General features: G+C 37.1%; 2 protein-coding genes, 1 long non-coding RNA gene, 1 other non-coding gene and 7 pseudogenes across 25 annotated transcripts; 5 read left to right on the top strand and 6 right to left on the bottom strand.

The window, feature by feature from the left end:
- The first annotated feature begins 177,835 nt into the window (after positions 1-177,835).
- Positions 177,836-181,100, top strand: LOC143682541 (suppressor of cytokine signaling 6-like; annotated as a pseudogene).
- A 292-nt stretch (positions 181,101-181,392) lies between these two features.
- LOC143682530 (suppressor of cytokine signaling 6-like) lies at positions 181,393-182,831 on the top strand (annotated as a pseudogene).
- Positions 182,832-253,599: 70,768 nt separating this feature from the next.
- Positions 253,600-754,243, top strand: DIP2C (disco interacting protein 2 homolog C). Of its 5 annotated transcripts, none has more exons than XM_077151684.1 (39): positions 253,600-253,997; positions 515,251-515,322; positions 517,040-517,207; positions 526,000-526,110; positions 557,591-557,716; positions 568,114-568,323; positions 591,621-591,755; positions 594,454-594,573; positions 595,735-595,932; positions 599,113-599,204; positions 610,851-610,961; positions 618,484-618,607; positions 619,019-619,128; positions 619,328-619,430; positions 621,856-621,920; positions 624,598-624,691; positions 624,882-625,001; positions 626,497-626,611; positions 645,322-645,461; positions 648,532-648,668; positions 654,185-654,393; positions 655,553-655,667; positions 656,190-656,391; positions 661,771-661,880; positions 663,324-663,404; positions 672,523-672,646; positions 673,227-673,348; positions 674,408-674,519; positions 674,640-674,749; positions 676,127-676,257; positions 693,057-693,225; positions 694,860-695,030; positions 711,509-711,538; positions 713,024-713,085; positions 737,330-737,387; positions 739,302-739,376; positions 742,967-743,141; positions 746,272-746,395; positions 750,988-754,243. In XM_077151684.1, the coding sequence occupies exons 1-39, from the start codon at positions 253,913-253,915 to the stop codon at positions 751,238-751,240; spliced, it is 4,869 nt and encodes a 1,622-aa protein (XP_077007799.1). In that variant the 5' UTR covers positions 253,600-253,912; the 3' UTR covers positions 751,241-754,243. The 5 variants fall into 5 exon arrangements, with proteins under 5 accessions (XP_077007799.1, XP_077007801.1, XP_077007800.1 ...); XM_077151688.1 differs by lacking the exon at positions 253,600-253,997 and adding an exon at positions 428,274-433,921; XM_077151686.1 differs by lacking the exon at positions 517,040-517,207.
- LOC143679841 (PDCD10 and GCKIII kinases-associated protein 1 pseudogene) lies at positions 355,863-356,800 on the bottom strand (annotated as a pseudogene).
- Positions 518,076-518,485, bottom strand: LOC143675470 (ATP synthase F(0) complex subunit C2, mitochondrial pseudogene; annotated as a pseudogene).
- On the bottom strand, positions 531,412-545,819 carry LOC143679835 (GTP-binding protein 10 pseudogene; annotated as a pseudogene).
- On the bottom strand, positions 571,026-572,281 carry LOC143679829 (AP-2 complex subunit mu pseudogene; annotated as a pseudogene).
- LOC143653710 (small nucleolar RNA SNORA2/SNORA34 family) lies at positions 645,537-645,672 on the top strand. Its single transcript, XR_013161491.1, has one exon. It is a non-coding gene; the product is annotated as a small nucleolar RNA SNORA2/SNORA34 family (small nucleolar RNA).
- Positions 754,244-763,604: 9,361 nt separating the features above from the next.
- On the bottom strand, positions 763,605-917,475 carry ZMYND11 (zinc finger MYND-type containing 11). Of its 17 annotated transcripts, none has more exons than XM_077151668.1 (18): positions 891,771-895,673; positions 891,139-891,424; positions 874,281-874,368; positions 864,192-864,326; positions 822,431-822,590; positions 815,448-815,492; positions 812,626-812,787; positions 796,162-796,239; positions 795,567-795,659; positions 793,605-793,692; positions 792,437-792,492; positions 791,169-791,246; positions 790,132-790,250; positions 785,120-785,327; positions 784,618-784,686; positions 783,571-783,843; positions 783,067-783,252; positions 763,605-765,907 (listed from the first exon to the last, which is right to left on the bottom strand). In XM_077151668.1, exons 4-18 carry the CDS (start codon positions 864,305-864,307, stop codon positions 765,785-765,787), a joined length of 1,854 nt encoding a protein of 617 aa, XP_077007783.1. In that variant the 5' UTR covers positions 864,308-864,326; positions 874,281-874,368; positions 891,139-891,424; positions 891,771-895,673; the 3' UTR covers positions 763,605-765,784. The 17 variants fall into 17 exon arrangements, with proteins under 17 accessions (XP_077007783.1, XP_077007784.1, XP_077007785.1 ...); XM_077151669.1 differs by having other exon boundaries at positions 891,139-891,258; XM_077151670.1 differs by lacking the exons at positions 891,139-891,424; positions 891,771-895,673 and adding an exon at positions 917,238-917,475.
- Positions 891,908-915,453, top strand: LOC143675397 (uncharacterized). Of its 2 annotated transcripts, XR_013171632.1 has the most exons (6): positions 891,908-891,949; positions 892,104-892,281; positions 895,067-895,113; positions 910,019-910,140; positions 913,958-914,058; positions 915,076-915,453. It is a non-coding gene; the product is annotated as an uncharacterized LOC143675397 (long non-coding RNA). The 2 variants fall into 2 exon arrangements; XR_013171626.1 differs by having other exon boundaries at positions 891,914-892,281.
- Positions 917,476-991,210: 73,735 nt separating the features above from the next.
- On the bottom strand, positions 991,211-993,366 carry LOC143682520 (protein DBF4 homolog A-like; annotated as a pseudogene).
- Positions 993,367-1,082,507: the final 89,141 nt, after the last annotated feature.

Here is a 1,082,507-nt window from a genome sequence, read left to right as displayed (position 1 = left end):
CATAGGCCATCTATATAAAGTCATTTGAATTTGATGTTGGGTTATCATGGTTTCAGATCATGCGTGAATGTTGTTAGGAGGAAGTCTCAAAAACTAATTGATTTCTATGTAAATAGTAGTGATGGCAACACTAGTAAAAGCTAAAATCGGGGGATAATTTAGTGGGTGAGCAGTCTGGTTGATTTACTTAATTTTCTTTTATGAATTCTCTATTCATATCCTTTCCCACCATTCTACTGAGTTTTCTTTTCCTTATTGAATTGTTATTCTTTATGTATTCTGGCTACTAACCCTTTGTTATGTATGCTACAAATATTTTCTCCCAATTTTCCAGTTGTGCCTTTTTATAAAATAGTTTGTTGTAGTTTAATTATTATATAGGTAAATTTATCACTCTTTCATGGTGTGAGCTACTTGGTTTTGTTTAAAGAAGTCTTTCCCTACTACAGAGTCATAAACATAATTGTATATGTATATATCTTTAATACATCAGGAACTGATTGATTCGTGTGTGGGTGTTTTAGTTTGCAAGCTGCCAGAATGTGATATACCAGAACTGGAATGACTTTTAAAGGGGGGAATTTAATAAGTTGTAAGTTTACTGTTCTAAGGCCATGGAAATGTCCAAATTAAGGTACCAACTAGAAGTTATCACTCAAGAAAGGATAGTGAAGTTATGGGGTTTCTCTTTCAGCTGGGGGAGCACATGGCAACGTCTGCTAGCTTTCTCTCCCAGCTTCTTGTTTCATGATGTTCCCCGGGTGCATTTTCCTTCATCTCCAAAGGTCTCTGGCTATGTGGACTCAGTTGATTCTGGTGGCTCTGGTGGCTCTAAAGCTTTTTCCAAAATGGTTTCCTCTTAAAGGGCTCCAGTAAGCAACCCCACCGTGAGTGGGTGGAGACATCTCTATGGAAACCAGCTAATCAAAAGTTACCATCCACAATTGCCTGAATCATCTCCATGAAAACAATAAAAAAGATCCCACTCAGCAATACTGAATGAAGATTAAAGGACATGGCTTTTCTGGGTACATAATAGCTTCAAGGCACAGTGGGTAAGGTCTGAGGTAGGAAACAATTCTACTTACTGCCATATGGAAAGTTTCCTTTTCCAATGTCACATTATTTCTCCACTCATTTCTAAGGCTACTTTTATTTACAAAGTTCTTATATATGCATGGATCTTTAGGATCTGTATGTCTCTACTGATACTGTGGCATTTAATTCTGAGTAGCTAAAATTTCCTCTGTTAACTTCATCAAAATTGTAATCAAATATGGTCCATAAGAAAAGGCATTATGTCCATCTTGATCACCATTATATTCCCTGTTCTTAGTACAGTGTTTCATAATAGATGCTCAAAAATATTTGTTGAATTTAGCCATACTGAATATGTATTTTCTGTGCATAGCACTGGTCTAGGAAATTTAGGAAGAAATAGGCTGATGCAGTGTTTGCTATTTCTGCATAGCATACCACCCCAAATCTAAGTGGCTTAAATTTATAGTCATTTACTATTTTTCATATCTACAGATTGACTGGCTTGGTTAAATGTCTATCCTGGCTTGGCTACATGTCTATCCTGGCTTGGCTTGCTCACAGATCTGTGTGTCAGCAAGAGGTTGGTTAATTTAGACCAGGTTAAGCCATATGTTTTAATAAATTTTCATGTATCTCATATTGGGCCAGTAAGCTAACCAAGGTGTTTTCATTACTGTGGGAGAGGTACAAGAACGAAACTCTAAATGTTTAGATCTTTCTCTCTACCACACAACACCCCCCCCCAAAAGTTTGAATTTGTTGCACTCCATTCCTTGGTATATCCATATGTTTTAATAAATTTTACAGTTCAATATATGGCAAATTGCCAGGAATAACAAACCATTTCTGATTTAAGTAAAATACTAGTCTACCTAGATAAGGATTTAAATGGTTTTTCCTTTCTTTAACAATTTACTTCTAGGCCACCATGGAGAGGTGGGAGAGGAGTTGAGGCACTGAATTAAGAAAGAATTTAAGTGACTTATAAAGAGACCTCATCATTCATTTTCCAAGTATTTCTATGTTTTCTACTCCAGCATATTCAGTTAGGTGCCAGAGATACCACACAATGTAATGTCTTCTTATCCTTTGAAGTGTTTTCAACAGGAAAAGATGTTGAATTTTGTCAAATGCCTTTTCTGCATCGAGATGATCATGTGGCTTTTCTGCTTTGATTTGTTGATATGGTGTACTGCATTAATTGATTTTCTTATGTTGAACCATCCTTGCATACCTGGGATGAATCCTACTTGGCCATAATGTATAGTTCTTTTAATGTGTTGCTGGATTTTGATTTGCTAGAATTTTGTTGAGGATTTTTGCATCTATATTCATTAGAGAGATTGGTCTGTAGTTTCTTTTTTTGTAATATCTTTGTCTGGCTTTGATATGAAGGTGATGTTGGCTTTGTAGAATGAATTAGGTAGCTTTCCCTCCTCTTCAATTTTTTTGAAAGAGTTTGAGCAGGATTGGTACTAATTCTTTCTTGAATGTTTAGTAGAACTCACATGTGAAGCCATCTGATCCTGGACTTTTCTTTTTGGGGAGCTTCTTAATGACTAATTCAATTTCTTTACTTGTGATTGGTTTGTTGAGGTCATCTATTTCTTCTTGAGTCAAAGTCGTTTGTTCATGTCTTTCTAAGAAGTTGTCCATTTCATCTACATTGTTGTATTTATTAGCATAAACTTGTTCATAGTGTGCTGTCATTACTTCCTTTATTTCTGTGGGATCGGTGGTTATGTCTCCTCTTCCATTTCTGATCTTATTTATTTGCAGCCTCTCTCTTCCTCTTTTTGTCAATCTTGCTAAGGGTCCATCAATCTTAGATTTTCTCATAGAACCAGCTTCTGGTTTTATTGATTTTCTCAATTGTTTCATGTTCTCAATTTCATTTATTTCTGCTCTAATCTTTGTTATTTCTTTCCTTTTGCTTGCTTTGGGGTTAGTTTGCTGTTCTTTCTCTGGTTCCTCCACGTGGACAGTTAATTCCTTGATTTTTGCCCTTTTTTCTTTTTTGATATAAGCATTTAGGGCAATAAATTTCCCTCTTATCACTGCCTTTGCTGCATCCCATAAGTTTTGATATGTTGTGTTTTCATTTTCATTTGCCTTGAAATATTTACTGATTTCTCTTGTAACTTCTTCCTTGACCCACTGGTTGTTTGAGAGTGTGTTGTTGAGCCTCCACATATTTGTGGATTTTCTGGCACTCTGCCTATTATTGATTTCCAACTTCATTTATGATCTGAGAAAGTGTTTTGTATGATTTCAATCTTTCTAAATTTACTGAGACTTGCTTTGTGACTCAGCATATGATCTGTCTTTGAGAATGATCCATGAGCACTTGAGAAAAAGGTGTATCCTGCTGTTGTGGGGTGTAATGTTCTATAAATGTCTGTTAAGTCTAGCTCATTTACTGTATTATTCATATTCTCTGTTTTTTTATTGATCCTCTGTCTAAATGTTCTGTCCATTGATGAGAGTGGAGAATTGAAGTCTCCAACTATTTGGTAGATGTGTCTATTTCTCTTTTCAGTGTTTTCAATGTTTGCCCATGTATTTTGGAGCATTCTGGTTCAGTGCATAAATATTTATGATTTGTTATGTCTTCGTGCTGAATTGTTCCTTTTATTGTTACATAGTGTCCTTCTTTGTTTCTTTTAACTGTTTTACATTTGAAGTCTAATTTGTTGGATATTAGTATAGCTACTCCTGCTCTTTTCTGTTATTTGCATGAACTATCTTTTCCCAACCTTTCACTTTCAACCTATGTTTATCTTTGGTTCTAAGATGTGTTTCCTGTAGACGGCATATAGATTAGTCCTGTTTTTTAATCGATTCTGCCAGTTTATGTCTTTTGATTGGGGAGTTTAATCCATTAACATTTAGTGTTATTACTATACAGGTAGTACTTTCTTCTACCATTTTGCCTTTTGGATTTAATATTGCATATCTAGTTTTTCTTCTTTTTACCTTTACTCATAGTCTTCCTTTCTACACTCTTCTCCATACCTCTCTCTTCTGTCTTTTCATATCTGTCTCTAGTGCTCCCTTTAGTACTTCTTGCAGAGCTGTTCTCTTGGTCGCAAATTCTCTCTGTGATTTTTTGTCTGAAAATATTTTAATTTCTCCCTCATTTTTAAAGGACAATTTTGCTGGGTATAGAATTCTTGGTTGGCAGTTTTTCTCTTTTACTAATTTAAATATATCATCTCACTGTCTTCTGGCCTCCATTGTTTCTGCTGAGAAATCTAATCATAGTCTTATTGGACTTCCCTTGCATGTGATGGATTGCTTTTCTCTTGCTGCTTTCAAGATTCTCTCTCTTTCTCTTTGGCCTCTGACATTCTGATTAGTAAATGTCTTGGAGTACATCTGTTTGGATCTATTCTTTTTGGGGTACGCTGCACTTCTTGGATCTGTAATTTTAAGTCTTTCATGAGAGTTGGAAAATTTTCAGTGATAATTTCCTCCATTAATTTTTCTCCTCCTTTTCCCTTCTCTTCTCCTTCTGGGACACCCACAACACGTATATTCGTGTGCTTCATATTATCATTCAATTCCCTGAGTCCCTGCTCATATTTTTCCATTTTTTTCCCTATAGTTTCTGTTTCTTGTCGGATTTCAGATGTTCCGTCCTCCAGTTCAGAAATCCTATGTTCTGCCTCTCGAAATCTACCATTGTAGGTTTCCATTGTTTTTTTTTTATCTCTTCTACTGTGCCTTTCATTCCCATAAGTTCTGTGATTTGTTTTTTTCAGACTTTCAATTTCTTCTTTTTGTTCATTCCTTGTCTTTATATCCTCCCTCAATTCATTGATTTGGTTTTTGATGAGGTTTACCATGTCTGCTCCTATATTCTGAATTAATTGTTTCAGCTCCTATATCTAATTTGAATTGTTGGTTTGTTCTTTTGACTGGACCATATCTTCAGTTTTCCGAGTGTGATTTGTTATTTTTTGCTGGCATCTAGACATTTAATTACCTTAATTAGTTTATTCTGAAAATTACTTTCACTTCTTTTACTTGGGGTTTTCTTGCTGGATGAATTTGTTGTCTATCTGTTCTTTGACATTCAGTTCAGCTTTTTCTGGACCTCTAGCTTAGGTTTTGTTTAACAGAGGAGAATTTTTCAGTTCTGGTTTTCTTGTTTCTTGCCCTGCTTATATGGTGCCATTTCCCCCCCACCCTTAGGAGGGTCTACGGAGGTATTATAGACTCCAGCCAGATTTTCCCAGACCAAACTGGCCTCCTATCAGGAGGAAAGAGTCACCTGCATAGGTTTTCCCTGAGGGTGAGACCCAGCAGGTTGAAAGACTTTCCTGTGAAGTCTCTGGACTCTGTTTTTCTTATACTGCCCAGTGTGTGGGGCTTGTCTGCCTAAAGGTCCCAGCGTAAGATGGTGTGGTACCTTTAATTTTGGTAGACTCTCCCTGCTGGGGGCGTGGTGGAGACAGAGGAGAGGTTGTAGGCTAGTTTTAATGGCTTCATATTACTAAGCCCTGGTGTCTGAATTCCTTAAGGAATTCCACCTGAATTGGGCTTCACCCCTCCCCTGGGGAAGGCACAGGCTCCAGACAAGCCCTAAAACGAGCTTGTTTCTGCCTGTGTCTGGGGCAGTTGCAGCCTGGGAAGTCCTGTCACTGTATCCAAAGGCAGTCAAGCCTTTGTAGAAACACAGCCACAAAAACCTCTGTTTCTTTTCTTTTTTTCTTTTTCCATCAGCCCTGCCCCCTTGGCTCCGGGGCAAAAATGAGCAACCTCCACTTTGGCCAGGTTCACCTGAGCTGGGGGCCTATTTTTAGTAGTCAAAATTTGTTAATTAGTGCCACAATTGGCATTTGATTGGCCTCAGCCCCTGCTGCTGGTAAAGTCTCTTTCCTTTCCCCCCTAGGAAGCAGCCTGTGGGGGATGGGCACCGGCTGTTGTGACTTGGGGAACTCACAGTTCTGGGGAGGCTCGCAGCTGGTCCGGCTGGTCCAGACTGGGGTACGCTGTGTGTCCAGTCACTGACATGGCTACAGGAGCCATTCTGTACTGTTTCTGGTTATTTAGTAGTTGTTCTGGAGGATAAACTAAAACACACACATTGCTAAGCCGCCATCTTGGCCAAGTTCACAGTGTAATGTCTTAACACTTTAGGTGCTCAGAATGAATGCCTGAATAGTAAAAGCCCCATCCTCAAGGAGCTTACAGTTTGCTACCCACATATATGTAAAATTACAACTATGATACTGTCAGAAGTCCCTGTCACTTAGGCTAGAAAATCTGGGTAGTCTTTATTTTCACTGAAGCATGATGAGTGAGAGGAATCATGGACAAGATATTATGGAGTCACAGCAGAAAGAATGGTCAACTGGTCAACAGGCTTGAGCTAGTTTTACAAAGATCTGTTAGATGGATCTTGAAGAATGAGTAAGAGTTTGCAGAACAGACTGAGCTAAGCATTTTCCATGACGAAGATAAAAATGAACACTGTTCCCAGGAACTGATGACTTGAGTATTCCAAGAGATAACCTATGACACTGAAAGTGAGTTTCCCTCTGCATGGGCAGGGGTCCCCAAACATTCAGTTTCATCCCAAACCAGGATTTACTTTGAGCCATAGGAGCTACCTTGCATAACTTAAACTTATTTATTTATTGAATGTTGCATGCCTGTGTGTGCTAGATTAATATATTCAGTCCATGAGAAACTCTCAATATTCAAATTCTGTCCAAAAGCGTGGGGCATTTAAACATAACACAGGTAAACTGAGGGCTGCTTGTAGTCAGTAATGTGGAGAAGTATTTCCCAACTTATTCCATCCTAAGAGATAATTTGTACTTGTCCCATGGTCAAAAGAAGATTACTTTTTAAAAACAAATTTCTGGCACCAGATTTACTAAATGAGGATTTCCAGCTTAGGGACCCAGAAATCTGTTTTAAAGGCGTCCCAAAAGATTATTATGACTGGATAAGTTTGGGATAGATTAAAGTGATGATGGGCTAGATTATCATAGGTCAGTCATGATACCTAAAGAATTTTTAAAATGGTTTTGACTTGGAACTGACCTCAGCTAATCCATAGTTTGCCAATGACCTATGATGTATTCTGGCACCAAAAGATTGAGTTTACCATGTCTTATTCTAAGAAATTGAATTGTGAAACATTGAGCAAAGGAGGTGGCTATGTAGAAGATTTCATGAGAAAATGGCCAATCAAGAGAACAGCCAATCCTGCTGCTTTCTCTTCTTTATACACATGCACATATCCTTAGGATAAATCTTTTGTTTCTAAGGGCCAGAGAGAATCTTTATTTCTGTGTTCTTGGCAGGGATTAGAACCTGGCTAAACATCAAGAAAACAAAAACAAAAAAAGCATGAATATATACTACAAAAACAGGAATGTGGGGTATTTAGAATTGGCTATTAAGGCCTTAGATACTGGTGAGAATGCCTCTGCGTTCCCTGGATAGATGGCTCTTATCCCAGGGTATTCAGGGGCAGGGCAGCCAATTAGGCTATCAATTGTCTCTCCTTAGACCCAGAGGGTGTACCCACCAGAAATCTGGCTGTTAAGAGACATAGTAGCAACTGCTCTGGAACATTTTAAAAGAAATGAAGACTATAAGTATGATAGAGTTGGAAGGTACTTTTTCAGCAGTAAGCAGTTAGAAATGGAAAACAAAAATTGGCCAGGTTGCCCATTGAACAGCGGATGAAGAAGCATAAGCAACCATAAAACTCTATTGCAGAAGGCCTTTTTGGTATGGCCAGTTCTCCAAGACAACTGAAAATCAAACCAAGAAAAACGTTATATGTTCAGGACAAGATTCTGAATTCAACATGGGACCAATTTGAAAAAATTCAGTAGACTTTTTTCCTATGTATCCACTCTCTTACCATTAATGGGTTATGAGGTGCTGACCCATGTTGCTACTAAGCAACAGAATCCCTGTAGAGGTGAATACCCAGCACAATTACATTTGTTGAAAATTAGTAATCAAGAGGATATGGCAATATGAGAGCAGCAAGAGATGATTTTGGTTTATAAGCAATGGAGTCACCAGAGGGAAAAAATTACAAGCAACCCACCAAAATTCTATGGTATTATCACAAAAACTCCAGGTCTAATGCCTGAATCAAATGAGCACAACTGGAAGTCACTGATTTTTTTTTTATCTCTTCTGCTTGTGTTAGGTTTATTTTTATCTTTTTTATAGCCTTTTAAAAATGTAAGCATTTAGTGCTATACATTTCCCTCAGCACTGCTTTAACTGCATCCCACATATTTTGATAAGTTGTGTTTTCATTTTCATTCAGTTCTATGTATTTTAAAATTTCCTCTTTGACCCATGGATTATTTAGAAGTGCTTTTTAATTTCCAAGTGTTTGGAGATTTTCCTGTTGGCTTTTTGTTACTGATTTCTAGTTTGATTGCATTATAGTCAGAAAGCATTCACTGAATGACTTCAATCTCTTAAAATTAAGGTTTCTTTCATGACCTGGATATGGTCTACCTTGGTGAGCGTTGCATGGATGCTTGAAAAGAATATGTATTCTGTTGTATTCTAGAGATGTCAAGTGGACCTTGTTGACTGATGGTCTTCATTCCTCTGTATCCTTGCTGATTCTCTATCTCTTAGTTCTATTACTTGCTCAGTGGGGTGTTATCCTTTCCAGTCCCATGTATAATTGTAGATTTCTTGATTTATCTTTACAGCACAATTAGTGGTTTTGTTTTGTTTGGGAGGGGGGTGGCCTTTTAAAAACTTTATTTTGGAATTATTTCAAACTTACAGGACAGTTAAAAAATAATACAAAACTTATATACAGAGAACTCTAATATACCCCCATCCAGATATCCAGATTTACTAACTTTTAACATTGTTGTCACATTTGTTGTATCATTCTATTTTCTAAACATTTGAGTAGGTAGCATCTTTCATGCTCCTTGAATATTTAATAATGCCAGATGTATTTCCTAAGAACAAGGATATTGCTTAGGTAACCATCTTAAGTACAGTTGTTAAGTTCAAGAAATCTAAGATTTGTATAAAGCTTATGGTCTATATCCCAATTTTTTTCATATGTCCCAATGTGCTGGTTTGAATTTGTGGACCCCAGAAAATCCATGTCCTTTAATACTCATTTAATATTGCTGGGTGGGAGTTTTTTGACTATCCACAGAGATGTGACCCACCCAATCGTGGGTGGTAACTTTTGATTAGATGATTTCCATGGATGTGTGTCTCCACCCATTCAAAGTGGGGTTGCTTACTGGAGCTGTTTAAGAGAGAACCATTTTGGGAAGAGCCACAGAGCCCGCACAGTCAGAAACCTTTGGAGACAAAGAAGGAAAAGGCCCCTGGGGGCTCTTCATAAAACAAGAAACCTGGAGAGAAAGCTAGCAGATGTCACCATATTTGCCATGTGCCTTTCCAGTTGAGAAAGAATCCCTGCACATCATTGGCTATTTGAACCAAGGTATCTTTTACTTGATGCCCTAGGTTGGACATTCCTATAGCCTGGCTTTAATTTGGACATTTTTGCAGCCTTAGAACTGTAAATTTGCAACTTATTCAATTCTTCTTTTTAAAATCTGTTCTGTTCCTGTATATTGCATTCCAGCAGCTAACAAACTAGAACAATGTACATTGGAATATTATCTGGCCATAAAAAGGAATGAAGTTCTATAACATGTTACTACATGGATGAACCTTGAGGATATCATACTAAGTAAAATAACTCAGACACAAAGGAGCAGATACTGTATGATTCCAATTATACGAAATAACTAGAATATGTAAATTCATTCTAGTGAATGAGAGGTGGTAGCTCATTGTGGTTTTGAATTTCATTTTTCTCAAATGGCTAAATGTTGAGCATCTTTTCATGTGTTTATTAACCATTTCCATATCATCTTTAGATTAATATGTATTCAAGTCCTTTACCCATTTTTTAATTGGACTGTCTTTTTATTGTTAAGTTGTAGGTGTTCTTTATTTCTCAAGACATTAAGTCCTTACCAGAAATATGTTTTCCAAATATTTTCTCCTAATCTGTTGGTTGTCTTTTTACTTTCTTGATAATGTCCTCTGATATACAAAAGTTTTTCATTTTGATGGAGCCTTATTTACCTATTTTTTCCTTTGTTGCTCATGCTTTTTGTATAAAGTGTAAGAATCCATTGCCTAATGTAAGGTCCTGAGGATATTTTCTTCTGAGAGGGTTTTGTTTTCTTGTAAGAGTTTTATGGGGTTAGCTCTTATTTTTAGGTCATAGATCTATTTTAAGTTAATTTTTGTATATGTTACAAGGTAGGGGTCATTTTTTCCTTTATATATTCTGAAACTTTGCTTGCCACATACACATTTAAGATTGCTATGTTTTCTTGGAGGATTGATCCTTTCGTTGTTATGTAATCCTCCTCTTGGTCCTTGTGCTGGTTTGAAACTGTTATGTACCCCAGAAAAGGCATGTTTTTTTTTTTTAAACTGTTTTCCATTTATGTTTTAATCCAATCTTGTTGGGGAAGGCCTAATGACAAGGTGAGATCATTTGATTAAGTTATTTCCATGGAGATATGACTCACCCAATTGTGAGTGTGACCTTTTGATTAGATGGAGATATGATCCTGCCCATTCAAGGTGGGTCTTAATTAGTTTACTGGAGTCCATAAAAGAACTGACACAGAGAGCAAAGAATTCACATGATTGGAGAGCCAACATAGATACAGATATTTGGAGATGTTTAGGGAGTCGATACAAAGAGCAGATGCCTACACATAGACTTTTGGAGATATTAAGCTAAGAGATGAAATCCAGAGTGCCCCTGAGAAGCTAAGAGAGGGCCCACTGAAGCTCAGAGAGGAGGCCTCTCGAACCAGGAGTTGAAAGCAATGAAACACCGGAACAAAGGGCCAGCTGAGATTGCCACATGACTTTCCATGTGACAGAGAAATTCTGGAAATGATTAGCCTTTCTTGAGTGAAGGTATACTCTTGTTGATGCTTTAGTTTGGACATGTGCATGGCTTTAGAACTATAAATTAATAACTTAATGAATCCTCTTTGTAAGAGCCATTCCATTTCTGGTATATTGCATTCCAGCAGCTTTAGCAAACCAAAACAGTTGCTAATAATTTTCTTTGCTCTGAAGCTTTTTATACTTTATTTTATATTACTATACCCACTCCACTTTATTTATTTATTTATTGGCTTTTGAAAAGGGGAATTTATTAAGTTGCTAGTTTACAGTTCTAAGGCCATGAAAATGTCCAAATTAAAGCAAGGCTATAGAAATGTCCAATCTAAGGCATCCCGGGAAATATACCTTGGTTCAAGACAGCCAATGACATTCAGGGTTTTTCTCTCTCAACTAGAAAGGCACATGGCAAATGTGGCAAAGTCTGCTAGCTTTCTCTCCGGGCTTCTTGTTTCATGAAAATCCCCTGAGGGCATTTTCCTTCTTCATCTCCAAAGGTCTCTGGCTGTGTGGGCTCTCATGGCTTTCTCCACTTTATTTTACCATTATCATATGGGATTGCATGGCCCAGAAATCGAACCCTGGTCTCCCACATGGAAGGTGAGCATTCTACCACTGAACCACCCATGTACCCTTCTTTATTTTAATTAATGTTTGTGTGATATATCATTTTTCATCTTTTTATTTTAACTGACTTATGCTATATTTGAAATGAATTTCTTGTAGGCAGCATGGGTTCTGTTTTTTCTGCCAATTTCTATCTTTTAATTGGTATATTTAGACCATTTACATTTAAAGTAGTTATTGATATGTTAGGGCTGTGTCTGCCATTTTTAAATTTTGTTTCCCATTTTTTCCACCTGTTTCTCTTTTTTTCTTGCCTTCCTGTAGGTTACAAGTCACTGATTCTTTTTTCCAAGGCCAAGAATTCTTAAAAAGATAATTTTCCATACCTGGTATATTACATTTGTCAGATTGGGCTCTACAAGAGTATAGCCTCTCTTCTAACTCATAGTACTGAACAAAATTATTTAATCTTTGTAAGCCTGTTTCCTTATTTTTTAAATGGGGTTTTAACAATGCCTACCTTATATAGTTTATACAGAGGCATAGTGAACAGTTGTAAGTGGTTTTCCCAGTGCCTTACTTCATGATCCAACCAATAGTTTTGATGTTTTTTGACAAATTACCTCTTTACCCTTTTCTGCTAGGCAGTTTGGGTGGTTTGATCCCATTCTCAAGTACAGGGATGTCCCCTTGTTGGTTAAAACCAATAATGGTATTCCATTCCCCTGGCCTCTATGATTGGTTTAGGAGTGAATCCATGACAAAATTCAAGTCATTGAGATACAAGGAGACTTGTGGAAGCTTCTGAGAAAGATTCTTTTTTCTCCTATGATATGTACCCAAAAATATCCTCTCTCTTCTTCTGAATGGTATAGAATAGGATGTGAAAACTGGAAAAAGAATGGCAGAAGCCATTCTTGCTATAATGAGGGGAGCTATTTGAAGATAAAGTCATGCACAACGTAGGATGGAGACTAGAGAATCACAAGAGCTAAAATCCTGATGACAAAATGGAATCAAACCAGAGCTAAAAACAGAACTACTCTGGGAGTTTTCAGGAATGTATCCTGATAGGTCTCTTTTTTTGGCTTAAGCCAATTTATGTTGGCTTGCTGTTGATTACAGCTAATACCTGTTTTTTTGTTTTGTTTTGTTTTGTTTTTTTTGGTAAGCTGTGCATTGGGGGTCACATTTCATTCTTTTCCATGTGAATATCCCATTATTGAGCGCTATTTGTTTATATTTTCTTTTTTGGAGTGTATGGGCCAGGAATCAAACCTGGGTCTCCCACATGGCAGACAAGAATTCTACCACTGAACTACCCATGCACCCCCACAACTAATAGCTTTTAAATGATGCAGAAGCATTCATTAGACAATGCACATAAAATATTTGGCACAGCACCTGTTATATAAGTGCCCAATAAATTCTGACTATCACAATTATTAAGAATCTGGCAACAACAAAAGGTAGAACGCATTTTACATAACAATTCCAACGCTTGGCACACTTAAGGCCTTTTTTAAATGAAATTGCTCTCACTCTTAACCTCATGAGGGTACAGACATAAGTTTTGACATCTTGCCCAAGGGCAGCCAATCTATAGATTCTCCAGCAACCTATGACATACACCTGTTTGAACAGATGAACTGGATGAGCCATATCATCTGTCTTGGAATTTGAACTGGAAAGCATGGAGAGAATCATGTCTTAATAGGTGAATTTTCTGGAGCTAAAGGAGCAGGCATTTCCTGACAGCTTTCCATTTTTAGCTATAGTTCACAAGTGGCCATCATTTTTCTTAAGGCATCTTTCAAGTCTATTACCTGCATCCAGAGGAAGTAAGGCAAAACATAAGGACATTAATTTAGGGGCTGTCACAACATCCAAGTGAATAGCAAAGAAGGTTTGAACTAAGGGGAAGGGATGTAGAAATGTCAAATGAAACCAAAACATTTCTGTCTTCATGTTACTTGTAACCTACTTTGCACAGTTCATCCTTTCATGCTTTCTGAAAACTTTTTTCAGGTTTCCATTGGTTTTCCTCCTACCACACTAGCCATTCAGTCTTAGTCTCCATTGCTGACTTTTCTCCTTCTCCCCGACTTTTCATGGTTGGAGTCCCCCAGGTCCTCTTTTCTATAACTACTTTCTCATCCATTATCAAAATACTGATAATTCCATACCAGCTAACATGCTTTCAACCTAAACACACACACAGAAATCCAAGCTTATACCTGGATAAACAACAAAAAAGAATGTATGATCTCACTGAAGAAGAAGTACAGAGGCAAGTTGATTTAATGATTTATCAGGGACTCCTTCTTTTTCCATTTTGCTGTTCTGTTATGATCAGAGTCAGTTTCATCCTCAGGCTGGTAGAAAGCATGCTGTAGCACTTCAAAGCATCATAGGTAGACATGATAACCTCCAAGAGAACAGAATGTCTTTTTTGTGTGGCTTTTAGGAATAAAGATAAAGCTGCCAGGAAATTTAACATCTCAGTGGCCAGAGTTGGACACATTTCTATTCTTTAACCAATCCCTGGCAGGGCTTTTCAGACTCCAGGTCTACCCCTGGAATTCTGGGATTGGGCCAACTACCACTGAGGCCCATGCCTACATGAAGAGGAGAGGATCATTGAACAAAATTGAGACTCTCTTAAGGATGAAGAAGGAGCAACTAATAGGTCCACTACTGACTCTCAAGACATATTTTCAAACCTACTCTGCCCCTTAGTCTCCAGGTCTATGTATCTAACCCTTCACTTAACATCACCACTTGAATTTAGTATATTTCTCAGACTTAATAAGTCCAAAATAGGGCCCTTGATTCCTCCTACCCCCAACAAAAACACCAACTCAACTGATACTCCTACATACCCAGTTACTCAAGTTAAAAATCTGAAGAATCCTTGATTCTCCTTAATCTCTCCCCATATTTAATCCATCAGCAAATTCTGACAATAATACCTCCATGAAACATCCCCAAACTGTCCATTTTATCCCTTGTTCTGGCCACAGTTATCTCCTGCCATTGTTTTCGTTTTGTTTTGTTTTTTCCTCTCTTTTTGGGGAGGAGGGGGAGAAAAGTGTAACTCTTTATTGAAAGATTTAAAGAGTCACATTTCCAACATAAGAGCAGCTTGTATAGTTCCATCTTGCCTACTTTTCAAATCTAAGTTGGCCTTCACCTGATTCTGGCATTTTAACAGGCCCCAGATTTGTTACAATCTCCCCCTTGATGTCTGGACCATGTCCATGTTTACCCCGTCTCTGGCTGAGTCAGTTCGTAGAGTTCATCTTCCAGGTCAGGTCCTTGGGATGCATGTGCTCTTTCAAGTTCTATTTCCTGACCAGGTGGAATATCATGGCTTTCAGTTGATGCCTCATCATGTTCAGGTTGTTCATCACTGGGCTGCGTGGCACTTGGCTTCTCAGAGTCTTGAATATCCCCTCTTTCTTCAGATTTGGGTACAGATATGAATTGCTGACTCATATTTCACACTGCTGAATCTCAGTCTGGTGAAAAAAAAAACCCTGATGGTAGAAACTCTAGCTCCTACTGTTTTGCTCTCCCATTGTCTCTTAATTGGTCTCCCCAAGTACACTCTGGCAGCCTGCAAGCTGTGCTTCACACAGCAGCCAAAGGAATCTTTTATTGTAAAATAAACTGTATTGTGTCATTCCCTTTGTTAAAGTCCTCCAATCATTTCCCACACTACAGAATAAAATCCAAACACTTAGTATGACCTAAGGTCCTTCACTATACAAGTTATCCTTTTAAAGCCTTAGTTTGCCGGGGCTGCTATAACAAATACCACACAATGGGTAGGCTTAAACAATTGGAATCTCTTGTCTCCCAGTTTGGAGTCTAGAAGTCCAAAATCAAGGTTTCAAGAGGCCATGCTTTCTCCTGGAGTCTGTAGCATACTGGTGCTGCTTGCCACAATCCTGGGGGTTCCTGACTTGCATCTCTGCCTCCATCACATGGATTCTGCTTGTAGCTTCTACTTCTGTTCAGTCTGTATGTACATCTAGATTCCCTCAGCTTGTGAGGACTTCAGCCGTGTTGGATCATAGCCACCCCACATCCACCCCTGCCAATTCAATTTGGCCTCATCTAAATAGGATTGTAAAAGATCTTATTGACAAATTAGTCTACTCCTTAACTAATAATAGCATCTTCTAAGTTCTATTTACAAATGGGTTCCCATCCACAGGAACATGGGTTATGACTTGAACATGTCTTTTGTGGGGGACAGGGTGAGTTGTTCCTTACTCATGTCGGGTGTCATCTCTGACCACTCACCTTCCCACTCTGCTCCATCCACACTGCCTTCTTTCTCTTCCTCCGAACACAACAAAACTTGTTTCATCTCAAAGCCTCGGATTAGCTTGGACTACTCTCTTTTTGGCTTGATCAGTCCCTTCCTGTTATTCAGATTTCAGTTTAAATGTCGACTCTTCAGAGAGTCTGTCCATGACCACCCTCTCTTCCTGCCCATCCCAGGTCACGATCACAATCCCTATGTTATCTCATTTGTAGCACATATCACTATTTGAAATTATCTTGTTTACTTGACTTTGGCCTGCATTCCACAGACCTTGCCTGACAGCCCTATTTAATTCTACCCACCCTTCCTTGCCAGAAATTCCTAACTCCTTTTCCTGCTTTATTTTGACTCCTTGTACTAATCATCATCTAATAGACGATATCATTTACTTATTTCATTTATTGTCTGTTGACCTTCGCTAGAATACAAACTTTAGTAGGGCAGAGGTTTTTTTGTTTTGCTTTATTTATTTTGTTTAATGCTATCTCCCCAATGACTAGAACTGTATGAAAAATCTTTAATAATATTTTTTTAATAAATGTTGACTGAAGCAACTTATGTTTTAAGCAGATCATTCTTACTGCTTTGTGGGAAAAGGAGAGGTCAAGAGTTAATGGGAAGAGGGTAGGCCATGGTGGCTCAGCAGGCAGAGTTCTTGCCTGCCATGCCAGAGACCTGGGTTCGATTCCTGGTGCCTGTCCATGTAAAATAAATTTCCTGATTTAAAAAAAAAAAAAAAAAGTGAATGGGAAGCAACGGTGATCGGTATTTAAGTGAGATGGGTAGAAGGGATAAGGAGGATGAAGAGATGCCGTTGGATGCTTACTGTGGTTTAAAGAGAGAGCTTATAGGACTGGTGAATAATAAGGAACTAGAGTACAGGTTTCCAGAGTTAAGGGGAGGGAGGAACAGGAGGTTATTGTTTAAAGGCCCCAGAATTTCTGTTTGGGATGATGACAAAGTTTTAGAAGTGGGAAGTTGTAGAACATTTGTGAATGTGATTAATGACACTGAATTGTACACTTAAAAATGGTTAAAATGGCAATTTTTATGTTGTGTATATTTTACCTCCAAATTCTTTTGAAAAGATGACTTTTATTACAGAGGAACTGATCAGCTTATAGAAGAGTGCAGATGGAGGATAAAGTCTCTGAGCTGAGAAATTTAAACATGTAGACATTAAGCAGAGAAGAAAAATCCAGGAAAAAAGAAAAAAGGCTGAGAAGGATAAGCCAGTGAAGTGAAGGGAGAGCCAGGAGTGAGTGAGGTACAGAGGCCAGGAGAGAGGAGTGTTTCCAGAAGGAAGAGGGAAGACTGTGTGGAGTATCATAAGAGACTATAAGAGACTAGCAGAGATGTGCCTGCCAGATTTGGCAACGCTGAGGTCTATGGTATCTTGGATAAGAGCAGTTTTAAACATGATCACTTTTTTTCCAAGTAAAGAAAATCATGGAGGTTTAGGAAAGGGTTAGAATCTCAGTGACTAAGCCAGGTTTGGGTTTCTGAAATCCCGATATCCTCACATGTAAAATTGTGCTGTTCTGACCCTGAAGTGATGGATTCATTTCACTCAAGGTTGAATATATCACTTAGTAAACCACTTGAAATCATAGAAATGGTCTTTTCATGGCATTTTCACTGAAAAGGGAAAATATTTTTATTTTACCTTTCCTTTTAAAAATTCTTGTGAGCACCTTTCCCCCATAACAGCTAGTGTCCTTCAGGATAGAATACCATATTTGCTGTCCATTTCTTTGCCCAGCTGAGAGACCTACACTCAGGGGTGGTGATTCGATTTTCCTCACAATTCTCAGAATTATTTTTAACATGACATCAAGACCAGAAAGCATACTGTTGATTGCCAACTGCTGCTGGAAAAAGCAGTGTGGGGCATTTAAGTATCATCTTTTGATTCAAGTACCAATGCCTTTCCTTCTGTACACATAACTGGGGCTTTGTCAGCTTTGGTTGCAAAGCACCTTTTCCAATCTACATACATTACAGCTCACAAAATGGTCATTTACACAAAACAAGCAAGAGCAAAACAAAAATCCTCTTGTACATGGATTTTCAATGATAAAAGAATACATTATCAAGAGCATTTTCCCCAGGTAAATGCGCCAGGAGTTGACTGGTCCACCGAACATCCAATATGTGTGTATGTTAATATACTTGTAATAGTTATAGCATCCACATTGTTTACCAATGAAATTGTGACTTACAGTGATGTCATTTGGAAAAGGAATTTTCCAATCACTTGTTCTGCTTTCTTTTCAAACATGATGTTTGTCATTTTCTTTGTGCATTGTTTTACAAGCTTCTTGTACTTGTTTTTGCCTTGGGAGACAACTCGAAATAATGCCTTAGAAGTTTTAGCTTCTCTTTCACCTTTAGTGAAAACCCATGAATATCATCCTGCAAAGCTGTGTTTTGTTCTTGATCTGGAAAAACTCAATTCCTTCTTTCAGAAAGATCACTTATTTTTTTTGCTAGAAAACAACATGAAGGTATATGGTGTCATGTCTCAACTCGATGAGGTTTCAAAGAAAAACAAACATTAGCTAAATAGATCACAAAGTTAATAAAGTCCACTTTTCAGGTATTCGATTTCATTGTTTTTATTCATACCCTGCCTTTTTTCAGCTGCTTGTGCAGAAAAATTATGCCCACAGATCTCCTTTTCCCTTTGCATGTAGAGCCACATGCTTAACTCCTGTTCGCTATTTATGCATACATTATTTGGAGTTGTTATTTTGTTAAACCACATGAAATTGCCATTTTTTAGGTCAAAATGACTGAATATCAGTGATTTTACATAGTTCAATCTTATTTCATATAGTTCAATAGTATTTGTATTATGTTTTCCTATTTTAATGCTTTGGTGAGCTACTTTTATGCCACTTACCCACCTTGGTAGATTAGGGACATACCGCAATCTAATGGTAACAATTAAAATTTCAAACATACATGTAAAAAATAGCATAATTGACATGAAAATATATTAGCTGAAATAACTCAAAGGAAATAAACAACTCAGTTATTTTGTAATATATGCACACTCTTTAAGAAGGTAAAATTCTTTAAGATATCTCTCTGTGAAAATCACAAATTTTACATTTCAAATTTATTAAATGTACTTCAACTACATTGTTTCATTGCTTTTTTTGTCTTCCTAAACTACAAACTTCCATCAGACCACCTGATAAATCCTTCCAGGGTTCACTACAGGTCCTATACTGAGAAGCACTAATCCAAACGGGTCTCAATCCTTGTCCACAAGGGAATGTGATCATTAGGTCAAGGACATAAAGCCCATTCTTCCTCCTCTGTGACATAGGGCTCTGATCCTTTCAGTAGAGTACTGTTCAAATATTCAGGGAGTATAATGCATATTTAGTTCTAAACAAATATCCTGAGAGGGGGCAGAAAATGAAGATACCCCACCCACCCACCTAAGGCTGTTGACAAGTTTTAACAGCACCCTTATTGAATACTATTGGACAAAGTAAGGCATCACCCCACACCCACTTTTGGCCATTCCCATCTCCAAAGAGTTAGACACACAATCGTTTACAAGTCTTGAAATTTACATTCAACCAAATTTACTGTCTATAAGGAATTGGGTATCGAAGATCTTTCTTGAAATCTCCATACCCCGGGAATGAGGAACCTGGTATGGAATTAAGGGAAAAAGGAGCTTAAGGAAAATCGAGCCAATGTCTCCTAATTCAAAACCAGTCAGTCAAGCACATTTTCCCCATTGCTACAAAAAGCGTTAAAGCAATGGTTAGTCAAATAAGAGTCTCTGGGCTGGAATGATGTCTGTTAGGGGAGAAAAAATTGTGGGTGTCTTTTCCTCCAAAACATGTCCTGGCTGAAAGAAAAGCAAGGTAGTGTTGGGGAGAGTAGAAGGAATTTTAAGTAGGGCTAAAATAGATGAATCCTTCCCAGCAAAAAAGGAAAAATCTAGGCGGCCATTAACAATGTCGGCACATTGAGCTCTTCCTTGATTTCTCTTCATTTGGCCATTTCTTTAGTTGTTCATGAGAAGCAATCTTTTAATTTCCTAAGATAAAATTGGTCCTCACCCCACAGTGTCAATTTCCCAGCCCTCCCCTACTCCTTCAGATTTCTATCCTGTGGTTCAGCAGAAAAGAAAACATTTCTAGCCCTTCCTCAGGATACCATCAAGGACAGTCAACTGGACCACGGATTCAGGAAAGCTATGGCTATGGGGGTTGGAACCCGGCATGTGGGGGGTGGGGGTGGGCACCCTGGGTTGAGTGTGAAGAGGGTACGTGCTGTTTAGTATACTGTTGTGTTCTAGTTTGCTAGCTGCCGGAATGCAACACACCAGAGATGGATTGGCTTTTAATAAAAGGGAATTTATTTAGTTAAAAGTGTACAGTTCTTCAGAGGAAAGGCAGCTAACTTTCAACTTAGGTTCTTTCTTACATGGGAAGGCACAGGATGGTCTCTGCTGGCCTTCTTTCTAGGCCTCTGGGTTCCAACGACTTTCCCCAGGGCGATTTCTTTCTGCATCTCCAAACGCCTGGACTGAGCTGCGAGTGCTGAGATGAGGTATGCTGAGCTGCTTGGGCTGTGCTGCTATATTGAGCTTTCTCATTTAAGCACCAGCCAATTAAATCAAACATCATTCATTGCAGCAGGCACGCCTCCTAGCTGACTGCAGATGTAATCAGCAACAGATGAGGTTCACATGCCATCGGCTCAGGTCCACAGCAATAGAACTAGGCACTTTCACCTGGCCAAGTTGACACCTGAACTAACTACTACATGGTGGTTCTGCGGTGTCTTCTCTGTCACACATTCCTTCCAACTGCCCAAATTGCAAATTCCTTTGACAAATGCAGATGTAATAGAAAACTGTACAAAGCCTCAAAGATGCACCATCCAGAGGTTGGAAACATCAGGACCAGCTATAGTTCCAGGATGCTATAGCTAGCTCCAGGGAAGAGCACATCCCTAAAGTGTTTAATATGTGCCTTAGAAAATAGTTGAAGATAGCCTATCTTGGGTGGACCGATTCCCACGCAGGCTCTGGTGAGGCTTTCCCACAAACTGTCAGGAAGCTAGGTCGCAAGTACATTATTGGCAGCCCAAGTATGTGTGTGTGTGTATGTGCGTGATTGAGAGAGAAAGAGCGTGCATGCCCTTCTTGCTCCCTCCTTTGTTCCAGCTGCAACTACCTTGGTCATTTTGGTCAGGTTTCATGTCTTAGCCAAAATGTTAAGAACCCTCAGAGGATTTTTTCCCCCCCAATAAACCCAGCCAGTATTTTTCAGTCTAAATCAGCACTGGCCAATGAAAATATAATGCGAACCACTTATGTAATTTTGAACTTTCTAGTAGCCAGACAAAAACCTATAAAGAAAGAAGTGAAATTAATGTTAATGTAATTTATGTATCCAATATATCTAAAATATGGTAATTTCAACATGCAATCAATATTTTTAAAAAGTATGAATGAGATCATTTACATTCTTTTTTTTCATACTAGGTCTTTGAAACCTGGCATGTATCTTTCATTTTTTGGCACATCTCAATTCAGACTAGTCACATGTGGCTAGTAGCTACCTTATTGGATAGTGCAGGTCTAAAAAGCATTAGAATGCCACATGGTACTTGGCCCCAAATTTTACTTCTTCCATATGGGAATTCTGTTCACCTGGGGGTTTCTTCTAAGAGCTGGCAAAAAAGTGCCATGCCCTTCGAGGTTTGTGATTCTTACTTAGACATCTTAACTCTGAATGTGCCCCTTTTCCTGTGTAGCATTAGAATATCTCAAACACCTGAATTTTAGGGACTTGTGGCCAGGTCTGCTCAAACCTTGAATTAGTTCCATGTAGTTTTCCAAGCCAGGTAGGGTATGAACTGTGTTCTTTTTCCCCCCACTATTTGTGGGGGGAAAATAATGTACTTGGGGACATTGTAACTTTGCTTTGACCCTACCTCCTCTATAGACTAAAAAGAGCTCTGAGATACTGTATTGTGACATTATGAGGGTTTTCATTTTAACATTTACTTTTTAAATAGCTAACGTCTCCCTGCTTAGTCAGGATCATCCTTGTCTGTTGTGCTCTTGGAACATAATGGTAGAGTTCCTCCTGGCAGTGCCTGCGCCCTGAGTGCACTCAGCTGGATTGGGTACTCCCAAAATGGTCTTAATTTTTAAAGTATCAACGTAACTGATTTTGCAATTTAAAACTAACTGAACCTCTAGCTTCAGGGCAGCAGGGGGAGCTCTCCCATCGATTTTAAGTAATCATAATGCCTTTCCTTTGTTTATAGTGATGGAAGAGGTTGAATGTCCTCTTTTTGTTATTGTTTAATAAGAAAAGAAATACTCATCAGGTTTCTAAAACATTTTTTATTGCATTTTCTGTGGAAAGTTTCACTTTTTTTTTTTTTTGCCAGCGATCTTTGTGCTCTTTGAGAGGATTTTCCATAAGGGTCACTTTAGAAGCTTCTTGGATTTCTGATCTGTTTCGCTATGAGAACTCACCCAATTTATCTCATTGTGACAAAACTTTAATTGCTTTTTTACTTCTTTTCCCCCACCCTCCCCCACCCCCCATTATTAAAAAGTTCATTGTAAATGAAAATGCTGCACCACATTCATTTATATAGTAATCCCAGTTATCTTTCACTGGGCCAACCCATTTTAAAACTTGATCCTTAGCAATGCTAGTGTCTGTTTTGAGGATTAAATGGGATCATTTTAAAATGAACACGCACACAACCTGAACAATAATACTTATTTCCTGATTATTTTATTCAACAAATATTCAGTAAGCATATCACCTGGAAGCTTGATTTTAAAGTCAATGGTTGGAAATGCCTTATTGGAAATTCTTCCTTCATTCTCCCACAGACTGTGATAACGCTTCAGACAAAGCATCAAAATTGGGTATGCTGTAATTTTTTGTAGGGAGGATGTTTCGTCTTATTTGATCTATGGTCAACCAGAACCTCACTATGCTCAAAGGGACACAGACTATGACTGCCACTGGGGCAGGTCATAAATGCTATACCACGCTCTGTACACTTCTGGGATTCCATCCAGGAAAAGCTACCAGAAGAACATCCCAGGACCAAGAGATGGATTTCATTTCATGGATGACTTCCCAACATCAGTCATCTATGTGATAGAGCCCAGAACAAACCATGGCCTCATTCGACTCAAAAGCCCAGTTCTTCAGTAATTCCCTCTCCCCGGGAAGGTTTGAGGAGACTGCACTTAGTAGCATATGGATAGCAGAGAGAAGGGAAAAGAGCATTCCTGTTGAGGCAGGTTGGAAATCTCAATTCATTCTCTAAACAATTATGCTGGGAAGCCACATGATGGAATTGGTGTTAGGAGAAGCTTAATCCAGTGGCCAAATGTAAGTGGACAGGAGTGGGAAGAAGTGGAAGTACTATGTGCCTTGGAACCAGTCAACTGGGTTCGGATCCCCTTTACTGTGGGCTATAGCTGGTTAAGATGTTAGGCAAATTTCAAACTCTGTGTCTCTGAATCTCTCAACTTTTCTGAAACATAACTGATTTCCAATAAACTCCACATGTTTAAAATATACAATTTAATGAGTGTTGACATATGTATACACCCAAGAAACTATCACCACAAACAAGACAATGATCACATTCCGCATCCCTATAGGTTTTCTCATGCGCCTTTATATAACCATCCTCTCTCAAACAGCTTTAACAGGAACCACTGATCTGCTTTCTGTCACTATAGATTAGGTGATATTTTCTAGAATCATTCCGTTTGTACCTCTTTTTTGTCTGTCTTTTTATTAAACTAACGCATTTTATTCTTAGTAAGCAAAATACTGCTCCTTTTAAAAGCATATAAAACGTCACATTAAGTTAATGCTACAGGTTAGAAGTTTATCCTCTGACACATCATTCAATAAAGTCTTTTGCTTCTCAGCTGGAGTCCACTCAACCTGACATTTAAATAGCAAAATCTTTGATTTCCCTTTATTGTCTTTCTTCTCTGATTGCTTCATCTTTGCAGCCTCCAGCCTTGTGGTTTTGCTTCCAATCTTTTCCTTTGGTATATTTTTGCCTCCAGCAAATGCCAAGTAGAGAATTAACGTTTTTGCTTCCAACAGGGGCAATGTGCAAGAACTTTCCAGTTCATGAACATTTGGGTAGTTTTCAGTTTGGGTTATGAATAATAAAGCTGCTATAAACATTTGTGGACAAGTCTATACGGACATATGTTTTCATTTTCCTTGGGTAAATCTTGAGAAGTGGAATGTCTGTGTCATATGATAGGTGTATTTTTAACTCTTTAAGAAATTGTCAAACTCTATCATTTTCCACACTACAGATAATTCGACTTCTTCCTCAGTCTCAACCCAAATGTTCATCAACTCTTGATATGGTAAGTCTTTTTAAATGTTGTTTTTAAATGTTGGCCATTCTAGTGAGTGTGAAATGGCATCTCATTGTATTTTTAATTTGCCTTTCCCTCATGACTAATATTGTTTAATACTTTTTTTGTTTGTTTGTTTATTTGCCATCCATAAATCTTCTTTAGTGAAGCTCCTTTATAATATTTTACCAATTTTTTCACTCTGGATTGTTTGCCTTCTTTTTATTGAGTTGTAGGGGTTCTTTATTAAGATACCAGTGTTTTCATGAAAAGATGCTCAACTGCCCTGGCTATTGGGGAAACACAAATCCAAACCACAATGAGATATCATCTCACATGCACCAAAATGGCCATTATCAAAAAAACAGAAAATGACAAGTGCTGGGGAGGATGTGGAGAAAGAGGCACACTTATCTACTGTTGCTAGGAATGTAAAATGGTACAATCACAGTGGAAGGCAGTTTGGCAGTTCCTCAGGAAACTAAGTATAGAATTGCCATATGATCCAGCAATACCATTGCTAGGTATCTATTCAGAAGACATGAGGGCAAGGACACAAGCAGACATTTGCACACCAATGTTTATAGCAGCATTATTTACAATTGCCAATAGGTGGAATCAACCCAAATGTTCATCAATAGATGAGTGGCTAAACAAGCTGTGGTATACACATACGATGGAATATTACACAGCTATAAGACAGAATAAAGTCATGAAGCATGTAACAACATGGATGGACCGTGAGGACAGTATGCTGAGTGAGATTAGCCAGAAACAAAAGGACAAATACTGTATGGTCTCACTGATATGAACTGACATTAATGAGTGAACTTGGAGAATTTCAGTTAAGAACAGAGACCATCAGGAGATAGAAATAGGGTAGATATTGGGTAATTGGAGCTGAAGGGATACAGATTGTGCAACAGGGATGATTGTAAAAATTCAGAAATAGATAGCACAATACTACCTGATTGTAGCACAATAATGTAAGCACACTGAATGAAGCTGAATGTGAGAATGATAGAGGGAGAAGGGCTGGGGGCACATATGAAACCAGAAGGAAAGATAGTTGATAAAGACTGAGATGGGATAATCTCAGAATGCCTAGAGTTTACAATGATAGTGACTAAATGTACAAACTAAAAAATGTTTTTGGGTGGTGCAATGGTGCTCAGTGGCAGAATTCTCACCTGCCATGCCAGAGACCCAGGTTTGATTCCTGGAGTCTGCCCATGCCAAAAAAAAAAAAATGTTTTTGCATGAGGAAGAACAAAGAAATGTCAATATTCCAGTGTTGAAAATAGATGGTCATTCATATTTTAAAACTTCAACTTCTGTGTGGGACGAAAGCAAGAAATGTTTATTTGGTTAAAAAAATTATATTTTGAGTAGTACATTTCCTAATTTAACTTATATGGACAGTTTAATTGAACACCATAAGTACATAGGACCTCAAATAGGGCATGAGAATTTGTAGGTCTGTCCAGGTTAGTGTGATGCCCCGGTAAATCCCAGAGTGATTTGAACAGTGAATAAAGAAGTATTTGCAAAGTCCCCTTGGGGGTATGATGAGTCCCCTTGGGGGTATGGTGAAAATTCAACTTCCCCATTTGGAGAATTCCTGATGTTCTCAAAAGCAATGGGGACAACCAATCAAAAGGATGAGCCCTTAATCTTGGGTTTTGTTCCCATGAAACTTATCCCTGCAAAGGATGGGCTAAACTTATTTAAAATTAGGCCTAAGAGTCACCTCCAGAAAGAACCTCTTTTGTTGCTCAGACGTGGTCTCTCTCTCTCCCAGCCAACATAGCAGGCGAACTCACTGACTTCCCCCTCTCTACATGGGACATAACTTCCAGAGGTATAAATCTCCCTAGCAACTTGGGACAGAAATCCTAGAATGAGCTGAGTCTCAGTATCAAGGGATTGAGGAAACCTTCTCAACCAGAAGTGGGAAGAGAGAAATAAGGCAAAATAAAGTTTCACTGGCTGAGAGATTTCAAACAGAGTCAAGAGGTTATCCTGGAGGTTATTCTTATGCATTACATAGATGTCCCCTTTTTAGTTTTTGGTGTATTAGTGTGCTTAGAGGAAAGTGCCTGAAACTGTAGAACTGTGTTCCAGTAGCCATATTTCTTGAAGATGATTGTATAATGATATTGCTTTTGCAATGTGACTGTGAAAATCTTGTGTCTGATGCCCCTTTTATCTATGGTATGGACAGATGAGTAAAAAATATGTATAAAAATAAATGAATAATGGGGGGGAAGGTTAAAATAAATTGAGTAGATTGAAATACTAGTGGTCAATGAAAGGGAGTAGTAAGGGGTATGGCATGTATGAGTTTTTTCTTTCTTTTGCTGGAGAGATGCAAATGTTCAAAAAAGCTGTCATGGTGAGCCATTGATTGTAACTATGTCAAGAATGTCTGTATGTCAAGAATGGTTGTATGTCTGTTCATTGTTTATAATAAAAATATTTTTAAAAAAGATACCAGTGCTTTGTTGACTATATGATTTGCAAATATTTTCTCTCAGTCTGTCCCTTGACTTTTCATTTTTGTAACTGTCTTTTGAAGAGAAAAGTCTTTTAATTCTGAAGTCCAATTTAGTGATCTTTTCTATAACAGTTCATGCTGTTAGTTTTAAAGCTTTGCTAGGCACAAGGTCACTATTTTCTTCCTTTTTTTTTTTATACTTTCAGCACGTACATTTAAGTTGATAATCCATTCTGAGTTCACTTTTGTATGTATATGGTGTAAGGTAAGCATAGAGGACTATTTTTTATGTTCTCAGGTTTATTTTTTCTTTATACACCATTTTTACAATGGCCTCCCTTTATTTTTTTAAAGAAATTTAAAAACACAACTTTACAATGATAGAAATATTCCACTGAAACATTTCCACAGGGTCAAAAACTCTTATTCCAGGACTGGGAACTGCAAAGAGATGCAGTTTCCCAAAATGCATTGCATACTAAGTACAGATTAATTACTAGCTAACCACTGACATTTTGAGTTAATATTTACTACCTTGCATTTCTCAAAAACATAAATTACAAAGCCCTTTATATATCAGTTTGATAAGCTCCATTTTAAATGCCGCTTAAATTGGTATAACTAAAATAGGCAGTTTCTATGTATCTGTCTTAAATTAGGCTAAGTGCAATTTTAAATTTGGGTGTGGGTAGAGGTCAGGTGCAACACAATGGGAAACCAAGGCCGCAATACATGAGAAGAGACAATTGGTTACTCATAGGTTCCAGGGGAAGAGGGTGCCATGAGGGGTTACGGAAAGTGCAGTTGGCTTGGGTGACTCCAGCAGCAGGTGGGGAGCACATGGGTAGAGCAAGAGGGACACAGGGCTTGTGCCTTTTTTTGTGGTCCAGAGGAGGAAGTTAGAGTTCCCCCAAAAGTTAAGGATTAGTTACGTTGGGTTTGAGATGACGTGTGCTGATGTGGGTTTAGGCCCTTGGAAGGAGGTTTATGCCCCAGGACTGGAAAGCTGGTAATTAACTAGGCCAAAGACCAGTGTTGAAGCAAGTGGATGCCCCTTACTTATTTTTAACTCTTTATTTTGAAATACATTCAAATGTACAGAACCATTTAAAAAATAATACAAACTCCATGCAGAGAATTTCAACATACCCCTATCCCATCCCTCATCCCAAATACCCTATCCATCAATTTCAACTTTTTGCCACATCATTCTATCCATCTATCCATCTATCAACCCATTGTCTGGATACTTAAGTGTAGGTTCTATCCAACGTACTCCTTAAACACTTAATACCGCCATGCACATTTCCTAAGACCAAGGATATTCACTCATATAGCCACCTTAAGTGCAGTTATTAAGTTCAAGCAATTTAATATTGATATAAAACTTATGGTCTATATTCTAATTTTTTCATATGTCCCAATAATGTCCTTTTGAGCCTTTTCTCCTCCCTTGCTAGATTCCATCCAGGATCATATGTTGTGTTTAATTTTCTTTGTTTTCTTGACTGCTGTTTTTTAATTGTGGGAACAATATATAATACTGTGTTGGTTTGAAATTATTGTGTAGCCCAGAAAAGTCATGTTCTTCAATCCTCATTCAGTATTGCCGAGTGGGATCTTTTAATGTTCCGTGGAGATGTGACCCACCCAATTGTGGGTGGTAACTTCCGATTAGATGGTTTCCATGGAGATGTGTGGTTCAAGGTTGGGTAGCTTACTGGAGTCCTTTATGAGGGAACCTTTTTGGAAAAACTTTAGAGCCAATAGAACACACACAGCCAGAGACCTTTGGATATATAGAAGGAAACTGCCCCTGGTGAAGTCTTATGAAATGAGAAGAGAATGGTATCAGATGTGGTCATCTGCCTTCCCATCTGACAGAGGTATTCTGGACCATTGGCCTTTCTTGAATCAAGGTATCTTTCCCTGGATTCCTTAGTTTGGGCATTTTCATGGCCTTAGAACTGTGAACTTGCAACTTAATAAATTCCCATTTTCAGAAGCCATTTTGTTTATAGTATGTTGCATTCTGGCAGCTTTCACAATCTAAAAGATTTTGGTACCCTAAAAGTGGGGTGCTCCTGAGGTTTGCAAATGCCAAACATGTTGGAATGGCTTTTTAAATGGTTAAGGGGATGATTCTGGAAGAGCTTGATAGAGGAGGCCTAGAATGTTTTGCAGAGACTGTTGGTAGAAATGTGGACTCTAAAGATACCTCTGATAAGGCCTTAAACAAAAAATGTGTTATTGCAACCTGGAAGGAAGAGGATCCTTGTTTTAAAGTGGCAGATAATTTAGCAAAATTAACTACTGATTCTGGATGGAAGGCAGATTTTAAAAGCCATGAACTTGGATATTTAACAGAAGAGATTTTCAAATTAAATGTGGAAAGTGTGGCCTGGTTTCTCCTTACAGCTTATAGTGAAATGCAACAGGAAAGAGATAAGCTGAGAACTGAACTCTCAGGTACAAAGAAGTCAGAAACTGATGGTCTGGAAAATTTGGGGCTTCCAGAAGCGGCAATCCCAGAAAATAGTGCCTCACGTGAGGATCTGACCAAACATTGAAGCAGTCAGCCATTACAGGACAAGTGAAGATTTGAGATGGAGTTATCCAGGAAGGATGTGTGGGAAGTCCTTTGGTCTGATGGACATGATCCCAGCATAGAAAACCAACAAGAGTGTTAGTGTTGCGAGATCTGTAAAAATGGAACCACTCTCAGTCTGGACTAAAAGGCATAGAAAAGGGACAGACTGAAGGAAAAATAACTTCAGAGGCAGAACCATGGAAGCTAAGGTCTGTAGCAAAGAAACCTAGGGCCAGGAGAGCAGATCCCCCCAAGCACTTAGAGAGGGGGAGTTTGCCCCAGGAGCAGAGGGTGGGCCTTCCACCTCAATATTCTGAAAGAGTTGTGCCCCAGGCATCCAAGATGGTGGAGCACATTCCTTGGGGATTGGGGGTAGCTTGGCTGCCACCCTATTGTTCTGGGGGGTGGTTAGTGTGTGCCCCAGAAATAGCAGAGATCCTGGGTGCTGCCCCAATGTATGGAGAGGCTGGAGCCAAGAAAAAGGTGGTCCCCCCAGTGTCCCCCAAGGTTGCATTTGGAGAGAGCCCAGCCACTGCTGTGTCGGACCTTGGAAAAATGGGACTGCCACTTTCTAAAGTCCTGAGAATAAATGATTTCAGACTTTGAGTTTGCTCTGCTAGTTTTAGGAACTATGGGGAACTTTGACTTCTGTGTTCCTTCTAATTTTTCCCTATGGAAATGGAAATATGTATCCTATAACTTCCTCCTTTGTTGTCGGCAGTAGATAACTTATTCGGAGTTTTACAGGCCCACAGCTAGAGGAGAGTTTTGCCTTAGGACAGACAATGTCTGTGGCTGACTTTGTTGAGATTGTGTACTGTTTTTGACTTTGTATTGTATTTGTGTTTTTACTGAAATGATTTAAGACTTTGTGATAGAATAAATGTATTTTGCATTTGGAAAGAGCATGCCTGTTTGTTCCAAAGGGTGGAATGTGCCGGTTTTGAAACTGTCATATAGCCCAGAAAAGCCATATTCTTTAATCCTCATTCAATATTGCTAGGTACGATCTTTTTGATTGTTTCAGTGGAGATATGTCTCCACCCATTCAAGATGGGGTTGCTTACTGGAGCCTTTTAAGAAGGAACCATTTTGGAAAAGGCTTAGAGTCAACAGAGCCCACACAGCCAGAGACCTTTGGAGATGTAGAAAGAAAATGCCCCCAGGGAAGCTCTATGAAATGAGGAGAGAAAGCTAGCAGATGTCACCATGTGCCATCTCAGTTGAGAGAGAAACCCCAAACTTCATCAGCCCTTTCTTTGGAATTAAGGTGTCTTTCTCTGGACGCCTTAGTTTGGACATTTCTGTGGCCTTAGAACTGTAAACTTGCAATTTAATAAATTTCTTTTTTTAAAGCCATTCTATTTCTTACGTATTGCATTCCAACAGTTTACAAACCATAACACATATAAACTTTTCCATCTCAACCACTCCCAAGTATACCATTCAATGGGATTAATCACATTCACAATGTTACATTACCTTCACCACCTTCCATTACCAAACATTACCATCTCCCCAAACAGAAACCTATACTCATCATGCATTAACTTCCCATTTCACCTGCACTCTGCCTCTAGTAATCTGCACTCTAATTTCTGTCTCTATGAGTTTGTATATTCTCCCATATTTTCTTTGTACTTTCCATGGGGCTTAAACTTATCATCCTAAATCTATACCATTCTTGTTTGCTTTGATCCAAATTAACGTCTAACTATGTTCCTATTTCCCTCCCTCCCCTCACCTTTATGTTGTTCTTGTTTCTAATTACATGTTCATATGGTATGAGTCCAAAACCACTTGTTTATCATTTTATGCAATTGCCCTTTAGATCCTGCAGAAAGTAAAAAGTGGCCAAAATACAATGATACTAGCATTTATATTTACCCAGGTCTTTACCCTTACGAGCTTTGATCTATTGACTATTGTGCTTTCCTTTCAAACTGCAGAACTTGCTTTAGCATCACTTTTAAGATTGATCCAGTGGCGATGAACTCCCTCAGCTTTCATTTATCTGGAAATATCTTCATCTTTCCTTCATTTTTAAAAGACAGTTTTGCCAGATATAGAATTTGGGGGTGGCAATGTTTTGGTTTCAGCACTTTAAATATGTGCCCCCACTGCTTTCTTATCTCCATGGCTTCCAATGAGAAATTGGCACTTAATCTTTTGAGGTTTGCTGTAGTGACACATTGCTTCTCTCTTGTGGCTCTCAGAATTCTCTATCTTTGGCATTTGGCAGCCTGATTATAATGTGCTGTGGCATGAGTCTATTTGGGTTTATCCTATTTGGAGTTCGTTGAATGTCTTAGATGTGTATATTCATGCCTTTTGTTAAATTTGGCAAGTTTTCAGCCATTATTTTTGTTCTAGTTTGAAAGCTGCTAGAATGCAATATACCAGAAATGAAACAGCTTTTATAAAGGGGAATTTAATACAGTTCTAAACCACTTCTAAGTGAAGGTATCCAACTTAAGGCACCAACAAAAGGTTACCTTCACTCGGAAAGGCCGAAGAGTCAAGAACACCTCTGTCAGCTGTGTAGTCATGTGGCTGGCATCCCTTGCTCCTGAGCTCTGCTGCTTTCAGCCTCTGTTCCTGTGGGGGTTTCTCACTATACTTCTCCAGGACTGGCTTTCATCTCTTGGCTTCCCTTGGTTTTCTCCAGGTTCTGGCTTACTTAACATCTCATGGCAACGGCTGCTGAGCTCCAAGCCTCTCCAAATATCCATATCTCTGTTCTCCATGTGTCCACATCTGTGTCAGCTCTGCTGTGAAGTTTCTGTCAGCCCTAAGCCTTCTGTCATTTCTTGCTCTCTCCAAAATGTTTCCTCTTTTCAAGGATTCCAGTAAACTAATCAAGACCCACCTGGAATGGGTGGAGTCACATCTCCATCTAATCAAAAGATCACACCCATAATTGTGTGTGTCACATCTCCATGGAGATAATCTAACTGAAAGTTTCCAACTTTCAGTATTGAATCAGGATTAAAAGAAACGGCTGCTCCCACAAGATTGGATCAGGATTAAAACATGGTTTTTTTTAGGATACATAATACTCTCAAACTGGCACAATTTCCTTAAATATTCTCTCTGCTCCTTTCTCTCTTTCTTCTCCCTTTGGGATTTCCACTTTGTGTACATTGTTATGCTTGATGATGTCCCACAGGTTTCTTGGGACCAGATGATTTCAATTGACAATCTTCAAGTCCACTGGTTCTTTCTTCTGCCTGCTCTAGTCTGCTGTTGAACCCTTCTAGGGAATTTTTTTTTTTAATTTTATTAATTAAAAAAAATCACAAGAAACAAACATTCCCAACACATACACTCAGCAATTCACAATATCATCACATAGTTGCATATTCATCATCATGATCATTTCCCAGAACATTAGCATCAATTCAGACCTTCTAGGGAATTTTTAATTTCTATAACTGGTCTTCTATTCTGTTTGGCTCCTTTTCTTAATTTATTGATACTTTATCTGTGTTTAGCTGTTGTTTTCCTGATTTCTTTTAGTTCTTTGTCCATATTTTCCTTTAGCTAGTTGAGCATATCTAGGACCATTTCTTTAAAGTCCTAGATCTGATTCTCCTCATTGGTGGTTTCTAATGGCTTAGTCTTTTCCTTTGCCTGGGATATTGCTTCCCGTTTCTTTGCATCTTGATATTTTAATGTATTATTGCTGTAATTTAGATGTCATGGCATATATTCCTTAAGCTTCTATCCAGCTAGTATTATGTACAAAAGTTTTCCTTGAATACCAGGAACTAACAAAAAAAAAAAAAAAAAGGAAAAACAGAAAACTTTCCCCATCTTGGCAGATTGATCTACTGGAGTGCTGTCCTTTGGGGCTTATCCATACAATGAGTTTAGTGAATAGCTCCAGGCCAGAGTTGAAAGTCTTCCTGTCTGGAACATGTGTGCGTGATCCTAGGCTTTCCCTATTTCCACACTTTCCTAGTTTGTCAGCTGTTGGAATGCAACATATCAAAACTAGGACAGCTTTTTTTTTTTTTAAACTTTTTAAAATGGTATATTATAACATTTATATGAAGCAAAGAAAGGAAAAAGCAATAATTTTCAGAGCACTCTTCAACAAGTGGTAGGAAATAATTTTTTTGTTCTGCACTATATGTCCTGCAGCCAGCAATCCCTTGCCCCAGGCAGCCACGACTCTCCATGGTGCTCTCTTGAGAACCCTTTGAGCCGCCTTCTATGTGCAGGGCAAGTTCTGGGACAACGAATCCCTCAGGCCACCACACAAATTGGGCCAGAAATATGTGCTCACAGCATGTACACAAAGGCATTCTGCTCCCTCTGGAACCAGGACCAAGGACCCAAACTGGGAACCGGCTGGCTCCTAATTGAGCAGGTGAGGCATGAGGGAAGGGCCAGCCAAGGTGCTACTTTTAAGCAGCTTTTTTCTTGATTAGGTGCTCACCCTGTTACTGCAGTCCTTTAACTGCTTTCTGGAGTTCTGAGAAAGATGTTTCTTCCAGTTATTGCTGATTTGTTCAAAGCTTCCATAGGGGTACAGAGCCCTGAAGTATCGCTGAGATTTTTTCATCCCCCCTAGAGCTCTTCCATTGATCCAGCACCATTGTTAAAAAAATATTATCTCCCCATTGGATTTCTTTGTTGAAAATCTACTGATCGTATTCTGTTGTTCTATATTTCTATCTCCATGACAATACCATGTGTCTTGGCATGTGTATATGTGTCCAAATCAGAGAGCCTTAGTCCTCCTATTTTTTCTTCTTTTTTACAGGCTGTTTTTGGCTCTTCTAGGTCCTTTGATTTCCATGTAAATTGTAGAGCCATTTTATTGATTTCTACAAAACAGGCAGCTGGGTTTTTGATCAAAATTGTATTGAGTCTACTGATCAATTTGGGAACGACTGGCATTTTAATAATATTGAATCTTCTGATCCTTTATTTAGATCAGTTTTTCTCAGCAAGGTTTTATAGTTTTTAGTGTACAGGTCTTGCATGTGCTTTTTGTAAAAATATTTTTACTGACAAATCTTCACACATATACAAGTCCATATATGGTATACAATCAATGGCTCAAAATATCATCACATAGTTGTGTATTCATTACCATGATCATTTTTAGAATATTTGCATCATTCCAAAAGAAGAAATAAAAAGAAAAACTCATACAGACCACACGCTTTACCCCTCTTTCTCATTGATCACTAGTATTTCTATCTTCCAATTTATTTTATCCTTTCTCTCCCTAGTATTTATTTATATTTTATCCATATTTTGTTTTGGCATAATTCCTTTGTTACATTCAGTGGAAGCATATTATAATGTTATTGTTGACTATAGGCCCTAGCTTGCATGGATCGTTCTTTTTCCTGTATACCATCCATTTTCAACACCTCGCAATGTTGACATTCATTTGTTCTTCCTCATGCAAAAATATATATTTTTTATTTGTACATTTAATCACTGTGCCGGTTTGAAAGTATTATGTTTTAATCATGATCCAATCTTGTGGGAGCAGCCATTTCTTTTCATCTTAATTCAAGGTTAGAAACTTTCATTTAGATTATCTCCATGGAGAGATGATACCCCCCAATAGTGGGTGTTAACCTTCAATTAGATGGAGATATGACTCCATCCATTCCAGATTACTGGAATCCTTTAAAAGAGGAAACATTTTGGAAAGAGTCAGAACTGATAGATGCCTCAGAGCCCACAGAAACTTCAGAGCAGAGCTGACACAGATGCTGACACTTGGAGAACAGAGATATGGGTATTTGGAGATGCTTGGACCCAGCTACATCACCATGAGATATTAAGCGAGCCAGAATCTGGAGAGAGCCAAGGGAAGCCAAGAGATGAAAGCCAGCCCCAGAGAAGCAAAGTGAGGAACCTCCCCAGGAACAGAGACTGAAAGCATTGGAGCCCAGCAGCAAGGGAGCAGCAGATGTCAGTCACGTCACTACCCAGCTGACAAAGCTGTTCCTGACCCACCAGCCTTTCTAAAGTGAAGGCAACCTCTTGTTGGTGCCTTTAATTTGGACACTTTCACTTCCTTAGAACTGTAAACTTGTAGCTTATTAAATTCCCCTTTTGTAAAATTCATTCCAGTTCTTGTATTTCGCATTCCAGCAGTTAGCAAACTAACACAGATTTGGTACTGGAGAAGTGGGGTGCTGCTGCAGTTTCCAATACAAGACATGTTGGAATGGTTGGGTTTTTTGGGGATAAAGGTTGTTTTTATTTTTTGATGGACAAAGGGAGGATTTTGGAGGAACAGTGAGGAGCTTGGTGGAGAAGGTCTAGAGTGCTTTGAAGAGACTGTTGGTATAAATGGAACCACTGCCGGTCAGGATAAAGGGGGACAGAAAAGGGACAAACTGGAGTTCTCAGAGTGAAAACCATGGAAGCTAAGGTCTGAAGCCAAGAAACCTCGGGCTAGGAGAGTGAGCTTACCCCATATATGTGGAGAGGGTGAGTTTGCCTCAGGAGCAGAGGGTGGACCTTCTGCTTGGTGGCTCAGGAGGAGTTGTGTCACTCCAGGCATTGAAGAGGATGGAGGGAATAAAATGGGGATTGAGGGGAGCCTGGCTGCCAGCCCACTGTTCTGGAGGGGTTGAGTGTTTGCCCCAGAGATGGCAGAGATCCCGGGTGCTGCTCCGAAGCTTGGAGAGGGTGGGGCCAAGAAAAAGATGGTCTCCCCAATGCCCCCCAAGCTTGCAACTACCCCAGTGTTTGGAGAGAGCAAAGCCACTATGTAGGCCCTTGGAAAGTGTTGGACTGCTGTGTTCTAAAACCCTGAAGATAAATGACTTTCACACTTTGAAATCCAATGGAGTCTGCCCTGCAGGTTTTCAGAACTGTTTAGGTCTGGGGACTCTTATGTTCCTTTCAATTTCTTCCTATGGCAATGACAACATGTATGCTATAACTCTCCCTCCCTTGTATATTGGCAGCAGATAACTTGTTTTGAGTTTTACAGGTCCAGAGCCAGAAGAGAATTTTTGCTTTATAATAGACCATGCTTTTAGCTGACTTTAATGAGATTTGTACTATTTTTGAGTTAGTATTTTATTTGTATTGTAACTGAAATGATTTGGGGCTTTTGTGATACTATGATGAAGTGAATGTATTTTATTAAGTATGCTTTAAGGTGGTGTATATAGTTCCCAGGTTGACAAGAGGTGGGCATGTGGTAGTTAGTTATGTGGTCACTTGGCCAGGTGATGGTGCCTAGTTCTGTTGTTGTGGACTTGACTCATTAGCACGTAAAATTCATCTATGGCTGATTACATCTGCAGTTGGCTAAGGGGAGTCCCTTCTGCAATGAGTGATGTTTAATTTAATTAACTGGGAGCTTAAAAGAGAGAGGTCAGAAGTGCACTCAAAGCAGCACAGCCCAAGCAGCTCAGCATACCTCATCTCAGCACTTGCAGCTCAGCCCAGATGTTTGGAGATGAAGAAAGAGATCACCCCAGGGAAGGCTGCTGGAACCCAGATGCCAGGAGAGAAGGTCAGCCACCTCACCATGTGCCTTCTCATGTAACAGAGAACCTCAGATAAAAGTCAACTGCCTGCCACAGTGGTCAAAACAGCATGGTATTGGCATAAAGATAGATATATCGACCAATGGAATCAAATAGAGTGCTCAGATATAGACCCTCTCATCTATGGACATTTGATCTTTGATAAGGCAGTCAAGCCAACTTACCTGGGACAGAACAGTCTCTTCAATAAATGGTGCCTAGAGAACTGGATATCCATATGCAAAAGAATGAAAGAAGACCCATATCTCACACCCTATACAAAAGTTAACTCAAAATGGATCAAAGATCTAAACATTAGGTCTAAGACCATAAAACAGTTAGAGGAAAATGTAGGGAGATATCTTATGAAACTTACAATTGGAGGCAGTTTTATGGACCTTAAACCTAAAGCAAGAGCACTGAAGAAAGAAATAAATAAATGGGAGCTCCTCAAAATTAAACACTTTTGTGCATCAAAGAACTTCATCAAGAAAGTAGAAAGACAGCCTACACAATGGGAGACAATATTTGGAAATGACATATCAGATAAAGGTCTAGTATCCAGAATTTATAAAGAGATTGTTCAACTCAACAACAAAAAGACAGCCAACCCAATTACAAAATGGGAAAAAGACTTGAACAGACACCTCTCAGAAGAGGAAATACAAATGGCCAAAAGGCACATGAAGAGATGCTCAATGTCCCTGGCCGTTAGAGAAATGCAAATCAAAACCACAATGAGATATCATCTCACACCCACCAGAATGGCCATTATCAACAAAACCAAAAATGGCAAGTGCTGGAGAGGATGTGGAGAAAGAGGCACACTTATCCACTGTTGGTGGGAATGTCAAATGGTGCAACCACTGTGGAAGGCAGTTTGGCGGTTCCTCAAAACACTGAATATAGAATTGCCATACGACCCAGCAATACCATTGCTAGGTATCTACTCAGAGGACTTAAGGGCAAAGACACAAACGGACATTTGCACACCAATGTTTATCCAGCATTATTTACAATTGCAAAGAGATGGAAACAGCCAAAATGTCCATCAACAGACGAGTGGCTAAACAAACTGTGGTATATACATACGATGGAATATTATGCAGCTTTAAGACAGAATAAACTTATGAAGCATGTAATAACATAGATGGACCTAGAGAACATTATGCTGAGTGAGACTAGCCAAAAACTAAAGGACAAATACTGTATGGTCCCACTGATGTGAACCGACATTAGAGAATAAACTTGGAATATGTCACTGGTAACAGAGACCATCAGGAGTTAAAAACAGGGTAAAATAATGGGTAATTGGAGCTGAAGGGATACAGACTGTGCAACAGGACCAGACACAAAAACTCAAAAATGGACAGCACAATACTACCTAATTGTAATGTAATTATGTTAAAACACTGAATGAAGCTGCATCTGAGCTATAGTTTTTGTTTGTTTGTTTGTTTGGTTTTTTATATATATTTTTTGTATTTTTATTTTTATTTTTTCTCCATATTATCTTTTTATTTCTTTTTCTGTTATCTTGCTATTTCTTTTTCTAAATCGATGCAAACGTACTAAGAAATGATGATCATACATCTATGTGATGATATTAAGAATTACTGATTGCATATGTAGAATGGAATGATTTCTAAATGTTGTGTTAGTTAATTTTTTTAATTAATAAAAAATAAATAAATAAAAATTTAAAAATACTAAAAAAAAAAAAGTCAACTGCTTTTCCTCTGAAGAACTATACATTTTAACAAATAAATCCACTTTTAATAAGAGCCAATCCATCTCTGATGTGTTGCTTTCTGGCAATGTAGCAGAATTAAACAATCCCCATCATTGTCCACTCTAGGCATTCCTAAGTTATACCATTTCAGTCTTTATCCTCTATCTTTCCTTCCGGTTTCGTATGTGCCCCCAGTCCTTCTCCCTCAATCATATTCACATTCAGCTTCATTCGGTTTACTTATATTATTGTACTACAATCAGATACTATTGTCCTATCCATTTCTGAATTTTTACAATCAGTCCTGATGCACAATCTGAATTCCCTCAGCACTAAATGCCCAATCTCTACCCTAGTTTTATTCCTGATAACCTGTGTTCTTAACTTTAACTCTCAAAGTTCCTCATTAATTTTAGTACATATTAGTGAGACCATACAGAATTTGTCCTTTTGTTTCTGGCTAATTTCACTCAGCATAATGTCCTCAAGGTTCATTCATGTTTTTTACATGCTTCATGACTTTATTCTGCCTTACAGATGCATAATATTCCATTGTAGTATATACCATAGCTTATTTAGCTACTCATCCCTTGATGGACATTTGGGCTGTTACCATTTCTTGGCAATTGCAAATAATGCTGCTATAAACATTGGTGTGCAAATATCCATTTCTGTCTTTACCTTCAATTCCTCTGAATATGTACTGAGTAATATGGCAATTCTATACAAAGATTCCTGAGGAACTGCCAAACTGACTTCTGGAGAGGTTGTACCATCTTACATTCCCACCAACAGTGAATAAGTATGTCTTTTTCTCCATGTCCTCTCCAGCACTTGTTGTTTACTGTTTTTTGATAACGGCCATGCTGGTGGGTGTCAGATGATACCTCATTATAGTTTTGATTTGCATTTCCCTAATAGCCTGTGAAGTTGAGCATCTTTTCATGTGGCTTTTAGCCATTTGTATTTCCTCTCTGAGAAGTGTCTGTTCATATCTTTTGCCCATTTTTATATAGGGTTGTTTGTCTTTTTGTTGTTGAGTTGAAGAATCTCTTTATATGTTCTGGATACTAACCCTAATCTGATAAATGGTTTCCAAATATTGTCTCTCCTTGCATAGGCTGCCTTTTTACTATCTTGACAAAATACTTTAATGTGTAAAAGTGTTTAATTTTGAGGAGATCCTGTTTATCTATTTCTGTTTTCAATGCTCTTGCTTCAGGGGTAAGGCTAGGAAACTGCCTCCCACTACAAGATTTATAAGATAATTTCCTACATTTTCTTCTAGAAGTTTTATGGTCTTAGCTCTTATGCCTAGGTCTTTGATGCATTTGGATTTAATTTTTGTATAGGGTGTGACATCTGGATCCTCTTTCATTTTTTTTGCATATGGATATCCAGTTCTCCAAGCACCAATTATCAAAGAGGCTGCTCTGTCCCAGGTGGGTTGACTTGACCACCTTATGAAAGATCTACTGTGCACAGATGAGAGGGTCTATTTCTGAACACTAAATTAAATTCCATTGGTGAGTATATCTATCTTTATACTAGTACCATGCTGTTTTGACCACTGTAACTTTGTAATATGTTTTCAAGTCATATAGTGTGAGACCTCCCACTTCATTTTTCTTTCTCAAGATATTTTTAGCTATTCAGGGCATACTGCCCTTCCAAATAAATTTGGTTATTGGTTTTTCTATTTCTGCAAAGAAAATTATTGTGATTTTTTAAAACTGGTATTACATTGAATCTATAAATCCATTTGGGTGGAATTGACATCTTAACTATATTTAGACTTCCAATCCATGAACACAGTATGCCCTTCATTTATTTAGGTCTCTCATGATTTCTTTTAGCAATGTCTTGTAGTTTTCTGTGTATGTCTTTCGTATCCTTAGTCAAATTTATTCCTAAATATTTGATTCTTTTGTTTGTTACTGTAAATGAAATTTTTTCTTGATTTCCTCCTCAGATTGCTAATCACTAATGTATAAAACCCCTACTGATTTAGGAGTATTGATCTTGTAACCTGCCACTTTACTGTACTCATTTATTAGCTCAAGCAGCTGTGCTGTAGATTTGGGGGGATTTTGGAAATATAGTATCATGCCATCTGCAAACAGAGTTTTACTTCTTCCTTTTCAATTTGGATGAGTTTTATTTCTTTTTCTTGTCTAATTGCTTTGGCTAGTATTTCCAGGTCAATGCTGAATGACAACAGTGATGGTGGGCATACTTGTCTTCTTTCTGATCTTAGTGGGAAAGTTTCAGTCTTTCTGCATTGAGGATGATGTTAGCTGTGGGTTTTCATATATTCCCTTTATAATGTTGAGGAAGTTCCCTTGTATTCTTATCCTTTTAAGTGTTTTCACCAAGAAAGGATGTTGAATTTTGTCAAATGCCTTTTCTGCATCAATCGAGATGATCATGTGGTTTTTCTGCTTTGGTTTATTGATATGGTGTATTTCATTAATTGATTTTCTTGTGTTGAATCAGACTTGCATACCTGGAATAAATCCCACTTGGTCATGGTGTCTAATTCTTTTGGTGTGCTGCTGGATTTGATTTGCAAATATTTTTTATTTTGTTGAGGATTTTTGCATCTATATTCATTAGATAGATTGGTCTGTGATTTTCTTTCGTTGTAGTATCTTTGCCTGGCTTTGGTATGAGGGTGATATTGGCTTCATAGAATGAGTTAAGTAGTTTTCCCTCCCCTTCTATTGTTTTGAAGAGTTTCAGCAGGATTGGTACTAATTCTTTCTGGAATGCTTGGTAGAATTCACATGTGAAGCTATCTGGTCCTGGTCTTTTGTTTTTGGGGAGCTTTTTGATGACTGATTCAGTCTCTTTACTTGTGATTGCTTTGTTGAGGTCGTCTATTTCTTCTCGAGTCAATGTTGGTTGTTCACGCCTTTCTAGGAAGTTGTCCAATTCATCTACATTGTCTAGTTTATTAGAATAAAGTTTTTCATAGTATTCTCGCATTACCTCCTTTATTTCTGTGGAGTCATTGGTTATGTCTCCTCTTCCATTTCTGATTTTATTTATTTGCATCCTCTCTCTTCTTTTTGTCAACCTTGCTAAGAGTCCATCAATTTTATTGAATTTCTCATAGAACCAACTTCTGGCTTTGTTGATTTTCTCAATGGCTTTCATGTTCTCAATTTCATTAATTTCTGCTCTAATCTTTGTTATTTCTTTCCTTTTGCTTGATTTGGGGTTAGCTTGCTCTTCTTTTTTCTAGTTCTTCCAGGTGAACAGTTAGTTAATTCCTTGCTTTTTGCTCTTTCGTCTTTTTTTGACATAGGCATTTAGGGCAATAAATTTCCCTCTTAGCACTGCCTGTTCTGCATCCCATAAATTTTGATATGTTCTGTTTTCATTTTCATTTGCCTCGAGATATTTACTGATTTCTCTTGTCATTTCTTCCTTGACTCACTGGCTGTTTAAGAGTGTGTTGTTAAGTGCCTGCCTTTATTTGTGAATTTTCTGGCCCTCTGCCTATTATTGATTTCTAACTTTATTCCTTTATGATCTGAGAAAGTGTTTTGTATGATTTCAATCTTTTTAGATGTATTGAGACTTGCTTTGTGACCCATAATATGGTCTATCAGTGAGAATGATCCATGAGCACTTGAGAAAAAGGTGTATCCTGCTGTTGTGGGGTGCACTATTCTATAAATGTCTGTTAAGTCTAATTCATTTATTGTATTATTCAAATTCCCTGTTTCTTTGTCTAGATGTTCTATCCATTGATGAGAGCGGGAAATTGAAGTCTCCAATATTATAGTAGATGTGTCTATTTCTCTTTTCAGTGTTTGCATCATGTATTTTGGAGCACTCTGGCTTGGGTGCACAAGTATTTATGATTGTTATGTTTCCTTGTTGAATTGTTCCTTTTATTAATTATAGTGTCTTTCTTTGTCTCTTTTGTTTTACATTTGAAGTATAATTTGTTGGACATTAGTATAGCTACTCCTGCTCTTTTCTGATTGTTGTTTGCATGAAATATCTTTTCCAAACCTTTCACTTTCAACCTATTTTTGTCCTTGTGTCTAAAATGAGTCTCCTGTAGACACCATTTGGATATGTCCTGTTTATTAATCCATTCTGTCAGTCTATGTCTTTTGATTGGGGAATTTAATCCATTAACATTTAATGTTATTACTGTAAAGGCAGTACTTTCTCCTGCCATTTTTTCTTTTGGATTTTGTATATCTTATTTTTTCTCTCTTTTTATCTTTACTGATAGTCTTCATTTCTACACTCTTCTCCAGACATCTCTCCTGCCTTTTCCTATCTTTCTGTAGTACTCTCTTCAGTATTTCTTGTGGACCAGTCTCTTAGTCACAAATTCTCTCAGTGATTGTCTGAAAATATTTTAATCTCCCCCTCATTTCTGAAGGACAATTTTGCTGGGAATAGAATTCCTGGTTGACAGTTTTTCTCTTTTAGTATCTTAAATATATCATACCACTGCCTTCTCACCTCCATGAGAGCTGAGGAATGCACACATAGGCTTACTGGGCTTCCCTTGTATGTGATGGATTGCTCTTCTCTTGCTGCTTTCAAAATTTTCTCTTTGTTTTTGACATTTGACAATCTGATTAGTACATGTCTCAGAGTATGTCTATTTGGATCTATTCTGTTTGGGGTACACTGCACTTCTTGGATCTGTAATTTTATGTCTTTGATAAGAAATGGGAAATTCTCAGTGATTATTTCCTCCATCAGTCCTTTTCCTCCTTTTCCATTCTCTTTTCCTTTTAGGACACCCACAACGTGTATATTCATGTGCTTCACGTTGTCATTCAGTTCCCTGAGACCCTGATAATATTTTTCCATTCTTTTTCCTATATTTTCTTTTATATGTCATATTTCAGGTGTCCAGTCATCTAGTTCACTAATCCATTCTTCAAATCTATTGTTGAGGGTGGGCCATGGTAGCTCAGCAGGTAAGAATGCTTGCCTGCCATGCCCGAGGACCCAGGTTCGATCCCCGGTGCCTGCCCATGTAAAAAAAAAAACCTATTGTTGAAGGTTTCCATTGTTTTCTTTTTCATCTCTTCTATTGTGCCTTTCATCCCCATAAGTCCTATGATTTGTTTTTTCAAACTTTTGAGTTCTTCTTTAAGTTTGCCCAATGTCTCCTTTATATCTTCCCTCAACTCATTGATTTGATTTATTTTTACATTTTTTATTGTGAAAAATAACATGTATACAAATAAGCAATACATTTCAAAGCACACTGCAACAATCTTGTGGAACAGATTCAGAGTTTGGTATGGATTATAATTCCACAATTTTAGGTTTTTTCTTCTACCTGCTCCAAGATACTGGAGACTAAAAGAAATATCAATATAATGATTCAGCAATCATACCATTTGTTAAATCCTATCTTCTCTGTTTTAACTCTACCTTCTCCCTTTTTTTTATATCCTCCCTCAATTCATTGATTTGGTTTTTGATGAGGTTTTCCATGTCTGTTCGTACATTCTGAATTAATTGTTTCAGCTCCTGTATGTCATTTGAATTGTTGGTTTGTTCCTTTGACTGGGCCATATCTTCAATTTTCCTGGTGTGATTTGTTATTTTTTGCTGGAGTCTAGGCATTTAATTACTTTAATTAATTTATTCTGGAGATTGCTTTCACTTCTTTTATCTAGGGTTTTCTTGCTGGATGAATTTGTTGTCTATCTGTTCTTTGACATTCCGTTCAGCTTTATCTGGACCTTTAGCTTAAGTTTTGTTTAACAGAGGAGAATTTTTCAGTTCTTGTTTTCTTGTTTCTTTCCCTGCTTGTGTGGTGCTTCCCGCCCCCCACCCCCCGCCACACTTAGGAGGGTCTACTTAGATATTATATACCCCAGCCAGATTTTCCCAGACCAAACTGGCCTCCTATCAGGAGGAAAGAGTCACCTGCGTCGGTTTTCCCTGAGGGTGAGACCCAGCAGGTTGAAAGACTTTCCTGTGAAGTCTCTGGACTCTGTTTTTCTTATCCTGCCCTGTGTGTGGTGTTTGTCTGACTGCAGGTCCCACCAGCATAAGATGATGCAGTACCTTTAACTTTGGCAGACTCTCCCTGCTGTGGGCATGGTGGAGACAGAGGAGAGGTTGTAGACTGGTTTTAATGGCTTCAAATTACTAAGCCCTGGTGTCTGAATTCCTTGATGGAGGGATTCCACCTGAGTTGGGCTTCACCCCTTCCCTGGGGAAGGCACAAGCTCCAGATAAGCCCCCAAAAGAGCTCACTTCTGCCTATGCCTGGGGCAGTTGCAGCCTGAAAAGTCCTGCTGCTGTATCCAGAGGCAGTCAAGCCTTTGTAGACACACAGCCACAAAAACCTCTGTTTCCTTCTTTTTTTTTCTCCCCCCCTTTTTCCGTCAGTCCTGCCCGCTTGGTACCGGGGCAAAATGAGCAACCTCCACTTTGATCAGGTTTACCTAAGCTGGGGGCCTATTTTTAGTAGTCAGAAGTTGTTAATTAGTTCCACAATTGGCGTTTGATTGTGCCCAGTCCATGTTGCTGGTAAAGTCCTTTCCTTTCCCCTCTGGGAAGCGGCCTGTGGGGGAGGGGCACTGGCCACCACAGCTTTGGGAACTCACGGTTTTGGGGGGTGCTCGTAGCCAGTCCAGCTGGTCCAGACTGGGGTACACTGTGTGTCTGGTCACTGACATGGCCCCAGGAGCTGTTCTGTACTGTTGCTGGTTATTTAGTAGTTGTTCTGGAGGACGAACTAAAACACGCACGTTGTTAAGCCGCCATCTTGATCCAGCTCTCCCCTTCTCCCTTTTTAATAACTTTTTTATTGTATATATAACATATATACAAATCCAAAGAAATAAAAAAGCAATAATTTTCAAAGTATTCTTAAACAAGTAGTTACAGGACAGATCCCAGAGTTTATCATGGGCTACTATATGATCCTCTCAGATCTTTCCTTCCTAGCTGCTCCAGAATATAGGAGGCTAGAAGGCTTAAATATTGTTTTATCACCACAATAAACTTTTTTCTTTCTTTTCTGTGAAAAATAACATATATACAAAAAAAGCAATACATTTCAAAGCACAGCACCACAATTAGTTGTAAGACATATTTCAGAGTTTGACATGGGTTACAACTCCACAATTTTAGTTTTTCACTTCTAGCTGTTCTAAGATACTGGAGGCTAAAAGAGATATCAATTTAATAATTCAGCAATCATATGCATTTGTTAAATCCTATTTTCTCTGTATAACTCCAGCATCACCTTTGATCTTTCTATCCCTTTCTTTAGGGGTGTTTGGGCTATGACCATTCTAACTTTGTTATGTTGGAAGGGTCTGTCACTAATATAGAGTAGAGAGATGAAACTATCTGATGTTCTGGAGGGGCTTGGCCCTCTAAGTTTCAGAATTATCTGGTCCAGGGGCCCATCTGGAGGTTGTAGGCTTCTGGACAGCTACACTAGTGCATGGAACCCTTGTGGAATCTTACATATTGCCCTAGGTGTTCTTTAGGATTGTCTGGAATGGTCCTGGTTGGGGTTTGGCAGGTTATGATAGGTAGCAATGTCTAACTGAAACTTGCAAAAGAGCAACCCCAGAGTAGCCTCTCAATTCTATTTGAACTCTCTCTGCCACTGATACTTTATTAGTTACACTTCTTTTCCCCCTTTTGGTCAGGATGGAATTGTTGATCCCGTAGTGCCAGGGCCAGATTCATCTTTGGGAGCCAGCTTCCATGCCACCAGGTAAGTGTACTTTTTAAAAGGATAGACTTACAACTTTTTTTAAGCTTGCACAGTAGAATATGATTGTGCACATGATTAATCACCTCAGTGTCTAATTGGTGCAAGGCACTTCTGCAAAGATCTTGATGGAAATGAGAAACCCCCTCAGTCCTTAAAACACAAATAGCAACAACAACAAAAAATACACATTTTCTTTGAGAGTCTAAAGACTCAAGGAACATGTAATTAGTTATTTGGCATGAGATTTCTCCTCTCAAATCCAGAATTTTGTCAGCATGATTTCACTGGGCTTCCAGTGTCAAACTTTCTCTTCTTTGGAGTCCATGGTGTCTTTGTATAGCCAATATTGTTAGCAGTTAGATTCAAAGTGGTTCAAGAAGGCTGATAGCATTCAGGGTTTCTCTCTCAGCTGGGAAGGCACATGGCAAGATATGCTAGGTTTCTCTTCAATGGCTTTCCTGGGGCTTTGTCCATTCTGTTGGCTCTTTCATTTCTGGCCTTGTCGCTTCATTTTTAAATGAGATTTTCCATGTCTGTTCTAGCGTCATGAATTAATTGTTTCACCTCTCGTATCTCACTTGAAGTTTTGGTTTGTTTCTTTGACTGAGTCATGTCTTTTATTACTTTAATATGACTTGTTATTTTTTGCTGGTGCATAGGTACTTGGTTTCCTTCAATAGTTTATGCTCTAGGTTGTGTCCACTCTTTTACCTAGGGTTTTCTCACTGGATGGCTTTGTCCTCTATCTGTTCTTTGACATTCAGTTCAACTTATTCTAGACCTCGAGCATAGGTTTTGTTTAAATGATCAGAATTTTTCAATTGTTTTTCTACTTCTTGCCCTGCTAAATGGGGCCTTTCTGTTTTTTGAGGAGAGTCTCCTCAGATATAATAGACCCCAATCAGATTTTATGAGACCAGACATGCCCATAGAGAGTAGAGATTAGTCAACATCAGTTTTCCCTGAGGGTGAGGCCCAGCAGGTTGTTAGACTTTCCTATGTAGCCTTCAGACTCTGTGCTTTTCCTGTCCTTCTCAGCATGTGGCACTTGTTTGACTGCAGCTTCCCACCATCTTAAAGCGATACAATGTCTTTAAATTCAGCAGACTCTTCCTGCCAGGATCATGGTTGAGACAGAAGGAAGGTTGTAGGATGACTTTATTTGCTTCAGTTTTCCAGTCTCTGGGGCCTGAATTCCTTGAAGGAGGGATTCCACTTGAGCTGCACTCCATCCCCCTTTTCTTGGGGATGGCAAGCCCTGTAGGGAATTCATCACTTTCACCTGACTAGTTACTTTGTCTCTCAGACAAGCTTAATTCCGCCCTTGTCTCGGGCAGTTCTGGACCCTGAAAGTGTTCCCAGTTTTAACTAATGAGCTGTTTAAGAAGTGTAAAAAAAAAAAAAAATCTTTCCAGAGCTGGACCTCTGCTCCTCGAGTTTGTCAATCGAGAGTTTGAGTTGGTGCTTGGCTCTGTGTATCCCCAGGGCCTATTTTTGTTGTTGTTCTACCCTTTTCCAGTATTTTGTGCTGTGCAACTCAAAAAGTCTGTTGTTGTTGTTGTTTTTCCATCAGCCCTGCTCCCTCTCTGCCAGGCAAAAACTCCTAGCTCCTTTAGTGCTTATTCCAGGTTTATCTGTGCTGGGGGCCTATTTTTGGTGGTCAGAATTTGTTAGTTAATTCTACAGTTGGAGATTGGTTGAACTAAGCCCTTACTGCTAGTAAAGTCTGTTTCCTTTCCCCTTGGAGAACCAGCCCGCCATGCCTGCGGGGGAGGGGCACCATCATCTGTAACTTGGGGGACTTACAGTTCTGTGTGGGGTCTCAGTGGTTCCACCTGGTCCAGACTGGTATGTGCTGTGTGTCTGGTCACTGATGTTCCCCCAGCAATTGTTCTGCATCATTCCTGGCTATATAGTAGCTACTCTGGAAAATGAACTAAATTCCACACCATGCCGCCATCTTGCCCCTCTAAATCTTGCATGTGCTTTTAAAATCTATCCCTAATATTTCATATTTTTGAGCTATTGTAAATGGTATTTTTTGCAATTCTGATTATTCATTGCTCACACCTGGAAAAACAATTGGTTTTTGCATATTGACCGTATTTCCTGCAACGAGGCAGACCTGGTTTCAAATCCCAGCTCTCTACCTTCCTGTGGACCAGTGCTGGTTAACATTAGGGCCAAGTCTTTAACCGCTCTGATGCTTTGTCGTATAAATAAGCAGCTCTCCTTTAAAATGTTCTTCAGCAGCTCATCCCAACTCATTTTGCAGAAGAATGAGTTTCAAACGGGCCCCTTGAAAAACGATAAATACTCTCTGGAGGTAATTTGTTAAACCGACCATACAAATAGCCATTGATCCTGTTGTCACTCTCCACCATGACCAGTAGTAAAAGGCCTCTGAGTGCCAGCACTGTGAACAGCCAGCATCTTTATCCCTGTCGCTATGGCAGCTTGTCTTCTTCCCTTTGTGAGCATCCTCAACCGCCCTTCCTCCTTCCAGAGGCCTGAAGGCAAGTCTATGGGGCTGGTTTTAAAATATTCAAAAAACCCCAAGGTCTGGATAATGTAGCTTGAACCATTTTTCCCCCCTAGATTCATTTGCTTTCAGAGAAAACTCTAAACGTAGAAACATTTTAGTTCATTGCCGAACACCTATTACTCAATGTCAGAGTGACCCCATTTCTCTTTGGTTTCCAGTTCCATCTATATATTTATTTCTAGCTCCACCCAATTTATAGATGTCTTTGGAGACTGATGTGCCAAAAATAATAGACAGTCATGATCCAATAATGCTGATTTAATTTGACAGTGTGAAATCAGCAACAGGGACCTAGAATTTGGTTCTCTTCGAATATAAGCATGAAAAGAAACACCACATGCCAAAGAGGTCACATGGGTGCCAAGTGGGCGGCATAAGCCTCAAATGCCTGCCATAGCCACACCCACCTTCCAAGCCAGGCTGCCAGGCCCATGGTTTGTGTTCCTGGGCAGCTATGTTTAACACCAAATAGGATCCCAAAAGCCATGGCTGATTGTACTGGGTGTGGGCATTTGGCCTATAAGTGGTTCAAGCTGGCAAGCAAACTCCAACCTTTTGCTTACAACGAAATGAATAAAGGGACCACTCAGATTCTCTCTCTCATAAATTTTATTAGGTGAATACCAAGAGATTGATACCAAGCCAGTTACTAGTGGTAGTCAGTGCCAAGAGGTCACAAGACAGAAAAGGATTGTAGAGGCCCAGGCCACGTGTGAACTGGGAGAGAAAAGAGGTCAGAGCCTGCAGTGGTCACACTGATGGTGAAGAACTGGAGCCCTGAACCCAAAAAATCACTCTGCACTTGCCCTGGTGCCTTGCAGTTGAGCAAAATGACTCAGGACAAGCTGTTTCAACTGTTTGAATAGGATTAACTAGCTCTCAGAGTTGCTCTGCATAGTGTTGTTAGTTGATAAAATTTATGGTGGTAAAATATATAACATAACAGCCATTTTAGCCATTTTTAAGTATACAATTCAGTGGTATTGATTACCTTCACAATGTTGTATAACCATCACCACTACTTCCAAAATGTATTTATCACCCCAAACAGAAACTGTGCACACTAAGCAATAACATTTTCCTTTCCCTCCAGCCCCTGGTTACCTCTAAAATGCTTTCTGTTTCTAGGAATTTGCCTACCTAGATATTTTATATATGGGGAATCATACAATATCTGTCCTTTTGTGTCTGACTTATTTTACTTGGCATAATGTTTTCAAAATCCACCCATGTTACAACATGCATCAGAACTCTCATTCCTTTTCATGGCTGAATAATATTCCACTGTATGGATAGACCACATCTGGTTTATCTATTTTTCATTGCTGGATGTTTGAGCTGTTTCCACCTTTTGGCTATTGTGAATAATACTCCGCAAACACTGCTCTGAACACTTCTGTTTAGACTCCTGTTTTCAATTCTTTTGCTGGTGTTTCTCTATTCCAATGGCCTCAAACTTGAGTAGGCATCAGAATCACCTGGTAGTCTTGTTAACAGATTTCTGGTTTCCAACCCTAGATTTCTGATTAAGAATTAACTTTGAGAACAACTACTCCACTCAAAGACAGTAATTTAATTTTATTGCTGTTTATTCTTGTCTAGTGTATGTACAATCCACCCAAGTCTGTCTATAACAGTCAAAGTGCCTGCATGCATGTGTACACACACATGCGTACACGGACACAAACAGAGGAACTGGCTGGGGAGTGGGCACACAACTCTGGTGGATCTGACTTCCTTTGAATTATGTGTAATTATCATCTTACAAGCCATTATTCATGGCCTATCTACTTACACCAGAACTTGGCCCTAGGAGCAAGAAGGTCAATTCCATGCTTACTCAATGGCGTTTCCTAATTCCAAGTCCCAATTTGCCTTTAGCTCAATGGTTCTCAAGCCTGGCTGCACTTCAGAATCACCTAGTCACTGTGTTTTATCCCACTCCAAAGGAATCTCATTTAATTGGTTTGGGATGGGGCCAGACTTGGGCATTTTTCAAAAGCTCTGCAGGTGATTCTACTTGTGCTCCTTCTTTTTGGTGTGCTCAAAATGCAGCCCCCACACCAGCAAAACCTGGGAGCTTGTTAGACATGCACATTCTCAGGCCCCAGTCCAGACCTCATTTGGAAACACTAGGCTTGTTAAATCTGTGCTTTAACAAGGTCTTCAGGTGATTCTGAGGCAGCTGAAATTTGAGAACCACTGTGCTAGTAAATAATGTATATTAAAGATTCAGAAGACAAACGCACTCGTGATTTAGTTAGCTAATGGATTATGACTCTCAGGTAACAATTCTTTAACCTGCCTTCAAAGGATTCCAAGGGATACTGGTTTCCAACCTCCATTAGCATCATTTGTTTGTAATCAAATTTAAGCAAATGTATATTGATGATGACAGATAAAGAGCCATATTTGGGCAAATAACAATTTTGAGGACTTCTTGAATCACAACACCTGGGAGGCTCTCTTTTGGGCCAGCCCCAGCCATAATCACTAAGCACTCCCCATAGAGTGGACTGGCCTCCAGGGTACAGGCTGGAAGGGGTGGGTGTGATCCCCAAGGCTCCTTGAGGAGGTCATTTCACTGGTATAGGCTCCTGAGACCAGGTCTCACCAGAACTGGTTGGAGATAGTCCTAGTTTGCCAGGGCTGCTCTAACAACAAAAGTCCCATAGAATAGTTGGTTTAAACAACAGAAGAGTACTGTCTCTCACAGTTCTGGAAGCTAGAAGCCTGAAATCAAGGTGTTAGCAGGGCCATGCCTCCTCTTAAAAGGGGGAGAGTGTTCCAGGCCTCTCCCCTGGCTTCTGGTGAGTGGCTGGGAATCCATGGCTTTCCTTGGCTAGTGGCAGCATAATGCAACTTCTACCTCTGTCATGTGGCACGTCTGTGTTCCCCCACCCCCCACCCCATCTGTGTCTAAATTTCCTCTCCTTCTAAGGACACCAGTTGTATTGAATTAGGGGCCACTCTAATCCAGTTTGGTTCATCTAAACTAATAACATCTTCAAAGATCTGTCTTAACAAAAGATTCACATCCAGAGGCCAGGGGTTAGGACTTGAACATGTCTTTTGGGGGGACCCAGTCCAACCCATATTAGAGGGTTGCATAATTAGCCTAGATAGGAGAAAAATAAAGAGGGAAAAGTCAAAGAAATTTGTTTCACATTTAAAGATTACCATGAGAACAAGGGGGATTTGCTTTGTGCTGTAATAGAAAGCTGATATTGCTCACAATAAGAAAAAACGCCTATCTGCATAGAGCTGTCCATCCACGAGATGTGTAGTTTCGAGGACTCTTTACTGACTTGCATCTACCTAGAATGGCCCCATGTCAAGGATGTTTTGTGATTTTTACATTTGGTAGAGGTTGAACTGAATGATTTTAAAGGTATACACGCACTCAAAGACCCAAAGATTATCTAGTTATTTCAAAGGTAGTGATTTTTAATTATGCTCCATGGGCTTTTGAGTAAGTTTCCTTTGGCTTATAGATCTGCAGCTGTTAAAACTGTTTGGAAGCCATAAGTGCTATTGGGAGTGAGCAGTTTGTTGAGGACCTAGGTTGGAAGGGAAGATATCCAGAAGACACGGGGCTAGGGGTGGGGTAGGAGTCCTGTCAAGGTTTCAGTGTCTGGGAAAGGGAAGGCAGAACAGTTGGGTAGAAGGGAGTCCAAGGAGGTTGGTCAAAACTATCTGTCCCTATTCTATCATTTCCAGTCCAAGAGTCATGACTTCAAACACTCAGGCTGAATATTTCCATCCTCCACCATATGGACTAATCAATATTTGGTCATGTGCTATCCTGAATAATGGATGATGCTGAAAAAAATCTGGCCTTGCCTTCTCTTTCCAGGTGCTTGTCTGTAGAATTGTTCTTCACTGTTCCCCTTCCTGCGACATTATGCCAGCAGTAAACTCGGTATCTCAAAGCACCTGCTGGGTTGATGCTAGGGGATTGTGGATGCTTAAAAAACAGAATGATTTATGTGATCATTTAAAACACATGTTAGGTCATAAATAGGAGGGCCCATCAGGCAGTCGACTACAAATAGGTCAGTAGACTCCCACTAGGTGGTGAGATGACAACCAGGTGGTTGCTGTTTTGTCTCTAAAAGGTACATAAGGTGTATTTTCCTCTTCCTTCCTCTTCTAGTCTCCTCTTCCTCTCTGTTCACCTTCTCATCCCCACATATTCCTTTGCGATAAAATTCTGGAAAAATTATACAAGAAGACTTTCCAGGAAAGTCTCTGGTAGCATATATTGCAAGAATCAAAGAAGGGAGCAAAGCTCAATGCTCAGAGCTACAGAAAACGCAAATAGGACTCAGTTCTCTCCCCCAACGTGAGCGGAGTGCGCCATGGCTTCCGATTTGTACAAGTGAACAACTGAACGAGGTACGTCAGTGATCCCTTGTCCCTGGAGCTGGTAACCCTCAGTCCTGGGGCCTGCCCACTCTGGGTGCAGTAGAGAGTTCTGAGGAATGGCTAGAAGAAAAAATTCTGTACATACGCAGTATTAGTCACAAACCCATAATTCACCGAGACTCAGTGTAGATGTTTGATATCAAGTGGATGAGGCATCATTACAGAGAAAGGTTCTAGACACCAGAGTTATTTCTCTGTCCTGTGAATGGCCCATAACAACTATCTTTTATTGGCCCAGTTACAACAGATCCTCTTCAATGATTAACACTGCACCACAAAAGTTTCCTTTAGTTATGAAGTACAATGTGTAGCCAGTTTGTGACACAGGTTGAAAGAGGGAAGGACTAATCAGCTAACTCAGAGGTGACCTTTTTATAATTCTTTGACCCTGCCATCAAGATGCTGCTCTTTAACACTCCCTTTTATTATACCCCAAAACCCCACAGAATTCCTCCATAAGAAAATAAGAAATATTCATATACCAAAGCTCCCTGCTTAATATCACCATCCAAACAAACAACAATCAGTCAACAAAATGTAAGCAGAAGGACTGAGAACAAACCAGGAAAAGTTTGACATGGACCTTCAGCCCTTCTGAGTTCAGGTACTTCCTATAATTGCTAATATACTTGAGAAATTAGTTGTGTCTCATTTCTAATTTGTGATTGATTGCTGCCTTATCACAATAAGAATATACTTTTTTTAGGAATGCATTACAGAATTCCTCACAACAAAGAAATCTTCATGTCCTGCAGTATCTATTATAGAGACATTTCATTTATATTGGCACAGAAGAGTCCTATTTAGCCTCAAAAAAGAGGTCCTAGTTAAAGACCTTTGTCTCTCAGAGCAGGGACGGATGGATTCTGGTTATCTGTTTGACTATAACAGTGCACTCTAATTTAAACACCTTTTTTTTTTCTCATGGGCAGGCACCAGGAGTTGAACCCGGGTCTCCGACATGGCAGGCGAGAATCCTGCCTACTAAGCCACCGTCATACCTCCCACTCTAATCTAATTTTAAATTAAATTAAATCCTTTGCAAAATTGTGTTTTCATTCTAATGATAGTGTAAAAAATCTTAGTATCCTCATGTACTGGGTGAGCTGTATGTCTACTGTATAACCGAGCTCTGGTGCTATCACTGTGTACCTGACCTTGTTTTGTGGATGCAAATCATACTATTTTGATTCTTAGTCTAATAAGATAAGATGAAAGACACTGATAAGTCAATAATTCTTTTGAGATTAGGAAAGGCCAAATGGCATCATCGCATGCTGGACAAGTACCGCCTTTGCAATAATTCAAACAGAGAAAAGGATGGGATAACTGAGTCGTCACTTAGCACATGGAAGTAAGGGCATGACGAGCTCCAAAAAACCTAAGCCTGAAGAGCCAGTACCATATTCACACTGAAAGCAGCCATTTAGTTTCAGCCAAACAGCATCATCCATCACATTTTATTAATGCTAATTTTAAATTATTTTGCTTGTGATTATTTGGCTTTATGAGTACATACAAGTAGGAGTTTATGCCTACTTTTATAACTATATATATATATATATATGTATATCTGTTTGTGTGTTTAAAGTAACAGTTCAATAAAACAGTCCTGGGAATTTACAAGAATTTTTTTTTTCCCTTAAAGGAGGTCAGTGAGCTAGACCTGCATGGCCCACTGTAGCAGCCACTTGCCACGTGGTTGTTGAACACTTAAAGTGAGGGTAATTTGAATTGAGATGAGCAATAAGTGTAAAATGCACACCAAATTACAGTGACTTAGAAAAAATAATATAAAATATCTCACTAAAATTTTTCTTTATATTGATTACATGTTGATATGACAACATATTAGATATATTTGGTTCAATAACATGTTTCATTAAAATTTATTTTCTCTGTCTCATTTTACTTTTTTTTCCTGTGGCTACTAGAAAATTAAAAATTACAGGTGACTCCCATTATATTTCTACTGCATAGTGCTAGAAACCTAGGTGATTCCTAGGTGGACGATTTCTATGGTCTTCCTCATTTGGTCTCCTGTCACCCTTCAGGGCCAAGGGCTACATTAATACGGGTTTTGATGCTCAGGGTGAGAAATGTGGAGTTAGAACTGCCCATCCCCAGCCTTCCAGCGCCAGGTCATTTTTCACTCCATAAAAGGTCAAGAACATCGCCCTAAGTTTGTGCCCTACTTCCCCACTAGGGGGCAGCAGAAAGTCTGCGAAGGCTGCAGTCTTCGCATCCAATTTATCTCAGAAGACGGAGCTTTGTCCTTAAAAGACCCTCGGCAGCAGTTCCGCCCCAGCCTCCAGGCCAGCGGAGGGAGCTGCAGCCGGTTTTCTGTCTGTAGCATGAATGGTTCAGGTGGTCTCGAAGCAGCTGCAAAGGCGGCACCCCTTGGGTGCAGAGCGGAGCCCCCCACCTCTGGGCAGCTGCTGCGCGTTTGCAGCTGCTGCCTGTGATGCTGGGGTCAGAGGGGTCGTTGAGGGCAGGGCCAGGCGAGCACTTTATGGCTTTCAAGGCCGACTTCTGGAATGTATTTGGTTCTCTAACCAAAAAGGTAAGGAGGAACCCATCAGGTCTCCAGGGCGATTTCCTACAGAGGAGGGGGCAGCGGGGAATGAGTGATCCAGACATAACCCTATGGAAGCCTGGGCAGCCCAAAGGAGGCTGTATTCTGGAAGGTTCTGGTGGGCCAGTATTTTGGGGAGTCTTCTCTTTTTGTTCCCTTCACTGTCATCAGCGTAGTCCAAATTAGTGGTTTGCAAAGTTAGGGAATTTTTATTTCCTCTTGATCTTTTCACTTCTGAAACTGGGTCTCTTTCAGGGCTTTTTCCTTATAACCAACAAAGATTGGGCCATTCACAAACTTCAGCAGATGCCCTCCTCTTCTTTTTCTCCTAGTACAAGTGAAAATGTCATCTGGAACGCAACCCAGAGGAAAGAAACTTGGAGTGAGCAAATGAAAAGAAACTCCCAAGGCTTAGCTCCAAGTTTTCTCCCAGGGCTCCCGTGGTTTAGTCCCTGGGAATTCTCCATTTTCCGTCGCAGCCTGGTAACCAGGGAGTGGTTTGGCTGGGTCTGGACCCTACCAGGTATGGGGGGGTGGGTTATGGGGTGAAGCGAGTGTGTGGGAATGCATGTGCCCTTTAGGAAAAGCAGGGAACGATCAGAGCCAACACGGGGCTTCAAGGTTTCCTCTGTGCTGGGGACCCACCAAAATAGCCCCAATGCTGAAGTGAGGCACACGGCCAGCTTCCTCAGTCCCACCTTCCCTCCCTTCTCCAGCATTTGAGGAGCAAGACTGGGGAGTGTACTTCCCTTGACCTTTCATCCACTTGACCTAAAACAAGGTTGGGTGTGTACATATGTGTATGAGTGTGTGTGTGTGTGTGTGTGTGTGTGTGAGTGCGTGCATGTGTGTTACTCCCTCGTCACGCAGCTCTCTCCCCATTGGCAGTGCCCAGGGAGATTTGGTTGAGTGGTGTCAAAAAAAAGACAAGTTGCTACCCAGGGACTCGGGCTCAGGTTCAATGCATTGAAAGCTTTTGTTCAGTCTGAATTTTGACTTATCAGAGAGTGTCTAGATTTCATGTTCAAAAGCAGAAGATTCTAGAGATGAGATTAAACCAATTATTGGAATTTAAAAAGCATCAGCAGATGATGCCATCAAGTTTTCATAATATTCAATTCTCAAAAGTACTAGTTAGCTTCCCACCAAAAATTATATCTATAATTTTAAAGATATAGGCTGCAGCACTGTCCTATCTGTAACATTTGTGCTATGAGTCGTAATCATTCATCTTTGCTTCCTACAGAGCATTTCTTTTGTTCCAGATGCTATGCTATTCTCCAGAGATCTAAAAATAATACACAGCTCCTAGCCTGCCACGTCTCCCAGACTAGTGAGTAGCCAGGTGAACCAATCCCAACGACAGAATGCAATGTGTATGATAATCGAGGCAAATACAAGGTGCTATGGGAACAAGAGGAAGGAGGACTTATTTCTGCAGGAATCAGAGGTGATCGCATTAAAGTAGTGAACTTTTAAGTCGAACCTTGGGAGATGTATAGGAATTGGCCACATGAGAGAAGAAATCAGTCCAGGGGAAAATGGAGCAAGTGCACAGGTTGGAGGCATCAAAGAGCTTGATGAACTCAACTAATGATAAAGTGAGCTGTGGGAGAGGTAGAAGATGAGTTGCATTGGTTGAAGCCAATATGGAAGGAATTTGGACTTGATCCTATAGGCAATGGTCAGCCACTGGAGATTTTTAAGCATGTTAGTGGCATCATGACTTACATTTAAAGGAGTTTATTAGAAGTTGCAAGATGGATGGATTGGAAATGCACGAGATTTTTAAACGGTTGGAAGCACCCCAAGTGCAGGTTCTCCGGGGTGCCATGGTCTCCAGCAGTGTCCTGGGCAAATGGGCTTGGAGGTCTAGACTCCCTCATTCCCCACTATGGTGCGCCCGAGTCCGTAACGGTTCGCCACTGAGATTTCCATCAGCCCACAAGACGTGGCTTGGCAGACTTTCCCTTTAGCAGCTTCCTCGTGGCCACCCACGACTGCCATCAGTGCTGTGCGGGTTCCACCTTCAGAAACAGCTTCTGCAGAGGTGCCAGGTACTCTGGGGAAGCTATCCTCACCACTCTGGTCTCCCCCAGAGCTGACCAGGTTCTTTGGGAAGCTCACGCTCTCATTCTTGGCCCCTGTGTTGGCATTCCCCGAGCCCTTGGAATCTCCCCAGGCCTCCAGCAGCATGATCACCTGTGACCTGATGAGGACGCTGCCCCAGTGCCAACACCAGACCCTCCTGAGGGCTGGGCCCACCCCACTGACTAGGGGAGCACATCATAAAAGCAAAATGCCGAAAGGGAGCGGAGAGACCCCCACTCTACTCTCCAAGACTTGGGCAAGCTTCCTTGACACCTGCCACCATTTGCCTGGAGGCAGTCTTGTTGGGGAGAATGAAAAAGGTTGCAAGTGATGAAAACAGTGCAGAGAAACAAAGCTTGGATCTCATTGTGAATGGAGAGAAAGAAAGGGCTGTTAAGGATGCTCCTATTTTATAGTTTGGCCTACTAGGAGATGAAAGTAGCACAACTGTTCTCTACAGAATAGCGGAGGAGGAGCTGGTTGGAGGGGAAGAGTTCAGTTGGTTGTTAGGTATGGTGAGTTTGGGATACCTGTGGAAGATTTGGAAGAATCAGAGATATGAGATTGGAGCTCAGAAGAGAGGCCTTGAGATGTAGGTATTAGCAGCATCTGGGTATAATTAAATATATGGGATTATATGAAAGCCCCAGGAAGTCTAGAATGGATGGATGCCAGGGGGAAACCAACATGCAGCCAGGTCCTTGGGGACTGATGGCTATGCAACAATTTATCATCACTGCAGACGAAAAGTAACAAAAACTGAAGCAAAGCTTCCTAGCCAAGGAACCTATCACGGTATGTGCCCGAGAGTGAATTGCCTTCATCCAGGAAGAGAAGTCCTCTGTCCCGTGCAAGTCTATGCTTGGGGGTAGGGGGTGTGGGTGGGGTGTGAAAACACTGCCACTTCTAAACCTAGGTTTGTTTTAATCACTTTGGGGAGATGGAAGAAGATCCAAAAAGAGAGCCCAAAAAGTATTCAGGCGAATAGACATAAAAGAACAATTTGAATGTTAATCAAATCCTGCCCCTTGGAGAAGAGTGAGTGAACTTCCACCTGAAAGAAAAGAAAACATCGTCCTGTCTGAGAGGAGGAACCTTCTTAACAAGGAGTCAGCAGAGCCCCAAGACAGTGGTTGCCTTTGGGGAGGGGGACAGGGCAGCTAGAGGACAGGGGTGAGAGGGAGATTTGCTTTTCCCAGACACTTTGGCATCCTTTGTCCCATGTACAAGTTTTGCCTATAAAAATTAAATTAATTGCAGTTCATTAAAAAAAAAGTCTGAGCTTGAGAATGTTATCCTGTGACAAGAATTGAGTTTTTACACTGTAAGAATTTTAAACTGAACTTTGGATTCAAAAGCATTTTAAATATCACCTTCTGTTGGCTAGTAGAAATGTTTCCCTCAGTCTGCCATCAACACCACCAGCTCTGAGCTAAATTTCTACTCAAGTGTGTACAGCTGGAGGCGTTAGATAGGCACTTTTCCCAAATCCTCATTCTGTCCTGTTCTGACCTCAATAACAAGATGCACAAGACCTGGAACCCAGGCACTTGTTTCCCCTCACCCTGCCACTGCTGGTTTCCGTCTGGGGTTTTCAGACAGTTGCTGGGGGACTTTTCCCTATGTTGGTCTGAGACTGTTATGTGCCCCAGAAAAGTCATGTTCTTCTAATCCACCCTTGTGGGTACAGACCTACTGTGGGCACAGACCTACTGTGGGCACAGACCTACTGTGGGCAGGTTGTTTCCATGAAGATGAGACCCACCCAATTCAAAGTGGGTCATCATCCGCTTACTGGAGTCTTTTATGAGAGGATAGAAAGACAATAAAAGCTGAGAGAGCCCAGAGATGTTTAGAGAGAGAAAAGAAATGCCAAGAGACATTTGGGAGAGAGCCAATACAGAGCCCAGAGAGAGCAAAGAAAGGCCCTGGAAATGCTAAGAGTGGACCTGCAGGACACAGAGAGCTCAGGGAGTGTCCCCTGAGGAATAAGCAAGGACCCATAGAAGCTCAGCGAGAAAGCCCTGGGATCAGAAGCTGAAAGCATCGCAACCCAGGAGCGAAGGACCAGCAGATGCCGGCCACGTGCCTTCCTATGTTACAGAGAAACCCAGATGCCATCGGCCTTTCTTCAGAATCAAGGTATCTGTCTCTGCATGTCTTAATTTTGGACATTTTCATGACCTTAGAACTATAAATTTGTAAACTTACTGAATCCCCTTCGTAAAAGCCAGTCCATTTCTGTTTATTGCATTCTCACAGCTTTAACAAGCTGAAACATCTCCCTTTCTCCCAGTTTCCCTCATGAATGAAGCTTGTTGCATTTAAATCTGGATTCAGCTCTATGGGGTATTTTCTTACTTGAGGATCCCACTTCATGGTTTAATATTTGTGTTTTGCTATAAAATATCACATTATCTTCTTGCTAAACCACTCAAAGTTGATACTAATGTTTTGCATTCTAGTTTTGGAATGGAGTCCTTTGTGATGACAAACTCCCCAATTTCACTTCTTTTTTTCTTTTCAGGTCTCCTGTTTATTCCTCCCTTCCTTGGTTGTTCATATAACTGGTAATAAGCACCAGCTGAAAGGGTCCTAATCTACAGAGTGGCACTTCGCTAAATGGGTATTCAGAGCAGATAAATTTTTTTTTTTTTTTTTTTTTTAATTTTCAAAGCACTCTTCAACAGGTAGTTACAAGACAGGTCCCAGTGTTTGTCATGGGCCACCATACCATCATCTCAGATTTTTCCTTCAGATCAGTTAAATTTTTATCTTCTAAATCAGAGACCCTGCAATGCCTCAGGCAGCCAATCAAATGTAGTCTTCTGCTTTCCTACATACATATGGGTGGTCGGCTCACCAGTATTTCCAGTTCTCCTCATCTTATGAGTAACAGGGAGATTGCACTTTTGAAGATGGGTATGGCCATATGTCTTGCTTTGGCCAATAAAACTAAGCAGAAGTGGCATATGTCCGTTCAGGGTGGAAGCATTTAAGAGTTGGTACTTTATTCTCCACGTTCTTTCTCCCCTGCTGCCATGGCAATGGTGAAAGTACATTCAATATGGACTTTCCATGATCCTGAACTAGCCTGGAATGCTGGGACAGTAAGTGCAGGTCACCCTTGAGAGCTGACCACACCTTCTACAGCAAACCTTGTTTGAGTGAAAGACAGACTTGTGTTTGTTAAGCCCCTGAGTTTTGTGGGCATTTTGTTATAGTGGAATTGGTTTCCTAAGGCTGCCAAACTGGGTGGCTTACAACCACAGTTCTGGAGACTATAGAAGTCCAAAAATCAAGGTAGCAGCAGGCTGTGGTCCCTTGGAAACCTGTAGTGGGGTATCCTCCCTGGCCTCTTCCAGCTTCTGGTGTCTGCTGGCATCCTTGCTGCTCCTCGGCTTGTGGATGTGTCACTCTCCCCCCATCGTCACATGGCCTTCTCCCTGCTGTGTCCTGGGTCCAGTTCTCCCCTTTATGTAAAGCCACTAATCACACTGGCTTAGGGGCCCCCTGCCTCCAGTTTGGCCTCACCTTAACTATACACCTATTCAATGGTCCTGCTTCCAAATCAGGTCATGTTCAGCAGGACCAGGGATTAGGACTTGAGCCTATCTTTTATGGCAATACAATTCAACCCATTACCTACTGCATAATTTAGTCTCTCCCGGCAGAGTGCACATAACTTCCTCCTTCTGAAGAGCCAAAGAGCTGGGTTCCACTTCACTTGCTTCCTAATAATGCCATCTTTCTTATAAGTGATGCTTGTGACAAAGAGAAGGAGGTAGGGGAAGAGGCTGGAGGAGTGGAAATAGCGCATCATTCTTAATATGACATGCGACGTGTGCCCCGAAGATCAGAGCTATGGATGCAACTGGGGATTGTGCTCAGAGCCATTCTGAGATGGTTTTCAGATGGGCTCTGTCAGACCAATTCTGACAATCAGAGATGATGACCTGGACGGTTGCTGCTGCGGACAGAAGCAAACATGCCTCTGCTCTAGAGCAGGTGTTTCCAGTGCATTTGGAGCCAGGAGCTGGGCCCTGGATTTCTATAATTGGAAGAAAGCAGAAGCTGAGAGGGAAAAAAAAACACTGCTGCTTCCCCCTGCTGTGCTAGATCTGAAGTGAGTACTGCACATCGCATACGTCTTCTTCATTCAGTTCCGTTTAGGTGGCTCTGTATGCTTGGAAGTTGTCAGGTGCATTTCCTGGAGGTAGGCCACCTGAATGCAATCTTTTTCAAGTGCTAACAATATCTTTTTCTCCTGTTTGTGGGGCTATGAATTCCTCTAGTGTTTTGCCAAGTTACTCTCCAGGTGCTCATTAAAGCTAATCAGCTGAGTAAATAATATAGAAAGCGGAAAAACGAGATCAGCAGTGAAATACTAAAAAATAAAACTGCTTTTGGTGCACTGTTATAATTAAGTTGTTCTCCGCATTCAAACACACACATTAACTTTGGGGAAGAAAGCGCTCTACTCTAAAAAGCCAAAGAACAAATTGCAAACTTTAAATGATTCGGGATTGATTTCCAAAAGACTGAAAGAAACACAGTGTCTGTAAAGCTTTGTATAGGGAGCAGAGGAGTTGCAAGAACAGTAATGGATACAAATGCAACTCAATTTCACTCCCACTGGCTCTGCAGCAGTAATTGACAAAATGAAAACCCTTCCCTCTGTATTACTCAGAAATCTTCGGTGATTCAGGAAGCTTAGAGGGAGGATGCAGCATTCAGTAAAGTGATAAACAGCATAAAGAGGAAACGACCATGAAAATAGCTTACATTAAGTTAATATAGGACTGTAAACATATCTGCAGGGGCAGAGAGAAGAGCATGGCTTCTCAGTCATTTGCCACAGAAAACAGTGGACTTTGCACAGGGTTCAGATGGTGTGGGAAACACAGGGGTTGGAGGACACTGAAGGGTTTGTTTCCAGCCTCCTTTTGCAGTGAAAGCCCTTTTTGCTGTGCCATGGTACGCTGGAGATGGGTGACTAATAGGGGCGATGCAGAGCTGTGAGAGTTGAAAGAGACGAAGAAGGGGAATGAATCAGCTCCACTTCCTGCCCTGCCTCTGGCCGCTGGAGGCAGTTTTCAGCATCATTAGGTGCGACCCAGACTTGCCCTCCAGGAGGGGGGACCAGGCTCTGTGGCTGTGCTTGGCTCCGTGAGGTGAGATGGCAGTAGCTGAGAGATGCCGCTTGGTGCCACGGCCGCCTCCACCACCCGCCCAGCTCCCCGGGGGGCGACCGAGTCCCCGGGCAACATCCAGCCTGAAGCCCAGACACAGGAGTGTCGTAGGTGGCTGAAGAGGTAGGCTCGAGAAGATTCTCAGAAACGGAATAGCCCTCTCTTACCTGCGCTGCCCTTCCTTTCACTTGCTCCTCAGGTATCCGGTCATGACTTTCTCTCCTCGTGAACTGGGGAGGGGACAGGAAGTCACTGTTGTATTTCATCCGTGGGAACTCCTGGCTGGTGGGGCACAGCGTCTAAGTGCTGCTAAGGCTCCTTTCGGCTTCAGCGGCTGTGATTCTCTTGTTCTCATCTCAGCAATCAGTGATGAACTCCCCCGTGACTGATCCCCCTGAGACTATACAGGGGAGTCAATAGCAAAAAGCTGCACTTCACATTTCCCTACGGAGACAGGAGTTCCAGGGCCTGTGGTGGAGCTCACTCCGGGGGAGGTGAGGTCTCCGGGCCCCGCTGGGCGGGAGGCAGGGAAAGCCCCTGGGCTCAAGTTTGTTTGTTTTTAATTGTGAAAAATAGCATATATACAAAAAAGCAGTAAATTTCAAAGCATACCCCAATAATTAGATATAGAACAGGTTTCAGAGTTTGGGGTGGGTTACAGTTCTACAATTTTAGATTTTTTTCCTTCTAGCTGCCCCAAGACACTGGAGGGTAAAAGAAATAAAAAAGATTCAGCAGTCATGGGTGGGCCACCGTGGCTCAGCAGGCAAGAATGCTTGCCTGCCATGCCAGAGGACCGGGTTTGATTCCTGGTGCCTGTATGTTAAAAAAAAAAAAAAGATTCAGCAGTCATACATGTATTTGTTAAATCCTATCTTCTTTGTTATACTCCTCCTTCTCCTTTGATCTTTCTCCTAATCCTTAGGGGTATCTGGACTAGGCCCGTTCTAGCTTTTTCATGATAATCGGGGACGGGGGTTGGAACTAGCTGATGTTCGGGAGAGGCTGGCCCCTCTGGGTTTCAGGACTTACCTGGCCTAGGAGCCCATCTGGAGGCTGTAGGTTTTGGGAAAGTAATCTTAGTGTGTGAAACTTTTGTAGAATCTCAGATAGAGTCCTAGGTGTTTAGGGTGGGCAGGAATGGTGTTGGTTGGGGCTTGACAAACCATAATGAGTAGCAATATCTAGCGGAAGCAGGGGCGGCACATTAAACAGAGGATTATTATGCTAGTGGGTTGAGCAGCGGGTGGTCAGATGTCCGTTGAGCAATGAGTGAGCCGATGTTTGCTGCATAAAGACCTTGGTTATGAGAATTCACCTCCCATTCGGAAGTAACTTCATGAGTCCAGCCATAGAGCCCTCCCTTATTCCCCGGACCTAACAAATGAGTAGCAATATCTAGCTGAAGCTGGCATAAGAAAAGCCTCGCCACTCCATTGGAACTCTCTCAGCCTCTGATACTGGGCCCAAGTGTTAATCATGCCCTCGTCAGCCGCTGCCTCTCCTCTCTGACCGTCTGTGCCCAACTCAGCAGGCCGGAGAAGATCCCGGCAAAGGTGCTGCTGTCCTCTTCTCCTGTCCCTCCTGCTTCCTGACACAAATGCACCCCAACTCCAAGGCCAGACCCCCACCTCCAGCACCACCCCCTATTTTGAAAAATCCCAGTCTTTTTGTGGCGAGGAGCAATTTGTATTTCCCCAAAGTGTAGGCTAGTGCTATCCAAGAGAAATAAGATGAGCGCCACATAGCTAATTAAAATTTTTCTAAACCATATTTTAAAAAAAAGTAAAAAGAAACAAGCTAAATTAATTTTAGTATTTTTTTAACCCAAGGCACCCCAAATGCTTCTTCAATATGCAATGAATATCAAAAGTTATTAGTGTGATATTTTACAATCTTTTCCTCAGACTAAGACTTAGGAAGCTGGAGTGTATTTTACACCCCTGCACCCCTCTATCCAGACCGGCTCAGTGGCCCCACGTGGCTGTGTCCTGGACGGGGTTAGCCATTGTACTAAAGAAAGTCAGCTTTACCCTCCCTGGCACCACAGTGGGAATTTCTGGGTGCGGAAGGGGGAGGGGGATGTGTCCAATTCTGGCTGGACACCCTCCACTACCCAGAACTCCAGAAAAATGAAATGGAGTTAAGAGATGGAGAGGGGCATGCAGGGGCCACGGCCATTTCTGGGCATTGCTCAGGCAGAATTCTCGCCCTGAAAGGTCAGGCAGCTTCACTGTTCTCTGCTTGGTGCTTGCTCTGGGGTCAGAAAACAACCATCCCCACCCCCACCCCAACCCCGCACCCCCGCCTTATTCCGACTTTGTTTTTAAATGTCCTCTTGTGGTTGCAGAGGACACTTTGCTTGTTTTGTACAACGAAGTAGGCTATAAAGAAAGTAATTTTTAGAAAGATAAAAGAAAGGACAGATGGTTGCCGAGTCACCCCACGGATGTTGAAGCCAAGTGGGCAGGCCATTTCTGTCTTGGGACAAACTCGCCGCGCTGCCACCAACCTTGGTGCCTCTCCCCTGAAAATACAGAACTAGTCATCTTCCAGGTTTGATTGTAAACAGCCTGTCACCTGGCTCCATCTACAGGGAGATCTTGGGAGCTGTAGGCTGCTCTGAATTGCCTGGATGAAGGGAGTCAGAGACTGGTTGGTGGGCTGGGGGCAGGTTGAGAGGATTTCCTCATCGGAGGGATCCCTTTAGGTTTTATTCGTTTTGTAGGAGAATTTCTTCCACTAGATCCCTGCTCTCCTTTCTTCCGCTTGGCTTCTGTGTGCCTCTTCTCCGCTCCCCTGCTTTCATCTCTTCTGCTCACAGCCCCCTCTCTGTCTTTTTGTCCCTGACCCCACCTTCCCCTGACTGCAGGGAAAGGAATATTGGCTGTGAGGCCTTCACCTCACAGGGTCAGCATGAAATCTGATTCAAATCAACTGTAAATGAAAATTATTACCAGCTGTTGCCTTTCACAGTGCAGGGAAATACAGTTTTATTGTGGCCCTCTGGGTTTTAAATGACAAAAGAGATCATCATATTCAATTATTAGCCTTTGTTGGGTCCTAGGATAAAAAGCCTAAGGCCAGGGAGTAACAGAATCTGGTGAGAGAAGACGCCTAAAGCAATGGGATGCACTCAGGTGGATGAAATAATCCTAAGGGACCTAAATGTACTTCCAATATCATCTGTTTTAGATTTAAGTATCTTATTTCTTACTGCTTTTCTCAATTGTTCTCTTTCTCCTCCCAGGGCTCCAGACCGGGATTCGTAGACTTACAAGTAGTAGGAAAAGAAGAATCAGAGATGCAGTGAGAAGTAGTCCACACGTTGTTATCAGGTTACTTGTTCAAAATCCCAGAAGCCTGCGTACCTGGGCCCAGTCTTTGTTAAACATTTAGTGCAGTGGACTGCACATGGGACGCAGGTTTAATCTCAGCTCTATTTTCTCCTATCTGTGGGTTATGAACATTCTCCACTGGCCCTTCCAAGTCCAGCCTGTTCTCTGTCTGGGAAGCTGACCATGGGGACAGCATCAGTGGGCTTCCTGGCCCTGCGGTCCCAGCTGTGTTGGGCCAATGAGAAGCACCTGTGGGTGGATGAGGGCGAAGGAGAAGGTTGGGACAGTTATTATTCTCCAACGTCCTCCCCAGGGTGTCTCTGAGGGTTGGTTGAGTGCCTCCCCTGAAGGCCTGGCTCCTATCAGATGGACCACTCCATAGGGTACTCACTCTAGGTTTCTGGAACCCTCTCCCTTCCCTCACCCCTTCTGGCCCAGGTGTGCTAAAGGCTGCTCACTGTAGCTAGCCCTGGGGTACTGCACTATCTCTTGCCACTTTCCCTAAAACCCTACCACCTCTTCACACAAAGGTCCTTTGCTAAACACTCTTCCATTAGCCAGGTTGAGTATGCCTTCTGTTTACTGTTGGGACATGACAAACTCTGGGTGACTTAGACAACTGTCTTAAACTCCAAGAACCTCAATGTCTGTATTTTTGATATGACAATAATAATACCCACCTCTGGATTTGCCAGGGGGTAACGTGAAGGCACGTAATGCTGGGTCTGGCAGTGGTGTGTGCTGAATAAATGCAGCCAGGTGAATCCTAGCATCATGTTCAGTGCTGTCTAAGGAAAGCATCAATTATAGTGTTGAAAACTAGAATTTCTGGGGAAAGGAATAAAGCGATGAGTTGGTCTCATTGGTAGAAAAGAAGGCAGGCAGAGAATATCTATCAAGAACAGGATAAGAGACAATAAAGGAAGGTTAAGATTAGAATATCAATTAATTTCCTTAAGAGAAGCCTGCGAGACTCTGGTGTATGCTACCCAAGGATGGTGTTGTAAGCACCTGCTCAAGATGCCAAGGAAGGGGGTAGACAACTACCCCTTGTGCAAAATATAGCTTATGATCAAGTCATTTCAGCTGCCTCCAAACTCAGGTTTGCAAAGTCATTGCTTGGGTCCAGAAAATTGCAGCCAATGACCTTGGCATTTAAGTCTTGAATCCATGTCACTCCAGTGATGTGAATGACTATGCAATTTCCTCTGTGATCTGAGTCACACCAGCCCAGCCCCCACTCTCAACGGAATGGACCTCAGGTGGGAAATAATGCCCATAGCAGGACAGGGAAAATCCCACAAAGTTCCCTGAGGTCCAGTGATGCCAAAGGATAACAAACGGTCCTTAATTGGCTAATAACATGAACATATTCCCAATAAAGCAAATGAACTAAGGGTAGTGTGTAACACAGAAGCCATCTGCGGCCCTCTGCCCCTGAAGCAGTTCTGGTTAGACTTGCCTTGAACCTCCAATATCACGCCCTTGTGATTCCAGAGTGCCCTCCCACAACATGTACATGTACGCACAGACACCCTGAATTTTTGTGATCTCCTGGTGGCTCCCCTCTCTCTCCAGTCTCCTGTGTCCTGTGATTTGCATGCCACCTCATTTCAGCCCCACGTATCTGTTGAAGAAGCCCCAGCCTCTTCCCCGGCTTCTAGCCTCCTTCAAGGTGAGTACAGCTGCTGAAGACCTGTGAAGTCACCTGAGAAGTACAGTTACCGAGAGAGCTGCGGCCCGCCCCTGTCCTGGCTGCCCCCCAACCCCCAGCTCTGCTTCCTCTCCCTTTTCATCCCCTCCCTAGAGAATCCAGAGAATTCTCCCCTTTCATTTGCATAACAGTTCTCTCCACACTTATGCCTCTCTCCATCTTTGCTTCTACCCCAAGCAGGCTTTTTGAGGATTTCCTTTCAAGTAAATACAGTGTGCTGCTGAAAGCTGTGGTGAGCACAGTTTTCTCCATCTCATTACACTAGCATTTACGCACTCTTTTTATAGGCATTTCATGTATATCATCACATGTAGTCCTCACGGTTCCCTTAGGGGTATATTGTTCTCCATCTTCTCTACATAAGGGTATAGGCATGGGGTGGGACGTGCTCAGGGGGAAGGGGCTGGTTTCACTCACCTGGCATGGTGTGCTCGTCAGGCTAGGAACCTATGTCAGGGTCCAGAGCCTTTGGGTCCAGGTTCTTGGAGTTAACGACACTGCAGTAACAAATCGCCCCCAAATATATGCTGGTTCATACACAAGAGAGTTTATTTTCCACCCATGTAATGGTCTAAGGTGGTCACTGCTGGTGAGCAGGGAGGTCTTCTCCTGCAGTGGTTCACGGCCCCAGGTGCCTTTTGCACTGTGGCTCCGTCATCTCTCAGGGTCTCACTGTCACCCCCCTTCAGCCAATGGAAGGGGAAAAAGAGCACAGGGAGGCACATGGGCACCCATCATTTCTGCTAATATTCCAAAATGAAAACTAGTCCCATGGTTACACTTAGCTGCAAGAGACCTGGGGAAGGCAGACCCTGGTGAAGTGGCCATTTCCCAGGGACGCTGCGATGCTGTAGAACAGGAAAAAGAATTTTGGTGAACAGTGGCTGAGTTGGCTTCGCTGAGACCATGTTGCTTCTCAACCAATGGGCTGAATTGGAACCTTCTCCCCTGAAGAGGTTTGGGAATTTTCACTCCCATGCCTAGAGGTAGGAAGAGCCTAAGTGGTGACATAGGAGAAACTCAGACCTTTATGGCACTGAGTGGGGTGGACAGCTCAATTCCATGCGTGCAACACGCATCAACAACACGCGTCCCCTGTGCTAGCATGACATGTTAGCTTTTCCAGCTCACAGTGCCCTATCTTCTAAAATAATCTCCTAAAATAGGAGTAAAGGAGCAGAAAGTCTGGGCTTTACTCTTTCACTTTGGCCACTTTTAACAAGTCATTAAGTTTCTAAAACAGGCATACAATAGCAAGTGGGGCCCAGCCCGGACCTCCAGGAACTGCCAGTCAGAGTCAGCGTCCATGTAGAACTTTAGAGTGATGTGAAGTCATGGGCGCTGGGCTCCTGGTCTCCCAGTTTGATGTAACCAGAGCCAGTTCTGCATTCACCAGTTTTAGCCATTGAGATTCCATGTGGGATTTTATTTTGGGGGGAAAAGAACAGATCTTCTCCCTAAAATGGTTAAAACCATAGACCTTTGGTGTGTCCAGACAAGGATAAAGAGTATGGTGCCTAACAGCCTGTACCTCCCTCCCAAGAGCAGGAAGGGCTGATGTAAGCAGGAAAAAGGGAAGATGAATTGAAGCTTGCCCCCCCCTCCCCTTCTCCGTGCCCACCCCCACCAGTAGCAAGCAGACAGCTGCACCTTTAATTTAACATTCTCCCTGACAAGAACAAGCCTAGTTCTGCTTAGAAAGAGCCAAGAAGGAAGTAAAAATCAACCGTGTAGAGAAGATGGGGTGATATTATAGACAAAAATGATTTTCTCTATAGGGAAAACAATGTGTGTGTGTGTGTGCGTGTGCAAGAGAGATGAAATGTGAGATCTACATTGACGGGACTTTCTATTTATTTCTTGGTTAAAGTATTTTTGAGAAAAGGAGCTGCACTGAGTGCAAGCTACTATGGAAAAAGAGTAAGCTAGATTTACTATTATCTTCTTAAGGGAGGCCGTTGTAAATTTTGTATTTTAATAAGCTCTGTTTTTGCTTTATCTGGGGAATAAGATATTCTTTGCTTCTCTGCACTTTAATACCAAATGCCTCTGCACACACGCCACGGATTTACCAGAAAACGCACACCTCTGCGCACAGGCTCAGGAAGATGTGGCATTTCCTGAAAGGAGGGGGACACAGAACAGCCTGGAGGCTCGGAAACAAAGGCCCTGAGTTGGACCTGTGACCTTCTCCTTGGTCAGTAAATGGCACGGAAAGCTTGTGAATGCCTGGGATTGACCACCACCGATCCAACAACTGACAAAGTGAGGAAAATCCTTCAAACGATTGCCTGGCTTTGGTGGCATTGGAGTGGGGGTGACACTGTTTTTAAATTAGGGGGTACTGGACTCTGAGGGGCCTGCTCAGCTCTGAGGGGGCTAACGCTGTGTGCAGCACATCCCAAGCTCTCCTGGGAGGCTGAGTGCTAGAACAGGCAGCTTTGGAATGAATTGGACCTAAGTTCAAATTCAGACACTGCCATTTAATAGCTGTGTGAGTATGGGTCTGTTATTTAATCTCTCTGAGCCTCAGTTTACTCATGTGAAAAATGGGAGATGTAGAACCTACCTGTTGTATCTTTGGAAAGGATTTAAGGAGATAATGTAAAAAAAAAAAAAATGCTAGGACCTAGGAGATATTCAATAAAGCATTAGTGAATAATATTATTCCCCTTACCCTTCTTAATGAGTGTGAGTTGGCATAGAAGTCCTCTTCTCACCTGGAACCCAGAGAGGGATTCACACAAGCACTAGGAGCAAAGAGCCAGAAGATGCCTGAGTTGTTTTCCCCTCTCAGCTTCAGACAAGCAGTTATGGCTCCCAGTGACCCACCTCCAGGCAGCCAGGCCATTGTGCAATTCCTCCCTCTAGAGCATTGCCTGGACCTGGTAACTGTCTTCTCACAATTAGGACACAAATATGGCAATATCACTTCCAAGATGAGGTTATGAAGAGGTGATAACTTCCGTCTCGCTTGCCCTCACACTCTGCCGCCCAGGGCCCTTGCTCTGAGAAACATCAGTGGCCATGTTTTGAGCTGCCCTCTGGAGAGGCCCATGTGGCCAGGAACTGAGGATTCCTGCCAACACCCTGCAAGTGAGCTTGGAGTGGATCCTTCCCCAGTTGAGCCTGGAGATAACGGCAGATCAAGCCGATACCTTGACTGTAGGCTTTGAGAGCCTTGTTCAGATTCCTGACCCACAGAAACTGAAAAAAATAGTAATTCTTTATTATTATTCAGAAATAATAAATACTCATTGTTTTGAGCTCCTAGGTGCTGGGGTGCTTTGTTACACAGCAATAGCTGACTGATACAGTTATTATCTGTTTATATTCCTTGCCTAGATGAGACTTCTGAATGCCAACTTCAGTAACATAATTAGACTTCAAACCTTGATTTTGTCCTTAACTTTATTCTCAGGATTCATGGTAAGTACTTTATCTGCTCAGCCTTTGGCTGACACACTCCCAAAGTAGTAAGTGAGAGAACAAAGACACACAGTCCTTTTTCCCTGGTGACAGAACTGTGCTAGCCAGAGAGATTCCCAGTGTGTAGTCATTTGCACCCCACAAGCCTAGGGGATGCATGAACCAGGAAAGGTAGGCAGAGAGGATGTTGGGGGATCAAAAATGAACAAAGAGCACCTCTCTGGGTTGTTCAAAATCTGTATTACAGGAGCAGGCAATACTCAAATCCCAGGCCATTCTACAAGAGAGACCAGTGTTCAAACCACTACCCTGTCATACAGCGCATTGCAGGACACCCTGTTCTCATACCCTTTAACGCCCTGTAGCATAAATCACTCATTCAGTCTATGCACAGCAGTGTTTTTATTTTCTGATTGTGGCAACAGGAGTTCTGCACATCAATGGCAGCATCCAGTTTGCCACTAGGAACTCAGTGGCTCTTGAAAAATGAATGGATGAAATCTCTTTACGCTCTCAGCTTCTCTGATGCTCCAATTCTATGCCATCTAACAAACTGAGTCATCCTGGGTGTGTGTGGGGTGGGGGGCGGGGTCACAAAGGCTGGTGCAAGACAGTGTGTGCATGTCACTCCAGTATTTATACAGAGTTGAAATCAGACTTGAATAAATAGCGAGGGCAGCCTTGAAAGGAAAAGAATGAAAATGTGGAGGAACAGTTCTATTTCATCTGCCTCAGTAATGGGGAATGTGTTTGTCTTTTTTAAGGCTTGTATTTTGGGGACCACCTAAGGGACCCCCAACTTTTCTCCAACAGATTGCCTGAAGAGTCACTGGTCAACCAGCACCAATACGAAAAATCCCCCCTCATTGGGATTGAATTGTGTCCCTCCGCTCCCAAAAAATACAGACATGCTCAAGTCCTAGCTCCCAGTCCTGAGAAAGTAACCCATCCGGAAACAGGATCTTTGAAGAGTTATTAGTTAAAGCCCAGCTGGAGAAGGGTGGGCCCTGATCCAATATGACACTGTCCTTAGAAGGGGAACATTGTACACAGAGAAGAAAGGGGAAAGGGCCCTGTGACAATTGAGGCCGAGTCCAGTGGATTGCTGGCAAGCCACGGCTAGCAGCCAGGAGAGAGGCAGGGAACGGATTCTTCCTTACATACTTCCCAGGGAGCTGGGCCCTGCTGACATCCTGATTTTGGATGGCCAGAGTCCAGAACTGTGAGACAATGAATTTCTGTTGTTTTAAGCCACCCAGTTTGTGGTTCTTTGTTGTGACAGCCCCACAAAACCAAGACAGTCAACATTCGTAACTGCTTATCACCCAGCCTGCCCTGAAACTTTACTGTAAGGGGGTCTCTCTAATTCATGAAATACTGCTCACAGTCCCAGTGTTGAATAACAGTCACCCTGAGGAAAAATGCTGCCCTTCATTTTTTTTGGTGGGGGGGTGCATGGTCCGGGAATCGAACCCGGGTCTCCCGCATGGAAGGCGGGCATTCTAACCACTAAAGTACCCGTGCACCCCTTGCCTATCATTTTTGACAGGATAAATGTCTAAGCCTAAATGTTAATTTGAGTTTTGTTCTCTTATTGCCAGGTGTGTTAGTTTGCTAACACTGTGAGAATGCAATATACCAGAAATGGAACGGCTTTTATAAAGGGAATTTATTAGACTACAAGTTTACAGTTCTAAGGCCATAGAAATGTCCAAACTAAGGCATCCAGATGAAAATACCTTAAGTCCAAAGAAAGGCTGATATCTGTCACATGGGAAGGCATGTGGCTGATGTCTGCTGGTCCTTATTCCTGTTTCTATTGCTCCCAGCTTCTGATGACAGTGGCTTCCTTTCTAAGTGTCTGTGGGCCTTCAGGACACAACTCTGGGTTCTTGCTTGCTTAGCATCTCATGGGAAGGCACATAGTGACGTCTGCTGGGCTCTGCCCATGTCAAGGCATCTGCTGTCTCTGATGGCACTCCAAGCATCTTCAAACTTCTCTGTCAGCTCTGAAGCAACTCTTTACCAAGCATCTGCATCTGAGCTTTCTCCAAAAGCGTTTCCCTTTAAAAGGACTCTAGTAAACTAATCAAGATCCACCCTAAATGGGAAAAGTCATATCACCATCTAATCAAAAGGCCACACCCACAATTGGGTATGTCACATTTCTATAGAAAGGATCCAATCAAAGTTTCCCACCCTAAACGATGGGTCTGGCCCCACAAGATTGGATCAGGATTAAAACATGGCTTTTCTGGGGTACATAATAGTTTCCAGTTGGCACACACCAGATGAGCCTGGGAGAAATGAAAAGTTGTTGCCCTCTGTCCTGGCTATGGCACGAGGTCACACAATATTTATCGTTTTGTGCCTGACTTATTTCACTCAAGTAATGTCCTCAGGGTTCATCCATGTTGTTATATATGCATCAGGACTTCATTCATTCATAAAGGTGAATAATATTCCACGGTATGTCTATACCACATTTTGTTTATGCATTCATTGGTTGATGGACACTTGGGTTGCTTCCATCTTTTGGCAATTGTGAATAATGCCATTATGAAAATTAGTGCGAAAATGTCTATTGTGTTCCTGATTTCAGTTCTTCTGGGTATATACCTGGTAATGGGATTGCTGGATCATAGGGTGATTCTACACTAGCTGCCTGGGGAACTACCAAACTGTCTTCCACAGCAGCTGCACCATTTTACATTCTTATCAGCAGTGAATGAGGGTTCCTATTTCTCTACATCCTCTCCAACACTTGTAAGTTTTCTTTCTTTTTTTTTTTTTTCAGTGGTGGCCATTTTGGCAGGTGTGAAATGATATCTCATTAAGGTCTTGATGTACATTTCTCTAATAGCTAGTGATATTGAGCATCTTTTCATTTGCTTTTTAGCCATTCTTATCTCTTTTTGAAAATTGTCTATTCAAGTTTTTTGCCCGTTTTTAATTGGCTTCTCTTTTTATTGTTGAGTTGTAGGATTTCTTTATATATTCTGGATATTAAATCCTTATCAGATATGTGGTTTATAAATATCTTCTCCTATTGAGTAGGTTCCTTTTTAATTTTCTTAATAAAGTCCTTTGATGCACAAAAGTTTTTGATTTTGAGGAAGTCCCATTTACCTATTTCTTCTTTTATTGCTTATGCTTTGGGTGTCAAGTCAAAGAATCTATTGCCTATCACAATATCTTAAAGATGCTTCCTTACATTTTCTTCTAAGAGTCTTGTGGTCCTTCTTGTTGTTATATTTAGGTCTTTGTATTAGTTTGTTAAGCTGTAGGAAATGCAGCATACAAGAAATGAAAGAGCTTTTAAAAAGAGAATTTAATAGATTGCAAGTTTATAGTTCTAAGCCAATGAAAATGTCCAAACTGAGGCATCCAGGGAAAGAAACCTTAATTCAGGAAAGGCTGATGGATCTAGAACACATCTGTCAGCTAGGAAGGCATGTAGCAGGTATCTGCTGGTCCCTTTCTCCTGGGCTCCATTGCTTTCATCCAACCTGTGGGGGTTCCTCACTTTGCTTCTCCAGGGCTGGCTTTCATCTCCTGGCATCCCGTTGGCTCTTTTCAGGTTCTGGCTTGCTTAACATCTCATGGCAGCATCTGCTGGGCTCCAAGCATCTCCAAACATCTGTGTCTCTGTTCTGAGTGCTCTCCAAAATGTTTCTTCTTTTAAAGGACTCCAGTAAATGAATCAAGACCCACCTGGAATGGGTGGAGTCACATCTCCATTACATCAAAAGGTCACATCCACAACTAGGTGTGTCATACCTCCACAGAGATAATCTAATAAAAAATTTTTCCCCTATGATATTGAATCAGGATTAAAAGAAATGGCTGCCCCCACAAGATTGAATCAGGATTAAAACATGGCTTTTCTGGTGTATATAATATTTTCAAACCAGCACAATATTTGATCCATTTTGAGTTAATTTTTGTATAGAGTGTGAGATAGCGGTTCTTTTTCATTCTTTTGTATATGTGGGTTGGTTTGAAACTGTGTATACCTTAGAAAAACCACGTTCTTTAATCCTGATTCAGAATGGTTGGGTGGGTTCTTTTTTATTTAGTTGATTCCATGGAGATGTGACCTACCCAGTTGTGGGTGGAACCTTTTGATTGGTGGTTTCCATGGAGATGTGTCTCTACCCACTCAAGGTAGTTGCTTACTGGAGTCCTTTAAGAGGGAACCATTTTGGAAAACACTTCAGTGCTGACATAGGCAAAAGGCCTTTACAGATGCAGAAGAAAAGTGCCCCTGGAAAAGACTTGTGAAAGGGCAAGCCAGAAGAGAAAGCTAGCAGACATTGCCAGGTGCCTTCCCAGCCGACAGAGGTGTTCTGGACTCATTAGCCTTTCTTGAGTCAAGGTATCTTTAACTGAATGCCTTAGTTCAGACATTTTTATGGCCTTCGAACTGTAAACTTGCAGTGTAATAAATTTCCCTTTTATTTATTTATTTATTTATTTTAGTGCATTGTCTGGAAATCGAACCCAGGTCTCCTGTATGCAAGGTGAGCGTTCTACCACTGAAATAAATTCCCTTTTAAAAAGCCATTCCATTTCTGGCATATTGCATTCTGGCAGCTTTAAGAAACCAATAAAATATGAATATCCAGTTCTCCCAGCCCATTTGTTGAAGAGACTATTCTGTGCCAGTTAAGTAGACTTGGCAGCATGTTGAATATGAACTGGCAATAGATGTGAGGGTCTATTTCTGAACTCTCAATTCTATTCCATTGGTCAATATTTCTTTCTTTATCCAGTACCATGTTGTTTTGACCACTATATCTTTGTAATATATTCACAGCCAGAAAGTGTCAGTCTTCCATATTCATTCTTATTTTTCAAGATGTTTTTGGCTATTTTGAGTTCTCTACCCTTCCAAAAATTGAGAAGTCACTTTTCCATTTCTGCGAAGTAGGCTGTTGGAATTTTGGTTGGGATTGTAATGAATCTGTGAATCAATTTGGACAGAATTGACATCGTAATGAAATTTAATCTTTCAATCCATGAACACAGAATGCCTCTCAGTTTGTTTAGGTCCTTTATTTCTTTAAGCAATTCTGCTGGTTTGAAAGTATTGTGTACCCCAGAAAAGCCATGTCCTTTAATCCTGATCAAATCTTGTGGGGGCAGCTGTTTCTTTTTTTTTTTTAACATGGGCAGGCACTGGGAATCGAACCTGGGTCCTCTGGCATGGCAGGCAAGCATTCTTGCCTGCTGAGCCACCATGGCCAGCCAAAGGAATTACAGATTTTTTTTTTTTTTCACATGGGCAGGCTCCGGGAATCGAACCTGGGTCCTCGGGCATGGCAGGCAAGCATTCTTACCTGCTGAGCCACCGTGGCCCACGCAACTGTTTCTTTTAATCCTGATTTAATATTGTTAAGGGTAGAACCATTTGATCAGATTATCTCCACAGACACGTGACAAATCCAACTGGGCATGTGGCCTTTTGATTAGATGGAGATGTGACCCCACCCATTCAAAGTGGTTCTTGATTAGTGTACTAAGGTCCTTTAAAAGAGGAAACATTTTAGAGAAACCTCAGATACAAATACTTGGGGGACAGTTGCTTCAGAGCTGACAAAGACATGGATATTTAGAGATGCTTGGAGTGCCAACAGAGAGAGCAGATGCCTAGACATGGACAGTGCCCAGGAGATGTCACCTTGTGCCTTCCCATGAGATGCTAAGCAAACCAGAACCCAGAGTTGTGTCCTAGAGGAACTAAGTGAAGGCACACTGATGCTTAGAGAAGGAACCACTAGCATCAGAAGCTGGAAGCAACAGAACCGGGAACAAGTACCAGCAGATGCTAGCTATGTGCTATGTGCCTTTCCAGCTGATAGAAGTGTTCTGGATGACATCAGCCTTTCTTAAGTGAAGGTAACCTCTTGTTGGTGCCTTAATTTGGACATTTTCATGGCCTTAAAACTGTAAACTTGTAAGTATTAAATTCCCTTTTTAAAAGGCATTCCATTTCCTGTATATTGCCTTCTGACAGCTTAACAAACAAATACAGTAATGTTTTATAATTTTCTATGTACAAGTCCTTTACATCTTTGGTTAAGTTTCTTCCCAAATATGTGATTCTTTTAATTGCTTTTGTGAATGGGTTTTTAAAAATTTCCTCCTCAGATTGCTCATTACTAGTGTATAGAAACACTACCAATTTTTGCGTGTTGGTCTTGTCTCCCTCCATTTTGCTGAACTCATTTATTAGCTTTAGTAACTTTGTTGTAGATTTTCAGGACCTTTTATATATAGGTTCATATTATCTGCAAATAGTGAAAGTTTTACTTCTTCCTTTACAATTTGGATATCTTTTATTTATTTTTCTTGCATAAATTCACTAGCTAGAATTTCTAGCACAATGTTGAATAACAGTGGTGACAGTGAGCATTCTTGTCTTGTTCTAGATCTTAGAAGCCAAGCTTTCTGTCTTTCACCATTGAGTACGATGTTAGAGATGGGCATTTCATATATGCCCTTTATCTTACTGAGTAAGTTTCCTTCTATTACTATCTTCCTAAGTGTTTTTTATCAAGAAAGGATTCTGGGTTTTGTCAAACGCCTCTGCATCCATCCAGATGATCCATGTGTTTTTTTCCCCTTCAATTTGTAAATGTGGTTTACAATAACTGATTTTCATGGTTTCATGATTTGCATATCTAGGATAAAACTCACTTGATCATGGTGTATAATTCTTTTAATGTGCTGTTAGATGCAATTTGCAAGTATTTTGTTAAAGATTTTTGCAAGTATATTCATTATCTGGCTTTGATATTAGGGTAATGTTCATTTCATAGAATGAGTTATGTAGTATTTCCTCTACTTCAGTTTTTTTTGAAGAGTTTGAGCAGAATCGGTACTAATTCCTCTTGGAATGGTTGGTAGAATTCACCTGTGAAACCATCTGTGGACTTTTCTTTCTTGGAAGGTTTCTGATGACTGATTCAAAATCTTTAATTGTAATTGATCTATTGGGGTCTTCTATTTCTTCTAGAGTCAACATACGTTCTTCATGTGTTTCCAGGTGTTTGTTTATTTCATATAGGTTGTCTAGTTTGTTAGCATGCAGTTCATAGTATCCTCTTATGATCCTTTTTATTTTTGTGGGGTCAGTAGTAATGCCCCCCTCTTATCTTTGATTTTATTTATTTGCATCTTCTCTCTAGTTTCCATTGTCAGTCTAGCTAAGGGCTTATCACTTTTATTGATCTTTTCAAGAGCCAACTTTTGGTTTTGTTAATTCTCTCTACTTTTTTTTTTATTCTTAATTTTATCTATGTCTGCTCTCATCTTTTTCATTTATTTCTTTATGCTTCCTTTGGAATTAATTTGCTGTTACTTTTTCTGTTTCCTTCAGGTGTGCAGTTAGGACTTTGATTTTTCATTCTTTCCTCTTTTTTAGTGTAGATGTATAGGGCTATAAATATCCTTTCAGCACTGCCTTCACTACATCCCATAAGTTTTAATATGTTGTGTTCTTGTTTACATGTTTCAAGATATTCTCTTGCAATTTCTTCTTTGAGTCACTCATTGTTTAAGAGTGTGTTCTTTAGTCTCCATATATTTGTGAATTTTTCCAGTTCTCTGCCTGCTATTGAGTTTCACCTTTATTCTATTATGGTGCGAGAAAGTGATCTGTATAATTTCAGTTTTTTTAACATTACTGAGACTTGCTTTGTGACCTAACATGTGATCTATCCTGGAGAATGATCCATGCACACTTGAGAAGAAATTATATGCTGCTGTTTTGGGGTGGAATGTTCTAGAAATGTCTTTTAGGTCTAGTTCATTTATCCTATTACTCAAGTTCTCTGTTTCCTAATTGATCTTCTGTCTAGATGCTCTATCTCTTCATGAAAGTGGTTTATTGATGTCTCCAACTATTAGTGCAGCAATATCTATTTCTCCCTTAAGTTTTGTCAGTGTTTGCCTTATGCATTTTAAGGCACTCTAGTTAGATGCATAAATCTCTCTCTCTCTCTTTTTTTTTTTTTTTTACATGGGCAGGTACCAGGAATCGAACCCAGGTCCTTGGGCATGGCAGGCAAGCATTCTTACCTGCTGAGCCATCGTGGCCCGCCCCAGATGCATGAATTTTTATGATTGTTATTTCTTCCTTGTGCATTGTGTCTTTCATTAATGTATAGTGTCTTTATTTGTCTCATATAACAGTTTTGCATTTAAAGTCTATTTTGTGTGATATCTTGTATGATAACCAGCTCTTTTCTGGTTACAATTTGCATGGAATACCCTTTTCCAACCTTTCACTTTTACCCTACTTATGTTCTTGTGTCTAAGGTGAGTCTATAGACAGCATATAGATGAATCATACTTTCTTATCCATTCAGCCAATTTGTCTTTTGATTGGGGTATTTAATCCATTGACACTCAATGTTGTTGTTGTTGTAAAGGCAGTACTTACTTCAACCATTTTTATCCTCTGTTTTTTATATGTTGCTTTAGTTTGCTAAAGCTTCCAGGATGCAATACCAGAAATGGAACAGCTTTTATAAAGGGAATTTATTAAGTTACAAATTTACAGTTCTAAGGCCATGAAAATGTCCAAATTAAGGCACCAATAAGAGGTTACCTTCACTCAAGAAAGGCTGATACCATCCAGAACACTTCTGTCTGCTGGGAAAGGCAAATGGCTGGCTTCTGCTTCTCCCTGGCTTCTGGGTTCTTTTGCTTTTAGCCTCTGTTTCTTGTGGGATTCCTCACTTGGCTTCTCTGGGAGTGGGTTTCATCTCTTGGCTTCCCTTGGCTCTCTCCAGTTTCTGGCTTGCTTAGCATCTCATGGGAAGGCGCATGGCAACATCTACTGGACTCTTCCTATGTCTAAGCATCTGCAAACATCTGTGTCTCCACAGCATCTCCAAGCATCTCCAAACATCTGTGTCTCTGTCAGCTCTGAAGCAACTGTTTTCCAAGCATGTGCATCTGAGATTTTTTCCAAAGTGTTTCCCCTTGTAAAGGTCTCTAGTAAGCTAATCAAGACCCACCTGGAATAGAGTCACATCTCCATCTAATCAAAAGATGTGACAATTGGGTGTGTCACATCTCCATGGAAAGAATCCAATCCAAGTTTCCCAACCCAAACAATAGGTGTGGCCACAGAAGATTGGATCAGGATTAAAACATGGCCCTTCTGGGGAACATAATAATTTCAAGCCAGCACATATATCATGTCTTATTTTTTCTTGTCTCTCTTTTTTGTAACCCTTTTAATTATCCTTATTGATAATCTTCATTTCTATACTCTTTTCCAGGCCTTTCTTTCCTGTCTTTTATTTTCAGCCTGCATAACTCCCTTTAGTATTTCTTACAGGGATGCCTTCTTGTTGATGATCTCTCTCAGTATTTCTGTTTATCTGTGAATATTTAAAACTCTCCTTCAATTTTGAAGGACAGTTTGGACAAATAAAGAATTCTTTTCTGGAAGTTCTTCTCTTTCAACATCTTAATACCACATCTCATACCATGCAACATTTCATACCACTGCCTTCTTGCCCCCAGGGTATATGATGAGAAATTGGCACTTAATCTTATTGCAGTTCCCATGTATGTAACAAATAACTTTTCTCTTGCTGCTTTCAGAATTTTCTCTTTATCTTTGGCATTTGACATTCTGATGAGTATGTGTCTCAGAATAGGTTTATTAGTTTTTTTTCTGTTTGGATTATTTTGTGCTTATTGGATATGTTTATCTGTGCCTTTCATAAGAATTGGAAAATTTTGGTCAATATTTTTTCAAATACTCTTTCTGTCCTCTTTCCCTTTTCTTCTCCTTCTGGGACATCAGGGATGGTTATGTGTGTGTGCTTTGTGCTGTAATTCAATTCCTTGAGACCCTGTCCAATTTTTTTCATTCTTTTCTCTATCTGTTCTTCTGACTATTAGAAATTGATTATCCTATCTTCTAATTTGCTGATCTTTTCTTCTGCCCATAGAAATCTGCTGTTGTATGCCTCTAGTGTATTTTAATCTCTTCTATTGTGCTGTTCATCCTCATAATTTATGCTAATGTTTCTTTTCATATTTTCCATTTTTTCTTTATAGTTACCCAGTTCCTTCTTAATATTCTTTATATCTTTAGTCATATTTTCCTTCATCTCCCTGAATTTATTTGTTTGAATATCCTTGATTAGGTGTTTCTTTGACTGGGCCCTATCTTTCTGTTTCTTAGTATGACTTGTAAGTTTTAGCTGGTATGTAGGTATTTGATTATGTTGGTGAGTTTACTCTGAAGGTCAGTTTCTCTCTCTCTTGCCTAGGGTTTTATTGTTGACTGGTTTGTGTTAAGGCTCTTCTTTGACACTTGGTTGAACTTATTCTAGACCTTTAGAATTGCCTGTGATTAACTGATCAAACTTTTTCAGCTCTTCTTCATCTGATTCTTACTCTGGGTACGTGGCACAATTTTTAAGATTGCATTATTTGTGCAATTGTTTCATCCCCAAGGAAAAGCTTCCTTTCCTCTATTCCTTCTCTGGGAATCTTAATCTGTTCTGTTTGTTTTTATTGTGTCTCTATAGTTTTTTGTTGTTGTTTTGGGTTTTTTGTTTTGTTTTGTTTTACCCTTCTTTCATTGTCTCTAGCTGCTTTTGCCTCATGGGCAAAATCTGGGAGCAGGGTTGTTCTAGTTTGCTGCCTGCTAGAATGCAATATACCAAAAACAAAATGGCTTTTAAAAAAGGGGACTTTAATGAGTTGCTAGTTTACAGTTCTAAGGCCAAGAAAATGTCCCAATTAAAACAAGTCTATAGAAATGTCCAATTTAAGGCATCCGGGGAAAGATACCTTTGTTCAAGAAGGTCAATGAAGTTCAGGGTTTCTCTCTCAAGTGGAAGGGCACATGGCGAACACAGTCAGGGTTCCTCTCTCATCTAGAAGGGCACATAAGCTCCCCTGGCTTCCAGAGCTCCAAAACAGTTGTTTCAGACAGTTTCTGCCTGTCCACTAGCTGTTTTTGGAGAAGGATGGAGTGCTGCAGCTTTCTACTCTGCCATATTCCCTGGAAGAGCTTCAGAGAGTTGTTGAGGGCACTAAGTGGATTAAAGTATGTATTGGATGTCATCATTCAGTCATCACCCTCTAATGTAGACCATGAACTGTCTTGTAGTGTTCACGTAGAAAACCCTGTACTTCTCTGATGTCAGGCACAGTCTCCTCATCATTCTCCCCTTTCCCCAGACCTCTCTCCTTTAGGCCTGTCCTTCCAAGGCTGTGCATCAGAATCACCTGGAAGCACATACTGGAAATTGTGACTCAGAAGGTCTGGTATGTGGCCTGGGAATCTGCATCTAAATAGCTTCACAGAGACTCCTTTTGGAACTGCTGATCCAAATGGTATAACCCAGTCTGTCCACTTCTTCCTCATGTGACTTGGTTTCCAGAACTTTCACCCTCAGGGTCAATTTTTTTTCTAGCAATGTCTCTAATTAGGGTGACCAGCTCATCCCGGTTTGCCCTGCTTAGCAATGGAAGTCCCATGCCCTGGGAAATACCTAAGTCCTGAGCAAATTGGGACTGTTGGTCCCACCAGCTCTGATATTAATTAGCTATCACCTTGCTTGTGACCCACAAAGTATTTGGTACACAGAAGGTGCTTAATGAATGTCACTGAAAGGATGGTGGGCTGCTTATCTCCTGTGGGATGATGGGGCTCTTAAAAGCCTTGGACTCCAAAAAAGCTTCTTCTTTAGCCTGACTTAAGAGTTCAAAAGTCTAACCATTAGAGAATTTAAAACACTATCCATGGAAAGCAGGGTCCCAGGACAGGAACAGGTACAGTCAGGTGCAGTTGATGACCAGGGCCCACGCAGCACCTTTGTGACCCCAGGGGGTGGCACATTATAAAAGCCTTTGGCCTGCATTTGCTCAACCTCTCCTCCTCCTGACCGGTTAGCCCCGCTGTGTTTCCAGTACCTGCTCTGGACTCTGTACCTTCTTGGATCACAGACTAAACCCACCCCAGGCTTATATTTCTAGCAGAAACCTTGCTTTTTTGCCATGCCCCATCCTGTAGCTTGCAGAGTGCCCTGGTTAGTAGCATTGGCAAGCTAAGATCCTAACTTGTTATTGGTCTGTGCTTTTTAGACTCTACTCAAAGCAAATTTGCACTCCTCTGTCCCTTACTCCTACCCCCACACCCACTCTGCACCTTCTCCTCCCTCCAGCTCTTGAGAGCATTCTCTCCAAACTCCAGGGAGAGCTGCACCCATAGGAGGTGCTTGCGTGGGAGGCGCAGTCATCATCGCCGTGGTCTGCACCCTCCACATTTCTGCCTGGTAGGAAATAACGCTTCTGCAAAATCTATTTCAATAGCGGAAATTCTGATTCACTGGCACTGAACCTTCAGTGATGCTTCTAAAAATGGCATTTCAGCACACTGACTCAGTGGTTAACGAAGGCACTCGGTTACACGTACATCACTTGCTGTGGAGGAAGGAAGGAGTAAGCCTCCCTCTTCCCCCTACACTGGGATTTGAAAAGGTCCTTTGACACTCACCCAGGGATCAGATGCAAATCACGGCTGGTACTGATCTCAGGTGGTCCAGGAGAGAGAGAGAATTTCCCTCAGCAAATTTGATTGCTAGACAGGAATCTGTCCCCTTTTGTAATTGCCTGTGAGCCCTGCATCCCTGAGGTGGGAATTGATTTACTTCCTCTTTCTCAAGTTAGGAGTAAGTGCCTCCCCCATTAGCCAAGGACAAGGGAAGTGAAGACAGCAGCATCTAAGCCGCATGCCCAGGCCATCAGCAGGAAATACTCCTTCCGAGGCCATTAGCATGAAACCTACCCACTCTCACCTGCCCCTCGCGGACTGAGCCAGCTTCTCTGAGGATCAATACTGCTTAAAGTGCAGCGCCTCTCCTCCAGATTGTCCCCAGTCGATCAAAAGGTCAAAGCAAAGGGGATCTCCTCTGCCCTGAGAAAAAAATATGCTTACAGTTTCATGAATGCTCTGACTCACTTCCATTCTCATTTACCCTCTTGTCATTTTCTCCTGGATGGCATCCAAACAAGACTCATTAGCTCTCTTGAGAAAAGTTGCATTAAGATGAAGACCTGCCCACTCCCATATAATTTAGCCAACTTATTGATCTCTAATAAGCTCTTGCACTCTCATCACTGCCCTAAAATGACTGCAAGTGTTTCCCTGCCTTCATCTCATCCAGCCAGTGTTCAGGAGTCCAGGCTTTGAGGAGCATCACAAAGAGCTCCCAGGGCCCTTTCTTCTGTCGCTGTGTCTTTAAGAGGATGCCTGAGGTTGGGGGTTGGGGGCTCCCCCCAGAAGATGAGCTTAAAGGTTAGAATTTGGGTGCAAATAGTCGATTTGGGAAGTGGTCCCAGGAAGAACCAGCAAAAGAGCTGTGGGAAGGCAAGCAAGCACTTGAATGGTATCAAACTGTCCACCACTGAGGGCAATTAGGGTTTAGTTCTGCTGGAGACCTGCAGGAGACAGTAAAAAATGTCTGGGTGGCTGCCCCCCACCCCAGAGGAACCTGGGGTACTTATCCACCAATTCCTGCTTGTCCTGTGGGTGAGTCCCTGACACTTCCAGCCTGCCCTGTCCATAGGACAGCACACTTCTATAGCCCAGAAAAGCCCTTAGGCAGGGTCACTGGGGACTCAAACAAGAGACTGGGCTGGGGAAATGTGTCTGTTATGAAGAGTCCAGTCAACCCTATCCAGCCATCTCAATAGCCTTCATTTGAGACCTTTGATTTATTTCCCATCCTGGCAACAAGAAAAGGGTGTGTGTTAAAAACAATCTTCACAGCAGAGATGTCACAATTGACTTAGACAATGCCAGGGCCCAATTACTGTAAGAATAAATAAAGGAACCCAAAGTTGGGAGGGCTAGTGAATGGAAAGAAGAGTGTATAATTAAGGATTTCCTATTGAAAACATTCACACATCACAGATTTGCAAAGCACACATGCAGATGCTGGCATAGCCCGGTTCTAAAGAGCATAGTGTATGCAACCTGAAAACTGCCTTTCCGAAAAGAGAAAGATTTTACCAGCTTCTAACTTCTGATACAGCCAACGACGGATGGGCAAAATGGGGCTCTGAGTGCATCCCTGGCTGCATGCCAGGCCTTGCATGACAACTAAGAATTGCACTTAAAAGAGCTGCTGATGGTTTAGTTTGGTTGAATAGAACCTAATGTGTAAATAATTCAATAGATGTGAGTAGTTTCTCCCAGGGCTGGAATTGTGGTGAGCCTCATCCAAGGAAGAGCAGAGTAAAGCTCAGCACAGTTGGTTTGTCTGCTTTGATCTCTCAAAGAATAGGACCACCTTTCCTAAGTTTTAAGGATACCTGTAAGATCTCATGTCCACGATCTGGAGTTGAGCTGACTAACAATGCTGTCTTGTAATTAATTCTTAGGTGGAAAGCTAAATCTAGACCCATGGTTCTCAAACTTGACTGAGCATTAAAATCCCCAGGAGAACTTGTTAAAATGCAAGTTCCTGGGTCACTTCCAGGAAACCTAACTCTGTGATCCAAGAGTCGGCATGTTAACAAATACCCCAAGGAAATCTAACGTTGTGGTCCACAGATCCTACTCTGAAAAGCAAGGTATGATTGATACCTTTCAAAACTTATGAAGCATAGAAAATCATAAACAGGGTCTGCATTTAGAAATGATGGCTCTTGGTGAAAAAGTGAAAGATGTGTCATTTGTCTCTGGCCCCTCCTCTGGGTAGAAGGCTGGTCCCTCTGGGGGCATCTTTTGCTGATGCAAGGTCTTCCCATTGCAGCTGCCCCAGGCCAGGCCCCAGCCTTTATTCAACTAGAGGTTAATCCACAGTTTGTCAAATTCTGATAAATAGGTTTACGTCAAGGTGTTAAAGGCAGCTAACAGTTCAGCGGGCCAGTCCAGGAATGTTTTCTATTTCGACAGAGAATGATTTATCTGAGGCCAAAAGGGGAACCAAGGCCAAGGGGCCAGTCCTTTAAAATTCTAGAAGGGGAGGTATAGGAATTTGAACCTGGGCTTTCACAAAGGCCAGTGTCTGCAGAGCAGCTATTTGAACTAATTGCTTCTGGGTCCAGCTTCCCCCTGGCTTGCCTTGTCTTAACCTTTGGCTCACATCCCAGCTTTCAGCTTTCCCCACTTGTTTTCTCTTGGATTTGACATTCTGGCTTCCTCCCTGGCTCCCCATCCTCTGTTGGCTTGGCCTCTTCTGAGTCCATGATTCATCTGACATTTATTGGGAACCTTCTCTGAGCCAGGCAGACACCATTCTAGGCCCTTTTCCAAAGATTATCTAGGGCCAGTGAAATAGACGGTGCCAACCCCTGTTAGAGATGGGCTTAAATGGTTACTTTGCCCAGTCACAGAATGCTGGAGTGAAAATTCAAACCTCAGTCAGGGCCTCTAAATCTAAAGCACAATAATGACCAACCCCTTATGTTGAATAATGGAATTTTGAGGTTGAGAATTAGAGACACAAGGGAAATGTGGTCCACAAAACGTTCTTAGGTAAAGGTTCTTCCTTCAACTTTTTATATCTCATCCCATAAGAAGCTCCGTCCACTCTCTGAGGGTGACCCTGATGTTGTCTTAGTTTTCCGGGGCTGCTGTACCAAAGTCCCACAAACTGGGTGGCTTAAAACAACAGAAATTTGTCTCACGGTTCTGGAGGCCACAAGTCTGAAATCGAGGTGTCAGCAGGTGTCTTCGTTTGCTAAGCTGCTGAAATGCTGGTTCCATGAAATGGGTCAGCTTTTAACAATGGGAATGCATTAACTGTAAGTTAATAAATGTATTTATTTATTTATTAACTTGTTTCGAGGCTGAGAAAAATGTCCAACTCAAGGCATCATCAGGAGATGCTTCTTGCCTGGTGATCCTGGATTCCTCTGACACATGGCAAGGCAGATGGCAGCTTCTGCTGGTCTCTCCCTTCTCTTTGCAGTTTCATTGCCTTCAGCTTCTTGCTTCTGTGGCTTTCTTTCTCTCTTTGTTTGAATTCCATGCTCTTACAAAGGACTCCAGTAAGATGATTAAGACCCACCCTGGCCAGGTCCTAAATCAAAAGCCCCCTTAACAAAAGTAACCTAATCAAAAAGTCCTACCCACAATAGTTTTAAACTCACAGGAACGGATTAACTTTAAGAGCATAATTTTCTGGGGTACGTATAGTCTAAAATTACCACAGCAGTGCCAAGTTTCTTCTGATGTCTTTAGGGAAAAATCTGTTCCATGCCTTTCTCCTGGCTTCTGGTGGTTTGCTGGCATGGCTTGGGTTTCTATCCCTACCTTAGTTGTCACATGACCATCTTCTCTTTGTCTATGTCCAGATTTTCCCCTTCTTACTAAGACACAAGCCATATTAGATTAAGGGCCTACCTTTCTCCAGGATGACCTCATTTTAACTCACTTAATGCCCTACTTCCAAATTACATCACATTCCGTGGTACTGGGCATTAGGACCTCATCATATCTTTTGGGGGGAGGGGAACACAATTCAACCCATAACAACTGCCTCTGGTAAAAAGATGTGATAGAAATTAGACTTTAAAATGAGACCACTTGTTGCTTTAGAAAATTTCACCCATTTCCGTTTTGCAGGTAGAAATGATGGGAGTACAGGAGAAAGTTAGCTTCTGGTGAATGCCATAGCCTTTACAGAGCAGCTGTTAGCTGTCATCAAGCATTTGGCACTGACTTGAACCATGAGCCCCACTCTCCTGGGGATGCCAGCACACTGACTGCCCATAAGCCAGTAGTCTCTTAAGTAGTGACAGCCTACCATGTGAATGGAAATGGGCATCTCATATATGTGCTTCTTTAAACAAAGTGATCATGGGCTATTTTTAAAACATGAAATTGCTTAGGGGGCTCACTGCTCTTTGGTTGGCATTGCAAGGCTCAGGAGGGCACTATTTATATTTTTTACATTTTCAGATGCTCCTTGTCACTAAAGGCCCTACAGTAGCTAAGATCTAACATTGAACATTAGTCTACTTTCCTCGACTTGAAATCTATCCTCCACCCCCACGCCTCCCAGCCTCTGCCCACTGAAGCCAGAAGGACCTTTACAAACATGCTGTCTCCCTATTTAATATCCTCCCTATACTCTTAGGGTAAAGACTAAACTCTTTATCCTTCCTACACAGCTTCATCTCAAACCACAATTTCCTTGCTCTTTGCTGTCTGTGTTCTAGGCTCATTGACTTTCTTTCCTTCCTGAGTACTTACTATAATCTCTCTGACTACAGGACATTTGAACCTGCTGTTCCCTTACTTGGAACACTCTTGCCTCCCTCTTTGCTGGTTTCAGATTTCACCTCAAGTATCATTTCTTTGGGGGAAGGCTTTCCTTACTTCTCTGATTATCCCGCTGTTTTATAAGCATAGAGAGCCATCTTCCTCTCTTTCACTTAATTAGCACAATTACAATTTTGTATTTGTTTGTAGAACTATTTAATTTTTGTTCATCTCCGCCATCAGGCTTGTTTTGGTTATCCATTGCCTGCATAACATCCAAAACTTAAGTGGTATAAAATATAACCATTCTGGGTGTCCAGGTGGTTCAGTGGTAGGATGCTCGCCTTCCACAAGGGAGGCCTGTGTTCGATTCCTGGACCATGCACCACCACCCCAAAATACACAGATATATAACCATTCTATTATGCTAATTATTTATGGGCCAGGAATTTGTCTAGGGCTTCAGCTAGAGTAACTCAAACTATGGGAGCTGGCTGGAATGGCTCTGACTGGGGCCATATGTCTGGGCCCCTCAGTTCTGGCTGTTGCCTGGTGTCCTTCATTCTTTTCCACATATCTGATGTGTCCAAGATGGCTTCTTCACTCATATGTCTAACTCCTGGGCTGGGATGGCCAGAAGAGCTGGGGTTGACCAGGTATCTCTCTTTTTCCACACTGACTCTTCAGTAACTAGCTTGGGCTTCCTCACAGCATGGTAGTTTTGGGTTACTAAAACTTGTAATACAGTAGCTGGCTTCACCCAGAGTGAGATTTCTAAAACAACAAGAGGAAGCTGCAAGTCTTCTGACCTACCTGGGAAGTCAATGGCCTCATTCCCACTGCATTCCATTGCTTACAAGTGACTCACAGGGCCAGCCAGGATTTAAGTGGAGGAAACCCCATAAGGGTATAAATACCAGAAGGCAAGTTCATTAGGGGACATCTTTGGAGACTAGTTACCACAAGACTAAAAGCCAACAATGAGGGAAGGGACCATGTCTGTTTTTATATACTACTGTATTCCAAGAACCTCGCTCAGTGTTGATACATAGAAGGCATTATATGTAGATAGATAGATAGATAGATAGATAGATAGATAGATAGATAGATAGATAGATAGATAGATAGAGATAGATAGGTAGGTAGGTAGATAGATAGATAGATAGATAGATAGATAGATAGATAGATAGATAGATAGATAGATAGAACACATGAAGAAATGAGTGGAAAGTTAGATGATTGTCAATACTAGAAAAATTATGAGAAAAGGGAAAATTTTTCATTAGATAGGAGTAAGGTCCAAGCACAAAAGCAGTATAATGATACATATTAATATGCTGAGTAAAGCAGAAGGATCTCTATTTCATTTAGAAATCCTGATGTGGTCCCACCCAACTAACAGGGTGGAGTTTTTTTGTTTGTTTGTTTGTTGGGTGGTTTTGATTGAAGATCTATTTTGTAAATGTTTTTTGTTTGTTTGTTTGAAAATGTGTCTGTTCCCTACCCATCCCCCCATACTCTGCATTTGGGGGCGATATTATTTTTGTGCATGTGTTATAGGAAAAATTTATGAAAATAATAATAAAAAAAACAAATGATGAGACTGCATTGAAAGGATAAAGCATCAGCTATACCTTCAAGTTGTTAAAAAAAAATTAGATGATTGTCATAGACTAACATTGGGGAATTTGCCAAGACTACAGATTCCTAGAGCGAAGGAAAAATAAATGTTTATTATTAGTAGCACCACCTGAAGTTTTACTCATTCTTCTAAACTGTAGAATTGATTAAATGGAGACAGCTCATTTTATAGTTTTAAACTTCAGCACTCAGGTATTCCTATATGGTTGAGAGAGTAGCACTTACTGGAAATATATGATATTGCACCTTGGCTCCAGAAACCATTTTTAAATACCCAAGGGTATTGAGTTTAAAGAAGGATAACTTAGAAATTAGGAATTCCTACTAACAAACACTATCTAATGGAAAGCAGCAGCGGGCAAGAGGTCAAAGATAGAAAGAAGATCCTGGAATTGTAAAAGTATCCAGCAATTCTGAAAGAGAAGCAGAAAGGTTCCTTTACTACACCTTTACAACATCTCCTATGATAAGCTCTTTCTTGACATTTTCAACTTGTACTTATTTGGAGAATATTTTTATTATGGACACATTTAATTTTGAAGTTAAAGTCAATTAGAAATGTGGGCTTTCCATTACACAAATATTTTAAAGTCATGCCATTTATTAGAGAACAAGTGGTTTCATGTAGGGATGGAAGATGTTATAAATACTAGAATTGTAGGGAAAATGGGACTGTAATTACTTGGTCAAATGAGAGACAGAACTGAGCCTGCAGTTCCTTCTATGGATAAAAGTTTTAATGACTTTGAGCTATAGTGGAGGTTATGACCTTCTCTGATTTAGGGAACCTCAACAGGTAATGTCTCCTAGGTGAAGGTCATGGCTTGGTTTCTGTTGATTCCTTTATGAGTTGAAAAAAATCAAAAGACTGAACTGGTTGTTGTCTATGAAATTTTTCTTATGGTGACTATTTCAATTTGCTAAAGCTGCTGGAATGCAATATACCAAAACTGGGTGGGTTTTTACCCTTCCCCTCCCCTCCCCCCCCCCCTCTCTCTCCTGCAGAAATAGGTTTCTCATGTGGCTGGCCTTGCCTTCCATAAACAAGAGCTACTTGGATAATATTTATTCTTCCATTTCTAACGACAGCGCCAATCTTTTTTTTTTTTGACCCTCCTTTAATGCTTTGTATTTCAAATACAAACGCTGTCCAACAATCCCTGTTCTGTGTTCAAAAATGAGTAATTTAGCCCTGGAGGAAAACACATCTTCTGAAATTAAGGGATGACAGATGGGATTTTGTCCACTGAACAGCACCCTCCCAAATCACAGGGACATCCCCTCCTCCCCCAACACACACCCTCTAGCCATTCTGAATTCTGACAAATCCTCCCCTGCTTCAGTAAGCCGTAGGAATAATGATACATCAATTTCTGGCACTTCTATTGCCCTCTTCATCTTCAAAGCACTCTGCAAACACACGAATGAACTTTCTAACCCATTACAGGCCACTAGTCAACACCTAATCCAGAATCCTTTAAAGTACAAACTCAAAACTGCCTGGCTGTGGAAATGTATTTCTGCTCTTAGACTGTAACCCAACTTTATTTCATCTAAACCTCCTTTGATTTGTCACTTCTCTTTAGTCACCTCTTCCTGGGGAGACTGGAGAAGAATAGAGGATCCTAAGATACTCATGACCTCCAAATACAGAAAAATTCCTCCTATGCTCTTGGAGAAGCCAATTAGGTCCTCATTTGAGGACTTTAATTTGGCACCCAACTCTGATTAGCATTAGATCTTACTGCGACAGGCAGAATTTAAAGACAGTCTCTAAGAGTCCCACTTCCTAGTGTGTATACCCTGGATAAGTCCCTCTCCTTGAGTGTGGAAAGAATCTGTGAATATGATGGGATAGCATCCCCCTCATGATTAAGTACCAATCAATTGTCTTTAGTTCATCAAAATGGAGATTATCCAGGTGGGCTTGACCTAATCAGGAAATCTTATTAAATGCAACAGGCCTGTGTCTAGTCAGAGAGATTGGAAGTACTGTTACCCCTTCTGCATTGCAACTTTCCAGATCATGGTTTCAATATATCATGGACTGGGCATGATATATTAAATGGGAGTTTTCAAGGATTTTTGCGAAAGCTGCAAATGACACATAAAGACCAGCAGATGACACAGAAAAAGTTTAGAAATTTAGAAATGCATAAAATGTATGTATAAAAATATGCAATGTAAAAGTAATGGGAGAGGCAGCATCTGCCAATCAAGAGGCAGCTAGGGAGTTTCCTCAAACCCTAAAATAAATATTTTATGTGGATTTTCCAGATTGTGGGGGCACTGTACCCCTAACCTTCACGATGTGAAAGGGATAACTGTATGGGAGGGTACGAGGTGGAGCCAAATGGCAAGGACCTGAGAGAGGCCTGAAGTAGCCGAGCGCGGTCCCCGGCTGACAGCTGGCTAGTCAACAGACACCTCAGACCTTCAACTGCAAGGAAAGGAATTCTGCTGACAATCCCAGGAAGCTCAGCAGTGGATCTCTCCTTAGTCAAGCCTCCTGACCAGGATACAGCTGGCTGATACCTTAATTTTAGCCTTATGAGACCCAAAGCAAAGGAACCAGCCATGCCTTGCCTGGATGTTAAGGGTTGAATTGTATCCCCCTAAAAGATATGTGTAAGTTCTTGTGCTGGTTTGAAAGGATGTATGTTCCCTAGAAAAGCCATGTTTAAATCTAAATCCCATTTTGTAAAGGCAGAATAATCCCTATTCAATACCGTATGTTTGAAACTGTAATCAGATCATCTCCCTGGATGATGTGATTTAGTCAAGAGTGGTTGTTAAGCTGGATTAGGTGTCTCCACCCATTTGGGTGGGTTTTGATAAGTTTCTGGAGTCCTATAAAAGAGAGAATATTTTGGAGAATGAGTGTGATTCGGAGAAAGCAGAGAATGCTGCAGCACCACGAAGCAGAGAGTCCATGAGCCAGTGACCTTTAGAGATGAAAAAGGAAAATGTCTCCTGGGGAGCTTCATGAAACTGGAAGCCAGGAGAAGCTAGCAGATGACACCATGACTGCTATGTGTCCTTCCAGATGAGAGAGGAACCCTGACCATGTTCACCATGTGCCTTTCCAGATGCAAGAGAAGCCCTAACTGTGTTCACCATGTGCCTTCTCACTTGAGAGAGAAACCCTGAACTTCATCAGCCTTCTTGAACCATGGTATCTTTCCCTGGATGCCTTTGATTGGACATTGCTATAGATTTATTGTAATTGGGACATTTTCTTGGCCTTAGAACTGTAAACCAGCAACTTACTAAATTCCCCTTTTTAAAAGCCATTCCATTTCTGGTATATTGCATTCCGGCAGCTAGCAAACTAGAACAGTCCCCAGTACCTCAGTGTGTGACTTTATTTGGAAATAGGGTTTTTGCAGATGAAATCAGCTAAATTAAAGTGAGGTCAGAACAGAGTCAGGTGGGCCCCTCATCCAATATACCCGATGTCCTTATAAAAAGAGCAGAAGAGACAGACACAAGAAGATGACAGAGATTGAAACTGTGAAGACAGAGACAGGCATTGGAGTTAAGTTGCCACAAGACAGGAAAGGCCAAGGATACTGGCACACCCCTAGAAGCTGGAAGACACAATGAAGGACTCTCCCGTGGAGTTTCACAGGAAGCATAACCCTGCTGACACCTTGACTTCAGATTTCAAGCCACCAGAACGGTGGAACCATACATTTCTGCTGTTTTAAGCCACCCAGGTGGTAGTAGTTTGTCATGGCAGTCCTAGGAAACTAAGACATCAAACTTTTAACCTATAGAACTGTGAGTTGTTGTTGTAGGTTGCTGAGATTGTGGCAACTTATTCTGCAGCAATAGAAAACTAATACACTTACTTAAGTAGGCACCACAAGCATTGCCCATGGACACCAAAGAGACAATGAACCCAAGGTCCAGCAGAGCCAGTCCAGGAAAATTTATGACTGCATTTTTCCTGGTGCCACTGTACATCTTCTTTTAGCCTCCGTTCTTCTCTCCACAGAAACATAATTTCAGAGTTGGGTAGAGCCATGGAAGGTCAGCTCAGATAATCAACTCTCTGACTATCAAGCTCTGTCTCTCATGAACCCACAGAGCAGCTGCCCAGGCTATGCCCAAAACCTCACCTTGATCCATTCACCACTCCCGAGGAGAGCCTTCCATGCTGAGCAGCTGAAAGACAGAACCACTGAACATCACAGAACAAGTCCATTCCCTCCTCCTTGTGGGAGTCTTTTGATTCCCACCATGAACTTTTCTTCCCTCATCTCAACATCCTTAGTTCCTTATATCCTTTCAAGTTCCTTCACCAACCTGTCCCCTCTCCTTTAAACCCGTTCCTGCTTGCCTATATTCTAAATACTCTAGCCTACTGTAATATACCCGAACTGATCTGCCAGAACAGAATTCAAAGGGATTCGCATCTTTCCCCTATGGCTTTACCTTTTTTTAAAGAGAACTCAGAGGGGTGCAAGGGTATTTCCGTGGTAGAATTCTCACCTGCCATGCGGGAGACCCAGGTTCAATTCCCGGCCCATACACTTCCCCAAGCAAACAAACAAACAAAAAATTTCAACAAATGGTGCTGCAATAATGGGATATTCACATGGAAAAAAGAATTAAATGTGACCCCACCATATAGCATACAAAAAAAACCCAGGAGTACTTAGAAAGGTTTTATGACATAAAATATGTTTACAGCTGACCTATGGTGACAAAATTACTCAGGTTGCCCTCCACTAAGATTGAATTCACAGAAAACATTGAAAAATTCATAGAAAAATATCTATATCTAGATATCTACCTATATAGATATATAATACCTATGCATAAATAGAAATTTCTACATGTGCACACATACATGCATATACTTTTAGGTTAGGTCTATACATAATACCTATATCTATTTCTATCCACTGGGAACACAAAAATTACCTCCCCAAATAAGACATTTTTGAGAGTAAATCATAGTAACAGTAAATTACTATGTATGTTACTAATATGTTACATTAACGGTAATAATAGAACTGGCATAAACGGTATAATCTGGGCCTGTTTTAAGTAAATTTCAATCTGTAGTTGCTCTAGTGATGTCCGTATACATGTATATAGCCATACCTGTAACCATCTGTGCCAGTTTGAAAGGATTTATGTACCCCAGAAAAGCCATGTTGTAATCCTACTTAATCTTGTGGGAGCAACCGTTTCTTCTAATCCCTCTTCAGTACTATAGGGTGGAAACTTGATTAGGTTATCTCCACAGAGATGTGGCTCAATCAGTTGTGGGTATTAAACTTGAATAGAAGGAGTCGTGTCTCCACCCACTCTATGTGGGTCTTGATGAGTTTACTGGGATTCTATAAGAGAGGAGGCATTTTGGAGAACGTGCCTTTCGAGAATGAGGAGAGAGCCACAGAACCACGACAAAAGGACACGAGAACCACAGAGTCCACCTGCCAGTGACCTTTGGAGATGAAGAAGGAAAATGCCTCCCAGGGAGCTTCATGAAGCAAGAGGCCTGGAGAGAAAGCCAGCAGACGCCGCCATGTTCTGCCATGTGCCCTTCCAGCTGAGAGAGAAATGCTGAATATCATTCCGCCTTCTTGAACCAAGGTATCTTTCCCTGGATGCCTTAGATTAGACATACATTGTTTTAATTTGGACAACTTCACAGGCTTAGAAGTGTAAACTAGCAACTTAGTAAATTCCCCTTTTTAAAAGCCGTTCCGTTTCTGGTATATTGCATTCCGGCAACTAGCAAACTAGAACACCATCTATATCTATATTTTCATCTGCATCATCTGTTAACTTTTTATTTATATTCACTTTCAGCTGTATTTCTATATTTATCAAACTATCTGTGGATAGTCTTCTTTATTTAAATTCTCTCTGTACTGATCCTCATATGTCTCTTTAACTGCATCATTTCAATCTTCCTCTTCCTCATCTTTGGTGTCTGCTTATTCTGTTTCCCCACTTTTCCCCTTTTTCTGTGACCACATCCACTCTCGTTTCCATTTCTCCTTCCTTACTTCTGTATCTCTGATCTTAGATGTCTCAATCAAATGAATACATTACTATTATTTTGATGCTATCATGTTCAAAACTGAAAGTTCATTCTGCCACACAATTGCATCCACACATCTGCTTATCGATACCTTGTATTATTTTTTTGCATTTTTTTAATTGTATCAATACAAGGCTTTTTTCCCCACAATATCATCATAGAAATAGAGCTGTGCATTTATGATCACAATCGACTTTTTTTCTTTTTTGGGGAAAAATAACATATATACAAAAAAACCAATAAGTTTCAAAGCACATTGCAACAATTAGTTGTGTTATAGATTTCAGAGTTCGGTATGGATTGCAATTCCACAGTTTTAGGTTTTTATTTCTAGCTGCTGTAAGACACTGGAGACTAAAAGAAATATCAATATAATGATTCAGCATTCATACTCATTGGTTAAACCCTACCTTCCCTGTATAACTCCACCATCACCTTTAGTCTTTCTCCCACTCTTTAGGGATATTTGGACTATGCGCATTCTAACTTTCTCATGTTGGAAGGTGCTATTGATAATATGGGATGGGGAGATGGAACTAACTGATGTTCTGGAGAGGCTGGCTCCTCAGCATTTCAGGATTTATCTGGTCCAGGGACCCATCTGGAGGTTGTAGACTTCTGGAAAGTTACCCTAGTGCATGGGACTTTTGTAGAATTTTACGTAATGCCCTAGGTGTTCTTTAGGATTGGCAGGAACGGTTTTGGTTGGGGTTGGCAAGTTATGATAGGTAGCAATGTCTACCTGAAGTTGGCTTTACTTGTAAATATAGCCTGAATTCAGTCACTTCTTACCATCCCCTCTGACTTGTCCCTAGTCCAAGACACCCTTGTCTCTCACCAGCTTCCTGCTTCAAATCTCCCTCCCTATAGCCTATCAGCCCCATAATAGTCAGAAACCTTAATCACTCCCCTGCTCAAAACCCTCCAGTACTTGCCATAATAATTTGAACAAAACCCAAAGTTCTCAATATGTTCTAGAAAGTCCTAGATGATCTGGCCCCTGGCACCTCTCTGATCTCTGACCTCATCTTTGACCACTGTCCTTCTTATTAACTCAGCTCTGGTTATAAACCAAGCTCACTACTGCCACAGGTCCTGAAGGCTCTTATTCCCCTTAAATACCTCTGACCACCTCATTTCAAGTACCCGTCCCATAGTTCCCGAGCTCTGTACTGTGTGTTATTTTCCTTATTACCATATTACATTTGCTGTGTGTCTGTTTGTTTACTAGGAGGCAGGGACTCTGCTCACCCCTGTATCCCCAGGCACAAGATGGGCATGCTGCAATTATTTGTTGAATGAGTATGAATAAATGTGATATTTCAGTTACTGCCAAAAGTAACTGGACTATAGGTTCCAAGGTATCTTCCCTTCAAATAGTAAGAGCCCCCAAAGGTTTTTAATTGTCTCTGTGGAGCTACCTTTTTCTCATCCCATACTTGTGCACTCTGGGGTTAACAGAGTACAGAAACATACATGTATTTCCATGAAATTAAATCCTATCAGATCTATTACTTGTCAAGATTTTTTAAGAGACTGTCAATCAAAGCAGTTTTGATTCCATCTCAGTTTCTACCATCCACAAACATGGTGAGGATGTTCTTACCTCATTCAAGTCGGCTCCAGTCGAAAATATATGTGTAGAACTGGGACAGGGCCATGGACTGTCACTTTTAATAGCCAGTCACCTGTTAATCTGCATATCTGTCCTTTCATCTGGCCTAGCACTGTACAACAGAAATATAATACAAGCCACTTACGTAATTTTATGTTTTCTAGTAGCCGCATTTAAAAATTAAAAAGCAACAGGTAAAATTAATTCTAATAAAATATTTTATTTTAGCCACTATTTCTATCACATTTCAACATATAATCAACCCAAAAGTTATTAATGAGGTGTTTTATATATTTTTTATATACTTTTTTCATACATATCTGGTGTGTATTTTACACTTATGGCACATCTCAGTTCAGCCCAACCCTATTTCAAGTCCTCAATAACCCCTAGTTGCTAGTGCATTGCACAATACAGGTCCAGTCCACTTATCCATTTTATCCTTGTCTCTTTTTAGCCCTCATCCCCCAAGTGTCCTGGTCCAAGAGTCTGCCATTTCCTAGGATCTCTATCCATACTATGGACTTCCTCTCCTCTCCCCCGTTCCCCATTGCCTTAGGAATGATGACCATTTTCTCCTGGTGATTCTGACTTGTGCTTAGGGTTTTACAACTGCCATATGCCCTTTAGGGCACAGTTTCCCAGTAGGTCTTCCTAACCTATTCATGTGAATGAGTAATAGGCATGCCTTAGTTTGCTAGGGTTGCTGTGACAAATACCACACAATGGGTTGGCTTAGACAACAAAAATTGTCTCGTGGTTTTGGAAGATAGAAGTCCCACAGGAAGGTATTAGCAGGGCTTGCTTTCTCTGGAGTCTGTAGCATTCTGGCAAGCCTCCATCACATGGCTAGCTTTCTCTCTCTCCTTGTGTCTGCTCCTCTCTTTCCGCTGACTTCTGGCTTCTACTTCCATGTCCAGTTTTATTGCCTCATAAGGACTTTAGCCATAGTGGATTGAGGCCCACCTTCATTCAGAGGGGCCACACCTTAACCAATAATGACATCACCGGAGGTCCTATTTACAAATGGGTCACACCCACAGGACAGGGGATTAGAATTTAAACAGCTTTGTGAGGGACATGATTCAATTCCCAACAAAGTGTAACCCTAGATATTTATTCCTTCAGCCCCTAGGGCAGTCAGGCAGGTGAGGACTGCCAGAGCTTCCAGCCAGATGCCTCAAGTCCCAGCTGCCCCCAACAGGGGCTCTTTTGACTTCAGCCTGAGAAAGGTAGGGTCTAATGGTGGCCCCCATCTCAGCAGGCAGTAAGCAGACGAGTGACACCCAGGTTTTGTCACCTCCACCTCATCCATGCAGCACAGTCAAGAAGGGGCTCTTCACATGGGTGTTTAGTTTAGCAGCAGCCACAGGGCATGCCCCTGCCCATCGTGGACAAGGGACCCATGGAGCTGTCAGAAGAGTTCATGTGCCCAAGGAACAAGGTGCAGCAGGTCAGTGGGGAGAGGGGTAGGGAGGCCAGCTAAGGGCTTCTGGAGCCCCAGAGGGTAGTCCTGAGTCTCCATTTTCTATCTTCACATATACATACCAGCTGCTTCCTTCCACTCGCAACTGATGGGCCCTTTCAATAGCACCCAAACCAGCTGCAAAATGTCTGTGTTAAAAATGCATATGCATATTGCAAATTATGACTCCATCATTATTTTGAAATACTTGCTAAGAGAAACTTTGATTAGCTTTAAAATCCATTCAAATTATTATACAAAATGTCAACATTGCAAGGGAAGGAAAGGTGTTGTTCAAATCTTAACTGAGACTCCAGCTTTTAACTTCTAAATGGTTGTAAAAATGGTTTTAAATTCCTTTACCTCATTGCTAGTGAATTTGAAGAATTGAAAGAGCTCCTCATTAGAAAGTCTTGATAAGGAATTACGGGTAAGCATTTCAAAGATAAAGCCTGATGAAAAAATCATGTTCTAAAACAAGTTTCTCAATAAAAGTTTTTGAAAAGATTTCATTTGCAAGTTTTATGCAAATTCAATATTTTCTTATAATATCTATATAATTATAAAGAAAAGGTAAGGTAATTTTTTCTCAGCCCCACATGGATGCCACCAAAGCCCCCCTAGTTTACTACTGTGCGCCGCATGAATTGTGCCATTTTCTGCATGTGTCACGATGTGAAGAATCTGGGAGGTGGGAAATACTGCGCTGGCACCTGGCCTCACCACTACCAAATCATGCACCTGCTCCTGAGTTTTTTTTTAATGTGCCTTTGACAGTCAATTCACCACTTTTGTAAATGAATATATTTTTTTAAAAAATCAAAATTTCAACTCCCATCTCCTAAATCTTGTAAGTAGAAATAGGCAGTTGGCTTCTTAAATAGGGGTCTTTGCAACTGGGGAAATCTTTAGAGACATATCCAATCAAGGCTTTCTCTGTTCCCTCCTCTATTTGTACTTTCCAAAGCAGTCTGCAAAATTATGAGTCCATGGAAATTCCGGGGCAGACTTATCATTTGCCTTCCAAATGGAACTGCCTCTTATTTCTCTCCCGTGTGAAGAGCTGCAGCAAATGTGGAGTGACTCTTCCCCAGCCCACCTGGGGCAGCCTGCTTTATGGAACCAGCTTAGGCAACTTGTTCCATACGGAACAAGCCAGATCCTTGGGGTTGTGCCACTGTGAAGAGGCCACCATATAGGTGGTGTGACAATTCACAGTCCACCTTCTCTCTCGTGGCAAGACAAATAAGAATCATTTTAATTTCTTTGGTGCTTGTGATTGATTGAACTGTGTACCCCTGTTTGGACATCTTCTTGATCTTGGTTTGCATTCTGGCGGATGAGGACTCATTATAAATAAAGATTTCTTCAAATGTGACTTCAGTTAAGGTGTGGCTAAGCTGAATCAGGTTGAGCTGATTCAGATTACTGGAGTCCTTTATAAGCAAAGAAGGCTGGACACAGAAAGAGAATGCACAGGAAGCAGCCAGAAGCTGGGAGTCAGCGGAACTAGGAAGAGAAAGGAGAGGACATTACCATGTGCCTGACTATGTGATGGAAAAGTCAAGGAACCCCAAAGGTTGCCAGCCAGACATAACATACTGACCCAGGAGGAAGCAAGCCTTATAGCCTCTGAAACCATGAGCCAATAAATTCCTATTGTTAAGCCAACCCAGTGTATGGTATTTGTTTTAGCACCTAGGAAACTAAAACAGTGGATTTATGAATTTTGGAGGTGCTAAACATTTCCCTTCTAATTCTGTCTTGTTCAGGTGGTTCCTAAAATGAGATGATGTTCTTTGAGTCTTGCCAGAGAAAGATTGGTACTGGGTATAATGTGTGGGATCGGAGTGGCAGGAAGAAGACAGTGGTGATTTGGGGAGGTTAATTCAAGGAAACAATACTGGAATTTACTGAAGTTGAAGTTTCAGATTTTTGTCCAGTATCCCATTAAAAATATTATAGACATTTGCTGTTACAATGTGAAAGTTAGAATATGTAAAGATTAAAAGAGAACAAATTAAAGTAAAAGTGAATTTCTGAGTATAAAATAGGTAAAATGTTAAAGTTAGGATATTCTCTATAGGCCACCATGTTCATTTTATTATAGAATCTATAATATTGTTAGCTGTAATTTTAAAAGCAAATGATACAAATAGATTTTTAACATTATCTACATTGTACACAAAATAATTTCCCTTTCACAATATATTTTGGAAGGAATACCATTTAAATCGTTCCTGAGAAGAAGCTTCTGGTGTGGTTCCAGATACCCAGGGCAAACAGCTGCCTCAAATCCTTTTTTGGAATGAGGCAGAGGATTGATGTATAAACTATAGGACACATATATTGCACAGGACTCAATAAAAGGAGCCCTGGCAGTTATTTTAGCTCAGCTCTCAACGAATAGAAACCTTTGCTTAGAATCTACATATTTTCATAGAAGCATCATAAAGTCTTGATTATACTTCGTTTCGTTTGAACACTTACCAGAGGAAAGGGTGCTACAGCACAGGTGTTTTTCTTAGAACCTTGTATGTTAGGCAAGCAATGCAAGGCCTTGCTGTTACCCCATGTTATGAGTTGAGTTGGTCCCCCTAAAAAGATATATTGAAGTCATAATCCCAGTCCTGGGAATGTGACCTTATTTGGAAATAGGGTCTTTGATGATATGATTAGTTAAAATGAAAGCACACTGGATTAGGTAGACCCTTGTCCAGTATGACCCGTGCCTTTATAAGAAGGAGGGAATTTGAACAAAGACATACACCTGGGAGTGTGACATGTGACATGAGGGGCCATGTGACCGTGATGGGGGCAGAGATTGCAGTGATACATCTACAAGCCAAGCTATGCCAAGGATTGCTGGCAAATACCAAACCTAGACAGGCAAGGAAGAGCTCTCCCTAGAGGTTTCGCAGGGCTCACCGCCCTGCTGACACCTTGATTGCAGATTTGTAGCCTCCAGAACTGCGAGAGCATATGTTCCCCTGTTTTATGCCAGCCAGTTGGTGGTACTTGTTACAGCGGCTCTAGGAAAGTCAGTCACTGTCTACTGAGGATTTTTGGCAGGGAAGCCTCAAGGCTGGGTTGCTCACAGCTCTCTTTCTGGGTGGCTGTTCTTTCCGAGGTTTCCCTGCTCCTTATCACACGGCGTAGGGCCCCCACTCCCACCCCAGCCAAACCCACCCAGCCCGGGGCGGGGCTCCGGCTGGAAGACTGCAGCCCGCGGTGTCTGGGGCCTGGAAGGCGGCCTGGAATGAGACAGAGAGGCTGTAGAGAAGTAGGCAGCAGGCAAAAAACTCAGAGACTCGGGGAAGAGAAGCTGAAAGCGAAAGTCACCAGCGGTAGAAGCCAAGAGGAAGCTGCAACCATGCGCAGGAGGAAGCGGGTGGTGGATGCAAGAGCAATAAAAGTGGATTAACCATAATGCTAGAGTAAAGGGCATCGGACACCTGTTGGCCATGGGACAAATCTGTCCAGCATGGTCCTACCCCTTAAAAGGTGCCCTAGTCTCCACCAGGCCTGCTGGGCAGGGTCACGAGTCTCGTGGATTAGTTACAACATTCACTGAGCTTGAACCCAGACCGGGGTATTGAGTACACAAGGGTGTGCAGTCAGCGAGGCAGGGCCGGCTTCTAGCACCAGCGACCCATGCACCCTGTCACCGTCACCCCCTTCAAAAGGGCTTGCACCTGGGTTTAGTGTTTTGCAGTCACCATCTTTAAGTTCTTGAATCTATTTTTGAGATTGGGTTTTTTAAGTGAAACATGCACACTGGAGCATGTGCAGGGGGCTTGGGGCCTGGGGTTCTGGGTTGCCTCCTCCCACCCACCCACCCCTACCCGCCTTAGGTCCCTCTCCCAACCCTAGAACCACAACTGCTGCTGTCTCCTGCGCCCGGCAGAGACCTGCGTAGGGGTCGGGGAAAGACCGGGAGTCGGGTGCACATACCCCATGGCACCAGGAAGGAGAGCCCACTCTAGGCTGTCAAAACCTTGATGTGTCCGGTGGGCTCTGGCTGGAGGCGGAGTCTTGACAGGTGGGCCTTGCACCTCACCCCTCACGCCCCCACTCACCCCCAGCAGCCATCCAGATATCGACTGCTTCCCAGCACGCAGCTCGAAGGATCCTCGAGGCCCACCTGTCCGCTGTGGTGCGGAGTGGCAGAACAGTGCGCATGGGGGAGGCTTGGCTCCACTTCTGGGATCGTCCCGCTGCCCCGCCCGGTGGGCAGCGCGTACCAGGCAGGAGCGGGATCCGCAGCCTTCAGGCCCCCGCGAGAGCGCGTGGGGCCCCCAGCGTGGGGCCGGCTCCCGGTGCTCACCGGGGGGGAGGGGCACCCACGTCCCTGAGAGCCCGAGCCCGAGCCCTCCCTCAAGCGGGCCTCGTGCGCGGGGGTACGCTTCCCCCTTCCAACCCTACTGAATCTGGCTCGTGTTGTCACTCCGGGGCGGCTGGAGGCGCCCGCGGGTATCAGCCACAGAATGGAATTGCGGCACTTTTCCGTTTACTGCGGCGCTAAGGATCAGGAGCAGCAAAGGGTCTCACGACACCCCGACACCCTGCCTGAGGCGGTGCAGGGCTCCTGCCTGGGAGCCAACGCAAGCGCCGGAAGCTTTTGGAGACGGTGGAACTGCAGATCAGCTTGAAGAACTATGACCTCAGAAGGACAAGACTTTCCCGGGAACCGTCAGGGTTAAGTCAACTCCCCGCCCCCAGTTCGCTGTGTGTGTGTGTCTGGGGGGACCAGCAGCGTGGCGAGGCCTACTGTGCTGAGGCCAAGGCTGTGGGTATGCAAGCTCCGAAGGAACTAAAAGAGAAGAAGAAGCTGGTGAAGAAATGAGCCAAAAGTCTGATGCCTTTTTGGCCTCTGAGTCTCTGCTCAAGCAGATCCTGGGCCCAGGCCTGAATAAGGCTGACAAGTTCCCTTTCCTGCTGACCCACAATGGTAAACATGGTGGCCAAAGTTGGAGAGGTGAAGTCCACAGTCACCAGCTGTGATGGTGACAACTTCTTCCAGATGAAGAAGGTGCTGTGTCTAGCTGTGGCTGTTGGCCATGTGAAGACAATGCACTTGTGCACAACATCCGCCGGGCTGTCAACCTCCTAGTATCACTGCTCAAAAAGAATTGGCACAATGTATAAAATTCCACAGGGGTTTCATGCACTAGTGTAACTTTCCAGAAACCTACAACTTCCAGATGGGTCCCTAGACCAGATAAATCCTGAAAGCTAGAGGGCTCAGCCTCTCCAGAACATCGGCTAGTTCCATCTCCCTACCCCATATTACTGACAACCCCTTCCAACATGAAAAAGTTAGAATGGCCATAGCCCAAATACCCCTAAGGAGTGGGATAGAAAGATCAAAGGTGATGGTGGAGTTACGCAGAGAAGGTAGGGCATAACAAAGGAATATAATTGCTGAATCATTAAATTGGCATGTCTTTTAGTCTCCAGTATCTTACTAAAAATCTAAAATGGTGGAATTGTAACCCATACCAAACTCTGAAATATGTTCTACAACTAATTGTGGTGCTGTGCTTTGAAATGTATTGCTTTTTTTATGCATATGTTATTTTTCACAAAAAGAAAGGAAAAAAAGTCGATTGTACTGATAAAAAAAATATTTAGCCTTCTAGCCTCCTGTATTTTGGAGCAGCTAGAAGGAGAAATCTGAAAGGATCATGTGGTGGCCATGACAAACTCTGGGATCTGTCCTGTAACTTCTTGTTGAGGACTGCTATGGAAACTATTGATTTTTAATTTTTTTTGCTTTGTTCATGTGTTATATTATACAGTAAAAAAGTTATATAAAAAAAGAATTGGCAGAATGCCCAAGTTTTATGTATCAAGAGCACCACGGGCAAGCCCCATGCCTGTACGAAGGGACAGTTCAATAAACCCTAGTGCCACCAAAAAACAACGAATTGTATATTTCAGTGAATCCACACCCCAGTTAAATGCTCTGTTATTTGCATTTAAAACTGGCATGACACAATATAAAGACAAATGGTAACATTTGTGCTAGTCATTGAAAATTCCATTTTTTTAAAAAAGTACATAAATAGCAAAGGGGAAATACATGACTTAGTGGAAACTGCAGAATGAAGGAAAAGCATTGAATGAGCCTTTAACCGTACTTTCCCCCCACTGCTTTTAGGACAGGAGGCCCTGCGTTTTCATTTTGCTCTAAGCCTCTTTGATCGAATATATAACATCTAGTTCTGACCTTATGTCTAATGGAGCAAGGATGGACAAAATCCACTCATGTACACGCATAAAAAGACCCAAGGGCACATTTCCAGAGCTACATATTAATGAGTGCAGATTCATTTAGAGAACTTCGTACAGGATAAATTCTCCGAGGACATCACCTCAAAATTCCCAGCACCTAGCTCAGAACCTAATGCATATCGGAAGCTCAGCATATGCTTGTTGAACTGGACTGTGCTTCCAAGAGAAGATAACCTTTATGTATTTTTTCAGAATGGGAATATTAGTTTTTAAAATAGTAAAAATGAAAATTAAAAAAAAAAAAGCACTGAACTCCAAGTGGAGAGATTGCAGGGGGCTAAGAATTGGCAGGAAGAGGCCACCCAAATACATCTACTGCCAGGTTTCATTAAATTCCTGAAAATTAGCGGACAATGCAGGACCTTCTAGAACCAAGGTCTTAACAGAAGCAGTAGCAGCTGATCCCAGCACCGCCTTTCTTGGTCTGGAATCACAAGCAGCACGATGGGAGCTGCTGTAGAAATCCTCCCTGCAAGGTAGGATCTCAAAGGACCATACACTCAGCCCTTTTCTTCCCAGGGCTCACATCACCATTCAGAAAGAAATCACACAATCTCTGCACTTGTCTTTCAGGGGTGTTTAAACACACTGGTCTGTGCTGCTATTCTCATCCATTCCCTCACCCAGGAGGAAAAAGCGCACGGTGCCCCATGACCTGGAAAAAAAAAATCTGTCTTTGCCTTTCAGCTTTTCAGCATTATACAATGACTCTTTCCTTACAGCCACTTTTTTAAAAAGATGGTAGCTTTGAGAGGACTTTGAAATGACGAAGAGTCATGGATCTTTGGAGAATAGGTGAGGAGAGCCACTACTAAGGCAAACATAATTTAGCCACACCATGAGGTATTCTTCTGAAGCAGCCTGATTCCTACATTCTGGAAAATCATCTGCTTTTGGTCCACCACTCCACAGAGCATATAGCATATCCATAGGAACTGCTTTTGTATTTTTGTGTGCTCTGTTTTTATTTATTTATTTTTTTTAGAGGCAGCTGCTTTAGGTTTTAGCATGCTGCACCTTCGCAGCTCTCCCAAGCACCTTGCCTTTATTCCCAAATAGTGGTTTTCCTGATGCTCAGCGGCATTTTAGAAAGCTGTGAAATTTATGTGCTGCGTCTCCATGCGGTTGGGAATGGTTTAATTGAATGAAGACATATGCATAGTTAAAGAATCCCTCTACCAGCATTCATGAGCTCAGCAAAGCAGAAACTACAGAGGCTGATTCCAGCAGAGTGGAGAGTGCACACGTTTGCTTGGAAGAAGCCACAACAGAATTTTGATGCATGGTATTTCTTCTCTTTACCCTTTACCCTTTCAGGAAGGAGATGTACTTTTCACTGATTAATATAAACAGACATTTTGGCACTTGGGTCATGAGACTGAGGGACACTGTCAGAATGCAGGATGATCAAGGGTACAGGAAAAGTGGACCCAGTTCTCTGACTACAAAAGCAGCATCCCGAGCTTGAGGCAGACACCAGGCTAGGAGACAGAAAATCCGAGTTCTGGCCCCACACTGCCATGGACTCTAGCTTCCCTCATCCACTGAAGTGCCTCATTTCCAAAGTGAGGCTGGGGGACTAGGGGTTCCCTGTGGCCTCTCGAGTTCTTAAAGGGTCTCTCGTCTTTCACTATAAATATAGTTCATTTCAATAGTGAAATTTAGAGTATTCACTGATAGTTCATATTCGTAAGTTGTAGGTACTGATAAGATGTGAAAGGTAAAGAAAGAAAAGGAACAGTTTAGCATTAGTTTGAGTTCTTCAGTTCATGCCAGGGATTTATTGGGGGAAATGCCTATGAGGAAAGAAAAGAGGGAACCAAAAGAGGCAAGGAGAGTTGTCAGCTTGTGTCGTTCTGACACCTGTGAAGGAGAGGGAAGGAAGGAAGGATGGACAGGCAGAGTCTGAGACTGCAGCAGAGTTTGAAGAAAAGTGCAGGCCAGTGAAGGGTCATCTTCAAACCAATCTCCCAACAGAGGACACCTATATGTGTGGAAATGGGCGTGCCTTTGTTTCCCTGCCACGCTCAGTGTTTGGCTGGGAAGAGTGATGGGAAGTGCGGTCTTGGTGCACGTCAGCGATGGACTGGGAGAACAGCAGCTGGAGCTGCCCAGCAATTCTCAACCTGTAGTAGGAGCGCTAAGCAGCCCATTTTCATGGCCTCCACAAAGTCTGAATCCATAAGGTATATCTAGTTTACTTTTTTCTTTTGCTTAATTTTTCATTATAAAAGCATTTTCAAATATACATAAGGATAGAGTGAATAGTCGCATAAATTGCAATATGCTCAACCCCCAGATTTAACAAATGTTGAGATTTTGCTGTGCTTCAAATATTCCTTTCTTTCCTTCATGTCTTCCTTTCCTTTTACTTTTTAATTTTCTTCCTTCCCCTCTTTCTGTCTTCATTCCTTCCTGGCAAAGTATTTTAAAGGGTATCCCAGACATCATATCATTTCATGTCTACTTTCAAAAATTCTGGATAGTTTCTTATGAAACCCAATGTCATTTTCACAACAGTAAAATTAAAACAATGTCATTGGTATGACTGAATGTGGTAGTTATGTTCAGGTGTCAACTTGACCAGGTGAAGGCACCTAGTTCTATTGCTGTGGACATGAGCCAATGGTACGTGAACCTCATCTGTTGCTCATTACATCTCAGTCGGCTAGGAGGCGTGCCCGCTATAATGAATGATGTTTGATTTAATTGGCTGGTGCTTAAATGAGAGACTCAATGTAGCACAGCAAAAGCGGCTCAGCATACCTTGTCTCAGCACTAAGCAGCTCAGCCCAGGCCTTTGGAGATGCAGAAAGAAATCACCCCAGGGAAAGTTGTTAGAACCCAGAGGCCTGGAGAGAAGGCCAGCAGAGATCACCCTGCGCCTTCCTGCCTAAGAAAGAACCTCAGTTGAAAGTTAGCTGTCTTTCCTTTGAAGAACTAACTAAATAAATCCCCTTTTATTAAAGGCCAATCCATCTCACCTGCAGCTAGCAAACTAAAACACTAAACATCAAGTCCATAAAGATAGTTCTCAAGTTTTCTCAAAAATATATTTTTATAATTGGTGTTTCAAATCAAGAGCCAATCAAGAGCTACATATAATACATGGGTGTTTTGTTTTTTAAGTCTCTCTTTTTTACCCCTTACTATTGATTTGAAGAAATGGGTCAGTTTTCCTGTGGAATGTTCCCCCTTCTGGATTTATCTATTGATATGGTCTGTGATATTATTTATCATTATTATTTTTTTTGCATGGGCAGGCACTGGGAATTGAACTGGGGTCTCCAGCATGACAGGCTAGAATTTTGCCACTGAACCACCATCACGCCACCCTGTAATATTTTTTAAGCAAATATTCTATTTCCTCTGTCTCAAGTTCCATAGAAGTATGTTTTATGCCCCAATGTTGTTGGGTTTGCCCATATGACTTGCTTTGGCCAATAGACTATGGGCAGAACTGACAGGTGGGGCAACTTCAGAGGCTTCTGAGGCACATGAGTGTCCACTTGCATCTCCAAGATCTACTGGACCTCTGCTATGAAAAGAGCCCCTCTAGGTAGCCAGTGCCCCTTCAAGCCTTAGCTCCATAGTGATACAACCCTGTGGAGTGTGAGAATATATTATTATTGTTTTAAGTTCCTGCATTTTAGGGTAATTTGTAATGCAGCACTATTGTGGCAATAACTAACTGATACAGTAACTTCTTTCTAATATTGTTTAACTTGTTCCTCCTTTCCCCTTATTTCTGCTAAACTAGAAGTTAGCTACAAAGATTTGATTAGACTCACATGCAACAGATTTTGGCAGGAATATTTTGCAAGCAATGCTGTATACTTCACATTGAATTGCATCAGCTTGTACCCAATGTCTGGTTAACCCTTCCAGTGATTCTAAGACTAGTCAGTGAGTTCAGGGGATGACAGCCTGACTCTGCTATTGACAGAGTTCCTTATCAAACTTACAGCTTATGATTTCATCCCTGATGATGTTTGGTGGATCAAATTTTTCTTTAGGAGTTGCTAACAGGGGAGTTTCTAATTCTTTCATTCTTTCTACACTTACTAGCTGGAATTCCTTTGGAAGAAAAGAGAACTTTCCCTTAATATTTCTTCAAAATATGATAGTTCAGGAAAGGTTAGTTGAACAATCCCAACACACTTGTGACCAGTTCCCCATGGAATTAAAAGGATTCCTTTTAATTGCCAATTTTTAGAGTAAGAAATTGGTCTATAGAACTTCGAAAACATTGTGCTCAGTGAAAGGCACATTAAGAACAAATATTGTATTATATCACTTAGATGACAGAAATTGCAAATTTGCAGAGATGATTTAGTTTAGGGGGTGGTACAATGGTAGCTCCATGGCAGAATTCTCACCTGCCATGCCGAAGACCCGGGGTTCAATTTCTGGTGCCTGCCCATGTTAAAAAAAAAAAAAAAAAAAAAGCAGATTAGAATTGAATAGGAGGTGAGGAGAAAGGGAAAGTGGGAGTGTGATGGTTAGGTTCTGGGTGTTAACTTGGCCAAGTGATGATGCCCAGTTGTCTGGTCAGGCAAGCACTGGTCTGACCATTGCTGCAAGGATGTTTCATGGTTGGTTGATAAACAGAAATTGGTTTATTAAATCATCAGTCAGTTTATTGCATCTGTGGCTGATTACATCTACAATCAACTAAGGTGTGTTCCCCACCAAGGAGATAATTCACTCAGTTGAAGGCTTTTAAGGAAGAAGAAAGACCTTCACTGCTTCTTTAGCCAGCAAGCCTCTCCTGTGGAGTTCGTCCAGAACTTTCATCAGAGCCACCTGCGTCACAGCCTGCCCTGCAGATTTTTGACTCTTCCATTCCCATGGTTGCATGAGACACCTTTAAATCTCATATTTACAGATATTTCCTGTTGGTTCTGTTCCTCTAGAGAACCCTGACTAATATGGGGAGTGTTTGTAAAAACTAAAGATTTAGATTTTAGAACTTTTTAAATAAAAGGAAGTAGACTATAGGTGACCAGGGGTGGATGAGGTAGGGTGGGGGAAGGAGATTGGGGGGTTAATGCATAATGGGTACAAAATTTTTGTTTGGAGTTATGGAGAGAAAAAGGAAATTGTTGCCCTAGTTACTTCCAATGGGGACTAATGAGGTGTTTTATTATTTGTTTTTATTGTTTTGCTTCCTATTTTTAAACTAATATTATGAACTCATGGGCTTTATTAGATTCAATGTGTGTCAATAAATACAGTAATTGTTCTTTTTTATATTTGTGATCTATCTTTGACAATGAGACCCCCTTCATGTGGGCTCCTATGTTCTTATTAATATTGATCTTAACAAGCTCCTTTGAGTTCCAGGATAAAAAAGGGTTTGGGGCTTATCTTGTAAATATTCTACCCTAGATCTGGAATCATCCATTCTTCCAAAGAGCCCTAGCTCCCTTTCACAGAGATGGTATTTGGCAGCGGGTATTTGGGTGTTAATCTATCATTGCTACAAGTTTGTCATCATTTCTAGGTCTTTTCAGTGGCCAGGGTTAGAAAACATAAATTTTCTTAAAGAAAAGTCATAAGTTTATACTAACATCCCCAAATCAAATTTAACTTTATAGGGTTTTTTACTTAACCTTAAAACTTATCTAGATATAGGATAGATATTTTTTTCTCTTACTCTGAAACTCTTAGGTCTTTGTATGGTTTACCTTAACTAACTACTTTCCCAATTCGCTGAATATTGCATAATTTACTTAATCTGGGATGTAGATATCAGTCTACAGATATGTATATTCTGCTTTAATACATAGTATTTTATATTGTGTTTGGAGTCATCAGCACATATAGAGCCACACTGTAATCTGGCACACACTGAAGGGGCAGTGTTTTCACTAGAGAAAGATTTCAAACCCTATTCAAGGGAGGGAACACTGTAGATTGGTTGGGGTAAAAATAAGTATTTCTTTATGTCCTCATTATTGTAAAGGATGTGCAATTGATTGTAGAAAAATTAGATGGCAAATTATTACACAGAAAACAAAGGTAAGTTTTTAAAAAATGCCTGCAATCCTACAACTGAGACATTAACCATTGATAAATAGCTTTGAGCAATCAACAGAACCACTGGGGAATCAGGTAGCAAGACCCAATACCCTACACAAAATGCGAGGCTACCCTGGCCTTTGGGATAAGTGTGCACCAGCATCTGGTCAGGAACCAGAGCTCATACCAGAGATCAGTGGAGGGAATTTCACATGGGGAACTGGTCACAAGTATGTTGGGATGGATGAAAAGCCAACGAGGGCACAGTGAGGGAACCCAGTGATTAGCGCCAGCAGGAAACTGCTACCGCTTTAGGACTGGAGGAGCCCTGAAAAGAGGAAGGACTGCCCAGCAAGAATTGAGGCCAAGGAGGGAGGGATTCTTAGACAGGAGCCGAAGCCACAGAGGAGACCACCCACTAAGAGAGGTGGACCCCCAAAAAACAGGAGTAGGGAGAAACACTCTGGCTCTTAGTTTCTGCCCACATGTCTGTGTCCTGCAGGTGCCCCTTATTGACTGAAGGTAGCTGGAAGGCAGTTAGTTGGTAAGGAAGCATGAGGAATGCAGTTTGCAGGGCTCAAGGGCTCAGACCTCTTTAAGATAGAGCAGACTGAGGGCGAGACAAAGAATGAATCTGAGAACAAATAGGCAGTGAGGGTGCAGGTCTTTTCTTAGATGCAGGAAGGAGTATAATATGGGAATACAAATTCTGTAAGGATCCTGGACTGGAGTCAGGAGACCTGAGTTCTATTACCCTGAGGACTCACTACGCGACCTTGAACTTGCCCTTGTAAGACTTTGTTTTAAATTTTAAATACAATATACTTTTAAGGGACATTATGGAAGGAGGGAGGAAGGGAGGGAAAGGGGAAAACTGCATTATTTTAAAACCAGTACTTTTAGTTTTGCGTTAGTTTATATGCAGACACCTTTTTCATGAACTTTTAATCACAGTGTGTACAATTTTCTAGTCTCAGCTCTATATTATAAATATTTTTAATGTTTTTACATTCTTCATAATTGTTCCATTTAATGATTCCATTGAGTGTACAGTGATTTATTAATCATTCTCCTGTCTTTTAACCTTAAGGCTATACTGATTTTTAAAATAATTTAGATAATGCTGCAAAGAATATATTATGTATATACATTTATTCTTGTATTGGATTATATCATTGGATGACTACTTCAAAATATGTGTTGCCAGACCCTGTAGTGATTTAAAAAACCAGCAACAATCTATTGATGTGTCATTTGCATCACAAGATTATTAATATTTGCATTTCCTTTTGAATTATTTGTTATGTAATAAATGTGTACCTGTGCCTTAAGAATCCTTGTATTTTTACTTCTTGGATAAATAATTTAAGTGTTTATTATTTTTACTTTCTCATATGAAATACTTGTTCACAGTTTTTCCCTATTTAACTATCGGGATCTTATTGTTTTTCTTACGAATGTAAATGTCTTAGCCTTCTCGCCAGGCTAGAATGACGAACCATCCTGGATTGCCCAGAACTGGCATGCAATTGAGGGGTTGAGACTTAGTTCTAGAATCAGGAGCATCCCAGGAAAACTGGGACCAGGTGGCCACTTTAGCTGTACTTCAAACACTGTCAAGGGACGTCCCACTGAAGAGCCTTTGCAACTTGCTGCTCCCGGTGCCTGGGATCCTCTCCTTTCAGTCCTTTGTGTGGTTGGCTCCTCCTTCTCATCTGGGTCGTGGCTCAGGTGAGTCCTTTGTGTGGTTGGCTTCTTCTTATCATCTGCGTCGTGGCTCAGGTGTTGTTGCCTCCTTACAAATTACATCCTTCCACCAGAACATCGCTTGCCTGATTTTCTTTGCTGCACCTTTCACAATCTGAAATCATCCTTTTATTTTACTCCTTACTATTTGCTTCCCTCCTTCAGAATGTAAGCAACATGAAAGTTGCAACATGCCATTTGGTTCCTGCACATGCCAGGTCATACTTTTCCTCCAAAAGCTGCCTCAGGAGTTTAATTGTGTTAGGATAATTCAAGCCATGTGTGTCCAATAGGAAACTTTCATCTGCTCATAATAGAAAACTCTGTCTCAACTGGCTAGAGCAGAGTTTCTTGGAATATGCTGTGTAATAACCATTCTGTATGTGTAACACATAGTACTGTGTCATTCTTTGCTTTGATGAAAGCAACAATAATGAAAACTAACATCTATTAAGTGTAACAATGCCAGGCACTTCTAAGTGCTTTAAACATGGAACCTCACTTAATTTATCCCCAAACGCTGAGATAGGTGCATCATACAGATATAGGAAAATGAGGCATGGGAAAGTTAAATAACTTTCTAAGTTCCATTGCCATAAGTGGCACAGTCCAAATTTGAATCTAGGTGCGCATCTCTGGAGCTCCCGCTCTAATAGTTCTACTGTTGTGCTACTGGTGTGTGCACAGGAAGACATTTCCAATTCTGCCCAAGGTAGAGCAAAGGGCTTATAAGAAATTGAGAAGTCTATAAAATAGCCAAGATTTTGAGGCTCTTTTCCTTTTGTGCTTTTGTTCGGGGGTACATGTAAGTGTGTGTGTGTGTGTGTGTGTGTGTGTGTGTGTGTGTGTGCATAGGTGGGGGTCTGCACGCACATATATGTTTTCCTTTTAATATGTATGTTAACCACTATTAATCTTTTGACAAATTGCCTGACAGTTTTTATCAAGATTCATTTCAGTTTTTTACAATGCATTTTACTTATTTGAGTTTACTCCATGCTGACAATTATTTATCATGCTTTTCGTTTCTCTTTTTTATTACACCCCACCCCCAGTTACCCTTCCCTATATGCCATTTTCCTTATTTGTGGTTATGCAAATCTACTTCAGTTAAGAATTTTCACTTTCTGAGGTGGGACAAAATGGTGCAATAGTGAGGTATGGAATTTAGTTCGTCTTCCAGAGCAGCTAGTAAATAGCCAGGAACATTACACAACAACTTCTGGGGGAACACCAGTGACAGGACATGCAGTATACATCAGTCTAAACCAGGTGGAATGGCTGAGATACCACACAGAGCTGTAAGTCCCCAAGCAACGAAAGCTGGCGCCCCTCCCCCACAGGCACTGAAAGCTGGTTCCCGGAGAGGTAAGGCAACATACTTTATTAGTAGCAAGGTTTAGCTCATCCAAGCTCCAATTATGGAATTAACAAATTCTGACTACTGAAAACAGGCCCTCAGCACAGAAAAACCTGGAGTAAGCATTAAAAGAACTAGGAGTTTTTGTCCCAGCAGAGAGGTGGAAGAGCTTGTAGAAAAAAAAAACAAGAGGCTTTTTGAGTTCACAGTACAAAATAGTGGAAAATTGTTGGACTCCAAGAAAACAGGACATATAGAGCCTGGAGATACATAGAGCCACATAACAACTCGAGCTCTTGATTAGCAAACCTGAGGAGCAGGGGTCTGGCTCTGAATAGTCTTTTATGCATTTTTTTTTTTCAACTTCTTAAATAGCTCAGTAGATGGAACTGGAAGCACTTTCAACCTTCAGCACTGCTCCAGGCAAGGACGGAACTAAAGCATCTGTGAGAGACAAAGTATCTAGTCAGGTGAAAGTGGTTAATTCCTTAAACGTTGTATCTTCCCCAAGAGAAGGGGGGAAGGACCAGCTCAAGTAGAATCGTCCTTCAAAGAATTCAGGCCCTAAAGAAAGGAAATACAAGCAATCAAAGATCACTTACTATTGCAGCTTCTCTCTCAACCATGCCCCTGGCATGGAGAGTCTGCTGAAACTGAAGACATCACATCATTTTATACTGGTTAGAAGCTGCAGGCAGACAAGCGCCACATGCTGGGCAGAATAGGAAAAGCACAGAGTCCAGCAGTGTTTGACAATGCGCTGGGTCTCACCCTCAGGGAAAACTGATGCTGGGTACTCTCTGCTCCTGAGATGTGGGCCTGTGTGGTCTTGGAAAATCTGACTGGGGTCAATGAGGAGACCCTCCTCGAAAAAAAAAAAAAAAGGCAAGGACTTCCGGAGAAGATGGCGGCTTAGTAAGACACGCGGATCTTAGTTCCTCCTCCAGAACAGCTACTAGGGGAGTAGAAACGATACAGAATAGCTCCCGGAGCCATGACAGAGATCAAAAAGACAGCGTACCCCATCCTGGAAGGGCTGAATGGCTAAGAGAACCCGCTCCGGTGAGATCGCCGAGGGGTGTGGGCTTCCCTGGGCCGGGGCGGCAAGCGGCCGGAGTCCCTCCCTTCCTCCTTGCTGGGACAATTGGACAGGCGGTCCCCTCAAGCCACGGCAGCTGGCGCGCCCCCCATGCATAGCCCCCCGGACCAACTGGGAGAATTGGATCAGAGATCCCCAGGCCGCGGAGAACGGTGACCGGGGTCCCTTCCAAACACGTGGCTTCCCGGTCAGGCTGGGAACGGTGCACTCTCCCGGGCCGTGGCGGCTGGCGCCCTCCTGCCACTCTTGGCGCCCCGGGCCGACTAGGAGATTCGGACGGGTGCTCTCCCGGGCTGTGGCGGCCGGCAACCCTCCCCGCGTTCCGATCCCCGGGCCAGCTGGCACTCTTCCAAGCCGCTTCAGCTGGCGAACCTCCCCCAGGGCAAGAGTTTTCCAAAGTTAAAGGACACACAGCACCTTTTACTGGTGGGACCTGCAGACAAACGTGTGCCACGAGCGCCACCTACTGGGCAGGATAAGAAAAACAGAACCCAGAGATTTCACAGAAAAATCTTTCAACCTGTTGGGTCCAACACCCAGGGAAATCTGACTAAATGCCCAGACGCCAGCAGAAGATAACGGATCACGCTCAGAAAATTGAAAATATGGCCCAGTCAAAAGAACAAACCAATAGTTCAAATGAGATACAGGAGCTGAGACAACTAATGCTGAATATACAAACAGAAATGGAAAACCTCTTCAAAAATGAAATCAATAAATTGAGGGAGGACATGAAGAAGACATGGGCTGAACAAAAAGAAGAAATAGAAAAACTGAAAAAACAAATCACAGAACTTATAGAAGTGAAGGATAAAGTATAAAAGATGGAAAAAACAATGGATACATACAATGATAGATTTAAAGAGACAGAAGATAGAATTAGTGATTTGGAGGATGGAACATCTGAATTCCAAAAAGAAACAGAAAATATAGGGAAAAGAATGGAAAAAATTGAACAGGGGATCAGGGAACTGAAGGACAATTTAAACCACACAAATATACGTGTCATGGGTGTCCCAGAAGGAGAAGAGAAGGGAAAAGGAGTAGAAAAACTAATGGAAGAAATTATCACTGAAAATTCCCCAACTCTTATGAAAGACCTAAAATTACAGAGGCAAGAAGTGCAGCGCACCCCAAAGAGAATAGGCCAATAGGCGTTCTCCAAGACACTTACTAGTTAGAATGTCAGAGGTCAAAGAGAAAGAGAGGATCTTGAAAGCAGCAAGAGAAAAACAATCCATCACATACAAGGGAAACCCAATAAGACTATGTGTAGATTTCTCAGCAGAAACCATGAAAGCTAGAAGACAGTGGGATGATATATTTAAATTACTAAAAGAGAAAAACTGCCAACCAAGACTCCTATATCCAGCAAAATTATCCTTCAAAAATGAGGGAGAAATTAAAACATTCTCAGACAAAAAGTCACTGAGAGAATTTGTGACCAAGAGACCAGCTCTGCAAGAAATACTAAAGGGAGCACTAGAGTCAGATACGAAAAGACAGAAGAGAGAGGTATGGAGAAGAGTATAGAAAGAAAGAAAGTCAGATATGATATATATAATACAAAAGGCAAAATGGTAGAGGAAAATCTTATCCAAACAGTAATAACACTAAATGTTAATGGACTGAATTCCCCAATCAAAAGACATAGACTGGCAGAATGGATTAAAAAACAGGATCCTTCTATATGCTGTCTACAGGAAACACATCTTAGACCCAAAGATAAACATAGGTTGAAAGTGAAAGGTTGGGAAAAGATATTTCATGCAAATAACAACCAGAAAAGAGCAGGAGTGGCTATACCGATATCCAACAAATTAGACTTCAAATGTAAAACAGTTAAAAGAGACAAAGAAGGACACTATCTACTAATAAAAGGAACAATTAAACAAGAAGACATAACAATCATAAATATTTATACACTGAACCAGAATGCCCCAAAATACGTGAGGAATACACTGCAAACACTGAAAAGGGAAATAGACTCATATACCATAATAGTTGGAGACTTCAATTCACCACTCTCATCAATGGACAGAACATCTAGACAGAGGATCAATAAAGAAATAGAGAATCTGAATATTACTATAAATGAGCTAGACTTAACAGACATCTATAGGACATTACATCCCACAACAGCAGGATACACCTTTTTTTCAAGTGCTCATGGATCATTCTCAAAGATAGACCATATGCTGGGTCACAAAGCAAGTCTTTACAAATTTAAAAAGATTGAAATCATACACAACACTTTCTCGGATCATAAAGAAATGAAGTTGGAAATCAATAATAGGCGGAGTGCCAGAAAATTCACAAATACGTGGAGGCTCAACAACACACTCTTAAACAACGAGTGGGTCAAAGAAGAAATTGCAAGAGAAATTAGTAAATACCTCGAGGTGAATGAAAACGAAAACACAACATATCAAAACTTATGGGACGCAGCAAAGGCAGTGCTAAGAGGGAAATTTATTGCCCTAAATGCCTATATCAGAAAAGAAGAAAAGGCAAAAATGCAGGAATTAACTGTCCACTTGGAAGAACTGGAGAAAGAACAGCAAACGAATCCCAAAGCAAGCAAAAGGAAAGAAATAACAAAGATTAGAGCAGAAATAAATGAAATTGAAAACATGAAAACAATAGAGAAAATCAATAAGACCAGAAGTTGGTTCTATGAGAAAATCAACAAAATTGATGGGCCCTTAGCTGGGTTAACAAAAAGAAAGAGAGAGGATGCAAATAAATAAAATCAGAAATGGAAGAGACATAATCACTGACCATGCAGAATTAAAGGAGGTAATGAGAAGATATTATGAGCAACTATATGCTAATTAACAAGACAATGTAAATGGAATGGACAATTTCCTAGAAAGGCATGAACAACCAATTGACTCAAGAAGAAATAGATGATCTGAACAACCAAACACAAGTAAAGAGATTTAATCAGTCATCAAGAAGTTCCCAAAAAGGAAAAGTCCAGGACTAGATGGCTTCACATGTGAATTCTAGCAAGTGTTCAAGAAAGAATTAGTACCAATCCTGCTCAAACTCTTCACAAAAAATTGAAGAATAGGGAAAGCTACCTAACTCATTCTATGAAGCCAACATCACCCTAATACCAAAGCCAGACAAAATACTACAAGAAAAGAAAATTACAGACCAATCTCTCTAATGAACACAGATGCAAAAATCCTCAATAAAATACTTGCATATCAAATCCAGCAGCACCTTAAAAGAATTATATACCAGAGGCTTCTGGGAAGATGGCCAAATAGAATAGCTTGAGATTAGCCCTGCTCTGTGGAAAAGTTAGGAAAGGGACAGGAGGATGACTGAGGTGGTGATTCCAGACTGCAGCTGACCTGGGAGAGCCTTCTGTACCACATGGGGCAGCCCTGGTTGCAGAGGCCAAGGAACTGAGAGGCAGAGGGCTGGAGCCTGGCACGGAGGAATAGAGCCTGCAGGAGTATGCATATGGGAACCAGAGACTAGGAAGTAAGCCAGGCCGTGTTCCTTGGGCATGCTACCCTCACCAGCACAGTCTTGTGACCGGCAACTCATCCCATACCCCACCTATCTGAACCCCATCATCTGCTCCCATTCCCTGTGCTCCAGGCACCCCCCACCCCACCAGCCTCTAGAACATGTACCTGCCCCACACCCCCACCCCAAGTGCAGCCCAACCCATCTCTCCTGTACCCCTCCTGAACACTACCTCCCCCTCCCTGTTCCATGCAGGCTGTTGCCAGCACATAAAAGCTGTGGACATTAACCTCCTTACCTAGGCTACCCCCACCCCCCCTGCCCATAGTGTCACACAGCCTCACCCCACATCCCCTGAGCTCTGCACATCAGTTTATGGCAATCCTAGGCCCATGCATGTGCACAGGCCCCAAATCACATCATTCAGTTCTAGGAGCTGCACTTTACAGCAGTCCTAGAACCATGCATGCACATGGCACTCAGCCACACTTCCCAGCTCTGAGAAAGGGCTGACCTGCTCAGCCAGGTCACATCTCCCCCCAATCCACAAAGGCATAATGCTAACCTGCTGCCACAGCTACACACATGTGCACAAAGGGCCCTGTGCCTTAGACCAGTGCACACCAGGGTTGCGCAAACCAAGGATATGCCCCCGGCCCATGCACCAACACAGTAACATCCTCCCTGGCCGCTGGGTGCCCACATCAATAAGCATCAGTATAATATCCCCAAACTGCACTTATACCTGCCCTAAAACAAATCACCACACCGAGTGCCCCACCCTGTACCCTGCTTCCTGCTGTGCAACCATCCACAAACACAAGGCTTTAGACTACTGAAAGAAATCAACTCCCAAAGTAAATCAATCAAGATATTTACATGCCACAGCAGAAGATCACTAAGCATATCACAATGCAGACAAATACAGCCCTGCCTAATGACCAAATTAAAATACCAGAGGAGACACAGACGTTGGTACAACTAATCAAAGATCATTTATACAACTCTACTCAATAAAATAAGTGGGATAGCAAATGATGTAAAAGACATCAAGAAGGCAGTAGAAGAGCATAAAGAGGAATTTGAAAGAATAAATAGAAAAATAGCAAATATCACAGAGATTAAAGATTCTGTTGACCAAATAAAAAATATGCTAGAGGCATACAACACCAGATTTGAAGAGACAGAAGAAAGAGTCAGTGATATAGAGGACAGGATAATTGACTTCAAGGACTCAAACAGCAAATGGCAAAAAAGATGGAAAAAATTTAATTGGATCTCAGAGAAATGATAGACAAAACAAAGCATGCAAATATTAGAATTATTGGTGTCCCAGAAGAGAGGAGTAAAGGGCTAGGAAGAGTAATTGAGGATATAATGGGGGGAAAACTTCCCAACTCTCATAAAGGACATAAATATGCAAGTCAAAGAAACCCAATGAACTCCAAACAGAATAAATCCAAATCACCAAGGCACATACTAACCAATCTGTCAAATGTTGAAGAGAAGCAGAAAATCCTGAAAGCAGCAAGAGAGAAACAATCTACTATATAGAAAGGAAATCAAATAAAACTGAGTTCAGACTGCTCAGCTAGCACCCTGGAGGCAAGAAGGCAATGGTATGATAAATTCAAGATCCTGAAAGAGAGAGACTTCCAGCCAAGAATCCTGTACCCAGCCAAATTGTCCTTCAGAATTGAGGGAGAGATTAAAGTTTTCACAAAGAAGTCCTGAAAGAATTTGTCAACAAGAGACTGGCCCTACAAGAAATAAAGAAGTTAAATAACTTGATAAATGAATTTATCTAACAGATATATATAGATCATTGCACCCCAAAGCACGAGGATATACATTCTTCTCTAGTGCTCATGGAAAATTCCCCAGGATAGAACATATGCTGGGGCACAAAACAGGTCTTTATGAATAAAAAAATATTGAAATTATTCAAAGCACTTTCTCTGATCACAATGGAATGATGCTGGATCTCAATAGCCACCAAAGAACGAGAACATTCACAAATATATTGGAGATTAAATAACACAGTCTTAAACAACCAGCGGTTCAAAGAAGACATTGCTAGAGAAATCAGTAGCTATCTGGAGATGAATGAAAATGAGAATACAACTTATCAGAACTTATGAGATGTGGCAAAGGCTGGGCTGTGAGGGAAATTTATTGCCCTAAATGCCTATAAAAACAAGAAAGAGCAAAAATTGGAGACTTAACAGAGCATCTGGAGGAACTTGAAAAAGAACAACAAACTAACTTCAAAACAAACAGAAGAAGAGAACTATCAAAGATTAAGGCAGAGATAAATGAATGAGAGAGCAAAAGAACAATAGAAAGAAAAAATAAAACCAAAAGTTGGCTCTTTGAGAAAATCAATAAAACTGATAGGCCACTAGCAAGACTGACAAAGAAAAAGAGAGGATGCAAATAAACAAAATCAGAAATGACAAGGGGTGCATTACCACAGACCCTGAAGAAATAAAAGAGACCATAAGAGAATAGTATGAACAACTATACATCAACAAACTACACCACTTGGATGAACTGGAGACACATAAACAAGGTACAATGACTCAGGAAGAAATAGAAGATCTCAACAAACTAATCATAAGTAAAGAGATTCTATCAGTCATCAAAAATTTTCCTACAAAGAAAAGCCCAGGGTCAGATTGCTTCATAGGGAAATTTTAACAAACATTGTATAAAGAAGTAACACCAATTCTCTTCAAACTTTTCTAAAAATCTGAGTAAAAAGGAACTCTACCAAACTCATTTTATGAAGCTAATATCATTTTAACACCAAAACTGGGTAAAGTTGCTATAAGAAAGAAAAACTACAGGCCAATCTCCCTAATGAACATAGATGCAAAAAATCTCAATAAAATATTAGCAAATTGGGGCGGGCCACAGTGGCTCAGCAGGTAAGAATGCTTGCCTGCCATGCCCGAGGACCCGGGTTTGATTCCCAGTGCCTGCCCATGTTAAAAAAAAAAAAAATTAGCAAATTGAATCCAACAGCACATTAAAAGAATTACACACCATGACTAAGTGGGGTTTATATCAGGAATGCAAGGATGGTTCAACACAAGAAAATCAATTAATGTAATTCAGCACATTAACAAATTGAAAGGGAAAAATCACACGATCATCTTGATTGATGCTGAAAAAGCATTTGACAAAATTCAGTATCCTTTTCTGTTAAAAGCACTCCAAAAGATAGGAGTCAAAGTTAACCACCAAAGAACAAGAACATTCTCAAAAATCTGGAGATTAAATAATACACTCTTATACAACCAGTGGGTCAAAGAAGACATTGCTAGAGAAATCAGTAGCTATCTGGAGATGAATGAAAATGAGAATACAACATATCAGAACTTATGGGATACAACAAAGGCTGTGAAAATTTCTTGCCCTAAAATCCCTATATTAAAAAAAAAAAAAACAAGAAAGAGCAAAACTCGAGGACTTAACAGCAAACCTGGAGGAACTTGAGAAAGTACAGCAAACTAACCCCAAAGCAAATAGGAGAAGAGAAATAACAAAGATTAAAGCAGAGATAAATGAATGGGAAAATAAAAAACAATAGAAAGAATCAATAAAACCAAAAGTTGGCTCTTCGAGAAAAATCAATAAATTTGATGGGCCACTAGCAAGACTGACAAAGAAAAAAAGAGGATGCAAATAAAATCAGAAATGAGAAGGCATGCATTACCACACACCCTGAAGAATTAAATCATAAGAGGATACTATGAACAACTATGTGCCAACAAACTAGACAACTTAGATGAAATGGACAAATTCCTGTAGACACATAAACAAGCTACAGTGACTCAGGAAGAAATAGAAGATCTCAACACACCAATCCCAAGTAAAGAGACTCAATCAGTCATCAAAAATCTTCCTACAAGGAAAAGCCCAGGGCCAGGTGGCTTCACAGTGGAATTATATCAAACATTTCAAAGAGAACTAACACCAATCATGCTCAAACTTTTCCCAAAAAAATGAGGAAAAAACAACTCTACCTAACTCATTTTATGAAGCTGATATCATTTATAAAGATGCTATAGAAAGGAAAACTATAGGCCAATCTCCTTAATGAACATGATGCAAAAATTCTCAGTAAAATATTAGCAAATCGAATTCAACAGCACATTAAAAGAATTATACTCCATGACCAAGTGGGGTTTATACCAGGAATGCGAGGATGGTTTAACATAAGAAAATCAATCAATGTAATAAGCACATTAACAAATTGAAAGAGAAAAATCACATGATCATCTGAATTGATGCTTAAAAAGCATTTGGCAAAATTCACCATCCTTTTCTGATAAAAACACTCCAAAAGAAAGGAATCAAAGGTAAACTAATTCAATATGATAAAGGGAATATATGAAAAACTGATAGCCAGCATCTCAATGGAGATTTAGCAGAAAAAAAAAATCTATAGAGTTAATAAGAACTGGGGCTGATCAGAGATCGACACATAAAAGTGATTGCTGCGCTTTCCCACCTGTGAAATATATAGGGTATGAAATTCTAATACCGTAACTGGTTGAGTCATTTAAACTGGCACAGATGCTTGATAGTATAGCTACAAACAGTACTCTAATTAAATTTGGTTAATTCTATTTCCTGGTAGACAATAATAGGCACTAAGGCTCTGTCTAATATGTACTCTAGTACTTAGTGAGAAAATCACAATATTATTGGGGAAACAATAATATCCAATAATGGGGGCCTAAGATGAATATTTAACTGTGTGTAAAATATGAAGCAAAAAAAGTGCAAAACAATATGTATTGGGACTGACTGCTAATAATACAGGGATCCTTTTGGAGGTGATGGAAATGTCCTAGAATAGATAATGGTGATTGGTGCACATGAGTGAATATACTAAATCTCAATTAAAAATTAAAATTTAAAAATAAGCAATATGCAGTATAGTAAAACAATATATTATTGAGCATGGTGATGAACACACAACTATGGTATGATACTGTGAACCACCAATTGTATACTGTGGATGGATTGATTACATGGTATGTAAATAAATCTCAATAAAATTGCATTAAAGAGAGAGAAAAAAAAAGAATTATACACCATGACCAAATGAAATTTATTCCAGGTAGGCAAAGATGGTTCAACATAAGGAAGTCAATTAATGAAATACACCATTATCAACAAATCAAAGCAGAAAAATCACATGATCATCTCATTTGATGCAGAAAAGGCATTTGATAAAATTCAACATCAATTCTTGATGAAAGCACTTCAAAGAGTAGGAATAGAACAGAACTTCCTCAACATAATAAAGGGATACACGAAAAACCCACAGCTAACATCATTTTCACTGGGGAAAGAATGAAAGCTTTTCCTCTAAGATCAGGTACAAGACCAGGATTCCCCTGTCACAATTGTCATTCAACATTGTGCTGGAAGTTCTAGCCAGAGTAATTAGACAAGAATAAGAAATAAAAGGCATACAAATTGGAAAGGAAGAAGTAAAACTCTCCACTGTTTGCAGATGATATACTATATCTAGAAAAATCTATAGCAAAGCTATTAGAGCTAATTAATGAGTACAGCACAGTGATAGGGTACAAGGTCAACACCCAAAAATCAATAGTGTTTCTATACAGTAGTAATGAACAATCTGAGGAGGATATCAAGAGAAAGATTCCATTTACTATAGCAACCAAAAGAATAAAATATTTAGAAGCAAATTTAACAAACTATACAAAAGATCTATACTCAGAAAATTACAAAAATATTTCTAAAAGAAATCATTGGAAATAAATGGAAGCACACATCATGATCATGGATTAGAAAACTAAATATAGTTAAAATGTCAATTTTATCCAAATTGATTTGTAGATTCAATGTACTACCAGTTAAAATCTCAAAAACTTACTTTGCATAAATAGAAAAACCAATGACCAAATTTATTTGGAAGGGCAGGGTACCCCAAGTAGCTAAAAAATATCTTGAGAAAGAAAAATGAAGTGGGAGGTCTCACACTACCTGACTTTAAAGCATATTACATAGTCAAACAGCATAGTACTGGCATAAAGACAGATAGACTAATGCATAGAATTAAATAGAGTGTTCAGAAATAAACTCCCATCTATGGACAATTGATCATTGATAAAGTGGTCAAGTCAACCCACCTGGGACAGAGCAGACTTCTCAATATATGGTGCTTGGAGAATTGGATACCCGTATGCAAAAGAATGAAAGAGGATCTAAATCTCACAACTTATACAAAAATTAACACAAAATGGATCCAAGACCTAAACATTAGAGCTAAGAACATGAAACTTTTAAAAGAAAATGTAGGGAAACATCTTATAAAGGTTATAATAGGAGGCAGTTTCCTAGATCTTACACACAAAGCATGATCATTGAAAAAAGAAATAGATAAATGGGACCTCCTCAAAATTAAATACTTTTGTGCATCAAAGAACTTTGTCAAGAAACTTAAAAGGCAGCCAATGCAATGGGAGACAACATTTGGAAACCCACATATCATGTAAGTGTTTAGTATCCAGAATATATAGAGACTCTTCAATTCAACAACAAAAAGACAACCCAATTAAAAGTGGGCAAAACATAAACAGACACTTCTCAAAAGAGGATATACAAATGGCTAAAATGCACATGAAAAGATGTTCAACTTCCCTGGTTATCAAGGAAATGCAAAGCAAAACCACAATGAGATATCACCTGACACCACAACAATGCTCATTATAAAAAGAAAAACAACAATAACTACCACAGAAATAGAAACGACACGTGCTGAAGAGGATGTGGAGAAAAAGGCACACTTATCCACTGTTGGTGGGAATGTAAAATGGTACAACCACTCTGGAAGTTAGTTTACAGTTACTCAGGAAGCTAAATATAGAATTGAGATATGATCCAGCAATCCTATTACTAGGTATATATTCAGAGGACCTGAGGGCAAGGACACAAATGGGCATTTGCACACCAATGTTTATAGCAGCATTATTTATGAATGCCAAGAGATGGAAACATCCCAAATGTTCATCAGCAGATGAGTGACTAAGCAAGCTGTAGTATACACATACTATGTTGTAAGACAGTATACATGAAGCATGTAACAACATGGATGAAACCTGACATTGTGCTGAGTGAAATTAGTGAGAAACAAGATGGTATATGCTGTATGGTCTCACTAATATGAACTAACAATAATGAATGAATTTGAGAACTGAAGATAAGAACACAGGTCAGCAGGAGAGAGAAATAGGGGAGAGATTGGGCATTTGGTGCTGAAGGAATACAGATTGTGCAACAGGACTGACTGTAAAAATTCAGAAATGGATAACACAATACTACCTGATTGTAACACAATAATATAAGAGCAATGAGTGAGACTGAATGCGAGTATGATTGAAGGAGAAGGGCTGGGGTATGTATCAAATCAGAGGGAAAGATAGAGGATAGACTGAGACAGTGTACTTTAGGAATGCATAGAGTGGACAGTGATGGTGTTTAAATGTACAAATAAAAAAGCATTTTTTTGCATGAGAGAGAACAAATGAATGTCAACATTGCAAGGTATTGAAAATGATTGGTATACATGAACAACTATAATCAATACAAGCTAGGATCTATAGTCCACAGTAACACTGTAATATGCTTCCACTGAATATAACAAAGGCATTATGCCAAAACTAAATATCAACAGGAGGCAGGCATAGGGAAGGGGTATGGATTTTGTTGTGGAAGAGAAGGAAACATCTTCATATAGATTATGGCTGCAAAGGCATGTCTATACGCTTAGGTTGGATTGTATGATGTATGAATAAAACTCTGTAAAAGTGAACAGAGAGAAACAAGTGCTAGAAAAAATGTGGAGAAAGAGATGTACCCATCCACATTTGGTAGGGAAACTGAGAAGTCTAGTCCCTTGGAGCGCAGTGTGGTGGTTCCACAGAAGACTAGGGGTGGGGTTCCCATATGATCCTGCAACCCTGTTGCTCAGTTATTCCTGAGGAACTGAGTGTGAGGACCCCAATGGACATTTGCACATTGGTGCTTATGACAGCAATGTTGGAGATTCACTATGAAAGGAGGTGGCCTAAGTGTACAACTAAGGAATGGAGGTGGGAACTATGGTGTATACATACAATGGACTACTAAGTGACCACAAGAAGGAATGAAGTTGTGAGGCATGCAATTAGGTCTATGAATCATAAAGACTGTGTATTGAATGAAATGTCTGGAACAAAAAGACAAATATTATCATGCCTCACTCATATGAACAAACTATAATATAAAAACTCAGTGAACTGAAGTTCAGAGCATGGGTTATCAGATTGGGGACAATTATAAAGGTCCTAGATTGTAAGCTCTTACAGTAGTTACATATATTCAGAAGTTGTAACTGTTATTTCTAAATTCTGAAATACTGAGAATATAATCTGGTCATTCCCAGAAATTTTCATATTTATGTGATACCTGAGACTCAGAGTTAGAGATCTAAGGCGATGAAAGTCAGCATTACCCCATTCAGGAACTGTTTAAAAATTGAAAAAGTGATCAGACTTCAAGTAGAGATATGAAGGAAGCTGATCTAGATAGGACTAATGTAGAGCAGAATACAGGGTAAAGGAAGATACTGTCATATTTTGGATAGTATATTTCCTAATTTAACTTGTATGGTTAATTGAATTGAACACCATAAGTACAGGGAATCTTGAATAGGGCATGAGATCTTATTGGTTTGTCCAGGTTTGTGTGATACCCAAATACATCCCAGAGTAATTTGGGCAATGAAGAAAGAAGTATTTGCAAATTCCCCTTGGGGGGACTGAGGGGAAAGGAGGAACTATTCAACTTCTCCATTTGGAGCATTTTTGATATGCTCAAAGTTAGTGGGTACAAATAAATCAATAGACTGAGCCCTAGGTCTTATTTTTTGCCCCTCTGAAACATTTCTGCAAATGATAACCTAAGCTTACTTAAAACTATGGCTAAGAGTCACCTCCAGAGAGAGAACCTCTTTTGTTGCTCAGATGTGGCCTCACTCTCTAAGCCAACTCAGCAGGTGGACTCACTGCCCTCCCTCTTACATGGAACATGCCTCCCAGGACGAGCCAGAACCTGGCATAAAGGAATTGTGAAAACCTTCTTAACCAAAAGGGGGAAGAGAGAAATGAGGCAAAATGGTTTCAGTGGCTGAAAGATTTCAAACAGAGTTGAGCAGTTTTCCTGGAGGTTATTATGCATTATATACATATCTCTTTTTCAGTTTATGGTGTATTGGAGTGGCTAGAGGAAAGTATCTGAAGCTGGTAAGCTATGTTCCAGTACCCTTGATTCTTGAAGCAATTGTATCATGATATAGCTTTTACCATGTGGGTGTGTGATTTTGAAAACCTTGTGTCTGATGTTCCTTTTAGTCAGGGTATGGACAGATGATTTTAAAAAATGGATACAAAAATAAATAAATAATAGTGGGAATAAGGGGTAAAATTTTTTAAAAAGGAAATTTAATAAGTTACAAATTTACAATTCTAAGGAAGTGAAAGTGCACAAATTAAGGCAACAACAAGAGGTTACCTTCACTCAAGAAAGGGTGATGGCATTTCTGAACACCTTTGTCAGCAGGGAAGGCACATGGATGGCATCTGCTGGTCCCTTACTCCTTGGCTCGGCTGCTTACACCCTCTGTTCCTATGGGGCATCCTCCCTTTGCTTTTCCAGGGCTGGCTTTCCTCTCTTAGCATCCTTGGCTCTCACGGATTCTGGTTTACTTAAAATCTCACGGGAAACCACATGGCAATATCTGCTGGGCTTCAGGCATCTCCAAACATCCGTTTCTCTGTTCTCCAAGTGTTGACATCTGTGTCAGCTCTGTTCTGAGCTCTCTCCAAAATGTTTCCTCTTTTAAAGGACTCAAGTAAAATAATCAAGATCTGCCTGGAATGGGTGGGGTCATATCTCCATCAAATCAAATCAAATGATCACACTCACAATTGGGCACGCCTCGTCTCTGTGGAGATAATCTAATCAAAAGTTTCCACCTACAATACTGAATCAAGACAAAGGAAACTTCTGCTCCCACAAGATAGGATCAGGATTAAAATATGGCTCTTCTGGGGTACATTATAGCTTCAAACTGGTATAGCATATTTTTTAAAAAAATTTTTAAGTCCTTGGCTAGAAAGTCTCAAGTCTGATCTTTCTCACTGATGGTTTCTAATGCTTTAATCTTCTCTTTTGCCTAGGCCTTTGCATCCATTTCTTTGCATATTTTGTAATCTTTTGTTATAACCTGGACATTTTGATATTTAAATGTGTTATTGCTGGAATTTAGATTCTGAGGGGTGTGTTTCTTTCTTTTAAACTTTTTAATTGTGTAGTATAACAAATATACAAAGCAAAGAAATAAAAAAGCAATAGTTTTCAAAGCACTGTTCAACAAGTAGTTACAGGACAGATCCCAGAGTTTGTCATGGACTACCATATGATCCCTTAAGATTTTTCCTTCTAGCTGCTCCAGAATATAGGAAGCTAGAAGGCTTACATATTTTTTTATCACCACAATTGACTTTTTCCTTTTTTTTTTGGAAAGTTACATATATACAAAAAAGCAATAAATTTCAAAGAACAGCACCACAATTAGTTGTTGAACATATTTCAGAGTTTGACATGGGTTATACAATTCCACAATTTTAGGTTTTTACTTCTAGCTGCTCTAAGATACTGGAGTCAAAAAGAGATATCAATTTAATGAGTCAGCAATCATATTCATTTGTTAAATCCTATCTTCTCTGTATAACTCCACTATCACCTTTGATCTTTCCATCCCTCTCTTTAGAGGTGTTGAGGCTATGGCCATTCTAACTTTTTCATGTTGGAAGGGTTTGTCACTAATATGGGGTAGGGAAATGGAACTATTTGATATTCTGGAGAGGCTGGGCCCTCTGGGTTTCAGGAGTTATCTGGTCCAGGGACCTATCTGGAGGTTGTAGGTTTCTGGAAAATTACATTGGTGCATGAAACACTTGTGGAATTTTATATATTGCCCTAGGTGTTCCCCAGGATTGGCTGGAATGGTCCTGGTTAGGTTTGGTAGGTTATGATAGGTAGCAGTGTCTAACTGAAGCTTGTGTAACAGCAACCTCCAGAGCAGCCTTTTGACTCTATTTGAACTCTCTCTGCCACTGATACTTTATTAGTTATACTTCTTTTGGTCAGGATGGAGTTGTTGATCCCATGGTGCCAGGGCCAGATTCATCCCTGGGAGTCATCTCCCACATTGCCAGAGAGACTTTCACCCCTAGTGTCATGTGCCACATAGGGATGAGGGTAATGATTTCACTTGCAAAGTTGGGCTTAGAGAGAGAGAGAGGCCACATCTGAGCAACAAAAGAGGTCCTCCAGAAGTAACTCTTAGGCGTACCTATAGGTAGGCTAAGCTTCTCTGCTATGTACATAATCTTCACAAGAAAAAGCCTCAAGATCAAGGGCATGACCTATTGACTTGGGGGTCTTTATAGTTGACACTGTATCAGGTGAATGAGGGGTCTGTTTCTTAAGCTCATATACAGCTAGTTTTATGACAGCACTTTCTTTGAATTTCGGGAGATAATAAATAAATATATACATAATGGAAAATACCTTTTCTTGTTTTTGCAGATTGACCTGTGCAAGCGCTTTCCTTCAAAATGTCTCCATTCAATGAATTTAGAGAATAATGCTAGGCCAAAGTGCATGGGCATCCCTGGTCCTTTCTGTGCATGTGTCTTGTCTTGGGCATGTACATATGGCCCTAGGACTTACCATTTTTAGACAGTTTTGAATGCCCCTTCTTCCCTAGGAAAACCATTTCCTCATGATCCTGGGCACTGCACAGTATGACCTACAACCAGCATTCCTTGTCCCAGGAACCCACTTGACTGTTTTCCTACAGTGTACTGTAGGAAAGCTACGTGAGCCACCTCCTACACAAAGAGTGAGTCCTTCAGGCCATCACCAAAGAGTTTGGGCCTGTTTGTATGTGCATGTGGTAGACTGAATTGCATAACCCAATTTGGACTTTTCTTGGTCTTGGTCTGCATCTGGATATGGACCCATTGTAAATAATACCTCTTTAAGATGTTACTTCAGTTAAGGTGTAACTCAGATGAATCAAGATGGGCTTTAATTCAGATTACTGAAATTGTTTATAGGCAGGGTGAAAGTCAGAGAGATAGAAGCCATAGAGAGCAGCTAGAAGATGGAAGTCACTGGAACCTGGAAGAGAAAGAAGACACCATCACGGGCATGGCCATATGATGGAAAAGCCAAGGAACTCCAAAGATTGCCAGTCAGCCAGAAGATGCCCACCCCAGGAGGCAGCAAGCGTTCTAGTCTCTGAAACAATGAGCCAAAAAATTCCTGTTGTTAAGCTAACACATTAAATGGCATTTTCTTTAGCAGCCAGAAAACTAAAACAGTGGACAGGGGTTACTCTGTTCCCTCTGGAACTGGGATCAGGAATCCAAACTGGGAGCACGGGCCAACACTGTGCTAACCAGTGAGGGTGACGTGGGAGGGGCCAGCCAGGGCACCACAAGGTCTTTCCATTTTTATGTATCCTTTTTGTTAATTTGGTGCCTGCTCTGTTACCACAACCCTCTGTCTCCTGGAGCTTTGGGAAAGATTATTTTGCCAGTTCTTGCTGGTTGTTCAAAGCTTCTGTGAGGGTACAGAGCCCTGAAGAATTGTCACTCCACCATCTCTATCAAAAGCAAGACTTTTGCACGTGTATGTGTGTGTGTGTGTGTGTATATATATATATATATATATATATACATATAATTTTATTATATATGTATTTAAATATATATATTATATTTATATTTATTTTTTATATTTATATTTAAATTTATATTTAAATTTAAATTTTATATTTATATTTATTATTTAAAAATATATATATATAATTATATATATAATTTTTTCCTTCTAAAGCTTTCTTCATATTCTTTATATATCTATCAACTAGAACTTTTCTTCTTAGAGAAAATTTGTAATGGCAAAGATAGCAATATGCTTTTAATTTATCTTAATAATATGTGAAGAATTACCCAATAGTATTTTTTTCTCAAAAATCCCATGGTCTAAATGAAATAAGTAACTGAAAATTGAATACAGGTTTTAAAGACTATTTTGTTTAATGTATGTGAGCTGGTATGCCGAACAGTTCTATGAAGTTTAGAATAATTATATACTTTAATTCCTATTATTCTATTTGTATATTACATAAACTTTTAAGAACATTTCCAGGTCAAATTGATGTAATGTTTTTTTCTAAATGTATCTAGCTAATTAACTTAATATTTATATTAACTTGCAATCTTTTCAAGTTATTGTAACTATTTGGAATCTCATAATCATTGATTTTGAACTTATGATTAACTGTTTTCAAAATAATCAATTATTGCAGTTTTACTACTGTAATAATAAATACACAGTTATACTACAATCAACATTTCAACATGTAAAACATCCAAGAATTTTTCCACTAAGTTAGGTCTAGAATGTTCACCTAAATCTGTAAATAAATATTTAGATAGTAGCAATAAAATCTAACATATTTTTGTATGCTTATGTTTTATGTTGATTAGTTATTGTGGTTATCCATTCAATTATATGAATATGCACAAGTTCAGGGATAACAAAAATGATATTATAATAGATATTTGGCCTTCCCACATTCAAAGCCATGGATAAATAGCAGCTTTTTTTCAAATACAGGGGTTGAAGGTGAATTTCACTGCTGGATAATAGATAACCTTTCTTAATTTCATTACAGATGGCAGTTTTTATAAATTAAATCTTCTATATATGGTTAGTACATAAAAATGCAATTGACTTTTGCATATTGAATTTACATCTAGCAATACTGTCATGCTATCAGATTTTCTCTTTAATTTATTTACTTTGTGTATTGGGGGAGTTTTATGAAAACCATCATTTTAGTTTGCTAAAACTGATGAAATGCAAAATACCAGACATGGACTGGCTTATAGAGTGGGGATTTATTAGCTTACAATTTTACAGTTCTAAGATTGTGAAAATGTCCAAATCAAGGCATCGACAGAATGATATCTTCTTCTGAAGAAATGCCGCTGGCAATCTGGGACTTCTCTGTCACGTGTGTGAAGGCACATAGTGGCACCCATTGGTCCTTCTCTCCTGGGCTTTACTGCTTTCAGCTTCTGGCTGCTCCATCTGTGGATTTCTCTCTGAGCTGTGTGTTTCCCTCTTTTACTTCTGTCTATCTTAGATTCTCTCTAAGGCTTTTTTCTGTATCTTCTCTGTCTTATCCTGTTATAAAGGATTCTAGTAGGAGGATTAAGATCCACCCTGAATGAGGTGGGTCACATTTCAATTTAAGTTAAGAGCCTACTCAGCAAATGATCCTACTTACAATGAGCCCACAACCACAGGAATGGATTAGCTTTAAGAACATAATCTTTTCTGGGCTACATAGAGCTTCAAACCATGATAACAACTGTGAATAATGGCAATTTGTCTTTTCCCTTCCAATATTATTTTATTGTTGTGCTGTTATATTTATTTCAAAAAAAAGTTTTATTGAGTTATATTCACATACAATAGAATGCATCCAAAGTGTGTAATCAATGGCTTTTAGGTTATTTACAGTTTTGCCTTCATGAATACACAATTTTAGAACATTTTCATTACTCCAAAAAGAAAATACCATATACCCCTTAGCAGTCACCTCTCAATTTCTCTATCCTTCCCCAACCTTACATAACTACAAATCTATTTCTGTCTCTATGGATTTATTTATATTTACATTTTATATAAATGGAATGAATCAATACATATTACTTTGCATCTGTCTTCTTTCACTTAGCATAATGTTTCATCAGAAAAATATTATTTATTTAATGAAAAAAGTGGCAGGTTTACTGAAAAGTCATGTAAAAATAAAATGTTCCCATATACTCTCCTGTTACTGACACTTTACATTGGTATTATACCTTTGTTACAATTGATGAAAGGATATTAAAATAGTACTGTTAATTATAGTCCATTGTTTACATTAGGTGTGTTTCTCCCCCACCACCCTATTATGAACCCTTGTAATAGTGTCATACACTTGTCATACATAATTCATGAAAGAACATTCTTATATTTGTACTATTAACCATGGTCTATTGGACACAACAGGGTTCACTGTGTTACATAATCCATTTTTCATTTTCTGCCTTTCATTCTAGTAACATATATGACCCAAAACTTCCCTTTTCAACCACATCCACAAACATAAAGTGCCATTAATTACACTCACAATAATGTGCTATGCCATCATCACCATCCATTTCCAAACCTTTACAGTCAACCTAAATAGAAATTCTGTACAAATCAACATCAGTTCCCCATTCTCTAACCCATATCTATACCCTACCAACCTGTATTCTAGGTTCCAACTCTATGAGCTTGCTTATTAAAACTGGTTAGTATCAGTGACATCATTACAATATTTGTTCTTTTTAGTTTGGCTTATTTCACTCAGCATAATTTCCTCAAGTTTCATCCATGTTGTTATATGTATCAGGACTTCATTTCTTTTTACAGCTGAACAGTATTCCATCATATGTTTCACATTTTGTTTATTCATTCTTCACTTGATGGGCACTTGGGTTGCTTCCATCTTTCAGCAATTGTGAATATGCTTCTATGAACATCAGAGTGCAAATGTCAGTTCCAATCCTGTTTTCAATTCCTCTGAGTATATACTTATCAGCAGGATTGCTGAATCACATGGCAGTTCTATACTCAGTTTCTTGAAGAACTGCCAAACAGGCTTCAATATTGGCTGCACCATTTTACATTCCCACCAACAATTCATGAATGTTCCTACTTCACCGCATCCACTCCAGCACTTGTTACTTTCTGCTTTTTAAAATAAGATCATTCTAATAAGTATGAAATGATAATCTCATTGTGATTTTGATTTGTATTTCCCTAATAATAAGTGAGGTTGAGCATCTTTCATGTGCCTTTTAGTCATCTGGATTTCCTCTATGGAAAATGTCTATTCAAGTCTTTTAGGCCATTTTAAAATTGGGTTGTTTATTTTTTAACTGTTGAGTTGTAGTATTTCTTTATAAATTCCAGATATTAAACTTTTATCAGATATGTGGTGTGCTGGTTTGAAAGGATAAATGTGGCTAGAAAAGCCACATTTTAATCAAAATCTCATTTCATAAAGGTAGAATAATCCCTATTCAATACTGTATGTTTGAAACTGTAATCAGATCATCTCCCTGGATGATGTGATTTAGTCAAGAGTGGTTGTTAAATGGATTAGGTGATGCCATGTCTCTACCCATAGCCACAATAAGCAGACATAGCCACAAGAAGCAGAGAGTCCACCAGCCAGTGACCTATGGAGATGAAGAAGGAAAACACCCACCAGGGAGCTTCATGAAACAGGAAGCTGGGAGAGAAAGCTAGCAGATGACACCATGTTCACCATGTGTCTTTCTAGATGAGAGAGAAACCCTGAACTTCATTGGCCCTCTTGAATCAAGGTCTCTTTCCCTGGATGCATTAGATTGGACATTTCTATAGACTTGTTTTAATTTGGTCAATTTCATGGCCTTAGAACTGTAACTTGTAACTTATTAAATTCCCCTTTTTATAGAAACTCTCCATTTCTAGTATATCACATTCCAGCAGCTAGCAAACTAGAACAGATTTTTGGTACTGGAGAACTGAGGTGCTGCTGTGGCTTGCAAATACCAAACATGTTGGAAGAGCTTTTTACATGGATAACTAGAACACTTACCTACATTTTCTTCTAGGTGTTTTGTGTTCCTGGTTCTTTATATTTAGGTCTTTGATCCTTTTTTTTTTTTTTGGTCTACCTTCTTTTTTTATGTCTCTCTCTGTATATATATATATATATATATATATATACACACACATACGTACATTCACACCAGACAGATGCATGATATGTATATCATAGAGAATTTTGTTTGTGACACGTTTTTGGTGTGGGGAGACAAAGGTTGCATGAGCCAGGAATTGAACCTGGTTCTCTGGCATGGCAGGCAAGAATTCTACACTGAGCTACATTCTTTGATCCATTTGGAGTTATACTTTTTTGTATATGGTGTGAGATAGAGGTTCTCTTTCATTCTTTTGGATATAGATATTCAGTTCTCTCAGTAGCATTTGCCGAAGATATGATTCTGCCCCAGCTATGTGCACTTGGCAGCCTTGTCAAATATCAATTAGTCATAGATGTGAGGGTTTATTTCTGAATTCTCAGTTCAATTCCATTGGTCAATATATCTATCTTTATGCCAGTACCATGCCATTTTGACTATGTTGCTTCGTAATATGCTTTAAGGTCCTATAACTTTATTCTTCATTTCCTAGATGTTTTTTGGCTATTTGGGGGCCCCTTACCCTTCCAAATAATTTGATAATTGGTTTTTCCATTTCTCCAAAGTAGGCTGTTGGAATTTTCATTGCCCAGTCTCTGACCATTTTCTATCTCATGATAACCTGTGCTCTCAAATTTGATTCTCAGTGTTTGCTCATTTTAGTTAATTTATATTAGTGAGACCATACAATAATTGTCCATTCATTTTGAGCTTATTTGGCTTAACATAACATCCTCAAGGTTCACTCACCTCATTCCATGACTTGCAACTTCATTCCTTTCTGCAGATGCACAATATTCCAGTGAATGTATACATCACAATTCACCCTTCCACTCATCAGTCAATGTGCATTTGGGCTACCCCCATCCATTGGCAATCCTGAATAATGCTACCATATACACTGGGATACAAATGTCCATTCATGACCCTGCTTTCAATTCTTCCAAGGACATATCTAGTAACATAATTGCTAGATAATATGGCAATTCTAGACTTAGCTTCCTGAGGAACAACCACACTGTGCTCCAGAGGGTCTACACAATTCTACTTCTCTACCAACAGTAAATAGATATATGTCGTTCACCACATCTTTTCCAGCACTTGTGGTTTCCTGTTTATTTTTTTAAACAGTTTTATGTATATACCATATAATCCATCCTAAGTGTACAATTAATGGCTCCTGGTATAATCACCATCGGTGATTATGCACTCATCACTATGGTCTATGTAAGAACATTCCTATTCCTGCTGGGAGGTGTTTGATGCCTGATCAATCTCTTTATTTGTAACTTGTCTGCTATGGTCTTCTGTTTCTTCTAGAGTCAGTGTATGTTGTTCATGCATTGTAGGAATTTGTCCATTTCATCTAAGTTATCTAATTTGTTGACATACAATTGTTCATAGTATCCTATCATGACCCTTTTTATTTCTGTGGGATTAATAGGGAAAAGGAGGAGAAAACCCTAGGTAAGAGAAGTGAAAGCAATCTCCAGAATAAACTAAAAATGCCTCCTCTCATTTTTTTATTTTACTTATTTGCATCTTCTCTTTTTTTCATTATCAGTCTGGCTAAGTGTATCAGCTAGGGTCTCTAGAGACAGAGAATCAGTGGGAGATATCCGTAGACATAAAATGTATAAAAGTGTCTCACTAACCATGGGAATGTAGAGTCCAAGGTCTGTAGGGCAAGCCACAAGTTGGTAAGTCTAATGGAGGTCCTCAATGAACTCTCAGGAGAGGCTGACTGGATAATCACGGGAATGGAAGAGTCCAAAATCCATAGGGCAGGCTCTGAAGCTAACAACTCCAATGAAAGTTCTGGATGAACTCTATGAGAGAGGCTTTTACTGCCTGAAGCAGGAAGAAGTGATTGTCTCTTCTGAATCTTCCTTAAAAGCCTTCCAGTGATTAGATTAAGTGTCACTCAGTGCAGAAGGCACACTCCTTAGGTGATTACAAACACAATCAGCTGTGGATGAAGCCAACATAATCATGATTTAAGTCCATGAAATGTCCTCATAGGAACAAGCCAGCACTTGCCCGACCAGACAACCAGGCACCACCACCTGGCCAAGTTGACACATGAACACGACCATGACACTAAGGGTTTGTCAATTTTATTGATCTGCTCATTATTAACTAATGTTGGGTTTGCTAATTTTATTGTTTTTTATTCTGAATTTTATTTGTTTCTTCTCTAATCTTCATTAATTCTTTCCTTCTCCTTGTTTTGTGATTAAGTCACTGCTATTTTTCTGGTTCTTCAAGGTTTGCAATTATATCTTTGATTTCAGCTCTTTATTCTTTTCTAATTTAAGCTTTTAGGGCTAGAAATTTCCCTCACACCACTGCCTTTACTGTATCTATATGTTTTGATGTATTGTATCCTTGTTTTCATTCATCTGAAGAAATTTATTTATTTCTCTTGCTCTTTCTTCTTTGATCCACTTATTTTTTTAACGTTTTTTATTGTGAAATATAACAAATATATAAGAAAAGCAATAAATTTCCAAGTACATTTTGACAATTAGTTATAGAACAAATTTTAAGTTTGGTATGGGTTACAGTTCCATGATTTTTTGTTTTTCCTTCTGGCTGCCCCAAGACACTGGAGACCAAAAGAAATTTCAATATAATGATTCAGCAGTCATACTCATTTGTTAAGTCCTATCTTCTCTATTATACTCCTCCTTTTCTTCAAATAACATATATACATAAAAACAATAACTTTCAAAGTACATCACAACAATTAGTTGTAGAACACATTTCAGAGTTCGGTATTGGTTACAATTCCACAGTTTTAGATTTTTATTTCTGGCTGTTCTTAAGTACTGGAGGCTAAAAGAAATATCAGTATAATGATTCAGCATTCATCCTCATTTGTTAAACCCGACATTCTCTGTATAACTCCACCATCACCTTTGATCTTTCACCCACTCTTTAGGGGTATTTGGGCTATTCCCATTCTAACTTTTTCACGTTGGAAGGTGCTGTCAATAATATGGAATGGGGGAGGGGCCAAGATGGTGGCTTAACAAGGTGTGTGTTTTAGTTCGTCCTCCAGAACAACTATTAAATAACCAGAAACAGTACAGAACAGCTCCTGGAGCCACAACAGTGACCAGACACACAGCGTACCCCAGTCTGGACCAGCTGGACCAGCTGTAAGTCTCCCCAGAACCGTGAGTTCCCCAAGCCATGGCGGCCGGCGCCCCTACCCCACAGGCGGCTTCCCAGAGGGAAAGGAAAGACACTCTAACAGTAGCAGGGACTGAGTCCAACCAAACACCAATTGTGGCATTAATTAACAAATTCTGACTACTAAAAATAGGCTGCCAATCAGGCAAACCTGTTCAAGGCGGAGGTTGCTTATTGGGCTAACCGAAAAAGAGGAAAAGGGATGAAACGGAGGTTTTTCTGGCTGTCTCTATGGAGGCTTGGTTGCCTCTGGATTCAGTGGTGGGACTACTCGGGCTGCAACTGCCCCAGGCATAGGCAGTAGCAGACTCCTTTCAGGGCTGTCTCCCACCTGTGCCTTCCCCAGGGGAGGGGTGAAGCCCAACTCAGGTGGAATCTCTCTCTCAAGGAATTCAGAACCCAGGGCTCAGCAATTTGAAGCCATTAAAACCAGCCTACAACCTCTCCTCTGTCTCCACCACGCCCCCAGCAGGGAGAGCCTTCCAAACTTAAATGTGCCACAACATCTTTTGCTGGTGGGACCCGCAGGCAAACAAGCACCACATACTGGGCAGGATAAGAAAAACAGAGCACAGAGACTTCACAGGAAAGTCTTTAAACCTGCTGGATCTCACCCTCAGGGAAAACTGATGCAGGTGACTCCTTCCCCCTGATAGGAGTCCAGTTTAGTCCAGGAAAACCTGGCTGGAGTCTATATTACCTATGTAGACCCTCCTAAGGGTGGGGAGGGAAAAGGCACCTTACAAGCAGGGCAAGAAACAAGAAAACAAGAACTGAAAAATTATCTTCTGTTAAACAAAACCTAAGCTAGAGGTCCAGAAAAAGCTGAACTGAAGGTCAATGAACAGAGAGACAACACACTCATCTTGCAAGAAAACCCTAGGTAAGAGAAGTGAAAGCAATCTCCAGAATAAACTAATTAAGGTAATTAAATGTCTACACACCAGCAAAAAATAACAAATCACACCAAGAAAATTGAAGATATGGCCCAGTCAAAGGAATAAACCAACAATTCAAATTAGATACAGGAGCTGAAACAATTCATTCAGAATATATGAACAGACATGGAAAACCTCATCAAAAACCAAATCAATGAATTGAGGGAGGATATGAAGAAGGCAAGGAATGAACAAAAAGAAGAAATGGAAAGTCTGAAAAACAAATCACAGAACTTATGGTAATGAAAGATACAGTAGAAGAGATGAAAAAGACAATGAAAACCTACAATTCTAGATTTCAAGAGACAGAGGTTAGGATTAGTGAACTGGAGGATGGAACGTCTAAAATCCAAAAAGAAACAGAAACTATAGGGAAAAGAATGGAAAAATATGAGCAGGGACTCAAGGAATTGAATGATAATATGAGGCACACAAATATATGTGTTGTGGGTGTCCTGGAAGGAGAAGAGAAGGGAAAAGGAGGAGAAAAACTAATGGAAGAAATTATCACTGAAAATTTCTCAACTCTTATGAAAGAACTAAAATTACAGATCCAAGAAGTGCAGCACACCCCAAAGAGAATAGATCCAAATAGAAGTTCTCTAAGATACTTACTAGTCAGAATGTCAGAGGTCAAAGAGAAAGAGAGGATCTTGAAAGCAGCAAGAGAAAAGCAATCCATCACATACAAGGGAAACCAAATAAGACTATGTGTAGATTTCTCAGCAGAAACCATGGAGGTGAGAAGACAGTGGGATGATGCATTTAAATTACTAAAAGAGAAAAACTGCCAACCAAGAATTCTATACCCAGAAAAATTGTCCTTCAAAAATGAGGGAGAAATTAAAACATTTTCAAACAAATATCACTGAGAGAATTTGTGACCAAGAGACCAACTCTGCAAGAAATACTAAAGGGAGCACTAGAGACAGGTATGAAAAAAACAGAAGAGAGAGGTGTGGAGAAGAGTGTAGAAAGAAGGAAAATTAGATATGACATATAAAATACAAAGGCAAAATGGTAGAAGAAAGTACTACCCATACAGTAATAACACTAAATGTTGATAGATTGAACTCCCCAATCAAAAGACATAGACTGGCAGAATGGATTAAAAAACAGGATCCTTCTTTATGCTGTCTACAGGAAACACATCTTAGACCCAAAGATAAACATAGGTTGAAAGTGAAAGGTTGGGAAAAGATATTCCATGCAAATAACAACCAGAAAAGAGCAGGAGTAGCTATACTAATATCCAACAAATTAGACTTCAAATGTAAAACCGTTAAAAGAGACAAAGAAGGACACTATGTACTAATAAAAGGAACAATTCAATATGAAGACATAACAATCATAAATATTTATGCACTGAACCAGAATGCCCCAAAATATGTGAGGCAAACATTGCAAACACTGAAAAGGGAAATAGACACATCTATCATAGTAGTTGGAGACTTCAATTCCCCACTCTCATCAATGGACAGAACATCTAGACAGAGGATCAATAAAGAAACAGAGAATTTGAATATTATAATAAATGAGCTAGACTTAACAGACATTTATAGGACATTACACCCCACAACAGCAGGATACACCTTTTTCTCAAGTGCTCATGGATCATTCTCAAAGATAGACCATATGCTGGTTCACAAAGTAAGTCTCAACAATTTAAAAAGATTGAAATCATACACAACACTTTCTCAGATTATGAAGGAATGAAGTTGGAAATCAATAATAGGCAGAGCACCAGAAAATTCACAAATACGTGGAGGCTCAACAACACACTCTTAAACAACCAGTGGGTCAAGGGAGAAATCAGTAAATATCTCGAGGCAAATGAAAATGAAAACACAACATATCAAAACTTATGGGATGCAGCAAAGGCAGTGCTAAGAGGGAAATTTATTGCCCTAAATGCCTATATCAAAAAAGAAGAAAGGGCAAAAATTCAGGAATTAACTGTCCATTTGGAAGAACTGGAGAAAGAGCAGCAAACTAACCCCAAAGCAAGCAAAAGGAAAGAACAAAGATTAGAGCAGAAATAAATGAGATTGAGAACTGAAAACAATTGAGAAAATCAATAAAACCAGAAGTTGGTTCTATGAGAAAATCAATAAGATTGATGGGCCCTTAGCAAGATTGACAAAAAGAAGAAGAGAGAGGATGCAAATAAATAAGATCAGAAATGGAAGAGGAGACATAACCACTGACCCCACAGAAATAAAGGAGGTAATAACAGGATACTATGAATACTTTATGCTAATAAATACAACAATGTAGATGGAATGGACAACTTCCTAGAAAGGCATGAGCAACCAACTTTGACTCAAGAAGAAATAGACGACCTCAACAAACCAATCACAAGTAAAGAAATTGAATCAGTCATTAAAAAGAATGACTTTTTTCTTTTCCAAAAAGAAAAGTCCAGGACCAGACGGCTTCACATGTGAATTCTACCAAACATTCCAGAAAGAATTGGTACCAACCCTGCTCAAACTCTTCAAAAAAATTGAAGTGGAGGGAAAGCTACCTAATTCATTCTATGAAGCCAACATCACCCTCATGCCAAAACCAAGCAAAGATATTACAAAAAAAGAAAACTACAGACCAATCTCTCTAATGAATATAGATGTAAAAATCCTCAACAAAATTCTAGCAAATTGAATCCAGCAACACATTAAAAGAATTATACATCATGACTAAGTAGGATTCATCGCAGGTATGCAAGGATGGTTCAACATAAGAAAATCAATGAATGTAATACACCATATCAACAAATCAAAGCAGAAAAATCACACGATCATCTCAATTGATGCAGAGAAGGCATTTGACAAGATTCAACATCCTTTCCTGTTGAAAACACTTCAGAGGATAGGAATACAAGGGAACTTCCTTAAAATGATAAAGGGAATATATAAAAAACCCACAGCTAATATCATCCTCAATGGGGAAAAACTGAAAACTTTCCCCCTAAGATCAGGAACAAGACAAGGATGTCCACTATCACCACTCTTATTCAACATTGTGTTGGAAGTTCTAGCCAGAGCAATTAGACAAGAAAAAGAAATACAAGGCATCAAAATTGGAAAGGAAGGAGTAAAACTATCACTGTTTGCAGATGATATGATACTATATGTCAAAAACCCTGAAAAACCCACAGCAAAACTACTAGAGCTAATAAACGAGTACAGCAAAGTGGCAGGTTACAAGAACAACATTCAAAAATCTGTAGTGTTTCTATACACTAGTAATGAACAATCTGAGGGGGAATCAAGAAACGAATTCCATTTACAATTGCAACTAAAAGAATAAAATACTTAGGAATAAATTTAACTGAAGAGACAAAAGACCTATGCAAAGAAAACTACAAAAAACTGTTAAAAGAAATCACAGAAGACCTAAATAGATGGAAGGGCATACCGTGTTCATGGATTGGAAGACTAAATATAGTTAAGATGTCAATTCTACCTAAATTGATTTACAGATTCAATGCAATACCAATCAAAATCTCAACAACTTACTTTTCAGAAATAGAAAAACCAATAAGCAAATTTATCTGTAAGGGCAGGGTGCCCCAAATTGCTAAAAGTATCTTGAAAAAAAGCAAAGCTGGAGGTCTCACGCTGCCTGGCTTTAAGGCATATTATGAAGCCATAGTGGTCAAAACAGCATGGTACTGGCATAAAGATAGATATATTGACCAATGGAATCGAATAGAGTGCTCAGATATAGACCCTCTCATCTATGGACATTTGATCTTTGATAAGGCAGTCAAGCCAACTCACCCAACAGAACAGTCTCTTCAATAAATGGTGCCTAGAGAACTGGATATCCATATGCAAAAGAATGAAAGAGGACCCGTATCTCACACCCTATACAAAAATTAACTCAAAATGGATCAAAGATCTAAACATTAGGTCTAAGACCATATAACAGTTAGAGGAAAATGTAGGGAGATATCTTATAAATCTTATAATTGGAGGCGGTTTTATAGACCTTACACCTAAAGCAAAAGCACTGAAGAAAGAAATAAATAAATGGGAGCTCCTCAAAATTAAACACTTTTGTGCATCAAAGAACTTCATCAAGAAAGTAAAAAGACAACCTACACAATGGGAGGCAATATTTGGAAACCACATATCAGGTAAAGGTCTAGTATCCAGAATTTATAAAGAGATTGTTCAACTCAACAACAAAAAGACAGCCAATCCAATTACAAAATGGGAAAGATACTTGAACAGACACTTCTCAGAAGAGGAAATACAAATGGCCAAAAGGCACATGAAGAGATGCTCAATGTCCCTGGCCATTAGAGAAATGCAAATCAAAACCACAATGAGATATCATCTCACACCCACCAGAATGGTCATTATCAACAAAACAGAAAATGACAAGTGCTGGAGAGAATGTGGAGAAAGAGGCACATTTATTCACTGTTGGTGGGAATGTCAAATGGTGCAACTGCTGTGGAAGGCAGTTTGGCGGTTCCTTCAAAAGCTGAATTTAGAATTGCCATATGACCCAGCAATACCACTGCTAGGTATCTACTCAGAGGACTTAAGGGCAAAGACACAAACAGACACTTGTACACCAATGTTTATAGTAGCATTATTTACAATTGCAAAGAGATGGAAACAGCCAAAATGTCCATCAACAGACAAGTGGCTAAACAAACTGTGGTATATACATACGATGGAATATTATGCAGCTTTAAAACAGAATAAACTTATGAAGTATGTAACAACATGAATGGACCTAGAGAACATTATGCTGAGTGAGACTAGCCAAAAACTAAAGGACAAACACTGTATGGTCTCACTGATATGAACTGACATTAGTGAATAAACTTGGAATATGTCGTTGGTAACAGAGATCATCAGGAGATAGAAATAGGGTAAGATATTGGGTAACTGGAGCTGAAGGGATACAGACTGTACAACAGGACTGGAACAAAAACTCAGAAATGGACAGCACAATACTACCTAACTGTAATATAATTATGTTAAAACACTGAATGAAGCTCATGTGAGAATGATAGATGGAGGAGGGCTGGGGACATAAATGAAATCAGAAAGAAAGATAGATGCTAAAGATTGAGATGGTATAATCTAGGAATGCCTAGAGTGTATAACAATAGTGAAAGGTACAATGTGCAAATTTTAAAAATGTTTTTACATGAGGAAGAATAAAGGAATGTCATTATTGTAGGGTGCTGAAAATAGATGGTAATTAATATTTTAAAATTTCACCTTATGTGTGAGACTAAAGCAAAAAATGTTTATTTGTTACAAAATTTATATTTTGACTAGAGCATTTCCTAATATAACTTATGTAGATAGTTTGATTGAACATCATAAGTACTTGGAATCCCAGGTAGGACATGAGATTTTGTTGGTTTGTCCAGAGTGATGCCCCAATGAATCCCAGAGTGATTTGATCAGTGAGTGGAAAAGTATTTGCAAGCCCCCTTTGGGGAATGGTGAGAGCGGGGAGAAATTCAACCCCCTCAAGTTGAATTTTTGATATTCTCACAAGCAGTGTGGACAACCAAAAGCTACAGGCTGAACCCCCAGTCTTGGGGTTTGTTCATATGGAATTAACCCCACAAAGGATAGGTCAAGTCTACACCCCTGGGAGTCATGTCCCATGCAGAGAGGGGGAGGGTGGTGAGACTGCTCGTCATGTTGGCTGGAGGGAGAGGCCACATCTGAGCAACAAAAGAGGCTCTCTTGGGGATGACTCTTAAAATTTAGGCCTAAGAGTCAGTCTCACCACCCTCCCCCTCTCTGCATGGGACATGACTCCCAGGGGTGTGGACCTTCCTGGCAATGTGGGACAGAGATCCTGGAATGAGCTGAGACTCAGCATTAAGGGACTGAGAAAAACCCTAGAATGAGCTGAGAATTAACATGAAGGGATTGAGAGAACCTTCTCAACCAAAAGGGGGAAGAGTGAAATGAGACTAAGTGTCAATGGCTGAGAGATTCCAAACAGAGTCAAGAGGTTATCCTGAAGGTTATTCTTATGCATTATGTAGATATCACCTTCTTGTTCAAGATGTAGTGGAGAGGCTGGAGGGAACTGCCTGAAAATGTAGAGCTGTGTTCCAATAGCCATGTTTCTTGATGATGATTGAACAATGATATAGCTTTCACAATGTGACTCTGTGAATGTGAAAACCTTGTGTCTGATGCTCCTTTTATCTACCATATCACCAAAAAAGTAGAACATATGGAATAAAAATAAATAATGGGGGAACAAATGTTAAAATAAATTTAGTTTGAAATGCTAGTGGTAAATGAAAGCGAGGGGTAAGGTGTATGGTATGTATAACTTTTTTTTCTCTATTATCATTTTCTTTCTTTTTCTGTTGTCTTTTTATTTCTTTTTCTAAATCGATGCAAATGTTCTAAGAAATGATGAATATGCAACTATGTGATGATATTAAGAATTACTGATTATATATGTAGAATGGAATGATATCTTATTGTTTTGTTTGTTTGTTATAAAAATAATATGGAATAGGGGAGTCGAACTAGATGATGTTCTGGAAAGGCTAGCCCTTCTGCGTTTCAGGACTTAATTGGTCCAGGAAATCATCTGGAGGTTGTAAGTTTTGGAGAGTTACCCTAGTGCACAGAATCTTTGTAGAATCTTATATAATGCCCTTGGTATTCTTTAGGATTGGCCGGAATGGTTTTGATTGGGGTTTGGCAAGCTATGATAAGTAACAATGTCTAATTGAAACTTGCATAAGAATGACCTCCAGTGTAGCTTCTCAACTCTATTTAAACTCTCTCAGCCACTGATAACTTATTTGCTATACTTCTTTTCCCCCTTTTGGTTAGGATCGCATTGTTTACCCTACAGTGCCAGGGACAGGCTCATCCCTGGTATTGCTGTGGTACTGTTGATGTTTTCCTGTTAAACACAGCCCATAGCATGCAACAGCAGTTTCCCCCCTATACCCTGAAATAATGCACTCTTTGTACAAGATTCGTACCTTCGCAGTAGTTCCTGCAAGAATTTATTTATATTTGTAGTGTTAATTGGTGGTCACATGAGTTGATACAACCCCTTTCAATCATGTTTACCTTCAATAAGGTAAAATTACTTGTAGACCTGCTAGTGAACTGCCTTCATATCTGTCTATTCCCTTACGATTAAGTTCAACCTCATTAGCACACTGTTTACCTATCTCAAGCTTATATGTATCTCTAGGTCCTCTATATTCTGTGTTGTAAGCCTCTGGTTTTACCTTTACCATAGTCATAAATGTGGAATCATACAGTGTCTGTCGTTTTATGTCTGGCTTATTTCAGTCAGTATTGCATCTTCAAGGCTCATCCATCTTTTCATGTGGTTCAGAACGTCATTTCATCTTACTGCTGCATAATATTCCATCACATGTATATACCACATTTTAGTAATCCACTCAACTGTTGATGGGCACTTGGATTGTGTCCATCTTTTGGCAATTGTGAATAATGCTGCTATTAACATCGGTGTGCAAATCTCTGTGTCAATGCTTTAAGCTCTTCTGGGTATATTCCAAGTAGTGGTATTGCTGGGTCATAGGGCAACTTGATATTTAGTTTTCTGAGGAACTGCCAGACTTGTCTTCCATAGCAGTTATACCATTATACATTCCCATCAGCAGTGCATAAGTGTCCCAATTTCTCCACATCCTCCCCAATATTTGTAGTTTCCTGTTTTTTTAATAACAGCCATTCTTATAGTTGTGAGGAGGTATCTCATTGTAGTCTTGATCTGCATTTCCCTTATAACTAATGAGAATGAGCATCTTTTCATGTGCATTTTAGCCATCTATATTTGTTCTTCAGAACAATGTCTATTCATATCTTTAGCCCATTTTATAATTGGGTTGTTTGTTCTTTTATTGTTGAGTTGTATGATTTCTTTATGTATACAAGATACCAAACCTTTGTCCAATATGTGATTTCCAAATATTTTCTCCCATTGCATTGGCTGCCTAGTCACGCTTTTGACAAAGTCTTTTGAGGTACAAAAGCATTTGATTTTAAGAGTTCCCATTTATCTATTTTTTCTTTTGTTACTTGTGCTTTGTGTGTAAAGTTTAGGAATTGTGAATAGTGCTGCTAGGTCTTGTTACTAGGTCTTGAAGATGTTTCCCTACATTTTCTTCTAGGAGCTCTATGGTACTGGTTCTTATGTTTAGATTTTTGATCCAATTTGAGTCAATTTTTGTATAGGGTGTAAGGTAAGTGTCCTCTTTCATTCTTCTGGCTATTGATATCCAGTTCATCCATGCCTGTTGTAGTTTGCTAGCTGCCAGAACGCAACAAACCAGAGATGGATTGGCTTTTAATAAAAGGAGATTTATTTTGTTAGTTCTTCAGAGGAAAGGCATCTAACTTTCAGCTGAGTTTCTTTCTTACATGGGAAGGCACAGCATGGTCTCTGCTGGCCTTCTCTCCAGGCCTCTGGGTTCCAACAACTTTCCCCAGGGTGATTTCTTTCTGCATCTCCAAAGGCCTGGGCTGAGCTGCGAGTGCTGAGATGAGGTATGCTGAGCTGCTTGGGCTGTGCTACATTGACCTCTCATTTAAGCACCAGCCAATTATGTCAAACATCATTCATTGCAGCAGGCACACCTCCTAGCTGACTGCACATGTAATCAGCAACAGATGAGGTTCATGTACCATTGGCTCATGTCCACAGCAACAGAACTAGGTGCCTTCACCTGGCCAAGTTGACAACTGAATCTCACTACCACAATGCCCATTTAATGAAAAGACTATTCAGTGGATTTGGGGGCCTTGTCAAAGATCAGTTGACCATAGATTTGGGAGTCTATTTCTCCACTCTCAATTTTATTCCATTGGTCAATATTTCTGTCTTTGTTCCAGTGCCATGCTGTTTTGACCACTGTGGCTTTATAAGGATCTGTTGGGTTTTTTTTAAGAGTGTATTATTTTGACTTCCATTTATTTGTGAATTTTCCAGTTCTTTGCCTGTTATTGATTTCCAGCTTCATTCCACTGTGGTCAAAGTGCTACATAAAATTTTAATTTTCTAATTTTCTTGAGACTTGTTTTGAGATCCAAGATGTGGTCTATCCTGGAGAATGATCCTTTAATCTTTGAGAAGAATGTATATCCTTCTCTTTTGGGGTGCAGTATTCTATAAATGTCTTTTAGGTCTAGTTCATTTACTATATTATGCAAGTTTTCTGTTTCCTTATTGATCCTCTGTCTAGATGTTCCTCTGCAATCTATCTATTGATGAGAGTGATGTATGAAAGTTTCCAACTATTATTGTAGAAACATCTATTTCTTCCTCCCATTTTGCCAAAGTTTGCTTCATATACTTTGGAATACCCTGATTAGGCATATATTTATATTTGCTATTTTTTCTTGGCAGATTGCCATTTTATTAATATACATCAGGTCCCAGCTCAAGGTTTGATCATTCTGGCCTGGTAGGGAATTGAAAGAAAGCATGAGAAGCCATCAGTAAAGTGGTCAGGCTTTAATCATTCCCCTCTGTGCTGCATAGATGGGGTTTTATACCATTTTTACACAAAGGTGGCAACATACCAAAAGGTTATATAATATCTGCTGAATCATGGTTATATAACAAATGCTGAATCATTCTCTCTTAGAAGTTTAGATCCAGAAGTTCTTTAGGCAGGCATTTTAACAGGCTGCTTACATTGTCAAATACCCTGGGCCCCACAATATATAATATCCTTTTTGTTTCTTATAGATGTTTCACATTTAAAGTCTATTTAGTCCAACATTAGTAGTTACCTCAGCTCATTTTTTGTTACATTTTGCATGGAATATCATTTTCCAACCTTTCATTTTTAACTTATTTGTGTGTTGAGGTCCAATTTGAATGTCTTGCAGACAGCATTTAGTTGGATTGTACTTTTTTTTTTTTTTTTTGGATTGTACTTTTTTATACATTGACCAATCTGTGTCTTTTATTTGGAGTGGTTAACCCCTTAGCATTCAATGTTACTGCTGTTAAAGCAGTATTTAATTCAGCCATTTTGTCATTTAGGTTTCATATGTCATATTTTTTATGCCACTCTTTTAACCCTTTTAGTTATCCTTACTGATAATCTTCTTTACTATGATCTCTTTTCAAAGCCTCTCTTTCCTATCTTTCCTTTCCCTTTCAGCCTACAGAACTCCCTTTAATATTTCTTATAGAGCTGTCTCTTGTTGATGAATTCTCTCAGTTTCTGTTTATTTGTAAATATATTAAACTTTCCCTCATTTTTGAAGAACAGTTTTGTTAAATAAAGAATTCTTTTCTGGTAGTTCTTTTCTTTCAGTACCTTAAATATGGCATACCACTACCTTCTTTCCTCCATGGTTTCTGATGAGAAATTGGTACTTAGTCTTACTGCAGTTCCCTTATATGTGATAAATCGTTTTTCCTATTGCTTTCAGAATTTTCTCTTTATCTTTGGCATTTGATATTCTGATTAGTTTGTATTAGAGTAGGTCTATTAGGATATATTGTTTGGAGTATATTGCTTTTCTTGGATATGTATGTTTAAGTCTTTCATTAGAACTGGGAACTTTTCAGCTATTATTTCCACAGATATTCTTTTTTCCTCTTTTTCCTTCTCTTCTCCTTCTGGGACACCCATGACATATATCTCGTGTGATTCATGCTGCCATTCAGATTGCTGAGACCTCATTCATTTCTTCCCATTCTTTTCTCTATTTGTTCTTCTGTCTATAAGACTTTGAGTGTTCTGTCATCTAGTTTGATGATTCTTTGTTCTGCATGTTCAAATTTGCTGTTGTAGGGCCACAGTGGCTCAGCAGGCAAGAACGCTTGCCTGCCATGCCAGAGGACCCGGGTTCGGTTTCCGGTGCCTGCCCATGTAAAAAAATAAAAATAAAAATATTTGTCTTTGTAGGTCTCTAGTGTATTTTGAATCTCATCTATTGTGCTTTTCATTCCTATAAGTTCTGTTTCTTTTTATTCTTTTAAATTGTCTTTTATGCACATCCAGTATCTTCTTAATATCCTTTATCTTTTAGCCATATTTTCTCTCATCTTCTTTAATTGATTTAGGAGATTTGGTTGAATATCTTTGATTTTTTTTTGTTCAAATTTCTGTCTTCTCCAAAGTTTTAATTTGTTCCTGCAACTGGGTCATATTTCTTGCTTCTTAGTGTAGCTTGTAATTTTTTGTTGATGTCTAAACATATGGTTATTTTGATGAGTTTATTCTGGAGGTCAGCTTCTCTCTCTTACCTAACATTTGTATTGTTAATTAGCTTTGCGTTAAGGCTTTTCTGTGACATGTGGCTCAACTTATTCTACTACTTCAGAATTGCCTGTGTTTAACTGATCAGGCTTTTTCAGCTCTTCTTAATCTGATTCTTGCCTTTGGTATGTGGTACAGTTTTTAAGATTGCACTATTTGTGCAGCTGCTTCACCCCCAGGAAAAATCTTCCTTTCCTTTATCCCTTTTCTGGGAATTTTGACCTGTTCTGTTTGTTTTCACTTTGCCTCTATAGTTTTGTTTTATTTGATACTCTTTTCATTGTCATTAACTGCTTTTGCTTGGAGGGCAACTTCTGGGAGGATGGTCACTCTGGAGAGGACATTCCCATGTCAGTATTTCCCAGCCAAAACAGAGCAAGGAACTCATGAAGGAGGTACAGACTGGCTCCAAATTGACCTGGGGAGAGGGTCAGGAAAGATGCCCAAAAGCCTTTTTCTGGTTCCCACGTGCTGCGCTTCCCTGACCTACCCAGCAGATGACACCTTTCAGTAAACTATTCCCCATACCCCTAAGGAGGCACTGTGTCATTAAATCTCCAAGGTCTCCCCCAACCCCATACCCCCTTGGGGATGGGATTTGAACATTGGCTGCTTCTATTTTTGTCCAAGGTGGGGTGAAACAATACTCAGAACCTAAACTCAGAGATCTGAATAAGCTAATCAAAAGCCTGATCTGTGCTTGGACACTCCTCCCTGGCTCCTTTTTTGGAGAAGAGGAGTTTTATATTCCTTTCTGACAGCAATAGCTGGCCAAAAATGGGATTCCAAGGCAGCTCACCTCTAGAGTGGGTAATAGGTGCCCGCAGCCACCATGTGGAGAGACCTACTCACAGTACTTTATCACAGTTTATCAGTCTCTTCCTCTTGCTCTTCCCTGGATGCTGTACAGAGATTTTCTAAGCTTCCAGAGGCCCAGAAAATTTGTTTAAGACAGTTCCTGTCTACATATTAGCTTTTAAAGAGAAAGGTGTGAGTCTGGAGTGCCCTATTCCATCATTTTCCCTAGAAGTTCCTCCTCCACTGGTTTTTTCCTTGTCTTAGTGCCATGGCAAGGGCCTCAACAATGTTGAATAGAAGCAAAACTATCAGACAAGCTTCTCTTGTTTTTTATTTTGAAAGGGAGTGTTTTCAGCATTGCTTCAATTTTTATGAAGTTTGCTGAGTTTTGGACAGACACCATGGAAATAGAAAATTGTAAAATCCTTATTCTTTAATTTAACAAGTCCTGTATTCAGCAAGTCTCATATTCACCAAGTCCAGTATATTTTTTGAGCCTAGCCTTAGAAAAAACAAGTAGATGCCAGAGACTTAGGGCGTCCTATTAGGATATTTTAGCGAGGATCTCAGGAAGGTGGGGATTGTTCACTCAGGTAGGCTAAGAAATTGAGGATAAAGCTTGAATGTGTGTGAAACATTTGAAGAGGCAAAGAATGTAAATTTTAACACAAGTTGGGATCAAGGCCCTTTCATGTCAAGATTTACACCTGTTATAGACCTTATAAAAGTAACTTGGAGAATTTATTCTAAATTTCTAGTGTTACCTATATTTCAATACTTAATATTTTCTCCTGTGGAATATAACAATCTTTAGGTCATATGCACTAATTGCTTGTCTTGAGAAACTGCATTTTCTGAAATCTCACTTGCATGTAAGGGGATTTGCAGCCTTTTTGGAAATGAGGAAGTTTCAAGACCATTTGTCTGACTTTCTCACTTCAAGCATGATTGTGGTAATGCTCACAATTCAGCTCTTAAAAGCACACATGAAAAATTTCTATTTATACTCTCAGAAGTTCCCTTCTGTTCTAAACATTTTTTGTCATGAATGAATATTGAACTTCATCAAATGCTTTCTTTGCCTTTGTTGAGATAATCATCTTAAATTTCTCTAATTTAATCTATAAAGGTGCATAATTGCAATTATTATTTATGAAAACCAATTTACAATCTTATGATAAATTTAACTTGTCCATGATGGAATCCCTTTCTTTTATAGTGCTGGATTATGTTGCTACTATTTTGTTTTTAATTTTGCCTTTATGTTCATAAGTGATGAAGTAGCTAGTCTTCGAAGATGGCTCCCAGTGGATCTTGTCTCCTAGTGTTCATGTCCTTGTGTAGTCCTTTTGTTTTTTGAATCTGTTCTGATCCTGTGACTCAGCTTAACTAATAGAATGCAATAGAATTAATGTTGTGCTGGTTCTGTGCCTAGGACTTACAAAAGCCTAGTAGCTTCAGCTTTGGTATAAGAAGGTCTGGGGAATCTTCAGCTGTTGTGTAAGCAGTCTTGCTAACCCTCTAAAGAAATCACATCAAGATGCCAAACAGAGCAGATGAGAGAGAGAGCCAGTCATCACAGCATCCAAAGTGAACCTAACCTTCTATCTGTCACCACTAAGGCATCACATATGTAACTGAGCCATCTTGGACATTTCTGCTTTCTTGAGCTCCAAGATGACTCCAGCCCTAACTAGTATCACATGTAGTGAAAGAACTACCCAGTAGAGTCCCACAGAATACTGATAAATAATAAAACATTTATTGTTTTATGCCCCTACATTCTGGAGTAGTTTGTTATGCATCAATATACAACCAAACACTGTTCTTGTTTGGTATTATATTAAAATTAAATCAGCTTCATAAAATAAGTTTTGGAATGTTCCCCTTCTTTTCTATTTCCTGGAAGAGTTTATGGAAGATTGGGACTGACTGTTCCTTGTATGTTTAGTGGAAGAACTTGCCTATAAAACTGTCTGGCTCTGGTGTTTTCTTTGTGGGAATAAATTTTAACAGTTGGTTCTGTTTTATTATTGATTAAACCTGTGTTTTCTAAACTCAGACCCAAGGCTCCTCAGCATGTTGCAGTGCACTCATAGGATGTGGCAGGATTTTAGAGGGACATCTTAGAAGGAAATACAGCAAAACCCAATATCTGTTGGATGCTGCATAAACTACTAACTCAAGGTGTTTTGTGGCTACATTAGATCACACTACATTCCTTTCAATGACATACTTTGCAGAGCTAGTTTTGAGATGAATGCTCTGAGAAAAAGTAGCTCCATGCTAAAATCCATATGGAATAGGATATGAAGTTGGTGGTCTTCATTCTGACATCAAGATTTGAGAAGTTGTCAAGTGCTCAATGGACACATACATAAGTATTTATGCATAAGATAGGATAAAATATTATTTTATTTTCAATTTCTGTGCATTTTTCTTTAAATGGCCAATAAATTGCTTAGGCATATTTTTTGCTTTTCCTCTTTTATCTCTGCCCATATTGCTAGAGGTTTATGAATTTTATTGATCTTTTCAAAGAACTATCTTTTGATTTGATTGATGTTCTGTAATGATTTTTCAGTTTTCAGTTTATTAATTTTTCTCATATCTTTATATTTACTTCCTTCTTCCATTAAGTCTATTTGTTCTTCTTTTTCCTAGCTTCTTATCATGTAAACTTTTATTATTGATTTGAGGCTTTTCTTCTTTTCTAATATGCTGTATTTCTAATATGCTGTATCTAATATGTAAAATGCTGTATTTTTCCCTTTAAGATTTGCTTCAGCTGCATCCTACACATTTTGACATGTTGTATTTTTATTTTCACTCAGTTCAAAATATTTCCTAATTTCCCTTGAGACTTCCTCCTCGACCAATTGATTGCTTTGAAGGATGTTATTCAGTTTCCAAGTGTTTGGAGATTTTCCTGTTATAGTTTATTTTTTACGCCTAGTCTAATTCCATTATGGACAGAGAACATACTTTGAATTATTTCAATCCTTCTAAATTTCAGTTTGTTTTATGACCCAGGTTATGTTCTCTCTTGGTGAATGTTCCATGTGCACTTGTAAGGAATATGTATTCTTCTGTTTTGGGGAGTGGAGTGTTCTATAATTACCAATTAAATCAAACTACTTAATGATTTTTCTCCTTTTTCTATATCCTTGCTGTTCTATTAATATGACTGACTGATGTTTTGGCTTTCTAAAGCTGCTGGAATGCAGTATAACAGAAATTGAATGGCTTTTAAAAAGGGAATTTATTAAGTTGCAAGTTTACAGTCCTAGACTATAAAAATGTCCAAATTATGGCATCTAGGGAAAGATACTATGACTCAAGAAAGGCTGATGGGTTCATAATACTTCTATCAGCTGGGAAGGAAAGTGGCTGTTGTTTGCTGGGGTCTTTGACTTCTTGTTTCAAACAGCTTCCCTGGTGGCACTTTCCTTCTGCATCTCCAAACGTATGGGCCTCATGTTGACTCTGAAGCTTTTTCCACAGTGGTTTCCTCTTACAGCAACCCCATCTTGAATGTGTGGAGACCACCTAATCAAAAGGTCCCACTCACAATTGGATGGTTCACATCTCCATGGAAACAACTTAATCAAAAGATCCCACCCAGCAATATTGAGTGAGGATTAAAGATCAAGGTTTTCCTGGAGTGCACAACAGTTTTAAACTGACACAACTAATAGAAGGGACTGCTTAAATTTCCAACTACAGCTGCAGATATGTCTATTTCCCCTTTCAGTTATGTTAGTTTATGCTTCATAAAAATTTATTATTTATTTATTTATTTATTTACCTTCATAGATTTTGAAGCTCTGTTGTTAGGGCTATACACATTTAGGATTGCTATGTCTCCTTGGTTAGTTGAGCCTTTTATCAATTAGGTAATGTTCTTCTTTGCCCCTGATAATTTTCTTTACTCTGAAGTCTACTTTGTTTGACATTAAGAAAAATATTTCCAGCTTTCTTTTGATTAGTGTTTGCATGGTACATCTTTTACTATCTGTTCTGGTTTGCTGGTTGCCAGAAGGCAATATACAAGAAACGGAATGGCTTTTAAAACGGGGAATTTATTAAGTTGCACGTTTGCTGTTCCAAGATCATGAAAATGTCCCAATTAAAGAAAGTCTATAAAAATGTCCAAATTAAGGCACCAACAAGAGGCTACCTTCACTCAAGAAAGGCTGATGAAGTTCAGGGTTCCTCTCTCAATTGGAAAGGCACATGGCGAACATGGCGATGTCTGCTAGCTTTCTTTCCAGGTTTCTTATTTCATGATGCTCCCCCAGGGGCATTTTCCTTCCTCATCTCCAAAGCCCTCTGGCTATGTGGACTCTGATAGTTCCGTCCTGGCTCTGCTGTCTCAGAATCTCAAGACTCTTCCAAAATGCTTCCTTTTTAAAAGGATTCCAGTAAACTAATCAAGACCCACCTGGAATGGGTGGAGTCACATCTCCCTCTAATCCAAGGTTACTACCCACAATTGGGCGAGTCATATCTCTGTGGAGATAATCTCATCAAGTTCCAGCCCATAGTACTGAACAGGGATTAAAAGAAGCTGCGTCCACAAGATCGGATCAGGATCAAACATGGCTTTTCTAGAGCATGTAATCCTTTAAACCAGCACCTTCTACCCTCTGGGCCAAAAAAGACATATTTTTCCCATCTACAAAATTCATTCATTTTATCACAATAACAGAAAAGCCTTAAGGCATTTCAGTAACAATACAAATCAGAAATAATACAAAGTCTCAAAGTCAGCTACAAGCATGGTCTGTCGTAAGGCAAAATTCTCCTTTGGCTCTGACCTGTAAAATTCAGAACAAGTTATTTTCTGCCAATATAGAAAGGAGGGACAGTCATAGGATAAATACTCCCATTTCCATAGGGAGAAATTGAAAGGAACACAGGGGGTCACCAGACCCAAGCAGTTTCAAAAACCTGCAGAGCAAAATCCACTAGATTTCAAAGTCTGAGACTCATTTATCTTTGGAGGTTTAGAAGGTGGCAGTCCCACCCTTTTCAAGCGCCTACACAGTGCCCCACCTCTCTCCAAATGCAACCTTGGGGGACACTGGAGAGACCACCTTTTTCTCAGCCCCACCTTCTCCAAGTATTGGGGCTGTACCTGGGCTCTCCCATCTTTAGGGCACATGCTCAACCCCTTCATGTGGTGGCAATCAGGCTCTCCCCAATCTCCAAGGTCTGTGCTCCACCTTCCCCAAGGCCTGAGGCAGCACCATTCTTTCACTGCAATGAGGTGTGTATTAGTTAGAGTTCTCTAGAGAAACAGAATCAACAGGGAACACTCGCAAATATAAAATTTATAAAAGTGTCTCACATAACCGCAGAAATGCAGAGTCCAAAATCCACAGAGTAGGCTGTGAAGCCGACGATTCTGATGGAGGGTCTGGACGAACTCCACAGGAGAGGTTCACCAGCCGAAACAGGAAAAACCTGTCTCTTCTGAATCCTCCTTATAAGGCTTTCAGTGATTAGATTAAGCATCACTCATTGTAGAAGACATGCCCCTTTGGCTGATTACAAATGGAATCAGTTGTGGATGCAGCTGACGTGATCCTGATTTAATTCTATGAAATGTCCTCATCGCAACAGACAAGCCAGCACTTGCCCAACCACCACTTGGCCAAGTTGACACATGAACCTGACCATGACAAGGTGTAAGGTCCACCCTCTGCATTTAAGGGCAGACTCACCCTTTCTAAATGCTTGGGCAGGTCCACTCTACTGGTCCAAGGTTTCTTGACTCTAGACTTTAGCTCCCGTGGTGCTGCCTCTGAAGTAATTTTCCTCCAATGTGTCCCTTTTCTGTCCTTCTCAGTCCAGACTGGCAGTGGTTCTGTTTATACAGATCCTGCAACACTCTTGTTGGCTTTCTATGTAGTAAACTCAGATCGTGTTCATCAGACATAAGGAGTTTCCACAAATCCTTCCTGGATAACTCCATCTCCAATCCTGGCTTTCTCTGAAATTGCTGACTGGTTACACATTTGGCCAAATCCTCACATGGTACCATTCTCTGGAGTCTCCCTTCCTAGAAGCCCAGAATTTTCCAGAACATCAATTTCTGGTTTCTTTCTGTCAAAGAGTTCAGTTTTCAGCTTATCTCTTTCCTGTCACATTTCACTATAAGCTGCGATGAGAAACCAGGCTTCACTTTCAACATTTAATTTGGAAATCTCTTCTGCTAAATATCTAAGTACAAGGCTTTTAAAATCTGCCTTCCAGGCAAAGTCACTAGTCAATTTTACCAGATTATCTACCATATTAAAATAAGAATCACCTTCCTTCCAGTTTGCAATAACACACACTCATTTCTGTCTAGTGTCTGGCCAGAGGCATCCCTAGAGCCCATGTTTGTACCAACAGTCTCTTCAAAACATTCTAGTCCTTCTCTATCAAGCTCCTCACAACTCCTCCAGTGTCTTCCCCTTATCCATTTAAAAAGCCATTCCAACATGTTTGGTATTTGCAAACTGCAGTAACACTCTACTTCTCCGGTACCAAAATCTGTTCTAGTTTGCTAGCTGCCAGATTACAATATACCAGAGGCAGAATGGCTTTTAAAAAGGGGAATTTAATAAGTTGTAAGTTTACAATTCTAAGGCCATGAAAATGTTCCAATTAAAGCAAGTCTATAAAAATGTCCAAAATAAGGCACTCATGAAAGGCCAGTGAAGTTCAGGGTTTCTCTCTCAACTGGAAAGGCACATGGCAAACATGGCAATGCCTGCTACCTTTCTCTCAGCTTTCTTTTTTCATGAGGCTCCCCTAGGCACGTTTCCCTTCTGCAGTTCCAAAGGTCTGTGACTGCATGGGCTTTTGTGGTTCCCATGGTTCTCGGGACTCTCTCATGGCTCTGCCTCTCTCTCCAAAATGCTTCTTCTTTTAAAGGATTCCAGTAAACTAATCAAGTGGGTCTCCTCCTGTTCTAGTTTGCTAGCTGCCAGAATGCAATATACCAGAAATGGAATGGCTTTTTAAAAAGGGGAATTTAATAAGCTGCTAGTTAAAGTTCTAAGGCCATAGAAACGTCCAAAATTAAAGCAAGACTATAGAAAGGTCCAATATAAGGCATCCAGAGAAAGATACCTTTGTTCAAGAAGGCCTGTGAGGCTCAGGGTTTCTCTCTCCACTGGAAATGCACATGGCAAACATGGCAATGTCTGCTAACTTTCTCTCCAGGCTTCTTGTTTCATGAAGCTCTCCCAGAGGCATATTCCTTCTTCATCTCCAAAGGCGTCTGGTTGCATGGGCTCTGGCTTTCATCATTCTTGTGACTCACTCTTTTGTTCTCCTGTCATTCTCAAGCTTTCTCCAAAATGCTTCCAGTTTTAAAAGATTCTGGTAAAGTAATCAAGACCTACCTGGAATGGATGGAGCCACAACTCCCTCTATTCAAAAGTAATACCCACAATTAGGTGAGTCATATCTCCATAGAAATAACCTAATCAAGTTTCCAACCTATAGTACTGAAAAGGGATTAGAAAAAGCAGTTGCTCCCACAAGATTGATTAGGATAAAACATGGCTTTTCTAGGGTGCATAAATCCTTTCAAACTGGCATACCCTCTAATTAATACCTAGAATTCAGAGATCCCCTACATCTCCCTGGAGATAATCCAATCAAGTTTTCCAACCTACAGTGCTGAATAGGGTTTAAAGGAAACTGCAGCTCCAAAAGATTGGATTAGGATTAAGGCATGATTTCCCTGGGCACATAATCCTTTCAAATTGACACACTATCCTTTTGCCATTAAACTAACTATATTACTATAATTGAAGTTAATTTCTTATAGATAGCATATAGTTGGTTCACTGCATTTTAAAAAATGCATTTCAGTAATCCCTTTCTTTTAACTGGTGTGCTTAGATGATTTATATTTAATGTAATTATTGATGTGTTTGGATTTAGATTCACTATTTTTTTAGTACTTTTGTTTGTTCCCTCTGTTTTTCATTCCTCTTTCCCATTTCCTATTTTTTTATTATTAGAACATTTTTAATATTCCATTTGAATTCATGTATTGCATTAACTATAGCTCTGTATAGTTTTTGTTCTAGGGATTACAATATAAATATGTAACTTTTCACAGTCAATTTATAAACTGCTACTTTATACTTCAAATGAAATATAGAAATCTCTCCCCTTTATGTTGTAAATGTTTTATATGTTACATTGACATATATCAAAAAATCAATCAGATGATGCTATATTTTTTCTTCCAACTGCAAAATATATTTTAAAAACTCAAGAGGAGATATGATAGTCTAGTCTATATTAGATACAATAAAAATGCCATCTATTATATTTACCCAGATGTTTCAAGTTTGTTTCTGGTATCATTTCCCGCCTGTCTGGAGAACCATCTTTATCACTCTTTTGGAGCTGATTTGCATGCAAAGAATTCCCTTAGTTTTGCTTCATCAGAGATTGTCTTTATTTTCTCTTTATTCCTGAAGGATGTTTTTCACTGGATATAGAATTATGGCTTGACAGTTATTTACTTTCATCACTTTATAAATGGTATTCCACTTCCTTCTGTCCTCTAAGGTTCCTCTTGAGAAGTTCACAGCCATTTGAATCCTTATTCCTCTCTAAGTATTGTGCTATTTTACTCTGGTTGCTTTTTTCTTTGCCTTTAGTTTTCAGCTATTTGATAATGGTGTGTCTAAGGTTTATCACATTTGGAGTTCACTGAGTTTCTTAAACTTCAAAAGACTCTGAGGTCATATTTGTCTTATGTGGGAATTTTCCAACTGTTATTTCTCCAAATACTTTTTCTGCACCATATTCTTCTTTCCTTCTGAGTTTCTGGTGGCATTAATAATAGACCCACATGTTCCTGAAAATCTGTAATGCTTTTAAAATCTTTTTTCCCTTTATGGCTCATACAGGGTAATTTCTATTGATCTGTCTCCAAGTATGCTGTCTCCATTTTGCTATTGACACAATCCACTGAATTTTTAAAATTTTCATGCCTGTGTTTTTCAGTTCTAAAATTTCCATTTGGCTGTTATTTATATCTTCTATTTCTTTCTGTCTTTCCATTAATTTTGAGTGTTCACCCTTACTTCTTGGAGCATTTTTACAATAGCTAATTTAAAGTCTTTGTCAGTTTAAGCTTCTGTATCATCTCAGCATTGTTGTCTGTTGATTTTTTTCCCATGCAAATTGAGATTTTACTGGTTCTTCTTATGCCAAGTAATTTTGGGTTGTATCTTGGGCATTTTGAATATTATATTCTGAGATTCTAAGTCTTGTTTAAACCCTTTGGAGAATGTTTAGATTAGATATATAGTTAGATAGATAGATTTATGTCTGTCTGCCTGTCTATCTATCTAAATATGTATTTTAGGTTTAGTTTAGGCCACAGATTCAACCAGCTTCCTATAAGTGGTAGTTTCAATATCAGTTTCATTTTTGAAGACTTTGCAGTGCTATTCAAATGTGTCTTATATGTTGCCAGTCTGGGTCTTGGGCAGTGGTCTGCCCTCCAGTTCAGTTCTCACAGTCTGTTATATTGTTGAAGGTTATATCCATGCATGCAGTTTAGGGGTGATCACAGAAGTTCATAAACAACTTTAGGGATTCTTTTCCTGAGCTCCTCCTTCACCACAACTTTCATGAAACTTTTTTAGTTCCTTGGGAATCCACTTTTCAGTCATCTAGTCTAAATACTGGAGCTTTATTTATCCTACTCTGCAGTACACTTCACTCAACACCTTCTGTATCTAGAGCCAAGCAACTGGAAAAAAGCAATACAAGCAATGGAATTTCCCTCCCTCTTGGTATCATGGCTCCTCTGACTGGAGAGAAAGGCTATAGTTCCTCAGACTTTTAAGCTTCTACAGGTTGGCCCCAATTGCTGCTGTTGCTACTGCTGCTGACATAGAATTGCTTAAGGGCTAGAATGCTAGTGAATAGATAAAAGAAAAAAAAAAGAGCTTTTCAGTGTTAGGGAGACTCCTTTCCCACTATTCAAACCAGAGCTAGAGTGATTATTCTGGAGCCCTCTCAATGTGCCCACTTCAGGGTTTCAGGCTGGGCAACACCAAAGGAAAATAAAATAGTTAACTAATTACTAGTTTAGTGATAGTTCAAATTCTGGTCTTCTTCTCCAATCTGACTGCTATTATTTATTCTTCAGAGAACTCAAACAGCTGTTTCATGCATTGTATTAAAAAGAAATTATAGCTGCATCTAGTGGGAGAGACAAGAGGAAGTGTGTTTACTCCATGTATTAGTTAGGTTTCTCTAGAGAAACAGAATCAACAGGGAACACTTGCAAATATAAAATTTATGAAAGTGTCTCATGTGACCATAGGAACACTGAGTCCAAAATCCACAGGGCAGGCTGCGAAGCTGATGACTCCAATGGATGGCCTGGATGAACTCCACAGGAGAGGCTCACCAGCCAAAGCAGGAATGGAAACTGTCTCCTCTGAGTCCTCCTTAAAAGGCTTCCCATGATTGCATTTAGCATCACTAATTGCAGAAGACACTCCCCTTTGGCTGATTACAAATGGAATCAGCTGTGAATGTAGCTGACGTGATCATGACCTAATCCTATGAAATGTCCTCATTGCAACAGACAGGCCAGCACTTGCCCAATCAGATGAACAGGTACCACAACTTGGCCAAGTTGACACCTGCCCCTAACCATGACACTCCATTAGAACACAAGCTTGTATTCTACTTTCTTAACTTTTTAGTATAATTGCAATTACTATTTTCATACTTCACATAAAACATAAGAACTTTGCAGTTTTATAGTTCTATATTTTCCCCATCCCATAACCTTTAATAAGATAGATATTTTTATCTGCATGTGTTCCCCACAAGGTCATGTTACAGCATCTGCTTTTTACAACCATATGTAATATAGTTAATTAAAGGCAAATAAAGCAAAAATCAATGTTTTTGTGTTTATCCAACTACTTACTATTTCTTATGATCTTCTTTCATTTCTGAGAGACTCAGTTTCCATGTGATATTTCCTTTCGTTATGAAGAAATTCTTTTAGCATTGTTTGTAGTGTGAGATTGCCAGTAAAATTTCTTTTCTTTCATATGAAAATGTCTTTATTTCATCTTCCTTCTTGAAAGATATTTTCACTATATAGAGAATTTTGTGTTGACAGTCTTTTTTCTTTCAGTACTTTAAAGATGTTATTCTACTCTCTTCTTGCCTCTATCATATCTAATGAAAATCAGTCAATAAATGAACTGCTGTTCCCTGTAGGTAATCAGGCTTTTTCTCTTGCTGCTTTGAGGATTGACTCTTCTTGCTTGACTTTCAACAGTTTGACTATTTTGTGCCTCAGAATAGCCTTCTTTGTATTTGCCCAACTTTGTGTTTATTGAGCATATTGAATTTGTAAACTTATGCTTTCATGAGATTCTGGGAAAATTTCAGCCATTATTTCTCCAAATACTTCTCTGTGGCACTCTTTCTCTTCTCTATCTATGACTCCAATTATACATCTGTTAGATCATCCCTGAGGCTTTGATCTTTTTCTTTAATACTCATGCTGTCTACTCTCATTATGTGATTTCTAGTTATCAATCTTTAAGTTCACATACTCTTTCTTCTGTTATCTCCATTTGTCTGTTCAGTCCATCTATGAATCTTTTATTTCAGGTGTTGTATTTTTTTCAGTTCTAGAAATTTTCTTTTGGTTCTTTTTGTTATTTCTCTTTGAATATGTTTTGCTTTACTTTGTTAAGGATAGTTTTGATAGCCACTTTAAAATATTTACCTAAATTACAACCTCTGGATCATCTCAGGTTTTGTATCACTTTATTTTCTTTTCTCTTGAGGATGGGTTCTGTTTTTCTGTTTTTCTTTTTTGTTTGTTTGTTTATTTGCTTGTTTTCATTTGTACTTTTGGATTATATCCTGGGCATTATAAATGTTAAGCTGTGAAGATTCAGCATTCTGTTAATTTTCATGATGAATGTTTTTTGTTTTAGCAGGCAATTATCTTGTTTGGGTGGCAGCACCAATCTCAGTTCAGATCTTTTCTCTTCAGCAGAAATTACGTATGTGTAATTCAAGAGACTAGCTTGACAGAATTTGGGATCTTCTCTCTGGCTATGTTTCTTCCAGGATTCTCTTCCTCTCAGAAATCACAGTTTCCTTAGATCTTGTTTTCTAATTCTCTAAGCCATAAAGGATGCATCTATCCCACCATTCTGTGACCCACACTTAACTATGTTTTGTCCTTGTCTAAAAACAACAGAAACAAGCACTCACTCCATGCTATTATCCTTCTCTGAATGTGGACTTCCCACCATATTCTACCTACTTCTTACTCTCTAGTATATTCAAGTAGCTGGGGTTATTTTGTATTATGTTTGAATTTTATAGCTGTTTCCTGCAGGAGTATAGGTTCGGTAGAGATATTACTTAATCATTATTAAGAATGGAAGGCCTCTTTTATCCCACAAAAAATGATTTGCAGTTTCTGTCACATAGGTTATTCACTTTTATCTTTAAATTTTTCAAAGACATTTTGTATTTTTTACATCCTGTCAAGAATGATAATATGCATGTCCATGTGCAACTTTCTCTCTCTCTCAACATAATTTCTAATTAGTCACTGCAGTATACAGATGTGCTACTGAATTTTTTAAAATTATCTTACATGCTGCCACTTTCCTAAAAAAAAAAATTGTTTTAATTCTTTAAGTTCATTGCCTTTTTATATCTAGAGGGGAATTTGTAGCTCCTATAAATAATGATTAAATCTTTTATTATTTTTGTTTTTCCCATTTTATTAAAATATCCTGTCTTTTTACCTTTATTTTTTCACTGAAAATCCCATTGCTTTGTTCCTAGCCCCATATACCTCTTCTGGGACTATGCTACGGCCTCCCTAAATTTGAGATGAATGATTTGAAAGAGGTCATCTAGAGTGGAGCTGAATTGAGAGTCATTGTTTTCTTCTCCAAATTGATTAGATTCATCAGTCAGAATGACCCAAAAGAATCGGCCCAAACACAAAGCCTTGGGAAGAATTTTTAGATTAAAAAAAAAAACAACCCCACAGTAGTCAGAAAGGCTTTGTTAGAAACACCTACTGAAAATAGAAGAGGTGGAATTAATTTTGAGTGTAAAACTTTGGTTTTGTTAAGGACAAATTGAGCAATGTTTTATTTAAAAATTCTTCAGTAAAAGTACAGTGAAAATAATCTGTCTTTTCTTGGCTGAATTCACCTGCAAAGTGAAACAGAGAATTAAAGGAATTACAAAAATAATTCATGTCAAAATGTGCCCTCGGAATATCCAGATACTTGAATACAAAATGAGGATTTTATTCACTTGGATGACCTGTGATATTGCTTAATCTCCCATTTCAACTTTATGAATAAAACAGCAGTTTAGTGGAGGACAATTGAGTCCCCCCTTATTTGAAAATATATATATATATCTTTTAAAAAGAAGGCAATAGCAAAACAGGAAAGGTATCTGAAGAGGCAATTCACAGAAGAAATAGGACTAGCCAATATTCATTTGGAAAAAAGATATACCTCACAAATAGTCCAGGAAATACAAATTACAGCAAAATTGATATGACTTTTTTTTTGCCTATAAAAATAACAATATTTTTAAAATTTAGTAATATCCAATATTGATTGACCTGTGGTGAAATAAATGTTCTTATATATTATTAGAGAGACTGCAAATTAGTTTACACTATTTGGAAGGTGGGGTAGGCAGCACAAATGCCCTCATTTCTTTTTCCCTCCCTATAGCAACCCCTTTGCATCATAACTTCATGGCACTCTTCCACTCTGACAGGGCTTTGCCATGTGACTTACTACAGCCAATGGAATGGTAGCAAAGTGCAAGCAGGAACTTAAAAAGTGTTCGTGTGATTGGACTTGCCCTCTCTCTTCACATCTCTGTCAGTACTGGGAGACATGCCCAGGCGGACAACATACATATACTGCAGAGCAGTGACCCCAGGCATCCCAGCCAACGCCGTTCTAGGTCACCTGACACCCAGTCAACCTCCTGACGCATAGGCAAAGCCTAGCCAAGATCAGCAGGGGTACCTGGTGATTCACAGAGACATAAGCACAGTATATTTCCTCGGCCCTACCTCAGCATCATAAATGTCATCTCCTCATAGACATAGAGACTTTCTCAGCTGCTTTACCTTAAGAGCTTCCCCACCTTGACTCTTCATCTGTTTACACTGCTCTGTTTATCACCATCATACTCATCACGACCTACTTGCTTCTGAACTGTAGGTGCTGTTTCCTCCATGAGGGCAGAGATTTTGTCCTGTTCACTCCTACATCCCCAGAACCTAGAATTGTGCCTAGTACACACCCTCTATAAATACTTTTGGAATGTTGTATAAATGAACAAAATGCTGCTTATCACAAGCATCTCAAAATGACTCTGGTAATTTATTATTTGTAAATTAAACAATCCAAATAATAATGCCAATTGTATGGTTAGTGGCAAAATTAAAACCCTGTAGTATCGGGGGGGGGGGGGGTTAAAAAGCTTAATTTAAATTATTACCTTAAAACATATGGTTCATGGAAAGGTTCCAGGAAGATGGCCGAATAGGGTAGCTCGAGTTCAGCCCTGCTCCACTGAAAAATCAGAGAAGGGATGGGAGGGTGACTGAGATGGCGATTCAGGAGTGCAACTGACCTGGGAGAGCCTTCTGCATCATATAGTGTAACTCTGGTTGTAGAGGCTGAGGAACTAAAAAGCAGAAAGCAGGAGCCTGGCACAGAGGCACGGAGCCTGTGGGAGTACATAGGCAGGGAAAAGGGGACTATGAAGTAAGCCAGGCTGCATTCCTTGAACGTACTACCCTCATCAGTGCAGCACCATGACCTGCAAATCACCCAACACCCATGCACCTGAACCCCACCACCTGCCCCCACTCCCTACATAACACCAAACCCCAGCGAGCATAACTGCCCCACACCCTCACCCTAAATGTAGCCCAACCCATCTATCTCTCTTGCACCTCTCCCAAGCACTACCTCCCCCTCCCTGTACCCTGTAGGCTGTTGTCAGTGCATAAAGGCTGTGGGCACTAACCTCCATACCCAGGCTACACTGGCCCCCATAGTGTCACACAGCCTTACTCCACCACCCTTTAAGCTCTGCACACTGGTTTACAGCACTCTTAGACCCATGCATACACACACATCTAATCACATCCTTCAGTTCTGAGAACATCAGTTTACAGCACTCCTAGACCCTCACATACACACAGACCTTCAGCTCTGGGAACATCAGTTTACAGCTGTCCTAGATCTGCACATATGCATGGCCCTCAATCACGCTTCCCAATTCTGAGAAAACATTGACTTGTGCAGCTGGGTCACATCTGCCCCCAACCCTCAAAGGCATAACACTGACCTGCTGCCACAACTCTATACATGTGCACAAAGGGCTCCATGCCTTAGACCAATGGACACCAGGGTTACAACCCCCAGACCTGTGCCCCACACAGCTACATCCTCCCTGGCCACTGGGTGCCCACATTCACAAGCATCAGCCTAACATCCCCAATGTGCACCTATACCTGTCCTTCAAATAATCATCGCATTGTTGTGCCCCACCCCATACCCTGTACCCTGCTGCACATCCATTCCACAAACACAAGGGCTGAGACTACTGAAAGAAATAAACTCCCAAAGTAAATTAATCAAGATATTTACATATAGTGAAAACAACAGAAAAACACTAAGCATATCATAATGCAGACAGATATAGCCATGCCTAATGACCAAATTAAAACACCAGAGGAACGCAGACATTGGAAAAACTAATCAAAATGTTTATACAATGCTATTTAATAAAATCAATGGGATTGTAAATGACATAAAGGAGATCAGGAAGATAGAGAGCATAAAGAAGAATTTGAAAGAATAAATGGAAAAATAGCAGATATCACGGAGATTAAAGACTGTTGACCAAATGAAAAACACACTAGAGGCAAACAACAGCAGATGTGAAGAGACAGAAGAAAGAATAAGTGATAGAAAGGATAAGATAACTGACTTCAAACACTCAAAACAGCAAACGGCAAAAAAGGTGGAAAAACTTGAATTGGATCTCTGGGAAATGATAGACAAAACAAAGCATGCAAATATCAGAATCATTGGTGTTACAGAAGGAGAAGAAAGGAGTAAAGGGCTAGGAAGAGTAATTGAGGATATAATGGGGGAAAACTTCCCAACATTTATAAAGGACATAAATATACAAGCCAAAGAAGCCCAAAGAACTCCAAAAAGAATAAATCCAAATAGTCTTTCCCCAAGACACATACTAATCAGTCTGTCAAATGTTGAAGAAAAGCAGAAAATCCTGAAAGTGGCAAGAGAAAACCATCTACTACATACAAAGGAAACCACATAAGACTGAATTCAGTCTACTCAATTAGCATCATGGAGGTGAGAAGGCAGTGGTATGATATATTTAAGACCCTGAAAGAGAAAGACTTTCAGCCAAGAATTCTGTACCCAGCCAAATCGTCCTTCAAAACTGATGGAAAGATTAAAGTTTTCACAGACAAACAAGTCCTGAAAGAATTTGTCAACAAGAGACCACCCTTACTAAAGAAATACTAAAGGGAGTTCTGCCAGCTGAAAAAGAAAGACAGGAGAGGGAAGTCTGGAAGACAGCACAGAACTAAAGAGTATCAGTTAGGGTAACTTAAAGGATAAAAAGAGAAAGAGGGAAAAGATATATATTTCCGACAAAAATGATAAGATGGAGGATTCAAGAAATGCCTTTTCAGTAATAACTTTGAATGTTAACAGACTAAATTTACCAATTAAAAGATACAGATTGGCAGAAGGGATTAAGAAATATAATCCAGCTATATGCTGCTTGCAAGAGACTCATCTTAGACACAAGGATATAAATAGATTGAAAGTGAAAGGATGGAAAGAGATGCTCCATGCAAGTTTTAACCAAAAGAAAGAGGAGTAACTATACTAATATAGGACAAAATAGACTTTAAATGCAAAGGCAACATAAGAGACAAAGAAGGACACTACATAGTAATAAAAGGAACAATTCACCAAGAAGAAATAGCAATCATAAATGTTTGTGCTCCCAATCAAGAAGCTCCAAAGTACATGAGACAGACATAGACAAAACTGATGGAGGCAATAGAAGTTTAAGCATAATAGAAGGAGACTTCAATACACCACTCTCCTCTATAGATAGAACAGCCAGACAGAAAATCAACAAGAAAATAGAGAAGTTAAACAACTTGATAAATGAATTAAACTTAACAGACGTATATAGGTCATTATGCCTCAAAACACCAGGATATACATTCTTCTCTAGTGTTCATGGGACATTCTCCAGGATAAATCATATATACTGGGGCACAAAACAGGTCTTATAAAATTTTAAAACATTGAAATTATTCGAAGCACTTTCTCTGATCACAATGGAATGAAGTTGGATATCAATAACCACCAAAGAACGAAACTTTCACAAATATATGGAGATTAAATAACACATAAACAACCAGTGGGTCAAAGAAGAAATTGCTAGAGAAGTCAGTAGCTATCTGGAGATGAATGAAAATGAGTATACAACATATCAGAACTTACAGAATGCAGCAAAGGCTGTGCTGAGAGGGAAATTTATTGCCCTAAATCCCTATATTAATAAACAAGAAAGAGCAAAAATCAAGGACTTAACAGCAAACCTAGAGGAACTTGAGAAAGTACAGCAAACTAACCCCAAAGCAAATAGAATAAGAGAGATAACAAAGATGAAGGCAGAGTTAAATGAATGGGGAAACAAAAGAACAATAGAATCAATAAAACCAAAAGTTGGTGCTTTGAGAAAATCAATAAAACTGATGGGCCACTAGCAAGAATGACAAAGGAAAAAAGAAAGAGGATGCAAATAAACAAAATCAGAAAAGAGAATGGGTGCATTACCCCAGACCCTGAAGAAATAAAAGAAGTCATAAGAAGATACAATGAGCAAATATATGCCAACAAATTAGACAACTTAGATGAAATGCATAAATTCCTGGACACAAACAAACAAGCTACACTGACTAAGGAAGAATAGAAGATCTTTACAAACCAATCACAAGTAAAGAAATTCAGTCAGTCATCAAATATCTTCCTAAAATGAAAACACAGGGCCAAATGGCTTCAAAGGAGAATTTTATCAAACATTCCAAAAAGAACTAACCTCTCAAACTTTTCCCAAAAAATGAGGAAAAAGGAACTCTACCTAATTCATTTTATGAACCTAATATCATTTTCATACCAAACCAGGTAAAGATGTTATAAGAAAGGAAAACTACAATCTTCCTAATGAACATAGATGCAAAAATTCTCAACAAAATACTAGCAAATCGAATCAACAGCACATTAAAAGAATTATGCACCACGACCAAGTGGGGTTTATACCACAAATGCAAAGATGGTTCAATGCAAGAAAATCAATGTAATACAGCACATTAACAAATTGAAAGGGAAAAAAAAATCACATGATCATCTCGACTGATGCTGAAAAAACATTCGACAAAATTCAATATCCTTTTCTGATTAAAAAAAGAAACTTCAAAAGATAGGAATCAAAGGTAACTTCCTCATTATGATAAAGGGCACATATCCAAAACCCATAGCCAACATTGTACTCAAATGATAGAGACTGAAAGCTTTTCCCCTAAGAATGATACAAAGATGCAAAACATGGTCACCCCTTTTATTCAACATTGTACTAGAAGTTCAAGCTAGAGCAATTAGGCAGGAAAAAGAATTAAAAGCATGCAGGTTGGAAAAGAAGAAGTAAAACTTTCATTATTTGCAGATGACATGATACTATGTTTGGAAAATCCTGAGAAATCTACAGCAGAGTTACTTGAGCTAATGAACAATTTCATCATGGTGGTGGGATATAAAATTAATGTGCAAACATCAGTAATGTTTCTATACACAAGCAATGACCTAATTGAGGGGAGAGTTAAGGAAAAAGATCCATTCAAAATAGCAACTAAAAGAATCAAGTACTTAGGAATGAACTTAACTAGTGACATAAAGGACTTGTACACAGATAACATGCTAAAAGAAATCAAAGAAGATCTAAATAGGTGGAAAGACATTTCCTCCTCATGGATAGGAAGGTTAAATGTAGTTAAATTTAAAAAATTGTAGAAACGTCAATTCTACCCAAATTGATCTACAGATTTGACACAGCACCAGTCAAAATTCCAACAACCTACTTTGAAGAATTGGAAAACCTAGTTACCAAATTCATCTGGAAGGGAAAGAGACCCCGAATAGCTAAAAGCATCCTAAAATAGAAGAATGAAGTAGGAGGACTAATACTTCCTGACTTTAAAACTTATTATAAAGCCACAGTGTTCAAAACAGCATGGTACTGTGGGTGCATGAGTAGTTCAGTGGTTACAATGCCTGCCTTCCATGCGGGAGACCCTGGTTCGATTCTTGGACAACGCACCCCCCACCCCCCCAAAAAAAACCAGCATGGCAACAGCACAAAGATAGAAATATTGACCAATGTAATAAAATCATGAGTGCAAAATTAGACCCCCAAATCTATGGTCAACTGATTTTTGGCAAGGCCTCCAAATCCACTGAACTAGGACAAAATAGTCTTTTTAATAAATGGGCATGGATGAACTGGATATCAATAGCCAAAAGAATGAAGGGGGTCACTTACCTTATTAACTCAAATTGGATCAAACACCTAAATATAAGAGTTAGCACCATAAAGCTCCTAGAAGAAAATGTAGGGAAACATCTTCAAGACCTAGTAATAGGAGGTAGCTTCCTAAACTTGACATCCAAAGCACAAGCACAAAAGAAAAAATAGATAAATGGGAACTCCTCAAAAGCAAATGCTTCTGCACCTCAAAAGACTTTGTCAAAAAGGTGAAGAGGCAGCCAACTCAATGGGAAAAAATATTTGGAAATCATGTATTGGACAAAGGTTTGATATCCCATATACACAAAGAAATCATACAACTCAACAACAAAAGAACAAACAACCCAATTGTAAAATGGGCTAAAGATATAAATAGGCATTTATCTAAAGAGCAAATATAAGGGCTCAAAAACACATGAAGAGATGCTCATTTTCATTAGCTATAAGGGAAATGCAGATCAAGACTACAATGAGATACCACCTCACACCTATAAGAATGGTTGCTATTAAACAAACAGGAAACTACAAATGTTGGAGAGGATGTAGAAGAATTGGGACACTTACTCATGCTGGTGGGAATGTATAGTGGTATAGCCACTATGGAAGACAGTTTGGCGGTTTCTTAGGAAACTAAATATAAAGTTTCCCTATCACCTGGCAATAGCACTACTTGGTATATACCCAGAAGAGCTGAAAGCAGTGACACAAACAGACATTTGCACACTGATGTTCATAGCAGCTGTTCTAGTTTGCTAGCTGCCAGAATGCAATATACCAGAAATGAATAGCTTTTAAACAGTGGAGTTTAGTAAGTTACTAGTTTACAGTTCTAAGGCTGAGAAAATGTCCCAATTAAACAAGTCTATACAAATGTCCAATTACAGGCATCCAGGGAAAGATACCTTGATTCAAGAAGGCTGATGAAGTTCCAGGTTTCTCTCTCAAGTGAGAAGGCACATGGTGAACACAGTCAGGGCTTCTCTCTCAGCTGAAAGGGCACATGGGAACACGGCATCATCTGCTAGCTTTCTCTCCTGGCTTCCTGTTTCATGAAGCTCCCGGGGAGGCATTTTCCTTCTTCATCTCCAACGGTTGCTGGCTGGTGGACTGTGCTTCATGGTGCTACAGCATTCTCTGCTCTCTCTCTGAAAATCTCTTTCATTCTCCAAAGTGTTTCCTCTTTTATAGGACTCCAGAAACTAACCAAGACCCACCCAAATGGGTGGAGACATACCTCCACTTAATCCAGTTTAACAACCACTCTTGATCAAATCACATATCCAGGGAGATGATCTAATTACAGTTTCAAACATACAGTACTGAATAGGGATTAGAAGAAACAGCTGCTTTTACAAAATGAGATTAGGATTAAAACATGGTTTTTCTAGGGTACATACAACATTTCAAATGAGCACAGCAGCATTATTCACGGTTGTCAAAAATGGAAACAATCCAAATGCCCATCAACACACAAGTGGATTAACAAAATGTGGCATATACATACGATGGAATATTATGCAGCAGTAAGACAAATGATGTCCTGAAGCACATGACAAGATGGATGAGCCTTGAGGACATAATGCTGAGTAAAATATGCCAGACACAAAGGGATAAATGCTGTATGACTCCACTTTTATGACCAGGGCAAAGGTGTGCAGTCTGGGAAGCGAACCCAGGTCTCGCATATGAAAGGCGAGCATTCTACCACTGAACCACTCACACACCCAGTAATTTTACTTAAGAAATGAGATGCAAAATACAGATGATACTCACAGACATAATATTGAGCAAAAGAAACTGACACAAAAGAGTACATATTGTTTCTCCATTCAAATGAAGTTCCAGAAGAGAAAAATTGTGATAGAAGTTGGAACAATGGTTAATTTGCAGGGGAGGGTATGTACTCTGGAAGGGAACAGAAGGAAGACTACTGAGTTTGGGAAATATTCTGTCTTTTGATAATGATAAGTATAAAAACCACATACCCAAGGATATTCCAGGACCTTGTCGACTGCCCTTGATTAAAAATTAATTACACGGCGGCCCACAGAACTCAGCAGGCAGAGTTCTCGCCTGCCATGCCGGAGACCAGGGTTCGATTCCTGGTGCCTGCCCGTGCAAAAAAAAAAAAAATTAATTACAACCCCAACCATATAAATATGTAAAGTTTGAGTTATAAAAGAAAAGTTATCACCCACAACTGGGTGGGTCACATCTTCATGGAAACAAAAAAGATCTCACCCAGCAATATTGAATGAGAATTAAAAGACATGACTTTTCTGGGATACGTAATAGCTTCAAACTGGCACACCTGAATAAGCCTAGGACACCAGTTTGTTACGTGTAATATTGAGCCACCCAATATTATTCCCCAAATATTTTCAGAACCCAATAGTGCACATCAGCTGTACTGGCTTGGGGAGACCCAGGACTGGGGCTCCCCCTCCATATTAAGAGGAAGGTGGTGCCTGTAACCACCTGGGCAGAAATTAAATGTCCACAGACTTCCTCAGGGAGGAAAAGAATGTATAGATGGTATCATAAACCACTTATCTTGTAAAGCATTGAAATTCTTCTCCCCTAATATTTTCATAACAAATCTCAAAACCCCTGTGTCATGAGGCCCTAACGAAACTGTTCTCACACCCTGTGGAACGTCCTTGTCCTAAACCCTTACAAGCTGCCCCTTGCGCCTCGGCCTTTGCAGAGCGCTATTTCCATTCTCCAGATCACTGCCTCTGGAGAGACACCAAACTCTCTCCTGTTTGTAACTATTAATAAAATTCATGTCTGACTGTGTGCCTACAATGTTCTTTGGTCTGGCAGCTGCTGCCACCCAAGCCCTCCAAGAGCTGCGTTAGAACATGGCTATTCTCCATCAAGAGCCACTTGCAATCCTCTGCACTGCCCACTGAATGCTCTGACCACTTTCCAGTGTGAACTACACCAGCCAGCATCTTTGACTTCTGTTTCTGGTTTGGGCTCTGCCAGTCGGGAGTGCGGGCAGGAGATCAACTGTGTCAGGAAAGTGAGAGAAGGGCATTCATTCTTTCGGCAGTGCTGTGTCCCTCTATTGAAGAGACTGCCCTTGCAGGAGGAGCCCTCTCTGAAAGCTACAGCTCCTTCTTTTCAGCTCTCTGGCTCCTTCCTCCTCCCTCTGCAGGTGCAAGATGACTCTGGATCCCTTAACATTGCCCCCAGGGGTTCACCATTCCTGTGTGATTCTCTTCGCCCTGCCCCCACTTCGCTAAATCATCCCTTCAGTAAACTCTCCCCTGTTACCTCCTGTGTTTCTTACCAGCATCCTGAAAACCAAACCACTTGTAAATGGAAGGTGGATTAAATTGCATTAGGCATATCCATGGTAGGTCCATTGAAGACACTGCAATCTGCCTGCAGTTGTTTATTGGAGAGTACCTTCAGGAATAACACCCATAAGGGAATGAGGGAAGCAGGGTTAGGGCAGAGGAGAAGTTGAACTTGATACAGGTGCAAAAGCCGCCTCCCCTGCTCTTAAGAGTAACTCTGCAGCTGGGTTAAGTTTTCAGAGTTGTTCAGACTTGCATCTAAGGGGCTGGGTCCTAATAGCCCTGCCCCTTGGGCAGGCTAGCTGTCCAGCTCTCTTGGGCTCAGCCGGGAACCATCAGCATCCAACACTCCAGCAGCTGGGGAAATAAGGGGGGCTGAGCAGTGTACAGTGTACATGCTCGCATCACGTGACAGCTTAATTTTCAAAGACTGGTTTCTGTGTTTGGGATCAATAACCTAAAGTCCATTTACAATATTATTTCTATGAGCAAATGCCTATTCCCACCAACTTATTAGGGAACTTTGGGATACAACTCATTTGCAAGTTAGTAACTGATTGCATTGCTACTTTGACAGATATAGAAGATAATTTTCTAAATATTATTCCCACCCACAAGTTTTGCCTATGTTAAGAAAAACTCCCACTGCGCCTGTTTTCTTCTCAGTTCTGACAATAGAGGCTGACTCAAATATAACTAATGTTACTGGAGTATAACTGATGACACACCAACCCTGAAGAGATGGTCAGAATACTGCCAGATAAAAGCCTCAAAATTGTTTGAAAACTGCTATTTTCTTTTGAGAAGAAGGATCATCATCATGTGGGCTAAAACCTACCACTCTGGTCTCCAAGCCCTCTAGCATTTGGGGGTTTTTATTGTGCAATTATTTCACAGTTACTGAAAGCCAACAGCAGGCTAAACTGTGCACAGGTCTAGGATTAGAACAATTCTGCCCAGCAAATTTTATAATCCAATATAAATTATTTACTTATTACTCATTCTCTCTTGCCCCAAGACAAACGTCTGTTCTTTCTTTAAAAAAGGTGATTAATTTTTTCCCATGTGAATTTAATGTCTGGTATTTCATAATTGACTTGATATATCAGATTCTTAGAGGCTCTCGCTTTCTCTATCATTTCTAGGTGGTGGCTTCTCAGGGAGAAAACAGGAATATTTAACCATCTGTTGGTGTCAGATGTCTGCAGCCCAGCAGCAGCATGGAAGTTGGCTTATTAGCTGTGCCCAGAGCTGCAGAAGACAGATCAAGGAATGGGGGAAATCTATCCCCTTAACCAGAATTAGGATGTCACTGGAAGAGTTAAGTGAGGACTTCAGAGAGGGTTTCTGTCACTTGGCCTAAATCTAAGCTTGTGCATCCTTCAAAAAGGATATACCTGTGCTTTCCTTCCTTTCCTTGAATTTTCTTTATAGGATTTTCCCTTTGTTGTGACTCTGTTCAATTGTATAACTGAAAAACAATTGAAACAGAAAAGGTTTTATTGAAATAACTTCCTGTGTCATTTTATTTCAACTCAGCTCACAGCAGGAACACTCAACAGAGGGTTGTAGGTTGGTTGGTTGCTTGGTTTTTACTCTGGTTGTTTGATAATGGTGTGATAACCTTGTTTATTTGAATTAACCAATCAGACTTCTGTGATGGTTTAACTTTCTTTGTTTTAGGGCATCTTGCCTCATCCAGAAAGTTGTCCTCCATGCCACACCTCTGAGCACAGACATTAGGATACCTTAGCTTGTTTACCAGCCTCCAAAAAGAAAGGTCGGTAACTGCTTCCAGGGTGTGTCACAATCAGTTTATTTAGACTCAATGTTACCGAGCATGTGCTTCCAACCTGACACTGGGGATTCAGAATGAATGATGTCGCTGCTCTCCAGGAGCTCACAGTTCTCTGTGGAATCCTGGTAAACTAATTCAGTTGTGATTGTGCAATTACAAAATGCAGACAGCATAAGGTGCACAAGTAGGCCAGGCAAGCAGCATGTTGCACACCTGTGTGTGATGGGGGAGGGATGTAGGATGTCACGGTGGCAGTGAAAATGAAGATGGTTTCAGCGGGACAAGGCAGAAAGGGAATTCCAGACTAAGGCAAGTAAATGTGTGTCTAAACACACTCTGGAAGAAAGGAGTTTGGAAGGCAATTTTTATTTGTGAGTTGTCTTCCTTAACTACCCCCAACACCTCCTGAATCTACTTTTGATCTAGAAGTGTTATGGAAATATTTTTATGATTACTGATCCTTGGGTAAGAAGATCACAGAGGAAGAAGTTATTCATAGTAGTTGCTATGCATAGTGGCAAAGAGAACTAGCTTAGAATTATAAGTTAAAAGAGAACCAAAATGATATCTTATTGTTTTGTCCAGGTTAGTGTGATGCCGTGATATATCCCAAAGGCATTTGGGCAGTGAATAAAGAAGTATTTGCAAAGTCCCCTTGGGGAACTGGTAAGAAAGGAGGAAATATTCAACCTCCCCATTTGGAGAATTCCTGATATTTTCGCAGGCAGGGGGACAACCGAATCAATAGGCTGAGCCCTCAATCTTGGGATTTATTCCTATGAAATGTATTCCTGCAAAAGATAGGCTAAGCCTACTTATAATTATGCCTAAGAGTTACCCCCAGAGAACCTCTTTTGTTGCTCAGAAGTGGCTTCTCTCTCTAGGCCAACTTGGCAGATGAACTCTCTGCCCTCCCCACTATGTGGGACACAGCTCACAGGGTATAAATCTCCCTGGCAACATGGGACAGAACTCCTGGGATGAGCTGGGACCCAGCATCATAAGATTGAGAAAGCCTTCTTGACCAAAATGGGGAAGAGAGAAATGAGACAAAATAAAGTTTCAGTGGCTGAGAGACTTCAGAGTGGAGAGGTTATCCTGGAGGCTATTCTTATGTGTTATATAGATTTCCCTTTTTAGTTTATGGTGTATTGGAGTGGCTGGAGGGAAGTACCTGAAACTGTTGAATGTGTTCCAGTAGCCTTGATTGTTGAAGATGATTATATAACTATACAGCTTTTACAATTTGTGTGATTGTGTCTGATGCTCCTTTTATCCAGGGTATGGACAGATGAGTTAAAAAATATGGAAAATACATAAATATTAGGCAGAAGAAGGGGTAAAATCAATTGGATTAGTGGAAATACTAGTGGTCAATGAGAAGGAGGTATAAGGGGTTTGAGATGTATGAAGTTTTTTTCTTTTAATTTCTTTTTCTGGTGTGATGCAAATGTTCTAAAAATGATCATGGTGATGAATTCACAACTATGTGATGATATCATGAGCCACTGACTGTACACCATGTATGGACTGTGTGTGTGTGGAGATTTATCAATAAAGATATTTTAAAAAGAAAGAGAGAGAGAGGAGCCAAAGGAAAATTATCTGTACCGTTAAATAAGATCTAACAGTGCAGCAACCCAGAGATTAAGGAAGATGGGTATGGTAATTCCACAGTCAATTAGGGAGGTTAAGATCCCAATGAGCAAATGGGCTGGCAGCTCAGGCCAAGTGCCCAAATTTCTAACCACACCCAATTGGTTGGTTAAAAGCTTCTGGAAAACCACCTCAAGGTGGGGCAGCTCCAAAAAACTTTTACCGGGAAACTCTGCCAGAAATGGCACAATCTGAACCACCTCCTTTACTACCTCGCAGGACTCCCTTTCTCTCCAAAACCAGAAAGTCCATCACCAAATGGCCATTTGTCTTGTAGAGAAGTCCTAATATCTGGCACAACTGAACAAGCAGGTGGTTAAAGTTGAGGCTCATAAAGCACATCACATAAAATTTACAATTTCTGTTTTTTTTTAATGGAATAATAATTTACAGCACTGGCAAAGCTATCTGAAGGCAGAAGGCAGAGTCCTCAGTCACTCACCATTGTCTAGTTCAGGAATTGTCAGTTAGTTTTTTTTTTTTCTGTAAAAGACCAGATAGTAAATATATTTGGCTTTGCTGGCCTTATGGTTTCTGTTGCATTTGCTCAACAATGCCCTTGCAGTGCAAAAGCAGCCACAGATGAAACATAAAGCAACAGCATGGCTATGTTCCGAAAAAACTTTGTTTACAAGGATAGGAGGCAGTTGTGCCTGCGGAGTGGCGCTCAGGGGTTCACCCACCCTGCTCTGCCTTGGCTCCCAGTTCCTGCTGAGGCCCCATTGCAGCCCACCTGGCCGGGGAGTTAGGGGAGGGGAGGGAGAGGAGTGGGTGGAGAAGGGGAGGACAGGGAGGGGGAGGAGGGGGGGGAGGGGGAGGAAGAAGGCAGCAGGAGGAATTGCCCAGAGGAGGGAGGAGCAGAGGCAGGACGAAAAAGCAGAGTGGCCTCCGCCCTGTGAAAACTGCTCCAAAGGTTAAATGGAGCTGGAAGAATACATAGATGCAGCATTACAGCCTCTCCAGATATTTGGGGATAACACTCCACAGAGAAATTGATTCCTCTGGTTTAGGTAACTAGTCATAATGAAGAAAATGAAACCTTCCGTAAATCTTTTAACTGGAATAAAAGTACAGGTGAAAGTGATTTCATGATAGGTCAACAATTATCACTAGCCAGTGTTTTGGGACAAGCTGATCCTTATTGGGTAGCTGCTACGGTGAAGACATGGCCAGCTGGGATATCAACAGTGAAGATGAAAGAGGTGGACGAAAACAGATCAGAAACTGAAAAGTCCGTGGGGACTTACGAAGTGGGAAGGTAGGGGCAGCTCATCCTCCGGGGGCTCTGCCAACCAGGACCCCTTCTCTTCCTCCTGGACACTAATCTCTCTAAAGGCCCTTCGGTCAACTTCCCTCAGACCTTACAACAGTCCTACCTGTGGCCTCTCCGATCGCCAATCTCGGGGAAGACATGCATCAAAATGAAGTGAGGGTCAAAGCCTTGGTTCCTTCTTCCAAGCCACGTCCAGCACTGAGTGGTGATGGAGAGATTTCCACGCTCCTCAGTCTGAAGCCCTGTGCCAGGAACCGAGTAAGTCCTTAAAGAGTTTGGAGTCTCAGATTGGAGGTTTGCATCTTCACTTTGACTGACACGTGCCTGAAGTTATTGGACTTTGGTCTCAGGACTACACTCAGGAAGCTGTGCCTTTAGATGAGGAATGTCTCCTTTCGAGGATCATGTAGTTATTGTCTGAACAGTTTTACCTCTGAACCGAGAAATCAGGTCTTAAGAGATTATTTTGATTACTGAACCATTATATAGATGTTTCTTTTTGGTTTCTGGTACACTAGAGCAGACAGAGGGAAATTCCCAAAATCTCTGAATTGTCATCCAGCTGCCTTGATCTCTGATAATGATTTATAGCCTTTCTCTTCTGCCCCTGTGATTGTGAAAACCTTGTGACTAACCTTCATTTGTACCTAGTTATCTAGGTTTTCAACTTTAGAGTCTCGAAATCGCTAAAGACAGTCCCTAATGTTATTAATGAAGATCTTGAGTCCGTTCAGAACTAACCCACCTCAAGTCCAAAGTTATCTTGATGATCAAGACTGGATCTAACTAAAGTGGGCCCACCTGACCTGTGCAGTCACTTAGACTTTAACCTACAGTCACCTATACCTCATTCCACCATTTTCTTATTACATTTTGTGACTAAGCATGTAATCAATCTGTGCATGCTGAATAATCAGACCACCTCTAATTACATCATCTGGGTCCTCTGTGCTCATTATCCTAAATGCTGCCCATCTTTTTCTCTAATAAAACTATCAGAATTACTGCAGTTTGGGGAGACAGATGTTGGTCCGCTAGGCCATCTGCTCTCCTACTACACACCTAGTAATAAACTCTTTCTCTCTTTGAAACTCCAGTGTCTCAGGAATTGGTCAATGAGTGCATCAGGCGAAAGAATCCTTGGCCTTTGTGCAGTAACACTCCTGTGTAAGTTTCTGCAGTTCCTTCTCAAGTGGGAGGGAACTCTTTCCCACAGATACCTCTGTGGACCAGCCAATGATGCTTTTGGATTGACACTGCAGGTGGCACGTTGCAGACCCTGAGAGTGACTCACAATGACATCCCTCTATTCTCACCAGTGCTACCTCCAGTGCAGAATAATCAAATCCAAAGAAACCTCAGTGAACTCAACGGCACAGATGTCCATGTGTCTGAAAGTGTGTGGAGTCATCTGAATTTTTATCTTAACTTTGCTCTTAGGGTTGCAAGAGTTTAGGATTCTGTGCAAAGTACTGGTCCTATGTGTGACAAGCCTTACAGAGGAGTTAAAAAATCTTGCAAAACCAGAGTGGTCCTGGGGACCAATCACATGCTGGGAGGCAGCAGGGAAGCTAGCAAATGCGCCAGATGGTTCTTTTCCTGTTTGGCATAAATCTAATGACCATTTTCTTTTACATTTGAGCCTTCACTTGCCTGGCAAAACACCTTTACGCTGGAAGATGACACTCAAATTGTAGGAGTAGCTTTCATGAACAGCCAGATGTGGAAGGACATTCTTCTACAGTTGATCTAATGGAACATTCAATCAGGGACTCTGAAAAGGGGGATATTTGTTGTGAAAGGTCTCTGTTACCTGGACCTGCCACTTACCTGACTGACCAGTCTAGTTTCACGGTTCATGCAGGTATGTTTTTTGCAGAACCTGTATTGTTTTGTTATACATCAATATACCAGCATCAATTTAATTCAAAAACTGTCTCTGCCAGGGGTACACAGATGGTTTGGTGGTAGAATACTCACCTTTATGCGGGATACCTGCATTCTATTCCTGGACCATGCACCCCCCCAAAAAAAACAAAAACAAAAACCTGCCTCTGCCAAACAAAATGAAGGCTTGTGTACAGGAGAAGCACTACTCAAAGGTTATGAGAATCCTGTGTTCTGTACTTTGGGAACAATAGAAAAAAGATTGAAATACAAGTTACAAACTTTCATTACTATCAAAATCTTTTGTTGCTATAACTATTTCAATTTTATATGTAAAAAAGTAATCAATTTGTTTGGGCATGGGGAAGTGTCAGCAAGGTGTCTTGGAATTATTTTGGTTCTTTAAAAAGGATATTTTGAGGTTTCAGAAGTGTGAATTATCTTTCATCAATGTGCAAAATAATAATTATGTGAATTATCAGATTTTCTCTTAATCCTCCCCAAGTCTTTTGCTGCTATCCACTGAGATTTTTATGCATTAAAAGCACATTTCAAAAGACAAAACAAAACAAACAGCACATTTCATGTGTTTCCAACTCCAAGTAAAACTGAATGAAACTCGGTAGAATGAAAATATGTCTCTTTAAATGGCCCATTTTCAGATCTGTTTTGGTTTGCAAAAGCTGCCAGAATGCAATATACCCAAAGAGGAATGGCTCTTATAAAGGAAATTTAATAAGTTACAAATTTACAGTTTTAAGCCTATAAAAACGTCCAAACTAAAGCATCCAGTAAAAGATACCTTAATTCAAGGACAGTCCATATGTCAGGACCCCCTCCATCAGCTGGGTAGTTACATGGTTGGCTTCTTCTGGTCTCTTGTTCCTGGGCTCCATGCTTTTAGCCACTGTTCCTGTGGGGATTCCTCACTTTGCTTCTCCCAGGCAGGCTTTTATCTCTTGGCTTCCCTTGGCTTTCTCCAGGTTCTGGCTTGCTTAACATCTCAGGGTGATGTCTGCTGGGTTCCAAGCATCTCCAAACATCTGTGTCTCTGTTCTCCAAGTGTCAGCATCTATTGCAGCTCTGCTCTGAATTTTCTGTCAGCTGTCATTTCTAACTCTCTCCAAAATATTTTCCTTTTAAAAAACTCTAGTAAACTAAAGTATCAGTGGCAGAGAAAGTTCAAATAGAGTTGAGAGGCTACTCTGGAGGTTGCTCTTAACAAACTTCAGGTAGACCTTGCTACCTATCATAATCTGCCAACCCCCAACCAGGACTGTGCTGGTTTGAAAGGAAGTGTGCCCCCTAAGAAAAGTCATGTTTTAATATAAATCCCATTTCGTAAAGGTAGAATAATCTCTATTCAATATTGTATATTTGAAACTGTAATGAGATCATCTCCCTGGTTGATGTGATTTAGTTAAGAATGGTTGTAAACTGGATTAGGGGATGACATGTCTCCACCCATTTGAGTGGGTCTTGATTAGTTTCTGAAGTCCTATAAAAGAGGAAACATTTTGGAGAATGAGATATTCAGAGAGAGCAACACTACAAAGCAGAGAGTCCACCAGCCAGCAACCTTTAGAGATGAAGAAGGAAGACGCCTCCCGGGGAACTTCATGAAACAGGAAGCCAGGAGAGAAAGCTAGCAGATGATGCCGTGTTCGCCATGTGCCCTTCCAGCTGAGAGAGAAGCCCTGACTATGTTCGCCATGTGCCTTCTCACTTGAGAGAGAAACCCTGAGCTTCATCGGCCTTCTTGAACCAAGGTATCTTTCCCTAGATGCCTTTGATTGGACATTTCTAATTGGAACATTTTCTCGGCCTTAGAACTGTAAACTAGCAACTCATTAAATCACCCCTTTTAAAAGCCATTCCATTTCTGGTATATTGCATTCCGGCAGCTAGCAAACTAGAACAAGGACCATTTCAGCCAATCCTAAAGAATACCTAGGGCAATTTATAAGATTCCACAAGGGTTCCATGCACTAGAGTAGCTTGCCAGAAACCTACAACCTCCAGATGGGTCCCTGGTCCAGATAAGTCCTGAAACCTAACCCAGCCTCTCCAGAACATCAGATAGTTCCATTTCCCTACCCCATATTAGTGAGAGACCCCATCCAATATCAAAAATTTAGAATTGCTGTAGCCCAAACAACCCCAATGAGAAGTATGGAAAGATCAAAGGTGAAATTGAAATTAATCAGAGAAGATAGGACTTAAGAAATGAATATGAATGCTGAATTATTAAATTGATATCTCTTTTAATCTCCAGTATTTTAGAGCAGCTAGAAGTAAAATTCTAAAATTGTGAAGTCGTAACCTATGTCAAAGTCTGAAATACGTTCTACAACTAATTGTGGTGCTGTGCTTGGAAATTTATAGCTTTTTTGTACATATCTTATTGTTCACAAAAAAAAGAAGGAAAAGAAAGTCAATTGTGATAATTAAAAAGTTTAAGCCCTCTAGCCTCCTATATTCTGGAGCAGCTAGAAGGAAAAATACGAGAGGTTCGTATGGTAGTCCGTGACAAACTCTGGGATCTATCCTGTAACCACTTTTTGAAGAGTGCTTTGAAAACTATCGCTTTTTTATTTCTTTGCTTTGTATATATGTTATACTATACAATAAACAAACAAACAAACAAAAACTCTAGTAAACTAATCAAGACCCCACCTGGAATGGGTGGAGCCTCATCTCCATCTAATCAAACGATCACAACTGCAATTTGGTGTATCACATCTCTATGGAGATAATATGATCAAAAGTTTCCAAATAACATTATTGAATCAGGATTAAAAGAAATGGCTGCCCCCACAAGATTGATTCGGATTAAAACGTGGCTTTTCTGGTATACGTAATATTTTCATACTGGCACAGATCATGTTGAAGAAACATACCTGTGTGATAAAAGACAGAACTTGAATATACACTGAAAGTGATTTTTTACTCTCATACTTTATAAAGATTTATTTATAATTATGAATTGACAATTTTAGTAAATGAAAAACAGATCTGCAACATACTTTTGCAACAATCCTTTTCTAAACTATTTTTTAAGATTCTTGTAATTTTTTCATTGTGAAAAGTTGCATTTTTCTGTTACCTTCATTTTTCATCTTGCAGTTTGTCTATTTTTTAATGGCCTTGTGTTCTAGTTTGCTAGCTGCTGGAATGTGATATACCAGAAACTGAATGGCTTTTAAAAAGGGGAATTTAATAAGTTGCTAAGGCCGAGATAATGTCCCAATTAAAGCAAGTCTATAGAAATGTCCAATCAAAGGCATCCATGGTTGATACCTTGGTTCAAGAAGGCTGATGAAGTTCAGGGTTTTTCTCTCAAGTAAGAAGGACATGGCAAACACAGTCAGGGCTTCTCTCTCTCTCAGCTGGAAGGGCACATGTGAACACGGCGTCATCTGCTAGCTTTCTCTCCTGGCTTCCGGCTTCATGAAGCTCCCAGGGAGGCATTTTCCTTTTTCATCTCCAAAGCACTGGCTGGTGGACTCTTTTTTTCGTGGTGCTGCAGCATTCTCTGCTCTCTCTGAATCTAATTCTCTAAAATGTCTCCTCTTTTATAGGACTCCAGAAACTAATCAAGACCCACCCAAATGGGTGGAGACACGCCTCCACCTAACCCAGTTTAACAACCACTCTTGATTAAATCAAATCTCCAAGGAGATGATCTAATTACAGTTTCAAACATACAATGCTGAATAGGGATTAGAAGAAACAGCTGCCTTTACAAAATGGGATTAGGATTAAAACATGGCTTTTCTAGGGTACATACATCATTTCAAACCAGCACACCTTGTATTAAAAAATATTAAAGAAATGTATACCACCAGTTTAGAAGTTGTTACTTTTTCTGTCATTAAACTCTAATACAAATTGGCATAACATATAAAGATTTATAGAACTAGAACTAATATTGAAGAAATATTAGGTGATCATAGTTTCCTGGGATACTAATTTTTTTATCTCTACTTTTACTTTTTGTAGAAGTATCTGTGATTTCTTTATCTGTGTTTCCTGGAATATAAATTTTGAATTGATTTCGATAAAAAGAAGACGTTGTTTTGAAATTGGAGTTTATTTTTCTTTTCTAATAGTCCCTATTAAAATGTGCTCAGTTGGATCCCTCTTATTCCCCCCCAATTTTCCCTGAAAATGATTCTAGTTGAAAAAGTCTGGGAAAATGATTCTTGTTGAAAAAGTTTTGGAGCATTATGGAAGAATAGTAAAACTGTATCAGATGTAAGTCTTATTGCCTACCATATATACTTGCCATTTAAAATAGATTTTTGTTTGTTTCTCTTTTTTTACTCTGCATAAATAATAATAAAGTATCATATATAAAATGATAATCCACAAATCATTACAAAGTCCCAAGTCACGCATAAAACAGAAAAAGTGATAGACAATGCTGATATAAAAATATGGAACTATATACAAAAATATTCTAATATCTAATGCAGATTAACATTTACCATTAAAAAATCCAACAAAATTGCAACCATGATTCAACCTGACTCTAACAAGTTTGGGCTTTGATAATTTTATCAATAGATGTTCTAATTATGTCAGAAAGGGAATTGCTGAGTTAAAGCATCTCTTCCAAGTATGAGGAAATGTCTAATATTTTAAGTTTAATTTATAGACTCAGTCAAATTCTACCAGTTAGTGTGGGTTGTTTTGTTTTGTTTTTTTACTGAAAATCGACAACACATTAATTGAACAGACAATGTAGTAGCAAAGACAAAAAAAATCTAAGATATCCCTTAATAGACAAAAGATGGTGGATTGGTTCTACTTCCAGTACGTAGATTATTTTTGCATGTTTGTTTCTTTTTAATTTAGCTAAGTCTCATGTAATTTGGGATCACTGTTTATCATTTTATCTCTTTGAATCAGTTGTCAGGGGGGGCTGGAGAGATGTAAGTGGGGTTATTGCCAATACTTTTCAGTTATTTTTAACTGCAGAGTGTTTATTCATTGCACAATACTCACATGTAGTATTTTGGAATGCCCTGTGCAGAAAGTGATTCCAATTACACAATTTTAAAAGAATATGTTTCCATCTCAGATGAGACATGCATTTGCAGATGTTTTCTCTTTCTTTGTTGGTCACTTCTCTTGTCTCTGCCCTCATTTAAACTAAAAAATAAACATCTTAGGTAAAGCTAATGGCTTTGTCATTCACACATATTTATAGCCCCATTTGTTTCTCTATTTGCTTTTTAGGGTCAGAACTTAGATTATTACCAAGAAAGGCACATGTCATAACTATCATGATGTCCTGATTCTTAAAGGAGAAAAGGTACTTAATTTTAGTGGAATGTTGATTGAACCTTGCTAGGAAGACAAAGTGTACAGTAAATGCTTCCTCTTTCATTTTCTGATATGTCTTCACCTAATAAAATGGAACATGAAAAATACTGTAATAATTTAAGTGTTCACTATAAGCTATTTGGATTAAAAGCTATTACAGAGTTGTAAACTTATCAAATTAATGCAAGACTTTTAAACTATTTTTTTTGCAAAACTATTTTTAAACAATTTAAAATATATCTAGAGTGAGTTGAAAGTTCCTGTGTATCTCTATTAGATGGCAGTTTTCATTGTGGAGTCACTGTGTATTAATAATAAATGTTGAGATGATTTCTCTGTGTTTCTAGAAGCATTTACTGTACACTTTGTGAAATCTTGTTTCACAAAGGTCTTTGGGCCACCCTGAATCCTGCTTTATCATGTAGACATAGCCTGTGCCCCCTGTTTTCCTACGATGCTATGTGTTTAAGATCTAGCCAATTAGTGTCAAGTGAACATTATTCTAATTTTCACTTAAAATTATTTAAACTTGTATTTTGTAGGATTTTTTAGGACAAACTTCATATTGTTCGAATCAAGAAAGCCAATTTTTGATGTGCTTTTGTATACCCATAACATAAAATACTTTAAAATTGTATGCTCTGTTACGATCTAATTTGGAATTACTAGGTTCTGATAGTCTTGATGGAAATCAAAGTATCTTCCAAAAAATTAAGTTAAACAGAAAGGAAAGGGGTTTTTCAATGTTTTTTGTTTTCGTATAGAGATTGCCATTTGGCATAGATAGCATGGCATAATAGGAAAGACTGGTTTTATACACTAGTGAAACAGTTTGGTTTAAAGTGTAAGGGAAAAAGGAAGATAAATATTCCTCCTGTAATTTGGCCTAGATAGAATTTAATTAAATTTTTGGATCCTATTGAATAATGGCTTAGATCACATATGTGGACAAAAGCTGTAGTGACTTTTAAATATATGCTCCTAAAAATCTGTGCTTAGAGCAAGAAAGAGAAGAAAACAGGAAAGCTGTACCCATTTACCATAATAAATGAATCAGAGTTTTAGGGTTGTTTTTCTTTTAAGTCAAATGTTTCATCACAACACATACTGGAGGCCAGAAACTATTTCCAGGCTTACTAGGACACTACTACGCATTTTTACAAATCATAAGAAAGTGATGGAAAGTATTTGAAAAATCTCTCATTCTTTCTTTTTCTGACTAAAGAAAACTGTTCTCTTTCTACTTGGTGCAATAAGCTGAAAATTTAGATTTAGAAGGTCAAAAATACTTATCACAGGAAATGACCATAGAACTAAAAACAGTTTTTAAGGAAATCAGGTACACAGGGCAAGTACCTTGCTCTTGAAGAAATTCACGGTGAAGAAGCTAAATCATTGGCATATCGGAAATAAAATGTAATGTATACATCATAATTTCTGAGCCAGTATTATTGAAACAGGATAAAAGTTACTAAAAATCTTAAACAAGTTATATACCATGCCTCTTGATAGTGCTACAAGTCTCAATATTTTTCTTAATGCTTTCAGAAATGCCAATTTTAATTATACATGTCACACTATGAGGAGAGATATTGCTTTACGAATGATTAAAAATAATATATTTCCATTTAAATCTTAATTGCCTTTCATCAAATGTGAATTCTTAATTTGAAAGTGAAATCACACTACCAGTAATAGACAGTTTGGTTAAATGCTCTATTAAGGAGCAATCACCAGTTCCATAAATAACTTTAAGATTCTAAAATAAAATATTGGTATGTTAGTAATCACAAATTTGGTTTCTTTTTAAAAAATTTTAATCCTGTAAAGAAGGTTTTTTATAAGCAGCTTTTTTATTGCACAATCATAACATGGCAAAACATGTAGTTTCTATTTCTGAAAAGTGTTCTAAACTCTACATCTAAAGTCTTAAAGAATTTTGTAATTTTTTTAGGTTTAAAAATTTTTATAGTTATGTTGGAGTGCCATGAAATTAATACTTATAATCCAGATTGCTGTAGATTACACGTTTTCTCTATATTTTGAATTAGGTATATACCATTGTATGAGAACATGATAGAATGAATCATCCAAAATCCATCGATAATATGTGTTTTGGTTTTAAACAAATTATGATAATTTCTTGCACATTTTTGGTAATTGTATAAGAATTTATCTGCTTCCAGACTCAGTGTGAAAATAAAAATTTTGTTCACACATGCACCAAAACACAGGTTGCAGGCCAGATTTGGCTCATGAGCCATAGTTTGCTGCTCTCTGGTCTAATCCACTAGTAATTTAACAGATATTGCTTCCAGCCACTTGGCCTTTATCCAGTCTTTCTAAAGCATTTAACTAAATTTCAAAGAAACAACAATTCCATTCTTCCAGAAAATTACAATTCTATTCTTTTAGTTGCTTAAGTCAAAAAACCTTAATGTCTCTTTCTCTTATACCCCATATCAATCTATCAGCAAATTCTGTCGACTCTACACTGGCCATGAATCCAGAAACCGACCACTTCACAGCTGCTCCGTTCTTGCCATTCTGTTCTGAGTTACTATTCTTTCCTGGTTGACTGCAATAGCCTTCTAACTGGTCTACTGCTTCCGGTTTGCTCTATTCTGCAACCAGAGTGATCCTTTTAAAATGTGAGTCAGATAATGTCACTATTAAGTAACAACCTTCCAGTGACTCCACATCTTACAAGCCACAGCCTTGCCATGGCCCACAAGACCCTGTATGGTCAACCACCACCCCCAGCACCAACCTGCTGCTTTCCCTCCCATCGTGCTATCCTGTTTATGTTGTTGTACTTGTGATGGTAGTCATGTCATTTAACTAAATATTGACACAAGCAGAAGAACTATGTTTTGCTATGGCATTCCTCCCGATTCTTCTGAGATATGAGGACAAGGGAATGGTGGGGGGAGTCAAATGTGACCTGTTTGCAGGCATGGCCAGTGATACTTTTCACTTCTCCCACTTATGTGGAAGTGTTATCAGTTATTTTCTAAGTGCCGTCAAGGGATATGAATTGCAGCAAGAACGTGCCAAAGTGTAAAGTTTTAAATAGAAAATACTTGTCTGGGTTTTTTTGATTGTTTCTTTTTGGAGGGAGTGTAAAAAAAGTAGGTATTGTGGTAGGAAATTAAATAGTTGATATACTTTTAAATCTTTATTAATGGACAAATAAATATAATTACTTAAATCATGATACTTTATTACTATTTAAATGTTAAAAATTAAGTATTAAATTAATCACATGTCAATCAGTCTGGTATTAATGGAGAAAATAATAAGGAAGAGGGAAGGGTGTTCAAAACGCATATTTTGCATGCACTAATTAATCTTGGTGTCAGACAATAACTTGACCTTTACCAAATAAGATCATTGCTTTTGCCTGCTGGAAAGATTATCTTGTGTTCAGCCATGTTCAGTCATTATTTGAGGTTCCACCTACGCTTTGGTGGCAGAAGTAACTTCATCTCTAAGAAGTGATTCCTCTAATGACATTTTCCCCTGTCTAAATAAATTTTGGAAATTCTGCTTTTTATTTGCCTCTCTCAAGTTTTCTCATTTCACATTAGTATATTAAAATATGAGAAATTCTTCAGTTATAAAAAAGTTACTTAATTTTTTCAAGCCATCTTAAGCAAATTTAGTTGAATTTAGAACCATTTTTTTAAATACATCTATTAATATTCTTCTTGAGAAGAACTCCTTTAAGCTCTTCCTATAATAGCAATATATTAGGGTATAGTATAGAGATCTTTGGAATTATATCTAGGTATTAATCAGCTGTACTTAATCTCCTTTGGTCTCAGTTTTTCCCTTTGTAATATGGGAATGACATTATATCCTTCATTGATTGTGTAAGGATAAGTGAAATATATGTTTATATATATATATATATATATATATAACATATATATATATGAATAGATGTGAGTGTGAATATATATGGACTATCCACGACTACACATGTATATAATGGTAAACATTGTGCCTGACATATGAAGCATGAAAGTTCAATAAATTCTGATTCTCTGACCAACATTCCTTTTTTTCCAGGCTCTTTTTCTCAATACCCATTTCCCAGCCCCTGTACATCCTGAGCTTTAAGTTTTAGAAACTTTCATTGTGTAGAGACGTACTTCCCAATGACCTATATCTAACTCTGCACGTGTTTTTTCATCTGCAAATTTGCAGGGAATGTAATTGGTGGTCCTGTGTCTCCTTTCAAACTTAGTACTTTGATTCCAGTCATTGGGCTGTAAAATTATAACCTCATCTAGGCTGAGCTTGGACCAAAAAGTCACCTTGTACAGTTTCTGTGCCCAGGACTAATTTTTTATTGCAGAAGCCAAGAATGTTTGATGAAACATGGTATAATTTAGACTCTGTGGAAAGGGTAATTTAGAATCACGATGAAAACACTGAATGAAGATCAAAGAGACTCTGCCTTGATCTGCCAAATAATACGTAGACTGAGTGGTAAAGTACCTTTAAAAAAGAGTTTCTAGCCTTTGCACTGACCCACCGAATGTGAGGTTTCACCTAGCAACAGGAATATATGTCTACGGTGCATTCACATTCTTTTTTTTTTTTTTTTTTGCAACAGTTTACTCTATAGTACTTGAGTTTTATTTATGCCCTGAAGTATTTCTGCTGCTTATTTTTGCAAAAGCAATTTTATCTTAATTTTAACTATCAGCTTAATAAATACTTAAGCTGATGAAAAAGTCGAAATATAAAAATTTGGAAGTAATTTCTGGGTAGTCAAGGAAGGAGAGAGTGAAATTACAATGTTAATTTTACCACAAATGAGGCACATTTAAAAATAGAAGCCAACTTGTGACTTTAACTTTGACATATAGTCCTCATAATGGTATAAGCTGAGCTATCCACAGGGGGATGCTCTCCATAGGAAATCATACAATCTGGCCTCCAATCGTTTATGCCAGTGAAATCAGATTAAAATAAACATGAAAGGCAGATTTGAGGGTGCAAAGGGTAAAAAATTCACAAAAGGGAAGCTCGGTACTGAAGTGTACATATATGTATGTTTTTTGGAACCCACAAGTTCTACTTGGTGATGGGGTGGGTACCCATGAACCATTCCTTTTGGCCACCATTAGGCAGTGCTATCTTCTTTGCTTGTCTATTATTGATATTCTCCCATTTTAGCACCTATAAAGCCCTAGGAAAGCATGGGGTTTAGTGTGATCTGATACAATAGACCTCTAGTACAATTTCCTCATTGCATAATAAAATTAACAAAATAAACTTTTAAATCCAACAATATCTATATGGCTTTGAAGATGTAATTGATTATGGTATCTGTTCCTGAAAAGACAAATGTCTAACACAAAAAACATCTGTTTGGGAGGAAGAATCACCCATATGGCCATATTGATCATTCAGTCCAGTATTTCTCAAACCTGGATGCATATTAGAAACATCTAATGAGCCTTAAAACATATCCAGGAACAACTCCAGACCAATTAAATTACGATCTCTGTGGATGGGGCCAAACATTGGTATTTTTTGAAGAGCTCTCTAAGTGATTGTAGTGTGCATTCCAGGTTGCTAACAAATGAAGGAACCCAACTCTATTTTATAAATACAAATGAGAAAACTGAAGCCTAAAGAAACAAAACAACTTACCCAAGGCCACTAAGCCAGTAAACTGATCTATAAGAAATGGCTGAATCTTGAATTTTTACTTACAAAAGGAGAATTTCGCATGATTCAATGTGAGAGAGTGACACAATTAGAATAAGAACTCAACACAAGCATTCTTTTTACCAAGCTAAATATTTTTAGACAATGGTTTGTCAATGCATATATAGAATCCATTCCACAATTTACCATTGGAATATATTGTCAAAATGCATAGGCATATCTCGGATGCTAACTCTTTGGAAACTCCTATCCAAATCTGGATGCTCCAGATTTGCTTGGAAATGGTTTAAATTTTCTCAAGCCTTGCTTTTAACCTTAAAGCCTATTGTCTAGAGCTGATGGTCCTAAACTTCTGAGGTATTCTGCCTGATTCCATGATGCCCCTGAAGTTTTACACTTTTTGTGGAGAGAACACAAACTATTCCTGGCCTTGTGTGAGCTCCAGAGATTGTTCCCTCACTCCTTTTATGTGGTTCTTTCCCAGGTCTTCAGTAGTTTGTTCACATGCATGTACCAATTAGTCCTCAGCAGAAGACCCAAGAGTAACTCCTTGTAATCTCCAGAGTTCTCTCTCTTCATTCCTTCTTCTCTGGTTCTCTACAAACTTTAGCCTCCTTTCATCCCTGTGTTGAATTCAAACTATTATGAACCCCCAAAAAGCAATTTTCTTCTAATTCAATCTTGTGGGGGCAGGCCTATTGTTGGGAAAGACCTTTTGATTAGGTTGTTTCCATGGAGATGTAATCCTGCCCATTCAAGATAGGTCTTCATCCTTTCCTGGAGCTGAGAGAGCCTTTTGAACCCAGAAGCCAGGAGAGAAGGACAGCAGACATCTGCATGTGCCTTCCCATGTGACAGAGACCCCAAATGTGATCAGTGTTTCTTGAGAGAAGGTACCCTCTTGCTGATGCCTTAATTTGAACATTTTCACAGCCTTAGAGTTATAACTTGTAACTTAATAAGTCCCCTTTGTAAAAGCCAATCCATTTCTGGTATATTGCATTCTGGCAGCATTAGCAAACCTGAAAAAAATCCCTGAACCTCCAGCTCCATCTCCTCAATTCAGGGAGACCACAGGACTCTGCTAGGGAGCCCTCTCACTGTGGTACAATCTGGAAACGTGCTATGGCACATCTCATTTGTTTCTCTTCTCTCAGAGATCACTGACCTGCAGTGCCTGATGTCCTGTGTCTGAAAACCTTTGTTTCATATATATCGTCCATCTTTTTTAGCTGTTAAACTAAAGTCTGAATCTGGTCTTTGCTACTACATCATGACTGGAAGCAGAAGTCTGGTAGACAAAGTTTTAATCTGGGCAGGAGCATGAAGAGACTTGTCAACAAAGGGTTTTAACAGAAAACAAGGTTTGCCATGCTGTTAGTACCATTCAATAAGTGTTCCAACCTCAACAGTGGCCCACAAAGCAGATTTATGTCCCCTTAGACACACCAGAAGTTTAAAGATATTTAAGTATACAGTATGATATCCATTTTTAAAATAAATAAGTAGAACTAAAATATATAGATGTATGTATATAGGCACAGAAAAAATAATTGGAAGGACAAGCAATTGTAAGTAAATTTGATTTCACTTTTTATGGTTTTGTATTTTAAAAATTTCTCCATAACATGCATTCCTTTCAATCAGAGAAAAAAACATGTTTTTTAAAAAAGTTTATCGATGATACTCACCTTAGTGATGTGTGAAATAAGGACTCAGTTAAAGTAAGCTCTAATAACCTCTGTAGCCCTATAGTACTAAGGCTAGGGACAACCCTTCAAATATCTTTAATTTCCCAGGATGCCCGAATATAGACCTATTTGTGTTATATTTAATTAAGTTCTTCTTCAATCTGTGCTCAAATTTCATAATTTTTATATGGGTCCATGTAAAAAGGGTGACTTTTGGTGGATTTTCCTTCCCCTTTTTCTTTTCTTTTCTTACTCTTAAATTTGTCTGACCTGGAAATAAAATAGTAAACAGTTTTGTTCTAAAGTGATACTCAAAAAAGGGCATATGGGCAGGAAAGTGCCAGAGGATTTCATATATCGGGTAAAGAATTATGGTTGTCTAAAAAAAAAAAACTGAATGTCTTCATTTTTCAAATGAAAAATTATTTGAAGAACAAGGCCCCTTAATCTCATTAAATCATCTCAAGGTCACGGATCTGATTCTCACCAAACCAGTAACACATATCACAAGGGGTAATTTTAGTCTCAATGGCACATTAATGCAGATATTTGACAGATCCTAGACCTGAACCAAATTTATTCCTTGCTTGTTACCATTGAATGAAAGAGAGAGAGAAAAGAACTGATGTTAAGGCTGCCACTCCTTCTCTTCTATTTAATGACAGAGACGTATACTTTATCTAAGAGTTTCATTTCACTTAGCTTCAGAAAAGAAGAACATTCAAATCCAGCTTTGAACACAGTTTATCTGCCAAGTTTCTCAGGATTGAGTATAGAGTGAGACCAGTCAGTAGTATTCCAGGGCAGTGTGCTCTGATGTGGATATAAACACAGGTTTTAATCAAAAGGTAGAGAGAAGGGGCCTCCAGGATCTTTTGCATTTGATAAGCATGAGATTACTTATGAAGAACAGAAAGGAGAAAGTAATACAGAGAATGGTGCTCTTCTGTGAAGGAAAATTAGTTTCTACTATTCCTTCCTTATACAATACATAGAAAGTTCCTTAGAAAGAATACATCTCAGTTACTTATTTAAGGTGTTCAGATGTTCTAATCTCCTGGTAAGGCACAGTGTTACATATACATAGTCTAACAGGCCCTCTACCAACTCAACTAGATGGCTCCTTCTTTAAGGCTGTCATATAGTCACTTGCTATGATCAACAATCATTTCAGATGTTAGTTCTGTCTTCTCAGACAAATGGAGAGCTTTTTCTGTATGTGGACCATATATTCTGCTGTAGCATAGCACTTGGCCAGTGTTGGGTATGTAGGAGGTGGTCAGCAATGTTAACGCAGTCAGAAATCACCATAAACAGTCTTATACCTAGTCTACAAGTTTCTAATTCAGTGTGCCTGAGTTTCCTACGCTGCTCAAGCAAATGCTGTCAAGTGGGTTGGGTTAAACAATGGGAATTTATTTGCTCATGGTTTAAGACAGGGAAAAAGTTCAAATCAAGACATCAAGATGATGCTTTCTTCCTGAAGGATGTGGTGCAATGGGGCTGGCAGCTGGTAATTCTTGGTCCTTAACTTGTCACTTGACAAGGCACATGGTGGCATCTCCTGGTCTTTCCCTTCTCTTCCAAATTCCATTGATGTTCAGCTTCTGACTGCTTCCTCTGTGGCTTTCTCTCCAAGTTTCATACTTCTTATAAAAGACTCCAGGAACAGGATTAAGACCTATCCACACCTTAACTGAAGGTAACTGAATTGACTTCATCAAAAAGTTCTATTTACAATGGATTGTCACCCACAGGAGTGAATTAAGTTTAAAAGCATGTTTTTCTGGGGTACATTCAGCTTCAAACCACCACACAGAGGTTCTCAAACTATGTTCCACAAAAACTCTTTGGAGCTGTTCTTAGGAGGTCTACCAAGGTACACGTGAGCTCTTCAACCAGAGTAAATGTTAGCAGGGTCAGCCCAAATGGTTGTGCAGCTTGGGTGCTTCACAATCCCAGAGATGCCAGTCACAAATAGATATTACAGGTTTATGTATATTTTATGATGATTTCCCAGAAAATTACAGGAAAGTATATTGTTTTAATAAAAGCAGGCTCTTGCAGCACTTCTCTGAGAAATGGAAGTAGTGTCTTGTGGAAGATGTTCTGTGGTCCAGTAATGGTTCCTGATGAATCACGCCTACCTATTCCGTGCTTTTTGGAATCCTCTCCCACACTGACTCTGGGTAAAGAGACGATAGCAAATGTTAATGCTAGCAGAGTTCTTCAAGACATCTCCTTTCTATCTTGGTAATTTTGGAATACAGACTCTGTGTTAAGAAGCCCCGGCCAGACTTCTGGAAACAAGGGGCCCATCTGATGCCAGTACCTACTTCTGACATATAAATGAGGCCATCTTGACCATCCAGCAACCCTTGAGCCTCCTGAGGTGTCTGGAGGGTCATAATTAACATTAGGTAAAACCAGAGGATCTGCCCAGTAATTAGGATAAATCCAAATTACTGATTCACAGAATCATGAGCAAATAAATTGGCTGTTTTTAAGCCACTTAATTTGGGATAGTTCATTATGCAGCAGTAGATACAGATCCAGGAATCTTCTTAGGTACTAAATGGGCTAGCAATAGCCATGTATATAAAGCTGCCACTTAAGAGTCCTTTGCATGGACCTAGAGAACATTATGTTGAGTGAGACTAACCAAAAACTAAAGGACAAATACTGTATGGTCCCACTGATGTGAACCGACATTAGAGAATAAACTTGGAATATGTCATTGGTAACAGAGACCATCAGGAGATAGAAATAGGGTAAGATAATGGTTAATTGGAGCTGAAGGGATACAGACTGTGCAACAAGACTGGATACAAAAACTCAGAAATGGACAGCACGATACCACCTAATTGTAATGTAATTAGGTTAAAACACTGAATGAAGCTGCATCTGAGGTATAGTTTTTTTTTATTTTTTATTTTTTTATTTTTTCTCTCTATTATCATTTTATTTCTTTTTCTGTTGTCTTTCTATTTCTTTTTCTAAATCGATGCAAATGTACTAAGAAACGATGAATATGCATCTATGTAATGATATTAAGAATTACTGATTGTATATGTAGAATGGAATGATTTCTAAATGTTGTGTTAGTTAATTTTTTTAATTAATAATAAAAAATAAAAAATAAATAATAATAAAAATAATAAAAAAAAAAGAGTCCTTTGCAGCTAAAATAAATGTTTGGAAAAACTTTTCTACTCCAATATTTTGCTTAACTGAAAATTTCCAGCCAAAAAAAAAAAAATGACTGATTCTAAAAAAAATTTAGAATATTTGAATATAGTAAAATATCAAATGCAGATATCACATTAAAGCATTTTTTGGCTCTATATGGTATTTCAGGAAAGATTACTTGGTATAATCTTCTAGTTCACTAATTGGCTCTTTGGATTTTTTTTCATTCTATACTGAACACCTTTTTTTCCCAACCATTAAGTATCCCTCCCTGCCCCAACATTAAATATTTCAAATCTACCTGCTCTTGTTTCATGGCTGAACATGAAACATGTGTTTTTCCCTCTGAGGATGTTATTTTCTACTTCAATTCTTATAGTATCTCTAATGCCTCAGGTGAAAGTTTTTCTCCTTATTTAGTTTCTTGTTTCCCTTTAATAGTATTAGAATTCTTCAAATGTTTGGTGATTCTTGATTGTGCACCCAGATTTATGGTTGACATTCCCTAACTGACTGCTACTTCTCTTAGGGACAGCAGTTGTGGGGAGTGGGAGCTGTTGCTGGGGCTTTCAGTGAGAGCAGGCACCCTCCTGCTTCTGGCTTCCACCTCCTCTGGGCAGGAACCCTCATGTCTCTGCTTCCCCATAGTGGAATTCTCCCAGATGGAGCCTTAGCAACAGCTCCCTTCTTCAATTCCATCTTTCTTTATTATTATTATTACTATTTTTTTTACTGTTCATCACCATGATCATTTCTTAGAACATTTGCATCACTCCAGAAAAAGAAACAAAAAGAAAGAAAAAAGCTCACACATACCATACCCCTTACCCCTCGCTCTCATTGACCACTAGTATTTCCATCTACTCAATATATTTTGACCTTTGTTCCCCCTATTTTTTTCTGTACCCCTTACCACTTCCTTTCATTGACCACTAATATTTTAATCTACTCAATTTATTTTAGAATTTGTTCCCCCTATTATTTATTTCTAATCCATATGTTTTACTCATCCGTCCATACCATAGATAAAAGGCGCATCAGACACAAGTTTTTCACAATCACACAGTCACATTGCAAAAGCACTGTCATTATACAATCATCCTAAAGAAACTTGGTTACTGGAACACAGCTCTACAGTTTCAGTTACTTCCCTCTAGCCTCTCCAATACACCCTAAACTAAAAAGGAGATAGCTACATAACGTGTAAAAATAACCTCCAGGATAACCTCTCAATTCTGCTTGAAATCTCTCAGCCACTGACACTTTATTTTGTCTCATTTCTCTCTTCCCCTTTTCGGTCAGGAAGTTTTTCTCAATCAGTTAATGCTGAGTCCCAGATTATTCTAGGATTGCTGTCCAATCTTGCCAGGGAAGTTTACACCCCCGAGAGTCAGGTCCCACATAGAGAGGGGTAGGGTAGTGAGTTTGCTTGCTGTGTTGTCTAGGAGAGAGATAGGCCACATCTGAGCAACAGAAGAGGTTCTCTGGGGGTGACTCTTAGGCCTAATTTTAAGTAGGCTTAGCCTCTCCTTCATGGGAATAAGTTCCATAGGAGCAAACCCCAAGACTGAGGACTCAGCCTATTGATTTGTTTCTTAAATGGAGTCCATACTATGTCTGAGTTCTCTTTCTTGTTTTTGAGTACAACTCAAAACAATATAAAAATAAAAGTAATAAAATGAAACAATTTGAAATTGCAATAACGTGTCTATCATTTCTGTAGATCTAATGTGAGAGGAATAAACACAAAAGTATGCTCAGCAATATCTTAAATCTAGAAAGTGCATCCATCTTTAATGATTCTGAAGGCAAGTATCTTTTAGTTCAGGATCTTTGTGAGAGTTAATTATCCCTGGCTCATTCAAACATTTATAAGGGACTGTTATGTGCTGAGTGCTGTGCTAGACACTAGTAGGAAGACAGTGGTGAATGAGACAAAGATGCTCCCTACCCTTGTGGAGCATCTCAGCCTCTTTCTATGTGTGTCCTTCTTAACTCAGGAATAACCTCTAGGAAGTCTTCTACGACCTTCTCTCAACCCAGGCTGGATTAGGTGACCCTCTTCGTGCTTGCATCGTACCTTTGCATATGTTTAACACTGCAGTTTCACTTTGTTTTATAATTATCTGCGTAAGTGTATGGCTCACAAAGCTGTATGTTTTTGTGAGAGTCATAACCTTGTCTTAATCATTTTGTGTCCCTAGCATCTAGTGGTGACATGTAGCTTATTCAATAAATATTTATTGAATGAATGAATAAGTGAATGAATAAGTGTTTGAATGAATATAGAAGAACATTCTCAGAGGCTTCTGAGTCAGAGAGGATAGTCATAGTTATAATGCAGGACAGAGACTCATTTAAAAGTTAAGTGACATCAGAGTTGGAAAGATCACAGGCAGTACGATCCAGGAGATTTATCAGCATCTGTAATATAGTTTTTGTGAAGTATTGATGGCTTGGATCTTCCCCAGACACTAAAGTTTGGGTATGCCTCGTCTGTGTGCTCTCAAAAGCACAAGATCTTGGCAGAAAAGTAGGAAAGATGCATTAGCTATTTCATCCTTTTCATTGGAACTCTCATGATTATATTTCCATACTTACATTAGTATTGACCAGGCATAATGTTCTCCTGTATACCGTTACTTTTTTATTCAATGTCAGTTAAAATATGCCATTTTTACAAGCTCAAATGCAGTCACTATTTTCACTGTGGCAAGAAGAGGAACGAGATAAAAGGTAAAGGTCATATAGCAAAGCCGGGAAGATAAAATGCTAGGAAAGTCAGGGGAAACAGTGTGGGAAAGCTGGGAATATAAGGAAGGGGTAGGCTAGAGGGGTAGGCTGGGCATGGTGAGAAAGCATGGCCGGAAGAGCCTTTTCTTGTACTACTTTGTCGGTGTGCCCAAGATTGAGTTGGCCATTATCCAGACCAAGGTTGAGTTGGCAGATATACATTGTTCTTCAAATCTCATAACTGGAATTTTATTCCTCTTTAATACGCAATCAAGAACATTCTGTTAACATGCAAATATACCCTGAAGGCCATTAATGCTTTCTCAGGAATCTGCATCCACAATATTTGTTCCCCCAATTGACACCTGATTGAGACAGAATGGGACATAGACCCTGGTTGGTTGGGAGGGTCTGAGCCCTCTATGAAAGTTTGCTTTCATGGACACAGGAAGGACCAGACTTCATATGGTTCCTGTGACCATAATACTAGTACAAAGTTATTAAATACCTGGGACCAGGAGCCCAGAGGAGATAGAGACCACAAAGCGTGATGGAATGGTAGAGTGAGTACTGCACAATATGACCAGTGTCAGCAATGGTTATTGAAAAAAAATAGATTGGGGGATGCATCAAGAAGGGTTTGCTTCATTGACATATATCCCATGGAAACATTTATTTGATTGTACCCATAATCTGTCCGTGATAATGTGCTCACATCCCAACCGCCAACTGTTCTCATGTTGTAGGGGTTTCCCAAAGAGTGACTTATATTCCTTCTAATGGTAATGTAGATTTCTATATACAGGGGAGATATGTACCAGCATATTTCTCTTCAAGCTTCTAAGCTTAAAGAAATCTGAAAATTTCTAACTATTCTTTAACTTATTTGTTCTTTAAAATCTGAAAGCCCAGATTTTAAAAAACCATAAGTTAAAGAATAATTATTCTCTTTGCTTACAAGCTTTCAGCAAGATAGTTTCATTTACAAATTTTTTATTTGCCTAGCATTTTGAAAATAACTCTTCTATCATAAAGACTCAATACAAATTGGACAAATTCTCCTGGGTAAATGAGCGATGACTGTTTTTACTAATAATAACTCAATAGGTTTGAAAGTGGATTAATTATTACTCTAGCTGTATCCAGAGTCTCTAGATTGGGCTCTGTTAAATTTAAGTGTTATCGTCATTTGTATAGGTAGGTTTTATGGAAAATATTTGTAAACATTCATCACAGAAAAGAGGAAATCAAGAAGAGCATCTCTGGGGTAGTATTTTAGTTTCCTAGGGCTATTGTAAAAAAGTAATCATAAACTAGGAGACTTAAAACAACAAATTTATTGTATCGCAGTTCTAGAAATATGAAATCAAGGTGTAGGCAGGGCCAGGCATCTTCTGGACTTGTAAAGGAGAATCCTTCCTTACCACCTCTAGCTTTTGGGGTGGCCCAGCAATCTCTAGCATTCCTTGGCTTGTAAAGGCATCACTCGAAACTATCACATGGTCATCTCCCCTCTGTCTGTCTGTCTGCCTCTGTGTAAAAAGCCCTTCCTCTTGTAAGAACACCAGTTATATTGAATTAGGGTCCTTCTTAATCCAGTTTGACCTCACCTTAATTAATTATATCTGTAAAGACCCTATTTCCGAAAAAAAAGGTCATAGTCAAGGGACTGGAGATTAGATTTCATAGAAGTCATCAAGATCACAGTCTGCCAAGTGGTGCAAACTTGTTTCAATAATATTCTCTCAGATTTTATTCTGTAAAACATAAAGCAGTAACAGAAGTAAAAAATTTCAGTTAAGAGATTTGAAGTAAAATATATACATAGATCTTACTTTAAACATATATATTTATATTTTACTTCAAATCTCCTAACTAGAATTTTTTGTATATGCTTATGTATATATGTTTGTATATATTTGAACAGTTAATGCTATTTGCAAAACACTTATCCATTAGAAAGCATTACATTTAAATTTCAACGTGTGAGAAACACTTAAGAACCATTTGATGGTGAGGGGAGGAAGATGGTGGAATAGGGAGTTCCAAGACTCAGTCCTCCCACCAAAAGAATTATTAAGCAATTAGGAACTGTTTGAAACAACTATTTTGAAACCCCAGAGGCCAAAAGAATACTGTACAGCATCCAGGGAAGAGTGGGAAGAAGAAGCCGATAAATTACAGTAAAGAACCATAAATTTTCTGTCACCAGCAGCTAGCCAGGAACTGGACTCTGAGGCAACCTACTACAAGAGTGGGAGATGGGCCATCCATAAAATGAGGGGGAGGGCAGTATGATGGTGGCTCAGTGGCAGAATTCTTGCCTGCCATACCAGAGACCCAGTTTGATTCTGGTACCTGCCCATGCAAAAAATATATATACACATTTTTTTGTGTGTGTATATATATATATACAAAAAAAGTGAGGGGGAGTTTAAAATGTTTTCAGACAAACAATCACTGAGAGAATTTGGGTACAAGAGACTGCCTCTGCAAGAAATACAAAAGGGAGCACTGTGGGAACATAGAAAAAGATAAGAGAGAGAGGCCTGAGAAGAACGTAGAAATGAAGACTATCAGTAAAAGTAAAATGGGAAAAAATTAAATATGACATTTAAATCCAAAAGACAAAATGGTAAAAGAAAGCACTGCCTTTAGAGTAATAACATTAAATGTTAATGGATTAAACTTCCCAATCAAAAGACATAGACTGGCAGGATGGATTAAAAAACAGGACACTTCTATATGCTGTCTATAGGAGACTTATTTTACACCTAAGGACAAAAATAGGTTGAAAGTGAAATGTTGGGAAAAGATATTTCATGCAAACAGCAAGTAGAAAAGAGCAGGAGTAGCTATACTAATATCTGAAAAATTAGACTTCAAAAGTATAGTAATTATAAGAGACAAAGAAGACAACTATGTATTAATAAAAGGAACAATTCAATAAAAGACTTAGCAGTCATAAATATTTATAAACAGAGCCAGAGTTCTCCAAAATACATGAGGTAAACACTGATGACACAGAAGGGAGAAGAAAACACATTTCCATAATAGTTGGAGACTTCAATTCCCTGCTCTCATCAATGAATAGAACATCTAGACAGAGGATCAATAGGAAAACAAAGATTTTGAATAATACAATAAATAAACTAGATTTAACAGACATTTATAGAATGTCACACCCCACAACAGAAGGATATACATTTTTCTCAAGTTTTCATGGCTCATTCTCAAGGATAGACCATATACTGGGTCAGAAAACAGGTCTCAATAATTTTTAAAAGATTAGAATCATACAAAACACTTTCCCATATCATAATGGAATGAAGTTAGAAATCAATAACAGGCAGAGGGGAAAATATTCATATATAGAGAAAGGCTAAACAAAGCACTTTTAAGCAACAAGTGGGTCAAGGAAGAAATTGCAAGAGGTATCAAGAAATATCTCAAGGCAAATGAAAATGAAAGCACAGCCTATCAAAATTTATGGGATGCAGGAAAGGCAGTGCTAAAAGGGAAATTTGTTGCATTAAAGGCCTATTTTATCAAAGAAGAAAGAGTAAAAAAGGAGAAATTTACTTGGGAGAACTAGAGAAAGCATAGCAAACAAAAGGAAAGAAATAATGAAGATTAGAGCAGAAGTAAATGAAATTGAGAATATGAAAACAATAGAGAAAATCAACAAAACCAGAAGTTGGTTGATTGACAAAATCAGTAAAATTGATAGACAGTTAGGTTGACACACAAAAGAGAGAGAAAGAGTATGCAAATAAATAAAATCAGAAATGAAAGAGGAAACATCACCACTGATGCTATAGAAATAAAGGAGGTAATGAGAGGATACTATGAGTAACGATATGCTAATAAACTAGGCAATGTAGATGAAATGGACATCATCCTAGAAAGGCATGAACAACCAACATTGACTCAAGAAGAAACAGACAACCTCAACAAACCAATCAAGCAGAGAGACTGAATCAGTCATCAAGAAGCTCCCAAAAAAGAAAAGTCCAGGACCGGGTGGCTTCACATGTGAATTCTAGCAAGCATTCAAGAAAGAATTAGTACCAATCCTGCTCAAACTCTTCAAAAAAAATTGAAGAGTAGGGAAGGTTACCTAAGTCATTCTATGAAGCCAACATTACCCTAATGCCAAAGCCAGACAAAGATACAACCAAAAAAGACAATTACAGACTGTCTCTTCAATGAATATAAATGCAAAATCCTCAACAAAATAGTTTCATATCAAATCCAGCAGCGCATTAAAAGAATTATACACCATAACCAAGTGGGATTTATTCCAGATATGAAAGGCTGGGTCAACATAAGAAATAAATTAATGCAATACACCACATCAACAAATCAAAGCAGAAAAAAACACATGCTCTTCTCAATTGATGCAGAAAATGCTTATGACAAAATTTGCCATTCATCATTGATGAGAACACTTCAAAGGATAGGAAGAAAAGAGAACTTCCTCTACATGATAAAGGGAATATATGAAAAACCCACAGCTAACTTCATTCTGAATGGGGAAAAACTAGAAACTTTCCCTCTAAGATCAGGAACAAGACAAGACAAGGATGCCCACTGTCACCATTGTTATTCAACATTGTGCTGGAAGTTCTAGCCAGAGCAACTAGACAAGAAAAAGATATAAAAGGCATCCAAATTTGAAAGGAAGAATTAAAACTCTCACTCTTTGCCAGTGATATGATACCATATGTTGAAAATCCTGAAAAATCTATAGCAAAGCTACTAGAGCTAATAAATGAGTACAGCAAAGTGTCAGGGTACAAGATCAACACCCCCAAATCAGTAGTGTACATACACAAGTGATGAGCAATCTGAGGAGGAAATCAAGAAAAAAAATTCCATTTACAATGGCAACCAGAAAAATTAAATATTTAAGAATAAATTTAACTAAGGATACAAAAGACTTATACACTGAAAAAAAATGCAGTAAGTTGCTAAAAGAAATCATGGAAGACCTAAATAAATGGAAGGATATACTAAGCTCATGGATTAGTAGACTAAATATAGTTAAGATGTCAATTCTACCCAAATTGAATTATAGATTCATTATAATACCAATTAAAATCCCAAAAACTTACTTTGCAGAAATACAGAAAAACAGTAAGAAAATTAATTTGGAAGGCCAGGGTTCCCTGGATAGCTTAAAATATCTTGTGAAAGACAAATAAAGAGGGAAGCCTCACACTCCCTGACTTTAAAGCCTATTATGAAGCTATAGTGGCCAAAACAACATGGTACTGGCATAAAGATAGATAGACTGATTGATGGAATCAAATTGAGTGTTCAGAAATAGATCTCCTCATCTCTGAACAAATTATCTTTGATAAGGTGGTTAAATCAACCCAATAGGAAAGAGCAACCTCTTCAATAACTGGTCTTCGGAGAACTGGATATCCATATGCAAAAAAAATGAAAGGGGATCCGTATCTCACACCATATTCAAAAATGAACTAAAAACAGATCAAAGACTTAGACATTAGAGCTAAGACCATAAAACTTTACAAGAAAATGTAGGGAAATACCTTACAAGTCTTCTAATAGAGGCAGTTTCCTAGACCTTACACCCGAAGCAAGAGCACTGAGAAAAGAAATAGATAAATGAGAACTCCTCAAAATTGAACACTTTTGTGCATCAAAAAGGCAGCCTATGCAATGGGAGACAATATTGGGAAACTACATATCAGATAACGGTTTAGAATCCAGAATATATAAAGAGATTCTTCAATTAAACAACAAAAAGACAAACAACCCAATTAAAAAATGGGCAAATGACATGAACAGACACTTCTCACAAGAGGAAATATAAATGGCTAAAAGACACTAGAAAGGTTGCTCAACTTTTTGATTCCCAGAGCCCGCCCATGCCAAAAATAAAATAAAATAAAGGTGATCAACTTTACTGGCTATTATGGAAATGCAAATCAAAACCGCAATGAGATATCATCTGACACCCACTAGAATGGCCATAATCAAAAAAACAGAAAACGGCAAGTGCTGGAGAGGATGTGGAAAAAGAGGCACACTTATTTACTGTTGGTGGGAATGTAAAAGGTACAACTGCTCTGGAAGGCAATTTGGCGGTTCCACAGGAACTCATTATTAGATATATATTCAGAGAAACTGAAGGCAAGGACACAAACAGACATTTACACATTGATATTTATAGAAGCATTATTTATGATTGTCAAGAGATGGAAACATCCCAAATGTCCAACAACAGATGAGTGCCTAAGCAAGCTGTGGTATATACATAAGATGGACTATTGTGCAGTTTTAAGACATGTAACAACATAGATAAGCCTTGAAGACATTATACTGAGTGAAATTAGCCAGAAACAAAAGGACAGATAATATATGGTCTTGCTAATATGAACTAACATTAATGAGTGAACTTTGAGAATTGAAATTAAGAACACAGGTTATCAGGAGATAGAAATAGTGTAGAGACTGGGAATTTAGTGCTGAAGGAATACAGATTGTGTAACAGGACTGATTGAAAAATTCAGAAATGGATAGCACAGTATTACCTGACTGTAGCACAATAATATAAGTACACTGAATGAAGCTGAATATGATTATGATTGAATAAAAGGGTTGGGGGTAAATACAAAACCAAAAGGAAAAATAGAGGATAAAGACTGAAATGATATAACTTAGGAATGCCTAGAGAAGACCATGACAATAATTATATGTACAAATAAAAAATGTTTTTGCATGAAGGAGAACAAATGAATGTCAACATTGCAAGGTGTTGAAAATGGGGATATATAGGAAAAAATACAGTCAATGCAAATTAGCACCTATAGTCAACAGTTACATTGTAATATGCTTCCACTGAATGTGTCAAAGGTATTGTGCCAAAACTGAATGTCAACAGGCAGGGGCATGGGGGAGGGGTATGTATTATTTGTGGAAGAAAAAGTAATGTCTTCATATAGATAATGGTGGCAAAGGCATAGCTATTTACGTGGGTCGGATCGTATGATGTGCAAATAAAAATAAACAGAGAGAAACAAGTGCAAGAGAAAAAATTCAGAGAAAGAGATGCACATATTCACTGTCACTAGGGAAACTGAGAGGTGCAGCCCTTTGGAGGACAGTGAGGTGGTTCCACAGGAGGCTAGGGGTGGGGTTGCCATATGATCCTTCAAACCCATTGCCCGGTGTATACTTAGAGGAACCGAATGTTGGAACACAAGTGGACATTTACATGCTGGTGTTTATGGTAGCAGTGTACGTGATTCACAATGGATGGAGGCGACCTAAGGGTACAGTGACTGAAGAATGGAAGGGGGAAACTGTGTTGTATACATGCAGCAGACTAGAGCTCCCACAGGAAGGAATGAAGTTGTGAGGCATGCAACTAGGTGGATGAACCTTCAGGACTGTATGATGAGGGAAATGTCAGAAACAAAAAGACAAATATCATGCCGCACTCACAAAGACTAACTACAATATAAAAACTCAGTGAACTGAAGTTGAGAGCATGGGTTATCAGGTTGGGGCCTATTATAAAGGGTCCTAGATTGTAAGCTTTTACAGCAGTCACATATATTCAGGAGATGAAACTGTTATTTTTAAATTCTGAGATATTGAGCTGTTTGTATTTAATCTGATTGTTTCCAGAAACTTCAGGTGTTTATGTGACGCCTGAGACTCAGAGGTAGAGCTCTGAAGCTATGAAAATTAGCTTTATCCCATACAGGAACTGTTTAAAAGATTGAAAAAGAAATCAGACTTCAACTAGATATATGAAGGAAGCTGATCTGGATAGGACCAAGGTAGATCAGAATACAGAGTAAAGGATGATATCGCCCATATTTTAAAACTTTAACTTCTGTGTGAGACCAAAGGGAGAGATGTTTATTTGGCAAAAAATATATATTTTGGGTAGTGCATTACCTAATTCAACTTGTATGGTCAGTTTAATTGAATACCGTAAGTACATGAAATCTCAAATAGGGCATGAAATCCTGTTCATTTATCCAGATTAGTGTGATGCCCTGATATATCCCACAGTAATTTGGGCAGTGAATATAGAAGAATTTGCAAAGTCCCCTTAGAGAACTGGGGAGAAAGGAGGAAATAATTTCCCCATTTGGAGAATTTCTGATATTCTCGCAAGCAGTGGGGACAATCAAATCAATAGGCTGAAGATCTTGGGGTCTGCAGCTATGAAATTTATTCCAGCAAAGAATAGGCTAAGCCTACTTATAATTATGCATAAGAGTCACCCTCAGAGAACCTCTTTTGTTGCTCAGATGCCAACTCAGCAGGTGAACTTACTGCCCTCCCCCCTATGTGAGATATGACTATCAGAGATGTAAATTTCCCTGGCAATTTGGGATGGAGATCCTGGTATGACCCAGGATCCAGCATCAAGGGATTGAGAAAGCCTTCTTTACCAAAAGGGTGAAGAGAGAAATAAGATAAAAAGTTTCAGTGCCTCAGAGATTTCACACAGAGTCGAGAGGTTATACTGGATGTTATTCTTCTGCATTATGTAATTATCCCTTTTTAGTTTATGGTATTTTGGAGTGACTGGAGGGAAGTACCTGAAACTATTGAGCTGTGTCCAGTGGCCTTGATTCTTGAAGATGATTGTATCATGATATAGCTTTTATAATGTGACTGTGTGATTATGAAAACCTTGCATCTGATGTTTCTTTTATCCAGGGTATGGACACATGGGTGAAAAAATATGGATAAAAAAAAATAATAGAGGGAATAAAAAATTTTCTAAAAATGAAATTTTTCTAAATGAAAATCATTTAGAAAATGAATACACAACTATGTGATGATATTGCGAGCCATTGATTATTCACAATGTATGGACCGTATGTGTATGTAAAGATTTGTCATTGAAAATATTTTTTAAAAAATTGAAAACAAGGACCTAAATGTATTTTGTACATCAATGTACATGGCATCATTATTCACAATAGTCAAAAGGTAGAGACACCTAAATGTCCATCAGGTGATTAGTGGATAAACAAAATGTGGTATATACATGCAGTGGAATATTATTCATCCATAAAAAGGAATAGAGTTCTAATACATGCCATAACATGGATGAATCTTGAGGACATGTTAAGTGAAATCAGCCAGACATGAAAGAACAAATATTGTATGGTTCCACTGAAATGAAATAATTAAAGTAAGCAAATACAATCAGAAAGGGCTGGGAGGGACTACCAAGGGCTGGGAGGGCAGAGAGTTGAATGGAGTTATTGCTTAATAAGTACAGAGTTTCTGTTTGGGGTGATTAAAGTTCTGGTAATCGATGGGGGGCGATGGTAGCACAAACTTGTGAATGTAATGAACACTGAAATACACACATGAAAGTGGTTAAAATGGGAAATTTTGTGTTGTATGTAAAAAATTTGCATGCAATTTAAAATTTTTTTTAAAATATAGCCAATTTATGTCTTGAGGTTTAATAAATGATTCACTTTCTGAAATACTGTGTCCCATAATATTTAAATTCTTAACATTTGCAAGTTATCTTTTTCCTGGACAACTCTTACCTCAAACTTATTTATAATTAGCATCCACCAAATGGTGTAATGCTTTCTATAAATGTCACCTTGGTGAAGTATTCTCCAATATAATAATCTGTATATGAAATAGATTATATGCCCAGAGAATATGCATGGCCATCTAATCCACACCAATGTATGATAGGAATGGGTTTTAATTTCTAGAGCCACTGTATAGTATTTAAAGAATCCCTTTCCTGAGACTAATATTATTCAGGTAATAATAACTTTGGAGACACAGTGAAGAAAGTCTGCATTCTTTTATATATACATTCTTTTATAATGGAAAAAAGAAAAATATCTTAGTGTTACTAAATATGCACAGGGTTCCTGCAGCAAAATGGAACAAAAATTCAGAAGCATCATCAAATTGTTTTTCTTTATTCAAAGAGCATTGAAAATTCCAAATATTACAGCCAGTAAACCCCAGAAATTGAAAAGAGAGAAAATTTACTCGCACACTGATGAAAGCAGAAGTATGTGGAGATTTTCTTCCCCCTTCTAAATATATTTGCACATATACAATCATAGATTTTGCAGGTGCTTCTGATTTATTCAACAGTATTTCTGACTCCTATTCTATTACTCTTAGAAGAACATCTTGAAAGAATTTATTGTAAGACTGTTCCTAGGATCAGACATGAAAAACTAAACCTTCAGTTTTTATTCATTTAAAAAAGGACATGAAGACATTTGCTAACTCAAAAAAAAAAGTAAATATTAGGTTTTATTTCTTTGTTTATAGCAGTTGCCCATTTGATTGTAATTTGTGATTGATTATGAATGGATTGCTGATGAAATTCTTTAGAGTAAAAAAAGTAAAGTTAACATACCACCCTTTGACCTGTCACAGAGATTTAAAATTTTGGCTTGATTTTAGTAGACATAGCTGTATTTCAGAGTGTGAGTATGACATGATCAACAATTATGGTTAATGCTTTTGGTATCTGGTAATGTAGTTAGACTAACTGTTCCTCTGGAAAACAATGAAAAGTCTCCATTTAGGAGAAATAAAACACCTTAAAAATTCTAAATATCTGAAAAGACAGTCGAGAACTCTGATCTCAATTACTGGATGAAAACAGGAAGGAAAGAGGGATGTCAGTGCAACGCAGCCACATATGTCCTGCACATACTTGAGTTGAGTTCTGCGGTGATGCAGAGCTAGAGAAATCTGTGTGTGTTGGGGAGGCAGAGAGGGTGGGCCTGCCCTGAATGGGAAGTATTGTGGGAGAATCTTCCCACATTAGGACTGAATCCCAGATCTACACCCACCCCCTCCATTGTCAAACTTCCGGGAATTTCCAAGTGAGATAAAAAGAAGAAAAAATCAAGGAAAAGGAAAAGAGTTTCTTTCTGAGAGATTGTGGCCAGGGACCCATCATGAAATGGATTTTCACCAGTTAGGCAGGTTGTGATTTTTGTGAGTGCTGTGAAACCTTTAAGAGATAACTAACATCAATCTGACATAAATTATTTCAAAGACTTGAAAAGGAAGAAAGTTATCCCAACTTGTATGTCAAGTTGTGTAAGACTAGCATAACCTTGATTCCCAAACGGGTCATAGGCATAACAGGAAAGGAAAATTACAGGCTAATCTCTTTTATGAACATGGATGCAGAAATCCTAAGCAAAATATTAGCAAATTGAAATAAGTAATAGAATAAGGAAAAAACCTCATTACCCCATCAAGATGTATTTCAGGAATAGTTTAGCATTAGAAAATCAACATAGTTTATCACCTTGACACATCAAAGGAGAAAAATCATATTATGCCTTCAGTAGATTTATAAAAAGCATTTGATGAAGTTCGGCATCCATTCATACCATTGAGACCACTTTTTAAACTTTTTTTATTGTGAAATACAACATATACAAAAAAGCAATAAATTTCCAAGTATATTTTAACAAGTAAAGAACAGATTTTAAAGTTTGGTATGGGTTACAGTTCCATAATTTTTTCATTTTTTCTTCTAGCTGCCCCAAGACACTGGGGACCAAAAGAAATATCAGTATAATGATTCAGCAATCATACCCATTTGTTAGATCCTATCTTCCCTGTTATGCTCCTCCTCTCTTTTTTTGTGTGTATATGAAAAATAACATATATATGAAAATGCAATAAATTTCAAAGCACATTGCAACAGTTAGTTGTAGAACAGATTTCAGAATTTGACATGGGTTATAATTCCACAATTTTAGATTTTTACTTCTAGCTACACTAAGGTCCTGGAGACTAAAAAATATATATCAATATAAAATTCAGCACTCATACTCATTTGTTAAACACTGCCTTCTCTGTATAACTACACCATCATCTTTGATCTTTTGCTCACTCTTTAGGAGTATTTGGGCTATGCCATTCTAACTTTTTCATGTTGGAAGGGCTGTCAATAGTAAGGGGTAGAGAGATGGAACTAGCTGATATTCTTGAAAGGCTGGCCCCTCCAGGTTTCAGGACTTATCTGGTCCAGGGACCCATCTGGAGATTAAAGGTTTCTGGAAAGTTACCCCAGTAAATGGAAATTTATGGAAATTTATATACTGCCCTACGTGTTCTTTAGGATTGGCAGAAATGGTTTTGGTTGGGGATTGCAAAGTTATAATAGGTAGCAATGTATAATTGAACCTCGTGTAAGAGTGGCCTGCAGAGTAGCCTCTCAACTCTATTTGAACTCTTTCAGCCACTGATACCTTATTTGTTACAGTTCTTTTCCCACTTTTGGTCATGATGGCATTGTTGATCCCAGGATGCCAGGGCCAGACTCATGACTGGGAGTCATGGCCCATGCCTCCAGGAAGAGTTTCACCCCTGTATGTCATGTCCTGTATTAGTTAAGGTTCTCTAGAGAAACAGAATCAACAGGAAACACTTGCAAATATAAAATTTATGAAAGTGTCTCACATAACTGTGGGAACACAGAGTCCAAAATCTGCAGGGCAGGCTGTGAAGCTGACAATTCTGATGGAGGGTCTGGACAAACTCCACAGGAGAGGCTCACTGGCTGAAGCAGGAAGAGAACCTGTCTCTTCTGAATCCTCCTTAAAAGGCTTCTAGTGATTAGATTAAGCATCACTCATTGCAGAAGACACTCCCCTAGGCTGATTACAAATGGAATCAGTTGTGGATGCAGTTGATGTGATCATGATTTAATTCTATGAAATGTCCTCATCACAACAGACAGGCCAGCACTTCCCCAACCAGACAAACAGGTACCACCATTTGACCAAGTTGACACATGAACCTGACCATGACATGTCCCGTGAAGGGGTGAAGGGCAATGATTTCACTTGCAGATTTGGGCTTAGAGAGAGAGAGAGAGACCACATCTGAGCAACAAAAGCGGTCCTCTGGAGGTGACTCTTATGCAGGCTAAGCTTCTCCTCTACATACATAAGTTACACTAAAGCAAGACTCAAGATCAAGGGCTTGGCCTATTGTTTTGGTGTCACTAATGTTCAGTGCAGTATCAGGGATTTCCCTAGTGGTAAAGTTTAATAGTTTCATATTTTTCTCCCATCCTTCAAGGGACTTTGCCAATACTTTTTGATTATCTGCTTAATATACTGTGGGATGTATTCAGGCATCACATTAAGCTATACAGTATTAAAGGCTCTCATTCTTATTTTGGGCTCCCTGTATTTGGGTTGTTTAAATGATCTATCTAGACAGGTTGAGTTAGATTGTGTGAAAATTTAAGTTCTGGACCAAATACACTTTGTACCTTTGGTCTCAAAGAGTAAGTGAAGGGATCCAAGATGGCGTCTTAGTAAGGTACATGCGTCTTAGTTCCTCTGACTCCAAATCAACTAATAGGTGAACAGAAACAGTACAAAACAACTCCCGGGGCTACAGCAGGGAATGGACACACAGCGTAACCAAGTCTGGGCTGGCTAGTCTGCCTGCGAAACTCAGCTGCGGTGAGTGAGATCCCCGAGCGGCGGGCGATTTCCCGAGCGGCCGCAGCTGCGGCGGTCCGAGCTAATCCCTCCCTCCTTCCGGGGCTGGCTGAGAGACTCGGAGAGACAAGCTTCCCAGCCAAGGCGGCCGGCGCCACACTTTTGTGGGCGGCTTCGAGTCCACGACTACAAGTCTCGGATCAGAGGGCTATCCAAAGTCTGGGCTGGCAAGTCTGATTCCGAGTCTTGGCTGCGGCGAGACCCCCGAGCGGCCGCAGCTGCGGCGGTCCGAGCTAATCCCTCCCTCCTTCCCGGGCCGGCTGAGAGTATCGGAGAAGTAAGTTCCCCAAGCCGAGGCAGGCGGCGCCCTTCTTTTGCGGGCGGCTTCGAGTCTCGGCTTTAAGTCCACGGCTACGAGTCCCGGATCAGAGGGCTATCCAAAGTCTGGGCTGGCTAGACTGACTGCGAGACTCGGCTGCAGTGAGACCCCCGAGCGGCGTGCGATCTCCCGATCAGTGGCAGCTGCGGTGGTCCGAGCTACTCCCTCCCCCTTTTCTGGGCCGGCTGAGAGTATTGGAGAAGCAAGTTTCCCAAGCCGAGGCAGGTGGCACCCCTCTTTTGCGGGCGGCTTCGAGTCTCTGCTTTGAGTCCGCGGATACGAGTCTCAGATAGGAGGGCTATCCAAGCCGCGGAAGCCCCCCCCGCCACGGGAGGCTTCCTGGTCCGGTGGGGAATCCCCCAGGCCCGCTGCGGCCCGCAACCAGCCACAGGGTCCCCTCAAGCCGCGGCAGCTGACGCCCCCACCACGCGCGGCCCCTGAACCAACGGAGAGATTTGGATCCGAAAGCCCCAGGCCACGGAGATCGGTGACTGGGGGAGACCCATTCCAAACACTTGAGACAAACGTGTGCCACGTGCGCCACATACTGGGCAAGATAAGAAAAACAGATCCCAGAGATTTCACAGAAAAATCTTACAATCTTGCTGGGTCCAACACCCAGAGAAATCTGAATAAATGCCCAGACGCCAGCAGCAGAAGATAACTGTCCACGCTCAAAAGATTGAGAATATGGCCCAGTCAAAGGAACAAACCAATAGCTCAAATGAGACACAAGAGCTGAGACAACTAATCCTGAATATACGAACAGAAATGGAAAACCTCTTCAAAAATGAAATCGATAAATTGAGGGAGGACATGAAGAGGACATGGGCTGAACATAAAGAAGAAATAGAAAAACTGAAAAAACAAATCGCAGAACTTATGGAAGTGAAGGATAAAGTAGCAAACATAGAAAAAATAATGGATAGTTACAATGATAGATTTAAAGAGACAGAAGATAGAATTAGTGATTTGGAGGATGGAACATCTGAATTCCAAAAAGAAACAGAAACTATAGGGAAAAGAATGGAGAAATTTGAACAGGGTATCAGGGAACTCAAGGACAATATGAACCGCACAAATATACATGTTGTGGGTGTCCCAGAAGGAGAAGAGAAGGGAAAAGGAGGAGAAAAACTAATGGAAGAAATTTTCACTGAAAATTTCCCAACTCTTATGAAAGACCTAAAATTACAGATACAAGAAGTGCAGCGCACCCCAAAGAGATTAGACCCAAATAGGCGTTCTCCAAGACACTTACTAGTTAGAATGTCAGAGGTCAATGAGAAAGAGAGGATCTTGAAAGCAGCAAGAGAAAAAAAATCCATCACATACAAGGGAAACCCAATAAGACTATGTGTAGATTTCTCAGCAGAAACCATGGAAGCTAGAAGACAGTGGGATGATATATTTAAAATACTAAAAGAGAAAAACTGCCAACCAAGACTCCTATATCCAGCAAAATTATCCTTCAAAAATGAGGGAGAAATTAAAACATTCTCAGACAAAAAGTCACTGAAAGAATTCGTGACCAAGAGACCAGCTCTGCAAGAAATACTAAAGGGAGCATTAGAGTCAGATACAAAAAGACAGAAGAGAGAGATATGGAAAAGAGTGTAGAAAGAAGGAAAATCAGATATGATATATATAATACAAAAGGCAAAATGTTAGAGGAAAATGTTATCCAAACAGTAATAACACTAAATGTCAATGGACTGAATTCCCCAATCAAAAGACATAGATTGGCAGAATGGATTAAAAAACAGGATCCTTCGATATGCTGTCTACAGGAAACACATCTTAGACCCAAAGATAAACATAGGTTGAAAGTGAAAGGTTGGGAAAAGATATTTCATGCAAATAACAACCAGAAAAGAGCAGGAGTGGCTATACTAATATCCAACAAATTAGACTTCAAATGTAAAGCAGTTAAAAGAGACAAAGAAGGACACTATATACTAATAAAAGGAACAATTAAACATGAAGACATAACAATCATAAATATTTATGCACCGAATCAGAATGCCCCAAAATACGTGAGGAATACACTGCAAACACTGAAAAGGGAAATAGACTCATATACTATAATAGTTGGAGACTTCAACTCACCACTCTCATCAAGGGACAGAACATCTAGACAGAAGATCAACAAAGAAATAGAGAATCTGAATATTACTATAAATGAACTAGACTTAATAGACATTTATAGGACATTACATCCCACAACAGCAGGATACACCTTTTTCTCAAGTGCTCATGGATCATTCTCAAAAATAGACCATATGCTGGGTCACAAAGCAAGTCTTAACAAATTTAAAAAGATTGAAATCTTACACAACACTTTCTCGGACCATAAAGGAATGATGTTGGAAATCAATAATAGGCAGAGTGCCAGAAAATTCACAAATACGTGGAGGCTCAACAACACACTCCTAAACAACGACTGGGTCAAAGAAGAAATTGCTAGAGAAATTAGCAAATACCTCGAGGCGAATGAAAATGAAAACACAACATATCAAAACTTATGGGACGCAGCAAAGGCAGTGCTAAGAGGGAAATTTATTGCTCTAAATGCCTATATCAGAAAAGAAGAAAAGGCAAAAATTCAGGAATTAACTATCCATTTGGAAGAACTGGAGAAAGAACAGCAAGCTAACCCCAAAGCAAGCAAAAGGAAAGAAATAACAAAGATTAGAGCACAAATAAATGAAATTGAAAACAATAGAGAAAATCAATAAGGCCAGAAGTTGGTTCTATGAGAAAATCAATAAGATTGATGGGCCCTTAGCAAGATTGACAAAAAGAAGAAGAGAGAGGATGCAAATAAATAAGATCAGAAATGAAAGAGGAGACATAACTACTGACCTCACAGAAATAAAGGAGGTAATAACAGGATACTATGAACAACTTTACGCTAATAAATACAACAATTTAGAGGAAATGGACGGGTTCCTGGAAAGACATGAACAACCAACTTTGACTCAAGAAGAGATAGATGATCTCAACAAACCAATCACAAGTAAAGAAATCGAAGCAGTCATTCAAAAGCTTCCTAAAAAGAAAAGTCCAGGACCAGACGGCTTCACATGTGAATTCTATCAAACATTCCAGAAAGAATTAGTACCAACTCTCCTCAAACTCTTCAAAAAAATCGAAGTGGAGGGAAAACTACCTAACTCATTCTATGAAGCCAACATTACCCTCATACCAAAACCAGGCAAAGATATTACAAGAAAAGAAAACTACAGGCCGATCTCTCTAATGAATACAGATGCAAAAATCCTCAATAAAATTCTAGCAAATCGTATCCAACAACACATTAAAAGAATTATTCATCATGACCAAGTAGGATTCATCCCAGGTATGCAAGGATGGTTCAACATAAGAAAATCAATTAATGTAATACACCATATCAACAAATTAAAGCAGAAAAATCACATGATCATCTCAATTGATGCAGAGAAGGCATTTGACAAGATTCAACATCCTTTCCTGTTGAAAACACTTCAAAGGATAGGAATACAAGGGAACTTCCTTAAAATGATAGAGGGAATATATGAAAAACCCACAGCTAATATCATCCTTAATGGGGAAAAATTGAAAACGTTCCCCCTAAGATCAGGAACAAGACAAGGATGTCCACTATCACCACTATTATTCAACCTTGTGTTGGAGGTTCTAGCCAGAGCAATTAGACAAGAAAAAGAAATACAAGGCATCAAAATTGGAAAGGAAGAAGTAAAACTATCACTGTTTGCAGACGATATGATACTATACGTCGAAAACCCGGAAAAATCCACAACAAAACTACTAGAACTAATAAATGAGTACAGCAAAGTAGCAGGTTACAAGATCAACATTCAAAAATCTGTAGCATTTCTATACACTAGCAATGAACAAGCGGAGGGGGAAATCAAGAAACGAATCCCATTTACAATTGCAACTAAAAGAATAAAATACCTAGGAATAAATTTAACTAAAGAGACAAAAGACCTATACGAAGAAAACTACAAAAAACTGCTAAAAGAAATACAGAAGACCTAAACAGATGGAAGGGCATACCGTGTTCATGGATTGGAAGACTAAATATAGTTAAGATGTCAATCCTACCTAAATTGATTTACAGATTCAATGCAATACCAATCAAAATCCCAACAACTTATTTTTCAGAAATAGAAAAACCAATAAGCAAATTTATCTGGAAAGGCAGGGTGCCCCGAATTGCTAAAAACATCTTGAGGAAAAAAAACGAAGCTGGAGGTCTTGCACTGCCAGACTTTAAGGCATATTATGAAGCCACAGTGGTCAAAACAGCATGGTATTGGCATAAAGATAGATATATCGACCAATGGAATCGAATAGAGTGCTCAGATATAGACCCTCTCATCTATGGTCATTTGATCTTTGATAAGGGAGTCAAGCCAACTCACCTGGGACAGAACAGTCTCTTCAATAAATGGTGCCTAGAGAACTGGATATCCATATACAAAAGAATGAAAGAAGACCCATATCTCACACCCTATACAAAAGTTAACTCAAAATGGATCAAAGATCTAAACATTAGGTCTAAGACCATAGAACAGTTAGAGGAAAATGTAGGGAGATATCTTATGAATCTTACAATTGGAGGCGGTTTTATGGACCTTACACCTAAAGCAAGAGCACTGAAGAAGGAAATAAATAAATGGGAACTCCTCAAAATTAAACACTTTTGTGCATCAAAGAACTTCATCAAGAAAGTAGAAAGACAGCCTACACAATGGGAATCAATATTTGGAAACGACATATCAGATAAAGGTCTAGTATCCAGAATTTATAATGAGATTGTTCAACTCAACAACAAAAAGATAGCCAACCCAATTACAAAATGGGAAAAAGACTTGAATAGACACCTCTCAGAGGAGGAAATACAAATGGCCAAAAGACACATGAAGAGATGCTCAATGTCCCTGGCCATTAGAGAAATGCAAATCAAAACCACAATGAGATATCATCTCACACCCACCAGAATGGCCATTATCAACAAAACAGAAAATGACAAGTGCTGGAGAGGATGCGGAGAAAGAGGCACACTTATCCACTGTTGGTGGGAATGTCAAATGGTGCAACCACTGTGGAAAGCAGTTTGGCGGTTCCTCAAAAAGCTGAATATAGAATTGCCATACGATCCAGCAATACCATTGCTGGGAATCTACTCAAAGGAATTAAGGGCAAAAACTCAAACAGACATTTGCACACCAATGTTTATAGCAGCGTTATTTACAATTGCAAAGAGATGGAAACAGCCAAAATGTCCATCAACAGACGAGTGGCTAAACAAACTGTGGTATATACGTACGATGGAATATTATGCAGCGTTAAGACAGGATAAACTTATGAAGCATGTAATAACATGGATGGACCTAGAAAACATTATGCTGAGTGAGTCTAGCCAAAAGCTAAAAGACAAATACTGTATGGTCCCAATGATGTGAATCGACACTCGAGAATAAACTTGGAATATGTCATTGGTAACAGAGTTCAGCAGGAGTTAGAAACAGGGTAAGATAATGGGTAATCGGAGCTGATGGAATACAGACGGTGCAATAGGACTAGATACAAAAACTCAAAAATGGACAGTACAATAATACCTAATTGTAAAGTAATCATGTTAAAATACTGAACGAAGCTGCATCCGAGCTATAGGTTTTTGTTTTGTTTTGTTTTGTTTGTTTTGTTCTTATTATTATTACTTTTATTTTTTTTCTCTATATTAACATTCTATATCTTTTTCTGTTATAATACTAGTTCTTCTAAACCGATGCAAATGTACTAAGAAACGATGATCATGCATCTATGTGATGATGTTAAGAATTACTGATTGCATATGTAGAATGGTATGACGTCTAAAAAAAAAAAAAAAAAATGGTCAGCACAATACTGCCTAATTGTAATGTAATTATCTTGGAACGCTGAATGAAGCTGCATCTGATCTATAGTTTTTTTTTTGTTTGTTTTGTTTTTTTTTCTCTTATATATTTTTGTACTTTTTATTTTTATTTGTTTTCTCTCTGTGTTATCACTTTATTTCTTTTTCTGTTGTAGTGCTATTTCTTTCTCTAAATCGATGCATATGTACTGAGAAATGATGACCATACACCTATGTGATGATATTAAGAATTACTGATTGCATATGTAGAATGGATTGATTTCTATTGTTGTGTTAGTTAATTTTTTTAATTAATAAAAAAAAAAGAGTAAGTGAAGTTCTAAAATATAGACAATGTCTTCTATATTCTGAATTGCCTTAATCCTGACCCTGTCAACTTTGTTCTTATCTCTAAATACCAGCCCCCAGTTTCCTTATAGGTATTTTATAAACAAGATCATACAATATTTGCTCTTTTGTTTCTGGTTCATTTTGCCTCACCAAATGTCATCACTGCATGCCACACAACTTCATTCCTTTTTGTGGCAGCATTATGTGTTCAATCTTATATATATATACACACCATCATTTGCCAATCTACTTCTCAGTCAGTGCATCTTTCAGCCATCTCCATCTACTTGGCCTCATGCATAACATGAAAAGTCAACAGTCCATCAACACTCTAAATTTTAGATAATTTCATTGTTCACAAGAGAAGGAAACTCAATAAACACACTGCGGTGGTTTGAATCTTGTATACCCAGAAGAGCCATGTTCTTTAATCCTCATTCAGCACTGCTGGGTGGAATCTTTTTACTGTTTCCATGAAGATGTGACCTACCCAATTGTGGGTGGTAACTTTTCATTGGTTGGTTTCTATTGAGATGTGTCTCCACCCATTCAAGGTAGGGTTGCTTACTGGAACCCTTTAAGGGGTAACCATTTTTGGAAAAAGCTTTAGAGCCCACACAGCCAGAGACCTTTGGAGATGAAGAAGGAAAATGTTCCTAGAGGAGCTTCATGAAACAAGAAGTTAGGAATGAAAGCTAGCAGACTTTGCCATGTGCCCTTCCAGCTAAGAGAGAAATCTCAAACTTTGTCAGTATTTTTTGAGTGAAGATAACCTCTTCTTGGTGCCTTAGTTTGGACATTTTCATAGCCTTGCCTTAATTTGGACATTTTGATGTCCTTAGAACTGTAAATGTTCAACTTAATGAATTCCCCTGTTTTAAAAGCTGTTCCATTTCTGATATATTGCATTCTGGCAGCTTGCAAACTAGAACACACACCCTCACCAAATAGAAAATACAAACCTCCCCCTAATTCTTGACCCTCCCCCGACTACATACCCCTGGTATTGTTGTGGTGCTGTTGATGTTTTCTTGTTAAACATAGCTCATAGCATGCAATAGCAGTTTTCTCCTTATCCCCCTAAATTATACACTCTTTGTACAAGATTCATATCTTTGAAGTAGTTCATGCAAGAACTTATTTATATTTATAGTGTTAATTGGTGGGACACATGAGCCTATACAACCCATTTCAATCATGTTCACCTTCAATATGGTGATATTATTTATAGACCCACTAGTGAACCACCTTCACTTCTGTCTATTCCCTTAAACTAAGTTCAACCTCATTAGCTAACTGTTCACCCATCTCAAGCTTCAGTGTATCTGTAGGTCCCCTATATTCTGTATTATAAGCCTCTGATTTTACCTTTACCATGGTCTAAAAGTGGAATCCTACAATATTTATCCTTCAGTGTTTGGCTTATTTCACTCAGCATTATGCCTTCAAGGCTCATCCATCTTGTCATGTGCTTCAGGACATCACTTTGTCTTACTGCTTTATAATATTCCATCGTATGTATATATATATCACATTTTGTTAATCCAATTATCTGTTGAGGGGCACTTGGATTGTTTCCGTCTTTAGGTGATCATGGATAAGCTGCTACAAACATCAGTGTGCAAATGTCTGTTTGTGTCACTGCTTTCAGCTCTTCTGGGTATATTCCAAGTAGTGGTATTGCCATGTCATAGGGCAACTTGATATTTAGTTTTCTGAGGAACTGCCAGACTGTCTCCCATAGCAGCTGTACCATTATACATTCCCACCAGCATTACATAAGCATCCTAATTTCTCCACATCCTCTCCAACATTTGTAGTTTCTATAATAGCAACCATTCTTAAAGGTGTGAGGTGGTATCTCATTGTAGTCTTGATCTGCATTTCCCTTATAACTATAACTAGTGGGGATGAGCATCTCTTCATGTGTTTTTTAGCCATCTGTATTTGCTCTTCAGTAAAATGTCCATTCATATCTTTAGCCCATTTTATAATTGGGTTGGTTGTTCTTTTATTGTTGAGTTGTATGATTTCCTTATGTATAAAGGATATCAAACTTTTATCCGATGTGTGATTTCCAAATATTTTCTCCCATTGAGTTGGCTGTCTCTTCACCTTTTTGACAAAGTCTTTTAAGCGAAAGAAATGTTTGATTTTAAGGAGTTCCCATTTATCTATTTTTTCTTTTGTTGCTTTGGGTGTAAAGTTTAGGAAGGTACTTCCTATTACTGGTCTTGAAGGTGTTTACCTACTTATTCATCTAGGGGCTTTATGGTACTGGTTCTAAAATTTAGGTATTAGATCCACTCTGAGCTAATTTTTATATAGGGTATAAGGTAAGGATTCTCTTTCATTCCTCTGGCTATTGATATACAATTCTCCCATGCTCATTTATTGAAAAGACTATTTTGTCCCAGTACAGTGGATTTGGGGGGGGCTTGTCAAAGGTCAGTTTGCCATAGATTTGGGGGTCCATTTCTCTGCTCTCGATTTGAATCCATTGGTCAATATTTCTATCTTTGTGTCAGTACCATGCTCTTTTGACCACTGTGGCTTTATAATAAGTTTTAAAATCAGGGAGTGTTACTCCTTCCACCTCATTCTTCTTTTTTCAGGATGCTCTTAGCTAAGCAAAGTCTCTTTCCCTTCCAGATTAATTTGGTAACTAGCTTTTCCAAGTCTTCAAAGTAGGTTGTTGGAATTTTGATTGCTACTGTGTTGAATATGTGGAACAATTTGGGTAGAACTGACATCTTATCTACATTTAACCTTCTTATCCATGAGCAGGGAATATCTTTCCATCTATTTAGATGTTCTTTGATTTCTTCTTGCAATGTTATGTAGTTCTTTGTGTACAATTCCTTTACATCCATAGTTAAGTTCACTCCTACATACTTGATTCTTTTAGTTGCTATTTTGAATGGAATTTTTTCCTTAATTGACTCCTCAGTTATGTCATTGCTTGTGTATAGAAACATTACTGATTTTTGCACATTAATTTTATAACCTGTCACCTTGCTGAATGTGTTTATTAGCTTAAGTAGCTTTGTTGTAAATTCCTCAGGATATTATAGTTTTCCAAGTATAGTATCATGTCATCTGCAAATAATGAAAGTTTTACTGCTTCCTTTCCAATTTGGATGCCTTTTATTTCTTTTGCCAGCTGGATTGCTCTATCTAGAACTTCTAACAGAATGCTGAAAAATCATGGTAACAGAGAGCATCCTTGTCTCATTCCCCCTCTTAGGGGGAAAGCTTTCAGTCTCTCACCATTGAGTATGCTACTGGCTATGGGTTTTTCATATATGTCCTTTATTATACTGAGGAAGTTACCTTTGATTCCTGTCTTTTAAAGTGTTTTTATCAGAAAAGGATGTTGAATTTTGTCAAATGCTTTTTCAGCATCAATCAAGATGATCATGTAATATTTCCCTTTTGGGTTTTTAATGCGCTGTATCACATTAACTGATTTTCCTTGCATTCCTGAATAAACCCCACTTGGTTGTGGAGCATAATTCTTTTAATGTGCTGTTGGATTAGATTTTCTAATATTTTACTGATAATTTTTTTTTATTTTTTGTATGGGCCGGTACCAGGAAACAAACCTTGGTCTCTGGCATGGCAGGCAAGGACTCTGCCTGCTGAACTACCAGGGCCTTTGTTGAGAATTTTTGGATCTATGTTCATTAAGGAAATTGGTCTGTAGTTTTCCTATCCTGTAGCATCTTTACCCAGTTTTGGTATTAAAGTGATGTCAGCTTCATAAAATAAGTTAGGTAGTGTTCCTCTTTCCACATTTTTTTTTTTTTTTGGAAAAATTTGAGCAGGCTTGGTGTTATTTCTTTTTTGGATGTTTGATAAAATTCTCCTGTGACACCTTCTGGCCCTGGGCTTTTCTTTTTAGGAAGATTTTTGATAACTAATTGAATCTCTGTACTTGAGATTGGTTTGTTGAGACCTTCTATTTCTTCTTGAGTCTGTGTGGCCTGTTTGAATGTTTTCAGAAATTTGTCCATTTCATCTAAGTTGTATCGTTTGTTGCCGTATGTTCATAGTATCCTCTTATGATTTTTTCATTTGTTTCTTCAGGGTCTATGACCACTTTTATTCAACTCTGTACTGCATGTCTTAGCCAAAGAAGTAAGAGAAAAAAAGAAATACAAGTTATAAAGATTATAAAGGAATAGACGAAACAGTGATTATACACATATTGGGGATATAGAAAAACAAAATGAATCATAGATAAATTATTATAATTGATAACTGAGTTTGCAAAGTTGTTAGATACATTTTGAATAGTGAAAATTGCTTTTCTGTATTCAAGAAAGATATGAAAACAAACATTTAAAATATATACTTTTCAAGATATCAAAAATGTCACGCACCCATAAATAAATCTAACAAAAGATCTGTGCAGAGAAAATTGCAAGTCTTTGTAATAGTCAAGTTCATGTGTCAACTTACCCAGGTGGTAGTGCCCGGTTGTCTGGTTGGGCAAGCACTGGCCTTTCTGTTGCTGTGAGGACATTTCATGGACTTAAATCATGACCATGTTGGCTACATTCTCAGCTGAGTGCATTTGCAGTTGGCTGAGGGGAGTGTCTTCTGCAGTGAGTGACTGACACTTAATCTAATCACCAGAATTCAATTTTAAGGAAATCAAAAGAAACAATCACTCTTCCTGCTTCTGTCTGTCCTGAGAATTCATTGAGGACCATCATTGGAGCTGCCAGCTCATGGCCTGCCCTACAAATCTTGGACTTTAACATCTCCCATGGGTACATGAGATCTTTTATAAATTTTATATTTACAGATATCTCCTGCTGATTCTGTTTCTCTAGAGAACCCTAGCTAATACAGGCTTCATTGTGAGATGCTTTAAAAAAAAAAAAAGAGATAGAGATTTAAGGAAAGTTCATGAATTTGAATTCAGTGTTGTAATATACATTCCTTATTCTCACAAGCAATGGGGACAACCAAAGCGATAGGCTGAGCCCCCAATTTGGGGTTTCTTCATATGAAACTTAACCCCACAAAGGATAGGTCAAGCCTACTTAAAATTAGGCCTAAGAGTCACCCCCAAGAGAACCTCTTTTGTTGCTCAGATGTGGCCTCTCTCTCCAGCCAACACAACAAGCAAACTCACTACTGTCCCCCTGTCTACGTGGGACATGACTCCCAGGGGTCATGTGATGATATTGTGAATTACTTATTATATATGTAGAATGTAATGATCATATGTTAAGAATGCTTTTGTTTATTGTTATATATTTTTTTTAATTAATTAAAAAATAAAAAAAAAATTCTTTCCAAACTGATTCAGTGATTCAAAGTAGTCTCAATAAAACTGCCAACAGGTTTTTTTGTTTTGTTTTGTTGCTGTCTGTTTGTGGAAATTTATAGGCTACATCTAAAATGTGAATTGCTAAATGCCATGAATAGCTAAAATATTCTTGAATAAGGGGAGAAAATTTGCTGTATCAAAAATCAAATCATATTGTAAAGTTATGTAATTTAAGCAATGTGGTACTGGCAGACAATGAAGTCATTTGAGTACAATAAAAAACCTAGAAACAGATTCACACATATATGTTCACATGATTTATGACAAAAATTCCATTTCAGATCAGTAGGTTAAGGATGAACTTTTTAAATAAACAGTTTAGGGACAACTGGCTAACAAAACAGTAAAAAAATGAAAATATTCCCTAACCTAATACATAAAAAAATTAATAAATATATTAAAGATCTAAAGTAAATTCCAACATCTGGAATCAAATTTGAGTTGAACTCAATTGATTTTCTTTTTTCTTGAAACTGTTGTGTTTTCTTGGCTCTTCATATGTTGGGTAATGTTGGATTGTATCCTGGTCATTATGAAAATTAAGTTGTGGAGTTCTGGATTTTGTTACTTTTTTTCTTGATGAGTATTGTTTCCTTTGTTTTAGTAGGTAGTTTTCTTGGCTGTTGTGGTGGCTTGGAGAAAAACCACTACTTAAACTTAATCCATTCTTCTGAGCATAAATTCTTTTAAATAGGACCTTTTGATGAGGCTACTTCAGTAAGGATGTATCCTGGCTAAATCAAGATGGATCTAAATCCCATCACTGAAGGCCTTATAAAGAAGGTCATAGAGAGAGAAACTCAAAGGGAGCATACCAAAACTGAAAGTCGGCAGAACCTGGAAGAGAAAGCTGTTGCCACATGCACTGCCGTGTGATAGAAAAGCCAAGGAACAAGAATCAGCAACAGCCATTCTCATAATACCAGTCTTCATGGAGAAAGTATCACCTTGATGACACCTTGATTTTGGACTTCTAGCCTAAAAAATGTGAGCCAATAAACTCCTAATGTTTAAGCCAGCCCATTAGATGGTAATTCTTTTAGCAACCAGAAAACTGAAACAGCTGTGCTTAAACAGCAAGTTCTGTTTCTTGAACAGAAACTCAGGCTATTTGGATCTTTTGTTTTCAGCAGTATTACTTTGAGTCCCTTACACGCATGTGTGGTTCAGGGGTCAGTCATGTGAGAAGGCAGAATTCAGAGATCCCTTGTTTTGCCCTTTCACTTATGGGATTTCCTTACTCTCTTCAGCATTCCTACCACATTTATGGCTTCTCATTTCTGGTTCTTCACACCCCCCAAAATGACCACATTTTATTTTCAGAAGAGTTCTCTCCCTACCCACCATTCTGCTTACTTATGTGGATTGTGCTTAGTCCCAAACTAAAAGCCCCAAACTAGGAACTCACTTACTGTTCTAGTTTGCTAGCTGCTGGAATGCAATATACCAGAAACAGAATGACTTTTAAAAAGGGGAATTTAATAAGTTGCTAGTTTATAGTTCTAAGGCCGAGATAATGTCCCAATTAGAACAAATCTATGGAAATGTCCAATCTAAGGCATCCAGGGAGATATCTTGGTTCAAGAAGGCCAATGAAGTTCACAGTTTCTTTCTCAAGTGGAACAGCACATGACAAACACAGAGTTTGCCTCTCATCTGGAAAGGCACATGGTGAACATGGTCAGGGTTCCTCTCTCATCTGGAAGGGCACATGGGGACACAGCATCATCTGCTAGCTTCTTCTCCTGGCTTCCTGTTTCGTGAAGCTCCCCAGGAGCCATTTTCCTTTTTCATCTCCAAAGGTTGCTGGCTGGTGGACTCTGCTTCTCGTGGCTATGTTGTTCTGCTCTGCTCTACCTGAATCTCTCATTCTCCAAAATGTTTCCTCTTTTGTAGGACTCAAGAAACTTATCCAGATGTACCCAAATGGGTGGAGACATGTCATCACCTAATCAAGTTTAACAACCACTCTTCATTAAATCACATCTCCAGGGAGATGATCTAATTACAGTTTCAAACATACAGTATTGAATAGGGATTATTCTGCCTTTATGAAATAGGATTTAAATTAAAACATGTCTTTTCTAGGGGACACACATCTTTTCAAACCAGCACACTTAATGAGCTCCATATTCACCTCTCCTCCCAAGAGCATGAACTACCCCATCAAAGATGGTATGCTTCTCTTTACTTTCCAGTTCCTTCAAGTAGTTGTTTTTTGTGTTGTTTCCAGGTTTATAATTGTTTTCTGGGAGGTGGGAGGGGCTTAGAAGAGATTCTTAGTCCATGATTTTCAGAAGTGAAAAGTTTAAAGACTGAAATGTGAAAGTAAATGCTTTTAGAGGGGACTGATGCAGAATATTTTCATGATGTTAGGATACAGAAAGATTTCTTAAACAAAATATAGTTAACACCAACCACAAAGGAAAAGATTAATAAATTTAACATATTAAAATTAAGAACTCTGTTCACCAAAGCACAAAATTAAAAAACAAAAAGATAAGTTAAACTGTGTGAGAAAATATTCAACAAATCCAGAAAATATAAATACTTCTACAAATCAGTGAGAAAAACCAGAATAACCAGTAGAAAAATGGACAAAAAAACTAGAACCAGGATCTCATAAGAAAGTTATCCAAAAGGTCAATAAACATGAAAATATGCTCAATCTCATTATCATTTAGGAAATAAAAAATAAAGCCACAAAACATTATGTCTGGTGCTACTTTAATCCAGGGTATGGGCTGATGAGTAAAAAAAAAAAAAAGGATAAAAATAAATAATTAATTACAGGGCTAAGGGTTAAAATAAGTTGGGTAGACAGAAATACCAGTGGTCAATAAGAGTAAGGAGTAAGGGGTTTGGGATATATGAATTTTTTCTTTATTATTCTTATTTCTTTATCTGGAATGATGCAAATGTTCTAAAAATGATCAGGTGTTGAATATACACTATGTGATGATATTGTGAGTCATCGACTGTACACAATACGACTGTATGTGTGTAAGATTTGTCAATAAAAATATTAAAAATAAAAAATAAAGCTACAGAAATGGCATAGAGATATTACTACATTGCCATCATGCCAGTAAAAATTAAAGTTTGACACTATCAAATGTTGACAAGGATGTAGAGCTCATAGAATGCTGAAGGCATATTGTAAATTGGAGCAATCACTTCAGAACAGCTTAGTACTACCTAGTAAAATTGAAGGTAATTATACCCTATTGCTCAGTAGTTCTACTCCTGGGAATATACCTCAAAGAAGTGCATGGTCATGTATATAAAGATATATGTGCAATATGTTCAAAGCAGGATTATTCGTAATGGCCCCTAACTGGAAACAGCCCAGATGTCCATCAAGAGTAGAATGGATAAAGAAATTGAAATATATTTGTTCATTGAGGTTATATAAAACAATGCAAATAAATAAAGGCCCTACAACAGATAAGATGGATGAATCTTACAAACATGATGTTGAGTGAAAAATAGTAAATCTCAAAACAATATTATAGTATGATTCATTTTACATAAAATCCAAAAAGGGACAAAACTGAACTGTATATTTTAGGGAGGCATACACGGTTTGTAAAACTATTTTTAAAAACTGAGGAAATGATCACAAAAAATGTCAGACACCCCTTAGGGGATGTAGGGTTTTGTGGCTGGGAAGGAATAAATGGGGATTTATAATGTTTTCATTCTTGTTTTAGATGGTGGTTACAAGGTGTTAGATTTGCAATCATTGGTTAAACTGCACATTAAAGCCTTCTGTACATATTTGTAAATTTCACCATTAAAAATATTAAAATAAAGATATATAATTTTGTTCTAGTGTTAAAATCAACAATAGCATAAGTATTAAGCATTTTAATTTGGAAGTAATAACACAAGAAAAATACTGGTGGGCAGAAACTAGGGATTGGCCATTAAAATGACATTTGTACAGACTCTCCTCCCTGTTTTCCTCTGTTAGAGAACCTGGAAAACTGCAATGTCTCAGTTGCCTTTGCAGCAAAGAGTAACCAAATGACACAGTTCTGGCCATTCAGATGTAGGTGGATGTCCCTGACAGAGGCTTTACTTCCCAAAGGCAAAGTTAAATGTCAAGTTCCTTCTCCCCTTCATACTTGATTCTTTCACCCTTTTCCTCTTTTTCCAGCCACAAATGTGAACCTAAAATGAGGCCTGAAGTTGCAATAGACATTTTGCTACCATAGGATGACATGAGGGGGGTGCTCACGTGCTGAGGATGACAGAATGGAAAGATGGAAAGATCTAGCTCCTACTGTTATGGTATGAAGTACCATACCATCCATTGTGTGTCTCCCTGTGGACTTTTGTCGGATTGTACATTTAACACTGTTGTTTGTTGTTGTTGAGCTGTTGAGTTTTTCTCTTAGTAATAGTTAATATACTAGTTGAAGATCTGCAATTTAACAATTGCAGATTTAACATTGGGCAAATCACTTAAATATGATAATTCTTACATTCTTTTTTGGTCAATTGATGGTGGGTTCAGAAAGTTTCTAAGGGTCGTTCCCGCTTAAGAGTCTCTGATTGTATAGCAGTGTTACTTTTCCAAATTACTTTAAAAAGTGCTATGCACAACGTTCAGTGCCTTAAGAGCCGATTTCAGGGTAATCAGAGGTAGGAGAAATGGAATGTAAACCTCCTATCTATGGCTTTACATCTCTCTTGTAAACTCTAGAGATATGTCTGTAACGGTTCCTTGATAATGCTCATCAAATATCCCATAGCCACTTTATTCTCAACTTTTATTTTCCCTTAGCTAACCTTGCTTTCTTCACCCCATTTCTTCTCTCATTGTGGCAGAAATTGGTACTTTTCTCCAGTACCTACTGTCTCCTAAAATAGAATCCCCAATTGAGCTGGGCAAATGGCTGCCCTAAATAACATCTACTTTTTCAGTTTTCTTTGTTTATTCTTTTTAATAAGATGTGAGTAAAAGAGTTAGGCACAGCTTCTGGAAACCCTCCTTAAATGACAGCTACTGAAAGCATCCTTCCTTCTTTATCTACTTCTTCCTTCCTGCTATATATATACCAAGGAGCTGGTATAGCAACCTTGCATGGGGGATCAGCAAGATGAAAGTTGCTTTGGTCTCAGACATGGTGGAGCATTATAGCTGTCCTGAATTGCCTGGCTCTGGACTTCTACTTGAGAAAGAAATAAACCTCTATGTTACCAAAATTAAAACAAAAAATAAAGAAGAGTATCATACAGCAGCTCAGGAAATTTAGTGAGAAGCAATTCAGTGAACATGCTGTCTAAACTTCTATTATCCTAATTCCATGAACTATTTAAAAATAGAGCAATAAAAATTAACTAGGATCTTGAGGCCTATAAAACAATACTCTTCACTTTTTTAACAGCATTTATTCAAGGAGAAGAATATACTTTAATAGCTGTTGAACTGGATTCTCACAGAGCTCAAGCTATTCTCCTGGCAATATGTTAGTCATTTTTAGAAACTGCATTAACTCCTTTAGCACATAATCTAGAGAAAACTGAAGTAGCAACTTAGAGCATTTGCATTATTGGTTATATTTTTTTCACAACTTTTCACCTGGCCACCCATTTTAGCTCATTCTTGGATCACTGTTCTTCTCCTTCTGTATGATCTAGCAAAGCAACTTCTTCTGTATGATCTAGCAAAGCAACTTCATCCTTACCCAAGGTTTCAGCTACCACTGATATACTAATTATTCCTAAAACATTATTTCTAGTCCTAAGCGTCCTTCTGAGTTCTGGATTTATGAATTAACGAACTCTTGAAACTCTTGTTACCTCAAACTCTGCATGCTTCAAATTTAACTTCTCCTTCATAAACCTATTTCTTCTCTCTTTCATATCTTGTTGATTAGCACTAGCAATTGTCAGGGCCAAGAAGGTCATGTTGATTGGCACCAGAGCTTTAATTTTAGTTTGAAAACTAACCAAGGAAATAAGGATAATAAAGAGCCAGAAAGTGAGTTAAAATCACTGAGAGTCTTCAGTGTTAATCCAGGAGAAATAAGTCTTCCCATCAAATCTTGTATACAGAGGTTGGGCTGCAATTGGTAGATGAAGCCAAGAATGAATTCATTAGTCAGGAGGAAATGACTCTAATAGGGCAAAGGACAAGAGTGAAGTAAGAAGGGTCTTTACTTTACTGGAGGGTCTGCAGCTTGCTTCTATCAGCTATTGCCTACATGGGGATAAGCCATTCTGCATTTCCTCCCTGAAGATGTCATACTCTCTCCATCCTCTATGTTTTTGCTGTTTCCTCTGATTGAAGTACCCACATTCTTTTCTTTGACTGGGGAAATTTCTTCCAATCATTCAAGACTCAGCTCAATCATCTCCTTGTCTGTGGAATTTTACCTAACACTCCACACAGCTACTCACATTCCCCACTATATATCCATCTCATACACAGCAATTTTTCTACATTCTTCACGTTTCGATAGTTTATGTTTCTTTTCTTTTACTTAATTTTTATTTTAATAAAAGTAATACACAAAAAATAGTCCAAAGTTAAATAGTGCCTTCTGGTTTCCAGAAACAGCGGACTGGAGTAGTCAGATTAGATTCCTAGCGAAAAAAAATAAAAAAATGTCATTTAACATGTTTTTACATATTGTAAAAATGAAAAGATGAGATCCAAATAATTGGATGGACAACTGTAATGACAGTTTTAAGCAGAATATCTAATCATCAATGGTGCTTATGCCCTTAGAACATATATAATATCCACACTGACTGGGGTTTCAGTTCTAAAGCCATATAGAGCAAGAGGGACAGAAATCAAAGTCCAGTATCTAATCAAGATCTTAGAAGAGATACTGCTAACATATAGGGAATCACATGCAGGGTAAGGGTGAATCATATCTAAACACACCCTCTACTCCAACCTAAGGAAGTTTTAAAAAACTGCCTTGGGAATGAATACAGCAAAGGAACAAAAATAAAAGAAAGAGATTTCAGAGAAGTTTGGGCCACAACCCAGCCGTTGCATAGATTTTCACTGAGGTATAATGATCAAGAACTCAGAGATCAAGGAATATCAAACTATGAAATTGGTTTGAGGTGTGGTAACTAGTAATAGTGCTAACATTCTTAGAAGGAAACATAATTGTCACTGAAGGAGGACATGGTTACCTTAGTCCTTGGAAACCAAAGAAAGTAATGTTTCAAAGACAATGAAAAGCAGTGAGCCAGAGCTAACCAGACACTCAAAGCAAGGGGACAGGGGTTCACGGGTGGTGCAGTGGTAGAATGGTTGCCTGCCATGCTGGAGACCCAGTTTGATTCCTGGTCGGTGTACCTTCCCACCCCACCCCAACCTCCCCAAAAAAGCAAGGGAACAACATGAATGAGAATCAGGAAAAATAAAAATAATAGAAACAGAACTGTACACATTTCAAAAAATGGAACTTTCAGATAACATTTTGAAGCATCTATACTTAGCATGTTTAAAGAAATAAAATTGAAACTTGAAAATATATGCAGAGAAACATGAAACTATAAAAAGTGATATAATCCATTTGAGAAAGAGAACTAGAGATAAATATAATACCCCAAATCTAAAATTCAATGGCTGTATCATAGGACAAAGAGGAAATCTTAAAATCAACCAAAGAAAACAGGCAGATCATCTTCAAAGTATTGATAAATACACACAGCTATCTTCTCAACAGCTATATTCAAAGGCAGAAAACAGTACATTGATATTTTCAAAATGATGGGAGGAAATAACTGCCAACTTATAATTTTATATCCAGTGAAAATATATTTATTGAATGAGAGTGAAATAAAGACATTTTCAAACTAATAAAAGCTGAAGATTTCGTTACCCACCAACTCTTACTAAAGGGAATTCTAAAGGAGATGCTTAGGCAGAAGATAAGTGATCCCAGATGCAATCTTTGAAAAACAGAAAAGAATTAAAATCAAAGAAAGAGGTAAATATACAAGTAAATGTAAATGAACATTGACTGAATGCAAATTAATAATACTATTTAATGTAGCTTGAAAATAGAGATAAAGGCCCACTTTCAAGAAGGTGGAGCAACATGCTACTAGACATTGTTTCCTCACAGAAGTACTGAACGGTTAAAGTAATGCAGTAACAGGGCAATTCCAGAATGATGAGAAAGGATATTTAGAAGTGGTAGGATTAAACAACACACTACTTAACAATAAATGGGTCAAAGAAGAAATCACAAGGGAAATTAGGAAATATCTTGAGATGAATGAAAATGAAAACACGAAATACCAAGCCTTACCAAGTGCAGCAAAGGCAGTGCTTAGAGGAAAATTGATAGCTCTAAATTCAAAAAAGAAGAAACATTACAAATCATTATCCAAACTTTACACTTGAGAAACTGCAACAAAAAGAACAAACTAAACTCAAAGTTAGTAGAAGGAAGGAAATAGTAAAGATTAGAGCAGAGATAAATGAAACAGAGAATAGAAAGAGGATAGAATCAACAACAACAAAAGCTGGTATTTTGAGAAGATCAATAAAATTGACATAACTTTAGCCAGACTGGCAAAGACAAAGAGAGAGAGAACATTCAACTAAAATTGGGAATGAAAGTGGGGACATTACTACCGACTTTACAGAAATAAAAAAATATTACAAGAGAATAAATACTATGCCAACAAATTAGAAAACCTAGATGAAATAGACAAACTCCCAGAAATCTACCAATTACCTAATCTGATGCGAGAAGAAATAGAACATTTCAACACACCTATAACAAGAAAAGAGATTGAATCAGAAATTAAAGGCTTCCTAACAGGATGGTGCAGGGTGGCTTAGCAGGCAGAATTCTGGCCTGCTGTGCCAGAGACCTGGGTTTGATTCCTGGAGACTTCCTATGCAAGTAAACAAACAGACAAAAACAAAAACAAAAAACTTCCCAACGAAGAAAAGTCAAGAAGTGGATGGTTTCACTGCTGACTTCTATCAAATGTTTAAAGAAGATTTAACACCAATCCTTCTCAAACACTTTTAAAAATGGGAGAGGAGGAATTACATCTTAGTTCATTCTATGGGACCAGAATTACCCTGATACCAAAGCCAGATAAAGACAACAAAGAAAAGAAAATGACAGACTAGTATCCCTTATGCATACAGATGGAAAATCTGCAATAAAATACTGGCAAACTGACTCCAACACTATATTAGAAGGTTATACACCATGACCAAGTGGGGTTTATTCCAGGAATGTAATAATGGTTCAACATAAGAAAATCAGTGTAATATACCATATTAATAGAATGAAGGACAAAAAACAAACAAAAACCTACATGATTATTCTAGTTGATGCAGAAAAGGCATTTGACAAAATCCAGTATCATTTCATGATAAAAATACCAAGAGAACTAGGAGTGAAAGGGAGCTTTCTCAACATGATAAAGGGCATTTATGAAAAACCCACATCAAAGAAGACTGAACACTTTCGCCTTAAGATCAGGAAGAAGACAGGGATGTCCACCGTCATCACTATTATTTAACATTGTACTGGAAGTTCTAGCTTAAGCAATCAGGTAAAAAGAAGAAATAAAAGGTGTCCAAATAGGAAAAGAAGAAGAAGTCACATATACACTCCGCCCCAGAAAACATGAAATATCTTTTTTGTTGTTGTTGCAGGGGCAGGCACCAGGAATGAAACCCGGGTCCCCGGCATAGCATGAAGTATCTTTTTTGATTGATGAGTGTTATGAGATCAATTGTGTTCCTCAAAAATATATGTTAGAACCCTAATCACCAATACCTCAGAATGTGACTTTATTTGGAATTCGGGTTGCTGCAAAAGTAATTAGTTAAGATGAGGTCACACTGGAGTTGGGTAGCCCTTTAATCCAAAATGACTGGTGTTCTTATAAGAACAAGAGAAGAGACACAAAGAGAAGAATGCCAAATGAAGATGGAAAAACACGAGGAAAAGGTGGTCATGTGAGGACGGAAGTCGAGACTGGAATTATGCTGCCACAATCGAAGGAGCACCTGGAGCCACAGGAAGCTAGGAAGAAACAAGGCAGAGTTCTTCCCTGGAGTCTTTGGAAGGAGTTTGGCCCTGTTGATACCTTGATTTTGGACTTCTAGGCTTCAGCACTGTGAGAAAATAAATTTCTGTTGTTTTAAGCCACACAGTTTATAGTATTTTGTTTTATAGCAGTCCTTGGACATTAATGCAGTGAGTTTGGAAGAAGAAATTGAGCGTGAATAACCTGGATGCGGCTTCTTTTCTTCATCTTGGTAGTGAACTGTCTCCAGAGAACACACGTTCAGAAGTGTTTGCCATGGGTAACTCTTCTATGCAAGGGGGAGGCTTGTCCCAGTCCAAGATTGCCTATGATAGTAAATTTTACTGTTCAGTATAAGGAAGTCCACTTACCAGCAGATATAATACACATTCACTTAACACAGTTCTGTTATAATGACAGTTAATATTTCTGTCACTTAAAACATCATAGAATCAGGGCAGTGCAATGGTGGCTCAGTGGCAGAATTCTTGCCTGCTACACTGGAGACCTGGGTTCGATTACCAGAGCCTGCCCATACCAAAAAAAAAAAAAAAAAAAAAAAAAAAAAAAACTGAATACAAATTATAGAAGAGACACTTTCTATCAGAGTAGATGTCCAACTACTGATGCAGTTAAAACTTTTGATAATAAAATGAAAATATCTTAGGCGACAAAGAAAGATATCTTAGCAGTTAATCAGTGAGCAATTGAGAATGAGCAATTGAGAACTATCCATGTGCTTGGCAGAATACATGAAAAATTAGCATGGATTGGTTAGTCATTTCCTTGCAGAGGGCAAGACCCTAGGAATTGAATATTCTAGGGTGGGGAGAGAATTGGGAAACCTCTGACAAAATGCACCATCTGGGGAGGCAGTTACAATGATTTCCTACCTTAATTGACTTTTTTTCTTAAAAAATAGTTATCAAGTTCAGAACTTTAATATTGATTAAATTTAATGCAGATTAAAGTCTGTATTCCAACTTTTTTCATAAGTTCCAATAATCGTAACTGACTTTTTAAATTAACTGAATAACTATAAGTTTCACGGAATCAATAGGAATTTGTTTAATATAGTAATTCCTCCTGTGCCATCTCTATTTGTCCTTTGAAAAATGGGTACCTACTTCTCATGTTCTAGAAATAAAAATAATCTCTTTCATCATTGTCTTTTCATTGTATTTGGCTTTGTTTAGTTAATTTTTGTTACTCAAAAATTTAAAATTTGCATATAATGCATTACTAATTTCTTCTATCTCTTCATGAGAGCTCCATAATTTTGGTTTGTTTGTCCTATAATTTGCTTTTTTAATAGTTAGCACTTTGGCCAATTTATAATTTCTCAATGTTTAGGGTGTGTTTATCTAAATTTGTCTTTTTTCTATGTTAATAATATTTAATTTCCATAGCAGCATTTTAAAATAACATTTAAAATAGTGTTTTGTATCCTATCTTAGAAATCATTAGTTTGGAATGATTATATATGCATATATATGGTGCATATATATATATATGCATATATATGGTGTGTGTGTGTGTGTGTGTGTGTGTGTGGTCAGTTTCATTAGTATTTTTTTTAAAAAAATTGATCTGAACAGTTTCTTCAAGTGTGGGGTTTTTTTAATTAATTTTTAAATTTTTTTAAAATACAAAAAAACACCAAACGCAAACTTTCTTAACTTTTGATCATTCTGTTGTACATATATAATCAGTAATTCACAGTATGATCACATAGTTGCATATTCATCATCATGATCATTTCTTAGAACATTTGCATCAATTCAGAAAAAGAAATAAAAAGATAACAGAAAGAAATTCATACATACCATACCCCTTACCCCTCCCTTTCATTGATCACTAGCCTTTCAATCTAAATTTATTTTAACATTTGTTCCCCTATTATTTATTTTATTCCATAAGTTTTATTCGTCTGTTGATAAGGTAGATAAAAGGAGCATCAGACACAAGGTTTTCACAATCACACAGCACATTGTGAAAGCTATATCATTATACAATCATCTTCAAGAAACATGGCTACTGGAACATAGCTCCACATTTTCAGGCAGTTCCCTCCAGCCTCTCCATTGCATCTTGACTAACAAGATGATATCTATTTAATGCATAAAAAAACCTCCAGGATAACCTCTCGACTCTTTGGAATCTCTCAGCCATTGACATTTTATTTTGTCTCATTTCACTCTTCCCCCTTTTGGTCGAGAAGGTTTTCTCGATCCCTTGATGCTGAGTCTCAGCTCATTCTAGGATTTCTGTCCCACGTTGCCAGGAAGGTCCACACCCCTGGGAATCATGTCCCACATAGACAGGGGGAGGGCAGTGAGTTTGCTTGTTGTGTTGACTGGAGAGAGAGGCCACATCTGAGCAACAAAAGAGGTTCTCTTGGGGGTGGCTCTTATGCCTAATTTTAAGTAGGCTTAACCTATCCTTTGTGGGGTTAAGTTTCATATGAACAAACCCCAAGATTGTGGGCTCAGCATATAGCTTTGATTGTCTGCACTGCTTGTGAGAATATCAAGAATTCAACTTGGGGGACAGAGCAGTCTCTTCAATAAATGGTGCCTAGAGAACTGGATATCCATATGCAAAAGAATGAAAGAAGACCCATCTCTCACACCCTATACAAAAGTTAACTCAAAATGGATCAAAGATCTAAACATTAGGTCTAAGACCATAAAACAGTTAGAGGAAAATGTTGGGAGATATCTTATGGATCTTACAACTGGAGGCAGTTTTATGGACCTTAAACCTAAAGCAAGAGCACTGAAGAAGGAAATAAATAAATGGGAACTCCTCAAAATTAAACACTTTTGTGCATCAAAGAACTTCATCAAGAAAGTAGAAAGACAGCCTTCACAATGGGAGACAATATTTGGAAATGATATATCAGATAAAGGTCTAGTATCCAGAATTTATAAAGAGATTGTTCATCTCAACAACAAAAAGACAGCCAACCCAATTACAAAATGGGAAAAAGACTTGAACAGACACCTCTCAGAAGAGGAAATACGGATGGCCAAGAGGCACATGAAGAGATGCTCAATGTCCCTGGCCATTAGAGAAATGCAAATCAAAACCACAATGAGATATCATCTCACACCCACCAGAATGGCCATTATCAACAAAACAGAAAATGACAAGTGCTGGAGAGGATGCGGAGAAAGAGGCACACTTATCCACTCTTGGTGGGAATGTCAAAGGGTGCAACCACTGTGGAAGGCAGTTTGGCGGTTCCTCAAAAAGCTGAATATAGAACTGCCATACGACCCAGCAATACCATTGCTAGGTATCTACTCAAAGGACTTAAGGGCAAAGACACAAACGGACATTTGCACACCAATGTTTATAGCAGCATTATTTACAATTGCAAAGAGATGGAAACAGCCAAAATCTCCATCAACAGAAGAGTGGCTAAACAAACTGTGGTATATACATACGATGGAATATTATGCAGCTTTAAGACAAGATAAACTTATGAACCATGTAATAACATGGATGGACCTAGAGAATATTATGCTGAGTGAATCCAGCCAAAAACTAAAGGACAAATACTGTATGGTCCCACTGATGTGAACGGACATTCGAGAATAAACTTGAAATATGTCATTGGTAACAGAGTTCAGCAGGAGTTAGAAACAGGGTAAGACAATGGGTAATTGAAGCTGAAGGGATACAGACTGTGCAACAGGACTAGATACAAAAACTCAAAAATGGACAGCACAATAATACCTAATTGTAAAGTAATCATGTTAAAACACTGAATGAAGCTGCATCTGAGCTATAGGTTTTTGTTTTGTTTTGTGTTGTTTTGTTTTGATTTTACTATTATTACTTTTATTTTTTTCTCTATATTAACATTCTATATCTTTTTCGGTTATGTTGCTAGTTCTTCTAAACCAATGCAAATGTACTAAGAAATGATGATCATGCATCTATGTGATGATGTTAAGAATTAATGATTGCATGTGTAGAATGGTATGATCTCTAAATGTTGGGTTAATTTCTTTTTTTCCGTTAATTAAAAAAAAAAAAAAAAAGAGAAGGGATAATTGGAGATGAAGGGATACAGACTGTACAACGGGACTGGATATAAAAACTCAGAAATGGACAGCACAATACTACCCAATTGTAATGCAATTATGTTAAAACACTGAATGAAGCTGCATGTGAGGTATAGGTTTTTTGTTTTTGTTTTTTTTGTTTTTTTTCTTTCTATTATTGTTTTAATTCTTATTCTGTTGTCTTTTTATTTCTTTTTCTAAATCGATGCAAATGTACTAAGAAATGATGAATATGCAACTATGTGATGTTATTAAGAATTACTGATTGTACATGTAGATTGGAATGATTTCTAATTGTTTTGTTAATTCTTTTTTTAATTAATAAAAAAAAAAAAGATTACAAAAAAAAAAAAGAATTCAACTTGGGGAAGTTGAATTTTCCCCCTTTCTCACCATTTCCCAAAGGGGACTTTGCAAATACTTTTTTATTCACTGTTCAAATCACTCTGGGATTTATCAGGGCATCACTCTGGACAAACCAACAAAATCTCATGTCCTACTCAAGGTTCCATGTACTTATGGTGTTCAATTAAGCTATCTACATAAGTTATATTAGGAAATGCACTAGTCAAAATATAAATTTTGTACCAAATAAACATTTTTTGCTTTAGTCTCACACAGAAGTTGACATTTAAAAATATTAATTACCATCTATTTTCAGCACCCTGCAGTAATGACATTCCTTTGTTCTTCCTCATGCAAAAACATTTTTTAAATTTGTACATTTAGGCACTATCATTATATACTATAGGCATTCCTAGATTATACCATCTCAGTCTTTATCGTCTATCTTTCTTTCGGATTTCATTTGTGCCCCCAGCCCTCCTCCCTCTATCATTCTGACATTCAGCTTCATTCAGTGCTTTCACATAATTATATTACAGCTAGGTAGTATTGTGCAGCCCATTTCTAAGTTTTTACATTTTTTTTAACAAGTGTGTGTTTTGTATTATGTTTTTAAGATTGAAATATCAGTTCTCAACTCTCACAGTTCCCTCTTTTCTCCTATATATTCCTTGATATTATTGTCTGCTTATTTTTAAGTATAAAATTTAACATATTCTAAACTTATATCAGATTCCTCATTTAGGGATTTTATGTACTATTGTATTGAATATGAACAACAACTAGGGAAATACTATCAATTTTATACTTACTTATACTATATGTATAGCAGGATAATTTTATTAAATTTGTTCAACTCCTGTGTAATTTTTGTGATTAAAGTTAAAACTTTAAGGTTGTCTATATGGTAATCTTTAGTTCTTTTAGTTTTCAAGTAATAAATGTTCAAGGAAAAAGAAACTAGAAAAAATATATGCCAAAATATTAATAGTGGTTATCTCTGGAGATTGGTATTATAGGTGGTTCTAATTTTATTCCTTCTCTTTTATGTATTTTGCTGGCTTGAAACTGTTATGTGCCCCAGAAAAGCCATATTCTTTTAATCCTAATCCAATTTTAGGGGCAGACAAGAGAAGCTCTGGGCACTGCTGTTGTTGTTTCTTGAACTTGGTGATAGTTACATAGCTGTGTGCACTTTGTGAAAATGTATCAACCTGTACACTTATGATTTTTGTGTTTTTCTCCCTCAATACATATTATACATTAAGGAAACATTTTCTAAGAAATAAAAAGTATAGCACTTTCTATATGCTTAAATAATGCTTAGGAAGTCTGCAATTACCAATTACATGTTGGTCTGAATGCTCAGTTGAGATCAGGGCATTTTAATGAAAAAAAAAGAATAAGGAAATGGTAAAACAAATCATTTTAAAGAGTTTTTTAAAAAGAGAGCATTGACGTTGACTTCATATTTGTTGGAATTAGGTTATATTCTATTACGATATTCTAATAGAAATGAGTCTCCTGAATAACCACAAAATGATATCACAAAGGCCTGCCAAAGGCTTTATAAGGATGTCTTAGTTGGGGTAGGCAAAGGTCAGGTGTCTTTTTGATGCATCTTCAGTTTAGAAGTTTTTTGTTTTGTTTTGTTTGGCATGGGCGGGCTCCAGGAATTGAACATGGGTCTCCGGCATGGCAGGAGAGAATTCTGCCACTGAGCCATCGTTGCACGGCCCTAGAAGTTTTTTATAACACAATTTCTCAAACTCTTCCCTGGATCACCGTTCTTCTCCACACTGGGCCATGTCTATAAGGATACCTACAGCAATCTGCTCCTATTACAGAAAATAATGTTAAGTAATTTGCCTAAAATCTTGCAGTTAATAAATGGTAGAGCTTTAATTCTAATCCAGGCAGTCTGGCTCCAGAATTTATGCTGTCAACAATCCACCTCATGGGACTTTTGTGATGTTTGAAGGTCATAGTCCAAATAAAGCATATATCGTAGTACCTGGCCAAAAGTAAGTGCTCAATACAAGGTCCTTCAGTTTTCTTTGGCCAGAACAATGTCTGTTCAGTTTGCTAGAATCAGAATGGCTTTTAAAAAAGGGGAATTTAATAAGTTGCTAGTTTACAGTTCTAAGGCCGAGAAATTGTCCCAATTAAAACAAGTCTATAGAAATATCCAATCAAAGGCACCCAGGGAAAGATACCTTGGTTCAAGAAGGCCGATGACATTCAGGGTTTCTCTCTCATCTGGAAAGGCACTTGGCAAACACAGTCACAGTTTCTCCCTCGGCTGGAAGGGCACATGTTGAGCAATGCATCATCTGCTACTTTCTCTCCTGGCTTCCTGTTTCATGAAGCTCCCTGGGAAGCGTTTTCCTTTTTCATCTCCAAAGGTCACTGGCTTGTGGGCTCTCTGCTTCTCATGGCTATGTTGTTCTTCTCTGCTCTCTCTGAATCTTCTTTCTCCAAAATGTTTCCTCTTTTATAGGACTCCAGAAACTTATCAAGACCCATCCAAATGGGTGGAGACATGTCGTCACCTAATCCAGTTTAACAACCACTCTTGACTAAATCACATCATCCAGGGAGATGATCTGATAACAGTTTCAAACATACAGTTTTGAATAGGGATTATTCTACCTTTATGAAATGGGATTTTGATTAAAACATGCTTTTCTAGGATCCGTACATCCTTTCAAACCAGCACAATGTCCAAAGAGCTCACTAGAGGACAGTGGCATGAATCCTTCAGGGACTTCCAAAGAAACGGTGTCTCCACAAATCCGACAACGACCATCAGCATATCTCCAGAAGATGCTCAGAAACATAACACCTCATTCACTCACTCTAGCTTGATTGTTTCCTCCCTCTCCCTTCCTCCTTTCCTACCTTCCTTCCCTCCTTCCCCCCTCTCTCCTTCCCTTCCCTTTCCTTCCTTCCTTTTCCCCTTTCTCTCTTCTACTGCTCTTCCTCCCTTCTTTCCCCTTTCTCTACCTCTTCCTCTTGTCTTTCATCGTTCATTCTCTTTCCATATTTCATTCTTTCTTTTTCTCGTGCTTCAGAGTATTTTCATTTAACGTTTTGTAGAGGATCAATGGTCAGAGGGAAAAGACAGTAAGTAGTACATCTGAATGAAAGAAATAAACTAGGTTCCAATGAGAACACAGCTAGGAATGTTGATTAGAGATCAAGGCAATAGCTTAAAGATTTAGTGGATCTTCTAAATTAACATCCTAATCATTATCTTCTGCAGAAACTGCTCGTACGGCATTTATTAAATACTGCTTTGTTCTACTATGATTTGTGTGCATATCTTTTTCTTCCAGAGGTCTTAAACCATTGGGAAATTTTGTGAAGCCCTTGATGCATCTTCCTACTTTGAAAAAGAAGATACTAAGTGGATTATGATGTGAGAGATGGCATTATATGAGCCTCCAGGGACTGTGACGAGCTGCTTAGAGACAATGACATGGGTAAAATTAGTCTGCTCAGTCCCTGTTCCTAATTCATTTGAGTACTTGGTCACTGTATGTTCTAGTCAATGTGAATTGTATGCATGATCATTTTTTTTTTTTCACGACTCAGGTCAGATTCTCAAGAACACTGTGTCATTGACTTTAGTTTTGTGTCAAAGGCTGAAATGGTAAGAGTTCCCCTAATCATACCTCTAGAAATGGAATACCTAGCTGGGGGAGATAATCCAGAGGCTCTAAGGTACACTGGATTGTCTCCAAGCTAGGGATGGGATTGGGAGTCTAAGAACTAAGAGCCAGACATCTCACAGGAGCCTATCTAAAGAGTGTAATACTGTAGAGTTGGTTCTCTCCTTGGCCCGTGATTTTTAAGAAAATAAAACCCATAATTCTTATCAGGGTCTTCCCACGCCCACACCCAAGATCTTACTATGAGAGAAAAAAACACCAGCTGGAGAACATCTGGGAAAGGCAAAGATAGAACAGCTGAGTCTTCCGCTGGCCAGGGAAAAACCCACATTTTACACTTCAAAGGCTGAGTAACATGAGGTATAAATGGTAAAGGGAACTTTTTGAATCAGATCTTTTGGACAGTATATGAACTCTTAGAAGCTAACTGTTCATCAGGTATGTCTATAACAAATGCCAGACTAAAAAGGCCTGTCTCTAGGCCTTCCCTGAGGCTTTCACCCTACTTTTATTTGCTTTTGTACCTCTTCCTTGGGCTACATGCCCTAAATGACTGTAAATTCTTGGAGAGTACAGACAGCATTTTATGTAGCATCTAGCACAGGGCTTTTTACCAATTGCTTCTTTTAAAACATTTTTTATTGTGAAATATAACATATATTCAAAAAATAAAAGAAAGCAATAATTTTTAAAGCACACTTCAACAAGTAGATACAGAACAGATTTCAGAGTCTGCTATGGGTTACCATTCCATTATTTCAGATTCTTCCTTCTAGGTGCTCCAAAATACGGAGGCTAAAAGAAATATCAATATAGTGATTCAGAAGTCATACTTATTTGTTAAATCCTATTTTCTCTGTTACAACTCCTCCTTCTCCCTTGATCCTTCTCCCAGTCTATAGGGATCTTTAGGCAATGCCCATTCTAACTCTTTTGTGTTGAGAAGGGGTGTCCACACTAAAGGATGGGGGGATGTAATTAGTTGATAATCTTGGAGAGGCTGGTCCCTTTGGGTTTCAGGATTTATCTGGCATAGGAACCCTCTGGAAATTATAGGTTCTAGAAAAGCAAACTTAGTTCATGAAACTTTTATAGAGCCCTAGGTGATTAAGAGTTAACAGGAGCAATGTTGGTTGGGGTTTAACAAATCATGACAATTAGCACTATCTAACTGAAGCCTGTATAAGAGTAGCCTCCAGAATAGCCTCTTGACTCTATTTGATCTCTCTTAGCCACTGATGTCTTATTCTATCACACTTCTTTTCCTCCTTTTGGTCAGGAAGGCACTGTCAATCCCACTGTGCCAGGACCAGACTCATCCCTGGGAAACCTGTCTCATGTTGTCAGGGAGACTTTCACCCTTGAATGCCATGTCCCACATAGAGGGAAGGGTACTGTTTTCCTTGTAGAGTTTCCACCAATTGCTTTTTTATTTTTTATCTTATTTATTAACTGTACCAACATACAAACACAAATATTCTTACCATATGATCATTCCATTCTACATATAGAATCAGTAATTCACAATATCATCATAGAGCTGTATATTCATTATCATGATCATTTCTTAGAACATTTGCATCAATTCAGAAAAAGAAATAATAAGAAAACAGAAAATAAAATCATACATACCATACCTCTTACCTCTCCCTTTCATTGATCACTAACATTTAATCTACTAAATTTATTTTAACATTTGTTCCCCTATTACTTATTTATTTTTAATCCATATGTTTTACTCATCTGTCCATAAATCCACCAATTGCTTTTTTAACATTTTGCCTGATTGACTGTGCATGATCTAGAATCCTTCATGAGTTCATGTAAAACAAAATCAGTAATTTCAAATAATCTTTGGCTAGGTAAAAAATTAAAATAAAATAAACCAAAATAAGAACAACAACATGCAAAATAATCCAAGAAACAATCATGTAAATCAATTTTCCCCTCTGACGGTAGGCAGGTTCCTACTTTCTCATGATAATATTTATCCAGACAAATTTTAAGATGAATGGATAGTGTAGCAAAATAAGGGGTGACCCGAGTTCCTGCCCTTTTCTCCAAGCTATTTGAAATCATGCCCTGCTTAGACCTTATGTAAGGTTGGACATATCTATCCCTTAGCTACTGGAAGTGGTGGCTTGCAATAGTTCCCAATAATCCCCCTTTCCTGATGGGACCCAACTGATGGGTAGGTTACCGTGTCCACAGCCAATGATTGACATAGTGGTACTCAGGCTGGCCTTTCTGTGGTTCCACTTAGGCTGTGGATCCATCCTCTCTGCCATCTATGTATCAGGTTTCACTTTACATGAGACCACATCTAGCTCTGCTCCTTCCCCTCCTTTACTCTGATTTACTCACTGACTTACAGGTTGTTTCTGTAAGAACATTCCCTCAATAAATAACATGCCCCTGAATCCCTGTCTCAGCCTCTGTATCTTGGGAATCCAACCTATGACATTACCTTGCCCGTCAGCACGACTATAAGGCAAAATTCTGAGTCTTATTAAAGTTAAGACTTCCATAATAACAGGCCACATAATAACTGAAATTTGGATATCCTTTGATTGTCCATTATCTCATGTTATCAGAGCCCAGTCCCTAATCTCAAAGGTGGGGAGAGGGGAGTGCTGCACAAAATTCTATCATTTGCTTGGGGGGTGGGTGGGCGATGGTAATGGTCTTGCAATCATTTGGGACTTCCTCAGATCAGTGTTTCCTCGGTTGTATACAGTGCAAATTTCAGTATCTTATTTTTATTTACTTTTGTTGAGTGTGTGATAGTACAGGCTGCCTAGAAAGCACCGCTTTTAATTAACCACACATTAACACAATCCTGCATTTTAAACAATTGAATTCTTTAGATTTCATTGATAGGCAGTGTGGGGGAGAGGTGTACCGATATAGTAAAATCCTTTAATGAGTCATGCTTGATTTAACTTATATGTATTTTCTTGCCATTTTGAAGGAATAACGTCAATGAAAATTTTTTCCTATATGATGTTGTTCTACTTGTGCATTTTTGGTGACAAAACTTTAGTTCCCAAACACTCTTTTTTCTTCTACTTAAGAAGCTTACGTGGGTGGTGCGATGGTGGCTCAGTGGTGGAATTCTCGCCTGCCAAACTGGAGATCCGGGTTGAATTCCCGGTGCCTGCCCATGTGAAAAAAACACAAAAACAAAACCAAAAAGCTTATGTGTTACCTGTCTCTACTATTAGTTAATATGAGTTTTAGGAGTGACAATTAATTTTAACAATTGCTTGATTAAGCCAGACATTAATCAATCATAATTGGCAAAGGAAATTTGTTTCAAAACTATGATGCAATTTAAGGGCAAACAGGAATACTTTTTGGATAATCTATTGTTGTGTGCTTGCTATGTCACCACTTAATCGCATAAGTGATGGGACCCAACTGATGGGTAGGTTACCGTGTCCTTAATCACATAAGTGATTAAGAATTCAGAAAAATTTTTCAAATAATCAAAAATAATTACATTATTGATAATTGCATATTGATCTATAATAAAGCCTATAAGAAAAGACTTAGGCTGTTTGTCCAAAATTTCACTCATTTGTTCTTCCATCAAGACTTCTTTGACTCACAGTTGAATTTTTGGTATTTTTTCAGCAATGGTATGGAAAAGTAATTACTGAAAAAATATCCCATGAAATTATTTCTTTTTCTCCTCTTTTTCCAGTTTACTTGTTCTTAGATAAATGGATTTTATAGTTCTTTACTTTCAGGGGAAGACAGTGACCTTAACAGAAAAGCAAATGTACATGTGGTTCACTGAACTTAGTCACATTTACATTATTTAATTGATTCTATAATGATGTAAAAAAAAATCATGTCACAAAAATGTTAATGATCTCATATGTATAGAGTAGTTTCATTTAAGGATCTCAAACTTTTTTTTAAGTACTAATTAATTATACATAAATTTCTTTGTCCGATGGTTATTCACTTTTGTTTTTTCTTTAAACTCAATAATCTACCTAAATTGAATTTCTGATAAAATGGTAGGACAAAAGTAAGATATAACCAAAAACATAACTTACAAATCATAGTACAGTAGGAAAATTGCAGCTTAGAAAGACTGTATTACAACAGAATTCTAAACCCCGCAAAATAGGATTTATAATGTGAGTACTTGTAGAATTCTGACTACAGTATTTTTAAACCAATTCTTCCTAGTCACTGTGGAAAAGATAAAAAATTCACAAAATTCAGATACATAATAGAGAACACAGCATGAATAAATTCTACCTTAATGTGATAAGGAATAAAATAATCAACTCCTATCAGCAGTAAGACTTAAGAAATAAAGGTGCAACTCTGAGATATTTTTCTGTGAGGGGAGTAATTACCTCAAGAGCTTTGTTTTTCCTTCTCTTTAGTTATCTCATTAATAAATAAACCCCCTCTGCCTTGTACTGATACCTTTAGCATACTCTAAATCAGCGTATTTCTTTACTACTGTCTTCCACCCCAACCAGATTTTCTGAAATCTTCTAGAGCTCCTTTACATGTATGTAATATAATTTTTCATGCATTAGAATTGACTTGGAATTCAGCGAAACAAAAAATAGAGGTGAAGTCCTGGAAGGTAGTGGCAACAAATTACCTACCAGAAGACAAAGTTAAGAAATAGTTGCTCACTTAAATACTAGTTGGCATGATGATTAATGAAATACCTCTCTGCCAAGCTCCAAGTGCTGTTTCAGGACTTATCTAAGGAAAACTGTAAAATAACAGATAGTTTACAATATCACTTTTTAGTGTCTCTTCAATCAGCTAGGCTCTTACTTCCTACCTCCTAGGAGGCCAGGGACCACACTGGGGAGCCTTATTCAGTTCCTCTTTTTTTTTCCCCCTTATTCCCTCTTTCCTCCTGCCCACCTAAATGTTCTGTACTTGTGTCTCAGACCCTCTGGACTTTGTTGTGTAATGGATGACTTATTTGATAAATTAAACCATGCTATTGTGCTAATAGTTATTAATGATTGTGTAACCACCTCTGAAATACCAGTCATGGATTTTTACAGTGACTTTCTGAAAATATGTAACAATAGTTCAAAGATGTAACTGCAATGATAGAAATTTCAGGGCTTTTGGCAGAGCTTTTTAAGGAAATTGCCCTTAGAACCAATTCAATACATTCTAATAAACATCTATTGGGCAAGTTTTGCTCACCTTAATGTATATTTGAACTTGGCTTATATATCTATCACATATAAGTATAGCAGGATTTTCAACCATCATACTTTCCTTGAGGCTCGTTATGAATGGAGCAGAATGAGATGAAAAGAAAGAGTCGGAGCAGAATGAAATGAAGAGGAAGAGTCTTATTTTCCTTTGTTCCAATGCTGGACTGCACTTTGAGAAATAATATGTTGTTTATTGTGTCATTCAACACAGTGGGAGAATTATATATATAAACCAGGTGCCAGATAAGACACACATATAAATTACTAAATCCTGGTAGAACATGGTAAGTACAGATAAAGGGGTGTGCAATTCCAGAGGAGGGAGAGAAATTTTCTAACCAGATTAGGGATGGTTTCATGAAAGAAGTACTTTTGAAGTCTGCCTTGAATGGGTAAACTCAGGTTGAGGAATAGGAGTGGAAGGAGATGACAAAAAGAGGGAAATATCAGTAAAAACATAAATACAAGAATGTGTAGACTGTCTATGGACAGTTGAGTGTTCTTCCATAGAGGGTAGATGCATGCAGGAGAGAAGTGCAACAGAAATTAGGAAAGGAAAATTTATGTCAGGGCCGGTGAAACTTCAATGTCAAATTAAGAAGTTTTTTAGTTTGTGGGAGAAAATTTTTGTAGATTTCAGAGACAGGGTTCACTACATCTACATCAAAGTGGTGTTTTAGGAGGAGTGATCTGTTAGCTGTGATAGGAAGAATAGAAAGGACAAACCTGTGTAGGAGCTCCTAAGGCCTGAATTGGGGCAGTAGAAGTCTGGAAAGGAGGAGGATGGATTAAAAAAATGTTGTAAACAGAAATGATTGAAACTTGATAATGGGTATGACTGGAAGTATAGATAACTATGATTCTATTATCAGGAATAATTAACAGAGGTCAAGCACTGGTAGGTAAGATGAGTTTAATTTCAGATCTAATGAGTTTTGAGGAGATGGTAGGATTTCCAGATGACGATGTCTATCAGAGACAATTGGAAACATCAGTCTAAAGCCAAAAACACATCTCTGTCTTTTTTGTAGCCACACAGAGACCTAAAGAAGGATCATCAGCTCAAAATCTAAGGACTTTACTGATGCATTTAATGCACAATAGAGATCTTCTGTGAAACCAAGATCAGTTATGACATTATACTTAAATGACCAAGATCTATCTATCCACTAAAAAGGAAAGACATTTAAAGAAAAAATTCTGATTTGACACTGTGGTAAACGGATGATATACCATTGTTTGGCATGTGCAGTGTGTCTTTACTATAATGAAATGAACCCAGGGCTCTGCTTTGCAGATCCAAATCTGCTGCATTTTATTTTCCTCAGCTCCTTCCTTTATAAGATGAAAGGGCTGGACTAGATAATCTCTAGGGCTTTCTAAAATCAGTGGTCTGTTTATCAGGAGGTAGTATTTGAAAAGTGGGGCTTTAGACTGCTTGTGACAACCAGCACCCAATGGATTTGGATATAGTCTTGGTCTAAGGACAAAACTAACTGACTTATACCAGGTTGTAGCACATGGAACAAAAGGCAGAAGGAATTTAGGGTTCGTCTTTTTCAAGCTAACCATTGTCAGTTGCCTACTTCTCTCACAATTTCCCCCTGAATAACAGATTTATAAGAGAAATGGTGACAACTCTCTAAACAAATTAGTGGGATGTACGAAGTTAAATAAAGCTTGATCTTTGTCTTCAAAGATCTTACACTCAGGCTAACGAGGAAAATCCAAATAAACCAAAGGTCAAATATGATAAAGGCAGTAAGTGGTAGGAGCATAATAAGGGAGGAGGGAGAGTTTTTTTTTTTTTTCTGGAATGGGAGTGGGGAGCTAATTGATGTTATGGAAGATTGTAGAACGATTTTGACAGAAAAGCTGAAAGGCACTGCAGGATAAGAACAAAGATGTTAAGACATTAGCAGCACAGGCCTTCAGAAATACAGAATTTGTTTCTCTGCTTCTGAAGGGTGCCTGTAGGAGATAAGGTTGGGCATGCAACGCAGGCTGGGAATGCAGGTTGGAGCCAGTGGGGGAGGGTCTTTAGGGCCAGGCAGAGAAGTTCAACTCTACTGAGCAGAAAACGCAGTACTATGGCCTGCTTTTGAACTGGGGAGTGAACGGTACTCTGGCAGCAGTGTCAAATGGACAGTGGTGTGGCAACAGGCTAGGCAGTTGTTAGAATGTTCCAGGCACAAGGCAGTGTCTGAAAGTAGGAATGGTGATTATAGGAATGAAAATGAGATCACGGATGAGCAAGACCTTTTGTGTGACAGACATTAGAGGACTAGGAAGCAGATGATGTGTGAAGACTGAGGAAGATAGGGAAGTCAAAGGTGACTCTTCCAACCTGGTTAACTAAGAAAATGGTGGATGGTACTGGAAGTAAGTAGTTATTAAAAGGCAGAAGGAGATAACTTCATTTGGGGTTGGAGTCTGGGATGTTAGGGGGCCATCCAGGTGAGGCTTTTAGTGGACAGTTGGGAATGTGAGATGTCCTCCTAAAGAGGTCAGGAGTAGAGATACAGATTTGGGAATCACTCATGCAAAAGAGACGGTTATTGCTTTGGAGCTGAAAACCCAACAAGGGGAAAGACTATGGACAGTTCAAGAAAGGACTCGGAATCATGAGCAATTAGGGTCAGAGAATAGGTAAAGAAAGCAGGCCTACTGAGAAAGACTTGGGAAGAGCTGGATACCTGGAATACTGAATGACAGAGATATAGACTTCCAGGGCTGAAGTGGAATGTATAGAATAGGTGATTAACTCCTCCCATCTTCATTTCACACAAGGGGAAACACAAGCCCAGGCCAAAAACCTGCTTAGCTCAAGGTCACACTGCTAGTCAGAATTAGAAACTTTTAACCTAGCACATTTTCCTCAAGACCATGCTTTCTTTTTATCTACCCTCCCCCCCACTCTAAGTCCTCATTTAAAAAAAAATCAGCTTTGGAAGACAGAACAACACTTTTAAGTTTTAACATTCTAGTGATGCTGGGAATTCATTCAGGAGGGATCTTTTATATTGAGGCAGGGGAGAATGAGGTGGGTTGGGGGATGGGCAGGGATGCCATCGCCTGGATGGGGTGGGCTGCAGTTGTGCCCGATGCCCTCTGGCCGGAGCGGTCGCGCGGTCCGCCGTACCAGCCCGCGGGCGTGCCGGGCCAGCCTCGGGAGGTGACCCCAGGCGGCCTCCACAGCAGCGCGGCCCGCCGCGGGCTCACGCGCACCCCCTAGGGAGCGCGCGCGCCGCTGCACCCAGTTGCGGACGCACGCCCAAATCACACCGCACACTCGGCCGCTCGCCTCACACCGGGGCGCGCGCACACACGCAGGCACACACGCACACTCGCGCCCACACACTCCATCACGTGAGCGTGACAGCGGCGCTCTTGCCGTGGCAGGGGCGGCAGCCCGAGCAGCAGCAGCGGTCACCGCCGCCGCCGCCGCCGCGGCCGCCGCAGCTCGAGGAGCCGGCGAGCCCCACAGAGCAGGCGGCGGCCGCGCGAGCCCCGGAGCCGGCCGGGCGCGCGTGGGGGCAGGGCCGGGCGCGGCTGTGAGCCGAGGCCCGGAGGCCGCCCGCGTCGGGAGGCGCGCAGAGACGGCAAGCGAGGCCGCCATGGCGGGGCTGCACTGAAGGAAGCGCCGAGGGAGGAGGGGAGGGGGGAGAGAAGAAGAAAAAATCCCTGCATTTCCTCCTCCTGCTCCTCCTGCTCCTCCACACCATCCCTGCCTCCGCGACTCCTCGGCCTGCTGCTCTCGCGCCGTCCTTCTCCTGCTCCATGCATTTCTGAACCGGCGCAAGGACTGACTGCATAAAAAAAAAATTCTCTAGCAAACAAAGAGAAAGAGGGAGCGAGCGAGGGTGGGGGGTGGAAAGCTGCTAGGCGAGCATGGCGGACCGCAGCCTGGAAGGCATGTCTTTGCCTCTGGAGGTGAGAGCCCGGTTGGCGGAGCTGGAGCTGGAACTATCGGAAGGTAACCACGCGCCCCCAGTCCCCTGTTTTCCTACTTCTCCCCATTTTGCTTGGAAAAATGACACCCCGTCCCCGTGCCTCCCCATCCCCCGCGCGCTCGGAGCGACCCGAGCCCGTGCAGCGCGTGGGGACCGGCAGCGGCTGGAAAGTGGCATTTTCCTGGGGAGGGGGCAGGGCCGGGGTTTCCCCCCGGGGGCAGTTTGCGCTCTGGGCAGCGGCGCGGGTCTCTGGGCCGCCGGCTGGATTTCTGCTCCCGCAGTTGTGTGCTGCGCGGGGCCGTCGTGCGCGGTCTGGGGAGCTGTCAGAGCCGGAGCCGGGAGTCGAGATTCCCGGTGCCGCGTTCCCTTCGCGCGGCGGAGCGGGTCCGCTCCATCGCTCGTAACCGACGTTTCGCTCCTCCGAGTAGTGGGCTTTTGGGGGTCCTTGGGTGGGGAGGGGAAGGTGAAGTGTGTTTTCAGTTTGGGGTGGTGTGTGGCGCCTCTGCTGTCCCCTCCCCTCACACAACACCTTTCCTGGGTCTGTTTTTTTTGTTGTTGTTCTGCAATTCCCACCTCTGTTCGCTGCTGCTGCTGCCGCCGCCGCCGCCTCGGCGCTGGCGCGGAGCGGGGGAGCGGCTTCGCCAGCAGCCTGGCTCCTTCGGCGCTGCAGGGCTTTATTATGGAAGATGGAAAAACCTTTAGGGTTGGGCTCGCAGGCACCTCTGCCCAGCCAAGGAAACCATATTTTAGGGAAATGTGTGCTACGCCCTGATGGGAAAGCCGTCTGGTGTTCTAAATGCAGAAGTCTGTGCATTGTGCAGCCTACGTTAAATTGTTTTGAAGATTTTCAGAATCTGGGGAACGGCTGGACCATGCCAACGTGCCTTTTGTTTTTTTTTTAAATGTAAAACTTGTGATCCGACTTTAGAATTTGATCTCTTCTGATGTTTCCGGGCTTCCTGGTTTTGAAACAGTTCTGTCACAGTTAGAGGAATATAGTACTACGATTGTGTTTGTGTGTGTGTGTGTTGTAATACAACGGAGAGGGTAAAATTGTAAAACCTCTCCCCTCAGGCCAGGTTTTTTGCGTGACACTCATCGTATTTTCTTTAGGATTTGTGGTTGATTTGCTAAAACAATTTCATAGTGTTATATACGGTCCTTTATTTGCTCTTAATGGATCATGTGCTCAACTGCCCTAAGTTTTAGATCGGGTTTTGCTTTGTCTTTAAAAAATATTAAAGTTCCAAAATTAAATGTTTAATATGTAGTTGGTTCCCGGCTCAGCGTGGAAAGGCCATTATGATGGTGGCGGCGGGGAGGGGTTGGGGTAGGCCGACTTGTCTCGAATTTATATTTGGAGTAGTTGAGCATGGTGAACTTTTTTTTTGTAACGGTTTTGTGAGGGCCGGCAGCCAGAAAGTAAATTCAGTTGTGCCAATTTTCATCAGCAGGGAGGAGCTGATGTTGACTTTGAATTTTCCTTTTTAACACTTTGAGAGCGAAGAAGGGAATACATGTGGGGAGGGGTGTGTGTGGTGTGGTGGTGTTTAACTGCCTTTGCATGTTTCCATGGGCTATTTTTATTTTTTCTATTTCAAGTTTAGAGTTCTCTAGTGAATTTTAAGCAGTCCAGTAGAAGGAGAAAGAAATTGTTTTCTGGATTCTGTGTCCTTAGTGTCCTTAGCAATTCTGACCAGTTGAAGAGGAACAGGGCATTGCCAGTACCCAAGAAAACCTAAAGGAAAAAACAGTGTATTGTTCAACTGGGGACAACTTTAAATGTTCAACTGGTAGATAATGTGCATAATGTGGATAGACCATTGTAGGGATAATGAATCTTTTAGAAAACATTTACCCTAGTTTGATTTTGTCGACATACAGATACAGATTTTCTTTCTCACTCTACGAACTCCTCTTAGCTCTCTTTTCTCTTCTGCACAGCTACCATATTATTTACAGCCTCCATCATTCATGCATTACCTCAAAACCAGTACTTCTGTTATGTTTGCATTATACTACTTTTAAATGTAGATACCTCATCTGTGTCAGCAAAGCATGAAACTATGTATATGATTGTGTCCTGTCTGCAGGGTCCACATGCCCCTCTCAGTCTGGAAATAAGCTCAGATTTGCTTCTCATGTCTGGGATGCTCCTTGCATGGTGGTGATTCTCCCTGCTGGTCTGTTGAAAGTAGTTGCTTTATTGAACATGGACTTAGCTGACACTCACCTGTTATCTCACACCTGCTTTGAAAGATAATGTGTTCTTGCTGCCATGTCCAAAAGGTTGCCCAGAGAATGGCAAAACCACTTTAGACTAAGGGGTTCTCAACCTAATTCCCTGTGACTACCTTGTGTCTACAAAGATTTTTAAAAAGGACTTAATGAGTCTTTTATAGAATCACTTCATAAAGGGGTGGGTGTGTGTTTGCATGGAGGAAATGGTATTTTTAAAAATTTCTATATAAACCTCGCTTAAACCTGATCTAAAAATTTAAGAATAAAAAAATCAGAAAGCTGTCCCTTTGGTCTGTTCAGCCTCAGCCACTCCCTCTCCACCTGTGCACCCACCTCTCCATGCTGCCCCTGTCCTTTAGCCATGTCATCTTTGAATTTATTATGAGTGTGACTTTGGACGTTAAGTTTATGGAGTTGTTCTTTAAAGGTCATTGGAATTTTATTTCTTTTAACCACATGGAATGTTTTCCTGGCTTAAATTAGGTGAATCAACTTGTTTTCCCCTGTTGCTGAATAGACACCAAAGAATTGAAGGATCAAAAATCTCCATGTCTCTTTACATTAAAAATTCTCCAACATATCCATTTTCAAAGTGAAAAGTTAAAACAGCTTTTAATGGTGAATTATTTAAATGGATTGCTTTCACGTTTTATCTTGAATCAGAATTCATGTGGAGAGAATTCTTTAAATTGGTTTTCATCATTGTATTAAAATATCAGAGAATATTGTAGAAACATATGTGGAATTTCCAGTGCCCAGTTTCTACAGAGAATGATTGACAAAACAAAAAAATTCCATTTAAGCACATAACATTGAAAAGAAAGACCGGTAGAATATAAGCTCAAAGGATATGGGCTGCCTGCCTTGAGTGAATTGTGTCTTATCTAAGTATCTAGGCAGTGGTCCGGTTTTGGTTTGCACGGTCTGTCCACAGTGACATACACTGATAAATTGTTTTTTTTTCCCCGCATGGGCCGGAACCGGGAAACGAACCCGGGTCTCCGGCGTGGCGGGTAAGAACTCGGCCACTGAGCCACCGAACCAACTTTGACCGCCCTGCTGTTTTTATTTTATTGGATCATTGTTTGATAAAGAGTTGCAGACTAACTTCTTGTTGGCAGAATTCAGAGTTTGACTTTCCTCTCCTGTTTGCTGTCTCTTTTTTTTTTTTTGCTACTCAATGTTACTATACGGCGTTCCCTGCTTCCTTCTCCTCTCACACAGAACAACGCTGTCAGCAAAATACAAGAGCTTTCTGTGGGGAGTTGTGGCTGGCAGGCTCTCCTATGGGTACTAAAAGCCTCAGATCTACATGTCCGGATACATTTGTTGGTGTGGGGCCTGGGATTGTCGTTCTGCTGAAGTCTGGGGGACTGAATGTGAGATGGCATGAGGAAACCACACCAGCCAGCTGGCCTGCTTGGAGAATGTCAGGTGGAGTAGAGAAGTTTCATTTCCCAAACTCCTTTCCCTAGGTTAGTTCTTCCTTTTCTTACCTGTATTTTTGCTTTTTTGGAATTGTGCATTTTTCTTTTTGACTTTAAAAGGTCCCCCAAATACTTCATGAATATGTGAATAAATATTTGACTTAAGGAAACACTTTTAAGTGGAAACACTAAGCAAATGGAGAGAGGAAACAGAAAGCTTCCCAGTAAAGACAAAGCAAATCTTATTAAAAAAAAAAAAACTCACAAATTTAGTTGTTGATCGAAACTAATCAACAATCTGGAGGTTGTTACTTATATCACTTGCTTCCTGGCTGTGTACATACTTCAGACATTGAACGCAGAGCTGTGTAAGCTTGTGTACTTCAAACACTGAACTTGGATCCTTTTCCCACTCTTTCAGGAGTGGTTGAATTCTTATTTTCCTAGGATTTAGGAAAACTGCCTTGTGGTATAGCCTGTGAAAATTGTTTGGTTTTTCCAAAAGAGAAGTCTTTTTAAAAAAATACACTATGTTTTAACTCTGGACTTTTTAACTGTTAATATTTCACATGCCTACTAATCTCCTGACATCTGCTTATGGACCTGTTCAACTCATTCTCTCCTCTGGTAATTAATTTACCAGGTTGCTCTACATCTTATTAGTTAGGCTACATAGTTGAGTCCAACTTAATATTTTCTCTGTAACTGTGAGAACTGCTTGAGGAAGGAGGTGAAAGCTTACTTAAGTGTCAGTTCTGTGTTGGCGAAGGATTCAATAAATAACTTTTTGAGCAGTTGCCATACTGTTATTCTCACATAAAGAGATGACCCACTGGAACGTTTGTAGAGTTTGAGATGGTATTTTAGGGTTATTTAGCACAAGATAAATTTGCCTATGAACTCAAGCTGTGGTTCTTCCCCATCTCTCCAGTCCTGGCTTTTCTTGGAGGTCCCAGATGCCATCCAGTGAGGAAGAGACATCTCTGCTAAAGCTTAAACCTTAGGACCGCCTCTGAAAGTAATAATAGGAGAACCAGGTGTCTCTTAATGCCAATTATAAGTCTTATTCCCAAGTTCTTTTCTTTGAAAGGGAGTTGTATACTCTAGAAAACAAATGTGTGAAAAAAACCATTTTCTTCCAGAGTCCTATTGATAATTTTTTGTAATTGGGGATGGAGGAAGGGAAGGGGTCAGTAGAATCAGGAAAATAATAATTGTGATGCCACATCAAGCTACTTTGCCAGGAGTCACACGTCAAATTTGTTATAGAAATTTATTTACCTTCTTACATTCATCTGAAAGCTGTCACAGGGAACTGTAAGTATTATGGTGAATTAAATGGAATACTTGGCATGATAAATTTAAAATATTTACAAAATGGCAGCATTGATATGTGTGGGATTTGAAATGTGTGGAATTGAAGAGTTCTTCAGAGTTATAAAAATAGTTGAATTTGAATGTTCTTCAGGAATGATTATAGATGTCAAATTGAATCAGAAAGCTAGAATAGTAAGCACACACACACATGCACATATTAAAAAGGCACGGCTCTTGAAATGCTAGTAAGGGACCTGTAATGGAACAGTCAAGCTTAATCTGAGCTTTATGAGGTTAAAGCTAGAACATCTCCGTTTTGTTTTTTATTGAGCCTACTAGTTTTATTTTCTTGTTATGGTTTTTAGGTATGAGTTTTTGGATGGCAATGTTACTTTTTCCCTTTTTCCTAGTCTTTTTCAAATGGGTTATCTTTTTTTTTTTAGAATTGTTTTTTTTTTCTCTTTAAAGCAGTGATTTATGGGGTGAGTTGCAGCATTCTTCTGAATTGTAAAGGGAATGTTTTGGGTAATCTTAGCTTTGATGTCATTTAATATTGACTGACTCTCCAGTTGAAGTCATAGCCATATTGTTAACATCATTTTTAGTTCTTTTCTTAATTACTCAGGTACCTTAAAAAGAGTGAACTCTTGGTTGTGGTTATTAGACCTAGTCAATATTTACCCTGGGAATAGGGAGCATTTCATCTTACATAATGTGGAAGGCACCTTTAGGACAGTATGATCAGTTTCTGCCCACTTTTTATTAGATTGGTGCTCTTCTCACTCTCCAGTTAGTTTCTTTCTGTACACCTTGACTTTTCAGGGTTGCCAACTTTAATTTTCCTTCTATTATGGTTTTTTTTTTTTTTTTTTTTTTGCATACCCTACAAAGATTAGCTACTATTGTTGCCGGTGCTTTGTTCTTCTCTCCTAAGAGGGTCAAAAACATGCTGTGTCTCAAAAGAAGTCATTTCATTCATTTGTTCATGATAATAATAACTAGAGCCTCAAAGAGGAGACTCTAATTGGGAATTCCAGCTGGTGTGGAGTAAGACTAAAGGAGACAGAATGCCAGGAGTGAGTATTCATATTCCTCCTAGAATACACATACTGTACTTCTTTCTTTAGTGCGCAAGTGGTACATCAATTTTTAATAAGTTCTTGAGACAAGGCAGTAAGATTTTAGTTATGGTAAAATTAAATGGAAAAATTTCAACAAATAGTCTGTTTTGGGGGGGTTGTTGCTGTTTAGTTGCTTTGTTGTTGGATATTTTAGATAGTAAAAATGAGTCTCTGCTTTGTGAATTAGGAATTCAGATCGTTCTTTCCTAAGGTGCTTTGTACAATAGGCATGAAAAATCAGATAAGAAGGAAACTATTCAAGATAGTGAGGTATGGAGGAATTCAGTGATTGATAGTGGGTTGAGTAATCCTTTTCTTCTGGGTTTTTTGTTTTAAATCACTTTTTTGCTCTTTGGGTTGGAATACTGTTTCTGTATCCTATTTAAAAGACTTGATGGTCACGTTCCTTTGCTCTGTGGGCCAGACCAAAACCAGTTCCATTGGCATTAGAGAGAGGGTTTTCTGTAATTTGGCTCATAATGTACATACAGTTTATGATTCTTAGCTTGGAGAGGATCACATCTTGCCCCTCTTCCTGAAATTGTTGTGCACATTTGTGTATATTAAATCACAATGAAAATGAATTGATTTTGAGAATGGTGTTGCTTCCCTTGGGTTAATTGGTGTTGGAAAATTGGGGTGACCATCTCAATTAGAGACAGCCATTAGTTTCTTCTGTTCAAGGTACTAAGCGTATTGTTGGAGGTAGTAGGAGGGAAATCTGAGCCTTTGTCCTCTTGGGGTGAAATCTCTCTCTGTGAAGTGCCTGTTGCTAGACATGTGCACTCCAAGGCTCATAATCAATAAATTGGTAAAGATGAGATTAGATGCCTTTCTTTTATTATTTATTCACTTAAACATTTATTGGCTGTCTACCTAGTACAAAGAACTGTGTTCTGCAAGCAGAGACTTTGCTTCTTTGTTGTATTCTTAGCTCTTGGTAGGTACTTGGAAACTATTGGTGAAGCAACCAAGAAACACTTGATAAACAAGGGCTACTTAAAATCCATCAGTCTCAGGTTTTAAGTCTCTGTATGAGGAAGTAGGTGTTAATGGGTCTGACTTCTTTTCTGGATACTTAGCTTTGTTCAAAGAGAAACTTTATCCCACAGTCCTAGGGTGACTTATTCTATTCATGTTCCAGCCAGACATCTTAATGTAGCTTGTCATTATTTCATGAGTTTGCAAAACAAATGCAACTTTAGAGAGCAAAAAAGGTTCACATTTCCCACTTTCCTTTAGTCAGTACATTTAAATCATCTGACACTCCAGGCTTTAAATCTTACAGTTTATGAATTTTTTTTTGGTTGTCCATTTGCATTGACATAGGGCCATATTTATTTTTTGTCACTCCCAGAAAAAACATGAGCATCTATTTTTGTCCCTTATTTTATTCCCCATTCTCTGTTCTCACTGAGCTGGAACTTACTTCCGTTAGAGGGAAGATGAAAATGTCATAGATTTAACCCTTTGACAGTTTTTTTAAGGAAATATCAAGAGAGGTAAAATGACTTGTATGCCAGTTTGCATGAAATGAAAATGGAAATTATGTTACTATACTTTATTGGAAGAGTCTGGGTCTTTCTTAACTAGTAAAATAATACGAAACAGAGATTGTTTATTATAAGGCAAATAGAGCATGAGTCATTGGCCATATGCTGACAAAATATAGTTTGTAAATTCTCTTATAAAGATGTCAGAAGTATTTAAGAACAGTTGCAAACCATGATCTTGTCAGAAGAAAGTAATGGGAAATCTTTTAGTTGGCCAAATGCTTTAAAGAGGACAGGGTCACTGAAGAACCATTAATTGATATATCAAGGTGCACACGGAGACTTTAAAGCACAAAATTCAATTTTTTAACTTGTGGATGACTTTCTTTGCTTCTTGAATCTTAAGTGGGTCTTTTTCTAAATCGTATTTCCAGGAATTTGTAATAGTATCTGTTCTAGTTTACTAGCTGCCGAAATGCAATATACCAGAAACAGAATGGCTTTTAAAATGTGGAATTTAATAAGTTGCTAATTTATAGCTGTAAGGCCGAGAAAATGCCCCAATTAAACACGTCTATAGAAATGTCCAATCACAGGCATCCAGGGAAAGATACCTTGATTCAAGAATGCCGATGAAGTTCAGGGTTTCTCTTTGAGGTTAGAAGGCACATGGCGAACACAGTCAGGGTTTCTCTCTCAGCTGCAAGGGCACGCGGTGAACACAGCCCCATCTGCTTGCTTTCTCTCCTGGCTTCCTGTTTCATGAAGCTCCCCGGGAGGTGTTTTCCTTCTTCATCTCCAAAGATCGCTGGCTGGTGGACTCTGCTTCGTGGTGCTCTCTGCTCTCTCCGAATCTCTCATTCTCCAAAATGTTTCCTCTTTTATACAACTCCAGAAACTAATCAAGACCCACCCAAATGGGTGGAGACACGTCTTCACCTAATCCAGTTTAACAACCACTCTTGATTTGGTTACATCTCGAAGGAGATGATCTAATTACATACAGTATTGAACAGGGCTTATTCTGACTTTGCGAAATGGGATTTTGATTAAAACATGGCTTTTCTAGGGGACATACATCCTTTCAACCAGCACAGTATCTAAATATTTACCTGGGCTGAACATATTGGTCTGCCCATTTAGGAATCTTCTTTGTGATTATAGTATATGCAGATAGTATGTCCAGGACACTCCTAAATCTGTCACTGACGGCATCATCCTTGGAAACTGGTTAGTCCCTCTCAGCCTCAGTTTCCTCAGCTGTCAAATGGGCTTAATCAAACGTATCTTCAGGATTAATAAACAGTGCCTGATTAGTAAATATCCACTTCCTTCTTTTTGTCTCCAAGGAATAGAGCTCCTTATGCTTCTATTCCTACTTTTCCCTTTTACCCCAATTTATCTAGATGATTAGAGGTTACAGTGAATGTCAAGAGCAGCCTTAAAGGAGAAAAGAAGTGGGAAAAAGGTAGTGCAGGATTAGGCACGAATTATGGAAACCATTTTTATGTTCTGCTTTAAGGGTATACTTCTTAAACAAATATTGCCTGAGAGCTTACTATGTATTAGGATAATTTCACAGCCTCAGTGCCTTCATTTTTTTTTTTTTTTTTTTAATATAGAACTCCTTCCTTCTGTCTGGCTCTCTCAAGTTGTTGCTCACTTTTGGCCTCCTTTTCAGGGCCTAGTCTGGGTATATTTGGGGAAGGACAACCTGTTGTCTTGGGTCTAGTCTGGGCATTTGGACCTTCATTTTGAGTCATTCCTAAACCCTCTTGAAGGGTTGCCTAAATGCCATGCTAGAGCTTTCGCCTCGTCTCTGTAATCTTGTCCTCTGGCTAAGTGGCGTGGAGCATAGACCCACACCCCAACATTAGTACAGGGGCCTCCTTCCAGCTGGAAGCTCACTCCATGGCCCCGTCCAGTGTCCTGTCAACAGTAGGTGTGTGTGGTGAGAGGCTGAACCCGATACCCCTTCTGTACGGAGAACTGGCTCCCGTCTCTGGTGAAGTGTGAACATCCACCATCGGTTGACAGGCTGTCATGGCTGGGGAATGCATGCGGGAGCCCCAGGAGCATATCTGAGGGGCAAGCCAGGGCTAGCTCCTGAGATTCGGAGCCTGTTTTTTTCTGACCCAGCCACTGCCTTTCAGTGGGTGAGGGCATGTGCTTGCTGCGGGTCTGAGCCCTTCTTCTTCGCTTACCGGACAATTGTGTCAGGTTACGGATCTTTATATTTTATGATCATCTGTGGCAGCTTTATGCTTTGAAACTCTATTTTGATTTATGTGAACATATGTTTTCCTTGACTATTCTGATAAGCCTTGTCTTTTAAAATAAAAAAAAAAAAACACCAGAGACAGAGTTTGCAAATCTTTCCCCCAGCCCATTTCTGAACTTAATTGGTATCAAAGAAGCTGTGGCTTCAATTATGTGTAATAACTACCTATTTTTAAAGTCTTATAAAGCTCCAAGGTGATATTTCATGCTAGATTCTTAAATGAGCATTATCAGATTTTGAAAACATTTTTTGTTCTTATTTACCTTGGAGATTATGATGGATGCTTAAAAGCTGCTGAGATTTAGTATTATAAAGTAGTCTTTACGTATCTTTTACAGTAAGGGGGAAATTTCATTAGAAATAAGTAATTAAAATATACCCGTTTAAAACTGAGGAAATGGTGATGTCAATTGTGCTGGAGTTGAAACTTTGGTATTAATGTAATTATCATGCCCATATGTTACAATTCCAGTGCTGTATCATATATGAAAATACCCTAGATATAAGATTTGATAATAATAATAATGTGTGTATGTTTTGTTGTTGTTGTTTTGTGTTGCTTTTGGTTCAAGTAATCATCGTTTTATATTCAACTGTCTTGGTTTCCACCACTGTTTCCACAGCGTTGATATATTGTTTTGGCCCAGTGAGAAATAGTACTTGGGATACATTTATTGCTGATACTAGAATCCAGTCTTTAAGAATTTCTCATTTGGTTACACGTAAATCTCTTTCAGTTAGCTAAAGCCGCTGGAATGCAGTATACCAGAAATGGACTGGCTTTTATAAAGTGGATTTTTTTAAGGTACAAGTTACAATTCTAAGGCCATGAAAATGTCCAAATGAAGGTACTAGGAAGAGGATGCCTTCTTGGAGGAAGGGCAGCATCCGTTTCCTCTGTCATGTGGGAAAGCATATGGCGACGTCTGCTGGCCCTCCTGGGTTGGCTTCAGAATGGTTCTGTCAGCTCCTGCGGGTCCTTCTGGCTTCTGCCTGGGGTGCTTTCCTTCTGCATCTCCAAACGTCTGTGTATAGGCATCTGTTCTCTATTCAAATTAGTGCACAAAGGAGCTAGAATTCTTGTTTTTCCCCTTTAGATGGTAATGAATTATTATTATTATTATTATTATTATTTTTTTTTTTTTTTAAAGGAAAGACAGAGAGAAGGAAGGAAGGATAGAAGGAAGAAAGGGAAACATTTTTAAACATTTTCTTGTTTTATTGTATTCTGTTTCTCCGTTTTTGTTACATGGGCTGGGGCCGGGAATCGAACCGAGGTCCTCCGGCATAGCAGGCAAGCACTTTGCCCGCTGAGCCACCGCGGCCCGCCCTGAATTATTATTTTGATTCCATATTAGTAAAGGGATTTATTAATTGCCTTTGGGTAGTTTGGAATTTTTCCCCCATTATTAGGAAGAAAAAATGTCTAATGGATTTTCTGGAATCATCCAGCCATAGTTTGAATATCTCAAAAGTTTCCTTTACGTGTCTCATTTTCTTTATTCTTTCCTAGTAATCTGTTTAAATCTGGCCTTGGAGATGTAGCAGCAAATAGCTTTGATTTTTTTCGCTTGTTTCCTTGATGATTTGCTGAGTTTAAGTGTTTGACACAAATAGGATTCTGGATGAAATCTGTCCTTTGTGGAAAATGTGTAAATACAAAAGGGGTATTCTCAAAGTGTTGTATAGTAGTTCTGTCTTCTGTGAATACAGAAAGAGCCTTGGGGAAGGAGTATGAGCAGATGACGACAAGGGCAGGAGAATTCTTGAACGGGTGGCATTATTCAGCTGGTGTTGGAAGTAAAGAAAATCTCACAGGATTGATAATGTTGGGAATAATATTGGCAATTTTGGTAATGATGATTTACTCTTGAAAGATAACGTGAAATAGAGTGGTATTTAAAACATGGACTTTCCTGAAACTAACACTTAAATAAACCATATAATTGTCTGTTGCTTTGTAGTTTTTGCCATCATTATTGATTTGTTTTTATTAAAGAATGTATAGGTTAATAGAAGAATCATGCATAAGATACAGATTTCCCCCATACCACCCTAGTATTAACACCTTGCATTAGTGTGGTACATTTCTTATGTTGATGAAGGATTGTTTTTTGCATGGGCAGGCACCAGGAATTGAACCCGGTGTCTGGCATGGCAGGTGAGAATTCTGCCTGCTGAGCCACCATCGCACCACCCATGAAAGAACTTTTTATAATTTTACTATTAACTATAGACCATGATTGACATTAGGATTTGCGGTTTATGTTGTTAAGTCGTATGGATTTTTAAAAATTTTTATTCTAGTAACATATATACAAGCTAACATTTCCCTTTTAGCCACACATTCAAATATATAATTCCTTGCTGCTTAAGAGACAATGACAAATAAATGCTGTATATGATCCTGGATGAAATCTAGCAGGGGACGAAAAAGAGCTCAAAGAGACATTTTTGGGACATTGGAGAAAATTGGGATATAGACTGTAATCCTTATATCAATGTTAAATTTCCTGACATTGATAACTGCACTTAAGGTGGTTACATGAGTGAATGTAGTTTTTTGTAGGAAATGTATGTGGCAGTGTTAAGTGTTCAAGAAGCATGATGTGTACAGCCTATACTCAAGTGTTCAGAAAATGGATTAGTAGATATTTGGATAGATTGATAAATATGGCAAAATATTAAAATTGGTGGATCTGGGTATCTTGGAAGATAGGGGAATGCTAGAGTTCTCTGTGTGGAGTTTGTATTATTTTTCTAACTGTCTTATAACTTTAAAAGTATTTAGAAACAAAAAGTTTTTTAAAAAATCTAATTTCTGATTTAAGTGGTAGATACTTGAGTGTTCACTGTATAATTTCCTAAAATTTTTTTGAATGCTTGAAAATTTTGTATGTCCATCATGGAAGACAAACACTAAAAAATGCAATCCCTCAGCGCTAACTTTTCTGTATAGCAGTCTTTAGAATTGGGGCTGGATATGGTATGGGCTTGAGGCAGTCAGTTTTTAATTCTTTTGTGTATAAAGTGCTTTTCTTCGAAGCTAAGTACTTGTTCTGATTAATTGTGATCTTTTCCAGTTCTTCCTGGCGTTAGTGCCACGTTTAATAGATGTGAACCATGTCATCTCTGACCCCTCAGAGAACTGAACTTTTAGTAAATTGGAATGTCCACTGCATAACGTGGACATTTAAATCAGATGTTCTGAAAAAGCAATTTTTTTTGGTTTGAACAAAGCATATTATCTCTGTCCATGGTAGAGAAGACATATATTTCTAGCCACCGCTTATTGAGGCACTATATTTTATGTCTTACATGTATCATCTCATTTAATACTTATAACCTGGCATTTTATTTGTGTTACAAATAAGGGAACATGTTGAGAGAACTGAAGTAGCTTGCGCTGAGTCACAGAACTGAGATTTAGGTCTCAGTTGTGTGATTGCTACGTCCCTTCTCTTTCCCTAAAGCTGCACCACCTCCTCATTTTCACATGGAGCCCTGCATTTCCCTTCTTGAAGCCCAAGCTCAAGTGTTAAATCCAGCCAATCTGAATTAGGAAATAGATTTTTTAATACCAAGTTTCATGGTATATGTGCTCATTTTTCTTCTTAATGTGTTTACTTACATATATCCTAAATGATATATTTTTTCTACCTGATGTAACAACTTAATTACCTGCCATTAGTGGTATAACATTCTGTGAAGATATTTTAAGAATTTGTTGTCTCAGAAAGATTATTTTCATAGCTATAATCTGCTTAATAAAGTTGTCAGGATTGTGGCCTTCTATCGTTTATCTTTTTAAATTTTTAGATCTTGAAGAGTAAGCTTTGTAGTGATTACTCATAATTGTGAAAAGAATTTGATTAGAACAACTTGTTAAAAACATAACATCTTATGATCTTATTTTCCTTTATCTAAATAAAAAATTCTTAATCCAAGTAAATGTTAACAATAATGATCAAGTTTAAAATGGAAAAGATTTTTGGGTGATGTGTGGTCATTCTGAGATGATTCAAAAAATATTCTAGAACATTCATCTTTATTCTCACTTGTTTAAACCCTACTCTGTTCTGTATATTTCTGTTAGTTCCAGAACTTTGAATCCATGTATCAGAGATGGTGATTATACATATATGTGTATGGATGGATATGTGTGTGTGTGTGTGTGTGTGTGTGTGTGAATATGAATCTAATGCCTTTTCAAATCATATGAGCTGTTTGCCTTATTGTATATTGAAGAAATATTGTTACAAGGCAATGACAGCTTCCCATTTCCCCAGTCAGAAAATGTGTAACTCTTATTAATAATGATCGATATTTATAATCAGGAAACCCTGAAGATATTTTCTATTATAGTAATAAATAAATTCCAGAACAAAGATGGTTTTGTGTACTGTACATTTGCATTGTACTGTCTTATAAAAAGTGATTGAATATTTCCTCACATATTGGAAATCAAATGAATTGCTTAAACATAAAACATGGGTTATTAATTTGATCTTCAGATCGATTTTGTGTGTTCATGATTGCACTGGTATATAGCTGTGAAAAACTCACTCTCGTCCTACTTGGTGTATGGTTATCAGAGTTAAGGTAAACAAGATCATTTGTCTGTTTAAGTATTTTAAGTCTAAAGCTGTACCTTATTTGCTGATAACCCTATCTCAAAGAAAGTTACAATTTGACTTTTAGCTGATCATGTTAATTTGATTATCACGGTCAGATCATTACACTGTATTGTAGGTTAATTTTATTTTTCAATTTATCTTAATTACAGTGGGTCTGGAATATTGACTGTAGGAACAGGAAAAAGTGTCAATGTTGTTACTAGTATCTTAGATGAACTCTTGGAAGCTATAAGCTGATAAACATTGATTCAGATATTTAACTTCCATTTATTGCTTTGTTCTAAGTCATAAGTTTCTTCTTTGGCCATTTTTCCCCCTTATTTTTACCCTTCCTCTTGCCTCCATCTTTTCCTGTCTATTGCTTTCTGACTCAAAGGCTTTCCATATATGGTGTGTGTGTTTGTGTATCATCTGTGATCTTTGATAATCTGGGAAATACCTTTTCTTTTCAGCAAGACACGTCTAAACAAACCTACAGTTGCCTAAGTATCATCTATTTTGTGGATTATTTCTAAGAACATTTTAATCCTTTTTCCTAAGAGTTTTTATGCTGATCTTTCTCTGTCCCATCGTTTTCTCTCATTCATCCCCAGTTCGTGTGTGCTTAAGCTCTGCAGCCCTGTTTCAACACTGGCTTATATGCAAAATAATTAAAATAGATCTCTATAAATACCAAATCACATGCTGCCTTCTGAAGCCTAGTAGCCACTGCAGGAGTGTTTGAGAGCTGATGGTATTTTGTTTCTATTAGTGATTCTGAGGATCCTAGCTTTAGTTTGCTAGCACTCCTCACTGAAGTGGTTGTGAAATGTAAAATTGGTGATAATATTAGTATAACTCATGATTTGTACAGATGATGAAGATGCTTTAATCTGAATAGCAACTAAACATTGAGACATGCTATCAATTCTAAATGTTAGGTGGCCTTTTTGAAAGCAACTAGCTTTTGTTATACCTTGCAGGCTTTGCTTATATATTTTTCCATTTTATGCTTAGAATTATTACATTTTCCTTAAGGAGATATTTGTTTATTTTAAAGTGGTAATTGCTTTAACAATAAAAATGTTCTCTGGAGGTTTAAATTGAATAGGTTTGTTATATTATTTGTGAATTTTCAAGTAACTGGACATAGTCATCTGCTCCTTCGCTCTCTTCCACCCTAGTCCCTTCTCTCTGGTTAGTATATATTTGTTTGGAACAAAGTGTATGTATGTGTGTGTATGTGTATATATATATATGTACATACAGATACACACATGTATAATATGTGTTAGTACAATTACATTTGATTCCAAAATTAGGTAGAGATTACTTTTGCCATACGGGAACTTTTGGAAATAAAAAAAGCATTTATTTCATTAAGCATTATTGAGTAATGCTCTGTATTAGGCACTGTGGGAGTGGTGAGAACCTTTTATATAATCCAGGAGATAAGACATAAGCTATGTGGGGGAAATTCAATATTGATATAAAAAATAATTAAGACCTACCACAAGCCCGTGTGTAATTAGTGCTACATGAGTGTGTAAACGAGAAGTGTGTTGAGCTCAGAGGCAGGAGCAGACCTCCTCTGGGATGACAGGGCTGGGCTCTGGGAAGCCTTGACAGCTAGATGGAGACCACTGTTCTCTGGGGGCCACTGTGGCCGCAGAGTCCCCTTGGTATAGAGTGAACGGGGGCCCTGAGATCTGTGGGTTTTCTCTTTCCTGGGCTGTCTCTGTTGTGTTCCCCAGTTCTTCTGGGGAGATGGGCCCAGTATCCAGGATGTCTAGTCTGAATGAACAGCGGCATCTGGGCAAGGTAAGTCTGGGTGTTAATGGTTTTCCAGGGCACACCTAAGTGATACAGTTTTTTTGGGATTATATTTATGTCCTCTCCAATAGAGTGGCTGTATCAGAATTGACACTGTAATTTTGTGTAGAAAATTAAATTCTCTGAATATTGTATTTGGCCCTTGGAGATCACCTTTTTTTTTTTTTGGAACTTTCCATTTTCTGAAAAAGGTAATGAAAGCCCAGGAAGGTTTAAGGACTTGCCGAAGATCACGGCTAAGCACTGGGCAGAAGCCAGGCAGGAACATGGATCACCACTCCCAATCCGATTTGCTTGTCTGCACCCCCAATGCAGACTTTGCTTCCTTACAGGCTCTGTGAATACGGGTAGGTAGTAAATCATTAACAAAAAATCTAATAGCCCCCACACTTCAGTTTTCAGAATGTGTGTAGGTTTGTGTGTATGTGTATCAAATTATCGCTCTTCAGCACATCGTGTGTTTATGATCATTGAAAGTGCAGTCCTCCTGACTAATCAGGAAATGGTCAGCAGATAGTTTGGCGTGACTCGTCCAACCATTTGAGGCTCTTCCAGCCCACAGATGTTTGTGCCCTAAATTCTAAATTCAGCATTTATCACCCACTTTGCGTTCTGTCTCTTTGTTAGTCCTCATAGATTTCATGTAGCTTTTAGGTATACTTTCCCTTTTCAGTTTTTTTTTTTTTTTTTTTTTAATTTATAAAGGGCCTTTCTTCTTTCTCTTCTATCGTATAGCACCAAAGCGCACATTGAATTTAGGGAGTAGTTTAAATGTTCTCCCCAAAATTGCACACTCATAACTCTGTCAAGACTTTATTTCTTGATTCCTGATTGTGTGAGGGACAGAAGTGGATTTTAGTGAACGGAGGCAGGGCATTTAATTTTAGAGAAAATCTGGGTCATATATGAGGGGAAAACAGCCAGCTAGGCAGGGCTTCTCTCTTAAGGAAATGAAATCAAAGGAGTAGCCCTTTCAAGGACAGGAATCCCATTTGGAACTCCCCTGTGTGCAAATCAGATTTCCTTTCCTACTTCCTAGATCAAATGCATGCTCTCTGTACTTCCCAACTCTCTTTCCCCCCTTCTTACTCCTAGGCAGTAGGTAATTTCTATTACTTTATTGAATGTTTAAACCTTCAATTAACTATGCTGTGGAATAAAGCCTGTCTATTCTTTAAGATTAGAGAAAATCTCCTTTTGTTTGTCTCCTTTCAATTAGAATGTGTTTATTTTACATTTTAAATTCCCCTTTTTCTGGGTCAGAATGTAGTGTTTCTTTTTCTTAGCATTGCTGTTAATTTACTGTATTATTAAAAGATTGAGTGCTGTGTTAGGTTATCCATTTGTCAGCAGCCTTCTCACTGAAGCCAAGGTCTGAATTTCAGATAAAGGGTGGCATTTGGGCAGTGCACAGTGGTATTGTGCGAGATAATGAGAGGGTGGCAGTGTGGCAGTCTTAGGACTCAGCTAGTGGGGAGTGATTTGAAGGGTTTTTAATTCTGGCTCTGCCAGGTTTTTTTTTGGGGGGGGGACCTTGGATAAGGCATTCAGCTTAGTTATATTTGATACGTTTTTAACAATCTGTAAAATAAAAAAAGAATAGGGAATTGCTTTGCTCTCTTCCTTGTTCCTAGAGTCTAAAAGGATGAGTGAGCACTTAAAGCAGAACTTCACAAACGTGTGCCTGCATACCTTTGCTGTCCAGCAATGGATCTTTCCCTCCCTCTGTCCTCATGTCCGGTCTCTGCAGCCACACTGATACTTCTTATCTCCAAGCCTTTCCTGGCTCCTCTTTCCACCCCCATGCCCTCTGGCTCAGCTTATCTATTGCCATCATTCCATCTTTCAGGCCCCTGTTGAAGTCCCATCTCTTCCTGTTGTTGGGAATCTCACCCTTTCCAACAAGACTAGTTAAAATAGATCCCAATGCAAAGTCTAATGTCAGGCACCTGCTGCATACAACCAGGATCTTATTTTGTTAAATATATCACTTTATTAATAATCAGATAGAATTCTTTTTGAGAAACTTGCCTATTGTAAAATGCTATAGATATTATAATTCTATTTTTGTAAAATACAGGTTTGAATTATGCATAAAAGCTGTTACTAGGAGTTGCCTTTTGGAGAGTCATATTAATGGTAGGGCATTTTCAGTTTCCCCTTGACACATTTCCATATTTTATATTTCTTTTTTTTTTTAACAAAGAATTTGTATTACAGGACAATAAAAATTAGAGTATCAGTAAACTTCTGAAATAATGAATCAAAATCATGCCAGATACAACGAATAGAAACTAAAAGAATAGTTGGTCAACACAAACGAATTAAAATTTATACTCATATTGAAATGGACTCCCTGTTCTTTTTTGTGGCAAAGGCCTGGGGCTTAGATTTCATGAAGGCCAGTGTCTGCTCCTTCCCACCTGCTCTTCCTTCTTTGGGATCCTTTCTTGGGCTCTTAGCCCCTCTGGCTGCATTGGTTTGGGAGGGTGCTCAGCATCTCCTCAGGGAGTGGCATGCTGAGGGTCAGCCCTGTGGCAGTTCTTGGGGAGCAGGTCCACCTTTCTTCCATCTGTACCCCCAGTCCCATTTCCTGGCTGAGGGATTGCTCTCGAGGTCCCCTGGTACACTTGGCCAGCGTTCTGGGCTGCAACCTGCAAGAAACCTGTTCAGTGCTGCCATCAGTACTATTGAAACTTTCAATTCATGTGTGCCCCTTCCATACATGGGTCACTGCACTTTCCTCACTGGAAACCACTGGTTTTTTTCTTACCAGGCTGATTATTGTAATTAACTGGAAGACTGATAAAAAAATACCATCTTCCAAGCTCTGTCCTAGGCCTTCAGAATCTCAGACTCTGGTGTGGGGTTGTGGGTGTACGTGCCCCATGTGACTCCAGTGGAGCTGGTATGGGCTGGCTGACATCTGGGAACCAGTCATTTCTAACACTCATTTAAGTTAATCAAATATTTCTTCATACTATTGTATCATAGTGGAAAAAGAAGTAGGAGGCTGGAGAATTCTGTTTTAGTCTCGACTGCTACCAGCTAGTTCTGTGAACTTGGGTGAGCCATTTGAGCTCTTTCTTTTAGTTGTTGAACTGTACAATACAATTGTTATTCGTAGAAAGCAACTTAAAGAAACTAAAATTCAGAATTATGTTAGGTGAACTTTTATTATCTTAAATAAATGGACACCCCTCCCCCCTTCACTAATACAGAGGGAAAGGATTCTAATGGCCGTATTTCCTTTCTTCCTTCTTCCTTCTTCCTTATATGTGTGAATTGGTGTGAAGAACAGTAATAATCCTGCTTCTCCAGGTGTTCTGTCAGCCTTAGTTGGTAATTGTGAGTATTTAGAAGTTAAAGTACTGTATAAATGCCAAGGTAAAGACTCCTCATCTGTGGAGGGAAGACTTTTTGAATGGTTTCCATCTGATTATTTACCTTGTATCAGCATATTGTGTTCAGGGATGAATGCATTCAATTTAAGATTTATGGAGTGTTCCTGACATTAGATCCTATAAGAAATAAGTTCGGCTCTTATTTTTACTTTGATCCCATTTATTTCAGTTGAGTTCACTTTGATGTTTTTTGGGGGAAAGCTCTCAAAGAAGGAATGTAATATGATGTCTTTGCTTAAGGTTTTGCCATGTTTTAAGAATCTGACACTGTAGTTTCCACAACTTAGCATTTCTTATGTGAAGGGTGAACAAGAAAAATCCTAATCATTTTATGCTTTACTTTTTCATGTGTTGGGGAAAGCATAGACTCTACAAAACTTTTCCTAGAGAAAATTCATACTCTTCCAAACAACTATGTGTGTTTTTCTTTTGAAAATATTTAGGTCATGCTTATGTCTTATTTAGTGTTCCCTATGTTAAGCTTTCTGGAACTTAAAAAAAATAGAATTTTCCCTACTAGATGATATCATTACTGCACTTGCACAGGTAAAACTCTTGCTTTGTGTTGCATAATTATTTATTTTCCCCTCCCTCCTTTTTTCTTTTGGTTAAAAAAGGATCCAGAACAATATGGTGTTGCCTGCCTGAATTTAGTTATGGAATGTTGAAGTTAATAATGAAATAAAGGTCACATATTTTTAGCATTAAAGCACAGCTAAAATATATATGTATATTTTAAAAGGCATCTTACATGTGTACTTTACTTATATGTATAAGTAAAAAAGGAAAAAATAAAGATTGAGAGGACCCTCTGGTACAGAAGTGTTACGATGATTTTCAGTAACCTCCAGGAAATCTAAATCTTCAAAGCTCTTTGTTCTCTTTTTTAAGGTTACCTCTAACATAGTTTATTTATTCTTCACTAGCCCCAGAGTAAATAATATATATATAGGTCCTAGATAGATGATGGGGTTTGTTGGTCATAACTGAGCAGATATTTTCTTATTAGTTGACAATAATGAAAATATTTTTACAGTTACAGTCGTTTTTAATCTACTTTATTTGAGTTTTATTACTGTGCTTTCCTTCAGGAGTGTGTGAGAACTGTCTAATTTTTCTGTGTTATGAATTATAATGAATTGAATTAATGGTTGTCATTCCTTCTGCCCTAATATTTATCAAAACTGTATATTTTAGATGTGTATTTGATGCAGTTTAAAATGCTTGATACATAATGTTTTAAAAAGACATTTTACAGTATAAATTTATTTTTTTAATTAAAGAAGTAACAGTATAAAAAAAAATCTAAGGGTGGACCTAGAGAACATCATGTTGGGTGAAATAAGCTAGACAAAGTATAATAGATATTGTATGAATTCACTATATGAAATTATTAGAATGTGCAGATTCATAGAGTCAGAAATTGAAATGCAGATTACTGAGGGCAGAAGTTTCTGTTTGGGTAATGGAAGAATGTTGTGGATGGGGTAATGCTAGCACAGCCTTGCGACTGAATTTAACACCATTGAATTCTGTTCTTGAAAGTGGTGTAATGATTAATTTTGGGTTATATGTATGTTCTCAGAATAGAACTCTAGAATACAAAGAGTAAACCATAATATAAATTATGGACTATAATTAATAGTAATATTATAATGTTTCATCATTATAACAAAGGTATATGTATAACAAAGGTATCACATTAATGCAAAATGTTAATATTAGTTCAAAATAAAATGTGTGTGGGTGGGTGGGTGGTGGTGTGTGGGACTTTTACTTTCTGCACTATCTGATTAAAAACAAAACAAAAATAAACAAACCAACATAGGGAAATAGAGTTTTTAAATGTCTTACTATTCTGAAATAGTACTACTACATTTATTTCTTCAGAGAACTTTAAAGTTGGTTAACCCAGAATGATAATATTTGTTTTAAAAAACAACAAAACAATGTTAGTGCCATCTAGTTTATAACATGGTTTTACATATATCATTTCATTTGATTATCAGCTAACTGCATAAAAACAGGCAGTGCTAGAAAGCAAATAAGAGAGGTTCAAGGTTAAATGTCTTGTTTGGGTCTTACTTCTAGCGTGGGTAAAGCTGGGAGCCAAACCCAGGACTTCTGTCTCCAGGAATAGCAGAGTTGATACTCTGGTCAAGAGCTCACAGAATTTCAGTGGTTCTTCCCAAACCTTTCCTGCCTTTCAGAGAAAAAAACTGTTGAGTCCACAAATTGTGTCTCATCAGGGTTTGTACTATTATTCCAAAAGCTACCATACTTTGCAAAAAGGATAAAAGAAAGTTTACATGTTAAAATGCCTTTGTGTTTAACTGTGTTTCAAATATGTAATAAGTTAATCCTTTAGATCAGGATTTCTTAACCTCGTCATTACTGACATTTTTTTAAAAACATTTTTTACTGTGAAATATAACTTACATACAAAAAAGCAGTAAATTTCAAAGTACATTTAACAAGTAGTTTTAGAATAAATTTCACAGAATGGTACAGGTTACAGTTTTACCTTTTCAGGTATCTCCTTCTAACTTCTCTAAGATACTGGAGACTAAAAAGAAATATCAATATAATGATTCAGTAGTCATACTCGTTTGTTAAATCCTATCTTCTGTGTTATAACATTTCTTTTTCCTTTGATCCTTCTGCCACTCTTTAGGGTTATTTGGGCAATGGCTATTCTAATGATGTTGCAAAGGTGTGTGATATTATGGGGTAGGGGATATAACTGGTTGAGTCTCTTGCAGAGACTGGTAACTCTGGGTTTCAGGGCTTATCTGGCCTAGAAACTATCTGGAGTTTTGGGATTCTGAAAAATAAACTTAGCAAGTGAAGTTTTTATAGAGTCTCAGAGCCCTGGATATTGTTTAGGGTTTATAGGAATAGTGTTGGTTGGGGCTTGGCATACCATGGCAATTAACAATATCTAGCTGAAGCTTGTATAAGAGTAACTTCCAGAATAGCCTCATAGTAGTCACTGTTGACATTTTGGACTGAATAATTCTTTGTTGTGGGGGGGCTGTCTGTTCTATGCATTATAGGAAGTTTAATAGGATTACTGCCCTTTATTCATTAGATTCCAGTAGAATCCCTTCCTCCCACCTGTGACAACTAGCAGTCTCTCCAGACATTTTCAGATCCCTCCCCCACCCCCCGTTGAGAACCATTAACTTTAGGTAGTATTGTGAGACTTGGAAGTTTGTATTAATTAACTAATTTTTGAAAATCTAATTGTGATGTCTGTGAAACGCAGTTGAATATCACTCTTTGTATAGACAAACTTCCATAGTTATGTCTGGAATATACATTCCCAAGCTATTCTAGTCTAAATTTGTGCACAGGTTTCTTTTTTCATAAATAACAGCCTTTTTGATGCTTGAGTCCTGAATTATTTGTGTAGCTATGCTTCATATCTTCTGCGATCTGTGTACTTAGAAAGCACAATACTATTCTGGCTGCCCATCACCAGGACTTGGAAATTGTTTGCTATGTTCCATAAAGAGCTAAGAATTCTAATGTAACAAAATAAGATTACAGTGGCTAAGAAAGTTCAAATAGTGTGGAGAGGCTGTTCTGGAGGCTACTCTTAAGCAAGCTTTAGTTGGATATTGCTAATTGCCACAGTTTCCCAAACCCCAACCAACATCATTCTTGTTAACCTTAAAAATACATATGACTCTGAGAGTCTACAAAATTTTCATGCACTAAGTTTACTTTTCAGAAACCTATAATCTCCAGATTGTTCCTAGGTCAGATAAGACCTGAAACCCAGAGGAGACACCTCTCCAAGAACATCAACTAGTTCCAGCCCCGCATCCAATATTGTCAATACCCTCTTTCAACATGAAAAAGTTAGAATGGGCATAGCCCAAATATCCCTGAAGATTGGGAGAAGAATTCAAGAAGAAGGAGTAATAACAAAGAAGATAGGATTTAACAAATGAGTACGACTACTGAATCGTTATATTGACATTCCTTTTAGTCTCTAGTATCTTGGAGCAGCTAGAAGGAAACACCTGAAATAGTGGAGCTGTAACCCTTACCAAACTCTGAAATCTCTTCTGTGATTACTTGTTAAAATGTACTTGGGGGGGGGGGGCGGTGCAAGGGTAGTTCAAGGGTAGAATTCTCGCCTAGGAAACCTGGGTTCCATTCCCGGCCCATGTACTTTCCCAAAACAAAAACAAGCAAGCAAAGAAAGAAAGGAAAAACAAACAAACAAAAATTCAACAAATGGTCCTGCCATAATGGAATACTCACATGGAAAAAGAATGAAATGTGACCCCTGGCGTATAGCATACAAAAAAATTTATCGCTTTTTTGTATATGTATTTTACAATAAAAAACATTAAAGAAAGTAAAAGAGAATCCTAGGGAAGGAAGATCTAAGATCTTCCTGTGTAGACTCTTTAGACCCACCCCAAAACCTTCTGGTTAGGGAAGTGCTTTCTGTTGTAATTTTTGCCCGCATCCTTTTGTATTTTTCTCCACGGGGGGGGGGGGAGGATGACTGATGCTTACCCCTGTATCAGAGCCCTGAAAGCAGTTATTAAGTTCCCTCTTGGCCTTTACTTTTCCAAACCAATTCTGGTCTGTTAAACCTTTTAGGTCTTTCTATTCATTTAGCCAGTTTAGTTGCTTTCTTCTACCACATCCAAATTTTCCACTGTTGATTTGTGCCTGGGATTTAAAAGCTGGACATAAAATTGGAATAAAAACACAACTCTTGCTGAATACAATGAGAGGATTTCCTTAAAGTTATCTATTTCTCCATACCATGCTTGTTTTTTTGGGAGAGCAGTATTGCTTATTCTTTTTTCCTATCTCTCCTATAGGGTTAAAAAAAAAAAACAAAACACCAAAATTAAAAAAATCTTGCCTAGACCCTAGAAACCATTTTGTCTGATGTGATGAGAATTGCTAGGTTCAGTTAATTGAAGATATCAAGCCAGGAATAAAAAGTGACACATATATAGTTTACCTCAACGCATAGAAATGTCCATTCACCAATCTTTGGATGTTGGGCTGAAGCAGTTTCTGCTGATTGGTGTGCTAAAACATCTTCCTTGTCTAAACTACAACCATAATGTATTGCCTATTATTACTAGTTTTTATTTATCTAAAAGAGAATAAGCAGTCACTTGAGAAACGGTGTAAGTTTAGATTCTTAAATTTTCACTATGTTTATTGTTTCTCTTAATATTTTATAATAATAAAATATTATTATTTTATTATAATATTAGGTCCACACCTAATTTGGAGACAAAAGAAATTAAAAATAATTTTTCCTCTCTCATCTCTTTCTCAAACATTCATAGGATCAGTTACTCTTATTTTTGGATTCAAGTTTAATTGGTTTAAATTGTATTTTAATAAGTAGAACAAGCATAAACAGATTTAGGAATAAACCACAACTGTATCATAATCAACACAGTGCTCAGCTGGTGAGATTACAATAGCACAGGGTAACCAGCTGTGAGAATTCTGGTTGCTGTGGCATCTGTGAGTGTTGTATGGAAGCAATGGAGATGTTTGTTAATTAAGCGAGCGGCTGGTTATGGTTACAGGACGACTTGGCAAGATGACTTCCACTCTACTTACTTAGTTCTTAGTTTTAAGTTCTAAATTCTTGTATAGCTGTTCGATTTTTCTGACAGTGTCACAAAATTATCAAGGTATTTTTTTTAAAAGAATGTATACTCACTTAATGTTTAAAAGAATACAAGGATTCCATGTAGCACTTTTAGGTGGAATTAGGGATCTAGGAATGAGTGCCAGTATGATGCTTACAATCTCTTTGGGGAGATAAAATATGTATGTACATATCTGAGGCCAGAAAGTTAGATGGGGTCAGAATGTGGAGGATCTTAACTTAGATTATTAGGGAGTCATTGAAGATTTTTGGAGAGAATCATGAAGTGATCAAGGCTGTACTTCTGACTTAGAAGCATGCTTTGAGTGCGAAGAGACTGTAGAGCCAAGAGATGAGTTCAGAAGCCATTGTACCATCAAGGCACAGGAAGCTGCTAAAGACCTGAACCAGGGTATACGAATGATAGAAGGAGAAAGAAGCATGTAATGATGAGATGAACAGGAGGACAGATGTGGACAAGGCGGACAAGGTGGAGAGAACTGAAGTTTTGAGTTTGGGTGAACTGAGTTGACGGTGGTATTGATATTTGTTGGGAATAAGGAGAAGGAACAAGTCTGAGAAGATGCTTATGCACTTTGCTTTGGACATGATAACTTTGCATTGCTTGTGGACACCAATGTGAGCTATCAGTTTGGAAACGTGGGATGATGTCTGGGGAAAAAATCCTGGACTGGAGTAAATTGAGGGGCCTTGTACAGTGCAGTGAAAACTGCAGAACGGATGAGGCCTTTGCATGTATGAAGAGAAGAAGGGCAAAGGTACAATTTTGAGGAAAGTCCACATTTAGAAATTTAGGAAGGAGAGCCAGAAGACCTATAAAAGGCTCTATGTTAGAGTTAAGAGAACTGGATAGTGCAATTCATTAAAATTCAGGTAAGAGAAGTTTTTCCAGAAATGTTTGAAACATAGCAGTAAACTAGGAGAGTAAGAACTTGGAAAAGAGCATTTGATTAGAAGGTTGTGAGGTTATTGGTACCTAAGAAGAGCAGTTTCAGACTCTCAGGGATTAAGGTTGAGGGGATGCTGGGGCTGTAGGGAGCTGGTGTAGATGATACTTCGTGGAAGGAAACATAGCATGGAGCAGAGATAATTTAATAGAGAGGCCTGACCGTATTTCCAGACAGAGGAAGGAACAGTGGAAAAGAAAAGACTTAGAATGCATTAAAGAAAGGGGATAATTAATGGAATAAGGTCCCCAAGAGTGGATACAATCTTTTTCTTGTCTTTATTGATGAATTGGTTGTTACTCTAAGTTCACAAGGTAGTACCACTTCATAGTGGTCAAGAAATTTCCAAATGGCCTGTAAAGCCTGGGTATGCCTTGTGCTTTTCAGAACAGTGTGCACTTTGATTTTTGTTTATTATTGTTGACATTCTTAGCATGTCTTTTGTTGAAGTCTGCAGAACAGCCTCTAGCAGCACTGTATTTCCAGCAGTGTCTCCTAAAAGCACAAGCCTGATCACTGTGGTTGTGCTGTTTCAAAGTACATGTCAGTTAAAATTCTTAGTTTTAGTTTGAAATGTGTAATTCATAAGTTGTTGAATTCCATTTCTCATATATTTTGCAGATTATTATAGATTGTTTTGATTTGGTGCCTACAGAAGGAATTACATTTATGGGACTGAACCAAGCAAATGAAATGGTGTGGTTGTGCTGTTTCAAAATAGGATGTGTCAGTTAAAATGCTTAGCTTTAGTTTGAAATGAGTAATTCATAAGTTGTTGAATTCCATTTCTTATATATTTTTGTGGATTATTTTGATTTGATACCTACAGAAGAAATTACATTTATGGGACTGAACCAAGAAAATGAAATGGTGAACAAAATGTACCACACTGTTTGCATTTTCCATATTTGCTGTGCATGATGACGTTTCAACATCAGTTGTAAAGAATATGAAAACTTCTGCCTTTCTTTAGTCCCTATAGATTTACCTACTCATCTCTGCAGGTAATAAATGATAAATGTAAGTTATCAGTGAAAATTTACAAAGTAGTCTCAAACTTACACACATAGTGCTTAAAAAAAAAAAAAAGAGTAGCAGGAGATACAGACCAAATCATTTTTTGTAGGAGAGTTGATCCTCTCATCAAGGATAAACATCAGCCTTTTGAAGGGATACAAAAGAGTTCCTTTGCTGGGAGTAGGATAGCAAAAGGGTGGCCAGTGTAGAAGTTTTGCAGTGCAGAAGGTATATTCTCCTGGAAGGAACATCTTGGAATTCATGCCAAAGTGTTTAATTATTGCAATTGTAGTTGTCGCCACCATCATCGTCACTATTTGGGGCTGTCACAGGAAAATGGTGAGTGTATTTGAAGAAAGAGAAAAGGAAGGTTTCAGAAGGACTTTAGAAATATGGCTTCTGTTCTTCTGATTTTGCCTGAAATTCCACTTTTATTTTTGGTGAGGTGATTTTTAGCACTTGTGTTACAGCGTTTTGGAACACTGTATTTTTGTGATATGTTAGCTGTGAAGATGTTTAAAATTAGATTCCTAGAAACTGGGTTTTGGGAGCCCTTGGCCACACTGCCTAGGCTGTTTTGAACACCTTGTAGTGGAAACTTTTTCCGGTGGCTGTTAGTACTTGTAGGACACGTGATTCTTGATTCTATAAGAATGTTATCTGTTTTCTTAGTTGTTTTTCCTTCTCTGCAGTCTATACAGTCTTTGATGTGCTTTGAACTCACTGTACCTTTTAAAGCATTTAAAAAATTGTCCTAATTTTTGTTTTCTGTAGTCTGCTGACTCTTTGTTCCATGTTGCTTCACTGCAACTCTATGAAACAGAAACAAAGGAAATAAAATCTTCCTTTTTTTTTTTTTTTTAATAAAGAGAACTGAACTAGGCTGAATAGTATATTCTTATTACATGTTTGAGTTTCTGACTCGAGACTGAGAGTGAACGCAGGTCTCTTGTCTTAGTTTTGTGTATTTCCAAAAGAACACCCCTCTTCCCCCACTCTTTGGTTCATTCTCCTCTGCATCTCTTAAGGTTGTTTCTTTGCCTTCAGTTTTGACAACTGTGATTTAGTTTCCAAGATGATGAAAGGGTAGTGAAAAGGGTATGGAAAGAAAAAGCAGGAAGGGAAGGAATTATCTCATTATTTTATTTAGAAGGGAATCACTCAGACAGAAAAAATATTATAAGTGGGTCCAATCCCAAGATGTTACAGCGAGTAAAGTGGCACCCTGTTACACAGCCCTTTTTTACATTGGTATTGTTACCAAGGGTAACTGAAAGACAGGTTTTGTTTGATCTGAGCTCAAAACATAGATCTTTGCTGACTCTAATTGGCAGAATTTGTTCATTTCATGTTTGGGAGCGCTGTTAGAGAAGAGGCCTCCGTGAGCCCTAGGTTATTTGAAATGAAGAAGCATGCAGTAAAGTAGGCTCATTAATTTCAAGATGCATAATAAAGGTACATTGGGGGACATACCACATTTTATGGAATTGAATGATTGGGTTGCTTCTGAGGGTGAGTATGTGCATATTTGATTTGTAAAGTCTTCTCTGGGCTGGGCTGTATTCCTGAATATTCCCTGCCTTTGACCTACCAGTTTTTCTTTCAGGGAGGACAGGAGTTGTAAAAGCCATATCCATCAGGTAAAAGTGCCTATCTGTGTACAAAGCGGGAATTAAATACATTTTGAACAGGAGCAAAGGTGTACAAGCATTGTAATAGAAATAATATTAATGCTTCCTGGTTAAAAGCTTTGTGAACTGTTTCCTGGACATATGATTTAATATGCTATACAAAAATACAAACAGGACTGTTTTAAACAGGTTACTGATGATATTTACCAGGGAGTTCTGGTTAAGGATTACTAATTTTAATAACAAACATTGTGTTTGATCTTTCATAAGATTTAGAGAAGTGACAAATGTACACAATGCCAGTTTAATGTTGCCAGTGTTTCAGTTCTCCTTCTCTTGTTGATTTTGACTGGAGTTGGGACAGCTGCTCTCAGATCCATTTTACTTTTTTTCCTATAAAAGCTGGATGCATGTTAAGTCTTTAAAGACCAGTGGGAGATCAATCATCCATGAATCCGTGTGAAAAAATACCCTTCCCCCTCCCTTTTTTGTTTTAAAGCCATAGTGAGCAGAGCTTATTGGTGTTTGTCCCTTGGTCTCTTTAGGGTAGGTTTTAGCCTTTGCTTTAAAAAAGTCTATGCTGTTTATGATAAATTGACTCTCTGCCTTTCTGTCCGAGGTTGGACTTGGTGAACAGTCCTCAGCTGTGCCAGAGCATTTGAAACTGTTTCAATTCTGTCTTTACAGAGTCTACTTTGTCCTTGTTGATCTACAATACACTACAATAATCGGATTATATTCCCAACTTTCATTCAACATTGGGAGGCCAGTATATGCGCGGTGATGAGCCTGTATTGCTACTGGTTTTCGTGGATCTTATTGGGGGTCTTAATCTGTTTTTCACCTGGAAACCAAACACTGCAAAAGCCTTTTGAGAAAGCCCGTAGGTGCCGTGTTGTAAGAAATGGTTATGTGAAAATAGAAAATGGCATTGATTATATTAAAACGTGCATTTGTACGGGGCATAATAAAATGTCATATTTGAATACTGTACTAGATAAGAGCTTAGGAAATAGATAATTATGGTAGTATACCTGCCTGTGCTTTAGTATATAGTATAGGCGGCTCACTGGCCTTCTTCTGTTTACTGTGAGATTCAGGGCTGAGAAATATGAGGATAGGAAAGTCCTCCTCACCTCCAAGCTTTAGGGCTGTCCATTTACTTCTTAGGATTCATTTGGTTGGTAGCATTCTATATAGTAGTCTGTGTGTTCTATGTAGTATTAAAGATGCTTTATGTAACCTGGCACAAGTCAAGTGGTCAGTGAATATTAGATATTGTTAATATTCTGATTACTCATATTAAGTATCCTCTCTCATTGAAGAAAAGGCACACTATTAATACTATATGATGCATAAGATGAGAACCTTTGCATTAACTGGGATTTTATTTTAACAAAAATAGAAATTAATTTGGGAAACCCCACTAGTATTCAGATGCCAGGGTCCTCGGGACATTGTGTACTGTAAATGGTTTTCTTTCCAACTGGCTGTTAAAAAGAACTTCCGATTTTTCTGTCTCTTCTCCCCCGCTTTCATCTGGCAACCTTTTCAGAAAAACCCTGACTTAGTTGTCGTCGGAAAAGTGCCTATTAGCATGAGCTCTAGACTGCAGCTGTGAAGAATGAAAGCACTAGTGAGAACTCGCCCTGGATAACATTTGATAAGGAGACAAGCTCTGTTTTATGTTTGCTGTTGAAGGTTTGTGAAGCAGGATGCTTCCGAACACCAGTGATGAGTGGGGTTGCTTCTATAACTGCATTTGTCACTGACCCTCTCTCCTTGGCTGTCTCTGAGCACGTTGTCAGGGGATTTCATTTCTTTTAGTTGACTTTGTTTAGAGCCTTCTTTTTTTTTTTTTAGGGGAGTGAGTGGTATCGTTAACATTAGAAGATCAGAGAAGGTGTGTCTGACTTTGGAGTTGGCCATCTATATCCCTGTCTGGACAGATTTGTTTTCAGGTTATCTGTTAATCCAGCAAAGATTAGCAAAGCATGTCCCTTCCAGTCAAAATAACTGGAACATCTCTTCCAAGGTATTTTTAGTTTTATCCTTTCTGAAATCCTTTATGAAGAGAATTTTGGTTTCTAAAGCTCTAAGAATTAAAGTCAAAGAATAATTTCAAGTGTTTGTTTTGATTTGTTATAGCCTTGCTCTATACAATTTGTTGAGACATTGACCTTTAAGGAGCCAAAGCACAATTGACAGCCTTATAGTCACCATCCTGGTGAAAGGTTATTTTGTTGTCCAAAGAAATATATTTTGTTAGCAATTCTGAATCAGGAACTTTTAGTGCTAGAATCATGACTTTTGCTATAATTTATAATAGATGACTACTCTAATACAGGTAAGATAAAATGTTCATTGTAAGCACTTAAAAAGTTATCTGTCCTTTGCTGCAAGCAGAAGAGCACAAGTCTTCACCGACTGGGGGTGGTATGTACTTTGCTTGTCAAAATTGCATGTGTCCTGTAAGTTCTACCTTCTTCATAAAACTTTCTCTGGTGCAGACACTCCAGGTTATTGATATTCTTAAGTTTTGGTTGCATTTTTAATTGTCATTATGCAATTTAAATCTTGATGTGCACCCATGATTTGGAACTCCTAAAAGACAGGAATTGCAGCGCTTTCTATTTTGTCAGCCCAGGAAGGTTCTAGGCAAATCAAAATATGCTTGCTGATTTTTAAATTTCTTTAGTATTTCGTGGCCGCCTCTTTATCCCGACTCCAATGCAGCTGTCTTTGTTTATTACTCTGCTACTGGTTTTTGCTTGGGGTCTTAATGAGGAAGGAATCAGGAGAGGGTGTGTGACTGAGGCTACTTGGAATTTCTACAAAGCCTTTGGTCTTAAAGAGGTTCTTTAATCAGGAACCCATCATCTCAAGTTAAATTTTTTCCCAGATTAAAATAATTGTTTCTTGTAGTTTGTTTCCTCTTGATGTGTGCTCTAACATATTTTAAATGTTATCCCTGCCTTTTCCTTGGCCCCCAAACTATTAATTAACTACTTAGTAGAGAGATTTCTATTGAGTAGGGAGACTGAAGTGCGTGATAATGTAAGTTTCTCAGATCACATTTCTTGGAAAACAGCCACTATGGTACATTTGAAAAAGTCTGTCTTCCTTGTAGCACCTACTAACCTGTGGAAGTAATAGGCCATCTGTGTGGTGGGAAATCAGGAGCTGGGCTAAGGGGTAGCACTGATATCTTAGAACATCGAAGGTTATTAATAAATCTTTAAAGTGATTATTGCCAAATATATATATATTAACCATTTGGACTTTTTAGAATTTTAATTGCTGTTAAGAATATTGATGCTTGTTTCCTCCCATTTACCCAGTCAGCGTATTTGTTGGCAACCTCCTATGTATTTATAGTTGATAAACGGCATTCCAGTCACATAAATTCTTATTATTGTCTCATTCTCCACAAAACCAGACCAAACTTCTGAAAGCCTGATTCTCTCCCTTCCTTCAGGGCTTTTCTGCTTCTTTCTCCTGTGCCAGTGCTGCTGTTCCTGGGATGCTCTGGAAACGATGTTAGTTCTATAGGAAGAATCCATTCCAGTTCCAGGCAGCTTACTTAGAAAGGAACTTTTGGAGCGCAGCCCATACGAACGTCCGGGGTTGCCTGAAATGGCCTGGAATAGGAAACTTCGTTCTTAGACTAAGGGGAGATAGTCTGTCTCTGCCTGGGCTCCTTTCATAGCACTGAAGAGCTGAAAAAGACCTTGGGGTCATGTGGTGAGACTTCCTAAATCAGCGTCCCTGTTCCCCTCAACGTCTTTTCATTTTAGTAAACAAGGCCCAGGGAAGCAGTGTGCTTAAAACTGCACAGCCAGTATGAGTTGAGATGAGCGTTCAGGCCTCCTGACTTGCATGTTTTCTTAACACTGTGATGCCTTTCTCGGTCCATGTCTTTCGTCTTTCTTTTTTATCCTGTCCTCACAGGCCTACCCAGCCCCCACTTGTCAGTAAATAAAGGTACAGAATGGCTGGCACAGTCGTGGCTGAGCTGTTGAGGATTAAGTTGGAGAAATTACAATGCTATATCAAAGACTGTTTCAAAATATATTCATCCAGTTTTTTTATGAAATGACATGGGTCATGCACATTGCTTAGTGGCCAGTATGGTATTGTTATTTCATATCTGAACATTTTTCTTGGGAATATGTTACTCTCTAGACACCCCGATGTTGCCTTTTAACCATAAATGAGTGTTTATAAATATGAGGAAACATGAATGATGCCATAACATGCACCCAAGGAATTACATCCCAAGTCTGGGAGTACTTAGTATTGAACAAAAATGCAAAAGCCATATTCCCAACTTATTGGCGGAAGACATCCTGACAGAATGGAATTGAAGTTTCATGGAAATGGTTTTTGGTTGTCCAGCTCATAGGCAGAAGAGGAGGATAGAATTATAATTTCTATTAGAAGAAAAAAAATTGCATCACTACGACATATGAATGATTGATTATGAGTACAGCTGAAAAGCCCTTATCTCTGGGTTGTTATTGGCCCATAAATCAATCTTAAGTAGGTCTTCTAGTCTGGAGGTTAAAAGTAGAGATGGCTTAGGCAGTTTTCTTTATGTCCCCCACATTGGCAGAGATGGAGAGATGAGCCTTTTCCCTTGTTGACTCCATTTGCCTGTTGTCCACAAGACACGAAGTGATACATGAAGGCAGCTAAAGTGGGCAAGGAGTGGCATTTGTTAGGATAAGTGACTGCTGTTCATATAAATAATGATCTGATTCCCTTGAAGATTTTTTTCTCTTTGCTGTGGTTGTTTTGAATATAGCACGAAATATCTGTGCCCCACCCCCCATCCTTTCTTTCCTGATTAAGAAAATACACTCACCACCACCACTTTTCATTTGTTTAGGGGTAGCTTTACGGGACAGAAAATTCTGCGGATTATCCTGGGCTTGGTCTATGAGCGATGTTAGTGGCCATTTGCTTTTTTTTTTTTAAGAAAGGAAAGTTTTCCATAGGTTCTCTTGATGGTACAATGCCAAGGCATTTCTTTTTAAATAACATCTTTGCCATATCCTCTCAGAATTCTTTCAAGAATTTGAAGCACCAACAAGGAATAGTCACTGTTTTAATAATGACAGAAATTGCAGCATAATCATACAGTCCATATAATGGATTACTAGAGAGCTGTTATAAAAAGAAAACAGTATCTATTTATATTGGCATGGAAAAATGTCCAAGATCTATTTAAGTGAAAAAATAAAACCAAAAAAGTATGGATGTATGATCTTATTTCTGGTAAAAAATAAATAAATAAATAAAGATGTACTCTGTGTGTGTGTGTGTGTGTGTGTGTGTGTGTGTGTGTGTGGTCGGTCATGTGCTTGTGTAAGCATAGAAAATATCCAGAAAGATGTGCAATGTTTTTTTAATAGTGGTTGCCATTGAGAAGTGGGATGAGGGAGTAGGAGTGGTTGGAAAAGGGTACTTTTAACTTTATTATTTATTGTGCTGTTTAGAAGTTTTGTTTGTTCTTTTTAAATCATGAACATGCACTATTTTTAAATTTTATTTTTTAAAGCAAAGTTAAATTAGAGTGCTAGGTGAGGCTAAGGCTGTAGTAACAATTAGATCCTAATCTGTGATTGCTTGAAATAGTGAAAGTGTTTTCCTTTATCACATAGTAACACAGGTGGTTCTGCTCTACCAGTTGGTGGCAGATTGGCCATCTTCAACAAGCGACTTTCAAAGCTGGGCTAGTCTCAGCCTGATGGGGAAAAGAGGATGGAGGAGTGTTGGGAGGTATTTATGAACCAGGCCAGTGACTAAAACTGGGTCCCCTGACCCCGACTACTGCAGAGGAGGTTGGAAAGTAGAGTGTAGGTGTTTGTCCAGGAAGAAGAAGGAAATGGAATTTGATCAATAGTTAGAAGTAGTCTTTATTACCACAGTTTGATAACTGATACTTATTGAACTCTAGGCACTGATTTTTTTTTTCTTTTATGCTGTATGGCGGGGATCACATTTCATTCTTTATCCATTGAGTAACCCGTTATTGCAGTACCATTTGTTGAATTTTTTTGTTTGTTTTCTTCTTTTTGTTAGCTTGTTTTGTTTGTATGCGTGGGCTGGGGATTGAACCCAGGTCTCCCACAAGGCAGGAGATAATTCTACCACTGACCTACCCTTGCATCCCCGGTATTATTTTATTTTTTGAATTTTGTTAATTTTATTTACCGTGCCAGCTATTAGAAGACATGGAAATTCCAAGTTGGAATGAGCATGAATTGTGTATTTCACTAGTGTTAATGTAATATGCCTCAGTAATGTACTAATGTTTTCCTTTTACTTCATTTAATTCTTTACCTCAAGAATTTTAAGCTTCTTATATAGCTAGTTTTATATATATGTATATATTTATTTTTTCATGGTTGCTCTTCACGTGTCCTTTTTTGTTATGCTCTTGCTGACTATGATTAAGAATTATTTGTGGGTGGTCATTGGTTATAAAGTCTGTCTTGTCTAGCAGTGTACATTCTTCAATGCTGCTTTGGATAGAGAGGGTTTTTTCAGTGCTGAGGAGGATACTTGGAAAAGTCCAGATTTTAGGATAGAAAAAGCTCTGAGGATGTAAATTCATTTAAATGTCCAAAGTTGCTTTCAAAAGCTTATGTTCTTACATTATAAAAGATGCACCTTTTGGGGAAAATATTTTAATTAAAAAAATGTTTTTTATTGGAAAAGCATTGACAGACACAGTGTTCTAGTTTGCTAGCTGCCAGAATGCAATACACCAGAAATGGAATGGCTTTTAAAAAAGGGAATTTAATAAGTTGCAGGTTTACAGTTTTTAGGCTGTGGAAATGTCCCAGTTAAGGCAAGTCTATAGAAATGTCCGATCTAAGGCATCCAGGGAAAGATACCTTGGTTCGAGAAGGTTCAGCATCTCTCTCTCAGCTGGAAATGGGATTAGTATTAAAACATGGCTTTTCTGAGGTACATAAATCCTTTCAAACCAGCACACACAGTTAAATAAAATTTTAAAACATTTTCTACATGGACATTTGTTATATAATCATAAGTTTGTCATATACATTCTACTTATCTTTTCTATTATTTTCATATAACATTTATTATTCAGTTGATTAGTCAAAGTTTTTTTTAACACTTTATTATGAAATATAAAATATATACAAAAAAGCAATAATTTTTATAGTATATTTTAACAAGTAGTTATATAACAGATTTCAACAGTTGGTATGGGTTATAGTTCCACAGTGTCAGGTATCTCCTTCTAGCTCTTCTAATACGTTAGAGAATAATGAGAAATATCAATATAGTGATTCAGTAGTTACAACAATTTGTTAATCCTTTTCTTCTCTGTTACAACTCCTCCTTCTCATTTGATCCTTTCCCAATCTTCAGGGATATTTAGGCAATGGCTGTTCCAACTTCTTCATGTTGAAAAGGGATGTCAGCTTTTTGGGATAGGGGGATGCAACTAGTTGATATTTTTGGAGATACTGGTGCCTCTAGGTTTCAGGGTTTGTCTGCCATAGGATGAATCTGGAAGTTTTTTAAGTTTCTGAAAAATAAACTTAGTGAGTGAAACTTCAATAGAGCCTCTGTTAGAGCTCTAGGTATTTTTTTTCATAGGGTTTTCAGCAATACTATCAGTTGGGACTTGACATACTGTGGCAATTAGCAGTGTCTAGCTGAGACTTGCATCCAGAAGAGACTCTTGACTGTATTTTAGGTCTGTTAGCCACTGATACCTTATTTTGTTACGTTTTTGTACCCCTTTTGTCAGGTAGTCAGGGCCAGGCTCATCCCTGGAAGTCATGTTCCACATTGCCAGGGATACTTAACATCCCTGGAACCATGCCCCATGTAGGGGGATGGGCAGGTTAAGAATTTACTTTCAGAGTTGGGCTTAGAAAGAGAAAGACCACATCTGAGCAACAAAAGAGGTTCTCTGGAAGTGACTCTTAGCTATAATTATAGGTAGGCTTACTTTCCCCATTACAGAAATAAGTTTCTTCTGTGGCAGGTCTCTTGTTAACAAATTCTCCCAGCATTTGTTTGTGAAAATTTAATTTCTCCCTCACTTTTCAGGGACAACTTTGTTGGATAAACAGTTCTTGGCTGGAAGCCCTTCTCTTTCAGAACTGTAAATTTATCATACTACTGCCTTCTCACCTCCGTGGTGCCTGTTTATAGTCTGAATTTAGGCCTATGTGACTTCCCTTGTGTATGGTAAATCACTTTTCTCTTGCTTTCAGGACTTTCTTCTTCTCTTCAGCATTTGACAGAGTGATTAGTATGTGTCTTAAAGTGAACTCATTTGGATTTATTCTATTTGGGGTTTATTCTCTTTGGGCATCTTTAATTTACATATATTTGTCTTTTATAAGGTTTGGGAAATTCCCCCCATTATCTCCTCAGCTACTCTTGCTAGTCTTTTACTCTTTTGTTCTCCTTCTGGGACACTGATGATTCTTATATTTGTGCGCTTCATGGTGTCCATCATTTCTCTGAGATTCAGTTCCAATTTTATCCCTTTTTTTGGCTGTTTGTTCTGTTGTGCATTCAAATTCAGTCCTCCTGTCCTCCAGTTTGCTTATTCTTTCTTCTGTCTCTTCACACCTGCTGTTGTGTTTCTCTAGTGTATTTTTAATTTGACCTACAGTATTTTTCATCTCTGTGAGATATCTTTCTATTTATTCTTTCAAATTCTTTTTGCTCTTCTCCTATCTTCTTGATATCCTTTACGTCATTACCCAATGCATTGGATTTGTTTAGGAGATTTGTATGAAGTCTTTGATTGGTTGTTACAAATTCATTGTCTCTCCTGATGTTTTAATTTGGTAATTTGGCTGGGCCATATCTGCCTGTTTCTTCATGTACTTTGTGATTTTCTGTTGGCTTTAAGGCATTTGATTATCTTGATAAGGTTGTTTTGAAAGTCTAAGGTTTTGTATTTGCTTGGGTTTGTGTTGAAGATCTCCTTTTGTTCTTGGTTCATCAGTAATTCTTGCCAAACCAAGATTATCATCTCTGTTTGAAGATCTGTTGAAAGCTAGGCAGACAGGCAGTTTACCAGCCTGCACTTTCTGTGTCTTCCCAGCAGATGGCACTCTTGGGTCACCTCTTCCCCTCAGGCCCACCTCTTCTTGACTGTCGTAGCCTGTTGAACTGGATGGAGACCTGATGCAATTCTAGCCAAGGCCACTGGTCTCCGTGCATGCTGGAGGCCGCCAAACCCGGGGCTGGGGAGTGGGCAGGTGCACCTTAGCAGAGAATCTGCTATGGGTCTGATGGGTCTGGTGGTCTCCAGGTTCCTGCTTGGGATGACCTTGGGCTGCGGGACTGAGTATTTCAACTGCCCATGCCCTCAGCCAATCCAGAAAAGCCTGTGGTGCTGTGAATCTTGGCTCATTTCCTCGGCCCTGCCTCTCTGCCTGTGCCCACCTGAGGGTTTCGGGTCTCAGAGGGGAAAGGGATGCAGTAATGCAGCTCAAGGAGTCCCTTTCACTGGCCATTTGTCAGACCGGCTCCACTCTTCCTCTCTACCTCCTCCCAAAAGGAGGGCTCCCCAGTCTCTACCAAAACCAGGTGCCCACAGTGGCCTGTCTCAGGGGTCGGAGGCAGGCACTGTGCACTGGCTGGATGGTCTCTGTGTGCAGACAAACCAAGTCTGCTGGCTTCAGGGTTCCCCATGGGAACTCCTGATGGTGGAGACAAGAGGGGAGATCTCTTGAGCTAGCTGCAGAGGCAGGCAGGAGTGCAGAAGCGCCCTGCTCCTTCGGGAGCCGCTCCTTCATGCATTCTGCCACTTGCCCCAGGTGGAGTCATGACCGAGCACGCTCACACCATTCTTTTCATCCCAATTTCTCTGCTTTTTTATCCAGGACCTCGCTGTATAGTGTAGAGACCCTCTCTGGTCACTCACACTCTGAAACTGCTGTCCTGGTTGTTTTTCTATTACTTCACTCTTTTTTTAGTGGTAAACTTGGCCTGTCCTGTTTCGCCATCTTCTTGGAAGTCCTGGAAGTGAGTTTTTAAGGAGATGACGTTAGGAGCAGTGGGGAAATGTCAACAATGCTGAGACCCCAGTAACAGAGAACCCAGTTTAGGAAGCTCTGTTTGAGACCACTCATTCCGTAAAGTGTTATGGTGCTTTTCCTTGGACCCAGGTCCAGTGCTGCATGCTGGGGACACAGAGGTAGGTATGATACAGTCCCTGTCTTGAAGGATCCTATAATGTAGGGAGAAGGGACAGATCAGTGTCAGAAAACCAGTGTGGTCTGGTCATAAATTATATGATACAGGTAGTGAAAGGGGGCCCTAGAACTGCATTGGCGGGGGCTTAGTCCAGAACCTGGGCGGAGTAGAGGTGAAGGACCAGGGAAGACTCTTGGTGTATGTACTGGGTATTGAAGGAATGGAAAGAGTAGCCAAGACATGAGGGGAAAGGGTGGCATGTGACCGCATAGTAGATTCCTGGAAGGTAGCTGTCAGGCAGTAGAATCAAAAAGTCCTCGTTCATGTGTTTACATTTCTTAGTGAAGAAAACGGAAATTTGTGCACTAACACCTGGGGGAAGGGAAGAGAAGAGACAAGAACAGTGGAGAGAATAGCTTGGTGTTTGTCCTCAGCCCACGCACTTACTTGGGTTGATCTTGAGACTTCTGTAGACAAGCGTTAGAATCAAAAACCATAGTAGATTTGTTCACAAGCATACGTGGGACTTTCCCTGGTGATTCCAAGAAATTTTAGAGGGGATTTTACATTGTGTTGAAGGCTTTCATGAATAAGTAGAAGCCAAAGTAGAAAACGTGAGCTGGAACCAGTTATAACGATAGGCTGGTGGGTCCTGTGGTATGAATTGGTGAGAACCATGTTTACAAACTGCAGAAAACAACCAAAGTTAGTTTATGCCGAAGAGAATCAAAAAGAGGAAATTAGTGTAAGGATAGCAGGTTATTCCAGAGCACCTGGCTTCAAGATCCAGGGACCTAAGAACTGGCAGGCCTTCTGGAATCTGTTTCTCTTCTCTCTAATGCCTTGCGTATCTGCCTCATCCTTCTCTCTCTGCAGATTGGCAGAGATAGAAGAATAAGATAGGGACTGCTCGGGCACCATTAAGTAATAACGATGGTAATGCCAATTATATACAAAGATGCAAATCATGAGCCTTGCCTGTTTTTTTCTAGGATAGCAAATAAGTTGCTGGTCTTGCCATGTAGGGCTGTCCCTGGGGTTGTAACTAGTTACCTGGGCTCCACGTTTGTAACTAGTTTTCTGGGGCAGACCATGGTCTACAACCATAGAAAAGAGTGATGTCGTTGCTTTTAGCGTTGAGTGCTGACTACTGAGGTGTTCCTCTGCTCGCCTGCCGAGTAATTGCCTTGAGGTTACTACTACCTAAAAGAGAGAAAGCGTAGAACAGATTTCCCTCCTTGAGTGGTTCCTCCTTGGACTCTCAACTGGTTGTGCTTTCCTGTTTTAATGTTCTGAAGAGCATTTCTCTCCTGGGGTGGTTATAATATAGCCATGAAAGGGGCTCTCGGGTGGCATGTGGGGGCCTTGGGTTCTTGTCTGTCCTTGAGCTTTGTTGCTAGCATCCTCCCAGGTGTAGAAAGGAAGCCTCAAATGTACTCTTCCTAATAAGGAAATGGTAAGCCTTGCTAGACAATGTGAGTTGACATGAACTCTGGACAGCAAATACTATCTAAATGTTTTTTTTCATTCTGATGTGTTAATAGTGTGTTACAATGCAGTGAAGCACTTGGATATTGGTGACAAATGATCACCAACAAGGGAACCATGAGCTTGTTTGCTCCGGGAAGTACAATTGCTTCTCTTACTGCAAAGAAGTGAAATGATTTGCTGCCAGAAAGAATTTGTGCTTTATTTAAAATAAATAGGGGATCGTATGGCAAGTGATTTGGGATTTTGGTTTAAACTAAAAATAAATTAATTTCATTTTATAGCACTCTGAACATGATTTATGAATTAATTATTCATTGAGAATTTGAGTAACATTTACATACTATTTCTGATTACTCTCTGATTTGTGGCATTTGCTGTATAACATGACAAAACTCTAAATCTTAGAATTAATGGGTAATGTAAGAAAAGGAGAAGTTGATTCTCTGGTTTTTTGCTTTAGGGAGTTATTTTATATTTATTTAATTTTCTCCTTGTCCAATAAGAATTTTTTTTCTCGCTTTACAGGATATGGACTTATTGAAAATTAATAAAAATAAAGGTGACATACTCTGAATTGCATATATCTTAATGAAAAAGTATTAAATAGCCATAGGAAAGTTTTAATATTTATTCAGCTGTTTTTTCAATTTTTCCTCTTTCTTTTCCCACCCCTGCCACTAATGCCCATGTTCAAGTTTGCTCATGAAAAGGAAGAAATTTTATTTTTCATAAGGTTTAATGCAGTGGTTTTTGACCTGAGGGAAAGGAAATTAATTCCAGCAATGGCACTTCTCAACCAAGTGGGTCTGTATGAAGTTTGGGAGAAAAATTTAAACTTCTCCCCTGTATGTGTGCCCCTGGCTCAAGAATCACAGATTTAAATAGCTTAATTTTGAGTTTAAAATAATTTTACAGACTAAAAAAACAATTACAATCCTACAAAATTCTGCATGGGTTTTGTTTTTGTTTTTGTTTCCAGTTGCTTCATTTAATATATTAGATTTATACACCATGAGTTAGTTTAGTAATTGTTCTAAAAATTAATAGGTTATAACCAGTATTAGGATATTAGTTTAGCACCAAACGGAAAATGAAATTGTATCTATTTCTTTTATAACTAGTGCTGAGTTGTTTTTTTTTAAACATCTGCCTGTACTTACCCTTTTTGGTGATACAACACATGGATCTGATCTCTGTAATACCCTGCAGGATTTGAGTTAGGAAGTCCCTAACGGTGTGGTTGCCACCCATTGCCAGGTGGCTGCACCATGTTTTAAGGTTTAGCTGAGGAAGTCAGCAACAACAACAGCCAAAATAAAAACAAAGAAAAAAAAAATAAGAGGAAAGAGAGCTGGGGAGTGGGAAAGTAGAAATCAGTGTGAGGTGCAAGAAAGGTCAGTAGCTTGAGTCCACAGATTGGCTTACGTGGAGATTTGACACTTTCATAGTTTGGTGGTCACTTTTAAGGCAAGCAAAGAAAGGAGTGAACCGTGAGTAGAATCTTCAGCTTTGTTCTGAGGTTCCAGTTGGGGATTGGAAGGCGAGAATGGGAAGGTGTTGAATGCAAGCTAATTTCTCCTGAATGGAGAATCTCAGATGGATGTCAACCCACCTTGGGCCAGTGTTTTCTAGAGGTTTCCCCTTATCTTGAAGCATGCTGGTAGTTTTCTCAAAACAAAAGTGTATGTTAATTTTATGCATCACCTTTCCAAAAAATATTTGAGGCCGCATGATTGTTAATTACTTGCACTTAAAAACTAAATATACTGGTGTGCTACTTTTTAGGAAAAAAATAACAGTTGACTAAAAAAAAAGTCAGAGTGATAAAGTGGGATAATATCTTGAAGGGAGACAGGGTTTATATCAGCTTGTGCACTAGTGTTTGGCATCCTGAATTATTGAAAAATTTGTTTCATTTTTGCAGAAGAAATATAGTAATAAATAGAGGAAAAAAGGAAAAACAGTCCTTCCTTCAGAGATTAACATTATTAGCATAGTGATATACTTCCAGTGTTTTTGTGTTTCACTTGTATCATATGATTATGATCATATGATAGATATGTAGTTGTTTATGGTGACTTAAAAAGCACTTTTATTGTTGAACATAATATGTGTTCATTGTAGAAAATTGGGACGATACTTTTTAAAAGAAGTTACCCATTATCCCACCGGCAAGTCATTAATATATTTATGAATTTTCATGGTCTTTTTATGCACTTGAAATATGAATTTTTATAAATAATTTTATAAATAAAGATCTCCTACTATTGGGAATGGAGCAGACAGGAGGAAAAAGAGATATGGAAGAGAGAAGCCAAGTTTTACTCCTGGGTTAAAGTCTATCTGAAAATGTTACCAAGCTTAATTCCTAAATTTGTGGTTCAAACTGAAGAAGGGAAGATTATAAATTATTTTTTACCATACCTCCTGATGTTTGAAGTTCCTAACTTTCATTTCTATTTTGATTAAAGTACATAACTTAGTAAATTTTTCAAAAGAAGAGTACTTGGATGATTTAGTTCCAGAACTCTCATATATCTGAGGCAGTCTTTCTGCTGCTTTCAAATATGATGACATCTTGATTATGTGTATGAGAAATTTTCCTTTAAAATATCATGGATATTGCTTCATTATCTTTTGGAATTTAGTATTGCAGAGGAGATATCCGAGGCTAGCTTGATTTTTGTTTCGTTGTAGAACACACATTTTTTCTCTTGAATGGGTTCAGGCTTTTTTCCCTATTTGTAATCATACTAAAAAATATAACAGCAACCAAAAACCCTGTTTGGCTATATATTGATGGAATTCTATTTTTTTCATTGTTTTGCTGGAATATTATAAGTCCTTCCCATGTGCATGCTTATTTAGGTCTTCAGTTCCATACTTAGTTTCCTTGCAATCTATCCCTATCTCATCTGTCTCCATTTTAATTTTATTCTCTTTTAAAACTATGCTTGTCTTTCCCTGTGATTATTTGGGTTCCTGTTTCATAGAGGTCCTGGTTTATATCTCTTAGATGATGCCAGAGTTTTCTGAAAGTTTTTTGGTTCTTGTACTACATCATTTTCAGAAGTCTGCTCTTCCTATAAGTCATCAACTTTCTTCTTTAATTTTCTTTTGGTGGTGTCCCCCCCTCACCAACCATGTACCGTCCCCCGCCCCCATATATTCATACTTAGATTGGATACTTCTGTCTAGATGTGGTGCTTTTGAATCTTTTCTTCGAACTACAGCTGGGTGGTGGGTTGATGTGTAGTTGTTAGTTCAGTTTCCGGTGCTTAAGAAACATTTGCTTCTGAACTGAAACAGAATAGTCTTCATCCCCTTCTCTGTGGGTTTTTTTGTTTTGTTTTGTTTTTTTGTCCTTTAGTTTGTTCTTTCATGCTGTGAATCACTAGTTGATGAAACAAAATACTCTTCTTAATGAGTAGTATTTATTGAGTATTTGTTGTATGCCATGTATTGTTCTGAGTGTTTTACACATGTGAATTTACTCAATTGTTGCAGTAAGCCTAGAAAGTAAGTGCCATCATTGTCTCCATTTTACAGATGAGGAAACTGAGGCACAAAGAAGTTAAATGAGTAACTTGCCCACATCTAGTAAGTGGGAGAGGTGGGATTTGAATTCCTGCAGTTCACCTCTAAGAGACCTGACTCTAAACCCTGTCCCTGTGGGTGAAGGTCCCAAACTAGACTGATTAAACCAGAATTTTCAGGGATTGGGTCCAAGCTTGGGTACTTCTTAGGAAGCTTTGCTCTGAGGCTCTTTCTTAATTCCAGCGCTTTGCCTGGGAGGATTACACCTCCTAACCTGGAATGCTGTTGGATAACTGTTCGTCTGTTGAACATGGCCTTGTTTTGGAGAGTCCAGAGGTAGGAAGAAGAAATTAGGATGGGGATAGATGGCTAGCACCTGTAGTTGGATCATCTGGGAAAATACCGGCTGTGTAGTGTAGGGTTGTAAGGCTAGGCTCCAGCTCTCAGTTTGGGATCAAGCATATGTGTCTAAACCTGCTTTCCTGTATTTAGGTTGAGGCAACTTGTTATTACATTCCCATTTCCATCTCCTTATGATGTCTAGATTCTAACCATAGATTGACTATACGTCTGAGTTTTTAGTGATAGTGCTTTGTTTGTTTCTATTACAGAAGTTGTGGGTTTATAGAACAACCATGCATAAAACATAGGATTCCTCTATACCACCTATTAACAGTTTGCATGGGTGCGGTAAATTGGTTAATACTGATGACAGCACATTTTTGTAATTGTACTATTAACTATAGTTCATGGCTTAACTTAGGGTTCACTGTTGGTGTAGTGTTATTTCCATGGATTTTTTTTTTAATAGTGTTTTTTCTCTGTATCTGTATTTTTAGTTTATGTCAGTGATTGCCAGTTAGATGGTATTTTAAACTGCTCCCCCCCACCCCCGACACCCACCTTGCCTCGGGTTCCCAAACTCTTTAAAGTAAGGGAAAGTACAGGTGGAAATCTTTGTAACTCTCTGAGATGGGTTATGTTGTTGACAGAACAAGAAGCCAGAGACCTCATTTATCCTGCAAAGGAAGTTGGTCTGTGGAGTATGGATAACTTTGGGGTTGCAATGAGGATTTTTTCCTTCTCTAAAACATATCTTGAATACTATCCAGAGGGTTGCAGTTTGTTCACCAGAAGACAATGAACTTATTGAAACAGAAGAGCTGTAAGTGTCTGATTTGTAAGGAATTTTTGGGAAAAAAAAACGATGAAATGAATACCTCTTAGAAACACTTTTATAGTATTCTTTCCCTCTTTCAGTATAGCTCGAAACTATATTGCCTTTGTCTTCCGTATATAGCGCTTTCTTTGTTCTCCTAGCTTTTTTTCAAAATAGTGTTGGCAGTTTATGTGTAACTCCCCAGTCTTTTCTCTTATTAAATAATGAATACGCTTACAGCATCCTGATTGTTTAAGTTGTTTTATCTTTTTAAAACAGCCATACTTTCTTAAGCCATGTTATGCTTCTAAACTATGGAAATAACTTGTCATTTTTCACTGCTGAATGAGTATAATTGAATTACTTACTTAGATGGTGGTGAAAAGAAAGAGCTAAGTTATTTCCATTCTCTCACCTCTTCTTTATATGTGTTTAAGTGTGCCACTTGTGCTTCTATGCATTTCTTTCTGTAACCTTACTACACCCTCAAGTGGAACATCCTACTTCTCTTATTTTCTCTCCTACTTAAATGCATATAGTAAGAGCTAATAAAACAAATCCATCAAATGAGAGTTCTTTTTAAAACTGTGATGGGAGAGAAGTGCAAAACATCCAGAATTAAAATATATATTATTTTATTTATTATATAATATATATATATTTCTTATGTACCGATGGATAGCTATTGGATGGTTAAAAGGAATTCCCTAAGCTTCACTGATACATAATACATATTTATTGAATACAAATAGATAAATAGATTTAATGAAAGGGTAGAGATGAAACCCTAGGTTCTTTCCAATTCTACTTGTTCTGTGATTAGAATAATAAACTATGTTTAAATATTGGGACTTTTAAAGTTTTGGTAAGTTGGGTTAAGGAGTCTTTTGGGATCAGCAGTTTCTTTGTGACACATAGTGTAGCAAATATGGACTGGTGCAGTAATTTATTCCAGGGACTCATATATTTGATTTTTAATTTTTTTTCATGTCTCTTTCATTCTGTCTTCCCCCTGGAGAACCGTGTAGTGTGTATAGGGGGAGTGGAATTCACATATATTTCTATTACATTCCTTTCTTAAATTAGTCTCTCTTGAACACCAGCTGTAGTATAGATAGAAAAGAAAAGGGCTAAATGATTGTCATGTTTAAGTAAGTGAAAGACTGCAGGAGGCTGTCTATATAATTTCAGATATAGAGGTGTGTAATTTGTTGTATGATCATGGCAGGGGCAGTGGGTATACGTGTAAGAACATCAAACAGTGTTGTGGATTCTTGAGTTCCGATTTCTCAAAATTATAGTGAGCAAGAGGTCTAAAAGAAGGATGATATTTATAGATAGTTGTGTTGGTCAACATATCATTTGGACTATAAATTTATCCAGCTTAACCTGCTCAGTTATTTTAATATGTAAGTTGGCAACTGATTAGATAGTATTTGAACATTTGTTCTTTTAGATGTGCTCTCCCAGTGGTACCAGGACTAGCAGGGTAAGCTTCACCTGGAAACTTATTAGAAATGCAAATTCTCTGGCCCCACCCTGAGACCTACCAAATCAGAAACTCTGAAGGTGAGGCCCAGCAATCTGGGCCCTCCATTTATTGATCATGACTTCCAGGTGGTTCTGAGAAAGCTAAGGTTTCAGAATCACTGATGTCCTGGCATGTCAATAAATCAGGCTTGGTGTATTCCCAACACAAAGAGGCCAAGTTCTGAAATAACAAGTTACAATATTGTTCAGAAGAAAAATAGTCATGTTTTCTTGAAATGGGCATAGGAAGGAAAGTGTTTTCCTTTTTCATATTTGGAAAGGATTTGAAATTGGTATGTATTATTTGGGATGATTAGTGAGTTCCAATATTTCTTGTCTTCCCTTGTTGGAGCAGGGACATAAAGCCATTTACCCTAGCCAGTGTAAATACACGTTTTTGTTTTTCACAACTCATCTAATGGTATTATACACCAATGATGCTAGCTAGCAATAATTTTATTTGTTTTTTTTTTTGACTTGGGCAGGCTCCTGGAATCGAACTGGGTCTCTGACATGGCAGGTGAGAATTCTATCACTGAACCACTGTTGCACCACCTGCTAGCAATAATTTTGGTTGACTAGTAGAAAATCTCTTTAAAACTTGGAACTCTTTTACCCCTTGACTAATTGAAATTTTGTCAGCATTATTTGGATTGCCATCCTAATGTGAGCTGGTAGGCAGGGATATAATCTTTAGGTAATTAGGGTCTAAATTATGAAAAAATCAGAAATACAGTAATAATAATGAGAATTCCAGACTCAGACATTGGCAGTCCAAGTTTACAGTGTCTTATCTTCTTAGGGTATGTTGTGAGTGCCTGGTAAACTGGCACTGATGGTGCTGCTTTGTATGTAGGAAAAGATTAATAACTTAGCCAAGGTTACAGAGCACCCTGTCAAAACCTGGAATACACAACAGATATTACCTATTCTTGGCTTATAGACTGTTCTTTATGAATACTCTGCAATCCCATGGAACCCAATAAAGTAAGTGATTGTATAGCATTTCCATTACTATCTAGAACAATGAGATACTTTCTTGAGATCCTTTAAGCTTATAATCAGCTTTTCTAGCACTAACAATAATTTGTCATGAATAATCTTAGACCTGGTTTTCCCCTTTTTTGATAGTATGTGAGAAAGAATACACAGGTTATGGTGGTTTGAACTGTATTTACTTCAGGATATCATGTTCTTAAAAACTAATCCATTCCTGTGGGTGTAAACCTCTTGTAAATAGAACCTTTTGATGAGGTTACTAAAACAGATTTTGGTGCCAGGAGAGTGGGGTACTGCTATTGCAAATACTAAAAATGTGAAAATGGCTTTGGAATTGGGTAATGGATAGTGGCTGAAAGAATTGTGAGGTGCTTGATAAAAATGCCTAGATTGCTTTGAAGAACTGTTGGTAGAAATATGTACGCTAAAACCTGAGACATAAAGGATGAATGCATTATTACAAACTGAAAGAAAGGCAGAGAACTTGGGAAAATTGAGTTCTGATGTCAAATAGAAAGCAGAATTTGAAAGTGATGTGCTTGGATATTTAGCTGAGGAGATTTCCAAACTAAATATGGAAAGTGCAGCTTGGTTTCTCTTTGCAGCTTATAGTAAAATGTGAGAGGAAAGGGATAAGCTGAGAACTGAACTCCTGGGCCCAAAGAAGCTAGAAATCGATGGTTTGGAATATTCTGAGTTTCCAGGGAGTAAGTCCCCAGAGAATAGTGCTCCAGGTGAGGGTTTAATTGAGCGTAGATCCAGTCAGCCATTTCACTGCAAGTCAGTTATCCAAAAAGGATTTGTGGAAAATTCCTTTGTCTGATGGTTTGGACCCCTGCATACTACATGCAAAAACAAGTTGTTTTGTGAGATCTGTATGAATGGAACCACTGCCTGCCTGGGCTTAAAGGGACAGATTGAAGAAATGATTTCAAAGGCAGAACCATGGAAGCTGAGGTCTGGATCAAAGACCTTGGGCCAGGAGAGCAGACCCACCCATGCATGGGAAAAGGGTGATGGTGCTGTGGCACTTGGAGAGGGCAAGCCTTCTGCCCTCTTGTTCAGGAAGAATGTTACCACCCTAGTTTTCTAGGGATTGCCTGGGGGATTGCGGAGATCCTGGCTGCTACCCCAGGGTCTGATGAGGGTGGAGCCTAGAGCCTGGCCACCATCTTTTTTTGCTTGATGAGGATGGAACCTTCACCCCAGTATTTGGGGGAGCATGACTGCTGGATGATCACTTGGAAAGGGTGGGGCTGCTGCTTCATCAGGCCTTCCAAAGACTCAGACTTTGGAATTTAATGGAGTATGCCCTGCTGGGTTTTGGAATTGTTTTGGACCCATGACCTCTGTTTTCATTCCAGTTTTTCCCTATGGGAATGGGAATGTTTATCCTATGCTTGTCCCTCCTTTGTATTTTAGAAGGAGATAACATGTTCTCTAGGTTCTATAGGTTCAGAGGCAGAGGGAAATTGTGGCCCAGGACAGACCACACCCATAACTGATTTTGATGAGACTTTGTACTTAGTACTGGTACTGAAATGACTTAAGGCTTTGGGGTATTGTGATGAAATGAATGTATTTTGCATATAGAAAGAACATGTCTTATGGGGGTCCAGAGGGTGGAGTGTGATGGTTTGGCTGTGTGGATTCTTAGAGGAATATGGAAACACACACAAATATGCATGTGGAAAGAAGAAAGCTTCAGGGTTACTCAGCAGATGCGGCATAATTTACTAAAGCAGATGTAAACGAGTCAGACAGAAAAATATTTTGTAGACACATTTTGGAAGTAGGACTTTTAAGCAGCATAGCTGGATAATTGCAGAGCCAGCTTCCTCTCTGACATCAGAAGTGAATTCTAGGAATGTCATGTATTTGCTGTGAGTTTAACCTTATTTTTCCTCATTTCCTTGTGACAAATAGAATCATTAACCAAGATATAACAAAGTTACTTGGTTGCCTTTAGCTTGTTTCTATTTTAACATTTTTATGTATTATAGGGCTTTCTCAGATTTGACTCTAGGAAAGACTGAAGCTTGAGGAAACAAATAATTTATAAAACTCCTTTGTAACATTAGCTGTCATAGAAAAGTTATTTATTTTATAACATAAAGGAGATAGGTAGATGTGTTAGGCTCCATATTTTTTTAAGTAAAGGAGCTTTTCTCATTTAGGGATGAGGCTTCCCTAGAGATGCACATTAAACTGAACTCAGAGAAGAGAATTTAGAATAAGTCAAATGGGCTTCATGTGTTATTTTCTCTGAGACGTTCCAAGAGAAGAGTGCCAGAGATCTTCTGTTTGCTTCTTCCTGGTAGTTGTGGGTCTGCACTGAGGACATTTTGCAGAAATAACTGCACAGTAAAAGACGCTGAGTTAATCTGTACTACTTCCACCAAGCAAATGCTCATGTAATTTAAAATATATGTATCCTGGAGACCTCTGACTTTCCAATTTCCTGGGTGAGTAAATGCTAAATATACCATTTAGTGTCTATAAACACTAAACAATCGTTTCATTGTTGAAATTGGGATGTAATGGGAGAGAGGAAGCAAATTCTTGACCTGGAATGGTTCTCTTCTTTTAACTCAATAATCAAACTTCTCCATGATGATTTTCTTTTCTTTGTATTGCTTAAAGTGATGTATGTATTTGAGTTAATGTCTTGTTTTGGAAGTACTGTGCTTCCAGAATTTAAATATTTAGGCTAAATTGTCATACACAGTTGAATTGACACCATAATTCTACTGGTTGTAATGCCTTTTGGTTTCCTATTAGAATTATTTACCTTTTTTTAAAGTTAACTGAAGCAGGATCTGCTGTCACTATGCAGAAGCAGCTGCATACTTAGGATGTCAAATTAAGTAGAATTTTCCTAAAGTGCATGGTCGTCTCATAAATTTTTAAAGTTCATCTATTTATTTTCATTAACATACATGAATGGTTACTGTACTGGTTGTCTAGTCAATGCACATATATATATATCTTCATTCTAGTTCTGACATAAGAGTACATTTAGAATTCAGCTTAGAGGTAATTAAACAAGATGCCTTTTCACAACAGTTATGTTTTCATTTTTACCAGAATTTTTTTTTCTCAGACTTGGTACACAGGTGCTAATGTACATGTCTTTCTTCCAAATCATCCAGAGGGCTATGCCCCGGGATTTCGCCGACTGAAGGGAGGCTTGTTAGATACCTGGCCCTTTGAAATTTCTGCTAAGGAGGGATTAATCTTTAGGTAAGAGTTTTCATATTTGTTACAGATCAGTTTCTATCTCTTTTAGTTAAACTCCCTTGTCAGGTCTTTGGAAAAGAGAAATATAATGGATTGGGTCAGTAATTTTGGCCCGCAGAATGGTGAAAACAGGAAAAACCAGGAATTTATAGTCAGTGGTTATACAAACAAGGAACTAGAGCAAGTCTTCCATAAGAGGAGGCACATGCAGATAAGTGCTGATTTGGGAAGACTGTATGGATTTACGCCTCTGATGTGCCCTTTCTTTTTCACTCAGTTATAAGACAACATGTGCTTTTAGAAGCACAAGCGCTCTTCCTTTGGTTTCTTTTCTATCACTTCTTGTTCAAATATCAAGGAGGAATATTTTCTCCCCCCTATGGGAAGCTGATACAGTTCTCGCATCTACCATCAGATATATACCATCGTGATTTGACCGTGCTCTTGCCCTGTCTTTGACATTTGATTAGATGAACATCACATGACTTCATAAAGCAAATTTAAGGTACTATTGTTTATTAGATATATAGAAGTATTTTTTTAACCAGATTATACATTTATAAAACAGCCCCTCAAAATCAAGAAATAACAATTTATATAGAAGTATTTTGAGAAATAAAACATGGATAAAATATGTGACAGTAGTTATTGAGGTATACTGAAATATACCTTTCAGTACATATAAGTAGAATGGTGGAAGGAGATCTTGCAAATGTCTGTGAAATAAATACCTTGTGGAAGATGAAAACATGCTAACATATTGCTTGTTTCTTTAATGTCAGCATTAGTAGTAAAGCATAGTGTAAACACCTAGTGAAGGTGCTATTATGAGCTTGATTTGCAGCAAATATGTGAATTGTACATTCTTCCAGGAAAGTTTTTTAAAGTAAGAAGGGAATATTTACCAAGCACTTCAGATAAATGCCTTCTCAAAAGGAATTCAGCATGTTAGTAATATAGGAAATGGGACTGGAAAAAATAGCTGTAAATCCTTGAAAAAGCAAACTAAGATTCTGTAAGTATTCTTGTAATATGTAAAGTCTTAAAACTAAAGAAATCTGCAAATCTTACAAAGTAATAATGTAATAAACACTTTATTACATACTAGATTTCAAAGCAGTATTTACACAATTGAAGAAATAAACATCTGTGAGCCTGTATATGATACTTTAACAGTCTTTTTGTACCTGTAGAAGATAAGTTTGCAGCTATATTTTCTTTATATTAACAGCCTATATGTAAACAGCTGGGAAATTGGGAAATTGAGTTACACGTGTTCATTGGTGGATAGATTTAATATTTTTCCCCCAAATCTCTTTTTATTACATTGAATCAGGGAGAACCAATGAGTATTTAGTTATTTCTTTAGCTTTAAAGAATATAAAAATGAGTCAAGGTCTCCCTCCATTTACCTTAGCTAGAAACAAGTTGGGGTATGTCACAAGAGTTTGTGAAGTCCTCTGTTTGTATCTCGTATAACAACTAGGGATTATTATCAAGGTTAATGCTTTCATTAAGATGATCAAGGTTAATTCCTAAAACTAGATACAGAGAAACTGACAAATTTGCTCTACTGTTGCTGATTTCATGATTGTTCCTGGAAACCACTGTCTCATTTAAAAAAAAAAAAATTTATTGATAAATCTTCATACACATACATTTCATACCTGGTGTGCAATCAGTGGCTCTCAATATCATCCCATAGTTATGTATTCATCACTGTGATCGTTTTTAGAACATTTGCATCACTCCAGAAAAAGGAAAAAGATGTGTGATTCCCGGAGCCTGCCCATGCCAAAAAAAAACACGGAAAAACCTCATTCGTACCATACCCCTCCCTCTCATTGACCACTAGGATTTATTTTACCCTTTGTCTCCCTATGTGCTGGTTTGAAAGGAAGTATGTCCTCTAAGAAAAGCCATGTTTTAATATAAGTCTCATTTCTTAAAGGTAGAATAATCCCTATTCAATATTGTATATTTGAAACTGTAATGAGATCATCTCCCTGGTTGATGTGATTTAGTTAAGAATGGTTGTTAAACTGGATTAGGGGATGACATGTCTCCACCCATCTGAGTGGGTCTTGATTAGTTTCTGAAGTCCTATAAAAGAGGAAACATTTTGGAGATTCAGAGAGAGCAACACTACAAAGCAGAGAGTCCACCAGCCAGTGACCTTTGGAGATAAAGAAGGAAGACACTCCCGGGGAGCTTCATGAAATAGGAAGCCAGGAGAGAAAGCTAGCAGATGACGCCGTGTTCGCCATGTGCCCTTCCAGCTGAGAGAGAAGCCCTGACTGTGTGTGCCATGTGCCTTCTCACTTGAGAGAGAAACCCTGAACTTCATCGGCCTTCTTGAACCAAGGTATCTTTCCCTAGATGCCTTTGATTGGACATTTCTTTAGACTTGTTTTAATTGGGACATTTTCTCGGCCTTAGAACTGTAAACTAGCAACTCATTAAATTCCCCTTTTTAAAAGCCATTCCGTTTCTGGTATATTGCATTCCAGCAGCTAGCACACTAGAACACCCTATTATTTATTTATTTTTTATCCACATTATTTACTCATCTATCCATACCCTGTGATAAAAGGAGCAACAGACACAAGGTTTTCACAATCTCACAGTCACATTGTAAAAGTTGTATCTTTTTACTATCGTCTTCAAGAATCGAGGCTACTGGAACACAGCTCAACAGTTACAAGGACTTTGCTCCAGCCATTCCAATACACCATAAACTAAAAAAGAGATATCTGTATACTGCATAAGAATAACTTCCAGGATAACCTCTTGATTCTGTTTGAAATCTCAGCCACTGAAACTTCCTGAAGAATTTGAGGCCAAAGTGAGATAGGTTTAAATTTGTAGGTTGTTGAAGACATAATTTTGGTCTAATTTGCTTTATATTATGTGAATGCTGTGTGCTAATTTTCTATTTTATAATATGAAATAATTTTACGCTACCCTTAAGAAGAATTTAGGATGTGACAGAATTAGGATATTCTTGTCTTATGTCATGGCAAGTTTTTTGGTGGTTCATTGTTTGTACTTGAATATTAAATAGTGCCAGCAGTTGAATTAACACAGGTTCAGTACCCATAGCCTCAATCACTAAAGAAACTTCCTTGATATCTCTTTTAAAAAGGAGGGAGAAACATTTCTAATGGAAAGCTTATTCTCCAGTGTCACTGTGAACTTTACTGGGCTCATGATGGCTATAGAAGAGATTGCCCCAAGCTCACAGTTTGGTACAGCTGTTTCATAATGGCAGGTTAAAAATAACAAAACATCATAAACTCAAACTAATAATGTTCGGAAAAACTAGGAAAACCAAGATGAGATGAAGCCTTTTTTTCTGTTTGTTTGTGTGAGGTCTGAATATCTAAAAGACAACACTTATATAAAGCCTAATTTGTAATTAGTTTCCCCTAATAAAATGCTATAAATGTAGCTGCTAAAAACATTATGGTCCAGATTTGAAGGCCTAATGTTCCTTCTGGTTAGGGTTTTTAAATATAAATAACCATCTGTTCTAGCCCAGCTCTTGGAGGACTTGGGTCGGAGCAGCCTGAAGACCAAAGAACACATTAGGTGCAGAGTTAGATGTAAATTTATTGAGACTTACAAACACAAGAAGGTTCTTTCCCCATGGCGGCTGTTTGGGAAATGGAAGTTAATGTTCCACAAAGGGGCCTGGGAGAGGTGGGGGAGAAGTACAAAGGCTTTTAAGGGTTTAAGACAGTAGTATAAGAACAGAGTTTCAGCAGGGTCGTGTGACATAGGGGTTTGGAGTTTTGTCATCAACAGTGATAAGGGAAGGTCTTTTTTTTTTTTTTCCCCCCCACATGGGCAAGCACCAGGAATCCAACCTGGGTTGGGAGGGTTATTTTAATGCTTTGTTTACAATACCTTCTGTATATTGTTTCCACCACCATCCCCTCACACCTCTACCCGTCAGATCTTTAATTTCTGTTCTGGTCATTGCAGGCGGCTATGTGAATATGGAGGAGGGGCTTGGGCCCTGGGTCTCCAGTCCATCCCCACGCAGCAGATGATGTTGGCCATAGGACAGACATTGCATTTATATTCCACAACAGTGTAAGAGACAACTAGGAGTCCCCCTCCCCACAACAGAGTTAACAACTCCACAAATGGATACTGTCATGTCAAGTAAGGGAGTTAAACCATTTCCCAGTTACTAGGAATATGAGGTAAAGAGTCATAGAAAGTAGCAGAACATAGGGCTGTCCCCATGTACAACATCCTGTAAATGAGAGGATTCTTTCTCCGATTTTCTGATGCACTGAATTCTGCCAGGCCAGCAGGCTATTCCAGGAAGTCCAGTTTGCAGGGGTCACAGTCTAATGAAGGTCAGTAGCACCTGAAGATGGCAAGACCGTGCAGACACAACATTGGATTTGATTGTGGGTGTGAGTTACCACTGAAGTCCACTGTAGGAAGGTATTTGCTAGGGCACTAAGGGTAAAAAGAAAGATGCTTATGGAGAACAGTGAAGAGTAATTCCTGTTGTTTTAAAAATATACGTGTGCTAGAGTTCCATTGGTTGACAACAAGGTACCGAGCAGAAGAACATTAATGGGAGGTTTTAAATAACAGATACTCTTCTCCTGCAAATTTTGAGTCCTCCACTGTGACATTAATCATAAGAAGGGTCTACATAATTATACATAAGGTTCCTGTGGAAATAGAAGGCCCCAGACTGGTGGTAGCAATTTTAACAGGCATTTTTTTATGTCTGATTACAATATTTTTGGTGACTCCTATTCCCTATGGGCTTAAGATTCCCAACCAGCACAGCTGCATAGACCAGAACTAAGGCTGAAGGACCTCATTTTCCCCTGTTTATGTGATCTGAGGCATAGGCAACAACAAATTACTATTATCCCCCCTTTTAGGCTGTTAAGCACTTGGCCCTTTAATTTGTATTTTCAGGGCCTGCATCAGTCCTGCTGTTAGCATTTAAATAGGAGCTGGGGCTGCAACTTGCGGCGTTGCATTCAAGTGAATTAAGGCTTGATAGACTTTCTTAGACCACTGTTGCAAGGACCTCTTATCATCTTTTAGCTGTTCCTTTCATAAGCCATTCATTCATTCAATAAGGCCTACACCTATGAAATTGTAGGGCAGATGGAACATCCACATGATGTTCTGATTTATGGCCCAGGATTGGGTTATCTGTCCCGTAAAAGGGGTTCCCCCATCATTGTCTGTGTAGGCACTCCATGCAGAGGGCTCACTTTCTCTAAACATCTGATGATGGCCTATTGGTTCACCTTAGCCACTGGGAACACCAACAGTCCTGTAGCCATGTCCAAGGCAGTAAAAGCATGCCTCACACCCTCCAAGAGTGGAAGGAGACTGATGTAAATTACTTGCCACTGGGTCCCCGGGATTTGTGACCAGCTGATGTGTTTCATCTGGTGTGGGAGCTTACATGGTCAATGCAGGGAGCGCAAAGGGCAATCTCTAGTGATGTCCACTGGCTTCTGGCGTGTCATTGGCAGATGGATCTTTCATCAGTGTCCCAGATGTCTTTCCATAATTCCTGTCTCCAGAGGGGGCAACTTAAGACTGTGCATTGTTCCTGCTTCAGGGTTGCTCTCCAGGACATAAGCCTTTGTTAACAGCTCAGCTGTCAGTACAGATAGTTAGCACCTCTCCTAGCTTCATGCACTATTACTGTCTGTAGTGCTCTTAACTCAGCCCATTGACTGCTTTGCATGGTGCCAGTCTCCCACCATATAGTATCAGTACTGGGTTGTACTGCTGTCCATGCAGAAGGTTGCCTGCTAGCAGACCCATTGATATACCAAGCCAACTCAGGAATGGTACCTGTGCCTTCTGAAGATGGCACTAACAGCTATTTTAGGTGGTGCGACTTTAGCTGTTCAGTCTTCTATATAAGACACTGGTCTGAAAATCTTGTGCATTTCTGTACTCAGAGGTCTGGTATTAAAGGTGCTGTGCTGTAACAGGTAGGCTTTCCATTTCACCTGCTCAGGTGAGCATTTCTTGTGTTCAGTTGGGCACTGCCAGAGCAGGGTTTAGAAGCCATGTTTGTTATCCACCCCTGAATAGGGATGACTGTTTTCAAGGTGACTGGGTGTCTTTGCAAAAGTCCCTCCACTTGCAGTAAGGCATTATATGCAGTACACAATTGCTTTTCCAGGTGCTGTTATCTCAGTTTTGCTCCTTTCCACAATTGTGCCCAAAAGACAAGGGGCATTCCTTTAGAATGTTGCCTCTGCCACAGACCCCACATGAAGCCAATATCAGTGCTGGCTACTTTCAATTCACAGGGTGGGTCTGTATCCACACCCCCCAGTGCCGTGGCTGTGCCATTGCCCTTTGTGGTTTTACAAAAGCAGCCTGCTGGGGGGTCCTCCCAATTCCAAGTACAGCCTTTTCTAATTATTCAAAGGTTTTAACATTTGGGCTAAGTGAGGAACAAAAGTTTCCCAGTACCCCCAATAACTGAAAGAAAGACATTAGTTGTTTGTCCTGTGCGGCACAGGAAAACATTGCACCTTATCAGTTATTGCAGAAGGAATAATTTTTGTCTTACCCAATGATAGAACACCTAAGAATTTGACAGGGTAGCCAAGGCATTGCGGTTTGTCATGATTAATTGCCCATCACAGATTCTCAAGGTGAGATAACAGTGAGCCTGAGGCTTCTTTTAATTCTGAAAGAGTTACTGGTTAACATGACATCATCAATAGAGTGAAGTAGACTTTTCTACTTAGCCAAATCCTTTGCCACGAGGCTGTAGCGGATGGTTGGGCTATGTAATTAGCCTTGTGAGAGCACAGTGAAAGTCCTTTGTTCTCTTTCCCAGGTGAAGGTGAAAGCAGGTTGACTGGCCTTATTTTAAGGGAATGCTTAAGAAATTTATAGAGATAATGACATAATTGAGTGCTAATTCATCCTAGTGAAGAGGCAACTTCTGGAACCTCTGCTTATCCTTTGCTTCCCAAACCTCCTCTAAGCAGCACACAGTGGCTTTGCTGCTTGTTCTGCCTTGGTAGCCATCCACAAGCCTCCTCACAGGGGCCATGCAATGGCTGCCACTATTTGGCGGTATCCTTTCTCCTTACTCAAATTTAATTGTCCTGCTGTCTGTTGCAAAACAGTTAGCAACCCGCAGGAGTTTTCAGGACATCCCTGTGTTCCTATTCATCTGGGGGGCAGCCACCCCTCCTCACATGGATGATAGAAGACAATGTGGGATTTCCCCCACAGATTCTGCTATGCCTGCTATGACTGGTGGCTCCTTGGTCTCCTCCCTCTCTTGCCAGTTATTACAACCTGGCTCTTGGAGGGCTTGGGTTGGAGCAGCCTGAAGACGAAAGAATGTATAGGCATGGAGTTAGATGTAAATTTTATTGGGATTTATGAACAGGAAAAGATTCTTTCCTGATGGCAGCCATTCGGGAAATGGAAATTAATGCTCCCCAGAGGGGGTGGGGAGAGTGCTAGGGTTTATAAGGGTTTAGGACAAGGGTGTGAGAATAATTTCAGCAGGGTCTCCTTGTCAGGGGAGTTTGGAGTTTTGTCATCAACAGTGATCAAAGAAGGGGAGTTTTAATGCTTTGTTTATGATATCATCTATTCATTCTTCCACCATCAGTCCCAACCCACGCCCAACCCAAGGAGATTTGATGACCTTTAATTTCTGTCCTGGCCATTGTAGGCAGCTCTGTGAATATGGAAGAGGGGCTTGGATCCTGGGCCTCCACACCCTCAATAGCAAAACTTAGGCAAGGTTAACATGAAAGATTTTAAGTTGTTAGAGAGTATCTGAGAAAGTTTTCTGCAGGGAGGCCAGACCACTGGAAATTTGTAAAAGATTTGTCCCTTAAAATATATGAAGCAATGACCAGTTGAGAGAATTTTTCTATTTTTTTAAGAGACTCACTCTTTTAAAGAAAAATAATATTTCTTTCTGTATTTTGGAAATTAATTTACTGTTTCGTATTTATTCAAAGATATTCTCTGCCAGTTACCTTGCTACATGGTAGTGATCCCACAACAAGTAAGTCACAGTAAAATGCCTCTTGGACAATTGCATGGAAACTGTATATTTTTTGGTGCCTCAGTGTGTATGGTGAATTTTTCTTCTTAATTTTCTTAGGTCAGTTTTCTTTATCTACCTTATTACCATTACGCATTCTTGAGTTCAGCATTTTCCAAAGGAAAAATCTCTATTTTGTGTGGAAGATGATCCGCTGTGGGGGCTTTGTGTTCCTTGGAGACCCCTTTGAAGTGGTCCTGTGATGATTGGGGCACTGGCCTGGGCTTCAGATCACAGGTCCTGCTGCCTCCTGGCTCTGTGGCTGGGCATGTGACTCGGCAAAACTGAACCCCAGTGTCCTTCATTGAATGGGAGATATATATTCAGCACCCACCTTAGATGGATATTGCGAGGTTTCTAAATAGGATAGTATATATAAGGTGTTTAGTACTTTACAAGTTAGCTTAAAATGAAAACAATGCATAGCCAGATTCCGTTTGTGTTTCCTGGTATTTGTGAACTGTCTTGCCCAGCAGTGTCATCACTAGTGCCATGTGATGGGGTGCTTTCTCATCTAGTGCCACTTGGTGCCTGGCACCTGTATCTGAGAGGGCCAAGAGCGGCCTTCTTCTCACTTTAAGGCTTTACTGCTCTGTAGAATCACAGTTTTGGTGTAGAGGACCCAGCCCTTGTGCATGGGTTCCATCCTCTTTCTCAGGCTGTTTCGCCACACACTCCTTCACCTTCTCTTGCATCAGCAACATCTCTCTTCATCCATCTGGGTCTGTTCTTGTATGTGATGCTTCTGAGCAGTGTCAACAGTGGTGCCATCTTTTTCCCTAGGCCCCAGTTTTAAGCTGTTACCATTAAGAAGAAACAGCTGGGAATGAACAAGGTGGGCAGGCAGCAGCAGCTTGTTCTATACTTTAATCCTTAACCAACTATCAGCTTTCGTGTATGGAAAAATGAGGTTGTCATCTTAGCAAGAAAAAAAAAAAACCCTTGGTTTTGATAGTTTCATAAATGAGAGCGGCCTTAAGAAAGGTGGTTTGTAATGCAAATCCTTTAGATACTAGGGCTGTTGGAGCCAAATTCAAGATATATATATGCATAGTAAAAATCAGAATATGTTGTTTTAGCCCAAGTAGCTCAGAATCAGACAAATGAGATCCTGTTGAAATGGGTTAAATATTATCTCTGTTGTCTGCTATCAGTTCAGTTCTTAGTAAAAAGAGATTCATGCTGATGGAGAAAAAAAGGAAGAAATGCTTGTCTTTACTCTTGCCAGAATGAGAACAGTGATTAAGCAGATATGAAGTAGCACAGGCCGTGGAGTTACAGCCTCTGGTTCTCAGCCCTGGGTGCACATTGAAGTCTCCTGGGGATCAGTTTGAGTCATTTCTGAAGATGACTGCAGGATAGGCAGTTTAAAAAGTTCCTTACGGGGTTCTAATGCGCACTTCGCGTTAAAGAAGCTCTGTACAGACAGAAAAGTATTTTGGTAAAAATTGCTTCACCATCTCTTGGCTTGGTGTTGTTTTTCATCAAGCTATCAATATCCAAATGCATCTAACCCTGCTTCATTTACTAGCCATCAGGATATTTATCTTAACCTTTAAGTAATTTTGCAATACCAAGATTGGAAACACAGTGAAAAGAGGGATTTATAGGCAGTAATTCTGCGTTATGATGGAGTAACATCTGTTCCACTTGCACGGGCTTCTGTTTTTGGAGCTGTAAGTCAAATTCCTTTAATAGATGGGTGCCCATCCTTTAAAAAACCACTTCATCGAGCATGGGATCGCCAGTGCATTGCTGAATGGCTAACTCCCACCTCTCCCTTCAAGGTCACCTCTTTAACTGGATGGTGTGTGGTGAATGACCTTCCCTTTGGTTTCTGAGAGTAGACTTTCTGAGAAGCACATTCCAAGTACCAGTGACCTAGTGGTGCATTTCAAAGCAGAGCTGATCTTAGGTAAACCAGTAATGATAAAGAGGTGAAAATCAGGGCATCCCACGTTAGTTGTGCTGAAGGTGTTTGGTAAGAAAGGATTCAGAATCAGTGATTAAAAGATCAGCTACAATATATTTGAGATTAATGTCCATAAACTAGTTTATGAATGTCTCATGTCCTTGTTGAGTTTGTAGATGCAGGAGGGAAAGAAAGGAATGGAGCCAGTAGTGAGCACCCATTGTTAGCCAGCCTCTGTGCCAGTTGGTGCGTCATCTCCTTTAAGCTTAACCACAGCTTTATGAGATAAATGGTTTTGCTCTGGTTCTTCTGCTTAATGTTTAGATCCGTGAGTACATAGGTGAACTTATGTTTTATTTGTAAAAGGGTAACAGAACAGTAAACTAGTCGATAGTGCTTAAGCTTTGAACCAGTATGAAGGAATGTGTAGTGGCTACTTAAAACCAAGTGAAGTGCTGAGGATTTTAGAAGAATTGGTTTCCTAAAAAAATGAAGTCATTTATAAAATGGCTACAGAAATTTCTACAGAAATGGAAGGATTGTGTAGTATTCCTCTTTAAGTTATTTCTGTGCAGAAGTGATCTTGACTTAGTTGAAATGATGGGATTCTACTTATGGTTTGAGCAGCCCATAGGGGATGGATGAAGGATGAACAAGTACATGGAAATCACTCAGAATCTGAATTTAGAGCCTTTTACTACATTTTTTCAAGTTACTGTGCTGATTATTACTTTCTGGGAAGATCAGAAGAAGAAATAAGTTTATCTCTTATCATCCTCTTCCATACCTAACCTCACTGTGACCCACTACATAGTCTGAGTTTTAATAGTTTATCTCGTCAGAGACTTGGATAGAAAAAGTAATGCTAAGTGTTTTTATGATCCAAGGCTTCCTTTTCAAAAATCATTTCTATGTTGTTTTACATAATTACATTATCTCTTATGAATTTTGTTATTCTTTAATTAAATTATTGTACTTTTAAATGCTTCAATCTCCATTCTATTCCCTGATACAGGTCTCTTTCTAGCTCAAGAATGAAAAAGTAGTTTTTGATCATACTAAGTAGTTTCTAAAGGTTTAATGAGTTCATGGGGATACTGGTTACTGAATATTGGTGGTTTACTTGATGGAAAATTACATTTTAAATAGAGTATTAGAAAGAAAATGATGCTTTGACTTTATTAATGAATCAGTATGAAAATATAATTAAAATGGCTTTACTGAACGTCAAGCTTGTATAATATGAAAATATTAAGACTTAGACCCTACTCCTACTACTACCTAGGAATGCATTACTAAAGCGTAAATATGAAAGTGTTAATTCCTTCTTTAAAGTTTAAATATTTTAAAAATATCTAATGGATTGGCTAGAGAGGAGGTATTTACATTGAGTGAATATTTGATAAAGATTTGTCCTAATATAAAAATATAGTTTTAGATACCTTATAGTTTTCTCTGAGGGTCCATCTATTAAAGAATGCTCTTGTAGAAATGTTTTAAGAACTTTAACACTAGAGGTACTGTTGTGTAGTTATTAGTTGTCACAATGTGACACATTTAAAAAGAATTAATATTATAGCTAAGTATATATCAAATATGATCTCAGATGTCACTGTTACTGAAGCACAATTGAGTTCCTGCAGATGACATCTTTTTATGCAGATGTAATTAAAATAGAGATTGCTATAAAACTATAAATGCCAAGACACGGTTAAAAACCTGAGAAACTAAGAGACTCCAGAATTGTTCTTTGCTATAATTTGATAAAAGGAATCTTGTTTTTCCTCTAAAGATGGAAAATGCAATAACTAGAAAGTACCAAAAAAATGACCATAGTTATTTTGAATTAATGAAACTGCCAGTTAATAATGGTAGTTTGAGTCGATTTGAAGGGTTTGACAGAATATGTTATTTTTTTTTCCAACCAGGTCCTCTATTGCTTTTCATTTTAGATATCCCCACCCATCACTTTCCCCCAGGATTTACCTGAAATTTACTTCACAGAGAAATCAGGAAGATCTTGCTGAGAAAACTAACTTTCGATATTATTTCCTAGCAGTGTTAATTTATTCTGTTATGCACACTGCAGAATTCTGAAAGCTTGTGTCCCACAGCAAAATCTTGGATCTGAGGCTGCTTATCTACTAACAGTTTTTCCAGCCCACTTGGCTGAAGGTATCTGAGAGCAGCTCGCTGGGAGGCAAGGCTAGGGCACTAGGCTTTGGGTCAAGTTTCTCGTTTCTTCAAGAATCGTGGCATAGATTCTATTGATGGTTATTTTATTGTCTTGTGGTTTGCCACCCTAACAAAACATAATGTTCTTTGAGAATAGGAACCATTTTTTCTGCTTCCTTTATATCACCACAGTGTCTGTTTCTTGAAGACTTTCATTATAATGTGATAATTCTATGCCGTAATCGAAGCAGATGTAAGAGAAAGGGGATCATAGAACATTTTGCTACAAATATGTCATCTTTTCTATATGGCAAAGTATATTAGCCGCCACTCCTCACTTTTTGTATGTATATGTGAGTATGAAAAAAATTTGAAAATTTTCATCTTTATTTTTAAGGCAGAGTTAAATGCTTATTATGGACTCTTGCATTTGGCTAGCAGATATTTGATTTATTTAATAAGATTGTCCCCATACCAAAGGGTAACAAGAGAGTTGAAATCCTATTAAACTGCATCCCTGGTCTGAGCCAAATCAAGGAGGTCTTATTAATTATTCATTATGACATTTATATGTTGTCTTACTTTGTATAATTACCAGAGTCTGTATAATTAACCTTTCATTTTGTTAGACTAAAGTACTTAACATTAAGTAGGGATATAATTACCACTATTAAAAAAGTACATTGCAAGACTTTAGAAATCTTTAATCAGAAAGAGAACATTTTTTTCAATTCCATAGTGGAATGTCTCCTTGTCAACAAGTATCTTCAGTTGTTTGAACAAAAGAAGAAAAATGAACCAAAAAGAAATCAGTAATATTCTCAGGGGTGATGGTTATTTAGTTTCATTAGCCTCATTTTATATCTTGGATTAGAGTATTTTTGATTTTATAACATAAATTCTCAGAGCTAGAAGTAGTCAAGGTCATTTAGTTAAGCATTGTTGTTTCATGGATGAAAAAGAAAATTATTCGCAGAAACATGGGTATAACTATAGCCTCCTTGGGGTTTTTTAAAAAAATATTTTTATTGAGAAGTCTTCATAAATATATAGTCCAACCATATTATACAATCAGTAGCTCATGATATCATCACATAGTTGTGTATTCATCACCATGGTCATTTTTACAACATTTGCATTACTCCAGAAAAAGAAAAAAAAAAAGAAAAAAAAACTCATACATCCCGTACCCCTTACATCTCCCTCTCACTGACTACCAGTATTTCAATCTACCCAATTTTTTACCCTTTACTCCCCCTTATTTATTTATTTATTTTTCATCTGTCCATACCCTGGATAAAAGGAACATCAGACACAAAGTTTTCATAATCACATGGTCACCTTTTAAAAGCTATATGCTTATACAATCATCTTCAAGAATCAAGGCTGCTGGAACACAGTTCAACAGTTTAAGGTACTTCCCTCTAGCCACTCCAATACCCCATAAACTAAAAAGAGATATCTATATAATGCTTAAGAATAATTTCCAGGATAACCTCTCGACTCTGAAATCTCTCAGACACTGAAACTTTATTTTGTCTCATTTCTCTCTTTCCCCTTTTGGTCATGAAGGCCTTCTCAGTCCCATGCATGATGCTGGGTCTTCGCTCATCTTGGGGGTTGTTTTGAGGAATGAAATTGATCATCTCTGTTAAGTAATTTGCCTGTGATTAGTCCTAGTTAGTAGTGGACTTGGAACAAAAACCAAGGTGTCTTTTCTTCTTTGTTTAGGACTCTTTCTACTATATCATAAATTGGAAAGTATTCAGTCCTAATTTAGTTGGAATGGTCAGGATTGGACAGCAACATATAAATGAATGGTTAGCTTTCCAAAAACTATTATCTGTCTTAGGTAAGATGTTTCTTTCTGAACTCATTGCGATGCCTTTATGTACAATCAATTGTCCTGCCTTTCTCTGTTGTCACCTCTATTTCAGGACATGCCCTAGTCTTTCTTTAACATCATTGCCATCGTCACTCATATTTTGGTGACCTTCAGGATGTATTTCAGTAATGAGATTAATGCTGAAGGATAATGTAGTACCTGTTTAATGTGGTTGATTTCATGGAAATGATGTGCCTGTTTTCCACATTTTGGATTATGAGCTATATCCTTTGAAGCATAAGTTAAACTACTGCTGTTTGATCTTTAAAATATGATGCATTTCAGATCCTGGCTGTAGCTATGGTGGGACAGAAACCTTCGATCTGGTCTATAGAGGACAAAGAGGAAAAGCGCTGAGGATGTTTAAACCTAAGTTTCCTCTTTTCATTCTCGGGTGTTGGAGAAGGAGTCTGCATTCGGGTCAGGCCCTGACTGCTGCAAGAGTGAAGACCACAAGGTCTGGTGGTGAGGATGCTAGGAGTTCAGTAAACCTCTCTTGGTTCTACCAGTTTTGGCTGTGTGCCCCAGACAGGTCACTTAATCTTTCTGAATCAGTTCCTTCCTCAATAAAATGGGGATGATACATAGCCATTTCTTAGGTTATTATGAAGAATTAATAAGTTATGTAAAACTACTAACAGAATACCTGGTACATAGTAAAATCTGTGGGCAGTCTGAGGCCCCTCTGTTCTCTGTGTCTCATGACAAATTTCTTCATTCTGTTTCCACTGTTGTCCTTGTATTTCAAGCCTTTAGGTCTTTTCCTTGGGCTAAAACAATGAGAATCCAACCGATCTTGTCAACGTCTTCTCTAATTTGTCCTGTGTGCTGTTGCACACATCTTTATCAAATATTCACTCAATGTGAATACCTCCTCTCCAGCCAATCCATTAGACATTTTTTAAATATTTAAACTTTAAGGAAGGAATTTTAACACTTTCTTATTTATGCTTTAGCAATATATTCTTAGGCAGTAGCTGAGGAGTAGGGCTTAAGTCTTAATATTTTCATATAGCTTGAAGTTCAGTAAAGCCATTTTAATTATATTTTCATACTGATGCATTAATAAAGTCAAAGCATCATTTTCCTTCTGATACTCTATTTAAAATGTAATTTTCCATCTAGTAAACCACCAATATTCAGTAACCAATATTAAAATATGCAAAATTGTGCTGTTGTCAGATTAATTCTCCAAAGCAAAATCCTGATCAAGGTATCGCCTGACAAAAAAAGCTTCCTTATTCTGCATATACTCCCCAAATCCACAAAAACAGAAAGCAAACTTCTTATTAAGCCCTCCAAGCCCCACTTGTCACAAATCTGCCTTATTCCACAAATCAGCCTTGCTCATCTTTTGCTTTGGCTCAATGGTTCTCAACTGGGGACATTTTGACTTTCAGGGGATGGAGATATTTGGCAGTGTTGGAGATAAATTTGATTGTCAGGACTGGGACATGGGAGGTGCTGCTAAGTGCCCTCGGTTGCTCAGGACAGCCCCCCACAACAAATGACTAAAATGCCGATAGTGCCAAGGTTGAGGAGCCCTACAAGTTTGGCTAAAGAAAATTGGTCATGGTTTTCTGAAGGTTTGCTGTTCTTTGCTACCTCTGTGTCTTTAATTATGCTCTTTGTTTTCTCTTACAGGGTCTCCTCTTCTCCCATTTTTGCTAGTAAACAGTTTTTCCATCCTTTAGGACTCAAAAGCAATGCAACCCCTACAGTTTGTGGTCCCCTTTTCCACATGTCCTCTCTTCCCTTTTTGTTGCCCTGTAGTTCTTTGTCCCAGCCCTTGTACTTAAGAGTTGCACTGGTTCTTATAGTGCAAACTGCTTATCCCTCATTAGAGAGTAAGTACTTGGAAGGAAGGAGTGTTTCTCATTTGTATCTCCATTATAACTTCTCTGGACCTGGCAGGGTGCTTGTTACCTAACAGAGGACTTTTGGTTTGTCAGCCCTTTGGGCACAATGCCCTCTAGCATTTAATGGGATTCTTGAACTCTAGCTTTAAACATAAACTTAAGGTCGTAACTCTGTGAGCATCCTAGGAAATATGGAGAGAGGTTGAATCTTGGTTGGTTTCTCTTGGCTCTTATTTGGCTTGTCAGTGCCTAAAACACTCAGAACTCGTTCAGTGGAACTATATTAGCTATACTAAATATAGGCCTTCACATTTTCCCTGTCATATTTTATCTTGTTAATTTTGGATATTGTTTTAGCCTGAAGAGAGAGATTAGCATGTGGTTAAGATCATTGGCTTGAATCCCAGCTTTGCTACTTAATGGTTGTCTACTTTGGTGCAGTTACTAAAACTTACTGTGCCTCAGTTTCCTCATCTACTAAATAGGAATAATAATATTGCCTACTTCATAGAGAGGTTGCAAGAACTATCCTGAATTATTTAAAGTGCTTAGAACCTGGAAAGTTGTTGTTGTTAGTGATATTAATAAACTTTAACAATTCACATTTTGCTAATTTTATTTTAGTTTGGGTAAATAAAAAAATTATTAAGAAAAAAGAAAATTGAATAAAGTCAGGACTGATGATGTAAGATGGGTGGCACAATGAGTCCTGTTTGAAATACTAATGTGATAATTAGACATCTAGTATACTTAAAGCTGAATTAAGTGTACTTAGTGATAGGAATTTACTCACAAAGTGTTACCAAGGAGATAATTTGTTGCGAAAGTTTTTAAATGAGCAGAGCTCATTCTTTTAACCTCATCAATTGTGACATAAAAATACTGCCGGGCGGGCCGCGGTGGCTCAGCGGGCAAGAGTGCTTGCCTGCCATGCCGGAGGACCCCGGTTCGATTCCCGGCCCCAGCCCATGTAAAAAACAAACAAACAAACAAAATATAATAAAACAAGAAAATGTTTAAAGATGTTTCCCTTTCTTCCTTCCATCCTTCCTTCCTTCTCTGTCTTTCCTTCCTTTCCTCCCTCTCTCTTAAAAAAAAAAAAATACTGCCTTGTTTGCAATTACATAGATAGTGCAGAGTTTTGACTAGAATAAGTAGAACATTTTAAATTGGTAGTTTTCATTCACACAATTCACAAGCACTAAAGCCTTTCTAAACAGTTTGTACTTTAAAGTAGGCTAAATATTTTCCTTAACTATTTAAAGTATTATTTGCTTAGCAAATCCATTTTTCTTAGGCATTGTAAAAGTGGTAAAGTCAGTGATGCCATGTCAAATTATAAAGATTACCACACTTTCTACATAGTGAAATTCAGTTGAAGATATTACCATACTAATAGCAGACTCCTCAGTAGTAACTACTCTAGTATGGTGGGAATCAGTATGTGGAACATTGCTGGTTATGGAGAAGATACCCATTTTTTTCCTTTCATTAACATACTTTTAATGTGTCCCACTTCTTTGCTTTTGTTTTTGTTGGTGAAGCAATGGACCTAAAAAGCTGAAAAACTCATTTCTCTTGCACCTAGGGATGACTTGGGTGACGCCGTTGTAGCTAATGAGATGTTGATAAAATTCCTGGACAGGGTGTCTGTCCCTTTCTGGATATAAAAGCATCAAACCCTTGGCCCTTACCCTTTCTTCTTGCCTGGGATGTGGAAATGATGGCTGGTAGTGAAGCAGCCCTTTTGCTGATTGTGAGGCTGAAAACCACATGGAAGACTGCGGAGCAGCCGGTGGAAGGAGCAAGGGTCCAGGAGTGGAATTATACGCTGCAGCCCCAGATGGACTGTCCACTTCTGGACTTTCCTTGTCCATTAGGCAAATGGACTCTATACTTAAGCCACGTTTGGTTTTTTCCTCCCAGCTGTAAGATATCCTGGTACAATGAAGAATTAGATCTATCCAAAACGACAGGAGGATAGAGCCACAAGGAAAGAGAGGAGTTTTTCCTTTAACAAATAAGGCTTTTTAATCTTGTTGGTTATGAGTAATTCATAGGTGAATGGTATCGATCAGTAAGAAGACTGTCAACAAAGAATACATATGAAGGGTTCTTGGTGGTAATTAACAGATTTGCTTATGAATGTTTCAAAATGAAAGTCCTAGGGAAAAGGACAATTCAGAGACAGAAGACTTGGGTTTTAATATTGACGTTACTATCTGTGTGACCTTAGGCTGTTCTGTCCTTTTTGGGCATCAGTATCTTCCCAAAGTTGGGGCCAGACGAAATGGTTTGGAGGGCCTTTTCAGCTTTGACATTTCCTCCCATGTTATGTATCTTATGCTGAATGGGTCACAATATATTTTATTGCAGTACTGAGCCTCTAGTAGAGTCATTTGATGGGCTCAAAGTACAGAAAAGTAAACATGAAATATAAGAAAGGAGAAAGGAAGATAAAAAAGGAACATGAGAAGGAGAGAGAAGAAAGAATAAACTTTTCTTCAGGTGTTATTGAATGGGATAGGTGCCTTTCACCCCAATTCCCAGTCTATGGATGGTACCTGATTGTGGGGTGAATTGAAAAGAAATCTTTTTGTGAGGAGCAGTTTGATGTAATAGAGGATGAATCCTGATTGCTTGGGTTTATGTCCTGGCATGGCAGTTCCATTTATCGCATAGGTTTCACTAGCTCTATTGACCTTGGGTGAGTTCCTTGACTTTTCCTTGTGTCTGTTTTTTCATCTCTAAAATGGAAATAATTGTAGCTCACTCATAGGGTACTTGCGAAGATTCCATGTCAAACCTTTAAAACAATACCTGGCACATTGTAAGCACTCAAATGTTAGCAATTATTAATACTTTATTGTGCAGTGTTGGAGGGTTAAGCATACTTGAAATTTGGAAGGAGCATCTCACAGAAATCATGGATCTTTTTTTATTATCTTATTTAGACATAGCTTATCAGTTTGCTTATTTAAAAAAAATAATTTTAGAATAGTTCCATATTTTGGAATGCATTAACTGGTTTATCATACATATATTTTATTAGATGTAATTCTTTTTAATTTTCCAGTTTATGAGAATCTTTCTACATATCATTTAGGGGATAAGAAACTTGGTACCCTTTTTCAAGGGTCTTCAGTGATAACCTTCACAGTTTTATTCTGTTACCTTGTAATGTGATAGCCTTCAGGATATAATTCTTTTAAATTTTATTTTTTAAATAAATAAATTTTTAAAACAAACTTTATTATATACAGTGTCAGGTTAGTTTTCCCTTTTTTTTTTGTATTTTAGTCAACTCTTCACCGTTTCTAAGTAGTCAGAAAGATTCAATATGATATTAAAAGGTCGTCTTTGTATTTATTTGGGAGTTTTAAGAGACTGCAACTGCCATCAGCCTAATTGAATTGGGTGTATATACGACAAGTATAGAGCCTTGCACAACTTGATATCTTTTGCAAATTTTGAAATCTTTTTTTTCTGTTCTTCCCCACACCTTCTCATCCTTGTTCTACCCCTACTCCAGTATTTGGAGATTGTGTCACATGACATCTGGCAATATTAGATTGTCTTTCCATCTGGGGCTAGCAGCTGAGACCACTGAACAAGTTCAGCAGTGGCGTAGTCCCCAGAGGGACATGGCAGAAGCGTAGCACATAACACCCTTCAGAATCTAGTAGAAAGTGTAAACCAGACCTGCACTAGCTAAGAAAGCCCTCTGGACAATGTTTACTCTAGTAATCATTGTCTACCAACTGCCATTTTTAAAATGTATTTATGTTTTTAAATGTCTCCCCCCTCCCACCCCAAGCCAGCTTAGTCATTGTCACGGGACTTAATGTTAATTTGACTGGAACTGGCAGATGTAGGAATGCTGCTTAGAGTCCTCGCCAGAAAAAATTGTAGGAGGCTGGTTGGAGAATGGATAATAATAAAGTGTTTGTTGTCTGTCAGTTACAGTTGCAGTTCAAGTTGTTTTGTAATTGTTAGTGTAAATATTGACCAACTGAAGAAACTGCTGTAATTGAAATTGACATTTTTGTTTTCATAGTTGACACCAGGTAGCTGAATCTGAAGTGCAGTTAACTATCTAGCACAAGTGTGATACAAGATAATGTTTTCTTTGCATCTGCTATAAGAGGGTAATGGATTTTTTTCCGATCTCTAATTGTGCTCTTAAAAATCTCTAGGCAGAAAGAAGTCAGGGGGTTTTCCAGTAAGCCTGCCAGGGATGCGGGTGGATTCCTGAGTATTTCCAGGATTCCAGAGGGCATGAAGGGTTTCATTTGCTCATTGGGATCTAGTTCTCACTGTCCAAATGTATTTCTTTTCTTCTCTGTGTTTTCATGACTCCATATGCATAATTACCTCTATAATAGCACATAAACATTATTTTCTGATTTTCTCATCTGTCCCTCACTAGAATGAATGCCTGGGTAGAGTTTGCATTTTAGTCAATTCTCTTCAACTGTACCTGGTACATAGTTCAGTAAATGCTTTTTGAATGAATACGTTACTTACTTCTATGTCTTATATATTTAAAATATTAATTTAGAATCTGTCAAGGCGGAGAAAGGTGGTGTCTTCTCCTTGCTTTATGGTTAACTTTAGGAAAAAGTCCTGATCATAATGAGAGAGCTGTGAAAATATGTTTGGTATTCATTTCTTTGTTTTGTTTTGTTTTTGGCTGGCAGGAATGGCAGGCTTGGTTTTTAGTTGGAGTGAAGTCCGTGTTACTCAAGGACACACTCCTGCATTCGTACAGTTTGAAAATTCAATTATATTAAAATTTAATACACCAGTTTTTCTTGTCTCTGGAATGTGTGATACATTGTAAGTGGGGAAAAAGCTGAGTTTCCAAATGGACTTGAAGAGCCAAATCAATACCTCTCAGACCTTTTAAAAAAAGCAGTCATAGCATTGTATTTAGTGCTTTGAAGTTTTCAGGCACTCATTCATATATATTATTTCATTTGCTTTTTACCAATCACTGAAGTACGTAGGACAGATGTTATCTCCATTTTACAGATATGAAGCTGTGACTCAGAGAATATAACATACTCACGTTTTTGGATTCAAAATATGTTCTTTTTTATTGTATACCACTGACTGGATTAATGAGAACTTAGGTAAACAATAAAATCAGTATTATCAACAAGTTTTAACAAAACATATTTTTCCCCTGTTAATTGAAAAATATTTGGCTAAAACACAAGTAAATCCACCACCAGAAATAACCACTATTAATTTTTAAACATATAGCCTTCAGGGTTTTTTTTTTCTTTCAGTATCCATCCATCCAAAAACTTTTTGAAAGTGCTTTCATTGTGAAATACAACTTTATCTCTTGCTGTTTTCTCCACTAACATATCATGAACATTTTCCATGTTAATAAATGTTCTGCCAAAATATCATTTTAAAAATCAATTTAAATGCTATGTAGGATGTAGTGAATTCCTAAATTATGAAAGAGAGGGTCTATTTTAGACTGTGGGTGGAGAACTTGTTGATGAAAATCATGGGAGAGCATCATCACAGGAATGCAATTTATGCAGAGTTGAGTAGGTACAAGCAAGAATGGAAAAGGAGCTGAATTAGAACCTTGACACGTTCTTTAATGTAATGGTGCCAAGTGAGGGAATACTCTGTGTAGGGCAGCGATTCACTGGTCCTTGGATCAGCAGCATCAGCATCATTGTGGAATATTTTAGAAATGCAAATTATTGGGCATACCAGGCCTACTGAATCAGAAACTCAGGGTGTGTATCAGTAGTCTGTGTTTTAAGGAAGGCTTCGCATGCTTACAAAGATTCTCTATTCCTAGACCAGTTAGATTCAAACCCACCTGAGAAAACAGTCTTGAGGTAGAATGTTATAATTCCACAAATAGTGATTGGGCATCTTGCTGAATTTGCAAAAAGGTGCTTTCTGGAATGCAAAGCGGTACTTGACTTTGTTTCACATATCTAGCAGTCTAGTTAGAAAGATTAGGCATAAACCCAGGAAAGGTAGATTACTATAGAGAGTGATACTGTGAGAGCTGTTCTAGTGCTAGAAGTAAATAAAATTTCCTATGTGCTTTGAGGTCAGATCTGTTCAGCCATCCAAGCAACCTAACCAGGATAGAATTACTGCCTACTGGTTAGCATGCATTGTCCCGGAGATTTGAACTAAAGCAAATATAATGAATGGATTTTAAGGATTTGATAACTAAAGAGCAATGTATCATCTTTAAACTATTTGCTTATCTGGAAGTATTTCAACAACTGTTTTTAAATACTATGATGTCAACAAGTAATATGAGAGATTTGCCCTTTTTTTGGAGTGGTTGCAGCCTTTCACTCAACACAGGCAGCCAAACCCTTGAACTGGGGGTTTCAAACTTGGAGTCAGTCCGGGGTTTTGTTTGGTGAGCAAACGAAGTTTTAAATTTGTGTCCTAGAGAGCCCCTTGGTTTAAACCACTTAGTACCTGTTTCTGAGCCTGAGTTATATGTACAGTAACCTATTAAGTGCTCAAGGATAGAGTTACTGAAGAACTAAGAGTTATGCTATCAATTGGTGTGTTTAATTGTATTTTATAGTTTTTCCTTTATGATTTTGGTTACGGCATATGGAATGAAAGCTTTAGATATGAATTTCTGAGGCCTTTTTCAATCAAATGATTCTAGGATTCTAAAATTAAAAAAAAATTGCTTTTATTTGTTTACTTCTTCTTAATTTAGAGAGGACTTTTATGTACTTTCCTCCCTTGCTTTTCAGTATGGTCTGCTGCTGAGCAGAATTGGCATAACCTAGAAGCTGGTGATCCTCACAATGTGCTTGAAAGAGAGGGCCAGTACTTGGACTTCTTTTTTATACCTAAGCCAAGTCGAACTCCAGGGATTAGGTCGTATGCACAAATTAACAAAAGTGGCGAGTAGAGCAACAGAGGTGTAGGGATTTGAACATAATTCTTTTGGCTTTCTTCTAGATCTTTTCTTTAAATAATGTCTTGCAGTAGTAGACAAAATCAAAGCTCAGGCTCTCTTAATGGTTTTATAACTTATTAATTTAGAATACATTTACCATGGACGCAAAATCATATTTTGTCTTTAGGTCTACTACTTTTATTTATTTGAGCTTTTTTTTTTTTTTTTACCATTGAAGTTGATTTTGGCAATATTAAGAAGGGGTACAGGAGAAATTACAAAAATATCTGACTACAACCAAAACATGACCTATGACTTTTAATGCCTTTCATGTATCTGGCTTCCTCTTTCTGTGGTTGATAAAGTCTATGTTGTCTCCTGATCTGCAGTCACTCCAGCCTTAAAGTATCCCCAGGTTAACTCTGATTTTACCATCTCTGGTTACTATGTCTTGGAATTCTTTCTTGGAATCCTCTTTCTCTGTCAGTGTCTATAGAATATTCCAATGATTAGTAAATATTTTTGCTTTGAAATTTAGAAGTGCAATAAAGTATATAAATGCATTTTAATATTGTAGTCATCGGACCGAAGTTGGGGAATTATCTTAAACACTTTTAGAAAATTAAATTACGAAATTTACCGTGAGAATATTTAAGCTTCTTGAGGTCTAATTCAGAGTTGTTGTGTCCCACTGTACCCAGTGTCTAACACAGTTTCTGATGTCGTAGTTTCTTACTAAGTGTTTGTTTAATTGAGCTAAACTGTGCTTAATGTCTCTACCCTGTATTAGAAAGCTAATCATTGAGCAAATGTCACTTACAGCATTTTAAATTTTATCCTAATATGCTAATGCTACTTAAAAGTATTCTAAACATAATCATTCCAAGTCAATATTGAGTATTTCATCAAATGGACCTCAAATACAGAATCATCATTTTTGCATGACTAGTGGAAAGTACTAACTGGTTCTTTTTGGCTGGGACTGGAAGAAGGAGAGGAGGAAGAGGAGAGACACTTCAGGAATCCGCATGCCTGGTCTTGGCAGATTCCGTAGAGCCAGAATTAACGGCAGCTGTCTTATTAGTCCTTGGGCAGGTGCCTGAGGAAGGCATTACTAACAGATCCTAAGACAACATTTTTTAAAAAAGTATAATAATGAAGGTTGGATGGCACAAAGAATCAAAATAGGATATTTGCACTTACATAGGTTTTTATTTTTTAAATTCATTGGACTTTTTTTTTAATTGAACAAAAGTATACATTACTAAAATTCTCCGAATGTTCAGATTAGTTGTGATTGTTTCATATCCTGTGCATCATTTTCAATTATGTGTTCAAACTAAAGAGGTTTTAATCTTGTTTTGTAGAGACTGTAGTTGTTTCTTTTCATGGTTCAGTAATCTCTAAGTCTTACCCCCGAATTTACTCAAATGGTCTTTTCTTAAAGTAAATATAAAGATGCTATAACCTAGTGCCCCTCTCACCATATAATACAATCTACTCAAGAGGGCTCCTGTAAAGAGACTGTTGGAAATTGAGACCTTTTATACGTATATAAGTTCAATATAACTTTTGATATAGAGTTGAAGGAAACAGGCCTCTTGTTTACTTGTCATTTTACTACTCATTTGTGAAGTGTTTAATGATAAAGCTCATTTACCAACTAATTTTATAAATTTATAGTTGTAGCTTGAAGTGTAGCTAAGTTATGAAAGAAATATTCCCATGAAGTCAATGGAGAAATAGCCATAAAAGTTAATAAGACACAAATAAAAATATTTTGTATTATAAAAATATGCAATAGAAAATACGTTGTCTAGATAAAATTTAGCATGCTCCTGTTAAATATGTTTATCCACATGTGAGCTGATAATAAAGAACACTGATACATAATTTTGATTCAAAATATTTTTAGCGGAGCTACCCCCAGATTGTTCAAGCAAATATATTTAATTGGGCATAATTAAAGTGATTTATTTAAAGCAGTAGTATCTAAGCTGCAGTGCAAATGGAAAGTACAGATTAATATTTTTAGCAATTGTGTTATTCTTGGGGTACCTCATCAATTCATTCTGTTTAAAGTACAATGAAGCCATTAGTTATTAGATGACACTACTGATACGAAAATGGCACTTTGCATTCACTGAATGTAGTCTTGCTGTTGCAAAGCCTGGTCCAGGCAGGCTTGGTTGACTCAACTGGAACTTAGCTCGAGTGAGTTCTGCTATCCATATGGTGAGCCCTTCGGGCAGTTGGTTAGGCCACAAGCAACGGATCCTTGTAGGTGGCTTGCACACAATAAACACTCATTATTTGTTAGCAGGTAATTTATCCTCAGAGTCATTTCCAGGTCAGTGCTACTGCAGGATCAAATCCTATAGTTTGGAGCACCTATTGCACAGGTGAAATCTATTTAAAATCCAACTCAATTTAGAAGTTGGGGGAAGACAATGTATCTGAAAAAGGAGCAAGAAGTGAGAAATAATTGGGAAGTGAGTTAGAGATATTAGCATCAGATTAGCACCTGGTGCAAAGCCCAGCCTCCCCTGGCATTTGTTTTTACTGAGTATTGGGGCAAGGGAGAGGAAATGGTGGCATTTGCTCTGTTCTTTTCCTTGCTATCTCTAAATGTCAAGGAATAGCTCCAGCTTTCTTTGTCTGTCGGGGGAAACAATGCCCACAATTTGCTGTAGGAAAGAGTTTCAGAGATTCCACAGCAAAGTTTATTAATTTGAGGACTGCTTTTGACTTTTTGTCCAGCCACCACTGTGCTTCTACCACTTTCAGCCTTGATTTTTGTTCTCATACCCTGTCAAGCACTCTGTTGGTTTTCATTATGAAAAGTCTCCTATATTTGTCAATTTCACAATTCCAGGAAGGGGTATCTTTTCTGGTTGCAGATTTTTGTTTTGCCAGTAGCGATTGAGATAATCTCGATCATAAGGGATTTTTGGATGTGGTTTCACATACATATATATGTACATCCATGTGTACAGATGTATATAGCCACATAGATATATGTGTGTGTATGTAAATAGATATACATATTTTCACACACATTTATGTTCACTCCTAGTCTGATTCCTTTTCTCCTTTTGTAGGTAACAAGGGGTCACCCAGTAGTCCTACCTCTTTTACAGCTGAAGTGATATGCAATCACGGATGACACATTTTAGTTTGTTATATACTAAGACAAGCTCTTAGCACTTTGAAAGTGGTATCTTTTGGGATTTTTGTTACTAACTCTGATTGGGAGAATAATGTGTGCTGGGTTGGGTGGGGTGGGGAGGGAGGAGGGGGCGTGTCTCTATGCAAATCCCAGGAACCTGTGAATATGTTAGGTTACCTGTAAAAGAGCAGTCAAGGTTGCAGATGAATTTAAGGTTGCTAATTAGTTGATCTGACCTAAAGATGACCCTTGTACATTCAGTTTCAGTGTTTCACAAGGGTCTTTAAAAGTGGAAGAGGGGGCTACGGAGGCTCAGCAGGTAAGAATGCTTGCCTGCCAAGCCCAAGGACCCAAGTTCGATTCCTAGTGCCTGCCCATGTAAAAAATAAAAATAAAAATAAAAGTGGAAGAGGGAGGCTGAAGTGAGTCAGAGGAAGGAGTGGAAGAAGGTTGAGTGATTTAACCTGAGAAGGATTGGACCTGTCCTTGACCTTGAAGGTGGAAGAAGGATGCTGCCAGCCAAGGATTGCTGGTGGCTTCTAAAACGTGGAACAGACAAGCTTGAGGATTCTCCCCTAGATTCTCCAAAGAGAAGGTAGCCCTTCTGAATACTTAATTTTAGCCTAGGGGGCTCCATTTCTGACTTTTGACTTCTTTAAGTAAGAAAATACAATTTTCTTACTTAATAAAGTGAGTTCACCATGGCTTTTGATAGAGCACGAGGTTTGCCACGAAGGCAGAGGAGGCAGGCACTGGAGTTCAAATTTTCCTTGAGTCTGACTTTATTCCTGTCCTTTCTTTAAAAAAAAAAAGGGGGGGGCCATGGTGAGAACATGGTTAAGGCTATGAAATTATGAATTCTGAATTAGAAAAAAATTGAAAAATTTGTGATGTTATTATTATTCTAACATACACCCATCTCTTCGGGATTTATGTCTGGGAAAAATGAAAAGCGAAGGCAAACTGGTAGGAAGGGGGAAAAAAAACCTCAAAACTTCCGAGCAGTGGTATAGCTTTAGCTTTGTACGCAATTATGCAGACAATTTCGGGGCTCTGTGCCCAGCTGAGAGCTTCACATGTTATAGGTTTATGCATATAGTTTTGTATTCAGGGAAACTGCTAGGTAATAATTATCTACGAGAAGTTTTATTCCCCAAATCATGAGTTATTCCATGGTTTTGGAGCCTGAAACTGATTAGTAGTCTTTTAACTTGGTTGTAAAAATGCAAAACATGTAATAATAGTTTAAATTATTATTTGATAGTAATGCCTATAAAATACATATCGCACAGTTATGGCTATAATATAAATTGTATCGCATCTTAAATCCATTGTAGTACCTGCAACTTGAACTGATGAATATATTTTAAAATATTACGGTGGGAGCCCATGTGTACAGTCACTGAATATCTTAGTACTGTAATTGAAAAATGAGCAGCAGTTGTGCACAGTGCATCTAAGAACTGTGGCAAGGTCAGCTGATTTAGCCAGGGGCTGATTTGTGATTGTGTAGAGGATGTGTGACAAGGCCTCATTAGTGGTAAGGAATTTGGATTTTGACTCAGCAAATGTATCGTCTGCCTGTACAACACCTAGATGTCTGCCAGAGCCCATTTCAAAGGTTTCACTGGTCATTTAATGCCAGAAAAAACATTTCTCAAAGAGATACTTGTAATTTATATAAATGAACGAACACTTGAATATCTAGAATATATTTAAGAAAATACTATAAAAATACATAAACCTTTCTGTTTGCAAACTTAAAACCTACATTATTGAATTAAATACTTGGAGGCATCTGGTTTGCTTGTAAGCCTTTACATTTGTGCACAAAACAAATGTCTTCAGCATTTTAAAGTGTTTTGGATTTTTTTTAAAAACTTAGAATCATAGAGGCAGACATTGTGCTAAGTTCTGAGTATACATTGGTGAGTGAAGTAGATTTATTTCTTGCCTCAGTGGAACTTTGCAATCTAGAGGGTCCATTTATTTCTTAAATTATAGTATGTGCTGTGCTTGAAAACAAAGAGATTTTTCTTCAAAAACAGTATTAGTACATGAAGGAAGAACACGTGAGCTGACTTGGGGAGCGAAGGATTCGGGGCAGCTTCCTAGAAAGGGTAGTTTCTGAGCTACTACTCTTTTTTAAGATGACTGAATTGAAAGGGTGTTTCTATAGAGAATGTTGGGGTTGGGTGATAGAAGCAAAACACCAAAGCAAGAGAAGAGAGTTTAGGTAGCTCAGCTAATATTTCGTTGGTTTTGGAATGTCGCGTGTGGGAATGGAGGAGAGATATTTGTGGTAGGGTGGCCAGTGTCTGGGGGTCAGTTTGGGGGCATGTTGTGGCACAAGGTGACGTGGGGTATGACAGAGGGTGGGTTTTGAAGTACAGTGTTCTTTACCTAGCACCTTGGGTTTTATTTTGATGGCAGTAGGGAATTGCTGGTAGATTTCAATTAGAGAATGATCAGATTTGAACTTGAGTTCTTAGCACACCTAGACACTGTAATATGGCTGTACTTTTAATCTTCATGGCAACCCTATGAGGTAGGTTCAATTTGGGTAATAACTCAACCTGTTTTCAAGTTCGTTGATCCCCCCTCTTCACCCTTCACCTGGTCCAAAGCTACTATTGAGTCCCTTGAAGGCATTCTTCATTTGTTGTTTTGTTTCTAGCATTTTGCTTTCGACTTTTTCCCCCTTTCTAGTTTCTGCCTCTCTGCTGAAATTCCTTATCTTTTCATGTATGCAGTTGATCACCTTTTTCATTGGAGCCTTCAACATATTAAATGCATTTGAAAACACTCCTTGTCTGATAGTGCTTACATCCGAGTCTGGTTCTGTTGATTGCTTTGTCCATTGATAGTGGTCTTTTTTATTTTCTTTTTGTGTTTCATAAATTTTGATCGAATACTTGACATCAGTATAGGAGCGTAGAGAGTATTTATGCTTGAAAATGGTCCAGCTCTTCCGCTAGGTCATTAGTGTGGGAAGTTGAGTCAATCTAGCCTGGTGAGTTGGGTTTGGATTTTGATGTTGGTCTGGTTACTGTTAGTGCACTACTGGCCTCACATTCTTCTAGCCTTACTTTGTGCTTAGGCTGGAGGATTGCCAGAGTTTTTACTAGTGCTCCTGACCCAGCCACACTTTTTTGATCTGCCCTGTGCAACTGTGCCTCCGTAGGGGTTTCTCTCCATGCTCTTGTTCCACCCCCAGCAGTAGACCGCAGCTGCTTGCTGGTCATTATGTCATTATGGGGGAAAGTGGAAGAGTTTCCTGGGCTGTTCCAACCTCAGGTTCTAGATCTAGGGTAAGATGGTGCCTTTTTGTTGATTGTAGCCCTTTTCCCATGGCATCCAAACTCTGCCTTGTAATATGGTGGTTATTTTATAGGAGACAGTTTCTCCTAATGGTAGGGATTCCTCTAATCGTTTGGGTCCAGGACAGTTTTCTGCCCTTACCTCTATCTCAGGGATAGAGGTTTCTTTTTCTTTTGTCCTTCCCCTTTGTCCAGTGAGTCTTCACCTGTGCTCTGGGGGGTGCTATGGTCTGCTGCCTTCCCCCAGAGGGTGAAAGCTGTTATTCTGTTGGGAAGAGGGTTTGCCCTCTCCTCTCTACCTTTTCTGTGGGAATGTCCATTTCTCTGGGAGGCCTTTTCCTGTCCCCCACCCTGCCCCCAATCTTGAGTGCCCAAGAGAGGCCTGTAAAGAGTCTGTGGATGTTTCTGCAGGGTTCTGTACTCTTAGGCTAGGCGACACTTTGACAGTTAACAATTTATTACACATTTTCGCTACAGTCGTCTTACTGCTTTGAATGGCACTGTGCCTTTTTTCCTCCCCTTGGTCTCTCCGTATAGGGCTTCAGATTTGTGAAGGGCCTTAGAGAGGTACACTGTAGTCATCTCCCTCTCCCCCAGCCTGTCCATCCCCAACTGTACATAGTCTAATACATGAATCGATCAGTGTCCTTTCACAGTGTAAAAATGAGTTAACCAAACCTTGGCTGGCCTGAGACTAAGGCTGCCTTTTACAAGAGGCTTGGAACTCAGGTGTGGTTCTCAAACTTTGATATTTATAATATTTCTAGGTAACCTCTCCCTCTGGCCTCCCCACCCCCCACCCCAGTCCATCTCCTGTGCCCAATTAGAATGGCAGCAAAGAGCCTGAATGTATTTGAGAAGAAGCTACATGAGTGATCCTGATGAGTCCCCTGGGAAAACCACTAAGTTTTTAAAGAAAGGAATTCATTTCACATTTGTTGACTCGTTTGTATGATAGACACAGTATTAAGCCCTCAACATCATGACAAGTACCATGAGAGGTACCTGTGAGGTACCTATGCTTGTGAGGAAACCGAGACCAGGTGAGATTGTTCCTTTGCCTAGGAAATTGATTCCTAGGTCTGTCCCTTAGTCTAGTGTACTTTTCATGTGCTAAACCGCTGCATTTAGTGGGCTTGCCAAAGGACTGCTTGGAGGATTCTTGGTGTGTGCAGTCATGTGAGAAGGTAGTGACACGGATACTCAGGAGAAATAAAGATTTGTGAGATTTTTTCTAAGGTCGTTGATTTTTTTAAAAATTCATACTAGAAAAACTCATAAGGAAAGCAAATGAATTTCCATTCGACAGAAGGCACTCTCATTGCTTGAATAATTGGTTTGTTTATGAAATTGGTGCCGTGAACAATATATACAGATTAATTGACGTTTTTATCTTGTGCTAGTCTGTAATATAAACAAGAGCTATTATTGCAGCCTAAATTAGCTTTAAGTTTTGCCTCTGCTTGTGGCCCAAATTATAAACTGCTGCTTGGTAACTTAATGAAATTGTTGTGTGTGCCTTGGAGCCCAAAGCAAAGAGAATCGAGTCACTTCAGTTTCACAGAGCCATTAAGTTGGGATGGCTGGGAGGGGTGAGCCAGAGTTGCTGTACTGCAGCAAGAGTGACCCTACTCTTATTTTTCAGCAGTCTTTAGGATAAAACGGGAAGAAAGGGATGCTAAATGTAGAAGAGTTCCACCGTAAGTCCCCTCCCCACTCTGAACTTGTCATATTGTCATAAAACATGACTAAGCTGAATCAATGTCACCTGTATTCCCTCTCCTCTAAACCTGTCGTATTGTCATAAAACATGACTAAGCTGAATCAATGTCACCTACCTGCAGACAAAAAGTAATTAGTGTAGAAGTACAGTAGTTAGTGGTGATTGGTTCTTAGGTAGTGTTTCGTTTCTAAGGGCCCTTTAGGGGTGATGTGACGTGAGTCACTTCCTGTTGTTTGTGGATAGTGGAACCTGACTCATAAGACAGATTTTAAATACCCAAACTAAACTAGTTGCAAATAGCTCACTTCCCAGTGGGTTTGTGGGTTTGCTCACTTGAGGCATGTACTGAGAAAATTTGTCAGCGAAGTGTACTGCTGAGTCAAAGTTCTAGTGAACCTATCTCTTAACTTTTTCATAAAGCAAATTTTACTCATCAGAATGACTTCAAAGAAAGAACTAAGGACACACTGTTTTTAAGCTGTCTTTTCTAGTGTCCCAAGTAACTTAATTCTTTATAAACATTCTGTAAATTTAATAGGGAATATGTCTTAGAGAATTGAAATTTGGTGATATGTCTTTACCTCTTTTCTTTAATTGTAGATAAGTGACTGCAAATGATTTTGTTTCCTCAGTGGTGGAAGTTAAATGTACTTACTGTATCCGAGGAGACAGAACCCTTAACACAGTAACTTGTTTTCCCATTATATACAATATAACCTGTATGAATAAAATCTGTTTTTTTCTTTCCAGAAAAGTAGCCAGAGTAGTACTTGATAATTAGAAGGCCAGCACAGAACTTCTGATGTTTCTGTTTAACAACTGTGCAGATGATTTCTCCTGAAAGGAGACAGCAAACGGAATGCCTAAGATTTCTACCTAAATATTGGCAGAAGTATCAGCAGTAGCATGTTAGAACCCACCTATAGCTGCTCAGGTCCTCAAGTTTCACTTACATTTCGTTGAGTAACATAAGATGTGTCATAGAAGTCGCTTCTGCATTTCTCTTGTGAGGTCTAGGAACAGGTGGTCTTCTGCCTATCTTGCAAAGGATAGAGAATTGATTATCTCTGGCCAGGCCTGGTGCTAAATGCTGTGATTATGTCGTCTCTTATCCTGCTCTTTCTCCAGGTAGGTATTGGCACTAGTTATAGCTGAGGAAACAGAGTTGGGAAGTTACATAAGTGTCAGAATTTGGGATTGTAAAGGAGGTCTGTCTGACTCCAGAAAGCAAGTTCTTCTCATTGCACCATATGGTCTCATGCTTCTAAAGTGATGATTTTCTTTATGATAAGCTATTTTGAAGAACCTGAAGATCTAGGCTTCTACTTCTTTCCATAGTTTGCAGAGCCTTAATATCTAATATGGTAGCCAGTAGTCACGGACTACTTAAATTTAAAAGTAAATTAATTAAAATAGAAAAATGGTCTAAGTAAAAAATACAGTCCTTCGGTCACACTAGCATGTTTCACATGTTCTAATTGGCTTCTGTATTGGGCAGGGCGGGTAAAAAAGCATTTCCGTCATCACTGGAGGTTGTATTGAAGAGCACTGCCCCAGAGTAAGGAGGCTTTGACAGAAGAACTGTGCATGGAGTTCTATTTTTGTTGTCTCTAAAAGGATTCCTAGTGCTAATGGAATAGACTGGTAGAGTTGATGTATTTTAGCTATTTGCCTACACTTCAAAGCGTATACAGTTAAAGATTGTTTTGTACTGCAAGCGAACCTGGCATTGTTACAGTTTTAATGTTGTATGTTCATATCAGGGTGATGTTCTGAGGCCAAGTAGAAGGATAGGGGGCAGCTCTGATTGTACTTTGTGGACCAGGCTCCTATTTCAGTAAGTCTCCATTTGTATTTTGGCAAGGGATGCATTAGCTCCCACCTTCCATCCTTTGCACTAAAGTAAACTGCCTGATTAATTGGCCAGCCAGCTTCTTTGTCGTATTTGATCATGGATTATGAACAGAAAGTGTGATTCAGCTTTTGACTCCTAGCCAGCTGTAGAAGCTAAATAGTTTTCCGTATAATATGTATGGCAAAAGGAATGTGTTACTAATTTGAATGGAGATACATGTTCACATTAAAATGAAAATGCTGTGATTGTACACTAATTTTGTTTTCCTTTTAGTGACTATAAAAGCCCTGTAGGCTTGATGGTTCAAGATGCAATTATTGAATTTTTGGATAGTCCAGGCGTTCTGATGATTTATGGGAGGACAGGATCCATGGCTATCTTAGGCTGGATGAAAGCAGGGCAGGATAACATATTTGGTTGGGGGGGGGGGGTGAAGGCCAGAAGTTCAGATGCCACGCTTATTCCAATTAGCAAAAGTAATTGGGCCCGTTTTCTTGGGTTCTGTGCTGTTTTCTCTTTTCCCTCTCTTCTTTGCAAGGGGACTGGGGACATGAAAGGGTGATTATCTGGCGGTGCTCTGTTTCCTTGGCTTTGCTGAGGACCCTTTTGGACTATATTTCCAGGCAACATTTCCTGGTATAACGTCCACTCTTAAGAGGAATTTGTACCATTGTAAATTGTGCAATTGCTCTAATTAACTACTGTTAAGTACCCATTCCAATGATCATGATTTAGAAACAGTGATAATTATTAAAACCAGTGAGAAATCAGAGATACCCAGGGTGGAAACTAATGCAGTTGTTTGCCTGGTCAAGCCTTGCCAAGTATGTAAAACCAGTGAAACCAATTTTAGGTATGGTGAATTTCCTCCTAATCAGATTCCTTGGATAGTTGTGTTACTTCAGCTGCTTCAGTTTTTCCTGTGTTTGGAGGTTGCATTCCAGGCATTCATGTTTCAATTTGGATGCAGGGATATATGTTTATTATTTATAGAAAACACCACCACGTTATTTTGTTTCCTTTAACAATGCAGTGATTTCATCAGAACGTTGCCATTTCAAAATAAAAGGAAAAAGACTTTAGTAATTTCAGTGCTCCATTTAAAAAATTTCTTAAGGCTTAGCTGAAGTAAGGATTGAGTTTGCATTTTAGCAAAATTTTCCCCCCAAACTTTTTGTCCTTTTTATTTATTTATTTTTATACTCTATTGGTCTCTAATTTTTTTTTCTCCAAATTTTGGGCTCTATAATGGTTACAGAAATGCCTGCCGCTTCTGATACCAATTGCAAGCACTTCAGTAACTCAGTTCAATTTAATTCTGTGCATAGTACCTGGAGTCCGGCCAGTCACCACAAGTTAAGGGCTGTTCTCCACGAGATTATCCTTCAGGCACCAGTTGCAAGGTCTGGGGCCCAGGCCACCCACACTTTGAAAACTGGCTACAAATTCAGGGTTTCGCACCACCTCCTCCAGTTCAGTAATAAATCACTGGAATGACACTAGCAGAACTGCTGAAAGTGCTATAGTTTCGATTATGGCTTTATTAGAGTAAAAGGATACAAATAAAAAGCCAAAAAGAAGAGATGTGTTGGGTGAGGTCCGGGAGGGTCACAGATGCAAGCTTTTGCATCCTCTCCATGTGGAGTTAGAACCTCTCCCCTTGCGGTGATATCTTAACATGGAAGTTCACTTGACCTTTAAGTGCCCCTTATGTGGGAGTTTGTTATGCAGGTGTGCCTGATAGAATCAATGCCCACGTGATTGACCTGCATCTCCAGTCCCTCTCCCTTCTTCAGAGATTGAGGAAGGTGGGCTGGCATGATGAGGCTGAAAGCCCTACCCCCTAATCACCTGATTGGTTTCTGGCCTGGTCAGCCCCCCACCCCAATAGTACAGGGATGGCCGTCCCACCCTGTCATCTCCTTAGCCTATGGATCATTAGGCTGGACTTGGGCACACTGTGAATGAGGAAATACTCCTCTCCTGCGATCCCAGGCTGCAGAAGTTGCCTCTCAGAAGCTGAAACAAAGGCTAGACCTACTCTTTTGATGCCAAATTCCTTACAATGCAGGATCCTTAATTACTTTCTGCCTACTCAGTGAAGGCTATAATTACACAAACTATATGTGGAATCATGCTTGTGTCACAGCCGAAGGGCCAAACCTTTGTTTCCATTAAATAGGGATCTTGTATATAATACACGATAACAACAACATAAGTCTATGAAAATAGCCTGATCTATAGAGGGAATTTTACTTTTTTTAGCCATTTGATTGTTCAGATGTTTGAAAGTAATGCTGCTTGTTTGGTGGCATGGACGAGTTGAAATAGGGGTCACAGGTAAGGGTTTGTGGGTTGGAGTCCAGCCTAGGAAGCGTCTGCAAAGAGCTAGCTTGGTTGTGAGGCCCAGTGTCAGCTGGCTGCTTTCAGAATGTGACTTGAATCCTAGCAAGGATATGGTGTAGCAACTAGGAACTGACCCAGAAGGTGCTCTGAAGATTGGCTGCTGAGCATTTGTAGTAAAAAGGAGCACGATGTACTCAGACACCCTAGAAAGGCATGTAACAGAAAGCAGGACTGATTCTGGACCTTGCTTGCCTTGCGTTTGATTAGTGGAGGCCTGGGATGGGGATGTGGCTCTTGTGAAGAGCCACGAGCTTTGGAACAAGAACATCTGATTCTTCTTGCCATGTTTTCTTTGGGTCCTTAGCCAGGCATTTCTTCTTTTTAACCCTTGGTTTCTTTAGTTGTAATAGGATAGTAATAATAGGTTGATGTTTAAATGGGATAAATATAGGTAAAGTATCTAGCCATATAATAGAGCGTCACTGAAGTGCAGCTATTAAAGATATTGTCAGGCCTTTCTTGTTAGCTCCCCGTTCTGGGTAGACATGGGATTGTAGGTTAAAAGACTTTATTCTCTATATCTGGCAAGGGAGGAATGGGACAAAGAGTGAAAGTTCCATGTAATTCTTAGCTTCTATGAAATGATAATGTCCTGTTTTTGTTTGAACCTGTGTTGATGTGCTCTTCTCTTAAAACAGCTGTGGTTATGTGCGTCTTATGTTCTTTATGACAAAGCTTATGACTCACTGCTTTGTCACATAATTTGCTAGTTAAAAAAATACTGTTCTTAGATTTTTAGTTTAATTTGTCCCCCAGAAGGATTGAATAGAATATTGCAAGCAAATAGACATAGTTCAAATTCCATACCCAGGCTGTGTTTACATCTGGGAACCAAATGTATTCTGGAGGAAGGCAATATGGTTTTTAAGGCACTAACTTCAGTTTTTTTCAATGTTTCAACAAACTTTTTTTTTCATAAGTCTTCCTTTATACTCTGACTAAAGAGATTTCTAACTAATTGGCCTAACTGTCATTGCCATTTGGGTAACAAAGTAATCATATCAAGATGCCTGAGTGTTTCTTTTTTCATTCTCTTTCATGGTAGGCAATACAGATGACCAATGAAAAGTTGGGGAGAGAAAAAGAGAATTAAGTACATGTGTCTTACAGCTTTATTCATTCATTCCCTGAATTCCATTACAGTAAAGTATTACTGCTGATAAATATTCTCTCATCTTATAGGAGTTTGGGCACAGAGGCTAATCACCAGTGCACAGAAACAAGACTTCCTGTTAATTTGTTGATTCCTGTTAATTTGCCCCATCACCAAATATTGATTAAACCCCTTTTGTGTGCTAGATTAACTGCGCTAGGGGTTGCCAAATCAAAGGAATATATTTAAAAATACTTTTTAAAAAGAAATTTATGATCTCTGGAAGGCAAAATATTTCAGAACTAGGAGAACGAGATCGGAGTGTAAAATGAAGGCTAGAACTTTACCCGTCCTTTCCTGAACTCCACCAAAAAGCAGGGAAAAGCAGTTTTCTGAGCAGTCAAAATAGCTATTATTGAGGTATTAGTTTTTTATAACATTTTCAGGAGAAGCTCTCCCTAAGAATGTCAGTGCCACTTTTCTTATAATTCTCACTGGTTTGACTGCCTTTTTTTTTTAATTAAAAAAATTTTAGTAGAGAAGTTGTAGGTTTACAGAAAATAGAGTTCATGTATTACCCCCTCACCTCCACATGGGCACGTGCACATACATATAATTTTCCTTATTAGTGACACCTTGTATTAATGTGGTACATTTGTTAGAATTGAAGGAACAATATTATATAATTATACTATTAACTATAGTCCATAGTTGACTGGTTTTTTTTTTTTTCAGTCTGTGGCAAACCAGAAGCAAGGAGTGGCTGCTATACAATGTCATATTTATAGCAGTAAAAAGTCCGAGTTTGTAGGAAACGTGAAGGCAGAAACTAAGAAAAGGCGCAGGAAACTTAAAGTAGAAAACATTTATGGGAGACGCAAAACACCTTTGTACCTCAGTAACACCTTAGGACACCCGTTTACTAGATTACAATGGAAATTCCTAACAATGAATGACCCATGCCTTATTTTTTTAAACAGGTTAAATTGTGTTAGACATCTTGCTGTTCAGAGTGCAGAGAAGTATGTTTTGGAAAGACTGATATCCAAATGGGAGTGGGGTAGGTAGGAAATAATGTGCCAAAAGCAGGGATCTACAGCCATCTTACACAACATCCTTTTAGTAGTTTTTAAATGTGTGTTTGTTTAAGAATCCCCTGTGCTGCTTCTTATTCAGTGGGCCTCCAGTGAGGCCAGTAACTAATTTAACAGACTATCATTGTTAGGGAGCCACAGGTTGAAAAGCAGAATTTGGTTTCAGAACCAATCCGTTCCACTGTACTGAGGAACATCCCAGGAATTCTGCCCCTCATCAGTTTCAGCCTTCAGGGTGTTGTTGGTTGTTGCCACCAGCATTGAGTGTGTGGGCAAAGGCTTCTAAATTCTCTGCGAAGGTTGGAACAGGAATTGTCCTGCCCTAAACACCAGCAACGTCCCTGTTTGATAAACATTTTGAAATAGTTTGAGATTTAAAGCCGTACTGCCTAGGTTTGGATGAGCCACTTAATCTTTCTATGTCAGTCACTCTTCAGTCAAATGAGAGTAGACATACCTACCTCTCAAGAGTTTTTAGGAGAGGTCACTTGTGTGAAAAGCTTAAACCCATACTAAACATTCAACACATAAGGAATTCTGAATTAACATTCTCATAACCTATGAAATTTCTTCCAGCTCCAGAGATGTTATCTATTTGAACTGATGTGCTGCAGGTGTGGAATCTGAGACCTAGAGAAGTTATAGCATAGGTTGTTTTGAATCTCGGCTTAATGCGAGTGGCAGACTTTCACAGCACTGGAATGGCACAGGTCCTTATGGAAATACACAAAATTTATAGAGACGGTCCGTTCTCTAACCCCCTCATTCAGGTAAGAAGAGCCAGGAATCCCTGCACTGTCTAATCTCGGGTACCTTGCAGCCAGAAGAGAAGAATGACATTTCTTATTCCTACCAAGACCCTGGTTTGCCTCTTTGGCTTGTGTAGCTGATGTGAAAATGTGGAAGGGACTGAGGCAGTCATAATAAAACCACACCCCTGTGTTTGGTATTCAGACTTTGATGGGTAATCTGAGTGCTTGAGAATATACGTTAAGTGAGTCATTTTGCAAGGGACATAGTTTAGGTTTTCTTAGTTATACCGTGACTTGGGAGAGGTGCAGTGATAGAACTGATGTTACAGGAGTTGTGCTTAACTTGTTAAGTAAATTAAAATTTCTTACCAGTTTTTCTAGCAGATCCCATAGAGGATATTCTGGTAATGGTAATCCATTTCATGGCCCAACTTGAGCAGAACTTGAGGTATTTAAAAGGTCTGTTTTCTCAGTATTAGCTTCTGGGAATCCATAGACCAATGCTTCTCAATTTCAAAACTTTAAGGTTAAGAATTACCTGGAGAACTTGTCAAAATACAAATTCCTGGGCCTCTACCCTGGAATTCTTATCCTGTAGGTGTAGAAAAGGGCCTGAGAACTGAATATTTAACAAGCACCCAGGTGATGTTAATGCCACTGAACCACCTTTTAAGTAGTTTTTCCCAGACCATCCTCTTGTATTAATTGTAATGGACGTGTGTGTATTTTCCTGTATATCTGTTCTTTTAAAATTCATATGGAACAAAACCAGAACTCTGGGAACTCTCAAATTTCTATTGTTATGAACTTTCTTTCAGACTATTTTCTACATAAAATGAGAGTTAATGTTGTAGATGAGACGAACAGCATGTAAATCTACTTTTAACCATTCTGAGCTATAGACCATGCACCTGTTCTCTCACCCATTTCACACCTGTGAATGTTTTGTTTTAACCAAGACCAGGGAAAGTGTATGGTATAAAATTTATCTCTGTTGCAAAATACCTACAGTATATCAGCCAATGCGAAGCACATACCCTCTGAGAAAGGGTTACAAATTTATGATTTTAAAACTACTAAGTGTTAAACCAACAAGTAAGCAAGTATTTTAAGCAACTAAACTGTCTCAGGTGAAACTGACATTATGGGGGAGAATCTCTCCTTCAACATGAGGGAGAGAGTGAAGAGTAACCTTGGTTCTGCAGAACAGGAACTTTTTGTTTCTGCCTTGCGATTTTGAATATGTTCAAAGCAATGAGCAAATATACATAAATTATGACCCTTTCTGTAGAGGGAATATGGAAATCTCTCTGAAATAGCTCTAGTTGAATAAGAAAGAAGACTCTGAAAGTTGCTTCCCTTCCCTGCCAGAGCCATTGAGCTCATTGTACCTCTTATGTTCTTGTTTCTACATTTTTTTCGAGAGGCATAGAGGAATATAAGGTTCAGATTGGAGAATTTATTTCAGGTGTGTATGCATTTTGAAATAAAAATTCAACGAAGAGAATTTGCCTTGATTTTTGTCCATGGGGTTCCCTCCTGCCCTGGATTATCTAATAACTGAGCACTTCTCTGCTCCTCCAGTCCTTGTAGAATGTATTATCATTTTCATATCCTTTTTTAACAATATGGTTAAATTCAATGTATTGGATTTTAAAAATACCTTTCCATATTTTTGTCTTTTAACTGATATTTGATATTTTATTTGCGAAGCTTATGAATCTGCTTATTCGTGGTTGTGACTGATTAGATTAAATAAATCCCTTAACAGAATAAAGTAGATCACACAGAGAAGCTGTCTGAAAAATCCTGAGATCAAGAGAATCCTTTGGATAAGGATTAGGACACCAGTTTAAAATAGTCCCACTACAAATTATGGTAATGTGAGCTCCTTGACCCTTTAGATCTAGGACGTTTGTAGTCACAGAGGTGTTTGCATTTTACCCTGTAGAAATAATATTAATTCAACTATTTGAGTGCCAGTGGGCCAGACATTGTCCTAGGGTATGGGGATTCAGTAATGAATCAAGCAAAAATCCCTGCCCTCGTAGAGCTTACTTTTTTCTTGGTTTAGATCTTTGAAAAATTAAAAAGCATAAAATGTCTTGTAATTGAGAGTAAGTGAAGTGAAGGGATATGCTCAGTTTCTCTATTGGTAAATCAAAGATGCCTTCATGGAAGCAAAATTTTAGAAATTGCTAATGAGAGAAAGGATTCCTGGCAGTGAGGAATTTCAGAGTTATGTGGCTTCCTTGGAAGATTTTAAGGGGTGAATAAAGTGGATGGATCCAGTTTGAAAGGGGAAAAGAGGCTAGCTTGGGAACAGCCTCAACAATTCTGGCAGAGAGCTTTATATTTGTTGGATAGAAAAATAAACTGCCTGTCTTTGGGCCTTTTCTTTCCAACTACACTTGCATCTCAACTAATTCTAAAATTGGTTTTATATTCAGGAAATATTAGCCACTTTAATACTAGCACATGCTAAATTCACTCATGGTCTCAAAAGGAATGCCAAATTCATTGTCCAAACTACTTCCCACTAATTCAAATAATTAGGAGTTAGCTAAAAATGACCAGTCTGATTTCTGTCTTTAATTTCTATAGCAGTCAGATTAGGCCAAGTAGAGGTCCTGGTGAAAATTAAACATTGCTTCATGTGAGACCCAGATTTGCAGTTGAGTTTTTAATTTCCTTATATTATGCTTTTGGCTCTTGCCAAACAATGGAATTATCATGTAGTGGCTTTTTTTTTTTTTTTTTTTGTAACTTTTTATTGTAGCGACATACTCAACTCAGTTTTTCATTTTAACCACATTAAAAGTGGTTTTAATTAGTCACAATATTGTCCTCCACCACCATTCATGACCCAGTATCAGGGAGTGTTTTTGATATCTGAGAATGACGTGTAATAAAGGAAGAAAGTGGTTGAAGGCTTTCAGGCACTTTTCATTGCAAAATGTCATTCAGGTGGAAGGATATTCACTTACAACCCAAGAAACAGAATATAAGCAGACTTAATATCAGCAGCATATTCTGTCAACGTCAATTTTTTTTTTTTTTTTAAAGAAACTGATCTTGATCTTAACATACTGAAGTACCTATAGCATCTTTTTCAAAACCACTATTACAAGGCAAAATAAATTCTCAGTGGCTGATAGAGTTTAGAGTTGAGAGGTTATTCTGGAGGTTCTTCTTTTGCATTATATAGATATCCCGTTTTAGTTCATGGGATATTGGAGTGGCTGGAGGGAAGTACATGTAACTGTTGAACTGTGTTCCAGTAGCCTTGATTCTTGAAGATAATTGTATAACAGTACAGCTTTTACAATGTGACTGTGTGATTGTGAAAACCTTGTGTCTGATGCTCTTTTAATTCAGGGTATGGACAGATGAGTTAAAAAAAAAAGATTAAACAGGTAATAGAGGGGCAATAAATGGTAAAAACTGGGTAGATTGAAATACTGTGGATCAGTGAGAGGGAGGGGTAAGGGACATGGGATGTAAGAGTTATTGATTTATTTTTAATTTCTTTTTCTGGAGTGATGTAAATGTTCTAAAAATGATCATGGTTAAGAATACAGAACTATGTGATGATATTGTGAGCCATTGATTGTATAATATGGTTGTACTGTAAGTGTATGGATATTTCTCAACAAAAATATTAAAAACAAACCACTACTACATGAATTGAATTAAATTTCCAAACTTTCCAAAAGTAAACTATAAAATAATTAATATAATTATATAAAAAGTAATGACAGTTGAATACTGGCTTGAAATTAGGCCGAGATTAGAAAGTTTTAACAATCATATTTGTCTCTATTTTTAGCAATTCTACATTGAATTTAGAGCAGTGAGTCATAAGCTAAATGTGTTCTTGCCATTTGCTTTGGTGATGCAACACTGCTTTTGTTTATATGACTAGCAGTAAAGAATGATAAAAGAATCATATTTTTGATAGGGGGATTGTTTTTGTTTTGAATGTTAGTATTTTTAAGGGTAAAGCTAACTGTTCTTTTATTTTAACAGATGTTTTATTTTAACATTTACCAATGCACAGTACATTGGTAACTAACACATGAGTAACACTACTGTAATGATTACCTTATCAAAATACTATGTTTTAATATCTTCTGTATATCAAAATTATTTGTGTTATAAAGTCTTTCAACATACAATGTGAATACATAGAGGGTTGGGAGACATTTATCTCTAGAAAGTCTATTCTGATTGGCTAGAGCTGAATGCATGCACTAATAGATTTTTGAGATGATCTTTTAGTGTGTGATATGTTCTTTCTTAGGTAATGAGATTTTTCCTGGTCATGGGAGAGAGATATAGCAAACGTTTTATCGGATTTGTTGATAAACATCTAATGAAGAGGTCATGTAATTTGATGTTTGCTCCTGTAACCAGTACTCAGCTGACTTGTAATACCACTCAATTCTTGGGTGAGAATGGTTTGTTAAAATGTTTAGTACTGTGCACTTGTTCATCGTTGGATTCATTTATCTTAGTGAAAATGGTGTGAATGGTGCAGTAAACCTATTTTGGTTTTGTCTCAACCTGTAGAACATTGAGAATTTAATTCTAGACTCTTTATTTTCCCTCATTCATTTGGGGATTATAAATTGGTTCTTGTCAGAAGTTCCCTTGGTCTCTCTTAGTGGAAACAGTGGTCATAATGTTATTCATAGAAGTGGAGACAGACCTTTGTGAAATTATGGAAGAATATAATTCTCTAAAGTAACTAAGTATGGAAGGGGATCAGTGTAAACAGGCCCTGGAACACATGTTTACAGACCCCTGCCTTTTGGATGCAGCCTTGCAGAAATCCCTTACGTGTTTTTATCTTAGTTCAGTGAATTGTTAATTGCTAAGGGTAAAATGAACAGGTTGAAGGTGGAGTATTCCTATATTAAAATTGTTTTGCATATGTTAAAAGATGTGTTTAAGAAGTAGGTCGATTCTTACTATCATGTCTTTAATAATTTAGACCCTTGGAATGAACAGGAAGGAGTTGAGGATGAAGTTCTAGAGCTTTAAAAAACAAAACAGAACTTAAATCTCAGGCATTCCACCCTTGGAAAGGAGTATGAGTGTGTGATTGGATGTAAATAGGATGTTGTATTGAGCCCTCCCTGTGCTGCTGGTTCTGCACTGGGTGTAACAAAGGGCTCAGCCAACATGCATTTTCATCTTCTAATTCAGAGCTCTCCCGCTCGCTCTCTCTGTCTCTGTCTATCTTGGAGAGTAGTGTAGTAATTTTGGCACTTAACGAATATGGGAACTGTTTTTTTGTTTGGTTTGGTTTTTGTTTTTCCTTAACCTGGCTGCCTGTCAAATAACTGTTTGGAAAACACCTGCTGCTTCTTCAGACTTTTCAGTCTGAGTCATCAGTGAAGGTCTTTCAGCTTTACAAACCAAAATCTGAGGAAAGCATGATTAGGTCTGTTAGTGACTTTATAATGTGTCTGTGTACTATAAATTTTAGTACAGGTCTCTTGCACCATGTAGTTTTTTTGTTTTTAATTTTTAAAATTTTTAAAAAAGTTTGACAAGGAAGAAACACAAACATTCTTCACATATGATCATTCCGTTCTGCGTGTATAATCAGTAATTTACAATATCATCACATAGTTGCGTATTCATCATCATCATCATTTCTTAGAACATTTGCGTGTAGTATTTTTTAAGGTTATAGAAAGATTATTCTTTTAAGGGTTCTTAACATTTTTTTTGCAGGAGCTGCTGGATAGGAAGGAGTCCTTGCTTAGGGGGGATACGCTTCTTGATTAGAATTCCAAATTGCAGAGATAGATATGGCAGGAGGCAGAGCACTGATTTTTGTAGTGAGCGATGGTGAGTGCAGCTGGAGCTCTTGTTGCCACTTCCTGAGGCCCCAAAAGGAGCCTATTGGGAAGTCTGAATGGTGTTTTGTTTATAGTGGATTGAGCCTTGTTAACTGATGAGTGGTTCTTTATGCTGTATTTAATATCTTCAACATTGTAAGGTTGTAATAGGGAGGGTTTAACATGGCATTTCTTTCTGTATGTTTACACAAGATTCATTTGGAAGAAATTTAGAATCTGCAAGAGGAACAAAGAGGTTGGACTTGTTGGTTTATATATATTCACTCAGCACTTCTTGGTGCTTCATATTGTCAGAAACTATGTCCGATTCTGAGGGATCTTGTGGGAGAAGACATTGGTGTTTAAATATAATGTTGCAGGATGCAGCTGTATCCATGATTTGAAGAAAGTGTTGTGGAAGCATGGAAGTGTGATTAATGTTTCATGAGGAGAACTGGTGGGGAAAGTTTTACAAATGAGAGAACCTTTGAGATAGGGCCAGAAAGATGAGTAAATAGAAATGGCACGTCTCTAAAGCGGGTGCTGTAATGTATAGGACTTAGGAGACTTTATAAAAAGCAATTTTGTATTTCCTGTTTCATTTCTATTAAATGAGTATCTTATAGGTCTTTTTTTTTTTTAATTGGGCCTTATTTAGCTTTCTAAGCTTCCTTGTTTTAGTGTGATAGTATTTACTATGATAAAAATTCCTAGGAAGGCATTTTTATTGTGCTAGCACTGTTGTTTCTGTGACTGGATAAATGACTTGCAGATATTGATGAATTATCAAGTTAGTTCTTTTGAGAGAGATCAATATCTAAACAGAGGCAGAAAATGAAGTGGAACATGTGCATATTTTTAAAATGTTGATTCTGAGTACTAGCAACTTGATTTGGTAATAATCTTCACATTCAAACCAAAAAGGGGATAACGAAATCTCTTGGTTTCTAGTTTCATCTGAGAATTTACAAGGACAATCTTGCATAAATAACAGCTTATATGCTTAGATTGGTGTTTAAGGGAAGACATCAGTTGCCCTTATCTGTATGCTTATGTTGTTTTTTTTTTTGGTAAGGAATTTAGACTTTATTAGATTTGCCAAGGGAATGCTGAGTGGCAAATTGAATGGTTTGGGAAATTCCGTCTTCCTGGACTCTCTCTAAAACTAGGGTATTTGGAGTCTTGTGATTTCCTAACACTCCCCAAACTCAGAATTTGAGTTATTTGTATAAATTGAGTTGTGCTGCCCCAAATCCCCATTTTCAAAGAAGAAAACATCACTTTTGGAACTAAAATCTTTGATGTTTATGCCTTGAAGACTGAGGTTATTGGACTTATCAACCAGCTGTTGCAAAGGGAGAAAGTTGTCATTTTCTGGAAACATTACGGCTAGGAGTGTTCTCATGCGATATAAACAGTTATGAGAGTTTACCCTCCTAGCAAGGCAGGTGGTGATGATTCTAACAGTTTTTTATAAACTGCAAGAGTACAGCAATCTTTTCCTTTGATGCTTAAATCTTTGTACTTTCTAAAACAATTTTATCTGTGGCTTTTGATTTACTTGTACTTTCCAAGCTTTTCAAACACGGATGGCCTTTTTTCAACATCATTGAATTCTTATTTTTTGTAAGAGACTTGTATTGAAAACCAACAATTTGACAGAGAAAACCGGATATGTGTGGATTGGCTGTAAGTGAAAATTTGTTTTTCCTTTTCCCTAAATCTTGGTATGGCTGGAGCAAATCATGCTTGGACGATGTGCTGGTTTGAAAGGATATATGCCCCCTAAGAAAAGCCATGTTTTAATATAAATCCCATTTCTTAAAGGTAGAATAGTCTCTATTCAATGCTGTGTATTTGGGACTGTGATGGGATCATCTCCCTGGTTGATGAGATTTAGTTAAGAACGGTTGTTAAACTGGATTAGGGGATGACATGTCTCCACCCATCTGAGTGGGTCTTGATTAGTTTCTGAAGTCCTATAAAAGAGGAAACATTTTGGAGAATGAGAGATTCAGAGAGAGCAGAGAATGCTGCAGCACCACGAAGCAGAGAGTCCACCAGCCAGCGACCTTTGGAGATGAAGAAGGAAAACGCCTCCCGGGGAGCTTCACGAAATAGGAAGCCAGGAGAGAAAGCTAGCAGATGATGCCGTATTTGCCATGCGCCCTTCCAGCCGAGAGAGGAGCCCTGACCGTGTTCACCATGTGCCGTTCCAGATGAGAGAGAAACCCTGAACTTCATCGGCCTTCTTGAACCAAGGTATCTTTCCCTGGATGCCTTTGATTGGACTTTTCTATAGACTTGTTTTAATTCTCGGCCTTAGATCTGTAAACTAGCAACTCATTAAATTCCCTTTGTTAAAAGCCATTCTGTTTCTAGTATATTGCATTCCAGCAGCTAGCAAACTAGAACAGACGAGACACAGGTAACCCCCCTAAATTAAGTGAATGTATCTTATTTTTTTCCTAAATATACTTTTTTTTTAACTTCAAGTGGGACAATAGAATTTAAAAATGCATTTTTATGGAGGCAATAAATATCTGTAATCATAGAGAATTTTTGTTACCTAAGAAGGAAAGACAAGCTATAAATATTTATGTAATCGAGGCCATTTTATGATAACTAAATTGCATTTAAGTATTAAAGTTGAAAGCTCTGTATTTGATTTTAAACTTTAGAAGGTATGGTGAGGATGAGTTTGAATATATTTGTAATCTCAACAAATGCATATATGAAAACATGCGAGGCCCTCAGTACTTTATTGTTGTTTTTCCTTTTTAAGTCTTGTTACTTCAAATCTATAGCACTTAGTATTAGTGATTAATATAATTGTCAAGTGATGTAACACTTGACTCCTAAATTTTAAAGTTAAAAGCTACCATTGGGTGGGTGGGTGGGGGGGTGCAGGGAAGCTACCACAGACATTCTATTCTGAGTAATTTTTATTTGCCAGCCTTTGTGGTAGGCAGAATCTGCCCCAAGATGTCCATGTCCTAATCCCAGAACCTATAAATGTATATGTTACCTTACATGGCAAAAGGGATTTTGCAGATGTGGTTAAATTAAGGATCTTGAGATGGGAAAAGATTTGCCTGGATTATCTGGGTGGGCCAAGATAACTAGATGGGTCCTTAGGAGAGAGATAGGGTAGTGTTGGTCAGAGAGGGAGACGTCACAGAAACAGAGGTTCAGGGTGTTGCAGGGCCATAAGCCAAAGAATGGGGGTGGCTTCTAGAACCAGAAAAAGACAAGGAAGCAGATTACACACTGGAGCTGTCAGAAGAAATAGGGTCCTTCTGACACCTTGATTTTTAGTTCAGTGAGACTTTTCTGACCTCCAGAACTATAATAGAGTTGTGTTGTTTTAAGCCACTAAATTTGTAATAATTTACTATGGCAGCGATAGGAAACTAATACATTTCTTTTATCTGTATTTTTAAAATGACTCTATTTTATCAACCTTTTGTGCACCCTAAATTGAGATGATTTCTAGGGGAGCACAGATATTTAAACTATAGTAGAAAAGAAAACTGGACAGAAATAGAATATCTGCTCTGGGTTTATTTGCTAATCCTTACTCCTTTTTCTTTTTTTAAAATTGTATTTCAGGCACATTTTGATTTATACATTGTGAGTAAAGCAGAATTTGTTAAATATTGTATTCAAAAACACTGTCACACTTTGCTGGTGAAATAGTTTTTCAGGAATAATCAGAGAAAGAAATTCTGATTTAGCATTAATGTTTGAGTTTCAGGATATATATCTGTCCATTTTAACTATTTGAAAATAGTAAAATTGCATAATTTGCTTTATTTGACTATTTTATGTATTTTGTAATAAAGTTCACGTTTCATACTGACATGTAAGAATTTGATGTGAAAATCAAGTATACATTTTCTTCAAGTATCTCCTACAAATAATTGTTATTTATCTGATTGTAAATTCTTCTCTTTTACTGGTAGAATTGTTTCCTCATTCATCACATTACTCTTATCATTGAAAAGATTATCAAGAGGCAATTTAGATAACATTTTGAAGCTGAATGTGATAGAAAGAATGACTGTGCAGAAAGAATTTCTAGTTGATCATGATATTGTGACAGGATGGAGATTAAACCAAAAAGGTTTCTGGTAGTGTGCTCAGCCATCTTGAGCCTGTGTCCCTGACAGCTCATCATTTTGGACGCACCAGGATGGGATGGTTGGTCACCCTACTTCCAGGTCTGTAGCCTAGAAGGTTTCTTCTTACAATCTCCTTTGAAAGTTACAGGCAGCTAGTTGGTTTTATTTTCAATAAACCCCAAATGAAGTGACATCGTCGTTTTGTTTTTTGTTTTTTGTTTTTAGGAAATATTCTTTAAAATATGCCTTTGTGTGTTAGAGGGCAGTCTGATAAAGTAGACATTTTAGTTTGAAGAAAGTGTGGCTGTCATCTAAGGAATAGTGAGCTAGAGAAACAAAGACTCTCGTATTTAGTGAAATACTTTTTCTTTCAGTTGAAGTCAGTAAAATAACTTTCTTGTTAGCTTCTGTACCTGCCCCCACCCCGAGGCATTTTAAATCACGAATTAAACTTTATAGAAGTGTATCCATATGTGTTACTCAAATTTTTCTGGACCTTCATTGACTTATCTGTGAAATTGATTTTAGTTTAACTGTCTGAAAGCAAGAGGTTGTTTTGGATAATCTCTTGATGTCTTATTCAGTTAAAAAAAAAAAGTCAATTTTGTGATGTCGTCATAGCTATTTCTTTATGTACTCTATGTGTTCAAGCAAATTGGTGATAGAATTCCTAGGGGTGGTTTTTATATTATTTTGTTATGTTGTGTAGGGTATAGAATAGGTTCTTGCCTAATTGCTATTTAGCCAACAACCTTTAAACATCTATGTTCTAAGCACTGTTAATTTTATCAAACCTGTTTCATAGGTCTCGTCACTGCCACTGACAGTTTAGAGGCAAGAAAAATGAGTCTTAGAAATAGACGTGGCATAGCTGCCATCTGAGCTTGAATTGCCAGACTTTTAGCCAGTGCTTTTCTACCGTAACCTCAGTAATGAGTCAGAACTGGCTCTACGTAGCTGTCTTTGCTGAACTTCCTTTCCACTCTCCAGGGAATTCCATTTGCTTCGTTGTAGGGCCTTGTTTGAGTGCTCCGGCCTACTGAGAAGTAGTGGTTAGGTGCGCAGTGTTATTGTGCCATGGTGTTAGGGCTATTATAATTTTGTTACTGTTGTAGAATCACACCCTTCTCTTTTGTACTTGCTTATAAAAGAAAAATCATCTTGTATGAGTTCCTGCACTAAATCCTTTCTGGGAGTTTTAGCAGGAAGAATTTAACACCAGGGCTTGAGTGCTTATAAAAGCCTTGAAAGGATGGAAGGAATGTATTCTACACCATATTAGCCAAAATGTTGCTCTCACAAAACAACTAAAATGGTTAGGAATATGTGTTCTCTTCCACAATTCTGTATTCCAAATTCTGTTAGAGTGTATTGAGAATCCTAGCTCCACGTAGATCTGGAAAATGTATTTTGTTTTCTAGCTTCAGGTGGAATTGAAATTAAGTCAGGTCCCAGCATCATTTGTAATTATAAACAGCTCCTAGCCTTTACCATAAACTACTGTAGTTCTAAAAGTGGTGGTTTCTCTGAAAGATTACGAAAAACGGAGCATTTCTATATTTCTCATATGCATTTGATATGGAAATGATGACTTTTGAGGTATGGGAATTTGTAAAAGCTATTGTAGCGTGTTATGGTCGTTTATGCAGCTTTGGTTTTTTGTTTGTTTTAAAATATTTTAATCAAAACCAGACATTTAATGGCTTTCAAGTGCTTCATATATCACTTCTCAATTCTAAACTTCATGGACTTAAGACCCAAAAATGACACAAACGGTTTTAAGAATGATTTTGGCAGGCCCCCTCAACCCCAAAGAGATTAAAAGGTAATAGTGTTTAAAAAAAAAAAAAAAAGGTTAAGGTCAGGATGTCTTAGTATCACAGCTAATGACCAACCATTTGTTTACCAGTGACTTCTGCATTCTTAAAGCTGATGAACTTAACTTGCTGTCAAACAAATGGTTAGTTCTTAGTTCCCTGGGTGATTGAACCTGAAGATAAGCCATGCTCTGGCTGCACATTAGGTACTTTCATTAGGGTAGTTAACTTCTCCAGGTAGGGTTCAAGATTTGGCTTCCAAAAACAAGATAAGACATTTACTGTCAGACAGAAGACTCTGCTGGTCTGTGCCCTTGGGAGTAATTGTGATTTCTGAGCAGTCTCATGAACATCTTTTCCAGATGTTCTGGGGAGCCTGGAGGGTTTGGTAAGGACATTGTTTAGTTTCTGGATTTGGTGAGGACATGGGTGCGTGGCTCACTCTGATGTTCTATTGTAGTGTCTTGAATACAGCCCCTCTAAACAGTGTGCACCAACTGTTTAAGAAGTAGTATGGCACAGGTACTGACAAAAGAGACTCTGGATGTAGACACTGGTCAGGCTGCCTGGGTACAAGCTGGTAGAATATCGGCCTTGGGTCTAAGAAGCAAACACATCCCTGTGTACTCAACTATGTCCATATAGTACCTTACTTGCCTGCACAAATCCCCTCCTAATATACCTTATTGATCTCTTTCTTGCTGTAACAGCTTCGCAGCTCCTAAAGCTACAAGGGCTTCTGCCACTGCTGTGTCCTTCTTTCCATTCTAGTCTCCATGAAAGCCATGGGCAGCCTTCTGCCTGTTTCTTATATCAACCACAGGCACAGCATGAGCAGGACCCATCTTCTTAAAGTAGACACTTAAAACCTCTTATGTCTTGGTTTCATTTAGTGAATCCCAGCTTCGCTACCCTTCATGGAGAAAGGAATATTCAAATCATGCTCCCCTGCCTGGGGTGAATTCTCTCCCGGGGTTCATCTTCAGTGTGGTTCTGGAAAAGAAAATCCCTTTCTTCATGAGCATTGTTGTCTACCAAGCCCCAGAGCTGACGGTAAGATGGGGCTGGTATCTGTATGTTACGGTTTTGCACTTCCAAGGCACAGCTCTCCTGTTTGGAAGGAGCCCTGAAGCTTTCATTTTGGATGACTGAGGTCTCTTCTGATGCACAATCCTGTTCCTTGGCATCCCCACCCTCAAGGGAGGGTTGAATTGGGTGAATGTTGTTTGCAGTACTGGTCAGGGGAACCCACCTGTTGGGGCCTGGGATTCCTGGTGGGCTGTGAAGCAGCAGCAGGGTCAGTGCCATTGATGGCATCATCAGTTTTCTCCATGCAGGCTCCCCCCTCCACCCCGCCCTGGTCCCCTGACAGACACCTCCTCGGGGAAGTCAGCAGGGTACCTGCAGACTAGCTGTCCTGCTTCTGCTCTTGGCTCTCTTCAAACCCTCCTTCTGAAGGTTGTTTTATGCAACAGGACATCACTGTTCTGCTTGCCTTTCAGTTTAACAGTGGCATCATCATCTAACTTGAAGCTGTTTACTTTGTTGACAGAGCCAGGGGAGGGTACTTGAACTGGATCAAAGAGATAGCTTTGAATCATTTACAGCACCTGCACCCCATCTGGATTATTGTTTGTTACCATCTGTTGTGGAGATTGTCCATTAGGTTTCTCTTTAAGTTTAACTTTTCCTCTTTACGGGGCTTTTGACCTCATCATACATCCATTGGAGCTTTTCTGTCTAGCTTTGTTTTTTTGCTTTTGCCTAATTATCTGAAAATGTACTGAATCTCTGGAGTGGTGATGGCACTAGTTTATAATTGCATGACTTTTTTATATGAAGCAATCAGTGTTATTTTTAACAGTGAAGTAGATAATTGGCTAAAAGAAAGCCGACTTTTTGGTTGTCTTCTAACCAAACAAGTAAATGAGTATAGACTACAGTGAATTCATCTCAGAGTACATCAGAATACTTGGATGAATAGTCTTCTAGCAGTGCACAGTTTTTCATGTTAATATATAACATGCTATGCGTTCTGGCAAAGCTGGCTATCAATATGTGTTTCATCACAGACGAAAGTCACACTTGGACGAGAGTTTTTTGAGCCTTGGAAAAAACATTTGTCAGTTTAATTTAATTATCCAACTTTATTACAGAAAGGGCTTTGACTAGGAGAAGTCCAAAGACTTAGATTGTATTGTAATCTTGATTTAGTTATAAAGTTGCTTTTATTGTACACAGATCATGGTGTTTTATTATTGTCAGCATGTAAAATGGGGATAAAAATACTCTTCTGACTTCACCAATTACTTGTGAGACTAAAATGAGATTGTACGTGAAAGACCCTTAATGTAGAAAGAGCTGTACAAATGCTAAAGAATATGATGATGATGATAATCAGTGCTATCCTTTTTATCCTGAGTCATCTTCATTTTCTTCTGCCAGGCTACAGACCATTTCTCTTATTAGCAGCACTTTGCCAGCATTGGAAAGGAAGAGGGGAAGGAGGAGATGATGCTAAATCTCAGCTAAAAAGGATTTTCCTTACTGTTCTGCTGAACACTTAGTTGAAGAAGGTAGAAAAGAATGACCCCACGTGGAGTTTTTGTAGTAAATGAGCATTCTTGGCATGAGAGGTGCTACAGTAGCCAGCGCTGTGAAGGCCACTGGAGGCGCCCATTCAGCTGGAGCAGATGGCCTCCCTACAGAGAGGTCTTGGCAGAAGGCTCGGGGCTCCAGGCTTCCGTCCAGGGAGATCTGCCTCCTGATGGCTTCTGAAAAGGCAGGGATTGACTGTGGTGATCTTTGCTCCAGTCTGCTCCCTCAGGTGACCTCACAGTCAAAATCCGTTCTTCCCTAAAAACTGCCAGTATTTCAAACAGAAATTCGTTGCTTTAATGGTTTTTAATCGCTGATATTCCTTTCTTTGTTTTACTTTCTCATATCCATGGTTTCTGGGGCAAAAAGAATCTGAAGTCTTCCTCGAATCCTGGAGAGAAGCTCCGTGGACCTGCGGGATGATAGACAGGGAGACAGCTGAAGTAGAGCGGAGAACCTTCTAGCAGTGGGAGTGAGGAGTGGAAGTAAAGACAAAATGATGGAAGCTCCGAGTCTGTCTAACCAGACAACCTTTGAATTGCTAATTGCATGTGCTCCAAACATGATGAAGATAATACACTTCTGTTAAAATTACTTCACTAAAAAAAAAATTCATGATCTTGATCCTTACTATAGCCCTCTGAAATACAGTGGGCTGATATTTTATCCCCTTTTTATAGACAAATAAACCTACTTTAGAAAATTTGACTGGAACTAGATCTGTGTCCAATACAGTAGCTAGTAGCCACATGTGTTTTAAATTTATATGAGTTTGAATTTACATTTAATTCCTCAAGTACAATAACCACTTTTAAAATGCTCGGTAGCTGCTTGTGCCATATTGGATAGCACAGGTATTTCCCCCATTGCAGAAAGCACTGCTGGGCAGCGCTGGGCTAGATTTGTTCAAGTTCACATAATTCGTATGAAGTACGGCCAAGACTTGAATTGAGGTCTTCTAACTACTATCCAAAGCTCTTCCCATTTATTTCAGTTGCCCTTGGGCATATATATGCAGGATTCTGAAACTTTTGAGAAATTATGGCCTGAGCTACCTCCCAACTTCTTACCACCCCATGTCTTTGAATAGTTAACACTGTTCAATGACCTAAAATGACGTACTTTGTCACTTATTAAAAATCTGGGAGTCATTCTTGGTTTCTGTCATTACTTATCCCCATACATCCTGATAGATAAATTCTCTCTCAGTGTCTTTCACTGCCTTTCATTATCGGAACACTCTCCCAAATAGTCTTATTGCCTACAGTCACACTTCTGTCTTCCACACTGCTGGCAGGAATGGTATCTCTTAAAAATGATTTCATCATAATAGCTCTACCTAAAATTCTTAAATGTTTAATACTCTTGCATGTTACCAAATTGCAATGTTCTGATCACTATATAACTACATAACTCTATGGTAAGCTGTTTTACTTAGGAACTAAAAGTACCAGAGTAAAAATTATGACCAAAGCTATAAAGTTGATATCAGCTATCTAGACCTTCTGTGCCAAAGCTTGCACTGATTTGTGGTCACACTCAATGGGTGTTACTTTTAGGATATACTCCAGATCTTCCTCTGTATGTCACCCCCCATTCTCCATCCTCAGTCAAGTAATTCAAAATTCTCATTGGGTCACACGATTGAGGTTTGTCCTTCTCTAGAGTACTACTTTGCTCTTAAATAAAGCATTCTGTTCCTTGGCTCTTCCCTATCTCTGACCTCACAAAACATTGTCTTTAGTACATTTCGCCTTCTCACACCTTGCGATGAAGCATGTGTGAGAACTCGACAAGCAAGCTTTAGGCAAGCCGTGGACTTGAAACGACCTTAAAGAACTCAATGCAGCTGTTCTGATACATACAGTCCATAGCTAAAAGCCTGTGGTATGCCAGGCACTCTGCTACTCTCTCTGCTTTTTATTTCATATCACCCTAACAACCTTATTAGCATTATTGCAATTTGAATACGGCAACTAAGGCTCAAAAAGATGAAGTGACTTAAGGAAGCATATATAGCTACTAAACAGCAGAATTCAGGATCCAGTCTTTATTTGGACTCCATAGCTGATTTGCTTAGTTATATAACTATCCTGCCTCTGTCTGATACTCATGTAAGAGAGATTCAGTAGGTAGTTTTTCTTCTGCTCTGGAGCTTAACATTTCTAAATAAGTAACATTCAGTAGTCAGTAATTCTGTTAATCATTTTGAATCAAATTGTTTAATTTCTACTAATTGCTTCTAGTTCTACATCTTGTGCTAAAAGGTCACTGCTTGCCCATAACATGCCATTGTGTAATTGAGATAAAAGTGTGCACCCTTTCTGGGGTACCCCTGCCTACGAGCCAGTAGCCAGATGAGTGAAACACAGACTGTGTTTTAGCTACTCTTGCCTCTTTGGCTGGAAACCCCACCAGCTCAAATGTACATGGTGGTACTGCTGCACAATACTAGAACAAGTCTTATTAAAGTACCTTTCCTGGGTACTGTTTCTTGGTTAATGTACCCTATTGAGGGGTCAGCTGTGGCCGTGAGCTTCCTGCTCTATTCCTGGCACTGGTCAGGGATGCAGCTAAGGCATGTCACACTGGATGGGATGGTAGAAAGTAAGTCAGTAGCACTATTCTATATGAAGTATTGCTATTCTTGAATGAGGGAAAATAAAGTTTAATTATGTTTTTTAAAAAGTTCCTCTCTTTTGAGAGCTAGATAGTAAATTCACATCTGGGGTTCTAAAAAAAAAGGCTTAATTCTTTGGAGTGGAGACTTCAGGTAATATGCATATATTTGTGTGTGTATCTTTTTAATCTTGTGAAAATTTTACATTCTGGAAAAGTTATTTAAAAACTTTGTGTGATTAACTGACATTATGGATTTTATATCTTTAAAAATTGTGTGTGTGGGGAACAGAATAATCGTTAATGATAAAAGTCACTTATTTCGGTTATAGTCCCACACCTGAATTTTAAAAATACACAGAACACTTTAAAGGTGTAGAGCTCTTCCGACTTATTTCAATAGAATCAGAGTAGATAGGTTGAAATTTGCTTTACAGATTTTAAGCAATAGTAATGAATAAGTAATTAAAAAACAAAAATAAAAAAACAAACAAACCCCACACAACTATTTAAGGAATACTCATTCTCCCCCCACCCCCATCCTTTTTTTGGACACCAGGCATTTATTTGGCATCTTCTGGATAATGACAGGAACAGACTATTCAAAGCTCTGTATGAGGGTTTCTTTTCCCTTTTCTGTTTAAAATATGTTTTCTGTGGATTCTAGGAACATTGATCAAGTGCTTCTTGACATTTTCTTGTCTGTACACAAATATTATTAAACAAAAACTGTTGTAGAATCATAAAGCTGAATACCCTTTTACAAGCAGAAAGATGAAAAGAATGTAGTGTTTTGTGGGAGGATTATTAACAATGATTTTAATCTTTTTCTCTGAAATGAAAGAACTGCTTATTGGATTATTCAAATATTGTGTTTACTCTGCCAGGTACAGATAGGGAAATGATATGTATAAGGATCCATTTCTATACATTCAGGAACTTAATAACTAGTGATTGCTTATGAATAGGTAATTTCATTAATTTTCTTTTTTAATTTTTTAGTTTCCATTTCATGCTAGGAATCAGTGCATTGTTTTTAACATAATGCTTTCTATTTCTTTAGCATTCATAAACTATCTGATATGAAAAGAAAAATGGATGTCAGGTAGGGTAGGAGTTAGGACAACTGGATTAGCGTCCTTGGTTTGTTCTTAGTTAACATTGAAGTCTGGGCAAGTTAAGACTGTGGGCCCACAAATTATTTTATCTTTCAAATGAGGGAGTTGTATTAGATTATCCTTTAGTCTCTAAAATTTTTCTGTTTTCATATCACCGTTGCCTTAACTGCACCCCTTTTGACTCCATCGACTCTTCCTATTTAACAGCTTTGTTTGGTTGGCTGCTGTGGAATGACCAGTAGAATCACTACTACTTCCGTTAATTATAAAGCAGGTGATATGATTACACTTTAATAGAATTTGACTTGTTTTGCTTTTTAAGGGTTCTTCATCTCCAAAGGTCGCTGGCTGGTGGACTCTGCTTCTCATGGCTATGTCGTTCTACTCTGCTCTCTCTCTGAATCTCCTATTCTCCAAAATGTTTTCTCGTTTACAGGACTCGAGAAATTTATCAAGGCCCACCCAAATGGGTGGAGACATGTTGTCACCTAATCCGGCTTTAACAACCACTCTTGATTAAATCATCATCCAAGGAGATGATCTGATTACAGTTTCAAACATACAGTATTGAATAGGAATTATTCTGCCTTTATGAAATGGGATTTAGATTAAAACATGTCTTTTCTAGGGGACATACATCTTTTCAAACCAGCACACAGCCAGTGTCATAATTTTACTTTTTGTTATAGCCAAATAATATTCATTGTGTGTAAATACCATACTTTGTTTATCCATTCATTTGTTGATGGAAATTTCAGTTGTTATAGTGAATAATGCTTCTAGTAAACATTGGTTTGCAAATACTTGTTTCTGACCCTCTTTGGTATATTCCTAGAAGCTAAAAAATTGTATTTAACTTTTTTTGAAGAGCTGTCCTGTTGCTTTCCACAGGGACTGTGCCATTTTACACGCCCACCAACAATGCACTAGAGTTCCAGTTTGTCCGCATCCTCTCCAACATTTGTTATCTTTCTTTTTTTAAAGTCATCCTTGTGTATGTGAAATAAAATCTCATTTTGGTTTTGTTTTGCATTTCCATAATGGCTAATGATGTTGAGCATCTTTTCATGTGCTTATTTATCATTTGTATATTTTCTTTGGGGAAATGTCTATTCAAGTCTTTTTTCCCCATTAAAAAAAAAATTTTATTTGGAATATTTGTCTTTTTGTTGAGTTGTAAGAGTGTTTCAATTTGCTAAAGTTGCTGGAATGCAACATACTAGAGATGGGTAGGCTTTTACAATGGGGATTTATTAGTTTACAAATGTACAGTTCTAAGGCCATGAAAATGTCCAAATTAAGGCATCAAGAGGGTGATACCTGGCTTCTGAAGAAAGGCTGCCAGCATCTGGGATACCTTTGTCACATGGGAAGGCGCATGGCTGGTGTCTGTGGGTCTCTGCCTCAATCCTGTGGGGTTTCTCTGCCTCAGTTCTCTCTAAACTTCTCTGGGTGTTTCTCTCTCAGCTCTCTGGGCTTTTTCTGTCCTTAGTCCTTTTTTACTGGAGTCGTTTGTGAGAGGATAAAGACCCACCTTGCATTGGGTGGGTCACATCTCAATTGAAATAACTTAACCAAAGGTCCCATCCACAACAGATCTGTACCCACAGGAATGGATTAGAAGAGCATGGCCTTTTCTGGAGTACCTAACAGCTTCAAACCAGCCCAAGGAGTTCTTTATATGTTCTAGATATATATGGTTTGATATATGGTTTGAAACTATTTTCTTATTTGATATATGGTTTGGAACTGTTTCTTCCATTCTGTGGGTTGTCTTTACTTTCTTGATAATTTCCTTCAATGTACAAAAGTTTTAAATTTTGATGAAGTCAGATTTATCTATTCTTTTGTTGCTTGTGCTGTTAGTTTTATATCTAAAAATGTATTGCCAAATACTAGGTCATGAAGATTTTCCCCTATAGTAATCTTAGTTTTATCATTCTTGCCAGTATATTTAGGTCCTTGATCCATTTTCTTTTGATTTCTGTATATTCTGTGAGGTGGCGAGTTAACTTCATTTTCTGCATGTGGATATCTGTTTTTTCTCCAATACCATTTGTTGAAGAGACTCTTCTTTACCCATTGCATGTACTTAGCACCTCTGTCAAAAATTAATTGGCTATAGCTATATTGATCTGTTTCTGGACTTTAATTCTGTCCCACTCATCTATTTGCCTGTCATTTTGCCAGAACTACACTGTTTTGGTTATTACCGTTTTGTAATACAGTTTTGAATTAGCAAGTAGGAAGAACCCTGCTCTTCATTTTCAAGATTGTTTTGGCTATTTGGGGTTTCGTATAAATTTGAAAATCAGATTTTGCTATTTCTGCAAAAATGGTGCCAGAATTTTAATTCTGTATCTCTTGAAATAATTATGTGGTATCCCCCCACCTTCATTCTATTTATGTAGTTTTATTTCTTTTGGGGGGGGGGGGTATGTCAAGCCAACCTTGTGTTCCTGAGATGAATTCCATTTGATCATGGTGTAGAATCTCTCTTTTTTTTATTTACTAATTAAAAAAAAATTTAACAAACGAACAAAAGCATTCTTAATATATATGATCATTCCATTCTACATATGTAATCAGTAATTCACAATATCATCACATAGTTGCATATTCATCATCATGATCATTTCTTAGAACATTTGCATCAATTCAGAAAAAGAAATAAAAAGACAACAGAAAAAAAAAATTATACATACCATCCCCCTGATCCCTCCCTTTCACTGATCACTAGCATTTCAAACTAAATTTGTTTTAACATTTGTTCCCCCTACTATTTATTTTTATTCCATATGTTCTACTCCTTTGTTGACAAGGTAGATAAAAGGAGCACCAGACACAAGGTTTTCGTAATCACACAGTCACATTTTGAAAGCTGTATCATTATTCAATCATCATCAAAAAACAGGGCTACTGGAACACAGCTCTACATTTTCAGGCAGTTCCCTCCAGCCTCTCCATTGCATCTTGACTAACAAGGTGATATCTATTTAATGCATAAGAATAACCTCCAGGATAACCTCTCGACTCTGTTTGGAATATCTCAGTCATTGACATTTTATTTTGTCTCATTTCACTCTTCCTCCTTTCGGTCGAGAAGGTTTTCTCAATTCCTTGATGCTGAGTCTCAGCTCATTCTAGGATTTCTGTCCCACGTTGCCAGGTAGGTCCACACCCCTGGGAGTCATGCCCCATGTAGACAGGGGGAAGGTGGTGAGTTTGCTTGTTGTGTTGGCTGGAGAGAGAGGCCACATCTGAGCAATGAAAGAGGCTCCCTTGGAGGTGACTCTTAGGCCTAAATTTTAAGTAGGCTTAACCTATCCTTTGTGGGGTTAAGCTTCATATGAACAACCCCAAGACTAGGGGCTCAGCCTATAGCTTTGGTTGTCCACACTGCTTGTGAGAATATCAGGAATTCAACTTGGGGAAGTTGAGTTTTCCCCCCTTTCTCACCGTTCTCCGAAGGGGACTTTGCAGATACTTTTCCACTCACCCATCAAATCACTCTGGGATTCATTGGGGCATCACTCTGGACAAACCAACAAAATTTCATGTCCTACCCAAGGTTCCATGTACTTATGGTGTTCAACCAAGCTATCTACATAAGTTATATTAGGAAATGCACTAGTCAAAATATAAATTTTGTACCAAATTAACATTTTTTGCTTTAGTCTCACACAGAAGGTGACATTTTAAAATATTAATTACCATCTATTTTCAGCACCCTGCAGTAATGACATCCCTTTATCCTTCCGCATGAAAAACATTTTTAAAATTTGTACATGTAGTCACTGTTATTATACACTCTAGGCATTCCTATATTATACCATCGTAGTCTTTATCGTCTATCTTTCTTTCTGATTTCATTTATGCCCCCAGCCCTCCTCCCTCTATCATTCTCACATTCAGCATCATTCAGTGTTTTAACATAATTGTATTACAGTTAGGTAGTTTGTGCTGTCCATTTCTGAGTTTTTATATTCAGTCCTGTTGCACAGTCTATATCCCTTTAGCTCCAATTACCCAATATCTTACCCTATTTCTATCTCCCGATGGTCTCTGTTATCAACTAAATATTCCAAGTTTATTCACTAATGTCAGTTCATATTAGTGAGACCAGACAGTATTTGTCCTTTTGTTTTTGGCTAATCTCACTCAGCATAATGTCCTTAAGATCCATCCATGTTGTTACATACTTCATAAGTTTATCTATTTTATAGCTGTATAATATTCCATTGTATGTATATACCGCAGTTTGTTTAGAATCTCTTTAATATGCTATGGCATTCAGTTTGCTAGTAATTTAAGGATTTTTGCATTTATATTCATAGAGGAAATTGGCCTTTTTGTGATGTCTTTATCAGGCCTTGGTATCAGGGAAATGCTGATCTCATAGAATGAAGTTGGACCAGTGTTTGGTAGAAATTACCAGTGAAGCTATCTGTTCCTGGATTTATCTTTGGAAGGTTTTTGATTATTAATGTGATCTCTATACTTGAATTGGGGTATTTCTTCTTGAGTCAATTTGGTTAATTGGTTTATTTCTAGGAACTTTTTCATTATCTAGTTTGGTGTAATAATTTTCTCTTATTCCTTATTTCTGTAAGGTCAGAAGTGATGTCACCATTTCCCTTTTGATTTTAGTTATTTGCATCTTTTCCCTTTCTCAGTCTAACTAAAGATTTGTCAATTTTTAAAAACTTTTCCCAAAGAACCAGCTTTTGCTTTTGTTCTCTCAATAGTTTTCTATTCTCTCTTTCATTTAGCCGTGCTCTAATCTTATTTCTTTTCTTCTAACTTTGGGTTTATTTTCCTCCTGCTTTTCTGGTTTCTCAAGACATAAAGTTAGGCTACTAATTTTAGATCTCTTTTAATATAGGCATTTGTAGTTACAAATTTTCCACTGAGTATTGTCTCTGAGCACTGCCTTTGCTTACAAAACAAAAGTTTTGATATGTTATATCTTTTTCTTTTGTCTGTAAGTGTTTTCTAACTTTCCTTGTACTTTCTTCTTTAGCCCATTGCTTGCTTAACAGTGTTCTATTTACTTTCCACGTATTTGCACATTTTCCTGTTTTACTTCTTTTTTATTTCTAGCTTCATTCCATAGTGCAGGGAAGTTACCTTTTAATGATTTCAACATTTTAATCTTTAGACTTTTCTTGTGCCTTAATACATGGTCTATCTTAGAGAATGATCCATGTACATTTGAAAAGAATGTGTATTCTGCTATTCTTGGGTGAAGTGTTCTACAGACGTTGGTTAGATCTGGTTGGTTTATGTACCTGTCATTCAGGTCCTATTTCTTTATCTTCTATTTAGATGTTCTGTCTAGTGTTGCAAGTGGTGTATTGACTTTTATCTGTTGGTGGAGAATGGATTCTCCTTCAATTCTGTCTGTGTTTGCTTCATCTATTTTTGGTGCTCTGCTGTGTGGTGCCTATGTTTATAATTGTTAAATCTTCTTGTTGAGTTCACCCTTTTTATTGATGTCCTTCTCTGTCTTTTGTAACGCTTTTTTGATTTAGTCTGTTTTGTCAGATATTAACCCACCCTTGCTCTCTTTTGACTATTTGCATGAAATATTTTTTCCATCCTTTCACTTTCAAATTGTTTGTTTGTATGGAACTAAGATGGATCTCAAACAGCATATAGCTGGGTCATGTTTATTCAATCAGTCAGTCCCAAGGCAAGATTTACTTCTCTTTCTTTGCTTTTTTAAATAAACTTTTTTGACCCCCCCCCCCCCCCCAGCCCCTTTCTTCATTACTGGTTTCCTCTTTCTTTAGATCTTTTCTAATAAGTCATTGGGAATCACTTATCCTTTTCTTTTGTGTACATGAAAAAATATATTTTATTTGTGGCAACCGTGGGGATTAAATTTAGCATACTAAATCCATTACAGTTTGTATACCATAGGGATTACATTTAGCATTCTAAATCCATTACAGTTTAGTATGCACTGAGTCCAACTTTAATAGCCTACACTTACACAGTATCTAGGGCCCTCCATTCCTCCCTTTTTTGTTGTTCATGTCACGAATTATCCCTTTTTGCATTGTGTGCCCAGGACCAAAGATTTACACTTATATTTTTTGTGTTTTCGGATTTCCAGCATTTTGAGAAATAAGACAGCATTACAAATGAAATAATACTGGCATGTTTGCCATATTGTTATTTATACCAGAGAGCTTTATTTTCTCATTCAGCATCGAGATACTGCCCAGTGTGTTTTCCTTTCAAGATAGAGGACTGCAAGACAATTCTAATGGTATCAAACTCAGTTTTTGTTTGTCTGGAAATGTGTTCATTTCTCTGTCATTCTAGGTGTGTTATTTTGGGGTAATGATTTTTTCTTTCAGCACTTTGTCCTCCCACTGCCTCAACTTCCATTGAAAACTCAGATGTTACTCCTGATAAGGATTCCTTATATGTGACGTGTTGCTTCTCTCTTGCTGTTTTTAAGATTCTGCCTTTGTCCTTGACATTGGACAGTTTGATCATGATGTGTCTTGATGTAGATCTGTTTCGGTTCATCGTGCTTGGCATTGTTGAGCATCTTGTACTTATATATTCATAGTTAGTATCTTCCAAGTTTCAGAGGTTTTCTGCCATTATTTCTTCAAATACTGTTTTCTGGCCCCTTGTCTCTTCCTCCTTTGGAACTCCTATGATGCATATTTTGGTAAACTTGATGTCTGTGAGATCCTCAGGTTCTATTTAGTTTTGGTTTTGTTTGTTTTTTTTTTTCATTTTCCTTTCTGTTACTCAACCTGAACTATTTTAATTGTTTTATCTTTTTCTGCATCTTCTCCTCTCTTCCTGAGCCCCTTTATTGGACTTTTTCACTTCTGTTATTGTACTTTTGAGTTCCAATGTTTCTGTTTAGTGTTCTTTATAATTGCTCTCTCATTTTGTTCATATATTGTTTTATTGATTTCCTTTAGTTGTTGTTTTTTGTTAGCTCATTGATTCTATTTGAGAGTTTTAACATCTTTAATTAGTAATTCCAGAGACTCTGCTTCCTTCAGAATATTTTCTATCAAATTCTTTATTTCCTGAGACTGGAATGTACTTTCCTTCCTCCTTCTATGTTTTTAAGTTTTGTTGTTGTTTTTGTTGTTGAGCTGGTCACTCTGATTATTATGTTATGGTCACCTTGAAAATCGAGTTCTCCCTCTTCAGTTCGGCAGAGTAAGAAGAGGAGGAGGAGAGGAAAGGAAAGGGGAGACTATAAGCAGGCAAAACGCCCCCACAAAAAATGAGGAATATGTAATGAAGTATACTGCTTCTCTAAGACACTTATGTGCTGGTGGGAAGCCAGAAACTTGCTGCTTTTGAGGCCAGAATGTACAACCAGTATCTCTGGTTGTCCCTCAGGGATAATCTGCCAGACCCCCCAAAATAAAAACAGAAATCAAGGAACTGAAAAGGGAAAGAGGTGCACTGGCTCTTTATGTCCTTATAGATGCTTCGTAAGGCCAGAAGACCCTGATTGTGAGAGAAATCAAGGCTGATGTATGCATTGATCCCTCTGGGCCCTTCCAGACTAAACAAAACAAAGAAAGAAGAAACTCAACCAAAGAAGAAGTGCCTGGGATCTTTATATCTTGACAGATGCTTATGAGAGGCCAGAAATCCTGCTGCAGAAGGGGTTGAAACCAAGGCCAGAATCTATGCTATGCCCACAGGGCTCTACCAGACCAGGAAATGCCCATACTCAGGAGAAAAACAAAACACTAGCTCCTGATGTCCAGGAGAGATGCTGGTGGGAGACTGAAAGTGCTGCTGGCCAGAGGGCTGAAGATGAACCCACCTTTTGAGCTGGTCCCTCAAGGATTCCCCTGGCTAACTTTGACCCTCAACACTCAACCTCAGGTTTTTGAGGAATTGGTTTCAGCCCCGGCCCTAATAGACTGCACCTAGAGTCTGGGTGCATTGTGGTAGCTGTGAGCTGGTCACTGGTTCTTACTTTCACTTACAAAATCTGAACTCTCGGCAGCCTCTCGTTTCTGCTGGCACTCCTGCGGTTCTTCTAAATATCCATTCTGGTTACAGGATCACCACCTAGTCAATTTCAGTCTCTCTCTTCAGCTCTTTCATTTTTCTAGTGTGTGTGTTGGGGAGTGATTTGTAAAACTCCCTACTCTGCCATTTTGTGCCTGTACTCTCCCTTCTCATTCTTTTATTTAATGCCTGAACCAAAAGGTCTGTTCTCAATTTAAGAGCCTTTCCAGTAAGGTAAAAAAAGTGTGTTCATAGATGCCCTTAAGAGATAAGGAAGCTTAAGTAAGACCCTGTGGGGTTCAACATTTACATCCTTGAATAGATGCTGCTTTAATATTTCCCTCTCCCTACTTCCTTTGCACATATGAATAAAACACTTAACTCTTAAATTGGTTCCCCTTGGCACCTTTTGTTCCTTCTGGGTAAGAACATAATGGCACTATTCATTATGGAATGGGATCTGTATTAAGGCTGTCCAAGGAAATTTGATTATCAAATCAGATTTATCTATATAAAAGTGTCCTGTGGCATTGACTTGGCTGTAGGTTCTAACATCAAATGATAACATCTACCTTAAATTCTTCAGTAATAACGTAAAGCACAACATTTAATTATAGTGCTTTAGTCAGTTAGTGAACCATTTCAAATTGTTTTCTGTTGTAGTGCAAGCCAAGGGAGAGGGGAAGGAGGAGGTAACACGTGATTGCTAAAAGAAGATTATATGTAGTTGAAGAAAATGTGTATGGCCTAGAAACAGAAGCAATCCTCCAGGCACCTTTGAAATTAAAGGACAGATGGTATCTACTTCTGTATTAGTAAGAGGGGGACAGTTTCATACTCAGTCTTTATTTCAACTTCTAGTTTCTTCCAAACATTTATATATAGAAGGGAAAGAAATTGGGGTCAGTCAGTAAGTTTGGGTATAAATTATTTTCTGATGTAGTTGCAGCTGTTGTCAGTATAATTTATATTCTTCTAACCTTTGGCTTATTCAGTATTAAAATATGAACAGACAGAAATAGTTCAAGGGCATTTTCATCCGTATATAAATATTAATAAGTAGGCCTAGTTGTATATGAGCAAATCATAGAACAAACTGATTTAAGTTGTTTGAAAAAGAGCAAAACAAACTTAAATTTTGTGACAAGCAACAGTTGGCTTAGTGAAAATACTTAATAGTCCTTCCTCTACAGGAAAATCATTCTAACAAAAAATACCTAAATGAATGTTGGTCAGATAAACCATGACACAATTTTTAGAGGAAGACTTGAGTGACTGATAAGAAACCAGGACAGAATTGAATTAAGATGGATTGAACTCTTTGGCAAGTTAAAATTTTTCAGAAGTTCTTTTGTTACGATCGCTTTACTTTTATGAGTGAGGCATTTGGGTAACTGTTGTATTGTGTACACTGAGTGTGTGCTGACGTTGAGACCAGTTAGATATTTCAATGGGAAAAGGCATTTCAAATGAGGCATTTGTTGTGAACAGGGTTTTAGAAGGACAGAACAGTTCTTCCCAATTCCTTCTTCCCTTCTACCTATTACTGTAGCACCTGGAATCACTGTCCTCACTTTCCCATCCTCCTTTCTCATTAGGAGTGATCATGATGATGCAGTTCTGGCCAAATGGTCCACCCTCCCATCCCAACACTTCATTTAATTGCCTGTTTACTAACTTCGCCTTCATACCTCTTTTTTTTAATCATGCCATTACTTAGATGGTACAAGAGTTGCTGTAACTTTGAGAATTGTATTGTACTGGAAAGTTCACTTAAGAGGTGGCTGGTTATAATTGAGAGAATATATAAATACTTATTGTGTGTACCAAATTGTATACTCTGATAGGATGAACTGCTTATCTTCTTGGCAGAATAGGATGATAATATTGATGAATGCTAGCTGTTGGGGCAGATTCTCCATCATGAATTACTGGAGCTTGTTTCACTTCCATGAAGCAGAAATTATCGTAGACTTTATATGCCAGCTCCCCTTTTCTAAGCAGTTTTCCTTTTAAATGAATGCCATTTATCTGTTTCCTCTTCGCTTAGGCTCTGCTGACCCTGATGCATGCACTTCCATTTATCAATTTCTTGTTTAATAAATGACTGTTGTGTGCCAGAATTATGTGAGTAGCTGAAGGGTGAGGGGGCATAGGGTGTTAGAATCTTACGACTAGAAGGAAACTTAAAGATGACTTTTAAAGGTGACTTTTATTGAAGGAGGTACTTTATGTGAAAACATTTTAAAGTTTTTCTTCAGGATTTTGTTTTTGGTCTCTGCATATGGTTGTGTTCTTACTCTGTCCTCTCTCCTATTTGTAAATTTGTCAGTTGTGGTTCTTAGGTATCTTTATCAACTGCTGGTAATGATCACTGACAAGAGTTACTGTTCTGATAGAAGAGCTGGCATAGATATACCAAATTAAATCTCTATTAGAATTCCTTATGTGTTGATATGCTTCCGAATGTTATTTCTTTTCATCCAGGGTTTAATCTTCCTTTAAAGAGAAACTGTCTTATTCCTCGTTATATATCCTAGAGGGATATTTCTTAATCCATTCAATGAATATTTATAGAGTAAATGAGTGAGTAAATATTCTTGTAAGGAGGTAAATTTAAACCAGCTATTATATGATTATAATAGACTTGATAAACACTCATGCTGATAGAATGGGTTCATTAAAATGAATCTGACTTTTTCACATTCCAAAACCTTTATTGCTTGAATCCTTACAAAATATTCTCCAGTCATTGAAGGTACTTTGTATCTCAGTTTCCCTGTCAGACCTTAAGTTATAACTCCAAGCGCAACAGGTAATTGATGACTAGCTTGTACCTTTCCCATAATAACAGATTTCACTCTTTTGTTGTCATTTCAAATACAAACTTCCCCAGCCCCTTCTAACTAAAATATAGTCAATTAATATAAGATGTAAAAATGTTTGCTTTCAGACTTACTACAACATCCTGCCTTGTTCTAAAAAGGATCTGGGGTAGATGCTAAATAATTATTATTTTAATTTTCTTGACAGAATGTTGACTTTTATTCTTTTTAGTGCCTAAAATCATGGTGAATAAAGATGAGCTAGTGCTTCAATAAGAAATTATTAATCTACATACAAGTATATATTGCAATATCAGCCTTTATCATTTGGTTTCATAAAGGTTCTTGATCACTTTTTATTTGGACAATATGAAATTGCCAACAACTGTTTTTGACCTGCAAAATAGCAATTTCATATACTTAACCTTGTGTGATACTAGGGGCGAAAGGCTGCTTTCTAAGTGGGGGAAATAGGAATTGATGAAGTTCAAGTATTTTTGTAATGACAGTCTAAGACGCAGAAATCTGTGTAAGAGAGGAATCAATTATACGGTATTTTCCTATTGTTTTAGAACTGCTGGGCAAAAAAAGACCAGAGTATTTCAGTTGAACAGATATTTTTTTCTTCTGTTTTCTACTAATGTCAGAGTTGACTCTCCTCTAATGTGATAGACTCTGAATAGGAACTACTTTTAGGGAAGTTGTTTGTCTGAGCTACTGTGATGTGTAACAGGATGGTGACTATAAAATGCAGTAGGTTCAGAATCCTCCGATAAAGTTTCTTTTCTTTTGCTTGAACCTTCATAGAATCATCTGAAATGAAAAATTAGCTTGCATCATGGAATGAACTTATATATGCTTGAAGTTATATATATTTGGTGATTCACTAATAGCCTTTGGGGAAGCAGCAGCATCATGTGATGGTCATATATATGGATTTGGGAGTCAAATGGAAGAGAAGGTGGTTCACTGTGGATTTGAATAATGTAAAATGAACACATATTGATTTTATTTAAGTCATAAGGAGACTGTTACAAGTGGTTCAGAGGCGAAGTCAAAGAAGCACGAATTTATATGGAATGAAGGAATGTTGAAATAAGCATGCAGATGGACAGAAAAGTCTTCCAGAGGGGAGGTGGGTTGTTCCTCCACTGGACAGAATTTACTTGGGGGTAGGCAACAGTGATTTTACATTGCTGTCAGTTATCCTATCTCCCATAGGCTCAGATTCAGATCACCCTTCTAAAGGGTGTTCTCTGCGTAGATAGCAGCTCTGCCTCTAGTTAGGGTTTAGACAGTACATGCTGCACTAGGTATTTGTTGTGATTCCTAGTAAAGCTAGGTAAAGCTTTAGGGATTATAAAATGGCAAAAATTAGCATCATTTCCAGTTGGCTTTGTAGCATGTTAGTATTCTCATGTGATATTGTAGGTGAAGATAAAATGACAGAGCACAGGACCACTCTGGAGTGCCATTGATTTAATTCAGGAAGATCTGAATCAAAATTAAAAGAAAATATGTACCTTTCCTAAGGTCTGCTAGCTGACCAGACGATACCTATCTTCCTCAGGACATGCCTCACTCACCTTTGGCTTCCTCCCAATTCTGTGCTAGGAGAGGGTACAGATTAATGCAGTGCTTTCACCATAAGAGGCTGGGTTTTCAAGACTCTCCCAGTGTGCTTTCCTTGCTATAGATAAGGGATCAGCAATTTGGTGCCGTGCCTCTTTGTTGATAAAGTTTTATTGGCACACAGACGTGGTCATTCATGTACGTATAATTTTATTTTTGAATGAAAAACAGAGTTGAATAGCAGCAAAAAAACTGAATGGACTCCAAGGCTGAGAGATAATTTACTATCTGGTCCTTTATAAAAAAGGCCTGTTAACCCATGCTGTGAACAATGCGTGGGTTTCCATTGGCACATAGACTTTTCCCTATCAAAGTGAATAGAGTAAAGAAAGAACATTTTGAGTTTTTGTTTCTTTGCATGCGGCTCAAAGTTTAGCCCTTAAAAAACTTTTATACCTTCACCCAGAGCTTCCCAGTGCTATGGTTCAAGCCCTTGCCTGCCCCTATTTTCTGTTATATGAATCTATATGACATAGTTAACACAGTACTTTTCACTAGAAAGTATTCTGAGATGCACTCCTATAAAATGCTTTTTGTAACTTCACTTGCTTTGTTGGGAGAATCCTCTTGATTTCTGTGGTTTTAGGTTGGAAAATAAACATCATCAGAATGATATCTGGAAGATACACTGTTGTTCCTCAAAGGTTTTTCCTGCCCTACTGATATCTGTTCCCATTAGTGTGTATTTAAAAAGATTTATGTGCATGTGAGCCTTCCCTGGCTTTTTGTTGATCATTTATTGCGTGATTTCCAATATATACATAGATACATGAATATAGAATAGGAGTGTAGACGTTCAGGCTGACAAGATATAGGTATAGTGGCATTTTTTTCCCCTCTGAGAAATAGGGCCCTGGAGGGAGTAGGAAATGGAAGATTATACTTAAATAAACCAACGTTTTCTCAGAGAAATGAATGAAAATGAAAAACAGTTATAAAAAGAAGAGATTCAGCTTTGTTTTTAAGCTCACCATCTACTTTTGCTTGGGTCTGTATTTAATTTCTTTAGACTGGTTTTTGCAGTCCCTCTTGAAAAAGATATCTTTAATGATTGTGGATGTATGGAGCCAAAGAGGTTTAATGAAATCCGTTTGACGGTGGCAGATTCTGTCACAAATGTGGTCATATTTTCAAGTATAACATGTCATCCTCAGATGGTAATTGTGTTAGTTAGATTCAGTTGTCAACTTGGCCAGGTGAGCATACCTAGTCCTGTTGCTGCAGACATAAGCCAACAGTACGTGAACCTCATCTGTTGCTAATTACATCTGCAGTCAGCTAGGAGGCGTGTCTGCTGTAATGAGTGACATTTGACTTAATCGGCTGGTGCTTAAATGGGAGATCGCAACGTAGCACAGCTAAGCAGCTCGGCATTCCTCATCTCAGCACTAGCAGCTCAGCCCAGGCCTTTGGAGATGCAGAAAGAAGTCACCCTGGGGAAAGTTGTTGGAACCCAGGGGCCTGGAGAGAAGACCAGTAAAGACCATCTTGTGTCTTCCACGTAAGAAAGAACCTCAGTGGAAAGTTAGCTGCCTTTCCTCTGAAGAACCAACAAAATAAATCCCCTTTTATTAAAAGCCAATCCGTCTCTGGTGTGTTGAATTCCAGCAGCTAGCAAACTAGAACAGTAATTAATTCTCTCACCGCTGCCTTTCAACTCTCTTGTCTTTGGACAGTTTCAAAAGTCGGTACAAAGATTTTGATTCTAGGTTTTGGTTCAGAGGGTTGATTTTTGTCTTCAGCGTCTGAGATCATGGTATCTTTTCCTCAGTTATGTGTATGACAATGCATTTGATAATAAAAAAGAAGCCTAAGAGTTTGCAAATGATTTCTTTAAATTAAAATTTACAGTAGTTTTAAAGTCAGTTCTATAATGATATCACTCTCAGAGCCTTCCACTATGTATTCTTAATTGAGAAGGAAAAAGTTGGGATAATAGCTGGCTGAGGATTCTCTGTAGGTAAGTCTCTTTGCATGTCAACATTTGTCCTGTGCGTTTTCATGTGTATTGAAGCCGAGAAAAGTAGGAGAACTATGGGCTTTTAAGGACAAATCTTTGCTGCCTTTATATATACTGTTTCTTTACATTGTGCTTTAAAGAGCTCTGTATCTTTGTGGGCATTTAACTTTTTGTTGTCTTTAATATTACTGTCATTTCCCCATATACCCATGCATCAAATCTCTAATATGCTTATTGGATGCTAGAACTTAAGTAAAGCAAGAAATGCCTGGGTCCAAATCATTATGCTCACATTGCTTGCTTGCTTTGCAGACAATTTGTTAGCTGAGTTAGTATTTCAGGTTGCTTCTTTGTATTTAGGATTGAGGCTGAGTTCCTTAACCTCCTCTGTATTAGGAGAAGCTGCTGAAATTTTAGAGGAGATTATCAGTTTCTTCTTTCAACCTCCCTACCCCTACTTTTGGTGAAGAGAAGAAATGCTAGGTTATGCTATTTAACAAATAGGCTCCCACACCTCACAGCTTAATATAAAAAATACTTATTTCTTACTCATGCCATCTCTGGATCAGTTCTTTTCCATGCAGTGACTCAGACAGAGTACCAGGCTGCTTCAGTCTCAGGATGTATCTTCTTTGTGAGGTTTCCACAAAGATGAAGGCTCATGACTGGCTAATAAGTGCCTTAGCGTGGAAGTGGCACTTGTTCTTTCCACTCAGTCTCTTGGTCAGATGTTGTCACTAGTTGCAGCTAACTGCGAGGGATCTGGGAAATGGGAAGGGCAGACAGATACTTAGTGAGTAGTATGTATCTCCTCATCTCCCATTTCCCACCTACCCAACCTTTGCTGGAAAGTGCAGTTCCCTTTTTAACTCTTATAACTAAAGCACTTGGGAGGCTAGTAATTCTAAATAAGTCTATGTGGTAGTGGAGGCAAATGCCTGTATGTGTTAGTGAAGGGCAGTGCGAGATGCTGGGTGTGAGTGACAATATGATCACAAGGGGTAGGGAGACACTATATTATTTGTAAAAATGAGTCATTGTCACCTGTATTTATGAAAGCTCTAATTGCATGATGTGTGTCTAATTATTAAGTAGTTCAGTTTCCTGGTACTGTGGCCTGGCTCCAGCTTGCATTGTCAGTTGTTTTATTATGCTACGTTCTCTCTCTGCCTCTCAGCGCCTCTCAATCTTGGCTAGTCTGTGTGAAATTAATCCTGGGTAGTAAAATTAGTGAGTACTTTTGACAAAATCTGAGTTTTCAAAAAAGTGTTTGAGAAAGCTAACAGAATGTTCCATGCTGTTCATATGCTGCAGTAACATTCATCATTTTAAATGATAAACTTTCCGTTTTTAAGAAGCCATAGAGACACACTGACAAAATTCCAAACTGCTATTTGGTGTTGGTTTCCATAAAAGATTTCCCTGGATTTTATGAACACAGCCCAGCCTTTGCTGTTTCTCAAGTTTTTTCCTTTTGTGTCTGGTACTTCTCCTGGGCTTTGTTTTCTGGTGTCAGTGCCAAGAAGAAAATAAGGTGGTATTGTTTAGCCATTGCTTTTCCAGGTCTACACAATACTGTCTTATTTCCTTCTTGGCGCTGACATTAGAAGAGTCCTGGACTTTATCATTGCTCTGCCAGTCAATAGTAGTATGATTTTTTTCCTTTCTTTTTTTTTAAAAAAAAATTAAGGTTTTTAACCTAGTTTTCCTATCTATAAAATAAAGGAATTAAATTATAGATTCCCTAAGGTCTGGCCAAATAGGAAAGCAGGAGCTACTTTACTTTTATATTGCAATCAGTTTTGCTGTGCTTTGTAGCTCAGAAACAAAGGGCTCTGCGATAGTACAAAAGTAATGGGGCCTTGGTAGCACATTAAAAAAATTTAGGTAGCAACAGGAAGCTCATGATATCTCCACCTGCCTTTGTGGATGAAGGCCCAGAAATCATGACCTGTAATAATTCTTGATGGGTGTAATTAAAATGTGTATCTAATTTATTAGCTTTGAAACATCAGTCTTCCACCCCAAAATGTAGGCCTTTCTCTATTCCAAGGAACCCAGGTGGGTTTTGGCATCTCCTGAGACTAAGGGGAGGGAGAAAGCTAAGGACATGCTGCATTTCCCTCTCCCAGAGTAAGATGCATTTGAACATGCATCCATCACTGCCTTTTTGAGAGATCCATTATGCTGCGGTTTTGAAAGGCACATTTATGTTGGCACAGATTGCAGTACCTAGTGCCTCCTTGAGATGTTCTGCAGAAAGTCTTCATTACTGCCAGACATTGTGGGACCTGGAAGACCTAAAGGAAGAGCTGCCTATGCTTCAGGTTTCCTTGCTGGATTTTATAGGTTATTAAGACTGTGAAAACTATTTTACAATGAGCTTATTATTCACAGCCCCATTATTTTTGATGTGCACCCAGTTTCTGTCATGAATAAAAGCACTTCATAGGAAGTTCACATATTCGGATCAGAGCATACTGAAAAGAACAGTTGTAGTTTGTGTGTTGCTGGTGATAAGAAATTGCTTTGAGATTAAAAAGTTATTGTTTTATGGAAGAGATTTCAGGGTTTCCAGTTTTTTTTTTCCTGTTAAGTTCCGTTTTGATTTTTGAGTAATATTATATTAACTTATTACTCTCCAATAGCCTATTCACTGTGAAAAGTTGTAGTAGTTTTAAAAAAGTGAGTTCTGGGCTCTGTTCCACTAGACGATGGACAGTACTAATAAAAGTCTGAATGGTTCTGAATTTAAAATATATTAGTATCATGGCATTAGGACCTTCTTTGGTTCCAAGGAATTTTAAAACCATATAAAGAATTAGTTTGCAGAGGTAAAGGAAGAAATGAGAGTTGCGGTTTAGTGCCACATAGTAAAAGAACTAGAGAATGCCAGTTTTTGTTTTGGTTTTTTCTTTTTTCGTCAGTTGTCAGTGCTGGAAGGAATCTAGCTGTGAACCGCATTTTAGTGTCTAGTATCCATTGGGTCAAAGCCAAAGTCCCCTTTAACTGCCTAGGATTGCTGTGCAGAGGTGTGGGCCAAGACACATGCTCCGCCCAAGGCTCATCTCTTTTGTGGCCTTGGGTAAATTGAATATTGAGGGAGGAACTGATAGCTCTTGGGTCCAGACTCGGTATCTGCTGTGTGTTTCTACTGGCCATTGGCTCAGATGCTCTGGGCAGCAGGGTCTAGGTGTTGCTGCTGCAGCGAGCTCACATCCAGCTCCACTCATGAGCCATTTTAGGAACAAGCTATGAGAGCCTTCTGTCTGTTCAGACTTTTTTTTTTTTTTGGTGAAAATGTAGACTTTCTTGGATTCCTGTCTCATCCTGTATGCATGCTGGTACTTGGCATGGATAATTATAAAACATCAGTCTTAAAATTGCAGAGGATTCAGTAAAACTTACTATCCTTTCACTCAAATGATTTCTCCAAAGACGGAAGAAGTATTACTGTGAGCTGTTCATTCAACCCAGCCTCTAGTTTTCTGATTTCCTTATTTCTGTTGGATAGTGGAGGTGGGGTCAGGTGCCTTGCTCCTCATTTCGTTAATGCACCCTTGTATGGGAGACACAGTTGTTTGGGTCAGGTTGGAGAAAATGAACAACCTTTTCCTGTTCCTGCCTTATCCATCAATTACATCTCTTCTGAGAGGAAGCCCTTCAAAACAACTACAACTCACCCACAGTACACAGTACAAGAGCCATAGATATTCTCGCTACCTGACCAGGGTCATCAACATGCCTCTTTCTCTTACAGTTCCTGCAATAGCAGGTTGCAAGAGCTAGTACCTGGTAGAGCCCTGGGTCCCATTCACTAAGAAGGCATTGATTACCACCTCCTCAGCACCTTTCACCAGGCCCCTAGACATCTCTCCATGATAACCAGGCCTGTGAGTTTTCCTTCAAGTATTAGATTCTCACGAAGCACAAACAGTTGGCAGTTTAATAATCTTTTTGAACTTCAGCTTTCTTAACTCTTAAGTGGGGACAATATTGTTTGCCTTTCACTAATGAGGTGAAGATGAATTGGGAAATGCCATGTAAAAGAGCACTTAACACACATTAAGTACTCAGCAGTAATACCATTTGCCTTCCAATTTTCTTAAGTTTAGAAAAAATTTTACTCAAATAGGCCATAACAGACCATTCTGGGGGTGGGGAAGTGAATATAAAATGGGAGGTTACACACTGAGTTGTACAATCCATTAGCTCCCCTCCCCCATGTAAATGTTTTGAATGCAATAATTTTATAAAATTTGTTTATATAAGGAAGGGCTGTTAGTGGGAAGAAAATGTTACTTATAAAAAGTTTACATGATATATAATCTTTATGCTTTTCATTATATATATTTCTGATATAATCTCTTACACAATGCATCAAAAGGTTTTGTTTTTTTAAGTTACATTACTATATGTTATCAGCTCTTCTAGTTATCTGTAACTATACATATGCTTTTATGGACTTAAATAAGGCTACTTTGTTAAAATGAGTTGTGATAATTGAACTATAGAAAAATCAATTGGCAAATCCTTAAGTTGGTTGGCAATGATTCCTGAGACCATTATTTTGCTGTGATTCTATTTATTAATAAAGTATGTTGACCTTCTACGGAAAATCTTGAATTTCAGAGCTCCTTTAACTTTGCAAGAGAAAGACTCCGTGTATATTTTTTTCAGAAGACATTGGCCATGTCCTTTAGTCCTTTTTTTTTTTGGAGGGGCGAAGTCTTTTTTATGTGCCAGCATTATGCTTGATGCTGGGAATTTAAAGATGAGTGATGGGATTCCGTCTCTCAGTGAGTTTACAATTTAGTGGCATGCTTCATCTAGTGGGATGAGTTCGCAGTTTAGTTTAGAACTTTGTACATCAAGGTCATTCCTGAAAAGAATTTGGGCATAGAGTTCTCTGGTCAGGGGTGGAGGGTGATTGTGGGGAAGGAGGTGTGGTTGGGAGATCTGAGCTGCTTGTAGCCATTTTCCGCAACATTAAATTTAATTTCCATTCTGCCCTATCCTTTAATTCAAGCACCCATCATCATCCCAAATCAGCATCACCTGGGAGATTGTTAGAAATGCAGAATCTCAGGTCCCCTCCTATACCCAGTGGAACAGAATCTTCTTTTAACATGGTCCTTTAGTTCATATACACTATAAGCCTGAGAAACATTTTATAGTGTTTTAAACTCTAACAGAGATTCCCAGTTATATATTCCAACCTTATCTTAAATAAAAGTAGGTGGGCGTTCTCATGAAGAAAGCTTGAAGTAGAAAGGGGAGATTTTCCTAAAAAGTTGGTGAGGGATTAGGCAGAATTCAATTGCACATAACTGATCAATGAGTATTTATTTGACATGTTAAAGAGAGTTAAGATCAGTGATTTTTTTTTATAGAATTGAGTCTTTTTGTGTTTTTTGTAAAATACACAGATTTTATGCTGGTAATCATAATAGTTAACAGTGCTTATTATATTCCCTTTGGTGGGCTCAGTGTTTATATAGCTATTATTGTGGGTTTTTTTGTTGTTTTGGTTTTTGCATGGGCAGGCACTGGGAATCGAATCCTGGGCATGGCAGGCGAGAGCTCTGCCTGCTGAGCTACTGTGGCCCACCCTATTATTGTGTTTTTATCCCCATTGTAACCCCATGAAGGTAGTTACTGTCATCCCGGTTTTACTGATAAGGAAATGAAAGCCTAGAAAGTTTAGGTAAATTGCCTAGAGTTGCACTGTCAGTAGAGACCCAGGCAGTTTGGCTGTAGAATTTTTAACTATTCCCGTACCCTATGAATGGTTGTTTTTGCTTTTTTCCCTACTTCTTGGCAGCATTTTATAGCTTCTATGATAAGGACCTAGACTTATTTTTTTGGCATGGGCAGGCTTCGGGAATCGAACCCAGGTCTCCTGCATGGCAGGGAAGAATTCTGCCACTGAGCCACTGTTGCACCACCCCCAGCTTCTTTTAATGGATGAGATCTTATTTTTCTTTCGAGATCCGTAATGTTCTATGTAATTGGTACGGCTGGAATGTCAAAAGGTTAGCTAAAATATTTTACTGAATATGTGTTTGGTATTTGATCAGGACTCCTGAAAATCATGTTTTCCATACATTAGCAGAGATGTGCTTACAAAATACTACGTAAGCAGGAGCAGATTTTCTGGGTTTTATTTTATTTTTCTTTAAAGCCACCAAAGTAAATCAAGTGCAAATTTTAGAGCTTGGCCTATCCTACTTCAACACAAGTGAGTGAATTGATGAATGAGATTGGTTTTATTTATTGGAATTTGCTTGGACAGAGTTCAGCATAAAGTGCCGTTCACAGTAAAGTTGGTCTGTCTTGGGCCTCACTTACTGTGATTTACTTCTTTCGTAGTGGAGGGACATTGTTTATGAGGGTCATTGATCCATAAGATCGCCCTCCAGCAAGAGCCTCAGTGCAGGATGCAGAAGCACGTCTTTGCAGGTTCTGAAACAGCCCATTCTGAATAAAGAGCTCATTATCACGAATACAACTTAATTTTTTAAAGCCTTGGTTTCACGGGTCTCATAAATGCTGTTATTCTACTTTCATGTCAGTTACTGTCAATCTGTAAGACAATCCAGAGATGTAACTGTATAATATAGTAACCAGGTTCCTAGTCTCAGCTTTTACAGATACTTACGTTCTTTGCTTTTTATTTTCTGTACCTGCTGAAAGAGGTTTAACAATCTACTTTTTTTCTCTTCTAGAGACATTTTGAGAATTAAGAAAAAAAAACTTAGAAAACATGGGAGAGACCCCATGTGAGTGTAGAATTCTGTGGTGGACCTTGTTGTACTCTCACAGATGTGCTTATTAACTGTGAGCCTTTATTGAAGTAATAGGGCCATTTCTATCGTGATTTAATTATTTTTATCTTATTAGCCACACTGTGTTTTGAGAGCGTCATTTCATTGAGCCTTTTTAGGACACTTGGAGATGCTCTCTTCTGTTGGCTGAGCACGTTGCCTTTCTCTTTTACTTGGCAGTTAGAAATATTCATTGGAAAACAAACATATAGCTACCCCACCCACATCTCCCAGTGTTTCAGTGTGGTGGTTAGGTGGACTTAAGTGTAAATTTCATTCTTTAAGGGCTCAGGTCTTTATTCTAATTGGATCTTGCAGGTAGTGCATTGATAATTAAAATACTCTGACAAACTTATTATGCTGTATTTTTTAGTTTTAAATATTCTTTTCAGGTTGTACTTTGGTGAGGCCTTTGATAAACTATAAGAACATTAGGGTGTTGCTGATTTAGAGGTTTCTAGTTTAGTCTTGATGAATCTGTGTAAATTAAATCCAGGGTTCAATTTTACTGGTTCAATTTTAGTAAATTGCCAGATCTTGATAAATTTTCAGAGCTACGATCATGACACCTAAACTATGGTTTCTGGAGCAAAATAAGATTGTGAATCTTGGTTTTATTCACTCAGTGACTATTGGTGGGAGACGGGGCGAGAATAAAAGCACTTGACAGGTATTTGAATGCTATTTACTGAATGTAATTGTCCAATCTGTAGGTGTTTATCTACTAAAATGAGGCATACCTCACTATATTTTGTGCATGTTATTTAGTCAAGCTTATATCCAGATTGGAAGTTTCTTTAGGCTAGGATTTACTTATCTTGTCCTAAATTCTGATAATGGTCTGCAGTCATAAGAGGTAATTGTTCATTTTCTGCCCGGTTCAAGTTCTCTATACTCTGTGAAGTGTTTATGAAGCCATTAATATCTGAGGTAGAGGTGACAGGTCTGTATATCTGTAGAATTTATTATATTTGTGCATATGCTCTACATCTTCATTGGGTAAGCCAGTGGGGACTGCTCATCCATGTTTGTTCATCTTGATACTCTGCGAGAATGGAAACTCTTAAATGCTTGTGAAAGGATTGCAGTAATGACCATCCAACCTCTAAAGGTTAGAATAAGGCATATCAGAGATACCGGTGTCCTGTAAAAATACAGTTTAACAGGTTCGTGTGGTTATTCCGCTGCCTCCATGATACAAGCAAAATTTTTTAAAAATTGGGGCTTTTCTTTCTCTTAGCCATATCAGGCAATACTATAGGTGAAGCTCACTTGGATAGATAAAGAATAGGGCTGGAGATGTCATCCTTACTCTTTGCTTTTGAATAGTTGCTAGGTGACCCACATAAATTGTGTCTTTTTGTAATGTGTGTCTTTCTCCTCCTAGTTCACCATATCTTATTCTAAACTGACAAATAACACCAGCTAGAAGGGAAGGAAGCATTTGATTCAGACTCTCTTCTCCTTGGCTGTTTGAGCATTTTCTAACCTAGCCAATTATAGAAATAACCTTTTGTATATTGCAAATCACCCTCCTCCCACTAAGAGCTGCATTGCTTTTAGAGGCTTGGAAATATAACTTAACTCATCTTCAATTTAAAGAGTATTATTAAATTTTAATGTTTAAATTGGATGTATTTTATGACCTTTATTTGATTTCTCTCTTGACTGATTTTTACCCCCTTCCCAAGAGACCACGGGTTTTGAATGAGAAAGCTAGACACAGCCCCCATTCCTGAGATTCTAAAGTGATTTCTAAAAGCTCCTCATCTGGGCAATAAAATAATCAGGGAACCATTTTTATAGTATGCCTGTCAACATAAGGCATTTCTCCCAGAACAGAAAAAATCAGCCCTAGGCGGGGGGAAGTAAAGTCTTAATGCTGTTTCTGCTTACTCTTTACCGAGAAACTGGAAACTTAAAGGAATTACATTTGTGAATCATTTTCCAAAAGCCCTCTTGCCCTGTTTTTCTTTCTCTTCCCATCCATCTGGCTTCTTCAGTCCCTTAGAAAGAGGTTGTTCTTGGTCCCTTTTCATTTAATGCCTATCTAAATCCTAAAGGATTCGCGGCACATCCTACTGTGGTCTTACGCTCTCCTAATCACTAGCCCTGCATTCTAAGGGCTGAGCAACACCCTCTGCCCCGCCCCCTTTCCTTTGTATTCCCAGACCAAACAGAAAGCTTAAGCACTTGAAGTGTGTATGGGGGAGGAGGTAGGGGGGGATGGCCTCTCTAAATGCTTGTTGAATGACCCAGTCTTCCAGGGGGGCCTTACTCAGTAGCTGATTCAGATGGAAATAAACTGAGAATTGTCTGGAGCCCGTATAGCCTATAGCTGGGTCCTATAACCTCAAGAGCTGTTTTGAGTGATTCCAAAGCTGTCTAGGTCACAACTGTCATGTACCATCAGATGTTTTTATTTTCAACCCCTCATAACCCCACAGGTATTTAGCAAATTTACCAAAACTTAAAAAAATTCTTGGTGTCAGCCATTTCCTCCTCTGTGAAAGTTGGACAGAAGATTATACCTGGAGTGAATAGAAAATAGTAGGCAGCCAGGAGCCTGAACCCTGATCTTGAGTATCGAGTGCTCCAGGAATTAGGAATCTTGGCCAAGACGTTAGACTCCTTGCCGTGGAAGTAGAAGTGTGCCCACGGCATCTCCCCAGAACGCGAGAGCAGAAGGGCTGCTGTTGACACTTGGGTTCTGTTACCTTAATTTCCCTTCCTTGGCCTTGTTTGGTGTTTGCTACCTAGTATTTTAGTTTAACCAACCCAAAGCTTTGTGGCTTAAAAAAAAAAAAAAACACTATGTTTTTAAAAAATCTTATGCTTCTATATTCTGTGGGTCAAGAATTTGTACAGTGAACAGTGGGGATGATATGTTTTCTCCTTGATAGATGGGCCCTCAGCTGAAAGACTTGAACATTTAGGGGTGACGTGAACTGCTGGGGACTGGATTTATCTAGAGGCTTCCTCCCTCACAGTGTCGTCACCTGGGCTGGGCTGATTTGAAGGCTGGCCTCAGCTGGGATGGTTGACTGGCATGCCTCTATATAGCGTCTCATTGGTTTCCCCATAATATAGCAACTTCAGGAAATTTGGACTACTTATGTTCCATCTCAGGGCTTGAAGAGAGACGGTGTTTTCACTAACAATGTGGAAGGTGTGTGGTCTGTTATGGCCTAGCCTTCAAAGATACTTAGGGTTACATTATTGTTTTCATTTAGCACCAGCCTGGCATGACTCAAAAGGCAAATAAATGCAGTGCCCAAGAAACTGAGGCTATTTAAAACTGTCCCACTCGACCTTGTATTTTCATTTAATAGAGTATATTTCTGATTTAAAAATTAAAAGGACAGAACTAGTTAAAATTTGGGTATTTATTGAAATATATTTCTTATTGCTTATGTTAAAAGTTTCCAGAATCTGGAAAAAGAAGGCAGAGTACCTTTCGATGTCATATCAGAGCATTGTCTCACAGGCCCATTCAGCATTTTTTTTTTTTTAGTTACCTAGTATGATGTACTTTTTGTTTGAATCACTGTTCACTACTGAATATAGGCCTGTATTTTGTGGTTACATGTTAAATTATAGTTTTTTTCTAGTAAAGATGCAAATGATTTCTATTCATGGAGAAGATAATCTCAAAGTAGAAGATTTTGTGGTCACAAAAGATGCCAACCAGTTTTGTATCTAACCTAGCAATCTTATGTGACTACTTTTTCAAATGCCTATAAATAATTCCTCAAATGTTCCTTGAGCCGTTTTAACATCCTGTTGGTTTCCTCATTAAGTTGAATACATTTGACATGTTTTCATCCGCTTTTATGGGGGGTTGCATTTTTAACTTTAAAAAAATTAATACTTTTGCAAGAGGAATGCATATGTATTTTGAAACTGGCTTTTCTATTTACATTTCTCTTGAATTAGGCTCTGCTTTTTCTGATGTTTGATAGATCAAACGCAAACATTAAAGGATTTGCTGTGAAGTGAAGTCTGGAAGAAGCAGATGAGTATTTAATTTCATTTCTGTCTGATCATTTTTAGGCATAGCTGCTTCCACCATACCTTATGGCCTGTAGGTTTTCAGCCTTGTCATTGGTAGCTTCAGTTGGTCTCAAATTGCAGGTGATACAGGTACGGATGTAAAGCCTAGGAAAAAGTTAGTGTGCGGTGGGTATCAGGTGAGATACTGTCAGAGCTTTGAAAACAAAATTATAAGTGTAAATTACTATTCAGAACAAACCACATGCTTCATAGTACACATCCTAAATTCTTATGTGTGAATGGGTAACAGGTTGGGTATTCAACAGTCTTTTATAACCTAATTCAGAAACTATGTATTTCAACTGTTTTAATTAATCCCTAATTATATTAACTACTGTTTGTAAGGAATAGTGTTAGGTGCTAACAAGATGGAAATAAGTAGAGAGCCCTCAACAGACTTTACCAGACTGTCTTAGAGAATAAGATGTCTATATATATGCAAAAAGTTTTTTTTTGGTCTGCTGCAGGGTGGGATCACATTTCATTTCCCATGTGATTATCCCGTTATAACTGCACCGTTTGTTGAATTTTTGTTTGTTGGTTGTTTTTTTGTTTGTTTCGCTTGTTTGTTTTTTGGGAGGTGCATGGACCGGGAATCAAACCTGAATTTCCTGCATCGCAGGTGAGGATTCTACCACTAAACTACCCTTGCACCCTCTACATACAATTTTTATAACAATGAAATGGGATATTACAAGGCAATGTTTACCTAATGAGTGGAATTGACGCAGTTAAAGGTTTCATAAATCCCTATAAACAGTGGTTGGAAAAAGGGTCATCCCTATGATATTTGAGCTAGACCACATAGGAAGCCTAGGATTTAGCTGTGCTAGTTAAAATTTACATTTTAAAACAACTAGGCTACCCTATATGAGGGGTATTTGAAGAAATTGTGTTTCTATTCCTTATTTAGAAAGTAAGTTGGACACGATAAATAGGCTGTTTTTAATAAAAGTTTTAAAATAGTATAGTGAAATAAAAAAGGCACTAAGAGTTAAGTTTTTATTTTGTAAGAAGTGTCTTCCTGCTTGTTCTAGTTTGCTAGCTGCCGAAATGCAATAATACCAGACACTGAATGGCTTTTAAAAGGGGAATTTAATAAGTTGCTAGTTTACAATTCTAAGGCCGAGAAAATGTCCCAATTAAAGCAAGTCTATAGACATGTCCAATTTAAGGCATCGGGGGAAAGATACCTTGGTTCAAGAAGGCCAACGACGTTCAATGTTTCTCTCTCAGCTGGAAGGGTACATGGTGAACATGGTGGCATCTGCTGGCTTTCACGTGGCTCTATCAAAAGGGACTCTCTCCAAAATGTTTCCTCTTTTAAAGGATTCCAGCAGGCAATTCCACCTTCAGTGGGTGGAGATACACTTCCATGGAAATCATCTAATCAAAATTTACCACCCACAATTGGGTGGGTCACATCTTCATGGAAACAATCAAAATGCTCCCACCCAGCAATATTGAATGAGGATCAAAGGGCATGGCTTTTCTGGGGTCCACCACAGATTCAGACCACCACACTGCTCTAACAGAGATGGGTCTTGGTGTACATGTTTTGTAGGAAGAGCTAAAGCATTTGTACATGGTCTGATAGCTGCAGATGATAGAGAAGTTCCTTTCCCAGAACCTTTGAAATGTACTCATTTCTTCAGCTTATGTTAAAACTGTACAGCTAAAAGGGAAGGAAATAAATGCTGTGTTGATGTGAGATGCTTAACTGACGTATTAAAGGAAAATGTAGAGGCTGCTAATGATCTATCTTCATGGTTTCTGAACAAAGGTATCCCTTAGAGGTGTGATTAGTGGTTTCCAGGTACTACTTTTGGTTTCTGACATCACTTGGGTCACATTTAGAATGATTGGATTCATGTAGTTCATTCAGAAAACACAATTTGTTGGTGTGGATTATGTCCCTAAGACATGCTAAAGTGGCTCAAGCCAATCTAGCGAGTAATTACTTGCTACAGAGTGCAGCTTTATGCCAGACCGGTAGTAAAGAACCCCTGTCTAATTTGTTTTATAGCTTCAGTACTTTTACGAGAATGGTAATCCTCTCCTAGTTTTGCTCATTTTTTTTGTGTGCTGTTAACTAAGCTATACTAGAGTAAGGTTTATATCCTTTATAATCAAAGCAAAACAAATCCTGCTTTGTGCTATATTAATTTTATTTGGAATTGATTAAAATATCTTAGAAAGTAGAAGAAAACAGCTGTCACTGCTGTTCCTTCTGCCTTTTCTTTCCAAATTGAGGCAGTATTAGCAGTCATAATTAGAAGTTGTTCTCACCAGGGAATAAAAAATAATGAAAAGGCAGAATAGAGCAGCTTTTATTTTTTTATCCTTTCAATAATGTTTATTGAACTATAATCTACTTGCAGGAAAGTGTGCATATCATACATGAGCAGCTTGCTGAATTTCCACTGACTTCTTTTTAGAAATAAGAAGAAGTCAAAGCGAGAAGTAGAAAACAGGATGGGAGAGACTGTTCAGCTCTGTCACTTTCTAGTGACAAGAGGCTGCGAAGCTCCAGTAGAGCAACTTTTAAGGCCTGTGATCCATTGCTTGGGATTGATGGTGGTGAATTTGGATCATGGATGGGATCAGAGTCCTGGCTTTGCCTCCTGTGCTGGTTTGAAAGGATGTATACCCCCTAGAAAAGCCATGTTTTAATCAAAATCCCATTTCGTAAAGGTAGAATAATCCCTATTCAATACTCTGTGTTTGAAACTGTAATCAGATCATCTCCTTGGATGATGTGATTTAGTCAAGAGTGGTTAAACAGGATTAGGTGACTACGTGTCTCCACCCATTTGGGTGGGTCTTGATTGGTTTACTGGAGTCTTATAAAAGAGGAGACATTTTGGAGAATAGGAGATTCAGAGAGAGATTCGTAGAGCAGAGAACGACATAGCCACGAGAAGCAGAGTCCACCAGCCAGCAACCTTTGGAGATGAAGAAGGAGAAAGCCCCCCCCCCCCAGGAGCTTCATGAAAAAGGAAGCCAGGAGAAGAAGCTAGCAGATGATGCCGTGTTCACCATCTGTCCTTCCAGATGAGAGAGGAACCCTGACTGTGTTCACCCTGTGCCTTTCCAGATGAAAGAGAAACTCTGTGTTCACCATGTGCCTTCTCACTTGAGAGAGAAACCCTGAACTTCATCTGCCTTCTTGAGCCAAGGTATCTTTCCCTGGATGCCTTTGATTGAATATTTCTATGGACTTGTTTAACTGGGACATTTTCTCGGCCTTAGAATTGTAAGCTAGCATCTTATTAATTTCCCTTTTTAGAAGCTGTTTTGTTTCTGGTATATTGCATTCCGGCAGCTGGCAAACTAGAACACCTCCTAACTTGTAGGAAAGCCTCAGTTTACTCAAAGGTAAATGGAGAGGCGATAATGGTTCTCAGAACGTCTGTGATGACGATTACATGAGACAATGCCTATAGAATGCTTAAATTTGTTCTAGTCACATAGTAAATACTCAGTATTCGCATTGCCTTGTTCACCATCACCATCATCCCTGGCAGATGTGAGATTTTATTATTTAGTACTAGAAAAGATAGTTTCCAAATGACAAATATTTCTGCTTAAGGACTCTAGTGTCTAACTCTGTGGTAGATCAAGGTGAAGGTGCCAATAAATAAATACTGTAAATTCTATTATTTGAAATAGCCCTCATGGATATTTAGTTCCAGAAAGACTTAAAAAAAATTCTCAGAACATTCTTAAACTCTGCATTTTATGTGTTTGTTTTAACAGGAACTGTTTCTTTGTCTCTTCTACTCTATGAAAAGAAGATGAAAGATGACCCTGATGGAGTGCTCTTATTTATGAGAAAGAAGAAATAACACACTTATTTTTGTTTTCTTCAGATAGTTTGTATCCCCCCCCACCCCCCAGCTTAAAATGTAGCTCATTAAAACTGGTATGTTTCTGAGAATTACTTTGTTTAAATTACCCCGGTAAAAAACTTGATGGTTAAATTTTATCCAGTGTGTACTTGTGTCCAAAACAAACTTTGGTGTTGTATTTGGGCCTACTTATCATTATTCTTAAATAAAGAAAATCTGTTGTATTAGCTGAGGATTTCAGCTGTTGGATTAGCAAAGAGTATTTCAAGATTATATTTAGTGAAGAGTTTATGGACTTAAGTGTGGGTAGGTTTCTTAGAAATGTGTATGTTAATGCTATGTTACTGGTATGTGAAGTAGCCAGGGTTCCTTGGTTGGCTTTTGTAGATACCAGAGGAAAGGAGTAGGTAACGGCACCTTGGCAGAGGTTTGTCCCTGAGGTTAGGAAGTTAGGAGAAGGTAGACAGGAAGGAGCAGCAGCAGTAAAATTCCTAGATGATGAGTACTGTGGGTTTTCTGAAGGACAGACAGAACGTCTCCACTAGCTAAATCCACTGAGAACAAGAATGGCTTTGAGGGACCTCAGGGAATTTTAGGTGTTGAGAGTAAAGATCAGTGGCGCTGTTTTATTTCTAGGGGGTACAGAATCTGGGACATGTTAGTTTAAGCCAAGGAAGCGCTGAACCAGCTTGGCCATGAAACTGGTCCCTGCTAACCCCCTTCCCCCCACCTTCAGTATGGAGGACATGAAATTGGTATTCCACTGAGGCCTGGCAGCGGGGCTCAAATGAGCATTCTTATGTTTCTTATGCTATTTTTGCCTTTAACAACTCTGCTTTTGGTTAACTGATGGGCACCAATGGATGGACCCAACCAGAACTGCTTAGATGTCCATTTCTGTGGTACCAAATAATCTAGTCTGTAGTGATAACTTTATTCCTAGGCCACGGAAGCAAATCCACATTTCTCCCCCCGTTAGAAAAAACAACAAAAGTTTTATAGTAGTGCATGTTATCAGCATTTTTGCTGAAATTCTTATGGTAAAGGCGTGGTACATACACTAAATATAAATATAAAAGATTAAGTCTAGTGATTCTTACTGGAATAGATTAAAAACAGTTCATACAAATTTTTAAGCAGATAGATTCACAAAGTGTGCAGGTGCCCAAGTTCCAACATACTCATTTATCTTGAGGATGCATTCTCCCCCCCTCCTCAAATAATGGAACAGATTGGAAGTGATCTGTATTTTAACCACACATCTAGCAATTTGCTCACTTTGTGGGAAGCTAAACTATCAGTTTATGAGTATTATTTTGATTCGTCTCATTCTTTAAACTTATCTGTTAGCGTCTTGTTTTGATTGACTTTGTGCTTTGCTATTTCCTTTCCTACACATGCCTTTTAATAGAACAGTATGATGAATTTGACTTGGCATACTTCTGAAGATGGAAAAATATATCTGGAAGCTCTTCTATTGCAAAATGAAATCTTTCTCTTTCTTAATCCAAGAGGAGGTCATTTTTTTTCCCCTAAAGTACAATTGATACAGGAAAATTCTCTTATTCTGTTGTCGCTTTCCTCTTTGAAAACTTACAGGGTTCTATCCATGATCTTTTCCTGTCAGAATTGTTTATTACAAAGCAACAGAAGCTTGTATTCAAGATTGGTGTTTTTCTAAATAGTATACCTTGGAGAACAGCCTTCAGTAAACTTTAGCCAAAATCAAAATTATAAGTCCCAATTAAAATAAGTGCAGAATTATAAATCCCAATTAAAATAATCTCCAGAGACTGTTTTCCCCATTATAGGAAGAAGACTTACTCATTGTGCTAAGGTGTGTAGTTAATGGCTTAAACTTAATATTTGAGGCTATTCTGTATAATTCATGAAGTGTATGGGGTCAGTAATGGTTTATGATGACAGCTCCTCTGGTTGATATCCTTTTATTTATTTATTAAAAAAAAATTTAACAACAAACGAACAAAAACATTCTTAACGTATGATCATTCCGTTCTATCTATATAATCAGTAATTCACAGTATCATCACATAGTTGCATATTCATCATCATGATCATTTCTTAGAACATTTGCATCAATTCAGAAAAAAATAAAAAGACAACAGAAAAAGAAATAAAATGAAAACAGAAAAAAAAAAAGATTATACATACCATACTCCTTACCCCTCCCTTTCATTGGTCACTAGCATTTCAAACTAAATTTATTTTAACATTTGTTCCCCCATTATTTATTTTCATTCCATATGTTCTACTCATCTGTTGACAAGGTAGATAAAAGGAGCATCAGACACAAGGTTTTCAGAATCACACAGTCACATTGTGAAAGCTATATCATTATTTGATATCCTTTAGAGGATTTTTTCCCCAGTTCTATTCTTCAGAGTAAAAGTTCATTTGTGATAGATATTTTGGTGATTCATTTAAATGTGAACTTACTTTATTTCATGGCTCAATTTTTTCATTAATCATTTAATACCATAGAATTAATTCTGAAGGCAGATTTTGGCAGTCTTTCTAATTTTTTGATACAGGATAATCAAGAAGATTATTGGTAATCCACTGAAGTAAAACCAAGTCGCTGGTTAATGATGGCTCCATTGTGAGGTGGACTGGGTTCAAATCTTGACTTTCCCTTTGGTGTCTTACTGTAACTTCGTGAATCTTGGTTGTCTCATCTATAAGATGTGGATGCTAACATTCATCTCATAGGGTTTATAAATTTAATGATTTATTGCATATATTGGTCATCAATATTGCACATTGCATAGATGGGAGCTTTAAAGACACGCAAACTGCTGATGACCGATTTTGTGTTAATTTTATCTAGAAGTTAAGGTTTCAACTGGCATACTCATCCAGGGGTCTGTTGCTGGCCTTACCAAAACAGACTGTTACATTTCAGGCATTGCAGATCTTAAGGGTAACTCTCATTCGATCATCTGAGGAAATCTGTGTTGACTGGTTGTTGCTTGTGATTTCTATCCATGGGGTCATTTGACATGTCAAATGGAGGTGAAATATTTGTATTGTTAGGTGAATAAAAAAAATTTCTCCTCTTGATATCAAGATATTTTACCTCCTAGAAATGGCAAACCAATGTTGTTGTTTTTCTTCTTCATTGGCTTTTACCTTTAGATACCTAGGTGGCATTTTATGGAATTAAGAGAAACACTGCATGTATCCTAAGCAACCTTCCATGTTTTCTTTTCTGGGGTGGAGTTTGAGACCTTGTAATTTTGTGAATTGGCCAGCCTGTGGAATTATTAGCTCAGTGTGAAATCTTTTCCAGTTCTTAGTCCAATTTACAGTGAGGGAATGAGATGGTTTATAGTTTGGTTAGATTGATGAATACTTATGTGAAATCTGACCTGTAATTGCATTTTGATTTAATAAGACCTAAAGCTTTCCTATATGTTAAGTGTTATAAAAACTGAGGATTTTTCTTTACAATAATGTGATGAGAGAAGGGAAAAAAGTGAAAAGTGCATGGCTTTAGACTTTGCAGTTTGCAAATTGTACTGTGTGTGTGTATGTGAGACAGACCATTTGACAAGTTTTAAAAGGAATTTCAGCAGCGATTAGTAGTAACTCTTCCTCTGATTTATAAAACCATTTACTATTGGGTGTTTGTTATTGGTGGATTTTCTTTTTTAGTTTCTACCTGATGCACAGTCTCAGTGGTCCCCACTCCTGCCTCTAGGCCCTGCTACCCTGGCTTCTCCACAGTTTGTTTTCTTGATTCTGAAAGAAATCTGGAATCAGGACTCCAAAGGCAGTTATTATGGACTTGGAGAATTGGATAAAGGGTTGTCTGCCTCCTCTAGAGGTTAGTGGAAAGAGGATGCTCATGTGGATTCAGTGGTTGTGGGGATGGTAGGAGTTGAGCAATAGAAAACTAATTTTCTCAAGATGATTCCCTTGGGAGTGTGTTTTGCCCCAACATCAGAAAATGTCTAATAACTGTAGAACAGAGTCTGAGCTCATGATGCATTAATTTGCCTCCCTTTATTGTCGTATTCTGTTTCTCCCCTCCGTTTCTGCTTCCTTCCTTCCCATTTTCTTTTGGGTTGGACTGTGTAAAGCAGAAGACATACTTTCCTCTCCAACTTCTTATTTGCCAACTCCCCCACATAGCAGGGTAATCCAAGTCCACTGACAGCTGGCTCATAAAGGGGTAGAGGCTGCATCCCGACAATGGATTGGGATCATTCCCGTGAGTAGGAGGGCACATTTGAGAAGTGTCAGAGTGGGTCTGAAACAAAGTACAGACTTTCTTCTTTCTAGACCTACTGTTTTTCGAAAGATTCTTTTATATCCTGGTCTTGACATTCTTTTTCCTAAAGGACATTTGAAATTCAGTTTTTCTTTAAGCAACTATGCCTGTGTACAATTCGTTTATTTGCTATTTAAGTATTCTTCAAATGGTGGTAATACTACTGAGGTTGTTATATTTCAGGAAAGATCTTCCTCCAAATGTATTTAATGAATGATTAAGAAAGGTATTGTATAAACTGTGATTTCTGCTTTTAGCTAACTGACAGTTCAATGGTAGATGGCTAGTCGTGTTGCAAAAGGAATGATAAAGTATAGAATGATATGGAACGTAAAGGTGGCTTTGACAAGATCAGTGGAAAAATTTTTAAACATGGACTTAATTATTCTTTGGGCTTATAACAGTCAAATTTTTGTATTGTTGAGAGAAAACTAATCTTATTTCTTACTCTCTGAATAGTTTCAAGATTTTTTCCACTGGAAAGGGTAGTATGTTTGAATAAGGAGCTGGTTGCAGGCTTTGCAATTTTAAAAAATCTGTCAACTAGTTAAAAAACAAACAGACAAAAAACTAGAGATGTTTTCAGTCATCTAAAACACTGCAAAAAGACATGTTAAATTGTTTTTTTTTTAAGAGATTATCATAACTTTCCTGTTGCTTTATAAATAAGATACGTGATTAGTAGGGCAAGGCTCATACGTTTTCTTTTCCTGTCTGAATACTTGATTTAAAAATATATATATATTTATGTGGATGTGTAGTTGATCGAAGATTTTAAGAACAAAACCTAACACCAGTAAAATCTAGTGCAGTGGTAAGGTCCTCTTCAGGAAAGACCAAAGAGTCAGCGCCAAAGGACTTAGAGGCCCATATTCCTGTTCCTTATTTTTCAGGAAGGACACCAAGGATCAGAGAGGGTTTTAGTGAGGTCTCAGAGAGGACCAGCACCTGGTATTCACCTTCCCAGTTCCTTTGCATTTCTTCGTCTTTGCTCTGCTCTTCCTTCATATCTTAAGGGATAATGTTAAAGACCATACTTGGCTCTTGCGGTAGTGTCTGACTATGATCATCAATATGACTTAGGGGCTTACTGATAATATTGGTTCAGGCCAATATTTTTCAAGGTTTCTTTTTAGGCGGGGGAGAAAGGGAGAGGTCATAAATAGGGTAGGATTTGGTTTTTCTGCTCCTCATATTATATACTTCTGTTTCTATAGCAGGTTATATAATTATTAGCAGTTTTTTCTAATAATTATAATAAGGATGATGAGAATAAGAATTGCTTCCATTTATTGAGTTTAGCATATGGAGCTAAGCATTTTATGTACATTTAAACTCAGTCTTCAGAGTAACCTAGTAAATTAAGTAATGTTGTCCCCATTTTATATAGACTGTGAGGCTTGGAGAAGAATGAAATTTGTTCAAGGTCATCCATGCAAGCAATGGTGGAGCTGAGTGTTAATATACACTTTTAGCCTTTAAGCTGCAGTCTTTCCTAACATTACCAAATTATGTATAAATTAAAATTTGAGTATTTCAAATTCACTAGGGGAACTTTCCATTTAAAGGGATTTTCCTGTAAAATATTTGTAAAGTGAAGAATCTCTATGTAGAGCAGTTAATTAAACAAGCTCTTTGGGGGATAATTCATTCCATATAAACTCTTCCTTTATGTTGTTCCCAAATAAGTGTCCAGTAAAATTCATATTTCTTGCTAAGTGCGAGGCATACTGTGGTTTCTGTATGCTTTTAGTGGTATGCTACTACAGTGACCATGCAAAACTTTGATACAAGGGATCTGGGTGCGAATATTGTTGAAATCAAGCTTTATTACTTGGCACTGAAGTTTAATGCATGTGCTCACATTTCAGTGGAGTCTTTTGCTCACTTGTAGTAAAAGACATAAAATAAGTTATTTAATATAAAAATTAACAAAATTCCTCTGAAGTTCCTTTCTTCCTCTAAAGGTTTTTTTTTAATTGCATTATTCTTCAACCTAAAGTGATAGACATAGTTTGTTGGGTCATTGAGTGTCTCTATTAAAAGATAGCCATGGATTTTCCCCTACCTTTCTGCTGTTATAGAATACTTCTTAATACTTTGAATGTTTGTTTATATTAGCAATATGTAATATGCTGTTTTCTATAAATATTATGATAAAAATGAAAGTATAATTACTGGGCTGGAATATGAGCTGGTTTTCAAGAGTCTTGCTACAAATATCAAAATATTCTCTAAAGAAGTGGTGTATCATTGTCACTCTCTGCCTCTGCGTTCCACGTGTGATTAAAGAATCCCATGTTGCCCTTAGCATTATCAGTGGAAACTGGATATGTAGAGGAATCTCTAGAAGAGTAGAAAAGGCATTGGAAAAAGTGTATGCTTTTAATGTTTTTGCATTTCCAGAAGCAAAAACGTGTTTGCAAACACACTTAATATAACTGCCTTTTTCTTGTTAGTATGTTTATAGTCATTGAGTTTTCCTTTGGAGAAAACATAATCATGGAAGTGTAGGATAACAGATATCTCTAGTTAGGATTGGTCATGTACTATGATTTGAAGGGCTTGTTTATCTCTGTTAGAGAATCAACTCTGAATTTCTCTCCTTGAGGTTCTCATATCACTACAGTTTAATAACCTTATGTCTGCTGAGATGTTAGATTTTTCCAGTCTCAGGCTGGACTTGGAACTGCTAAATAGGAGAGGATTGAATAAATAATAAAAGTGGGAGACCGAGAGATTCTAAAGGAAAGTTTTTATCTCTAGTACAGTGGAACATGAGAATAGAATTGACTTAAAACATAATAACAGTTGGTTCAACTGTTTATATCCTGTATATACAGCTTTATACTCCCTTGGTTGTTAGTTGGAATCAAAGCTTCTAATAAATAATACTGGAGTCTCTTACTTAAAGGGTACAATTTAACTTTATCAGTAAAGGCATTAATTTTGCATAAATCTTCCAGATAGTTGTATTTCCCTTCCCACTTTTTTCTATAGGTGTCTAATTATTACAATTAAAGAAAAATTTCTATGTATATTTGAAAGTTTGATTAATAGCTTTCCTTTGGTAACTTTCCTTGAGTATTGCATTTCTAGACACTTGTTTATATTTCCAGAAGACTTTGTGCCTTTATTTTTCCAGCTGTGGTCACTGGCCTTTGCTTTTTAGTAGACGTTATATTTATAGTGTACTGTTGACATAATAGCAGTCTCTTGTTTAGAAAGTTGAGCTTTAGATAGCTTTATTAAAAAGTCACTTTTTCTAAAAAAAACAAAAACAAAAACAAAAAAACTGTTATTCCCTTTCAGTTAATTAATTCAAGAAGAAAGAAAATATAAATAGAATAGCAAAAATATTATACCTGAAAGCTTATATTTGGTAACCAGCTGGGTGGTAGGTACATATTTTGTAGTAGAGAACTTTACTTTGGCATTTGGTTGCATTCCATTTGATATGGCTGTTGGAAACGTTGACTTGAGGATTGAAGTTGCTTTCTTCTGAGGGCATTTATGTATTTCACTAGAAAATGAAAAATAATCTGACATAATGTCTTGAATCATGGGATTGAATTGGAACTTTATTAAATAAGAGTCTTTGTCTCGAAGGTCAAATCATGAGTACAAGTTTCTTCTCTAAGTTTTTAAAGAACACTTCATTGTTAATCAGCCTTTCATATAAAATACATTAGGAAATAACTGAACTGTTATTGTCTAGCCAGACCTGTAAAGGAAAATGGTTTTAGTTTATTTCCTGTGTTTCTGTCACTAACTCTTCTTTCACTGTCTTTTAACTTTCATTAAAAGATAACAAAATACCCTGTCTGAATCCATGTTCGAAAAAATGGACTTCATGTAGAACTTGGAGACCTTTGGCATGTTGAAGGTGGGTGTTTCTCAGAGCTCTTTGAGGGTATCGATATATTTCGTGCCAGGAATAGGGCTCTAGTGAAACATCGTCTGGGCTTAGCCCTCCAGAGTACAGAGCAAAAAGAGATGTTTTCTACATAGTTGATGAAATGTGGCAAGATATGAATTTCTTTGACAAACATTCATTGAATTCTTAGTATGTGCCAAGCATGGTGTTAGCTGCCAAGGGTTCACATATGAATACAAGGCTCTCACCGCACAGAGAGCAGACTGACAACTTAATGTAATGAAGTATAAACAAGGGGTGTGCAAACTGTTATGGACACAGAGGAAATGGGGTAGGTTTGAATATGATTTTCTTATATTTGCTTTTTTGAATGTAGTTTCATTGAGATATGTTCACATATCATACAAACCATTCGAAGTATCCAATCACTGGCTCTAGTATTATCACATAGTTGTGCATATGTCCCTATGATCAATTTTAGAACATTTTTATTACTCCAGAAAAAAGTAAAAAAGAAAACCCAATCATCCCATGCCCTTTATCCCTCATTTTTCCCCCCTATTGTTGACCCATAGTATGGGTTATTAACCCCAGTAACGTTTGTTACTGTGGTGAAAGAATATTAAAATATTTCTAACTGTAGTCCATAGTTTGCAATAGGTACTATTTTCCCCATATACCCCCCTGTTATTTATACTGTTTTTTTTTTTGTTGTTGTTGTTGTTTTTGCATGGAAGGCACCGGGAATCGAACCTGGGTCTCCAGCATGGCAGGTGAGAACTCTGCCACTGAGCCACCAGGCCCACCCATACTCTATTATTAATTCCTTGTAATAGTGTCATAAATTTGTTCTAGTTCATGAAAGAACTTTTTAATATTTGTACAGAGAATCACGGATGTTGTCCACCACAAGATTCACTTACACCTTCCCGTGTTTTAGCTTTCCTTCATGGTGACATACATGACTCTAAACTTCCCCTTTCCACAACATTCACACACCATTCAGTACCTGACTGCTAATCATCCTTACAGTGATGTGCTACCTTCATCGCTGTCCATTTTGTAATGTTTAACTAGATTGAACTTAAATATTCTGCACATATTAAGCAACCACTCTCAATTCTTGAGCCTCATTCTATACCTTGGTAACCTATATTGTTCTAATTTGAAAGCTGCCAGGCTGCCAGGATGCAATCTACCAGAAATGGAACGGTTTTTAAAAAGGAAAATTTAATAAGTTGCAAGTTTATGGTTCTAAAGCTGTGAAAAATGTCTAAATTAAAGCAATAGAAATGTCCAATCTACGGCATCCAGGAAAAGATACCTTGGTTCAAGAAGGCCGATGTTCAGGGTTTTTCTCTCAATTGAAAAGGCACATGGCAAACATGTGGTTGTCTCCTAGCTTTCTCTCCAGGAATCTTGTTTCATGAAGTTCCCCCAGGGGCATTTTCTTTCTTCATCTCCAAAGTTGTCTGGCTTTGTGGGTTCTTGTGGCTCTGAAGCTTTTCCCAAAATGGTTCCCTCTTAAAGAGCTCCAGTAAGCAACCCCACCTTGAATGGGTGGAGATACATCTTCATGGACACCATGTAATCAGAAGTTACCACCTATGTTTGGGTGGGTCACATCTCCATGGATAATCAGAAAGCTCTCACCCAGCAATACTGAGCAATACTGAATGAGGATTAAAGGACATGGCTTTTCTGGGGTGTACCACAGATCCAAACCAGCATACCAATATTCTGCAATTTATGTCTGAGTTTACATATTATAATTAGTTCATATCAGTGAGCTCATACAATATTTGTCCTTTTGTGTCTGATTTATTTCACTTAACATAATGCTGTCAGGATTCACCCATATTGTCACATGCTTCTGGACTTCCTTCCTTCTTGCTGCTGAATAATCTTCCATCCTATGTATATACCACACTTTGTTTACCCATTTGTCGATTGACCACTTGGGTTGTTTCCATCTGTTGGGAAGTATGAATAATACCGCTATGAACACTGGTGTGCAAATGTCTGTTTGTGTCCCTGCTTTCCTATCTTCTGGGTATATCCTTCGTAGCAGGATTGCTGGGTTGAAAGGTACCTCTGTGCTTAGCTTCCTGGGAAACTGCCAAACCATTCTCCACAGTGGCTATACCGTTTTATATTCCCCGCAGCAGTGAATAAGTGTTCCAGTTTCTCTACATCCTCTCCAACACTTATAGTTACCTGTTTGTTGGTTGGTCATTCTAGTACCGTCATTCTAGTAGGTGTGAGATATCTCACTGCAGTTTTTTTTTTCTTTTTTTTTTGCATGGCAGGCCCTGGCAATCGAACCTGGGTCCCTGGCATTGCAGGCGAGAACTCTGCCTGCTGAGCCCCGTGACCTTCCCTCACTGCAGTTTTGATTTGAATTTCCCTAACAGGTAGTGAAGCTGAGCATCTTTTGATGTGCTTTTTGCCATCTATATTTCCTCTTTGGAAAAATATCTATTCATGTCTTCTGCCCATTTTTAAATTGAGTTGTTTGTCTTTTATAGTTGTAGGATTTCTTTATATATGCTAGGTAGCAAACCCTTATCAGATATGTGGTTTCTTAAATTTAACTTTACCTTTACTAATTCCTAGTTACAATCCCAATTTCTTTTCTTTAAAAAAATCCTTGTTAAACATTGGTTAATTGGTAAAATTGTATTTGTGTTCTAAATATGTTGATTTATTCATTTAGCTGGAAGTAATTTTCCTTGTTATATACCATCAATCTATCAAAAGATGGTTAAATTTTGCACTGTCAAAGGACTGTTAAATTCTACAGAGTGCATTCTTGCTGGAATTTGCTCATTTGTGAAACGTAATCATATTTTCTTTTGCTACTAGGCATACTTGAGGTGCAAGAGTGCTCAAAATGTTTAAATTAGAACTGTGTCAGAAACATACTTAAGACTGTAACGAATGATCACACACATCAAACCCCACCTAATGAATTTTCTGTCTTCGTAAGTGAAATGTGAGCATTAACTGGTGATCAAACTCTATTAGTGACATCCTGTTCTATCATTATTTAATCCCAACAGCATCTGGCATTATTAACCTGGAGGAATGGAAAGTAGAGTGAAATGAACACTTATCTAGTGTTCTACTGCATGCCAAGCCATGTGTTGTGCCATTTACATCCTGTCTTATTTAATTCTTATAGCAACATTGAGATGGGTATGATTACTGAAGAAACTGCTGGAGAGAAAACAGGATTAGAGAGGTTAAAAATTTGTGGGCAGTCACAGGGCCAACCAGTGGTACTTTACACTTTGAACCTGGGCCTGGGTCACTGGTTTGTCTGGTACACAGAATCACTTCACACTACTTTTAAACCCACAAATAAGCAGCTGTTAAGTCAGTTAAATTGCTGGATACTAAAATGTGATTTAATCAGCAGTGGATAAGAATTTACTTTAAAACCTTGCCATGGTCATGATCATAATTATGAACAAAAGTTCAATTATATAGCTATGTGGAAGTGCTAGAAAGAGTGTCTATTTCAGCAAACACTTACTGGATATTTTGCAAGTGTTTAACAATATGCTAGGTACTAAAATATTTGAAATAGACTGGCATAGGTAGCTAGAATCTTGGGAGAACAAATGTGCACAGTACTTTCAAAAATCTAACTTTTTAAATTACACAAATGTGAATTCTTAAGTCATACTTGATGACAACAAGGTAGAAGCCCTGTGAATAGTGTTAGAAATAAGCGCTGTCAGCTTCCAGAAACAGCATCCTTGTTAGGGAGCAGGGTTATTTGGCATATTAAAAATGGAACAGTGTTAAAATTCCATGTCTAAAGTGCAGCTGATTAAAAACACTAACTAATCTGTTACTGGGATGGAGAAGAGGAATGGGTAAAAGAAGGTTATTTTCATAGTGCCATTTTCAGAAATGTGACAGTGCACTAGAAACAGATGCATTTGTGACTCTAAATTGAGTTCCCTCCAGCACAGAGAACCTGCTGGATGCCACATGTCTTATTCATTCATTATCGGGTTAGAGGGGGAAGTGTGCTCTGTAGTTCCTCCCCTGAGTCCTCCTGTCTCCTGGAGAGCATATCACCTTTATGTGACAGTTGCTTACAGGTATGAAATAAGCATACCTACTTACTTAGGTGTGCTGACAATTGCTCTGTTTTTTTCCCCCTGTGGATTTTCCTTTGTGCATTTTTCCTCCAGGAGTGGTTTTCCTATTCAAGCTTGGACTTTTCTTTCTTTCTCTGTCTTAGATTACATGTCTGGAAAGCATGTGCTGTTTTCTAAATTTTAATGAGACTGAGTTATATTATTGTAGGGACAGGTCTGCCCAGAGATAGGGAGCATTGACTTATTGAAACCCATTGCTTCTTTAAAATCTGAGTCTAGATTTTAGATTCAGATTTAGATTTAGAGAGAAAGAGAGAGATGCTGTTTCCAACTCTTTTTACCCCCACCTTATTTTGTTTTATTTTTTAACTAGGCTACCTTGAGAAGGCAAAAATAAAATAAAATAAAATAAAAATGTTTCCACAGTTAGTTAATGCTGATTATTGATATTTGAAAATGTCGGTTAATGTTTGTACCACAAGTAAGTCTTATTTTTCATAAAAATGAACACAAAGTTTTTGATAATGAAGTTTCTAATATATATTAATTGTACTCATAATAAATTTTCATAAGATGTAGTCTTGTAAGTAATTCTTTGAGTTTAAATTAGTATTTGTAATATTATATTCCAGGATTTTTAGTGACTAGGTAAAGTTAAAAATATTACATTAGATGGAGAGAGTGCATTTTGTTTTTTTCTGGTTTCTAGTTCTCCTTAAGACAAGGCTAGCAAACTGAGAACATCAATTTCTAAGCAGCAAACATCAAAGTAGTTCTTTCCTGGGTCTTCCCTTCTTTGCCCCATGTATGAAACCCAGTCAAGTCTGGATGGTGAATACAAAGACTTGGCATGTTTACATAAATCTCCTAATTCTCTTTTACAAGTTGAATCATATTAAGCCAAATATGTTCATAGCAGCCTCTACATATATGAATACAGAAAGATGTAATTGAGCAGTGATGCTTCTGCTTTGCCTAAATGAAATCTTGGAAATCGTGACAATTTTAAGATGTTATATGTATCTTTTGAGTAATTGAAAAAATTGTTCATATATTCCTTGATTTTTGAGAACCCTCATAAAAATCTCTGTAGTTATGCCAAGTCATTCTTTCTGTTTATGAACAAGAGCTTAATGATAGTATTGGGGGAGATTTAAAAAAAAAATTAGCATCTCTTAAAAAGAGTATCTGTTACTTTTCCCATCAAGAAGACCAAACAAATGTTAGCTGCTTTTTCCTGAATTGTAGCCTGTTAGGATGACTCAGTATAGTTACTAAAGCATTTCCCCCTCTGTTTCTCAGATAGCAAGATTGGATGTGCATCAGGATATTTTAGTTTGTCATGTGTCATGTGAAGCTGTCACCTGAGGAATTGATGTCTGTTTCACTGAGACCATTATTTGAAACATTTTCCATAACATAGTCTACTGAACTCTTCCTTTGTATGATGTATATTTAACATAATAGAAGAGTTACTTTTAATAAACAGTATATAATTCCTATTTACTCTTGGTTACTTGGTTGTGGAAGTATAATGGTAGAGTTTACCTTGCTAAAATCTGTGCTAGGAATCTGTTAGAATCTTAATATGTAAAATGACCAGTTTATTAGCCTAAATTATAAATGTTTGCATATAAAAGAGAAATTTTTATTGCTAGGAGCAATTCTTTATTGATGCTAGTAAAGGTTTAAACTTAATGTCACATATCTATTCAGTAAAATACAGTGTAATAGTCAGTATGAGAAAGGATCAGCTTTTTAAATTGGCCATGCAATTTTTGTAGAATTTTCATGAGATTCTAGAATTATTCTAGAATACTCTGCAAGATATTTGATTTTTGGCATTGGTTTTTGCCCAATTTGAAGTGGAGATGAAACTTAAAAAAAAAAGAAAAGAGAGAGAGAGAATAGAATGTCCCCATTGAGGGTAATTATTATTTGTCAGGGAGAGCCATTCATAATGAATCAAAAATCCAAAGCCTAGAATAATTCTCTAGAACTAGCGTCTTGTTACTTTCAAGTCTTTGTAGTAGTCCCTTTATGTCAATGGTATTTAAGTGAACTACTTTCATGAATAAGAGTCAATATTTTATTCTTAGTCTTTCAGTTGTGCATTTTGAGGTGCTTTAAAAAATTTTTTCTTTTTCCTACAGAATTGCTTTGCCTAGATGGATGAAATTTGAATGTCTACAAGACTCAAAAATACTTTTTTTTAAAAAAAAAAAAATTCATTTGTAGGCGGATTGCCCAGCTGCTCTATTAGTCTAAACTAGTCTAAATTTAATTATGTTTTAGTCTTTTATTAATCTTGAAATTTCTCTCATTAATCATCCCAATTTTTTCTTTATGTTGTTGCTTAAAGTCTGGAACAAAATGACGTTGAATAGATTCCTTATTTGATTGCTTCAACTTGGAATTATTTTCCATTTTCCTAGATATGCGTTATATAATGTTGACTTCCAAGATTGATATGCTACATTTGATAGTAGATGCAGTACGACCCAGTGAGTTCACTAATATTAAATTTATGTGCTTTTCAGTACCTTTCATGTATGGATTGATTGTATTGTTTTCTGAAACCCATCCAATTGTATTGTATTGTTTTCTGAACTCTTACTACCCTATTGTGTAGTAGGGTATTATGTCCTGTTATTAGTTGAAAATTCAGGGAGAAGGGACATTGTGACTAAGTGCTTTCTCTGGGAAATCTTAATCTTTTTAGCTATTATTGATCTTGATATTGGAAAAATGAATAATGTGACAATATGAGAAAAGGATCTAGATTTTTTTTTTTTAACCTGTCGTGAAATTTTCATTTAACACCCAGTTCCTTGAGCACTGATGCTTGGACTTTTATCTGTTGGGGCAGTGAGTGATCCATTTTCTCCTTTGGTCATCCACACATTTAGATGTTGCTTAAATATCTTTTAGATGTTTATGAGGGTAAAATCAAATCTGTGGCTATTGAACAGCTGGAAGTTATGCTAAAACAAATGCTTGTTGTTTTGTCTTGGGATTTACTGGGGAATTTTATCCTTGGCAATATATAAATCCACTGTATTTTGAAGGTTGGTCTACCAAGTATTTACTGCTTTAGAGTATATGTGCTATATTAAACCTTCAGCCTTCACAAATTTGTACTTTAAAAAGTGCCAAATAATGTAAGTTTTTTTCTTAAAAAATTTTTCAGGAAGAGCTGTTTTGGGGGGTGGGAGGGGGGAGGACATGAGAGAAATATTAGTGTTGCCAATACAGGACTTGTCAAACTGTAGCAATAGTGACCTGTTACATTAACAAAGGCATATAAAAGTATCAAAAGGATTTTGTCTCCTTTGTCAAACCATTGGATGAGAAAATAAAAAGCAATTCTTTCTTGCCTGTATGGTGGTATTATTGTGTCATTTTATGATTGTCCTCACTGGAAGGTATAATTTAATAAAAAGAACTTATCCAAGACAGTGTACGAGTGCCCCGTCTAGCTGGAATGGAAATACCATGATGAAGAGGCATCCCTTTTCTGAAGGAGGTAGTTCTTGTGGAAGATAGGATGTGTAGTTAACTATATTATAAAGGCAGAGCAAGATATGCTTGACTGAAAGAAGAGAAATGAACACAAAATGAAGAAATTTTTGCAGTAAAGCTGTTGCAACTTTATGGTGACCCGGGTTAAAAATCCTTGATCCCAAGTAAAAGAAAGGGGGAAAAAGTGGGAAACAAAATCAGAAGAGAATTGGAAGGCATGAGGCATGTTTAAAAAAAAAAAAAAGGAAGATACAAAAAAGAGATTAAAATGAGAGAAGAAAGGAACAAGAGAGGGGACAGTATTTATATTGGGAAATGATAAAAGCTAATTAACAACTATTAACAGATTCATCAGCCATATGAGACTCCACCCTTACAGTTAGAAGCTAGCTTAAGGTGACAAGCTTTTAGGGAGGTGAAAGGACAGTGCTGATTGTAATATCTCATTCGTCAAATGGCTGACTGTTACAGATACTCAACATATATAAATCTGTTACACTGAAGAGATGATTGTTATTACAGGTGCCGTTCATTGTCAGGTTGGAAAGAAAACACACCTCCCTTGGGATCCTTTTTATTTTATATTCCTCATAGTTTAGTTGAGCGGTTTCTCCATGGAAATTTTAGGACTTAATAAATCTCTGTAAATTACTTTAGAATCATCAGACAGTTTCAAATTCTTTAGTTGTTTGTGGAAAAAAAAATCTATGTTTTGGGAGGCTAATGCAGGTCTAGTTTAGCAACATTAGAACCTTGTGGCGGAAGTATGATTGTGTGATGGCTCTGTTGTGCAGGAATATTGATGTATTTTGTACTGCAAAAATAAGTCTCATCAATTACAGCTAAACAGGGAGTACTGTATTTTTACTATAATGTAGTGAACTTAATCTTAAATTACTACTGAAATTTAATTTTTAATCAGTAATGAAACCCATGTGCCCTTTTTTTTTTTAATGGAAGTATTTTGTTGTTATTAAATCAACCGTTAATTGACTGCTAGTTTGTGCAAAGCAGTGTTCTCGGAAGTATATGATTTAATGTACTTAATCCCTATTAAGTCCTATCCTACAAAAACTTTAATCAACTGGATAATACAATCCAAGAACACAGAGAATACATGTAATAAAGAAACTACAAACTCATGATGTGTGTAGTTATAGGTGAGAAGCTTCACTTGTTAGTGATATTAGAGAAATGTTTTGGATGAAGTAGAGTTTAATCTGGGCATTGAAAGATGGTTTGAATAGGTAGCAAAGGGCTATCTTTCAAGGTTGTGGGAAACAGGTGAGGAATGGAAATGAGGAAATTCAAATCGGTTATAAGGATATGGGCTCTGCTTGTAGAGTAGTGGAAGGTAAGACTGGAAAGGTAACACGTGCAGTGGCTCCTTTGGAGGCCCTGGGTCAGAAATGGCCTTTGTAATTCCAGCTGCAGGCTTACTAATTGTGACTGGGAAAGTTTACTTAACCTCTTTAAGGCTCAGTTTCCTTTTATATTAAAATATAAATATTTTAATATAAAATATTAAAACTCACTGTAGCATTTTTGCAACAATTATATGGGAGGATATCTGTAAAGTGTTAGTACTTCCCCCTTACACGACCCTCCCACCCCCTTCTTGGCACATAGTAAACGACAGTATTTATTAGGATGGATGGGACTTAATGAGACCTTGCGGTACCATATTAAACAGTATGAATCACATTTGGTACAACAGGGCGTCTCTGGATGTCTTTGATCATAGGAGTTAAAAGCATCCAAGTGGCATTTAATATACTTCTGTGTGCCAGATCAGTTGGATCTGGGAGAGGCAAGGAGTTTGAGACTGGTTAAGAGGCTACTGAAATAATCCAGGTTGGGCAGGCTACAGTGGCTCAGCAGGTAGAGTTCTTGCCTGCTCTGCTGGAGACCTGGGTTCGATTCCTGGTGCCTGCCCACTGCCCATGCAAAAAAAAAAGAAAGAAATAATCCAGGCATTAACTGACCTGATACTAACACAAAGGTTTGGCTGAAGAAATGCAAAGAACGGTATAGTGTCAAGCGCTATAGATTTCTGGTTACTTAGACCTGTTGACTTTCAGATATGAAGATGAAGAAACTGGGCGATAGGTACATTGCTTCAAAATTTTAAGTCTAGAAGAATGGTGTAGTAGTAAATATTTAAATAAGTAAATGTTACCTTGAAGGCCCCCCCTCCCCATTTATTCTCTCCTCCCAAGGGGAGGATCTCTTGTTTTGTATATGCATCTCGAGTTACCTGCCTGGTTCCATCCTAGGAGGCCTTGATAAGGAGCAGCTTTGTACATCAGAGAAGTTATTTCACAATTATGATGGTTTGATCTTAGTTACAGCCTTGAAAAAGAAGTCCCTCCATTTTGTTTTTTGGTGACACCCAAATAAATTTGAGGAGTAGTTGTAAATTTTTTCCTTTTCTTTTTTTAATCATAATGCAAACTTAGTATCTATTGTTTAACTGTTATTCCCAATTTTAACTATTTACTTTGAGGGGCCAGAACATGCTGTTTTTTTTTTTTCATTTGATGTTTGCACTGGTTTACTTATATCTGGGAAAATCAGATCGTTATTCTGTTGTCGCACATCATGTTGTATCTCACATGATATTACTCCCTAGCTAAGTTAACTCCCTTGTTTTGACTTTCACAAAAATCGAATCTACTTTAAGTACATAATGGTGAATCTCCATTAAATTTGTTCAAAATAGTATACTATGGCACCGACTATTCCTGGCATGTTAGTTTTAAAAAGCCAGTCACATTATTTTATGACAATCCTATGTGGCTAAAACTAGAGCTGGAGCCAGCATACATTTTCTACAAAGAGTCAGATAATTATTTGATGTTATTTGTCCCGTATTTGAGGGCCACATAAATTGCTGCGTATTTTTCTTCTTCATTTTCTTTTTTAAATATCTCTTTAAAACTGTAAGAATCATTTTTAGCTCACTGGATGTAACCCAGGGGCCATAGTTTATAGATCCTTAACTGCTAGAGCATTTTACCCAAAAGTTTGAAATTTTATTAAACCATGAATGAGGTCCCATTACATTACTTCATCTAAGAACCAGTGATCTTAATGCTGAAATATACTTAAGTCTTAAAAAGAAAACAAAATTTCTTCCCTTTCTGCATGGCTTAGAGTTACTCAGCAAATACAGTTGATGCTCCTGCTAATCTTTATACTATTGCAGGCCAAATAAACGTATATTTTAAATTAATTCTCTAGAGAATAGTTCTTTGTCATTGGTTTTATATTTGGCCTATATTTGCAGAAAAAATTCTGATGGATGGCTGTGTTTTATCCACAACCATTTCTGGATTTAGAAAAGAACTTTTCTTCCTAAAAGCATGTCACTAAGATTTAATTTCTAATCTCTTTCTATCTGCTAGTTTTGTATAAATTTATCTTTTGCTCTCATCTGAATCTATTAAACTCGTTGAAAAATATATTCCCCATCCAAGTTAGAACTTTAGCTCTGATTTCACAAGGGAATTTTTCTTGCTCTTCTTTAGAGAATTTCCTAAAAAATACAACAACAAAAAACAACCACCACACAAAACAGGTACTTGTGTTGTTTTCCTCTCTCTTCCTGCCTTCCTCCACACCCAAATGTGGAAAAGTTATTTAAAGTGCACTCTGTTGACACTACTACCTCCCAGTGAACTCTTGAATTTATTCCCAAGGGTGTATGTTGTACTTTCCCTCTTGGGTAACAGGCAGTTTTAGTTTTCCTTCTGCTTACACATGTGCTTCCTCTTCCCCTTCACTTCAAAGGCAAAAAAAAACATGGTCATAAAATGTTAGCTGAACTCATACAGTGGTCACTTTACAGTGCACAGTGTACTGTTACTAGTATTTGTTCATTACTGTACCATGAGGAGTAACATTGTCAAGTCAGAAGATTGCTGTACTCCCAAGACTACCCTTAGTAAAGCTAAGACTAGAACCAAGCTCTGAGCTTCCATCAAAGACCCTTCTCCGACTCAGGCTATTGCCTGATTAAGACTTACATGCCAAGCTGAACGTAACTTATCTGAGATATTCTGATTTAGGAAGGCTTTTCTGATGAAGAGAAACAACTCCCTGGTTAATTATTTACCATGTTTGAACACAGTCACCTGGATAGCTTGTTGCAACAGATCAATATTGATATCCCCAGCCCCACTCCCCCACATTGCCCCCCCCCCCCCCCCCAGGTTCTGATTTCCTAGGCCTGGAATGGAGCCTGAAAATCTTCATTTCTTACAAATTCCCAGGTGATGCTGAGACCCACTAATCAGGCTCTGTGCAGCCCAGCGTGTGTTCAAGTTTAGCTGCTTGTTTCTGTGTGCTTAGTATTTTCTTATTTTAAACAGGACAGTTTCGTCCTATGTAAAAAGGTTAAACAATTGGAACTTCAGTTCTGGGGCAGCTTGGTTATCATTTAATGGTTGGTAACATAGGGCTTCTCTAATCTGCATCTTGATTCAGAAACAGTATTTGATGTAGAAGGGGATCTCTGACCAGGGGCACTTGTGATGTGAAGCGGCCCAGCTTGCTTTCTCCTGTTGGACTTGGGTAGGATAGAAACTGTTTTTGCTAAAGAAATCACAACTACCACATGAAGGTCCAAGATTGCCTGTTAAACTGGCATTTCTTTAGATGAAGGATGAAAAACTATAGGCTGTAGCTACACTGCGTCCGTTTGAGATGCAGGCGGTTTCTTTAAAAGCATTGCCTCTGTAATGAGATATTCATGGGTCTAAGTGAAGGAGCTGTTTCCTGGGTGTCCTCGGTAGTTACTGATGACTCACGATTGTCACTGCAGACCACCTACAGCTGGACGACAGCATGAGCACTGGTGCTGACACCTGACAATCTCAACCTTGGTTTTCTTGTTTGCTTTCTGAATGTGTAAACTTCACAGTCTAAATGAACTGTCAAAGAGCAACTGGGCCCGACTGTTAGTACTGTTTATTTTGGGTCTGCCATTGAAAAGACAATATAAAAGTAAAGGGTTTGGATATGTCTCCTGTTGAGACATGGATCATCTGAGCAGATAAATAATTGGACAGACTTTTAAAGAAAAACTTACATGTTTATCTGTAAACAGATTAAATGAAAGAGTGTATTTGTAAGATTTCCAATAAGTAGGCTTTTAATAAATTGTAGTTATGATTACAGCTTTAATATGGGCAAAAAATGGCATCATAGCTCTTCAGGTAAGCTGAAATGTAAAATAATAACTCTTTTTTTTTTTTTCGCATGGGCAGGCCCCGAGAACGAAACCTGGGTCTCTGGCTTGGCAGGACAGAACTCTGCCACCGAACCACCATTGCCCTCCCAGTAATACCTCTTTTTGACTAAGAATTTTAATACAAGAAAGTCCTAAAAGAAGGTGCTGATTTAAAAACTTTTAAACTTTAAAATTTGTTTTAGTTTTGAAATGTTTTTCTGATGTGGGTTAGAATCTGTCCTTGTTCCAGTTTGAGACTGTCTTGTACCCCAGAAAAGCCATTTTCTTTAATCCTTGTTCAGTATTGTTTGGTGGGATCCTTTTGATAGTTTCCATGGAGATGCGCCTCACCCAATTGTGGGTGGTACCCTTTGATTAGCTATGGAGTTGTGTCTCTGCCCACTCAAGGTGGGGTTGCTTACTAGAGTCCTTTAAGAGGGAACCACTTTGGAAAAAGCTTTAGAGCCAACAGAGCCCACACAGCCAGAGACCTTTGGAGATGCAGAAGGAAATTGCCCCCAGGGAAGTCCTTTGAAACAAGAAGCCAGAGATCCCAGCAGGTGCCAGCCACATACCTTCCTAGCTGATAGAGGTGTTAGACCCATTTGCCTTTCTTGAATGAAGATATCTCTCTCTGGATGCCTTAGTTTGGACATTTTTATAGCCTTAGAACTGTAAGCTTGTAACTTATAAATTCCCTTTTTAAAAGATGTTCCATTTCTCATATATTCTGGCAGCTTTTACAAACCAAAACAACCCCCGTTCTATATCATAAAGTTCTTAAGGCATCAGAATGCAGGTCTTCATACACAAGTAGTGCAAGACAGTACATCAAAGCTGGAAACAATAGGAGATTGCAGTAATATGTATTTATGAAAGCATACAGAACAAAGATATGGCTCTTATTAAATTTGCATTCTAGTTTCCTACTTGTGTAATAAATAATGATGAATAGCTTCTTTCCTCATTCAGATTCAGCAATATTTTTATTATTAAGTTACTGAACTATCAAATACTTTAAGCAATTTGCCAAGTTGGCTTGAGTATAATTCATAATTAAGTTTCCTTTGTTATTTTTTGTTTCATTTATACCACTTTATTTATAACCATGCTTCTAGTCTCTTAGTGTATGAATGTCTCCACAGGTTTAAAGTTTGTCTGCTGATATACAATTAGAAACCAAACTTTCATTTAGCAAATGGCAAGAAATACAATTTTATATCTTAATATTTGAGCACGTGTGATTTCTGTGGTTCTGAAGTCAAGGGGTAATTGGGATAGTAGCCGATGGAAACTGGCTTCTTCTAAAATGGAGAAACTCAGTCATCATATTCATTGTGTAAAAGCAGGACCAAGATGGAAACTAAATCTTGGGTTGATTTAGTTGAAGACAGTTTCACTTCACTGAAACTCAGATACTGTTTTGTATTTCTAGGTTGACATGTTGTCTCCTCACTAAATTAAAATTTTTGAAAGGGAAATACTGTTTTTTTATAATTAGAGATCTGTGTATGTTGTCACCCAATGCGTTCGACAAATAAGATAGATGTTCAGTGACTGTGCGTGGTTTAGTGTTAGGCCCGACGTTCTTCCACTTGTCTGTATTTTACTTGGGGTGGTGGTACTGCCCACTGGATTGGCTCCAGAGTTGAGCATGGTTTAGCTGTTCAAGAATGAGGACTTTAATTCAGTGTCCCCCAACTTATGCTTCTCTCTTTGGAATGGTGATTGGGTTTTGGTACATGTCCCTGTCCATGTTACAACTAGTTGCTTTCTCTTTTGAACCGAAAAAAGGAAATTTATGACAGGTAAAGAGACCAAAAAAGTTTTTTTTCCCTCTTCATTTCATCCTTAAAAAGATTGTCCTTGCCAAGTTTTACAGTAGAAAATTGAAAGTACTGAGTTGTAATGCTGTTTTGCTTGCATATATATATATATAAAAGAAAAGTATCACTTTTATTGTTGTCCAGTCTTCCAGGAAGTCAGGTTGGGAAAATACTTTTCCAAGTATTTTCTGGTTTCTGTACCTATATTTGTGCAGTCTTTATGGGAAAGACGTCAAAAGCAAATGAGTGAGTATAGCCCTATTTTGCTCCAAATACTAGCTGTTCTTTTACTTAGCGCCTGTTGTGTCAGGCAGTGTTCTAAATGCTTAAGTAATGCTGACTCATTTAGTCTTTACAGAAAACCTGCCAGGTTAGTACTGTTATCTCTATTTTATAGTGAGGAAACTGGGGCTGGAAAAGATTGTCACTTGTTCAAGATGACAAAACTAAGTGGCAGAGTTGGGATTTGAACACAAAATCGAGTCATGTTCTTAACCGTGCTGCCGCTGTGTGGTACTTTAATGTGCTACCTTGGGCTTCAGCCTCCAGCCAGGTGGAGTAACAGGGACTGGATTTACCTTGTTCCTGAAACAACAATAAAAACTGGGCAAAATGCATGAAAGGCTGGTTTTCAAGACATTGGGCATCAGGCAGTGAAGGACAGTGATCCTTAAGAGATGAGAAACAAATGAGGAGTGCTCTGAGGTGGCTCACCCAGTCCTACCTGAAGAGAGTTTCCAGGCCCTGGTGTGGGGAGAGGCACCCAGGCAGAGTCCAGTGGACTTTGGGATTGAGGAGATGGGGAGACCAAGGCATATCACTACCAAGTTGTTCAACGTGGATAGTAACGTAAAAAAATCTTATAAGAAGCCAGAGGAAAAACCACACTTAAAATATAGAGCCTGAGGATAATGACAAATTTCTTTGTCAGAGGCAATGCAGATAAGATGCCAGTAGGGCAGTATCTTTAAAGTATTAAAACAAAGTGTTGTGTCAAATTCATAAATAAGAGGAAGAACTCATGCAGTGAGTGAAAACTTAATGTAGCTTTTTATTTGCTATTCTTAGAATATGAGAACTTGAAAAAATCTTTTCGAGGTTTTTAAGTGATATCAGAAAGTGATTATTTGCCGTTATCTATTATTTTGGGTAAATATTATGTATCAGTGTTTTGTTTTGAAAGTCAGTAGTACATATGATTTGGTAACTCTTTGAAAGCAAAAATTCAGATTGTCCTGTTAAACACATTGGCAATGCATAAAACTTGTTACACATTGGCAATCCATAAAACTTTCTGTAAATATCTAAATAGTAAAGTGTTTAGTCTTTATAGGAAAAGAGGCAAAAGCAAGATTATTATGTCAGTATTTATATAATGAGAGAAAAGAAATTTCCAAAATTCCATTGATGAACTTAAAAATCAGCACTCTTTTTATAATACAGATCTACTAATGAGTAAAAGGAGTTTTTTAGAGGTGGTGGTAATGTCTTTACTGAACTGGGGTTCATGGTTTTCTCTTTCATTAGAATTGATTGCAAATGTTTCTGTCAATGGTAATCTACAATGACATTTTACATACTTCATCCTTGAAAATGTCTTTCCCACAGATTGGTGTTAGAAAATTAGGATTTCAATCAAAATCATATCATTTGAATTGAGCATGTTCATCATTTGGAGGGTAACTGTAGGAATAATTGTTCTTCTCTTGATATTTGCCTTTTAATATGTTGTTGCATTGGAAATTAATCACTATCAATTAAAGATTAGGTTGAGGCTCCTCAGGTGAACAGTTAAATGGATTTTGAACATGGAAATTCCCTGCGCTTGTATTGAGGTCCATGCAGAAACTATAGTTTTAGGTCAGAAAATGTATGAATATATTTGTAAATTCGTATGGGAATGGAGGTCATCTTGTTTTAACTTTGACAGCATGAGAAGTACCTTATTTGATGTTACTTGTAAGTCAAACAGTGTTAGTTGTCAAAATGATTTTATTGCTGTATATATGTTTCTCATAAGTGCATTTAAGACTTGAAATTTTAGGTTGAAATCTTTAAGGAACATTTTCAAATGTGCTCAGAAGTGAATTTCCAAAGCCATTCATTTCCAATAGCAGTGGTTGGATATAGTTCTTATTCAGAAAAATTTCAGTCTTAGGCCCTGAGTAAAACAAATTGCAATAAGGATTTACTACTGTTAGACTACTGAACTGCTGTTAGGATGTTCAGCTCCTATTTCTGACATACATTCATAGAACTGAAGATAGTTAAATCCATAAAAACCAATGATGTTGTCCATTGATGCTACTGCTTCAGTAACATGATAAATGGAAGTATTTCCCACAAAAATATCTATTGGTAAGTAATACCAGTGAATATCCCTACACCTTACTTGACATTTTCATAAGGTTTGTCACTTGGTTCAATTAAGCCTTTTTCTGCTCTATGCATGTACTTATCATGCTCAGTTATGTCATCAGTTATGTCACATCTTAGGAGATTCCACTTCAGGTTCTACGGAATTAGTATTTTCTCAACTTCTTTGAAAACATTCTCCCCTTTTGGAATTGTCCCACCCAGTCCCACCCAGACTCTTCCCACAGGCTAATTCTTCACTAAGTTCAACCTCAGCATTTAATTCCTTGAATCAACAATAACTGAGCAGACTTAGCTAGACTTAGTTAGAACCAAAGAAAGCCACTCAAAATGATTAGTCTTGTTTCTTAATTAACTATTGGTGTTGCCCAATGTTCTGAACTCTTCAAGCTATTATTCTCATTGGTAGGCTAATCATCTTTAAAATGTTTATTTTTTCCTCTGAACTCTGCTGCAATCAAATATAGTTTAATTAACTCAACATTGATGAATGACTTTTCTTGCTTGACTAACAAATGAACCCCAGAAACTTGCTTTGGTTGCAGTCTCGTTTTCATTTTAATTTTTAGTGAAATTCTGAGATATTAGCTTCTAATTATTCTGATTTTTATGACTCTTGTTTTCCTGTGAGTTGGGAATATTGTGGTGAGTTCAGTTCAGTAGCATTTCATATATTGTATTTTAGCATAGCTGTGGTGTCACGGAAATGCTTTGCTCTCTAATTTAGTAAATAATCACGTTTCACTGTCTTAAAAGTGGGACATTTGAAGTCACTTGTTTCCTTTTCTTGTTTTGATATAAGTATTAAAATATTGTGCTATGGCAATATGCCTGGCACTCAAAGGGCTGATGAGTTATAACTGCACCAAGTAGCTGTGTGAAGTGATCAGGCATATACAGTCTCTGTTGCAACTATTCAGCTCTTACTGTTTATCATCAAAGCAGCAATATACTTAAACATAAACAGAAATGAATGAGTGTGGCTGGGTTACAATAGAACTTTGTTTATATACACTAAAGTTTGAATTTTAGATAATTTTCACATTATGAAATATTCTTTTGATTCTTCCTTCTAGCCATTTAAAAACATGAAAACTATCTTTAGCTCATGGGGTCACTTCAGAAACAGGCAGTAGACTGGATTTGGGCCACAGGACATAATTTGCTGACCCCTGACTCAAATTAATTTGAGAAAGTCAGTTTTAACACTTGGCACTGTCGTTTTTCTCCTGAAGGTTGATTTCACCTTATTTGCTGTATTAGTCAGGGTTCTCTAGAGAAACAGAACCAATAGGATATATCTATAAATATGAGATTTATGAAAGCGTCACATGCAACTGTGGGGATGTACGAGTCCAAAATCCATAGGGAAGGCCACGAGCTGACAGCTCCAATGATGGTCCTCAACAAACTCTCAGGAGAGGCTGGCTGGCTGAAATGGGAAGTAAGATTGTCTCCTCTGAATCCTCCTTAAAAGTCTTTGGGTGACTAGCTTGTGTCACACATTGCAGAAGACACTCCTGTTAGCTGACTGCAGTGTAATCAGCGATGGATGCAGCGAACGTTCTCGTGATTTAAGTCCATGAAATGTCCTCATAGCCAGTACTTGCTTGACCAGAAAACCGGGTGCTATCATGTGGCCACGTTGACACATGAACCTGAACATCACACTTGGTAAATTCTTTTGTATTAGCTTTTGTGTGTCTGTGTGAAACACAACTGCTATTGGGAGGAGAGGTTTTGTTTTGTTTTTTTATGTTTCAATTATTACAATTAAGGAATAAATATAAATATGTCTGGCTTTCAGTTTTTCTGAATACTTAATTGTTCGTCTGTGACAGGGAAAAAATAACTCCACAACAGACCATAAAAACGTAAGGAGGAACAAAGCCTGACTGTATTGTGTTACAAGAACAAGCCTTGCTTGTCATTGACCTGTGAACTCTGAAAGACGGTGTGCACTGAATTATAATAAGGTGTTTGACTCTATCTTCTATTCCTAGATACAATTATAATGGCGGCAATAGTGCATGTGATTGCTCCAGTTGGGACCGAGAAGCCTAATAGGACTAGCATGTGGGATATGCGAGGAAAACCTTCATCGGAGACTCTTGTAGTTTGGTTAGGAGAATCTGCAAGGTAGTAGATTTTTTAAAGGTCTTATGTAAATCAACATTTATGGATGAGTCTTAAATTTCTGCTAAGCAGATGAGGTTTTTTTTTTTCAATATATATCACTTAAATGAACCCTTCTTTCTTACTGCTAATCCTACTCAGTTGTTGGATTCCTTTTGGATAGGCTGTGATGAGAATATTCACATTTCGTACTTATTTCTCAGTGTCTAGAATATTTCAGAATGGGCTACTTATTGATAAAAGTATGACAAGCTGATAGAAGAAAGAGAAATTGGTTTGAAATACATTTGTTTTCAGTGAAGATACAATCTGTAAAACTGTTCATACAGACCCTGTCATAAATGTTCAACAGAGTTCTCTGGTAATACAGTTAAAATTATTAAACATTTTAATTTAGAAATTCTGTGGGAATGTCAGTTTAAAATTATGGCCATGAGGGTCTGTATATACATATGAGTGAAAATTGCTAAAAAAACAAATTTACTCATTAGAGACCTTGTCACATATCAGATAGGCGTCTATTGCTTCATGATTCAGATATATGCAACTGAAATTATTAAAAAAAATGATAAAGCACATGGTTTTCTTTATCAAAAATGCTTTTAGATAGTGAGCTCTTTTTTGAAAAAGATTTTTTATTAGAGGAATTGTATGCATAAATTACAGGATTCCCATTCACTGCCACACCGCCAACACCTTGCACTGATGTGGAACATATTTTACAATTGATGATAGCACTTCTGTATGCACGGTATGCTATATATGTTCTTAATAGTAGTAGCTAGAATTTATGAAGAGATTCCATGTTCTAGGCACTGAATGAAGCAATATTCATGGATTACCTAATTTAAAACACCCAATACACAGGCCTGTGAAATATCCTATTTTCTAAGTTGAGAATTTGTAGGTTTTCAGAAAAATCATTTATAAAAATAGAGCGTTCCCATATATCCCCCTGTTGTTGACACTTTGCATTAGTGTAGTACCCTCCTTGGAGAGACAGCACTGGCGATCCTAACAGTGTGTTGAGGGCAGGGTTGTCTTTGGTACTTTGGGAGCACAGAAGAGGGTCCCAACCCATCTGTTTTGGTTTGCTAAAGCTGCTGGAATGCAATGTACCAGAAGTGGGTTGGCTTTTATAGTGGGGATTTATTACAGTTCTCAGGCTGTGAAAATGTCCCAATTAAGGCATCAACAGGACATACCTTTTCTGAAGAAAGACCAATCACACCTGGTTTCCTCTGTCACATGGGAAGGCACATGGCCAGCGTCTGTTGATCCATTTTGTTTCTGAGTTCTCTCAAATGTCTCTGGGTGTTCTCTCTCTCTGACATTGTCTTTTATCCTCATAAAGGACTCCAGTAAAGGATTAAGACCTACCTTGGAATGGGATGGGTCACACAGTAACCTAACCCAAAAGTCCCATCCACAGTAAGTCTGTACCCACAGAATGAATTAAAAGATCACGGCCTTTTCTGGATACATCACAGCTCTAAATAACCACAGCATCCTTCACAGTGTAGGTGACTTCTCAGTTCTAAAAGATTACTGGGAGATTGGTGGTGGAAGGGGGAGAAAAGGACATTCTAAGTTGAGAGAATAACTTGCACAAGAGTTTGCATTGCTAAAAGCCTTGTATTTACCCTGACAAATTGGGACTTAATTTGAATACAGTGGTGTGCTATATTTATATTTATAATAATGTAGATACCAAAGGATAAAGTAGAAAACAAATACCTAAAAACTAGATGTCCAAAGATAATTATTAGCATTTTGATATATATATCAAATATATATACACCTCTCCATATTGGAACACGTGGTATATTTGCATCCTACCTTTTTTTTCTGCTCTTATTACATGGTGATCATTTTCTTATGTCTTTAGGTGGAAAAAACTAAAAAGATTCTGAGACCCTTTCAGGTATTGAGAGTTATGAAATGTTGCTGGTGAATAGAGAGCTAGATGAGTGATTTCTGTATGAGATCGGAATCAGAGACCAGATTGTTGAAGGTCCAGGAGCCTGTGTATATTAGTTATATATTGTTGCATAACAAAACTTAGTGACTCAAAACAACAAACATTTATCTCACAGTTTCTGTGGGTCACAAATTCAGGAATCATTTTTCGGGGGGTTCTTGTTGAGAATCTCTGAGTTGCAGTCAAGTTGCTGGGGGTTAGAAAAAGGGGAGCTGTATTCATCTGAAGGCTTGATGGGAACTGGAGGGTCTGCTTGCAACGTGGCTCATTCCTGTGGCTGTTGGCAGGAGGCCTCGGGTCCTCGCCACCTGGGCCTCTCCATAGGGCTATTGGACCTGTCCTCACCACATGGCAGCTGGCTTTCCCTAGAGCAAGAAATGTTAAGAGAGTTAATCTTTAATATCATCATTTTAGAAATTACATACCATCGTTCCTGGCATTTTCTATTAGTCACATAAACCAACCCGATATAATATGAGAAGGAACAATAGAAGGATGTGATCACCAGGAGGGCAGGTATCATTGGAGCCATCTTGGAGCTTAAATTCATAACATTTAAGAATTCTGTACTCTGAAAATTGTGTAACCCTGAAAGGGTTTTAAGCAGAAAAGTGAATAATCTGGTTGCATTGTGGAGAATGAATTGGAAGGGAGGCAAAATTGGTTGTGGGTTTTGATGACAACTATAGAAGTCAGGATGATGGTTATTTATGAGAAGAGGAAAGGGGTTGAGATTGGGATGGGAATACAATGGGCCTCTGAATTTGTTGCCATGGTTGTGTTTCTTAACTGGGGTGGGGATGTTCACTTTTAAATAGTTTACTAAGCATGTATTTGTTTCGGGTAGTTTTCTGTGTTCTGTTTTACTTTGCAATAAAAAGATTTTCTTTTTGAAGTGGGTGTTGGTACATTAGTTCGGAGACTATTGCAGTGATCCTGGCAAGAGATGGTGATATCCTCAAATGGAATAGTGGTAATAGAGAGGGAGGGGGGTGGATTTGAGAGAGGCAATATAATGGACAGATTTGACGTCTTATGGAATGGGGGGAAAAGGAAAAGTTAAGAATATGCTCAGGTTTATCTTGAGCAGCGAGATAGATGGTGATATCCTTTACTGAGGTGGTAAACCCCCATTGGAGCAACAAGTCTTGTGGAGTCCAGTTTCAGATATGTCCAGTTTGTTGAAATACCTTTGCAGTTTCCAAATGGCAGTATTTGGTAGCTGATTGGTTCTATGAATTGTCTTCTTGATTGGAGGAAGAGGATTTTGCTGCATGGAGGTGAATGTGAAGTCAGTGGGGTACATACCTCAATAGAGTGAGAAGCAAAAAGGGTCCAAGCTAGAGAGGCCTGAGAAATAAAGAATGGGCAGAAGGGGAATTGGCTGAGAAAATGGGGACATTCTTTCCTTTCCAAGGTTAATATTTTCGTCTCTTCATGGTAAACCACAGATGTGGAGAATGGTAAGGGAAGCATAATATCTTAGAAACCAAGTAATGAGAGTAATTGTTCTTTTTTTTTTAGGAGGAGGAGGGAGAGGTCAAAAGTATCACCTGCTTTGGAGAAATCAAAAAAGTGACTGCAAGGGCCGATTAGATTAACGACATTTTACTTCTGCATTTTTTATTTGATTAAAAAAAAGGGTTAGAAAATAAAGTAATTGCAACTGAGTAAAAATAAGAATGGGAAAGGATATGGGATGAGTGCAATAAAAGATGAAAATCAATTAGTTTAGAAGGGAAGTTATAGGTGCTGAAATTTTGTTAGAAGTATGTAGCAGTGATGTTAAAGGAACAATGGCATTAAATGAGACTCATTCCTAAAGTTCAGTTTGCAAGCATACTCAAAATAGCAAAAACTCTGAATTTGACCATAGGTATGATATGTCTCTCTGAAGCTATCCTATTATCCTAATAGATTAGTGTATGTTGCAGAATTTCCTGTTTCGTACATAGTCATTGTGTTTTCATTTCCAGGAACAAGGTAGAAGGAGAAAGGCATTTGCCAAATTGCCTTTTTTTTTTTCTTTGATATTCTACCGTACACTTTCAAGGGCTTCTGAGGCTTTAATTTTGATTATTGCTTCCTATGATTGAGGTTACTTTAGTTTGTCGTCTCTTCCAGCTTATACAGGATGATTATACTGTAAGCAGCATTTTAATTGTTTAGTAGTTTTCAGGTATAACAGCAATCCACAATTTTAATGAAAAGCAATATTAGGATACCAGAGAAGTGCTTTCAATTAGCTTTGTGAAGAAAGAAATAGAGATTGAAACAGTAAACGTTTAAAAAGAAAATGTTGAATATGAGGTTAATTGTCCTCAAGTTAGACTGTGAAATTAGTCTGAGAAGAATTTGGGAAATCAGAGAGACTGAAGATCGTAGGGAGAAAATAAGGGAAGAAGGATACCCTTAGCTTATTAAATATTCTTATAATCTTATATCATTTCTTTTATGTAACTGCACCTACTTTTTGTTCTGTGAAGGAAATGTTAAAGCTGTCATTCTCATGCTGATAATGGATATTGATTTTCCTCTGCACGTTAATTTTCTGACTTGAACTTTACTTGGACGTGTACGTACTATCTTCTTTGTTCAATTTCTAAGTTCCTTGAATTCAGTTCCCATGTATTTCTCTACAATACCCAGCAGAGGATTTTCGAATGGTATGGCCTCAATCTTGATTCTGTAGCCATAGGAATTCTGAGGTCTGCTCCTTGATTGCTGGAATCAATAGAAACAAATTATCCCTGAATTTGACCTTGCACTGTCCTTTCTGCTATTTAGTCCAGTATCTTTTGATGCTGTGATTAAGTAGTTGCAGTCAGCTGTACTACCAGAAGGTAGCAAGGCCTCTTAACTCTACCTTTCATGCAAGGTCGAATGTAGGGAGTGGAGCGTGAGACTAGTAATACTTATTTGATTTCTTTTGTCATCAGGTCCTAAAACTAAAGACAGGAAAAGTCATATTAAAATACCTCAATTAAATGCGTTACTTTTGGAATTTGTCCAGGGGGTGCAATACTTTGTTTCTGGAGGAATTTTTTTTTTGTAACTTTATTTTGAAATAATTTAAATTTCATAGGATGTTTGTTATAATAACACAAAACCCCCAGAGAGAACTCTGACAAATTTCCTTCCAAATACCCAGTTCCACCAACTTTAATATTTTACCATGTTTGCTATATTGGTCCAACTGTCCATCTGTCCCTCTGTTTTCTAAACTTTCGAGAGTAGGGAATGTAATTCATGCCCCTTGAACATTAATTACATCCATGTATCTTTCCAATAAGGATATTTATTTCTGTAACCACCTTGAGAATTGTTATCAAGTTCAAGGAATTTAACATTGATGTAATGCTTACAGTCTGTATTCCTGGAGGAAATTTGTTCCTGAATGGTGTAAGAGCCAAAACTAATATATAGTTCAAAGTAAGTAGGAGGAGGTCATTTGGATGAGGGAACATGAGAGGGCTGAGTGTGGACGTACCTTTCAGAGCTGAGTTTATATCCTTGGTTTTGAAATACAGTTCCTTTGATGCTGATCTTTCAGTGCTTGCAACATTAGACTATGGCAGAGAGTGGCAAGGCAAGGCCACTGTTCTCCCTAAGTTTACATCTCTTTTCTCAGTACCTGGCTGTTTGAGCTGAGAGATTTTTATAAGCTTTGCTCTAATCATATCACTAACTGGATAATGAAACCATCATGGATATAGTCTGGGGGTGAAAATATTAGTTCATTCAATCATTGTTTGAGCTGTTATTTCATAACGACCAGCAATAATATCTTAACTATGAAACATAGAACACAAGGTTCAGCCTTACGTAATTATCAGCGATGGCCAGTACAACTTAGCAGAGAGCTGAGTGTGGCAGATATGTGAGTTTCTGTCTCTTTTCCTATGTGCGAATCACATAACCACTTTTCTGAGTCTGGGTTTCTTTGTGTAAAAATGAGAAGTTTTGATTCAGGTTTTCAACCTTTCAGAAATTAATGTGCATAAAAGTCACCCCCACAGAACCTCTTTTGTTGCTCAGATGTTACCTCTCTCTCTAAGTCGACAAGGCAATTGAACCCACTGTCCCCCCTCCTCCCCCACATGGGACATGACTCCCAGGGGTGTAAAATTCATGGCAACGTGGGACAGAAATCCTGGGATGAGCTGAGACCCAGCATCAAGGGATTGAGAAAGCCTTTTTGGAGGGGGAAAAGAGAAATGAGACAAAAAGTGTCAGTGGCTGAGAGATTTCAGAGTCAAGTGGTTATCCTGGAGGTTATTCTTACACATTATATAAGTATCCCTTTTCCGTTTATGGTGTATTTGAGTGGCTAAGGGGAAGTATCTGAAACTGTAGAGCTGTGTTCCAGTAGCCTTGTTTCTTGAAGATGATTATATAAAGAGATAACGTTTACAATGTGACTGTGTGATTGTGAAACCTTGTGTCTGATGCTCCCTTTATCTAGGGTATGGACAGATGAGTAAAAAATATGGGTTAAAAAAAACAAATAATAGGGAGAACAAAGGTTAAAATATACTGGATAGATGGAAATACTAGTGGTCATTGAGAGGGAAGGTAAAGGGGTATGATATATATGAGTTTTTTCTTTTTTCTTTTTATTTCTTTTTCTGGAGTGATGGAAAAGATAATCATGGTGATAAATGCATATCTGTGTGATGATATTGTGAGCCATTGATTGTAAACCATGTATGGAATGTTTGTATGTTAAGAATGTTTGTGTTTGTAAGTTTTATCAATAAAAATATTTTTAAAAAGAAAAACTAATGTACCACCTTATTTTATTAAAGAACCTCATGGCAGCAGAATAGTAAAAAAAAAAAATGCTCTTTTTCCCTTGATACAGATCTATATTAGAGGCCTAATTTTGTGTCAGGTACTCTGCTAGTTTTGGGGTTTACGAAGATGAGTAAGGTAAAATTCCTTCTCTTAGGGAGCTCATGTCGCAGTTTCTGAGAAATTGGCAGGGGGGAAGGGAAGTAATGTGTTTGAGTACTTATGTGTCAAAGACTGTCCTGGGAGTTTCTTATTATGCTATGTCATTTGATAGTTGCAACAATTCTATGAACTCTACATTTAAGAAAAGGGAAAAACAAAAGCAAAGCCTCTTTGAGTGAACTTGATTTGCCAGTTGGGAAACTCTGGATGTGAAGGATCTGTGTTTGGGTAGGCAGAAATGACATGGAATATAAAAATGTGTTACTTCTTTGAAGGAAGCCCAATTCCAACTCTTATTAATTATTTAGGACAGTGTGGATTTCAAGATTACTGAAATAGGATTTAAGTTAGTCAAAATTGCCAGCCTATTTTAGAGGAGAGTGGTAGAGACTTCTGTCTAAAATTCATCAATATACACCCCAAATTAGGTTATAAGCAGGAATTAGAAAATCAGGGACAAAAACCTATGCTTTAAATGCACACTGTTCTCTTTGTACTCTGTTATTATCACTGTTAAAGAGTCTTTGTCACTGTTACCTCCCCATGCACGAAAGCATTCAGGGAAAAATACCAATCCCATAGAGGTTAAACATCTCAAATAAGGGCATCTAACATCTACAGACACTTTTAGGAATTGGCTAAACTACAGTTCATATTAACTGTAACAATTAATGATTAAACAAAACATTCTTACTCTGTGATATAACGTTAATCCGCATGAAGTCCTAAGTATGGACAGACAGTAGTAGATCTGCCCCATAACACCTGGGAAGGTATTAGCAGAGCTGGTGATCGCAGTTTCTTTGTAGTACAACAGGGTCCGCATGGCCCAAGTGATACCAAGACTCATCTAGTGCTCTGAAGGCTGGCACTGGAAACAAGGCTGTGAGTTGAGCCCTAATTCCTCTTTCTCCAGTGGCCTTTTTGGCACACTCCTGACAGTGCAGGAGCCAGGATGGTTTTAGTCCAGCCTATACCACTCTACAGGCTTTGAGACATTATTGAAGTCACCTACATTGGAATGATTTCCTTATCTGAAAACTGAAATTTTTACGCCTGTGTGGCTTTTTTCCCAGGGTTTTTGTAAAATTTAAAGGTGTCAGTTGATGTGACAAACCTCTGTAAGTTATTAGTGTTCTAGGAATACAAAAACAACACCAGCAAAATTCTTTTTAAACGACCAGGGGAATAGTTACTTTCCTGACATCAGCTCTTAACTGCTTCCTCCCTTGCTCTCTCCATTCCAGTTACACTGGCCTCCTGGTTTGCCATGAAAGTTTGTCCTTCGGAGCCTTTGCTGTTTCTTCTTCCTGGGACTCTTCTAGTTACTTGCATAGCACACTTCCTCAGATCTTTACTTGAAAGATGACTTTCTTAATGAGATCCTCTTTGACAACCCCCATTTGAAAGTACTCCCTTTTAAGTCCCTCTTCCCTGATATATTTTTCTTTGACATTTCTCACCATCTAGCAAATTAGTATTTTGCTTATTTCATTTAATATATTTCTTCCCTAACTAGATTCTCAGTTTTATGAGGGCAGGGATTTTTCTCTTTTGTTCACTGCCTGTGCAGCACCTAGTGCAGTAGCTCGCGCATAGTAGGTGCTCAAAAGCTTTTGACAAATGAATGAGTGACTATTAGTATAATCAAACTTATTCGACTCTAACTCCCTTGGGTCAGCAGTGTCTATGCCCATCTTAAAGAAAGAAAGGTGTATTTTAAATGTGTTTCAACCAGACTTTTGGAGGACTCAGGTCAGGTAGCTGTTACACTAAAGGTCATGCTAGGCTGGGAGACATGAGGTTTATTAGGACTTATGAGCAGGAGATGATGTCTGGTGGCAGGTGCTCAGAAAATGGAAATAGTGCCTTCAAAGACGGGTGCAAGGGATAGCTTATAAGGGTTTAGGACAAGGACATTTCATTGGATATGAGAACAGAGTTTCAGCAGGGTCTCATGACGTAGGAGTTTGAAGAATTGTTATTAGCATATCAGGAGAGAGGTGTTTTAATGCTTTGCAAGGTAAGTGGTTTACAATACCATCTGTATATTCTTTTCCTCTCTGATGAGGTCTGTTGACCTTTAACTTCTGTTTGGGTCATGTAGGTGGCAACTTAAAGTAACTTACTCTTAATATGGAGGGGAAGGAGCCCAGGCCCTTGTCTTCACAAAATGTAACCACTACTGCCCATTTCTAAGATGCTACAGTCACAGGATGTAGAATGAATGTGTAATGGGTCTGAAGATGTACAGAGAGAGGCGAGGTAAAACATGACATTATGTGTGTGAATTGTAAAGTTAGAACGTAAGCAGCACACTACCGTGTGGCTATTAACTGCCAGTAAACTTCAAGACTAAATGATACTGATTCTTTCTTCTTGGGCGTACAGTTCATAAAGACTATAAATACATTCAGCACTCTTTACAGAGTGAGATTTCCTAGAAAAAGTAGTATAGTAGCATTTCCTTTCCTGTTGCTCACCCAATAGTGCTGCAGTTATTTCAGAGATGCTTGTGCAAGTGTGTTGAGCATGCTTTGAGTAGACACATGGGACATTCTCCTTTGCAATGAATTTTTTTGGTATGCTAATACAGTGCTTGGACCTTTTTAATACCAATTAGAGGTCAAAAATGAGAGGCTAATTGTGAAGGAGTTGAGCATGTGGCAATGAATAAACATGATATGGTATTACAGATGTATATGTGCTTTTACAACAGTTAGGACAAAAAGTTACCACCCTCTCACAAAAAAAACATTGCATAATGAATGTCCAGAGCATGGAATGTATCTGGCACCCTCCTGCTTCCTTCCTTTGACCTTGAGCTGCATTTTGTGCCCTAGTTTTTTTATCTGAAAAGTGGTGGAAATAATACCCATTTGTGTATTTGTGTGTATAGTGATTAAAAAAGAAGAAATACTTTTGTTCCAATGAAACAAAAGTAATGGACCCATCATGTAAGGCAATACTTGATGAAAAGAATTTTTGTGTGATTCAGCTTACTTGTATTTCCTGGGCTAGTTTATTAAACAGTATGTAAATTTATCTCCTGAAAGCTGAAATGACCAGTTTTTTTTTTTGCTGTGTATTGCAGTATTAAACTTGCATCCAGAATTGGCAAGTTTATTATTTCTGCCTGGGCCTTGCTCTAGCCTTTCCCGTTATCAAGATTCCTGCCCCCAACAGATGTCAAAATAAATTTAGTAGATTGAAATGCTAGTGATCAATGAAAGGGAGGGGTTAGGGGTAGGGTATGTATGATTTATTTTCTGTTTTCTTTTTATTTCTTTTTCTGAATTGATGTAAATGTTCTGAGAAATGATCATGATGATGCATATACAACTATGTGATGATAATGTGAGTTATTGATTATATATCAAGAATGGAACGATCATATGGTAGGAATGTTGGTGCTTGTACGTTGTTATGTTTAATAAATTTTAAAAATGTAAAAAATATACAAAAAACAATGTATGTGCTTGTACGTTGGCTTTATCAATAAAAATTAAAAAAACAAAAACAAAAAAACCACACTGTAGTTAAACTCAGAGGGCCCAGCCTCTCCAGAACATCAGATAGTTCCATCTCCCTATCCCATATTAGTGACAGACCCTTCCAACATGAAAAAGTTAGAATGGCCACAGCCAAAACACCCTGAAAGAGAGGGATGGAAAGATCAAAGGTGATGGTGGAGTTATACAGTAAAGGTAGGATTTAACAAAGGAATATGATTGCTGAATCATTAAATTGATATCTTTGTTAGTCTCCAGTATCTTAGACCGCCAAGCAGTCAAAACCTAAAATTGTAGAATTATAACCCATGCCAAGTTCTGAAATATGTTTTACAACCAATTGTGGTGCTGTGCTTTGAAATTTATTTTTTTGTGTGTATATGTTGTTTTTCACCAAAAAGAAAAAAAAAGTCGATTGTGATTATAAAAAAATATTTACGCCTTCTAGCCTCCTATATTCTGGAGCAGCTAGAAGGAAAAATCTGAGAGGATCATATGGTAGCCCATGACAAACTCTGGGATCTGTTCTGTAACTGCTTGTTGAAGAGTGCTTTGAAAACTGTTGCTTTTTTATTTCTTTCGCTTTGTATGTATGTTGTATTATACAATAAAAAAGTTTAAAAAACAAAACAAAAACCCCTTAAAAAGATTCCTGCCCCCTCTTCAACCTCTTCTATGAACTCTTACCCAGTTTCTTGGTCAGGTCAAGTATATGGAGAGCCACAGCTTTAAAATACTGATCTGCTGCATGTATTCACTTAAAAATGTAGGTTCTGATTCTGTGGGTCTGGAGTAGAGCCTGATATTCTGCATTCTAGCAAACTCCCGGCTGATCTCAATGCTGTTTGTCCTTGGACCGCACTTTCTGTTGCAAGGATGCAGGAGAAATTTAGGAGACAAAGTCATTTAGTTAAGATGTGATGATGGACAAACCTTGACGATGTATGAACCTGTTTGCTTATCTGTAAAATGAGGATAAGTGTACGTATCTAGTAGAGTTTAAGAAGTAAATGTGTGCTCAAGTAAAAATTTGTTAGAGTGAAATGAAAACTCCTAGCGGATAGCAAATTTTGGTTGAATCTGATGTTTAGGACTATGCACAGATCAGCGTACTTTTGATTAGCTATCCTTTGTACAGTATTGATAGTTACTAGAAAGTTAAGAGGAATGATGTTCAGGTTTTACCCCAGGTCAGTTAAATCAGAATCTTTCGGGCTGAAGCTTGGACATTAGTCTTTGGTTTGTTTTGATGCTTCCCAGATGATTCTGTGTGCAGCCAAGATGACCACCTTCTTAAAGCTGTACATTCATTTATTCTTCATTCATCACCTTTATTAGTTAGGAAGATGCTCAGCTGTGACTGACCGAAATCCCTGAGGAAGAGTGGCTTGAAAAGGATAGACGTGTATTTATTTCTCATAGAAAGGTAGACACGAGGGCTGGTGACCTAGCCCTTGGCCATCAGGAGTCCAGTTATCTGACTTGCTGTTCTGCAGTTCTCAGTATGAGCTTCTGCTTCATGGTCCAGGTTGGCTGCTCCAGAGCCGGCCATCAAATCTATAGCCAGCAGAAACAGAGGAAAGTAAAGGAGCAGGCACATCGGCACACCCCTTTGTGTGGCGGTCATACCCTGGATGTTGCCCATACTGTTTCTGCTTGCTTTTCTCATTTAGCCAGAAATTAGTCGCATGGTCAGGCCTAAATGCAAGGGAGGCTGAGAAATGTGGTTTTTATTCTGGACTACCAGTGCCCTGCTAAAATTTGAGGATTGCATTAGCATGTACTTAATGACAATCTTCATTCAACAGGCTGCTGTATTTAAAAAGAGAAAAACAAAAAACAAATAAATAAAAAAACACTCCAAAAACAACAGAAAACAAAATTCCAAACTGCTGTTTAGGGGAGAAAAAAAGGAGGGGTACTGGAGGGGAGGTCGGAAATAAGGAAGGGAAAATAGTTGTTTTTGCTTCATCTCTTGAATGATAGTGCCAGCGGAATTTGACCTTTGTTATCCATTGTGGTATTAAAGACTGTGCAGGTGCCAAAGGAAATGGCTGGGGGTAACGATAAAAAGCAAGAATTCTGTCAGGCATATAATTAAAAACTACCCCAGGAGATACTCCACAAATTTCACATTCCCTTTTTGTTGTAGAGTTGTTTTTAAAGAAAGAAATGACATTCACTGCTTAATCCCATCAGCCTTGCACCTGCTTTATTGATTTGGCAAAGTTATTTGCGAGAGCCTGGTGGACAGAGCTGAATTCCATGCTACCTCGCAACCTCACCAATCCAGGAAAAGGAACCCTCATTTTCTTCTAGGAGCTGAAAGGAAAGAAGTTGTTCAGCTTCCTCAGTGAGCTGCCCTTTCTTTCTAACTAGCACTGTGGGGAGAGGTGTCTCTGGGGAATTCTTCTGGCATCTATAAATTGGGTGTGTTTGTTATAAAACATCTTTACTGTTGCATCCATATACAGTGCCCTCTGAAATCAAACCCCAGGGCAGTGTTCTACATTGGCTAGGGCAGAAATATTGTAAATAATGATGGTCAGAATTGAAAGAAAAAGACAAACTCCTGAAATACCTGTAGTTCAGAGGGGTTCTTTTGTAATCTTGCAGGGCAGACACTTAGTAGAAGAATCTTAGAATAAACATAATTTAAAAAAATTGCTTTTTAATGGTGAGAACATTTCTGGAACCGAAACTCTAGTAGAATAATGCAAAATGGCGTCTTATAACTCTCTCCAGTTGGTTGCTTCATTTCCTCTGAAAATTTCATAGTTATGGAAGAGAAGTTGAAATGCTCTGGTTTGGTGAGTACCACCCAGTGCTTACATTTAGTCACTGCACAGGTGAGTGCTGTGGGTAGGTTTGTCTAGTGGTCCAGAGCTATGCACATGTAGATATTGGTGACCAATAGGTGCTGAAAGATTTGCCTCCAGGTCCTGGGTCATGCCATTCTTTTGCTTTTCCCTGAGTATAGAATGTTAGAATTTGAGAGTTGGAACAGACCTCAGAAGTCCTTCACCTAACCTTGAGCCCCTGCATGGGTATGGTAGTCTGGCAGGTGGCTGTTCAGCTTGTGACAGATGCTTCCTGGGAGCCCCTGGTTCCCTGAGGCTGCTCATTCTAAAAAAAACTGTTGTGTGTTTCAGAGTTCTTCCTTCTGCAGAGTTTCAAATTGTGCACCCTCTAACTTCTTTGCCTTGCTTTCTGAAACAGTATAGGTCAAATCCACTCTTTCTTCCATCTGACAGCACTTCAAGTATTTGAAGACACCTATCATATCTTCCAACAATTTTCCCTTTTCTAGACAAATGTGGTATTTCTTCAGCCATTTAGCACATGCCATGGATGATGATCCTTTTTTTTTTTTTTTTTCCCTTAATGAACCTAACGAAGGGCCAAGTCAGTCACCAAGAGTCGAATGCATAGCAGTGATTTATTTAACATCAAAGTGCAGGCTTCAGATTTGGGGTTGCTGGTTGTATTAGGTCTCCAGATGGAAAATCAACTCAAGTAGACTTAACTAGGGAAAAAAAAGGGGGGGTGGTGGAATCCAGTGGCATTATCTCTCTTCTCCCAACCCTGCTTTCCTCCACGCTGGCTTCCTTCTCAGGCAGAATTTCCCTTTATGGGCAAATCTGGCCACCAGCCTACATCCCCACTGCACCCAGCCAAGGAAGAGAACTTTTTAACAGAAGTCCTGGGCCTGGTTCTCACCTGCCTGCTAAATGCCCATCCTTGAACTGACTACTGCCCATCCTGAGGGTGGGGCTGGGGGGCTTCACTCAAACTGTATATACTGTATATGGGGAAGGGACTCCCCCAGGAAAGGAGAAGTGTTGATTCTAGAAGGAGGAGAAATAGATAACACAAAATTTGATAGCATTTAGATAAACAAAAAACAGTATCATCCATTACACTCAGACTGCCCATTTTATAGGGGAGGAAACTAAGGCTCAAACAGTGAAGCAGCTAGCCCTTGTGGAGTGAAGAGGGAACCTGCAGTGACTCATTCTCTTCTCTCTGCCAGGCCCCCACCCAAATGAAATCAAGTAGTTCACCTGAGGATCTTCCTACAGCAAGGTCTAGCCTTGCAGGCAGGAAATACCCCTAGTAGTGACTCGCCTTGAAACTGCCTTTCAGGCAAAATCACTGGGGGAAGCTTTTAAAAATGCACATGACCACACCTTATCCAGAACTTACCAAATCTGCTGTTTGTTGAGCAGGCCTAGTACTTTTAAATTGTACATAGTGTTTAGGTCACTGATAGAGTCTCTATAAGTAGATACTAATGTAGCCTCTGGGGATTGTTTCTGTGCCCCAAGTTAGCCCAGCTTTCCCCATAATAAGACTGGACCAGCACCAGACTCCCTTGTTCCTCCTCCCCCCTCTGCCCAGGGGCCTACAGAAAACCAGATGTCACAAGATACGGGACCATCACAAAGGCCAGAGATGACTTTAAGGATCTACCCCCAAATGTGCCAGATTTGACCTAACCTTCCCTACCTTGTGCCCTCTTCCTCTTATACGTTCTGAGCAGTACCAGCTCCCTCCTGGTTCACACAGTTTGATTTTATGGATTTTTTTTGGTTTTTCTTTTCCTTTATTGGTCTCAGTACTTATTCTCCACCTCTGCTTCATCCTCACATTTTATTATGAAATAACATGGATTATTGACACTTTACTAAATCCTTCTTTAGATAAAGCTGCAAGGTACGTTCACTGAAAATTAACCTCCTGTAAATACCCCCGTGTTTAATATTCTTTTTTTTTTTTCTTTAAGAGTGCTATGTAGAGAGAGAGAGACCAAGAGAACGGATAGTTGATCTTGACTGTCTGGGTTTACATCTCAAACTTATCACTTAATGCGTTCTGTGACTTTTGGCAAGTTATTTTATCTTAGCCTCAGTTTCCTCATCTATAAATTGGGAATACTGATAGCACTTTACTTTATGGGGTTATTACAAAGAATAAATGAGAATATACCTGGCACATACCAATGTGCAGCAATTTATTCAGTAGTTTCCAAATCTAAAATCTTCTGTATTGACACCATTAGGCATGAGATAAAATTTATCCTTATTAGTTCTTTATTCCCACCATCGTGAAACTGTTTCTTTTTTTTTTTTTATTTGTTGGTATAAGTACAGAGACATTTTGTCCCAGCTGGGCTATGGCCCAGAGAGCAGGGATTACTAGGTGATTTTGAAGGACACGACACAGTAGTACAGTAAACAATCCTATTATAAAACAGAAAGAGAAAAAAAGAATTTCAGGAGACTATTTTGAGAAAGCTAGATATGCACAAGCTAACAAAGCATTACAACATTTATTTTGGAATATCTAAAAGTTTTGCCAGTAGTACTCTGTGGATTCTGTGGAGAGTTTAAAGAGAATGAAAGTATTGAAAACTGGGTAAGCACATCTGTCATTCTTAAAAGCAGTAAAAAATGAGTAGTAAATTTTAGTATAATTGAATTATCTTTGAGGTCTGGGAAAATACTATAAAATTTTCAAACTATCTATAATCACCCACTGGGGCACACAATAGTGAGTTATGAGCATCCTGTTTTTGTGAAAAGAAAATCGGGGCCAGATCAATTTAATTTCCTTCTGTGATAAAGTGATTGTCATGTTATACAAGGAGAAAGCAAAAAGGTAGAATACATCTAGACTTCACTAAGTGTTTCGATAGTGTCCGACATGACATTCCTATCACTGCAGGGTAGGAAGATAAAATCTGGGGTGAGCATCCACCCGGGGAGATGGAGATGGACACAGCAATGCTCAGATATGCCTGCCTTGCCTCTTCCAATAGTGCCCTAGCAGTGTGGGAGGGAGAGAGCTCATGTAGCTTTGTAGATTAATAGTCATGGATCTGAGTGTTGGAGCTGAAAGTGTCTCCTGCCCAGTAATTCTCTCTAATCTGTGTTACCTGAAGAATTGTACAATTTTTTGCAAAGCCCAGATGTCTGGATACCTATCCTGGTTTTTTGTTTTGTTTTTTTTGTAAATTTCTCTTTATAATTCTGGCTTGGAATGGGACTAAATATTTAAAGGCCAACTTGAATTAGTTTATTACCTAGTAACTTGTGGTACCGCTTCTCAAGGTCCTTCTAACTATGTGTGATCGAGGATCAGGGTTGTTGTGATGCTTAAATGAGTTAATGTATGCGTAAAGTACTTAGGACAGTGCCTGGCCTGTAGTAAAAGCTCTGTTAGCTGCCATTATTGTTTTTGTTGTTTAATCTAGTTGGCCAAACCAGGCACAAATGTTCCTTTAATACGGTTTAAAAGTTAACTCTGATTGGATACAAAATATTCCACAAGATAACACGATTAATTGACTTTTCCATTGTGGGCCTTGAAGAAGGTGAAATCACTTTTGAGTAGGATGGCTTCTGGAAGGAGAATGTGAAGTGGACCTTGCAGGGTAAAAGGGATTTTCATAAAAATGAAAGCGTGTTCCCTAGGCAGGGGATGATGTGAGCAAAGGCAGGGTGTCAGAAAAGAACCTAGCTCATTTTTCTGTACTGCATGGACTATATTGACTAGGTTAAGGGAAACAGTAGGAAATAGTGTAGGGAGGCTGTTAATTTAATTGACAACCATATTCTAGAGGGCAAGATCCTTTAAGTAGTAGGTTGAAGATTTCCAATACCGAAGTGACATGTTCAGAATTTCTTTTAAGAAAGGTGTAATACTCTGTGCAGTTGATTTATAGCAGAGGGAGTCTTTTTCTTTTTTTTTTTCTTCCAACTTTAGAGTTCAAAATAATTGGAAGCTAAAGATGTGGATTCTAAAGCTACTCTTGTGGATATTTTGATGTAATAGGTCTGAGGTGGTTCCCAGGAATCTGCATTTTAACAGGCGTCCAGGTAATTCCGTGCAAGTGATTGGTCCATAGACCATACTTTGAAAAACACTACTTTACAGGATTGCCTGAATTAAGTAATTTCCTAAACATTAGTTCTCTATCTTCTTTCTTTTTGCTTTTATAACTGCTTCCTATGGTAGGGTCAAACCTGTTAAACTTGCAGCATTTCTAGAATGCCTTAATTATCAAAAGAATATTGAGGTATGCATGATCACTTCCAAGAAGATTTAGTGTTTGAGAATTTTTCTTTCCTGAGTTTCAAGCTATTCCCTATGCTTTTCACTTTTAACAAAAATGCATGATAACATCCTTATCCTGTTTCTTTAAGTAAAATTGGAAACAAAAATAACTATGGGGAAAATAATGCTGTTATTAAAAGACTTTAAACAAAGCAAGGATCTGTCAGGAGCAAATGAACTCTTGGTTTGGGGGTGGGACAAAAGGAGAATGACCTAGGAAATTCTGATTTAAAAAAATTAAGCTGATATTAAAATATTAATGAAAAGGTAAACTAAATTTTGAATATCATATAGGTAGAGGTCATGGTTATATTTTTTATTATGCATTTTTATGTTTATTTATCTTTATTTTCTTTGAATTTTGAATTAGGTCATTGAATTTACAAAATTCTTAAATTGCAAAACATATCACCCAGTGTCAATGTATTAAATACAACCTTGGGTTTTGTGATGGTTTGAAATGATGTATGTACCCTAGAAAATCATGTTTTAGTTCTAATCTCATTTTGTAAAGGCAGCTACTTCTTCTAATCCCTATTCAGTATTGTATGTTTGAAATTATAGTTAGATCATCTCCCTGGAGATGTGATTTAATCAAGAGTGGTTGTTAAACTGGATTAGGTAGAGGCACGTCTCCACCCATTTGGGTGGATCTTGATTAGTTTCTGAAGTCCTAAAAAAGAGGAAATATTTTGGAGAATAGGAGATTCAGAGAGAGCAGAGCGGAGTGACATAGCCACGAGAAGCAGAGTCCACCAGCCAGCGACCTTTGGAGATGAAGAAGTATCATGCCTCCCTGGGAGCATCATGAAACAGGAAGCCAGGAGAAGAAGCTAACAGATGATGCAGTGTTCGCCATGTGCCCTCTCAGATAAGAGAGGAACCCTGACTGTGTTCACCGTGTGCCTTTCCAGATGAGAGAGAAACTCTTACTGTGTTTGCCATGTGCCTTTCCACTTGAGATAGAAACTCTGAACTTCATTGGCCTTCTTGAACCAAGGTATCTTTCCTTGGATGCCTTAGATTGTACATTTCTGTAGACTTGTTTTAATTGGGACATTTTCTCAGGCTTAGAACTGTAAATTAGCAACTCATTAAATTCCCCTTTTTAAAAGCCATTCCGTTTCTGGTATATTGCATTCCTGCAGCTAGCAAACTAAAACAAGGGTATTTGTATTCATTCGCTTTGGAATCATTCTGTACTTCTAAGTTTTGAATTTAAAAGTAACCCCCCCCCCCAAATAGGTATTCTTAATGAATGAGAGAGATCATAATATAAAAAAGTGATATCTTCTCATCACAACCCTGCAAGGAAAATACTGTCTTCGTTTTAAATGTTGGAGTTATTTTGTCATGGTCATACATTTAGGGAATGGTGGAACTGTAATTTTCTAGCAGGTCTGACTGACCTTAAAAATTGCAGTCTTTCTCCTGTGTGATATTTTGCCGCTTGTGTTCAGGAGGTTCTCTCTGATTGCGTGCTTTTCCCCCTCTGCTATAACTTGACTGCGCACACTTTTCAGGAATTACCTAGAACAGGTTTCCTAATGTTCTGTTTTTATCCTGCTCCTGGAAGCCCAGATTCTCGATTTCTCCCTGAAGGACTTGTAGTTTTGTCAAGCCGGTAGTCTGTCCTGGGCATCAGGTTTCCTGGAGTACCGTCTTGTCTTTGTTACTACAGACTTAACTTCTGTTCTTTCATCTGAAGATAAGGCAATGAGAAGAAGAAGGGAACAAAAGGGGATTTAAATATCTCCTATTTATCAGGACTCTGGGGAAGTAATGAAAACATAGGGTCTCTCTTAAGCCCCTTGCAGCTGTAGTTAGCATGAATTGTTTAAGTTATTTTATAACAAACATATAACCTCTCCTAACAGTGATATTTTATATAAATGATATCAATATCTGATAAAAACCAAAATTTAAATAACAAAGATCCGGTGTAAGATGTTACTTTCTCTAAGAAACATTTATCTCCCACAGATGGGAATGACAACTTTCCCTTAATCTTATGCTCCTTATAAATAACCCTTTTGAGGTTCTTTTGCATTCAACATTGTATTATAGCTGCATGCATATATGTGATTTTTCCTGTTCTGTGTTTTTGTTGAAGGTATGAACTAAATCTTATCAAACTCCCACAGTGTTCAGTGCATATACTCGAGAGATGCTTATTTGAATAAATGAATGAATGAATGGAATATGGAAGTGGTAATTTTAAATTTCATAAAAGTTTTAAATGCATTATGCATATTTTAAATCTTGAACTCAAAGTTTTTGCGGTCTCTGAATAAACTGGGTTTTTTAAAGGGTGGGTAAAGAACTATACAACTGAAGTTAGTTTTATGGGTGTTGATTCACTAAATACTCGAGGAAACTTAACACCTGCCTTGTTAAAAGTTTCTGTAAATTTGTGGGTTGTTAATTACTGTTATGAAAGCAAAGTATTACTTAATAGTATTTTTTTACTGCACTGGCATAAGTGGTATGTCTGTGGCTGGGACTTTTCCCTGATACTTTTCATGAGCTAACCACGTTTTCAACTAGCAATTGTTTGGTTTCCATGTGAAAACCAGAAACAGGGACAATGAAAGGCACCAAACCACACTTTCTAATGACACACCCCACAGAACATCAGAGGGGCTTTAATAGGGTGGGCAGGGAACAAAAAATTGGGGCTTACTTACTATGGAAATTTATAAAGTAGCTTTTTGCTCACCCATAGTTACATATCTGTGGGACAGACTGTAGGTTATGGAAGCTTCTGCAGTGGACATTTCCCAAAATCTTTGTCCACTTTGTTCAGAACAATGAGAGCCTATGCTGATGTGGGATGTTCTGTCACATTTTCCAAAGTTACATTTAAGAAATAAAGTAGGTCAAATATGATTTAATTTTGAATACTCACTATAGCAGAATATTTAACTTCTTCTTCTATCAGAATAATGAACAAGGACTTTTTTTTTTCTCCCACTCTGTTTCCAAAGCAAAAGCATCAACAACCCTTTTTACTTGGCAGAGACTTTACTATGTTTCTAAAAACCCAGCAAGCAATATTCCTAAAATAGGTTCATCTGCTCCTTTATACAAATCGTTATTAAAGTCCATCAAATCTCTACCATCTTGATGTGACAGAGTGCATAAATTCTTCTTTTCTACTGGAATTTCATGATACTTTCCTTCTAAATTCTGAAGCAAAGTATGGAGAATAAATCTCAAAGTAGTTTTAACTTGTGATCTTTGAGCTGCCATGGATAGCTTCCATAACAACTGCCATTCGATTTCGCAACTGACTGCCATTATTAATCATTTAGTGCAACCTTTCCCAAGGTTTTAGTACAAGAAGCATTGGAAAAGATTAGAAAAGGCCTTCTTTCTGATTCCTAAGTGTGGCTCTTCTTGGATGAAATAGAAGTCTCTTCTTAGACAATACATAGTGAGGATTGTATTTCTGTGTGTAATGGTTGTGTTTTACTGAATGGACATTGAGGCAGGGAGACTTGAAGACTCCATGGGGAGTCTGTGTTTCAGTCCAGGGCATCTGTTGATGTGAACCTCAAACCTGGCACTGAAGGTCCAGAGTTGACTTGTCATTACTCATTGAGAGATCTTTGGGCTTTTTTTTTTCTTACGGTTATTGTTCCTGTATATATACAAGTTGGTTAACAATGTTTATAGTTGACCCTTTTATAAGGTGTATGGAGGAGAGAATGAATGTCTGAACGGCTATAGGCTTTTGAGCCCATTAACATTTGTTGCTGAGTTTTGTGTTGAGGCCCAGGGAAAGCAGAAATGTCTAAATTTTCCCTAAAGATGCTACTGATCAGTTGAAACTGTACTTCAGTAAGTCAGTCAACATTTGAAAGTTCTGAAAAGTTTGAAAGTCATGCAGCAAGATACAATGTGAGAATTTTGTTTCCTTTGTAACATGATATAGGCTCAGCAAATGTTACTGGATGAGTAGCTTGGTTCTTTGCTTTCTGCATATCTGTATTGCAAGCGTGAGTGTTTTCTCTTTGAGAAGTAGGGAGGGTTTCCTTACAAGGAATGTGCATCAGTGCCTTGAAACAATTCAGGTCAACAGGAGGTAGGAGCACTGAGGTGTGGGGATTGTTAAACAAAGTCTCATTCCTTTTAAGATGTCAGTAATATAATTCAAGATCTTGCTTCATAGGGAACCAAGTCTGCTTGCTGTATGAAGGAGCCAGAATGAGCTGTGTGTAGATATAAAGACTATACTCTCGACTTGTCTTTTTCTAAGCCCTGCTGTAGCTCCTATATGGGTGTGAAAAATATTAGTCCTGCATCTGGGGGCCTAAGTCAGTACTTGGAGCCTTTGCCACTCCTGGTTCTGCGTTTGTCTGCAGTGTCCTCAGAGCCATTTCCAGAGCAACTGGGCCTGACCTCCTAATATGTATTGGACACCTACTATGTACAGGGAAGGGGAAGAGAGTCCGGAAAGCGGTGGGGGCAAGTTTGATTTTTAAGAGGAATCAAGGAGGCCATTACTAGGGGCTACGTACGGTTACAAAAGATAATCCTTTTATCTGAATAATTTCACAGTATGAAGTTAGATAATGTGAATTTTTGTATAGGGTTTTTTTTCCTATTGGTGCTATTAATATGAGGAAACAGTGATGGGTTACCCAGTGAGACTTTAGTGGGCTAAAATTCGGTCACTTATAGTATGTATGTATTAGTGGTATTTGTATTATCCAGATACTTAATTTTTTGGTAAATAAAAAGGGTGGAGTGACATGGGCACGTGCAGACTTGTCACCTCCTTGCTTCTAGCCTGAACACTTAGTGAGGAGCTCCCCTTCTCTCTGAAACCTTTAACCTTCAAATCAGTATTTTCTGTAAGATGCACTGGGTGTGTAGTCACAGACTGCTTGTATTACCTCCTCTTTAGTGGGTTCCAGAGGCCTTTTAAACTTTATTTCCATTTCCTTTTCATATGCCATATTTTCTCTTTCTTTTTTTTATTTTACATGGGCAGGCGCTGAGAAATGAACTTGGGTCTATGACATGGCAGGTGAGAACTCTGCCACTGAGTCACCGTCGCTCCGCCCTCTCCTTTTTCTTTTTTAAAGTAGTATCTTTGTGTGTGTGTGTGGGGGGGGGTGAGATCCTGTATTTCTAACAGGGGTGATGATTTCTTCCTATGTCATGAAAAACGGTCTTAGATTTTAAAATAGTTTGTGCCCCCCTAAAGGGCCACGAGACATAAACAGATGAACAGTGTATTTGTGGTATTCAAATTTCCTAGGGATGGCACATTAGAAAAAATAAAGTCTAAAAAGGCTCTTTAGTGGTGGGGTCTGGGCCATAATGAGAAAAAAATGAAGCCAACTTTACATATACGTATCAATTGATTTAATTTGATGAAAGTGAATTTTTACATATACGTATGTAAAATACCTATGTATATATGTAAAGTAAAGCACTTTTAAATCAACTAAATAGAATTTTATATTCCCTTTTTTTCATTCGCATCTGAGTGGAGATGGAGACTGGAAGGTCTGTAAAGACCCCTCTTTTTCTAGTCTTAAATGATTTTCTTTACTTGTGTCTCACTCTTTTTTTTTGGAGATATTGCTTCTGTGTATTTTTTTCCCTACCAATGTACTTTTCTTTGGTCTTGGAAGTGTGCTATATTTGTGCTGTGCTTTAAATCAGTGGTTCTAAATTGCTACTTTTCTTCCAAGTTAGGTATAACATTTTAATTAAAATGTCATCCATAAGTCAGTCTCAGAAAAATCTCTGAGTATTCACAAGTACAATAATTGTATAGTCTGTGGGATTTGGGAGGGCAGCGGCCATCATTTTACACGTGGAGAGCTCTCTTCAGGCCCTTGTTTAACCATGTGCTTTTTCTAAATGTACTCCCGGTGCTCGGTGGCCTCCAGTCTTGTGTTTATGAATGGATTTCAGAGCCTGAAAATTTCACAGGATGTGGCTTATTTAGAAGTAGAGCGGATACTTCCTCCTCAACAGGTCTCTGGGGCTTCAACTCAAGAAACATATATTAAGCTCATGTTTTACACTAAGGGTTCCTCTCCATCCCTGATATCAGGGAGCATTTCTAGTGAGGAGCACAGGCTCACATGCATTTTTTAGAATGTGAAGTTGCTTCCAGTAGTCATTTAAGCAAACTGGTAAAGAAGCAGAGAGAAAGGAAGACAACACTATCTTGACTTACCTCAAAAGTTGGTCATCAAAGAAGACAAATGTATGTGGAAGCACTTTGTAAATGTCAGAATTACAAAGTATTGCACAAACTTAGGTTACTATTCATAAAAAATTCCAATAGCAAAAAAAAAAAAAAAAAAGACTGCACAAGTAAGTGATTTGGGGATTTATTTGAAGAATCATATCTGTAGGTGGAAATGAAGTGCCTGAAGTAAAGGAGGGAGGTGAGACAGTATCTGATTCATTAAAAGAGTATGATAGGTGTGATTACACCATGGCACTAAGGGGAGAGGTAAGGGAAAAGCTAGGAAGGAGGGCATGGAGGAGCTGAGCAGGCATTAAAGTCCAGGCTAAAGAGAGGGACCTTTAGCCTAGAGTCAAGTTTAGGAGTGTTTGTGAGTGACTTCTAAATAGTATTTCTAGGAGCCTGTAGGAAGAGCATATGATAGTCTTCAGTTCTCTGGATCTCAATTCTCTTATTTATAAAATGGTAAACATAATAATGCTTCTGTTTATCTCACAAATTATTATGAGGATCAAATTAGATACTCTGTAAAAGTGCCTTGTAAATGCTAATGTACTGTCAAGTGTCAGTTTATGGAACTGAGATTACTTATTGCTTCCCAATAGCCCATCTGTAATCCATCTTTATTATTTAGAACCCTGAGTATTTGTGGGGCACATTGTTGTCCAGCCACCAAGTAGAATTCTGTCTCCTTGTACTACCCTGGAGCTAGCTATGGCCAAGAGACAACAATTCTGCTAATGAGTAAATGAAGCATTGTTTGCTAGTTCTAGGAGGTCTTTTTAAATGGAGTACAAGCTTACACCCCCCACCCCATCCTATCTTCCATCCTCTACCTGAAAAGAATATGTTGACTGGAGTGCTAGTAGCCGTCTGGGGCCATAAGCATAAGGGACATACCCCAGGGATGGTGGGATTGTGAGATGGTGACAGCTTGGTCGCTGAAAATTTAGTGGAGCCTCCTTTGTTTTATTGTGCAAGAAATAAACTTCAGTATTGTGTAAGCCACTGAAATGTTAAGCTTTTTTATTCTGATCAACAGGACATAGTCCTAATAGAGCCAGATCATATGACACAGTAATGATTAATTCATTTAGAAAATTTGAAATCAATACTGGTCTGAATTAATGAAAAGCTTATTAGTAAAATCAAGAAAAATAATTTCAAGAATGGGATTTGAAAATTAAGCTAATGAGTTTTGGTAGGAGAGGAGGTCTTTCAAGGTATGCTTTAATAAAGAACAGGGATGGTTAATAGGTTATATATTTGTAATTAGTTCAGTGTACCTGGGTGCTTTAGTGCAAAAACCGACTGCTCTGTAAGTAGGTAATCTCAGAAGGTTTTTTTTTTTTTTTTTTTTTTTTTTTGGCATGGGCAGGCACCAGGAATCGAACCCAAGTCTCTGGTATGGCAGGCTAGAACTCTGCCTGTTGAGTCACTGTGGCCCACCCCAGACTTTTGATTATAGCATTTTTATTTATATAAGTCATGGGACAACCTTAGTTCTTATCTGAATGTCTGTATTAGAGGAAACTGCATTAATTTTTTTTCCCTCTGGTTTACGAACTGGGTCTTCATGGTTTATAATGTTTTGAGTAAGCCTCGCTATGAAAAGTAAGTAGTTTGGGTATCTCATATCCATTGCACATCATTGAGCTGATCAGTGAATTAATGACAATTGGGGCTAATAGTTGTGGTATTTTTACTTTTCTGGCCGCATATTGTTATGGCCTACCTCTTACATTATGTTTAGACTGCAGTTTTCAAAGTGTAGTCCCTAGGAGTGCCCCAGGCCCTTTCAGGATATCCATTGGGTCAGAAAAAAAAATTTCTGAAACGTTAATTGTCTTTCTCATTGTGTGAACATTTACACTGATTATTATAAACAGTGGTAAACTGATTCATCTTAATATGAATCAAGGAAGTGACACCAAGCTGTAGTAGTTGTTATGGCATTCTTATTGTGGTTAAAAAAACAAAATAAAGAAACCAAAAACCCCATCAGTTTCACTTGGGAATACTCTTGATAAAACAGTAAAAATATTAGTTGTATTAAATCTCAACACTTGGAATATACCACTCTTTAATATTCCATGACAGAATGGAAAGCATCCACAAGGTACTTTTGCTGCAAATTTAAGATGATGATTATCTTGAGTACTTGTGCAATTATTCGAGTTGTGAGCTGAAGTAGCCACTTTTTTTCATGAAAGGCTGTTTTTAATTTAAAAGAATGGCTTAAGAACTACGCTTATTCAGACTTGCATATTTGCAGATGTTTCTCAAAAATGAACAAATTGAATCTTTCACTTCAAGGGAAAGAATTTACGTTACTTGTTCTCAATGGTAAAATTCAAGCTTTCAGTTGAAAAATTAGAATTTTGGAAAATTTGTATTCACCCCCATTTCTGATGTGACCAATAGTGTTAGTAATGGATGTGATTTCTTGGTGTTAAATGATGCATGTGTCAACACTTGGAAGCTATGCATGACTCAGTAGGACAATATTTTGTAAATGAATAAGGTGTGATTAGAAAATTATGCATTAATAAAGGTGCCATTCAAAGTGCATAGTAAAGTAATCAATTTAAAAGGAGTTGAGTATTAAAAGGTCATTGTGATGATGTCAGACTCCACATTCCAAACAACTACTTGTTAAATTTTGGGGTAGCATCAAAGAAGAATATCTGAAAATACGTGAAAAACCTATTAACCTATTATACAAACAAAATGCAAAAAGCAATTGTCAAGAAACCTGCTGTCTTGTATTAAGCTGGACATTGGAGATTTGCAAAATTATAAAATGTTGCCATACTTCTCACTTTATTTTTACTTTGGAAAGTATTTTTTCCCTTAAGAATGTGCTGTTTATTAAAATATAGTTTCTTTATTATTTTACAATGATTAATACAAAAATATTTGAATTTTCTGTTGTAACTTCTAAAATGGTAAATATGGTTATAACCTATTTACAAATTTTGTTAATATTCAGTAACTTTTAGCGTATAAACCATTCCTGAGACCTGAAATTTTGAAAATCTCTAGCTTAGACTGACATGAAATTGTCTGCTAATCTTTATTATATCTTCAGCCTGTTGCTAGGAAAATGATTGATGGGATTAAATTTTCCCTTTCATATCTCAGAATACTGAATATTCTAACCCCCCCACCTTTTTTCTCTTTTTTTTCTTTTACAAAAGAGTGATAGTCTTTTAAAAGTTATTTACAGCAAAAAGTTTACATTGAATATGGTTTGGAAAATACTAGATACTAGCTAATAGCTAAGCCATTTAATGACTCATTTTATTTAGCCTACATTGTAAAATAGCATACAGAGAAACCAACAGTTAACCTGAATGGAGCTTTTCAGTATAAAAAAAATAGAACTTTGTGATTAAAATTCAGTACCTGGAGAACTTTGCGTTTAAGCTTGTTAAATTTCCTAAGGGATAAAAAAATGAAGAAAAAAGACAAAACCATCTTGAACAAAGATGGAGGATCTAAACTTACTACAAAGCTGAAGTAGTCAAGACTGTGTGTACTACTGGCATAAAGATAAAGAAATAGATCAAATGAAGAGAATTGAGAGTCCAGAAATCTGTACTGTAATCAATTGATTATCTGCAAAGGTGCAAAGACCAATGGGGAAAGAATAATCTTTTCAACAGATGGTGCTGGGACAACTGGATATCCACCTGCAGAACGAGTTTTGACCTCTACTTCACACCATATCCAAAAATTAGCTCAACGTGGATCAAAGACCTAAATGCGAGAGTCTAAAACTATAAAATACTCTTAGAAGAAAACATAGAGGTTAATCTTCATAAGCTTTGATTTGGCAATGAATTCTTAAATATGACACAAATTAAGAGCATCAAAAGGAAAAATAGAAAAATTGGACTTCATCAAAAATAAATATCTTTGCATATCAAAGAAAACTCTAGAAAAAGACAATCCTCAGAATTGGAGAAAATGATTGTAAATCATATCTAAGGGTCTGGTATCCAGAATATATAAAAAATTTACACCTTGTGCTGGTTTTAAAGGATTTATGTGCCCTAGAAAAGCCATGTTTTAATTCTAATCCCATTTTGTTTTTTCTATCCCTATTCAGTATTGTATGTTGGAAACTTTAATTAGCTTATCTCCATGGAGATGTGACTCAATCAAGTGTGGGTATTAAACTTAATTAGGTGGAAACGTTTCTCCGCCCATTCCAGGTGGGTCTTGATTAGTTTACTGGGATCCTATAAAAGAGGAGAATGCCTTTTGAGAATGACGAGAAAACCACAGCAGAGCCAAACAGATCTGCCAGGCCAGGAGAACCACGGAGTCCACCAGCCAGTGACCCTTGGAACTGAAGAAGGAAAATGCCTCCTGGGGAGCTTCATGAAACAAGAAACTGGAAGAGAAAGCTAGCAGATGTCGCCACATGCCCTTCCAGCTGAGAGAGAAACCCTGAATGTCATTGGCCTTCTTGAACCAAGATATGTTTCCCTGGATACTTTAGATTGGACATTTCTATAGAGTTTTTTTGTTTTGTTTTGGTTTTTTTGCATGGGAGGCTCTGGGAATTGACCCGGATCTCTGGCACGGCAGTTGAGAATTCTGCCACTGAGCCACTGTCATACTGCCCTCTATAGACTTGTTTTAATTGGGACATTTTCTCAACCTTTAAACTGTAAGCTAGCAACTTATTAAATTCCCCCTTTTAAAAGCCATTCTATTTCTGGTATATCGCATTCTAGCAGCTAGCAAACTAGAACAAACCGCAGTAAAAGGACTATCCAATTCAAAAGGGGTAATGTATTCAAATAGACATTTCTTTAAGATAGACGACCAATAAGCACATGAAAAGATGCTCAACATCTTCAGTCATTAGGGACGTGCAAACCAAAACCACTTCATTCTTACTTGGATAGCTAAATTAAAAAAGAAGTATAGTAACAAGTGTTAGTAGGAGTGTAGAAGAAGTGAAAAACCCTTATAGATTGTCAGTGGGAATATCAAATGGTGCAGTTGCTTTAGAAAAGTTGGTAGTTCCTTAAAAAAAGAAACATTGAGTTACCATATGACACAGCAGCTCCATTCCTAGGCTTGTGCGTAAGAGAATTGAAAACATGTTCACACAAACTTATGCATAAGTGTTTGTAGCAGCAGCATTCTTTATAGTCCAAAAAGTGGAAACAATCCATAATGTTCCAGCTGATAAATGAATAAACAAAATGTAGTATATCCACACAGTGGAGTATTATTCCTCCAATAAAAAGAATGAAGTACTGACACGTGCTACAACATGAATGTACCTTGAAAACAATATACTAAGTGAATGATGCCAGACATGAAAGGCCACATATGGTATGGTTCCATTCATGTTAAATATTCAGGGTAGGTAAACCTGTACAAACAGAAGGCAGGTTAGTGGTTGCCAGAGGCTGCAGGGAAGGGAGTAAGGGGGGAGTGACTGCTAATATAGGTACAGGTTTCTCTTTGAGGTGGTGAAATGTTCTGGAATTAGTGATGATGGTTCTACAATGGTAAATTTTATGGTGGGTGAACCATATTTCAGTTTGAAAAGAAATTAAAGACTTCTTTGGTGTTGACATTCCAGAATGTGCGGGATATTGCATCTAATGTATTACCATGTAACTCATGTACTAAAAATTGTTTCACTTGGTCCATCCTTTTTCTTAAAATATTTTTATTGATAAATCTTCATACACAAACATTCCGTACATGGTATACAATCAGTGGCTTAGAGTATCATCACTTAATTGTGTATTCATCACCATAATAATTTTTTAGAACATTTGCATTACTCCAGAAAATGAAATAAAAAGAAAAAACTCATATATACTATGCCCCTTACCCCTCCCTCTCATTGACCACTAGTATGTCCATCTACCCAATTTATTTTACCTTTTGTCCCCCCTGTTATTTAGTTATTTATTTGTTGATTGATTGATTGCATGGGCAGATACCAGGAATCAAACCTGGGTCTCTAGCATGGCAGGCAAGAACTCTGGCTCAATACCGGCATGGCAGGTGAGAATTCTGCCTGTTGAGCCACTGTGGCCCGCCCTATTTATTTTTTAATCCATATAGTTTTACTCATCTGTCCATACCCTGGATAAAAGGAGCATCAGACACAAGGTTTTCACAACCACACAATCATACTGTAAAAGTTATATCTTTATACAATTGTCTTCAAGAATCAAGGCTACTGGGACACAGCTCAACAGTTTCAGGTACTTCCCTCCATTCACCCCAATATACCATAAACTAAAAAGGGATGTCTATATAATGCATGAGACTAACCCCCAGGATAACCTCTCTACTTCATCTTGATGGGACTACATATTTGAGTTTATTAGGCAAAGTGAACCGTACTAATAAAATGAGATGTTTTATCTCATTTTAATAATTTCTATATCACATCTTCACTTCTTTGTACACAGGGAAAACTCAGAGATTGGTATAAACTGAATACTATGCAAAAGAACATATCTTTTACCCAGATGGTCATTAGTAGTGTGTTAGTTTCATTGCCATGGCAACAGGAATGTGGCACATTTAATCATTTAGCTATCTTGCAATGTTCCTACAGGGTTACCCACCTATATGTTGTCTGCATCTGTATATTCTTTCTACTGAAATAAGTAATAACACTTACACAGTTACTCACTTAGAAATGTGCGGAAATCTAATGAAGGCAGGTGTGTTGAAAGAGGGTGGGTAAGTGGGAAACATGACTCCGAAGAACCTTGTAAAGGAGATTTTTATCTGTGACAGCTTGAGCTATAAGCAGAGCATTCGGGAACGTAATCCTTCAGAAGACTGCAGCAGTTCTAACAAACTTCAACAGGTGTTCAGTTGTATCAGCACGTTTATCGTTGTTGCTAAAATCATACAATGCTGTCATTGCCATTTAGTCTTTATCAGGCACGAGAAAAATTGTTCCTAGTGCTTGCCCCTTGCTTAATGGAGCGTCTCTGATGTAAGGTTAGGAGGACAGGGGCTTTAATTTTATGGTAGTGAGGGTGGTTTTGTGTAACAGCAGCCATACTCTCATGCTTGATTTCCTATAATCTTTTCTACACATTGGCAAGAGAGGTAGGTGGTGGTGATGAGGGAAGGGAAGGTGTGTCTTCTGAAGCACTAGTGAAAAAGGGTTTAGTTTTGTGCAGGATATCTGATTCCATGTAGAAATATATGCATAAATATCTCCTAGTAGTTGAAATAGAGAATCTTAGGCAACTTACCAGCCTGATTAAATAGGGCCAGTGTGGGGGCCTGTGGATGAGCATGCTTCACCAGTACCCCAGGTAATTTCAGGGCACATAGCCAATGGAGTATACTCTGAGGAAAATTCACTTACAGGGTTGAACTCAGTATCATGGTATGTTGAGCTGCATTCTAGTGGTTCCTAAACCTGGCTGAGGATCAGAATTACCTGAGGGGTGTTTAAAAGAAGATATACTTTTGGGTTGACTCCACACCACAGTCTTAATCTATGAGAATGCAGCTTTGGAACTTTGTGTTTGTTTATTTTAATTGCAAAACAGAAAAAAAAGAAAACCAGAAAAAACAGACATTTGCCAGTGCCTTGTATTGGTCAAGTGAGTTATGGCAACTCCTACTCTAACCAATGAAATGACCAATGAACATAACCGATTAATACTCTAAATCAAATTGCCATGCTAGGCAAATTGTGAGAAAATCCAAGCTTGAATGGATCCAACAGTTGAAGGAAGATGATTTTTGTCAGGACAAACATGAAGAAAGGTATTATTTGTATTCCTTCTTGTTACTTGGAGAATTTTCCATTTCTCTAATTGAAGAAATAATGATTGCTTTTGAAAATTCACATGTTGGCATGAATTTACCTTTTGTACATCACCATCAAATCTGCCACCAATATCTTTCATCTAAGTTAGGGTATAAATGAATGAGTATAGTTTAATTAGGCAGATGTTGTAGTGAATCCTTGCTTAGATAATAGCTTCTTCATCTAAAGTATTTCAATGTGTCTTTTCATAGGAATATTGTTTGCAATTATTTTCCTTTTTCTTTTCTGAAATAACACAGCCAGTTGATTGATTGTAATGTCCTTAACTACTAAACTTACAACAGTTTTTAAAGGATTTGAAGCAAAATGCTAATTTTAAAAAATCGGTATTTGATCAGCTGTGCTATTGAGAAGAACAGAATTAGAACACCTCACCCCAAAAGCAGTTTTTTAGAAGATGTTATTTGACTTTGGAATGTTTTATTTCTTCTAAAGCACTTTAAATTAAAATATGGAAATTACTTTGCATTTCTTGAGCATGGGTTGTCAGCAGTGGGTGATTTGAGAATGGCAGGAATGATGGAACTGGAGTGTGATTACCAAAATACTAATGGTAATCCAGGAAGAATGTGCTGATACGCCACCTGCCTTAGGATCTTTGCTCCTCAGGCCGTCTCTCACTGAGACAATCAATTTTCAGTTTGCTTTTCTTTTTGTTAGAAGTAGGAACACCAAAGGAATTAACCTTCTTTCCACTTTGTGGCAGCTTTATAAGAAGAAAAGAAGAAGAGAAAATATTTGAGTGATGTATTGTGTGTTATTAATTCCCAAAATAAATGTCAGAGTAATCTCAAATTGTCATAATTTGGTAATACTCTGAGGTTAAATAATTTGCATAAAGTAACATAGGTAAGAAGTAGCAGTATTTGGGCTGTGCCCATTCTAACTTTTTCATGTTGTGAGGGGCTGTCGATTATTTGGGATAGGGGAACGGAACTAGTTGATGTTCTGAAAAGACTAGCCCCCCTGCATTTCAGGACTTACTGTACCAGGCACCCATCTGGAGGCTGTAGGTTTCTGAAAAGTTACTCTAGTGCATGGAACCTTTGTAGAATTTTATATAACGCCCTAGGATAAAGTTGAATAGTTTCGTATTTTTTTCCTCCCATTCTTCAAGGAACTTTGCCAATACTTTTGATTATCTTCTCAGTATACTCTGGGATGTATCCAGACTTTACATTAATCTTTAGGATTGGCAGGAATGGTTTTGGTTGGGTTTTGGCAAGCTATGATAGATAGCAGTGTCTAACTGAAGTTTGCATAAGAGTTGACCTCCAGAGTAGCCTCTTGACTCTATTTGAACTTAGCCATTGCTACCTTATTTGTTACACTTCTTTTCCCCCTTTTGGTCAAGATGGCATTGTTGATCCCATGGTACCTGGGCCAGGCTCATACCCGGGAGTCATCTCCCATGCCACCAGGGAGACTTTCACTCCTGGATGTCATGCCTCACATAGCAGGGAGGACAATGGTTTCATTTGCAGAGTTGGGCATAGAGAAAGAGAAGCCACATCTGAGCAACGAAAGAGGTCCCCCAGAAGCAACTCTTAGGCATACCTATAGGTTGGCTAAGCTTTTCTGCTACATGCATAAGTTTCACAAGAGCATGCCTCAAGATCAAGGGCTTAGCCTATTGATTTGGGTGTCCCTGATGTTGGACATGGTACCAGGGGCTTTCTTGGTGATAAAGTTTAATAGTTCCAAATTTTTTTCTCCCATTCCTCAAGGAACTTTGCCAATACTTTTGATTATCTGCTTAGTATACTCTGGGATATATCCAGACTTTACATTAAGCTATACAAGATTAAGGGCTCACATTCTTATTCTGGGCTCCCTGTGTTTGCATTGTTTAAATAATCTATCCAGACACGTTGAGTTAGATTCTGTGCTACAGAAAATTTAGGTTCTAGACAAAATAAATCTTTCTTCCTTTGGTATCAAAGAGCAGATGAGGTTCTAAAATACATACAGTGTATTCCTTACCCCTGAACTCTGAATTATTTTGATCCCAACCTGATCGGCTCCATTCCTATCTGTAAATACCAGGTTTTACATATATAAAACAGACTCTCAAAATCCAGAAATAACAATTACTATCCCAGACTAACTGTGACTGCTATAAGAGCTTACAGTCTAGGGTCCTGTTTTTTTAAAAAGTATTTTCTAAACGAGACCATACAATAGTTGCTGTTTTGGTCTGACTTATTTTGGCTCACCAAATGTCCCACAGGTTCATTCATAATGTTGCATGCCTCATAGCTTCATTCTTTTTGTAGCAGCACAATATTAATCATATGTAAACACCATCGTTTGCCAATGTACGTATCAGTCAGTGCATCCTTCAGGCACCTTCATTCATTGGGCATTATGTATAATATCCAAAGTTAACAGTCCATCAACACTCTCAATTTTAGATCATTTCATTGTCCCCAAAAGAAAACTAACCAATAAACACAGCCTCACCAAATCGAAAATCTAACCCTCCCCTCAACTCTTGTCCCTCCCCTCATTATTTGCCCCTGGTATTGCTGTGGTACTGTTGATGTTGTCCTTTTAAACATAGCCCATAGCATGCAAATATTTTGTTTTATTCTCTTGTTTTTGAGTGGATGAAATTGGAGTAATTTTATGTGGAGAAAGGGCCAGTAGAAAGGAAACAGTGAAGATACTGGAAAGAAATGGTCATCGGACTACATAAATTCCCTGAGGGGTTCCTCTGGATTTATTGGGTTCAATGCCTTTGTGATATGAAGGAAGAATATGCCCTAAAACCTGTGTCCAAGGTAATCATGTGAGGATAATGTCATTATAAAAATTCCAAAGTTAAAAATCCTACTTTCTTTGGAAATTTCCTTTCTAAATACATAGGATTTGGTGATTAACTTCTAATGTTTAAGCAAAACTTAGAATTTGAATACTCATTAATTGATTTTAAAATGCACGCATCATTTTCATATCTCTTTACCTGTTCTCATAGATGTGAAATATGTTTCCTTTTGAGTTCTTTTTTTTAATGTTCTTTATTGTAGTAGCAGTAGGTACAGTTGATGCTGCTTTGATTTGATTTATGGTTATTGCTAAGTTGCAAACTCCTAGAAACAATGTGGAGAAATGAGGAGGATGCATGCTTACATGAATGCTGATCTTTTGAATATCTTGCTTTTCTCTGAAATATCTGTTGTGATGTCAAACATTTTAGTATACAGTCTGCAGAGTTAATATCTTCAGGGGTTTTATAATATGTAGAACACAGTGATTAACTTCTGCATCACATTTTTGCATGTTGCAGCTGTTTTTCAGAGCTATCATTCATTTCACTCTGCAAACCAAGACAGCTGTTTACAGTATGACTGTGATTTCTGTAAGAATTCAGTTTGAAGGATGGATTTATATTCAGTAAACTTACTGGGGTGATTAGTAATATAACCAGAGGAAATTAAAAAATTAGTTCTTTATATTATATTTTATATCAAAAGAAGTTCCAGATGGAGCAGGTGGTTATTAAAACATGTATAAGGAAGACAATACAATCTCTGGTTCAAGAAGGACCTCCAAATAACAGATGTTTTAAAGTTTTTATGTAATGAATCTAGGTAGTCTTCTATTTAGTAATTGCTTTTCATTATGTATTTCCAAATTCAAGCAAAATAAATTTAAAAAAAAAAATCAAGTCGGGCAAACAACGAAGGCTCAGTGGCAGAGTTCTTGCCTGCCATGCTGGAGACCCTGGTTCATTTCCTGGTGCCTGCCCATGTAAAACAAAACAAACAAAAAATAATCAAGTCAACTAAAAGTTAAAGATTAATAATATAGAGGGTTTAATCCAGCTGGTAAGAAACACCATAACACTCCAATAAATAAATGTGCAAAAATGACATGAACAAGTAATTCATAATTGAGGTAGTATAGCAGATTAGCAAACACATAGAAAAGAGTTTTCTTAGTAATCATACAGATTTTAATGAACAGTGATATGCTCCATTTTGTACTTTCTTAATTAACAAATATTTCAAAATTATGTTACCCAATGCTTATATTAATATGGTCAGTGGAAGTATAAATTGGTACAATTTTTTTTTGTAAAAAACAAAGATAATTATGAAAACATTAAAGTATTTATTTCTCTTTCTGAATAATCTTAGGCTTGCATGTGAGTTTCTTAAATTAAGCCAGAGGACCAGAACAAACAGAAGTCTCAACAATATTGATTGCATAGGCAAGCAGTCTTGATAATTTCAACTTTCAGTTTTCTTAGCTTTTTAATCCCTTTATAATTGCTACCTTCTACTTGCTTTCTGAGGGGCTGAGCTGGAAAAAAATCCATGATTGTAGCATTTGGTCCTTGTTTAATGATTAAAACCTTCAGGGATTTGTTATCCTGAGAGGATCCATAGACTGGATATATAAATAGCTTAAAAATTTCAATGAATTTGTAGATGAGAGAAGCCTACTGAGTTGTTAATGAGACTTCTGGTATGCCTAATATAAAACGCTGTAGCAGTTAAAAGCATAGACTCTGGAGCCAGAGCTCACCAATCAAATCTTGGTTCTGCAGTTTCCTGATTGCGTGACCTGTGTCAAGTTACCTAGTCTGTCTTTGTCTCAGTTTCTTCATCTGATCCTCTCGCACTTTGTTATATTTCCTTGGCAGAACGACGATCCTGGTTAAAATGGGGACAGTTTGACCATGTGGTAGGAGTGATATGAGAATTAAATTGATGACTCAAGAATTTTCAAAAGAGGGCCTGGCGCATACTAAACCAAATAAAAGTAACTATTATTTTATCTCATTTGAAGCTTCTCTGGGTTTTAGGGAACTACTCTGAGAAAAAGAGAATATGCATGCATTGAAAGGACCTTAAGTTTGTCCCAGGGTACTCATTCTTATTTAACATGGTATTTTAAAAACAGTTTTAAAGCAGAGAATGTGACACCTGCAAAAATTGTATACATAAGATGTAGTCCAAAAAGCATTCTGCTCCACAGGGCCCCAGAGTAGAAATGTGTGAATCTCATGATTCCTTTTTTCCCCTTCCCTTCATGTGGCTTTACATTTAGTGTGATTTAGATTATCAAGCACACACCAGTCTGTTTTTTCTGAGTGATATAAATCAGACTATAAGCAGAATGGCCTTCATCCTACCTGGTGGGGCATTTAATGAAGACATTAAGCATATTATACTAGGTCCCGAGGATAAAACGTTGAGTAAAATGCAGCACTGCATACTTCGATACAAAACTTTTTTGTTCATCTGATTACAAAATGAATGATATTATTTATAATTATGTGTATGATAATATGTTCCGGAAAAAACAGAGAATGAAAAATGGATATGTGTGACCCAGTGATATTTAAATGGTGCTTTTGAAGTGCTTCAAAATAGAAAATAGGATTGTGGTAACTCAAGAAAAAGAAAGTGATATTCATTTTCCCTCATCGAACTTAATGCCTATAATTCTTTGAACAAACCTATATGCTCCCTCTGAATATTTGATAAAGAAGGTTTGAGTACTTCCAGTGCTATTATCAGATGATTATGTTTTATCTTGAGTAGTTAAAAATGATAATAATAAATGAACAGAAAAAAAGAAAAATATGTCAACTATAAAGTAATGTGGTGATGGTGTGCTGAATTCCATCACTTTGTGTTTAGCTGTCCCATATGACTACAAGGTGTTAGCATAGCAACCATTTTTACCTTAAAGATGATATATGTAAGAAGAAAGAAAGCATAAAAGATACATGAGAAATCACACATCAAAACACATTACGAAGTGTTATAACCAAGTATTTGCCTTATCCTAAAGTGTCTATTCAATGAGGAAGACTTGCCCATTGATGATTTCAGTAGTTATTTTGTTAAATACCCTTAAGGAATTTAGCTCAAATAACGAGTTAGAAATTTGGATTTGTCAGGATTATGTGAATGTTGATGATAGTTTGTTAGCATCAAAAATGTTGTTGGCGCTTTCTCCTAACTTTTCCCTTTTTCTCTCCCCACCTCCAGTCCTGGCTGATTAGGTGAGGATAATATCTGTAGTTCAAGTACTTCAACACCCAGGCAAATCAACCACACATTGGCAGAAGGTCTCTATGCTGTGCTTTTTCTTGGAACCAACTAAAATCAAAGCACAGACTGACCATACTTGAGACTTGAAAGATGATCTAATTCAGTAGCTTACAAACGGTGCTCCATACAGCCCTTGGGATTCTGGAGTACTTCATTAGTTGTTCTGTATGTGGGAAGGGAGGGGGGGAGTGGAAAAGGCATGGCTTCTACTTTACTACAACAAGTCACCTGTTTTTGGTCTGTTTTCATAGATTGGGCTATTTAGAAAGATTGTGAAAGTCATTGGTTTGCCAGCAGGATAAAAACAACAAAAAATTGTGATGTGAAATAATTGAGACCTTAAGGCATATTAGTGTTTAGCTATAGGGCTGGAATTTAGTCTCCTGAATACCAGAATTCAGTTTCCTTTCTGGTACGGTACCATTTGATCCCAAACCCCAAACTTGAAACAATTGACATGCTGACAGTCAACAAAACATCCATGTAATAGTTCTTTCTAAACTTTTAGAGAGGAATGGAAGCAAAATTTTCCATGAGACCTAAAAATACGGTGACTTACAAAGATAGGTATTTATTTCTCTGTAACATAAAAGTCCAAGCAGTGGAGGGTATGCCACTGGATGGCTGAGCCTGGTGGGGCAGGCTCCTCTGCCACACTACACATGTAGGCTGCTTCCATTCCAGCCAACAGGAAAGTGAGAAAAGGGACTTAGAACATGCCTATTCCTTTTAAAGGTACATGGTGAAATTTGTACATAACAGTTCTACTCATATTCCATTGGTTAAATTTTGATCACAAGGCCCCATGGGATGGCATGGGAGATTGGGAAAGGTAGTTTTTGTCCTGGGAGGCCATATGCTAGTAAGATTGCTGTTACTCAGATGGGAAGAGAATGCATATTGGAAAAAGATTAAGTAGTAGGCTTTTCTGCAGTGTGTCGATATAATGATCTACTCTTCCTACTTTATTCTTGATCAATAAAAGAAGTGACTATGGGCTTCATGATATAATAAATATTAGTAAGGATTTAAGTAATGTTCCTATTATATCAAAACCCCAATTCTTTTGCATTATACCAACACGGTGTTTTGTAATTATATATGATTCTACTTATTCTTGATCAATAAAAGAAGTAACTATGGGCTTCATGAAATAATAAATATTAGTAAGGATTTAAGTAATGTTCCTATTATATCAAAACCCCAGTTCTTTTGCATTATACTAACATGGTGTTTTGTAATTATATATGGTTCTAGTTTTCTATTTATGTGGAAGAGAATGTTTGCTAAACAAATTAGTACTGTAAATAGTATTTTAAGAGGCTGCTTAACCTATTTATTTAGAAGAATAAACTATTTTGAAGGTCATGAGCACTTTGTTAGGGTGAAAAATAAACCTTTTAGTTCATCCCTTGCGGCTAGGTTCTTTTACAGGTAGCCAATTATAATGCTAATGATCCTGATAAATTTTGTGGCTTTAGAAAGCCGTTGCTTTCTGAGAATCTGCTCATTGAGAAAGGCCTCATTTTGTAGAATCTAGTAACTTTTTATTTGCAGTTAATCTAGCACCTAGATGTTTATGAAAGTAAATTGCCTCTTAAAGTTTGATTATAATTTTAGCATCAGAATTTCAATAAATTTTAATTTATCACCCTTTTTAGCCTCTCCCTCTCCTCAATTATTGTGAAATTTTACTGTGTTTACCACTAGAATTTGAGGGAAAGGGTCAATTCTGACTCTCTTAGATATTGATATTAAACTGACAGACTCAAGATTCAGAAAAATCTCTGTAAACTGTAAAGTGGGCTGAGATCAATACAGTAAAGTTCACATGATCAAATTCATTCATCTTGAGATTAAGAAATATTAATTCTAAGTAGACATCGACAGGGAAATCTTTGAGGGGGGGAAAGCCCACTTTTTGTTGCTCTACATAAGATAACAATTTTTATTTGTTTGCAAATAAGAAAATGCAGTGGCAGATTACCCTAGTAGAAATGAGGTTTCCAGATTAAGCAGTTTTTACTGCTCAGACTGCTTGTACAGTTGAGGATATTCTGAGCCATCCTACTTTGAGAGGGAGATTGAGAAACAAAACTCTGTAGCATAGTGGGACAGGGATGGTTTAAGGGTCTAGAAATCAGTTCTAAGGAGGGATGGTTCAATATAACGGAGGATATTACATTTGGAAGAGTTATATAGGGCTCTCCAGAAGATGGATTAGGCTAAATGGATAAAAGTTTCTAGTAGACAGCTCTTAAAATATTATTTGGATGTACATCTGTCTAATGAAGGTATCTGTACTCTCTTTTGAAGGGTCTTATGGCCAGGTATAGGTGGCTGGCCCTTAGACAATAAAGTTTTAAGAGAGAATCCTATTTCTAGAATAAAAGGGAGCTCTTTAAAAGTCTATTTAAAAACAACAGCAACAAAAAGGCCTTTTTAGTAATTTAGATCAAGAATTGTTTGTGGCACTAAGAATGACTAATACTTAGAGCAGCAACTATCTATATTCTAAATTGTAGGTCCTAGACTAAACCTTTTGGAGTCTTTGGGTACCCTATATTCGTTTAGTTTTGCTTGTGAAATGAATTACAGAATCATTACTAGTTGAAACCCATTATTTAAATTTTGAGCAAAATGTGGCACTTCTAGTTGTGCATGGCTATAGAGCCGACATATTTAACACCTGCCCTTTACCCCCTCCCCCACCGCCCCACAGATGAGCTATTAGGAATCATCACACGATTTACCTCATCCTCCCAATACCTCTGGTTTCTTGATATTGGAACACAGCTGAGAAGCTTTGCTGTTTAACACCTTTGTAACTTTACATCTCACTGTACCTTCTTTGCCTCTGAAGTTTTATAGAAATCATTTTTTTTTTTTTTGGTCAGGCAATATCTGGTTGCATTCTAATATCTCCAAAATCACATATACCAAATGTCAGACCAAGAATTCTTTAAAGACAATTTGTCAAATTTCCCTTGATCTAGTCTTGCTTGATAGAAACCTTTCTGATGTTTTCTAGCATTCCCAAACTCTGCATGCCACAGCTTGCTTGCTTCTTTTCTGCCATAAGAGTGTGGTATGGGGAAGACAGCATCCATCTAATTGGGAAGCTGTTTGGTTATGAGCATATGCAGTGCCCTATGTTTCTTTGCGGTTGTAGTAGTAACCACTATTTTTTTTTAATACACAAAGAAGTTTTGTCTCCATCTTCTTCAAGCACCCTTAAAGCCCCTTTCTATAAGCTCAGAGGTCAGCTCCCTGCCCCCCCCCCCCCCCCCCCCCACGTTTTCTCTCTGTTCTTTGGCCTCAAGTTCTAATCACAGCAATTGTGAAATGGGAACTTGGTGATTCTTTTGTAAATGAAGTCAGAATCCTAACAAGTTAAAGTTGTTTGTCCCCAGGAGTCCAGAAAAACCCTTTCGAATCAAGCCCCTAGAAAATAACCAAAGAACTAAACTCTTCTAGCACTCTACTTGATAGCTGAGAAATGTGTTAGTTTCTAACACCTTTTAATCTGTTGTGACATGTCATATCTAATCAAAGAAAGCAGAGTTACACTATGGAATAAAATACTGTACACAGTCGCAAGTGAAAAATTTTCTGGGTTGTCATTTAGATATGTGCTATCATTTGGCTTGATAGATACACCCAGTCTCAGCTGATAAAGGTCATCTGACATAGTAAGAACTGAAAAGGCATTGTGTTGTTTGCAGAGTTTTGGCAATTCATATCATTAGAGACTAAATAGCCAGTTTTGGGGGAAGGGGCTGTGTGAAGAGGCGTTAAGTTAGACCTGGCCTAATGCTTCCAGCCTTGCAGTAGTCAATTAGAAATTTATTGTATTTGTTAGCAAAGAAATGTTAGCTAACCTTTTCTTTCCACAGCAGAGGTAGCTTAATTTAAAATAAAAGCAACAAATAATCTTAAGATATAACTTGAGGTTAAGTGACTTGTGTCAGACTGTTGACTCATTAATGGAAGAAATAAAATGCAGTCAGCCAAATCTACAGACTCTTTAGTATACTTGTTAACCACCTTCCTTTCAATCAGTGTTTGTTCTTTCTCTTTTCCCCCCTATTATCTTGCTTCTGAAGTATGTAGTTAGATCCTTTATACCTAAGCATCATTAAAATAGGCTTTCTATATTGAGAAATAGCTTTTGTATCTTTTAAGGACAAACAAGCAGAAATGAAACAAACAGGAAAATCACCACCATGAATATGGTGATTTCTTTTGATACTGAATAGATTTTTAGACATATACTAAGTACTGGGATGATTTCCTCTTTCTCCTCTCTCTTTAAATTACTGCTACTTCTTCTAGGACATAAAATGTTCTTAAGATCTACAAGTTAGAGTTTAAAAATAAGAGATAAAAATATTAATTAAGCAGCATTATTTATAAATTCTCATTATAGAAACTTACCATACAAATGAGTGTGTTTTGTAGAGAAAGGAGCAGTGATTTACTAGTCCTATAGTATTGTGCTTCAGTTCCCCATATACAAAGTGTTAATATAGGATAGTAACACAATAAATACAAGAGTTCCTGAGCTTTAAAAATATTTGTGAAATTGAATTGACCTGGCTCCTGCTTCTAAAGACCGTATAGTCAGTTTCAACTTGACAGATTTTAGACTACAGCAGGCAAATTTGTAGTGCAAACCGTTGTTGGTTACTAGGACTTCAATCCCGTCTTCATAAAGGCATATATGTGATAAATTTGCACATCTTCAAAACTAATGGTAGTGCTTTCAATCCTGTTATTTTAAATGTTTAATTAGGTTTTAAATATATTTGGAAGTATATAGAAAGGCAATGACATGAGATTCACTGAATTGACTTTTTGTGTGGATACAGTGACAGTTTAAGCATATAGGAATGCGAATGAATCTTTTTCTATGTAAGACCTATATGAAAACGGTTTGCAAATGTGAGCTTCCGCCTTACTCCCACCTCAGCCCCACCATTGGAAAAATATCATTGTAGTAGTAGTTTTTGAACTCTTGGAGTATACACATGGTTCTTGTTTATGTGGAGTCCATAACTACACTGTGGAGTCAAGGCATGCAAAAATGAAACAGAGATCACTAGGAGCAGCTGATATTGTGTATCTCAGCCGAGAGAGAGAAACAATACGTGCTGATAGAGAATCATCATTTCACTGCGAAATGCGACATTGTGTACCTATCTAGTATTTTGTTAATATCTATAGTTTCTATATATTCCTCCTAGCTAAAAAATTGTGGAATAAATATGCACAGCATATCTCCAATAAAGTTATATGCTACTGAAATACAAAATAGTAACCACAGTGGCTTTTTTTATATTAATAAAATTAATGTGAGCAATAGATGTATGCAGGAGTGTTGATGTGTTATTATGGTACTATTAAATAGAGGAGTAAATACCTGATGTATTAAGATAAAAGAAGAGACCATATATAATATAGTATCGTATCGCATAGTATGGTATGGTGTAATATAACAGCATAAAGAACAAACGTTTTTCTCTAGCGCTTCAAAGGGCTTATTCTGGGCTGGCAGGTGATTCTGCTGTATAATGTTATCCGGGGACCCAGATTCCTTCCAAGTCACTGCTGTCTGTTCCCTGGGACATTGTCATCATTCATATGATTGAAGCCGGATGTGGCAGCTGTTGAGAAGAGAGAAGTGCCCTTGGAAAGGAAGACACACCCACTGTCTTGAGGGTTAGGGCTGGAGTGGCACACAGTGCTTCTCACATTCCACTGGCAAGGACTTAGGCACGTGGCCTTCATTTACTGAATTTTTTTAATCACTTACTTAGTTTAGTTTAGCAGGGCTAGCAAATGAGTTCAGCCATGTGCACTGAAAGACAGTAGTTGTTCGTGGACAGCTAGTAATGTCTAAGGCATCTGGCATGGTGAATGGGTATGCGATTAATGCTAAATTTCACATTTTTCTTTTAAAGTAGATTTTATTTCCTTGTTGATTTCTGACTCTAAAGATGAGAGAAACTGGTTTTAGGCTAGCTATCTTATTGATCTCCTGTATTCTTATTCTTTAGGTAACATTTATTGTAGTTTCAGAAGCATTGTAAATTGGCATGCATTTCTCTGTCTTGTCAGACCATTACATTTTTAATTTATGACTATATCTATGTGTAGTTACTCATCATTCTTTATAACATTTACAATAGAATTTTATTATTTGTCAGTTAACTTCCAACAAACATTGCTGCTGTTTGAGTTTTTAGAGTTGGGAATATAAAGAAGAAAGTAAAAACCGTATCTTTTTTGCTCTAATTTTTAACTTGATCACTCCCAAAAGTCACACCAGAAGTAAAAAGATCGTAATTTTTTTTTTTTTAAAGTAAAGGGCTGGTAATGAATAAATATGTGAAGAAACATGAAAGTAATTTCCCAGTGCTTCACTGGAAGAAAATGGTGCTCCAATAGAAAAAGAGAAATGATTAAGTGCAAAACTTTGAAGAGGAACTGATCAATTTGCCTTTAGAGTTTAGATTGTGATATCTTGATGTTATATACAAATGAAATGCCTTTTGAAAGCTACCCATGTAGAAATATTTAAAGCTGTATATGCAAATGGGTTCTTGAAATATTTTTCAAGAGGGAATATATTTTTATTGTAAAATGTATTACATTAGACAATCTTTGAACTAGAAAAATAATTTAAAACTGATTTTATTAAAATTAATTTTGAATTAAACTCCATGGCATCTTCGATTTTTTAGGGAAGTAGGACTGGTTTGTGGTGGAAAACTAATGGACATTGTAATAAAGCTGTCAAATGTTGGTTCTGGCGCTTAGGTGGGGAATTGTAGTTTAAGGAAAAGAAAATGGAAAAAAGTATAGCGGTATAAATATAAACACCTAGATTATGTGTCTAGGATAAAACTAATTGTACACAGACTCCCTTCCCTCCAACCACTCTGTTTATTCCAAATAGAAAGTAGACTGGGACAGTGACAATAACTCAGAGCTCTTAGCCTCCTTTTCCACAAGGTACATTTTGCATATTATGTATTTTCCTGTATTTTTCTCCTGCAATAACAATTCAAACCACAGTTAATTATATTTCAGGTAAACTCTTTCTCTTATAAATGCATCAACATTCCCTTCTCTATTGTTCTCTTCATTGAATTTTTTTTTTTGGTATGTTACATAGAGGGAGTCATATTTCATTCTTTTTCCATGTGAGTATCCTGTTATCGCAGCACCATTTGTTGAATTTTTGTTTTGTTTGTTTTTCCTGTCTTTTGTTTGCTTGCTTGTTTATTTTTGGGAAGTGCATGGGCGGGGAATCAAACCTGGGTCTCCTGCATGGCAGGGGAGACTTCTACCACTAAACTATGCTTGTACTCCCTCTTCAGTGAATTTTAAATTCAGTAAACAGGAGACAAGAGACATGAGTATGAACAGTACTCTGTAGGCAATTAAGGAAAATAAAAGTACTATGTTATAAAGGGAAATGAAGGAGGTGTGGTATATTGAAAGAGACTCCTGGTATTAAACCTTAATTCTGACAGCGCTACTGAAAGGGCTATTCATGGACTGGCAGCAGCAGCTTTACCACCTGGGAACTTCTTAGAAATGCAAGTTTGTGAACCCAGCTCAGACTTGATGGATCAGAATCTCTGGGGATGGGGCCTAGGAATCTGTATTTCAACACAAGCTTTCCAGGTGATTCTGATGCATATTAAAGTTTGAGAAACTCTGAACATGGAAACAGGTACCTAAACTCTCCAGTCTGTTTTTTTCATCTCATACTTAATACATGTTATTGTAAGGATTATACATGTAAACTGCCTTGTTTATGGTAGGTGCTCAGTATTGGTTCCATTTTCCTTGTTTTTAAGCTGGTAAAGCCTTTTTAATGTGTTTATCTTATCTTATTCTATTTAACTCTCATAAATAGGCAACCAAATATTTATTAGAATGTTATCTTCAAAGTGAAAAAGTCCTGTAAAGGGACCAGAATTCCTCATTAAAATATTGTCAGTCTCACACTTTGCTTCTTTTAGTTCATAAGACTTCCTCAAACATCTGTCCTCTGAGTGAGAAACCAATGTATATTTCTTTCTACTTTGTTTAATAATTGGCATCTCAACTGTACTGTTTTCTACTGTTGTGCACTACAAATTTACGTTAGTATCATTTTGTTGTTTTAGTTTGACTCAGCTTTTGGGGTCCTGGGGTATTGGTATTTCATCTTCGTTTATGAACCTTTTCATGAGAAACTGCATTCTGAAAAGTTTTTGGCATATGACCTGTTTGTGACTTAGAAATTGCTTTAGACAAAATCTATGCTAGAATGAGACTTTAGGAGCTTTAAGAATTCTGAAAATATAATTTTTGGCTGTATTAAAAATATATATAAAAGACAATTTGGTATAAAATGTTGTACTGTTGAGATATTATGCGTAAGTATTAAAGACCAAAGCTCCCTAAAAATGCTTTTTTGTATTTTAGATGGGATTGGGTACCACCCAATTACAGATACATGAAATATGTTAGTGCAAAGTGACCTTATTTAGAACATCCAGGCTTCATTATTGATCTTTTGATCCTTGGAAATGTGATTCAATCATAAGTTTTAGGTTTAGATCATATGAATTGTTTTACCCACCTCTGCAAGCACGTCTTATTTTCAGGTAGAGAAAAATAGACAATGTAATGCTTTAAAATACTGAAAATTCTTAAAGCAGTTTTTCCTAGTAAGTGTTTAGATTTTAATAAAACGAACTCACTAATGCTTAAACTAATTAACTGTTGTTGTTGGATATCTTCAAGTTAGCAAGTTACTGAATTTCTAAGTAAGTGTGATTATTTAAAATAGAAATTTAGAGAGGGAAGAGAGTAATACATACTTAGTGTTTTAGATAAATTGCCAAAAAGAGAACTTTATTTGGCTAGGATTAAAGTTTTAAGTCTCAGTGTAGAATTTGAGGATAGCGTTTTGCTTGAGAGCTCTCTCTTTTATCAGTGAGATTAATGGAACTAACCAGATTTGAAGCCATATCTATTTATGATTAATTTTCTGTGTTACATGACTTTTAAAAATTTCCTCCACTTCTAGTAGGTTGTATGTCTAAGTTATTGTTATTTTTCTTTATTACTATAAGGGTAATTGCAATAGTTTCATCTCTAGTATTTGATTTTTTTTTCTAACCCCCATTGCAAACCTAAGTAGGGAATACCTTGAATTGCCTCCTCCCACATTTTCAGCTTTATACAGTACATGTCAATTTTTGGAAACAGAAGTTAGTCTACAGCCATTTCTGGAAACAGTTGGTTGCTCAAAATAGCACCAGATATGCCATCGGTGTGAGGGGTGAGGAAAGCAGCAGTTTACCACCAGCTGGTTACATGGCTTTACCAAGAGTCTTAGCATGGCAAAAGAAGGTGGCCACCTTTGAAGAGACCCCCTGCCTCGTGCCAGGGATTCCTACTGAGGGGGCGAGGGGCAAGGTTCAAAACATGCCAAAGTAACAACATGGTAGGAGAAGAGCTCAGGCAAGCCTCAGCTGGGGAATGGATATACGGTCCTGACAGCTGTCCAGGGCAGCCCAACTGCGAATTAGTTTTGACATTGACACCCTGTTCTAAGCAACATTTTTAAGCTCCCCAGGATCTCCTTGGCCCTGCCCTACAGGTTCTCAAAATTGATAGGCTTATTTGGGTTGGAAATACTTAGGCCCTGGACTAAAAAGTAATGATGTAAGTTCACATGCTTCTTTATCTAAGATTAAAAAAAGTCAAAACTATGCAAATAATTCAGCTCAATCACTGTCTTCTCATTCAAGGTTTTGCCTTTTTGTTTCTTAAGTAGAAGCATTAGACAATGAAAACATGATTGTTCCTCCCCTCCCCTCCACTCCCCAGTGGGTGGTTCAGGGTTCTGAGGCTCTCCTGTAAATTTTTTGCCAAGTTCAAATGGGGAGCTCTCCTCAGAGACACACATCAGGGTCTGCTCCTTGTTCATAGTCAAGGTAGGTGCTTTATTTGCAGTGTAACTTGAAGGGCATCTGTAAAACCTGCCTGTCCCCAAATGACTATGCCACCAACCTGCCTTGGAGCATTTCTGCCTTTTAGAAAATTGTTTGGGACCTGAGACAGGGTGGAAAACTTAAATGCCTGTGGGGCCAGGCAATTAGTGAAAAAGAATGAATTAGGTTTGAGAGGGGCGGGCTGGGGAGGGAAGTAAAGAACAATAGGGAATGGTGAAAATTGTGGTGAGAGGAAATCCATATTGTATAAAGATGATTTTGAAAAATTAAAAACCCTATTCTGGTTGAATAAAAAATCTGTACATGATGATGTGGCTTGTGGTTTTGTAAATCCAGGTTTTTCCTTTTAAAATATACATATCTAAATTATGCAAAATGTAAACCTTAGATTAATTAATTTACTTATAAGTAAAGTCCACAGAATCAGTGAGGTCAGTGTCTATGTCTTCGTAGGAGACTTTGGAGTTGAAAGGAATCCTAAGTTGATTTCTATCCCGACTTCATGTTTTATAGATAAAGAAATGGTTGTTCCAAGCGAACAACAAAACAGTTCTCAATTCTTGGCTCCTTTCTACCTTCACTCTATAGGTTTTCCAACACCTCGAAAGCACTTGAATGAATGACACGCAGGGCAGTTGAATTTCACACTAGGAAAGAGAAAGGACTAATTCCCTAGGAGAAACAGCCCGCAGAGAGAACACTTTTGCAGAGAGCAGGAAGCTTTACACCACTGGGAGCTTAGAAATGGGGTGCCTGCCTGGTGAGGGCTGTGCAGCCTAAGAGGAGAAAGGAAATTCTATGTTTCTGGCAGAGAATGAAATGAGGTGGTGGCAGAGATTAAATTAGACCTCCAAACAATTTTTTGCTCAGGAATGGCCAGGATCATTTTCTTTCTTTTTTAAATCAAATTTATTTTAGTGAGTTGAACCCTTCAGCTCATTAAACCAGGATTTTCCTATCGTGACAAAACTATATGGTGCCTTATGAGGTGTGGTCATCTTCTCAGAGCACTAGTGGGCAGCTCTTTCAGTAGCATCTCTGAAACAAAAAGCTATTATGTTGAGCTTTTTCCAAGATGCTATTATGTTGAATTTTTTCCAAAAAGCTATTATGTTGAATCTTTTCCATAAAACAGACTCATAATTTAAAAATCCTCGTGTTGAACATGCTATTGTTTAAATCTGAAACTATTGGACTCTTGAGTGCAGTTTCATTATTGGATAAACTGATTAGATTTGTCTGTAAATAAACATAATTCTGCAGTGCCCTGAAATAAATTTTAGTGTTTTTAAAGTGCTGATGTTTCAACTTTAAGTCACATATGGATATTTATTTGCGTTTGTAAAAAATAGGGAATTTGGGCTCAGATGTTTGTGAAAACGCTGAAGTCCACGCTTTTGTGTATTAGTAGCCATGTAGCATTTACGGATATATTTAAAGCTCCAGGATTTACATTAAACAATTTTCTTGATTTTTGTAATATTGTAATAGTCTCATTTAACAAGTGTCAGAGGGATTAAATTTTGAGTAGTGTGTGAATCTCTGAATTTAAAACGTTTTAATGCATTATTACAACTAAATATGGACAACATAGCATGCCCAATACATATATCCTGATTAAATTACGTACTTATCACATGCGTACTTTTTTGCATACTTTTAACATGCAAAGAATTAGTGCTCTATTGTCTGAAAATGCAAAACTTTAAAAAGCAAAAATTTTCATAATTTTCTAATTTTCTGCTTATTTGCCCAGAAATAGTATTTTACTCTCTAATAGGTGATAGTAGAAGAATAGAAAGATTACAAAGTTGCTTTGTTCATTGAGCCAGTACTCTGAGAGCTCAGGGATTGGGGTGATGGTACAGAAACATGGAGAATAGATGAGTAGTTAGTAGATGCTGTGATGGCAGATTTGATATACTGAAGAAAACCAAGATGGTTGCATGGGCTAACATTTTCTAGTTAGTAAGGAAGAGTTAATATATCTCTTGGAAAAGAGAAATTGATCTAATAGAAGACCCAATTGTTTAAACTGGCATACACATTTCTCTTTAGAGTTTGTACTCACTGTCAACTACTATGGAGATGGAAGCATTATTTTTTTAATGCAGAACTCATCTAAAATTTAGTTGATTTTTTTCTTTTTCTTCTCCCATCTCGATCTCTAATAATTTTCTTCATGTAATAATCAGAAAAATACAATGCATATTATAGATACTTTAAGCTGTATATTATTAAGAATCATATTTGAGGTTTTATTTCTGATGATTTTGTCAGTATTCTCAGTGTCTTAAATGCTACAGTTGAATTTCCAATGTGATTGCTTCAAATAACAATGCTACCTGTTATTGTGCTTTGCTCATAGCAGGTCCTGTATAAAAACTGTTGGCTGTCTAATCGCATTAACACCAGAAATCTTGGTTCAAAAATCGTTGGGCCCATTGAAATGTCCCACAGCCTTCTACATTTTATGTGTGATCTTTTCATTTTAGTATTACTTATTGATTCAGCAGATGTGTATTCAGAGCTTAAGTAAACTGCCGAATTTTGGGGGAATGTGACCAACATGGGCTCTGTTATTGATGAGCTTGTGTTCTGGGGAAGAGTGTCACTCATGCTTTTGATAACATTCTCCAAGGCTGCAGAAAGGTTTTTTTTTTTTTGGGTAGAATCAACCATTAAAAGGTACCTGATCTCTCTCAGCAACTGCGTCGCTAAAGGGAGATTTAAATTGCCAGCAACTACCTCGAAACCTCTGAACTGGTATTAGGTAGCAGCACCTAGGAGAACTAGGATCTTTCTTCTATATCACAATTATGCACACTTAATCAAAACGTACATTTGTAACTAGATACACAAAGATTTTAAAGACAAATAAGAGAGAGTTTCTGTCATTAACTCGCAATCACATAATTGAGGAATTAGATTTCTGTTAAATAATGAGTATGTTACTCATACTGTTTTAACAATAGAAATGATTTACTGGACTGCTCCATAAGTTTATGCATACCATCCTATATCTAAAATAATGCTTCTTCGTTAAAATTTAAAAACCTAAATAAAATAGTATTTCTTCATAGATTTATAATGTCAGGTAGTAAAAAGTACTGTTTGCATATCTGTTATGTCTTTCCACTAGAATGTAGACCTCATGAAACGAAGGGATTTTGCTTACTTTATTTATTGCTACATACCTGATGCCTAGTGGTTGGTGCTCAGTAAATATTTGCTGACTGATTGAATGAGTCGTTGATTGAGTGGGTTCATATACTTCAGTTCAGAAGTATTTCAGGCTTCAGATCTGATTTTTAGTGGTTCGTTACTATCACCCAACACCTGGGCCTCTCTCCCAGTTTTGCCTTTCACAGTGACAGCCTCATCCAGGTGGGCTACTGTTGTGGTCAGTTCCTGGGGCTGACTTATCTACGAGTCCCCTCTTCGAGCCCAAGGGGTGGGGTTGGGGAGGAAGGCCTGAGGGGCAGCAAGTGGACCATCCTCCAGCCTATGGCTGAGAGAATATCAAGCACTGATTAGCTTGGGCCTGGGTTACCTGAACTTGTTACTGTGGCTAGGGAAATGGACCAACTCTGATTTCCTTGAATGTAAAATATTTGGGCTGCATGGAGGAGGGAGGATATTGAAACAAAATCTGTATGCTCTTAGTAAAGCAGAAAGGGAAGTGGTTACTGCGTGGACAACTTTAAGAAGTCCACAAATAGTTGTTCCATATGCAATATCGAGGCATTTCTTTATAGACTCAGTGATAACTATTGAATTAAGGCAAAACAATTATTCTTTAGACAAACCCTCTTAAAATGAGTTAGTCTAAAATGATCTTTTTTTTTTTTTTTAATCTTGAATACACTTTTTCTTAAAGGGTAAGGGGGAAGAGGAAAAAGTTGTTGAAATTAAGAAATTTTATTATCTAAGGAGAGGAGGTCCATTTTTTCAATTCAAAGGAATTTTAAACCAAAAAAGGACATTCTAGAGGCCTCTCTTCCTGAAAGAGAGTAGCACCCATAACTGTAGGACATTGGTAGCCATTCTATTTGTATCCACCTAACTTATTCAACATTTAGTTTTCTACCAAACTCAGTCTTAAGGGGAAAATGCCATGATTCTGAATATAAGCAGCATCTTCATGTTAGATATCAAGTAAAATCAGTGTTACAGACCTTGCTCAGGAGTTAGAAGATAGAGCTAACTGTGAATTAGAGCACTGGAATTCAGTATACAATAAAAATTACTGTTGCGATAAACATATTTGGGTATTCTGACAACCTTCAGTTATTCGAAGATTTTATCAGGTGGTAAAGATTCAAGATTGTATCGCAAGTGATGTTACTAGGAATTGATAGATGGCAGAAGAGGAGGAGGAGACCAAGCTAAAAGCATAGCAGGCTGGGGTCATTCGAGTTAGGGCCCCAGTGCTAGTGCAGTATTACACCCAGCTGCACATGTCCATCTCATGATTACGATGGTGATCCTGATTTGTGGACTCAGTGTATCTTTCATAATAGAGGGGTAGATAGATATGTGTGTTTTTCTTTATACATAAAATTCCCTCAACCCCCAACTCACCCGGCCAAACCTTGCTTAGTAAAAGATCCAGCAGTGTCTCATATGGAGATATGGGAATAGCATGATTTTACTTAAGTTGTTCTTTTCATTAAAACAGCACCAAATAGATTTGTAGGTTTCCTTTTGACATTTAGAAGGCACATGACTGTTATAGAATGTCTTAAAAGCAGCAAATGGGAATGGCTACTGATCATTAATAAAATGACCTATATTATATTAGCACTAATATGGGCTGCTTTGAGTTAAATCCAATGTAATATAAGCATATTTGTAAGCTTTCGATCAAAAGAAAGGAGACATTTCTCTGCTATTGGCAAATTTGTTTGGGTCTTGATCTCCAACTGTGATGGAAAATGATGACTGTTGTTCGGTATCATCTTTCAAACATTCATTTAGGAGGTACCCACGTATTTTTATTTCCTAGCCCCCACCCCCAGAGTCTGAGTTTAATGAGGAATTATTTTTGACATCATTACCCATAAGAAACTTTTACTGAACATCTGTTTTGCTTAGATACTGTAGGTATAAAGAAGTATAAGAAGTGATTTCTGTCCTCATGGTGCTTTTAGACTAGTGTGAAGATAACTATAGGAATGTATTGTAGGAGTTCAATAGAAAAGATGTGCAGACATTGGGGTGGGTGGGAAGAAAGTTTCACTGGAGAAAAAACAGAATGAAGACAAGGAGAGACTTTCCTCAACCCCTTTCCTTTTCTTTTTTAAAAAATATTTACCATCTTTGAAACTGGGATGCATTTTATAATTGATGGGGTGCCATTGATTAATTGGCAGCGTGTTATTGTTCCAGGTGGTAGGTAAATTCATTGTACATTTACCATGGAAGCTTAGATTAGATTTGATGAATACTGTGGAGAGGAAAGAGGTATTTCAGAAGAAATAGTGGTCTTGGCCAATTGAGTTTCAGTGTGTAGGTCAGTCTTAATAGGAGACTTGTGTAATGGAGGACAGAGCCATAGAGGATAAGAGTGGGAAGGGATTTGGGGGCAACTGAAGGAGAGCCACATGTACTGGTAGGATGGTGTAGTGGGTAGAGTCCAGCATTAGAATGTTTCTGGTAACTCAGTCATCAACAAGTATTTGACCTCCCACTAGGACCTGACCTGTATTCTTCTTTCGAAAGGACCTCTGGTGGTGAAATATTTTTGACAACCATCCTGGGAAAATTTTTAAGACAACTGTCTGTCTAGATTGGTGGGAATGTTGGACCTGGGAAATTGGGTCCATGGTGATCCTTGCTTGAGAGTTTAGGTTCAATGCATAGCAAGAATTTGTGAAACTCTCTGGATATAGGATTTCAGGAGCTTTGTTCAGGAAATCACCAGAGATCCAAGTCCAGTTAGAAACAGCCTCTGGCTCAAGGGTGAGAGTATCTGCATAGGAGAGTGCTGCACAACATCCGGTGATACCCTGAAGAGATAACTGTGGACTTTTTTCCATGTTACATATATCCTTATTCAGAGAACACAGTGCCGTCTGATTTTATTTCTAGGAAGAGAGTTTGTCTGTACAGGCAGTGGATATGCTATTGAGAGAAAATAATTTAGTGGCTCATGTTTCCTTTTTTGTCTTAGTTGCTCCCCAAAACTAAAGCCATAGCCACTGCCTAGATAAATAGCACATCTAAAGTGTATCTATTCCCTTTACTGCTTTTATTTCACTTCTTTTGAGATCTTGAATTATAAGGTTTGTGTTAAGATTAACATTTGAGAATTCTCACCTGCCATGCCAGAGTCTTGGGTTTGATTCCCAGTCCATGCACTTCCCAAACAAACAAGCACACAAACAAATGAAAAACCAGATAAACAAAAATCCATCAAATGGTGCTGCATAAGGGGATACTTACATGGAAAAAGAATGAAATGTGACCCGTGCCACACAGCATACCAAAATAAATAAATAACTTTTAAATTGCTTCATATTCTTTTATCAAGAATATTCTTGATATTCTTCATATTCTTATCAAGAGAATTGATAAGCTTGTGTCGCCTAATAGTTCTGGTACGGTGTAATAAATACGGGGAAGAATGCAGAGGGACCAGGATCCAGCATACATTTGATGTTAATCATGCGAATGTTTCTCATCTCTGTTTTGTCTTGTTTCACATGTATATAGTGAAGATTGCAGAGAGGCTAACTGATCCAGTATTTTGTGATCCTTGACAGAGATGTATTTTAAGCAGAAGAATTATTAGTAATTATATTATTATTATTATTAATTTTAGGATGTGCGTTTGATTCTAAGTAGGGAAAAGGACCCATTATTGAGTTAGTGGATTATGCCTGCACTTTCACGTGCATGAGACAGAGTGCTGCCATTAAAAATATATATTTATTTTAAAGCAAGAAGTCTCCTCTCAGTCTTCTTTCAATTTAAGTCTTTAAGGAGCACTCAAATATAAAACAAAAAAGCTGAAACTATGTCAATAGAAGTCCTAGAGCTCTGTTTGCTCTGCCTCCTCCAGACTCGTAGAGGCACCTCTGGAGAAACCTGGCCCCCCTTGGGAGACAGGTTGAAATCATATCCACCCTTGGCCAGTTATTCGACAGCTGGGCACACTGAGGCCCAGGCATATTAGCGACTGATTCAATTATGCAGATAGCGACAGACCCAACTCCAAAGTCCACGATTCTCATCTCCCATATGGCTGGGTTGTTATTGAACCAGGGAGAATAAATGTGTTTAAAATGTTTTAAGTCTTAATTAACATTTCAGGTCTTAACCTATTTCAAAGGCAAATAGGTGTATGCCAGGCCATTAGACTTGTAGGAGTTTTTTTAATACCCTACTTACACTTGTCAGCATTGCAGTTCCTTCCCAGTGGGTCGGTCCCAGCATCACCAGGAGGACTGACTGAGAGACAAACCTATGTTCGTGCTCACCTAACTCCTTCTTACACAGTCGTTGGCATTAGCGAGGTACGCCCAAGAGCAGAGAAGGGAAGTTAACCCCAGTTTCATTGCTGTTTGCTGGAGGATCACCCCATTTCCATTTGACCCTTAGAAGAAGCAGAGGTTATTCCCCTTGGTTTAAATATTCCCGGAGATGTGTGTGGGCAAGGCAGCAGCTTCAGGCTGAGAACCCCAACCTGCAAATCAAAGGAGTCTAGTTTTGAGCGTAAATGTATTCTGAATGTCATGGCTTTTACAAATTGAACATCTTTGGCCCATTAATTTGTTGTTAGTACAGTGTTAGTAGAACCCAGGAGTTCTTTTTACTGGTGGCAGATATTTACCATTGTGTGTTTGGAAGGTAATGAGCCTGATCCATTGTATTGAAATATAAATATTGCAGCATGATCCCTTCGCGGATGCTTAACAGCTCTTTTGAGGGCTAATTTCTCATTTTTAGATATCCTGATGTCTTTTAAAGCTGCCCTCACTTACCAAAAATCAGCCTACACGTGAAAATCAGTCTTGAAGTACACATGGAAGGGAAGGATATGTATATATGTTCAACTGAGTAAGTAACAGCTATGCATATTAAAAACATTAGTAAAAAAATTACCCCTTGTTAACTCTCGTGTTATACTTAATATCCATGTATGGTTACTATTTCAGTTTTAAAATATTATAAGATTTTTGTGAAAGTAATTTCTTCATAATTCAAATTATTATAAGATTTTTGTGAAAGTAATTTCTTCATAATTCAAATTAAAACTCAGTTGTATTTATAGCACTTTAAAGAATTAATGGAATTATGTTAACTATTCCTGAGACATTTTGCATAGTTACATAATTAATGTTTATCTCTTTGCCAGAAATCAGTTAATTTTTTTAGAGCAAAAAAAAAAAGTAGCAAAACGTTCTCCATTAAATGATATTTTACTATGCAACTATCAATTTGTGGATCTAAGAACAAGATCCTATCTTTTGGGATGATTATTGCTTATCAAGTATAATTTTAACTCTTAAAATTATGGAACTTGTTTCTTTGAAAAGTCACTGGCTGGAAACTGTTGAAAACATGGATGTGAAATAACTAAATTGTATTTAGTTTGGTAGAAAGAAGATGTTAAAAACCTCTTTGCTTTTTACTACGACTGTGGTTGCCTAGCTGCAGAAATGAGGTCATCATCGCCCATAAAATCTTATCTCCCTAACTTCCACAATCAGAAGAAATACTCTTAGGCAAACACAGCAGTCTAGAAGTCTTATATTTACAGATGCTTTGGAGGTCGAGTGGAATAAATAAGTTTGTGTGTGTTGACATTTGTTATGTGGGAGTCCCTAGAACTCGGCATAAGACTGATGAAAACAGGGAGCCAGAGTGAGGGAATGGAGAATGAGGAAGGCAGAGGGCAAAGTACAGAAAGATGTTCAAACATCAGGAAGGATGACTATAAGAAAAGAAAATGCTAGTGACAAAGAAGTTGTGGAAAAGATGCAACATTGCTTGTGAGAGTTGGTGTAAAGGAGCTTTTAAGATGAAAAGATGAAAGGAAGTGTCTTCAGGTTAATTCCTGGATTGTCATGGGTCTCGGGAATTAAGGTGTTGTCTAGAGGGAATTTGTTTCTGTAAAGAGGTAGGTATGTGACCAGATTTCAGTCTTGGCTCTGCCTCCAAACTTGCAAACTCTCCCTGGTGTGTATTAATAATAACTACCTGGTAGGGTTGTCGTGAAGGGTAAATGAATGAAGGTCTGATAGATGCTTATAATTGTGCCTGACACAGAGTAAGCACTGGGCTGGTATTTTTGATATTATGAAGTTCTATTAAATTGGTAACATTGATCTGTTCAGTTCATCCCTTAAACAAACAGCGTTGAATGAAAATTCAGATTTAGTAAGCATTCAGAGTGAAGTAATTTGTAATGAAAGGGTCTTCCTTTCAATTCCCGTAAATATACTCTTCTGGTTAGAATATTTGAATAGAGTAAAATTTAATGAAAAGATGTAGTTCATCAATATTGGCAGTTTTCTGTAGTGGGGAGCAAATATACATCATCCAGAGTAAATAAGAGAGCCTGAAATTTTTGCTCACTCCTATGTGACTAGGATTATATTATACATGCCCATATATAGGAATAAAAGGCATTACTGGAAGAAGTCGTTGGGGAACTGGTAGATAGATTAATTTCTGTTTTCTGATTAAGTGTTTAGAAATATGTTTTCTGTATTTTATATCCTATATCTGTGTTTTTATACTGAGCCTATGAACTTTTCCAAAACTTTTTGTTTGTTTGTGTGATCTGTCCTGCATGATTCTTAGTTTATAGCTTCCAAAACAGGGGAATAAAATCCTGCCTTTATGAGCAATATTTGCAGAAGTTCCCAAGACAGGCTAGGTGGGAATAGAATCCTGTCCTCACCATCAATGTTTGCAAATGCCTGACTTTTTGTATAAAATTGTTTTTCTTGAGTGTTGCAGTTAGTTTTTAAAATTCAATTAAGTAAAATGATCTGTCATGAAAATGAATCTGCCAGTTATAATCATGAGTTTAGACAGATTTTGTTTTTGTTTTCCATGATTTATATTTTATTAGTGTAAATAATTGTGCGAACACTGACAGTTGGGGGAGTGGGGGGTTTTTCTGCTTTTCATTTCCCTCTTGGTTATATTTAGTGACCCTCATTTTCTTTTGAGGTGTGGAGGCATGTACAAAGTATGAATTCTCTGGAGATTCCGACTGCAACGAAGGTTAATTTTACTCATGTCTTCTCAACTTTTGGTTGAAACCCAGCACAGAAATCTGTTGCTTTTGAATGTAATTAAGTGAAATTTTCTACTCTCAAGGGAAACATACACAAACACACAACAAAAATAATTTTAACAAACTAATCTTTTAGCTTATGTGAGGTCCAGCGTATTTAGTTGGAAAAGTTTATTCTTTTTTTTAACTAATTACAAATTCTAAAATCAATATTAACATAGGTATATTGCTCCAAAAGGAAAAATATTCAATATGCATAAAACATCAGATACATTGCTGTACTAAAAAAGTGAGGGATGGGAATTTTAAAACAGCGTGCTTTAGAAATATAGATTGATTAGTAGCTTTGCTTCTATATTTGTAAGAATACATATCTAAATAATTTAGGGTACACTGCAGATGTATATATAACTATGGAGTGTTTTCCTCCCTTTCCTTAGTTAAAAAAAAAAGATGTCACTCTTTTATACTAATGTCAATAGTTTTCTCCCATGATTAGAAGTCAAATGTCAGAAAACTCTTAATTTTTATAAATTTAATTTACCTCAATACTGTCCTTAATAATATGTCTCTAGGACCAAAAAACCAAACCAACCCAGAAACAAACAAAAGCAAAACCAAGTATTTTTCTGTGTGCTGCAGTTTTTAGTTTTCAATATCACATGCCTTAGGAAGATAAACATTTACAAATAGAAAATGTAAAAGAGCCCATTAAGAGCAAGAAAGCAATGGAAAAAATGAAATAAGTGGGTTATCCTGGAATTGTTGTTTGTGGTTCTGATGGGTATTATAAATGGATGATTGCATGGGAACTGCAGGGCCCAATAATAAAGAGCTGGGGCTGTCCACCACTTTGTATTTGACAGTCAATACCTACAACACTGGGTGAAAAGAGTAAAGGAAATTTACCATATATTGTTGTGGCATAGAGGCTAAAACCAGATTTAACTTGTTCTTACATTTTAAAAACCTACTAGTGAGAACTATCTAAGTCCTTAAAGACGTATTAAATTTTATAATGCCTATGATGGCAAGTATCATTTGGGTACATGTCCTCTTGCAAGCCACTCAGCAGGGAGAGACAGGCATGCTACATTTAGAAATAGGAAGACTACTAAACACACGTTTATTTCTGTAGATTTTAATTTTATTTTGCCATTTACTGAAATAATTTTATTTCTTAGGTAATTCTTCTGGACTTAATGTTCTTAAAATAGAAAATACTATTTTCATATTAAGAATGGCTTCAGGCATAAATTTTATCCTGTGGCAGTTGACTCCCTCCTAGAATATTAATTTAATTCTGGAACAGTGTCTTAACACTACTTTCCTTAAAGACTCTGGCCAGAAACCTAAGACAGTTGTGGTTTTTAGAGCCCTTCTTGTCTAACTTTGATTAGGAAGAACTAAGTTTGCTATACGTTGTGGCATTGAGGTTAAAACCAGGCTTAACTTGTTTTTATAGTTTTAAAAAACAAATAGTAACACAGAAGTCCTTAAATATGTATTGTTTAATAATTTTTAAAGCAACTTAATATATTATCCAGTTGGATACTTCCAGTACGAAGCTGACATGGTATTGTAATTTTGTTGATGTGGTGGTTAAGGTTTAATGCCTTGGAGAAGATGATATACTGTTGTGTAAATACAGCAGCCCTAACTGAAGGCAGATCCAAATCAAACGTAAATTTAGCCTGACTCCTTTGAATGCCCAGTGCAGTTTATTTGCTAGCTTACCTGCAACCTGCGGATACAACCAACGTGCAATAGTGAAGTCAGGTGCCCACAACACATTTAAAGGAGAAGGAGACCAGAGTCTCAGAGACCATCAGCCTGAGAACCAGTGGGCTGCAGGTGGGTTAACTTTAAGGCAGGGTCTTAGGAGCCAGGTGCAAAGCAGTGTTCATCTGAGGTTCCAAAGCCTGAGGTGGGAGATGCTGGCCACAGTGCTGCTGTGAGAGGGGCAGCAAGGCATGGAAGCCAGGAGTCAGAGAAACCCTGTGTCTATCTATCCACCTCAACCTGACTCCCCAAAGTGGCATCTGTGCTGGGTTTTTATAAGAAGCGCCCATCAGGCTGGCATGTAATTTCTTCGCACAAATGTCTGCTTATCACTTATAAAAATATTTTTTAAAAATTTGTTTATATTCTATTTGTGATTAGCATGTTTGCAATATTTGGGGCTTTTTTTCTCAATTTATTTTAAGTGTTTTTTGGGGAATCAAGGTCATTACTATCGTTTTGGTAGAAAGCATATACCTGATAAGAAGTTGGGCAAGCATCAGAATCCATCTGTTCATTGTACTGCATTTCTCTTAAGAATCCACAGTTCTCAGTCTTTATGAAATGGGGAAATTGAAAACCCAGAAGTTTTTTTTTTTTTTAAGTAAATGCCATAATTCTAATTTTTACTTTTCTGTGTTTAAGTAGACTTGTAGGTTAAAGGTATACTACTACTTTGGTTTGGACACAGTATTGTTCAGTATTTTACATTGAATCTAAGGTAAATGTTTGGTTTCACAGTTTTTCCTTTTAAAAAAAAGGAAACAGAATATATATGTAACCTTTTGTTAAATCTGCCAGTCTTCAGAGTTACCCGAGTCATCTAAAATGAGTTCTGTAGGAGCTAAGGAGGTTATTACTTAAGGGGTTTGTAAATGGGGGTTTTCCATGCCTGCCCGCCCCCCTCCTTTAAAACACCATACAAATTGTATGACACTATTGTGGTTGCAGCCATTTAGAAAAATACCTGTAATTTTTGTTATTGATAAAGCTCTGGTGCCTGTTGCTCTCTACTTCCCTCTGGTGGCTGATCGAGCCATAACCTGCGTACAGGACGTGCAGAGGGCTCTTTGAGTGTTTGTAACATCGGGCAAATGTTTTTGTTCAAAAGATACTAGATTTTAGAAAGAGCTGTATATGTGTGCATTGAGAGTGGCAATAAAGACTTCAGTACAACTTCAACTTCTTGGACAGAGCAAGCTGATGTTGTTAGTGTGTCTAGAGGGATAATAGATTTAACTATGCTGTGATAACTGTCCAGGAGAGAATACTAGGTTTTAATGAGGTAGGTCTAAGGGAAAAAGAAATGGGAGGAGTGGTGTGTTTTGAACCCCGGCATCACTAAGAGGTATCCTGCCAACTCTGGGTTACCGTTTCAAAATAATTGAATGTCAAATTTGGGTCAGTTTAGGTATCATTGATCTTTACAAAAGGTTTGACCAGGCAGCCTTGCAGAAGATAAATAACAGTGGTGAATTTAAATCCCCAAGTGCAACAAGGTGTGTGAATAGTAGGTTGTTATTCATACCTTATTAAGATGTAACTGGTTGCTTTTGCCTTGGTGTTTTCTCTTTTTCCTCCCAGTCCTTTGTCTGCATTACAATAAGGAGTTTTTGTTCAATTTATCTTTATTTCTCAAGTGGCATACTTTAAAAATATGTCACAGTTCAGCCTTGTGATGCTGTAGTGATTTTATCAGTGATGTATCAAGTGTGCCATAAAACAGAGTGGAGTAGTCTATAAAGCAGCAAGAAGAATCAGAAAGAGGGAAAATGGCCTTATTTATTAACCTGTGCTGGTGCAACTACAATTAAGTAATATATGCATACTCAGGTTAAACAGGAAACATAGGAAAGAAGAAAATTCAGTAAAATTGGTGATTTTTAATAAGAAAAGTAACCCAAACCAGCCTTTGTGAGACTAAGGAAGGCAGGTTAAGAAGATGGATTTTGGAGATGGCAGACCTAGGTTTAAGATCTGGTTTTATCACTTAGCTTCTGAAAACCTCATTTTCATTGTCTGTAAATTGGGCATGACAACAGTGTTGCTTACCTCGAAGATTTGTGTTGCTGTTAACTGAGCTGAAGCATGTAAAGTGGTTAGCACAGGGCCAGGAACCTGGTTAGGAAATCAGTTAAGTATTATTTTTATTTTAAAGATCCCCTCTTCACAAATAAAAGTGATCGCTACAGATAAATCTATTTATTAGATAGTTATATTGCTGCAGGGTCAAGAGCTAATTTGGCTTTTGGTTTGCGTGATCCATTGCAAAAATACAATCAGTTACTGTACTAAAAGTATACGTGTATTGATTGTTCCTCCTCTTCCTTCTGCTGTGGTGAAATTGAGAATGTCTTGCTGTAGGAAACATTTCCCCTGTCACTAATTAGTATGAGGAAAACGAAATGTCAAAGTGGGACCTGTCTGAGGCATGGGTTGGGAATATTAGAGGAAGCATTTTTCCATTTCAGTCCATTCTGTGTTATTTTTAAAGCTCTGAGTAAAATAACTTGTTGGCTCTTCACTTCAGGTATCCAGTCTCTCCTAAAGTTGCCACTCTTTATAGCATCTTCTTGGGAGATGTGCCGCACAAACTGCCCCTCCAGTCAAACTTGCTGTGATGCATTTCACCTCCTATCATTGTGTCTGACCTTAGACCCCATTAGCTCAGATTATTGATGTTTGCAAACTGATATCTAATTAACCAGATGATCTGTTATGATATGCTAATGTCCGCTGTGAGGTTAATCCAGCTCTTCTTAATAGTAAATGATTTGTGTTTTTTGTGCTGTGGGTAATACCTTCAGTTAGAGAAGTGAATCTGATACAGATTGTCTACACTAATGCTGAATTAGGGGGTTAACTCCTGGAGGCTAGGGCCTCCCTTTTACTCATTTCTATTTCCCACAGCTCCTACTGTAGTGATTGCATCTAGTTGCTGCATAATAAATGACAGTTGAATTGAATTTACTAAAATTCTACCTTGTATAGACCCTGTCTTGACTGACCAGTTATTTTATCCATTAATCTGTTAATGTGCGTGTGTTAGCTTGAGCAAAGTTTTTGTCCCAAATAGTGGAATACAGTGTATGAGGGGAAGTGGGAAATTGAGAGAGAGTGAAGCAGTATTGCATCTGCTTGTGTTCGTGCTTATTACATCTGCTTGTGTGAGAGTATAAATGAAGATATGAGTCTTAGAGACCCACAGGCCCTCAAGTGGGGAATCCAGATTGAGAGTTGAATAGAGAATTGGCTAGGGTTAGATTTTCTATCTGAATGTGCCCATTCAGATGCTTGTTTCCCATCTGAATGAGGAAGGGTGTAATACTGTCTGCCCTGTCTCCCAGATTTCTGAAGTCAAAATAAAGTCACAACTGTAAACTTTAATGTATGTAGCCATTGATTCGTGCAACAAATAGGGAAAAGGTTATGTTTGGCTTAAATTAATTTAGGACCTTACTCTTCTCCATTCTTAGGTGTTGGTGGGGTGATAGGTACTCATCCTATCAGGACCCAAAGCAATTTGGGAAAGAATATGAAGAGACAAAGAATATGGACTTTTGAATCTGGGGAAGACCTGGGTTTGAATTCAAGCTTTGCTGCTTACTTTTTGATGTTAAACAAGTTCCCTAATTTCTCTGAATAGCTTTCTCTTCTGTGAGACAGTTATCACTTAAATCTGAGGATGGTAATGTATATGAAAATGCCCACTGAAAGTACTTGCCAAGAAATGCCATGAGTTGTCTTTTTCCTGTTTATCATGTTTGGATTTGATCAAATTTGGATTTTCACCGAGAATCCCTAGAATGAACTATTTCAGCATCTGAGAGAGTTTCAAGCTAGGAGAAATTGAGGGGGATACTCAGGCCAACAGAGTGAGACATTTTAGAGGCATAAACTTTAGTGTCCTGTCCCTGCTAGTAAGGCAATAGGTACTAGGTAGTTGGCCCTAAATGTGGGATGGAATTGGGTCTGAGAAGCTCTCCAGCTACATTGTATCATTCCAAAATTAGTTACACTCCAATATTGTTCAAATCATGTGGCTATGATTAGTAGCCTGCAATTTTTTATCTCCAGCCTATTACCTCCTTTGCTTTTTTTCCTTCCAGGAAGCTATGTGCAATACAAACCTGCAGTCATGGATTAAATTTCAGAGTATCACTGAATTCCTAAAACCTGAGACTCTGCATATCTTGGCAGTTATTAACTGGAAGAAATTCTAGAGTAATATAAGATATATGAGATATGTGTAAATGATTCTTGCTGGGTGCTGAAATCAGAACAGCTCTTGAAAAAAATGCAGTGGAGCAAACATCTGTGATGCTCCTTTTCATTACTGACCAAAATAAATGGAATTTTAATTTTATGTAAATCTCATTATGCATAGCATTTAACCATCAGCCCTTCCCCTGTCCATCTGCCCTCTGCATGCCTTGTGAACATGCATGTGTATCTAGTCCTTGCTGGACCCTGTGAGTGATCTTTTCTGTAAAAAGTTTAAAGTCTCAGGGGGAATTCAAAACATATGCATCATATCAGTAACACAATAATAACTTTCATTTATAGAGTGCTTGCTGTATGCCAGATGTTGTGCTATATGGTTTTGCATGTGTTACCTATTTAATCCTTACAATGTCCTGCTAGGTAAGTACTATTAAGATTATCCCCCTTATATATATTAGGATGTTGAGGCTTAGAGAGATTAATTGTAGGAGAGCAGCAGAAAGACTTTAAAGAGAAGGAAGAAAGAGGACATACATCTTAGGAAGAGCCAGAGGTGCTCTGACTCAAAACCAAACTCTGGACCTGTTAAATACAATGTGTGATTAATAAATGACAGGTGAGTAAAACAAATACTTGATTTCAGAGGTAGGAAAGACTATGTTGTCTGGAGTGAATGGAAAGGACTTTGTGAAGAAGATGGAAGCTGGCATAGATGTAAGATGTCTGTATTTTCGGGAGAAAAGAGAAGCTTTTCTGTTTATAATAGTGGCATAGAGTGACTAAATTTAAAGCAATATGAGAGCAAACCTTGGTGGCAAGAAAGAATTTCTGTGAAAGATTTTTGACAGGCAAGTTAGATGGAAGTCAGTATTTGGAAGGGTCTGATAAGATGGGGCTTGATTGCTGAAAGCTGTGATTTAGGAAGGCTGATGTGCTGCACTGTGTGGGATGCGTTTCAGACTGTGGAAAGTGGACACTGGAAAGAGACCCCACAGTCTGCTGGAAAAAGCACCAAAGACCCAGTTCCAGCTCCTCCCAACTGTGGAAGGCAGACGTGGTCTTAATGGTAGGACAAATGAAATTTGCTTACAGAAAAAAAAGGAATGCTTTTCAGTTCCTTTTAAAACATAGGCCAGTCAAACTTGGGAGCCTTGGGTTACTAGTAAAAGAACAGTTTTCTGATGAGGCATCTGAGCCTCATAGATCTAGTAATTTTCCCTGGAGGAAGTAAACAGAACGTGCCAAGGTGCTGGGGAGAAGTGTAATTTCTATTGGACAGGTGGAGAAGAATACTGATTTACTTCCTCTTAGGACAATAAAAATCAGTATTAAAAATCAGTATTTTAAATAGAGCATTGTTCTAGATATTGTCTCATAGTTATTAACAGTAGTCCAAGTGTGAAGAGAGGGGATTGTGATTATAATAGTGTTTGCTACATCTGATGCTTTATTCCCATTTGGTGAATCTCTCTAAACTACTTTTGGTGGGTTTCCTTTCATAAAGTTGGAATCAAATAGTCAAGGCTAGTTAGTATCTGCTTTCATCATTTTGTTCTCTAATTTTTTCTTAGAATACTGATCATAATTTTTAGAGAGTGCTTTTCAATGAGGAAGTTTTACATATGGGTTAGAGACATTATTAATAGATGACACTTGATCAGTATCTAATTTAAATGAAAACAGATCTAGAGACGGCACAATATAATGGAATAAAAGCACTGAATTCTGGGCTGCCATAAAGTAGTTTGTGACCTTAGCCTATTGCACTTAACTTGGTCATGTTCCAGTTTGCCTGAACAGAAAATGAGGGAGTTCTTTGGTGTTCTCTAGTCCCCCTCTTTGATTCTCTGTACTAAAATGTATGTACATGGTACATGTATTAATACCCATGCACATACGTACACTTTTTTCAAAGGAAGAAGGAAGAGCTTTTGGGAAATGCCAAAAGATTTTAAAACTTTTAAAAGGAGGTCAGTATAATACTTAAATATCAGGAAGTTGGTCCTGACATTATTTTTCTTGATTTCACTGCCCATGATCATTATAATCACGGTAAGTTCCTGAGAGTGCAAAAACTCATTTCCTGAGCAACAGAAGAGAATTGCTGAAGCTTCTGGAGCTCCAGGCAGTGGCCAGCAAGTTTGGTGCACTCCTTCCAGGGCCCTTTGGGTGGGGGTGGGTAACTTTCACACTGCAAAATGTGATCTGTAGCCTGCAGAGAGCTTTAAGTGGTTTATGTCATCATCACATGAAAGCACAAGTCCAGTCTCACCAGAGAACTGTGGTTTGGCCTGTATTCTTGTTTTTGTGCAGCTTAACTCTTTCTGGGAAGAGCAGAAAAACAAGTCATCATGTGAAGTGGGAAGAATGCTGCTGCTAAAACAGCTTATCTGGGGAGTTGGAATTGGAACGTACAGGTGTGGTGTTCCCATGCCAACTCTGTACGGGGCAGGGGAAGGCCAAATGTTCTCTCTGGAAGCAAAGGTCAGACTCTCGTGGAGTGGGGGGAGTGGCAGAGGCAGCTGGACTGTGGTTGTGAAGGTCTGCTCAAAAGGGGGAGTTTAGGCCTTGGGAAACACAATAATATAAGGATCTTCAAGTCTCCTGTAACAGCCTGTAACCAGCATCTTCTCAGTACTAGGACCAAGTTGCTTATTTTTTATGTTACTTCAGGATATGATTCAACTCCCATTGTCATACTTTAGAATTAGCCATACTTTGCAAGCCTGTTATAGAGTGAGTCTTATTTGATATGTCCCATTAGGCAGTAGCCACTGCAGCCATGCAGCAGTGAGGACGAGGCAGCCAGAGCTGCTCTGGGTCATGACCACAGACTGAACTTTGAACACTGGGAGCTGCTTGAAAGAGGAGCTACCCAGACCCAAGGAGGCTCAAGAAAGAGAGTAGAAGGAGGGCTTCCCACCCCCAAATCTTGATGACTTCTGAAACATAAATCAAGGAAGGAATTTTGCTGATGCTAAGCCAAGTGCTCTCTTTTACTCAAGAAAATGAAGCAGAAAGCCTCAAAGAAACTTAATAAATTTTGGTGCTTCTTTAATGATCTGCTATAGGAAGTTTGTCAGTGTAAGAGCAGCAGGAAGAAACATCTTAGATAGGCAGGGGAAGTACTGGGAAGTGGCAATCTAGTTTTGAGTCCAAGCAGACTCCAAAGCTACACAGGTCCACACAAATCATTCATGGATAATTTCTTTCAGATAAATTGTGATCTTTTTAAGGGCTAAGGACTGTTTCTTTCTCAGGGTTGTTTTGAGATTGGCAGCAGGTAACCTAGATTTTAATCCTAATTTAACCATTATCTCTGTGATCGTCAGCAAGTTATTCCATTTCCCTGGATCTGCCTCAACTTTCGTCATATGTGACAACACTAGGTTAAGTAGTTACTGATCCCTTCAATATTCAATGATGCTTGTTTTGGGGCCTGTTCATCATATAATAGACAAGGCAAATTATTGTGATTCTTTCATTTCCATTACCTTTATGGCTAAACTTAAGCTTAATCTTAGATTGGAAACATAATTTGTTGGAGAGTTTCATTTTCAAATGAAATGCCATTCCATCTTTTTTAAAAACCAAATTTTAGAATAGTTTTAGATTTACAGAAAAATTGAGAAGATAGTACAGAGAGTGTACTTGGTTTCCCCCGCTGTTTCCATCTTATGTTAGTTTGATCATTGACACAGCTAATGGACATTATTATTAACTGACATCCATACCTTATCAGATTGCCTTGGTCTTTGCCTAATGTCCTTTTTCTGTTCTAGAATCCCATTTGGAATACCACATCACATTTATTTGTCCTATCTGGAGTACTGGAGAGGTGTTTTATAGAATGCCTTTCAGTTGGGGTTTATGTGATGTTTTGCTCATGATTAGGTTGGGGTTGTGAGTGTCTGTGAAGAAGGCTGCAGAGGTAAAGGTATCATTCTCATCATATATCGCATCGCATCAAGGGTATGACTTGAGACTCTTCACTTATCACTGTTGACGTCGATCACCTGGCTGAGATAGTGTTTGTCAGGTTATTTCATTTCAAATTACTTTCCCCCTTTCTATAGTGTACTCTTTCTTACAAACTTAAATGTAGTTTTACTAGAGAATTCAGCTGTGAGTTGCCTAGATCCTTACCGTCTTATTTGCAAACTTATTTTCACACAAAAACCTGCATATGAATGTTTATAGTAGCTTTGTGCATAAACACCAAAAACTGGCCAAGATATCCTGCAGTAAATGAATGGATAAAGAAACTTTCCTATAAGCACACAATAGAATTCTGCTCAGCAATATAATGGAGTGAGCTGTCTAATCACACAAAAACATTGGATGAACCTTAAATGCATGTTGCTAATTGAAAGAAGTCAGTTTAAAAAGGCTACACACATAGTATATGATTATAATTGTGACATTCTGAGAAAGCCAAAACTATAGAGTGTAAATAGATCAGTACATTTCAAGCTTTTAAAAATACCTTTGCTTTGACTTTTCTGTCATTGTATTATGAGTCATAAGCCTGTTCATGCTGGAGGAAAGGAGTGAAGATTAGAAGAAACTAGAATTGAATTAACATAAATGATACATGTTATGTCTTAATCGTCTCCTGCTTCATTCCTATAAGCTTGTATCTTTACTTGAATATTTTAACAGCTAGAATCCCATTAAAGAAAACAACAATTAAGCTCATTATCACTTCCTCAAACCTTCTCTTTAAAAACCTGGATTTCTTTTATCCTATTTCTCTAATACCGCAACTCAAATTGTTGACAGTTTATTTGGTTAATGCATGTTGTAGAGGAGGCTAATCCTAACTCTAATATACCATTTAGCCTTCGAAAGAAGAATAGCTGTACCTTGTACCTTTTAGGCAGATGTTTCACAAACCTGTGATCTGTGAGAGTTTGGTTCATGGGGCTGACACAGTATAGACTACAGCTCCTGGAAAAGACAGCTGTACATGTCTGTAGATGTATTTATGTGCATGCACATACTGGCACACCAAATGCCAGGCCTAAAGGAGGACATCTAGGTTTTCTCTAATGCAAGACTAATAGAGATATTACTCAGGATTCACATTTTTCCTCATAGTAAGAATGGCAAGATGTAAGTCTGCTAGCTATCTATAACGAATACTCACCAAGACAGAGATTTGGGTTAATTACTGGGGGACTTGACAATGGAAATAACTGAGGTGCAGAAACAAATACATAACCAGTCTTAATGCTGAAGAGATCATCAGGGTGATGTGAGGATGGAATTTGGAGGTGGAAGAACTCCAAAGATGTTCGGAGGGAGGGGTGGGGTCAGATACTTAATAAGTTTGACCACATCACCATGGGTGAGTCCAGGAATGAAACCTTAGTTTCCTGATTCCGAGTGCAGTGCCGTTTCTACTTGACCATTCCACATTGTCGATCTAGGAGTTATGAACAATATTCAGGAGAAATGTTGTGAAGAAGTTATGTCTTAAGCAATCATTTAGAAGAAAGGACAGCTGTAAATTTAGCGTGAGAATATGTTGGACCTTGCAAGTTGGGGAGTCAGATATTGGGGACTGTCAATATTAGGGGCAGAAGATATCATTTGAGGTCTGGTATATGAGAGGGAGATGGTCAGGGAAAGTGGATGGGGTACATGTAGCAGAGCTTTAGGTTTAGTGTTAAGAATTTTGCTTTCATTTGTAGAATTGAATAGAAAAGTTATATAATAGTAGTATATATTTTAGGAAGATGGCTTGTTTCAGAAGTCTTGTTATTTTAATGGACCATTTAATGTTAAGTGTGGTTCCTTTAAATGATGCTCAAAAAATTAATATCCCATGCTGTTCTGCACCTCTGTGGTACTGAGTTCTTTAGAGAGTGCTTGGTCCAGGGAGAAGAACGTGGACCTGGAGTGACCTCAGTTTGAACCTGACTTAGACACTAGCTTTTTGCTTATGAGTAGAACAAATGCTCTGCACCTTCCTTTCCAATAGGTAGATTAACAATAAATTGATCTTGCGGAGCAGTTGTAAGATTAATGAAAACACATGTAAGATGTCTGACCCTCAATGAACAGGAGCTGGTATCATCGTTAATGTGTTCAGTGAATGTTCCTTGAATTAATCATTATTGACATTCAATATTCATTCACTTCTCTAACCTTTGAATGTTTATTTTGTACTTGCTCTAAGAATATAGTTGAATAAGATTCCCATGCTTAACCTCTCTGTGCCTTAGTTGCCTTATCTAAAAATGGGGGGTAGTAATTGTATCTTCCTGAATTAGTTTCCAAGGGCTGCTGGAACAAAGTACCACCAACTTGGTGACTTAAAACCACAGTAATTCATTGTCTTACAGTGCTGAAGCCTACAAGTCCAAACTCAGGTGTCCAAAGAACCATGTTCCTTCCCAAGGCTTTAGGGCAGAGTCCTCCTAGTCTCTTCCCAGCTTCTGGTGGCCCCAGGCAATCCTTGGCTTGTGATACAACTGTGATCTCTGCCCCCATCTTTTATGGCCCTCTTCTCTCTGGTGTTTCTTTCTCTCTTCACATGACATTCTCCTCACTGTGTCTGTGTGTGTCTCTTCTCATAAGGTCACAGGTCATATTGGTGTCCTTATAAGAAGGTCTCTACACAAGAATGACCTCATCTTAACTAATTACCTCTGCAGTAGTTCTATTTTCAGATAAGTTCACATTCTGAGGTACTAGGGGTTAAGGCTTCAACATATGTTTGTGGGGGACACAATTCAACATGTAAAACTCCTACATAGTGTTGTTGAGAGAATTAAATAAGATGCGTGTGAAGTGCTTATAAAAGTGCCTGATGATATGTACAGGAAGGTGGCGATTTGATCACTGACAAACTGACAATTTTTTTCTTTCAAATTTGAAGTTAATGTATTTGTTTGATTTGTTATTCTCTTCCTTTGTGAATGATGCAAGTAAAACACAGAATAGATCTTCGAGCTTATCAACATTTTAGGGGAAGTTTTACCTACTTCATAGGGGCTCAGAACACTGAGTTTGAAGTCATACTTGACTTGGCTTAGAATCCTTGTTTTCACTAACTAGTTGTGTGACCTTCTTTTTGAGCCTCAGTTTTCTTACCTATAAAATGAAAATATCAACAAGGACCAACAGTATGGATTGTTGCAAGAATCAAAGAAAATATCATATAGTTGGCTCTCAAATTATAGTAGTTACTCTACGTGTGGGATATATCATGATAAAAAGGAAAGTGGAATCCAAGATTTCACCAGGAGAATTTTATGTAGTAGTCAGCAGTGAATATAAGATGCTCATAGTTAAGCATGCTTTCAAATAAAGTCCCAGGTGACCTAAAGTCTTCTCAAATGATTAGAATTTAAAGATAATTACTTTCAAAGGAATTGTCTAACTCTGTTGCAACAAACAAATCCCGAGATTTATTGGCCTAGTAAGCATTTCTTTCTCCCTCATGTAAGTGTCTAATGTGGAAATTCCTAGTTGGGAAATGGCCTTAGGCATGGTCATTCAGGGTCCAAATGCCTTCCATCTGCGTCTGCATCCTACTTTTGGTCTCTGAGTCTTCCACATTCAGCCATTAGGTAGGGAAAAAGGGTGGAGCAGGCACATTTACTTCTTAACCGCTTGGGCCGAGAAGGGGCATTATCTCCACTCATGCATCGATGGTGACTAGGCTCACATCCATACCGAACTGCAAAAGATGCTGAGAAATATAGTCTAACTGCATGCATGCCAGGAAGGAGAGAAAAAGGTTTCAAGATGGCCAGCCAGTCTCTGTCATGAATAGAGAGTTGAAGGCTCTGAATCTACCAAGACTATTAATGCTGCTATAAAGATTGATGGCAAGTACAGGACTTCGATGTTCTTTGTTGCTGTAAGGATGGCAATAATTAGGGTTGGATATGGAGAGGAGAATGAGATTCATTTACTTTTTTGAAGACTCTAAATTTGTATGCTTTAGATAGCATTGCCCATATGTGTCTGTTTTACCAAAGTGAGATTTTTGGAGTATGAAATTATGTTAAGCCTCATGTTGAGTTCTTAAACATTATTGTCCATTTCTCAGGAGGAAGAGAATCAAAGACTTAGTGACCAGGTTTTCCTAAAACCAACCAGGAAGTAGAAATGTGTAGTTTAAAAAAAAAACAAAAACTGAATTCCTTATCCATATTTTTTTTCCTTTTCTAGATCTCTCTCTTTGGTCTCTTTTCTTTTGTATTTCTTGTCTTTTGCCGTCTGTTTTGCTTATATCATGTTTTGGACGATGAGTATGTTTTGCAGTCTTTTTTAGGGGGCACTTTACTTTTCTCCACTTGTTTTCTTTTGCATGTTTTTCACAACTTACAATTTTATAATGATCCATTGTGTTTTCATTTCACTTTCCTGCCCCAAAGTGTAAATTACTATAATGGAGTTTGACACTAGAGATGTGAAAGAGAAATACTGGTATAAAGAAATGTCAGACTTTAAATATTTCATTGTAAGTCATAGTCCTGAATTTGTTACTGTCTTTTCTTGACTCCTTAGAGTTATTTTTTAATAATGCTTTACACCATTATTATAATAATGCCTTTAATATAATAATTATTATAATAATACCTTTAATATAATAATTATTATAATAATGCCTTTTCAATAGTGTGTTTTACAAAATGTATCTATGGGTGTGTATATTCATGAGTTTACCCCACGGGCTTGGTGGGCTCACTTTCTTTTCCTGGAGTATGGCTTTGTCTCTCAATATCACTTGTTTCAGTGACCAATTACATTAGCTGGAGTGCATAGAATAATCAGTCAGGCTTCAAGATCCATCTCCTGCTTGCTTTCTCATATCCCAAAGCAGTATGTTTTTCCTGGTATGCTGCAATTTACACTATAATTATTATGGGGGTTGGTTAATGAGATATTTTAATACATTTAAAGTGTGAATAAAATTTTTGCTGTTTTCCCTCCCTTTTCTCATGAAGTTATTTGTCCCTCTGTAGCCAACTGCTAAGTGTCACCCAGTGTTCTAGTTTGCTAGCTGCTGGATGCAATATACCAGGAACAGAATAGCTTTAAAAAGGGAAATTTAATAAGTTACAAGTTTGCAGTTCTAAGGCCATGAAAATGTCCAAATTAAAGCAAGTCTATAGGACTGTCCAATCTAAGGCATCCAAGAAAAGATACGTTGATTCAAGAAGGCCAGTGAAGTTCAGGGTTTCTCTCTCAGCTGGAAGGGCACATGGTGATCATGGCATCTGCTAGCTTCCTTACCAGGCCTCTTGCTTCATGATGCTCCCCAGGGGTGTCTTCCTTCATTTCCAAAGGCTGTTGGACATAGTCTTGTGCTCTCTCATCATTCTCAAAAACAACTCTCTCCAAAAGGTCTCCTCTTTTATAGGATTCCAATAAACTAATCAAGACCCATCTGAATGGGTGGAGTCATGTCACCCTCTAATCAAGTTTAATGCCCAATATTGATTGAGTCACATCTCTGTGGAGATAAGCCAATCAAGTTTCCAGCCTATAGTACTGAACACGAATTAGAAGAAACCATTGTTCTCACAAGATTGATAACGATTAAAACATGGCTTTTCAAGGGCACATAAATCCTATCAAACCAGCCATATGTTTCCATGGAGCCAGGTTTGTAAAAATGCATCATTAAAATGGTTGATGAATTTAGTTGCGTTTGCTCATAAATTATCCAGAGGTTTATATATATAAGTGGTCCAAAGAGGGTCATATTTTCTTAATGGTTTAAATTCGTTAATTTTGTTTACATGCACACACACCCTTCTTTCTGCCCAGGGTTTTAAACTTATTAGTAGCAAACCTCATGAAACTCTACTGTGCCTAAAGATGGAGGCACGAACAATTTTGCTGTGATCCTTTTTAGACCCACATTCCTCTGAATGTGGTAAATCTTACACATTTTCAGTTATGTTAACCTAATGTTAACCTGTTCTCAGGTAAGAGATTTAGAATATAGGCTAGAATGTTATCCTTGATTCTCTCTGCAACTTGTCTTGTGTCCCAATGAACCCACATTGGAATAGGTTTCATGAGTTTAGGTATATCTTCCAAAGATAATGTGTATGAAAAGTGCTTTGAAACATGTAACATACTATATAAAGTACTTTTAGGAATAATAATCCAGTTATGCTCCCTGAGATAAAATTGATTAAATATCACATTCTCTTTTCTCCTTTTTAACCTGTGTTCCTAAAGTCATTTTGCCAATGTGCTCAAGGTCATAGCTTCTACTCAAATTTCTGATTTTCTCAGCTCCCTTAATTCTTCTCCCAAAAGAATACTGCCAATTGGTACTTTCTCTTTAAAGTGATTTTTATACCTAGGTGGGGAGAAGGCAGGTAAGCAGGGCAAGGTATAAAGTCTCAGAGTGGGCTCTTTGACAAAGCTTATTTCATTATACTTATTTTTGTCAGGATACACAGCACAGAAAGTAAAGATTTCTGATAAGTAATTTTTTTCTTTACTGGAGATATATTGTAGACAGAATGAGAAAGCATGGGGTAAGTGATTATGGATTAAAAACATTAAGAACCACACATAGTCGGATTATCACCAAAACGCATACTAGAGCAATATAAGAAAGAAAACTCCTGCCCCCTCCTTAAAATGGAAAGTTTTGCTGTTGGACCCCCAAGATGGCTCATGTTTTGTGGCTCCATTGTCTTCAAAAGGAATTGAAATAATTTGAGTGCTCCTAATTCCGTGTTTATGAGGTGCCAACTGTTAGTTGGTTCCTTTAAAAGTGTGGAATTAGAATGTTCCTTGAATCACTACTAAGCATGTCTCCAGTCCGTTGCTCCTATATGACATATTTTCTTTCTTCTTTGTAATTTATGAAATGTTAGAGTATTACATGTACATAGTTAAGAAATCAAACAGAAGTCCCTCGAAGTTTATAATAATGGACAGCAGTTCTTAAAATCCCTTAACTTTTTTTTTATTAGAGAAATTGCAGGTTTGCAGACCAACTGTGCATAAAATAAAGGACTCTCATATACCCCCATAATATTAATGCCTTGCATTGGTGTTCCAGCACGGCAGTTGGGTTATTTTAACATGGCCGAATATTCTTGGTACTACTAGAGATGACCTCCTTGAGGGCAGGCATGGGGTCTTCATCTGTATACTCCAGGGTCTTTCACATCACGCTCACTAAATATTCATTGAATGAATAAATGGGTAATAGTAAGCCTAGCAGAAATCATTCACAGGGGCTTATAAAAATATACATAAAATTGGCTCTGAGTGCTAAGAAATAGAAAATTTAATGAGCTTAATTGTTCTCTTGCTTAGTACAATTTGGAGTTGGTACTGTTTGGGACTGTGAGGGTTTGCCATCCCAGAAAGGTACTGTGCATATATAATGTGACATTTTAGTAATTTTTGTTGCCAATTTTTAGTATAAAACTGAAAAGAACCAGGTTGGTTATTGCTCTTTGTTTCTTAGCCTTTGTTAAAAAAATATATATATATAAATTATTTAACTGCAAACTGAGAACACAGAATACTAGGCAAAAAAATCTCATTATGGTATCCATAATTTAAATCATAGAGATTTGGGGGTAATTTTCTCTAAAATAGCATTCTGTAGCTTTAGGATCTTTTATTATTCACCTCACACATACTTGATACTAATGTGGTGGGGTTTATGATTAGAATAAAATAGCAATCTGATGTTGGAATGATATATTTTCACTCAAACTTTAATATTATTCAAGCATGGAATTGTTCAGTGGTAACATGAGAATGGATTATGTCAGGGAATAACTAGCCTTTGCCTACCTGCATTAGAGGTATTTTGAAGCATCTTCTGACCTAAAAGAATTTATCTTGTGTGTGAGAGCAGCTCTCTGCTGGAGTGTCAGATATCCTTAGATGATTGCTCTCCTTGAGTATCTATTCTAGTGTGGCTTTTATTTCCCACAGAGCTTTTGCATAGATTTTTGTCCAGTTGTGTGATTTGATAATGATGTATGCATTGAGTCTTTAGCTCAGGGGGATCTCAGGGATAAATATTCTTTGTTGCTCTTTCATATTCTGGAAAACAAGCAGTTGGTTTGAAAACTGGGGGGGAATAATAGTCTACATACTTCATTGAGAGAAGAAGCGTTTGTATCTTTTCATGGAATTGTTTAATTGATCACAAAATTAAACCAATTTTATGTGTTATCCAAAAATCGAAAGGTGTAGACTGTTTAAGTGTGATCAAGAAGCTGCAGTTTAATTCTTGCATGAAATAATCATTGTGGGAATTTGCCTGCTGATTAGGAATTGAAATAAGAATGAATGGTTGGAAAATTTAAGGGAAAATTCCAGTAATGGGTTTAGATACAAGGTCTGTTAGGAACTACAGAGTTTATCAGATATATATACAATCTTGATTGAAAACCATAGGAAAAAAAAACTGGATGGGAGGATAAGATTCCTTCCCAAGAGCAATTAGAGAGTGCATTAAAAATGCAAACTTAAGATTCTTTATATATGATATTCAAAGTATACACAATATTCAATTTAACAGTAGATTAAGAGCCAGAGAAATATTTCTGACTTTTGTTGAAGTTGATTTTTCTCTTTCTTCCTCTACACGTATGCTATATTGGTACCTGTCATTTTTTCCCAGTTCACCTTGGGTACCTCCCTGGAGAGTTAAGTGTTGCCCTGATGTAAAGATGTGAGTAATCCTTCCATGGTTTCCTCCTAACTTGAAAAATATGTGTCATGTAGCCCATGATGCCACTTCTGTTTCTCCCTAATAGTTTCATTTTTTAAATTAACATTTCATAAAATGGACTTTTTCTTTTACTGTACTGTCCCATGAATTCTAACACATGTATAGACTATTTACCCTCCATTATTAGGATACAGATGAGTTCTATTACTCCGAAATGCCATCCTTTTGTAATCACCCTACCCCTACATTCACTGATCTGTTCTTCATCTCTGTAGTTCTGATTTTTTGACACTGACATATAAATAAATGGAATCATACAGTTCATAATTTTGAGAAGGCTTTTATAGCTCAGCATAAAAGTTTTGAAATTCATCCAACGTGTAGTAGCATGTAGCAATAGTTTGTGTGTGTTTAATAGCTGAGTAGTAATGCATTGTATGGATGTACTATAGTTTGTTTATTCATTCACCCATTGAAGGACATTTGTGTTATTTCCTATTTTTGATAGAGCTACTTTGAATGTTTGTTTCAGCCTTTTATTTCTCCAGAGTACATCTTTAGGAATGGGATTGCTGGGTCGTACTTTAAATGCATGCCTAAGAAACTCCAAACTGTTTTGGCTCTAACATGTTGCATTCCCACTCCATTTGCTTTCCATCCTTCTCAGCACTTGTTACTGTCAGTTTTCATTACTTTAGTCACTTTGACAGGTATGTCTTGGTATTGCATCATGGTTTGAATTTGCATTTGCCTAATGGCTAGTGATGTCCAATGTCTTTTTATTGTGCTTATTTGCAAGCAATTTAACATCTTTGGTGAAGTGTCTTCAGTTCAAGTCTTTGCCAGTTTTTTAATTGGGATATTTGTTTTCTTAGTGTTGTTTTAAGATTTCTTTATATATTTTGCATACAAGCCCTTTGTTGGATATATGATTTGAAAATATTTTCTCCCAGTCAGTAACTTATTTTTCATTCTCTTCATGTACCCTTTTTTTTTTTTACGTGGGTAGGCACCAGGAATCAAACCTGGGTCTCGGGCATGGCAGCTGAGAACTCTGTCTGCCCTTCATGTGCCTTTTGTAGGACAAAACTTTTAATATTGATGAAGTAAAAAACTTATTGAAATTTTATTTTATGGCATGTGCTTTTAGTGTTATGTCTAAGAACTCTTTGTCAGATTTTTTTAACTCGGATTTTTTCTTGAAGTTTTATAGGATTACATTTTCCAATTAGATTTATGATCCATTTTGAGTTAATTTTTGTACAAGGTACAAGGTTGAGGTTCTTATTTATTTTTGAATATGCATACCGAATTATTCCAGCACCATTATTTGAGGATATTATCCAAACTCTGTTGAATTGACCTTACACCTTTGCCAAAAACCAAATGACCATATTTTTGTGGACCCTGTGCTGTCCCCTTCATCTATCCCTTCACCAAAACCACATAGTTTTGATTATGTAGCTTTAAAGTCAATCTTAAAATAGGTAGTAGGATACTTTCAACTTTCTTCTTCTTCTTCATCAAAATATTTTGGATATAAAGTTTCTTTTTTCCTTTACATATAAATTTTAGAATAGCTTGTTGATATCTACAAAAAAATTCTCTTAGGATAGTTATTGGAGTCACACTAAACCTCTCAAACAGTTGGGAGAGAACTGACATCATTATTGTGTTGAGTTGTCTAGCCAATAATCACAAAATAACTCTCAATTTATGTAAATCTTTTTATCAACATTTTGTAGCTTTCAGCATATGTGTTCTGTACAGTTCTGCATGTTTTATTAGATTTATACCTAAGTATTTACTTTTTACGGCTATTGTAAAGAATGTTTTTTAAGTTTTTATTTCAACTATTCATTGATAGTATATAGAAATACAGTTTGACCTTGTATGCTGCTACTTTGCTAAACTTAATTATTAAATCTAGAAGTTTTGTTTTTGAAATTTTCTGTGTGGACAATTGTGTTGTCTATAAATACACGCAGACTTATTTCTTCCTTTTCAGTCAGTATGCTTGCTTTTTTTTTTCCCCTTGTCTTTTTGCGCTGATGAGGGAGGACTGTTTAGGATTTCCAATACAATGTTGATTAGGAATGGTAAAAGTGGATATTTGACTTCTCCATCTTAAGGATAAAGCATTCAAGTCTTTTACTGTTAAATACAATGTTTGCTATAAATTTTTTGGAAGATATCCTTTATCAAGTTGAGGAAGCTCTCTTCTATTACTAGATTGTTGAAAGTTATTATTATTATTATTTCTCTTTCTTATTTTTTACATGGGCATGCACTGGGAATTGAATCGGGTCTCCAGCATGGCAGGCGAGAATTCTACCACTGAGCCACTGTTGCACCACTCAAAAGTTATTTTTTTAGTAGATATGGATATTAAGTTTTGTCAAATGATTTTTCTGAATCAATTGTTATGAAATGTTAGATTGCATAGATTTTTTTTTTTTCCTCCCAAATTCTGAACCAGATTTCTGTTCCTGGAACAAAGCCTCCTCGATTGTGGTGTATTTTCAGTTTCATATATTGCTGTATTCAGATTGCTAATATATTGTTGAGGATTTTTTGCATTTTTATTTGAGGAATAATTGAATTTTTTTGTTCAGTGCTTGTCAGCAATGCTGACCTTAAAATGAGTTGGGAAGTGTTCTTCTTCCTGGAAGATAGTGTAAAATTGGTATTAATGTTTTCTTTTAGTGTTTATAGAATTATCCAGGAAAACTACCTGGACCTAGAAATGTCTTTTTTGGAGGGTTTTTAACTGAAAATTCCATTTCTTTGTTGTATAGGACTATTATTCAGTTTAACTGTTTGATCTTGAGTAAGTTTTGTTAGTTTGTGGTTTCTAAAGAATTGATCTATTTCGTATAAGTTGTTACATTTATATGTAGACTTTTAAATATTCTGTTATTTACCTTTTTGATGTCTGTGATATCTGTAGTGATATTCTTTCTTTCACTACTGATATTGATATTGGTTTTTGTCTCCTTTCTTCTCTCCCTTTCCTTTTGTCAATCTTGATAGGGTTTTATCAATGTTATTGATCCACCCCCACCCCCCATCCCCCTGAGAACCAACCTTTGGTTTAATTGATTTTTATTTCCCCCTCTCTCATTTTTAGTTTCTTTGATTTCTGCTTTTTTTTTTAGTTTCTTTCCCTTTGCTTGCTTTGGGTTTATTTTACCGTTCTTTTTCTTAAGGGTCAAAGCTTAGGTTATTGTTTTGAGATATTTCCTCTTTTCTGGTATAAATATGTAGTGTTTTAAGTTTACCTGTAATGACAATGTTAGCTGTACTACTTTGGCTTCCAAAATTTCAACATTTCAACATTTAGTTGAAAATAATTTCAAATCTCTTGAGAACTCATGGCAGTTTTATGTAGTTCATGCAAATCTAATTTTAAGTAGTTATCAAGATTGAAATTAATCTAAGTGTGTTTTCTTCTCTTGCTTCACAATATTTTTGTCTTCTGTGCCTTCACTAGAAAATAAGAGCTGAGTTGATCAGGTTGATGATTGATACGTGGTGTATTGATAATGTCAAAAAATTTAATATGTAAAAATTTGAATTTAAGTGCCATGAGGCAGGGATTTTTGTGTTTTGTATTCTTATATTGCCAAGTGTCTAGAATAGTGCCTAACATATAGTAGGCATGTAATAACTATAGTTTATGAACGATTATTTGTGCATATGTGCTATTGCACTGTGTTTTACCTATTAAAGTAAAATGTAATTTGACATTTGTTTGTGATTTTCTACCCTGATCAAAAGTCTGGACTTGGCTTATCTGGACTGTTTTGGTATGCCAGCTAGCTCGCAATATGACCACATTTTTCAAACTATTTTTGTGTTTGATTTTGGCCTGGATTACTGATTTTTTTCTTAATTAAAATTAAAGTTTTTTTCCCTTTATTCTCTGATTCTGTTTTCTCATCTTCCTTCTGTAATTGAAATTAAATGAACTGGCAAGCTTTTTCAGGATTGAGCCATCATTTTAGAAAACAAGATTTTAAGAAAAATATAATTTGAAGGAATAATGTAGCATATCTGTATTTTAGAACATAATGGGAAGAGAGTATGGTTATTCTTGCTGTTCTAATAGAACCTTTGTCTATCTCCATTTTCATTTTCCATTACTTGTCCAGATGGGGCAATTTATTTAGCACAATCATTGGAATCATTAACTAGGCATTGCATTCTTTTATTTCCAGCTTAAAAAGTTGTAAGAGTTAATTTGCCTTTTGGGCGGGTCATGGTGACTCAGCAGGCAGAGTTCCCAGTGCCTGCCTATGCAAAAAAAAAAAAAAAAAAGAGGTTGTAAAAGTTAAAATTTCACCCAGGCAGCATATAGTGATAGGAACTGTCTGTGTTTTGTACTAAACCTCATGTCAGTTGCCGAAATATAGCAGTTGTTAATAAATATTTGGGTGAATGAATGAGAAAATAAAATTCAGCATCATTTCCATGGCATTTGGGAAAATTTCATATGAAGTTTAGGCATGAGTATGAAGTTTATTAAACAAGGGCCAAGTGAGAGCTTTAGTATTTTCCTTTGGCCATTTTAGTTTTGATTCAGTATTAAGCAGCAGTAATCTTCTCTTCTTATATCTTGGATTTTCAAATGGTTAGTGTGACCCTTTGATGTAGTGTTTTATAACATACAATAAAAGTAGTAGAGGGCTATGGTGGCTGTGCCTTATTACAAAGGAGGAAAATTAAAGGATGGTTTGGCTTACTTTACCATGCCTTTGAAGGGCTGAGTGCTCTCCAGGCATCTCTCTGGTTTCCTAAAGCTGCCATGGGGCATCTGCTTATAGAATAGACCGTATGGTGCATCCTCTTGAAGGCTCCAGCTTTGTCTCTGACAAAGTAGAGTGTGGACCCACCTTTCATCCCTGTGGCTGACGGGTGTGAAGGTGGCATGTCAGTACAGATTACCCAGAGGTTTTACTGTGTGAATGGAGATGCAAGAGAGGAACCAGCTTGAACACAGACCTCTTATCAAGATTTGTGGTTGGTCTTCCCTTGCTCAGATGTCCCCAGTCTAATCCCTAGGCCTGAAGTTGCTCTCAGTGGTCCTATTTCCCCTAGGTGCCTATCTAAGTAAGAGTTAGCCAGCCTGGAGTTGGGATCCCTCCATCCCTCTTCAACTATAGTGCGAAAGGTTGTTAGGGGATTTCCTGCTCAGCACTCTGTTATAAAATTTGAAGGGTTAGTGTATCAGTTTTCTTTGGGATAACATTTAACTATTTGACAGATGTTAACCGGACATCCCAAATATCCTTTGGAAAAGTCATTAGTAAAGCTCAGCAATTCAAAAAGGGAGACTGAGGATCAACCTGATTAGTTGATTACAAATTAACAATTGATATACCCTATAAGCGTCCAATAATCTAGTCATTCAGGGTCTAGGTAGTATTGTTTCCATTGAGCAGTCTGTTTTAGGTATAATTCCAAAAGGAATAAAGAAAGTTAAGGTGCATCTGCTTGAAGGAAGAGAAAGACAAAACAAAACCTTAGAGATAAATTTCTCAGAATGAGTGTCTTGCTTGAAAACACGTGGTTGAGATTAATCAAAATGAAAATGAAAGCAAAAAGCCACTCCCAATACAGCTGACAGTTTTTTATAATACAGTGCAGTGCTGCTAAGAATATTTCAACCTGCAAATAAATAAACAATAGACAAGATTAAGTGTTTAGAGGTTTTTGAAACTTTGTTTTTAACTGTTAACTGATAACAATTAAACACATGCTCATAGTCTCATTAGCTGAGTTGTACAGTACAAATTTTTTCTGCTTTCAGTTGTTATAGGGTAGACCATGAGCTAGGATTTAGCACATCATGAGACTAGGTTGATGGAAAATTAAATATGCAGGGGGAAGAGATAGGGACAAGGTGCGTACTATAAATCGTGAGGATGAGCTGATTTCTTCATTGAATAATTTTATTCGGCTGAAAAGAAGTAGGCAGAAATTGAATGTCAGGTAAACCAAATTGATATCAAATTGTCAATGGATAGAAAGCGTATTCCAAAGAAGCCAGCCAATAAAAGCATCCCAGGAATCATTAGAGGTTAAGAACAACAGTGTTTTGACTGTTCATCGGAAGCAGATGCTGTAATATCCCAGTGGAATCAGAATTAACCACAAGATATACATGAAAGTTAGGCACACCTTCCTTGGTACCTCCTCATATGGTTCAGAAAAAAGTTTTCTAGACAGATGGCAGCCTCACAACCCAATGAGTTTCAGAAAAGTTCTAAATATTTTCCTTCAATTTATGTTACAACAGAGAATCACATCTTGAGTACAACATATTTGTATCTGTTTTCTTCCTTTGTCTTTCTTAATGAATTCAGAAGTGGCCACGGGACAAAACATCAGTAACATTACCACCATTTTTACAATGAAAGTGACTTAGGAAATACCTTACAGATAGCTTCCTTATCGCAACCTACTCCAGGATAACTTTTTTTTTTAATTAGAGAAGTTGTAGGTTTATAGAAAAATCCTGTATAATAAAATGGCATTCCCACATACCCCCCTGTTATACTTGTGTGGAACATTTGTTAAAATAACTAACTTTCTGGCTCTTATATTTACCAATTCCATCGCCAGATATATGACAGTTGCTTCAAGAAATTCCACTTCTGCCTCCCACGATATTGCCTGCAACGGAGAACTATTCAAGATAGGTTCCCTAAGGACAGTATTATAATGAAGCCTCTCTGTGCTTTTTTTTTTCTTTTCTTCTTTTTCTTTTTTCCATCGTGAAATCAGTACTATTGGACATTTCATGACTGTTTTTTCCCTTCACACTATTGGGAGAATTTTTCTTACTGTAGATGAATATTCATTCTAAGGCTGATAAAAAGATACACATCTGCTACAGTGGGATGACCAGAATTTCCACTGCCTATCTGGATGGTGTGGGAGTAGATAAAATGTTTATTTTCTTCTTCCTTGCCTACTGAATTTTAAAGAATCTGCAAGATATGCTTTAGCATTTTTAATTTTTTCTTTAGGAAAAACTTCATTTTCTTGAAAAAGCACAGAATTCTCTCCATACAGACCAGTATTCAAAAATTTATACAAAAAAAAAAATGTTTACAGAGCCTCTTGGAGAATCGGCTGATCTCTTATGATTTGAGGCTTTAAGTCTCAAATTTTTTCATATATAGATAACTGTTTAAATATTTAGATAACTGGTTTTTATTCCAATATATTCACTTATTTTTGTACACTGTTGCCAAGATTATGGGATGGAGAGTACTCTTAGAGATAAATAAGTTAAAGTGTGGACAGGAAATGTGATTTATTTGAGGTTACGTGAAGCTAGTTTTAGCAGAATCTGGAAGTAAATAGTTCTGGGACCTGGTTTTTGGCCAAGTAGTGTCTTCCTTTTCACCCATGGGATGTGTCCACTGTCACCTCTAGGCAGTAGGAGCCATCCGTTATCACAGAGCTCCACAGTGGGCAGTGAGGGACCTGAGATAATAGATCTATCAACCATATCCCCTGTATATTAGGGAGGAAGAAAGCCATGAGACCAATGAAACCCAGTTTTGGTCATTACTGCCTATCTGGGGAATTTCTGTATCGCCAGCAACAAGGCAGATCCTCTGGTGTGAAAAATTAAGAAGGAAATGGGGTTTTAATGTTTTTAAGAAAAGATGAATTTTGTTGTCTCTAGCATTAGAAAATCTGCTGGGCAAATTTGTGAAGCTCTGCTTTTGACAGCACAGAGTACAAATAGCCTTTACACCTAATATTGGAAAAAACACCACGGTGTTTATCCTTGATTATCCACTAAATGGAAAGGAAAGTTGTGATGGTTAAATTTATGTGTCAAGTTGACTAAGTTATAGTACCGGGGTTTTTGGTCAGGCAAGCCTGATTGTTATTGTAGGGTATTTCATGGATTTAAACTATTAGTTGGTTGATTGCTTCTACAGTTGATTACGTCTACAACCAAGGAAGGAGATTGCCTTCCACAACAAGAGAAGTCTCATTCAGTCAGCTGAAGGCCTTACATGGAGAAATGAGGATTTCAGCAGTCAAAAAGAATTTATTTCTCTGCTTCAGCCAACCAGCTTCTCCTTATCTTTTAGTATCCTTATTGCAAAAGCACATACCCGTGCAATGGGGTGACTTAAACAAAGGGAATTAACTGGTTTATGATTTGAGGCTAGGAGAATTCCGAAATTGAGGCGCCAGTAAGGTGATGCTTTCTGCCCTAAGATTGGCATTCTGGTGATCCCTGGTGCTTGGCTTTGGACGTGGCAGTATCTTCTCCTTTCTCTGCCTGGTCCTGCTAACTTTCAACTTCTTGCTTCCCACGGCATTTTCTCTATCAGTCTGAATTTCATTCTGCTTATGAAGACTGCAGTAACAGAATTAAGACCCGTCCTGATTAAGATGGGACACAATTTAACTGAAGTTAAAAGGTCTTAGTTAACAGTGGGTTTATACCCACAGAAGTGGGCTAAGTTTAAGATCATCTTTTTCTGGGGTACACAGTGCCAAACATCACACCTGGGGAATTTATTGAAATTTTCATTGGAGTTCTAAACGTGTAACCTGTCCTACAGAATTTGAACTTACCAAGCCCCATGGTTGCATGAGTTAATTGCTATGATAAATCTCTTAATATTTATATATATATTTCCTGTCAGTTTTCTTTCTCTGGAGAACCTGACTAATACAAAATTCTTTCCTAATCACTGTAATCTCCAGAATATGGTTTTGCATCCAAGTAGGAAAATTTTTTAATCATATTTTCTTCCTAATATATTAGGCTATATTCAAATTAGCTTATTTCCACAAGCCCCATTTTCTTCTATTTATTATTCCCCATTCTCTCAAGAATCCATAGTAAATCCCCTTTGTAAATTTTTTCATATTGGAATCTCTTAGGGTTCTGTAACTCTTTCCTCTTGAATATACTTGCTGCTGCTTTGTTAATATTGTGCTTCATCCTATTTCAGCTGAACCACACCACTTATAGGTCTGCTGATCTGTTTTGCTAATATTGGCCTCTGGGTTTCTTCACATGTATTTTCTCCCTTTTCTGCCCTCTTCTTTTCCACTCCTGAGTCTCATTTCCTCCAGGAAGCCTTCTTAGTCTGCTGTTCCTCCTTCTAGTCCCCTCTGCACCTCTGTTTTCATTGCAAGGCATATTGAGACTGTGTAGATCAGAGTCTAGCCATGTCCTTTAACATATGAGGAAACTGAGGGCCAGAGAGGTTGCGATTTGGCTAGACTCAGATCTAATCACTGGCAAAACTGGGAGTCCAACACAGGTTCTCTGATTCAAATCTGGTATAGTTTCTACTACATATGTTTGTGAATGTGAGTGTGTGTGTGTGTGTGTTCCTTCTTATGCTGTTACCATGAAGTCGAGGCCTCAGTCCCCCATTCTCTTCATATTCCAAGCAGGTGGTTCTGGGTTTGTGCAGTCTGTAATGGTCATGGTAAGCTGGAAGAGGGTCATGCAGGGGATGACCCTCATGAGGATAAACTGGAATTGATCTGGCGTTTTACTTTTTATATAAATTCTTTAAGAGTCTACAGATGAATGTTCAGATTGGATATGTGTTTTGTCAAAAGAGGCCATGACCATTTACGACTGCTCCAAAGAAAATACTTAGGTATAAACCTAATAGGTATAGGATTTGTATTGTGAAAATTAGCATAATGATGAAAAAGAAATCAAAGACCTAAAAACTTGGAAAGTCTTATCGTGTTCATGGATTAGGAAACTCAGCAGAGCAAGTTTGTCATTTCTCTCTAAACTGGTTTTAGAAAATTCTAGATTGGTTTTGACAATTCTTTTGATGTTGAATACATTGACAATACTGTGCAACTTTCACCATTATCTACTTCCAGATTATTTTCATTATCCCACCCTAAAACTCATACTTATTTAGCAATAATTCCCCATCCCTGATAACCACAATTCTACCTTCCATCTCTATGAATTTGTTTATTCTAAGAATTTCATGTAAGAGACGTCCAACAGAATTTGTCCTTTTGTATCTGGCTTATTTCACTCAACATGATGAAATTCAAGGTTCTATATACATTGTTACATATAGCAGCACTTCAATTCTTTTCATAGTTGAAAAATATTCCATTTTATGGCTGCTCCATATTATATTAATCCATTCATCTGTTGATGGACATTTGGTTGCCTCTACCTTTTGGCTATTGTGAATAGGGCTGCAATGCACATGCATATCTGCCTAACTCTCTGCCTTGCAGTTCTTTTGGGTATATGCATAGGAGTGGAATTGTTAGATGTGTTTTGTAAATTTTTGTTGAGACCTGAACGTTCTGTGTATACTAAGAAAATAAAACTGGAAGTCTAACACTTCCACTCTTCTGGGATTGTTAAATATATTTGTTGTTGTTGAAGGCTGGAGCTGTCAATTTGTGAATTTTCAAAATTGGTTTTTCCTTCTAATTAGGGAATGAAGGGAGAAAAGAGAGAGAAAAAAAATAGGTACTGCCTCCTTAAGACTCCTCAGCGACTTTTCCATGGAAATAATGACCACCCTCAGAACTGGTCCCCTAGGAATCTAAAGTAGCTAATCCCAAGCAGTGATCAGAGATCAGACCATACACCCCCGGATTTAGACTTTAAACCAAAAGTATGGTTCATAAGAAAAGGAAAAATCAACAAAATGGACCTCATCAAAATTTAAAACTTTCAGTCTGTGAAAGACTCTAAGAATATGAAAATAAAAGCTACAGTATTTGTAAACCATGTGTCTAAAAAGGACTTGTATTGACTACAAGAGAACTCTCAAAACTCCTCAGTAACAATACCTGCAGTCTGGTTAGAAGATGGCTAAAGGACAGGTATGGACATTTAACTGAAGAGGATATACAGATGGTTAAGCACATGAAAAAATGTTCAATATTATGAGCTACTGGAGACAAGCAAATTAAAAGCATGATACCTATCAGAATGGCTAAGGTAAAAAATAGTGGTGACACCAAATACTGACAAGGATGCAGAAACTTGATCACTTATACATTGCTCATGAGATGCTGAAATGGTATAGCTACTCTGGAAAATAGTTTGCAGTTTCTTTTAAAACTAAAAATTAACTTACCATACCCATTACTCTTGGGCATTTATCCTAGGCAAATGAAACTTAATTTTCATGTAAAAACTTGTGCACTGATATTCATAGCAACTTTAGTCATAATAGCCCCAAACTGGAAACTACTGAGATGTCCTTCAGTTGGTGAATGTTTAAACAAACTGTACATTCATACCATAGAAGGCTACATAACATGGAAAATGTACAAGCCATTGGTGCGTGCAACAGCTTGGATAGGGCATAAGGAAATTCTGCAGAGTGAAGAATGCCAATCTCAGTGGGATATCTACTACATAATTCCTTTTGTATTACATTTGTAAAATAACATAAGTATAGAGATGGAGAAGAGATTAGTGGTTGTAAGAGTTAGGAATGGGGGAGTGTTGAGATGGTACAGTTAGGTATCTCGATTGTGGTGGTGGTTTCGTGAAGCTCCATGTGGGATGAAATTGCACAGCCCTATGTACACAAACACACAATGAGCACACGTACACCTGGTGAAATCTGAATAGGCCTTATAGATGTGCCAGTGTTCATTTCCTGCTTTTGATATTGTGAGGTGCTTTGTTATTTGTTTCTGTTTGGGTTTTGGTTCATGGGGACTTTCCTTAAAGTTTGTTTTTAAATCATCCTAGGCTTCTTTGACAGAAGGTACTCATAGATGCCACAGATTATCTGATTACTCATTTATGAAACATCTCTCTCAACTTCTCTTTCTTTTTAATGTTGCATTCTGAGCAACTTAGGAACACTCTTGGAATGCTTTTGATTTATTAATGCTAGATTTAAAAAATAGCATTACAAAGGGCTATGACTATTGAATATAGTTACTTAAATGTTTCTTTAAACCCTTAAAATCAAACTATATGAGTGAGCTTGAGTTGCAAAAATATAAAATACTACTTTGCATATTTGTGAAAAAGTGGCTTTGGACCCTTGGAACATTAGCTCTCTTAATTCTGACGTACATAAATGGTAACTCTTGGACTATGTTAAGAGAGACCCACTTTTCTTAGTATGTATATTTCTGTGTTAGAATAAACTTTTGTATTTACTAATTCTAACCTATTTCTTCCTGTTAGAGTGGTTAAATCTTTGATAAACTCAGCAATTTTTTTTGTTTTCTTCTGATTCCATCATACAGCAGTTCTCAGGAGATAGCACTTTTTGATGTAAAAGTGGTTTATGTGGGACAGTTTCATAACCATTGCTAATAGCTTGTTCCCCTTCACTTCCCACATCTCCCCCCAACTGTGACATGCATCCCCTGATTGCTTTACCACAGGTTTGTCCCACTGTGACTATTTGGAATCCTACACGGACAGTCTTTGTTGCTTCAGATTGTCCTGCTTCAGCAAAGGGAGTGATGTTTAGAAACCGCTCATTTTATGGAGCTGTGGAAAAAGCATCAATGCTGGGTTTAGATGTTTTTTTGTATGATTCCTGGCCCTCAAGCTGGGTCTTTGGGCAAGTATCTTAGCCTTGCGGAGTCTGTTATCTTCTATGTACATAAGGAAAATAATGATGTAACTTATATGTAAAATTTAAAGGATCTATTTATTTGTAAAGTATCTAGTAAGATCCTTAATTCACTGTGGATAAACAGTAAATACTCCTTTTTTTCTATTCTCTTGCTTTTGTTCTAATTCAAAGTACCCAATTGGGATTGCTTCTCCTTCTCTCTTCTTGGATACAATATAAAACTGTCTTTTCTTAGCCCAGTAACAGAGGACTAAGGTAACCTGGATCCTGTTCCCCATCTTAATTTCCGAATTTTTAGTTAGAAATAATGAAAAATGGCTTCCGCCATCCATACCTTGCCCCTTCCTGCATCCCCCTATACCACCCCCACCTTCCAAGAAAGAGTAAACATAACATTCCAATTAAACCAACTTGCTGGTGAAAATTCAGATCTAGAAAATTGAAAGTCACTATTTTGGGAAATGGTAGTAGCTTTAACATTTTACATGGTCTTCTTAAGAGCCATTTTCCTACAGAGTGGGACTTTTCCTTTTTGTGGGTATGTGTGTCCAAAAAAGGGATACTTAAATTCCAGGAAATATTGAAAAATGATGCCTGCTAGCTTAAAAAGTTTTTTTTCTTTTTTTAAAGCTAATTTTCAGCAGTTTTGCCTGTGTGCTGAATGAATAGAAGGCAGGGTGGACATTGCAACAGGGCCACAGAACATCGTCATACAACAATAAACCTCTCTCTATATGACACGTCTAGGGTTCTTTAAGAGCATTTTGAAATAAAAAAAAATTCTATTGGAATTCTTCTTTTTTTAAGATTTGCCGGGATAGTTCAAGCCTGAACTATCCAGAGGGAGTTGTTTTTCTTTAATATTAGAAGCTTATTTTCAAGTCTGGTACAGAGAAGTTTGAACTTTTATTGGTATCTCTCCCCTGTTCTTTTTATCCTTTTTCTAAAAGAATAGAATGGACTCTACACAGATTATGTTCTTTAATCCCTCTACAGTTGTAGGTCTTGAAATAGCAAAGGGAAAATTACTAGGAATATATATATAAAAAAGGGGAAAACATAGAACTTTTAGTAATAATATTTGTGAAGACCTCACTGGTTAGCATATGGTTATATACAGAGGCCTACTTACAATACCCTTTTCTTTTTGTTTGTATTTATTAACTAAATGTTTTAAGGAGCTTTATGATCATTCACATAAACATGAATGTCCCAGGTAACACCGACCTGTAGCTCCTGAGAATTTTGCCCCCGCATGCAGTCGCTTGGTGATTTTATAATCCTAGTGTAGGTTTTACATATATCCTGATTACCATATTTAAAATATTCTTGTGGGATTTAAATTTCTAAATTTTTCATTGGAAATATGACATAAGTGTATATAAATAAAAAATTAAACGTGAAATACAACAGTACAAATAATACAAAAGCAAAACATATTTCATTGTTAAATGTTACAAATCATGGTGAGAGATGAGGCCAGAGAAGGCACCCAGGGACCAGGTTATATGAAGTCTTGTAGGCCACGTTAATGAATTTGATGTTCATCCTAAAAGCAGTGAGAAGCCTTTGCTGAGTTTTAAGGAGAGGTCATGTGATTGGTTTAATTTTTATGATTTATTATTTATTATTTTTTTGAGAGATCACTCTGGCTGCTGTATGGAGAGCTGCCATATATGTAGAGTGTATGGTGCCAAGGCTGGAGGCAGCTAACGCTGTGAGCAAGCATTTGAGTGATGCCTTGGGAGCTTGTGGTGGCTGGGATTGGGTATGGAGAATGGGGATAATAAAAGAAAAGTGAATGGAGTCTTACGATGTAGAAATTTTGAGTTTCTTCAGAATTTCTGATATATATAATTTATCTTTCTTTGGCTTCATATTCTCTGGATTTCTGAAGCCCCTTTTAGTTGTATGCAGTATCTTACCACTTAATACTTGCTAATACACTATCATTCACTTAGAGTTTATTTTCATTAGTCTTGCTAACCCTTGTAAAGGCTACTAAAGCAGCAATCATCTTACCCTTCTCTCGGGTATCTCTTAATATCTATCCCACTTTTGAAGATATAGTAGATATGAATAAAGTCTCATTGAAATTTTAAAATACCTTTTATTATATGCTTCATACATATATATGATGCATATATGTCTTTTTGAGACAATTCATACTCAGTATATTTGATCTTTTCAACTATGGTTAATAGATAAGTGATATTAACCATATTTTATAAATGATAAAAGTGAGACCTGAGAATTCATCTGACTTAGCCAGGGTCCCACAGGTAGTTTGTGCTCAAGGTGAGAGAACTCAGGTCTACAAGCCAGCTGTACAGGTGAATGCTGTGCACTAGAGCTTGCAACAGACATTACAGTTTCTTTTCTGGAGGAAAGCAAACTTTATCACGGAGCTTAAAAATGAGCCTCTAACGGCTGTACAAGAAAGAGATTGCCTTCAAGGGTGCCCCCTAAGCCTTATAAAGCCATGAGCTTAGGAGAGCTGCATTAGGAAGGTTCCTGACAGCCATAAAATTCCAAACATGGAAATGATTGCTTTTGTTATATAAAGCATTCGTTCCAACATTAAATAATAAAATAAATTCCTGACACTAAGAATGGAAACCATCACAGTTAAACGGCTCTGTTTACTTTGAACTAATATGAGCCATAGATGTAGTTCTATGGCGCACATATTTTATTCTTGAGGAACACTGAGCTGCCTAGAGAGCCAGACAGCCCTGGAGCTGGTTGGCTCTGGGCAGATTCCAGGTGGGTCCATATCTGCCAGAATAAGGACAAGATGGAGAATCAGCAGATCTGCCTTAACTCTTTGTGTTTGTTCAGTCTAGTTTTACTTAATTTTTCTAAGACTCGAGCTGAATCTCTGGACTACAATATAAGTAAGAAAAATAATTCTTCCGTTTGGGAAGGGAAAGAAGAATTTTCTCTTCCTTCAGCCTTATCCAGCCTTGTACTGGCAGTATGGCTTTATTTGCATTTTCATTTTAAATCTGTGACTTCTTTTCTTTGTAACAGAACACGTGGAAAACTTCAACTGATTTCTGTTACTGGAATTTTAAGTATTGTGGAGTTTCTTTGAGGGTAATATAAAAGTAGCATTTTTTATAAAGTAAAGAAGTGTTTCAGAAGCTTACTTTTATTTTCTCCTTAACTGAGGTTACAAAGAATTTCTACATTTACTTTTCTGGCATACATTCTTATTCCTAAAATGAAAAAGAAATTAAACAAATGGGTATCTTGGGTATTGATGCTTAGAAAACATGCTATTTGGAATTTTGCATGGAAAATAAAATTCAAGCAAGGGTTTCTGTGATTCATGTCTTTTAATATTAGCAACTACGTTTTAGCAAGCAAAATTCTTGAAATAGCATCTGAGAGGTTTCTCCAGTTGACTGGAATGGACTTTCAAGGAGAAATGAGCTACAGATATCTTTGGATGATATTACTGTAGCTTCCGATTTGAAAGAATATTAATTTGCTTACTATCAGTCATGGAATATACCTCTCAGAACAGTAAATAAAAAATAAAAACTTACTTAGAAATGGGATGTGGAGGAGTGTTTTCTCTGTAGCCTTTCAGTCTTTAATTTGTGTGTTTTTACCCTGAGGACTGTAATTGTTACAGATCTAAGTTGAGGAGCAAAAAAGAGCAGCCAGTTGATCATTCAGCCTGAATTGAGTTAAAATGGAGAAACACCTATGTACTTTCAGAGCAAACTTGCGTTTCCTTAGTGATACCATGTAATTAACTTGTAGGTCAAGATTTTAATATAAATCAAGGAGGTATTCTGGGTGTATGAGATTGTATTTAGAGCCAGTCATTCTCTGTCTGTCTTTATTATTGCATTGGCACGGAAAACTTCATTGATTGCTTCAGAATTAAGGACTGAACCTAAAAGCCCCCCATTAGAAAGTGTGCTTGTACAAATTTGCATTGAAAGTTTGCCATAGATTATCTATGAGACCTCTGTCTACCAGTTTCTAAAATAGTTACAGAGTTAAAAATAACTGTACTTTCTCCATGAACAAGAAAATGTGGCAAGTTTATTTTTAGCCCTGATGCTTTGGGGGGTCTGAATGAACCTTGTCCAGGGGTTCCTTCCCACGCATGTTTAATCTTTTTGGGTAACATCGAAGTCAAATTGTTTTCCTACATACCTTAATGATAGAATCATTATTGATTTCCTCCTCTGTCCTTTCTCTACCATAGACAATAAAAAAACTAAATAACCCATGTTTACCCGGATTATAGATGCAGCTTCTGTGCAGTCCTTCACTTGCACGTTAGTGTAGGCAGGGGTAGAAATTTGTGTTTATTGCTAGGTTGTGTGACTAAATTTGTTAGTACAGTTTCCCAGTTTGTAAAATAGCAGGGATAAGGACTCAATTCTGAAGGACATTGTCCCTTCATTAAGGGTTTGCAAATCTAGTTTTAAAGATAGCCGCGTGCATATATGTTACAAAAATAAATAAATAAATAGCTCTTTTAAGGCATCTCGAGGAAAGCCTCAAAATGAATTGTATGGATTTCTGTACTGTAGGAGTTCAAAGTTGTTTGTCATCGTTTCAGTCAGGGCAGACTCTGGGAAAGTTGAAAGAAGGGAGTGTAGGGTTTGATGTTGCCTAGTAGAGTATCCTAAGTAAATTAAAGAACTGGCTGGGGTGTTCAGGTGGGGAGAATATATAAATAAGTAAAGCCAAGCAAGCCAAAATCATGTTCTGTGAGCAATGACTAGGTCAGTCTTGGTAGATTCTCGTCAAGGTTTTAATAGAAAAAGTTTTGGAGTTGGCCCAACTTTCTATCTGTGGTTCTGGGTGAAAAATATTAATACTGTATCGTTGCCTGCCTCAATTTCTTACCTGTAAAATAAGCTGTTATAAAGATTAAAAATAATTATTGAGGGCAGGGGTTGGCAAAATTATTTTGTGAAGAGACAGAGAATAAATATTTTTGGTTTTGCAGGCCATACGGTCACTCAGCTCTGCTGCCGTAGTGCTAAAACTGCCCTGGACAATTCATAAACCAATGAGCATGGCTGTGTTATGATGGAACATAGTTTACAAAAACAGTTCAACAAGCCAAATCTGGTCTGGGGGTTGTCATTTACCCGCCTCTGATTTGGGTGAAGTAGATGAAACGTAAAAGCTGCTGAGTAAATATTGTCTCCCTTTCCTCTCTTCAAGGCTTTGAGATATGACAGTAACCTGGGATTTCCTAAAGTTTTATCTGAAAATTCTCTGAGCTGGTTGTTTAGTGGATGCAATTTAACCAGACTGAAAAAAAAAAGACCTGCTTTGAAGCTTTAAATCCTCCTTTGACTCTAGCCTGTTATCGTTCTCCGATTTGTATTTGAGATGGTGAAGTAAAGAACTTGAAAGGGCTTGCCTTGTTAAGCCAACAGGAGGACCTTCCCCTTTATAGCAAGAGTCACGGGGACCATGAGGGGAAGGTATTCATTTTCCTTTAGATTTAAGATTTTAACAATTTGCGCTTTCTAAAGTAAGCTAGAATTAAAAGTTAATTTCCTTTGAAGTTGGCTTACACTCATAATTAAGGGAGGAATCCTCCTCTTCCAATTCCCAAATAATGAAATGTTCATCCAAGAAGCCGAATTTTGGGTTAAGAATAGAATGGGAAGTGAGGACAGCATTTCCCATTTACCAGAGGTGGGGGATTGACATGAAGAGGCTTTGCCACCTGGGCAGCTGCCTAGTGATTATGTAAGGTTTTATTTAGAGACCAAGATTTGCTGTTCATTTCTTACGATCCCAGAAATCCATCTTCACTTTTCCTTTTCATATTCCTTCTCTTTCATTTTAGTCTTCGTGGCATTCCCTCATTTGCAGGAGCTACCTGGTTTGGAACTATTAAAATGCTGAGCATGAGCTTAAAATAGATCAAAAACAGCAGAAACAATTAATATGACAACTAGCTTCCTTAATAGTTTTTTATTTTTGAAGAATGGTTAGGGGGAAAGCACAGGGATATGACAGTTGTTTCTAGGGAGGCTGGTAGCAGCTGCCTTTTTAGGAATTCCCAAGGGTTATGTGAGACTAAACGGAGAGGTAATGTATGTTTTGCTGTCTCTCAGCTGAGTGACCAACCTTTTTCAGACAGCAAGAGTGCAGAATTTAGGTTATCCAGACTCTACCCATTATCCCCCTGGGATGTTCTCTTTTTAATCTTTTCCTCTAAACCAGCTTGAAATAAAGAACCCTGTGGTTGTACTCCCCAGGGACCACATATCCTTTTACCATGATTGATGGAAGTTGAGACTCACTGGTAACTTGACAGAACTTCTAGCTTTGGAGTTTTATTTCTTCTACGGGTTGTTTTTTTCATATTTTCTCAAAGGAAAATATTTTCCTCTTTCTTATAGTGGTACAGATGTAGTAGTTAGTAGAAAGAAGTGGAAATGGGATAAAATGTGAAAGTAAACATCATAGCTAGCAGATGGATGATAAGGCATGTTTTCTCTTTTACATCATAATACCTTAGTCTCTTATTTTCCTAATAAATTCCAAAGATATATTAGTGTTGTGGTTGTTTTTTTTGAGATTTTGGCCATCCTTTTCTAAGAGGGTTTTTTTTTTTTTTGCACAGCTGGCAAGAATTCTGCCATTGAGCTGGTGCACTGCCCTCTAAAAGGGGGTTTTGATACAATATTTTCAAAAGCAATTGAACAGTCTCAATAATGAGTAGCTAATGGATACAGATAGGAAGAGGACATGGCAAATATAAAAAGCTGGAGCAAAATTTGATATTAGTATAAGTTCACTCATTAATAATGGTTGGCCACCACACTTCTAGCATAAAAATATTTATCAATTGATAATCGGATGTGTATTTCTTATCTTTCTAATGTTTATGACTCTGAACTTAAAAAATAGTCCTATATTTCATAGTAATAATCTGTACCATAAGCTATGAGTTAGTGGAATCAGTCATCAAATACTGAAGATCAAACACTTCTGATTTAGTAAGCATATTTCACTAGAAAACAACCTGCTAATTTGTGTATGAAACATAATAAATTCCCATTTCTTTGCCATGATTTTTATTGAAATGAATTTTTTTTGCTTTCTAGAATGATGTTTTGATCAGAATATAAGAAAAATTTAACAGATTCTAAAAAATTTCACAGGCAAAATCAATATTCTGTATGTGTTAGAGTTTATAGCTGGAAAAAGCTATTGTATGTTAATAAAGGTTATATTGTCCTATGGATTTAGTGGCTTAGCATTTAGGAAAAATGTAAACATAGCATTTAATGTCCTTTGTGTTCTGTATTATGAACTTTGGCTTTAGCATTTTAAATTCTTGTTTTAATGATACTGCATTTCTCACATATTTTGGAATGCAGTAGGTCCATACGTTCTTTGACTTTGCTTTGTTATCCTTAATCTTAGTCACTTATTTTTCACAAATACCATAGCCATTTAAAGTCTTTGACCGACACGCTTGATTAGAAAAAATCGCATTAATGAAGGAAGATGCTAATCAGTAATGGAGTTGGCCAGCTACTGAGCATTCTGTATAATCCATTGTTGATTAAGTTAATGAAAGCACAGTGCAGACTGGAAAAGCTTCCTGTGACAGCAGATGTGACTAAGATTGAAGGCATCTAATTCTGGACTGTATCTGGGATGAGACTAAGCAAGGAGGGGCCAGGGACAAGCTTGTGTTCAGCAGATGATTTTTATGTAATTTAAAATTTGGGGGTTTTGAATAAAGGGGGAAAAACTCAAGGTGAAAGAAAGTACATAGCTTTCTTTTCCAATTTTAATTATAAGCAAACAGAAAATGCAATCCTTTATAACAGTATTTCTTACAAGACTTTGTGAATGATCAACTTTATCCATTCAAATAATTCTTAATTTTTCTTTCCTTTCCTTACAGGGGACATCACACAGAAAGGATATGAAAAGAAGAGGTCAAAATTAATTGGAGCCTACCTACCACAACCTCCAAGTATGTAAAACTTGATTAGTGTTATATAAATTGTCTAATTTTAAGAATGAACTGCAACATACAGGAGGCAAATGGAAAACATGTAACTGAGAACAAATACATTTTTAATCTCTAATCTGCATGGAGATCATGCATTTTATGTGCAACCTAGCCATATGTAATTTCTTTGTATGATTATATGTTTATTTTGTCAATATGAAAGGCACATTATTCTTCTATGAAGGTGCCTAATAAATTTAATAGATTTTTCATCCAAAAATAGAGAGTGATATCATTGATTACTTTTGGAATGCAGTAATCATAAAAAAATATGAGAATGATTGTGATTTAAACATGATTTTTTAGATTAGTGAGTTAAAAATTATTGCTTCTTGGTTATGTTTAAATTCAGGATTTTGCAGATATCACGAGAGCCAAATCTAGAACTCCAGAAAGTGATATTGTATCCTGCCTGCGATTATGGAATTGTAAAAGTTAGTTGTCTTTTTGAAACATGGTTGCAAAACACATTTATCTGTTCTGCCCCAAAGTGTAAAAAGTCTTTTTCATTCCAGTGTTTTCATGTGTGTGGTTCACAGGCTTTTGCATTTGAGCTATGTTTTATAAATTTCAGGAGAAAGAAAATGATGCTAGATTGGAGTTCTAACACCTCAGTTCGATGTAAGCTCAGTTAGGTTTGAGGGTGACCTTGAAAATTTGCTAGGCTGACCTTGAAAATTTGCTAGGCTGTAGTAATGACTTAAAGCTAATGAATTAATTTTTTTTTCCTTAAGGAAAAAGGAGAGTAGCATAATTTTAAAGGTGCAATATGAATTATTTGATATTCACAGCACTGTTGAAACAAACTTTTTAAAGCCCTTCACAGATGCTTCTACTAGAAAAGGTTTAAGTATGTGCTTGTATGTGTGCATACACCCCGTCCCCACCTCAGTTCTGTTATCTCCTACCCTCTGAAGCCTTTGACATAGCTAGTCGTATTCTGTTAGCAAGGTAAGGAGAGTTTCATGGAACTCATGTTTCAGGAAATATGTGTGTTGAATTTTTGCTGTTTGTAGTTTCTGTTTTGATTTTGTATTTCTTTCATTGAGTTTACGAAATTTAACATCGAGATGGACCAAATCTCGTAGGCCTTATATAGCTGAAGGGCTGGATTTTCCTGTTGTCTGGTTTATGAAAGGAAGAAACTACATTTTGTCAGAGTGAAGGAAGAATAATTGGGTTTGACTCAAACCCAGGTGTGAAAAGGCCTTAGGAGCAATTGTCAGGGGCAGATAATTAGATAGTGGTCTCCCCACCCCCTTTTCCTTCTTTGTCTCTTCTAACAGAATCACCATGCTGCTGCAGGTCATGTCACTCACCCCCTCCCCTGCGGAGCTCATTTCTGCAGGTGCACCTCCCCATGTCCTGGAAGAAGGCTAGCAGGGCAAGTGTAGACTGTTGACATGGTTGGATTTAAATTTCTGGGCCTTTCCAAACAAAAGTGAAACAGACGCGATTCCTCGCTTTCCCAGAAGATAGTTCTCGAGCCGCAGCTTCGCCAAGAGTGTGCTTGACCACAATGTTGGCTGGGCGCTGGTGGTGGCCCTGTCCGTATTGTGTGGTTCCTTTGGTGTCATGTGTGCTCTTCTGCATGGGGTCGGCAGCTCTGCTCAGCGCTGTAACAAATTTAAAAAAAACTAAAGTTTGAATTAATTAGTTTTTTTTCAACTTGTTACAGCAGCGAATGGAGCTGCCGTGGTTCGGTGTAGACTGCAGCACAGTGAAGGAGCCACAAGAAGAATGCTCCGCTCTGCCAACATCGGGGTGTGCGACATCCGAGAAGCAGCGGCCAGAGAACGGGTGGCCAGCACCGCAGGAAACCGGCCTCTGTTTTACTTTCGTTTCGGTGAGCTCTACCTTACTGAGAGACAGGGAAAGAAACATGCCAGGAAAACATATTTGAAAACCAGGAGTCTACCTAACTTTATTCTGTGCAAAGCAGTAGGGTCTCGCATGGGGTGGGACCTATAAGACTATCTTTGAGCACTCCCATTTTTCAGATGAGAGCATGTGACTCACCCAGGGTCACATTGCTCATTAATTATAGATCTGTCATAGAACCCAGGATCATGTTCAGCCTTGTGACTGGGATCCCAGTTTTCTATTAAAATATATTATCCTGTTTTTACAACCCTATTTTTGCAGTTGGAGCACCACTTACAAAACACTTGAGAAAGAAGAATGCTTGACAAATGATAAAATTCTTCTTAGAACGAGTCTTCTGCTAACCTTTGTTCTGTAATCAAAGACCTACATAGAGGATGAACTATTAGAAGTTGGCCTTCTCGGACTTTTGAAAGGGAATAAATTTGAGATCTAGAGCGTTAGAATATTCTTGTCTCCAAAGAGCTAAATTATGGATTTTTGAAGAAGAAAAATCAAGCCAATTAATAATAGAATATATTCTTTGTATCCAGGAAGCAGTAAGTAGAGCAGATTTTCTAAAAGAGAGAATGCTTTCTTGATTAGCCCAGTTTTGGAAGTAATTATTTTTGTATAGGATGTTTATGAAAGGCAATTTTGTTTTCTTTTTCAGTCCCTCCTCTCCTACTGTGCACTTTTTTTTTCTTATTAGTACAGTATTTATTTGTCTTCCCATCTGTCAAACCCTGAGCCAACCACTTTCCCCAGGCTACCTGGGGAGGTATAGGACAAGGAATATATAGGGTAGACGAGACATGGAGAAAGAGTTATGGCAAGTGGAGATGGCTCCTTCACATGACTAAGAGGATGAGAAAGGCCACCATCAGGCAAAAGAACCTCATAACCTCCGAGAGGGCAAAGCCTAGAACAGTGTTGAGGAGAAGAGTTGCTGCTTCAGAGAAGTGTTCCTAGCATAACCAATGATGAGTCTCAATCCCGGCCCCAGAGCCAGCTACCCTGACTGGTGGCCTGGCCCCAGTGGACTTGGCTGCTGTGTCAGTGACTCTAGAAATGGGTTTGGTTTGGAGGCTGTGACTGGGGATAAGTGAGGTCAGGGAACGTGGGTCTGCCAAGCTGCTGCGGCTCTCATCTGTCAGTGTCTCAGGTCTTTCAGCAACACTACAGAGAGTGGTCAGCTCAGCGGCTGAGAGGTGCTCCAGACCAGGGAGGGAGAGGAGATGAATTTGGTACAGGTGTACATGATTTCAGGGGATGCAGGGACTGAGAACTGCTCCTGGTACAGAGAAGGAGAGAGGCCATGGGCACTTTCTTAAATGGAGTTTAAGAAAGTGCCCATGATGAACATTACTTCTTTGTAAGCATGATTTTTATATATCAGAGGGGATATCAAGACTTACTGCAGTAAACATTGTAAAAATATTTCTAAGATGTTGTTTGGGATAAATGATTGTGGATTAGAACTGCTTGTACAGGCAATCAGCACAAACTGACAACTTGAATTGGAGCAACCAAACATTAGTTCCATCCCAGGAGGAGCATTCAGGAAGCAGTTTCACTTCCTCACTTTTCATTGCTCTTTAGACAAAATGACTTCATTACAGAAGTGTTGGGTAGTGATTCAGACACCAACGGGCAGATATATTTTCTTTGATGAGAGCAATGGTTAATACTTACTCAAATCTAGATGAGGACCTTAATTTATTCATACTTCTAAAGTGTGCCAGAAGCTAGAAAGGAAAAGATGAAAATCATATAGTTAATAAAGGAAGAGATCTGAAAGAATGTAGAACATTTTGAAAATCACTTCTCAAAGGGAAGATATTATTTAGGAGAACTTATTATTCATTTGATATTTTCCCTCTTTCAGATTTTTGATTATTAAGTTTATCTCTTTCAAAATTGTCCTTCGTTAATCTCTAAAATCTGATTAAGCTTTCAAAATTAGAAAATAAAACCCATTGTCTCTCTCTCTTCAGGGATATTTTAATAATGTAGTGTCAACTTTTATAATTGAGTCTTTACTACTTTTATGATATAGGTCATGGTGATGTAAAGTAGTAAAATTTTAATGTTGCCATAAAAAGTAAAATTTGTCTAGCTCAGATTTAGTCCTTCTTTCTCATAGCATGTCTGTTAACAAGATTTTTTTTTTCACATGGTTTTCCATAAAATGTTTCTTTGTATTGAACAATTTGTAGTAGATCTAGTATTCTCCAGTGTTTCTTCAAAAGGCAGTTAGAAGGATTTACTTGTAACTGATTAGTTTTGAAAATCTTGGTGACTTTGGCTAATGTTTCCCAGTTGGCAAGTCTGTCCTTTCCTTGCTGCTCCATATGAATCTGACTGTTAAATCAAAGTAAGCAGCCTTCCCTTAGAAAAGTGCTTTCTTTTGATTAAATGTGAATTTATGAGTCCACGCTTTGTTTTGGCTATGAACATTATTGACCCCACACTTGTTCATAGATCCCTTCTACTTGAAAAGGGCTTTCACATATTGCATGCTTAGGCCATTTGAACCTTCCAACAGCCTTGGCGTTTTTTACAATTCCTTGAATTCTTCCTGCTGCTGGAGATTCTCAGGTTTTCCTTGCTGCTTTCCTACTCAGGAATTCTGCACATTCTTTGCCCTTTGTTTGAGGTACTCTTACTCATCTATACCTACTTTTAAAGCTCAGTTCAAATGTTATTTCTACAAGAATTTCTCCCGTGATCTCTCAGGTCAAAACAGTCTCTCTTGTTCTCATCTTAATGACATCCTACTTTTGAAACGCCCCAGTTGTTGTTGAATGGTTGCTATTTAATAAATTAATAGTTAACCATTCCACCCTCACCCCAACCCACGATGAACATAAGTAGCTGAGGATCCCCAGTGTTGGCAGGTAGTAAGTGGGCATTCAGCAAGTATTTGTTGAATGAATGAATAGAGTCAACAAGGCAGGAACTGCTTTACTCATTATACAGATCAGGAAGCTGAAATGCAGACAAGTTAATAACTTGTATGTGAGACAGAGCAGGGGCAGTGACTCGCTGCTCCTGCCTCCTGATTTATCACTCACCGCCATCCATGTGCACTGAATGAGCAAGAGAACATTCAAACTCACTGGTTTAGCTCAGGGTAAATGTCAAATTGTTCTGTTTAATGCTTAGATCTTTGTACTGCCTTGAACAAAAACAAAAACCTTGTATACTGCTTCATGTACCTCTTATCTATGATCACAGTTTTGATTTCTGAGTTGGATAAACTTAGATGGCAAATGGTAAGAAGTAAGTTCTAATCACCATTTCCATATCTGAAATGTGAAAGGGTAACATGATTTTTGAACTTCACCACAATCCCATTAATGGAATTTTATTTTGTTACTATTTCAGTTTTTAGAAACCAGTTTAATAATTGTGGTATTCAATGAGATAACTAAAGATAGTGAATTCTGTTGCTTGTAATGTCTCATCTTGGCCAGTTCAGGTGGAAAATATGGAGAGAGCTTTATTTATTTAGATCTAGACGCAGATTCTTTATTGTTTTGAGAGTTGTGAGGGAGAAAGTTACCTGTAAAACATCTCTGCAAAGGCTAGCATTTGTGAATTTCATGCTTTGATCTCATACAAAATGTCGAACCTCCTTATATTGAAGGATCTACAACTGAGTCAAATGCTGTTTTATCCAGTTCACTTTAGAAAAGAAAGATGATTAGCACACCTGTCATTGATTTTTCCTGATTCTTCTAACAACTGCTGGCCTTCTGTGGTGGCAACTGCACAATTTAGTCCATATTTTCATTCTGCCACAAGAACGTTAAAATTTCCCCCATTTCTGTTGTGACCAAAGTATCACAGTTTCCCCTACACATGGAATGGTACACTTTCCCTCTGCTGACCTCTGGGCTTTACGGACCCATAGGTCTGTCTCAGGCCGCTTTCGTCAGCTGAAGGAACCATGCAGGTCAGATCTACTATTTTGCTTTGTAAATACAACTTGTTGATGATAGATATGGTCTAAGATGCAAGGTTAAATCCCAGAATAAGAGGAATGGTAGTATTTAAATCGATGTTGCCTGTGACTTAGCATGAATTCTTTCCTGATTGGATAGCTGCAGGAAATGAACTTTCATCAGCAAAAGCTAAATTATCTGTATCTTAGGTAAGCCATGTCTGACTAGTAATACACAGTTTGCTGTTGTAAGGTACCTAAAAATATTTTTACTATATCAAACACAGATGGCAGTTTGATCATATAAATTTCCTGTTATTCTTTAGTGGTATTTAATGAATCAGGTTCCTTATACATGGTATCACTGATAAAAGGGAACAAAGCTGAAACCCACTTTCATTTAATATTTCTGGAATTTGAACAGAGGTGAACATAGAATTATTGAGTGTATGCTTGAAAGGTGAGGATAGTGTCTGTTCTAGTCCTGGCTTATATGAATTTTTGTGGAAAATCTATAGGGTATAAGAAAAATGCAGAAACCTGAAGCCCCAGTCCTGACCACATAGAGTCATTGTTTCCTGAACTTGTTGTCTTATCAAGTGAGAATAGAGCAGCTGGCAGGACATGAGGACTCAAGCGTGAATGCACAGACACATAGTAAGGCTCTTCAAACTAAGTCCAGATATTTTACGCTTTTTAAAATTTCAAAGTCCTTAATCAAATTAAATTTTATGATAGGAAAATGGTTATTAAGGTCATTTTTTCTGATATATGGCCAATAATTTGTCTTAATGAAAGATGTGATAGAAATAATGACAGTAAAATAAGTACTTGGTTAGTGTAGCTGGTAGATAGATGTTATCTACCTTATGGACAGATGAGTAAAACATAAGGATTAAAAATAAATAAATAATGGGGGGAACAAATGTTAAAATAAATTTAGTAGATTGAAATGCTAGTGATCAGTGAAAGGGAGGGGTAAGGGGTATGGTATGTATGAATTTTTTTCTGGTTTCTTTTTATTTCTTTTTCTGAATTGATGCAAATGTTCTAAGAAATCATCGTGATGATGAATATACAACTGTGTGATGATACTGTGAATTACTGATTATATATATAGAATGGAATGATCATATGGTAAGAATGTTTGTGTTTGTATGTTGGTACATTTAATAAATAAAATAAATTTAAAAAATGCTTATCATGCAATTTCAGTCTTTCTATATAGTGGTGTTCTCATCCAAAGCAATGTAAAGCAAGCGTAGTAAATTTCTTATCATAGGTACAATTGTTCTGTTTATTATCTGGCAAAGTGTTGCTATGGTGCTGCTATGCGAACCAAAAAGTATAATTAGGTGCTAGAAAAGAATGGGACTGGATTCAGAAATTGTTTTTGTACAGACTTAAAAGTGCCAAGTACTAAGCCATGATTACTTTTTAAGTTTGGGGATAAATTGTGGCTTGCGGGAAGGAGAGGTGTCAAAGGTGATTTAGACGTTACAAGACGTGGAGAACTGGAATGCAATAGGTAGCAGTTTGGAAGTCAGGAAAAGATGTGTGGAGGAGAATAGAGTGTGAGTTTATTCCTGCCCTGTGCCTGTCCTCTTTTTCCTTTTATTCTCCTTAAATTTCTTCCTCTATTTTGGAGTTTTATTTATAGGCCCACTCTATCTCTAGAGGAAAAATAAAAATCTCACTGAAACTGTCATCTATATTTATTTGAGAAGCTGTAGACTTGCAGAAAAATCATGCAGAAAATGAGGTTCCTGTATTACCTCCCTCCCGTTATTAACACCTTGCATTCGTGTAGTCTATCTGCTTCAGATCATGAAAGAATATTATGATGGTACTTTTAACTATAGCTCATGGTTTACTCTGGGGTTCACTACTGTACAAATTGCTGTATTTAAATTGAAATATTCTAGCCATCTGTGTGAGCCTTCCAAATACTGCTCATTCACTCATTCAGAAATATTCCATGATCCAGGGACCATGCTAGGCCCTGGAGATAACAAGGTAGACATTGTTTTATCTTGGCTTTTAACTTGTCTGATTCTCTAGTGAGAATCTTATCTAGTGTATTAGATGCCTTCAACTGCTTTTATTTGCCCTGCATTTCCTTCCTCAGCAACAACCTGAAATTTTAAGTCAACATGCTTCCTTGTAAGATTACTATTGTATGAATACAAAACTTTGTAACAAGATCGCAGAAATACCAGCTAGATTGTGTTGATTTAACAAATAATCACAGTCTAGAGAGCTGGAAAATAAAGCATCTAGAATACATTGAGCTTTAATTGAAAGAACAATATATTCTGGGAGGACTTGGGAGGGGCACCTATCTCAATTTTGGAGAGGCACTCATATCAAAGGACATTTACAAGGGAATATTCTAAATATGACATAAGAGCTCAGTTTGAGATGCAGATTGCCTGGGTTCAAATCCCACTTCCATGCCTTAGTTTCCACATCAGTAAAATGGAAGTAACAATAGCATCCGCCTCATTTGGTTTTAGTGCTCCTAAATGAAATGCAATAATAAATAAAAAGTGCTTAGACCAGTGCTATAAAAGTTTTAGCTGTTATTACCATCTCTGCTTAAAGATGGTAGATGAGCCCAAGGTCACAGAGTTAATGAGCACTATCCAGAATTTGATCCCTGAGCTTTCTGATTCCAGAGCGCAAGACCCTTTGCCTCTCCAGTAACCTAGGAGCTAGAACTGAGGTAGCGCTTAGCGCGGTGACTGGCACGTAAGTGCTTCATAAATATTTGCAGGAGGAAGGGACTCAGACTTGATCTTTGTCATCTTTATGCTTGAGGAGAATTAATTTGTTTGTCCTCTTGACTCTTGAATATTCGTTTTTAGGTGATTACCATTTCTCCCCCAGACATTTCTCACCTTTGCAGTGACCATCTTTGACCATACATTCTCTTGAGCTCTGGTTTTTCTGTGGCTTCCTAAGTGCTAGTTTTTACTTGGCTCTCTACAGTAAATATAATTATGAGTGTAAGACCCCCCTACAGTGCTAGAATTGAGTTTTGCTCACTACTATTATTAGTGTTCCCACAAAGACATCCATTCCAGCAGCAGCATTTTGCTAATTCCTTTCATGATGGATAATGATGGAAGTTTTGGTTGCTCATGGGTCCTTCTATGATAAATAATTGAATTCTAGTTTAGAGTTGAATATTTAACTGAGGGATTTTCTTTTTGGAAACATATCTTTAAATTCTTTAAGCTATCTCAAATTTCATTTGGAGAGAGGTCAGATAAAGATTAATGAAATAGGTACACCCATATATTAGTTTCTGTTCAATGTCCTATAGCTGTTGACCTGTTGAAACTAATTCTCCTTTTGCCCAGTCTTATTTATTCCTTTATTTTATTATTTACCATGGGCAGGCACTGGGAATCGAACCCGGGTCTCCGCCATGGCAGGTGAGAATTCTCCCTGCTGAGCCACCTGCCCTATTTGTTCCTTTTTTAAAACTTGTTTTGCAAACTCTGCATTTCACCCTATGAGAGTAAATGTTGGCAATATCTGTCTGCAAAATTAGCTTTCTAAGGTTCCTGAACAAGCCATCAGTAACCTACAACTATACATAGCATTATAGGTGTGTATAATTATTATGATTGTGCATTTCCCCAAAATAATATGACCTATTAGGGAACAAAGAAAAGGTTATGGTTCAAAGTAATTCTAGGAAGCTATTTGAGTTAGGTAGATTATTGAGATTGAAAGCCAAACTTAAAAAAAAAAAAAAAATCAGACCATTAGTTAAACCTGGCAAATTTGCAAATAAAATAGCAACTTGAAAATGACATTTATCTCCACTTCTTCCTAAAACTACTGAAATGAGAGTAAATAAAGTATAAACTTGCAAGGACAAAGAGAATGGGAATAATGGAAAAATTTTTATAATATATAAAGTAGACCCCGTCATTCAGCATACAAAAAAAAAATTATGTCCTCATTTACTCTCAATAAAGTACTGCTGGTTCTTTTCTGAAGAAGCAGCAATTAATGATTAATTTTCAACATAAAAGAATTTCTTTATTTTGAACAATAAAGATTAAATCTTTCCCATAGTACTTAATTTTATCTATATGGTCATCTTTGCCACTCTAATTCTAAAGATGGGTTAACTTTTTTACCATTACCCTTGAAATTTTATTTATTAATATCTTAGTAATTCATCAAAACCATATCCAGCTACAATTTGTTCACTTATTTAGCTTCAAATGGAGCAGGTTTCCAGATACATTTAGATGGAACAAAATTGATACAGTTTATGTTAAATCTTGGATCCCTGAATTTTTAAAATATAAGATTTAAAGTTCACTTTAATGTAATGAATGTAATTTTAAATTTTCTCAAGAATTTATATAATCTTTTCTATATTATATTAAAAGGTTATAACCAGATTCTATGTCTTAGGCGCCATTTTTCTTCCCAGCTCTTAAGATTTCATTTACTCTTGGTTTAATTTGTGTCTCTTTCTACAGTGTAATAGATTTTATGGTGTGAAGGAGCATACCCCAGCATTTCTAAACAGTTGGGCTCCTCGCAGGCAGCATAGTTTCCCCTGCACTTCCCTTTCCCCTCTCCCAGCCTAGCAGCACTTGTCTTCCCTCCTGCGGTTCCACTGGCCAGGATTATTTCCCCCTATCCCTCATGCTTAGTCTCACATGCTGTTCTAGCTTTGCTGTGGAGATAGTGATCCAGGGTTTTATTTGACCAAATGATTTACTCCACAAAACAAATGAACTCCAGCTACCAAATAAATCCTCACCCTCATTTTGCTTTTCTTGTTTTAAATTCAGGGGTCGATCAAGCTTTGCCTCAAGAACGTCGAACTCCGGTCACTCCCTCCTCCTCTTCGCGCTACCACCGCCGGAGGTCCTCGGGATCCCGAGATGAGCGCTATCGGTCAGGTGAGGCACCCAGGAGGGGCGTGAGGACTGTAACAGAACTTCAGGGTTCATTAACTGAGCTCATGAGTGCATGGTTCCAGCTTGCTGTGTGAGGCATGATTATAATCAATAACTGCATTCTCAATAATTATGCATGATATATATTGGCTGTGTGATCCCACCTTATACACAAAATAAACCCTTTGTGGTACACAGTGCAGTTGAGTAAATAACTTGTCACCTTTTTAAAGGTGGTGGTGGTGTCTGCTGCTTAGAATTTCATAATTTGAAAAATAACCTCATGAGCCAAAAAAAGAAACAAAATCCTTAATGCAACATATATTTTCTGTTTATTATTTCTGGTTTTTTTGTGTCATGATGTTTTCTACCGAGAATGCTGTCTTAGTAATTTAGTTTTATTGCAGTCATCACCTATGGCTGGTCAGCTTAAATTTCTTCCATTTATTCAGCAACAGAAAACTTACACTGTGATAATTTTAACTACCTTTTGAGAGATTTTTTCCAACAACTAGATTAAAATTGCTTTTTCCTGCTTCCTAATTACAATTTTTAAAAGAAGATTATCTTTTTTTGTTGTTGTTTCTAGGACAGTTTAGAGTACATGTCAATGGTTAATGACGATGACCTTAATTAAAACGTTTGTATATCACTGTATATTTTGCAAAGTACTTTTTAGAGGCATTATCTCATTTAGTTTTTATGACAAACAGGTATAGTAGGTCTTATTATCCCAGGTTGCAGAAGAGGAAACTGAGTCTCAGGGAGATTAAGTAATTTACCGTGTTCACACAAGTGGTTGGCTGTGTAAGTGACGGGTCTCTACATCCTGTGAGAGTCTCACAGTATCACGTTTGATGAATGTTTCCATTAATAGAAGGCTTACATGATAAACCACCCACCACATCCTCCTTAGTAGCTGGCTGTCTGACTTCCTGGCTCTGCTTTCCTTTCTAAAAGTGAGAAAGGGGAAAAACAGAGTTTGTACAGCATTAGGAATTATCATTTGTCTAAGCAAGAAGAAGTGGATTTGAGAAAGTAAGAAAAAGTGGAGCCCTATTTCACTTAAGTTTCTCTTCCCTTTTGGCAGCTATCACAGGGCTTTGATGCCTAGGAAAATAAATGGGCATGAAACGAGCCTTGGAAAATGTATGGAGCTGGAATGAAAGAAGTATTTTGTTCCCAAATCTACCCCCTATTATTTTCAGAGTTTTAACATCCAGCACCTATCAAAGAGTTCATATTAATCATTTAGACATCTCAGAGGCCCCTTTTGAATTATTAGGTTACATATCTGTCTGTTAACTACCTTCTCTTGAGTAATACTGTGTAGTGTTTTTTATATGTATACATACACACAGACATATAGACACATATTTACTTTCAGCAGCATCTTCAATTCTCACTGAAGCTATTTAATTGTTCTTATTTCCATTAATAGATGAAAAATTGAAGTTTAGGGAGATTATGTGATTGCTAAATATCTTACGGTGAGTAGCTCTTCAATAACTAAATAAATCTAAGTTTACCTGGCCTATTATCTAATTCTTACCAAACTGTTGAGTATATTACATGAACTTTAGATGGAAATTAAATCACAGCAGTGTCTCTTCCCCGCATTGCATGTCTTTCCTAATGATGCCAAGTACAGGGGAGGGAGTGAAAAACACTTAGGTTTATATGGCCCTTTGACATATATGGTCTGTTTTACCCTCCTAGTTATTCTAGGAAATAGGTAGGATAAGCTCTGGTTCTGTCACTATTTTTCTTTTTTTACATGGGCAGGCACCGGGAATCGAACCCGGGTCCTCTGGCATCGCAGGCAGGCATTCCTGCCTGCTGAGCCACTGTGGTCCGCCCTATTTTTCTTTGTAACTGAAAGCCTTTTAGTTAATATTTTTGAAAGGAAGAGAGGTTAACATAATAGGAAATGGCGATTTCTCGACCTCAGGTACGTTCTCCACTCACCTATGCAGCATTGCCCTGATTCTTAGAGGGCAGAATGATGGCAGGAGTGGTGCCTACACAGAAAATTAGAGGGAAATTTAAAGGCATTTATTTTTTCACTAGCTCAAAAGAAACATTGTAAACATGGGCCTTTGTAAAAGAAACTGGACTCCCGTTTGTTTCACTGGACTCCAATTTGTTTCAACCACCTCAAGCCCTTCTTTAGAATCACTATCCATTTTTCATTAGGTGAGGTAGGGAATAAAGCTCCAAATACAGAGTAAGATTAACACTCTGCTATGGAGCAAATGCTGCAATTTATTATTCTTCTCCAATTAGGATACCAGATAAGCTTGGAATTGTCCTTCTGTTTGGGTGAGGCCACAGCCTCATTCTTAAAAGCGCCTGTCCTTGTGTTTCCCTTCTCGTGGGCTTCTCTCCAGGCTCTGTCTGACCCACTGTCCATACCACTCTGTCTCATGCCCTCTATTTTTTATATCTTTCCTGGTTGCCCTTCCCAGTCGTTGAAATCAGCTCTTCGCTGTGGGCTGAATTGTCAGCTTTCAGCCCCAGCTTCACTGAGGCATGCCACCTTTAACCTTCCTTTGGCTTGAGGCCTAAATTCAAGGTTTTCTCAGACCCCTCAGGTGGTCAGCTCGGGTTCTTGGAACTCCATTTGGACATCTAATGCCCTAGGAGCCCAGCTGTCTTAGGAAAAGCTTGATGAAGTATGTACTCTGTTCCAGGCAGGTACAGAGAAAACTCAGACACTGTCACCCCTTCAAAGAGTTCTCAGTCTAGGAGAACTCTTTGAGGAGGCAGACAAGTGAATAAGTAGAGGGTGACAAGTGTGATAAGATTTTTGGCCTTGCCTCACCTTGATGGAGTTGGCTTTTAACACAGCAGTCAGAGTTATCTTTTAAAAATATTCTGTCATGATCCTCTTCTGCTTAAGTTTCCCAGTAGCGGTCCATTTCACCTAGTGTCAAGTTCAGAGTCCTTATGGTAACCTACAGGGTCTGCCTTCCCATTACCTCCAGGATCTCGTCTCCCATTACTCTCCCTCTTGCTCACTCCTCTGCAGCCTCACTGGGTCCTTGGTATTTCTTGAATACCAAGTGTGGGGCCTTTTCACTGGCTGGTCCTCTGCCTAGAGTCTTCTCCCCTCCTGTACACACATTGCTTATTCCCTTACCTATCTTGGGTCTTTGCTCAAATGTTTTTGTTTTCATAAGTCATTCTCTGGCTACCTTATTCAAATTTTAATACATCCCGACACCTCTACATGCAATCCCTACCCTTACCTAGCTTGATCTGACCCCACTTTAGTTATCACCACCTGACATATTATAGATTTAATCTATCTGTATCCATTCATCCAACCATCCATCTTTGCCCTATAAGATTGTAAGGACCTTAAGGCAAGGATCTTTGTTTTGTTCATTCATGTATGGCAAGCATGAAAAATTTAGCCTGGTTAGTATTCTTGGAAGAAGGAAGGAAGGAAGATGAGGAAGTATTGCACATTGGAACAAGGGCAAGAAATTAAGTAGGGGCTGAATTATAAAATATCTTGTATCATCTGTTCTGGAATCTTCATTTTATCCTGAAGATGATAGGGTACTACTTGAAGTTTTTAGTCAAGGGCATGCGTGACGGGAACAGATATAGGATTTGACAGTTATTCAGTAGAAATGTGAAGTATGGATTAGAAGTAGATTGTGACTGGAGTTATAATTTTGTTGGAGGAATCTGAAAGATAGAGAGTGCCTGAAAAATATGATATATATTGAAGATAGATAAATCTGTGCCAGTGAGATTTGATCTCCACTTAGGAGATAATAGCAATAGGATCTAGGCTGAGTTATCATAAGGATATGTGAGAGTGGGATTCGAGGGGGTCTCCTGTTTGTCCTAGTTGTCCCGCTACCTAGATGATGGTCTCTGATTCTGTTCTACTGTATGCGTTTAGAGATTTGTTTCTGGTTTGTGGGTTAGAAATGGTGGAATTTGCCCCAGCTATTTGCTAGAGTTTACTATGAAAAATCATGTTGATAAACCTTGAAGTGTCACAGATAAGATACGATGGAAAATGCTGTTATTTGATATATACCATTTTAATAAAAAAAAATTCTTATTCACCATTTTAAATGAGCTGCTAAATTTGCATATTTATTTGCATATCCATAGGATCTTTCCCTATGCTGATGAAATCTCAATTGGTGTTGTTGACACTGTAGCAATGCCCACTCCCACCCTTCTCCTATCATGACAGCTAGCCTAGAGATTTGGTACTCTCACTTAGCATTATATTCTGTGCCATTTCCTGTTAAAAGAATCTAGTCATGAGTTTCTTAATTTAATTTTCTGATATACTATAGTTTATTTTCTCTTAGAGTATATGCCCATGTGTGGTTTTAAAATTGAGGAGTAAGTTCTGATGAGCTTTTTACATTCTGTTGCCAGTGTATGCATTTCAGAATTTTCTAATTTTTTCTGAGCCAACATGGAAGAGTTAAGACATTAAAAAAAAAAACATGTTTTGTGGCTCCTTGGGAGACTTGGTTTTCTAAAATTCTTTCACCACTAAACTTGCAGTTTGGTTTAGTGTTTTTACTTTGGTTACATCAGTGACCAAATAATATTAGGCAAGAAGTAATTCTATTATCTCTTAGAAAGTTGGCCTAATTAACAATCAGTCTAATCAGCCATATAGTCTCAAATTTAATCTCTCCTGGCTGTATTTTCCATTTTACTTCTAAACCCATACATAACATTATATTGAAATGAACTCTTTCTACAAGTCTTTATAATAGCCTGTATCTCTCTTTTAAATAAATTTATTTTAGAACTTAAAAATTTGATTTGGAAAATGAATGAACAGTCATTTAATAAGCATCTAGAATATGTCAAACTCTTTGTATTAGTCACTTTATTACCTTTATTTGATAATGTCTAAATTAGAGCTTTAAAACAATTCTAATTTTTTTTTCCATGGGAAGATGCTGGGAATTGAACCCAAGTCTATGCCATGTTTAAATATATATTTAATAATAATTAATATTATTCATATTTAATAAATATGAATAATATTAATATATAAATCAACATTATCAATATTAAATAAATGTGAATAATATTAATATATAAAATAATATTAATATTTAATAAAATATGTGTGTGTATTTTTTTTCCCAGCATGTCAAAGGATGACTTTATAGTAGTTAGTGAGTGGACTGATTATAAATTTACAAACTATCATTTTACTTTTTCTGTTAAACTTACATGCCTGTGAAAAACTTTGAAATTAACACAAAGGAATCCATACTGTTTTTAATAGATTTAAATTATATCCATTTAAGAGCTAGGAATAGCATGCTTTGGTGGTGGCTCACTATAAGATATTGCATTGATAATCCTTAAATTAAGCAACTGATTCTTATGGTGTGCGTTCTTTTCCTGATTGTCTTGTTCATCCAGTGATTTTCTTATACAGTTCTTTAATTCTTCAGTTTTCCTTCTCTGGTAATTGCAGAGATCAGGATGATATGTTAGAATTCCATAATCCTGATTCCATAATCCTCTCTGGAATCATTTTGTTTTTTTTTTAATAACTATAGGAAATCTTTAGGATTCTGGAGTTGGTACATCAATTCATGTAATTTATCTTGGGCACCTGACAAATCCATTTTGTTAACTGCCAGTAGTGCAGGTTTTGTCTTAAATTCCTGTTTATACAACTCCAATTCTTTTGTAAGCAGTATTATGGTTTCAAAAGCAGTTCTGTACTGTGTTTGGGAAGAAAGCTGAAATTCAGAAATATCAACAACAAAAAGTCATTGTCTAGTTCTTTCTATATACTTTGAAGAATTTGTGACCCATTCCTGTGTTTGTATGTGCTCCTTCTATTAGACCCGGAAGATCAGCTACTGATATCTGTTTGAGATCCTGGTACATAATCTTTCCAAGTTGAGGCTTTAATGTTGTAAAGGCATAATTTGCCATCACAGATTTTGCATGAGAAATCTGACATAGGAAAATGGATTTTCAGTATTTGGGACTCCCACTAGGCCTATGTCAGCTGTAAGTTTAGATCAAGGTGAACTATTTGTTTCTGGCCTTTCAATGGTAAGAAATTTGTAAGTAATTTACCACCAAGACCTCCTTCAGCCACCAGAATTCTTGCTTTCTCTTTACTGAATTCTCCTATAATTTTGCCATTTTTATCAGTTACAGAAATACCAACAGGTACAGGTATTTCACAGTCTTTTCCTTTGGAGCCTTTCAATGACCTACCAGACTGTCTGTTCCTCCTATAGCCGCAAACCATTTGTGAGGATATTTGTCTTTGTTTTAAAGTCATGTTTTTTCAGCTGCAACCCAAACATCACCACCTTTTCCACCTTCTCCACCTAATCGAAGGTAACCCATTCCACCACTTCCTCCCTTAGTGAAGAGTCTGAGTATCAATGAAGTTTCCATACTCTTATGCCCAAGTCCTCCTTTCAAAGTCTCTTTTTTCACTACCTTTCTGAAAAGCAGACAACTGGAGTGCTGAAAAGCAGACAACTGCAGTGCCTAAATATTTTTTAAATTTAAATTTATTTATTTATTAATTTAAAAAATTAAGACCAAGCAAAAACATTAACATATCATTCTGTTCCACATATATAATCAGTAATTCTCAATATCATCACATAATTGCATATTCATCATTTCTTAGAACATTTGCATCAATTCAGAAAAAGAAATAAAAAGACAACAGAAAAAGAAATAAAATGATAACAGAGAGAGAAAAAAAGATTATACATACCATACCCCTTACCCCTCGCTTTCATTTATCACTAGCATTTCAAACTAAATTTATTTTAACATTTGTTCCCCCTATTCCTTATTTTTATTCCATATGTTCTACTCATCTGTTGATAAGGTAGATAAAAGGAGCATCAGACACAAGGTTTTCACAATCACACAGTCACATTGTGAAAGCTATATCATTATTCAATCATCGTCAAGAAACATTGCTGCTGGAACACAGCTCTACATTTTCAGGCAGTTCCCTCCAGCCTCTCCATTACATCTTGGTTAACAAGGTGATATCTACTTAATGTATAAGAATAACCTTCAGGATAACCACTCGACTCTGTTTAGACTCTCTCAGCCATTGACACTTTGTCTCATTTCACTCTTCCCCCTTTTGGTCGAGAAGGTTTTCTCAGTCCCTTGATGCTGGGTCTCAGCTCATTCTGGGATTTCTGTCCCAGGTTGCCAGGAAGATCCACACCCCTGTGAGTCATGTCCCACGTAGACAGGGGGAGGGTGGTGAGTTTGCTTGCTGTGTTGGCTGGAGAGAGAGGCCACATCTGAGCAACAAGAGAGGTTCTCTTGGGGGTGAATCTTAGGCCTAATTTTAAGTAGGCTTGACCTATCCTCTGTGGGGTTAAGTTTCATATGAACAAACCCCAAGACTGGGGGCTCAGCCTGTAGCTTTGGTTGCCCACACTGCTTGTGAGAATATCAAGAATTCAACTTGGGGAAGTTGAGTTTTCCCCCGTTCTCACCATTCCCCGAAGGGGACTTTGCAAATACTTTTCCACTCACTGATCAAATCAGTCTGGGATTCATCAGGGCATCACCCGGACAAACCAACAAAATTTCATGTCCTATACAAAGTTCCAGGTACTTAAGGTGTTCAACCAAGTATCTACATAAGTTATATTAGGAAATGCACTAGTCAAAGTATAAATTTGTACCAAATAAACATTTTTTGCTTTAGTCTCACACATAAGTTGAAATTTTAAAATATTAATCACCATCTATTTTCAGCACATTGCAGTAATGATATTCTTTTGTTCTTCCTCATGCAAAAACATTTTTTTAATTTGTACATTTAGTCACTATCATTATACACTCTAGGCATTCCTAGATTATACCATCTCAGTCTTTATCATCTATCTTTCTTTGTTATTTCATTTATGCCCCAGCCCTCCTCCCTCTATCATTCTCATATGCAGCTTCATTCAGTGTTTTAACATAATTGTATTACAGTTAGGTAATATTGTGCTGTCCATTTCTGAGTTTTTATATTCAGTCCTGTTGCACAATCTGTATGCCTTCAGCTCCAATTTCCCAGTATCTTACCCTATTTTTATCTCCTGATGGTCTCTGTTACCAACGAAATATTCCAAGTTTATTCACTAAAGTCAGTTCATATCAGTGAGACCATACAGTATTTGTCCTTTTGTTTCTGGCTAATCACACTCAGCGTAATGTCCTTAAGGTCCATTCATGTTGTTACATACTTCATAACTTTATTCTGTCTTACAGCTGCATAATATTCCATCTTATGTAAATGCCACAGTTTGTTTAGCCAACCGTGTGTTGATGGACATTTTGGCTGCTTCCATCTCTTGGTAATTGTAAATAATGCTACTGTAAACATTGGTGTGCAAATGTCCATTTGTGTCCTTGCCCTGATGTCTTTTAAGTAGAGACAGCATATAGATGGGTCCTGTTTTTTAATCCATTCTGCCAGACTATGTCTTTTGTTTGGAAAGTTTAATCCATTAACATTCAATGTTATTACTGCATGGGTAGTACTTTTTTCTACTATTTTGCCTTCTGGATTTTATATGTCATAACTAATTTTCCTTCTTTTTACCTTTACTCATAGTCTTCCTTTCTACACTCTTCTCCACACCTCTCTCTTCTCTCTTCATATCTGTCTCTAGTGTTCCCTTTACCTATTTCTTGTAGAACTGGTCTCTTGGTCACAAATTCTCTTAGTGATGTTTTGTCTGAAAATGTTTTAATTTCTCCCTCCTTTTTGAAGGACAATTTTGCTGGATATAGAATTCTTGGTTGGCAGCTTTTCTCTTTTTAATAGTTTAGATATATTATCCCACTGTCTTCTTGCCTCCATGGTTTCTGCTGAGAGATCTGCATATAGTCTTATGGGGCTTCCCTTGAATGTGATGGATTGCTTTTTTCTCTTGCTGCTTTCAAGATCCTCTCTTTCTCTTTGACCTCTGACATTCTGATTATTAAATGTGTTGGAGTATGTCTATTTGGATCTATTCTCTTTGGGGTACGCTGCACTTCTTGGATCTGTAATTTTAAGTCTTTCATAAGAGTTGGGAAATTTTCAGGGATAATTTCCTCCATTAATTTTTCTACTCCTTTTCCTTCTCTTCTCCTTCTGGGATACCCACAGCACGTATATTCATGCGCTTCATATTGTCTTTCAGTTCCCTGAGTCCCTGCTCATATTTTTCCATTTTTTTCCCCTATATTTTCTTTTTCTTGCCAAATTTCAGATGTTCCATCCTCCAGTTCACAACTAATCCTATAATCTACCATTGTAGGTTTCCATTGTTTTTTTCATCTCTTCTGCTTTGCCTTTCATTCCCGTAAGTTCTGTGATTTGTTTTTTCAGACTTTCAATTTCTTCTTTTTGTTCATTCCTTGCCTTCTTTATATCCTCCCTCAATTCATTGATTTGGTTTTTGATGAGGTTTTCCATGTCTGTTCGTATATTCTGAATTAATTGTTTCAGCTCCTGTATGTCATTTGAATTGTTGGTTTGTTCCTTTGACTGGGCCATATCTTCAATTTTCCTATTGTGATTTGTTATTTTTTGCTGGTGTCTAGGCATTTAATTACCTTAATCAGTTTATTCTGGAGATTGCTTTCACTTCTTTTACCTAGAGTTTTCTTGCTGGATGAATTTGTTGTCTATCTGTTCTTTGACATTCAGTTCAGCTTTGTCTGGACCTCTAGCTTAAGTTTTGTTTAACGGAGGAAAATTTTTCAGTTCTTGTTTTCTTGTTTCTTGCCCTGCTTGTATGGTGCCTCCCCCCCCCCACCCCACCCTTAGGGGTCTACTTAGATATTATAGACCCCAGCCAGATTTTCCCAGACCAAACTGGCCTCCTATCAGGAGGAAAGAGTCACCTGTGTCGGTTTTCCCTGAGGGTGAGACCTAACAGGTTGAAAGACTTTCCTGTGAAGTCTCTGGGCTCTGTTTTTCTTATCCTGCCCAGTGTGTGTGGCACTTGTCTGCCTGCAGGTCCCACCAGCGTAAGATGATGCAGTACCAGACAAGCTCCCAAAAGAGCTCACTTCTGCCTATTCCTGTGACAGTTGCAGCCTGAGAAGTCCTGCTGCTATATCCAAAGGAAGTCAAGCCTTTGTAGAAACACAGCCACAAAAACCTCTGTTTCCTTCTTTCCTTTTTCCCCTTTTTCCATCAGCCCTGCCCCCTTGGTGCTGGGGCAAAAATGAGCAACCTCTACTTTGACCAGGTTCACCTGAGCTGGGGACCTATTTTTAGTAGTCGTAATTTGTTAATTAATTCCACAATTGGCATTTAATTGTGCTCAGTCCCTGCTCCTGGTAAATTTCCTTTCCTTTCCCTTCTGGGAAGCAGCCTGTGGGGGACGGGCGCCGGCCACCGCAGCTTTGGGAACTCACAGTTCTGTGGGGGCTCGCAGCTGGTCCAGACTGGGGTATGCTGTGTGTCCGGTCACTGATGTGGCCCAAGGAGCTGTTCTGTACTGTTCTGGTTATTTAGTAGTTTTTCTGGAGGACTAACTAAAATGTACCCATTGTTAAGCTGCCGTCTTGACCTGCCGCAGTGCCTAAATATTTTTAACACCTTTTTTACATCAACCAAAACTCATGAAGAAAACCTTCCAATTTTTATTGTTTCCTTTCCAACTAAGATCAATGATGACAAGGGAAGAATATTAAAACTAAAATGCAGCATACTACTTTGTAATATTTGGGGAATTATTGCTTTGTCTTTCATAAGCTTAAGAACGTTTTTAAATTCCACATATTATGTGTGTTTGCATGGAAAATAGTAGTTACCTTCTTAACCATTAGGAGGTCTGATCTCAGTCTCATTTCTCATTTGAAGGTGGAATGTAATGGAACCATTATACTTTTCTAGGACAGAGAATCTCATACTCTAGTTTGAGGCTACTCAGAGTTCCTGATGTGTCTGCAGGGTCAAAGCTATATTTACAATAATGCTAACATGGTATTTGCCATTTTCATTCTCCTTCTTTCATGAGTGTATGATGGATTTTTCCGAAGACTGAACAATGTGATGCTATAGTTATGACAGTCATTGGATTTGTGAAGTCTTGTGTTTAAAAATGTTCTCATTTTACTTTAGGATGCAGTAAATATGGAAAGGTATAACCTTATAAGCAAAAGCTTTTTTACATTTTAATCAGTTTTTAAGAGTTTAAAGTGATCTTTGGGTCAGAGTTTGAGAACCATTGCTATGAAATTTTTTAATGTCCTAATAAAAAGTGACAGATAATAAGAAATAGAGGCCTCTGCATTGAATCCATCTCCTTCAAACTAAATTTTTAGAGATTAAGATACTAAACATTGCAATGATCAGTTTCTGGGAATAGACTTGTATCCTAATATATATATATATTTAATATTTTTATTAATAAAACAGCATATAAGCATTCTTAGTATATAAACATCCTGTATATATCTATACGTACGTTCCATACAAACAGTGTCTCACAATATCATCACATAGTTGTATATTCATCACTGATCATTTTTTGAACATTTGCATCACTCCAGAAAAGAAATAAAAAAGTAAAAAGGGAAAAGCTCCTGCATACCGTACCGCTTACCCCTCCCTCTCCTTGACTACTAGTATTTCCATCTACCCAATTTATTTTAACCTTTGTTCCCCCTATTGTTTATTTTTATCCATATTTTTTACTCATCTGTCCTTGTATCCTAATATTCATTAAACAAATATACAAGTAATTTTGTGTTACTGTGCACTCTGCTATGTACTATGAGACAAAAATATAGAAGATTCTGTCCTTGCTATCAAAGAGTTTACTTTATAGTAGAGTCTTCCTTGATACTGAAGTTTGATTTTCTAGATTGAGAAGGTTTATCTTACTCTTCAACAGTTTGGATTTAGTGATTTTTAATGTCCTTCCTAGCTCTGATCTCTTTTCTATCTGAGCAGCTGCATTTTTTTTGCCTGTTAGTTTATTCATTCTAGTAGAAATGAGGAAATAACATTACAGGAGATTGTGAAGGGCTAGGAGAGAATAATGCATGTAGTGCTGTTGATTCAAATGGCTATAGTTGACTAAATCTTTCCTTGTGAAGGTGACATGCTCCATCTGTATATAACTTCACCATCCACCATGGTAACCAATAGCCAAATGGGCCTTTCAATTTAAATAAAATAATTTTATTAAAAAAATTAATTTAAATAAAATGAAATTTAAATCTTTCCTCTTTTGTTGCACTAACCACATTTTAAGGTGCACGGCTGCCATATTGGATAAGGCAGTTATGGATATTGCCTGCCGTCCTAGCCAAAAGTTCTAATGTGCAGTGCTGCTCTAGTGCCAAGTTATGGAACAGTGGGAGAGGAGGAGAAAAATGAAGTTGAAGATGCATCACAAAGTTCTGTTTGTCCAAACTAAAGAAGATGAATTTAATATTGAAATCTGTTCCTAGCAGTTTTAAATTTGATAAATGAGATGGTCAGATTTGTGTTTCGAAATATCAGCTGAAAAGAAATAAATAGGATGAATTGGTTGGGTTGGTTTGGTTTCTGGCTGAAAGTAGGTACCTTTTAAGAGACTCTTGCATTCTGGATGAAAACGTGGTGAAGAATCAAAATTTGCAAGGTATAGCAAGAATGGTACTTGGAGATTTTGAAAATTGATGAAATAAACATTTAACTTTAGGAAGTTAAAAAAGACAAATAGATTAAGTCCAAAGAAAGGAGAGGTGAGAAAAACAAGAAAGAACTTAATGTGAAAAAGAGAAAAAAGGTAAAATTTGGAGGACCAAAGATCAAAATTATTCTATGGAAATACTGGTAACATTGAAGACCTCTGTTCAGAATAATGAGAAACACAGAGAGAAGACAGAAGTAAATGAGATGGGTACTAAAAAAATAGGACATTACTACAGATATACCAAAGGACAAAACGATAATCAGAATAGTGTGATCATATGTCAGTAAATTGAAAGCTTAATAAAATAGAAAAATTCTTAATTTAGGAATGTATCAGAAATGAAAATCTTGAGTAATCCTGTGAACATTAAATAAATGGAAACAGTAGTTAAAACTCTTCTAACAAAGAATACAACAAGCTCAGATGATTTTACATATAAGTTATACCTAACATTGAATCACCAGTGTGCTTCAGTACAAAGAATTTCAGAGAACAGGGGAAAGAGATATACTTCTGAATGCATTCTAGGAGGGAAGCCTGTATCAAAAAAATAGACAAAGACAGTATGAGAAAGGAAAATTATAGGCCATTATCTGAATAAAAGCTCAAAAATAATCTACAGATTACTTTTCTAGAAATAATAAGAGCAAATGAGCTCACATAATCTCAATAAACAGAAATCATATTTGTATGCACTCGCAACAAATGGAAAAATGTGATTTTAAAAATCTATTTACAGTAGCAACTAAACTATAAGATTCCTAATAAAAATTTTAGCAAAAGATGTGTAAGACCTTGAAGATGAAAATTATAAGGCCAAAGTAAATGAATAAACTGTGATGATAGACAGGAAATAATAATATTGTAAAGATGTTAGCTCTCCCATTTTATTTGCCATTCTAACAAAATCCCCACAAAGGATTTTTCAGGACTTTTTGAAACTTAAACTGAGAATTTTAAGAGAATTGAGAGAGAATAGCAAAGGGCCCAGAACAGGCAAGATGCAGTGTCCTGCTAATCAGTAATAAAGAGAGAGAGATTGTCAACACATGCAACATGCACATATTAGCATTATGTTAATTGATAGAAGTCAGACATAAAAGACTGTGTCTTAATATGTATGAAATTCTAGAAAAGGCAAAATAGTAGTGACCGCAGCAAGTTGTACTTGCCAGGAAATAGGGGCAAGGAGGGAGGATTGACTGGAAAGATGTTATAGGGAACTTTTTTGAGGTGTTGGAACTGTATTGTGGTTGAAGTGGTAGTTAAATGACTTTTTACACATTTATAAAAAACTCAATGAAATATACGCTTAAAATTGGTGAATTATATATTTAGATTTTCCCTCAATAAAGCTGATAAAAAGAAAAGGTAAATGAGTGAGGAACACTAATTGTTGATAATCATTACCCCTACAGTGGCAACGGTGATGTAGGGGAAATTAATGAATTCTAGGCATATTAAGAATTTAAATGTAGAGGACTTTGAGAACTGCTTTGTTGGGGGAAGAAAGGGTGAGTCAACAATTTTGCCCAGGTTTCTAGCTTGGGGAGCTGGTTGTTGGCTATAGTATTCATTGAAATAGGGAGTATATAGTAGATGGAGCAGATTAGTAAAGAGAATGATTAATTCAGATTGGAATGTGTATTATGTTTGAGGCACTCATGGAACACCCAAGTTGAGATTTTCATGAGCCAGCAAATAATATTTCATTGTTCAGAAATAGTGTAAGTTTGTTAAATCAACAAAAAAATACTGTAGTAAATGGTAAGTACAAAATTGTGTTGAATTATTTCATATGGTAGAAAAGATTCTTACACAGGGCTAGACCACAATCTTTATTGCAGAAGAAGCACAGAATCCTCTCCCTGTTTTTCTTTTAGAAAGATAACAGGGTGTTTGACTTTAGAGTTTCAAGTGTAAAGACAAAGTATCAAATTGTTTATGTTCTGTTTTTAAAAAAACAGTTTTTAAATTATGGAAGTTAACTATTTTTTGGCTGGAAGTTTGGAAAATTACAGAAAGCTATAAAGAGTGTAGTGAAGTTAATCATAACCTCCAAAAGACTCAGCAAGATATGGTTTATTCTAGTCATACTCCTAACAGCAGCCAGTATTTACTGAGCACCTCATCTGCACCAGGCACTGTTCTAAAGGCTTCATATGTAACTCAGGCATACGAGTTACATATCTTCATAATACAAGAACGTGTTACTACCTCATTTTATAGATGAAAGTGATCCTTAGAAAAACTCATACTAACCAGGTTATTGTCTTTTTTTGCTTTTGTTTTTGCTAATTAGCTTTTGGTGTGCTTTTGTGTATGCTTAGTTTATTGTAGTAAACAAAAGCAGTTAGTTTAAGGTCGTAGTTAGACATGGGATGGGTTTATAATGAAAAATAAAATAACTTATGCCTAGAAGAGAGCCTGGCACATAAAAGGCATCCACTAAATGTTCATTGAATGGATAAATAGTACATTGTTCATCTTTCATTTGAAGCAGTTTTGAAGGCCAAAACCAAAACAATGACCATTGAAAAGTACTGTGCCTGTGCAATGACCAATAAGAAAAAGAAATAACTTATTAAAGAACTTAAAGTAAAAACAAGGTAAAGTGCTATGCAGATGAAACTTTTGCCACACGTCATCGGCAACTTTGAAGCACCTGCTTTTTTTTTTAAATTAATTTATTTTTTAAACATAACAACATACAAACATAAACATTCTGACCATATGATCATTCCATTCTTGAAATATAGTCAGTAACTCACAGTATCATCACATAGTTGTATATTCATTATCATGATCGTTTCTTAGAACATTTGCATCAATTCAGAAAAAGAAATAAAAAGAAAAAAGAAAAAATACATACCATACCCCTTACCCCTCCCTTTCATTGATTGCTAGCATTTCAGTCTCCTAAATTTATTTTAACATTTGTTCCCCCTATTGTTTATTTATTTTTAATCCATATGTTTTACTCATCTGTCCATAAGGTAGATAAAAGGAGCATCAGACACAAGGTTTTCACAATCACACAATCACTCTGCGAAAGCTATATCATTATACAGTCATCTTCAAGAAACATGGCTGCTGGAACACAGCTCTACATTTTCAGGCAGTTCCCTCCAGCCTCCCCATTATACCTTAAATAAAAGGTGATATCTATATAATGCATAAGAATAACCTCCAGGATGACTTCTTGACTGTGTTTGAAATCTCTCAGCCATTGACACTTTATTTTGTCTCATTTCTCTCTTCCCCCTTTTGGTCAAGAAGGTTTTCTCAGTCCCTTGATGCTGAGTCCCTGCTCATTCTAGGATTTCTGTCCCATGTTGCCAGGAAGGTTTGCACCCTGGGAAGTCATGTCCCACATAGAGAGGGGGGAGGGCAGTGAGTTTGCTTTTCATGTTGGCTGAGAGAGAGAGAGAGGCCACATCTGAGCAACAAAAGAGGTTCTGTGGGGGTGACTCTTAGGCCTAATTTTAAGTAGGCTTAGCCTATCCTTTGTGGGGGTGTTGTAGTTTGCTAGCTGCTGGAATGCAACACACCAGAGATGGATTGGCTTTCAATAGAAGGGGATTTATTTAGTTCATGTGTAGTTCTTCAGAGGAAAAGCAGCTAACGTTCGACTGAGGTTCTTTCTTATGTGGAAAGGCACAGGGTGATCTCTGCTGGTCTTCTCTCCAGGCCTCTGGGTTCCAGCAACTTTCCCTGGGGTGGTTTCTTTCTTCATCTGCAAGGGCCTGGGCTGAGCTGCAAGTGCTGAGATGAGGTGTGCTGAGCTACTTGGGCTGTGCTACATTGAGCTCTCTCATTTAAGCACCAGCCAATTAAATCAAACATCATTAATTGCAGCAGGCACAGTTCCTAGCTGACTGCAGGTGTAATGAGCAACAGATGAGGTTCACGTACCATTGGCTCATGTCAACAGCAACAGAACTAGGCACCTTCACCTGGCCAAGTTGACACCTGAACCTAACTACCACTGGGGTGATTTTCATACAAGCAAACCCCAAGACTGGGGTTCAGCCTATTGCTTTGGTTGTCCCCACTGCTTATGAGAATATCAGGAATTCTCCACATGGGAAAGTTTAATTTTCCCCCTTTCTCACCATTCCCCCAAGGGAACTTTGCAAATACTTTTTTATTCACTGTTCAAATCACTCTAGAATTTATCAGGACATCACTCTAGACAAATCTACAAGATCTCATGCCCTACTCAAGGTTCCATGTACTTACGGTGTTCTGTTAAACTGTCCACATAGGTTGTATTAGGAAACACACTAGTCAAAATATAAATTTTGTGCCAAATAAACATTTTTTGCTTTAGTCCCACACATTTCATATTTTAAAGTTTTGAAATACATGTTGCCATCTATTTTTCACACCCTGCGGTATTGACATTCCTTTGTTCCTCCTCATGCAAAAACATTTTAAATTTGTACATTTAGTCACTGTCATTATACACTCTAGGCATCCCTAGATTATACCATCTCAGTCTTTATTGCTTATCTTTCCTTCTGATTTATTTGTGCCCCCAGCGCTCCTCCCTTGAAGCACCCACTTTTACCCTAATTTTGCTCTAGATGTCACTGCTTCTCATAAGCCATTCATGATTTCCCTGCCTGAGGCTCATCCTGGGTTAGCTGTCTACCTTCGGTACTCACATGCACTCATCACTGTACTTACACATGCTGGTATCTTTTCAGTTTATTAGCCCATATCCCAGAGTGTCTTGAGTTCCATGAGAGAGGAAGAACTAGATAAGGTTTTATCCTAGGGGTCTGGCACATGGTGGATGCACTATAAATAATCAAGTTCTCTCCCCCACCCCCCACCAACACATGCATTTATATAACTACATTTTTTTTCTTGAAGATTGAGGGATTGTGTGGATGGAACTGAAGCACCAAGTGGGTGAAAATCAAATGATTGCCAGAGGCTTTGATGCCCAGTTGTGTGCTCCATAACCACTCAAAGAATAGCATTCAGTAGAACACTCTCTTTGCCTTACCATTGATTTTCTTCTTGCTTTCACTCTGTCTTCACCATTTTATTCAATTCCCCATGCCTCTGCTTCTGGGTGCATATTTTACCCAAGGAACAAAACAGCAACAATACCAAGAACAGTGAAATAAACCCTGAAAGAATAGAAGACAGGTGGCTCCATATTGTGAAGGTAAAAGGATAGCAGAAGCACCAGTCGGCAGGCAGGGAAGTTGTCAACCTTTTACCCTTTCTAGAGAGGTTTGGATTCCCTGTGGTTAGCTTTCTTCTCTTTCTGTCTTCTTTTTCAGACCTAATAGGTTATAGTGATAATGCGTGGTATCATAGTAAGATCTACCACTTAGAGAACTTTTACATTGTCACATGCCAGGCTCTGCTCTAGACACTTTAATATATGTTCATTTAATGCTCTTAGCAACTTCATAAGGTAGGTACTCTTCTTGTTCCTATTTTACGCGTAAGGAAAGTGAAGCACTGATAGACTAAGTAGCTTGTATAGGGTCACATAGAGGAACTGGGATTTGAACCTATGCCATCTTGCTCAATTAAAATCAGTGATCTTAACTGCCCTGCTCTTATGAAACAAAGTAATCTTTTTGGAGAAACCACCCTTTTCTATTGACTGACTGTTTTCTTTGTAGTTGAGCAACTGTTCCCTCACTTTGAGACTAGCAGGGGTTCTTGAAAATGGATTATGACTTTTATGACTTCCAGGAAGAGGAGTGAAAGGGGGAAGAACATCAGTTTTTTAAAGATGGAAGCCCGTAAATATACACCACCAATATTCAAGTAGTGTAGAATATTGCTAATGTACTATATCCTAGCGTGCTAGAATAATAGTAATAGCAATAATTACATCAAGCATAATTGGTGATGTTTATAATATACCTTTCTCCAAGGGGCTAAAAGGATTTTGATTATTTATACTTTTATCCCCAAATAGCCCATTGTTTGTTGTATTGCAGAATACCCATTTCTTCAAGCTGAATGAAGTTGCAGTCTCTTTAAAAGAAAAAAAAAGAGGAAAGTAGAGGGTTCTATTTGGTGTATCAAGAATTTTTTTTGTTATTTTATTTAAGGACCTCTTTTAAACCTTTCACCATGGGGAGTCACAATATGGGAGCATCATGATGAGAAAGGTTATTTTATAAAGTAGTGTTTCGAGAGAAAGGGAAACATACAGAGAGTGTTTAAATAATGTTTTTGCTATGATAAGATTATGGCATTGAGCTTTTCATAAACTCTTGTAAGAGGAGGTAATTTTTTATTTCTCCAACATTGTATGACATGTTAAATGGTTTACTAGTATTTTCAGTACTTCTTAAAATACTACAGAAATATCTCTGCAGAAATATCTCACACCAGTCTGTCTAACATTGTGAATATAAGAAATACCCAATAAATTCTTTACTAGTGAAATGATCTGATTATTCAATGCTACATGAAACTGACCTTAAATATCTCCTTTCTTTTAATAATTGCACACTTTAGAATTCTTAGATTGAAAGGCCTAATTTGCATAAACTATAAACTGCAACAGAGAAAGGAAAGAGATACACAGGAGAGAATTACTTAGTTTTCTTTAATATCACCAAATGTGCCGCTGATCAATTTATTACCTATCTCCAGAGTCATCCTTCACTGCCTGCTTTGAAAAAACTGGATCTGGTCCCTTGAAATATTTTCCTTTGCCGACCGACATGGTGTTAGCTTTGTTAGATAGAGGGTGTATTGGAAAGACATTGCAGGAGAAGTCGTTTTACTTCTTGGTTCCAATGCACTTGCATAGGAGGCTCCCACAGCATAAATACACAGCTCCTCCAGTGCCTGGCTCCTGCATTGAGTAGCTGCCAGCAGCTTTTCCTGACTCCTCCCTTTAGACAGCATGTAGTGGAATGCCTTTCTTTTTGGTGTGACCTCACAGAGACTTTTTTGCAATCTAGTAAGCCCTGGCTGTGTCCTCTCCAATGAGGTGGATCTCAGCTGTGGGAGGGCCTTTTCCTTGAGCATTCTGTTTCACCGTAGGGGGTAGTAGCTCTTCTTGTATCTGCTATTCCTTTATTCTTTCAAGTTCTCTTCATTTTTTAGTAGTCAATCCCTTGTTACTTCCATTTCTTTCTAATAGTTAGTAATTATTTATGTAAAACTTTTCCTGTCCAAATCCAGTGTGGTTTCTGTCTCGTAACTGCACTCAGACTTATATGCCATTCAATTTAGTTAAATGTTACAAAGTGGATTATGGGTCTTCTTAAAATATGTAAGCATAATTTGAGTATTAGATTTTCTTAAATATGCTATTTCAGTCTTTTTCTATTATTTGACTACTTAGGGTACTTTCCTAGTCAAATGTGTACTAAGGGAAAGATCCAAGTCAGTCACTTCCTTAAAAGAATTTAGTCATTGTGAAATGCTTAGGAGTGAGTGCTCAATTAATGGTAGGATTTACTTGAAAACCTTATGGATTAAAAACTTTCTGAGTATGAAAACATAGTAATGAGCATGAAAGCATTTTCTTTGAATAGGCATATTAGGGAAGTCTTTATGTCAATTCATAACTATATTTTAGCAGATATTCTTTGTGTAGGAGAACAGAGAATGAAAAATATCCAGCACCACAAGACCCAGGTTGAGGAGAAGGGTTAGGAGGGAGGCATGGTGAAGAAAGAGTGAAGGGAGAGATGCACAAGGTCAGGGGACTTAAATCTTAAAGAACATTCTAAGGAAAAGTTCTTCACAGAAATGATTGCATTTGAAATAGTAAGTCCCATTTGTTCAGTAGCTGTTAGCTAGAAATGAAATGAAACTAGACAGTTGCAGTTGTGGTTGGAACAGTTTGTTTGGTCAGTGATATAGATAAATTATACCAAAGATGCCCGCAATGTCTGTTTTGTTCATTTAATCTGGAGGTTTGACGCAGAAGCAATACCTGAGATCATGAACACATGTGAGGAGAAAAAAGATAGTCATGTAAATGGACCCAAGGTTTTAGCTCCTCCCCTTTATCCACACCCTTCAAAACTCGCTGCTGCTACTGAAAGTGAGAAGGTGTGACAAGAAGCTCTTTTGAAGATTGTGGACCCATCCTCTAATTATCATTCTGTCCCTGCCCAGGAGAAGCTCAATAGTCTGATTATATAGGGATTTGTTTCAAATGAAGATAGAAGTTTTGTAGGATCAGGATGCCATTATTGCTAACTAGAAAAAATTAGTGCACGATTGTGAAGAAAATATGTATGCATGGTAATAACAAGAGACTAACTCCTAGGTTGTGTTAATTGAATTGTGTAGAGGCCTGACTGGCAGATAAGATTGCTAGGTGGTAAATGGTCTTTTACTACTCACCACACTGAGTTTAGGAATACATTCTATAACTGTGGAATAACAAAGCTATTGGGTTTAATACAAATTAAACCCAAGACCACAAACTTGATTTTCTGAACAAGTGAACTAACATAGATTCATGCCTTCTGTGTTGCCTAAAGCGTTCAAATCTATGTATGCAATTTTACAACACTCTTGCCACATCTACCCTCCATCAGTATTTTAACCAAATTCTATTTAATTTCCTTTTTTCTAATTGAATACTTCTGGTTATATATTTATTTTTTCTCTCTCTGCTTTGTTAAAATATAATTGCCACTTTTGAATTCCACATTAAAATCATTTTCAGACACATTTACATCAAATTGCAAACTGCCACTCCCCTGCCTTTTCTCTGACTTTTTAGCCACTTCTTGGTACTGGTCTTTATTGATACTTAGAAATACTGGAAAAATAACAGTTTATTTCCCATAAAACTAAATGTGCCACTTTAGAACCCGATTGTGTTTTCCTGTAATGGAGTTTTATCTTTCTTAGTCCACTTGTATTTCAGATCTTCCATTGGAATTGTCAGTGTTATATGCCTTAGAGTGATCAGCAAATTTTGTTACTGTCTTGTGTACTCTGTGAAATCTCATTAAAAAGAAGTAGTGAGATCTGGCATATACATTGTTGACTTAGTCACTCTGCATAATACAAACAGAGAGATTGCTATTTTTCATTATTTCCCTTTTGGAGCTTCACATCTAGTTTCTAATTCATGTGACTTGGTAAAAACTGTATCCAGGACATTTATAATTAAGGTTTTGTGGGAGACTTAATCAAATGCTTTGATGAATTTCAGATGCACAACAGCTGCTGGAAGTCATTCATAGAGTAGTTTTGTGAAAATGCTGCTGAAGGAAGATTGTTTGTTGCAACCTGTTTACCTATGTTGCCATGTTTTTCTAAAAGTGCTTAGGTTTTATGAATTCTTTTCCTACCATCAGTAGAACTACAGTCTCAGCTAATAACCCCTTTCCAGTTTTAGTATCTGTGGTAGTTAGATTCCGTTGTCAACTTGGCCAGGTGAAGGCACCTAGTTTTGTTACTGCGAACTTGAGCCAATGGTATGTGAACCTCATCTGTTGCTGATTACATCTGCAGTCAGCTAGGAGGTGGGCCTGCTGCAATGAATGACGTTTGACTTAATTGCTGGTGTTTAAATCAGAGAGCACAACATAGCACAGCCCAAGCAGCTCGGCATTCCTCATCTCAGCACTGGAAGCTCAGCCCAGGCCTTTGGAGATGCAGAAAGGAATCACCCTGGGGAAAGTTGTTGGAACCCAGAGGCCTGGAGAGAAGGCCAGCAGAGACCACCTTGTGCCTTCCCACATAAGAACCTCAGTTGAAAGTTAGCAGCCTTTCCTCTGAAGAACTAACAAAATAAATCCCCTTTCATTAAAAACCAATCCATCTCTGGTGTGTTGCATTCTGGCAGCTAGTAAACTAGAACAGTGTCTGTTTATCCAATGCTGTCCCCTTTCCTTGCATCAAGGGACTTGATCTTGCCAGTGGCCTTCTACCTCACATTCCATTGGTGTTGGCTCTCTCCGAAGATAGAGTTCACTGTGTTCCCCTTTGCACTGTAATCAGATCGTGTCTCTCCAGTATCACCTCACCGGAAGCCTGTTGACCTCTTGGCTATTGTGTATGCAGCCAGAATAATGATTAAGCCTTTTAGATTGTAGTCTTGAATAAAATCAATGTGGGAAAAATAGCGGAGCTGGAAGACCTCCCTAACCTTGTTGAGTACAGAAGGGAGAAGCAAAGCTAGGAGAACCAGAAGAGTGACTCCTGATCATCATATTTCAAAGTGTCTGTCCAAAAAAATCTCCCCATCTAATTTGTGCTCTAAGGTGTTAGTAGTCTAACAATGTTCAGATTTTTTGTTTTGAGGTGGTGATTATTAAACAGTACAGTGGCTTAACGCATGGAGGTAAATTTTTATTTGAATGTTTTATTCACCATCAGAAAGAACGTTTTGTGTCATTATTACATGGCATAGTTGAGAGGGCTGTCTCCAGCTTTAGGGAAGTTACTCGTTTTCTGCAACTTTGCCTTGTTTTTTATTGGATTGACATGCTTATAAAGAGTCTTCAGTGATAAGAACTTAAGAGTACATTTTGGGGGGAAGGAGTTATTCTGTAATTTTACTTAATATTGAAAATTGTTCTTCAGTATATAGCCTGGGTTCTCCCAGTGCTATTTTAAAATTTTTTAACATTTATAGTGCCATTAATTTATGATTGCAGTATATTTCTAGCTGTTGTTTTGAAAGAAATTAGTTGTAAGTTTAGTTACTTCATTAGTTTATATATATATTCAATTTTGCTGCATGACAACTGAAATCCTTGGGTGCTTACAACAAGAAAATTTTCTTTCTTGCATGTATTACCTGAGGGTGCAGGGCACCAGTGGTTCTGCTCCAGGCTGCTGGAAAATTGTTCCACTTCCTTTTTATTCTAGAGCATAGACGGAAGGAATAGTCTTTTCAGTAGTCTTGGGCATTCTTGTGTTTTACGGGTTTAAAATAGTCTTTTACTATCTTCTCTTAACTTTATTAACATTCAGTAGACTTATGTATAGTGCTAGCAATTTTTCGAGTGTCTTATCTTTATGAAAGAACAATCATATTGCTTTAAAGTTTACATGTCCTATTTACCCTCCTTTCTTAAACGATTCTTTATATTAAAATATATAACTGTTAGGGGTTCAAGGGTAGTTCAGTGGTAGAATTCTTGCCTGCCATGTGGGAAACCTGGGTTCAATTTCCAGTCCATGCCCTCCCCCCAAAAAACAAACAAACAAACAAAACAGACAAAAATAAAAAACAAAGCAAAACAAAACAAAAATTAAATGAATCGTGCTGCAGCAACGGAATACTTACATGGAAAAATATTGAAATGTGACCCCACCATACAGCGTACAAAAAATATATGGAGAGAGTACATGGATGGTTCAGTGGTAGAATGTTGCCTTCCATGTGGGAAGCCCGGGTTTGATTCCCAGACCTTGTACCCAATCAATCAATCAGTCAGTGTTTTAGCCATGTATAGTTAATTTATGCTCATGACAGAAAACTTTGCTGTTATCAAGAGGCCTGAACAATAAAATAGCATTGTAATTTCATCATCCTTAAGTGACTACTCTTAATATTTTGAAGTTCATTAATTATTTTAAAATAAAATTATTTTTAACACAAGTGCTTTACTTTTATTGACAAAATGATAGGCAGATAGGAAGTAAGGAAAAAAAATGAAAAGATTACCAAGATTGGGACAGAAAGAAAAAAACAGATACTAGAGAAAATTTAAAACTTTTAAAAAATTTTAATTTAGTATATTTCACATATACATATAAATTAAGAAAAAAAAATAAAGATTTAGCAACATATGACAGCTAGCCTGGCTTTTGTGAATTTTTTTTTGTCTCTGTTATATTTGTCTCAGTTGAAACAAAAACTTTCATTTGTTGGTGATGCATGGTTTAGTTGTTTCAGACCAATCATAAAAATATCTGCAATTAACAGCATATTTCCTTTTATCTGTCAGGAAACTATTATTCCAGGGGAGAGATTTAGGTGCTAAGATTCCTGGCTGAATTTTATTTAATTTGGGAAGTATGACTTAGGTAATAAATAACCAGTGAATGGGTAACTGAGTTCCTGTTTGTGGTTGCCCATGGGGGTATCTGATGTGTTTTTTACTTTTTACTGTCAGTTATAGACAGCTAGATCACTGGGAAAATGGTAAGTCACAATGACCTTTGAAAGGAATTCCATGTATAATTTTTATACACTGCCATTTCTCTTTTCAGTATCAACATCATGTTTTCTGTTCAAAAGCTGTATTCTGTAAGAAGCAGCAAGAAGAGTGGCTAGAGTGAGGAGCTATTGAGATCCACCTGTAATTCAAATTAGTTTCTGTAAAATACAGCCAGTTATAATTTATATCTAAACTTAAATCTGTAAAAGCCATGTTACCCAACTGTGATAGATGTTGTGTTATCTATGTAGAACATTTTTAAAATCAGGTCCACATTACAAGAGGAAAAATGTTTTAAATGCAATTTGGAGTGGACTTTAAATATTTTTTAAAAAGCTGATGAATCAAAACAACTCTCACTTTTTCAATTTTTCAAACTCTTTATTTTAGGTTGTGGGGTTCCCATTCCAAGCTCACTGCACCTTTCCCCATGACCCATTTTTCTTCTTCTTTGAGATACTGGAATTTCATTGGCAATGTTCTCAAAATTTCCAATTAAAAAAATCATGTGTTCACAGAATGGTTTGACTTTCTTGCTTCTTAGACTAATTGGAAGCCACAGATCCACATTTTCTCTTTAAAATACCCTGCTCTCAAGATTCTTGAGAAAATCACTAAGTATAGAAAAGCACCATGTTAAGACCAAAGTATTTTTATATTTTTTAACTGATTTGATAATATTAATTACTGTACATGATATATAGTTGCATTCTAAGCCAGTTAAGGGAACTTTGCCAGTAGCAGAACCTAAAAACAAATTTTCTTAGAAGATGTAAATGCAAGCCTTTCTTTAAAGTGTGGTTAATTTTTGTCTGTTTTTTTTAGGGAGGTGGAAAGGAAATCAATGTATGTTATAAAAGATGAACTTTAAAGTTGTTTGAGTAGTACAAATATCATTGAGGGGTTGACAAAAGGGATAAATAGAAAGGAACTAGCAAGAGGCCAGCTTGTATTTTCTTCTTTCTTAGTACTGGATTGCCAAATTAATCTCATATATCCTCTATACCCTGAACCAAGTTTTTGTTTAATTTTTGTACCAGAGTATACTAGGACTAATTTTCTTTGTTGAACTGTATACCCTTCTGGCATTCTGAACCTGCCTTTAATTTTCTTTTAAAAAATTTTGAGAATAAAAATCATTCTCAAGAGAATGGAGGTGATATTTAAGTTATGGAGTAGAATTGGAAGAAAATATAAAGATCACTTAATACAAATACTTTATTTTATGGTTGTATATACAGAAGTAATTATTTGCTGAAGTTCACACAATGATTTGTCTTCTTACTTTTTCTCCAAATGGAAATTGCTAGTTGGTCTAAAAGCTGTTTATAGTTTTTAAAAGATTAATATGGCTATCGTTTTTGTATCAGCCAATGCATACTAGATACCTGTCAGGAGCCAGCTGAGTGGCTATTGATTTTTGTATTTCATTGGCTGTTTATTAATCAGAGGAAGAAATTTTGTGTATTGTTAAAGAAAATGGGTCAATCAAATATAGTCTTACATTGAAAGTTTCCTCTTCAGTTTAGTTTACAATTAGAAAATTAAGAGTTGAAAATATTTTTCTTAGAACAGCTATGACTTGGAGTCATAGTGAAAAATCTATGGGTAACCATCAGTTATACTGACTGCTTCAATATTAGAGCTTCTAACACGTTCATGAAGAAAAACAACAAAAGAATCCCACAATTTGTACCTTCTAATTTAAACTTTGGAATTCAGTTCTCTTTTTGCTTTAATAAAAAAATCTTTTGGAAAGCATGAACAAGTGATGATTTGACCTAGTCTCTCTTAGTCTCGGGTGTTTTCAGTTGAACCTAGCATGTTTCTTTTTTTGTTAATGTCACAGATAAGAAGCATATTTTATTGAAGGATTTCATTTAATGTAGGTAAGAGTCTTCCATTAAGATGCTTAGAAGTCACTCTTAACCAACTAGTTTATTTAACTTTGATAATCTAATTAAATTCTTTAATTAAAAAATGGAATGTAGATTCTTTTCTGGAATCGAGGGAATAGTGTGTACCAGACCAACTCTTTCACAAATTACAATTAAAAAACCCTGAACTGAATATTAAAAAATAATTATTTGAGATTAACTCCCAAAAGTAGACCGAAAGGGAGGGAATGCTTGAAAGATAGGAAAGGCACATTTGAATTCACATTTATTTGGCTTTTTGCTTTGAGACTGCTCCCTAATTGTTACAGCAGAAAGCCACGTAGATAGTCATGCATTATTTCCTTTATACAATAAAAATTTCTAGACATGTAAAGAAACAGCTTCTGGTAATGGTGCAGTTGCTTGAACAGACTCATTTTCTTATAGATAACAATTATAAAAGTGGAACCATCTCCACCCCGCCACCCCCCAAATTATAATATTTTTTTGGAAGGCATTAGAGAATGACCAAAAGAAGGCAGAAGTTAGGAGGAATCTGCTCATGAACATTAGGAACTGAAACTGGCAACATTTTTGAGTTTGCAGTGTTTTTCCTAGGACATGCCCCAATCCATGCCTGGCTCATTTGCCTAAGGTGTCAGAGGAGAGAGCTCTGGGCCTGCAGAGAATTCATTGTGAGCAGACTGCCACTCTGGGAAATGCTAAAGGAAGTACTTCAGGCTAAATGGGTGAAAACTCGTATTTAAAAGAAAGGACAAAGATACCCGTTAATGATGAATAAATTGGAAAATATGAAAGACTATCTGTTTTAATTTCAAAGTTATCTTTACCTGTTTAAAGCAAAAATTATAGCAATGTATGGTAGTATGTGGTATAGGTATAGGAATAGTTGTAAAATATGATACCAATATCATGAAGGAGATAAATGTAATTCTCTTATTTAAGGATGTTACTATAAAAAGCAAAGCATGATATTAACTATTTAATTAATGATAGATAGTGTTTAATTCTCACAGCAACCACTAAAAAGTAATACAGAGGGGTATCCAAAAATTTAGGAACAGAAGTGGAATATTAAAGGAAAAAAAAACGATTAAGTAAAAAATAGAGAAGGCAGAACCAAGGAATAAAAATCAAATGTTAGATTTAGATAATTTTAGTAAGTGTAAACTTAACATCTTAAAAGGAGGGCTTATCAATGTGGAAAAAAAGTAAAAATCAGGATATTTTGTTTGCAATGTACTTAAAGGAAACAGATATTGTGAAAGTAAAAGGACTGAAAAGTAAATCAGCGTGCAAACAGTAGGCCTAAAAAGTTGTTGGAGTGACTATATTAATCAGGCAAAGTAGATTTCAAGATGAGGAATATTATCCGATGGGGGGGCATTTTTGTAATGATAAAATGGTACGTTAATCAGGAAGAAATAACAATCCAATATATGTTTGCACATAGGAACAAAGCTTCAAAAATATATAAAACTGATAGAACCAGAGAGAAAATAGACATCTCCAAACATAATTGGACAATTTAATACTCCTGTCTCAGTAGCATTAGAAAGAATAGCTAGGTACAGATTTAAGAAGGATATTGGAAATCTGAAACACTATTAATGATCTTGGTTTATAAATTAAAAGTTGTAGAATATTGTACCTAAAGACTACAAAATAAGCATTCTTTTTAAGTATAAGTGAAATGTTAACAATAAGATAGACTATATGCTAGGTCATAAAATAAATTTCAGTAAATATTTTAAAATCTGAAATCTTACATGGTTTCTCTGATCATAGTCTTTGTAACTAAAGACTACAAAATAAGCTTCTATATATATGAAGAGCATGGACCAAGAAAAACTAATTAACATAGTGAACAATATTTGTTTATTGAGAGTGTAGTCTGATAAGGGGGCATGAGGGAACTTTGAGGTAAAACGTTCTATATTTTAATTAGATTAATGCTTCAATGTATACACTGTGTTTCAGATCTGAACACTTCACTATTGATGTATTTACATTCTATCCCTCAAAGAGAACTGCAGGTTAATATCAAGCTCAACTTAATAAATTTGCTTTTCACAGAGGTATAAGGTAGCAATTCTAAAATCACTTCTGATATCTACCAGGCATAAGCAAATTAGTAAGTATAGAAATAGAATAGAAATCAGGTTCCTCTTTCTAGAATAAGAGTTAGAAATGAAATCAGATTCCTCTTTCTAGAATAAGAGTTAGAAATATGGAAAAGTGAAAGACTAGAATGAATCATGCAATGTTGGATTGAAATTGGAGAGGAGGTATCAGTATGAACTTGTTTTTATTATATAGATTTAGATAGATGTGAGTAGAAGCATCTATGGCTATATGTGAATATAATAATGTGTCTATGAGTGCGCCTGTATTTTTGTTCTGACTGCTGAGAGGACCTAAAAGCAGTAAATTACAGTAGCACTGAAACTCTTAGTACCCAGATCTTCATTTCTTAATACTATTCTTCACTAGAAGGAGCAAGGTCTTCTGATTACAGGGGCTGGGATAGGGAAAGTACAAGATGATGCTGAGATATCTTGCAACAAAAAGTATGAAAATGCTTAAAAAATGATGGGAACAGATCAAGAGGACACAAAGTCCAGCTCAAAGGGAGTCCTGTTCAAATCTGGGACCATCTGAGCATCAAATAGGATTCCTTGAGTAATATTGATATAGACAAATGAATAGAAGGAAAAGGAAATACAGTGACCAAATATGTTTTTAAAACAAATGTAGAAGGAATCTGGTGATTTTAAAGTAATAGTGATAGAGTTAGGAAATCATCAATGGATGCTAAAACGAGTAAGTGAATGTTTGAAGAACAGAATATTTACATAGTATCTAAGTATTTCCCCCCTCAGATTAATGCTTATTTGCAAAGGGAAACATTCTTCCCTTTGGAAGAACTTGATGAACCCACTTTAACCAAGTGTCCAAAGTGGACTTGGCCACTATTAGGACAAACTTTGCTGGATCTCTCTGCTAAAGTGTGTAATCTGAATCTTATCACGAGGAAATGTCATAAAATCCCAATTGAAGGATATTCTTTAAAACACCAGTGTCAGGAAATAAAAGCTAAGCAACTGTTCTGGATCCAAGGAGACTGAAGATGTGACAAATGTGGTGCCTGAGCCATGATTGGATCACAGACTAGGTTAACAAAATGACTCTAAAGGAAATTAGTGCGTCAATAGACATCATTTGTTAGGATTGATTTTGGATTGGAAAATAGTGTTATATTGTTTCATTTCTTGATTTTGAGAATTAACCTGTGGTCAAGTAAGGTCTCTGTCAAAATTACTTGACTCAGTCTTTGAAGTGTTGAAAGCAGCCGTGGACTATACAAATGTGAATGGGTGTGGCTGTGTTTCAAGAAAATGTTATTTACAAAACCATTGACAGGATGAATTTGGCCCTTGTGCTGTACTTGACTGACCCCTGCTTTGTTAATTGTGGTAGGGTTTAGGGTAGGTTTCATGAATGAGTTAGATGTCTGTAGGTTCATAAAGATACCACTGTGAGGCACACAGGGACGATTAGAATGTAATGCCGTGGCGAGGGATGTGCGCCTACAGTTAGTAAAATCCTGTCAGTACCACTTACCAGTTTTAACAGTTTGAGAGATTCCCAGCATGCTTCCTCATCTGTAAATGGGAATAGTCTGAGTACCTCCTCCTTAGAGTTGTTGGGAATATTGTGAGTATAGTCATATCTTGTCTATGGGAAACTTTCTAACTGGTTTCCAGCTTCTATTCTTCTTTTCCTGCAGTCTTCTTCATAACATAAGCTAGCAGGATCCCACCAAAACGTCTGGATGATCATGCCATTTCCCTGCTTAAACATCCCCCGTGGTTTCCTGTCTTGCTTAGAATAGGATTGAAGGTATTAACAATGGCCTAACACCTTCATCCTGATGAATCCCTTTTCCCTGGACCCATGATTTTGTTTGTTTTCCTCTGCTCCCAACACCATTCCTGTTCTCAATTTAGGGCCTTTGAGCTGGATGCCGTGGAAATTCTCTGGACAGCCAAAGCCTAGTTCATTCTTACTCAGATTTGAGAGAGGTTTTCCCTGACCTCACAATTCAAAGTAGGCACTGAGGCATTCTCTGTTATATTTTGATTCTCAACTCTGATTGATGCCTGTCTCTTTCCCATTAGATTTAGGCTGCCTGAGACATCGTGACCATATGTATCTTATCCACCACTGTAGCACTGGCTCTTGAGACACAATCTTATAAAGTATGCATTTGATAAGTGTATGTATTGTGTCAACATACATGCAATGTTTAACACAATGTCTGTTCCATAAACGGTACTCAGTAGATGTTAGCTGTAATCATTATTAACTACCTATAACGTGAACACTTCCCTTAAAAGTACCCTGAAATGAATGATGTGGCTTGAAAGTGTGACCTCTACAGAAACATCTGATGATCAAGGTCCATTCACCCTACAAACAGAAAATCAAACAGCAATTTACAGCTGGTATTTGATTATTTATATGGATTCTGTGATACTGAAATGAATAAATTTGAATTTTGATGTCTTTTACCAGAGCTTACAGACTTTAGGTTTTAACTTTTCTTTCCTTCCCTTTCCATCGCTCTGTATCAGTTTCAGTAGGAAGGTTAACTTTGCCAGAAGGCCAAAGAGAAAAGGAGTAAAAGCATGGGGCCTTTATGATCTTCACTGAACAATGGAGCAATTGAGCTCTTTTTCTGTTGTTGTTTTAGATGTCCATACTGAAGCTGTCCAGGCTGCTCTGGCTAAACACAAAGAACGGAAGATGGCAGTGCCTATGCCCTCCAAACGCAGGTCCCTGGTTGTGCAAACCTCGATGGACGCCTACACACCTCCAGGTGAGCACACACACTCGCTGTCTTTACTTCTTAAAAGTGATACGCATGTAGGGTTAATGGAAAACTCCTGTAGCAATCACTGTCTTTTTAGCCTTCAAAATAATGGTGTTATAATTCAGATTCTGTGAACTGGAATCGCAGAAGCAGATCAGACATATCCTCTGAATTAAATTTGGAAGGAAAATTAACATTATTAGGTATGTATCTTTATAAATTCATACTTTATACTTTTCATTGAGACTCATAAATATGGCACTAAATTACTTTTAAAGTCTTATTGGATTTTATTCTTTTAAATTCCTCATGTAGCAGAAGAGTTTTTAAGTCCATAGTACTGATTTAGTTGCACTCTTCTTCTGGTTAGACTGGTGGATACATATCCTTAATGCATCAATGCCTTTAAAATATAAATATGCTTTTTTTTAAATGTAAGAATCAAAAGGAATTTAAAACTTAGTTTGTAAAATCAGGTGTTACCAAACGTCTGTAAAGTGCCAGATAGTAAGTACTTTTGTATCTATGGGCCATATATTCTCTGTTACAATTACCTTTTTCTGTTACTATAGCACAAAGGTAGCCACAGACAATATGTAAGTGAAGGTGTATGGATGAGTTCCAGTAAAACTTTATTTATAAAACCAGGTGGCTGACAGATTTGGCCCAAGGGCCTGCAGACTCTCAACTAATTTGTTGACTGTATTATCTCAGTTATATTTCTGTTATATTCCTACTTTTATTTCATCCTAAATTTTATATAGCAACTTAAGTTCTCTAAATCACTGTACCCAAATAATTATATATATTTCATGATCTTCAAACCAAAGTGAAACAAAGCTGAATTATACAGATATATATTAGAAACATAAAGGATTGAATTTACTTTACTTGATGTTTTGTTTCTCTGATTTTGATTCTAACATTCATTCATCATACAATTCTGTCTTTTGTAAAGACTTAAATTTAGTTTATCACATTGAAAAGTTTTAAATGCCACCTTTTTTTTTTCTTTTTATTTGTCTTTTTTTTTATACACAAGAGAAACTTAAGGTGCAGTAGGAACAGGTTAATGCATATAGCAATTTTTGTTATGCATGTTTCCAAGAAATAGCCCTGTATGTTTCCAAGCAGTGGGGATAATAGAAACACATATGTTAAATCACAGGTGTGGTCAAGTATATGTTTTTATTACTTCAAACAACTCAAAGTAGTTAACTTCATATGCCTTTCAAAGTGGAAATACTGAGCTTTATGGGCAAAACTTAAATAGTATATATATCTTTATGGTTTTTATTTTTCTACAGATAAGCCATCAATGTTCTTCCTTTCAAGAATATAATATTGCGTTAAGCAAGCAAGTACTTTTTGGCTAATTTGCTTAGTTTCCTTCCTTTCTTTATGCTTCTCTGTAAAACATAATTTGGGATTATTTAAAAATCAACGTAATTGACATAACCAGTCCTGTTTGTTTATATATGGTGAAAAAAAATTTATTTTTTATGTGTTGTGTGGGTAACAAAAAAGAATGACCGTACAAGAGTAACAAAAGTTACAATTTTTTTTTTTAGCTTAATCTTTGGTATTAGACAATATCCAGAGAGAAAGCAATTTTCTGAACCATTTCTTATTAGAGGAACAATGAGTTTAATATGCAAGAAATGACATGATCGATTGTGTATTTGTTTATTTCACATATTGAATCCATCCATAGAGAAATGTTGTTGTGTCATCTGTGATGAAAGACAAAACTTTCAGCAATACAAACTTTGTCTACAAATGTTTTTGCAAAACATGAGGAGCATATTACTGGAAATGTGATTTTTGATGAAATTTTTCATTTATTATTTGACTTAGTAACTCCATGTACTCCATATAATACATTTTATAAACTGTCATCCAGGTGTCTTAGTGGTAACGTCACATGGGATAGTTTTGGAAGATTATAAATGTCGACAGCATCATCATAAAAAATTCACAATCTATTTTGTATTTCACAGTATTTTGAATATTTATAACTGTGCTTGCTTGAACAAAATCTGGAATCACCCTTAATTTATCCCATTTTGTTTTCCTTGGTTGCTGGTAGCAATGTTAACTTACTTCATGTCCACTGTTCTTCAAAGAATATACCTGAAGTTCATGTTTTTTGCATTCGATGACTTGTTGCTGACCAGTATCAAAGTTACTGGAAAGGATCTAATTTATTAGAGAAACTTGTCTTAGGTTTTACATGTAAAAATGTAAGAGTAAGTTGTCAGGCATTCTTCTTACCATAGTGTAGAAACTGGTACAAAACTAACCCTCCCACCATAAGCAACTATACAACTGCACAAAACAAATGAAAAAAACAAAACAAAAACTTTATAGACAGTGGGCCATAGGCAGAACAAGACTGTAATACCTGAGAGAAGGAAAACTTACAAGGAGAGCCCTACAGTCCCCAAGTTCTATGCATGGAAAGAAATTTTAGATCATGGCACAGAGAGCTGCAGTGTGAGCAAAGCACAGCATCCTACTAAGTTAAGGAAACAGAGCTTAGAGATCCAGGCAGGTGAAGGGGGCTTTAATCTTGTGGTTGGGCATTAGAGAGAATGAACTCTGAAAACAGGGAGGCTCCTGAAGTCCTTGTATCATGAGGGGTGGATTGTACATGCCCATGGAAAGACCATCTGAGGGTAATTAGGTGACACCTACAACAGGGTTCAGAGAGCAGAATATGGATACTAGATTTTGTGTGTTTGGTGAGTAGTATTGAGGGCCATTGAAATTCTGCCTCTGTCGTAGTAGAGAGCTCTTTTTAATGGCTCATTAATATATCTGGCATCCAGCTGAGGAACAAGAAAGACTGCACTTGAGGGATGAGCACCATACACTAGAGTAAGACCTACCATAGACCTGCACTAACAAGACCAGAAATCAAGGGCTACAGGAAGCACAGAGGAGATGGACTTTAACAGTTGAGTCTTGCCAAGTTAGAGGAACTTGGGAAACACACTGAGCTTTCTGCAAGTCCAGATTAACAAAGATGGTCAGCTAGTTATTAAGCTTCCTGCTGAAACAAGACTCAAAAGGCTTCAGAGAAAAATGACAGGATTCAGAGTCTCCTCAAGATATTAGTTACGATGCCTGCTGTTAAAAAAAAATCACTATATAGACCAAAAAAACCCAGGAAAATGTTATCTGTGGTAAAGAAAATAAGTCGATAGATAAGATTATTGATAGTATAGTCTTCACTGTGCTGTCAGTGTGGCTATTGAGCACATGAATTGTGATTTTTCTGAATTATATTCAGTATGTGTGAAATATGCACCAAATTTCAGACACTTAATATGAAAAAAATAGAAATATTTCATTGCTAGTTTTTATGCTTACCACAGATTGAAATAGTATTATTTTGAATATTTTGTGTTAAATAAAATTCCATTATAAAAATAAACTTTTTTCTTTATATATATATAAAATGTGGCTACTAGAAAGTTTAAGGCTCTCATTTCTATTAGATAACATTAGTCTAGATGTTGGATATAGCAGAAGACAAATTTTTAAAGCAGCACTATAAATATTTTCTTTGAGAATCAAATTAAAATATACCAAAAAATTAAGGAAAATATTGTGTTAATACTTTTCCTAAGCAGAAAATGAGAAAAATATAAAAAATTAATGGAAATGTACAATATTGAAATGGAATTTCACTAGGTGAGATAAACATTAAATTGAAGAAGAAAGGTGAAGGAGGCTGTGAACTTGAAGATATATCAGTAGAAATTAACCAAACTGAAGAATAGAAAAAAGACAAATGAAAAATTAACTTTAATCACCCATAGGGCAATATTCACATGCATTCAGTTGGGATCCATGAGTGAGTTGGGAGTGATAAAAGGGAAGAAACATACTTGAAGAAATAATGATCGAAAATTCCTCGAGTTAGAGCCCTGAATCTAGGAAAGCAAGCAGTATCCTGTACAGGAACTGTTGAAAAAGTGATCAGACTTCAACTGGAGATATGAATGAAGCTGATCTGGATAGGACTAAGGTATACTAGAAGACTGGGTAAAGGGTAATATCATCCATATTTTAAAATTTCAACTTCTGGATGAGACTAAGTGGAGGAATGTTTATTGGTGCAAAATTTATATTTTGGGGAGAACTTCTTTTGTTGCTCAGATGTGACCTCTCTCTCTAAGACAACTCAACATGTGATGAGTGGTTACACTAATGAGGGACCTTCCAAAGTCTCCACGTGGGACATGACTCCCAGGGGTGTAACTCTCCCTGGCAATGTGGGGACAGAATTCCCAGGATTCACCACGACCCAGCATCATGGGACTGAGAAGGCCTTATTGAAGGGGGAAAAGAAATGACACAAAATAAAGTTTCCATGGCTGAGAGATTTCAAACAGAGTCGAGATATCATCCTGGAGGTTATTCTTATGCATTATATAGATAACCGTTTTTAGTTTATTGTGTATTGGAGTGGCTAGAGGAAAGTACCTGAAATTGTTAAGCTGTACTGCAGTAGCCTAGATGCTTGAAGACGATTGCATAAAGATATAATGTTTACAATGTGACTGTGTGATTGTGAGAACCTTGTGTCTAATGCTCCTTATAACCAGGGTATGGGCAGATGAGTAAAAAAAATATGGATAAAATAAATAAATAATAGGGGGACAAAGGGTAAAATAAATTGGATAGATGGAAACAGTAGTGGTCAGTGAGAGGGAGGGGTAAGGTATATGGTATGTATGAGATTTTTCTTTTTTTCTTTTTATTTCTTCTTCAGGAGTCATGCAGATGTTCTAAAAAATGAGCTTGGTGATAAATATACAACTATGTGTTGATATTGTGAGCCATTGACTGTGTACCATATATAGAAAGTATGTGTGTAAAGATTTCTCATTAAAAAAATTTAAAAACAAATTCCTCAAATAATGATAAAAAAACATCAACTTACAAATCTTAAGAATGCAGTGAACCCTGAGCAGGATAAGTTTAAAAACAACCACATCTAAATTCATAATAGCCAAAGTGCTGAAAATCAAAGATTAAGAGAAATCTTGAAAGTAACAAAACCAGGATGGGGAAGGTGATGGGTAGGCATCACATATAGGAGAACAATCATATGAATGATAACTGACTTACAGTTACAATGAAGGCCCAAAGACAGTGGAAAGATATCTTTAAAGTGCCAGAAAAAAGAAAAAAAATAAGGTGAGGGGGGTGGGGACTGTGTCAACTCCTATTCAATGAAAATATCCTTCATAAACAGTAATGACACAAAGTCATATTTAGAAATATGAAAGATGAGTGAATGGATTAATGGCAGAACTACAGATGTATTAAGGAAAGCCATTTAGGCTGAAGGAAAATATCAGGTGAAAATTTGGGTTTACAAGATGGAAAGAAGAATAAATAAATAGGTGGGTAAATAGAAAAGTATGTATTTTCTCATGTAACATACTTTAAAAACAACAATCACACAGAGGAGAAGGGCAGGTTAATAGAATTACATCTGTGAAGTGGAAAGTAGGAATTGAATAGTGACAGATGTGTTGTGAGTGGAGGAATACAGAAAAGTAGGAAATCTGTAGTGTCAAGTTTGAAAAGTGAACATTTACAATATTAATTCCAAATAGATCCTATTAAAGATGAATATTAACTCTATAGCAGCTACTAAAAAGAAAAAAAGAGAGATAGGTAAGAATTTAGTAAAGAACATAAAATGAAACTCTGGAAATATTTGGTTAATGGAAAATAAGGCAGGAAAGAATCAACAAAGAAATAAAAAGAATTGTAGGAATGAATGGAAAACAAATTGCAAAATGTTAGATTTAAACCCACTCATATCGATAATTACATTAGATGTAAGTGAACCAAACACCTGTTAAAAGGTAGAGAATGTCACACTGGATAAAAATGAAATATGCAACTATATGCTGTCTACAAGAGATACCTTTAAACACAGAAAACATAAATAATTGAAAATAGAATGACAGAAATATACCGTATAAACATTAAGTTTAAAAAGACTAACACATCTGTTGAGAAAGAAGATTTCAAGACAAAGTATTATAAGAAATAAAGTGAGGCATTACAAATAAAGAGGAATTCACCAGGAAAACATGATATTGAATAGAAATACACTAAAAGCAAATTATAAGTTATAAAAGAGAAACTGGCACAATAAAGGAAGAAATAGAAAAGTTAAGAATGTCAGTTGGAAATTTTTAATACTCTCCTTAAGTAATTTGAAGAACAAGTTGCAAAAAAATCAGAAGATCTAAACGTCAACCAACTCAATGTAGTTGATATTTACAGAATTTTATATACAACGGTTGCAGATTACACATTCATTTTTACCACCTGTCTTGAGATGTAATTTACAGACCCTAAAATTAACTCATTGTTAATGGTTTAATTCAGTAATTTTTACTAAATATATGCAGTATATATATTGCCACCATCCAGTTTTAGGGTATTTCTATCACCCCCTAAAATGTCCTCATGCCCATTTATAGTTAATTGCCGCTCCATTGCCAAGAACTAGGGACCCAAAGTCTGCTTTATATGTCTTTATAAATTTACCTTTTTGGAACATTTCATGTAAGTGAAATCATGAAATATGTCATTTTGCCCTTGGCTTCAATCCTTCAGCATAATGTTGTTGAGGTTCATCCATGTTGTAATTTTTTCTCTTTATTGTTGGATTGAGTTATACTAAACATTTTGTTTAATCCTTTCATCCGATGATAAGTATTTGGATTGTTCCCAGTTTGGGGCTATTATGAAAAATCAGCTATCAACAGTGTGTACATATCTTCACATTCATACATCTAGTTTCATTAGATGTATAATGAATTGTGGAATTGGGTCATATAGAAAATTTATGGTTAGCATTTAAGAACTGCCATACTGTTTGCAAAGTTGTTGAACCATTTTTCATTCTCTTAAAAAATGTATGAAGATTCTAGTTTCTTCACATCTTTACCAGCTCTTGGTAATGTTTGTATTTTTATTGTAATCACTCCATTGAGTGTGAACTGGTGTCACATTGTGGTTTTAATTTGCATTTCCCTTATGACTAATTATTCTGAGCATCTTTTCATGTGCTTATTAAACATTTGGTATATTTTGGGGTGAAATGTCTGTTCAGATATTTTTGTCCATTACTTAATTGGTTAGTTTATCTTCCTATTGGGATATGAGTTCTTTATATAACTTGGATACAAATTCTTTGATAGGTATATAGTTTGTAAGCCTTGTCTTTTTTTTCTTTTTTTTTGTGAAAAATAACATGTATACAAAACAGCAATAAATTTCAAAGCACATTGCTGCAATTAGTTGTAGAACAGATTTGAAAGTTTGGTATGGGTTACACTTCCACAATTTTAGATTTTCACTTCTAGCTGCTCTAAGATACTGGAGACTAAAAGAAATATCAGTATAATGATTCAGCAGTCATACTCATTTGTTAAACCCTGCCTTTTCTGTATAACTCCACCATCACCTTTTATCTTTCTCCCACTTTTTAGGGGTATTTGAACTATGCTTATTCTAACTTCATGGTTGGAAGAGGCTGTTGATGATATGGAATGGGGGATGGAACTAGTTGATGTACTGGAGAGGCTGGCCCCTCTGCGTTTCAGGACTTATCTGGTCCAGGGACCCATCTGGAGGTTGTAGGTTTCTGGAAAATTACCCTAGTGCATGAAACCTTTGTAGAATCTTATATAATGCCCTAGGTGTTCTTTAGGATTGGCAGGAATGGTTTGGGTTGGGGGTTGGCACATTATGATAGGTAGCAGTGTCTAACTGTGGCTTGCATAAGAGTGACTTCCAAAGTAGCCTCTTTATTTGAAATCTCTCAGCCACGGATACCTTATTTGTTACACTTCTTTCCCCCCTTTTGGTCAGATTGCCAAGCCTTTTTCTTAATGATGTCTGTGTTAGAATAATGCTTCCTCTCCCCAAAGATGTGCATGTCCTAATCCTCATATGGCAAAATGAACCTTGCAGGTATAATTAAGTTAAGGATCTTGAGATGGGGTCATTGTCCTGTATTAACTGGGTGGGTCTCATGCAATAAAAAAAAAATTCTTTAAGAGAAAAACAAGAAGGTCAAAGTTGGAAATGGAAGGTTGATGAAACCAGAGGTTGTAGTGATTTGCTTTGAAGATAGATGAAGGGAACATGAGCCAAGGAGTACAAGTAGCCTCTAACTTCTGGAAAGGCAAAGAAATGGGTTCTCATTGGAATCTCCAGAAGGAATGTATCTCTGCCAACACCTTAATTTTAGACCTGACTTCCAGAAGTGTAATTTAATAAATGTGTTGCAGTAAGCCATTAAATTTGACATTTTGTTACAGCAGCAACAGAAAACTAATAGTGTCTTTTGAAGCTTGAGTTTTAAATTCTGAAAAGTCCAATTAACCAATTTTTAATTTATGGTTTGTGCTTTTTTGTGTTGTATCTAGGAATTCTTTGTCCAACTAAAGGTCACCAAGAATTTCTATGAGTTTTATAGTTTTAACTCTTATGTTTGGGTCTATGATCCATTTTTTCTTAATAGGCTCTCCTTTAAAAAAATTATTGTGGTAAAATATGTAAAATTTGTCATTTTAACAGTATAAATTATGCAATTCAGTGATGTTAATTACATTCACAGTATTGTACAACCATCACCAGTATCTATTTCCAAAAATTTGCATAATCTCAAACAGAAACTTTACCCATTAAGCAGTAATTCCCCTTCCCCCCCATCCCAAATTCTGGTAGACTTTAATCTGTTTATTGCCTGTGAATTTTCCTATTCTGTAAAAGGAATCATACAATTATTTGTTCTGTTGTGTCTGGCTTATTTTGCGTAGTATAACATTTTCAGTGTCCATCCATGTTGTAGTATGTATCAGAATTTCACTCAAGGTTGAATTATATGTACCACATTTTGTTAATCCATTCATCTGTTGATAGACACTTGGGTTGTTCCTACCTTTTGGCTATTGTAAATAATGCTACTATGAACACTGCTCTCCAAGTGTGTTTTGTGATCTATTTTGAGTTAGTTTTTGTATATAGTGTAAGAAAAGGATCTGAGTTCACTTTAAAAAATGTGTTGAAAAGAATCTTTTCTTCATTGTGTTTTCTTGGGATCTTTGTAAAAAGTAAATTAGATATAAACATAAGACTTTATTTCTGGTCTCAATTCTGTTCCATTGGGAGAGAGAGGGAGGGGAAGAGAGGGAAGGAGGTTGAGAATCTGTGCTAATACCACGGTGACTTAGTAACTGTAATTTCATATTAAGTTTCGAAATTAAGTAGTGAAAAACCTTCACCTTTGTTTTTCTTTCTCAGAATTGTTCTGACACTTCCAGGTTCTTTGTATTTTATATAAGTTTTAGAATAAGTCTTTCAATTAAAAAAAAACCTCTGAGATCATCCTAGGTATTACATTTAATTAATGTTCAATTTGAGGAAAATTGCCACCTTGAAAATATTAAATCTTTCAATCCATGAACATGGAATATTTCTCCATTTATTTTGATCTTTAATTTGTCTTTAGTTTTTAGTGTGTAAGTTTTGTGCCTTTTGTTAAATTTACTGCTGAGTTTTTATTTTTTTATGCTATTATGAATAGAGTTGTTTTCCTAATTTCGCTTTCATATTATTCATTGCCAATGCCTTTATGAAAATATTTTATATCTTTATCTTGTATCCCATGACCTTGCTTCATTAGTCTCAGCCTTTTTTCTGTGTGAATTACTTGGGATTTTCTTAATGATTTATACAAAATCATCTGTGAATAAAGAGTATATTTTTCCTTTCCAATCTGGATGCCTTTCATGTATTCTTTCGGCCTTATTCCACTGTCTATGACTTCCAGGATAACATTGAATAGAAGTGGCAAACAGGGACATCCTCGTCCTTGGTCTCAGGGTGGAATGCATTCAGTCTTTTACTGTTAAATACTATGTTAACCGTGTAGTTTTCATGGATGCCTTTTATCCATTTAAACACAGAAAATAGCGTATGTGTTGAACAACTCTTAGAAATGCTGCCCTTACCATTCTCACTTGGTATATGCATGCAAAGCAGAACATTTGGTTTCTTTCCTAAGTGTTATGTGGAGGAAATTGTTGAGTTTTTCTTTGTCTGAAATTATAATGTCAAAATAAACTTTTTATAGCATTTATTTAATGGGTTTTTTAATGAAAGAAATCATTGAACTACATAATTCATTATCTAAAAAGTGTCGTAACTTGTCAAGAATGTTTAAAGCACGAAAGCATTAATTGAGCAGTTATTATGTGAAATAAGTTTACATTGCAATGTAATCCTGTTTGGAGAGGGATTGAGTTTCAGATTTGCTATAATAAATAGCAAATTGTATTTCTTTTTATATACAGATACCTCTTCTGGTTCAGAAGATGAAGGGTCAGTTCAGGGTGATTCCCAGGGAACCCCTACCTCCAGCCAAGGCAGCATCAACATGGAGCACTGGATCAGCCAAGCCATTCATGGCTCGACCACATCCACAACTTCTTCCTCTTCCACCCAAAGTGGGGGGAGTGGTGCCGCTCACAGGCTGGCTGATGTCATGGCTCAGACTCATATAGGTAAGTGGACTTGTCTGGGGCACTTATCTCCCTGTTTGCTTAAATGCTTTTAATTCTCATGGTCATTATCTAAATGACCACCGAATAACCATATACTTTTTTTGTTTATGTGCTCTTCTGTATTTACATTATGTCTGTAGAATCCATATGGAAAGAGTCCACACTCTCCAACTCCAGGGCTTCTTTGGTTTTACTGTTTTTTTTTGGAACCCTTGGTTTTTTGGAACGCAAATCTCCTACAGCTAGAATTTCAGTTTTCTGTTGTTAAAGAAGTACATCCTTGTTCATTAGGAGAAGTCACAGCCATTTCTGATAACATTTTCTTTTCCTCACTTATGCCAAAATATGCTCCTAAATTATATTTTTGAAGTGCTGATAAATAAGGCAGGGAATTTTGGAGTAGAGTTTCATTATTTGGGTAATCATTTAAGGACATTAGAGGGCTTTAATCAGTACTGCTTTATATTATTGTGGTGTTTTTTTTTGCCATATATATTTAGATTCTATTTGTTTGATGGTTCGTATTATTTTCTATGTAGGTTCTATAACAAGTCTGTATTGGAAAAAGTACAAAGGTTGGAAACATTTTCCTGAGTTGAAAGTACCATTAAATAAAGTAAGAATTATTAGAGGAAGAGTCAGAGTTTATATGATGAGAAGTATAGCTGTATGAGACTTGGATAAGGTACACACTTTTATGCCTCCACTTTACCCCCTATTCTCCCGTCACTCATGATTGCCAGGGAAATAAGTCCTCTCCGGTGTGAAAGGGAAAGTATGATGACTAGATCTGTTTCGATCCATTTTCAGCCCTGGATTAAGATTTTCACATATTTCAATAATGTAAATTATTTTTAAAACCACCCTATGGTAAATTATTTGCTTTGAATATGGTACCAAGATACTCCATTATATTCTTGTCCTTAAAATAACAAAGTAGAGAAAGTGTGGTTAACTAATCCCAAAGAGACATGCTATATGGTTTGTAGTTGATAGTATAGGAAGAAAATACAGCTGCAGACCCTTTTAGTTGTATCTGAACTATTTTAGGAAAATCTCCTGTCTGAAAAAAGTCTAAGTTTAGAAAACAGATATGTTAAGTGAATTGCATACTCTACAAAGATCTAGGACTTCCAGAGTGTTTATTTTTAAATCATTAGCTATTTAACAGAAAGTCAAAGGAGTTTCAAGCTAACATTTCAGGAATTAGTCCCAATAGCACTCAATGAGAAATGAAGTTAAAGTAAAAAAAGCATCTCTAGCTTTTAGTATCAGAAATGGGATGCCTTGTCTACTAGGAGATCTGGGTGGTCTAGTTTCAGTTCTTCTGTGATCTTCAGAAGTCACTGAACTCCTTGCTTTAGAACTGTTGTGAATGAAAAGGAGAAAATATAAATATTCTTCACAGTTTTTTTTAGAGTAGCACTAAAATGCCAGAGGTATTATTATTTTTTTAATGCATTTTCAGGAACATATACACAAGTTAATGTGAACTAATAACCTTTATTTGAAATCACAGTAAGCTGAAAATTAACCAAAAAAGATGACCATTAAATGTTTTCAAATAACTTTTCTTCTGTGTGTGAAGCCCAAAATAGTGGTCTAGATTCTATAAGCATGCTTCTTTTAGCACCTATGCTGAAAGTCAGATAAGTAATTTCTACTACCTAGGCTACTTTACCCACAATTATGAAAGCATTTGTATTCTGCTTTTTAAATTCACTTTTAAGAAAGTGCTTAGACTCTTACTAAGAGAAACACTCATTTATGAGCAAATTAATCACTGTATTTAATTTTCCCTTTGTGACTTATACTTTAAATTTATCCTAAGTATAAAAGGTGACATTACTCATGCACATCAAATCACAATGTGACCTAAATATAGCTTTTGCAAGTGTGCCATTTGAGTAATTTTTAATTTGGTACTAAGATAAGTTCCTAGAGTATTTGTTAATTTTCTGTAAATATGAAGAAAGTTTTGGAATGAAATCAATGGCAAAAGAAGGAAACTTGATGAGAAAAGGGAAATCAAAATACTGTGTTCCTGTAGCAAAACAAAAAAGAACAAGAGAAGTGAACAGCATTTGATATTTTGGGGGGGATCATCAAAAGATACTAATAAGAAATTGCACATATATTTTAGTGTGTGCATGTTTTAGGGAAGTTTGGGGCAAAATATACCACTGACTTGTATTTGCTAATCTTTCATAAGGTTGTTTTTTTTTAACTCCTGCTCTACAGAGTTTGTTGGGTTTATAACTGGACAAAGTCGCATGTGTACAAAAGGAAGCTCACACTATCCCAAAGCAGAGTAAGGATTAAGGGCTGGGAATTCATTTCTGGCCACCAGGGGAGGCCTGAGGTGAGGGGCAGCAAACCCTTCCATTCCAGAGTGGTGTGGCCACAGGAAAGAGGAGCAGAGGGGGCCCACCTGGCTTTGGCCACAGAACTCAGAGCCTACATTGGGCTAGGACAGTGAGACAGATGGAGAAGTAGAAGCCCCCAACCTCCCCCCCCTTCCCCACTCCCTGCCCAGGAGGCCCGGGTCCTGCACCACCAGTCCTGCTTGTGAGGGGTTTGGTCCAGACCTAGATTTAGGGGCTGGTGCAAAGGGAAGACAGCAGAACAGATGGGAGGAGGGGACACTGGTGTGGGATGACCAGGGCACCCTGCTCTGTGGAAATGGAGGGTGGAGACGTGGGCTAGCTGTAATGGCAGCTACGGTAGGTCTCATAAATGTCACTGCAGCCAGTGTAGTGCACCCATTTGATGACATGGTCAACGTAGTTCAGCTTCGATTCAGACACCTTCAAATAGCACAGTTTGAGGCCAGAGGGTGCATATGGTACCTCAAAGTTCATGGAAATGGGAGACTTGAGCCCATTTTTTCTTGGTGGGCAGAAGCTCGTTTTCTGCTCTGCTCTGCGACTCCTTCATGCCTGCCATGCACTTGGTGTTCCACACAATGGGTTCTCGCTGGCCTTGCCCTTCGTGAGGATCACCTGCATTCCGCTTGCATTCAGTAGGGTTGGGAGTCTCACCTCAATCTGCTGGGCCAGTAGTGAGGGTTTGAAGTTGGACTTGATAACCACCTTAACCTCTAGTTTAGTGCGACCCATTTCTCACACTATTGGGATCCACTGGAAATGAAGGATGATGTCCTTTGTGGGACAAATTCTCCATCTGGTGGGTGAAGCTGATGTGCAGAGTTAGACATGCTCGGCTGCATACGCTGGTGAAAGGTGCGGTCATTGATGGCAATTGATTGCTTTCTACTCTTGCTTGTTTCATCAGCTGTGCCCTTGCCCTGCTTCCCAGTCACAATCTTGTTCTTTATCCCAAATTTGCACTCAGGCATGCCACTAAGCTCTTCATCACTACCCGGCCTGACATATGAGCACCCAGCACCTGCCCCTGTGGGGGACATGAGCAGATTCACACTCTCCAGCACATCTAGAGAGAGCTCATCCAGCGATATTTGATGCCTTCCCATTGCCAACTGATCTACCCCATCACTGGTTGGTGATCTGGGACTGCTTTTCTTTTGTCTGGTGCTGGCTCTTAATGCCCTGCTGAATGATGAAGGTTTTCAGTGCCCTGTCTCAGAGTTCTGTGGATAGCCAAAGTCTAGGATCTCATCCAGCAGCTCATATATAAGCACAAAATGGTTCTTGATGTTCTCCTCACTGATCAAAGTTGGCAGCCATTACATCATACATCTTGTAGAGGGATTCGGAGACCATGGCAGCACTGACATTCTGCCTGATGACAGCTGCCAGCCAGATATTGAACTGCTTAACATGGAAAAGGCTGACACATGGGATGTTGGAGACAGGACTGCACACCTGCTGCTGGGCATGGATAAAATGCTGGACGTTCCTCCCAGTGTCATCTTGGTAGACTTGGGAGATGAAAACACCTTCCCCTTGTGCTTATAGATGAATAACCCTCTCGTCATGGTGGCAGCTCAGTCTCCACAGTCCATCTCTCTGAATACAGACCTGGTGTCTGCGGCCCCCAGCTCAGCCGTCCGGGCCACTCTTGCGATCCCAAGATGTCTGCTCACCCCCCTCCCATGATAAGGTTTTAAGGTATAATAGAGACTTCTTTTGCCCAAAATGTGGAAGAAATGTAAGGGATTAAATACTTCTGAATTATGAAGATTCTGCTGCAAAGTGAGTTATTAATTCTTGCTACTCAGTTGTTTGTTTGAAGCAAAATCTCAAGTACTTTGTGGTTTTTTCACTATGCCAACAATTAGAGAGGTCTCATGTACTTCAATAGTCAACCCAGTTAGTGTAAAATATGAAATCCTGTTCCAGTTTGTCCCCCACTACTGCTCTGCTTGCTGTCAGATCCAGCGCCATGTGCTTGTTACTTTTATACTTAGAGCACTGACTCCAAGATAGCCGTCTTGAGGACACTGAGTATGTTTTTCCTTGGTACCAAAAATCTGCATTTTTATAAGAAAAAAAAATGCAACCTGCCGTCTGACAACTCTCTGCATCACAGCTTTGGGTGTAAGGTCTGAGAAACAGTTGCCTAACACAATGTCCTGAAGATGCCTCTCCTTGTTTTCGTCTGTGAATGTTATAATCCTGGTTCTTATATGTAGGTCTTTGACACATTTTGAGTTAATGTTTGTACATGGTATGACATTAGGTCACCCTTCATTCATTTGCATATAGTGTTATCCGGTTTTCCCAGTATCATTTGTTGAAGAGGCTGTTCTTTCTTGATTGAATGGTCTGTGCTCCCTTGTCAAAAATCCATTGGCCATAGGTGTAGGGGACTATTTCTGAATTCTCAATTCAATTCTGTTGGTCTGTATTTCATTCCTTATACTAGTTCTATGTGGTTTTGACTACCGTAGCTTTATAATAAGTTTAAAGATTGGGTAGTGTGAATCTTCAACTTTGGTCTTCTTTTTCAAGATGGTTTTAGCTATTCAGGGTCCTTTCCCCTCCAAATAAATTTGATAATTAGAGTTTCCATTTCTGCAAAGAAGGCTTGAAATTTTCATTGGAATTGCTTTTAATCTGTAAATCACTTAGGATAGAATTGACAATATTTAATCTTCTAACCTATAAGCATGGGATGTCCTTCCATTGTTTAAATCATCTTTGATTTCTTATATCAAAATTTTGTAGTTTACATCTTGATTAAATTTATTCCTAAGTATTTTATTCTTTTAGTTGCTATTGTAAATGGACTTTTTCCCTTAACTTCCTCTTCGCATTGTTCATTTATTAGTGTCTAGAAACACTACTGATTTTTACACATTCATCTTGTACTCTGCCACTTTGCTGAATTTGTTTATTAGCTCTAGTGGCTTTGTTACAGATTTCTTTGGACTTCATGTATTTAGGATCATGTTGCCTGCAAATTGTGAATACTTAACTTTTTCCTTTCCAATTTAGGTGCCTAACTGCTTTGGTAGGAACTTCCAGTACAATGTTGAATAACAGTGGTGACAGTGGGCATGGTTGTCTTTTTCCTGACCTTAGAAGGCTCTCAGTCTTTCACTACTGAGTATGATGTTGGCAGTGGGTTTTTCATTTATGCCCTTTATCATGTTGAAGGTGTTCCATTCCATTCCTAGTTTCTAAGTGTTTTTATCAAGAAGGGATGCTGACTTTTGTCAAATGCCTTTGCTGCATCTATTGAGAAGAACCTGTGGTCTTGTTTTCCCCTTTTTTCTGTAAATATGGTATGCTATATTATTGAATTGTTTTATTGTTGCATACCAGTGATAAATCCCCCTTGATCATGATATATAATTTTTTAAATACGCTTTTGGATTTGGTTTGCATATAGTTATATGGTCTTCCCAGTATCATTTATTGAAGAGGCTGTTCTTTCTTGATTGGTGTGTGCTCCCCTGTCAAAAATCCATTGGCCATAGGTGTGGGGGACTATTTTTTAATTCTCAATTCAATTCCATTGGTCTGTATGTCAGTCCTTAGGCTGGTTCCATTTAGATTTTTAAAATACGCTTTTAGATTTGGATTTGGATTTGGTTTGGTTTGGATTTTGAGGATTTTTGCATCTATATTCATAAATGATATTGGTCTGTAATTTTCTTTTCTGGCATCTTAATTTGGCTTTGATATGAGGATGATGTTGGCCTCATAGAATGAGTTAGGGAGTGCTCCTATCCAGTTTTTGGGAAGAGTGTGAACTGGATTGGTATTAATTATTTGAAGCCATCTGGTCTTGGGCATTTCTTTGTTGAGAGGTTTTTGATGACTAATTCAATGTCTTTCCTTGTAACTGGTCTGTTGATATCTTTTTTTCTTCAAGAGTCAGTGAAGATTATCCATTTGTTTCTAGGAATTTGTCTATTTCATTTAGGTTATCTAATTTGTTGGCATGTAGTTCCTAGTATCCTAATGATCCTTTTTATTTCTGAGAAGTCATTAGTTATGTCGCTCCTTTCCTTTCTGATTTTAATCATTGCATCCACTTTCTTTTTTTAGTTCATGTGAAGGTTTGTCAATTTTATTGGTCTTTTCAAAGAACTAATTTCTGGCTTTGTTAATTCTATGTTTTTATCCTCTATTTTATTTATTTGTGCTCTAATCTTTATTTCTTTTCTTCTCACTTCAGGTTTAACTTGCTGTTTTTTTCCTAGTTCCTCCAGAGATGTGGTTAGGTCTCTGATATGAACTCTCGTTTTTTAATGTAAACATTTAGGGTTATAAATTTCCCTCTGAGCACTGTCTTCATTGAAATCCCCATAAATTTTAATATTTTTGTGTTCCCATTTGAATTCATCTCAGTTATTTACTGATTACCATTATGATTCTTCTTTGTTAACTTCCATATGTTTGTGGCTTTTCCAGTTCTCTGTTATTTAAGTTTCATTCCATTGTACTTAGAAAGAATATTTTGTGTAATTTCAAACTTTTAAAATTTATTGAGACTTGTTTTGTGACTCAACATGTGGGCTGTACTTGAAATGAATGTGTATCTGACTATTCAGAGGTGCAGTGTTCTGTATATGTCTGTTAGCTATAGGTCATTTTTCTATTGTTCAAATTCTCTGTTTCCTTACTGATCTTCTCTCTAGGTGTTCTATCGGCTGACGAAAGTAGTCCATTAAATTCTCCAACAATTATTTTAGAGGTATCTTTTTCTCCCTTCAATTTTGCCTGTGTTTTGCCTCATGAAGTTTAGACTTCCTGGTTAGGTACATAATTGTTTATGATTGCTATTTCTTCTTGGTGGATTGAGACTTTTATCAACATATAGTATCCTTCTTTGTTTCTTGTTACTTATTTTGACTTATAGTCTTTTTTTGCCTAATATTAGTATAGCTACCTCAGCTCTCTTTTGTTTACTATTTGCATGGAATATCTTTTTCCATCTTTCATTTTCAAATTGTTTTTTGGGGGGTCTAAGGTGAGTCTCTATAAAACAACATAGATTGTGCTTTTTTTAAAAAAAAAAGCTCTTCTGACAATCTCTGTCTTTTGATAAGGCAAGACTTACTCCATCTTGTCCTTTATCTTTTATGTATTATATCTTTTTGTCTTTCTTTTCCTTTACTGCAACTTCCTTTTGTGAGGTAACTGATTAATCCCTTCCTCATTTTTCTTTCTTTATGTTTTTAAAATGTTTTATTTGTGGTTACCTTGGGGTCGTGTTAAATAATATGTCTGTAACCTACTAGTTTGAAAAAATGCTGACTTCACTTTAGTAGCATTCACATTCTCTATCCCCATCTCCTTCTGATTCCCCTATTTATGTTGTTTGTCACACATTACCTATTTCTATTTTGTGTGTCTGTTAAAAGGAAACATTATTATTTCTTATTCAATTGTATTCTAACTTTTACTGAAAATAAAGAGTACAGTTATAACCTGGGATACAGTACTATTAGATTTTGCATTTACCCATTTAGTTACCTTTATTGAACATATTCACTTCTTTATACTGTTACAAGCCACACTTCCCTGTCTTTTTGTTTCAACCTAAGCAGCTCCCTTTGGCAGTTCTTGTGGGAAGTGATCAACTATCTCAGTTTTTGTTTATCCGTGAATGTCCTAAACTGTCCATCATTTTTGAGGGACAGTTTTGCCATATAAAGACTTTTGAGTTAACAGTTGTTCTCCTTCAGTACTTAAAATATATCAAAATATTGACTTCTTGCCTCCATGGTTTCTGATGAGACATGGGCACTTAGTCTTATTGAGCCTCTCTTTTATGTGGCAAATAGCTTTTCTCTTGCTGCTTTCAGAATTCTCTCTTTATTGTTGGCATTTGACATTCTGATTAGTATGTGTCCTAGAGTAGTACTATTGGGGTTTTTCCTGTTTGAAATTCGTTGTGCTTCTTGGACATGTAGGTTTATGTCTTTTGTAAGAATTGGGAAATTATCAGCCATTATTTTATCAAGTATTCTTTCTGCCCCTTTTCCCTTCTCTTTTTCTCCTGGGACTCCCATGATGCTTAGGTTGGTACATATCATGCTGTGACACAGGTCCCTTAGACTCTGCTCAGTTTTTACTATTATTTTCATTATCTTTTCTTCCAACTACGTGATGTTGATTGTCCTGACTTCTAGTTAATTGATTCTTCTGTCTGTTCAAATCTACTTTGTATGCCTCTAATGAATTGTTAGTCTCCAGTATTATGTGTTTTCATCTCCATAAGTTGTGCTTTTTTTGTTTCTAATTTTCTTTTCACACATTGTCATCTTTGTATCCTTTAGCTCTATATCCATATTTAGTTTGTTTCCATCCATATTTCCCTCCATGCCCTTGAATTGACTTAGTAGACTTGTTTTAATTTTCTTTGATTTTTGTTCCAAGGTCTGTGTGTCCTGAAGTTTTCATTTGTTCTCTTAAATGAACCATATCTTCCTGTTTCTTGGTATGACTTGTGGCTTTTTTCTGATGTCTGGGCATCTGATTATTTTGACGTGTTAACTTTGAAAGTCAGTATCTTCCTTTTGTCCAGTATTTTATTGTAGATTGGCTGTCTGTTAAGGCTCTTCTTCAACCATTGGTACAACTTATACTGTACCTTCAGAGTAACTTTTGTTTAACAGCTTAGATTTTCTCAGGTCTGTTGCACCTATGTCTTGCTTGGCATGCAGTATAACTTTTAAGATTGGCCTTTTATGTGCAATTGTTTCACCTCCAGGAGATAATTTCCTTTCCCCTCTTCCTTTTCCCAGAGTCCTGTTCTGTTCTTTTTTGTTTTGTTTTGTTTTGGGGTGCATGGTCCAGAAATCGAACTCAGGAATGCTGCATGGAAGGCGAGCATTCTACCACTGAACCACTGTTCTATTTATTTTTGTTCAGATTTCCCCAAGTGGTTATGATTTCCCAACTCTTTTCCAACTCTCATTGCCCCTTTTTTATTACAATTTTCAGTACTGGGGCCTTCCCTGCCTTACAGCAGTTCAGTTTTCTCTTTCTTCTGTGAGGATTTTCTGTCTCCATAATTTCCATTTTAGGATATCCCACCCAGGAAGCCAGTAAGGGTCAGTGTCCAAAAAGACACCCATTTTTTCCTTTAGGGGCTCCAACAGTTATAGAGCAAGCTTGGCATCTGCACCTCTTGTCAACAGTTGGAGGCTCCTTTTATATGCATTGCTTGCCTACCACCCGGGGTCCACCCTGGGACTATGTGACCTTGGTCCCAGGGCCTGGATGTGCGTGCAATTCTAATCCCCTGCTATGAGTGGGTTTGTGGTCCGCAACTGCAGCGGGAAGTGCCTGGCCCAGTGCTGTCGTTGTGTTACGCTTCAGTGGTGTGGGACTGAGCGAGATGTTGGGCCTGCCTGCAGCATCCAAGTTGCAGATCTCCTACCTTCTTTTTTGACAGTTTTTTTTTCTTCTAGTCAGCATTTGTGGAGTCCTTCTCTAGTCTTCAGCATCCTCCAGAGTTCCAAGCAAGTGGGAACTGCCCTATTATTAATTGCCCTATTATTAGTTGCTTCTAAGGGGAAACTTTTCCAATATGTCATAACATCCCTATCTTGATGTCACTCTCATCTTCATTCTTGTTCACAGCTATCCTCAGAGGAATGTGCTATCCCCATTCTCTCTTTTGTTTCTTGATGCTTGCTCCTGATCAGTGCCCTTCTATCAAACACTCATTCATTCATCTCTAGGCTTCCAGGATATGACCTCTGCTGGCTCTCCTTCTCCCTTATTATTTCTTCTCCTGTTGGTGGTTTGTTTTTCTCTTCCTCTCCCCACCCTGTCTCCCTAAAAAACACTTGCTAAATTTTCCATTCCCAGAGTTGAAAAAGTTACCTTTTCTTCCATGATTTATGCATTTACATTTCCAGCCATGGACTATTTCACCAGTTCCCACATTTCAAAATGTCCATTGAGTTCTCACCATTGATCCCAGATATATCTTGAAATTTAGCTTGACTAAAAAGGACCTCATTGGCTTTCTCTCCTAAGTCTCCCATTTTTTATTAAAGAGGTCCCCAGATTTCCACATAACTATGCTCAAAACCTCAATTATCTTTAACTTCTCTTTTTTCCCATACATCAAAGTGTTCATATTCTGGGCATCAGCTACTGCAATATGTTTTATACAACTTTCTTCCTTTCAGTCTCTGTTACCAATACACTAGTACCTCCTTACCTCTCATATGGACTATTACAGTACCTTCTAATCTCACATTATTTTTCCTTTCATGTTGTCCCATACCTCATTGCTCAATTGGTATTATTAAACCACAGATCTGGTACCATCTCTTAAAAAAAAAAAATTGGAGATTTTCACCTCCCAAAATTGATTTTGTTTTTTTGGATTTTATTCTTAGAATCAGAGTAATGGCTTTTGGGTCCAAAAGTATCCTAAACCTTCATTCACTACTGTTATCACCTTCCATTCTAGAGAAATATCTTATTGACCTTACTTGCTTACCCTTAATATAGATGATGGAAATGCATTTATTTGTTTACATATGTGTTTTCTCATGCTTAAATGCATTTAATCAGAAAAGTAGTAACACAGTCATTTACACCTTTATCCAAATGAGTTTCACAGATATTTTGCTGGCGCTCTTGAGAGGACCAACTTAAAAGGGGAGAAAAGGCAAAGAGAGGAAAGGGAGCCTGAAAACAACAATGGCAATAAACACTTTTATTGGCAGGATGTCAGGGTTGTGTAGTTTATGATTTAGTTTTCTCAGCCATAACAAGAAGAAAATAGTGTGGTCTGGTTTTGCAGATGAGAAAACTTATATTTAGAGAAGTGGAGTATATTGTTCAGGGTCATACAGCCAACACGTGTTTGAACGTGGAATCAGACTCAGATCTGTTAGACTCAGAAGGTCTTCTCCTTAACCACTCTGCAGTCTTCCTTTTAGCTGAACAACTTCGTTTGAGCTTGGCCCTACTTTTTTACAAAACAGAAAGAGTGCCCCTTTTCAAACAAACCTCAGTTAAATATTGTATGAACAGTAAAGACTTCAGAGGCCCTTGTCACACACCACCACAAGATCTTTGATGCCCACAGGCTTCTTGATAATTAATTGTAATCTTTCATCATAAATTTGAATTTGTGGCTATGAAAATAAAGAGGCTATTCTCTGAAGTTCAAGGCTTCTGTTCTAATATTAGAACATACTTCCTAAGATTTGTCTAATAGCTGATAGTACAACTTCACGTGATTGTGATGGCATAAATGTGGGGGTGAAACAGTTCCATATCTGAGAAACTGTGAAGTACTGCTAAAATCAACCCCGGCTATGAGAACTTTGGCTGAGAGAAGTGTGTGAATGTAGAACTACCAAGAAATTTTGTAACCATCTCTTGGTTTAGGGTATGAATGATTTACCCACAAATTTGTAAAGTAATTATGAATCAATATTAGCAGCATTATACATACACAATGTGTATGTGTGTGTAATGCTGCTAATAGTGATTATACAAACATATAACACACGTATATATATATATAAAATGGAAAAATTATTCTGTTACAAATTAAACTGTATTGTTCTGTGCCTTTAGGTTACTAAAGGAGTAAGGTAGCGCCTTGGATATAATAAATGTATTATGTTTTTATCCTAATTTACATACTGTCATGGTTAGGGACAGGTGTCAACTTGGCCAAGTTGTGGTACCTGTTCATGTGATTGGGCAAGCGCTGGCCTGTCTGTTGCGATGAGGACATTTCATAGGATTAGGTCATGATCACGTCAGCTACATCCACAGCTGATTCCATTTGTAATCAGCCAAAGGGGAGTGTCTTCTGCAACTAGTGATGCTAAATCCAATCATGGGAAGCCTTTTAAGGAGGACTCAGAGGAGACAGGTTGCATTCCTGCTTTGGCTGGTGAGCCTCTCCTGTGGAGTTCATCCAGGCCATCCATTGGAGTCATCGGCTTCTTAGCCTGCCCTGTGGATTTTGGACTCTGCATTCCTACGGTCACGTGAGACACTTTCATAAATTTTATATTTGCAAGTGTTCCCTGTTGATTCTGTTTCTCTAGAGAACCCTAACTAATACATCTTGGTACCAGGAGTGGTTCTTAAGGAACAGAATCTTAAAAATGGGTTTTTATGAATGGTTTTCTACTCTGACTGGGCTCAGAGACACTAAGGACTCTGATTCCCATAATCAGAATGACACTCCCAATCCATGGAGTGAGTTGGCAAAGGAGATAGTCAAAATATCATCATTTGATTCTCCTAATGCTTCGCTTCTACGAAGCCAGACTCTGGGGGATAATGTTTTTGACACCTTTACAGAGTTTTGTAGAAATAAGAGTTATAGAGATGTTGGTTGGTTGTTGTTAGATACACTGTCCACATTAAAGCTTGAAAGGGATAGGCTTAAGGCTTCAAACAAGAAGCTTAAGTGCCGTCTGAAAGATGTAGAGGTTTCTATGAGTATCCTGAAGGAAAATTTTATTTCCTGTAGCCGTAGACTTGAGATCTCTGAAAATCAGACTCAGAATCTTATTGTTAGAGTAGCAACTTTACAACGTAAACTGAAATCTCAGTCTTGCATGGTGTCTGCCGTTAAAGTGAGGGCATTGATTGGAAAGGAGTGGGACCCTGAAAAATGGGATGGTGACATATGGATTGATAATGATGTTGGGGGTGAGGTTGAAACCCTAGACCATGCTGAGCCTTCTTTAGATAACCCTGTAATAGTCTGCCCTGAGGACATAGCCGCCCCACCTCCAGCCTGCTTTGAGGAATTGGCCACCCAACCTCCTCCTGAAGGGATTAGCCCTAGAGTTATTAATCCTGTTTCACCAGATGAAACGGCAAATGAAAGTCCTGAAGTGAATGGCTTGGAAGATATTTCTCATTCTTTTCATGACCCACCCCCACCACCCCTCATTTCTTCTAGACCTATAACTAGACTAAAGTCCCAACAGGCCCCTAAAGGTGAGGTACAAATTGTCACACATGAGGAGGTACGTTATACTCCAAAAGAACTGTGTGAGTTTTCCAATTTATATAGACAGAAATCAGGGGAATACGTGTGGCAATGGATTTTAAGAGTGTGGGATAATGGTGGGAGGAATACAAGGCTGGATCAGGCTGAATTTATTGATATGGGCCCACTAAGCAGAGATTCTGCATTCAATGTTATAGCTAGAGCAGTTAGAAAAGGTGTTAACAGCTTGTTTGGGTGGTTGGTTGAAACATGGATCAAAAGGTGGCCAACATTACCTGAGGTTGAAATGCCAGAACTGCCCTGGTATAATGTAGATGAGGGGATCCAGAGGCTTAGAGAGATTGGGATGTTAGAGTGGATTTATCATGCAAAGCCTGCTCTTACACCCCAGGAATGTCCAGAGGATGCACCTTTTACCAGAACAGTGAGAAATAAATTTGTGAGACTAGCACCATCATCCCTCAAGAGCTCTGTGGTTGCGCTTCTCTGTAGGTCAGATATTACTGTAGGAACTGCTGTCACTGAGCTGGAATCCTTAAACACAATGGGGATGACAGGATCCCGAGTTGGCAGAAGCCAGGTGGCAGCACTTAATCACCAAAGACAGGGTAGACGTGGGTATTATACTAGACAACAAACTCAAAGGAGGCATCAAAATTATATGACACGCAGAGATTTGTGGCATTGGCTAGTAAATCATGGGGTGCCTAGATATACAATAGAAGGGCAGTCTACTAAATTCTTGTTGGAGCTGTATAAACAAAAGAGTTCTAGGTCAAGGGAACAGAAGTCTAACCTGAATTACAAAAACACAGAGTCACGGCCCCTTAACCAATTTCCAGACTTGAAACAGTTTACAGACCCTGAGCCCCTTGAATGAAGGGGAGGCCAGGTCCCTATGGGGGAGAAACCTGTTACACTGCCACAGATTTATACTGTTAACCTTCCTCTAAGTCTTCCCCAAGGAGACCAACGGCCTTTTACCAGGGTAACTGTGCATTGGGGAAAAGGAAATGATCAGATATTTCGGGGATTATTAGACACTGGTTCAGAAGTGACATTAATTCCAGGGGACCCAGAACGTCACTCTGGACCACCAATCAGAGTGGGGGCTTATGGAGGCCAGGTGATCAATGGAGTTTTAGCTCAGGTCCGTCTCACAGTGGGTCCAGTGGGCCCCCGGACCCATCCTGTAGTTATTTCCCCAGTTCCGGAATGTATAATTGGCATAGACATACTGAGCAACTGGCAGAATCCCCACATTGGTTCTCTAACTCGTGCAGTGAGGGCTATTATGGTGGGAAAGGCCAAGTGGAAGCCACTAGAACTGCCCCTACCAAGCAAAATAGTAAATCAAAAGCAATACCGTATTCCTGGAGGGATTGCAGAGATTACTGCCACTCTTAAGGACTTGAAAGATGCAGGGGTGGTGATTCCCACCACATCCCCATTCAACTCTCCTATTTGGCCTGTGCAGAAAACAGATGGGTCTTGGAGAATGACAGTGGATTATCGTAAACTCAACCAGGTGGTAACTCCAATTGCAGCTGCTGTTCCAGATGTAGTATCATTGCTTGAGCAAATCAATACATCCCCTGGTACCTGGTATGCAGCTATTGATCTGGCAAATGCTTTTTTCTCAATAGCTATTAGTAAGGACCACCAGAAACAGTTTGCTTTCAGCTGGCAAGGTCAGCAATATACTTTCACTGTCCTACCTCAGGGGTATATCAACTCTCCAGCCCTATGTCATAATCTTGTTTGCAGAGACCTTGATCGTTTCTCCCTCCCACAAGACATCACACTGGTCCATTATATTGATGATATCATGTTGATTGGACCTAGTGAGCAAGAAGTAGCAACTACTGTAGATTTACTGGTAAGGCATTTGCGTGTCAGAGGATGGGAGATAAATCCAACAAAAATACAGGGGCCTTCCACCTCAGTAAAATTTTTAGGTGTCCAGTGGTGTGGGGCATGTCGAGATATCCCTTCTAAGGTGAAGGATAAATTGCTGCATCTGGCCCCTCCCACAACCAAAAAAGAGGCACAACGCCTAGTTGGTCTTTTTGGATTTTGGCGACAACATATTCCTCATTTGGGTGTGCTATTCCGGCCCATTTATCAAGTGACCAGAAAAGCTGCTAATTTTGAGTGGAGACCTGAACAAGAGGAGGCTCTGCAACAGGTCCAGGCTGCTGTGCAAGCTGCTCTGCCACTTGGGCCATGTGATCCAGCAGATCCAATGGTGCTGGAAGTGTCAGTGGCAAATAGAGATGCTGTCTGGAGCCTTTGGCAGGCCCCTATAGGAGAATCACAACGCAGACCCTTAGGATTTTGGAGCAAAGCCTTACCATCTGCTGCAGATAATTACTCTCCTTTTGAGAAACAGCTTTTGGCCTGCTACTGGGCCTTAGTAGAGACTGAACGCTTAACCATGGGCCACCAAGTTACCATGAGACCTGAGTTGCCTATCATGAGTTGGGTGTTGTCTGACCCACCAAGCCATAAAGTTGGGCGTGCACAGCAGCACTCTATTGTAAAGTGGAAATGGTATATACGAGATAGAGCCAGAGCAGGTCCTGAAGGCACAAGTAAGTTACATGAAGAAGTGGCACAAATACCCATGGTTTCCACTCCTGCTGCCACATTACCTTCTCTTTCCCAGACCAGAGCTATGGCTTCTTGGGGTGTTCCTTACAGTGAATTGACTGAGGAAGAGAAAACTCGGGCCTGGTTTACAGATGGTTCAGCACAATATGCAGGTACCACCCGAAAGTGGACAGCTGCAGCATTACAACCCCTTTCTGGGGTGTCCTTGAAGGACAGTGGTGAGAGGAAATCCTCCCAATGGGCAGAACTTCGAGCAGTGCACCTGGTTGTTCATTTTGCTTGGAAGGAAAACTGGCCAGAGGTGCATTTGTATACTGACTCATGGGCTGTTGCTAATGGTTTGGCTGGATGGTCAGGGACTTGGAAAGACCATAATTGGAAAATTGGTGACAAAGAGGTCTGGGGAAGAAGTATGTGGATAGACCTTTCTGAGTGGGCTAAAAACATGAAGATATTTGTGTCCCATGTGAATGCACACCAGAGGGTGACTTCAGCAGAGGAAGATTTTAATAATCAAGTGGATAAGATGACCCGTTCTATGGATACCAGTCAGCCTCTTTCCCCAGCAACTCCTGTTATTGCCCAATGGGCTCATGAACAAAGTGGTCATGGTGGTAGGGATGGAGGTTATGCATGGGCTCAGGAACATGGACTTCCACTCACCAAGGCTGACCTGGCTACAGCCACTGCTGAGTGCCCAATCTGCCAGCAGCAGAGACCCATACTCAGCCCCCGATATGGCACCATTCCCCGAGGTGACCAGCCAGCTACATGGTGGCAGGTTGATTACATTGGACCACTCCCTTCATGGAAGGGGCAGCAATTTGTTCTAACTGGAATAGACACATACTCTGGATATGGGTTTGCTTTCCCTGCACGCAATGCTTCTGCCAAAACTACTATCCATGGGCTTACAGAATGCCTTATCCATCGTCATGGTATTCCACATAGCATTGCTTCGGATCAAGGAACACACTTCACAGCAAATGAAGTGCGGGAATGGGCACATGCTCATGGAATTCTCTGGTCTTACCATGTTCCCCATCATCCAGAAGCAGCTGGATTGATAGAACGGTGGAATGGCCTTTTGAAAACTCAATTACAGTGCCAACTAGGTGGCAAAAACTTGAAAGGCTGGGGTAATGTTCTCCAGGAAGCTGTGTATGCTCTGAATCAGCGTCCGCTGTATGGTGCTGTTTCTCCCATAGCCAGGATCCATGGGTCCAGGAACCAAGGGGTGGAAATGGGTGTGGTGCCACTCACTATTACGCCTAGTGATCCACTAGGAAAATTTTTGCTTCCTGTCTCTGCTACCCTGAGTTCTGCTGGCCTACAGGTTTTAGTTCCAAAACGGGGTGTGCTTTCTCCAGGAGAAACAACAGTGATACCACTGAACTGGAAGTTAAGATTGCCACCTGGCCACTTTGGGCTACTTATGCCTCTGGATCAACACACCAAGAAGGGGATTAAATTATTGTCTGGGGTAATTGACCCTGACTATCAGAAGGAAGTAGGACTGCAACTACATAATGGAGGTAAAGAAGAGTTTTCTTGGAATATAGGAGATCCCCTGGGGCGCCTATTAGTACTACCATGCCCTGTGATTAAAATCAATGGAAAACTGCAACAACACAATCCAGGCAGGACCACTAATGGCTCTGAGACTTCAGGAATGAAGGTTTGGGTCACCCCACCAGGCAAAGAACCACGGCCAGCTGAAGTGCTTGCTGAGGGGAAAGGGAACATGGAATGGGTAGTGGAAGAAGGTAGTGATAAATATGAACTTCGACCACGTGATCAGTTACAGAAACGAGGACTGTAATGCTGTTTTGTTTGTGTTATACTATTTAAGTTGTAAGATATCAAGTTTAAGAATGAATGTTGCCCAAGGATTTGCACGCTATTCTGGAGAGATTTATGTGTTTCCAGTTATATGCAGGACAGTTGAGTATTGTCAGGTAAAAGAAAAAAATGTGTGCTTATTTGTTTTCATTTGGAAATTAAGTATGGTCTAAGGTGATATATATATATGTATGTATGTATATGTGCCAAGTTGACAAGGGGTGGACTGTCATGGTTAGGGACAGGTGTCAACTTGGCCAAGTTGTGGTACCTGTTCATCTGATTGGGCAAGCGCTGGCTTGTCTGTTGCAATGAGGACATTTCATAGGATTAGGTCATGATCACGTCAGCTACATCCACAGCTGATTCCATTTGTAATCAGCCAAAGGGGAGTGTCTTCTGCAACTAGTGATGCTAAATCCAATCATGGGAAGCCTTTTAAGGAGGACTCAGAGGAGACAGGTTGCATTCCTGCTTTGGCTGGTGAGCCTCTCCTGTGGAGTTCATCCAGGCCATCCATTGGAGTCATCGGCTTCTTAGCCTGCCCTGTGGATTTTGGACTCTGCATTCCTATGGTCACGTGAGACACTTTCATAAATTTTATATTTGCAAGTGTTCCCTGTTGATTCTGTTTCTCTAGAGAACCCTAACTAATACACATACCTAAATGAATCCTTAATTATATTATGTGCCACTTTTGGTGAAACACGAGTTACAGTTTTCCTATTAAAGGTGTGTTTCCTTATAGCTAATTAAAGATTTCTCTCTAGTGAAACTGACAGAGGAGGAAAGTCTAATATCTTTTCTTCTGATTAGTTACACGTGAAAGACTAGTGCAATGTATATTCAAGGCGTTCAAGTCTCCACAAGCAAAACCAGACATAAGGATTTTGCCATCTGTATACCACATTAACTCACAAATGGATGCTCTTTGATTCCCATGAGAAACAGTTCTTTCCTTTCATTATTATTCCATAGTTTCTTACTATGAGTCTTTCTTCATTTAGATTATATGTAATGCATTTGTATTTTGTTTAGCTTTCTTCTGTGACCTGCCTCTTATAATACTGGTCTGTGCCTCTGTCCGAGTCCCTGAGTGGTTTTGTAGCCACCACATGTACCAAAAATTGAGCCTGTGGGAAGGTATTGCAGACTATACACCAGAGCTATCCAAGACTAACAGTGAGGCACATTCTCCCCCCCCTACTTTGTTCATCTTCATAGTCTCATCAAGTTACCTGTTTTCCATCACCATCTAGAAGACACAGTCATCACTTCTGCTAGGAAACTGAAACAGCTAGGCAGACCTGTATCAGCTAGGTGGTCTGATTGACCTGTATCACAGGAATGCCCTTTACAGGTAGGCTTGCTTCCTTCTCAGTGAACAGTGGCTACACAGTTAACTGCAGGAAACTAGGGATTGGGCATTCTTAAGTATGACATGTTAATAAGTTCAAATTAGTCAGCTTCTGAGGTTCCTTTGTATATTTTATTCATTACCTGTTGTCACTTAGTGGGTCACAAACGCATTGTTCTCTCCCTGTTAAAATTGGACTTTTCTTTCTTTTTCTCTTCATTTAGAAGTTATTTGGGACTGAAAAATAATTAACAGGGCTTGAAAGTTGGATGTGTCACCGTTGGACCATTATGACTCCCAATAGTACAGTTAGAATTAAAGAATGTTTCCTTTCAGCCATTGTTACAGAGAGGCATTTTATTTCTTATCAAATATCCATTAATTTATTCGTTCATGTATTCATTCTTTCAGCTATTCAGCCAACATTTGTTGAGCACTATTCAGCCAACATTTGTTGAGCACATCTGATGTCTCAGACAGTGGTCTGGGTGGTAGTATAGCTTCAGTGTGATAGGACATTTTGTATAATAGGACTACACCCAACAGGGAGTCAGACTGAGCCAGAGACTTGGAAGGTGATTAAAAAGGAGTCAAATCAAGGAAACAAATGGAGTTATCAAGACAAAATTCAACAGGAAAGACAAACCAGTGCTGTGAAATGTGCCATGGCTAGGAGATAGCTATACACATGGGGTGAATCATTACCAGTTGGCATGAGTAAAGGGTTAAAACCCAAGAGTGGAAGGAGGAGGGGATGTCAGGAAGTAAGATATGGGAATTGCCTGGTAAGAATGGAATCTAAACAACTCTCATAAAAGATGGTTTAATTATCTTGCCCTCTAATCATCCTTTTGTGTGAATCCAGATTCTTGAACCCATGTTAACTGCTGAAAATAATGATGCAAGGATAGAAGAGACAAAGCTTGGCCCTTAAGAAAACTCACAGACTAGTAGGGGAAACAGAAGCAAAGAATTACAGAGTCATAGAGCTGGGGTTGGTGAAGGGGAAAGCAGTGTTGATGATATTTGGTATGTGGCTAGAAGGATAACAATAATTTTTCTCTTGATTTCAAAAGTACTAGGAAATTGATCTAAGGAAAAAAAATAGGCAATCAGTTTTGAAAGATACAAACTGCCTCACCGCACCGCCCCCCCATGATGATAGTTCTTTATCTTCAGAATATTCCTGTTACCTGTGGATTTCTTTGGCATCATAACTGGGGCTAATGAACATTAGACCTTTGAACCTGCAATAGTCAACCTGACTCTGCATTTTTTTTACTTGCCACCAAATGTTCCTTGAATATTTTTTACATATCATCTTTTACATATACGACTCTTCTAAATCACGCCTCAAAAGATAGGTAACCTAGTTAAATACTTGAAGTCCTGTTCTTTATTGAAATAAAATAGGGCAAAGTGTATCACTAAAGCAGCAGAATTTCCCCTGGCTCCCTAACTGAAACCAACTGCTGGAGTTTATGGTCCTACAGTGGTGGCATATGCAAGGAGTTTGAAAAGAAGGAGGGTTGGTGACAATAAATAACTTTGGAAGACACTTTGAAGTCACCTAGCTGTCACTTTTCCTATTTTTTTAGTCACCAGATGTATTGGAATCATTATTTGCCCCCAAATTCAAAGTGGAAAAACTGCAGTATTCCTGCCACCCAACTGAAAGAGTGATCAGATATCATTGATGATGCAGCCACAGTGCAACTTAAACACTCAATTAAGTCTGAATAAAATTAAAATGCAGCAGACTCACATTTTAGCTGCTTTTGTTTTAGGTGGCTAATTTGAAAATTTCTCATCATACTTTAGCATCTATTATATTTGCATTTGAAATATGGGTCCCCAGTGAGTGTACTACCTAGCCATGAGGGAGTAGCGTTTCAGAGAATTAGATCATTTTGAGACAAAGTGAAGCCTGTTTGCCATAATTGCAAATGGGGATGATGAAGAGAATAAATGTGACATTTAAAACATTATAGAACCTGTTTGAAGTATTCTCTTTCTCTCTTTTACATTACGTTAGTGATCTGATAAAGCACCCTGCCCCTTGCTTCTTCCCTTCCTTTGATACTCACGGGTCCACATAGATTTCTTTTTCCAACTCCTCTGTTTCATCCCTCTTAGAGGGACACTTTTTCTAGGCCTAGATTTAAGAAATCACCCTTGTGGGTGAAGAAAAAGGAAATGAAGAAGGAACTGGGAGACTCAGTTTTCTGCTGAATGTTCTATTTAGGGGATTGGTGCCACTTGTAAGGCATCATAAAAATATTCCAAGGTCTTGGAGAACTGTAAAAGAGCTGCTTTTTACTGGGGTGCTCCCTGTGATTGTATTCATTATTGCATTTAATATCTATTTAGCAAGTATTTGTGTAACTAATAACAAAATTTGAGTGCTTGTATATATTTATTTATTTCTCACTATAATCTTGTAAGGTAATATTACCATTATCATCTCCATGTTACAGGAAACTGAAGCGTAGAAAGATATTACATAACTTGTCCAAGGTGACTCAGCTGGTAAGCAGTGGAGGTAGGAATCAAATCTGTCATACTGGCTTGAAAGCCCAGGCTCTCAGCTGCTGTGCTCGTTGCATCACACCTATAGGGTGAATTTGTTGCCTGGAACCAAGGGGCTCCTGCGAGAGTCCCAGGCAGACCTGGATGAGTCAGTCCCCGTAGGTTGCTACATTGAAGACTTAACTTAACCTAGGAATACAGATTAATGCTTCTCTTTAATCATGTTATATTTCATATAGCAGTGTATAGTTTATAGGACTTCCAGATATAGTTTTGGCAGCTGTTATTTCTTTTCCACTTGAATTACAAGTGCCTGTGTTAGAAAAATAGTAAATTTAGGAATTGGAAATGAAAAAAGGGAAGCAAATGGGGGAAACAGATGTTTTTGTAGTGAAGCCTTGGAATTATATAAGAAAGAAACAGAAAGGGAAGTAAGTACATTTGGAACTTGTGTTTTTGTGGTGTCTATGAAAGGGGATCTTGGGATGGGAATGAAACAGCTGCAAGAGGGAGGGGGAGGAGGAAGTAGATAAATCTGAAGTCATTAAATCAGAAACATTAGGAAATGAGCAGTGTCCAAAGAAGAAAAACCTTTTAGTATGTGTACCAATTTTAATACAAAGTAATATGTTTATAACTCATTGAAATTGCAAGAAAAGGTCCTTGAAAGTTTCTATCTAATTAGGATTAATGAACGAAAATTCCATTATTAGAAGTGAAAGTGTATAAAATGTCACTGATAGTCTCTATTTAGCATGCTATCCTTAATGTTTTATTTAATATTTAAGTTGCAATTTCCCATGTAACCATTTAAGTGTTTAACTTTATCACTGATGAATGCTGTAGGAGTATAACTATTGTACATTTCATTAAGCATAGTATGGCCCCTAATGCACTTTACATTTTAATGCCATCTTTTTTGAATGACCACACAGTATTAGTCACACCAAAACAAATAATTAAGTAGTTACCATTCTCCTGTTAACTCATTTAGTCCTTCAAACACTCATCCAAGGTAATAGCCATTATTATTCCCATTTTATGGATGAAGAAACTGGGTATAAAGAAGTTAAGACACTTCCCACAATCTCTAGAAATTTGCACAACTAGAATTCAAACCCCAGGCTCTCTGGCTTTAAAACCTGAGCTCTTAACTGCTTCTGCTATGATACTCAAGTGAAATTATTCTCTTGCATGAACAAACACATAACCCATAATAATCTCTTTTCTCACTGGCTCCTACAGAACATCATTTTTGTCAGTATGTTACAGTGATTCATTGCGGTGGCTCCTGTTATGAGATATGTCTGAAATTTTACCTTTGTCCTATTTTAAGTAGTATAAGTTATCTTAAAGTTCATGATATACTTAAACTGTATATGGAGATTCTTTTGTAGCAGACTTTGATTAGAGTGATCTTTTTATCGGCTGGCATGCAAAAGTATAAATCCATGTTTTTAGGTCTCTCCCTACGATGTGGCATTTTTTGATACCCTATCACTAATTTAGCATTCTGAGAAACTATTCTAATAATGAGAAAACTTCACAATTTGCATCTTTACAGAAAATCACTCTGCACCTCCTGATGTAACCACTTACACCTCAGAACACTCGATACAAGTAGAAAGACCCCAAGGCTCGACAACATCTCGGACAGCACCAAAGTATGGCAATGCCGAGCTCATGGAAACTGGGGATGGTATGTCTTCCAGCAAATATTTTTTTCCTCCTGTGAAACTCTTAATTTCTTCTAACTTGCCTTTCTATGCCCACAATTGGGTGTGTTTCTCTAGATATACAGTAGATTCATAAGAAACCTGATAAATTAGATTTATCTAATTTTAATGAAATTCTTTATGAACCTCCAGCATAAAGTGGCATAATCACAAGAAATGCACATTTTCTTCAAGTTATAAAAATTATTCCTTGTTAGGAAAATGTAAAAGTTGCAGAAATTTGGCCATGAGGGGAAAAAGGGTTCTAGATGTTTTTGCTAATGTATGGCTACTGTTGGTTCAGCTATTAAGAAATTAGAGTATAAGTATTGAGACCATGAATAGTACTTTAAAGGGCAAGATGAAGTTAACTATAAAACAAAAGATTCACAGATATGGGCAGGTATGGTGCTTTAGCTATTGGAAGAACATCAAATGTTAGTGATTTGAGAAAATAAAGCAGTAGGAGAGTTTCTTTATTTCTCATATTTTTGTTCTTGGCATATTTCTGATTACAGTGGCTGTTTCTTTTACTTTCTTACATCATCCAAAGTAGCAAGGCTTGAACGTGAATTTTATGCTCTATTTTCCTTAATTCTGTGTCCTTCCTGGGATCATAGAAGTTATAAGAGGATCTGGTAATAAAAAGAAATATAATAATAAAAGAAAATTTTTATTTTTCAGAAAGATGGCCAAAATAATCTTGGTGTGCTCTATATCTCACTATGTTCATATTCCCTTGAGACCTGTGTGGTTTAGAGGTGAAAAGAAATTAGGAAAACCTGCTCCCAATTTCTAACATGTATAGTTCCTGTTTTTTATTATGATCAGAACAGAAAAGTTACTTGTTTTCATGAGTTATCCAGTTAATGTATCTGTAATAACTCTAGATTGCAATATGGTTGATTTTTCCAGTATGATTGACTTTTCCATGAATTTTCCACTTTCAGTGTTTGCTCTAGTTCCACTGCTAAATTCTTTGTTTATTAAACTGATCATTATTATTATTCTTATTGTGATCACTGTAATAACTGTGTCTTTGAAATTCATCGTCTTTGTCTTTGTTCCCCCAGGAAAATCCTGAATTGTATATTGTGTAGTCCAGTATCTCAGTGTGTGAAGACCCCCTGAATCAGCCTCACCAGGGGGCTCTTGTTAAAATATAGATTCTGGACCACACCTTGGGACTAACAAATGAGAAGTTCTGGGGGTGGGTCGTAGGGTGATTCTTAAATACTCTAAGCTATGGGAACCATTGGTCTTGATTTTTCTTTGAACTAAAATTAAGTAGGACACTCTTTAATGGAAAAGTTATGTTTGGAGATCACAACTAGAACTGTGGATTGTGTATTTTCTTGTATCTTCAAAACATAGAAGATATAATTTAATATTTCAGTACTGAAAGTGGCCACAGAGCATTTTGAGACTACCTATTAAAATATTTATTGTTTAGTAGTAAATTTTCCCTAAATTTTATCATGATCATTCCAAAAGTTGAGATGTGTTCTTTGTAATGCAGTACATTGGAGGTTGAGGCGCTGCCTCTAGGATTATTAAGGGAAATGAACTGCAATGAGCAGTTGTTCTTCAGAGTCTGCTGTAAATTTACCAAACCTGTATTTATCAGGTGTAAGCTTCCTTCCTAGTACCTCTCAGCAGGAGTAAAAGCTACCATCAAAGAGGATGTATTTGATCTGGTTAAATTTGTCCTTTCTCTTGTTTATGTATTTTTAAATTTAAAAAACTTCATGATTTTTCAGTTAGTTCATTTATTCAGTTTTCTTTTTCACATTTCAAAGTGTGTCACATTTGTTGTTGTAAGTAATAAATATAATGTTACAGACGAATTTTCTTAGCGTACATGGGTAAGTATATATTCCTATTTAAAGACTTTTCAGTTGCGGTACCTTAGGAATATATTGCCTAAATATTCACTGGTGTGTATAGAATCCTTAAACACATGTATTAATGACACTGCCTTTATTAGTGAGAGGAAAGAATCTTAACATGGTAATTGTAGAAACTGGACTCATTGATTTCAGCCTTTCCCTGAGAATGCCCCCTTGCTTTCATAGGCATGTGTCTAGGCAGCAGCAGTTGCCCGCTAGCAAATTATAGACCAGACAGTGAACGGACCCGATTTAACTTCACTAGCCAATTGTTCTTCTTGACCTCAGTGAAGCAGAACACTAGTGACCTTAGGACACCCTTGAGAAAGGGACGTTCACTGCTTCATTGGTTCTCTGAGCCCTGTTGAGAATGAGGCACCTGAGACAGTATGGATGAGAAGGCTCCCTTTGCCAATGACAACTTCTGTTTTAAGAATTAGAGGTGGGATCAAGACTGATACACAATCCAGAGGCTTTTCCCAATAGTGCAGTGCATCTTTTAAAGTTGTGAAATAGAGTAATTTCCTCTGTACCTTTATCCTTTTTCATGGCTTAAAATTGGGTCTCTGCATCATGAATCTGTTCATGCAGCAGAATGTACTTATGGTGCAAAGCAATTGTCTTAGGTCTTCTAGGTGGTCCACAGTCTTCAAGGTCGTCCACCTGTTTTTGATGGCTGTAGAGGCGGATATTGAGCTCTAGTTTCATGACCATTTTGTATTGTTGTAGCATGATTCAGACTATGATGGTACCTAAAAACCAGTTCATCTGTCCCACGGTTCCTATTTTTCAGGAGTACCAGTAAGTAGCCGAGTATCAGCAAAAATTCAACAGCTTGTCAATACCCTCAAACGGCCTAAACGACCTCCTTTAAGAGAATTCTTTGTGGATGACTTTGAAGAATTGTTAGAAGGTAAAAGAACACTTTACCCCACCCACTCTCTTTCATGTGTTCCTATGATTCCATAAGCTATAATGATATTTATTTTTCTATAAAGATCATTTTACTTTTTGAAGGACAGCAACCTTGGCATTCACTAAAATGATAGAAGTCTAGATAAGAAAAGTAAGCACGGTTCCCAAATGGCCATTACACTAAGTACTGGCACAGTTGGAGAGATATCCAAATTGATTATTTGTTATGTTACCCTCAGCAGAATGTGATTTTGTTCTCTGAACCAAGACTGTTTTTCAAGGGTAACATTACAGAAATGCAGGTAAGCCGTAGAGAAGGCTTAACTTTTCGCAAAACAGTACTCTCTGAATGAGTTTGTGTAAGAGGAAGGCCAGGTGAGACATGGTATAGTGGACTTCTCCATTTCCTATGACTCTTATAAATGCAGGATCTGACATCTTAGTCCCTGAATACTTGTACGCTCTTTAAAACTAACAATTTAAAGTTGAAGCAAAAGAGCAAGTTTGCTTTTCCTATCAAAACCAAACTACATTATTTTCTTATCCTCTATAACACAAGTAAAACAAGCTGATTTTCTTGCCCACCGGTGGAAATTTTCAGTCATAAACTATAAGAGAAACCAGAACTGGAAGAAAAAATCTGTTTCTCCCTTATCTAAATTAAACAATTGGGCAGATTGTGTTTCACCATGAGGCATTTATTTCAGTTTTACTCATGAAAATACATTCAGTATCATAGTGATTGTAGCAAATTTAAAATTAAATGTGCATCTCAGTATCTAAGGACAGAATACAATTTAGCAAGATTTACACTCTTTGGAGTCCACAACAGCACATGTTGAAAACTGAAATTTTAGACAGGGATTTAATCCTAGACTTCAAATATATTAAAATGTTTAATTTTACCTGGTATCAGTTTGTAAATGTACCCACATCTACCTACCTTCTCCATCCTGACATTGTCTTTAGAAATTTTAAAGAATTAAATACTTCCTTTATGTCCATGAAGCTAATATATCAATTACAAGATTGATTTTAGACATTATGTGCATGTTTTCTGTCAGCTAATGATTATAGCTCCTTTTAAAAGAATAAAAAAAGTAATCGTGCTAATGTGAATGTAGGTGGTTTTAAACTTTTTGTATTCAAATGTATTTAGTTCAACAACCAGATCCAAATCAACCAAAGCCAGAGGGAGCCCAGATGTTGGCGATGCGTGGGGAGCAGCTGGGTGTGGTCACAAATTGGCCACCGTCTTTAGAAGCTGCCTTACAGCGATGGGGGACCATTTCGCCAAAGGCCCCTTGCTTAACCACTATGGACACAAATGGAAAACCACTGTACATCCTAACTTATGGTAATTGTATAAGGTGTTATTTCCATTGTTGTTTATGTCTGTACTGACTTGACTTATTCTTATACACATTTTACCAGTGCTTTTCTATTAACTTTCCACATTATAATCCAGTCAGATTTTTAGTTACATATGGGCTTAAATCTGTGGCTATCACCATCTCTACCAATAATTTGAGAAGAGAATGAATGAAGTGCAAATTAGATTATTTTTTGATAGCTTTATTTTTCTTCAAATGAGATAGAGATATTACATGCAGGAGACCTGGGTTTGATTCCTGGACCATGCACCCAAAAAAAAAAAAAAAAAATGGAGATATTAATTTTGAATAGAAAATCTAGCTCATGTTAATTGTTTTCAAATGAGAATATATAGTCTAAATATAATATAAATTATATATATAATCCAAAACTATACCAAGGCAAATTTTGTTTGCATCATAGTATAATGATCAAGAGCCAGGTCTTGGTTTCAACACAGACCTGAGTTCTGCTCCTTTTAGTTCGAGTTCCCATATCTAAGTTTCTGCCCTGAAGTGGACATTAAGATGGCACTATAGAAAAGATATAGTGAGATGATGCACCGAGAATCTTGTATAGGACCTAGCATATATGAGGGCTCAGGAAATAGTAGCAGTTCTCGATTTAGGTTTTGCTTATAGAATATATTCAAACTTTTAAATTTAGTATCTAATCATTTTTAATACACTTCTATATATGAAGAATGCATGTTTTGTTTTGGTCTGCTTTTTCATAACTTAAATATAGACTATGTTTAACTTCATATATCTGATACTATTTATTAGAGTTGGTTGAAATACTTATATCCGAGTAAGGAAAGTGGCTTTTCAGTCACAAGATAATGTGAATGAGTTTATTCTCTTTTTAAGAACCTTAATGTTTTGCTAGAAAGTAAATGGCTTTTAGGATGGCTAATTTATATTGGTGCTGCCTTATATTTCTTGTACAGAAGGAAGTAAAATTTTTAAGGAAAATTATTTGGTTGAATTATGGCAAGTTATTTATTAAATGTGCTTTGAGTTAAAACTATAAATGGGTCCAAAATTAGTGGTCATAACTCTAATAAGATATTGGATTTTACCTCTTGGAATGTGATATTCTTGATGTATATCTAAAGACTTTGATTTCCATCATTCGGAAGAAACAATGTCTTGTTTCCAAAACTTTTTCATAAAGGAAGAGAAACAAGCCTTTCTTCATTTCTTCATGCAATACAATTAATGCAAACTGTAAGCTTTTGTTATGTAGTTAACTGTACCAGAACAGTTTCCTTTCTCTTTGTTCCTTGGATAAAGGAGTGTGGAGAAAGCATATCATACTAGGTCCTTCAGCTTAGCAAAGAAACTGACCTACTAACTAAAAGATTAAAATGGGCTCATATTCTTTCTACGTGTATGAGGTAGATTACTTTTGGTTTTTCTTTCATTTTTGTTTTTATGACATACTGTTCAAGTAGGGAAAAAATCTGTTTCTGCATCAGCAGCTGAGGTCAAAAGCCAGGTGTTATGTTAAATAGTGGAATGTAATTGGGGTCCAGCTTTTCTGGAACTGAGAGACCCCTGGAGTTACCAGCTATAGACTCAGTCATTATCCTGGCCATGGAAGTCTCATTGACAGAAATGGAATTCAAGTTTAGGAGCATATGGAATTTGAGAACATATGTTTCCTAGTTCTTTTGTTTTTTATGGCTTCATTAGATAATGTTAGATGTATAAGGAGTATGTTATCCATGACAAAACGTAACTTTTACATTTCGAATGGGAAAAAAAAAGATTAAAACAGTGGTTGTGTTTTATAGAAAATGGTTAAAATTGCTTTTAACTTCAATAGTGTTAGTGCATTAATACAGTTTCTAAGACATAGACTACTTTTTAAAAAGCTCTTAGAAGCTTAAGGTGCTAAGACTAGGTTGCAAAAGGCCTTTATCTATTCAAGAACTTGTATTCGGTTTTATTTTTTTACTTGGGCAGGCTCTGGGAAACAAACCCGGGTCTCCGGCACAGCAGGCAAGAATTCTGCCACTGAGCCACCAGTGTACCGCCCTGTATTAGGTTTTTAAGTCATTTTTATTCCATTGCAGCCATTTACCTGGAAAATGGGTGGAAGTATTTGGCACTAGAGGAAAACAGGGAATTGAAATCTACAAGATCTTCAGAGCCCATCATTATTTCTGAAGTTTTTTTTAAATGTCTTATTTTTAATCCTTCTTTTGTGGTAATTTTTTCTAGTGTTCAGAATTATTCAAAATATTTACAATGATCTTCTTCCAAACCTAAGGATTCCTCTCTAAAAACCTTAGAACCGTCTAGGAAAATTTCAAGTTGAGAAATTTAGGGCTTGGGAAAGAAAGGGTATTGAGTTTTCAAATGAATCTGCTAGAACTGGTTGATGTACTCTTTACATTCCATTACAAGACATAAGAAGGGACACATTGATTAAAAAATGTATCATTTTGCACAACTTAAAATAGCAGTGATAGCTACTGCTTTAGTGAGCTCTACCTGACTTTACTCCTTAGAAATATTCCTCCATAATTTTTGTGACAGTAATTGGGCTTTTTGCACATGAAGAGTAATTTTGTTTTGTATTTGGTACTTTATGCAAATATTCATGCTTCTCTGATTTTATAAGTCAGAATTGCTGAGTCTTATTTCTCATTTTGATTCCAGGGACTCAAAACAATTTGAATGCTTAAAATGAAAAAAGCTTTGGGTAAACTTTATTAAATCTATAGAGAGGATTTCTCAAGACCCTGCCACAACTTCCGTGGGTGTTTAATATTAAGCTGATAGCCTTGTGACAACACAAGTACCATCAGCTCTCTCTTTCACCAGAAACAAAAGCAGGAGACATTCCTAAAGTTTGGTTTTAAATTTTTCTTCATTTTTTTCTCTCTTCTGGAACTTTGTTTTTAAGAACCTCTGCTCTTCTCTGCTTTCATTTTAAAGTTTTGTTTTCTATTCCTCATCACCTGTTGCCCTTTTTCTTTGTTGTCCCCAATAAGAGTTACTGAGAGCACATATACTAAAAGGAAAATGGATGCATCTAATAGCATTTCATTTGGAGGATTAATATATATAAAGTTTGATGTACACATATATACATAACCAAAAATGCAAGTGTATAATCCAGTTACTTGTATCTTTATAATTTTTGTTGATAGGCAAACTGTGGACAAGAAGTATGAAGGTTGCGTATAACATTCTGCATAAATTAGGTACAAAGCAAGAACCTATGGTGCGACCTGGTGATAGGGTAAGTACAATTTAAATTATTGGGTTTCTAAAATACATTGAGGAAGCGATACCTACTGTTTTAAATTCTAGAGTTCAACCTATCCTAATACTACTACAGCTAAATATGCCTTCCTTAACATTTGCTGTGAACCAGGAGTAATTACGTGTAACAAGTCCTTTAATCTTATCAGCAACTCAGCAATCTAAGGTGTATTTCTTCCATTTTATAGATGAGGGCACTCAGGCTTAGACAGGTTAAGTATCAAGTTATTCGATGATGATATTATAACTAGTAAGTGACATAGCCAAAACTCATTTCCACCTCTGTCAGATTCCAAATCCCATATTTTTAAGCATGGGATTAAGAGACATCTATTGTCTCCTTTAAAAAACCAGCTTATTTTGAAATACTTTCAAACATGCAAAACAGTTACAAAAGTAATAAAGTCCCAAACATAGAATTCTAACATACTTCTCTCTCTCCAAATACCCAGATCAACCAGTTTTAATACCTTTGCTGTATCATTCTATCTGTCCATCAAACTATCAGTCCGTCTGTCTGTCTATGTATCAGTTCATTTTCTGAACACATGAGGGCATTGTCTTCTATTTTTGAAATATGCTTGTATCGTCTACCAGGGCATAAAGGACATTTATGGTATTTAAGCTTTTTGTTAGTTTGTTTAATTAGTGAGGCATATTTTCGGCAGCAAACTGTAGCCACCATTTCCCTCTCAGTGTTAATTTCTTGATATGGACTTCTGTCTTTCATTGGAAAGCAGAGTTTTATTTTGTTCTTATTGCAGTCTGGTAAATTGTAGATGACAATACTTTCAAACCTTTGGGACAGTTGCAAAATCATAAAGCCCCAAACACAATTCCAACATATTCTTAACCTCCAGATACCCAGATTGACCAATTTTAATATTTTACCACCTTTGCTGTATCAATATTCTGTCTGTCCACCAAGCTATCAGTACATCTGTCTGTGTATTTATCAGTCCATTTTCTGAACACTTGAGTGTATTGTCTCCTATTTTTGAAACAGGCTTGTGTTATCTACTTGAGTGCACAGGATAATAATGATACTTAAGCCCTTTTTGTTTGTTTGTTTAATATTAGTGAGACACATTTTGGTCACAAACTGTGGCTACTGTTTCCTTCGCATGTTAATTTCTTGATATGGCCTGTTGTCTTCCGTTGGAAAGCAGATTTTTATTTTGTTCTTATTGCACTCTGGTAAGTTGCAGATGACAGGTATTAGTATTTCCATTTGAATATTAGGCCCAGAGTAGTTTAAAAACATACCTGAGCTTTACATTTCACTTGTGACGTGAGCTAGATCTGGAACTCAAGTTTCTTGCCTTCCAATATGATGGTGCCTTTTTTTTTACTACATACCACTGTGTCCCCGAGAGATGTCAACATTGGGTTATCATAACTGCACTCAAAGGATTCTGGATGACTTCTATACACACACCATTGTTCTAGTTTTCTAGTTGCTAGGATGCAATATACCAGAAACAGAATAACTTTTAAAAAGGGGAATTTAATAAATTGCTAGTTTACAGTTCTAAGCCTAGAAAATGTCCCAATTAAAGCAGGGTTATAGAGATGTCCAATCAAAGGCATCCAGGGAAAGATACCTTGGTTCAAGAAGGCTGATAAAGTTCAGGGTTTCTCTCTCAAGTGGAAAGACACGTGGTGAACATGGTCAGGGTTCCTCTCTCATCTGGAAGGGCACATAGCAAACATGGGGTCATCTGCTAGCTTCTTCTCCTGACTTCCTGTTTCATGAAGCTCCCTGGGAGGCATTTTCCTTCTTCATCTCCAAAGGTCGCTGGTGGACTCTGCTTCATGGTGCTAAAGGATTCTCTGCTCTCTCCAAATCTCTCTGATTCTCCAAAATGTTTCCTCTTTTATAGGACTCGAGAAACTTATCAAGACCCACCCAAATGTGTGGAGACATGTCGTCACCTAATACAGTTTAACAACCACTCTTGATTAAATCACATCTCTAGGGAGATGATCTGATTACATTTCAAACATACAGTATTGAATAGGGATTATTCTACCTTTATGAAATGGAATTTTGATTAAAACATGACTTTTCTAGGGTACATACATCCTTTCAAACTAGCACAATCAGTTTGGAGCATCATAACCCAACAGGGGCACGAACTATGATTTACTTAAGAGATATTATGAAAACATGGCCCCATTAGGGGGAATTTTTAACAGACTGCTGTCAGCTCTAGCATTCTGTGATGGATTGTGATTCTTTCTAAATTTTAGTGGAATAAGTTTGGCCTCTAGCTTTTTAAAAAATGTGTACGGTTGTTACAATCGATGAGACTATTACTATAATTTTACTGTTAACCATAGCCCATAGTTTACATTAGGGTTCACTATCATACAGTCCTCAGGTTGTTTATTGAAGTTTTTGTTGTTGTTGTTCTAGCAATATATATACCACCTAAAATTTCACCTTTTAACCACATTCAGATAAATAGTTCAGTGGTTTTATTTTATTATTATTGTTCCTTTTAAGAACAAGTGTTTTGTGTTTGCACATGATGCTGCATCATGTTTCCTGGCCCCTGGGTAGCTAAGAGGCTTTATCTGCAGCTCCCACGGCCACTGACAGTATTTAGGGGACAGTACAAAGAGGGCATTTGTATTTTCCCATCAGTGGTTTTCTTTGCATACACAGTGTTGTGTTACTACTATACATTAGCAAAATTTTTCTATCCCTCCCAAATAGAAACTCTGCATCAGTTAATAATTAACTTCATTAACTTAGAGATCTCACCCTATCTCTAGCTTTAAAAGTCAGTTGTCATGTAATATTTCCCCATCTGCAAGTTGGATCACAGTCTTCTTAATAGATTAGTTTTTAAAAAATAAATGTGTAGAATGGCCTCCAGAATCTTGAAATATCTGTACAATCGTAGTTACAGAATAAACTGCCTTTTTTTTTCAACTAAGATGTTAGTAGGAATTTCGAGGGCACATTTTGGTAGAATAAAATGTGTAAACAGATTTTGGCAGGGATGATGGGTTGGCTTGTGTATGAGGCCTATTTCTGTACATTTTCCCTTAAAAAAACTGTTCATGTGGCTAGCATCTGGCACTTGTATAGGAATACTTATTAAATATACATAATTATAGTCTTCAGTTGATAGCAACCTGCTGTTGCAATATATAGGATTCTTTGTCCTCTTTGAAAATCATTTTTGAATAAAATATAATTTTCTCCAGAATAATGAGCTTTCAGTCCTTAGCATAAAAATTATAGACACTTTTCACGTGGATGACCCTGTTAATGTAATTTGGGGAGTATCTTCTTGGGCTTTCAAAAAGACATTTATATAAATGCCTAAAGCTAAATAGTTTATTCAGAATATGTGTTAGGAGCCATGGAAAATACAAAGATGCATCACATATGAAGCTTGCCTCCAAGAAGCTTATGGTATTTACAAAATGTAAATGTATTAAATGCCTTTTATATGAATTGGAAGGTGATAAAGGCTCCCAAAAGAAGTACTAAGAGAAATAGCTGAACCGTTTGGGAAGGAGAGAGATCTTTTTCATTTTGATGAACATCTGGGAATTTGAGAAGGCTTCTTGGGGGGAAAAAAGTAAGCATGTGAGAAATCCCGGAATGGGCCAGGTCCCAGCGTCAAGGGATTAAGAAAGCCTTCTTTTGACCAAAAAGGGAAAGAGAGAAATGAGACAAAATAAAGTTTCAGTGGCTGAGAGGTTTCAGAGTCAAGAGGTTATCCTGGAGGTTATTCTTATGCCTTAAACAGATATCCCTTTTTAGTTTATGGTATATTGGAGTGGATGAAGAAAAGTACCCGAAACTGTAGGGTCGTGTTAGGGTCGTGTTCCAGTAACCTTGACTCTCTTTTATTTTATTTTATTTTTTTAAACTAATATTTTAGATATTTGAAATAGTTGTATTTGAAATACAGCTGCATTCACAGCTTGCAAAATGAATGGAAATGGTTGTACATCAAGAGATTTATACCAATGATTGTCATCTTATAAGTAAATTCAAGCTATTAGATAGGCTTACAATATGGAGTCACTTTTTAAGTCATCATGTTCACTCCAAAGGCCTTCATTTTCTGCAATTAAGTTGTGTTTTTGCTTGGCTATATGACACAGCGACAAACACTTTAATGGCTTCACTGCAGCCTATAAACAAGATTTCTGACACTGGGCTCCAGCTTTATTTCCTAATGTCTTCTGGGAGGGCAAGCGTCTGCGAGACCCGCAAGTCCTGCTCACATTATGCTGGATGTAGTCTGCCTGGGTTGAGTCCTGAACCCCCTCTGTGGGTGGGGATCCTGCTCATATTATGCTGGATGTACTGCCTGGGTTGAGTCCTGAACCCCCTCTGTGGGTGGGAAGAGGGGAAAGTGAACAGGACCACAAACTCCGAAGTAGGATCTTCAGTTTTTATTTTTTCTGATTGAGATGTAATTCACTCACCATAACATTCATAGCTTTTCAGTGGCAGTATATTCAGAGTTCCGCAGCCATCACTCAATCTAATATCAGAACATCTTCATCACCCCGAAAGGGGACCCTGCCCCAACAGTGCTATCCCCTCCTCCCAGCCTCTGGAAACCACTCATCTACTTTCTGTCTTATGGATCTACCTATCGTGGGCATTTCATATAAATGGAATCATATGATATGTGGCCTTTTGTATCTGCCTTCTTTTACTTAACATAATGTTCTCAAGGATCATCCGTGTTGTAGCATTTATCACTACTTCATTCCTTTCTACAGCTGAATAATATTCCATTATATGGATATATCACATTTTGTTCATCTTTTCATTAGTTCCTGGACGTTTGGGTTGTTTCTACTTGTTGATCATTCTCAACAATGAGTAGCCTGGATTCTTGAAGACGATTGTATAAAGATATAAGGTTTACCATGTGACTGTGTGATTGTGAACCTTGTGTCTGATGCCCCTTTTATACAGGGTATGGACAGATGAGTAAAAAAATATGAATAAATAAAGAAGAGGGGGGAAAAAAGGTAAAATAAATTGGGTAGATTGGAACACCTAGTGGTCAATGAGAAGGAGGAGTAAGGGGCATGGGATGTATGAGTTTTTTTCCATTTTCTTTTTATTTCTTTTTCTGGAGTGATGCAAGTGTTCTAAAAAAAATGAACACAGTGATGAATACACAGATATATGTTGATATTGGGGGCCATTGAGTACACCATGTATAGAATGTATGTGAGTAAAGATTTCTCAATAAAAATATTTTTAAAAGAAGTAAGCATGTGAGAACTCTTGGCCAAATACTGGGACTAGTTAGAAAGTCTGTTGTATGTACAAGGAACAGCAAGTCATTCATTAGACTATAGGGAAGGGTGTATGAAGAGCAATGGAAAGAAAGTTTAGGAAATAGATTGGAATTAGTTTAACACGAATGACCTTAATCCAAAGCTAAGGTGTGTGGTCGTTCAGCTGCTGATTAGTTGATGCCACTTCTTCTCTGTGGATTGTTAGGTACAAGGAAATATTAAGAGATAAGATAATTAAATGAAGTCTAAGAGTTTATAAAAATTACACATCTTTAAACTTCTACAGTATTGCAGTGCGATCACTGTGGCATCTAAGGATTTGTAACTGATTCAAATAAAAAAGAAATCTTAATATAAAATGTAGAAGGGCAGACTCCTTAAAACAGATTGAAAAAAACTTGCAGTTGTGAGTCTAGGAGCATTTCCTCAATTACAGTGAAATGAAATGTTTATTACAGCTGAGTGATGTATTATTGTCACATAACTATCTCACAAAATTTCTAATGCCTGAGCCACAGTGATACTCTATCACCTGCAATTAATACTCAAGCTCTCTTATGCTAATAATGTTCCACTTAGATTTTAAGATCAAGCAAGGCATATGGCTTTGCCAATTTAATTATATAAAATTTTCTTGATTAATTTTTTCTTTTCAAAACAATGTAAAGGACATCATTTCACTTTTTTACAGTGAATTTGTAAATATAGTTTTTTGTATCCATATCCACCTATCAGTGAAAATATGAAAATACCAAAACCTAAAAAGGCTTATGTGACTTTTTGGTAATGATGTTTTAGATAAATCAATTTAATCATCAGCTGGAATCATGAAGTATCAAATTTACATTTTGCCATCTTGGTCATAAAATTATGATTAGTTCTTATAACTGTGGTTAAATTAAATACAAATATATAGAGAAATTATTCTTTGATTAAATCATTTCGTTGGTATTTTCACCCATCTCTTCCCTAAAACTTTATGATAGCTGTGTCCCCGTTACATGCTGCCATAGCCAATAGTATAAAAGGAGGTGAATAAATATTTTTCACAGTTTTACCCTGTACATTCTTGGGAAGCAAACTCTATTTTATCTTCTATGTGCATATATTCAGGGCCTCTGGGATAATGCATCACTTTGTATACAATCACTGGCTCTGGTTTGAGCATGCTAGGTTAGTACTTTAAAATATTTTTTATTTCCTTCTTGTCAACATGTAGTTGAAGAATAGAAAAATTTTGTCCTTGTGAGGCATAGTTAAGTAACCCATATGTTATTTTTTCTGATTTTAAAGACATTTTATTCACATTGTAGAAAATATGGTAAATAAAAACAAAATAAATATGAAAATCCTTGAATCTCACCATGTGGACATGACCTTTTAGCCTTTGCATATGTGAAGGACCTTTTCTGTCCATTGCTTTTATGTTGTTTAGAGCATACAATTTTATATTCTTTTATTCATTTTACTTTAAAACATAGCATTTTACAACATTTTAGTATAATTCTGTTGGATATATGGTATGGCATTATCAGCATTAACTTTAATGATAAAACAGTAGGAATTTAAATTCCTAGACAAAATTGATCTTGAGTTGAACAAATGGATTGAGAGCTAGAATGGGAACCAAACCTGACTCTTACACGCGGTATTGATCCCACAGTCTGGCTCTGGAAAGTCACTTATCTTTGTTATTATTATTATTATTTTAAAAGATGGGCAGGCACTGGGAACCGAACCCGAGTTTCTGGCATGGCAAGCAAGAACTCTGCCACTGAGCCACCAAGGCCTGCCCTATCTTTGCTATCTTAGTCTCTATTCTTAACGAAGATGTTACCCACCATAACTGGTATTCTAGGAAGAACAACAAGTCAATAATTAGCTAATCCTTTTTGAATAGGTACAACCATCAAATTCTGAAGGGAGCTTTTTCTTCTCCTTTTTAAATGTAGTTTGATCAACCTCCTTAAGGAGGTTTTGGTCTACTTCTGGGAAAGAAGTTGCACAGTGGTTTTAACCCTGAATCATTACAAACATGTAATGAAATATTGTTGCGTCATCAGATTCACATCTGAAAAACAGTTGGTGTCAATTCTCAGTTCACCGAGGGAAGTCTAACTCCGAGCCTATACTGTGATTAATGCAAGCCTCAGATAATTTTAAAGAATTCATTGGTTTGGTTCATATGTATATACATGCAAATAAATAATTTTATTCCTTGTTGAAGGTCTTCCTCTTCGTAGCCTAACATCTGACTGGGTGGTGTGGGGGAGAAATAAGGATTAGTATCTAATCAATAGTTAAATCACAGGTTTTTTTTTCAAATAGGAGACATAGTGGTACAAAATGGCTTTCTTTGTCCTTACAGTCTCTAACTTAACTGCTCTTAGTAAATGTTAAGAGTGCTGTATAGAAAAGAAATCTATATATGATCCCAAACTTAATTTTGTTTAAATCAACTACTCCATGTTACTAAATTGCCAACATGGTCAAATTTAAGATGTGGCCTGCTATGTTCTCTATTTGAATACTCTTATGCCAGTTTGCTTATTTAGCTACTGGGATAATTAGAATGTCTTATCCAACTCTTCATGGCACAATTAATAACTTCTAAGGCATTTTTTAAGAAAATATTGGCTAGCCCCCAAAATGAGGTAATGCAAAAATGATATGTATGTGCTAAATCATGGGATTTATACACTTAGGATAATAGAACAAACTTAATCATCCATAAGGAAGTCTCACACTAATGCTAAAGCAGTTTACTAGAGGAATGCATGTTAAAAATAGAAGCAAAGGTCTACAGAATATAAAGGAAAATCCGTAAATTGGATGAAATATTTGTTAAATGAAAAAGATAACATTAAAGGAAAAGTTTTACAAATTTGCATGTAAACATTAAATGTCTGCACAAATAAAAATAAATTAAAATAGAAAATATATCAAGTTCTTACATCAAATATTGCCAAGTTAATACTTACCAAATTTATAAAAATTGATGCAAATTTTAGAGAAAAATAAAAATATTAACAGATAAATGGGCAAGAGAAATGAATAATAGTTCATATGAGGATAACAGTTCATATGAGGAATAATAATTATAAACAATCACATAGAAAATTATTTTACCTTCCTCACTTATGGTCAAAGAATATAAATTATAATATGGTCATATTAAGGAATATCTGCCAACATTTAAAAAATTATAATATCTATTATTTGTTACCAACATTACTTGAAAGTAATTTAAATTGACCGTATTTTTAGAAATCCATGATTAACTTTATATTTTTGACCTAGTTATTTTATTCTTAGGAATTTAATTCTTAATAGAAGCTAAGATAGATGTTAGATGGATGGATGATATACATAGACTGATAAATAACAGAAAGCAAAAGCAACTGCATATACAATATTAATTAACTAATATGCTACTCTTACTGTTGACAGACAAAGGCTATGGATTCTTTTGCCCGATATGCTCAGTAACCAATTCCTGAGACACCGGGGCTTCCGAGAGAGAAAGAGTCTATTACCAGGCCCATAGTAGGATTGCAGGTGGCTTAGTGGCCCAAAATCTGTCTCCCCGAACTGTACTGATTCAGGTCATTTTATTAGAGGAAAACATGGGCAGCATTTAGGATAATGAGCCCAGTAGCCCCAGATGATATAATTAGAGGTGATCAGATTATTGAGCATGCGTAGATTGATTATATGCTTAGTCACAGAACATGTGTAGGAAAATGGCAGAGGATGAATAGGTGACTTGTAGGTTAAAGTCTAAGCTACTTCGCATGCCAGTACCTTTGGTTATCAAGATAACTTTGAATCTGGGGTGGGTTAGTTCTGGGTTTACCCAAGACCCTTCATTAATAAACATTAGGGGCAGTCTTTAGTGATTTCAAATCTCTAAATTTGGAAAACTGCATCACTGGGTGTAAATGAAGATTAATCACAAGGTTTTTACAATCACAGGGCAGAAGAGAAAGGCTATATCATCATTATCAGAGGTCAGGGAGCTGGATTATAGTGTAGAGATTTCAGGAATTTCCCTCTGTCTACTTCAATCTACCAGAAAGCAAAAAGGAATATCTATATAATGATACAGTAATCAAATAATCCCTTAAGGCCTGATTTCTCGGTTACAGTTTCTCACTCTCATTGGATAATTATCTATCAGTCTTGAGGGATATTTGACCAACAACTGTCTACCTGCTTCAGGGTTGGAGAGGGGCATTATTATTAAGGGGCAAAGGATGAAATGATGAAACCAGTTGTTGTTCTTGGGGAGTCCAGTGTCTCTGGGTTTCAGAGCTTTTCTGGCATTGGAACAATCTGGAGGTTTCAGGTCTCTGAAAAACAAAACTTAATAAGTAAAATATTATAGAGCACATGATATCTTTCAGGGTTTCCAGGAACATTGTTGGTTGGTGTTTGTCATATTGTGGCAGTTTGCAACATCTGGCTGAAACTTGCATAAGAGTAACTTCCAAAATGACTTTCAACTTGATTTGAATTCTCTCAGCCATTGAAACTATTTCTTGACTTCCTTTTGGTCAACTAATCCATGATGCCAGGGCTAGCTAGGCTTATTCTTGGAACTTAGGTCTCACAATGTTAAGGCCAGTTACGTCCCATGATGCCAGGGCCATTTATGTTCTGAGATGCGAGGGGCAGTTATGTTTCACACTGCCAGGGCCATGCTTACACCCTTCGAAATTTTATCCCACGTGGTGGTGGTGGAGGGCTCGGAGTTTGGCATGGAGAGACACCACATTTGAGCAACAGCAGAGATTTTCTGGAGATGACCCTTAGGTACTAATCATAAGTAGGTTCAGTTTATTATTACAGAAATAAGTTTCATAAGGGCAAGCCTCAAAATTGAGGCCTTGGCTCATTAAATTGGGAGTCCCTCTTGCTTAAGAAAATGTCAGAAATTTCCCAAGTAGGGAAGCTTAGTAATTCCATTTTTCCCAGTCTCTCAGTGGACTTTACCAACTTTGATTTTCTGCCCCAAATACTCTGAAATGCATCATTGCAGAACACTAATTTGTACAGAACATTAAGATTTTATTCCTTATTCTAGGTTCTGTATCAAATAAAGCTAAATTAGGTTGTTTGACTAGACAGATTAAATTAGATAGTGTAAATTTTGAACAAAATAAACATTTTTCTTTTTATCTCACCCAAAAGTTAAAGCTTTAAAATACAGACAATATTATTCTTTACCTTGTTTATTGATTTACCTTAGTTTTAACAACATCAGTTTCATCACATCTTTAATTGGAGTTTGATCATTTTCAGTTTTGTTTTGTTTTTTAGCGGTTGCTGTATGGACTTATGCTGAATTTCAGAGCTGGAGAACTAAATCTGAGTCTCAGGTGTTACACAGACACTTAAGTTCCAAGGAACTACCAGGTTATGTAAAGAGCAAAGCACCTCAGAATTTAAAGATAACAGTTAAAGCTTACAATCTGACCTTTAATTTTTATAAGCATTTTTAAATGAAGCTTCTTTCAGAAATAAAAACGTTTGACAGTTGTATTAAGAAACTATACCAGAGGTTTTTAGACCATATAGACTGGGGGAGCTAAACGCAACTTGCTTCAGATTTCATTTCACTTTTTAGTTCTGTGGTCTCAAGCCCAAGTCTTAGTTTGGTTTGTTTGTTTTTTAATCTGAAAAATTGTACAACTGTTAGATTAGAATTGTGCAGACTATATAGAAATATAAGGAAGTATTTATAAAGCGTAGACTAAACAATGAAAAATGAAATGACATGTATACTATAGTTTCATTTTTGTAAAAATATGTAGGTAGATATGGAAGATAACATACAAATGATAAAAATAATTGTATACTAGTAACATAGCATGTATGACTATTTTAAATATTTTTGTCTTTCCCAGAAGTTAAAGAAAAAGTTTATGATATTTATTAAAACCTGTTATATGGGCAGGCCACCGTGGCTCAGCAGGCAGAGTTCTTGCCTGCCATGCTTATTTCCCAGTGCCTTCGCAATGCAAAAAATAAAATAAAATAAAACAAACAAAAAACCCCATTTTACTAAAATGTATCTTTAAATGTAGCACCTGTTTTTATTCTAGCATCCATTCTTATTTAAATTTTTAGTCTTGGTGTCTGTGGAAGCCTAAATCCTGTGATGATATTTAAAAACACAAAATACAATGTATAACATGAACAGATTGTGAACCTCTAATGTTAAAATTTCTTTTTCTAAGAGACCAAGAAAACTTAATTTCATAAATTTGCCTAGATTAACAGTTACGCCTCCTTCTTCTTTTGTTTCTCCGGGTTCCTTCTGTTCCAGGTAGCACTGGTATTTCCTAACAATGACCCCGCTGCTTTCATGGTAGCGTTTTACGGCTGCCTACTTGCTGAAGTTGTTCCTGTCCCCATTGAAGTGCCACTTACAAGAAAGGTAAGGAATACATAATTTCATTAAAGCCTATGAAAAGGGAAATGACAGCCTCAGTTATATACAATTGAGGGTTCTATTATTAGGTAAGAATGTGTAGAAGTGTGGTTTTTTAAATGGGTTTTTGTCTCAGCTGGAGATAGATCAAGATGCCCTAAATTTTTTAATAGTTTCTGAGAATCTGTATGGTTTTCATCAGTTATCTCAGTTAGAGAACAGTTATTAGCATGCACAGCATGGCTTAACCTGCATGACTTGTCAGGGGTGACTTCTGAGAGGGAGAGCTTATGTTTATTTGGTAACAGAATATTGAGCTAAGTGATCTTTGTCCATAAAGCAAATATTTGAATATCTTGTTCATTGGTATCTAAAAATCTGGATAAATGGTGGTTTGTGGTTTTGTGAATATTACTTTTGTTTATGTGTTTTGACATTATCAAGTCCCAGGCAAAGGCTTTGCCTGTGACACAGATCTTAATCTGTAATTAAAATAACTAAATTTGCTACTGTAATTACTGTGTAGTCCAGTAAAAATAAATGGATATTGTACACAAATACTACCTACCAATATAAATTTATTAATTTATGTGAATGATTTGTTCATCCATAATGCAGAGTTGCAGTATGTTTATGAAAGAAAGGTGAAGGGAGGAAACTTTAGTACAGCTGATATTGTTGCTAACTGAATAGAGACAGTCTGCTATTGTAGAAAGGAGTCTGAACTGATAACCTTGAAGAATGAATCTCGTCCCCATCTGTCGCTAATTGTATAACCTTGGACAATGCAGTTACATTTTCTAGGCTTCATTTAACACATCTTTAATGAGTGAATTGTGTGAGTGATATTCCTAGCTTCAAAATGGGATAGTTACATGTAGCCCAGGCTAAGAGAGTTTCCAAAGAAACTTTCCACTGTCTTTGTGACTACTCTGAAATGAAAATATGTTGATTCGATATTTAATAAAACTTGCTGCTGCTTCTCAGAACTAAGCATGAGCAGTGCTTCAGGGTCTCTCCATGTTGTATACTTACATTTCATGGCAGGGGGAATGGTACTGGATTCTTTTTGAAAATGGAGGGGAGAAATGGTTGCTATTTTAGTTTCCTGTACACAAAACCAGGATATTTTCTACTTGGTTTCCCAAGCGTGTCCAGTGGACATATGTCAAGAGGAGCTGTAAGTGACCATAGAAGAGAAGCCTGTGGCTCACCTCAAACAGGACTTCAGGGCAGTGTGAGCTCTGCCCGATGCTCTGCTGCTTTGAATGAGAACCATGATTTCTGCCCGTGTTTGCTGCTAGCACTCTGCATGTGGATTAGACATCCGTTAAGGTCCTCCCTACTCCCTGAGTCCTGTAATCTTCACAAATGAGAAGAAACTTTGGAAGAATTTAGGGATTAATCATAAATTGATAAAAATTATCATGTTGACAAAACATGATAGCTGTGCTCTCCTAAATAATGGTTCAATGCCAGTTAACTCCCAACTTAAAATCTAATAAAAGAGAATGTGATGTTCCTCTTTCATTTATATTTAATTCAATTAGTAGAGGCTCTCTAGAAACAGTCTATCTAAATTTATTCAGTGTTCAACTTCCTCCTGTATTCTCTGAACAATAATATCAAAATGATTATTTGTAAGAACTTAAAAGCTAATAAGCTCATGGAGACTAGATCTAAGCCAGTGCTTCAGTAACTCTTCGCAAAAATATTTATTGTTATTTGAAATAATCATAAAATGTTTAACAGTTCTCTTTTTCTCATCACATGTATAATTTAGATTTGTCTATTTTGAGGTTATAGCCTAGTGCTTCCAAAACAGGACCAGTTCTCATTGAAAATTCGTTTAAATGAAGAAGAAAAGGAGGGCGGGATCAAGAATTAATTTTCCTGAAGAGTATATCTGTGCCACTTTCTGATTGGCAGAGGTGTCCTACTGTTACCCAAAAATGTGGAGGCATACTTTCAAGTATCTGATATAGAATTGTAAAATTTTCAACTTGGGGCCATGAAATGTTTTATTTTAACACATTTTTTTAATGCTTTGAACTCATGAAATTAAGTATTTTGGGATTGTGGTAAAGATGTAAGCAGTTACTTTTAAATGCCTTCGAAACCTTTCTAATTGTGTGTAAATGTTAAATTACAGCTGTAATAATTAGTGGAAAGGAAAGTGTTTCGCCATTTGAGTATACTTTATTCTGTCAGATTAGAATCAAACAATCCTATTTGCTAAAGAAATCCCCAAGCTCACTGAGGAGAACTTCATCTGGCTTAAATTTATGCAGCATAGAAATTAGAGTGAAGCATGAACCTAGAATGCTCTGTGAAAAGTCTCAGAAGGAGCTCTTTGCTTGGTCTTAGTGCAGCGGACATACTTCTAACAGCAGTGGGACGACGTGTAAGAAAGTCGTCACAGAATGGCCAGGGCTTTTCCTTGTGCTTTGTTAATTCTTTGATTACTGGTATGCATGGCATGGGCATTTTATCTGTCAGGGTTCTCCAGAGAAACAGAACCAACAGGATGTGCATGTGTATCTTTTTTAAGAGTTTTATTTTAAGAAATTGGCTCATGAGATTGTAAGGGCTGTCAAGTCCGAAATCTGCAGGGCACGTCAGCCAGCTGGAAGTTCCAGCAGGAGCTAATGTTGCAGCCTTAAGGCAGAATTTCTTTTTCTCCAGGAAACCTCATTGTTTTGTTCTAAAGGTCTTGAACTGATTGGATGAGGCCCAATCACATTTCAAGAGTAATTTCCTTCACTTGAAGTCAACTGGTTGTAAATGCTAATCACATCTATAAAATACCATCACGTACACACATACACACAAATACCTTCACTGCAACATTTAGGCTAGTGTTTGACCATATAACTGGAATAGCCTAACCAAGTTGCCACACAATTAACCTGCACAGAAAGTGAGGATGCTGGGAAGCCAATGAAGAACACCTATTCTGTAGGTCTTTCACCTCACAGGCTGCAAAAAGACAGGAGATCACAGTCATGTGTATAGTGGAGAAGGTTTCTATTCAGTGACCTCTTCTATTTGTTGCAGTAGACCCATAGAATTCTGAAGGAAGGAGGCTAAAGTTCCCTCCCTCTAATCCAGAATATTTCTGGCACAGATGGAGTCGCTGCCACTCAAGTGGCATACATTCAGGTAAAAGGTCTCTCCTACAACTATGAAATTATTTTTTGTTTCCCTAGAATTCTACAGATATAATTCGTTTGTTTTAATAAGAGCTTTATATCCTATTAAATGAAATTCTCATGAAGAAATATCCTTAATGTCATCTTTATGTGAACAATCATATCTTTTCCTCAGGAGCTCATTTTTGACAGGAGATTGGTGGTAAGCATGGAAACTTTGGGTACTAGAAGTAGAGAGAAGAAAGGGGAAATGGGATGCTGAGGGGCAGCACTAGAAAAAAGGAGAGGCTACTTCACAGTTTTGTAAAAGGTAAAACTTCATCCATCTGAAGTATGTACAGACAGAGATATGACTGATGTCTACAGTTAGCTTTAAAATACTCTAGACTGGGGAGTGCAAGGGTAGTTCAATGGTAGAATTCTCACCTGCCCTGTGGGAGACCCAGGTTCGATTCCTGGCCCATGCATTTCCCCAAAAACAAACGAGAAAAAAAATGGTGCTGCAATAAGGGAGTACTCACATGGAAAAAGAATGAAATGTGACCCCCGCCATACAGCTACAAAAAAAAAGTACTCTAGATTGTGTGTGTGCATGTATGCATGTGTATATAGTATGATGTATGTATGTTTTGGAGGTGTTAGACGAAACCAGACTGGCCAAATGATGATAGTTGAAGCTGAATGATGAGTGCATGTGCTTTCTTTCTGCTCTCCTCTGTATCTTTGTGTGTGCTTGAAAATATCTGTTATAAATAAAATAGTTAAATTAATGACCAGAAATACAATAAATTGACAAGTTTCAGTTTTGTGTTGATAAGTAAAATCTTCTTGTGTCACATTTTCTTGAGCTAGCTTGGTTACATTATCATAATCTTTAAATTTATCATTAGGCTTTCCTTTATTTTGTTTTGGTTCTGCAGAGTAATGCATTTAAAATCCATCTTTCCATTGCAGTATTTACTTGTGTTACACCACCTCCTTGGAACAAAAAACCACCAAGTCAGCAGTTTGGATAGGTGAGGAATAAAATTAGAGAAACTGGCTAGAGTCACAAATCCAAAATGAGTTTATGAGAGATGAGTTTTCAGGAACTTACTTTACATTTGTCAGGGAGAGAATCCCTCTTATGAATGTAATTGATGCATTCTGACTGAGAGACTTGGACAGAAGTGGAATAAATGATGTCTAATGATATATCTGTACTGGCCTACATAAAATGACTGCTGGAGAAGCTAGTTACAGAGTGGCTTCATGTAAGGAGATATTTTCCTTACCGATATATGTATTTACCAATTCTTTATATATTGAAGAAAGATTGAAAATGAGTGAAAGGTTTGAACTCAATGATGATGTAGCTTTTCTTAAGAAGCAAAAATGAATCATTAAAGAGATTTTATGATAGAGGAATTAATTATTAACATTCCTTGACAGCAAAGGAAGAATTAGCACTAATTATTCACGTGCTTCTACCTGTGTACAGAGTGTGGGTGCTTGCAACTGCCCTTCCTAGGTTAAACTACCAAGGTAGGAAAAACCTACAAGCCAGAAATATGCTTATTCTTAAGAAAAGAGCATATATTAAATGATTTTTAAAATCAGAATGTGCATACTCAGAAGATTTATTTGCATTCTTCCAGAATAGGAATAGCTGTTTTCCTGAGTATGCTTCGTATCAAGCTGGGCAATTTTAACCCTTCTCTAACCAATCTTGAAATGGATCCAAGAAAGCCATTGCAGCTAGAGTAGGGGCATAGCCGGACATTCTCCTCTGAAGGATTACTTTTAGTGGACAGGTGAAATCCATGAAAAATTACAGATTTTCCTTTGCTTTGGATACCAGAAGGCTTAGGGTTTCATTCATTCATTCAGCCATTATTGTTGAAAATGTCTGTGTTTATAAGGCTCTGTGCAGGGCACTGGGTTCAACAGTTTGTTATGCATTTAATTACAAATGCATTAAGTACTATGGAGACATCAGATGCTCTCAGATCACATCACTGGGGAGTCTAATCTAGGCCAGGTGAAGAGCATAAAGGTAGGCAGATTCTTTTTGAAACGCTGTCAATTATGACTGGAGCTCTGCAGGATGATGTATTAGTTTTCTAGGCTGCTCAAGTAAATTCCATGAAGTGGGATAGCTTAAACAGTAGGAATTTACTAGCTAATAATTTGAGGCTGAGAAAAGGTGCAAATCAAGGCATCATCAAGGCATTGCTTTCTTCCTGAAGACTGACTGCTGGTGAGCCTTGGCTCCTCTGTCTCATGGCAAGGCACATGGCAGCACCTGCTTGGTCTCTCCCTTCCAGGTTTTGTTCATTTCACTTTCTTTTTCTGTGGCTTTCACTCTCTGTATTCATCCCATTTATAAAGGACTTCATAAATGAAGTTTATCCTAAATGAAGTAGGTCACACCTTAACTGAAATAATAACCTTATCAATAGTCCTTCCTACAATGGGTTCACACCCACGGTTATGGAGTAACTTTAAGAACATGTTTTCTGGGGTAATACAGTTTCAAACCACCACAGCTGAGTAAGAATTTTCTGGGTTAAAAGGGTGAGATGCTTATTCCAGGCTGGGGAAGTAGATACAAAGTCTCCATTTCATGCTAAATTACAGCATCATACAGTATTTGCAATTATTCTCTTTCCCATATTCTTTCTGATCTCTTCTTTTAATTTTGTTTTGTTTTTTTTTAATTTTTGTTATTTTCTTCTCTTAATATTTTCTTCTTTTAAATTTCAAGTGGCTTTTTGGATATGTGATTCTATCATTTATGAATTGAATCATGTACAGATTATGAAAAGGCAGTCTTCAGTGAATGGCAGGGCTCTTCCTTGAGAGGATTATGATCAGAGGTTGCAGCCAATTTTTGGCATTTATGAAAACTGGGGAGCTTTGGCCTCTTCTGCAAACACCTTCAACCCATTGAGCCAGGTCACAATGATTTAATCATGTGGTGCTTTCTCTGGCAGAACATGAACAATCCCATTGGACTGGTGTGCTGTTTTTGGACAATTTACATTGTTCTTAGCAAAACAAGAAGTTTACTGAAAGTACAGCTATGAATAACTCTGGCCTGAAATCATTCCAAGGTCTTGTTGTAGTCAATTACAGTGCTTGCCTTCTGACTCAGCCCAACAAATATGTGCTTATAAAATACTCCCTTCTACTGCAAAAGTTCTTGCCTTTTAAAGAACCTCCATCTCCTCACCTTTGCATAGTCACAATATTTGGTGCTACAGTATTTGGTAATATGATGTTCAAATTTGCATTAAAGAAACGAATTTTCCCATTAATTTATCATGATTATAGCTTTCCTTGGTAAGTGTTGCTTGTAGGAAAAGTACCATGAGAGCAGCCCTGAAATGGGGAACTTTCCTGTCTGTGCACCAGAACTGACCAGACTACTTGTCTATCTTCCTATGAGACAAAAGTTTAGGGCAGTTGAACACAGAAATAGAACTCACCATGGCAAAGGCAGCCCAGGGACGGATAGTTCCTGTGGTTGTAGTCCCTCCCTATCCTGGAGCTTCTGTTCAGATGTGATATTTCATTGTCAAATATTAGTAATTTGGAGGCACCCTGTACTTTACATGTCACTAAAGTTGATATCTAATAGTAGTGGCCAGTTTCAATATGTGTCGGTTATTTCAGGGAGTCATGATGTACAGCCTCAGGGTAAGGAAAAAGTAACTCAGTTCTCGGGCAGCCATGGCAGCTCAGAAGGCAGAGTCCTTGCCTGCCATGCTGGAGACCCGGGTTCGACTCCCAGTGCCTGCCCATGCAAAAAAAAAAAGTAACCCAGGTCTTTATTTCTCTGGTTGAAAATTGCTTATATCTAGTATATCTATGTCAGATGGGATGAATATTCCATTACATGTCTCTGCTTTGAATATTTAAATATTGTGTACCTGATATTGCTATGTTAAGTATGAAGACATTTTTCTTGGAACCTTCTTGTTCTCTGCAATAATTATTTGTCATATTTACAACTGTTGCCTTTAGAACTAGAGGTAAGTATAATAGCAACCTTCTAATGAGGTTTATTAAGTGCCAGCCACTGTGCTAAGCAGCTTACATGCACTCTTCAAATTTATCCCTTGCAGCAAACCTATGAGAGAGCATTCTTTGAGGAAACTGAGGCCAGGCAAGCTAAGTAAACTGGACAGAGTCACACAGCTAGCAAGTGGCAGACTAGGATCCCAGTTCTGCACACTCCAAAGTTCAAGCCCTGAATGCCTAGCTGTTTAGGAGAAAAGGGCTTATAGAGGTTAACCCACCTGTCTATGAACTAATGGTTAGGTTGTGTTTTTGCCGTGAGTGGATCCATAAACTTAGTTTCCTAACTATGTCTATTTGTTGTCTTCTCTCAGGATGCAGGAAGCCAACAAATAGGTTTCTTGCTTGGAAGCTGTGGAGTTACTGTAGCCTTGACTAGTGATGCTTGCCACAAAGGACTACCCAAAAGCCCCACTGGAGAGATACCACAGTTTAAGGGTAAGGCAAACTGCTCTTGAGAGCTAGCTTACTTCTCCTGGCCTGTGTCAGAATGCCCAGCTCTTCATTTTCGAGAGAATATACTGTATTGCATCAATTCCAAGACACATATTTTTTTCACCTTTTAACATCTCTGAAATCAGGACAGGTCTTAAAATCGATGATGTGACATAATTCAACTGGCAGTGGTTTATGATGCCCTTCTTGATGATGATGTCTTAGATTTGATGAAATATGGATAAACACCAAGGATTCAGGGTAGCTGTCAGTGTTGTTTGAAAATGTGCCCTATAAATGGAGAGAAGTAAATTCTTTCTCAAGGCTTTAAAAAGGAAGATGTTTGCGTGTGTGTGTGTGTGTATGTTTTCTAGATAATGCTTACTTAAAAGGAATTTGTCATTTATTTCCAAGGTTGGCCAAAGCTATTATGGTTTGTCACAGAGTCTAAACATCTCTCTAAACCTCCTCGAGACTGGTTTCCACACATTAAGGATGCAAATAATGACACTGCTTATATTGAGGTAAGTCCAGTGTGGTGCTTCCATTGTACCACAATGGGTACTCTGATAATTGACTAAGATGCATTTATGGTGGTTACAAAAACTCTGTAATTAAGAAACTCAAAGCATCTTAAATAACCAAAGAAAATCTATAGATATGTACCTAGTACTTTATTGCCTCTTACTACCATTTTTCCATATATTTTCTGTCTCATTTTAGTATAAAACATGTAAGGATGGAAGCGTACTAGGAGTGACCGTGACAAGAATTGCACTGCTAACGCACTGCCAAGCCCTCACACAGGCATGTGGCTACACAGAAGGTATGGACATATTCCCTTTACCTTGTGGCAGTGCCAGGTTGCATTCCTGCAAGGTTGAGACTCCCTGTGACCCTGGTTCTGGGAAATGTCACATTGACTAGGGGTGTGTTAGTGGGAGACTGTTGTTTCTGGTAGTAACAGTGGAAGTATGAAGTGTGTGCTTAGCTCAATTAAATGATAACTTGTCAGATTTTTTAGTTAATACCATGTGTGTTCAATCCTGACTGCCCATTAGAATCTCTTTGGCAGCTTAAAAAACAAAAAACACCCATGCTTCAGCCCCATCCCACTGAGTTAGAATCTGAGGGTAGGTTTCATGAGCTCCCCAGGTGGTGACCTATCACGGTAGAGAAGAATTGGTTTTCACTGATGTATTTTCTTTTTCCTGAATAGGATGATAATGGGAGGCAGAGACATGAGTGCCTAGGTAGTAATATGGTAGTAGCACTGACTTGGGCACATAAAATGAAGGTTCAGACAAATAACTTCAGCTACTTCTGGCTTGAAACCTCTGTGACCAAATTCTTATCTTGGAAATCTCTGTGGTGGTGTCATTCCACATTAGAATGGAACAGTTGGATTTCTGTTTTCTACTCATCCTTATCCTCTTTCTTTCTCCCACCGTGTGTCTGATAATCTCCCTTTAAAAAAAAAATAATATGTTTGTCTTAGGGAAATGTTCTACTAATGTTTGGTCCCTGGGCTAGTTTCCCAGATGTTTTCACACACAGAGATGCCAGCCTTGCCTTTAATCATGATCGTCCTATTTGTCAGTGTTTTCAACTTTTACTCAAACCCTTTTTTAAGGCTTCATGACTTGGATTCCTTGTCCTAATTTCTTGAAAGACCAGGGCTGCTGCCTCTATGGGGGTTAGGGAGGAATTATATTTGTTCATGCCTCATTTCTTTACCTTAAAAAACTTTTTATTAAATGGAATATGTGAATTTTTTTTGAGGGTATTTGTTTTTCGAAGTCCCTCTTCTTGTCCACCATCTGTATTTTAATCTTTGAAAAGCAAAGTAAGGGTTATGATACTAAACCTTGGGTTTAGTAAGAATGAACAAGTAAGAATAGGAGAAGTGGCACTGATAAATGCCTAGAGAGTTCAGTAACAGCATCATTTCAGGATATATATGGACAGCTGGCCTTGGTTAACCTTAGTCAACAAGAATGACTTCAAAAGAAATTTTGTATGGTTATTGGTTGTATCTCTAGCTCTGTTTCCATGTTCTGTGATAGTAATTGTTTTCAGCCAATTCTTTTTTCTTTATTAGATAAGTTAAGAGTTTATAGAACAATCATGCATAACATACAGGATTTCCATAAACTACCCTAATAACACCTTGCATTGGTGTGGAACATTTAACAACTATGAAAGCACATTTTTATAATTGTTCAGTTAACTGTATTCCATGGTTTAACTTAGGACTCACTGGATACTGTAGTTCCATGGATTTTTATTTTTTTATTTTTATTCTGTTACCATATGTACAGTCTAACATTTCCCCTTTAATCACATTCAAAGATATATTTCATCACCATTAATTGCATTCACACTATGTGCTACCTTCACCACCATTCATTACCAAAACATTTCCATCACTCCAAATAGGAACCCTGTACATTTTAAGCCTTAACTTCCCATTCCCTATTCCTCATTCATCCCCTAGTAAACTAAGTTTTCTAGAGCCTGACTCCATGAGTTTGCATATTCTGATTATTTCAAATCAGTGAAAACATAGAATGTTTGTCCTGTAGGGTCTGGATTATTTTACTCAACATGTCTTCAAAGTCCATCTATGTTTTTCATATTTTTAGCTTGGAATGAATACACCCAATTGAATGCACCCTTTTTCTTGTTCCTCCCCTTTTTAGAATTTATTTTTTCCCTTTTCCTCTCCACAATCCTTGAATACTCAATACTATTCCATCCCAGTCCTTATAAATTCCCTTTGCCACCTTTGTTATCCCAACACCACTTTTAAAGACTTCTAATTGTATAGTATAGACCAGTGCATTGCTGAAAACTGATTTTCCTTCTACAAATACAGGGCATGTTAGATTCAAGCTCTGTTTCTCTTACTTGGGAGACATACATGAGAGATATGTAAAAAATTTTAAAAATAAGTGGGGAGGGGGATAAATATATAAAAAGAAAGAAAAAGTATTTTTCTTAAGTGATACAGTAAAAAGAGCTTTGGCTTCTTACATGGCAAAATATTCATGTAGAAACAATTTTGAGAAGACTAACTGGCATTTTTTAAATGGGTCTAATTGGAAGCTGCAGAGTTTCTACAAAGGTAGGGTAAAGTGATATTTTCTAAGATCCATTATAATCCTCTGATATTATGCTGGATTTTCTTTGCCCTTTGGTCTGTTTTGACCCTTATTAAGAAAAATCTTTTCAACATTTTTATTACACAGCTGAAACAATTGTGAATGTATTGGATTTCAAGAAAGACGTTGGCCTCTGGCACGGAATTCTGACAGTAAGTATAACTTCGTTCTTAACTTCTCCTTACCCCAACTTGTATACATACTTATATATGAATGTGTTCAATATTCTTAGAATTACTTGTATATGAATCAGTTTAGATAATCCCCTCTCTGCCATATTTTAAAGAAAAAAAATGACCATTGTTTAGATGTCTCATATTAACTAATGTTCTTTATGGTAGCACAGTAAACCTAGTAAACCTCCTTTTCAACAGCTGCTTGCTTGAGTCATTGAGGTCAGATGTTGACGGTACACTTGCTGAGAGCAGTCTTTTTCTTAGGCTCAGGTATAATTCAGTTTCTTTCCCCACTTTTGGCAGTATGATTTTATAGTAATGTTATCTCCTTCTTGTTTGTGTTTGGCTCATTTTCCCTTACATCTGATTTGGCCACGATATGTGCTTATTGTTTTTTTTCTTTCTATGAGTCAGTGTTTATGATTGTTTAGGGAATTTCCTACTCCCTTATACTATAGAAGAAAAAATAACACATACCTTCTTGAAGATGAAGATTCAGAATACATTGAAGAGAAATGTAAGACTCATTGTTTGTACCCCTTGATAAGTGATGATAACTCAATGTTGTAGGTGATTTTAATAGAGAAATAACCCTATTATTTATTTAAGGTATGTTTAATGTTCAAAAAACAAAAGTAGCATAACTGCTGAGAATATCCCTCTGTGTCATGTGTGGTAACTTTCTTTTGCCCATTTTTCTTCTTAATAGTTTCTCATGCCTAAGCATATCTTTTCAAAAGTAGAAAATTCTAGTAATTTTTACATGAGTGATGGGGACATAAATACAGAAAATGACATTTGTTGGTTCCTGATAAGCCAGAATTTATATGAATAAGAGGATGTAAGCATAGAATATGCCAAATGTTTGAAGTTCCAAAACCAGCACTGGCTTGCTTCTTTCTTCATTTCTTTCATCTGAATATTATTAAACAATGAAATATAGAAGTACAGTTACAGATGTTCAAGCCTGAGTGGTATGGTGGAAAGCATGCAGATTTTGGCATTAGAGAAACTAGGCTTCGATCCCAACCCCTCCCTTTATAGCTGTATGACATTAGGCAAGTCATGTAGCACTATTCTCAGGAAACATTTGTTGATTGACATATTAATGAATCAAAATACCTTCATATCTCTGAACCTCAACTTTCCTATCTGTGAAATGGGAATAAGACCTATCTGACATGGCTGGTCTGAGGCTCATGTGGTCTAACATTTAATAGGTGCCTCATACATCTATGTGCTTGGTAATTGTGCTTCAGTAATCGTGTCTTTAATAATAGAACGCTACTGTTTGTTATTGCTATTAGAGTCACTGTCATTGGGAGAAATGCATCAAGTTTATGGCTATACAGTTATTCATGACACAGCACAGTGATAGCCTCATCACTTACCCATGACAATCTCTCTTTCAAGATCTTTGTAAATATCATCACCTCTTCTGTTTAGGTAGCTCCTTTGTTGTTGTTGTTTCAAGTTGCTACATAAGCTTTCTTAATGTTTTCTTACTGTTACTCTGAACTATGGCCTACAGTAATTGACAGTTCGGGTTTCTTTTTGCTGTTACCTTTGAGAGCAAGGAAGGTCTTTGGCTAGAATGCACATACAGTCTTGTATGGCATCAGTCTGAAAGAGGCTCTTACCCTCCCCTGGCATGGAATGGAGAGAATATCAGAGGTGAGCAGGGCCTTATGCTGGGGAAGCCAGGTACATTCAGGTCTGTTGGCAGACCTTACTCCTAGTAGGGGAGGCATACATTTTCTATTCATTTTAATTTAGAGCTTCCTGAATTGAATCAGTGGCTCTCCAGAGTTGTCTTGTGTCTTCTCATTCTACCTCCATCCCCAGTACTCTTAATTCTGTTCACATACGAGAATACTAATATACTATAAAACCAACTAGAAAAGATTTTGTGTGATATTTACCATTTGTTGTCCATAGAGCTTACTTGCTCTATTAGTGTAGCATGTATTACATGATTCCCAAGTAAGTCCTAACTGCAGCAGATGGGTAATAATAACCATTAAAAAAAAGTTTTATTTGGATATCCATTTAAAGGAAGAAATGCTTTAGGAATCCTGATCTATGTTAGCAAAGCTATATAGGAAGACTGAGGGGATTCGGACAAATTTCCCCCTATTCCTTGACATCTCAGTGTAACATTTAATTAAAGCATGTTCTGAAATAAAAATTTAGTATAAGGCACCAAAAGGAGTCAAGCTCTAGGAATGTGAAAGGCAGTTGAAAAAATGATCATTCAACTTAAGATTTTATAAAAGAAGGATTAAAATTCTTTAATTCATCAGAGATAGTTTAGAAGAGGCAGAGGCAGAGAGGACTATACAGCCTTCTAGAAGTCACCTTTATGTTAACATTCTTTTAAAGGATTACACTAAGATACACATTTTAATAATGTTGAGCCTCACGCATATCAGCTGTGCATTCATCCCAGGACCTCAGTGGTTTCTTAAAACCCCCATCATATTTCTTACCTGAAGTAGCTAGATGGACTTTCATGTGTCCATTTTCTCCTGCCACTTGAGCCATGTTGAGATATATTTATCCCACTATGGCAGTGAAACCTTTGTCTTTCCTGTTAATATTTTGAAGTCGTGTGTTTACATCCTTGTGTGTGTGTATTTTATTCTGATTCCAGAGTGTCATGAACATGATGCATGTGATCAGCATCCCCTACTCTTTAATGAAGGTGAATCCACTCTCCTGGATACAGAAGGTCTGCCAGTACAAAGGTAAGAGGCGCTCAGACTCCACGGCTGGTCCAGAGGGTTTCCTGAGGGTTTGGGGGTGACACTCACCATTGTATGCAATGAATACAACGTAAGGTTATTTATCCTTCCCCTGCTAATCATGTTAGCTCCTCTTTTTTGATATCTGACAATAGCAAATGTTAACTTACTACTTTTTCACTTTTCTTTTTAGCAAAAGTGGCTTGTGTGAAATCAAGGGATATGCACTGGGCCTTAGTAGCACACAGAGATCAAAGAGATATCAATCTGTCGTCTCTCCGAATGTTAATAGTGGCTGATGGCGCAAATCCCTGTAAGTGTTGTTTACATTGTTAACTTAGAAGACAGACAGGCAGGTAGTAGTGGTCCTCATTTTCCAGGTTATGTGTCATTGTGCTTTGCATTTTCTTTTTTTATTCTTTACCTTAGTTAAGAAATTAAGTCTTCAAAGAATGATCAGACAGTATTATTCACGATAGCACAATGGGTAAGAACATAGAGTTTGGAGACACAGCCCTAGTCCTTCCACTTTCTAATTCTAGAGAGAAGGTTAATTACTCTTTAATCCTCTGTTTACTCCTCTGTAAAATGGGATCTACATCATAGTGTTTTATGGGGATTATATGAAGTAATCCCTGTGTATAGTTCCTTGGTACAAAATAAGTGCTCAAGAAATATAAACTTATTTCATAATCTATAATAGTTTTGTTGATTAGAAAATTAGTCATTTTAAATGGAATTTTGTTATTACATCCCATGGCAGCAAAATACCCAGATAAAGTCAACTATCAGTTCAACAGAATACTACTAATGTATCTTTAGAAATAATTCAGTAAATGGAAGCAAAAACCCAGCTAGCTTAAAGCTGAAGCAAAGTGTTTTAAATTGAATGAAGAATGTTTATTTCTGACCACATTTGAAAATTGTGTAACACATACAATTGTAAATTAAAGCAACATTACCTTTCTTAAAGCCTATCCACAAAAGTAGACTTTCAGACAAATAAATTTGTGTTAGTTTTATAGTTATTCTTCCATTTGTAAAATAACTCCATAAATTATATATATATTTTTTGCATGGGCAGGCACTGGGAATCGAACCCAGGTCTCTGGCACGGCAGACGACAACTCTCTGCCTGCTGAGCCACCGTGACCCGCCCCATAAATTATATTTTAACACAAAACTGTTTTTACCTATAACTCTTACAACAATATGCTTTGAATAAAGCATGGTAAACCTGTATTTAGAAGTAGTTTGGCTGATATTAATTATACCTGGATCTTGTTTTTCAAGTTAACGTAGAGGAAATTTTTCTTCATATAGTTAAATTTAGATTTACTTATCTCTTAGAATGTGCATGTTGGAAGGGTAGAACAAGTCTCAGAAAAATTATTAAAGTTCAATCCATCATGCAACTATGTGATGATATTGTGAATTACTGATTATATATGTAGAACGGAACAATCATAAGTTAAGAATGATTGCATTTGTTTGGTGTTTTTTGGTATTTTTAAAAAAATTTAAAAATTAATTAAAAAATGCACTCACAAAAAAAGTTCAATTCATCAATTAGTAAAAATGTTTTAATTATAGAAAGTACTTTTTTTAATCTTTGAGTAATACATAGGAATTATATAATCTTTCCTTGTAACAGCAATGATAAATTGTGTTAAATGAAGTATTTTTATGTTGCCTAACTCGATTTGTACTTAAATATTATGCTTAAAAATATTTTATATCCTGGGGTATGTTTTAATAAATCACATTGCTTCAGCTGACTGAAGCTGTCTTTGATTTTTTCACTCTAGGGTCTATTTCTTCTTGTGATGCATTTCTCAATGTCTTCCAAAGTAAAGGCCTACGACAGGAGGTTATTTGTCCTTGTGCCAGCTCACCAGAGGCTCTCACTGTAGCTATCCGAAGGTACTGGGTTGCATTAATTAAAATAGACAGCCTAGAGAACAGTCATAATTAAATAGCAAGTGGGAACCTGGAAAACATACCACAATTAATGCTTAGTGTGAGGATTAAAAACAAGATCCCACATTTTCTTCTATATATTAGTATATATTATATGTAGTATATTAATAAATGTGTGTCTAATGCAATCTGTTGAATAATCTAGATTCATTAAAAGAATACTTTTCAATCGCTACAGTTTCATTCTAATTCTCAAGTAAGTGAAATCTCTCTAGAGTTACATGTATCTTATCCTTTTACTAGGTACTCAAATTTTCTTTGCTTGTATCAATCACAAGTTTAGTAAGGGGATGGAATAGAGTAAACATTGAATGAAGTGAAATTTTTGTAGCAAAGCATTTGCCCTTTGACATGCGTTTTTATGTTGTCTTCATTTTCTGCCCTCTGGTAGAGTGCACATCCTGCACTTTTAGAAATGCTGGTTTTCTGAGCTTTTGAGCAGCCTGGTAGCAAATCAAAGGGATCCCTGGTCTGTGATAAGCAGATTTCCCCACAGTGTGGGCGTTAGGTTTCCTAGGGTGCTTTTGCTAAGCCTAAGCATTATTCACAGTGTCCTTGTTCCTAAGTCACTCCAGCATCACAGCCTGCTTCAGAGCAGTCAAGTGCTAGGGGACGAAGTGGTTATGAAGATGTGAAATATTATTCTATCTGGGGTGAGAAGATGGGCAGTGTGCGACACAGTCAGTTGTCTCAACAGTAGGTGCCAGCGAGGCCTGCTTGATCATCATCATCCTCATTATTTAGGGCCAACTGTCAGTTATTCATTCAGCTCTCAATTATCCACCACAGTGTAAGAAAGTAGTAACAGGATGTGTTACAGGACTTATTTTTAAATAGCTTTGAATTCCATCTCTAATAAGGTTTTATTTTGCATAACATAAGTAATACCCTGTTGTAAAAATGGATGATATAGAAAATTCACTGTACAGGGTGAATGAGTACTGCTCTAAGTTATTGAAAGACTTTGCTTTCCAAAAATATTCATTGGAAGAGTATCTTTAGATAAGAAACCTTCTGATGCTTTTAGGTGTTAAAGGAAGATTAACGGGACTGCTTGACTAAGAGGCTAAGAAATTGAAAATCTTAAAAGTAAATTATCGGAAGCAACTTTTACTTTGATTGGACCAGATATTAAAAATCTGTAACATGATTTAAATTGATGAGGAAATATGGTATCATTTACCAGAATCCAATCTTCAGTGTTTAAAAGGATGCTACTATTATCCTAAAAGCAGAAGGTGTACTATAAATAATCTTTTGACATTTGTTTGTTATAGTATTAGATATACTATAATGTGTTATAGTATAATGTGTTATAGTATTAGATTTACTGTCCTGATCACGTTTTTCAGAGATCGATATTAAAATATGTGTCTACTTGGCACACCTGGTAGTAGATACCAAGATGATTGAGCTTCAGGAAGCTTGGTGGGTGCCAAAAGCATCAGAAGCCTCAGTTGAGCCCAGTCTCACTCATGGTTAGTCATTCAATCCGTGGTGGCCCTGGACCAGTCATTTCATTTCTCGAGGCCTCAGTTTCTTCTCCCAAAGTCTAAGGGGATTGGACTCAGTAATTTCTCAATTTCCTATAAAGTTCTACTTCTAAATTTTAAAATCCCACAGTTCTATAAAGTAACACTAGGATTATACAGTTGCCATAGACAGTTTACAAAATGAATTATTCATATATGTAGAAAATTCAGAGTTGTTGTTATAATTAAATGATTTATTTATCTGCTCTTTCTAAAAATGTGCTTATATGCCGTGAAGGAAAATGGCATGGATATGCCAGAGTTGATCGACAGAGAGAGGAGTAAGAAAAGGAGAACATTCTCTCTCCAAGATTAAAAATATAGGACCCATAATAGGCAAATTAAGACACGGCTATTTACTGAGTATGTCATGGGTGTTCTGCCAGAAAAGCATGATCCTGGCTCTTGTGTCCTGTATGTTTGGTAGAACTCAGCACAAAAACCAACACACAGTCAAACAAATACGTATAATCAACATAGAGGAGTGTCTGGGTGCAGATTGGTGGCTGCCAGAGACTGGGGAGGGGAATGAGGAGAAACGGCCTATTGGATGTGGGATTTTATTTCAGAGCAATATTTATTTTGGATAAATATTTTGGTTTTTATACTGGGTAGAGGTGGTGGTTGCATAACTTTGTGAGTGTACTAAAAGCAATTGAATTGTTCGCTTTAAAAAGATTAATTTTATGTTACATGCATTTCAGCTCACTTACTTTTTTTTTAAAAAAAAAAAGAGTATCTGCTCTATGAGACTATATGGCTTGAATCCATAAAGTCACAAATTGACTTGAAATGCAGTTTTCAGATTTTGCCAAATGCACAACACTCTTTTAAGTGATAAGCAGTGTGTATTAAATAAGATTCCAGGTCCCATACTTTATAGGAATTTAAAATAATAGATTTTGATCTAAACCCTCTCTCACAGGTATAATTTCATTTATTTTAGATATTTATCAGAGAAAACAAATTGACTAAAGATAGAGTCTGTCCCCTCTTCTTGCTTTTTAATTAAGTTGGCTTTTGTTGCTACACCCTGAATTGTACATTTGCTTATTCTTTTACTTCTCTCATAATCTGAGCATGACTCTGTAGTTCTATAACACTATGGACCTCTCATCTGTTGTTTCCTACGTAATCAGTAGAGAATCTCAGAACTAGAATAGGTACATTGGATAAAACTAAACAACAGTCCTTATCGAATCACTCTGGTTGTTTTTTCACTCTAGTTGTTGATGGTAGAGTTAGCAGTGGAGCGGTGGATGTTAGTAGCAGGTTTTTTATCATAAGTCTTGGATGTTGTGAAAGTTGTTACAATAAAAGACCTCAGAATTTTCTCAGTCACAAAGTAAACCATTTGTCTCATTCCCAGGTATAGTACTAACCAAACAGAAAATGAGATTCATGATGTTATCACCTTAGCTGTCTGTCTGCCAAATAACCTTTTTGGCAAAATCTCATGCAGTATGTGTGAATTCAGTTTAAATTTTTTGAAATCCAAGTATCATTAATGACAGTGGGGTAGAGAAGGGTTTATGATTGGGAGAAGGAAAGTGTTGTTCTGAACTGGTTTTACCACTTAGAAGAAATGTGGCCTTGAGCAAGTGACTAAACCTTTCCGGGCCTCATTTCTTTCATTAGTTAAAATAAATAGGATGCACTAGCTGATCATTGATATTCTTACTATCTCTAAAATTCGGTGAATTTATGGTTTTGGTTCAAATAACATTAAAAAAATAATAAACATTTCATAATCCCCTGGAATTATATTTATTCACCTTGTTTGCACTTAACAAACACTTGGTCCTACATATATTTGACAGATATATCAACCAGGTCTTTCTTTGGACTCTCACTCATAGCCGTCTGTGCTGGTTTGAAACTTTATGTACCCCAGAAAAGCCATGTATTCTTCATCCTAATCTGGTCTTGTGGGGACAGACATGTTGTTTGGGTGCGACCTTTTGATTAGACTATTTCTGTGGAGGTATGACCCCACCCATTCAAGGTAGATCTTAATTAGCTTACTGGAGTCCTTTAAAAGGAGAATGTTTTGGAGAAAGTTCAAACGAGATGCTTGGAGATGCTGAGAGAGCTGGTACAGAGAGTTCAGATGCTTGGAGACAGAGCTCAAAGCGGAGGCCACTAGAATCAGGAACTGAAAGCAGTGAAACCCAGGAGCAAAGGGCCAGCAGACGCCACCATGTGCTTTCCCATGTGACAGAGAAACCCTGGAAATGATAGGCCTTTCTAGAGTGAAGGTATACGCTTGTCGATGCCTTAATTTGGAAATTTGCTTGGCCTTAGAACTGTGCATTTATTATCTAATCAAGCCCCTTTGTAAAATCCATTTCTGGTATATGGTATTCCAGCAGCTTTTGCAAACGGAAACACTAGAAGGCTCTCGTGCTAGTATGCCAAGCAGCAGTCACCTGGTATGCAGTCGTTCCTCAAGACCATCCCCACAGCGAGCTATAGCAGCAGAAGCAGTTTAGATTTAAAATACCCACGGAGAAGGGAGAAATCATGTGAACATTTCATAAAAATATAAGACTAGAAAAACATTGTAACAGATGTAACTTCTTGCCAGGAAACCATTTATCATCATGCATTTACTGAGAACCTACCGGGTGCACGGACCCATATTCTCTGGAAATAATGTAAAAAATGAGACAAGATCCTTGTGTTGAGTGAGCATATGTGAGACAATTATGAAATAATGAGTCTAGCTTTCTTGTCTGGGTTTTAGAATACAATTGTTTTACTTAATTGTCTCAACTGATAGGAAATAATGACTTCTTTAAAAAAAAATCAATCCTTGAAAACTGAGACTAAATTGCTGCCATCAACAATCCAATTGATATAATCTCTGTGAATGATTTGACTTTGCATTTTTGTCCAAGTTCCATGGAATTTTGTTCAATGACTACAAAATGAGGTCAGCAAAATGTTAGATTATGAACTTTTTTCAGCATAGGCAAGCCTCCGTGTATTCTCCTTTTGGGATTCTTATATCTTGCCTCCCAGTAGAGAAGGAGTGGCTCACATTTGCTGTCACCCATTGATATATATAGCTGCTTTTCATCACTGCCTTCAGCAAGAGAGAAAAGTTATGGAAGCATTCTTCTTTTCCACTGCCTTTAACCCTGTCACAACATCCTGTGACCATAACAAATGACAAAGCAGCCTTTTTTTGGCAGGTTTAATCCTGGTGCCCTTCCCTTGAGGTCTGCTCATATGCCCAGAGTTCCTTCACATTTTGTCCAGAGGTGTAGGAGGCTTTTAGTTGAATGTGATTGCAGTGGCTGGTCCTGCTTTTCCAAACAAGCCCCCTGTACCCTGAACCTTTACAATATTTCCGTAACCAAACTCAAAAGAGAAAAGCAAAGGAGGGCACATTTTATAGGTCTCATCCTGTTTACAAGAATATTTGACTAAAAAAATATAGCTGGAAACAATAGAATATTAAAGAATTCCTGCCCCCTTTTCTTCTGGTGCTCTTTATTCATTTTACTTAACATCCTTCACTGTACACATGCATTCATTTCACTTTTACCTCAATAAAGGAGCTACAGGTATACTTTGTCCTTTGCTATGCATTTGTCATTAAAGAACGTTCTAAGAGCTCTGTTTTTCTTTTGCTTAAAACTTCTCTATCTTCTTACCTGTCTCTGATTTCATATTGTCTATCCATTCATTCAGCAAATGTTTATTGAATGCCTGTTGCCAGGCACAGTTCTTGGGACATAGAGAGCGAAGACCATATAAATAATCTCTTAGATCAATGAAAAGATAGGTTTAGTTAGCAATGATATTTTCCCTATTGCTTTTACTGGGCAAAATAAAAAGAATAAGTATATTGCTTTCAGTCAGTGGTTAGCAAAATACTAGTGTCTTTGTAAATAAGCTTTCATTGGTGCACAGCCGAATCCACTGCTTACATACTGTCCGTGTGGCTATATGTGCACTTCAATAGCTGAGTTGAGTAGTTGCAGCATAAGCCAATAAGCCTGCAAAGGCTGACAGATTTGCTCTCTGGCCTTTTATATTTGCTGCCTACCCATGTCATAAGCAATAGGCGAACTTTCTTAACTTTTAACACCCAACTTTATAATCCTAGTTTGGGCTTCTGAAAATAGTGGAAAAAAATAATTTCTTTCCTCCTCTTATACACCATTGGTTGATAGGCAGGCGATTTTATGGTAGTTAAACTTATTCGTCAAAAAATAATATATAATCAGAGGTGTGTCAGTAACCTGAGGAAATTCTCCCCTTTTGATTTTTAAGTCCTATAGTCTATAACCTTTGCTCTTTATTTTGGTTTTCAGTCCTTGCTAAAATAGTCTTTGTTTGGTGATGAAGCTTTTTGATCAAGACACTCTTTCCTCACAGAGAAATCTAAAGCTTGACCTGTTATATTCTGAGTCTTTCTCTGCAGTAGTCTAGCCCCATGACTTTTAAATAATCCTTTAAAAAATCAAAAGGAATGCATGTTAACCATTTATACTATTCTAGAATATATGAGTGGGATACAGAAAGGACTAAGATTATTTTAACCTGTTTTACCACAGGAACCATTATATTCACAGCTCAAGTAGTCCTGCTTGTAAGCTTGTGTCTGAAGCCAAGTGTCACAGACTTCAGTTAACTTGATTTGCCTCTGGTAATAGTGAAAACATTCCTGTGTGGCCTGCCTACTAAGAAGGAGAGAATGGTAAGCCTCCTCAGTGTCCTGAGGCTGCCGCTTTGTTACATTCATCCTTTCCTTTGGTCCCCTTTTCTTGCTGGAACCTGTAAGGTTAAAATGTTGCTGCTTATTTTACCTTAAAGTGCTCAGGTTGCCTAGTTTAGGATGAAGAATGGAGAAACTGCCAGCATGTTCTAGTGCACACCTTGCATTATTTTATTATGATTTAAAAGAGACAGTATGGTCTAATAAGTTCTAAGGACTTTCAAGGACTGTCTTTTGGCCCTGTGTGTCTCAAGGGCAAACCTGACGATCATGTACCTCCTTCCATTTTTCCTCCTGCTGAAATAGAAGGAGCCTTAAAAATATACAAGGAAAAACCAATTTTAATTCTAAGCCATGTTTGTTTTATTCTTCATCGACTTCTTGGTTTTAGCTAAATGGTGATAACTTTTGGAAAATATCCTTGTAAAATACTTGAAAGCATAGTTTATTTTTTTAATATTCCTTGTTTTATGCACCTAAAACACTCATAAGTACCACAAATGACACTCTTTTTATCTACCTTTTCGGATTTTGAAATCAATAAATGCCGGTGACCAAAATTGAAACAGGGAGGTACCTTTGAAATTTAGACTAAAATTCTCTCAAAGACAACTAAAATGAAGAAGGTTGTAGGTATTGTTAGAAATTGTATTAAGGTTTTTAAAACCAGCAGATTATTTCTTGACAGTGCCTCAAGTGTTTTTGGCTGAATGGTTTTATCTACAGAAGTCCTGTGTTTGTCTAGAAACACCATCCCTTCCATCAGTGCCCTTCTGCTTGGAGTGGTTTCAGTGAAAAGAGTATTTTTGTTATAGTTGGAATAAAATATGAAGAAAAAAATCACTTGGCAACTGTACCTAAAACATCCAGTGAATCTCCTCAGAGAGATGAAAACTTTGCACAGTGCTATTAATGCTTCACTATGCTACTTTAGAATTCATTTTGTTTGTTTGTTTGTATGACTTGAAATCACAGCCTACATCCCTTCACTTTTTTTTCAGAAAAGAATTTGTATTTGATCTTATGGATAGTATTCAGGTTGTAATTGCAAGTATTTGCCAAATGTTTGTTGTGTTATTAATTATCTTGGGTTTGTCCAGTACTTCAAACAGTGCTTTTAAATAAATCTCTTTTTGATTTTCATAACCACCTTGTCGAACAGGAAAGGCAGATTGTTAGACTTAGTTGACTTAGTTCTTGCAAATTGGATCAAGTCACTCGTCTGACCACAGCCCTTTAGCCCCTTTCCCTCAGGGTAAAAGCCAGTGTGTGTGCACGGACTTCCACAGCCCTCCACAATCGGCCCCGTTCACCCTCTGACCGCTCTGCTGCTCCCTTCTCCTTGTACACTCAGCTCCAGCCACAGTTATCACTTTATTTCCTCCATGTGCCAGGCAGGTTCCCACCTTAAAGCCTTTGTACTATTCTTCCCTCTGTCTGGAATGCTCTTTGTCCGTATGGCAGCATGTCTAACTCCCGCTTCCTTTGGTTTTGCTCAAACCGCATCTTGCAGTAGTGCCTACCCTGCCTACTTCATTTAAAATTGCAACATATTCCTCCCCAAACTTGGATAACTCATTACCCTGCTCTAATTTTCTTTTTATGCATAGCATTTATCAACTTCTCATGTGTCATATGGTTTACTGGTTTATTATATTTACTATTTAATATCTGTCACCTCCACCAGTATTTAAATATCCTGGGCAGGCATCTTTGCCTGTCAACTGGCTAGAATAGTGCCTACTATATAGGTAGTGCCCTGATAAATTTTTTTTTTTTGAGTAAATGAATGAAAGAAAAATTCAGAAGTATATAAGGTAACTAATAAAATTCTTTTCCCCTCACATTTAGATAACTCTACAGAATTTGCCAGAAGTAAATGTTAATAAGGCAGACCCTTTCTCTGCATTTGTGTACATGATATGAAAATGTGCATGTGTAGGCCAGTATACAGTTTGCATTTTACATACATAGGGTCATGTATGGTTTTGTTTGTTAGAATTTCACTTGAAGATCTAGGTGTTACTAATAGTGTAAGATATGACATCATAAACTGGTCTACTAAGAAAAAAAACACCAGCAGAAAGACTGTGCCATTGTCGTCCTGTTGATAGCTGGTGTGAAGGTTGGTCCAGAGAAAGACTGTGACTCTCGAGCAAAGCAAAGCATTTAAAACCTTGGGCAGAAGCCTAAGACTGTGTTCATAATGATGCTCTCTCTTTATGGTAAAAAAAGTTCAGAGACTCTAAAACAAGCTAATTCCATCCCTTTGGAAGCAAACTCTGCACTGTAGTGTATGTGAAGGAAACGTGCTTTCAGTGGGGCTTCCCAAAAGCAGTGTACGGTTTTTAAATTGTTACGTGTACTGCTTTAGAGGTTGAGAATTTGACTATAACATAGATATAAATATAGTAGGCCACATTGTCCATCATTTCACCTCACTTTATACAGATGGGATATTCACATTAAAAGTTACTTTACAGCCCACTAGTCCATGTAAAGAGCGCCGAGGAAGAAGAGTTGTTACTGGAAGCGGTACATGTGTATGTTCTCTTGAATGAATTGACTGTCTTTCTCCAGTGCTGTTTTTGCTGTGTTAGCTATGAGTATCTTCTCAGATGTTGCCAGTTTTCTGATAGGGATAGCCACTCAGTTTCATGAATAAATCAGGCACAGGAATGGAGGAAAATGCAGTTTGAAGGGATCAAAAAGGTACGGTTTTAGTATTCTAAATATAATTAGATCTAATAGCTTAATCAAAGATTAAAAATAGCACTCGCTGAGTCTTCCCTATGTTGTTACTTTCCCTATGCCTTGATCATACTCCCCAGTCCTATCAAGACAGTTATCTTTTTATGTAATTATTATGTATATGACACATATTTAAAGTACTTAATTCTGGTGATTATATGAAAGAATAATCTTTATAATTAGCTATTGCACTTAAACTCTAATTGCGTGCAGGTAAATTTAGGTGATAAGAGACACGACACTCCTTATTTCAGTGAATATTTTTAGGAGGAAAAGGAATGCTAGTCTTTCATTTAGAATCTGTTTTTTTCATTGTCCTTGCGTCATATATATGAAAGTCATTTTCAAACAAATTTGATGAAAGCAGCATTCAGCTACATTTTAATCAACTTGTTCCTACTCTTGGGTGTTTTCCTGTAATATACAAATAGAAGGAAAAATTCTATTTGTTACTGGTATTTCACATGAGTTATTGTATTTCACAAAAGGGTTGGGGCAAATTCTTAAATTATTAATTTTGAAGCGTTTTTTTTTTTTTGAAAAACAAGCTAGTGCATTAAAACTCTTACATATTTTTTAATTTAAGAGCTTATTTTCTTCCCTGAAAAATATACAGACTTGAAGTGAATCTTCCAAGTATAAGAGGTCAAAGGCTAGATTATTAAATAAAAATAGCTTTTATTTAGTCTAGTAAAGCCATTTTAACAGGGGTCTAGAAAGGCTAATCATTATTAATAGTTTATGGATTTCGGTATGAGGACAAAATGGACATTTTCTTACACATCATTATAAAGTCTACTGCAGAAGGCATTATAATTCTCACAGTTATATTTATTATAGAATTTTTTAAGAAAAAAATCAAGTGATTGCTACGTTGTCATTGCAAATAGGCATGTAGAAGAGTAATTACTTCTCATTGAAGGGTTTGAAGACTGACATTTTTCTTTACATTATTAGCTAAGCTTTTGTTTCCAATGTTTTAATAATTTTCCAGGAACAGCTTGTTCCCTCTTGGTAATGGAGCAGAGCTTGAACTTCCAGTAAATAGCTCAGTACAAATGATTGCCTGCTTGCCTCTTAGTCCACTTAATTAAAACTGATACTCAATTATTATCTATGGCAATCACTGAAGATAAAATTGCCAGTGCATTTCTATTACTATTTTTAGGACTTTTGGCCTTTCTGGAACATATATCAATTTGGGGATCTTTTCTATTAAAAAAAAAGTATGTAAATTAGTAACCAATTTAGTTATGGAAAAGCTGCTTAGCATATCAGTTTGAAGTCAGTGGGTGCTAGCCACACTGAGGCAGGTACAACTAAATGCCTCATCCTTCCATATTGGATTGACGCATGGGCCTGGTTGGCTGGTGCCTGGGACTTTCATGCCACTCTCGTGTAAGCATCATAAAATGTCTCACCTTCCACAAAAGAGAATGTGTTGGAAGGCTTTGGGGCTCACAGAAGCAATGGAAATCTGATGTATTCTGCTTGAAAATTGAGCAGGATCCAAGATGCTTTGAGAGTCCATTGGCGGGATCGTGGCAGTGATCCAAAAGAGGAACAGATGGTGCCCAGGCTTCCTCTGCCAGGGCATGCCCACTTCCTAGCTGTCCTGTAAGAGGCTGCTTTGGCTTTTGTAGAGGCAAGTCATCAGCAGGACTTACCCTCCCATTCGTATTACCCTCACAGGAGAAAAGTAGTTCTTTGAAAAGAAATTGAGGTTAGCCTAAAATGATCGATACACATTGGAGGGTGTTTGGTTTTTTTTTTTTTTCATTTTGTTTTTAAGAACGGGAGTGGGAGAATGCAAAGGTCTGTCTTCATATATGTCCAAGTGGTGAGAAGAATCCACGCTATTGTTTGGTTAAGTCTTCAATGATCTAGAGGGCTTCCTATGCAGTTCTTTACCTGAATATTTAATCTGCTTTCTTTTTCGTTTTAAAGCTGCTACCATTCTGTTGTATTTTTTGTTTCCTTTTTCTCTCAAGATTAGTTGAAGAATAGAAAAATCGCAGAGAGATACGGATTCATGATGCCTCAACTTGTCAGTAGAATTGAAAAATGAAAGGGACAAATGAAAATCAGAAATTATTCTCTGGCCCACATACTTGACTCCTCTCTGATTATGTTTCCACCTTTAGAATATAGATAATAAAATTGATTATTTTTAGAGCTCTACTTTGTGCTTAAAATGATTGAATTAATTTAGGAATCTTTTTTAGCTTTCTTAACTACAAGGTGGTATTATTTCAGTACTTTAATTCTTTAGCAGTGAATGAGTAATAATTACACAGAACAGTAATTAAAACTGCAATTCTGGAAAATAATTTATAATATCTAACCTAGAATTTGGGATACCAGTAGAAAACAAAGAGAAAAGCCCCCAAAGTGGGGAAATAACTGTATAATGCCCATCTGTTACTGCAATTAATGGTTTCAGCCAGGGCAATAACAACCGGTTAAAAAGTTCATTTAAACTTTTGAATTGAAGTGAGATTTTCAAGAATATTTTTGATTGCCCAAAAAAGGTCAGAATTGGAGATCCATAGTCTCATTTTTTAAAACCTAAGAAGATAATAAAAATATTTTGTTTATAATTTTCATCTAAAGATTTAGATAAAATTTCAGAAATTCTCTAACCATGGACTATTTTGCAAATAATTAACTTATCTAAGCAAACAAACAAAAAAACACAGCTTAAATAGCATTGACGAGCAAAGCAATAGTTTGTATTATGTTGTTTAAATTGAATTGTCATAACCACTTGTATTTAACAGTAAATCCTGTTTTGCTTTGGGTTCTATTGAATTGTCCACTGAATTTGTTTTGGCAGAGACATTAGAAGTAGGTAAAGAAGACATGAGGAATTAGTCCCAGTCTTTGAGTTACATGCAGGCTGAACCTTTTGGTTCTAGCTAGTAGCTTGTCATTAGGCATGGAAAAGTATCCAAAGCAAATGAAAAACATTACTTGCTAACAGTATATATGGTATGGTCCTGTTTTTATTTAAAAAATTATGTATAGTATATGCAAACAGTATGTTCATCAAGAAAAATATCTGAAGCATATGCACTAAACTGTTCATTGTGGTTATCTGAATAGGTGAGGATGTAAGATTGGGGAAACTTTTGCTTTCTATATTGTAAAGCTCCTTAAAATGGGTTGAAATTTTTTTAATGGGCATGCAGTACTTTTATCAAGGAAAAAGAATAAAATTACATTAAATTAAATTCATAACAGTATATTAGGGCATACTATTTTTACCTTGTATTTTTTCCTATTAAAAATAATTAGTTTAACTTAGACTTAATTGTGGATATCTTGCATTTTTTTGAAAGTCCATGACACTAAACATTAAAAAAGGGAATTTTGAATTATTTGCTTAGTTTCTCCTGAAAACAATGGAGATACTTTCTGTTTGTGTTTGTGCATTGTGTAGACACTCAGAATCTTTAGCAGGGCTGAGTTTACATTACTCTAAAAAAAAAAGACATCAGTATGATTCCTGAATCACCATATTAACATTCCTTCTAGCTCCAGTGTTTGGAGCAGCTAAAGGAAAAATGGAATGATAGCCCATGACATACTCTGGGAACTGTTCTATAACTGCTTGTTGAAGTATGCTCTGCAAATTACTGCTGCTTTCTTCTTTCTTTGTTTTGTATGTGTGTTATATTTTACAATAAGGAATTTTTAAAAATATGTCTGTTATATGGTGTTCTAGTTTGCTAGCTGCCTGAATGCAACACACCAGAGATGGATTGGCTGTCAATAAAGGGGATTTATTTAGTTAACATATAATTCTTCAGAGGAAAGGCAGCTAACTTTCAATTGAGGTTCTTTCTTACATGGGAAGGCACAGGGCAATCTCTGCTGGCCTTCTCTCCAGGCCTCTGGGTTCCAGCAACTTTCCCTGGGGTGATTCCTTTCTGTATCTCCGGAGGCCTGGGCTGAGCTGCTAGTGCTGAGATGAGGTATGCTGAGGTGCTTTTGGCTGTGTTATGTTGAACTCTCTCATTTAAGCACCAGCTAATTAAATGAAACATCATTCATTGCAGCAGACATGCCTTCTAGCCAACTGCAGATGTAATCAGGAACAGATGAGGTTCACATGCCATTGGGGTTCATGTCCACAGCAATAGAACTAGGCACCTTCACCTAGCCAAGTTGACACCTGAACCTAGCTACCACGTATGGTAAGAATTGAATATTAGCTGTTATTAATGTTAGTATTATTATAAAAATTATATATATTATATAATTTATTACATAAATACTGTATTATTTTTATCATTGGAGGAAAGTTACCCCCAATTTAACTTCTTTGTTGACTCTTAAAACGAACCTTGTTCTTAAGCTGAGTATTCCTAAATGGTATGAAAAGAATTCAGAACCCTTTTTTTTTTTTATACCTCTGTGAAAAGATTCAGTGAATGACAAGGTAGAATTAAAGTTTTACAAATCTAGTTGCAGTTTATTAAATTCTGGAAATGAACATAGTCCTAACTATTTGTTATCTGTTTATTTTCTATTAATGCATATTTGAGCCTGGCCAGGCTGTTTGCTGTCAGTAGTACCAAACTGTAGCTGTATTAATTGAAATTTATAGTAGCTATTTCTTCAAGTATAAGAACATACACAAGCATGTTTTGCTAAAGCCTTGTCTCATGTTTTACAGAGACAAGAAATGGCATAACAAGTAAATAGTGGATTTACACTTTCTTCAAAGCCATTTGCTCTAGGGTGTACATTCCATATAAAGTCAAATTGCCAAGCTTGACTGTACACCTTTCTTCCTTTATCTATCTTTTAATTTTGATCTATATCCCTTTCACATATCATTACAACACTGACCGTAATATCTCTAAGTATAGAAAATACGCATGCCACCTCCATAGCATTCCTGAAAATTGCTGAGATAATCCACTCCTGTAGGTCATGTTATATGTGAGACATGAAGCTACATAGTCATGAATATGCTATTTTCATCCTAAAATTGAGTCTAGACCTTGCTACCTATCATAACCTGCCAACCCCAACCAGGACCATTCTAGCCAATCCTAAAGAACATCTAGGGCAATATGTAAGATTCCATAAGGGTTGCACTAGAGTAACTTTCCAGAAACCTACAACCTCCAGATGGGTCCCTGGTCCAGATAAGTCCTGAAACCTAACCCTGCCTCTCCAGAACATCAGGTAGTTCCATCTCCCTACCCTATCCAATATCAAAAATTTAGAATTGCCATAGCCCAAATACCCCTAAAGAGAGGGATGGAAAGATCAAAGGTGATGGTAGAGTTATACAGAGAAGATAGGATTGAATAAATGAATATAAAGCTGAATTATTAAATTGATATCTCTTTTAGTCTCCAGTATTTTAGAGCAGCTAGAAGTAAAAACCTAAAATTGTAGAATTGTAACCCATGTCAAACTCTGAAATGTGTGTTATAAATAACTGTGGTGCTGTGCTTTGAAATTTATAGCTTTGTATATATAAGTATTATTTTCCACAAAAAAAGAAGGAAAAAAAAGTCAATTGTGATGATAAAATTAAGTATTTAAGCCCTCTAGCCTCCTATATTCTGGAACAGCTGGAAGGAAAAATCTGAAAGGATCATATGGTGGCCCATGACAAACTCTGGGATCTGTCCTGTAACTACTTGGTGAAAAGTGCTTTGAGAACTATTGCTTTTTTATTTCTTTGCTTTGTAGAGATGTTATACTATACATTAAAAAAAGAAAAAAATTTAATCTAGAGGTTGATGAATGGGTCTATAGCTTCATTGGCCATTATTTAATTTACTATTATTGGTTATTAAAATAAATATTTTTATATACCCATAATGCTGCCTAATGGGATAATTTTTCTCTGGACTTTGATTTCCTAGAAAACTGATGATGGAGATAAAGATTAATCTAACTTAGTAATGAAGGGAATGCAAATTGGAACATTGAGGAATGGTGTTTTACTTATCAAATTGGAAATAATCTTAAAGTTTGATGATCAGTGATGGCAAGAGTATGAGGAAGCAGTTACTACTGAGAGGCAGTTTAGCACTGTGGTTAAAAGCACCAATTCTGGAACCAGTTTGAGTTTGATTCCTGGTTGTGCTCCATAGGTTTGATCTTCAGCATCACATAATCTCTGTTGGCCTTGTCTTCTTTGTTTTTAAAATGAGTTTGATAATTGTAACTATCTCACAGTGTTGCTATAAAGAATAAATTAGTTAATATACGTAAGATCTTAGAACAGCATACTGAATATAACTATTACTATATGTGTGTTTATTAAATGAAAATATATATATACTCCCATATCCTGGTAGTTGGACTACACAATGATATAATCTTTTTGAAAGGCATTTGGCCATATATATTAACATTTCAAATGTATATACTATTTTATTTTTCCATTTTCTTTCTAGATGTGTATTTTTAGAAACATTTCCAACTGCATAAAAACTAAATGAAATATTTCAGTGATCATATATGCATTACTAAATACATGTAACAAAGATGAATTCACTTGTGTATATACATAGTATATATGTGATGTACTATACCCTTACTATATGCCACACACATTCTCAGATACAAAGATCTATAAGATATATTTGAGCAAAGCAAGTTCCAGAATAATAAGTGTATTTTGATTCTACTTTTCTTTGAAAATAAATGTATGTGTATATGTACATATTTTTTCATGTAGATGCTTATAAAGAGTCTAGAACTTTACTTATAGAAGTGTTAATATTGATTACTTCTGGGGCAGGAAGTAGTAGGATTGGAGAGAGGCTAAAGGATAAATAGGAAATTTCACTTTTGTCTTTATTCTTAAGCAGTGTTTGAGTTGTTCATATAAAGACCTATATTCATGTGTTACTTGTTCTAGTTTGCAAGCTGCTGAAATGCAGTATACCAGAAATGGAACAGCTTTTAAAAAGTGGAATTTATTAAGTTGCTAGCTTAGAGTTCTCAGGCTGTGAAAATGTCCAAATTAAAGCAAGGCTATAGAAATATCCAATCTAAGACATCCAGGGGAATATATCTTGGTCCAAGAAGGCCGATGACATTCAGGGTTTCTCTCTCAACTGGAAAGGTACATTGCGAACATCCGGGCATCTGCTAGCTTTCTCTCCAGGTTTCTTGTGTTATGAAGCCCCCTGGGGGTGTTTTCCTTCTTCATCTCCAAAGGTCTCTGGCTGCATGGGCTCTGGTGGTTCTTGTGGCTCTGAAGCTTTTTCTACAATGTTTCCTGTTTGAAAGGATTCCAGTAAACTAAAATCACGACCCACCTAGAATGGGTGGAGTCACATCTCCCTCTAATCAAAGGCTAATACCCACAATTGAGCACGTCACATCTCGGCGGAGATTATCTCACCAAGTTTGCAACCTACGGTGCTGAATAGGAATTAAGAGAAATGGCTGCCTCCAGAGGTGGATCAGGATCGAAACCGGGCTTTTCTAGGGCACATAGTCCTTTTAAACCAGCATGCTCTTATTATTTGTTTTATAAATTTATGAAAAGAACCAGGAAATGCTCAGGGCTGTAGGGCCAGAGGACAACAAATTATCCCTTGTTTAATCTCTGAAGAACATTGTCCCCTCTTGTTCCTCCTTCATGGTATATCGGGTCATCCATTCTCAGTGTTCTTGAATCGCCCTATATTTTCTGGTCAGGATGTGTCACGGCCAGTCCAGTGTTTTGCATTTTATGTGGCTATTTACAATAAAATAAAAATATACCTTTAATTTATGAAGATAGTAAACCTTATGTAATTTCTGGCTTCACGTTGTGTCTTAATAGAGGAGCACACAAGGGAAAGAGGTGTTGGCAGCAGGCAGAGAAGACTATTTCAGGCCCCTATTTATTATTTCAAAGTTTTGATTGTTGGGGTGTTTTGGAATAAGAAAAGCCAGAAGGGTAGTATGCATTCTGGTGTCTTGGTTTTTTATTTTTTATTTTGTTTGTTTGTTTACTTATAGGAGTGTCTTGCCTTCATTCTTAAGTTTTTAGCTTATCATTTGCAGGTAGTTTTGTGTGGGCTTTATTGAATGGGTAGATTTTTTTTTTCTTTTTTAATATCTACTTAGTTCCCCTTTTTTATTCTTACAGACTGAGTATTTACTTCTATTTCCATAGACTCTTTTGTGGTTTGAATACACTAGCTACTTGATTCAAATAAGGCCTCTTTTTGTAGATTTTAACTTTTTGTTTCCCCATTTATGGTTTTAGGCTCATTATAAATCTTCATACTATTTTTTTTTTTAACATGGGCAGACACTGAGAATCAAACCCGGTCCAGCATGGCTGGCAAGAACTTTGCCTGCTGAGCCACCGTGGCCTGCCCAAAGCAATTTTATAGTTCAATGTTTAGATTCTAAAACTATGTCAGCATTTCCAAGGGCAAAGTCTATCACCTTTGAAATATCTTTAATTCATATATTTATTCTAATTCAGTCAACATATATTTATTGTTAGACACTATTCCAGGGGCTAAGTGTACTGCAGCGAACAAAATTAAAATCATCTACCTTTAAGAAGTTTAGATTCTGATGGAAGAGGCATCGTGTCTATATATGTGGGACGATACCTGCTATGAAGAAAAATTAAGTAGGATAGAATAGAAAGGAGTGTTGGAAGGGGTTGCTGTCTTTCAATGGGGGTGATCTGAGAAGTTGCATATTTGAGCCAGCCCTGGAGGCAGTGAGGAAGCAAAACACATGGAGGTCTGCAGGGGTGAACGTTTCAGGGAGAGGCAGGAACAAGTACAGAAGCCTCAAAGTGGGAGTGAGCTGGGGTATTTGAGCAAGAGCACAGGCCAGACTGCTGAAGTGGAGGGAGAGGGAAAGAGACAGACAGAGGAGACCAGTCCAGAGAGAGCCAGACTAGAGTGCCCCAGTGGGCAGTAGAGAAAACAGATTATTAATGCAGCCATATTTTGAAAGCTGTACTTTATCTAGAACCCCATATTTCTTGACCCATAAAGCATTTTTTAGTATCACTGTCATCTAAATAAATTTTCTTAAAATTTGGCAGCCAGAATGGCATAGCCTAAATCTTATTTTAGATTCATACATAAAAAACAGCGTAAGCTTAGCCAGTATGCATCTGAACTTGAGACTGGGCAATTAGAATTTCTATCATTTCTGTTCATTGGTATCATCTGTGCTCTTGGGACATTACTCTCCCTTTTTAGCCATTTGCAAATCTGAAAAAAAAATCAGACCTTTCAGAGAGAATGGGGAAGAGAGAGAGAATGAATTAATGAATGAATCAATCTGTGTTGGATGTACCGAAAAGAGATGGGTAGGATGTTAGAGGAATGTCTACTGACTTTAAGGTACCAGTGGTGTTTTTAAAATACTCTGCTCTGGGAAATCAGAAATAGAATCAGTAGACTTGTCGCTAACATTTCATAAACAGAGACAAGTACTCCTTAAAGTGCTAAGTATCTCATTTGCTAAGAACAACACGCGAATGTGTGGCAACAATTTCTGTTTTCATGAGATGCTTCAGGACCTTAAAAATGACTACCTGTTCTCTCTCTCTCCCTTTCTCACACACACGCACATACTCATGCTATTTTGGCTATAGATAATATGTATATATATTTAGATAAAAATTGTTGTTATAGGCCAACAGATGACAGCAACCAGCCTCCCGGCCGGGGAGTTCTCTCCATGCACGGGCTGACCTACGGTGTCATCCGAGTCGACTCAGAAGAAAAGCTCTCTGTCCTCACTGTGCAGGATGTTGGTCTGGTGATGCCTGGAGGTAAGTATGGGCTGCAAGAAGCACTTGGGAAGAAGACAAAATGGGTTTTTTTACTCTTAAGACTTGTAAAATCATTTGGCCCTGAATCAAGGTCAGCAATGTGATGGAATTGTTGGTGTCAAGCAGGAGTCTAAAGAAATGTCTTTCTGTAGTCTGTTGGCCATTTCAGAACTTTGGAAATGTTTGGACAATTCATTAGAAAGACATATCTGAGTCACTGGTAGTTGATGTGAGCTAGTATTTATTTGTAGTCTTTTTTAAAACTGGGAACCCAAAATATAGAGGGGCCTTTGATTTAACTTGTTCATTAGAATTATTAATGCAGTTAAACTTTGTTATTAACAAAAACCACTGTGAAGGATGTTCCACCCGTAGGACAGTTCTGAACTGTGGCCTTCCTTTGAGTATTGTCTCTTATTGTCTCTTATTGTATGGTCAGAGCTCTGACTTGTGTATTGTCAACTTAATTTAATAGTGAGAAAACTCCTGTTTCCAAAATGGAATTTTTTCCCCTCCTTTCAGTTAATTTACCTTTGAAATTATCATAACGTCTTTTGATTCTGTTATGGGACTATGTATATGGTATTAGTGGACTACAAAAATTGTTGAGTTCCTTATTGGATTGTAAAAGTGTGCCTTTATTATGAACATTGGTTGAAACGGCAAATTTCACTGGACAAGCATTAGTTAATTAAATGTGAAGATCTTCATTATGTGACTGGCACAAAATTTTCTGAATTTTATTCCCTAGAAGGAGATATCAAGTGTTTGGAAAGTAGGATGCATTTTCTTTAGTAAGAAGTTGAGAAGGAGAATTTCCTCTTCTTTTGACAGGAGAAGTGAATTTTTGTATTCTGTGAATTAAATATTGGCCAATTTATTAATGTTGCACCAAATGTCTGATAAAGGATTACTATCCCTAATATGTAAATGCTTGTGCAAAGTAATTAAAAAATAAAGATAAACGCTTTAAAAGAAGAAAGTATTTCAAGTTAGAATCCACATCCTTTTGGCTCTGAGGATTAATTGATCAATCATTAAATTCTTTCTTAAAATGTATCACCATATTTCTCTTTCTCTACTCTGTCTTCTAATGCTCTCTCAGATTGAATGCTTAATTTCCAGGAGATAGGTTTTGTCAGTCTTCTAAAGTGTTCCTTAAGCATCAGTAGCTTGAGGTCACAATGCCTCAATAAAAATAGAACCCAAAATATTATAAAAGAACTTCCTCATGGGGAAGGGCATCTGTGCCGTTTTGGCGTCACTCTGGCCCTGGGATCTGTCTTCCTTGGGGAAAGCGTCATTGACCAGTTCTGTCATCCTCATGCTGGCAGCCTGGACAGCTTTTCCTTGAACACAAAAGCAGAATTTGGCATTCTTAATCCTCTATAGCCCTCTAATTCTAAATTACAGTAAAGAATGTTTCTGTTCCTCCTTCACTGTCACAACAACTTTGTTTCTACATTCTAATTCCTCCAAATTTTGCCTGTCTTGGGCACACTCTGTGTGTCCTAGCTTTAGCCAGACCTCCTGGCTTCATTTCTTTCTTTTTAAAAAAATTATTTTTCAAATAATAGATCCATATGTTTCAAAATTCACAAGGTTTTACAGTGAAAAAATCTCCTTTCCAACCGGTAGAAACAACCAAAAGCGTTCAGTGTTTCCTTTCAGAAATACTTTGGGATATATAAATAAATTTACCCACACCCACACATGTATATGTGCATGTGTGTTTCTTTTTACTGTTTTTTTTTTCTTCCGAGTAATGATAGAGTACCAAAGAAATCTTCATGCCTTACATTTTGAAGCTCATTTGTTAACAGTATATAATAGTTTACTTTTTCTTTTTAAGGCTGTGTGGTGTAATGTTGTTTAAATACATAATGATTTATTTAAAAATCCTCATTTGGTTTATTTCTGCTCTTTTACTATTAAACAATGCTGTGGCGAAAAGCTTATCTGTACTTCATTTTGAATAGGATTATCTAAAGGAAAAATCCTAGAAATAGACTTTGTAAAGAAAAAAATCCTAGAAATAGGATTTTTGTTTCAAAGCGACTATGCCTGTGTAATTTGGATACTAAATTGTCTTTCGTGGAGATTGTAAGGAGAGATGCTCATCTTCTAGCACTGGATGGCTACCTCTTTTTCCACTCCCCTGCCCCCAAGTATTCTTAGACATTTTGATTTTTAGTATTCTAATAGGTGAGGAATATCTCAGTGTAATTTGAATTTGAGTTTTTCTTAAACATGGTGCTTTTCGTCTGACTTCAACCCAAGGGTTATCTACACATTTTGCACTTTATTTTCTAAACAGTTCAGCTATCATTAAGCGAGTACTTTGGGCTGATATCATCACCTCTGCTGAAACACCAGACTCTTGGTTCCCCGACCAGATGTTTTTTTGTGTGGTAGGATGTAGGTTGCATATGTTGTGAAAAGCACTAAAGTGTTTGTGCTACAAACTCATAAGAACATCATTAAATTCTGTATTGAAAATATTCAGTTGCTGAACCACTCAGCTAATATTCTCTGAAGAGGATTCCCTTAGCAGGGAATTTAAGATCAAAGATTTTCTTTTCATAGGACATGAGGCTTGAATACTGCTTTCAATTAGAAAAGCTTTGAAAGACTTTAAAGCTAGCATTTTGTTCTTAATTTCTCAAGTTCATATTGCTTCGTAGAAGTTGCAGGTGTTTTGCTGATGTTATGTTACGGTATGTGTATGGTAAATGATCCTGCCTTTCAGTGTGTGTATCATCCTTATATCTAAATTGCAGAAAATATTATTCTCCTAAAATACAAGTTATGTATTGAAATTAAAGCAGTTGAAATTATTTACTGATGTCACAACTATGAAATTTTGATTTTTCTAGCAACAGGAAAAATCATGACTCCTTTCAGGAAAACGAACGCCTAGCTCACTATTATACTTGTAGATTTGTTCTACATACCCTTTCAATTCATTTATATTCTTATTCATATTCATATATTAAACTGTCTGCCTGTGTTCATTTGTTTACCCATCCATCCATCTAATATTATTTGTGCTTTCTTGTTTTACTTTTAGCCATCATGTGTTCAGTGAAGCCAGATGGAATTCCTCAGCTGTGTAGAACAGATGAAATCGGGGAGCTCTGTGTGTGTGCAATTGCTACGGGTACATCATATTATGGCCTCTCAGGCATGACCAAGAACACCTTTGAGGTAGGCTCATGGAAGGAGTCCTCTGACTTGAGTTCTGTGCATGGTTTCATCATCAGACAACCGTTTCCAATTGCATAGTAAAAGCCTTGATATATAAGATTATAATTTTTAAACTAAGTCATATTCCTATTAATTGAACCTTCTTCTAACATCTGCACTTTCTCCTACTAAGTCTTACAGGTTTTAATAAATTTGGTTTATCTGTATTTCTCTGACCTTGTAACCAGTGTCAAGAAAGAATAAGTGCATTTCTTAAAAATGGAATTTTTAGGGCGACTAACGGTGGCTCAGTAGCAGAGATCTAGCCTGCTGTGCTGGAGACCCGGGTTCATTTCCCGGAGCCTGCCCATGCGAAAAAAAAAGAAAGGAATTTTTAAATTTCTTATTGTTCTCATGTTTACCTATTTCATAGAAATACTTTTTCATCAATGACTCTGTTAAGTGCTGTGCATACAAAAGTAGTTTGTAACCCTTAAGACCATAAAAGCATGTATGTACTCAGAGTTCCTAGAATGGATGCCCAGTTGATACCCAATCCTAGGTATTAGGTGCCTGGCTGGTGATGAAGGAGCACATATATGCATGTGTGAATGAACAGCCTGGCTGTTGGAGAGGTAACTGGCCCACATGTTTAAGGACTTTCAGCCTAAGCCAGGTGACACTTAGCCAGGCACGAGACCTGTGAATAAATTGAATAAACATACACATTAGGTAATTATCTAAACAGCATAGGCAAGTGTGTGTGTGTGCATGCACATGCATGGTGGGATAGTAAGCAAAGACGTTAATGGCATTTAAATGCATAGGGCTGGGGAATTTGGTACTGTAACAGTATTTTTCTCAGAATTCTCATTTTACCAAGTGATGCCCTATGGTAGTAGCAGCATGATGTTTTATTAAGTTACTGTGAGAAAATACAAATTGAGAATAAAATTTTACAATGGTTAGTAACTTTGGATGTGATCAGTCAGATATGTGTGGTGCATTGGGCATGAGAGCTTTTTGGACATGTGGTTTACCAGTTTTGAAAATATATTCACCTTTCTAAAATATCCCTTGAAGCAAGAGCTAGACATAGATCTAAATAACAATCAAATGTTCTTTTCAATGTGATTTACCTGAAAGGTTGGAGAAAGACAGGTTAAAAGTTTGAACTGTTTGATTTGCTTCCTTTTTAGTTCTCTTTTCAGTGTAGTTCCAATAAGAAAAAAATATTTTAATTAAAACGGATCAGTCATACATAATTATATTAAGTAATATATAATACTTAAACCTCGATTTTCTCTCACTTTCATGCTTGCGGTTTTATAAACAACAAAAGAAGAATTAATTAGCACTTATTAGTATATTGGGGTGATTTCTGGGTATTGCATCTTAAGAATTACAAACTCTAAAAAAAGATTCTTAAGGTAAACTATTGCCAGGCAGCAACATGCACCTTTGTCAGATTAAAGGGACAAATGAGAATTTGTAAAAGGTCAGGGCTGAGATCTTATGGGGAATTACTCTTTTTCAATATTTGAAGCCTTCTGCTAATAGAAGTTACTGTGGCTTCTGTTTCTCTAGAAGGATTACTGGAGATAATGAGAAAGTTAAGAAAAGTAGATGTCAGCTCACTATAAGGAGAAGTGGTATAAGATTAAATTGAACTGCCCATTGGATGAAGTCCCTCATTTTTTAAAAGATCTTCAAATGTTTAACAAATAGAATTACAGAGAAAATTCTATTCTGGAAGTTTCTGGTGGTCAGTAATTCAGTAACTTGAGTTTTCTACTTTTAATTTACAAATTTTGCATTTGGGTTATATATCTCTTTGTCAGAGTTGCCCATGGCATGAAGGATTAGGTTTTCTTCCTCTCCATTAGAAATCTAGAAAATCACTAAATAGTCTGATAGACTAAGCATAACTCCCCTTGCATTGTGGCCAAAGCCTTTCAAATGAACCTTTATTAACAAACCAGAAAAGTAGAAGGACTTAGAATCAAGAGACCAAGTTTCTGTGCTGTTTCTGCCTGTAGTAATTATGTATATAGTCTTGGAGGGGAGGGGGTCACCAATCAGAGTCTCTACTTGAATGAATTAAGTGATAATTAAAGGTAATGAATGATCTTTAAATGATTCTATTTCCTTAAGTTTATATTTACCCCATTTCTCTATATAAATGAACAATAGTAGCGTACAACTGAAGTTACATGTAATGAAATAATAAATATTAAAAGCAGTAGAATGCTAGGACTAAAGAATAAAAATATATAAACCTTTTTATAAGCTTCCTGGAAGCCAGATAAAAGGAAAGCACAGGTGGTATAGTTCTCATTATCAAGAGAAATAGTAAACATATCAAAGTTATCAGTGCCTCCAAAATTTCCTTAGCATTGAATTCTGAAAGAGAATGTATCAAGTGGTTTTTTACATAGAGAATAAGTAAATAACATGCAGTTCTTTTTACAGTACCTTCAAGAAAAGAGGAAGAGAATTCCACAAAAATGCAATTCTAGTAACATGGTTCTGTGAAGGACCAAAATGAATTTGGTCCTGATATGTAGGATTATGCTAGATCAGCTTAATCAAGGGATAGAATTTAAATGGTGAATGTTGCCATTCTGTTATTAAAATGGAATTGTCAGACTAGTGCTTATGGCTAGAAGCAAAGATGGACTTTTTTACTTGAAAGTAGAGGGAGCTTAAGAAAAAATAGAATTTTTTTTTCTTGACTCTGGATCCATTCCATGGATTATTTTATGGCTATTTTATGATATCATATCATAAAACATGACAAATAAATTTCACCAGGTCTGGTGCCATGGCTGTAGAAAAAGCTCAATAGTATTCTTAGTAGATTATTCGATTCTGAACTGTCTGGCTTCCAGATACATCCATTAGAATAAATTTGCAACACAAGTTGTATGCTAAACACTGAAATGTTTTTCATAATTTTTTAAAACATAGGTCAGTTTGATTTGGAGGAATGTCTGCTGAAAGTTTTAGTTTTAGTGTAGTTATCATTGAACCATTTCATTTTTGCAGTAGTTCAGAATCCATCTATGTCATTTGACACACAAGGTTAGAAACCTATCCTGCTGTTTCATGTTGTAGAGAATTGCATTCAGTTCATCCAAAGGTAATTTCAAAACATAAAAAGATGTGTTGAAAATTTTAAAGTGAGTTTGAAAATTTGGCCCTTCCTATCTTAACTGGAGAGCAGCTTTGCCTAAAAATGTTACTTCACATCCAAAATACAGCCTTGGAAGACACTGTCTTGCAGGTTATTAGAGGAGAATCTGAAATAGAGTTTTAAACTTTGTGGCTGCGGCTGCTGCTATTGAACATGCCAGGTTTTAAGGGCACATCCACCTGACTACTTGAATTGTAGTTCTGAGGGAGGAGAGTCCTGCTGTTTTCCTAACTGGAGTGCATTATACTTTGAATCTTCTTGGGAAGATCTGGAGCCCACAATCAAGTATTGAATAGTTCTGTGGCAAATGGTCTTCACCAGAACCAAATGTTTTGCGTGTGTTTTCATTTTATTCAGACTAATTTTTAGAACTTTGGTTTGGAGAAAACTTGATGTGATTGTGAGTTTGTAATAAAATCGCTCTCTCTGGTTAAGAGCATTATGATTCCAGATTCTGAAAACAAAAAATCTCCACCAGGAACTTTCTGTTTGAAATGTTCCATCAGATTAGTTGTGATATGAGGAGTTACTGGGCTCCAGGCTAAGATCCTCAAAACGTTAAGCGGTTATTTTACTGGCATAAATCTGAAGGAGATGGACCTCCCGTGAACAGCTAGGAATCTCTGCTAACCTGGCCTTTTTCTTTTTTTAATCTCTTTTCACATGGTTAGGCACTGGGAATCGAACCCGGGTCTCCGACTTGGCAGGTGAGAACTCTGCCAGTGAGCCACCATGGCCAACCTAAGGCCTTTATTATTTTTTTTAAAAAACAACTACACTCTAATATTCTTCAGATTATTGCAACTATCTGAGCAGACCACCTCTTTATCTCTGAATCAACAACGCTAATAGAGATGCTATAAAGGGGATTAAAAAAATAGTGGACAGAACTGGAATACTGAATTAGAAAAATTGTTCTCTGATATGTGGGAGAACATGTAAAGTGTGAAAAATACCTTTAAGGCATTACAACCAGCCTTTTCGAGGAAAAGCACATAAATAACTTCTCAAAGATGTATCTTAAGTAACTTTCTTCCAGAGTTCTTTTATTATGTTCTTATCAACTAACGTTTTTTTCTTTAACTTTTTTATTGTATAGTATAACATGTATAATAACAAAGAAAGAAAAAAGCAATAATTTTCAGGGCATTCTTCAACAAGTAGTTACAGAACAGATCCCAGAGTTTGTCATGGGCTACTATTCCATCATCTCAGACTTTTCCTTCTAGCTGCTCCAGAATATTGGGAGGTAGAAGGAATATGTCTATTTTTTATCATCACAATTGACTTTTTTTTTCTTTTTTGTGAAAAATAACATTGTTCTAGTTTGCTAGCTGCCGGAATGCAACACACCAGAGACAGACTGGCTTTCAATAAAAGGGGATTTATTTAGTTGACGTATAGTTCTTCAAAGGAAAGGCAGCTAACTTTCAACTAAGGTTCTTTCTTACATGGGAAGGCACAGGTTGATCTCTGCTGGCCTTCTCTCCAGGCCTCTGGGTTCCAACATCTTTTCCCCAGGGTGATTCCTTTCTGTATCTCCAAAGGCCTGGGCTGAGCTGCCAGTGCTGAGATGAGGTATGCTGAGCTGCTTGGGCTGTGCTACGTTGAGTCTCTCATTTAAGCACCAGCCAATTAAATCCAACATCATTCATTGCAGGAGGCATGCCTCCTAGCCGACTGCAGATTTAATCAGCAACAGATGAGGTTCACGTACCATTGGCTTATGGCCACAGCAACAGAACTTAGGCACTGTCACCTGGCCAAGTTGACACCTAAAACTAATTACCACAAACATATATACAAAAAAGCAATACATTTCAGAGCACATCACAACAGTTAGTTTTAGAACAGATTTCAGAGTTTGGTATAGGTTACAATTCCACAATTTTAGGTTTTTACTTCTAGCTGCTTTAAGATACTGGAGACTAAAAGAGATATCAATATAATGATTCAGCAGTGATACTCATTTGTTAAAACCTGTCTTCTCTGTGTAACTCCACTGTCACTTTTGATCTTTCTGTTCCTCTCTTTAGGGGTATTTGGGCTATGACCATTCTAACTTTTTCATCTTGAAAGGGGCTGTCAGTAACATGGGGTAAGGAGATGAAACTAGCTGATGTTCTGAAGAGGCTGGGCCCTCTAGGTTTCAGGACTTATCAGGTCCGGGGAACCATCTGGAGGTTGTAGGTTTCTGGAAAGTTACCCTGACCTGAATTTTAAATAATCTTATTTGGCAGAAGCCAAATATTGTGTTTCCCTACTAATAATCCTGTATATCACCAGTAACAATGAGAATAAAAGATATCTTAACTTAAAAGTGTGTCTCTTTTCTCCTTAGGTGTTTCCTATGACAAGTTCAGGGGCTCCGATCAGTGAGTACCCTTTTATAAGGACAGGCTTGCTGGGATTTATTGGTCCTGGAGGGCTTGTCTTTGTGGTGGGTAAAATGGATGGTTTGATGGTGGTTAGTGGACGAAGACACAATGCAGATGACATTGTGGCAACAGCACTGGCAGTGGAACCAATGAAATTTGTCTACAGGGGAAGGTTAGTTGCATTTGTCTTTAAGTATATGCTTTTGATAGGTTATACTTTTTAATATAATTATGAAGGGTTTAAAACTTGCATAAATTCTTTAAACTTATTGTCACTTCCATAAAATAAAGCAATTTGGCTCAAGGATCTCTCAGATTCCATGCTAGTACTAAATGTCCATGATTTTATAGAAATTTCCTGTGTCCCATAAATACATTATTGTTAGCGTCCTCTCTAAATTAAATTTAGAAATCCATTTGAAGATTTTAATTTTAATTAACAACTACAAAAAAAAAAAAGAAATATTCATCTTGGTGCAGGTTGGAAAGACCCAAAGCTAACAGTTGAGCCTTAGGCTTGCATAGAAACACTGATGCTCATTTACTTTTACTTACTGATTCTCCCATGGGTTTCTTCCTCCCAACTGCTTACCTGCCTGGCCTGCCTGAGTCAAAGTTTGATATTTATTAGTTAAATTAATTCTTACAGCTCCTGAGGTCTTTGCTAATGTGATGAAATCATAAACTGCTTTAAAATCTCCAGTTTGGCAAACTAATGGGAATGGGGGAACCTGGATATTTGGGCATAGCCTTGCCATATTTGAATGCTTTTTAAAACTACAGCCTATTTGTGAAAAGGGGCACATTGGAGTTATTGAGTTGCCAGAATCTTATGCTTACTGTGAAAGGAATATATATTTGACAAAAAAACCCTTTAGTTCCCAATCAGAAAATGTCCGCTGATCTGGAGGGGTATTACTTCGCAAGTGCAAACTCAAGATATGAATTGTATGGTTTTCCAAATTTCAGTGCAGCTACTTTTGACAGTTCTGATAATTACATATAATTCTTTCTGTCTACAGTAGAAGGTATAAAACTTGTCTCCAAAACTTTTAGGCCACTATAGACAGCCTTGAAGTAAAATGTAGGATGATTTTACTTTTGCAACATCTTTAGACTTCTCCTCTCCCCTCCTCCCCAGAGCTATTCTTATATTAATAAGTGTGTAGGAGGTTGAAATTACAATTTGCCTTTTTGAAGTAGTAGTTGGAGCTGTGATCTTCTGAACTATTAATTAATAATAGTTATAAAAATTCTTTATTGAAGAAATAAATCTGTATAGCATCTACCGTGTATACTCACTTGATGCTTTCCTCTTCTATCTGATACAGAATAGCTGTGTTTTCAGTGACTGTACTTCACGATGAAAGGATAGTTATTGTTGCAGAGCAGAGACCAGACTCCACCGAGGAAGATAGCTTTCAGTGGATGAGCAGAGTTCTACAGGTAATCTTATTTTGGCTTTTTTATTTGAAACTTTTGTTTGTTTGTTCTTATTTTCAGCTTCATTTAGTCATCTGTTAAGGTTATGGCCTGGCCCTTATCAGCAGTAGTTTTGTTCATATAATACTTCTTGATTTTTTTCCCCCTGTTCCATTTGGTAAGAAATTACATCGAGTGTGAAACTTCTATTTTGTGTTCCTGAAAACTAGCTAAATAGATCAAGATTAAGGATCATGAGTTTGTAAAACTGGTTTTGGTGAAATCACAAGTGAAAGTTTTTTGTTATGATCTTGGAAATGTATTGTCTTTTTTATTGTTTATTGTATTCCATAAGTTTTATGTAAAGTCTTCAACTCAGTGAGGTTTAAGTAAGACAACCCGTTCTCTTACTTTGGCATTTTTATACGGGAAACACTGCTAGATTCCTGCCTGTTGTAGACAATTCTTTGCAAAGTATAAACATTTAATGACTGTTTCTGGCTATAATACCAATTGTAACTTGATTACGTTTTTTGAATTTTCTAGGCAATTGATAGTATACATCAAGTTGGAGTTTATTGCCTGGCCTTGGTTCCAGCAAACACCCTTCCCAAAACCCCTCTTGGTGGAATACATTTGTCAGAAACTAAGCAACTTTTCCTGGAAGGCTCACTTCACCCCTGCAATGTCTTGATGTGCCCACATACTTGTGTCACAAATTTGCCTAAACCTAGACAAAAACAGCCAGGTATGTTTGAATGCCGTCGTAGGTTTGTGTATAGTCTTAAATTGGCTATCTGGAATTGTAATGGATCGTGCTAATTGGGACCTTATAAAGGGAGAGGCTGAACGTGATTGTTCTCTGCTTTTTTCCTGCCTCCACGCTATTCACATGTTCTGCATACTCCCACATAAATAAACGTACTCATGTAGTAATGAAAAGTTAGTGTTTTCTGCCCAAGGATGAGGATGGAAAGATAATGCCTCTGCTGTGAAAATAAAGTCCACTCTGAGCTAGGTGTATGGTGAACATTTGGACTGAAAGAGGTGCCAGTTTGTTGGGCCTCAGCCTTCTCAGTATGATATCAAACATTTGACTAAGAAATAGTCTAGATTTTGTTTTTGCACATTCATTAGCTTTGTGATCTTGGTCAAGACACAAATCCTCAGTGTCATAGTTACCTCACGTACAAAATGAGAATGGTTCTTCCTTCCATATTTCGTGTGATTACTGTAGTAATCAAAGCAGATTACACATGTGAAACATATTGAAGTACCTGAAGAAGTCTACAAATGAAAGATATTAACTTTGACATTGCTATATAGTTGACATTTTTCTAGTCCTTTGCAGATTGGGGAAGACATAATTATCCATTATCTGACTTGAACCCCATAGCAACTAGATCAGCCATGCTGCTTAAGGTGTGCACAGAGTATCAGTGAATGGGAATTTATTGCAAGAATCTGCTGGATAATGAGTAGTAACTCTTGTGCTTATATAATAATAATAATATTATTATTATTATATAATAACTGAGGGTCCAAGGCTTTCAGGGCTGAGACAAACAAACAAGTTTCATTGACAACCGGAACAAAAGCTCAAGCTGGGATAATGATAATATTATTCACATATAATGCATATTATAGACTAGCCATAATTTTAAGCACTTTTTATATATTAGGTTATTTAATCCTCGTGGTCATCCTATGAAGTAGGTACTCTATTTCACAAGTAAGGAAAGGGAGCCCCAGAGAGTTAAGTCAGGTGTTCAAAATTACACAGCTGGAATGTGGTAGAAACAGAATTCTTACCAGAATGATGGACTCCAGGGTCTTTGCCCTTCACCATTGTTGTGCTACTGTTACTACACCCTCATATATTTAACCTGGTTTGGATCAGTTTGCTACCATCTGATAAAGAATGGCAATATTGAGCAGAGTTTTCTACCTAGAGGTTATTGGATCTCTTATACTAGATACTTTGTAGCAAATGTATTAATTGATCAGAAAAGTCTGGCCTGGACCCCTCTCCAGGTGTGACAGACTGCTGAGGTTTCATGGACCCTGTCCTCAGCTTTTCTAATAAAATGGCCCTTTATCTCTTTTTGATGAGAAAAAATGGGGTAGTTATCCCCATTTTTAAAAAAAGTGGTAATATATTTAACAGAATTTCTAATTGTAACCATTTTTTTTAATTGTAACCATTTTTAAGTGTATACTTCAGAGATATTAAACACATTCACAATTATCCCCATTGTAAAGGGGAAGAAGCTGGTGCTGGGAGAAGTGGGACCATCCCAAGCAAGCGTTGCTAATAAAGAGCAGGGAGAGAACTTGGATTCAGAGTTTCTGATTCAAAATCCTTTGCTTTTTTTTCTCGGTAAACTCAAAGATTTTTTTTGCTTGGTAATCAGCATGTAATTCATAATTTTGAATCCTTTGTTCTCTTCTAGTTTAAGCAATAGAAAGTCATTATGCTTTCTACTTCCTGGGTAAATTAGACTTATGTTCATCACTGCTTTTTTAATTTTTTAAGTTATTTTCTTCTATTCTAGATGATCTTCTTCATCGTTTCTTTTTTCTCTTACCTTTCATTTTATTCTGTCAATCCCTGATTTGTATGTTCACTGTAGTAAAAAGTAGAGTTGCACATAACTGAAGGATCCATTTCTTTAAATCCATTTTGTGGGCTGCTGAAAAACACAAAGCATTATACTTCAGTGAGCACACTAAAAGAAATGAAAAATAATTTCTTTTGTCTCATTATCTCAAAACATAAATAACACTGGAAACGATTCAGCAATTGCTCTATCTAGGCATATTTGTTTCTGTAGTATTAAATTTATAAGTGTGTCAGAACTCACCAGGATGTTTAGTGCAAAGTCGGAGGTGATAAGATTATGCAATGCAGTTCCCTCTCCACTTACCTGAGTCAACTCATTATCACAAATGCAGTTGACTTAGTGACCCAGGCACGCAGTGGTTCCAAGTGTGAAAGAATAAATGTGAATTCCTCACAGTTCCATAATTTGTGAGGGAGCATTCAGGACAAAGGATTTATAGTGGGTAGAATGATTTGTAAATATGTGATATGATTCCATAGCTATTCTTAACTGCAGTTAAACTGCCAAATGTCAAGAGACCTTTAAAGAAAGAAGAAATTAAAAAGAAAAATGATATTTGATGTCCCATCTGTTTTTGTTAAATATTGAGAGGTTCTATAAGTTTGGCCCTTCACAAAACTGGTTTTCAACAAATATTAAACGGCAGCTGTGGTAAAATAGAAAAAGACCCGTCAAGGGTGCCAGTAGGCTTTCCTAGCTCTGCTGTGAAGCAACTTAAGACAAATCCCATTTTCTCTACACCTTGGTTTCCATAAATATAAATGAGGGAACTTGACTAGGTAATTTCTGAGGCCCTTCTGAGGTAAAACATTCGGGACTGAATGAGCACACAAAATTGGCAGCCAAAGCCAACAGTTATTGAGGCCGTTTGTGTTTAAGGGTGTTGCTAGATGCTTGAAACATAACCCCTAAAATTTAGATATTTTTAGACAACTTAGTTACCTTTTGAATGGATAACTTAGTATTTATTTGGCTAACAACGCTGTATTCTGTGAGATTATCTTAACTGAGTACAAAAGTGTTAACCTATCAGTTGGGCTGGCAACAGTATTGAAAATATTATAAAATTAGGCATAAGTCCACAGCTTTAAAATTTTCTTGGATATCCTTTATCAGAATAGCTGGGGGAGAATCCCAGTGGACCAGTGTGAGGTGTAGGCCACAGAAAACTACAGAGTCTCAGATAGAAGAGAGACTGTTCCTAGTGTAGAATTAGCACTCGCTGCTCTCCTTTAGACGTAACTTCTGCCTGTGACCCTGCATCCATTTGTCAAGCATTATATGGAAAAAGTTCAATAATACGAGAAATAAGTTGCTGATTTATGGGTTTGTAAATCTATAAATTGGAGTGTAGAAAGAGGAAAATAAATGTGAACTTCAAGTGCATATGTTTTGGGCTACATCTCAGTTCTTTGCCTTAAAATTGTGAGAGGTTGGTGTACTAGAGTAGTGTTTGCTACTCATCCAGCTTACTTCAAAGAAGGAGCAAACTCATCAGTTCTTGGTAAGGGTAGAGTTTATAAATGAGGTGCTTCAAGGAAAAGTCCTGTCTGCTAGCAACAATTGAAAAAAGTAAATCCGTAAACCCATGTAGGCGGAAAGTCACAAGGTCTCAAACATTACATTTGGTTATTGCAAGCAGAAATAAACTTTTAGCAAGAGGAGACTTGACCTAGTGACAGAGATGCAGTAAATAAGGCATTATGAAAATCTGATGCCCCTTCAAAATATTGCTGTCTTTATCCTGAAATGCTTAAAATAAATTATGGGGAAGCCTGGAAATTAGTTGAGGTCGGCTTCCAAGTTGGCTTCCTAAAGAACCATTTTGCCTAGCCCTAAATCACAAGAAGAATGTTAAGATACTTTATCAACAGATCCTAAAGATAGAAAGCTAATGACTAATAAGCTGGGATGCAAACTACAAGAGTATTTAATTATCCGTGCTAAAGCAATTAATTCAAATATGCTCTAACATGTTGGCAGCCCCATTCATTTTATTACCAACTTTCTTTTTTTGCATTATTAAATATGAGCAGACTATTCCTCTTTGGCAGTTATTAAGAACTAAGAAAAGAAATTTAGTGTGCTCAAGCTATCACAGATATAAAGCATGAAATTGAAAAATGATTTAGCTGAACACATTCGGCATAGTCTTATAACTATAAAGAAACCACCATCAAGATTCCTATAAATTGTCTAAAACTAAAGACACCAGAAGACAGGGCCCAGAACTCTGTGCCATTGGCAACTCACCCAAAACTTCAGTCCTGTCTTGAAATACCCTGCCTCCCTCCTCATACTGTGAGAAGTTAAGTATTTTATGGCAAACCAGATTCTATATATCTGTAGAGTAGAATAGGTGGCCCTATTTTCACTTGGACAATCAACTAAATGTTAGGCTCTCAAGTCCCTTTTACTGGGAGCCAAGATGTTTGTTAGTGCAGTTGTCCTGATTAACTGTGTGCATTGTGAATATGCCTTGTTCTGTACCACCGCATCCCTTAAAACCTGCATCATTTTGATATGTTATATGATCAATTTGTGTTAACTACAGATATACAACTCTTACGTGTGCAACATATACCCAGATTTATAAACATGTAAATATGTTTATCTTGGTTAATGCATTTAATGAAAAGAAAATACCAGTAATGATATTTTGAGGAGTTTGGAGGGTATTATGTCTTCTCACTGTCAGAAATTCTAAAAAGATTTCTGCAGTTCTTTAAGAAACTTCTGTCTTCATAAGAAAGAAAAGAAAGGCTATGAGAAGAGATTGTGTCTGACTTTCTCTTTCAAAATGTTTCTGTAAAATGGGAAAAGCATTGAGAATAAAGTGATTTACAGGAGAATAAAAAAGAACTTTGATTTTACAGTAGCATTTTGTTTTATTTTTTCACATTTTGCTGTGGGTCTGGCAGAGAACATTTTCAGCCAATGAAATGTAGAGTTCAGTGATTTATACCCTACCCTCTCAACAGTGTTACTCCCGAGGTCTAGCCCGAGAGATGGTCATGAAAGACGTATGCTATTTTGTTTATGTTTATGGTCAACTTTCTGTGATGTGTAGTAACACCAGGAAACAGGAACATACACAGTCCATAAGTTTTTAACTACGCAGAAGAAAAACAAATCACAATTTTTAAAAAATCCCTTGCCTTTTGTAATATATATTTTTTTGTCACCACTAGCGTGAAAATATGATAGCATCTGCTGAGTTCACACTCACTGGGAATGAAGGCAGTGGGCTTGGAGGAATGAGGAATATTAGGGGAATTTGGCATGTGATGAAAATATTGTTTATGTATTACCTTTGGGACTTCTTTATATTTGCCATCGTTACCATTTTAGTGATTTCTTTGAAACCCTACTCTAAACATTTTATTCAAAGCCAGGTCTTTCAAAGGATTTTCCCAAAGTAAACCTTACCAAGGTGAGGGAAGTCATAGTTTAAAAGAATCCGTTTCTGTTTTCCTCACTTGCGTGCCACTGTTTCTTTTTAGAGATTGGTCCTGCCTCTGTGATGGTGGGAAACCTTGTCTCTGGGAAAAGAATTGCCCAAGCTAGTGGCAGAGATCTTGGTCAGATAGAAGACAACGACCAGGCCCGAAAGGTAAGCAACTGAGCTTTTAATATCTCATTTCTCTTGACTCCTATCGACATAGAATGCTGTATCGCACATGTGGTTCTTTTCCCTTATTTTCCTGACTCTGCCAATTCAATATATGCTGCTGATCTCCTGAGTCTTTAGTGACCTTACCTTCAGATCTGTTCTCTTGACCCTGGAAGAGGCATCCCTAATTGATTTTATAAAGTAAATAAGTTTATTAAGGCTTACAATGTTTTAGACAATTTCATAGAGGCAGAGCAATGGGCAACTATTGTTATAGCCTCATGATTATCAGGGCTGAGTGGAGAGAGTGCTCCCCCAAAGCCAATTATTTCTGCCAGCCCTGATTAGAATCCCAAATTGCCTCACCGCTATCTCTCCATAAGGTGTCATTGGTCTTTGAAGGACAAGACAACATCAGTTAACGTGGGTCTGGAAACCAGACCGCCTTAAAGCAGCTTTAGGAAAAGTAGGAGAAATTTCAAACCCCATTGCACCAAAACAGACACACACACACACACACACACACACAATTTGTCATATGTAATTGAGTCTCTTGTGTTACCATTCTGCCTTGAGAATGCTCAGATTAACCAGAAGAGGTCCCATTTTCCCACAGCCAACAGGTGGTCCCGTTTTGTATTTAGAACCATTAGGAAATGGGACAAAATTTGCAATTTAAAACCTTGCCAATTGGGTAACATGTAGTAATATGTTAATTCAGAGCACTTGATTGTCATGTTCCCTACCTACGACATCTATTTTCTTAATGAAATGGAGTGTTAGTATGGGTGTTTCCTATATCCTGACACTAGCACTGTATTAGGAATGACATGACATAGGACTGTCCTTTTTACTACAGACTGAATCACTACAATGCATATGGTCTGTGTAATTTGCAGTGCTATTCAAGGACATTAAGGAATTAGCAGTGCTATTTAAGGACATTCTGGAAACAAAATTTAATAGAGCCCTTCTTTTATTTAAAAAAAAAAAACAAAAAACAGGACAGATCTAAATCTCCATGGCAGCCCACAGAATTCAACATCACATCTTCTGGGAGTCCCAGGAGAAAGAAGCTTTTGTATTGGATGTGCCCTCCAATCGTAGGGGAGGTGAAATTCTCTCCTCCTTGGGCAGACTCTAAGAGAACATCTTTAACCTGGGCTATAGCACCAGTCCTTTGGTTTGTGAGTCTGCAAGTCAGGTGCAATTGATTGTAAATCACTTCAGGAAAAAAAATTGTGAACACTTGCATTTTCTGTATTTAAGAATTTTAGGTCTCAAAAATGAAATGTCTTCCTTTATCTGTAGCATTTTAGTGAAACAGCATACTGTTTTAAGGCACTCTAAAAATACCAACTTTATCAATTTAAATATTGAGATTACCCCCAGTCCAAACAATAGTAGTTTGAACCTAATAACTGTGTTCTGTCTCTGTTTCAGTTTCTGTTTCTCTCAGAAGTTTTGCAGTGGAGAGCTCAGACCACTCCCGACCACATCCTTTATACGCTGCTAAACTGTAGGGTGAGAGATGCTGAATTCTTACTTTATAATCGCTCAGATGGTAGGAAATCTAAACTGATTCTCTGGAAACTTCCTTACTTTTTTATAATATTCCCAATTCAATCCCTTCACTTCAGTCTTATGTGAATTTGCTTTTTACTATTTTAACTAGTGAGATTCTTTTTCATTTAAGAAGGATTGTTTTTAGATAATAATGATTTGTGTATCTATATGTACCTGTTTACATATACACATATTTTAGCAATCCTATTCGCAGTATTTTCCCCCCTAAAATAGTGACGGATGATATCTACATCAGAGAAGATTTTAGGTCTGTGAGATATTTATGTTTTTATTTTATTACTAAACTAATTTTTAAGATGTATATTAATTATAGAATCTTAGAAATAAAAATCATCTCTATTTTGTAGCAGTATTTAAAGTTCATATCTTACTTTTTACATTAGAAAACAAAACTCATCAAATACTGTTTCATTTTAGTATTTAAGAATAAGGGTTTGATGGTGTAACAAACCGCCGGAGGGAAATGGACGCTTTTATATCCTGTTGAACCAGTGTAAATTGGCACAACCTTTTTGGATGGCAATTTAATAGGTATCAGAAGCCTTAAAGCATATATTTTGGTCCAGAAATTCTTACCTCTAGGAAGAATCACCTTTAAGAAAATATTACCTCTAAGAAAATATTCTTGGATGTGTGCAAAAATTTAGTTATGGTGTTTATTGCAACAGTGCTTATTGTAACAAAAAATTGGAGACAATCTAATAATGGTATCAGTTTATCCATACAGTAAATATATAGAAAGGGAGTACATATATATATGTAATAGCTGCTCATGAAGTGACATAGAAGGGTCACTATATTAAGTGGAAAAGGGCATCTTTGAAAATTATGTGTTATAATTTAATTTTTGCAGAAATATGTTTACAATATTAACAGTGAAAAAAAAGAATAAGGCCTTGAGTAGGCAAGCAGATAGCTATAATAATAAAAATTCAGTGTAAAAATCTTAATATACTTGTCAGTATTTCTTTTTGGTTTGGGAAATGCTACTTTTTGGTAGCCTGAAATGTAGATTAAAAAACGCAGTTCGCACAGGCCATAGTGGCTCAGCAGGCAGAATTCTCACCTGCCAGGCCAGAGACCAGGGTTTGATTACTGGTGCCTGCCCATGCAAAAAAAAAAAAAAAAAAAATGCAGCTCTTCTTGGCAAGTTTGGACACTGTCATATAATTCAGGTGGGGGAGTGGGGAGGGACATTGAAATGATGCAAAATTTCTGGAGGGCAGTTTACTTATGAAACATGTTTCAGAAATATTTGATATGTTTGCTTACAGCAATTGTGCTTCTAGGAATTTACTCTGAGGAAAAAAAAGAAAATAACAGAAAGATTTTAAGCATTTAAAGATTTTTCATTTATCAAGCAATACTTATGCAGGGAAAATTGTAAATGGCTTAAATATAAAAAAAATGAAAGTAACTAAATTTTAATATCCATATTTTGAAATGCTTTTCAGCCATTAAAATAGCATGTTTTAGGGTGATTTTCAGTTACATGGAAAAATTTTGACCATATATGTACTAGGTGAAAAAATTGAGGTATAAAACAGGTATAATGTTTAAATTTTGTTCTACAGTATCAGATATAGATGCATTTGTGTATAATTAGAAGCAAATATAGAGTATTTTTGTATGAGGAAATTGTAGTTGATTATAAGTTTTTTCTTTGTGCTTTTCTACTTATCCAAGTTTATTTAGTAAGCATGTACTATATATATAATTAGAAAAACAAACATTACTTTTTTAAGTAATGACTGCTTACAGTTGCTATATATCAAAATCTTAGCCCAAAAAAAGTATCTCTTGCAGTTTAGTATGTTGAAGACAGATACAAGGAAATGACAATATTATAAATGATCCCTGAATCTCTAATTTAGATATCCAGTTATCAGATTATTTTTCCATGCAATTTAGTTTATATAAATAACCTCTTATATCAGAGCAGGTGTTTATTATCTTGAAATTACTCTGTGTGTCCAGTTGATCCCAATAGACAATTTATTCACTGTACCTGCTCAAGACTATCCCCCAGGAAGAATCTTAAACAATAGATCTTGATTTGCTGGACTTCTTCGTGTAGGAAAGCCCCACCTTCTTCCACTCCGATTTTGCCACCACAGTTATTTGACACTATCTAATGTAGACTTCTTTTTTCCCCTTCTGATTAACCTTCTCTTCATTTGAAAGTTTATTGTGTTCTCCATGCTCACAAATGAACAGCAACAAAATACATGGTCAAACAGGATTTTTGAAAGGAAACCTGCCTTGTGTTTTTAATCTCTTCTCCATTGGGTCCTTTTTCAGCTTATAGATACCAATAAGAGTCCTCTTTTCTGATATGATTGACCTTTTCTTCGCCTTTCCTTGGCTTCTCTGACATGGCCATAATTTCTCTTTGATCACCTCCTTGGCTTTTCTTGTCCTAAATATAACATTCATCCTAGAAACTGCTTGTCTTTCTCATCTCCATAGTCTCCTGTGACTCTCTAGAGTTTTCTGTTATCACCTCCAAATGACAACCAAAATCTGCAATATTGGCTCTGGTGTCTCTGCCCCACTCTAGAATTCCTACCATAGTACCTTCTAATTTCTTTAGCTAAAAGTACTTCCTCTCCTCCCTTAAGTCTCATAACATTGTAATTGTTCTTAAGTTATATCCTCCATAAACTGTGAGCAGCTTGAGAGCCAAAGTCAGATCCTGATCTTTTAAAATCCTTCCTCCAATATTACCTGGCACATTGCTCCACACATATGTAGGATGTATAGATGGGTGGATGGATGAGTATTTGTACCCAAACAATTTGGAGATGTAAATTGGCAGCACAACTTAAGAAGTAATTAACTCCCAAATATTCAAAAATTCCAAAAGGATTTAGATATGTTCACAGAAATGCATTCCATCAGTAGGGGGGCATAGAAATAGTCTAAGTAAGTTTAATTTTTTGAAATAGCAATATGCAAAGAAGGCCCCTGAGATTATTCATTGGAGTGACGCCAGAGCCCTGGGCTTGATGTATATTTAGTCTAGCCCTGCATGACATTCCCTCTGCCCTAGACGCCCTATGTCCAGGTCGTTTGCTATAGCTAGACACTGGATTTCTTAGAAAATTGTGTTTAGTAGAAATGACTGCTGTACTCAAAAAAGAGCTTCATAAGAAACAACAGAAGATCAGATGGGAGTGAGTTGCAGGGATCAAAGTCATGAATAAATTTATTTTTAGGTTTTGGAGAAGAAAGTAAAGTCCAAGGATTCCTTTTCCTTTTGGATTTGGCCTGCTAGTTCCTAAACGTTCTTGTCATAGAGACAGTTGTATTCTGAACTATTGGAAGGCTCATAATATCACTCTGAGCTATACTGTTATTCTTCTAAAAAGGTCAGATCCAAGCATCTCCATTCATTTTCTACCCTCTCCTGTCTTAGGTACCCACTTAAAACAAAATCTCAACCTGTAACTTAGAAGCATCATTTTGTGATTGCTATGGTGTAATTTCCACATAAATCAACTTCTTGGTTCAACACTGCCCAATAGAAATAAAATGCAACCCACTTAAAAAAAACTTTAAATTCTCTAAAAGCAACATTTAAAAAGTCAAAAGAAACAGGTGAAAATCTCATAATATATTTTACTGAACCTATTATACCCGAAATAGTATCATTTTAACAAGCGGTACTAGCCACATTTCAAGTGTGCAGTAACCACAGCTGGATAGCACAATTCTATCCAGTTGATAATGAATTCTGCCACAATCCACCAGTTGATAATGAATTCTGCCACTTCTTACTTGCATTCTTTGATCATAGACCCACTTAAAATGATCTGTCCACTTGATTCATAAATATGATTGATGTTTCCTATTTGTTGCAAAGAGTATTCATATGCTTTCCTTGCAAATCCTGGAAAATTTACATTCTTGGGACTTGCTTACATACAAAAGGGAGTCTCTTATTTTTCTAACAGAAACATCAGCTGGCTGTTTTAACCATCTAGTTGCAGTAATTTCTTCTGAATTTTAAAATATAAATCCAACTTGGCTAGTTCTTTCACTGGCTTTTTTTCACTGGCTTTTTTTTTCCACTGTCATTGTTTAATTTAATGTAAAACTTAATGGTACCAACTTTACAATCATTGACACTGAAAATTCTCTCTCTTTAGATTAGGAATTTGATGGCTGAACTACTCTGCATTACTGTTTTGTTATGATACCTCACAGGACTTCATTTAAGAAAGGTCACAACCCTGATTTCTCTTAGAAATAGTTTTTAGTAGCACCTTCTTTTTAGGCATGTGGGCTTCAGTATAACTTTTCCCGTAGATGTTGATGAGGATGCCAGATAATGATAGCGTTGACCTGAGAAGTGGCTGTTACTTTATGGGTCCACTCACCTGTAGCATTTTAATTTTTTCTGAACAATTAATGGAAAATGTGAAGTGAATAACTGAAACTCACTGACATTTCTCCTGCGGTATAAGGTTGCTTTAATACTGTCAGATAACAAGTGGATGACCAGTGTCTTCCTCCCTGTCAGATGGGATGTTTATATTATGCAGTTATTTATGGTAGAGTCATTTCATATGCACTTTAGCATATTAGCATATGCAAATCAGCCTTGCATGCTGGAACCAAAAGGAAAACAGAGAAAAATAGTAATTTTAAAGTATGGGTATTCAGGCCTGCCAATCTGTAAGTAATAACCCCCGAGCCCTGCAATAAGGGTAAAATAGGAAACCAGAATCTGCAGGTTTCTCAGCGAGCCTCAGGTCCCACACCCTTTCACTGGCTGAGTGTGATCCCAGTGTTTAAAGAGAAGTCATTTTCATTCAATGTGTCCTTTAAATGCAAGACAATTACTGCATCTAGTGGTCAACTAATGGCACAGCCTCCAGTTGCAGCTGTGAAGGAAAAAGTGGTTGTCAGACTTACTATGAAATAATGTGCCTCTTTCCAACCTAGCACCTTCTTGAAGAAATTTTGAGGATAGTTTAGATTAGTTGCATATCCCCTCCGTGCTTACGTCAGAAACTACTCCCAGAAAGGTGCTCCTCCACTGCACCATTTTTACCATAGGTGACTAGGGGATTTCCTTTTTGTTACTGTATTAACTCCCCAAAATGGCAAACAGGATCATGACAAAAATGTTTGAGTGTTGCTAAAGATAAAGGATAGTAAGCAAATTTAAAGTTTGCATTTTATAAGTAACCTTAAGGGAATTTTCATGAGCCTAGAGTTAAAAAAACATTTTGTAATACACTCTTGGCTGCTAGTTGTGAATCATCCAAACCTCTTAAGTTTCAGGGTTCTGGAAGAATAGAAAGTCATAGGTTTTATCTTATGGCAGAAAGCTGGTTTTTGATTAGCTTTGGCTCTCCAGAGGATGAAAAAAAAAATCAGTTCCAGAAGTTGAATAAATCTGACTGAGAATGTTTGTTGTTTAAGATAGCATTATGTTCAGACATAATAATCTGAACAGAGAGATCCAGTGGGGATGGAAAGATGAGACAATACCGACAACTCTGTGTAACTCTTTCAACCCATCAGTAATCCGGTTTAATCCATGTTCCGCAGTAATGATGATGAGCTCTTTGCTAGTTTTCCTTGCTAAAAAGACTAGCACACCTAAGGCAGCTAACTTGTAACTGCAGGTGTGCGTGTGGACTTGAATGGGCTCCTCCCCCCACCACCAATTTGGATCTTTGTTGCATCTTTACTTTGATGAGCTCGAAGAATCAAGCAGTATATTTTGGCTTATGTAAACAAGTGTGGTTTCATTGAGTGAGTGAACACAGGAATGGTCTAATTTATTTTTAGCATTTTAAAATTTTATTCATTTATTATTACAGAAGTAGATTTACAGAAAAATCATACACAAAATACAGAGTTACCCTGTTCTACCCTATTATTACCACCTTGCATTAGTGAGGTTGTTTGTTAAAATTGATGGAAGAACCATTTTAAAATGGTGCTATTAAACCATAGTCCATGGTTTACCCTAGGGTTCACTATTTGTATTGTACTGTCCCATAGATTTTTAAAAATTTTTTATTGTAATTAACATATATACAATCTATAATTTCCACTTTTATCCACATTCAAATATATAGTTTAGTGTCGTTCATTTTGTTCACTCTGTTGTGCTACCACCACCACCATCCATTACCAAAACTTTTCCATCATCTCAAATAGAAACTATACGATTTAAGCATTAACTCCCCATTCCATACCTATACCCTATTCCCCAGTAATCTATATTCTAGATTCTAACTCTGTGAGTTTGCTTATTTTAATTATTTCGTATCAGTGAAATCATACAATATTTGTCCTTTTGTGTCTGGCTTATTTCACTCAACAAGATGGCCTCAAGGTTCATTCATGTTGTAGCATGTATCAGAACTTCAGTCTTTTTAGAGCTGAATGATGTTCCATTGTGTGTATATACTATATTTCATCCATTCATCGGTTGATGGATATTTGGGTTGCTTCCATCTTTGGTTAATTGAGAATAATGCTACTATGGACATCTGTGTGCAAATATCTATCAAGTCTCTGCTTTTAGTTCTTTCAGATGAATACTTAGAAATGGCGTTGATAGGTCATATGGTAATTCTGTCCTTAACTTTCAGAGGAACTGCCAATCTGTTTTCTCTAGTGGCTATACAATTTTACATCCCCACCAGCCAATGACTGAGTATTCCTATTTCTCCACATCTTCTTCAACAACACTTACAGTTTTCTGGGTTTTTTGTTTTTTTTTATAGTGGCCATTCTAGTGGTTGTTAAATAATCTCTCATTGTGATTTTGGTTTGCGTTTCCCTAATGGCTAATGATGCATTGAACATCTTTTCGTGAGCTTTTTGGCCATTTGTGTATCTACTTTGGAAAAATGTATTTTCAAGTTTTTGTCCATTTTTTCATTTTTTGATATGGGCAGACTCTGGAAACTGAATCCAGGTCTTCAGCTTGGCAGGCAAGAATTCTTGCCACTGAGCCGCTGTTGCGCACTGCTCTTTCTGTTTTTCTTTTTTTATTTGTCCATTTTTTGTTTGGTTGGCTTGTCTTTATCTATGAGTTGTAGGATTCCTTTATATGTTTTGGATATTTAAATCCTTACCAGCTATGTGGTTTCCAAATATATTTTTCCAATGAAGAATGGTATGATTTTGAAGTCCAGCAGATTTTCAATATTTTGGCTAGATTTCTTGGATTCCAGCAAAATAGAGCTCATCTTTTTCCCAGTCTTCATCATATTCTACGCTCTTGCTCTCCCACTTTATATGTCTATTTCTTTTTTATTATTTTTTAAACCTTCTTCTGATGGGAAAAGTAATAAAGGAAAAACATGTATGATAGTTCAGAGCAATTTAAGCTAAGTCACTTCTCCATTTGATCCATTCAATCACAGCAACGACTGGGGAAAGAAGTCTGAAGACCTGATTTTCCAGTTTGTTTAAGGATAGGACCTGGCTTCTGCCTCTGAGCAGCAGGGTGTCAGGAGTCCTGGGTTCTTTACCTACATGGTTCATCACAGAGAATGTGGTTCATCATGTTTCATCACAGAGAATGTGCATGGCTCCCAGAGCTAGACATATTAATCAGTTGTTTTGTGAAAAGTTTTGGTAGGAATCAGATGCTGATTTTTATAGCTTGATACATTATAAATTATTCTCTTATACGCCTATCATTTCCTCCTACCGCTTCTCATGTGTATTTATTTCTGACAAACAGATCCTTTGAGACAGCAGTTCTCATGTCTGTTCCCCAACAGACATTATCATTAAGACCACCACTGCCCCAAAAGGCTGTGGTCACTTTTATTCACTTCTGTTTCCTCATAATTGGCTCCACATAGCTTTGAACATCGTTCTCCACATCTAACATTAGGGTTTGTGTCCAGTCCCTGATAATCTCAGTAGCTAGCTATTCTTTCCTCTTCTTCACCGCTAGCTCACTCACTGTTCTTTCACTGCCTAGTTAAACAAAAACTGTTTAGCCCAGATTGTTTATGATCATTTTTCAACTTCTGAAGTCCTAACCTGGCATATTGCTGGCCAAAATTGTCTCTCCTTAAGAGGCTCTTTTCTTTATTAATCACCTTTAAATGGAATATGAACATAAAGAAGCAGCTTTTGATTAGCTGTAGACAGTGATTTCTTCACACCTGGAAATTTGTACAAGTGAACTATAATTGTAAAGTATATCCTTAGGAAAAACTTATTTGTTAATTTGTATGTTTATTTGCAGTTTATCCACTTATTTCTATGCTTTTATGCAATGAACCCTATACTACTTTGATTTGTTTAGTATTTATTTGGCTACTCATCTTCCCTAAAAAACCCTTTATAAAGTATTTTTTCAATCCAAATGTGTTTTTGTTTATTTCTAGGTGTTTAGAAAGTCTTCATGAAAATGAACTTGACAATTAGTTTTTTACTTAATATTTTTTCCTTCATGTTTGACTGTTTTTTTTGTTTTTTACTCTGAGTTGCCTTTGTTTGTTTGTTGTTTTTGCTTCTTGACTTTTGATGTGGTCTTTAAAAAATAAACATTTTTAATAAGTCTTAATTATTGAAATCTGAGTCCTGCAAGTTTACTACTAATTCTTATTGCCCATGTAAGTTCAAAAATCCTATATTGAGATATATAATCTCAATCCTTCTAAATTTCAGGTGATTTTTTAAAAATCTATTTCTTATTAGCCTAAGTGTATCTAGATGCTTCTTTAGTGCTAGACTTTAGCATGGTTCCAATATAATCAAACCAGATAAATCTTTATCTCATAAATACAACACTAAAACTTAAGGAGGAAAGCAACAATTTATTGATCAGATAAATCTTAAATTATACTTAGATGGAGGGGAAAAGGCAGTGGCTGGTAATGGGTACGGATTTTTTATTGATGTTCTGAAATTGATTATGGTGATGGTTACACAACTCTGAGAATACACTAAAGCCACCAAATTGTACATTTTAAATAAGTGGTTGTGTTGTGTGTAGTTATACAGCTCTGTAAATCTGGCATTAAAGAGCATTTTTACTGAACCACTGTTCTCTACTCTTCAGGGCACAATAGCTAACTCACTGACTTGTGTCCAGCTTCATAAGCGGGCTGAGAAGATAGCAGTTATGCTCATGGAAAGAGGGCACTTGCAGGATGGAGATCATGTTGCTTTAGTCTACCCACCAGGTAAAGAAACATGATTTATATTTAGCTCCAGGGAAATGACACGCCAAGCAACTGCGCAAAGAGGCACTTTACTGCACACTTTGTTACTTGATGATGAGCTGTGCATTGTCACAGAAAATTTACACTATGGCCAATTTCATTCTAACTGGGTTCACTTGCTTTTAGTTATTACCACATATAAGGACAGTACTACAAACCATACTGCTTACAGGGACTTCAGTAAAATATTTCACAAAGACTTTTTTTTACCTAAATTTGCTTTATTAATATCTGAGGTAGTTCATTTAATCAGTGATAGCTAAATCTTTACTAAACCAATTATCATAAAGTTGAGTACTTCTTAGAGCAATTTCAGAAGTTAAATTTCTGGGCTTTGGCATCTCATGCCTAAAAGGACAGGCTAAATGAAAGTGATTGCTGAAGCTTAACAGATATCCTCAGGGACTGAAAAAAGAAGTTTTATGTTAGAGGTCTTAGTTGCTCAATCAATCTTCTTACTTACTCTATGCTTGTGTTGATATGGACAGGAACAATGGTCTAATTTGTTCCAATAAGAATTTTTATGTTCTCCCTTCTATAGGAATAGACCTCATTGCAGCATTTTATGGTTGCCTGTATGCAGGCTGTGTGCCAATAACTGTGCGTCCTCCTCATCCCCAGAACATTGCCACAACTCTGCCTACTGTAAAGATGATTGTAGAGGTAACGAGTATGTCTGGAAATGTTTGGGCAGCTCCACCTGACCCCTGGATCTGAATGTGGGATTATACTTTGGTTCACCAACAGTGAACATAGACTATGAAATTTTCTAGCAAAGGGTGGTTGATTATGCTGGTTGGGCTGTGGCAGTAGGTGTGTGTGTGTGTGTGTATAATCACAACGATAGAACATGATATGGTGGTCTCTGCCTTTGAGGATCTTATTACACTCTAGGTCTAGAAGCAATAGTTAAACTTGTGTATGGAATTAAGTGCCAGACGGTGACAACAACTATTGTAGTGGGTCACACTTTAGGGGTCCTTAGAAAGAACATCAGTATCATAATTATGAGCTACCCACCAAACCCAACTGATTCACAAAGCCAAGAGAAAATATAATACATTTTTAAAAGTATTTTCCTCAAGTTTTAGAAATTTCCTGTTCCTTTTTGAAATTATAGATTCATTTTTATTTTTTGCTTACTGCTGGGAAAATTCAAGATTAGAATATGCTTTTTTCCCCTCTTGGAGAAGGAACCATGATGAATGAAATGGTTTGAAAACAGAGAATACCGATGTCCTGTACCAAATATGAATACTTTTTTGTAGTTATGTTGGAATACTTTCATGATGGTTACTCCTGTTATAAAATACTGACTTTGTGTCTACCAATTCTAATAGCTATAATAGAACTTTTAACAATTACTATAGCTAACAGTGAGAACAGTTAACTTAAGATGCTCTTTTCTGAGTATGATCATAACACTATGGGTACCTACTCATTATAGAGTTTCCAGGGCATATATATGTATGTATATATATGAATCTCTGTCCCCACTTGCTTTATCTATGTGCTTCATTATCAGATTCTCAGTTATCTTGCATCTCAGCTACCCAAGACTGTGCCTTTAACAAAAAAGTGATATTCTGTTTAGTCTAATTTGCTTATTTAGAGCTATATTTGATCCATGTATAATAAATACTCAATAAATATTTTCATTCATGGTTTGCATTATTCACTCCATCCTGCTTAATTCTCATATGGATTTCACTTTATCCTCAGGTGAGTCGCTCTGCCTGTTTAATGACAACACAACTGATCTGTAAATTGTTACGGTCCAGAGAGGCAGCAGCAGCTGTAGATGTGAGGACATGGCCCCCCATACTAGACACAGGTAGATGTTTGAAATAATTGGATCTGATGACTTCAAACTGGATAAGTTTGTCTTTGGAATTTGTTTGCACGTATACTTTAATTAGATTGTATATGCTAATAGCTTTGTTTTGATCTCTAGATGATTTGCCAAAGAAGCGGCCTGCCCAGATCTACAAACCTTCTAACCCAGATACACTAGCATATCTTGATTTTAGTGTGTCCACAACTGGGATGCTAGCTGGAGTAAAGGTGAGAAACTGAGACTTGGCATAATCTGTGGATCTGCATATAGTTAACAAACCATGTATTTATGTCAGTTTATATTTAATGACTTGCACAGAGCCAGGGACTCAGAAAAAGTTTGCTAAACCAAGTATATGGGTAATTTTGATAGTTAGGATTTTACTAATGCTTGATCTAGAGCAACAGGAGGTTGTAAGAATATTTTTTAAATCCAACCTCATTTCTTCTTTGAACAAAGATTGTGGTTTTAAAAGCAAGCTATAGAGAACTACTTGTGTTTTATGTTCTAGAGTAATTCTACATTACCTTGGATGAATTCAGTAAGATGTCCATGATAAAACATTCTTTGGGCAGAAAATGATGCGCTGTTTTTATAGGAAAAGATCTACCCTTGCAAACTCTCACCTGACTCCACTCCCAGCCCCCATATCTTCCATTTCTTTTACTATTTAGCTGGATTTTGCTGATTAGCACAGGATTCTGCACTGGTTCCCATTTACACTTTAGCTCTGTTGGAACTGCTCCTTCAGGCTAACTTGTGAAATGCTTTGAAACCCTGTGAAACTTGGTGAAGTTCTCTGTGCTTCTTTTACCTTATTTTCTCTTAGATTTGATTGACTAGAAAGCTTCTATAAGTACAATAATTTTATTAGATGTATATTGTAGTATTTAAAAATAATTCACATTGAATACTCACTATCTTAAAAATATTACTGGATTTGGGGAAGGCAGAAGACATAGGAAGCTCTTTAATGTGACATTGTTTATGGGGCAGGGGTGAGATTGGGTGTTGAATGCCTTCAAACTACCAGCACATCTGAGGACAATATCATATAGTAGAAAGAACATTGGGCCAGATAAAAGGCCTGTGCTCTAATTCCAACTCTAATTTAGATAACCTTAAGCATATTTTTTAGCTTCTCTGAGCCTTCATTTACTAATTTATAAGATGGGGAATTATTAATTCAACATTTATCACTGGACACCTATTGAATAGCAGGTACTGTGTTGGGTTGTGGAGATGTGCCATGAATAAGACATAATCCCTACTTAGGAAAGGTGTACACAGATGGTAGTATTTTTTCCACCTACTTTACAGATTGTTGTGTAAGTCACACTGTTATCCCTTTGTGTACTAAGCTGTATTCAAATGCAAGTTAATCATTATTTCAGTTGCTAGAGTTATTCACTTCTGGAAAACTGAGGGGTTTTGAGTAAGTGTGGTTTATTCATTGGAAACTGGAAGACTGAGAGACCATCAGCAGCCTACTCTGTCCTAATACATAATATTCCAGGACTGGCTACAATGGCCCCTGGTCTTAAAAGCCTTTGAACATTGGTTGGTAGGCACCATGACATTTTAATGGTGGCCTTGTTTTACAGATGTCTCATGCAGCCACCAGTGCCTTTTGCCGTTCTATTAAGTTGCAGTGTGAGCTTTATCCCTCTAGAGAAGTGGCTATCTGTTTGGACCCCTACTGTGGACTTGGATTTGTCCTCTGGTGCCTCTGCAGGTGAGAATTCTCTTTCATATCTTAAAATTTAAGAAAAATCATACAATCTCCTTTCTAGACCATTTGCAAGAATATACTAATGTCTTTGACCCAGCCAGGTGGTCATGAGGATACCACCTGCAGGAGAAGGCATGAGCAGCAGCTGAAGGGCAAAATCCTTGCCTCCTGGTGGTTCTCCCTATTGGCCCAGCTCTTAGGGATAGAGCAGATAAACCTATGGTGATATTTCAATTTCTACTGCATCTGGAACATTTAGTCTCAGTGAAGTTTTGGTGAAAATTACAGAGGCAACACCCTTTGGGACAGTCTGAGCATTTGTCTATTGCTTACCCATATTTATCCACAATCAGAGGACTTTCTTTATTCCTGGTCTGGAATTATTATTGAATCAATGGGCATTCAGGGCACAATCCTCCTTCAGGCTTCTCCCTGACTTTTCTGTGGATTGGTCCTTCAGCTGACAGTTCAGGAATAAGCTCCACAAGGGCTGCTTTCTTTTTTTCCCTTCTTTTTATAATGAGACATTTGAACGGAAATGCCAGATGTCATATCACTTCGAACATAAATATTTAAACATGCATACAATTGTAAAAACAAATCTGCATTCATATGTTTATAAAAATAGGACGCTAGCATTTGAAATTGGTTATAGTTGTTTTTCTTTATAGTGAGCATTTTCTCATGTCTTTAATCAGTCTTCTAACACAATTTTAATGTATTTCTAATATTCACTGGTGTTAAATTGGATTAAAATGCAATCCTTTCTTGGGGGGAAACACTGACATTCTAATTAGGTTAAGCTTTTTAAGAAATCAAATAGAATGGAATAATTAAAATATTTTAATGATTTTTCCTCAATCCAAAATGCAATAGCATTTTGAGTGTTTTTATTCTTGAGAAATAATTCAGAATATTCCATTTCACTAGTATGCCAAAGCGACCTTAGAAATACCTGGCCAAAGTAATAGGAATGTCAATTCTGAACTACTAACCTTTTAGAATTATTGTCTGTATTTTATTTGGTGGAGTGTACTGATAAAACCAAAGCCAATGAATGGAATAAGTGCTACTTTTAAGCATAATATTACATGAAATCAGCAGAGAAGGTACTTGTTGAAGGGCAGGTAAGGTTTTAATGTCAAACACTAATAGCAGTAGACTCTTTGAAGAGATTGTCCAGAGAGGATTGTGATAAATCTTTATTTACTGATCTTCTTTCCTATAAATTCATTCAGGAGTCACAAAATCATACTAATCTGTTGATTGCCCTTGCAACACTAAAATATGTATATAACAACTGTAAACCTCTTTATGTTCTAAAATCCTATGGAGAAATAGATCCCAATGGACTTACTTAAAAAAAAAAAAAAAAAACAAACCTCAAAACTTTGGTCTTATTTGGACTACCACTTACAAAGTAAAAAATAGCATAAATTTCCCTTTCCCATATAGTTCAGATTTAGGACTAGAGTGAGGCATGAGAAGCAACTAGAGCTCAAAATTTAAGGAGGTACTCACTCTCAGGGTCCTGCAAGTAAGTTTCAAAGTAAGATGAGGAAGTTTTTGGCTGGGGCACAGCCCAGGGTGACACGTCTTCACCCAAGCAAGGCGAAGGCAGAATCTTGATGGAAGGCTGGTCCAGTGTTGATGTTTCAGAACCTGAGTATGGAAAGGATGGTAATTACACACAAAGATGACCTTACTCAGAGTATTAGCTCTCCAAGTAGAGTGAGGAGAGCATCCACACAGAGGGATGACCTGCCATGGGGTGTTGGATCCCAAGCAGGATGAGGAAGATGTGGAGGCAGCCCAGGATGGGGAATCAGAGATTGCATAAGGGAGTGGGTGGCACTGGAGAAGGGAGATTAGTTATATACTGGTGTACTGATCAAATATGAACATAATTTAAGAATAATAAAAGCCAGATGTTTCCACATAGGTGAAAAATATATAAATATAGAAAGAAAGAAAGTTGGAACTAACCCTGTTATGTTGGATTGCAGTTAGATATATTTTTGTGAATTCATGCTTTTTTAATTAATTAATTAATTTTTTAGACACAGCAACATACAAACACAAACGTTCTTACCATATGATCATTCCATTCTTGATATATAATCAATAACTCACAGTATCATCACATAGTTGTATATTCATCATCATGACCATTTCTTAGAACATTTGCATCAATTCAGAAAAAGAAATAAAAAGAAAACAGAAAAAACTCAATACATACCATACCCCTTACCCCTCCCTTTCATTGATCACTAACATTTCAAACTAAATTTATTTTAACATTTGTTCCCCTATTTATTTTTAATCCATATGTCTTACTCATCTGTCCATAAGGAGATAAAAGGAGCATCAGACACAAGGTTTTCACAATCACACAGTCACACTGCAAAAGCTGTACCATTATACAGTCACTTCAAGAAACATGGCTATTGGAATACAACTCTACAGTTTCAGGCACTTCCCTCTAGCCTCTCCATTATACCTTAACTAGAAAGGTGATATCTATATAATGCATAAGAATAACCTCCAGGATGACCTCTTGACTCTATTTGAAATCTCTCAGCCATTGACACTTTATTTTGTCTCATTTCTCTCTTCCCTCTTTTGGCCTAGAAGGTTTTCTCAATCCCTTGATGCTGAGTCCCAGCTCATTCTAGGATTTCTGTCCCACATAACCAGGAAGGTTTACATCCCTGGGAGTCATGTCCCACGTAGAGAGGGAAAGGGCTAAAGTGACTTGCTGTGGTGGCTGAGAGAGAAAGAGAGAGAGAGAGAGAAAGAGGCCACATTTGAGCAACAAAAGAAGTTCTGTGGGGGTGACTCTTAGGCCTAATTTTAAGTAGGCTTAGCCTATCCTTTGTGGAAATAAGTTTCATATGCATAAACCCCAAGATTGACACTCATGCTTTTAACACATATTGACAGATTTAGACATACAGATGTAAATTTGTGTTTATATATATATATGTGAATGAATGAATATATGTATATATATATTCCCTAGAGCTGTCCACTGAAAGGACCTGGGAGTGGCCATACTTAAATAGCAGTTAGTGCCCTAACACCTGTATCTTGGCTTCTGCTTACCATTTTCCTCTAAAACAAACTAAGAATCATTCAAGAAATTACCACTTTCAGACCTGAGACAGGGAATGTACAGAATGAGCCTGTGACATCTTTCTGTGCTAGAAAACAAGTGAGTACTCAAAGAATGTTGGAGACATCTCAAAAGGACAGATGAACTGTTTGGAAGTGTTCTTACTGACCAAATTGAGGATAATTTAAGCATCAAAATAAGGATTGTGGCAGTTTGCAGTACTTTGAATAAATTAGGAAATCATCAGTCTATTCAGATATATATAAATGGATACACCGAAAATTTGATAAGGACCAGAAATATATAGAGAAGCCACCCATTATGTAGTTTTTACTTACAGAAGGGAAGAGAAAACTTTGCAGTGAAGAAGCCTCAGTCAGGTGAACCAAATGAAGGTCATCAGTAAAGGGACACACCAAAATGGTGCATCACTTAAAGGTTGCAATGAGGAAAACTGATCACTCCTGTTTTATTTTTGCCCAAGACGCTTAATCTAAATTTAATCATGTGGAACATCAGATGCACCCAAATTGAGGGATGTTCAACAAAAGCATTTGTCTATAATTGTCACAGATGTCAATGTGAGAAAGTCAAGGAATGCCTGAGAGACTGTTCCAGAAGAAAGTAAAAGATCTGTCAGGTTATCCAGTTTGACTCTGAATTGCATCCTTTTGCTGTAAAAGAAGTAATTGGGACAACTTGTGAAACCTGATAGGGTCTGAGGCTTAGTATAAATATATCAACTAATTTTCTAATTTTGATGGTTTGTTTAGCTTATGGATGAAAATGTACTTTTTGTTGGAAATACACCCTAAAGTAATTGGAGTTGATGGGGCAATCTGATCAATGACTTAACATCAAGTGATTCTAAGGAAAAAAAAGGTTACTTTTGCTATACTTGCAACGTTTAAAGTTAAAAATATTAAAACAAACAACAGTTCTTTTGTGTATCTTTGTTCTAAAGCTCGCTTTGGTTATAAATTAAGATAGTTATCCGAGAAATAGAATTGTTTTAAAATAATTACTTTAATATCATGTTCACATATTATTATACTAGCAGGTGAGAGCTAGATCCAGCAAAATGCAACTTAAAAATGTTAGGATTTTGTAGTGCCTTTTTTGGCCCTTCCACATCCCCTCACCTGCTCACCATGAAGTCAGACTATGCTACCAGTGTGGGTCTCTGGTCCCAGTTCTAGAGGGAGCAGAATAGCCCTTGTACACATACTAGGGTGAATGTATACCTGTGCCAGTTTGTCTGCAGGACTGAAAAACTGAACCAGGTCATGCATCAGAGGTTCACCACCCTAGCATTTTCCCTGTGTGTAGAAGTAGCTCATAGAGCTCTCCTAGGAAATGCTGTAGGAAGAGAAAGATCAGCTGCCTGGGGCCAGCTATAAGATATACAAAATAGCACCTAGGACCATGAGGAAGCTTTCCTATGGGCAAGGGCATTCAGATCTATGTAAATGGGAATTACTGAGGCCACATGCACATGCCAAAGACAAGACACATGCCCTGAAAAGACCAGATAGGGCCCTGTTTTTGCCTCAGAAAGGTGTGGAGAAGAGCACACATATAGAACAACTTGCAAAGACTGGAAAGGGCATGTCATTCTCTCTGTCGCTCTCTATATTTCTTTCTCTTGAATTTTGTCTCTCTCTCTCATTCATTCCAGAGATAACATTAAAATTTCAAAATGACCAGGGTGCAATAAAAAAAATTACAAAACATGCAAAGAACTAAGAAATGATGGTACATACAAAGGAGCAGAATAAAGCATTAGAAACCATCAACAAAGAATACAAGATCTTGTACAATCCAGATAAAGACTCTAGGAAAAATGACTAAATATGGTCAAGAACTGAAGGAAAACACGGACAAAGAACTAAAGGAAATCAGGAAAATTATAAATGAAAACAAAGAATAGTATTACAGAGATAGAAATCATGAAAAGAAACTGAACAGAGCTGAAGACTATAGTAACAGAAATTTGAAATTCCATAGAAAGGTTCAGTGGCAGATTGGGGCTGGCAGAAAAAAAGTCAGATTGAAATCATTCAGTCTGAGTAGCAGAAAGAAAGAAAATGAAAAGTGAACAGAGCCTGAGTAGAATACCATCAAGCATGGCAGTCGCTGCATTGTGGGAGTTCCAGAAGAAGAATAAGAGAGAAAGGGGCAGAAGGAATATTTGAAAAACTAATGACTGAAAATTTTCCATTTTAACAAAAGATACATATATTCATCCAAGAATCTCCACAAACTTCAAACAGAATAAACCCAAAGGGACCCATACCATGACATATCATAATCAAACTTTCAAATGCCAAAGATAAAAAGAAACTTCAGAAAGCCATAAGAGAGGATCCATATCATATGTGAAGGATCCTAAAAATGAGATTTAGTGTGTATTTATCGTCGGAAATGATGGAGGCAAGAAGACAGTGTGATGACAAATGTAAAGTGCAGAAAGCAAAAAATTGCCAACCAAGAATTTTGTATCCCACAAACTCTTTCAAAAAGCAAGAGAGATTAAGACATTCCCAGATAAACCTGAGGGGTTTGTTACCACTAACCAGCCCTATAAGAAAAGCTGAAGCTTGTTCTTTAGGTTGAGAGGAAAAGACACTAGACAATAGATCTAAATCACACGATTAAATTAAGATCTCTGGTAAAAGTAACAACATGTGTAAGTATAAATGCTAGTACAATTGTAATTTTGCATTGTAACTACACTTTACCACCTACAGGATCTAAGATGCAATTGCATAAAAAGTAAGGACAAATCAATATTTTTTCCTCAATGTGAAATACATGTTTGTAACAAGAACCACATCAAAGTGTGTGCTCAGAAGAAAATTTATAGCTCCAAATGCTTATAATAAAAAAGATATCAAATCAGTGAGCTAACCTCACCTCTGTAGAAACAGGAAAAAAGAAAGCAAACCAAACAAAAGTGAGCAGGAATATGGCAAATACTAAAATTGGTAGATCTGACTGGGGGCATGAGGAAATGTTGAAATTCTCTGCATGGAGTTCATATTATTTTTCTAACTGTCCTGTAAGTTTGAAAGTATTTTGAAATAGTTTAAAAAAAAAGTAAGGAGAAGAAAATAAAAAAGACTGGAGCAGGGAAAAATGATATCGAGAATAGAAAAATAATAGCTGGAATCAATAAATCCACAAATTGGTTCTTTTGAAAAATCATTAAAATTGACAAGCTTTTAGCTAGACTGACAAAAAAGAGAAAAGACGCAAATAACAAATATCAGAAATGAAAGGGGGACCATGACTACTGCCTTTATAGAAATAAAAAGGACTATAAGAGATTATATGAACAATTGTATATCACCAAATAGATAACCTGGATGAAATGAACAAATTCCTAGAAACACACAAATTATCTAAACTTACTCAAGAAAAAATAGAAAATCTTAACAGACAAATAAAAAAATGAACCAGTAATCAAAAACCTTCTAATAAAGAAAAGCCCAGAACTAGATGGCTTCACTGGTGAACTTTACCAGTCATTCCAGGAATTAACATCAATCCTGCTCTAACATTTCCAAAAAAATTGAAGAGGAAGGAACTCTTCCTAACTCATTCTTTGAGGCTAGTGTCTCTTCATCCCAAAGTCAGATAAAGATATCACAAGAAAAGAAAATTGCAGACTAGTATCCCTTATGAATGAATATACATGCAATGCAAAAATTATCAACAAAATATTAATAAGCCAAATCCATCTACATGTTAAAGGGATTATACTCAGTGCTCAAGTGGGATTAATGTCCAGAAAGCACAGGTGGTTCACTATAATAAAATCTATCACGTCTAATATACCACATTACTCAAATGAAAGAAAATAACCGCATTATCATCTCAATTGATGAAGAAAAGGCATTTAACAAAATTCAGCATCCCTTCTTGATAAAAACACCAGAAAACGAGAAATAAAAAGGAGCTTCCTAAACATGATAAAGGGCATGTGTGAAAAACTTACCAGCTAACATCAGCTCAGCAGTGAAAGACTGAAAGTTTTCTCCTAAAACCAGGAACAAGACGGGATGCTCTCTGTCACAATTGGTATTCAGCATCAATAAGTGACAGCCAGAGGAATTAAGCAAGAAAATGAAATAAAAGACATCAGCATTGGAGAAGAAGAAGTAAAGCTATCCCTAATCACAGAAGACATGATCCAATATATATAACATCCTGAAGAAGCCTCAGGGAAACTAGAACTAATAAATGAAGTAACTAAAGTACAGGATATAAGATCAATATACAAAAATCAGTGGTGTTTCTGTATGCCAGGAAAGAACAATCTGAAAAGGAAACCAAGATTGTTATTATACTAGTGCCTAAAAGAATCAGATATCTAGGAATAAATTTAAGCAAGGATGTGAAGTTCTTGTATATAGAAAACGAAAAATTAAATATATAAGGAATAGTCCATGCTCGTGGATTGACAGACTTAATGTCATCCTATTGTCATTACTAGCCAAAGCAATTTATTGATTTAATGTAATCCCAACCAAAATTCCATGAACCTAAGCCTATTTAAAATTAGGCCTAAGAGTCACCCCCACAGAACCTCTTTTGTTGCTCAGATGAGGTCTCTCTCTCTCTTTCTCAGCCAACACAGCAAGCAAACTCACTTTAGCCCTCCCCGTCTCTACTTCAGGCATGACTCCCAGGGGTGTAAACCTTCCTGGCTATGTGGGATAGAAATCCTAGAATGAGCTGGGACTCAGCATCAAGGGATTGAGAAAACCTTCTCAACCAAAAGGGGGAAGAGAAAAATGAAACAAAAAAGTGTCAGTGGCTGTGAGAGATTTCAAACAGAGTTGAGAGGTTATCCTGGAGGTTATTCTTACGCATTATGTAGGTATCTCCTTTTTAGTTTATGGTGTATTAGAGTGGCTAGAGGAAAGTGCCTGAAACTGTAGAGCTATATTCCAGTAGCCATGTTTCTTGAAGATGATTGTACAGCTTTTGCAGTGTGATTGTGTGATTGTGAAAACCTTGTTTCTGATGCTCCTTTTATCTATGGTATGGACAGATGAGTAGAAAACATGGATAGTAAATAAATAATAGGGGGAACAAAGATTAAAATAAATTGAGTAGATTGAAATACTAGTGGTCAGTGAGAGGGGGATAAGGAGTATGGCATGTATGAGTTTTCTCCTTTTTCTTTTTACTTTCTTTTGCTGGAGAGATGCAAATGTTCAAAAAAATGATCATGGTGAATGCACAAGTATGTGATGTTATCGTGAGCCATTGATTGTAACCATGTCAAGAATGTTCATATGTCAGACTGATTGTATGTCAGGAATGTTGGTATGTCAGTTCATTGTTTGTAATAAAAATATTTTTAAAAATAAACATTCCATGAGCCTCCGTCACAAAATTGAAAAAGTTAATCATCAAAGTTATATAGATAGGCAAGGAACCCCGAACAGCTAAAACTGTCTTGAAAAAGAACAATGTTGAAGGACTCACACTTCCCAATATCAGAACTTATCACAAGCAATGGTAATCAAAACATTGTGCTACTGGCACAAGGACAGATGTAAAGACCAATGGAATAAAACCAAAAGCACAGAAATAAACCCTTGTTTCTATGACCAACTGATTTTTTATAAAGGTGCCAAATCCAGTCAATGGGGAAAGAATAGCCTCTCCAATAATTGGTGCTGAGAAACTGGATATGCACAAGAAAAAGAATGAAAATGGACTCCCATATCACACCACATACAAAAATTAACTCAAAGTTTCATGATCTAAATATAAGAACTAAAAGTATGTTTTATATATATTCACGAGAGAAATGCAAATTAAAACTACAATGAAATACTACTGTATGCCTTTAAGAATGTCTGTAGCCAAAAAGATAGGTAATAAATATCTACCACAATATGAAAAACACTGAAACTCTCGTATGTTGCTTATGAGAATGTAGAATGGTGAAAACAGAGTTTGGCATGTGCGGGAGCGTTCTTTGCTGATCCCGCTTGGGGTCTGCCTCTCAGCGATAGGGGGGGAAATTAACCAAGTTTCCCCGGGGGCTCGAAGGTGTGGAGGGCGCGCGAGACAAAGGACGACTCGCGGGAGCTGGCGGAGCTGGTAAGGCGAGCGCAATGCACAGGCTTATATACAGGAGCTTTGTGAGGGTGGGGCTAGGGGCGAGGACACAGCTGGGATTCGTTGATTGGCTGCGGGATATATATGACTAAATATGCTTTTGGGGAGCAGGCGGGATCGTTGAGGAGGGCTAGAGGGCTAAATGATTGGAGGAGGCGAGTTTCATAGCCTTATATGGTATGTGCTTAATGGGAGCGGAGAGGCAGTTGAGGGCTTAGTGGAGAGAGGCGGTGGGGGGGGGGCTTGTTTGCTGAGTTAAGAGTCGCTAGATGAAACAACAGGGGGAATGGCCTTTGTTATAGCCACAGGCATGTTCTTAACAATTAAACATAAATTTATCATATGACCCAGTAGTTGTACTCTTGGGACCCAATCAAGAGAAATGAAAATGTATGTCCACCCAAAGACTTTATACATGATCACAATAGAAAAAAAAAAAAAAAAGGAAATGCGCCAAATATTCACAAACTGGGAAATGAATAAACAAGTCATATCGGTACTAAGGAATACACTACAACAGGATTGAATTCAGAAACATTATGCTCGGTGAAAGAAGCCAACCTCAAAAGGCCGCATATTAGATGATTGTATTCTATGATGCCATTTATATAAAATACTCAGAAAAGGAAAATCTATAGAGACAGAAAGTAGATTAAGGGTTGGGTGAATTTCCTGGCACACAAATTATACCTAAATAAGACTTTGTGTTTTGTCTTTTTAAAAGAATGTTATCAGAATAGCTGGTGTGCACGGTATGATCTGCTGGGCTGCAGACAAATCTGCCCATTAAAAAAGCTCGATCCACTTGATACCAACTAGTGATGCATAGCATCCTGAGCAGTGAGGCTGTCTTTCTGAGAGTGCCCAAGTTTTGTGATAATTTTCAATTGTTTGTATCTTTTGTTAAATTAACAATCTGAAATCACTGAATTACAAGTATACAAATTTATATTAAGTACAAGAATGTCTTTCTAATCATGTTGTTCTTTTTGATCCAAGTGTTTGGATTAAGAACCAAACTAGAGCAGTTTAGCTGCAGAAATTCTCAGGAAACAATTTTCTTAAGTATTTTCAATCTATTATTAAGTAGGTTTGTTTTCTTCCATACCAGCATATATAGCCAGTGTCAAGAAATCAATATTGTTAATAAGTGTGGCAAATAATCAACATTTGTTAGATGGAGTGAAGAAAGGGCAGGTAGAATATTTATGAGCTGTGTTTTCTGTTTGCCTTCTATTTTCAGGACTTAATGTTTTTATTTCTTAGTGTTGACTTCCTCCATATTTATGACAGTAAAGGGGGCAATGAAACTATATTTAATTTCCATAAGTATGTTTAAAATGTTTTAATCTCACATTCTACACTGTGAACTGGAGCCCTTTCATGTGCTAACAGTTCTGATCAAGCAAATCATTAATCCTGACATATTTTCTTAAGAGCTGTGATTCTTGAAAAAGCAGGCAGTGGCTTGTTTGCATTCAATATACTACATTTTTAACTTCTTTAGATAGAATATATGAAGAAAAATGCTGGGATCAGTATGGAAATGATTGGTTTTTATAATTAAGAGGTGAATCATCATTAGGTTTTACCTGCAGTTTGATTCTCTAAGATATGAGTCTCAAATGTCATTAAGCATGTTTGATACCTAACACTGAAAATGTAAATGTCCTTGGTGTGAAAGAGTAACTGTTTAAGTTTGAGCTGTAAGAAAGATGATACAAAACAATCTAATTAAGGCAATACTGTTAACTTTGCTTTATGAATGGGTTGGATAACATTTGGTGTTAGCAAGACACCGTGTTCCATCACTTCTCAAAGTCATAAGATGTATGTTTCTTAGTGGATAATTATGACTTATCAGATGCACAGTGCACAGACTTGTTAGATCTTAGGCTATTGCCTAGAATATGGTCCCATTTTTGGCTCTGAGATTATTCTCTTAAGATCCATTGAACAAGGTGAATTTTCCTTTATTCTTATTTGTGCCTACTTAATACTGCCTTGAGACTTCTAATTAAAGTTAACACACCAGCTGATAAATAGTATAATTCAGTATATACTATTTATAGCATAAGAAGCTATAGTTTCTAGGCTGAATCTGGAGCAATGCATTAAATAACCCAAAAAGCAAAACTGGAAGAACTGTGGCCTACAGTAGCTAAATGAAGGAATCTTCCAGTGAGGTCAGTCAGTTATTAGCATTATTAACGAGGCTGCACACTTCTAAAAAGGCTGTTGTGGCACCTCATGAAAAGGTCTTAACAGGAGATGAGTGAGTATTGCTGTGTGTCTATCTTAGTTGTAATAACCCCTGGAAATAAGAGTGGAAGCCTCCAAGATTGGTCAGTGGAACTTGTGTGTGTTGGGGGTTGGGGAGACATAGGTAGGCCCAGTAGATGTATTGCTGGAGCCATGGAGATGCTTAGTTTGTTGTTCAGACACCAAGTGTATAATTTTTTGAAGGCTATTTTGAGAATAATATATGCCTCAAAAATAATAAGCAAGACATTTTAGGAAGTTTATCTTGTGCTGTTTTTCTAAACTAGAAGGAAAATGATTTTAAAGAACTTCAGTCCTGCATACAAAACTTCTGAAAGTTTTTTACAAACTGCGAGGACAAGGCTGAATTTGTATAGAAATTCTGTTTGATAGAATGTTAATTGTTATAAGTAGCTGTTTGAACAGGATATAAAGTCCTTTTTGTTATGCATATATGTTTGTTTTAAATAATGACAAATTAATTTTCTCAGGACAAATGTAAGTGGAAAAACCGTTTAGCATGTTATAATTATCGGAATGAGATCTTATTAATTATTATAAAGGTTTATACATTGACTATAGCAGTTACTTATTGTACATTTCAAAAGGGCTCCATTGGATTGTGTATGTGCCTAACCAAACTTTAATAGTAGCAGGACTTCAAAGGAAGTTTGAAAGTTTTGGGCTTAATGATCCTTTCACTTGGTTTCTGAGAACAGTCAATATATAATTTATATCTCTAAGTTTTTTTAAGTTCACCTAAACTAAGCCTAAAACCAATTTCTATTCTAAGCTTCATTTGTGCCTTTAAATAAAGGGGGCATTTTATTGTCAGTTACTTTACTTAGAAGGATTATTTAATTAAAATCCCAAAATTCTCCTGATAAATTCCCCACTTATAAAACTAGTCCCCACTTGAATATCAAATATCCCTCCTAGATGAATACTTTAATTTTATCTGCATACTTTGATTGGTCAATCTACTATTGTCTGATATTTAAACATGTATACTCTATTAGGAGGACCTAAAATCATCAACTTTTAGTATTTTGTTATTCTGTTAAGAAATGTATGAGTGAGTGTTTTAGAAAGGATAGCAGTTTGTGTTTATGTGTTATAGTTATGTGTGCATGTGTATATATTATATACTGTAGAAATGAATAAGCATGTCAAAAAATTATAACTGAGGCAGAAAAAAATCATTATCCTACCATTCTAACCCAACCAGTGTTATTATTTTTCAGTATTTCTTCTCTGCTTTTTCTTCTATTACATAGTTGTAATCACAATTTATGCATAGTTCTATATCTTGCTTTCTTCATTTAATATTAAAAATGAGAAGTTTTTAATATCTTGGGTATACATTTTGATAGATTCCATCTTTAGAACCCAAGTTAGTATACATCTAGCAATAAATCCTTTTCATTAGTCTAAAAAAGATAATATATTCTTCCTTATAAATTGTTCCATTGGTAGTGTATGATCTCTGGAAAAGCAAATATTTTTCATTTTCAAACAGAAAAAAGCGGTCTTCTTGGAAGAAATCAATGAGATGCAGTTGGGAGTTCAAGTGGTTTAGTGAAAAGAAGGGTAACACCTGTGAAAGTTAAAAGGGCAGGAAAAAATTGCAGAGAGAGCCTCAAAACTCCATGCATCCCTACCAGAGTGTTGACCCACCCCATGGGAAGCTTCAAAGCAAGCACGGCTGGTTGGAGGAGTCCTGCTCTGGGCAGACTCGTAGCCTGGACCTGGTAGCCCTGTGGTGCTCGATCCTTGTCTGGCATCTTCCTGGGAAGAACATGACTTCACTTCAGATGCCAAGCTGGAGCCTAGAGGTGTTAGCAGCTGGAGGCAGTCAGCTCATCGCAGGCTTTGCAGCTAAATTATGTGTTTTTTTTCTCTTTGAGGGAAATCTGAAGGGCACATGTGCATGGATGTCAGTGACTCAAGTTTTTTCTGAAAAAAGCTTCTTTAAATGTATTTAGGTATTTTACTCCTCTTAATGCATACAAAGAGTATATGCATTATTTGTACATGGTAAGCTTAGTTTGAGAGCCTTCTTTTTAAAGTTCGTGTAATTTTCACTTTGCTTAGCTAAGACATCAAGGATTGGTAGCAGAAATGGTGTGCAAAACGTCTAACTTGAAATGTTCACCATGCTGTGGATTCTTTGAGTGAACAGAGTTGGTTATTTTTTCTTTTTTTTCAAAATCATAACCCTTAACTCATAACTCTTAATTTATTCCTCCCTTAAAGAAGGCCTATCCTTTAAATTGGTTTAAATGGGACTTTTGTTATTCTTTCAAACAACAGTGATAGTGTGTGAGTGTGCTTTGCAATGCTCTAATAGATTTCATACAGCCAATACCTTAATACTGCCTGGTGTAGGATAGTTGAAGGAAGGTGGCGATGTTTTATTTTTACTTATTCTGATATTACTTAAAAAATCAGAATAGTTAACCTTCGCTTATATATTAATTTTGAAAAATAAAGCAAAAGTAAAACCAGTATATCACTATATGCCATACAAATCTGTGTGGGTGTGTATCCACAGCTCTAATGGTGAATCACTCACGTTGGGTAACCTTTTCACTTTCTGAATTTTGTTTTTTATGAAAGACCTCAGGAATCCACAATCAGCAATACAATAAAAGCTGATTGTACAACAGAGTAAAAACTTGAAGACTATTTAGGCAATATTTGCTGTATTTCCTTTTAACAAAAATAACTGAAACTTTGAGTAGAAGAAAAATGAGAGCAATGGAAACTTGCCCCATAATGCCCTCTATCATATTACCCAAAGGATAGGTTTCCATTCTAAGAATCCTAGTTAAACTAGATTTTGTGAGCTAACTTAATTTTCTTAATATTTTACCAGTTGGTTTCTCTTATATTCAATTTTTAAAAATTTTAAATTAGATTAGATTGGTCACATTAAAGAAGATTTGGATTTAGTATCATGATGTAGTGATTAATGAGACCTAATGTGTTATTTCATCTATGAAATTTTTTGTGGCTAAAAACATCCTTTATCTTAAAAAGTGTTTGCAAATTCCATTGAGGACTTGAGAAAAAAAATATCAATCTGTTTAACTTTCCCTGGGAAATTCCTGATACACTCTCAGGCATTAAGGACTCGCAAGTATATAGGCCAAATCCTCAAATTTGAAGCTTGCTGTAATGAAATTCATTTCTGTAACTGGGAAGCTAAGCCTATAGTTATACCTATAGTTATGCCTATAAGAGTCATTTCCAGAGATCCTCTTTGGTTGCTCAGAAGTGGCCTGTCTCTCTCTCTCCTCTCCCCTCTGTCCTCTGTTCTCTCCCCTCCCCCCTCTCCCTTCCCCCCTCTCCCCTCTCCCCTCTCTCTTCTCTCCTCTCCCCTCTTGTCCAACTCTGTGAATGGACTCATTGCCCTCCCAGTTATGTGGGACATGGCTTCCAAGGGTATAAATCTCCCTGGCAGCATAGGACGTGACTCCCAGGGAAGTACCTGGCCCTGGCATCATGGGATTGACAGTGCCTTCTTAACCAAAAGGGGGGAAAGAAATGCAACTAAATAAGATTTCAGTGGCTGAGAGATTTCAAATAGAGTTTCAGTGGCTATTCTGGAGGTTATTCTTAATGCAAGCTTAAACTAGATTTGCAGATTGCCACAGTATGCCAAGCCCCAGTCAAAAGTATTCCTGAAAACCCTAAAGAATTCCCAGGGCTCTATTTGAGACTCTATAATAGTTTCGCTCAGTTTATTTTTCAGAAACCCAAAACCTCCAGATTGTTCCTATGCCAGATTAGCCCTGAAACACGGAGGTGCCAGTCTTTCCAAGAACATCAACCAGTTGCATTCCCCTACCCTATAACCCACTTCTCAATATGAAGAGGTTAGAGTGGTCATTACCCAAATATCCATTTATTTATATCCATATATCCCATATCCTTAAGTATTGGGAGAAGGATCAAATGAGAGGGAGGAATTATAACCAAGAAGATAGAATTTAGCAAATAGGTATAACTACTGAATCATTATGTTGATATTTCTTTTTAGTTTCCAATGTATTAGAGCAGCTGAAATTGTAGAACTGTAACCCCTACCACACTTTAAAGTTTGTTCTATAATTACTTGTTAAAATGTACTTTGAGGGTGGTGCGACAGTGGCTCAGTGGTAGAATTCTCACCTGCAGTGCCAGAGACCTGGGTTCAATTCCCAGAGCCTGCCCATGCCAAAAAAAAAATACTTTTAAATACAACCATTTTTCTGCGTATATGTTATATTTCACAATCAAAAATGTTTCTAAAAAAAAAACCTTTAAATTTCAGAAGATATTTATTTATGATAGTTTATAATCCATTATAATCTAACATTAATAGATATTATTTAATAAACCAAAAAAATTAAATTCATAATGTACTTTCAGCAAATACTTCATTATTTTAAATCCGTACTTGCCTTCATCTATTGATAATGCATTAAAATAAGTAAATCTTTCATCTTTTTTTTCTCATTTTCCTAAGTATGCTGTCTAGTATAAAGGAAATAAAGAATGATTTGATTTTCTTTAGTTTTTGGATTATTTTGAAGTAAAATTTCCAAACAAAAAAAATTTGAGGGACTAATTTCCTTCAATTGTCATAATTTTCTTTTTACTCTGGATGTCAATTTTCCACACCGGGGCTAGGCAAACATTTCTTTATAACAGTGACTTAGTAGATATTGCAGACTTGGAAGCCAATTATCTTTTGCAGCTACTCATCTCTGCCTCTGTAGCGTGAAAGCAACCATAGATGATATGTAAATGAATGGACAATGGCTGTATTCCAATAAAACTTTATTTACAAAAACAAACAGCAACCATAGTCTCCCAATTCCTATTTTAACTTACAGATATTTGTACCAAGATTCAATCTTGTGTTTCCTGCTATGAAAGAGTTAAGTTTTGTAATATAGCAGATTTGATTTGTTTTAAAAAGTACTAACAGTGTCACAGCTTTTAAATGTACTCAGGGATATTCTTATTATAATTCATATAGTACTTTTGTGCTTTTCAGAATGTTTTCATAAACTGTTCATTTTATATTTACAGATGCTTTTGAATAGAATCAATGTTTCTGTCCTCATTTTATAAATGAAAAAATTGTGACTTGTTCAAAGTTCTCCCAGTTCTTGGAGATAAATTTGGCCCCAAATCCTCCAGTTCTCATGTCACTGTGCCTCTTTCATTTTTAGCTGAGCTGTTCATACTGCTTGCTGCTTCTTTCTTCTAACAGCAGCCTTCTGTCTCACAGTGTTTACTCAGGACACCAGTCTATTCTGATCCCGCCCTCGGAGTTGGAAACCAACCCTGCTTTGTGGCTTCTTGCTGTGAGTCAGTATAAAGTTCGGGATACATTTTGCTCCTATTCAGTGATGGAGCTTTGTACCAAGGGGCTGGGCTCACAGACAGAATCACTCAAGGTAAGCAGCTCCTTTTGCCCAACCTCGTAGAGTGTCTAGTGGAAAAGTATTTTTTTAACTCTGACATTACTAGTGAACTTTAGTATACAAGAATACTAATGTTTCTAAGAAAGTAGACTATCGGAAGGGTATGGAATAGTGTATATACACACAAAAATTAGCAGCATAGTTAGCATCACATTTATTTCTTCAGACATCCCGTATTAAACCTGGACAGCAAAACAAAATGCAAGATAACTTTGATATTAAATTACACTAATAGATGAACAACTACTCAAAGCAGTATGTTTATAAAGGAAAATAAACTTACAAAGTATAATTATTACTCATGTCCATCCTATGTCATATTATAAAATGGTTGAGTAAATTTTCATGAACTTTTCCTTTTTCTGCATAATAATAAATAACCAAGATATAATATCATTATTGAATGATTGCTAAGCACTTTATGTATTAATTCATTTAATCCTTGGAACAACTCTCCAAAGCAGAAGCCATCATTGTCACCATTTAAAGGAGGGAAAACTGAGATATAGAGAAATTAAGCAATTTGCCCCATTTCTCACATTTAGTATATTTTAGAGCCAAATTTTGAATCTCTGGCTCCATATCCATACTCTCAAACCCCATTCTCTATTGCTTCTTGAAAACTTTTACATGTGTAAATATGTATTTGTATTACCCAGAATTTTTAAATTTTAATTAAATTAAATTTTCATTTAAAATTTTCCTGGTATTTTTATACAAAAATTATATGAAATATTAACATCAAAATAATCTTGAATTGTGTTTCCATCCTCAATTCATGAATTTTTGCCAGTGTTCTCTGTGCTAAATACCACCTAAAAGGATGCATGAAAAACTGAATGGTTTTTGTTTTTGGTAGTTATCCTGTTTACCATTCTCATTTGCATTCCAGAAGACATTATAATTCATTGCTTACTTTTACATTTAAAGACAGTGCCTCTCATTAACTTTGTTTTCCCTCATACAGCCCAAGATGTCCCAGCTTTTCCCACAGAGAGTCTTGTGTTTGACTCATTTGAATTCCTTCTTCTATAATTTTTGCTTTTTTGCTCAGTTGACTTAATTTGCTGCAGAAACTGAGATGAGCTTAATCATATGAATTTACCTGTGACCTTTTCTATGTCATGTGTCATAAAATGATGCACTGTCTTTACATAGTTGTCCAAAACATTAGTCTTCTCTCCTAGTAAAAAAACATAGGGTTTTCTTTTGTTCTTCATTTCTCTCCAATGTGTTTTCTTGAATATATTGCTTATAGGAGTACTTACAAATGATTCTCTTCCTCTTCCACATAACTTTGTCCTCTGTTTTACCCAGGATGTAGATTTTTTTTTTTCAATTTTATTTCTTCATAATGGATCTTGCTCTTGCTTCTCGCTATTATTTAAAATATGTATTTGATGACATCCTTAAATATCTGTGTGAATTTTGTTTTTATGCAGACATCTGGAACAGTTTAATTAGTGACATGGGGGTGGAGAAGCCTGAAGTTAATAACTGTGTTGAATTTTCTGTTGTTGATATGGGATTCTGAATTAAGGAGCTTCCACGTTACACAGAGCTAAGCACATTGAAGGCTGACTTAACATCACTATCATTATTTCTAGGCAAGAGGACTAGACTTGTCCCGGGTACGGACATGTGTAGTGGTAGCAGAAGAACGGCCTCGAATAGCACTCACACAGTCGTTTTCAAAGTTGTTTAAAGACCTGGGCCTCCATCCACGGGCCGTTAGCACCTCATTTGGCTGTAGAGTGAACCTGGCAATTTGCTTGCAGGTGAGTTTCACTGATATGAATAAGTGCTTGAGTCAAACGTAGCTTTTACTTTGTACACAATACAGACTTGAATTTTCTCTAGGTTGACTGATGCTTCTACCTTTCAAAGAATATCTTTTAATCAAATGCATGCGATTAGCATACACTTGTTTAATTTCTTTCTTAATTATAGTCTGCATTTGTCAGAAACCATAATCATAACTAGCATTCATAGCACTTATTCTGCCTGGAACATTTTAAACTTCACAACAACAGTGGCAGTTTGTCCAGATTTGTACTATCAGCCTTTAAAAGATTAGATATTAGATAAGTGTTTAATTTTAACTAGAAATCATGTCTTTGAAGTACTTAATCTGATGTTTATTTATAGACAATTTTTATATGGAGAATTGTATTACATTAAACAAGTTCAGGAATTTCCTCCTGTAATGACAATAAGAAATGACAGTTATTTACATTTCCTTGACTTAGGTATAAATAAAGCTGATCCCACAAAATAGGCTTGCATTAACTGTAGATAAAAAATACTTGTTTCCCTTCTTTTTTTTTTTTCATTAACCCACTTCTGACCCTCTTCATTATCTCCTCCCTTTTTTTGACCTCTTGCCATGAACTCCTCCAATCCCTGGCAAAGATCATAATGTCAGATGAAGACTGCCTAAAGGAAAGCCAAGAAGAAAGGCTTCCAACAAGCACTTTTTATATAGCTTTGTACAGAACTAGCCGTACCAGGACATTGCCTAGTTTGCTCCTTCAATACAGCAAAAGAATACAGACTTAATTCACAACAGTTGCCCCAATGTGCTAGAAAGGAGCATTAAAAAATCATTGACAAGATGGGCAATAGTGGCTCAGTGGCAGAGTTTTTGCCTGCCATGCTGGAGACCCAGGTTTGATTCCTGGTGCCTGCCCACGTGGAAAAAAAAAATCATCGACAAACGTCACCCCTGTCACCCTCCTTCCCTCCCCACCCACTGTCTTCAGTTCATGGTCCCCAAAGATGTTTGCTGAAGATAACCCTCATGGGTGTATATTAGAAAACTCACGATCTGGTTTTGTCTTCTCCAGTGTTTTAGGTGTTTGTGGCTTAGCCATTGAGCACGTTAGAGGAATTGGCTATCTCCTTCCCATGAGATTTGTCTAACAAGATCACGGAGAAACTTAGCTAGAAAAAGCTTTTTTGATCTTCATGTGGGTATTTCTAGCCTCTGTATTCCTTCTCTTTGAATTATTTCCATTTGAAAAAAGAGTTATAAATTACCAGATGTATCGCAGAGGTCATGGAAAACTTTACTATGATTTAAATTAATTCCTCTTCTAGGAGGTAATCCACAGAATTGAATTTATCTTGCTAAATTAGCTCTTTAAATATTGAAGTTTTCTTTCCCTTTTCAACTTCATCTGCTCTTCATAAATGTTTCTAAAAGCCTTTGATTCCGTTAGGGGAAATGGAAAATACAGAATAAATTCAGCAATAGGATGTTGTAACACTTCCCTTCTCCTGGAAAGTAACTGGAATTTCCCAGTTAAGAACAGATCAGGAATTCATGAGAGACAGGACCTTACAATAATGGTATTATTCTGCTTTTTTCCCCTCTCAAAACCATGCTTTGAAGTGCTATAGAATTTTTTTTAGTTGTTATTGCATATCGAAGGAAGAAGAGGATAGAATAAATTCCATATTAACATATTAAAATATTTAGCACTTGTCCACTTTCAAACAGTTATGAAGAAAGTTCTATAATACTTTATTAAATAAAATTGAAATTTTTGTAGATACAGAAAGCAGAGCACTTATATTTCTTTTTTAATTTACTTTTTCATTTATTTCAAATAACCTAGATCCAAAAATATTTTTAGATGGTTTTCAAGGCAGAGGTGTATTAAGTAGGAGAAGGTAAAATATACTAAGAATAAGTGAAAAGATTAAGGTAAAAGAAAAAGAAGGATGAAAAAAAAGTGGTGTGAAGCTAAGAATGAAATTAGCATACAGGTGTTTGCCATAAACCACCTGAGATATGAGCTTCATAAGGAAAGAGGTGTTTGGGGATTTCTTTTTAATGTTTTGTTCACTACTGGAACCTCAGCACCTAGAACAGTTCCTGGAACTTTGTAAATATTAAATAAATGTGTGGTATATGGATGATGAATAAATGGAATTCTATGTTCTTGATAGACTCTCCTTTTTATAGAAAATAATTTCATCAGGATGAGTATTAAATTAAAAATTAATATTGTCAGTCATTGGTCCTGGTAATATTTTACAACCTTGGAAGCACCTTTAAGCATTTTTATGCATTTTAAGTATTTTTTTCCTATTTGCTTGCTTTATTTTCTAGTCATTTTCAGCAGTTTGCCCTTTTCTGAATGGTTTCTGTTAGAAAATAGGTGGAAATGTCAGGGTGTCATGTAGTAGAGATGGGCAGTCACTGAGAATCAAACCTGGGTTTCTGGCATGGCAGGCGGGAACTCTGCCACTGAACCGCTGTTGCCCACCCTCATTATTTTTTTGACAAAGTTGTTTTCTCAGTCAGATTGTCTGTTATCCTTACTCTTTGATCCATCAGTTTGATGGTACATATTCTAATAGAGAATGAGCCTAGTAGAAACAAGGGAAGAGTTTTTATCTCTGAACACAGATACTGTTAGGTAACTAAGAGAAGAGCATTGTTCAAACAAGAAATGGAGTCCCATCCAAGCATGCCAGGACTCACAAAGTATGTTCTTTGAGACAGTGTTTTGTAGAGTCAGTGCTTATCACATTTGAAAAGATTCCACAGCCTCTAGGAAAGGCTATGTTACGCTGTTCACGAGGTTTTATTACTGTAGCACTTAGGTTTTCAGTGTTCTCATGTTCAGTGGGAGTAGCTCAGGGGGAGAGTCGTGCAGAGTTTTGCCAACACTGATTTGACATGGTACAAGCACTTTTCAAAACATATCTGATAGATGAAATTTAAAATTACATAGAGATAAAAAAAAAATTACACAGAGATAAGCTAGAGGTTCACTTTTTTACTTTGCAAAAATAATCCTCACGAGTGCTCTGGACCTTTCATGATCCAGCCTCAAGCATCTCTCCCTGCATCCCACCTCCACTTTGTGCAATTTTGTACTAAACTACTTTAGTACTTGGTACATATTCAGACCTTTACTCCCTAATACTTTGATCCATGCTGTTGTCTGCCTGAAATGGTCTTTTTTCCCTTCTCCACGTTTTTCCTTCAAGGCCCAGCATTCATTCTCTCTGCCCTGTGTAGCCATTTCTAATTCCTCCAGCTAGAAGTATTTTCCTGCCTCTGAATTCCTGTGGTGCTTCATTCCTCCCACTTTCTTTACACTTTCTATCTTATTTTATAATTGCATATATAAATGTCTTCTGTCCCCTCAACTGTGTAAGTAATTATGGTAGAGAGTGCAGTTTTATTTATGCATCTCCCTCATTGCCTAGCACAATCTCACACATTCACTCAGTCACTTTTTAAGTTGAATAAATTTCACAGATATATTGAAATTTAATTATTTTATGTTCTAACCTGTGCACTTAAATATGATTAATACTTCTTTGATCAGAAGTATTAATTCTTCTCAGAATTGATCAGAATTGACTCAGAATTGATCAGAGTCCTGTCTTCTGTGTAAAATAAGGTGCATGTCAGAATGGAATTTTCTCTGAAATGAACCAATGCTGTGAATTTCCATTCATTTGTACAAAAATCCATTTGTAAGTCTTCCTGGAAAATGTACAGCAAGGGATTATTGCTCTTAAAGCTTCTAACAGCATTTTCACCTCAAACTGGAAGTTCAGGTCCTGCACTTTAAGAAAAATGCACGTTCACACCCACATGCTTCATTAATAAATATAATAAAATTTTTATAATAATAAAAATCAATTCCAGATAGCATCCAGTTAGATCTTCCCACACTGCATTGTGGGTTTGAGTTTAATTATCTCATGTTAACATGGAAAAAACTGAGGCCCAGAAAACTTAGGTGAATTCTTCCTAATTCGCACAACAAGGAATTCACAAAACCAAAGCAGATTCAGGGGCTGACTGCAGGATGCGTCACATCTTGACCGTGAAGGTCATGTTTACACAAACAGCTGTCTAAAAAGAATTCATTCAATCACTGCATCAAGAAACTGAATACACTGTGGTATCTGAGCAGGGCAACATTGTAAAGAAACGTCTTATTTTGCAACTTTGCTAGGTAACCAATTGTCAGTTGTGTGTTGTGATTTATTATCCAGGTGAAATAACAGCTTTGTAAGCTCAGTATTTGCAAAATCAGACTGTTTACAGGCTGAATGGCATGTGTTCCATTTCTAACTGCTTCCTTTGCTTTTGCATCTGTTATCAGACTTACTATTTCAGTATGTTCAAAGGTCGGTACTATGTGTGTGCAGAAAGTTGCTAGTGGGAGCCATTGTTCAGTCCATTGTTGCCACATATATGAGGATTACACCAGGAATGAACTCAGTCGTGACACATACGTTAGTGTTACAAATAATTCTATGACACATGCTATTTTATGCTGTCACTTGAAATCCTGATTTCTTTTAATATGATATAATCATAAAAATAAACAAACTTAGAATCGAGAACTTCATAATTTCCGTGATGCTGTTATTTCAGCTATTATATCTTAGAAATTGAGTGATATTTTTTTTCCGTTTGTCATTTTGAGCAAGAATTGACAGCATATTAATCCTTTTGATGCTGTCCCTCTGAGTTCCTATGTCACAACTTTGTGGCCAAGGAATGGACTTGTTATGTAAAATGTGGATGGCTTTGATTTTGCATGAAATATTGGTATTTTTTAGACTCTTTTCAGAAGAAAAATTTAGAAATATGAGCCATTTGTTATACTCAGGAAAGACATTTCCCAGAATCTTTAGCTGTAAAAATAACATTAATTTAAAACAATTTCCATTTGTTGAATTTATGATAAAAGTGAACATTAGAAAGATCAAATTATGTCTTCTGTGTTTAATTAGCCTTAACATAAATTTCTCTTAGTACTATTAAAAAGGGTCACTTGTGTATTAACCTCTGTTGCAACTGATATAGCCTACAGCCACAATTACTCTTTTTAAAAATAAAAGCTTTTTGGTTGTATTAGGTTTAGAAATTTAATTCACTGTAATAGTAAAATTAGCATCTTCCTATATAGCAGAGGAAAGAAGGGAAAAGAATTGGGCCTTCTATTTTAAAAGAGGTCTCATTGTTTCTTTATTAGGAAAAAACTTTGAAGCCATCTTAAACAGAAACCTCAGTGTTGTGTAGAAAATAAGGATTAATTTATCTTAGGCAAGCTTCATTATAAATAGTTGTGTGGCGTTAAATCAATAGTAACATAGTCAACCTTAAATCTTGAAACTCATACAATGAAAGAGAAATACAACCATCCTCGTGATGAGATGTAGAGGCATTGATTGTTGAAAGAAAAAAGGAAGGCTCAGCGGGTGATATAAATCTCAAATAATTCTCAAAATAAAATTAATGGTTATAATAAAACTTTCATTAATTTGAACTCTCAATTCACTTTTCCCCCCTCTACACTCCTTTTAGATGAGAGAAGTAAAAATAAATAAGGTACTGTCAGGGATTTTGTGTGCTCTAGAAAACTAGTCACATTCAGACTTTTATATTCTCTCCTGCTGATATATTATTCCAGATTATCAGAATTAGTATTTGAGATCATGGAACCTATAGTCTCAGTTACAAATTGGCATGCTAATTTGTAAGCAACAAAAACCTCCTTTGGCATTTTAAATAAAAATAAATTTATTAAAATGTTATCAATAGCTCTCAGAATCACCAGGATGACTAGAATATCCATTTGGGGGCCATGCAGCCAGGAACAGTGGTCAAATTCATGCTGTAGAACCATTCTTATGAAGACTTGACCTCCATTGTTAAGTTCATACCACTGACATGGCTTGCACTGGATATTAGACCCACCAGTAACACCACCTCCCAGGGTCTTGATCTGATTGCAGACATTCCCATTGCCAAGAGAAAGAACTCACTTGCTTTTGTCATGTCATGAGTGGGTACAACCCATTGGCCAAAACTTGGTGACCTACCCACACCATAGCTTCAGAGAAGGCTGGGGATAAGAGCATCTGATATTTTCAGTTACTATAGAGGGATGCTAGCTCTGCATTATACCAAGATTCAAAACGTTTGGGGGCTTCCCCAAATATAGAAAGAGGGTTCTGATGCTTGGTGGCCAAAAAGAAATGAGAATTGGCTATTTCAGTCCATCATTTCAGTCCACACATGCCCTCCCCACCAAAGAAACATCATAGCATAGCTTGCCACTCTCATAATCAATAATACACTTACCCTCTGTCCAAAAGAGAAGCAGATTAAGTAATTGATAAAAAATAGTGGTAGCAGAACTAGCATTTAATCAGTTTATTTTCCTCTGAATGTTAAAATAGGCTTTGGTTATTTTAAATTGTTAAAATGCACATTCTAATTCAGCAACTCTGGGTGAAGCCTAAGAATCTGAAAAGTAAGCTAAAGTCTCAGCAGTTACTGCGGCCATTTCCAAGTCCATGATTTTCTCAGTGATGCCCATTCCTCCTCTAGTTCCATCATTATTCCATCTTGATATTCTGTAACCTGTGGACTAAATTGTGAAATTCACTATCACCAGCACACTCTGTGTAAAATTGTGGAGTGAAAAGAGGAGAAACATTGAATCATTCATTTATACAATTATTTTCTGAATATCTAATTTTCTGAGTACATTATTTCCTGAATATCTAATAGGTGCTAGGTACTGGAGGTATGTCTTTTCATCTCTGTATTCTGAAACTTGGGAAATCATCACCACATGAGTTTAGGATGCCAGTAGAGTATGATGAGATGTCCAACTGATGTAATTTTGAAAGTTTCACAATCAGATTTTCACATTGGTTTTGGTTCTCTTGCCCTTGTCACAATGAGAAATAGTCATGGAAAGTCTTAATTTTTAGCCTATGCCTTGAACCAAGACTATAGGAATCTGAGTACCTCATTTATTATTTAAGTTTTGCAGCACAAGCAGAAATACCCACTTTACTTTACAGTCTGCATGCTGTCATTACTGTTCTGTGGTAAAATTGTTGCCTGAATGATTGCCTTCAATGGACCCTTTGGTCTGTAAGAGGTCAGCTAACTTTTTCTTAAAGGTCCAAATAGTAAATATTTTAGACTTTTAGTCCATATGGTCTCTTTCACAACTTCTCAACTTTACTTTTATAGCTCCAAACAGAAATAGACAATACGTGAATGAATGGTATGACTACATTCCAGTAAAAATTTATAAAAGCAGGTGGCCATAGTTTCCTGATACCTTCAAAGTGGTTTGATTAACCAGTTTGCCAGTATGTGGCATAGACTGCCAGAATCCAATCCAGTAAATAAGCGTGTTTTCTCTGCCTTTGCCCCCTACCAAACCAAATAATCAATCTCAGATTTTCCCTATTTTCTTGACAGTTTTTTCTTGCACTCACTCCTGATATCAATTTCTAAATCAATCAAGGTACTTAATAGCAACCTCAAGAATCAGCAGTTTGATTTTAGGGAAAAAAAAATTTATTTAGAGGGATATTGGACTTCCATTTTTTATTAGGATGTGAAAAGTCACGAGAGACCACAGTTCCAACCCTAACAGTAAGAATAAACTGGTTAATGTATAAAATTATAGATTTTAAGACCTATCAGAGAACTGAAGATCCACAGAAACCTCAATAAACTAAATTCTTCCTAAAAGAGAAGCAACCCATATTGGTTTCATTCCTGGCAGAGAAGCAGGGGAAACAGAGGAAGAATGTGCCAGAGAGAGAGAAGTAAAGAAAAGTCAATCAAACTTTAAGAAAGAAACTAAAGCCATGTAACAGATACATAGTTTGGTAATTTGAGAATCCCAAGGAACCCCAGCCACAGCAGCCTATATCCATCCAACCCATGCTTCCCATGGGATATCACGTGCTGCAGGAGAAGAATAATATGCCAGAGGTTGGAAACCAGGCAGAAGGGCTGAGTGAGCTCCATCTCCAAGTGTGCAGGACCTTCCCCAAATACAAGGCAGCAGCTTTTGGAAGGCTGGGAGCAGAGCAGGAAGGCTGAGATACCCTAGACCTTGAGTGAAGGCAAAGCTACATGCATCCAAAGTCTGAGGATGGGACCAAGGGTGTAGGCAAAAATTCCTCTGAGGAGCTCTGGGCCTTCAGGGCATGCTGAAGAACTAAGCTGAGGGCTGAAAGAAAAACAGGAAGGCTGTGAGTACTCTCCCTAAGGAAGTCCCAAATTACCAGGTACATTAAAGTTGTACTCCAGTGAGTGAGAATAAGACAGAAGAACTGAACAAAATCTCTCCAAGGCCCTCTGGGCCCTCCTTCACTAAGTACAATATAATTGCCTTACAGAGGCTTGGGGTAAGGCCACAGAGTGGAGAATGCTGGGCTGAGACAGGAGAAAAGAGAACTCCCCAGTCACCCAAAAAGCAGGCAACCAAGCCATGAAGCAGAGGGAGAGCTCCCAGAATTAGAAAGCTGGTCTCTGAAATCTAGAGATCCAGAGTCTTATTGCTCAGATCTGAATGTGGATCCTGTCCACAAAGCATGTGAAGACAACATCCACTCGAGTATTATAGCTGCAACGAAGCTCAAATCAAGCCCACTACAGAATAGTTGCTTAGACCCCCAACTCTACCAGTCTGCCACAAGAAAGGGAGTCACTGGGGGTAATTGTTAACTATACTTCAGTCTCTACTATTCTTTTAAATGCAATGTTTGCTCCACAATGAAAAATTGAAAGACATGAAAAGAAGCAAGAAAATATGTCACCTGGCAATGAGAAGTCAATAGAAACAATCCTATAATAGACATGTTGTAATAATCAAACATATGCTTTAAAATAGCTATGATCGATATGTAAATAATCTAGTTGAAAAGGTGGACAACATGCAAAAAGATACAGAGGCTATCAACAGAGATAGAAACCAGAGAAAAGAGAATCAAATGAAAATGCTAGAAATGAAAACTGCAGTATTAGATATAAAGACTTCCTTTCATGGCTTAATAGACGGGATATAGCAGAGGAAAGCGTCCATGAGTGAACTTGCATTCAGATTAAAAAATTATCAAAACTGAAACAGATGATATATGGGAATCCTGTATTTGATGCGTGATGTTCTATAAACCCACAAGCTCGCTAATAAAAAAAAAAAACTAATTAAAAAAAAAGAAGAAAATTGAAAATAAAGTTGACTGTGTCTGAGATACGATGACCTAACATACATGTGACAGGCATCCCAGCAAAAGGGGAAGAGAAAATGGGGCAGAAGGACAACTGGAAGGCATAATAGCCAAAATTGATAAAAGAAATCAATCTAATGATTCAAGAATCTAAATGAACTCCAGGCAGGATAAATAAAAAGAAAACCTCACCTAGACACATCATCATTATAACATTGAAAGCCAAAGATAAAGGAACAGTCTTAAAGCCACAGAAAAATACATAATACAAAGGGGAATAACAATACAAAGGACACTGAGCTATCATCAAAAATTACGGAAACCAGAAAACAGTGGAAAGGTATTTTTAAAGTGCTAAAAGAATTGTTTATGCAGTGAAAATATCCTTCAGAAAGGAAAGTGAAAACAGACATTTTTAGACAGAATGAAGCTGAAAATTTGCCATTAACAGATGTACACTATAGGAAATGCTAAAATCTTCCTCAGAACAAAAAGGATTAATAGCAAAATGAAGCCCAAATCTGTAGGAAGAAAGGAAGAATACTAGAGGGGACAAACATAAGAAAAGTTTTTTTTAATTTGTCAGTATTATATACATAAATATTCTTAAATTTTTTAAGATTACTAACTGTTCTAAGCAAAATAATAATAATTACACTATTTATATTATATATAGAAGTAACATGAGACTACAGCTCAAAGAGCAGGAGGGGAGATTCATGGAAATATAGTGTTGTAAGATTCTTACATTGTTCATAAAGTATAATACTCTGTGAAGATGGGCTGTGACAAATGGTACAGATTTTATTGTACAGCAGCCACTGAAAACACAAAGGAGGTGAGTAAAGAAGGTAAGAATATATGCTCTTTCAATATTTCAAAGTATATGGAACAAAATCTGACTGAAAAGAAATGTGAAAGAGTCCAAAATTATAACTGGAGATTTTAACCTCTCTCTCTCTCTCAGTAATTGAGGAAGTGAATAGGAAAGAATCAGTAAGCATATGGATTTGAACAACACTACAACCTAACTTGATTTAATTAACATTTAAAGAAGGCTGTACTCAACTATATATGAAACATTCCTCAAGAAAGACCTATGTTGGACCTAAAATAATTTTCAATGAGTATTAAATGTCTGTACTCATACAGAGTATGTTCTCTAATAATAATGGAATTAACTTAGAAATCACTAACACTAAGCTATCCAGGAAATCTCCAGATATTTGGAAATCAAACAGTATACTTTTAATAAACCATGGATAAAAGAAAAAAAATCACAGGGAAAGAGCGTATATTCTTACTTTCTATGCCAGAAAAGAAAAATCATTATGTGACATTTTATGACTCTGATCTCGGAGGTGTCCTCTGCCTCCTAAGCAGACTCATAAGGTTGGGTATTCTCCTGTCATCGGAATTGATCTGTGTTGGATGGCAAACGAAATAACAGATGTACACTCCACCCAATAAAAATGTATTCCCTAAGCCAGCAATTCTCAAACTACTGGTCACAGGAACTTGACCACTTTTTATTGGAGACTAGAACCATATTTACTGTATTAGAAATTAAAGCGGTATTTTTAAAATATTAATAATTTAAAATCATTATGTAGTAACGTAAGTAGCATGTTCTATGAAAAATAACTGTTTTCCAAAGCACAAAAAGAAATGAGTAGCATGATTTTATATTTTTGCAAATCTTTTAAATGCTCGACTTAGTAAAAGAGAGTTAGATTTTCAGGTGTGCTACTGCATTCAATCTGTTGTTGTATGTTGTTTGGACTAAAGTACAGGAAAAAAATTGGCGTTACACAAGATGTGTAGTTAGAAAAGAAAAGAGTGTTTTAATAGTCTTTTTAGATCATTGGGGATATTTTTCTTTGATACCACACCGAAACTCAAACAAGTGATAACTTCTTAAAGGATAGTTGTGCTAAGTTTCATTAAAATCCATCAGTCTTTATTGCACTTAGGATGGAACTTTCACTCATGCAAAATTTTATATTATTATACTTGATCATTTGGGAAATATAGGTCATTGAGCAATGAAGGTTTTTCAAATATTCATACATTTCATTATATAACATTAAAAAATCACATACCACCACTAATCTCATCAGAAAAGTCTTTTAAGTGTTGGGTAGTTGACAAGCACACAGCAATAGATAAAAGTTTTCGGAACTATTTTTCCCTAGAAAGCTCAAATTTTAACATTGGCAGCTATTTGTTGCCAATGTTAAAATTTGAGCTTTCAAGGGAAAAATAGCTGAGATCTTTTCCTTGTAGTAACAGGTTCATTTCTTTCATTTTGGAGAAAATATTCCCCAAGTACCCAAGTCTGAACATCCATAGTTTGTGCCAGTCATTTTTTCAAGCAAAAATGGAATTTCATTAAAAAAAAAACAAGATCAGCCTACAACTCAATTGTATGGGTACTTTTCCTGGCGACAAATGTCCTCTTCCTGTTCGCAGCCGAAGTGTTTTATTTGTGTTTCCCACTTCATTACACAGACTATTAAAAATATGTCTAGAGTCAGATTTAATAAAATGTAAGACTTTTTATCTCTTCCTCTGATTTCCTCATCCAAGGTATTTGTAAGGGTGGCTTTTCTGGTTTCACTATGATTGCATGGCAGTGAGGAATTCAACACTAGCACAGTTTGTTCCTCCTGTCTTGAATCATGCGAAGGTATCTGCATTTTTGCCACCATTGCTTTTGCACTGTCGATGCAAACATCAACACAGTGGAAATGACAGACATTTTAGAATTATTATGAAAATTGTCTTGATTGAGTTAATTTGCTGAATGGGATCAGGAACTCCAGAGATCTATGGACCATTCTTTGAAGACTACTACTTTAAACTTTATAAACTACAATTTATAAAGACAGGAAAGGAGCTCTTAAGAAAAGTATAAATCGAAGAACTATTAAGGTTTTCTCTTTACCCCGTAGGTAATTAGAACATTAAACCAACATATCTGCACACCTACACGCTATGCTTTCTTCAGATTAATCCAAAGTTTTAATTTACTCTAGCTTCCAAAATAAATGTGTACCAAAAAAGAGTGTGGGATGTCAAGTGAATAAGGATATCAGCGTAACAAAACCAAATAACCAATAAGATTTAGAGGTTCACACACATGCATGTTATCTAGGAGAACTCGAGCCCCCTAAACCTACCTCATAGCAAATCCCTACCAACTGTTAAGCTTTTGCTTAAATGAAGCAAATGTGTGGATGATGGACTGAAATAACCTTATGCATGGTAAGAATGCCTCTGGTTTTAGGTCATTACTAGCATTATAAGTGATAGATTTCATAGTCTTGCTGAATCTGCAGTTGGTTCTTCAAGATGAATTCATTAAATTTCATGATTTCTAACCATGGTTATAAGTGAAAAGATGGAGTAGAAGTTATGACAATACCAGTATAAAGTTAAACATTTAAACTATTACTAAAATAAATTAATTTCCTATCACCTACAACACCAAATCAGAAGCCCAAGTTGCCCTTCGTGATCTTATCCAAAGTTATACTCTTCAAGCCTTGTGACTTCCTTGCAGAGCATCCCTTGCAACCAGCCATGCTCACCACTCACTGTTCCCACATAGCTCATCCTGCCTTTCCGTCCTTCTGTTTGTCTCCTTGTCTGCAGTGTTACCTCATCTATGCAGTACTCCCCAAATTCCTCCCTCTCCTTGTGTTCTCCCCAATCGTAGCTCATACCAAATTATGTCACTTCTCATTATCTCTTTTAAAATGTTCTATGGTCTGTCCTTTCCACGATCACGTGTGTTCTGGAAGTCTTTTTCATGCTTATGTCGTTAATTTCTGCCACAAGCTCTTGCATGTGGTAGGTACTACATAAATGTTGACATAAGCACTAAAGAAGCTGATGAATTAGTGTATGTTAATAATACCACGTTATAAACAGTGCACCAGGTAGAAGAAATAAGTATCCTAAAGGAAATTCACCTTCCATTCCAGAGAGCTTCTTATCGCTCTGACCTCTTTAATGAAATTTCAGTAGTGTAGCTTCTTTTCATAGCAAAATGCTGATAGCATTTTACATCTGGTCGGAAAGTGTCATCTCATTCAAACCACCAAGATCAGTGGGCTAGTGTGTGGCAGTCAGTCATGTACCTTAATAAATGCTTGTTGAGTAGCCACACTGCCACATCCCGGTCCTGGCCTCTGGGGGAATAGTGGAATGGTAAGCAGAGGCAGACGTGGTGCTGCCCCAGTGCCTCTTGCACACTAGCAGGTGAGGCAGGCGATAATCAGAAATTTAAAAATTACACAAAGGAAAGCGTTCACCCATGTTAAATGTTCTGAGCATTAGTAATAGAGGTTTTTGACCTATTCAAGACTTCTCTAAGAAAAGGTTGATTTGTGCTGAGTTCTGAAAGATGATTTAGAGGTAATAAGATACAAAGGAGGGATGGGCATTCCAATTAGGGGAACTGCAAGAATAAAGAACCTGTGACAGAGGAAACACTATGATTTAAAAAGACTGAAAGAAGTCCATTGTGTCTAGAACCCAAGTGGGTGGGGGGAGCATAGGAGGGGTCCAGGAAGTGGGAAGCAAGTGGGGGCTCAAAGGCAAAGGGTTCTATTAAGGCATATTGTCCTTTTTTCTAAGAGTAATCAGAAATCATTATAAGGCTTGTGGCAGGGGTGTGTCATAATCAGTTACTCATTTTGGAAAGATCATGTTAAATGCATGCCAAGGCTCTTTTAAGCCAGTACCATTTCTATAACGCCCACGTTTTTTTCATGTGAATAAAAATTATTTTGGAAATTGGGGTACAAAGGAGTAGTCACCTTTGTGGCATTTTCTCTTATAATTTGAAGAGTGTGGTTTCTATTAAGACATATTTTGCAAGCTGTTTTTTTGACACCGCATATATCTAGCATAGTACGTATACCAAATACCAGTATTATGATTTGTTTATTTCATACATTCCTATTAGAAATTTTTTAACTCTAACCATAAGGAGCTATGTGCTAACACTAAATGGTGCTAATATTCTGGCATGTGATTTACTGAATAATAAAATAATTAGGCTTATTAAGTATTAAAATAAATTCTTATTTATATAAAATAAATTAATGAAATAATATTAATATATTTAATGTTAAATTCTTTTTAAAATTAAATAACTTGGTTTATTAAGTGTCAAATTCTGTTAGGTTTTCTCTTGACATTTAGGATATGAGTCCATATATCTTCATCTGAGGCTTAAATATAACTTATTTGCTCAGTAAACACTTCATACCTATGTCCCAGGAACACTTTTTATGCCAATAAGAAAAATGATATTTATTATAAATATGTATAATATATGGTATAATATATGTGTAGCATAGTAATTGTAAAATTGAATTTTAAAGTGAAATCTCTTTTCTCTTTAACTTATGATTTTAAAAATGCCTTATCTTCATTTCTGAATAAGCTTTAGTTGATGTGAGTAACAGTTTCCCTGGTCCTTTTTGCAAGTATTTAATGATTTTTAAATACTTGGGGGTATTTAACATGCATTAGAGAGTCTTTTTTCTCAAAGAAAGTCTGGGGTGACTTTTTAGCAAAGGGAAGTTTGTTTGTTTTTTAAGTAGTTACTCCTTATAATGTATTTAAAAGTTTAGATTTTATACATTAGCTTTTTTTTTCAAATTTGGAAACATGTATATTTTAACTTTTTTTCTCCCTCTTCGTTTCTTCTTTTTTTATTAATTCAATAGACCTACTTTGTTCCAGATACTTTGTATGTATCTTTCATGCATATCACAAGATAAAATATTAGCTTCCAGTCATAAATCTTTTTTTTTTCTGAGATACTACCTTGAGCTGTTCAAAATTTGTAAAGTAAAATAATTTAGAGAAAACAGTGACATTTTTTTTCCAGTTAATGTTTAGATATCAAGGGATCATGAAGAAAGGAAATTATATCAGTTTATTTAGCTTGAATTTATCCACTAAAATTCCTGTGCACCTTTAAAGTGCATACACCTTTATCCCTGTCCTCTTCTTCTTTCATGTTCTGTCTCTTTTTTTTTAAAGGTAAAAGCTATAACAGTAGACATAATTACCATGGTGAAGTAGTAATAGAAAGAAGAATGGGATCATAATTTTAAAGACCTTGAACCTTGGTTTTTCTTTTCTTTTCTTTTCTTTTTTTTTTTTTGTAGACTCAGCTTCATTTTAACTCTGGCTTTCAGTCCAACTTTGCTTATAAATAAATTGCAGCCCAAAGAAGCCTGTTACAAATTCCTTTTTTGTTGCCATTGTTATTATTGGAGTCTGCCTAAATAATTGCGGTGGTGGGAAATATGGATTGGCAATAGGCCATCCATAGACCACAGCTCACAAAGAATGATTGGGCATCAATCCAGATACCTGTGGAATAACTTCTACCTCTTCGACTTTTCTGCAATATTTGGAGAAGTGGCCTAGGCAAAATGTATTGCAGCCAAGGTGAAGTGTCTGTTTGTGGGTATCACTGTCTAGGAGTAGACACTGTGATCATTGCCTTTGGAAGCTCACCAGAGGGGAAATTACCCACTAGGCTGTTGAACCAGACTATATAGGAGCCCAGTGTTTGGTTCCTTTATGCTTCAGACTTACTTATACCTTTTTTCTTTTACCTCTTCAACTAATCTTTTGGATTACTAGGGCCAGATATACTTATTTTATATGTAGACACTTCCAGGCTCTACTTCTTGTTTGAGAAGAAATTTGGAACTCTTTCAGTGAAGGAACATTTAACAGATTTGGGCAATAAAATTCATATTCTTTGCTTCCCACAGTAAAAGAAAAACTGAAAAGCAGCACCATAAAATCACACTATACAATAATACCCCTGACCTTATGTATTGAAAAATCACTCAGTCCTTTGTGTTCACCTACAGTGGGACATCTTTTACTCTCTCTTCTGCTGCTCTGTGAATATGTTGACATCTTTTAAAAATTTTTTTTAGCCTTTAGTGGTACAGTGATTAATTTTAACAATTTCCATATTTGATGTTGTTTTTGATCTTGTTTTTCATTTTGTTTCCTGCTTTTTGCATTCTCCTCCCTACCCCTCTCTCTTTTTCATTCCATTTTTAATTGTTGGGTTGTTTTGTTTATGTGTCTGTATGTGTGTATGTGTGTGTTTATTTTTGGTTTCTGTCGATCTGCTATTCTCTCCTTTCTTCTTGTTCCCGACCTCTTGCTGCTATAGCCTCACAGGCTGTGGAAGCTGGCCGAGCAGGTAGGGGATTTTCCTGTTCACTCCATACAGTGCCGACCTACCTACTGTCCTATCAGCTTCTAGCAGTGGGACAGACTAGAAGTTGAGTGCAGAGATTGATTGTGAGGGGTTTATAGACCCTGCGATGCAAGAGTACAGATGGCCCAGGGTGATACGATTTTCTCTGATCGCTTCAACCATTTCATACTCATGACAAATGTTTTACCTCCAAGGTCCATAACCCATGGTTTGTTTTGCCATGTTGGGTTCATCTCTGTATTACTTCATTTTCCATTTTTAGTGACCTGTTTTATGATTTGTTGGTTTATTTTTTTAATTGGCCTTCTATGACTGTGTTTTGGGTTACCCAAAACATCAAACCACTTCTCCACTCAGTGCTAGTCTGTAACACAGCTTTACTGAATTGTCATGGAGTTAGAAAGATTGTTCTTTGTATGGTATTATCATTGTAAGCTTCCACCTAGAGGCTAATTTGCATGTGCTGTTCTTTTTCTCCCGCTGGGTGGTGGGATACTAATGATCAGGATTCTTGGAATAGTACAGTATGTTTTAAATGACTTTGTCTTTATTTTAATTATTTTCATATATTTAAACATTCCTTTGGCACAAGATTAGGGTTCTCTCCTGAAAACTTTTACAAATAAATTCTGAAGGGCTTCCTTATTTTTTAGTAAGCCTGTTTTAAGTTCCATTTTTTTCCACCCAAGGTATCGTATTGCCTTCCTAAGAAACTGATGTAAAATTTTTATTTGTTGTGTAAATTTAATGACATTGCTCTTATATGGACAGAGATCCTGGTCAAAAGTCAACCCAGCATATTTTTTGAAGGGATGTGTAGTGTCCAGATAAGGTTTCTGGACCCTTGGGATAAATAGTCAAATAGCTCAAGACCACAAATTCCTGCACAGCTGGCTGGGAATAAACGTACAACCTCCCTTACCTAAGTCACTGATAGAAACAATCTCCTAAGGCTATGAGGAAAACTAAGGTACAATAGAACTAAAAGGAACAAAGTGATTATCTTTTATCTCTTCCTCCTTAATCTGTCAGTTCATGTCATATATTCTGCTTCAGTCTTGGGCTCTATATAGACCTTTTTGGATGCATGTAGTAAAAATTTCTCAGCAAATGATGCGTCATATCCTTGACAAACTGCTTCTACCAGCCAACCATTTTCTCAACAATTTCAGCCTTCTTTTATTTGGCAAAATGTGTGGCATGTCTCTCTTATTTCTTATTTTGGTATATGTGACTGATAGTCAAGCTGTGTAAGAGTCCAATAATAAAATATTCCTTTCTGAAATTTATATTATCAAACTGAAAGTTTACAGGTATCTTAGAGTGGTATGGTCTTAGTGATTTGAAAAGAGTTCTTTTAAGTTTAAGATTTTACCCAAGAAAATACATAATAGCTAGTAGAAAGCATAAGAACCAAATTCATTTCCATTCTAATTTAAATTAACCGCGGTATGTCATTGCTTACAGGGGACCTCTGGACCAGATCCAACCACTGTGTATGTTGATATGAGAGCCCTGAGACATGACAGGTATGATTAGCTTGTGATTTTTATTCTTTTTAGTGTTTTTAGTTCCCCAGCATCCAAGCATCCATCTAGAAAAAAGTAGCAGCAATGTTTATCTGGTCAATTATGAATAAAAGTATGAATAAAATGGTAGGTTGGGCAAGTTGGAGTTTCTTTCTCTGTGAGCAAAATGCTAGAACTTGAATATTTCTCTACATTCGGATCTGTGCAATTAACAGGCCCATCGGGCAAAAAACTTTGCTTTGAGTTACAAATGAAAACTGTTGAACTACAGCCAAAGTGTGAGTTGCTTCATTTAATAACCTCACTACAAGGTAGGCTCTTGGTCCTTTCCTTGGCTATTTTAGTCAGGTACCATTTGCATCTCATAAAATATCAACATTCTGACCACATTTCTTTATATGAATTGAACTTTTTGTAAAGGAATTCCTATGAAAAATTAAAATAATTAAAATTAAAAATTTTTAATTAAAAGTCAAATTACCTTTTCTGTGCACCTTCCTAAGTGATCTCAGGAGCAAGAGTAAAAGGCGGAGTTTTTAGTGGGTGTTTTAAGTATACCTCAAAGGGAGAGATAGGGTTGGAGGTGGAAGCAAAGAGAGAAGACCATTAGAGGAAATTTCCCCCCTAAGAAGTAGAACCTATTAAAATGCCCACATGGGAAGAGAGGATTTTATCATCCCTCATTGGAGTAGATACTTTTTTTGTTAATTACGAACGTGCCCATGCATTGTTGTCCACATGCTATGATTAACAGAAAGAGCATACCCTCATATCTTCTTTTATAAATTGTTTTTACGTATTCAGTAAATGTGCTGCTATGTGCCAGACACTATGCTAGTTTCTTTACATTTTCTTATTTGCTCACCCAACATGATTATCATGAAGCTCACTGAACAGATGCAAAATACAGTTAATGGTGGTTATTCAGTTAGCAGGTGGGAAAACTTGGAAACCTAACCCTGGTCCGTCTGAATTTATAGTTTGGATCTGTTCTTCCTGTTCTCTGACAGGAACTCCTGACTTACTGGGTATGTGGGTGTGTTGTGTGAATCCTGCCAGTGAACATGTTTGTTTTGTTTTTTTAAATTTGAATTTCTGTGCCTTTAGGCAAGACGTACACGCACTTCCTTTAGCCTCTGTAATTACCATTCCCTAAAACCTTAACCCCAGTAGTTCTCAACTGGGGGATTTCCCCCACCCCCCACCCCCACAGGGGACGTTTGTCAGTGTCTGGAGGTCTTTGTGTTTGTCCTGTGGGGGAGGGGAGTAGTACTCCTGACATCTAGTGGGAGGCCAAAGATGCTGCTAAACTTCCTGCAATACACAGGAGAGATCTCAGAGCAAATGACCAAAATGCCAGCAGTGTCGAGGTTGAGAAACTGCATGTCATGTTATGGGTTGTCTACCTGACCCCTGCAAACATTTAAGTGTGCGATGCTTGTTTTAGACTTCATGTCCTAAGATGTAAACTACCAAAGAACTACCTCTTCTACAGTTACAAATACTTAGAAAGTTAGAGGTAACCTAGTCAGAGCCCCTCATTTCTGAGATAGGGATGCTGAGGGCCAAAGAGAATAACCGACCCACCTAAGACTATCCAGCTACTTTGGAACAAATTTCAATCTAGAATGTTTTTTAAGATTTGGAAACTTAGCTTTAAAGAGCTGAAGTAACTTGTTTAGGAGCTTACACTTTTCCAAATTATTATTTAATATTTTTATTTACTTTTTTTTGCATGGGCAGGCACCGGGAATTAAACCTGGGTCTCCGGCATGGCAGGAGAGAACTCTCCCTGCCAAGCCACCATGGCCTGCCCTCCAAATAATTTTTATAGGAACTAAATTATACATTTTTTTAAAACCCAGAAGTCTAGAACTTTTAGATAACTTTCTCAAAACCTGAACAGTAATTCCTCAAAGAATAAACATTTATGCAGTTCTATGCATGGCCTGGCCCTCAAAAATGTGAGAACTAATATTCTAAAGTTACCGGACAAAGGTGGTGGATTCTTTTGCCTGATCCACTCAATGTCCAATTTCTGAGACACCAGGATTTCAAAGAGAAAAAAGTTTGCTGCTGGCTATATACTAGGAGAGTAGATGGTCTATCGGCCCAAACTCTATCTCTCCAAATTGCAGTAATTCTAATAGTTTTATTAGAGAAAAAGATGGGCAGGGATCAGGATAATGAGCACAACAGCCCCAGATGTTGTAATTAGAGTGATCTAATTATTGGGCATGCACAAATTGAATCTAGTCACAGAATGTATGTAAGAAAATGGTGGAATGAGGTATAGGTGACTGACTGTAAGTTAACGTTTAAGCATGTCACGTGGGCCCACTTTGGTTAGATCCAGTCTTGATCATCAAGATAACTCTGGACTTGGGGTGAGTTAATTCTGGGCTGACCCAAGACCCTTCATTAAAAAATATTAGGGGCTGCTTTAGTGATTACAAGTAAAGTTGAAAAACTGAATAACTGACTGAATACAAATGAAGGTTAGTCACAAGTTTTTTACAATCACAGGGGCAGAAGATAAAGGCTAGAAATCATTACCAGATGTTCTAGTTTGCTAGCTGCCAGAATGCAACACACCAGAGACGGGTTGACTTTTAATAAAGGGGATTTATTTTGTTAATTCTTCAGAGGAAAGGCAACTAACTTTCCACTGAGGTTCTTTCTTACGTGGAAGGCACAGGATGGTCTCTGCTGGTCTTCTCGCCAGGCTCCTGGGTTCCAACAACTTTCCCTGGGGTGACTTCTTTCTGCATCTCCAAAGGCCTGGGCTGAGCTGCAAGTGCTGAGATGAGAAATGCCGAGCTGCTTAGCTGTACTACGTTGCGTTCTCTCATTGAAGCACCAGCCAATTAAGTCAAATGTCACTCATTGCAGCAGACACGCCTCCTAGCCGACTGCAGATGTAAATCAGCAACAGATGAGGTTCACATACCATTGGCTCATTCCTGTAACAACAAAACTAGGTACGCTCACCTGGCCAAGTTGACAACTGAATCTAACTACCACACCAGAGATAAAGGCAGCTGGATTACAATGTAGAGATTTCAAGAATTTCCCTCTGTCAACTCCAATATGCCAGAAAGCAAAAAGGAGTAGGTATATAATGATTCAATAATCGAAGTCATCCCTTAAATCCTGATTTCTCAGTTATACTAAGACACTGTGGATAAAAACTGCTGACCTTTGGAACATAGGAGGGTAGATTTGGGTTTTAAAATGACTTATCTACAAGAATGGTAATCACAAAAGGACAGTTTATCTCTTTTTGTATTATGAGTGTCTGGGAATATCAGAAAAGGTTGAGAGTATGGATTTTTCCCTCCCAGGAATTCCTTTTCATCAGTAGTGGCAAACCTGCCTGTTGAGAAAGGATATGATTTGGAAGTAGAATGAGTACTGTGTATGACTATAAAGTAATACAAGTTCACTATCAGATCAATATCATTGTACTAGAAAGAGTCAGGAGACCCGAGTCTTGGTGTATGTTTCTTTCCTGATTTACTAATTCTTTGATCTTGACCAATTTAATCCTTTTAAGTGACAGTTTGTTGTATTGTGTAAAATGATCTATAATACATACTTTGCCTGACTCCTTCACTAGCTCATTATTAAAAGCATCTGAAGTAGAAGTAAAAGTGCCTTGTGAATTGGAAATTGCTATGCAATTATACATTATTAAAAATAACTGTCAATAATTTCATTGGTAACTATAATTAATAACAATATTTATTGTCGTTAGAGTGATTCAGAACAAGGCAGTCAGGTTAGGGGAATGTACACATAATTCAGCCAAGCTACTGTTGCTCAAATCATGTTAGACGTTCTGTGTCTGCTGCTGTTACGGTCCACACATAAAAATTTCTTCAGAATCATATCTTGCACACCTTGTTTATTCCTTGGCTCATCAAAAACAGTCATAAGACTCTTTACTTACCTTAATCGCAAGAGTCGATTCTGAATGATTTTTAGCTACTTCCAAAAATCAGATTTTCTTAGTTCTTCCATTTGAGAGTGTTTTGTGGATGGTTCCAAGGATAACCATCTCCAAGAGAAATGTCCCAAATGTCCTTGGAGTAAGTAACCACCTCCCCCCACTGTTATTTTGAAAAGGTCAAGTCTCATTCAATAAACTCTTGAACACACACACAAACTTTCACCCAGTCATGTTATTTTGCAGATATATCTTAAGAACAAACAGAACTAGATATTAGTCATCCAACATTGATTGTCCTTGAATTAGCATAGCAGGATTAAAACACACAGTACAGTGAGATGGAACCAGGCAGAATGATAAATATTGAAGTCATTAAAGCTTTTGTGCCCTGATTTCTTATTTTCTAAACAGCGCATAGCACATGAAAAAGCACACTGAAAACCGCAGACTCCCACCCACCCACCCACACGCTGACACATCAGTGTTTGTGTGGACGCTGCTGTGAAGCTGCTGGAGGACAATTTGCCTATTATTTAAAAACTTGCAATGCCGAGCCAGTCAATAGGCTGGGCCAGACATCTTGAGAAACGGTTGGCTCCACAAACCTTCGCAGAGACCTCAGTCTCCTATTTGAGACTCTACTTAATCTTTCTGTAGTAGGCTGCGTGTTTGCATGGCTCTGACTACCTCTTCTTGTCCCTTGGGGTTCCTCTGGCCTCCTGTTTCCTGCGGCCTTTGCCTAAGCTATTAAAGTAGGAAACTTAATCCAGCTCTTCTCCCAGGACCTCTCCCCAAATTTAAGGATTTAGTAAAGTTAAAAGTTGAAGAGATTGCAAAATAAATAAATAAGTAACCACAATGAGATACCACTTTATCCTCACTAGGATGGCTATTACCAAAAAAAAGGATATGGAGAAGTTGGAATGCTTTTCCATTGTTTGGGGAATGTAAGGTATTGCAGCCTCTATGGAAAACACTGAGTTCCTCAAAAAGTTAACAGGACCCAGCAATTCCACTCATCTGTATATACCCCCAACAAAATGAAAACATAGACTCAAATAGATACTATACTTGTACAACAATGTTCACAGCAGCATTATCACAGTACCCAAAGAGTAGATGCAGCCTAAGTGTCCATCAACAGATAAATGGATAACAAAATGTGATTTAGACATTCAATGGAATACTGTTCATTTACTTAAAAAAAATGAAGTTCTGATATATGTTGCTACGTGGATGAACCTTGAAAACATTATGACTAGTAGAATAGGCCAGAAACAGAAGAATAAATATTTTGAGTCCATTATGTGAAATATCTAGAATAGGTCAATTCAGAGAGACAAAAAGCAGTTTCAAGATTATCAAGGTCCATGGGGAGCTATTGCTTAATGGGTGTCGTAGTTTGCTGCTATGATAAATACCACAGACTGGCTGGCTTAAACAATTGGAGTTTATTGGCTCAGAACTTGGAGGCTAGAAGTCCAAAATCAAGTTGGCAAGCCATGCTTTCTCCAAAATCTGTAGAGTTCTGGTGGTGGATTGCTGGCAATCAGTCTCTGCTTCCATCTCAAAGCAGTCTGTCCCTCTCTGTCTCCTTTTGTGGCTTCTACTTCCTTGTCAAAATTTCCTTTGCTTATAAAGAAAACAGAATTAGGTCCTGAAGGCCCACCCTGCTTCGGTTTGGCCTCACCTTAATAGGATCTTCGAAGATTTCATTTACAAATGAGTCTACACTCAAGGGACGGGAGTTAGAACTTGAACATTTCTTTGTGGGAGACTTGGTTCAATCCACACATTGGGTACAGAGGTTCTATTTGGGATGATGAAAAAGTTTTGGAGTTAGTGCTGATGGTCCCAGAACATTGTGAATGTGGTTTATACCACTGAATTTAAATTTTTATTATATATATTTTATCATAATGAAAATTATTTTCAAAGGGGCAAAGAGGTTGGGGGTGACAAGAGGCCCTATTTAGGGGACAGAGCTGAGCCCTTTACTCAGCAAGATATTCCTTCCAGAAAGACTATCAATTTTGAGAGTTTCATTTGTTGCTTTCTTTGCCAACATTGGGAATGCATTTCTCCCAGACTGTATTCTAAGTTCTCTCTTCTGATGTTCAAGGAGAGACAGGGACCGACAGATTGAGGGGAAAGCTCATCAAACACACACAAAAATGGTTTCACCAGACGTACATCGTCTTCCTTTTCTTCAAAGTTTGAGAAATAAAAACCGAAACCCTGTAATCTGCTCTGGAACATTATGTAACAACTTCGTTCAAGATGGTTTCTGTCTCTTGCACTATCTTTAAAGTAGTTTCTTATGGTCAACAATTAGGACATTCAAGTAGCCTCTTTAACTTAATCTAAGCCAACATTTGATATCATTTACCATCCCTTCTTGAAATGCTTTCTAACATCCTGATATGTTCATTAATTCTCTTCCCTCTCTGGCTCCCTTGCTCTCATGCTTATTCTTTCTCTCACTTTTTTTTTCTCAACACTGAGTTCTGGTTGTCACCTGGCAGTTATAGGTATTTCCCAAGATTTTGCCCCAGCCTCCCTGATCTGGATCTTTCTGGCTCTCCCTGACTGGCCAGGGCTCTGTTTCTTGCTTTGCATCTGTAAACAGAGTCCCACCAGCATCCAAACCAGTTTCATTATCCCCTTCCCCATCCTTGTGTCCGATGATGGTGCTGCTTTTCTTTCCTCTCAAGCAGAAAATTTCAGTCATCTTTAACTTTCCCTTACCTTTCAGGAAAGAACCAATTATCTTTTTCTAGCTTTATCTTCCGCCAGCGTCTCCATCCACCCAACACTGCAGTCAGCCATTCCCCTTACTATCCAGTGAAGGAACTTTTGTCCCTTTGTGCTTTTCCTATTTCTGGTCCTTCCTGCCAGTTCTGTTGAAATGTTCTTTATTCTTAAAAGCCCAGCTCAGATACCATCTCCTTCATGAAGCCTCCCTGAAATATTCACAGATGAAAATATTCCAGCTCTTAAATTCCGACCACTTTCTAACTCTATCAACTCATTTAAAAAATGTGCCTTGAGAGTGCATGGGTAATTCAGTGGTTAAAATGCCCGCCTTCCATGGGGGAGACCCAGGTTCAATTCCCAGACCATGCACTCCCCCCACCCCCCCCACCCCCGCCAAGAAAAACGTGCCGTGTGCTATATCTAATGTGGTATAGTGGTTCTAGAGTTAGAATTCAATTCTTGTCTCTGCCTCGGTCCCTAGGACAAGTTAATTAATCTCTGCAACCCTCTGCTTTTCTGCTTTCTTTACCAGGATGGGTTTAGAATGTGCACAATAAAACCAGCCTCTCAAGGGATTTGTGAGGATTAAATAAAATAATGCCATGAAGTGCCAGGCCTGGTGAAGAAATTCAAGTATTGAGACTTAGTTGGCAGTAGGTTATTATTAAGGTGGTGACAGCAATGCTTTTTTCCCCAGAGCATAAGCCTCTTCAGTCCCCATAGCATCAGCCTCTTCAGTCCCCATAGCATCAAGGAAAATGCTCTGCTCGGGGAAAGTGTTCTGTCATTGTATAATCTGGGAAAGAGGAAGGGAACTTAAGCTGTTTGAGCCTCTTTCCAAAGCTAACGGCTGAGAGCGAAACAAGCAATGATAGTGAACAGGAAATGGCAGGTGAAACAGGAGAGCCTTTTAAAAATATTGACCTTGTTTCTTTCTTGTCATTATTCCTTTAAAAAATGGAGTTATTGTCTTTCTAACTTCAGCTGTATTAAGATTCTGTCATAAGGATTAATTACTTTTCCTGTTGCTTTAATGGTGTATTCCCTTGGGAGCCCCAAGGCACCTGTCCAATTATCACTTAATTAACCTGGAGAAGGTTAATTTGTCAATATATCTGTGCCGTTTCCCTGAGAGAGATTGTGTGTGTGTGTGTGCGCGCGCACGTGTGCGTGCACGTATGAGAGAGTGAAAGAGGGGGGACACCACTGTGGAAGTGTATGATCAAATGGGCTTCTCAAATATGTTCGATCAGTCATTTCTACTTGATTCCCCCCCCCTTTTTTTTTGTTCCTATTTTTTTCCTAGAACCAAAGTGTATGAGATTTGGGAATTTGCATTTGTAGTATGTTGCCATGGAGAACATTTCTGTCTCCGTAATGGAATATATGAGGATCCATGTTCTCCCTGCTTCTGGAATAAATTTAGTCCCCACATGCACAAGGGGGGAAATGATGAAATTGTTTTGAGACTATTTGAAAGTGACTTAGTTTTTAAAGTTATTGTTTATTAGTCATCTAAACTAAATTCACAGTCTTCCTGATCCCTTCCAATTTGATCTTTCCTTAAGCTCTTAAATTTTTCAGATGTGCAATTTTTTCAGACTTGATATAGAAAAGAAATCTTTTTCCTGGATTTGAGCAAATATTTTTAGCAGTTTTCCAATCTGTGAACACAGTTAGTGTAAAGGCCTAGAATGACAATTTTCTTAGCTTTCTCACAGCTTCCTCAACCCAAAGTCATGATTAAAGAGTTAAATAAATTTAATCTCAGAAAAACATTGATAATATATTAATTCTTGGTCCACAATTAGCAAACTATCAAGATCCTGAGAGAAGTAGGTAGAGAGTAAACAGGTACCAGTAGACTCGTGATTCAATGAGCAGCTGAGTGGGAGGAATAAGCACAAAGATAAGGACAAAACAACCAAAAAAAAGGGAATCTCCTCTTCATCAATCCTGTTCTGTGCACGTGTGCATGTGTGTGTAACAAGGATTCTCTAGGAAGGCCTTGAGAGCTCTGTTTGATTTTTTCATTGGTTAAAAGTGGCCTGTTGCCCAGCCATACTATCAGAACTGGAGCAGAACCCTAAGTGGGATTTGCACTCCTTTCCTAAACACTATTTTTTACCTTCAATGTCTAATCTCACACCCATACCCCACCCCCAATAAGTACACACGGTGGCAGTCTCATTGCCATATATTTTGCACCTACCTTACCTTTGCATAGCAACTCCTAACTTTCCCAGTCTCTTTGTGGCTCCCAGCTGTGCTTCGAGAGGTCATTCGGGCAGCAGTGAGCATAGCAAATTACTTTAGATTAGATTAGACTCAGGACCTAGGCTTCCTGGCTTCAAAGCCCAGTTCTCCCACCCCCAGCCGTGTGATCGTGAGCACAGTTGCCTCATCATGTTTCAGTTTCCCTGTCTGTAAAATAGTCATAATAGTACCTGCTTGTAGAATTGTTCTGAGGATTAAATAACTTGATGACAATGTCTGTCAAATTGTAAGGCTCGATAAACGTTAGCAGTTGTTTATGTATTTACTTTTTGATCTTTTTGATTAGTGTGGTTTTTTTCCTCCTGCTTCTGGCTGTCTTCAGGCGTGAAGATAGTTTTCTAATTCATTTTTAGCCCAATTCATTAGGTAGTACATAATCAAAGCTTAAAAGATCAGGAATCTAGAATGGTTTTTGTGAATGTCTTAAATAGTTTTTATGGAAATAGTTGAAAATCAGAAAAAAAAATTGAGCAAAGTATTAAAAGAAAAGTTTACATTCAACAAAACGTCTCTTATGTTATATTTGGAGGTCAATTTCCAGTTTCTATTTTGCCCCTAGATATGAGCCAAAATTGCCTATGGAGTTTGTTCCAAGTGCCAGGTTTGGTTTCTGTCCTCCCCTGATGCATGATCAAAAATGTACTATTCCCATTTCTCTGTGTTTCTTCTCTTCAAAATCCAAAGCAGTATCATTGACTTCTCCAACTCTCCTCTCGACCTGGGTGAATATGGACAAAGGAAGCCACTGTGGGAGGAGAATCATGGTTGCCTTCACGGCTAGAGCAAGGATGTGAAGTTGAGCTCTGTTTCTGAGAAGAGCCCAGATTTGTCCCAAGAGGGAGGGGTCGTGGGTCACAGCTCTGAATCAGAGAATTTTTTCAGGATATAGGAGAGGCAGATTCTTTACTCTAGGTTTTTATCTCTTTTTTGTTCCCGTCCAGTATCCCATACAGACTATGTACACTTTTAACTCATTGCTATTTTTACATTGCCAATTTTGGTCTTTTTCATCTCATTCTCTTTAATTCCCTCTAACTTGTAGTCCTGTAAGGAGATCCTGAAATAAAGCAAGAAAAGACAAAGATTGAGGAGTGAAGAGATTTGGGTAATTAGTCCTAGTTCTGCACTAACTAGCAGTGTGACCTTAGACAAGTCACTGACCCTTTCAGGGGCTCATTTTGTCATCTCTTAAGTGAGATAATTATAGAAGCAAATTTTCAATTCCCTGCCCTCAACCCCAAATCTAGTAGCCTTCTTGCAACTGCCTTCCTGATGACCTCCTCTCCTATCATGTCAACTTCTCTGTGTATTCACTAGATCTCTTTCCCTTTCGTCTTCTATTCTAGCTCTTTACTCTGAAAATAATTTCCCCTCTCTTCTGCATCATCAGTATTTTCTTTTCTACTGAAATTCTGCAATCTGCATATAAACATCATGTAATAAATGCCATCTACCAAAAGAAAAAAGCCAAAAAACCCTTTGACACGTCTCATTAACTACTGCCCCATTTCTCCACATTCCTTTATAACAAAACCCTTTCAAAAGGTGGTCTGTACTCACCCCCCACTTTTACAGGAGACCCACTTTTACATTGACCAGCCTTCTAGAACCATGTCTGTCAAGGTCATCTATGACCTCCATATTGCCAAATCTAATATTCAAATCTCAGCCCTCATCACACTCTACCATGGGAACATTCGAAACAGTTGAAACCCATTTCTAGTTGAAACCCTTTCTTCACTTTGGCTTTAGGGACAAAACATTGATTGTTCTTTTGTGGTCTCTTGATCTTCTTTCAACCTTTAAATATTTTTGAATTATTGTATGATTGGATCCTTCTTGCAATTCAAATAGTTGATGAGTTTTGATTAAATGTTCCTTACTCTTCCAGAAAGTATTTTCCTGTCTTTATGAGAAGGGCATTCAGCATATCTTAAGATTCTGCGTGAAGAAATTGCGAAAGTCCAGAAATACATTGCCCTTCTGAAAACCCTGAGGATCCTGCTAAAGGCAGGCTTGAGTGTCTGGGCTGTATGGTCTCCTCTTCCAGTTGGGTGAATATATCACTCAGTCAGTGCTAGTGCCTAAGGGGGGATTTTTCTTCTGCAGTTTGTATAAAAACTTGGAGCACTGAGATTGGGTATTTTGCAGAACCTGTAAATCCACCTCAAGACAGCACATGTAAATAATTCTCAGCCCCAGCAGAACTGAGCCTGCATTTCCCCAAAGATACTCACTTATGTTTTATTTGATTAAAATAAAACTTCTTTCCTCAACCACCCTTACCATTGGCTACAGGGTGCCACCAGGCAGTCTTCCTACATCTCTAGAAATTAGATTGTCTTGGGCTGTGTTGTATGAAAAGTAAATATCTTTTAATATTAAATATCACATTTCTGGAAGAGCACACCCTAAGATTAGCTGCATCTCATGTTAAAGTAGTCCGGAGTGTAGCACAGAGAATGGTGGATAGAATTACCCACATTATTTAAATAATTTCTTTCCCATTTGAGGGTAAAATTTACACTCATACAAGTTCATTGCTTTTATGTTGCATTTCCACAGTATTTTCTTAGTACCTAAATAGTATGAGCACTTGGTAGACTCTTACCAAATATCTGATGTCAGGATTCTCCAGGCAACCTCTAGGTAGACTTGAGTTTTTTCGCCCTTTTTGCCTGGACCGGTGATTAATATTTTTAAGCAAAGAAGCCACATTTAGTGCATGTACTAGGCCATGTCACCCTAATGTCTCTGAAAAGAACAGTTTGCTCTACTGGGAACTGGATGCTGAGCTTGGATTTTCATACTTGAGAAATAGAAGGGCAGCTCAGTTTCCCAGGAATCGGTGGGAACTTACAGAGCCTACAGATAAAGCTTTGGAAAGCATTAGCTTATACTGTTTCTTAAAGAGCTTAGTTGAGAGAGTCTGGCCCAAATCCTAAACATCTGGGAAGCAGGCATTCAACATAAGGCAGTTAAAATGATACATTATAATAGCTGCGAATGCATATATTAGCATACAAAAGATTCAAAGTGGATGAGCTAAGATTTAAGCTCAAGAAGTTATTTAAAAACCTGAGAAAAAAACCAAAAGATATGAGAAGAAAGTAATAAATAAAGAGCAGAGATGAATAAAACATAAAGCAAAAAAAAAAAAAAAAAGCTGATTCTTTGAAAATAGCAATACAGTAAACTACAGCAAGATAAAAAAATGGAAGACACAAATAATCTTAAAAGTGAGAAAATCAGTAGTGGTCAAATTCGGTTTAGAGAAACAGAAAAACAATAGTTAACATATTTACTAAATAGTTTTTTTTGTTGTTGTTAAAGCTTATCCAAAAGATTTCCACTGAGTTCCCTACATTTGGGTCGCAGATAATGCAACCTAGTTACATTTAATTTCAGATAAACAGAATAATTTTTTAGTATATGAATGCTCTAACTATGCATGAGATAAACTAAAAAAAATTGTTTATCTGAAATTCAAATTAAACTGGATGTCCTTTTTATCTGCTAAATCTGGCAACCATACTCCGAAGTCAAATATACTTCTCCTCTTTGTCACTAGAGGCTCTCAACATCTATTTAATCGGTGTTATGTCTGACAGAGAAAGGATTTGATTCATGTGACAAAGATGGGTCTGCTTGTTCATGAGGGAAAAGTAAAAAGTTACATACTTGTCTTATAAATCTCCCACTGCAGATTGTCACCTTGTATGTAATTACTGACATTTAAAAATTTGTCTTTCTTTACAAAGTCTGAAAACCAGTTTCTTGATATTTCAGTGCAAGTTATTAAGCCTCTATTGTCAGATTGATGAGAGTCTTCCTGGAACATACTGCATGAGAAACGAGTCCAGTCTTTACCAACTTTTGAAAGTCTTTGTAGAGGGGGGGAGGTAGGAAGGAACACTTGTGTGCGTGACTTCCCCCATTTATTTCACTACTGTCTCTGCCTCCTGATGCTCCTGAAGCTGCCTGGGTGCTCCTACCTTGCTGACAGACCTGGTACGTCTTTCATAACATGCCAGCTGAAAGAGACTGGTGTTTATCATGGCCGATGAAAAGCGCAAGGAAGGAGTCAGGTTAGGGAGCTCAAATTGACCTGCAGGTGGTGGGACAGGATGGTTCTGTGCTGCAGTTTAAGATTAAGAGGCACGAAGTAAAGTGATGAAAGTCTGTTGCAAATGACAATGAAAGGAAGAGCCTGTTATATATATTTAGTAGTACCTGGGTTTGCAGGGAAGCAGATCAGATTCCAGTTTGATAGACAGCCACTCTATGAAATAGACATACCCACACAGTTGGAAATGGAGGACAAAGCTACAACTGATATATTTCAGCAGGGACTGGAGGTGTCTGCTAAAAAGAGCACCTACTGTTTTTTTCCAGCACTCTGTTCCAGTAGATGAGAATATACTCTCATTAGAAAAGTAGCATTTGGTTCTACCTTATGCTGTATACTACATAGTTTTCTCTATTCTTTCTTTTGCCCTTTCTTCATTCCTTTATTGTACATGCAGCAGTTGCTTGTGAACAAGCATATTATTATAAATGAATAATAATAGTTTAATAGATTTCAAATGGAGACAGAGTAAGGAAAAAATTAGTAAAAGCACCCTTTTTCATCATTAGTGGCATACTTACTCAACTTTTTCTTTATATCATAGTCAGTTATTTTGCTCTCACTGTTAGCAAATAACACCATAACAGTAATCCTTGTTATTTGATTGGCAGATTTTAGTATTTTTCATTTATCATTGCAAAACCAAGGATAATTTAATAATTTTTTGTACAACTTTTATATATGTAGAGCAAACATTTAAGAAACAATAAATTATTTGTAATAGTTAGATTCCATTGTCAACTTGGCCAGGTGAAGGCACCTAGTTCTGTTGCTGTGGACATGAGCCAATGGTACATGAACCTCATCTGTTGCTGATTACATCTGCAGTCAGCTAGGAGGCGTGCCTGCTGCAATGAATGACGTTTGATTTAATTGGCTGGTGCTTAAATGAGAGATTGCGACGTAGCACAGCCCAAGCAGCTCAGCATACCTCATCTCAGCACTTGCAGCTCAGCCCAGGCCTTTGAAGATGTAGAAAGAAATAACCCCGGGGAAAGTTGTTGGAACCCAGAGGCCTGGAGAGAAGGCCAGCAGAGACCATGCTGTGCCTGCCCACGTAAGAAAGAACCTTAGTTGAAAGTTAGCTGCCTTTCCTCTGAAGAACTAACAAAATAAATCCCCTCTTATTAAAAGCCAATCCATCACTAGTGTGTTGCATTCTAGCAGTTAGCAGACTAGAGCATTATTTTAAAAGAGATGAATCCTAGAAATGTTTCCCTTTGAATGGAATCTCTTTTTATTTAAATAAACTTTTTTTAAAGTTATTTTTGTGGAGGAAAGTTGACTGCTTTTTCAGACAGTGTACCTTAGCTCAGCATTGCCCTATTGGTCTATACTCAGTGTCCCTCTCCTTTATCTACAAGGACAATGAACTCTTCAGAGAAGTGGCTTAGAGATTGGGTAAATGATAAATGTCACAAATGGATGACTCAGGCTTCAGCCCCCATTTGGCTTTATTCATGTTCTGTACATTGAAAGTACACGCTACTTTCTTCTCCCTCAGTTCCTTCTTACCATTTCTCAGGAGAACTGCAAGCATTAAAAAATATGTATGCCAATATATTTAAATGACATTCTCTTTCATTATTAAATGGTCCTAATTTCTGTGAGAAGAGCCAAAGACTTAACAAGCTCAAAAACCAAAACTAGAAAGACACACATATATGTGTATATGTCTCCGGATATATCATGAGAAGAAGACAGTATCATCTCTGCATATTCCAGCTGAGAATGCATAACCTGATTTTAATAATGAGGAAATATCAGATAAACCCAAAATGATGTTTAAAATTATCGAGGCATAACCTGATCCTAGACTGGATCTTGTACAACAGAGGGGAAACTTTAAAGGACATTATTGACTTAATCGACAAAATTAGAATACAGAATATAGATTAAAGTGTTTAATAAATAGTAAGGTTACTGAAGTTGATAACTGTTCTTGGATTATGTAAGAGAATATTCCTATTCTTAGGAAATACACATTGAAACACTTAGGGTAAAAGACCTTGATGAATTCAGCTTACCCTCAGATAGTTCAGGAAAAGAAATTGTATGTGTATTTGTGTGTGTAGAAAGAAACCATGAGTATGAGAGTGAACATGAGCAAATAATAAAGCAAATGGTGTAAAATATTAGCAACAGGTGAATCTGGGTAAAGGATATTATGAGTGCTCTTTGTGCTATTTTTATTCTTACAGCTTTTTTCAAATAAAAATTTACAGAAAGCACTTAATGCTCATAAGTGTATCTGATGCCCCCACTTAACCTTAAACCTCCATACCATCTAGAAATTATTTTTCAGATATTTCTATTCTCACCCACAAAAGTAAGGGAACAGAGATCTATTACTTTAGGGCTTTATGATAGAAAGTAACAGAAACCAATTGGGTTTATTTTTAGAAAGCAAGGATTTTATATAGATCATTATTATTTGATGTAAATTATTTATGTGTATAGATTATAGAATCTAAGGGTAGGAATTTAACCCATTGTCAGGAAGGGACTAGAAGGAAATATCAGGAGACCATAAGGAGCTCTCAATTTCACACTCTACTCCTTAAATGTGGGCTGTTCATGATGACTTCTTTCAAAAAAGAACATTATGGAAAAGGGGGGAAGAGAGTAACTTTATAGTAGAGAAACGTGACAAGGTCAGCATCAGCAGTGATGCGTCACGTTGCTAGCATAGATACTTGATATAATGGCATGAGAATGGCACTTTCTCTGTGGTCTTCCTCCCCCAAACGCTTGACCCTCGTCTCCTCATGAGAAAAACATCAATAAATCCCAATAAAGGGACAGCCTACAAAATACTTTAACCAGTGCTTCTCAAAACTGTCAAGTTTATCAAAAGCAAGGAAAGTCTGAGAAACTATTCCAGCCAAACGGAGTCTAAAGAGACATGTAAATGTAATGTGGCTTCCTGCAAGGGATGTTGAACAGAAAAAGGACATTAGATAAAAAACTAAGGACATCTGAATAAACCATGGACTTTAGTTCATAATACATCAGTTTTGGCTCATTAGTTGTAACAAATATGTCACATTAATATAAGATGTTAATATTGGGGGGATTGTGTGCAGGGGTAAATGGGAACTCTGTACTGTCTGCACAATCTGTTAATCTAAAACCCTTGTAAAAGAAAAGTATATTAATAAAAAAACAAAAAGCAAGGAAGTCTGAAAAACTAGAGTTTTTCCTAAGTTTAATGCAAATTAATTTGCCAGCAACACCTTAAAAGGCATGGGACTATAAATAATTTATCCTGCTATTTGTTGCAGAAATAAGAATGGACTCAGTTTGGTTCATTAGGTAACATGAGATCTATGCATAGTATTAGCACACAGAAATCTGAAAATTTCCAGAATATGAAACCCGCCTGGCCTCTTGGGTTCTGGATATGAGACTATAGAACTGTACAAAAAGGGGTCCCCACCCACAGGGCAAGAAGCGCAAGTGGGTCATGGGGAACTTGGGCCCACTCCCCCAAAAGGTGTCAACTAATAGTATCTAACAGGGAGGGAAAAATCTCAAACTTTCAAATCAGGGAAAGAGAAAGAAAAAAGATGTTGGTCAAGTCTGACGTTTGCAGGGGGGGTGAGGAGGAATAGCTCAGAAAAGGAATTATAAGTTAAATTTGTGATTAGGAAAAGGTATGAAAAGTGGTATTCTATATTTCATTTATAAGATGCTTTTATTTTAAATATAAGTGTTCACGCCCTTCCTTATTTTATCATTAATTTTTTGAATGACTGGTACTCATTTTTTCACTTTCATAATAGAGACTGTGCGTAAACAATTGGCACTGTATAAAAGTTTTCTTGCTTTCACTGATGGGGGGTTCCTGTTGTGGCACCCTCCTTGGACTGTCACACCCTATAACTTCTAGTTTTTGTTAGGTGCTGATTTCCAGGAAGGCACCTCCCTTAGAAAAATTAGTGCTTTTTGGTGTATTTTATTGTCTTACATTAGTGTTCTTGGCTGTGTGAACGTGATGTTATATTTAAGTATTGATTTTTTTCCTTGTTATTTTAACAATCCTCTCTTGCACTTCACTAGGAGCCAAGTAAATAGGAGATGTTGTTAGAATCCAAACTTTGACAGTAAAACTTTTCTAATTTTCCCTCTCTTCTTACTTTAGCTGCCAGGAAGCTGAGAACTAAGCTCAATCACAGCACCTATATTAATTAACCTGTGTTTTTGCAGTATTTAATTTCGCCTCTATCTTGTGGAATTTTAAAAACTTGTTCAAATGGTCTCATTATATTCGATCTTTTGGAGCTTCAAATTATTTTTGGAAGAAGATAGAGTATAAATTTTTAATTAAAAGTTTTGGTTTGTTCTTTAGCACCATGTCCATGGATGCCAGCAGTGGTGCTTGGTTATGGACAGCTAAACCAAAGTTAATTTTTGTACAAACGAACTATTCTGGCTCTAGTTATTCATCTCCCCCAATGCAGTGCCGCATCCAGGCATGGAGAAATTGTTAGCTAAACCTGAATCTGAGGCCTGACTGTTGTTCTAGTCACGTTGGTTGCCATGATTGAAGGTGCAGGTGACACATGGCCTAAATGTGACCTGGGACACGTCTGCCCCTGGATTCTAGAGCTGTGCCTGTAGTGTGCAGTGGACAAGGACAGAGGCAGGGACAGCTTGGACAGGGCAACTGAGTGGGAGAGTGGGGATGGGTGCTTCTGTCTCCTCCTCTCCACTGTCTCCATCAGAACTGCTCCTACACTGTGTTTATTGTGCCCCCAAATGAGGGAGCCATTCGTTTAATGGCTCCAGCTCAGATAATTCTGAAGTGACGCTATTTCTGGCAATAGCAGCTGTGCTGTATTGGGGCAGTTAATTTGATTTTTCAATTGTTGTAAGTCTCCAGCAACAAGGGGTTTGACAGGTACGCTCCCGACCAATGACGTAATCATTGGTGATATTCTGGGCGTGGAAACAGCAGTCAGTGAGCTGAGCACATCCCAGGAGAGGTAGAAGAATGAGAATGCATGAATATTCCTTTGCGAGTTTAGTGTCACTTCATGCTTCCGCAAGCTCTTTTCCCTTTTGGCGAGAATCACAGGTAACAGATTGTTGTTTGGGTGGATGAAGTTCCCTCAGCTTCAATGGTTCATGCCATGTGTTGGAGATGATGCTAGACTAGGAGCCAAGCATCCTTGGCTCTGCTGAAACAAATCTTGAGGAACCCTTGTGTCTAGATAGCACTGCCCACCCTCTGGAAGTATTCCCGGAAGGACAGAATGTAGGATTCCATATAGAATGAATAGCTTTACAAGAAAGACCTCATGCAGTAGTAACGACCTCTTCAGGGTCACTGCGATAAACTGCTGCTCAGTGGCTGTAGTCCTTCAGAGAATCGCTTTCAATAAAGCAGGTTGCTAAAGTGAGTCCATCTGAGATATGTTGAGGCTAGAGGACAACTGAGAGATTTTATAATTCGTGGCAGATTTCCGTCACATCATCTATTTCTCAGATATAAGACTTTTTTCCCCTAGCAAAAGCTTACATTTCAAGTCCATGTAACAGCCTAGGATGGAAAAAACATTATTTTTTCTAAAATCCCAGGATTTGTACTTGAGTTGAAAATGTGGAGGATAAGGAATGAGACAGAGGCTAAATTGGAAGACTTTATTTAGATACATCATACTATTGTAAACAAAATGTGAAAAACTAAGAATAGATCAAATGAGTTAACTGGTTAAGTTCCTATACTGTGTTTGAAAATGGTCTTTAGACTAGGGAAGGGGGGGCTAAATCCTCACCTCTCAGAGCCACATCACTCAGTAATAAGGATAGTAAGGACACGAGAAGTGGCAGTACAATTCCAGTTCCTCGGATTGACAGGTTTAATCGGCCCCCCTCAATTGTTTGAAGCAGATTCTAAATTCTGCCAGCATTAGTTTGAGTGGCAGATCCTTTCCCCTAGAGATGATCTCTGTTATATGCTTAGCTTTGGCTCTTTGAAGACAAGACACCTTTTGCTTCTTCACTTGATCCCTACTCAGTAATTTAAGTCTTGCTTTGCAGGAGGACAGAGCCACACCAGCTTGTCTTCAGGGTATGCAGTCTCTGTATTTTCCCCTCCTTCCTAGAATCTCTCCACCCTATCCCACAACTCTGACTCTAAGAATTTTCTGACAGCCCTTAGCCCATCATTGCCCCTGAAGAGTAGACCTTGCCTCCTATCCCTCCAGCCAAGTCACAGCACCTCTCTGCCTGTGTCTGAGCTTTGAATGTAAACTTTATAAACTAGTTGTAATTGAGCAACTGGTAATAACAACAGCATCCATTCAGAATGTGCAGACTGTGGGGCAAAGCCCTGTACTGGACGCTTTATACTCATAGCTCTTTTAATTTGCTCAATAACCTAAAGATGTAAAGTGTTATCCTTCCAGGCTTGAGAAAGTAAATGGCCACAGCAGGGTTTTGAACCTGGGTTTAATTCAGAGCCTACACTCTTTATCATGATGGTACGATGCTACCTACTACTTCTGCTGACAACTGATAATAAGCCTGAAGTGTTGCCCTTCCAGATTGTATCTTATCTTCATTTATTTCTTCAAGTTCTGTGCACATTGAGGAAATTAACCCTTTGATGTATGTGTTGTAGATATATTTCACAGTTTGTCATCTCCCTTTTGACGTTTTTTAATGAGCATTTTTTTTTTTTTGCTATGTAGATATTGTTGCTTTTTATGTAGATCAAGGACATTTTTTATGTGGCATTTACTGAGAAGGTCTATAGCTTTTTCATTCAAAAGCAATCCTGAATGATTTTAGCTGCCTTTCTATGCAGCACTAACAGGTATGCCCTTTCTTAGGTTGACTAGAGAAGAAACTCCTAAGGATATGTCTTCCTTCATTTCTACGATTCAGATGAGATTAGATTCTAAAGTGACATTCCATCTCTCTTCCCTTCTCTGAGGCCCAGGTTAACTATAGGGAGAGATAAGAGACAAGATAAAATCTAAAGGAAGGAAGAAAGCAAAAGGATAATCAGAGATCAAAGCACTAGGCAAAGCCTGGCCAAGGCCAGGAAACTGTTCAGCCTCAGGCTAAAAAGAACTGTACGTTTAGTTTTATCTTCTTTCCCTGCACCCCTGCCCCCACTTCCTGCCTGTGTTGGCTGGGCACAGCTAAAACAGCAAAGCTTAGGGAGTGGGGAGAAGGGAAATCCATGGCAGCTGGGCAAGCCTAGGCATTGAACCACCCTGACCTGCATATAATCTGGGGATAGTTTCCCATATTTTCTTGTCTCCAGTGGCCTTGCTTCATAAATTATAGCAGGGTGCCTTATCACAAGTCATCTAAATAATAATAAGGCTGTCAGGACGGGCTGGCATATCTGATGATGAGGCCTGGCAGGGATTTTTAACATTCTAAAATATGGTGATTACCGAGGGGATGAAAGGCAGGCCGGGTAGAAGCAGAAATGGAAACTCGGATGACCTCTCACCCCTCCCAGGCTGTTTGTCTAAGACAGCCCTTATTTTTGGCTAACGGTTTTGCCCCATGGCCTGATCATCTTGTCCTTTACAGAACCCACGATCCAGCTACTGACCAGCTGCCCACCCAGCCCACCCAAAGATCAGCCCCCGCACCCACTGAAAGCTGAGGGCCACTCAGGACCTAGTAGAGGTCCAGGGGCTGGACGTAGAAGTTGACGATGGTGCTAAGCAAGCCTTTGACTTCCCTTTCTCTTTCATTCTTTCTCCCTTTCCTCACGTTCTTCAGACTCCCTTTTTCTCACTCCTGCCAGCACATAATTTTCCTAGCCTATTTGACCTCATTTCTGTATTGCTTTTTCCATCTGTAGTAAATAGCCAGGAGCTGGAATCCACGTCAGCTAGCCTACCTGCCATCTTGAATGCAGGCATTTTCTTTTTATCTGCTTGTTCAAATCAATCTAGTTTCAGTACACTGTAGCAGTCTGGGTCCTTTTGAACAGGCAAAATAGTCAAAATATTAGTGGCATGGATATTTCCTGTTAGCATCCCTTATCCTTAAGTGCTCAAGTTCTGAATGTATACTACCACACGATAAGTTTCCATAAGAAGAGCATATTTATATTTTCTACAGATTCTGAGAACTATTTTAATGAAATATATATATATATATATATATTTTTTTTTTTCTTTCTTTCTTTTACATGAGTAGGCACTGGGAAGTGAACCTGGGTCTCTGGCATGGCAGGCTAGAACTCTCCTACTGAGCCATCATTGCCCACACTTAACGATAAATTTTAATAATAACCCACTCTAACATAACGCGACCTGGGTCCTAAAAGACCTTCAGTCCCCTATAATTCTATATTAATGCAGCCAGTATTTTATTTTTGAAGGTTAACATCATTAAACCTACAGGCACATTCTAGAACAGCCTAATTAGTGAATATGACCTGTATTGTTTTTCTTTAATAGACTTTTTTTGTCAACATCCAGGTTCTCCTTAGATACAAATACCAAAAATTTTAGTGTTTTTTTATTGTTTCAATAAATATAGTAGGATTCCTTGTTCCAATAAATTCTTATACCTCATCAAGTTACTGTTGAAACTACTCGGATATCTTAGATATCTTCACTTTCCAGTATTTTCCCAAATTTCCACGCTGAAGAGATGTGAGTCTTCTCCTGATGTGCCCCTGCCCCTATTGATTTACTTCTTCCAGGCCACTTTTGCTGAAGCAGTGTCAGAAGTCACACAGGGTAGTTTAGTGGTAGAATTCTCACCTACCACTTGGGAGACCTGGCTTTGATTTCCTGTGTGTCCCATCTTAAAAAAAAAAAATCAATAAATAGTGCACAATAATGAGACATTCACCGGGGGAAGTGAATGACATATGACCCCCACCAAACAGCATGCAAAACACACATAAAAAAGTCAGACTGAAGGCTGGATGAGAGATAGGGTATCTTGTGGACAAAAGTTTCAGTTTTTCAGTTGCTGAATTCTCAGAGCTTCACAGACCTAGCCAGAGAGAATTGTGCTCCTGGTTGCAGAAGGCCCTGCTTCAGCAATAGTAGCTGTGGGCATTTAACCCACCTACACATACTGGGGCCCATTCCTGGTGCCGAGCTCTCACCAAGGTACCTCTCTCATTTAATAGTACAATGCCTGTTTGACACATGCAGTTTAACATGTTACTATATTATTCTCCACACCCTTTGAGCCTTAGTTCTACGGTAATATGAACTTCCATGCTGCCCAGAGATCTTCTGAGTGCTAAGGAGGATGGGCGTGTCCTTGATAGTTGGCCTTTTACTGGAGTTCACCATACTGAAGGAGGCAGGACTGGTCCTTAGCAAAACTGTGAAACTGAGAATTTCTTTCTTTGGTGCCTTGTGCCCTTTCCAGTCTCCTCACTTCTCTCCAGCAAGAAGTAGAAGTAGAATATCATTGCACTGAATGGAGAACAGTGGCTCACTCAGGTTGAATTTCAAATCTTTGTCTTAGCAGGGAAGATGGGAGATGTTAAAAGTAAAGGAAAAAAATAGGTATTTTCTAATCCACCATTTCCCAGCCCTGCCTCAAATCACCTTGTTGGTTGCCCTCTTCAGTTCCCAGATATAGAGGTGGCCAGGAAGGTAGATCCACAGCTCATTCTCATCTATAGTTTTCAAGTATTTGAACATTTCTCTTTCACTTTTTTTTTTACTTAAATAAACGTTAACTTTTAGATGAGTAAATGACATTATAGTCTTCTTAGTTACATGATAGAAATGTAAAATGGGTGGTTTACAGACCATAAAATATTGAATAATGCAACTGAGAAGGACTGTTCACTAGTTCTGATTGTGATTGACAGTTATATCCTTGGCAGTTCTTAAGATAAAATTACCATAAAATATTTTTTAAATTAAAGTTTTTTTTGTTTGTTTGTAAAAGGAAGTTGTGTCAGGGTAAGACAATGGGTAATTGAAGCTGAAGGGATACAGATTGTGCAACAGGACTAGATACAAAAACTCAAAAATGGACAGCACAATAATACCTAATTGTAAAGTAATCATGTTAAAATACTGAATGAAGCTGCATCTGAGCTATAGGGTTTTTTTGTTGTTGTTGTTTGCTTGTTGGTTTGTTTGTTGTTGTTGTTTTTTACTATTACTACTACTTTTATTTCTTTTCTTTATATTAACATTTTATAGCTTTTTCTGTTGTGTTGCTAGTTCCTCTAAACTGATGCAAATGTACTAAGAAACAATGATCATGCATCTATGTGATGATGTTAAGAATTACTGAGTGCATATGTAGAATGGTATGATTTCTAAATGTTATGTTAATTTCTTTTTTTTCTTTCCGTTAATAAAAAAAAAAAAAAAAAAAAAAAAAAAAAAAAAAAAAAGGAAGTTGTGTCATGTGAACTGATCTACCCCGTGTTCATTTAACTCTTCTATCATAAATCTCAAATACACTTAGTTTAGTAGATTGATTCTGTGCTGATAAACTCTGAGTACTGCCTTCCCAAACCTATTTGTTTGACCTATGTATAGGCATAAGTGTAAGTACTTTAAAACTAAAGGTCACTCACTAGGTGATTGCCAGCTCTTTCAAGGATGCAATTCGTTTTCTGCAAATGCTACCTTGACTCTTGGTTACTTTAAATTTTTCCAATTATTTTGCAGATTTGGTAAATCTGACTTCAGACCTTCATTTCAGATTCCATGCAGTTTCCACCAACACCAAAGCTCTCCATGATAGCCAATAAAATCCATTCCATAAAAACTACCAGAGAGAGAGAAAGAGAGAGCAAGGTTTAAATCCTAAAAATGACCCTAAGCTCTCCTACCTGTATCTGAATATAGAAAATATTGTACACTTGGACTCCAGAGCAGATCAGTATCTTTAACTCACAATCTGAATGGTCATTTGCTAATTACATCTTCCTTCTCATTGCCCTTATTGTACTGCTATTAGTTTCTTCTACTGCACGGTTGCACTGTACTATCTGAGAGCATTTTCTTTAACTTCTGATTATCTTTGTCATTGGATAATGCTCACCAACAAAATTGATACTCCCTAACAACCTACCAGGCACATGACCAAGTACTGAATGTAATAGAAATATGTACAGAAAACATGTTTAATAATAGCTTCTGTTTCTGTATTTACAGAGTCCGTTTAGTAGAAAGAGGATCTCCTCATAGTTTGCCCCTAATGGAATCAGGAAAAGTAAGTATTAAAGGAAAAAATTTGTATTTCTGTGTAGGAATGAATTTGAGTCACTTGGAATTTTTTAAAATGTATTTTATAGAATATTTTTCCCAAAAAAATTTCCTTGAAAGGAATATATCAAGACTAGGTTCGACCATAAATATGGAAACCCAAAATCACAATGGCTTAAGACAACTTAAATATGTATTAATTTGTCATGTAAAAGTCTGGAAGTAGGCATCCCCGGCTATATGGCATGTCTGCTCCATGAAATCACCAGGGATCCTGGTTCTTCTCTCTGTGTGACTACCATTCCCAAGAAAGACTGCTTCAGCTCCAGCCATTATTTCCCCATTCCAGCCAACAAGAGAATCAGAATAAGGAAAAGAAGATAAAATGTGCAAACCTTAAAAGTGCCCATAAGCTGCTATACTCACGTTTAAATGCCCTTGGCCAGAATTTAGTCACATGGTCCCATAGCCGAAAAGAAAGTTGGGAAATGTTGTCTCGAGTCTTGATGTCTGTGGACCCAGCTAAAAATCAGGGTATCCATTACTATGAAAGTAGACGAAGAGTGGGCATCAGGGGACAATTAGTAATTTCTGCTATAGTGGTTGTTATTTTGTTTTATTTTTTAATAGAACTAAAAGGCAATATACCTATTAAACCTAAATGAAGGCTTTTTTTTTTCTTTTTTGGTTCCAATTGTTTCAATTGCTCCCTGAATAGAGATGAGAGTTCTTCTCCCCATAAATCTAAAAGCATCTCGTCGCTTCTGGACCTTTTGTAATCTGTCTACGTGACCACAATTTAGAATTATTCTCACTAAATTGGGTCTAATGATAGGAAGAAGTACTCACTAACCAGATTCTCAACACAGCTTGTACAGTTTTAGTCAAGCACAAAGACCAAGCAGTTGTCAAAATCTCACTTAAGGTACAGGATAAATATTCCAAGAGTGTGTGTTTTTATCATAAGATGTTTTGCTTTTTCTCAAACATGTAATATGAAATTAGATGAATGGAGATAGACCCTATTCTAAATTTTTGCAGTGAACTTTTGCTTCCTTACATCTGTAGTATGAGTAGACTTTGGAATGTTTCTAATCTTAAATTTCATTAAGAAGGAGGAGCTTAATCCTGACATCCATTATAATAAGTGCTGTGTGCCTACAAGAAAAAGTCCCCTGGAAACATGAGTTAAAAATATAATGGAGAGGGGGCGGCGTGATGGTGACTCAGTGACAGAATTCTCGCCTGCCATGCCAGAGACCTGGGTTCGATTCCGGGTGCCTGCCTATGTAAAAAAAAAAAAAAAAAAGAAAGAAAGAAAAAAAAAGTGTGTATTTATTATGTGTGTATATGTATATATATGGGAGAAGAGAATGAGGATCAGTGCAGACATTCTAATTATAATACATCAGACTAGACTAGCAGTCAAACACAGCATCTTTTCCTTTGGGCCACCACAAGAACAGCTTTATACTAAATCCCTTTGCCATCCCTAGGTTATTTTTGACTCCACACTCATCCCTGAAAACACTCCTGGCTTGCTTCACTGCCTACTGCAGCATCCCCTCACATTCATGCTCACATGCCATGATGTAAGGCATAATGTTAAATTTAATTGAAACATATTAATGGAAATGACTGAAAATTCCTATTTTGGCAAGCTTTATATCATTTATCAGGTTTCTGTTCAAAATTCTGAATTTTACGGTCACTGTAGTACTAATTACACTGGAAACATGATTATTATGATCTAATTATGTAATGCAGGGGTATGCAATCTTGAGTTAAGGCTGTACCACTTTGTAAAAGACTTTTAGAAGGAAAAATAGACATAGGCCGTGATGACAAGATGAAGGTTTATTTGTGTATAATTTCTATCCGTCTGTCTTTCCATTGACTAGAATATTTTCCCCTCAAACAGATACTGCCAGGGGTTCGGATCATAATTGCTAATCCAGAAACAAAAGGACCCTTGGGGGACTCACATCTTGGTGAGGTGAGTTACAGAGTATCCTCTGAAAGACATATCCTCCAAGGTTAAGTTTATTTTTCTGGTACATATCTTCTGTTCTCTTTGAAACCATTAAAAACTGTTCATATTCCATTGATCCTCAAAGCAAGTTCTGTTTAAATTGGGTAAGTAATGAATGACTAGTAAATAACTTATGAAGTTTACTGTTTAAACAGTTCTTTGAAAGTTCAAAATTACCAAATGAGATTTCCTTAAGGAAGTATGACAAATTCTCTTCAAAGGATTAAAAAGAGATAGAAAACTGATTAAACATATGTAGGGTGAATTTCCTTATTCCTTAAGTCTTGACTTAACTCCTCTTCTTTCTTTTGCACCTGCCTGCCTTCACTGCTTAGAAATCCTGCATCAGGAAAGCAATATAGGAAGGCTACGAAGGAAACGATGCTACAACTTAGAATCATAACTGCATCAGCAAATGTATTTTAAAAAAATGACAGTTATCTTATTTATTTCAGGTCAGAAAATAAACAGTGGCACTTTATACTTTGGCTTCATTGTATTTATGTTGCAATCCCACTCTGGTTGACTCTGTTGCTCCAAGCTTGCATTTGAATGTGGCTGGAGAGAAACATGACCACTCTGCCTGGTTTCAGTTTAAATTCTTGATCACATCATGATCTCAGAAAGGCCCTTGGTGCTGCTCTACCATCCTACTCCATTCTCCTGGTCAGGTGCCTCTCCCACTCACCTAGAAGGTGTTTCACACCTTTCCTTTCTCCTCAAATCTCCAAAACCTTCTCTTCATTCTTCTCAACTCATAAACTTGCTTCTTCCACTGAGGAAGTAAAAGTTTTCAGAAAAGAAGATCTATTAAGTCCCATCATCATCTGCCCACTTACATTATGCCAATATATTTACTCCCTATTTTCCTAGCTAGGGCCAAACTTTTGCTGCTCCCCTGGATTGAATCCTTTCTTGACTACCCAAAGGAAGCACGTATGCAGGTGTCACCTATCCTGTATCATCCGTTTTCCCTCTTTACAGAGTATTTTTCCCCCAAGTTACAGGCAAATACTTTAATATATATATATTTTTTATTTCAAATTTTCTAAAATTTACGTATACTCTGTACCCACCAAGCAACAAATCTCCTTCCCCTTTCCCCCTCCTCCCCTGGTAACCTGTAATCTGTCTTCACAAATTTGCCATTTCTAGATATTTACTATAAGTGCACTCCTGTAATTAACTGATATTCTTAATTACTAAATTAGCCCATTTATTTTCCATGGTTATCTGCTGATTACTACTAGATTTATGTCTCCAGCCCCAACCTTTCCCCTGAACTCTGCACACCTATTACATTATATAGCTAATAAATATCCCTGCTTCCATAAAATCTGCTCTTACTTCCCCATCTCAGTAACTGGCAACTCTCTTCTACTGGTTGCCCAGGCCAAAAATCTTAGTCGTCCTCAACCACTCCTTTCTGTCACGCCTTTTCTAATTCATAAGCAAATCCTGCCAGATGATCTATTTTCTAAATATATCCAGAAGGTGAACTGTCTTACCTTCACCACTTTCATCTAGTCCAAGCTACCATCCTTTCCTGCTGGCTGGCTACAGAAGCCGCTTCTGCTCTGATCTTCCTGTTTTTCCCCTATAGATTGTTCTCCACATAGCCGCCCCTATGATCTTTTTAAAATATGAAGTAGATCCCATCACTTCTTTGCTCCAAACCCTCCGATGTCTTCCCACCTCACTCCTAGTAAAACCCCAAATCCTTGCTGTGCCTCTGCCATCGGCTGCATTTGACCCTCAGTACTTCTCTATCTGGAGCTCTTGTCTCTCTGGCTTTCACCTGCTCTGCTCACCGCACACTTACCACACTGCCCTTTCAGCTCCCCCTGAAATGTAAAGAATGTTTACACTTCAGGGTCTTACACTGCTGTTCTCTCTGGTGGAACACTTTCCCCCTGCCTACCTGCAACCCATCCCAGTCCCAGTAGGTTTCCACTTATGAAGAGCTTGTCCCTCACTGCTACCCTGCAGTCACTCTCTAATTCCCTTTTCTTCTGAGCACTTATCACCACTGGCATTTGACATTTTGTTTATAGTCTACCTCTCCTCACCAGAATGTAAGTTCCAGCACTCAGAACAGTAATACACGTAGTAACACATTTACACCCAGTAAATGTGCCAATAAGTGATTCACAGAATGAGTCCTATGGGTTCTTAATTCCCAAACTCTTTTTCTTCTTGGGCTATTTTTTTGGTTCATCATTCAGAATTCTTAATCAGAACTGAGATGATGGGATTCTACATCTTATTTAGGAAAGGAAGTTTCTGGGCCAAAGAATATTCCCAGTTGCAAATTAGAGGTAGAGCCTGTTCTCTCTGGAAATCTGGGAAGAGTCCCACCATCGTAGTCAGATGCCACAGCACTGAGGGGCCTGAGTGCAGAGTGCTGGGGCCAAGGTGATGCTGGTATCAGAACCCACCTCACTCTAGGGGCACAAGAACCCATGAGATGGGGTGCATTGGTAACTTAGTGGTTAGAATGCCCACCTTCCATGCAGGAGACCCAGGTTCGATTCTCGGACCATGTACCACCCACCCCCCCACCCCCCAAAAATAAAAAAATAAAAAAAGCTGTGAGATGGGCAAAGTGATCTTACTGGGAATTTTTAAATAAGGGAATCATTTTTTTTTGGATTCAGGAACAGTTATCATCACCCATGATTATTGGTCTACCTTCCTTTTCTGCTTTACTTTTTCACTTACCCAACAGATACTTGAGTATCTGCAGTGTTCTAGGCATACAATAATAATAAGCAAGACTATGTTTCAGATTTCAAGGAACTTGACCATTTTTCAGTGTAAATAATAAAATAATGCCTAGAGTGTCTTTGTTAGAAACACTCCATAGTCTAAAAGACCCTGATTCCTTGGATTCTTATCATTTGTACAGACAAAATTGTATGCAGTTATGTGTGCTTTAGACATTATAAGTGCTTGGCTGTTTCCACCAGTCTGTGCTAGGGCTCCACAAAATCTGCCTGAATCCACGTATCATTCTTTGTTTATCCATTTTCCCAATTGTCAGGCATTCAGGCATTTTTGTTTTCCTTTTTTTTCCTATTACATGTTTTCACCCTTAGATTGTTTATTTTTTTCAATGTATTTCCAAAAGTAGGCTAACCAGGTAAAAGGCATAGCATAGCAAGTTTAGGCTTTTTTTTTTTTTTTTTTTTACATGTTTCCAGATGTTCTTTTCCAGTAATCATTGCATTTTGATAAGTACAAAGAAACTAGTTCAACTCTGTTCAGAAAGCTATTTTAAAAAAAATATTTAATAAAATTCTGTGAGGGATGGATGAGTTGGTTGGTTTGCCGTAAGTTTGGGAAGCACCTTCATTTCAGTTAACTTTGTGAGCATATTTGTGTCTCCCCAGAAACCTGAATGAAATTAACTTCATCTTGCTTTTTTTAGTCCAAGGAAACTTTTAACATCGCTAAATATAATTTATTGAATTGTGTTTTTTAAACCCACTTCCCTCAGGACATCCTTGAGTGACCTCTTATGCCATTATGTTCTGCTTCTGCTTCTTTAACAGATTTGGGTTCACAGTGCTCACAATGCCAGTGGTTATTTCACCGTTTATGGAGATGAATCCCTCCAGTCAGATCACTTCAACTCAAGGTTAAGTTTTGGAGACACCCAGACAGTCTGGGCACGAACAGGCTATTTGGGGTTCCTGCGGAGAACTGAGTTGACAGATGCAAATGGAGGTGAGAGTTTACCTTCAATCCAGGCGGACTGCCTCCAGAAAAGACTGGGCAGAATGTGCCATCTACCCGCTTCCAGGCTCCTCAAACCTTGAAAAGAGAGAAAGTCAGGTTCCCCTAGTCATGGGAAGCCTGTCTGTGGTTTGGGGCAGCCAAACCCCAGAGAACATACCTGTGTGCGTGGTGCTAGTCAATCTGAAAGTAGCCAAGTTTAAAAGAGAGAAAGGTCAAATGCTGCGTGTGTCCATTTAGCCGAAACTACGTATCACTCACTTATTCTCTCTTCTCCTAAGAACTAAGAACAGATTTTAAATTAGGGAAGCCTCTATGCTATTTAGTAGAATTCAAATGCTGGTAAGCACTGGCCTCCATGTTTTCCCCATAAACAAAATGGTTCTTAAGTAATAGCTTACTCACTCTTCCTCACCTACTCTGAAACCTTGCCCACTCCCACCCTACACCTGTCTGAAATAGAAACTAAACCAGCATCTTCCCCCCTGGAGAGCAGCCGAGAGCTCCTCTGCTCAGGGCTGCCAGGAAGACCCAGCATCACCAAGACCCACAGGGAGTGCGTGCCCTGCCCTGGGCCAGGACTGTGTTCTCATGTCTGTGCTGGTCCAGGAGCCAGGAGGTGGTGAAGCCGCCTTCTCACCTTCCTGCCTCCACCAGCTGCTTGGCCTGGGGTAGTGTTTTTGTTTGCTAAAGTTGCCAGAATGCCATACACCAGAAATGGATTGGGTTTGCAATGGGAATTTTTTAGTTTACAAATTTACAGTTCTAAGACTGCGAAAATGTCCAGATTATGGCATTAACAGGACAGTAGCTTCTCTGAAGAAAGGCTTTGGCACCCCAGTTTCCTCTCTCAGACAGCAAGGCACATGGCCAGCACCTGCTGGTCCTTTCTTCCTGGGTTTTGTTGCTTTCAGCTTCTGGTTCCAGTGGTCTCTCTCTGAACTTCTGTGGTTCCTCTCTTAGCTTCTCTGGTGTTTTCTCTCTCTGAGCTCTCTCTGGACTTATTCTGGGTTTGTTTGTTTGTTTGTTTTATCCTCATAAAGGACTCCACTGAAAGATTAAGAACCCCACCTTGAATGTGTTGGGTCACATCTCAATTGAAACAACCTAACTAAAAGGTCCCAACCACAATAGATTTACACCCACAGAAATGAATTAAAAGAACATGGCTTTTCTGGGATACAGAACACCTTGAAACCAGCACAGGTAGTAAGAGGCTGGCTCTCTCTGTATATTCACAAGTTGCAGACACATTGACATCCAGTTAGGGACAATTAGGGTGAACTCCTGTTGCCAAGATCACTTTTGCTAACTGCAGGGGTGGTGTTGAGTCAAGGCCATGGACGTTTCTTAAACCCAAAATATCAAAGCATGCAGCGTGTATTCCCAGTTTCTTTTCTAATTCCAAATCCTTTTTCACCTTCCTTGGTTCCACCCAAATTAGAGGCAGGACTTGAATATTTCATGAGGCTAGGAGCTAAGAGTTGTTAGTGAGATTCTGCCAGACCAGAACTCCAGTGAGATGAGTTCGTAGACATCTGAAAGGTTTATTAACATACATGCCTTAACTTAATGGAAGTTAAATTAATCTGTCTGAACAGGGACTGAATATAGAAAATTTAGGACATAAAATTTCCAATTTGGGAAAATCCTAGACTATCTGCATATGCCACCAGGGGTTCCTGTGGAGAACTAAATTCAGAGATGTAAAATTGGGGAGAATTTAAACCCTCCGAGGAAGGCTGGGAAGAGTCCCAGCATGCTGGCTCACTGTTGCTGCTGTGTGCTCATCTCTCGGATCCCCTGAAAGAGTTCAGTCCACCATGCGAGGAGAGTACAGGCAGCTCAGTAATGACCAGAAGCCAACAAGTATACCTAAGCATCTTTTCTTATCTGACTTAAATTGGAAAATATTTATTTTCTGATATTACATTATTTATATGTCAGTCACTTCTTTCCATTTTGTCCTGATGTACTTAACTACTTCAAAGAATTAAGGACATATTTCCTACTTTTTAAGGAAAGATAGGACTGGATGCATATCCTCATTATTCCAAGGTTCGCATCACTGATAAAAATACATTTCACACTTACATAAAGTGAGCTAGGAAAGTCTTCATTCATGAACATTATCAGAAACCATGCTTTCTTTTCCCATTCCATACATAGACTTGATAACACAGCTAAGAACTCATGTGCTGGAGTGGGCAGCAGTGGCTCAGTGGCAGAGTTCTCGCCTGCCATGCCAGAAACCTGGGTTCAATTCCCGGAGCCTGCCCATGTGAAAAAAAAAAAAAAAAAGAAAAGAAACAAACTCTTGTGCTGGGGTCAGAGAGAACTGGGTTTAATTCTGGCTGTACTACTTCACATCTCAACTATATGCTCTTGGGCAGGTGAAATCGCTGTCCTTAGTTTCCTCTCCTTTAGAACACTGTGAGAATGAAATGAGCTGTCTACCAGCCACAGTACTCAGGCAGTTGTTATTGATGAATATGTGATAATATATTGGATACAGAGAGACCAACCTCAAAAAGATTTCTCTCCCCCTTGGCATGAAAGCACAGAGGGAATGTCCTGTATGTGCTGACCAGCACTCCAGGAGCAGAATACAGCACAATAGGCCCAAGGTATTTTCCATGAGAGCCTCAGCCTTGAGAAAGCCCTATTACTCTACAGAGTTTTCCTGTTAGAAAGTACTAGTTATCCCCAATGGAGTGCTCCCTTTTCTTTGCCTTTGTCTCCCTCAGTGGTCCTTTTGATCATTAATTAAAACATTGGTTTGAAAAGGTTAAAACAAATTGGGTAGATGGAAATGCTAGTGGTCGATGAGCAGGAGGGGTGAAGGGTATAGTATGTATGAGTTTTTTCTTTTTTCTTTTGTTTCTTTTTCTGGAGTGATGCAAATGTCCAAAGGAATGAACATGGTGATGAATATAGAACTATGTGATGACATTATGAGCCATTGATTGTACACCATGTATAGAATGTTTGTATGTTAAGAATGTTAGTGTGTTTTTATGTTGTTTTGTCAATAAAAATTTTTTTTAAAAAAAACATTGGTTTGAGCAACTTTACAGTGAAAGCTCATGTGTGTTTTTTTTCCTTACATTTTCATGGACAGAGCGCCATGATGCCCTCTATGTCGTGGGTGCACTTGACGAAGCCATGGAGTTGCGTGGAATGCGGTACCACCCTATAGATATTGAAACCTCTGTAATCAGAGCCCATAAAAGTGTCACGGAATGGTAAGTGGGACAGCAGCAGGAGCTGTTTATACCTGAGAGCCTAAATGGCATACGTAAAGCACTGAGGACAAAGCGGGGTCATGGTAAGAGGCAGTGTAGTAGTAGAGCAGAGTTTGGAAAACATACATAAGGGAATATGATGGAGCTTGTGTTGGTTTGTTAAAGCTACCAGAAGTGCAATATACCAGAAATGGAATGGCTTTTAAAAGGGAATTTATTAAGTTGCAAGTTTACAGTTCTAATGCCATAAAAATGTTCAGACTACGGCATCCAGAGAAAGATACCTGGTCTCAAGAAAGGCCGCTGGGTCCCAGACGCCTCTGTCAGCTGAGAGGTCATGTGGCTGGTGTCTACTGATCCTTTGGTTTCTGGTTTCAAACAACTTCCTGCATTTTTTTTCTTTTTGCATCTCCAAACATCTGGGTCTCATGTTGGCTCTGAAGCAACTGTTCTCCAAGCATCTTCATCTGAGGTTTCTCCAAAAGGTTTCCCCTTTTAAACAACTCCAGTGAATTAATCAACACCCACCTTGAATGGGTAGAGTCACATCTTCATCTAATCAAAAGGTCACACCCACAATTGAATGTGTCACATCTCCATGGAAACAATTTTTATCTGAGCTTCTACCCTAAACATTAAGTCTGGCCTCACAAGATTAGATTGGGATTAAAACATGGATTTTCTGGGATACATAGAAGTTTTGAACTGGCACAGAGCTTTTGATTGTAGACATTTATTTTGAGCGGCTTAATAACCTAGCAATAAAATGGCACACCTGGCAAAGGATTAATATATCATACTAGCCCTGCAACTGCTATCATTTTATTATAGTAAAAATGACTTGTTAACTTCTTCCAGGAAGCTCTGTTGTTGTCATCATTGTTGTTCAGTGTAGAAAAGCATGACTCAGGAACAAAATGATAAAATGCACGCATATATAGTCAAGCACACAAAATACTTTTTATGAGTTCTGTTAACCTGGGAACTTGAAGAACGAATGGATATGTGGGCACACCTTAGGTGGGACGGAGAGCAACACTATAGCCAAACCCCACAGTATGGTCAAGACATTTTCGAAGGAAGCACTGCTTGAATTAAACCAAAGCCAGCAAGAGCAAGGCACCTTTTATAGATGCTCTCTGGTAGGTAAAGTAGCTTAGCGGGTCAGGAGCCCACAAGGAGGTCTTGGCCCAGATAAGTACTTCAGGCATTTCCCATCCCCAGAGCTTGGCATGTCGTCTTCCCCTCTGACCCTTTTAATCACTTGGAAAGTGTTGAGTATGTTAATGATGCTTCATAAATACAGCAGCAAGTGGAGATTGAACAGCTGCCCTTTTCTCTTTGCATTTTCCGCATAGGCACACTCACCGCCGGGACGGCACATGCAGTATGTAACACTGTGTGACTGGCCTTGAGGCTGGAGTGCAGTTTGGTTCTGAGCTAAATCAACCAGTGTTAATGGCTTCCTCAGGCTCGCTCAGTGCCTTTATATTGAGTTTAAATATTAAAAGTGACCCAAAATCATTAACTTTAGATTTTTTTTCATTCATTTTGGTAGTAGCCAAAGTGTTTACAAAAGGGCGCCAAGTCCCTGGTCAGGCAAAGAGACCTAATGAAATGATCTCAAAGTTAAGGGCAGGGCCTTAAGGAGGCACGTAGTGAAATTCCTTCTGAGCTGTTTTCTTGGTTGAGTGGATTGGTGCTGAGATTGTGCATTGTCTCTTCTTAGCTAATTGGTTTGCAGTAGGCAGCCTGGTAGTTATTACCAATCACTGAATCTGAACATACAGTCCTTGGCACAATATAAGGGATAGAGTCTGCATGCCCATGAATTGACGGGTGCGTAAGATCATTCTAAGTTTCTTCTCACCCTGAATCAAAATTCCTCAAATTTTCATGGTTGTGTCTCTACTGAAGTGTAGATAGGAAACAGAAATTGATAAAACAACAGAAGTTCTAGAAAGATACCAACTCAGAAACTAGGCACAGGGCCTATCCTAATTTCCATCTAAATAGCTATAAATAATAGTAACAACCTTTCATTTTTACATTTTTAAGAAAATCATTTTAATTGGATTTTATTGTACCCCTCAGATATTTTCTGTCAGGTCACAAGTCTGCTCTGAGATTCATGGCCTCCCCAGAGCCCCTCCATGGATTTCCTCTCCTTGATTCTAATTTTTGTCCTAAGTATCACTTACTGTTAAGTGTCATGTGGCCAGTGACCTGCATATGTTCATCTGATCAGTGTAGGGAACCAGGCTTGCCTTTGGTACAGGGGGTACCAGAAAGAAAGAAAAGCTAATGGATGTTATTCAGTATATCTGAAATGATTCAGGCATAAAGTGTTAACGTTGTTTTTATTTTTATCTCTGAAAATCTCTTTGCTAAATTGATTTAACCAAATCTTTTTGCCTTCTACTACACTTGCCTCGGTTACTCCTTTCTAGTGCTTTACCATTAATTATTTCATACTGAGAAATGTAAATGTACTCTAATTACGACAGCTCAGAGGTGACACAATGTGGCTGTGTTACTGTTGCATAATTTGGACCAACCAAAGCTTTTTAATTCTTACTGGTTGGTTTTCATTAGCCTAAATATATGAAAAATATCAACTCTCCTTTCCCTCTGTGAAGAAGATTCAGTGTAGAAATCAGTATACAGCCCCTAGGAAAACTCTGGTAGATGGAAAATAGCCAGCATCCCCCACCTTCCTGGAGATCCAGAGGACAACAGTAAAGCAAACATACTTTTTAGCTTACTAGATTAAATACAGGAAGATTCAGCTCATTTCTGAAAATTCACTACTATGTCATAAATTTCTTATACATATTTTATTTTATCTTATTATATATATTCATATTATATACTATATATATTTATTATAGTAAAACAATAACAAAAATGGCTGAGTGATTTATATAATCTATGAGCTCACACTGTGGGCTCTCTTGGGCTATGCAGAACAATATTTTATTATCATAAGGAGCTATATTATGGAAATTCAACACCAGCGCATTTTCTTGGGAACATTTTTTCAGCAGGATTGTTCCCTGAGGTATACACGCTCTCACAAAGCAAAATCCAGGAGAGATTTGTTGAACATACTCTCCAATATTTCCCCTCTCATTTTAATGTATATATTGGCCAGACTGGCGTACACACTTACTCTCACACTTTTAGAAAACAATAGTGAGTTTTCCCAAATACCCCCTGATTTATACCTGGAATAGAGCCCTTCTGTATGTCTGGCATAAGAGAGCAGATGCCAACCAGTTCCCTGGGAGGGCGCTGTCCACTCTCCACCACTGGTGTATCTGCCGTCCAACTCCCTCTGCTCTTGGATCCCTCCTGGTCTCTGCAGCCAGGAAACCCAGGGGCACCAGGGACAGTAAATTAGAATTATATCTGTCATCTCTTGGGAGAAATCAGACGTCCTTCAACAACCAGTTTTTAAAAAGCTCCACTTTAAAATGTAAAGATCTGAATTTAGGCTTATACAAATTAGGCAGACGGAATACTATGGGTGAACTTCTCATTGAGTAACAACTAGATCCCCAATGAAACATACTTTAAATGCACTGTTAGCTTAAAAGGGAGTAAAGGTCACCTTGGAAAATTACCACCCCACTCATATGGGATAACTGTTGCTGCATTTCCAGTCATCCCCAAGCTCAGTACTTTAAAACAATAATCATTTATTATCATTCCCAGGTCTGCAGGGTCAGCTGGATTTTACCTGGGCATAGCTGGGTATCTCTTCTAGGTGCAGGGGCACAGGCCAACTGGAGTGGCTCTGCTTCAGACCATAGGGACTGGGGCAGCTCTTCTCCACATGTTTTTCAACCTCCCCCTGAGGCCAAAGGGCTAGTCCAGGCTGGTTGCTCTTGTGGCAATGGGAGAGCCAGAACAGGGCAAGCCCAAACATTCAAATGCTTTACAAGCCTCTGCTTGCATCATCTCCCATTGACTGAGTTACATGGCTGAGCCCAGAGTCTAGGGTTGAGGAAATAGCTCCTCCTTTAGTAGAGGGGTCTGCAGAGTTCCATGCCATGGTACTGGGGTTTAGGGAGGAATGAAGATTGGGGATGATGCATTCTGTAGCACGCACATCTTTTTTAACGACAGGGGAGGTAGGAGCTGGGAATGGAAGGAATTAAGGTAGTTGTACTGCCCTCTGTGATGGGAGCATGAATCCTCCAGTCAGCATCAGGGAGGCAGAGCCGAACCATTGACTCCTGAGTTAGCCAGGGCCCTCTAAGCAGCCTAAAGTGATCCCCTGCTCCCATAGAAATATGAGTTCACAAACATCAACAAGTGCTTGAAAAGACTAGCCACTCCTAAGAGAAGGCCAGTAGAAAAATTCCAAGAACGGACTTATTACTCCCAGAATAACTACATATGAGATATTTAATGAATTAAAGGAGATGGAATCACAAAGATGAGCAAGCCATAAGAGACTATCAGGAAGGATCATGCAGATCTAAGAAAGAACCAAACGGAGCTTTTTGAAAACAAAATATAATTGTTAAATTAAAAGCAGTGTCGTGTTTCTAATGCCATGTCATGATGATTTCTCTCTCTTCCAGTGCTGTGTTTACCTGGACAAATTTGTTGGTGGTTGTGGTTGAGCTCGATGGATCAGAACAAGAAGCCTTGGACCTCGTTCCCTTGGTGACCAACGTGGTCCTGGAGGAACACTACCTGATTGTGGGCGTGGTTGTGGTGGTGGACATTGGTGTTATTCCTATCAACTCCCGTGGAGAGAAACAGCGTATGCACCTACGAGACGGCTTCTTGGCAGACCAGCTAGATCCCATCTATGTGGCCTACAACATGTAGTCTTGTCTCTCTGGCTTCCATGGACTTTTCTAGAGATGTAAACATTTTTCTCAGTGTCCACTAAAATTGTGCAGATACTAGGGCAACATTCACCAGAATGGAACCTTTTGTCATTGTGATGGTGATGATGATGACAACTTCTCACAGCAGTCATGATTGGCATGGAAATGAAATGTGAAATGTGAATTTACCACTAAATTTAGCTCAGAAGGACTTTGGGATTACTGCCTTCAGTTTGTTGGAAAAGCCCATTTCAAAAACTTTTTTTTCTTTCTTTTCTTTTCTTTTTTTTTTTATTACTGAATAAGTGCTTTCTTCGTAAATGTGGCTTTGTATTTTGTTAAGCCGAAATAGCAATTAAAAAAATATATATTCTGCCCTCCAGATGGGTTCCTTTAAACAATTTATGTAGTGTGACAAAAATTGTTTTCTCTGTTTTAATGTGTCATGAAATCTTAATGACATGGATCTGTACTAATTTAAGCCATTGCTAGATCTCATCCTTTTAGGAAAGTTTGTTGAGGTACGAGAAAACCTTCCAAATAGCACCTTCCAATTAGATTTTAGCAGCTTTCTTTGTCAGAAATGTGCTGAAGAAACAAAGGCTAATCTGTGGCCTTTGATGTTAGCATAGAATGAAAAGAAATTATAAATAAGGTGTATTTCGGCACTTATCTTGCAGATATCTTTGTACTAAACTAAAAAAGATAAAATAAGTTAACTTCTTCATATGTAATTATGTACAAAACGTTTAATTTATTTTGATCTCTTTAGAAGTATAAAAGAGAAAAAACATTCAAGAATATTAAAGTCTTGTAATGTTTGCTAATATAAAAAAGTGTTGTATTATCTTGCGTGGATAGTATCACAACAAATATATATATATGAAATATAAATTCGCTAATGAAAAAGGAGATTTTAAAGTTTAAAATGCAGAACTTGTCACATGCATGGTGTCCCCTCCACTGTACTGTAGATAACTGAGTGATTTATTCACATACACTTTGCTGATGAGAGCAATCACAGATTGCCAGTAGCCCTGTCTAAAAGTTTCTTCTAGATACCAGAGACCAGCAAGTGAAATTATTGCCATCTCAAGGATGGTGAAGGAATTTAAGGCTAAATGTGCACTAATTTTTTTTTTCCTTTGCTGTGGGGACAGCAATGACTGAGTTTATGCTGGCATGTGCTTACTACACTTGATAGGCTTTAGGAAAGGCAGGTTGGTGAATAGCACTGTTTTCTTAGCTACAAGAATTTGTTGCACAATATTTTTCATCATTTTTTGTTAGTGTCTTTTTTTTTTATTGTTTTGGTTCTCAGTATGAAAAGGAATGATGCAATATGGTCATTTGCGCTAAGTTGCATTGATTCCCCTCCAAAGGTGACTGCGTGGAGTGGACAGAAGGCCTGGAACAGCTTTAAGGGAAAAGACGAGTACAGGCGATCAACACCTTGTCTTACAACTAGCCAACTGTGTGTACCTCTGGTCCCTGGGGTTCACCAGCCTCAGCCATGAGCAAACCCCCCAGGGAACTGAACCACCCCAGTGACTCATAAAAGGCCCTGGACTGAAGCAAACAAGCATGCCTCACAGCTGCCTTCATTTTACCACCTGTGGATAAATGCATCCCTAATTTCTGTTTCTGCTGCTGCCGTCTCTCTCACACTCTTTTTAATTTTCAGAGCTCATCTGTACACTTCTAAATTAAATTGGCCTGAGTCCAACCAAGAGGGAGAGATCAACAATCCAGGAGTGATTTATTTGATTTATTTTATAATTGCCCAATACAATCCTACAATGGCTCTTGTTACTAGATATGCATGATTAAGATTGTTGCTGGGCAAAATTTAGATCCTTTCTTCATTATATTATAGGCAATGTTTTTGTCTGCCTTTGCTATGTGCAGCCAGCAGTAAGCCCTTTGCTAAAAAAGAATTTTGTTTGACTTTGAAGATCCATGCTGATTGTTTTGATTTTTTTCTTTAGTGGCACATTTTTCTTTTTCATTTATGTGCATGTATGGTGCATCCTTCCATCTCCACAGATCATTTGATTTTTAAAGCATTGTTTGAAGCCATTGCTGTGTATGAATATTTCTCTCCATGCTTCAGATACACATTCCTATAGTCTTCTGCTTCCTAAGGGGGGGAAAACCCACCACAGACAGAAAAAGACATTTTCTTACACACACCCAGCTTGTTTAAGGGATAGATTGTTTAAGGTTTCAGATAAGATACTGATTATGAAATCTAATTGCAGTGTGCAGGATAACTTGTGAAGTTCAGCCAATGTCGGAAGCAAAGCAAATTTAGATGTCACTTCAAACATAATTTAACCTTCACCATATCAACTTTACATCCAAGGGAGGGGAAATACTGCAATGCAGTTGTGAAAGCAGTTACTAACAGATCTCTTCTGCATCCTGTCATCTCTGAGGTTAGAATTTAGGTTCAAAAAAGTTGGTGGACTGGGACTGAAGTTTGTTGTGCAAGAAAAAGGAAAGGAGACACTTAAGTACCACCAGTTTCAGCAATAAAGAAGGATTGTTCTGTATTAGAAATTGTACTGTAGATAAATCATGAGAATGTATAAAATGTTTGTCTTGTGACCTTGTGCTTTTGGAGTCAGACAAAAACGTGTAATCAACTTGCACAAAGAGAGGGTACACAATGAACATTGAAACACAAACCTAATCAAACAGGAGCAGATTCCTCATGGTGCTTGTTTATTATATATATTTAATCCTGCTTGACACTTTACCCAAGGGAAAACTGTCCCTTTTATCAGTTGAATGTTAGCAGCGTTATTTCATAGAGTGTGGTGACTGGTTAGAGAAATTCATGTACTCAACCAATCACAGTTTCAAACAAAATTTTTATGTGCAAAGGACAGCAACCTTCTTGTATGTTAAACCACCAGTACGCTTTGTACATCTGTGATAACGCCTGTTTTATATTCAAATGAACAAATAAAAGCTTTTATTTTTGTTGCTCTGAAAATAGCAGTTTCTTAATTGGTCCCCTGGAAAAATGTATGGGGAGATCCAGCCCCAGGAAGGACAGTAACCCCTATAGTAAAATGTATCTGACTCTGTTTACATAGTTTGTTGCAGAATTTATCAATACAGATAATCATACTTTGAATAATGTTTAAATTTTAATGGGGGCATTTATTGCTACAAAAAATTCCTATGGCAACAAAATGTTTGTGAAATGTTTTTTTAAATTATTTTAAATATATCAATATATTTGTTCACATTTTGCTACAAGTGTACAGATTATTGATAACTTCTTGGGACAAAAATTAAGAATGAGTTCTGTGTGCAAATACTTTCTATCAGCTATATCAGGGAAAGTTTGCAGGTTCAGGAAGTAGGTCTAGCTGATTGTTCAATTCAACTTGACTTTATTCATTTGATAATCAAAAGCCATATCCTTTGCTCAAGATTTTAGAATTTTTGTGGCTTTGCCTTTTGGAAAACAGTAGCAGGTTAAGTGACTATCAGCCTCAGAGGTTATTTAAAAAGATGCTTATACACATCAAAATCAGTAGGACTCGAATCTGGAAAACTACCAGGCTTAATCTAAGTGCCTCTGTATTAGAACTCCACTTTTCTGCTCTTTCATTCAAAACAATTCCAAGCTGGAGAACAATGCTTTGGATGTATGGGTGTGGATGGCTACTATAAGATGGATCTGTGCCCCACTGAACTAAATAGAAGGGAAGGAAAGGGAATGCTTCTCCACAGTTGCCCAGTTTCACAGATGATGCCTTAAAAATGGCTGTTCAAATACAAACAAAGTCAAATACAAAGTAACCAAGGAAATTGCTCCTGGATGGTCCTGCTTTAAACATATGTGTGTGCACACACATGCCTGTACTCAAGCACATGTGTTTGAGTGTAGAATTTTCTGCTGTGATGTCTTGTTCTGTATCCTCCATGGCTTCTGGCTAAACGCTGAGTTCTGGGGAGACAACCGTTTGTTGACGGTTTGGTCAGTTGGTTGGTAGCTGATTGATTATAATTCTATGTCTCACGAATCCTCTGTGACTTTGGAATGAGATTGGGATGTATTGCCCACCTGGAGAGAAGTCATAAGGCAGCATTTATGGAGGGAGGTTCATGGCTGAAAGGATTGCCCCACTTTCTGTGACACTCAATTTGACTTACTACATTTTCTTCCTAGAACTACAAATTCCGAATCTATACCGATAAGCTAAACATTTTATATCTACCATATTCCAGAAAGTCATGAAAGTCTTTTTCTATAATACCCGGGTTATCTTTCTGGAGTGAGAGCTTCAACCAGTTTCATCATTTCTATTATGCAAAATGTATTACAATCGCACTTGGCTCAAATCTTGTGGATCCACTCAATTGCTACCTATTGTTTCTCAGTCTTTAAGGTTAATTCTATGATCGAAATAACTGAGCAAGACCAAAGGCAATCTGATATCTCAGCAAGTGATTTGGATTGGCTGCATTGCTAAAGTGATGTCATCTTGTAATGATGACATCTTAAGATGGACAGTGTAGACAGATAATAGCAATTGGAAATATGGACATTATTTTATTTTCATAATGCAAAAATGCCAGTGTTAATCCTTGGTAGCCATCCAGGCCTTGTTATACAATAACTCACTGTCAACATCCAAATATCCCTGTAATTTGACAAATGATTAGAAATACCAAAGGCATAAAGGATGAGAAGACAAAAGGGGGAAAGAGCATTAAATTGTTTGTTTAGTGAAAGCATAATTTATTCACAAGACAGCACAGTTTTAGCTGTCTAGACTATTTCATGTATTAATCTACTCGTTCAATATTCCAAAAAGTATTTCAAGAGGTTTAGAAAGGTTTTTGAAATGATAAAATAGTACAACTTGAAGGTGGAAAGAAACAATGAGTACATGGATGGATATAGAATGTAACCAGATCTAAGGCTAAAAGTGAACATCAAAATGATTGAGTCTATTGAATCTATCATTTACTGCATGCTTTGGAGTGCACATACTGGAAGGGGAAAATATTCTTTATCTTTTTGCTGCAATGTGAAGAGAGTATTATGAGCTACAAAACCTGACATCAAACAACAGATAATCTAGGTTGATGCATTCCAGCACCGTACACTAGGGCTAAACCTCAGGAGGACTTAGGTTTTCAAGGTCCTTCTCAATCCTGGGTACTACCCAAACATCTTGCCTTTCAACACCAGGATGCATGCATGGCCAGCAATGCCTTTCTACAGCCAAATGGTAGAAAGCTTATTTCATCCATCTACTTGGGTAGGCAGACTTGTACAGAAATGGCACAAAGGAGTGAACCACCACAAGGGGAGGGAAATCAGGCCAAAAAAGCCAAGATGTGAGATGGAAATGGAAGTGATTAACCTCAAGATTCTGCTGGGCCACTGGAGCTACCTTACAGAGAAGTAAGGTAAGAGAAGTGCTTCTAAAACCTATACCAGACACCTTTAGAAACCTCAGAACGCACACATACTCTCCCATTTCCTCAGGAATTTAGAAACAGAATGTCGGGGGTGAGACTAATTATATATTCCATATGATGCTGAAGTTAATTCTGCAACATCCTAAAGGGTCCTCCTACCTATCTGCTGGAACCCTAATCCCTATTCTGTCACCAGATACCAGTGACACAGTCCCACCTTCCCTAAAGAACCACAGTTAGGACACTGCATATAGTGTACCTTAAAGTCAAGGAAGGGGGTTATTATCTTATTCTTGTGAAAATTAATATCTGAAACATATCAGAGGCAGCTGAAGAGCATGATTCCCCTCTCAGTTTTAAAAGGAAAAGATATACCTGATGATTTTAACTGCTGCCATTTCTTTTTTCTGCAAAAGCTCCAGTCACAATGACATGATGTGGCCACAGGTAAGTTTGACTTGGTTACCATGCTTGGATCCTGTGAGGATCTCTTGGGCAAAGTAATTGCAGCATTCCTCATGTCCCAGTACCAATTAATAAAGTATCCTTTAGCTTCCACTCTCTGAGGAACCTCTCTTCTGTAGACCAAATATTCAATAATTCATAGGCTTTTTAACTTCTTTTTCTCAACTTCATTTTACCTTTCACCATAAATATAAGAGATAAGTGGAGGAGAGCTCACTGGGGAACTGTACTCAAATGAATTGTAAACTCAGCTAAAAAGAACCTTGGAAATTATATGTGGGTTCAATTTAAATGGTATCTGAATTATCCCTTTTATCTTGGCACAAGTTTTCATCCACTTGATAGTACGTTCCATTAGTGGAGGGAATGTATCATCTTGAGGTCTACCCAGCTCCATGTTTTAGTCATTATTAAGTCTCATCCTGACAGGAGATTGTAGTATTAATTATGATGAGTAGAGACCAGATGCTTGTGTGTTTTTTTTTAACAAATAAGTGTTTTTTTATGTTTCATTGCTTTTTTACTAGAGAAACTGAATATTTACAGAAAGATGTTTCAATATACCCACAACCACTTTAAATGTTTTGCATTAGTGTGGTGCCTTTGCTACAAGTGATGAGAATATTATTATAATGTTCACAGTTTACATTAGGGTTCACTGTGTTGCACAGTCTTATGGTGTATTATTAAATTTTTGTTCTAGTAACATACATATTTCTCTCTGTAATCCAATTTGTATTCAATAAGTAAAAACCCTTTGCTGAAGTCAGAAATTTCCAGAAAGCTGATTGCAGATCAACTGGGCCTTGTTCAGACCTGAAATTATTTCTAAGGGCTCTTAGAAATGAATTCTTACAGTCTTCCTCCAAATTTCTTCTGAGAGGTATGCTTGACTTTCCCTACTAGAGGAATTAGAAAAGTTTCAGAGCATTTTCCAAAGCCATAAATCAACTACAGAAAGGAAAATGAGGTTGATACTAAGGCAGTACTAGTTGCAAGGAAATGACTGAGGCAAGCAAACAGATACTAATGCTCAGAGATCTTTCCCACAAACACAGAAATACCCTCTTCTCAAACCCCAGGTCTAGTGTTGGTTCTGTCAGAAACAGAAATCACTTAATTTTTGTGTCTATAAATGACAAACTAGATCTCATTTTCCCCTCCATGTGCTATTACTTATTGAAACTGGAATATGATTTTCAGGTTGATGACTAATTTACTTAAACACATTTTCCCTGCAAACATATTTTCCCTGCCCTCCAGAAGCTTACAGTCTGGTGCTAACCCTACTTCTTATGACTTATTTACAACTAGGCACTGGAAACACCCCTGGGGAGTTTGGAACTGTCAGAGAGGAAGCGACTTTTTTTGTTTCCCAGTGTAAAGCCTGAGAACAATTGAAGGTATGCTTTTGGGTCGTTTGGGATTTGTTATGCATAAAAGTGAATGTGTGACCACCCCGTGGGGTCTTGCCAAGTAAAGAAGGCAAAAGCAACGGCACACAGGTTCTCTGTTTCTCTTCCCCCCACCCCACCCCGCCCAATGTCCTTTTTAATTCAGGAATAAGGGTGCTAGATATCTTAAACAGAATAACCCATTACTTTAATTTTTCCCAAAAGTTCAAATAAAATGCTTCTGCTAGGCCTTCTTCAAGCCTCACACACCCTTTTTTTCTTTCCCTTCCCTGGTCCCTTCTTCTGAGCTTCTCTTCAGCATCCCTTTTCCACGCTTAGGCTTGACTTCTGGGCCGCTGAGGAGAGTCGCCGTCAGTAGCCTTCCGCTGCCCCGAGGCCCAGGAAGTGAGGAACCCGCGGCGTGCTGCGCCTGGCCCTGGGCCGGGGCAACCGGAAGTATCGGGCGCTTTCCCGAAGCCGAAAGGAAAAGGCCCATGGACGGTGGCCGAGAGGGAGGCCTGGGGACGCCCCGCGAGGGAGGCCTGGGGACGCCCCGCGAGGGAGGCCTGGGGACGCCCCGCGAGGGAGGCCTGGGGACGCCCCGCGAGGGAGGCCTGGGGACGCCCCGCGAGGAGCTGTGGCGCCCTCGAGGGTCGGCCGGGTGTGTTCAGGCTAGCGCGGAAGGAGGAGGAGGCCAGGAAGACCTCTGTGAGTACCTCCAGGCTTGAGCCTGGCCAGGGAACCGCCGCTGGGCCTCCAGGGAAGACAAGGGAACTTCTGCTTTGGGTTTTTGGCCCAAGGGCCGCCACGTCCCTGCGAGAGGGTCTGGAGGCTACTGTGGGCCTTGCAGCGACCCGGCCTTCTAGCGCCTTCAAGGTCTTCGGCCCCAACATCGGGGCGGCGAGGGCCGGGGCCAGGGTGCTGTGTTCAAGCGACAGTGGTTTGCTCTTTTGCCTGAAGTGCTTCAGGCTTACTTGATTTTCCTGTTGGCTCAGTGGGAGAGACGGAGAACTCCTTGAACCACCTTATCCAGAGCGAGAAGCTTGCCAGGCAGAGAGAGAGGAGCAGGAGGGAAAGAGACTGAGGAGCCAGCCATAGGGCGGTGCTAGCAGGCCGCGGAGACCAGTAGAGGCCCCAGCAACCCGCCACGCGGGAGGCCGCGGGAGGTGGACTTTCTCCCTTAGTAGACACACAGCAACCCTGACCGCTAACGCGGGACGTGGTGCTGGTTCCACCCTCCTGTGCAAGTCTCCGGACAGTGCACTATGGCTAGTTTGTGACTGAAAGGTTTGTCCCAGGCCCTTGTAAAGTTTATTTGTAAGAGCTCCAATTCTTCGGCCTGATGATCGATGGCGGCAAGAAATTAAACATGAAATACAAAATGGTTGCTGGAGGCAGACCCAAAAATGTGTGTTCCTTGGACCCCTCTTGTCTTCACCCTGCTATTAGCAGTTATTCAGTGGCTAGGATTTTTTTTTTTAAGAATTTTTAAAAGGTTAAATAAATTCAGAGCTTAACCTTTTATGATCGTAAGCTATTGTCCTCTTTAAGATGAGATAAAAGAGAGTGGGTTGGCACTCTTTTTGACTTATTCTACCTTTTGGTTATTTACTTAATAAAACCTTAAGGGAATTTAAAGACACACATATGTATACGTATATATATGTGTGTTCATATGTGTATAAATTCAGATATAAAAAATATAAGAAGTGAATTAGGCTTTTCTAAAATGTCAGTGTAGCATTATATGCTTATATTTGCATGTCTTTGGAAAGATATATAAGAAACTGGGGGCCCTGATTGCCTCTAAGCTGTAGAATTAAATGGCTGGTATAATATTCACTGGATTACCTTTTTGACCCTTCGAATTTTATGCTGATTTCAAAACTAATAGAAAAAATATATATATTTTAAATATCCAGTATTGTAGAAGGCTTGTAGTTCAGTCTCTTTCCAGTGGTTTCTCCTGTTAGATTGTATGTTTCTCCTCTTGTCCTGAACACACTATCTCTCAGGTAGTTTCTCTTCACTCTTTCACCAACAAACTTAAGAGGAGCCTCAATAATCTTCTTGCCCTTATCCTCTAGTATCTTAAAACATCTCATCATGTCTGCTGTAGATACTCCACCAATTATACCCTGTTGCTCTCATGGCCTTGCACTCATTCCTTCTCTCTCAGCATCCTTAGCCTATAAAAATAGTTTGTCTCTTTACTTAAAATAAATTACACTCCCTTAACCTGTAGCCCTACAGACCTCTCTAGCTAATACCTATGCTTTCCTTTTATAATTTTCCCTTGATTTTAAAAGTAATAATATTGGTCATAGAAATATGAATTAGAAAAGTATATCATCCAAAGTCAATATTGTTCTTGTCTGGTAATGCCTGTCTTCTTTCTTCTCCAGCTAACTCCTGCTCATCCTTTAAAATTGAGTTTACATATACATTTTTAAAGCTTTCCTTAATTCTTTCCCCTCCTAAGATTTTGTTTTCTATGTATTCTGTTGTTCTTTTTCCTTATAGCACCTAACCCTAGTTGTAATTAGAAATTTGTATTTATTTGGTAGACTCCCTCACTAAAATGAAAGATTTATGGGGCTGAAGTCTGTTCTGTTCATTATTACATTCTCAGCATGCAGCACAGAGCTTGGCACATAGTAGGAGCTCAAATATTTGTTAAATCAGTGAATGAATAAATGAATGATGCTTTCCATTGTGTCCTCTAATTTCATTAGAATTCTACACCTTCAGTAATATTCTGCCCTGTTCCTCGAGAGTACGGACTTTTTATCACTGCAAGCCTGCTTTAAGACACCAACAGCATTGAAGGAACTGTAGAAGAGGGAACGTGATGTCATTAACCTGGTAGATGACTTTAAGCATAATCACCCACCCTCTGAATTTGTTTTCTCTCCAGTATGAGGTTAAGGAGTTGGACTAGATAATGGTTTTCAAATTGTCCTTTTGATCCACAGGGATTCTTAGGATCCCTCTTCAGGGCTATTTGAAATGTCAAGTTGAAATTTGTGGACGGGATGATTTCTAATTCTCAAATCTGAAATAGATCAAGATTCTATCCTCAGGGAGTTCACATTCAAATTCTGGAAAAAACTGATTAATTTTTTCTCATTCAGCTGCTTTGTACCAAGTAGGTCCTCTACTACAAGTTTGTTGAAGAAATGTTGACTACATGGAAGGCAGTGATAGGGACATGTATTTGGCTAAGAAGCACTTATTTAGCTCTTGTTCTTAAGGTTACTCTAATACAGGTAGCTCTTAGCCATGTGGCTATTGAGCACTTGAAACTGGCTAGTCCTAATTGATATGTGCGCTAAATATAAAATGCATACCACATTTTGAAGACTTAGTACAAAAGAAAATGTAAACTGTATCAGTGATAATTTTATATACAGTTTGAAATGGTAATATTTGGGGTATAGTAGGTTAAGTAAAACATTAAAATTAATTTCACCTGTTCCTTATTACTTTAATGTGGCTATTAGAAAATTTAAATTGCTTACCTGCCATATATATATATACACACACACACACATTATATATAATTACACATTGCATATATATATATATATACACACATTACATATATATCTTTTTTTTACAGCACTGCTTTATGGTTTTATAATTTATAATGGCAAATTATTCTTCATTTTTGGTTAAAAGAAATGGTCTTCCACCCAAGTCTCCTATTTTAAGTGATTTTAATACTGGGAAGTGGCAAATTGCATTTCATTTATTCTCTACTTCCCTTGTTTCACTAATTCAAACTGGTCTGCCCCAGTAAAGAAATCAAATTGTTACTTCATTTTTCTTTACCACCTTCTTAGGTGTCTTTTTTGTTTGTTTCATTTGTATTAATAACTGTTTATCATGATACTTGCCTAGATAGTTTTTTTTTTATACTTGTTGGTTTAATTATATTTTAACTTAAAAAGCTATTTTAGAATTCAATTCAAAATTAGATCCAGAATTAGAGTTACCTCACAGAATGATTATTAAAACAAGGACCAGTAAGTCAGTTGCATAGAAAAATGAATCTAGCAAAACAAAGCCAAAATGAGGGTCACTGAAAACTTTAGAGTTCTGCAGTAACTACAGGACTTCTGTATTCAGACCCATGCCCTCTGATTCCAGTGGCTATATGCCTATAGAACATGAATGATGAAAACTTTTTAGAGAGTACTAAGTGAGAACCAGGGCTAACTCTTCTAATGCTAGGACTGTGGCAGTAAAACCTGGGATTGGTAAACTGAAACCTGAAAACTATTAGCCTAAGAAAAAAGTCATTCTTTGTATACCTGACACATCCTAACGGGTTTTTGAACTATGCTTTCCAGAATGCCTTCAGAGGCTTTTTGGGGAGGGGGACCCTAGGAATGGAAGGGGTAAGAAACGCATGGGCTGCTCCAGGGCCTGCATCCTGGAGCCTCTAGAATTGATATGTCCTGGGCCTAGAATTCCCATTGAAGTCACTGGGATCTAAGTATTGTCCATTAAATGCCACAGATATATTCATACTTGTGTAACTTATACTGAATTTCTCACTTTTGTAACACATGACTGCTGCAATAGTAAGCATGTCTACGTTCTAACAGATATCAGTAATCACTAACAGTTTCCTAATGTAGGTTTTTCTGGTGGGTGGCTCATATTTGCTTTGCATCTAAGTATTCATTGGCACACCAAGAAGTAAATAAAAAATAACAAGGGATCGTAAGTCTCAGCTGGTTTCCAATTAAGAATTTTCTTAGTTGTGAACAGTGCTAAGAAACCAGATAGACTTTCTTATGGATATATTTAATATCTGAATAATCAGAATATGGCAGTGCATTAGTTCTTGAACCTGATATGCAATAATCATTCTCTCCTTTTTAAAGATGATACAAAAAGCCTCTTTTTGAGAACTGGTGAAAGTAGAGTCAATTGAAAGGTAAAATGTCGCCAATGAATGACCAACAGTATATGTTCAATGTTCAGCTACAGTTGTGTTTGATTTGATATAGGGGGTTGGACTAAATTAACAATTTATTAAAGTCATTTTTTAAATACATTTATTAACCAATGTTAACACATTAAATGAATCTATATATTGCTAGTCAGAGCAGCTTACAAAATGCCAGAATGCATCATAGAACTGGACAGCCACAATGAATAATTACAATGTGCATAGTGGCTAAGCTCAACACCTTAATATAGCTTTATGATTTGCAGAAAAATTTTAATGATTCCTAAAACAATCAGTTGTAATTTTACCTAAAACTTTTACAAAACCAGGCCACAATCTCTTTTTTTAATTTTGTTTTTTTGTTTTTTTAACACACAGTTTTCACGCTGTAGTAACTTGGAAATGTGCAACCGTGTCAACAGAGACAAAAAAGCCAAAGTAACACGAATCTTACTTTCATGCAGCTATCAGTTAAATATTACATACTCTGGAATGATTTTACACCAAAAATATTTCCACAATGACTTCCTCTCATAGGGGTGGATCGAAGTTTTAAAACTTGAAAAACAATCAAAGAAGGTTAACCTTTCTTAGTCATGATGGATTCAATCAGTACCACAAAATTGTGGCAATGCTGATTACTTACACAGCAACAAGGAGGGAATAATTCCGAGTTATTGCATAATTTAGGTATGTTATCGGAAATGGGGCTACTGTGTAGTTTTTACAAAATAATGTGCACCATTTGGCAGTAGCTTGTCAATTAACTTGTGTCACCACCATCTGCAACAGCATCAGGATTGGATGGATGATTATTTCACAGAAGACTTAGTTTTATTTTTATCTTTAGAGTGACCCTGACAAACCTAGAGAAAACTTTTTAAAAGGTTTTTCTCCTGATTCTTTCACTTCCATTGTGTGTAATTGCTTTAATAAATATCAAAGATCTAAATAAATATTTACAAATTATTTCTCTAACCTCAAAAAATAACTAAAAGATAAATGGGAATTTGACTTGGTCTAAGATCAGTCAGCCTTGGGAAAAAAAATAAACTGTGAGATATTTTTAAAGAAAAGTAATTTAAGTTTTCCTGGCTGTACTTTATATATCTATATATAAAAAAAAATCATTTAACTATCGATCCATTCCTATTGGTAATGCTTCTTAATCCAGACATTCTGCAAAATACAGACTTTTTACAAATCACGGCATCTTTAATACAAGAAAATTAACATGCATTATTCTTCATTCTGTGTACAGTGATGGAGTTCATTAATAGGCAATGATCCATTACTACAAACATAACGGCTTCTGTGAAACATAAGTGCTTTCTTTCCTTTTAGTATTAACTTACAGTATACTAGGTGACACCAGATAATAGGCAGTCAGATGATATTTGGGGAGGGAAGGGAAGCATCAAAGAAATTTGTATGCCTCATCTATAATTTCACATATGGATAAAGGTAGTTTTTGGCTTTTTATTTTATTTTTGTTTAGTTACAAGCACTCATGTTAGGGACAAAGATGAAATGTGCAAACTTTAAAATTTAAATATTCATTTTCTCTAAGATCCAGCTCAGTAAAAGATTACCCCAGTTCCCTGCAATTTTAAACTACAAGATCAAAGCTAATAATTTGTTATAAAAGTTATATATTGAAAAGAAATAATGAAAAACACAATTGGGAAATATTTAAGAAAAAATATGCAGGACTAGCACCTGCTGTGTCAACCCTGTTCCCTAAATTCAATCATATACCCACTGGCATAACCAATAGATAATGCCTTTAAACAGTAAATTAAGCTGAACAAAACCAGCTCAACAAGGTTAAGAAATAAAGGTTACATCAAGGTAGTATGTTTTATTTCTGAAACAGTTCTGTAGTTCTTACATTCAGATCTATTTTAATGTTTCTTTGTTAAACTCACTTGTATTCACCTGTTGTTTTTTTAAAGATCTGTTGTTTAAAGGTTAAAATCTCTGTAAAACCTAAAAATGTTTTTAAAATTTGCTGAAAATGCAACAAATTCTCAATTAAAGTTTATTTAAAATAATTTCCTCCACTGATGTTGCTTTTACCTCCTGAAAAACTCTGGAGGAGCATTAACAAAAGATTTAAACTACTGTGCAAAATTTCTTCACGAAAAGTGTTTAAAGGCTGGTGCAAAATGGGAAGCAAATTCTAAATAATTTTGGCTTCTTGGAAACAAAAACCGCTGTGTCTGAGAATAGTAATCATCGGGGTGATTCTCCAGGAAGAATACAGCTTTCATCTTTTCCGGCGACAGGTACGTTTGTGTTCAGCATGCCAGTGCTCCTGCTGACACTTGATTGAGCAGTATGAGGTGTTCCAACAACAGTGGTACATGGCTTCTTCTTCACAATTGTAGCACTACAAACAAGAAATGTAAGGTAGTTTTATGAATTGGAATTGAATGTGTGAAAAACTGGTTAAAATTGTAAGCATTTGAAGCCATGCTTTAGATCTTATAAAAGATTGTAACATTTTGCTGCTGTTTCAACCTTAAACTAATATCTACAAGAATATAGAATGTGATGGATATGCTGAGCAGAATGAAAAGAAAAAAAATGATAGGAATTACTAAAGCTGCAGCATTTATTCTGTTTTCATCAAATTCCAGCTTACGTAGCACATCAGTTTTTTTCATCTCCACCAGGTCATTCCCATTAGCATACAAACATCGATAATTCTTTTTTCTTAAGAAGTTCTTAACCTTGCATACCTTTCCAGCTATGCTGTTTCTCTGCTCCCCTTCACAAACTCCTTCAAAGAACTGTCTTTACTTGCTATGTCCAATTCTTTACTTTCCGTTCTTTCTTAAACCTACTGCCGTCTTTCACCCCTACCACTCCACTGAATATGCTATCATTAAGGTCACTTATTATCTCCAATCCAGTGATCATTTCTCAGTCTTTATCTTATTTGGTGATATATGGGGATTTTCCTTTTTTTTCTGACTGGGGGTGGGAAAGGAGTGCAACTGGCACCCATTGGATAGAGACCTGGGAATATGTTCATCATCCCATAATGTACCTGACAGCTCTTCACACACACACACAAATTAGCCAGTCCAAATGTCAGTAGTACCAAGGTTGTGAATATACCGTGGTATAAACAAAGGGCTAGAATCCATATAATATGATCAGTTAATTGGATATGGGAAAATAAATGGTAAAATAAAGTAAAAGCTAAGATTTCAAGCTGGATTACTACCAGAATGACTGTATCAGGAATAAATGCCCATAAGTGAAAATGAGCTGGTAATGGCAAAGAAGATGATAAAACATTGAGTTTTAGATACTCAACACTTAAAAATGGATCAGTAAAGATTTCTAAGTTCCATAGATAGATAGATAAATATTTGTATAGAATTGATGGTTGTTGGTAAAAGTCCTGAGGATCTAGGGAGAATAGCCTATATTTGGTATCTAAAAATTCTACCCTATAATTTTCATCTTGATTGTGTCTTCTATCCTTTCTTATCTATTAAAATTGATCTTTTGAGATTTCTGGTGACCTTACTATGTCAGCAATTGCAAAATGTAGAACACGTGATTTAATTTTGGAAACAGTTTGGAATAAGTCAGACAGATCTAGACTTGAAATTTGTGCATATACCACTGACTAATATGACTATGGACCAAATTTGTTGAACTAATTTCAATCTTAGTTTCCTAATCTTTAAATAACATTCTCCTATAAAGTTGTTTTTGACCGAAGTTAAGTAAAAATACTTTTAAACAGCACCATTCCTCCTCCTGACTTCCAAGCATTATGTTACTTATTTGTTTGCTTGTTTCTTTATTCATGCATGCATTCTTTCATTTATCATGTATTTCTTCCTTCATATTTAAAGGATGTATTTTCCTCACTGTGTTACTCTTGATGTATCTCATTTTTAAATCCTTTCCTTTAGTGTCTGACATATCTTCATGGTTTCTGAAGCCACACTAAAGCAATACTGCACTCTCCCTTGCACTATTTCTATAAATTTTTCTACTTTCCTAGAAATAATGTGATGAGTGGGGAAAGCTTAGGATTTGCAGTCCAGTTTAGGAAGAACTCCCAGCTGTACTAACTAGAATTGTAATCAGTCTGTTTACTCTCATACACTTCAAATTTCTTATCTAAATCAGTACAGTAATACCAATTTCAGCTACTTCACAAATATTAAAATGCTATAAAGAGCAGCATTATAATTGTCTTATAGTCTCGTTCCCCATTTTCTTAATTCCTTTCTAAACATTTTGACATTTCCTCTCATAATTATAGTGTCCACTGTCTAGTCTTTTCTTGTTTCAGCATGAAGTTAAATTATTATAGACATGGTCATAGGGCATTCATTCTCCTTCTATCATTATTTTGAGAATACCATAAATCTCATCTAGTGATATTCATTTATTTATTCCTCCCAGTGTGTCTTCATACATTCTTCTAAATTGTATGCTTACTTTCCCTTTTCCTTCTTATCAGGTCTTCCTTAATACAATTTTTATGTTTACTTTCTTTATGAAAATTTTCCTTTACATGTAATTGAAGAATCTCTTTGTAATGTAAGCTGGATAAAATGAAATGTAAGCTACATAAAATGAAGTAATGTAGTAAGTGATTATAAAACATCATATACTGTTCATTAAAATTAAAAGCAAGTTCTCACTGAATCCAACAGTACATTAAAAGACAGTTACATCATCTCACACCCACCAGAATGGCCATTATCAACAAAACAGAAAATGACAAGTGCTGGAGAGGATGCGGAGAAAGAGGCACACTTATCCACTGTTGGTGGGAATGTCAAATGGTGTAACCACTGTGGAAGGCAGTTTGGCAGTTCCTCAAAAAACTGAATATAGAATTGCCATACGACCCAGCAATACCATTGCTAGGTATCTACTCAAAGGACTTAAGGGCAAAGACACAAACGGACATTTGCACACCAATGTTTATAGCAGCATTATTTACAATTGCAAAGAGATGGAAACAGCCAAAATGTCCATCAACAGATGAGTGGCTAAACAAACTGTGGTATATACATACGATGGAATATTATGCAGCTTTAAGACAGAATAAACTTATGAAGCATGTAATAACATGGATGGACCTAGAGAACATTATGCTGAGTGAGTCTAGCCAAAAACTAAAGGACAAATACTGTATGGTCCCACTGATGTGAACCAACATTCAAGAATAAACTTGGAATATGTCATTGGTAACAGAGACCAGCAGGAGTTAGAAACAGGGTAAGATAATGGGTAATTGGAGCTGAAGGGATACAGACTGTGCAACAAGACTAGATACAAAAACTCAAAAATGGACAGCACAATACTACCTAATTGTAATGTAATTATGTTAAAACAATGAATGAAGCTGCATCTGAGCTATAGTTTTTTTGTGTCTTTTGTTTTTTTTTCTTTTTCCTTTTTTTATATTTTTTATTATTATTATTTTTATTTTTTCTCTATATTAACATTCTATATCTTTTTCTGTTGTTTTGCTAGTTCTTTTCCTAAATCAATGCAAATGTACTAAGAAATGATGATCATACATCTATGTGATGATATTAAGAATTACTGATTGCATATGTAGAATGGAATGATTTCTAAAAAAAAAAAAAAAGACAGTTACACACCACGATCAAATGGAATTTATCCTAAGAATGCAAGGATGGTTAAACATAAGAACATCAATTAATGTAATAAACACCTCCTTAAAAGAACAAAGGGTATAAACACATTATTGTATGCTATTGACATAGAAAAGGCATTCAACAAAATCCAGCACCTCTTCTTGATAAAAACACTCAGAAAATTAGTAATAGAAGGAAACATGTTAGCATGATAAAGCACATATATGAAAAACCCACAGCTAACATAATACTCAGTGGTGAAAGACTGAAAACGTCCCCTCAAATCAGGAACAAAACAAGGATGCTCCCTTTCAAAACACTGTTACTCAACAGTTTAATGAAATTTCTTGCCAGGGCAATTGGGCAAGAAAAAGAAATAAAAGTCATCCAAATTAGAAAGGAAGAAGTGAAACTCCCTAATTGCAGATATGATCCTATATATAGAAAATCCTGAAAAATCCACTATGACATTAATAGAGCTAATAAACGAATTCAACAAAGTAGTAGGGTACATGATCAACATGCAATCAACGGTGTTTCTATATATTAGTAATAAACAATCTGAAGAGGAGATCAAGAAAAAAAATTCTATTTACAATGGAAGGAAGAGTCAAATATCTAGGAATAAATCTAACCAAAGGTGTGAAGGATCTTCAAAACACTGCTAAAAAACATTAAAGAAGACATAAATGAATGTAAGGACATTCTGTGTTCATGGATTGGAAGACTAAGTAACTACTGTTAAAATGTTAAATCTACCCCAAACTATTTATAGAATCAGTGCAATCCCAGTAAAAATTCCAGGAAGTTTTTGGGCAGAAATAGAAAAAAACAATCACCAAATTCATCTGGAAGGGTAAGGTCCCCGAATAGCCAAAACCATCTACTCCTGGCACAAGGTTAGACATAAAGACCAATGAAATTCAATTGAGAGTTCAGAAATAAACTTCACATCTGTGGCCACTTCTTTTGTTTTTATTTAGAAAAGTTGTGGGTTTACAGAACAATTATGCTTCAAATGCATGATTCCCGTATACAAACTGTTAATAAAACCTGGCATTGGTGTGGTACATTTGTTACAACTGATGAAAGCACACTTTTATAATGGTACATTAATTATAGTCCATGGCTCAACTTAGGGTCTGTTGTCTGTGTTGTGCAGTACCATGGATTTTTAAAAAATAATTTTATTCAAGTAACATGTACAACCAAAAATTTTACCTTTTACCCACATTTAAACGGTTAAATTTGAATTTAACCTGTTTCAATTCAAAACAGGTTAATTATCTTCAAAATGTGGTGCTCCTATCACCACCACCATCCAAAACATTTCCATTGTTCAAAACAGAAACACAGTAAGTTTTAGCCCAATTCTGTACTTATGTTCCATTCTCTGATAATCTATATTCTAGATTCTGAGTCTGTGAGTTCGCTTATTCTAATTATTTGATATTTGTGAAATATAATATTTGTTCATTTGTGTCGTTATTTCACTCAGTCTGGTGCTTTCAAGATTAACCCCCATTGTCACATATGTCAAAACTTCATTACTTTTTAGGGCTGAATAATGTTCTATTGTATGTATATATACCACATTTTGTTTATCTATTCATCAGTTGATGCACACTTGGGTTGCTTGCCTCCTTTGACAATTGCGAATAATGCCACCATAAATGTGGTATGAAAATATCTGTTCGAGTCCGTGCTTTCTTCATTTTGGTTATATATTTAGAAGTGGGGTCACCAGATTAGATGGCAATTCGATACTTAACTCTCTGAGGAACTGCCAGTCTTCCACAATGGTTGCACTATTTTGTATTGCAGCCAACAATGACTGAGTGTTCCTGTTTTTCTACATTCTCTCCAATACTTGTTGTTTTCCATTTTTCCATATAGTAGCCATTCTTGTAGATGTGAAATGTCTCATGGTTTAAATTTGCCCTGTGATTTTTGGCTATTGGTATATCTTATTTGGAGAAATGAGTATTCAAATCTTTTTGCCCATTTTTAACTGAGGTTGTTTGTCTTTTTGTTGTCAAGTTGAAGGCTATCTTCATATATTCTGGATATTAAACCCTGATTGGAAATGTGGTTTCCAAATTTTTTCTCCCGGTGTGTAAGTTGTCCTTTTACTTTCATGATGAAGTCCTTAGGGGAACAAAAGCTTTTAATTTTGGTGAGGTCCCATTTATCTATTGTTTCTTCTGCTGCTTGTGCTTTGGATGTAAAGTCTAAGAAACCATTGCCTAACACGGGGTCCTGAAGATGCTTCACTGTGTTCTCTTCTAGGAGGTTGGTAGTTCTGGCTCTTCTATTTAAGTATGTTACCCATTTTGACTTGATTTTTGTTTTAAGGCCTGAGGAAGGGTCCATCTTCATTCTTTTGCAAATGGAGACCCAGTTTTCCCAGTACCATCTGTTAAAGAGACTGTTCTTTCCCAGTTGAAGGGCATTCACTCCTTTCTCAAAAATCAGCCTGCCATAAATGTGAGGGCTGATTTCTGAGCTCTCAATTTTATCCCATTGGTCTATATGTTTGTCCTTGTGCCAGTACCATGCTGTTTTGATTACTGTGACTTCGTGATAAGTATTAAGAACAGGAAGTTTAAGTCCTCCAACTTCAAAATTTTTCTAGATGGCTTGGGTTCTTTGGAGCCCCATAACCTTCCATATAAATTTAATGATGGGCTTTTCCATTTGTACAAAGAAGATTGTTGGCTGGGCTTGCCTTGAATCTGTAAATCACTTTGAGTAGAACTGACATTGTAATATTTAGTCTTTTAACCCATGAACACAGGATGTCTTCCATTTGTTTAGGTTTTATTTGATTTCTTTTAGCAACATTTTATAGATTTTCATGTTCCATTTCCTGTACATCCTTGGTTGGATTTATTCCTAGATATTTGACAATTTTGGTTGCTATTATAAATAATTTTTTTTTCTTGATTTCTTCTTGTTCACTGCTTGTATATGAAAAAATACTGATGTTATGGCTGTTGATTTTGTACCCTACCACTTCGCTAAATTCATTTATTAGCTCTAGGAGCTTTATAGTATATTTTTCAGGATAAAATCATGTCATCTGCAATTAGGGAAAGTTTTACTTCTTCCTTTCCAAGTTGGATGCTTTTAATTTCTTTTTCTTGCCTAGCTGCTCTGGCAAGAACTTCATTACACTGTTGAAAACAGTGGTGACTATGGGCATTCTTGTCTCATTCCTTAACTTTCAGTCCTCTTTTTTTTTTGCATGGGCAGGCACCGGAAATCAAACCTGGGTCTCTGGCATGGCAGGTGAGAACTCAGCCTGCTGAGCCACCATGGCCCGCCCTCTTCTAGTCTTTTAGCATCAAGTATGATGTTAGCTGCACATTTTTTATATATGCCATTTGTCATATTGAGGAAGTTTCCTTCTATTCCTAGTTTTCTAAATGTTTTTATTAAAAAGGGTGGTGAATTTTGTCTAAGTGCATTTTTTGCTTCACTAGAGATGATCATGTGGTTTCCCTCCTCTCCTTTCTGTTAATATGCTGGATTACATTAATTGATTTTTTTATGTTGAACCACCCTTGCATACCTGGGATAATCCCACTTGATCATGGTATATAATTCTTTTAATGTGCCTATTGGATCCAGTTTGCTAGTATTTTGTTTAGGATTTTTGCATCTCTATTCGTAAGAGATACTACTGGTCTGTAATTTTCTACTCTTGTGGTATCTTTATCTGGCTTTGGTATGAATTGATGTTGGCCTCATAGAAAGAAGTATGGAGTATTCCCTCCTCTTCAGTTTTTTGAAAGAATTTGAGCAGGATTGGCGTTGATTTTTCTTAGAATGGTAATATTCTCCTGCGAAGCCATTTGGGTCCTGGACTTTTCTTTCTTGGGATGTTTTTGATTGATTCGTTCTCTTTTCTAGTTTTTGGTGTATTGGGCTCCTCTGTTTCTTTGCGAATCAAGGTAGGTAGTTTTGTTGTTTTTCTAGTTATTCATCTATTTCACCGAGGTTATCTAATTTGTTTGGTATACAGTTATTCATATTATCCTCTTATAGTCCTCATTTCACTGGGGTTGGGTAGCAATATCCCTTTTCATTTCTGACTTTAGTCATTTGCATCCTCTCTCTTTTTCCTTTGTCAGTCTAGCTAGCTGTCAATTTTATTGGCTTATTCAAAGAATCAACTTTTGGTTTTGTTGACTCTGTTTTTCTATTCTCTGTTTCATCTATCTCTCAGCTCAATTTTTTTTTTCTTTCCTTCTGCTTACTGTGAGTTTAGTTTGCTCTTTTTCTAGTTCTTGTAGTTTTCAGATTAGGTCTCTGATTTGTAGTCTTTCTTATTTTTTAACATAAGCCTTTAGAGCTAAAGATTTCTCTCAGCACAGCCTTCACAGCAACTCATATGTTTTGGTATGCTATATTTTCTTTTTCATTCACCTCAAGATGTTTCATAATTTCCTTGTGATTTCCTCTTTAACCAATTAATTGATTGTTTAAGAGTACATTCTTTAATTTCCATTTATTTGTGAATTTTCCATTTTTTCCTCTGATTCCTTTCTAATTTCATTTCATTGTGGTTGGAGAAATGATATTGTATGATCTCAATATTTTTTAATTTATTGAGACTTGTTTTGTGACTTAAGATGTGGTCTATCCTGGGGAATGATACATGTGCACTCTAGAAGAATGTGTATTCTGTTGTTGTTGGATGAAGTGTTCTATGTATAGACTGTTAAGTCCATCTGGTGTAGAGTATTGTTCAGGTCTTGTATTTTCTTAATGATCTCCATCTAGATGTTCTTTCCATTATTGAAGGTGGTGTATTAAAGTCTCTTATTACAGTAGAACCATCTCTTTCTCCCTTCAAATCTGTCAGTATCTGCCTTACATATTTTCGGGCTCTATTGTTAGGTGCATATATATTTATAATTGTTACTTCGTCTTGTTGAATTGCCCCCCCATCAGTATATAATGACAGTTTTTGTCCCTCAGAACAGTTTTAAGGTCTCTGTTGCCTGATACTAGTATAGCTATCCCAGCTCTCTTTTCATTGTTACTCGCATGGTGTATTTTTTTCTGTCCCTTCACTTTGACCCTGCTTATGTTTTTGAATTTAAGGTGAGTCTCTTGTAGGCAGCATATAGCTGGCTCCTGTTTTTTAATCCATTCTGCAAACCTCTGCCCTTTGACTACAGAATTTAATCCTTTTACATTGAAAATCACTACTGATTATACAGAACTTTTTTCTGCCATTTTGCTATTTTAGCTTTGTAAGTCATTCCTTTTTTTGTCCCTAAGATCTTTCATTAATGTCTACTTTCATGATTATTTGATTTTTTGTATTTACCATATTGTACAATATTTCTGTCTCAATATTTTTTCATGTTTTTCCTGTGGTTACTGTAGGGTTAAAATTGAACATCTTAAATCTATAGCAGTCAAATTTGATTTGACGCCACTAACTTCAGTAGTATCCCCTCTCTCTCCACCTTTTTTTCTGGTAATTGCTACAAATCAGATCTTTATACACTGTATGTTCACAACCCTAGATTTATCATTACTTTTTATGCATTTATATTTTAGCACCTGTAGGAAGTAAAAAGTGGTACATACCAAAAAATACAATATGATAATATTGGCATTTATTATTACCCACATGGCTACCTTTATCAGAGGTCTTTATATTTTTATGCCACTTTGATCCGCTGTCTTGTGCCCTTTTCCTTTAATCTGAAGAACTCTCTTTAGCCTTTCTGGCAAGGCAGGTCTAATGCTAATGAATTGCCTCAGCTTTTGTTTATCTTGAATGTCTTCATCTCTGCATTTCTGAAAAATGTTTCGCTGGATAAAATTCTTGGTTGGCAGTTCTTTTCTATCATCATTTTAAGTATTTCAACCCACCACCCTCTTGCCTCCATAGTTTCTGATGAGAAACTGGCACTCAGTCTAATTGGTACTCCCTTGTACATAACATGTTGCTTTTCTCTTGCAGCTTTCAGAATTCTCTCCTTGTCCTTTGCATTTGACAGAATGATCATATTGATGGGATGGGTCTTTCTACCCACTCCTCCCTCCAGTTTTTTTTCTGGTTTGGTGTTCTCTGGGCTTCTTAGATATGCGTATTCATAACTTTTACTAAATCTGGGAAGTATTCGATCATTAATGTCTTTGAATATTCTCTCTTTCCCTTTCTCTCTTCTCCCCTGGGATGCCCATGATGCATTTATTGGTACTTGTAATGCTGTTCCAAAGAGATGTATTATAGGTTATTTTTGCTTTTTATAATTCTTTTTTTCTTTCTGTTCCTCAGCCTGACTTACTTAATTGTCTTGTCTCTCAGTTCATGGGTTCTTTCTTCTGCCAGCTTCAGTCTGCTGCTGAAACCCTCTTGGGAATTTTTCATTTCAGTTATTGTGGTCTTCGTCTCCAGTAGTGCTGTTAGAGTTCTTAAAATTTCTATCTCTTTACTGAGATTGTCATATTTTTTGTTCATTGTTTTCCTATTATCCTTTACTTCTTTCTCTGTATTTTCCTTCATCTTCTTGCGCATACTAAAAACTTTTTTTTTAGGTCTTTGGTTTTTCCAGAGTCTGGTTGTCTTTGGTGTCTTCTGAATTTTTATCCACTTCCTTTGGATGGGCCATCAATTCCTGTTTCTTTTTCTTGTAATCATTTGGTGTACATTGTACATTTTAATATGTTAGGCCTGGAATTTATTCTCTGAGATGTCTGTTTCTGAAGTTTGTAACCAGTTGATGATATCAGAGATTTCCTTGAGTCTCTGCCCAAGGTCTGAATGCAAAGTGGGGTCCTCCTTGTCTTTTGTGGGCGTGTGTCTTATCCTGGGTTTGTGCTTATTAGTAACTGTGCTGGTTTGAAAGGATTTATATACTCTAGAAAAGTCATGTTTTAATCCTATTCCCATTTGGTAAAGGCAGCCATTTTTCTAATCCCTATTCAGCACAGTATGTTGGAAACTTTAATTAGATTATCTCCGTGGAAAAGTGACTCAGTCACGTGTGGGTATTAAACTTGATTATATGGAAACTGTCTCCATCCATTCCAGGTGGGTCTTGATTAGTTTTAATGGAATCCTTTAAAGGAAGAAGCACTTTGGAAAAAGATGGAGAATGACAGCCACAGGAAAACTTTAGAACGCCACAGAACCGTGAAGCAGAATCCACCAGCCAGCAACTTTTGGAGATGAAGAAGGAAAATACCTCCCGGGAAGCTGGAGAGGAAGCTAACAGATGATGTCATATTTGCCATGTGCCTTTCCAGATGAGAGAGAGACCCCGAATATCATCAGCCTTTTTTGAACCAAGTTATCTTTCGCTGGATGCCTTAGATTGGACATTTCTATAGACTTCCTTTAATTTGGACAATTTCACAACGTTAGAACTGTAAATTTGTAACTTATTAAATCCCCCTTTTAAAAGCCATGCCATTTCTGGTATATTGTATTCTGGCAACCAGCAAACTAGAATAGTAACCTCAAGCTTTCCCCTGTTTATGGGAGTATGAATGCCCCTTCTACTTTCCCAGGAGACAGATCTTCTCCCTATCCTGAATGTGGCATTGCTGGATTTAAAATAGATAAGCCTTTGCTCCAGGCCATCTGTCTCAATTATTTCTTACACTGCTTTTCTTGTCTCAAGCTGCATTTGCCTGGAGAGCAAATTCTGGAAGGGGGCACACTGGAGAAGAGTTTTCCCAGTCAGTCTTTCCCAGCCTGAACACAAAGGCAGCTCCAAGCTGCCCTGAAGAAAGGATGAATAAGGGGCCAGGAAGGCACCTGGATCTTCTTCATGGCCATTTTCATGGCCTTTTAAATTTATTTTAATAAATGTAACTTATTAAAATCTTCCACACACCTCACAGTTGTGCTTTCTTGACCTGCCCTGCAAATGCAGCTTTCACATGTCTTCTCCAGCTCTGAGAAAGTGTACCTTTCTTAAGTTTTCTCCACCATATTTGTCCAGGGTAGGTTGGAACGATGGTCCCACTCACAGCCTGTCACCCAATGATCCAAAGTAGTTAACCAAAAGCCATGATCAGCAATTGGTCCAATCCCACCTTGGATCTTGGGGAAGTGGAGTATATGTCCCTTTCTGGTACCAATAAGCTCCTCAGGGGCTGAACCTCACTGCTGCCTGACATGAGAGGGATATAAGCGTCAGTGACCATGATGTGGAGAAAGCAGTTTTCTGGTCTTTACTGTAATTTGCCAGCCTCTTCCTACTGCTTTTGCCTGGATACGGAACAGTATTCTACTGGATTCCTGAGTTTCAAAATAGTTGATTCAGACAGTTACTGCCTGTTTAATCATCTACTGGTGGAAGGACTGTTTCCGGAGGCTTTCTACTCTGCCACCTTCACTCAGCCAACTGATTTTTGACAAGGGTGCCATGTTCACTCAATGGGGAAAGAATAGTTTCTTCAACAAGTGGTGCTGGGAAAACTGGTGTTCATATGCAAAATAATGAAAGTGGACCCCTTCCTCACACTGTATAAAAAATTAACTCAAAATAAATCAAAGAACTAAATATAAGAAAAAAAAACAACCTACGTAACTCCTAAAGAAAACATGGGGAAACATCTTTAGAACCTTGTATTAGGCAATAGCTTCTTAGACTTTACACTAAAAGCACAAGCACAAAAAGAAAATGTGGAAAATGGGACTTTATTAAAATAAAAAAAATTTGTGCATTAAAGGATTTTCTGAAGAAGGTAAAAAGACAGCCTACAGATAAGGAAAAAATATTTGAAAACTACAAACAGATATACCTCATTTTATGGCTTTTTGTTCTGTTGAGCTTTGCAGATACTGTGTTTTTTACAAATTGAAGGTTTTTGGCAACACTGCATTGAGCAACTATTTTTGTGCCATATTCCCAACAGCATGTGCTCAGTTCATATCTCTGTGACACATTTTGGTAATTCTCGCAATACTTAAGAGTTTTTTAGGATTATTTATGTTATGGTGATCTGTGATCTTTTGATGTTACTATCGTAATTGTTTTAGGTCACCATGAATTGCACCCATATAAGGTGGCAAGCTTAATAAATGTGTATGTTCTGACCACTCCACTGAAGTTCTCCCCATCTCTCCTTCTCCTTGGATCTTCTTACTTCCTGAGACACAACAATATTGAAATTAGGGCAGTTACTATCCCTACAATGGTCTCTAAGTGTTCAAATGCAAGGAGCGCACTTACACATCTCTCACTTTAAATCAAAAGCTAGAAATGATTAAGCTTAGTGAAGAAGGCATGTCAAAAGCTGAGATAGGCATTTGCTAACTGCCGAACAGTTAACAAAGTTATGAATGCAAAGGAAGAATTCTTGAAGTGCTACTTCAGTGAACACACAAATGATACTGATAGAATATTTTAGTGGTCTGCATTAGAACATCAAGCCAGCCCCAACATTCCCTGAAGGCAAAGCCTAATCCAGACAAGGATCTAACTCTTCAATTCTATGACGGCTGAGAGAAGTGAGGATGCTATAGAAGAAAAGTCTGAAGTTCATAAATTTTAAGGATAGAGGCTGTCTCCTTAACATAAAAGTGCAAGGTGAACCAACAAGAGCTGATACAGATGCCACAGCAAGTTATCTGGAAAACCTAGCTAAGATAATTGATGAAGGCAGTTACACTAAACAGTAGATTTTCAGTGCAGCTGAAACAGCTTTCTACTGCAAGAAGTTGCCATACAGGACTTTTATGGTTACAGAGGAGTCAATGCCAGGCTTCAAAGCTTCCAAGGACTGACTGTCTCTCTTGTTAGGGGCTAATGCAGGTGATGCTAAGTTAAAGCCCTTGCTCATTTATCATTCTGAAAATCCTAGGGCCCTTAAGAATTATACTAAATCTACTCTGCCTTTGCTGTATAAATGGAACAACAAAGCCCAGATGACAGCACATCTATTTACAACATGGTTTACTGAATATTTTAAGCCTACCACTGAGACCTCCTGCTCAAAAAAAAATTAAAAAGATTCCTTTCAAAATATGGCTGACCATTCATTGACAATGCACCTGTTCATTCAAGAGCTCTGATGGAGATGTACAATGAGATTAACGTTGTTGTTGTGTTTGCTAATTCAATATCCTTTCTTCAGCCCATGATTCAAGAAGTAATTTAAACTTTCATCTTATTTAACAAATACATTTCATAAGGCTGTAGCTATCATTTATAATGGTTCCTGTGATAGATCTGGGCAATGTAAATTGAAAGCCTCTGGAAAGGATTCACATTTCTAGATGCCATGAAGAACATTTGTGATATATGGGAGGAGGTCAAAATATCAACATGAACAGGAGATTGGAAGTTGATTCTAACCCTCAGAGATGATTTTGAGGGGTTCAAGACTTCAGTAGAAGAAGTAACCCAGATGTGATGAAAACAGCAAGAGAACTAGAGTTAGAAGTGATGCTTGAAGATGTGAGTAAATTGTTCCAATCTCATGGTAAAACTTAAACGGGTGAGGAGTTGCTTCTTATGGATAAGCAAAAAAAAAAGTTTCTTGAAATGAAATCTCCTGGTGAAGTTGCTGTGAACACTGTTGAAATGGCGACAAAGGATTTAGAATATTACATATATATAGTTGATAAAGCAGTAGCAGGGTTTGAGGGGATTTACTACAGTTTTGAAAAACGGTTTACTGTCAAGTAGCATCACATGCTACAGAGAAATTTTTCATGAAAGGAAGAGTCAATTGATGCAGGAAACTTCATTGTTGTCTTTTATCTTAAGAAACTGCCTCAGCCACCCTAATCTTCAGTAACCATCACCCTGATCAGTCAGCAGCTATCAACATCAAAGCAAGAACCTCCAACCAGCCAAAAGATTTTCACTTGCTGAAGGCTCAAATGATGGTTTGCTTTTCTAAGCAGTAAAGTATTTTAAATTGAGGTATTATGTTGACTTTTTTAGACATAATGGCTATTGTAGACTACAGTATAGTATAAACATTAATTTCTGTACACAGTGGGAAACCAAAAACTTCGGGCGACTTGCTTTATTGTGCTGTCACTTTACTGTGGTAGTCTGGAACCAAACCAACAATATCTCTGGGTATGTCTGTATCTGATAAAGGGGTTAATACCCAGAATTTAGAAAGAACTCCTACAACTACTCAACAACAAAAAGACAACAATTTTAAAGTGGCAAATACTTCTAAACATTTCTCTAAAGAAGATATACAAATAGCCAAAAAGCACATGAAAAGATGCCCAGTATCACTGGCCATTAGGGAAATGCAAATCAAAACCTCTGTGAGATACCATTTCACACTCACTAGAATGGCTACTAGTAAAACAAAATAGGAAACAAGTGTTGCAAAGGATGTGAAGAAATAGGAACACTTGATTGTTGGTGGGAATATAAAATAGTATACCTATTATGGAAAACAGTTTTGCGGTTCCACAGAAAGTTAAGTATGGAATTGCCATATGACCTTGCAATCCCACTTCTAGATATATACCCAAAAGAATTGGGGGGAAAAAAAAAGAATTGAAAGCAGGAACTGGAACAGGTATTTGCACACATGTTCATTAGTCCCAGCTGCCAAAAGGTAGAAGCAACCCAAGTGTCCATCAACAAATGAATGGATAAACACATTGTGATACAAACATATAATGGAATATTATTTAGTCATAAAAAGCAATGAAGTAACAGACGAGTGGCTAAACAAACTGTGGTATATACATACGATGGAATATTATGCAGCTTTAAGGCAGGATAAACTTATGAAGCATGTAATAACATGGATGGACCTAGAGAACATTATGCTGAGTGAGTCTAGCCAAAAACTAAAAGACAAATACTGTATGGTCCCAATGATGTGAATCGACACTCGAGAATAAACTTGGAATATGTCATTGGTAACAGAGTTCAGCAGGAGTTAGAAACAGGGTAAGATAATGGGTAATTGGAGCTGATGGGATACAGACTGTGCAATAGGACTAGATACAAAAACTCAAAAATGGACAGCACAGTAATACCCAGTTATAAAGTAATCATGTTAAAACACTGAATGACGCTGCATCTGACCTATAGGTTTTTTTTTTTTACTATTATTATTACTTTTATTTTTTTCTCTATTTAACATTCTATATCTTTTTCTGTTGTGTTGCTAGTTCTTCTAAACCGATGCAAATGTACTAAGAAACGATGATCATGCATCTATGTGATGATGTTAAGAATTACTGATTGCATATGTAGAATGGTATGATTTCTAAAAAAAAAAAAGGTCAGCACAATACTACCTAATTGTAATGTAATTATGTTAAAACACTGAATGAAGCTGCATCTGAGCTATAGTTTTTTTTTGTTTTTTTTTTCTTATATATTTTTGTACTTTTTATTTTTATTTTTGTTTTCTCTCTGTGTTATCATTTTATTTCTTCTTCTGTTGTCTTGCTATTTCTTTCTCTAAATCGATGCATATGTACTGAGAAATGATGACCATACACCTATGTGATGATATTACGAATTACTGATTGCATATGTAGAATGGAATGATTTCTAAATGTTGTGTTAGTTAATTTTTTTTAATTAATAAAAAAAAAAAAAAAAAAAGCAATGAAGTTCTGGGAGGGCTATGGTGGCTCAGCAGGCAGAGTTCTTGCTTGGCATGCCGGAAACCTGGGTTCGATTCCCGGTGCCTGCCCATGTTTAAAAAAAAAGGAAGTTCTGATACATGGGACATTAATGAACTATGAAAATACCATGTCAAGTAAAATAAGCCAGACACAAAAGGCAACTATTGTATGATCTCACTATATAAAATAATTAGAATATGTAAATTCAGAGTCAGAAACTAGAATACAGGTTAGGGTTTGAGATAGAGGTAGGGAATGGAGAGTTAATGTTTAATTGGTATAGAGGTTCTGTCTGTTGTGACATAGCAGTGGATGGTGGTAATGTTAGCTCAACATTGTGCATGTAATTAACACCACTGAACTGTATATTTGAAAGTAGTTAAAAGGGAAATTTAGGTTGTATATATGTTACCAGGATAAAAACAAAAGTACCACAGAACTGTAAAACACAAAAAGTGAAACCTAATGTAAATTACAGACAATAGTTAATGGTATAAGCATAATAATATTGTATAATACTAATGTTTTGTGAATTGTCACAAAGGTACCACACTGAAGCAAAATGTTAATAACATTTACCTGTTAATAACAGGTAAAAAACAGGGTGGTGATTTTTACATGGGCACTGTTTATCTTTCTACATGATTTTTCTATAAGCCTACAACTACTCCAATTAAAAAAAAATTCTGATCTTTGAGAAGTAAAACTTTTTCTCCCCACTAATTAACTCAGTCTTGTGGATGTATATGTATAAGAACAATATATGAGTAATGACTCTCTGTACTCAGAAAGCTTCCAATCTAGGTGTAAAGACAAGATGTAAGAAACACAATAATAAATGATACTATTTAATCAGCTTTCATGAGATATTACTAAAAAGTAAAAGAAATTTGGTTTGTTAATAGAATCTAATATATAAACGATGAGTCCAGTAAAATTTGAAAATGTTGAATTTACTACTGTGATACATTTCTAGTTTCATAAAGGTTAGGGCCAGCCAGTTTACCCAAATAAAATATTTGCATTGATTGAGAGGTTATTATTTAAGTTAACTGTACTAAATATGTAGTAAAGTATCATAATCTCATTTTAACAAAATCATCTTGAGGAATACTCAATAATGTAGGCTCTGGGGTTGAGAGATTATAGGATTTTTAATAAAATTTTAAAACTTAAAGTTGAGAATTTTACATTTGATCTTCAGGAGTAATTTTTCCATATGCTACATATACCTTTCTGAATAGAATTTTTATCCTGTCCTTGGTACAGTTTCAGATGATTAAAAGAATAACTGGTATTTACCCACTGCTTCTTCTTGGTCTGAGAAATTAGTTGTTTGTGCTGTGTTGCTAGTTTCTTAATTTCTTCTACAAATTCTTCTTTACACTTTTCCTTTACTTGCTTACATTTTCTGTCCATCTCACTCTGCATGTTAGCTACAGCTTTATTTACAGCTTGTCTTTTTTCTTCTTCCATTTCAGAACGCAGCTGAAATGAAAGAAGTTAACCCACAATGTCAGCTCACAAGTTACACAGACCATCTATACTTAAAACCATTAATACATAATTTCTTCTTAAATGATACATGACTTTATTTCATTAGGATCCATAATAAATTTAGGTGACAAAAGTATTAATTGAAATGTTATAAAAGATAATGGCTTTATGTTATTCTTAGTTTTTAAAAGCTGTTCCCTGGTTGATGCATATGTAAAAGAAGATAAAAGATCCTAGAAATATATTGGTTCAATATGTCTGTGTTTTAGAAAGCAGCATGTTATATACACTAGTTGTAACCTGCTTTACCTTTTCTAGAGCTTCTCGAACAACTCTTTCAGTCTCTCGCTTGTGATCAGACTTCATTCGGTCTTTAAAGTCATTGAAAATTTTGGTGTATTTGTCATGGCACATGCTTTGACACACTCCATCATTACTGGTCTGGGTGCTTCGATGCAGCATTCTTGGAGAAGAGGCACTTAACTTCTTGGTCTGAGTTGAAACTGAAACTTTTTCTATTGGCTGAGGCATTGTGGGAATTTCCTGGCTAGAACTTACTGCTTCAGTTTCAGGCTCTGGTTCCTAAAGAAGTAAGAAAAGTACTTAGACCTAAAACAAAGCAGTATAATTCACTAGTACAGGAACAAACTCTTAGGACAAAAATATATTGATATACATAAATAGCCATGTAATAAACTGCAGTTTATATAAAAAATGGAATTGTTAGCTACAATAAGTCTGAACAGTAACTTCATTTACATTTTTATCATATATCAATACTATGGTTTTAAAAAAGACTAAACAAAAATTCTCATATAGAGTAAAAAATCATTATATATAACTTAGAATCATTTCTGTGGACTTAGCTTCATTAACAAATTTCCTAAAATCCCAAACCACTTCTCACTGAATATGTTTGGACTATGCCCAGATTTATATATTGTTTTAAAACATGCATGGATAATATCATTTAAAAAGGCTTAACCATATTTTCCACCAGTTTTTAAATGCTGTCCCAATTGATTTATGGTTAAGTTCTTTGTTTTTTAATCATACTATGAAAACATATCAGAATTCCCAAGAAATGTAATATTGTAAAACAAAGTGCCCTTCCCACTTAGCCAAACTTTGGTCAGTGGTTGTTTAAATAAGATGGAGACTTTCAGCATGTGTTTGTTATTCTAGTGATAGATATTGACAGGAAGCTCAGGAAACTGAGCACAAATCTGATTAATATTATTTGAATAATGGTAATTGCATTTCATAAGTATCCACTAAGAGCAATTGTCTTGACCGCAACTTTAGAATATTTCCTGCCAAATGCCACTTGGACACTGCAAGGTCAAGGCAACTTACTTCTTTTTTGGGTTCCACACTTTGATTACGTCGTCCTTTCTTTGCTCTTGGTTCCTGAGTGACCTTCAGCTGTGGGCATTATAAAAGTAATAGCATATTATTGCAGATACTATGAAATTTTTTTCTGCTGAAAATATTAGTAATGGACCCACAGGTAAGAAGTGAGTAAATTACTTACTTTTGGCATTAGCACTTTCAATTTATGTGGTTACCACTTACTTTACCTATTTTGGTAACTGATAGCTTGAAAGTTAATGTACCTTCAAAAAAATGAGCAGTGTACTTACTCTCATCTCATTGGTAGGGTCAGGCTCATAGTATTTGATGTTTTTGTTTATTTATTTGAGTTGTTTTGGTTTACTTTTGCAGAGCACTTTATAAATATTTATATGAAGGGGAAAGAAAAAATGTCAGAATCTGTTCATTACAGTGAGGAGTGTACACTAACAGTTTTCACATTTAAAAATAATATTTTGTAGTTTCTTACTGAGACATAACTCACCTGTTCATTACTGGTAGAGGAGATACTGGATTCTGCTTCTTCCTCACCTCGGTCCTCATTCTTAGACTTCCAAAATCTTCCTTCACGAAGGAAACGTTGATGCAGTTCCAGCTCATCACATGCCTTTTTCCAACCCATGCTGCGCTTAACATGCAACCGATGAATGTTGACTGTGATATCTTGTATGTTTTCAGAAGGAATCCAAGCCCTACAGAAAACATGCAAGGGTATAGTTAGAAATTTCCAAAATGGTAGGAAAACGTGTATTAGTGGACTCTACCCATTGTAAAGTACTATTTGTGTCACTTCAAATCTTCTAAGACTGTTATGGTATGAATAACAAACCCTTACCTAGTAGAAAATGGTTTAGGTGTTTTTGTTTTTCACAGTCATCCAAATAAAGGTCTTAGAATGAAAGTGACTCATAAATATCTCCTAATTAATTTTTATTTTCTTTAATCTGCTTAGCTCAAGACATAGGTCATATCTACAATCCTCATATGACCTTTTAAAAATGTTATGGCTTGTTGGACTTAAATACTGTAAGTCAGTAAGACCCATCTAGCTATTTGCAGATTAGCACTACATAATCATTTGAAAATACCCAGAAAATTTCACGTGACATATGTATTTATCTCCACCTAAAATAAGGGCAACTATAAAATATTACCTGATAAGTTACATTTATATCATGAATTCTGGTCATTATAGAATAAACCATGGTTAACAAATATTGAAGTATTTGCATCATTAGCAACCAGAATACACTATGAACACAATTTGTGTTCTAAATTATGTGTAATACAGCTCTGCATCTACAGAATGTATTTAGTTCTATTGGGAAAAATGCTAAAAATTCAAGAAAAAATTTCCTGAGCATTATTTTAACAAGATATATATTAGTATCAGTATAGAATGTTGTATCAAGTCAACAGATATTTATTATATACCAGTGGAAGACACAACATACAATGATGAATTAGAGTCTGCTTGATCTTGACTTTTGGGCCTATTTTACAGATAAAGGATGTACTGCACATATGAGTTAAGGTAAACTTCATTTGTGGCTGGAATCCAGCTAGGGTTCAGGTGTCCTGCTTTTTAGGATGGAACTTCTATTTACATTGACTCTGCCTTTAAGGGACTTAAAATTTTGTCAGAAAGGACTAAGAAAATAGTTATAATGCAAAGTACATGTAGTAAAGCTGAGGAAGAAGTTTTAGTTTAGTTTTGAGTGATCAGAAAGCTTAATTTGGGCTTGATATTGACAGGGGATTATATTAGGGGAGAAATTCTAGACAGGGGAAAACATCACAAGTGAGATATAAAACTGCAGAGACTTTAAGCAATAGTTAGACACTTTCTAGAACATAGAGTACCTGTTGGAATATAGCACTGTGCACACGCAAAGATTATTTTCAGTTTTCTGGAAAATATTTTCTTGCTACAAATATGTAAGATATCATAGATTTCATTCCTGGCCTATAGTTATGGAGTTCAGAAATATTACACTTGTGACTGTCCAGAAGCATTCTCTTAAAGAATCATAACTACATGTGTCTAAGCCATAAACATTGTTCATCTGTGCTACACTATTTGCTTTATAATTTAAAAGCATATTTTAAATATGTAACAAGCCATACTGCTATATGCTAACAACAGCTAAAATTGTTAAATTTGAACTTCCATAATATTATTTATAAACATTATATCAGCAGTGCAGCTATCTCATCTGGTATAGTGCTTTTGTTAAAAACTATATCAGTATACTAAACTTCAAAAACTCTTAACTCTACCACCAAGAGTACAAATGGAATTGTTCTTGTGAAAAGAGTTCCCTGGCATTTGATTCAAAAGTATTATTATATTTATTTTTTCAGTCAAGAAATATTTATAGAGCTTCTGCTGTGTACTAGACAATCAATACAATTGTTTTTGTTCTCTTTAAAAGCAGTGTGCTTTTGACAGAGAATTCTGTTATAAGCAGTGCTGACTACCTACTGGGAACGAACTTGTGACCTATGAGACTATTTTTTAGTCCCTTAACTTAAATTATCTATGTAGCTTTTAATAATAAAATTGATGCACCCCTGCTCCTAAATTAAGTCTCAAGAACATACCTACACTTCCTAAACTGTTTCAATCAATTCTATTACCATAGATATAGTTAGATTTCATTTTTTAAAATTACTAGAATATGATATCTACAAAAAACTAAAATTGTAGGAAGGAAACAGTCACACAATTCAGGGTAAGCCTGAATTGAAAAAGAGGTAGAATATAATTTGACTCCCTACATCTATCAATCCTAAATGCTCTAAGTATATGCAGAATTAAATGGTACAGGTGATTTGAGGATAAGCAAACCTAAAATTTTATTCTTTCTTACCTATACCTGATAATTTCCTGCTATCTCTTTGTACCCTATACCATCCCACCCTCCAATTATATGCAGTCAAAAAGATTTAGCCTTGTTAGGAGAATAAAACCTTAGGTTAACTACATTTTTTTTTCTACCTACATGTTTGCCTAATGTCTGGCAAGCAAAACCTTGCAAATCCTATACAACCCTACTTAAGCAGCTCTTATATTTAAGCAATATCACACACAGTCTACTTTGTTCCTGGAGTTTTGCAACTTGCTCAGAATCTGGGAAGGGAGCAGCATGTTCAGTTTGGAACGTAAAAAAGGGACTATTCCAACACCATTTATTTGTTTAAAAAAAATTCTTTTTCTCCCACCTATGTATAATGATGGATTGTCAACAGAGTGTTTATTATCAAAACTTGCAAACAGTGAGTCCTACTGGGCCATATCCTCTTGATGTATAAGATGTTGCTTAAGTACTTTGACTGTTTTCAATCGATCAAATACTCTAATATGATAGAGTATACTTTTTAAAGTATGTCCTATTCAGTCATTCATTTCCAATATATTACAGGGTATATTGTACCTAGGAAAAGCAAAGGAAAACAATTCTGCATTGCATAGTAAAATTGTAAATTTTTCTTTTCTACAGTAAAGAAAAATCCTTATAAGTCCCATTTGTCCAGAATTGTTTAGGTAAAATCTCCCAGGAAACAGGAAGCTTAGAAAATAAACCCTGGAAATGCAATTTCATGTTATATTTCTGTCTTCAGGTGACAGATTTACTCCAAAGATCCAAATAAATTTGCTGATTTTTTTTTTTCCACATAGGCAGGAACTGGGAATCGAACCCAGGTCTCCAGCATGGCATAGGCAAGAACTCTGCCTGCTGAGCCACCGTGGCCTGCCCTGAAATATTCTAAAATATTTTTTTAATATATAATATAGATAATAATTCTGCACAGTATACTGAATTACATAAAACAAATAAACTCATTATTAATAAAATATCACTCACAGTTGAACATATGATAAAGCTGTTTGCAAACTGATGGAAAATTTTGGAATTATGTTGAAGACTCTCTGATTATCAGATTGTTCTTACCTATCAGTAAGGCTTTAAAAATTAACTGTGAATGTATGTATTTTTCTAAGTTAACTGTTTTATGTTATAAAACTTTTATCTCTGTTCTTTGCAATTGTATTATAATAGCTAACCTCTACTGAGTACTCACTATGTCCCAATTATTGGTGCTCAGATCTTTATAAATAAAAACTTATTATAATCTTCCAAAAACTCTTACAAAATAGTTACTACAGATGTCCTTTTACAAATGAGAAAGCTAATACTCAGAGATTAAATAAATTGCCCATGATTGCAGAAGCAACAAATGATAAAACCAGGACACAAATCTAGTTATTCTTACCACTCTCCCTGCTGCTTCCCCTTGTACATCAATTTGAGAATGGATGGCTTCTACATGGACTACCCTTAACCCACCTATACAGTATTCACTGTCCCCTGGTTATTATGAGAAACTGAAACCAAATGAATATGATATAATAAGCATGTAATATTAAAAATTATTACCACTTAATAATCATGCCATTAAAACATATTCATTTCATATTGAATTATTTTATTGAATTCTTATTTAACCAATATTCTTGACAGGATTGCAGTCTCAAATAGATGTGTTCATCTTTCTACAAAAGAACAAAACTATTTTTTTTTGGAAATTTACAATATTTACAAGTTTCATGTAACAAAACCTCTTTTTAAATAAAAAGATTAATAAAAAGTCATTATGGAGAGGAATAAAGTCTCCTTTGTAGCTTTTCATATAATAATATTTGTATAAGACCTTTACTCTTTTGGACACGACAGAAAACATTTCATGGATTATTATAGGGATTATTTTTTACTAATTTAAATCTTGTATGGTATGACTGTTAAATCATATAGCCAATTTTTTTCTCTTCCATATTTAAATATTTTGTGGTAATGCTCATTTGAAGTTATCATCAATCTCTGAATCTCTTGATAGTTTACAAAACTTGAATTTTATGAAAATGTAATTTTATAAGCATCCTTTATACATCTCCCTGGCAACAGAAATTTTCAAATCTAAATTGGAAAAAATGGCACTATATACAGATAATTCAAGTATTTAAATAAGTCATAGACCATAAGATTGAAGCTCTGTTCTCCTCCATAGTTGATCATTTTTGTCTATGGCTTCAAATAGGCCTTGAAAAGACGGTTGGAACAACTATAATATCATTACAATATTATGAAATGAACACATTGTGAGAATGCTTCCACCCCACTATCATTATGAATTCAGTCTCAGCATTAACACAATTCTGAGGTTCAACAGTGTCAGTTATTGAAAATGTCCTCAGTTTAGGAAGTGGTATCTGAACTATACCTAGAAATATTAATATTATTTAATATTATAGAAATAATTGTTAGCTGAAAAACTAAGTTATGTGCTGATTTTTGTTTATTCAATTTACAATAAACGCCATACTTCATATGATGGAGACATTAACGGAATATTGAAAAAGGTATAATTTATCATCTCTTAAGGTAGTCTTAAAAACAGATCTGTGATCATTTGCATATGAGATTCATGGATTACCTCTGGTGATGATGCCCAAAGAAGCGAACGTCAACCTGATTGTCCTCTTTCTGCATGACTTTGGCTGGCCAAAACCCAAAACCTTTCATTTTAGCCCAAACCAGTTCATGATTAGGTATCTGGAAATAAAATGTTTTACGTTGTTATATTACTTTTAAAATATTAAATGCAAGCATACCATTGATATTAACTAGTTTGTCAAGTATAATCCATTATTCTCAAAATATTTCTTTTCTAAATTCTAAACATATCCAACTTTTTTCCCCCTAGGATTGATTGATTTTACTGCAAGAGACCTCCCAAAACTCAAATTTGGATAAGGGTAGCACTGTGACCTTTTATTTTTCAGAAGAGACAGGAAAAATAATTCTCTTTCTAATCTGTAGTAATCTGGAATGAGGCAGCCCTGAAGAGCCATGTTGACTAGTAGCAAACAGAACACCTTAACTTTGCTTCATAAAGTGTAATCCAGGGAACTACAGCATCAATATCACCTGAGAGTTTGACAGAATTTTGAGAATTTTAGGCTTTTACTGTATACCTACTGAATCAGAAATTTGTATCTTAACCAGTTCCTCAAGTAACTGATAGGCACTGTCCTGAAGACTGTTTCTTTCAGGCACTGTTAAGCTCTGTGTCACTTAGGGCTGCAGATCTGGAACACCCACAGGCTTCTTTTCAGCCCCTATCTTGAAAACATGTCATTTTAGGGAAATGATACAGTGGAGCCCCAGGAGAGCTTTGGACTTACACAAAACCTTTTAGCTTTCTTGTGAAAAAATAAGAGGTTAAAAAATTCACTTCTTATTCTTTAGTTCCTCATTTAAAATGAGAAATGGATGACAATTCTAAGTCAATTTTCCCATGTCTCAGTTGTTTATACTTATTGAAACTATATATATAAGTTATGATGTAAAAACTATTTAGCAAAGATTGTAATCTTTAAAGAAACTGGAAATAAACTTCCTTAGCACAGTGTTTTATATCCTAAGAGGTAAAAAAAAAAAAAAAAAAAAAAATCACAAAATTTCACATACACAAGGATAGCAGAACCAATTGTCAGGACGAGCATTTGACAAATAGAAGCAATTCTTGCAAAGCTGTAGTTCATCCAGCTGGAAAAGATAAACTATTTTAGCCTTATAAAACATACATGTACATTAAATTATATAAAATATATTCATGTATATTAACATTCTCATTCATGTACATATACAGTCTTGAATTTTATTCCTTATGTAATTTTTTTGCTTAAATTTTACATAAGCTTAAATTTTAAAAATATTTCAATTAATAATATGGAAGAACCTGTCACTTTTCTATTAAAACCATCTCTGTGGGCTCATATTACATTTAGAATATAATACAAATTCCTTATAAGGCCTGGTCTGGTCTAATCCCTGCCTTGCCTTCCACCCTCTTTTGGTATCTTCTCATAGTTTAGCTCTCAGCTTAAATGTTATTTCTTCAAGAGGTCTTCCTGATCTTCCTATATAAAATATCCACTACCAATAACAGTACGCCACTTTGCCTCATTCTTCATTTTAGTCCCATTCTTGTTTTCTGTCATAACATTTGTTACAACTTGTAAAGAAAGATACTTAGTTTCTTTTTATTCCTCCACAGTCTCATTCATTAGAATGTAGCTCCATGAAGAAGCAGCCTGTCCCTTGTTACCATTTTATTCTTCCTAGCACCCTGCCTGGCACATAGTAGACACTCAATAAATATCTTGTTGAATAATAAAAAGCAAATGTCAAATTTGAAATGAATTCAGGTAACGAAAAATTTTATATAAACTAAGAGATACTTTTGCAAATATAGTATGGTTATAGGTGATTGTTTCAAATAAGAATGACCACAAAAAACTTCTTAAGTATTTCATCTGTTGTATACATATGAACCTTGCTTTTTGGTTAATGTTTTTTGTTTTTTTGCCTGTATAGTCTGATAGGAACTCAAGTTTTAATCCCTCAAATGAAGAGAATAAGTTATTGAGTATCTGCCCCATGCAGCGGCACATTTACATGCATTATCTAACTAAAATTCAACATCTCTTAAGGGATGAGGAAACAGGTTTCCTTGTAAAGGTCACTTAGTAACTAAATCTAACTCCCAAAATTTCTCTGAAAACAGGTTTGTCAGAGTTTATTTTTTAACTCTATTGCATTATTTTTCATGTTCCAAACATGAAAATAAAAATTACATTGAAAGGAAATGGCATAACTGAAATGTGTATAAAAAGAATGGAATTCTGAAATTTATTTCGATTATGGAAGGGTTAATTATAAGGTATGAATAGTACCTCATGACATGTGTCTTTATATAGCATCCTTGCTATGTCAGCTTGTTCACTGTCTGCTGTAATTAAAGACAGATATGACCTATTACCAATAATCTAGAAAAACAAGACTATTAAAATTAATACAGCCATTTAATTTTCTTTCAGTTCAGCAAAAGTGGACATATACCATTTCAAACCAAAATGTATATTTAAGGAAATATTTTTAGTGAGAAATATCTACACACATACAGTCCAACCATATTATACAATCAAAGGCTCACAATATCATCAAAATAGTTGTGAATTCCTTACCATGATCATTTTTATAACATTTGCATCATTGCATAAAAAGAAAAAGAGAACCCATACATCCCATACCCCTTACCCTTCCCTGTCATTGACCCACAATATTTCAATCTACCCAATTTTTACCAACTTTATCTCCCCGTATTATTTATTTATTAGCCCCCCCTCCCCCTTAACTCATCTGTCCATACCCTGGATAAAAGGAGCATCAGACACACGTTTTTCACAATCACACAGTCACACTGTAGAAGCTACATATGGTTACACAGTCATCTTCAAGAATCAAGGCTACTGGCACACAGTTCAGTACTTTCAGTTACTCCCCTCTAGCCACTCCAATACACCATAAACTAAAAAGGGATATCTATATAATATGTAAGAATAACCTCCAGGATAACCTCCAAACTGCCTGAAATCTCTCAGCCACTGAGACTTTATTTTGTTTTATTTCTCTCTTAACCCTTTGGTCAAAATGTGTATTTTAAATAAAGTTCAGGTAGCGAAATAAAATTCTACAGGCAGCCTTTATTCTACACTCAACAAAACCATAATTCTCTAAGTCTTGAATGGCCTCTTTACTTTTGAATTATGGGATATTATGGATACAACCAGAATTATTCAAAGCACTTATTAAAAGCCTCTAAACTCAGATAAATGTATATGTAATTATAAAGAATAACATTTTCATCATTTAGTGTACTATAGTTTTTCCTTTGGCCAGTCAATTCTATATTACCAAATATCCTAAACAGTTTAAACCCTAACATTATTATCATGAAAGTATAATTTTGTAAATTTAATGTTTATAAAAGATATTTCTCAAAATGGAATATAAATGGTATTGTTAAAATGCACACAAAAGAAAAAACAAAAAATATTCAACCTCCATAGAAAATCACTGTATTGTGGAGAAGTAGTTGAGCATCAGCTTTGAACTCTTCATAACTCCGGTATTTCCCTTCATTCACTTTCTGCAGGGAACATAAATCAAAATGGCCAAAGAGTTACAAACGAAAATGTCTATTTTTGTTATGTTAACAGGGTTCAAGCATGGGACACAATAGAATTTTTCAAGGATGATGTTAGGACTACTTCTGCTATACATAAGGATTGACAGAATGTGCTTAAAAGAAATTAACAACTCCATTTGTACTTTGAATATTATAGTACAATGAAGGATGGTTGAATCACATAAACTGCAGCCACACGTACTCTATATTTATTTACTGGAGTGAACTTTGCAGCTTGGACTTCTCATTTTGCAACAATGATGAAAGCTGCTACTAAGCTTTGTAAATAATAAACTGGTCTGTGTAGCTGATTACTAACTGTATATCTACCAACTTTATAACACAGGAAAACAAAGATTGAAAACTAGGACTTATAGACACTGTGACATTTTACCATAACTACTAAGAAGGTACATTCATATTTCTGAATTGGGACTAGACAAATTTATAAATAATTTAAAAATATGTACCAAGGCTATGGTAGAATTTCTTCTATATTAGAGTCACATATTAAAAAAATTTCAGTCAATGGATTTTCTATAACGTTGCCTCTGGCTGCTAAAGAGATGGATTACGGAAGAAATGTGAGAGGTTTTTGAGGCAAAAATTTTGTAACAGTGTATGACAATTGTCTAGAAGTAGCAAGGGCCATTTTCTTATCTTGGTGAGAAATTTAGGAAACTGGCTGGGAAAATAGCTTGAAATGCTAAACATGCTTAAGAATAACTAAGAATTCAGTCATCTCTTTCTTTCCCTGCCTTTGCCCATGCAGAGTCCTCTCTCAAAATGGCAGCTCCTATGGAGATCCTCTAAGATCCAATTCAGTTGTCATTTCTTCCATGAAAGCTTTCCAGATTCTCCCATTTGGAATTACCTGCTTCTTGTATGACAGAAGTTTACAAATATTGAAATAAATGTTCTAATACCAAATTCTGATTTTATTGGTCTAGGATGAAGCTCAGGCATTAGTATCATTTAAAAGCTCCTACCAATGATTCCAATATGCAGCCAAGTAGCAAATAGTTTCTCCATAGCATTCCCAACTTTGATTTTTGCACTTTTTATGACTTGTATTTTGATTGTGTTTTCAGTCTGGACTTTACACCTCCTGAAGCATAAAAATCATGTCTACCTCTTTATTTCCCTTACAGTACTGTTGCTCATAGTAGGTACTTGCTAAGCACATTGCCATTAACAACACAGCTAGTGTCGTCAGCCACTTTAAGGGAACAACCCTCATTTGTCCTTTTTGTTAAAAAACTGTGTAAATGTTTTATTGGATTTTGTAGTAATTTATAATTAAATATTAACAGGCTCATTAATAATCCTCAGTTATAGTAGATAAAATTAATAACTTTAATTAAAAAGAATAATTTTCTAGTTAAAATCTTTATTTTATTCATATTCATTTAATTATTTCCCAAGACTCTATATCAGATCATGCTCTAATTTTTATCTGAGAGAAATCTCTAAGTATGGCTGTTAACCTGGAAACCATGTCCAGAAATAAATTCTCTGTATCTGAAATACTAAGTTAATGAGGCTTCATACAGCAAGCACTCTTTATAAGTATCAAGAATCTGTAAGTCTTAAGACCAGATCTTTTTAAAAAATAACACCTAATTTGCATTAGATTAAACACATAGGGAACTGTAAAACAATAATGCCTCATTGAGTAGTTAAGACTTTGCTGTTTTAGTAAGAAAGGGGTGGTGGGGGGATTGTACTGTCAAGGAAAAAAACAGTGACCAGAATTATTGCTTAATTGTTAAGTATTCTTTCAGTTGATAGTTAAAAAAAATAGGTAAAATAGAAATAAAAGGAACTGACTTTACCTCTTGTATGGTGGGAACATCAACAGCTGAATGTACCAGCCTCCTGTACATCGGATGCTTATTATCTTTCCCCTTTTTATTGAGATCAATAGCCTAAGAGATTGTTAGACAAACCAACTTTAAATGTGGCTAAATAAAGACAAGTAAAACATGAATTCCTAAAACTCAAAATATTTTCTATCTCTAAAGATAAATCTTAAAAGAAGTACCTTAAAATTTAACTGGAAAGTATATATGTATTATATAGATTAATGTAACACTGCATAAGGTTTGATAAAATAGTTCTTTTGGAAAATTCCTTTTCATTTTAAATACTGATTATCAATGATACTGTTTATTCTGATAAATGAAATTAAAATGTAAACATTTCTAATCTAATGACAATAAAAATAAAAATGCCTGTGTCAAAAATAAAGACAAAACTTTTTAGCCTTTTATAGAATGATTTACACAGACAAAGCAATATGTCAGCAGTGGTTTCATACTTCACATTCTCTATGTAAATATATTATTTTTCAATCACTCACTGTTTAAGAATGAACTAAAGTAAAATATATTTGGGGAAATTTTGAAAGATTTCTTCAGCAAGACTCACCCGCTCCTTCATGCGGGAGACAATGAATCTCAGGTACGTGCTCATCTCCTGTTTGTTTGTATTTTTCTTCTTAATGCTCTGTAAAAAAAAGAAAGACCAAATATAAATTCTGATAATCTGTGTCTATATTCATGTAAAATACGTGCATATATGAAAGATTAGAGTATTCAAAGATTTTTATTAAAAAATATACTTCCAACACATTTCATAAGGAGGAATATTTGAAACTTGCATATAAATTAGCATTTAATGTTATAAGGTGTGTACTAAAAAATATTATGTTTGCTCAACAGAAAATCTCAGCGAATTATGCATTTATTTCTTTAGTATTTTAAAACTTCAGCCAGTTCTCAGATGAAAAGATATAATATACATAATGGAAAATAATTTAGTTTACACAAAAATCTATGGCTAAATTCTTTAGGGAAGTATCTTAAATTAGCAATACTGAATGGTGAATTTTAATATAACATTATTCTTTCTTTAAAAAATGTATTAAAATCTGTCACTTAAGAATTCTGTACATTTACAGCTACATACCCTGACATTTATTTTAAAATGTAATATTTATTCAGTTATAACATCTATTTCTGTTAGGCTGGACTTAAAGCTAATTAAATTCTTCAGTTTATCTCAGAAAATCCAACTTCACTTGAAGAAAAAAGAGATAGGATTCCAACTTTTATCTTTCATTTCTACATAGCTAGGAAACAAAGACAAACATTCTTATTATTTAGTCAAGGTCAAAAGGTATAACCATCAAGACATTCATTACAATGGTCTAAAGGAAAAACAAAGGCAAACTGAGCCATTTGATGTAATTAGGTCATATTTAGATTATGGTCACTATATAATGTATGTTTTAACTTTTCCAGGCCTCTAGGTTATGATTCTCTGCCAGTGGTATTATTTCCCAAGGAATTTTGTACACAGGAGGTCATTTTAATATGCTAAGTACAGGAGAAGAAAGAACAAACATTTTTAATAACTGTGAATTCCTTATCTAGGACTTAATAAAATTGATTTCACATACACAGAATATTAAAATATTTGAATTAACAATGGAAAAACATTTTACTATCTGGAAACTAAATTTTATTTTGTATATTTCATATTTATGGTGCTTTTATCCACTTTTCACCTGGATTCTTTGGCAATACAGAGACATACCCAATACTACTGAATCTGCACCAGAGATGTATTGATAGAATTTTTCTAAAATTGAGTTGAGCTGAACAACTGAGCTGGAATTTCTAGGGGGTAGGGCCTGTGTACAGTATGCATTTGTTCATTTATGTATTCATTAATTTCTCAGTTGGCTGTGATGCATAGCCACAACTGGGTACACCAATAGTATAGATAAAGAGTTGATCTTTATCTATATTCTATCAATATTGATATTCTATCAATACATCTCTGGTGCAGATTAAGTAGTATTGGGTATGTCTGTATTGCCAAAGAATCCAGATGAAAAGTGTATAAAAGCACCATAAATATGAAATATACAAAATAAAATTTAGTTTCCAGATAGTAAAATGTTTTTCCATTGTTAATTCAAGTATTTTAATGTTCTGTGTATGTGAAATCAATTTTATTAAGTCCTAGATAAAGAATTCACAGTTATTAAAAATGTTTGTTCTTTCAATGCATTGAGATTTCCTGGACAACAAACTTATAATTAATGTAGCTTGAAAATTCTCATTTTTAACAGGACCCCTAGGTGATTCTCATGCACACTAACATTTGAGAACTATTTGCTGCCTCTTCCCTTAGGCCAGAGAAGAGTAGGGAGTTTTCAGATGCTCAGTTTCTGCATTCTGCAAATTGTGCAGAAAGAAGGAGCTCTCCATCAATTAGTAGCATAATCAGCTACTAATGCTTTTGGACAAATGTTCTTGTTAGCTTGGACATCCTTTCATGCACTGCTTCCTATTTTAAAGAAGCAGTTTGGTGAACTGTCAGTGAAGGGAAGAGAAGGGGTAAGAGGGTTCTTGGGAAACCTAGATTCTTTCAAAAAGAGGGGAGAATGAAAAATATGTCTAGTTAACATGCTCGATTATCATGCGAGCTCATGGGTGCACTATTAAAACTACTGATCCCAAATATCAACCTGATGATTAAATTATAAATTTATGAAAGTGATGGCAACCTAAAACAGGTTTAGAAATCTTATTAATACTGTTTGTAGGGTTATAGTGCTTTCAATAAAGTAACATACTATTCAAAGGATATGCAACCAACCCTTCATGTAACGCCAAAATACAATTTTATGTTCACTAAATACTATGCCTAGCCCTTCCCCCAATCAAGCAGGGTGGGAACAGTCTCTCTAGATCTTTCTTTGGATAACTCGAGCTTATTTGGAGCAAATATAGCACTTGAAGCCTGAACTCTCCTAGTGCTGGGATGCTTGGGGTCACTTGTGTAGTGACAGTAGGAAAGGCTACCTGAGCCCTTTGGAACTAGCCTCACTGCATCTGGCACAATACAACTAGGCTTTTATTTTCAAAGCTGCTGTGTAGATCTATTTTACGTAGGCACAGGAATATTTTTATTCTTTCTGCACTCCAAACATAAACCTATGAAGTACGTCACCCTGTTAGTTTGAATCTAACCTCTTCTGTTTTTAGAGCCTTAGAAAATAAAGCAATACAAGTTTTCTTTATAGGCAAAAATTATGCATGGCTAGAATCAGAATTAATATCACTGTAACTAAAACATCCTTAACTGTTTTATTCTTTCTTTGTATATATAAGACACTTTGAAACACTATGGGAAAGAATATTTTACTCTGCTTGGTAACTTGTACACTGACTATCATGTAATTACCTACTTAAAGTAAAGACAGGACTGTTTTCAGTTCTCACTTTCTTTTCAGAATTTACACAAACCATGGCTATTACATTTCTCACAGTGCTTTAATTTTGGGTTTTATCTGTTTAAATGTTTTTAAATGAATTGCTACTTTAGTGTAACCATGAGCAGCAATATCTTTTTTAGGGGATGAAGCTGAAAACAGTTCATGCTGAGAGCTTTAACTTCCCTAAGCTAAATGGTAAAATAGAGGATGGAAATCTGATTTTGTATTATGTTTAAATTTGTTTAGAGCCAGGTTGCTAGATTATCTCTTTTCATCTAAAAGCAATGAAAAGCTATGCTCTGAGCTTGGAAAAATTACTATTACAGAAAAGTGTAAAGGAGAATAAGGGAAGGAATGGATGACTCCTGTAGTTAAATAATATAACCCATACAATTCTTCATAGTTTCTTCTAGCAGAAAACTGTCCAAAATGCCTTTGAAATATTATCTCTATATGTTAATCCAAGAAAGCTGTATATATCATTTAAGAAAGTGCTACTTTGACTTAGATATCTGACTTCAGTATTTATCAACTCTGGTTCACATAGAACCACATAGAAAGCTTTAAAAAAAACCCATGTCCATTTCCATCAAGTTCTAGAACAGGCAAACTTAGTTCTAGAAAGTTTGCCTGTTCTGGAACTTGATGGAAAATAATCAGAACAATGATTGTCTAGGGCTAGGGGATGGGTGTGGATATACTGGGCCAGGAACATGAAAGACCTTTATGTAGTGATGCCTATGATAGCATATGATAGCCTACATCTTGATAGGATTTGGGTTGTATGCACTTGTCTAATTCATTAAATGGTATACTTAGGATATGTGCATGTCATTGTAATGTAAACTTTACCTCAAAGGAAAAATCCCACGAATGCCTAGTTGTCCCCCCCTCCCCCACAGATTCTGATAAAATTGGATTGGAAGTGTGGCCTGGGCATTTATATTTTTAAAAGCCTCCCCAGGTGTTTCTAAAATGCAGTCATGATTGAGAACCAGTGCCCTAACTTCATAAAAAATACTTTTAATGAGGACAAATATGTACAGGCACAGCATGCTGGATTAAGTTCAGATTTTAACCTTCCCTGCTATTATGAGAAAGTATAAAGTGATATATATTCAGAAAATATTATGTTCTTGAGGTTAACATAAGTTGTCGTTTTAAGTCTCTGAATTTATTTATACATATAAATAGGAACGTCTCTCATTATATATGCCAGAAAATCCATGTCCATTGCCTATTTTTATTAACTACTATCCTATACATCTTTTTTGGTGACAAATATGGGATTCTGTTGAAAATGTAGGGCTACATCAGACATTATAAAGCCATCCTCAAGAATTTACATATATATATAATAAGCAACTTGAGTGGGTATATGCGAATGATGTGTATTTAAGAAGTGTATGTGAATGATGACACCTAGAGTTGTTTAGCCAGTCTGTGAGGTTAATATGATAATAGTCTGATAACTAGGCTGTTTAAGGCTATACCAAAGAGTCTGATAGCAAGCTGCTTATAAGCTAAGAAGCTTTCTTAGTGAACTGAAGCAAACAAGAGAGAGGACCATGAACAGAAGCAAAAATCTCTACCAATAATTTGTAGAGACAAAACATTTGCTGTAAGATGCTTTCACATTTGATAGACTTGTGGGTTTCACTGAATGCATTTCTTTCTAACCCTTTCCAGTTATAACTAAAGATTTATTATTGCACAAAAGAAATCAAAAGAGCATTGCTACTTCTCCAGGACTGCACTATAAGAATTCTGAGTATATCTCAGGTAACATATTGTGGAGTTGCCTTATGCCTGTTCAAAGCAAGTGTTTCAGTTGGTGCTGTTAGCAAAACCAAGTCATTTACATAGCTTGAGAAAAAAGCTACTATAACTAATAGAAATTAAAGGAATAGCTACTAATGTAAATGCTATTTTGTCTCTAACTAAAGCATGTTCAGAACATGTTCAGAACAACAGGGTGAGAGAAACATAAAAATGATGCTTCATATTATCTGTAGATATTTCAGATCCAATTCTTCCTCAGCTTTCAAGAAAGAATTTACCTATTATCTGTTTGTAACCCTCAGGATTTTTCAATAGAGGCTACCCTGTGACAATATGCCAGTCAGAATTCATCATAATAAAGCCCAGTAAGTATTGCTCACTTGCCTGCATATGGAATTGAATTTGGTCCACATTTACAAATAATCAAAAAAGAAACCATTACTACAAAGCTAAAGTTGTCGCATCCATTTTAAAATGAAAACAATCACATAGCAGAAAGCTTAGTTGTTAATGTTTGTATAAGACAATCTACTAAAGTAAGATATTACTATTAAGTTATAGATAATTGTGGGGCTGTTTTCCTTTAAGGAAAAAATAATTAAAAGTCTTGAACATCTTCTTGAATAAGAAATTCTTGTACCAGTTATATATAATTACTGGGCTGCATCAAATCAGATGAGTCTAAGATAAAGACCACACACAAAAAAATTAGTAAAAGTGCTTCAGGCATACTCAGTGCCTTACAGTGTTTTTTTGTTGGAAGCAAGTATTGGCAGTTTTTGGTTCTATCAAATTTTATCCACAGCTGATTGATAATGGTGCCCAAACACCATTATTTGAAAGAATGTTCAGTATTAAAAGCCTTTATTAGTTTAGAATTTTCAGTGCTTCCTAGAGACCCAGCTTTTCAGTTCTGAATACATATTTTGACAATATTCAAGAGAAAGAAGTGTGAAATCAGAAATTGAGATGTCTAATATATCAGTTGAATAGAATATATTTATGTTGCTATATTTTATCACATCCAAGTCCCCAGGTAAGACAAAGGCTTCAAACTTTCTTGGGGATTCAAAATATCTATAATGTTCTTCCCACAAGACACTAGACTACACAGAGATCAGCAAACTTTTCCTGTAAAGGTAGAGACAAAAATTTTAGGCCTTGTAGCCATAAGGTTGGTCTCTGTAGCAACTACTTGACTCTGCAAAAGCACAGTTGTAGTGCAAAAGCAGCCCTAAGGAATACATGAATGCATGAGGGAGGATGTATTCTGATAAAACTTTTGAACACTGCGATAAATTTCTTATAATCTTCACATCTCAAAATATTTATTCCTCTTGACTTTTCTTCAACCATTTAAAAATATAAAATGCATTCTTAGCTCAGGGGTGGTATAAAACGGGTTCTTGTACAGTATCTGGCACATAGGAAATGCTCAGTAAATATTCGTTAAATTGAACTGACAACCTTCATTACTAACCCACTTTACTCGAAAAACTCTTCCATGTAGGGGAAAACTCAACGTAACAAAACTCCTTCCAAAATTGGAAAGTCATTCACACTCAAGTCTATTAGCATATTCTGACAAATATAGACCATTCTGTTTATTTCCAATGTGTAAACTATCTCACTGCTATGTAGCAGTGATAGAGGCCTAAATATCAGTTATTGACCTCTAACAACCAAGAATGACACCACCAATCACTCATTTAAATGCTATTGCGCTTACTTGCATCTGTGATTCTTGCTGGAAATGCAGATTCCTGAGCCTCATCTACCTAGACTAGGTCTGGGGTGCGAACCTGAGGTTGTGTTTTCTTGTTTACTTTTTTGCATGAACAGGCTCCAGGAATCAAACCTGAGTCTCTGGCATGGAAGGCAGGAATTCTGCCAGTGAGCCACCATTGCACCGCCCTGGAGGATGATTATGGTACTAATGGTACTAATCTGCATATAAATTGCCTGTGTTGTTTTAGGAATCAAGAAGCTCCAAGATCTCCATAACCCTTTGTAATTACAGAATACAAAGGAATCAAATTTTATCTGCACATAAATTGCCTGTTGTTCTGAGGCTCTACAGTATCCTTAATGACCACTTGTAACAATGGAATACAAAGGTATCATGAAGAATTTTTAAGAAATATAAATATTTGAGACTTTAAAATAGAGCTGGTCTAAGTGAAATAGGGATGAGGACCCACAGTCCTGCCCACTTCTGCCTCTGATAACCACCAGTACCCCAGCAGTTCAACAACGAAAATCATTTTCTAAAAACATATCTACATTCACAGTCTTTTCACCCCACGTACCAGCACATTGAAATCAACTCTGTCTACAGGTCAGAAAAGCAGGCCACTGAGTACAGTGTATCATGCCTATTGCCAGTATTAATAGTAAAAGATCTGACTTACCCAATTCTGCTTGCTGAATAAACCAAATTTAACAACATGAGAGTCCATGTAGTTCTATCTTAAATATCCCACAGCCAACCCAGCAATAGTTACTTACATTCTAGTTTCTGACTGTTTATATATTTTAAATGTTTGTTAAAGGAGTTTTAAGAGCATCCTCTAAGCTGTAAAAATGTCTTCCTACTGACAAGTGAAAGTTAGACCTCAGGAAAGCCAAACTACTAAGGATATTTTAGAATGGATTCATGGGGTATTTTGGCAAATAAGACTACATTTACAGTGCACTTTGTAGTCAATAAATTAATCCTGCATAATTACTAATGGACAGCTTGTCCATGTTTACATAAAGATTTACAAAAACAGCAATGAAGGCTACTTTAGCTATATCTATACTTACTAATTTTTACAAAGTCAACTCTCTTGTAAATGAAGTCAGCACATTTTGACTAAGGTCAACAGTTCAGGTAATACCAGTTGTGTAGACATCCAGTCTTGGGTGATTTAACAAGTTTTAAAGTATCTTCTCTAAATTCATTGCTACGGGCCAAAACCAACTATTAAAGTATCTAGTGTTTCTAAATCCACCATACTCATAGATTGACAAAGAAAATATTATCTTAGAAAGAGGAGTGTTAATGAATGTAGGAATTTTGTAGTTCAGTATGAATACATTTTTGGTGGGTAACTTTAAGTTACTTTGTGGTTTGCTACAGAGATTTGGAGGTAGTAAAGATAAGTTCAGAATAATTTTCTATGGAACACGGTCTTGTATCTATTTGTTCCTTCTCCTTCTACACAACTAGTCAAAAGAAAGACCAAGATTCAAGATGCAGAGGCAGCATGTATCTTATTCCTCAGTAGGATAAGCTTTCCCATTCTTTTCTCAAAGTGACTTAAATGTCTCTGTTTTCAGGTCATGGTGTATCACTTGTTCCTTCCTTAATGTAACTTAGGTTCAGCCAGTGGGAATTTCCAGTTTCTCCAATTTCCCATGTCCTTTCCCTTCCCACTCAGCATTTCCCATTGCACAAACAACAAAAAGAAATTGTGTGTATACTTATTACATATTTTTAGTTCATCAGTATTAGAAACATTAAATGACCTTTCTACTTACCTAAATTAAATTTTAATCATGGGCTGGTAGCAACCAGCCCAATTATCTCTTTAATCCTTTATAGTTAAAAATAAAAGATAAAGTTCAATTAAGATGGAAAAAAAACACCTAAAGAAAAATCACAAAGAACAAATACAGTACTACTCAATACATTTCAAATGCATATCCAAGTCTTTTTGACCATAACATTGTTATATTCATCATAGGAAGGCAGTAAAGAAAAATTTTGCTTGCTTACATGTGTCCAGGAAGTTTTATAAAGAGGTTAGATAATTTTTTAAATCCTCTGGCTTTGAATGTTCCCATTGTTTTTTCCTTTGATTAATCTTGTGGTCAGCAGCAAAACTGCCTTATAAATATATCCCATTCAGAAAGAGTACAAGTTTTTAAATTCATTTTCTAATTTTGTTAGTTTAAAAATTATATGATCCAAGTCTCTAAACATTTTTAAGCATTTGATTAATGTTCATTAATAGTTTTCAATACTATGTGTCCCATTCAAAACAAACAAACATAATTTTTATTTTATTTAAAATTCAAATCTCCATTCCTGATTTAACACATTTGAAAAGGAAGGTGATTACTTTCGTGTAAAAAAATTTTCCCACATCTATAAAGGAAAATTGACCAGAAAGCAAGAATAGTTATAGTTTACTCATAGTATATATATATATAATAAGGAATTTATGTGTACAATAAATTCCTTAGCATTTGGTCCCATTTTGATTCTGTACATTAAAAGAGTATTCTCCCCACTTTTGGAATAAAAAAAGAAAACAATAAACTGTAGAAGTAAATTTCTACCTACAGTTTCAAGAAATAGCTTTCATCATGATTTTTCCTTTAGGTATCTGAATGACAAAATGTCAGTGTACAAATGATTCAGACATAACATATCCTGGAGTACATTAACAACAAAAAGAAAATATGTACCCAATTAATAAAACTGTAGGTAGACTGTTAATGGCTGATATAGTCTTGGCTTAGTTTTAGTAATTGGTTAAGTTCCCTCATTTCTTTGATTTTCAGTTTACCTGCCTAATGGTTGTACTACTCAATGTGAAAAAATATATAGTATATGGGCTTAAAATCCAAATTAATAGTTATTTTGCCCTTTTAACCATTTTTAAGTATATAATTCAGTGGAATTAATTATTTTTATGGTATTGTGTTATCAGCACCTTCTAGTACTGAAACTTTTTCATCACTCAAAACATAAACTCTTTACTTTTAAGCAATACCTTCCTCTTCCCCTCCTCCCCGAGCTACTGGTAACCTCTAATCTACTTTCTGCCTCTGTGAATATGCTAATTCTAGATATCTGTTGTAACTAGAACCATACAATATTTGATCCTTTTGTATCTACCTTGTTTCATTTAATGTTTTTAAGGCTTCTCCATATTGTAGCATGTATTAGAACTTCATTCCCCTTTTTACAGCTGAATAAGTATTCCACTGTATGTTTGTACCACATTTTGTTTATGCATTCATCTGACAACGGACACTGTGTTTTGCACCTTTAGGGTATTGTGAATAAGACTTCTGTGAACATTGCTATAGAAGTATCTGTTTGAGTTCCTGCCTTCAGTTCTTTGGGGTATATACCTAAGACTGGAATTGCTAGGTCATATGATAATTCTATACTTAACCTTCTGAGGAAATGCCAAACTTATTCCTAGCAGTTACACTGTTTTACATTCCTACTGGCAATGCACAAGAGGTCTAATTTCTCTACATCCTTACTAAAACTTAATTTCCATTTTTTAAATAATAGCCATCCCTTTAGGTGTGAAATGATACCTCATTGTGGTTTTGATTTGTATTTTCCTATGGCTAATGATGCTGAGCATCTTTTCATGTGCTTATTTGCTACCGGTATATCTTATTTGGAAAAATGTTTATTCAGGTAGGTCCTTTGTCCATTTTTTACATTAGGTAGTTTGTCTTTTTGTTGTTGAGTTGTAGGAATTCTTTACAAATTCTGGATATTAAACCCTTTCAGTTATATGATTTCCAAATGTTTCCTCCAATTCTGTAGGTCACCTTTTCACTCTTTTGATAATATTCTTTGATGTTCAAAAGTTTTTAATTTTGATGAAGTCCTGTTTTTCTTTTGTGCTTGTGCTGTGTATCTGTCTTTTTTTATTTTAAAGTATCAAAGTTTCATATAAAATATGTATAGTCATTATATTTTAGAAAGAAGCAGTAAGTAAGGAAATTTAGAATTTCAGTCTAGACTCTCAGTTGTTAGTTGACAAATATTTCAATCTGTTTAGTCCCTCTCATAATAGATTACAAAAAAATGACTTTACTCAAAGTTTTGACACTTTGTTTAAAAAAAAATCAAACACAGATTTCACCTTAAGATACTTACAATCCCATTAAGATTGTAAGTATCTTATTATCCCTGCTCCCAGGAAAGGAATTCTTGGCATTTCTTATCTTTTCTTTCTCTTGAAAAATTATTAAAACAATAGAATAAACCTAACCTAGAAATAACTCTTTCTTTGGAAGTTTTCAAAGCTCAAGATAAAGCTCCCCATCTTCAATTTACAAAATAGGCTTTACTGAGTCTTACACAAAAGTAGCTCACAGGCTGTAAAATCAGTGTTATCTCAAAAGTTTGTATTGACTCACAGCAATTCCACTTTTAGGCATATACCCCAAAGAATTGAAAACAGGAATTCAAACAAATCCTTGTATAGTAATGTTCATAGACGCCTTATTCACAATGCCAAATGGTACAAACAACCCTAGAGTCTCTCTTCCTTGGATCTCAGTAGATTCCTAATTATTAAGAATAGGAGTGAATGAATCAAGTGCTAATTTGGGTTAGATGTAGAACCAAAATATTTTGAAAGTTAATCAAATTCTCCCACATAGATTCTTCATTTCCTTATCTGCATTTTCTTTTCTTTCTATATTTTATTAGTGAGCTAAGCCGATTAACCATACAATTTGTATATTAACATAAATTTATAAAAAGTTGTGATACTTAAACAGAGGAAAAAACTGTCTGAAACATTTGTTCAGATGCAAACTTTGTTTTAAACATGTAATAGGAAAATATATAGCCTAGCCACTGGCTTGATTAAGTTACTTTTTCTTTTGCAACTTAAATTGATCCTTTGATTTAAAAGTCACAATAAGCATGTCATATATGGGTTGCAAAGTGAAACAAAGTTTGTAAAATAATTTATATTTTTAGTAAAAGAATAGTAATATACTTTTTTGTGTTAAAACAATTGTTAATAAACACCTAAGATAAAAAGCTTTGGATGGACTTCATTCGAATAACGTTACATTTCACAGGCCAAATGTGGAAAAGAAAACTAGGAAATCATTATTACCTTCCCATTTTACTAATTTTCTACATGATTTATTCACTGTAAGGGCATATCATACAAAACTAGAGCCCTAAATCCTGCTTCCTGATGACACATTTTAATCCAAATATTAAAACTGCATTTATCTGAATATAAATGTAGTAGTAACATGAACCTACAATCTCTTCTACGTTACGAAAACAAAATCCAGTTATATAAGGAGCATGCATATATTAAAGGAGAATGGAGCTGGAGATCAAGACCCACCCATGCAAAAAAAAAAAAAAAAATGGAGTAAATAGAGGGCCTCATTCAAACTATGTCTCCAAACAGCTAACCTGGCAAGTACAATTATTTATATTGTCTGAAAAATCTAAACACTTCTTTTGTGTTGCTATATAGTCATTTTCTGAAGTTAATCTGAGGGCTATTTTCAGTGCATCACTATCAGGTATTGCAGCCAGTAATTTATGCTAATGTACAGGTAGTATTTACTATAGAATCTGTTATATACAATAGGGAAAGGAGAAGTGTGGAGCAAGCTACTTTAATCCTTCCTTGTGAATTCTTCCAAGTCATAATTATGTTCTGATGTGGAGAACAAAAGCTAGGCCACTAATGAAGCTGACACTTTAGACCAAAGAATGTTCTGTGCAAGTAGTATAGGCATTTAGAATATGAATGTTCCAAAACTTCACTATTACAGTAGCTACAAGCCATGAGGCAAATTAAAATAAAGTTCCTCAATCACACAAACCACATTTCAAGTACTCAGTAGCCACGTATGGCTAGTGGCCACCATATTGGGCAGCACAAATAGAACATTTCTATCACTGTAGAATGTTTTGTTAGACAGTGCTGCTCGAAAAGGCATTGTAGTGCCCAACCTAGCCATCTGTGGGGATGGAGTGGGGGGGCACCTAGGGTTTCTTAAAACAGACTATGTTGCCCATGCATAAAAAACAAAATAAAAATTCCAATAGTTATCACTCAGTGTCATGATTTTCACCAGCAGACTTATATAGGCAAGAAGGCATGGAACAGTACTCATGCACATGTACATGCACACAGACACAGACACACACACACCTACACCTGCCTTCTGTAACCATTTAAGAATAAGATGACTAACTTAGAAACTATATATATGAAAATGAAGCAAAATTAAAATGAGCCATTCATTTTTATCCTATCAAATTGTTTAGAAAAATTGAGAAATATTTTCATGTGCTGTTGGTATAAATGGGTATAATCTTCTGAAGGGCAACTAGGTAATTTATATAAAAAATTTTAATTGTGCCTATCCTTTAAATCTAAAACTCCCACTTGAATGAATTTATCCTAAGGTCATCAGACAGATTTACACAGATGTGTATACATTCTCTTTCAATTCTTAAAAAATACTATTCATTATATTTTGAGTGAAATGTATTTCTTTTACATAAATAAAATCTTTAATAGAAATTTTTTTAAAAAGTGTGATTTTCTCTTTTTGTTTCCTGGAAAATTCATGGCTATCAGGAAAATGAAATTAAAATATATCCAAATAAAATTTAAAATTCATTTTCCTGCAAAAATAAATTATAATTGGAAGACTGATCTTCATTATTTAGAAATGAGGCATGATTTTCGACATAGCAATGTAAATGTTACCTTTAACAGATGATTTTTCAGTGCAACATTATTGCACATTACTTAAAAATCATATGTAAATAAACATTTACCAATAGGTAAAGATATCTGGGATGTTGTTGAGTGGAAACAAACTGGTTACATCAAGTGATTTATGTAAAATTATATAGATATAGCTATGAAAATTTATATATATATATACATACATACAAATACACACAAAGAGGTCTGTAGGAATATTTACTTACTATGAGGTAAGGTTTCTCTTATGATTATTTGAATTAATTTTTACAACAGCCTTTTAAAAAATACTTTTTAAAATCCCTTTTTATTTTTTTAGATTTATGAGAATTCTCAGTAACAAGTATGAAACTGGACATTACTCAAACATCTTTTGAAAGCAAAATGCTGATATTCATAGGCTACTTTACTATAACATTATACTGTGTCTATAAATCGAAAGTTTAATTATAGTTACCATGTCTGTAACATGAAAGTTTAGTTATTTTTTAAGAAAGGTAGACATTCCAAAGAAATATCCTCAGAGTTGTGAGATTCTTGGGTTTTATTATGAAAACTGATGAAATTTTAAATTGAGAAAAACTTCTGTCACTGCCTTCTTAAACTATCTCAGAAACAGTCAGATACATGGGATAAAGCTACTTGGACTTGATTAAATTGGGGAACACAGCTGATAGTTGGGTAACAGTCTATTTTCAGTTATTTTATCAAGGTTGTAAGGGTCAGTGGTTACATAAAATTGAAATAATCTCATTGCTACAATATATTTGAAAGGGGCTTATTTTAATCTTCAATTTTAGTAGTAATGGTTGGCTTCCAAGTATTATTTTTTTCTATACTGAAATTTGACCTTGCCACCTTTATCTTTAAAATTCCCTACTACATCTAATTAATACATATTCTTTTCAAAATTAATTAAAAAGAAAAGATAAACATTCTGATTTGGTACTATAGTTCTTGAATTTCAGTTTAATAGACTCTCAGTTTTCTTAGTTCAAGAATATTTCTATCTGTTCAGTTTCTCACATGGTAGATTACAATTACTTTACTCAAAGTTTTGAGACTTTTTTTTTTAAATCAACCACAAATCTCACCTTAAGATATTTAAAATTCCATTAGAATGTCAAGATCATTATTATCCCTTCTCCTGGGAAAGGAATTCTTGGCATTTCTTATCTTTTTCTTGAAAAACTATTAAAACAATAGAATAGAACTAACATAGAAATAATTATTTCTTTGGAAGTTTTTAAAGCTCAAGATAAAGCTCCCTATCTTCAACTTAGAAAATACGCTTTATTAAGCATTACACAAAAGTAGCTCACAAGCTATAACGTGAATATCCAAGTCAAGATTTTATACTGACTCACAGCATCATTTTAGTACACTAATTATATCACAGTGTGAAAATAAATTGGGAAAGAAAAAAAAATTGGGGAATAAAAGGGTAGGATAGGATAAGCCAAGTTCTACTTTGGCTGTCATGTTTCTGTGTGAGCCAGTACCACTCTGAAGTTAAAAAAAAAAAAAAAAAAAAAATTACCTTTTCAGTAAAGAGTAGAGAAGAAGGAAAAGGGAATCAGACAATTTGGTAATGAATTCTGGTGGAAAAGGTGCAATACATTTTTTCAAGGGTATAACTGTTCAATTTCTATTCCTAATATAAGAAATATAAAACACCTGCAATGAAGTTTAACCCATCGTCAAAAATACTAGTGTGTTCATTTACATTCTTTGCTATCAGAATAAGAACTACATATTAAATAGCCATGGCTATAAAGAGGCAAGTGTATTCAGAATTGTATTTCCTAAATTCCAGTGATTCCATATTATGACACCTCAATTTGATCAGTGACACTGCCTCTCAATTTTCTCCTTTTCTTTTGTATTTTTAGTACTTTAATACTTGTTTTTAAGATCTTATTATTTCCTGTAATGCAATTTTTATTTACTAGAAAATAGGAGTATGTGTATATATTTGCATTAAACTCAAAATCCAAATCCATTAGAATAAAATACAAAATGAATGCATCTCCTTTGTTCAACATTGTGAATACTTCCACCACTGATTATGCTAATTTCTTAGAGACCTCATAAATTCCCATAGCCCTCATAAAGGAAGTATAACTTAAGACTTGATGCTGATATATTCAGACTTAGGGATTTATCATTACTTATCTAGCAGTTCAGCAAATGACTGACAAACCATCATAAACATTATTTTTTTATTGATACCCCAACTGCCTTTTTCTGTCTATTTGAATATGAGTAGTAGTGCCAGAGAGATTATATATACTTAGGTAATACAAAAGCCATAGTTACCAAAGGAAGACTAGAATATATACTGTACTTGGCTCATGCTAGCAGGAAATTTTTAACTTATGTCAAAAAAGGGAAAATTATGAAGACAAAACTTTTTTGGGGGGAAGAAAAATGAACATTAAAGTACTCAGGTATTACAAAGCATATTTACAAACTGAACTCGAGTAATAAATATTTTTTATTTTGGATAATTTGTATGGTTTCAAATAAATATTTTAATAATTGCACATACAAAGCAATTGAGGTTGCAGTCAAATAATTCTTTACTGAACAACACCAATGCCATATTTAATGTAGTATTTAAATCATCACACTTCACTCATGTACACAGACAAACCACATTCTGCAACCAACAAGCACATCATATATACTTTTTAATGGGGAAAATGAATGAAAGTAATTGTGGAAAGTGACTATTTTACCTATTTTGTTTTGTTTTAAATAAAGTAATCCGAATTCTATATACAATTGTTCCATCCCTCCACCCTCCAAATAAAATATAAGCAAAAAATAAACTAATTCATGATATGACAAAAATAAAGGCAACATTACATGGATATAAAATGGGAAATAGATAAAAGAATGCTTCCAACAATGTGCCTTTTGCTAACTTTTCCTAAATAGCATAAATTTTGCAGTTTATTATAAATTATTTATTGAACAGACCTTGTTATAGTATAGTACTTCTTGACTTCTAAAGGCTATCCATTAAAGTAGTCACATAATCCAGAGGCAGGTGTACAGAAGGGAAGAGAGTATATTTTTATGTGATTGAAACTTACTAAAATCCATATGGATAATACCCTGAAATATGTTATGTGTTCTGGGATATCCATTTTTTGAGTGCTCTATGTACATTTATCATCATTTCAGTAGATAACCCCCACCCTCCAGTACTTTATCCATTAACCTGGCAAGACCACCTGGGATATCTTTGTGAAGCTATTATTAATCAATTTCAACCCTCTAACCAGCACATTAAAGCTCATAGGTACTCACCCTGCAAACTGGGCACTGCCAGTGACTACTGCTGTCTCTAAGCCTGAACTCATCAGACAAACACTTGGAATGATACACACGAAAACACAGGTCACATATCAACACCTCTCCAGGCAAATGGCATTCAAAACAATACCAGTCATGATTTTCTGTTTCCCAGTCCTACAAAAAATACAAAATAATTTGGTATGACATTTTGTCAATATCTGCAATGACTAAGAACAAAATTGAAACTAAAGTCCATCAGAAATAAGGCATTATATACAATTTTAGACATTGTGTTAAAACAAGAGGGAACAAAATATCTAGAAATTAACTTCTTTAAATTTTAAAATCTTTCCTAAACAGTATTAATATTCAAAGATGTCATAAGGTGATCTGATAGCAAAACCAGTCCAAAATGAAATAAGTCCAAATCCAGTCCCAGTTCTAATGTAACCTTCATCTCTTATGTAGCCTATGGTATAACTTCTTCCATAAACTGAATATGCTAAACCAAATCAGAGCTTACTGTTTCAAATAAGCAGATTTGTGTTTTGTTCTACCTTTTCAAAAAATATAATAAATACTTAGCATACTGTGGGAGCAGAGAGAATAGTAATATATGGTGAATCTCACTATTCTTATTTCATCCATGGTACTGGATGCTTTTCTGGGAATAACCATTAGTCAGAATGTTCATGTTCTGTAAGCTTTCAAGTTTTCAGGGTCTGCTGAATTTGAAAAAAATAAACTGAAAATGTGAAACTAAAGGTTTAATCACATTTTCCAAAGGACATTACCATAAAAACAAAGAAAGTAGGTTTATTTTCTTATTGGGGCTATTCCTGAAAATAAAAGAACATGACTGCAGGTACACAGGTGTTCTTCAACATATTCTTTTTTGTTACACACTTTTTCTACAGCTGATACCATTTAGATATAAGCAGAAAGACTTATATGTTCTCTTAATTTAGAATTCATTCTTCAATAATATCACTCTTAGTTATTAATAAAAAATACCTGCATTAAGAGTGATGGATTAATCTTCAACCTTATTTTATAGATGTGGTAATTAAATGAACCAACGTAAAATCCACATTTAGTATAATAAAAACTATTTTCAGTAGGACTCATGAAATTCCAAGCTTGGGCTCCACCATAATTTTCCTTTTATAAAATACTATCTACACTTTGTATCCAAGGCTGAGCAGCTTTCCTGTTTTCTTTGATGTGAATATAATTCCAATAAATGGGCTTCTATATAGCACTCATTTAATAAGCAGTCATTTATTTCTAACTCCTGAAGTTCAAATTTATCACTGCTTGACCACATCCTAGTGTCACTACTGACTCCTTCAAAAAAGAACAGATTCACTAATGTCCCAAAATTCATGTCTCCCAACCCACATCCAGTCATGGTAAACAGGACATAAGTTAATTCTGCAAAAATGTAAACTTTCTGGGTTGCTTTTTATTAAGAAATTGGTGGTCTTTATCAACTAAAGTAATTTTTAAAAGGCGTGACCATTTTTAGATATTTGCTGCAGCTGTTTATACCCTGCAAAGTCGATTTGGTGGAGTAATTTCAGTTGGACTGCTTAAAAACTGTAAGGTATTGATTTAACATAAGACCATACTCCATACATGTTAGACAAATCTAACCCCCAAAGTATGACCTAGTGGCACCAGACAGATGTGATATTTATAAGTGTGGTGCTTGGCTCTGTTAAAATAACAGTCATTGGTGTATCCCTTTCAGATGGCTCATTTGTATGTTGCATTTTAGTTACTTCTTGTATCAATAATTGTTGATAAATTAGGTTTCAGTAGACATAAGTTTCCATGTTCTATTTTTTAACTAATAAATTTTTTTCCAAATTTAAAACAAACTATTTCAGAGTACTTCTTTCATTAAAAGATTTAGTTGCCTAAATTTGCCTCATGATAAACAATAGAAACTGCCTTCTTTCATTGTTTGAATTTCTTTTACATTCCTTTCTATAATTCTTCATGTGATAGTCAGAATGGTAGCAAGTAGTTTAATTAAGAAAAGGAAACAAAAGAGTATAATTTTAGTGCATAGCTCTAGCTTCTTCTTGTTAACCTCCTATCTCTTCCCTTCTCTCCCCTTTCCCAAGCCACCCATGAAATGAGGATGAAAATGGATCTTTCTTCTATGGGGTATTTAATTCTAGACTTAGTTTTTCATAACAATTATCAACTTGAAAGTACAATTCAAATGATGTAAATGTAGAGAAACTTTTGAATATATGTTTTTATGATGGCATATCACTAACTCAGTTATCTGATATAAAAATATATGAGCTGGGGAATGTATGTACTGTTCATTCTTTTAATAACTGTAATGGCTGTTTACTATAGAATATCCGAAGCATGCAAAAGTCAAATTGAAAAGTTATTAGATTATGAATCCAGGAAACATTTTTTTCTTCGCAGTAAATGATAAAAGACATATAGGTAGAGTTGCCTACAATTTGTCTTTTAATAAGTAGAATTTACTTATATAATGCTTTTGATTTGCACTGTATGCTAACTAGTTAAGTTCGCATTTTCATTCGATTCTACTAAATGTCATTAACTACTGTAGGTACAACCTGATTAAGAGCAGAACATGTGAAATGTCACTTCCAATATAAGAAAGCTTTTATAAAGCAAATCTACTAGCACAGAATTCAAAACTAAAAGCAATATAAAGATAGTATGGTTTTAACTAATAATTCTAGCAAGAGTTAACTGAGCTAGCCTAAAGTAAGATAGAAATGTAATACCAAAAAAGAGGCAGAATTCAAGTAAAATAACATAGTTCAAAATTAGTTCACCTTGTTTGGGGTTGCTGTCCTGGAGAAAGGCTGCATACTGTAGGCCTTTCAAAATAAAAACAAAATAATCTTGGTCTCTCTACTATAATTTTGCTAAATATCAGGCAACATACAGGGCTAAAGGGATTTCACACATGGTCAAATTCTTTATCGTTGCTACACAACTTATATTATTTTGCAGATGATACCAGTTGATTATTAATGTGCTAATCATTAATGAAAAGACAATAGCATGCAAACTTAAGAGCTGTTACTAGTTTAAGAAGAAATTTTTCACACTAATATGAAAGCTATGAATGGACAATAGAAAAATCTCTCCAGGAACTCATGTGCCACGAATCCTATGATGATAGAAAAATATTTGACTAACAAATAAATTCAGTGCCATTATATATTTGCACAAGACCATGAATGTAGTTTTATAGGTGTGAAACTGGTTCAAGTTTGAGTTAAAAAAAATGTTGGGAGCAATGAATGTAAGAGTGGTAAACTCAATACTTTACTACAAATATGAAATTTATAAAGGCTGTCTTCAGAATCTAGAAGGAAAAAATTCCACCATCTAGTAGGAGCCTATATATCTAACTCTCTGTCATTGCTTTATAGCAATTGGTTAAGACTACCAGCTTAGGAGCCATAACTGGTTCAAATCCTGGCTCTGGCACTCACCAGCTTTGTAGCCCTGGCCAAAATACTTATTTTGTGTCTCATTTTCTATCTGTAAAATGAACAGAATAATAGTTCTAGGTTCTGTAACTAGGTTATAGGGTAAGGATCAGATGAGTTAATTCATATGAAGTATTAAGAAGAATATCTACTATACTGTAAGCACTCAGTGTCAGTGTTAAGATAATCCATTGTTATCATATACAAGATAAGGACTAAGTCATGAAATGACATAAGTACATTTTTTTCTTTTCCAGATACTTTAACATTCATTATCTCTTAAACTCTCATGAAACTTCTTTAAGTTAAATAGAGCAAGAAATATTATTAACTCTGATTAGGAGATAAAACTGAAGCACAGAAGCAGAGTTGTTCATAGTCATGGAGAAAGGACATAAGTGGAAAAACTATGTCTGGAAGTAAAGTCTTCAAAATTATAATCCATCCTGACCAGTAATTCAAACAAGATTTTAATTTTTAAAGTAATTTCCTATTTCTACTTAATGAGCATTTAAATATTATACTGTGTCTGACGCAGTATTTTAATGTAGGCATAATGTAAAATTAATTCTCTACAAATTCCAGGTTTAGTTCCATTCTTTAATAAATTCAGGTAACTATCAGGAGGTAAGAAAAAATTGAAAATATTTATATTTAAAAGAAAAAGTATTGCAACACTGAAACAGAATTTAGACAGAAGAAAAAAGAAATCACACACACAATCTATATAAGCTGAAAAGAGTATAAAACACTACTGTGACCCAAAAATATTCTATTGAATAAAATGGAAATTCTTAACCAAAGGAAGAATAATTTTTTAGTATAAAGTGTGTATATTACAGTTTGAATGCACATAAAACCATAGTATGATTGGCTTCCAATTAATTAATAATCATCAATACTTAATACTTTACTTAATAAACATGCATATTTTATAACTGAGATAGGTAATGGACATTTGGAAGGAATATGGGTTTCTACACATAATTAAGTTCAATAAAATAAATAAATCAACAGTATCCAAAATATACTTTGCATTTAGGATATTTAAAATATATGATTAGTTTATAATGATTATTATAGTAAGAATAGGCAAAGTCCTAAAATTTTAAAAACAACTGTTTATCTGCTGTGCTGTATTTATGAAAGGAGATTGAGAGTAAAGCTCAGTTTTAATTTAGCAGGCTTCTCAGAATTTTTCTGAAGAACACAGCATGGGAATCATCTTTTGCCATGGTTGTTTACTTTCTTATTTCTATAGAATAAGGCCAGGATTCCAATTCTATCTCTTATCTAAAAGATATCAGTTTAGCTAAATTTTAAGGAATATATAAATTAAAACTTTTAGACTGGACATTTTAGGTTGGGAATAGATGATGACAGAGGGAAAAAAGAATCTGTCTTGTCCCTTTCGAAATTAAGATTTAAGCCCATTATCCCCAAGATAATATATTAATCTCTTTAAGAAACCACCAAATGTATATTTTCATTAATTATGCTTTTTTTAAGCTGTCAAAAAACTTAAATGAAAAAAAGTCTTGTTAAGCCAGGTACCTTAAAAATGGTATGAGATACTTCTTATGGGTAGTACAAACTGAATTATTTGAAAAGAAAGTACTCAAACTGAAGGTTCATAACAGTAAGACCTGAATTCATGTTCGTAGTTAATGTTCAGTCATAAGCAGAAAATGAACTGGATAAGATTCTGACCAAAATGTAGCTATGATTCGTAAACTGATGTGTTATTTTTATACTGACATATATTATGATAGAAGATATGAGAACAGATCTGGCAGGTAAGTAAAGGAAGAAGCAGTTTTATGGAAAATATCAGATTTTATATTTTTATGTTGTCATCAACACAGATTACCAAATTATGTCACCATCAACATAGATTACCAAATTATTTATTGTCAGACTGACAGTATGCTATCAAATAATAGGGGGAGAGTCATAGCTTTGTGGAGGGGACCATGAATAAAGTTGTAATTCACCAAATAAATAATATTAACAGCCTCAGCTTCAAAACACGTTTGATATGTTTTACTGCAAATAATCTGTAACTCAAGGTTGTCTCCTTTACTATACTGCATTAAATAATTCTGTAATATAGTCCTAGGCTGAAATAAGCTCTTTTAAAATAGCCACCATTTTTAGTATTTAAAATAAGTATTTTAGTATTTAAAGTATTTAAATACTAAAAGTATTTTAGTATTTAAAGAGTATTTAACTCATAAATTAACATTAATTATGTTTATTAATTACATATAATGAACTATCACATACAGAGGGCTGAAAATGGTGGTTGAGACCAGCATCTCAAAACATGTAAAAGTCATTCCAATCTAGTAGAAGGAACTTCAGAACAACGAGGGCCACTGCCTGTGACTTATAATGTACAGGCTTTCTCTTAGAGTATAGATAATTATATTCCGCCATAATATTATAGTTATTAAGCTTTTACAAATGATTGCTGGGATTTAATAAACATAATGTTCAAGATATACATTTTTTTTTCAGTTTTAACAAGTTTTTAAATCTAAGCACTGGGAAAAAAGTAGCAGAGGTAGAATAAAAATGTAACAAAGCCTTTGGCGTTTAAAACTCCATCAACTATACTCAAGAGGCATTAAGAAAACTCAACTCTTGCCTGCCTTCTCTTTCTCAATATAATTTTGCAGGTAAAAAGGGGAGAGTCCAGCCTCTTCAACAGTGTCAAGTATCTCATGGGATATAATTGGTGGGATTTAAGTAGAAAAATAAAATTTTTTCCCCACCTTTGAGGTGACAGCTACTCTTTTTAGGGGCTATAGAAGGGAAAAAGAAAAGCTTTGCTACTCATTTATAAATGACAGCAGTGTCCCAGTAAAGAATATTTGTCACACTGATTTAAAGATTTAAAAACAAATAATCAAAAACATCCTTTAACCTTTCCTTCCCAAGGCCATATATATATAGCTACTTGACTTTTTCCCCTCTTGATACTGAGTCAGAAAGTAAACAAGATGAATAACACTTTTAAAACTCAGATTTTAGAGACATCAAAGTGATTCATATGATATAGAAGGTAGTAAAACTAAGAGATCCAGACTCAAATGCTGGCCTCCAAGGCTGCCACTAGCCCTGAGAATGTTTTTGTGCCCCTCCGTGAGATATTCTTGTTATTTGCTGATTCTGTTAGAATAACATACTTTGGGGTCATATGCTAGAGAAATATTGAACAAATACACAAACATATGTCTATGATGTGAATGGTACTTCCTAAGTTGCATAGTTCACAACTGGCACAACCATATATAGCAGCCCCATCTACCTGGGTCATACATTAACACAAATATACGCAAATATCCTAGGTGTAGGATGCTTGTATTGGAGCAAGTGTAACCTATGCTTAATTATATATCTTCTAAAGTATTATTAGGGCATAAAAATTATAATACATATACGTAGATAGCCAGGTGGCTTCAACAGCCAAGTTAATGAGATACACATATGATTAATCTCATTATTTTATAGTTATACCTTAAAGATCCAGTGTTTCAAAGGAAAACTTCTTTACAAACCTCTTTGGGTTTAAGAATAAAGGTTAAAGTAAAAAGACCATGATAAGGATTTTTGTTTGTAGAGTTAGAAATTTGGGTGCATTTGCTACAATAGGCATTTCCTATTTTAAGCATATTTATTTACTGGTCAAAATTTGCTCAGAGTATATAGTAATATGCTTTATATAGATAATGTAATTTATTCCTTAGAAAAATAAAATAAATTTGATATTAATATCCCCATTTTATAGCTAAGGACTGAGGATCACAGAGGTTAAGCAGTTTTTTCAAGGACACACAACTAAAATGCTTGAGATGGAATTGGAACTCCTGTCTATTAGAATATACAAGACCTTACCTCTTTCTATTGCTAGTGCCTCTGAATTTTTAATATTTACATATTTCAGAAACTAGGCAAAATTTTGATGTCCTCAGTCATGCTTATGTCACACATTGTATATTTAATGTAAAAATATCTGTGAATAAGAAGCAATCAGAATTAATAAAATCTTTACACTGGCTGATTGATTTACGTAGAAGATTTAATCTAGGAAAAACAATAAAATGAAAAAGCTGATATTATAAACATATGCACTAAAACATGTAAATGTAAAAAAATAGGATACAGAACCTAATATAGTGGTGAACACATAATCTCATTAACTGCTTGTTGAATTAAACTGAACAAAGAAACTTCAACTTGAGGAGGAAGAAGGCATATGGAAAAGCACAAATCTAAAAAAGTAAGGAGAAATATAATCACAGAGAAGCAAAAGGACAAAGGCAAAAAATGTCTATCAGATGATTAGGCTATGGATAACGCATACTGACATGTCAACCATAAGAATGGCTTTTATGAAAAAAATGAACATAAGATCAACAAAGCAAAATCCTGTAAGTTTTACTTACTACTGATAAACTCCTATATAAATCTCAGAAACTATCAGTATAGCCTTCTATACTATACTAATCTACAAATTTCTAAGCATTTTAAGATTAGAAATTTTACATTATAAGATTATTGCTCTTATGATTATTTTGAATATGCAATAACCTATCAATTATTCAATGGCCCTGACAGATTTACATCACTTGAGATGTATATATGTATTTCCCCCCTCCCCACATGGGCGAGGAATCAAACCCGGGTCTCTGGCATGGCAGGCAAGAACTGTGCCTGCTGAGCCACCTTGGCCTGCCCCATTTGATATTATTTTTATTTCGCTTTGACCAAAAGTCTATTCACTGGCCACAGAACTTCACTTTTCTGTAAGGAAAGTCAACAGAAAAATTATTCTGATAAAAACATTTTTCTGAAATTTTCAAAGACTTCTAGTACACAAACTAAATGATGCCAGTGAAATTAAACAGTTTTTTTCAGTGTTTTCTGTTTATGGAAGCTGTGAATTTTGGGATCTTCCTTTCTGAAACTTTGAAGTCACAATCAAACTGCCAAAAACAGTATTAAAATTGAACAAATTTACTAATTTTGAAATTTATCATAGCTGCTTTTCTGAACCAGCTCACTACCATAAACTGTCAGTTTATTGCTCTTAGGCCTGACAAGGATAGACAGTATGTGTTTATAGGTTCAAGTGTTCTACAGCCAGAAAATGAAATACAATTCAAAGTTTTTGGAAGACTTTTCTAGAAAGAACCAATTTTTAAGATTTTGTGTCATTTTATAATTTTACATTGTAGAAAATTCATGATAAAACATTCTCAAAATATCTATGGCTACTAATATATTTCTTTAAAAAGCTTAAAAAAAAAAGAGTATTGTATTTGAAGCCTATCACCTTAGAGGAAGTTCATTTCCCAAAATTAAGACACGTTCCAATCAATATATTAAAATATCAAAAGTAACTTAGATAGGAAGATAGAAAGAATACACATGAAACCAATCTTTACATAAAAAATATATACACCCCAAGTACAAAATTATATATCGAAAGATACATATATATAAAATATCATAACTTAAAACACAAAAGTCAAAATAAAAACTAGGTAAAAATACAAAGAGAATTAACTTTCTATCTTTACTACTGATTTCTGTTTCAAGTGCCACAAAAAATGGCTTTACTCATTAGGCAACTAAGATGCTGACAGGCAGAAGGAAAAACCCAAAATTGTGAAACTGTAACCCATACCTAACCCTGAAATCTGTTCTATAACTAATTCTCGTGGTGTGCTTTGAAGTTTATTGTATTTTTGTGTGTGTGTATATTAATATTCTTCACAATTTTTAAGAAATTAATATTCATTTCTTTCTTAAAAAAGAAAAAAAATACTGGACAGGAGTGTCTAACATTTGGAACCTTTGTACTTTGCAACAAAACTGCAATTGCAACTTGGCTGTAGTCACTGACTTAACTCCAACTTAAAATGAGATTTTTTCCTAAAAGATAGTTTATTCCTTTCAGTCTGTCTAGAAGGTATCAACATTATCCTGTGTTGAAAGATTTTTGCTAAAATTTATAGAAGAAAACACTTTGAAATACCTCTAATTTTATGATAAGGGTTTTTGTTTTGTTTCATGGTTTAATTTTAAGGTAACAGGCAGAAAAAGCAGGCTCTTTTAAAAAGTGAATTATCTCCTAAAAAATAAGTTAAAAGAGTATCCATTCTACCAATGTAGATGCTTAATATTAAATGCAGAATGCTGAAGTAAAATATTAAACTGCTGAAAATGAATTTCTACAGGTTGTATCTAAAAAATATTTAAAAACTAAAATTAAGCATCTTCAAATTTATCAAATAAGATATACTTACAATCTCATCTCCTGGCAACCAGTATCCTTCTTGTTCAATACCAGCTTTTGAACCTTTGCAGCCCACTGTTAGAGTTTCAACAATAAGACCATCTTTCACAGCTAAGCTCAGCTGACGGGTGGTCTCTTTTGGATGCATACCGTGAACTCGAGACATATACCTGAACACAGAGGAAGAACAAATTCAAAACTCCCTCAGTATTAGAAATTAAAAATAAATAAAAATAAGGAAAAAATGGAGGCAATTTAGTTTTCTTATTTTTATGACTTATGAGTACTAATTTTTTTTTTCATATGGGCAGGTTCCAGGAATCAAGCCTGGGTCTCTGGCATGGCAGATGAGAATTCACCCATCGCACCACTCTTAATTTTTTAAAAAAGGAAAAAAGAATCCTGAATACTTAGAATTCTTTGAATTGTCATAGTATTTCATCCCTAAATTCTCTTCTGTATGTGTAGAGCAATAATTTGGTTCACAATAGTTCCAAACCAGCAAATATAAACGACTTAACAGGTCTTAATCCAGCATTGTCTCTGGAACAATTACTCCACTAAGTGAAGTATCTTCACTTTTATTCTGCAGATACTAAATTTAGAATTTTATAATATCCAGCCATAGAACTTTAGAATACAAAATACTTTTACTCAAAATATAGGAAATGGACACCAAAGAAAATAAAGGGATTATACAAGTGGTTGTCAACATATAAGGAAAGCAAGAATGCACACTGTGATCAATGAGGCACAAATGTGATTTTCAACAAAATACACTTTGAATTGCATCACTGAAACATATAAGTTCCCTGACTTACAGTTAATGGCCTGTTTTTAAAAAATAAAAAGAAAAGTATATTTCAAACATACCTTGAAGCATAAGGATAGTATTGCAGACTCCCTTGTACTCACCAATTATATTTAACTCATTTGAACATTCTAACATATTTGCGTCATATCTTTTTCTATTTTTATAAACAAATTGCTATAGATACCATTGTTTTTTAAATAAATAAATTCTTATAGATATCACTGAATTTGACATTTTTCATCCCCTCCAATCAAATTCCTCAAATATAAATACACACATGTATTTTATTTTGTTTCAGTTAACTTCTAGCCATCTAAGAGTCCTTCAGATAGCAGTCAAATAAATAAATAAATAAATAAGGGGTGGGCCACGGTGGCTCAGCAGGCAGTGTACCTGCCTGCCATGCCAAAACCCAGGTCTGATTCCCAGTACCTGCCCATGCAAAAAAATAAATAAATGAGACAAAATCAGGCTGACCTCAGACTTCTCCGGAGAAAACCAAACATTCTTTACTAGAATGTGAAATCCTCAAGAATTTTATCCAGGTAATCTGAAGTTGGAAGAACTGATGTTGAAGAACATTCTAAACCCAGAGAATGAGCCTCAATAAAGAAAACTAGGAAAAAAGGCCTAATGGTGAATGGTGAGCATGAATTTAAGAATTAAGATGATCAATAAAATAGGGGATGTGGGGAGAAGGAGAAGTGGGGAGTTTGTCTAAATATCCTGATTTTGTCACATTTTCTTCTTGATAATCAAAAGATTAAAAGCTGATAAATCATGGAGTTGAAGTATAAAAATGTATTTTGAAATACAAAAGTTGACAGTAACAAAAATAATTGAAATTTGGAAAGCAGGGAAAGGAGATTGGAAAAAGTGAAAATGTACTAATTTCTTCACTTTTCACAGTTACAGAGCCAACAGAAACTATCTTAGGAATTAAGTATATACTATTTACATTTATGAAAGTAACCCCCAGATTCATTTCCTGGTGCCTGCCCATGTAAAAAAAAAGTAACCCCTAGAACAAAAATATAAACCTTCCAAGTTATCTGAAGAAACTCATACAAAATATATAGTGAAACATAAAAAAAAAGGAATAATAACAATAGAAAGTATATTAAATTCGATAAGAGGACCAGAACCAAGAATGTCTTTTTCATAAATACAAATTTTCTAAACACAACTTTATTTTAAAACAAAAAGACAGAATGGGTCAACAAACAAAAAATATGCTATATACAACAGACCAAGCTTAAGTAACTCAAAGAGACTGAAAAAAGAATGGGCAAAGGCATATCATAAAAATGAAATCCAAATGGAGCAAGGATCAAAATCTAATTTATAGGATTTGGAATCAAAAAGGGGAAAAATAATTAAGAAAGAAAAAGAAAAAAGAGGTCATAGAAACATAAAACAAAAGCTATTAAAAATGAAAGACTAACAGAAATACAGAATTATAGATCTTTAATTTCTCTCAGTGTACAAAATATACAGTGGAAAAAATTAAGTACAGATATAGAAGACCCACTTAATAAGACTTAACCAGACATACTTCATATAAGATCTACTTAATACAATGATTTATTCTGAAAGAAAAGAATAACTCTTTATGGACCTTTTTAAGGTCCAAGCAATATTCACAAAAATTGATCATAAAATTACCCACAAATAAAACCTTAATAGATTCCAAAAATGACATAGGCTTTTGCTAGTCACAGTGCAATCAAGCCATATATTAATAATACTTGCAATCTCTCATAAACAACCAATGGGTTAAAAAGGTTATCTAAAAATTGCAAAAATCTAAATATAATGGTGAAAACATCTAAAGCTGTGCTAGTTATGTAATACCAGAGCTAACAATATTAATCCAAGAACTTTCTTAAGGTAGAATAGGTATCATAATCTAATCAAGAATGAAGGCTCAAAGCATAAATACAAAATAATTATAAGCAACTACTTTGTTCAGTTCTGGACAAATGTAACTAAGGTAAATACTATGATTTTCTATGAAAATATAAATGACCAAAACTTAACCAGAGAAAATCCAGAATACTTGACAAGGCCAATTTTCAAAAAAATAATAGAAAAAGTTGGCAGTGTTTCCCTAGGAAAATACTTGGTAGGGACATAATAAAAAGTAACTCCATCAAACCGTTAATGGCCAGATAACAGCAATGCTTCTCCACTGCATAATAAAGAGTAAGGAATCTAGCATAATAACAAAGCCCTACAAAAATAACAGAAAGAAAAATCTAGGGTCCCACAGAAATACTGATGTAAAAATCCTAAATAAAATATTTGTATATACAGGTTCTAATATTAAATATTATTATAATTAATACCTACATATTAATGAAGTCAAATATTAAAATAATGTACCATAGCCTAGTGTTTACTCAAGAAATTCGAAGAGGATTTAATATTAGGAAATTAATAAATTCACCCTATTAATAGATCAAAAGTGGAAAAATCATGAAGATTTCTATAGATGTTGTAAGGTGTTTAATAAAATTCAACATTCCGTCCCTAAAAAAAAAGGGAATGAATAAATTCCTCCTTACCCTGCTCACTACTATTCAAAGACATGTGCTCCTACCACTTTTCCTCAACACTTTTCCAAAGGTAATAACTGACACGTTGAAAACAGAGAAAGAAATAAGGCATAAAAATTAGTAAGGTGTTAAAATGATGATTAAACCTAGAAAACCTAGAAATTAAACCTAGATTAAACCTAGAAAAACCAAGAGAATCAGATGACATTGTTTTTTAAATAATGAAATAATTCTATAAAATCTTTGAGTACAAACTAATATACTAAGCCTAAATGCATTCATATATACAAACTAAAAAAACAGGAGAGTTAAAGGAAAAAAAAAAACCTGAGTTATTTACAACAGCAATAAGAAAAATAAAATACTTAGTAACAAAAGACAAGATCGATATGAACTAAATTCTGAAATGCTTTTGACACAGGACTTGAGTAAATTGAAAGACATGCCCAATATTTACTTTGGGTAGTAAACATGATAGTGAGAAAAACACTTATAAGTATGAACAAAAGCCATAAATGATAAAAGAAAAGATAGCTAAGTCTACACAAAGTTAGCAATCTCCACATAGCAAAAAAAAGCTACAACCAAAGTTAAAGTATAAATGACAAGCTAGGAAATATATTTGTAGCACATATCACAAAAAACCTACTTCCTTAATATATAAAGACTTCCTGTTAACTAATAAGAAAAATCATGAAATACTATTTTGCACCTGTCAAATTCATAACAACAATAAGTGACAACACTGCATTAGTTGATTTGAGTTGGATGAGGAATGTATTGCTGGTGGAGTACAAATTAGTACTACTCCCACAGTAGCCAACTGGATAATATCTATCAAAAATAGAAATGTGTACACTCTTTTACGAACAATTCTGAGAATTTATCCTAGAGATTTACTTAGATGTATGGCATAATAAATATACAAAAAAGAAAATTCATTTTAGCGTTGTTGACAGCAAGATTAGAAATAATCTAAATGTACATTTTAGGGTACTATTTATAACATAACCATACCAGGGATTATAAAATAGTCTTAAGCAGTATCATAAGTGTTAAAAAGACATGAGCGCTAATACATATTATGAGAAAAAACTGTGGTATGAGCTATTACAGTGTCTCAAAAATATATAATTATCTCTGACATGCACAGAATAGTTCTAGAGGTATCTTCAAGAAACTGTTTACCTCTGAGAAGGAGAAGGAGAACTGAGTGTATGTGGGGAGTCAAGAAGTAGAAAGAATAAATTATTTTTTTTTGGTGCATCTGTTAGTTACCAAAAGTTTTTACTTTAAAAAAGTGGCCACCATTTACTATCCCATCTTCAGTGTATCAAGTTCCTTTCTCTCCACAGGAGCTTGCCAACCTTGGGCAAATCCTTCCTCCTTCCTATGTAAAAATTATCTTGGTTCTTATTGATTCTTACTTATCCACAATAATTTAGAATCAGTTTGCCAAGATCTTGAAAAACACAATTTGAATTTTGATTAAAGAAAAACATCATTACAATACTAAGTCTTTCCACTGATGTAACAGTCTTTTCCCTTCTATGCATAATTTTTTTGCTATAAAATTATTTTCTCCCTAAATATTTTATATTTTTTGTTTCTTTTGTAAGAGTGATTTTATTTCCTATATTTTCTGGTTGGTGACCACTAACATATACTGAGCAACAACCTTACTAATTTATTGGTTTGTCAGTAGAGTCTGTTGAACTTGTTTTTTCTTGCACTTGTTAAGACTTCTAGTAAAATGTCCACCAAAGGTAGTATTCATAATGTGTAATGTTAATGAGGAATCTCACTCCATTTATTGATGTTTGAGCTTTATAGGCCTCACACCTCTTTCTTCCCCTTGTGCTCCATATTTGGGCAGGCTGATAAAAAAACAAAACAAAACAGTGTTTCCTCCTTTGGGGTCAGCAGTTGATTCAAAAACACTGGCGCCCCTGCCTAGCATAACCACTCATAACCACTCCTCTAACCGCAATTTGAAAAGGCCAGTTTCCTTGTCACTCTCTCAAGTCACTGCAGACCTGCTTGAAAGGACATGCCCTGCTTTCCCCAGTAGAACTCAATTATGTAAGTAATAAACTTTTTCATACTGCCTTGGTCCATATGGAGTCATCAGTATCCACATCTGAACCAAACCTTAGGCCAGCCCACCTTCCTTGGCAAGTAACCGTTAGCAGTTATCCTTTTCTGGTTTCAGATTTTACAGAGGATTTTTATAAACTTTACTATTAAACACGACTTCCAAAGGTTTGGGGAGATATATTTTATTTTTAGATAAACATATATACAATTACTATTCTCCCTATAGCACTTTGTTATATTTCTTTTATTAAGGATGATCTGGAGAGAGTATGGCTGAAGGATTTGTACTAATTAGAACATAAGAACAGCAAAGGTGGAAAAAAGAAGTGCTTCTTCCCAATACTCTGAGAATATAACAGCTGTGCATTGATTCTTGTTTACTGAATCAAAAAGTTTGGGTTTAGGTAAATTAAATAAATAAGTGATCCAGTATGTATTAAGTATTGTATAAAGGCTAAAAAAACATGTATTCATTGTTTTAAGTATTCCTTGTTTTCAGAGTTGTTATATTTTTATTTGATTTTTTTTCAAACAGGTACTATTTATTTCCCTTTAAGGCCTTAGAATTACAGATTCTATTTGATGACCTATTTTACAGTTGCAGCTGGAAAACTTTAGGTGCTACTCACTGCTCTAGCCCAATAAGTGGAATCAGGTGACAGACTGTACCTCAGTGCCTGGCATAAAATTGGTTCACTATAAATGATTGTAAAAGAATTTCAATGTAATTTGTAAAAGCTTTATTTAAAAATCGGAATTTCCAGACTTGCAAAAGAGCTGCAAAAATCATACCAAAAGTTACTACCCTTCATCCAGCTTCCCCCAGTGTTAACATTTTACATTAACCATAGTACAATTGTCAAAACTAAGAAATTAACATTGGTACAATGGTACACTGGGGTGATTAACTATAGCCTTATTCGGGTTTTGCCAATTGACTGTAGTTGTTCTCTTCCAGGGTCCAATCCAGGATCTCCCAATATGGGATTTTACTACCTTAAAGCACACAAAAATTAAACAGATAATAGCATAAAAATGTTCTAATAAGGAAAAAATGAGTAAAAAAAATCTCTGCCAATATAAATTAATATAAAATATACTTTGTTGGGACTGTGGCACTTATGAGGTTGATATGAAATATGATTATAGATGACATAAAATACTAACAATGAAAAAACATGCAGTATAACACAAAATTCAAGCAAAATATCAGTATAAAAGATCAGGCCATTTGTCCATTATACAGAAATCTAAATTCATCAATTAACCCTCCAAGGAACTAATATTAAGTTCAGATTTGTTATATTTTTCTATTATTTTTAAAACTTTAACTCAGAATTTAGTAAGATGGAAATCTAAATTATTTTTATCAACATTGCCACTTATTTATTCCACTATCACTTGTTAAATATTATGTTTTCTCTTCTTTTATAATGCTTGCCTTTCACATTTAGATATCAGATCAGCTTCATTCTTTAGTCAAAGTCTGATCACTTTTTCAACTTTTTTAACAGTTGCTGTATGGGGTAATGCTGACTTCACAGCTTCAGTGCTCTAACCTTGAGTCTCAGGTGTCACATTAATACTCGACCAGGTTATACATAAATAGCTCAGTATCTCAGAATTTAGAAATAAGTTACAACTCCTGAATATATGACTGCTGTAAGAGCTTATAATGTAGGACCCTTTATTATAGGCAACCTGATAACCCATGCTATAATATACAAATTCACCAAATTTGTATATTATAGCTTGTCCATATGAGTGAGGCATGATAATTGTCTTTTTCCTTCTGTCTTCAGGGTTCATTCATTTAGTTGCATGCCTTAAAGCCTCATTCTTCTTGCAGCTGCAGCTGCTCAACGGCCTGCTATATATATATATACACACACGCTGTAGTTACCCCTTCCATTCCTCAGTTCTACCCTTAGGTCACCTCCATCCATTGTGAACCACAAACACTGCTGCCATAAACATCAGTGTGCAAATATCCACTGCTGCCTTCAGTCTCAGTTCCCCAAGGTATATACTGAACAATGGCTGTGTAGGATCATATGGCAATCCACCCCTAGCCTCCTGCAGAACGACCACACTGCCCTCCAAGTGGCTGCACCTCTCAATTTCCCTACCTACAGTAAGTAGGTATATCTCTTTCTCCACATTTTCTCTAGCACTTGTTTCCCTCTGTTTACTTTTAAACCATTTTATGCGCACATCATACAATCCAATTAAGTAAACAGCCATTCAGAGGAGTAATTTTGAAACAATTAAAGGTGATACCCTATTGAGTATTATAAGCTAAGTAATTTTTGACAAGCCTTAAGATAGAAGAGTTAAATTCTGGAGTGAATTATATTTAAATTTGATGCCTCAAACCTAACAAAGGGTCCCAAAACATTCATTTTCTTAGATCTAATATTCATCAGGTGTTCAGGCAGATTTAATTAATGTGGGAAAAAAATGCAAGCTAATAATTCGGGTTAGGTCACTCATTCTCTGATTTTCCTTTTTGCTGCGTACTCCATCTCAGGTACTTATCTCTTTCAAATAAACAGTCACACATACCAAGATGACTTGGGGATATATTTGCAATGTTCTAATCTCCTATTTTAATTTCATTTAACTGCATAAATCAGGAAAGTGTGTAAATTTCTAATATTTAAATGTTATATTTAATCTCTCTGAACTTTTCTTGTAATTTTCCTCCCAATGTTTGGAATTTGGCATGCTCCTTTTTCTCTTAGGGATACTACTTTCCAACTGTTGCTGAGCAATGAAGTATATCCAAGCAACAGGCTTGTAAACCCGAAGTCATTTCATATCCCTTAAGATAATTTTACATGTTCAAGGCAAAACATAGTTAATGGTAACAGTCATTCTTATTTATGAAAACTAAAAAAATTTCAAATTGAGTATGATAAAAGCCCCTTTTATGAATACATAAAATATTATCTTAATTCTGAAATTTTAGAGATTTTGTGTTTAAAGTCACTTAATCTTTACAAGCTGTAATTTCCTGAAAGTAATTATCTATCTTCAAACCTTCTAATAACAATTCAGTCTCAAACACTTCTGGCATCTTGTTTGAAATGAATATATTAGGAAATGAGCACGCTAATAAAAACATATAACTGACAGTATCCCTTGTAAGAATGTACCACAATACGCTTTTCTAATAATTAAAAATCAACTTGTAACATCCTCTTTTCCTTTGTAAACATCTGTGTATTATGATGGTGTCTAGAAGTGAGAAAGAATTTTACAATTATGTACCTTCATTTTCATGGCATTACAACAAATTTATTTTAAGGGTATTCTGAATCATCTGATTAACACCTTATAACAGACAGTGCTTCCCCACAATTTCTGTACCTAATAGCTTCTAACTGGCCCCAGTGAACTGGCTCACAGACTGAGAAGACTTTGAAAACTTCAGAATCATAAAACTCAAGATACACATTTAGGTTACTATTGATCTAATGTCTTGATATTAAAGGAATGTCTAAATATAAAGGCTAACAAAATAACAGAGGAAACAACTCAGGATATCTGACTAGATACAAAATGTGGAATTTCTCATGACATTACTATAAGAAACACTATTAGTTGTAGACTCTGGAGCATTACCAGTAATTCTGTTCTGTAAATGAAAAGTAAGCAATAAAAACAGAAAAATATTTATCACAAATATGACAATGAACTTATATCCTTAAAATGTAAAACGGAAGCCATAAGAAAACTATTTCTACCTGTCAAATCAAGAGGATAATTAAAATTATTACTCTCAGTACTAATAAAGATATATTAAAGACAGCCACCTGAAAACACTGTTTTTTTTCTTTTGTATGCTATCTGGTGGAGGTCACATTTCACTATTTTTCCATGTTAATATCCCATTATTGCAGCTCTATTTGTTGAATTTTTGTTTGTTTGTTTGTTTGTTTGTATAGTGCATGGGTGGGAATCGAACATGACTCCCGCATGGCAGGCAAGAATTTTACCACTAAACTACCCTTGCATCCCCAAAACACTGTTCTTGAAAGTACTCTCTGGAAAGCACTTTAGCATTATGTATCAACAGGCTTATAAACAGTCCTATTGTTTGACTCAGTAATTCCATACTAAGAAAATTATCTGAGATAGAGCACAAGATTTATATAAAAATTGTTCCTCACATCATGAAAAAAAAAGATCTAAATGCTATAATAGTAATATAAGTTATGGTGTATCTACTCACTAAGATACTAAGCAGCTAATAAAATTAATGTTTCAAAAATAAAGGGGTAAGGAAGACACTGCCTATATTTTAGAACCTCACCTACTCTTTGAGACCAAAGTAAGAAAGGTGTATTTTGTCCAGAACCTAAATTTTCTGTAGCACATAATCTAACTCAACCTGTCTAGATAGCTCATTTAAACAAATGAAACACAGGGAGCCCAGAATGAGAATGAGGACCATTAATCCTGTATAGCTTAATGTAATGCCTGGATACACCCCAGAATATATTAAGCAGATAATAAAAAAAGTATTGGCAAAGTTCCTTGAGAGACAGGAGAAAAAATATGGAACTATGAAACTTCGCCACTGGGGAAAACCCTGATACTGTGTCAAAAATTAGGGACACTCAAATCAATAGGTCAAGCCCTTGATCTTGAGGCTTGCTCTTGTGAAGCTTATGTATGTAGTGGAGAAGCTTAGCCTAACTAGAGGTAACTCTTTTGTTGCTCAGATGTGGACTCTCTCTAAGTCCAACTGTGCAAGTAAAATCATTATCCTTCTCCCTACATGGGACATGACATCCAGGGTTGAAAGTCTCACTGGCAGCATGGGAGATGACTCCCAGGGATGAGTCTGGCCCTGGCACCATGGAATCAACAATGACATCAATGCCATCCTGACCAAAAGGGGGAAAAGAAATGTAACACAAAGGTGTCAGTAGCTAAGAGAGTTCAAATAGAGTTGAGAGGCTACTATAGAGGTCACCCTTATGCAAGCTTCAGTTAGACATTGCTACCATCATAACTTGTTAAACCCCAACCAAAATCATTCCCACCAATCCTAAAGAGCACCTAAGGCATTAAGATTCTACAAAGGTTCCATGCACTAGGGTAACTTTCCAGAAACTTACAACCTCCAGATGGATCCCTGGATCAGGTAAGTCCTGAAACCTAGAGGGGCCAGCCTTTCCCAGAACATCAGCTAGTTCCATCCTTACCTCTTACAATTGACAGCCCTTCCAATGTGAAGAATAGAATAGGCACAGCCCAAATACCCCTAAAGAATGGGAGAAAGATCAAAGGCAGTGGTGGAGTTATATAGAGAAGGTAGGGTTTAACAAATGAGTATGATTGCTCAATCATTATATTGATATTTCTTTTAGTCTCTAGTATCTTAGAGCAGCTAGAAATAAAAACCTAAAATGGCAGAATTGTAACCCATACCAAATTCTGAAATATGTTCTATAACTAATTGTTAATGCTGTGCACTGAAATTTTTTGCTTCTTTGTATATATGTTATTTTTCACAAAAAAGAAAAAAGGTGACAATATATATATATATATATATATTCCTTCTAGCCTCCAATGTTCTGGAGCAGCTAGAAGGAAAAATCTCAGATAATGGTATGGTAGCCCATGGCAAACTCTGTGATCTGTCCTGTAAGTACTTGTTGAGGAGTACTTGGAAAACTATTATTTTTTTCTTCTTACCTTTGTATATATGTATATTATACAATAAAAAAAGGTTTATATATATATATATATATATATATATATATATATATATATAATGGTGTCAGAAAATGCTTATATCAACATTTAGAAGGCAAAGAGTTAAAGCTGTATTTAAATGCATATACATATCCATATACATACAAAGAGAGACACTAAAATACAGTTCTGCTACCAGTAATCATAGACTGAGTTATTCAGATAATAATCCTTCCATTGAAAACTAGGGAAACCAAATAAAGTACTAAAAAAATTCGTTTAAATTAGGAGCACTGCCAGTTCTAGAGGAGACAAATGAGAAGCTCAGAAACAAAACAGAACTTCTGACAACTTCAGGGGACTAGGGAGATAAAAATTGTAGTTTAGGTCCACCCATAAAGGGAAGCCTTGGTAAAATCTCAGTGTTTGGTTATGATCTGGAAGTACTATGCTTTCGGCTAACCTAGAAAGAGACTCACCCAGCTTCAAATCATGTCAATTCCTAATGCGGTTAAGCGATCTGAAATTGCTACTGTACCCACAGAAGCAAACACAGGTCCCTTCTGGAAGACTATAACATCATCGTAAAGCCTCACATTATGTGTAGGTTTTTCCATACAGATATCTAGCACACAATAAAACCAGCATACAGGAGTTGAAAGAACATGCAATATGCAAATAACTGTTTGTTTTTAAAGTCCTAGGCTAGAGTATAATCCTTCCCCCAGAGTTCTGTGGCCACTCTCTAAATACCATGCACAGCTCCACAGTTCCACAATGACAAAGGGAGGCAAAAATTTTAATAGTTTCTCTATACCCTTTTCATAATTTTTACTTAGTCATAAATCCTGTCTTGATTTTCCTCATTTCTGGGCTAATTAAAAATAACTTACAGTTATTTTGATTATAGACAGACTATGCAGACTTTAGGAGTATTAATTAATAAAAAAATTTTTCCATCCCATTATTTTTCCATTAATAGTAAAGGCATTAAAAATACTTTTTTTTTTTCAAAATATGGTCTATTAGGTTACCCCAAAAAGCACATTGTAAATTATTACATTAGATTCTAACCTTTGTTACTTAGGCAGTAACTTTACTCAAAATCAGTAAACAGAAACTTTTATTTTTAAAAGTCAGGTGGAGATCTAGATATCACTTTCATAACAGGCACAGTTTTCACTTGGGAGAAAATCATTTTTTTTGAGACACATATACTAATTTTATTTTTAACCATAGTTCCAGTTTTTAAAAACAGAAATATTTTTAGTTAAGAAAGTCTTAATAATAATTATGCATTTTTACAGCCTGTTCATTTCTTTTTACATTATTAAATTAGGCCTATCCAAAAACTTCACCAACTTTTCTAAAATATACTTACCAACTTGTAACCACAATATAATTAATGAAAATGACATATCTGTGTAGTAATACAAAAATCACTACAAATTCAAGAATAATGTAGCTTCCTATCTGAAATTGAAATATATTTTAAGTTTTCTGTTTCATTTTCCTTTGTGGATGGAAAAACACATACTCTTCTGGCATGCTCTTTATTATATAAAAATAACATTTTTATTAAAATTGGTTTTCAAATCTCAGGTTAACTACTCAGACACAGAACTAGACTCCAACATCTGAGATGGGTTTTACAACAAGTATAAAATGGCTAACTTTATGAAAATCCAAGGATACTTTTTTTTTTTTCTGATTTTAGTACTATCAAAGATATAGTTATGGTTCCTGTCAGTTGTTGATTTGCTTAAAGGACATTATTAAAATGCTGAGGCTTCCCCTTTGTATTAGCTACCAGAACAACTGAAAGCCAATTTGTAACACATTCTTAAGCTGTGGGACATTATGGAAAACTTTCTTATATTAGCTTTATTCTTGGCTCTGGTTTTTTTTGTTGTTGTTGTTTTGTTTTGTTTTGTTTTTTGTGGGGTGGGGAGTGGGAAATGCACGTTCCAGGAATCGAATCTGGGTCTCCTGCACAGCAGGCTAGTATTCCACCACTGAACCACCCGTGCACCCATGTCTTTATTGTTGGTTCTATTTTATGTCCTAAATTTCACATTTCCTTTCCTCCTCCTTCTCATCCCCTTCCAATATATATTACTTTGCTCTATTTTATATCTCTAATTGTCCTCCAAATATTTTTGGAACAACAGAAGTCCAAATAAAATATACTATATATTTATTTGATAGACATGTAAATAGAAAATGCACACACACACACACGAATTAAAAGCTATCTACTACCTTCCATTCTTATTTTGTGATAAAAAGCAGACCATATTTCCTAGTTTGTCTGGTTTACATGTTGTACCATTGTAATTATTAATAGTGGCCTCTTTCTTTCTTACCCATTACAGGTGTTCCCTAACAGTTGAAAATATAAATTAATCAGTCTTGAAATGAAGCAGGATGTTTTGAAAATTTAAATTAAAATGAAATTCCATTATTTTAAATATTTATTATGTGGTATACTTTTCTTTTTGCACACATTTACTACATAAACCAAATCTACTTTGATTTTACACAATGCTTAGCATATTAATACACATCCATTTTAAATTATTCCTGTAAATTTTTTTAAATTATCAAAATTATCAAAAAGAATGGATTTTCTTCTAAAAATACTAAAATAATTCCAAATCAGAATACTGTCTTCATATCATATATAAATTTTAAACTTATATATTTCATTTTTAAACTCAATAATGCAAAATGGTTACAATAAAATTATATACTTTATCCAGTTTGTTGGAGAATGAGATTAAAATAACTGGACCTTTTGCAATTCTTTATAAAAATGTCTTCGATAACATTTACACTTAATAGAGTTATATTCACAAACAATGCCTAGCTAGTACACTATATTGTTAAGAGGAATGTTAAAAACAATGTAACTTTGAATATAAGTTCCATGTAATTAGGAAATAATTTTCAAGCTTGACAGTGTTATATAAAACAATTTTCAATGAAGAAAAGTGAAATAATTAAAAGGAAACAGTTTTCTTAAATGATTATAATTAACACACGTTAGAATATAAATTGTAGATTAACTGGTTACCTAAAGCAGAAGTTATATGTATGGGTTGTCAATATGCCTGTAAATAATGTAATATGTAATAAGTAAGATACATACATCTTGGAACAGATGGAAGGCCTTACTGACAATACAGCAACCATAAGTAAAGGTGGAAAAATTCATCTTCTCTTCAATATAGCCCCTCTGCCACAACCTTTCTTTATCATCTGTTTCCTCAACCAATATCCATAACTCTTAATCATTTTTTAAATTTAGAAATTACATATGCAAAAAAGTGTAAAATATAAATACAGAGTTAAAATAATAAAACTCCAATTAACCCCCCACCTAGGTTGAGAAAGAGAACACAGATCAGTTCTGATGAAAGCTCCTCATGATATATGCCCCACTTAGATCGCACCCACCACCACCAACCACCACCACCACCAGTTTCATGTTAAAAATTTTGTGTAAACCATTCCCTTCTTTGTCTACATACTTTTATGTCCTGTGTGTACAAATCTCTTAAAAATATATTGTTTATTTAGTGTTGTCTGGTTTTGAACTTTATATAAGTGGAATCATATGACATTTTCTCTTTTGTAAGTTGATTCCCATATTCAACATTATTTTGAAATTTATCCATATTGATACATGTGGCTACAGTTGAACTTATTTTTACTATGTCATAATAATCTGCTATATCAATATATGATTATTTATCTATTCAACTACTGATGATCTTTTGTATTGTTACAGTTTCTGGCTGCAGCTGTTGATCTAGCCTATTTTTCACAAACATTATTTTTATTTTGTACAGTTAATGCTTGTTTAATTTTATCTACATATTGATCAGTATCTTTAAAGTCTCATTATTCATTCTTGCATTTCAGAAATTTCACTTGAGATCTTTTTTTCTTCTGTCTGATTTAATCATTGAAAATTTCTTTTAGCAAGGGGCTTTCTTTTTTCATTGTAAAAGTTATATCTTTTTATACTATCATCTTCAAGAATCAAGGCTACTGGAACACAGCTCAATGTTCAGGTACTCCTCTCCAGCCACTCCAATACACCATAAACTAAAAAGAAATATCTATATGTAATGTATAAGAATAACCTCTAGGGTAACTCTCAACTCTGAAATCTCTCAGCCACTGAAACTTTTTGTCTTATTTCTCTCTTTTGGTCATGAAAGTTTTCTCAATTCCATGATGCCAAGTATGGGCTCATCCTGAGAGTTCTGTCCCATGTTTCCAGGGAGATTTACACCCCTGGGGTCATGTCCCATCTAGGGGGAGGGCAGTGAGTTCACCTGCCAAGTTGGCTTAGAGAGAGATGCCACATCTGAGCAACATAAGAGATTCTCTGAGGGTGACTCTTAGGCATAATTTTAAGTGGGCTTAACCTATCCTCTGAAGAAATAAGTTTTATAGGGGTGAACCCCAAGATCAAGGGCTCAACCTATTGATTTGGTTGTCCTTACTGCTTGTGAGAATATCAGAATTTCTCCAAATGGAGAGATTGAACATTTCTTCCTTTCTCCCTAGTCCCCGAAAGGGACACTGCAAATACTTTATTCACTGCCCAAATTACTCTGGAATATATCAGTGCATCATGCTAACAGGACAAGTCAACAAAGTCTCACACCCTATTCAAGATTCCATGTACTTGGAATGAGCTGAGACTCAGCATCAAAGGACTGAGAAAAACCCTAGAATGAGCTGAGAATTAACATCAGAGACTGAGAGAACCTTCTCCACCAAAAGGGGGAAGAGTAAAATGAGACAAAGTGTCAATGGCTGAGAGATTCCAAACAGAGTCGAGAAGTTATCCTGGAGGTTAGTCTTACGCATTAAGTAGATATCACCTTGTTGTTCAAGATGTAGTAGAGAGGCTGGAGGGAATTGCCTGAAAATGTAGTGCAGTGTTCCAGTAGCCATGTTTCTTGATGATGATTGAACAATGATATAGCTTTCACAATGAGACTCTGTGAATGTGAAAACCTTGTGTCTGATGCTCCTTTTAGCTACTATATCAACAGAAGAGTAGAACATATGGAATAAAAATAAATAATAGGGGGAACAAATGTTAAAATAAATTCAGTTTGAAATAGTGGTAAATGAAAGCAAGGGGTAAGAGGTATGGTACATATAGTTTTTTTTTTCTCTATTATCATTTTATTTCTTTTTCCGTTGTCTTTTTATTTTTTTCTAAATCGATGCAAATGTACTAAGAAATGATGAATATGCAACTATGTGATGATATTAAGAATTACTGATTATATATGTAGAATGGAATGATTTCTAAATGTTTTGTTTGTTAATTTTAATAAAAAAAAAGATTCCATGTACTTACAGTATTCAATTAAACTGAACATACAAGTTAAATTAGGTAACGCATTACCCAAAATTTAAATTTTGCACCAAACAAACATCTCTCACCTTGGTCTCACATAGAAATTGAAGTTTTAAAACACAGACAACATCATCCTTTACCCTGTATTCTGATCTACCTTAGTCCTATCCAGATCAGCTTCCTTCATATCTCTAATTGAAGTCTGATCCCGTTTTCAACTTTTTAAACAGTTCCTGTATGGGGTACTGCTGACTTTCATAGCTTCAGAGCCATGTATCACATAAATCCCTAAAGTTTCTATTACTGGGGGACTTTTGATGGTAAATTCTCTCAGCTTTTATTTAGTCTGAAAATGTTCTACTATTCCACTGTTATTTGGATTCTAGTGTTGCAGATAAGTCAGTTGTTATACTATTACACCTGTATCAGTGATATCATACTTTTTTTTTTTTTTTAGTTTATGGCTACATTTAAGATCTCCTTCTCTCCAGCAAATTTTGCAGTTTTCACTACAATATTTCCAGTGGATTTCTTTGTAATTTGTTCTGCTTGGAATTCATTGAGCTTCTGGGATCCAAGTATCAGTATCTTTCTACAATTCCAGGTAATTTTTAGCTATCATCACTATGACTATTAATTATTTCCCATTCCTTTTGTTATCCCATTCTGGAACTCCACTTAGACATGTGTTGAAAGTATAATGTATATCATTAATCAACTGTGGTTAATCACATGAACATTAAGTTAGTTTAATCCTCAAAATTCAAAAAGTATGCCCATCCCGATCAAGGTAGCAAAGTGAGAAGCTTCAGGGCTTTATCCTCCCACAGAACCTTTGAAAAACCTGCAAGAACTGGCAGAAACATCTTTCTCAAAGCTTCAGAAAACAAGGGTCACAATAATAGAGTGCGTGCTGAATCCAGAAAAAGGCCACTTAAAGGAGGTAGGATCTCATACCTTATCTGTCCCCTTACCAACTCAGCACAGAGCCAGCCCAAACTCCCAGGTTCCGGTTCTTGAGGGAGAAAAGTTACCCACATGCACATACTGGGAACATGTATGTCTGACCCAGTTTCTCTGGTGGCACCCTGAGGGTCTGAATCAGGGTACTGTTACAGGCTTTCTGTCCCAGAACTTGCCTTACATGTAAAAGGCAGCTCACAGAGCTCTTCTATAGAAAATCAAGTTGTGACTGCATGGGACAAAGGATTATTAACTGTAGGACATACAGTGCAGTACCTGGGAACATGAAAAAACTGTTTCCTAAGAAAGAGTGGACATTTATATCTGTTTAAATAGGCCACATGTGCATGTCCAAGAAAAGACAACTTTGTTGAAAGCATTAGGGAGGCCCCTATGCTTTGGCCTGGAGTTATTCTCTAAACTTGCAGGGATAAGATCAGAAGAAGAGCATTCACACAAATCAATCTGCAAAGACAGAGAGAGGTGTTTCTTTTTTTCCGATTAGCAATCAAAGAGCGCTCTATCCTAACACTATCTGGATAAAAGCTTAAGGAACAGAAGCCTCAGAATCTAAATTCCAGCAATAACACATAAAAACAACAAAATGCCCAGGTCTCAACGAAAGCTTACAAAACATACAAAGAAAGAGGAATTGATGGTCCAGGCAAAGGAGGAGATTAAAAATTAGAAATCATCAGTGAGGAGGATGAGACCTGGGACATACAGATAAAGACAGTATGTCTCTTTAAAATGGCCCTAAATATGCTCAAAGAGCTAAAGGGAAGAATGGACAAAGAACTAAAGGAAATCAGAAAATGATAGATGAACACAGAGTACAAACAGAGAAAATGAAATTAAGAAAAGGAACAAAAAAGAGCTGAAATCCATAATAACACAAATTAACCGATATAATTCAACATAACAAAATAATCAGAAAAAAACATTTCTTTCTATAAAGTCTTTGAAAAATGTGACACCTGTTCATCATTAAAAAAAAAAAAAAAAGGCAGCAACTGGGAACAGATATAATTTCCACAATAGGACAAAGGGCCAATACCATAATAGTAAAAGACTGAATGTGTTTTCCCCTTCAAATCAGAAATAAAACAAAAATGTCAATTCTCTTAAATGAACATTCAAGATGTAGTAGGTGATGCACTAAGACAAGGAAAATACACAGGAAGAATGATTGGAAAGGAAGAAGTAAAACAGTTTTTAAGGATAATATGATCAAAATGTACAATTCCTACTCTTAGAAAGACACTATTACGAAGATGAAAAGGCAAGCAGTAGAATGGAAAAAATATTTACAATAGATATATCTGTTAGAGAACTTGTATTTAGATATATAAAGAGCTCTTACAATTCTTTAAAAATTCAATAAAAAATGGGCAAAGGATTTGAACACTTTGTAAAATAAGATATATAAATGGCCAATAAGCCCATTGAAAGACTCTCAATACCAGTACCCATCAAGGAAATACAAATTTAAACCACAATTAGATGCCAGTGCAAACCCTCTGGAATGGCTCAAATTAAAAGTACAATATCAAGTGTTGGAAAGACTGTGGAAAAAGTGGAATTCTTATACTGCTGGTGGAAATGTTAAATAATACAATTATTTGGGTAACAGCTTTGCTGTTTCTTATAAAGTTAAACATAAGTTTGTTATATCATCTAGCAATTCCATTCTTAGGTATTTATCCAAACACATGTACACAAACACATGAAATACCTGTTCATGAAAGCACACTGTAGCTTTTGTCTTAATTGTTCCAAATGAAAACAACCCAAAAGTCCTTCAGCAGGTAAAAAGATTAAAAAATTGTGTTTATTCATATAATGAAAAGCTACTCAGCAATAAAAAAGAATGAACACTAATAGATGCAATAAATAAATCTCAAAAACATGCTGCCTAAGAAAGGCTAGTCATAAAAAAGAATATGCAATATGATTCCATTTATATGAAATCCTAGAATAAGTAAAGCTAATTATTGTGACAGAAATTAGATCACTGATTGCTTGGGGCTAGGAAGTTGGTGAAGTTACCAGAAAGAAATGGGTAGGAACTTTGTGAGGTGATGAAAACTTCCAACTCTTGACTGAGATAATTACAAAGGTATATTAATTCACAGATGAAGAATGAAGAAAGCAGAGTAACTTCCTTGATAAAACATAGCTAGTTAGTAGCAAAGCTTATACTAAAATCTAGTCTAGTTCTATTTCTCTTAAGCAATCCAAGCTTTCCATTAGAAGAACAAACTTGTTGCAAGAAAACAACCTACATTCATTCAACATTCAATAAACATTGCTAAATACTATTGAGTGAATATTATGTGCCAGTCACTATCTCTAGGTACTTTGCATACATCAATGTACAAAACAAAAAAATCCTTATCTCATAAAGCTTCCACAGTGGTGGGAAGAGGTTGGAGAGGGGAAGAGCAGACAAAGAACGATACCGCTAACAAATGGTTTATTATAAGGGCCCCTAAAATATTTCCCAAAAGAGTTTCTGACTCAAGCTTTTAAATATAAAGATTCAGGTAAACTCATATATAAAGAAAAATAAAACTGGATCCTTATCCACCATCACATGAAGGATTAAAGACCTCACTGTGAAAGGTCAAACTGTACAGTTAATAACAGAAAACGTAAAATATTCTGTGCCTTTGAAAGATGAAGGACTTCTTAAATAAAATTCAAAACCAGAAAGGCCAAAAACATTGAACTTCATAATATCAAAATTAAAATTTTTGGTTCAACAAAAACACTTTGGTTAACAGTTGACAGTATGAGAAAAGATACTTACAAAGCATAAAACCCAAAGGAAATTAATGTCTAGAATAAAAAGAGTTTCTGCAAATTAACAGAAAAAGACAACTTTGATGAAAAAAATGGGCCAATAGTAAGAAGAGGCACCTACGGTAAAGGAAAATCAAAAAAAGTGGCTTAAACTCATTAATAAATATGGAAATGCAAACTAAAACATCCAACTGAGTGACAAAAATTGGGCAACTGAACAACATCAACTATGTAGGTGTAGCTACATAGAGAACAAAACCACTGTATGCTGCTAATGTAGAGTTAGGTAGCTTTTATTGAAGCTTAGTCAAATTAAGTATATGTGTATGCTGTAATTAAGGAATTCTTTTCCTGAATATAAACACCAGTGAATTCCTCCGAGAAATCAAAAAAGGAAAAAACCTTATTTGTGATAGTGAGGATGTGGAGCAATGCATCATTATTTGTACTGATGGAACAGAGAAAATGGAGACAATCTGAATGTCCATTCTAAGGAAATAATCCAATACCTGGGGTAAGGAGGTCAAGGAGGTTTTGAAAATAATGGAAAAATTGGAAACACTCAAGTTATCTAAGAATTAAACAATGACAGCATGATGATTAAAAAGGCAGAGTATAATGCTTTGCAGGGATATGAGAGTTAAATGATGTAATGAATGTAAAGTGTAAACCTAGTGACAAGCACTTCCTAAGTTCTAAATAAATATATCTTGTGATTTATTGTTTATTTCTCTAAGCCTTCACCTCATTATTTATAAAATTGGAATATCTGTATAATTGGGACATACGGAATATTTATGATAAGTTAATAGATAATGCATGGAAGCAACATGAAAGTACAGTGGAAAAAGCATGGCCTTTGAAGTCACAGAGATCTTGGTTCAAACACCAGTTCTATAAATGACTAGTTGCATGACCTACGACAAGATACTAAACCGTCCTATATCTCTATAAAAAAAAATTAAGAAAATCAACCCCATTTGGTTGTTTTTAGGATAAATAAAATACCATAATGGAAATTTTATAATGTTCATTTATCTTACTTCTGCTCCCTTCTCCCTCCCAAAGTCCTACCAAATGGAATATCAGTACAACCATTACGTAAAATAATTTATGTTAACCATAAAACAACATGGAAAACGGCTAAATTACGTTGAGACAAAAACATGCATATGAAAAATAAATCAAAGAAATAAATCAAAATGAATCAATTTGGGTAGAGAAGATTTTGCTGCTTTCAATTTTCTGAGTTTCCTGTAATATGGTGATGTTACTTTTAGAAATAAAACATTTTTAAAGATAATACACAGTGTTCTGTCACTAGGTGCTTTATAGTTGGATAGGTATACAGCAAACAAATATTTTATTTTAAAATTGCATTCAACAAAATGTTAAAAACTTTTGAACCAAAACAGAATCTATGGATCCTTCATTAATGAGTTTATTTAAAAATTTCAGAATATATTCTGAAGGTTTAGGTTCTTCCTAATTTTGATACTTTATCTGGGACAAATAATTTACTCTTACAGTCTCACTTTCTTCACCTATAAAATGGGGCTAATTTTAAGTTCACAGAGTAGTGAGGATTAAATGAGATAATATGGAAGTACCATTTGACGACAATATCTTGAAAACCTTTCGAAGTGTGCAAAGCTACTAATATAAATGTATTAAATACCTGAAAAAAACATCTAATGGTTAAGAGTTGGGACTCTGACATGAGATACAGCTATATTCAAATACCAGTTCTGTCCAGGACCGCCTGTGTGACTTTAGGCAATTTATTTCACCTTTCTAAGCTTCATTATTTTCTTCTGTGAAATGGGGATGACAATATACCTCTCATAGGGTTACTGTGAAAATTAAATGAGATAAATCATGTATAGCAAAGTGCTTGTAACATAATAACTCATTTAATGTTATTTATTATTATACTCCTCCTTGAGACCATTACTTCAGTTAGCATCTGAATATTTAATATTATTAAGCAAGCGTTTCTTAAGTACCTTCCCCAACTATTATTCATGCTAAGATCCAAAAATAGGAAAGATCTATTCCCTGCACTTGAGGTACTCACAATCAGTAATGCAAGCAGGGAGGTTTTTTCAAGGTTGTTAGAGAATGTAACAGACGATAAAATTAAATTTTATACATATTGCTTTGGGAGTAAAGAGAAGAGAAAACTGGATTAGTTATAGTGAGGTATGTCTCAAGATCTCAAAGATGATATATGATCTGGATCTTAAAAGAATGACTATGATCATTCTTTTTCCTGCCCTTAGTGAAGGAAAAATGCAAAATAAAGAATCTATAGAGAGCTCAGGCAATTGAGTATAATCTAGTCATGTGGATCACTGAGTACAGAAGGCTGGATATTTAAAGATGAAAGAATTATTAGAACCTAACTAAGAAGACCTTTGAAAGAAAGACCTTTTCAGATATTTGAACTTCATTATATAGAATGGGGAATCAAAAGAAGATTTTAAGAACATAGTCAGACCTGAAATTTAGAAAAACAACTGGTAAAACCTGAGGCCAGGACTGGGATGGAGAAGACTGGAGGCAAAATTAAAAAGCAAAAAAACAGAAGTGAGTTTAAGTGAGAGCTGATGAGGGCTTGAAATAAGTACATAGTGGGAATGAAGAAAAATGAATCAGGGGAGCCGGGAGCAAGAGGGTTGGGAGTGTGGGAAGGAGATGAAACATTTAGAGAGAGATTTTCAATGAGAAAGTAGAATATACTGGCTAATTTGATGTGGGTATGAAGAAAATCAAACGGAACAAACCTGTAAAGCTAAACTCAGTGGATGTTTAATACCAAGATAGGAAACATAGGAAATGGCATACTGGGGAAGAAAATACTGTATTCAGTTTGGAATACAGTGAATTTGAAGTATTCTCAGATATTTAAGAAGCAGTGTTAGAAAAAACTGTCTGGAACTCTAGGCTACAGGTTAGATACAGAATTAATCAGTACAGAAGTGAAAACATGAAGTATTTCACGATATGGAATGATGATCTGTGATGATCTGTCTGTAACATAATACAGAAAAATGATCGATTTAACTTCCTTTTGCTTTTTCCAAATTTACCTAATTCTTTCTAATTATACAGAGTATTTCCTAGTTATAGAATTCAATGAACTACTCTTTTACCCCATTTTCAGTCTTTAAAATTTTATGCACTATCATATCTTCTATGATTTTTCATTTTCCTGATTAAACAATCCAAACCTACATCCTATTTATCAGTTTCCTTCACTACTTTAAGTAACTCAGTGATAATAACTGTATACGCTATCCCAAGTTTGATTAGATAGACCCCAATTATATACTAAAGAGAAGAAAGGGTTTTTTCTTTACCCTTTAATAAAGAGCTGTCCATCCATTATTTTCATCAGACTACAAGATGAGAAAAGAAAAACAGCAGCCAGAACAGTTTGAAAGGCTATAAATTACTATATACCCGAAGTTCAAAATGGAAAGATGTGGAATTATAAAATTTAATAACACAGCACTGCCTCTAATGAATTTTTTGTTTATGTCATTTTAGTGGCTATAATTGAGTCATTTGTTGACAAAACAAAACAAAACCCTACTTTATACCTTGTACCATATTTGAAAATATGAAGTAGAAGATATGTCCCTTAAGATAAATTTATATACTTATCTCAACAAATATTTATTGAGTATCTATTATGTCCCAGATAGTACTAGAGATACAATTCAGCTTACAATATGTTAGGCCAACATGTAAAGTATGATAAGAAAAAACCTTAACAGCTGTTATAATTCAGTGATAGCTTATGCTGGCTGAAAAGTACCAAGGAAGGCTTCATAGAGGAGTTGACACTTGAAAGAGAAGTTTGCCTAATAGACAAGTCTAGGAGGAGGGGTATTCTAAGCATAATTGTGGAAAATAGCATATCTGAGGACCTGCCAAGAATCTAGTTTTTTTTAGTGTAACATGTGAATGGCAAGTAGCGAGAGAAAAGGGTGAAGAGGAAGGGTGGGGTATTAATACCTTGCACAGGATTTTGGACTTCAGGGGCAAGAGAAAAAGTTTTCAATAGTGGAGCAATTTGATAAAACAGTGTTTTGGAAAAACATCTCTGACACCAACCATAGAAAGAAACAGAGATGAGCAAGAGCAAGAGCTGGGAGCCCAATTAGGAACCTGCATAGGCAGGAAATGACAAGGGCTAGAACCCAGGTAGCAATAGGGAAGAGTGGATAGACTTAAAACATTTAAGTGTACCATTCAATCCAACTGGGGAAGAAAAAAATATATATATATTTTTTACCATTTCCATATTCAAACAGCATTCACTATTCCCCCCTAGCTACCAGATAAATTTCTCAATTCTGGTATTAAAGACCCTCCACAGTCTGATCCTACACAGTTCCACTACTCAATCCAGATGTTCTAGGTTCTTTTTCCTCTACTTGCCATGAACTTGCTCCCTAGCTTACTGTATTTTTACAATCTCCTTGCTGCTTCACCAAATCCCACCCAAATCTCAAGACCCTACTAATTCCATGTTACCACAAGGCCTTCCCTGACTCCCAATGACTCTCCCCATCCAATGAGAGTCTATGGTGTTTATTAATTAATATATTCTACTTATATAGGACTGAATCATATTCTGTCTTGTGATACTTCTCATATTATCTGGTACTATTGTTTTGTTCTTTAATGGCTACTCATATTTTCATATGCCTTGTCTATATGATTCCTTCACAGAACTGTAAAGAAATGTTAAACATGAAAATAGCTAGATGACAATCCAAGGAAAGAAAAATGCCGTTAAGATTTGGCATACTGGAAAAAAAATTGCTGTGAACTATGATTATTTAGAATCAATTAATTCTTCTGTAAACCTGTTATTGTGTAAAATAAATTAATAATGATAATAATAATTATTATTATAATAGTGGTAAAGTATATCTGCCCATCTGCTACTGTATCAAAATATGTAAGAACGTATAGATAAATACAGATTGAAATTAAAATAATTAACAATTATTTAAAGAATCCTTGGGATTACAAATACAGTATAATCTTAATCAATAGATTTTTTAATTTGTTTATTTCCAAAGAAGTAACTCAGGCAATGGCCACTCTCCTCCTCTCCATTAAATCTAATGAGGGAATGGAAATGGACAGAAAAGACATATCAAATAACTTAAATAAACAGTCCCTGGAAATCCTGGGTTTCATAATGTTAAATTCTAATAAGTAAATAAATAATTTATACCTAGTTGCAACTTCAAAGGCAACCTACACATGAAGAGGACTTACAGTTTGGGCTTATGTATATCTGTAGCGACAGGAAGAACTCCAGGAGAACTCAGAAATTTCAATGCCAAACATGTCACAAGAGGTCAGAAGTCACATTTTCTAACTGGGTTTTGACCCTAAAGTAAGCAATACATGTAATTAATTGAGGCCCTAATCTGAAACATTAACTTGAATGGGACTAGTCTACCAATCCAATGTTTAGTAATCATTTCTAATCATGCTAGTCACAAAGATGATCACCTCTAGAAATACTAACTCAAAGCAATTCAAGATGGGAAGAAAACTTAAAGATCATCAGTTGCTTCTTGTAGCAGTCAACAAAAGATACGTTGATGTCCCTTCCCCAAAAAATCAAACTATCTAGCCAATAATACTGGTAAAGACTAGTATAAAATCTATACTTATTTCAAAAATGTCTTTATTTTATAACTATCACTCAGAATACCTATGAAACGTCAATGCCATGCTATAATTACCTAAATTAGATATTAATTATTTGTTTGGCTCATTCAAGAGAAAAAGGAAGTGATATGTACAATTTGTAACTGAATATTAAATTACTGAAAATGTTAGAAAAATAACCTGACAATGAATCATGAATCAGTCTGGGAATCTTAGTTATTGAAAATTTAAATTGCATTTCTGTTACTGATTTTATTGTTATGCTTTTTTACCTTTTTGCCCCTTGGTTTAAAATCTGAAAACTGAAGGCTACCATTGTGAACTTAAACATTACAGCATTTTATTAACATTTGTTTTACATAAATGCTAAACAGTAAAATATTTCATAAAGCTTTAATTTCATGCCCCATCCAAATTTCAAAACACTGATTAATGTATTTGTGCTAATTATTACTTAACATTTATAGATATTTACTAAAAATGGAAACTACTCTTGACTATGCTTATATTCACAGATAATCCTAAACTTATTACTATGTTTTCTTCTTTATGTAATGACTGCACATCACAACCATCCTTCAGTTTCTAAAAATGTATAAATCTAACATTTTTTTACTGAAACACTAAAATTTATTTGTGTATTTAGCTCTCAAATAAGGTTGGACACCTATGGAATTTAATCTAATTAAATGAGGTTAATAAACATGAGCTTTGAAATCAGAAGGACAGTTTAACCATTCATTAAAAATCAAACAAAAATATATATATGTATTTTGATTTCAAATTGACTCCTTTTTAAAAATACATTCCATACCAAAATAACAGAACTTGTTAAAGACTAAGGACTCTTTCCTGGAAAGAGAGAGTGACAACTAATGGAGAGACTACTGCTATGAATCATGACATTTAGATAATATCAAGAATTAAGTGCACTAGACATTTCTAATGCAGATAAATTCCCCCATTTTGTTAGAGATAAGGAAGCTGTTATTACTCCCTAATAAGATTTCAGTTAACTATGAGGGGCTGAGGCATAAATGTTTTAAAAAGCTCCAATTTCTACTTTTAAATCTTTTTAAATCTGCAGAATGTCTTAATATTTAATGCTGTTGATACTAGATGTGGATAGGACTATATACAAACATTAAGAATGTCCTTGGATCTTCCTCTTTGAGAAGGAACTTTACTGTTTTTAGCTCTGTATTTTGATTTCAGAAAATATTTAGCGCCTCTACGCAGTGTCTTTTAATTAAATTAATTAGCTTATTTTTTTTTTTTAGAAAACTCACAGAATTGTTGTGAACTAGGAAGACTGTATTTTTTAAATCTCCTCCAAACCTTCTATACAGAGTTACCAGAGTAATAGCAAAATAAAAAAACCCTTGGATCACATCTATAACAAATTATGTAATGAGGAATCCCCACAAATCTAAAATATGAGCAGGTGAGGACACATCTTCAAGAGCTACAATACCAACTAGTATTAGTGCACCTTGTAGGAGAAAGCAGATGTCACAATGGAGTATCTAATGGAATTGAGTAGAGGAAGATAAAATGAACTACAGATATTCACTGGAAACGACAGTGGGATAATTTGAGAACAGGAGCTGAAACTGGATAGGGTTTTACATATTTCTACTTGAGATAATTCATGGTAATTCTTAAATTAACGGTGAAGTCTTAAGAGGCTAGAGCTAGAGCATAATGGACCCATAAACACTCAAAATTAACCAGGTAAAGCTCCGTCCCAGGGCAGAGAGCTATAATGGGAAGAAATAGCTAGGAATAGGATGATCAAAAATGAATGGAGTAATGTTCAAAAAAGACTTTCCGTAAAAGAAAAACAGGTACAAAAAAAAGGGTGGTTCCAAGAGGAAAAGGGGGGAGTGGGGGATAGGGAAAAAAACAGAGATCTCAGGAAATATGAGGCCATATATATATATTTTTTTATGTAAAAATACAAATGCTTTATGTGAAAATACAAAGGAAGGAAGAAATATCCATGCTATCACAATCCTCATTTCTGTAAACAGTCACATTGTGGTAGTTCATATTTATCACTACTTTCTTCCACTTTTTTTTTTATTAATTAACGGAAAAAAGAAATTAACCCAACATTTAGAAATCATACCATTCTACATATGCAATCAGTAATTCTTAACATCATCACATAGATGCATGATCATCGTTTCTTAGTACATTTGCATCGGTTTAGAAGAACTAGCAACACAACCGAAAAAGATATAGAATGTTAATATAGAGAAAAAAAAAGTAATAATAGTAAAAACAAAACAAAACAAAACAAAAAAAACCCTATAACTCAGATGCAGCTTCATTCAGTGTTTTAACATGATTATTTTACAATTAGGTATTATTGTGCTGTCCATTTTTGAGATTTTGTATCTAGTCCTGTTGCACAGTCTGTATCCCATCAGCTCCAATTACCCATTATCTTACCCTGTTTCTAACTCCTGCTGAACTCTGTTACCAATGACATATTCCAAGTTTATTCTCGAATGTCGAGTCACATCATTGGGACCATACAATATTTGTCTTTTAGTTTTTGGCTAGACTCACTCAGCATAATGTTCTTAGGTCCATCCACGTTATTACATGCTTCATAATTTTATCCTGTCTTAAAGCTGCATAATATTCCATTGTATGTAAATACCACAGTTTGTTTAGCCACTCGTCTGTTGATGGAGATTTTGGCTGTTTCCATCTCTTTGCAATTGTAAATAACGCTGCTATAAACATTGGTGTGCAAATGTCCGTTTGAGTTTTTGCCCTTGATTCCTTTGAGTAGATTCCCAGCAATGGTATTGCTGGGTCGTATGGCAATTCTATATTCAGCTTTTTGAGGAACCGCCAAACTGCCTTCCACAGTGGTTGCACCATTTGACATTCCCACCAACAGTGGATAAGTGTGCCTCTTTCACCGCATCCTCTCCAGCACTTGTCATTTTCTGTTTTGTTGATAATGGCCATTCTGGTGGGTGTGAGATGATATCTCACTGTGGTTTTGATTTGCATTTCTCTAATGGCCAGGGACATTGAGCATCTCTTCATGTGCCTTTTGGCCATTTGTATTTCCTCCTCTGAGAGGTGTCTGTTCAAGTCTTTTTCCCATTTTGTAATTGGGTTGGCTGTCTTTTTGTTGTTGAGTTGAACAATCTCTTTATAAATTCTGGATACTAGACCTTTATCTGATATGTCATTTCCAAATATTGTTTCCCATTGTGTAAGCTGTCTTTCTACTTGCTTGATGAAATTCTTTGATGCACAAAAGCGTTTAATTTTGAGGAGTTCCCATTTATTTATTTGCTTCTTCAGTGCTCTTGCTTTAGGTTTAAGGTCCATAAAACTGCCTCCAATTGTAAGACTCATAAGATATCTCCCTACATTTTCCTCTATCTGTTTTATGGTCTTAGACCTAATGTTTAGATCTTTGATCCATTTTGAGTTAACTTTTGTGTAGGGTGTGAGATATGGGTCTTCTTTCATTCTTTTGCATGTGGATATCCAGTTCTCTAGGCACCATTTATTGAAGAGACTGTTCTGTCCCAGGTGAGTTGGCTTGACTGCCTTATCAAAGATCAAATGTCCATAGATGAGAGGGTCTATATCTGAGCACTCTATTCGATTCCATTGGTCGATATGTCTATCTTTATGCCAATGCCATGCTGTTTGGACCACTGTGGCTTCATAATATGCCTTAAAGTCAGGCAGTGCAAGACCTCCAGCTTCGTTTTTTTTCCTCAAGATGTTTTTAGCAATTCGGGGCACCCTGCCCTTCCAGATAAATTTGCTTATTGGTTTTTCTATTTCTGAAAAATAAGTTGTTGGGATTTTGATTGGTATTGCATTGAATCTGTAAATCAATTTAGGTAGGATTGACATCTTAACTATATTTAGTCTTCCAATCCATGAACACGGTATGCCCTTCCATCTATTTAGGTCTTCTGTGATTTCTTTTAGCAGTTTTTTTAGTTTTCTTTATATAGGTTTTTTGTCTCTTTAGTTAAATTTATTCCTAGGTATTTTATTCTTTTAGTTGCAATTGTAAATGGGATTCGTTTCTTGATTTCCCCCTCCGCTTGTTTATTGCTAGTGTATAGAAATGCTACAGATTTTTAAATGTTGATCTTGTAACCTGCTACTTTGCTGTACTCATTTATTAGCTCTAGTAGTTTTGTTGTGGATTTTTCCGGGTTTTCGACGTATAGTATCATGTCGTCTGCAAACAGTGATAGTTTTACTTCTTCCTTTCCAATTTTGATGCCTTGTATTTCTTTTTCTTGTCTAATTTCTCTGGCTAGAACCTCCAACACAATGTTGAATAATAGTGGTGACAGTGGACATCCTTGTCTTGTTCCTGATCTTAGGGGGAAAGTTTTCAATTTTTCCCCATTGAGGATGATATTAGCTGTGGGTTTTTCATATATTCCCTCTATCATTTTAAGGAAATTCCCTTGTATTCCTATCCTTTGAAGTGTTTTCAACAGGAAAGGATGTTGAATCTTGTCAAATGCCTTCTCTGCATCAATTGAGATGATCATGTGATTTTTCTGCTTTGATTTGTTGATATGGTGTATTACATTAATTGATTTTCTTATGTTGAACCATCCTTGCATACCTGGGATGAATCCTACTTGGTCATGATGTATAATTCTTTTAATGTGTTGTTGGATACGATTTGCTAGAATTTTATTGAGGATTTTTGCATCTATATTCATTAGAGAGATTGGCCTGTAGTTTTCTTTTTTTGTAATATTTTTGCCTGATTTTGGTATGAGGGTGATGTTGGCTTCATAGAATGAATTAGGTAGTTTTCCCTCCACTTCGATTTTTTTGAAGAGTTTGAGGAGAGTTGGTACTAATTCTTTCTGGAATGTTTGATAGAATTCAGATGTGAAGCCGTCTGGTCCTGGACTTTTCTTTTTAGGAAGCTTTTGAATGACTAATTCAGTTTCTTTACTTGTGATTGGTTTGTTGAGGTCATCTATGTCTTATTGAGTCAAAGTTGGTTGTTCATGTCTTTCCAGGAACCCGTCCATTTCCTCTAAATTGTTGTATTTATTAGCGTAAAGTTGTTCATAGTATCCTGTTATTACCTCCTTTATTTCTGTGAGGTCAGTAGTTATGTCTCCTCTTCCATTTCTGATCTTATTTATTTGCATCCTCTCTCTTCTTCTTTTTGTCAATCTTGCTAAGGGCCCATCAATCTTATTGATTTTCTCATAGAACCAACTTCTGGCCTTATTGATTTTCTCTATTGTTTTCATGTTTTCAGTTTCATTTATTTCTGCTCTAATCTTTGTTATTTCTTTCCTTTTGCTTGCTTTGGGATTAGTTTGCTGTTCTTTCTCCAGTTCTTCCAAGTGGACACTTAATTCCTGCATTTTTGCCTTTTCTTCTTTTCTGATGTAGGCATTTAGGGCAATAAATTTCCCTCTTAGCACTGCCTTTGCTGCCTCCCATAAGTTTTGATATGTTGTGTTTTCATTTTCATTCGCCTCGAGGTATTTGCTAATTTCTATAGCAATTTCTTCTTTGACCTACTCGTTGTTTAGGAGTGTGTTGTTGAGCCTTCACGTATTTGTGAATTTTCTGGCACTCCACCTATTATTGATTTCCAACTTCATTCCTTTATGATCCGAGAAAGTGTTGTGTATGATTTCAATCTTTTTAAATTTGTTAAGACTTGCTTTGTGACCCAGCATATGGTCTATCTTTGAGAATGATCCATGAGCACTTGAGAAAAAGGTGTATCCTGCTGTTGTGGGATGTAATATCCTATAAATGTCTGTTAAGTCTAGCTCATTTATAGTAATATTCAGATTCTCTATTTCTTTATTGATCCTCTGTCTAGATGTTCTGTCCACTGATAAGAGTGGTGAGTTGAAGTCTCCAACTATTATGGTATATGAGTCTATTTCCCTTTTCAGTGTTTGCAGTGTATTCCTCACGTATTTTGGGGCATTCTGGTTCGGTGTGTAAATATTAATGATTGTTATGTCTTCTTGTTTAATTGTCCCTTTTATTAGTAGATAGTATCCTTCTTTGTCTCTTTTAACTGTTTTACATTTGAAGTCTAATTTGTTGGATATTAGTATAGCCATTCCTGCTCTTTTCTGGTTGTTATTTGCATGAAATATCTTTTCCCAACCTTTCACTTTCAACCTATGTTTATCTTTGGGTCTAAGATGTGTTTCCTGTAGACAGTATATAGAAGGATCCTGTTTTTTAATCCATTCTGCCAATCTATGTCTTTTGATTGGGGAATTCAGTCCATTAACATTTAGTGTTATTACTGTTTGGATAATATTTTCCTCTAACATTTTGCCTTTTGTATTATATATATCATATCTGATTTTCCTTCTTTCTACACTCTTCTCCATACCTCTCTCTTCTGTCTTTTTGTATCTGACTCTAGTGCTCCCTTTAACATTTCTTCCAGAGCTGGTCTCTTGGTCACAAATTCTCTCAGTGACTTTTTGTCTGAGAATGTTTTAATTTCTCCCTCATTTTTGAAGGATAATTTTGCTGGATATAGGAGTCTTGGTTGGCAGTTTTTCTCTTTTAGTAATTTAAATATATCATCCCACTGTCTTCTAGCTTCCATGGTTTCTGCTGAGAAATCTACACATAGTCTTATTGGGTTTCCCTTGTATGTGATGGATTGTTTTTCTCTTGCTGCTTTCAAGATCCTCTCTTTCTCTTTGACCTCTGACATTCTAACTAGTAAGTGTCTTGGAGAACGCCTATTTGGGTCTAATATCTTTGGGGTACGCTGCACTTCTGGGATCTGTAATTTTAGGTCTTTCATAAGAGTTGGGAAATTTTCAGTGATAATTTCTTCCATTAGTTTTTCTCCTCCTTTTCCCTTCTCTTCTCCTTCTGGGACACCCACAACACGTATATTTGTGCGGTTCATATTGTCCTTGAGTTCCCTGATACCCTGTTCAAATTTTTCCATTCTTTTCCCGATAGTTTCTGTTTCTTTTTGGAATTCAGATGTTCCATCCTCCAAATCACTAATTCTATCTTCTATCTCTTTAAATCTATCATTGTAGGTATCCATTGTTTTTTCCATCTTTTCTACTTTATCCTTCACTTCCATAAGTTCTGTGATTTGTTTTTTCAGTTTTTCTTTTTCTACTTTATGTTCAGCCCATGTCTTCTTCATGTCCTCCCTCAGTTGATCGATTTCATTTTTGAAGAGGTTTTCCATTTCTGTTCGTATATTCAGCATTAGTTGTCTCAGCTCTTGTATCTCATTTGAACTATTGGTTTGTTCCTTTGACTGGGCCATATTCTCAATCTTCTGAGCGTGGACCGTTACCTTCTGCTGTTGGCGTCTGGGCATTTAGTCAGATTCCCCTGGGTGTCAGACCCAACAAGGTTGTAAGATTTTTCTGTGAAATCTCTGGGTTCTGTTTTTCTTATCCTGCCCAGTAGGTGGCGCTCGTGGCACACGTTTGTCTCACATGTTTGGAAGGGATCCCCCCGGTCACCGCTCTCCGCGGCCTGGGGATTATCGATCCAATTCTCTCCGTTGGTTCGGGGGGCCACGCGTATTGGGGGCATCAGCCACCGCGGCTTGAGGGGACCCTGTGGCTGGTCGCTGGCCACAGCGGGCCTGGGGAATTCGCCACCGGACCAGGAAGTCGCCCGCGGGGGAGGGGCGTCGGTCACCAGCCGCCGCGGACTGGGGAATTCCCCACCGGACCAGGAAGTCGCCCGCTCGGCTTGGGTAGCCCTCTGATCCGAGACATGTAGCCGGACCAGGAAGCCGCCCGCAAAAGAGGGGCGCCGGCCGCCTCGGCATTGGAAACTTGCCTCTCCGAGACTCTCAGCCGGCCCGGGAAGGAGGGAGGGAGGAGCTCCAGCTGCCACAGCTGCCGCTGCTCGGTAAATCGCGCACCGTTCGGGGATCTCACCGCAGCCGAGTCTCGCAGTCAGACTAGCCAGTCCAGACTGGGGTACGCTGTGTGTCCATTCCCTGCCGTGGCCCCGGGAGCTGTTCTGCACTGTTTCAGTTCACCTAATAGTTGCTTTGGAGGAGGAACTAAGACGCACATACCTTACTAAGCCGCCATCTTGGCCCTGCCTCTTTCTCGAGGCCATATTTTTGACATTTCAAAAAAAAATACATAAGAAGGACCTTTAGAACCATAAATCTAAAAAAAAAACTATTCTGAATCATCTCTCCCTGAAGTAACTTTTGGAAAACATTTCACATTTAGAGACCAAGAAAAGGACTGTGTTTGAAGTGGCAGAAGAACATCCACACAATGAAAACATGCCAGAAAGATGTGCTTATAAAACAGATAGAAACTACAACCTGCTATTTCAAAACAATAAAAGACATTAAGAAAATGATAAAAGATACGGAAGGTATGAGTCAGAATTAGGAAAAAACTCAGAAATGAGTTAAATATTAGAAATGCAGCCTAAACTAGAAGATATACAGGAGTGACTACTCAGCAGGTAATGTCATAACAGAAGCTGCAAAAAAGGAAAAAATTAAACATCAAAAAGAAAAAAGAATTTAAATAATTTGATAGAAAAATGACAAATACAGAAAATAGGAGACGACGATCCAACATAGTATAAGAAAAGAATCCTAAAGAATAAAAAAAAATTACTGGACTTTAAAGAAAAAGGAAAAAAAAAAGTTCTGTAGGAATCCAGGCAAAACTGTTAAAATCACAATAGAAAGAAAATCAGATTATCTTCAGTCTTTTCAACAGAATGCTTTAAGCCAGAATATATATTATATGTGAAATACTCAAAGAAAGAAAAGGTAAGTCAAGGATTTTATATCCAGCGAAACTGACTTTCAAGTAAAAGGCTGCAGACCAGCTGTTATCAACATACAGGGACACAGGATAATTTTTTCCTATGAAGTTTTACTTAAGAATCTACTAGAGAATGAGCTTTGGATATCAACATAAGGATTAATGTTAAGTATAAAATATATATTTGCTTGTAGCAGCTAGACAAAACTGGGAGTGGTGAGTCTAAGGGAGAGAGTATAACATATAATTGCTATATTCTTTTTACAGTTTAGAATCAGTGCAATCATTTTTTTAAAAAAGGGGGAGAGCAATTTAAATTATTTCCTTGAGGCATATTATTGATTGTCATGTTGGTATTGCTACTTCTCAGACAGTTATGTATATAATGCTGGATAAAATGGTTGATTAATAATCATATGATATATTAAATTTTTATCATTCATGGTATCTTTGAAAACCACAATTCTCACCAGAGAAGAAAGAAGAGAATAAAATGTTAGATAGGAGTAAAATCCATACACATTGAAATGAAAAATATTAATATCAATTCCTGAAGTGCTTTAAATCTTTAAAATACTAAACATATATAAAAATTTCTTAACTCTCTCCATTGAAAAGGTCCCAAAAGAGAAAGCAGCAATGAGCATTCCAAGCAGCAAGAAATGCTAATAAAAGAAACAAGGGCCCCTTGGAGAAATCACTTGTTCTAGATATGGGGCAGGATATGTACAAGATGAATCATCTTGTCATATCAGAAAGGAAGGAAATTACGAAAGACTCCTGGAATCATGTCAAAAGGAACACAGGCACCAATTTGAAGATGCTCCAAATAGTCAAAGATGGGAAAATCTGAGACTTAATAAAGATTATTTCAAGCATGGATCAAAATATATCAAATTTACATGCATGAATTCTAAATGACACTTAAAAAAATAATAATTGGTCCCATCATTAGAGGATGCTATTTTGAACACTGGGAAATAAAGGGAAAGAATCAAACATTTATTCTACCTTTCCTTAAGAACCATACCATAGGGTAATCAAATAGTAGCTGATATGTCTTTATAGATATTCATGTCTTTATAGATATTGAATGATATGAACTATATGAAAATTCATATATATTCAATCATATATTGAAAGTTCAATAATATATTGAAAGATATGAACTATAAAGTTCATGTCTTTATAGATATTTCCAGCCCAAAATGGAAAAGATAAAATTAGACTATTATCATTTTGCAATACTTGTGAGTTATTGGATTTAGCCACAGAGCACCAATAGCTGCTAACATCATAAAATGAGAATCAACCAGGAGGTGAGAATCAACAATTTATGTACCTCCTGATAGAAGAACACACCACCACCTATCAAATAGTCTTGCCCCCATACCCAGCCTCTAGATAAAACTATCAATTTCCATGAAATATAAAGGACTGAGCAGCAGGTTAAATGAGACCACAGGGGTGAAACCAGCAAAACCCAGACTATGGGAAATCACAGAACAAATGACCCAGTTTCTTCAAGAAGTAAACTGCAGTCAGTAATCAATCAAACAAACCAGATGAATGACAAACCAATATGTTAAAAGAGACTTAAAAGACATATCATACCACACAGGGGTAAAGAAGACAGTGTCTGTATTTTAGAACCACACAAACTCTTTGAGACCAATGGAAGAAAGGTTTACTTATTCTGGAACTGAAATTTTCTGTCATGCATAATCTAACTCAACCTATCTGTATAAGCTGATTTGAACAATTGAAACACAGGGAGCCCAGAATAAGAAAAAGATTCTTTAATCCTGTATAGATTGTACTACCTGGATACATCCTAGAGTATATTAAGCAGATAATTAAAAAGTATTGGCAAAGTTCCTTGAGAGATGGGAGAAAGAATCTGGAGCTATTAAATCTTACTATCAGGTAATCCCCCGATATTGTGTCAAACTTTAGGGACACCTGAATCAACAGGCCATGCCCTCAATCCTGAGGTTTACTCGTGTAAAGCTTACGCTGGTAGCCAAGGAGCTTAGACTAACTATAGGCATGCCCAAGAGTTACTTCTGGAGGACCTCCTTTGTTGCTTAGATGTGGCCTCACTCTCTCTAAGTCCAACTCTGCAAGTGAAATCATTGCCCTCCCCACTATGTGGGACATGACATCTAGGAATAAAAGTCTCCCTGGCAATGTAAGAGATGACTCCCAGTGGTGAATCCAGCCCTAGCACCATGGGATCAACAATTCCATCTCAACCAAAGGGGGAAAAGAAGTGTAACTAATAAAGTTTCAGTGGCAGAGAGAGTTCAAATAGTCAAGAGGCTACTATGGAGGTTGCTCTTACGCAAACTTCAGTTAGACCTTGCTACCTATCATAACTTGCCAACCCCAACCAGCACCATTCCAGCCAATCCTAAAGAACACCTAGGGCAATATATAAGATCTCACAACGGTTCCATGCAATTTAGAGTAACTTTCCAGAAACCTATACCCTCCAGATGGGTCCCTAGTCCAGATAAGTCCTGAAACCTAGAGGGCCCAGCCTCTCCAGAACATCAGATAGTTCCATCTCCCTGCCCAGTATTAGTAACAGACCCTTTCAATACAGAAAATTGGAAAAAAAATTAGAATGGACATAGCCCAAGACCCCTAAAGAGAGGGATGGAAAGATCAAAGGTGATGGTGGAGTTACACAGTGAAGATAGGATTTAACAAATGAATATGAATGCTGAATCATTAAACTGATATCTCTTTTAGTCTCCAGCATCTTAGAGAAGCTAGAAGTAAAACCTAAAATTATGGAAATATAACCCATGTCAAACTCTGAAATATTTTCTACAATAATTGTGGTGCTGTGCTTTGAAATTCATTGCTTTTTCATATATATGTTATTTTTCATGAAAAAAGAAGGAAAAAAGTTGACTGTGATAATAAAAAATATTTATTAAGCCTTCTAGCCTCCTACTTTCTGGAGCAGCTAGAAGGAAGAATCTAAGAGGATCATACGGTAGCCTATGACAAACTCTGGGATCTGTCCTGTAATTGCTTTTTTTTTTTTTCTTTTTTTTTTACATGGGCAGGCACCAGGAATTGAACCCGGGTCCTCGGGCATGGCAGGCAAGCATTCTTACCTGCTGAGCCACCGTGGCCCACCCTGTAATTGCTTTTTGATGAGTGCTTTGAAAACTATTGCTTTTTTATTTATTTGCTTTGTATATATGTTATACTATACAATAAAAAAATTTTTTAAAAAGACACATCATACAAACATAAAAACTAGCAGAACCATATCATCCTACGGAAGTAAACTACAGTATTAAGATGTACCAGGTATCCGAATATTAACATTACATGACTGAAACTGTACAGCTTTTATTTTTAATAATGGAGCCCCTCTGAGAGAGTTCAAATAGAGTCAAGAGGCTATACTGGAGGTGACTCTTATGCATGCTTCAGTAAGACACTGCTACGTATCATAACTTGCCAAACCCAACCAAAACCATTCCTGCCAATCCTAAAGAATACCTAGGGCATTATCTAAGTTTCTACAAAGGTTCTGTGCACTAAGGTAACTCTCCAAAAGCTACAACCTCCAGATGGGTATGTGGACCAGGTAAGTCTTGAAATGCAAAGGGGCTAGCCTTTCCAGAACATCAACTAGTTTCATCTCCCTATCCATATTATTGACAGCCCCTTTCAACATGAAAAAGTTAGAAAGGGCACAGCCCAAACACTCCTAAAGAGTGAGAGAAAGATCAAAGGTGATGGTGGAGTTATACAGAGAAGGTCGGGTTTAACAGTGTGTATGCGTGCTGAATCATACTGATATTTCTCTTAACCTCCAGTACCTTAGAGTAGCTAGAAATAAAAGCCTAAAATTGTGGAATTGTAACCATATCAAACTCTGAAATCTGTTCTACAACTAATTGTTGTGATGTACTTTGAAATTTATTGCTTTTATGTATATATGTTATTTAGAGAGAAGGAGGAGTGTAAAAGAAAAGATAGGATTTAACAAATGAGTATGACTGCTGAATACTGATATTTCTGTTGGTCTCCAGTGTCTTGGAGCAGCTATAAGAAAAAACCAAAAATCATAGAACTGGAGCCCATACCAAATTTTAAATCTGTTCTATAACTACTTATTAAAATGTACTTGGACATTTTTAAAAAATAAAATAAATTTTTAAATTTAAGAAAAAAAATGGGACCACTCAATAGTTAAATTACAGAATTAAACTTGATGATTATGTATACATTCCTGGCAATAACCCTATTGCAGCCTTCAGTAACAAGCTATTTTATTTGTAAAGATTAAAGGATTAATGACTATATATATATAATATATATATATATATACACTGTTGACAAAAATTTAATGACTATATGGGCATTCTTGACGAAACTCTACCATAGCCTTCAATAACTTATGATATTGGAAAGATTAAAAGATACTTCTATGTCCAAACTTGGCTGTTAACTAAGCAGAGTGATTTTATTTAAAATGAATCCAAGGCTTAACAAGTAGCTGTCTAGAGTGCAGAATAGGAATATTAGGCTTTAAAGCAAAAGATCTGACTTCTTGTCATAGTACAATGCTACTTCCTAATTTACCTTAGGCAAAGATAATAAGCAAGGAAATTACATTAATCAAGAAGAAGAGCACTAGACTAGTCAGTTACTTAGACAGTTACTTCTTGGAGCTGATGGCCTAGCAAAAAATGATTACAAATGTGATTAATGTTATGAGAGAAGTACAGGATGCTATGAAGTGAGCCACCTTAATAAAAAGAAATATGCTATACCTTTCAAACGAGATAGGCAGAAGAAACATTGGGAACAACACTTAAACCATTTAACTACTGATTTTTTTTTTAATCTTTAGATAAGACTGATAAACCAAAGACTATTTGGTAGGTAAATATATTTATTCATATTTATCTTAAGAACTATGGGCCTTTGGAAAAATAAGCTTTGGTACTCTTTAAAGCTGTACTGATAAAGAAAGGAGAAAAATGAATACTTTAGCAACAATCCATAATGCAAAGTGAGATGCAGGCAAACTTCCTAATATCTTTTATTATAATTTAACATGTGTACACATGTATATACATATAGATGCTATGATAATCTATAAGATATCTGCACCCATTACTGTGGGTAGTTAGTTCTCAGACAGTAGGATGCTATAACCTAACAGGAGCATTAATGGCCAAACTATGTACACTATCATACTAGGAATTTATGATAATATCCATAAAGCTTTTAGAGAAAGATGCCATAGAATTAGCAAGAATAGTCTGAAAACTTGAATACTTCAGTCAAACTTAAATGACTTCAATTTTAAAAAATTAAATTCAAAGAACAGTAACTAAGTTCAGCATTCTTCTGTATACAATTTTGATGCATACAAACCAGATTTTTAAAAAATCCAAACCACAGGAAAATACTTACTGCTTTTTATTCTTTGAGACTTTTAAAAATGTTGTTTATACCAGTATTACCTCACTGTAACTTGTATGTGGTCACCATGCTTCAATCTGTTTGCTTTATTAAAAAATGTAATAATTATAATAATGTACTATGTATATCAGTTTTATTTTCCACATAGGTATTTTTTTTCTCCTTCTGATTAGTCTATAGGGGCTAACAGCTGTAAATGGCCAACTTTAAAATTTTCAAAGGGTCAGTATAGTTAGAGCAGCATATAGTATCATCCCATTTCTTTCTCCTTTTCCTTCTCTCTTACATAAATTTTATAATCTTCTTCACCAGAATACAGATTAGGAAAAAGTATAAAGTACTCAATTTTTTTTTTTTTTAACATGGTCAGGCACTGAGAATCGAACCCGGGTCCTCAGGCTAAAGTACTCAATTTTGTTACTCTTTAATAAAGGCAAAAAAAATTATTTCAGAGGATAATGAGGAAAACATTTCTTAAATGAAGTTTTATACAAGTTGATGGTGGAGTTATACAGAGAAGGTAGGGTTTAATAAATGAGTATGATTGCTGAATCATTATATTGATAGGTTTTAGCTAGAAGAAAAAACTTAAAATTGTGGAATTATAACCCATACCAAACTCTGAAATCTACTCTACAACTAATTGTTCTCATGTGTTTTGAAGTTTATTGCTTTTTTGTATATGTTATTTTTCACAAAAAAGAAAAAAGTCGATTGTGATAATAAATGCACAACTATATGATGATATTGTGAACCACTAATTGTACACTTTAGATGATTACATGGCATGTGAATATATATCAATAAAAAATTTTCCTAATGAGATTTTGTACATTATCTGTTTTCCATTTTTTTAAGCACTGAAGAATGTGGGGGAAGAATAGATGTAAAGAAATGCTATCTAAATAAAAAAAAATCATCAGAACTTTTTAAAAAGATAAATTGAGTTTTATTCCTTTTAAAATACTTAGAAAACCAAATGTAACAAAACAAAGTTCCAATTTTAAGACACTTTTAATTAGTATTACAATATATAAATAGCATATTCATAAAGTTTGATTTCTTCTTTCCTGAAAATCTTTGTCTATACCAGGAGAAATAGGTTAAGAAACTAAAAAATCAAAATGCTTTTTAAAAAACCAAATATTTATTTACATAACTTCTAAAATACAGAATAAAATACTTAAGAATTCTTGGTTAGTGAGATCTGTACTACTAAGATGTTATTTACTATACATATCATACTTGCCCAATGCTAAAATCTCACATTTATTTGTAAAATCTCTAAAAAACAAGTTGGTTGTAAATGTTTCTGTATTTGTTTCTCTAACAAATGTATATTCCTGAAAGGCAAAAAGTGATTTTGGTAATTTTTAATACATGTGGATCAGCATAATAAATCAGGTATTTCTTCCCAAAGTCTTAAATATTGTTTTACAGAGTTATTTTTGCTTAAATTTGCTTACTTTGTAATACGATCAATGTTGGCAATTTGCTTCTGGTTCCGTATAATCTCAATAGCTGCCCAAAGATGCTGGATAGCTTTTGTATCCGCCTGTCGTCTTTTTGTTAAACGTGCCATGACCTGTTTACTTCCTTAGCTGTGGTAATATACAAAAACATAAGGAGAAAAAACATGAATTATAAAATGAATTATGATCAATACAGATGAGTAACATTATCAGCAACTCTTGATTATTGGTGATTATATTAATGAGTGCTGCCAATTTTAAATTTTATTTTCTACCACCCACATCACCAATTACTTCATAAAAATGATCATTCACTTCATTATGTCACATAAGAACGACTTTTTAAACCCCAAAACTTTAGAAAGGACTTTCCAAGAAGGACAAGTGGTCACCTTATACTGGTACATCAAAAAAAAAGTTTTAATTTTATTCTAAAGCAGAAACATTACAATATAAAACTTATTTCATTATTTGTTTAGAATAAGATATATAATTTCATAAACTGTGTATAATTTGATAGAGGAATAGAAATGTAATGTAAATGCACAAATCATCAATTTAGTGCATTAAAGTCACAATGTTTAAAAAATCAAATTTTATAGACATATATTAATATGTAAAAACAATATTTTAAAAATAGAACCATAAACAGAAAATACAGAGATAGGGTTAATCTGGAGTGAGATCTGAAATACTATGGGATGGTTTACTGGAGGATTACATGGGTGGACCTAATCCATGTTCACATTCTTGAATTAAGTGTTAGTTTCAGGGCATTTATTACATTATTAAGAAACAACACTTCTCTTTTAGTCAAATTCAGTATCTGTGTAATCTGAGGAAAAATAGACACAACACCTCCAAATAATTTTCTGGCTATCTCCTGGCAAGACAATAGGGGAAAAAACAGGATCAACAGCCTTGATGTCTGATTAGCAATGGTATTACAAGAGGACCATAGTTCACTACTCACATCACACCTGGGATATGCATAGCCTAAGATTCTCTTAACTCAGAGAGAGAGTTAAGAGAAGGATTGGAAGGATTTATCTGTTAGGAATAATATAGGCCTGTTAAATCTTCACCATGAACTGCCTCTTCCATCATGAATTCCAGCATCTGAGAACCAGTGAAACAGAATCTCTAAATCATACAGATTATCAGAATGAGTTTTAAATCTAGGCCCTTAAGCATAATGTAAACATTAAACCTTCTGGAATTGCTGAAATCATCTTGGCCTGGCTTTTCCCATCTTTTAAGAGAAAAGACTAAACGAGGGAAACACATTCTTAGCACTTTATTGTGTTCTATAATTGGCCAACATATGAATCTCATTTTCTGTACTTCTACAAGTTAGTTCTCCCCGTTTCTTTGACAAACCCAGATAAAACCAGCACTCAATTCTGGTGAGTCTAGAGTTGATAAGGCTCCTAGAATAAGAAGCTGTTTTTCAGTATTATACTAGTAATAACAATACATCTTGTATTACATGTTCCAAGGTATTTCTGAATATCCTTCTTCTTCCTACTACTGCTTCTTATACTTCTAAACTTTGCTGCACAGAAACAACAATTCAGAAATAATGCCAGCATGCAAGATTTAAAGAAAACTTAAGGAAAACCAGTTGTTTCTGTGGAAACATAGACACATAACTGAAAGATAATAAAATTTAGAATTTATGAATGCTTCTTATTCTCTAAAAAGGTACCACTTCAAAACGTATGGACACCTCTTAGTTTAAATGCATCTGTATTGGAGTGCCAACTTCAAGAATTTGGTAAGCCTTTAGTAAGGAATTTATTTGTAAGAAGATAAAATATGTTAGAAAGTGACATCTAATGGTGAACTGCAATAATACAATTCAGTCCTGACAGACTATACAAATTCTCAGGTAAAAGAACAAAACTTCAGTTATTCTTACATACTTACAAAATTATAGTTGCCTCCTTTGCATAAGTACTGTGCTAGACACATAAAATTTGTAAACTATAGTCCTTGCCAAGAAATAACCTAAAACTGGCAGAGGACATTAGACATATACAGAGAACTACTAATTATGATGTCATTTTTGGTATATAAATGATCTAGCATATATACCATAAAAATTCAGAGAAAGTAGACACTAATTCTAGTTTAAGTAAAATTTGAGCTGGTCCTTTAATTTTGTAGTATTCCTAGTTTAAAAATTAAAAGTCAGAGGTTTTCCAGGTACAATATTCTTACAATTTTTAAAAAGGCATAGAGAAGAAAACATTCTAAAGTTAGCAAAGTGCTACAAATGCATGGTAGGAAGGAACAGTACTTTTAGCATATAATCCCAGCATGATACTGGACTGGAATCCACTCTAACTTCTTCTTCATTGGAAGTTTTCAATTCACTTGATGGGGATTTCTGCCATTGAAAGTGAATATTGATGTTATATAGAAATTTTATAAAAAAGAAACTGGATTCAAACTAAAGAAATCTACTCTATGCCTACCTTGAAAATACACTGATTATCAAAAAAATATTTTTCAATGACAAGATTTTCCAGTTATGGAATTTAAAATATATTCAAAGCACTTTTGGATCCATCTGCTACTCCAACCGCGTGCAAGAACATAAAAATTGGTCTATATTTACAAACTTTCTAAATGCATCAGACAGTGAAAACAGAAGGCAATAGGTAGTCACAGCCCTTTACAGATAACAGATTACTCTTTTAAAGATTAAGACTTAATTTTGATCAAGACATAACTGTTTTTATAGCTTTAAAACTTTTTCAATAAGAACTGATGACAATATCAAATTGCAGTAATTTTATCCACGGCTCAGTCAATCTAAAAATTTCAAACTGATTCCATATGTAAGCATGCTTAAAAAAAAACCTACAGACAAAAATCTGCATTCACAAAGCAATTAAATGAGGAGGTGATAAAAGATTCTGCTCCCAAGAAAAAAATCATGGTAAAATCTTTTCATGATTTTCTTGCATAATGGTAGAGTAGCTTCTATCAGAGTAAACCCCTCGACAATGGCAATTACACATTCTGGACAAACTATAAAAACAACTCTTTGAAAGCAATGAAGAACAACTCAAACTAGGCAGAAACTAGAAGAAATAGTGGTAGTCCCTGAAATAAGGTAACACTTGAAGTGAAATGAGGTCTCACCACCATTTGTATGGGTCACAAGGTGGGGATGAAGTAGAAAATGGCAGTTACTTGGCTGAGGTATTAGAAGTCAGACTTAAGGTAAGGCTGCCATAGCAGCAGAAATCAAAGGGAAAGATTTTACAAAGGAAGGAGGCACAAGGAAACCCCAAAATACATGTACAAATTCCCCTAAAATCCCTGTCTGATTCCTAAATTGTATGTGCACAGGATAAAACCACAAGAAACCTAGCAGAAAGCAACAAATGGAAGGTTAAAAGTGCTCAGCAGCTGCCCAAGGTAATGGAAACAGTTTGGAGTTCCAGACCTGTCAAGTTTTGAGGGGCTCAGTAAACCCAGGCTTTCACATGGAAACCTAAGAAGAGTTATACCTTATGAATAAGGATCATGCTCCAGGATACCTAGGACTAAGAACAAAACCTAAACAGACCCACCTTTAAAATGCCTAAAACTCAGCCTCCATAAGATCAAAGTAATCTACTGACGATTTAACTGCTGGTTGGTACAAAATTCAATATTCTTAAGAAGAAGCTCATAGGATCCAGTCTCTAGAGTTTCATGCACAATTTCCCATATACAATGAAAAATCAGTAGATATGCAAAACAAGAACAAGAAGCAAGGGCAGACAGGAAGAAAACAGTCAATAAAATTGGACTCACAGATGACAAGATGACACATATAATGGAATTAGAAGATGACATTAAAATGACTATTATAGACATGTCAAATAATTTTCAGAGAAAGATGCTTAGACTGTGTGAAGAAAAGAGGAATTTCAGAAGTTTTTATGGAAAGTCTAAAAACCAAACAAAATTCCTAGAACTAAAAATTACAGCATTGAAATAAAAAAAAAAATTCACTGGATAGGTTCAACAACAAATTGGGCATAGTAGCATAAAGGTTCAAGTAACCTGAAATTATCCAAACTCAAGCTGAGACAGAAAAAAAAGTTGAAATGAACAAGACCTTAGTACCCATTCTGAAAATATTACATGGTGAAACATATCTATAAATGGAGTCCCAGAAAAAGGAGAGAGAGGGAATAAGGCAGGAGGACAATGAAAAAATAATGATACCAAATTTTTCATCTTTGATGACAAACAATCTACATTATTTAAGAAGTTCAGCAAACCCAAAGCAGATTAATATATAGAAAATCACAAAATGTCACATCATATTAAACTGCTGAAAAACAAACTTAATGAAAACATTTTAAAAGAAGCCAGAGAATAAAGGAACAGTTGAGACAGGAAAACAGCAATACAAATGATGGCTAACTTCTCATCAAAGACAATGCAGGTCAGAAGTCAATACAACATTTTGAAACTACCTTTAAAATATGAAGATGAAAACATTTTCAGATAAACGAAGGCAAAGAAAATTCCTCACCAGCAGACACACATTACAAGAAATATCTAAAGTTGTCCTTTAAGCTAAAAGGAAATTTCCAGATGGAAATAAGGATATGCAAAAAAGAACAGCATTAAAAACTGGTAAATATGTTGGAAAATGTAAATGACAATTGTATCTTAATTTGTCAAAAGATAAATGTTTAAACAAAGATAATGTATATAGGATTATAACATATGTACAAGTATTATATATGGCTACAACAGTACAGAGAAGGAAAATGGGGGAGTAAACAATTGTATTATTGTAAAGTTCTTACATTTTATGTAAAATGCTATTATATAATTGAAGGGGGTCTATAATAAATTAAAAATGCATATTTTAATCCCTTGAGCAAATACTAAATAATACAAGGTATAGTTAAATTATAATTCAACTTAAAATTATGTTTTCAAAGTACACATTATATGAAAATTAAGAATAATTTATGCAGAACTATAAAAAATACAAAATTTAAAATACTAAAATGAATAGTAAACATAAAGACCATATTTACAGTGGAAACTAAGTTGCAGAATAAAAATGGTGTCACATATTCCCAGAAATGATTAAAATCAAGATTAAAGAACACAGTGAACCCTAGTGTATATTATTGTACAGTACAACTGTAAAAATGTTCTTCCATGAATTGTAGCAAATGTACCACACTGTTCTAAGGTGTGATAATAAGTTGATATATGGGAACTCTATTTTATCAAGATTTTTCTGTAAACCTACAACTTCTATTTAAAAACAAAGAAAAAGGAATGAAGCAATACCATACCTCAGGAAAATATCTTTTAAAAAACCAAAGATTTTTGAAATCTGAACCAATTCACAGATGGTAATTATGCCTTGTAATAAAGGCACAGTATGATCATTAGTTATAAGACCTTTCATTATTCATTGCCAAGAATACAAGAGCAAGACAAAGTAAAATAAAGTAAGGCACATTATATAAGGTTCCATAAACAACCTGATCTGTAAAAACAAAATCTCCTTAAGGTACAAATGAAATTTTTCTTTTAAAAAATAAAAATCTAAAATCATTCATTCATCTAACATATATCGAATGGATGTCTATTTAGGCCAGATATTATTCTATGCTTGGATGATAAAACAGTAAGCAAAACAGACAAAAATCTCTGCCTCCTCTTGAAAATATAATTAATCATGAGTTCGATATAACAGGATAGCAATTTCGGTATCCATTAATCAAAAGAAAAGTCTTAGGAAATAAGGTTCTTAGATCCAATGAACAGACAGCTTGTCATCATTTAAGATTTTTACTGATACGGCCAATACCTACCTTTTCAGTCCATTCTTTCCTCAGCATACTAATAAACCATATCATTCACAATTCCAAAACATGCCCCCAAACTTCAAGCCTCTACTCCTTAGCTTAAATAGTTCTGTCTGGAATATTCTCCCCTACCCTCTGCTAATTATTAAAAATTTCCCCAGTCTTTCTAGGAGTTTCACAATCTTTCTTAACTAATCCATTTCCTAGAATCAAATTAAATCAAACTCAGTTCTCTTTTGTATCCTAGTAGTAGTGTGCTTATATATCTCTTGAAAAATCATTGCCTTGTACAAATAATTTTAAGTTCCTCAGAAGAATTAATTAATTCCAGTAAAAAAGGACCTGTCTTATTTATATTAACATCTAATGTCTTTCAAGGTGTCTGACATCATGTTGAACGTAGTAAGTTTTCAATGTGAAACTGTTAAGTTAAATTCAACTTCTCCAGTTATATTAGGTAAACAAAAAAATCCCAGAGTTAGCCTTCATTTACATTGAGATCAAAAAGAAAAATGAGAAAAATTAGAGTGATCTTTAATACAGTCCTCTGCCATTTTCTGCTCCAAATCACCTGAGAAATAGGATAGACTTCCTTTAGTAAAAGTGACTCCTTCAGGCAGTGATCTTCAAGAGGGCGTAATTTATTCCAGGTGACCTTGATAAATCCCCAGATGATTCTGATATTATCTGTCCTTACATATCCAGATTTAATACAATCTCTTTAGTCTATATAAGTATTCTTGTTTGATATCCTACCACCTCCACAGAAACAGAAAGAAAAAAAAATGATAAAAGGAGAAGGCAAATCAGGAAGAACTTCAAAAGTAAGCAAAACTAAACAATTATTATTTGGTGATAAATACAGTGTGAAAACCTTTAAGACAAGGGAATGATAAACACAATAATAAGTAGACTAGGAGAATAGTTGAGGGGCAGACTGCATCAGAGAGCAACACATGTGAGCAGTCACAGTATCAATCATTCTAACTTTTAGTGGTTGGTTCTGTTTTTTTTTTAAGTATTATTATATAACACATGCATAACAAATACATATTTGATATATATTTACAAATGCTTGTATCAAATATTACAATTTGAAAATCTAATCTCATTGTTTTGATGTGCATTCTGCCCCCCCACATGGGCAGGCACCTCTCCAGCATGGCAGGCAAGAATGCATTTTTTTGTTGTTACTAATGCAAGGCTGAAAATTTCCCAAAAAATCTATTAGCCACTTTGAATCCCATTTTTATTGATTGTCTCTGATACCATTTTCCCATGTATCTATTGGAGATCTTATTAATATTTTTTATTTCTTTATGCTTTTGTCTATTTGCCCTTTAATAAACCTTAAAGAAAATTATATTGAAATCTAGCTGTGTATTCCTTTAAGATCTCCTTCTGTGATCAGAAGTTTTTCCACACTCAGAAAACAGAAAATATTCAGTTGTATTTTCCTGGCTTTTTTTGTAATTTAATTTTTTTAAATACTGACTTCTTAATACAGCTGGAATTAATTTTTGAATGTGGTATTAGATGAGAATATAGTTCTTACCAAATAGGTAACCAAATTATCCTGGCATGACTTATTGAAAAATAACTCTTTCCCCAAATGAAATGTGATATTTCCCTAACATATATTAAATTCTTATCTATACTAACATTTGTTTCTTTCTTCTGTTTGGTCTTTTGTTAATATCTCATAATTTAAATTATTATAAATGGTATATACAAGCTGTATAAATGAACACTATAATTAATTCCACATTGTCATTTATTGCTATATAACTATTTCATACGTATTATCTGCCCAACTAATTTTTTTGAAAGCGAGCTGTATTTTAAACCTTTCTTATGTCCTTAATTTCTACTACAATGTAGGCAACTAATAAACACCAGATGATTGAAAAACGAATTTCCCTAACATGTCCTGAGATATTAAAAAATAAAGGGTAGGTGATTCAGTGGTAGAATGCTGGTGGTTCAGTGGTAGAATGCTTGCTTACCACGTGGGAGACCCAGGTTCAATTACTGGACCATGCACCAAAAAAATAAAAATAAAAATAAGGAAAGGACGAATAAAAGCTACTCCATAATAATAAAAATCAGTGGGCTACCAGGTCTTAAGAAAACAAGATATCAATAAGTAACCACCCCCCACCAAAAAAAACTCCAAAACAATCAGTCTGCTGTCCACCTTGCGTATGTGGCAAGCAAAAATGTAGGGAACTGAAGAATATCTATACATATGTATTCATTCTTTTCCTAAAGTGTTACTTCCTTTTCAACATGTCTTTAAAAGTCAAAATGCAACTAGCAAAACAGAGTATTTAAGGTAAATTTCCTGGTAGGCTTTTATTCTTTCTTTCTATTTTTTTTTTTAAGCAAAGTACGTTACCTTAAGAACAGGAAATAACACTATGTAACATACTGATTAAGGTTCCTGATAGCAAAACAGGTCATTTCAAACCCTATGAAATTAATCAAAATAAAGAAAAAGACAATTTTTAATGATTTACTTAATTAGCAGTACTGGTAAAGGAAAAAAAAAGTTTTCCAGACTTTCGGACTTGACAGAATAGCAAAGTTTTAAAAACCTAATGGGAATAGGGACACAAAGGTTGTTAACTTTTTTTTTTTGACAAATAAAATTTTAAACTCAAACTACAACGTGGTTTTATCATCATTTCATTAAAAAAATAACATTTTAATCACAAAAAAGTAAAAGGGATACAATCACAGAAACAAATCCTTTAAACTGAATGAATTTAACTATACAAAAAGTATTCATTATATTATCTTATTTCATGGCTTAATTTCATCTTTAACCTTTACCAGTCTTTGGTGTTTGCAACAAACCACCAAAGTAATTTTATTTACCTTAAAATGATAAAAACTGTTGAGCTACAATCCATATTTTAGTTATAATTTAAAAGTTATAAATAAGAAATCCATAAAAATTTAGATACGTTAACTTTTATTACTAAAAATCAGGAATAAAGATTACTGCACAGAATGAGAGAGTCTGGCAATGGCAAAATACCTGACAAGGAGAACTAGAAAAGCTAAACGAAATAAAAATGTTTTTAAAGGTATCAAAGGACTGATAAGGCAGTGAAAAATTACCGAACCAAGAGACAAGAGAACAGAAAAATAGTAAACCTTGCACCTGGAATCCCTTTTCTCCTATACAGGCACTTGGCAATTCTACCAGAGGAGATATGAATAGGTGCAAAGCTTCCACAGACACAGGGACGAAAAGGATAAAAATTAGAAAGAATGCCTACAATTGATGGTGATATTTTAATCCCCCCAGGCTGAACTAAGACAGCAAGAGCTATATTCTAGTGTAAAAGAGAACTGCAAAAGGACAATAATTACATAGCAATAAATGACAGTATTTAACCAATTACAAAGTGAGTAGACTAGCATTATTCTTACACTTAAAATCACCTCCACTGATAATGGTATTAATGTGATCTAGGACTGCTTGTACTACTGGCTGTCTATCAGAAGCCAACATAAATTCTAAGGAAGGAAATTAATATCCTGAGCCTCAACTCATTCCTGTAATTTTTCATATACAGTATCTGGAACACCAAGAGACAATAACCAAATATACAAAGAAATAAGTCAATGTCAATAAAAGGCAAAAAAGACAATAGAAACAAAGTGACAGGAGTTTTAAATGCTGGAATTATCAGACATGGACTTTAACTGTGCTTGACACTTTAAAGAAATAAAAGATTGAGAATTTCAACAAAGAACAAAAAAAAATACAATAAAGCTAAAAGGAAAGTACAGAATTTGAAATACTACAATAATTTAAAAACTCAATAGATGGGTTTAATATTACATTAGACACAGATAAAAAGAGAAATAGTGAAATTGAAGATTATTTTTAAAAAAAAAGGATCCAGAAGGAAGTATAATAAAACAAAAAAAAAGAGGATAAAGAAAATATGGGATATGATAAAAAGGTCTAACACATGTTTCACTGTCATCCCAGAATGAGAGAAAAAAAAGAATGAAATAGAAGTTTCAAAGAGATAATATAATGGCTGATAATTTTCAATAACTGATGAGACATCAAACCACAGATTCCAGAACCACACTACCACAAAGCAAAACCAGATGGATACAAAGAAAATTACCCTTGGTACATCATAGTGAAATTGCTGAAACTAAAGATAAGGAAAAACAAAATTAAATAGCCAGAGAAGAAAAGTCACATTACCTTTAAAGGAGCAATTATACAACTGAAAGCTGATTTCTCAACTGAAACAACAGAAGTCAGAAGATAATGAAGTAACATCTTCAAAGTGCTGAAAGAAAATAACTGTCAATTAAAATTCTATGCCAGAAAATATAACTTGCAAAAATGAAATTTAAATAATATATAGTTCAAACAAAACAGTATCACCAGCAAGCCCACAATACAGGAGCTAAAGATGTTTCTTTAGGCAGAAAAGGATCCCAGATGAAACCTCAGAAAATACAAAAAGGAATGTACAGCAATGATAGAGTAAATAAAATATGACAACAGTAGCCTAAAAATAGAGTAGGGTAAATGAAGTTAAACTGTTTTACACTCCTTGCATTTTCTGGAAAGAAATAAAATAATTAATTTATATCAGACCTTAATATATCAATGGCACAGAGTGCTATTTCTAGAGTAATCAATTAAAAAAAATAGTGAAAGAATGCATAATTACCATGCTATTAGGGTAAAAATAATAATACAATGTGCCCTATCACCACCCCACTTCCCCAAAACAAAAAAGCCAAAAGAAAAAGTAAATGGAGCAAGGAATAGAAAATGTACATTAAGTGGTAAGTTTACACCCAATATATCAATAATAACACTAAATGTAAAAAGAGTAAATTCAATAATAGCAATTATGAGACAGGATTTAAAATAACAGTAACAAAACTAAAACCAAACTATATGGCTCTTGCAAAGACACAACTTAAATCTAAGGGTACAAAAAGTTTGAAAAGAAAGAGGTAAAAAATAGGTGCTATGAAAATGTTAAGAAAAAGAAAGCTGACCAGAGTGCTAAATCACATAAAGTAATACTAAGAATAAAGAGGGACATTTCTTACTAATAAAAAGGTCAATTCATCAGCAAATATTTAAAATTTTAGGTACCTAATAATATAATTTCAAAGCATATAAAACAAAAATTAACAAAACTAAAAGGAAAAACACACAAATCCAAAACATAGTGGAAGATTTTTAAATACCTCTCCCAATAACCAATTAAACAAAATATTTACAAAACAATTTAACAACTTTGACCTAACTGGCATATATAAAATTCTGCAACCAAGAACTGCAGGATGCATCTTTTCTACAGATACTCATGCTGGGTAAAGCAAGTTTCAACTAATTTCAAAGTACTGAAATTATACAGTCTCTTCTCTGCCCACAGAACCCAAGAAATCATTAACAAGGTTAATCAAAACAATCCCTGTGTTTTTGAGAACTAAAAACCACATAAAATAACATATGAATCAAGAGAAAAATCACAATGAAAATTAGGAAACATAATGAAATAAATGAAAATGAAAATACTAATTATTAAAAGTTCTGAGCTAAAGCTATACTTAAGGGGTAAAAGCTGAAAAGGATTGATGTAAGCATCCATCTCAAGAAATTAAGAAACAAAAATCAAATTAAACACAAAAAAAGTGGAGGTAGGAAAAAATACATTATTTATACTTATATATCAGGTTATACATACATATATATGTATGTATAACCTGATATATATATATATATATATATATATATACATACACATGAAGAAAACACAATGAAACAGAAAACAAACATAAAAGTAGAGAACCAATAAAAGGAAAAGTTGTTCTGGAAAGTCCAACAAAATTGATAAATCCTTTGTGAGACTACCAAATTACTACCAAAAGAGATGCAAGAAGAGAGTAGAAAATCTGAATAGGCCTGTTAACTATTGAAGAAATGAGACTGATAATTTAAAAAAATTATTAATTTTTTTAAAAAAATTTTATAAATTCCCACAAAAAAAAATATTAGAACCAGACTGTTGTTTTACCAGCAGATTCTATCAAACGTTTCCAGAAGAAACCAGAGCAATCTTACACAGACTTATCCTGAGAACAGTAAAAGAGGAAATATGCCCTAATCTGCTATAAGAAGTCAACACAGTCTTTATACCAAAGCCTGACAAAGGCTATCAGAAGATGAATGGTATAGGCCGATACCATTCATGATCATGAATGCAAAGATCTTTAACAAATGAATACCAAACCAATTCCAGCAATATATAAAAGAAAAATACAGCACAACCAAGTTTGTTATATGCCAAGAATTGAAGACTAGTTTACAGCTGAAAATCCATCCTGCTAATTTCCCCAGTAACAGAAAAAAAGAGAAAAATCAGATAATCAACTCAAATGCAGAAAATGCAGTTGATCTCCATTCATGATTTAAAAACTCAAAGCAAAACAGGGATAGAAGGGAACTTTCTAAATATGAAAAAGGGTATCCACATAAAGCCTACAGCAAAAAAAGCAAACTCAATGAAATATTCAAAACTTTCCACAAACAGGAATTAATCAAGATACCCATACTCACCACCTCAATTCAACATTGTACTGGAAATCCTAGCCAGCACAATAAGACAAGAAAAAGAAATAAAAGTATAAGGCTTGGAAAGGAAGAATTAGAACTGTCATTAAGCGGATGATATGCTTCTATTCAGAGAAAAAAAAAACTACAGCTGAATTACTAAAATTAATAAGTGACATTAGTAACATTACCAGGAAAACGGTCTATTACCCCAAATTATTTATTTTTATTTACCAGTAATAATGAGTAAATGATAAAAATTTTATGATATCATTTACAATGTCACTAAAAAAATGTAAATAACTAGAAATCAATAAAACAAATGATATACAAGATCTCTACCCAGAAAGTCATACAACATTATTGAGGAAAAGTAAAAATGACTTAAATAATGGAGGGAAACATCACCTTCATGGACTAGAAGATTTAACATTAAAAAATGCCAATTCCCTTCCAAAAAAGATTTGCAAATTTAGTGCAATCAATATCCTAATAGGATTTTAAATGTATAAATTAATAAAATAATTATTTTATTTAAGGGCCAAAAATAGGCAAGAGGATAATGAAGAAGATGAAAATTGGAAGATCTATTCTATCACATTAAGCTTTACTTTAAACCTACACTAAAAATTAAGACAGTAGAACTAGGACAAGAGCAGTAATATAAACTCATATAAAAGAAGAGTAAATCCAAAACAGACACATGCATACAAGGACACTTGACTTAAGATAAAGATGGCACTACAGAGCACGGGGCTTTTAGGACAAACTTTTCAATAAATAATGCTGCGTCAATTGGATACAAATATGGAAAAAAAAATCAGATGATCCTTACCACACACAACAATATGAATTCCAGGTGGATTATAGCTATAAATACATAAGCATCTAGAATACAGGAGACGATTTTCATGATCTTGAAATAAAAAGAATCCTTACACATGACACACACATACACTAATCTGCTAAATAGGATTGCATTAAAGTTGATTTCTATTTCTAAAGGGGTATCATGAGGAGAGTAAAAATTAAAGGCAAGAGCAATTGCAAGCAAGGATGCACAGCGAATAGAACTCTCACACACTGAAAACAGTTTGGAATTATATATTAAAGCTGAATGTTCTACTTCTAAGAATATATACCCAACAGAAATGCATACACATGGTCACCAAAAGATATACATAAGAATTTCAAAGCAGCAGCATTTGTAATAACTCAAAACTTGAAGTAATCCAAATGTCTGCTATCAACTGACTGGATAAATACATTGTGGTTTATTCATAGAATGAAACCATTAAAATCACATAACAGTGAAACCTAATGAACTAGCTATATGCAATATAGATGATTCTCCCTAAAGTCATTCACAAATAATTAATAGTATATGATATAATATATATAAATTTTAAAAACAGTTGAAATCATAGAAGTTCTAAGACTATAGAAGTCAGTATAGTAGAAACTCCAACCCCTTAGTGCAGGGTGGGGGTAGATGGGTTGTATTCTGAAATGCTGGTAGAGTCAATTTTGTTTTGGATTGTGATTATATGGTATGTGCCAATTCAGTGAGTCTTGTACCTAATGATAAATTCAGTTTTCCATATGTATATTTCAATGTAAAAGTTTTTAAAAGGGGGAAAGTACCACTCAATTTAAAACGATATTTTTATCTATATTTAATCCACTGAAAATATCTCTTGTCTAAGCTGATCACAAATAGTGCTATACTAGTTATCACTTTACATATAACTATGCAGGAATGAAACTGGACCTTATACATTTTTAAAAGTTATTGATAATTCTATGTTCCTTGCAAACTGCTTTAAAAGTTTACATTGATAACATCAAACTATTTTAATCTAGAATATATATTTGACACCTAGAAATTTATGTACAATGTAAATGTTAAAAGAAAATGACAGACTCATACACAACTAAAAGAAGTGCAAATGTGTCTTACTGCCTTTAAAGCTAAACCAGACTATATCTGAGATTTTTACATACAAAATAGATGGCTTTCTATCTGACACATTATAGGTAAACACCTGCCTAAATTAAGAGGGGTAGAATGGAATCCCCAGAAATCGTCTGCAAACAACAACGGAATGATGAAAATACAAATCAATTTGCTCATCATCTACCTATTTGAATATTATGTAATCCTTCAATTGGAATACAAAATCTATTTTCAAGAAATGTCTAAACAAACATAATAATATACCCAACCTTTAAGAAGTGCTTCCCATTCTCTAAGCACTAGAATGACTAGGATCCCAACCAACTGAAATGCACTACAAAGAAAGGAGATGTGGCTTCAGAGCAAGGTGAAGATGATGGCTGGAACCTCCAGAAACTGATTTGTTACCAAAAGTCCTACCTGGAAAACCTCAAACTAAACTGCCTTGGGTTCATTTAATCTTTTGACTTTTATGTTCTAAAACCCAAATCCATGCCTAAAAGGAAAATGAAGGGTTTAAAATGTATGCAGCGTACTTAGTGACTGGCATGTGATTATTTGTCAGATATGTTAAATGGACCAGTTAATACAAAAGACTCTCTTAAAAATGTAACGGATTTGAATGTCACAAAATATAAGTCATTTAATAGATTTTTGGTTTTCACAGGAGTATTTGCAATACTCATTTATTTCCAGTAAACTTGCTTTTTTCTATGATGTTAAAGATATAGATGATTATATTTGACTTTTTAAATCCTATTTTAAAGCAATATAACTTTTATTATATTTAATTTGTCTTCATTACCATCAAAACCAGGATCCAAGTTTTGGTGGATGAATTACCCAACAACAGTCAACAAGATACCACCAGACCGCAGTGTAATCTAGCCTAAATGTAATTTAGTGCACAATTTAAAAAAAGAAACCTATGATCTTTATAGAAAATATGATAAGAAATCAAATATTTTTTTCCTGATTATGTGCCTCATGGAATTTTATGTATTTAACAGTTTACTTCTAAGAAAAATAATACTTAACAGTATGCAGAGATTTAGATGGAATCTAAGACTTCCTTTAAATGGTATGTATTGCCTCAAGACTGTGGGGATGGAATCTGGATATCTGTATTTTTTTTAACTTCACATATGATTCTGATAGGTAGCTAGAAATTCTGATGGGCAACTAATATAAAGTCCATATAAATTCTGTTTAGATTGATAAGAAAATATATCAAATATTGACTGCAGTTAAAAGAGGGTGGTGATAGGATTTTTGTATTATACTAAATATAGCTTTATTTTAGTTTGACAGAAGCAGTCCATAGGCCAGGGCTTTAGAATTTACTTATTAGCCATTAATTATTATTTTATTTATACAGTTCAGTTACATTCATTAATATATCCATAGGCATTTATTGAATTTTCTACAAGCACTATGCTAGACACTGATGATCAAGATAAATCAAGCACAGCCACATCCTCAAAGTGTCCACAGCCTTGTGCTAGAAAAAAGACCTGTAAACAGGTAAGTAAAGGAGGCAAAAAGGAAGAAATTGGGTGGGAAAGAAGAATGTGAAAAGAAGGTTTGGCTTCATTTAAATGTTCACCCTAAATTCAGTATTAAAAATAACTATTACAAACACCCTATTTTCCAAATTTCTTTCCTCAGCCAAACACATTCAAAACCAATTAATATACTTACCCAAATCTGCAAAATCAATGGGTATAGCAGCAAGTATTGTGAATACCTCTAGATTTACTCTTGGTTTTGCACAGAAATCAATGGCTATATCAGAAGAAAACTTGAAATAGAAATCCCATTTCTATCTCTTCATATAAACCCTTACCCTCACCATTTTAATATGTCAAGGCCAGAACCCAAGCCAGCCCTGACTGTACCCACAAAAAAAATCCTTCCCCAGGTATCAGCCAGGAAAGGAAACACAAAATCTTATACATCAATTTGAGCTACGGCCATCTTACCAGAAGACCAAATGTGACTTCACTAAGGCTTAAACAAGAAGAAGAAAAACTGAGAAAAAGAAACCAAAGGAAAGGAAGAGAAACAGGAGCTTTGGAAAATAATGGACTTTTACCATTACCCCTGGATGCAGTAGGCAGAATATACCAGAAGAAAAAAAATCATCAGGACTTAATAATAGACTGGAGAGGGAAGTGCCTAGCATGATGCTAGGTTTCTGGCTCATAGAGCTTGATGTATTGGGATGTTTTCCATTGAGATAAGGAATTTAGGATGAAGATGAAGTTTGCAGAAGATAAGTGTTAGTGTGTACCAAGTTTGGTTTTAGATTTACTAAGTTAGGTGTCTTTAGACATCCAAGGCAAAATAGTAGATAGACACGTGGATTGAGAGCTCAGTAAGAGAGAAGAATTTGTGCTGAAGTTAAAAAATTGTGAGTTATCTTTATAAGAGTGGAAATTGAAACCATAAAAATAGTTTAGACTGTCCAGAGAGAGAAAAGACCTAGGACCAAGTCTTAAAGACCTGAAACTTTCAGTGAAAAGGTAAAGGAGATTTCAGTATGAGGTAGAGGAGTGACCAGACAACTAGGAGCCAATCCAAGAGAGATTTGTGTTACAGAAGTCAAGCAAAGACAGTATTTCTTTAAGTGCAGAGTGTTCAATTACTTTTGAGAAGTCAAAAAAGCAAAAGGATTGGAAAAATGTCCACTAGATTTAGAAAATGTTAGTCAATGGTGACCCCAGCAAGGATTGTTTTGAAAGAACAAAGCACAAAACCAGATTGGAATGGGCTGAGGAAGAAGTAGGAGGTAGAGAAATTGAAATAAATAATAGAACTCTTTCTAGAAGATTGACTAAAAAAGAGAAAGTTTGTAGTTCACTCAAATTTATTATTTTAATTTCTCGTACTTACCTCTGTATTTTATTTATAAATAACATGATTATCCTACCCTTATCTACTGACTTCCTACCCTATATCAATTAATCTCTTTCATATGTACACTCCTTCCTCCCACCCCATACATACTCTATCCTCCCTTTTATCTTCTCAAGAAAATTATATGCCAATTTCTGGTTTAATCTGGTTCAGAATTTAAATTTCAGGACAACGCAAATAGTATTTACAGCTGAAAAATGCACAGTTCCCTCCTCTCCAGTGCCCGTCAGAGTACAGTCCATTTAACCAAACTCTAATCTCTGCCTCCAGTGCTCAGCTTGTGCTCCAGCTATAGACAGTCAAGAAACATTACCCAAGTAGAGAGCAGAAGTGATCATGGGGTTCGCCTCTTAAGTCTCCTTCCTCCCAGGTACAGTGGTTTTGTATTGCCTATTGTCCAGTGCCAAAAACAATTGCCTCACATAATTCATCTGGGGTTATAGTGTTTTATGGCAGGAATGTAATAAATCAGAAGCTGTTATTTCATTATGGTCAGAAGTAGAAGTCTAGACGTTTCCTAAAATTCATGTTTTTAGTGGTGTACACCCCACTGTTAGATGGGCGTAGTTCAAAATTACTCTGGTTTATCCTTTCCAGAAAATACACCCCAGACTTCTGCAATGTAGAAGAGAGTAGTGAGCTAGCTGCAGGGTATATAACTGTCAAAGGCTTGGACAACTCATTCTATTCTCAGCGCTACTCATATCTCAGCCATCAGAGAGCCCTATACCTCTAATTCTTGAGATTTCTAGGGTTATGACGCTCAAATTGGCATGCTTCATGGCTCTCATTTTGCCTTAGCACTTGGCTTTCTGCCTGCTAAAATGTTTCAAATACTTAAAACTCAAGTCTATCAGTATCTAAAGAAATTATTCTCAGCTGACTATAGCAATTCATACTCAAAGTACACTTAATTTTAACAGTCATTAAAGAAAAGAGAAAAATAATTCAGTTTTATTAAAGAGTATATTTTAGTGGAAAATGATGTAAAAATTTACTTGTTTTAAAAATTAATGTATTGTCATTCATTCAGTAGTTGTTTATTTAGCACCCACTATTTGCTAAGCACTTTCTAGGTACTTAAGATACAATGGTGAATAATTCACAATGGTCCTTAGATTTATATATCTTACTATTTGGAGAGAAAGGAGGAAGACAAACAATATATATGAAAACAAATAAGGTGAATTCAGATGGTGATAAGTCCTATGAAGAAAATAAAAGATTGAAAAGGATCAATTAACAGGTGGCGGGAGGGCGACATTAGATAGGATGGTCAAGGCTGATATGGTAGTTTTGCTCATCATATATTTCTAGTTCTCATCCCAGGCACCAGCAAGACTGTACTTCCCACCTCCCTGAAATTAAACATATCTAAGTGACTGGTTTTAGCAAATAGGATATGAGTGAAGGTGATTTGTTCCACTTCCAGGTATGGAAATTTTAACAATTTCTATTTGATTTTCTTTATGCCATGGATATAAAGAAAATATTCTAAATGGTATCCGCCCTGATACTCTAGGTCTAGCGTGAGGATAATGCAGAATGAGCAAGAATCTGCCCCTAAGATGATGCAGTTGTTTTTAATTGCAGTATAAATTATACAATCCTGACTATCACAGAAAGCTGAGGAGATTATATTTGAGGCAATATTTGAATGATGAAAAAGACCTAGCCATGCAAAGTGAGTAGGAACTTGGCATGTTTGAGGTGTAGAAAGGACTGGCTGAAAAGTAGTGAATATAGAGAACTGTAGTATGAAAGAAGTAGAGAGATATACCAAAAGGAGACCATGTAGGATCTGAAAGTCACAGTAAGTAGCTTGGATTTCAGTATTGAGGGGCAATTGAGAGGATTTTAAGCTGGGATGGCTGGGAATAGGGTAATATGATCTGGTTTATTTTTATTTTTTTAATCTGATTTATTACCCTTAGATCACAATTTTGTGACAACATAGTAAAGACCTTTCTACTCCCTTCATCTCAAACAAAAAAGCCTCAACAATCTGGTAAATATATATTCATAATAAATGGAGAAATATGATGGATATAATAATTTTAAGTGTTTTGGCCAAGCTAAGGAAGATCAAATTTACATAGGGAAACAGTGATGAGAAGGCAAGCCATTTGCCCAGAACTCCAGAAAGATTCTGGGAAAGGAGGCAGCAGGTACAGGGATAATTATGGGTGCTAAATAAAAGGGAATTATTTAATAGTCTGGAAATCTTCAGGTCCTTCAAGTTCAATCAGACAACTACTATTCCCCTATACCTGAGGGAACAGGAGATAGAGTCTATGAATAAACTTAAGCAAAGAGACTCAATAACAGAAAAGGATATTATTGAGATATGGAACTGAAAACTGAGAGGTTAAGTAAAAAGCTACGTAATAAACAGTGAAAACTCCAGGTCATTTTTACTGTCAAACTCTAGATGCCTGATCACAGGCTCCAGCAAAGCCAAAAGATACTATTTGTGAAGAAATCAAATTATCCCAGAGAAAGGACCTTTAGACACAACATTTGAGGTAACCTAAGGAAACATTCATCTGGCCACCTGACATTCTCCTCCAGTGAGGCCCATACACAGCAATTCCAGTTAACTTTCTAGTGCCTTACCCTTAAATATGGAAACATGGACAAGAATCACGAGACATTTGAGAATAACTTCTCAATGCAAAAGAGAAAGAGAGGGCACATCAAGCAAACAAAAAGGTGGATACGGGACAAACTCAAGAAAATGGAGGATATGGGTAAAAATTTTCAAAAAACATATCTCAGAGAGTAAGAAAAGGAATTGCATCTATAAAACAATAGGATGCTATAAACAAGAATAGTCAAGAAAATCCAAATATGATAAATAATAAGTTCAGTCTAAGATATAAATAGGCATTTTTCTGAAGAGCAAATACAGATGGCTCAAAAGCACATGAAGAAATGCTCATTTTCATTGGCTATAAGGGAAATGTATATCAAAACTACAATGAGATACCACCTCACATCTGTAAGAATGGCTGCTATTAAACAAACAGGAAACTATAAATGTTGGAGAGGATGTGAAGAAACTGGACACTTATGCACTGCTGGCGTGACAATGGGAGACTGACAGTTCCTTAGCAAACTAAATCCTGAGTTGCCCTATGACCCAGCAATAGCACTACTTGGTATATACCCAGAAGAGCTGACACAAATAGATATTTGCACACCAGTGTTCGTAGCAGCATTATTCACAACTGCCAAAAGATGGAAACCAAATGCCCATCAACAGATGAGTGGATCAACAAAATGTGGTATATACATATGATGGAATATTATGTAGCAGTAAGATGAAATGAAGTCTTGAAGCACATGACAAGATGGATGAGCCTTGAGGACATAATGCTGAGTGAAATAAGCCAGATACAAAAGGATAAATACTGTATGATTCCACTTTTATGACCAGCATAAAGGTATAATCAGAGGCTTATAATACAGAATATAGGGGGTTTAGAGATACATAGAAGCTAGAGAAGGGTCAATGGTTAGCTAATGAGGAACTCCAATGTAAGGAACAGATGGAAGTGAAGGTGGGCCTCTAGTGGGTCTATAAGTAATATTACCATATTGAAGATGAACGAGATTGAAAGGGGTTGTATAGACCTATGTGTCCCACTGATTAACACTAGAAATATGAATTAATTCTTGCAAGAATTACTTCAAAGATATGATTTGTATACAAAGAGTGTATAAGTCCAGGGTACAGGGGAAAAACTGTTATTGCATACTATGGGCTATGTTCAAAAGGAAAACATCAGCACTACCACAGCAACAGCAGAGATAAATAATGGGACAGAGACAAGAGTTAAGAGGAGGTTTAAATTTCTTATTTGTGCAGATATATATATATAAAACGATATTTAGAGATAAGAATGAAGTCAATCAGGTTGAGGTTAAAGTAATTCAGAACACAGGGGTAAGGAAGATAGTGTCTATATTTTAGAACCATACATACTCTTTGAGATCAAAGGAAGAAAGGTTTATTTGGCATGGAACTGAAATTTTCTATAGCACATAATCTAGTTCAACCTATCTGTATAGCTCATTTGACAACTGAAACACAGGGAGCCCAGAATAAGAAAGAGGTCCTTTAATCTTGTATAGATTTTTATAATGCATGGATATATACTAGAGCATATTAAGCAGATAATCAAAAAGTATTGGCAAAGTCCCTTGAGGGATAGGAGAAAGAATATGGAACTATTAAACCTTACCATCAGGGAATCAGCTGATACTGTGTCAAACTTTAGGGATACCCAACTCAATAGGCCATGCCCTTGATCATGAGGCTTACTCTTGTGAAGCTTATGTAGGTAGTGGAGAAGCTTAGACTACCTATAGGTATGCCTAAGAGTTACTTCTGGAGGACCTCTATTGTTCATATGGTATTATTGATCATATGGTAGCCCATGACAAACTCTGGAGTCTGTCCTGTAACTACTTGTTGAAGACTGCTTAGAAGTGGCCTTACTCTCTCTAAGCCCAACTCTGCAAGTGAAATCCTTACCCTCCCCCCTATGTGGGACATGACATCCAGGGGTGAAAGTCTCCCAGGTGACATGGGAGATCTCCCAGGGATGAATCCAGCCCTGGCAACATGGGATCAATGGTTCCATCCTGACCAAAAGGAGGGAAAGAAGTGTAACTAATAAAGGATCAGTGGCAGAGAGAGTTCAAATAGAGTCGAGAGGCTACTCTGATGCAAGCTTCAGTTAGACCTTGCTACCTATCATAACTTGCCAAATCCTAACCAGGACCATTCCAGCCAATCCTAAAGAACACCTAGGGCAATATATAAGAGTCCACAGGGGTTCCATGCACTAGAGTAACCTTCCAGAAACCTACAACCTCCAGATGGGTCCCTGGTCCAGATAAGTCCTGAAACCTAGAGGGCCCAGCCTCTCCAGAACATCATATAGTTCTATCTTCCTACCCTATATTAGTGACAGACCCTCCCAATATGAAAAATTTAGAATGGGCATAGCCCAAACACCCCTAAAGAGAGGGATGGAAAGATCAAAGGTGATAGTGGAGTTATATAGTGAAGATAGGATTTAACAAATGAATATGAATGCTGAATCATTAAATTGATATCTCCTTTAGTCTCCAATATCTTAGAGCAGCTAGAAGTAAAAACCTAAAATTGTGGAATTGTAATCCATCTCAAACTCTGAAATATGTTCTACAACTAATCGTGGTACAGTACTTTGAAATTTATTGCTCTTTTGTATATAAATTATTTTCCACAAAAAAGGAAGGAAAAAAAGTCGATTGTGATGCTAAAAAAAATATTTAAGCCTTCTAGCCTCCTATATTCCGGAGCAGCTAGAAGGGAAAAAAATCAGAGAAGATCATAGTAGCCTATGATAAACTCTGGGATCTGTCCTGTAACTACAGGACAGAGTGTTTTGAAAACTATTGCTTTTTTATTTCTTTGCTTTGTATATATGTTATACTATACAATAAAAAAGTTTTTAAAAATTCAGTTAAAGGGTTAGAAAATACAATTGAGAAAATATACCACAAAGTAGAACAAAAACATAAGAAATGCACATAGGAGATATAAGATAAAAGCTTTCGGGAATTCAGTATCTAAATTACAAGAGTTTCAGAAATGGAAGGAAGAAAATTTATCAGAAATAATTCAAGTATCAAACACTGAAAAATATGTGTTTCAGATGGGAAGGGCCCATCAAGTGCCCCATGCATGAATGGAAGTAAGGTCACACATCAACTTAAAGGAACAAAAATACTGAAGGTAAAAGGGAGAGCTTAAAAACTTCTAAGGTAAAGATGAGGGATGAGAAGAGGTCACAAACCAAAATGGAATCAGATTTTTCAACAGCAACAAAGAAACTAGAAAATTATGGAAGAATGCCTGTTCAACCTAGATGTCTGTATCTATCCAGATGATCAACTAATGAAGGTTGAATAAAGAGATTTTCAGTCATGCAGATACTACAAAAATGTATATCCTACGCACCTGTTCTCTGGAGGTTACTAATGTGAATAAATAACCAAGAGAAAGGAAGGCCTGAGATACTGTCTTGTCTAGGAAACAGAATTGAACACAGGAAGGAGACAAGGGAATTTCCAGACCAACAGCTTTATAGTAGACCTAGGAAATATCCAGTCCACATTAAAGCAACAGCATGTCAGGAGAGATATCTCCAGTGAGTGAAGATTAACTTCACTCACTTAGTGATCTTCACTAAGATCAGTTATCTTAGAACTAATAAACAAGTAACTACTAAATAACTTCAGTATATCAACGTTTGGTGAAAACATTATAGCCAGCCAAAATGTCCATCAACAGAAGAGTGGCTAAACAAACTGTGGTATATACATACGATGGAATATTATGCAGCTTTAAGACAAGATAAACTTATGAAGCATGTAATAACATGGATGGACCTAGAGAATATTATGCTGAGTGAGTCCAGCCAAAAACTAAAGGACAAATACTGTATGGTCCCACTGATGTGAACGGACATTTGAGAATAAACTTGAAATATGTCATTGGTACCAGAGTCCAGCAGGAGTTAGAAACAGGGTAAGATAATGGGTAATTGAAGCTGAAGGGATACAGACTGTGCAACAGGACTAGATAAAAAAACTCAAAAATGGACAGCACAATAATACCTAATTGTAAAGTAATCATGTTAAAACACTGAATGAAGCTGCATCTGAGCTATAGGGTTTTTTTGTTTTTGTTTCTTTTGTTTGTTTGTTTGTTTGTTTTACTATTATTACTACTTTTATTTCTTTTCTCTATATTAACATTCTATATCTTTTTCTGTTGTGTTGCTAGTTCCTCTAAACCGATGCAAATGTACTAAGAAACGATGATCATGCATCTATGTGATGATGTTAAGAATTACTGATTGCATATGTAGAATGGTATGATTTCTAAATGTTGTGTTAATTACTTTTTTTTTTTCCGTTAATAAAAAAAAACATTATAGCCCCTTACTCTTCAACAACAGAAAAAAATGGTGGCCAGATTGACTTAATGATTGAAACTATTTGGTTTCAAATCAGAAAGCAGATTCTATTTAAACTTCCTATAATGAAAATGCATAATATGAAGGGAAATGAAAGTCCTCCCCTTAATATATATTTTAGGGTTCTGCTGCAATGTAGACAAACATGAAACAAATTATACAGTACCCTTTTAAGTTTCATAAGGCATACATAGTACACTGAAGACTCAATGACTTAAAACCAAAGAAGAATGAAAGTCTCTCTGCTGAACATGAAGTTCGAACAAATCAAATAGCATTTCAGTGTTAGAACCCACTTATAAGTTTTTATTTATGCATCAAATGAGTATCTTTAAGTTATTGCTATAATATACTTCAAGCCTAATTATGCTTGAAGTTTGTTACCATACAAGTCTCTAAGCTTTTATTTATAGCAATTGTTATAAAAGATAAAAGTTTCATTTATGAATATCCATCCAAAACTCTAAAATAAAATTTTAGCAAGCAGGATAAAAATTTAGCAAAAAGCACATAAAAAATGATGCATTACTCCAAGAATGCAATGGTGGTACAATATTGGAAGTAAATTCAAACAATTAATGATCTTTAAAGAGCTAAGAAGAATATGACCACCTGTATAGATATCCAAAAAAAGCATGTGACAAAATGCAGTACTCATTCATGTAAAAAAGCACTCAATGTAATAAAAATTGAGGGACAGTTCTTAATATACACAGTAGCTCAAAGAGCATATTACTTAATGGAGAAATATTAGAGGGCTTTCTGATAAAATAGGAGAAAAAAGTAAGGATCCTCACTATATCCATTCTTATTTAATGTTGCATAGGCAGTATTTTATTAATGCAATTACACAAGAGAAAGCAATTCGAGGAATAAGAATTGGAAAAAAGAAGCTCTGTGTAGATTATATGATTATGTATCCAGAAAACTCAAAGGAATCCATGAAAAATACTAAAAAAGTAATAAAATTTAGTAAAAAAAGTATTTTGCAAAACTCAATGCTTTACACAGAGTAAAAATGTTAAAATAATAATGCAAAAGCTGATCCTATTTACTATACTCCAAAACACCTGCTGATTCAAAGTTTAAGCTGTATCATTTAGACTAGTATTTAGAATGTATCACCTTCTCTGAGCCTGTTTGGAGTAACAGACAACATGAGAAAACTTTTCCTCTAAGAGAATCTAAGCCTTAATAAACAATATCTAATTAGAAAGAAAAAATAAGATAAAATGAAATGAAAACCTCAGATAAATTTGACAAGAAATATGCCAAACAAAAATGGTGAAACTGTAAGACATTCCTGAAAAACAGACATAACTGAACAAATGGAAAGACACATACTTTGTTCTTAGATAGAAAGGCTCAATATCATAAAGATGCCAATTTTCCTTATGTTAATTTATAAACTTAATGCAATCTTAGTTAAAAATACCCCTGGGGGTACAAGGGTAGTTTAGTGGTAGAATTCTCGCCTGCCACACGGGAGACCCAGGTTCGATTCTGGCTCATGCACTTCCCAAAAAACAAACAAACAAGCAAAACAAGAAAAGAACAAATAAGCAAAACAAAAATTCCACAAATGATGCTGTAATAATGGAATACTCATGTGGAAAAATAATGAAATATGACCCCACCCAAAAAATATACCCCTCCCCCAAAAATACTCTTAAGATTTTTTTTCTGGAGATACGAAAGTTGATTGTAAAAGCTCATTAGGAAGAGCAAGCAAAATTTCCAAAAAAAAAAACAAAAATAATAAGGAAGAGCTAGCCTTACCAGATAATAATTTCACATAATAGAGCCTTTATAACAAAACAGTATGGTATTGACATGAAAATATAGAGATCAATGAACAGAAAAGTCCAGAATTAGATACAAGGGCTTTTATGGAAATTTATTAAATGGTAAAGGAGGCGTCACAAGTCAGTGGTAAAAAGCATTTTTAATAAGGATATTGGGACAACTAGATAGCCAATAGGAAAAGGATAAAACTAGATCATTTCCTCATGCTGTAAACCAGGATAAATTCCCAATGTTTCAAAATTTTAAATAAGAAATAATGAAATCTTAAAGCATTAGAAGAAAGCATACGTGACTTCCCTAAAACTAGAGAATGGGGAAAAAAAACTTTCCAGTGACTCAAAATCCAGAAACAAAGCCAAAGGAGAAAATATTGAAAAATTTGACTACCACCACCAACTATCACCAAAACAAACCTGAAATCAAAACAAAACCTAAAAGCATATAAGCAAACAAAATCAAAATCTTTTGCACTGCCAAAGTAAACTATAAACAAGGTAAAAAACAAAGACAAATTGAATAGGTAAAAATCGTTTTTAAATTTGCAAAGTATATTATAAATGAAGGGCCAATTATCCCCAATCATGAAAAAAACCCTCTAAAATTTCAGAAAAAGCCAAAAACCCAATAGAAAAAATGGGCGAAAGATACGAACAGGCAGAGAACAAAAAAAGTATTGCAAAAGGCCCAGAAACTTAAGGAAAGATGCCTAATTTCACTCATAATTAGAGAATTATACTTTAAAACTACATTTAAGGACTCTCACCTTTTATTTTTTTCTGCAAGAGTGCCCGCATATCTTTTTACATGTGTATTCAATAAATTTCTGCCTGTTTACTCTATGGCTATGTCGTGCCCTTGAATTCTCTCATGCCTAGCCAAGAACCTAGGGAGCCAAAATCCAACATGTTTTGGCAAGCCAGCCAAGGGACACTGCTCTCCAATCTTCTGGACAGGTGAGTGCCGGGGGACTTGGCAACATGCATTCCCTTTTTCTTCTTGCTTGGCTCATTGCTATTCTCTCTTATGTCCTCATGCAACTCTGTGTCTGCCTGAAAGGGTGGGATCATTTTCACTATTCTCTCTAGGAATCTAGGGGCTCAAATCTGGCTCCCCTCCCCGCCCCCAGGACATAAATTTGGTCCACCCTAAGGCTCTGGCTCCCTCCTGGGAGGTTACAGGAGTGCCATCTCCACACTGTGTAAATCCAAGGAAGCTCAGGGTGGTGGCTGATACCACCCTTTGGGACCCAACTGGGGAATTCTCCCTGAATCACACAGGAGTCTATAGGAGCCAAATCAAGTCTGTCTCTCCTCAGCTGAGAGTCCCCTACACTCTCTTTTCCTCCCCTTTGAGGACCCAGATCCTTTCTCCTGCTTAATCTGTTCCTCCTTTTACCTCTACAGAGGTCCACTCCCCTGCCTCCATAAACATCTCCCTCTAACTCCTCTGTGTGGCTTTCAGTGCCTTCTAAAACATTCCATCTGTTCTAACACAAAATTCCAGGCTAAGGATTCTTACACCAAACAAGGTATTGTCTTTAACATTCTAGGGAGCCACCTCTGGCTTAGGCTACAGTATGTCCATACCTAGACCCCTCTAATTGCCTGAAAAGCATACTAAGCCACGTTCTTTAAGGAGCTCGATTTCCTTGCTGCATGTTCTTTCCCTCTAGCTTGATTCCCTCCCTAAAGTTTCTTTGCTTGTGACAGATCCTTTTTATTCTCTTAGGCAGTACTCCAGGCAGTGAGTTAAGAGCACAAACACCCAGGAAAGCAAGTGGGTCAGTTCAGCAGCTTCAGGATGGTACCAGGCCATCCAATTCCTGAGTCTTCAAGAACCCCACATGATGCCCAGGGATAGGGAGCCTGATCCCATGGTGCCAAGGGACCAGTGCCTGGAACAGCAGGTTGGTGACCCGGGACACTGGGCATTGGTACAGAAATCTGCCTTTTTCTTCTCGCTCTTTCTTAAAAATAGGTCTATTTCCAGTATTCTGGCTGACAGTCCATTGGGCTGTCTGCTACAAAATTGGGATTATCTTCCCACCACAGAACTAAAAAGGGAAAATTTATTTTCTACTACAGTACTGCCTAGCCACATATTGCCTGGAGTCAACATTGGCCCAAGAATAGGACAATCAGCTATAATCCTATCTTAAACAATTATCTCTTTTTTTGTAAGAGGGAAGCAAAGTGCATGAAATTCCTTAGATACAATTTTTATATCAGGACAAACCCATGAAGGGCTCTTGCAAATTATGTTATGCCCTAGAGGATTATAAAAAACTTCTTTCTCAAAACTCTTCTTTGTGAAAGAAGGCAAATACTCTAAATAACCTTCTTTGAAACAGCCCCCCTTCCAAGAATCCTTGTTTAGTCTCTATTAAAACCCATTGAGGCCAAATATAAAAACCAACAGTGAATATAAGCATAGCCCTCCAAAGGGACACTCAATTACAATACCATCCTCTAGTCTATAAAAGATAGAAAAAGTAGTCAGAAATTCCGGAGGCCCAGATATTTGTAGCTCTCCATCAAAACAAAGACAATAAAAGAGACTTTCATTTGTGTTGTGCCCATGTCTCAATTTCCTTTAAAAGAGAAAATACCTGTCTGTTAAAAGGCATGAAAAGATGTACCACTAATGTGGTTACTTGTAATAAGCTAAGGGAAGTCACTCAGGATAAAGAGGAAAACCTAGCTTTGTTGTAGGCGAAGCTAGGAAACTTTAAAAAGTTATTATGTAAGCCCAGAAGTTCCAGGAAGGTCAAATCTTGCTGGGCACCCATTTTATCAATCAATCTGCCCAACATTTGGAGAAAGCTGCAAAAACTCTCCACAGACCTCAAACTCCCACTAATGACTTATCAGAAACTGCCTTTTCTGTAATAATCGAAACAAAGCTGAGGAAGAGAAAAAGGCAAAGAGAGGTAAGCAAAAGACCAAAGAACAGGCTCATCTTATTGTAGTCGCTGTTAACAGCAGCCTGTCCTCTCGAAATTACCTGAATCGTGGTTCTAGGCCTCAAAAGCTTTCCTTCAATTGTGAGTCAGAGGGCCAGTGGCAAAGGGGGTGCCAGAAACCTTAAGTCAACCCTCCACCTGAGGACCTACAAGGCCTTGCCAAAAGTGCCACCAACATGGGCTTCAGACCCAGGGACTGACTGCCCTGTCACCCAAAAGGGGGTCAGAACAGCTGCTCAAGCTCTGCTTGCAGCAAGTAAAAAAAACTGAGGGTACCTGAAGCCACAGACTTCACATCTGACCAACCTAGAGGAGCCCCGGGTGACATTCGACATAACAGATAAGATTATGAATTTCTTGGGCGGGCCACGGTGGCTCAGCAGGTAAGAGTGCTTGCCTGCCATGCCCAAGGACCTGTGTTCGATTCCCGGTGCCTGTCCATGTAAAAAAAAAAAAAAAAATTATGAATTTCTTAATTAACACTAAAGTCACTCTGTCCTAAACTGCCACTCTGGGCCTAACTCCACTCAGACATGCCTAATTATGTGAGTTGACAGTAAAGCCAAAACTAAAACCTTCACTACCCCTCTTTTTGTAATCCCGAGTCCCATCAATTTCTCGTCTCAATGTCCCATCCCCTTCTAGGAAGGGATCTTCTTCATTCCTTGGGAGACACTGTAAGACTAATAAACCCAACTAGTATTTAGCCCCTTGTTTACTCCTAGGCCCCTACTAAATCTGAGACTCTTGGCATCCCCCTAAAAGTCCTTAAGCAAATAAACCTGTCTATATAGAATAAAGGCACCCCAGAGCCAGCCCACTGAGTAGTCCTGTCTGAATTCAAATTTTCAGTGCTAAATCTTTAAAAACATATTCTTTTATATCCCTCTTCACCCTAACTCTCATTACCTATTTTTTTTTTTAGTGTGGTACCTTTATTACAATTGGTGAAACAATATTATTATAATTATACTATGAAATATAGTCCATAGTTTTACATTAGGGTTCAGTATGTTATATGTTTCTATGGTTTTAAAAAAATTTTATTCTCACGACAGATATATATATACATGTAAAATTTCCCTTTTAACCACTTTGAAATAAAGAATTCAGTGGTGTTAATTGTATAAACTAAAACTTTTCCATGAGAACAAACAGAAACTCTGTACTCCATTCTTTACCCCAACTCCAGCTATTGAAATATTCTAGTGTCTGACTCAGTGCATTTACATATACTAATTATTTCATAAACATGAGATCATACAGTATTTGTCCTTTTGTGTCTGGCTTATTTCACTCAATACGATGTCTACAAGGTTCATGCATGTTGTCACATGTATCTGAACTTCACTCCTATTTACAATTGAAGAATATTCCATTGTATGTATATACCACATTTTCTTTTGTCCATTCATCTGATGAACACTTGGGTTGCTTCCATCTTTTAGCAATTGTGAGTAATTCCACTATGAACATAGGTATGAAAATATTTGTTCGAGTACCAGTTGCTTTTAAAATAGCAAAAACTTACAGATAAAATTCCTACTCTACTCATTTAGAGGATGCTGCCCCAAGGGCTTCAAAATAATTCCCATATCTTTAAAAATGCCTTAGCAGCAGACCTTGCTGACCTCCAAATGCCTCAAAGCACAGTCTTGCAAAATATTAACTTTGTAAAGTAATACATTTCTAATGTGAAAGAAAATTTTATTTCTTATGGTCATTACAGATGCCAAGCCCTGAATGGATGTAGAAAGTTGTGGAGAATTTAAGAAAGTAAGTTTTTAATCACCACTAACTACAAGAAGTTATAAAAGAAAAATTTATAAAAGTAAATTCTGTCACCTTCAATACTAACCAACATTTAAAAAGCCTGTTTATAGTATTCAAAAAAAACTTTTTGGAATTCAGATGTTCCATCCTCCAGTTCACTAATTCCAGCCTCTGTCTCTTTAAATCTACCATTGTAGGTTTCCATTGTTTTTTCCATCTTTTCTACTTTATCCTTCAATCCCATAAGTTCTGTGATTTGTTTTTTCAGACTTTCCATTTCTTCTTTTTGTTCAGCCCATGCCTTCTTCATGTCTTCCCTCAATTTACTGATTTGGTTTTTTGAAGAGGTTTTCCATTTCTGTTCGTATATTCAGAATTAGTTGTCTCAGCTCCTGTATCTCATTTGAGCTATTGGTTTGTTCCTTTGACTGGGCCATATCTTCAGTTTTCCTGGTGTGATCTGTTATTTTTTGCTGGCGTCTGGGCATTTAATCAGATTTCCCTGGGTGTGGGACCCAGCAAGTTGAAAGACTTTCCTGTGAAGTCTCTGGGCTCTGTTTTTCTTATCCTGCCCAGTATGTGGTGCTTTGTCTGTCTGCGGGTCCCACCAGTAAAAGATGCTGTGGCTCCTTTAACTTTGGAAGACTCTCGCTGTGGGGAAGGGTCGCCAGCCAACGCGGCTTGGGGGAGTGCCGATCCAAATCTCCCAGCCGGCCCCAGAAGCCGCGTGTGGGGGGGGGCGCCGGCCGCCGCGGCTTGTGGGAGTGCCGATCCAAATCTCCCAGCCGGCCCAGGAAGCCGCGCATGGGGTGGGGCGCCAGCCGCCACGGCTTGGGGGAGTGCCAATCTAAATCTCCCAGCCGGTCCGGGAAGCTGCGCGTGGGGGGGGGGGGCACCGGCCACCGCGGCTTGGGAGAGTGCCGATCCAAATCTCCCAGCCTGCCCGGGAAGGAGAGAGGGAGGGGCTCAAAAAAAAACTTTTGTGTAAAACCATATATGCATACAAAACTGGAATTCAGTTTTCTCTGTAATGTAAATTGTTTGTCCACTCTTAATGAAAGTTTATAAAAAGTGTTTTCTTAACCATCTAAGTACTGTCTAAAAGATTTAAATTTTATATCATATCAGAATAATATCTTTAATGTCTATGTTAACTTTATCATCCTTTATTTCAGAAAACAAGTCTTCTCACTCTTAAAACTGTTACAAAGAATTTGTTTTCTCACCCTGTAAAAGGAGTTAAAGTAAATAGTTTAGCATATTACAAAAAAGTGTTTAAGTATTACAGTAATTAAAAAAAATTTTTTGTCCCTGTTAGCTAAAAATATATAAGTAAAATGTTATTCAGATATTTAGAAATTGTTTAAAATTCCTAAAAACTGAACAATGTTCTATCCTAATACTAATCTGTTTAATGTTAAAATTACAAATCATAGAAACAACCAAATTTACTTCACAGTTACACTACTGTACTCTAAAGCTTCCCTAAAAAGACACATGGTCAGATGTAAGTCCAAACTTCAGGTTAAACAAAAAGGACTTTAAAAGAGCAACAAAAGCTAGTATATAAATTATATTCTACCCATTAATTAACAACCCTAGTAAATGTGTAAAGGTAAAATACAACAAAACTTCTGCTATGGTTTGCGGTTAATAACTCCAATATAAAACAACTGTCAAATGTTTTTATTTCTAAAAGCAGCTTCTATTTAAAATGTCATTGATAATTATGGCTTAAATTATAAGCTCTCATAGCAATCACTCCTAAGCTTTAACTATTATTTGTAAATTCTGAAATGCTTTGCTCTTTGTATAACCTAGTAATTCTCTAAGACTTTATTTCTGTGATGCTTAAAACTCAAAGTTCTCCAGTTCTAAAATTTAGCATTACTCCATACAGCAACTATTAAAAAGCTGTAAATTTTATGAAGCACACTATCTAATTTAACCTGTCTAGTATTTGTAAAGTCCCTTAAAGGACTAAAGAAATAGTAAAACTATTAAACTTCCCCACCTAGGAAATTCTTCCTATTCTGTTAAGCAATAAGGTTGCCGATTTAACAAGCCAAAAAGCCAAAACCCTACGTCGAGGGACTTTAACTCAGAAAGCAAAATGAATTGCCCTCAACTGAGCTCTAAAACTAAAAAAAGGAAAAAGGATATGCCTTCCTAGTCCTGTATACTCACGCAACAATATAGAAAGAGCAAGGTTTTCTCTCAATTAACCACTACCAAAAACCACGCATTTTCTTAAATGCCGTATTCTTACCCATAGAGATACTGTAATTCATTGCCGTGGCCATCAAAAAATAATACATCTCTAGAGGAAATAACCAGGCCAACAGGGCAACCAAAGCTGCAACCCAATCAATCAAGCCCCTTCTAAGCCTCATTCCCAGACCTCTTAGTACATGCGCCCTCTTTTCCCCCACTTTAAACAAAAACAAGCTGTCAACTAAAATTCACTAAAATATGGTCATTTCTTCACTCTTCCCCAGTCTCACTTGGGCCCTACTCTCTCCTGGGCCCACTCAGTTCTGTCTTCTTGCTATTGATTGGCCCTTGCATTTTTAAGCTTCTCGCCAAGTTTATTTCTTTCAGACTAGAGGCATTTCACAACAAACCAATGCTGATGGGAGGATTTTCAGCCATTTCAACCATTCCTCCAGACTCCGTCCCTTTCAACTTAAAAAATAGCCAGAAATTTCTACGCCCAGTTAGGCATGGCCAATACCCCCTGTGACAAGCCAGAAATAGCTGCAGAAGACAGACTCATACCTTTGGGCCTTTTAAGATGAAAAGGTAAGAACTCTGAGGGAAAAGTTAAGGCAGGCTAGAACAAGGACTTGAGAAGGAGAGAAGCCCTTGAACAAGGACAGTTAATCAAGTTCAAGAAGGTCCCTGTTACACAGACACTCTGCCTGAGGTAGGGGGGTGGGGTGGGGTGGGGGGTGGAGCTAAACACCTGTCAACAGCTGACCCATCTGGAGTCAAATGATCCTGCACCTGAGTTAGTCATCTACGGAGAAAGGTGAAGCCAAGTGGCCCATCCAAATACACCATCTACCACCAGGTACCACCCTGGAGAGAACCGTGGGGAAGAGAAAGCCCCAAACAAGGAAGGGGGGTGGTGTAGTTCAGTGGTAGAATTCTCGCTTGCCATGCAGGAGATCCAGGTTTGATTCCCAATCCATGCACTTACCAAAACCAAACAAACAAGCAAAACAAACAACAAATAAACAAAAATTCAACAAGTGGTGCTGCAATAACAGATACTCACATGGAAAAATAATGAAATGTGACCGTACTATATAGCATATAAAAACAAGAAAGAGTCCCACATTGCCTACTGCCTCTTGCCTTTCATTTTTCTTTTCTTGCTAGAGTGCCCGCATGTCTTTTCACATGTGTATTCAATAAATTTTCTGCCTGCTTACCCTGAAAAAAAAAAAAAAAACTACATTTAATATACCACTTCTCATCTACCAGACTAACAGAAAACGAAGCCTGGCAATGTACTCGTTGTACAGGCTTTAGAGAAACACACTCAAACACTGCTGGTGGGAGCGCAAAAATGTCACAATCTTTACGGAAGGGAACATGTAATAACCATGAAAATTACATATGTATTTACCCTTTGACCCAGCAATCCCACTGCAAAATCACAAAATGGTATTTGCACATGGTCATTCACTATAGCAGTGTTTGTAATAGTAAACTAATAGGGGACTGGTTGAATACAGTATGAGGCACCTGTATAGTGGAGAACAAAGTACTGTAAAAAAGAATGAAATCATGTCAAAAGCAACCAAATTAAAAATAGATAAACTGGACTTCATCAAAATTAAAAACCATTATACATTGCTGGAGAGAATGTAAAATGTCACAGCACCGTAAAAAACAATTAGGTGCTTCTATAAAAAGTTAAACAGAGTTACCACAGGACCCAGAATTTCTACTCCTACTTATGTACCCAAAAGAACTGCAAAAGTATGTTCACAAAAAAAACTAAACACAAATATTCATAGCAGTATTATTCAAAATAGTCAAATAGTGGGAATAACCCAAATATCCATCAACTGATGACTGGATAAACAAAATTTGGTATGTCCATACAATTGAATTTGGCCATAAAAAAGGAATGGAGTACTAATAGATACTATAATATAGATGAACCTTGAAAATATTATGCTAAATGACAGAAGGTAGACTCAAAAGGCCACATTTAATATCATTCCATTTATATGAAATATCCAGAATAGGCAAATCCATAAAGACAGAAAGAACATTATTGGTTGCCAGGGGTTGGAGGTGAACGAGGAATGACAACTGATGGTACAGAGTTTCTTCTTGCGATGATGAAAATATTCTAGAATTAGATAGCGTCTATAGTGGCACTACTTTGTCAATATACTAAAAATCACTAAATTGCAGACTTTTAAGGTAACGGGAGCCAATTTTCATGTCACTCTATACAAAAGAGGAGTCAGCAGAGGATTTTTTGAGGATTTTTTTAAATAGCTCCTATTAAAAAGGTCAACTTAAAAGGAATTTTCAAACCACGATTACTTATTTAAATGTCTTCCCTACCCTTCCTTGAGACTTTCCTCCACCCTCCAGAAAAGTAGCTTATGTCCACTTTTGGTGCTTTTCCGTTATTTTAGCTTTTGAAAATAGCTATCATGGAAAATTTCAAATATATACAAAAGTACAGAGAATTATATGAACCTCTTATGTAACTGTCACCCAAATTCAACAATCTATTAACATTTTGCCATATATTTTAAATCTAAATTATTTTCCTCAAATTCCTAAGCTTAGGTCTCAAATATTCATTATATATATATAATGATTTATCTTCAATAACAAAAAATATCAATGCTTAAATTTAAATTATAAAGTTTCATTAAAAACAAGTTTGACTCTTTATAACCCCCTTCCGCTGTCACGAAAAAATATCAAAGAAGTGACACATTGTCTACTACCAACTCTTAAATATGAATGAAAGGATCTGTGCCTAGATCATCTAAAATATAGTAAGGTAGTTTTTGGTTTGTATTTTTAATTTGGCTCTTAGATGATTTTGAATTTTTATTAACATATGAATGTCTGAATCTTATCCTAGAGATTTATGAAAACCCAGACCAAACAATCAGAAACTCCTCACACCACATATTACCTCCCAAGTGAACATAATCAATTAATTTGCTTCCAAATTTATGTTTTGCACATTATCTGAAGTTTACAACAGTGGTTGCATTTTTTTTTCCCACTTAAATAGAGGCCCTTAAGCTAAAGCATGTAGTAGATTACTGATTAAAAATTAATCGTTTAAGCATTTAGCATACTTATTTTCAGAAACGAACCACCTGAATAGAGGAAAAAAAGATTTACCACCCATAAGCGACAGTTACATCACTCACATAAGTAAAACACTAAAATACGGTAATACCTGATTTAGCCTTATTTAAAAATAAGATGTTCTATAAAATAAACTTTCCAAATAAATGATGATTTGTTTAAGCATTTTTTAACCAATGTGATTGCAAATCTAACATATTAAAAATTCCCATAGCTGCTTCAACAGAGTATAGTAAACATAATTTAATATTTTTTTAAAAACCCAAGGCCATTATCATATTCAACAGTACAACACCTTACTGAAATATACAGAAGCCGTATACTAAACCAAGGTTTCTCAACCCAATAGCTATTCTGGGTTGGAAAATTCTCTGTTATGGGGGACTGTTCTGTAATTGTTGGAGGTTTAACAGCTTCCGTGACCTCTACATACCAGTCACCTCAAAAATGTCTCCAGGCATTATCAAATATCCCCTGGGGGGAAAAATCAACTAGGTTGAAAAGCAGTGCTGTAAGCTAAATGGTAAAGCTTTTTGTATTCATGTGACAATATCTGTAATTTTTCTACTCTCCTCAGTGTTCACCACCCAGTGGTCAGGTAACCTCCTTTGAGTATGCATGTTTCTCACAGAATTCCCTTTCCCTTTTAAAACTGTTGTAAATCAGTTGTTCACCAAAATATCAGAATACCTCAATTGGTCAGGGTGGTAGAGGGACTAAAGCGCCCCTCCAAATAAAGTGCATGAAATTTTTTAATCATAAATATTATGGCTATTAAGTCGTTTTTGATTTTCAGCCTTGTTTTAATATTTGCGAAAACCAAAAAATATATCTTTATTTTACTAAATAGCCATTTTTATAACATTATAATTTAAACATTCTGAAAATCATTCTGCCCAGGTAGATGAAGAAAAGGCAATTTTTTAGAGTATTTCCAGTTAGATATAGCCAATTTTGGTTAATCACAGCATGGTAGGACAGAGATTACTGTGTTTTTACTGTAAAAAATCAGTGAAAATAACACAATCATTACTGTATTTTTATTAAAAATGTATTATACTTATACAGTAACCACACTAGTCTGTGCTAAATTAACCATAATAATTCAATTCTCAAATATTTTTTATCAAAAGGGAATGGTAAAATAAAATATGAAGGAAATAAGCAATTCTGTATTTCAGAACTGGTAGAATTTGAATGAGTTATAATACATATTAGCACCATGTTGAAGGGATTTAAGGGCAGAGGGACGACAGGAAATAAGTCAATTTTAACAGATGAGAATAATTTACATTAAAAATAACATATCTTGCAAATAACTGTTTTAATGAATTCAGAAGTTAGGAAGACAATTCAAATACTAGTTTATACTTTAATGCACATTAATAATCACAGGATAGCACTATCATCAAAGATCCAGGAGATATCTCAATCAGTTCTGGCCTCTTTTTTTTTCCCCCTTACATTTATCTTTAAAATGATCATTTCTTTGTAATTGCGCTTTTCCATTGTTTAGATTCTGATTACATGGTAATTAACCATAAAGTTGGCTTTTTTTTTTAATTTTTCAATTATTTAGTATTCCACATAAAGGATATTTTACTATGAGTGACCAAATCTTATTTTACTATATATATTTTATTATAATAAATAAGCAACAGAAGAAAGAGCTAGAAAATTACACGGCAAAGGGTCAGAAATAGACTATATCACAAGTGCTGCTAATGTTCACTCCAGCACAGATGGAAAACATCATTCAGAATCGTAACAGACTTTTATGCTAACATTCAACTTCTGGGCAGGTTTGGGAAATACACATTTCTGCCTTGTTCTGATGTATGACATTGTCTTGTTGAACTGATATAATATTCATCTCAAAGTTTGTAATGTTTTTAAAAAAATGAATAAAATTTTACTAAATATGAAATAAAATCTAAAATCTTACAATCATTTTATGCATTCTAAAATATCAGGCAACGGTGCATATAGGATAAGCTTTGACAATGAAAGTATGCCAATAAACCTGGCAATTTAGTTAAATTGCCACCTATTTCCGTTATTGCAATACAATGTCTATTTCTCAAGTACTTTGAGTTTTAATTTGGTTAAAATATGTTTCCCATAAATCTTGGAAAGTGTTGTCAATAGATTTGGTCTTATTTTATATTTCTAACTGATTCACAATGACTGCCTAAGGCACTGTGCTGAGAAGGATTCTAAGGTCAAGGAGCAAATTTGTGAGTTATTCGGGGAGGAGGGAGAGGACAGTTTCTAGAAAACTAAAAATATTATTACATTGTCATTAACTGTGGTTTTTGAAGACATACTGTTTCCAAAATAATCACATCTCCTCAACATTAAAAATGGCCACAGCCTGAGGCATGGATATCCCTCTAAAATTTGCCTCGATGGTACTGAGCAAGCTCATATTCATAATGCTTTCATGCTCACTTCAGGTGCATCTTGGCAAACAACTTCCTCGATCTATGGTTACAGTTCTCAAACTTTCCCCTTCACTGTCTTTGAAGATGGGATAGGCTGGGTAATTGCTGACAACTCTCTAGTCTGAGAGAGGGTTCTATAAGAAGAGAAAGAAGAGTGAAAATAAATCACTTTATTATTATCCATTTCAGTTTTCTTGTCTCTCACAGCAAAATATTTAGTTGCCCTCCTTTTAAGTGATATGATATCTTTTTAAAGTACAATACCTAATAAAGTATAAAATTAGTTCCGATACATACTCAAACATATCCAGAATTTAATATACAAATATCAAAAATAGTAAGCTAACTGAATATATTTAGCTTTTATCTTGTTCTTCCAAAAATAAATTCTATAACTATTTATCTTCAAAAAATAGTAATCTAGCGAGCTAATACAAATGCCATTTAAGCACTTACAACGCTACTTCCAATCTTAATTAACTGACAGTGAACGGTATTTTTTTTTTGTATGCTCTATGGTGGGGGTCACATTTCATTATTTTTCCTCTGAATATAACTGACTCTAGATATGATGCCCAAAACTGATGCAGCCATCTTGCAACCATAAAAGGAAATGCCTTTAAATAAAACTAATGCTGAGTATGGTGGACAGGAATAAAACTTCAACAAAGGTCCTTGGTGAACAGGTTTAAGTTGTCGGCGATATCATACCTACAGTCCATCCTATCTCTGGACTTCCAGTTAAATGAAATAGTAAGTTCGCTAAATGTTTAATGCCAGTTTGAGTCAAGGTTTTCTGTAAGCTGCAGTTGAAAGCATCTTGACTGACACAGTAATTATTACCATGTAAGTAGTAATGAAACCATTAACAGGGATGAGACCCTAGAAGGAGGCAGATGGTAAAATAAGAATAGAAGAAGTCCTAGGACACAATATGGAGACACTTCAACATTTAATTCTAGGTAGTAGAGAAGGGGTTGGCAAACACAAAAGCAGCAACCAAAAGGTTATAAAGAAAAGCAAGGCATTAAAGAAACCAAAATTTAAAAAGTTTTCCAAGGAGGGATGCCCAGCTGTACCTCACATGCTGCTGAAAGATCAAGTAAAATGAAGACTGAAAAGATCTACCGGACTCTGCAACTTGGAGATCATTGTGTTGACCTTATCTGGAACACTGTCAATAGTCTATAGAAGCTGGACTGGGGTAGAATAGAAAATAAGTAGAATGTGAAGAAGTAGAGAAAACAAAAGAAAAGACAATTCCTCTAATGAGTGTTCAGAGAGGCTAGAAGCAATGGAGGGGAAGAGAGAAAAAACAGAGAGGTGGGTTTTTCTCTTCTTACCCTCTACTTAGGGGTACAGTGGGAAATAAGACTTTTAGAAAGTCAGACCAAGAACAGACTCTAAAATGTCCTGAATGAGAAAATTATAATCCCTGAGGGAAGGAAAATTAATGAGAAGACCCTTATAATCACCTCAGCTTCCTATCTAGTAGCAATTTCCAGTCCACAGTGCGAGAAAGATGAATCCCAACTGAGATTGCAGTCTCAGTGGGTTGAAGAGACAGATCAGAGTTTGGAGTGGCCAATTTTGAATTTAGCATTTCTTTTGGTAGAATTTAAATTTTTCAATGTCAATTACTTTCTGTGAATCAGACTTCAGATACTGTTCCCTTCACATTATTTATAATATTTAGGTCATTCTATGAAATGATAGTTCTAGTTAAGAAAATTTTTGACTTGTAATAATATACCCATCTAAAATCTTCCATTCTATTCTTCAAGTTCAAATTTTTTTAAACTATTCTCTTTAAAATGAAATTCTCAACAAAAAGATAAACAACCCAATTTAAAAATGGCCAAAGGACTTGAACAGATACTATCTCCAAACGATATACAAACGGCTAATTATGAAAAGATGCCCAACATCACCAGCCATCAAAAAAACCCAAATCAGAACCACAAAGTGATATCATCTTACACTCACTAGAATGGTTATTATTTAAGAAAATGAAAAATTAACAAATGCTGGAAAGGATGCAGAGAAATAAGGACCTTAGTACACTGCTGATGGGAATGTAAAATGGCAGTTCCTCAAAAAGTTAAACATTGAACTACTATATGACCTGGAAATCTACTTCCAGGCATATACCCCAAAGAATTGAAAGCAAGAACTCCACGAGATAGCTGCACACCAATGTTCATATAAACATTATTCACAATAGCCAAAAGATGGAAGCAACCCAAATGTCCATCAGCTGATGAATGGATAAACATAATTGGTGTGTATGTATACACACACACACACATTTATATACACACACAATGAAATATTACTCAGCCTTAAAAAGGACTGAAATTCTGATGCATGCTACTACATGCATAAACTATGAAGGTATGCAGAATGAAATAACTGAGAAACAAAGGGACAGATACTGTATGAGTCCACTTACATGAAACAGCTAGAATATGCAAATTCTTAGAGACTGATAATAGAGTACAGTTTGGGGGGTTGGGAGGGAGAATGGGGAGTTAATGCATAATGGTTGTAGAGTTTCTGTTTGGGGTGATACGAAAATTCTGTTAATGAATGGTAGTGAGGGTAGCACACATTGTGAATTTGATTAATCTCACTAAATGCTTGGGAGTGACTGAGCGGTAAAGTTTATGTTGCACATGTTTCTACAATTAAAAAAAAAAGTTACTAAAGAGACAATGACAATTAAATGCAACTCAGGATCCTGGACTGGATCTAATAATGGCAGAGGAAAAACCTAAAGGACATTACTGGGACATATGAAAAAAATAGAAAATGGACTGCACACTTTTTTTTCCTTCTGCATGGGCAGGCACCAGCAATCGAACCCGGGTCTCTGGCATGGTGGACTGTAAGCTTTTGCCAATGTTAAAAATGTCTTGATCTTGATCAATGTACTTAAAGGTGGTTACATAAGTAAATGTCCTTCTTCTTAGAAAATATACATGTAAGTGTTAAGTGTTCATGGAATATGATGTATATAACCTACTCTCAAATGTTTAGAAAATAGAAGGATACAACAAATGTGGCAAAATGTTAAAAGTTGGTGAATCTGAGTAGCTGGGTGTGGGGTATGGGGAGGAGGTCAATATGTTGGGAGTTCTCTGTATGGGTCTTGTATTAATTTTGCAACTGCCTATATATTTGAAATCATTTCAAAATTTTAAAAAAATGTAATTCTAACAACAAATTAACAAAATAATTCATGGATGTACCTGGCAATTTGAAACTGAGAAAATTATGTATATTTAAGAAAATCTGACCTAACTCACTTTAAAAACAGATTAACACTTTATCACCTGAGGTATAACTGGAAGAAAAATAAAACAAAACAATAAAAGGACTAAACCAGTGGGATAAACAGTGTATCCAAATCAACTCTAGACTAGTCACTAGCATACGACCAGAAGTGCAAATGAAGAACACTGTTCACACCCTTGTTGAAAACTCTACCAATAGTCAGCATCAGGTCAAATAAACTTTCCCTGTGTCACTTCCTAATATTCTGTTTCTCTTTCTTAAAAACCTATCTGCCCCAGACCTGGACTTTTGCGGATTTTGTTGGAGGATTAAAAACCCATATTAAAGAGGAATTAACAGAAACCTTCGTGATTATTGGGCAAAACACAGGTTCAAAGGATTATGGTGAAGCCTCAAAATGGTTTTGGAAGAGTTATATAGGGAAAAATGTGCATACTGGCAAGTAATAAGTCAATCTGGACACTCAGAGTGACAAATTCTCATAGCTCAAGGGCTTCTTCCCAGAGCAAAGAAAAGTCATAGTGTTCTGATACTCAGCTGAAATCTACTAGTCATACTCTTCTGATATTCAGCTACAATCTACTCTTGTCATACTCTTACGATAATCAGCTAAAATCTACTCCTGTGGGCATAAATCTAAAATCTGCTCTTATGGTCAGACTTCTGCAGAACCTCTAAATGGAAAAGACACTCCCTTCTAGCCCCCAATCTGGAGGAATATGAAGAATCATTTGACATCCAGATAAAGGCTTAAAAAGAGAGGGCTAACCAGACAGTTAAGCAAAGCCAGAAAAATATTCTCAAGAAAGGCTTACTATCAACTGCAGTTGCAACCTCAACTGCCCCAGAGAAAAACATCCAAGCTTTTCTGATACAGATCAGGATTACCAGGAATCCTACAGAGAGTTTACAGAACATAGCAGGAACATTATCCTGCTGCTTCTCAGTCATAATATTGGAATGCCCAGAAACATTCAAATTTCATGGCAGCCTATCACATGAATAGCATTTATCTGCAGAATGTAATGTGGAGTAAGTAGTGATTATGAACTATATCTGAGCCTGAAATATCAACTAATGAGCCCTTTGGATATCCATCTTCCCTCACCTACAAAAGAATGGCAATACAGTAGAATTTTTAAAGAACTTGAAAAAACTTAAGTTTTTCCTTTAGAATGTATTTATTTTTCAGCTTGTTATGATTTAAGCCAAGTATGTCCTCTTTCTTCAGGAAATATCACGGATCAGGTTTCTGAAAGAAGACTTATATGATACAGAGCTAACCATGTTAAAAAGAATTACTTTAAAAGAAGGCATAGTATTCCACATTAAATTTTTTTTAATTTGAAACTTGAAAAGTTAAAAAATATAATCTGTGAAGCTTTTGAAAAATAGAGCACACACACACACACACACACACACACACACACAAAATAGAGCACAGGCTCACCCCCAGAGATTCTGATTCAATAATGATTTTGTAAAAAAAAAAAAAAAAAAGGTTAGGTAATTCAAATGCTGTCATGATTGATAATCAATAATGGAAAACAGATTAAATCACTTGGTTCCTAATGTGAATTGTATAGCACTGTCATCCAAAATTCAAAAAAATTTATTTAAAAGAATAAGAAAAAAAAAAAAAGAACAAATAAGGTCCAAATACTACTGGCTAAGACTTAACAATAGTACACTTCATTAGCATTTGTTAAAAAATGCAAATAAATCTAGAAAGTCAATCTTTAAACCAGACAGCTGGTTGTTCAACTTTTAATTTACTTGAAAGTAACTGCAACTAAAACTAGTTTTATTTTAATAATCCTAAGAAAATAACATTTAACATCAAATTAAATGGTCACATCTTACTTGAAAACATGCAACATGAAAACTGATCAGGAGCAAGAGGTTTCTTAAGATTGTATGTGTAGAATATACAAAGTGTAGAATAAGAGATATTTTAAAATAAACGATCTCAGGTATTTGGATAAATTTTGTATTTGGATAAATTTTGTATTTTTAAACATATAAGAAAAATACTAAAGTATAAGTACAGTAGAAAAGTAAATTACCTTACACATATATAGTATAATTAGAAAAGACATCTTTAATGGTGAGTAAAACTGTTAAAAAAATCTACTATTTATGCCAACAATAAAAACCCCAAATAAATTAATCTTATTTTTCCTACTGCAAGACCTGCACAGTTAAAGTAGGTATATTTTATATTAATCAGGGAAGGGTCCATGTCAAAACCCAATTGAAAATAAAAGATCTGTTCTCCTAAACAGCATTTCTAAGGTGCAGTTTTGAGATAGAAAAGCAATCAACAAGGAGGTAAATCAAAAGTGTGCAAAAAAGAGAAAACTAAAAACTTCATTAATAACTTTCAAGTTGGAATATGTGCTGATTTGAAAGGATTATGTACTCTAGAAAAACCATGTTTTAATCCTGATCCATCTTGTGGAAGCTGCCATTTATTTTAATCCCTATTCAGCACTGCAGATTGGAAATTTGACTAGATTATCTCCGGAGATGTGATGCACTGAATTGTAGGTATTAACCTTTGATTAGAGGGAGGTGTGACTCCACCCATTCCAGGTGGGTTTGATTAGTTTACTGGAATCGGTAAAAGATTAAACATTTTGGAAAAAGCTTCAGAGCCACAAGAACCACAAGAGCCCACGCAGCCAGACCTTTGGAGATGAAGGAAAACGCCCCCAGGGGAGCTTCATGAAACAAGAAGACTGGAGAGAAAGCTAGCAGAGGTTGCCAAGCTCACCATGTGCCTCTACAGTTGAAAGAAAAACCCTGAATATCATCGGCCCTCTTGAACCAAGGTATCTTTTTCCTGGATGCCTTAGATTGGACATTTCTATAGTATTGCTTTAATTTGGACATTTTCACAGCCTTAGAACTGTAACTGTAAACTAGCAGCTTAATAAATTCCCCTTTTTAAAGTCACTCAGTTTCTGGTATGACACATTCCGGCAGCTAGCAAACTAGAACAGGATACTTTCCACATGTTTAGCAGTCATTCAAATAATACCAATGACTACTCTGCTGATTTGAATCTGTAAATGCTACTCAGTTGATCTTCTCTCTTCACCATATGCTTCTCATGAAATGACATTTTATTCTAGATATCTGTAAACACCATATAGAATTTTGAAACCTTAGCACTTAATAGCAACTTTTAAGAAATTAGCCATTTCAATCCAAATTGAACTTATCCAATAGAGAAAATGTTAAAAGATTCCTTAAGACAATCAGGAATTCTAATACAGTAAAATGTTAGATTTAATTCCAAATATTTTCAAACATTTTTCTCAAATATATATTTAAAATAAAGATTATAGGCCCCTCCCCGACTCAAGCCAAGCTACCTTCATAAGGTGAGTTGCCAATAGTGATGGCAAGAAAATGAGCCAATTATCTATGCTTGTTCTTGGATTATTAGCTGCCATTACCAGTAAAACTGGAATTAGCCAGAACTTAACATAGGGAATGTTATTACCAGTTTTCTAATATTCTTTTCTTTCCAACCTCCTGCTTTTGTAAGTAGAATGAGCATAATTTTAATTATTTTATTATTCAGCAGTTTGCAGACTTAGAAAAAGTACATTTGGAAGATGAAGGTTTATCAGTATAAAGATCCAAGAAGTTGAAGGAATTTTAGGTTTATGGTAGCATAATAGAGTACAGGCTTGGTAGTCATAAACTTGAATTCAAATACCAATTCAATTAAATATTCTCTGCAACCTTGGGCACTAGTAACTTAACTCTTCTGAGCCTATTTCCTTTTTTAAAAGGTTATAATACTTTCTCATGATGCAGTTGTGAAGACTAAATGAAATGATTGCCTAGAATAGTAGGAGCTGCCACAAGCAATATGATTCTGATGGAACCCAGGTTCCTAAAATCTGCTCACAGAGTAAGTGGATTTCTAAAGTGACCTAATGTGCATATAAAATCAATTATAGAATATTGTTTAAATGTATTTATATCAGGCTATTTATATTTATCCACATGCCCACATGATAAATGTTTAAACTATGAAAGAAGATCTGTTTTTTTAAATTATATTTTAAATTTACTCAGCACACAAGCACACCAAAGTAGGAAAAAACAAAACACTGAAAAGCTTAAATAAGATCTACCTTTCACATAAATGTTCAAATAATTGCTAGAAAGTATATATCTTTTATAGTTATTACAGCTCTTTTTTTTTTTTACCAGCACTGTGAAGTTACTAATCATAAAGTTGTTTTAAAAAAAACCTTATTGGTTATCACAGTAAAATTTCAAAGTTACAAATTAGAATACTAAAAAATCATCAAATCATCAGCACTCAAAAATAATCTTAACTCAAATACGATGTACCTTAACTCAAATGCACTGTTTCATAAACCCCATTATTTCTCTATTACACTTTATTGTGCTTGCTTGGCTAATTTTGTTACCCTAAACTGTAAACTCTACAAGAGCAGGGACCCTCTTATTTTGCTCACCTTACTACCTAGCAAGTGCCTGGCATATAGGAAAGCCCCAATAAATATAACTGAATGTATGAATGAATGAACTGTAGAAATTCAAATTGGACTTATTCTACCTTATTTAAAGAAAATACAATATAGTATTTTAGTGTGATCTAATTATGGAATTACTTGCACCACCATAAAAGCATTTCTTTAAAATAAAACTAGTTTATCTGGTATACTTAAGTAGTATTCAGTTTTAAAAAAGTAAAAACACTTCATATAAGGTTTCAGCAACACAAATTTCTCCAGTTGATACATAAAAGCACATAATACAATTGCTAATTATAGTCCTATTGCTCAAGAAAAAATAGACATAAGAGTCTATACAATTCTCTTAAAAACTTCAATATAACAATATTCCCATTATCTTTGTCATTTCTATTTCTTTAAATTCACTTAAAAGTTAGGCAAATTTTTAACCATTTATGTGGTACTCTGTTATGTTGGGAACATTTGCTGATGTTCCCAACTTTATGTAAAATTTGACACATGCAATACAACTAAACTTTACAACTTAATAGTATGACTAAATTATGAAAGCATTTGCACATAAGTGTATTTCTACAACTGTCTGATCAAAGACATTTAAAAAGATCATATCCTGCATTATTTTTGTCAAATTACTTTAACTTGTAAAAATGTAAGGTGCTAAACTTCCCTTTAAAAAAAACCTGACTTAAAATCAGAAAACTCCTCTTGAATAAAAAACATGCAAAAATATACAGTAAAAGATAAAACACCTAAATATTTACAAGATCTAAATAATTTGCTGAATTAACAATTTGCTAAATTTTCCTACTAAAATACATTAAAAGACTTAACAAATCCTAATAAATAATTCCAAATACATGGTTTTTAATTTACAAAAAATGTCTTTGCATGTCCAAGTAATTTTAATATCAAATCTTGGATAGCACTTTCACAAAACAAACTAAATAACCCTCTAAGAATTCTATGTAGAGAAAATCAGGAATAGCAGACATTCTCATACACACACACACACACACACACACAAAAGATCTTTCCTTTAAGTAGTAATTCATTTCTGCAGGTTTAAAAACTTACAGAAAAGTCTTGATTATTCAAAAACTGTTCTACTAGACATTTAGATTCGGATTCTAATTTCTCTCCCAGTATCTTCATTTCTACCATTTTACCTTTTATTCCAGGAATTCTCAAACTTTTATGGAATGTGGATCACATTCTCTCTCAAAACGCCTAATTCATCCGCCTTTATTTAGTTTGTGTGTGGGGTGGGTATTTAGGGGGGTGCATGCTGGGATGGAGGGGTGCTACAAGGAAGTGGGTCTTCCAAAACAAAGCAGAAGACAGCTACTATGATTTTGAGTTAATAACGTATAGGTTATTTGCTGGTCTTTTTTTTTTTAAAGAAGGATAGTATATGTAAATAACTTGACACAGTGGCTAAGACATGGTAAATACACAGTACATGATAGATGTTATCATGGTACTCCTTTATGTTATAAAATGTGGAGATCAACACATTTCAAAAATTAAGACTAAAGGAAGACAAACCTCCAGGTCATTAATGATTTTCACAGAATCACTATGCCAAAGCAGATTTAAATTTGTTTTGAAAAAGTTGACAATGCCACTATAAATAACTTGAAGTTATTAGGCAAGAAATAAGGGTAGAAATTAAAACTCAAATCAGTTATTTTTTACTGTTCGTCAAAACTTTGGTGAAGGATTAGTTCCAATAACAATCAACCTGAAAAGGTGACAATCAGTGTTTCTTTCTTCAGAAAGTCTGTTTTAGGCAAATATAAAATATACAACCTAAAGCAAACAAACAGTGGACAGATGTGGAAAACAGAGAAAAATATTAATTTAAAACCAAATGGTTAAAATAAGAGCTCTCACACTGTGTATTTCAGTTACTATATTATTCAGACTGTTAAAAAGTAATGATAAAAAATTAAAATCACTTCAAGTAAATGAAATCTGAGACTTATAAAAAAACACTTTTTTTCCAATATCCTGAAATAACTAAAGTGGAAAAAATAGAGATTCAGAGATAAGCTATGACAGTCAAATACAAATTAATAAGACAAGGCATATATTACATGAGCATGCCATGCTGCAATTTCAGATCTCCACCCTTTTCATTATTCCACAAAATAATTTTCCACCCTTGGTTTAATTATTATCCTGAGTTGAAAATTTGACTTATAAACCACTATTAACACCTACTATGTATATGGAAGTCAGTTTTTCTTAATAAGACTTTCTGAAAAAAAACAAGGGGTACAATGAGTGACACAAAGCAGAAACAAAACAAAAATAAAATTGCAAGTTCCACAATGGGAAACAAATGTTAAAATCAATGATAAATGAAGTTTTGGAATATCTGTGAAATTCCATTTAAATCCATGCTAGGGCATTGCAAGGTTTCAAAAGTTACGGTATATACTGTACTTACTATCAGCATGCCAGACTACCATTTTCAGAAGTAACTTTTATGCTGGTAACTTTTTAAAAATATTGATGGATGTACAAAACACATTCCCTCTTGTAAGAGAATAAAGAAAACACAGTGAAGAAATAAATAAAACTCTCAATATAAAAGGAAAGAAAATGCCATCCTTCCCACTTAGATTATTTAAGATTAGAATTTCATTGGGAACCCAATACAGCCTAGATCAGAACACAGTATATGGAAATACCTTTATTGAGAATATAAATTGAGGATGTGTATTTCCTGCCGACTAGAAAATAATGCATTGTAATAGGGGTTCAAATTGTGTAAACCTATCCTACATAAGTAATAATAAAAGGTAGGACTGAAAGCATCTAATAAATACTTAGTGCTATGTGCCAGGCACTCCTTTAAGTGCTTAAAGAGTTAACTAATCCTCACAACAACCCTGTAAATTTGGTACTATTATCATCGTCATCTTTTTTTCAAATGAGTAAAACTGAAACAAGGGATGTTAAGGTTAAGTAAATGCCCAAGGTCACTTTGCTATAAAAGACAGAGGTGGGATTCAAACCTAAACTTCAAAGTGTGCTCAGAATCATGTTATTAGTTCTCTCCCTCTAATCTAAAGACAAAAAAAAAAAAAAAAAAAAAAAAATCCTATCACTCTAAAATTCTCAATGTTAAATCCAAGTTAAGGTTTTCAAACAGTGGAAACTTTTTAACCATCCTAAGATCAAGTTTGTACATTTTCTCCTTTCTTTTCCCAGATACAACCTCTTTGCTTAAATGTAATGATGCTCTCCATGTAGAATTCAACTGAAGGAGGTAAAACAAAAACAACCCTGATCCCAGCGGGTTACAGCTTTAAGTAAGCAACTTATTTGATACTTCTATTACAAATATTAAAATTCTTAGATTCAATTAGTGTTCTGATATCCTAAACATGCTCAATTAAGGTAAGCGAAAGGTTATGAAAGCCTCTATTATTATACACTATCTGAATAACCTTAAAAGTTAAAAGGCGGAGAGGGTTACAAAGGGGTGAGAGTTCAAATAAATATATGTCAAATCATTAAAATTACATGCACTCCAAGTGCCAACATAATGAAATCCTAGGAATATTTAAGAACTAAATTTTAGCATTTTAACTGATTTTTCTCTGTCAAGCTGGGAACACTTACATGTATGTTATTTTAGCACCTTGCAACAGGTAACTGCAAAAATAAATTGCTCGATTACAGAATGTAAAACGGGGATTATATAATGCAAATAACAACAGATGTCATGGGTACTGATATTTGAATTTTCATATAAACAATATCCGTGAAAAAGTACCAACTAAAATACAGAAATTATCTGTTCATCACAGGTAGAATTATATAAGAAAAATATTTTATTGGTTCTGTCATAACTACATAGTAACACAACCCTATCTTCACATCTTTGATTCTTTAACCTGGCCAAGGTCTAAAGTAGAGTTGACCAAAATAACGACTGCAATGTAACCAGCACCAGTTAGAAAAAAAAAAAAGGTATTGATATGCCTGTCAGAAATATGTTATATCCTACTTGTACAAATTAGAAAGAAAAAACTAATGACCTTGTCTACCTACCAGAAAGTATTTAAACTTTATAGTACAACTAAGACTATCTCCCTGGTAAGTGACCTCCAACTATTAATTGTAATTAATGATCCAAAGGCCTGAAAAAGTTATGCATACTATAATTACTAAGCTAAAACTACCACATTTTTTCAGTTTAAAAGAATGTAAGTAAAAGCTTATTTTCAGCCTTTCAAAAAACAGAAAAATTATTTTTAATAATTTATTAAAATTATTCTTGCCTTCCATATAAAACCGAAGCTAATAGTTATTCTTCCTTCAAGGCTTATTATAGGATTCGGCATGACAAGAGTGAGGTAGTGCGAAGTCCCTCACGTTAAGTCCCCGGAGACTTTAAAAACTCAAGAGAGACTGCTTTTTCCACTCCACTAGCCACTTGCTTCAGCAGTTTCCCTCACAGAATGCAGTGGTTTACTAAAATCACCATCAGACATTTATCAAAACGGACTTTCCTTGTGGGAATGTTTTGCAATTTGTACTACCTTCCCAATTCATTTAGCGCTTGCTTATTTAAATACACAAAGCCGTTTCATACTTCATAAATACACATGAATAAAATCGCGTATTATATACAATTAGCGTGCCTCCACAGAAGAAGGGAGAAAAGCTCGAAGGGAAACAACGTAAATAAAAGTTTTATGTTCCACGCGACTCATGGTCTGCCTCACTACATCTCCGAGGTCCTCCGCGCCCCCATCCCTACCAGAAGGTGCAAGGGAAGCGGGATGACACCTTCCTAAAGGAGTTCCCACTTCATCCCAAAGAAACTTAGACAACCACAAGGCACGACTGTTATGAGCTTCCTCCAAAAGCAGCAGCTTTTGTCCAATGCTCTCAATAGAAAGAAAAGTGGTAGATTCCTCAGGAAAATCCTTGAGGCTAGACTGAGAGGCGCAGAAACACAATTCACTGGGGAAGGAGAGAAGTTGGGGAGATGGTGTGCAAATGAAGGAATTGCTACCAAAGAGGGGGAGAGGAACCTGTTGCGGAAGGACCTCGCGTTTATTTGTTCCTGGTCTTTCCAGGGATTCTTGCCCCCAGCTCCCGGGAGAACCAGACCGAATCCCAGTCTCAGTTCGGGGGGTGGGGGGAGTACACAAACCCTGCCCGGCGCTGCCATTACTCTCCAAACAACAAACCGCGACGACAAACGTTTACACCACCCCCTCATTTCCCTCCCCTTTTCCCCACCTCCCCGCCCTCACCGCACACATAAATCCGCGTTCCCTTCGGACCCGGACCGGCAGGCGTGTGCCCGAGAGGCCTGGGCCGCGGGCGGGGAGAGCTGCGGGCGGCGCGGCGCGAGGGGCCGCTCTGCCGCCTCACGCGACTCCCCGGCTTCCCCGACACCGACAAGGCCCCTACGCGGTTTTCCCGAGGAGCCTCTTCCCAAGCGCCTTTGAAGGCAAGAGGGGTCGCGGGACAGTGACACACCACCGCCCACAACAATCCCTCACAAAACCCCGCCGGCGACGACCACCTCGAGGGTCCCTGCACCGGGTGACCCCAGTCCCCGGCAGGGTCCCCCAACCCCAAGCACACAAAGGTCCCCGGGCAACTTTGATATACGTTCGGGGGAGAAGGCGAGTGGCGAAGCCAACACCACCTAACCGCCACCCCGAAAAGACTGCAACCCGGGGTGGGGGTGGGGGTCAGAGGCACAACAATACGGGGTCATCGTAATAGCCATTAATACTCATTAGCAGCCCCTACCCGCACCCACCTCGTACCCCGAGCTGCAGCCCCGACACCCTCGCCCCCGGCGCAACTGGCCGCCCCGGGGCTTCCCCTCCCACGGAAGCCGATTTCTTTTCCCCCACCATTATGCTCTGGCTCCTCGCCGCCGCCGCCGCCGCCGCCGCCGCCGCCGCCTCGCCCGCGCCCTCCCCCACCCCTTCTTCCCCGTCCCCCTCGGCACCGACTCTCCGCGCCCGCCCTCCTTCCCCAACCACCAACCACCTCTCCCCGGGGCCTGGAGCCAGCCGGGCCGCGCTGGGGGAGGCCGCGCGGGGAGCCGGGGGGCGGCGCGGGGTGCGAGGCGCGGGCGCGGGTGGGTGCCGGCGCGGCCCGGGCCGCCGCTCCCGCCGCCCTCTGCTGCCCTGCCTCCCCGGCGCGCCCGGGCTCCGCGGGCCATGGGACTGCTGGAAAAGGATTTGGTAGTTTTGAGAGGCGCCATGTTTATAATCCTCCATCATATAAAACACACACGGGAGACACCAGGCGAGGAAAGATAGAGATGTTCAAGGGCGGCCCGGGACCGGTGTGCGTGTGCATGTGCGTGTGTGTGTGTGAGAAGGGGTGCGTGGCCGGCGGCCCCGGGGAAGAAAGATGCCGGCACGGGTGACGAACGGCGAGGGCTCGCTGCACCGGCCGTGCCCCGCCGGCCTCGGCCCGCAGTCCACCCGCCCGCGCCTTCCCCACTTACCGTCTCTCCTCGCCGATGCTGCGGCGGCGGCGGCGCGGCGGGCCGGTCTGGAACCGCGAGCAGGCGGCGCGGCGCGGGAGCGAGGGAGAGGGGCCGCGCGCGCTTAGTGGAAGAAGTTGGAGGGCGCCGGCAGCCTGCCTGGGGAAAGTTTGCAGTCCCTTCCCGAGGCCGCTGCCTCCCGCTTCACATGTTGGTTGTTGAGTGTGTGGGCTTTTTTTTTTTTTAATCCCCTCCTCTTTTCCCCCTTCTCTTTCTCTTCTCGCCACCCCCCCCACCACACACACACACACACACACACACACACACACACACACACACACACACGCTCACTCCCTCTGCCTCTCTTTTTCTCTCCCCCTCAGAGTTTTATTGTGTCTGATTTTTTTTCCTTCCCTTCCTCTGTCTGTCCACACAGTTCAGGTTTCTGGGGTAAACAGGGTTTCAGATGGAGCGAGGAGGAGTAGGGAGCGTGGGCAAAAGGAGAACTCTAGCGGCAGTGGCCGGACTTGCTTCTTTCTGCTAAAAGGCTTTTTTTTTTTAGTGTACATTCATATTGTACAAATAATATAAATACATTTATTTATATTTAGTCACACCTACGTTCCCTTCCTTCCTTTCTTTGGCGCCTCTGTCCAAAATTTGTTTCAGCATATTCTTATATATCCACAAATGCCATTTTGTAACAATACCTACGTCAAAGATACATACAGGCACGCTTGAGTAAAAGCAGTACACACAAAGATTTAAGCACTCATATCATTGTTAGGCATTGACAGTAAGGGGATGTATGCATCTGTCAGCCAAGATTTGTTTTCATATGGGATGTCCCTGTTATGTAGTTTATATTACATGGAATTACAGAGCCTTTAGGAAACACTGGTTTTTGAAATAAAATTGGTAAATAGTTTTACTATCTTTTTTATCCTATCATCAAAAAGATTGCAGGGATGTACTGAATTTCTCATTCCATAGACACGCAAACATGATTTCAAAATAAAAAGGTCCGCCCGCTATCAATTTGGCAAGAACACAACAAATTTGTGTGAGAAGTAAGGCTATTTTTACACTTTGGGATTCTAGATCTAACCAGAGAAGGTCCCAATACATGGTTTAAAAAAGTCTGGGTGATAAGTATACTTTTATAGATTTCATATATTTTCCTAATGGCCTTTCTCCACTTGGAATTTGGAAGGAAGACCTATCAGTCCAAATTTCTTACTGTGATTCTCATTGGATACATGTACCTGGAAATCCTTGGGATGAGACTATCCCAGAAATTTGGGGATTCGAATCCAGTTGATCCATCTGCTTTCATAACTGGTCTCTAAGACTGAGTTAGAAATTACAGATAGGTTGTCCTTGACTAGGTGGTCTATGGTTTACACCATTGATGACTTTATATTCTGAATGTTGAAGAAGCATAAACTTTAACTGTTCACATCTCTGATACATCCCAGAGAGTTTTTGGTTTTCTTAAGGTACATCACAAAATAGATTCATTTTCCTTTAAGGATAAATATATTCCATTAGAATTCAGCAGAGGGGTTAGATTATATCAGAAAAAAAAAAAAAGCCATACTTGGTTTGAATGCTACACCAGGAATTCCAACAGTGAATAGCTTTAAGTAAATCACCTTAAAAAAAAAAAAGTCTGTTACTTAAGCTGTAAAATAGAGGGACTATATGGTTCTATATATTTCACAGGTATCACTCAAGTGAGATAATGTTATACATGTATAAGTGGAAGCTTACCTTTTAGGAAAAAAGATGCTGCATGACACCACATTTCTACCCAATCATATTTTGTAGACATTATTACCATTTTTATAACCAGACATCTCTCATCTATCGAATATATTTTAGATAACTTATCCCTGAATTTCCTGTTGTTTTTGCCTAGAATTTAACTCTTGACTCTATTTTCTCTTCAGAATAAATTTATTTACCTCATTTGTCCCTCAGCTGAGTGAATATGTGTATATTGTGGGATGGGGGTGGGGGGCAGTGATTCAGAGGTGGGGATTCAGGAGGAGGTCCAGAAGACCAGAATAGTTATTTCCATGCAATCTAAGTTATAACATTATCTACTAAATGGTGAAGAGAGGGAGAGGGTAAAGAAAGAAAAAAAGAGTAGGGACAAGAAATAGTTTGTCTCAACTCAGACATGTTTTAGAGACTTAGCACCACCTAAAGGAAGAATCCCACACCTGGTCCTCTTGATTCCTTCTTCTCAGCTACAACAGTCTATACTCAACTAATACTGGTTTGATCAGGTATCACTTTTTTTCTAGATTCTGCTTTGTGGCATATAATACAAATGGATTATTAGACGTAGGTGGAAATTTTTGCCCTTGAAAAATAAATCAAATTATATACTTACCTTACACTATACGCTTAAAAAAAATTCCTAGTGACTTAAGGAATATAATTGTAAAATCTAGCCATTTTTCAAAAACATTTTCAGTATTATACGCATATTTTGTTTGAGAACATAGTCAGAAATATATGGTGTAAAATAACTATGAAAAAAACATCAAGAATTAGTGAACATAAAATGTTACACTGTGTTATGATAACTAATGTAAACTAGTGACCTATACAGGTCCATTTCAGTGGGACTTGTTTTACATTAATGGGGGCCCAGGAATGCTTGGCATTTTTTTTTCTAATTTAAAGTAATATTAAATTTTCAAATCTAAGAATGTTTTTTCAATAACAAATTATCCTTGTAAGATTGGGAAAAATCATACAAATTAAAAGGTAAACTAGGAGGAGATATCTGCAAAACGTAAGACTCAGGGTAATATTCTTTAAATATATAAAGCTAATTGACATCATAAGATGAGCTCCATCATCTAAAAAGAAAACCAAACCAAACAAACATGGATCATGGATAATAATATAAAAGAACTATAAAATATAAATAAATAATGAAAAATATTCAAATTTACCTGTAATAAAATGATAAATTAAAACAATGTGACACACTTTTCTTCAAATGGCAGAATTTTTGTCAGTGCTAACGCTATTGAGGGTTGGTGAAATGGGCACTCTCTCATAAACAATTGGTATAAAATTGAATGGGTAAGAACTATCTTGAAATACCAAGAGCCTTAAAAATATTCATATCTTTGGCTCAGGAAGTCCTTATTTAAATATCTATCCTAAAGATACATTCTGAAACACAGGCCAAAATATATGGACAAGAGTGCTGATGTTACTTTCCAACTTACAACCCTTCAACGCTTTTTCTACTGCATTTAGGATAAAATCCAAACGCCATTCCTTGACTTATGAAGTCCAGCATCATTTAGCCCCTGCCCATCTCCTGACCTCATCACTCAGTACACCACTGACCTTTTTTCCCATCTCAGGACGTCATATGGTGTTATCCCCTCCTTCAGAAATAGTCTTCCCCCATCTTCCCAGGACTAATGCTCCCCATCCTCCAGTTCTATTCAAGGTATGCTTTTCCTAAAGAACCTTCCTGAACCCCCAATCTAATTTACGTGTTCCCTGTGGGTTTTTTTCCATAAGACAGGATAATTTGTAATGATATATTTACCTTGGTGTTTATAGTCTGACGAGAGGATTTGTTCTCCATGGCGTACTCTGGGAATATAAATATTTCCTTTAACATATATATGGTTAAATGAAAAAGTGCCACAGATAAAATTGATGATCTCATTTGAAAGCAAAGCAGCAAGATTTGAAAGCAAATCTTGACTAAAGACTGATCTTGACTAAAGTCAAGATTTTAGTGTGGTGTTGTTTTACATAACTAAATTATATATATATACATATATATATAATTTATATATATATATAATCTTAATACCAATACCCCCATAGCTCTGTCATTCAGGTATTGCAGTCCTTCTTAACACACATTAATTAAAACTACTTGTTAATTGGATCACCTTATACTTATGCTAGTAATTCAGGGATGGAATGGAGTAAGTTTTCTGTAAATGCAAATTGCCCAAGTACTGACAAGAGTCATGTGATTTTCTCTCTGCCCATGAATAGTGGAAGGAAAAGTTTTAAGCTGTTCCCTTCATCCTCTCACTCTCTCCCTCATATATGTATATAGTTTGCGTGTATGCATGCATTAATATGTTATCAGAAAAGGTGTACCTAGGATATTATTTTTAAAATATGAATGCACTTTTCTTCTTTGCATTTCCATACACATAATCTTCTCTTCAGTCATCCCAAGGCATCCATGTACTTTGGAAGGCAATATTGATACAGCAAAAATGCATGTAGAAGAAAAGTGAAAATTCAGTTTCTGTCACCCCAGATAGGAAAATTTAATCTAAAGCAAGACAATAGAATTGCAAGCATGGCTTTGATAAGAGAGGATCTAATTCTCTGAATTATTTTTCTTTGTTTTTTACATATCTAGAAACAGTTCTGGCATAGTAGATGACTGAACATAGATAGATAGATAGATATAGATAGATAGATAGACAGACAGACAGACAGACAGACAGACAGACAGATAGATAGATAGATAGATAGATAGATAGATAGATAGATAGATAGATAGATACATAGAGATAGAATATATCTATCTATCCAGGGTGGGTGGGAACTAAGGGAGAGAGGGAGACAGGAAGCTGGTAATGAAGTATGTGACTACCCAGAGAAGGCAGTCAAATATTTTTGAATTAATAAATAAGGTTCATGGTAAGTTTTTGTGATGTCAATAAAATCAAATGGAAATAAACCAGAAATCCATGAATAAAAATCAATATAAATTGAAAAAGAATGTAAAACAATATATGCATATGGTTTCAGTTCTGTTAAATATTAAAGGGAAATGCTGTGGAAAATGTTAACAATGCATATCTGTTTGCATCACAAGTATCTTCTTTTTTTTTTGTTTGGTATATTTTTCTTCATTATTAGGAAAAATTATTAAAATGCTAGCCTAAGAGACTTGTTTTACCCCATTTATGGAGCTATGCCATATACATATCACTTTTAAAGATATATGCTTTTCAGAAAACTAGCTACAAAATGAAGTTATTCAAAATCTTATTTTTCCACTGCTTTCTACCTTTAATGCATTGAGACGGGAAGGATTTGTGGCTGCAATCTATATACATAGCTCACATCCCACAATTTTTGTAAAAACATATTCGTTGAACAGTGGAAGCTAATGAAAATGAATGTAAAATACATGCCAGCAGTCTTCTAAGCAGATCGTCATGTGAAAAGAATGTTTACAAATACGTTGCTTGGTGACTAGTGTAAAGTGATTTTAAGTCATTTTGCCTTATACTCATTGTATTTTCACAATAGCCAGGCAATGAAATCTTACATGTACATTCATTATAATAAAGCATAAAAAGGGGACTACTTGGATTGAAGAGCAGGAGGGGTAAACCTGCTCCTTGATAGCCACTCCTCCATCTCTGAGAAATCCCAGGGCTAGGTTAAATGCCCACTTTGAAATGCACCAATCCAAAAAAAAAAAGAAGATTCAAGGAGTAAAGATTTGTCTCATACTATAAAAAGCATGCTGTTGCCATGTAAGTAAGACACTATCAGAAGCAATTGAATAGCTATAAAGTCTGAACTGTTGCAATGACTATGTGAGTGTAAATTGAAGGGTGTGGAAATTTAAGGTTATCCCAGTAATAACATACTTTTTTACTCATTTGTCTTTAGAGATGCTCCCTGATATGGGAAAGAAAGGGATGGCATTAAAACTCACACCCATGAGTTAAGCATTGCCTGTTTGAACTGTGTGGCCAGATGAATGTCATCTCTTACATATTTTATAGCCAAAAAGGGGGTGGGGGTGGGGGAAGGGGGCAATTAAGACTGATGTTCAATGAGAGAGATATTGAAGTGCCCAGTCATACACTTGGCCACTAGAGAGGGTTAGTTTGCAGTGATAAAGTGATCATTCCTCAAGTTTCAATAAAATATTTTCTAAGAGTATACAACTTTCTTTGATTTTATTCTGTACCTTTCTGACTTCTGATTAGGTTTTTCCATAAATTTTGGTATTAGATATTGATATTTTGGATATGAATACAATTTCTCCCTATATCTTTCAAAAGTAAATTAATATTCTGGTATATAAATTATATAGAATGAGTTTGGTTTGTATTGCTTAGTTTCCATGTGCCTCATCCTCTGTGGATGAGTTAAAAATCATGTTTTGAAACTATAAAGTTGTGGTCCAAATCCTGTAATGGCACTTACTATTCATTATTGTTGCCACCTTTTGAGGCTCAGCCTGAAGCAGGAACTCTGTACCATTTTAATAGTTAAAAAAAAAAAGCCAAAAACTTTCCATTTAAAATAAGAAATATATTTCCATTGAAAGCACAATTCCTCCACTGCCTAAGCAACTGCTTTTAACAATGTCATAGCCAAGTAACTGAACTAACAATACTTCTCAGTTCTGTGGATTTGCCCTCACTCATCCCAGACCCCAGGCATTTCTTCAATGTTTCTTATTTGTAGCTCCTACAGATAATTCTGCTTTTGTCCAGGAATGTATACTAATAGAAGCAGGTCCTCGTCCCCCTCCTCACCCCACACATCCCCCCCACACACACACACAGTCACCCAGCCTTCTCATGCCCCAGGCCACCTCCAGGTGAATATGTCCAGGCTATTTAAAGGAAAGTAGGACCACTCGCAGCTCATATTGCAAAATGACAGAAGGGTCTGTGTTATGTATGTAGGTGCCTTTCTGTTTCCTATCAAAATTGAGATTCTACCCTTTTCCCTTTTCTAAAGCATGACAGGCTTTGCCATGAGTTCAAATTCCAACTCACTGTGACCTTGAGAAAGTGATTTCACCTTTTTGAACCTGAATTTCCCCATTGGTCAATTGCATGGATTTTTGACATCGGATTGCTTGAACTGGAATCCTGATTCCAATATTTTCTAGCTAGTGCCTCATTCTCCTAATCTGTAAAATGGGAATAATACCATTATTCTGTTTCAAAAAGTCATTGTGACAATTAAGCAAGATAGCGCATGCATAATTCCTATCCTAGTACCTGACCAAGATAAGTGCTCACTAATTAATATCTACTATTAACACAGTCCATAAAATGGGAATAGTATTACCCCCTTTACGGGGAAACTGTGGATGTTCAATGAGCTAAAGAACATAAAAGCTAAAATCCAGAAAAGTGCTCACAGAGCATTGGTCGTTCTGCCTTCCTTTACCACGTTCTAGAGTCCAGTATGTGGGGACACATTTACCATGAAGAAGTCTGAGGACACAAACCATATACAGCTGAAGTACATCACAGGTGTGTTCTCCACAAGCTTCAGCTTTCAGCCCAGCCACTCCATTTAGGTCCAAAAGCCATTCTCCTGGACAGGAAGCTGGGGATTACCAGGGCACCTTGTTTTGATCCCCTAGCTCCAGGCTAATTGCCTTCATCTGGAAGAAAGGGAAACTAACAGTTTCAGCCTACGTGGACCCTTTTAGGACTTCTTATCAAAACTGCAATCTCAGCAGCCACTTCCTCAGCCTTTGACTCTGACTGGTTATGTAACTTTTGGCAAGTAGCAACCTCTCCAGGCATCAGTGTCCTCATCTGTAAATGAGGGAGGTTTACTAATTGCATTTTAAGGCATCCATTAGCACTAAAATTCTATGACCTCTGCTAGTGTTATAGTAGCAGCTGTTACTGGAAATTCCATTGTCTCTTTACTAGGTTTTTATCTAGTACTTTTTCTAGGGTCCTTTATAAAAGCTCTTTGATCAGATTTTCTTTCTGGTTCAAGGCACCCTTATTTCTCTTTATCTTTGGTTTCCCTTTTTATTATTATTATTATTTTTAATCTTTTGGTTGGTTGGTTAATTTATTTGTTCATTTTTGTCTCAAACTACCATATCACTTAAAGATTCCTGAACTTTCTCCACTAGGTCTTATCAGGCTGTTTGGTTCCGTTCAGAGACCTGTCTTGCTCCATGATGGAAGATGTGCCAAGTTAGAGGCTCATTCTTGGAGTCACAATATACACGGACCTAGGGAGGCAATCACTGTCTCATGAGTTCTACTCTTCTACATTTAAACATTTAAAATACTAGAAAATGCTGCATTTTCATTTTTATATATGATCTCCAGCCTCTTTTCAACATCTTGCCACTTTTTAGAGAGAGCGTTTGATTGCATGCATACATCATGTCGCGGCGGATTTCATGTAATGAGTATATGTTAAAAGAAGAGACACCTGTGTCTCCCCATTATGTCTAAGGTTTATCATCTCAGTGATGGGAGCTGAACCATTCTGATTGCATGAAACTGAAGAGGTGGCCTTTTTCAATCTTAATTTTACAGAATTTTTTTCTCACTTACCACCTATTTATGGTGACAAAGAGAACTTGTAGGAAATGAGTGAGTTTTTTAAAGCCCAGTACTGTGATATACAGAACCTGTGATTTTCTTTTTCATTTTTTTCCTTCAGCCTCATTGGTAGCTGTGGTCAGTTGTTATGCTCCCACCAGTACAAATTTACATTTACAAGAATGGCAGAGTATTTTCCATCAGGGCTTTCGGAATTCTCACATGCCTTATTTTGAAGGATCCTCCCTTTTTTTAATACTCAGAGCAATTTCTCTTACGTTTGGATAATCTGATGTAAATTTACACCAGTGTTAGGTTTGTAATACCAATAGAGCCAAGAGAAAAATGTAAAACCCTTAGGGGACAGGAACATTTTAAGGTAATGTTAATAGTTTAGGAGAAATTTGTCTTCTAGAGGTACTAAAATGTAAAATGTCCTCTTGTGTTCTTACTGCTTCTCTATTATTGAAAGGAAACTGTCACTAAATTGCCCAATGACAAATCCCTAAAAAAGCTGAGGAAAAATACATAGAACATTTTAGATCTCCCAGGGGAAATGTGTAGGAAATAAAAGTCTAGGGAGAAAATTGAAATGAAAAGTAAAATTGTAGTGCTAAATTATACTTTCTAAGAAATAATTACAGTCCAAAAATATCTCTAAATGATTTGGTCATTGCCTCTAAAATCTACGATTTGATTGGTTTCTTCTGCTGATGTGTAGTGTTGCGGTAAAGTGGGAGGAAAACTGCAGAGGCACTACTTCCTTTTTTTTTCTCTTTTAATTTAACTGCATGACAAATTTCAAACACAGGAAACTCTGCTTCCTCGACTACTGTATGTAAAAAAATACAAAGCATTTCTGTTTGTTACCAACTTTGTATTCTATATGCCACTTTTTCAGTCAAGGCTCTCTCCGCCATCCACATTACCAGGTTAAGCCCTTTGTTAATTTTTCACACACAATGTTAATCAGGGGCTGATTGTCCTTTCTTATTTGTATTCATTACTCTTTCCCTTTTCCCTATTTTTACAACTCCTCCAGAATATAGACAAAGAAGGTAAAAGAAAAAGTGAAAGCATATTTTTAGAGATTTTTATTAGTAATTATTTTAAAAAGGACAGTTGAAAGAAATTGAAACTATAGATTACAGCAAAGTTTAGGTATAATTCTTAATTTGACTAATATACTGAATGGTGATTGTAAAACTGTTTTAGAAGGTTCTTCCACTCTTGATAAGTCTACAGATTGAAATAACACATGTTAGTTTTACTTTTTTTAATTTTACTTTTGGGTGTATAGTCCAAGGAATCGAACCCCAGTCTCCTGCATGGCAGGCAAGCATTCTACCACTGAAATACCTGTGTACCTCCTGCTGTTTGTTTTAAATGCATATGTATTTATTTCTATTTAATATTTAGAATTACTAATACTGGGGTTACTAGTAGAGATCTTTACTTGCTATTTGTTAAACGCATTTTGGAATCCTTTATGTAGAAGGCATATTAAGTCAGCAAAGTGTTTTATATACACACGTGTGCATATAATAGCAACATAGTTACATTGATTGTGATTAAGTCATACGATGGGATTTATGTAACCATTAAATGTGATGATTAGAAAGATCAATTTCTATGGTAAATGAAAAACAGAATATAATCACAACCATATAAAAATACAAATATTAGGAAAAGCAAGGAAACAATAAAATGTTAAGTATATTAACCCATGACAAATAGAAATATGAAATTATATGATTTACTTTTCCTTTTTTTTACGTTTGTATTTTTTTTCTAAATTTTTCATTTTGGACGGGTCTGTCACTAATATGAGGTAGGGACATGAAGCTATCTGATGTTCTGGAGAGGCTTGGGCCCTCTAAGTCTCAGGACGTAGCCGGACAAGGGACCCATCTGGAGGCTGTATGTTTCTAGAAAGTTACTCTAGTGCATGGAGCCCTTGTAGAATCTTGTATAATGTCCTAGATGTTCTTTAGGATTGGCTGGAATGGTCCTGGTTGGGGTGGCAGGTTATGATAGGTAGCAATGTCTAACTGAAGCTTGTGTAAGAGCAACCTCCAGAATAGCCTCTCAACTGTATTTAAACTCTCTCTGCCACTGATACTTTATTAGTTACTCTTCTTTTCCCCCTTTTGGTCAGGATGGAATTGTTGATCCCACCATGCCAGGGCCAGATTCATCCCTGACAGTAATACAATTTAGTTATAAGGCTACCTTCCAAAATATCATCTGATTCAATTAAAATGTATTTCCAGTCAAATTTTCTAGCAGAATGCATTTATTCTGTTAAATGAGGTACAACACTATTGTTCATAGTGGTATTAAATTGAAGCCATAATTATAGGTCAAGCAAATTGAATATGGGTCAACCTAATAGCATTGGGTCTTCAGATACCCTAAGTGCCATTTTGAAACAATAAAAGTGAAAGTAAAGCCAGGCTAAGTGTGTTCTTCTTTATGAAAATGGTTGACCAATAGAGTGAGCAGGAGTCGAATCAGAAAATAATGCTCAAGATAGCATTCCAGATAAGTTTTTCCTCACACTCAAATTCTAGAAGTCAGTTTTATGTTGAAAATCATGGTAGTTGTAGAAATCATGGAGCTCATGAAGGAGCAGCATCTATATTAAACTATATGTTGGTGAGGAGCTAGACCAAGAAAGTTTATTTCTTCTATGCATTTGTCTTTGATTATTAAATCCTTTATGATAAGGACCTTTATTCATAAAAAAGATATTCTGAGCACTGATGATGTGATAGAGACCGTGCTACCCTTTACCACACAACTGTGCTATGAACAACTGATGACTTGAATTATCTACCCCTTTACTTATAAGGAACCTGGGATGTGGAAAGATAAAAGTTCTTACCTAGATAAAAACTCTTTCCCTAGGGTTAAAGTTTACAAGTGGCCAAGCTCACCCTTGAATCTAGTTTTCTCCAGTGACAAAATCTGAGTCTGGCTTTCAATCACTATTCCTGAAATCAGTCATTGTTTTGGATGTATTCCTCAAGTAGGAACACATTTTTAAAAGAATTAACAAGCATCAACTAGTTCAATCCCACTATCCCATATAATCAGCAGCCCTTTCCAACATGAAATAGAATAGGCATAGCCCAAATACCCCTAATGATTGGGAAAAAGATCAAAGTAGAAGAAGGAGTTATAACAGAGAAGATAGGATTTAACAAATAAGTATGAGTGCTGAATCATTAAATTGATTTTTCTTTTAGTCTCCAGGGTCTTGGAGCAACTAGAAGTAAATACCTAAAATTGTGGAATTGAAGCCCATACCGAATTCTGAAATCTGTTTTACAACTAATCATTGCAATGTGCTTTGAAATTTATTGCTTTTTTTGTATGGGTTATTTTCCAGGATAAAAATGACATTTACATATAATGCTACACTAACTTCCCTACCTCCTATTAAATGTTCTGCCCATCAGAACAAAAGATTAAAATAATTTCTTAAAAGCACACTTATTGAATAAAGGCTTTTGGAGATGCAAAAAACACCTAAACAATCAAACGAAAAAGAAACCCAAAATATTGTATTCAGATGAGTTGCCCAAAGTGGTAAATACACTTTCCCTTTCATAGCAGGACCATAGAATTCACAGTTGAGCCTATGTTTGTTGTTTAATTTATTATTTCCTTTAAAGAAGTTCAATATGCTCTGAATTTAAAGGAAACTGCATATATATATATATAATATGAAAAAGGCCCAAATAAAAGCCTGTTAGAGCTCTAGGGAAAATAGAAGTCCATAAAGAATACTAAAAAACTAGTCTGTGTAATGTCATAGAATCAAAAGAAGAAAATGTTTTGATCACAAGGTATGATCTCTTGTGCTAAAAGTTGCTGAGAGGTCAATTAAAATGAAGGTAGATAGTGGACTAACAATTAACAAGTATTGGTAGAGTCCCTTGAGTGTCTGAAAGGGAAAACTATGTGTATATAAATATGGGACTATTAAACTTTCCCATCTGGGAAACCCTGGTGTGGTAGTTAGGTTCAGGTGTCAACTTGGTAAAGTGATGATGCCCCATTGTTCTTTTTCTGAGGACTTAAATCATCAGTCTGTGTAATTCATCAATGCTGATTACACTTGCGGTTGGCCTTCCACAAGGAGTGAGGTTTAATTTAATTAGCTGGAGGCTTAAAAGAGAGACGTCAGAAGAGAACTCAGCAGCTCAGCATACCTCATCTCAGCACCTGTAGCAGCCCAGACATTTGGAGATGCAGAAAGGAATCACCCTAGGGAAGGCTGTTGGAACCCAAAATCCAGGAAGGAAGGCCAGCAGGCAGCACCATGTGCCTTCCCATGTAACAGAGAATCTCAGGTGAAAGCTAGATCTTTCCTTTGAAGAACTATGAATTGTTAACTAAATAAATCCCCTTATTAAAAGCCGATCCATCTCTGATGTGTTGCATTCTGGCAGCTTTAGCAAACTAAAACACCTGGGTAACTCTCAACCATTGGGACTCCCAAGAAAATAGGCCAAGCCCTGGATTTTGAGGCTTTCCCTTATGAAACTTATTTCTGTAGGGAAGAAGCTAAGCCTAGCCAGGAAGCCTCTCTCTCTCTCCCCCCGCCCCCAACTCTTCAAGGAAAATCATTGCCCTCCCCCCTAGGTGGTACAAGCCATTCAGGGGTGAAAATCTCCCTGACAGTGTGGCACATGACTCCTGGTGATGAGTCTGGCCCTTGCACTGACAGATTGACAATGCCTTTCTAAGCAGAAGGGGGAAAGAAGTATAATAAAATAAGGTATCAGTGGCTAAGAGAGATGAAATGGAGTCAAGAGGCTATTCTGAGGGCTACTCTCATGCAAGCTTCAGTTAAATAGTGCTAATTGCCATGGTTTGCTAAACCCAATCAACATCACTCCTGTTGACTCTTAAGAACACTTAAGACTCGAATTGAGAGTCTATAAAGGTTTCATGCACTAGGTTTGCCTTCCTGGAACATATAATTCCCAGAGGATTCATAGGTCAGATAAGTCCTGAAACTTGGACCAGCCTCTCCAAGATTATCAATTAATTATTCCCCTATCCTTCAGTGTGGACACCCCTTCTCAATGTGAAAAAATCAGAACGGGCATTGCCGAAAGATCCCTGTAGATTGGGTGAAGGATTAAAGGAGAAGGAGGTGGTATAATAGAGAAAATGGGATTTGACAAACAAGTGTGGCTACTAAATCACTATATTAATATTCCTTCTAACCTCTAGTGTTTTCGAGCAGCTAGAAGGAAAATCTGAGATGGTGGAATGGTAGCCCATGACAAACTCTTGGATCTGTCCTGTAACTGTTTGTTGAAGTGTGCTATGAAAAGTATTGCTTTTTTTCCTTCTTCGTTTTGTGTATATGTTATATTTCACGATCTAAAAAATTTTTTAAAGTAAAGGCAGAGATGGTATCTTTGGAGCTTTGGGGAACTTTCAAGCAATTTCATTATTGGAATGAGGTGAAGCCAGACTGGTATGGAATTTGTACTGATTCCTTCATTACTACAAGAAAGACATTTGAGAGAAAAATTTATATGTTTGAGAAGGATCCATTATCAACAGAGAGACTGGATTACAGAGAAGTGTTTTGGTTCTCAATTAAGATTTTGTTGTTTTGAAAATAAAACCATAGTCAAATGAAAATAATATTCCATTTACTTTCCTATTACCTCTAATACCCAATTTTGTTTTATTCACATGTCCATTCTCCTCCATTAATTAGAACAATGGAAAGTAATAAAATCTCTTCCTGGCCACTAAGGTATAATAAAGACAGCAATGACAATATATTTATTAACATATATATTGTTTCTTCACAAGTACTGTATATGAAATATAACATTTAGATATAGACACTGATATAAAACATATTTTTATGTTCATAAGTTTATAAAATATCTTTAAGGGCAAGAACTGGGCCTATTCCATAAAATCCTGAATATTACCAGGCACAGTACAGAGAAGCATCGTAGAGGCAGTGAAAGTGCCACTTTTGTCTCAGACCAAGTTTGAGAAAATGATATCTGACTTTGAGTTACTCACAAGTAACCTTGGGATAACAAAACTCAGCGTGCAAACCTATTGTGAGGATTGGAGATAAGATACATATATGTACCTGACACATCCTAGACACCCGATAAACAGTAGCTTTTATAATTACTGGATCAATAATAAGTGCTTAGCCAAACATTTGTTCATTTGAAAAGCTGGTAAGCAGACAAAATGACATTTTATTACTAATACTTGTAAATGTCATTTCTCACTGAAATAACTAAGCACTTTAGCTGGAGCCACCTTTATACAACAGAGGGAAACTGGGAGGTAGGGGGATTCCTTTGCATTAAATTCCAACTCACTGTGCAATTAAAACGCAGGTAAAGCTCTTAATGCTAAGTCAAAGGTTAAACATTAGACACGTGCATTTTTTAAATGTCAAAATCCCAGACACAACTATGTGCACAAAATACAATTTTTTTTGCATTGCTTAAATTAATTAAAAACACAACACAAATGATTTTTTTTTCTCCATCCTGGTTTTACTCCTGTATAACATGAATGCTCAACAGGGATTAGCAATACTTTGGCTTATTGAAAATGAGAGAGTACGAGGAAGGAGTATTCAGTATTCAATGTTTCTTACCTTAAGAAACATCATCCCCAAGGCGCTTTTGCCCTCATGTAAAAAAGCCACTGAAGTGCTTTATAACACAGGGGCCACATTTCTGCTAAATTAAAAACATGCCTGGGGGTATAGTTTTCCAGCTGCTCTAACCCTGATGTTTTCTTTTCCGGATATCTGATTAAAACTCTTTATGCAGCTGGTAAATTCCTCTTATCTCTCAATGAAAACTTCAATATAGATAAAATGAATGTGCCTACTACCCTAACTGCACAGAAATACCTAATACCTCAGTGACTGTCATCACACACCGTGCATTAGTTCACATTATTTGGTACAATCTCATAAACATTAAGAAGCTCATTTCAGCATGTTAAACTAACCTAGAAATTGTACAGTGGTTTGGGGAAATTTATCAGTGCAGATAGAGGGTAGAGTGCTGACTAGTTAACTTTATATAAACATCAAGAGAAATGTCAGAAATGTACTCATATTCCATTCTTTCCACCACGGACTGGTAGTAACATTTGATAGAGGATTTCTTTTAGTGTACCATTACTTCTAATATTCTGTCTTAAAGACTTTCACCTGAACCTAATTTTATATTTAGGCAGAATTAAGTATAACAAAAGTTATTTGGAAATACCGCACTTCATTATTGAAATCAATTCCGTTAAAAAAAGGGACTTCACTGCAACTTTTAGTGTTTGCTTTCTTGTGGAATTACTCTTTCAGTTCTTTGCAGTGACATTCTACATCAGTAACATTGTCATTTTTCACAGGCTAACTTCATGACGTTTCCTTGTTTCTAGACATCGCTACAGAGAGGGGGAAAAAAAGGACTACACATTTTCAGTTTTTTCATTTACATTTGTTCTTTTACCAGTGGTTGAAGTTGATTTTTAAATTGGCAAACCTATTTTTATTTTTATTTTTTATTTTTTTCTATTTGCTGGCGTTTTTAATGAAGGGTCTTCTATTCATAGCCTTTGGGATAGCAATGGCAACAGTTCAGGACAACTCATTTATTGAGTAGCTATGGTAACAACTTGAAATAATTGATTTTGTTAGAGGGATCCGGAAAATGATTTTTGGTGGACACTCAGTCAACTTTAATTAATATAATTTGTTGTTAAGCAGGTTTATTTTGTAAGTAAAAGATTTTGGTATAATATATAGGAAAGCGTTTCTGTAAAATACTCTGCTTTTTAATTGTCTTAACTCATATAAAGTAACACTTTTTATTAACAATCATTTCTATGCTTCCTGTGTCTACCTACAAAGTGTGTTATGAACTTGGTGAGAAACTAATATAAAAGCAGAAAGTTAGATTTTTAGGTTATGAAGATCTTAAAAAAGTTCAAGAAGATACATTTTTGAGAATGCATTATTTAACAATATCTAACTTTGTAAAATTCAGACTGAAAATGACTAAAACATTTATTTTTTGCTCTCTTTTTATTCTGTTCCCCAGCTGTTCTCCTTTACTACAAGTTCTGGGAGGGCAGGGAGAGCGAGAGACTCCATGAGGCGCTTGCCTGGTGGCAATGGGTCAGGAATAGGGTGGCAGGGGTGTAGAGAGAGGGTGTTTGTCATGTCAAAGGGGATTAACTGGGTCAAAGGAGGTCGTGCACATGATTTCACGCTGTGCCCAGTAAAATGCATAAGGAGAAGCATCGATTTTTATGTTCTTTTCCTGATACATTTGTGTGAATGCTTCTGGGTATGCTTGCTTAGAGTGCCCCTACTCACTCACTGCTCAGATTGTTCACAACTTTGAAACACATAAAGTGCCTCTTAAAAGCCAAGGAAGAAAATTAACAAATGCTACAGAAAATAGAACTCCATCTTCGATTAAGAAAAATAAGTTTTCTTTAAACTGTCTTTACCTTTTTCACACTGTAACAGGCACTGCCCACACTTATTCCACTTTTTTAAGAGCTTGCATCTTATTAAAGGCACCATACTTGTGCTATAGATGTAAAAAAAATAAAAAATAAAAAAATTCACAGAATTTGACCAAGAGTGAAATGATCAACTGATTTTTATGGTCGTTGTTTCTTCTGTATCTGTTCCCTGAAGGTTTAGTACTACAGAACGATTGCCCTGCTTTAAGTCATTGCCTACAGATCTAGTTTCCCAATATAAATAAGATTTATCACCACATCACCATGAACAAAGAAGGATTGTTGCCATTTCCAGTTTATGGCAAGGGAAAGTTTTCTTTAGGGTATCAGCAAATTTGTTACCTTGTCCTCATTTTGGATTTGAAGATATCTCACAAAGCAAAATTCAGATTCAGAGATGAGGTTAATATCCATTAATTTTTACCAAGATGATTTATTGATCATTTAATTTTCAAAAAATAATTTCAAAAATCAATATAATAGTTTCATAGGAAGCACTTAAAAAGTACTTTGGAAACAGTACAATCCTTATTTTACATGATCAGTAGAGTTGGTGAAATACTTTAGTACTTGTTTTCTTTCTTGGGGATGCAGAATTTCAATCATTTTGGTTGGAAAAACAATAGTAATTTTTCTAATCACCATATAAAAATGGTATTAGCAAAAAACATTACAAAAATTTTAAAATTCAATGTATGAAGAAATGTAATTCTGTATTTGTTTTAAAATAAAATAAAATATTTTCTATAAAATAGTAATTCCAATAGTTGAATTTATAATTACTTAGAAAAGGTTGGAATAGCTGTCAGATGACGTCTCTAAACTAATATAGGCATATGCAATATATTTTATTAATTTCAGGAAGGTGAAGGTGTTTCCCCATTTGAACATACATTATCCTGTTTCAGTCAAGAAGCACAATTTCACTTACATCATTTCTATATAGAAAAGAGCTAGAACTAAACTCCACTGGTTATAAAATTCATAAATATTCTTTATTAGGAAATATTTTCTAAAAGTTTGACAATGTTAATACTGTGAATTAGAAAAAATTTCCATATTTGAATGGAATATTTTCAAAAAAAACTTTTTTATTCCTTTAGCAGAAGAGACAAAAAAGCAGCTTCCTTGTAGAAGTTATTCATGATTGCCAATTGCATACTTACTTTATCATCCTCATAAAAAATCTCCATTTGTAAGATTCTGATAGACTACAATCTGTTATACTGTGCAGTTTTTCCTTTTATAAATCTGTAAAACCTAAGTCCCCTTTAGAACCATTGAGGCCTTCTCTCTTTCCCATCCACAAATACTGAACACAGATGCAAAGATTACCTTCCATTCCTACGCTCAGTATTCATTTTCCCACAAGGGTGCAATATATACCAAAGAAGAATCTGAAACAAGTTCTCTATCAAAATATAATCTTGTCCAATAACATAGTTTAGAAGGAAGTAAGAAATGTGCTTGGCATGCATGTTGAAATGCAGGGAAAAAGTTAAATATCAAGTCCTTCATTTGAAAGAAATCACAATGAAAAGAGAGTTTAGCAGATCTTCTTAACCCTGGAAATAAACTCAATAAGTGGATTCACGAAAAACTAAGGAATAAACTCTCTGCTTATACTGATAGTTTTCACTCCCAGAAGACACTGTCAGCACATGCTGAGAAAAATCTCTCTCCTTTGATTCCCTATGGGTCTTGGTTACATGGCCTCCAAATTGTAGTGATTAAACAAACCTCCTTGTATACTCTGCCTGTATTTTTATGCCTGGCTGGAGGGAATAATAGCTCAGTAGCCACAGGGGCCTGCTGTGTGGTTGCTGGGAGAGTGGATTAGCTATGTCTGTTTTGATTTTGAATGAATAACCCCCCTGGCAAGCCATGCAGCCAAAATAGTTTCTTAGGTGGCAGGATCACCACATTTGTAGAACTGGTGGCTCACCCTTACAAACACCCTGTGTGCCTTGGGCTCTATGGGCTAAGCTTTCCTTATTGAAACATGTATAAATAAGCAACAGAATTTACGATATTTTGCCTGCCTGCCGTTTTTATTTCTTTTCTTTCCCCTCTCAACCATTCCTTTCTTCACTCTCTTGAGAAGAGGGGAAAGATGTAAGGATATGTCAACATGCCTTTACATTGCTGTTCTGTTCTATCACATCTCCAGGAAAATCAGACCAATTAGCTTACACAAATGATCTACATTAGTAAGTAAGTTAAGAATGAGTGAGACCAGCTGACTCTGAATTTTGTGCTCCATATATGACTGATGTGCACAGGGTTTGCCTGAAGCCTCTTTCCCCGACTGGTTGACTTCCCTGAGTGTCTCCAGTAGAAATGCGTATACTGTCTGAACAAAATTGATGCCAGTTTATTTTTAGGCCTATGGGCAAGGAATAGGTCTGCAGTTTCTGTTCACTTTCCTGAAGAGTAGCAGATTAGTAGATTCTGTTATGGGGGCCTGCAACAGCAGGGTGGAGTTGCCTCCACTCGAGCTGTGGATTGGGACAACCTAAACTGCGGTCCACCACAGCTACAGACCTTATGAGGGTGGCTCTCTCTTCAAATTGAGGAATTGAGGTCTGTATATCTTCAGCTCTATAAAAATTTCCTGGAAGAAAAAAAAAATCTTTGAATTTATTCTCAATTTATTTCTCAAGATAATACACTTTTACAAACTTAGAAAGAGTGGCTAGCCAAAAATTATTGAAGAAAATTAATAGCTGGCATAGTTAAAATCCCCTAAAGTAGCAATCCTGGCAAAGAATTACTCTGGTAAGTTTTCCCTGTTGCAAGATGCTGATTTTTACAGACTTATGTGAGAAATTTTCTTTTCTTAAGCTAAAAATATATTATATTGATTATTCCATATAGCCAATAAAATCAACAATATATTTCTGTATAAGGAACAATGCTAATTGCTAGAAGTGATAAAAAGGAAAAATGAATCAGACCTGGATTCATTTTTCTTTATTAAGGGGGGGAAAGGGTGGAAATCTAATCGTCTTTATTTTCCCTTTTCTTTCTCACAAGTAAATATGGTTCTTATCCTTTCTTACTGTTTTACCTGTTTTGTTTTGCTTTTTAACTATCCTCCAAGTATATTTGATTGCTTTCTATTTGCTCACCTTGTAATTTTGTTCTCTCACTCCTTCTTAAAGCCAGTCAGTAACTGTGACTCCACAACTCCTTGCTTTACTACTCAGACTTTTCTAAACATGAAATTACACTATTTTGGTTAAAGCATTTGTCAATAATTTTGCAGACTTCCACTTAAATTTGCCTTCCCACAACACTTCCATTGATATGTAAAAATGTACACATATACATACGCATTAGGCATATACATGAACACAAAATAGAGAAAGGAATTTTCTATTTATATCAGCAGATTTGATTACTTTTCTTTAATTCAAGGAGGCCTTTTGTATTAAAGTATAGAACTCTAGTTTATCTAATGGTAATAGGAGAATAACCACTGTCTTCTGGCATTGTTGGAAAACACAAGTCCAAATTATTCTTCATAAAATCATTAAAGATTCTATATCAATTCCTCTAAAACAAGTGTGTTTTTCCCCCCTCTCTGTCTGTTCTGGTTAAGTTATAATAAAAACACATTTGTCTCTTTTGTGTCCTAAGGGCGCCAAATGAAACATGTTTTGTTTTGTTTTTTCCCCTTTCTTTTCCAAAACTGTTGTGCTTGTTTGAACCTGCATAATATCAGTTTAAAAAAATGGCCCTTCATCTGTCCTACAGAGATCTTTGAAAACTCAGAGCTTACAGATGCCTTTTGTTGGAAGAATCCATAGATATTAAAGAGACGGCTAAAAGGTTAAAGGAAACTTCTTCCATGTTGTCAAGGGTGTTTTTTTCTCTTACAACTGGATTCATTATGCCTTCACACATTAAACTTAGTTATTTAAAATAATTGAACATTATATCTGTTTGTTTTTTGCTGAATTGCATCCTGAACGCAAGTTGGCATCATAATTCAACTTTTTCTGACTGAGCTCAGCAAAGGGCAAACCACACTTCTTTCAAACTGCGTAAGAGAGAAAATCACTTGTCTATCTTCCCAAATTAGGAGGTGAAACTGATAGCAAAATAAAACAAAACAAGGTCCAGTTGCATAATGGGGGAAATAGCCATTTAAACTCATCTCCCTCTACCCCACATGCTCCTCATCCATGTACTTCCTTTTCTTTGGAGCCTTCTCCTCAGAGAAGCATCTGAAGAGAACCTTCTGCGATGGTGAAAATATTCTGTGTCTGTGCTGTCCAATATGGCAGCCACATGTGGCTATTGAGTACTTGACATATGGCCAGTACAATTGATGAACTGAATTTTTAATTTTATTTCATTTAAATTTTAGTAGCTTGTGGCTTCCATATTCTACAGTGTAGTCTTAGAGTCATTTGCCTCTGGCGGGTTAAGGAAGTATTTGCTCTTCTCAAACACAATTTCTGGATGATTATAATTATTTTGCCACAATGAAAAAGAATATTAGCTCAATTATTAGAATGCAATAAATTCTATATTTAACCATTCTGTAGCTTAATAATTTGATATAGATTTATGAACTTTTAAGAGTTTATTCTTATGCCTAAGTATGATCAAATAAATTTCTACTTAAAGGAACATATGTTCTATAAGTCAAACTTTGAGATAAAAAGTGCTCATAATCATCATTATTATTGTACAGTTACAGAGTTGATACATCTTGACATTACTGATACTTATCATAAATAAAAAATTACCTGTCTAGGTACTCTCTTATTATTTATTTTATTTTACAACATGATTTTAAGGATCTGCTAAATACAGCAGTTGGTGAGACATGCGCATAAATGACTATCATTTAATATTCCCTCAATTCTTTGTGAATTAGCAGATTTTTCTCCATGGTTTCTTTCTTGCATGTCTTCCTTTTTTTTTTTTTCAAAGACATGGACTCATTGCTAGGCATTGTCAATCTTATCAATTATATTCAGCCTTTGTCCTGTAAAGAAATTAGTTATTACAGTGCAAAGAGACATAAAATCATTGAGTTTCAGCATTGTAATAGTTTATATACAGTGATGATGGAAAATATCATACTGCAACACAAATGAGGCGGTATCGCTATGCTTGAAAGAAACACCACAATGTCAAGTCTTAGATTTTGTTCCCTCTCCCTGTATTGATGAATGGTTCAAATAGTGTTTCCAAGTTACCTCTCACACTCACAAAATCAATTCAGCTGCCAAATCTATATATAGTCCTTGGGGGTGGGGGAGAAGCTATCAGAGGCAAACGTTGGGGAGGGTGAGAGAGTGATGAAGGGAAAATCTGCTTGCCTCCTTATGGTGCACGAGGTGTTTTAACTTCTCCTCCCAAGAGGAAACTCCGATCCCCAGGGTGTTTCTTGGGAGCTTTGCCATTGAAACCCATATTACAGTCCCCTAGCAACAAATGGATTGCTGTTATGCTGAAACTAGCACAGATGGTTGGTGGGGCTCACAAAGAAACTAAGCTATAAATGGCCTGTCCACTGAAATAATAATTCCAATTGCATTCCAAGATTTCTAGAGGTCTTTCTTTCATCAGGAAGGCAATCCAGAACTACTGCCTCTTTCTAGAGGTCTTTCTTTCATCAGGAAGGCAATCCAGAACTACTGCCTCTTTCTAGAGGTCTTTCTTTCATCAGGAAGGCAATCCAGAACTACTGCCTCTTTTCTGGTTGTAATTATCAGTTATTCTCCTGCTTCTAGTTTTCTTCGTACTAGTTATTTTAATTAATTAATTAATTAATCTATCCATCCATCTTTCTATCTTAACTATCTATCAAGCTATCCGGAGGCAGGTACAGTCTGTCGTCAAAATAAATAAATAAATAAATAAAAGCTTTTCTCTGACTTGCCAGAGACAGTAATGTTTAAATCATCAAGTATTTTAAAGAGTTTAAGCAAATAACACATTTACTTTAACATCTAGGCTCTCTGTTTAGCTGGAAATTAGAAATGGAGATGGGAACTGATTAAAGGAAGGATGTAAGCTATGTGTGACTCTGATAAGTTTCATATTTAAGTTGGCAAAAGCTGGGATGGTTTTGCTTAAATTTTTTTTTTTAATTGAGAAAACCCTGAAGATTAAAGAACTGAGAATGCTATTTTCAGGGCTCCTTTGTCATTACAGTGTTATACATTGTGTCCCCCTGCCCCCCTAACCCCATGAAGTACATTAATTGGTAATTTGGGAGATTTCTCATAATTGTGCTTTGTCAGCACAAATAGTCATATATGTAGGTTTCATGAACAAATAAAGAAAACTTAAGAAGCCAGCCTTAATATAGGAAGTTGATATTAAACTGATTTACTTAGTATAATAAAGGTATTTTGAAATTCACATAACAGCAAAGGGAAAAGAAATTGCTATCTGATGTTAAAGTCTATTTCTGCCCTGTCTTTATTTATTTGAAGTTAATATTCGTCCCTTTCATTTTAATATTGTAAAAGTTATTCTAAAATTTAACAAGTAAATATCAGGCTTTCTAAATTATTTTAAACATGGTTCGTCAAAATAGACCATCTGAAAAAGATCTATTTCTTCACTTATTGAGACAATGTTTCCTTTTGAGATTCTGATTGTTTTTGGTAGAAGTTGCTCACTGGTGATTTAATCAGCATTCTTAGACAGTTGGGGTGGTTCCGAGACAGCAGTGTGGGAGAGGGTATATGAAATATAAGTTTGTATATAGGAGGGATCACTGTGTAATTTTGTATTTTTGGCTAAAAAAATATCTTTCTCTTTCCTCAAAGATAGCATCTGTTTGGTCTAGTAATGTATGCCAACAGACAGGGTACAAAAGGAGACTATTTCTTTTCTTTTAAACTCAGGTTTGGTTGGTCCCTTTTAGTTGTTTGAATTTATTTTAGCATCTTCATTCTTACCAGCAAATAGTTTCTGAGCTGGAATCAGTTTTTCTTTCCTTTTAATGCTAACTTAGTTTTGGTGATGACTATAAAATCCTATTATATTCATGAAAACAGGATTAATCAAATGAAAGATAAATATTAAAAATGAAAAGAATTAAAATCTCACCTCTTGTAAACAAGGCTTGAAGCCACTCGCTTAATTTGGATATTAAGAATCACATGGAATTGCTTAAAGAAACACTGGCTGCCAAAGAAGGGGGAGTTGCCATGCTTCAGAAGGAAGAATAAAACCAACAGCTCAACTCTAAGAGAAATTTCTAAGGCAAGGGCCAAAGGCCACCCCAGAAATAAAGAAAGTGACTATTTTATGGGCACTACTACTTGGAGTGGAAGCTTCTCCTGATTGTCTACCAATTAAAACAATACATGGATAATATCACATAGTTTTTGTATACTATGTTTTTACATATAGTGCATAGTTTAGTTATACAGTTTTAGGTATGAGAAGGTTTTGCACTGCAGTCAGCTTTTATTGCTTAAAAATAGCAGCCATTTATGCAGTGCCACATGTTATCTCAATTCTCAGGATGCCCTGTGAAGTAGGTATTATTCTCCCTGTTTTACATATGAAAAAGCTACAGTTCAGAATGTCTAGTGGGTTTTCCCAGATCATACACCCAATATGAAGCATGTGCTTTTGACTTTACATTATAAAAATGTATCTCTGCAACCCTGACTTTGTTGGATAGAAGAGTTGCTAAATCCAGGGACTGTTCTTCCATCTGAACTTACCTTCATTTTTCATAAAACATGTACTGGTCTCCCAATATATCTGAAACACTGTGAATAATAAAAATAGTTAGCATTTATGAAGGCACTACCTGCCTGACATATGGATTATCCATACTCCTTGCTTCTTTTCCTTTTCCCTTGTCTGCTGTTGATGTGGCTTTATTACACTGGAAAAGAGGAAGGGAAATTAAAATTAATTGATAACAGCTCTGGACAAAGTGTAGCCTGAGGAAAAGCATAAAATATGAATAAAATTTATTTGGAGGGTGTGTACTCTGACTTTACTCACTATTTACCCAATCACTATTTTTGTGCTTATTTGAGAGTAAAATAGTTGTGTGTTTTAATTTAAAATTATACAACCAGTCCGTAGCCCCAAAGAACAAATCATTTGGAAAGGATTCTGTAAATATATTAGAGAAGGTTTTGAATATCTGAGAATATTAAAATATAATAATCTCATATAATTGGTTAAGTAAATATATTAACAGATAAACAATACAAAATTTTACATTAATTATACAGCAATACGTTCAACCATGCAGAAACAATTATTATTAATAATCTCTTCAAAAGTAATTATCTGGGGCAGTGCAACAGTGACTCAGTGGCAGAATTCTCGCCTGCCATGCCGGAGACCTGTGTTCAATTTCTGGAGCCCGCCAATGCCAAAAAAAAAAAAAAGTAATTATCTGACTCAAAAGTGCTGCAAATTTATGAGTGACATACAATTATTATATAACGAAGTTCACATTTAAACAAATACTGTATATTTTTTGGCCAAGAAGCTAGAGTTCTGCAGGTATCATGAGAAACATTAGTTTTATTCACTCTAGAAATGAATCAGGTATACTCAAAATTGAAATTATTTGTGTAAGTAACATGTATTAGGATGGAAATCTGCCACTAAATTTGGTGCATTGCCATTAAAACTCAATGTGCAAAAGTACCATCAAAGTTCAAAGTTGGTGAAGAAATTATAATGTAGTAAAAGATAACTACTTCTTTGTTGTTGTTTGCTAATGTGAGGCACTACTTATAAGTATTCACTGGTAAGTGATTAAAGATTTCTTAATCAAAGATTTCTAAAACTCATTATCTCTTTCCGTTGATTTTCACATAGAATGCCCACTCCTTTAAGAGAAGAAACCAAAAGATATTTAGCTATTTAGGGTTATAGACAAGTACTCATATTAAGTTTATTAAGAACATCTTAAATGTAGTAGAAAGCTAGCCCATCTGAACACAGGAGAATTATGAGCCATCAGTATGGTATTCAGAGGGGAGCTAATTATTTTTCTTTTTGAGCAATAACCATGATTTCATTTTATTTTTTCCTTATTTTCTTCCAATTTTTATTTAGCAAATTTTAACCTAAAGAGAAAAGAGTAAAATGAATGCCGAGATACTTTTCACTTTGATTTACCAGCTGCTAACATCTTGCCACATTGGCTATCTTTCTATATGTACATTTATGTATATGCACACATATGTATGTGTGTGTATGTGTATACACATATATATTTGTGTGAATATGTATACCTATGTAAGCATGTATATATTTGTATTTTTGCTGAATCATTAGAAAGTAAGTTATCAATAACATTTTCACTCCCCCAAATTAACACTACTTCAATTTCATCCAATATGCATATCATATTTAAATTTTGAGTGGGGGGGTGAGTTTTGAACCTGGATTAAAAGAGTAATAGAGCCCCCTATCCCACATTATTGATAGCCCCTTCCAACATGAAAAAAGTTAGAATGGGCATAGACGAAATACTCCTAAAGAGTAGAAGAAAGATCAAAGGTGATGGTAGAGTTATACAGAGAAGGTAGGGTTAACAAATGCGTATGGTTTCTGAATCATTATACTGATATTTCTTTTAGTGACAAGAATCTTAGAGCAGCTAGAAGTAAAAAGTTAAAATTGTAGAATTGTAATCCATACCAAACTCTGAAATCTGTTCTACAACTAATTGTTGTGATATACTTTGAAATTTATTGCTCTTTTGTACATACGTTATTTTTTCCAAAATGAAAAAATAAAGAGGAGGATGAGTATAACAGAGAAGAAAGGATTTAACAAATGGGTATGACTGCTGAATTGTTATATTTCTTTTGGTCTCTGATGTCTTGAAGCAGCTAGAAGAAGAAACAAAAAATCATGGCACTATAACCCATACCAAACTTTAAAATCTGTTCTATAACTACTTGTTAAAACATCCTTGGAATTTATTGCTTTTTTGTATATACGTGATATTTCACAATTAAAAAAAGTTTAAAAAAGACAGTAATGAATCAAGAATTGGGTGCAAGTAGAAGTGGCAGATTTCAAATAGCTTATGTGAGCAAGAAGTGAAAGTTTATTTATGACTAATAACTTACAAGATCAGATTTGTGAGTTCAGCAGTCAAGAGCATGTGCTCCAAGAGAGGCTGGACTGAAAGAATGATAAGCATATGTTTCCTCTCTCACTGGGATTTTAATTAGACTGCCTTTTGCTTAGTCACTCTGAATCTTGGGTTGGTGGGTTGGCATAGAAGACAGGAAATTCAGACAAGATTGACATCTAAAGCTCTTTCTGATAGTTTGTTCTGAACTTCCTGACCCAGTGTCAAACTGGCTATAATATTCTATCATAAAGAATTCAGTCTTGAGTCTTGTACATATCCTGTTCTGCAGCTGAAATAGTTCCCCACGGAGGCCTCAGGCCTCTCCGAACTTCTCTTTATTTCTTGCCATGAGGCAGAGGAAGTGGGAAAAGAGGGGGGAGAGGTAAAGGGGAAAAGGGTGAAAAGGACATTCAAAGTTAGTGTTTTTTGGGGTGCACGGGTGGTTCAATGTTAGAATGCCCACCTTCCATGTGGAAGACCTGGGTTCAATTCCTGGACCATGCACACACACCCCCAAAAATAAAGTTAGTGTTTTTTAATCAAAAGATAGCAAGGCTTTCTCAAAGACAAGAAACATTCTTGCTAGTTTATTTGTCAACAGTAGTTGCTAGCCCTAGTAATGCATCAAGTAAATACGTAAACTTTCTAATCCCTTGTGATATTTATATGCTTTAAAAATGCATTTCAAATTTTAAAAGCCCAGAGTTCAGAGCTCCCTCAAAAGAACATTGGATTTTTTTTTTAAATAGCCAATATTATCACATAGTTAAAAAACTACACACACACACACACTTGTGTGCATGTGCATAAAAATAATGTAAAAGATATAGTGAAAAGTCTCTCTCCCTCACCCTTCAACTGCCTAATTCCTACCTCCCCATTCATAGCTAACCTTATTTGATTTTCCTTAATGTATCCCTGGAAATCTTTCCAGATATAGGGAACTTTCTCATCACCCTCCACTTTTAAATGGCTGCATGTTATTTCATTGTATGGATGTATTGTAATTTAATTAACTAGTTCCTTATTGATGGATATTTGGGTTGTTTTTAACATTTTGCTTTTTTTAATGAATGTTGCAATGAGTAACTTTGTACATACATAATTAATGTGTACATACATACAAGGATATCTGTAGGCTAAGTTTTCAGAAGTGGAATTGCTAGATCAAATGATATATACATTAGTGGGATAACTATTGCAAAATGCCCTTTTTAGGATTTGTAGAAATCACATTCCCTCCAGAAATGTACATCAGGGACTGTTTCCCACAGCCACACCAATGGAGTATAAAGAGCAATTTTAAATTGAAAAAAAGAAGAGTTTTCTGAATATACTGTCTGTGTTTAGAAAGTGTTATTTGTTTAAATTGGTATTAATATATAACTAGACATCTATTTTGAGACTAATCTGAAATATAACTAAGAACATCTACACCCAATCCATTCTTTCATTCAGCAAATATTTACATACCTCCCATTGCGTGCCTGAGGCTGGAAGAACGATGGTGGACCAGAGAGAAATTATTCATACGTGATACATCTTAGAGTCGGGTATGAGAACCAGACCCCCTCCCCAAAGGAAAACTGGCAGATAAGCATAGTGGTTATTTATGAGGAAGGTACTATGGTGGAAACAGAGGATTGAAATACGGATTAGAAGGGAGGGCGCTTCTGAGAAGGGGCTTTTAACCTGAAACCTTTCAGCAAGAGAAAGCCAGCCAAAGAGCTCAGAGAAGGCAGAGGGCAGAGCATGAGCAGAGTCTCTGAGGGGACAAAGAACTTGAAATTTTGGCAGAATTAAAAATTTTATGGAGTTAGAGAGTAAGATGAAGCATCAGATGAGACGAGATTGGAGAGGGTGAGGCCAGATCACGCGTGCGTGTGAGAGACCCAGTGAGGAGTTCAGAAATCGATGACGAGTTGCAAGCAGAGCAGTGATACATGATTTACATTTTACAGCAGTTCTTCCTGTGCCTGTTTGGAGGATGCATCCGCAGTGCGAGAGGCGGCCAGGTGGGAAGATATTGCAGCAGCAAGTTGAGAGATAATGGTGTTCCAGATCACAAAGACAGAGGCCAGTGGGTGGGTCCCATACACACACACACACACTCACACACACTCACACTCACACACACACAGTGAGATTAGACGGGAGATGCCGATGGAGTGGATTTGAGAGGTAGCGGTAAAAAGAAACATCACAGATGACTGCCAGGTGTCTGTCTTGAGCAGCTGGGTGGAAGGTGGTGGAGCTGGTTACTGAAACAGGGATGACTGGAGGAGGATTTGACAGATGTTTAGAACTAAGAATTCCAGTTTGTTGATGTTGAGTTTGAGATTACTGGGAGATATTCAAAGGGAGGTGTCTAATAGGAATTTGAATACAGGAATTAAGAACTTGGTGGAGAGGCCTAAGCAGTTTGGAAGGTCCCTAGATATGGAAGGTATTAAATAAAAGGAATGGATGAAATTACTTAGGAAGAGTATATATAGAGAAGACAATAGAAGGCCAATGGTAAATCCTTAACACAGAATACATGAATACCCCCCCGCCCTGCCACATTTATATATATATATATATATATATAAAACAATGCACAGTTTCTATAAAACCTAGCATCTATAAATACGCAGATGCATTCTTAAGTTTTCTTTCAGGCCCATTTGTGAGAATTATTTAATTATTCAATCGCTTCTTAAGTGAGTTTTTCTTCATTTACAGTTAGGGATCTTCAAAGAAGTTTGTCAACAAGATCATTAAAATGCATCTTTTGTTCCATGCAAAAATAGCTTCAGGGAGTTTATGAGATTGATTTAGGAGACAGAAAATTCTGAGTGGGATTGGATGTTAGGTTTTAAAGATAGGGTCCACGGATACTAAAGTGAGGAGAAGCGGTCAGAAATTGAGGGATAAGTAGCAAAGAAAGCTCTGAGACCCAGGGAAAGCAGTGTGCTTAGGCATTTCTGCTTTTTTTCAAGGGACTGGGATCTTCTTGAGACCAAAATATGCAGTCTTGTGATTTTTATTTTGTTTTCCTAATGCCAGAAACTCTTTATTGTACTTAATTTTAACAGGCCACATTCATAATTCAGCTTAGGGTCTTTCATGGAGAAGTTAACACATAATGCAGAGTTTATATCCCAGTAGAGTCCATTTTCAAACAAAATTTCCTGAGACTGAATATTTTATTTTAGACAAAATAGTGGATAACATATACTAAGTTTTCCTCAACCACTAATATTGTATTCTATTCAAAAGAACAATTAAATATGTCTGGCCTGATTTGTTCTGTAAAACTTCACCATATTTTTTGTTTTATTCCACTTCCAAAAGTTTTCTGCTATATATAATTTTACTAAGGTATTTATATTGTACTCAATATAATATCATTAAAAACAAATCTTCCCTTGTCTCTGAATCAGTACCATATTTGTTTTCTTAGAAATATTGTTTTCTAACACTAAGTGATTTTTTAAAAAAACCCCACAAGTTTAGCACACAAATCAACTTTCTCAAATCATTTATTTAAAACTATTTGGTTATATTTGTTAAAATTTCCTGTGGCTCACTTCTCTTGTTTGGGGGAATGAATATTGTTTGTGTGGTTTTATTTAACCAGCATGATAGCTTTCCCAAAAGAAGTTTCTCATTTGTCTGGTTAAAAACTGGAAGAAAAAAGAGAATTGCTAAATTTATCCATTTATATTTTGTTAAAATTCACAACTTTTCCATTGTTAATAGCAATCTTTTTTCCCTGACATTAATGCAATATTCATTTCAAAATTGTACCATTTTCCCTCAAAGCTTACATATAATGCATCTTGTTTTTAGATGCATTCTGACCACTTTTCTATATTTTTATTTAGTTGTTTGCAGAAGGTCTTCAAGAAACATAAATTGGATATTTTTCCTGATTTATTTTTCCCTTCACTTTTTTTCATCATGGAAAATGTCAAATGTAAACAAAAGCCTAGGAATTGGAACACTGCATCCCCTTGTACCTGTCACCCAACATCACCAATTATTAACACATGGTCAGTCTTGTTATGTCTGGGCCTCGCTCCATCACCTTCCCCATTCCCCATTCCCTTCTCCTCACTCCCTCTCAGTACTTTGAAGTAAAATCCAGATTTTATGTCATTTTGTGGGTAAATACTTTAATGTGTATTTAAAATTTGAGGGTTTTAATTTTCTTAACATAACCACAATATCATTATTCATTTTAAAGAAAAATGAATAGCGAAAAATAAAGAAATGAATAACAGTTACCTAATGTCATCAAATATCAATTCAGTGTTCCTATTTTCTGACATATTTTTGCTTTAGTTTGCTTTTTCTTCTTATCACATTTCCTTCAGCTGCTGTAACTTGATCATTATCGCATTTAATATTTTACCCTATTTATTGATTTTTGGGGTGCATGGTCTGGGAATCGAACCCGGGTCTCCTGCATGAAAGGCGAGCACTCTACCACTGAACCACCAACCCTATTTTTAATGTACGATACTGACTGTGTTGCTTAGTTGCTTTAAATCTGCTTTCAGTAGTACCTAGTTTGCTTTATTTTGCCTCTCTGGCAGAATTCAAACTTCATGATGAACATTTTTGGAGAGTTTTGAGTACTCACATACATGTCAGCAACAAAGCATTTTTTATTTGGGCCTACCTGGATTCTGACCAGGGCAAAACTGGTTAAACTAGTTTGATACAGGAAATGTGACTAAAAATAGTACATTTTTCAAGTTCATTGAAGGGTGAAACTGACATTTTAAGTTTCTTAACAATACCTAAATCATCGACTCTATTCCTTTGTGGTTTTCCTTTTTTGTATAAGCGGGACATTGAAGCAAAGAGTTAAAATATCACTGTCCGTGGGAGTGAGATTGACTTCTTTCATTTTCTCACTTCTCATTTTCAAGTGTCCAAAATAGTCTGGAAATGTTAGAAATTTATATACAGAAAGTGTAACTGTAGGTCATATGTCACTTTTTAATGCATTTTCTATAATTACTTAATTAGTGATCATAATGGTTCAATATTGATTACTTTCAACAATGCAATATACAAGTTAGAGCAAATTTAAAAGAGTATCACATACAGATACGATTAAATACTCTCTTCCTGAAATTTAGTGCAATAAAACAGCACTTTCCCCCCTATTTTTTGTGAAAAATAATATATATACAAGAAAGCAATAAATTTCAAAGCACAGCACCCCGATTAGTTTTAGAACAGATTTCAGAGCTTTGCATGAGTTACAATTCCACAAGTTTAGGTTTTTACTTCTAGCTGCTCTAAGATATTGGAGACTAAAAGAGAAATAAATTTAATGATTCAGCAATCATCTTCATTTGTTAAATTCTATCTTCTGTGAATAACTCCACCATCACCTTTGATCTTTCTCTCCCTCTCTTTAGAGGTATTTGGGCTATGACCATCCTAACTTTTTCATGTTGAAAGGGGCTGTCAATAATATGGGGTAGGGAGATGAAACCTGAGATCTCTTTCTAACTTCTAGTTACTTCCCTTGAGTGGCAGAGATGACTTTCCTTTGATATGCATGCTTCTGCTTCCATGCTGTGGATTGGGTGATGCAAGGCAGCTGTCCAGTCAGGGATGACATCTCCATGTGGCCATACCCCTAGTGCTTCCCAGTGGAAAGTGAGAGAGTGACAATGTGTGCCTCTTTGGGTCTTCTCTTGTCTGCTGACTGGAAGCACAATTCTGCAGTTCTGAACAATGGCAGAGCCATAGGATGCAAGGAGCCTGGCTTTCCAGATCACTGCGGAGAGGAAAGCCAACTGCCAACCAGAATCACCACCACTGAACTATTATGGGAGCAAGGAGACGCTTTTACTGTGTAAACCTATTGAAATGTAGAGGGTTATTTGTTCCTGCTGCTAGCATCACCCTAACAAATAACCTAGGCTTTTCCCTGTGTTTATCAGAAATAAATGGCTGTCTCCTTAATGCTTTCTTGCTCTGACTTCTCTAAGGAGTGGGAACTTGGCATTTTCCCCACCAAGGCTGTGCTTGGCTTGCCAGGGCCATGGGTCATCCCTGTAGCCTCAGAATTACTCTTTTCTTTCTTCACTCCCCCCACCTTGACCTTGTTTTTCTCACATGAAGCACATTCCTGCCTTCTGGCTTTTGTATTTGCTTTTCCCTCAACTTGGAATAGTCTTTCCCATTTTCCTACTTTTCCTCTGAACTGTTAATCACCACCTTAGAGAGGGTTCCAATGACCACACATTCTAAAGCAGCACCCATCTCCTTTCCCACAGCCTGCTTTATTTTTCTTCCTAACACATATCACTCCCTAATCTGATACACGTTTTTTTTTTTTGTTTACTCTCTCCCCAACTATGGGATAAGCGGAGACTTTGGTTTGCTCACAGCTATATCCCCAATTCCTAGAATAGTGCTGGGCACATAGTTGGTATTCAATAAATATTTAATGAATTAATAAGTGGCTGCTAGCCTACTTGCTATCTGCCTTGTAGACCACCTCAAAGATTCCTTCAAATATGGCATGTCATTTTTATGTGTTGATTGTGGCTTCCTCGTAGTCATTATTTGTTAATAAAAGGTTAAATCTCTACTTGATAAACTAGCCCTGAACAATTCACCAAGAAATCAATGGCATTTTGAAACCATATACCTCTTCATGTTGCCAATTCCCCTCCCTGAACACAAGAGCTCTAATTCCTCAGATAGATTTACTTTTGTAACTATAGCAAGATGATTTATTAAGGATTTAATGTGGTGGGCTAACACTGAGAAATCAACCATTGTCTTGTTTTCTTAGTTATAGGACATCTGAAGCAATGGAAGCTATTTCTATGCCATCACTCCTAGGAATGTTGCCTGGCTTTTCTGTTGTTGGATTTTGGACCTGTTCTATCTCCAGATAGAAGGGAATGACCTTATACAAAGGGTTAGGAGGGAGAAATTTCCAGGCAGGGTGGACCCTACAGAGTATAGATTCTAGACTCTGTAGATTAAGATAATTCATAAACAGACCTTGTTTCTGAAGACCAGGGCCCATGAAGGGGATTAGAATGAGTCTGGTGAAGACATGGAGATGGAATGCTTTGAGTTTGAACAGGGAGGTAGGCGCAACCAGATGGGCTGCTCGGATCTCAGGATAGGGGGATAGAAAGTTCTGTGGGTGTGCCACTTTGAGATGAATGGACATCATACAGGAATGGCTTTGTGAGTCCTAACTGCCTAAGGTCTGGGACATCATTGAGATATCTGTGACTGAGCAACTGCCATCATCTAGGTCCTGCCTGCATGATGGGACCCCGAGGTTTTTGTATGATCTATGGGATGGGGAGTCACCCTGAAGATGGACCACTATTAAATTTCTCATCAACCTTGGTGCATGAGGGCTTGATTTAAATTTAATTTGGTTTAGAAGATTAAAGGAAAAAATATTAGAGTATTACAGTTAAGGTTACCTATATTTTTATTTATTCAAACTGACAGCCCTAGTTGTCAACAAACCCTGCCTGCCTCATATGATTTTACTTAATATTTAATGCTATTTTATGTTTATTCCAGAGTGGTAAAATAAGAACTATTATTTGTTAAGTGCTTGTAGTGCCCCATCCCTGGGCTCAGTTCTCTACACATTTAATCCTCAGAAGATTTCTTTGAGCTAATATTATCAATACAAATGAGGTTACCAAGGCTTAAAGAGATTAAATAACTTGTCTAAGATCATAAAGCTAGAAAGTGTCACAATAATTAGCTAGAACCCAGGTTAATCTCACTCCAAAGCTGCATTCTTAAGCTGTTTTATTCTAATGTCTCTCAGTTTATGGGAAAGCTTTTTCATGGCTCCTTTGATTTGTATGCAAGCCAGGCTGCTGTCCATAAGAAAATCTAAACCATCATGGGGGGAGGGGGTATGGTAAAATGAAGGAAATTGTATTTCCCAGAACTCTTTTTGAGATAACATTGTGTGCTTTTGCAGGGAATCTTATTTCAAATCACTTAGAGTAGGGGCTGATGCTCCCAGGGGCATAGAAAGTGAAAATAGATGGATCTAAACTTTCAGGAGGTGAGGGAGATAACAGCCAGGTATCTGTGAGGATTTCATTTGGCTCAGCCTGGAATGCACATAAAGGATCTGAGCTGAACTACTCTGAACAACCAAAGTGACTCTGAGGGCAGCCATCATGGACCTCCTTCCCTGACCTTCCCCAACCCAGCATCCAGCCTCTCCTGGAAATAAAGGTTGAACATATATTTACAGAGTGTGATCATTAAGTTCATGTGCTAACTTGGTCAGGGTCAAGCAAACAGTGGCCTAATTATTGTGAGGATATTTCATGGATTTAAATCATTAGTCAGTTAATTGCAACTATAGCTGATTTCATCTACAATGAACAAAGGAGATGAGATTGTCTTCTACAATGAGAAAAGTCTCATTCAATCACTTGAAGGCCTTTAAGGGAGAACTGCGAATTTTAAGCAGTCAGAAGGAAGAATTTCCACCTGTACTTTACCTTCGTCAGAGTTCCCAACTTGCAGTCCATCTTATGGATTTGTACTTGCCAATCCCCACAGTCATGTGAACCAATTCCTATAAAAAATACTGTAATATTTATAACAGCATCATCATAGTAATAGGGAGTTGAGGACAATATGAGTAGAAATAGATGGAACTACCTTGAGGCAGTTAAAAGTCCACTTCTGTTTCCATGGAGAACCCTGACTAATACATGGAGCAGCTGCTTGAAATGAATTATTATTAGCCTGCCTGGGACACTCATGTGTCATGAAGCCACGCTGTGTCAATCACTTTAATTCTCATTTTTGTTTTTTAACTTGGTAGTGAACAAGAAGCTCTTTTCCTAGCCCTTTATCATAGGAAAACTAGGCTCATGCTTGTCTTCCATTTCACAATCTAGTCTTCTTGAATCTTCTTTCAGAGAATGACATCTCTGTTCGATTTGCCACGTGTCTTCCATATGAAGTCAATATTTTCCAGAACTGTCATTTATTTCTGCAACCCACCTTGCTATCAGCCTTAGATGAGTTAATTATAGTTTTTAATTGAATGACATATTACCATCACTATCCCAAGCAGGGCCTCGCTTTTGTTTTGACCTCTTTGTCAAGCATTGTAAGATTTCATTTGTATATATTTTTGTAAAATGTTTATTATTGTTTTCTATGCATATACTTTTAGTTATATACAATATATTGAGTATATATACTCTTTTTCTTACACTTTTCACTCAGTGTCATGCCTTTAAGTTTCATTCGTGTTGCTCTGTGTACATTGAATCTGGACTTTTAACTGCTGCAGGATAGTTCCATGTACTTCTACACATATTGTCCCAATCTCTGTCACCATGATGACACTCTGGGTGAGAATTCCTTAGAGGTTTCGACCCAGAAGTGGATTTGCTCTACTTAGATATTTTACTTTAGTCATTTTCTTGCTAGCCATTGGAAAGTTATTTGATGTTGCTTTTCTTACCACTGGCCACAATACAGACTCCTGCTGGCTAGAAGGATGGTGTGATGGATGGTTAATGTGTTAAGGCCTCTCCAGTGTTTTACTCTTTGCTGATTTACTCACCATAATGCCTGTTCATGTATTGAGAGTTCCTAAAACTCCTTGGTCCCAGGTTACTTTCAACTTTTTATTGCAGTTATATATATATATATATATATAGTATATATATATATACACACACACACGCACAACTCAATATTTCCTATTTTGGCCACTTAGAAGTGTACAGTTCAGTAGTGTTAATTAAATTTACAATATTGTGTAACTATCACCAATATCCATTACCCCAACTTTTTCATCACCTCAAACAGAAACTCTGCTCTCATTAAGCAATAACTCCCTCTTCCTGCCCACAACCCTGGGCCCTGGTAATCTATAATTTACTCATGATTTACTCTCTGTGCCTATGAAGTTTATTTCTTCTAGGCATTTCATATAAGCAAGAATGTACAATATTTGCCTTTTTGTGTGTAATTTATTTCACTTAATATGATGTCTTCAAGGTTCATCTATGTTGTAGCATGCATCAGAACTGCATTCCTTTTGACAGCTGGATAATATTTCTTTGTGTCTATATGTTACATTTTGTTTACCTATTCATCTGTTTGTTCTAATTTGCTAGCTGCCAGAATGCAATAAACCAGAGATGGAATGGCTTTTAAACAGGGGAATTTTGTAAGTTGCAAGTTAACAGTTTTTAGCCTGTGGAAATGTCCCAATTAAAACAAGTCTATAGAAATGTCCAATCTAAGGCATCCAAGGAAAGATACCTTGACTGAAGAAAGCCAATGAAGTTCAGGATTTCTCTTCAAGTGAGATGGCACATGGCTAACATAGCCATGGTTTCTCTCTTAGCTGGAATGGCACAGAGCAAGCACAGTGTCATCTGCTAGCTTTCTCTCCCAGCTTCCTGTTTCTTGAAGCACCTGGGAGATGTTTTTCTTCTTCATCCCTAAAGATCATTGGCTGGTGGGCTCTCTGCTTCTCTTGGCTATCTTGTTCTGCTCTCTCAGAATCTCTAGCTTTCTTCAAAATGTTCCCCCCCCCTTTTTTTTTTTTATAGGATTCCAGTAAACCAATCCAGACCCACCTGGAATGGATGGAGACACATCTCCATCTAATCCACTTTAACAACCACTCTTGATTTGGGTCATAGCTCCAGGGAGATGATCTAATTATAGTTTCAAAATACAGTACTGAATAGGGATTAGAAGAAATGGCTGCCTTTACAAAATGGAATTAGGATTAAAACATGGCTTTTCTAGGGTACAGGCATTCTTTTAAACCAGCACTCTGTTGATGGATATTTGGGTTGTGTTTTGGTTTGTTAAAGCTGTCAGAATGCAGTATATAAGAAACAGAATGGCTTTTAAAAGAGGAATTTATTAAGTTGCAAGTTTATATAGTTTTAAGGCCATGAAAATGTCCAAACTAAGGCATCCAGGGAAAGACATTTTGATTCAAGACAGGCCGATAGGTCCAGAACACCTCTGTCAGCTGGGAAGACACATGGTGATGTCTGCTAGCTTTCTCTTCTCATTTACTAAGATTGCCCTGGGGGCATTTTCCTTCCACATCTCCAAAGGTCTCTGGCTGTGTGGGCTCTATCATCACTAAAGCTTTTTCCAAAATGGTTCCCTCTTAAAGTGCTCCAATAAGCAACCCCACTTTGAATGGGTGGGTCAAATCTCCACGGAAAAATAAAAAATATCCCACCCAGCAATATTGAATGAGCCATGGCTTTTCAAACCAGCACAAGCTGCTTCTACCTTTATGTGTGAATAATGCTGTGCACTTTTCCTGTTTTCAGGTCTTTGGGGTGTACCTTGTCATTCTATACAGCAATTCTCTATTAAATTTTTTAAAGAGCCTCCAAAATGTTTTTCACAGAAGCTGTACCACTTTACATTCCCACCTGCAACACATAAGGGTTGCAATTTCTCCATATCCTTACCACGACTTGTTATTTCCCAGTTTTTTAATAATAACCATCCTAGTAGGAAAAGGTGATATCTCCTTGTGATTTTGATTTGCATTTCCCTAATGGCTCATGACGTTGAACATCTTTTCATGTGCTTATTGGCCATTTGTATATATTCTTCACATGTCTATTCAAGTCCTTTTCCCATTTTTCAATCAGGTTATTTGTTTTCTTTTATTGTTGAGTTGTAGTAGTTCTTCATATATTCTGGGTGTTAAACCTTTATTAGACATATGGGGAGCAATTATTTTATCCCACTCTGTAAGCTTTTTCACTTTCTTGATAATTTCCTCTGACATACAGACATATTTTATTCTGATGAAGTCCATTTATCTATTTTTAATTTTGTTGCTTGTGCTTTTGGTATCATATCTAAGAAATCACTGCTACATCCAAGTTTATGAAGGGTCAACCCTAGTTGTTCTTCCAGGAGTTTTATGGTTTGAGTTCCTATGTTTAGGTCCTAAATCAATTTAGAGTTCGATTTTTATTTATGTATGTATGTGTACATATATATATTTATTTATTTAGTATGTGCAGGCACTGGGAATCGAACTTGGCATGGCAGGCAAGAATTCTGCCATTGAGCCACTGTTGCAGTGCTCCTAGAGTTCAATTTTGTATGTGGTATAAGGTAAGGGTCCAGTTTCGTTCTTTTGCAAGTGGATATCCAGCTTTACCAACACCATTTGTTTAAGAGAACATTCTTTCCCCAACTAATGTTCTTGGCACCGTTGTTGAAAATCAGTTGGCTACACAAAGGGATTCTGCCCAAACCAAATGTCAAAAGGCGGGGGGCATGGGGGAGGGGTATGGATTCTTTGTGGAAGAAAAGGAAACGTCTTCAGATAGATTATGGTGGCAAAGGTACATCTATACATTTAGGTGCGGTTGTATTATGTGTGAATAAAACTGTTTAAAAATGAACAGAGAGAAATAAAGGTTAGAAAAAATGTGGAGAAAGAGATGCACCTGTTCACTGTCAGTAGGGAAACTGAGAGGTGCAGCCCCTTGGAAGGCAGTGGGGTGGTTCCACTGAAGGCTAGGGATGGGTTTGCCATATGATCCTGAAATCCTGTGGCTCAGTGTATACATGGAGGAACTGAGTATGGAGACCAAATGGACATTTGCACACTGGTTTCTATGGTGGCAGTGTTCACAATCCATCATGGATGGAAATGGCCTAAGAGTACAATGACTGAGAAATGGGAGAGGGGACTGAGGTATATACATACAGCAGACTACTGACTGATGGCAAGAAGAAATGAACTTGTGAGGCATGCAACTAAGTGAATGAACCTTAGGGACTGTATGTTGAGTGAAATATCAGAAACAGAAAGACAAATATTATCATGCCTCACTCGTATGGACTATGATATAAAAACTTGGTGAACTGAAGTTGAGCGCATAGGTTATAAGGTTGGGGCCTATTGTAAAGGGTCCTAGATTATAAGCCCTCACATCAGTCACATGTATTCATGAGTTGTAACTGTTATTTCTAAATCCTGAGATATTGAGCTGTTTGTTTATAACCTGGTTGTTCCCAGAAACTTTGGGTATTTATATGACATCTGAGACAGAATTAGAGCTCTGAAGCTATGAAAGTCAGCAGTACCCCATATAGGAACTGTTTAAAAAGTTCAAAAAGGGATCTGGCTTCGAGTAGAAATATGAATGAAGCTGTCCTGGATAGGACCAAGGTAAATCAGAATACAGGGTAAAAGATGATATCATTCATATTTTAAAACTTTGACTTCTGTGTGACACCAAAGGGAGAGATGTTTATTTGGTGCAAAATTTGTATTTTGGGTAGTGCATTTCCTAATTTAACTCGTATGGTCAGTTTAGTTGAACACTATAAGTACACGGAATCTTGAATAGTGCGTGAGACTTTGTTGGTTTGTCCAGGTTAGTGTGATGCCCTGATATATCCCAGAGTAATTTGGGCAGTGAATAAAAAGTATTTGCAAGGTCACCTTGGGGCACTGAAAGGAACTGTTCAACTTCCCCATTTGGAGAATTTCTGATATTCTCACAAGCAGTGGAGAGAACCAAGTCAACAGATCGAGCCCTCTATCTTGGGGTTTGCCCCTATGGGACTTATTCCTGCAAAGGATAGGTTAGGCCTACTTAAAATTGGGCCTAAGAGTCACCCCCAGAGAACCTCTTCTGTACAGATGTGGCCTCTCTCTCTAAGCCAATGTGGCAGGTGAGCTCACTGCCCTCCCCCCACTGCCATGTGGGACATGGCTCAGAGGGGTGTAAATTTCCCTGGCAACGTGGGACAGAACTCCTGGGATAAGCCGAGACCCAGCATGAAGGAACTGAGAGTCTTCTTGACCAAAAGGGGGAAGAGAGAAATGAGACAAAATAAAGTTTCAGTGGGTGAGAGATTTCAAACAGAGTTAGGAGGTTATGCTGGAGTTATTCTTATGCATTATGTAGATATCCCTTTTTAGACTCTGGTGCATGTAGAGTGGCTAGAAGGAAGTATTTGGAACTATTGAGCTGTTCCAGTAGCCTTGATTCTTGAGGACAACTGTATAATGATATGGCTTTTACAATGTGACTGTATGATCGTGAAAATCTTATGTCTGATGCTTCTTTCAGCTAGGGTATGGGCAGATGAGTAAACAAAGTATGGATAAATAAATAAATAAATAATGGTGGGACAAGGGGTAAAATAAATTGGGTGGATGGAAATACTAGTTACTGGTCAATGAGAGGGAGGGGTAAGGGGTATGGTACGTTTTTTCTTTTTTCAGTTTCTAGAGTGATACAAATGTTCTGAAAAATGACCATGGTGATGAATGCACATCTGTGTGATGATATTGCGAGCCATTGTTTGTAAACCATGTACGGAATATTGGCATGTTGTGATTTATCAATAAAAATATTTTTAAAAAAATCAGTTAACCACAGATGTTAAGGGTCCAGGTTACTTTCTGAACATGTAGTTGTTTAATCCTTAGCTTCAGCTCCTACCAAGAAACCTGAGAATAAATTCTACTTTTACTTCCCAAAAGCAGAAATGCATTGGTTCTAGTTACCAAAAACTTTTAATAGCAAATATTATACAACACTCTTTGAGGACCAGCCAATTGCAGTCTAACTGAACCACCTTGTCCAAATGCTCTCAGTATCACTTAGCATTCAAATGAGGATCCCTCCGCTATCTTCTCTGTTTTGAGCATCCCTAAAAGTATTTCTCTTTAAGAACCTGCAATACTTTACTGCACCTATTTGTTTACTTATCAGTCTCTTTGCTAATAGATTCTAAAAGGACTTGTGTCTTATCACTTTTGTTTCACAGAAACAAGGTCTGACACACAGAAGGTGTTCAATATATTTGTTGAATTAATGTGCGAATGAATTGATTCTTTTTGCAATACCACTAGACAGATGAGAAGGGTGGATGACCACACACACCTGTGAAATTGCAAAACAGAAGTGTGGCTGCTGCAATTGGTACAGCTAGAATATGTATTTTACGAGTCCACTACACAGCATTAATTAACATGTTAAAATTGTTCTTTAGATGTCTGTCTCTGTGTTGAATCTATAGCATCCTCAAGGACACAGAGTATCTTATTATCTCTGTTATGTGCCTGGCACATAGCAAACACAAAACGCATGTCTCAGTGAATAAATAAGTGAAGAGATTAATGTTTAGTATATAAAGTCTGTACACAAAAATCACTTACTTAGAGCACTCAGACATAGCAAACTTATTTTGAGCAAAACCATTATGCCATAAAACAGTGATGGTTTTTGTACATGATGTTGGAGACTAAATTTTATTTATGTTCTTTGTAAAGTACTAAGTCATGCTTCAATATTTTAAGTTCTACATATATATGATACAAACAGCAATAATATAAAAGGACCACCTCTTTGTGTATTGCAAATGGAGCAATCATTTTGAGGAATCTATCACTTAAAATGAAGCCACTGTAATTATGACTTCATATAACCCTTAGTTTAAAATGGCTGCTCTTTCCTAAACACATGGTCCAGAGATAAAGTACTTGTTGAGATTCAATTTTTCAAGGCATCAAAAAAGAAAATATTTCCATGAAGAAACGAGAAATTCATTATCAACTTTTTGAAGTTTTATGGAGAGAATGTTTACAATAGACCTTGCAAAATTTCAGGAAGGAAGGCACCAGAGATAAAATTTCATCTGGGTACCATGTGTCCAGAGGAACAGTCATTTTAGACTTGGAGTTCAGTAAATAAGAAAGTTAGAGCTTTATAGCATTGCCAAGGATACCTAGAAATACTGCATAATAGAAACAATGTTTGTGCTATGAGCAAACACTTGCAATTAACCTTATAGCCTTTTTAAAAAAGTAACATTTATCTGAAAGTTTGGAAAATTAGGTAGTTTGGATAACTGAAGATAACTTTAAATGTTAAGTTGCTTTGACAATATCATTCCCCAACATTAAAAAATTAAGTAGAACAATTCTCTCTTCTTTTTTAGATTTTTAAAAAATTCTCTGGATCTGTATTCAGACCATTTTTTTCTTTAGGAAAATACTTTATCATTTCTAAAAGTTACAAATATATATCTACTTTGTATTTTGATGTGTAACAAAAAACACATCATCTTTATTCCCTGGTAATTGATAAAGGATACTCTGCTGTCATTTTAATAGTATGAGGCTGCTAATTATGAGAGTAGCAATTAAAATGCGATTTTCAATGAATTTTTCAGAACATTTACTTTCACTTTATTGTATACAAAGGAACCCAGTATTTTGAAGAATAATGTGAAGACGTAAACAATAAAAGTCACTGAATTTTAAGACTCATTCACACTGCTGAATTGGAACAGCCAATACTTTTCTTGCAAAACAGTAAAACATGTCTTGTCTATAGCATTTCAAAAGTAAGATTCTTAAGCAACAGTTTCCATCCAAGTAATGTTTTTAACTGGTTCTGACCATATAGATTTTTTTAAAAAGCCTTAGCACATAGTATTCTTAACATATATTATTCTCTTTCTCTTTGCCATGCCATAGATCGTTTTTTTTTCACCCACTGAATGATATTTCTAAAACAGTCAGTAATTTCCACTGTTGGTTTGCCAATTCCCCATTACTGTTTAGTTATTGCTACCAAGAAAAACCCTACCCCACCCCCTGCAAAAATGTGTGTGTGTATTTTTTCCCCCCAAGGTCACAACCAACTTATGTTTCAAGTTGAGAGTAATGAAAAAACAAGCTTGTTGTGGGATCATTTACTGTAAAGTTTTACAACTTTCCTCGCTTGTCTTATCTAAGGAGACAGGTCCAGAAATACCAGAAATCAGTTCTGACAAGCAGGGGGCAGGGCAGCCATATCCCCGCAGCCTTTCCTAAGCGCTGGTCCACCCGGCGCTCTCCTTGCCCTCCGTGATTTCCTTCAATGTACCGATTGTTCAGCGTAGGCTCGCGAATCTATTTCCTGCTCCAAATAAAGCCTCCTTCATTTGGTTATTTTTCTTTCATCAAGATGGTGTTCATTCCCTACTCATGCTGGAATCCACTCCAGGATTTTCAGCTTGTACTTAGAGAATCTGCTCTGAGCTGGTTTGCGTGGTCTGGGCTAGCGCAGAAACGCAGGATGTGAACCCACCTCCCGCCCATTCTGGGAGGGTTTTCAACAGTGATCTGCTGCCCCTGAAGGGCAAGGCCTGAGCAACTTCGGAAATTTTCTTCTCCTTGAGGTAACTGAAATAATGCCAAATATTCCACAGAAGCCTCAGCCCACTGGATGTTAATTAGTCGAAGAAGTTAGATTTGAGAACAGTTTTTTTTAATCCTACGTGAAATAAATGGGTAAGGGGTCCACAGTAGCTGCTAAAGACTAGAAGTGTAGAACCTCTGTTTACAGTGAATATATGATGATCTGCAAACACTGGAACTAGAAATGCCTATCCCAGCTCTATTTCTTACATATGGATGTACTTTACGAATCAGTGGTGTTAGCTGCTATTAAAAGATACAGCATGTGATTCCTGCCTTCAAGGAGCTGTGGAGTGAAATAGTAAAAGTAAAAATGGAGACATGTCATGGGAAAGTCTTTGTTTAAATAACAAGTGAATCACAATTTCAGAGTAGGGAGCATTCACTGTGAGCTGGATTTATTGAATTATCATGGAGAAAGAGCCTGGAGAGATGGACTGTGAAAAACTTGAGAGATTTATGCCCAAGTCTTTCTGACAAGCTAGAAAAATGTAAATTTTAAGGGACGATGAAGAAATGAGCAAAAGCTCAACACATTTGAAGACTTCTTGTAAAGGCAGAAATCCTAAAATTAGCCTCTGTGATACTATTCGTTAGATTATGAAAGACACAGAAACAGGTTTAACAAGGCAAGGATAACAGGAAGGGGAGAAATTCTGTGCTGGTTTGAAGAAGAGGTGATGGGGAATGGGAAGTATCAGTAGCTCCCAAACAGAAAGGTCTTTGTACTAAAATGCATTAGATACTCTAGCACTGCAGTTTTGCTCCAAAACAAGTTGGAATCATATGCGATAGATCTGATTATTTTCATGCCTGTTCCCCAACACTCTTCTGTGCTGGCAGTCTGGCTAACCTGCTGTAAGGAGGGAGTCCAGCTGGACATGACTATTAAAGGTCTGAAGCACTGGCCTATGGCCGGTTTTGAAAGGTTTCTGACTTTCAGAAATGTGGGAGTTACTATCAAAATCCCAACATCTTTTAGGACCAGAGATGACCAGAGTGTTTCAGAGAATAAAAGCCAAATCCACTCTAAGGTATAATGACTTTCCAGATTCTCTATTTTTAACAGACATCAATGGCTTTGTTACACAGCTAATGAATGACGTTGTAACAGTGACGCATTCTCAAATTCATCTGCAGCAGACCATTAAGTATCCAGGAGATGCCATTGTGCTTTGATAAAGGAAAACCATGATGGATTTGGTTAATGAAACCCTGGATCATGTCTTTGAAGAAGCTAATTGAAAATGGGTGAATAGAGATGTCCTTTTCTAGGTGATATCTATTTTAATGACTGTTTAATAGCTGTGACATATGACATCTTCTTGTGGGGGGACAAGCGTGCTAGTCCAAGTGACCCATATTCCGTGATCTTCATTTCTTTTACTTTTGCTTTGTTCCAAAATAACACCAAACATCCATTTTTCTCTGAGTAAAATACAGTACAATCATCCTGGTGGTAGAGACTCGGTCTTAGCAAATGCCATAAAACTTTGAATTTGGTACAGCTTAAACACAATTCAGAGGGTTAAGGTAAAATGTAGCTGGTTGTTGGTGTGTATGAAGAATTTTAAAAACTTAAAACTTTAGATAATTTGATTGCTGAGCTCTTTTTTTTTTAGCTGATATCTTTTTTTAGAAAAAGGTTTTTATTGAGAAATCTTCACACACATAGAGTCCATACATAGTATACAATCAATGGCTCAAAATATCATCACATAGTTGTGTATTCATTGCCATAATCACTTCAGAACATTTGTATCACTCCAGAAAAAGAAATAGAGATAAAAAGAAAAAAACTGATACATTCGATATTCCTTACTTCTTCCTCTCTGACTACCAGGCTTTCAGTCTACCCAATTTTTAGGCTTTATCTCTCCTATAATTTATTTATTTTCTATCCTTATTTTTTCACTCATCTGTCCATACCCTGAACAAAAGGAGCATCAGACACAAGGTTTCACAATCACACAGTGACATTGTGACAGCTGTATATTATACAGTCATCTTCAAGAAGCAGGGCTACTGGACCGCACAGCTCAACTGTTTTAAGTATTTCTTTCCGGCCACTCCAATACACCATAAACTAAAAAAGGATATCTATATCATGCATAAGAATAACCTCCAGGACAACCTCTCAACTCTGTTTGAACTCTCTGAAGCCACTGAAACTTTATTTTGTCCCATTTCTCCCTTCTTCCTTTTGTTCAAGAAGGCTTTATTCATGATACTGGGCCCTGGCAAATCCCAGAAGTTCTGTCCCATGTTGCCAGGGAGATTTACACCCCTGGGAGTCATGTCCCATCTAGTGGGGAGCACAGTGAGTTCACCTTAAAGAGAGAAGCCACATCTGAGCAACAAGAGCGGTTCTTGGGGGGTGACTCTTAGGCATAATTAGAAGGAGGCTTAGCTTCTCCTGAGCTCTATCTTTTAATAGGCACAAGCATGAATCTTTAGTGAACTAGATTTTAGATCTAGTAAAATCTTACTTTGCTTAAATTCCCTTTTGGTTATACAATTTGGGTATGTAACAGGCTCTAGTTCCATTCTTTGCATACATGTTGTGCTTATTTAAAGCTTAAATCTAATCCATTCCTTTTCACATTCCTGTGTGAACCCATTGTAGGTAGAATCTTTTCATGAGATGATTTCAGGTAAGGTGTGACCCACCTCATTCAGGATAGATCTTAATCTTATTACTGGGGTCTTTATAAAAGAATGAAATTGAGAATCAGAGATAAAGTAGAAGAAACAAGGGGCTGAAACAGAAACTAGGAGAGAAAGGAGAGACTAGGAGACACCACCATGTGCTTTGCCATATGACAGAGGAACCAAGGATCGCCTGCAGCCAGCCTTAGAATGCTGGTCTTCAGGGAGAAAGCTTCACTTTGATGATGCCCTATTGTGGTTTTTAGCCTCAAAACCATAAACTGATAAATTCCAATGGTTTAAGCCAACCCATCATGGTATTTGCTTGAGCCACCTAGGAAACTAAAACACACATTAAGTTTCTTCCCACTGAATCATTGTCTATATTTTTGCTAACTTAAAAACTGCCTAATAACAATTGATGAAGTTGTTTGTCTCAAATACAAAACTTTGTTAGCTCACATTGTGAAAAAAATTTTTGAAAAAGCTAGAATTAGGTAGAACTTAAAGTCTCCATAGAATTGTTAACACATTCACATTGTACATTCAGTGCGTTGTAAACTGTAATTTACTAGTATAACTAGTAATCACAAAACATTTAGCATGGAACATTGCATTAGCAGTGCTGAGTTTGTATGTTACTCAAAAGTTGTTCACACAAGAATTAGGATTTTATAAAACATTATTCTTATCCATTTAGCGATACTATATATTAATCTGTCACAATCAAAGGAAGGCATGATAGACCATGAATAAAAGAATGAAAATACTATTTTAGATGCTATTTATATTGTGAAGGCATTTCCTCTATGCTGAGAAGATTAGACAGCATTCAATAAAGTGATTAATAATTATACAATATGCAATGGAAGTCTATTGTGTTCACTTTGGGTGTTTAAGTCTCCCTCTTAACAGAGCATTTCATTTTTTCTTCAGACTTATTAAGTACTTTTGGGTTAGATCCATGGGACAAGAGTTGAAGAATGTATTCAGCCAAATTTCCCAGAGTTCCTGATCCAAAAATAATAATAACAGTGTGTGTGGACATTAGTGATGGCATCTAATTCTTTGGTTGTGAGTTCCAGGTTATCTGAGCTCACTCAACCAATAAGAAATCTCAAAAATTGCCTAGATATTTCCCAATTATCCTAGCTTCATAATTTTTAGAGTTGCTTTCAAAGGGTGTCTTGTCCAATTCCCTCAATTCACGGAAAAAGAAACTAAAGGCCAATCTAGGCCTGTTGTCTCTTAGTCTAATGCCTTTCCTGTTTTCCCATCTTGTCTTTGAAAAATCACACCAAGATGAAATAATTTCATTTAAAAAATGATTTCACCTATGACTGAAAAACTGACAAGCCTATTGGAAAGTTGCCAACAACAATTTTCCAGAAAAATTTTGTTTTGTGGTTAGAATAGAAATCAATTCACTGGTTTGGGGTCAATGTGTCTTTTAGTTTAATAGTATAATATCATTATCAAATCTTTTTCTTTTCTTCTCTTTTTCCCTTCAAACTATTTAAAAATCAATACCCTTACTTAGAAAGCCACTAAAGGGTAGGAGTCCAAATTCAAATCTTATTAACCTTTATCTTGATACTTTAAAGATTTACTTTAACAGGCTTTACTACCTGTATATTCTTAAACATGTGCCTAATGTAGCAGACGGTCTGGTACAAAGGGGCTTTTTAAAAATTGTAGCATAGAAACATGTGAGAGGGAGTTAGGGATAGAGTTACTAGAGGTGAAAACATCACTACCATCAGAGCCAATTTTTTAAATTTTATGAAATTCATCAGGATAACTTCCCACTTTTCTTAGGGAAAGCTCACAGGCTTCCTGAAACCTGGGATACTGCATTCTGGGATCATAGCATTTGTTTCTCTGTTTGGTTGTTGCCTCTGCAATATGATCTTTCTGAAAAGAAATGCAGAGTGGACTGTTGGTTCCCTCCCCACTTCCCCCAGTTGGGATTCAATGATGTGGTGTAATGATCCAGAGAAAATATTTTTACTAGCAACATGTACATTCCAACTCACCTTCCTCCTGTCCTATTTCACTGGGGGGAAAGGAAAAGATACTTCGAGGTGGGAGCGGAATCCCAAAGGGCATGATGATTGGATCTCTGAAATGCTTTCTAAGGGGTTGCCAAGCTTCTGTTTTGCTGAGGGAGTTAGCGTGATTTTAGAGGCAATGTGGGGAAAAGGGAGGTAGGAAGAGAGAGAGAGGGAGAGGAAACGAAGGAGATTAAGTGACTGGCACCTGCAGAAGAATTCTGGAAAAAACAGTAATGTGTAAGGGGGACTACTATGAAGTTAAGTGTTGGATGCACTATAAACCTTCTTCTCGTCTTTCCATGAATGCTTCAGTAACATTCACTTTACTCATTGATGCATTTAGGAGTTGAGAGCTGAACTAGCTCCTCTAGGAGGCGTGGCATGTGTTATGGGTTTAATTGGATCCCCCCAAAGGTATGTGGAGGTCAAAACCCCCAGTACCTCAAAATATGACCTTATTTGGAAATTGGCTCCTCATGGATGTACTTAGATAAGTTAAGATGAGGTCAAACAGAAGTGGGGGGAGTCCTTAATTCACTATAACTGGTTTCCTTATAAGAAGAGGAGACACAGAGATAGAGGCACACAGGGGAGAAGCCCATATGAAAATGGAGGCAGAGACTGAAGTTAGGTAGCTACAAGCCATGAAATGCCAAGGACTTGCAGACAGCACTGGAAGCTGGGAAGAGGCATGGAAGGATTCTTCCTTAGAGCCAGCAGAGAGAGCATGGCCCTGCCGACACCTCGATTTTGAAATTCTAGCTGCCAGAACTGTGAGGGAATACATTTCTTTTGTTTTAAGCCACCCGATTTGTGGTACTTTTTTTGGCAGTCCTAGGAAACTTGGGCAGTCCTTAACTTTGGCTTGTGGGGGAAAACCATGTCTTTGTTGAGAAGAAATTGGTGAAAGGCTGATTCTGGGCAGAACTTCTGGCTGATGCTACATCCACTGGGACCAAGGCCAAGTAAGACAGGACCAGGTTCACTCAACCTCTCCCTAATCCACCCAGCCCTTCTTGAGTTTCTTCAGACTAAAGAACCATAGAGATATTTGGGAATATTTTTAAAGAAAATCTTGAGAAACCATGGACATCTTATAATTCTCAGAATGGGGGCGTCTAGTATTTTAATTTGGATATGGAGATATGACTTTATCTTGTTCTCCAAGTAGGTAAAGGGGCACATGCAGTTTACCCTAAATATTGAAAATCAGTCTAAGAAAAAATACAGATTATAATGTGCTTTTTTTTTTTTTTATTAATTAAAAAAAGAATTAACAAAACAATTAGAAATCATTCCAATCTACATGTACAATCAGTAATTCTTAATAACATCACATAGTTGCATATTCATCATTTCTTAGTACATTTGCATCGATTTAGAAAAAGAAATAAAGAGACAACAGAATAAGAATTAAAACAATAATAGAAAGAAAAAAAACAAAAAAAACAAAAACAAAAAACCTATACCTCACATGCAGCTTCATTCAGTGTTTTAACATAATTGCATTACAATTGGGTAGTATTGTGCTGTCCATTTCTGAGTTTTTATATCCAGTCCCGTTGTACAGTCTGTATCCCTTCATCTCCAATTATCCCTTCTTTTTTTTTTTTTTTTAATTAACGGAAAAAAAGAAATTAACCCAACATTTAGAGATCATAGACCATTCTACACATGCAATCATTAATTCTTAACATCATCACATAGATGCATGATCATCCTTTCTTAGTACATTTGCATTGGTTTAGAAGAACTAGCAACATAACCGAAAAAGATATAGAATGTTAATATAGAGAAAAAAAATAAAAGTAATAATAGTAAAATCAAAACAAAACAACACAAAACAAAACAAAAACCTATAGCTCAGATGCAGCTTCATTCAGTGTTTTAACATGATTACTTTACAATTAGGTATTATTGTGCTGTCCATTTTTGAGTTTTTGTATCTAGTCTGTTGCACAGTCTGTATCCCTTCAGCTTCAATTACCCATTGTCTTACCCTGTTTCTAACTCCTGCTGAACTCTGTTACCAATGACATATTTCAAGTTTATTCTCGAATGTCCGTTCACATCAGTGGGACCATACAGTATTTGTCCTTTAGTTTTTGGCTGGATTCACTCAGCATAATATTCTCTAGGTCCATCCATGTTATTACATGGTTCATAAGTTTATCTTGTCTTAAAGCTGCATAATATTCCATCGTATGTATATACCACAGTTTGTTTAGCCACTCTTCTGTTGATGGAGATTTTGGCTGTTTCCATCTCTTTGCAATTGTAAATAATGCTGCTATAAACATTGATGTGCAAATGTCCGTTTGTGTCTTTGCCCTTAAGTCCTTTGAGTAGATACCTAGCAATGGTATTGCTGGGTCGTATGGCAGTTCTATATTCAGCTTTTTGAGGAACCGCCAAACTGCCTTCCACAGTGGTTGCACCCTTTGACATTCCCACCAACAGTGGATAAGTGTGCCTCTTTCTCCGCATCCTCTCCAGCACTTGTCATTTTCTGTTTTGTTGATAATGGCCATTCTGGTGGGTGTGAGATGATATCTCATTGTGGTTTTGATTTGCATTTCTCTAATGGCCAGGGACATTGAGCATCTCTTCATGTGCCTCTTGGCCATCTGTATTTCCTCTTCTGAGAGGTGTCTGTTCAAGTCTTTTTCCCATTTTGTAATTGGGTTGGCTGTCTTTTTGTTGTTGAGATGAACAATCTCTTTATAAATTCTGGATACTAGACCTTTATCTGATATATCATTTCCAAATATTGTCTCCCATTGTGAAGGCTGTCTTTCTACTTTCTTGATGAAGTTCTTTGATGCGCAAAAGTGTTTAATTTTGAGGAGTTCCCATTTATTTATTTCCTTCTTCAGTGCTCTTGCTTTAGGTTTAAGGTCCATAAAACCGCCTCCAGTTGTAAGATCCATAAGATATCTCCCAACATTTTCCTCTAACTGTTTTATGGTCTTAGACCTAATGTTTAGATCTTTGATCCATTTTGAGTTAACTTTTGTATAGGGTGTGAGAGATGGGTCTTCTTTCATTCTTTTGCATATGGATATCCAGTTCTCTAGGCACCATTTATTGAAGAGACTGCTCTGTCCCAGGTGAGTTGGCTTGACTGCCTTATCAAAGATCAAATGTCCATAGATGAGAGGGTCTATATCTGAGCACTCTATTCGATTCCATTGGTCGATATATCTATCTTTATGCCAATACCATGCTGTTTTGACCACTGTGGCTTCATAATATGCCTTAAAGTCAGGCAGCGCGAGACCTCCAGCTTCGTTTTTTTTCCTCAAGATGTTTTTAGCAATTCGGGGCACCCTGCCCTTCCAGATAAATTTGCTTATTGGTTTTTCTATTTCTGAAAAATAAGTTGTTGGGATTTTGATTGGTATTGCATTGAATCTGTAAATCAATTTAGGTAGGATTGACATCTTAACTATATTTAGTCTTCCAATCCATGAACACGGTATGCCCTTCCATCTATTTAGGTCTTCTGTGATTTCTTTTAGCAGTTTTTTGTAGTTTTCTTTATATAGGTTTTTTGTCTCTTTAGTTAAATTTATTCCTAGGTATTTTATTCTTTTAGTTGCAATTGTAAATGGGATTCGTTTCTTGATTTCCCCCTCAGCTTGTTCATTACTAGTGTATAGAAATGCTACAGATTTTTGAATGTTGATCTTGTAACCTGCTACTTTGCTGTACTCATTTATTAGCTCTAGTAGTTTTGTTGTGGATTTTTCCGGGTTTTCGACGTATAGTATCATATCGTCTGCAAACAGTGATAGTTTTACTTCTTCCTTTCCAATTTTGATGCCTTGTATTTCTTTTTCTTGTCTAATTGCTCTGGCTAGAACCTCCAACACAATGTTGAATAATAGTGGTGATAGTGGACATCCTTGTCTTGTTCCTGATCTTAGGGGGAAAGTTTTCAATTTTTCCCCATTAAGGATGATATTAGCTGTGGGTTTTTCATATATTCCCTCTATCATTTTAAGGAAGTTCCCTTGTATTCCTATCTTTTGAAGTGTTTTCAACAGGAAAGGATGTTGAATCTTGTCGAATGCCTTCTCTGCATCAATTGAGATGATCATGTGATTTTTCTGCTTTGATTTGTTGATATGGTGTATTACATTAATTGATTTTCTTATGTTGAACCATCCTTGCATACCTGGGATGAATCCTACTTGGTCATGATGTATAATTCTTTTAATGTGTTGTTGGATACGATTTGCTAGAATTTTATTGAGGATTTTTGCATCTGTATTCATTAGAGAGATTGGTCTGTAGTTTTCTTTTTTTGTAATATCTTTGCCTGGTTTTGGTATGAGGGTGATGTTGGCTTCATAGAATGAATTAGGTAGTTTTCCCTCCACTTCGATTTTTTTGAAGAGTTTGAAGAGAATTGGTACTAATTCTTTCTGGAACGTTTGGTAGAATTCACATGTGAAGCCATCTGTTCCTGGACTTTTCTTTAGGAAGCTTTTGAATGACTAATTCAATTTCTTTACTTGTGATTGGTTTGTTGAGGTCATCTATGTCTTCTTGAGTCAAAGTTGGTTGTTCATGTCTTTCCAGGAACCCGTCCATTTCCTCTAAATTGTTGTATTTATTAGCGTAAAGTTGTTCATAGTATCCTGTTATTACCTCCTTTATTTCTGTGAGGTCAGTAGTTATGTCTCCTCTTCCATTTCTGATCTTATTTATTTGCATCCTCTCTCTTCTTCTTTTTGTCAATCTTGCTAAGGGCCCATCAATCTTATTGATTTTCTCATAGAACCAACTTCTGGCCTTATTGATTTTCTCTATTGTTTTCATGTTTTCAATTTCATTTATTTGTGCTCTAATCTTTGTTATTTCTTTCCTTTTGCTTGCTTTGGGGTTAGCTTGCTGTTCTTTCTCCAGTTCTTCCAAATGGATAGTTAATTCCTGAATTTTTGCCTTTTCTTCTTTTCTGATATAGGCATTTAGAGCAATAAATTTCCCTCTTAGCACTGCCTTTGCTGCGTCCCATAAGTTTTGATATGTTGTGTTTTCATTTTCATTCGCCTCGAGGTATTTGCTAATTTCTCTTGCAATTTCTTCTTTGACCCAGTCGTTGTTTAGGAGTGTGTTGTTGAGCCTCCACGTATTTGTGAATTTTCTGGCACTCTGCCTATTATTGATTTCCAACATCATTCCTTTATGGTCCGAGAAAGTGTTGTGTAAGATTTCAATCTTTTTAAATTTGTTAAGACTTGCTTTGTGACCCAGCATATGGTCTATCTTTGAGAATGATCCATGAGCACTTGAGAAAAAGGTGTATCCTGCTGTTGTGGGATGTAATGTCCTATAAATGTCTATTAAGTCTAGTTCATTTATAGTAATATTCAGATTCTCTATTTCTTTGTTGATCCTCTGTCTAGATGTTCTGTCCCTTGATGAGAGTGGTGAGTTGAAGTCTCCAACTATTATGGTATATGAGTCTATTTCCCTTTTCAATGTTTGCAGTATATTCCTCACGTATTTTGGGGCATTCTGATTCGGTGCGTAAATATTTATGATTGTTATGTCTTCTTGTTTAATTGTTCCTTTTATTAGTATATAGTGTCCTTCTTTGTCTCTTTTAACTGTTTTACATTTGAAGTCTAATTTGTTGGATATTAGTATAGCCACTCCTGCTCTTTTCTGGTTGTTATTTGCATGAAATATCTTTTCCCAACCTTTCACTTTCAACCTATGTTTATCTTTGGGTCTAAGATGTGTTTCCTGTAGACAGCATATCGAAGGATCCTGTTTTTTAATCCATTCTGCCAATCTATGTCTTTTGATTGGGGAATTCAGTCCATTGACATTTAGTGTTATTACTGTTTGGATAATATTTTCCTCTAACATTTTGCCTTTTGTATTATATATATCATATCTGATTTTCCTTCTTTCTACACTCTTTTCCATATCTCTCTCTTCTGTCTTTTTGTATCTGACTCTAGTGCTCCCTTTAGTATTTCTTGCAGAGCTGGTCTCTTGGTCACAAATTCTTTCAGTGACTTTTTGTCTGAGAATGTTTTAATTTCTCCCTCATTTTTGAAGGATAATTTTGCTGGATATAGGAGTCTTGGTTGGCAGTTTTTCTCTTTTAGTATTTTAAATATATCATCCCACTGTCTTCTAGCTTCCATGGTTTCTGCTGAGAAATCTACACAAAATCTTATTGGGTTTCCCTTGTATGTAATGGATTGTTTTTCTCTTGCTGCTTTCAAGATCTTCTCTTTCTCTTTGACCTCTGACATTCTAACTAGTAAGTTTCTTGGAGAACGCCTATTTGGGTCTAATCTCTTTGGGGTGCGCTGCACTTCTTGGATCTGTAATTTTAGGTCTTTCATAAGAGTTGGGAAATTTTCAGTGATAATTTCTTCCATTAGTTTTTCTCCTCCTTTTCCCTTCTCTTCTCCTTCTGGGACACCCACAACACGTATATTTGTGCGGTTCATATTGTCCTTGAGTTCCCTGATACCCTGTTCAAATTTTTCCATTCTTTTCCCTATAGTTTCTGTTTCTTTTTGGAATTCAGATGTTCCACCCTCCAAATCACTAATTCTATCTTCTGTCTCTTTAAATCTATCATTGTAGCTATCCATTATTTTTTCTATGTTTGCTACTTTATCCTTCACTTCCATAAGTTCTGCGATTTGTTTTTTCAGTTTTTCTATTTCTTCTTTATGTTCAGCCCATGTCCTCTTCATGTCCTCCCTCAATTTATCGATTTCATTTTTGAAGAGGTTTTCCATTTCTGTTCGTATATTCAGCATTAGTTGTCTCAGCTCTTGTGTCTCATTTGAGCTATTGGTTTGTTCCTTTGACTGAGCCATATTCTCAATCTTTTGAGCGTGGACAGTTATCTTCTGCTGCTGGCGTCTGGGCATTTATTCAGATTTCTCTTGGTGTTGGACCCAGCAAGGTTGTAATATTTTTCTGTGAAATCTCTGGGTTCTGTTTTTCTTATCCTGCCCAGCAGGTGGCGCTCGTGGCACCCGTTTGTCTGCGGGTCCCACCAGTAAAAGGTGCTGTGGGACCTTAAACTTTGGAAAACTCTCGCCGTCCTGAGGGTTCGCTAGCCGAAACGGCCTGAGCCGGCCCGGGGTCCGAACGCAGGGAGGGTTGCTAGTTGCCGCAGCCAGGGAAAGAGCCCGTCCGAATTTCCTAGTCGGCCCTGGGCAACAAGCGTGGCGGGAGGGCGCCAGCGGCAGCGGCCCGCCCGAGAGAGTGCACGTTCCCCGGGAGTCACGGGTTTGGAAGGGGCCTCCCCCACCCGTCACCGTTCTCCGCGGCCTGGGGGTTTCCGATCCAATTCTCTCAGTTGGTCCGGGGGCTGCGCGTGGTGTGGGCGCCAGCCGTCTTTGTTTCAGGGGACCGCCTCTCCAATTCTCCCAGCCGGCCCGGGAAGGGGGAAGGGAGTAACTCCGGCCGCTTGCCACCCCGCCCGGTAAGGCCCGCGCGCCTCGGCGATCTCACCCGAGCTGCTTCTCTCAGCCAGCCAGCCGTTCCAGGATGGGGTACGCTGTCTTTTTTATCTCTGTTGTGGCTTTGGGCGCTTTCTGTATCGTTTCTACTCCCCTAGTAGGTGTCCTGGAGAAGAAACTAAGATCCGCGCGTCTTACTAAGCCGCCATCTTCCAGGAAGTCCCTATAATGTGCTTTTTAAAAAACAAATTTCCAACAGCAAACTCAGTGGGTCTCAAATTGAACTGTGCAAAGATTTAGCTAGAGAACTTTTTTAAAAACAATTTTTTATTGTATAATATAACATATATGCAAAGCAAAGAAAGAAAATAGTAGTAATTCTCAAAGCATTCTTCAACAAGTAGTTACAGGACAGATCCCAGAGTTTGTCATGGACTACCATAACATCCTCTCAGATTTTTCCTACTAGCTTCTCTAGAACATTGGAGGTTAGAAGGAATATATATATTATAATATATGATATATAATATAAATATATCATCACGATAAACTATTATTTTCTTTTTTGTGAAAAGTAATATATAGACAAAAAAGCAATAAATTTCGGTGCACTGCACAACAATTAGCTGAACAGATTACAAAGTTTGTATGGGTCACAATTCCACAATTTTAGGTTTTTACTTCTAGCTGCTCTAAGACACTGGAGACCATAATGACTCAGCAATCATACTTATCCATGAAACCCTACTGTTCTAGTTTGCTAGCTGCTGGAATGCAATATACCAGAAACAAATGGCTTTTAAAAGGGGGAATTTAATGAGTTGCTAGTTTACATTCTAAGGCCGAAAAAATGTCCCAATTAAAACAAGTCTATAGAAATGTCCAATCAAAGGCATCCAGGAAAAGATACCTTGGTTCAAGAAGGCCGATGAAGTTCAGGGTCTCTCTCTTCAAGTGAAAAGGCACATGGCAAACACAGTCACAGTTTCTCTCTCAGCTGGAAGGGCACATGATGAGCAAGGCGTCATCTGCTAGCTTTCTCTCCTGGTTTCCTGTTTCATGAAGCTCCCTGGGAGGCGTTTTCCTTCTTCATCTCCAAGGTCACTGGCTGGTGGACTCTGCTTCATGGTGCTGCTCTCTCTGAATCTCTCATTCTCAAAATTTTCCTCTTTTATAGGACTCCAATAAACCAATCAAGACCCACCCAAATGGGTGGAGACATGTCGACCCCTAATCCAGTTTAACAACCACTCTTGATAAATCACATCATCCAGGGAGATGATCTGATTACAGTTTCAAACATACAGTATTGAATAGAGATTATTCTACCTTTACAAAATGATATTTTGATTAAAACATGGCTTTTCTAGGGGGCATACTTCCTTTCAAACCAGCACACTACCTTCTCTGTATAATTCCACCATCACATTAGATTCTTCTCCCAATCTTTAGGAGTATTTGGGCTATGCCCATTCTAACCCTTTCACGTGGAAGGGGCTGTCGATAATATTGGATAGGGGATGGAACAAGTTGTTTGGAGAAGCTGGGGCCTCTAGGTTACAGGATTTGTCTGGTCCAGGGACCCATCTGGAGGTTGTAGGTCTCTGGAAAGTTATCTTAGTGCATGGAACTTTTGTAGAATCTTATATATCGCCCTAGGTGTTCTTTAGGATTAGCTGGAATGGTTTTCATCGGGGTTTGGCAAGTTATGATAGGTAGCTACCTGAAGCTTGTGTAAGAGTGACCCCAGAGAAGCCTCTCAACTCTATTTGAATTCTCTTAGCCATTGATATTTTGTTACACTTCTTTTTCCCCTTTTGGTCATGATGGCATTGTTGATCCCATGGTACCTGAGAGAGTTCTCATCTCTGGAAGTCATGTCCCATGTACTGGGGAGGACAGTGATTTCACTTGCAAGTTGGGTTACAGAGAGTGAGGCCACACCTGAGCAATAAAAGAGGTCCTCCAGAAGGAACTCTTAGGTATGCCTATAGGTAAGCTGAGCTTCTCTGCTACATACATAAGCTTCACAAGAGCAAGCCTCAGGATCAAGGGCTTGGCCTATTGATTTGGGTGTCCCTAATGTTTGATACAATTTCAGTAAGTAGTTCCATATTTTTTCTCCCATCCCTTAAGGACTTTGCAAACCTTTTTTTAATCCTTTTTTTTTTTTCGCATGGACAGGCACCGGAATCGAACCCGTCTCCAGCATGGAGGTGAGAACTCTGCCTACTGAGCCACTGTGGCCCGCCCCAATACTTTTATTGTGCTTAATATACTTTGGGATGTATTCAGGCATTACATTAAGCTATACAGGATTAAAGGCCTTCATTCTTATTCTGGGCTTCCTGTGTTTCTATTGTTTAAATGAGCTATACAGATAGGTTGAGTTAGGCTATGTGCTATAGAAAATTTAGTTCTAGACAAAATTAACCCTCTTCCTTTGGTCTCAAAGAGTAGATGAGGTTCTAAAATATAGACAATGTCTTCCTTACCCTTGATTTCTGAATTACCTTAATCCTGTTTTGATCAACTTCATTCTTATCTCTAAATACCAGGTTATACATATAAAACAGCCTCTAAAATTTCAGAAATAATAATTATCACTCTGGACTAAATGTGACTGCTATAAAAGTTTACAACCTAGGCCTCTGTTTTCTTATGAATTTTTCTAAATGAGGCCACATAATTGCTCTTTGTGTCTGGGTTATTTTGCTTCACCAAATGTCCCACAGGCTCACTCACAATTTTGCATGCCTCACAACTTTGTTCCTTCTTGTAGTGGCACAATATTTCATCATATGTATACAACATTGTCCATCAATCTATTTCTCTGTCAATGTATCCTTCAGCCACCTCCATTCATTAGGCACCATGTATAATATCCAAAGTCAACAGTCCATCATCACTCAGAGAACTTAAAAAATGCAGGATCTCAGTTTCTACCCCCAGAAATTCTGAATCTGATTTCTGGATGGGCTCAGAAATCTGCCTCTTGAATGAGCACATCCAGGTGGTTCCGAGGCAGGTAACCAAAGTTCACAATTTAAGAAACTCTGAATAATGACAAGGAGATAATGATTAAGGAGATCACTTAACATTGACCTTAGATAATGTATATTCAGATGGAATGGGCTTACTTAACAAGTAATGTTTCCTTTCTGGCACTTGTCACTTGTGCCAAGATACTGCACTGAAAATTAAAAAATCAAAAGCAAAGTCGATGTCTTTTAAATCATGAGCATTTTGTGTTTTTATACTGACAAATCTGAGGTCAAAGAGTTTGATAAAACTATTAGATAGAGATACTCAAGTTAAAAATGATTTTTAAATGTAAAATATGTGTTTTTATGCATATTGATAAATATATTCACTTATATAAATGTGTTTATTTATAATATATAAATATATATTTATAAAGACTGCAAAAACGTCAACTTCTGACAGCAACTGCAAACAGTGCAGTAGCTTCAATTCAGTTGAATTCTGACTCTCAACTCCCCAGAGTTCCGCCAGACCCCACAGGTTAAGGGCGACCCTCAGGGGACTGCCTGCCGGCACCAGCCACAAGGTCAGGGGCTCAGGCCACCCACACTTCCGACCAACTGGTGACGAATTTTGGGGTTTCCACCACCCCCTCAAGTTTGACAGTTCACTGGAACAACTCACAGAACTCACTGCAATTGCTATACTTGACAGTTACAACTGTATTAATAGCAAAATAAAACAAATAAGGGAAAGAAGAGATGAATAGGGCAAGGGCAGGGGGAGGACTCAAATGCAAGTTTCGTGTCCTCTCTGCGGGGAGTCAGAACGTGTCGCTCTCCCCGAACAGCAATATTATCTTTTCAATAGCAGAAACTCACCTGAGCTTCCAGTGCCCCGTGATGGGGTTTCACTATGGAGGACCATGTGGCGGAACTCAACCTCCAGCCTCTCTCCTCTCCCAAAGGTCAGGGAGGTGGGGCTGGCTTGACAACTTAAAGCCCCACCACCTAATCACCTGGTTGGTCTTCTGGCCGGGCCAACCCCCTAGGACTACAGGTGTGGCTGGCCCCACCGTGCTCTCATTAGCATAAGCTATCAGGTGTGGTCAGAGGGCCATCATAAGAACAGAAGATACTCCTATCCCAGGAAATTCCATAGATTTAGAGGTTACCTCCCAAGACCCAGATGAAGGCCATCCTCTTTTTAAAGTCAAATTCATTACTTGCAGCCCTCATGCTCTATTGCTATTAAAAGGCTTTTTTTTTGGTGCATGGTCTGGGAATTGAACCTGGGCCTCTGCATGGAAGGCGAGCATTCTACCACTGAACCATCCACAGGCTTTAATAGCTGTTTATATAGGAGCCTTTTAACTCATTTCCCAATACATTTAACCATTAATATCGGTATTATAATGTTACCAACAATGCCAGTGCTATACCGTATAAAAATAAGAGTCAGAAGCTATTGGCACATTACAGATCCATTCAGTCAGTAATAATTTGTTCTACCCATCATCATATCCTATGACCAAAATGTCTCCCACCTCTAGGCCATTCAGGATTGAGGCTTCCATCTGATCTCAGGATTGAAAAGCAGTATATGGCTTCACCCTTTCAGACATCTGGTATAATTGAGCTAAGAAGTGATATTATCCTCTTTCTTTGAGCCTCTCTCCAGGTGTTAATGTAACGTTATTTTCCTTGTTGTGTAACTGTTTATTCCTTCTATTAAACTCGGCTATTATTTCTACTCGCCATTTTTACCCAAACTTTTCCACCTTTGGAAGGGACTTTAGGTTCACCCTCTGTGCTGGTCCAGATTGCAGGCAGCAACACTAGTCTAGCAAGTGTCCCTCCCTCTGTCCGCTCCCATTCATGCAGGGTAGGGTTGCCCAGGTACGGGCCTAGTGGCTAACTAGGCAATACAGCGGCATACATGTCAACCCCAGTTTTGGCAGATGGGCTAAAGATACAACCTTCTCTGCCCCCTAATATCAACCCAAAGGGAGTATTAGCTGAATCTTTATTGAGGGCCTACTATGTGCCCATCACTATTATAGGTTCTTTGGGCACAGTAGTGAACAAAACAAATTGCATATATTCATATATTCATTTATACTCATTCTAATGCAGGAAGATAGAAAATAAACATGAAAACAAACAGGTAAGATAATTTGAAGTAATGGTAATTGATGTGAAGACAATAGAATAGTGTAATGGTCTAGGCATTGCTGGGACAAGGTCTGGGTTAATACTTCTGGTTAGGTGATAGTAGTAGTCTCTGCAGAAATTAGTATCATATACAGATGGCAGACACACTTTTAAATTAACACTTTCCAGACTCCCTTACCTGACTTACCATTATTTTTCCAACATCACTTTCTCAGATGTATTTGCATTAATAAGTTAAACTCTTCGTGGATGATATATCTCTGAAAATAACTAATGCATATATGAGATGATAGATGGAAAAACAATTCAACAGTCCTATGCATGTACTAACAAGTAAAGCTGCGGCCTTTCTTCCTAGACTTCCACTGTGGCTCTTGACATTTAAAGTCAGTGCTACTGCTTTCCCTGGATAGAGATACCCAACGATAATGAAAGCATCATTTTGACCCTGGGCAGCAGCACTATTTTTGCAGTAGCAGGACTATTCCATTAGCTTCAGTTGGGTGGTGACTTTAGACGGGAAATAATAAATGGTAATATGTCTAAAGCCACAGTGGGGACTAGTATTGGTTATTTTGTACTTCAATGACCACATTATGTATGTGATAAATATTTATCCATTATGACCAGAACACTAGACAGCCATTTTTCAAAATCCTATTAACCCCATATAGTCTTATAGTATTGTAAATGATTGCACTTTATCACCAGTGGTCAAAGATATTTGCATTCTCCAAGGTCTCTCACAGGCTAATTGTAGCATTCAGCCAGTTATCTCGGCAGCCTGACAATACATCCTGATGCGATTGCTTGGCTTTCCTCTGTACAGGGAATTCCAGTACTTACCATTTTTGTTTTCATTGGCATTAGATCAACTTCAAAGAACTCCGCAACCTTCTTCCTGGTAGACTGGAACACTGACACATCTACTGGAAATCTTTGCTTGCAGACTGATAGTTCCCTTGTGTGATGGAGCTTTTCATAATGGTAAAAAGTCAGCTTGCAACATACTAAAATGCTGAGTCCTCAAAACTGTCTGATGAAATTCAGTCCTTTTCTTGTAGTAAGTATTGAGCTGGATATCACAACATGCTGGATTTCTTCTCTTTTCATCTCCATTTTTTCCAACCCCATCTGCACAGGAGGCCTCCACCATTTTTGAAATGCCCCTTGACATCACCTGAGTCTTGGAAAGGACTTCTACACAATACCCCCTTTTCAGGAACTTTCCTTTACACAGTGGAATTGAGTGATGATTTCATTTACTACCAACTGGTACCCTCAAAAATCTCTCTGCCGGAAAGTTCATGTAAGGACCTGAATGCTAACATAAAAAGGTGGGTTGTGTTCTTACTTTTCATTTTCAGCCCTTGCTGAATAAAAAATTCCTGTGTTTCAGATTATTGGAAGTTCACTGAGGTTTGCTGAGGTCAAGATCCAGTTTTTTTGTATTTCCACATCCCTTTGTGAAGTTCCTACAACACTACTCTTAAATCCAAATCATCATCCCCAGGAAGAAAACTCATCTGCCTTGGTCAAGAGGCAAAAGGTTCTTAGCCTTTCTTGCATCAATCTATCTTGTTTCTCCTTTCAGTAATTGATTAAAGGTGAACTGCTCTTGCTATTCTTTTCCTGAGTAAACTCTGGCCCATGCAGAGCCATTCTTCTTTTTTTGATTTTTTAGTTTTTAAAATTTTATTGTGGCAATGTATATACAAATAAAAATTTTCCATTTTAACCATTTTCAAGTGTACAATTCAATGGTATTAATTGCATTCATAATGCTGTGCTATATCATCACCGCCATCTATTACCAAAACTTTTTCATCACCCCAAACAGAAACACTGTACCCACTAAGAAGTAACTCCCCATTCTCCCCACCCATTTACCTGCACTCCTGGTACCCTGTAATCTCCTTTCTGTCTCTATGAATTTGCTCATTTCATATAAGTGGAATGATACAATATTTGTCCTTTGGAATCTGGCTTTTTTCACTCAACTTGATGTCTTCAAGGTTCATCCATTTTATAGCATGTATCAGAACTTCATTTCCAGGGCCATTCCTGGTTGGTCATGGGGCTTTGAGAGTGGAGCGTGTTCAAGGTCAGAGAAACCACACAGTCCTTATTACCTCTCCCCTCATCCTGCCCAAATTGCATACAGGCTTTCACTGAGAATGTTCCTCTCTGGTTAATGTTTTCCAGGAATACCTCTTAGTTTTTTTGCCTAAGTTTCATGGACTGCATATCCCTCACCACACAATGATTTTTGGTTGATAGTTACATAGGAAAATTTTATATTATAAATTGTATAAGTATACAATTTAAATTTCTGACCCCAAAATTCAACATGACATTTTCAACAAAGTAGTATAAGGGGAAAATTTCAAGTTACATTCCAGATACAGTGGTAGAACATCAGAATCACATGGTGACATTTTGAAAAGCAGGGTTGTCCTGGCCCCAAGGGATGCACAGAAAGCATCTGTTTGATAACAACTGTATAAATTGCTCAGTGATTAAGAAGCAATGTCTTAAGCACTTTATTCACTAACTTGATACTTTGGAACACACGTAAGTGTTTTAATTACACTTAAGGAAGGTATTGGGTGTTTGGGTTGGTGTATAATACTCTGTTTTTTGTTTTTGTTTTCCCATTTAAAATAATGGGGAATAGGCTTCTGGTTAGCAGCTTTCATAGAATGTCTGGATGTTCTAGAATGTATCACTAACTTTAAGTATGAGATCTTTTCTTGTAAAATTGGCAAAAATGAAAATCAAACTCAACCTTGAAGGAGATAATAATGGAAGGATATTTCTCAAGAAACAAGCAGTATGGAAGCTTTGAATAGATGGAAAAGGAAAGAAGATAGGTAAGAGGGACCAGCCAGTGACCCTAGTACAATTATTGTGTGTGTATTGACCTCAAGTCTTTTTTTAGTACCAACCTGCAGCCACCCACCCACTCTCACCCTCCCCTACCTTACCACTTTCTTGAATCATTCTTTCCATGTGTATACGTGTGTTAATGTTTCCTTCTCCCACCTAATGCTGGCTCTACACCAAGAAATGAGGAATGATCTGACAGATGAAATGGTGAGCATCTGACATATTCTTTTCCCTAGGCAGTGTCAATATAGACATCCTCATTGAGCCCTTGCAGCCTCTCTTTGCCTTCTCATAGAATTTGAGGCAGGCCATACTCCTTGCAGCTCCCCATAACTAAGTCCTAAAGCCTAGACTTAGTGGGGAGGGAGTAGGAAGTCCATTTGGCAGCAGGTTCAGGCTAAGTTCCAGCTTTATCAACATTGAAGCAGATGTTTTGCTCCCGTACTCCTGTATTATTTCCCAATTGGTTCAGGAACTCCCGCAGGGAGAGAGCAGATGATCCAACACCTTCCAATCATTTGCTCACCAAACTCCATGGATGCCCCCAAAGATCTGGATCTAGAGGGATCACCCTAATTTAGTGTTCCTTGGGGGTTCCTCTGAGTTCATGTGCCTCAGCTTTTATAATGGTTTGTAGTTTCTATTTTTCCACCATTGGGATTCAAAGAGAAAGAAAGAAAGAAATTCAACTATACTTTCTTTTTTTCCCCCTGGTTTCTCCAAGATAAACATTCTCCATCTTATTTTTTCAATAGCTTTTCTACAGAATTATTCTTTAGATTTTAAGCTCCAGGCAGTCAGGGATTTAGTTTGTGCCACCTCCAGGACAGGGACATACAACTAAATATTCTCACTTAATAACTTCTAGATATACAGCCACTGCCGAAAAAGTTGGATGAGAAGTGAAACAGAAGAAATGGGTTACCTTCATTTCATCTGCTGCCTTTCTAGAAAAAGATACTAAACAGAGAAAATACAAAGAGTTACTTTTGGAGGACCTCTTTTGTTGCTCAGATGTGGCCTCACTCTCTCTATGCCCAACTCTGCAAGTGAAATCATTGCCCTCCTCACTACATCCAAAGTGAAAGTCTACCCGGTGGCGTGGGAGATGACTCCTAGGGATGAGTCTGGCCCCAGCACTGTGGGATCAACAATTCCCCCTGACCTAAAGGGGGAAAAGAAGTGTAACAAATAAGGTGTCAGTGGTTGAGAGAGTTCGAACAGGGTCAAGAGGCTACCCTGGAGGTCACTCTTATACAAGCTTCTGTTAGACATTGCTACCTATCATAACTTGCCAAACCCCAACCAAAACCATTCCAGCCAATCCTAAAGAACACCTAGGGCAGTATATAATATTCTACAAAGGTTCCATGCACTAGGGTAACTTTCCAGAAAACTACAACCTCCAGAAGCGTCCCTAGACCGGAATAATCCTGAAATTTAGAGGGCTCAGCCTTTCCAGAACATCAGCTAGTTCCATCTCCCTACCCCATATTATTGACAGCCCCTTCCAACATGAAAAAGTTAGAATGGCCATAGCCGAAATACCCCTAAAGAGTGGGATAGGAAGATCAAAGGTGATGGTGGAGTTATACAGAGAAGGTAGGGTATAACAAATGAATATGATTGCTGAATCATTAAATTGATATTTCTTTTGGTCTCCAGTGTCTTAGAGCAGCTAGAAGTAAAAACTTTAAATCATGGAATTGTAACCCATATCAAACTCTGAACATCTAATTGTTATGTTGTGCTTTGAAATTTATTGCTTTTTTGTATATATGTTATTTCTCACACACACAAAAAGTTGATTGTGATGATAAAAAAATATTTATTCCTTTTAATCTCCTATATCCTGGAGCAGCTAGAAGGAAAAATCTGAGAGGACTGTATGGTAGCCCATGACAAACTCTGGCATCTGTCCTGTAACTACTTGTTGAAGAGTGCTTCGAAAACTATTGCTTTTTTCTTCCTTTGCTTTGTATATATGTTATATTATACAGCAAAAATATAAAAAAAACAGGTTGGCCTATATGATTTGTTCTGTGTATTCTAAACAAGAAGTACATCAATAAAATTCTTACTCATGGGAGAAAACAAGGCTGCCAACAAATAATCCCTTGGGCTTTTCTCTTTACGTGACAATCATTTCAAAGTAAAAGTCACAACAAAATCTGAGATATTTATTATTAAAATAAAATTCCTCAGGAAATGCGAGAAGGTGCAGAAGTCATATAGATTTTTTGTTCGTTTGTTTAAATAGGGTTTCAGAATTCTTTACCATTGAGTTTTAAACTTCTATTGAAGCTTTTAATTTTTCTATCTATTTTTTTTTGTATGCTGTATGGTGGGGTCATATTTCATTATTTTTCCATGTGAGTATCCCATTACTGCAGCACCATTTGTTGAATTTTTGTTTGTTTGTTTCAGGGGAAGTGCATGGGCCAGGAATCGAACTTGGGTCTCCTGCATGGGAGGCGAGAATTGTGCCACTGAACTACCCTTGCACCACTGAAGCTCTTAATTTAAATAATATAAATATAAATATATTACACAATTCAGTAAGCATGTCTGCTAAGAAGAAAGAAATAAGAAAATGTACTTGCTTTTAGGAGATCCATGCTGAAATATTTAGGAGTGAAGGATAATGATGTCTACCACTACTCTTAGAGGATTTAGGAGTGTGTGTGTGTGTGTGCGCGCGCGTGCGCGCATGTATACATGGATGTATTTGTATTCTATTTTGCAACTTTTCTATAGTTTTGAAAATCCCTTCAATAAAAAGTTGGGAAAAAAGTCAATAGAGGAGAATAATGGAAATATTTGTAAAGCATGGAAAGACTAGATTAATGAATACGTCTACAGTTGGTTTGGAGTGATTCTTGAATAGTATGGAAAGAAATGTATATTTGAAACATTCATGTCAGTTGTTTGGGTTTTCTAAGCTGCCAGAATGCAATATATCAGAAATGGAATGGATTTTAAAAAGGGAATTTATTAAGTTGAAAATTTACATTTCTAAGGCCATGAAACAGTCCAAACTAAGGCATTCAGAAAGATACCTTAATTCAAAGAAAGGGCCATGATGTTTGGGGTTCTCTTAGTTGGGAAGGCACATGGTGGGTGTCTGCTGGGATTTTTGGCTTCTGGACACTTTTGTTCACTTGGAAGGTACATGATGATGTCTACTAGCTTTCTCTCCCAGCTTCTTGTTTCATAAGGCCTCCCCAGGGGCATGTTCCATCAGCATCTCCAAAGGTCTCTGGCTGTGTGGTCTCTGCCCTTTCCAAAATGGTTCTCTCTTAAAGGGTCCCAGTAAGCAACCCACCTTGAATGGGTGGAGATACATCTCCATATCACCTAATCAAAAGATCCCACCCAACAACTTAATCAAAGAGATCTCACCCAACAATATTGAATGAGGATTAAAGAACATGACTTTTTTGGGGTATGCAATAGTTTCAAACTGACACATCAGTATAGAAAGAAAGAAGAATTAATATATTCAAAAGGCATTAATATTTAAGATTTAATTAGTTCACACTTAATATGACTAAAAGGTGGCTACAATTAAAATAAGATGACATTCTCTTTTTATTTGTAGATTTTTAAAGGAATGCTTTTTGTCAAGTAGATGCACAGATTGGAGTTTTGCTCCTAATCAAATATTTACTGGGGAAAAACATCAATGTTTAAAAATAGAAATATATTCTATTTTCTCTTTTAAAAATCATATATTTACAGTTATGCTTAGAAGGAATTTCAAGTAGATTCAGCTATTTCCTTCCTCTTGCCTGAGTGTACCTCTGGATGGATTCCAGACTCTCAAAGCTCATTCCAGTCTTTAATTACAATTTCTTATTTTTCATTATGGTGGTTTGGAATGGTATATACTCCAGAAAATCAGGTTTTTAAGGCTATTCCATCTTGTGTGTGTAAATTTATTCTAAGGAAGACCTTTTGATGAGGTTACTTCCGTTAAAGCATGGCCTAATGTGGGTCTTAATTATTTTATTGAAGTTCTTTATAAGAGAATGAAATTCAGACAAAGGGAAAGAAAGCCACAGAAATAAGAAGCTGAAAGTAACAAAACTGAAAGAGAAGGAAGAGACCATAGATACACCATGTGCCTTGTCATGTGTCAGAGAACCCAAGGATTGCTGGCAGCCTGTCTCTGGGTAGAAAGCTTCACCTTGATGATGCCTTTATTTGGACATTCTCTTGGCCTCAAACTGTAAGCTAATAAATTCTCATTGTTAAAAGCCAACCCGTTTCTGATATCTCCTTTGAGCAGCCTAGCAAACTGAAACATTTACCTACATTCTTTATGCTGCAGCTTGCACCCACTTGTTTCTTTTTCTTCTAACTCCTATAGAGGGAGAGACAACTCATTGTCATATTCTCTATAATACCCCCATTATATCTCCAAAGATTCAGTCACACCATACTTTATACTGTATACTCAGAAAAACTCCACATCTGTGCTGGTTTGAAAGATGTATGGACCCTAGAAAAGCCATGTTTTAATCAAAATTCCATTTTGTAATGGCAGAATAATCCTTATACAATACTGTATGTTTGAAACTGTAATCAGATCATCTCCCTGGAGATGTGATTTAATCAAGAGTGGTTGTTAAGCTGGATTAGGTGATGGATGACATGTCTCCACCCATTTGGGTGGGTCTTGATAAGTTTCTGGAGTCCTATAAAAGAGGAAACATTTTGGAGAATGAAAGAGATTTGGAGACAGCGGGGAGTGCTGCAGCAACACAAAGCAGAGAGTCCATAAGCCAGCAACCTTTAGAGATGAAGGAAAATGCCTCCTGGGGAGCTTCATGAAACCAGAAACCAAGAGAGAAAGCTAGCAGATGACGCCGTGTTCACCATGTGCCCTTCCAGCTGACAGAGAGAGAAGCCCTGACTGTGTTTGCCATGTGCCTTTTCACTTGAGAGAGAAGCCCTGAACTTCATCAGCCTTCTTGAACCAAGGTATCTTTCCATGGATGCTTTTGATTGGACATTTCCATAGATTTGGGTTAATTGGGACATTTTCTTGGACTTAACTGTAAACTAGCAATTTATTAAATTCCCCTTTCTAAAAGCCATTCATTTCTGCTATATTGCATTCCAACAGCTAGCAAACTAGAACACATCCATTGATAATTTTTAGGTCATTCCCTTCACCCCAGTTTGTCATTATTTCTTTTCTTACAATGCATACCAGAAATAAACCTTAGAGAGAACATCTGCAGAGCTGAGTGTCATGGGAAGCATGATCACTAGGAGTGCTGTTGATTCCCCACAGTTCTTTTACTGCTCTCCGTAGCCCAGCTAGTTATTCTCCATTTTGTTTTCTTTCTCTACCATGGTAATGCCGCCATACATGAGTGTTGTATATATATATATATATATATATATATATATATATAATTATTTTTTGCATGGACAGGCACTGGGAATCGAACACGGGTCTCTGGCACAGCAGGCGAGAACTTTGCCTGCTAAGCCACTGTGGCTGGCCTGAATATCATATTTTAGGGGGCCATTGACCATGGCTCCACTTGTTGCAGGAAAAAAAAAATTGCTGCTTTAGCTGTTTAAATTGTACATACTATCTTTCAAATCATCTGCAAAACAATGGAAATTTAAACAGTTGATCTGATGAACATTAAGACGTATCCCAGAAACTATATATTTGCCAATCTCCACACACCTGCCCTTAACAAAAAACCAAAGCCCAAACCAAACAACCCCAAACAACCCAACTCAACCCAATCCTACCCAAACTAAACCAAAAAACACAAAGGAATAAAATAAACCATTGCATTGGTTACTGGCAACATTTGCTTTGCTGATGTCCCTGAAGGCAGCCTTGTGGTGATCTAAAATTCTCCTGGCACCTAGATTTGAATGGTGGGCCTTCTCAATTGCCAGGGACATTCAGGATGCTGGGAAAGTCTAAGCTCCTGCTCATAATTTATATCTTAGCTCAGCTTGTCCTTTGCTTTCAGCTAGAGTTGGATGGGTAGGTACTTTTTGCCCAGTGTTGGATGCATTATTGCTTCATAAATAATGGCTTGGAAGTATATATAACTGTTAGAGCTGGTGGTTGATATAAAAATGAGTCTGAGAAAACAATGTGTCTAGCCAAAAAATAGAAATTTCAAATAAATTAAACAGAGGTTAATGCTATACTGTAGAATGGTGTAATAGTTTAGAGTTTATTTTGGTGACAGAATGAATTTAAATACTTTAAATAGTTGAGCCATGCATTTACAGACTCTTTAAAGGTCTGAAGGGATCTTTTAAACTTTTCAACTTTAACTTTCTGCATTTTAGAGAAGAAATCATATGCATATATGTAAGAAATATTTGGGATCTGGGGGATTAATCACTATTTCAGGAATTTCACATGAACCCTACATTACAAGATAGAAGATCAGTATTTAGGGATAGAGTCTGTGTGATCTATCAGATTGATGATAAAATACTGATAGCTATAATATCAGGTCTGTAGTGAGGGATCGACAGTGAAATATAATATGCTGGTATCTGAGTGATGGCATTTATCCAATAAAGAAGTATTGACTCATAAAACTTGATTTAAATTTGCAACTAAAAAGTTATGCAAGTATTTAAGTATATGTATACTTTAAGTATTTTATTTGGTACCACATTTACTCAAATTTGATACATAGAGACCCCTACAACCTTTCTTGAATTGCGAAGTGATTATTTTTAGCACTTACTGTATTTGATAATTTGTTTCCATTATACTAATTGGAAATCTTCTGTCTCCTGAGATGCCCTCAACCTACTCCTTGGGTTTGAAGTAATAACTAGAGAACTCCTTATCTAGGGAAGAGCCAAAAGCCAGAGAACTGAGAGCGAGAGCATTAAGCCATGGGTCAGTAGAGCATGACTTTGTTGTTCCTCAAGAAAATTTTCAGTTTCACTCCAACATGCCTGAAAGGTGGACAGGATTATAAGTGTCTGGAAAATTAGCTGATAATTAGCCTAGACAGTCTAGGATAATATAGATGTACTTAAGAGTTGGAAACTCTAAAATTTCCAGTGACAGCTCCAGAATTCCCATGGGGCTTAGAGGCTGCCATTTGCTTGGAAAGGGATGCTTGAAGTTTTATTTCAAAGTAAGAGCATTGACACTGCTTAGTTTGCATATTTATTTGGGGGTGGCTGAGGTGTCTCTGCTGATGGCAATCACTGGGTGTGGGATTAAAGCTTTCCTAAGTCATCTCTTGGCATTGACACTGTTTAGAGGATGAGGTAACTATCTTTCTACAGACAAGTACTTTGATGTGATAATATGACTACTTTAAAAACAAGCACACTCAAAGGGTGGGCGTAATGCTTTTAGTCACAAATAAATCATGCAGATCAAGTTGGAAATGCTAAAATTCAGTAATTTCTCACCCATGGCCATCATGACTTAAATGTATAAATAATATATTTAACTGTGTGGAGATTAATGGCATAACTCTGATAGATGGCATGTTCTAATACTTCCTATGGAAATGGATCTAAAAATAAATGATTAGTTCTATATCCATATGCATGTTGTTCTTTTCTATATGCAAGGCAGGTTTACATAAAAGAAAGAAATTTATTGGCTTATGTAACTAAAAATTCTAGAGGCAGGGCAGGCTTCAGCCTGATCCAGGGGTTAAATGGGATTTGGACATCTTGGTCTTTATTGCCCCACTCCCATCAGAATGACTCATCCTTGGGCTTATGGAGTGGAACTATGGCTTCCAGCAGCATCAGGCCCAATAACAGTGGGAAAAGAATGTCTTTCTGGTAAGTCCTGCCTAAGTCCTAGGACACACAGAACTACCCGGGCCATGGCCTCTGAATAACTGGGGCCACTGAAATGGAATTTCTCTGATTTACCAGAGATGGGTCACTGGATCTATCATATTCATAAAGGAGTGGTTCCCTAAAGGAAATCTGGGGTACAATATCAGAAGATGAGGGGATGGTGTAAGGCAGTCAAAAGCAACAAACGACCTCTGAAGTCACCATGCTGATTTTGTAATTTTAGAGGCTAATGGAAAAACCTAAGGACCATAGAGAGCAGTCTTCCCATTTTATGCATGAAGAAACTGAAGCCCAAGAGATATAGGACTTGTCACGATTACATTGCTAGTGCTAGAAACTGGGAACCTTAACTCCTGAAGCAGGGCTCTTCCTAACATCTCAGATCTTCCTCACATGCCTTCTGCTTTCAAGGGATCTAGCTTTACCCTTAAAGTTGGATTCATTTGCCCCTGAACCAATTTAGGGTGAGGGAAAAGAGTACAAGATACTTTTTTGCCAGAGGGTTGGAAGAAGAGCGGGGGGTGGAGGTGGAGTGGGCAACTCTGGTTCCTTTCTTTCAGGGATTAGGTCTCTCTTCAGCTCTTCAGCCATGTCTTCCCTATCACAAACTCTCCCAAATGGCAAAAGCAAATCTAATTCTGGGATAATAACTTAAAACTGCCCTTTTGTCCTCATCTTCCTTAAAAAATCCCCCTATCTATTGCCAAGAATGTAAGGAGCCAAAACTTCCTGCTCCAATTAATTATAGCAAGCTCAACAATTAAAATACCTCGAGGTCATATTAGAAATGACACTGAATACTTTCCTGTTTTGACAGTGAGAGAGGGTTAGAAAGCTTTAAAGTGGGGAAGAGGGGTGGAAGAGGAGAGAGTATACCTGATTGATAAAAGAGAGAAGAAAATCAAGGTCAGAGGAACAGAAGGCAACAAACTAATGACCTCACAGTTTTATACCTTCATATTTTCATAGTGAAGGCTGAAACAAAGATTGCTCAAGTCTTTGGAAATTCCAGATTCTCTAGAGTAAATATATAACCCATAGGAGTAAACAATGTATATCTAGGTAAGGCCAAACAAATATTTATTAAAGGCATATTCAACAAGCTCTTGTCAGTCTCTCTGGCTCTAATCCTTACCACTTCCGCACACTCCTCCAACAGGAAGGCAAGACTGTCCCCATGTTCTTATCTCACAGTGTCATCTATATTCTATAAACACAGGACCCATCAAGAGGCCGTTCACATGAAATTCCTGGCAGAAATTTCCCTGAGATAAAAAACAATTAAGAAACTTGCCCATCCATAAAGTGGAGATAATGCTACCTACTCATAGGATTGTCATGAGAACTAAATGAGCTATCATTTGTAAATTTTAGTCCCTGACACACAGTTTGCACTTGATAAGTATTTCTCAAATAAAATATTGTTCCACCCACTGCAACTGTCTGTCTATCTATCTATCTATATGTAATCATCTTTAATAAAAGCAACTTTGTCCATATGCAAAATTCCCAAATGGCAGAAATTTCTCTAGGCATATTATAATAAAATTACATATAGCCTTTTGAATTCTGAGAATTACATCACTTTATTTTTGGTAAAAAAACGCAAACATCACCTTTATTGTTCTGCAACAAAGTTGGCAAAAAATTCTAAGAATTTTTATACATATTTATAAAAGTTTCAAGAATATGATTCTTATACTTCTGTAAAGTACAAACTGTTTAAAGTTTGAAAGCCAGTAAATGCAGACGTGGAAAGGGAAGAGAAAAACATCGACAACAGATTATTTGAATTTTCTTCTTCTCAAATATCTCTAACATTACATGTACCACAGTTTTCAGCATAGCTTGTAAAGCCCTAAAATTCTAATTTTTCTTCACTAGTCTGAAATAAATCCAGTAAAGATTGCACTGGGGCAATCTTTAATAAATTCTGTTTTCTTCTTGTGTAGTAAGAAACTCTGTTCTTTTCTTATCTGATTCCACATTTGGTTCCAGATTTTCTTTCTTATTTCTTCCTATTTTACCAGAAGGTAAACTATGCATATTCTCGGTGTCTCAATTATTTGGTTTCATGAGAGGGCTGTGGGATGGAGTATTTGCCTGAATTGTTAGGCTCTTGTGAACTGTTTATTGCTATCAGACCAGAATCACGACCAAATGTTGAATTAAGGTCCTTTTCCTTCAGATCCTTTGCTGGAAAAGTCACAGTATCTGACTTTTGCTTCAGTTAGGATGCACTATTATTCTTAATGAAATTAGAAAATTGTATAAATGCTCGCAGCCCACATGGACAGCCATCTGCCCTTATTTCTTCTAAGTCACTTTCATTTATAATGGATTTATGTTCAGAAACAGCAATAATGCATCTTTGTTTATTTTTATGTGAAAGTAACTGTGTAAAATTCTGCTTTATGTCATTTTCAGCTGGATTTAACATGGAATATTTGTTGTTTTTTTTTCTCAAGTCCTCTTGGTTCACTTGAAGGGCAGGGGATGGCATTTGAAATAAACATAAAATTTATGTTCAGGTTCTTGGGGTTCTTTGCACAGGAAATTTTGCTTGACCATCTGCACAACCTTATTTTCCCTGAAGTCCTTCTCAGAAATACATTGCAGTTCTAGGTATTCTCTTGGTTTCTTCTTCTTTGCAGTAATAGGAAAGGGGTCCAACACTGCATTTTATTCTTTTCTTTTTAGGCATGTCCCTTTCATATTCCACAGAATCAAAAACCAAGTTAGACACAATATCGTCAACAACTTCATACTGGTTACACTGTGCAAAGTTTCTGTGTTGCTTGCTTAGAAGATGTTTCGAGATCTTTGTATTTCTGCAAGTGACATTTCCCAATATCCTTTTTTCTTTCTTCTCTTTCAAATGGAGTTGAATTGGGGTACCACCATATTTATCACCATATGTTTGAATTATTAGTTTAATCTGAGTTTACTTTTGGGTGATAGATGGTTTATCTGCATCAGATGGACGACAAGGCTTTTGAATAGAATGATTTATAAAAGGTATCTTGGTCAACCGAAGATAAAATGGCCTATGAAGTTGACTCATATCTTTTACCTTCACAAAAGGCTTTTTCAGTCTACCTGTTCTTGTGGTCTGTGTACTAGCTCTTTCCCCACATCTCTCACAGAAGTGCTTGATTTCTTGAGTAACTACAACTCTTCTTTCGTTCAAATGTAGTATCTAATGTCATCAATACGAGGAATTTTTACTCCTCATGATAAGGCAATTGATAATATACTATTTGAAGGAATAAAATTATGGTCCTTGATAGCTTTTTCAACTAATAATTTTCCTCAGCTTAAACACACTGGATCTGGAAACTTAAATGAACTTCCATCATGGCTGGGATGAGGTGAAGTTGTTGCTGCACGACACAGATTCTGGACATGGTATGGGAGAAATTCTACCCAAGGATTGTGTGAATTTAGCTTCCTTTTTATCTGAAATAAGATAACTGATATCTTTGCTGAGAAATTCTTCAACTCACCCTCCAAGATCTTTAATGTCTTTTTGCAGTTTTTCAGATATTGTGGTAGAAGGTAAGTCCAGGTAAAATACTTTCCCTCAAAGTGGTTTATATTTGGATTTTTCTGGTTTGTTGTTATCAGTTTTCAGAGATTTCAAAGATGCTTTGTTTTTCTCATTTCTGACTTGGATTCCACCCTGGAAATGTCCTTTGCTGTGAATCCTCATGGCTCCGGAGTTCATGGCAGCCGCCCGGCACCTGCATACTCGGGTCTGGAGAGCTGGTGGCGCTGGCGGCACAGCTCTTCCAACCGGCTGCCTCTAGCAGCGCTACATGGTTTTATGTCACTTGTGCTTTCCTCCGTCATCCTATTATCAGGTGTTAAAGAGCTCAGGAGATTTTTAAAAATCTAGAATTAACTCAAAATCATGCTTTTAAAGAATTCCATGTCACTCTTTCATATAACCTGGAAACTCTAAAACACTGTAGGAACAACTGATCTAATGACTTGGGAAAGACTGTTAATGCAGGCCAGACGTTGGAAGAGTATCATGACACAAATTGTGGAAACAGACTCATTCTTGGTATTCCTCACTTTAAAGAGCCTTGCGTGTCACAAACATTTAAAAAAATATTAAAGATTACCTGGTTGTCTTTGTCACTGAGCGACTGAGTGCAGCACTGACAGGGAATAACCCGTAATCCTAAACCTGCCCTCCTCTTCTAATGCTGTTCAGATCCCGCATGACCTACTCTGTGCTCTTGGTGCCAAAGGCAGCTGAAGCTTGTGAATTGTGCCACTGCTGATGTCAGAAGTGGTCAGTGCCTCAGAGGGCAGGGAGGACTGGAAGGGCAGAGGTGCTTAAAGACAATCTAAGACATGAATGCAATCAATTTTCACAGTACAAAGTTACTGTTCCTTAGTAATGCTGAGCATCTATTTTCTATCTTTCATGCTTTGATTTCTGGTTTTGGAGGTTCTCACAGATTAGTATGGTACTTGCAAAAGTTTCATATGGTAGCTGAGAAAAAAATGGTATTATTTTAAAATTTGTTATGAGATGTCTAGATGTAACATAGGAACTAGACGGCCTTGAAAGCTAGCATTGTTTATTTAATAACATCTCAGCAAAATTTCAAGAACTGCTGTGCATTTTTAGCTTTGTTTAAGTAATTTTGGTTTAAAGTTTTGATTTTTAAATTATGATTTTGTGTTTTGCTTTTTGGTTTTATAGGTAATGTTGAATAGTTTGAAGAAAATTTTGCAGCTATCTTGGGAAATTTCAATTCTTCAATTTTTAAAAATTTTTCACTTTCACATTTTAAATGAAAATACATTAGAATTTTGTACTATGTGACTACAATGACATTATATTTTTAAATTCAAGAGAATACTCAATAGGACAGTCATATGTGACAAACTTGATTATAGTGATTTTGCTGAAAGAATGAAAGAAATTTTACTTTTAGGGATAAATCTAATTTATGAATTAAGTATAATGATACTTATTTCTTGTCCAGACACTGCTGGACCATCAACAGAGAAGATACAAATAATGATAAATTCAATAGTTTTCATTATTTCGTTGACTTTCAGGCATGTATAAAATGTCATAGCTTTTTACAAAATTAAAATTTTGTTGTTATCAAGGTGTATTTGTTAATGTACAGAACAGAATGAATTTTATCAAATAGTTTTCTGCTTGATAATAACTTTTGAATATTTAAAAGTTTGTGGGCCTCCTGTCCTACTTGTGTCATGGGTCCTGCAAGTTTAAGAGAGGGCCTGTTTCGCACAATTAGATTATTATTCTCCAAATTGATTTTCTTTCCTTGCAGCAACAGTGTAACCAGGGATTAGTTCAATTTTTGACTAATTTTTTATTGTGTTAACAAATCTGGTAACTCTCTACCATTAAAAAAAATGAAAAAAAAGATTTCCAAACTGAAATATGTCTCTGTGCTCACATATGTACTGGTCTGAAACTGTTTTGTACCCCAGAAAAGCCTTGCTCTTCTAATTCTGATTCAATATTGTAGGGTGGGACCTTTTGATTAGATTATTAACATGGAGATGTGACCCATCTGGTTGTGGCTGAGACCTTTGGTTAGATGGAGCTATGACTCCACCCATTCAAGGTGGATCTTGATTAGTTTAATAAACTATTAAACTAAAACATCCCTCACAGGGAAGCATTTAGGATAAAGCTTAGATGCAGATGATTGGAGATGGGACAGGACTCACAGAAATAGCCAGAACCTGAAGAGAAGAAATCTCAGGCCCTGGGAGATGCTAAGCTAAGAGATGAAGCCCAGAGTTTTGTCCAGAGCAGCTAATTATGTCCCCACAGATGCCTAGAGAGAAAGCTACTGGAATCAGAAGCTGGAAACAATGCAACGGGGAACATGGACCAGCAGATGCCAGCTACATGCCTTCCCATGTGACAGATATCGGCCTTTCTCTGTATCTTTATCTGGATGCCTTAGTTTGGACATTCTTAAAGCCTTAGAATAGTAAACTTGTAACTTAATAAATCCCCTTTTAAAAAGCCAATCCATTTCTGGTATATTGCATTCTGGTAGCATTAACAAAGTAAAACACTATCCTTATCTCTGCAATTCACCAAAGCTCGATAACTTAGTAGACAACAAAGAGGAATGGGAGGTGGAGAGTGGGGGGTGGGGGGTGGGGGAGGCAGTTGCTGCAACAGTGTGTCTTGGGAAGATAGGTTCAGGGTACAACAGAAACTTTCAGCAGATGTTCCTTTTATTACTTGCACATTATAAACAGTCCAGAAAGGACAAATAATCAGTCACTTACTCAGCACAAAGAATCCAAAGGGCCAGGGGACAAAGTTCCATCATGGATCTCTCAGGGTGACCAAAAACTGTGCTAGGTCGGGATCAGTAAACAAGAGCTTCTCACACCCCACTTGAAGACAGATAAATCTATACTTGAGTGTGGGTTTCATCCACCTCAGGTGAGGGTGCCCTGCCACTGAGAATTTCTGTTCTGGTAAGCATTTGGGGCTGCTTGTTCTGGTTTCTGTGTTCAAGGTCTGGCTGGACCCTTTCATTACACTCAGCATTTCCTCCGGTTTGTGGAATGGCACACAAGAGAAAAGGAGGTGGGGGTTGTGGAAGGCCAGTGGTTAAGTTTTTACTTCCCCAGAGAAGGAGGGGAATTGAGGTGAGAGCTGACCACTTAACAGGTGTCTGTGATGTCCCTAGGCTGGGGAGAAGGTGAGGGGTGCTGGACTATTTTATTTATTTTAAATATTTGCAAATACATATATCTGAGAAAGGACTTGTAGCCAGACTATATACATGGAGAGAATGCATACAACTCAATGATAAAGATATAACTGAAATAAAAATGAACGGACGCTTTGGAAAAGAAGCATGCATATGAAATACAAGTGAGAAGCAGCACATCACCATCAGTCATAAGACAATGCAACTCAAAACCACCACGAGGTGCCACCTCACATCCACCAGGATGACGAAAGTCAAAAAAATAAGTGATACCTAGTGTCATGAGTGTTGGTAAGAGTAAAATGGTACAACCATTTGGGAAATAGCTGGGCAATTTCTCATAAAGCACCCACGTGATGATTCAGCCTTCCAACTCCTTAGATATTTACCCAAAAGAATTGAAGACATGTTATATTATTTTAAATAAAACTCTACTCCATTAACTCTTGCTACTATCTAATTATATTGACCGAATTTCTACTTGGCTGACAGAAGAAAGAAAAGGTGAAGGTATAGGTAGGTACACATGTGGTTTTCTGGGAAGGCCACATAAAAACACCTGTTATATGTGCCTGAAATTTATTTCATAGGAAATTTCATTTGACAAAGATAAAAGGTTAAGGGCAATATGCAAATACCTTGAGTGATGTACCATAACTATTTAAATTCACACTGAGAAGTAAATGACTCCAGAGAAACATATATTTTGAAAGAAAATTTGAGCACAGAGGTCTGAGTGTATAAGCCGTGTGGTTACCTTGGGGAGAAGGAAGTGGAGGATGGTCCAGACTCACGAAGCTTTAACAGTGTATACCAACACTTCTCAAACTTTAATTGCGTGAATCACCTGGGGATCCTGATGAAATGCACAAAATACAAATTCGGCAGATCTGGAATGAGACCTGAGGGTCCCCGGTGATGCGGATTCCACTGCTCTGTGGACCACGCTTTCTAGGGTATCCCCAAATTCAGCCCAGTAAGCGAATGACCAGGGGAACCAACCCACACCTAAGAAACTGAAATCTCTTGGATAGGGCCCAGGTGTCTGCCCTTTGTCTTTTTTTTTTTTTTTTGATGCCCAGGTGATTTTGATGGAGCCAGCCAATCTAACAGTGTGTTTTAGATTAGTGTGTTTTCGTCTCAAAGTTTGTTGGTTTGAGTGGTAGATCGCTCACTGTCCCTCAAAGTGTGATGCAAAGACTGTGTCGGAAACACCTGGGGAGCTTGTTAGAGGCCGTCTTCCTGTTCTTGTTGAAGACCCCATGCCAGAACAACTCGGTCAGAATCTCTCTGGGAGAGCCCAGGACTGTATTTATTAAAAGCATCACCAGATGTTCTCCTGCTCCCCATTGCAGTTTCTATGAAATTTAGAGGAGAGCAAAAGAAATACTTAAAAATATATGCAAAGTATAAGCATAATTGAACAATTGATATGCATCAACCAGTGTATGAGTTAGTTGTGAAACAGTTTAAGGAAGAGAACATTGTCATGAACTCTGCAGTTCCCTGTCTATTCTATGGTCCTCATTTTCTTCACTTCTCTTCTCCCTCAGAGGTTAACCTGTCCTGAGCATTTTGTATTTCCTCATTATGAGGCTTTTTCTTTTTTTAAAAAACATGAACAGGCACCGGGAATCAAACCTGGGTCCTCTGGCACGGCAGGCAAGAACTCTGCCTCCTGAGCCATCATGTCCCACTCATTGCTTTTCTTTATCACATTAGTATATATGCCTATGTGGTGTTTGATTTTATATTAAAATTTTTTTGGCATTTTTTTTCTATGGAATTTTCCCATATTCAGTGAACACATATATCAAAGCACCTAGAATTCTGCTATTAACATTTTGCTAGTCTTTATCTCGTAGCTATCCATCCATCAACTCATTTTACTTTTAGGGTGAATTTCAAAGGAAGTTGCAGACATGAGTGCACTTCATCCTTAACATTTCAGCATGCATTTCATTAAGTAGAGTTTAATATTGATTTGCAATTCTTTCTTTTGAGGTAAATATTATATATACAGTGATGATTTTTGCAATATCTGTTTTAAAGCTGTATGTCCATTACTAATGAGGTTGAATAGCTCTTTATATATTTGTTGGCCGTTTGGGTTTCACTTTTCTGTGAAGTGCCATTTTGAGTCTTTTGACCATTTTTCAATTGGGTTGTCTATCTTTTACATATTAATCTGTAGGATTTCATTGTATATTCTAGATACTAATACTTTTTAGGTGTGACAAATATCTTCTTCCAGTTGTGGATTGCTTATTTACTCTCTTTGGAGTGTCTTTTGAGGAATAGAAATTCTCAACTTTAGTTTAGTCAAATGTGTCTGCCCTTTCTTTTATGGTTAGCATTTTTGTGTCAGTAGTAAAAAAACTATATATATAAACAATCTTTTCCTACTTGAGCCCTGAGCATGTTGAACTATTTTCTGAAAGTTTTATGGTTTTGCCTCTCACATTTAGTTTTCATTTAATCACTCAGGAGTCCGTCACTACTTGTGTGTGATGTGAGATAGGTGTCCAATTTTATTTATTTATTCTATATATAGGCAGTCCTCCCTTCACATGGTAATATGGGACCTTAAAAATGGTCCTTTGTGGTGAACTGCGCAAAGCAATCTTAATGGGAAAATTCTGATTATTCCATGACCTTTAAAAATCTTTGTCAGAATATTCAAATCTTTCTGCTGGATACAAATGTATAGAAAGATGAAAAAGCAAAACTAATATTTACTTAGTATACAGTTATTTAAACCATTAGAAACGTTCAAAATTAAAGATTTTTTTCTTTGTAAAAAGCTTATCAAGCATAGTTTGAACAGTGCTTGACTTCTTTTAGTTGAATAACTTACCATCCAAAATGAGCGTATTTTCTATGCCTTGAAGGATTACCATACTCTCTTTTATGTCTAGATCAGCTTCTAACATTTTATCCTCTGCTTCTTCAATGTCCTGAAATATCTCCAAGGGTTCTTTTAATTTGAAGTTTTTGCTGGTGTCACTTCCTCTGGGCTCTTCTTTCCTTCACCACCACTTTCCTCGTTGATATCAATACATTTACCTTTACTAAGTTGCCTACCTAGAGTTTGTCAAATGGTGGCAAAGCCAACATTCCGGCAGTAGTGATTTTTTCTAGAACTCCATTTATGTTTGACAGAATTTCACTTTCACTATGATCACTTTTTGTTTCTTTATTGGCTAATTCCCTGTCAATTATTCCTTTTTAAAAAAATTTCCTGAGGGTTTATCACTGGGAGGCAAACAGGTAGTCTGTGTGAACTGAGTACCAGATGCACAGTCATCAATCACCAATAGACTTTGAAAGAAGTGATGCGCTTGATCACGATGCACACCTGTTACTTACATAGCAATTTGTGGATGTACCACTAGAACCCAAGTTTATATTTATGCAATATCTTATAATATACTTTGGCTATTAAGATCCTAATCATATTGTTGGGAGACTGGTGCTATTTAACTAACCTAGGGTGACTGAAATTATGCGTGACTCCCTATAATCACCACCCTCCCCCATCTCAAATGCCTGTCTGTCCCAATTCAGATTTCCATTTATGTGTGGGTATTTCCTGGGATTTCTAAGCCCATTGGTCAATTTGCCTATCCCAACATCAGTTCCACACTGTATACATTATTTTAGCTTTATAATAATTACTCTTTCCCTTACCTTCCATCTGGAGATTTTTGCACTGTGTTAATTGACTTTTTAAACTCTGTTTAACTCAGTGTTTATTCAATGAAAGTGTACATAAAAATGTACAAATCTTAGCACTCCATGGGATATATAGTAGGATTATGGGTTACTCCATTTTCAACAAGCACAAAGATCCTTGTTCTTCAGTCTTATTTCTGGCTCCTGTTTTTCCCTGTGAGACCTTTCTATTATTGGGCTAAGGAAAGATTAATGGGCATTTTTTATGACATTCAAGCCAATGGAAAAATTTCAAGCATTATACTTTTTTTTATTAATTTGGAAATAAACATTAAAACCAAGTTTTGCCCGAAATAGGAATTAGATTTTTGTCCTGATTCCTCTTTACCATTTTGGTTGATTAAATGGTTATTTTTAATAAACTATTCCATTATCTTTTACAGTCATACAATAGCTTTTTTTAAAAAAATATTTTTATTGATAAAACAACGTGCAAAAGTACAAACACTCCATACATGGTGTACAATCAATGGTTCACACTATCATCACATAGCTGTGTATTCATTACCATGATCATTTTTTGAACATGTGCATCACTCCAGAAAAAGAAATAGAAAAGTCTCATACATACCATACCCCTCACCCCTCCCTCTCTTTGACTACTAGTATTTCCATCTACCCAATTTATTTTAACCTTTGTTCCCTCTATTATTTGTTTTTTTCCCATATTTTTTATTCATCTGTCCATACTGTAGCTAAAAGGAGCATCAGACACAAGGTTTTCACAATCACACAATCACACTGTAAAAGCTACATCATTATACAATCATTGTCAAGAAACAATACTATTGGAGCACAGCTCTACAATTTCAGATACTTCTCTCCAGCCGCTTCAATACACCATAAGTTTAAAAAGGTGATCTCTATCTAATGCATAAGAATAACTTCCAGGATAACCTCTCCATTCTGTCTGAAATCTCTCAACCACTGACACTTTATTTTGTCTCATTTCTCTCTTCTCCCTGTTGGCCAAAAAAGGTTTTCTCAATCCGTTGATGCTGGGTCCTGTCTTATGCCAGGATTTCTGTCCCATATTGCCAGGGAGGTTTACACCAGGGAGGTTTACACCCCTGCGAGTCGTGTCTCACGTAGACGGGGAGGGCAGTGAGTTCACTTGCAGTGTTGGCTTAGAGGGAGAGGCTGCATCTTACAAAAGAGGTTCTCTGGGGTTGACTCTTTAGGCCTAATTTTCAGTAGGCTTAGCCTATGCTTTACAGGAATAAATTTCATAGGGCTACAACCAAGATCAAGGGCTTGGCCTATTGATTTGGTTGTCCCCACTGCTTGTGAGAATATCAGAAATTCTCCAAATAGGTAAGTTGGACATTGCTCCCTTTCTCTCCATTCCCCCAAGGGAACTTTGCAAAACTTATTTATTCACTGTCCAAATCACTCTGGGATTTATTGGGGTATCAGACTAACTTGGACAAACCAAGAAAATCTCATCCCCAATTCAAGATTCCATGCATTTATGGTGTTCAACTAAACTGACCATACAAGTTAAATTAGGAAATGCACCAGCCAAAATATAAATTTCGCACCAAACAAACATGTCTTCCTTAAGTCTCACACAGAAGTTGAGGTTTTAAGCTATGGATGATATTATCCTTTACCCAATTGTTCTGATATACCTTAGTCCTATCCAGATCAACTTCACTTATATCTCCACTCGATGTCTAATCACTTTTCCAACTTTTTAAACAGTTCCTATATGGGGTACTGCTGACTTTCATAGTTACAGAGCTCTAATTCTAAGTCTTAGGTGTCACATAAATACTTGAAGTTTCTGGGAGCAACCAGGTTATAAACAAACAGCTCAGTACCTCAAGATTTAGGAATAACAGTTACAACTTGTGAATATATGTGACTGCTGTAAGAGCTCATAATCTAGGACCCTTTACAATAGGCTCCAACCTGATAACCCATGCTCTCAACTTCAGTTCACCAAGGTTTTATATCATAGTCCAATTGAGTGAGGCATGATAATGTTTGCCTTTCTGTTTCTGACATTTCACTCAACATGTGGTCCCCAAGGTTCATTCACCTAGTTTCATGTCTCACAACTTCATTCTTTCTTGCCACTGGTCAGTAGTCCGTTCTATGTATATACCATAGTTCCCCCTTCTATTCTTCAATCCTTGTACCCTTAGGCCACCTCCATTCATTGTGGATCACGAACTGCTGCCAAAAACACCATTGTGCAAATGTCTATTTGTCCCCACACTCAGTTCCTCCAGGTATACACCTGGAGCAACGGGGTTTCAGGATCATATGGCAACCCCATCTCTAGCATCCTGTGGAACCACCACACTGCCTTCCAAGGGGCTAGACCTCTCATTTTCATACTCACAGTGTATAGGTATATCTCTCTCTCTTCATTCTCTCTAGCACTTGTTTCTCTATGTTGGTTTTCAGTTTTTTCCCCATATCATACATTCCAGCCTACTCTTTCTGAAGATATTTCCTTTTCTTCCACACAGAATCCATACCTCTTCCTCATGCCCCCCTCGTGTTGACATTCAATTTTGGCATAATGCCTTTGTTACATTCAGTGGAAGGATATTACAATGTTGCTGACACTATACCCTAGCTTACATTGATTGTTCTTTTTCCCATATACCATATATCTTCAACACCCTGCAATACTGACATTGAGTTGTTCTCCCTCACGCAAAAACATTATTTAATTTGTATATTTAATCACCATCATTGTATACTCTAGGCTTTCTTAACTATACCATGTCAGTCTTTATGTTTCCTTCTGGTTTCATACATGTTCCCAGCCCTTCTCCCTCTATCATTCTCACATTCAGCTTCATTTAGTGTACTTAAATTATTTTGCTACAGTCAGGTAGCATTATGCTATCCATTTCTGAATTTTTAGAATCAGTCCTATTGAACAATCTATATCTCTTTAGCAGCAATTGCCCAATCTCTATCCTATTTCTGTCTGATAACCTGTGTTCTTAACTTCAATTCTCCAATTTCACTCATTAATGTTATCTCATATTAGTGAGACAATACAGTATTTGTCCTTTTGTTTCTGGCTAATTTCACTCAGCATAATTTCCTTGAGGCCCATCCAAGTTGTTACATGCTACATGACTGTATTCTGTCTTACAGCTGTGTAATATTCCATTGTATATACCACAGCTTGTTTACCCATTCATCCATTGATGGACATGTGGGCTGTTTCCATCTCTTGACAATTATAAATAATACTACTATGAACATTGGTGTGCAAATGTCTGTTTGTGTTCTTGCCCTCATGTCCTCTGAATAGATACCTAGCAATGGGATTGCTGGATCATATGACTATTCTATACTTAGCTTTCTGAGGAACTGCTAAACTGCCTTTTACAACCTTTGTACCATTTTACATTTCCGCCAACAGACAATAAGTATGTCTACTTCTCCACATCCACTCCAGCACTTGTCATTTTCTGTTTCTTTTTTGTAATGGCCATTCTAGTGGGTGTGAGATGATATCTTGTGGTCTTGATTTGCATTTTCCTAATAGCCAGTAAAGTTGAGCATCTGTTCATCTGCCTTTTAGCCATTTATATTTCCTCTTCTGAGAAGTGTATGTTCATGTCTTTTGCCCATTTTCTAATTGAAAATGTCTTTTTGTTGTTGGGTTGAAGAATCTGTATATTCTGGATGCTAACCCTTATCTGATATGTGATTTCCAAATATTGTCTCCCATTGCATAAGCTGCCTTTTTACTTTTTTGACAAAGTTCTTTGATGCACAGAAGTGTTTAATTTTTTTTTTTTTTTTTTTAAAGAGAGAGGGAGGAAAGGAAGGAAAGACAGAGAAGGAAGGAAGGGAGGAAGAAAGGGAAACATTTTCTTGTTTTTATTATATTTTGTTTGTTTGTTTGTTTTTACATGGGCTGGGGCCGGGAATCGAACCGGGGTCCTCCGGCACGGCAGGCAAGCACTCTTGCCCGCTGAGCCACCGCGGCCCGCCCAGAAGTGTTTAATTTTGAGGAGTTCCCATTTATCTGTTTCTTTCTTCAATGCTTGTGCTTTAGCTGTAAGAGCTAGGAAACTACCTCCTGTTATAAGTTTTATAAGATATTTCCCTACATTTTCTTGTAAAAGTTTTACAGTTTAGCTCTAATGTTTAGGTCTTTCATCCATTTTGAGTTAATTTTTGTATGATGTGTGAGATATGAATCCTCTTTCATTCTTTTGCATATGGGTACTCAGTTTTCCAAGAACCATTTATTGAAGAAGCTGCTCTGTCCCCTGTGAATTGGTTTGACTGCTTTATCAAAGATCATTTGTCCAGAGATGACAGGGTCTTTATCTGAACACTCTATTCAATTCCACTGGTCAGTATATTCATCTTTACGTCAGTACCATGCTGTTTTGACAACAGTAGCTTCATAATATGCCTTAAAGTCAGGTAATGTGAGACCCCCCCACTTCATTTTTCTTTCTCAGGATATTTTTAGGCATTTAGGGTACCCTGCCATTCCAGATAAATTTGGTTATTGGGTTCTCTATTTCTGCAAAGTAAGTTTCTGGGATTTTAATTGGTATTGCATTGAATCTATAAATCAATTTGGGTAGAATTGACATCTTAACTATATTTAGTCTTCCAATCCATGAACATGGTATTGCTTCCATTTATTTAGGTCTTCCATGATTACTTTTAGCAATTTCTTGTAGTTTTTGGTGTATAGGTCTTTTGTATCCTTAGTTAAATTCATTCCTACATATTTGATTCTTTTGGTTGCTATCATAAATGGAATTTTTTCTTGATTTCCTTCTCAGATTGCTCATTACTAGTGTATGGAAACACTACTGATTTTTGGGTGTTGATCTTTTTTCCTGCCACTTTGCTGTACTCATTTATTAGCTCTAGTAGTTTTGCTATGGATTTTTCAGAATTTTCTATCTATAGTAACATATCTTTGCAAACAATGAGAGTTTCACTTCTTCCTTTCCAATTTGGATGCCCTTTATTCCTTTTTCTTGTCTAATTGCTCTGGCTAGAACTTCCAGCACAATGCTGAATAACAATGGTGGCAGTGGACATCCTTGTCTTGTTCCTGATCTTAGGGAGAAAGCTTTCAGTCTCCCCATTGAGGATGATGTTTGCTGTAGGTTTTTCATATATTCCCTTTATCATGTTGAGGAAATTCCCTTCTATTCCTATCCTTTGAAGTGTTTTCATCAAGAAAGGATGTTGAATTTTGTCAAATGCCTTTTCTGTATCAATCGAGGTGATCACGTGGTTTTTCTGCTTTTATTTGTTGATTTGGTGTAGTGCATTAATTGATTTTCTGATGTTGAACCATCCTTGCACACCTAGAATAAACCCCACTCAGTCATGGTGTATAATTCTTTTAATGTGCTGCTCGATTTGATTTGCAAGTATTTTGTTGAGGATTTTTGCATCTATATTCATTAGAAAGATTGGTCTGAAATTTTCTTTTCTCACAGTTTCTTCTTCTGGCTTTGGTATGAGGGTGATGACTTCATAGAATGAATTAGGTAGCTTTCCCTCCTCTGCAATTTTTTTGAAGAGTTTGAGCAGGATTAGTACTAATTCTTTCTTGAATGTTTGGTATAATTCACCATCTGGTCCTGGACTTTTCTTTTTTGGAAGCTTCTTGATGACTGTCTTTACTCGTGATTGCTTTCTTGAGGTCGTCAATTTCTTCTTACGTCAATGTTGGCTGTTCATGCCTTTCGAGGAAGTTGTCCATTTCAACGACATTGCCAGTTTATTAGCATATAGTCGCTCATAGTATCCTCTCATTATCTCCTTTATTTTTGTGGGTCAGTAGTTATGACTCCTCTTTCATTTCTGTTTTATTTATTTGCATCCTTTTCCTTTCTCTTTTCTTTTTTTTTTTGCCAATCTAGCTAAAGGTCCATTGATTTTATTGATTTTCTCAAAGGATCAACTTCTGGTTTTGTTGATTTTCTCAATTGTTTTCACATTCTCAATTTCATTTATGTCTGTTCTAATGTTTGTTATTTCTTTCCTTTTGTTTGCTTTGGGGTTAGTTTGCTGTTTTTTCTCTAGAGTTTCCAAATGAATAGTTAATTCCTCAATTTTTGCTCTTTCTTCTTTTTTAATATAGGCATTTAAGGCAATAAATTTCCCTCTTAAAACAGTCTTTGCTGCATCCCATAAATTCTGATGGTTGTGTTTTCATTTTCATTTGCCTCAAGATATTTACTAATTTCTCTTGTAATTTCTTCCTTGACCCACTGGTTGTTTAAGATTGTGTTATTTAGCCTCCATATATATGTAATTTTCTGGCTCTCTGACTGCTTTTGATTTCCAACCTCATTCCATTATGACCCAAGAAAGTGTTTTGTTTGATTTCAATCTTTTTGAATTTATTGAGGCTTGCTTTGTGACCCAATATATGGTCTATTCTTGAGAATGAACAATGAGCACTTGAGAAAAATGTGTAACCTGCTGTTTTGGGGTGTAATGTTCTGTAAATGTCTATTAAGTCTAGTTCATTTATTGTATTATTCAATTCTTCGTTTCTTTGTTGATCCCGTCTTGATATTCTATCTATTGATGAGAGTGGGGAATTGAAGTCTCTATCTATTATGGTAGAGGTGTGTATTTCTCCCTTCAGTGTTGTCAGTGCCTCGTGTATTTTGGAGCACTATGGCTCGGTCATAAATATTTATGATTGTTATATCTTCTTGTTGAATTGTTCCTTTTATTAATATGTAATGTCCTTCTTTGTAAATGTAAAACTCTTTTAATTGTTTTACATTTGAAATCTAATTTCTTGGATATTAGTATAGCTACTCCTGCGTTTTTCCTGATTGTTGTTTGCATGAACTATTTTTTCCCAACCTTTCACTTTCAATCTATTTTTGTCCTTGGGTCTAAAATGATCTCCTGTAGACAGCATCTAGATGGGTCCTGTTTTTTAATCCATTTTGATTGGGGAGTTTAATCCATTAACATTTAATGTTATTACTGTAAAGGCAGTACTTTCCTCTTGTGTTAATTGACTTTTAAAGATCAAAGAGCTAAAGGAATGAATTCCTAACTATAAAATTTTACAAGTAAAGATGAGATTGTTAATGAACTTTCTTAAGGTTGTCCCTCCAAACATCACTTTCAATGCCTTTTTCACCTGTTTATGACTGGGTTTCTTCCAACCAAACATTCTTTAGGGGCTTCTGAATAAATCAGTAGCATCCAATATTAGCTAAGTTTATTTTGGTAGTTTTATAATGAATCTAAAAGAATTTGACTTCTAAATACTTCTGAAAGAGTTGCATTCTGAAAGTTCATTAGTAAGTAGTTATAAACAGTGAATGTTTTTTTCACCTAAATAAACATCATTATACATAAGGTAATGTTCCCACACTTACTTACCCATAACAGAATATGAACTATAGAACTGACCAAGGGCATATGGTATAGAATGGAAAAGGAGAAAGAGAGGCAAAAATAATGTTCCTCTTTCTCTGGGTGCAAAAGTGGCCAGAAAGGGGTGGTGCAAGGGTAATCGGTGGTAGAATTCTTGCCTGCCAGGCAGGAGATCCGGGTTCGATTCCCAGACACCGCACTTCCCCTGCAACTCCACAATCCCTGCCACCCCCTCCAAAAAAAAAAAAAAAAAAAACTACTTAAAAAAAAGTGACCAGAGGGCGGGCCGCGGTGGCTCAGCGGGCAAAGTGCTTGCCTGCTATGCCGGAGGACCTCGGTTCGATTCCCGGCCCCAGCCCATGTAACAAAAACGGAGAAACAGAATACAATAAAACAAGAAAATGTTTAAAAATGTTTCCCTTTCTTCCTTCCTTCCTTCCTTCTATCCTTCCTTCCTTCTCTCTGTCTTTCCTTTAAAAAAAAAAAAAAAAAAAAAAAAAAAAAAAAAAAAAAAGTGACCAGAAAAAAATTGCTTGTGGGCCTTCTACTTGTCTTTCTTACTGTATTAACCTTGTATCTTATTGTGAGTCTTGAAGTCCTTAGAATCCATGTTTACTTTATGTTTGTCTTGGACACTCCAGCTATACCTGCTGTGTTCCTTGAAATGCTCTTCAAATTACTTATAGTTTCAACTCTCAAATAAAAATTTACATTTGTTCTTGCATCTCTCAAATAAAAATTTACATTTGTTCTTGCATCTGATCTCAGCAGGTTTTACCGGGAAGGCAAAGTGATTAAACCAGTTCTCAAGAATTTGTAATCAAAAGCCCTTCTGGTCACTCAAAGACAAATGCATTTATATAAAATATGAACTTATAAATGAGTTTACAATCAGTGGTATGTCAGACCCTCTAAGAAAACGAAATGAAACAACTTGGGGAGTTACGAGAGGAGTCAATATTGTGGGGTTGGCTGGTCACCAAACAGAGAAACCAGTTATTCTTGGAGGTTGTTCCTGAGGCCAATTAGCCCCTTTTCATCACTTCTTCTCTTCCTCCATTTCTAAACTCAAAATTTCTCTGAAAGGTCCAGTTTTTCACAAGAACTCACATGTCAGCACCAACGTTCAGTGGGAAGAAGAGGAAAGAGAGGCAGAAGCATGAGCCATTACTCATATATATGGACCATTCTTAAGTTGTTGTAAGTCAGGAGAACAAAGGCAATGGAATGAAGAATGAGATAAAGTGAAACATCCTAACTATGCCTTGACCTATAACAATTTCGACCAAAAAAAAACTACCTGTATAAATCTGCTTTTTTTTTTCATGGGCAGGCACTGGGAATCGAACCTGGGTCTCTGGCATGGCAGGCAAGAACTCTGCCACTACACCACCATTGCCTACCCATATATCTACTTTTATCATGTTTTTGTCCCTCCAGTTTTAGGAAAAGATTCATTTTTTGACAGATGACACCAAAAAAACAAAAAAAAAGAAATGGGACTTTTGACAAGTTTCTATCTTGGCCTAACCTGGGCCTTCAGAGCAGATGACGAGTGGTGGTGGTGAAGGCCAGAGCTTCCCCTACCATATTTTCATCATTTCCTTCCAGATCTGCTACTGTTTGACTGAACGTTCTTCCCCTATTGTGCCTCTCCATGCCACGCTGCCAGGTTCATCTTAATTTCTTACTCTTTATTGGTTCATGTCCCTTATATAGTTAAACCTGAGCATCTATTCTTCAGGCTTCTATTTTTTTGGAACAGAGATAGAGGTAGAGATACAGATAGAGACAGAGATAGAGATGAAAGAGAGAGAGAAACTGACTGAATAATCCAGACAGAGTGCATGGAGGAGGTATTTGGTTTGGAATTTCCAATTAATTTTCTCTTGCAGCCCTCTTGGCGGTGTTTGGCTGAGGTATGCAAACCGGAGGTTCTCAGTCTATTTAAATTCAAGTATAGCAATTCTGAAATTAAAAAAGGCCCGTGTGGTGCAACAGTGGCTCAGTGGCAGAATTCTCGCCTGCCATGCTGGAGACCCAGGTTTACTTCCCAGTGCCCGCCCATGTGAAAAAAAAAAAAAAGGGTTCATTCTTCAGATAGCTTTCTATCAATAAAAATTGACAAAAGCTTTCCTGAAATTGTTAGTGCTACCTAAGCACTGAAGATTCCAACCTTTGCAAGAGCATGTGTGGAATGGAATCTTAGCATAAATAGTGCTTATCAATGGTGGGTGGTCTTTCTATTTTCATTTTTTGTTCTCTCTTCCACCTCTCAGAGGCCCATGCTCTTGCATTCTCCCCTGGCTGCTCAAGTGCCCATTGGCCCATAAGCTGTTCCTCGTTTCATCACCATTGACCTGCACTTTGTCCTATTTCCTTAAGACGTTTCTTTTTGCCCACTTTACTTAATAGACTAATTTGTGCTGATAACAATACTGGTGGCAAATTAACATGTATTGAGCAATTAGTATTTGGCAAGCACTGTGCTAAACACTTACATTATCTCATTTAGTCCTCACATCAGGATTCTAAGGTAAAGGCTATAGGGATTTAGGGTCAAATTGCAGGAGTTCAAATCCTAGTTTGACCACTTCCTGGCTGTGTGACATTGGGTAAGTTACTTAACTTGTCTGTAGTCTCAGTTTTGTAATCTTAAAATAAGTACAGTAACCAAAGGTTGGTTGGGAAGCTGGAAGGAGTGAATCCACATAAACAGCTTTAAAATGTACAACTCTTAGAACAACTAAAATGTTAGCAAATGTTATCCCATTTTACAGATGAAGAAATTGAGGCTCAGAGAAATTAACTGGCTTGCCCAAGGTGATATAGAAATAAATGGCAGAGCTAGGGTTCAGGCTGGGCTCAATGTCAGAGGTTGGGTTTCCTGGAAAGAGACTCTGAGATGGAGAAAGATGATTAGAAGGCATATTGGGAAGTGATTTCAGAAGTGAGGAAGCCAGGAAGGGGCAGAGGGAAAGGCTACCTCCCAAAGGGATTGGAATTGAGGTGGCAGCTGATCCAATGGGCAGCCCTGGAGCTGGCGTGGCCTTTCATAGTTGTTGCTCCCAAAACCAGGCACAGGAGGCTAGGCAATTGTGAGCTCATGTCAGCTAGTTCCTGGTCTTAGGTCACTTCCCACGAAGGGCACACAAACGTGGGTAAGTAGTTCTGGGTGGCCAAGGGCAGCACCCAGCGAGGGAGGCAGCTGTGAGCCTAGCCATGGGTGGTGCCCCAGCCCGAGGTGGCATCTGGGTGCAGCACCACTGCATTCCCGGCTTGGTTGGGCCTGACACCAAGTGACCAATTCTGGTGGCTTAATGCAGATACGGGCTTAAAGCGGGGCTTTCTCAGAACATTTGGATGATACAAGACAGCCTTAACCCAGAGCTCGCAAACTGGTTGTTGAAGAACTGGCTTTGTTTTGGTCTGCATTAGCGTTAAAACTTTAAAGATTAGTTTCTAATGTTTGAAGAATCCAGAGAATTCACATCCAAAAAATCTGGTTTTCGTCCTTCTCTTGGCATATGGGAAGAACTGGCAACACTGGGACCACATCCTGCAAGGGTGATGCCGGGCTAGGACGGAGCAGAGGGCGTTCCAGCTCACCCTAGACCCCACTGGGAGGAAAGCGGGTCCCACCTGCCTGGCCTGAGGCATTTGAGTTTGTCCCCTCTGCCTTGGACCGGTGGAGACCGTCTGCAATTTTAAGCATTATGGCAGAATCAATGGGAAAAGCACTTTGGGAAAATATAGACTCTCAGGCACCTCTGAAATCAAATCCTGTGTTCAACTTTGGTTTAGGGCTGTCTCTGTGCATCAGCACTACGCAGAGACATTCTCTGTATGAACCTGAGGTTTATATCATTGATTTAAAACATTCACTTGCGTCCTGCCTTGGCACCAGTGGGCAATGGGGGCAGATTCCGGGAGGCCATTCAGGGATACAGCCCGGGCCTGGCTCACTGCAGTTGTTGTGGCCTGTGCCTGGCCTGAGGTCTGTGCAAAAGGAGGCCAGGTGCAGCATTGCCTTTCAAACATCACTCCATACTTGTAAAACCATGTGGGCGCCAGGTCCCTGACCAGAATTCCTGGGTGGTCCCTGGGATTAAAAAAAAAAAAGGTGCTATGTTCAGTGACTAATGGTTTTTTAAAAGAAAGAAAATCTAGATTTTTGAGAGTTTTTGGCTAATTACATGTTGACATGGAAAGTCACACCTGCTTTATTTGTCAGGACTTGTCACGCTTGAGGCTTGGCAGAGCTCGAAAGAACATGTAATTGCATCACTGAGTTTTAGGGTAAAAACTATCCTGTTTGAGGAGTTCTCCCCTTTGCTTATGAGCTTGCTTACTGCCAATGAGTACCATGAGGTCAGACTAGGCCAGTGGACAGAGTCTTGACTGGAGGAGAGAGGATGCCAATCGCGGGAGGCTGTTGGGAGGTACTCGGAATTTCTCTGTGTTTATTTACCAGTGTGCTTATTTGAGCAATAGGTTGATGCAAAGCTTAGAAGGACCTGGCAGAAAGGAGAAGAGCTCAAACATGTGCAACCTTATATAAGTATGAGTAGAGAGGGAGATAGGAAGAGAACTCTAAGGTTCGTTTACCCTGATGATGAAGTCTGAGGAGACTTTAAGAGCTCGGGCCAGGGCTGCCTTTGGGGGTCGTGATTTTCCTCAGAGCTGTGGTAGTTTTGTTCTTTTACAGCCATCTATCTTGCACTGCCTCGACTGCGATAAAATTAGTTCCATATGTGATTTTGCCCGTTTCCTGAAGATTTACTTCTTTCCAAATGACTAGTCTCTAACATGAACCCAGAAGTTCTCTGATGCTTTTGAGGAGTTACTCTCCCTCTGTTGCTGTAAACAATGGAGAATGAAAAGCCTGGATGAGTTCAAAAGTGCTGACCCAGGCGGCTAAGAATAGGCTCTCCCAATGCCCCTGGAGCTCTCCCTCTCACTAATGGGAATTATATGTGAAGAGAATAGCTGGCTGCTTTCCCAGGGGCTGGGCAGGAACAAAGGTCACCCTATGTCTTTCTTTCTAGTCCCCAGTTCAATTCCTTGAGCTCTCCATACATTTTAAGTGTCATGGAGAGCTGAAAACTGTTTCAACAGATGCTGCCAAACACTTTCTTTTTTTAATTTTCCACCCTAACCGCCACCCCTGTATAATTCACTTCAGGTGGCAGGTCTCAAGAAACGCGGCAATTGGGACGATAAATTGATAAAGGAGCGAAGGGAGAGGTTTTGGGGAGGGAAGCTAATCTGAGGGAAGAGAGAACCCAGAGAGTACATATTATAATATAAAGGAAGAGTCTTTATGGTGACAATTTTAGTTGCTATTTTAATCTTCAACATCTACCTGCATATAAGAAGTGAATTTTCAAAGGTTGAGGTATTTTTTTTTGTTATAGTGTTTTATTCTCAAATACCACTAAATATTATAAGGTGAGTCAAACATATGATAGTACAATTTTCTTTAATAAAAATAATTTACAGGTGTGATGGTGGCTCAGCAGGTAGAATTCTCTTCTGCCATGCCGGAGGCCGGGTTCGATTCCTGGTACCTGCCCATGTAAGAAAAAAAAATTACAGTATTAATCACATACACAGTTGTCATCAACTGAACTTTGCCTCCAATGTATTTCCATACAATACTTAACATTACTGAACTTAAAAACACTGTTACACTGTTTTGTTGGCTTTAAATAATAGACAATGATTTGTAGTTACTCAAATGAGATATATGGTGTCATGGCCACATTTTATATTTAACATTGATAGAAAAATCAGCACTATCACACTTCAAGAGAAAAAATGGAAAAAAGCCTATATTGATCCCTTCCCCTCTCTTTTGTTACTCCAGATCAAACTAAGATAGGGGCATGTTCAGAACCTGGGTGCCTCCTTCTAAATCTAAAGGTGAAAGAGCGAAGTTTTTTAATTCAGCCATAGCAAAATATCAGTCAAATAACCTTCTCTTCAAACAATTACACATCAGTAAGAAGATGAATGCCTACTGAGGTAGAATTTTAAGTGAGAAAATAAGTATGCATTTACTGAATATTGTCCAACAAATGGTCGTTTAATAAAGAATGAAAGCCAAAGCATTTCTGCAAAGCCAGTTATTGTAAACTGTTGGCTGGCATGTTAAAACCATTCATTCATCAAATCATTAATTCAGCACATTTTTTTTCCAGCAGCCATTCTGTTTTATGTCCTGACATTAAAGGAAGCAAAGGAGAATACAATTCAACCCCTGCCCCCTGCTTTACCCATTCTGTAAACTCCCCAACTCAGACCCAGGAAAAAGAATGGTTAAAATAATGTCCCATGGAGTTTATGCTTGACAGGAAAGGAAGAAAAAAAAGCATGACGTGTGTGTGTGTGTGCATGTGTGTGTGTGTGTGTGTGTGTGTGTGTGTAAGAAAGAGCAAGAATGAAACAGAGAATGTGACTGCATGATGAACTGGAAAATGGGAGGCAAATAACCGAACTATAAATCCCACTGTTTAAGTTTCCTAAGCTGCTTAAAGCAGATATCATGAAATAGGTTGGCTTTTAACAGTGGGAATTTACTAGCTTGCAATTTCAGGATGAGAAAATGTTCAAATCAAGGTATCATCAAAGTGAGATTATTATCTTGAAAACCCGGTTACTGGCAATCCTTGGTTCCCCTGCCACGTGGCAAGGTGCATGGTGGCATCTGCTGGTCTCTCCCCTCTCTTCCGAGTTTTGGTGATTTCAGCTCTTGCTTCCATCACTTTATCTGTCTCTGTCTGCATTTCATTTTCTTATGAAAGATTCCAGTAATAGGATTAAGTCCCATCCTGAATGAGCCTTATCAAAAGATCCTACTTACAATGGGTTAATACCTAGGGGGATGGATTAGATTTAAGAACACGTTTTTCTGGGGTATATACAACTTCAAACCAACACATCCACTGGGACATTTGTATAGGGAAAAATGAATTATTGGGAGGTATGGTCAAGATTGATATGTAGAGGTTTAAGAATTCAAAGATGGACCATTTCTAGGTGATAAAAGGGTAGCCCAGGAGGTCTGGGCTGCGGCCATGGGAGTGGACAGCTGACAGAGTATAGGTGAATGTTTACTTGATGAGTCAAAATCTCAGATATGGAGTTAAGGAAGTTCCCACCAGATGCTGTCCTTTACCTTTCCTGAAGTTCTCTTCTTTTATTCTCTATCCTAAAGCATGACAACCCTATACCTCATGTTTTTGAAATAACTGTCCAGAAATACTTTCTTATTGTCCTGATATGTGCCAGATTACATGTTCAGATTTTTTATTCAGCTATAGAATCACTATACCTGTGTGAAAAGAAAAGTACTAGAAACGTGTGACGTGGGTCTGTGAAGATCTACCTCCCCATATTGTCCAGAATCATTCATTGATTAACAGAAGCTGCTTGAATGAACTCTTTTGGCAAGTATCCACTTCTTTTTCAGCAACTGTCTGCAAAACTATATGGAACATAACCTAAGCCAGAGAAGTCCTGAAAAGCAGAGGTGCCAGTATCTCCAAGAACGTCAATAGTTCCATCCCCCATCCCATATTGTCAACACCTCTTTTCAACTTGAAAAAAGTTACAATAGGTATAACTCAGATTTCTCTAAAGATTGGGAGAAGGATCAAAGGAGAAGGGGGAGTTATCACAGAGAAGTTAAGATATAACAAATGAGTATTTCTGCTGAATCATTATACTGATATTTCTTTGTAGTCCCCAGCGTCTTGGAGCAGCTGACTATAACCCATACCAAATTTTGAAATCAGTTCTATAACCACTTGTTAAAATATACATTGAAATGTATTGCTTTTGTTGTATATATATGTTATATTTCACAGTAAAAAGCTATGTGGAACATATTAGAAATGATGAATTCTATAACTTCCTAAATGGTAAAATACTAAATAACAATGACTTTATATAGTATTCAAAAGTCCAGAGTAGGAGTCTGGAGGCATTGGTAAACCATTGTGTAATTCCCTGTAATAGTATTTCTTGTGTTTAAACCTTACATGGACTCCTCTAAAGGAAAATACTCTCTGGGCACTCACTGTTGACAGAACTTATTTTTATTATAATGTTACTTAAATGTGACAAAATACAAAATAATGTATAATCTCTTGATATTTATTAAACTTCTTTTTTTGATGTTTATTAAAAAATAAATTTGCAAATTATATATATGAATGGATAAGCCCAATATAATTCAAATTAACATTATTTTGCTGAAATGAAATCAGCCTTTGCCATGTAAATATGTTATTAGACTGGAGCCAGATGGCCTGTGTCTGCACCCCAGGTCTGTAGCAGGTTTCCCTGGGTAAACTTCTTAACCTCTCTTTGCTCCGTTTTTCTCCCATTTAAAATGTGAGGCCCTATGTTAAGTCAGTTCCTTTGACAAGCAGACACTTAGGCAGGATTAGATATGTAGGGATTTATTGGGAAAACTCTGGAAGGGTAAAGAGGAGGAAGCAGGTGTAAGCAGGCGGAGTCTTCAGCCTGTAATTTAGCTACATCACCTGTGAAAGAACAGGGGGAAGAAAGGAGGGTATGCCATGCCGTCGAAGTCACTGCAAGTCAAACCCACGTGATAGAGACGTCCCATATCCTGCAGGAATGGGCCTGCACTTCTATGCTCATTAATTGGCTGGGAACAGCCAGGAGAAATTTGGCCCCTTTTCAAATGCAGTGGATCCAGAGGGGCAGCATTGGGCACTGCCAGTCAATTCCGGTCCCTGTAGCAGATCTGAGGAGGGCATTTCATGGCCACTCCAGGAGCCCATGTCATAGCATCGATACAGGACTAAATGTGTGTCGATAATGCGTAGAGTACTTAAAACAGTGCCTAGTTTTTAAGAGCACTCAAAGGCTGTTACCCTTCATTATTATTTGTAGTAGTATTGGGAATTTTCATTAAAATGAGAGCATTGGATGAAATATAATTCTTAGGGAGAATTTGCAGCTCTCTAAGAATAAGTCCTAAATCCTGAGGCTCTACATGGAGACCCATTTGGACAAATGCTGCCCTTTGGTAACTACTTTTTACTGAGTCCCTTTGTGCTAGATATTGTGCTGGGCATTCCATATATTATCTTTAATCTTCACAATGATCCTTAAAGGATTATCATGCCCATTTTATATTTGGGGAAACTCAATAAACTTCAGTAACTTGTTCAGACTACAGAAAGCCAATGGAGCCCAGCTTCTCAGTCCAAATCTGGAGAGTCCAAAGCCTGTGCTAAGGAACCTCAGAGGTGGTGGTGAGACACCTGAACCAGGACTGAGAGGGCCTCATCTTCATCCTTCTAGGGGCCCCTTTATGGAGGAAGGAAGGTAATTATCTCGAGAGAGCTTTGTCTATGGAACAGGCATGGAATGGGTCTCCTGACTCTGGAGATGGAAATTTCTTTGTTTCTCTATATTCCTCATGCCCAGCCTGCCTTATGCTTACCACTGTCCCCACAAAACCATGGCAGCCCTATGGGAGATCATTTTTAATTTGGGTGATGAGGTCTCATAGCATGGCCCCCTGTCCCTCACACAGACCACTACCCATAATGCCCAAGCTTAATGCCATGGACATTTTGGAGGGCCTTGAGGAAGTGGAGTGGGGGAGGAGAGGCTTCTTTCTACTCAGTGTAGATTGTCAAGACTTGTCTTCTTCTGGTTGTGCTACCTGTGTGAGGGGACAGGAAAGGAAGAATGCTCTGGCCTCCCAGTTTTATTTCTTTTTAATTTGCTGGCAGATTTGAGAGCTATGTGGCTGGGAAGTAAAATGACAGAGCTGTTGTCTATAGTAAATTTGGTTGTATGTGCATATATCAGTTTCGGCTATTCATCTCATTCCTGCCCTTTATTAGCGGTGTTGTTATTAGAAATCCTACTATACTTTTTCCAGAAAATTCCCAGGGCTTAACCAATGTACCTGTGGTGTCAGTTCCCTAGACTTTGACATATATATTTATTTATGCGCACTTCAGATGATATAGCTCAAAAAGAGCCAGGAAACCTAAAAAACCTCCATAAATTGATAGGGTAATGATAACTATCCCTCCTAATGCGTAGAGATATTGCAAGGCTTAAGTAAGTTAAAGCATATGAGAATATTTTTTTAAATTGTAAAGTATCCTACAAAGCCTGTCAATAATGTGGAATGGGAGATGGAACTAGTTGATATTCTTGGAGAGGCTGGCTTCTCTGAGTTTCAGGACTTAACTGGAGGTTGTAGGTTTCTGGAGAGTAATCTTATTTATCTATTTATATTGTTAATATTTTTATTGACAAATCTTCACACACATACAGTCCATACATGGTGTACAATCCGTGGCTCACAATATCATCACATAGTTGTGTATTCATCACCATGATCATTTTTAGAACATTTACATTACACCAGAAAAAAGAAATAAAAGGAAAAAAGAAAAACTCATACATACCATACACCTTACCCTTCCCTCTCATTGAACACTAGTATTTCAATCTATGCAATTATTTTACCCCCTATTATTTATTTATTTTTACCCATAAGTTTTTACTCATTTGTCTATACCCTGGAAAAAAGAAGCATCAGACACAAGGTTTTCACAATTACACAGTCACTTTGTAAAAGTTTATTGTTATACAACCATCTTCAAGAATCGAGCCTACTAGAACACAGTTCAACAGTTTCACGTACTTCCCTTCAGCCACTCTAATATACCATGAACTAAAAAGGAATATCTATATAATGCATAAGAATAACCTCCAGGATAACCTCTCAACTCTGTTTGAAGTCTCTTAGCCACTGAAACTTTGTCTCATTTCTCTCTTCTCCCTTTTGGCTAAGAAGCCTTTCTCAATCCCATGATGTTGAGTTCTTGCTCATTTTGGGAGCTGTGTCCCACATTGTCAGGGAGATTTACACTCCTGTGAGTTATGTCCCATGTAGGGGGAAGGATGTGAGTTTACTTGTTGAGTTGGCTTAGAGAGAGAGGCCACATCTACACAACAAAAGAGGTTCTCTGGGGAAGACTCTTAGGCATAATTATAAGTAAATTTACCCTGTTCTTTGCAGAAATAAGTTTCATGGGGGCTAATCCCAAGATGGAAGGCTCAGCCTATTGAATTTGTTGTCCACACTGCTTACGAGAATATCAGGAATCCTCCAATGGGAAAGTTGAATATTTCCTCCTTTCTCCTCCATCCTACAAGGGGACTTGGCAAATACTTCTTTATTCACTGCCCAAATTACTCTGGGATATATTGAGGCATCACAGTAACCTGGACAAACCAGCAAGATCTCACACCCTATTCAAGATTCCGCATACTTATGTTGTTCAATTAAACCGACCATGCAAGTTAAATGAGGTAATGCGCTACCCAAAATATAAATTTGCACCAAACAAACATCTCACAGACTTAGTTTATTGTGTGAAACTTTTGTAGAATCTCAGATAGAACCCTAGGTGTTCTTTAGGGTTAACAGGAATGGTTTTGTTTGGAGTTTGGCAACCTGTGGTAATTAGCAATACCTAGCTGAAGCTTGTGCAAGAGTAGCCTCCAGAATAGCCTCTCAACTCTATATGAAATCTCTTAGCCACTAATACCTTATTTTGTTTCATTTTTCCCACTTTTGGTCAGGAAGGTGTTATCAATCCCATGGTACCAGGGCCGGACTCATCCCTGGAAGTCATATCCCATGCTGCCAGGGAAACTTTCACTCCTGTATGTCATGTCCCATGTAGGGGGAGGGTAGTAATTTTACTTGCAGAGTTGGACTTCGAGAGAGGGAGGCGACATCTGAGCAACAAAAAAGGTTTTCTGGAATAACTTTTAGGTTTCACTATAGGTAGGCTTAGCTTCTCCACTAGAGAAATAAACTTTGTAAGAGCAATCTTTAAGATCAAGGGCTTGGTCTATTGACTGGCGAGTGCTTAATGTTTGGGACAGTTTCAGGGTTTTCCCTGGTGGTAAAGTTTAATAGTTCCAAGATGCTTTTTGAATTCCTTAAATCATAGCACAGTAACAGTTATTGATTGGCTTGCTAACATTGGAGAGGTATAAAGTTAAAAGTGAACAAGAATGCTGGGGCTACTCCAGTTTCTGGAAAGCAATAGTGTATGGGCAAGTCTAGTTTAGTTCTTTTCAGCCAAATAACACAAATATGGGAGGCAGGGAGTGTGGCGATTTAAAAAAAGAGAGAGAGAAAATACAAGATCTGTCTGTAGGGAGACAGTCTTGCCAGAACATTTTGCCCAATTTTGGCATAGAGTTTGGAGAGCTAATTGGCATTCAAGAATGAGGATAGGATGACAGAAAACTCAAGATCAGTAAAAGATGTGAAAGTGAGTGAGATGCTGGTGCTTTGATAAGACTATGGAAAAAATTAATAATGAGGCTGTGGGGAGTTCAATCCAACCAGTTTGATACCTGAGATGAGACAGACTGAGGAAGAAATTGAAGAAAGAGACCCCAACTGGGGCTAATTCTGACACTTAATTTCCTCCCTATTTCAGATGCAGGAATGGCAGGTGGAAAGCAGTGGGAGAGCTCACCATTCATTCTCTAAAAGGATTTGGCACTGAAAACGTATCATACCAGTGTTATACACAATGCCAATTACTCCGTATGGGATGAAGTTAATCATTAAGTAAAACTACTTGTAAAACAAAACTGTATATAAAAACATATGCATAACATTTAATTATTAAATAAAACTTTCTTTCCTTGATTTCCAAAGTTGTAAGCATTAAGTTAAAAAAGAAAAAAAAATACCTAGGTATTATAAGCTTGATATATCTGAAGTGGGTGGACCAACCATCTATTGACTGTAATTCTTGTTGAGTATTCAGGTGTCCAGGTACCCACCCACTTAGCAAATACTATTATTAATTGTGTCTGACTAAGAAATTAGACTATACAAGATTATGTCTAAATAAGATATATCCATAAAATTGCAGTTGAGGTGGGACTTGGATGGTGTTTTAGTTTCCTAGGCTGCTGAAAACAAATACCATGAAATGGGTTGGCCTAAACAAAGAGAATTATTTGCTTATGGATTTGGAGTTGGGAAAATCTACAAATCAAGGCATCATCAAGGCAAATAAGAAGACCAGCTGCCAGCAGTCTTTGGTTCCTCTGTCACACGGCAAGGCACGTGGCAGCGTCTGATGGTTCCTCCTCCTCCTCAAGGTTTCACTGATTTCATCTTCTTGCTTCCATGGCTTTCTCTCTCTGTCTGAATTTCATTTTCTTATAAGGGACTCTGGTAATAGGATTAAGACCCATCCTTTTTGAGTTGGGTCACACCCGAACAGAAGTAAACTCATGAGTAGGTCCTACTTGCAATGGGTTCACACGCACAGGAAATGACTAGATTTAAGAACAAGTGTTTCTAGGGAATATACTGCTTCAAACAACCACAGATGCAATCCTAAAATGCAACTGATTTGCTAAACAGGGGTACGTTATCTAGAGGAACATATAGTGGCACGCTAGCCAGAGAAAGTTATGTAGTTATTTGAAATATGGCATGAAAAACAACAGAGGCACTATAGTGTAAGGGTTCTTAATTTTTTGAGTCATGGATCCCTTTGGTAGTTTGATAAAGCCTATGGATGAACTCTTTCTCAGAATAATGTTTTTAAATGCACAAAATAAAGTACACAGAATTAGAAAGAAAACCAAGTATCTTGAAACACAGTTATCAAATTTTTAAAATTATGTGATAAATGATTAATGTGCTACTTTATGAATGCATTAAATATCAAGATTTGGCTGCAGGTCCAATAAACGCTATGATTAGAAATATCTGCAATATCTGTAATTTGACATGAAAATATCTATGATTTCTATTGGTGACAGAATCGCAGGTACTGCCAATCATGATTCTTGCCTACATCCATAACTTAAAAAAATACCAAGTTTCATTTAGAGAATCCTCAGAATTGCACTGCATTCCTTGCTATAGAATCTGAAGCTAGAGTATAGTGACAAACAGATCAAGAAGGAAGTGGGTGGAGACTGCAGATGTTGTTGGGTTTGGGATAAGATTGAGGGTGGCAGGTTGATTCTGTAATTAGGCACTGTTGGACAAAAGGAGAACAGCAAAGCAGGACTTTCTTGAGTGGGGAAAGGAAGAGAAGACTGTATATGACTAGTGGATTCTATATTTGGAAATTTCTTTCCATTACCTACACCCCTAGTCCCAAAGCTTAGGAGTGAAGGAGAACAACAAAATCTTATACTCACACTTAAAGATAGACACTGTAGTGTCCAGATCTCTACTGTTTGGAGGGTAACTGAGTACCAGCTGTTCTCAAGAGCACAATTAAGGTGAGAGACTTGCATAGCCACTCATACCATCTAATCCTAAACTTATTCTCTCATTTGTGTGTTCTAAGAATGTGAGATGCTAATGCTTTCCTGTATAATAGCATGGCACTGGACTTGTGCACGGATAATAGGAGAAATTCTTAAAAACTCCTTACAATGCTTTGGGCCAAGGCTGCCCAGTGACCAATGCCTGGGTTGCCATAATCTTGTCTATTTTTCCTGCTCCAAAGTTTGCTCCATTAGTAGAATTAAAAACAAATGTAATGAAATATAAATACAGTAAACTAGTAACAATAACAAATGAATTTGAATCTTCACAATATTTGGTGAATGCGTCTAAGTAAGTTCCTGTTCATTCAAATAATTCAATAAAAACTACCACTTTAAAATGTAATTGTTTTAATTTTGAAAACTAATATATGCACATGAGGAAAAAAATGAACACTATAAAATGTGTGCTATGAAAAAATTCCCTTTCTCTCCCTTGAGGCCCTGCTCTCCAGTTCTCATTCTTAGAAGCATCCACTGCTCCTTGTTTTTTGTTACTTCCAGAGAGAGTCTTTGCATGTAAAATATATACATCCTCCTTTTAAAGACAAGGGACATCACTCTGCCTCACATGTGCATATTCATTGCTCTATGCTAGTTTCCTGTCAGTGTATCTTAGATATATCAAATGTTGTCAGTATGAAAAGATCTGCCTTATTCTTTTTATCATCTACACAATACCCTTAGAATATATATAATGTGATAGATCAGTTTAAATTTATTAACAATATTTTTTTACATATAAAAAAGATGTGTAACTATATCTAAATTATGAAGAACAATAAGAGAACAAGCAATCTGAAGGTAATACCCAGCATAAGAACCAGAGGTATACTTTAATGTCTTTTAAAATAAATCTTTATTATTTTCTCCTTTTTACTTCATTGGGGTTACTTTGCTTCTTTTTTAAAATTTAGCTTGGGCATTTGGCTAATTAATTTCCAAACTTTTTTCCTTTTCTAAAATTAATATTTAAGGGTGTAAACTTCCCTTGGTATACTACTTTCACTGCATTCCATAAGGGGTTTAAAATAAATAATAATTTGTCATTCAGTTCTATGATTTAAAATTTTTTTATTACATTTTATTGTTTGACTCATGAGTTGCTTAGAATAATTTTTTTTCCCTTTTTGTCATGGAGAAAATGTGAAATCTGCAAAAGTAGGTAGAATACAATATCATATACCTGTCATCCAGTTTTAACAACTATCAATTCATTGTCAATTGTTTCTCCTTGACCCCTCCTGCTTCCCTCCACCCTTCTTATTTTAAAGCAAATCTGATATGTCATATCATTTAATTGGTAAATATTGTAGTATGTATCTCTAAAACATAAGGCTGCTTTAAAATATATAACTATGTTTTTTTAATTGCTGGGATGTGTCCTCTCTCTCTCTCTAAGCCCAACTCGGCAAGTAAAATCATTACCCTCCCTTCACCTACATGGGTCATGATGTCCAGGTGTGTAAGTCTCCCTGGCAATGTAGAACATGACTCCCAGGGATGATCCTGGCCCTGGCACCATCAGATTGACAATGACTACCTGAACAAAAGGGGAGAAAGAAATATAGCAAAATAAGGTATCAGTGGCTTAGAGAGTTCAAATAGAGCTGAGGGGCTGTTCTGGAGGCTACCGTTATGCAAGATTCAGCTAGATATTGCTAACTGCCATGGTATGCCAAACCAGTAGTATTCCTGTAAATCCTAATGAATACCCAGGGCTGTATCTGAGACTTTATAAAAGTTTTACTCATTAAGTTTATTTTTCAGAAACCTAAAATCTCCAGATGGTTGCTAAGCCAGATAAGCCCTGAAACTCAGAATTACCAGTCTCTCCAATAGCGTCAACCAGTTGCATCCCCCTCAACACCCATTTTCAACATGAGGAAGTTAAAATGGTCATTACCCAAAAATCTCCAAAGATAGGGAGAAAGATCAAAAGAAGAGGAGTTATAATAGAGAAAATAGGACTTAACAAATGAGTATAACTGCTGAATCATTGTTGATATTTCTTTTTAGTCTACATTGTCTTAAAGCAGCTAGAAGGAAATACCTGAAATTGTGGAACTGTAACCCATACCATACATTAAAATTTGCTGTATAACTACTTGTTAAAATGTACTTTGAAATTATTGCTTCTTGTATATATGTTATATTGCACAATAAAAAATGTTCAAAACATATATAACTATGACATATTACACCAGAAAATCAACAATACTTTTTAATACCACCAAATTTCTAGTTAATACTCAAATTTTGAATTGCCTCATATTTTTTAAACAAACATTTTTTACAGTTTTTAAAACAAATATGGAAACAAACGTGCTTGAATCAGTATTTATATGAGGCCCACACATTGCAATTGGTTTATTTTTCTCTTTCACTTTATGGGTTTCTCCTTCTGTCATTTTTGTTTTCCTTGAAATTTATATGTTGAAGAAATCAGGCTGTATTTCCTGTAGAGTTCCCCACCATCTGGAGTTTGCTGCTTTTAGTCCCTTCCTGTCTTTATCATGTAACTTTGTTCTCCATATTTCTTATAAATTAATTAATAGCTAGATATATAGAGGCTTAATCAGCTTCATGTTTGATATATATAATATATATTTTTCTTTTTTTCAAGACTACTTCATAAACTGTTTTTTTTCAGAAGATGCATCTTGTTTGGATTTCTGTTTTTGTGATGTCAGCAACCTATGTCTGCTAATTCATCTGGGATTGAAAAATGTTGATATTGCAATTCTACTTCTTATTCATGGATCAGCTGGTCTGAAAATATTATGTACCCCAGAAAAGCCATGTTTTAATGCTGATTCAACACGGTAAATTGGAAACTCCTCATTAGATTATATCCATGAAGATGTGACATACCCAATTGTGGGTGTGACCTTTTGATTACATAGAGATGTGACTTCACCCATTCCAGGTGGGTCTTGATGAGTTTACTGGGATCCTTTAAAAGAGGAAACATTTTGGAGAGAGTCAGAAATGACAGAAACGACAAAAGCCTCAGAGCTGACAGAGAGAGCAGATGTAGATGCTCAGAAAACAGTGGCTTCAGAGAACAGAGACATGAATGTTTGGAGATGCTTGGAGCCCAGCAGACATCACCATGAGATGTTAAGCAAGCCAGAACCTGGAGAGAGCCAGGGGAAGCCTAGAGATGAAGGCCAGCCCCAGGGAAGCAAAGTGAGGAACCCCTACAGGAACACAGGCTGAAAGCAACAGAGCCAGGAGCAAGGGACAAGCAGATGCCAATCACATGATTTCCGAGATGACAGAGCTGTTCTGGACAGTGTCAGCTTTCTTGAGTGAAGGTAATCTTTTGTGGGTGCCTTAATTTGGACACTTTACATCCTTAGAACCGTAAACTTGTAACTTATTAAACTCCCTTTACAAAAGCCGTTCCATTCCTGGTATATCACACATTAGCAGCTTACAAACTAACACACTTCTAAAAAGTGAAACTTCTGCTCATCTATAATTTCCATGCTAAGTGAGTAGAAGGATGTTTAAAGCTTTTGTTAATATTTTATATCTAATTTAATGGCCTAATAGTAAAAATGCTGCATATGAGATAGTAGTTTTGATTTAAATTTGCACATGTGATTAATATTTGTCAATATCTCATATGTGGTTAAGAATTGTGTATAAATACTTAGTAAATGGCAAGGCACCCCATGTTCATAGGTTGGAAGAATTAATATTGTTAAGATGTCAATACTACCCAAAGTGATCTACAGATTCTATTTAATCCTTGTCCAATATCCAGCAGCCTTTTGGACAGAAATGGAAAGACTAATCCTCAAATTCATATGGAAGCACAAGGGACCCCAAATAGCCAAACAGTTTTGAAAAAGAGCAAAGTTAGTGGATTTACACTTCCTGATTTCAAAACTTACTACAAAGCTACAGGAATGAAAAGAGTGTGATGCCAGTATAAAAACAGGCAAATAGATGAATGGAATATAATTAAGAATTCAGAAATAAACCCTCATATCTGTGGTCAATTAATTTTCAGTAAGGGTACTAAGTACTTATGATGGAGAAGGAATAGTTTCTTTAACAAATGATGTTGCATGGTATTATTGCAAAAGTAAAAAGGTAGATCCCTACCTCACCCCATTTAGGAAATTAACTTAAAATGTGTCAAGAACCTAATAAAAGAGCTAAAAACATAAAGGTCTTACAAGATAACATAGGAGCAAATCTTCATGATCTGGAATTCAGCAAAGGATTCTTAAGTGTGATACAAAAAGCACAAATGATAAAGGAAACAATATATAAATTTGACCACATCAAAATTTAAAACTTTCTGTATCAAAGGACATTATCAAGAATGTGAAAAGAACCTATAGAATGGGGAAAAATATTTGGAAAACATGTATTGGATAAGGACTTACTATCCAGAATATGAAAAGAACTCTTACAACACAACAACAGAAAGACGAACAAGTCAGTTAAAAGCAAAGGATTTAAACAAACATTTTTCAAAAGAGTATATACAAATGACTAATAAACATATGAAAAATGTTCAACATCATTAGCCATTAAGGAAATGCAAATCAAAACCACATGAGATACCACTTCACACTCATAAGGATACATATTATTTAAAAAGTGGAAAAGTGTTGGACAGGATGCAGAAAAATTGAAATCCTAGCGCATTGTTGGTGGGGAATGTACAGTGGTGTAACTACTGTGGAAAGCAATATGATAGTTACTCAAAAAGTTAAATATAGAATTACCATTTAGTCTGGTAGTTCTGCTCCGACGTATATACACAAAGAAAGTGAGAACGTGATCTCAAATGAGTATTTGTACACCAATATCCATAGAGGATTATTCACAATAACCAAAAGGAAGAAACAACCAACTGCCCATCAACAAATGAATGGATAAACAACATGTGGTATGTATTAGGGTTTCCATAGAAACAAAATTAATAAGAGATTTGTTGTACGAATTATTGTAGGAATTGGCTAACACTGCCATGGGATTGGGAAGTTAAATTTCATAGGGATGGCTGCAATTTGGAAACTTGACAAAGGTGACATTGAATGCTCCAATAAAAGTTGTAAGTTGGCAACTCCAAAGAAGGTGATGATGAATTTCCCTGGAGAAGAAGAGATAGAAATTCTTCTTTCTGACTGCTAAAATCTTCAGTTCTCACTTTAAGGTCTCCAATTTGATGGGTGAAGAGATTCCTTTCTTTGCTGAAGGCAAAAATGGTTGATTGTAGACATATTCAGCCACTGATGCAATCAATTGGCTAATATTTAAATCCACAAAATATCCTCACAGTAGCAATCAGGCCAGTGCTTGCTTGGCCAAACAAGCTATGAACACCATATCCTAACCAAGTTGATACATAAAACTAATCATCATTTGTGACATTCACAGGTTGGAATAATATTTGGCCATAAAATGGAATGAGGTTCTGAGACATTGTGTAACATGATGGACCTTGAAATCGTTAAATTGAGTGAAATAAGCAAAACATATAAGGGCAGATACTGTATGATATTACATGAGAAATCCAGATATAGCAAATTCAAAGAGATGGAAAGTAGATTAGATCTAAATTTCCAGGTGATGGGGGTTGGGGAAAGAGAGTTTTTTTCTTTGTGGGTATAGAGCGTATATAAGTAAAAATTAATCTAAAAAAACTGTTACAAGAGAAAGAGGTACATTAAATGAAAAATGTATGTATAGTCTTTCTTTGTTGGGTGTGCAATTTTATATATGTACAATATATAAATCTTACATACTTTAAATTTTTAAATCTCTTTAACAAAATTACTACTTGTAGTTCCAATATTTTTTGCCTTACATATATCAAGGTTTTTAAATTAGTGCTTTAGTTTGCTAAAGCTTGCAGAATGCAATATACCAGAAAAGTTGCAAGTTTACAGTTCTAAAGCCATGAAAATGTCCAAATTAAGGCATCAACAAGAGGTTACTTTCATTCAGAGAAGGCTGACGCCATTTGGAACACCTCTGTCAGCTGGGAAGGCATGTAGCTGGCATCTGCTGGGATCTTTGGCTTCTGGACACCTTTGTCAGCTGGGATGGCACATGGCAATGTCTGCTAGCTTTCTTACCTCATTTCATAATGCTTCCCCAGGGGCATTTTCCTTCTGCATCTCCAAAGGTCTCTGGCTGCATGGGCTCTGTCTGCTCTTCCCAAAATGGTTCCCTCTTAAATGGCGCCAATAAGCAACCCCATCTTGAATGGACGGAGATTCATCTCCATGGAAATGACCTAATCAAAAGGTACCACACACAATTGGATGGGTCACATCTCTATGGAAACATTAAAGACAATGCTGTCCAGCAATATTGAATGAGGATTAAAGAAGATGGCTTTTCTGGGGTACACAACAGTTTCAAACCAGCATAGTTAGATTCATAAACTTTTAGAATTATTTTATCTTTCTGGTGAAAGGACATTATTGCTATTATTAACTCTACATATATAGAGTATTTTAATTTTGTATGGAGTCTGAAAATCTACATTTTTTTTGGTGGTAAATTTAATCCACTTATATTTGTGGTCATTTTGATTTGTTTCTATTATCTTAACTTCTATTTTCTATTTGTACCACTTTTGTTTTACATTAAAAAATGATAATTGCTTTTTGTTTTTTTAGTTTATTTAAATTTATTTCTTCACATCTACTTACTTGGAAGTTTTACACTTTAATTCTATTGTTTTAAGGGTGATCCTTAAAAATTTAAAATATATACTAAACAGAGTCCATATGTGAAATAGTTTCCAAATGAAACAAAAATCTTAGCACATTTTAAATTCCTGTCGCTGCCCTTTGACTTGTGTTTTTTTGTCTAATATTTTGTTTCTTTTTTAACATCATAAATTGTATATTATATTATTATTAATAGTAGTAATATTCACATGGATAATGTTTGCTTATAGATTTATCTATATATTTAAAAATTCTTTGCTCACCTTTACTTCTTGCATCTTAGATCTTCTTTTTGGTATCATTTTCTTTCTTTCTGAAGCACCTTCTTTTGAATTTCCTTTCGCATAGGTTTGTTAGTATTAAAGTAGTTTTTTGCTTTTCTGAAAATGTCTTCATTTGTAATTCTTGAAAGATAGGTTTTTAAGGTTCACAATACTGGTTTTCTAATTATTTACTTATAGCAGTTTAACAATGGGCCAATAAAGTACGCTGAAAGAGACACTACGTGACTTCTGAGACTGTGTCAAAAAGACAATACAGTGTCTGAGACTGACATGGTCTCTCAGTTGCACACTTTGGAGCACTGAGCTGTCATGTGAGAATTATGGCTATCCTGAAGCTGCCATCCTATAAAGATACTACAGAGTAATAGAGCTAGCTGCCCCAAAAGCCATGGTTCTGGGGGCCAATTGTTTGAGTTTTCCCAGCCCAGTTGCCAGAATTAGCCTTTGCATGATTTTGTCTCTTCAGCCTTTCTGGAAACAGAAGAAAGCTGTTCCAGCAGAGCCCTGCCATGAGTACAGATTTGTGAGTCAATCAATGTGGTTGTTAGTTTAAGTTGAGTTCTGGTAAACTATAATAAGTGGGCCAAATTTGGTTTCCATCCTGTTTTAGTAAATAAAGTTTTATTGGAACACAGCCATGTCCATTTACTTACGTAAAATCTATGTCTGCTTTTGTGCATAGAGTTGAGTAGTTGTAACAGAGACCATATGACCTGCAAAGCCTAAAATATTTGCTTTTTGGCCATTAATAGAAAATGCTTTTGAACTCTTATTGTAGGGAAATGGAAATGTTCTATATCTTGTTTGAAATGGTGGTCACATGATACATACATTCAGCAAAACTCACCAAGTTGTATATTCAATTTCTGTTCATTTCACTCTATGCAATTTTTTAAAACTTTTTTTTGTTGTATGGTATAATATATACAAAGCAAAGAAAGAACAAAGCAATAGTTTTCAAAGCACGCTTCAACAAGTAGTTACAGGACAGATCCCAGAGTTTGTCATGGGCTACCATACCATCCTCTCAGATAGTTCCTTCTAGCTGCTCCAGAATCACTCTATGCAAATTTTGCTTCAATAAAAAACAGCATAGAAATATAATTTCTTGGTAAAAGGGAATGTTCTTTCCTTAACACTTATTTTTAATAGAATATATGTGTACGTCAAAAACTCAGACAGCGTGGTGGATTGTGTCGTGTACTCCCGTTTGAGCATTCTCATGGTTTGATCTACACGCTTGTAGGTGTGGGCCCTTGTAAATACGATCTGTTTGTGATGCTATTTCAGTTAAGGTGTGGTTCCACTGACACAGGCTGGGCTTTTTTTTCACTTTTTTTTTTTTTTGCATGGGCAGGCACTGGGAATCCAACCTGAGTCTCCGGCATGGCAGGTGAGAATTCTACCACTGAGCCACCATCGCACCACCCTTTTTAAAAAAAATTTTATTACCAAATATAACATTTATATAAAAAAGCAATATATTTCCAAGTGCATTATAATAAGTAGTTACAGACTGGCTTTCAGAGTTTGGTATGTGTTAACTGTTTCACAATTTTAGGTTTTTCATCTTAGTTGCTCTAAGACACTGGAGACTAAAAGAAATATCAGTATAATGATTCACTAGTCATACTCATTTTTTGTTAAATCCTAACTTCTCTGTTATAACTCATCCTTCTCCTTTGATCTTTCTCCCAATCTTTAGGGGTTTTTGGGCTATGCCCATGTTGAAAAAGGGTGTTGATAATATGGGATAGGAGGATGGAATAGTTGATGTTCTTGGAGAGGCTGGTCTCTCTGGCTTCAGGATTTATGTGGCCTAGGACCCAACTGGAGGTTGTAGTTTTCTGGAAAGTAATCTTAGGGTGGGAAACTTTTGCAGAATCTCAGATACAGCCCTAGTTGTTCTTTAGGGTTAAAAGAATGGTTTTGGTTGGGGTTTGAGAAACTGTGGTAATTAATAATATCTAGCTGAAACTTGTATAAGAATAGCCTCTAGAAGAGCCTCTTGACTTATTTAAACTGATACCTTATTTTGTTACATTTCTTTTCCCCCTTTTTGTCAGGAAGGCATTGTTGATCCCACAGTGCCAGGGCCAGTTTCATTTCTGGGAGTCATGTCTCACATTGCCAGGGAGATTTTCACCCCTGGATGTCATGTCCCACATAGAGCAGGAGGGTAATGATTTTATTTGCAGAGTTGAGCTTAGAGAGAGAGGTTACATCTGAGCAACAAAAGAGGTTTTCTGGAAGTAACTTTTAGGCGTAGCTATAGGTAGGTTTAACTTCTCTGCTATACGAGAGCAAGCCTCAAGATCAACTGACTTTTGACTTGGGAGTCCTTAATGTTTCATACAGTATCAGAGTTTTCCCCAATGATAAAGCTTAGTAGTTCCATATTTCTTTTCCTCTCCTTCAAGGGACTTTGCCAATACTTTTTTTGTTGTTGTATGTTGTATAGTGGGGGTCACATTTCATTATTTTTTCCATGTGTGTATCCCATTATTGCAGTCCCACTTGCTGATTTTTTGGGGGGTTGTGGAAGGAGTGCATGGGTCAGGAATTGAACATGGGTCTCCCACATGGCAGGTGAGAATTCTACCATTGAACTACTCTTGCACCCTCAACACTTTTTAGTTAATTGCCCAAAATACTGTAGGATATATCTGGGTATTGCCTTAAGCTATGCAGAATTATAAGCCCTCATTTCCATTCTGGGCTTCATATGTTTGGGTTGTTTAAATAAGCTATCCAGACAGGTTGAATTAGATTGTATGCTACCAAAAATTTAGCTTTTGAACAAAATAAACCTCTCTTCCTTTGGTCTCATATGGTGGGTGAAGTTCTGAAATACAGATATCATCCTTACCCCTGTATTCTGATTTACCTCAGTCCTGCCCAATCAGCTTATCTCTTTTCTCTAATTGAAGCCTGATTTTTGTTTTTTTCAGTTTAATTAACAGTTGTTGTATGTAGCAATGCTGACTTTCAGAGCAGAAATCCAACTCTGAGTCTTAGGTGTCACATAGGTAGTCAGAGTTCCAGGGAGATAGAAGACTGTACGTATACAGCACAGCATCTCAAAATCTAGAAATAACATTTACAGCTCAAGACTAAAAGTGACTGCTTGTGCTGGCTTGAATATATGATGTACTCCAGAAAAGCCACGTTTTAATCCTGATTTAATCTTGCCAGGGCAGCTGTTTCTTTTACTCCTGATTCAATACTGTAGGTTAGAATCTTTTAGTTAGATCATCTCCACGGAGATGTCATGCACCCAATTGTGACTTTTGATTACATGAAGATGTGATTCCACCCATCCCAGGTGGGTCTTGATTATTTTACTGGAATCCTTTAAAGGCAGAAACATTTTGGACAGAGCCAGAAACAACAGAAATGATACAGCCAACAGAAACTTCAGAGCAGTCCTGACAGGTGGAGACCAGAGACATGGATGTTTGGAGATGCTTGGCAACTGGCAGATGTTGTCATGGGATGTTAACCAAGCCAGAACCTGGAGAGAGCCAAGGGCAGCCAAGAGAGGAAAGCCAGCCCCAGAGAAGCAAAATGAGGAACCCTCACAGGAACAGAGGCTGAAAGCAACAGAGGTCAGGAGCAGATGCCAGCCACGTGACTACTCAGCTAACAGAGGGGTTCCTGACCCATCACTTTCCTTGAATGAAGGTATCTTTCCCTGGATGCCTTGGTTTGGACATTTTCATAGGCTTAGAACTGTAAGTTTGTAACTTATTAAATTTCCCTTTTTAAAAGCCATTCCAATTCTGGTATCACATACTAGCAGCTTTCAAACTGAACACACTGCTATAAAAGGCCCCAATTTTCTTGTAGGTATTTTCTAAGAGAGACCGTACAATATTTGCACCTTTGTTTCTGGCTTATTTTGCACCACATTATGTCCCCAGGGCTCATTCACCTCATTGCATACCTCACGACTTCGTGCCTTTCTGTAGTCACACAATATTCCATCATACCTATAGATCGTGGTTCACCATTCTATTTCTCAGTCAATGTATCCTTCAGCCACCTCTATTCATTGTGCATCATGTATAATGTTCAAAGTCAGCAATTCATGTCTCACATTATCCTCACTTAGTTGTACAAACATCAACACTCTCATTTTTAGGCAATTTTCATTGCTCCAAAGAGAAAAATAACAGATAAACATGCCCTTATTAAATAGAAAGTCCAAATCTCCCCTTAACTCCTATACTTCCCCACCCCAATTATTTACCCCTGGTATTGCTGTGGTACTATTGATGTCTTCCTGTTAAATATAGACTATAACATGGAATAGTAGTTTTCCCCCTATACCCTCTATTATTGACACTTTGTACAAAATTCATACTTGAAGTTCTTTATATTTGGAGTGTTAGTTGGTGGGATACATGGCCATATACAATTCCTTTCAATCATGTTCACATTCAGTATGGAAATATTACTTATAAACTCACTAATGAACACCTTCACTTCTATCCATTCCCCTACATTTAAGTTCAATCTCATTAGCTAACCATTCACCTATCTCAGCTTCTGTGTATCTCTAGGTCACTTATATAATATATTATAAACTTCTGAATTTATCTTTACCAAGGTCATAATAGCGAAATCATATAGCATCTAACCTTTTTGTCTAGCTTATGTCATTCAGCATTGTGTCCTCAAGGTTTATCATGCTGTCATATGCTTCAGCATATGTATATTTTATTTATCCACTCACCTGTTAAAGGGCACTTGGATTGTTTCCATCTTTTGGCAATTGTGAATAATGCTGCTATGAACATCAGTGTGCAAATGTCTGTTTATGTTACTGCTTTCAGATCTTTTGGGTATATACCAAGTAGTGATATTTAGTTTTCTAAAGATACACCAAACTGTCTTACATAGCAGCTGTACCCTTATTTATTCCCACCAGCAGTGCATAAGTGTTCCAATTTCTTTACATCTTCTCCAACATTTGTAGTTTCCTGTTTAATAGCAGCCATGCTTATAGGTGTGAAGCGATAGCTCATTGTAGTCTTTATCTGCATTTCCCTTATAGCTAATGAAAATGAACATCTCTTCAGGTGCTTTTCAGCCATCTGTATTTGCTCTTCAGAAAAATGTCTCTTAATATCTTTAACCCAAATCATAATTGGGTTATTTGTTCTTTTGTTGTTGAGTTGTATGATTTCTTTATGTATACAGGATACCATGTATCTGATACATGATTTCCAAATATTTTCTCCCACTGAGTTGGCTGCCTCACCACCTTTTTGACAAAGTCCTTTGAGGCACAGAAGCATTTGATTGTGGGAAGTTTCCATTTATCTATTTTTTCTTTTGTTGCTTGTACTTTGGTTGTAAAGTTCAGGAAGTTACCTCCTATTACTAGGTCTTGGAGATGTTTCCCTGTGTTTTTTTCTAGGAGTTTTATGGTATTGGATCTTATGTTTATGTCTTTGATCCACTTTGAATTAATTTTTATATCCAGTGTAAGGTTAGGGTCCTCTTTCATTCTTTTGGCCATTGATATCCAGTTTTCCGATGCCCATTTATTGAATAACTATTCTGTCCCAGTTCGGTGGATTTGGGGGTCTTGTCAAAGATCAAGTGACCATAGATTTGGTGTTTTTTCTGCACACTCTCATTTGGTTCAATCTTTGTACAGTGCTATGCTGTTTTGAATCACTGTGGCTTTGTAATAAGCTTTAAAATCCCACTTCATCCTTCTTTCCTAGGATATTTTTAACTATCTGATGTCTCTTTCCCTTCCAAATGAATTTTTTTGTTGTTGCTTTTTTAAATTTTTTATTATTTATTTTTTTATTAATTAAAAAAGTTAACAAACAAAACATTTAGAAATCATTCCATTCTACATATATAATCAGTAATTCTTAATATCATCACATAGTTGCATATTCATCATTTCTTAGTACATTTGCATCAATTTGGAAAGAGAAATAAAAAGACAACGGAAAAAGAAATAAAATGATAATAGAGAAAAAAAAAAAAACTATACGTACCAGACCCTTTACCCCTCGCTTTCATTTACCACTATTTCAAACTGAATTTATTTTAACATTGTTATCCCTATTATTTATTTTTATTCCATATGTTCTACTCTTCTGTTGATATAGTAGCTAAAAGGAGCATCAGACATAAGGTTTTCACATTCACAGAGTCTCATTGTGAAAGTTATATCATTGTTCAATCATCATCAAGAAACATGGCTACTGGAACACAGCTCTACATTTTCAGGCAGTTCCCTCCAGCCTCTCCACTACATCTTGAACAACAAGGTGATATCTACTTAATGCGTAAGAATAAACCTCCAGGATAACCTCTCAACTCTGTTTGGAATCTCTCAGCCATTGACACTTGGTCTCATTTTACTCTTCCCCCTTTTGGTCGAGAAGGTTCTCTCAGTCTCCTGATGTTAATTCTCAGCTCATTCTAGGGTTTTTCTCAGTCCTTTGATGCTGAGTCTCATCTCATTCCAGGATCTTTGTCCCACGTTTCCAGGAAGGTCCACACCCCTGGGAGCCATGTCCCACGCAGAGAGGGGGAGGGTGGTGAGACTGCTCATCATATAGGCTGGAGAGAGAGGCCACATCTGAGCAACAAAAGAGGCTCTCTTGGGGGTGACTCTTAGGCCTAAATTTTAAGTAGACTTGACCTATCTTTTGTGGGGTTAAGTTTCATGTGAACAAACCCCAAGACTGGGGGCTCAGCCTATAGCTTTGGTTGTCCACACTGCTTGTGAGAATATCAAGAATTCAACTTGGGGAAGTTGAATTTCTCCCCGCTCTCACCATTCCCCGAAGGGGGCTTACAAATATTTTTCCATTCACTGATAAAATCATTCTGGGATTCATCAGGGGATCACTCTGGACAAACCAACAAAATCTCAAGTGCTACCTGAGATTCCAAGTACTTATGACATTCAATCAAACTATCTACATGAGTTATATTAGGAAATGCTCTAGTCAAAATCTAAATTTTGTAACAAATAAACATTTTTTGCTTTAGTCTTACACATAATGTGACATTTTGAAATATTAATGACCATCTATTTTCAGCACCCTGCAATAATGACAATCCTTTGTTCTTCCTCATGCAAAAACATTTTTAAAATTTGTACATTGTACATTTCACTATTATTATACACTCTAGGCATTCCTAGATCATACCATCTTGATCTTTAACATCTATCTTTCTTTCTGATCTCATTTATGTCCCCAGCCCTCCTCTCTCTATCATTCTCACATGCAGCTTCATTCAGTGTTTTAACATAATTACATTACAGTTAGGTAGTATTGTGCTGTCCATTTCTGAGTTTTTGTATCCAGTTCTGTTGCACAGTCTGTATCCCTTCAGCTCCAATTACCCACTATCTTACCCTATTTCTATCTCCTGATGGTCTCTGTTACCAATGACATACTCCAAGTTTATTCACTAATGTCGGTTCATATCAGTGAGACCATACAGTATTTGTCCTTTAGTTTTTGGCTAGTCTCACTCAGCATAATGTTCTCTAGGTCCATCCATGTTGTTACATATTTCATAAGTTTATTCTGTCTTAGAGCTGCATAATATTCCATCGTATGTATATACCACAGTTTGTTTAGCCACTCGTCTGTTGATGGACATTTTGGCTGTTTCTATCTCCTTGCAATTGTAAATAATGCTGCTATAAACATTGGTGTGCAAGTGTCCGTTTGTGTCTTCACCCTTTAGTTCTCTGAGTAGATACCTAGCAATGGTATTGCTGGGTCATATGGCAATTCTATATTCAGCTTTTTGAGGAACCGCCAAACTGCCTTCCACAGTGGTTGCACGCTTTGACATTCCCACCAACAGTGGATAAGTGTGCCTCTTTCTCCGCATCCTCTCCAGCACTTGTCATTTTCTGTTTTGTTGATAATGGCCATTCTGGTGGGTGTGAGATGATATCTCATTGTGGTTTTGATTTGCATTTCTCTAATGGCCAGGGACATCGAGCATCTCTTCATGTGCCTTTTGGCCATTTGTATTTCCTCTTCTGAGAGGTGTCTGTTCAAGTCTTTTTCCCATTTTGTAATTGGATTGGCTGTCTTTTTGTTGTTGAGTTGAACAATCTCATTATAAATTCTGGATACTAGACCTTTATCTGATATGTCGTTTCCAAATATTGTCTCCCATTGTGTAGGCTGTCTTTCTACTTTCTTGATGAAGTTCTTTGATGAACAAAAGTGTTTAATTTTGAGGAGCTCCCATTTATTTATTTCTTTCTTCAGTGCTCTTGCTTTAGGTGTAAGGTTCATAAACCCGCCTCCAATTATAAGATTCATAAGATATCTCCCTACATTTTCCTCTAACTGTTTTATGGTCTTAGACCTAATGTTTAGATCTTTGATCCATTTTGAGTTAACTTTTGTATAGGGTGTGACATACGGGTCCTCTTTCATTCTTTTGCATATGGATATCCAGTTCTCTAATCACCATTTATTGAAGAGACTGTTCTGTCCCAAGTGTGTTGGCTTGACTGCCTTATCAAAGATCAAATGTCCATAGATGAGAGGGTCTATATCTGAGCACTCTATTCGATTCCATTGGTCAACATATCTATCTCTATGCCAGTACCATGCTGTTTTGACCACTGTGGCTTCATAATATGCCTTAAAGTCAGGCAGCGTGGGACCTCCAGCTTCAGTTTTTTTCCTCAAGATACTTTTAGCAATTTGGGGCACCCTGCCCTTCCAGATAAATTTGCTTATTGGTTTTTCTATTTATGAAAAGTAAGTTGTTGGGATTTTGATTGGTAGTGCATTGAATCTGTAAATCAATTTAGGTAGGATTGACATCTTAACTATATTTAGTCTTCCAATCCATGAACACGGTATGCCCTTCCATCTATTTAGGTCTTCTGTGATTTCTTTTAACAGTTTCTTGTAGTTTTCTTTGTACAGGTCTTTGTCTCTTTAGTTAAATTTATTCCTAAGTATTTTATTCTTTTAGTTGCAATTCTAAATGGAATTCGTTTCTTGATTTCCCCCTCAGCTTGTTCATTGCTAGTGTATAGAAACACTACAGATTTTTGAATGTTTATCTTGTAACCTGCTACTTTGCTGTACTCATTTATTAGCTCTAGTAGTTTTGCTGTGGATTTTTCAGGGTTTTCGACATATAGTATCATATCATCTGCAAACAGTTATAGTTTTACTTCTTCCTTTCCAATTTTGATGCCTTGTATTTCTTTTTCTTGTCTAATTGCTCTGGCTAGAACTTCCAACGTGATGTTGAATAACAGTGGTGATAGTGGACATCCTTGTCTTGTTCCTGATCTTAGGGGGAAAGTTTTCAATTTTTCCCCATTGAGGATGTTATTAGCTGTGAGTTTTTCCTATATTCCCTTTATCATTTTAAGGAAATTCCCTTGTATTCCTATCCTTTTAAGTGTTTTCAACAGGAAAGGATGTTGAATCTTGTCAAATGCCTTCTCTGCATCAATTGAGATGATCATGTGATTTTTCTGCTTTGATTTGTTGATATGGTGTATTACATTAATTGATTTTCTTATGTTGAACCATCCTTGCATACCTGGGATGATCCTACTTGGTCATGATGTATAATTCTTTTAATGTGTTGCTGGATTCAATTTGCTAGAATTTTGTTGAGGATTTTTGCATCTGTATTCATTAGAGAGATTGGTCTGTAGTTTCCTTTTTTGTAATATCTTTGCCTGGTTTTGGTATGAGGGTGATGTTGGCTTCATAGAATGAATTAGGTAGCTTTCCCTCCACTTCGATTTTTTTGAAGAGTTTGAGCAGAGTTGGTACTAATTCTTTTTTTTTTTTTATTAATTAAAAAAAGAATTAACAAACAATTAGAAATCATTCCAATCTACATGTACAATCAGTAATTCTTAATAACATCACATAGTTGCATATTCATCATTTCTTAGTACATTTGCATTGATTTAGAAAAAGAAATAAAAAGACAACAGAATAAGAATTAAAACAATAATAGAAAGAAAAAAAAACAAAACAAAAACAAAAAACCTATACCTCACATGCAGCTTCATTCAGTGTTTTAACATAATTGCATTACAATTGGGTAGTATTGTGCTGTCCATTTCTGAGTTTTTATATCCAGTCCCGTTGTACAGTCTGTATCCCTTCAGCTCCAATTATCCCTTCTCTTTTTTTTTTTTAATTAATGGAAAAAAGAAATTAACCCAACATTTAGAGAGCATACCATTCTACATATGCAATCATTAATTCTTAACATCATCACATAGATGCATGATCATCATTTCTTAGTACATATGCATTGGTTTAGAAGAACTAGCAACATAACCGAAAAAGATATAGAATGTTAATATAGAGAAAAAAATAAAAGTAATAATAGTAAAATCAAAACAAAACAAAACAAAACAAAACAAAAGCCTATAGCTCAGATGCAGCTTCATTCAGTGTTTTAACATGATTACTTTACAATTAGGTATTATTGTGCTGTCCATTTTTGAGTTTTTGTATCTAGTCCTGTTACACCGTCTGTATCCCTTCAACTCCAATTGGCCATTATCTTACCCTGTTTCTACCTCCTGCTGGACTCTGCTATCAAGGACATATTCCAAATTTATTCTCGAATGTCTGTTCACATCAGTGGGACCATACAGTATTTGTCCTTTAGTTTTTGGCTAGACTCACTCAGCACAATGTTCTCTAGGTCCATCCATGTTAATACATGCTTCATAAGTTTATCCTGTCTTAAAGCTGCATAGTATTCCATCGTATGTATATACCACAGTTTGTTTAGCCACTCTTCTGTTGATGGAGATTTCGGCTGTTTCCACCTCTTTGCAATTGTAAATAACGCTGCTATAAACATTGGTGGGCAAATGTCCATTTGTGTCTTTGCCCTTAAGTCCTTTGAGTATATTCCCAGCAATGGTATTGCTGGGTCGTATGGCAATTCTATATTCAGCTTTTTGAGGAACCGCCAAACTGCCTTCCACAGTGGTTGCACCATTTGACATTCCCACCAACAGTGGATAAGTGTGCCTCTTTCTCCGCATCCTCTCCAGCACTTGTCATTTTCTGTTTTGTTGATAATGGCCATTCTGGTGGGTGTGAGATGATATCTCATTGTGGTTTTGATTTGCATTTCTCTAATGGCCAGGGACATCGAGCATCTCTTCATGTGCCTTTTGGCCATTTGTATTTCCTCTTCTGATAGGTGTCTGTTCAAGTCTTTTTCCCATTTTGTAATTGGGTTGGCTGCATTTTTGTTGTTGAGTTGAACAATCTCTTTATAAATTCTGGATACTAGACCTTTATCTGATATATCATTTCCAAATATTGTCTCCCATTGTGAAGGCTGTCTTTCTACTTTCTTGATGAAGTTCTTTGATGCACAAAAGTGTTTAATTTTGAGGAGTTCCCATTTATTTATTTCCTTCTTCAGTGCTCTTGCTTTAGGTTTAAGGTCCATAAAACCGCCTCCAGTTGTAAGATCCATAAGATATCTCCCAACATTTTCCTCTAACTGTTTTATGGTCTTAGACCTAATGTTTAGATCTTTGATCCATTTTGAGTTAACTTTTGTATAGGGTGTGAGAGATGGGTCTTCTTTCATTCTTTTGCATATGGATATCCAGTTCTCTAGGCACCATTTATTGAAGAGACTGCTCTGTCCCAGGTGAGTTGGCTTGACTGCCTTATCAAAGATCAAATGTCCATAGATGAGAGGGTCTATATCTGAGCACTCTATTCGATTCCATTGGTCGATATATCTATCTTTATGCCAATACCATGCTGTTTTGACCACTGTGGCTTCATAATATGCCTTAAAGTCAGGCAGCACGAGACCTCCAGCTTCGTTTTTTTTTCCTCAAGATGCTTTTAGCAATTCGGGTCACCCTGCCCTTCCAGATGAATTTGCTTATTGGTTTTTCTATTTCTGAAAAATAAGTTGTTGGGATTTTGATTGGTATTGCATTGAATCTGTAAATCAATTTAGGTAGGATTGACATCTTAACTATATTTAGTCTTCCAATCCATGAACACGGTATGCCCTTCCATTTATTTAGGTCTTCTGTGATTTCTTTTAACAGTTTCTTGTAGTTTTCTTTATATAGGTTTTTTGTCTCTTTAGTTAAATTTATTCCTAAGTATTTTATTCTTTTAGTTGCAATTGTAAATGGGATTCGTTTCTTGATTTCCCCCTCCGCTTGTTCATTACTAGTGTATAGAAATGCTACAGATTTTTGAATGTTTATCTTGTAACCTGCTACTTTGCTGTACTCATTTATTAGCTCTAGTAGTTTTGTTGTGGATTTTTCCGGGTTTTCGACGTATAGTATCATATCATCTGCAAACAGTGATAGTTTTACTTCTTCCTTTCCAATTTTGATGCCTTGTATTTCTTTTTCTTGTCTAATTGCTCTGGCTAGAACCTCCAACACAATGTTGAATAATAGTGGTGATAGTGGACATCCTTGTCTTGTTCCTGATCTTAGGGGGAAAGTTTTCAATTTTTCCCCATTGAGGATGATATTAGCTGTGGGTTTTTCATATATTCCCTCTATCATTTTAAGGAAGTTCCCTTGTATTCCTATCTTTTGAAGTGTTTTCAACAGGAAAGGATGTTGAATCTTGTCGAATGCCTTCTCTGCATCAATTGAGATGATCATGTGATTTTTCTGCTTTGATTTGTTGATATGGTGTATTACATTAATTGATTTTCTTATGTTGAACCATCCTTGCATACCTGGGATGAATCCTATTTGGTCATGATGTATAATTCTTTTAATGTGTTGTTGGATACGATTTGCTAGAATTTTATTGAGGATTTTTGCATCTGTATTCATTAGAGAGATTGGTCTGTAGTTTTCTTTTTTTGTAATATCTTTGCCTGGTTTTGGTATGAGGGTGATGTTGGCTTCATAGAATGAATTAGGCAGTTTTCCCTCCACTTCGATTTTTTTGAAGAGTTTGAGGAGAATTGGTACTAATTCTTTCTGGAACGTTTGGTAGAATTCACATGTGAAGCCATCTGGTCCTGGACTTTTCTTTTTAGGAAGCTTTTGAATGACTAATTCAATTTCTTTACTTGTGATTGGTTTGTTGAGGTCATCTATGTCTTCTTGAGTCAAAGTTGGTTGTTCATGTCTTTCCAGGAACCCGTCCATTTCATCTAAATTGTTGTATTTATTAGCGTAGAGTTGTTCATAGTATCCTGTTATTACCTCCTTTATTTCTGTGAGGTCAGTAGTTATGTCTCCTCTTCCATTTCTGATCTTATTTATTTGCATCCTCTCTCTTCTTCTTTTTGTCAATCTTGATAGGGGCCCATCAATCTTATTGATTTTCTCATAGAACCAACTTCTGGTCTCATCGATTTTCTCTACTGTTTTCATATTTTCAATTTCATTTATTTCTGCTCTGATCTTTGTTATTTCTTTCCTTTTGCTTGCTTTTGGATTAGTTTGCTGTTCTTTCTCCAGTTCTTCCAATTGAACAGTTAATTCCTGCATTTTTGCCTTTTCTTCTTTTCTGATATAGGCATTTAGGGCAATAAATTTCCCTCTTAGCACTGCCTTTGCTGCATCCCATAAGTTTTGATATGTTGTGTTTTCATTTTCATTTGCCTCGAGGTATTTACTAATTTCTCTTGCAATTTCTTCTTTGACCCACTCGTTGTTTAAGAGTGTGTTGTTGAGCCTCCAGGTATTTGTGAGTTTTCTGGCATTCCGCCTATTATTGATTTCCAACTTCATTCCTTTATGATCCGAGAAAGTGTTGTGTATGATTTCAATCTTTTTAAATTTGTTAAGACTTGCTTTGTGACCCAGCATATGGTCTATCTTTGAGAATGATCCATGAGCACTTGAGAAAAAGGTGTATCCTGCTGTTGTGGGATGTAATGTCCTATAAATGTCTGTTAAGTCTAGCTCCTTTATAGTAATATTCAGATTCTCTATTTCTTTATTGATCCTCTGTCTAGATGTTCTGTCCATTGATGAGAGTGGGGAATTGAAGTCTCCAACTATTATGGTATTTGTGTCTATTTCCCTTTTCAGTGTTTGCAGTGTATTCCTCACGTATTTTGGGGCATTCTGGTTCGGTGCATCAATATTTATGATTGCTATGTCTTCTTGTTTAATTGTTCCTTTTATTAGTATATAGTGTCCTTCTTTATCTCTTTTAACTGTTTTACATTTGAAGTCTAACTTGTTGGATATTAGTATAGCCACTCCTGCTATTTTCTGGTTGTTATTTGCATGAAATATCTTTTCCCAACCTTTCACTTTCAACCTATGTTTATCTTTGGGTCTAAGATGTGTTTCCTGTAGACAGCATATAGAAGGATCCTGTTTTTTAATCCATTCTGCCAATCTATGTCTTTTGATTGGGGAATTCAGTCCATTAACATTTAGTGTTATTACTGTTTGGATAATATTTTCCTCTGCCATTTTGCCTTTTGTATTATATATATCATATCTGACTTTCCTTCTTTCTACACTCTTCTCCATACCTCTCTCTTCTTTCTTCTCGGTTCTGACTCTAGTGCTCCCTTTATTATTTCTTGCAGAGCTGGTCTCTTGGTCACAAATTCTCTCAGTGACTTTTTGTCTGAGAATGTTTTAATTTCTCCCTCATTTTTGAAGGACAATTTTGCTGGATATAGGAGTCTTGGTTGGCAGTTTTTCTCTTTTAGTAATTTAAAATAACATCCCACTGTCTTCTAGCCTCCATGGTTTCTGCTGAGAAATCTACACATAGTCTTATTGGGTTTCCCTTGTATATGATGGATTGCTTTTCTCTTGCTGCTTTCAAGATCCTCTCTTTCTCTTTGACCTCTGACATTCTAACCAGTAAGTGTCTTGGAGAACGCCTATTTGGGTCTAATCTCTTTGGGGTATGCTGCACTTCTTGGATCTGTAATTTTAGGTCTTTCATAAGAGTTGGGAAATTTTCAGTGAAAATTTCTTCCATTAGTTTTTCTCCTTCTTTTCCCTTCTCTTCTCCTTCTGGGACACCCACAACACGTATATTTGTGCGGTTCATATTGTCCTTGAGTTCCCTGATACCCTGTTCAAATTTTTCCATTCTTTTCCCGATAGTTTCTGTTTGTTTTTGGAATTCAGATGTTCCATCCTCCAAATCACTAATTCTATCTTCTGTCTCTTTGAATCTATCATTGTAGGTATCCATTGTTTTTTCTATCTTTTCTACTTTGTCCTTCACTTCCATAAGTTCTGTGATTTGTTTTTTCAGTTTTTCTGTTTCTTCTTTATGTTCAGCCCATGTCTTCTTCATGTCCTCCCTCAATTTATCGATTTCGTTTTTGAAGAGGTTTTCCATTTCTGTTCGTATATTTAGCATTAGTTGTCTCAGCTCCTGTATCTCATTTGAACTATTGGTTTGTTCCTTTGACTGGGCCATATTTTCAATTATTTGAGCGTGATCCATTATCTTCTGTTGGCGTCTGCGCATTTAGACAGATTTCCCTGGGTATTGGATCCAAAAGTTTGGAAGATTTTCCTGTGAAATCTCTGGGTTCTGTTTTTCTTATCCTGCCCAGTAGGTGGCGCTCGTGGCACACGTTTGTCTGCAGGTCCCACCAGTAAAAGGTGCTGTGGGACCTTAAACTTTGGCAAACTCTCGCCATCCGGGGGTTCGCTAGCCGAAGCGGCTTGAGCCGGCCCGGGGTCCGAACGCAGGGAGGGTTGCTGGTCGCCGCAGCCCGGGAAAGAGCCCGTCCGAATTTCCTAGTCGGCCCTGGGCGACAAGCGTGGCGGGAGGGCGCCAGCGGCAGCGGCCCGCCCGAGAGAGTGCACGTTTCCGGGAGTCATGGGTTTGGAAGGGGCCTCCCCCACCCGTCACCATTCTCCGCGGCCTGGCGGTTTCCGATCCAATTCTCTCAGTTGGTCCGGGGGGCCGCGCGTGGTGTGGGCGCCAGCCGCCTTGGTTTCAGGGGACTGCCTCTCCAATTCTCCCAGCCGGCCCGGGAAGGGGGAAGGGAGTGACTCCGGCCGCTTGCCGCCCCGCCTGGTGAAGCCCGCGCTCCTCGGCAATCTCACCCGAGCTGCTTCTCTCAGCCAGCCAGCTGTTCCAGGATGGGGTGCGCTGTCTTTTTTATCTCTGTTGTGGCTTTGGGCGCTTTCTGTATCGTTTCTACTCCCCTAGTAGCTGTCCTGGAGAAGAAACGAAGATCCGCGCGTCTTACTAAGCCGCCATCTTCCAGGAACTATTTCGGTACTAATTCTTTCTGGAATGTTTGGTAGAATTCACATGTGAAGCCATCTGGTCCTGGACTTTTCTTTTTGGGAAGCTTTTGAATGACTGATTCAATTTCTTTACTTGTGATTGGTTTGTTGAGGTCATCTATGTCTTCTTGAGTCAAAGTTGGTTGTTCATGTCTTTCTAGGAACTTGTCCATTTCATCTACATTGTTGTATTTATTAGCATAAAGTTGTTCATAGTATCCTGTTATTACCTCCTTTATTTCTGTGAGGTCAGTGATTATGTCTCCTCTTCCATTTCTGATCTTATTTATTTGCATCCTCTCTCTTCTTCTTTTTGTCAATCTTGCTAAGGGCCCATCAATCTTATTGATTTTCTCATAGAACCAACTTCTGGTCTTACTGATTTTCTCTATTGTTTTCATGTTCTCAACTTCATTTATTTCTGCTCTAATCTTTGTTATTTCTTTCCTTTTGCTTGCTTTGGGGTTAGTTTGCTGTTCTTTCTCCAGTTCTTCCAAGTGGACAGTTAATTCCCGAATTTTTGCACTTTCTTCTTTTTTGATATAGGCATTTAAGGCAATAAATTTCCCTCTTAGCACTGCCTTTGCTGCGTCCCATAGGTTTTGATATGTTGTGTTTTCATTTTCATTCACCTGGAGATATTTACTAATTTCTCTTGTAACTTCTTCCTTGACCCACTGGTTGTTTAAGAGTGTGTTGTTGAGCCTCCACATATTTGTGAATTTTCTGGCACTCTGCCTATTATTGATTTCCAACTTCATTCCTTTATGATCTGAGAAAGTGTTGTGTATGATTTCAATCTTTTTAAATTTGTTGAGACTTGCTTTGTGACCCAGCATATGGTCTATCTTTGAGAATGATCCATGAACGCTTGAGAAAAAGGTGTATCCTGCTGTTGTGGGGTGTAATGTCCATAAATGTCTGTTAAGTCTAGCTCATTTATTGTAATATTCTAATTCTCTGTTTATTTATTGATCCTCTGTCTAGATGTTCTGTCCATTGATGAGAGTGGGGAATTAAAGTCTCCAACTATTATGGTAGATGTGTCTATTTCCCTTTTCGGTATTTGCAGTGTATGCCTCACATATTTTGGGGCATTGTGGTTCGGTGCATAAATATTTATGATTTTTATGTCTTCTTGTTGAATTGTTCCTTTTATTAGTAGATAGCATCCTTCTTTGTCTCTTTTAACTGTTTTACATAATTTGTTGGATATCGGTATAGCTGCTCCTGATCTTTTCTTGTTGTTATTTGCATGAAATATCTTTTCCCAACCTTTCACTTTCCACCTATGTTTATCTTTGGGTCTAAGATGTGTTTCCTGTAGACAGCATATAGAAGGATCCTGTTTTTTAATCCATTCTGCCAGTCTATGTCTTTTGATTAGGGAGTTCAGTCCATTAACATTTAGTGTTATTACTGTTTGGGTAGTACTTTCCTCTACCATTTTGCCTTTTGTATATTATATATTATCTAATTTTCCTTCTTTCTACACTCTTCTCCATACCTCTCTCTTCCGTCTTTAGTCTCTAGTGCTCCCTTTAGTATTTCTTGCAGACCTGGTCTCTTGGTCACAAATTCTCTCAGTGACTTTTTGTCTGAAAATGTTTTAATTTCTCCCTCATTCTTGAAGGACAATTTTGCTGGATATAGAATTCTTGGTTAGCAATTTTTCTCTTTCAGTAATTTAAATATATCATCCCACTGTCTTCTTGCCTCCATGGTTTCTGCTGAGAAATCTACACACAGTTTTATTGGGTTTCCCTTGTATGTGATGGATTGCTTTTCTCTTGCTGCTTTCAAGATCCTGTCTTTCTCTTTGACCTCTGACATTCTAACTAGTAAGTGTCTTGGAGAATGTCTATTTGGATCTATTCTCTTTGGCGTGTGCTGCACTTCTTGGATCTGTAATTTTAAGTCTTTCATAAGAGTTGTGAAATTTTCAGTGATAATTTCTTCCATTAGTTTTTCTCCTCTGTTTCCCTTCTCTTCTCCTTCTGTGACACCCACAACACGTATATTTGTGTGCTTCATATTATCATTCAATTCCCTGAGCCTCTGCTCGTATTTTTCCATTCTTTTCCCTATAGTTTCTGTTTCTTTTTGGATTTCAGATGTTCCATACTCCAGTTCACTAATTCTAACCTCTGTCTCTTGAAATCTACCATTGTAGGTTTCCATTTTTTTTTTCATCTCTTCTACTGTATCTTTCATTCCCATAAGTTCTGTGATTTGTTTTTCCAGACTTTCCATTTCTTCTTTTTGTTCATTCCTTGCCTTCTTCATGTCCTCCCTCAATTGATTGATTTGGTTTTTGAAGAGGTTTTCCATTTCTTTTCGTATATTCAGAATTAGTTGTCTCAGCTCCTGTATCTCATTTGAACTATTGATTTGTTCCTTTGACTGGGCCATATCTTCAGTTTTCCTGGTGTGATTTGTTATTTTTTGCTGGCATCTGGACATTTAATTACCTTAATTAGTTTATTCTGGAGATTGCTTTCACTTATCTTACCTAGGGTTTTCTTGCTGGATCAGTTTGTTGTCTATCTGTTCATTGACCTTCAGTTCAGCTTTTTCTGGGCCTCTAACTTAAGTTTTGTTTAACAGAGGGTAATTTTTCAGTTCTTGTTTTCTTGTTTCTTGTCCTGCCTGTAATGTGCCTTTTCCCTCCCCACCCTTAGGAGGGTCTACATAGATATTACAGACTCCAGCTGGGTTTTCCCAGACTAAGCTGGCCTCCTTTCGGGGGGAAGGAATCACCTGCGTCATTTTTCCCTGAGTGTCAGACCCGGCAGGTTGAAAGAATCTCCTGTGACGTCTCTGGGCTCTGTTTTTCTTATCTTGCCCAATATGTGGTGCTTGTCTGTCTGCAGGTCTCACCAGCAAAAGATGTTGTGGCTCCTTTAACTTTGGAAGGCTCTCCCTGCTGGGGGCGTGGTGGAGACAGAGGAAAGATTGTAGGCTGGTTTTAATGGCTTCAAATTGCAAAGCCCTGGGGTCTGAATTCCTTGAGAGAGGGATTCCACCTGAGTTGTGTTTCACCCCTCCAGTGGGGAAGGTTCAGGTGGGAGACAGTCCTGAAAGCAGCCTGTTTCTGCATTTGGGGCAGTTGTAGCATGTGTAATCTTGCCGCTGAATTCAGAGGCAGCCAAGCCTCAGTAGAAACAGGTTCAGAAGTCTCTGTTTCATCCGCCTTGACCAGTTTTGCCTGAGTTGGGGGCCTATTTTTAGTAGTCAGAATTTGTTTATTAATGCCACTATTGGTGTTTGGTTGGACTCAGTCTCTGCTACTATTAGTGTTTCTTTCGTTTCCCTCTGGGAAGGTGCCTGTGGGGGAGGGGCTCCGGGTGCTGGCCTCTGCGGCTTGGGGAAGTGCGCGTGGCTTGGGGAACTCACTGTTCCAAAGACTCGCAGCCAGTCCAGCTGGTCCAGACTGGGGTACGCTGTGTGTCTGGTCACTGTCGTGGCTCCGGGAGCTGTTCTGTACTCTTTCTGGTTATTTAGTATTTGCTCTGGAGGACGAAATAAAAACGTGCGCACATTACTAAGCCACCATCTTGGCCCCTCCTTCCAAATGAATTTGATAACTAGCTTTACCAAGTCTTCAAATAGTTTGTTCCAATTTTGAGTGGCATGCATTGAATCTGTAGATCAATTTGGGTAGAAATGACATCTTAATTATGTTTAACCTTCCTATCCATGAGCAGGGAATGTCTTTCTACCTATTTAGATCTTTGACTTCTTTTAACAATGTTTCGTGGATTTCTGTGTACAGGTCCTTTACATCCCTGGTTAAGTTTATTCCTAGGTACTTGATTCTTTTAGTTGTTATTTTGAATGAAATTTTTTCCTTACTTGTCTCCTCTATTAGATCATTGTTTGTGTATAGAATCATTACCGATTTTTTTGTTTCCATATTTTGGCAATTTTTAAAATGGTTTTATTATTAAATATAACATATATACAAAGAAAAGAAAGGAAAAGCAATGATTTTCAAAGTACACTTCAACAAATAGTTACAGAACAGATTTCAGAGTTTGTTATGGGTTACCATTCCACTATTTCAGATCTTTCCTTCTAGCTGCTCCAAAACACTGCAGGTTAGAAGAAATATATTTTATTTTTGTGAAAAATAGCATACATTCAAAAAAGTAAAACATTGCTAATTTTTGCACATTAGCCTTGTATCCTACCACTTTACTGAATTTGTTTATTAGCTCAAGTAGCTGTGTCATAGATTTCTCAGGATTTTCCAAGTATAGTATCATACCATCTGCTAATAATGAAAGTTTTACTTCTTTCTTTCTGATTTGGGTGCCTTTTATTTCTTTTCCCTGCCTTATTCCTCTAGCTAGAACTTCTAGTACAATGTTGAATAATAGTGAGGACAGAGGGGATCCTTATCTCATTCCTGATCTTAGACTTTCAGCCTCTCAATGTTAAGTATGATGCTGGCTATGGGTTTTTCATATATGCCCTTTATCATATTGAGGAAGTTTCCGTCAATCGTTTTGAAGTGTTTTTTTTTATCAGAAAAGGATGCTGAATGCTTTTTCAGCATTAATTGAGATGATCATGTGATTTCCCCTTTCGATTTGTTAATATGCTGTCTTACAGTGAATTTCTTGTGTTGAACTACCTTTGTATTCCTGGTATAAACCCCACTTGGTTGTGGTGTATAATTGTTTTAATGTGTCATTTGATTTGATTTACTAGTATTTTGCTGAGAATTTTTGCATCTATATGCATAGATGCATCTATATGGTTTAGGGAGATTGACCTGGAGTTTCACTTTCTTGTAGCATCTTTACCCAGTTTTGGTAATAGAGTAATGTTAGCTTCATAAAATGAGTTAGGTAGTGTTCCTTTTTCCTCAATTTTTGGAAGAGTTTGAGCAGAATTGGTGTGAATTCATTTTGGAATATTTGATAAAATTCTCCTGTGAAGCCATTTGGCTCTGGGCTCTTCCTCAATGACCTAATAGAGGAAGATTTTTGGTGACTGATTGAATCTTTTTACTTGTGATTGGTTTGTTGAGATCCTCTATATCTTCTCAAGTCAGTGTAGGTTGTTCATGTGTTCACAGGAATTTGTCCATTTCATTGACATCGTCTAGTTTGTTGGTGCATAGTTTTTCATTGTATCCTCTTATGATTTTTTTTTTTCAGGATCAACAGTGAGAATGCCCTTCTCATTTCTAATTTTGTTTATTTACATCCTTTCTCTTTTTTTTTTCTTTGTCTGCTTAGCTAGGTGTGCCTGTTTGAATCTGTTGTGTACCCCAGAAAAGCCAAGTTCTTTAATCCTCATTTAGTATTACTGGATGGGAGCTTTTTGACTGTTTCCATGGAGAAATGGCCCATGCCATTGTGGGTGGTAATTTTGATTTGATGGTTTCCATAGAGATGAATCTCCACCCATTCAGCATTGCTTACTGGAGCCTTATAAGAGGGAACCATTTTGGAAAAAACTTAAAGAGCTACCAGAACCGGCAGAGCCAACAGGATGGACAGAACCCCAGGGAAGCTCTTGAAGAGAAAGCTAGCAGATCTTGCCATGTGTCTTTCCAACTGAGAGAGAAACCCTGATCTTGAACCAAGTATCTTTACCTGGGTGCCTTAGATTGGACATTTTTATAGTCTTGTTTTAATTTGGACATTTTCATGGCCTCAGAACTGTAAATTTGCAACTTAATAAATTCCTGCTTTTAAAAGCCATTCTGTGTCTGGTATATTGCATTCCAGCACCTTTCAAACTAGAACACTAGGGGTATATTGGTTTTGTTGATTTTTTTCAAAGAACCAACTTTTGATTTTTCTATTTTTTTTTCCCTCCAGCCTCTCCACTATATCTTGAACAACAAGGTGATATCTACTTAATGTGTAAGAATAACCTCCAGGATAACCTCTTGACTCTGTTTGAAATCTCTCAGTCATTGACACTTAGTCTCATTTCACTCTTCCCCCTTTGGTCGAGAAGGTTCTCTCAATCCCTTGATGTTAATTCTCAGCTCATTCTAGGGTTTTTCTGTCCCTTGATGCTGAGTCTCAGCTCATTCCAGGATCTCTGTCCCACGTTGCCAGGAAGGTCCACACCCCTGGGAGTCATGTCCCACGCAGAGAGGGGGAGGGTGGTGAGACTGCTCATCATGTTGGCTGGAGAGAGAGGCCACATCTGAGCAACAAAAAAGGCTCTCTTGGGGGTGACTCTTAAGCCTAAATTTTAAGTAGACTTGACCTAACCTTTGTGGGGTTAAGTTTCATATGAACAAACCCCAAGACTGGGGGCTCAGTCTATAGCTTTGGTTGTCCACACTGCTTGTGAGAATATCAATAATTAAACATAGGGAAGTTGAATTTCTTCCCACTCTCACCATTCCCCGAAGGGGGCTTACAAATACTTTTCCAGTCACTGATCAAATCACTCTGGGATTCATCGGGGCATCACTCTGGACAAACCAACAAACTCTCATGTCCTACCTGAGATTCCAAGTACTTATGACATTCAATCAAACTATCTACATAAGTTATGTTAGGAAATGCTCTAGTCAAAATCTAAATTTTGTAACAAATAAACATTTTTTGCTTTAGTCTCACACATAAGGTGACATTTTAAAATATTAATGACTATTTTCAGCACCCTCAATAATGACATTCCTTTGTTCTTCCTCATGCAAAAACATTTTTAAAATTTGTACATTGTACATTTCATTATTATTATACACTCTAGGCATTCCTAGATCATACCATCTCGATCTTTAACATCTATCTTTCTTTCTGATTTCATTTATGTCCCCAGGCCTCCTCCCGCTATCATTCTCACATGCAGCTTCATTCAGTGTTTTAACATAATTATATTACAGTTAGGTAGTATTGTGCTTTCTATTTTTTTATTGTTGTTCCCCAACTGAATTATTTTTCCTTTAATCTTTATTATTTCTCTTCTATTTGCACTGGTGTTAGTTTGCTATTTTATCTCTAGTTTCTCCATGTGAGTGGTTAAGTACTCGATTTTTGTGCTTTCTTCTTTTTTTTTAACATAGACATTTAGAGCAAGAAATTTCCCTCTTAGCACTGCCTTTGCTGCATCTTATGAGATCTGATATGTTTTATTCTCAGTTTCATTAATCTCCAGGTAGTTATAGATTTCTATAGGAATTTCTTCTTTGCCCCACTAATTGTATAAGAGTGTATTATTTAATCTCCATATGTTTGTGAAAGTTTTGGTTCTTTGGTGGTTACTGATTTCCAGCTTCATTCCATTGTGATCAGAGAAAGTTCTTTTTAATAATTCCAATCTTTTAAAATTGATAAAGATGTGTTTTGTGCCCAGTATATGATTTATCCTGGAGAATGCTCCATGAGCACTAGAGAAGAATGTGTATCTTGGTGTTTTGGGTATAATGATCTACATATGTTGTTAGGTCTAATTCATTTATCAAATTTTTTAGCTTTTCTATTTCCTTGTTGATTTTCTGTTCGACTGGTCTATCTATAGAGAAGACTGGTGTATTGAAGTTTCCCACCATTATTGTTGAAGCATCTGTTGCTCCCATTAGTTTTGCCAGTGTTTGTCTCATGCACTTTGGAGCTCCTTGAGTGGGAGCTGTTCTAGTTTGCAAGCTGCCGGAATGTGATATACCAGAAATGGAATGGCTTTTAAAAGGGGGAATTTATTAAGTTGCAAGTTTGCAGTCCTATGGGCATGAAAATATCCCAAGTAAAGCAAGCCTATAAAAATGTCCAAATTAAGGCACCAAGAAGAGGTTACCTTCACTCAAGAAAGGCCAATGAAGTTCAGAGTTTCTCTTTCAATTGAGAAGGCACATGGAGAACATGGCAACATCAATTAGCTTTCTTTCCTGGCTTCTTGTTTCATGAAGCTCCCCCAGGGGCATTTTCCTTCTTCATTTCCAAAGGTGTCTGGTTGCATGGGCCTTGCTGGTTCTTGTGGCTCTCATTTTATTGCAAAAATGTTTCCTCTTTTAAATGATTCCAGTAAACAAATCAGGACCCACCAGGAATGGGTGGAGTCCCATCTCTCTCTAATCAAAAGTTAATACCCACAGTTGGGCGAGTCACATCTCCTGGAGATAATCTAATCAAGTTTCCAATTTACAGTGCTTAATAGGGATTAAAAGAAATGGCTGCCTCCACAAGATGGATCAGGATTAAAATATGGCTTTTCTAGCGAACCTAATCTTTCAAACCTGCACAGGAACATAAACATCTATAATGTTTTTCCCTCTTGGTGAATTGTCCCTTTTATTAATATAATTTCCTACCTTGTCCCTATAATGTCTTTTGTGTGCTATCAGTATAATTTATCTTGCCTTCTTTTGGTTACAGCCTGCATGGAACATCTTTTTTCCATCCTTTCAATTTAAATCTATTTGTATCCTTAGGTCTAAAGTGAGTCTCTTTTAAGCAACATATAGATGGATCATATTTCTTAATGTATTCTTCCAACCTGTATCTTTTAATTGGTAAGTTTAGTCCATTAACACTAAAAGTTATTATTGTAAACACATTTTTTGAATCTACCATCTTAATTTTTGGTTTTTGTCAAATCTATATATATTTTTCCCTTTTCCTGTTTTTATCCTTTAAGTTACTCCTACTGGTACTACTAAATTCTGTGCTCTCCTCCAGACCTCCCTTTCCTCTCTTTTTTTCTTCAGCCAACAGATCTCCCTTTAGTATTTCTTGTAGAACTGGTCTTTTGTTGACAAATCTCTCAGTCTTTGTTTGTCAGTGAAAGTTTTAATCTCCCTCTCACTTTTGAAGGACAACTTGACTGGATAAAGAATTCTTGGCTAGAAGTCTTTCTCTTTCAGGATCTTAAATATATCATACCACTGCCTTTTCACCTCCATGGTGCCTGTTGAGTAATCCAGATTCAGTCTTTTGTGGTTTCCTTTGTATGTGGTGCATTGTTTTTCATTTGCAGTCAGGACTTTCTGCTTCTTTTCAACTGTTGACAGACTAACTGATTTGTGTCTTGGAGTAAGCCTATTTGGATTTATTCTATTAGGGGTTGGTTGGGCTTATTTGATTTGCATATTTATATCTTCTATAAGGGTTGGGATTTTTTCCCCCATTATCTCCTCAACTAATTTTCCTAGCCCCTTACTCTTCTCCTTCTTGAATACCAATGATTCTTATATTTGTGCACTTCCTGCTGTTCATCATTCCCTGAGATCCAATTTATATTTTTCCATCTTTTTTTTTTTTTTGCCATTTGTTCTTTTGTGCATTAGAATTCAATTGTCCTGCCTTCTAGTTTGCTTATCCTTTCTTCTGCCTCTTCAAATCTGCTGTTGTGTGTCTCTAGTATGTTTTTAATTTGGTCTACAGTATCTTTCATCTTTGTGATATCTTCTATTTTCTACTTATTCATACAAATTCTTCTTTATGCTCTTCTAGTGTCTTCTTGACATCCTTTATATCATTAGTCAATCCATTGAAGAATATAGTTAGGAGGTTTGTATGAACATCTTTGATTAGTTGTCCAAAGTCTGTCTCCTCTGATGTTTTAACGTGGTCATTTGGCTGGCCCATATCTGCCTGTATCTTCATATGCTTTATGCTTTTCTATTGGCTTCAAGGCATTTGATAATCTTAATAGGGTTATTTTGAAAGTTGATTTCCCTCAGTCATCTAAGGTTTTGTATTTGCTTGATTTTGCATTGAAGATCTCATTTTACAATTGGTTTATCAGTAATTTCCTGCCAAACCAAGGCCTGGACCCCATGCAGAGGCTGCAACTGTACTTGAGGATCTATTTGAAGCTAGACAGAAAGGTAGTTTGCCAGACTGTACTTTTTATTTCTTCCCAGAAGATGGTGCTCTTGGGTGTCCTCAGGTTCCCCTCTCCCAGCTGTGGCAGCCATGTGAGCTGGATGGAGACCCAGTGCAATTCCAGCCAGGTCTATTGGTCCCAGTGTGCACTGAAAGCTGCCACCCCTGGTGGGTGAGCTGTGTGCACCTCAGCCGAGATTCCACTTTTGGGTCAATGGGACTGGTGGCCCACAGGGTCCCACCTGCAATGACCTTTGGCTGTGGAACTCAGTATGTCAGTAGTCCCTGTCCACAGGCAACCTAGAAATGCCTGCTGGTTAAGCATGGCAGAAGAGTGTGGGGCATGGCATGGGGGCATATGTTGGGGTGTTGGGGAATAGGGTGGCATGTAGAGCATGGGTACAGTGTATGGGGGCATGGACTGTAGCATGGTGTGGTGGTGTGGGGTGGTGCAGGGGGTGTGGGGGTGGGTCATGGTACAGAGCTGGATGGAGAGCATGTGGGTGTAGGGTGTGGGGTGTGGAGCAGGGAGGGTATTGCATGTGGGGGTATGGTGGGTCACAGTGCCCAGAGGCATGGGGGTGTGAGGTTCATGGTGGCTTGGTTCTCCACCCTTGCTTCCCTGCTGTGCACTCCTGAGGGCTCTAGGGCTTTATATGGAAAGGGTATGGTAGGCTTGTGCAGGAGATAGATCACGTCTATGAGCAGGAAGAGCATGTTTATGGCTTCTGGGTCCCCCAAGGGAACTCCAGGCTGTGGATCTGATGCGGTTGATATCCCAAGCTAGCTGTGGGTATAGGTACTTTTCTCGACATGGCCTCTTGTCCATGGTGGAGTCTAGAAGGAGTCCACTTACCCCATTCTCTGCATCCCAGTTCCTCAGCTTTTTCATCCAGGACCTCCCTTTATACTGTAGGTCACTCAGGTCACTCACAGCAGGAACTCCTGTCCTGGTTGTTTTTCTGTCACTTCTCTAGTTGTTCCTTGGAACAGGGTTGAATCCAGCCTATCCTATTCTACCATCTTCCCAGAATCAGTTTGGGCTTTAATCAGGATTACTGGAGTCCTCTATAAACAAAGGGAAAGTCAGACAGAGAGGGAAGTCATGGGGAGCAGTCAGAAGCCAGAAATCAAGGGAATCTGTAGGAGAAAGGAAAAGACATCACCATGTGCATTGCCATATGATGGAAAAGCCAAGAAACCCCAAAGATTGCCAAGTGGCCCCATGATACTGACTCTGGCAGGAAGCAAGGCTTAATATACATGAATAGGAGCAAACCAATTTCACTATTTGCATCTATTTAATATGGAATCTTGGAGATTATTCCATATCAATATACATATAGGAAAACTTTATTCTTTTTCATGGGTAAAAAGTATTTCATTATTTAACAGTCTCAATTTTTTGCATATATATGTTGTTTACAATCTTCACAATTATAAAATACTGTTTTATAGTTTAGATCTTTGTATATACTTCTCAGCTTTTCTGTGGGAGTATATATGTGATCAAAGGGTGTGTGCCTTTTGAAATTGTACTTGATATTGCCAAATTGCCTTCTGAAATTGTACCAAGTTATACTCCTTTCCACCACGTGAGTGTTGGTCTGCCTAAGCCCTTACCAAGGGAGGTTATTATCAAATTTTAAAATCCTTTTCTCAATATAGTATAAAGTGGTATCTTTTATGGTTTTTATTTCCGTGTTTCTTATGAAGAGTGAGGTTAACATTCAGTAATTATTTTTAAAACAGCGGATGATCATCTCTTCTGTTATTATCACTAAATCGATTGTGCCACATAGACCTTATTTATGTTTTTCTCAACTTTAGCGGCTGGCTATTCTCTTCTCTTTCTATGTCCCTTTCCTTATGCATCTGGCACTTTGTATTTCAAAGATACCTGATTAGCCATTTCTATGCTCCTGGATGACACCTCTTGGAAATGTTGATGTGTGCATGTAAAGCCAAGAACACTAATCTCCATACCCTGTTTATAGCCTAAACATGCAATTGCTTAATGAGCAGTGACAGTACATGTTCCTTTTATTGCCTGCTAAAAGATAAATATAAACCTTATCATCTGTTATTGCCAATTTTAAAATTGTCATAAATTAGAGAATCTTTTAGGTAGGTATTTTTTCTTTTATAGTTTAAATTATTTTCTTTGAAATTTACTTTATATTAAATGTTTTTCAGTGCTGTCTCTTAATTAAATTAAATTAATTAATTTAAACATGCTTATTTGTGCTCTTGGAGCAGATAATTTCACATAGCCACATTGCTTTAAAGAAGATAAATTTTTAATTGCCCAATATTTAAAGCCTTGGCACAACTTTCTGAATCAGATATTAGTCATGAGTACTCAGCTTTGGCATTGGTTAGTGGAACATTAAAGTGAAGAATAAATGCACTTCCTGAAAAACAAACAAGCAAGCAAAGAAAGAAAGAAAAAACAAAGAAAAATTCAACAAATGGAACTTGAGTAATGGGATATTCACACAGAAAAAGAATGAAATGTGACCTCTGCCATTCAGCATACAAAAAAAAAGTGGAGAATAAAATAAGCAAAGTTCTACCCTTTCATCACTATAACTGGTTTGAGACTGTTATGTACCCCAGAAAAACCATGTACTTTTTTCTAATCCAATCTTGTGGAGGCAGATCTACAGTTTAGGATGGAAACTTTGGATCAACTCCATGGAGATGTGACACATCCAGTTGTGGGTATGACCATTTGATTAGCTGGAGATATGACCCTGCCTATTTAAGGTGGATCTTGATTAGTTTACTGGAGTCCTTTAATAGGGGAAACATTTTGGAAGAAAGCTTAGATGCAGACATTTGAAATTGCTTGGAGTTCTGACACATAGACCCTTGGAGAACTGTTAGAAACCAGAGCCCAGAAGACATTACTGCTGTGCCTTTCCATGAGATGCTAGGCAAGCCTGAACCCCTAAGAGATGAGATCCAGCATTTGCTCCAGACCAGTTAAGTCAGGGTCCACAGATGCTAAGAGAGGAAGCCACTGAAATCAGAAGCTGGAAGCAACAGAACCAGGAACAAGGACCAGCAGATGCTAGCTATGTGCCTTTCCATGTGACAGACATCAACCTTTCTTGTGAGTCAAGGTATCTTTCTCTGGGTGCCTTAGTTTAGACATTTTTAAGGCCTTAGAACTTTAAACTTGTAACTTAATAAATCCCCTTTATAGAAGCCATTCCATTTCTGGTATATTACATTCTGGCAGCTTTAGCAAACTAAAACAATCACCTTATTTAATCACTTGTGAAGTCAAATCTTTCAGCCAGATAAATCCAGTGTTACTAAATCAATAATGCTTTGGTTTATAGCACCAGGTGTAAAAATGCAACTAGTATTTTCTCTACATTCTTGCTATGTATATAAATAGGCAGAAAGGCAGTGTGAAGCAACAGAAAAGTTGTGTGAGAGTCAGGGACCTAATTCTAATCCTAGCCCTGCTACAAACAAGCTTGTACTAAGTCTCTTTTCTATGCCTCATTTTCCTAATTTCCAGTATGGGCTCAGTCAGGAGAGCAGCAAATACTGGTTGATACTCAGGGACGTATGAACTCACATAAAAGAAATGACCATAAGCTGAAAAGATGATTGACATCATCTGTTTCTGCTTCTTTGTGAAGAAACAGAAGTTCATCAGTGAAGTGTAGTGTTCATTAACTTCATGTTCTACTCTTTTGATATTGACATTCAAATCCTGCCCTATGAAATAATTTCTAGAAAAATAACCTAAGAGCCAAAGAGCCATTCATTTTGAGTTCTCTTAGATGTCTCAAACTTTTAGGAAGTAGAATTTTTTGACTCATATGAGTATCTCATTAAACGTTTGATAAATAGCTTAAAAATTTTTAAGAAAGCCATATACAGTTTTATACATAGGATATAACCACCACTACATAAAGTGGCCTCATGCCCCAATCTTCTTAGACCTCATTCCACTTCCCAGGGGCAATAGCTTTTAACTCCTTCAGCATTTCTTCTGGTATTTAACTCAAACCTCATGCTTTTAATGCTGTTCCTTGATTTTTTTTTTATTTTAAATATGTATTGTTGATTTCCTGTTGTGTACTAATTTCTACTATAAGGAGTTAGTTCTCACATACACCTCTCCCTCAATACAGAACTTCCCCTCCTTGCATCTTCCCAATAGAATTTATGGCACCCAATTTCATTAAATTAATATTTAGATTTTACTCTTTTCTCAGATGTGATTGTTTGTATTCTATCCTAAAGCCATTCTCCCTTCTTCCTTGGTAACACATCCCTTTTTTTGAACAAAAACATGCCAAGCCCCAGGGAGAATCCATGATTGATTTAGCCCAATTTCATAGTAATTCTTTTTCCCTTCATGGGTGATAAGGCATGTGAGTCAGTTTTGGTCAACTGCGATGTGGGGGAATATGCCAAGATATTTTTTTGACAGATATTTCTCCTTAATAAAATATATGAATCCCATGAAGAGATACTATTTGACTCTACACTCTCCCTTCTACTTGGGGCCACAGTTTTGTGAGGATGTGATTCACGGAGCTAGGAAGTCATTTTCCAACTATGAGGAACACTTGACCTTTGATGATGGCAGAGTGGAAAAATGGAAGGAGCCTGGTGACATCAGTGAACAACTGCACCAACTCTGGAACTTTCAACCTCAAGTTAAGTAAGAAAATATCTTTATTGTTTAAATCACTATTTGTTGAATCTTCTGTTAATTACTATTGAATTAATAGATGCTGCTATTTGCTACTAACTGATATACTGATCAAGATTTCTAGTGAACTATGATTTCCACTCTTATATAACTTTTCTTTCCTGGTGTGGTAGGCAAAATAATACTCCTCCAAATATGTCCTTGTCCTAGTCCCCAGAACCTCACATAGCAGGAGGGACTTTGGAGATGTGAGTAAGTTAAAGATCTTGACATAAGGAGGTTATCTTGGATTAGTTGAATGGGTCCAATGTAGTCACAAGGGTCCTTATAAGGAAAAGAGGGAGAGATGTGATGACTAAAGAATATTTAGAGTGCCGTGATTGCTGGCCACAAGCCTTGAAACATGGGCAGCTTCTAGAAGCTGGAAAACGAAAAGAAACAGATTCTCTCCTAGAGCTTCCAGAAGGAGCACACCCTGCTAACACCTTGATTTTAGCTCTGCAAGACCCATTTTGGACTTCTCATTTCCAGAACTATAAATTTATTAATTTGCATTGTTGTCGGACACTAAATTTATAGTAAAATGTTGCAGGAAGAATAGGAAACTTATATACCTGGAGTTAATACTTGCCTTGTTTTCTTGTTTGTCTTATATTTTCTCTTACTAAACATTATAACAGAAATGAAAAGCTCTTGATTTTTTCAAGTAATTTCTTATACCTCATGTATTTTATAAGCTTCATTTTTTCTTGGACACATCTTTCCTTGGAACCCCCTGTTCTCTCCCACAAATCTGTAGTGGTTATTTTCTAGGCTTGCTACAGAAATGTTTTTCTGGAACTTACCTTTACCTCAGCCTGAGAATTCCTTTCACCTCTCTCCTGTGTTGGGTCCAATTTTCTAGTTTGTGACCCATTTTTGATGGAATACATATTTCAGTAGCTTTCTGAAAAACAGTAAATGTTTTGAAACCATACAAGCTTAAAATTTTACTTTCTTCCATCATCACACTTTATTGATGCTTGGGTTACCTATAGATATCTAGTTTGGAAATAATTTTCTCTCAGAATTATGAAGACATTTCTATTCTAACTGATAATTTCCATTGTTGCTGATAAGAAATCTGATGTCATTTTGATTCCTGATTCTTTTCACATGACCAATTTTTCCTTTCGGAAAACATTTAGACTTTGTTCTTTATCACAGGTATTCTGATATTTTAAGACAATGCCCTTTGTTTGAGTCTTTTTTATTTACTTGGTAGGCCTTTTCAATTTGAAGCTCATGTTTTCCAGTTCTGGAAAATGTTCTTTTAGTATTTCTTTAATAAATTTCTCCCTGATTTTTTTCTTTTTGAACTTCTATTATTTTGAAGATGGGCTTCCTCTAATTTAGTTATAATTTACCCTTGTGTTTACTATCCCTCTTACTTGCTCCTCATTTTAAGAGATTTTCTTAACTGTATCTTCCAACCTTCCCATTGAAATTATTTAAAGATTTCTGCTATCATATTTTTAATTTCCAAGAGCAATTCCTTACTCTCTGAATACACACAACACACACACACACACACACACACACACACACACACATAATCATATGGCTTGTATTTCATAGATGTGATTAGCAATCTCAATTTCTCTGGGAATATTATAGATTTTAAATTTTTCTTCTCTTTACTAAATGGCACCTGTTTCTTCTATGTAGCTTTTTTCTTCTTTTTGTTTAGGTGTTTTGGATGCCTCACAAAAGACTGGTTTAACTATCACTTTAGAACAGTATCACAGAGTTGCTAGGGAATGAACCTTTGAGTCCTGCCAATAAGTCCCCAAACTCACCTTGAGCAACAATTTTCTTATGAAGTTGCCTCCAGTGACCACCTCTCATGCCCACCTTCAAAATTAGCTCCTTCAGTCAGTGCTGTGCTCAGCCATGTTGGACCTGAGGCAAAAGGAAAAATGTGCACCCTGCGTGCTGATATCCAAAATATCCTCCCATGTTTTGATCCCAGTGAAAAAAGGAAATCAAACACTGCAATAAAAAAATTGATTATATATAAAGCCCATGGCTGCCCAATCTGTTTTCACACCACTATCATTCCTCATAATTATTCTCATACTGGGGTGAGATGGTTGTGTGGGCCCAAGTAATGTAAGCTGATAGTAAATGACTGTTTCCATTGACACAATTATGCGAGGTCATAGAACAAACAACCAACAGTTTATCTGTATTTAAAATTTCTATTTTTTATTATTTTTTGCATTAATTTTAATTTTTAAAAAATATAACACTAAAGTATTATTTATATTGATTGCTGAGTTTTCAGTCCCCCCTTTAATTTTTTTTCTTTTCAGAGAAGTTGTGGGTTCACAGAACAATCTTGAAATATGGAATTCCCATACAACACCCTACCTTGCATTAGTGTGGAACATTTGAGTCAATTGATGATAGCACATTTTTATAATTGCATTATTAATTAAAAGCAGTTGTTTAACTTAAAGTCAGCATTCACTGTGTAGTGTGGTTTCATGGATTTTTTTAAAAAAATTATTCTGTTACCATATATACAATACATTTCCTCTTTTAGTCACATTCAGATGTATCTATATCTATATCTAATCTTTCTATCTCTCTATATATCAGTACTGTTAATTACATTCACGATGCTGTGCTACCATCACCACCATCTATTATCAAAACATTTCCATCATTCCAAATAGGAACCCTGTACATTTTAAGCCTTCATTTCCCACTCCCCATCCCTACGCCATCCCCTGGTAACCTATATTCTGTATCTTGACCCCAACCTCATTCATCTTTTTCTAGCTAGCTTTAGCTATTCAGACTCTATCTTTCCAAATACGTTTGATGATTGACTTTTCCATTACTGCAAAAAAGATTTTTGGAATTCTTATCTGATTTTGAAGGTTGCTTGAAGGTTGTTGGAATTTTTATTGAATATGTAAATTTCTTTGAGTTGGATTGGCATCTTAACAATATTTAGTCTTCCAATTCATGAACTCAGAATGTCCTTCCATTTATTTATTAATTTGATTTATTTTAACCATGTTTTGTAGTTTCTGTGTACAAGCCCTATACATCCTTAGATAGATTGATTCCTACATATTTTATTCTTTTAGTTGCTATTGTGAATAGGATCATTTTCTTGATTTCTCCTTCTGATTGTTCATTGCTTGTGTGTAGAAATGCTACTTATTTTTGAAAGTTGATCTTGTACCCCATCACTTTGCTGAATTTATTTGTTAGCTCTAGGAGTTTTGCTGTGGATTTTGAGGATTTTCTTTATATAGGGTCATATTATCTGCATAGAGGGAAAATTTTACTTCTTCCTTTCCAATTTGGATGCATTTTATTTCTTTTTCTTGTCTAATTGTTTTAGCAAGAACTTCCAGCACAATGTTGAATAACAGCAGGGACCATTGGCATCCTTGTCTTGTTCCTGATCTTAGAGGGAAAGCATTTAGTCTTTCACCATTAAGTAGAATATTGCTGTGAGCTTTTCATAGTTTATCATGTTGAGGAAGTTTCCTTTTATTTCTAGTGTTCTAAATGTTTTTATCAAGAAGTCATGCTGGATTTTACCAAATGCCTTTTCTGCATCATTTGAGATGATCATGTGTTTTTTTTTTTCTTTCCTTGTTTTCCCCCTTACGGTACATACTTTTAGTGCAGTACATTAGTTGATTTTCTAAATTTGAAACAACCATGCATACCAGGAAGCAGTCCCATTTGAATTTGGTGTATAATTCTTTTAAAATAAGCAGTTGGATTTAGTTTACTAGTATTTTGTTGAAGATATTGCACCTATATTCATAAGAGATATTTTTTCTACAGTTTATATTCTTGTGATATATCTATCTGGCTTTGGTATGAAGGTGATGTTGGCCTTGTAGAATGAATTAGGGAGTGTTCCCTTCTCTTCAATTTTTTGGAAGAGTTTGAGGAGAATTGGAGTTAAGTCTTCTTGGAATGTTTGGTAGAATTCCCCTATGAAGCCAATTGGTCTTGGGCTTTTCTTTTTGGGGAGGGTTTTTTAAATCTGATTTAAAAAAGATGCAGTTTTGTTTAAATATATTCACACGCCATACAAACATCTGAAGTATGCAGTCACTGGCTCACTGTATCATCACATAGTTGTGTGTACATAACCATGATCAATTTTAGTGCTTTTTTTTTTTGCACGGGCAGGCAAAAACTCTGCCTGCTGAGCCACTGTGGCCTGCCCCCCACGATCAATTTTAGAGCATTTTCATCACTCCAGAAAACAAAGAAAAAGAAAAAAGAAAACTCAAATTGTCTACACCCTTATTCCCCTATTATTGACCTACAGTATTGTTGTGTTGCATTTGTTAGTTGATGAAAGAATATTAAAATATTACTGTTAACTATGATCTATAGCTTGCAATAGGTATATTTCCCCCATATACCCCTCTTTTATCAACTCCTTGTAGTAGTATACATTTATTCTAGATCATGAAATAAATTTTTATATTTGTTCAGTTAATCACAGACATTGTCCATCACAAGATTATACATTTCCATGTTTTAACCCCCAAGTTTCCTTCTGGTGACATACATGACTCTAAACTTCCCCCTTTCCACCACATTCACACACCACTCAGTCCTGTTAATTATTCGCACAATAATGTGCTACAGTCACCTCTGTCCATTTCCAAACATTTAAGTTCAACATAGTTAAACATTTTGTACATATTAAGCAACCCCTCCCTGTTCTTTAGCCTCATTCTATATCCTGGTAACCTATATTCTATATTTTATGTCCATTAATTTACATATTATAATTAGTTCATATCAGTGAGATCATACAATATTTGTCCTTTCGTGTCTGACTTATTTCACTGAACATAATGTCCTCCAAGTTCATCCATATTGTTGAGTGCCTCGGGATTTTATTCCTTCTTTCTGCTGAATAATATTCCATCATATGAATTTATCACATCACATGTATATATATATATATACATATTATACATATACATATATATGTATATACATATATATATACATATACATATATACATATATACATATATACATGAATATATATTCATTTATTGATAGGCAGTTTTGGTTGTTTCTATCTTTTGGATACAGAGAATGTTGGTGTACAAATATGTGTTCATGTCCCTGCTTTCAGATCTTCTGGGTATATCCCAAGTAGCAGGATTGCTAGGTCATAAGGCAAACGCGATACTTACCTTTCTGAGGAACTGCCAAACCATCCTCCACAGTGGCTGTATCATTTTACACTGGTTGGGAGGTTTCTGATTACTGATTCAATCTCTTTTCTTGCAATTTGTTTCTTGAGATCTTCTATTTCTCCTTGAGTCAATGTAGGTAGTTTGTGTGCTCCTAAGCACTTGTCTATTTGATCTAGATTATCTAATTTATTGGTATACAGTTGTTCATAATATTCTCTTATAGTTCTTACTTCAGCAGGGTTGGTAATGATGTCCTCCTTTTCATTTTTGATTCTTGTTATTTTTATCCTGTGGTGGTTTGGAGCTGTTGTGTACCCCAATAAAGGCCATGTTTTTGTTTAACTTTTTTTTATTGTGAACTATAACATATATACAAAAAAAAACAATAAATGTCCAAGTACATTTTAACAAGTAGTTATAGAACAGGTTTTAAAGTGTGGTATGTGTCACAATTCCACAATTTTCATATTTTCTGCTCCAAGACACTGGAAACCAATAGAAATATCAATATAATGATTCAGCAGTCATACTTATTTGTTAAATCCTACCTTTACTGTTATACTCCTCCTTCTCTTTAAATAACTTTATACATAAAAGCAATAAATTTCAAAGTACACTGTGACAATTAGTTGTAGAACAGATTTCAGAGTTTGGTACGGGTTCCAATTCTACAGTTTTAGATTTTGTATTTCTAACTGCTCTAAGGTACTGAAGGCTAAAAGAAATATCACTATAATGATTCAGCACTGATACTCATTTGTCAAGCCTGACGTTGTATAACTCCATCATCACCTTTGATCTTTCTCCCACTCTTTAGGGGTATTTGAGCTATCAACGTTTTCATGTTGGGAGGGGCTGCCAATAATATGGGATAAGGGGAGGGACTAGTTGATGTTCTGGAAGGGCTGGACCCTCTGCATTTCTGGACCTATCTGGTTTCAGGGACCCATCTGGAAGTTGTAGGTTTTGGGAAGTATCCCTACTGCATGGAATCTGTGCTGGTTTGAAAGGATATATATACCCTGGAAAAGCCATGCTTTAATCTTAATTCTATTTTGTAAAGGCAGCTGTTTCTTTTAATCCCTATTCAGTACTGTATGCTTGAAACTTTAATTAGATCATCTCCCTGCAGATGTGACTCAATCAAGAGTGGCTGTTAAGGTGGATTAGGTGGAGATGTGTCTCCACCCATTCCAGGTCAGCCTTGATTACTGGAATCTTATAAAAGAGGAAACATTTTGGCAAAGGGAGGAGATTCTGAGAGAGAAGAACGACAGAGCCATGAGAAAGCCACAACGGAGAACGCTACAGAACCACCAAGCAGAGAGTCCACCAGCCAGTGACTTTTGGAGATGAAGAAGGAAAGCACCTCCCAGGGAGCTGGAGAGGAAGCTAGCAGATGACATTGTGCTCATCCTGTGCCCTTCCAGCTGAGAGAGAACCCTGACTGTGTTTGCCATTTACCTTTCCACTTGAGAGAGAAACCCTGAACTTCATCAGCTTTCTCGAATCAAGGTGTATCTTTCCCTGGATGCCTCAGATTGGATATTTCTATAGACTTGTTTTGATTGGGACATTTCCATGGCCTGAAAACTGTTAAATTGCAACTTATCAAATTCTTTTTCTTAAAAGCCGTTGAGTTTCTGGTGTATTGCATTCTGGCAGCTGGCAAACTAGAACAGAACCTTTGTAGAATATTATATAATGCCTTAGGTATTCTTTAGGATTGGCAAGAATGGTTTTGGTTGCAGTTTTAGCGAGTTATGATAGTTAACAATGTCTAACTGAAGCTTGTGTAAGAGTGACCTGCAGTGTGGCCTCTCAACTCTATTTGAACTCTTTCAGCCACTGATACCTTATTTGTTACGCTTCTTTTCCCCCTTTTGGTCAGGATGGCATTGTTGAGTCCATGATATCAGGGCCAGGCTCATCCCTGGGAGTCACTTCCCACACCACCAGAGAGACCTTCATCCCTGGATGTCATACCCCATGTAGGAGGAGGGCAATGGTTTCACTTGCAGAGTTGGGCTTAGCTTAGAAAGAGAAAGGTCACATCTGAGCAACAAAAGATTCTCCAGAGGTGACTTTTAGGCATACCTATAGGTAGGCTAAGCTTCTCTACTACATACATAAGCTTTACAAGAGTAAACCTCAAGTCCATGTTTTTTTAAAATCGATTCTTGCAGGGGCAGACCTACTCTGCATGGGACATTTTGGTTAGGTTATTTCAACTGAGATGTGACCCACCCAATTCAAAGTGAGTCATAATCTTTTTTACTGGAATCCTTTATGAGAGGATAGGGACAGAGAGAGAGCCCAGAGATTCACAGAGAAAGAAGTGCCCAGTAAGGCACTGGAACCAGAACCTGAAAGCAATGAAATCTGGGAGAGAAGGATCAGCAGATGCCACCCACGTGCCTTCCTGTGTGACAGAGGAATCCTGGATGCCATTGGCCTTTCTTCAGAGAAGATTCAACCCTGTTGATGCTTTAATTGAGACATTTTCATGTCCTTAGAACTGAAAATTTATAAACTAATAAATCCCCATTGAAAAGCCAACTCATTTTTAAAATATTACATTCCAGCAGATTAAGCAAACTGAAACATATCCTCTCTCTTTTTTTCTTTGTCAGTCTAGCTGAAAGTTTGTAGATTTTATTGATCTCCTCAAAGAACCAAGTTTTGATTTTATTGATTCTCTCTATTGTTTTTTTTGCTTTCTATTTCATTTATCTCCACTCTGATCTTTGTTATTTTCTTCCTTCTTCTCACTTTGAGTTTATTTTGCTTTCCTTTTGTTAGTTCTTCCAGTTTTGAGGTTAGGTCTCAATTGAAATCTTTCTTGTTTTTTAAGATAAGCATTTAGAGTTATAAATTTCCTTCTCATCACTGCCTTCACTACACCTCATAAGTTTCGGTACATTGATTTTTCATTTATTTCACCTCAAGATTTTTACTAATTTCACTTCTGATTTCCTCTTTAACCCATTTGTTATTTAAGAGTATGGTGTTTAATTTCCATGTATTTATACATTTCCCATTTCTTCTTCCATTATTGATTTCTAGCTTCATTCCATTTTGGCGAGAGTATGTACATTATATGATTTCAATATTTTTATATTTATTGAGACTTGTTTTGTGACCTAGCATATGGTGTTTCCTGGAGAATGATTCATATGCAGTATAGAAGAATGTGTGTTCCATTTTTGTTGGGTGAAGTGCTCTCTCTATATATATCTGTTAGGTCTAGTTGGTTTAGAGTATCATTCAAGTCTTGTATTTCCTTATTGATCTTCTATCTGTTCTGTCCATTATTGAAAATGATGTATTAAATTCTCCTACTGCTAATGTAAAACCAACAGTTTCTCCTTTCAGATCTATCAGTACTTGCTTCATATATTCTGTGGGCTCTGCTGTTAAGTGCATATATATTTACAGTTGTTACCACTTCTTATTGAATTGTCCCCTTTATCAGTATATAATGACAATCTTTGATCTGATATTAGTACTTTTACCCAGCTCTCTTCTTTTTTTCATTTTCTGAATTCAGTTTACTATTGTACATTCCAATCAGCAATTAATGAGAATGTGTTGGTCTGTAAGTGTTGATAATACTTAATGCAGGGGAATGCTGAAGCATGTGGATATAGTAAGATATGAGACATTATATCAATAAACAGAAAATTATTATGCAAGTCTCCTGTTTCCCATGTACCAGAGTTTATATTTTGTATATTCCTATTACTGGAATAATGAATTCATAGGATATGAAAAATTTCATAGTTACAGAAAAATATCAAGAACTTTCTTTAATGATTTAACAGCTAAATTTCCCTAGAGGATTAAATGGTAAGCTGTTTATTGATTTCTCTGTTATTCATGTATATTAGTCAGCCATGTAAATTTTTGACAATTTCGTGGTCTAAAATAATATTTCATATTAACTCTGCTTCTATCATATGAAATTCCTTTATGTATCAACCATTTTTTCATATAAAATGCTCATTACCATATGTTTACAAATCTAAATAATACTCAGTATCACCCACTTCTCTTTTTGTTCTTACTTGCAGGGCATATCTTTTTCCATTCTTTCACTTTCAAACTACTTTATCTTTGAATCTAAGGTGAATCTCTTTCAGACAGAATATAGTTGGGTCATATATGTTTTTTTAATCCATTTTGCCAATTTCTGCCTTTTGACTAGAGAGTTTAATCCACTTACATTTAAAGTTACTACTTATAATACAGGACTTCTGCCATTTTGCTATTTAGCCTTGGCATGTTTTATAATCTTTTGTCCTTTACTTCTGTTAGTGCCTACTTTTATATTTACTTGATTTCTTGTGTTGTGCCATATTGAGTTCCTGGATATAGTTTTCATCTATTTTCCTTGTGGTTACCATAGGGTTAAAATTTTAACATCCTAAATATATAACAATCATATTTGATTTGATACCAACTTAACTTCAATAGCATGCATGCATACTTTCCGTATTTACTTCTGTTCTCCATTTTTGTTGTACTTGTTATCACTTATATCTTAGTGCATTGTATGTCCAAAAGCATAAATTTATTTTTTACATTTTAGCATTTGCATTTTAGCACATGTAGGAAGTAGGAAATGGAGTTAACATACCAAACAATACTCTACAATAATGCAGGTATTTAAAATTACCCAAATAGTTAATTTGGGTCTTTATTTTTTTATGTTGCTTGAACAATTGCCTAAACTCCTTTCCTTTAAGACGGTAGAATTTTCTTTATCATTGCTTGTAGGGCAGATTTAGTAGTGGCAAAGTCCTTCAGCTTTTGTTTATATGAGAATACCTTAATCTCTCCCTCATTATTGAAAGAAAGTTTCATCGTATATAAAATTCTTGGCTGGCAGTTGTTTTCTTTCAGCACTTTAGGTATTTTAACCCACTATCTTCTTGTCTCCATGGTTTCTGATGAGAAAATGGAACTGAATCTAATTAGGACTCACTTATACATAACTCTTGTTATTTCTCTTGCAGCTTTCAGAATTCTCTCCTTGTCCTTTGCATTAAATAGTGTGATCAATATGTGATCAGATGTAAATTTTTTTCCATGTTTATCTGTTTTGGTGCTCTCCGGACTACTTGGATGTGCATATTCACATTTTTTGCTAATTTTGGGATGTTCTTTTTTATTATTTCTTTGAATATTCCTTCTGTCCTTTCTCTTTTTTTTTATCTCTTTCTGAGAGTTCCATAATGCATATACTGGCGTGCTTGATGGTATCCCAGAGGTGTCTTAGGCTTTTTCCACTTTTAATAATTAATTTTTTCTTTCTTTCCTCAGTCTTATTCATTTCAAGTATTTTATCTTCAAGTTCATAGCTTCTCTTTTCTACAGCACTAATCTGCTCTTGAGAAACCTCCTAGGAATTTTTTAGTTACCGTGGTCTTCAACTCCTGTAGTTCTGTTTGGTTCCTTTTAAAATTTTCTATCTCTTTACTTAGACTCTCAAATTGTTCATTCATTGTTTTCCTGATAGCGTTTAGTTCTTTCTCTGTACTTTCCTTCATCTTTTTGAGCATTTCTCAGATCAGTTTTTTAAGGGCTGTGTTTGGTGTGCCCATGTTCCTTTTTTCTCCATTGTTGTTTCCTGAATTTTTATCCCCCTTCCTTTGGATGGGCCATCATTTCCTATTTCTTCATCTTATACTCTTCTGTTGCATACTGTGAATATTAAAGTCATCCCCATGAGTTGTCTGTTTGTTGATTTTGTAGCCAGCTAGTGATAAGACAAAGAGTTTTTTTGAGTGTGAGCTTTCCTATTAGGAAGGTCTTCCCAGGTGAGTGCACCTGGCTCTCTGGGCCTCTGTCTTGTCCTGGGCTTTTGCTTGTTGGTTGTTTTTGTTTTACTCTGCTGTCCTCTGTTTCCCAGGAGACAGACCGCCTTCTCCCTGGTGTCTGAGTCTGGCAGGCCTCTGTCCCAGTTTGTTCAACTCTATAATTTCTTATACTTCTTTGATTGTCTCAAGCTACTTTTGCCTGGAGGGCCAATTCTGGGAGGAGGGGCACACCAGAGAGGACTCTCCCAAGTCAATCTTTCCCAGCCCAAGCAACTGCCAGGGACCCATGAAGGAGTGCTAACTACCTCCAAAGTGCCCTGGGGAGAGAATCAGGAAAGATACCAAGAACTTCTTCAATGGATGCCCAAAGGTGAGCTTTCCTCATCTGCCTCTCAAATGCAGCTCTTCAACTGACTGTTCATGCAGCCCCTAGGAAGCACTGCATCTTTAAGATTCCACAGCTGCTGCTCCAGAGAGGATTAAAACAATGGCTGCTGCCACTTTTGTCCAGGTGATTGAAACAATGGCTGCCCTCAGAGCCTGGCCCCCAGGGTTCCAAATTCACTAATCAAAAGCCATAATCAGCAATTGACCATGTCCATCCCTGTTCTTGGGGACATGGGTTTTTATTTCCATCTCTGTCATCAGTGAACGAGGAAGGGACTGGACCCCACGTTGTCTGCCATGAGAGTGGAGCATGGGCACTAGTAGCCACTGCATGGAGAGAGCAATTTACTATTTTTACTGTAATTTATCTGCTTTTTCCTTCTGCTCTTCCCTGGATACTGTACAATGTTTTTTTGGCTTCCAAAGATTCAAAATAGTTACTTTAGACAGCTCCTATCTATTTAATAATTGTTTTGGTGGAAGTACTGAGTCCTGGAGCTCCTTCTCTGCCATCTTCCCACAATTCTCTCCCCATTAAATTTTGCACCCGATACAGTGTCTCAACCACTGCTTCAACTTTCACTCTATTAAAGCTTATCAGTGTTGAAAACAAATGACTAAGGGGGCTGACTTGATGACTATGTACTATCTTTTTCTTTTTCTGCCTAAACTTTGGAGAAAATAATAAGCAAAAGTGGGTCAGAAAGAAGTTCAATTCATGCCAATTGCTCTGCATAGGTGCTGATCAACTTAAAAAAATCAGGAAATTGATAGGCGTTTGCTAAGCATCTTCCATATGCTGGTCATTTTGCTAGCAAAGTCTCCACAAGTTTTAGGTATGGATTTTACACTTAATGTTCTAGTTTGATAAATATGACTCTTTTTTTTAATGTTAAATTTTAAAATAATAGAAAGAGAAAATTGCATACAAAATTAACCCTATGAGTAACACTCATCCTTACATTTATGATAATCACTGTCTTATGTTTCCTTGTCATTTTATCAGGTACACCCATAAATAAACCCTCTAGTGTAGTTTTGCCTATTTTTTAAAAATATGTTTTTTAAGGCTACTTTGATTTATTATTTTTTTCTTCCTTGCAATTTGTTTGTGGATTATGCTGGATTATCTACTTACTAAATTTTCCACTGTCTGAGTTTACTAATTGTTTTCCCATAGTTTTGACATTTTTAATGATAATAAAATACCATTTTCACAAAAAAACAGTGTTTGATAGCTGCCAAATATATGATTAAGATAATAAGTATATAATCAGAGGATGGAGAGTCAGCAAACATCTATAATGTTAATTTTAGCACAGAAATGACCTACGATGCTACTTTTTTTTTTCCAGACAGCATCAACTTTATTGTTGGCCTGCTGCATAAACTTGCCATGTTGAACCGGAAACAAAACTACTTGGTGAGGAAAAAAATTGAGGTTGGATCTGCTTATTATAGTAGGACTCTGTTTAAATGAACTCTCTTCCATTTGGGCATGCTAAACTCTGGGGTAATGAAAACCTTCCAAGGGAACCAGGGCATGGATAGCTTCAAGGGACTTAATTTTTGGATCCCCAACTTTCCTAAGTATTCCTCAAAAACCATCTCCTGAGAATATGCCTGTATGGAGGGCATGCTGATTTTCCTTCTCCACATTCTCCCAGTTTACAGAAGAGAGGTTCATCTCTCATCCATCTGGAAGGGATCTTACAGTCAGCATTACCCTGTGGTGTAGAGAATTTAAGGATGCTAAGCAAAGGGACCATTTGAAATGCTGGATTGTGACAGCTCCTTTAAGCAAAGCCCGTAAACCTGTAGAAGAGCTTTATGTTTTTTCCTGACTATACATAGTTTTGTTAGGGGTGACATGTGGCCTTAGAAACAGAATATTTTGGCCTGTATTGAGTTGTTCTCAATACTGATAGATTGTAGATTGAAGCAGCAGAGTGATGGCAATATTTAATGAGTTTGCCTTTTGTACCCTCTGTTAATTGTCAAAGAATACATTGCTCCAGAGGAAGAGTCTCCCGAGAGCAAAGCACAGAAAAAATAAGAAAAATGGAAAGTAAGAGTACTTTATTTTGTCTAATTGGCAAATTCATGGTAAGACTCAGTGATCTATCTATATCTATCTATCTATATCATCTATATCTATGAATCTATCTATCATCTATCTATCTATCTATCTATATCTATCTATCTATCTATCTATCTATCTATCTATCTATCTATCTATCTATCTATCATCTATCTATCTACTATCATCTATCTATGTAATCTATCTCTATTTGTATTTATCTATATCAATCATCTTTATCTATCATCTCTGTTATGTATGTATGCATGCATCATGTATGGTACGTATGTATCTCTCTCTTTCTCTCATCTATCTATCATTAAATATCCCTCATATGTCTAAATCTATCATCTCTCTTTGTTAATCTGATCTATCTATCTACCTACCTATTCTATCATTTATTTTAAATACTCAGCACCCTGAGAAATAGTAATGTGCTATAAAGCGTGGTCTCTGCAGTTTCTCTATTCTCTATATTGAGAAAGAGCCTGGTGAATGCTCTCCTTCAACCTCTTCTCTGTGCCTTGGTTTCATATTCTACATGAACTTCAAGAAAGAGTTTTCAAGTCCCACATTTATTTTCAACAGATCAACCTCACATCTTCAAGTAAAAGGAATAAATATTTGAAGTAAGCTATTTTTAAAAAATTATTTATTCAGATTTCTAGGAAAAAACATTTTCATGGGCATCAGTTACTATATGTTATCTATTTCTGAGCAATGTTGTCTCAAAACTTAGTGACTTAAAACAACAAACCACTTACACAACTTCTGTGGATAAGGAATTAGGGAGTAGCCTGGGAGTGGATTTGGCTTAGGGTCTTTCCTAAGGGTGTAGTCAAGATGCTGGCCAGGGCTGCCATCATCTGAGGGCTTGACTGGGGCTGGAGGATCCACTTCCAAGTTGGCCTATTCAGATGGCGGGCAGTTTGGTGCTGCTCATTGATGTTAGTCAGTCCTCGCTACGTGGACCTCTCTGCAGAGCTGCTTGAATGGCCTCACGACATGGCAGTTGGCTTTGCCCAGAGTGAGTGATCCAAGAGAGCACAGTGGAAGAGGTACTGTCTTCTGTGACCTAGGCTCAAAGGTCACATACCATCTCTTCTGTTGTTTTCTATTGATCGCAAACACCAACTTTGACCCAGTCTGGGAAGGAACTGCACGAGTCATGAATGCATGCCAAGGGGCAAGAATTATTGGGGACCATCTTGTAGGCTGGCTACCACAGACTTAACCTAGCTCTTAACTCCCAACTGCATGTCATTCAACAATCACTTGTCTTTATTCCATAATCTTATTAAATTGAGATTATATGACTTTTGTGGATTCTACTGTTAATAATTTACACTCCACATAATTAATCATCTTTTGTAACTTCATAGTTACTGGAGGCCCCATTCCTTCTCTTCTATCTGCTGTTAATTTCTACATAGTACTTTAAACTCTAGACATTTGGGGATAGGATAAAATGTACCCCAAAATGCAATCCCGAATACCCTGAAATTTAGAAAATCAAATTCATTTCATTAGGCTTAATTCTTTCCTCTCATATATGGCTATGCTATTTTTGATTCTGCCAAAGGCATAATTGTAGACTGATCATTTTCTACTATGGAAAGAATTTCCTAACCAATCTTTATATTGTAATTTTGAAATGCCCTTCTTTCTGTTTGTCAATATGCCTTTTTTATGTGACTTTGAGATGAACTGGGAAATAGAATGTTGGCACAAATAAAGAGATCTTTGTTCACAGATGATGGAAAGCAAACTCTAAAATATGCAATTCACAATTTTATGAAGTCGTTTTCACCAAAATTTTGTTTAAATGTATATAATAATTTATAATAAGCAAGATGCCTATAAAAGAAAGAAAATAGGTGTAATTAATAGTCATGGTATATTTTGGTAAAATCTTTTGGTGTACTTCCCAGAAATTGACAAAGAATGGCAAAAGGATGGACAAAAAATTCTTTTGCAAGTTAAGGGGTTTTAATTTTTGTTTATATCACAATTGAAGAGATGTCAGCTGATAAAATATTAAGCATAGTTTTTGATGGTACATCACTATATACTTTTCAGTATTCAACTTGAAAGGAGTTTAAAAATGGAATGATGGTTGTAATGAAACTTCTTGAATTCTCATCTACTCCTTTTAGAAGGAAGATTTCTCAGTGCTTACATTTATAAAACGAAAATAGGAATGGAATTGATGCTGAATTCTGTCTCATTCTGGAAATACAATAGTCATCTGGCAAACTCTTTGGGGAAAAATCTCATCAGTCTTATTAAGAATCACATGTGCAATAAAACTTCACATTTTATATATACAATACTTACTGGAATTTATACACATTGTGATCAATTGCATACAAATAATAATTGTTTAATGCTTACTCACTCCAGAATCATTTTGACTTATGGTGGGATGAGATAAAAATAATTAACATTTTACTATTTATTTTAGGGTGGTTGGTGCAGAGGAGATGATGAGCGTGGTGAATGAACATCAGTTTGCCTGGAATGGTCCCAGTTTATCCTTGTCCCAGTTGTTCCAATTAGTTTGCCACTTATCCTGGATCATTATTTGTTTTTTTTTCTCATGAAGTATTATTAGAAGCCACATTAAGATAAACCAGGATGGATTTGGTAGACTTTCATTTCATACTTGCCGCCTCTCAGATGGGCTTGCTTAGCTCTGTGTGAGATGCATAGTGAGCAGAGTTTCTACTTTAAAACATATTTTACTCTGTTTAAGATGGCAAGCCATGACCCTGTTCCTACATTTCCAAGCACTAATGCCTCCCTCCCTCTCAAGGATGATGACCAGACCACTGGCTGATTGAGTACTTTGAAGGTAAGACTGTTTTTTTTTTTAACATTTTTTTTATTAATTAAAAAAAATTAACAAACAAAACATTAAGATATCATTCCATTCTACATATACAATCAGTAATTTTTAATATCATCACACAGTTGCATATTCATCATTTCTTAGAACATTTGCATCGATTTAGAAAAAGAAATAAAAAGACAACAGAAAAAGAAATAAAATGATAGTAGAGAAAAAAAAAAAGATTATACATACCATACTCCTTACCCCTCGCTTTCATTTACCACTAGCATTTCAAACTAAATTTATTTAACATTTGTTCCCCCCTATTATTTATTTTTATTCCATATGTTCTACTCTTCTGTTGATATAGTAACTGAAAGGAGCACAAAGTTTTCACATTCACAGAGTCTCATTGTGAAAGCTATATCATTGTTCAATCATCATCGAGAAACATGGCTACTGGAACACAGCTCTACATTTTCAGGCAGTTCTCTCCAGCCTCTCCACTACATCTTGAACAACAAGGTGATATCTACTTAATGCGTAAGAATAACCTCCAGGATAACCTCTCAACTCTGTTTGGAATCTCTCAGCCATTGACACTTTGTCTCATTTTACTCTTCCCGTTTTTGGTCGAGAAGTTTCTCTCAATCCCTTGATGTTAATTCTCAGCTCATTCTAGGGTTTTTCTCAGTCCCTTGATGCTGAGTCTCAGCTCATTCCAGGATTTCTGTCCCACGTTGCCAGGAAGGTCCACACCCCTGAAAGTCATGTCCCACACAGAGAGGGGGAGGGTGGTGAGACTGCTCATCATGTTGGCTGGAGAGAGAGGCCACATCTGAGCAAAAAAAGAGGCTCTCTTGGGGGTGACTCTTAGGCCTAAATTTTAAGTAGACTTGACCTATCCTTTGTGGGGTTAAGTTTCATATGAACAAACCCCAAGACTGGGGGCGCAGTCTATAGCTTTGGTTGTCCACACTGCTTGTGAGAATATCAAGAATCCAACTTGGGCAAGTTGAATTTCTCCCTGCTCTCACCATTCCCTGAAGGGGGCTTGCAAATACTTTTCCACTCACTGATCAAATCACTCTGGGATTCATCGGGGCATCACTCTGGACAAACCAACAAACTCTCATGTCCTACCTGAGATGTAAAACTGTTTTTGAGTGATAATATCAATAAAAATTTTAGTGGAGAACTGTATCACTGTAAAAACTTTGTTCTTACTAAATTAAGACACTATGGGGCAGAAAGGTTTGGGGAAGATATCGTCTACACACATGATTCATAATTGCATCCAAACAAACTGTGATGATCTACCAATTGAAATAAAAGTTTTACTTGTCAAATATGCAAATATTTTTATTATATGTTCCATTAGAATAACTGAACCATAATTTGTGTGTGTGTGTGTGTGTGTAAGAGAGAGAGTGGATAAAGTGATGCTGAATACAAAAAGCACTTAGGCATGACAGAATGCGCTTTCTTGGATTCACTTTCTCTCAGTTGAATTTTAGAAATGTCTGAGGCTTTGAAGAACTACTTTGTAAATCAATCAAATCAATCCAATTGTCCTGCTATGGTATTGAACATTTAAAAAAATAAGGTTTCTAAATTTTAAATATATTTTGCTCAAAAGAAATATAAATTTATCTTTTAATCATTGTGTGTATACACACTCGCGTGCACACACACACACACACACATAATGTAAATATTATGATTTTTATAATGGGTATTGGCTCGTGTGACCAGGGGACAGGCAAGTCTGAATTCCATGGCAGGCTGCAAGCTGGGAACTCTGATGAAGATTTTCTATGAATTCCCCGGGAGAAACTGGCCAGCTAAAGTACAGATGGAAATTCTTCCATCTGACTGCTGAAATGATCTGTTCTCCCTTTAAAGCTTTCAACTGATTGGATGAGACTTCTCTCATTGCTGAAGGCAATCTCCTTAGTTGATTGTAGATGTAATCAGCCATAGATGCAATCAGTTGACTAATGATTAAATCCATGAAATATCCTTGCAGTAACAATCAGGCCAATGCTTGCTTGACCAAACATTTGAACACCATAACCCAGCCAAGTTTACACATGAACTTAATCATCACAGAAACTCACATAGCCAATGTCTAAATATTAAATTGCAAATTAAGCCAACAGGCTTAATATGTTTAATACAATAAAGAAAACATTGTATTCAAGGTTGAGAAATAGACTTGGAAGGCTGGGTCTACCCTCTTTTTCCTCTATCCCTGGCTCCCACTACCTGTTAAACAAGGACATGCTAGTATGGCCATCCCAGCCTGCACATTGACTGTCTATTCTCTCTTCATGCATAGAGCAACACTCCCTTGGCCATTCCTCAGGCTTAAGGATGTCCTTCTCAGCACTATGAACTGTATTTGGGTGGAAAGATCCTGTCAAGAAGCCACATAGGTCATGGCAGTAGGCTTAAAGCCATCTGGGCAGGGATTTATGGAGTGCACCAAGTTTCTAGAGTGTGGTCTTGGAGAGGACTCTTAAAGGCGTGGCTTTTGCTTATAGGGGAGGGGCTTGGCCATAGGAGAGACAGAGCATGGGCCTCTGAAATGGGGAACCCAGGGTACGGTGTCCTTTTGTCATTCTAAGGGTGATGTTTCTCTGAATGGAGGCAAAATTACAGTACTTATGAAAATATGAAGGTTGAAATATTTACAAATTTCAATACAAAAATAAGAATTTATTTTATATAGCAGATTTTTTCCCCAAGCTTATCAAGTAATTCCACACCTGTGACTATTTTCTCAATCAAATTTTTTTTAGTCTGTAGGAAAGAGTCAGTTGAAAGTGTCAGCAATTCCAGATTTATTAACCATAAAATTCTTCCAAAAGAAAATTCTAGGCAATTTTTTTGAACATAAAGAATATAAGACAATATTGGAAAATATTTTCTTTAAAAATACCAGTGACATGATATTGGAGATATGGCTAAGGAATGTATAATAGAATATGAATTACATGTTCTAGGAATAATTAGTCTGTTTATATTCTAAAATGTTCAGATATTTCATTTTTTAATTTAACTTTGATGTGTAGAGATACATGTAATTTTTATATTCTTGAAAGCATTTTAGTTTTGAAAATAGTTTTTGAATGGTACTGGTTTTTAGATCTGTCAATATAACAAAACCAATTTGTTGATCAACAAATGAATTTTTAAATGCGTATAATTTTAATTATTTTAGCAACTTCCTTTCATTTTCAAGTTTTCCACATTTCATTCATAAAGTGAACAAGGAAAGCATAAAACTTGATTATTTTAGGATAATATTCTTGGGAGAAGTGGAATGAACAAGTTCAAAAGGAAAAATGAACAATGCAACATTTTTGTTATAGATCTTAAATGAAATTTTCATTTAATAATGTTGGGTATCAAATTGCTATAGTATTTGGATTCTGTTGGCTACACTGAAAAGAGTGATTTAACAGTTTTATTTAAAATGTCAATATTTATAATATGTTGAAAACTATATTGAGAAAGGTCCAATTATTAATTTAAAATGCATTTTTTAAATATTCAAAATTGTTTTTAGTAGTATGTAAGCAAAATTTTTTGACACCACAGTCATTTCCTTCATGTTGGAAGGAAAGGAACCTTAAAATGAGTAGAAAAGACCTTAAAATGAGTATTAAAGACAAAGCTGGAACTCCACACAACCAATCTGGTGTGACTCATTTGTTTTTATTGCAGATCCCAAGTGGGATGGAGGGCATGTATGAATTCAGCCATGCAGATTTCAGAGACATTTTGAACTCTATCAGCAGTCCACGTGGCTGGGTAAAAGCACTTCTTTCTATTGTTAGAGTCGGCATTTATTCCTTCACTCATTTCCTGTATGGAATTCGTCATCGGAAACCCACACAGTGAAACACTGTAGCAAAGAGGAAATTTCTGCTTCTTATTTTATTTTTTTGGAGGGGGGCGAGGGTGGGTATCCTGCGTGTACAAGTGGCTCACAGCGGTGTTCTGGAATTCTGACAAAATCAGAGAACCATCTAAGGGATGCGCCGGCTTCTCACGGAGGCCGGCGCTTCCAGCTTCGTTAGTGATTTCTATTTACAATCGAATCTCTATTAGAGACAGCTTCTTTTATATGCAATCATCGGATAGCCTCAACTTCTAGAGCTCCTTGTCCACGAACTATTCCGAACAGTTCTGTCAGGGTTCCTGGAGTTATAAAGTACTGTAACGATGGAGTTATTTTAAAGTGCCTAGGGAATCTCACATACACTAACGCAAATGAGGGATTACATGGGAACAGGATACCAAGGCATTTTTTTTCTTACTAGTATGCAAGAGTTTTCACAGTAAATAGATGACTTCATGGTGATGCAATCGGGGTCTCAGATGAACAACAGTTCGATTCCCACCACCTTTTGACATCCCTCCAAATCCTATGAAAACTAAGGAATGTCAGAGGATAAGAGGAGCGCTCTCTCAGACTCCCGAAGAAGGCCGGGGAGGGGAACTTTGCGGCTGACCTTGGCTTCTCCTCCTTTCCCACACTGCTCCCTCCTAAGAGCCATGTAAGCACCGCCCCTGCTCTCGGAGTCCCATTGGCTCTCCTTTTAGTTTCTTGTATGCTGTATGGTGGGGAACATTTCGTACTTGTTCCATGTTATTACAGCACCGTTTGCTGATTTTTTGGGTGTGTGTGCGTGTGCAGGGGCCAAGAATCAAATCCGGGTCTCCCTCAGGGCAGGTGAGAATTCTACCACTGAACTGCTCTTGCACTTCTGTTTTTTAACTCCCACTCTGCTTATAGTCATTGACCTATTTTAATAAATAAAATAATATGTAATAGTTTACAAGAACTAGTTCATGAAAAGTGCCTCCTTCAAGTGAGTGTCTGGTATTCGTAGTCCTTTAAAAAGTGTTGAACATTTATTTATTATTACTCACAGCTCACAGAACACTTTGACAGGCATAGTCTCATCGGATCTTTGCTAATTAGGTGAAATGGAGTAGGCGTGAAACTGAGACTCAGAGAGAGTAATTTGTCTGACAGTTCTATCAACAGGAAGTGATGGCATCTCCAGATTTCTGACCCGAAATCGGGTTTTATTTCCATTACATTGTTTTAAATTGCCCTCCATATGTGGGTCTTACATCCACAGTAAGACTGTAAATTTAGTATCTGTTCTCAAACCTGCAAAGAAAATTGATCTGGATTAAATGACCTCTGAGGTTCCTTTCAATCGGAACTCTTTGATTCTTTTTCATCCATTATTAACTACTGTCTGCTACCCCCACCCCACATCCAACACACACGCGCACGCACACACACAAACACACGCACAAACGCACCACTGCTCGTGTAATTCTGGGCACAGCATAAGCAACCAACAAATACTTGTTGAAGGAAATGTACACGAATTTCTACAGTAGATGGAATGATTCATTATATCAGTTTCCTGGGGCTACCATAACAAATAACCACAGACTCTGGCTTAAAACAACAGAAATTTACCCTCACTGTTCAGGAGGTAATGACTGAAATCAAGTTGTTCCCAGGATTTTTTCCTTCTGGAGGCTCTGAGACAGAAACTTTCCCATGCTTCTCTCCTATTGATAGTGGCAGCTTGTACACCTTGATGTTTTTTGGCTTGTAGACCTATCGCTCCATCTCTGCCTCCATCTACCCTTACTGCCTTCTCTCTGTCTCTCTGCGTGTCAATGTGTCCTCTCCTTATAAGGACACCAGTCATTGAATTTAGATTTTGGTACTCCCTCAACATTTAGCTCAAAACAGATGTGACAGAAGGAGGGCGTTTCTTTGTTTGTTCCCAGTTTATAAACACTCCAAATGTTGTCATCATTTAAATCAATATTTACAAACGGTTTCTCTTGGTTCAGTGTCCCATCAGGCTCCCAGCAATGCCACAGCGACCCGTGCCTCTGGCTTCCCAACTCATTCGTTGGATTTAGGGCCCAATTCTAAATCCAGGATGCTTCCCTCTCAAGATTCTTAACTAATTACATGTGCAAACACCCTATTTGCAAATAAGGTCACATTTTAAATTCCAGGGGGACATGCATTTTGGGGGGACACTGTTCGACTCTGATCGTTTTAACCAGGCTCTCTTGCTGACTATAGAGAGAGTAAAAAGATTTGTGCAAAGTTGAGATATCAGCATTTCTACAGTTCTCCTATATCCTGATGTAGGCATAATATTCAGGCCCTTGAAGAAACCACAAGGTAATGATCTCAGTCTTTTTGCCTTCAGGATTCCTTTGCACTGTTAAAAAATTTTGAGGCTCACAAAGAATGTTTGTATATGTCAGTTTTATCTAATGATATTTACCAAATTCAAAATTAAATGGACATTAAAATATTTATTAGTTCATTTAAAAACATGATGATGAACATATTTTATGTTAATGTAAATAGCATTTTTAAGAAAAATAATTATGCTTGCCAGATCAAAAAGACATTAGTGAGAAGAGTAGCATTGTTTTCATCTCTTTAATGTCTGCCTTAAAAGAAAACAGCTGGATCCTCATATCTACTTCTGCATTCAGTCTGCTGGGGTGCACAGTCTTGGTTGAAGTATGTGAAGAAAATTCAGCTTTACACAGCCACGTGGTTGTAAAAGGGAGGAGTATTTTAATTGCC

Source organism: Tamandua tetradactyla, chromosome 1, assembly GCF_023851605.1.
Source record: "Tamandua tetradactyla isolate mTamTet1 chromosome 1, mTamTet1.pri, whole genome shotgun sequence".
Taxonomy (NCBI): domain Eukaryota; kingdom Metazoa; phylum Chordata; class Mammalia; order Pilosa; family Myrmecophagidae; genus Tamandua; species Tamandua tetradactyla.
Note: the sequence above shows the minus strand (reverse complement) of the source record. Positions and strands in the feature narration are given on the sequence as shown.

Coding starts and splice junctions, on each gene's coding strand:
- DIP2C (XM_077151684.1), top strand. CDS start 253,913: ATGGCGGACCGCAGCCTGGAAGGCATGTCTTTGCCTCTGGAGGTGAGA. Junction 655,668..656,189: donor GGATGAGCAGAGTTCTACAG/GTAATCTTATTT, acceptor TGAATTTTCTAG/GCAATTGATAGTATACATCA. Junction 674,750..676,126: donor GGATGCTAGCTGGAGTAAAG/GTGAGAAACTGA, acceptor CTTGTTTTACAG/ATGTCTCATGCAGCCACCAG.
- ZMYND11 (XM_077151670.1), bottom strand. CDS start 864,307: ATGGCACGTTTAACAAAAAGACGACAGGCGGATACAAAAGCTATCCAG. Junction 796,240..812,625: donor GGCAGTGCCCAGTTTGCAGG/GTGAGTACCTAT, acceptor TTTTTTTTACAG/AGCATTAAGAAGAAAAATAC. Junction 785,328..790,131: donor TTTGGGCATCATCACCAGAG/GTAATCCATGAA, acceptor TGTTTTCTGTAG/GGCTTGGATTCCTTCTGAAA.